The 1153433-nt window shown below is 41.1% G+C and overlaps 4 protein-coding genes and 1 non-coding gene across 5 annotated transcripts; 3 read left to right on the forward strand and 2 right to left on the reverse strand.

Annotated features, from left to right (window-relative positions):
• The first annotated feature begins 145993 nt into the window (after positions 1–145993).
• Positions 145994–194642, forward strand: LOC126475221 (inactive selenide, water dikinase-like protein). The gene is made up of 2 exons (XM_050102887.1): positions 145994–147358; positions 193197–194642. Exon 1 carries the CDS (start codon positions 146115–146117, stop codon positions 147351–147353), a length of 1239 nt encoding a protein of 412 aa, XP_049958844.1. The 5' UTR covers positions 145994–146114; the 3' UTR covers positions 147354–147358; positions 193197–194642.
• A 68383-nt stretch (positions 194643–263025) lies between these two features.
• LOC126474085 (DNA-binding protein RFX2) lies at positions 263026–268323 on the reverse strand. The gene is made up of 2 exons (XM_050101496.1): positions 268064–268323; positions 263026–267880 (listed from the first exon to the last, which is right to left on the reverse strand). The coding sequence occupies exons 1-2, from the start codon at positions 268320–268322 to the stop codon at positions 265974–265976; spliced, it is 2166 nt and encodes a 721-aa protein (XP_049957453.1). The 5' UTR covers position 268323; the 3' UTR covers positions 263026–265973.
• A 69604-nt stretch (positions 268324–337927) lies between these two features.
• LOC126473149 (huntingtin) lies at positions 337928–854443 on the forward strand. Its single transcript, XM_050100007.1, has 53 exons — positions 337928–338113; positions 363842–364025; positions 365576–365700; positions 378573–378726; positions 378827–378968; positions 397311–397492; positions 413783–413975; positions 421717–421998; positions 427270–427433; positions 428332–428557; positions 433831–434027; positions 450426–450581; positions 463952–464112; positions 479856–480135; positions 486335–486462; positions 493887–494041; positions 509010–509104; positions 512597–512810; positions 529949–530070; positions 541460–541645; positions 545003–545205; positions 557559–557694; positions 565614–565774; positions 572933–573081; positions 581435–581571; positions 587021–587254; positions 593769–593974; positions 604052–604191; positions 604299–604521; positions 608524–608614; positions 620836–621015; positions 632391–632635; positions 634808–634960; positions 661481–661631; positions 665606–665773; positions 683562–683786; positions 690782–691010; positions 691090–691231; positions 701145–701321; positions 706186–706309; positions 721220–721347; positions 732207–732341; positions 749815–749909; positions 759620–759729; positions 772032–772229; positions 792597–792799; positions 809983–810160; positions 810870–811014; positions 825645–825759; positions 842873–843035; positions 845460–845620; positions 849531–849618; positions 853500–854443. The coding sequence occupies exons 1-53, from the start codon at positions 338028–338030 to the stop codon at positions 853596–853598; spliced, it is 8724 nt and encodes a 2907-aa protein (XP_049955964.1). The 5' UTR covers positions 337928–338027; the 3' UTR covers positions 853599–854443.
• On the forward strand, positions 369585–369659 carry Trnas-uga (transfer RNA serine (anticodon UGA)). The gene has a single exon. It is a non-coding gene; the product is annotated as a tRNA-Ser (tRNA).
• A 42594-nt stretch (positions 854444–897037) lies between the features above and the next one.
• Positions 897038–976197, reverse strand: LOC126474301 (uncharacterized). The gene is made up of 5 exons (XM_050101767.1): positions 975966–976197; positions 958316–958459; positions 939607–939855; positions 907635–907770; positions 897038–897179 (listed from the first exon to the last, which is right to left on the reverse strand). The coding sequence occupies exons 1-5, from the start codon at positions 976195–976197 to the stop codon at positions 897038–897040; spliced, it is 903 nt and encodes a 300-aa protein (XP_049957724.1).
• Between the last annotated feature and the right edge of the window lie 177236 nt (positions 976198–1153433).

The raw sequence follows: 1153433 nt of genomic DNA on the forward strand, positions 1-1153433 counted from the left end.
TGCACAAATTCATCATACCTTGGAAGTTAGCAGGGTCAGTGGAGCAGTTTATTACTATGACGTTTATTCCACCTGACTACCATTATGACTAAACTGTATGCTTGAATGTGATATAACATGAGTTGCATACTTTTATTAGTGTATCAGTGCCAGTGATTAGTCACTTGAGGGTCTTGGTACCACAGAGACTGTATTAAATCGGGCGCGCAGTGGGCCAACGTCCACCTTACGTTTGTTACGTGTCATAAGCACCACAGACGACGACCTTTATATTTCTCGAAGATGTTTGGCTCTCAGAGGTAGTCCTGCTCTCGATGCTACTCACTGCAAGCAACCTTGGAAAGCAACAAATCAACCAAGTAATATTGTAATGAAAAAGGGTGTTGCAGCAAATAAGAACCTACCTTGATAAATAAAATCTAACTCAGAGGTGCAGTGTTCTCCAATAAAGCACATGTTGCAACTGCAAAGGATAGGTATTACAGTAATGTTTGGCACCTGTAGTGAATCTGAGAACACCTAAATGGGAGAGTACCAGGCTAACGAATTTCCCTTACGTGCCTTATAAATTATCTTCACAATGAATCAGGCTCTATCCTTCAGAACAATGAAATATAGGTTAGCCCCTTCTAGAACAATCTGTCTTCTCTTTACATACACAGAATTTAGATACTGGTTTCACTCAGAGTTAAACAATTAATTTTGCACTGCCACACGGAACTTCTAATGATGCAACTACAACAAACACTCGCTCACCTGAACATTATCACATTACAGAATGAATTTAGATTCGTTTAATTGCACTCAACTCTATGGGCATAGTGCGTCCAGTAGAACTTTGAGGACTTATCGGAAATTCACACCAGCGCCGAGTTATGCAAGAATCACTTGCCCATGATGATGAGACTGCATCATGATTGTCCTCAATTATGTGGGACTTAAGAACAAGTGGGACTGGTTTCTCTCGACGCCGATGTCTCGCAATATCGCCATCTAAGTTCTACAGGGGGGTTCCCCTCAGCATTCACAACCCCGTGTGCTTTTTGATACTGGAACTGTATTACTATGCTGAAATTGTTCTAGAAGGTACTAGAAATCTAGCATTTTCCGGTGCAACTGCTACTCCCATCAACATATGGCCATGTCAACCAGTGCGCTTTCCTGCTCGAGATGACTCAGAGCCTTCTACACCGATCGTTCGACATATGTCTGCATACTCTGCATTCTCAAAACGACATTTACTTTGATTAATAACGAAAATATATTAATTCACGTTGCCTTACGGGTGGCGTGAATTACTTTGGTTTGCATTTGGGTGAAGCCCATATGTTATTATTATTATTTCTCATTATTATTGAGAGGCACCCACATGCCTTGCTCATACTGTGGCATCAAGCAGTCAGGCCTGCAAGATGAGTGGTCTGCCAAGCGAGTGGATTCATTCTTATTTATCGAGTAACATGAACTCTAATACTCACACTTAAGTTACAAGTTATCCTCCTATATGATTAATATGCAACGGAAACACGCATCTGACTATCAGTAATTTACAGAACTCTGACTGGACACTACGCACTGGCAATACTACATTTTCTTTTGGTCTTTTATTTAACGGCTTTTATCGACACGTGGCCACCGCACTGAATATGAATGGCGCACACATTATAAATTCGGGACATTATTACAACATACAATTCGAAGGAAAAGTCCACCAATCTTTTTCTTTTCACTATCTTATTTATTCCGATAAATTCTCTAACCTAAACACACAAATTCTACAACCTACAACAATAACACATGAGAAATTCCGCCCGGTGGGCCTGGCTTTACAATGGTGAATCTCTATATTATGGTCTCGTAATTATTTTTAACGCTACAGGGCACTTTCTGGATAGGATGATGGATCTTTTATTATACCTCACACTTCGACTCTCACAATCATCATCACTAAACTTTCCTCCAGACCGAGCGGTACTGAAGGAACAAGCATAACCCACTAATCTTTTGAAACTACCTCGCTACTCTCCCATGCAAACCACACATACCCAAATTACATGACATACACCACACTACAACATGAAATACTACACAGAGAGTAGTCACAACATTATCACTTTCAGCTTTTCCACTTCAATTAATATTTATCCCAGTTTCAAACGACACTGCCCCACTTTGTAATTCTACTTTCCTACCATCAACTCTGGAGATATTTGCACGTCTTCCTGTGCAATGCAAGCCAAGTGGCATTGCTGGATAGACAGCCGACTCACCTTGCTTCTCTCTCAGAGTTTGAATCAAGCGTCACACGGAATCATATCACGCAAAGTAATATTAAGAACATCACACACGCGAGTCCTCAACTGATACCATGGACGAGTACTTCTCTTTATCCTTTGTCTCGTACACAGATTGAGACTCACACAGTACTCACCACGTGGAAGTACTCGTCTCTAATTTCAAGTCCTGCATACGCCATTTCTTAAATATTTCAACTTATTGTACACACGCTAGTAATTCAGCTTAACTTAAGCACACGGAAGTATTTCAACTTAATGCTACACGTGGTTTCATTGTGACTGTTGATCACTTCTGAAGATTACTACAATCCCTTTAATATTACCTGCCTGGCATTTTATTCTCCCCACAAAAGTTCCTAAAATAGAGAAATTATTATTTCAAACTACTCTTAAATATTCCACATGCATACCATGTCTCCACTCTTTCGTCATTACGGAGCACAACTAAAACAGGTCTTAACAGCACAAGATCCAGCGGCAGAGTGCTGAAACATGGCCGTTCTCTAGGTCCTCTCCCATCTCTGTCGAGGTGGGGGAAACACCTTGCTATCGTATTGGTCAACCACATTTCAGGCGCTCAAAGCTCTGGTAAATTTCATCTCTTTGGTCCCACCAAAGGTGGCCAAGGAATCGACTCAAAGATGATCATATATTCACATTCACTATCTGCGGTTAGCAGACAACCATACATTCATTCATTTCACAGATCTCCCCAAACTGGATCTAGGGATTTACTTTGTGGGAGTGCACATGTGATCAATTAAATAAATAAATTGTCATTCTTTCCCACACTGGTATCCGGATTCGCTGTATTAATTGAAATTGAGTTATTTTACAAAAAAAATGTGTTGTTCTGACAAAAATAATGAAGTATTTCGTACCTATTTTCAATGTCGGGCGGTACTGTACCCTTACACCACCGGCTACCCATGCAGAAAAAAATAGCATGGTACTATCCTTGCAATGCGAGGGTAGTTCTGAACATTTCTTTTTTTTAAGAGAACTGTAGTAGAACAAACGTAGCAAGTCATCAAAATAACCAGGAGGAGACCTTAGGCCCTGGTGACCTCAAATAGACGACCAAATGCTGTTAGTTTACCAAATTATTGACACAGTTGTTGCATTATTGTACTCTCCACAATGCAGAGTAACGTACACATACAAATTTGCAACAATCCATATGACAAATAAAACATTACATCACACAAATAAAAAATAATGTTGAGTTAAAAATTTGCTTAGTTACTGGGATCTTCGTTATTTTTATGAGTAATCCAAACTTCACTAATTCTATGACAAATAAAAAAAATACTAATTGTACTCATGAAATTTTAAGTAGCTCACCGTCCAAACACAGAACAAGTAATCTGACATTCATAAAATAATCTTTACACAGCAATGTCTAAATACAAAACAAAATCTACGAAAGAAAAAAACTGCGTACACTAGTTACATGTAGAATTCAGGCTCCATATCAAAACACGCAATAAATAGTTAGCAATAAGTGCTTGAATCCACCAGTAGCTCTCGTATCTTTCTCTAGTGCTCATTTCTCTGTTGTCACACATTTAGACGACAAGAACTTGCATTTCGACTAGCCTTTGTTACACTTTAATGTGAAATATCACCACTGTGATAATAAAATAAGTGGCTTCAGTCACCACACCAACAAGATCATTACTGTCCACGACATCAAAATGCATCAATTAATTCCGATATTTGTTGTGCAATGCAAACTCCTCTCCCCTGTGACAACCTTACTGATCAATGCTACAAGAGCCGCTACGTTAGTATTATGCCACTGGCTAATGATTAAAACATTATTGTACCAAATATTCTAATAAACATGCTACGTGAACTTGATACCCAGAACAAACAAAAAAAACACTAACTATTCTAAACACAAATGTTAATAAAATACAATTACACTTGCTGTCCCTTCAGGAATGAAACACATAAAAAAATTTACACAATTACAAGTACAAATACATTATTCCCTATCTTGCGAGTCACACGGAATCATTTCATTCTGTGATTTTCTTGGGGTCTAAAAAGTTTCTGACAGGTTCCCTAGAAACACTGTCTCGGTGTCAAAGCTCTCCCATGGTTACCCGGACGAAAGTCTTTAAGTCACTCAAATCGGCATTTTGAACACGCACTGAACAGTAAACTGTATCTCACATTAAACACAAATGTCATAGTCACACTCAGCGTACCATCCACACGAATCTGGTCGTCCAGAAATGGCCCTACAACTACTATTACCCACGGTTCTGTCCTTTCAGTTCATGGTGTAATTAAAAGTCGTAAGTTCCAACAAAAAGCACTTATTCCCGCACCAATTAAAGAAATGTCTCCTACTACAGACGCAAATGTCAATGTCCCACTCTAGTTTCTTGCGTTCATACAATAATTAGTCACCAAACGACACCTGTCCTCTTCAAGAATACCAAGCGTCCCACATGCAATTCACAAAGCACACTTAACAAGTCACTGCCAAAAGTTTATGGATCCCACCATTCAGTGGTCAAGACAAAACAAAACGATCGTCCTGTCTGCTAAAGACAAAATCTTTTTCACCACTCACAACGTGGAAACACCATTCTTTCACATTCCACCTTATGGAGACATACGAGCAGTCGTCTTGTTTCACGGCTCCACAGTCCAGTACTAGTTAATAGTTGCTGGTAACAAATGCCCGCCGGGCTCTGCCGCGCGTCGTCCATTCTGCTGTGGCGCCACTGCGCGCCCCGTTGAGCAGAAGAAACCACCCGCTGATGCCTCTGCGGGATACTTTCCCCAGTCGTAAGGGTGGCGGAACTTATGAATGGCCAGTGGTACGTGCCTGTCGCCCCAGGCCGTTGACCTGCTGTAGCGGGCGCGTGGAGTGTACCCCGTCCGGCAGTGGAGTGGGGAGTGCCGCGGCTCTGTTGCCCATCGCCATGGCTACCTCAGTTCGGCCCGCTAGCGGTATGGGCGTTACGACACCCAATCAGTCAGACCCTTCTGTGCATCTCGCAATATTACAGACAAAAGGATATATTTAAATACTCATTGGTTACATGTATGATCTATTAGATACATTGGTAATAAAAGAATCTTTGTTCTAAAAAAACATAAAACTATACACCCTAGTTTTCTACACATACATCAACATTTACCCCTTTTCTATATACAGCCCACACTTGCGCTATTGATTGTATCTGTCGTCCCTCATACAAAACATGAAAGTGTAAAAAAATAAACAAAAGGAATAATAAACAATCAATACAACTCATAATTACAATATAGAATAGTAGACTACTCTAACATTCTATCACAATAAACATTTTAGTAACTGGTGACTCTAAATCTACAACATACAATGCACCTTTGTGCTTGTGACAGACTGAAATTAGTATCTCTTTATATATTTTACCTTTTTTATTATATATAACAACATTTCTAGGACATGTAGGTACCATCCACATGTTGTCAGATCCTGACCTGCCATCGAGGTTCATCCCAGTCAAACAATAAAACAATAATGTTTTAGTTACAGATCGGTAGCATCCCCTTTACAGGAGTGTGCGCATTGATCACACTACTCTACGACTCTCACTCACCAGACATCACATTTTCCTTCTCATTCAGTCCATTAATACACTAACAGAATAGGTCTACAAGTCAGCTAACCTTAACACCACCACACTCTCGACAACATACCATACCGTTGCTCCCTTATACTCATAACACCACCACACTCACAACATACCATACCTTTGCTCCGTTATACTCAATCACATAACACATGAAGCTGTTTCGGAGATAGAATTCCAGTCTCCGAATTCGTCCTTTCACTCTGGCACCTCTCTCCATTGGCTTACCTCTGCATTCGCTTTACCGACTATTCCTCCTGCTAAATATCACTTTAGAATTGCGACGTTTCATCTAAGAACAAAAATACACAAATTATTCAACCTGCAAAATAACTGTACACATTCTTGGTACCGTTTTGATTAGTTATACTGGTACCAGGCTTCAACAACAACAACAACAAATATTATTTTTGCCAAATCGCAAATGTTATGCTAAGAATTAGATCTTACACTTATATTACATCTTACGTCAGTATTCCACAACGTTCACCATCTGGATCTCGTACTCCCTTTATGTCCTTTCACATTGTGCAGTTGTCCTCATCTCTTCATTCGTATTTCGGCTCTCCGTCCGACCACTACTCCATCATTTCCTGGTCTTCCTTCGCCATTGGCATCAATCTCTATTGCAGCATACACAGGCCTCTCTGTAACATACATCTAAGACATCTCCAGAATTATTAATTCTACTCACCCTTATTTACCACTGTTTCATCACGTCGAATCTCTTTATTAATCACACTGCTTCACGTCGCTTCTCTCCTTAAATATCACCTTTATCCACTACTATTTATCACGCCGCTTCTCTATCTACCATCTTTATCCACTCATTAATCATCACGTTGTTTCTACTTGATCCTTATTCGTATGACAAAAAATACGTACATACACCACTCTGTCGACTCCTGTTCATGACTCATTCAACCAGTCTATTCCGTCATACTTCCTGACATCCCGCCTGAAAATTCTTATGTTCGATTTGACCCTGCACAACGTTACACACCACAAATAAATACACTGACTATCTACCATAAATCGCCTACTTTAGATCTATCCTTAACTTTTCCATAATTTGATGTTAGAAATGTGATGAAGCCCACGAGATTGTTTTCCCTTGATCGTCTCAATCAGTACAGCATTTTCATGGACAATCCGCCTCACTCTGAATGGTCCACTATACAAAGTAAAGAATTTGCTAGTTAGGAATCTGTGCTTACATGAAAATTAAATGTGTGCAGAGAACATACAAGCTGGGAGAGATGGGACAGCCCAAGTGTTAGAAACTTTGGTGCTAGTGGCCTTTTTCACTAACACCGGATTCCGAACAACCATACACAGCACCTCATTATAATTGTCACTATGACAATGACATACTACCGATCAGATGGCAGCTAATCTAAAAACTTCGGTCACAATGTTGACCTTTTACATCACGTGTTAAGTACCTGCCATAGTCAAATCGCACTAATTAAACTGGACTCATTGGTATTATTACATAACATTTTTAGCAACTGGTCTTTGAGGAAACAGTCCTTTTACTTTAGTGTTCCAAATAAAAATTTTCAAATTTTTGCTCTGAGAGACCAGCCTAACAGATTCCATTACTGGTGTTCTATTCTGTGATCAGAAGTATGGTATTTGCACTCCTACATATCAGTAGAGTATGTCTGCTACATAGACAATTTTCAGTGCCAGCTGCATGTGTTTTAAAGCAAGATATTAAGGGCTGATATGTTGGATTAGTTTCTCCTATCCTTCAATCCATTATGACAAGAATGAAATGCCAGGATTCCATGCTCTCCTGTTATTCTGATAGTGTCTATCCTCGACTCTGTCTGACCTATGAGTCGTGGCTCCGTTTACGATGTTGCTCTCATTACCAAGTTCCTGTAACAAGTGCTGAAATGACGAAGAATCGTCTAAGCCTCTGCCTGCTATCACTATATCTCTGCGCAATTTCACTGGCAACTTCGTTATACAGATCCTAATGAGCTCCCCAGTTTCGTATGGCACATCCAAATACCTGTTTCGTCTCAGCATTTCCTGATAGCACGACACTGGATCTCTTATACCACCTTTGTTACAATTTGGCATCATCAATATGCTTTGCTTAACCTGGTCCTGCTTACTTTTCGACCAGAATTCATTTAAAAACTTGTCACAAAATATCTTGTAGATACTACAGTCTTTAATAACTTCCTGCATTTTCGCTCTAGCCTCGACCCTCAAATGGTTACACACAAACTTCATTTTGAGGAGCGGTCCCCACGATGAAGGTAATGAATCTTGAAATTGAGACAGCCACAGGCATGGATGTTGGTAATCATCAGGATCCGGAAAACAAGTGTACGTTTGTACCGACACGAAGTGCCTCCTACATTCTTCTTCCGCATTTATGTTTTCCGACCTTGGGCTATACCCAGTTGGGTTTGCCACCTGTTTTATCCGACACAACCGTTCTCCTAACTCTCTGAGTTCGTCTTTCGCTTTCTGCCTATTTTCGTTTTTTGAATTTTTCTCACTCTCCCTCTGCAATCTACCTGGTGGTATGTCACCTTCGCTACTGCACGCTAATTGCAACTGTGCTAGTTCTTCCCTATGTTTCCTACTTATTTCTAATTGCCCCTCTTTAAGTTGTAATAGTGATTGTATCTCCCCCTGGTTGGCATAAACCTTTCGCTGCGTACTGTCAGAGCCTGTCTCGCCTCTTATACTGAGCTTTTCTACATCTGCACTAATCGTATTCATTCTGACCACTACCTCTTTGATTCACTCATCCGGCAACACGTCCCTACGCTCAGTAGTATCACTCTCTATTGCAAATACTTGTACCTCCAAATTATTAGCTTTTTCTTTCACGGCGTCACATACTAGCTTCAACGCACCCAGATTCTTCTCCCCCTCATCTAACCGATTATTAACTGCGGGCAGACGCTCATCGATAACTGTGTGTAGCTTCGTCAGTGCGTCTTTATTTCCCTTATCCAATGCCTCCATACTTTCCTTACTACCTTTATCCATCATTTCCCATCTTTCCTTATTATCTCTATCCATCGCGTCCAATATTTCCTTAAACTCCCTATCTCTCTCCTTATTCTCCATATCCATCGCTTCCAATCTTTCCTTATAATCTTTATCCATCTTCTGTAAAAACTGCAGTATCACATTGTCATTTGCTACTTTCAACGCGCTTACCTCGTGCGCCTGTGAAACCGTAGCCTCGCTAAGGGTAGCTGCACTTTCACTGCATACCTGACCTAGTCCCGGCTCGCCCGCGTCGTCGGGAAAAGCCCGCGTTTGTGGACAAAGCCCGCCGCATAAAGGATCACCTTGCAGCGGTCCACTGAACAATTCAGCCCCTTCAGAGTGTTTGCCGTCCCCGCTCATTAACCCATGGTCAACAGCTACTTCCTGCTGCACTGCTACGTTCACCCCAGAATCGTTATTCTCCATGGTGGCTACCCTTTTCGACTGCGACCTAGTTACTATGAACATTACGCAAAAAAAATTATACCACGATCTTCCAGCCTTGGACGATATAGCAATTAATTACATAAAAAAAATAAAAGATCCTCACCAATCCAGAAAGAAATTGCAAACAGAAAAAAATTTTACTTCCTATCGCTATCACAATACATTCCATTAAAAAAAATCTTAACAGCAAACCCTAACAGCAAAATATCCTGGCAGGGTCGAAATTATGAGAGGCACCCACATGGCTTGCTCATACTGTGGCATCAAGCAGTCAGGCCTGCAAGATGAGTGGTCTGTCAAGCGAGTGGATTCATTCTTATTTATCGAGTAACATGAACTCTAGTACTCACACTTAAGTTACAAGTTATCTTCCTCTTTGATTAATACGCAACGGAAACACGCATCTGAATATCAGTAATTTACAGAACTCTGACTGGACACTACGCACTGGCAATACCACATTTTCTTTTTGTCTTTTATTTAACGGCTTTTATCGACACGTGGCCACCGCACTGAATATGAATGGCGCACACATTATAAATTCGGGACATTATTACAACATGCAATTCGAAGGAAAAGTCACCAATATTTTTTCTTTTCACTATCTTATTTATTCCAATAAATTCTCTAACCTAAACACACAAATTCTACAACCTACAACAATAACACATAAGAAATTCCGCCCAGTGAGCATGGCTTTACAAAGGTGAATCTCTATATTATGGTCTCGTAATTACTTTTAACGCTACAGTGCACTTTCTGGATAGGATGATGGATCTTTTATTATACCTCACACTTCGACTCTCACAATCATCATCACTAAACTTTCCTCCAGACCGAGTGGTACCGAAGGAACAAGCATAACCCACTAATCTTTTGAAACTACCTCGCCACTCTCCCATGCAAACCACACATACCCAAATTACATGACATACACCACACTACAACATGAAATACTACACAGCGAATAGTCACAACATTATCACTTTCAGCTTTCCCACTTCAATTAATATTTATCCCAGTTTCACACGACACTGCCCCACTTTGTAATTCTACTTTCCTACCATCAACTCTGGAGATATTTGCACGTCTTCCTGTGCAATGCAAGCCAAGTGGCGTTGCTGGATAGACGGCCGACTCACCTTGCTTCTCTCTCAGAGTTTGAATCAAGCGTCACACGGAATCATATCATGCAAATTAATATTAAGAACATCACACACGCGAGTCCTCAACTGATACCATGGACGAGTACTTCTCTTTATCCTTTGTCTCATACACAGATTGAGACTCACACAGTACTCACCATGTGGAAGTACTCGTCTCTAATTTCAAGTCCTGCACACGCCATTTCTTAAATATTTCAACTTATGGTACACACGCTATTTCTTAAATATTTCAACTTATTGTACACACGCTAGTAATTCAGCTTAACTTAAGCACACGGAAGTATTTCAACTTATTGCTACATGTGGTTTCATTGTGACCGTTGGTCACTTCCGAAGATTACTACAATCCCTTTAATATTACCTGCCTGACATTTTATTCTCCCCACAAAAGTTCCTAAAATAGAGAAATTATTATTTCAAACTACTCTTAAATATTCCACATGCATACCATGTCTCCACTCTTTCGTCATTACGGAGCACAACTAAAACAGGTCTTAACAGCACAAGATCCAGCGGCAGAGTGCTGAAACATGGCCGTTCTCTAGGTCCTCTCCCACCTCTGTCGAGGTGGGGGAAGCACCTTGCTATCGTATTGGTCAGCCACATTTCAGGCGCTCAAAGCTCTGGTAAATTTCATCTCTTTGGTCCCACCAAAGGTGGCCTAAGGATCGACTCAAAGATGATCATATAATCACATTCACTATCTGCGGTTAGCAGACGACCATACATTCATTCATTTCACAGATCTCACCAAACTGGATGTAGGGATTTACTTTGTGGGAGTGCACATGTGATCAATTAAATAAATAAATTGTCATTCTTTCCCACACTGGTATTCGGCTTCGCTGTATTAATTGAAATTGAGTTATTTTACAAAAAAAATGTGTTGTTCTGACAAAAATAATGAAGTATTTCGTACCTATTTTCAATGTCGGGCGGTACTGTACCCTTTCAACATAACAAATTTTCGTAATTTAGACAGATCTATAACAATTGCTTCAGCATGTAAAATGCCTAAGAGCCTGCATACATCGATAACAGAAACGTCATAAATAAAGCAGAAATAGAAAATTAATAGTGAGCCGTCAATAAAACGTGAATTGCACGGGTGTCCAAAATTAAAGCAGCAAACTACCATTTCCCCATTCTGTATTTAATTCACGATATAGTCATACAAACTGTCAACAGATGTCGTTACGCTCGTGTTCTGCACGGAAGATGGCGTTCTGATCAATGGATAATCACTCCAGTATGGACGTCAGAGCGCCTGTCAAGTGGGGTGCTGTTTGCAGGGTAGTCCACATCAATCACTGTGTACACTGTCACAGAGAAGACACCTACAGATTCTCTGCTGTGGAGGACTACAGGAAGAATGGAAGCAGGACAGTTGCAAACTGATGTGGCCTGGTGGATTAATGTGCATTGTTCTGTTGTTCTCGGATGAGGCGACCGAAACTGTATCCCAGAGCCCAGGACAGGGCCGACCACATGTGACATCAGAATGAGTGGACAGTTATTGGACTGTAAGGACACTATGGTACCGCCTTAGTACTGCACTGCAACTGGCATCTGGTCTCGCAGCATCCACTGGACGTGTTGCAGCGAGGCAAATGTTGAATGGAAGGTTTCTGCAGAGTGACTTTTATTGCTGGAGACCTGCTGTCTGCCTACCTCTGGCGTATCTTCACAGAAGGGAACGTCTAGAGTGGAGCCATCAAAATACCACCTGGACGGTCCAATGGTGGGACAATGTTCTTTCCACAGATGAGTCCCAATTTGGTTTGAAGAGTGAGTGTCGAAAGATTCGCAACTGGAGGGCATGTGGAACATGATTTCGAGACCCACACATTCTGGAAAGAGACTGTCCATAAAACGTGAATTATTTGTAGCAGTCCGCACAATCGCCAACATTTCACATTGAATTGTTAATAATAAATAGAAAGTGCAATCGTCAGCTGTCGAAATCATGCACCAGTCATTATTTACACAATTTGAGCCACTACCCCCATCCAGTGTATGTGTTTGCCAGGAGGTCCAGAGCCCAACTGCACAGCGCCACCATCAGAGGGTGCTGTCATCCTAGATGGCGGCCATGACGCAAGTATCTTTAGACCTGTGATGTCACAGACACACTGATAGGGTTCCCACCCTGAATCCAAGAAGGCGGTGGCGGGAAATTCAAAAAGTGCCACGCTCCCCTTCCATGCGGGAAATTCAAATTTTGTCACATTTTCGCAAGTACCATGCCCACCTGGACTTGGAAGGAAATAGTTAAAGTCTCCACCACGATCCTCAACCGACCGCCAAGTCTCCTTACCAACCCATATTGACAGGATAGCATGTATTAACGTGCACTAACGTGTACTAACGTGCACTAGTCGGCCGCTATGGCCGACTGGTTCTAGGCGCTTCAGTCTGGAACCGCGCGGCCGCTACGATCGCAGGTTCGAATCCTGCCTAGGGCATGGATGTTTGTGATGTCCTTAGGTTAGTTAGGTTTAAGTAGTTCTAAGTTCTAGGGGACTGATGACCTCAGGTATTAAGTCCCATAGTGCTCTGGGCCATTTTGAACCATTTTGAACCATTTGAACGTGCAATAACGTGTACTAATGTGCACAGCACATGCTGTCATCCAAGATGGAGGCCGTGACGTCAGTCGATGACGCAAGTGCCACACTCCTCTGGCAGGAAGTTTGAATTTTGGTGGTCAATTGGGCTACCTCTGTTAACCTCAAAAAGTGGTGTGAAAGAAAGGACACTTGGGCTACCTCCACTAACCTAAGCCACCCGACTACCATCTCCTCCTAGGGATTCGTGGGAGAAGGACTCAGTCTGCACTGGGCTGGTGGAGGGAGGAAGGAGTGTACTTTATTTATTTTCGAACAATTTATTTAGGGAAGGAGTATATTTATTACACTGATACAAAACACACGCTCACTGCTCGAGACATGTGTGTGTGACACACATACAAACGGCAGCCCCTGCGAAGTGACGCGGCCGTCAGCTGTCAAACCACACAGAGACTCCTGTTAAGGTCCCTCACGAATGAGGCAGTGGCGCCCCTTTCATACTTGACTCCTGAGAAATTCCTCGTGCAATACGTGATCACCTAGGCGTCGTTGATGACGCAACCGGACGCGCATGTAGTCACAGCCACGAGACGCCGCCGTACGCAGGTGAAAGTTGCCTCTATTTTCGAGTATACAGTCACTGTTATACTGACGTCACAGAACTCCAAGGCGTGCTCACACAGCCCCCATATGCGAGACACCTCCGGGCAGCATGTGTCTTTACCATTGATGACAGAGCAGCTACAAACCTTCGTATTACATCTAACAACGATCTCAAATCTTATATTCATGTCACGTGACTATGTAAAAAATAAGAACCGACTTGACCTTGTAGAAATTGTGTAGTGTCCCAGAAATAGTTATCGCTCGCTTTCTTTATCTCTCAGCTGGTATGTACGAAAATTCTTGCTCTAACAGAACCTGTTCATGAAAATAACGCAGAATAACGTCGAATGCAGTCTTCCTCGCGGATCTAATGTGGTACCCACTCCATCATGTGTTAGCCTTCCTGCTTTCAACATACACAAACGTTCCCTCCGCTATGTAGAGGCTCCTATGTCCCAGCCCTAAGGATGCGAATGAATCGAGCATTATGATTGGCTCTTATCGAATTTACCTGCCGAATTACTGATGCCACCGGTATCGAAGCACCATCCAACTTTTCTTTCTTTCTGGAGACAGGACTTTCAGCGGTAAAATTATTTTGCACAGACCGTTAAATTGCACTCACAGTTAAACCCCCAAAGTTGTCTACAGATCATCAAATACAAACGAGACTCACAAGAATATTGGAAGCGATGAACATATTTACCAGTCTAACTATAATCAAATGTTATAACGATTGCCGCAACAGTCTGACACTGCTCTTGACAGTTGTGCTTCTGGAACGAATCTCAGTATCTATAGTGCACATAATATAATTTGCCATGTAAAAAATTTCTTGCAGTTATCGATGTGCTGAATCTATACGTCCATCACCATCGTACACACAGTCATCCTCTCAATGCAATATATACACGTTTTACACAATGTAAGCTACAGTAACTTTACAATATAATATATACACATTTTACACAAACAGTGCAGTTATCTTTTATATCTGTACAGTACCTGAAAAAATTATGGTATGCCTACAATCACACCGGCCATATGTCACAATGCTCCTCAGTCCTAGGGAAGCACCGTCAACCTTTTCTTTCTTTCTACAGATGTGACATTCAGCAGGAATAAACTATTTTACGCTGATCACCATATTGTACGACAACTAAACCTCACAAAGTGCCATACATATTGTCAAATACGGAAAGACTGTTACTCAGTTACGCTGCTCTCCCACTGAGGACAGGAGATTGACTATTAGAGCGTGAAACCGATATCCAACCCAGCAGTATATCACCGCATACCATGTCGATGTAGTAAACATACAATTCATATACTCTGCCATACAAAATCATCCCTTTTACATCAGAGCACCCTCAGCGGACGAAGTCGCTCTCAGAAGTGTTCTACAAAGTCAGGATCGTTTCCTCTCAGCACAAACGCGTTATCGTTTCTGTTTCGAATCTGCTTCCTTGCTTTCTCGCTTTTCTACGCACATCTCCAGACTCGAGGATTACAAGAACACACATATTTTCACATGGTTCTCCATAATATTAGACCATTTTCGCGGTACTTCTCGATATCAAGAACTAGGCAGCATCCTACTGATCGCTAGCAAAACATAATTCCCAAGATATAGACTGGAAATTATTTCTCTACAAACCCCAAACTTTAGCGAGGTGCAGTGTGCTGCAAACCACTGAGTAACTAGAAACAAATAGAGGAAACTGATATTTCCACTCTCGAATACCGATGTCAGTGATGTAACAGATTCCAAATTATCCCTATAATTTACAAGCCAACTAAGGTCTTTCCCATGTCTAGAGAACAGGCAAACGTGTCTTCCACATGCTAGATGCACACACCACAATCGATCTTTCAACTAAATAAAGGTGCGAAATGTGCAGGAGTCAACCAAACAATTCACATGGGAGGGAATAATGGTCCAGCGCAAACGAACCTACATACACAATCTTCTCAAATACCCACTTGATCACGAAAGCTGCCCAACACATACTAAGTATTAATTCACTATTCAGTTGTCTAAACGATGGCAAAGTTAACTCAGATACATTCCTACACTCCAACAGGCCTCTGCATTCAGACGGCTGCTGCCGTTAACTGGAGACATGAATCATTCCCACCACAGACCATGCATGCACGTAATCATTCTAGAAAACCGGTCACATATATGTTTTATCATTATATTTACAATTAAATGTTACGATCGCGGTCTCAATTGCATGGCATTCGACAATGAGCGAAGTATCGGAAATACACCCTGCTGAAGGCTGTGGCTCTGGAAATGGAAATATCTGTACCTTCCTTCCGACTGGACATAGTCATCTCCTTTACACAAATCAGAACACAAACACATACATTATAAGCCTGGTGCTCATATGCGAACATATCATGCACCCCCCACTACTACTAAGTATAATAATACTTGAGCAATAAATGATTCTGCATGATGCAAAATAATGCTGACCAAAAATCAACAGTGGGTGGGCATGTCCCTTAAGTTTTTCTTGCGAGTGCTACCACTATGTCTAAGAAAGAGAGACGTAATTGGTCAGATGTAAAAAAAAAAGCCGATTGCAACATCTACTGTATGTTGCCATCAAAAGCGGTCTGGTTCTACAGCTGCACACAAGTATCCATGTTAAAAGCTATACCTGCTTTAAAAATTGAGGTATGACATTACATCTGAATGAGGTAGTTTTTTCCGGACAAATACTGTGACGACGATCATATGAATGTGTATTATCAGACCAACATGTAGCCCACGATGCAACCTCGTGATAAAATTAACGAATTTTGAAAGTGATTTGGTTAAGGAACGTGGTATGTAAGCAGTATTTGCGGCTCCCTCACACTGCCCCAGCTAGATAATTCTATAGTATTTGTAGCTCTTTCCGTCTCGATACCATATCAGAGGTTCTGTGATATATCCACTGAGTTATAGGCGATGACTGATTGAGAAGGAACACAAACAATAGTAGCAGATGATGTGCTGATTGAGGTTGTAAGAAAATGTACACTAGCTTCTCAGATCTCTAGCGTTACGCTGTCAGCTAGAAATGATGTCCATGATTTCGAATCAGGTCTTTCTATTGAAGCACATACCTTCATCGGATCACAGCCACAACTGTATCATATTTCCACAACTGTATCATATTCAACTTTGAATTTTGGTAGTAACGAATGGTCAGTGGGGTATCTCTACTAAGTAAAGAAAATGGCACCAAAGAAAGGACACTTTGACTAACCTCAGTCACCCAACCGCCACCTCCTCCTAAGGATTGGTGGGAAAAGGACTCGACCAGTGCTGGACATAAGTCTTTATTTAAACAAATTCATGCAGTACAGCCATCCAGTGTTTTCACCACGAGGTCTGGACTCCAACTGACTGAGTACACAGTACCACCAGCAGAGGGCGTTGTCGTCCAAGATGGCGGACATGATATCAGGTGATGACACAAGTACTGTTATCCAAGATGGCTGCAAGTTGTGCTCAAAACAAGTCTTGGTACATATTGCCAGCACCAGAGAGCGCTACTGTGACGTCAGCTGATGACGCAAGTACTGTTATGCAAGATGATGGCAATTTTTTTTCTCCACTCAGATGGTCGCAATTGTTGGTGCACATCCAGTCTTTGCTGAGCTGTCGCTGTGGTACCATAATTATGTGTTCCATCATCGAGATGAATGTGAATGACAGAGCAGCTTTCAATAGCTGTAGTCACAGTTCAGTACATGATGTATGGAAGAGTATGATAATGGAGGAGGGTAGGAGGAATAAGTACAAGAATTCTATTGATTGGCGACTCCATGGTGTGATCGCTTCTCAGTTTTGGTTATTGATAACTTGATACCAGTGTCTCTGTTTAATGTGTACAGGACCGAAGATGATCACTATGTGATCGAAAATCGATTCTGCTATCAATAAAACATCAATATTATGACCAACGCTGACCTTCCTTTTAATTTACAAGAATTCTGTTCAGCAGATAGCGACAATGCAGAGGGATGGAGCCAAGATGCTTCTTGTAACCAACACATGCTCATGCACATGTGCAAACTGCTGAGATATTCATCATGAAGCATTCACTCTGCCAAAACGCAAGAGACGTGCAGTCCATGTCAGTTCACTTCCATGTAAGCATATTCGTATATCCCATTGAAGAGCAGCTGCTCACTCCCATCCTTGTGGTCATGTTGAATGTGTTCTATCGATGAGTCATTGGTGTTTGACCGGGACGAACTTAACAGCTATGTTGATTGTAAACATACAGCCGAGGACTGCCACCATAGCCTCCTACATGTAGAATGGAAGCGAGCACTATTGCTCGAACATACGAAGAAGAAGAATACGCTCCTGCAAGAGATTCTTTAAAACTGCATTACCCAACTCATGGAAACATCTGCTACTGTTGGAACTGTCAGCCTTTTCTAAAGCCAACATATAAGCTCCCAACGCAAAAGAGACGTCTGCCACCGATCCAGCAGACCCAAGAACTGAGCTAGTTCACGAGCTCGCCGCCAGAGTGCGCTTCGATAGGTCACGTGATCATGCGATTCGCCAATAGGAACAAGACATCATGATGATGTAGGTGGTTGGTATATAAGGAGGACTCAGCAGCTGCTCGATCCCTGTTCCGGTCAATCAGTCAAGATGAAGCGTCAGTCACCCCAGCAGCAGCAGAATAGGAGGATGCAGCAGAAAAGTAAGTATCTATTTCACATTATTATTATTATTATTATTACTATTATTATTATTATTTCTGTAGCAGCAGCATATGATGCTTATGAATATTCTTCTTTGTCCAGTAGCTGCACCAATGACGTCAGCATCAGCAGGCCCCAACCTGTCGGGGTCCGCACACGTGGTGGCCTCAGACTCTTCCACGCAGGATCCTGTAGTGCAGCTTCTCAGCATCCTGGAGCAGGATAGCCAGGTACTAATTTCAGTGCCAGAGGCTGCACTTGAGGAGGCTTCACAGTACTGGGCTCCTTCGTATGTGCCATCCATTGATCATCGCATAAGAGATGTACAACCATCAGTGCAAGAGCAGCTGGCTAACCACACTGGTGTGGATGTTGTGGATGAGAAGATACCGACCCACAGTGCACCGCAACCTTTACTATTCGCCTCATGCTATGTGTTAACAGTTAGTGGCCTAAAACGTGTTCATGTAGGACTTGAAGTTTCACAAGACGGTATTCTGTGAACTGTGTTAGTGCTCGAAAATGCGCCGAAAAATATTAAAGTGCGGTTTTCAGACTACGAGTGGGATGAACTCTGTTGTGTAAAAACATACATCAAGAAGCATATGACTACCGAATACGCTCCATCCTACTCCTACCAGGACACGTACTGTGGCAGTCTAACTGTGAGTATTCTATCAATGTATGATGATGCTACACTAAGAATTAAAATTGGCGAGGGTCAGAGTATTTTCATGCAGCACTCGACTGTTGATGTTCAATCTAGACATGGTGGTAACTAGTACGATAGGGAGACTAAATAAATGGCGCCCATACGTTCAAGCTGTATACAGTGACATCATTAACTGGCTTCACACACGTAGCATTCACATTTTTATTTATTTAATCGTGTCAGAAGCATCGTACATAAAATCAGAATAATTAACACATACATATCAAGTATATAACAAATACAAAGAGAGTATAAAAGTATACAGATATATAGCCAGGGTCAAGTAGTTTTTTATTTTATGAACTCTTGCAGAACCTGGCCACATCCAGCGCTTCTGGGGTGGCATTCATCAAATCCTTCATGGTGCAGGTGCTTGGGCACAGCACACACTGCGTGAGGTGGGTGGCGGTTTGACTGAGGCCACAGTCACACAGCGCCGGTTCATTTGAGAGGCCCCATTTGCGCATATTCTCTTTGGATCGTGTGACACCAGAGTGCAGCCTACTAAGAGATTTCCATGTCGTCCCTCCTTCCATATGGCCGGGAGGCAGATCTTCGTTTGGGACTAACCATTCCCCAAGGTGCGAGTTTTCTTCTCGCCACATCGCCAGCCTCACTTGCTCCGGTGTCTGGACGATGTTTTCTGCCATGTGCAGGAAGCTTTTTCTAGAGTTTAGTCGACGGCAAGCTGGCTGGTGTTTGTACGAGGTGCATTCAAGTTCTAAGGCCTCAGATTTTTTTTCTAATTAACTACTCACCCGAAATCGATGAAACTGGCGTTACTTCTCGACGTAATCGCCCTGCAGACGTACACATTTTTCACAACGCTGACGCCATGATTCAATGGCAGCGGCGAAGGCTTCTTTAGGAGTCTGTTTTGACCACTGGAAAATCGCTGAGGCAAAAGCAGCACGGCTGGTGAATGTGCGGCCACAGAGAGTGTCTTTCATTGTTGGAAAAAGCCAAAAGTCACTAGGAGCCAGGTCAGGTGAGTAGGGAGCATGAGGAATCACTTAAAAGTTGTTATCACGAAGAAACTGTTGCATAACGTTAGCTCGATGCGCAGGTGCGTTGTCTTGGTGAAACAGCACACGCGCAGCCCTTCCTGGACGTTTTTGTTGCAGTGCAGGAAGGAATTTGTTCTTCAAAACATTTTCGTAGGATGCACCTGTTACCATAGTGCCCTTTGTAACGCAATGGGCAAGGATTAAGCCCTCGCTGTCCCAGAACATGGACACCATCATTTTTTCAGCACTGGCGGTTACCCGAAATTTTTTTGGTGGCGGTGAATCTGTGTGCTTCCATTGAGCTGACTGGCGCTTTGTTTCTGGATTGAAAAATGGCATCCACGTCTCATCCATTGTCACAACCGACGAAAGAAAATCCCATTCATGCTGTCGTTGCGCGTCAACATTGCTTGGCAACATGCCACACGGGCAGCCATGTGGTCGTCCGTCAGCATTCGTGGCACCCACCTGGATGACACTTTTCGCATTTTCAGGTCGTCATGCAGGATTGTGTGCACAGAACCCACAGAAATGCCAACTCTGGAGGCGATCTGTTCAACAGTCATTCAGCAATCCCCCAAAACAATTCTCTCCACTTTCTCGATCATGTCGTCAGACCAGCTTGTGTGAGCCTCAGGTTGTTTCGGTTCGTTGTCACACGATGTTCTGCCTTCATTAAACTGTCGCACTCACGAACGCACTTTCGACACATCCATAATTCCATCACCACATGTCTCCTTCAACTGCGATGAATTTCAATTGGTTTCACATCACGCAAATTCAGAAAACGAATGTTGCACGCTGCTCAAGTAAGGAAAACGTCGCCATTTTAAGTATTTAAAACAGTTCTCATTCTCGCTGATTGCGGTAAAATTCCATCTGCCATACGGTGCTGCCATCTCTGGGATGTATTGACAATGAACGCGGCCTCATTTTAAAACAATGCACATGTTTCTATCTCTTTCCAGTCCGGAGAAAAAAATCGGAGGCCTTAAAACTTGAATGTACCTCGTACAGCAGGTGGGCAGGTGAGGTCAACGCCTTTGTCTTTTCCTTCCTGGCCGCTACTTTCCTTCTAATATCTGGTGGGGCCACGCCTGCCAGGCAGTACAGTTTATCAGTCGGGGTTGGTCTCAGACAGCCTGTGATGATGCGACAGGATTCATTAAGTGGTATGTCCACTTGCTTGGTGCGGCTAGAATTGTACCACACTGGGCATGCGTACTCCGCTGTTGAATAGCACAAAGCAAGAGCTGTGGTTCTCACTGTTCCAGGCTGTGCCCCCCATGTAGTGCCCATTAGTTTGCGCACAATGTTGTTTCTCGCGGCTACTTTGTGTTTAGTGTTCATGCAGTGCTTTTTATAGGTAGGGTGCTCGATCCAAGGTGACACCTAAGTATTTTCGTGTTTCGCAATGTTCCAGGGGCACTCCCTCCCAGTTAAGTTGTAGTCTTCTTGCAGATTGTCTGTTCTTTAGGTGGAAGTCGCAAGTTTGGGTTTTCCCTGGGTTGGGTTTGAGATGGCTCCCCTTATAGTAGGTGGCAAGCTGTTCGAGGGCTTCTGACAGATTCTGTTCAACAGTTTCAAAGCTGTCTGCTTGAGCGGTAATGGCGCAATCATCTGCATATATGAAGCTTTCGGTGTCTTGGAGGAGGCGCTGGTCATTGGTATATATATTAAAAAGTGTTGGGCCCAGTACGCTTCCTTGGGGGAGGTCATTTTTCTGTATCCTCCACCGGCTTCTCTGTCCCTAAAAATCCACGAAGAATCTTCGATTCTGGAGTAGGTTTCCAATCAGTAAGGTTAGCCTGTAGTCCCTACTCATTGCGTGTATTTTCCCCAGGAGCAGTCGGTGGTTGACTGTGTTGTAGGCTGCTGGTAGGTCTAGGATGACAGCCCCAGTGATCTTCCTGTTCTCGAACCCATCCTCTATGTGTTGCGTTAATTTTAGGAACTGTGATGTGCAGCATTTGCCCTGTCTGAAGCCTGCTTGTTGTGGGATCAGGAGGGGCTCGATGGCGTCCGTGATTCTGTGGAGTATCATTGGGATTGTCACGTTCTTTGCCTGGTTTAAGAAAGGCAATGACTCGCGATTTTCTCCAGATTTTTGGAATTTTGCAGGATGTCATGCAGTTGTTCATCATATCGACTAGCCATTTCCTTGTTACAGGTCCAAAATGCTTTATTTGCTCAACGCATATATCATCAAGGCCAGCTGCTCTCCGCATTTTGCACTTACTGGTCGCCTTCTCCAGTTCCGAAAAGGTAAATGGCTTGAATAGTTCTTCGGTCTCCTGAGGGGGTTTCGTTCTATGCCCCTCTTATTTGTCTTTAGGTTGTCGTATCTTGGTGGTTTCCCATTTGTGAGAAGCTGGTGTGCAATTTGGTCTGCTGTGACGTTCGAGTGTAGATTTGGTTTGGTGGGGTCATTGGCTAGGCGTTTTATGAGTTTCCATGCCTTTTGGCTATCTATGCCAAAATTAGTTTCCTCCATCAGTTTGGTCCATTGCACCATTCTCTCTTCTGATATCCGGGAGGTAATAACTCTTCCTTTGGTGAGGGTTTCTTCACTGATGGGGTTTCTTTCGAAGAGCATTTGATACTCTTCCATAGGGCTATTGTTTCCTGGGTGAGTCCTGGTGTGTAAATTGTTCTGCATCCCCTTGGAATAGACGCTCAGGAGCAGGTTTTGACGGTGTCCACGAAGCTGCCATAGTTCTCTGGATCTGGGCTATATGTCTGGACTCTTTCTTCTAGTATTCTGGTGAATTTGGACCAGTCTGCCTTCCTGAAATTATATCTCCTTCTGAACTTTGCTCTTCGTGGTATAACTATTGGCAACATTTGGCACATTATTGGGCGATGTTGTGTCTTTGGGATGGGGGCGCAGATGGAATTAAAGCACTGTTGTGCTATTTCTTCGCTGACGGATAGGAGATCTGGGTATTATCCGCGGCGCCACCTACCGCTGTTGAAAGATGTGGGAAGTTTGCTGTCGTAGGTAAGTGCCAGGTGGTTTGACTCGGCCCACGCCAGAACCGCTTCACCGTTTTTGTCTTCTTGTGCATATCCCCATACGTGACTATGGCTGTTGAAATCGCCGATGATGAAAGCCGTTTTCTGTTTACTGATTTTTACTGGTGGTTCAAAGTGAAAGTCTACATTTGGGGGCTTATACAGTGAGGTCACCGTGTATTCGCCAAATTCCACCGTAATAATCTCGATATCTCTCTCCTCAGTGTGATCCCCCATCCTCACTTGGAGGTCCGGTTTGGTGATCACGGCACTCCTGTATTGCGCGTGCGGTCTTTCTGCTACTAGTTTCATCCCTGGAACCTTGGGGCGTCGGTGTTAGATGTCCCTGTGCCTTTCTCGCACGCAGAGTACGTCACATTTGGTTTTTTGACAAAACTCGCTCAGCAATTGTTCTTTGCAAGACGAAAGACCTTCTATGTTCACAGAGATGATCGTCAAAGCCGGTTCTGATAAGAACCTATCCGGTTTTTCTCGAGACATTACGTCGCTCTACTGTGATGCTTCTGGTGTGAGAGAATCTGCCGGCTTAGAGCCGTTGCCCAGGGGACGCCCGAATGTGTTATTAATGACACATCCTTCGCGGCGGCTTCTCTCGTGTCCCCCAGCATTCACATAGAAGATATAGATCATTGTTTTAGTACGTGTATAACTGCAGTGCCGAAGTCTTGTGCTATTCCTCAAATAGCTGTTGAAAAATGTTGAACTAAAATTTACTGATGGAGTACCAGACTATTGCAATGTGCTGACTTATTTTCCAAATACTGTACTGCTGCTGCACCGATTAAAAAAGAATCAAGTAATTTTTTTCGTTGTTCATGATAATTCTAGATGGTGAATAAATAAATATATTTACAATCGTAAATTTGTGTTTGTGGTTTTATTTCTCTAGACAGAATGTCACATACGTTAATGCACGTTAGTACACACATTAATGCACGTTAGTGCGCGTTAGTATACGTTTATGTACGTTAATGTATGTGACACTCCTCCCTTGTAATATGCCACATGGAGCTCATTCTGTCGTGTAGCCATTGCAGCTCCGTTGGTAAGGTGACTGCGCTATAGTGGCTACACACAGACATATATTTCTTATCATATAAAAGCCTATTGCACGCGAGTACCTAACACAGTAGGTATCACGGCAGGCTGGCTGAAGCACCCTCGCCGCAAGGACTTTGTTGTAGGTGACTGGTCTTGTGATGATGGCGTATACCAGAAGACCAATAAGAAGAATGGAGCCCTCCTTCCTGACGAGTGATAATTGTAGGTCCCTCCAACTGTAGTAAGACAAATGTCCTCATGGCTCTGTTAACACACATAGACGGAGTCCGCCTCGAGTACCTTTTCGTTTTCTCCAAAACGCTCTTTCAACTCAAGTACCAGTTACTGCGGAAAATATTAGATGGTGTAACGCACAGAGCATTCAGTGAAATCGATGACATCCCCCCACCTGAAGAGGTAAAGCCTAACACTGTCTGCACATTTGACGATGTGGCCGTTGAAAAGCAGGAGCAAATCTGTAGATATTTATGCTTTGGTCGTCACATAGGTGTTGACGTATTTTATCTAGTCAGACATATTCCAGGATCTCAAAATAGCTGGTGAGGGATAACGCCAACCTCATTGTAGACTTCAAACAAGACAATCTCAGTTTAAAACACATTTACCAGGCTCACGTAGGGACCGACATGTCATTCAATGAATTTGTAAAGATATGTGCGTATTGCTGGAATCACTCACAATAAGGGTTTCTCGTTACTGATAAAACTCGAAAACTGAATGATGGTAGGTACAGCGAGAACTTCCAGGAGTTTCTCCGTATATAAACGTACAAAATAGCTGAGTGCATCAGTAGACGCTACACCGTGGACAAATTCACACGATGGCGGACGCTCAGTATGAGAGGTTAGGTGTACATGTTCACCGATATGATATTTAAAAATCTTGAGGTAAGACTCGGTAGGGCTGTAAGGGAATTAAAGGACACTCAGAAACTTCTTGCATTTAACCAAAGCCGGCTAGAGAACAGAATTAGCGTAATTGAGGGGAAGATAGAAACCGAGGTTTTTGTTATTGAAGAAGGATGTGCAGGAAAGAAGAAGAACAAGAAATCATATATAAAACCACGTGATATACAGAGCTCAGATTAGTATGCGCCGAGATGTCGACAAAAGCATAAAGTCATTCAGGCGCACAAAGCAGTTCGAGAGTAATTACACTTGTTGAGGTTGGGATATATGGATCGGGAGCAATCACTAAAAGAAATTTTAGATCTGTTACTGAATAATGATCCAATCGCTGAATTCACTAACCAGTATGCAGTGGGTAGGATAGATAGGACATTTGGTGTCAACAGGGAGAGACCGTACAAGCTAGGCTTTCAAACTATAAGATTAACCGATAGCACAATATGCATCGAGGATAAAGAGTTTAAGAGAAGTCCTGGCGTAATGAATCTAACCTTCCTCAAAAAACTTAAAATACTCTACCAATGATCGCAAAGTGTATGGTGAAATATTGCAGTTGACTGAGGTGCATAAAAATCCTGACGGAACACTGAGAAACCCGCAAAACTCTAAAGACACAATCACTATACAACCTTTACTGAATGAGCAACCTAAAAGCATTGGTGAGGGTGTAGACTTCCAGCATAAAGGAGTGAGCAATCAACTTCAACAGTGTATATATTACGATGAGCCAGATGAACTAACAGACAGACTTAGACTGTTGATGACTTCGGCTGTTGCGGGCAATACAGTGCACTCGAGTGAGGTTACCTCAACAATTTCAGAACTTAGAGAGGGAGGAATCATCGAATAATAATAACGAGTATGGAAACAGTGATTCAGGAGCTGCACAAACTGGCACTCAGAACATTCCCGCGCAGACATATAATGATTAAAGGACTAGACGACTTATGGCAGATAGATCTTGTGGATATGGGTCTCTACTCCCGTGAGAATAAAGGTTTCAAGTATATTTTAACGGTAATGGATGCATACTCTAAATTCGCATAGGTATTACCTGTGAAAACTAAAATGGGTAGAGATGTTGCTGTTGTGTTAGTTTGCTGCAGACAGGAACGAATCAATGCCCGGACAATCTTCAAACCGATAATTGTGGTGAGTTTTACAATGAACATTTCAAGACTGTGATGGAGCGGCACAGGATATACCACTACTCTACGTTTACCAACCTGAAAGCTAGCATCGTGGAGCGTTTGAACAGAACAGTCAAAGCTCAAATGTGGATGCGGTTTAATCTTCGCGGTTCGTACAAGTGGATAGATATCTTCCGAACCAAACATAGTACAATAAAAATGAGACCGATCGATGTTCGCGATAATTCACTCATGGACACAGTATATTTCCGCATTAAAATGTTGGACCCACGCAAACAGAGGTTCAATGTAGGCGACTTAGAACGTATTTCAAAACACAAGATAGCATTCGAGAAATCATACTTACCAAACTGGTCAGCGGAGATATTCACAGTATCCAAAGTGCAGAGAACGAACCCTAGGACATATATCTTAAAGGATGGCAAGGGTGAAGAAACTGCAGGATGCTTTTACACAAAGGAATTGCAGAAGAGTTCTGAACCAGATGTATTTCTCACTCAATGTGTGATAAGACGTCACGGGAATAGAGTGCTAGTTAAATGGTTGGGATTTCCGTCATCAGAAAACAGCTGAATTGACGCCGACGAGTTAGTATATAACAGGGAGCGTAGACCTCTGTCTCCTCACTAGAGCACCATGCATGATTGGAAGCACACCATAATAAATGGTGGAGGTAGTATTGTCGACAAATTGCCGCCATCTTGGGTAAAGGTACTTGCATCATCAGCTGACGTCACAGTAGCGCTCTCTGGTAGTGGCAATATGTACTATGCCTCGTGGTGAGCTCACTGTTTGCAGCCATCTTGGATAATGGTACTTGTGTCATCACCTGACATTATGGCCACTATCTTGGACGACAGCGCCCTCTGCTGGTGATACTGTGTACTAAGTCAGTTGGACTCCGGACCTCATGGTGAACACACTGGATGGCTGTACTGCATGAAATTGTTTAAATAAAGACTTATGTCCAGCACTGGTCGAGTCCTTTTCCCACCAGTCCTTAGGAGGAGGTGGCGGTCGGGTGACTGAGGTTAGTCAAAGTGTCCTTTCTTTCGCGCCATTTTCTTAGCTTAGTTGAGATACCCCAACTGACCTTTCTTTACCACAAAAATTCAAAGTTGGCACCAGTTCATAGGAAGAAGTGGTGGTCAGGTGACTTAGGTTAGTGGGGGTAGCCCAAGTGACCTATCTTCCCGCGATTTTTCTTAGGTTAGTAGAGATAACCGCGGTGTGATGCATTATCCTGTTGGAATTTGAACTTCCCGCCATTTTTCTGGAGGATGGGGGTGCGGCACTTTCCCACCAAAAGCAGCCATCTTGGATAACCGTACTTGCATCATCGGCTGACGTGATGGCCGCCATCTTGGATGATGTCATATGTTGTTGGCAAGTCTACATGCTGCCATCTTGGATGACATCATCGCCGCCGTCTTGGATACATCTGGCAAAAATGGAGGGTGGGGCCGTACGAACTTTTCTCAACTACTGCTGTACATGTCAACAATAGAAACGGCGATATACTGCAAGAGCAGAAACGGAAGAGTGGGTCCTCTACACAACGTATGTTATTTGTCTTTCATTGGAACAAAAATTCACTATTGTATACAAATTACTTGCGGTCAGACTTTTACATAATAAATTTCCGTAATTTAGACAGACTTCATAATTACTCCTTCAACATGAAAAATGCCAAACTGCCTACGTGCATCGATAATAGAAGCGTCAAAATGGAGCAGAAATAGAAAAGTAATAATGGGCCTTCCATAAAACGTGAATTATCTATAGCAGCGCGCTCCAGCACAAACAATTCACATTGATTTATAAATAATTTTTCAGCACAGAAAGTGCTATATACAAGGTGTTACAAAAAGGTACGGCCAAACTTTCAGGAAACATTCCTCACACACAAATAAAGAAAAGATGTTATGTGGACATGTGTCCGGAAACGCTTAATTTCCATGTTAGAGCTCATTTTAGTTTCGTCAGTATGTTCTTCCACCTACGCTCAATGGAGCACGTTATCATGATTTCGTACGGGATACTCTACCTGTGCTGCTAGAACATGTGCCTTTACAAGTACGACACAATATTTGGTTCATGCACGATGGAGCTCCTGCACATTTCAGTCGAAGTGTTCGTACGCTTCTCAACAGATACGGTGACCGATGGATTGATAGAGGCGGACCAATTCCATGGCCTCCACGCTCTCCTGACCTCAACCCACTTATCTTTCATTTATGGGGGCATTTGAAAGCTCTTGTCTACACAACCCCGGTACCAAATGTAGAGACTCTTCGTGCTCGTATTGTGGACGGCTGGGATACAATACGCCATTCTCCAGGGCTGCATCAGCGCATCAGGGATTCCATGCGACGGAGGGTGGATGCATGTATCCTCGCTAACGGAGGGCATTTTGAACATTTCCTGTAACAAAGTGTTTGAAGTCACGCTGGCGCGTTCTGTTGCTGTGTGTTTCCATTCCATGATTAATGTGATTTGAAGAGAAGTAATAAAATGAGCCCTAACATGGAAAGTAAGCGTTTCCGGACACATGTCCACATAACATATTTTCTTTCTTTGTGTGTGAGGAATGTTTCCTGAAAGTTTGGTCGTACCTTTTTGTAACACCCTGTATATATGAGTTATAGAAACGGCAACATACTGTAACAGCACAAACAGAAGAAAGGGTCGTTTACACTATGTCTGTATTCGTCTCTTGTCGGAACAAAAGTTCCCTTTCGTTTAGAAATTACTTACGATAATATACTGAGGAGCCAATGAAACTGGTACACCTGCCTAATATCGCGTACGGCCCCCGCGAGCACGCAGAAGTGCCGCAACACGACGTGGCATGGACTCGACTAACGTCTGAAGTAGTGCTGGAGGGAATTGACACAATGAATCCTGCAAGGCTGTCCATAAATCCGTAAGAGTAGGAGGGGGTGGAGATCTCTTCTGAACAATACATTGCAAAGCATCCCAGATATGCTCAACAACATTTATGTCTGGGGAGTTTAGTGGACAGTAGAAGTGTTTAAACTCAAAAGAGTGTTCCTGGAGCCACTCTAGGAATTCTGGACGTGTGAGGCGTCGCATTAACCTTCTGGATTTCCGTCGGAATGCGCAATGGACATGAATGCAGGAGATCAGACAGGATGCTTATGTATGTGTCATCTGTCAGAGTAGTATCTAGACATATCAGGGGTCCCATATCACTCCAACTGCACACTCAACACATCATTACAGAGCCTCCACCAGCTTGAAGCGTCCCCTGCTGACATGCAAGGTCCACGGATTCATGAGGTTGTCTCCATACCCGCATACGTCCATCCAGTCAATACAATTTGAAACAAGAATCGTCCGACCAGGCAACATGTTTCCAGTCATCAACGGTCCAGTGTTGGTGTTGACGGGCCAAGACGAGGTGTAAAGTTTTGTGTCGTGTGGTCATCAAGGGTACACATGTGGGCCTTATAATGTAGCATATTATTATTATTTCTTTCTTTATTAAGAGCTCCGCCGAGTTTATTGTTAAAAAGTCTGTTCCTCTCAATGAGTGATAGCTGGTGGATGTACTGCGAATTCCGCTGAGTTGATATTGTTAAAAAATGTGTAATCCAATTGTACATTAAAAAGTGTTATCAAGATAGCAGAGTATATTCGTATTGTCACGGCGATTATACCTGTCTGTTCATCTTTCCGCGAGGCGCCGAGAGTCCAGTAAGCAAACAAAAAGAATTCGCGTGAACAGATGAGGGGCGATCGGGAACCAATATTGTCGTACCAGTTTACATGTACAATAGCTGTAACAAAAAAGACCTTTGTTGCATTTGTTACAGGTCCGTGAGATTGGAGCTATTAACAACTTGAAGGAGCAAATTAAAATTAAATCCTACCTACAAATGAAACGCGCCGGGAATGCGGAACTCAGCTGTTGAGGTAGGAAGCTGCTACGCTGTATTCTTAATTGGCAGCACTTAATGACGTCTCCCTTGCAGTAATAATCTCTTTTCCTTCCAATCAATATCCTTCACGGAGAGTGCATTTCTCTATTAAATACAAAAATCTGTATAAAGTCCACATTAAAGTGCAAAACAACTGTTTCGAATTCTGTAAGACTGTGTCAATAAGACTGTATCAGATAATCATTAGTTTCACTAATGAAAACGCACACAAAGGTGCTTTAATTGAAAGACACCGATACAAACAAAATTTCATTTTTAAAATTGTTTATTTTCATTATTTTATTAAACACCGTTCACAATGGAATCAAAGGAAATGGCCATTGTTGAAAATTCATTACAAAATGCAATGTGCCAAGATGGTGGAAATCCGAGCTTTGGCAACAGTTGAAAGTAACGCGCCAACTCGTGAACTGGCCGATGGCTACCACAACAACCAGGTTGGCGTCCCACTATCAACAAAAGATGACACTGGTAATATAGTCATGATGCCGCTTTTATGACGCTCGATGAGACAATTTCTCAGGTCTCACCAGGAAACATTTTCTCAAATAGTGAAACTGATGTGCGCAACAGCGAAAATTCCTTTAATTATCTGATCACGACGTCGCGAACGCAAGCATAAGAAACAGTTCACAAAAGCAATGCAAATACTAGTGAGACACCCACTTCGACACAACGGTTTGCACAGCAAAACAAGGCGTTTAACGATTTCAAGAATGGTGTTAGTCAACAGTTCAGTGAGGTGAGCAGAACTATACACACTGAATTATCTGACGAATTATCCAGTAAGTTCACAGAGCTCGGTAAACAACTAAAGCAAGAAATAATTACCAACATGCACCGCAATATAAATACGTTAACGGAAAAGGTAACATCCGTGGACTATAAACAGGAACAACTTGCAGGTGAGTTACAAAACCTTAGTGAAGCATATTATGAAATTCAGGTGGCGCAATCCCAAGTGGATGTGTCTGTTAAATATGTGACGAACGCAGTCAGCGAGCTGCAAGACATATGTAAAAACCTACCTACCGAAATAAACAAGCTGAAACTGAGAGTAGATCAGTTAAGTTTAGAGTCAGAATTTGCCAAAAAACAGAGAGATAAGTTATGTGCAGATGTAAAGGAAATAAATGAGAGAACTGAAGCCGGGGTGCTGGATAAGGGCAGCATCCTTGCTGAAAAGGTAGTGTCAGAATGCAAAATTTATGTAGATACTGTAGAAGAAGCTCTAAAAGAGAAGGAAAGTCAACTTCTAGCTAAAATAGCCTCGGGTTTAAAGGAAGTAGAGGAAAGGTTGCGAAGCAGCGTTGCTAAAACTACTGACATTGCAAAACAACATATGACAGAAAACAATCCTATGCTTTTAGAGAAGTTAGATACCTTCACTGGTTGCCCACAAAACAGGGTTAGCCTGTCGAAGGAAAATAGCGAAGGCTGCACAATGCAACAACACTTGCCGGCACCTGTCGAGTGAGCGAAGTTGCCATGCGCCACCACACAAGTCAACATAAACACGCCTGTCACTGGCAGAGCGGCGTGTTTGTCAACATTACTTGCAGATGAGGGATTACTTAGGCATCGACAATTCCCGGTATTTACTTCAGAAGGGAAAAGAACACACCCTGTGATCTTTGTCAGAGCATTTCGAAAGGTTTTACCTCATACCTGGACCGAAGCCCAGAAAATTAGATTTGTTGTTGGATACACACAAGATTGACGTTCTGCTATGGGCTGTTCCTTGAGCTCCTTGTATAGTGTGTGAAATTCCCTTCTGTACCACGTAATGTCATTTTTCGGACCTACACTCTTTTTTGTGTTCTTTTGCACTTCTATCTTCCTTTTCAAATATACAAGCTATCCCTGAAAGCTGTAAATGATGTCACTTTCGTACAAATGCAGACTGCAGCATCCTTGTGTAAAATAAGCTATCTTATTGTGTATCTGCACTTCACGCGTAAAAACAGTCGAAAATCATCTTACGCAGATCGCAGTTCCCACGAAACAACAGTTGAAGAAGCCATGTGAGTTGAGATCATGTGACCAGAATTGACTTGACCTGTCGGGTAGTGTGAATACACCTTGAGATGACGATGCTGTTGTGTGAGAGTGCCATAATGGCCAATGTGAATTGGCCTTGAGAGCTTGCAGAAAAATCTAATCCACAATTTGAAATCTACGATTACTCTTCTGCATAATTATTAGGTGTATAAAATAACCTGTGACACTAATCCAGCTTATTACATAGGACAGACTCTAAGAGAAATCAGTATTGATGTAAAGAGAATTTATTAGCATTATTTGTGCTTTGTGGATCGACTTATATAGGACGCAGGTCGAAGGAAGTCGCTGAAGTTACTAATCTCCCTAGAGAAAAGAAAAGTTTTAGGGTTGGTAATATTGAAGAACTTGAAATTTTAAAATATATCTCCGTTAATTATGGTCTCATCCTTAATAAACAGCGACAATTTCAAAATAAAGATTTCTTAAAACACTTAAATGTACTATTCGCAAATTTTGGACATAATGTCGTTCTTTGAATGAAGATCTTTACACAATTTTCTCCATCATTGTTTTCCTTCTGTTATTCTGACTATGTTTATTCTGTTAATTTTGAGCACTTTAATGCTATTTGCACAGGAACTATGGTGTGTATCAACTGCTGTTTCAATTTGCAGCATTTCCTGTATATTTCGTTTATTACTTATTTTTATACTTCTGTTATTGAGCTTGGTCTCTTGTTACAACTATTTTCATTTGTAATATAAGTTTTCTTAATTTATGCTGCTATACACTGCTCTCACCCCATAGGTGGTGTGCATGGCGCTGTTCCATGTAGTGGTGCAATCAACTGTCAAACCTTTCAGTTTGATGTCAATCCTAGCAGCTTGCTATGCTTCTGGTTTTAATGTTGCCTTTACAAGATAACTTTTACTTTCCTGACTTGAGCACTTCAGCTCTTATGGTTTCATGATCTCTCCATGTATTATGAACCTATGTAAGAAATACCTGTTCTGTTTTTATTACATCATGTATAACTCAAATTTTTTGAAATATTTGTTACTCTACTATGTTGATTTAAAAGAAATTGTAGGTAACCATAACTTAGTTTGATGAAGATACCCTTATTCGGTATCAAAACGTAGTTAATGCAAGAAAATTTGTGCTGCTGGTTGGCTGTTTTTATCCTTCATTAAAATTAATAAATCTTTCAACAAGAGTAATAAGAAGTACTGAGAAGTCCGCTGTGAAGTGATGCATCAAGAACTATTGGCCACCAGCCACTGGGTGACAAGATGTGAATCAGAGTAAAATATATGCAAGGGGAGTGCGAGACAAGGATAGCTGCATTTAGCAGGAAATGGCACAGTGCAGTAGTAATGACCATAGCAGGCAGCTCGATGTCACCACAATGGGGTAAGTCTCCTGTTACGGGCGATGTGACAAGATACCAGGTTTTACTGAAACAAGTGCACCTCGGAGCAATGTATATATCTCTGTATTTTGAGGCAGAAGCATTCTTCTCACAAGAGTCTGGCAACATCATCATCATGCCAGAGCCACACCAAACAGCGAGGTGACTAGGTATCATGGGTTAGAGGCCGTGCAGTGCATACCATCACCAGCACTGATTTCCTTACAGGAGTTGGTACCACAGTTCCGCCAGCCTGCTATCTGTGCCTGCTGCCACCAGCACTGAGTTCCCTCCTTCGAACTTAATGCACAGTACCAGATGATGTCTGACTCCTGCCTGAGAGCAGCGGATCGAATCCCATGTACAGCAGTCTCCACAAACTGACGCGGTGGCTGCATGTGGAGCTAAGGTTCTGTCCCACGTGTTGTCACTGAGAGAGCAGCTCCCTGTGGTACTGACGATGACACGATTACCTCTTATCAACCACACACTCTTAAATGACAAAAAAGCGACTTAAACACACCACTATCCTAACTTCTCACTGCCTTACATGTTTAAATACTTGCAAGGAACCCCTTGAGAGCAAAGTCATAAAAGCCTAATGATGTTTACAGCATTTGTCACCCCACACATTGTTTACCATACAACCACAATATTGGCTGCTAATGGCAATAGAGGACGGGAATGGAGGTATCCATTGTCGAACATAACATTGGGCTATGGAGTATAGTTGAATTGCTTAGCTGATGAGTAACACACAACAGTGCTGCAGTGCTAGTGGTGTTGATACAAAGCAGAGCAATGGCAACGATAAACAAAGCAAACATGGCATTATATCTACAACAACAGTTGAATAAGTTCATATTTCATCAGAAAGGAACCTAAGGAATGTCGCAGAGTGAGAAAGAAGTGGAAGATGAAATATTTGCGTTTCTGTAAGATGGGCCAGTGAACTGAGCGGTGTCGCATATGCTCGACTATGTGGACAATGTACAGGAGGAGCACAATGATGACTATTTGTGCTTAACAAGTGGAAGCTATACTGAAACAGGCGTCGAGCCATGCAGTTCATCATCCTTGTTGAACAGGGAGCCACAAATCCCGTCTGCAGTGAAACTTAGTAAAGATCAATTGTTGTCCAACGAGTGGGTGCTGAATATAGTGGCATACACTGAAGATCATCCACATAATAGTAAAAAAACAACTATGAACAGATTTAGAATGAGAAACTATGGATATTCAAATGAGAACATCGTGCACTTGTTACACAAACTGATGCTTACACATTTCAAGGATGCTCATACAATTTACAGGAGATGCACAAGGGTAACCTACTATGTCATGCACATCATATTGCGAGTGACATAGATTACAGTGATTCTAAGGGAAGCAGTGTATGGCTGCATAACTTCAAACACTACTATAGAATTGGAAGACTTAAGATAACGAACTTTCAAACAAAGTGTCGACTTGACATTGCATTCCAGGCTATGGAATCTTCCTGAAAATCTGTAGATGAGATAAATAAATTTATCCCATAGTTCAGCAAGGAATTTGTTTTCATCTCTGACCGACCTGAATTTGACCTGGTGAGTCATTACTAGCTATTATTTTTTCTATCATAATTGTTAACACTTCCAAATGAACTTTACTTAAGATTGAACTTGTGAATTCTCTGTCAATGGGTTCCTTGTGAGCTATATTCTATGCTCTGCACAATACAAAATCAAATAACGAGAACACTTAACTGTAACACTATAATATTACTTCTCACTACCACTCAACTACTCTCACCTGAGTGGCTATTCATGATAACTACTACACATCAAAACAATGATTAAATTTAGCTTCACCTACTGAATCACTGCTCACAGCGTCTAATACTAGACAAAGAGTGGTTCAAGTGGCTCTGAGCACTATGGGACTTAACATCTATGGTCAACAGTCCCCTAGAACTTAGAACCACTTAAACCTAACTAACCTAAGGACGGCACACAACACCCAGTCATCACGAGGCAGAGAAAATACCTGACCCCGCCGGGAATCGAACCCGGGACCCCGGGCGCGGGTAGCGAGAACGCTACCGCACGACCACGAGCTGCGGACACTAGACAAAGAACGCCACCCCCCCCTGTTCATGACACCCATATTGCCTGTAACGGAACCACCGACCATCTTGAATGGCAATCGATGCTAACGTTATATCTCTGTGAGGAATTTTTCAAAAGTTGACCATGATATAAGCTAATGGAAATATAACAATCAATCTGGGATCCGTTTCCGAAACACTTCAGCTGAGTATATCTAACAGTAAACAGGTGGTTAGGAACAGTCATTCTCCTAGCACAAAAGCAAGTTGTAACATTACATATTAAAATCGATCGCCAGCCTAATTAGACATCCTTGTGTCGAGCATAACGATAAAACAGAAGGAAGAGCTAAGGCTAGCCTAACCTTCCTTGACACACACACTAAACTCTTTCCTTACATCTGTTCCTAGTACAACACAGTAACCTAACCTTGCAAGATAAACGTGCTACTAACAAACAAATGGACAATGAGACAGTAAACAGTAACATATGCCTGTCAACAACACATACTTTAAGTTAACTAGGTGCAACAGTTTATAAAACTAATTACCGACACAAATAAAACTAGTAGCAATACTGGACAGGGAAAAGCTTGAAACGATTCTGAATTTCAACCAGGGGTTTTGCTAATTATCATAATCTATAACTTCATTGCTTAGTACAGGGTCTCTGCGTCTGTGCCTTAACCAAGTTGCATTAGAATAGATAACACAGTAAATAGTTCTTTCTTAAACTCGTTTTGACACAACTAAACAGAGTGCAAATCTAACTACACTGGCTCTGAAGGAGCCTTTGCATTGCTTCATTAACTAGCTAGCCTAGTACATGAGGTCTCTTAAATTTTCATCATTTAAAGAACCATGCTCATTAACAAAACTACTCCAGTATGTATAAGGAATTGTAAGTATTCTTAGTATTAATTACATAAAGCACAACAACTAAAGCTCTTTAAATACCAAATGTGCTTTCATAAGCAGTCTTTTAACCTGCTCAGAATTACAATTGGCTGGGCAAATGACAACAAAACATTAAATTCAAGTTCAACCACTATCTCATAATAAATTAGGACACTCGGAATTAAATGCACTAGGATAGGATTCCTGTCAGGTTTGTGATTTGGGATAATCATGGGTGTAAGATAGAATTTTTAACAACACCACGGTTATTATTAAAATCAACCAAATTTCAAAAATACCTGGTCCATTTACAGAGTGGCAAAAATAAACAATTTAGTGGAAGACTGGTGGTACTGGTGGCGTAATATGCAGTGGCTGTTAACCTGGCAGCGATGCAGTCATGGAAGTATGGTTGGCGGCGCTCTATTACTGATCTTTTTGGCGTAGAAATCATATTTTTATAGGGCCACAAACCATGACATGATAATGCTGTCACCAAATGCAGCATCTGAGGCCCATAGATACTGCCCTTAAGCTCTTCTAGTCTCAAAACTCTAGGAATGTGAGCCACAATGATCCACTACAGCTAGCGAGATGTTAATCACAGCACCGCTCAGCCCAGACTCATTACCAATCACAAAGGACGAGTTGTCACTTGCACGCCAACCAAAACTTTTCCACACCGCCACGCCACTTCCGTAGCTGTGGGGTTCCCCCACACCTTTCACATTGAGCCCTATGTTCCCTATCTATGGACCAAGTCATTTACAGTACATTACATAACAATTATTTCAGTAGTTATTTAAATTTACAAGCACAATTTAAACATCATTCAAAAGTTTACATAACTGAAATATGTTTACATAGTCAAAGAATTTCCAGGATAGATAAACCATTATACATAAGCAATACTAAAAACTGACAAAGAAATATCAATACAGATGCAAAATAGGTAAAAAATAGGTGTAACATACCCACATAAACCAAGAGAAAACTAAAGATTACACTGAAGCCTCCTCAAAATACTGTCAAATCCACTTGTAACTTACTGAACTTACAAATGCAACTCACACCTAAAAGCAAAACATAAAGATTGCACTCACCTTACTGCACATTGACAAAATTGTACACCCACAGCTACTGAGTCTTCTGATTCATCCACAGATGACAGTTGTATGTGTTGGTGCTCATCCTGCTCTCACCAAATGGCGTGGTGATGGACATTAAGATCTTGCTAACACCACTGTGAAGACTGCAGTTTCAGTCAGAGGGGTGAGTGGTGGTGGGGAGCGGTCAGAGGGCCCAGTTGAGACACTACTGACCATAAAAAAGTCTTTTATTCAGTCTTGGTACATGCCTTGTTATGGCTTGCAAGGCTTAATGTGCCTCACAGTTATCCCAGAGTGGCGATGACAAAAGAGTGGCAGATTCCGCCATTGTGAAAACGTACTATGTAAGTGACCCGCAATGCTGAAGGAAACCCCATGGACGTTTGGTAGACCTTGTAGCTCATGGCCATGACTTCAGCAGCACAATACTGCTGTGACAGGTCTTAGGACAGATCCTTGGCTCCACACGTAACAACTGCTTCAGCATGTGGAGACTGCTGTGCACGGGATTCGATCTGCTGCTCTCAGGCAGGAGTTGAAAGTCAACTGGCACCATGGCACAAAGTCCCATAGAGGGAACATGGTGCTGTTGGCAGCAGGCACAGACAGCAGCCTGGAACAGCTGTGGAACACTGTGGGTTATGGCATGCGCAGCCTGGTCTCAAATCCAAGGCTACTGCTGGGGACGCCGAGTCGCCTCACTGTTTGGTGTGTCCCTGGCATCATGGTGGTGCCGATGGACTCTGATGAAAAGAATGCTTCTGCCTCAAAATTCAGACATTTACATCACTCCAAGGTGTATTTGTTTCATAACACCCGGTATCTTGTCACTTCGTCCATAACAAGAGACTTGTCCTGGTGTGGTGACGACCTGCCTGCAAAGGTCATTACCACTGCGCAGTACCATTTTCTGTTGAATACACTCGCACTCCCGTTGCATAGATTTTACTCTGACCCACATCTCACCACACAGTGACTGATGAACTACAGTTCTAATGAATTTTGAATACTGCAAGGGACTACCACAGAGGAAGTGTTGAGGCTTTTAAGAGTCGCATTAGATGAGTTGTTGATGGAGAAGGCAGAGGAATCTAAGAGGTTGGAGGCACTTAATGCTGAGGTGAAGGAAATACCTTATCAAAAAGATCCAGAGTATGAGGAGAAGATGCCGAAAGAGCAGAAGTACTGGACAGTGGAAAATGGGCTTCGGATCATGAAATATATGCTGTTCATGGAGAGAATGAGAAGAAGTAAAAGATAAGAAGTAGAGAGAAAGGAGAAGGGAAGGAAGGAGAGGAAAGGGAGAGGAACAGGGTTATTTGTAGTTTACCTGTTCCTGCCGAATGGTGGTCTACTGTTAAGTTAGTTGAACCTGTCAGTCCTGAGAAGACTAAATTGGTGATTGAAAACAAGTTACTTCGAATTTACAGAAGCCACAGGATAATGACATTGATGAAGTTAGGATGTATAGAGGATAAGTACCAGCTCCGATATCCAGTGGAATTGTGGAGTCTGAGATAGCAAGAATGGGTGTGAGCTTAAATGAAGTGATTAAGTATGGGGATGGCAACATGGGTGCTTTAAGTGCAGTAGTGTCTGCCACACTGGGTGAGAATGGGAGTTCTGTTGAGCCCAGGAAACCTTGGCCAGGTGCAGAGGAATGTGAGGTAGCCAGATAGATGCAGTATTTCTTGATTTCCAAAAACACTTGGTGTCACTACCACATCTATACTTATTGTCAAAAGTATGATCTGATGGTGTATCAAGCGAAATTTGTAACTGGATTGAGAAATTTTTGGTATGGAGGATTGAGAGTCATGGTCAAATGAAGTAGCTTTGATTGCATCCCAGGGATGTGTGATGGGACCATTGCTGTTCATGTTGTACATTAATGGCCTTATGGATAATATTAATAACGAAGACTTTTTGCAGATAATGTGGTTGTCTACAACAAAGTACTGCATGAAAGAAGTTGCATTGTCTGAAAGAAGCTGCATAAATAATGGGGGGGGGGGGGGGTTGCCCCAGGGGTCAGTTCTCGGGCTACTGCTCACAGCTCTTCCTTATTTGTATAAATCATATGCCTTCTAGTATTACAGGTGGTTCTGAAATATTTCTGTTTGCTGATGACACTAGCTTGGAGGTAAAGGGTGTTGTGTGTAACATTGGTACTGTTTCTGATAGTACAGTTCAAGAACTAAGTTCATAGTCTGTAGAAAATAAATTAAGTCCAAATCACAGTAAGACTCAGTTTCTACAGTTTCTAACACAGTTCAATAAAACCAGCCGTTTTTATTACACAGAATGGGCATATGATTAGTGAGACTGAACAGTTGAAATTTCTAGGTGTTCAGGTAGATGGTAAACTATCGTGGAAAGTCCATGTTCAGGATCTTGTTCAAAGACTTAATGCTGCAATTTTTACTATTAGAACAGTGTTGGAAGTAAGTGATAGCTCCACATGAAAAATACTCTACTTTGCTTATTTTCATTCGCTTATGACATACGGTGTTATTCTCAAAGGATATTTTTGTCTCAGAAACAGTCAGTTCGGGCAATAAGTGGTGTAATTTGGCGAACCTCTTGTCAACCCCTGTTCACTAGTCTGGGTATTCTGATATTGGCCTCTCATTATATATATTCTTTACTGTCGTTTCAAGTTAACAATATTGGCTTATTCCCAAGAATTAGCAACTTTAACTCAGTTCATACTAGGCAGAAATCCAATCTGCATTGGGGTAGCACTTCCTTGACCCTTGTGCAGAAAGGTGTGCAGTGCATTGCTGCATCTCTTTTCAATAAATTACTACAAGAGTTTCACAAATCTTAGCAGTAATCCATGGGCTTCCAAATCTGAACTTAAGAGTTTCCTCAAGGGTCACTCCTTCTATTTTGTCGAGGAGTTCCTTGAAAAATTAAGTTGATTTCTGTGTTATATTGTTGACTGCATTTACATGAACTTACAACTTGACGTCTTTTTAGGATGCATAAAATATTTTATTTGATCTGTTATTACTTTTCTCTTGTAATTTCTTGTACTGACACGCTACATGACCATAGAGATTTGCTCCTCAATTTGGTCCTACAGAACTAGACGTGTAAAATAAATGAAAATAAATATTCAGTCCGATCTTTACAAGATTTCAAAATGGTGCAAAGATTGACAACGTCCTTTAAATTGTCAGAAATGTAAAATCCTGCACTTCACAAAAAAACATAATATCCTGTGACCATAATACCAGTGAGTCACATTTGGAATTGGCCTACTCATATAAATAGCAGGGTGTAATATTTTGTAGGGATATGACATGAAATGATCACATAGGCTCTGTCATGGGTGAAGCAGGTGGTAAATTTTGGTTTGTTGATAAAATATTGGAGAAATTCAATAACTCTGGAATGGAGATTGCTCACAAATCGCTGGTGAGACCCATTCTAGAAAATTGCTCAAGCGTGTGGGACCTGTACCAAATAGGACTAACAGGGTATATTAAACATTTACAGAAAAGGGCATTGTGAATGGTTGTGGGTTTTTCTGACTTCTCACAGCGATGCTTAAAAAACTGGACTGGCAGACTCTTGAAGATAGATGTAAACTATCCCAAGGAAGCCAACTTAACAAAGTTTCAAGAACCTGCTTCAATTGATGACTGCAGGAATACACTACAAGCCATTATATATCTCTCACATGGGGATTGTGAGGACAAGATTAGGTTAATTACAGCACATACAGAGGCAATTAAACAATCATTCTTCCCATGCTCCAAAGGCAAATGGAAGGGGGAGAACCCCTAAAAACCGGTACAAAGGGATGTACCCTCAGCCAAGCAATCTACAGTGGTTTGCAGAGTATAGATGTAGATGTATACCTATTGTGTTAAGTAGTACAGGGAATACACAAGAAGTTGTTGATAGGAGTATTGCAGGTGTTGTGGCAGAAACGGCAGAGACACATCTACAGAGTGTTTATAAATGAATGGTGTGATTTTAAAAGTTAAATTATCACTTTACATGGACAAACCTTACAACATGTGGAGCGGCAACTACCCCAGTTTTGATGTATTAACCACATCCTTCATTATATTGTTCACCCTAGGTCACACGGTTGCATATCTACACGGTAATAAAACTCTTCCCATACTCAGTGTATCATGTCCTTCGTGCATGCCTTATCTGATCAAAAATTTCCTCAACGGACAATGGTGTTGGTGATACATAAATTCGGGCTTTCACAAACCCCCACAGATATAAATAACGAGTTGGCCAGGAAGAAGGTTGTTGTCTGCTGTTGCAGCACATCCAGTCCATTGTTGGTGAAGAAAATGATTAACAAGTTCTCGCACATTTCTGTCAAAATGGGGTGGAGCACTGTCCAGTTACAAAATTTAATCATCATCCTTGGTATTAAGCTGGGGTAACAACCAGATTTCCAATGTGTCTCAAATTAAACAACCCATCACCATTTATTGTTTGAAGAAAAATGTGCCATACACTTACTCACACCACACAGCACAAAAAAGGTTCACCCCTGGAGAGTAATGCTGTATTCTTCAAATACGAACATTGTGTGTGTTCACGCAAGGTGAATAAAATAGAAAGTGGAGTCTTTCCACAAAACTAGCGTCTTCCATTTTTAGCTGCAGCTGTTCAGAGAAGTCACGCTTTTTTAAATTTGTCTGCTGGTGTAAGGGCCTGCAACAACTGCACTTTGTACAGTTTGAAACACACCCATATATGCAACACCTTCCATATCATAATATTTGACACGAACAATTCCCTACTTGCTTTGCTAAGTGACAGGTGATGACTTTCAAAATGCCTTGTACACTCTTTCCACATCTGCATCAGACACACGAGGTCGACCAGGACTCTTTCACTTATAAAGTCATCCAATTTCCATGTACTGTTGATACCACCTACTTGTGTTATCCTTATGTGGTGGATCCTTACTAAACTGTGTAACGTTCCCTGGCAAACTCACACATTAACAAACTAAAAGTTATTTATACCATATACGTCACTCTGAGCATTTGTATATAATGTAATTATTTAACAAAAAATATTATTGAATTTTGCGTAAAAGACATTTGTTATTATTGTAATGTTTTTTGTAGTAATATTCTCTCTGTATTTAGGATGGTAATATTTCTATATTAATAATGTAATTGCGAAATGTGTCAATATCTGTGATAACAGAGATGTGAAATTCAGCCAGTCGAAAATAATGTCGTGAAATTACAAAGAAATGTTAATAGTCAGCAATGCTATAAAAGCACAATGCACTATGTATTCTTTGGTCTTCCTCGTTTAGAGTTGAAAGCGGTAGGAAGCTGTGTCGATGTATTCGGTGAATGGGTAGACGTCATTTGTCTGTATCTAGATTTAGCCGCCATTGAAGGAGAAATTACGAACTAATGTGAGTTGAATATTTGTTGTGGTAAAAATATATTGAAATTTATAAAAAGTGTGTATTATTAATGTAAATTAGCTTGCCCATGTCATCTATAATATTTCTTTAAAGAGTTTTCAGCATTTTTTAGCGGTGTTGCTGGGCTGTGCCGCGACCGATCGATTTGCAGTGGCGGCACATTTAAAAAATTGTTCCGCTAAAGGAAAAATCAACCAAACCCGTAAATCGGGAACAGATAGATAAAAAAATTAACAGTGAATTAAGAGAATGTTCTTCTTTTACAGCGATCCAGAGACTGACTGGGATTTTAAAAAATAGTTACACATTTGTGCATTCTTAGACGGATAGTTAACATTGAAATTTAACAATTTTGGTTCTGTCAAATAACTTTAATGTATAGTGAAGTAGGTTTGATCAGTGATAATTAAATGTCGGCTTGGTAATAATTAACCATTTTCTGCTAATAGTGATAATCTTGTGTTCAAAAGCTATCGCCAGGAAAGAATTCAGTAAAAATACACTCCTGGAAATGGAAAAAAGAACACATTGACACCGGTGTGTCAGACCCACCATACTTGCTCCGGACACTGCGAGAGGGCTGTACAAGCAATGATCACACGCACGGCACAGCGGACACACCAGGAACCGCGGTGTTGGCCGTCGAATGGCGCTAGCTGCGCAGCATTTGTGCACCGCCGCCGTCAGTGTCAGCCAGTTTGCCGTGGCATACGGAGCTCCATCGCAGTCTTTAACACTGGTAGCATGCCGCGACAGCGTGGACGTGAACCGTATGTGCAGTTGACGGACTTTTAACGAGGGCGTATAGTGGGCATGCGGGAGGCCGGGTGGACGTACCGCCGAATTGCTCAACACGTGGGGCTTGAGGTCTCTACAGTACATCGATGTTGTCGCCAGTGGTCGGCGGAAGGTGCACGTGCCCGTCGACCTGGGACCGGACCGCAGCGACGCACGGATGCACGCCAAGACCGTAGGATCCTACGCAGTGCCGTAGGGGACCGCACCGCCACTTCCCAGCAAATTAGGGACACTGGTGCTCCTGGGGTATCGGCGAGAACCATTCGCAACCGTCTCCATGAAGCTGGGCTACGGTCCCGCACACCGTTAGGCCGTCTTCCGCTCACGCCCCAACATCGTGCAGCCCGCTTCCAGTGGTGTCGCGACAGGCGTGAATGGAGGGACGAATGGAGACGTGTCGTCTTCAGCGATGAGAGTCGCTTCTGCCTTGGTGCCAATGATGGTCGTATGCGTGTTTGGCGCCGTGCAGGTGAGCGCCACAATCAGGACTGCATACGACCAAGGCACACAGGGCCAACACCCGGCATCATGGTGTGGGGAGCGATCTCCTACACTGGCCGTACACCACTGGTGATCGTCGAGGGGACACTGAATAGTGCACGGTACATCCAAACCGTCATCGAACCCATCGTTCCACCATTCCTAGACCGGCAAGGGAACTTGCTGTTCCAACAGGTCAATGCACGTCCGCATGTATCCCGTGCCACCCAACGTGCTCTAGAAGGTGTAAGTCAACTACCCTGGCCAGCAAGATCTCCGGATCTGTCCCCCATTGAGCATGTTTGGGACTGGATGAAGCGTCGTCTCACGCGGTCTGCACGTCCAGCACGAACGCTGGTCCAACTGAGGCACCAGGTGGAAATGGCATGGCAAGCCGTTCCACAGGACTACATCCAGCATCTCTACGATCGTCTCCATGGGAGAATAGCAGCCTGCATTGCTGCGAAAGGTGGATATACACTGTACTAGTGCCGACATTGTGCATGCTCTGTTGCCTGTGTCTATGTGCCTGTGGCTCTGTCAGTGTGATCATGTGATGTATCTGACCCCAGGAATGTGTCAATAAAGTTTCCCCTTCCTGGGACAATGAATTCACGGTGTTCTTATTTCAATTTCCAGGAGTGTATTTAACAAAAAATCCACTGCATTTAGAAAATGTGTGCCAAGGCCGAATGATGTAAAGAATTTAATTTTCAACCAAATATTCTTAATCAGTTAATATGAGTTCACGTAATTTTTAAATGTACGTAATTCTTCTGAAAGTGAAAATTTTTATTACCACACGTAAATAAGAGAGAGGTTCTACAACAAAGTTCGCACGCAAAGAAAGTAAGGTAAAGAAAATTAACTTAAAAGCAAATTTTATTCTTTAACGAAAAATTTCATAGCGATTTCGTTAAATTGGCGCCCAACGTGCGGCCCGAATATGCAGTGGCCACTAAATACCCATGAGATAACTAGGGAATTATTATAGTCGAACTTTGTTGGAGAACATTTAATAATTTTTCCATGTATTGTATGTATTGCATAACCAATATTGTGTGGTAATACCTGTATATGATTTTTTGCATGAGAACACTATATACCCAGAGGCAAGCTGAAGAAGAGAGCTCATTATTTCGAGAAATTAATTACCTACCACAATATCAGGGGGCAGCTGCACCCAAGATAGATCACCAAAAGGTAAAGCTACAGTGTAGTTGTCCTGTGGGTAGTAAAGTAGCCTCAGTGCAGTGTTCTCGGATCATTAGTGGTGTGCTTGTTGTTAGTGCTTTGTTTTAAAATAACAGGACATTTGAGTAGTTAGTCATTGTAGTATATAATAAGTGTGTTTTAACAAATGACCATTTCTTGTGTGATTATGTCAGTGAAACCTGAGTGTTAGGATATTTAGTTCAGATTTTATTTCTTTTGTTTACTATGGTTAGATTGCGTAGTCAGATGGATATCAACATGGATAATGAACAACAGTCAGTAAGTAGTGATACCGAGTTAGAAATTGGGACACAAAGTAATGTTAGTGACGTAGTTCAGGAAGTACATTGTGAGAATCTGGGGGCAGAAGGGCAAGAAATGTTGCCACTGCTACCCAGTGATTCAGTTGATAGCGGAAATACTGTGCCACCAGCAAGCACTGGACACGGACCAGAGAGTGGTGAGGTGTCAGAAGTGCAATCATTAAGAGTTATGTTCGAGCGCATGCTCAATTTCCAGGCTGAATTTGTACGTATGCAAGCAGAGCGTGATAGAGAACGTGATGCTGAACAAGCAGAGCGTGATAGAGAACGTGATGCTGAACAAGCAAAGCGTGACCAGAGATTGGTAGCTGAATTTGCCCGTATGCAAGCAGAACGCGAAAGAGAACGTGATGCTAAACAAGCAGAGCGTGACCGACGCCTGCATGAGAGAGACTTGCAGTTAATGCAATCTTTGGAAGCTATGCAAAGTGAGATAGTTAGTTTGAAACAAAACTATGAAACCATACCCAAAACGGTGCAAGAACTAAGCGAAAGAGTAGATAGTATCCAAGTGGCTAACGCCAGTATCGTAGAGGAAATCAGTGTACTGACCAACAGGGTGGAACAATTAGAGATTGACACAAATCAAGTAATTGAGCACAAAGTGTCCGAAGAAGTGCACAAAATGGAAAGCGAATTTAAAAAGGAAATAGACGAGAAAGTGCACGCCGCGATTGAAGCCAAAGACGCGGGCTCCAATGCGGAATTGCAGGACCTTGGAAGGGCGGTGCGCACTGACATTCCGCTATGGCAGCGGAATGTCAACCGTCGTCTTGCCAAGCTAGAAATCAGCTTGCTGCACGGCGACGCGCAGGCGTGTGTCACGCCAGCCAGGTCCAACAATGATAGGCATATAAATACAGCAGTAAAAAATTGCGACTGCGAGACAGAACAGGCAACCAATGTAAGCGAAACAAATAAATGTCATTCCAAAGTAGTGATTGAAGAAAGCCTGATTAGAAACCGACAGTTTCAGACCTTTACAACGGAGAAGAAATCTGTTCACCCTGTAGTGTTTATCAAGGGATTTAGAAACATTTTGCCTAGCGTTTGGAGTCATACACAGAAAATACAGTTCGTTATGTCTTACATACAAGGAGATGCTGCATTATGGGCAACCGAAGCAGCTGACAGTTGCGATACATATGAGCAGTTTGAAAAGGCATTCTTGGCCAAATATTGGTCAACATGTATTCAGGAGAGATTACGGAAGGAGGTATATAATCCCGAGCCGTATTCTCCACGATTAGGCAATTTGCGAAAATATTTTGAGAAGTACATTAATAAGACCCGTTATTGGGACGAGCAGATTTCATCCCGGGATTTGATCAGACTTTTGAAATCACACTTGCCGATACACGTAAAGGAAAAACTTATACACGTGCCCGAAAACGATATGGAACATTTCTTGTCTGTTCTGGACTCAATTGACCTGATTCAGGAGGATGTTAAGGCAGCCTCTGAACAGGCTAGAAGTAACGGAAACGGTTACAGAAATGGTCGAAATAACACGCCTCCACCAAATAATGGAAACGGCGGAGGTAACAATAGGAGACAAGATTATGTACAAAACGGGAATAGAGGTAGAGACCGGAACGGCAATAGTCCGCCGGTGAATAATGACCGGAAAAGGAGGTATGATGACCGATATGAAACAGGCCCACCAAGCAATAGTAGATGGAAAAATGCCAGGGGGCCGTGGAACACTAATACTTATAATGATGCAAACCGAACTTGGCCACAGAACCAGAGGCCCAGTCCGGACCGGCAAAACAGTGAAAGATATGACAATAACCGACCGCCACCACAAAATGCGCCAATTACGCAACCGTGGCGGCCGACGCAACACAACTTACACATAGTGGAGGTCAGTGACACAGAGCAGCCACACCCGTCCACCAGCAATAATCCAACAAACTAGATTCAGCCGAGATACGCTCTCCATCGTCGGCTGAGGTTTGGAGTGAGAGCAGCCCGACACAGAACAAAACATCGGAAATCTGTATCCTTAGGTATAATGACGGGGTACAGATGGGACATGAATTAATAACTGAACCATCTATGTGCATAAGGGAGCACAAAGACAAAGTACAAGCGATAATAGAGATCAAAATTAACAATATTGATGTGCAAGCAATCGTAGATACAGGTGCTACTGTCAGTGTCATGAGTATGGACTTATTCAAAGTACTGGGGAAAGAAAGGCGTATGCTGACTTTTCCTGTGAATAATTGTAAAGTCACTGGAGCCATAAGTGCACAGCGACAAATAATTAAACTCCAAGTGCGGGTAGAGATGTATTTAGGGGATGAAGCCATAGTGTGCTCATTCCTGGTAGTAAAGGGTATAAAGGTAGCCTGCATTTAGGGGGTAGATTTTTTGAGAGAAAGGGAAGCAGTAATCGACCTTTCTCGGGGCAAATTAAGTTTGATGAACGCTGGTAGGAGGTTAGAATTGTCCATGCTCAGATCTGAAGAGGTACCTGTGCCTAATTGTAATACTATTAGCGGAATCAGTGGATACTACATTTAGACAATCATTCTATAGGACAAAATCTCTATTATCCAGACGTACAAAGTGACCAATTAAAAGCAAATGTCGACGCACTTGTGAACAAAGTATCACAGTCCGAAAATTTGAATTCAATGCAACAGCAGGATTTGGTACAGTTATTATCTAATTATGCAGATGTATTTTCAGAACGACCAGGAATTGTTAAGGGATATCAGTACAATATCGAGGTGAAACCTCACAAAACCTACTGTCGAGCCTCATACTCCATTCCTTGGTCCAAGAAGGAAGTAGTAGCTAAAGAGATAAGGAAACTGATTGAGTGGGGAATAATAGAACCGTCTTTGTCCCCTTATAGTAGTCCTTTGGTGGCGGTAGCAAAAGCAGACGGACAGGTACGGTTAGTATTAGATGCGAGAGACATAAACGAAATTATTGTACCTGTCAGGACTCATCCGGAAAACTTAGATGAGCAAATTCAAAAATTCCATGGAGTGCAATATTTGACATCTATTGATATGAAAAGTTCATTCTGGCAAATCCTGCTCACACCCGAGTCGAGGAAATATACTGCATTTATATTTGGGGGAAGGAGCTACCAATTTAGGGTACTACCTTTCGGCTTAAATGTAAGTGCAGGAGTTTTCATAACAGCTCTCGACACGGTTTTAGGTCCGGATTTGCTGCAAAGGGTAACAGTGTATGTAGACGATCTGGTGATTGCTACTGCCACCTGGGAGGAGCACGTAGAACTACTGAGTAGAGTCTTAGAAAGGTTTAAGCAAGCGGGAGTAACAGCGAATCTTGAGAAATCCAAATTTGGACGTAATCAGATTAAATTTCTAGGTCACATAATAACACCACAAGGCATCAAACCTGACAGCAAAAAACTTGACGCAATTCGTGGGTTTCCTAGTCCGAGAACTAAGAGACTTTTAGACGGTTTGTTCCAAACCAATTAATGAATAACGAATCTTTATTGAGCCTGTTGCGTAACAATGCGCACTGGGTGTGGACAGAAGAATGTCAACGCGCATTTGACGCTATCAAAAACGCCTTGGTGAATGCAAACATACTGCGACACTCAGACATGACAAAAGATTTTTGCATAGCGACAGATTCGTGTTCATACGGTCTGGGCTCTTGTTTATTTCAGTGGGACAGGAGCAACGACCCCACAACAATCAATGTAATGGGATTTGCCAGCCGCACACTAAACAGCTGTGAAAGAGCATATTCCGCTACCGAATTAGAGGCTCTTGCAGTGGTTTGGGCGGTAAAGAAATTCAATTATTACATCTATGGTAGAGAAGTCAAAGTATTCAGTGACCACCAGGCTCTGAGCTATTTAATGTCTTGCAAATTATACCATACCCGCTTGCTAAGATGGAGCTTAGCATTGCAGGAATATAAAATTAAGATTATGTACCTAAAAAGACAAGATAATGTTGTAGCTGACGCCTTGTCGAGGCTTCCACTAGGGCAATCCTCAATGTCAAAGATTTTGGAACAATCGGAGGAATATCGAATACTCTTAGTACAAGATAAGGTACATAGGAGGGACTTTTTACATATGTGTAAGAATATGTCTATATTGTAGGAAACTGATCCGATTTGGCGAGATATCATTAGCAAAATTAAAGAAGGAACCAATCTTAAAAGTGTTCAGAATTTCAAAATAATAGATGATATTCTGTATTATAAAACGGGTGTGTCAAATGACCATGGAGTCGTGTGTATACCGCAACAGGCTATCCCAGCTGTAGTGTGGCACACGCATTTAGCATGGGGTCACGCTGGGATAGGCAAAACAATAAGGATTTTATCCAGATTCTGTTACTTTAAGGGAATAAGCCAGCAGACTCGCACCATTATCAGGACTTGTCCTCTGTGCCAAAAAGCTAAGTTTCAAAATACGTCCACAAGGTTTGAACTGCATCCTATAGTGCCTCATCGGCCACTTCAGTTAGTATCTATAGACATAGCAGGATCCTACCCACGAGCCAGGGGTGGATTAAAGTACATTTTAGCGGTGTATGACCTTTTCTCTAAATACTTAAAAATATACTGCCTTAAATCAGCCACTGCTCGTGGAATAGTTAAATGGTTAGGGAAAGAATATTTTACACAAGTGGGTAAGCCTGAAGCGATAATATCGGATAATGCTTCCTATTTTACAGGCCATACCTGGAAAAACTATTTACATGAACAAGATATAAAGCACATACTAATCCCGTTTTCACCCACAAGCAAGTTTAGTAGAGAGAACATTTGGAGAGTTAAATAAATTTTTCAGGTTATACATTGCATGTAAGCACACAAGATGGCCAGATCTGATACCTAAGTTTTTGGAAATTCACAACGCAACCCCACATGCTTCTACGGGGTATCCACCAAACGAGATTATAATGAATAATAATAGAGTTCTGAATGAGTGGCTGGCACCTTTGCCTAAGGTCCCAGTCATTCCTGAGCCTAAGGAAGAGAAGATAAGAAAAGTAGGGTGCAACCTTACCAGGTGCGCTCAGAAAAGGAAAGAAAAATATAATCGACATGTGACGAATAATCAAAAATTTAGTGTTGGGGACTTGGTACTCTTACGCAATATCCTAAGTCCTCGGCATCCTTGAAACAGAATAGCAAGTGGCAATTGGTGTACAATGGACCTTTTAGAGTAGTAAGTGTGCCACATGAGTGTAGCTATCTCTTAGCAGATCCCCACTCAGGGAGAGTACGGGGACTGTATCCGCGTAAGGATGTAAAAATATTCTTACAGTAAAAGACTAATAGTCCTATGTGGACACCATTCTTTTGTAAATAATGAACATTAATGATGTGTGATCTGTAGAGATAATGTACTAGTGTAGAAGTGTTTAGTTATAAGAATATGATTGACTTTCTCATGTGTTTATAAATATTTGTGTCATGTACTCTTTTAATTTGTGTTATCTAAACATGCTCTAAATGTCTGCACAGATAATCTGATTAGTGCAATTATTTATAGTGTTAAGCTGTGACAGAGTTCAGTCAAGAGAAACATTTTAGTAATGATTAGTTTGTGTACTGCATAATATTTTATATGTGTGTCAAACTTGAAATATTTCTGGCACAATCTTTTCTATTATATATGTATTTATGTATATATGTGTAGCTGTCAGATTGACAGATTCGAACCCAGAATAATATCAATAATATGAGGCCCTGAGAACTTTATTATCTAACCAATGTTATCAAAGAGAATAATGCACCCAATAGTGACCCGAGGGCACCATGGGAGGCAAACTTATTGCAAATTTAAGTAGCGCAAAGTTACGCACAAAGAAGCTTCAATTGAAGCATGTGCAGATTCAATCAGTAAACAAAGAGCTAGCCTGATACAGTCCAAGTCAATTTTAGTCTACAGAGACTACACTGTAGTTACGTAGGACCTTGATAGTAAAGTGTGACATGATTTCAAAGGAGTTATTGAACAATATGCCTGAATCCGGCTGGAATGCACAAATAAAATCTACTCGAACACGAATACAGATGATTTTTGAGCAAACTAATACGAAATTTTAATATTTCTTACCATGTACGCAAATATTACACACCTTGGTAAAGAGTTACGAATGTGCTGTTACAAAAATTGCACAGCGGACATTGTAAATAAACATAAAGGAACTTAAACAAAAGTGCAGTATTGAGTGGCAGAGACAGACAGTGACTGTTAAACCTGCAGCAATACGTCACGGAGTTGTTGTGTATAAGTAATAAAAAACTGTATCATCGCCGTGTGTGCAAGTGGACAAGGAACTAGCACGACACGAACAGTGAGCCGATAACGGACGGTGGATCAAGTTAGTGTCAAACTACACTCCTGGAAATTGAAATAAGAACACCGTGAATTCATTGTCCCAGGAAGGGGAAACTTTATTGACACATTCCTGGGGTCAGATACATCACATGATCACACTGACAGAACCACAGGCACATAGACACAGGCAACAGAGCATGCACAATGTCGGCACTAGTACAGTGTATATCCACCTTTCGCAGCAATGCAGGCTGCTACTCTCCCATGGAGACGATCTTAGAGATGCTGGATGTAGTCCTGTGGAACGGCTTGCCATGCCATTTCCACCTGGCGCCTCAGTTGGACCAGCGTTCGTGCTGGACGTGCAGACCGCGTGAGACGACGCTTCATCCAGTCCCAAACATGCTCAATGGGGGACAGATCCGGAGATCTTGCTGGCCAGGGTAGTTGACTTACACCTTCTAGAGCACGTTGGGTGGCACGGGATACATGCGGACGTGCATTGTCCTGTTGGAACAGCAAGTTCCCTTGCCGGTCTAGGAATGGTAGAACGATGGGTTCGATGACGATTTGGATGTACCGTGCACTATTCAGTGTCCCCTCGACGATCACCAGTGGTGTACGGCCAGTGTAGGAGATCGCTCCCCACACCATGATGCCGGGTGTTGGCCCTGTGTGCCTCGGTCGTATGCAGTCCTGATTGTGGCGCTCACCTGCACGGCGCCAAACACGCATACGACCATCATTGGCACCAAGGCAGAAGCGACTCTCATCGCTGAAGACGCCACGTCTCCATTCGTCCCTCCATTCACGCCTGTCGCGACACCACTGGAGGCGGGCTGCACGATGTTGGGGCGTGAGCGGAAGACGGCCTAACGGTGTGCGGGACCGTAGCCCAGCTTCATGGAGACGGTTGCGAATGGTCCTCGCCGATACCCCAGGAGCAACAGTGTCCCTAATTTGCTGGGAAGTGGCGGTGAGGTCCCCTACGGCACTGCGTAGGATCCTACGGTCTTGGCGTGCATCCGCGCGTCGCTGCGGTCCGGTCCCAGGCCGATGGGCACGTGCACCTTCCGCCGACCACTGGCGACAACATCGATGTACTGTGGAGACCTCACGCCCCACGTGTTGAGCAATTCGGCGGTACGTCCACCCGGCCGCCCGCATGCCCACTATACGCCCTCACTCAAAGTCCGTCAACTGCACATACGGTTCACGTCCACGCTGTCGCGGCATGCTACCAGTGTTAAAGACTGCGATGGAGCTCCGTATGCCACGGCAAACTGGCTGACACTGACGGCGGCGGTGCACAAATGCTGCGCAGCTAGCGCCATTCGACGGCCAACACCGCGGTTTCTGGTGTGTCCGCTGTGCCGTGCGTGTGATCATTGCTTGTACAGCCCTCTCGCAGTGTCCGGAGCAAGTATGGTGGGTCTGATACACCGGTGTCAATGTGTTCTTTTTTCCATTTCCAGGAGTGTATAACTCTTTGTGTGTCAAGGGACGCTAGGAAAGCACATTGACTACAGAGATACAATTTGTCCTAAGGTGAAAACTTGCGCGTGACTAATGACAAGTCATGACATGGTGGAAAAAATATTGTGTGCCCATAAAACGTGTTACTGTGACAACGAAACATTGTGCAAACCAGACTAGTGAAGGCCTACTGAATAATAACTGCCAATAACTGTGTGCGTTTTTTTTCCCACAGCAGGAAAAATGCCCATAAGGATAGTACACTGTTTGTGAACTTGTTGCATGTTTGCTGGAGCACTGCAAGAAGACGTCACACGGGCGAGCTGATACACAACGCGCATCCGGCTACCTCAGCCATGCAGCGGCCGCAGCAGCCCGTAGCAGACCAGACAGCCACGCCCCTCCGCGCCGTAGCTGTCAACACCGGGGGCGGTGACCTACACGGAGCCGACGCGCCGCGCCGAGCGCCGCTCAACAATCACTAAGCACCGCTCACCGACTACAGCATTGTTGTCATTTTCCAGAATATTTACACAAACTGCATAACATGTCAATGACTCCATTTTTGATAAACATTGAACATTTATTATGTATACCTGTGAACTGATAAGAGAAAATGAACACTAACAAGTGTAGGAGATGGATTTGTAACACGTAGGTAGTGGGAGCATTATAAAAAGTGATGCTGTGCTAAATGATTTCAAAAAACTAAGCGATATATCCTAGGACAAGTGACCTTGCAGTATATCGTCGAACTGTATGTGACTGTGATATTATGTAACCGTTGATGACAAACTGTTAAATCAATTAAAAAAAAAGACTGTTAAAGAGACAAGATTAATCATGAACCAACTGGGATGGCTGGGCTCCGGCACAGTTTTGCCCAGGTTTCCTGTCTGCCTTCGCCCAAATGGGGGAGCCATGAACATATATAACCCTGGGACTAATTAAAAGAGCCATTCCATATAAAATACAGAATTGTAAAGAACGTTACTGGTACCATTGTGTCAAAGTGTAGAAAGTCTTTGCCAAATGCTGCCAGGGGTGCAATGTAACGTTCCCTGGCAAACTCACACATTAACAAACTAAAATTTATTTGTACCATATACGTCGTTCTGAGCATTTGTATATAATGTAATTATTTAACAAAAAATATTATTGAATTTTGCGTAAAAGACATTTGTTATTGTTGTTGTTGTTGTTGTGGTCTTCAGTCCTGAGACTGGTTTGATGCAGCTCTCCATGCTACTCTATCCTGTGCAAGCTTCTTCATCTCCCAGTACCTACTGCAACCTACATCCTTCTGAATCTGCTTAGTGTATTCATCTCTTGGTCTCCCTCTACGATTTTTACCCTCCACGCTGCCCTCCAATGCTAAATTTGTGATCCCTTGATGCCTCAAAACATGTCCTACCAACCGATCCCTTCTTCTAGTCAAGTTGTGCCACAAACTTCTCTTCTCCCCAATCCTATTCAATACCTCCTCATTAGTTACGTGATCTACCCACCTTATCTTCAGCATTCTTCTGTAGCACCACATTTCGAAAGCTTCTATTCTCTTCTTGTCCAAACTGGTTATCGTCCATGTTTCACTTCCATACATGGCTACACTCCATACAAATACTTTCAGAAACGACTTCCTGACACTTAAATCTATACTCGATGTTAACAAATTTCTCTTCTTCAGAAACGATTTCCGTGCCATTGCCAGTCTACATTTTATATCCTCTCTACTTCGACCATCATCAGTTATTTTACTCCCCAAATAGCAAAACTCCTTTACTACTTTAAGTGTCTCATTTCCTAATCTAATCCCCTCAGCATCACCCGATTTAATTTGACTACATTCCATTATCCTCGTTTTGCTTTTGTTGATGTTCATCTTATATCCTCCTTTCAAGACACTGTCCATTCCGTTCAACTGCTCTTGTTATTATTGTAATGTTTTTTGTAGTAATATTCTCTCTGTATTTAGGATGGTAATATTTCTATATTAATAATGTAATTGCGAAATGTGTCAATATCTGTGATAACAGAGATGTGAAATTCAGCCAGTCGAAAATAATGTCGTGAAATTACAAAGAAATGTTAATAGTCAGCAATACTATAAAAGCACAATGCACTATGTATTCTTTGGTCTTCCTCGTTTAGAGCTGAAAGCGGTAGGAAGCTGTGTCGATGTATTCGGTGAATGAGTAGACGTCATTTGTCTGTATCTAGATTTAGCCGCCATTGAAGGAGAAATTACGAACTAATGTGAGTTGAATATTTGTTGTGGTAAAAATACACTCCTGGAAATTGAAATAAGAACACTGTGAATTCATTGTCCCAGGAAGGGGAAACTTTATTGACACATTCCTGGGGTCAGATACATCACATGATCACACTGACAGAACCACAGGCACATAGACACAGGCAACAGAGCATGCACAATGTCGGCACTAGTACAGTGTATATCCACCTTTCGCAGCAATGCAGCCTGCTAGTCTCCCATGGAGACGATCGTAGAGATGCTGGATGTAGTCCTGTGGAACGGCTTGCCATGCCATTTCCACCTGGCGCTTCAGTTGGACCAGCGTTCGTGCTGGACGTGCAGACCGCGTGAGACGACGCTTCATCCAGTCCCAAACATGCTCAATGGGGGACAGATCCGGAGATCTTGCTGGCCAGGGTAGTTGACTTACACCTTCTAGAGCACGTTGGGTGGCACGGGATACATGCGGACGTGCATTGTCCTGTTGGAACAGCAAGTTCCCTTGCCGGTCTAGGAATGGTAGAACGATGGGTTCGATGACGGTTTGGATGTACCGTGCACTATTCAGTGTCCCCTCGACGATCACCAGTGGTGTACGGCCAGTGTAGGAGATCACTCCCCACACCATGATGCCGGGTGTTGGCCCTGTGTGCCTCGGTCGTATGCAGTCCTGATTGTGGCGCTCACCTGCACGGCGCCAAACACGCATACGACCATCATTGGCACCAAGGCAGAAGCGACTCTCATCACTGAAGACGACACGTCTCCATTCGTCCCTCCATTCACGCCTGTCGCGACACCACTGGAGGCGGGCTGCACGATGTTGGGGCGTGAGCGGAAGACGGCCTAACGGTGTACGGGACCGTAGCCCAGCTTCATGGAGACGGTTGCGAATGGTCCTCGCCAATACCCCAGGAGCAACAGTGTCCCTAATTTGCTGGGAAGTGGCAGTGCGGTCCCCTACGGCACTGCGTAGGATCCTACGGTCTTGGCGTGCATCCGTGCGTCGCTGCGGTCCGGTCCCAGGTCGACGGGCATGTGCACCTTCCGCCGACCACTGGCAACAACATTGATGTACTGTGGAGACCTCACGCCCCACGTGTTGAGCAATTCGGCGGTACGTCCACCCGGCCTCCCGCATGCCCACTATACGCCCTCGCTCAAAGTCCGTCAACTGCACATACGGTTGACGTCCACGCTGTCGCGGCATGCTACCAGTGTTAAAGACTGCGATGGAGCTCCGTATGCCACGGCAAACTGGCTGACACTGACGGCGGCGGTGCACAAATGCTGCGCAGCTAGCGCCATTCGATGGCCAACACCGCGGTTCCTGGTGTGTCCGCTGTGCCGTGCGTGTGATCATTGCTTGTACAGCCCTCTCGCAGTGTCCGGAGCAAGTATGGTGGGTCTGACACACCGGTGTCAATGTGTTCTTTTTTCCATTTCCAGGAGTGTATATTGAAATTTATAAAAAGTGTGTATTATTAATGTAAATTAGCTTGCCCATGTCATCTATAATATTTCTTTAAAGAGTTTTCAACATTTTTTAGCGGTGTTGCTGGGCTGTGCCGCGACCGATCGATTTGCAGCGTGCGGCACATTTAAAAAATTGTTCCGCTAAAGGAAAAATCAACCAAACCCGTAAATCGGGTACAGATAGATAAAAAAATTAACAGTGAATTAAGAGAATGTTCTTCTTTTACAGCGATCCAGAGACTGACTGAGATTTTAAAAAATAGTTACGCATTTGTGCATTCTTAGATGGATAGTTAACATTGAAATTTAACAATTTTGGTTCTGTCAAATAACTTTAATGTATAGCGAAGTAGGTTTGATCAGTGATAATTAAATGTCGGCTTGGTAATAATTAACCATTTTCTGCTAATAGTGATAATCTTGTGTTCAAAAGCTAACGCCGGGAAAGAATTCAGTAAAAATATTTAACAAAAAATCCACTGCATTTAGAAAATGTGTGCCAAGGCCGAATGATGAAAAGAATTTAATTTTCAACCAAATATTCTTAATCAGTTAATATGAGTTCACGTAATTTTTAAATGTACGTAATTCTTCTGAAAGTGAAAATTTTTATTACCACACGTAAATAAGAGAGAGGTTCTACAACAAAGTTCGCACGCAAAGAAAGTAAGGGAAAGAAAATTAACTTAAAAGCAAATTTTATTCTTTAACGAAAAATTTCATAGCGATTTCGTTAAAACTGTAAACGAAACTCATCCTGGACTGTAACCACAGATCTGGACACCTCAAACTGGAGCACACAGGAAGCCTCTTCATGTTGTGAAACCATCTTGGAAACAGACACTACGTCTGCACAGTCATTAAGTAGACAGGATTGAATCTATTGTAAAGTGTGCGCCAGATGTTCAGGTAGTAGCGTAAGTGTGAGTCGCAGGCTTGCAGGACATGCATCTTACGTGTGAAGAGAGCTGTTTATATAATAGCCAAATTCTTTTGTACGCGAGGAGAATGAAGTGAGTGAAGGCTGCAACATAAGTCTGAAAGTAAACATTCTGACTGAACACCACGCCAAAGTTAACCTTCAGGACAGAAAGCTGTAGCCACTGTGGAGCTGTCAGGAGATGTGTCTGTTGTGCAAGACAAACCAGCTAAACTATGTACAAATACGTTAAGGAGTAATTCTCATGTTATTGTGCTACCAGGCACCAGGAGGTTGTTTTGGATGAGCAGGAGTACCAGTAAACCTAGCATTTTGTGGAGTAGTAGTGGGCTCTACATTAGGAGGAATAAGTGGGACAGCTTGTCGAAGTGTTCTGAATTGTAGTGGTGTATGTGGTTTTGTTGTGAGGACAGGTTTTGGAGTATGTTGGGAAGCATTTGGAAAACTGATGTTACAAGGACAAAGTTTCAAAAGTTGTTCCAAGACAACGTGTTAAAAAGCCACTGGATAGACAGACGAGATGCTAAGCATAAGAGTTTTATGACGCCAGTCCATGTTTTGTTGAAAGTAACAGTTGAGGATACCTTATTAAGAAAGAAAAAGACTCAATTTAGTTTGTAAGTGTGGAATGGAGGGTTAGAGCTTGTTTGTACATAAGCATGGCATTGAGGTCAAGCACTGAAATACGTTTCGTAATATTTGAGCCAGTGAGCACAGCAAGGGAGTCTTGGGAGATTCTGTGAGATTAAGCAGTACTAGGGATGAGAGGAAGAGAGATAAGTTTAAGGATTAATGAAGCAATTGTTCAATAGTTAAGAGTAGCCAATTTAGTAGTATGTACTTGTACAGATAAAGGGTAACGATTATTTCAATAGAGAACCAACTGAAGCAAGACACAATGAATTGGGACTTCACCATGGAGGGGCAGTGCAGAGTTGCTGTTTATTTGTTTAGTTGATTTTTAATTTTAGTCTGTTATCTAGGTACAAGAATAGACGAAATGTTGCACGTGAACTAGCATGAATATAGCACATAATATTTCAACATAATTTCAAATGTGTCAGACTAATATGCATTACAGTGTTCAAGAAAAAAAGCTAAATACAATATCTGCATAAAGAAATAATGATTTTTAAAGAAGTGTACATATTCCATTTGACCAGCTGCCACACAGATATATGTTCATCCGCAATCCAGAAGCAACGTGCTACTTGTCTGCTACACTTTACTGCTTTGCTGGATCACAATTTTCGTAATTTATAATTGTGGACTGCACTATTACACAACACACTACACTACTGTACTTGGGATCAGGACCAAGCTAGATTCCTCATTTGTCTGGACAGTTAGCCCTGGGCATACTGAGGTACAACTCAGGGTTCACAGGGGCTATGCTGTTGTGCCACCCAAAGTGTAGAGACTGGGAGATGGCTGTCAGGGTCTCAGAAAATCCCTGCTAGTGCTCCCTGAGGCTCATCTCCTCAATGATTCTGGAAGGTTGTCATTGATGGATTGTTGGTGCATCTTGTTGTCACAATGTACAGCCTCTTCTTGGTTGTCTCTCAGCCATGTAAGCTTGCCGCTCATGAGCTCTTATTTTAACTGTCAGTTCTATTTAAGCCACACTTCCTCATTCCCTATAATGCTATAGAATGTTGTATTAACAAAGACTTTCGTGTCCTGGTCTTTGACACCTTGTCTAATGGCACATTCCCAGATGATGTGGTCTGGGATGCCAGTTGCTCCACATTCACAAGTGTTTGTGCTGTGTTTTCGTATTTTCTGTAAGTAGCAGGGATATGGATCATGTCCCCAACAAAAAGTTTCCTTGGTCAGAAGGAAGTATGACATTCTTGATATTTATTTAATTTTATGAAGGAAATTGTATGTTCTCCTCGCTTTTTACAACCTTTCCAGATTTCTTGCAATTCTCTTTCAATGTATGCCTTTATTTCCTTATTTGATGGGGCTCTAGTGCGCAGTATCTCTTTTATCTTATCATATTTGCACTTTCTGAGCCAATATTGTGCACCTCTTTTTCTTACAGCTAGATCAAGAGATGGCAATCGTAGTATCACCAGCAGCACAACAGTCAGTGTTATTCTATATGCACCTATCTAGGCACTCGAGTACACCCCTCTGTGCTCGCCGTAGAACCTGTGCTGTCCTTACCTTTCTGGCTCTGTGAGCCCAAACGTTCGACCTGTAACCCTCAGTAGCGATTAATACTGCGCTGTGATACGTTCTTATTGCACAAGATGCAGCTGAAAACTTCTTTGGCCAGTTTTCGCCATTTTGTTCAGGATTTTAATGCCTCTCTGGAGGAGGAATTCTACACTCCTGGAAATGGAAAAAAGAACACATTGACACCGGTGTGTCAGACCCACCATACTTGCTCCGGACACTGCGAGAGGGCTGTACAAGCAATGATCACACGCACGGCACAGCGGACACACCAGGAACCGCGGTGTTGGCCGTCGAATGGCGCTAGCTGCGCAGCATTTGTGCACCGCCGCCGTCAGTGTCAGCCAGTTTGCCGTGGCATACGGAGCTCCATCGCAGTCTTTAACACTGGTAGCATGCCGCGACAGCGTGGACGTGAACCGTATGTGCAGTTGACGGACTTTGAGCGAGGGCGTATAGTGGGCATGCGGGAGGCCGGGTGGACGTACCGCCGAATTGCTCAACACGTGGGGCGTGAGGTCTCCACAGTACATCGATGTTGTCGCCAGTGGTCGGCGGAAGGTGCACGTGCCCGTCGAACTGGGACCGGACCGCAGCGACGCACGGATGCACGCCAAGACCGTAGGATCCTACGCAGTGCCGTAGGGGACCGCACCGCCACTTCCCAGCAAATTAGGGACACTGTTGCTCCTGGGGTATCGGCGAGGACCATTCGCAACCGTCTCCATGAAGCTGGGCTACGGTCCCGCACACCGTTAGGCCGTCTTCCGCTCACGCCCCAACATCGTGCAGCCCGCCTCCAGTGGTGTCGCGACAGGCGTGAATGGAGGGACGAATGGAGACGTGTCGTCTTCAGCGATGAGAGTCGCTTCTGCCTTGGTGCCAATGATGGTCGTATGCGTGTTTGGCGCCGTGCAGGTGAGCGCCACAATCAGGACTGCATACGACCGAGGCACACAGGGCCAACACCCGGCATCATGGTGTGGGGAGCGATCTCCTACACTGGCCGTACACCACTGGTGATCGTCGAGGGGACACTGAATAGTGCACGGTACATCCAAACCGTCATCGAACCCATCGTTCTACCATTCCTAGACCGGCAAGGGAACTTGCTGTTCCAACAGGACAATGCACGTCCGCATGTATCCCGTGCCACCCAACGTGCTCTAGAAGGTGTAAGTCAACTACCCTGGCCAGCAAGATCTCCGGATCTGTCCCCCATTGAGCATGTTTGGGACTGGATGAAGCGTCGTCTCCCGCGGTCTGCACGTCCAGCACGAACGCTGGTCCAACTGAGGCGCCAGGTGGAAATGGCATGGCAAGCCGTTCCACAGGACTACATCCAGCATCTCTACGATCGTCTCCATGGGAGAATAGCAGCCTGCATTGCTGCGAAAGGTGGATATACACTGTACTAGTGCCGACATTGTGCATGCTCTGTTGCCTGTGTCTATGTGCCTGTGGTTCTGTCAGTGTGATCATGTGATGTATCTGACCCCAGGAATGTGTCAATAAAGTTTCCCCTTCCTGGGACAATGAATTCACGGTGTTCTTATTTCAATTTCCAGGAGTGTATAAGTGCATGAAAGTTTTGCTTTTCGTCTATGTAAACCAAGGTACCCATATACAAGGGTCGTTCAATAAGTAATGTTTAAAATTTTTTCCTCAGAACATATTTGTTATTAAGAGTCAGAATTTGGTGACAATATACATCAATACGTCTTGTACATGTCCTATTTTTCTTCGTACTCTCCATCACGTTCTATGACTGTACGCCAACGTTGTGAAAGAGCATGTGTTCCCTACTGCTAAAAGCTCTTGTTGTGTAGGCGTAGCCATATTTTCACTGCATGACTGACACTCTTGTCATCTTCAAAGTGTGCTCCCCGAGGCCTCTCCGTCGTCTCAAAAGGCTCCAACAATTCAGATGAAATGGCCTTTCTTTGAATCTTATGGTCCGCTGTGAGACTTCATGGCACCCATCGTGACCACCTCTTTGAATATCCGAGAGTGTCGATCATCGCAGACGCACTTCCAATGCTGACCAACATCTGAAGAGCCGATTGTCGAGTTGCGATGTGCCGATCGGCACGAATAATGGCATCCGCACGATTCGATATGTCTGGAGTAGTGGCTGTGACAGGGCGTCCCGAGCGTGGCTGATCATGGAGTTCTATTTCTGCATTTCCTGAGGCTGTAACTTTCTTTACCCATCGCCCAACTGTACTCCTATTAACTGCAGCATCGTCATACACCGCACACAAACGTTTATGAATGTTCACCACGTTTTCTTTTTCTGCTCACAAGCATTCAATAACAGCACGCTGTCTGTAATGTGAGTCGTATGTAGACGCCATTTTGACGCTGTACTACGACTCTCCCATCTGCCAGACCGGTTAGAAACTTCACCAGCGCACAGAACAAACACCAGACGTTAAGCACCAACAAGGACGCTTGCCTATGTATATTAATGACAATGTGGGGCATTACTTATTGAACGACCCTCGTAAATCCTTTCTTTTCATAGGTTGGCCATTCATTCTGATTGTGGGTTTTCTCGTTCTTGATAATGTTCCTTTTAGTAACACATGAGCTGTTTTGGGTGCTGCTATCGTTAATTTGTTTTCTATGGACCAGTTGCATTGTATTGAACTGGGCATCTAGAAACGACGGAGAGGCTTCGCCCCCTGTAGCCCTCAGTGGTTCAAAACCCCACAACAGGCTACAGCAGTCCACTCACCCCACCGCCGCCCCACACCGAACCCAGGGTTATATGCACCAGTTACTAAATCATTCAAGAACTTCTCTACTGTTTTCTTCTAATTTAGCCCTTGAGTTGGCATATTCTATAATCAGCAAATAGTCTGCATAGGCAATACAGCCTTTAGCGTTCTGTATTCTCTGAAGCTGGTTTAGTACTGACACTATCCCAACACCCCAGAACTCTGAACCACAAACAGAGCCCTACGGGCAGCCGGGCAGCCTTTCGTGATGTTTGTCACTATTTTATTTCTGTGACATTCTAACTGAACCTACTTGTCTGCGAAATAATCTCATAGGCTGTTATAGAAAATCCTAGGAAAGTCCATCAATTTCAGCCTTGTAAAGACAGCAGGCCGCATGGGCGTTTCCAGCAAGGGGCAGGGGGGGGGGGGGGGTGGGCAGCTGCCCCTACAAGATATTCGAACTCGTTCGCGCAGATCCGGGAGTAATTTTTTCGTCTTCGGCACGTTACTGTCGGCAGGGCAGTTTATAGAAATAATAAATTTAGCGATAAGCAATCCGCTCTGCTATTCGCAGGCATGTTACGTCGCCAAGGAACAGTGTATTCACTTGTAGGCAGCAAGGGATCATGACTATGTGAAGTTTCTAACGAACAACATCGTTTCTCCTACCATATTTAAATGTAAATTGCTTTTCTGCTCCTAAACTATTATTTTTTTAGTTACAGCTGACGCTAACTGTAGATTAATAGCAGTTGACGTGCAGGTTGTGACAAGTAGTAGATGGCGAGACATTTAGAGCAAGTGATTTATAAAATAATTTTTAGAACGTTCCACAAAACTAGCCATCACCGAAAAAACTACCGAGCACTTCAGTAAAAGCCCCATCAGGGCTGCCTGAAGCCCTTGCTCACTTGCATAATTTAATGAGTCCATTTTCTGGATTGTTACTAAGTGACGAAGAAAGATTATTTACCAACAAATTATCGGCGGCTAGAGTGCTAGTGGAACGCACGTTCGGATTTTATGAGCAAGTTGCATATTCTCCCAAAGAAATAAAACTCCTTTAGAACACGAAGATATTGTTATTCAGTGCATCTCCTTCTTTCGCAACATATTAAGCGATAAAGGTAGACCCAAAATCTCCCTTCAGTTGAGTTTTTACCAGGAAATAATCGAAAACAGCGGTTTGAAGCACCTAAAGGTGACGCTGAACAACAATCAAATTCATCAGCAGCACTTGTAACTATAGCAGCCCCTGTTCACTATTCTCACTCAACAGCCCAGATAGCTTGTGTGTCCAAAGACGATTCGGAAATTGTAATTAATAGTACCTACAATAAAAATGATCTGGGTCGGTTTATTGGGCTAACTACCCAGCTACCAGTGGACAAGTAGAAGGATCTCTTACTAAATCCTTGGATCCCTTCAAATAATTATAATTTTGAAAGTGATGCGAGCCATTTGCAAAGAAAATTTAATCATGCATGGTTAGATCAATATGCACCATGGCTAGTTTGTGAAAGGCGCCCTATGCCAAGCACTGTGTTTTGTTCCCTCCTGTCACTGGCGCTGTTAGAGGCGTTTTGGGATCATTTATCATTAGGTCATTCACAAAATTCAAGAATGTGCATGAAGACTCTCTGAAACATGTTAAAACCCACATTCACTTAACAGCGTCAGCTGCAGCAAAATCTTTTCCTGAAAATGTCCCTGTGGGCGTCCAATTGCAGAACGTGTACCAAAGAGTGATCGATGAAAACAGGCAAATACTGTCAGCAATTCTTTCTTGTATAGTGTTTTGCGGCACACATGATATGCCTCTTAGAGGAAAACAGACAGATGAAGTTGCTTTATTAGATTTACTGAACTTAAGAATGATTCTGGCGACGACAAGTTAAGGAATCATCTGGATAAATGTCGCCGCAATTCTGTTTACACACCCCCCAAAATACAAAATGAATTCATGAATTTGTGTGGCGATGCTATTAAGCAGAATATAATCACTGACATTAAAAGAGCTATGTTTTATGCAGTCTTGGCTGATGAAACAGCTGACATAGCTGGGAAGGAACAGCTATCAATAGGCGTGCGGTTCTACGACGAAAGAAAAGTGAAAATCCGGGAAGAATTTGTAGGTTTTATAGAACTGAAGTCACAAAATGCCTCTTCGGTCGCCGAAGCAATTGACAGTTTCTTGATCAGTAATAATCTTCCAGCAGAAGACTGTGTAGGATTTGGCTTCGATGGCTGTTCTACAGTGGCAGGTAGAGAGAGTGGTGTACAAGCCATTTTAATAAAGAAATATTATCGAGCATCATACGTTCATTGCTCAAGCCACAAACTCAACCTTGTAGTGAACGATGCAAACGCAGTGCCGGAAATTAGGAATAATGTTGCCACTGTGAAAGAAACTATAAACTTTTTTAGAGAATCGAGTACACGTCGGAAATACGCTCCCAATTTAACAAGAATGTGTGAGACGAGATGGTCTGAAAAATATAAATCCATCAGACTATTTTCTCAAAACTTCCCAGAGATTGTTAGAGCTCTAGAAAAATTATCTACTGAGGGAAATTATGCAACGAGGAAATCTGCGTATCAATTGCATTCAGTCATTACCAAACCAGTATTCATCTTATCTTTACAAACAATAGCCAAATACTCAGCAGTTTTTGAACCAGTAGCTAATGTCCTGCAGTCTAAGTCTGTAGATATGATCGCGGTGAGGGAACGCATCATAGGAATCCTTGACGTGCTCAGTATTGATCGAAAGGAAGCAGAAAAACTAGCGAATTAATTGCAAAAGCACAAGTTATAGCAGAGGAACTGCAAATAGAAATTACTGTTCCACGTTTTGCTTGCAAGCAAAAATTCAGAAACAATCCACCATCCCAAAATGACAACGAATGCTGGCGACGTTCGCTGGTAATACCACACATCGAATCATTCGTGTCATCATTAAATATACGATTTTCACCAGAAAATACACCAGCTTTTGCTCTAAATAAGCTACATCCCTTGAATATGAGCAATTCTAGTGTAATAGACTTCCTTAAAAGTGCAGAATTGTTTAAAACATTTTATGGATTGGATGATATTGCCGGAGAACTGGAACTATGGTACGATTTGTGGAGGAAAAAGAATATAACTGAAGCTAAATTAAAGGATATGGAAGTAGCTGACCTGTTTAACGAGACCAATATTTTTTCCCTAGCATGAAAAAAAGCACTAAAAATTTTGAGCACTATTCCATGCACAACAGCGACTGTGGAACGATCCTTCATCACACTTCGAAGAGTGAAGACGTCGCTCAGGAGCACTATGGGAGAAGAAAGGCTCACAGGATTGTGCCTGATGAGCGTACACCGCCATTATGTAAAAGAAAACTGCGAGATGTTAGAGAAGAAAGTAATTGAGAAATTTGTGGCAAATCCTAGAAATTTATTACTGAATTACAAAGCTGGATTTTAAACAAGTGCATTCTTATATTTAAAATGTTTATAGAAAGCAGTTTTCACTAGTTTACTATTTAATTTAATAAGAAATGCTGCATGTTTTCTCGGATTGTACAAGTGCATTCTTGTATTTAAAATGTTTATTAAAAGCAGTTTTTCACCTGTTTACTGTTTTATTTAATAAGAAGTGCTGTATGTTGTCCCGAGTCCTTGTTTCCTGAGACCAGTATGACCTGCCTCCCCCTAGTTCAGATCCTGGGTACGCCCTTGGCAGGCCGCCATAAACTTCAAACGTCACAGGCATATCAATAATTATCCCTTATTAAATGACATATTCTGTAAACCATGAGCTGCACTAGAAATGTTGATTTGCCAAAATCTGTGTTTGGATTTATAAAGCATTATCAGTGGCTACTGACACAGAGGAACAAACTGTATGTACAGGGAGACAAATATTGAACTACATGATATAAAACTATCATAACTTCTGAATGGCTTGCGTTAGAATGTTCAAACTACACGGTTGGCTGCAGGGTGTGATGGGAATTAGTATGCACTGTATGGTTTTTTTCAGCGACGAAGTCCACTTCCATTTGGATGGCTTCGTCAATAAGCAAAATTGGAGCATTTGGGGGGCTGAGAAGTCGCATTTCGCGATCGAGAAGTCTCTTCACCCTCAACAGGTGACTGTGTGGTGTGCAGTGTCCAATCACGGAATAATCGGTGCGACATTCCTTGATGGCATGGTGTCTGCCGAATGATACATGAAGGTCTCGGAAGATCAGTTCATCCCCATTAGCCAAATTGACCCAGATTTCGACAAGATGTGGTTGATGCACGACGGAGCTCGACCCCATCGAAACGGGAGAGTGTTTCATGTTCTGGAGGAGAACTTTGGGGACCGCATTCTGACTCTGTGGTACCTAGGGGCCACTGGCATGCGCCTCGATTGGCCGCCATAATCTCCAGACCTGAACACATGCGTCTCCATTTTGTGGAGCTATATTAAAGACAAGGTGTACAGCAATAATCCCAAAACCATCGCTGAAAACAGCCATTCAGGCGGTCATCGACAGCATTGATATTCCGAACACTTCAGCGAGACAGGCAGAATTTCGGTGTTCGTCTGTACCACATCATCACCAATGATGGCAGGCATGTCGAACATGCCATAACCTAAATCCGAATATCTGTAGTGACGTTTACATGTGGAATAAAGAGTGTGCACGCCGCAGTTTGTAACAAATTTACCATTTTTCATATAGTTCAATAATTTTCGCGCTGTACATCATGTACAGATGTCACTTAATATGTATCTGAAAGCTGCAGAACACCAAACGTTCCAGATTTTTACATTATCCTTATAATATACTTGTTGTTTGAGGTGTTCACAATGACCTTTGCGTGATTTATCAGATCTTCGGTGGATTTCCCTTTCCTGAAACCGTACTGTAGGGGTCTCGTGCCTCCTGGATCTCTGTGGCCTCTCAAGCGGCAGAACACAAGCTTTATCTGTACTTTAGCTAGAGCATTTAACAAACAAACCGATCTGCAAGAGTTCAGTCCTTTTGGGTCTTTGTCTTCTCCTTCTTTAGCACAATTATATTCGAAATTTTTCGTATTCTGTGCAAACGATATTCATTTAACAACACTGCTATACATGTGGTACAATCTGGTCCACTAGTTGATGGAACACTTCTGCCATAATTCTATAAGACACTGGTGCTTTCTTCTTCTTAAACTTCATTACTGCCAGCCTCGCTTCCTCCTGGGCAAATGAAATCACAACACAATTATGTATATGCTGCCCTAGTAATTTAGAGCGAAGTTGCTGATGGTGCTCTGTGTCTTCCATCGTGGTATTATCCAGCAACAGAGTTTTGAGTAGGAACTGCACTGATGGCTGCCAGTGTGTTGTCATCATGCCATCAAATCGTCTCAGGGTTGATAATACAGTGCAAATTTGTATGGAAATCCCCAAACACCTGTTCCATTTGATGCTTAATGTATGCCTCTACTCTTTTTTTGGTATAGTAGTTTTCATATTGTTGTTTGACAGTTCGGTAGAAACCCAACCTTCCTTGTCGTTCTGTTTCTCCTAAGGATCTCTGGTAGTATCTTCTCGCCTGCATTGCTCTGCATCTCGAAGGCTGTTGGCTGGGATTCAGGGAATTTTAAACTTTTTGGCTTTGTAACAAATGTCGGGCTCATCTTCTCTTGCACCATCTGCCACACTCACCCCACTTCACTGGCTTTGGCGTCAACGTCGAGTCTACTTCCTTTCAAAGGGTTGTATCTTGAATTCTGCCTCTAAATGTTCCCAGTTCGCTTAGTGTAGATCTTATATTCTCTCGTACAGGATGTTAGCTTCTGAGTCACAATCTGGATCTGTAATTGTGAAGTAAATGAGATTATGGTCACTTGTTCCACGTCCATCAGATACCTTCCAGTTTGTAATGTGGTCACTGACTTTCGAATTTGTGAGCGTGATATCTATATTTGTTGCCACATATATTTGACTTTGGGAAATACGTAGGTTGAGTGGCCTATTCATCATGTGAGTTCCAAGTTCCTGTATAGCGTCCTGACGGTAGAGTCCGTTTTCATGAGTTACTGTGCTATGTCACAATGTGGAACTCACATTTGTGTCTATTACAAAAACGTGTCTCTCTTATCGACCCAGAGTTGCTACTGTTTCTAAACTTTTTTATAAATGATTATATCTCCTGACTGTATTGAAAATATTGATCAGTTATGTAAAAGTTTTCCTAAGGCTGTCATTATTTGTATTGTCACCGCATGTTTGTCGCAGCGTTGATGTATCTTTGTCAGTGTGATGTCTTTATCTGGCCCCACAATGGTAGCTGTTGGATGATGATCTGAGATTATGATCTATGCTGTTACTGGTATGTGGACTAATGCTCCATGTCTGTAATATGGTTCCTGTGTACATAGTATGTGTAGGTCCAACGCCTCTAAACTTTGCCAAGTTCTTTCATCACTATGGCATTGCACACCACATTTATCTAGCAGATTTTAATCATTTGTCTCTCTTTCATTGCTGCTGGAGTGTCAGTTGATTGTATGCAAATGTCATGGGAACCTAGTGATCACATAGCTATGGGGCCATTCTAATCTGTGATTATGCATCAATAATTGTTTGTACATATGCTCAATATAAAGTGTCTTCTGCCTCCTCTTAAAGACGACATCAGGTAGAGTCTGCAATTCTTCTGTATTTTTAGACAAGTTATTGACTGAGTTGAATACGATCAACTTCTGCCATGACAGGAAAATTTATGGTACACACGTTTGGATGAATGTGTCTAACCAGTTGTCTTATCGCTATTGTTAACATGTGCATATCCTCCAGTTTAGATAGTCTCACTGCGTTTTTACACGTCTTGTAAGCAGGCCGCGGTTCTGGCGATAAACTTCTTCCGTTTCTCATGTCGTACCCATCACTGTTTGTATGCTGGTAGTAATTCCTGTTGATATCTGTACGTTCGCCCATGATCTGTGTATTTTCATAATTTTCCTCAATTAGATGTTGCATGCTATCACAGTCCCCTACTACAATGTACTGTGTGCTGTCACATTTTGCATTCACTGCACTTTCAACTTTTTTTGAACTTAAAAGTATGTTCTTCTTTAAGTTCAAATGGCTCTGAGCACTATGGGACTTAGCATCTGAGGTCTTCAGTCCCCTAGAACTTGGAACTACTTAAACCTAACTAACCTAAGGACATCACACACATCCATGCCCGAGGCAGGATTCGAAACTGCGACCGTAGCGGTCGCACGGTTCCGGACTGAAGCGCCTAGAGCCGCTTGGCCACACCAGCCGGCTCGTCTTGAAGTCCTCCTTGTCTAGACATAGGTTTGCCATCAATTCCTTATTTTCCTTTCTTCTTAGCCGCTTCCAGAAACTCCTCTCCTTCTCTCTATTATTCCTATTATTAGCCTTTCTGTTATCCATCTCGTTATCGCCCTTGTCTATTATTTTCAGTCACGTTTTCTATTTGTGTAGCTGTCTCTTCTCGTTCTACCCTACGCACTGGACCAGAATATTTTAGTTCTTTCTGTATCTCGCTTTCTTTTCGATGGAGTTTTCTGTATCTTATGAAGATGATAAGTAATTATGTAATTCGTTTGATCAATGGACTTAGGTGAAACCATGTTTCATATTATTCGACGGTCGACCTGATATTTTTTGCATTTGAATGTACTCTGCGGTTTCCTGTGATGCTCGTCAGCAAATTGCACAATGATTCAAAATCCATATACCGTTCTTTGAATTTCCCGTTCCAAGAAGATTCGGTATAATGCACAAGATTTACCTCACAGGCTACACAATTTCTCTCTTTTCACACAGGGAATTCACACTGGAACTTGCATGCTACTTTTACAGTCCTTTTTAGACGGCTACATTCTCCACAGCGGGAACATATAACTTTTTTTTTCTTGCAGTACTTTGCGATGTGTCCATAGTCGCGACAGTTATAGCAATTGATGACTGCAAAGTAGTCCTTCACAATGATTGATCGAAATCCAATGTACATTCTTTTCTGCGTAAGCAGTTGTGCTCTGACTTTTGGATTTATCTCTAGCACGTAATTTAGTGTCAGCTTCTTTTGTGGACGTGTTTTGAACCTGACTTTTAATTCTTCTAAGAACTGCTTCCTATTTGTGCTTCCTTCCAAGTTCTGTTCTTATAATGACTCAACTAATTAACTTTCTGGCATGTTAACAGGGACATGAGACACTATCACTTTCAGCCTTTCCTTCCGAGCCTAAAATAGCCCCCTTCTGACGAATTAATTAAACTTCACTACACTTGAGAAAATTATTAACTTAATAACAAGTTGCTGTCAATTTAAATAAATTTTAGGTTTTATAAAGGAAATTTCCACCACTCTGCAGAAACTGTATATTGGGGTGTTTAATCCACTTGCAGACAGTCCTGATAACTTCACATTAGAGGATCTGGTATTTTAAATAAAAGTGGGCGTCAGAAAATCATCATTTAGCAATCGTGTATTTACACAGACCTTCCATCACATAACAACAGCACAACCTGAACTTCTTCTCTTCTTTTGTTTAACATGCAGCACCGCTTATATACTTTGTTGACAATACAAGCTCGTTCACAAAATAGATTTATCGAATTACAATTAGAAAGTTTCATTAAATAATATTCTGTCAATACATACCTGAAGTAAACAAATGTTCGTTTATAATGGATATAGTTGCATGTATTGGTTTGTAGATTTTGAGATGAAAATAAAGTGATGAAATGAGGTTAACAATACTCAATAAAAAATTATAAATTTTTTTGTTAATGATGGAACTACTTTTTGTGCTAATATAAACTGGAGAGCTTTACAGAGTGCAAAGTAAGATTACAAGCATCATATTTTATTCAAAAACTATGTTTTGTCAGAATCTCAGAAAGGTCAATTGTATATATAGGTAATTTCTAGAAGGTGTAATTACAAAATTAATTACAGGCATTCTGGGTCTGGCACCTTTAACGATATGATTCCCTATGATCCAACATGAATTTAATTACATCTCATGTCATGAAACACATAGAACTCTTAATTTTGTTCTACGTGAACTAACCTAATTTTAGCGATTAATTTGTCAATTAGTTAGAATCTGGAATTTGTTGCCAATGTTATCATGACATCATCACTTATTGTTTTCAAAAGTTACACACTTAGTTTTCCTATAACCGTTATCAAATTGCTAATTCAAAAATAATCCATTACTGGTAATTATAAATTCTGGATAATTACGTTAACCTTGTATTAAAATGAATATAAACAGTCTAGAACCCAAGAAACCTTTCTTTTCGTGTTTCCCGGTTTTGGCCAGTTACTGACGATCTTTAGGAGCCCTCTTCTGTATCTTTCCGACATTTTGCAGATCGGTTCGGTACGCAAGCACACCGAACAGTCTTGTTTTCGAAGGAGTGCCCCACCTTTAGGATTCCGAACACGACCGCAGACTGCACCGACCGGCTGCAGGCGGCACCACTGGTTGCCATTGTTTGCAATGTAAGGCGTGCTGAACGCGGCGGCAGCGTCGTCTGCCGCCGTTTACCTGCTTTGGCGACACACCCACCGCACATCCGGTCAGGGACCAGTAGTGCCGCTGCCGCCGAACCGCATAGCGACCGGGGACTGCTTTTACTGGCAGAATATACCCACATTTGTGCCTGACAAACATTTTGGTGGAGGAATATTAAACTCTTTTGCGGCTATTTTCTTGCCCATAGCCGATTTCTGAAATTACCGTTATCAGACTCTTTTCCGTAAGCGCCGACATCAACACTAATGAATTTACAATTTGCGTCCACAATAGGCAACAGAACAATTGAAAAAATCTTTGTAACTAAAAAACAGAGATCCACTTTTCTCTGGTGCCCTTATGCGAACATGTTTTCCATCTATAGCGCCTACACAATTAGGTATATTGCATTTAAGCCGAAATTCTTCTTCAATACGTCTGAAATCTGATTCAGTAGAAGGTGGCATCAACATGGGCAGCAGCCTTATTCTTAATATCTTCAAAACATTTTTAACAACTCTTGATATGTAAGATGGTGATATACGATAGGCAAATGATAAAGACCGGCAACTTTCGCCTGTGGCCAGAATCTGAAACAAACGGAAACATACAGCTAATATAATTTCCATTTACAGGTTATGGCTGTAAGAAGAAGTGGAAATTTTTAAGGGACGGTTACCAGAGGTTCAAGAAGAAAAGCAAATTAGAAACGGGCTCTGCTGCCTCAAAAAATTCAAAAACAAAAAGTCAGAAACAGCTATCGTTCCTTGACAGTGTTGCACAACACAGATCTGGAGGAACAAATATTACATTGACATCATCACAGACAACAATACAAGAAAGCCAAGAAGACAGTGGAGATCGAACTCGTCAACTGGACCTTTCGGCATCACAGGAAGAAGATACGGCAGAAACACATACAATAGGAAATAGTGGTGAAACATCAGTGGTAACAAATGATGAACATTATGTGCCAGCACAGAAAAGCAAACGTAGTAAAGTTCGTAGTAATGATGATACAATATTACAAATGTGGAAAGAAAGGGACGACATTAGGAAAAATTTACGAAAAACGTTTATGGAACACAAAGATGATGATATTGACTTATTTTTCCGTCACATCAGCACAGTTGTAAGGAGTTTACCTCCAGTTTATACGGCAGAAGCCAAAAGAAAAATTAGTATGATCGTTTCTGATTATGAAATAATGTCTGCACAGTGCAACACACGTCAGCCAAGTGGTAGCGGCAGCTCTTCAACTTCCACAACTCTCTCACAAAGTCTTGGAACTGCAGTACAATCAAATAATGTATAACATTTTGTGGACTTACCTCAGCGTCAAATATAATTTTTCTTCTGCACTTATTGAGTTTCTTAGGCACTGTGGCATTATGTCATCTTTAATAAAACTGAGCACGAAATTAAACTGTCTTTTATGTAAACGACAGTAGCTCCTGAAGATATTTTCATCACCTAACAAATGTCTTTTTATCAGTGCTGTGTAACTGCCTTCTGCAGTTCTACGTTTATATAAAGGCATTACCAGCTTTCATCTTTTCCTGGAATGCAACAATAAAATGTCATCGTCTTCCTCTTCCAACAACAGCGCAATAACAGCGGTGGTGTTAACAGACATCTCGCCTCGCGCAGATGTTCCAGGCAACTGTATAGCTTGTCTGTCGCTGCGTTCGCAACGCACCGACTGCAGGCGGCAGCGTTGCCATCTGCCTTCTGCAGCCGCGGTCGGTCGCTGTCGCCGTGTTCGGAATCGCACCTTAAGCATTTCGATGGCATCGGTTCCAGCTAATCGAGACGCTGTTTTCAGTTCTCCTCGCACCAACCAATCAAAAGCAATCTGCCTCAGATCTGCGCATGCGAAGAAACGTTTTAGCGACAGCCCCGGACATTTGCACAAGCCCCTCCCATTTACCCCCCTCCACACCTACCCCCCCCCCCCCCCGGTCACACCAACCAAGAGCGCATCAATATGATCTTTGGTAGTCCTCGTCACTGTCGTGTTTTTGTTCGTCGTTTTTTGTTTTACCGCGGTTGTTCATACTAGCAGTGTTAGCAGTTTGTGTAATACTGTCAAAATGAAACATAGATATGCACTCTCAATAAAGTTATCATACACAAGGTACCTAACCTTGACTGTTGTGGCCAACTGCTGTCAAAACTGATATGTAACAGACATTAAAGTACAATAAGATGTGTTGGAATGACACTGACGAAATTTTTTTTTTTTTTTTTTTTTTGGCCTTTGAATGTGTACTCAATTTGGCCATCGGCAACAATTAGTGACAATGTACACATAATTGAATAAACAAATACAGAAATGCACATTTACAAGAATAAAAAGCTTAACTGTTACAGGTTTGTACATAATGTTTTAAAAATTGAATTGAAATGAACTGGAAAATAATTAAAAGTGCCTTGGCTTACAATTCACCCCAATTCTGAAATATCTTCATCAGCAAGACATATTTATAATTTACGTACACCATTGAAACCTACAGATTGTGACCACTATTCTTGATGAAGTTAACTATCACTTTATATAGACGAACGTCTGTAGTACACAAAAGAGAAGAAGCTGATTGCTGATTGCAATACTCAGCAATGTCTTCAGAAAGACCAACCATGTACATATGTTTAACAATAGGCAGCTCTAAAGCTCTCAAACACAGAAGAAGAACTCAAAGGAATCTTGTGTCTGCTATAAGCAAGCTGTCATAAGAGTTCAAAAGTAAAACTTCACCCATTACACAGACAAATATTAATGCAGAATCTCACTGTATAAATATCTGACTGCTTGCATTACGCATTTCTACATTATCCCACTCTTATATTCTTTAGTCTTAATGAGGTAATCAGAAACAAACCAAGACATCGACTTTGCCTTGTTTATGCACAACATTGACTTTAGACAATCAAGATAATGGACAGCATCCTTGGCGATACTACCAATTAATATTTCCCAACAGATTTTCTTACACTACGCAAGTTGACGGAAATTCGCGCTCACTGCAGTTAACAAATATCAGATTTTCTGATATAGTGCAGATGAAAGCTCATGAAATAAAAAAGACAGTGTGGATACCATTTTTATTTTTCTTTCTTACTGATGATTTTTCAACTCGCATATTAATGAACATATTTCTAATTCTTTTCACAATGGTACCGGAAAAACTGTATTTCGTACTAACTACTGATTTTCTCCCTTGTTATGACCCTGCATATCTGTGATACGAACAACTTTGATGTTGGAACATGCGGCAGACCATGGGCGGAGCTTAGGATATGGATTGGTGTGGAGGGGGGTGATTGGGTGGGACTTGTTCAACGCCCGGGACTGTCGCTAACGTTATGTCGCATGCGCACTGCAGCGCCACAGTCGCACGAACGCGAAGCGGCTAGCAGTTGACACAGGCACACTATTCTTCACAGTACAGAAAAGTGTGGTTAGAGTACGTAATACAGTTGAAATTTCGCTGACCAAGTGCTTCCATGAATGCATGATAACTATAGGATATTGACTGTGTTCTGAAAACTGTCATAAATGTCACATTATGCCATTTTATTCTCGTTCATATCGACATCTTGTTTTGGATTTTACGTTTCGGAATATATGTTAGGAATGGAGTGTAGTACCACATTGTACAAATACGTCTATAGAAACACCAAAAATGGCTCTGAGCACTATGAGACTTAACATCTCAGGTCATCAGTCCCCTAGAACTTAGAACTACTTAAACCTAACTAACCTAATGACATCACATACATCGATGCCCGAGGCAGGATTCGAACCTGCGACCGTAGCGGTCGCGCGGTTCCAGACTGAAGCGCCTAGAACCGCTCGGCCACCAGAGGCCGGCATAGAAACATACGAAAATTTCGTCATTTTTTTTCCGTCGTTCCATAGTTGCTTCAGAATTCATGGAGGTACATTCTGTCTATGGAACTCATTGGAGACAGTTTGTTTATTGCCATACGCGTTTCGCTTCTTTTACTTGAGAAGATGCTTCACAAATAAAACATGCTTCACAAATGAAAGAAGCGAAACGCGTATGGCAATAAAAAAACTGCCTTCAATTTTGTTGCATAGACGAAACATACCACCATTAAAGCGAAAAATGGTTTAAGAGAGTGTCGAAGAATAAGATACATAGAAGGTGGTTGTAACTAGCTCCTAGAGATCGAAATGATGAAGTAGCCTGCTTCTCTACATGTTACATCAATGATTTTGTTCTTAAAAACAAAATTTTAAAAAACGCCTTTTCGAGAGCGTGTGGCAAGTGCAGCTATTGAAGTTTTTTGTAGTTCTTAACGTGCCTCTGATGAATAAAAATGTTTCATATTTGGTGGTACAGTCTAAAAACATTACGCTGGGTATCTTTCATCTCTGTCTACTATTGTTAAGGATTCGATAGCAGATAAATACTTGTGATAAACAAGAATATAAAGACGATTGCTACTAGTTTCATAAGTAGTAATTTAAGTTGTGCTCTTTGACTCCTGTCTGGCCACACACTCGGAAATCACTAAGTATTAAAAAAAAAATGGTGAATTATTTGTGACAAGAAAAAATATAAATGTCACTGTCAGTTGTTCCACACACAGCAATTTCATCTTTCATTTCTTAAACGAATGGAAGTCATGAAATCGAAGATACTCATTATTGAGAAAGCACGCTCCTCTTACATGCAAATAACAACGAATATTTCAGAAAAATACTTAACTTTGACGATTAATGAAGTCTCAGAATGTGTTACAAACATGAAGAGGAAAAAGAATATTTTCGTACCCAGCAGTATGTGAACCTACGACCTTTGACCCTGCAGTTCATTAGCTTATGCACTTTGCTACTACAACTCGCATGCACTACGCACTTTACTCCACATATTTCCAGTCGAGAGCGACGCAAGTTGACTTTTTTGACGAATCATGTGGGCGTAAGCCGCAAATGCATGAAATTTTAGAATGTTTCTTCTATCTGGCTTCACAAAATTAATTTCCATTTCTACTTAAAAGTTTTATACACTCGATGTTAACAAATTTCTCTTCTTCAGAAACGCTATCTTTGCCATTGTCAGTCTACATTTTATATCCTCTTTACTTCGACTATCATACGTTATTTTGCTCCAAATAGCAATACTCATCTACTACTGTAAGGTCTCATTTCCTAATCTAATTCCCTCAGCATCACCTGAGTTAATTCGACTGAATTCTATTACCCTCATTTTACTCTTGTTGATGTTCATCTTAGATCCTCCTTTCAAGACATTGTCCATTCCATTCAACTGCTCTTCCAAGTCTGTCTCTGACAGAACTACAATGTCATCGACAAACCTCAAAGATTTTATTTCTTCCCCATGGATTTTAATTCCTACTCCAAATTTTGCTTTTATTTCCTGTACTGCTTGCTCAATATACAGACTGAGTAACGTCGGGGATAGGCTACACTCCCTTCCCAACCACTGCTTCATGTCCCTTGACTCTTATAACTGCCATCTGGTTTCTGTACAAATCGAAAAATAGCCTTTCGCTCCCTGTATTTTACCCCTGCCACTTTCAGAATTTGGAAGAGAGTATTCCAGTCAACATTGTGAAAAGATTTCTCTAAGTCTACAAAAGCTAGAAACGTAGGTTTGCCTTTCCATTATCTGTCTTCTAAGATAAGTCGTAGGGTCAGTATTGCCTCACATGTTCCAACATTTCTATGGAATACAAACTGATCTTCCCCAAGTTCGGCTTCTATCAGTTTTTCCACTCTTATGTAAAGAATTCGTGTTAGTATTTTGCAGCTGTGACACTTTCACCGAAAGACACTGGTAGTTCCATTGTAGTTGAAACAGTATGGGCTGGCACAAGAAGTTAGTAAATGGCGAAAATAAGCACAAAATAACTCGCGATTGGACGATGACGGTTTTGGGGTCACCACTGTGGTTATCACGTATGGTTGGTCGGTAATAACACACACTAAGTATCGAATATGCATTTATTAATCACTAAGACATAACGAACAAACATGGCAGAAGAACAAGTTATGTGCCAAAGAAGAGCTAGCAAAAGCAGTCCAAAGAAATAAGAGTCAACGACAGGGCACACTGCACCAGACACGCCACACATTTAAACGATCTTCATCAAGCCCAAAGGTCTTCCTGGAAGCACAGAGTCACTAATGTCAAAACGATCCTCCTTAAAACAAGAAAACCGTTTTATTGCTGTGCTCTGCATAGTGGCATTATCCCCATACATGGCTCAAATGTTTATGGCTGCCGATGCTGCTGTCATCCCTCTATTGAACTCAAACAGATGGATATGTCGGTAATGTTCTGATTTGTCTACATGGCACTTCATTTTCTGGTGTCCAGAGCTCCACCCATTATTTTGAAATAACAAAATGACAATATGAAAACTCAAATAGCAACAGTGAAGTACAAATACAAAATGACAATTGATAAATAAACCCATAGGTCCCGGAATACCAAAATGCAAAATAAAAGTGCGACGAGCTCATGCACCAACATAATACAAAGTTTATACGGTTTAGAATGAAATTTTCACTCTGCACCAAAGTGTACGCTTAGGGGATGTTTCCAGAATGAAATGCTGGAGAGCTTCTGTGAAGTCTGGAAGGTAGTAGACCAGGTACTGGCGGAATTAAAGCTGTGAGGACGGGTTGTGAGTTGTGCTTTGGTAGCTCAGATGGTAGAGCACTTGCCTGTGAAAGGCAAATGTCCCGAGCTTGAGTCTCGGTCCAGCACGCAGTTTTAATCTGCCAGGAAGTTTCGTTTATAAGATATCTGCATTTACGTAGATAATCCTCAAGCCACAATACGTTGCGTGGCAGAGGGCTACCTGTACAACTACCAGTCTTTTCCTTTCTTGCTCCACTGGCAGACAGAATAAGGGTAAAACAACTATCTGTATTCCTCCATATGAGCCCTAATTTCTAGTGTCTTATCTTCATGGTCTTTATGCGCAATGTATGTTGGCGTCAGTAGAATGATTCAGCAGTCAGCTTCAAAAGCCGGTTCTCTAAATTCTCTCAACAGCATTCCTCAAAAAGAACGTTGCCTTCCTTCCAGGGATTCCCATTTGAGTTCCCAATGCATCTTTGTAACACTTACTGACAACAAATCTAGCAGCCCACCTCTGAATTGCTTCCATGTCTTCCTTTAATCTCACTTATTATGGATCCCAAACGCTCAAGCAGTACTCAAGCATAGGTCACACTAACGTCCTATGTGCGGTCTCCTTTACAAATGAACCAAACTTTCCCAGAATTCTCTCAATAAACCGAAGTCGACCATTCGCCTTCCCTACCACAATCCTCACATGCCCATTCCATTCCATATTATTTTACAACTTCATGCACAGACATTTCAACAATGTGACTGTGTCAAGCAGGACACTACTAATGCTGCATCCAAACATTATAGGTTTGTTTTTCCTACTCATCTACATTAACTTACATTTTCTACATTTAGAGCTAGCTGCCATTCATCACACCAACTATAAATGTTGTTTAAGTCATCTTGTATAGTCCACTCATCTTTAACATCTTACTGTCCACCACAGCATTACCAACAAACAAGAGCAGATGGCTGCCCAGCCTGTGCAACAAATCATTTATGTATACAGAGAACAACAGCGGTCCAATCACACCTCTCTGGGGCACTCCTGACGATACTAGAGTGTCTGACGAACACTCGTCTTCGAGGACAAGGTATTGGGTTCTATAACATCAAAAGTCTTCGAGTCACTCATATATCTGTCAACCTAACATATATGTCCATACCTCCGTTAACAACCTGCAATGGGACATCGTGTCAAATTCATTCTGGAAATCTAGCAAGATGGAATCTGCCTGTTGCCGCTCACCCATAGTTAGCAGCATACCTCGTGAGAAAACGGCAAGCTAAGTTTGGCACAAGGGATGCTTCCTAAAACCATGTTGATTCGTGGACATAAACTTGTCAGTCTCAAAAAAATCTATTATATTCGAACTCAGAATATGTTCAAAGATTCTACAGCAAACCAAAGTTGGGGATATTGGTCTGTAGTAGTGGGAGTCTGTCCTTTTACACTTCTTATATAAAGGAGTCATCTGTGCTTTTTTCCAGTCGCTTGGACCTCTCTGCTGAGCGAAAAATTCGCGATAATTGCAAGCTAGGTAAGGGGTCCATGTTGTAGAGTACTCTTTGTAAAACCGAATCGGGATTTCATCTGGACCTGGTGACTTATTTGTTTTCAAATCTTTCAATTGTTTCTCGACACTAGGGATGCTTATTACTACACTCCTGGAAATTGAAATAAGAACACCGTGAATTCATTGTCCCAGGAAGGGGAAACTTTATTGACACATTCCTGGGGTCAGATACATCACATGATCACACTGACAGAACCACAGGCACATAGACACAGGCAACAGAGCATGCACAATGTCGGCACTAGTACAGTGTATATCCACCTTTCGCAGCAATGCAGGCTGCTATTCTCCCATGGAGACGATCGTAGAGATGCTGGATGTAGTCCTGTGGAACGGCTTGCCATGCCATTTCCACCTGGCGCCTCAGTTGGACCAGCGTTCGTGCTGGACGTGCAGACCGTGTGAGACGATGCTTCATCCAGTCCCAAACATGCTCAATGGGGGACAGATCCGGATATCTTGCTGGCCAGGGTAGTTGACTTACACCTTCTAGAGCACGTTGGGTGGCACGGGATACATGCGGACGTGCATTGTCCTGTTGGAACAGCAAGTTCCCTTGCCGATCTAGGAATGGTAGAACGATGGGTTCGATGACGGTTTGGATGTACCGTGCACTATTCAGTGTCCCCTCGACGATCACCAGTGGTGTATGGCCAGTGTAGGAGATCTCTCCCCACACCATGATGCCGGGTGTTGGCCCTGTGTGCCTCGGTCGTATGCAGTCCTGATTGTGGCGCTCAGCTGCACGGCGCCAAACACGCATACGACCATCATTGGCACCAAGGCAGAAGCGACTCTCATCGCTGAAGACGACACGTCTCCATTCGTCCCTCCATTCACGCCTGTCGCGACACCACTGGAGGCGGGCTGCACAATGTTGGGGCGTGAGCGGAAGACGGCCTAACGGTGTGCGGGACCGTAGCCCAGCTTCATGGAGACGGTTGCGAATGGTCCTCGCCGATACCCCAGGAGCAACAGTGTCCCTAATTTGCTGGGAAGTGGCGGTGCGGTCCCCTACGGCACTGCGTAGGATCCTACGGTCTTGGCGTGCATCCGTGCGTCGCTGCGGTCCGGTCCCAGGTCGACGGGCACGTGCACCTTCCGCCGACCACTGGCGACAACATCGATGTACTGTGGAGACCTCACGCCCCACGTGTTGAGCAATTCGGCGGTACGTCCACCCGGCCTCCCGCATGCCCACTATACGCCCTCGCTCAAAGTCCGTCAACTGCACATACGGTTCACGTCCACGCTGTCGCGGCATGCTACCAGTGTTAAAGACTGCGATGGAGCTCCGTATGCCACGGCAAACTGGCTGACACTGACGGCGGCGGTGCACAAATGCTGCGCAGCTAGCGCCATTCGACGGCCAACACCGCGGTTCCTGGTGTGTCCGCTGTGCCGTGCGTGTGATCATTGCTTGTACAGCCCTCTCGCAGTGTCCGGAGCAAGTATGGTGGGTCTGACACACCGGTGTCAATGTGTTCTTTTTTCCATTTCCAGGAGTGTATATAGCTTCCTCTTCCGTTTATAAATGAAACTGAGGCAGCAAGAGCCGGCCGGTGTGGCCAAGCGGTTCTAGGCGCTTCAGTCCGGAACCGCGCGACTGCTACGGTTGCAGGTTCGAATCCTGCTTCGGACATGGATGTGTGTGATGTCCTTAGGTTAGTTAGGTTTAAGTAGTTCTAAGTTCTAGGGGACTTATGACCTAAGATGTTGAGTCCCATAGTGCTCAGAGCCATCTTTTCACAGACATACGAAGCTCTACAACTTTTGCTTGTCGTCATTTGTGCATTCCCTTTTGAATGTGAGAGCAACAGCCTCTGCTTCCTCAGCATTTTTCGAATTTCGTTATTAAACCATGGTGGGTCTTTCCATCTTTAATTCACATACTAGGCACATAACTCTCTAGACAAATATTTATAATCTGCTTAAACCGTACCCATAATTCCTCTACATCCATCTTACTGGAACTAAGTGATGTCATTTCACTGTCTAAGTGAAATGCTAATAACTGCTTATCTTCTCTTTCTAGCGGAAACACTCTAATAGCCTTCTTGACTGATTTATAATCTTTTCGTAACCATAGTCACTATAATGACATCATGATCACTAATCTTCGTCTTTATACTGACGCTCTCGATAAGGTGTGGCCTAGCTACCGGGTCTAAGATATTTCCATTGTGTGTTTGTGCCGAACTAGCTGCTCAAGTCAGTTTTTGGAAAACATGTTCAAAAGTACTTCATACAATGGTCTGTTTGTACACCCTCCCCCCCCCCACCCCCCCAATGAATCCAAAGACATCCCAGTCTATACTTGGTAAGTTAGCTCCAAGTAGTATTGCACGACCTGGGTATTTATCTGTTACTGACCATAGACTTTCTTTGAATTACTCTAGAACTACCAGAGCGGAATAGGTGGCCGGTAAAAACATCCAACATGTAACTTTGTTTCACCTACACTTGTTTTATGCGACCCAATAACATCACTGCCGTGCTCATATTCGATCTCTATAGAGACAATATTTTCTCAACTGCAATGAACTCTCCCGTTCCTATGCCCATTACTTTGTGTTTCCTATATACGTTCCACAAGATACTAAATACCTTAGAGCTGTCCACTTTGGGTTTCAGCTAGCTCTTGGCCCAAGAATAACATGACCAGGAGAACTTCCCTGAAGGGCAGTAAATTCGGAAACTTTGTTACGAATTGTTCGACAATTTACTCATAAAATTCTGACTGTTGAAGTGTCTTTACTCTAAAAAATATTAGATGTCCCATCCTTGATGCACACCTGACATCATTTTCGTTTCTGTGGAACATTCTCTGTCTACTATAACGTAGTGGGTTCTGTTAAATGTTACTCCAGCAAATCACATACTGCGATGGCATTTCGTACAGTATTATCCTGGGTAATAGTCTATGATTTGGCGCAGGATCTCCCCGCTCACCTTGTTTGCAATATGTCATGTATGAGGAAAGACAAGGGATTCTCTATGATTATGACGTAAGAAAGAAGCGGTTTCCGTGATGTATTTAGTCTCACCCCGAACGACATTCTTCAGTTCTGGGCCTCCTATGATACAAACTGTCTGTTATATTGCTGAAGTAGGACCTGTGGGTCCATTTCAAATAAGACAAAGATGGACATTGAACATATGCTAAGAAAGGCAGCATGAATGATCATAGATTTGTTTGGCTTACCCAAAATCTGGCTCTTTGAGGCGTTGAAAGTTTCATCCTTGTCTTAGCAGCCCATGCACAAAGCTATGGACAAGCAGTCCAAAGGCGTCAGAGGAGCATCTTAGCATGTGCAAAGCGAAGATCCTGTGCCGACTTCCAAGTATTCTCTGTCCTGTTGCAGGGGCACTTAAAGGAATATTAAAAAGCGCACAGGAAAAATGCAGTCAGTCTCAAACGAGACCGCTTACAAAACACTTGCGTAACCCATCCTACAATATTGCTGAAGTAGGACCTGTGGATCCATTTCAAATAAGACAAAGATGGACATTGAACATATGCTAAGAAAGGCAGCATGAATGATCATAGATTTGTTTGGCTTACGGGAGAGAGTAATACGAAATGCTGAAAGTTCTTATTGGGTACATGCTTAGAGAAAAACAGTACACCATGAAAACCTAGTTACAAAGTTTCAAGAACCAGTCAGTAGTCCATTACTAAGAGAGGGATCTAAGAATATAGTGCAGCCCCTTATGCATCGCTCTCGTAGGGACTGAAAAAGCAACGTCAGAATAATTACAATGCAAATATAGATATTAAACAGTAATTCCTTCTGTGGCCTATAACCTAATGGAATGGAAAGAAACTCCAATATGTGATACAGTGTGCAGTGCCAACGGCCAAGTGATTCACAGTGATTTGCAGAATATGGATGGAGATGCAGAAACTATGTCTATGTGCTCCTCCACTGCAAACAGTGCAGGGATTCCCCAGTGTGTCAAAGATGTACAGGAACCACAACAAAGGGCCGATTGGCTTGAATCTCTTGACACGCCCCTTCATCGCGGACATAGAAAGATCTGTTAGGGAGATATAGTTGCAGAATGAAGAATTGTGACACTGATACCCTCTGCAAATAACGTTTGTGTGGGAAGCTGATGTGTCACATGTGGTCAAATGGTATGGCACCTCTGAGAGCAATTTCCTAAGACACTAGCGACACTACATTACACCAGTGCATTCAGCAGTTGAGGTTGAGTAGCACGGTAACTCCTGAAAGCAAACTGCTTCCCAGATCTGTGATCTGTCAGCTCACTAGCTTGGCATGTCTCTCTCTAATTCTTTCAAGATGGCCGGTATGAGACTGATCAGCCAGTATGTTCCTCTAAAGTACACTTAGTAAAAGGTTTGTAGGATAATTATTGTGAATGGGTATGCAGAGTAACTGAATGAGATAACAGCACTTTATTAACCTCAATACTCAACACCAAAATAAACATGTTCGCATAAGCCAGCTACAAGGAAGAGACTGAGACAACAGCTCTGCAGCAACAATAAAAACACACACTCACGATTCTTTTACTAATATTGTAGGTGCACAGTCAACATCTTAGAAAGTGTTGTCCCCACAGAGTCTCCCCTACCCCCCCCCCTTTCCAGTGTGGAGCACCAGTGGTAGTTAATATGGAGGTGGTGATACTCACCGACCATTCATTATATCATGACCAGCCGTGCAGATGTAGTAAGCCAAGTGTGGCAAAGTTGAACTGTTTCTGCATTGTCTGTTGGTGAAAGTGCTCTTAATCCCATTGGTGCCCATTTAGACAGGGAAGTGCCTGAAGTATTGTTGTGGTGAGAGCTGGGAGTTGGTTGGCATAGGGATGCCGTAGTTGATGATCTCTGCGGAGAAGAACGGTGCTTCAGTTCATCAGATGGCACAGTCAACTATCTTTGCAGAAGAACGGTGCTGAAATCCATCAGATAGCGTTTCTGTTGTTGGCAGGAAGACTTCTTGAGAGATAGAAGTCCCTCATCTTGCTGTGGATCATGTAGCACTCATGGCAGGTTTAAAATTTGGATCGAAATTTTGTAGGCCTTCCCATTCAGTAATAACCTGAATCTCCATTTGCTGTGCTGTAGGACCCTACGTGTGCTGGAGTGAGATGGTTGCAGACGTACACAGGTAGTGTCATAGCAAATCTTGACTTGCTCACAATCCATCAACACACTGTGGACGACGACTTTGTTTGCTCTGTGCGTTTGAGGAAGTGGTGTACAGACGTGGGAAATGTGTTGTTTTACCTTTTTCACCAATAATGGAATTCGATATTGGCCAGAAGTTGATCTGGAGACAAAAAATCTGCAGGAAATACGAGACAATGACCATACAAAATAATATTCAAGGATCACTGCAAAACTTCCTTGTCAGCTGTAAGTAAACCAACCACCAACCATGGAAATGCTTCTGCCCACTAAGCAGAATGGCATGTGTGTGCTGTCTTAGGACTGTGGTGCCAACATTCGACAAGACCGTCAGTTTGGCGATGGCATGCTGTTATACTATACACACTGCACAATCTGCATAGCTCATGAGATGTTTATATTTTCCCACCTCCGCATTGCAAATGTTTTGACTTTTGAATGAAATGCCCAGTCGATGTGCTGTTGTTTTCACGTCAATTCTATCAACAGTGAGAGTTTTTTAGTTCTCTGGGTGTTGTAAAATTCCTGGATTCGTCTCGTCACTGTGCAGCCTATGAAAAGGATTGCGGAAGACTCCCAAATAAATTCCAAAGTACAGTGCAGTTTTAACACCAATATATTTCCAGGACTCTGGTGTCCGAGCCTGGTGAACTGTACCGGTTACATCACATGTACCCAAAGTTGACATCAATTGACACAGAGTTCACAACAATCAACAAACGAGTGAGCCTACAATACATTTGCTTGCAACCGTAGCCAAAAAACGAGTGCTCCAAGGCACCTACGTGACCTCTATTTATACTTTTGTTAACAATTACCTACAATGAAAATTACAATTTTATGTAAAATCACTATTAAAAGTTATACCGAATATGAGATACACGTTGCTAAAAATTTACAATCTCAGTGCTGAACAAGGTGAAGCTATTTTCAACTTAGTTACGAGTTAATATAAAATTTTCTGACTAATTATGTTACAGGTAACAATTACATTTCTAAATTTGTTTACACAAAATCAACTAGTGCCTGAATTTTAGTGCTAACATATATCGGAGATTCAATTAACATGCTTTATTTATATGTTCTATTTAATTTGCTGTAGTAATTTTATAATGATAGGTTTACTGGTACACCCTGACCATGTGCTACATTTCTTTCGATTAGTTACAGTATTAATTTCACATTTATATTGTGTTTTTCACATAAGAACAATGTTAATCAGCAATGCATCATTTTCGAATTATATGTATACTGAAATAGTGGTTATTTTTGTATGTAATTTGGAAACAGGTCACTTTACAATCAGGCAATTAGGACTGGTGTTTATCTTTAATGCTCTCCGAGGGGTTCTGATCGGTAGCAATGACATACAGTAATATTTCAATACCCCCCGAAGAGCTTTGCCTAGCCTGATAGACGAAACTCTTCTCACAGAAATATTAGTGTGATTGATGTGATACAGTACTAGTTGGACAAAATAACACAAACTGCATATATCTTAAAAGGTATAAAATTGAATTATGAAACTTTACATACAGATAAATTTTCCCAAATAGCTACAAACATATACATCAAGTAAACAAGAATTGGAAATATGAGATTACAAAGAAATTTCCAAACTTTTACAAAATCAATATTTACATCAAATTTTCTGAATGAATTTTTTTCCGAAACTATCACTTCTAGAGCGTCCTTGTTTTTGTCACTTCTAGAGCGTCCATTAATTTTCCCTCCTTCAAACACTCAAACACAACTAAGCTAACAAATCACAAATTTGATTGGATTGATTATGTTGCATTTTTTAAAGTTTCCGTATGACATGTTCTAGAGTAGTATTATCATATAAAAGACAGAAGAATAAAATTTATCCTAACAGTTTGCAATACCATAAAATATTTTACAAATCTTATCAAAAATGAATATACAAAATTATATTTGTATATTTATATTGTGACAGTATAGAAACTGTTCATTTATATCCAATCCGGGTTGTTGTCACGAGTACCTGGATATACTACATATAGTCAATATTTCTTGGCTTTGTACATCAAATGCAATAATGTTTCAAAATGTTTACCAGACATCCAGAAAGTCAGATCAAATTAACACTGCGAAACAGCTTCAAGAATTTATTAATTGTGACAAAATAAGTATTAGGTCAATAAAATTCCTGAAAGTAGCAAGATACACTTAAGTAAGTGAAAATGTAATTGTGCTACAGTTAGCAACCTTGCAGTAAGGAGATTTTGCACAAGAAAAAAATCCAGAACCTTGTCACATTGCATCTTATATTTCATTTCATCAAAGTCTTCAGTCTGTCTTTAAAGTTGTCGTTTCCTACCCCTCAGTACCAAACTAGCATCCAGATTGTGTCTTGTGAGATGTGACTAATGTAAAATAATAGTTTTTCAATGTGATTTGTGTGCTATGTGTTGTCATAGTTGTTCAAAATAACTCTCAAGTTTAATTTCGCATCAGCATTTCCTTCAATCAAAATGTATAAGAGTTCTACTTCATGTGATTCAAATCATTCATAAGTTCCGTTGTGTGCGACTGCACAGTAACATCATCATCATAATCCTCTCAATTAAACATATCATCAAAACCATTAATAAATGAGGGTTGAATACTACCAACCATCTCAGCAGCATTGCATATCATGTAACCTAAACCTATCATCATCATCATCATCATCATCCAAATACCCCTGCGAAAATGCAAGCAAAAACAAAATCATCTTCCATCAATAAACCGTAAACATCAATTCATGTGAATCAGAAACTGGAATGAGTCTGCAACCTCAAATCCTTAATACAAATGCAAATCACAACATCTCTTACCTTATTTCAAGACAATCCTCAACAATTCATATCAATTTCAACATCTCTCTCATGTGTACATAACTGAGTGAAACATGTATATAGTATATCATGGCGATAGTCGCTTCTTAACAGCATAAATCACTTCAAACCTTTCATAAATCATAACGTCTTTCAACATCTCATGTGGTCTTATATATAGTAACACATTAATTCAGTTGTCTATCGTATAATGATATGAGAAGCAGAACATAGTAATTCCTTCCATGTGAATAATATATATAAGATAAAAACGGTGAAAAGATGTATATAGTTCTTTTTAACTGCACAAATGTACCATAAAATCTATAAGTATGTATTAATAAGCTTAGTGTATCTTCACACAATCCACCTTTCATTTCTGCATAAGCTGATATAAATACAGTATGGTCTGTTGTCTGTAAAGATGTGTAACTGTTCCTCACTAGAAAATACATATTGGTTTTTCCTGGCAAATCATAGTCCTCACATATCAGTAATAGTCACAATCGGTAGGATGTAAATGTCAAATTATCAATACATCTGATGATGCAGATTACTCAATCAAAACAAAATGTATCTTATACTACAAATTAAATCACATGAAAATACCTTACATAACAAATATTAGCAAACATAGGTACAAAAAATTAACGTATGTATTGTCGGAAGTTTGTGTGCCAGAAAGGTATCGTAGAATGTGGCATCAATGTTTTTGAGAAGAAAATGTCACATTAGCTGGGGCACCTTGCATAAGCCACACGCATAGTACTCAAAGATTGTGTACCCCCCTGAGGGATTGCAATTTTTGCACATAAGGTTTCAACTGAGTGATATTTCTTAAACCAAATAGCTTTTTTGATTTGGGATAGATAAGTCGGTAGGCGTTTGGATGTGGTTTTTCATAAACTTCAAATGGACCAATGTATTTATTTATTTATTTATTCATCTGTGGAACAATAAATATTGTATGGATGTCAGATTACAACACATGAGCACACATACATTTACAATTAAACAGGTTTCTCATATTTTGTGTAGTTTTTATAACTAGTCATACACATATTTATAATTACATAATATTTTGGTGATAATGTCATATGTTGCTAATAATCTACATCTATGTTAAATATTCTTTTACAGTATAACAACTTTTACTTACTAAAAAGTTTTTAATCTTTTGTCTGAAAGTGAGGGGCTCATTTATTTCTTTAATTTCTTGTGGTAATTTGCTATACAGTTTTATCCCATTATAAAAAATACTTTTTTGCGTCTTTGCCTTGTTCTTTCTATCTAGATGGAGGTGGTGACAAGCTCTTGTTTCATGGTCATGTATTAGGCTGTTTGTGTTGCACATGTTGAGATTTTTCTTAATGAACATTATGTTCTGAAAGATATACTCACAAGAAACAGTTAGAATTCCTAGCTTTCTAAATAATTCTAGACAGTGGGCCCTGTTGTTGCTATTTGTTATTATTCTTATGGCTCTTTTTTGTACTTTGAACACAGTTTGTATGTTACTGGCACTTGTTCCCCAAAACATGATCCCATAGCTGAGGACTGAGTGTAGATATCCGTAATATGTTATTTTAAGACAGGTATTATTGCATACCGGTGCAAGGATTCTAAGAGCATAGCATGCTGTGGATAATTTCTTTGCCAAAATGTTGACATGGTTTGTCCATTTCAGTTGGCTGTCTACATTCATTCCTAAGAATTTGGTACTTGTTACACATTCTAATTCATTATTATTAACTTTTATTCTAGTGGCATTGTGTTTTTTGTTCAATTGGAAGTTAATATAGTTAGTTTTCTTTACATTTATGGTTACTTTATTTTTTAATGACCAGTTGTGGACATCATTGAGAGCCTCGTTTGCTCTTTCTGACAGTTGTGTTGGATTTTCACCTGTTATTACTATGTTGCTGTCATCAGCAAAAAGTATTTTTTCGCCATGTCTGATACTTTGTGAGAAGTCGTTAATGTATATAAGAAACAATATTGGGCCTAATACACTTCCCTGTGGGGTGCCTATATTCACATTTTCTGGGTCAGACAGGTGTTTTATAAGGGAATTGTTTGAAACTTGTGATATCTCAACTCGTTGAACTCTGTTTTCCAAGTATGATTTGAACCACTTCTTTGTCACACCTCTTATTCCTATTTGCCCTAATTTATGAAGTAAGATTTTGTGGTAAACTGTATCAAAGGCCTTGGACAAGTCTAAAAAGATACCACTTACATTTTCACCTTTGTTCAGTGCTTCTAAAATTACTTTAGTGAACTGTGCTATAGCATATTGTGTGCCTTTTCCGGGCCTAAAACCAAATTGGTCATTGGAAAGAAGATTATATTTATTCAGGTAATTTAGCAGTCTCTTTTTGACTAGTATTTCTATTATTTTAGAAATGATAGGCAGTATAGAGATCGGCCTGTAGTTCTCTACATTTTCCACATCTCCGTTTTTAAGGATAGGTATAACTTTTGCTTGTTTTAGGTACTCCGGAAAGTATCCAGATTCGAAAGATTATGTAAATATCGAAAAATTTATTGATCTCTCTATTGATTGCCTTGGATTTCTCATAGCTTTTGGTTAAGACTAGATCACCTACATTGTACTGTGTAAACTTTCCTTTTGAATCATGTTCAAGCTTTCTCTTGGTACAGTGTGTTTCAATATTTTTCTTTACTATTTCCATTGTCTCATCCGGTGTTAACTCATTACAGACAGGGAAATTGATCAATTCATACAAGATGTTTGGTGGGTGTTTGTTAAAATGGACTTCATAAGGCGTAAAGCCAGTTGATGTATGTTGTAAGGTGTTCAAAACACATATGTAACTTGACCAATTTGTATGATCTTTAGAGCAGTAAGTTCTACAAAGCCTGCCTATTTCACGCATATAGTGCTCAGTTGGGTTGCAAGATGGAGAATACACGGAAATAAGAACGTGCTTAATGTCTTCATCTTTCATGAAATCTTTCCAAACGTTAGATGTAAATGGGCTCCCATTGTCTGAAAGTATGGCTTTTGGTTTTCCAATCTGTGTGAAGTAATTATTGCAGAAACAGTTTAAAATTTTCCTGCTTGTTACCTTCTTTAGTGGATACAATTTTACTAGTTTAGTGAACAAGTCAACAACTACAAACAAATATGTATAACCCTCTTTAGTTCTCGGCAAATCAATTCCTATAAGTTCCAATTTGCCTTTTGGCACAATACTTTGTAAATAACCTTGGTATTTCTGATTTGTGACTTTTACTCTTTGACACCGATCACATTTTTGTATAACCTGTCTTACTCTTCTAAACATATTATTAAAATAGACATTTTCCTTAAGTTTGTCAGTGCATTTCATGATTCCACAGTGTCCATAGCTCTCATGTGTGTACTTAATTAACATCAACACATTGTATAGGCCAACAAACCTTCCGGATCTCAGAGTCAGTGTTATGTCTCCTGAATAAAATACCTTTAAAGTTTTGATAATACATGCCAACCTTTTCATAACCCTTTTAACCAATAAGGCTTTTCACAAGTTTCAAATCGTCATCCTGGTTCTGGTATCTCCTCAGCTGACTGCAAATGTTAGTAATTTCCTTTTCACCCTTAATCCCTCTCATGTACATTATTTTAAACACTTTGTTATCCAATAGTTCTTCTTCCTGACCACCCCCCCACAGGTAATCTAGACAACACATCAGCAATTATATTCTGATCCCCTTTTATATACTGAATGCTATAATCAAATTGTTGTAAAAATATGGCCCACATGGTTAATCTACTATTGAAATATTTACAGTCTTGAATATAACATAGAGTTTTGTGATCTGTGAAAAATATGACTTTATGGCCTGCTAGATAGTTCCTGTATTTAGTGAAATCCCATACAATGGCAAGTAGTTCCTTCTCAGTCGCTGTGTAATTACGTTCATGTTTCTGCGGAACTTCGCTGGCAAAACTGATTGAAAGATGTTCTATTTTTCCATCAATTTCCTTCTGTTGAAACAAATGTATACCCAATCTGTAATCTGAACTATCTGTCATTAGGCAAAATGGTAGTGAAAGGTCTGGTCTGTGGAGTAATTGACTGTTATTTAATTATTGTTTGATCTCATTGAATGCTGCTTGACACTGATCTGCCCATTCCCATATGGTGTTCTTTTTTAATAGCTCTCTCAAACACGGTGCAGTTAAAGCTTGGGTGCTGACATACTTATGATAAAAATTACATAGACCATAAAATGACCTCTGCTGTTTCTTGTTCTTTGGACATGGAAACTGGACAATTGCAGAAATTTTATCACTGTCAGGTAGAATGCCTTCTCTGTTAATTATATGGCCTAAAAACTTCAAGTCTGATACTCCAAATTTGCATTTACTTAATTTAAGGGTCATACCGCCTTGTCTGAACTTATTGGCTAATTTGTACAAAGTATCAAGGTGTTCCTCCCAAGTTTTGCTGGTCATTAATGTATCATCCACGTAAATAATTAGTTTAGATAGTAGTTCACTTCCAATCACATGATCCAAAGCTCGAATAAACTCAGCTACAGACACATTCAGCCCAAATGGAACAACACAATACTGAAATCATTTACCATTATATAAAAAGGCTGTGTACTGCCTTGAATCCTGTGCTAATGTGATTTGATGAAAACCTGAGGTCAAATCCAGGCTAGAAAAACACTTTGTGTCATTGAATTTGTACAGGAGTTCCTCCATGGATTCAGGGTGATCTGTTTCTCTTTCTATAAACTTATTCAGGTGACGTGAATCCAATACCAGCCTAACACCACCATCCTTTTTTGAAATACAGACCATCGGGCTGTTATATGGACTGTGACTTCTCTCTATTATTCTCCATTTTTGCATTTTCTGGAGTTCCCTCTCCACTTCTTTCCTTTTACAGATGGGTACCCCATAAGGCTTAATGAAAAAGGGTTCGTGTGGTTTTAACTTCAAATGACATTCATAATCTTTGACCCTACGAGGTTGATCACAAAAAATGTTACAGTTTTCCCAGACAAAATTTTCTACTCCCTGCTTTTCAGACTCAGTCAAGTCATTTGCTTCTTTTACCTTTTCTGATATGGTTAGGGAGAAACTATCATCAACCAATTTCTGGTTATTGTGATCCCTATTTTCCTCTTCCTCCATGTAATTTCTACACTTTGGATAAATTATTTCCCTAATATGGTTACTACTGTTTGTACTTGAATTTAACTGGATCACTTCTTTTCCTTGAATAGTGGTCTTTGATTCAATGAATAGTAATTCTGAATTTTGCCAATCAAAACTCACCTTTGCTTTAACTATCCAGTCCATCCCTAAAATCATTTGCTCATTGAGGTCTGGAATAACTAAACAACCATGTTCAAAATTAATGTTGCCAACAGAAAATGTAATTAAAGCTTGTTTACTTATTAACTTACGAAACTTGCCAGTGGTACCTTTAATCCGTACACCTGTGATGAGAAATTCGATGTAACTTTCTGTGTCTTTTATCCTGTTCCTCAACTTGTCTGAGATACTACTAATGGGACTGCCAGTGTCAATCAAACAAAGTCCTGACCAATTGTTAATGCTTATTTCTACATACCACCCCCCCCCCCCCCATGAACCATGGACCTTGCCGTTGGTGGGGAGGCTTGCGTGCCTCAGGGATACAGATAGCAGTACCACAGGTGCAACCACAACGGAGGGGTGTCTGTTGAGAGGCCGGACAAACGTGTGGTTCCTGAAGAGGGGCAGCAGCCTTTTCAGTAGTTGCAGGGGCAACAGTCTGGATGATTGACTGATGTGGCCTTGTAACACTAACCAAAACAGCCTTGCTGTGCTGGTACTGCGAACGGCTGAAAGCAAGGGGAAACTACGGCCGTAATTTTTCCCGAGGGCATGCAGCTTTACTGTATGGTTAAATGATGATGACGTCCTCTTGGGTAAAATATTCCAGAGGTAAAATAGTCCCACATTCGGATCTCTGGCCGGGGACTATTCAAGAGGATGTTGTTATCAGGAGAAAGAAAAGAGGTGTTCTATGCATCGGAGCATGAAATGTCAGATCCCTTAAATTGGGCAGGTAGGTTAGAAAATTTAAAAAGGGAAATGGATAGGTTAAAGTTAGATATAGTGGGAATTAGTGAAGTTCGGTGGCAGGAGGAACAAGACTTCCGGTCAGGTGACTACAGCGTTATAAACACATGTTATGTTTGTATTTTCCCACTTCCACGTTGCAAATGTTTTGACTTTTGAGTGAAATGCCCAATCGATGTGCTGTTGTTTTCACGTCAATTCTACCAACAGTGAGAGTTTTTTAGTTCTCTGGGTGTTGCAAAATTCCTGGATTCGTCTCGTCGCTTTGCAGCCTATGAAAAGGATTGCGGAAGACTCCCAAATAAATTCCAAAGTACAGTGCAGTTTTAACACCAATATATTTCCAGGACTCTGGTGTCCGAGCCTGGTGAACAGTACCGGTTACATCACATGTACCCAAAGCTGACATCAATCGACACAGAGTTCACAACAATCAACAAACGAGTGAGCCTACAATACATTTGCTCGCAACCCTAGCGAAAAAACGAGTGCCCCAAGGCACCTGCGTGACCTCTATTTATACTTTTGTTAACAATTACCTACAATGATAATTACAATTTTATGTAAAATCACTATTAAAAGTTAAACCGAATATGAGATACACGTTGCTAAAAATTTACAATCTCAGTGCTGAAAAAGGTGAAGCATTTTCAACTTGGCTACGAGTTAATATAACATTTTCTGACTAATTATGTTACAGGTAACAATTAACAAATCAATAAGTGCCTGAATTTTAGTGCTAACACATATCTGGATTCAATTAACATGCTTTATTTATATGTTCTATTTAATTTGCTGTAGTAATTTTATAATGATAGGTTTACTGGTACACCCTGACCATGTGCTACATTTCTTTCGATTAGTTACAGTATTAATTTCACGTTTATATTGTGTTTTTCACATAAGAACAATGTTAATCAACAATGCATCATTTTCGAATTATATGTATACTGAAATAGTGGTTATTTTTGTATGTAATTTGGAAACAGGTCACTTTACAATCAGGCAATTAGGACTGGTGTTTATCTTTAATGCTCTCTGAGGGGTTCTAATCGGTAGCAATGACATACAGTAATATTTCACTCAGTAAACAGATTTGACCCAAGTTGACGTCCCTGATCCATGACACTCGACGTGGGGCAACCGGAAAGTGCGATTAACACCTGTAGGAATCCCAGAGCAGAGGTATCGGCTGTCATATCCACAAACCGAACTTACCCTTGCCAGCGAGTAACTGTCTGTGGCTGACAGTATAATGCAGGACCGCTCACAGCATGCAAAGTTTCACGTTTGCATGATGTGCTGCACCCTTGCGGTCTGAGTTTCGGTGCATCTCGACTTGGTTCCGTCCTTCTATTCAGTACAGCACAACACTTCATTCAACAGTGCAATGGGGCACTGTTTCTTCTGGCATTTGGTGTGGCATTTCCCAGTCGGTACGACCTCCTTCATATCCACAGAATCATGGTGTCAGTGTTGTTCATCCTGAGCTATTTATTCGTGATTTAAAACAATTTCATATGTACTGTGAATGTTAGCACAAAGAGAGGCAGTCTAGCATTCTAGCGTCCCAGACTTCATAAATGAATGGGAGTCACAGAAGGGAAGGATGAGCATTTTCAGTATAGCCTATATTATGCAGTTGGATCATTAACAGGGACTGCAAAATTGCTATTGAATAGCACATGTTGCAACAGAGGTCCTGTTAATCAGAATTCACTAACTGAATACATACGTTTATTTACTAGGAAAATTTTTAACTCCTTGTGGATCAGCTTTGCTTTGCAAGTTCCCAAGATATGTGGCAGCATCTGCCCATTAATACAGAATGACCGCGATAATATGGCTGTCGATAATCCGGCAGACCCTATAGTCTGGCACGCATCAGAAATCTTGGCGTGTTTTTACCTGGACACAGTTGACAGTAAAATGAGGTGCCTTCAAGAAACGTCGGAACCGTTCGGCGCGTCGCCTCGTCAGCAACAATTATGTTCACGCCGGGATAAGCCATTTCCTTTGTTAGCTTTGTGCATGTATCAACGATTTTTCGTTTGCTAGACCTAAGTTTACAGTACTCAACATTTTCATCGGTGCTGTGCTGTTTTATTTAATAGTTATTTTATGAAGTACCATCCATATGCAAATACTTGTTCTACTGAAAGACTACAGCGCAGTAAAAAGTACAGCTCACATTTATTGAGGCGAGGCTTCTGAAGCCCCAAACACTTGTGTGAAATTCGCATGAGCAGCCAACAACACAACGTTTCTGATGAATTTGCACACCACACAAAATAATTTTTGTCAAAAAAAGAGCTCAATCCAAGAAACAAGTCAGCATTTCTGCAATGTCCCAGGGGGCTCAGAAGAAAATTTCATGTGTATGTGTGTCATCAGCCCCGAAGCTTACATACTACTTAACCTAAATTATCCTAAGGACAATCACACACACCCATGCCCGAGGGAGGACTCGAACCTCCGCCGGGACCTGCACAGTCCATGACTTCAGCGCCCAAGACCGCTCGGCTACTCCCGCACGGCAGAAAATTTCATCAAAACCGTCACTGGCACATACTAGTCTGACATATTCCATGCCTTGACAATGTCAGATATCTGTGCTATTCCTAAAGAGAGTGATTCTAATTAATCTGCACCAAATTCTAGGTAATAGTTTCTATTAATAAGCTTGTTCTTGCTCTTTTCAATCAATGGCGCTTGTGTTACTTCGTAACTTGCTTGCAAAAATTATACATATTGAACTTTTCTAATACTTTGAACTTTAAACTGATTAAATAGAGCAGTACAGTATTCGACCCTTAATTCAACTTCGTTTTGCAGAAAATTGACAAATAGTTTTAATTTTTTCATATTGTAATGTCACTTACATCCCCTTTTTAAACCAGGATTTCAAAAATGACATTGATAATCCGGCAGTGAGGATGCCTTATACAAAGTCCTGTATAAGGACTTGTCATAGATCTCAACTACAGTTACAGAAGGATGTATTAGAAAGTCGACATGCTTATGAATAGACAATAATTTATTGCGAGAGCGCGCGCGCGCGCGCGCGCGCGCGCACACACACACACACACACACACACACACACACACACACACACACAAGGTGTCTACACAACACAAAAAGGTCGAAACTAGACTCTCTTTAGGAGACGAGGTACTGGCAAAAGTAAAGCTGTGGGGACGGGGCGTGAGTCTTGCTTGGGTAGCTCAGTTGATACAGCACTTGCCCGCGAAAGGCAAAGGTCCCAAGTTCGAGTCTCTGCCTGGCACAGTTTTAACCTGCCAGGACTCTCTTTGTTCTCCAGTCCCATAGATATCCCACTACAAAGTTGCAACTTTTTTGGTCTCGGACAACAATAGTGTTCTTGTCTCCTCAGAGACCCCTGTAGTACGGAGCACTTAAGGGAGAGGTGATCGACACGCTCTGACTGTGTTGTGGTACAGGTATGTGTGGCCAGCCATGCCACGGCTGGCAGTTGGGTAGGGCATGGCTGGACCGTTTCTCACTGTCTGTGATGAAGTGGAGGTGGCATATACTTGAGACGTAGCCAGTTGTGCCGTTGGTTGTTGTGTGCAGCCAAACCGTGACTGCAGTGAAGTAGGTGGTGTCAGTGGGTGTTGTTGCGATGTTATAGAGGCTTCAAATGAAGCGAGCAGTGTCACTGGCATCGTGGATGTTGCTGGCTGGTAGAAGGCGTGGGTAGGTGTGGTGATGGTGCCGTTCAAAGACAGGAACAATGAAAGGGCCATGCTGTTGACACAAGATAGTAGTTATCACGTGTGTGAGAGTTGCTGGGTGGATGGAGTCGTGGGTGTGCTTGGAAGGTCTCGGTGTGCATCTATAATGAGATTGCCATCGACTATTTTCATGCTGAAGTCCCCTGGCTGGGAATGACGGATGTCGATAGTGATGACTGCCGGTGCAGGGAGTGGTCTCAAAACAGTGACTACATTGTCGAGTTGTGGAGTGTGTGTATTCTCCATGTTGTTGTCACCAGGGTCCCGCAATTTCCCCACTCGCTTAAGTCTGAGGAGGGATACTGTAGTCACTTTGACGTTTATGACAATGTCAAAGTTCTGCAGCCCTCGTTTGATGACAGAATGGTCCTGCATAAAGAGGGTGTAATGGGAGGTGAATGGTATCATCATTAGAGACTGGATTATATGCATCACAAAAACCTTAAAATATGCATGAAAAATGGTTAAAATGCATAAAAAGTGCCGATATATGCAAAGTCAAATAATAAAAAAACATGGTAGTGTGCATTATATCTCGAAGTCGTACCTGTGCATATCAATTACGAGAAAGATCACTGGCGACACGAAGAGTCGGTACATTTAGAACGCTGATACCAATTTCTGAATACTTTCTAGTAGAGGTTATGAAAGTGGCCTTTCTGAGATAATTTTCTAAAAATTTGCAAAATGGGGATGTATACCGTGTTTCGAGAATTGTTCCTTCTTTGTTATTGTAACTTTCAATTAATACTATTGGACCAAATCATCTTTTACAGTTTATTTTTCGTTTCTCTACTATTGTAAACGTAAACGAAGAAGTACTGGTTCCAAATGTTTGGTAGTAAGATTTTTGTCTATTGTAAACGTAAACGAAGAAATACTGGTTCCAAATGTTCGGTAGTAAGATTTTGTCTTCGATCATTCAAAACATTTTTATAAGCAGAAAAGGACCGTTGTAGATCAACTGAGGTAACTGAGCAGTATTCGAATTTGGGTGCTATGTTGCCACTTATTGTTACTGGTAAAAGTTCGCACGCCCCTTTAATAAAACTATCAATTTGGTACAAGGGTTCAAAGCCTGGGTTATTGCTTAAAATGTTTTCAAACTTTTATTTAAGTTTTCTTGGGAATACCTCCGGCAATGAGGAGTTCACTAGAATAATTGTATTCATTAACTGAATAGGTCCAGTCAACGCAAACCTTGTGTTTCAAGCTTTTTAATACTTGCAGGTACATGGGAAAAATGAGTGCTAATCACAGCAATGTATTTTTTAATACCAGAATCATTAAAATCTTCTTGCACTGGCAAACTGCCAAAGCCTCTGCACTATCGAAGTCGTTTACTATCCCTCTAATGGCCTCGAAATGTTCACTGTAAAAAAAAAACACAACATCGATCCATGTACCCCAACGAGTTACCACTGGTTCGGGAGGTAAAGGCAAATTTGGTAGTTTTTCTTTGTAGGTCTTGATGCGAGCAGGAGCCTTTAGAAACACTCTCTTTGTGGACCAAATCAATTTATTTACATTCACAAACGTGGAACGTACTTCTTCATCAAGGCGACGTACTAAAGCACGTCACATGAATCAAATTGGTATAAAATACTCGGAGGACTTTTCCTGCTTTGATTATATAGGGAGCAGCATCTGAAATAAACACAAACATCCTCTCATCTGCAGAAGATTCTGGAAATACTTTTCTAATACCCTCATTCACAAATCTGGCGACCGTAGAATAATTTACTTTTTCAAGTTCTTTGCAGGCCGCTAAATAGGAAGAAGAAGGCTCTTCTTTTAAAACAACAACATTTAAATTTGCAATGTAATGTTAATGTATGAAATTTTCACGCAATGTTGATACATCTGGTATATTTTGATTTAAGCAGTTTTTGCGCAGGAAGCCTTTGAGGACGGGGTTTGTACGTTTGTGAAGAGGAATATTGCTTGCAGTGAGTACTTCACGCGGATCCATGTTAAACCGACGTTTTGGTTACCTTTGCAAAAATCCCTGCTACTGCAACTTGCTGCTGTTACAAGTTGTTGTCGTGGTCCTTCCTTCTGCATTCCTGCGGTATGAAGACTTGTCTGGACATACTGGTCTATTTGAAACTTTTTTTTGTGTTTTTTTTTTTGTTTTTTTTTGCACGAAACGTTTTTCTCGCAAGCACGACAGTATAAAACAATTCTGTCGTATGTAAATGTTCCAGGATGGTCAGCTATCCACGAAGCGATGTTTCTTTTTTCGGGTGGCATGCCACACAACACGTTACACACTATACGTTGTAAACACGTTCACCTGTGTACAGATAAGTAGAAAGCTTAACTGAAACGATGGACATGCGACTGAAAGCGTACAGTACGACAGCAGACGGGATTAACCATGGGCGCGGGCGCAGGACCGTTGACTCCGTCTGCCTGTTCCTAGTCCTTTTTTGTAATGATTTCGCTAGGCAATGGCCTGTCAGTTAGCGATTGCACGCAGTTCTACATCGTGGTCAATCTGAGGCAGCGAAACTAGATCGAGCTAGAGACCGCCCGTCTAAATTTTTAAAATATTGTAAACATAGAGCGAAAATATGCATCGCACTAGTTTTTAGTTAAAATATGCAATAGCTGGTGAAAAGGAGCCAAATATGAAAATGCAAATGCACATGCAACATGGAAATGCACATAATCCAGTCTCTAGTCATCATGGAGCATAAGAAATTCACGCTCTACTAGCACTTAGTGCACAAATGTTTCTGGTAGGCCTATATGGTGTGCCATTGGTAGTGGAATTAGAAACTTACACGTGTTATTTCACACGTTGTACCATTACCAGGATTTTGGTCAGCGCAATTATAGCTGCTGGTTGAACAAGGTCTGCCACAACAGCGAGGGTTTCCCCATGCAGTACTTCTACCAGAGTATGCTGCAGATCGTCCTTTAAAAAGGCTGTTGAGTGTCTCTGTCCAGTTGTCTGTGTTTCATATGAGTGCAGCCTTAAGTGTTCAGAGCTGGCATTCCACAAACCCATTAATTTGCAGATAATACATCGTCGTTCGATTCCATTGTGTGCCACAGAGGTGACAGAGGGCTTCAAAAAGGGCCAATTCAAATGGGCGTCTTGGTTGGGAGTGATTATCTCAGGACAGCTGAAGTGGGAAACTCACACATCAATGATTTCACACACAGTGGATTCCGCGATGTCTTTGAAGTTTACCACCTTTAACCAGCAACAGATGCGGTCGGTGAATGCTAATATGTATTTAAAGCCTTCCAATTTGCGAAGTGGGCCAATCAGATCAAAGCATGTCCAAGAATCAGGCATGTGCTATATCGCAGTGTTGTGCAAGGCACCCTGTCTTGCTGCACTGGTATACGAGACAGGCCTGCACCTAACTCCAGCCATCTCATTTGGTATTAGGTGACACAAATTGTTCGATCAGCAGCCATATTCACCCATTGGACACATGGTTAAGCCAGGATGTAAATTTGATCAAACATTCAACAGTGTGTGGAAGCTGCTATGAGAGGTCTTGCTCTATTTTGTGAGATGTTGTAGTAAGTGAATGTCGTGGTCTGGCATAGTATGCTGGTTGATGCATAAGCTTGACTTATTGTTGTTGGTGAATTCGAAGTTCGATGGGTCGAGCACTTAGTCATGAGTTTGGGAGGTGTAATCTATGTGGAAGTAGATGGCGTTTATGTGTGACAAGTAATCCGCAAAAATATTATCAGCTCCTCACAAATATCGAAACTTGGCAGTATATTGACAGATCAGATCCAGGTGACAGAAGCGTGGGTATTGACATCCTTGGAAAAACTGCATATTGCATCTTACTGCTTCGTACAGTGTTCGAGTTCCCAGTAAATTGCAGACCACTTCTACTTTGAGGTTTTAAGCTTCCTCAAGGAAAATGAAGAGGTTACATCCTGCAGGCTAGTTCTTGCTGAAGGATTGCGCCAATAGCCATCTTGATGTATCTGTTGTGACCATGATGGATGAATCTGAGAGGGAGTGGATGAGCGCCACTGCTTTTGCTCATTCAAATTAATTTTGCATTTATGGTGTTCATTGCAAATTTTTCTTGCCATGCATGTTTGTTCTGGTAAGAGGGATGGTAAGTGGGACTTGAATTTTGGCTGTGTGTGATAGGTGGCGATGGTAAAAATTGAGATTTCCAAGTAATCGTCATATGTTTGTGGAGGCTGCATGAATTCAGTCCGTTCTAGTGTGTGTTTAACACAGTCGACGTTTGTTGTGTATCCGATGAAGGGTACCTCTGATTTTTCGCAATCGCCATTTTTCTTTATTTACGATGACCTCAGCCTTGCGGAGGGCACTGAGAACTAGTTTGTTGTTTTGCTCATAATCTTGATTGTTGTGGGAGACGATTAGGATGTCGAGATATGCGTAGTAACAGTCTAATTTAAAGAAGACCCCATCAATGAATCTCTGCCAAGCTTGGGCAGCATTTTTTCAGACTTTAGTGATGAAAAGGAATTCGAACAGGCCAAAAAGAATAATGAGTTCTGTTTTATCAGTGTCTTCTGGCTGATACGATATTTGAGGATGTGTCATTTTGCAGTATCACACTGAAGACTGTCAAACCCGCAAATGAGTGTATGAAATCCTGTATGCTGGAGTTAGGGTAACTATCGTATATAGCTCGAGAACTAAACACACTGTAGCTACTGCGAAGTTGGAGAGAACCAATCTTTTATGGGACGAGTTTAAAGGGTTGCGTGCAGGAGCTGTCAGACGCGCGAGCAGTTCCTGACTAAAGGAGGTGATTGATCGCCATATTGGCTGCTTGCAGTAGCTAAGTGGCATGCTTTGTGCTGTGCTGGGCATAGTAAGGATGTGACACACAGTGCCATTTTGAATGGTGCTTTGGTAATTGTTCATGCACATCTTGAAGAGGATGGAATGCGGTATTGGTGAGCTGGAGAGTGAGCTGGGAAGTGCCAGACTAACGTGTGTTTGCAGTAGTGAGTTGTATTGTTAGCAGGGCATCTGTTTCGTGGCGATGTGGCAGGACGGGACTGTTGTGCAAATGGGCGGCCACTAGCGTCTTGAGAGCATGTGTAAAACATTTTTCAATATGTCATCAGGGAATCTCTGTTTGATGACGAGTGTTGAGGTGGAGTTGCTGCATTGTCGTGACCGCATTGATGACTGGACTATAGCCAAGAATTCATTGTTAATGTTGTTAGTTGAACTAGCAGTTCCTGAGAGCGCACTGGCAAAGGTGGAACAGGGCAAAAAGCCTGATGATGACGTGCTGGGTCACACAGTATACAGGAGCTACTCATTCTATGTTGGATGAAAGATGCAAATGTTAAAGAAAGTCGATTGATTGATTAATTGAGATGGGTTGTGAGACCAAACAGCAAGGTCATCAGTTCTGTGACACCAAAGTTAGTCACAGAAGAAAGAGTGTCCCCTAAAAGTGGATGGATCCAGTCAGGGGAATGAAATTATAAAATAATGAACATTAAACACACACAGTAAAAGGCATAAAAGGTGAGACAAAATATCAAAACTGGGAAAAAAAGGGGGGGGCAGTCAGGGGGTCATAGACAGAGAAGACTGGAAAAGAAGTCCCAACCACAATCAACCTGCTCCTGCTCCAAGACGAAAGTAGAACCTTATATCTAGAAACAAAAACCACTTTCACGGAGGAAACTGAGGACCAGTGCAACCATCTGTGGATTGTCTGCTAATATTAAATTTACCAAATTGGGAAGACTATACTTATCACAAAGGGCTGAAAGAAGGGGACATTCCATCAATATATGGGATATCGTCAGTCTGGCTCCACAACCACATTGTGGGGGTGGGCCATTACGTAGGAGGAAACAATGTGTGAGCCAAGCATGACCAATGTGTAAAGATCATAAAACAGTGGACTCCTTCCGAGAGGAGTGGGAGGAAGAGCGCTAAACAGCAGTAGACTCCTTGAGTTTATTACTATGAGCAGTAGTGCTCCAGATGGCATTCCATGTCATAACCCACCTTACTGACTGTCTTAGAACCATCCGTGTAAAAATGGTGGTAACTTGGGACTCTGCAAGGACGGCACATACAAGACGCCAGAAAACCATAGGAATAAACTCTGAAATAGATCGGTCATAACCTGTGGTCTAGGCACCATCCACGGGGGGGTATGGGAGGAAATACATAGGGTGTGTTCCAGTGGGTAGAGACAGAGATCCCGACAGAGGGAAGTGAGATGCATGTCAACCGGCAATCCCACACATGGCAAATGTCAGGAGGGAGACATCCCTCATTGGCAAAGAGCACAGGGTACACGAGATGGTCAGGAAATTGGCGAATGGCGATTGTGTAAGAAACCAGGAGTTGGCTTCATCGTATATGTACAGGGGGAATCCCCACTTCTGTGAGGAGACTATCAATGGGACTAGCGCAAAAGACACCAATAGCCAGACACGCCCCACACAGTGAACAGGGTCAAGCATTTTCAATCTGGAAGAAGCTGCTGAGCCATAAACCTGACTACCAAAATCCAGTCTGGACAAGACGATAGCACAGTAGAGATTGAGGAGAGTGGAACAGTCTGCACCTTAAGATGTGTGGGCCATGAGGTAGAGAGCACTAAGCTTCAGTATATATGTAGTCTTTAGATGGCTAGTGTGGGGCAGCCATGTCAGCTTGTTATCAAAAATAAGGTCCAAGGAACGGGACTGTGCTACAACATTGAGGAGCTAGTCGGCTAAATAAGATTCTGAACTGGGGTGTACTGTAGGTCGACGCAAAAATGCATAACCCGCATTTTGGAGGGAGAAAACTGGAAGCCATGGGAGGTGGCCCACGCAGAGGTCTATCGGATGGCGCTTTGGAGCTGGCACTCAGCAGATGCTACTGACAAGGGAACCTCCCCATCGCACCCCCCTCAGATTTAGTTATAAGTTGGCACAGTGGATAGGCCTTGAAAAACTGAATACAGATCAATCGAGAAAAATGGAAAAAGTTGTGTGGAACTATGAAAAAAATAAGCAAAATATACAAACTGAGTAGTCCACGTGTAAGATAGGCAACATCAAGGAGAATGTGGGCTAAGGAGCGCCGTGGTCCCGTGGTTCGGGTGAGTAGCTGTGGAATGAGAGGTCCTCTGTTCAAGTCTTCCCTCGGGTGAAAAGTTTAATTTTTTATTTTCAGACATTTATCAATGTTAAGGCACTCACACATAATCAACTTCGCTCTCCAAAATTCCAGGACATGTTCAGATTTGCTTGGACATATGCAGGATTTGACGGTCTACACACAGAAAAATTTGAAAACGTTAAAAACATATGTTTTGACACAGCACAGGGAAAACTGTGCGACTGTGGAACTGTTGCATTCATTTGTTGCAGTTTATGTGACAAACTCTTATGCTTTTATCACTTTTTTGGAAGTGATTATCACATCCACAAGAAAACCTAAATCGGGCAAGGTAGAAGAACTTTTTACCCATTCGCCAAGTGTACAAGTTAGGTGGGTCCACAACATATTCCTGTCATGTAACGCACATGCCGTCACCAGTGTCGTATAGAATATATCAGACGTGTTTTCCTGTGGCGGAATTGTTTGACCTATGATCTTGCGATTAAATGTTTTCGGTTCCGATTGGATAGGCACGTCCTTTCGTCTACTAATCGTACGGTTTTGCAGTGCGGTCGCAAAACACGGGAGCTAAACTTATTACAGTGGACAGAGACATCAATGAGCGAACGGACAGATCATAACTTTGTGAAAATAAAAATAGTAAACTTTTCACTCGAGGGAAGACTTGAACCTGGGACCCCTCGTTCCGCAGCTGCTCACGCTAACCACAGGACCATGGCGCTCCTTAGCTCATTTTATCCTTGATGTTGTCTTCTTGCTCATGGACTACTCAGTTTGTATATTTTGCTTATTTTTTTCGTAGTTCCACACAACTTCTTCCTGTTTTCAGATTGATCTGTGTTCAGTTTTTCAAGGCCTATCCACTGTGCCAACTTATAACTAAATCTGAAGGGGGTGTGATGGGGAGGTTCCTTTGTGAGTGGGAGCTGCACCAGATGCAAAAATAGTCAATGTACAATGCTGGGGTAACCAGGTGCCCAACAGGTCACAAACCCATTGATGGCAATGAGGAAGAGTGTGACAGCACAGAACACTGTTCTCCTGAATCAGAGGGGTGCTGAGTGAAGTGATAAGAACCTGGAAGAGCCAGTGAGATAAAAACTCATGGATAAAACCCGGGAGGGGGCCACGGAAGCCCCAGTCATGAAGGGTAACTAAAATGTGACGCTGCGAAGCCATGTCGTATGCCTTATGTAGGTCAAAGAAGACTGTGGCAATGAGTAAATGCCTGACAGATGGCTAATTCCAATCAGAGTAAATGTGTGGCAATGAGTAAATGCCTGACAGATGGCTAATTCCAATCAGAGTAAATGTGTGGCAATGAGTAAATGCCTGACAGATGGCTAATTCCAATCAGAGTAAATGGTCAGTTGGAGACCATCTTTTCCAAAAAGCTCATTGATACAGGGACAAAAGACCCTGAGATTGGAGTACCCAAACTAATCTGAAGCTGACCATCCTCTTAAGCAGTTTACAAAGTACAATGGTCGGGCTAATTGGGTGGTAGCTGTTGAGAGACATTGGGTTCTTCCTGGGCTTAAGGACAGGGATATCTATACTGTCTCGCTGTTGTAACAGAAAAGCACGTGTGAGCCAAATGTGGTTGGAGATCCTGAAGAGATGTTGCCTCTGAGAAACGTCCAAGTGTCGGATCATTTGGTTGTGGATGGAATCGAGGCCTGGGGCCATGTCTTGTGAAGAGCTAAGGCCCTGCAAAAATTCTCATTCACTGAAGGGTTCATTATAGGGTTCAGTGTTGTGCAGGATGAAACAGAGGGGATCTATTCAGCTCTGCATTTCTATCAGAGGTTGTAGGATAGGAAGAGGACATTGATGACGTCACAAAGTGTGTCGTGAGGTGCTCCGCGAGGACCAATGGATCAGCGCACAGAGCACCTTGGAGGTTAAGACCCTCAACAGTTGATTGTTGTAGGTGGCCCAGAACGCTATGGAGCTTGGATCAAACCTGTGATGAAAAGGCATACGTCTGCATGGAGATAACATAGTGCTCCCAACATTCCTTTTTACTCTGCCTAAGGTAACGAGCCTTAGCATGGAGATGCTTAAAAGTGAGGAAGTTGGTTTGTGAAGGGTGTTGCTTAAATCGCTGCAGCGCCCGTCGGTGGTTCTGGACAGTGACAGCGACATCCTTCGTCCACCACACTACCACCCGATGATGAAGGGGACCTGTGAATAGGGGGACCGCAGTGCCAGCAGTATGCAGAATAGTAGCAGAGAAACCTTTTATGACTACATCAATGGAATTCGAGAGGGAGGTGTCAAAGTGCATAGCAACTGTATATAAAGGCCAACTGACCCTGCAGAATGCCCACCATGGGGGTCGGTCTGCCAGGTGGCAGCAGGAGAACGACAGAATCACTGGAAAGTGACCACTGTCACAAAGGTCATCATGGGATGACCAATGTAGGGAAGCCACGAGGGCAAGGGAGGAGATGGTCAGATCGATAGCAGAGAAGGTGTCATGAGCGGCACTGAAGTGGGTTGAGGAACCATCATTGAGGAGACACATATCGAGGTCTGTGATAAGTTGGTCCATTAGGAGACCCCTACGCGTTGAAGTAACACTCCCCCACAGTGGGTGGTGGGCACTGAAGTCCCCAAGGAAGAGAAACAGAGATGAGAGTTGCTAGATTAAGGTAGACAGTGCAATGTGAGGAAGTGGCATATCTGGAGGGAGGTAGATATTGCAAATGGTGACTGCCAGAGTCGTTTGCACTCGAACCACTGTTGCTTCCAAGTTAGTACGTAGAAGGATCCAGTCATTAATGACGGAGCGAACCAAAGAGCAGACCCCACCAGATGCTATCCCGGGGCAAACATGGTTCTGACAGAATGCCTGATAACCACGAAATGTTGGAGAGTGGTCATCACAGAAATGTTTTTCTTGAAGAACAAACAGAAAGAAGAATAGGAGGAGACAAGACATTGCATTTCCGGTAGGCGATGATAGTATGCATTGTAATTCCACTGGATGCCCATGTGGTGAAAGTTTGTTAGGCATTAAGAAGCTGAGAGGAGGTCATGTCACTTGTCTGTAGTCATCGCCAACAAGGACAGAGTGACATCCATAAATAAAATGTTAGACTCAGGTTGCGAGGTGAGAGATGGCACATCCAGGGTCTCCGGAGGGCCCTTGTCTTGGAATTTATTCTTCTTGTTCTTCTCTTTCGGTGCATCTCGTGTCCAAGTGGTGGTAGGAGTCTTCTGGTCTGAGAGACGCTGGGGAGATGGGTCTTTGGAGGGAACCCGATCATGGGCAGCTGCTGAAGAAGAGGGCACTTCTTCGGCGGGATTGGCTCTTGGATGGGAGGTTGTGGGAACTGCATGGGAGGCGGTGGATGTGGCTGGGATAAGGAAGAGATAGGAGGAGGGAAATAAAGTAACAGAGGCAAAAGTTGAAGATAGTGACACTGTATGAAGTCTCTGATACTTTTGGCGAGCCTCAGCATAAGACAGACAATCTAGGGACTTGTATCCTTGGATCTTCCTTTCTCTCTTGTAAGTTGGGCAGCCTGGCGAATGAGGGGAGTGGCAGTCAGCACAACTGACACGCACACACAGGTGGTGGAACACTGGGGCTTCCCTCATGAAGTGGGTGTCCACAGTCAGCACACAGAGGGACCACCATACAGCAGGTAGACATATGCCCAAAATTCATGCACCGAAAGCACCACAGAGGTGAAGGAACATCCAGCTTCACGTCACATCTGTAGTACATAACCTTGACCTTCTCCGGGTATCTTCCACGAAAGCCAGAATGAAGGCGACAAAATGAATGCCACACACCACTCCAGATTAGGCCGGAGTTTCTCATCAGTTGGCATGATGAGGTCCTTATGAAAAATCACTCCCTGGACCATATTTAGAGACTGGTGAGGAGTAATAGACACCAGTACATTGCCAAGAGGATCACAGGCTTGAAGAGCTGTGACCTGGGCAGCAGAAGAAGCTTTGATCAAGAGGGACCCCGACTGCATCTTAGTAAGAGATTCCACTTCACCAAACGTGTCCTCAACATTTTCCACGAAAAACCACGGTTTTGTGGCAATGAATGTATCATCATCCATCCTAGTACAGATGAGGTAACGGGGAAAGTGTTTCATCCCAAGACGGCAATCCTGGCCCTCCTCCCATGGTGCAGCCAGGAAAGGGAAGGTTGCTGGGTCATACAAAGCACCATTCAATGATCCTTCACCATTCGAAGAGATGGCTGTATGAGAACAGCCAAATTTTTGCAGCTTGTTACACTTCATGCACCAGGCAACTGCCCTGATACCACCCACTCCGACCAGGGGCTCTCCCCATGGGCGCTACCCAGCCACAGCAAGGGCCTTCCGACATGGCAGCCATTGCCAGGAGTTCTGGTGCTCCAAGAAGATAAGCTACTACTCCTTGGCATACATGGGGAGGGAACAGCTTGGGTATCAGTAATGTGGTCCCTATGTTACCAAGGGGCTCAGCCATATGGGTACATAACAGCCCCACCACATGGACTAGCTATACATGCTGGTGATCTAGCAGGGTGGAAGGGGAATGCAGTGGGAAAGGGAGAGTGTAAGGAAAGTGGGAGAAGAATACACACTGTAGATGCTAGGGAAGGAGTTCTTCCCCATATGGCTCACACTAAAAACAGGAAATTTTGAAGTGGAGGTTAGATCTCAAGCGGGGACCTAAGCTCCAAGAAGGATGAAAGAACAGGCAAAAGGAACAAAATTGCAATCAATACAGGAAACCAGGTGCATAGCCAGGTCGACATAAGTCAGAACACAGAGAGGGGTAGGAGGGAACAATAGGGAGGGATCGAGGATAGGGAGGGAGGACAGGTTGAAGAAAATGCAGCCAGGGAAGGAAGAATTGGCTACAGTAGCTTGGGACCCCACGTGTGCCAACACGAACTCATGAGAGAACAGTGAGCCCCCTGGGGGTCAAAGAAAGTCCTGATTGATTTATGTTTGTAGCAAGGAAGGACCCTCAGCAGTGAAGATTTTCGAGTTTGAACACACAATGGACCAATCAATGTACTGAGATTATGAGTTGTTGGCAGCTTGGAGCTGAATCACTTATGATTTGTCAGACTTTTTGAACGTATGTGTGGGAACAGTACTAACATTGCAACCGGTGTCCATGAGGAAGTATGTGCCCAAGTTGTGATCTATTACGTACAGTCAGCATTGTGATAGTTTATCCATTGTTGAGGAAGTGTGTCTGGGTCAATTAGTGTGAAGACAGCTTATCGTTTGTGGATGGCCTGAAACAGCTAATTCGGTTCACACTTGGAATTTTGGGTGTGAGCAGGGAAGCTGACAATTGCTTGCAGTGTCGCCAAATTGTGTGTGGTACCACACAACAGGTGTAGTAGTGGCAATGGGGTTGGGAATTGCACTGTTATAAGCTGCAGCAGTGATGCCTTGCACAGCTGGATGGGTATGCCCAAGGTTACAACAGTGACATCACTGTCAATTGTTCTCAGCTTATTCAGGGTCGCTCGGAGTGTCATTGGTTGCAGCGTTCAGATGTACTGTGATGGTATGGTGTTTTGAAAGTTTTTATGGTGCTGATGTTGTAGGCCCATATGTAATCAGACTGCTAGGGCAACTTTTCTCTCTATCAGCTAAGTTTTATGCAGAATCAAGGCGAGTTGCAGCTGCTGAGGAAGTTTCACTACACAGAGATTCCAAAGAATGTTGTCCGGCATGAGATTTGTGTCTAGCAGAGTTTGCTGTCAGCACAACTATGATGGAGGTTTGTATTGCAACAATGTATTGTCTATGGTCTATCCTAACTGTTGTTCTGGGGTATATGCCAATTGTCTTAGTAAGGCTGATTTTACTGTGGCATATTTCTCATGCACAGGTGGCGCAAGGGTGATGTTGCTAATGGTGTCGCCAAGCTCAGCAAAGTGGCAGACCAATGACATGAACTCAGAATTGTTGATCAATATTCCAAACGCTGCCAATATGTATTCTGCTGATACGAACTATAGGGCTGATTGCTCAGGATAGAATGGAGGCAGTCTAGGATGGTTAGAAAGTTCGGAGGGCAGGTATGGTGTATAGTTGTGATTGTCTATGAAACACACAAAACGTAATGACTGCAGAAGTGTTCTGGAACACTTGTGGCGTGGATGTAGAGCATGTAACAGCAACTGCTAGATAAGAACACTGGTGCCATACGTTGTCCGAAACAGCAGTATGTGCAGCTGAAATTCGCCGTACGGCTGGCATGGTTGACACAATCAGCTTAGAATGTTTGGACATTGATCCTCAAGTCCTGGATGATGATGACTTGAAGTGAGGGGCACTCAACATCATGGTCATCAGTGCCCTGACGAAATGTCAGCATGCCAGTTTCATGGGTGGGGATGTTGGCTGCCCCCACATGTGTAGCAGGCTATAATGTATTAAAGTCTGCCTCCCTTCCCCACCAATTTAGGGATGAGGCCAGAGAGTTCACAAAATTTCACAACTCTTTTAACACTGGAATCAGTATCTGTGAGGATGGTGGGCAGAACTCCATGGAGACTGAGAGCTTAAGTGTTGCAGAGCACTGAGTGAGTCAGGATAGACAAGAAATCTTTTACAGTGATGTCTGTGAATCCTCTCCATTGTCATCAGAATGCCATATAATTCCACATCATAATTTGTAAATTGTTCGGGACCACCATACAGCAGGAAGACTGAATCAGAGAAAACAGCAGAATAACCGAGGACAATCTCTTGCTGGGGTCCATCTGTATAAACAATGATAAAACTGTGGTATGTACTTAAAATGGACGAAAACAAAGTTGTAAAAACATAATCTGCAATACAAGTTTTCTCGTATTGTGTCAAGCTTAAAATCATTTTGGTCCTCTGAAGATACCAAGGCAGCAGTGTGTTCCATCCCTGGCTATGTATTTCGATACCTGATAGATCCAGAGCCTTGAGACTGTAGCATGTATGCCAAACTGCTTGGTCGCATGGGACTGATTCCTGAACAGCCGTTCAAAGGTGGGTTGGACCACTACACTAAATGCCAATGACTGAGGTGATGCTGAGATTTTTAGTGCCTATCGAGCCAAAAGGATACAGCACCGAATCCAGAGTGGTGGTTCACCAGCCTCTGCATACAGACTCAAAACTAGGCTGGTCCGAAAGGCTCCAGTCAATATCCGAATGCCTTCATGGTGGACAGCACTAACATCTTCAGGTAGGAGGTACAGCTGATATGTAGATCACACTGCCATAATTTAAACATGATGGAAGAAATGCCCTATCAAAATGCTGGAGGCGGGACCTGTCAGCTCCTCATACTTCTCTGCTAAGGCATTTCAAAATATTCGATTTGAAGCCCTTTGTTTGTGGGGGAGCCAAGTTAATTTCTAGTCAAATAATAACCTCAAAAAACGCACAGTTTCTTGAAAACGTAAAATATTGTACACCACTGTGAGCACTGGTTCGTTAAAACTTTGACGAGTATGGCTAAAATTGATACATGTAGTATTCTCGGGTGAGAACCAAAAACCAGTTGTCCTGGCCCAGGTTTCCAGCCTCCTAATAGTCAGCTGTAGCTGCCTCATCATCGTTATAACATCAGATGAAGAAGAGAAGATTACAAAGTCATTCACAAACAAAGACCATTTGACAGGGTTCCTGACTATGGAGGAAATGCCATTGATAGCGACGGCAAACAATGTGACACTGAGAACACTGCCATGGGGGACCCCATTTTCTTGAACATAGCAGTCAGACAAGGCATCACCAAAGTGATATTGAAAATGCTGGTCCTTGAGAAAAGATTGGCTAAGAAGAGGCAGGTGTCCACGTAGTCCCCAGTCATAAAAATTGGTGAAGAATGTTGTATCTCCAAGTAGTCATATGCTTTTTCGACTTTAAAATAAAAACCAACAAACCTGTATCGCCATCTCCAGTAGAATTAAGTTGTTGAGGGGTGGAGCAGTACCACCTCAAACTGCACTGGGTGTGACTCAGGTGACCTCAGGATTTTAGCAGCCACGAGGCAGCAGCTGACCATGCGTTCAAGAGTCTTACCATACAACTGGTGAGGGCCACAGTACAGTAACTGTTAGGGGCACTATGTTCCTTCCCTGGTTTCCAGAATGGAATTAATGTTGCCTCCTTCCAAGTCATGGGGTTCTGTCCATCAAACCAGATCTGATTGAAAAAGAGAGGAGCTATCCTTTCACTTCAGGGCTCAGATGATGAAGTATGGTGTAATAGTCTCATCACATCCTGGAGCAGTGTCTCTGGCTCCAGACAAAGCTAATTCCAGTTCCCACCTGGAAATGGAAGGTTGTAGACTTCCTCATTATGCGAGAAGAAATCGAGCTCTCTCATCTCTGCAGTCCTATGAAGCACCTGAAAAACAGGAGCTTGTCTGGATGACGTAGTGACATTTAAGAAGTGTTGAGCTAAAACCTCAGCCATGTCTTCTGATGTGTGCACCAAGATCCCATTACTTGGCAAAGTCATAAGGGGACATGTACTGCCCTTGCCTGAAATCTATCTTATTGAGTCGGAAACTTGTGCAGTGAAAGTGGACCAATTAATGGAAATCATGAATTCCCTCCAGGAAGTCCTCTTTCATTCTCTTATCACTTGCCTCGCACGTGCTCTCATAGATCTGAAGTTATTAAGGTTTTCTGTAGTTGGACGGTGTTTGAAGTTCCGCAGAGCTGTTCGTCTGGCCCCGATTGCCAATTGACAGTTGTCATTCCACCAAGGTACAGGCTTTCATCTAAGTTGGTTGCTAGACAGAGGGATGGACTGTGGCAGCCTGATGGATCTCACAAGTGATATGGGCCACCATCTCCTGTGCACAATCATTTTATTCAAAAATAGCTTGTCTACTGTACTCCAACCAATTTCCTCTTTGTATCATCCATCTGCATGCTCTCCTGTCAGACGCCATCCTAGTTTCCACACAGATCCACACTGGGAAGTGGTCACTAGAATGTAAATCTGTAGCTACTTCCCACTGAACTGAGTCTACAATAGCTGGGGGAACAAAAACAAAGGTCAATGGCTGAAAAAGACCCTGTAGCTGTGGAAAAGTGTGTCATCTGACCTATGTTCAGAAGGCAGATATTCTCACAATATACGAGTCACTCGATCATACGAGCCCTGGAGCAAGTGGTAGCCGAGCCCCACAGCACAGTGTATGCATTGAAGTCCCACACAAGGAGGAATGGGCGTGGGAGTGCCTGGAAGAGTTCTTTCATTGTGTCTGCATCCAAAGTGTCATTAGGTGGAAAATACAAGGAATGCACTGTGATATTAAAGGGTGCCAGAACTTTCACAGCAATTGCTTGTATGGTCGTGGTAAGAGAGACAGGAGAGCAGTGGCATCTGTCATGAAAACAGCCACTCCACCTTTAGCCCTATCTCCAGTAATATCATCCTTCCTGTATAGGTGGTAACCCATAATGCAGGTGTGTGAGTGACTAAGATGTGTTTCTTGTAAGCATATGCAGAATGGTTTCTCCTGGACTAGGAGCTGTAATTCTTCCTAATGTGAGCAATATCCATTTAAATTCCACTGCAACACAGAAGTCCTTGTGGAAGCCATTGTTTAACAAAGGTTGTTCTTGTCTTTCTCCCTCAGAGATGGTGATTTACTGGGGAGTTAGCCAGTTCCCAGCTCTCCAGTTCCTCCGATTGGGAGTCCTTATCCTCAAGAGCATATAGTCCCTATCAGAGAGGGAGAGAGATTGCTGATCTAAAGGTTTAACTAACACTTTCTTCGATTTGGAACAACTTTTTGAAGGACAGTTTTCTTTCCTTATGAGAGGAGGTGGTTGCTTGGGCTGAGGGGCGGCTTAGTTGGCTTTTGATGGTGGACAGTGGTATGTGGCTTAGATGATAAGCTCATTGCTGACGGCTTCCAAGTGACTTTGTTCCAAGTGGAGCATTTTCCCCACAGGTACACTAACAAGTGCATGTGCTCACACTTGAATCTGTGGTCTGAGTTTGTGTGGGGGCATCACACTTAGCAATTGGCATCTTAAGGGCTGATGCAAAAGAAGTAGCAAAAACTGGTGGTTGCATAGCTTTGAAAGCCTTGCTAGCCTCACCATCAGGTATGCACCTGGACTTTCAACTCCTGAATTTGCCTTTCCTCATTGTAAATCTTACACTTCCTGCTCCACACTGGGTGACCCTGGTGCAGTTTACACATTTCGGAGGAACTGCACAATTGCCCGATTCATGAGCTGAGCCTTCACAATTATTACACATAGCCTCCCATTACACCCCGTAGTGGTATAGCCAAATCTCTGATGTTTTTAGCATCGCATTGGGTTAGGAACAAATGGGCAAACCTTAAGATGGATATAGCCTGCAAGGAAATGCTCGGGTAATTCCAGAATACTAAACTTTAGAATAAATGTTGCAGATTTTTCCAACTTGCCATTGACTCTCCTCATATACATCTGCACATCCGTGGCAATCATTTTTCCATTCTTCACACAACTCTCGGGGTCCACCTCCATTATATTGGAGGAGGTAAACAAACCCTTCCTAATGTTTAGGGTGTTATGCAACTCAATCTCGACTGGGTAGTCACCTGAAGCCTTACATCCCAGAAGCTTACATATTTGGTTTGAATTAGCAGTTTCAGCTACATGTGTTCCATTATGAAGTTCTTTGAGGCTTTTTAGAGACCCAGTGATACCTTCCAGTGCCTTGTGAATATAGAAAGGGGAGATCTTATCAAAGGTTTCCCCTGTTCACTTGATTACAATGAATGTGTAATGGCACACTAATGCCCTGTTATGTGATCCTGAGACATCTTTTTAGGCGGACTTACCAACCGAGATCTCTTTTGTGAGTGGGTGTAGGTACTATCTGATGGTACACCCATCCTGGCAGTAGTAGTAGTTTGGTGAGACCATACCACTGGGATCCCACAAGAAGCTAGGGACACACCCATTGACCCAGGCAGGGTCCTGCATGCCTGAGTAAGCCTTATACAAATGGATGGCAGTAGGTGCCCCAGAGGTTGCCCGCTAGACTCTTTTACCTCAACATCCATTCACTTCATCAGGATGTAGCACACCTTGAGGTTGAGGGGATTTCTTTAGAGAGGTGTCTACCTTTCTTGCAGTCCAGATGGTGAAGACAAGGCACCCATTCTCTGAATCACACAACATTCCACCACTGTGCACCTGGAAGCAGCATGTGCAGTGCTGGATGATGATGATGATGATGATGATGGTAATAGTAAGTCGGACAGTGGTGGCCATTGTTGGGGTGGTTGGCACTGCATTACACACACACACACACACACACACACACACACACACACACACACACACACACACACGTGCTCCAATTTAATCCTTGTTTCTTGATTAAAACACTTACTGCACTGACAGCACACACTGAAGCAGGATCCATGTGCTGTCCTCATGTGGAGCAGCTGTGTACAATGAAGCAGAAGGTGGCTACATTGTGAGTGCAAAGTAGAATAAAGCGAGCAAATTTTCTTCTGGCGTGGTTGTCACAGGTCACCAATATGGTACATCTTCACTACGGGTATAGAAGGAGGTACCAGTAAGTCATTCAACACGGTTATGAATAGATAACACTTGATTACATGAGAACACATGCAAGACACCTACACAGTGCAAAGTTTGAAAGCAGACTGTCTTTGATCTCCAGTCCCACTTCACTTCAGAACTGTGGCTCTGAGGTCTCTGGCATTGACAGTGCTTGTCACCAAACACTATTGTCTGTTATTTTCAATTTTGTCCTCTGCCGGAAGCAGTTGCTCTTATTTCTAGTATAATAATTATGCATATCACCTCTCGCGTCCGTCGGCCATCGTAATTTAATATATTATTATTGTTGTTATTATTTTTTGATTGTTGCTGACTTATGTGGTGGGCCTTAATAAAAATGATATTTCATTTAATTTTGATTTACGATTAAATGCTTTCCTGAAGTTCTCCTTTTTAACAATATTAATCTCAAGTTATTTGTTACGTTAATGAATGTTAGACTCGCTGAATCTTAAAACATGAGCATATAAGTTGAACAATGTAATAAACTTTTCATATTAGTTTCCTCGGCTAGTCAGTTCACTTTAAAGAAAGAAATCTTTAGTTATTAATTACAATTGCGGCCCACACACGCGCGAGAGTATTTTTCTTACCTCTGTTAACCATTGTATTGTAGCCGAAGTCCTGGCTCTGGCTCTCGGCTATGGTACTGAAAATAAGAATCTTAAAGCTACGTATTTCTGCAACTTCGTGCGGCTGTGGAGAAAAATTAATATTATGTTAATAGCGGGCGAGTATTTCGCTTCCGCTAATTTTTCATAAGTTAATATCGCCACGTAATGGCGTCGTCGGCTGCATCGGCCACTGTGATTGTTGAACTGTAAATTACTTGAATGCAGGTTAATTCAAGGAAGACTGACATGAAATCGGGATCACCTCTTACAAATTAAAAGTGCACAATGATATTAAATCAATATATTATCTGCTTAACTCATACAAATATGCTTACATTTGCCAGCACTCGCAAGATGTCCGTCTATACACAATCAAGACAAGAGAAGAAGTGAAGACGACTAAAAAATTAACAAAAGAGCGTATCTTGTCGTCTCTTTAGATCACTTTGTTATATTTCTTTGCATTCGAAACTTAGGCAGAGAAATTGTTGTTTTACAGCTACATGATAAAAATATATTATTCTATTTTTAAATGTCTCTTCTTTATAAATACTGTTTTTTAAGTCTTTTCGTAATATAGCACTGGGGACGCTATACACCACACTTGGTTACTTTGTTTCTACTATTCAGAAACACAAAGCAAGTTTATACAGATATAAGGAATATACTGTTAAATATTTATAGTCCACAAAGGTTTCATTAAAGGACTCTCTGGACCTTAGTCCATACATTACTCTAACTGCTCTCTCCTGTAATATCAATATTCTATTCAGGGGCAGGTTTGCAGCACAACCACACAGTTCAATATCATAATAAGGAATGGATAAATTGTTCCATAGTACACAATTTTTAGTGTCTGATTTGGATCAGTCTTTGCAGTTGGCTTATCCAATACTAGCTGCTGCTGATTTTTTCACATACAGAACAAATGTGGTCCATCCAACAAAGATTTTTTTTTTCCATGTGAACACCAAGAAATTTAATGTTATCTGTTTGTAATGATGTAATACCACATATATATTTCTTAATTTACACTTCATGAGAGCCAGTTGTTTTAAATGTTAGAGGCTGGTATTTACTGATGCTAGTGATTAGATCTTGGTGTCAAAAATGTGTGGTTACTTGGGTGAAAGACTGTGTCATGTCATTGAAATAAACCACGAAGAGGAAGGAACCAAGGCTTGACCCCTGCTGCACCCTCTGGATTACTCTACTTCTTGAAGACTATAAATCTGTGACATTTATTTATTTTGCATGAAAGTTCAGTTCACTGCTTGCAATTTCTTAAGTATGTGGACAGTAACTGCACATGTAAGTCCTTAGTGTTATCTTTCATCAATTCCTTAATGAGCCCCCCATGCTTGACAGAGTCAAAGACGTTGGAAAGAATTAAGAATATACCTGTTGTCCTTATTCCTTCATCTAGAAGGTTGCACATTTTATGCAAATTCAGTAACTGCAGTTGTGCAGCTATCTTTCCTAAAGCCATGCTGTGTTTCTGTTAAACTATTTGTTTTTTGTAAATTAACCAGAGAGCAGTGGAATGACAACCACTTCAAAAACTTTTCTAAAGGTAGGAATAAACGATATTTGGCAAGAAATCTGAAGCCTCTTTTGTACTCCTTTCTTATGCATTAGATTTTAACAACACTTATTTTTAGACTACTAGGACGTTTTATTTAATACTACAGTATTTAAGGTAAGTTATTGATTTGACTACTACTTTGATACTTTTTTTTTAAACATAGCATTCGATACCATCCCATGAAGCTGAGTATTTGTTTTTTAATGTAAGGATTATCTTGCTCATTTCATTTACCTTAACCTCCTGATTCAAAATCCACTGTTTGAGTGAACTAATTCAGTATCACTGAATCACATCACTCAAACAATAGATTTTGAATCTGCGGAGGTTAAAGTAAATGAAATAAGGAAGATAATCCTCACATCAAAGAACAAACACAGCTGAATGGGATGGTATATCAGGTGCTATAGTTAAAAAATGTATAAAAGAAATAGTTAAATCATTAACTTACCTCTAACTGCAGCATTAAAGAAAACACCCTGGTAATCTAAAAATAAGTCAATATCAATAATCTGTGGTTGATTTTCTGCTGCTGATATGAAATATTTATTAAAAAGGTTGCATACTGCATTTGGGTCTTTTATAATATCATCCCGTATAATGCACAAGAGTCTGTTAACCCTAACTCTGTAGGTTTTTAATACTTACTGATCAGTTTATTGGAGGCCTTGCTTAAATTGGTGGACGGTGATATTTCATTACCATGGATCTGTTTTCTAAGGTTTGAAAGTTCTGCTTTAGTTTTTTTCTGTTTGGAAATATGCAGTTTTGTTCATCTGTACACGACATGTAGGTCATGAATATTCTAAGTACATCAAAGATGGCTGGAAATCTTGGTTTTGTTATTTCTTTCACTTTTGGTGCATATGGGCCCTGCCTGCATTTCTATAATGGAGCAGCAGGAATCAAAGTGTCTCAGTAAAATAGTGTTATCTGACGCTTCCACATGGTAGATTGGGTACATCTCTCCCCAGATTTTTTAATTTTAAGGGAGCTGATGTTACTGTTATGTGGTTACTTCCCCAAGCATTTACTTAAGGTTAGTTCACTTGTACATGCAGATGACAAACTTAATGATAATCAGTAATCAGTATAAAGGACACACTCCAAGGCACAGTCAATGAAAACACCGACAAATACACAGAAAACTGTAAGCATGAACCTTCAACATGTGAGAATATTAGTCCTTGTTACGCACATATACATGTTGGCAGAAACAGCATTTTAAATCTACAGCATAACATATTTCCTGGCCTTCACTCACATAAAATTTTTATATAACTGAAACAAGCTATGAGAATAATAGCATCTAAGAAAGTTGAGTACCATAAACCACTATTCCAATCGTTAAAAATCCTGCCATCACCAAGCATTTATATACTACATTTAACAGAAAAGTGCTTATAACCCTTTCACAAAAATGAAGACACTAGTAAAAAAAATGTAATTATAAAACAAAATTACATGTCAATTGTGTCAAATGTACAGTAGTAAAAAATACAACCACCTCCATGCAGATAAAAGGACACCCAATGGCCATTCAAAATAAGATATCCACTGAAACAGTTGCTATAAAGTTACTGTTTCTATATTTCTAGAAACAAAACTGTACATATGTTATCTTTCTAGTCATAGAACTATGGTATTTAATATGGTATACTTCTTAGTAAAGCTGATGTGTTGTAACTCACCATATAGTGCAGATGCTGAGTTGCAGATAGGCACAACAAAGAGACCCTATCAATTAAAGCTTTCGGCCATTAAGACACACACACACACACACACACACACACACACACACACACAGTCTCAGGCAACTGAAACCACACTGCGAATAGTAGCACCAGTGCATGATGGGAGTGATGACTGAGTGGGGGTAAGGAGAAGGCTGGGGTGGGGAGAGGGGGGATAGTATGGTAGGGGTGGTGGACAGTGAAGTGCTGCAGGTTAGACGGAGGGCAGTGGAGAGGTGGGGGGGCGGGGGGGGGGGGGGAAGTAGTGGAAAAGGAGAGAAATAAAAAAAAAACTGGGGGTGTTAGTGGAATGGCGGCTGTGTAGTGCTGGAATGGGAACAGGGAAGTGGCTGGATGGATGGATGAGGACAGTGACTAACAGGGGTTGAGGCCAGGAGGGTTATGGGAGCGTAGGATGTATTGCAGGGAAAGTTCCCACCTGCACAGTTCAGCAAAGCTGGTTTTGGTGGGAAGGATCCATATGGCACAGGCTACAAAGCTGTCATTGAAATGAAAGATATCATGTTTGCCAGCTTGTTTAGCAACAGGGTAGTCCACTTGTTTCTTGGCCACAGTTTGTCGGTGGCCATTCGTGTGGACAGATAGCTTGTTGGTTGTCCTGCCTACATAGAATGCAGCACAGTGGTTGCAGCTTAGCTTGTAGACCACATGACTGGTTCCACAGGTAGCCCTGCCTTTGATAGGATAGGTGATGTTAGTGATCAGACTGGAGTAGGTGGTGGTGGGAGAATGTATGAGACAGGTATTATATCTCGGTATATCACAGGGATATGAGCCATTGGGTTAGGGATTGGGAGCGGGGGTTGTGTAAGGACAGACAAGTATACTGTGTAGGTTCGGTGGACAGCAGAATACAACTGCGGGAGGGGTGGGGAAGATAGTGGGCAGGACATTTCTCACTTCAAGGCACAATGAGAGGTAATCGAAAGTTTGTTGCCGGGAATTCTGACGTGTCCTGGGGTCCACACAAACACCATGGAATGGTGGGACTGTTCCAGGGCATAGGTGGACTCCTGAATTGACGTTACCGGAGGGTGGCGTGGGTAGCACTGGTCGATAGCTTGTAAGCTGCTCAATGAGTCCGTACACAGTAGTAATGACTTACCAGGGCATGAGCGGATGTACTCAAGAGCATGAGATATGGCCGCCAGCTCTGCAGTGAGAACACTGCAGCCAACTGGCCAGCAGTGCTGCTCAATATGTCCTCCATGAACATATGCGAAGCCTACGTGACCATCAGCCACTGAGCTGTCGGTGTAAACCACTTCAGAGCCCCGGAACACGTCAAGAATTGAGGGGAAGTGACAGCGAAGAACGGTTGGGTTAACGGAGCCCTTAGGGCCATGAAAAAGGTCCAGACAAAGCTGCGGCTGAGGCGTACACAATGTAGGCGTGCGTGAATGGACCACAAGTAGAGGTGGTAAAGGGAAGGACCCCAGTTCGGAGAGAAGGGAGCGCACGTGAACCGCAATTGTTGGGCCAGATCTGGGCTGCTGATGCAGGAGATGGACTGCTGCAGACGGGAAAAGTAGACGGTAATTCGGATGCTCAGGGGAACCATTAATGTGTGCTGCGTAACTGGCGAGCAGTTTTGCACATCCGATCTGCAATGGAGGGACACCAGCCTCCACCAGTACGCTGGTCACCGGAACTCGTCCTAAAAGCTCCTGTCGCTAATCGAACCCCACACTGGTGCACAGATGCACAGGGTCGAGGAAGTGCAATGCTGAAGGCACTGTCGAACCATAAATCACACTCCCATAGTCAATTCGGGTTGGGCAAGGGCTCTGTAGAGCTGCAGCAGTGTACAGTGATCTGCACCCCAATTGGTGTTGCTCAGGCAACGGAGGGCATTGAGGTGCTGCTAGCACTTCTGCTTAAGCTGATGAAGATGAGGGGGCCAAGTCAATCGAGCATCGAAAACAAGTCCTAGGAATATATATGTCTCCACTATAGTGAGTGGATCATCATTCAGGTAAAGTGTGAGTTCCGGATGAATGGTACGACGCCAACAGAAGTGCAGGACACACGACTTTGTGGCTGAAAACTGGAATCTGTGGGCTAGAGCCCATGACTGTGCCTTGTGGATGGCTCCCTGGAGGCGCCACTCAGCGACAATAGTACTGGAGCAGCAGTACGAAATGCAGAAGTCATCTGCATACAGAGAAAGTGAGACGGTGGGGCCGCTAGACCATTAATGACCACTAAAAATAGAGAGACACTCAATACAGAGCCCTGTGGGACTCCATTCTCCTGGATATGGATGGAACTATGGGAGTCACCAACTTGGACACGGGAAGTACGGAGCGACAGGAAGTTTTGGATAAAAATCGGGAGTGGTCCCCAGAGATCCCACTCATACAATGTGGCAAGGATATGATGGTGCCAAGTCGTGTCGTATGCTTTACGTAAGTCAAAAAAGACGGCAGTCAGGTGTTGGCATATGGAAAAGGCTGTTCGGATGGCAGACTCGATGGACACAAGATTATCAGTGGTAGAGCGACCCTGGTGGAAGCTGCCCTGACATGGAGCCAGCAAGCCGCATGACTCCAGGATCCAACCCAACTGCTGATATACCATACGTTCCAGCAGCTTACAAACAACATTGGTCAGGCTGAATGGCCGATAGCTATCCACATCAAGCAGGTTTTTACCGGGTTTGAACACCAGAATGATGGTGCTCTCCCGCCATTGCGATGGAAAGACACCATCGCACCAAATACATTTGAATATGATGAGAAGATGTCATTTGTAGTCAGATGAGATGGTTAATCATCTGGCTGTGGATGTGATCAGGCCCAGGAGATGTGATGGGGCAATGTGCAATGGCACTGAGGAGCTCCCACTCTGTAAATAGGGCGTTATAGGATTCACTGCAGTGTGCAGTGAATGAGAGGATATTCCCTTCCAGCTGCCGTTTGAGTGTGCGAAAGACTGGGGAGTAATTCTCCAATACAGAGGCGCGAGTATAGTGCTCAGCAAAGTGCTCGGCAATGGCATTTGCGTCGGTACACAACTCTACATTTATGGTAACACCGGGGACAGCTGTTGGGAACTGGTACCCGAGAAGACATTTGATCTTTGCCCAGACTTGGGAAGGTGATGTGTGGCACCCAATGGTGGAGACGTATCTCTTCCAACACGCTTCCTTCCATTGTTTGATAAGGTAGCGAACACAGGCACAGAGCCGTTTAAAGGCTATGAGGTGCTCCAGGGAAGGGTGCCGCTTATGCCGCTGTAGAGCTCGCCGATGCTCCTTAATTGCTTCAGTGACTTAAGGCGACCACCAAAGGACTGCCTTATGCCTCGGGCACCCTAAAGATCGAGGGATCGCATTTTCTTCCACAGAAACAATTGTGCTAGTCACCTACTCAACCATCACATCGACATTACCGTGTGGGGGAGATTCAGCGGTGACAGCAGATGTGAAATTTCCCCAGTCCGACTTGTTCAAAGCTCATCTGGGCAGGCGTTGTCGTGCCTGACGCTGGGGCAGTGACAGGAAGATGGGGAAGTGGTCACTATCATACAGGTCATCATGTGCTCTCCAGTGGATAGATGGGAGTAATTACCATGAGCCACACTGAAATGTGTGGCAGCCCCAGTAATTAAGAGGCAGAGGTCGAATTGAGACAGTAAAGTTTCGACATCTCTGCCTCGGGCAGTAAGCATGGAACCACCCCACAAGGGGTTATGGGCATTAAAATCTCCTAGAAGTAGGAAAGGTTTAGGGAGTTGATCAATCAGTGCAACTAATACATTCAGGGGTTCTGCACTATCTCGAGGAAGATATACATAGCAGACAGTTATTTCCTGCGTCATCCTTCTCTGACCGCCACAGCTTCAAGAGGGGTTTGAATGGGCATATGTTCACTACAGAGCGAGTTTAGGACATAAACGCTAACTCCACCTGACCCTCGATTATAGTCTTTACGGTTCCTGTAATATCCCTTATAGCCGCGGAGGGCAGGGGGTCAGCATTGCTGGGAACCACGTTTCCTGAAAGGCATTGCAGATAGCAGGTGTAAAGCTTAACAGTTGCCGTAGCTCAGCCAGGTGGTAGGAAAAACTGCCACAATTCCACTGCATGTTCACATCGTGAATCTGGGAAGGCATGGAACATTTAAGGAGGCAGTTTGCGCCTCAGAGTCACCTGCTGCCACCTATTTATTGCCTGAGCAGCCTATATCCATGGTGTGTGTGGGTCTGGCGAGATCTAGGTCCTCAATGGATACCAAAATCTCCACCTCATCCTCAGCCGCAGAGATTATAGGTAGCTGTGGTGTGGGTACCACCACAATTTCCTTGGTCTTAAGGGTTTTCTTTTTAGATTTCTCTCGTTGCTCCTTGGGTTTCCCTGGCTGGGAGGACTTCACTGGCTAAGTCTCCGGGACTGAGGATGAGCATGAAGCCCTATGACCAGCTGCTTTTGGGCTCTTCAGCCACTGGCGGGTGTCGTCTTTCCCACTAGAAGAAACCTGACAAGGGAGTGACCCAAGGGACCCCTTCATAGCGAGAAAAGCCGAAGAAGACTTACGTTTCTCTGGCTTAGAAGTGGGTACGGATGTCCCCAATGGTTTGGGGGAGGGGGGCATTGCTCCCGAAGTAGGTGGTGCAGGAGAAACAGGGAGGGAAATGGCCCCCACCATCAAGGGGGCAGGTGTAGTCTTCTGGCTCTGAGAGGTGACCTGGGTTGGAGGAGCTGATGGTGCCAGAACTGTTGTGGCGGCGGCATAAGATGATGTAATATGCACAGGATGCAGGCATTCAAATTTTCTCTTAGCCACAGTGTAGACCAGTCTGTCCAGGGTCTTATACTCCATGATTTTCCTTAATTTCTGGTGAATCCTGCAGTCGGGCGAGCAAGGCAAATGGTGCTCTCTGCAGTTGTCACAGATGGGAGGCGAGGCACATGGAGTATTGGGATGTGATAGGTGTCCGCAATCTCGGCATGTGATGCCGGAAGTACAGTGGGAAGACATGTGGCCGAACTTCCAGCACTTAAAACACCGCATCGGGAGAGGGATATAGGGCTTTACATCACACCGGTAGACCATCGCCCTGACCTTCTCGGGCAATGTATCACCCTCAAAGGTGAAGATGAAGGCACCGGTGGCAACCTGATTATCCTTCGGACCCCGGTGGACATGCCAGACGAAATGTACACCACGCCGCTATAAATTGGTGCGCAGCTCATCGTTGGACTGCAAAAGAAGATCCCTGTGAAATATGATACCCTGGACCATATTTAAGCTCTTATGGGGTGTGATGGTCACAGAAACATCCCCCAGTTTGTCACAATTGAGTAACTCCCGTGACTGGGCACAGGATGCTGTTTTGATCAAGACTGACCCAGGTCTCATTTTGGACAATCCCTCCACTTCCCCAAATTTGTCCTCTAAATGCTCAACAAAAATCTGAAGCTTCATCACCATGAACGATTCCCCATCAGCTCTCGAACATACAAGGTACTGGGACAAATAAGATCCGCTGTTATCCTTAGCCTGATGTTCCTCCCATGGTGTGACCAGGGAAGGGAACGATTTGGGGTTGTGCTTGTGTGTGTTGAATTGAGCTCGCTATCACTTAGAGACTGCTAGTGTTTCACCACCACAAAGAGACGATTGTTTACACTTCATTACTTGTCATGCACCCTGATGCTACCCACTCTGACCAGGGGCCCTTCCCACAGGCGCTACCCAGCCGCAGCAAAGGCCACCTGGCAGGATGGCCATTGACAGGAGTCCCAATGCCCCAGGGGGATGGGCATCTACCCCTTGGCATACATGGGGAGTTAATGGCACAGGTATCAGCAGAGTGATCTCTGTGTGGTCAGGGGGCAACAACCAACAGGGCACATGGTGGCCCCACCACAACTGACTGGCTACCGCGCTGGATATCAGGCGCATTGTCAACGCAGAAATCGACACTGAAAATGCACCCAGGAAGGTGTCCTCGCCCAAGAGATGGAGAATGAGCAGGACTGCAATGCGATGACGAGGAAGTGGGCTAAAGATCTCAATGCACGATGGACACAATGCACCTTGTAAGGTAAGGTGCCCTTCCCCAATTGGTTCGCTCTTCAGGAAAATTTTGAAGAATGGAGGTCAAACCCTACAGGGGACCATCACATAAAGGCCGAAACGTGTGAAACTCCTTTTAGTCGCCTTGTACGACAGGCAGGAATACCTTGGGCCTATTCTAAGCCCCGGACCCGCAAGGGGTGTACACCTGATTCTACTGATTTAATTCATGAGAAAAATTAAAATAAAATATATGGTAATCTTCCATGAGAAATAAAATCAAGAAAATGAGATACAAGGTTTGAATCATATTTGAATCTTTACTGGTAGAACACAGTTCCTGTTCTATTAAAGAATGTCTGGCAGTGTACTTCTAATTTTTGTATTCTTTAATAGTTTGCTGTTAAATTATTTCAGGAATATTTTATTGTAGTGCTGTACTTTCATAGTATGTAAAAAAGTTGCTATAATGTAGTGCATTTTGCAACCATACATTCCAGTAAAACTGCTTAAATCAAATACTGTATTAATAAGTCTATTTCAGCGAGGAAAATGCAGTTCACAAATGTACTTATTGAAATCTTTCACAAACCACCCACAATTACTTCACTATAATGCCGTATCACAAATCATATGTACACGCATCATGCATGCAAACACTTTTAATCTAGTTTGTAAACTTAATATTACTTCATTAATATTCCCGATTTCTTTGAGATTCACATCCGTTAATCATTAGACTTCAAGAGTGAATTTAGATTGGTTGGTTTGTGGGGGTTAAAGGGACCAGACGGCGATGGTCATCGGTCCCTTTTTCCAAAAAAACTAAAATCACCCACAGAGAATATAAAAAACAAACAACAGATAAGACGTCAGATGACACAGGACAAGAAAGACTCAGATAGAGATCAGACAAAACAAATTAAAATCACACAGAGTGTGACGGTGGTTGGCCGACTATAGAGAAAAAAAGGAAAAGCCAACCACCGAGAACAGATTAAAAACTCAGTTTAAAATCGGAGGCCAAATGCCAGAATCAACACTAAAAACATAAATACTCAGATTAAATGATAACAACCCCCTGCCCGAATAAAACGCAAAACTAAGTCCACCATGGCAGAGTCATCTATTAAAAGGGCTGGGAGTGTGTCAGGCAGCACAAACATTTGCCTGAGCATAGCTAAAAGGCGACACTCCAACAATATGTGGACCACAGACAAAACGGAGCTGCAGCGACATAGAGGTGGGTCCTCACGGCGCAATAAGTGGCCGTGGGTCATCCGTGTGTGCCCAATGCGCAGTCGGCAGAGGACGACAGACTCCTTGCGAGAGACTCGCAAGGAGGAGTGCCACACAGTCATCGTCTCGTTGACGGCACGGAGTTTGTTAGGGGTGGCCAGACCGCGCCATTCAGCGTCCCAAAGCGAGATAACTTTGCAGCATAAGACTGCCCTCAAATCAGTCTCCGGGAGGCCAATGTCCAGAGATGGTGTACTGGTGGCCTCTTTTGCCAGGCGGTCAACATTTTCATTGCCGGGTATCCCAACATGGCCTGGGGTCCACACAAAGACCACAGAGCGGCCGCAACGGGCAAGAGTATGCAGGGATTCCTGGATAGCCATCACCAGACGAGAACGAGGGAAACACTGGTCGAGAGCTCGTAAACCGCTCAGGGAATCGCTACAGATAACGAAGGACTCACATGAGCAGGAGCGGATATACTCTAGGGCTCAAAAGATGGCGACCAGCTCAGCAGTGTAATCGCTGCAGCCGGCCAGCAAGGAACGTTGTTCGGAATGGTCCCCTTGAGTTAGCGCATAACCGACATGACCAGCAACCATCGAGCTGTCAGTGTAAACAATGCCAGAGCCCTGATACATTGCGAGGATGGAAAGAAAGCGGCGGCGGAAGGCCTCCGGAGGGACTGAGTCCTTCGGGCCCTGTGCCAATTTCAGCTGAAGGCGAGGGCGAGGCACACACTACGGGGGTGTACGCAGAGGTGCCCGGAAAGGAGGTGGAAGAGGTAAGGCCCCAAGCCCGGAGAGAAGCTCTCGGACGCGGACCGCGATCGTACATCCAGCCCTGGGCCGACGTTCTGGAAGATGGACGTGCGACTGTGGGAATAGTAGCTGATAGTTAGGATGCCCGGGCAAGCTGAAAACATGGGCAGCATAAGCGGCCAGCAAATGTTGGCGCCGTAACCGCAGTGGAGGGACACCTGCCTCCACTAGTATGCTGTCCACAGGGCCGGTACGGAAAGCACCAGTGGCAAGGCGTATCCTGCTGTGGAGGATTGGGTCCAGCACCCGCAACGCGGACGGGGATGCTGAGCCATAAGCCAGGCTCCCATAATCCAGACGGAACCGGATTAACGCCTGGTAGAGCCGTAACAGGGTAGATCGGTCGGCGCCCCAGTGGGTGTGGCTCAAGCATCGCAGAGCATTTAGATGCCGCCAACACATTTGTTTAAGCTGCCGAATATGAGGCAGCCAAGTCAACTGAGCATCAAAGACCACCCCCGAAAACCTATGTGACTCCACCACTGTAAGGAGTTCGCCATCAAGATAAAGTCGTGGCTCCGGGTGGACAGTGCGTCACCGACAAATGCATAAGGCAGGTCTTGGCTGCCGAAAACTGGAACCCATGAGCTACAGCCCAAGACTGCACCTTATGGATAGCGCCCTGTAGCTGACGTTCAGCAGCTGCAATGCCAATAGAGCTGTAGTATAGGCAGAAGTCGTCAGCATACAAGGATGCTGAGACAGACGTTCCCACCACCGCAGCGAGCCCGTTAATGGCTATTAAAAACAGGCAGACACTTTAAACAGAACCCTGTGGCACACCATTCTCCTGGACTTGGGAGGAACTAAATGAGGCCGCGACTTGCACGCAGAAGGTTCGATGCGACAGAAAATTTCGGATAAAAATCGGCAGTGGACCCCGAAGACCCCATCCATGAAGCGTAGAAAGGATGTGATGACGCCATGTCATATCGTACGCCTTCTACATGTCGAAAAAGACAGCGACCAGGTGCTGACGGCGGGCAAAGGCAGTACAGACGGCTGACTCCAGGCTCACCAGATTGTCAGCGGCATTTACGGAACCAACCCTGAGACGGAGCCAGAAGGCCCCGAGGCTCCAGTACCCAATTCAACCGCCGGCTCACCATCCGTTCAAGCAACTTGCAAAGAACGTTGGTGAGGCTAATGGGACGGTAGCTGTCCACCTCCAAAGGGTTCTTTCCAGGTTTCAAAACGGGGATGATAATACTTTCCCGCCATTGTGGCGGAAACTCCCCCTTGACCCAAATACGATTGTAAAGGTCGAGGAGGCGTCACTGGCAGTCCACTGAAAGGTGTTTCAGCATCTGACAGTGGATGCTATCTGGCTCAGGGGCGGTATCAGGACAAGCGGCGAGGGCACTGTGAAATTCCCACTCACTTAAAGGAACATTGTAGGATTCAGATTGGTGGGTGCAAAAAGAAAGGCTCCGACGTTCCATCCGCTCTTTAATGAAGCGGAAGGCCAGTAGGTAATTGGAAGAAGCGGAACACAGAGCAAAATGCTCTGCCAAGCTGTTGGCAATGTCGTCGGAGTCTTTACAAACTGCTCCATTCAGTGAGAGCGCAGGGACGCTGACAGGGGTCCGATAGCCATAGAGGCGTCGGATCTTGGCCTAGACCTACGATGGAAAGACATGGAGGCCAATGGTGGACACATACCGCTCCCAGGACTCCTGCTTGCGTTGACGGATAAGGCGGCGGGCCCACGCACGCAGCCGTTTGAAGGTGATAAGGTGTTCAACGGAGGGATGTCGCTTGTGACACTGTAGCGCCCGCCGGCAATCTTTAATCGCCTCAGCGATCTCAGGCGACCACCAAGGCACAGTCCTCCTCCGAGGGGACCCAGAAGAACGGGGAATGGAAGATTCTGCGGCAGTAACGATGCTGGTGGTGACCGAGTGAACCACCGCATCCATGGCGTCATTAGAGAGAGGCTCAATTGCGGCAATGGAGGAGAACAAGTCCCAGTCAGCCTTATTCATAGCCCATCTGCTAGGGCGCCCAGGAGAGTGACGCTGTGACAGTGACAGAAAGATTGGAAAGTGGTCACTACCACACAGGTCGTCATGCACTCTCCATTGGACAGAAGGTAAGAGGCTAGGGCTGCAGATCGAAAGGTCAATGGCGGAGTACATGCCATGCGCCACGATGAAGTGAGTGATGGCACCATCATTTAAAATAGAAAGATCGAGCTGTGCCAATAAATGCTCAATGGTGGTGCCTCGACCTGTTGTCACTGACCCACCCCACAGAGGATTATGGGCGTTGAAGTCGCCTAGTAACAAGAAAGGTGGCGGCAACTGGGCTATCAGCGCAGCCAGGACATGCTGCGCGACATCACCATCTGGTGGAAGGTAAAGACTGCAGACGGTAACAGCCTGCGGCATCCACACCCGAACAGCGACAGCCTCCAAAGGTGTTTGGAGAGGGATAGACTCGCTGTGCAGAGAGTGAAGGACATAGATGCAGACGCCACCAGACACCCTTTCATAAGCTACCCGGTTCTTATAATAACCCCGATAGCCACGGAGGGCGGGGATTCGCATTGCTGGAAACCAAGTTTCCTGAAGAGCAATGCAGAAGAAAGGGTGAAGGCTGATAAGTTGGTGAAGCTCAGCTAGATGGTGGAAGAAACCGCTGCAGTTCCACTGGAGGATGGTACTGTCCATGTCTGAGAAAGGCGTGACGGAACTGGGAAGGCAGATTACGCCGCTGGGTCACCTGCTGCCTCCGATTGTGCACCTCTGCTAGTGCTATCCATGGTGTCTGAGGGACCGGCAAGATCGAGGTCCTCAGCGGACGCCAGAATCTCCACCTCATCCTCAGATGCAGTTGTGGAAGGTTGCGGTGGGATGGGTGCCACCGCGAGTTCCTTGGGCTTAGAGCTGCTCTTAGATTTCTCACGCTGCTCCTTGGGTTTCACCGGCTGGGAGGGCTTCAACGATTCAGTCTCCGGGACTGAGGAGGATCGCGAAGCCCTACGACCAGCTGATTGTGGGCACTTACGCCGCTGTCGGTCGTCAGCCTTCCCGCCGGTGGAAACCTGGGAAGGGAGGGACCCCTTGCGAGCGTGAGAAGCCAAAGAAGTTGGACACTTCTCCGGCTGAGAAGTGGGGACGGATGTCCCGGATGTGTGAGGGGGTGCTGCTCCCGAGGTAGTTGGTGTGGGAGCAACAGGGGGGATAGTGCCCCCCATGGGCAAGGGGGCATCTGGAGTTGCATGGCTCTGTGATGTGACTGGAGTATGCTGAACTGATGGGGCTAACATGGTTGTCGTTGCAGCAGCATAGGAGGAAGTCATCCGTACCGGATGTAGTCGTTCATATTTTCGCTTGGCCTCAGTATACGTCAGCCGGTCCTGGGTCTTATATTCCATGATTTTGCGTTCTTTCTGTAAGATCCTGCAGTCTGGCGAGCAAGGTGAATGGTGCTCTCCGCAGTTGACACAGATGGGAGGCGGGGCACATGGAGTATCGGGATGTGATGGGCATCCGCAATCTCGACATGTGAGGCTGGAAGTGCAACGGGAAGACATGTGGCCGAACTTCCAGCACTTAAAGCACCACATCGGTGGAGGGATATAGGGTTTGACGTCACATCGGTAGACCATCACCTTGACCTTCTCTGGTAATGTATCACTTTCGAAGGCCAAGATGAAGGCACCGGTAGCTATCTGATTGTCCCTTGGACCCCGATGAACACGCCGGACGAAATGTACACCTCGGCACTCTAAATTGGCGCGCAGCTCGTCATCAGACTGTAAAAGAAGGTCCCTATGGAAAATAACACCCTGGACCATATTTAAACTCTTATGTGGGGTGATGGTAATGTTAACATCCCCCAACTTGTCACTGGGCAGAGGATGCTGTTTTTATCACGACTGACCCAGAGCGCATTTTGGACAAGCCCTCCACCTTCCCAAACTTGTCCTCTAAATGCTCGACGAAGAACTGAGGCTTTGTGGATAGAAAAGACTCCCCATCAGCTCTCGTACAAACTAAGAATCGCGGCGAATAACTGTGACTGCCATCCTGTGACTTACGCTCCTCCCACGGTGAGGCCAGGGAGGGGAACGTTTTCAGATCATACTTCTGAGCATTAAATTGAGCCCGAGAATGCTTAGAGACTGCTGGCGGCTGGCCACCAGTGAGAGACGATGTACCACGCTTCATTGCGGGTCATCCGCCCTGATGCCACCTACTCCGGCCTAGGGCCCTCCCCACGGGCGCCACGCAGCCTCACCTGGCAGGATGGCCATTGCCGGGAGTCCCGATGCCCCAGGGAGATGGGCATCTACTCCTTGGCATACGTGGGGAGTTAACGGCGCAGGCATCAGTAGAGCGATCCCTGTGTTGTCAGGGGGTTACAACCAACAGGATACATGGTAGCTCCACCACAACGGACTGGCTACCGTGCTGGATTTTAGGTGACACGTAGTCCATGGCCGTCGTCTCCGCAAAAAGCAACACTACACAGTGCATAGTGAAAATTGCATCCATGAACACACCCTCGCCCAAGAGATGGAGAACGAGCGGGACGGCAATGCAGCGACGAGAAAGCGGGCTAGAGGTCTTAATGCACGATTTAAGGCGCCCTTCCCCAATCAGCCCGCTCTTCGGAAGAATTTTGTGATATGGAGGTCAAACCCGACAGGGGACCATCACATAAGGCCGAAACTTTTGAGACTCCCTTTAGTCGCCTCTTACGACAGGCAGGAATACCGCGGGCCTATTCTAACCCCCGAACCCGCAGGGGGAAGTGAATTTAGAGTCCAAAATATTTCATGAATGTACTAACAGAAGAAGATATTTCTGATGGCATGTGTATGATGATGTCAGTGATTGTACAATGTGCTCAGTGAAAATAGATGCAGATGGCATTTAACTATATTTTGATCGCTCTCTATAGACCACAATTAAATACTCTCGTCTTGGTTATTTTGCACTTATAAAGCTGAATGTCACTGATTGTTTCTGTGCTAGTGTGGTGGTTTCTTTGTTAGTGTGGTGGTGAGTTTGACAGTGTCATTGACATGTGAATTGTATTCTGCAGGCTCTGTCTACATCTTGCACAGTACACCTGCAGGGTGTTTCACAATTCACGTTACACACTTCTAGGAGCTGTGGAGGGGACTTGTTAGATGAAGTTTTACACTGGAGCCTATGTCCGGAAACTTCATCCGACGATGATATAGTGTGTCAAAGTTTTAAGCGTTGGCACCTGAATTTGTATGTATATATATGGTGTGATTCTATGATGATGTTCCAGTCTTTCAAGGATGATGGAGAAGAATAAATGCATGAATCTGAGGAGAGGGTCCTTGTACAGCAAACAAATGGATCGAAAGTTATAAGTGAAAACTGTTCTGATACCTCCGACAGTGGAATACATGTACTAGTACCTTTGTTGCTGAGATTGTAGAATACGCAACTTTCAAAGATGGTAGTATGACCCAAAAAAGGAAACAATATCCAGTAAATATGGGCCCTAACATGCAGACCTGAGGAGAGATGAACATTTTTACATCTTTGCTCCTGTGAAATACATCTCCTCTCCTAAACAAGTGCTCATAGCTCGTAAGGTATGTATTTTAGAGTACATATTTACTGCACATTTTTTCTTGCTTTGGTCCATGTTACCTCCTCTGAATGTTGCTTGCCCTACAATCTTAGCAGTAATAACACCAGTATATGTATTCCACCGTCAGATGTATAAAGACAGTTTTCACTTAAACTTTACACTCATTTGTTTCTGGTACAGGAACCCTTAACCTCAAATTAATATAATTATCCTTCTCCATCATCCTGGAAAGTTTGTAAAATCATCACAGAATCACGCTGTATATATACACATTCAAATACAGGAGCTGGTGCCTATAGCTTAGATGCTCTGTAGTATCATCAGATGACGTCTCGATATTGGTTCCTTGATCTATTAAGTCCCCTCTACAACCTTTAGATGTGGGTAATACGAATTGTTAAACACCCTATATGTATTATTGGCTGTTTAGCATATGTGCTTGTTGTTGAGCACAACAATTTGACACAAATTTTATGTAATTTGTGGAAGTCTTAACAAATATGCCGAAGTTACTCTTAATTTCATTATTCCTTTGGCTTTAGTAGTAAGTGTATGGTGGTGAGAATACTACATGTAAGTCTTTTTTTGGTAAATTTTCTTGACAAATTATGTATTAGTATCTTTATGATATGGATGATAAATAAAGCTAAATTACTAGTGCTCCCCTTCTTCAGAATTAGCCCCCCCCCCCCCCCCCCCCAAAACACACACACAAAGCAGAAGATTACTTGCTGTTTGTGATTTAATCACAATGTGCCTTGCCCACATGAATTTTTAATGGCTGATGGAACATTTGCTGAAGTTGTCCTTGCAGTAAGGAAGATCAGGGTTTCATATACCAGTGAAGATAAGGTCATTAGCGATGGAGCTTAAGCTCACTTGGATCAGAGTACCAGTGTTCTTTTCACAGGACCATGTCTGTATCTAAGTTGTTTAAGGTAACTATGTGAAAACTTCACTCTGAATGCCTAGATGGAAATTTGAACTGCTGTTCTCTCACATGTTGGTCCATTGTGTTAATTTGTTCACAAGCTTGCTTCATAAATTACCCTCGGACATGGCTCTGAAGACATACTGCACATCATGGCATCAGAACTTGTAAAATTCAATGTAGTGTGAGATGACAGTAGAAGCCACTGAAACAGGCCCTTTAACAAATTCCGTAAAAATAATCTTCATAATTTGTTAGCAGTTGTTCACTGTTCACATTACACTTCCTTCCATTCTTGCAGTTTCCTCTTTGAGACTACTACTTCATAAACATACTGCCTCCGCAAGTACTGAGTCATATTTAGCAGGTATTTTATAAGGAGTGAGTGTCTCATCTCTTGTGGAAACTGGTAGATTTAGTCATGGACAAGTCTCCAAGTACAACTTATTTCAATTTCTTTCAGTGTCACATTATTAATGACCAGTTACTATGGAAACACTCCAGCCATGGCACAGAAATTCTAAAAATGTAAAGGATCATGCCACTGTTAGAATAATGTGCAAATGTGGTCCCAAGGGAGACTGTCAGCTCTCTTTTATTAACATGAAAATGGTAAGAACAATTCTAGAATGATGTCCTGATCAATCTACAGCCTTCAGCAGCTTCATAGTTACTAACTGTTTATGACTGTTTACTGAAAGGGAGGGGGGGGGGGGGGGGGGGGGAGAAAGAGTTCTACCAACTGAGTGAATTCCTTGATATGAGCAACACTGGTATTAGTGTTGAAGAATACGTGCATAAAAGTAATCCTACTTTTTATAAGAATTACGGAGTGAAACAAGAAACAAAAGCAATAGCTACTTTAATGATGAAGACTATTCCACTGTTTGTAGTCAACAGTAAATGAAGCATTGAGATGAATTAAACTCTAATCAGGCTATTTGTTATAACATCATTGTGATACGACTTTCAACATTTTATTCCACAATGTTATTGTCATGACTTGCCTCACCACTATTAACCTCTTCCAAGTTTTTTGTATTCCACAATAGCTATAGTTTTATTAAATAAATTGGAAAATGTGCAAGTATTAGGCATAATGTAATTTAAAATTTTTGAATAAGATATTACTTTCCATCTGCCAGGCATAGTGTAAGAATATAATTTTGGTCTGACAGCTCAATCTGTTTTCAGCTTATAAACTGCCTTTATTTTAATACACAAAGAAGATATTTATTCATTCACACATCCTTTCCCACAACTCCCACCATCAAGGAGAGCCTTCAGGGATATTGAACGAGCAACGTTAAACATTTCCATGGAGAAGCAACCAGCAAGTTCTATAACATATACTAACAGCCAATTAAAACTACAGTGAAATCCCTATTTTACATTTTCGTGCCATCCAGACCAAAAAAACGCAAAACTGAGGAAAATGTTAACCCCCCCCCCCCCCAGAATATGAATAAAAATACACGTAACTGGAATATATATATATATGATTAAAAATTACAATCCTCTCCCATACTTTGTATAAAATCTGTCTAAGTGAAGGAAATTAAAAGTACAATACAATTTTTAGAAAATTATTTGCAGTAATGAATTTTATCAGTTCTTAAAAAATTGCAGATGTGTAACAGGAAGTAAAAACTCTTCAAAAAATTGAAATTAGCGTCTGAGTACAAGGTCATCGAGCTGTTTTCAGACACTCTATTACTACAAATTACACATTCAAAACATGCATTTTTGAGAGATCATCCTTTGTGCTCACCCAGAGAAAAGGAAAAATTTATGAACATGTTGAATTAAACCAAAAACATCACAGCAGATAAATGGTTAAACCTCAAGCATAATTGTTGACATCTGCTTACAGACATACATCATCACCATTGCTGTTATAGTTAAATGCTCGCCTCATGAGCTGCACTTTATACACTCACCACTGTTAAAGTGTTACAGTTTGTGGTGCAAAGTACATGCATGAGTAGTGCACTTAGTTGGTGCAACTGTATCATGTCTGATGTGAACATGAAAGTCTTTAAAATGTGCTATCGCAATACCCTCCTTCTATTTCCTTCTGATATCTTTGTCACGGCACATCACCTGCACGAAAAGTATATTTTCAGCACTTCACAAAATGCTTTCATCCCTACCTGCAGTCCTGTTGCTGAAAGCCCCCCCCCCCCCCCCCCCCCCCTCCTGCACACATCCAGGACGTGTTAGTGTGGTGGCTGCACTGGCTACTGAGCGACTGCAAATAAGAGTTCACTAACCGAAAATGAGTGAAGTTTCCTTGATTATGACTGAGCTTATTCTTCGAGACTCAGTGTTTGAATTTAAAAAGGTTGACAGTTTGACATTGTTGCTGAATACAGTACATCAGAAACACATGCAGAAAGATGAGACTGAGTTATAAGTGGCACAAGAAAAGATGGTGGCTGGACCCATTTGTCACGTATTGGCTCAGTCCAGAACACTTCGCATTTACAGTCATGTTTTTCCATTACCGCTGCAACCTAGCAGTACTTATTTCATAATTATGTGGTGAAGCTAAATGTTTCAAGCTGTGCTGGCAACACAGATTGCGGATTATTTCAGCATTTCCTCTCTCACATCTCCCCTCTCCACAATGGCCTAAAATATTCCCTTAATTTCACCACCACCCGTGGTGCAAACCATCTGTGTTTTGAGGTGCATATAACTCGTTCAGTCACATCAAATATCAATAGGAAGAAAACAGTGTGAAGTCAAGCGAGACGTCAAGTAAGAACTTAGAATCGAGGTAAATCTTACCGGGAAGAAATGTAAAACTGAGGAATTTTTAGCATTGATCTTATGGGTTTTGACAGGGGCTACAAATTGTGTAAAATCAGAGAATGTAAAATCAAAGTTCCACTGTAGTTCTAATCCAATGATATTATCTGCCCCTGGTAGCTGAGTTGTCAGCATGACGGAATGTCATACCTAAGGGCCTGGGTTCGATTCCCAGCTGGGTTGGAGATTTTCTCCGCTCAGGGAATGGGTGTGTGTTGTCCTTATCATCATTTCATCCCCATTGACATGCAAGTCGCCAAAGTGGTGTCAACTTGAAAGACTTGCACCAGGCGAACGGTCTACGTGACAGGAGGCCCTATCCACAGGGCATTTCCGATTATCTAATCATATTGATATTTGCAGTAATCACTTGCATTCCTTCTGTCCAGACTCTGCAGCAAAAGTCCTTAAATATGCAAGCCCCTCACTAGACTCATACCTCTTTCGACAGACCTCTTATCACCCCCTGATCCATACACCACCACCTTCTACCTGCTTGCTAAAATTAACAAAAACAATTATCCTGGCTGCCGTACAGTAGCTGGCTTTCGAAGTCCTCAGAGAATGCACCTTGGCCCTGACTGAACAGCAACTCGAAACTTTCATCCAGAGCCTCGCATCTTATATAAAAGACACCACCATCTTCTTGAACGTCTGCCAAATCCATTCCACACAGTAGTGTTTTTATTTAGAACAGGATGTAGCAGAAAGATCTGACAGTTCTCAAATAATAATACCCAATTTGTCACGCCTTTTAATATGATTACTGATACAACATTTTGTGAGTATTTCACAGAGGGAGGCAGGGGGGGGGGGGGGGGGGGAGGGGAGATCTATAAAATGAAGTCTTAGAACTTGAAACTGATGCCACATTAGTGGTGTCCATTTTTTTGCTATGCACTCTGAGTCTCCTTTCGCCCCAACATTTGGTACAGCTTGATAGAGACTTTCTAGTGAATGGCCTCTTTTGGCTTTTACTATGTCTTTAACCCTCGAATAATCAATCACAATGGTGACAAGTATAAGGTAGAGAACTATCGGCCAATATCACTCCTTCCAGCATTTACCAAAATATTAGAAAAATTGATGAAGCGCAGAATCAACAAATAGCTAAATGACACTTTATTGCTAAACAGTACTCAGCATGCGTTTCAGGCAGGTAAAAATATAGAAACAGCAGAAATGTACTTCATAGAAGGAATAATCAAAAATATAGAAAAAGACAATAGCGTAGTAGGATTAAATTTACATCTCTCCAAGGCATTTGATATTGTCAGTCATGGCATTCTTTTAGAAAAATTGGATATATTAGGTATTCAAGAGTCAGGGAAAAGAGGTTTGAGTCATAACTGTAAAACAGAACACAGATTGTAGGATATCAGCTTGCTTCAACCACAAAATAAATTTTATATCATACGAACAAAAAGAGGAAATAGAAGTAGCCCTACCACAAGACAGTATCCTAGGTCCCACATCGTTTCGTGTCTAACAAATGACATCCACACATCAGATGGTGTATCACATGGCATTCTATTCACAGATGGTACTAGTGTGATAATAAGTGCATCAAAGCAACTGCTTCAAACAACTACTGATCAAGTCATAAAGAACGTCCACACCTGGTTCAGTGCAAACAGGTTGCACTAAACACAAATTAAACAAATTACATCCAGCTCGAAAATACAAGCCAAAACATCTTCATCTGCTGTTGGGTAACAAAACCATAGACAGAGTGACATCTACAAAATTTCTAGGGATTCTTGTTTATGAAAACTTAAATTTTAGTGACCATGTACTGAAGCTTTCACAGAAACTAAATTCAGCCTGTTTTACTCTTATAATTATTGTAAAAGACTATATGAAAAACACCACACCGTCATCCACGGGCTCACTGCAAACTCTTATTCACAAAGTTTCAAATATTAAAAATATTCATTACAGACATACAAATGTGTTGTATATGTCAGCACCCACCATGTAGATTTTCAAACAAATGCCAACTTCCATAACAGCAATAACTGAAATAGCACAGAAGTCTATAATTTGCGAACTAAAAGAAGAACACTCAAAGGCATGTGAGCCACGCTGGTCCAAACCTTTACAACAGACTGCCAGTCAACATTAGAAAGTTAGACATGAAAACAAATTTAAAGCAGAATTTAAAAAAAATTCTACCCTAACAATGTTTCTCCTTAGTAAATGACTATGTATACCAACAAACATTTTCTGAAATTATTTATATTAGGGCAAAACTGAAAATTCCATATTTCACCCCTAAACCTCTTAAGTTATTAGGATATGTAACAGAAAGCTGTTGTGTGGTGTACCACAAGCATAAAGTTGTTGTACAACGTATTCTATGATTTTGCATTATTCTGTGTTATATTTTATGACCTTATAGGTTTTTGTCTGTACTTTTTTTATTTACCTATGTGTATGTTCTATTTGCTTGAAATGGTTTCCCGTAAATTACATGTACACTTGGCCAACATCCATAAAATATTTATTGTCTATGAATGGATACATACAATAAACATAAATAAATAAATAAACAGTGTCAGCTGTGTGAGCAGCTACCCCATCTGGTTGGAACAACATTAATTTAAGATTTCGAAGCTGTCTTCTTAATTCGGCTACCAAAATGTTCAAGTAATGCTCTTCAGTTACCATAACTGTCTGCATATCTAAGGCTCACATGATGCAGTTCAAAACCAAACAGTCAAAATGTGAGCAGATTAAGATTGTGCACAACAATCAAGGTATAAAAGAAATTGACTCAGTCAAATTCTTAGGTTTAAATGTAGATAAAAATCTGAGCTGGCAGGCACACACTGAACACCTGGCAAACAAACTGAGCAGCTTTGCATTTGCAGTGCAAATATTATCAACTGCAACTGACATGGACACACGAATAGTAGTATGTACGAGCTACTTCGAATCCATTTTTAGATATGGTATTGTTTTTGGGGTTAACTTGTCAAACGTGGTATGGATACTAAAAATGCAGAGAAAAATAATACGAAATATGTGCACTGCGAACCACAAAGAACCATGTCGACCATTATTTAGAAAACTAAAAATATTAACTTTGCTGTCCTTATACATAAATGAGATTATTATATTTTTGTACACCAGACATTAAGCTCCCCACCTACCACCTCAGACTGTATGCCCAGGGACCTATACATGAGAATGAAAATTTGAAGTAAATTAAAAGAGAAACAATTGATGCAGATGAATTTAGGTTCACTTAAAAGAAACCTATATGAGGTACTAACACTGAAGTGTTATTACTCAGTGGATGAATTCATGCGGGACAAACTGGAAATTTGAGTTGGATACAATGTATTACATATTCCAAGAAATATCCTTATTGTGTTATTATTTATTATAGTGCTATTATTTATTAATGTAAAAATCATTGTAACTGTTTTATAAATTATTGACATGTCTCCTGTACACAAACAAAATGGATTGCAAATATACATCATGAGATGACTTACAAGTCACCATGTCACTGTTGAAGACATGTTATTGCAAGTCTTTAGGGATTTTATTTAACAAACAGCATAAGTTAAATAGTGAACATAATCAGATAAATGGAAACGAGCTTTGTCATTCATCATGAGATCAATATCCCCAGCGAAGCATTTGTTCTTCAACTATTACATAGTCTGAGTGACCTTGGAATTCCATTGCTGAACCATGGCTATTTGTAATGATGAAAGTGTAAATTCTGATGAAGTATTCATATTACACTGTGGTCTGAGGCATGCATAGCAGAAGCATGATTTCCAAACTGGATCATATAACTAATATTCACAACCTGTCTAACTTATTGGAGTTTTCTAGTGTTTGGGTTGATAAGGGACCTGCTAATTGTCATTTTAGAGCTGAAGCTGTTTTTTCTTTCATCCTTAATAAAATTGTTTTGTGGAATAGAAACTGTCCTTTTTGATCCTCCTGAAGTCCTGGCGGAACTGATCCCCGAGTTACAATGCAAGAATTGCTAATTCAAAACAATGTTTTCACAACAAATGCGTAGTGCATACACATCCAGATCTTCAGGGTTTCTGAAATGAAATGACATAAGCAACAATGTGTTGGTGTGCAACAATGTTAGCTCCATTCACGTAAAACAGGTTGTACTGTACACTTCGGTTTAACGGTAGAATGCTAGGGAAGTGCAACCAGTCTACAAAGGAGACTGCTTGCTAATCACTTGTTCCACTGGTTCTATAGTATTGGTCAAGTGTGGGAGACCACACCAAATAGGACTAACAGCAGAAATTGAACATATACAGAGACAGGCAGCATGTTTGTTTAATCCATGGCAGAGTTTCACAGAGATACTGAAGGAACTGAACTGGAAGGCTCTTAAAGATAGCTGTAAACCATCCTGAAAAAAGGATATTAACAAAGTTTCAACAACCGGCTTTAAATGGTGGCTCTAGGAATATATTACAATTCCCAACATATTGCTCACATAGGGATCGTGAGAATCAGATCAGAATAATTACTGCATGCAAAAACACATTCAAACCATCATCCTTCCCACACTCCATACCTGAATGGAACAGGAAGAAACCCTAAAAATTGTACAGTGGAATGTACCCTCCACCATGCACCTCACAGTGGTTTGCAAAGTATAGATGCAGAGGTAAATGGAAATGATGTGATATATGTGAGTTACCTAGTCCTTCATAAAAAGAATTTTAAAAACTTTACTGTTCAGACAGCACTGTAGCTGATTATATACTGGAAGAGTTAAAAACCAGAGCAGTATGAATTTTAGACACTGCAAATCTTTTACGACTACCAATGATCTTAGCTGGGGTTGGTGTAGGAGCTGCATAAATGGAAGTAAGTTAAGAAAATGAGAATTGACAAAGAAAAGAAAAAAGTGGGTGTACAGATGGCATGGTGGCAGTAATGAGGAAATGGTTGGGCAAAGGGGATGGACCAAGGACAACGATTAGCATATAGTATATCAATGTGTTTGCTAAACACAGAATATGTTATAGAGGAATTCCATGCCTCTTACGCTATAGTTGGGGGGGGGGGGGGGGTGGCGGCGGAAAGCCTGACAGCATGGTTTCAAGCATATCTGTTACAACCTGCAACATTAAACTGAGCGACATGTTCCACAATTGGATAGTTTGCAGTCATATGCAAACTGCAAAGTTGATAGAGAATTTGACTGCATTCCCTGGAGCAAATGGGAACTTACCCTGCTACCCACATAGTCTCAATAATCCCTATCCTTCATCTGTCCCATCTCTCATCCCCTTTCTTTCTCTAGTTCCTAAGACAGTCGCCCATTCTCCCTTGTCATTTTTTCATTCCACACTTGGGCTTCACTTATATTCGTTTTCTTATCTAATTCTCTTGACGTCTTCCTTTCTCTGTACTATTTTCCCAGTATTTCTACTCTGCCCATTAACAGTTTAATACTGTACAAAATTATTACTGTTTCACCACTCTATTGAAAATTGTAAACAATGTGATGCTATACCAATAAATTGTCGACGTTAACAACCTGACAGTCACAGGAGCCGAAATTAATAGTCAAGGATAACGTCGCAATACGAAAATATTACAACAAAACAACTGACAAATTAACAGGATCTGTATGGGAATTTGAGGTTTCGGCCAGGGTACGAAAACACTTTGTGAGATGTAGGCATGTGTCCGTTGTTCAGTCTACAAGGAAATACTCTAGAAACGAAGAACACTCTTCTAGCGATACGCTTACACCTGCTATACGTACATATACACCATTAACATTATTTCACCTAATATGAGAACCATATGTCCTGATTAATGGCGTGTTTAAAATTGTTCAACGAAGTTGCCGATTCCATCTGGAAGCACATAATTTTCCAATCACGCTGAGAAAACCGGCGACTCACAAACTTTCTGAACTTTAATTGCGTCTCGTTTATTTACGTTTCATTAACTTTTAGCTAGTCACAGGCGATTCTGGATTGAAATTAGTAATTTTGTTAATTTACAACATCATCAACCCACCTGCCACTCGCATTTAATAGTAACTTCATAGGTTAAGTTTTTTAGTACGATGAACAAGCAAAATATTTTTTTCACAAAAAGATGACAGCGTCCAACTTCGTATCTTAGTCTCTATCATGTGCTGTGTGATATACGACTATCTGGTAACACTTCTGCCAAAACGAATATTAAATCGTATTTTCAACTACGCAAAGTATTACAAAGCAAACTACATTAGTATATTTTCAGGCATTACATGTCTCGTCTATTAGGAGGTAAACCAAGCAAAATTGGGCTTTATTACGATGATACTACGAACGGACAAGATGTAGTGGTACCCAAGCGTTCCCGCGCATATTTCGTATTCCTCGACAGAAATGTTACTTCCTCTCTCACCCACAATACAAATTTAAGTTGCTCTTTCTATTTCTGCTTTTCATATTGGTATCACTGTCATCGTTACAGAGCTTAAAGATCACAGTACTGCTTATGGACTTCCTTAGCCGTAGGGGCGGAACACATGCGCACAACTAAGTTCTTAGAAAAATGTGCAATATGAAAAAGGTTTCTATGCAAATCCAAAATTGATATTCTTATTTTAAGAATCTATAATAGTATTTATAAGGAACAACTTACCAATATTGCCTTCATTTAACACTTAAAATGCTATTCATTCATATGTTTATTTCTCAGTAACAGGTCTAAGTCACTTTATATTGTTTTAAAACATTATTTATCTTAAAAAAAATGTATATGAAGAATGTTTTAACTAACAATTAGGATTTTTGCTCTGAAAAATTTCTTTGCTATTTCATGTATCGAGAGCAAGGAAGTTCAGTGCAAAGAGCCACCAATGGAATGCACCCTACGTAATCCCGCCGACCAAGCGCTCGGAACAATAGAACGCCATCGTATCGCCATTTTGTAATCTGTCGAGAGGTTGGAGGCATTGAGCGTTTAGTTGTGTTGTGTAATATTTGATCATTTTTACCAACTTTTCTGCAAATTGCGGCAGTATGGCAGAACTTCAGGGGCCAGCAGTGTCGCAAGATGCGTTATCCGTAGCACAGTTGGAGTTAGGAGGTAATCCAAACGCATTTGCATTAAGGAGGCCTTTTGATCCTGTTGCACATGAGTTAGACGCTACTTTCCGTCTGACGCGTTTTGCTGATCTGAAAGGATGAGGGTGTAAAGCTCCTCAGGAGGTTCTGTGGAAACTCCTCGAGGGGCTCCAGCAAGACGATAACAATGCACAGGATGAACATGCACACTTCATGCATATGCATATTCCTCGTATTGGAATTGGTATGGATTCCTCCGTGACTCCTCTGAGGCATGGAGGGCTGTGTCTTGTGCAAACAACAGATTTCTTTTATCCATTAGTTGATGATCCCTACATGATGGGTAAGATTGCTTGTGCCAATGTGTTGAGTGATCTTTACGCCATGGGTGTTACGGAATGCGACAACATGCTGATGTTACTTGGTGTGTCAACAAAAATGACTGAAAAGGAAAGGGATGTTGTTATTCCACTGATTATGAGAGGATTTAAGGATTCGGCGTGGGAGGCAGGCACCACCGTGACAGGAGGTCAAACTGTTGTGAATCCCTGGTGTACAATTGGAGGTGTAGCGACATCTGTGTGCCAACCAAATGAATATATTGTTCCTGATAATGCAGTTGTTGGAGATGTATTGGTTTTGACTAAGCCTTTAGGCACACAAGTAGCAGTTAATGCACATCAGTGGTTAGAGCAGCCAGAGAGATGGAACCGCATTAAACTTGTTGTGTCAGAGGATGATGTTAGAAAGGCCTATCAGAGATCGATGGATTCCATGGCAAGACTTAATCGTATAGCAGCTCGTTTGATGCACAAGTACAACGCTCATGGTGCGACGGATGTTACAGGCTTTGGATTACTTGGTCACGCCCAAAATCTTGCTAGACATCAAAAGAACGAGGTGTCTTTTGTGATTCACAACTTACCAGTTATAGCAAAAATGGCAGCTGTTGCAAAAGCATGTGGCAATATGTTTCAACTTCTCCAAGGACATTCCCCTGAGACATCAGGGGGGTTGCTAATTTGCCTACCAAGAGAACAAGCAGCAGCATACTGTAAAGATATTGAGAAACAGGAAGGTTACCAAGCATGGATAATTGGCATAGTAGAGAAAGGGAACCGCTCTGCAAGAATAATTGATAAACCTCGTATCATTGAAGTTCCAGCAAAAGAAAAGGATGGAGAGTTGTGGTAATACAAGTAAGTTGTAATAATTTACTTTTCTGTATCTCATGTTACAGATGTTTAAGTTTCTGTATTGGCAGACTAAAATAGTGTTAATCATTCAGCTATCTAATGTGTGAAATGAGAATTGGAGAACTTATTTTATTTGCTGTAATGAAATCCTGCTTTATTTTCGTAATGGTGACCTACTGGATGTAATGATGTTTTACTAAAACATATATTTAAATCACATTGTAGAATTGCAGCATGTTTTTGACGTCAGCAGTAAGAGTTGTTTACTCAAAGATTTTGTAGTTGGTAAATGTTGCTTGACAGCTTGTTTACCACAAGTTCACTTTATTTTGCCTTTTCTGTGTCTAGAGAAACTCATTTAGCTTATTGCTGTTGTTGCCAGTGTTACTGGAGTGTTTAATAATTAACATCTGTTAGCATATGTCAAAATATTCAGCATTTTAAAATCAGTTTTCTTTTCTGTAAAGGAAACTTAAGATTTCATCTTCAAATTTGTTTCATTTTTACATTAAAGCTCGCTTCAAAATATGGAGAAAACGTTGACTATTTGCAAATCAGTTCAGCATCAAAGCTGCCATTTTTTTTTTGGGGGGGGGGGGGAGACTAGATTTCCTGGGCTAGGATCTGTGGTGTAGCCTGGACTGAAACTGATGATTGTACCAGATTGAATTGTCTTTTTATGATCACACTGTTTATTGCACTTTTGCTTTTAAAAACTAAAACTGCAAGGTAAATTCATAAAACCTGTATTACTTAGGTGACCAGTCTTGTATGGATATGTTGGCACATGTTATGTACTTTGTATTGTCTGTAAACTGTGAAAAGTGAGAGGAGTGGGCATGTATGTATATACTTGTTCTTATGTGGGAGATATGAAGTTAAGGATATTAGCTCAGTAACTTATCAGTAAAAATGTTCAATTTAAACTCAATCTTATATTTGTACAGGTGACTTGCTTTCAGTGTATTGAAAGTGATTCCAATAAGAGTCAGAATATTTCTCAGTCGACTCACCAGAGTTTCCCTGCAAAGCTAACAGTGCATCTAATTTAACACTCCTAACTCCTCATTCAATATTTTCACAATTCTTGTGATGTCTGTATGTTGTAGTGTAGTAATGCTTAGAGTTGAATTAGATTAAGGTGTATAATATAATGTGCAGCATGAAATGAAAAGTGATTCCTGACATTTAGTGTGGCAAAGGGGGAAGGTAGCATCATTGCAATATGTGTTGAGCAAACCAGGCGGAAGCCACTGATGCCCCAAACCGAGTACTGTTTCCAGACAAAAGTGCCAACAGTATGGTCTACCAGTGGAATTTCTGGTGACATGGGGTGGCCATAGTTATTCATCAGAACAACTATGCTATTACCCTCCTCTGAGTTACATATAAAGTCACAGGCTATTTGAACAGCACTATAGGTGGTGGTCTTAACTGAGAAGCCGAAACAATGTGACCTCCTACTTCATAGCTAATTGACCTTTGAAATGCAGTACAGCAGTGTCTCTTTGTAACATGGATTCAGCTACTTGACAGGTTTCTAATGGTACACGACACTGGATGTCGGTAGACAGGTCATGCAATTTCAGTAAATTATGGGCATGTGGTTTGTGGGTGTGGAGCTGGCGGGTGATATGTAAGGTTAGTCAGGCGTGGAGCCCCATTTTCAACATTGTGCATTCAATCTGCCATCACAAACATTGTACTGTACAGATTGCTGTCTATCTTGCATTACAGTGTTGGCATACCTCTGACCTCCATGTTCTGTGATTTATGGAAGTGCAACACTTTGTCACCTACTCCTTGTTTCACTGCCCTAGAACCTCCTTCCATAAATGCTCATGACAGTATCGTGCAAACAGCCGACATCCAGCACCATTTCCAAGATGTCCTTTTGCTGGTGTAGGGCCACAACAGTCTGCCCATAATAAGTCACTTATATCAGTGGATTTCCCCATTTGCAGCCTGTATCATTGCTAAACTTATTCCCCATTCGTTGCTACTCCAGTTGTTACTTTCATCTTACCAATTGCTTTCAATGCCACCAAACTGCATGTAATTGTATTGTGGGTTGATGCTCATAATAGTTTGGTTATCAGTATGTGTGATCACAATTTAAGGTCCAGTATGTGTAAACGACCTTCTTGAAACTAGTGGATGTGATCCAAATTCAAAGAGCTGTAACACTTTAAAATAAGTTAATCTTTCAGTATGGAAAAGGAATAGTGTGTTAAATTGTACACAAGTTGGAACATATTTTCACTACAGTTTAATTTTAAACTTGTTATGCACAGTTTAACATTTTTTTCTCATCAGTTATTGGAACTGAATCGTTGGGTGCAGCTGTGCTTTAATGACTGAGGCGAAACTGTGGGATTGAATTGGAATGTTTGAATTCTGCCCTTTCCAAACTAATTTTAAGGATTACTTGCTAAATAAGTAATTTGAAGTGTAGTTCACATGCATATAAATATTTATGTAATACCAGTAGGGTGACATCTATAGGACATTTGATAGATTTTCTGCTAATGTGTATTTTGCAACAGCTATCAGTTGTTTAAATCACATTTATCTAGTGTTACAGTTTTGATTATGCTGTGCTTGTGGATTAATGGAGCTACTGCTACTTAGTGGCAGCTCTGATTTCTTGCTGTTAAATTATTGCCTGTTCAATCATTTTTCTGTTAATATTGTTGTTCCACTCATAGCAGTGTCATAGTAGGGTGCTGGCGAGTTGAAAAAACATTGCAGACGGGATGTATTAATAAACTGGATTTTCAGATGGAATGATTCACTACAACCAGTATGTCTTAAAATATAATGGCAGCGCCGTATTTTAATCCAGGTATCCTATACAGTTTGCCGATTTCAGCACTGCAGTGGCTTTTACGTGGGTGCCGAAGTAGATGTCATCTACTTTAATAATTTGATTTTACTGCTTACATTAATATTCCAGGCAATAATGAAGACTGCTCTAAATTGTGTTTTGCTAATGACATAATTGTCTGTGGTTTCAATTGGTATAGTGTAATTATTTGTCCATGAATCACTTTAAAAACCGTATTGGACATAAATTCTGAAAATATGTAATTACATTGAAAAATAGAAATTTGCTGTAATGACATCAGATGATTTTTCTATATTTCATTCTATTTGCCACGAATGTGTGTAATGAGTGTTGTCTTGTATGCTGGTGCCCCTGCTCCTATCAGTTCATCCGTATCCAAGAAAATCTTGCTTGTGATGAAAAGCTGATCATTGGCATAGCGCAAGGTTTAGGTAGGAAGGTGACAGATTGTTTTGAAAGTCAGTGAAAGAATAGGACTGCAAAATATATGTTGTGCTGACAGTCAGATCTGTTGTGTAGCCGGAGGTCCAAGACATCAGTGACAGTAATCTTTCCATATTACATTCGCATCAACTGGACATGTGAATCCTGCCTTGTGATTGATGCAGACATTTTTAATTTCACGCAGAATAACTGTTGCCAATGTTTGCTCTCTTTTATGGATATTGAAAATTGCCTGGTAAAATTACACACATTGTGTTACTAAACGGGTAAATAACCGATGATTATTTTAGCCTGTATTATGTAAAATTGGTAAACACCAATTGCTTAAAGAATCCAACTCGCATATAAAAAAAACTTCAAATGTCTGATTACTTTACAAATGAGTCCGTCACATATTTGTCGTTAAGTGTATAAGTGAGAAAAAGTTTAGAACAGGTTTTGAATTTATGCTTAAAGTTCGTTGGAAGTTAGTTGGTTTTGTGTTCCACAGATCATTTGCACAGTAAATCGTAGTGGTGTAGAATCAGACATTTGGTATTCACATCACAAATTGTAAAGGTTGAAATTACATGTAAATTCTGTTGGAAGTTGCTAACGCACTCATTCTGCACTGTCAGTTACCCTGCCTCAAGACAAACACACAGTTTCTAACAGTAATGCTTATTATATTAATCAGTATAACATAATATTATATGTCTTAATTCAGTGAATAATGGTAAAATATTGAAAAACATTTGCCCCTGGAAGTTGTTAGCTAAGCATCCTACAACTAGGTTTGCATTCCAGGATAGTCACCAAGTAATGTAGATGTCCTATATTATCTGTGTAAAATTTCAAAAGGCGGCGGGGGATGTGTGTGTGTGTGTGTGTGTGTGTGTGTGTGTGTGTGTGCGCGCGCGCGCAGTGTAAATTTTATTGTCTTTCTGCTTGTATTCCTGTTGATGTAAAAATCATTACTGGTGATTGCCATGTCTGCTGCTATACCAACACTTCATGCTCCACCAAACATACGTTGCACATTTTTAGAAGCAGCATCACTGTTCTTGAACTTTGCTTGTCATTCATACTATTGTTGATTTGTTCTGGTTTTCTGCGCCATTATACATTGTTTAACAATAAATTATGTAGATCACATGGAGTTGGTGTTCTGCAAATTAATTCTGCCATTGAATAAAATCTTCTTGATTTTCAAGCCACATGAATGCCAATAAAATTCGATGGCTAGCTCTGACATCGTCGTCTGGAGTAAAACTACTGTCAGAACTGGCAATATTTCCTACTTATATACCTACCGTAACGACCGCTGGCACCAATCTGAGAGGGCCGAAATAACGTGTGAACAGAAAGAGAGTTGGGCAGTTAACAGCAGCTCCAGTCCGCTGTGGGGCCGAGTGATGTCAGGTGGCTCAAGGGGCCGGCGCCATGTTTGAAACTCCCGTTCCCACCTCCCTACAAGCGTTAAGCAGCCACCGTTGCTTCCTTTCGACATCCAAAATCCACCGCCCAGCTCCTGCTTAATGTGTACCCCTGGTCTCTGTTGAAATTGTTGTTGTTCATTCTAATATTGGCCACCTCTTTTATAACTGAGTCCCAGCATGTTGATGCATGGGCCACGACTCTTGTGTTCTCACACCTTATTTTGTGATCGTTTTTGATGCAGTGCTCAGCTATGGCTAACTTGTTGAGCTCCCTTTGTTTAATATGTCCCTTGTGCTTCGTACAATGCTCTGCAAGTGGGTGAATTGTCTGGTCCATGTACACAAAACATATTAAGCAAAGGGAGCTCAACCCAAGTCGGCCATAACTGAGCATTGCCTCGAAAATGATCACAAAATACAGTTTGAAGACACAAGATTCTTGGCTCAACCGTCAACCTACTGGGACTCAGTTATAAAAGAGGCAGTTGAGATTTGAATGAACAGCAACAATTTCAACTGAGACCAGGACTACACACTTAAGTGGGGGGTGGGCTTCGGATTTCGAAAGGAAGCAACAGCAGATGCTTAATGCTTGTAGGGAGGCGGGAGTGGCAGTTTCAAATGTAGTGCTGGTCCATTGCGCCACCTGACGTCACTCGGTCCGACGTTGGGTTGGAGCTGCCATGAGCGGCCCAACTCATCCTCCATGCATGCGTCATTTCAGCCCTCTCTTAATTGGTGCCAGTGGCCATAATCATAGGTATATAAGTGAGGAATAGTGCCAGTCCTGGCAGTCAGTAGTTTTACTCCTGATGACGATGGCAGAGCTAGCCATCGAAAGCTCGAGAATTTTATTGGAATTGATGCAGTTTGCAAATTGAAGATTTTATCGAGTCATGCCCCCGCGAAAGACTTGGAAGACATTCTGCCATTGGTGAAGCAAAGCTGCTATGCTGCCAACCTACACACGATAGAGGTAGTGACCTTGTTTTCACTGCTCCTGTCTTAACTTTGGGCCACAAGTGTCAAGAGAGAATTTAATTTTAAAACAGTGCACAGTAGTCCTTCAAGACAAAACTTGTATTTCTGCTGTGAAGTGTATGCAATAAAATTTGTTTTGTGAGATTTAGAGTGTACAGGGTGGAGAAAAATTGTCACGAAATTTTAACCTGGATAACTGATGCACAACACGCTCCGATTGGCTGTGGGATTGTCCTGTTGCTGGATGCTCTGGACAATGAATGACAGCGAATGCTTTGCCTGCCGGAGATCATGATGTATCCAAGGCGAGGGACATTTGTATGTGTGAACCGACACCAAAGTGCTGCCCACCAACCAATGAATGGCAACAGAGCAATCCCACAGTCAACTAGGCTGTGTGGTGTCAAGTTTATGTAGTTCAAAAATGGTGCGTTGTCGACCTACACAACATTACTATTTTTGGTTCCTACTGGCTTCAGCTACCCAGGTTTAATGTTTTGTGACACAATTTTTCCTTCACCCTGTATAATAGACTGAAATTAAGTAGATGCTTTGTTGTCGAGATGGATTTGAATAAGTTCACTAAGGAATTAAATACAGTATTATGATGTAGATCTCCTCTTATCTGAAGAGTCAAAATATTTTTTCCTTCCCAAGCAGAATTACCCTGTAGTGCATTAATAATTTTTTACTCTCCGTTTTGTAGTAGAAATGAGGATAGCATGTCTTTGCAGTCTCCTTTTTTATATATAAAATTTGTAACCCTTTTTCACTTGAATTGAGATGTGTCGAGTTTGCAATCATCATTTGATCTTCTGATTGAATCGGGTGTAAAGATAAAGTTGTTCAATGTTTTGATCTTGCTCACACATTTCTATAAGCTCATCAAATGTCAGTTCCTGAGTGTGTGAATCCAGCAGTTCTTGAATGTCGTCACCAATCACTTCCAAATTTCTGGTAATATCGACCACTTCCTAATCACATTATCAATTTAATCAGGATCTAGGTTTCAGTCATGGCAAAAAAATACAGAGATTTCTTCCAGGCACCATTTAAAGTACTTTGTGTGTGTGTGTGTGTGTGTGTGTGTGTGTGTGTGTGTGTGTGTGTGTTTTAAGTTTCATTCCAAAATTGTCCAGTAACTCTCATGGTATGTAAAACATTAAATTGCTTCTAAAAGTCTTCAACAGGTTTGTCTCATAGTTCATGGAGATATGCAAATAACTGTCCTGTGTAGTAAACCTTAAATGTTTTAATGACACCTTGGTCCATCGATTGAAGCCAGCTGGTCGTATTCAGTGGCAAAAATGCTGCTTTTCACAAGCACGTCAAATTAATTGGAGTAAAAGGAGGATGACTTGGTGCATTGTCAATTAATAGCATCACTTTAAATGAGATTTGTTTTAATTGGCAATAATGTTAATCAGGTATGGAGTGATGACCAAACAAGTCAAAAATGGAATCTGTCACGGAAGCTCAAAATTTCTGTCAATCCAGCTTTAGATGTATTTTTAAAGCATTTGGATTTTCTGATCACAAAGTGAGTGATTTTAATTTACAGTCACAAGCTGCATTTGCAACTCTCAGTTGATCTTGGGCAGCTTTAAAACCTGGAAAGATATTCTCTTCATGCACAATACGTTCTTTTAGGCACCTTCTTCTGGAACAGACCCGTTTCATCTACATTGAATATTGTTTGGCTTGAATAGCCGCCTTCTTCTATCATTACCTTGAGTTTCTCTGGAGAGAGCCACAGTCTCTTAATCAACACTGGCTACATGTATTTTAAGTTTAGAGAAGTTTCTTTTATAGGCTCAGAGTTTTGTGTGATTTTCAAAGTCTGTCTTTAGCTTCATAATTATTTCTCATTAATGATATGAGATGCCAAGACCTTTTATATGTGTACTGTAATTTTTTCTACTTGATATCTCTAGGTACATGGTCCAAGACATGCTGATTTTTTTTTATTTTTAAAATCCTCATAGAATTACTGAGTGAGATAGAACAATGGCCTCGCATTTGGGAGGATAACAGGTTCACATCCACATTAGAATTGCCTAAAACTTTCTTTGTATTCAAAATGTGTAGGAAGTTAAATCATTTCATTATTATGTTAATGTTCACATCTCAACAAAAAATATTTGTTTGGAGCTGAGACTCCACCGCATTTTTTTTTTATAGTAAGTGTCTATATCGTCATTAGGAGTGCATTACAAAAAATTGAGCTTTTTATAGATGTTCAGCTCGTCAGTTCAGTGGCTGACATTTCATTATCTAGACAAGTTACAGTCGGAACTTTCCCATCTTTAATCCTGTTGCTGCTACAGACGTGCTCTCTGCATTAAAGATTTTTTATATATTGGGTGATGCAGCTAAGTCATAACACCCCTCGTTTCTCCCCAACTGTAATAGATACAAAGATGCTATTTGGACAGTGAATTGCAGGGACAGGGCTACTTGTATACATCACATTTCATGTTTGTGCTGTTTTTTATTACAGAGATATGAGGCCAACTTTGGTTTTTTAAATGGGACCCTATGTTAAATTTCAGCGTAACATGATGGGCTTAAAAAATGGTTTCAAATATCTGTATATCATAATATTTAGGCAAATAGTAGATGAGTCCTTCCTTACACACACACACACACACACACACACACACACACACACACACACACACACACAGTAGTAATACATACTGTGATATTTTGCGCAAAAATTAACTGATGATGTCACACAAATATTATTCAGTTGTTTGACAACTGTGATACCAAAATAGGAGACAACGTACAGTATTAAAATACTACAAGATGTTAATATGGTTTAAGTAACAGAAATACAAATGTAAATGAGGAGCTTATTGGTCACAATTACTTCATACGTATTTATTTTTTATTTGAAAATATTTACTATTGATCACAATACGAAGCAAATACACACAAAGATGCAAAATACATACTGTACATGATACAAAACTTTACTGAAGCATGTGCTCAAAATGTTTCCCCTCTGCTGCAATGCACATTTGTAGTTGCCGTTCGAACGATTTGTGAATGGCTGTGAGGGTGTCACTTGAGATATCAGCACACGTTTTGATGATACGTTGCTTCATGTCGTCAGGTGTAGTTGGTATTTGAGCATACAATTTGTTTGATTGCTCCCCACAAAAAAAATCAAGAGGGGTCAAATCAGGAGACTGGGCTGGCCGCTTCACTTCAGCACACCATCCTATCCAACAATCCAGGAACTTTTCATTTAACAGCTCTGTTGCCACACGAGAAGAATGAGCAGAACAGCTCTCATGTTGGAACCACATGCACTGACGTGTAGTGGTACCTCTTCCAGCAAAATGGGCAGATCCTCTCGCTGGAACTGTGCATAGCTGTTTCTATTTAGTATACCCGGAATGACGTACGGCCGCACAATGACTTTTCTGATGATGCTGCACCACACGTTAACACTCCACGGTTGCTGATGCTGTACCTGTCGAAGCCAATGAGGGTTTTCCATTGACCAGTAATGCATATTATGCAAATTCACATTACCGTGGCTGGTGAAAGTCTCTTCATCAATAAAAAAAAAAACGCCCATTGAAAAAATCTTTAGATTATCTCGTAGGTGCTGCAGAGGAAAGTGGCAAAATTCCTGACGCCATTCTAAATCCACACTGGAGAGTGATTGATGTAATGAGAGGTGAACCGGGTGAAATCTATGCTGGTGCAATATGCGTACAACACTTCTCTGACTTACACCACATTCCGAGGCAATACTTCATGACGAAACCTTAGGGTGGTTATGCACCAATGCTAGAACGCTTTATTCATGTACCTCGCCAGTTGTAGTTTTCTGCCTTGTCCTCTGTATGGCGTTCCATGATCCCAGTTAAAATAGTTTCTTGCAAACGTGCAAGAAGCTGGTGCATAGAGTGCTCTCAATCAGGATACAGCTCTCCATATTGCTTTATTGCTCTAACAGCATTCCTTCTGCTTGTACCATACAGTAGAAGCATATCTAACTTTTATTTGTTGGTGTACATGTCTGCCCCAAGAAACTGTGACGGAAATGCACTGTCTCACCACAGCAGCACATTTATACCCTTCTCTCCAGCTAACTTGTGTGTCACCTTGTGGAATTATCGAGAAGCAGGAAAACAATGCCTTCCCTGCTAAGTTCCTCAGTGGTCAACAGGAAAGGTCACATTGGACAATGCTGCTTCGAAGGACGAATACGATACGGGAACATATCTGTGTCTCAAAAACTATTTGCCAAAATATTATGATATATACATATTTGGAAACAGTCTTTTTAAGCCCATCATGTTACGCTAAAATTTAACATAGGGTTCCATTTAAAAAACCAAATAGGGCCTCATATCTTTGTAATAAAAAATAACACAAACATGAACTGTGATGTATTCAAGTAGCCCCTGTCCCTGCAATTCACTGTCCAAATGGCATCTTTGTATCTATTACAATTCTGGAGATACAAGGAGTGTTATGACTTAGCTGCCTCACCCTGTATAATACTGCTTGCCAAATGCTGGTGCTTGTGTTGAGAGATGGCAATATGAAATACTTACCTTCATATTTTTCGAAAATTAATAGGTGAAAAAATTTGAATTTTGTTCATCTTACGGTCTTATATCTTCGCTCGATAAGACTGAATTTCTTTCCATTATATGTCATAGTTACTATGCAGGATTAAATAAAGTAAAACTTAAGATCTTGCAGAGGTAAAAATGCATTCCTTAGACTTTTCCTGTGGTTGATTTTAATTTGCACATTGCAGTGAATGAAATGTAGGTAAAAGATGGAAATTTTTTTTTGTATTGAGAGCAGAATTGAAATCTCATTTTGTTCTTGATTTAAGGGCTTTTATATTTGAAGGGTGATCGCGAACAATGCACCTATTCACTTCCTTGTGCATAACAAATCGTGTCATAACAATCGTCATATCTTATACATGATTCAGGATATCAAAATTAGATATTTTTGCGAATGATAGCACACAATGAGGCACGTACATTGTATGATAAATACTTGAAACTTTGTCACTCTGTGGCAGCACTGAGTTCGTGGTTCAGGAAGCATGCAGACATCTGTAGCACTGTAAGGAAAACCAAGCGGCACTCGTATATTTGTCCATAGCATCTGGGGGAATGATGTAGCAGGGCGTGTAACCATGCCCACAGAAGCCAAAGTGTTGAAAAGCCTCTTGGAGGCCTCAAGATTCTTTTGTGAGGCATATGTTTCGAGCAAGGGCTCCCAAGCTATTGCGGGAACTATTTCCTTTCTTTGTGCTGCAGTCAACAGTCTTGAGTATACTTACTTCACTTCCATTCTTGTTTTGGCTGCCTTTGATGTTCACCGTATTATTTCACTAGTTTCTGCTGTATTTCATCATCATCATTCATTTCCCCAATTGCTTTGTGGCTGAAACAGTTTTCGTTCTCCTCCTGGGTTTGACATCCATTCTAAAAAAATTTTTCTGTAGCGTTGACCAACTGGAGAAGAATGCATTCGCTTGAAAGCCAACATGGCAGCCACTCCATTGTGGTGGGGTTGTTATGTATCCTTTTGGTAGAACCTCCTGACAACACAGGGGTCATACTCTTGATGACTGACATGCTAATGTCATACTTGGGTCAAAGAGTTAATTTCCATTTTATTGGGGAATCAGGACTCCCAGCAACAGCTCTCATGCTGTATTATCTTTGCTGTGGCTAGGTGGTGAGCCTTTGCTGTGGCTAGGTGGTGAGCCTAGGTGGTGAGCCTTTGCTGTGGCTAGGTGGTGAGCCTTTGCTGTGGCTAGGTGGTGAGCCTTTGCTGTGGCTAGGTGGTGAGCCTTTGCTGTGGCTAGGTTGTGAGCCTATGCTGTGGCTAGGTGGTGACTGGGGAGAACCTTCGATCGGAGTAAGTGGCATCAGGACTGGTGTTTTGGGCTAAAACATATTGAATTGAACGAATGCAATTCTGCTATCTCAACAAACATATCTAAGAAAGAAAAGAAACACACAGTGCAAGGTATGTTGTGTGGGAAGGCACACACATCTGGAAACGCACGGCTCGGGCACTGGAGAGTGTCGAAGCCTGAGGCTGAACTGTAGTGACTGTGTGTTCTGATTTGTTTGGGTTTCTGAATACAGAAGATATGCAACCCTTTTGCCATCTGTATATTGCAGATGGATGACCTGAGCCTGACAACATTCCTATGCATGTGCTACATTTCTCCACGCATTTCTTGTTTGGTCTGCTGGCACAGTAATGTTGATGATAGCAGTGCAACATGTACCAGTTCACTGCAGAAATGTGTATGGCAAAGCAGATGGCAATGAGAGAGCCGTGGCAATGTCATATGCAGAGTATTTTCCAGGCAGATGTAACCATCATTCCATGTCTGTGGCCATTCATAGATGCCTCAAGAGGAGTGGGGAAGTTGCATGTAGGTGTTTTCTGCCTGAGGTTTGTCCATTGTACAGTATAGTAGTAGCACTTCATGCTTGGTACTTGCAAATACTATCCCCAGGCTACTGTTTGCCCTCTGTTAACTGCCAAAATGTTAAGTCTTCCATGCTTACTACAGCTGGAGCAGGACGAGGAGAGGACCCAGCCACCAGCACTTGGGTGGTGACACAGGCACTGCATAAGGATAAAAGTTCCGTGTGGTGTGTTGTCCATGAACACTGTATCCATCCATACCATATGCAGAAAGTCCAGGCATTATGGTAGGAGGACTACGCCTGACGGGTGGAGTTTGCACAGAGGTACAATGCGTACTCCAGCCACAGTTCCTGAGCTTGGTGTTATTTATGGATGAATGCACGTTTACCAGAGATGACATATTAAGATGATTACCTGACGTTGCCAGCTGCATTGGAAATGCTCTCAGAATCTAAATACAGTTCTTACTACACAATGTGTATTTTTGTGTGATCTGGGCAAATAAAGTTCTGTAATAAGGACAGCTGTGTTTATGGCATTTTAAACTTGGACAATATGTGTTTGGGCAGACGCAAATTCTCATGTTCAGATGATTCAAAATTACCAACACAGGATTGGTATTAATGTTGGGGAAGGCATAATTGGTGACCATATCATTGTGCCATATCTACTGCTAGACGGACTAACCTCACATTTATTAGAGATGTTTTGCCTACACTAATGGATTTAGTGCCACTAGATGTTCAGAGAGACATGAGGCTGCAATACGATGGATCTCCAGCACACTTTGATGTCAATATCTGAAATCACCTAATTGTCGCATATCCCAGTCGATGGATTGGTAGAGGCGGACCACTTTCATGGCCAGCACGCTTGTCGGATCTGACACCTCTCGCCTACTTTCTGTGGAATAGCATGAAGAGTGTTGCATATGGCACACTTGTAATGTCAGCAGAGGACTTTATTGTTTGTCTACAGAGTAATTGAAATTTTTCAGAGACAACTGCAAATATTTGCTCATGTGCGTGAGGCTAAGACCACTGATACGGGCTTTGCATTGACGTAGGAGGCATGCTGTTTGAAGCCTGTTTGTAATGGAGACAGAGCGATAGGCTGCTCATGTTGGTGTATCGACGTAATGTGGAATTCACATGCATCTCAGACTGCCACACTCTCCAGTGTCCTAGTTCTTTGTCTCTGGATATGGGTTCCTTCTTGAAAACTGGTCAGTGTGTGTTCCTGCACAGCATACTTAAGCATTGTCTGTATCGCCACAGATAAAACTCACTTCGCTGATACCATTCCCCAACACTTTGTGGGTACCGTGCATTCTGTCCCAGTCTTACTGGCCGCAAGAGGATCATTGCTGGGGCTTGTATGTTGCTCTGTAAAGATGTCAGTGAGTGGATTCCCCTCCATACCATGTTGGAAGCAGTAGCAGTTAAAGTGCAAATTGCCACAGTGATCACCATTTGTGACATTTATTTATCTCCCTTGAAGTGACCAACTGCTCTCCCCCATTTCTCTCCTACTTGGGGATTTCAGAATGCACAGTCCCTGTGGGGAAGTAATACTTAATCTGGTAGGGGTCTTCTGATTGACCAGTTTCTTTCTGATATCTATCTGTGTCTCCTCAACGACTGTACTCGTACCCACTTTAGTGCCACTCATATGACCTTTTCAGTTATCGGCCTTTGTCTGTTCTCCCAGTCTCATGACTTAGCTACATTGGTTACTCCAGATGGTATTTGTGACAGAGACCACTTTTCTGCCCCACCAGGGGGCTCGCCACTCTCTGGTGGGTTTGTGCCTGGCTACCACGGGCCCCAGCCTTTGCAGCATTTTTTCCCTTCCATGCTACATGTCTATCCTCTTGCTATTCTTTTTCCCCCTCTCTTAGGTAACATGTCTGGGATGTTATTGGGAATGTTCTGCATTGTGTGTTGCTGATGTAAGAACAGTCTCGCTTTGTTTTGTGCTCCCTTTTCCTTTCTTTGTTTCCCTTTTCCTCTCGTTCCTCCGCTTCGGCATTTGAGGTTCCTCTTTTTCTTCTTCCTCCCTGTGCGCCCCTGAATGCCGGCCCATGGTGACTGGGTAACACATAATTCCCAGCCCCGGGTTGACAGGTAGGTTTTGCATGTACCGCCTGGTACAGGCGAGGCTCAGGGAGAGGTGATTGCCTGAGCTGCAATTTCCCCAAATTGCTGATTGGTCCCTCTGTCAGGTGTTTGGGAGTTGTGACCTGAGGAGTGAAGTCACCTAAGATGGGTGTGCCCCCTTGTGAAGGGAGCCTCCAGTTGGAAGGAGCACGCTTTCGGAGACGCTGACAATCATGGGAGATTTTCTCGCAATGAGTCAATCATCTTCCCAATCAACGTCCACGAAAAGTAAACATACTGAGGATAGTGATTCAAAGACACTTCCTGCTGCACTATGGTTCCTCATGGTCTCACGTACTGAAGACAGTCCTTCCCCACGGTCAATCCATTCATTATTCAGGAACATGTTGATGCAATTGTCGGCCCTGTGAAATCCTGCTCTCATTTAAAGAGTGACACTTTGCTTTTGGATACTACTTCTGATTCTCAAGCACAACAACTGCTTGCTGCCTTACTTCTCCACGGCTACCATGTTTGTGTCGAGCCCTATAGAACTTTGAATTCTTCCTGCGGTGTAATTTACACCAGGCTGCTTGACGGTCTGAGGCCAAAATCCAATCTTACCTCTCTGATCAGGGTGTCATTGCTGTCCATCATGTAATGAAAAATGTAGATTCCTCGTTAGTGCCCACCCACACTTTTTTTCCGCAGCCAAATGTGTAACCTGTGGTAGGGATGCAAACGAGAGCGATTGTCTGCCTCCTTCTCCCCTCTGTATCAACTGCAGTGTTGACCATGCCACCTCCTCTCAGGATTGTCCCGTGTATCTTGATGAGCAGGCTGTCCAAGAGTTCCGGGTGAAGGAGATAGTGCCTTACCCAGTCACTCGCAAGTTACTGGTTAGTTGCAAACCCTGTGTTCTCCCGTCTGGCACCTATAGTTCTGTTCTTGTTACCCCTCGCTCCATGAAGGACATGGCCACACAGAGATGCAAACACAAATTCAGCTCTGAGGTTGTGAAATTGCCTAGAGTCAAGGTACCATCGCAGTCCCCCTTCCAGCTGTGCAACACACTGTCAAACTCTCGCCTCTAGGGGTGAAACCACCAGCTACACAACCAGTACGCCGGAAAGGACAGGAGTAGTACTCTCGTGTAGACTTCCTGTGTCCCTCCAGCCAAACAACACCCGAGTCCTCCTCTGCTAACCGGAAAGGCTCGAAGAAGTCCACCAAAGGCAAACTATCTCTTTCGCCAACTCAATGATCCTCTTCTACGATTTTGCCACGTGGTACCTTAGCCTGGCCGGCCTCCATATCGCCGGTGTGCACGACCAACCGATTTTCAGTGTTGGACTCCATAGACCGACCGCACATGCAGTCTGATGCTTCTGTTGACCCTATGGAGCAGGCTCCTGCTTCTGTGCCCTGTAGTAGCAGCTCTACACTGGCTGTCACTCGGCAGCTGCCGAGTTGACACCCCTACATTTTTTCCTCATCATGACGGTCCTCCAATGGAACGTTCACGGCCTTCAGTCCCACAAAGAGAATTTATGGCTGCTTTTAGCATCACAGCATCCCCTTCAAGAAATGAAATTGCACCCTCACGATTGCTTTGAGCTTTTACATTTTTTACTGATTCACTTTGACATTCCCCCTAAGGTCGGCATTCCATCTCAAGGGGGCATCATGCCCCTTGTACGGGATGACATACATAGTCAGCAAATCTCTCTTGACTACCCATCTTTAAGCTGTTGCAGTTCGCCATTTCCTTCCCCCACCTGACTTTTCTCACTGTACCATTTATATCCCTCCATCATTTGATGCCACCAGGGCAAACTTCCTTCAGTTTATCGGGCAGCTACCTCCCCCATTTTTGCTACTCAGTGACTTCAATGCACATCATCCACTTTGGGGTTCTCCCAGGACCTGTCAGAGAGGTGCCCTCTTGGCTGACCTTTTTAACCAACTTAACCTCTTCTGCCTTAATACTGGAAAACCCACTTTCCTTTCCGACTCTTCGCACACCTATTCCCATTTGGACCTATCCTTTTGCACAGCCCAGCATGCCCATCGTCTAGAGTGGTACGTTCATTCTGACACCTACTAGTGTCCATTTCCTGTGTGCTATCAGTAGCTGACTCGTACCCCATATCCGCATCCATGCCCAGATGGTATCTTACTAAGGCTGACTGGCAGCTTTACTCCTTCCTGGCGACCTTCGAAGAACAAGATTTCCCCAGTTGAGATGACCAGGTGGAATATCTCACAAACATTATCCTTACATCTGTAGAACGTTCCATTCCTTTCACTTCCCCTTTACCACGTCATGACCTAGTCACTTCATGGACTGAGGCATGCCGCAATGCCATTCGCACAGGGAGATGAGCTCTCCGTGTTTTCAACTGTCATCTTACAATGGCGTACTCCATTCATTATTAACAGATGCGTGTAAATTGTCGCTGTGTCCTTCGGGATAGCAAAAGAACTAGCTGCATTTCATTCACTAGTACTTTTAACAGTTCCATCCCTTCCTGTGTCGTGGGCCAACCACTTACTGCTCTCTGGGACCAAGATCCATTCCCCAATCAATTTCCAGTCTGACAATAGCAGACGATGTTATCAAGGACGTTACTGCTATCTCAAACACCTTGGGCCACCATTTTGTGGAAGTTTCAAGGTCTTGTGACTATCGCCCTGCCGTCCTCCATCGGAAAGAAGCGGAGGAGGCTCAGGCAAAACCCTTGTTCTCTGAATCATGAGTACTACAATGCCGCCTTTACTAGGAGGGAGCTAGATCATGCTCTCAGTCCATCCCGATCTTCTGGCCCAGTGCCAGACACCATCCATATTCAGATGTTCCAGCACCTTTCTCCTGTGGGCGAGCACTTTCTGCGTAAAACGTACAACCGCATCTGGGCAGAGGCCATATTTCCCGGCCACTGGCTTGAAGCCACTGTCATACCCGTACATAAGCCCGATAAGGTCAAAAACCTTCCTTCTAGCTACTGCCCCACCTTTCTTACCAGCTGTGTTTGCAAGGTCTTGGAATGTATGATTCATGCCCAGCTGGTTTGGTGGCTCGAGTTTTGCAGTTTACTGATGAATGCACAGTGTGGATTTCGAGCGCGGCATTCTGTAGTTGACCATCTCATTACTTTGTCCACCCACGTCATGAATGGTTTTCTACGGAAATCCCAGACTGTGGTTGTGTTTTTCGATTTGGAGAAGGCCTCCGACACCAGCTGGAGAACTGGTATCCTCTGTACTCTTTACACATGAGGCTTCTATGGCCGCCTGTCCTTCAAATTTTAAATGTAAGAGTTTTCAAGATGAGCGTGGGTTCTGTCTTGTCAGACACCTTTACCCAGGAAAACGTTGTGCCTCAGGGTTCCGTCCTGAGTGATGTCCTCTTTGCTATTGCCATTAGCCTTTCAATGACCTGTCTCCCGCCGGGCATCTCTGGCTCCCTTTTTGTTGACGATTTTGCCATCTTTTGCAGTTCTCCAAAGACCTGTCTTGCTGAGTGGTGTCTTCAGCGATGTCTTGAGCTTCTTTACTCCTTGAGCATAGACAGTGGCGTTCGCTTTTCCGTTGATAAAACCGTCTGTATGAATTTGTGGCAACGCAGTTGGTTTATACCACCATCTCTCCATCTTGGGCGTGTTGCCCTTCCGTTCATTGACACTATGAAATTCCTGGGGCTTATGCTCGATAGGAAACACTCTTGGTCCTTCCACATGTGCCTTACATGGCAGCCCACTGTACGCGGTTCCTCAGTGTCCTGTGCGTCCTCAGTTGTACTTCTTGGTTTGCCTCTGCCCCTCCCCCTGCGTGTCTGGGGGTTAGAATAGGCTCGGGGTATTGCTGCCTGTTGTAAGAGGCAACTAAAAGGAGTCTCACATGTTTCGGCTTTTGTGATGGTCCCATGTAGGTTTTGAACTCCATTTTTCAAAATTTTCCTGAACAGCAAGCCAATTGAGGAAGGGCACCTTACATGGTGCAAAAAACTTTTCATAACTGGGATTCACAGTCGTGAAATTTCTTGAAAGACATCATGTTTACGCCAGTGGCTGTTAAACTTTTTATTTCCACTATTGCAATTTCGGCCTTTACCATTATCAGGAGCAGATGTTTTGGCAAGCCATGTCTACTTTATACAAGCTGATACATTTATATGTCGTTGTCATTTGCTGTTACATACGTTCATAACGTCGCTAAGTGGTGCGAGCACACATGTCCATATATCGTAAAACAGCACAGTCTGCATATACATGTGTTCTTTCCACCATCACTAGTAACTTTTGAGTTCACCATCCCCTGGTAGTGTCCATCCAGGAGTCCATCTATTCCGTGGAACGCTCCCAACGTTCAGTGGTGTGTGTGTGTGTGTGTGTGTGTGTGTGTGTGGGTGTGTGTGTGTGGACCGCAGGACACATCGGAATCCCAGGCAATGAACTTGCCGACAGGCTGGCCAAACGGGCAATGCGGAAATTGCTTCTGGGGATGGGCATCTCCGAAGCTGACCTGCATTCTGTCTTATGCTGCAGGGTTTTCCGGCTTTGGGAGATGGAATGGCATAACAGTATGCACAACAAATTATGTGTCATTAAGGAGACTATGAATGTGTGGAAGTCTTACATGCCGGACCCTCGCAAGGAAGCAGTTGTCACCTGCTGGCTCCGCATTGGCCATACATGGCTAACGCACGCTACCTACTCCATCGCGAGGACCCACCTCTGTTTCGCTGTGGCTTCCAAATGACAGTTGTCCACCTCTTGCTGGACTGCCCACTCTTAGCCTCCCTTCTGTGGACTTTTAACTTTCCCAGCTCCCCTACCTTCGGTGTTGGGCAATGATGCCTCAGCAGCAGCTTTAGTTTTATGTTTTATCCTCGAGAGTGGGTTTTGTACTTTTATGTAGGTTTTAGTGCATGTCCTTTGTCCCTCTGTGTCCTCCACCCTAGTGCTTTTATGGTGGAAGTTATAATGTGTTGCAGAGTGGCTGGCTTTTCCTTGTAATTCACGTGGTCAGCCAGCTACTGTAATATACTTTCTTGTTTTACTCACTTCTGTTTCTAGCGTCTCTTGTTGTTTTTCTTGTCCTCTTTAGTTCCCTTTAGTGTTCGTTGCCTTTCCTTTGTTCTTGTGGTTTTTCCTTTCTTTCTGTTTTGTGTTTTATATTTCTCATTCGTTTTATTCTCACACTTGTGGTATGTTTTTATTAGGAACAAGGGACCGATGACCTCGTAGTTTGGTCCCTTCCCCCCTCTTTTAAACCAACCAACCAAGAATTCATATCATTATTTTGCAACTATAACTTATTAAACTGATAGTTCATTAATATTCACACCTGTTAGCACCTGCTTTCTTTGGCATTGGAATTAATATTGTTCTTTAATTCGGAGGGTATTATACCTGTCTTGTACATATTACACACCAGGTGGAATATTTTTTTCTCGGTTGGCTCTTCCAAGGATTTCAGTAGTTCTGGTGGAATGTCATTTACTCCAGGGTGCTATAAGAAGTTAATAAAACAGGGAAAGGAACAAGAACTAGGATCCTTTCGCTGCCTTGCTAGTATGTTAGATCCAAGATTTAGAGGGAGCAGGTTAACTGATGAACAAGCAGAAAGTGCAGAAAACTGGCTGCTCATAGAGATGCATCCAGAGTGGACTTGACTGTTACGTCTTTTAGGGTTGCTGATTCTGATTATTTTCCTGCCACTGTGTGTGATGCATTTGTAACACAATTCCATCCAAACAAATGGTGGAAGATGATGAAGCTGAAACCAGTAAAAAGAAATGGAACTTACCAACTTTGTTTATTAATTTTGTATGTTGGTTTATTAATTTTGTGAAAAGCCTCATTTCTTGCCCAGCCAGCACTGCATCCATTTAGAGTATCTTCTCCACCTACAGGCTTGCTTAGCCAAAATTAAGAAATAATTTAGGGGAGAAAAGAGCTGAGAAATCAGCGAAGATCTATAAATTTTTTGCATGCTTCCAAAAAGGAGTAATTGTACTTCATCAGTCATTACGATCCCACATTAATGCTAATAAAATATTTTCAGGCTTCTAACTGTGTGAAGTGGTTAAAATATCATGAGCTTTCAACCGAGCTCTCCTCCGACATTCTCATAGGTAAATGACTGCTGTATCGCCGTGGCCTCACTGTTTCATATCTGCGCTGGTGGGTGTGACGTCGCTGATGCCCTGTTCCTTACTGCTGAGTTGCGAACTGCCATCCTTGTTCATGGTGTTTTCTGATATTTTTATTTCTGCTGCTTCTTTTATGGTGCTATCACGAAATCCCTTCGTCCTTATAATGACAAATCTTTTGTTGTAAAGAATTCGGTGTCAACTTCTTTTTTAGCATGTTCTGCCACAGCTGATTTTTCAGTCTAGCATTGGCGTAAGCATATTGTTGCTCCACAGTGTGTGCTGTTTGACGTAGCATCAACCACACTGACATTTTATTTTGTTCATTCCAGTTCTAAATCCTAGATCATCCTTCACAGGCCTCAGGAGTTGATGCTTTTTCCTGGGGACTGAACACTGATGTGTTGTTTTCACGAGCCAGCTAATCTTTTCCTGAGACTGTGCCACAGAAAAACTAAAACACAAGTTTCTTGTTCTCTTCTTTGGTGGTTTTATTCCTACTTCTCTCACCAGAAGTAGCCCGTGATTAAGAGGTGATGAACCGATCCATGTGTGTAGGCTTGCTGTATGCTCTGCGGCTGAGTTTTCACAGTGGGTTGCAGAGAAGCAGCTATTTTGTGGACTTCGGTAGCCCATAGAGCATAGGTGGTCTTTATGCCTGAGGGAGGAGATTCTTAATAAAGGCCTCTTCCAATTATGAATGTTTCAGGCGCTCTGATGTCTGTTGTCACATCCCGTGGCAGTTTCTGGAAGGTGTCCTCCTTGAGAGTCAACTGAAATTTGGCGTTGCTGTCAGCTTTATTCAGATTGACACATGTGCTGCCCTTGTCTACTGTCAGAACCATGATGAGGTGATTGTGGATAGCGTGAAGTCCATAGCATTCAGCCGTAGTCAAGTTAGATGACGGTGGTTTAGATTTTGAAATAATTGGACACATTTCACGACGAATGTTGTGTGCACTCATGCTAGATATCTTTACCATGAGACCCCAGCCTTTACAGCATCTTTTCTGTTCCATGTTGCACGTTTGTCCTCTTGCTGGTCTTTTTTCCCTCCCTTGGGACCATGTCCGGGCTGTTTTTGAAAATGTATTCCGCATTTTCGTTTGTCAATATCAGAATACACTCTACTGTTTTTTGTTCCTTTTTTGCTTTTCTCGCTCCTCTTCTCATATCCTTCCTCCTTATTAGCGATTGAGATTCCTCTTTTTCTTCTTCCTTCCCGTGTGCTCCTGAAGGCTGACCCATGCATCTGATGCACAACAGGTGACTGGGTAACGCATAATTCCCTTCCCCAGGTCGACAGGTATTGTTCACATGAAACCCCTGGTACTGGCCAGGCCCAGGGAGGGGTGATTGCCTGAGCTCCTATCTTTCCTAATTGCTGATTGGTCCCTCCGTCAGGTGTTCGGGTGGTGTGACCTGAGGTGTGAACGGTTACCTAAGGTGGTTACACCCTCTTCTGGAAGTGGCCCCCAGTTGGAAGGAGTGCCATCAGGGATGCTGGCAAGCATGGGGGATTTTCTCACTATGAGCCAATCATCTTCACAGTCAGTGGTTATGAAATGGAATGAGGCTAACAATTCAAAAACCCTTAGAGCTGCACCAAGGTTTCTTGTGGTTTCACGTACTGAAGATGGACAGTCTTTTGCTACTGCAATTGCTGACTCTGTGAAATCCTGCTCTCATTTATGCGATGGCACTTTGCTTTTGGAGACAACTTCAGATTCTCAAGCACAAAAACTGCTTGCAGATTCGCTCCTCCATGACTATCCTGCTCGTGTCGAGGCTCATCGAATGCTGAATTCTTCCCGTGGTATTATTTACACTAGGTTGCTCGATGGCCTGACAAAGGCAGAAATCCAAATGTACCTCTCTGATGAAGGTGTCATTGCAGCCCATCAGGTTACAAGAAAAGTAGATGCGTACACACACACACACACACACACACACACACACACACACACACACACTCTTTCGATATAGTGATTCTTGCATCAAAGATGTCACTGTCAGACCGTATATTCCGAATGTGATGCACAGCTACAAGTGTCATTGTTACAACCACACTCAAGAATCTTGTCAACACCCAGCCATAGGTGTAACCTGTGGTAGGGAGGGGCAAGTGTCCATCTCCTCGTCCCCGTTGCATCAACTGCAATGGCGACCAAGCCACTTCCTCCCATGATTGTCCCATGTATTTAATGAGCAGGCTATCCAGGAGATCTCGGTGAAGGAAAAAGGGCCTTACCTGGTCGTTTGCAAGTTATTGGCTAGTTGGAAAACCTGTGTTCTACCATCTGGTACCTACAGTACTGTTCTCCACAAAGGACATGGTCATGCAGACATGCGACCTCAAATTTTGCACCATGGTTGTGAAATCGCCCAGTGGCATAGTAGCATCTCTGTCCTCTCCTCCAGCTGCGCAAAATGCCACCAAACCTCTGCGTTACGGGGTGAAGTCACCAGCTACACAACCGACAGGTCGGAAAGGACAAAGGAACACTCCAATGAAGACTTCCTACATCCTTCGTCTACCAACATGAGAGTCTTTCTATCAAGAATTCAAAGGCAAATGGTCTTCTCCTTCACCGACTCGAAGATCCTCTTCAACAATGTTGCCGTCTGATACCCTTGCCTGGCCGACCTCCGTGTCACCGGTGCCCACCAACCATTTTTCTGCCTTGGACTCGCAGGCCGACAGAGGAGGAAGCCGATGCTTCTGTAGACCTCATGGAGCAGGTTGCTGCTGCCTCTGTGCTGTATGGCAGCGAGTCTTCGAAGGCTGACACTTGGCAGCCTCCTCATGCTCTCCTCCAATGGAATGTTCACGATCTTTGATCCAACAAAGATTATTTACAGCTGCTCTTAGAATCACAGCATCCACTTGTTCTCTGCCTTGAGGAAGCAAAACTGCATCCTCACAACCACTTTGAGCTCTCACATTTATTCCCGGTCCATTTTGACCTTTCCCCTGCAGGTGGCATTGTCATAGGACAGTCGTGCTGCTCACACAGTATGACGTCCATAGTCAACCCATCTCCCCGACCACCTGCCTTCAAGCTGTTGATGTTCGCCTTTTCTTTCCTCACTTGACCGTTTCCCTTTGCACCGTTTACATCACTCTGCCATTTGTTGTCACCATGGCAGACTTCCTCCAGCTTATTTGGCAGCTGATTTACCCCTTTCTACTGCTCAGCGTCTTTAATGCACACCATCCCCTTTGGAGTTCTCCCAGAACCTGTCAGAGAGGTGCCCTCTTGGCTGATCTCAGTCAACTTAATCTCCTCTGCTTCACATAGGAGCACCCCTGTTCCCTTCGGACTCCACACACACCTATTCCCATTTGGACCTGTCTCTCTACACTGCCCAGCTTGCCCATCGTCTTGAGTGGTCCATCCTCTCTGACAGCTATTCGAGTGACCATTTCGTGTATATTATCTGTTTGCTGACTTGTGCCCCACCTACGAGCACACGCGAATGGCAGCTTACTAAAGCCAAGTGGAGGCTTTATTCCTCCCTGGCGACCTTTGACGAACATTATTTCTCCAGTTGTGAGACCAGATAGAATATCTTACAAACGTTATCCTTACCACTTCAGAACATTCCATTCCTGATACTTCCTCTTTAGCACACAGTGTCTCGGTCCCTTGGTGGACTGAGATGTACTGCGACGCAATTTGCGCCTGGAGACGTGCTCCCTGCATTTTTAACTGTCATCCTATGAAGGCAAACTGCGTTTGTTACAAACAGTTACATGCACAGTGTCTGCATGTTCTTTGGGATAGCAAAAATGCTAACTGGATTTCATTCACTAGTTCTTTCAACAATTCCAGTCCCTCTTCTGTCATGTGGGCCAACCTCTGATGGGTCTCTGGGACCAATATCCATTTCCCAATTTCCAGCCTAACAGTAGCATACAATGACATTGTGGGCCCTATTGCCATCTCCAACACTTTGGGCCACTATTTTGTGAAGATTTCTAGCTCCTCCCACTATCACCCTGCCTTCCTCCGTCGGAAACGAGCGGAGGAAGCTCGGGCGATACACTTTTCTTCTCAGAAACGTGAGTGCTACACTGCGCTTATACCATGAGGGCTTTAGATGGTCCTCTCAGTTCATCATGATACTCCGCCCCAGGGCAAGACGATGTTAACATTCTGATGTTGCAGCATCTTTCTATTGCGGGCAAGCACTCTTCTTCTTCTTCATACGCACAAGCGCACCCGGGCAGATGACACGTTTCCAGACATTGGCGTGAAGCCACTGACATACCCATACCTAAGTCCGGTAAGGACAAACGCCTTCCTTCTAGCTACCACCCCATTTCTCTCACCAGCTGTTTTTGCAAGGTCATGGAATGTATGGTTCATGCCTGGCTGATATGACGGCTTGAATCTCACAGTTGACAAACCACTGCACAGTGTGGATTTAGAGTGCGCGGCATTCTACAGTTGACCATCTCGTCACTTTGTCCACACATGTCATGAGTTGTTTTCTGCGGAAATCCTAGACTGTGGCCATATTTATTGATTTGGAGAAAGCCCACAACACCTGCTGGTGGATTCTTATCCTCTGTACTCTCTACAAGTGGGGTTTCCTTGATGATTTTGCCATCTATTGCACTTCTCCTCAACCTGTCTCATTGAGCATGGTATTCAGGAGTGGCTCAATTGTCTTTACTCACCCGGCAGCCCACTGTACGCAGTCCCTCAGTGGCCTACATGTCCTCAGTGGGGAGCAGATTGAGCCACTCTCCTCTGTTCATATGGTTACCTTGTCCGTTTGAAATTAGACTTCGTGTTTCGTTTTACATATGCACGTCCATCCCTCATACGCCGTCTCAATATTATCCACCATCGTGGCATTCTGTTTGGCCACTGACACATTTTACACTAGCCTGGTTGAGAGTCTGTGTGCAGAAGCTGCTGAACTACCACTGTCCTCCCGCCGTGACTTTCTCGTCGGCAGATGTGCATGCCATTTGTTTGCCATGCCTGGCAACCCATCCTATGCCGCCTCGCTCGATGACTCCTTTGACCTCCAGTATGGGACTCGTCCCTCTTCTCTCTTACCTGCTGGAGTTCACGTTTGGCTCTTGCTCAGGCAGCTTAACTTCACACTGCCTACAGCTTACTCAGTGGGTGTAAACCCATCACCACCTTGGCTTTGTGCAGTGGCCTGTGTTCGCCTTGGCCTTCATTTGCTTCCTAAGGACACTACTCCAGGCCTCGCTTTATCGCCTCCAGTTTCACAACCTTTGCACGGAACTATGTGATTGTACCTTTGTGTACACTGATGGCTCCCGAACTGACCTTGGTGTTAGTGTGCCTCCGTACTGGCACAGATGTTTCTCAGTATCGCCTTCCGGAATACCGCTCAGCATTTACAGCAGAGCTCTTTGCCCCGTATCAAGCCACGCTGTACATCTGACAATGCAGGCTTTTCAATTGCCTCATCTGCTCCCACTCTCTGTGCCCTTCAAAGCCCCTGTGTGTTGTACACCATCCATCCCCTAGTGAAATGGGTCCAGGAAAGATGTCACTTGTTCATGATGGAGCCACTGTGATGTTTATGTGGGTTCACGGTCACGTCGATCTGACAGGAAATGAGGCTGCTGACGCTGCTGCACAGGCTGCAGTCTTCGTACCTCAGCCCATTAGTTCTTACTTTCCCTCCGATGATCTCTGTGTCTGCAGCAGGTGGTGTCACTTTGATGTTACTACCAGTCCTCCCTTCACAGGAAAAAAGCTCTGGGTTATTAAGCTTCTCCCAGCCACTTGAATGACCTCTTCTCGGTCCTCTCGCCATGAGGAAATCATTTAACCTAAGTTACATATTAGTTGTCTTCGTGTTCTACAGTTATAATTGGATGCATTATGACTCTAGTTATTTTTGTGCCGTAAAACAAAACAGACGAACCAGGCATCTTGTCGACTGCTTCTCAATCCCACAACCTGTATCACTTGGGGTACTCAGAGGTGCTGGTGCAAAGTTAAGACTGTTCTTAAGTGCTGAAATGGCACCCGTGTCAATATGTCTCCGCGTATTGATACAGTTCGTTCAGTAGATTTTCGTTCTGCATCGTGTTGCTGTTGAGAGAACCTGATGAATTTCTCATTCTGTTTCTTTGATGACACCTGTTGTGCTATGGTGGCCACATTGATCCACTCCTAATCTAGTTCCGAGGGTACCTCTGTGAATTGCAGGTGGACAGCCAGTAGCTTGCGACTATTTGAATTAGCTCACAACCATTTTAATCCAGCTGCCTCTGAGTGAAATGTAAGCTTCGCCACAGCAGAGCAGAGTTGGCACGATGATAGATTCTTCTGGCTGCCGAAGTGTTCATGTGATGACACAACATGACAAATCTTGGAATAGTTTTCTCATCTTGGCAGCGTAGCAGGAAGGTTAGAGAGCTTAACAGGTACCCTTCTTAGCACACAGTTTCCCCAGGCATTTAATGCTGCAACATGTTTCCTCTGTAGAGGTATGTAATGTATGAATATGTGGTCTTGCAGTGATATGAATTAATAAAATTTTCCAGGACTTCCAGCTGAGTCAGGTGGTAAACTTCCCACGAGCTTTCAACCGAGTTCTCCTCAGTCATTGTCAAGTGGTAAATGACTGCCGTGTCACTGTTGCCTCACTGTTATATAGCAGAACTGCTGGCTATGACATCACTGATGCTGTCTTCCTTGCCAACTGTGGTAATGTTTATGTCCCTTGTCTGTCGTGCCCGCTTCACGCTCTCAGTTGCCGGGTCCTCCGCTGTGGTGAGCTACAAACTGCCATCCTCATTTTTATTTGTACCATTTCTTTTATGATGCCTCCCAAAATCCCTTCATCCTCCTAATGACAGATGAGGTTGAAGCATTCCTGATAGCTGGCAAGGAAGAGGGCACCAGTGATGTCACAGCCAGCAACATGGTTATATAACACGGAGGGTACAGCACTCGTTTACCACTTGACAGTTTCCGAGGAGAACTCGCTTGAAAGCTTGTGAGATATTAACCAACCGATGCGGATAGAAGCCCAAGAAGGTCTTACTAATTTATATTGCCGTGATACCATGCATCCACGTGAAATTCCCCCCCCTCCCCCCTTCACTCCCTCCCTTTAAGTTAAATGTTATATAACTATGTTTAAAATATTGCAAGGAAAGTTAAAACCCAATATCAGTTCTACTCAAAAGAATGTCACCTTCCCTCCGTGGATTCCCATTTGAGTTCTGGGAGCAACTCCGTAATACTTGTGTGTTGTTCAAATTTACTGGTAGCAAATCAAAAAGCCTGCTCCTAAATTGCTTTGGTGTCATCCTTTAATCCAGCCTGATTTGTATGTCAAACACTCAAACACTAACCAGCAATACATCACACTATAGTTCAATTCTTTTATCTTGGCGGCTCGCGCATGCCTGCCCAGACGCGGGAGATTGCTGCGTTGCCAGTTGCACGCACCAAGAGAAGCAGCGCCACAGTATAGTATAGTTCGCAAACCTACATTTAGGGGGGAGCGCGCAGTTTATTAAGTAAAGCCACCAAGGCCGCATTAACCCTTTCACTACTTCAGAGACGTGCTCCCCGCATTCCGCGCTTTGCGCGATTTTGTCATCACTGCACTGCTCACCTGTGCAGACACATGGTGTTCCGACTGTATAGTATAGTTCGCAAACCTACATTTAGGGGGGAGCGCGCAGTTTATTAAGTAAAGCCACCAAGGCCGCATTAACCCTTTCACTACTTCAGAGACGTGCTCCCCGCATTCCGCGCTTTGCGCGATTTTGTCATCACTGCACTGCTCACCTGTGCAGACACATGGTGTTCCGACTGCTTTGACACACTTATCATTTGATTTCACAAAAAGTATTTGGCCCAAAACTTTGATTTTTTACATATCTTCTTGACTGATACCTTCTCCCCATAAATGACTTAATTTTGTTTCGATGTTCAACACAGTTATTGTGCAGCATTAAATGTAGCAAACCATTCCATGAAATTTTGAAGAGTTTGCAGTAGTAAAAGTCCACAGCGCATACTTTCCATATGGTCGATTTTAGTTGCCACTAGAAATTTCAAAAAATTACATTCAAACGAATAAAATTCATGCTTCGATATTGTTTTCAAGTAAAAAAAAAATATGAGGCACCGAACAAGATTTGAACTCAGAAGCGAGGTGGCGCAGTGGTTAGCACACTGGACTCGCATTCGGGAGGACGACGGTTCAATCCCGTCTCCGGCCATCCTGATTTAGGTTTTCCGTGATTTTCCTAAATCGCTTCAGGCAAATGCCGGGATGGTTCCTTTGATAGGGCACGGCCGATTTCCTTCCCCGTCCTTCCCTCGCCCGAGCTTGCGCTCCGTCTCTAATGACCTCGTTGTCGACGGGACGTTAAACACTAATATCCTCCTCATCCTCCTTGAACTCAGAACCTTTAGCTTAGTAGCCAAACACCTTAACCATTACACTAATGCAGCTCATCGTTCAACCAGATTCGTAGAGGATTTTAATGAGTCACGCAAAATACCGACAAACACTGTTGGTATGACTATGAATTACTCACGTTTCATCGAAATACAATAGGAAATAAATAATTACCGCTGTTCTTTATTGCGAAAAAGCTGTTAGTAAGAATGAATTTCCTTGCTATCACCTGAATTAGGAGACTTATTGCTTATTAATTAGTTAATAGAATATGAAGAAACAGTTGGTATAAAGAATGCTTTTTCCAAACTTTCTTTTATAGAAAGTCTGCTATCAAGACATTGCTTTTGTTCCATTACTTTATTTATGACTGAACGTTTCTAAAACTGAAGACACTCTTCCATGCTCTGTACTGCAGTCGAGCTCTGGCAACGTCGTTCTCTGTTCATTGGCTGACTGTGTTTTGTGACATCAGATGCGCAGAACGAACCTAAACACGGCCGCCATCATAAATGATGCGCACTTTAGTGTGCTAAATACAATCTCCTTTAGAGATGAACCACTGTCCTTAAATTCTCCTCTTTAATCAAAGTTGACTATTTGTTTGACATTTTCATTCCATTTCATACTGGTTTGCAACGTCACGCCCGGATATTTAATAAATGTTGTATCTTCCTACAGTCACTCAGCGATGACACCTTCTCTTACACCACAGCATTATCAGCAGGCTGATACTTACCCTGTCTCCCAGATCATTTATGTTTATAGACAATAACAGCGGTCCTGTTACAATACAGTTCCATCACTTTTTGTGTAAAACTGCTGTGCAGCAGTCAGGACCATCGTAAAACATTAGGTCAGTGAAAAGTGCAAAGTTAGGAAATGTAGGAATAGTACTAACCACTTAGCTTGCACGACAAAGAGACAGTTAGGCTTGTCCATTTAGGTTAGAGCATTGTCGCCTCTGTCGTAAAACAGTAATGTTATTTTGAATTACTCTGTGAGGTTGAGTAATGACAGTATTCTTTCTTACTGATAAACTAATAATTTATTGCTTGGATGAAGCTTGTAATTATTTAAATTATTGTATTTAAATTAGTGAGACAGCTTGCTACGTTTCTCTTGTTTTTAAGGTCAAGTGTGTAAATTTTTAAACTTATTCAATTATTTTTTGATAACAATTTTTGCTGATGATAGCAGGTGCTTCTATCTGATTCTTGTTTTATGTTTGCTGTAAGATTAACCATATAGCGTAAGTGTTATTACCTGATGTTACTCATTTCGATGTTTATCTCTGTCTCTTTTTTTGTTACATAAAGAGAGAAGGTTCTATGGAGCTCTTCTCATTTCGAAAAATAATAAATAAATTCCACAAACCTATTCAAAGGACCTGTTCATTCTGTTTAATAAAACTTCAATTGCTCACCAAATAACAAAGCAGCTTTGAAAATTATGGATTTGAGGGTAGTATCAACCTGTTTCAGTAATTGACACTTGTTTCTTATTCATCATTTATTATTATTATTGTTGTTGTTACATATCAGATAGACCGAGGCTGCTATAGCCTTTCTTGTAAATTTGCAATCTAATGTCTTCAGTCCATTTAGGTGCAAAACTGGTGACAAATATCTTTATGTAATGATAAATTTTGGTATTATTTTTTGCAGATTTCAGTTTTATTTAAGCCATTTTCTGTTATTTTCACAAAATTTCTGTTCATATTGTGGTAGTAAGCATCAAACAGTTGAGTATTTAAAAAATCCGTTTTAACAACAGAATCAGGTTGTGGTAGAGTAGTGATGAAATACTCAGACAGCAAAGTTTGTGTGGCTAAGAAAAATTCCAGATTGAGCACAAGACTCGCAGGACTGTCAGTGTCAATCTCAAAATATTTTTTCAGTGAATGTATTATTTGCATTCCATTGACATGGAAATCCATTCTGTTGGCAGTGAGAATGAATAGTGCGTATTTTATTTATTCAATGTTCTTAGGAGTCTGACCCAGAATGCAGTTGATTTCCATTGTTGGTTGAATAATTTTAAATGTTTCTTGCAGAATGGCTGGTGCTAAGAAGTTACATTCCACTATTAATAATTTCTCTCTCTGAGCTAGTCAGTCCTATGCAAACCTTTGCATAACTGATGCAACCGAAGTCGATTTGAGCCCGCTTACTGTATTCAAACATTGATATCTTTGTGCCATTTTACACCCTACACTTTTTCTTTACCAAATTGACATCTTATTTATGAACCAGGATCATTTTATATTAAATTTTAACAGATTTCTGTTTTTGAAATATTATTTTGTAGCTATTGTCAGTCTGCATTTATATCTTCTCTAGTATAGCTGTTTGCTTCCCAAATTGCAGTCTGGTATCTATACAGGTTGTATATAACATTTCCCTCCCTGTATTACAAAAACTTCCTCTCACTCTGTAAACATAGATTCGTCTTCCTTTAACCATCTTCTAAAGTAAGTCATAGGAGGGTCATTATTGCATTGTGTGCTCCTACCTTACTTTGTAACCCAAATGGATCCATTAGTTCCGTCTGTCACAGATAATACGCAGAAAGTTAAATGTGTTGTATTGAGCCAATTGTAGGTGTTCCTGATGTCCCATAAAAAGTTAATTCAATACATTTTGTGATAAATCCCACAAAAAAATAATTCATATGCCACATTGGAAGGTTTGGTTTTGGACAACTGTGCCTTCAGTGATGTGAAATTTGCATTTGAAAGCAAGGCATGGCAGACATTCTTTTTATGGAAAGTTTTTGGTAGAATCTGGATAATGTAGAAGTAAAGTAGACCACTTCACTGAAAAGTAGAAGCATTAAGCTCTTGACAGGCACACAACAGAATAAAAACATGATAGTTTATGAAAAATCCTTTAATGAGCTAAAGCATGTATATGCTACTACTCCCCCCCCCCCCCCCCCCACACACACACACACACACACACACACACACACACACACACACACACACAGTGGTCTAAGATGAGGGTGTTGTCAGGTAGGCAGCAGGTATACAGGATAGGAATGTGACATGCAGATGTGTTGAGCAGGTTATTAGAGATAAATCAGTACTTCACGTCCTGTGCCATCTGGATCCTCCAGCTAACGCATTGGATTGCATGCGGGAGGACGGGGGTTGAGATGCTTGGCTGACCATCCTGATTTATGTTTTGCGTAATTTCTGTAAATTGATCTAGGCAAATGCCGAGATGGTCCCAGTGAAAGGGAACGGCTGATTTTCTTCCCTATTGTTGCCACAATCCATCTAATGACCTTGATGTCGATGGCATGTTAAACCCAACTTTCCCTCCTTTCTTCCAACTGACCCTTCCACCCAGCAACAACTTTAAGTATGCAGATGGAGTTATCCTTGTAATACCTCCCTTCATTCCAGTAATAGTTGTGGCCTCGACCTCTGCTAACCCTCTGCACGCGTTCTCCAGCTTGTTAAAGGATTTATCCGAAAGAGAGCAAGTTTTCATTTTTTTGTGTGTGCCTGTCGATGGCTCAATGTCTGTACTATTTGGTGAGTGATCTCCTTTACTCCTAAATGTTTTTTTTACAGTCTAGGGTGTACTGCCGGTTGATAGTGTAAATGAGCACTATATTTTGCCAATCAGACATGTCATCATCGTTAGAGTTGCTGACGAACTGAGTTCCGAAGGGTGCGCAGAGTTTATAACCACAGTCATAGTATATAAGATAGTCCCTGGTGTAAATTTTGATGGATTCTCTATAGCACTGCCCAAGTGTTTTGAAGTCTGCTAAAATCCTAGTACCTTCATATTCTAGCGCATGATTCTTTGACATACAATGCTCTGAGACTGCTGACTTGTTGAGATACATTGGTCCAGTATGTCACTGGTGTTATCAGCATCAGTTTTCAGTGGTGCATACAGTGGTATGGAATCTGATATACTGTGGCCTTTTGCAGACTGAGCTCATTTTTGACGCTCCCCAATTATGCTGGTGTTTTATTGAGCAGGCAAAAGACAATTCTTCCTTGGTGCTTTTTCAGTATGGACCTGACTTTTTCCGCTAGTGTGCTATGTTGGTATGCAGTATAATGGCTGTGGTTACCTCTTCCTGCATGACTTCTTCGATCTCCACAGGTTGTACTGTAGTGGTGGCATGAAGAATGTGCTCAGTAGGCCATTTTGCATAACTGTTTTTCTGTAGTATAGTTCTGAGATGTTCCAGTTCCTGGGCCAGACACACAGTCCTTTGTTAATGATTTCTTTTGACATCCTCATGTAACTCGTCAGTCCGGTCTCGTTCTCCACCTTCTTGGCAAGGTCAGCATTGATCTTCCTGCAGGAGTTGTCATCTAACAGGCTCTGCATCATCTTAGTACAGTCCTTGTTGGAGAGTGTAACAGTAGTAGTGCCTTTTTCTGCATTAAGATAACAATCTCAGGGCACAGGGTCCGGAATGGCTGCCCTTTCTCTGATGGTAATGTTTGACTTTGTAACCTTAGTTCTCATCAGAGCACAAGTTTCTCGATGTACTTCAATTGCTTTAGGCCGTAGTTGTACTGTAACCTGTTCAGCTTTGCTGATGATGTCTGTGACTAGTATGAACTAGGGGTGGGAGCAAAGTTAAGTCTTTTCTCCAGACCTGAAACCGCTCCACCACTCAGCTGCATGTTAGCCAGGTGAATAAGCCTTGCACAGGGCTTGTGGTTATGGTTTGTCAACAAATACTCAGGGAAAAACTGAAAAAATGACATGTATTTTTGTAATTAAGACTTGTGTAAATTTAAGTAACGAAGAAAATTAGTGAATGGACTGTTCGCAGAATTGGTTTCTGTTGTGTTGCTATTTTTAGTTCAGTGCATGAAGAAATTGTGCTTTTGATAGTAAGTCCCACACAATTTTCTTTTGTGGCCTTTACAAGGGATTAAACATCTGTAGCTTTTTTGAAGTGAAAGGACCATTATAGCACCAACATTATATTAATATGCAAAATAACTCTTGTCTGTTTCATGACTTATAGAGGGGGTCTTGATGTTCTGATATAGTGTCTAGTTCCAAATTTCTCGTGTAAGCTTTTGGGTTGTTATTGATTTCTTACTCAGTTTCATGTTCTTTGTTGTATAGAATAGAATATTTTGCTCTCGTGGGGCATTTCATTTAATTATTCACCGTAACCTTTCAGTCTATTAATAATTCATTTCTGGGATTTAGCACTAGCCTATCTGTGTGCAATAATTATTTTACATTATGCCACTCTTTGTCTTCTTAATCACTAACAGGTGTAAAATGCAATAAGATACTCATCTATGCTGGTAAGTATGTTGCTTTTATAATTCAACAGAGTGATCTGACCGGTTTGTGCTGGAATTCTTGGCATGACAGCTTACTCTCTCATTCATATAGTTTTATCAGTGTTACTGTTTATCTACAAAAATAATCAGTGTTTGGAAATATAATATGAATAAATACAAACGTCTGGGCATCAAGTGGCAGTAGGGGAAAACATGTATGAAGGAGGAAAAGGACTGGTGAGGTTTAAGAAATGGAAATAGTTGTGGGAAATTCACCCCGATCTGTGGACATAGGGTTACTTATTGGGCGGGATTAGAGGAAAAGACAGATTGTTGGTATCTGCACTGGACAAGATTTGAAAACTGGATAACTTAAATGTGGAAGAACAGGTAATAAGCAAGACAGAGATTACTGAAAAATATCCGGAGAAAGAGGCCAGGTGGGAGAGGTGGATGAGAAGTTAGAAAACATTAATAAAAAATAGAGGATAAAAGGAACAGATAATGAAAGGAAAAGCTGAGAACACAGAATTTAACATAAATTTAGGCCACATTGATTGTGGAAACCAATACAATTTCTGCATGTTAAATATATTGTGAAACAGGCACCTACACATGCTATCTGGATTCTCCCCAACATAAGTTTCTTGGAACTTAGCACGTGAGAACTGGCTTTGTGGTCTGTGCTTGGTTTTCGGCACCCGCCTAAATTTTATGGTAATTTCTGTGGTCTTGGCATTTCCATTCATTAACTATTCCTTTCCTTCACTTCCTTTTATCTTTTAGTGCTTAATGGCCTTTTCCCCTTGGCTTCACCTGCACATGCATTATACATGTACATTGAACACACTACCTTCTCCCCTCTCTGTGTCCATCTCATCCTCCTGCCTTTCATTTCCTCATCTCCACTCTTTGCCTCTCCATCTCCTCCTCCCCCCTCATTCTGCATTTCCGCCATCCCCTCTCTGACTGTATATTCCTCCCCCTCTCTCCTTCCACCTCTGCCCCCAAATTCTCCATTTCAATTCAATAAAATAGGCAGACACTACTCCCGCAATATGCCTGTGATGCAGGCTGCACATCAGGGGTTTGGAAATCATTTATTTGCCCCTGACATACAGGCTGCCATGCAAAGCAGATCCATAAAGCTTGGTCAGTACCACTGCAACATAAAACACCAGTCATGTAGGGCAGTCTAACAGGGCCCAGAGAAATGTTTGTTGTGCCTGTCATGTAGGCTGCCGTGCAAAGCAAGTTGATTTGGCAGGCCTATACTGTTCCTGCACAACATGCCTGCTGTGCAGGGCAGCCTATGTGTCAGGGACTGTAAAGAAACTTTTTGCCCATATCTCCCCTCTATTGGAACTGGGTTGTTATAACCACTACAGTGCTGCTACTTGAGAGTCCAGCTGTTTCTGTGCCAAATTTGAAATCATTCCAGGGGAGGATATCCTGAACATACGCTGCTTTGTATGTATAAGAACTTTCTGAACTAATTTTCCCTTTCCCCTCTCCTGTCTAACATGTATTATGCACTTAGTTCTCTGCTCTTATGAAACTTTTGCAGTATTTTTACAGTGAACTCCCATCTTGCTTATTACCGTATCTTCTGCATTTGTTATCTGGTTTTCAAATCTCATCTGGTGTGGGTACCAACAGTAAGTCTTTCCCTCTCCTGTCCAGTAAGTTTACCCTGACTTGAGGTTTATTTGACTTCAACAGTAATTTTCTTTCATCCCTCTACATTTTCCTTCAGCTCTACTGTGAGGAGGAATCATTGGCTACAAAATATCACACTTTTCCTCATTTTGTGTGCTTTTGTAGTATGCCTCTCATAATTATTTATAGAATTCTGTTGTAGCCAAACTTCATCTGGGCCATGTAGTAAAAGTGGTGATCAACACAGTCTCCTAGTTTTTTTATAAAATGCAGAAGTGAGTTTTTAAATTTTATATATGCAAACAGCTATTCTTGTTAACACTTTTCTCCCTCTTACCAATTTTTATCATGCAGAATCTGCATACAGTTATTTTGTTGTCCGTTTTTGCAGCAGTAGTCATAATCGAATTCTCGCAGCTTTTATTATTATAGTGCTTGTTAGTAATATGCATATCATGAGTGCAGTACAAAACAGTTCTAAGAATGGGTAGCGGACACACTGTGCCTGGATGTCTAACGTTGTTTATTAGATTAGCTCATTGGAAAAGCCGTATCTGTATAGTTCTCTCTATCTTAAGTTTTGACGCACGCTGTCTAGTTGCTTTGCTGAAAATATTCGCTACTGGTTCCTTCAGCTCTATGCTGTGTCAGCATTTGCCTTTGCTAGTGTGAACCATTAAAATCCTGCCACTTTGATGAATGTTCCTTCAGTATGGCAGGCAGAATTAGCTGGCTGTTGATCATAAATGAGTATGCATAAGTTAAATTGCAAAATGAGAGAAGAGTCAAGTGTATAACGTGTCATTAAATGAATACACAAATTAACTTGTGGGGAAAATTTAATAATGAACTGAAGACCTGCGTAAGTTTAGGATATATTATATCATTAATATATATTATATAATTTATGAGCATTGAAATGCCTAATATCAGTTTTCCTAGAAGTATATGTGGAATGAGTTGCTAGTGTGAGTTTTTGCTCATTAGAATATTTTAGTGCATATTTATATCTAAAAACCAAGATGATCTCATTTCAGGGCAGAATTTGAGGAAGTCGTATCCCTGCTGGAGGGCCACATTCAGAGTCTGATCCAGTCCCGGAAAGTATCCTGTCACAAGTGGGGCACTTTTGTGTTTCTTCTGTGGGAGGTTCTGGGTTTGAGAGAATGAGGAAGTGGCTCTGGTTATTTGGTTCTGTACCAGATCGGGAGGGTAGTTGCGGGATGCGAAAGCTGTTGTCAGGTTGTTGGTGTAATGGTTCAGGGATTCCGGACTGAGCAGATTCGTTTGCCACGAAGACCTAGGCTGTAGGGAAGGGACCGTTTGATGTGGAATGGGTGGCAGCTGTCATAATGGAGGTACTGTTGCTTGTTAGTGGGTTTGATGTGGACAGACGTGTGAAGCTGGCCATTGGAAAGGTGGAGGTCAACATCAAGGAAAGTGGCATGGGATATGGAGTAGGACCAGGTGAATCTGATGGAACCAAAGGAGTTGAGGTTGGAGAGGAAATTCTGGAGTTCTTCTTCACTGTGAGTCCAGATCATGAAGATGTCATCAATAACTCTGTACCAAACTTTGGGTTGGCAGGCTTGGGTAACCAAGAAGGCTTCCTCTAAGCGACCCATGAATAGGTTGGCATACGAGGGGGCCATCCTGGTACCCATGGCTGTTCCCTTTAATTGTTGGTATGTCTGGCCTTCAAAAGTGAAGAAGTTGTGGATCAGGATGAAGCTTGCTAAGGTAATGAGGAAAGAGGTTTCAGGTAGGGTGGCAGGTGATCAGCGTGAAAGGAAGTGCTCCATCGCAGCGAGGCCCTGGACGTGCGGGATATTTGTGTATAAGGAAGTGGCATCAATGGTTACAAGGATGGTTTCCGGGGGTAACGGATTGGGTAAGGATTCCAGGCGTTTGAGAAAGTGGTTGGTGTCTTTGATGAAGGATGGGAGACTGCATGTAATGGGTTGCAGGTGTTGATCTACGTAGGCAGAGATATGTTCTGTGGGGGCTTGGTAAGCAACTACAATGGGGTGGCCGGGATGATTGGGTTTGTGAATTTTAGGAAGAAGGTAGGGGTGCGGGGTGTCGGTGGGGTCAGGAGGTTGATGGAGTCAGGTGGAAGGTTTTGTAGGGGGCCTAAGGTTCTGAGGATTCCTTGAAGCTCCGCCTGGACATCATCAGGAACGGGATTACCTTGGCAAACTTTGTATGTGGTGTTGTCTGAAAGCTGACGCAGTCCCTCAGCCACATACTCCCGATGATCAAGTACCACGGTCGTGGAACCCTTGTCCGCCGGAAGGATGACGATGGACCGGTCAGCCTTCAGATCACGGATAGCCTGGGCTTCAGCAGTGGTGATGTTGGGAGTAGGATTAAGGTTTTTTAAGAAGGATTGAGAGGCAAGGCTGGAAGTCAGAAATTCCTGGGAGGTTTGGAGAGGGTGATTTTGAGGAAGAGGAGGTGGGTCCCGCTGTGACGGAGGACGGAACTGTTCCAGCAGGGTTAAATTTGGATAGTGTCTTGGGGAGTTGGATCATTAGGAGTAGGAGTAGGATCATTTTTCTTCGTGGCAAAGTGATACTTCCAGCAGAGAGTTCAATAATATCCAGTGAAGTTATTAGCGAATGCGAATGTGAAATAATCTGGGTTAAGTTAAGTATCAAAGGAGGGTCAGATATGATAGTCGGATGCTTCTATAGACCACCTGCATCAGCAACCGTAGTAGTTGAGCGCCTCAGAGAGAACCTGCAGAACGTCGTGAAGAAGTTTCGTGATCATACTATTGTAATAGGGGGAGACTTCAATCTACCAGGTATAGAATGGGATAGTCACACAATCAGAACTGGAGCCAGGGACAGAGACTCTTGTGACATTATCCTGACTGCCTTGTCCGAGAATTACTTCGAGCAGATAGTTAGAGAACCAACTCGTGAAGCTAACGTTTTAGACCTCATAGCAACAAATAGACCGGAACTTTTCGACTCCGTGAATGTAGAAGAGGGTATCAGTGATCATAAGTCAGTGGTTGCATCAATGACTACAAGTGTAATAAGAAATGCCAAGAAAGGAAGGAAAATATATTTGCTTAACAAGAGTGATAGGGCACAAATCGCAGAATATCTGAGTGACCACCATCAAACGTTCATTTCTGAGGAAGAGGATGTGGAACATAAATGGAAAAAATTCAGAAACATCGTCCAGTACGCCTTAGATAAGTTCGTACCGACTAAGGTCCAAAGCGAGGGGAAAGATCCACCGTGGTATAACAATCATGTACGAAAGGTACTACGGAAACAAAGAAAGCTTCATCATAGGTTTAAGAGTAGTCGAATCATAGCTGATAAGGAAAAGCTGAACGAAGCGAAAAAGAGCGTAAAGAGAGCAATGAGAGAAGCATTCAACGAATTCGAACATAAAACATTGGCAAACAATCTAAACAAGAACCCTAAAAAGTTTTGGTCATATGTAAAATCGGTAAGCGGATCTAAATCCCCTATTCAGTCACTCGTTGACCACGATGGCACCGAAACAGAGGACGACCGAAGAAAGGCAGAAATACTGAATTCAGTGTTCCGAAACTGTTTCACTGCGGAAAATCGTAACACGGTCCCTGACTTCAGCCGTCGCACGGACGCCAAAATGGAAAATATTGAAATAAACGATATCGGAATTGAAAAACAACTGCTATCACTTAGTAGCGGAAAAGCATCCGGACCAGACGAGATACCCTTAAGATTCTACAGTGATTATGCTAAAGAACTTGCCCCCTTTCTATCAGCAATTTATCGTAGATCGCTGGAAGAACGTAAAGTACCTAGCGACTGGAAGAAAGCGCAGGTCGTTCCCATTTTCAAGAAGGGTCATAAATCAGATGCGAATAATTATAGGCCTATTTCGCTTACGTCAATCTGTTGTAGAATAATGGAACATGTTTTGTGTTCTCGTATTATGACGTTCTTAGATAATACAAATCTCCTTCATCATAACCAACATGGATTCCGCAAACAGAGATCATGTGAAACTCAGCTCGCCCTATTTGCCCAAGAAATTCACAGTGCCGTAGACACTGGCGAGCAGATTGATGCCGTATTCCTGGACTTCAGGAAGGCATTTGATACGGTTCCGCACTTACGTTTAGTGAAAAAAATACGAGCCTACGGAATATCGGACCAGGTTTGTGACTGGATTCAGGATTTCCTAGAAGAAAGAACACAACATGTCATTCTTAACGGTTCAAAATCTGCAGATGTAGAGGTAATTTCGGGAGTACCGCAGGGAAGCGTGATAGGACCTTTATTGTTTACAATATACATAAATGACTTAGTTGACAACATCGGTAGCTCCGTGAGGCTATTTGCAGATGACACGGTTGTCTACAAGAAAGTAGCAACATCAGAAGACTCGTACGTACTCCAGGAGGACCTGCAGAGGATTAATGCATGGTGCGACAGCTGGCAGCTTTCCCTAAACGTAGATAAATGTAATATAATGCGCATACATAGGGGCAGAAATCCATTCCAGTACGATTATGCCATAGGTGGTAAATCATTGGAAGCGGTAACGACCGTAAAATACTTAGGAGTTACTATCCGGAGCGATCTGAAGTGGAATGATCACATAAAACAAATAGTGGGAAAAGCAGGCGCCAGGTTGAGATTCATAGGAAGAATTCTAAGAAAATGTGACTCATCGACGAAAGAAGTAGCTTACAAAGCGCTTGTTCGTCCGATTCTTGAGTATTGCTCATCAGTATGGGACCCTTACCAGGTTGGATTAATAGAAGAGATAGACATGATCCAGCGAAAAGCAGCGCGATTCGTCATAGGGACATTTAGTCAGCGCGAGAGCGTTACGGAGATGCTGAACAAACTCCAGTGGCGGACACTTCAAGAAAGGCGTTACGCAATACGGAGAGGTTTATTATCGAAATTACGAGAGAGCACATTCCGGGAAGAGATGGGCAACATATTACTACCGCCCACATATATCTCGCGTAATGATCACAACGAAAAGATCCGAGAAATTAGAGCAAATACGGAGACTTACAAGCAGTCGTTCTTTCCACGCACAATTCGTGAATGGAACAGGGAAGGGGGGATCAGATAGTGGTACAATAAGTACCCTCCGCCACACACCGTAAGGTGGCTCGCGGAGTATAGATGTAGATGTAGATGTAGATGTAGATGTAGAGAGTACGAGTGTAGGACAGTAAATCTTTGACGAGGGCTGTTTGGTTGAATCTGGGAGTGGGGCTGAAGGTGAGGCCTTTGGATAGGACAGAGGTTTCGGATTGGGAGAGAGGTTTGGAGGAAAGGTTAACTACTGAATTAGGGTGTTGTGGTTCCAGATTGTGTTGGTTGGAATTTTGAGGTTTTGGAGGGAGTGGAGCTGGAAGTGGGAGATTGAGTAGATGGGAGAGACTGGGTTTGTGTGCAATGAGAGGAGGTTGAGGTTTGCTGGAAAGGTTGTGAAGGGTGAGTGAGTTGCCTTTCCGGAGGTGGGAAACCAGGAGATTTGATAGTTTTTTTGAGGTGAAGGGTGGCATGCTGTTCTAATTTGCGGTTGGCCTGTAGGAGGATGCTCTGAACAGCCGGTGTGGATGTGGGAGAGGAAAGATTAAGGACTTTTATTAAGGATAGGAGTTGACGGGTGTGTTCATTGGCTGAGTTGATGTGTAGGTGAAGGATTAGGTGGGTGAGGGCAATGGATTGTTCAGTTTGGAACTGGTATAGGGACTGATGGAAGGAAGGGTTGCAGCCAGAGATGGGAACTTTGAGTGTGAGGCCTTTGGGGGTAATGCCAAATGTCAGACAAGCCTGAGAAAATAAAATATGCGAGCGTAATCTGGCTAGGGTGAAAGCATGTTTGCGGAGGGAATGTAAATAAAACTTAATGGGGTCGTTGTGGGGGTCTTGTGAGGGTGACATGGTATTAGAAGGCTGATGAGGCAACAGTTTGTTGCGAAAGCTTGAATTTTGTGTGTATGTTTGTGTTTGTTTGTGTGTCTATCGATGTGCCAGCGCTTTCGTGTGGTAAGTCACATCATCTTGGTTTTTAGATATATTTTTCCCATGTGGAATGTTTCCCTCTATTAATTCATATCATTAATTTGAACCCAACAATCACGCTTGTTATTGTCACTGTTGCATTTCGAAATCTTTACTGTCGTCTTATTTTCTCTTTTTGTTTTTGCCAGTAGTTTCACTTTGTATTCACCTTCTCCTTTTTACCATAATCTACTATACAATTTTATCCCGCCTATATATACTCAATAATACGTCACCCACTTCCAAACCATAACCAAAAAATTTTTTTCCGCTTTCAACACTACCGCTGCTATAAAATCCACCGTTTCTACTCCACAAACAGTTCCTTTCACCTATTAAACAACCATTTCGTCTAGTTCTGATAACTTTCGCTTTATTTCCATTTCCGTTTTTCCCACATCACTGATAATTTTTTAGCCGCTTCCCACAGGTTTTAACGTCATTATTTCTTCGCCAGACAATTGTTAGCCTCATTTTCATAATCTGCCACCACAAAACCACTCTTTTTAATACATTTACACGCCGTTTTTTCGAAATTTTCCCGAATCTCTCCATCCTTTAACGTGTTTTGGCGGCAACACAACCACCTAACCTTTGTGCACATCGTTGTCTACCAACTCAAGTTCACCACAGGATCAACATAGCCCAGCTTTATCCAACACTTTTTCGCCTTTTTCACAACAGATCTCCAGTTACTTTCTCCAGTTATTTTCATTTTCATTTCAACCTCATGTTACACTTTCCACTTTCTAATACCATGTCACCCTCACAACACCCCCACAACGACCCCATTAAGTTTTATTTACATTCCCTCCGCAAGCATGCCTTCACCCTAGCCAGATTACGCTCGCATATTTTATTTTCTCAGGCTTGTCTGGCATTTGGCATTACCCCCAAAGGCCTCACACTTAAAATTCCCATCTCTGGCTGCAACCCTTCTTTCCATCAGTCCCTATACCAGTTCCAAACTGAACAATCCATTGCCCTCACCCACCTAATCCTTCACCTACACATCAACTCAGCCAATGAACACACCCGTCAACTCCTATCCTTAATGAAAGTCCTCAATCTTTCCTCTCCCACATCCACACCGGCTGTTCAGAGCATCCTCCTACAGGCCAACCGCAAATTAGAACAGCATGCCACCCTTCACCTCAAAAAAACTATCAAATCTCCTGGTTTCCCACCTCCGGAAAGGCAACTCACTCACCCTTCACAACCTTTCCAGCAAACCTCAACCTCCTCTCATTGCACACAAACCCAGTCTCTCCCATCTACTCAACCTCCCACTTCCAGCTCCACTCCCTCCAAAACCTCAAAATTCCAACCAACACAATCTGGAACCACAACACCCTAATTCAGTAGTTAACCTTTCCTCCAAACCTCTCTCCCAATCCGAAACCTCTGTCCTATCCAAAGGCCTCACCTTCAGCCCCACTCCCAGATTCAACCAAACAGCCCTCGTCAAAGATTTACTTTCCTACACTCGTACTCTCTGCTGGAAGTATCACTTTGCCACGAAGAAAAATGATCCTAATCCTACTCCTAATGATCCAACTCCCCAAGACACTATCCAAATTTAACCCTGCTGGAACAGTTCCGTCCTCCGTCACAGCGGGACCCACCTCCTCTTCCTCAAAATCACCCTCTCCAAACCTTCCAGGAATTTCTGACTTCCAGCCTTGCCTCTCAATCCTTCTTAAAAAACCTTAATCCTACTCCCAACATCACCACTGCTGAAGCCCAGGCTATCCGTGATCTGAAGGCTGACCGGTCCATCGTCATCCTTCCGGCGGACAAGGGTTCCACGACCGTGGTACTTGATCATCGAGAGTATGTGGCTGAGGGACTGCGTCAGCTTTCAGGCAACACCACATACAAAGTTTGCCAAGGTAATCCCGTTCCTGATGATGTCCAGGCGGAGCTTCAAGGAATCCTCAGAACCTTATGCCCCCTCCAAAACCTTTCACCTGACTCCATCAACCTCCTGACCCCACTGACACCCCGCACCCCTACCTTCTACCTTCTTCCTAAAATTCACAAACCCAATCATCCCGGCCGCCCCATTGTAGCTGGTTACCAAGCCCCCACAGAACGTATCTCTGCCTACGTAGATCAACACCTGCAACCCATTACATGCAGTCTCCCATCCTTCATCAGACACCAACCACTTTCTCAAACGCCTGGAATCCTTACCCAATCCGTTACCCCCGGAAACCATCCTTGTAACCATTGATGCCACTTCCTTATACACAAATATTCCGCACGTCCAGGGCCTCACTGCGATGGAGCACTTCCTTTCACGCTGATCACCTGCCACCCTACCTGAAACCTCTTTCCTCATTACCTTAGCCAGCTTCATCCTGATCCACAACTTCTTCACTTTTGAAGGCCAGACATACCAACAATTAAAGGGAACAGCCATGGGTACCAGGATGGCCCCCTCGTATGCCAACCTATTCATGGGTTGCTTAGAGGAAGCCTTCTTGGTTACCCAAGCCTGCCTACCCAAAGTTTGGTACAGAGTTATTGATGACATCTTCATGATCTGGACTCACAGTGAAGAAGAACTCCAGAATTTCCTCTTCAACCTCAACTCCTTTGGTTCTATCAGATTCACCTGGTCCTACTCCATATCCCATGCCACTTTCCTTGATGTTGACCTCCACCTTTCCAATGGCCAGCTTCACACGTCTGTCCACATCAAACCGACCAACAAGCAACAGTACCTCCATTATGACAGCTGCCACCCATTCCACATCAAACGGTCCCTTCCCTACAGCCTAGGTCTTCGTGGCAAACGAATCTGCTCCAGTCCGGAATTCCTGAACCATTACACCAACAACCTGGCAACAGCTTTCGCATCCCGCAACTACCCTCCCGATCTGGTACAGAACCAAATAACCGGAGCTACTTCCTCATCTTCTCAAACCCAGAACCTCCCACAGAAGAAACACAAAAGTGCCCCACTTGTGACAGGATACTTTCCGGGACTGGATCAGACTCTGAATGTGGCCCTCCAGCAGGGATACGACTTCCTCAAATCCTGCCCTGAAATGAGATCCATCCTTCATGAAATCCTCCCCACTCCACCAAGAGTGTCTTTCCGCCGTCCACCTAACCTTCATAACCTCTTAGTTCATCCCTATGAAATCCCCAAACCACCTTCCCTACCCTCTGGCTCCTACCCTTGTAACCGCCCCCGATGCAAAACCTGTCCCATGCACCCTCCCACCACCACCTACTCCAGTCCTGTATCCCGGAAAGGCAGAGCCATGTGTGAAAGCACCCACATGATTTACCAACTGACCTGCCTACACTGTGACGCATTCTATGTGGGAATGACCAGCAACAAACTGTCCATTCGCATGAATGGACACAGGCAGACAGTGTTTGTTTGGTAATGAGGATCACCCTGTGGCTAAACATGCCTTGGTGCACGGCCAGCACATCTTGGCACAGTGTTACACTGTCCGGGTTATCTGGATACTTCCCACTAACACCAACCTATCCGAACTCTGGAGATGGGAACTTGCTCTACAATATATCCTCTCTTCCCGTTATCCACCAGGCCTCAATCTCTGCTAATTTCAAGTTGCCGCCACTCTACCTCACCTGTCATTCAACAACATCTTTGCGTCTGTATATGTCTGCTTGTGTCTGTATATGTGTGGATGGATATGTGTGTGTGTGCGAGTGTATACCCGTCCTTTTTTCCCCCTAAGGTAAGTCTTTCCGCTCCCGGGATTGGAATGACTCCTTACCCTCTCCCTTAAAACCCACATCCTTTTGTCTTTGCCTCTCCTTCCCTCTTTCCTGATGAGGCAACAGTTTGTTGCGAAAGCTTGAGTTTTGTATGTATGTTTGTGTTTGTTTGTGTGTCTATCGACGTGCCAGCGCTTTCGTTTGGTAAGTCACATCATCTTGGTTTTTAGATATATTTTTCCCATGTGGAATGTTTCCCTCTATTAATTCATATCATTAGTGCATATTTAGATTTGTAAATACACTGTAACTATAATTGCCCACTGTTTCTTTTCAGGTTTTCAGGAGATAGTGAAACCCTACATGATTTACACTCACAGCGACCTCAGATATCAACCTGATTACTGGAAGAAATGTTTTAAGTTCATGGGAACTTAAAAACTGACAGCACGATGTTAAGTGTCACCATGTTACTACATAAATTATCTTGTTTGAAATGTTTTTGAATAATGTAAATATTCATTTGTTTGCACACGCTGAATGAAATGAATTTAAACAAATTATTGTTTTTAGCTTTTGAACAGTGATTTCTTTATTGAACTGTTGAATTAATTTCTGGTAACCTGAAGTTTATGGGGAATGTTATATTCTTCTGTAACCTTAACTGTCAGAAATTCTACAAGTAGAGCAAGAAATTTATAGCAGTGTGTTCATATTTTACTGACTGAATACCACATTTAGAGATATGACTTTTAGGACTGTGGAAGTTGATGTAGCCAATTGTGTATATAGTAGACCATTATTCTGTCCTGGTTGAAAATAGCACTCTCCTGTTGTGCTTCATTATATAGAGTATCAATAAATGCCATGAACATTTTTTGCATTATTTTAAGAGATAATTGAAATATTGAAATAGAAAAAATATGTAACAAATGTTGAAAGTGTAGATCTGAAAGAAGCTTTGCTTTTTCTGGTGCCATCAGAGGGAGCATATACATTGTTAGAGTGGTTTATATTTGCACATATTTTTTTAAAATCCTTGTCTTGTGCATTTCATATTCTTAGCTTAAGCAGTTACATTTTAGAAATAGCTTATTTTTCACATTAGTATTATATCAATCATATTATCTCATTTGTAACTGGAGGGAGTTGAAATATGTACTATGCCTTAATATCTTCAAGGTATTGCGTTTGAAGTAAACTATGTGACAGTTTGATAGTATGGCAAGACGATTGACTGTGTGGAATTCTATCAAAGACAGAAATTTATTTTGAGAGAAGTGGAAGTTACTTAGAGTATCAGATTTTAATATTAGAGTCTTACATTTATGAAGTGATTCCTATTCTGAATTTAACCAACTTTGTTTGCAAATATATAGTTCATTTCAGCATGAATTTCTGTTAAATGTTCTGTTGGTTTAAATTGAATTGGATTTTATGTAATTATAGGGATGTAATACCTAAAATCAGAACAAATATCCTACAATACGTATAAGTTCTGCTTATATCATTATTTGTGTTGATAAAAGATTTATTTACATATTGACAACTTTGCTGTTTGATGTATTTTTTGTCCCCCTCATGCTTGGTTATGTAATGTTCTGATTCTGTTACATAGTTCGTAATAATACAATAAAGTTTGTCATATAACATTTACTACAACTACAGAAAGTTTTGTTTTAAAATGTAAGAATTTTAATGTAAGATTTTGGGCAAGCAAAGGCTAGAATTTTATGACAAAAATTATTCTGGGAGGAAAATAAAAGTAAACTGTGAAAAACAAGTTGTGTTTATTATCATATAAATTAAAGTATAATAATTATTAATATTGTTACTTGGAAGTGTCATTGTCATTATGAAAATTTATGTAGGTGGAAGTAATTTATTACGTGATTCGCTTTGGAACAAACTCAAACTGAATTTTGTGTGTAAGGTTCTCTATCATGCGCAGTGTTCCTTATCTGCCTCCTATGGCATTTTGCTAGACATTTGTGACACTTGCATTGATTAAACAAACCCATGATGTATTGTACAGTTCTTTAAACCCTTTGTAGCTCTTCTATTGGTCTGACTTGATTAGGGTCCAGGATGGTGTACAAAACAAAAGGATTGGTTGAGTGAGGGTTTTGTAAAAATCTTTCTTGTAAGCTGTGTAATCAGTGTTGCTGTTTATCTGTGTTATTTACATTTGTTTACTCATAATTAGCAGCCAATCTTTGCTCAGTGTGCTGATCATCTGCAAGTTGATCCAGATTTTGTAGTGATTCCCTAACAGTTGTAACTACTTTGTCTGCAAACATCTTCATAAGAATACAGATATCCACCAAGTTCATATGTACAATCATCAACAGCAGTGGCATGGTGAACCCACTGTGAGGAATGCCAGAAGCATCTGGAATTTTATGACATGTCTGATGATGCCTCTCAATTAAGAAAGGCATACTGAATACCGTTTGCTAGGAAGTCATCTGTCTTGCCTTGTGTGTTCTCAGTATTTTGTTTACTGGGTGATGGCTTTCAGGAAGTAAAAAAAAAATACAGCATCTACCTGAGCTCTGCTATCTGCTGCTTTGTGCAGCTCCTGAATGAACAAAGAAAGTTGGATTTCACATGATCAGCACTTGGTGTAAACCACTTAATTCCTACATACTATGTGTAATATCTCCAGAAAACTTGTAGTATGCAAGTGCAACATATGTTCCATAAATCTATAAACAATGATGTTAGGAAAAGAATAGTTTGCTACTCACCGTGAAGATACCTGTCAAGTTGCACACAGGCACAATGAAAAAGACACATATTATAGCTTCTGTCCACAACCTTCTTCAGTAAATAAAACACACACATTCACACAGACAAGCGCACATGGCCAGTGCCACTGGCAGCTCTGACCAGAATGATACTGTCAATACGAATAGCAATCTAGAGTGGGGTGGGAAGGAGAGGGGAAACGGTACAGGTGGGCAAGAGAGCTACTTGGCAAGGCGTTGCATGTGCAGCACTTGGAGGTGGGGTGTAGGGGAAAAAATGGTGAGCGGAAAAGGAAAGGAGCAGAGAAGGGGAAAAGACAGTCGGGTACATTGGCAGAGGGCAGCACACGAATAGGGTGAGGGAATGTTGTTTTAAGGATAACACAATCTCTGCTCCTGAAATTATTTTGATCTCAATCTTTGGCAATATGCTGTTCCCACACCCTCCATCCAACAGTTTTTGCCCCCTTGTCCTGTCGCCTCCTCCCTTTTCGCATTCCCTCACCCTCTTGGTGTGTCGCCCTCGGCCAGGTACCTGCCAATTCTGTCCCCTTCCCCGCTCCTCTCCTTTTCCGCTCCTGATTTTCCCCTCCACATTCCACTTCGCGATGCTGCAGCTGGCAGTTTCTAGTGCCTGCATGCCCCACCAGACAGTGCTTCCCCCTCCCCCCCCCCCCCCCCCCAATTGTACCCTGCTATCCTTCCCCCTTCTCTGCCCCACTCCAGAATGCTGTTCACAGGACAGCCACATTCCAATCGGAGCAGCTAGTGGTGGTTTTGTGTGTGTGTGTGTGTGTGTGTGTGCGTGCGTGCGTGCGTGCGTGCGTGCGTGCGCACGCACACTTCTTTGTTGAAGAAGGTTTGAGCTGAAAGCTAGCAGTATTTTCATCATGCCTTTCTGCAACTCAGTGGGTCATCTTTGCAGTAAGTAACAATCTATCTTTTTCCTAATATTTTTGATAGTCCAACTTTGAGTGTCCATAATTCTATAAAAAAGTTTATAACAGTGAGAATGTAACATACATATGCTAATCATTTGATAGAATACTGGAGACATGTCAAAATATGGTTAATACAATTTCAGTTATATAAAGCTACCATTAATAAGATCAGAGTTCTATTTATGCATTAATGCAACTTTTTTTGTGAAAAGATACCTTTACATATTCACATAAGAAGACAATTTATAAACTGCATTCTGCTCAAATGTTCAGTTCATTGTTCATGAAATATTCAGCTGAGTAGTAGCATTGCTGAAGCAAAGTATCATGTAGTTTTCGTTTCAGTGAATCTAGGTTGATATGCAAAATGTTCTTGGGTTTTGATTGGTTATAAATTTTCATTCCCAAATACTGGGGAGTTTTAGCATAGGAGTTTAAATGCCGAGCAGGGAGCATAAAATTTTCTGTATTTATTATGAAAAGGATAGTTGCTATTCGCTGTACAGAGGAGATGCTGAGTCACAGATAGTCACTACAAAAAGACCGTTGGAAAGTGAGCTGGCCTTGTTGAAAACACGCATGCGAGCATGCAACCGCAGTGTCTGGCAGCTGGAGCCAGACTTGGCCAGACTCTGTGGCCGTGAGTTGTGTTTGCAGCCCCCTCCCTGTGTGTGTGTGTGTGTGTGTGTGTGTGTGTGTGTGTGTGTGTGTGTGAGAGAGAGAGAGAGAGAGAGAGAGAGAGAGAGAGAGAGAGGGGGGGGGGGTGAGGTGTTGCTGGCTGAAAGCTCACTTTCCAACATATGCTGAGTAGGAACTGTCATTTTCATAATATTGTTACTTTCCATCACGGAATCTCCATGGTTCGTTTTTGTATTTCTTGTCTTATGAGTGTGATCAAAGCAGTTATTCTTGCATATTCTAAATTGGTACACAAAAAAAAAAGAAATCAGATCTACAGGGTGTTACAAAAAGGTGCAGCCAAACTTTCAGGAAACATTTCCTCGCACACAAAGAAAGAAAGTATGTTATGTGGACATGTCTCTGGAAATGCTTACTTTCCATGTTAGAGCTGATTTTATTACTTCTCTTCAAATCACATTAATCATGGAATGGAAACACACAGCAACAGAACGTACCAGTGTGACTTCAAACGCTTTGTTACAGGAAATGTTCAAAATGTCCTCCATCAGCGAGGATACATGCATCCACCATCCGTCGCATGGAATCCCTGATGCGCTGATGCAGCCCTGGAGAATGGCGTATTATAACACAGCCGTCCACAATACGAGCACGAAGAGTTTCTACATTTGGTACCGGGGTTGCGTAGACAAGAGCTTTCAAATCCCCCCATAAATGAAAGTCAAGAGGGTCTTTCCCAGTCGCGAGTCATAGGCTGGAATGTTCTGTGCTCCGTAAGACGGCGATCAATTGCTTCGAACGTCGTCATGTCGGGACCTTCGTTCTGGAAATCTGTCTCTATACAAACGTACCGCACCATGGCTATTGCACCGTGCTAATCCATACATCAAATGGGCATCTGCCAACTCCGCATTTGTAAACATTGCTCTGACTGCAAAACCACGTTCGTGATTAACACTAACTTGTTGATGCTACGTACTGATGTGTTTGGTGCTAGTACTGTAGAGCAATGAGTCGCATGTCAACACGAGCACCGAAGTCAACATTACCTTCCTTCAATTGGGCCAACTGGGGGTGAATTGAGGAAGTACAGTACATACTGACGAAACTAAAATGAGCTCTAACATGGAAATTAAGCGTTTCTGGACACATGTCCACATAACGTCTTTTTTTATTTGTGTGTGAGGAATGTTTCCTGAAAGTTTGGCCTTACCTTTTTGTAACACCCTGTATATAGAGGGTACTGTTAATGATTCCAGATTTTTTTACAATGGATGACATGATTTCCTTGAGTGTACAGCAGACATTTCTAATAATTCTTTTCTGTAATTTCAGAATGCGCATCAGGTCACTAGAGTTGCCCAAAAAAAAAATACCACTGTACCTTACAATTGACTGGAAGTAGCTATGGTACACAATTTTCTTTGTGTCCATGTCAGTGGCATTTGCCAATATTTGCATTGCAAAGCTACATAGTTTGTTTACTAGATATTCCACATGTTTATTCCCATTTAAATTCGGTTCATCTTAAAAGTTTCATAGAATTCACGTCTAGATTTTGATTTTTATGGTTTATCAGTTTCGTGGGGTGTTGACTGTTTTGTTCTGAACTGGATCACACGGGTTCTTGGGATGAAACCATGTTTCTAAGTGACCTATTGTACTGATGATACTGACAGGAATGTTCTCATGCTCCTCAAGTAATACAGATGTCATCTGCAGATAAAACCGATGGGGCATTTATGTTGATTGACAGATCGTTAATGTAGAATAGAAACAAAATAGGTTCTAGGATAGAAACTTGAGGGACACGTTATATTACTGTCTTAGTATTTGGGAGAATAATTTGCTGCATTTGTAGAGACATCCACTCTTTGCTTCTTATTTCACATGTATGAAGTAAGCCAGTGTAGAACACTACCTACCCCTAATTCCATACTTGTCAAGTTTATGGATAAGAAGTGAGTGATAAAAAGACGAAAGCTTTTGAGGACACAAAAGATCCTTGCAACTTTATTTATATTGTCTAGTGATGTGCTAATGTTCACCACAAACTTGTTAATTGTGTCTGTGCTTTTTCCACACTGAAAGCCACATTGGTTTTCCAAAATCTCGTATTTTTCAGTAACCTCCACTAAACCAGAGTTCATTTACACAAATGACTTCAGTATTTTAAACTTGAACAAAATTTGAAGCTCATCTAGTTTAGAACTTTCATCATCTGAGTATTCAGCATATAATCCATTTACATTTTAGTGCATGATATATGCAACCTAGTCTCAGCTCTACTTAACAGTTTTAGATTTACTATTGGTTGGAACTTGTTTAGATTCTTTAACATCCCCTTATTTCATATTGTACCACAGGTGTCAGTGAACATTCTACTATATGTTTCGGAACCCAGTCTTTTAAAATGTAAATCATCTTTCTCCAGACATTTATAATATAAGAATTTACTAGAATCTATAAATACAGCTCCTACCCCATTACAGTACTCCTTGATTCGGGAATTTATTCTCATTATGTACAGTTTGCTCACTGATCTGTATATTATGTCACTTATTACAATCGTAGAAGCTTTGTAGAAGTCTATTGCTGTTGGAATAATGTTACTTGTCTCACCGGTGATTTCTACCGCACTGCTGCTTCGAAGAGAATTTGTCCCTATGTGTAGGAATGCAGTTTTGTATTTCAGCTGGATTCATCTTGTGAAGTTTCTTCCAAGCATATATTACTGAGGTGTTTATTGATCTCTTAAGACTTGATTCCTGGATGTACATCAATTTTTGCATGTATCACTCAGCCCATTTTCGCATCTTTGCCCATTGTTAATGTTTTGCTCATTTCCTTGTTTATGGTCCACAACAACTTGTTTTTGTACAACTACAGTTCACTTCGCACTTCAGGTCTTTATTTTCTGCTGTCAATAATCATATCTCACTTTACAAAATGTCTGTATCAATTAATAACACTTTTATAATTTTATCAGTTGGTGTCACTGCAGAGGCTAAGCACATGTTTTCTTGTTCTAAACAGTAGGAACACAATCACTATAGATCGTCACTAATGGATTTCAAACATACTTTGGTACATTTTTCATGCAACCAAAAGTTGCATGTAATGTACAGAATTTCTTTAACTCTGTCATCTATTTAGTGTGCATCTAAAGTTACGTGCATTGGTGTTACAAGCTGTACTATTGGCTGGTGTGCCCTGTGCCTTTTCTTTGAGGCAGTGTACTTGTATAATTTTTTTTGCATCTTCAGTGTCAGCTGCTTTCTTAGAATGTTGAAGAAACGGAGAAATCTGCGGGTTTGTAAATGATAGTTTATTAGCGTGACTATTGCTTCATTGTTGGTGTGGAGAAGACAGGCGCTTCTCAGGCGGCTTAAGTGCTGTGTAGCATCCAATGATGGTACAGTAGCCATGCCAATAAAATAGCTTTGAAAACTGAATCTTATCAATATGATCCTCAGTTGTGGTTGCTCACTGAATCAGACTTCATGTTTCTTGGAATGTTTGTATAATTTCTGGGGGCTTACTTTTCATCTAACTAAAGCTTTTCTTCGTAGATTTAAGTCTTGCTTTTCTATAACATTTTGTTGTGACAATTTCCACAAAAAGAACTAAAATGCAGTTACTGGTTTTGGCCAGGCAGTTGTCAACAGGTGCAGCAACCAGTAATATAAGTTTTCCACTTCTTTGTCAATGAGACATTGGTGTGCATAACTTAAGGACAAAAGTAACATTCACATGATGTCACAGTCAAGTAACATAACTCGATGAAACCTGGGCAATACATAGAAGGAACTGCTACGGTGTAGTATAGAATGTAACTGGAGAAAAATGCAACGAGACGAACAGAAATGATATATTTGTTCAAAGACAATAATTATGAAGGAGTCACTGCAACTTGTGATCCTGCAAAGAAAACAAAAGTGGAAACATTATCCTAAATAGGATGTGTGATCACGGCAGTCAACAGTGCATGCTCTGCAATGTGTGCTTGTGCTGGCCACCAGGTTCTCAAGAGTTCTTGTAGGGCATTCCACTCCTCCACCAGTGTGATTGGTGGATCGTTGGTGGTACATTTGGGCATACTGAAATGTCTCCCCAGTGTATCCTACACGTGCTTGATGGGCTTTGGAATTTAAGTCTTGGGAAGTAGGGGGGGGGGGGGGGGGCAGCAGGGCAGCCCAGGCCACACCAGTCCATTCGCCAAATAGCTTGTCGTTCCAAGAGCGGCTTTGTCTGCACATTTCAAATTGGTCGTGCATTGTCATTCATAAAAATGAATTCAGGCCCAAATGCACGTCAGAAAAGAGTACGGTGTCACAATAACTTTAATCGGAGAGTGTGCCGTGTTCAGAAGATTTCTAGGTCAGTACGCCCATGCAACAGTATGCCTCCCCACACCATAACATCTGGACCACTAAAACAATCATTTTTGACAGTGTTCCTAGTTGCATTACACTTTCCCACCTCTCGCCATATGAGGGTATGTGCTGCACCCAGTAACAATGTCAAACATTCTTTTGGTGGTCCAGCTGTTATGGTGTGGGTAGGCATTATGTTGTGTGGACATACTGACTTCTAGATCTTTGAGCATAGTAAACTCTCTGGTCAGTGTTATTGTAAACCTGTTATCTCTCCCTTGTGCATCTTTTCCTAGATGCATTCAGACCTGACAGTTTTATGATGGCTGTGCATGACCAGTCCAATCTGGCCAGGGGGAGCAGCTCTTGGAACAAGAGGACATGTGGTGAATGGATTGCCCCGCTCGTTACCCTGACTTATGTATCATCAAGCACATGTGGGATGCATTTGGGGGAGGTGTTGCAGCATATCCATATACACCAATGACCATCCAGCACTTGTCAGCTGTGCTGGTGAAGAAATGGAATGCCCTAGCCGAAGAACTCCCTACCAACCATGTGGCCAGCATGAGAACACATTGCAAAACACAAATTTGCATCTATGGTGTGTTGATCACTATTAAGAATCATGTCCAGTATTTTATAATATCCAGGGAACCATCGTAAATCATTGTGGTTTCAGTGGAATTGTCTTTGAAAAAATGAATTAAATTCTCATTGTGTTTTCTTTCAGAGGCATTCTGTAGCATTTCTTTCTATTTATGGCTGAAGTTTCATCAAGCCGTGTTACTTGGCAGTGACATATCATTGCGGAAGGTATTTTTGTCCATAAGTTTTGCACACCACTGTAGTAGGGAAAGTTCTGCCAGAATGAAAATAATTTAAGAATAAAGGACACCACTCACCATAAAGCAGTAGTGTTAGCTGTTGACAAGTACACACAATAGTGTGCCCTCTACATTTCTACAGTTTGGTAAGTGGTTTTCTTTGCCGTTAAATTATTTTCATTATAGGTCTATTCTATGTAGACAATACAGCAGAAATTTAACTTCATAGCTTCCAGCACTTGCAATTACACTCTGACGACAACCTCTGGCTGGTTAAAATTAGTAACTGCATTTCGAAATGTTTGTTATTACAAGAAGATGGTCACTTATTATCCGTTAAGTCATATTTTTCCAAAACTTTAAATCCTGACTTACCCCCCAAAAATAAAGGGTTCCAGTGCATATAAGAATTCATGTGTACCTAATGTTTCGATGTTGTACTTTCGGATTCTAGGATATTGATGTTCTGTTATATACCTCCCAGATTACTCTATATGCTTTTTGTAATTAAACTGAAAGGGCAAGGTAGAAATTTCGTGACTTTGACAGAGAAAGGCCATGTTACACTCACACTGTTGGCTTCTTTGGGACATGACAATCCCATGCCGCTCTCACTATCTGCCTCCTGTTCTTCCTGTCTTTTGCCACTTCCTCGCATTTAGTGATACCCAGCATTCTGCAGTCTGAGATCGCCTTGTGTTACCATCTGCTTCTGGTCTTCCAGGGGGTCTGGAGCCTTCCATCTTCTTGTCATATATCAGATGCACTATTCTGTCCTGGTCCATTCTAACATGGCCTGCCCATTGCAAATTTCTCACTTTGGCGATGCTCGCTAACGAGGGTTGGTCAGTTAGCTTAATTAGTTCTTCATTGGATCTCCAAATCCATCTTTGTATTACTTTGCCAAGTGTTGACCCAAAGATTTTTCTGTACGCTTTATTTAGGAAGTTTTGGTCATGCTCCATACTTCAGCTCTGTATAGCCTGATGATTGCTTTGTAGAGTTTCAGCTTGGTTTTCCTCATCAAGAGTTTGGGGATAGAAGTTCTTGGAGGGAAAAGTAAACTTTATTTGCATTCCATAGTCAAGTTTAGTGTTAGACTTGTCTCTTATTGCAATCAGTTATATTTACACCTGTCCGCCCCTCGTGGTCTCGCGGTAGCGTTCTCGCTTCCCGAGCACGGGGTCCCGGGTTCGATTCCCGGCGGGGTCAGGGATTTTTCCTGCCTCGAGATGACTGGGTGTTGTTGTGTCGTCTTCATTGTCATCATTCATCCCCATTACGGTCGGAGGAAGGCAACGGCAAACCACCTCCATTAGGACCTTGCCTAGTAAGGCGGTGCGGGTCTCCCGCATCGTTCCCCTACACTCTGTAAAGAAGCATGGGAGTTCATTTAATTTCCATTTTTATATTTACACCTAGACATTTAGAATTGAGTGTGTTCTTGGAAGTGTCATTTTCTATGTGAAGGTTATCACATTGTCATGTAGTCATATTTTCCTGTCATATGATCATGTATTCTCTGTCTTCTTCATTAATTTTTAAACTCATTTTCATGCCTGTTTCATTTAATTTCTTGAACAGTTTTTCAGTTTCATCACTGTTACTTCCTATTGGAACTAGGTCATCTGCATGGACCGGGATATTTTTTTGTTTGTCAATGATGCTCGCATTTGTTGCTCATTTGGTTTTTCTTACCAATTTTCTTCTGACAAGGTTGATAATAAGTGGGGATAGAATATCACCTTGCTTTAGTCCAGTTTTGTTCTCAAAAGTCCGATAGTCAGCCACAGTATGTCACCTTGCTTGCTGCCTTCTCCATATGTATTTTGACCAAGCTGATGAGTTTCTTGAGAATTCCATATTCTGCCACGATTTCCCATACCGTTTTTCTGTGCACCAAATTGTAGGCTTTTTGGAAGTATATGAACAGGTAATAGATGCTCTTGTATTACCAATTTTTTTTCATGGATGGTCTTGATGCAGAATATGCTGTCTATTGTTGGTCTATTTTTCTGAAAACCATTTGATAGTCCCCTGCTGTGCCCTCAGTATAGGTGGTGAGTCTTTGCGATATTAAATGTGACAGTACTTTGTACGTGGCTGGTAGGAATATTAGTCTATAATTCTTGCATTTTCATTTATCTCCTTTCTTGTGTTTAGGGACAATGGTTGATCCCTCCATTCATCAAATCTCGCCAAATCTTAAGGATAAAATGAAACAATTTTTCATGAAATTTATGACTAGACCACGGATTTTTAGGTCGTAAAAAAGTGTGTTTTAGGCACCTAAAATAGGCTCCTTCAGTAGTTCATTTAGGTTATATAAAACCTAAAATAGGCTCTAATAAAAATGATGCAGAGAAAATAAAAATAAATTAAAATACACAGTGTTGACAGTATGAACATCTCATTAGTCATTAAAACAAGGAGAATGAATATTTACACAGTTACAGAGCACAGCAATCTACAACATTAATGTTGAACATAACTCCAAATATTTTTGAGTTCCTGCAAGGTAAAGATCTCCGTAAAAAAGATGACCATAGCTTCACAATAAATAACCACAATCTTTTCTAGGTTTTCTTGTGAAAAACTGTGGCGCTAGTCAGTCAGAATCAATTTATACGCTGAAAAAGAACGTTCTACATCAACAGATTTGACAGGAGCATACTTCATTTTCGGCACATGTTGAACAGGAATGCTGCAGTCAGGAGTGCTGGATTTTCCACTAAGTATGTCAGCAACTGCACACAACTCCTTCAGGCCAGTTTTCTTCTGCATTTTTGCCCGTACTTTTTCCCCTACTTCACATGGCACTTCATTAATTTTCATTTTGACTTCTTCAAGCAAAGAAATATTGTCGTAGATAGGTCGAGCCTTCTAAGTGTGAAATTATTCTTGCCATAAATGTGTAGTGGGCCCTAGTGTAAGATAAGTCCCGTTTTAAAGAAGAATCTTTGAGTAACTCCATTGCTGCAGTTACGGATGCAGCATCCTCCGGTATAGTTTCAACCACCTTCCGGACAGCTGAGAGATGCATACTACAGTATTCTGCTATCAGCCACGTGCCCCAGTGGGTTACAACAGGCTCTGGTGGCAATGGGACATCTGGAAGCTGCTCTTTGAATGCCTGTATTCTTGATGGTGCCTTAACAAAAATTTTCTTCGCCATAGATATTATTTTATTTACTTTAGGAAATTGTAGCATTATTTGCCCTGCTATGCGGTTGATCCCATGCACTACACATGTTACGTGCAGCATCAATGGGTAGAATACTTTTAATACTTGAAACGTTGCTATAATATATGCAGCAGCATCAGTGACGGCCAGAAGCACCTTATTCTCATCCACTACGGTTGGGTATAGCACCTGAAGCCCATTGTTCACAAACTGTGCTATTGGTTGGTTAGTTTTTGCAAGCTGTTTTGAGTATACCAAATGAGCCCTGGATGGAGCATCTGGATCTAGCTTGCCAATAATCAGGTTTGCAATATAACGGCCAAGACTGTCAGTAGTTTCATCCATAGAAATCCATATACAAGATTCTCCAACATCTTCTCGGATTCTGTGCAATGCAGCATTGTAAGCTGAATCCACATAATTCTTACGTAAAGTTTACTCTGCAGGAATAGTCTGATGGCAGTACTTCTCGAGAAAACCTCTGAAAATAGGGTTTTTTAGTTTCCGAAAGGGGATGTTTGCTGCCGCAAGTGCATGACACAAATCACTGCTGAACTTGTTTCTTTCAGAGGATTCACCAGATTTATTGATTAAAAGAATTTGCTTCAATTTAACCTAATCCGTGATCTATTTTTTACATGTGAATAATAAAACACTTATAAAGAGTATTTGGTATTAACAGGGATAGCGATATAAAAAAAGACCGAAGTGTTAGGCAAATATGAAGCATGAGCGCACGCTGGGCAGAAAATATTTTTTTCCCATCTGTTGTATAGTGTGGAAAAACTTGAAGCCACTGTCTTATATAATGAAATATGCACTTTTTAGGATATTAAAGCCGAAATAGGCACTAACGTCGAAATAGGCTTTTTTAGGTCCTATAGAATTAACGCTATTAAGTGTAAATAGTCATGAAATGCATAAATACAAAATTTTATGCAAATAGGAACTCAGGAACAAAATAGGTTTTTACCTAAAATCCGCGGTCTATTTATGACCACCATATTTCAGCAATTCCCCTGGTGTTTCATCATTGTCTGCCACTATGTGGTCTGTAAGTTTTTTCAAACTGTTGTTTACCTCGGGCCTGTGTAATAAGTTGTCAAAAATATTCCTTCCAAGCCTTCTGTATATCATCTGATCTAGCGATAATGTTTCCATTTATATTGCCAATAGCTGCTGTTTGCAGTTGACATCCCTTTCTGCTGTTATTGACAGTGCCATATACTTTGCGAATGTTGTTTTCGTTCTGGTCATTCTCAATACTCTCTATCGTGTACTTCAGGTAAAGCCTTTCCTCTTTGTAGGGTCTTCCTTGTGTTTCCTTTTGTTTCTCTCTGTAGGTGTGTTCTGATTCTTCGTTTTTTTTCTGTCCTGTAGCGATGCCTTCCTAGCTATGATGTGAGCTGCTACCACTGTTTTGCATATGTAATGTTGAATCACTTCTTTCATTCTACTTCTGGTAATGTATTTTCGGCTGACTCTTAAATTACTTTCTTGAAATTAATCCAGAGTACATTGATTCTTTAGTCTTGCTTTCATTCATCTCTCCTGTTTTTTGCCAAGTACTTCCAATCTGAAGCTCACTTCCACTTGTTACTGACTAGTTTCAGGATTGTCCCTCAATGGTTGGACATCATATGCACTGTGCTTTCTGTGATTTGTTTTGAGGTTGAGTTCCATGGATGCAACCACCAAGTTGAGTCATAGGCTACGTTGGAATCCCAGTACATGCAGATCGCTGATTGTACTCCATAGTCTGAGATCAATATGTGGTTGATTTGGTTTGATGTGTCTCCATTTGCAGAGTACCATGTCTCATTGCGTGGAAAGTTTATATTTCTAACATTTGTGCTTTCTGATTCAGTGATATGGATCATTCTCAGTCCATTTAATTGGTTTCATCATAGAGGCTTTCATTACCTGTCATTGGTTCCAAATTTTCTGTTTCCCTATCTTGACATTAAAGTTTCCCAGTACAATTTAGGTGTCATGTTGCAGTTGGTTGTCATACACACTCCCTCCAGGTATTCATAGAAATTGTCTTTTACATCATCTTCTTTGTTGTTTGTAGGTGCATGACTGTTGACAATCGACCTTACACCAGTATATGATATATTCTTTCATTAATTGCCTCAAACTGATAACTGTTTCAACCAGCTCCTTTGAAATGAGAGATGCTGTTACAAATTCATGCTTTTCTGTTTGTGCACCGCTGTTATACATAATGTATTGTCAGAGGTTCTGCATGTATTCTCCAGGAAATCTTGTTGCATTGCAGAATTGTTACTTGTATTTCTTTATCTTGTATTGCAATGTTTGCATGTTTCCAGGTTTATAGAGACTTCTTGCATTCCATATACCAATTCATAAGTCAGTTTTTTGTTTGCCATATCATCATAGAGCATTGTTTCTTAATCCATTCCGATGTGTAAGTTAGGGATTTGTAACTATTTCTTTTTGCTGAGAGGGTTGTTAGCCCTAAGCACAACACCCAACCTGTGAGACCAGAGACCCTTCTGTCAGGGTTACCATACCGTAGACAGTAAAAGGTAGGGAAGCAATAATTAGGGTCAGCAGAAGAGTTATTCATTCACCCAGTGGCTTTTAGATTAGGAAAGGGTGTGTCCTATCAATGAGTGCCTTCTTTTAGTAAAGTTTTGCCATAATTTTTGTTTTTTTTTTCCACAATTCAATTAAGTACCTCTTCTTTAGCTACTTGATCTGCTCATCTAAGATTCTGTAGTACCACATGTGAAAAGCTTCTTTTCTTGTGTGAATCACTTATTGTCCATGTTTCACATTTCTACAAGGCTATAGCCCAGGCAGATAAACTTAAGAAATTACTATATAACATTTAAAATTTATATGCAGTGTAGTAAATTTCTCTTTTTTAAAAATGATTTATTTCCATTGCATTTTATAGCTCTTTGTTTCAACCACCACAACTTATGTTGCTGCCAAAGTAACAAAAGTCATCTACTGCTTTTAGTGTAACATTTCTGATCTAATTTTCTCAGCATTAGCCGATTTTAATTTGACTGCATTCCATTACCCATGTTTTATTTTTGCTTATGTTTGTTTTTGAAGACAGTATCTACACTCCTGGAAATTGAAATAAGAACACCGTGAATTCATTGTCCCAGGAAGGGGAAACTTTATTGACACATTCCTGGGGTCAGATACATCACATGATCACACTGACAGAACCACAGGCACATAGACACAGGCAACAGAGCATGCACAATGTCGGCACTAGTACAGTGTATATCCACCTTTCGCAGCAATGCAGGCTGCTATTCTCCCATGGAGACGATCGTAGAGATGCTGGATGTAGTCCTGTGGAACGGCTTGCCATGCCATTTCCACCTGACGCCTCAGTTGGACCAGCGTTCGTGCTGGACGTGCAGACCGCGTGAGACGACGCTTCATCCAGTCCCAAACATGCTCAATGGGGGACAGATCCGGAGATCTTGCTGGCCAGGGTAGTTGACTTACACCTTCTAGAGCACGTTGGGTGGCACGGGATACATGCGGACGTGCATTGTCCTGTTGGAACAGCAAGTTCCCTTGCCGGTCTAGGAATGGTAGAACGATGGGTTCGATGACGGTTTGGATGTACCGTGCACTATTCAGTGTCCCCTCGACGATCACCAGTGGTGTACGGCCAGTGTAGGAGATCGCTCCCCACACCATGATGCCGGGTGTTGGCCCTGTGTGCCTCGGTCGTATGCAGTCCTGATTGTGGCGCTCACCTGCATGGCGCCAAACACGCATACGACCATCATTGGCACCAAGGCAGAAGCGACTCTCATCGCTGAAGACAACACGTCTCCATTCGTCCCTCCATTCACGCCTGTCGCGACACCACTGGAGGCGGGCTGCACGATGTTTGGGCGTGAGCGGAAGGCGGCCTAACGGTGTGCGGGACCGTAGCCCAGCTTCATGGAGACGGTTGCGAATGGTCCTCGCCGATACCCCAGGAGCAACAGTGTCCCTAATTTGCTGGGAAGTGGCGGTGCGGTCCCCTACGGCACTGCGTAGGATCCTACGGTCTTGGCGTGCATCCGTGCGTCGCTGCGGTCCGGTCCCAGGTCGACGTGCACGTGCACCTTCCGCCGACCACTGGCGACAACATCGATGTACTGTGGAGACCTCACGCCCCACGTGTTGAGCAATTCGGCGGTACGTCCACCCGGCCTCCCGCATGCCCACTATACGCCCTCGCTCAAAGTCCGTCAACTGCACATACGGTTCACGTCCACGCTGTCGCGGCATGCTACCAGTGTTAAAGACTGCGATGGAGCTCCGTATGCCACGGCAAACTGGCTGACACTGACGGCGGCGGTGCACAAATGCTGCGCAGCTAGCGCCATTCGACGGCCAACACCGCGGTTCCTGGTGTGTCCGCTGTGCTGTGCGTGTGATCATTGCTTGTACAGCCGTCTCGCAGTGTCCGGAGCAAGTATGGTGGGTCTGACACACCGGTGTCAATGTGTTCTTTTTTCCATTTCCAGGAGTGTATTTTGTTCAGTTGCTCTTCCAAGTACTTTGCATTCAATGACTGTATTACTATGTTATCAGCAATCCTCAAGTTATTTCTTTCCCTCTGCTTCCTTTACTGCTTCCTCAGTGTGCATAACAAATAATGTCAGGGATGGACCACCACCCTGTCTCACCCTTCTCAACCACTGCTTCCCTTTCACGAAATTTTTCTCTGCAATATGACATCTATACAAGCTATAAAAAAATTTCACTCCCTGTATTTTATACTACTTTTAGTATTTCAAATAGTGCGTTCCAACCCAAAAATTCCTCCAAATCCATATGTAGGCTAGTCTTTCTTTATCCTATATATTAAGAAGTTGTAGGGTCAGGACTGCCTCTTGCATACCTATATTTCTCTGAAACCCAAACTGCTGTTCCTCGAGGTACCCTTCTGCCAGTTTCTCTCTACTTCTGTTAGTAATTCGTGTCAGTATTATGCAACCATGACTTATTAGACTGACAGTCCGATTATATTACACCTGTCAGCACCTGCCTTCTTTGGAATTGGAATTATTACGTTCTTCTCGTGTATCTTGCATACCAGTGGGAATAGTTTTATCTTGGTCTACCCTGTCAAGAGTCCCGGTAATTCTCAGTGAACGCCATCCATACAATGTGCCTATTTTAACCTAGGCTTTTTAGTGCTGTGCCTAATTATTATTGCAGTATCTCCTAATCGCTTCTATTTATTTCATCTTTTTTTATTTTATTTTTTATTTTCCTTCTCTGCTTACTACTGATTTACCATCTGCACTGCTAATATCCATGCAGATGCTTTTTTTCTTCTCCAAAATTTCTCTCTCTTGTAGGCAGCATCTAGTTTTCCCTTGGTCATGTATGCTTCCATAGGCTTGCAGTTCTCCTGCTTTGCAATTTTGCATTTTCTGTCACACTCATTTTTTTTAGATGTTTCTGTTGTTTTTCACCTGTTTCAGTTGCATTTTTATATTTACTGCTTTTGTTAGTTAAAGGCAATATGTTTTGGGTTATCAAATGATTTTTACTAGGCATTGTCTTTTTGCTTATTTGATCATCTGCCACTTTCACTATTTTATCTCTGAAAGCTATCATTTTGTCTCCTTTTTTTCTTGTGTTCTAGTCTGTTGTTGTCCAACAGTCCTTTTGAAACTCTAAACAGTCTGATTCTTTCAATTTATCTAGGTCGTATCTCTTATATTTCCTACCTTCCTGCAGTGTTTTTTTTTTTTTTTTTTTTTTTTTTTTTTTTTTTTTTTTTTTTTTTTTTTCCACCAAAATTCAGGATTGCCTAAGTTTACATCTGCCCCTAGATGTGTTTTGAAGTTTACAATCTCCTTTTGAAATCTGCTGTATCATTACATAATCCATCAGAAACATTTCGATATCTCCAGCTCTCTTCCACATACGTGGCCTTCTTTAATGATTCTTAAACAAAATGTTAGCAATGCTTAAATTATGTTCTTGTAGTCCCCCTTAATAATATTATTTTCATCTCCCTTAGCGAACTGTATAAATTCTTTTATCTCATCATACATTCTTACAATACCTTCATCGTCTATTTTATCTAGTAGGCACACGAACCTGTACGTATTAGATCTATCCCAGCATTACCCTCTGTTTAATTTTGTATTTATAACCCTGTACTTATGTGGCCAGAAATCCTGTCATTTCTGCCACTGCACTCCACATATCCTACGTTTGAATTAAACTTCATCTCTCTCTCTCTCTCTCTCTCTCTCTCTCTCTCTCTCTCTCTCTCTCTCTCTCTCTATCTATCTATCTCAGAAATGAAACAGAATAGGAAGTACTGTAAATCAGTCCAAAATGCAAGAGAAAAGTTACAGTTGGAAAGAGGAGTGTATTATTCTAGCAAGAATGTGAAACAAGTGAACGAGTCTTCATTTTTGTCAATAGAGCAAAAAGGGAAGGAAATAAATGGAAACAAGAGTCATCACTTTTTATATATAAGGTATAACATGGTTGTAGGAGCGCCTATAAAGTTTTGCATACATTTTCAGCTTGATATTGGGTGATTCTGAGTAGTCTCACAGAGAGTGGTAAGGTGACCATTTCAGAATAATCATATCTGTTACATGGATACCTACAAGTTTTAATAATAAAACTGCTAACTGGCAGGGTCTGAAGGCTCTCAAGGGTATGTATCTGGTCATTAGTCAGGTACCAATTTCCCCGTTTTCAGAGCCCTACCATTTAGTAATGAGTTCGCCTACAGGCCTCAATTTTTTTTATGCATCTAATATGTATGCTAAAAAGTTCATAGTGTATAAAAAGTAGAAAACACCATTCAGATTTTTTATAAAGAATGTTGAGAAACACTTTTTCCCATACTGCTTTTTTTAAGCATAAGTTTGTACAGGGAGACAGTATAGACCTAAGCTGGTGCTCTGTAACTCATTAGTCCTAATATTAATCTTGAATAATAATGAAAAGCATTTAGTGTTGCAATTAATAGTTCTTATCTTCACTTGAAGATGACTCCATGGGAAAAAAGTCAAATTTGACAAACTTCAATGTCTTGGGTGAGGAGGGCGTGGTATGTAGACGATTGTAAATCAACTAGATTTTTTTTGCTGAAATGTTTACATACCTGAAAGCAAACATAGGTGCAAAGAATAATATCATAACTCACTTTATTCATGGGCAAAAAATAAAAGAAAAGTGCCACTTACACATGCCATCCACACTGAACACCACAGGGAATTGGTAAATAAAAACAGTGTGTATTGCTTGATAAATTGTCCCTAAAATACTTGTGGAATACCTGTAGGTCATAACTGTAAATAGATGAGAGCTGAAAATAGTTTTCAGTCATTTTTCTTAATGTATATGTTGCATTTCACTGTTAAATGCCTTGTCATTCTGAGACAACTTGGGTGCACAAATATGGTTATATATCCTTATTATGAAAAGGCTAGGCTGCTACTGACTATATAGTGGAGATGTTGAGTCCAGAGGAAGGCATTTTGGCTGAGAGCTTACTTGTTTAGCTGTCTTTCTGTTGTACCTGTTGGTGAGTAGTAAACTGTCCTTTTCATAATATTGTCAATATTCCATTCTGGATTTTCCATTGTTTGTAGATCCTTATTCTGTTACTCTAAATTAAAAAGTTAGCTTATATGAAACAAAAGAAAAGATGCAATCAATAATGAGAGACATTAAAATTATTTACATATGTACCAATATACACTGAACTAAATATTCTGCAAAGGACAGTTTCATCAACAAACTCAGATATAAAGAAGCAATTGTATCTAGAACTCTTGATTAGAGAATGAAATAGGATCACTTAAAGGTTGGTGACAAAATCTTTTCATAACATTTGTTGTCAAATTTACACAGGCATGCACTGTGATTTTCTAATTATCGGTCAGCCAGCTTACATGTAACACTGGAGAAGTGGACCCAAACTACATCTTTCTTGCTGAGTCATGAAAAGAATTGCGAGTCAGCAGGAGGTGTGCTGTTAATCTAAATATCTTTAAATTCTTGTGATACCTGGGAAATGTGTCCTATGAGCCAGTATTCGGCCTATTTGAAAATAGCATACTGCCCCACCTGTAGCTTTTTTTTAATGAATTATGTCCACAAGCTGCCAGAGCAAGAGTGGTCTCATTTGCATCTTTTGAAAGTCTCTTCATTAGAAAGGTGTTAGTAGCAGTGACTAACAATTCAAGTGCAATCATGTTCCTTTGTTCCAAGAAAACTTCATACAATTTGCTCTCCTGTGAAGAAGCAAAAACGTGTTAGTGCCCTGGCCGGCCGAAGTGGCCATGCGGTTAAAGGCGCTGCAGTCTGGAACCGCAAGACCGCTATGGTCGCAGGTTCGAATCCTGCCTCGGGCATGGATGTTTGTGATGTCCTTAGGTTAGTTAGGTTTAACTAGTTCTAAGTTCTAGGGGACTAATGACCTCAGCAGTTGAGTCCCATAGTGCTCAGAGCCATTTGAACCATTTTTTGTTAGTGCCCTGCATTTTGTGGAGTGACCATGTGAACATTGTAATGGAGCTCCTCACTCAGAAATGTAGTTCAGCTCACACTTTGTCAAATAAAACCTGCAAAAAAAAAAAAAAGACAACTGATTGCTGTGCTCTATCATTTGGAAGACTGACAATAAGTGTCATGAAAACATTGTACCTCTCACCTGTAAATGAACCTATTACATTTTTGGATCAAGGAAAACAATGTTGTATGCAAGGTGGAGGAGTTTTAAAGACGCAATTTCGTTCTTTATATTTGAGTTTGTGTATGAAACTGTTCATTGCAGAACATTTATTTTGGTGTATATGGTATATATACAAACAATTATTAATGTCTAAAATTATTGCTTGCATCTTTTCTTTTGTTTATTGTAGTTGACTTTTTAATGTACAGTAACAGAATAAGAACATATTACCATATTTGTGCACCCTAAACTCTCTCTTGTAATTTGTTACACTGAAAAGCCATTTAATGGTGAATTACAACATATATATTAAGAAAAATGATTGATAATTATTTTCAGCTCTCACCTATTTACAGGTCTGACCTAGAGGTCATCCCCAAGTAGGAACACTTTGTCAAGGAATACACATGGTTTGTATTTACCAGTTCCTTGTAGTGGTGAATGTAGATGGTAAGTGTAAGTGGCATTTTCATATTATTCTTTACATCTACATAAATACTCTGCAAGCCACCATACAGTGCATGGCAGAGGGGTACCTTGTACCACTACTTGTCATTCACTTTCCGTCCCACTTGCAAATAGTGAGAGAGAAACTACTGTCTGTATGCCTCCATATGAGCCCTAATGTCTCGTATCTTATCTTCGTGGTCCTTACGTACAATGTATGTTGGCAGCAGTAGAATTATTCGGCAGTCAGCTTCAAATGCCAGTCCTATAAATTTTCTCAATAGTGTTTCTCGAAAAGTACATCGCCTTCTCTCCAGGAATTCCCATTTGAGTTCCCGAAGCATCTCTGTATCACTTAACGTGTTGTTCAAATGTACTGGTAACAAATCTAGCAGCTCACCTCTGAATTGCTTCAGTGTCTTCCTTCAGTCCTACCTGGTACAAATACCAAACACTCAAGCAGTACTAAAGAATAGGTCGCACCAGCATTCTATATGTGGTCTCATTTACAGATGAACCACTCTTTCCTAAAATTCTCCCAATAAACTGAAGTCAACCATTTGCCTTCCATACCACAGTTCTCACATGCTCGTTTTACCTCATTTCGTTTTGCAGCATTATGCCCAAATATTTAAACGACTTGACTGTCAAGCAGGATACTTGTAATACAGTATCATATTCATCTGCATTAACTTACATTTTTCTGCATTCAGGCCTAGCTACCATTCATCACACCAACTGGAAATTTGGTCTAATTTGTCTTGTATCTTCCTACAGTCACTCAACTTTGACAACTTACCATACAACATGTCATCGCCAGCTAACAACCACAGATTGCTGCCCACCCTATCCATCAAATCATTTACATGTACAGAGAACAACAGTGGTCCTGTCACACTTCTCTGGAGCATTCCTGACGATACCCTTGTCTCTCATGAACACTCGCCGTCAAGGACAACATACTGGGTTCTATTATTTAAGAAGTCTTTGGTCCATTCACATATCTATGAACTTATTCCATACGCTCTTACCTCCATTAACAGCATGCAATAGGGTACGTGGCAAATGCTTTCTGGAAATCTAGAAATTCAGAACCTGCCCGTTGTCCTTCATCCATAATTCTCGGTATATCGTGAGAAAAAGGCAAGCTGAGTTTCACACAAGTGATGCTTTCTAAAACCATGCTGATTGGTAGACATAACCTTCTCTGTCTCAACAAAGTTTATTATATTCGAACTGAGAATATATTCAAAGATTCTACAGCAGACAGAAGTTAGGCATATCATTCTGTAATTTTGCGGGTCCGTTCTATTATATTTCTTATATACTGGAGTCACCTGCACTTTTTTACAGTCGCTTGGAACTGTCTGCTGGGTGAGAAATTCAAGCTAGGTAAGGGGCCAATGTCGTAGAGGAGTCTTTGTGAAACCAATTCCATCTGGACCTGGTTCTTATTTGCTTTCAAATATTTCAGTTGTTCCACTACACCAGGTATGCTTATTACTGTGTCTGTGGGAGTCTGTCCGATGGTCAAATGATGGTATGTTTGTACGATTCTCGCTTGTGAACGATTTCTTGAACGTGAAATTTAAAACTTCGGCTTTCGTTTTGCTATTTTCAACTGCCACACCAGACTGGTCAACAAGGGGCCGAATGGAAGCGTTAGACCCGGTTAGCGATTTTACCTATGGGCAGAATTTTCTCGGGTTCTCTGCCAGATCTTTTGTTAAGGTATGACAGTGGTAGTTGTTATATGCTTTGTGCATAGGTCTTTTCACAGACACAAGAATCTCTACTAACCTTCGCTTGTTGTCATTTGTGCGTTCCCTTTTGAACGAGAGTGCAGCAGCCTCTGCTTCCTCAGCATCCCAAAATTTCGTTACTGAACCGTGATGGTTCTTTTCCATCCTGTGTCCACTCACTATGCACATAACTCTCCAGACCAGATTTTACTATCTCCTTAAACTTTGCCCATAATTCCTCTACATCCATCTTACTGGAACTAAGTAATGCCAATTCACTGTCTAAGTGAAATATTAATAACTACTTATCTGCTCTGTCTAGCAGAAACACTATCCTAGCCTTATTGTCTGATTTATTGACTTCCATAATCATAGTTGCTATAATGACATCATGATCACTAATCCCTGTTTCTATACTGGTATTGTCGATAAGGTCCAGCCTGTTCTTAGCTACAAGGCCTAATATATTTCCATTTCATGTGGGCTCCCCAGCAAGTTGCTTGACTGTGTGCCTGTCCCCCCCTCCCCCGCAATGAATCCGTAGACATCCCAGTCAATCCTTTGGCAGGTTAAAGTCGCCTCCAAGTAGTATTGCATGTTCTGGGTATTTACACACTATTGACCGTAGACTTTCTTTGAATGACTCTAGAATTGTCATAGCAAAATTGGCTGGCCAGTAAAAACATCCAACAATTAACTTGGTTTCACCTACACTTGTTATATGCAACAAGATAACTTCACTGCCACACTTAACTTTGACCTCAATAGATACAATATTTTTGTCAACTGCAGTGAACACTCCCTTTCCTATGGCCTCCAACCTGTCTTTCCGATACACAATCCATGACTTGCTAAATATCTCAGAGCCTTCTACTTCGGGTTTCAGCCAGCTCTTAATTCCAAGAATAATTTGAGCAGGAGATCTTTCCTGGAGGGCAGTAAATTCAGGAACTTCATTACAAATACTTCGACAGTTTACTGATGAAATTGTGACTGACGGAGTGCCTTTATCTCGAATGCCATTTGACTTCCCTTGCAGCATATCGACTGGCGAGTGTTCATCAGAACACCTCAAACTACTGCGTAGCCTAAAAAAACCCTCAAGTGCACTCCACAAGTACTCTGTTACCAAAGTAGCTGCTTCCTCTGTGTGTTGTGCACCCATGACATATCAAGGGGAGTCCTACGAATCCCCACACGATAACACAGGTTTAGAAATCTGCAGCCAAGACCATCACAGAGTCGATGAAGCTTTTGGTTGAGACCCTCAACTCGGCTCCAAACCAAAGGATCCCTGATCAACTCTGGGAACGATGCTGCAAATTGCGAGCTCTGCTTGCAGCGTGTGTGTGTGAGGCCAGTGGTCTTCACCACCTCCGCAAGCCTTCTGTACGAACTGAGAATCACCTCGGAACCCTTGCGACATGCGTTGTTGGTGTCAACGTGAGCCACAACATACAGACGACTGGACACTGGATAGTCACAGGAAAGGCTGCCTCCACATCTCAGATGAGGCCCCCCAGCAGACATACCAAGTGCACATTGGCATTTTTTCCAGCCCTAAACGATTACTGCTAAGGAGCTCCTTAACGTGCTTAACACTGCAGTTCCCAATAACTAGTAAGAAACCCCCCCCCCCCCCCCTCTCTATGTGCCATCTCAGACCCTGCTGAAGGAGTAGCCACCTGTTCACTCACAGGGTTAATGGGTGGTGCCAGGCAGCCAGTATCCACATTAGCCCTCTGCCCCGAGCTACGCGAACGCGTTACCACCAGCCACTCACCCTGCTGTGAGGGCAGATCCACTGCATCGAGTGCACTAGAAGGTGCCTTGGAAGCCGAGCTTGTGGGCTAAACAAGTGATACCTGAGGTGTCCCATGTGACATGCCAGATTCTCTGCCACCGCTGCAACCCAAGGCAGCAGCCCGAAGGTGACTGACCATAGCCAAACGCACATTCAGCAATGCACGAACTGCGACCACCTCCTCCTGTGTCTGCACACAGCATGCACACATCCTAGCAAGACCAACTGAAGAAGTGAACTATAAAAACAGACAATCCTAGATATGCAATTTGTTATGCTCCTAATGTGTCATCAATGTACGCCAATGCATTAATGAGCTGCATAGCTGGCTGTTCAGTGAGCAACTATTGTGCTAAGGCTGAATGAATTTACACTTACAAAAACTCAAGATTAAACCTCTTAAACAGAGAAACTTACACAAAATACTATGTTGAAAACACAGAAAAGATAAACACTCCCAAGATTGCTACCAGATATGTAAAAATAGATTTGTAATCATTTCAGCAAAAAATTGAGTTGAGATTCAATTTACTATGTACCCCCAAGATATAGAAGTTCATCAAATGTGACGTTTTTTCCCCAGTAGTCATCTTTAAGTGAAAGTAAGAACTATAGTGCATCCACAAAGTCCCTCCATGGCAGCGAGCTTCGCAGGTCTCGCGTAGAAGGGAGGACGTAAGTTTGGCAGCACTTGCATGTTGCTGTAGAAGCTAGGGGCCAGGATTTGCTGGTAGTGGCTGCAGTAATGTTGAGAAGTGGGATTCAACATTATTTCAATTAAAATAATGAAATTAATTATATTAATTACAATTAAAAACACTGTACTCACCAATACCACAGTAGGTGCTGGAAACATTTTCGTCTTTCTTGAAGGCATTGTTCAACACATTCACATTTATTTGTGAGCACTTTTACCAATGTTTCACATGTAATCAAATGTAGATAATCAATTATTGCTGTCTTCTGTTCATCTATATTCTTTGGATTGTTTTGATACGCAGTTTTAGCCACACCACAGAGGAAATAGTCAGTGAGTGCAGGAGCCTGAGACGTTTTGTAATTACTCTGTCACCAAAGATTTCATCTAAAAGTTGTAGGGAGTGGTATGTTTTCATTGAGCTGGGTAATAAATGTACAAATTATCTGGGAACAGTAGACATCAGAAGAGATAATAGTATCCAAAAAGATCAGCCCTATAATCTGTGCTTGCATTTTGGCAATGCAGTGGCGTTTTTCTTAAGGCATGTTAATTTTCTGATCACCAAATTAGTGAATTTTGGGCATTAATGTAGCTGTATGGGTGAAACCAAGCCTCATCATTGAAAAAAGGTTAGATCTAAAACACCAACTTGACGTCGGTTAATAAATAGCTGAAACCATTCAGAATATGATATTCATTTCACATGATCCATACAATGTAATTGTTGCACAGCAGTAATTTTATACGGGTACATCCCCAGTTCTTTGGTTATGGCCTTATGTGCTGTTGTATGAAAAACTTCCTCTTGTCATAATCTGCTCACTGATTTTGTTGAACTCTGCAACGTGATGTCTGTTCTGTTGTGGGCCTACCAGTTTGTGGTGCATTATGAACTCAACCTGTTGTCTGGAATTGGTGAATTAAACAACGTACAGTGTCACGATGTTGACACCTTGAAGCAGGAAAACCAAATCTAAATTTCCACCTCACATGTTCCTCCTGCATGGAAAATGTCTTCCATTAAAAACCTCCCTCTGCAATAGTAAGCTTTCACTTACACAGGAACTAGACAATAACAAAACTAACAGCTGCAATGCTCACGCAACACTACTAACCCCACCCTACCACTGTAGGTCCACGGAACACGTGCAGGGAGGACTTGACAGTGCTGCCAACCTTGTGCATCCCACCTGGATGAGACACATGAGGCTACCACTGCAGAGAGACTTTGCAGATGCACTGTGTTAATGGTAATGCCAGATACTTTTCGTTATTATTTTTACTTAATGCTAGGACTAGAGAGTTACAGTGCACAAGCTGAGGTGTTTATTGTTTCCCTGCACAGAGTTATGCTTTAAAAAAAATGAACTTAAAGCATAGCATTGAAAAAGTGTATCATTCAACAGTTGTCATAAAAAGTCTGAATGATGTATCCTACTTTTTATATGTTATATCAAATTTTTGGCACACATACCAGATGCATAAAGAAATTGACATCTGCGGGTGAATTCAGATAGGCGCAATTAAAAGATACTTGCATAAAGCTTTCAGCCACAGGGCTTCACCAGCAAAAGAGAAATACACCATTCATACACACAAGCAAGCACATCTTGTGCGCACATGACTGCCAACTCCAGCATATTGTTCTGGAAAGCAACTATCGTGGGGTGAAAGCAGCAAACTGGAGTAGGAGGGGAAGGGGAAGGGATAGCAGTGTTTGGGTGGGGGAGAGATGAACGCTGTCTGGTGGAGTGTGCAGGGACTAGAATGCCAACAAGCAAAGGTTCAGAAGGTTTTGGGGCTGGGAGGTGGGGGAAAAAAGGAGACAAGCGGGGAAAGTTGGGTAGGAGCATTGGAAGACAGTGGCAAATAAACAAGGTGGGAGACGAGGGTGGGGAGGAGAGGACAGAACAATGGGGATCTGGAAACTGTTGGGTGGAGGTTGTGGGGACAGTATGTTACCGTAGGTTGAAGCTGGGATAATTATGGGAGCTCAGAATGTTTTGTAAGGATAACTCCCATCTGCACATTTCCGAAAAGCTGCTGATGGAGGGAAGGATCCAGATGGTTGGGATAGTGAAGCTGCCATTGATATCAAGTATGTTACGTTCAGCTGCATGTTGTGCAACAGGGTGGTCTACTTTGCTGTTGGCCACAATTTGGCACTGAACATTCATCCTTGTGTACAGCTGGTTGGTAGTCATACCAATATAAAAAGCTGTGCAATGATCGCAGCAGAGCTGGTAAATGACATGGCTGCTTTCACAGGTGGCCCGCCCCTGATGGGGTAGGAAAAAACCTGTGACAGGACTGGAATAGCAAGTGCTTGGTAGGTGGACTGAGCAGGTCTCACACCTGGGACTTCCACAGGGACATGGTCCTTGTGGCAAGGGGTTGGGATTTAGAGTGGCATAGGGATAGACTATGATGTTGTGGAGGTTGGGTGGGTGACGGGGACACCACTTTAGGAGGGGGCGGGATGTATCTCAGGTAGGATGTCCCTCATTTCAGGGCATGATGGTAGTCAACCAAAGCCCTGATGAAGGATGTGGTTCAGTTGTTCCAGTCTGGGGTGGTACTGGGTGATGGAGGGGACACTCCTTTGAGGCTGGTTCTTGGGTCTGGTGCGGGATTGGGGGTGTGATGGGAAATGGCACATGAGATCTGTTTGCTTACAAGGTCTGGGGGACGGTGCCTTTCTGTGAAGGCCTTGGTGAGACCCTCAGCACATTGAGCAAAGGAGTTCTTGTCACTGCAGGTACGCTGTCTCCAGGTGCCTAGGCTGTATGGGAGAGATTTTTTTGTGTGAAACGGATGACAGCTGTTGAAATGCAGGTACTGTTGGTGAGTTTAATGTGGACAGAGGTGTGGATGGAGCCATCAGAGAGGAGGTGGTCAACGTCCAGGAAGATGGCATGCTGGGTTGTGGGGGGACCATGTGAAGTGGATAGGAGAGAAAGTATTGGAACGAAGATAGGATGTCTTGGCCCTGAGACCAGATCGTGAAGGTATCATCAATGAACCTGAACCTGACTAGGGATTTGGCATTTTGGGAAGCTACAAAGGTCTCCTTTACATGGCCCATAAAAAGGTCGGCATGGTAGGGTGCCATCTAGGTGCCCACGGCTTTGCCGCGGATTTCTTTATGTACCTTCCCTTCACAGGAGAAATGGTTGTGGGTTAAGATAAAGTTAATAATATGTATGAGGTAGTGGGTTTGGAGTCTGAAGCATGTTGGGAAAGATTATTTTCAATAGCAGTAAGACCATGGACATGAGGGATGTTGGTGTATAGGGAGGTGGCGTCCACTGTGACAAGTAGAGACCCATTTGCCACCTTCCAGGAATTCCTTACCTCCAACTTACAAGGGAAACTCCCCATTGTACACCCCTCAGATTAGTGGTAAGAGGGCCCAGTGGACAGCCCATCAAGAAATCCTTAAAGGGATTCAACATGATACTCTTGGACGTATGCTGCACATAAGTTTCCCACGTTTTTCTGTCCCATAAAGATTTTCTATGAAGTTAGCATGCTATTCCTCATGATTATACAATAACACATAAGGGAACAAAAATAACTGAAGAGGCTGATTTAGTGATGGTGATGTCATTAACGGTCTACCCGACGGGAGGCCCTAGCCACACGGCATTTCCAATATAGAATTCTTGGGGCACATTTCACTGAAGGTAATCTTGTTATTGTCTGGAGAATGTGATGTTTCCAGTTCTAAAATCTTAGAAAAATTTATATGCTTGATTAGTTAGTTGTTACATATGACAATAATTCCTTCTGGAGTCTTGTGTTTGTGGAGTTGAATGACCCTAATTTTACTTTCTTATTGATAGAGAGTTTGTCGTGAACCACAGCATGACTTCTTTGGGTATGGCATTGACATAACATTCTAAGTCACCATAGACACATTATCCAAGCTCTTTTCAAGACATCTAGAGCCATCCTCTGCTCCTGCCTTTGAAGTATGATTTTAAAACATTAACTTCTCATCCGATGACGCTATACGGAGGGCTTCCTCTATGAGTATCTGATGACCCGCCCTTTGTCAATTTACAGCAATACCTGTTGGACACTTTTACAGTTCAGAGAGTCCAAGGTGTTGTTTGTGAACAAGAAAAGGGTTTATAAAACAATAGAAATGGTCAACCTAAATTTAAATAGTATAAGTGACAATGTAATCAAGTGTGCACCTAATCTCATTGTTACATTGAAAGAACTTAGGGGTAATAGTGGAGAGTGATTCAAAGGAGAAAATTTACTGTACAACTGTTATTATATACTTGCCCCATAGAAAATTTAGTTTACAACTGTTCTTTTATAGTTGCCCCAAACATGCAAAAACAGAATTTTAAAAAAATTAAAAACTTCATTTTTTGGCCAGTTCTTTGTAGTATTCCTTTAATGTTTTCTCTGACTGACTATTATACTTGGGTTTTCTTCTTACACACTCTGTTACATCTTCCTGCTTAGCTCTGGGTCAGTATTTATTGAGAAAGCCTTTTGCAAAAGCATTAGAAGTCTCAAACCTTTCTGAAATATCCATACTCCAGTCTGAACTTGACCCCTTTAAGTGACATGCTGCCTTTTATGTGTACTGTTTGAACTGCAGTATGCCCTTCCTGAACCTCCTTTTCAAGTAACCCCATTCTGACCTGTGTTGAAGATGTGGTCTATATTATTTTTTTCCACCTTTTCCATAGCATGTTCCTTTGGTCTTGGAAAACACGACAGCAGTGAATTTTAACTTGGTCTTTGCCTTGACTACATTCTTTTGCTTAGTATTCAATAACTTTATCCAAGTTTTGCCTTCGTCTATTTATTCTCAATTCTAATTTTTTTTGTTTGATATAGTTATCCTCAGTAGTTTCTGAAATTATTTCCCTCATTTTGTTTTTAAATCCTGCTACCTCCTCTTTAAATCCTTTTACTGTTTCTTGTACCTTATCTTCCACCTCCTCCTTTATCTTTAAATTAAACATTTCCCATTGCTTTTTGAGCCCAATGAATTACCCATTTAATCCTTCATAAATTTTTTGTGGGCCTTCATTTTATATTGCACTTTACCATTGACCTCATGAGTTTTAGATTCAACACACCTTATTTAAGATTCAACACCACTGATTTTAGATTCAACATCTTTCACTCCAGCAGTGGCCCCATAGATTGTCTATAATAATGTTTGTAACATATTATCCACATCCTTTTCATTATCAATTCGTACTGATATCTGATCCCATTTATATTTCTTTCCTAATATTTTCCGGGTTGCTTTATCTCCTACCACTTGAAAACTATGCCTCCCCTCTTCTTCTTATGGAATATAAAAAAAAATCTGCAACAATCAGTAACTGGCAATTAAAGAGGACATACCTGCTATTCAAATCAACAGATTTTGCTCCAGACATAACTCCACTCTGAATAGCTAGCAACCTGGTGGAACATAACTTCAATATTCCTGAAGCTTGGATGCAAGTATGGTGTAATAACAGTCCACCACTGCCCTGTAGGATATACAGTACAGTCAACAGGATCCAGATTAACCATGGAAGAAGCAGTGTCATATTACACAGATGGAGAAAGATAATTGCTGTGGAATGGATCAATTGCTTTTCAAGTTATATTGTTGAAGGGTGCCCTCGAAATTTGTTTCCAGGAAACCTCTCAGATTTCTTGGATTCTACTGCAGATGTGACCAGTAATGTAAATAATATGTCTTTAAATTTGTAAATTTTGTACATATTTCATATGCATTTCTAAAGTGATGTGTAGTTGCCATGTGATTTATTATTATTATTATTATTTTGAACACACAGTGTGAAACCTAACAAAATTGACTCTGTAACCTGCTAAACAGTACCTGACTTCTCCCCCCAAGCTGCAGGTTCAGGACTGTTGAATATAAAATTCCCAAGTCCTGTCACGCATGACACAATGTATAACACAACGGTAATAATCGACCCAATTTTAAATAGTGTAATAGCTGTGTAATAAAGTGGTGGCCTAATCTGATCATATTACAATGAATTAACTTAACTGGGTTAGTTAACAGTGATTCATTCCATGTGTGAGGTTCTGAGCTAAAAGAATGGAATTAAATTACTGTGCAACTCAAATGTAATGAAGCTGTATTCATGTACTCACTTGGCACCTTAAATGCTAAAAACATGATCAAGAAAACGGCCCCAATGCGCTGTTTTAAATGCCAGCATTTTGGGCATACCACCTTAGGATGTAAAGGCGAAGTGACTTGTGGCAACTGTGGTAAGGCTGCTCATGAAGGAGTTGGTTGCTCGTCTCCAGGCAAATGTATCAATTGCTCTGGAAACCACCCTGTTTGGAGTAGGGACTGCCGAATATTTTTAGAGGAACGCAAAGTCCAGGAAATAAAAACAACCAAGCGTATCCCCTATGGTGAGGCCAAAAAGATCTACAAGTCGATGCAACCTCCCCCATTTGCTACATCTTTTGCATCCATCGATCAGAAGCCTACTTCAAAAGCCAATGCCTCAACACAGGCAGAAGTAGTGAGTGTTGGCAATAACACCTGCAGATGTCAGTGCACTTGCAATGCAGCCAGCATTTCAGAGCCTGTAGCCCCCTACTCGAACGGCAGACAAAGGTACAATGGCGAACTTGGGCCAGCCCCTGTCGCCTCCAACAGCTGAGGTTGTTCCGAAGCCCTGTACGGCCATTACCACTCCCACGTCGGCTCCCCCAAAGCCCACCAAACCGCAGAAAGCTCCTGTACAGCAGCAACAGCGGGTCAAATCCCGTGGTAAACCGCCTGACCATGCAGATATTGTTTTACGTGAGGCTTCATCTGACTCTTGCCCAGAGTTGATGGAATACGACGTATGTGTGGGGCAATCATCTCGCCCCACGCCTGCCCCTCCACCTGCTGCAGTCTCCCCGCTCCGTCGGAGAGACAGGATGAAGGTGCTACCCCCATCATAGATGGCTCCCATCCTTCAGTGGAACTTGCAAGGGTTCAGGACGCATGTGGAGGAACTTCGTCTACTCTCTCAGGGTAGACCTCTGTGTCTGTGTCTCCAAGAGACTTATTTCCATCCATCATACTCCCCTGAGCTACGAGGCTATACGCTCCACAAAAAGGATGACCTGCGTGGAGAGAGAGCTAGAGGAGGCGTAGTTATTTTCGTCAGGACGGACTACCACTCCTCGCCTCTCTCGCTTACGATGACTTTACAGGCCATTGCTGTGTCCGTGCACGTCCATCATCCATTGACTGTATGTTCGCTTTACTTGTCTCCACATGATGCACTTGATGAAGCGGCTCTCACCGACCTTCTTACACAGCTCCCCCAGCCATTCATTGTTTGTGGTGATTTTAATGCCCACAATGTGCTTTGGGGCTCTGCAGTTACCTGCCCCAGGGGTCAAGCAATTGAGAGGCTTCTCCTGTCATCCTGTGCCTACTTGCTCAATGGAGGACAGAGCACTCATTTCTGCACAGCAACTGAGTCGTTCTCTGCCATTGATCTCTCGCTTTGCTCTCCAGCTCTTGCCACCAGTGCTCACTGGGAAGTGGTTGCTGAATTGCATGGCAGTGATCATTTCCCAATCTTGATTCACCTGCCAGATGGCGTGGGCCCTGAAAGGAGACCACCAAGATGGGTGCTCAGTGGAGCCAACTGGACACTTTATAGCCAGTTGGCCCAGTTTGAACACTGTGAATGTTGAGGCATGGGTGGATCATATTACCAAAATGGTCCACCATGCCGCTGCAGCATCCATTCCACAGGCCACCAGAAGAGGCAGCCTGTCCCTTGGTGGAGTGCCGAATGCCGCTCTGCAATCAGGACCAAGCGTGCAGCTCTGCGTCGGTTCCAGTGTCGGCCGACTGCTGAGAATCTTGCAGCCTTTCGGGTGGCAAGGGCAAGATGTCGCCGCATTTTTCGTGAGAGCAAGAAGAGGTCATGGCAAAAGTTCCTGAACACCATTAATCGTTCCACCAAAAGTTCCAATGTGTGGGAGATCATCAGGAGAATTTTTGGCAGAGGAGGGAGGTGCCCCATGGCTGCTGTAATGAATAACGGCACTCTCCACACAGATCCGCGAGACATTGCCCAGACTATGGCAGTGTATTTTGCCATGGTTACTGCAACAACCAGTCAGGATCCGGGTTTCCAGTGCCATAGAGCGGTTGCTTAGAGGTGTAGTCTGGACTTCCAGTCCACCTATCATGAAGTTTACAACTGCCCATTTTCTATGTGGAAGCTGGATTCTGCATTGTCTGCAGCTCGTGACACATCCCCTGGTCATGACAAGATCCATTACAGTATGCTAAGGCACCTCACAATGCGCAACAAAGAAATCCTCGCACTTTTTAATGCCATTTGGGAGTGAGGTCACTTTCCTGACTCATGTCGTGAGGCAGTTTTAATTCCTTTTTTAAAACCTGGGAAAGACCGCACGAGCCCGAGTAGCTACCGTAGTGTTGCCCTCACTAGTTGCATGGGAAAGACCTTGGAGTGGATGGTCAACCGCTGCCTTGTCTGGATGTTTGAATCCTGACAACTCCTTAGTCACTTTCAGTGTGTGTTCAGGAGGTTTCGTTCCACCTTCAATAACCTTGCCCTCCTGGAGGCGGCTATACAACAAGCTTTCCTATGCCGTCATCACCTTCTAGGTGTATTTTGCGACATCGAGAAGGCCTACAATACCACTTGGAGGCATCCCATCCTGGAGCAGCTTCAGGAATGGGGTTTTCGTGGTTGTCTTCCTCTTTTTAATTCAGTCTTTCCTCTCGCCATGATATTTTAGATACTGAATTGGTGACGTCCTGCCTGATCGCTTTGAGCAGGAGAACGGTGTCCCTCAGGGTAGCATTTTAAGTGTGACTCTCTTTGCCATCGCTATTAATAGCATTACGTCCATAGTGAAAAGTCCTGTCCAGTGTTCCTTGTTTGTGGATGATTTCTCTTTGTTTTGCTCTTCTAAAAGCCTTGCAATGACAACGCATCAGTTGCAACTTACTCTTAGACATTTGGATGACTGGGCGCAGAAGAGTGGTTTTAATTTTTCCACCGAGAAGTCCGTATGTGTTCTTTTTCACTGTTCTCATTCGATTTTAACCTTTCCTGAGTTGAGGACGAGGGACACTATTCTTACTTTTAAAGACACGGTGAAATTTCTGGGGCTCGTTTTTGACTTGAAGCTTACATGGTTACCTCGTCTTAAAGAGCTGAAACGACGGTCACTTAAGGCATTAAGTATTTTAAAATGTCTTAGCCACAGTACATGGGGAGCTGACAGGACTTGTCTGCTCCAGTTTTACAGGGCGTTTGTGCGATCTCGGCTCGATTATGGGTGCACAGTGTATGGGTCTGCGAGGCCTTCTTACTTAAAGATGTTGGATGTTGTGCATCATGAAGGACGTCGGTTGGCCACCGGGGCATTCAGAACTAGCCCCATACCAAGCCTCTGTGCGGAGGCTGGTGAATCGGCACTTCATATGCGGCGACGGCTACTTACAGTGTGCCAGGCCTATAAAACTTTGTCCACACCATACACACCTGAATACCATACCGTTGCTCATCCTCCTCTGGCACGCCTATTTCATAACTGGCAATGTGCGACGCAGCCCTATGGGATTCGCGCACAGGATTGCCTCGCTGCGATGTCTATGGCTGGTCTTCGTGTTTTACGTCGCGGTTGGAGCAGATTTCCACCTTGGCTCCTCCGGAGACCCAAACTTATTTTAGATTTGACTAATTTTAAGAAAGGTAGCACACCAGATTTTAGATTCCAATCTCTGTTTTTTAACATTTTAGATGTGCATCACGGTTTCACTGTCATTTACACTGATGGCTCCAAACAGGAGAATTTCCTTGGCTGTTCTGTGGTGTTCCCTTATCATGTTACCCGGCTTTGCCTCCCTGATGAATATACCGTTTTCGCAGCAGAGCTCCACGCGATCCTGAAGGCACTGGAGCAGATGAATCGTGTTCGGGGTGATCGATTTCTTCTCTGCTCCGGTTCTCTTAGTGCCTTACAATCACTGCAGAATCTGTACCCAACTGAAATGGTCCAGCTGATATATGACCAACTGTACTTGCTCCAACAGCGGGGTAAGGACGTATCCTTCTGCTGGGTGTCTGGTCATGTAGGAATATGGGGGAATGAACAGGCCAATCGGGCTGCCAAGGAGGCCTGCAGTGAGCAGGATGTGGTCCAGTGTCCTGTTTCCTTGTAGTCTGTCATCTCTGCACTCCACAGGAAGTGCATGGAGTTGTGGGAGGAAGAATGGCTGGCGGTGACGGCCAATAAACTGAGGTTGGTGGAGTCAACAACTCGGCCGTGGCATTCCTCCTGCCAGTTGCTCAGGTGGGAAGAAGTGGCTCTCACACGTCTTTGGATCGGGCACTGTCCTCTCACACATAGCTTTTTATTACGGTGGGAGGATCCTCCGTTTTGTGATGCTTGTGGTGTGCACATCTCTGTCCAGCACATTTTAACAGACTGCATTTTATACCGTGAAGCAAGGGCAGAAGCACGAGTTGATGGGGATCTGCCTTGTGTTTTAGCTAACGATGAGACGTGTGTGTCTAGGGTTTTAAAGTTTTGTGATGTGTCTGGACTCTGGCCTAAACTTTTAGGCTGGAGGTTTTAGTGTATTGCAGAGTGGCTGACTCCTTCCTTTTTTCCTTGCAGTCAGCCAGCCACTTCCATCTGCTACATTGTTTTAGCTCCCTCTACCACTTTCTTCCTGTGTTGTCCATATTTTACTGCTGACGCCCTGCTTCGTCCCACACTTCGGTGTGGGTAGGCACATATTTTTCAAAGCTTGTTACCTTTGTTTTATGTTCTGTTTTATCTTACTGTTCTGAGTATTTTCTTGACACCCGTCTCACTATGTTACTGAGCGGGCGCTGAACACCTTGCTGTTGTGCGCACAAAAAAACCCTCTACTACTACTACTACTACTACTACTACTAGTGCAACAGGTCACGCCAATCTCTAAGGATAGTAGAAGTGATCCACAAAACTACTATCCAATATCTTTGACATCAATTTGTTGTAGAATCATAGAACTTATTCTGTGCTCAAAGGCTGGCCAGTGTGGCCGAGCGGTTCTAGGCAATTCACTCTGGAATCGTGTGACTGCTGCGGTTGCAGGTTCAAATCTTGCCTCGGGCATGGATGTGTGTGATGTCCTTAGATTAGTTAGGTTTAAGTAGTTTTTAGTTCTAGGGGACTGATGACCTCGGATGTTAAGTCCCATACTGCTCAGAGCCATTTGAACCATTTTGTGCTCAAAGATAATGAGATATCTTGAACAGAATGATCTCCTCCATTTCAACCAGCATGGATTCTGAAAATATTGATTGTGTGAAACTTTGGATCAAGGCAGTCAAGTATATACTGTCTTTCTTATTGAAAATCATTTGACTCAATATTTCACTGTAGTTCAGTCTTACGGGGTATCAAGTTAAATTTGTGACTGGATTGAGGAGTTTTTGGTAGGAGGACACAGCATGTTATCTTGGATGAAGACTCATCACCAGATGTAGAAGTAACTTTGGGTGTACCCTAGGGAAGTATGTTGGGAGCTAGTTGTGCCCCAGGGAAGTGTGTTGAGACCCTAGCTGTTCATGTTGTATATTAATTACCGTACGGACAATATTAACAGTAACCTCAAATTTTTGCCGGAGATACAGTGATCTATAATGAATTACTGTCTGAAAGATGCTGCATACATATACATATTCAGTCAGATTTTAGTAAGATTTCAAAGTGGTGTGAAGATCAAATGTTTATAAATGTACAATTACGCATTTGAAAAACCATAGCATCATATGACTGTAATACCAATGAGCCTGGAATCGGCCAGTTCATACAAAAACCTGGATGTAGTGCTTTGTAGGGATATGAAGTGGAATGATCATATAGGCTCATTTGTGAGTAAAGCTGGTGGTAGAGTTTGATTTATTGGTAGAATACTGGGGAAATGCTATCAGTCTACAAAGGAGATTGCTTACAAATCACGTCTGTGACCCATTCTACAATATTGTTGTGTGGGATCCATACCAAGTAGGACTAACAGGGGATATTGAACATATACAGAGAAGAGCAGCATGAATGGTCACAGGTTTGCTTGACCCATGGGCAAGTGCTACAGAGATGCTCAAGAAACTGAACTTGCAGACTCTTCAAGATAGACATAAACTGTCCCAAGGAAATAAAGTAACAAAATTTCAAGAATTGGGTTTCAATGATGGTTAGTAGTATACTACAATCCCATATGTATTGCTCACATAGGGATCATGAGGACAAGATTAGAATAATTACAGCACTCGCAGAGGCATTCAAATAATCATTCTTCCAACACTCCATACATGAATGGAACAGGAAGAAACTCTCATAATTCTCTTATTTAATTTTCTTTATACTGGTTTTTCATGTTTGAGCCTAGAGGTACAGGGTGAGTATATGAGTACAGCTTTACTGCTTTTGAGTTTCACAGTAAATTTAATATCACTCTTTTGCCTCAGAATCTCACACATGGAATTAATCACTGTTATCTAACACACTTAAGTTCATTCAGTGTAATATAACGGAATTAGATAATTGCACAATCACATACACCATCTAAATTTAGACGACCATTTCCATTGTGCTATACATTTCATGCATAGAAGCGTCTTTCTGAAGGCAAACTGTTTCTTGTTAATGTCATTTTAAGTTTCCAAGATGCTCGAAAACCAATGCTCTCTTGAGAAATTTTAAGGAAAAAAAGAAAAAAAAACAGTCTTGGTTGTAGGGAAAACAATACTTTTATTGATGCATTTTGCTCTTCAGAAAATTTTAATACACTGCAAAATTTGCATTCATCACATCTCTGAGGACCGTTTTGTGTACCTTACACACCAGGGTCAGTCGAAAAAGCAGTGCTGTCAGAGAACCAACTTACAGCGAATTTTTAAGTCTAGCTGAAATGAATTATTGCTTATTGTACAGATTGTGTTAAGTGGTTTCAAAACCTGTAGGTGGGTCCTATGCCAGCACTACTTTACCAATTAACTCCGCTGTGTGTAAGGTACACACAGTGGTCCCCACAGATGTGATGAATGCAAATTTTGCAGAATATTGTAACCTGTGGAAAAATGCTTCTATCAGATCACAAAAAAAGCAAATATGTTTTTGTTCACTGAAAAATGGGGTACCAGCCACCTCATTCTACCTTCTTTGCCACCTTTAAAAATTTTCTCAAAAATTTTGGCATGTGAATATATTTGCGCTTTTTTAACATGCAGCTCACCTCAATCTCCCACAAGCTCTCCTAACTGTAGCTCACTTCAATCTCCCACAGCTCTCCTAACTGTAGCTCACCTCAATCTCCCACAAGCTCTTCTAACTGTAGCTCACTCACACCCACTAGACCATCACTGTAAGTCGCTTATACCCATCTACTTGCAGTTGCCCTTTCTCACTCACTCATTCAGCCCAGCTCACTGTCATTACTGCTGCTCTCTCTATCACAGCCACAGTCTCCTTCATTCTGTCCTGCTAATACACCTTGCTCTCACTGTCACTGTCTCCTCCTTGTTCTCTCTTACTGTTACTATCTCATTCCTTCCTTCCTTCCTACTGCTGCTCTCTCTTCTCACTGTTACTACCGCTCTCTTCCTTATTGTCATTGTTGTATACTCTGTCTCACATTATCACTGGCTCTCATCCACTTCCAGTTTCTGTTTCTCTATATTCCTCTCCCCTGGCACTGTCTCCTTCACTCTTTACATAGCACTGTTCTGTCACTGTCAACTGTGTTCCACTGCCATTGTGTCCCTCTCTTCCCCTCACATTGAGACTGTCACATTCGCTCTTTCTATAACACAACCACTGTCTGCTTTCTTCCTGTATTATTTACTTTCCTCTCTCTTGGCCACTGCCACTTCTTCTGTCCCAGCATAGAAAAGTGCAAATATTTTTGTGTGCCAAAATTTTTGGGAAAAATTTTAAAGGTGCTGAGGAAGGTAGAACGTGGCAGCTGGTACCACACTTTTCAGTCAGAATCTTCTAATTAAACAGGTATTTCCATTTTTTGAGCTTCAGTAGGAGCATCTTTCTGCTGGTACCCTTCTTTTCCCTGCAAGAGCAGGGCATGTAACTCATGTGAGAAGGACGGGCATTAGAAAGCAGTAACAAAGGAAAACAGCATTGGGATTATGAGATGGAAGAAGACTGTCAGTCAAAATCAAACAATGGAAAATTTGCCCCACACTGGATCTTACATGAGTATTTTACATGTACAAGTAGGGTGACTCTGAACATCTGTATCTCAGAAACGAATAAAGATATGAAGAAAATTTTCCAGGTTGTTTGAGACCAAGATATTAGGAATACATTCTAAAAATTACAGCCATTTGTTGCTCATAGCCATCTCAGAATGCATGGCTGGGTTTTGGTATCCAAAAAACATGTTTTTTTTAGGTGTTGTAACAGATTAAGGTATTTGAAAATGTGGAGATGGCTCTTCTAGATAAATGCCTAGAGAATATACCATTAAAATTTGAGCAATTCACTGTGGTTATTTATTATTTAGGCTTCGCCTCATACCGGATTTTACGTTTAGTGGTAGGGTAACTTTGAACCCCTGAAATTTGGAAACAGACAGAGATATCAAAAAAAAATTTCACGGTTGTCTGAGATTGGGATCTTAGGAATTTATCATAAAAATTTCGGCGATTTTCTGAGCGTAGCCATCTTGCAATCCTTGATTGGATTTTAGTCCACTAGTGATGATGACAAAAATCGAATAAAAATACCCTTTCTGTGCAGTTTTCTGAGGAACCACCCATGAACTAATGGTGCCTCCACAAGTCCCATCAAACCCACCACAGACAACATCAAATACAAAAAGAACTACCCGATTTGCTCCATTTGCCTAAGCAGGAGAGAGTGTGTAATATTCCTACCTTGACCCTGTGCTGTAGGACGGTGGGGCTAAGACAGTCCTCCTGCTGGGTATACAAACGGTCCATAGCCCGAGGGCTATGCAAAACATTTGACTCTAACTTTTTATCACCAATAGAACCTGAGGTATAAAAACTGGAAAATTCCATGTTTATGTGTGTTGTTTTGGAACATACTAGGTTCGGGTGCTGTTACAGGCATACCAATTTTCTGATGATGTCCCAGAAGGGTGCAACATGTCAATAAAAGCACTCTTTTCCATGCAACCAAAACTATTTCTCTTTCAAAATACTATCTGCAGTTCCTGTACCAGATACGCCATGGAGTGGGAAGAACTATATTTGAAAATTTGGTCGAGAGAGAGAGAGGTTAATAATTTATGCTACTCATTTCATCTCCACATTTGTAAAGTGATCTGATTACAGCATATTTCATTTTCCCAGGAAATACTCTTAGGTGCACTGATATGTTGTATAGGCCTATATGAGCTAAGACCTTGCTTATTTCATCAGAACATCCTCTCAATAGCTTGGTGGAGATACTATCAATACATGTAGAATTCTTGATCTACAAAGATTGAATGATATTTTTTAATTTTTTAAGAGTTCATCTAATGAACCACTAGAACCTATTTGTGATGTGACCATTAAAAAAATGTTTGTTGAAAGTTTCAACAATTTTCTTGCTGTCAGTTATTTTAGTTATTGAGTTATTATGATCACTTCTCAGCGTTGGTTACTGATAACTAGATACCAGTGGCTATGAGTTTAATTTGTACACCACAGCACTGAAGATGATCACTATGTGATTGAAAATCGATTTTGCATTAATAAAACATCAGTATTATGGCCAACGCTAACCTTCTTTTTCATTATTTTAGAATTTTTGATGTTTGGAACAATGATTTTGACATTGCTGTCAGGGCAAAGTTCTGCTTCTTTATTTACTGCATTTAAAATTATTTTGGTTTGTGGGAGACCCCAAAGTGTTAGTGTAAAATCCAAAGAAAGGTCCCCATATATGATACTACTAAAATCATAGTGATAAGTTGACAAAGACATTCATAATAGAGTGACAGAGTTTGAAGCACTCCTAAAAGCAGTGGAGCTCACGTTATGCTAAGTATAGAAAATTGGTGAAACCAGAAATTTATAGAAATGAGATTTTTTGTGCAAATCTAAGTGTATATTGAAAGAATAGGGAAACAATAAATAGAGATGTATCTGTTGTAGCAGACTAGGAACTTGAATCTACTCAGATATACTGGACTCGCATTTGGGAGGACAACAGTTCAATCCCGCGTCCGGCCGTCCTGATTTAGGTTTTCCGTGATTTCCCTAAAATCACTCCAGGCAAATGCCGGGATGGTTCCCTTGAAAGGGCATGGCTGACTTCCTTCACCGTCCTTCCGTAATCTGATGAGACCAATGACCTAGCTGTTTGGTCTCTTCTCCCAAACAACCCAACCCAACCCAACCCAACCCAACCCAACCCTACTCAGATATAAATTGAAGCTACATGCGAGATTGTTTCGGTGAGTCTCAGTATCCAGGGTGGGTGTAAAGTGATGAGCCAAAATATTATGACCGTCTGATAGTCTCCTCAGGTTTTCCTGGATCCTAAAATCAAAATGATTCAATATTTTGGCAGTTCATCTGTCCACCATCTTCAGGCTAATGCTGCTGCTGAGTCACACAGAAAACTGATGCCACGTCTGCAAATCATCATCCCGTATAGGCCTCTTTACCCTACGTGGTGTATACACCACCCACTGCAGCTGCTGCCCTCCAAGACTGGACTGGTGGCGCCACCCTTAGTAGAACACCAGCGGTTCTGATACATCGCACCCAAGGGCTATTTTCAAACACTGAAGCTGACCACACCAAAGAACATTGTGTTTTCATGTGGGATAGTACAGGGTTCCTTTTCTGCTATGGGGAAAACCATTGTGTCTATTCATCAAATTGCCTTCCAACCCAATTTTAAGAGCCTCTTTACAAGCACTGTTCTGCAGGCCAGAAGTACTGACAACTATCACATTCTTATGAAATTTCATCCTGTGTTTCCAATGTTCTGCTACCACCAATTTTCCTGACTGTTGTAGCCTCATGTGATGGCAATGTTCCACATACCTGCACTGAACTGTATTAATCAATTGGCTGATGTAAGCCTTCCCACAATGACACATAATTTTATATATGCCTGGATTCCTAAGTCCCAAATCGTCTTTCACAGATCCAAGTTGTACCCTAATCTTGGAAGGTGGGTGGAACACACTCTTAATGCTAAAATTCCTTAAAATTCTTCCAGTCTTAAATAATATGCCTCCATCATGAGTAATAAAGGCCACCAGAGTCCTATATCTAAATCTACACTCTGCAAACCAACACACAAACCATCCTGCTAAAAGTTTCTGTCCACCATACCAATGTAATGGCGTCCCTAGGACTTTGGTGCACAGAGCATATGTCATTTCTGATGTGGACAGTTTAACCCAAGAAATTGCACATTTGATGGCTGTGTTTAAGTAAAATGGATACTCTGAGAAGTAATTCATCAGGCTGTGACATCTGGACCATCCTCAGAGGTGCATGAAGAGAAGTATGGGTCTGTGGCCTTTATTTCTTATGCTGGTGCTGTATTGTTTAAGATTAGAAGAATTTTAAGGAGTATTAATTTTAAGAGTGTGTGACATTCACCTTCCAAGAATAAGGCACTACTCAGCTCTGTGAAAAATGATTTGGGACTTAGGAAGCCTGGCATATATAAAATTCTTTGTCATCATCGGAAGGCTTACATTGACTGGATTTGCACAGTTCAGGACAGGTGTGTGAAACATTGCAATTACATGAGGTGCCAACAGCTGGGAAAATTGGCAGTAGCAGAATATTGCTTAAATGAGGGACAAGAGATGAAATTTGATGAGGCTGTGATAGTTACTAGTACTTATGGAGAAAACAGTGTTCATAAAAAAGCAATTGAAATTAGATTGTCAGATATCTGACCAATAGAGACAATGGTTTTCCTCATAGTAGGACATGGAATCCTGTACTGTCACGGTTAAATATACAATGTTCTTCCGTTCGGCCAGGCCAGGTGTTTGAAAACTGTCATTGAGTATGATATATCATTTCCACTGATGTTCTGCTAAGGGCACGGCACCAGCACAGTCTTGGAAGGCAGCAACTATGGGGGTGGTGTGTCTGCCGTGAACGGTATGAGGGTCTTTACAGGATGAGGGTCTTTGCAGGATGATGATGTGCAGCGTTGGCATCAGTTTTTGGTGGGACTCGACAGCAGCAGTGTTCATATGAAGATGGCAGACAGATGGATCACCAGAATATTGAATCATGTTGATTTCAGGATCTGGCAGCAAACCCAAGGAGGTTATCAAGAATTATTACACCCGTAAAGTCTACCAAGTCACATCATGACCCCATGCTCAGTAGCATGTTGGTCCACCTCGGGATGCAATACAGCAGTGGTTCTCCCTGGCATGAACTCAAAGAATTCTTAGAGGGTTTCTGGAGGTAGGCAACACTAAATGTCTATGCACAGATCACACAGTTACTATAAATTACAAGCTATTGGTCTGTAGTATCAGACCCATCATCTGATAGTGTCCGAGACTTGTTACATCAGGTTCAGATCAGGCAAATTTGGTGACTGAGGCATCAGCACAAGTTCACTATGATGGTCCTTAAACCACTGCAGCTTGATTCTGGCCTCGTGACAAGGGCAGTTATCCTGCTGGAAGATGCCAACCCCATCAGGAGGCCATCACGTGCAGTGATCTGTAATAATTTTCACATTGTCCACGGTTGTCATGGTACCATTGAGTACTATTACAGGCCTTGTGGAAGTCTAGGTGTGTGTCCTCCATGCTATAATACTGTCCCCCACTGACCTGTGTCCATGGTGTAGAGCATGATTCTAACAGTAGTTCATCTAGGTAACAGTATATCCAGTCATGACCATTGACCTGGTGCAACAAGAAACACGATTCATCTGTCCGAGTGACACATTTCTGTTGATCTACAGTTCAGCCTCAATGATTGTGTGCCCACTGAAATCATAACTGACAATGTCATTTGGTCAACACGGGAACAAGCATGTGTTGTCTGCTGATGACCCCCATGTTCACAATGTGTGTTGAACAGTGTGCTCCAAGACACATGCTTCTGCACCAGGATTATAAACTGCCATAAGATCTGCCACAGATAGCTGCCTATCATGCTTTACAGAGCAGGCAAGTCTTCAACAACCATGTTCTGTGACGTGACATGGACGACCAACACACTGTCACATTCGTGGTTTCATTGTCCTTTAACCACTTTCTTTAGATGCTCCCATGGACAGCTTCACCATTTCTGAAATGCTTGTTTGCAAGCATCAGGCCTTACCAGTCTGTCCGTTGTCAGAGTCACTTAAGTCAGTGAATTTCACCATTTGAAGCTCATATTGTCACTAGAATGATTTCCCATTTGTCTCTGCTCCACTTAAATACTTTCAACACTGTGTCACATGCAAACACAACACCACCAAGCAGCAGTCAGTCATGCTGTGGACAGTGGTCACAATGTTTTGCTTCACCAGTGCACATTCCCTAATCATTGAAGGAGACCTTAAATGTACATCGATCAGTTTTGGTAATTACAATTTTGTAAGTGGTAGCCACAACAAGTCACCCTGAAAAATAATACGAATTTGCTTGTCTGAAAATAGCTTACGTTAGAACAGATAATTTGAAATCACACCCATGACAGGATCTACCACCAAAAAAATAAATCTGACCTCTTTGATTATGTCCACAGTGATCACGAAGCAGTTATAGCAACAATTATTACAAAAGTATGAAAGGTAACTAAAAGAAGAAAGAAGATTTATATTTTCAGTAAACTACACAAAGACCCAATAGTTTCATACCTCAAGGATGTAAGCTAAATATTCAGCTTTGAGCAGAAGCGTGTACATCTACATCTACATGATTACTCTGCTATTCATAATAAAGTGCGTGGCAGTGTGTTCAATGAACCACCTTCAAGCTGTCTCTCTACCATTTCACTCTCGAACGGCATGCGGGAAAAATCAGCACTTAAATTTTTCTGTGTGAGCCCTGATTTCTCTTATTTTATCATGATGATCATTTCTCCCTATGTAGGTGGGTGCCAACAGAACATTTTTGCAATCGGAGGAGAAAACTGGCGATTGAAATTTCATAAGATCCCGTCGCAACAAAAAAAGCCTTTGTTTTAATGATTGCCACTCCAATTCACGTACCATGTATGTGACACTATCACCCCTATTTCGCGATAATACAAAATGAGCTGCCCTTCTTTGTACTTTTTCGATGTCATCCATCAATCCCACCTGATGCGGATCCCACACCGCACAGCAACACTCCATAATAGGGCAGACAAGCTTGGTGTAAGCAGTCTCTTTAGTAGACCTGTTGCACCTTCTAAGTGTTCTGCCAATGAATCATAGTCTTTGGTTTGCTCTACCCACAATATTATCTATGTGATCATTCCAATTTAGGTTATTTGTAATTGTAATCCTTAAGTATTTAGTTGAATTTACAGCCTTCAGATTTGTGTGACTTATCGCATAATCGAAATTTAGCTGATTTCTTTTAGTACTCATGTGAATAACTTCACACTTTTCCTTATTCAGGGTTAATTGCCACTTTTCACACTATACATATATCTTATCTAAATCATTTTGCAAGTCATTTTGATCATCTGATAACTTTACAAAACAGTAAATGACAGCATCATCTGCAAACAATCTAAGACGGCTACTCACATTGTCTCCTATGTCGTTAATATAGATCAGGAACAATAGAGGGCCTACAACACTTCCTTGGGGAATGCCGGACCTGTGCTCAAGTTTAGAGGAATTGTTGACCAAGCACAGTATAGATAGTTAATTATAGACCAGTTCATGATGATAATGTCCCTCTGTGGTATACAGCCTATGCAAAAAAAAAAAAAAAATTCTGGAAATCATATGGGTTTTCAAATGAAATTTGTAAGCAGTCTGTAGATTTCTTGGTTGTGAGGACACTTATCAAATGTTTACTAAGGTTACTCAAGGAAGGCACTACCAAGTCAAGAAGATTTTAATATTTTGGTTGGAATATATTAAACAGAAAAGATTTTTGTGATCTCTTTTTACATTTCAGCACAGGGACCTAGCAAAGGTTGGGGCCAGGGAGGTTGTGGGAACAGAGGATCTGTTGTGTGGAGGGTTCCCACCCATCATTTCAGAAAAGCTGGTGTGTGTAGAAAGGATACACCATCAAATGACCCATCTCCAGCTGCAACCCCTCCGCCTACATCATTTCAGAGTCCATCAGTCTATAATCCTTACTACCGTAGTTCTGCAAAACAATATAGATCAGGCTGAAACCACCGCCTCTTCATCTGTAAAAATCTACTGGTAGGCAATCCCAAATTACTGCATTTCATTTCCCACATCGAAACCCTTGTCCTCTAGGAACTAGATCAGCACACACAATGCCACGTCAAAAAATTCTCAACCTGTTCACCTCCTACTCCTGCCTTGGACTACCATCACCCACAACCCCTACAAGAGCCTCCATCAAACCTCCCCCCACATTCTCTCACAGCTTACAAACACTGGCAAAGCTGCTACATTTGCCACATGCTCAGAACTCCCTATCACCACCATACAGAATCCAGACCATAAATACTGTCATAAACCTGTCCTAAAAATGCCTCAGTCCCACCAAAGTATCAGTCCTTTCCAAAGATCTTGCTTTTTGCCACACTTCCAAATTCAGTCATGATGGACTTGTTAATGACCTTCCATCCTTCTCTGGGTCTCTACAGTGGAAACACATTTTCACCACCAACACTACCAATCAGACTCAATCCAAAGCCAATACTGAACTCTGCCTGATTCAAGTCACCCTTCTAACGAATCGTGATCCATCTCCACTGCACACAGATCACCCTCTATTAACTTTCAACAATTTCCCAATCTCTAACCTTGTCTTACCACCATTCCCCAAATCCCTCAACATGGAAACCAGTATTATAGTCACAGAAAGAACTGCAATCCTACACCTAAAAACTGATCCCAATTTTATAACCTGGTAGAGAACCATAGGGCTTATTGGTGGAAGGACTCTGCCAACTGTCTGGTATGTTCACCTATGAACCCTGCCACAGTGACCCCATTCCAGAAATCCAGCAAGATCTCCAGTCTCTCCTCAAATCCTTGGGCCCATCCCACAATCTCTCCCCTGAGTCTATCTCTCTCTCCTCAACCCCACCACTCCCTGCACTTCTACCTTCTAAATGTTTCCTAAGTCCATAAACCCAGCCATCCAGGATGCTCCACTGTGGCCAGTTATTGTGCCCCTACTGAGAGAATTTCTGCTCTCATGGACCAACACCTGTAACCACTCACCTATATAAAAGATATCGACCATGTCCTCCACTGCCTCTTCACAGATCCTGTTCCTTTACTGCCCTGTACCCTGCTCGTCACTGTCAGTGCCTTGTCACTCTACACTAACATCCCTAATGTCCATGACCTTGCTGCTATTGAACACTGCCTTTCCCTATGCCAGATTAGCTCCAAACCTAAAATCTCCTTCCTGGTCACCATAACCAACTAAATCCTCAACCACAATTACTGCTCCTTTGAAGGCATCACCTGCAAACAGATCTATGGTACAGCAATGGACACCCACATGCCACCATCCTATGCCAGTCGATTTGTGGGCCATCTACAGGAATCCTTGCCAACAAACAAGAATCCCAATTCACTCAACTGGTTCAGATTCATTGATGACATCTGTGTGATCTGGACTTAGGGTGAGGACGCTCTATCCACACTACTCCGGAACCTCCACACCTCCCTCATTCATTTCATCTGATCCTTCTCAACCTAACAAGTCACCTTCCTCAATGATTACCTCTATCTCAAGGATGGCTACATCAGTACCTCCATCCACATCGGATCTACCAATCACCAACAATACCATCACATCAACAGTTGCCATCCATTCCAAACAGTCTAGCAATGTGTGGTCATCACATCTGTAGTGATGAGTAGTCCCTCTGCAAATATGCCAACGGCCTCATTGAGGTCTTCATAGACCGAAATTACCCTCCCAACCTTGTTCAAAAACAGATCTCCTGTGCCTTGTCTCTCCAGTCACCTACCACACCCCACATACCCACTGTCTGACCGTAAAGGAGCACTCCTCTCATAGCTAAGTACACACTGGACTGGTGCAATCGAATTACATTCTCTGCCAGAGTTGCAACTACATCTCATCATGCTATGAAATGAGGGAAATCCTCCTGGGTATCCTCCACTGTTCTACCACCCACTGAACCTGCCAGGAGCATTGTCCCTCCTTTCTCACCTCTACTCCCATCCTCTTGCCTCATGGCTCAAATCCCTGCAATATACCTAGATGCAAGACCTGTCCCACATACTTGAGTCCCGTTACAGGCACGTCCTATATCATCAAAGGCAGGGCCACCTGTGAAAGCACCCATGTGATCTACAAACTAAGCTGCAACTCCTGCTGTTTTTTTCATGGGCATGACAATTAACAATGTTCATCCATATGGATGGACACTGCCAAACTGTGGACTAGAGACAACTGGACCATCCAGTTGTTGAACATAATGTGCTTCACAGCCTGCATCATCTGGATACTTGCTATGAACACCAGCTTTCCTGAACTGCATAGGTGAAAAGTTTGTGCCCATACACCCCCTCCCCCCCCCCTTCCCTGGGCTCACTCTTTGCTAGCCCATATCCTCCACCAACACGTCAACACACCTTCTGTTTTGGTTAATCAACACCAACCATTACTATCCTTTATCATAAGTGGTGATGAGAGATGGTGTCTTTATGCTAACATAAAGGAAAGAAGGTTGAATGCAAACAAAACAGCATTCTGATAGACTGACAGAAAACACCATGCCAGAGTTAGGCTGGGAAGTCGTCCACACTCACCTTATTCAGCTGATCTTTCATCCTCAGATTTTCACCTTATCTCTTCTCTATCAAACAACCTTCAAGTAACTTCCTTTTTGGATGAAAATGTACTCTGAACATGACTCAGTGAGGTCTTCGCCTGAAAACCACTTGTATTCTAGTCACTAGTTACCCCAGCATTGTTGTAAGTAGTGGAGGAGTCTATATTATTAATGATTAAAGTCTCTGTTATGTGTATCTGTTGCATTTATTAACCTTCTGGAAAAATGCTACGAGATAATGCACCAACCAAATACTAAGTACCAGTAGGATACGATTAGATGAAGATAGGGCACTGAGTCAACCGTGGCCTTATTAGGGAACCTTATCAAGATGTCCGCCTCCATACCGCAGCGGTACCGTTACTGCCTTCCATGCAAGGGGGCTCGAGTTCGATTCCCGGCAGGGGACTAGGTATTGTGTGTCCTTCATCACTATTTTCATCATCATTGACACGCAAGTTGCCGAAGTGGCATCAACTAAAAAGACCTGTAATATGGCAGGGAACCTTATCAAGATGTCCGCCTCCATACCGCAGCGGTACCGTTACCGCCTTCCATGCAAGGGGGCTCGAGTTCGATTCCTGGCAGGGGACTGGGTATTGTGTGTCCTTCATCACTATTATCATCATCATTGACACGCAAGTTGCCGAAGTGGCATCAACTAAAAAGACTTGCAATATGGCAGCCAAACCCCAAAGAGGATATCCCAGCCAATAAATGCTTCATTTTCTATCAAGATGGGGAAATCACAGAAAACACAAGTCAGGATGGCTGGGCACGGTACAAACCCACTCCTCCCAAATGTGAGTGCAGGTTATTAACACTGTCTTAACCATGTTGCTCAGTATATGATGTGGAAATAAAACGACAGGTACATAGTCTACAAAGAGCTTACATCATCCACAAGAAATGTAATCAAAGAAACTTTATTATGTTAAACTCCTGAAAAATATAAGCATGCCCTAACATATTAGTCTTCTGAAAAATACAAACACATGAGCACATTATTTTACCTTCCGAAAGATGTAAACACCTGAACATGTGAACACCTGCCAACACTATATCAGTCACAACTATTCTTGGCCGGCCAAAGTGGCCGAGCGGTTCTAGGCGCTACAGTCTGGAACCGCGCGACCGCTATGGTCGCAGCTTCAAATCCTGCCTCGGGCATGGATGTGTGTGATGTCCTTAGGTTAGTTAGGTTTAAGTAGTTCTAAGTTCTAGGGGACTGATGACCTCCGCTGTTAGGTCCCATAGTGCTCAAAGCCATTTGAACAACTATTCTTGCTACTGTGACTCCCTTTTCTGGAAAGGTGTGAGCAGCTCTGCATCTACATCAGAAAACAGGAAACCGACAGTGAAAACATTCTTGTGCAAAGACACACACCACATAATAAGTGGCAAACCTGTTAAAAGATTAAAATGTGCTTAACAAAAAACAAGGGCCTAGTATTTCAGTAAGCTAACATATTCACATACAATTTAGAAATATTTCTCAATAGCAGTTGTTTTCTTCTCCAACATAGTGCATTATAAAGAATGACACCAATGTGGATCACATGCCTTTGAATAAAAGTTGTACTTGCTCACTCTACAATCAAAACTGGAATAACTCTTAAGTGCCCTTAATCTGTTCTTCATCTTTAATGACAACATTTATGCCATCTGAGAAGTGCAGCATGAATGGTTACAGGTTTGTCTGACATGCAAGAGAGTGTCACAGAGATGCTGACAGAACTGCACTGGCAGACATTTGATGATAGACATAATTTATCCCGAGAAACTCAACTTACAATGTTTCAAATAGTGACTGAAGAATTATACTACAACCCCCTACATATCACTCCCATATGGACTGTGAGGACAAGATTTGATACATTATAGCACACACAGATGCATTTCAACAGTCATTCTTCCCACACTCCATACATTGAAATGAATGGAGAAAAACCTTACAAGTAGTACAGTGAGACGTACCCTCTGCCATGCACTTCACAATGGTTTGCTGAGTATAGATGTAGATGTAGATCTGAATTCTTTTAAATTAAATGTCAGTTTTAGTGTCACATCATTGACATATCTCAAGGTGCCACTAGGTCATCTTTTTATTTATTCTTTGCCCATGGACTCTAGTTGATAATTTTTAGTTGAGAGTATTGGGTGGGTCACACAGTTTAAGAAGAAGGCATGCACATCTGTGTTGTGATTGCAGTTACCACATTACATTATATAGAGGCTTAAATACAAGATTATGCTACATGTGTACAATAAAAGAAAACTGAATTACAATTTACAGACACACAAAGTATTATTACATATTTCCTGTAACAATATAACATCTATAACAACTTGGAAATTTCATTTTAAATAATCTCTGCGAGATACACTTTTCAGTGGTTTTCAAAAATTGTAATTCCTTTTATTTCCTTAACTGAGTTAGGAAGTTTGTGAAAAAACCTTTTGCCTGTTTCATCTGGAGCACTTATTGCCAATTTGGAGAACAACCCTCCTTGAATTGCTTAAAAGCTGGCTTCTACATAACAGCAGAAGTGACACATAGCTTCATAGTTGGCCAGCAGCTCTCAGTTGTATGCACTCCAGTTGGTTTGTGCCTCCATCAGTTTCTGCGAAGAAACGATGTAAATGTTTCCAACATTTTTCAGTATATGGATGGAGAGCTGTGTTGGTAGCATGCTAGTTGGCATCTACCACTACTCTCACAGCACATTACAGACTGGTGAGACAAGAAAACTGCGTTTTGTACGTTGGCATTTACCATTCAAAAGGCATATTGCATCACTGGCATCCATAGCAGGGGGTGTTGGCATGTGATGTTTCATATCTGCCAGTGATGCTGTTGGCGGTGTCTGTATCTCTGCCGCTCCCAGCAGGTGTCAGTGGTAGAAGTTAATGATGCCCAGGAATCTTCTTAGCTGGTAAAAAGCACTGGACATCATAAGATGTATTGAAGACCTCCATCTTCTCTATGAGTGGACAAATACCAGCTGCAAAACTGCATGAGTGAGGAATGTTACTTGCTTTTAGTGCAGAACACATTTTGTTTCATTCGCTATCAAACCATGCTTTTGAATCCTGTTGAAGTTGCTTGAGGTGTTTTTCACATAATGCTGTTGTCTGGGAAACACCAAAATATCTTCTAGCTAGATGGAACAGAGATTCAATTCCCATAACACTTCATTTACAAAATGGCATTTTTTTTTTAGACTGAATAGCATGCCTAGATACACCAAAAGATATCACTGCAGTGTTACACAAGTTGCCTTTTGCCATTGATTCTGGTTATAAGCCTTTTTACAGTCAACGAAGCTAAAAATTGTAGTTATGGTCAATACTTTTGTGAAATTCCTTATATTAGATACTGGACAGCAGTCAGGGGGGTAAGTGCATTCAAAGCATAGTAACCTATGCGGAGCCTCCAGGTGCCATCTTTCTTCTTGACCAGACATAATGGTGATACCCACGGGTTGTCAGATCTGCATATGATACTGCTTGTTTAATTTTGGTTATGTGGTTGGTGGTGCTTCCGAGACTGATGGTGGATCCTTTGTTTATGATTTGGTTTTTTTTTCTTCTTCTTCTTCTTCTTCTTCTTCTTTGGTACAGTGCAGCCCGCAACATTTACTGCAGGCCTCTGACGCCATTAGTGAATGTGCATGGAGATTTGCACCTTGTGGCCTGACTCCCAAAATGCCTGAGGTACCAGCACACTGAGTGATAATGTTTTCCTAGTGTCATTTGGTTATCTGTTTTACCAGCAGAATGAGAGACTATCTTCTTTAAATGTTCTGGTGTGTGTCTATTTGTTTATGTCAAGTCTAACACTGCAAAGCACAGTTCTTGTTTCTCAGGTAGGAATTTTGGAATTTACTGTTTCAGTAGACATATTGTTTGTCATACATGCAGTCTGTCTTATCACTTATGGGAATGTCATAAAAGTTGTCTTTCCATCTGAACCCATATGAAGTCTTGATGAATAGTCACTGTTAAACTTTGTTCATTAACTGGGGTTTCTATGTCTTTGTGTGCCAGAGGTCACCAGCTTGTAGGATTCTTCCATAATACACACTGTAATGATTCACCAATACTCCCATAACTGAATAAACTGATTTTATTTCCACTATTCAAAAATATGCTTTGACAGTTCTACATAATCAACTGTCCAAAAAACTAAGAGAAAACATAAACATCAGCAAAGTAAATCAGTAGATCAAAGAACAACATGTACACTTTTAATTGTTGTCACAAGTCAGTGCCTCCTGCTTATTTGCTGAATTTCAGCAAGTAAGAGCAGATCAAGATTTATTTATTCATCTCTCTGTCCATATGGTCCATATTGGATTCGAGGGAAATCCCATGATATGATTAAATTGTACATTATGACTCAGAAACAATTTACAGAAATCAGACATACTAGTGGAAGAAATATAATCATTTGCAAATCTAAGTTACAAACTGTCAGACATGGTGTGCCACAAGGTACCGTACTATGGTCAATACTATTTATTCTCTGCATAAATGATTTCCCAGTCTATATAAATCAGAAACTTACAATGTATGCTGTTGATGCAACAATTCTCTGCACAGGCAAGACAAAGGGGGGAACCTAAAAGGAAGTGCTCCTGCATATTGAAAATGCAAACGAATATCTTTTTTTGTGAATCAGCCTAAAAAAATGTATATAGTGTTTCAAACCAAACGGAGTGAAATTTATAATGCAAATATTAAAATAAATAGAGAGAGGATTAAAGAAGCAAGCAGCACAAGAATTTTAGGAACTGCTATAGACAAGTATTTGGCATCAGGAGAGCATCTAGATGAGCTGTGTAAAAAGATGATACGCACAGATATTCCGCGATGAATTTCTCAGGACAATGTACTATGGATTTGGGTTCCCATACCTGTCCTGCTGATTTTATACATGGGAAAGAGCACAAGCTGCCTACTTAAAAAGAATATTTGTAATTCAGAAAAGAGCAGTGAGACATATAATGAAAACACCACTCAGACAGTTCTGTAGACAAATCTCTATGTGACATAATATTGTGACACAAACACACAAGACAGTGGCAGAATTTCCAGAAGCAACAGGCCTTTTCTCCCGCATACACACAGATATTGTGGTGCCTATATACAGTGTGGAGAAAAAAGTCACACTTAGCAGTCGGCATGAGATTCCTCATCCTAGTTAAAGAAAAAAGCGTGTCTAGCGAAACCACCTTGCCCCGCCAACAGGTTTAATAGGAAGTGCAGTTTAAAAAAAGACTCTGGTAACAGAGTAACTGCATGTATTCTGGCCAAGTACAGATAGCATGAAATCTGCACTTTGCCAGAGCTAATCCTTTAGCTCAGTGAGATGAGGCAATGCCGCAGGGAATGGATATACAGACTCACTGATCTTCGAGTCATGCTCACAAACTCCCCCCCCCCTCCCCTCCCCTCGGTGAAAGCACCAAAATGCATCCAATTTACACCTCCACAATGTGGTATCTTGCGATTTTCTTTCTGTTACTGTTACTTCTGTATAAACCTCAAGACATAATGTGAACTTCTTTCAGATGTAAACAACCACTTCATTTTCTCCATGCCACAACTAAAGCCAATGGGAAACAATAGTGTAAACAGACGATATTACTGTAAGATTGTCTATATCCAATGAGGTACAAACAACACAACAGATAGGCTACACTAAATTGCATGTTATGCTACGCGCAATAATTCCGTTCTGTGTGTGTGATGTCCAGGCTTATCTTTAAAGAGCCAGTACGTACAAATATGAGCACCATTCACTTTAGAGATGTTCAAAGCAACTGCTTTGCATTTGCAAAAACTTCGCCACTTGCTGGATCATAAATTGCTGGACATTACGCAACACACTTGAATCCACCATTCCCGAAGCAGCATGTACACGAGTTGTTAGGTTGTATAAATCCAGAGTGGAGAGCTATAAACTTGCTCCTTTAAGTGTCCCCACAAATAAAAAGCTAGTGGATTGAGGTCTGGGGAATGTAGAGGCCATAACATTGGACCTCCACAACCAATCCATTTCCCTGAAAATGGTTTATTAAAATATTTATGCACATTCATTCCAAAGCGTGGTTGTACTCCATCATGCTGAAACCAGAGCTGTTATCAAACACCAAGTGGAATGTTTTTTAATGAGTCAGGCAAGATACCGCAAAGAAACTTATGATACAGGGATGCATTCAACTTGTCCGACAATAAATAAGGGCCCAATAGCACTCCTCCCAGAACTCCAGCCCACATGTTTGTGCCAATGTGTGCCTGAAAGGCACATTCATGGGTGACATGTGGAAACAAATACAGCAGTAATGGCTATTGTGAAGGGTGAAAATACCTTCACAAGTGAAGCTAGATTTATCAGTCCATATCATGTTATTTATAAAATGTTCACTGTCTTCCACTTGGTGCAAAAGCCATTCACAAACTATACTCTTTAATGCGATCTTCTGGCCACTGGTGTTGAGTAAAAATGTAATGATATGGATGCAGTTCTTCATTGTGCAACACTTCAACAACTACTCTTTGAGATACCTGGAACTACACTACGTGATCAAAAGTATCCTGACACCCCCCAAAACATACGTTTTTCATATTAGATGCATTGTGCTGCCACCTACTGAGGTACTACATATCAGCGATCTCAGTAGACATTAGACACCGTGGGAGAGTAGAATGGGGCACTCCGTGGAACTCATGGACTTCAGACGTATTCAGGTGATTGGGAGTCACTTGTGTCATACGTCTGTACGTGAGATTTCCACACTCCTAAACATCCCTAGGCCCACTGTTTCCAGTGTAATAGTGAAATGGAAAAGTGAAGGGACACGTACAGCACAAAAGCGTACAGGCCAACCTCGTCTGTTGACTGACAGATACTGCTGACAGTTGAAGAGGGCCGTAATGTGTAATAGGCAGACATCTATCCAGACCATCACACAGGAATTCCAAACTGCATGATTATCCACTGCAAGTACTATGACAGTTAGGCGGGAGGTGAGAAAACTTGGATTTCATGGTCGAACGGCTGCTCATAAGCCACACATCACGCTGGTAAATGCCAAATGATGCCTCGCTTGGTGTGAAGAGGGTAACCATTGGACGATTGAACAGTGGAAAAACGTTGTGTGGACTGACGAATCACGGTACACATGTGGCAATCCGATGGCAGGGTGTGGGTATGGCGAATGCCCAGTGAACGTCATTTGCCAGCATTTGTAGCGTCAACAGTAAAATTTGAAGGCGGTGGTGTTATGGTGTGACCGTGTTTTTCATGGAGGGGGCTTGCACCCCTTGTTGTTTTGTGTGGCACTATCATAGCACAAGCCTACATTGACTTTTTAAGCACTTTCTTGCTTCCCACTGTTGAAGAGCAATTAGCACCTGATCATAATGCACAGCCTGTGGCAGACTGGTTACATGACAATAGCATCCCTGTAATGGACTGGCCTGCACAGAGTCCTGAACTGAATCCTATAGAACACCTTTGGGATGTTTTGAAACTCAGACTTCGTGGCAGGCCTCAGTGCACGACATCGATACCTCTCTTCAGTGCAGCACTCAGTGAAGAATGGTTTGCCATTCCCCAAGAAACCTTCCAGCACCTGATTGAATGTATGCCTGCGAGAGTGGAAGCTGTCATCAAGGCTAAGGGTGGGCCAAACATTTTGAATTCCGGCACTACTGATGGAGGGCACCACAAAGTTGCAAGTCATTTTCAGCCAGGTGCCCGAATACTTTTGATCATATAGTGTACCTTGCAATATCACAGGTGCTTTGCTGAGGTAGTTGGTGAGTGGTTTCAAGCATCATGTCTAGTCCTTGGATGACCTCTGTTCGTTACTTGTGGATGAAGGTTACTGGTTTCCTGAAGTCATTGCTCCAGGCGACAAAAAATATCCTTGTCAGATTGACACATTTGAGGATACGGTGCAGCATACACATGAGCAGTGGCAGCAGCTTGGTTATCAGATGCACCCAGCACCAAAATCATATCAACATATTCATCACTTGTTTACTCCATCAGAAAGCCACCCTACATGAACCTGCCAGGACCAGTTATGTTTGTGCACTGCATGGTTAGAAGACACGTGCATGCAGTTTAATGGCTCCCACTGTCATGTGATGGGCTATTGTCATGTGGGGAAATGATGTCCTGCTTATAAATTATGAAAACTAGGGAAATAAAAAAGGAACCTGGCTAAGATTCGAACTGTAGCTCCAGAGTGGATGTGGGTTAGTGTCTAAGCAGTCTACTCATGAGCTATGACAGCTGGTAGAGTTGTGTGGGGTGACACACGTTCCTTTGTACATTCTGATGTGCTGCATGATGGGATAGTGTTACCAGCTCCTTGTTTTCATACATGTGTTTTCACAATGCACCCAATCTGATTTTGCTAGATCAACTTTTGTCTTGAATCTGGATGAGGAATCACATGCCAACCTGCAAGTGTTACATTTTTTCTTCACCTCTATATTTACAGCCATTGATAGACCCACTTGTCATATTGAGGTTGGTTGGTTGGTTGTTTGGGGAAGGAGACCAGACAGTGTGGTCATCGGTCTCATCGGATTAGGGAAGGATGTCGGCCGTGCCCTTTCAGAGGAACCATCCCGGCATTTGCCTGGAGTGATTTAGGGAAATCACGGAAAACCTAAATCAGGATGGCCGGACGCGGGATTGAACCGTCGTCCTCCCGAATGCGAGTCCAGTGTCTAACCACTGCGCCACCTCGCTCGGTGTCATATTGAGGCAACACCAGTCAGAGAAAACTCATCAGGAACAACAGCAAGAACGTTTTCTAACTACGTGGATTTCTTGTTTTGGCTGTCCAGCTCATGTCACTACTGATCAAGGACACAAACGAACTGTTCAAGTTGCGTGGGTTTCAACACGACCACAAGACCAGCTACCATCCCAAAGCAATAGGAGGCTGGTAGAACATTGCCATAGGACAAAAAAAAAAAAAGGGTCACTGTACCAAGAAAATAGCTGGGCCACTGCAATACCACTGGTTTAACAGAGACTCTGCACAGTTTTCAAACCAGGCACTGGAGCATCGACAGCAGGAATGGTTTGTAGGGAGCTGCTGGGATATTTTTTGTACAAAAGCTTTCAGTTGACAAGAGCTGCCATTTTTACTGCAACAAGTCAAGATCCAAATATCTGAGTTACACCCTTTTTCAGCATCCCATCTTGGAGACCAGAAAGTTTTCATTCACAAGGATATTAAAATGTGCTCACATGTGATGCAAAGCACAGCTGCAGAGCACTCACCGGGAATGCCACAATACTTTGGATCTTTCCAAGTATTCAAATGTCATGAAAAAACCACTAATAGTATAACCAAAACAGGTCAGCTGGCACGTTTGCTGACACCAAAGTCCCTTCGTGACAAGTAAGCTGGGACTCCACAACAATGTCTTCAAGCCAACCCAGTAGCTGGCCTAGTCACTCACCCAGTGTTGCCCTTGCCTTAGCAAACAAGTCCTCAGGAATCACCAGAGGCACCAACAGTTTATGCTAGAGCAGGGCGATGGGTATGTTACAAATACCTGCACGTTCTGGGAACTCCGCCCTACAGTAAGGGGGGGAGGGAGGGGGGGTTGTGAGGGAAGTGTCAATTTGTGAAGATGATTAAAAGTGTGTACATTGTTCTTTGGATTACTAACCTAATATTGCTGATGTTTATGTTGTCTCTTAGTTTTTCGGCAGTTCCTTGATTACTGACCATTATCAAAGTGTATATTCAAATCTTGAAAATTAAATCAGTTTAGTCAGTTACTGGCATACTAGTGAATTATCACTACATTATTATGGGGGAAACCTATGAAGGCTGTCTTTGGTCTATCTGTCATCTCACTCGCAAGATTACATGTCCTGCCTACCTCCATTTAATTTAATTGTGGTCATTGTTATGTTTCCACTCCAGCCTATTCCCTGAACCATTTGTTTGTTTTCCTATCTTTCCTGTTAATGCCTGACATGTATCTCTCCATAGCTCCAGGAATAGTCCTCAGTTCTTGCATTAAAAGTGCTCATCTCACTGCTATACATCAAAAGTGTAACACACACAGACTGTTAACTCTCCATTTCAGGAAACTCAGATGGTTAGTATTGAAAACACTATTTGATTTGCCAAAAGCACTCTTCGAACATTTTTATTCTTCTATTTATTTATTAGTGTCCATCTCATCAATGTCTTTCACTACCATAATACATAGCCTCTTCAAATGGTTCCATGACTTCGTTGTTAATTTGTAATATTTTGTTTTTTAGTGTAATGGTTATACACTATTATTGTACCATTACAAATGATTTTCAAGCCTAACATTGACTTGATCATCAAATTCTCCCAGTAGCTGTTGAATTTATCTACATTTCAGGCAAACAATACAATGTCATCACCACAACAAAGGTGGTTCAGATAACATGAGTTCTTCCTTAATTATCAAAGTTTAAAGATCTGCAGACTTGCTCTGGGATTGCTGAGAATAAGTTTTTGATATGATAGCTCCATGTCTGACTCCTCTTTCATTAAAGGATTTTTCACCATGTATAGCATTCATGTATATTCAGGGTGATTATAATTAAAGTTAAACTTTCAAACCGCTGTAGAAATAACACCACTGGTCAGAATGACGTCAGATCCCAATGGAACATTATCAGAGAAGTGGGAAATGTATAGCAGAAGATAAATAAATACTTACAAAATGTAGCAATAGATGGCACTGTAAGCATCATAATTTAATAGTGGTTGACTACAAATGGATCAAACAACAATGCCTAAGGTGTACGTTTGATGTTAAACAAACTGTATAGTGTGCATTGGTGTACAAGGGTGATACTGTTAGTTATGTAAGCCCATCCCTACGGCAAGGACATATCACATCGGATGGGAAATATCAATTTTTAATTGTCCTGAGGCCAAAAACTGTATAAAAAGCATCAATCATATTGGTTTTTAATTGTCCTAAGGCCGAAAACTGCATAAAAAAACATCAATCATATCGGCTTTTAATTGCCCTGAGGCCAAAAATGGCATGAAAAGCATCAATCAAAATCAAATCGGATTATTAATTTCCGTGTGACTGGCACAAAACATGTTCAATATGCTGTCCACCATTTTCTGCAACAAATTGAATTCAAGAAACATCATGTTCCACAACTGATTGAAGTGTTTCCGGGGTCATGCTCAGAATGTGTTGTGCAATGCATGCCTTCAATGCAGCTAAGTTTGCAATCGGAACACTGAATGCATCTTTCAGATAGCCCCCCAGCCAGATGTCACACGGATTAAGATTAGGTGATTGGGATGGCCAGGCTGCAGAGAAATGGCGACTGATAATTCTAGAATTTCTGAAACTGCACTTCAGCAGCTGCTTAACAGGATTTGCAATGTGCGGAGGTGTGCCATCTTGCATAAAAATGATCCCATCCACACATCCATGCTATTGGAGAGGTGGAATGACGTGGTTGCGCAAAAGACAGTCATAGCTTTTACCAGTGATGGTACAAGTAACAGGACCAGAAGCACATGTCTCTTTAAAAAAATATGGTCCAGTGATAAATGATGCTGTAAAACCGCACCACACAGTGACCTCTTCAGGATGGAGTGGTGCTGGTTGATTTGTGTGTGGACTTTCTGTTGCCCATATTCGATAATTCTGTGTATTGACATATCCTGCCATATGAAAGTGCGCTTGATCTGTCCACAAAATCTTCCACTGCCAACCATAGCCCACTTCCATGAAAGCAAGAAATTCTAAAGCAAAGATCTCTCTTGCTGGCAGGTCAACAGGAAGCAACTCATGCACATGGGTGATTTTGAAAGGATAGCAAAGAATGATGTTTCATAGGATTTTACACACCGTGCTCACAGGTATGTCCAGCGCTCAGGCAATTCTCCATGCATTACATGTTTGCACACCACCACTTGTCTCCTCCTGCATTGCTGGGGCTGCTGAATCAATTCGCTTCCTCCGTCTACCAGATTACACACCAAAAGAACCCATCTTTTCGAATTTCCAGGACATTTTCTCCAGACCCACGGCAGTCATCAGACCAACGCCTTTTTTCAAACCCTTCAGTGCCCGGAACTTCTGTACAGCGATGTGTGCACAGTCATCATTCTTTTAATACGGCTTTACAAGCAGAGGTGTGATCCTGTATTGAGACAGTCATGGCGAACGTTGCAGATGTGAAAGGAGGAAAAGCTGTGAATCCGATGTGTTTATACCAACTTTAAGGGGTCGTGTGCATAACAGGTGTTTTCATTTGCCTATTCTGACACATATAGTTCCATCTATTGATCAATTTTCACACTATTTTTCTTCTTCTGCCATACGTTTCCCCTTCTCTGATAATATTCCATTGCAATCTGATGTCATTTCGAACAGTGGTGTTATTTCTAAAGCGTTTTGAAAGTTTAACTTCTATTACAATCACCTTGCATATTCTCCAGAATCTAAGTTGAATAATGCCTTCCCTGTTTTAGAACTGTTTGTAGAGATTTTGTTGAAACTGAGTCAAAAGCTTTCTCTGAATATATGAATCCCAGACAAAGTGAAATTCATTAATTCATATTAAAATTTTGTACACACTTGCAAATTATCCATTGTACTACATCCACCTCTGAGCTCAGTGAGTTTCTTCGTTTGATTGAAATTCAGCATTGTTTCTATATAGTGGGGAGATAAGTTTTGTGATTATCTTGTACATTGTGAGAAGGAGGTCTATATTTATGTACTTTTTTTTTCTCCTGTCATGTGAGGTAGCATAATTATAGCAGTGTTTCAGTTGTGGTGAACGGCTTTCCTCTATAGGCATTATATAAATTATTTTGAAATTTTATTTAAATTATGTTTTCTACAGCTTTTATCATTTTTATTGAAACACCACTTTCTTATCTTCAGACATATCAAGAAGGAGCTGTAGAGCAGCATCACAACTGAGGACTCACAGTGTAAACTGAGAGTGTGTTGAACAGCAGATGGAGCACAATTTCACTGAGTTTGAACCTCACAATAACTAAGACTAACAGAATCCAAACCTACCCCATCATTCCTTATAAATATTATTAAATATATCCTTACCCACAACTACTTTTCCTTTGAAGGGAAGGTATACAAACAAATCTGTGGTACAGCCATGAGCACCTGCCTGTTACCCTACTGTACCAACCTGTGTGTGAGCCATCTAGAGGAAACCTTCCAAGCCTCCCAAAACTAGTTTGGTTCAGGTTCACTGATAATATCTTCATGATCTGGACCCATGCCCAAGACCCCATATCCAAATTCCCTCACAATCTCAACACCTTCTCTCCCATCGGCTTCAGCCGGCCTTCCTCTTCCCAAAGCGCCACCTTCCTGGATGTTCCCTCACTGATGGCTCCATCTGCACGTCTGTCCTCATCAAACCCACTAACCATCAACAGTACCTGCATTTTGACAGCTTCCATCCAATCCACACAAAAAATTCCCTCCAAAAATACAGCCTAGCCACTTGTGGAAGACATACGAGGGTTATTCCAAAAGTAAGGTCCGATTGATTGCCAAATTGAAACCACAGTGAACATCAGAAATGTTTTACTTGTAACAATTAGCTACACCTTTCAGCTACTTCTCTACGTAGTCGCCGTTCTGACTTAGACTTTTGTCATAGCGTTGTACCAACTTTTCAATAGCCTCATCATAGAAGGCAGCCGCCAGTGCTTTCCGCCAATTCTCCACGCTGGCCTACACCTCGTTGTCTGTGTCAAAATGTTGTCTTCAAAGACAGCGGTTCATGTGACCAGAGATGAAACTCAGGGGGAGACAATTGCGGACTGTATTGTGGGTAATCTAACATTTCCATTTGAAAACGATGCAGGAGCATCTTCATTGCCCCTGCAGAATGCGGCTGAGAATTGTCGTGAAGACGAAACAGCACGACAGTTATGTAATGTTGGCTGCATAGCTTCAGGCGAAATTTCTCACCAGGCCCTCGTACTTGGCGGCAGACACTATTTTCTAGACATCTTTACGCACTCACTGCGAGCTCAGAAATGAGAAGAGCGACGTGATGCTAACTGGGGTTATACTAGAGACACTACCCAACACATCTGTGCAAAGCTTTATCGGATTTTCATAGTCGTTTCCATTTCGCGACCGATCGGACCTTACTTTTGGAATAACCCTCGTATATGCAATGATGAGAACACCTTTGCCCGTACACAAGGCCTCGCAGTGACGAGAACACCCTTTCCCAGTATGCTGAAGGTTTCACAGGCAATAACCCTCAAACCTAGTCCACAAATAGATTTCCCATCCCATATCCTTACACATTTCCAGTCCTCCCACACCCCCAGGAATCAGCTATAAAGGAGTGCCCCCTTCGTCACAGAGTACCATCCCAGACTGGAACAACTGAACAACATCTTTTACCAGAGATTTGATTATCTCTCTGCACATCTTACCCAAGATCCTTCCCACCCCTCCTAATGTGATGTTCCATCCCCCATGCCACTTCCACTCCCAACACCTTGCCTGCCCAATCCACCTGTCCAGCACCTCCTACACCACTCCTGTCACAGGCTTATCTTACCCTATTAGAGGCCGGGCCACCTGTGAAAACAGCCATGTCATTTATCAACTCTGCTGCAAACCCTGCACAGCCTTTTATGTTGGTATGGCTACGAACTAGCTGTCCACCAGGACGAATGGCCCCTGCCAATTTGTGGCCACGAGCAAAGTACACCACCCTGTGGCACAAGATGCAGCTGAGTACAACATGCTCAGTTTCAATCGCTGTTTCACAACCTGAGCCTTCTGGATCCTTCCCTCCACCACCAGCTTCTCTGAACTACGTAGCTGCGAGTTAGCCTAACAACACATCCACTGCTCCCGTAATCATCCTGGCCTCAGGTATCCCACCGTCCCTGCTCCCATCACCCAACAGTTTTCCCTTCTTCTGTCCTGTTACCCCCTCCCAATTAATGTTCACATGTCGCCTTCAGTGTGTGCTGCTTTCCACCAGCTGCTACAGTCATGCCAGCCCATATGCCTATCATCCCTCAATCCTACATTACCAGCCAGCAAGCCTGCCGTGTCCCTGCAAGCTTCCAGCTCCCATTATCCATCCCATCCAACACTAGCCCCCACTACAACCAGCCCACCTGGACTGAAAGCAAGCAAGTTTTATTTCTTTTGTGTGTGCCTATTGACAACTCAACACATATGCTTTTTAGTGATGCTAAAGTATTTACATTCTGCAAGCATTCTGCATTCTGGTCAGAGCAGCCAGAAATAGGAATCGTGTGTGATGTGTGCTTGCTTGTGTGAATGCGTGTTTGTTGTTTCCTTTTCTGAAGAAGGCTTTGCCGAAAGCTTAGGGTGTAGACATCTTTTCATGTGCCTTTCTGCAACTTAATGTGTCAGCTTTACGGTGAGTAGCAATCTACCCTTTTCATTATTGTTGATATTCCATTACTTGAGTTTACATTCAACAAGAACTTTCCTGCACCAATAAGAAAACAATTACAAGAGTGAACCCAAGACTGAATGAAGACTGGCTGTTTTTTTTATATTAGTATGATATAAATAAGTGGGATACACAAAGAAAATGGGATGCATTAAGAAACAAATTGGAAACAGAAGAGAGGAAGAAGATAAATTCTATTAGAAGCAGAAGGTTGTCCATATAAGGCACAAAACACAGTTCATTCCCCTGCTGAGCAATCACGTTTTTCTTTTCTCCCCTTCAGTTCAAGTTGATTTTACCTATAAGATGGGTATTTTCTAAATTAACAGCTTCTAAAATCACATGCCAACCAAAGTGAAACTGTAATGTTCTTCCAATCCATATGCGGCATACAGCAAACCAGTGTTTAACAGTACTGGTTAAAAACAGTCTTGGTTGCAATTTTATTTTTTTATTTTTCAACAGCGCGTTTCACCTTATTTAGGCATCTTCAGGTTATCTTTTCTAGATGGACGCGAGAGGCACCGAGATCTGCATAACGCGTTCCCATTCACAGGAATGAGTGAACAGGAATGCGTTATGCAGATCTCGGTGCCTTTCATTTCCTATCTAGAAAAGATAACCTGAAGATGCCTAAATAAGGCGAAATGCGTCGTTGAAAAATAAAAAACTAAAATTGCAACCAAGACTGTTTTTAACCAATACTGTAATGTTCATCACCATCACCATCACCATCACCCCCCCCCCCCCCCCCTTTCACAGATATCATTCAACTACAAATTGACGAAAACTTAATTTTTGCAGTCAGGGTGATTTGCAGCTCTGCATCAGCAACAATAAATTCTTATCCTAACTGCACAAGTCAGGTGTGTATAACTTTAATGACTAGTGGACTTGAATTACTGTATTGCTTCTGAATTCTTATTCAGTCTCCCAGAAATAAGGGAGCTCCAGCAAACAAAACATCAAGACAAATTTCATTTAGCCAATAACTGTAGGTATGTTAGATCATGTCACATTGTTCCCTTATGAAACCATGGCTAGGCAGAGGCATTGTCATTCAGTAGAAACATGAAGAACAAGAGCATAAAGAGTAGACCAGTTTACACAATGGATGCAAGATGTGAACATGATGTTCCAGGATGTGATCTAGATTTTGGAGGTACTATGATCCATGCAGTGAAAATAAATTTCATTTTGCTGAGTTAGATACTTGTAATATTATGTACATGCTGTTAGTACCAGCTCTGATCTTAATATCAGTGTATTAAAACTGCAAAAAATTTTCACCTGAATGCAAAATGTATTCTTCCCTTATCTAAAAAGATGCCACAATTAAACTTTGCACAGATATGAATTTTTGTCCATTTATCAAATTTCTTATATAACCAGTAGCTGCATTCCCTGTTCCTTAAAAAACAATCAGACTCCCATGTATAAAACAGGTTCAAGTGTCTGATTACTTTACAAATGAGTTAATGTATCAAACCAATAGGGTTGAAGATGTGAAATCCTAATAATGTTGGTTTTATTAGTTTCAGACTACCTGCCCATGAACTACTGAAAAGGTCAATATCAAAATTGCTTTTCATGCTTCACAATGTTTATGATGGCATATAGTGCCGTACAACGAAGTAATGCGAGGAAAGTGTGTTGAAAAGAGAGTTCATAGCAAAGAAGTAATAAACTAAAACATCATGTCTGATGATAAAATTTTATTGCATGAAAGCAAAAATTTAGTAATTTACTTTATCCCTTTCATTATTTTGTTGGTTGGGAGGCAGGGTGGGGGGTGAGGACGGGAGTAATTGCTGAGAAAAACTTTAAAACATTTTGAAATTATGTCAAAGTCTATTTAAGTCACATTCTCAAATAGTGGATGAATATTTGTCTAGGCAATTTGTGCACTTTGAGTTATGCTGCATCAAGACACATACACAATTTGTAACTGTAATAACTGACTTATTGTGTTAAACCTTTAAAGATTGTCGCTCTTAATGAGTAAATTATGACAGTTTAGATTTAATGAACCATTTTATGAAATAATGAAAATAAAATTTTCTTGCCCCTGGATGCTCTTACATAACTGGAACAAATGACCATTTTAGCAATTTAGTAATATTGTGTTTTCCTGTCCTTATTTACAACCAGAGCCATCAGGGATTTCTTTATTATGATAATGCACTGCTAGTGCTGTTTAGTGAAACATTAGTCCTTGCAGTTTGTTTCTAAACTAGAAAACATGTTGTGCATCAGGATTGTTTTCTTACAAGCTAATATTACACAGAATTAACATGAATACACATTTTACAGCACTCTGGTGGTACAGTCATAGCAGTGTGCCTGTGAAATGAGTTTAAAGGCAAAAGTGTAGATGAAAACCCTTTTACTTTAGAAGGACATAAAATGTATAAATTCATAAATTATTTGACCATTATGCCAGAAGCTAGATTAAGGAAAGGCAAACCTACCTTTTTAGCATTTGCAGACTTAGAGAAAGCTTTTGACAATGTTGACTGGAATACTCTCTTTCAAATTCTGAAGATGGCAGGGGTAAAATGCAGGGAGCGAAAGGCTATTTACAATTTGTACAGAAACCAGATGGCAGTTATAAGAGTCGAGGGGCATGAAAGGGAAGCAGTGGTTGGGAAAGGAGTGAGACAGGGTTGTAGCCTATCCCCAATGCTATTCAATAAGTATATTGAGCAAGCAGTAAAGGAAACAAAAGAAAAGTTCAGAGTAGGCATTAAAACCCATGGAGAAGAAATAAAAACTTTGAGGTTCGCCAATGGCATTGTAATTCTGTCAGAGACAGCAAAGGACTTGCAAGAGCAGTTGAACGGAATGGACAGTGTCTTGAAAGGATGGTATAAGATGAACATCAACAAAAGCAAAATGAGGATAATGGAATGTAGATGAATTAAATCGGGCGATGCTGTAGGAATTAGATTAGGAAATGATACACTTGAAGTAGTAAAGGAGTTTTACTATTTGGGGAGCAAAATAACTGATGATGGTCGAAGTAGAGAGGATATAAAATGTAGACTGGCAATGGCAAGGAAAGCATTTCTGAAGAAGAGAAATTTGTTAACATCGAGTATAGATTTAAGTGTCAGGAAGTCGTTTCTGAAAGTATTTGTATGGAGTGTAGCCATGTATGGAACGATGGACGATAAATAGTTTGGACAAGAAGAGAATAGAAGCTTTCGAAATGTGGTGCTACAGAAGAATGCTGAAGATTAAATGGGTAGATCACATAACTAATGAGGAGGTATTGAATAGAATTGGGGAGAAGAGAAGTCTGTGGCACAACTTGACTAGAAGAAAGGATCAGTTGGTAGGACATGTTCTGAGGCATCAAGGGATCACCAATTTAGTACTGGAGGGCAGTGTGGAGGGTAAAAATCGTGGAGGGAGACCAAGAAATGAATACACTAAGCAGATTCAGAAGGATGTGGGCTGCAGTAGGTATTGGGAGATGAAGAAGCTTGCACAGGATAGAGTAGCATGGAGAGCTGCATCAAACCAGTCTCAGTACTGAAGACCACAACAACAACATACCACTTTCAATTTAACTGTGCATCATGGTCACAATTCACTGTAGTTATGTGGCTACCTTATTTACTACATTCTTTATAGTTACCATTTTAATTTCCCTTTACATCAACTCTCAAGTTACATAAATATGTTTCCTTATAAGTGTATCAACTGAACTTTACTGTACCTTTATTTTTCTGTCACTTTAGAGAACATATGTGGATGTAAGTATAGTTGTCAGCATTTTGAAAGCTGCAATTAAAATTCATAGAGCCTTGCAAGGAATAGCCCTATTGCACATTCTGTTCCTCTCACTTCAGAATCTGCTTGCCCACTATTTTAGGTATGGACGTGTTTCCTGTGAAATCCAATCCATTCCTTCAAACACCTAATGCAATACCATATCTGAAAGTGATCTTAACTGAAGCACAAGTCACCACTTCACATACTTGGGATGCTGTTGGAAAGTATCATATGAAATTATTAATAAGTATTAACATAAACAACAGGAACATTTCTTGAATAGTATGTGATTCGAAAGTAAATTAAATGCCAATTGTGAGACATGACCTCTCTTCTGCACAGTTTCAATATTATGCGACGAAAATTAGTTGCACTTCGAATACTTCAATATCATACACACAGTGTAAAGCACTATTACCTTTGTAACAAATACTTTTTGAATTTTAGGCATTGCTTCTAATAATTTTTTACAGTAAATCTATACATATTCAAGTCAAAGTTTTGTTGCTGTTGTAGTACTGAAACCGCCTTTTAGCATTTGTTTTTACAAATCATTACTTAACTTGAAAATCAGAACTTAATTTGTTGTTACTTCAAACACTTATCCTGCAGCATGTGTATCACCTGCTGTTTAGAGCAACATATCCAAACCATTTTTAACAAAACTGTGCTGAAAAATAGTTACTGCGTATTAGGAAAAACAGGTAAAAGCATAATGGTTTTATATACAAAGACTACACAACTTATCTTTCACAAGTACGAAATTTATTCAGAATTTTTCCACTCTTTGAAAAATTACACCATAATGGAAAAAAGAAAAATGACATGTGGTCAAAACTCAGACCATCCATTCTTGACTTATAAAAAATAATGACTAGATAAACGTACATACACAGTTACAAGCACTGGGAGCACAATGAATCAATATTTCTTGCTTGACTAATGAGGTCACTGTCAAAATCTATTCACAAGAATAAATTGTGTGACACATTAAAGAGGTTAGTAGTATGATGCAGCATACTACAATCATACAACTTTGCTCTTTGATTACATAAATATCCACCATTCAATAAATTAATTATGAAAGTGCTTTATCGTTGCAGAAGACAAACAACATCAAAAATATCAATTTCTCTTTTACATCATTTTTTGTAATTTGAGTACTTCAGTTGAGGGAGCAGGTTATAAACCGGTAGCATCATATAAAGCTGGTCACCTTTGTATCTCATTCACAGCTCATTAAAAAAATCAGAACTGAACAGAATTTAATTTCTTTGGTTTGAAGACTGAAATGAGTACAGAACCCATTAAATATGGAAACCAACATTTTGTTGATCTTGCTTTATAAATTAAATGGCCTAATTAATTAGCCCTAATGAATACTAGAAATAGGCACAAGGGCTCAAAATTACAATCAGTTATTTAATAACAGATGTAATACAACATAACACACTAATTTTTTACCTTGTAGAACTCTTCAGTGAAAGTATGTCAAATCAAAAAAACAAAAATATTGTGAAGGGGGCAGGAGGAGTGGGAATATATTATAGCCTACTCATTACTACAAAAATGTCACACACAACAATATCTAGGGCCTAACTATGCATTATCAGTGTTTTAACAAGGCAGATACTTATGCAAGAGTGATGAAAAATAGTGCTGGACATACACAGGAAATAGATACAGTGTTTCAGTATAGCACATAGCACAATTCCTAAATAATTACAAAATTATAGTGCCTAATAGAATGCATGCAAAGTTACGAAAAGGGAAGTCAAAGCTGCAATGAACTAGGATCATGCACACTGTGGCAATTTGTTGTCCCCCCCCAACTTTCACACAGTCTGTTACCATCTATAAAACAGTATGTCTTCTATTACCTCAAACTTTTAACAGTTACTTCATTACCATTGCTACATGCTTTGCATTTTGATTTACAATAAAAATTTAATGCAGAGAATAAATAATTTGCACAAGACACACTTTATTTCACACACCTTATGAAGGCACGCACATGCATACTATGAGAGTTTCGTATGAACTCCATATATATTAAATAAATAACTTTTCTGAAGTAAATGCAACAACCGAACACTTCAAAAACAGAACAAAATATTTACATTGGAGAAGAAATGAAATTAAACATTTTGAATGTACAGCATTCTCTGAGCAACTACCACATTTACAATGACTAAATAATGCATCAACTTTTAACTTATTTATCTGAGTGCTTTCCCAAATAAATATAAAAAGACTTATGCATTAATGTAAATAAAAGATCACATTTCTGCTTATTCTTCAATGTAGAAACTGTGTTATGGGAATCAAAATTCATGTGCCAGAAAACTTATGGAAGTTCTGATTTGTTTTCTGTCTAACAAGAGAGAGAATATTGTATAATTTATGTCTTATATCACAGAAGTAACAATCATAAAATTGTCAATGGATTGCATTCCATAAATAAATCAGTGTTTGTGGTCAAATCCTTTATGTTTCCTGGAGAATTTAAATGGCTTTCAGTAAATCAGCACAGATTTTGTATGGAATGGTGCAATAAGTATCACATTATTCACTTGCTAACATATAGATCTGAACATGAAACTTCGTCAAAATTAAGACGTCTCCTAATTTCAAATAATATTTGTCATTATCATCAGACATGTGACTTAGAAGCTGAATACACATAATAAATGCATTGCTGAGCTTAACTTTTACAGTAAGTTAATTCTCTATGTACTACAGGTAAAGACAAAATTCTCTCTGGTAAACAAAATTACCACCGGAACACATACATACACACAAGTACACACGAAGTTCTGTGGACAGTTATCACACCAATATATAGATACACTTAACAAATAACAGTGACCAGCACAATAAACCATTGTTCATTATACTCTGCTTAAGAGAAATGCAACTTGTAACACAGAAAACTCATTACTTCACACACACACAAAAAAACAGACTTCTACCAAGAAGCTGAAGGAATTGCTTTTCTCTTAATATTTTGATTCCACATGGATTTAAACACATAACACTGATATATAGTACTGACAAAGGTTTATTCATACTACCTTTAAAGACATACACTGTTAACAGTACGATTACCTTAGTAAATTGAGGAACTAAAAATGATTCGCTACAAGGGTAAGAGAGAAAAAGTTAACCCTGGTGAACAGAAATACTCTTTATGTAATGATTTCAAGACTTGTATTTCCCTAATGAATAAGTATAGTGACACACTGACATAAAATACATGCCTGCATAAATTCCATCATAACACAGTCACATAAATCATACAGGTCATTTCAACACATTCGCATTGCACAGTAACCTGCTGTTTCCCCAGATGCAGGTAACAGCAATTCAACAGCATCCATAAACATTTTATAACTAGCAGTAGCATCTGAACAGTAAAGCATGAAGAAAGATATGAATGGCCAAATATTCTGGAAGTCTGTTTCCAAGTGAATCCTAATTTAAAAATGGGATGACCTATGAAAGAAATTAAACGTAAATAAACTGAATTTGAAAAACATGAAGTAAGAGAACACTCGAACTGAACCACCATGTACTCTACAGGTCAATAAATATATCATTGCACAACAATGGCAAGAGGAACTTGTCTTTTACAGATTTATGCACAGTATACGATTTAGTGAAGCCACCAATGAATAGTAGCTGAAGTGGCAGCATTTCATATTGCTGAATCACACTTTTCTCAGCCAGTTGTATCACTATTCCACATTTAGTGCATTGATCTGTAAATAACCACTTATATCAGATGAGCTATGAAGCTTTTCACCAAGGACAGCAATTGGTGTTTCTCCTGTCTGCAGTGCAACTTGATGTTCAATCAGAAAGAACATGTATTCATCATACAACAGACGTATAAGGTGAAATGAACCGAAGCTGGCTGCACTTCGGAGTGTCAGATCTCTTATTACCATTGAACTATAAAAGGACCATTTCAGCAGAAACTGTCTTGCTGCTTTTGTAAAGTTTGGTCTTCCTTCATAAGGTTTTAACACCTGAGTTGCAACACCCTTCAGCCAAGCTGCCCATTGTTCAAGTGAGTTTTGCTGCTGCAATGTCATTTTGAAGTCTGCTTCCAGTCTTTGTACAACACCATTATCACATTCACACACCCATGATGCTTGATCCTGAACATTGTGGAAATCTACACGATTTAAGTCTACCAGCATCTGGTTTATCTGTGACGAGTTCTGAAGTACGGCACGTGCAGCCTGTGCCAAATGATTTAAAGATGTGTAGCGACGTAAAGTTTGTGCAAATGCATTTGCTGCAGCCATTTTGATTTGAACTATGTCACTTGGACATCCAGCCATGGCAGATGTCAACCAAGTTCCTAGACTTTTTGCAAAATTGCGAATGCCTTGGGTAAGGGAGCTTGGAATTGGGCGAAGGACATCTGGTATCAGAACATATACTAAATTTTGATAAAATCTATAATCTACAACTCTGACAAATTGCTGTATAGGTTCCAATTTACACAAGATGAACAGCTTTGTTTTCGATAAGTATCTCTCTTCTTCACATTCATCCCCATTATTATCATCTTGAGTTCTCCAAAATTCCCTCCAAAGACTTTCAATAGTTGGGAATTCCAAGTTAAGAATAGCATCTAAAAAGGCTTCACAATGTTCTCTGTAAATACTGCGAAGCGTATCAACATCTTCAAGTGTACATTCCTCAGGTAAAACAACATTTGACATTTCTATTTCAGGAAAATCTGGAATTGCAGATGTACTATCACCTAAAAATTCATGGTGCTTGTGTAGTTCCTGGCAGTGACCTAAAGAAGTGTGATGCGAAGACTGTTCATACTCTGTGCTTTTCTGGCCTGACCCCGAAAGGAACTTGAAACGTTTTTGAGATCCTGTTTGTGGTCGAACAGCAACTGATGTCCCATCCTCAAACAGTTGATTTAAAATAGAGTTCGGTTTGATACGTATACCATAATAATGATACTTGGAATTTCCTCGGGTTCCTAGGCGTCTCGTTCTCAGGCCAAGAAAAATTGAGCGTATCAATTTTCCAAATGAAGCAGCATTAACAGGATCTTGTTTGCGCTCATTACAATGATAAAGATAATGATTATACAGTGTTGAACGAGGCAGACTTACTCCCTCTGCAGTTTCATAATTATCCAGAAGCCAATGTACAGTTGCTGGTGTAGCTCGTGTGTTATGCGAATGGGCATCTTGTCCATCACTTTCCATACCACTGTTACCAGATATCAAGTAAGTCACACCACCAGAATCAGAATTTATTGACTGAGTATTATTATGTTGTGGTGTAATTAAGGAATGTGCTGTATCTGATTCAATACTTTCCTGTATCAGATATGAGCTACTTTGCTGAGCTAACAACTGATTGTTTCCTGAACCCTGTCCAACACTGCCAGCTACCTGATTGTATGGAACAGCAGCTGTGCTATCATTATAATATGGTTCCGAAACTGGTGCATACATCTTTTCAGGCTCTTCAACAGTGTAAACAGGATAGGACGTCTGGCCATTTGTTGAAGAATATATGTCCTGCTCAGACGCACTCTCTACATACTGAACGTAGTCGGGCTGTACACCCGGCTGTACTGCGTCTGACGCCACTACATCCGAATCTGAAACAGTAACAGTTATATAGTGTGCTGAATCTACTACTGTTTGTGATTCATTACCGTCATCTGGATCTGTAACATTAGATTCGCTGATAACCTCCGTTATCTCTTCAGTGCTTGCAACTACATGTACTGATGACCTAGAAACTTTGCTATCTACATTTCTTACTTCTCTAGAATGTTCACCTGAACTTTCAAGGCAGTATTCAACGCCGCCACTCTTCTTCAGGGTCGAATTGGCGACACTCGCGATTGGGAGGGTGTTACTTGGCACAGCTGTAACTGGAGTACTTATTTGCGATGAAGCACTGAGAACAACTACTGTTGGTGGTGAACTATGTCTCTGTTGTGAAGCAGCACTAGCATTTCCACAAGATCTCGCCTGGTGAATGTCCAAAGCTGACAATGTAGCCGATGCCGATGTTGCCGGGTTAACAGTAGCCATGTTGAAGGTTGTCTGTGTGGTTGCCATGGAGACGACACAATCATTGAAACATTCTTAATATCTATGCATAGTCCGTATCCGACTTGCTGTCTCTCTCTCTTTTTTATTTTTAATGAATTTTTAAAAATTGGTAATGATATTTGAAGCTTGATTTCCTATACTTTTCAAAAAAACAAATGTTTTACATTGATTAAAAACCAGGGAAATATGAGTAAATGAGAACCGAAAAATTATCTCTCTAACTGAGGCCATAGAAATTTAGAGTACATTATTGGGCTGATGTATTATACATACAATAAAAGGATAATTGTAAAATCATCAGAAATATGTTTCCATCTGAAGCGAATGTGTATCTGTCATGCAAAAATGATTTCGATCGCCATCATGTGACATATTTGTGTGTTCAGGCCACAGGCCACTTTAGAGTAAGCTATGGTTCCTGCAGAGAGTCAGTGTTTTCTTTATTTCTTTCTTTAGATTTTTTCGACAGGCATTTAGGTTCGCTAGGTTTAGAGATATAAACAAACTAACTCCGACGACGAAGATGCGTGAACCTACTGGATAACATTCTATAGTGTCACGATCACTACATTCATGATACGCAAAGCACTATGAATTATATAACACACAAATACTTGCCACTATATGCGTACCGATGGAAAGCCAACCCCAGTAGAAAATGTGAAATTGGACTGGTCAAGTAGGACATTCAGTTATTTGGATCTGTAGCTGTGCATATAATTTTTTTAAACGATCTAGATTCAGGATCTGTAGCAGTGTAATTACATAACTAGGACCCATTTTTGTGATACTTTTGGACCTTTAGTATGATTTTTGTAGTATGTATGGAGCTGTAGATGTGTATATGATTTTTTTAAAACTGATCTACTGTACATTGATGATCTGTACTTAAATAGGGCCTTTGAACCTTCCTGAGATTTTCCTGTCTATCTCAAGCAGTATTGCGAACACACAAGAAAATTTTTCCAGCAGATTAACACCCAAAACTGATGAAATAAAGCAAAAACCTTCCAGGCCAGCAGTTCAGCACAGACTTAGCATTCCTCTCCATTTTCCAGATAGGGAGGGGAGAGATGACAGGAGTGGTATAGGAGAGGATCAGAGGGGAGGAGGGGGATGTGGAGTGGTAGGTGAGTGGGATGTGGGGAGAGTGGAGGGGGCAGGGAGGGGGATACCCATGACATAATTCAATGATGTGATCAAGTGCCGTCATCAGTGTGATGTTGCCACATCTACTGACACCATCTTGGATCTGCTACCTTGATTAAATTTGGCAAGAATGCAGGCTGTGGCAGGTTTGGCTTTGCTCCACTACTCATATCTTACAAGTGTCGATTACACTCGTGTGCAGAAGGCTTCAACATGGCATCTGCAACTGTCTCCGCCACATATGCGTCCACTCTATTAACTACTACCGCAAACTTCGTATCATCGATCGTGACTTTGCATTGAGTAAGCACTAATTTAAAATTGTGAACCAAAGCTCAGGTTTCTCCAGTAGGAAGATCATTGGTTTATTGGCCTTGTGAGAGGTCACAGTTTCTGCATCTGCCATGTGAACAATTCCTCTACTCATTTTCCCATCATTACACAACATGTGTCGCACTTACCACTCCTTAATCATCCTTTGTTGCTCTTCATGTAAGTGTGAAAGGTGTTTCTCCGGTTGATCTTGTATCTCTCCATAATGTGAAGTTACTGCTTCACTATGTATTGTACTTGCATTTGTTTCTTCTTTTTTGTTTTTGGGGTCATTATTTTATAGGTGTTACTTACAATCTAGCCTATAAACCAAAAATCTAACCAATGCTGAATAGTAACTATCTTTGTTACACATTTTCACAAACAAAATTTGGCTTGACAACTGATAAATAACTATGTCTGGAACATTATTATCAAAGAATAAATAAATAACTCAATGTTTGGTCAAAAAATAATCAACATTTGATTTTCTGTTCTTAACTGGCGTCTCACACACACATATATAGCAATAACATTATAAAAATAGACATGTGTGCATGTTTATTGTTCACATTTCCATCTAAACCACTGGACCGATTTCAACCAAATGTCTTATACATATACCTTACTGTCATGCAACAATCACTGTGGGGGTAAGAATCATGTACCTATCAAAAAGCTAGGAGCGGCAGTGAAAAAAGTGCATAGACTGTGATGCATGAATTCTCAAACTTTATTAATCCAGTACTTGAGAATGAGAGCACTTAGCGACTTGCAAGAACCTTACATATAATTTCAAAGTTTTACGAAATTTTTTCTCGCTTACTACTGCTACATAGTGATGAAAGGAAAAATGCTTATCATGTACTACTTTTCTGCTGTTCATGCTGTAAAAGTACCATGTGAGTCACAGCGTTATAATTTATTATTTCGTTACTACAAACTGTATTCGCAACACATTTTACCGACAGTTTGCGCATATACATTGAATCTATGTGGAAAATTATACAATCGTATGACACATCAGTCGATATGTCATAAACAATGAGATGTGTTGAACGCTGCCACATCATGCATGACACTTAAATTTATTACTTGTTTGCTACTAACTCTATCCACAATAAATTTTGCAGACAGTATTCACAGAGGCCGCTGAATGTATCTACAATACATTAACATTATAGACCATACAGGATGTGTATCTATTGAGTAAGCATAGCCAGCCTAGTGAGCATGTTCTCCACATCAAACTAAGCTAGTCATGTGATTTTGGGACGACACTGCTTGTCTACTATTTGCGGTAACAGCAAAACTAGAATATTACACATATCTGGCTTGTTTTATATATGTTTCTGCACATTTGAGTTTAGTAACAGTAATGGTGCAGGACTGTCTTTATTTGGATCTAAAGACGTGTATGTGAGAGGGGGACAAGTTACTTTTAATAGGTACCTACAAGAGGTGTATAATTGTAAATGCAATATCGATATGAAGCACTTTATATGTTGAAAAATATAGAGACATGGTACTATTAAGTCTTAGATTGTAGAGATAAATTTCTGCGAATTTATGGCCACATGTTTAAGAGACAAATGCTAGATAAATTTTCAAGTGTGTTTGAGTAAACTACCAGTCAGTGTATACATACTGCTACTATATTTATATGCAGATAAAATTTATACGTGACAGTCTGATTATTTTCCTCCAATTTACACAGGTTCTCAAACACTTGTATGTATCCAAGTATTTCTGCATGAGACAGTTCCCTATACAGTGTTATTGTACCGTAATTAATTAGAACAGATTCGACAATATGAATCAGTGCAACAGAAAACCTAAAAAATATTGTTGTCTGTCACTTGTTTTATTACTCCAAACTTCGGTAATTGATCTTGTATCTTTAATTTTTTTGTGCATAGTGTATGGTTTTTCTTTTCTGATAAGATGGAGAAAAATGTTATAGTTATTTTAGTTGTCTCTAAAAATCATAAGGGAAAATAAAGAATAGGTGGAAATAATAATGGACAAGAAGGTGGTGCAAATAGTTTACAGTTACAATTTCATAGCTTCAAATGCATTGTTTGTTCATGATGTTCTGGTGCCATTTAAAGTGTCATTGTACCATAATTAATTAGAACAGAGATTCGACAATATGAATAAGTGCAACAGAAATCTTCTTATCCCATGTCAAAAACATGTCAGTACAGTGGAATCTAAGTTGTGATACTGTGGTGAGAAAGCACGATACCATTAGATTAGATTAGATTAGATTTACTTTCATTCCAATTGATCTGTAGTGAGGAGGTCCTCCTGGATGTAGAACATGTCAGAAAAACAATAATACATGACAAATATTTACAACTCAAAGAAATAAGCCAATGTACATTCCAGAGGTCCCAAGTGGAATGATCGTCATTTTTTAAATGAACACTATATGAAAGAATCATTTTACAAACACTAATGCACTGAATTTAAAAAATAAAAAAAGATTTTATTTATAAGCTAATAAACATGTAATAGAACTACTATAATACATATTTACAATGAACACATTACTGCACTGAAATGGTGCAGAAGTTATATTCAACAATATATATATATATATATATATATATATATATATATATATATATATATAATATATATATATATATATACAAATCAGTTGGTTCTACTGAGAAATTCATCAATGGACTAGAAGGAGTTGGCCACCAATAAATCCTTTAGGCTTCTCTTAAACTGAATTTCATTGGTTGTTAAGGTTTTTATGGCTGTTGGCAAGTTGTTGAAAATGTGTGTTCCTGAATAATGCACACCTGTTTGTACAAGACTAAGTGACTTTAAATCCTTGTGAAGATTATTCTTACTTCTAGTATTGATTCCATGAATTGAGCTGTGGGTTTGAAAAAGTGATATGTTTTAATGACAAATTTCATTAAGGAATAAATAAATTGGGAAGCAGTATCCCTAGTTCGTTAAACAGGCTTCAGCAGGATATTCTTGAGTTCACACCACATATAACTCTTACTGCACGTTTTTGTGCCCTCAAAACTTTAGCTTGGCTTGATGAATCACCCCCAAAAAATAATCCCATATGACGTTATGGAATGAAAGTAAGCGTAGTATGCCAGCTTTTTCATTTTTATATCCCATATGTCTGACACAATTCGCATTGCAAATAGAGATTTGTTAAGACGTTTCAGCAGTTCTGTAGTGTGCTCCTCCCAGTTGAATTTATTATCAAGCTGTAATCCCAAGAATTTAACACTGTCCACTTCTTCTATCTGTTTGTCATCGTATGTTTGGCATATACTCGTGGGACGCCCCTTACAAGTTCCGAACTGCATGTAGTGTGTTTTTTCAAAGTTTAGTGACAAAGAATTGGCTAGGAACCAGTGATTAATGTCCACAAATATTTTAATAGCCAATGTTTCTAAGACTTTACTTGATTTGCTATTTATTGCGATGTTTGTATCATCAGCAAACAAAAAGAACTTGGCATCTGGTAATGTTACTGATGAAAGGTCATTGATGTACACAAGAAAAAGTAAATGCCCTCAGATGGAACCTTGTGGGTCCCCACATGTAATTAGTTCCCAGTTGGATGATGCTTGATAGCTTAATGCATGTCTCTTTCCTAATAACACCCTTTGTTTCCTACCAGAGATATAAGATATGAACCATTTTTCAGCATTTCCTGTTACACCATAATATTCTAATTTACTTAAAAGGATACTGTTATTTACACAGTCCAATGCCTTTGACAGATCACAAAATATACCAGTTGCCAGCAATTTTTTGTCTAGTGAATTAAGCTCATTTTCACTGTAATTGAAGATAGCTATCTCAATATCAGAACCCCTTATAAATCCGAACTTCGACATTCATAGTATTTTGTTTGAGATAATATGGTTATAAAACCAATTGTACATTACTTTTTCTAAAATTTTTTAGAATGCTGGCAAAAGCGAAACTGGACGGAAATTTGGTGCTATTTCTTTATCACCCTTCTTTAAGAGTGGCTTAACTTTAGCATATTACAACCATTAAGGAAAATTCTACTGACTAACGACTGGTTACACAGATAACTTAATATGTTACTTAACTCAGAATCACATCCTTTAATTAACATCGTTGATATTTCATCATACTCACTAGATGTTTTTGATTTTAAAGATTTTATGATGGACATTATTTCTGCTGGGGTAGTAAGGGTCAAATTCATATTATGGAAGTTTCTTTAAAATGCCTGGTCTTAGGTATTTCATAGCAGCATCTACAGAACCTGGCAACCCCATCTTTTCAGTAACAGCTATAAAATGTTTGTTAAAAAGTTCTGCAACACTATACACATCTGTCACCAATGTATCATTTACTCTTAATGCTATTTGTCCCTCTCCATGTCTGGTTCTACCGGGCTCCTCCTTCACTATATCCCATATTGTCTTTATTTTATCTGATATCACTATCTGTTCTTTGTAATATATTTGCTTTGATGTTCGTAATACAGTCTTTAATATTTTGCAGTATTTCTTGTGATGTGCCATAGTTTTAACAACAGAACTGTTTTGGACTGACAGATACAGTTTTCTTTTTTTGTACAAGATACCCCTATTCCTTGAGTAATCCATGGCTTCTCTGTAGACTTTGCTCTAACCTTGGTTAGTTATGGAGGAAAACAGTGCTCAAATAAGGTAAGCATTTTATTAGTGAAAGTGTTATATTTTTCATTCATGCCATGAGCACTGTAAACATCAGTCCAGTGAATGTCTATGAGGAGTGTCCTAAAATAATCAGTTTTTGGCTTATTGATTATCCTCTTGAGCTCAGATTTAACAGATATAGCACTGAAGGAATACCATAAATCAGCATAGTTGATAATGTAATATTTAAAAATGTGTTTACAAAAGAATGAATGCTATTATTCAAGACTAACTGAATTTTTTGCTTATTGATTACCCTCTTCAGATCAGATTTAACTCTCTGAGGAGTGTCCTAAAATAATCAATTTTTTGCTTATTGATTACCCTCTTCAGATCAGATTTAACTCTCTGAGGAGTGTCCTAAAATAATCAATTTTTTGCTTATTGATTACCCTCTTCAGATCAGATTTAACAGATTTTGTATCCTGTTCAGCATTAACATTTAACAGAAGGAACTACATATCATGGTCTGAGAGGCCAATGACTATTGGTTTTGTAATATAATTTTGTTCTTTGGACTTTTCTATAAAGATATTATCAATGGCTGTTTGTGAGCAATTGGCATGGAGGTAGAATAAGGGGAGATGGCGCTACAGACTTGCGCTGTACGTTGTTTTGAAGCCAGTGCACAGTCTAACATAACAGTCGCGACACTTCGCCTCGATTTTGTTGCCTACAGCGCCAGCAGCGCCCCAAGCGGCTGGTAGGTTGAACTGTGAGTTCGGCGCGATCGTGAAAGCAAATAGTGATTGTTTATTTTGGTTTATACAATGATTTTTACCATCGAGAGCGTTTGTAGCGCAATAAATTGCAGCAACAACAGGAAGAAGACACCACAGCTGTGTCTTTTTAGGTTTCCTAAGGATCCTGAGAGGTATGTACCACATGTTACTAAATTGTATCGTCAGGATTCACTTGCAAACTATATGTGTATAAATGCTAAATGTTTCGTTTTAGGAGCAGAAAATGGCTAGTTAATAGCAGACGAGAAGACCTTTTGAAGAAAGACCCAGTTTACTTGTATAATAATATTAGGTTTTGTCCGCTACATTTCGAAGAAAACCAGTTCATGAACGCAGTACCCACACTGTTTGACATCCCAAATAAGCCACTTCTACTGACGATGAAGAGGAAACTGCCACAAAGATTCGACAGTCAATCTAAAGCTGTAGAACAATCGTATGACACAGAAGCAGCCAGTTCAGCTCTCCATGTATCACTGCAAGATTCGTGCGAATCGTTACCACAGACGTGCTTTGACGATAAAGTGGTTAGATTAAGTGCAGCTGTTCGTGTCTTACAAAAGCGTGTGAAGTGTCAGATTGTGCAGATCGAGCGAAACTATTACGGGACAAGGAAAGTGCCTACAGACACATTGTTTGAAAATTATTCAAATATTTGGTTTTTCGTGAAATGTAATGTAATCAGCTCATTATAATGTTTTCAGCATATTTCTGCCACTATTTGGCAGTTGCTTGACCCACTTAGAATAATATAAAGATTAAGGTCGTACGTGTGGCAACAGGCGACAATGACACACACAGTAGGCCTACAGAACGATAAACGAGCTGTCGATCGCTTTTGCATGTAGAGGTACATGTCTGTGCTTCTTACATGTGAATCTGTGTGTTTATATTCTTTTGACATCAACATGGTAAGCTGCAATTCTGTCCAATGTCACAAGTGTTTCTTCACGAATGTGTTGTAGCTTGCCACTCTATTCATGGTTTTTGTCCATACTTGCGCTTATTTTAGAATCATTAATAGAAACATATATGCCTCCTGATGCTAAACAAACTCTTGGAGGCAAGAAAATAACTCGAATAATTCGGAAATTACGTAGGAAATGGATGCAAACAAACATTATGCTTACGACGCGTCTGACGTTCACCTTACCTGCCGCTTGGAGCGCTAGTGTTGCTCCATCTGTCAAACGGCAACAACTTTTACAGCAGTAAGTGTCGCGACTGTTATGTTAGACTGTGTTTACAATTGCTTCTTGTTCGTTATTTATGTCGCGTGCACGTGATATTTGTTTTACATAGTAAATGTTACTCGGTTTTAGTGAACAACACAGCATAAGGGACGCAACTTCAAACGTTTTTCTGCTCTTAAATGCGTATTTGATACAGTTATATGTAAAAATGTTACGCTTCTTGCCTCAGTACTGTAATTCCTTTTTGTTTATACACTTAGAATAACAGAGAAGAGACGTATGTGCTATGAAAACCGTGCTTTTGTAATCCATTTCTATTCACTTTCATTGTGTTTGTGTCGATAATTGATAAAGCCAGAACTCCAAAAACAATGATTGATAGTTTAGAGGCACCGATTTGTATTCGTTGCATTTTCAAGTCAAATGCAAATTTTAAATGTTCACGTTTGCAAGAAACTTACCTTATTTCCTTTGGTGTCCCATAGATGTATGCAGGGATGATATAAACAAGCCAGCTGTCATGTCAACAAAGTGAAAAATACGTTAAATTAAGAAGGAACAGAACTGAATTTAAGATTGTCAGGCCCATTGCAATTTCCACATCTGCTTTCTTTTTAAATTGTACCTACCAAATGACATTCAGTGTGGCAAAGAACAGAAATTTACAGGGTAACACGACAACACAGTGATTAATGTAATGATCTAAGCCTGGACTTCGATATGTAACCATTTAAGTACTTATATTTTAACCACTGTAACAGGTGTTCCACACATTTTACTGAAGATTTAATTAACTACATGTAGTTACATTAGTTTTACATTAAATTATTGCATTTTAAAACATTAGTCCTCATTTCCAGGATATTTCTTGCCAGGACTTTTCAGTTACTTCAGAATAGCCACAAAGTGAAAACCAAGTGTAATGCTCACTTCCAGACAGCTCTTCGCCTTGGATTGATAGGAAATCTAAAGTTAAATCACAGAAATAAAACCATACTGTAAAACTTTACAGTGCATCAGAATTTCAAGTATATATAAGAAAATAGCACTTAAATAAGTCCACTTACGAATGAAATGTATTTGTTTAAACTTTAGACTACAATCAGAACGATTAGTACACCCGTGTGCGACGCAAGCCGGCATTTTTTATCAAAACACTTCACGACTACATGGAATCAAACCACCAGAAGCGAATGTTTTGGGGTAGCTAACATGGCGGACCTTCTCTTGGGTCGGCTTCAAGTTTGTGACGTCATGACAACTCCTCTTATTTTACCTCCATGGCAATTGGCTACCCTAGTGGGGAACTTTACAGTGGGAATTAAATTGAATGATAATGTTACCAACTCAAATAAGTTCTTATTGGGAGAGTCTTTAAGGAAATCTACATTGAAATCACCAGCAACCACTACGTCTTTGTTTCTGGTTCTTAAAAGCGCCAGTATAGCTTCAAAGTGGTTTATGAACAGATTAAAGTTACCTGCAGGTGCTCGATATACACTTAATATTATGAGGGATTTTTTGTGAAATTCTACTTCTGTTGCACATGCTTCCATATGCTGTTCTAGCCAAAATTTATGAATGTCTATGTTCTTAAATTTATGACAGTTCCTGATGAAAGTGGCAACTCCTCCTTTCTCCATTTCTACTCTACAAAAGTGAAATGCTAACCTAAACCCAGTAACACTTAAAAGTTCTATACCAGTGGTCACATGATGTTCAGAGTAGCAGATTATGTCAGCCGGGTTTGAGGACTCTAATTCATCTATGCAGATAATTAATTCATTAATTTTTTTCTCATTCTTCGAATATTTTGATGCAATAAAGATAGCTGACATTTCACATTCACTGAGTTAAAATAGCTAGAGTTGAATATCTCCCGATTGTGAAACTTCTTAACTAATGGCTGTTAAGATTAGATTAGATTTACTTTCATTCCAATTGATCCGTAGTGAGGAGGTCCTCCAGGATGTGGAACATGTCAGAAAAACAACAATACATGACAAATATTTAAACTAAAACAAATAAGCTAATGTACCATTCCACAGGTCCCAAGTGGAATGATCGTCATTTTTTAATGAACACTAAGAGTCATTTTACAAATACTATTGCACTGAATTTAAAATAAAAAAGTTTTTTATTTATTTATAAGGTAAGAAACATGTAATACAACTACTGTAATACTTATTTACAATGAACACATTACTGCACTGAAATGGTGCAGAAGTTAGATTATACTTACACACACACACACACACACACACACACACACACACACACACACACACACACACAAATTTTCAGTGAACACATTACTGCACTGAAATTGTGCAGAAGATATGTTGTACTTATATACAAATCAGTTGGTTTTCCTCAGAAATTCATCAATGGAGTAGAAGGAGTTGGCCACCAATAAATCCTTTAGGCTTCTCTTAAACTGAATTTCATTGGTTGTTAAGCTTTTTATGGCTGCTGGCAAGTTATTGAAAATGTGTGTTCCTGAATAATGCACACCTTTTTGTACAAGACTAAGTGACTTTAAATCCTTGTGAAGATTATTCTTATTTCTAGTATTGATTCCATGAATTGAGCTATTGGTTTGAAAAAGTGATATATTTTTAATGACAAATTTCATTAAGGAATAAATAAATAAATAAGCTGATGTAATAAGCTAGAATTATGTTTTTTGTTTTCTTTCTCAAAACTGAAGGTTTGTCTCAGTCCTAACCTCTCTTAAAATTTGGTTTCTTTCTGTCCTCCCTATCCTAAAAAAGGGTCTTTTCTGAACCCTATAACCACTGGTATTTTATCACTCATGTCAGTGCCTTCCCCCTTTACCTTTCCTGCTATTTTCCCAGCCAGTTTACTCTTCCCTTTCCTGTTGAGGTGAACGCCATGCCTAGTATAATCGCACCTATTGAGAGAATCAACAGGAACCACATCAATGTGTGACCCTGCACCTGACATGAACAAACGTTCCAACTCCAAATTAACTCTCTTGACAGAAGAGTGCAAATGAGATCGGTCATGGCGCCCAAGAACAGATACAAACTTAACACTATTATGCTTCGATGCTGATGCAATTTTTGGCAGGTCACACTCTATACTGTACCCAGGATCTCTGTCAATACTATTACCTGGCCCACCCATTATAGCCACAGTGTCTTTGTCAGTGAAATCTTTGCAAAGTGATCCTAAATCCTCTGTCACCTGCTCCAGACCAGCACTAGGTTTAAAAAAATTGGTGACCTGTTATTCTGATCCTAGTTCATCCTGCAAAAGTTGGCCAACACGTCTTCCATGGGAACTGCCTAACAACAACACTTTCTTTCTCTTTATTGATCTTCCTACATACTTACTTTTCAATTTGCTGCTGACAGTTTGTTGTGACCTGTCTACACCTGCAACAGCTTGAGGCTCACCAGCTTCTAACTGAAGCAACAGGTCAAATCTATTTTCGAAATTCACCACGAATCTGTCAGACAAAGCTGTAGGCCTGTTCCTCCTGTTGCCTGTTGCCACTTCCCACCTCTCTTTATCCTTCTCGCTCCTTAACCTGTCAAGATCTTCCCTGGCCTTGTCTAACTCAGTCTGAAGGGCGGCAATTTTCCCCTCCTGTTCTAGTATCTTCCTATCTTCCTATTTTTACTACATATGCTACAAAACCACTGATGAATCTCATTTACTTCCCCTATTCCCACGCCACTACAGTCACCCACATGGAAAAAACTGCAGCGCCTGTCACACCAAAGCCCCGACCTAACAATTCTATGGCAAGTCAAGCCCTTTTACTCATAATAAACGCAATAGTTTATTAAGAATAAGTCCGTTAAATTACAGATAAACAAGTAAATATGGTTCCACAAATTTGGCCTATACGCAACTGTGTGCAAACAACAACAACAGTGCAAAGTTTCTGAAACAACAAATTAAACTTTACGCTACTGTCCGGAAATGTGAGTTAAATAATGAAGTGGTACGCTAGAGTTAAATTGCTAATGAAACCTTTAATGGTACGTTTAAAAGGCACACTAATACACATATTTTCCGCGTAATCAGTACTAAACTATATGTTTTTATAATCTAACATGACGTATCTTTACGAGAACACCAAAACTTGTGCTAGTCGCCTGGCTGCAGAGCAGCTCTTCACATCCTTAAGCCAACTTCAGTTTTTGGTAACAAATTCTTAAGATGTCTGTAGAACGCATACAAAAAGTTTTATGGTATTTATGATGGTGATCTGTCTTAGCTGTGAAGTAATAACGCTTACAATACGGTAAGTGATATACAGGCTAAAGTGCGATATCCCAAAAGCACGCAACTTGAACTGCAGGAGATGGTGCTGACAGAATTCTCGTTCTGCGCGTACAAAAAATCTCGCTCCATAGATGTATAGTCTGTGTATATGACACATAGATCAGGAGATATAATGCCATAAATAGTGAAATGTGTGACAAAATGCCACATCATACATGACGTCCAAATTTATTACTTCATTGCTACAACTCCGTTTGCTACACATGCTGCAGCATGTACCTGCAAAATTATACAATTGTTCGACACGTAATGCAGATGATGCCATATGGTATGGGTGTGTACACGCACCTGTATAAACTGTGTATTTGTGTGTGTGTGTTCCACATCTACTCCTAAATCACAAGACCAGTTTCAAAAAACGTGGTACACATATCCCTTATGGTCAGACAACAATCGCTGCAGGGGTAAGAACACCACCAGCTAAAGAGAAGGCCACAGGGCACTTGGTGTGATGTCACACAGAGTGGGCCAGACTTGGTGTGGCACTGGGCTGACAGAATCGAGGCTCACGTATTGCAATCTTTCTCAAACATTTCTACAGAATTTGTACGGTAAAATATTTGATTGCTACGTTATTTGTAGCTTGATATGTCAGCTGCATGATGAAGTGCCCATCATTTCGTTAATGGCCATAGTTATAGTGATACTTCGCACAGAAATAACAAAATCGGAAATGTTGCAACGAAAATAGAGGTTGCTATGAATTTACGTTTGGTGCATATTAGACCATATGTTGCTACGTATGAAATGTAGCAAACATTTCACATTTTTCTTTAAACTTTGTAGGGGATCAACATCTGCCTCCAATCTCCAGAAACATTGTACAGATGTCATACATATTGCATTTTGAAGAGAAACTCTGGAAGTTTTTTTTTACAAATATTCGATATGCGAACCATGAGTAGATTAGATTAGATTAATACTAGTTCCATGGATCATGAGTACGATATTTCATAATGATGTGGAACGAGTCAAATTTTCCAATACATGACATAATTAGATTAATTTAACAACATACTTAAGTTAATAAAACAATTTTTTTGTGTTTTTTGTTTTTCTTTATTTTTTATTTTTATTTTTTTAATTTTTTTATTATTTTTTTAATATTTCGTTTTTTTTCTTTTTTTCTTAATTTATATCTAAAAATTCCTCTATGGAGTAGAAGGAGTTGTCATTCAGAAATTATTTTAATTTCTTCTTAAATACTTGTTGGTTATCTGTCAGACTTTTGATACTATTTGGTAAGTGACCAAAGACTTTAGTGCCAGTATAATTCAGCCCTTTCTGTGTCAAAGTTAGATTTAATCTTGAATAGTGAAGATCGTCCTTTCTCCTAGTATTGTAGTTATGCACACTGCTATTACTTTTGAATTGGGTTTGGTTGTTAATAACAAATTTCATAAGAGAGTATATATACTGAGAAGCTACTGTGAATATCCCTAGATCCTTAAATAAATGTCTGCAGGATGATCTTGGGTGGACTCCAGCTATTATTCTGATTACATGCTTTTGTGCAATAAATACTTTATTCCTCAGTGATGAATTACCCCAAAATATGATGCTATATGAAAGCAATGAGTGAAAATAGGCGTAGTAAGCTAATTTACTAAGATGTTTATCACCAAAATTTGCAATGACCCTTATTGCATAAGTAGCTGAACTCAAACGTTTCAGCAGATCATCAATGTGTTTCTTCCAATTTAATCTCTCATCAATGGACATACCTAAAAATTTGGAATATTCTACCTTAGCTATATGCTTCTGATTAAGGTCTATATTTATTAATGGCGTCATACCATTCACTGTATGGAACTGTATGTACTGTGTCTTATCAAAAACAGTGAGAGTCCGTTTACAAGGAACCACTTAGTAATTTTCTGAAAGACAGTATTGACAATTTCATCAGTTAATTCTTGTTTCTCAGGTGTGATTACTACACTTGTATCATCAGCGAAGAGAACTAACTTTGCCTCTTCATGAATATAGAATGGCAAGTCATTAATATATAATAAGAACAACAAAAGACCCAAGACTGACCCTTGTGGAACCCCATTCTTGATAGTTCCCCAGTTTGAGGAATGTGCTGATCTTTGCATGTTACGAGAACTACTTATTTCAACTTTCTGCACTCTTCCAGTTAGGTACGAATTAAACCATTTGTGCACTGTCCCACTCATGCCACAATACTTGAGCTTGTCTAGCAGAATTTCATGATTTACACAATCAAAAGCCTTTGAGAGATCACAAAAAATCCCAATGGGTGGTGTTCGGTTATTCAGATCATTCAAAATTTGACTGGTGAAAGCATATATGGCATTTTCTGCTGAAAAACCTTTCTGGAAACCAAACTGACATTTTGTTAGTACTTCATTTTTACAGATATGTGAAGCTCTTCTTGAATACATTACTTTCTCAAAAATATTGGATAAAGCTGTTATAAGGGAGATTGGACGGTAATTGTTGACATCAGATCTATCCCCCTTTTTATGCAAAGGTATAACAATAGCATATTTCAGTCTATCAGGGAAAATGCCCTGTTCCAGAGAGCTATTACACAGGTAGCTGAGAATCTTACTTATCTGTTGAGAACAAGCTTTTAGTATTTTGCTGGAAATGCCATCAATTCCATGTGAGTTTTTGCTTTTAAGCAAGTTTATTATTTTCCTAATTTCAGAGGGAGAAGTGGGTGAGATTTCAATTGTATCAAATTGCATAGGTATGGCCTCTTCCATTAACAGCCTAGCATCTTCTAATGAACACCTGGATCCTACTATATCCACAACATTTAGAAAATGATTATTAAAAATATTTTCAACTTCTGACTTTTTGTTCGTAAAGTTTTCATTCAATTTGATGGTAATACTGTCTTCCTCTGCTCTTGGTCGACCTGTTTCTCTTTTAATAATATTCCAAATTGTTTTAATTTTATTATCAGAGTTGCTGATTTCAGACATGATACACATACTCCTGGATTTTTTAATAACTTTTCTTAATATAACACAGTAGTTTTTATAATTTTTGATAGTTTCTGGGTCACTACTCTTTCTTGCTGTCAGATACATTTCCCTTTTCCGGTTACAAGATATTTTTATACCCTTAGTAAGCCATGGTTTGTTACAAGGTTTCTTACGAGTATATTTAACTATTTTCTTGGGGAAGCAGTTTTCAAATGCATTTACAAAAATGTCATGAAATTAATTATATTTTAAATTGGCATCAGGTTCACGGTACACCTCATCCCAGTCTAACTGCTGTAGGCTTTCCCTGAAATTTGCAATTGTTAAATCGTTGACTGAACGTACTACTTTGGAGGACTGTTTAGTATTGCTGAATGGAGCTATGTCATATATTGTAACTAGCTGTGCACCATGATCAGAAAGACCATTCTCAACAGGCTGAGCATTTATCTGGTTAAACTTATCTTGGTCTATAAAGAAGTTATCTATCAGTGAGCTGCTATCCTTTACCACCCGAGTAGGAAAATCAATAACGGGTGTCAAATTGAAAGAACCAAGTAATACTTCAAGGTCATTTTTCCTATTACCCTCTTTCAGAGAATCTACATTGAAGTCCCCACAAATAATAATTTGCTTCCCCCTGTCTGACAGATAGCACAACAAGGAGTCCAAATTTTTCAGAAATAGATGAAAATTTCCTGATGGGGACCTATATACAGTTACAATTATAAATGTGCCTTTATTTAATTTAAGCTCACAGGCACATGCTTCTATATGTTTCTCTACACAAAACTTTTTTGTTTCTATACTTTTGGCACAATGATAACTTTTGACATATATGGCAACTCCTCCTTTCTCCATATTTTCTCTCATTACATGTGCAGAGAGCATATAACCACTTACATTTACCTTATTCATATCAGCAACAATGTGATGCTCAGTCAGGCATAGCATATCTATTTCATTCTCAGCTTCTAAATCTTCTAAACAAACCAGAAGCTCACCTACTTTATTCTTTAAACTCCCAATATTTTGATGAAATATACTTACATTATTTTTAATTATACTTTTATGAGAACCTTTCCTTATTCTAACATTTGCAGCACTCTCCTGTCTGAGTTTCTCATTGTGCTTAGGCTTAGTTCCTATACCAGTGGTCACATGGTGTTCAGAGAGGCAGATTATGTCAATTGGGTTGGGTGACTTTAATTCATCAATGCAATTAGCTAGGACTGAGATAAAACTTGGTGGAGATAAAATTTCTCGTGATTGGTGAAAATTTATAATTGATAGCTGTGATTGGTGATCCAATGTGCTAGAATTGTGCTGTTTAATTTCTTTCCTAAACTGAAGATTTGTTTCAATCCTGACCTCTCGTAGAACTTGACATCTTTCTGTCTTACCTATCCTAAAAAAGGTGCTGCTCCAACACCTGTAACCACTGGTATTTTACCATTCATGGCAGTGCCTCCCCCCCTTAAATTGCCTGCTATTACCCCAGCCAGTTTCCCCTTCCCTTTCCTGTTGAGATGTAGGCCGTGCCTGGTATAGTCCCACTTACTGAGATAATCAACAGGAACCACACCAATATGAGCCCCTGCACCCGACCCAAGCAGCCGTTCCAACTCCAAATTAACTCTCCCAACAGAAGAGTTCAAATGAGGCCAGTCATGGCGTCTCAGGACAGATACAAATTCAACATTGGTGTGTCTCGATGCCGACGCAATCTTTACCAGGTCACACTCTATACTGTACCCAGGATCTCTGTCGATGCTGTTCCCTGGCCCTCCCACAATAACCACGGTGTCTTCCCTGGTAAATCCTTTACAGAGTGAACCTAAATCCTCTGTCACCTGATCCAGACTAGCACTTGGTTTGAAAAAATTTGTGACCTGGTATTCTGGTCCTAATTCCTACTGCGGAAGTTGGCCTACACCTCTGGCATGAGAACTGCCTAACAACAAAACTTTCTTCCTTTTCGATGACTTTCCTACATTCTTTTTCAATTTCCTATCGAAAGTTTGTTGTGTCCTGCCTACACCTACCTCTGCTTGAGGCTCATCAGTTTCTAACTGAAGCAACAGGTCAAACTTATTTTGACATTCACCACAAAACTGTCAGACTTAGTTCTAGGCCTGTTCCTTCTGCTACCTGTTGCCACTTCCCACCTCTCTTTGCCCTTCTCCCTCCTTAACCTGTCCAGATCTTCCCTAGCCTGATCTAGCTCAGCCTGAAGGGCAGCAATTTTCCCCTCCTGTTCCACTATCTTCCTATCTCTGCTGCAAATCCTACATAACCACTGATGAGCCTGATCCACTTTCCCAACACCCACGCCACTGCAGTCCCCCCAGTGAAAAAAACTAGTGCATCCATCACACCAAACCCCGGAACTAACAATTCTACGGCAAGTCAGGCACTTCTCACTCATGGCAAAAATAATACTTTAGCTAGAATAAATCAATTAAATTACCGAAAATAAAAAAAAGACGTTACAAGAATTAAGCCTATTCACAAATGTATATAAGCAAGTTTCTGGTTTAAAATTCCGCTGTTTTTCTGAGATCTGTATTAAAACAACGAAGGTATACGCTATTTATTATATATTTCACTCGATGGAATGAAAAAAGGACAATTAAACGAGATACTTTAACTTTGATTCTCCAAAAACGTTACGAGAACAGGCCTATAAACAAATGTATATAGGCAAGTTTCTGATATGAAGTTACGCTGTTTTTCTGAAGTCTGTATTAAAACAATGAAGTTATACGCTATTTACGGTAGTTTACTTATTTGTTACCGCGAAACTAGTTAAATTACCTTGAAACAAGAAACAATCACGTTTACAAAATTTAAGCCTAAGCGCGACTTCGCGAAGTTACGATCTTTTCGTGTTTTCTGAAAAAATACGCAAAAAAAGTCAAACCTTTAACGGCAAGACTAAACGATACACTAATGCACGTATTTAATTTGTTGTCAGCGTTAAACTAAATTATATTCCTGTCTAAATCACTTAACTTTCTGGAAATGGTTTCTGGCGTCACTTACTCGGCGGCCATCTTGGAACTGCGTCACCACACACGTCTTAGATTAGATTAGATTTACTTTCATCCCAATTAATCCATAGTGAGGAGGTCCTCCAGGATGTAGAACATGTCAATGGTAGTCGAATTCTTGCCATACCTGTCCGAGCATGGCATCTTCAACTGTGGCATGATCGGGGAGGCCATTTCATGAAACAGCTGTTTCCTTCTGTAGCACGGCAGATCCATCGATGTGGCAGGTCCGTGTTCAGGTACCCACGAACTTCACGATGAAAATGGGATGGAGCTCCATCCTGCTGAAAGATGAACAGAGAATCCGATTGAATTTGAGGCATCAGCCATTGCTGCAACATGTCGAAGTAGGAATATCCAGTGACTGTGCTCTCAGCGTACAGTTTTCGACGTGACAAGGCACAGAAAACATTTACCTTTGGGGAATCACGCTCAAATTCAACGCATTCATATGGATGTTTTGTACCCAAGATTCGACAATTGTACCTGTTCACTTTCCCATTAGTGTGAATAGTGGCTTCGCCGCTAAAAATTAAGTGATCAACAATGTCATCCCCATCCTTATTCAATTGCTGCAACTGCGAACAAAACTCAAAATGCTTGTCTTTCTCGTCGTCATTGAGCTTCTGCACTGGCTCCATTGTGAATGGTTTCATAGACAGCTTCTGTCGCAGGACTTCCCACACTGTCTCTGGAGCCATTTCGAGTTCACGAGATGCACGATGCATCGATTTCTATGAACTCCTTATGAATGTCTCTCGTACACGCTCCACATTCACTTCACTCACACTGGGATGTTCACTTCTCTTTGCCGGCACAAGCAACCTGTCATAACGAATTTGTTGTGCCAGTGGTAAATAGCCTTCCTTGTTGATGGCTTCTTACTGTACTTGGTTCTAATCATCAGTTGAACAACAGTAACACACTTGGTTTTGTCGAACTCCAACGCACAGAAAGCTCGCTCCACACCTGAACCCACCATGTTTACGACTAGCGCTGCCTATCAGCAAATTAACAAACTGCGCTGTGGCGTTATACACGAAAAAAAAACTTTCAGGTTTTCTTTTCAAAATGACATATGCATGATATCTGTACAATGTTTGGTTCTTGTGTAATAAATAATTTGAAGTGTTCCCTGGCTTTATGTACATCCTATATAACACACATCTAATGACATAATATTTACACAAAACAGATTTTCAATGTTTGAATGTGGCACATGCGCCTATAATAGTTTAATGTTGATATTGTGCCTACCGCTGATGCACACTTCTTTAAAGTTATGGGACCGTTGCTAAGCGATTTCATCACACGAAACAGTGATACATAGGGTATACTCAGTCCATGTGCACAACACGTCGCAGAGACAACATTCATCATCATGGATTTCACAAATGTGGATTAACATTTATACAGGTACAAAATCCTAAAGTTACAACATTCTTTAACATGAAATTACAAATTCTTATAGCTGATAGTCCCTTTCGCACAGTATTGTGCTTCAAAAGTCTTTTTGTTACAGATATAACGTCTTTTCACGACGTGTCGTCGTTCACAGTTCCATGAACCGAAAACGTACGATAACATCATAAAGGTGAGCATTGTTTAGGACAGTTAAATGTCACAGTTCAGAGTTTTGATACAGATGCATGTGCGTGATCACTCATAGCACAGTTTATATTTTTTCACAGGTTACTCTGTTTACAAATTTCAAACATAAATAGTTCTTCATGTCTATATGCATAGCAATGTATCACGAACAGTTTTTTTTCAATTATGCGGTTTTGCACACCAATTTCCTCGTACTTACAAGTTCAACGACGTATAGTAAACGTCAATAAATAGTTTCATGTTATACTAGTCTCATAACGTTTCCCATATGGGCACATGTAACAATTACAGATAACATATAAAAGTGAGCATACATCATTTAGCTTTACCTAAATACAGGTAAATACATAGAAAAATGTTACACACACACACACACACACACACACACACACACACACACACACACACAGACACACACACACACACACACATATATATATATATATATATATATATATATATATATATATATATATATATATATATATATATATATATATATATATATGCAGGTACAAATACATGCAAACATATTACATATTGGCTTTACATAAAAATAGAAACATATTTCTCTTGTCTTCACACAAGTATGATTGGTCACACTGAAATATTTTTCATATAGCTTTACAAAAGTTTACAATATTAGCAGTATTTACAATCAATCAGTACAATTTCAGATTATGTTTTGCTATTGCAAATGATATCACCTGAAATAGAGGAGCATTAGCCATAACATCACACACTAGCAATAAGACCAAGTGCACAACTACGAATAAGGGAATAAAAAAAGCAATGAACTAACATCAAACACCAAAAATACTCGCGACACGAGTGTATGTGTGCAATATAAGCATGGCCTTAGCAACTCGTAAGTGTGTCTCTTCAATAGTGAGATGCGTATCTAATCAGTTTCAAGGTGAAAGTGTAAGTGTGTATAATGATTAAGTATTCATGTCAATTAGTCGTTAGTAGTCGTAGACTGAGTGTGCAGATAGTCAGTCTCGTAGGCTGAAAATATGTCTTCTTCCTCACCTGTATAAAAGTTAATATAAAATTTGCTTTAAAATTTTAAGTGGCTGCTGTAAGTATTCGGCGAAGACGAATCTCTTCTTTCTCCTTCTGCTGCTGACAAGAACAGCTGAAATAAAACGCTTCTACTACGAAGCTTCTCTGTTGAAGTACTGTGAGGTATGTGTATTTAATAGTTGTGTATAACTTAAGAATGATTCATAGATGAGTCTACTGTTGAGCTTGGTATACTCTAAGATCCTGGTGAGCATGTAGTCCAATAATTCTGTTTGTTTTAGGATGCTGCAGTAGATATGCACCAGAATGCAGAATGCTGACAATGATATAATAAGGACCGTCATAGAGCAGACGCCACTTCGCGTTGCGCCACTGAAGAGTAGACGTCTTATGGCGAGTACACAAAACCACTAACATACCAACTTTAAATGTCTGCTTCCTCTTGACAGTGCACACATAAGTTTTATTCCTAATTTTGGCTTCTGCAGACGGTGTCGCATAGACTTCGCTTATCTTTTCGTCATGTGTTGTTTGCTGGAAAAAAGTTTTGATAGTGGCGTTGTCCAATCGTTGTCTTCTTTGCCATTGGACGTGAGCTCATTTGGAGTGTATAGAGTTTCATTGAGGCTGTTGTGCAACTCTTCAAATAAAGATAAATATGTTACCCAATTGGTATGTATGGTAGAAATGCAGGTTCTCATAAATCTGTTAATGTCACGAAACACACGTTCTTAGTACTATTGTGTTTCAGAAATTTACGCCAGTTGTACCCAGTATAGTATGCAGCATTGTCGGATAAAATAGCTTTTGGTTTTCCCATGTGAGGAATGCAGTCACACGAGAAACGACGAATGATGGCAGTGGCAGTAGCAGATCTTACAGCAAACAGTTTAACATGCTTGGAGAACAAATTGTAAAATGCAAGAATATGTTTCACACCACCACTGCTTGTGGGATGTGGACCACTTATGTCAGAACTTACTATTTCTAGAGATTTACTGGGTAGAATAGAACGCAAATCAGCAATTCAACGGTTTAGATTTTTGACAAATTGCACATGTTTTGAGTATACTGTGGATCTTACCTCTCATATTGCTAAAGTAGCAGTAGGTACTAAGCTTTCCTAGGCACTTCTTGGTACCATAATAACTCCAAACAAAATGTGTGTGCCAAATTAGATTGCATTCAGAATCCTTAGGAATACAAACACACCAAGTAGTGGCTTCAGCACGACAGCAATAAAATAACACATCATTATGTATCAAATATCGTTTAGACAGAGGAGGGTCAGCTTGATTTGTGAGTAAAACTCTTACCTTATTCCAGTGATGATCAGATTTCTGCAACGTTGACATATTTCTAGATATGTCATTATAATACTGGTGATATAGCTCATCCTGCATAAGAAGTATTCTGTAATCATTCACATTCTCCAGGTCAGAGTTACACTAATTCAATCCTTGAGGCAGATGAGACAAAATGTCGGCAACGATGTTGTCTTTACCCACAATATATACAATTTCAAAGGAATTGTTTGCAAAGATAAAGCTCATCTTGATAATCTGGGATGTACAGGTTTACTAGTTAACAGAAATGTGAGAGCTTGGTGGTCAGTATAAATTTTAGTGTGCTTACCATACAAATAATAATTGAATTTCTTAAAGGCCCACATTATAGAGAGTGTTTCAAGTTCTGTGGTAGAGTAAGTGCATTCATATTCACTAAGTGTGCAGCTCGCAAAACTAATTATTTTATCATGTTCTTTTTCTCCATTCTTTACAACTTGAAAGAAACAACAGCCTAAGCCATAGGATGAGGAGTCACATCTCATACAAAAATCTAAGTTAAGATCAGGGTGATCCAAAATGTTTGTGTTAACGAAAGCATGCTGAAAGGTCTCTGTTGGATTCCTTTCATGTTAATTTCTTACATCTGTTGTCATTTATGGCATAAATTCCTCTTCTAAATTTACTGTGGTGTTTCTGACTATCTGGGAGGAGACTGAGCAGTGAAACGTGTTACTTTTACACATAAACAAGAACGATCTGTCACACTACTACACTTTAAAACACAGTTTATATGTAATTCATGTCACACAGTCTCATACGGAACCTACATCCGCTTTCTTTTATGTACTGTATATGATAAGATACTGTCATCCCCATTCCCTTCTGTGTGAAAGAATGAATGAGCAAATGTATTTCTGGTTGCATGCTTGATGGTAGCAGACAAGCCTGTCTGCTAGAGAACAGTAGGACCAACGTCGGAACAGGTAGCTACGCTTTCTAGAGGCAAAGAGGTTTCTATTCTTAGTATGGTCCTGTCCATCCCTTGTCATGTTGGTATAGGAAGCTGCCTCTCTGGTCACTTCCGTTTTGTATTTGGGAGGCACCCCTCAGGAGGTACCCACGGCAGTCTGTCTGCAGGGAGCGTCTGAAGTGGTAAGATCTCTGGCTAAGTGCATCTCTGCTAAGTCTGTAGGACAATGGATTTCTTAAGTTCAGCCTAACTGAAAATTTAAACACCTTTATTTCAGGTTTAGCTCTAAAATATCTAATGTTATCTTAAATTGCAACGCATTGTATTTCGAGTGTGAAGTTCAGAATATCTTCCAGTAGTTGCTTTGTCACTACTTTGTGAGTAAAGTGGAACCACGTGTTGATCAGTAACTCTAACTAAGATCATCAATCTTAAATGCGAATTTGCGTGAGATTATAACGTCTCGTCTTGACAATATTTTTCAATATAGCAACTTTTCTTTATGTTCAACCCACGTGGGGTGTACTTTGTGAGACCAGTACCATGTGCTTATACGATTGTTTGACCCATCAGGTTAATAGTAAGACGATAGTAACCAGTTCGAGGTTTTTCTTTTGTAAATTGCGTTTCGAGGTAATTTATTTTAATTATCAAAATTATTGTGGAGTTACACTCTTTGTGTAAACCAAGTTGACCACGTGAAGCATGTGGTGTAAGCATCAAAGTAGCCCTCAGCTATTCTTTTCAGGAAGATTTCACAGAGAGTTAGTATGAACTTAGTATACCAGTGTGTGGTAATTTCTTGACGGACAGGATTGCGCTACGAAAGTAACTTCTTTGGGTGAAAATTGAATCGGTTGGTTGTGGTTAATTTCCTCTTGCATATGTTTCAACGTTCTTCGTGTGTTATTTTATGTATGCAGTGTTGTATGCAGTCTCCCAACCTTGGCTCCATATTTGATGTGTTCTGTACGATTACAAACTCACATTTTCACAATCCTTAATAAGGCACCAGTTTAGTTATGAATCAAGTTTAATATGCTGAAATTTTAATGACCAATGTTAAAATAAATTTCCAAATATGAACTGATTTATTTCTTTTTATTTAAATTATCTTTTTATATATATATCACCGGTTGTCGTATGATGATTAAAAGATTATAATTAATGTTAGTCTGGTTGCGAATTTGGTAAGCTAGACTGGATACCTCGTGAAACAGTTGCTCAGTAATGCAAGGTTGACTTCCCAAGACAGCTCACAGCTTTTAATTCGCTTTTAACTTGAATATCAGCACCGCTTTCATAACAAATTAAAGCAACAACATTACAATGCTTAATATTATCAAAGTCTTTCTGACACTGGACAGACCATATCCATATCTGATTTAAAAGTTGGTGTGGTAAAAATCGTAGAAAGAAAGAACAAAGTCGAAGAAAAGATTTCAGTTGCTTTCTAGTCTGTGGACTAGGAAAATTCCTGATAGCATCTACTTACCTGGGCCAGGTCGTTTGTCCTGAGCATTAACAATATGTCCAAGATGATTAATTTCACTGCAAGCAAATTTCGACTTTATGAGGTTAGCTGTCACTCCACATTGTGCGAATTTATGCAGAATCTTTTGCAAAGTATCAATGGGTTTAGACCAAGTCTTACTAGCAATGTGCAGGTCATCAATGTAGTGAGTAACTGATTCAACCAATTCATCACCAAGTGCAGTATCCAATGCAGGGATAAACAAGCCTGAACTGACGTTCAGACTGAAGGGAAGGACACAAAATAAATGCAGTATACTTTCTAGCAACTGGCGTGATTGCGAGTTGCCAGAACGAATTGGTCAGATCTATTGTAGTAAAATACTTAGAATCTAAATTTTTCTGGAATTACTCCTCTAAATTATCAGGTTTTGTGCGAACTGGTAAAATAATCTCATTAATTCACGAGCATCCAAAACAAATCTGATATTCCCATTGGGTTTCTTGACAATAAGTAAAGTGCTGCAGTAAGGTGACGTGGACGATCCGATAATTTTCCACTCTAACGTTTGTTTCAACTCGTGCCACACAGCAGGTCGTTGGGATAGTGGCACATTATTTTTGTGGAAGAAAATCTGGTGAAGCTTAACTTCTATTTTATGCACATATGTGTTGATCACAGCTGGTTGTTTGCTAAATACTTGTATATACTTGGACAAAACATCATAAAGTTCATTACGTTCATCATGTATGGCAGCTGTGGTTTCTGATAACTTATTACTAACTCTAGATTTCAGGTCCTCAAACTCGGCATCGTGTGCGTGTGTCTGTGTGTCAACATCGACAGTGTCCTGTATTAAGTGAATCTTATACCTTGTACAGTATTTATTATGCTTGAAATTACTCTTCCCTTATCTGTAAGTATATATTTACTTTGGGAGAAGTCAATAGTGCTGGCCCTCTCGCACAATATATCCAAACTTAAGATACAATTAGTGACCAGATTTTGGACGACGAGGAATGGCCATTGTGTGATTCCCTCACCTACCTTGACATCTGTTTCTTAACCCTAGAAGACTTATTGCCTACAGCAGTTAAAATTTCACAGTTCTGGACAGGATACTCTGGTATGAGTTCAAACTCACACATTTTCTTGTAAAAATCATAGGACAAAACACTAACATCCGCTCCTGTGTCCAGAATAATAGCAGTGGGAATACCACCCACAACACCAGTAGCTGAGGCAAAACAATTTCATTGGATCATGAACGACATTGTGTATTCTCTTGTAACAGTTCATCAGACAAGTTTTCGTCATGATTATACCTTACGAATAATAATGGTTGCTGTATACAACTGTCAGGTACATGATCATTGTACTGTTGCAAAATGAGTGTGTCAAATAATAAATTTAAATTGTGTTTTGGTTGCTATTACCGTTATTGCACACTGGTTGTACATAATTGCCAAACAGTTTCGATTGCGCAGCGGCAGATTGTGCTGCTTGACTGATTACGTGTTTGTTGTTATTTATAAATTCCGCGACAGTGTCGTGGACAACAGCAGGCAATTTTTCTTGTAAGCACTCGTCAAAATATTTGCCTTTTTGCTCTACCCAACTTTGAAATTCTCCATTGATGTGTGAGAAATGGTTATCAGTGCGTAATCTTACTTTATCAGAAAGCGGATTGTCAACTGTCAACCTTGCTTTCGACATCAGTAATACGCACTTTACATAATCATGCACTGCCGGATAAGATTTAGTCTGAGTAACTACAGACTGACATGTTTTACTGAGATTGTTTACTTGTGCTTGGATATCTGTCAAATCTTTATTTGTGTTTTATTGTTGTAATGAAAGTTCTCAAAATTTCGTGTTGTGTTCGGACACTTGTCGAGTCAGTCTGTTATTTATCTCTTCAACACTGCTACACAAAGTGTCGTTTGACGTTTCAAGCTGAGCTGAATATGTTTTAATTTCATCTTGTTGTGTTTTCATCTCGTCATGAGCTGTTTTCAAAGTGGCGCGTATAGACGTCATCTGTTGGTCGATACGTGCGTCGATGTCCCGTTTATTTGATTCTGAATGGATTTCGTCTGATTCTTGTTGTCAGTCATCATGTGTTTTTGTTCATTCATCTGTTTCATAATAGCATCTAACATACTGTGATGTGCAATTGTTGCACCCCTGCCACATGACGTCAGACGCCAAAATGGGTTCGGAACAAGAGAACAAGATTTAAGCATATTACTGGTGGACGGTCTATTTTCTAAATTTACATTACCAGAATAGTCAATAATATATCGCTCGTTAGTATTCGAGTCAACCGTAATGTCACTTTTGTTATTTAATGGCATGTCAGAGTCGAATTGCATCTGTGCTTGCAGTCTCTGGTTCTCCAAATACTATGGAACACGTAATGTATGGCACAATAAAAATTTAAACTCGTATGTGGAATCAGAATAAATGTAAAAATTAATCTCGCTGTGCGACAACGTCTGAACAAGAAAATAATTGTCGTAAGTAATGGTGGAATTTTGGACACTAATGGCAGCACGCCATATTACGTCGCACAGAACTGAAGTCGACCACAGTGTGAACTGATAAAACTGTATTAACATAATTTTGGAAATCGCGATGAAGCTTAAAATCGCTGGTACAGAAACGGAAAATTGTTATAGATTTACCAAGCAAGCTGCGATAATTTAAAGCGCTTGGGCAAGATTGCTGAGGTAAAGATGAAGCGGTGCCTTACCTTGTATCCGCGATTGAAGCGTAATTTCAGGTGCCAACATACAAGTCGTCTTACGTCAATGTATTCCGGTCTCGTATCCAGTTTATGGTATCCAATAAACACGTAACAAAAGGAGGACAATATAGTACATATAACATTGCGTCCAGGCACGAAGTCGACAATTTAATTTTTTTTTTTTGGCTCATTCGTACCTGTATCGGGACAATACAATGAATTATAGTGATGACTATTGAATATCATTCAATCTCTCGGCGCTTGAGCATGCTTTTTTTTTGTAAAAGGTCCGTTCATGTATTTTTTAACCGTGTTTCTTCTCTCTGTGTTTAAAATCGGATTTCGTAATAAGACAACACCCGAGGACGACGGTGGATCGAGGCGGACGACTTTTTGCTTAGAAGTACGGAACTTTTTGCCATGCCAAATCACCCAACAATCTTATAGTGACTAAAGATACAAAAAAAAACATGCATAGGTTAGTAATAACAGTATATTCTAAAATAAACAAACAATATTTAAATTACGACACTTACATTGTGCAATTACGAATGCCGTTTGGTTGCAACTCGTGAATGTATTAATAAAATAAAGTAGTATTAATGGCAGTGTGCCGAAATACGTCCGAGCTGGAGAAGACCTAGAAAATAGAAGGTGCCTCTTATCCTCCTAATGATTCAAATGTTTCCAGTGGATGCATACAATATTTATACAACTGTGGACTATATCTATGGCTCAAATTATTTCTTCATTTAATTCCTTATTATTATGTTTTCTGCTAATAAAAGCTCTCCATGCAAATGTGCCTTTAAAAATATTACAATAACCATGGCCATTAATGTAGTGATGGGAACTTCACCATGAAGCTGACATATAAAGCTACGACTAACATAGAAATCACCGTTTTTTATATAAGAGATTCTATAAAAACGTTTGCAAAAGATTGCAGGACGCGCTCCTCGATACTGTCAGAGAAGCAGCACCTCGCCAAGGCTGGCCCACTCTTTGTGACGTCACATCGACGGGGCTGTGGCGCTCTCTTTAGGTGGTGGTGGGAAGAACCATCTACCTGTCATAGTTCAGGAGAAAGATGTCATAAACAATGAGATGCGTGAAAAACTGGTGCATCATTCATGATATTTAAATTTATTGCTTCTGTGCTTGTGTTTTTGCAATAAATTTTGCAGGCAGTAACCACAGGTGCCGCTAAACGCACCTACTAAAGTAAATCCTGGTACCACACATAGCTCAGAAGAGATGATGTCATAAACACATAAACACAGAAATGTGTAAAAAACGGCCACGCATGACGTTTAAATTTACCACTTTTTTTGCTACTGATTCTGTCTGCACTATATTTCACTGATAGTGTTCACATATGCCGCTGAATGTACCTATATAAATATGTCACTGTATGACACATAGTTCAAAGTATATGGCTTCATAAACACTGAGATATGTGACAAAATGCCGCATCACACATGAAGTTTTAATGCGTTTATTCTTCATTACTAAGACACTCCTACAGTCGAGTCAACTTACAGAAATCCTGACACCTGATAGCGCTTTTGACAGCTTTCAACTGCAAAGCCCAAACGGATGTGCGCAGAAACGGTAGTTGTCTATAAAGCATTACCATAGAGATGTATACAAGTCGCACTGTAGACATGTGAAACAGCTGTGCTCAGTGTAAAGAAACTGTTTGCGATCATGTTTCATTGTGCTTATGACGGCTGGATAATAATTTCAAAGGTGTTTTCACAAACATATGGAAATGAAACTTTTCGCTTTTTCACTACACAGTCTTTTTTCGTTTTTAATAGAAAATTGACAATATGAATACCCAAGCAGGGCCCACTGATAAATGGGTTACAACTCATCAGCTTTGACCAATGACATCATACTTTACTTATATTAAAGTCTTTATTTTCGAGTCATAGGTAATAAATCAGTTTTCTTCTGTGGTGAGGCGTCGCCACTGTAAATTGAAATAAATGAACGTGTTTTTAAAAGACAGGGCTACATTTTTTACAATTTTTGTCGCTTGTATTAATTTAAATCATCTGTTCGTTCCAATTCATTCGGAACCTATTTCCTTTCTTAGTGAGTTTGAGATATTCTGGATTGTTTGTCATTTTAGACTATTTTTACTTCTTACTTTTCCTTTGTAGGTATGGATTTATTTATCTTAACCACAGTACGGGATATAAATGTTACAGATGTCGCTTTTTTCGCCTTCGCTAGCACTAGTATTACTACGATATTTGTCAGTCGATACTCCTGATATCGAAGGTGAAAAGCCCGACATACGAAAAATCTGTATGCCGCTCTTTAGTTGACATATGCAGGTCAACTGAAGAATAGGATACTAGTTCTAGCAAAGACGAAAAGGGTGACATACCTCAGTTGAACTCTGAAGGAAGTATCGTGTTCGTCAGTAGATCTATATAGGACAACTGAAGTATGGGATACAAATGTTATGTATGCCGCTATACATAGGTCAACAGAAGTATGAGATACAAATTTTACTGTTGCTGGTTTTTTCGCCGTCGCTAGTACTACTATGATACTTTTCAGTCGATACTGTTATTATCGAAGGTGAAAAAAAATTGTATCCCATACTTCAGTTGACCACATTGGGGATACAAATTTTATGTATGTCGCTTTTTTCGCCTTTGCGTAGTTCAACTGAGGTTCAGGATGCCAACGTTATGTACATCGATTTTTTTGTCTTCTCTAGCATTAGTGTCCTGTTCTTCACTTGACCTATACAGGTCAACTGAAGTATGGGATACAAATTCTAGGTACGCCGGTCTTTTCGCCCTCACTAGGACTAGTATCAACTGCAGAATGGGATGCTAGTAGTAGCGGAGGCAAAAAGGGTAACAACTGTAAAATTTGTGTCCTGTACTTCAGTTGACCTAGTGATAGTTAAGGCGAAAAAGTCGACATACGTCCAATTTGCATCCTGTACTGCAGTTAATCTATACAGATCAACGGAAGTGCGGGATGTATCTCAAATACGTCAACTGAGGTAATCCATGTTAACAGTGCTTCTGTCCCTCTTTTTTTTCTTTCTTTTTTGCACAAGTACGCCATTTTTCAGTGGAACTATAAAGGTCAACCTAACATCATTTTCTAAATATGGACGTACATGATATATGCCTACCATCTGTTCTCTCTGTCCTGCATTTCTTTGTTTCTCAACATTCGTCTTTGCTGTTTAATCTATGCAATACATCATCTCTGGTAACTTCTGACATCACTGGTCAAAGCCGACAGGTTGTATCCCATTCTACAGTAATCCCATACATATATAAAATACAGGTGTATGTCCCATTTACTATCTGAAAGAAGTATTGTTTGAGTAAGTACCACCTGCCTTTCATTGTGATAAGCGTGGAGGTGAAAATGGGGCGACATAGAAATGTAACTCACGAATGCCTCATGCCAATTCAAGCTAATTTTATATGTAAGTTACTTACTATTTATATAAAAATACTGTGTATGTAATACACCCTTACCTACGATCATGGGATGAGAGGTTGTGACATTAAAGAATATTCGATAACGACCAATATTAGTATCGAATCTATAGTTTTTGGGGTCTCTAGGCTCATTGATGACAGTCTTAATGACGTTTCACCCACAAGTGTATGTGTGTGTGGGGGGGGGGGGAGCAGTGGGGGTGTAGGGACAGTGATATTTCAGTTGCACCTATCACTTGCACCCTGGAAGAAATATTACTGTGACAGTAAGACCCCCAACAACCCTACAACTGAATTTCGTTCTTTCTTGTCTTCTTAATTTTTATTTCATTATTTTGTTTGTTTTCATGATAAATTGCAGGTCTTCAGTGACGACTTGGATATTTCTTCCATTGAACATTCATCCATAAGCAAGGCCATATATCTGAAATAAAAAAGATTTAGGTCTTACAATAGTAGAACAGATATGATATCTACATTATGTATAAATAAGAACATAAACTGATAAAGCAATTTTCATTAAATAAACTTTTAGTAAGAGAAAAGCTCAGCTCTATTAAAAAAGAAAAATAAAGTTGTTTATGATGTTATCTGCTATGTGGGAAAAAATCATTTGTAAATTAAGCAAACTTTATTTACTACCTTATAAACATTGTGTTATGTGTTTGTATGTATATATTATCGCTAATAATTAAATCTTGATGTTTTTAAAAGCTATTTCACTTTTCAGTAGTATAAAATTGATCAAGACTATTTGTTATGAAACTTGCTTTGACCATTAATGAACTTTATAATTGCTAGTCCTTCATTTCTGATGCTGTGTTCTTATTTTATGTATGATGGATGGCATCATAACTTCACTTTCAGCATTTGGTTCTTGGATAAGAGAATTGACGTGGTGTAGACATTCTGTTAGTTAGTTAGGTAGCTACATGTCCCATCATTTGACTGATTCTTTTATCGAAGTGATGTGGAATGAGTCAGTTTACGGTATATGTGTACATGCTTAGCGTTAACAGTAGTTAATGCATTGTTTTTTAGTCCTTCTCATGCAACTTTACATAAAAACAATTTTTATCAGGCTACCAGATTTCAAATAGAAATTCGTCCACAGAATAAAATGAGATGTCAGAAAGATATGATTTTACTTTAAATTTAAAATCTGCTTTTTTAGCTGTGAAACATTGTATGTTATTGGGCAAATGATAAAAAATCTGTGTTACTGGGATACTGAACTATTTTCAGAGCTACTGGCAGCTTTGATAACAAGTAATGCAGCTCTTTTTTCCTCTGCTGTCGTAGGTATAGAAATCACTAAACGTCTCAAATTGTGACAAATTATTTGTGACGAATTTCACTACCGAATGTCTTGTGATGACACCATTAAAATGGATATTTCCTTGATGAGGTACCTACCTGACAACGACAGATGAACAGCACATATTACTCTACAGCTCGGATTTTACAAGTAGCTCTTTGTATATAAGACAATTATTCTGTATGACATTAATAATAATAATAATAATGTTATTGTCATTAGGCCATTACAACAATAGACAGTATCACATATATAATAAATACATTGACAATTTAAAACAAATAACTAGCTTGTCATTAACATTACAGAATTATATCACAGTTAATAAATTTCTTTATATGATGTAATGGATGGGCAACTGACCAGTCATGAAGTTTATTAAAGTCATAATTTTTTGTTGCAAGACAATTATTTCTGTGTACATACATGAAGCATCAATAATTACCTTAATGTCTGGGTAGCTCATTTGGTAGAGCACTTGCCTGTGAAAGGCAAAGGTCCTGAGTTTGAGTCTCTGTCTGGCATACAGTTTCAATCCATCAAGAAGTTTCATGTCATTGCAGAGTGAAGAGTTCATTCTGGAAAAACCCCCAGGCCATGGCTAAGCAATGTTTCCACAATATCCTCTCTTCCAGGAATGCTAGTCTTGCAAGTTTTGTAGGAGAGCCTCTGTGAAATTTGGAAGATAACAGACGAGCTATTGGTGGAAGTAAAGTTGTGAGAATGGGTTGTGAGTTGTGCTTTGTTGGCTCATTTGGTACAGCACTTCACATGAAAGGCAAAACTCCCTAGTTCAAGGCATGGTCCAGCATATAGTTTTAACTGTCAGTAAGTTTCAATTACTTTAAAAGTTTTCTTTGCAGTATTGAGACGTTGTATGCACAGCTGGAGTTTCCCCATAAAATAACACCATTGGTTATCACGTCTTGGAAGAATGAAAAAGAGTATGTACTAACACACATTTCAAGGATACAGTCCATAAGTCAGCTTAACAAATGCAATACTTGACAAATAATTAACACTTGAAAACGTACCACTAGTATGTTGTACATGTTGATCCCAAGATAATTTACCATCTAATTACAACTCACAAAAACTTAATGTAATTTACATCATTTGATAGAAGCTTGCATTTGTGTCTGAAAACCATCTGCTTCGATTTGTTTTCATTTAGCAAGAATCCATTTGCTTTAAAACAATATGATGCTTGACCAACTCAATTAGCAACAAAAGTTTTGAGGCTACTGAAAACATTATTACTAAGAAGAATAGGTGTATTGTCTGCATATAGGACTCTACTAGACTTAATAAACAATTGCATATTTTAATGAGAAAAAAATATTTATTATGTAAAAAGAATGAATGAAAATGGGGAAGAAATGGCTTTAAATATTTTTGTTATTTACTCTTTCAGTACGAACTTTATTGTAGAACCCCTTATTTACGTGTGGTAATAAAAATTCATTTAGACAGAATTAAGCACATGTAAAATTACGTGAACCTTAGCAACCCTCTCCTGCTGATAAATTCAAACTAACTGATTAATAACATTTATGACTTTGAAAATCATTTAAATTAAATTTTTTACGTATTTCGGCCTTGGCACACATTTTCTAAATGCAGTGGGTTTTTAAATATTTACTGAATTCTTTCCCGGCGTTAGCTATGGGACACAAGACTGTCTCTGTTAGCATTAAATGGTAAAATATTGCCAAGCCGACCTGAACGTTTAATCATCAATGACAAAACACACTTCACTATACGTTTAAGTTATTTGCTTTAGAAATTGAAAGAACCAACAGATTAACAACTTCAACGTTAATCATCCGCCTATGAATCCACAAATGTAGAACCAGTAATAAATTCAGTCAGCCTCAGGATCGCTGTAAAAGAAAAATATTTCATAACTCACTGCTAATTTTACCTGCTCCCGATTTACGGGTTTGGTTAGTTTTATAGCGGAACAATTTTTTAAATGTCCCGCCGCTGCAAATCGTTCGGTCGCGGCACAGCCCAGCAACACCAACGATAATCGCTAAAAATGCTGTAAATTCTGTAAAGAAGTATTATAGATGACATGGGCAAGCTAATTTACATTAGTAATACACAATTTTGATAAATTATAATGTATTTAGATCATAACAATAATTAAAATTACACACCTTTATAATTTCTCCTCTAATGGTGGCTAAAGATAGATACAGGCAAAAGAAGTCTACTCATTATTCATATAATGCTACATCACAGGTTCCTCTCTCTCTCAGCTCTCGAGGGAGATGACAAAGAATGCACATTATGTAGTGCTTTTTATAGTATTGCTGATAATGAATATCTCTTTGTAATCTTACAACATTATTTTCCTCTGTGGCTATATTTTACATTTTTTCATCGCAGATATTAAAATATTTCGTAATTACATTATGAGCATAGAAATATTACAATCATAAATACATCGAGAATATTATTACAGAAAATATTACAATAATAACCAACGTCCTTTACACAAAATTAAATAACATTTTTTTGTTAAACAATTACAGGACATACGAATTGCTTTTTTGTTGGTATGAACTGTACGTAGCGTTCTCATTAGCATACAGGTTCCTAACAGGCGTGCCACAGTTGTTGTTAAGCATTTGCAAATGTGCATGCTTGAGTTCAGCAATTCTGTGTGTCATTTCATTTTATTAATAGTGTGTGTGCTCCCAGGGAACGTTACAATATTATTAATCATTATTGTGAAGAGAAAGAACGCAGTACAGATGTCTGTGGAACATCTTGATCTCTATTGGACATCTGTTTGTCGAAAGAGACAATTTCCTTATTGTTCTGAATATACGATTTTAATACTTTAACGATGTTATCGCTAATGCCTTAGAATTCCATTTCTCTAGAAGTGATGTATGCCTTACACAGTCAAAAGCTTTGCTTAGATTACAGAAAGTGACTTGAGCAAGACCTTTATCCTCAAAACCTCAATGTAGGTATTTGACTATAGAGTCTATAGCATAAACTGTTGACAAGTTTTTCCTAAAACCACATCGTGATCCTCTTCTAAGATTTTCAAAATAAACAGATAAAAATTGGCCAATTACACATTCCAATACTATACAAAAAGGCATTGTGGAAATTGGTCTGTAACTTGAAGGTGAATTTCTATCTCCCTTTTTTATGTACTGGAACTACCTTACATATTTCAAGCTCATCAGAAAAGTGTTCCTTATATATACACTTGTTTATACAATATGCAAAAGAGTACACAACATAATGTATTACTTTCTTTACTATGTTGCAAGATGTGCACATTTAGGTACACTGTCTGATCATTACAACTACTTTACTATCATTAAGAAGAAATTAGCTGAGACCTTAGAAAAAGGTCTAAAAACATTTTTGGAAAGTAACTCTGATGAACTCATATAGGGTGTATAATAGCATTTCCTAGTTATTCAACTAACTTAATCAAAATCATTGAATTTTTTGGGACAGACATCATTTTTTTTCTTTCTTTTACCTTGAGCAACACTATATATTAGTTTCCATGCAGCTTACCTCTTATTGTGGATTTCACAATACTACTGAAATTGTGTTGGTTTTTGGCTTCCACAATGGTTCTTTTGTACTCATTCGGACATTTGACATAGTTCAGTCTGGTGGGGTCAGTGTTCAGACTACTACATGTATTGCACAACAGCATAAATAGGCTTTTAGAATTTGTCAGTCATTTAGTATACCTTGGAATTTGTCTGTAGCATTACTGAGTGAAATAAGCAAAATACATCAGGAGTTTGATTTATTTGTTTCCAAGACTAACAATTATACAAAGAGCAAAAGCAGCGGAACTCAATTGTTTGACTGAGTGAGGTGGCGCAGTGGTGAGACACTGGACTCGCATTCGGAGGACGATGGTTCAATCCTGTGTCCGGCCATCCTGATTTAGGTTTTCTGTGATTTCCCTAAATCACTCCAGGCAAATGCCGGGATGGTTCCTCTGAAAGGGCACAGCCGACTTCCTTCCCCATCCTTCCCTAATCCGATGAGACCGATGACCACGCTGTCTGGTCTCCTTCCTCACACCAACCAACCAACCTCAATTGTTTGAGAAGCTCAATCATGCACTACTCATAGTTGAGATTTTCATCAATGTGCATGTCCAAATATTTGGAGTATTCTACACTATTTACTGACTTCTGTGCATGTGATACATTAACTGTTGGTGTTACTCTATTTGTTGTACAGAACTGAATATAGTGTGTTTCTTAAAAATTTAGAGAAAGACCATTTTCAGGCAACTGCTAATAATTCTTTGAAAAACATCATTAAAAATATCTTCTGTGGCTTTCTCTCTAATAGAATTTAATGCCTGCAGAAATTACAAAGTCTGCTTGTAAAATGTTTATTGGAAGATCATTCACATATACAGTATAAGGAACAGCGGTAGATACAAAACTGAATCGTCTGGGGATCTCTTTGTAATTTTTCACCAGTCACCATAAAATTTTCTGTCCCTTCCAGCATTGTATTAATTATTCAGAACAACATTTTGCATTCTGTTTGTTCAGCATGATCCAAACGGGTATGTGTAAAGCTATTTATTCCATAAAACTTCAGTTTTTCTATGACTGTAACATTAAGTATGTTTTCCAAAGTTTAGTAACAGAGAATTGATTTGAAACCATTTATTAGAAACCATTTATTAATGTCGAGGAAAATTTCATTAGCCAGCCTTTCAAGGCAATATTTGATTTACTATTTATTTCAGTGTTTGCATCATCTGCAAGCAAGACAGACTTGGCATCTGGTAATGTTACTACTGAGAGGTCCTTGATATTGACAAGAAACAGTAAGAGCCCTAAGATGGAACCCTGGGGGACACTATATGTTATTGGTTCCCAGTTGGATGATATCTGGCAGACTAATGTTTGTCCCTTTCCTATTGACTCCTTCTGCTTTCTGTCAGAGATATAGGATCTGAACCATTTCACAGCATTTCCTGTTATACCATAGTATTCTAATTTATTTAAAAGGATATTGTGATTTGCATAGTCAGATGCAGATCACAAAATATGCCAGTAACCTGTAATTTATTGTCTAATGGATTATGTATATCCTCACTATAGCTCTAGATAGCCTTCTCAGTATCAGAAATCCAAATTCTGACTTGGATAATTTTCCATTTGTGGTCAGAAGACGATTGTATATTATCTTTTCTAAAATTTTTGAGAATGTGGGCAAAAACGAAACTGGACAGCAGTTATATGGTATTTCTTTATCTCCTTTCTTATACAAAGGCTTAACTTCAGCATATTTCAACTATTCAGGAAATATTCCACGGTTAAGAGACAGATTACACAAATAAGTTAAAATGTCACTAAACTCAGAGGCACACTGTTTAATCTGCTTTGTTGATATATTGCCACTAGAATCTTTTGATTGTAAGGATTTTATGATGGACATTACTTCTAGTGGTGTTGGTAGGGTCACACTCATATTACTGTAATTATCTGTAGTGACTGGTCTAAGATATTGCATTTGCTGAAACCAACAATCCCTCGTTCCAGTAACAGTAATGAATACTTACTGAATAGTTCAGCAAGCCTACACATGCCTGTTACTCTTAATGGTGTATACTCCTCTCCATATCTGGTTCTACTAGTTTCTTCCTTCGCTGTACCCCATATTCTCTTTATTCTGTTATCTGATGTAATTACACATTCATGATAATGCATTTGCTTCGATGTCTGTATTACTATGTTTAATATTTTGCAGCATGTTTTGTGATGATCTGTAGCATTTACATTAGAGGCGTTTCTGACTGATAGATATGGTTTTCTTTCTGTTTTACAAGATACCTTTATTCCTTGGGTAATCCATGGCGTTTTTTACTAGAGTTTGGTCTAATCTGGTTAGTTTTGGGGGAAAACAGATTTAAAATAAGTTAAGGACATTATTAATAAAAGTGTTGTATTTCTCATTCACACTATGAGCAATATACACATCACTCCAATTCATGTCTTTGAGAAGTTTCCAATTTTTGGCTTACTCTCTACTCTCTTGAACTCGGATTTCGTAGAGTTTATATCCAGATCAGCGTTAACATTTAGTGAAAGGAGCTGCATATCATGGACTGAGAGACTACTTATTATTGATTTCATAATATGATTTTGTTCATTAGATATGTGCTGCTGGAATATTTGTAGACCTATCTAGAGCATCTGACATTATAATCATGCCATTCCATCAAGTAAGTTGGAAAGTAATGGAATTAGAGGTATTCCAACTTCATTTATTAGGTCATATCTTACTGACCACAAAAAGTTGTTCTTAAACAAGATAAAAGCACTGGAAACATAAGAACAACGACGTACTCATCAGAAAAAGTTACAATGAAGTATGGTGTGCACCTAGGGTGAATACTAGGTCAAATCCTCTTTCTTTTGTACATATATGACCTGAATGAAACTGTCCATGGCAAACAGAAAACTTTATTTACTGATGACACCAGTATTTTGATTACGGGATTAAACCAAACTGATCTTCAATCATATGCAGAAACATCATTGCTGGAGCTAACATACTTGTTCGAAAGAAGTAAAGTTATAATAAACACCGATAAAACAGAAACCATGAATTTTGATATATCCCACCACAAGCAACAAAATGACCACTCATTCCAAGTAAATAACAAATTTTTAAAATTAGCTGATTGTATGAAATTCCTTGAAATATATCTGCAGAGTGATTTAAACTGGAATCACATATCAAAGTTCTTATAGTTAAACTGTCATCAATCTGTTTTATGCTATGGATACTAAGCACAAGCTGTAACAGAAAATAGTAATAGGGGCATATTACACACATATGCACCTTGTAGTCGACCCATAATCAAAACCCAAAACGAGCTATCAGAATCATATACAACATAAACAGATAGGATAACTGTCGCCCTCTTTTCCCAAAATTAAAGAGAATGAATCTTAAATGCCTGTACATATTTGAAACGATTGTCTTTAGAAGAAAATATTTAGGAGTCTCCAACATGTATCAGCATGTTCATAGTCACAGAACAAGAAATGGCAACAACATCTACATCTCCTATGCAAAGACATCAACCTATTAGAAACTATTTCTCATATAGCCCTGCAATTATGTAATCTCCCCCTAACAACATCAAATTAGTAAATGATTAAGGCTTCTGCAAAAGAAACTGAAGTTATTTATCATGGATCACAGTTACTACTTTGTAAATGAACTCCTCGCCAATTAAAATGGGGACTTATAATGCAAAAGTAGCACAAATATTATAGCAGTCACATGTGTGATAAATTGCGCGTTTTATATGTGATATTACACTGACATAGTCATTTACATTTACATCAGACTTGTCCAAAGCAGTTACTCTGATAAATTTGTGGCATCTCTGGTGCATAGCGCCCTATCTTTGACTCTTATTGTCTTTAGACTGCTTTTCTTCTAGCTTATTCTCAGCGCATAACTTGTTATTCTACCATGTTTGTTCGTTTTGTCTCAGTGATTAATAAGTACATATTCGATACTCAGTGTGTTTTATTACCGACCAACCATATGTGTTAACCACAGAGGCGACCCTGACACTGCGAGCTATTTTGTGCTTGTTTTCGTCATTTATGAACTTCATATGCCAGCCCACAATTGTTTCCGCCACAATGGATCTAGCAGTGTCTTTCAGTGCAAGTGTTATGCTCCCTATTAACTGAGCTTCCAACCATGAGTGGTCAAGTGTAGCTAATGCGAGTTTGGTTAAAAGTGAACAATTATTTATGCCCAGCCATGCCGGCGACCATCTAACCCTAACTGACTCAACATGGCCACAGCACAACAACAGCCACAACATGGACAGTGCACGCCGCCTGAGGACATCATGGACGACCTTCCAGTTAAAGATATTGTGGTTTATCCTTCATGCACGCCATTACCTTTGGGATGATTTGATGTGCTGACGAAGTTCCAGAACTGTGAATCGAACATTTCTAAGTGCAGGGTGGCACATTCTTACATGCATTGTGTCGCAGCACCGCCCCCCCTCCCGCCCCCCCCCCTCCCCCGCATGTCGTCTCGGCGGCGCCAGTCACCGATTTCATCGACTGTTGCACTGTGGTTGCACCAAGACACTCCTGCCCGCTGTTGCAATGGCACCGGCTGTTACACCCGCACCGTGTTCTTCGTCGGGCTTGCAGATTGGACACACCATGCCAACTTATGTGCCCGCTCCCTCCGCACCGTCTGCTGCATGTGGCCACTGCCCCACACGGACCCTGGAAGTTGCATCATTCACCGCTACTGCACTTTCGATATCGGAGGCGTCCAGCTCTGCTCGCACCGATTCCTGGCTGCCGGTTCTGCCTCAACATGTGTTACCTGGCAGGTTGCCTAAGCTACCTGCATTGCGAAAAGATAACCCAAAGACTTGGTTCGCCTTGATGGCCAAACAAGGCATTTCGGACGACGACGCCCATTTTGTCTGCCTGCTGAGCCACCTAAACCCTCATCAGCAACTTACTTCTCTCACCGCCTGCCTCACACAAATATTCGAGGGCGAAAGCACTGTTTATCGAGTGCCTTTCTCCTGCAGAGGCTATCCTCCACATTATTCACGATGAGCACCTCGACGACCTCACCCCTTCACAGCTTTGGTGGTACCTACATGCATAAATCAATGAGTAAGCATTACCTGACGCCGCGTTTTGGTCGTTGTGGATGGTCAAGATGCCTTCAGCTCTGCAACTTAATCTACTGTCTCACGTCGCCGACCCACTAGAGGTTTGTTTATGCATGGCGGATCAGGCTTAAGCTATCATTCGTCACCTACACCGCCTGTCACGAACGACATCTCTATCACCCTCAGTTGGCACACCTGCACCTCCAGTTCCACACCCTGCCAGCAGATTCCAGTGCTCTCGCCTCAGTGCCTCAATTGCCTCAAGTGCCACCTAGCGGCCTACAGGCGGTACTGCCAGTGGGCTGCTGACAGCCGCCGACCTCGCCTGAGCAGCAACCCGCTCGGCTACTGACCCTGACACAGTCAGCTGCAGCCCCCTCCGGCACTGCACCGCCCCACCAACCGGCCTACCCACTGTGCTGTGGCAACCTGCAACTGCTGTGCCTACCCAAACGAGATCAGGGGGCATGTTTAAATGCCACGTCCCACTACATTCCTTCAGGGCGCTTATCGCCTGACACTGCACCACTTGCCACGTGACGCCTCTATACCACAGACATGTCATCAGAAATCCGCTTTCTTGTCGACACTGGGGCCGACGTTAGCGTAATCCTGGCCAAGCATACTCCCGATGCACTATCACCTTCTGCCCTCACCTTGAACACCGCCAATAGTTCTCCCATTGCGGTCCATGGCTCCATCGAGATGTCGTTTCACCTATCACTGATTCACACCTACCCTTGGACTTTCCATGTTGCCGACGTGGATGAACCTGTGATCAAGTTGGATTTTCTACACTATTATGAACTTTCACCAGACCTGCAGGCCGCCACATTCCGCCACGAGTCTGGCTTTACAGTTCCGTGCCCATACGAGTTCAGCACGACTTCGCTCTCCACCTCCTTGGCTAAGCTTTCCACATGTGCGTCCCTGATCGAGCGCATTACTGCACGGCTCTCTGACCTGTCGGAATTGCGCTCACAAATCGACAAACTCCACACACAGAACGCTGCCTTATGCACCCGCATAGCCTCTACCTCTGCTGAGTTGTCACATGCATGTCGTACTATACGTTGCCTATCTGCAGAACCGCAATGAGGCGACCCAACACACGCCTCTACTACATCTTTTCGCCAACCTACTCTGTAACAAGCATTCTGCTGCCTGCTGTCGTTTTCGCATCGCTGCAGACGAATTTCCAAGATGCACTTGCTTGCGCCCCTCCTGATTCTTTGCACTGTGCGGCTCCTGCATCATGCATCCCATCGTCGACAACAGTTGAGGCCCCGCCTGCACACTACCGATTCATCAAGGTCAGTGAACCGACGTTGCCTACGGATCCCTTCTTGACCCCACTTGCTGACCCCCCTTCGCGAGTATCGGCCATCGGTAATGGCACTTGTCATAGGATTCGCATCACCGACAGCCCACCTGTACATTATATGGCCAGGTGCCTTCCCACATCCAAAATTCTGCACACCAAGGACATTTTTCAGGATCTCTTGGCTTCGGGCATCCTCTGCCCCTCTGATAACAACTCGTCTTCATCCATTCACCGTGTTCCTAAAAAACCTTGCATATGCTCACACCATTATCAATAATTTCCCCATTCCTCATATACAGGATTTCACGCAATTACTACATGGCTCTAATTTTTTCTCTGTTTTGGATTGTTCCAAGGCATACCATCAGATCCCTATGCATCCACCAGATATACCTAAGACGGCCATCATCACACACTTTCGCCTATTTGAATACTGTTACATCCCTTATGGATTGAAAAATGAGCGCAAACGTGTTCCACACCTGTGATGTTCCTAGACCATACTGTCTCGTGTCGAAACCATACTGACCAACCATATATGATAACCACAAAATCTGTTATTGTTATTTGTATACATCTAATAATTTGCATTTACATCAAACTTATACAAAGCAGTCACTTGTGATAAATATCTCTGTATTTTTGTTGACTTGTTCTTTATCTGTACAAGATGTCACAGGACCAAAACTAAGTAAATAAATAATAGTGGCACAAAATACAATACCTCAGTATAGTAACATCTGTAGTACAAACAGTGAGACGTTTTTTTCCACATCATTATGAGCGAGTTCCTTATGAACTTCATTTGGACGCCATTGCTAATAACAGCCTCCTTAATGATAACAAAAGTTATGGAAATATAATTTTTTCACGCACATGCGTAAACTGCCCACACAAAACATTCAACTGAATCCCGCTATTCATGTGATAACAGTTGGAAAATAACTGATATTACTACCATCACTGAAAAAAATGAAATAATCGTATGGCAGTTTTCACTGGGAGACTCCATCTGGTGCTGTTCAGCCACCAAGTGCAGGTGTTTTTATTTGATGCCACGTCAGCAACTGGCATGTCAGTGATGATGAAATGATGATGAGGACAACACAAAACTCACTCCCCAAGTGGATCAGTCTCCGACCTGGCCAGGAATCAAAAGTGGGCTCCAGCATGGCAGCCAACTGCACTGACCACTCAGCTGAAGAAGCAGACACTCTCGTCGTCATCGAAGATGTTTGGAGTGACATCGTCACTGCCGGTATTTGACAATTTGATCATTTACAACAGTGAATTCTGCTTTAATAGCTTCCTTGTGGGATGCTTTTTTCATGATGAAATGTGTGCTATTGACAGCTTTCTTCCAGTATTCAGAATTGCTTTACCCAACAGCATAGTACAAAGTGCATCTACTGCAGACGAAGTACAAGGGGAGGGGGGGGGGGGGGAATCGAAAATTTACCCACGAGAATTTTTTCTATCCTGGTATTACAACTGCAATGTTGAAGTATCACGATGATATAGTTTGAAGTTTGCACGACAGAGGATATGTTGTTTTCATGTAAAGCTCAAGGGAGAGAAGTGTGAACAATGTAACAAACATGGCATGTGCATTACTGTCATCAACTTGTGAAGAGCAGTGAAGTGTGGTTTGATATGTGTGGGCCAAAGGGCATAAGCCGAGTGAAAATCCGCAGGGCCATGCGTGGCGTGTATGGGGATACTGTGTGGATCATAGCAATGTCTCCAGATGGCGTGCATTCTTCCAAGAGGGCCGTGTCAACCTTAGTGATTCGCTACACTCTGGGCAGCCAGCAACAGCTGCAACGCTGCAGAAGGTTGGAGCCATTAATGCAACAATTTTGAACGATCAGTCTGGACAACTGCCAACCTGTCGTAGCAGTTCAAAATTTTCCATGGTGTGGTGTACGATACTGTTCATGACGTGTTTAAATTTCGTAAAGTTAGTGCTCGCTTGGCACCTAAGAACCTGACAGACAATCACAGGGTGCAGGGTTTGATGACTTGAATCACTTAACGCATTACACCACAGAATAGCGTGACTTTCTGAAAGGAACCATCACTGGCAATGAATTGGGGGCGCACCGCTACACACCTGAAACCTAGACGCCCTCTATGGAGTGGAAACATGCTGGTTCCTCAGTACGAAAAAAAATTCCAAGTTACTGAGTCTGCTAGAAAAGGGCTTGTAGCAGTGTTCTGGGACATGCATGGTGTGTTATTGGTGAATTACGCTGAACACGGGGCCCCTGTGAACACTACAGCCTACATCAAAACTTTGCGTCATCCCCTTCATGACAAATGCCACAACATTAATGCTGACAGTGTCAAACTTCTTCATGACAATGTTCGCTCCCACGTTGCTGCTCTTGTTTGTGGGAAAATATCCAAATTTGGGCGTGTTTACAGCATCCAAAAAACCATTGGACTTTCATCTGTTTGATCCCATGAAGAAATTCCCAGCCTTTGGGACAGATGGAGAAGTGAACACAGAAGTCTGCAGGTGGCTATTCTCCAACCACATGGACTTCTATGAGCAGGACATACTGAAACTGATACCACGTTAGGAGAAATGTTTTGAGAACATTGGTGACTATGTAAAAAAACAGGAAAAAATTGTAAGATCAATTGTATTTCTTTTGTTTTGCTACCTATTTAACTTTTTAGTAATAACATTACTGCTCGTCACTTTCCAGTCGTCCCTCGTATAACCTGAATTATTGCTAGCTAGGTAACATTTAATGTGGCAGTGACAAGGTGGCAGGCTATTGACTGTATATCTTTTGTTTTCACCAGTTCCTCAATTTTGAATTCGGGAACCATGGCACATGGTAAATTATTGAATCCATAAGGTCCACCTTCATCACCTACTTTGACGTTCCAACATTGAAGGTACACTGTGAAGACATTCTTATTGGCATTCCAATTTAGGAATGTACATCAAAATCATTCTGGAGTGCAACACACTGAATAACATTCAAGGAATTTTCTCCTGACATTGTACAGTATCACACAACGAAAATATTAATAACAGGTAAAATATCAACTGTTCGAGAAAAGATAGTTCAAATCTATGTCCAGCCTATTAGATTTAGGTTTCCCATTATTTCCGTAGATTGCTTAAGGCAAATACTGGGATGATTCCTTCCATAATGGCGCAGCAGATTTCCTTCCCCATCCTTTCTTAATCCGAGATTGTGCTTTGTCTTTAATGACCCCATTGTCACTGGGACGTTAAACTCTATTATTCCTCCCTTTTTTAGGTGTTGACCATGTTATTGTGAGAAATGAAAAATAAAATCTCAGCTCACATTGAACGACAACACAGGACACCTGAAGCTGCAGCACAGTGGAAACGGGAAGTTTTGCTTTGATGGGGGTAGAGATCTGGTAATAAGGATGGTTTCTGTGGCTACAGGTCTCATGGGATTGGCTGAATGTGTCTCATACCTTTCTTGTGGGCCTCATCCTATTACTTCCTTCTGGCAATCATAAAGTAAGTTGGAACAGGCTATAATGGGATTACCACTGTTAACGATATGGCTGCTCACAGTGTTGGCTGTGGCCATATGTGTTGCTTGGAATGTTCCTTATCAGTGTGAAGATAATAGAGGAGCCATATATAAGTCGCCTTGTGATAAATAGGACAAGTGAGTCAGGTAAAGCTAACATTTGTAGTGACCCAGTTACTGTGTGACTTCATGATGCTAAAAATCTTTGTCTTGGATTACCGTATTAAGCGCAATTCATATTGTATGTCAATGGAAAGGATGGAAAATGACACCACTGGCAAATGGTGGTGTGCTCATAGTGGACAGAATGCTTTACAACGTTGCTTCCGTTAGCACATTAATGATCACTGAAAGTGGGGTTATGAGGCATGATTTTTGATATGAAGGTCTGAATATAATTTCAACTTAAGAAACCAGCAGTGCTAAAGTTAATTAATGGTCAATGGACATTCATAACGAATTTTCCATGGTAAAGCGCTGAAAAGTGGAACAATGGGAAATGCATTGTCCATTTCTAATAACGACATCAAAACAATTTGGAGTATTGCAAAACGAGAAACAGATACAAATTCAGTGGACAAAGATGACTGAAAATAAATCAGATATTAATAAAAAAATTTAATAAATTCTTCCTGCCTATTACTTAGCAAACTGGCTGTAAGGTCTCTGTTGATGAAGCCATGACTCTATGTCAGTCTCCATACTCCAACATAATACCAAAAATGCACCTTAATCTTGATACTGTAGAGGAAATTTAAAAAGCCATGAAGCCACTAAAAAGTAAGAATTCTGAAGTGGTGAGTAATACATCTGACAATTTAGTAAAATATTCTTGCTTGTGGATAAGAGACATTCTCTGTCATATTTTCAGTGCTTCACTTCAACAAAGCATTATTCCAACAGACTTATGCATGCTATTGTGAAGTCCCTACACAAGAATGATAATAAAACTGAATTCACTATAGCTCTAATTAAATTACATGTTTTAATATTATTAAAAATATATGGTTTCGATGGTCTGGCCACTAGTAACGTTATTTACCTTGCACATTATATCTGTTTCTGTGTATAATTTTAAAGTTTCTATGAAAATGTAATTTTTTTGTAGTTATGAAGTCTAATGTACTGTGTTACATGATAGTGAAAGTGAATGCTCTGCAAATATGACATCAGACTTTTTTTATGTCCTTATGAACCCAACACAGTGGGACCTGTGGGACATGAAATAAAATAAAATCAACATAGAAATGTATTTGCTTAACAAAATATGTATACAAACTCATTAAACGATGTATAGGAATAAATACAATGAGCATTTTTTTCTTTTTAATGCCCAAATAAATTTAAAAATCACTGTATTTTTCTTCTTCATTGAAACAGACTTTTTCAATAGTAAAAAAGTTATTTTATGATAACTGTTCCACCAATTTAAGATCTTATTTATGCCAGCATAGGCTGTTTAATTTGTCCAAGTAGTGCAAAATGTAAGTCATTCTTCCTTTTTGGACATGTGGGCTCTGTTGTGGGTGAATATTTATTCAAAAGGTATACAAGTCGTCATGGAACACATGCAATGTGTCATAAAAACAAAGCCAACAATAAAATGAAGAGTGAAAAGACACGAAAGTACCAAACCTAATATTATAACATCTTTGAGCAGAGTGAGAATAGGTTATGGGAGCCTTTATATGTATTTTATGAAGTAACAGCTTTTTCATGAGATGAGAAAACATTTTATTTTCCAAGCACAGATCAAAAACTAACAACTCGTAACCAAGTCGACTACGGCAAAGATAAATATCTATCAGCTGCAGCTTTCACCCGCTGTTTTTGGCGCAGTGGATAAATGACGTCGCCACATCAGCCCCCCTCCTTTTGAAACCGGGTGCACCAGGTATGTGGGGAAACTTGCACTTGATTTTTCTACCAGCTCTCGTGAAAACATCTGGTGCAGGCAATGGCTGCTCCTGTTCTGCACTTGCTGCTTCGTTGTCCTCTTCTGAAACCGAGGGCTCGGCGAGACTCTCTGCTGTTTCTTTGGCCTCCACGTTTGAGGGTGATTTTGCAGACTGAGGAAGGAGTGTACCCTCTTCGGTGTAAGCAGGTTTATGCCGCTCAATTGAGACTGTCTCTTCTTTACCATCCTTATCGATTTTGAAGCTGTGGCTTCCTCTTGTGATTACCCTATATGGTCCAGAGTAAGGCGGAACAAGCAGCGGGCGCACCGTATCATCCCTAAGCCACATGTGGGACGTTGCTTGCAGGTCTTTATGTACAAACACTCTCCGGTCTCCATGTCTGACAGGGTTAGTGGGTTTGATGTTTCTCATTCTAACGCTGAGTTGTCTCGCGAATTGCGTGCATAGCTCAGGGGCGAACGGCTGTGTAGATGCTGGAACGATAAATTCTCCAGGAACCCTCAATTGCTCGCCATAAACCAATTCTGCGGAAGAGCATTGTAAGTCCTCCTTCACGGCTGTTCTCAATCCGAGTAGGACCAGCGGTAGTGCTGCAGGCCATGAAGTGGAACTACACATTAATGCAGCTTTGAGCGTGCGGTGTAGTCGTTCCACCATTCCATTACTAGATGGATGATAGCTTGTGGTGGGTAGGTGGTTGCACTCGCACAGTAGTAAAAGTTCATTGAAAAGATGGCTTTCAAACTGCCTTCCGCGATCTGTTATATTTTGCGGAACGCCAAACCTGGAGAACCATGAATGCAACCGACTCCGCAGAAATGTCTTGCATTACAACTACTTCTGGTCACCTGGTAAAACGATCAATGATTGTGAGCAAATAGCGTTGTTCTGAAGAGCATGATAGCGGGCCCACAATGTCCACATGTATATGTGAAAATCTTGCAGATGGCGTCGGGAAGTCAGCAATAGGTGCAAAGACATGTCTGCTGATTTTATTACGCTGGCATGTTAGGCATGCACGCGCCCATCCACGACAGTCTTTTTGTATTCTAGGCCACACTACTTTGGAGGAAATTAACTTGGCTGTAGCTCGTACTCCTGGATGTGATAGGTTATGTAGTGCACTATAAATCTCGCGACGATATTGTTCTGGTATGTAAGGTCGCTCCTTTCCTTTTGCTACATCACACCAAATTCCGTCTGGAACATTTGGGACAGACACACGTCTGAGCTGCAGCGCAGTTCTCTGTTACTCTATTAGACGGCGCAAGAAAGGATCTTCTCGTTGTTTAGACGCTAACTCGGTCCAACGAATTGAATTTAAACTGGCATAATTCCTAGACACGCAATCTGCCACCAGGTTGTCTTTTCCTGAAACGTGACGCACGTCAGTTGTGAACTGTGCAATGTACTCGACTTGCCTGCACTGACGTGGCGAATTGAACTCTGTGTCTCGTTGAAATATAGCTACTAAAGGCTTGTGATCGGTAAAAATTGCAAAGTGCCTCCCTTCGACAGACGTGCGAAAATGCTTTATGGCTAAGTAAATAGCAAGCAACTCACGGTCGATAGCACTCCATTTTTGCTGCTGTCGAGTCAGGTTTTTAGAGAAAAATGCGAGCGGCTGCCATCTGCCATCGACTTCTTGCTGTAGCACTGCACCCACCGCTGTTTGGCTCGCATCAACCATGAGCGCTAAAGGAGCGCTCAATCTTGGATGTCCCAGTAGTGTTACCCGAGAAAGACATTTCTTTAAGTTATGGAAAGCTGCTTCAGCATCTGGACTCCATGGAATTTTACGATTTCCTGTTGTATTTTTACCTGCAAGTAACGTTGTGAGTGGCTCTTGGGCGGCAGCTAATTTAGGTAAGTGATGTCTGTAATAGTTGAGCATGCCTAAAAACCTGCGAAGTCCTTTGTAAGTTGTGGGAAGGGGCATCTGTTGTACTGCTTCAACCCGCTCAGGCAAAGGTGACAGGCCTGCTGCTGAAACCAAATATCCCAGTAACTTAACCTCGCGTTTTCCAAACGCGCACTTTGTTTCGTTAATAATTATGCCATACTGTGTCAGACGGCGAAAAAGCTGCCGCAGATGTTCGACATGCTGATATACAGAACCAGAGAATACTAAAATGTCGTCCATATAACAAAATACGAATGGTAATTCGCGAAGCACCTCATGCATGAATCTTTGCCATGTTTGGGCAGCGTTTCTGAGGCCAAATGGCATAAAATTGTACTCAAACAAACCGAATGGTGTGATAACTGCTGTTTTTTTTTTAATGTCAGATGGAGCCATGGGAATCTGGGAAAATGCTTTGGTGCAATCAATCACACTAAATATTTTGGCATTGCTAATCGTACTGTTGAAATCAGTCACATTGGATACTGGGTAGCGGTCGGGGATTGTGCGGGCATTGAGCGCCCTGTAGTCTCCACATACTCTCCATGAACTGTCTTTTTTACGGACCATGTGAATTGGAGATGCCCATGAACTATCAGACCTACTTACAATACCTGTTTTTAGAAGTCTGTCGAACTCAGCTCGCGCCGCGAGCAGCGTCTCTGGAGGCAGACGCCGCGGGCGGAAGGCAACGAGTTACCTTGTGTCGTGCTGATGTGGTGTTGAGCATTGTGTCTGCATTTCCTGGTTGCGTGGACGGGTTCGATAAGTGCTGGAAAGTCCTGAAGCAGTTTACGAAAAAGTGATTCCTCCGACAGTGCTCTGATATTGCCTACAGTATACGAATCGTTACGACTGTTGGATGTCTTCTTGCGTGACGCACACGTGTGCGCCCCGCTTAGTTGAGGGTACGAAATCGTATCACAATATCCCGACGCGGATGATTCGGTAGAGGAGCCGGAAATCTTCGTGCGGAAAGACACGGGCACATCGCACTGTACTTGAACCGACGCGGAAGACGCAGTAGGCAATATCCCTTCTGTGGGAACTGTCACCAAACGACGGTTAACCAGGTCGGGCATAAGTCGGTAGTTCCGTAAAAAGTCCGCTCCAATTATAGGACTCGTCACATCAGCAACCACAAAAGTCCATTTTGGATGGAAGTTGGAATTCAGATGTAATGCCAACTGTTTCTCACCATAGGTAGATATTCTGGAATTGTTTGCCGCAGTCAGCACATGTTGCGTTGTTGTCGTGAGTATATCACCACTCTTTCTTGGATAAACACTGACTTCTGAACCTGTGTCAATCAGAAACTTCTCACCTGAAGAGAGGTCCAACACGAACAGTCGGTGTGATTGGTTGACTGCAGATACCGTGGCGTTTTCACCTCTTTGAATCACGCTATGACTCGGGCGCCTATGTTGTTGTTGACGAACTTTAGCGCCCTTTAACGCCCGCCTTTAAGTTTGGGTAGCTGCAGGGTTGAATACATTGACGGGCAGTGTTACCGAAGCGTCTGTGGTACCAGCACCATTGATCTGTCAAATCCTGTTGGATAGCATTTCTTCGTCTTTTCCAACTGCGACTTCGTAGCTGCTGGTGGTGTGAAGTTACTTGCACGTTGAGTTTTGCCACTTGTGCCGCCAGTTGCTGTATGGTGGGTTCGGTCGATGAGCACTGCTGTTGGGAAGTATTATTGCACGTTCCTGGTTCACTGACGTCAGATTCCATCACACTACACGTTCTTGGGTCTCTATCCTGGCTGTAGTTGAATTCGGAACACGCAGAAACTTCGGTTAAGGTGTTTGCGATGGTGTCTGCCTTTTTTGCTAAGACTTGCAATGGTAAGTCTGTTTCTGCTGCAATGACGGCACGGATGTTGGCAGGAAGTTTACGAAGCCATATTAGACGTAAAGACTCTTTAGGTAGGAGTTCCGGGCCGGCTAATGTACGTAAGGCTTTGAGTACTTGTGACGGAGTCTTGTCGCCCAAATCTTCGTATGCGAAAATTTTTTGTAGTCGCAAATCTGGTGACAACGTATAATACTGTATGAGAGCTTCATTTAGCACTAAGTAATTTTGTTGCGACAAGGTTTCTTCTACTTGCTCTATCACTTCTAAATTTAGATGTGAAACCACTATATTAAACTTGTCAATGTTGTTAGACACCCCACGCTGCCGAAATATGCATTCAGCCTGCGTAAACCAAAGCTGGGGGCACGTCAGCCAGAACGCGGAAAGCGTAACATTTCCGCGTCGCGCCTAGGTACTCCCATCTTTTGCGTTAACATCTGTCGTTCCGTTTTGTGGCGAATCAAAGGGCGTGGACCGCGATCCTTGGTCGAACAGACTGTAGTCTTCAATCTTGATTCCACTGCCCCATGCTTTTTTCTCTGAATTCATTATTCTCGTATTTTCTTTATGCTTCTGCTACGATTTTTCGGGGTCACCACTATGGGAGCCTTTATATTTTATGAAGTAACAGCTTTTTCATGAGATGAGAAAACATTTTATTTTCCAAGCACAGATCAAAAACTAACAAGAATAAACAACTCGTAACCAAGTCGACTACGCCAAAGATAAATATCTATCAGCTGCAGCTTTCACCCGCTGTTTTTGGCGCAGTGGATAAATGACGTCGCCACAAGGTAAACTTCCTTGTTCACTCTATCCGTTGCCATTCTGTGTGAATACCGCAATTTGAAATGGACTGTAGAATGTTTTAAATTCCCTTTCCATCCCTTTCTGTGCCATCCAATGTGAAACAGCCTTTATCAAAGTCTTCAATTGTGGACAGAACTAAGATCTCATTTATTTATTTTTTTCGTAGTTGACTTTATGTATATCTTAACGACTTCTAAGTTGTAGTTTTTCTATTTGAGTGGGTAATCAGCCCATCGACAATAATTATGCAGGGAACAGAAGATAATTTACAAAGAACAGTATATAGATTGAGCAAAAGCATAATTTACTAAAATTTAACTGTATCTGTGGATAAGACAATGATAACAGTTTCAGAGGAAAGAATCTAGTCGGGCCGAAAACAGTAATAAACGAGAAAACTTTAGAACAAGTGCTCCAATCCAGTTATCTAGGAAATGATATTAGTTATAACTATGACGGATATTGAGAAGAAGGTTAATAAATTCCAAGCTATCTGCGGAACAACTGAAATAAATTTCGGAAAGAAAACAAGAAAGGAAACATAAATGAAATTCTACAAAGTTGTGGCTGTACCTGTTAAAGGTTTGTGTTGTAAACAGTTATTAAATAAAACTGACATTTAAATATCTCTGTCTTACTAGACACAGATTGTTTTGCGTTCTTTCCCACAATGGAAATTTATTATCGTTGTTGAGCGTCATTCTGTAGACTTCTATTAAACCAGTGTGTTTTTCTATCTATGAAAAACTTGTGTCATTCCTAAATAATCAAACAGTTTATAGGCCCAGGTGTGCTACTGCGTAATTATTAAAAGGAATTGAAGAAATACAAGTTGTAAGTTTTGTACATAAATGAAGTATAAATTTTGAAATTCTCATATTGCGACATTTATATGTCGGTGTAACTTTTGGAGTAAAGTTCGACTATGGAGTAATAAGCATTGGTTTACTGGAAGGGCAATAAAATTGGAATACATGCCTATGCAAAGCAAATGTCTCTCTGTGGGCGTATTCCTGGAGTGCCTGGGATTGTTGAAGGTAGGTTAGTTAAACCTGTAGAAGCTATGGAAGATGCTGCTGCTCAAGTAAATGACAGTTATAAGAATGCAATAAATAATTATCTTGAGACTGACAGCACTGCTGTAATTGTATTGACTAAGCATATGACAGATGAAACATTGCTGAAATCAATGCACTTTAATACATCTTAAGAAGTATGGGCAGAATTGCATAAATTATTTGATAGTATTTCTGAAGACGAATTTTATGATCTTTGTTTACGATTTTTTGGATATGTGAAACAGTCCACTGATGATGTAGCAAATCATATATCAAAGCTGGAAATGCATGGAATAATTTGAAGCAAGAAAAGGCCAAAGATGTAGAAAATAATTCTGATTATCCGATTTGTTTTTAATCTGTAAAATTTTAGGGGCACTGCCAGGTGACTATTTTTCATTTAAATCAAGTTGCATGATTACGTCAAAAATGATAAGACCGTTGATAACTTGACAGCTCAGCTTTGCGCATGTGAGAAAGCTCTGTTGAATAAAGGTGGGGATTCTACATATCAAGGGTCTGTTATAAGCAACTAATTGAAACATTCATCTAAACAACCACAGTGGAAAAATAAAGTTGTCTGTCATTACTGTAAGAAACCAGACCAGTAATGCTGGAAGTGGGTTGCGGCTGGTCGACCACAAAAGCCTCAGAGAAGTATTATGTTGGAAGCTGCTGAAACCTCAAACACGAACATGTTTCTCTTCGCTGAATCATCTGTTGTTATGTCATCTGAGTGCAATACTGGTAACCTGATTTGTAGATAATGATGCAACTGGTCATACCAGCAATACTGACAATTTTTTCAAGACATTTGAACTATTTTCTACGTCGCATACAGTTACATCAGCAGATTGTGATACTGTTGAGGCTGTTGGTGAGGCCACAACGGAAATGGAATAATGAAGTGAATGAAAAGTGGCGCAAAATCACTTTGAGTGGTGTATGGTACATACCAAAAATTAAAAAGAATCTGTTTTCAGTTTTAGCAGCACAAGACAAAAATCCTAAAGTACATTTCATCCACAACAGAAAGGTGTTATTTTAAAATTCGTGAAATCACAAAACTAGTTGGCTATCGTCATCGTTATGGAAAACTGTTTAAATTAATGATGAGAAGTATTCCTGCTGAAGTAAATGGAATAAGTCGCGAAAATTTACTACAATTGTACCATGAAAGATTTGGGCATCAAAATAAGCGATATTTCAAGATGTTGGTCTCCAAGATCTTAAGCACAAACTTGAGATTGGACGCTGAGCTCTGGGGGGGCTGTATTTGTGGTTAAGCACATTGACTTGCACTTGGCACTTGTAAGAGAGCTTCTGAACTGGGAGAGCTAATTCACATGGATGTCTGTGGTTCTTTTGAAAAGTCCAATTCTTGGTGTCGCTACTTTGTGTTATTCAAAGATGATTAGAGTAAATTTCGAGCTTTTTACTTTGTCAAGGAAAAATCAGAAGTTCCTGATAAACTAAGACAGTTTATAAATGAAACAAATACTGCTAAGCATACAATTAAAAACCTTTTAAGCATTATAGGAGGAGAGTTCGACATTAAAATGACAAGGGAGATTTTACAGAAGGATGGCATAATCGAACATTTTACTATGCTATACACTCCACAGCAAAATGGATGCAGTGAAAGAGAAAATCATACTTCTGTTGAAATAGCCAGGGCTATGATGCATGCACATGAAAACATTCCTCAATCGTTTTGGGCTGGAAAGATAAATTCTGTAGCATGCATACTCAATCAAATGGGACCTTCCAGTATTTTAGGGACATCTACATATGAAATATGACATCGAAAGAAGCATGGCGTGAAGCACCTACGTACAATAGGGTCTAAATGTTATGTTCATGTTGCAAAACATTTAATGGATCGAAAAGCAGTAAAAGAGAATCTGACTGGCTATGAACATGACAATGGTTGTCAGGTCTTGTGTGAAGAAATTCTTCAGTTGATGAGATCACGGAATGTTACTTTTGAAGAGAGAATTATGAAAGAGGAAGTCCAATAGTTTCTGCGGACCTAGATCTACCTCACCAGGAGTCTCAAGAGTCATCAGACGAAATTAAGAGCAAAGTCAAACATAGGTTTTAAAGAAAAATGAGTTTGATAATTATGATGATTTACAGGATGATGCAGAAGATAAAATAGAACAGAATGAGTCCAATAATTATTGTTATTTATATGATGAAACTGGAGAACGATAAGAACAATGTGATGATGGAAGAATTAGGCCACACTGCGTGAATGTTTAACGCTAAAACGTCCAAAAAGACTTTAAGACTACATAATGCAGCTAATGACCTTCGAAGAACCAGAAACTTATTGTGATCCACCATCTGGATTTCTGCTTTGTGTATATCGGCAATGTGTTAATTTTTTCTGTATCAGCTGCAGAGCACGAAATTCACTTAAGGACTATCTTTGAGAGGCTTTCCGATTTTGGAGTGAAGACAAACGGTGACAAATGTGTGATCCACAAACAAGCAGTGGACTTTTTGGAACGTTGGATAACTCCCTCATAGTCTAAGGTGGACTTGTTTCAATCAGTTTCCCTACCCGAAACATATCAGCAAGTACGCTTTTTCTAAGCCATGGCTACTTTCTACAGGCACCCCCTATCACAAACTGTAGCAGCCCAGGCACCACTCACAGCTGCTTTCTGGAAACACTTCATGAGGAAAAGGATCCATCGTGTGGACACATGAAATATTGTCTGGTTTCCACAATGTCAAATCCTCCTTGCAAGTGGCAGTACTTCTTGCTCACCCTCCTCCTTCAGCGCCACTGGCTGTGGTTGTAGATGTTAGACAGGTGGGTAAAGGGGCAGTGCTGCAACAAAACTGAAAGGGTCATGGCAGCCCCTCCATTTTTCGCCGCAAGTTGTCTGACACACAAACTAAATGGGATTCCTATGACCACTAGCTGTTAGCAGTCTAGGAAATAATTAGACATTTCCGACCACAAGATCAGGGATGCCAATTCACTGTCCTTACAGACCAGAAAGTTATTTCTTTGGCGTTTAACAACCAATTTTCGTCACTTGTGAGGGGCTGACACATAGTTTCTGGCTACTTCTCAAGAATTAACATACTCTCTGCATGATTGGATCTAACCCAGTTAGTTATGGCACAAGTAACGGACCAAGATTTACGGGAGTTCCTTTCGAAGTAAACTATGGAAATGCAGCTGAAAGAAGTTCCTATGGGCTACTTCCTCATCTGCTGTGACGTTTTGCAGAGCTGACCTCGACCTTTCGTTACTTTCAATTGTAGTATAGAGGGTCCGAGTGGATCTGCATGATGTCAGGAATCGTCTGAAAGCGCTTGTGGCGCTAAGAAAACATGATTATTCAGTGAATTATTTATTGTGACAAATTTACAAAGGATGGTGCACTGTTGGCCGTAGTTGCCTCCTGCCCTGGTTACGGACAGACTCGCGGTTTCGGCCGCTGCGCTAGTCCTTGCGCCTGAGTCCTAGCGAGACGTCGTTCCTCTTGCGTCAAAGCAGATGCTTAGCCCAGCCTGGTGCAGCGTGAATGGCTGCTACCGGCTGAAGGAGTGCACTAAATCCCACTCCATGTCTCTTCTTCCCTTGATCACCCCATCCATGGTGTGGTGTAGGTGGCAGGTGTTGAACCCAATACTACCGGCCTGCTCATGGTCTTCTGTCCCACTCTCGGAGAGCTCAGCACCTGGCACTGCCCAGCTGCTGGTAGTTCATCAGCTCTCCCATCAACTCCCATCCCTCCCCTTTGTTAAAATGTCTACAAAGGTACCGTGGGGCCACTACCCCCATAAACAGATTCACATATGTTCTCACGGGCATTGATAAGTCTACTTGTGGTCCGAGGCCACGCCTATTGTGGACATTTCTGCAGAGATAGTTGCATGAGCTTTTTTGACAACATGGATTGCGAGACCTGGCTGCCCAGCTCATGTGACAACGGATCACAGCTGACAAACTGAGCCTTCTTTTTTCTATGAATTAGCTGCTTTATGTCGATTAACTCATTGTTTCACAAGCTACCATCCAGCAAACAACTGTGTGGTGGAATGCTGGCACAGAACTCTCAAGTCGGCGCTGCACAAGTCTTCCTGGCTGGCAGCATTGCCACTGGTGTTACTGATGCTGTGGAATGCTTTCAAAACCGATCTCAGCACTTCTACATCAGTAATGGTGTACAGTGAAGCCCTGAGGACTTCCATCTGATTTTTTTTTCACACAAGGTAATCAACTTGAAGACCCTTGCTCATTGGTGCTGCCGGCCGCGGTGGTCTAGCGGTTCTAGGCGCTCAGTCCGGAACCGCGCGACTGCTACGGTCGCAGGTTCGAATCCTGCCTCCGGCATGGCTGTGTGTGATGTCCTTAGGTCAGTTAGGTTTAAGTAGTTCTAAGTTCTAGGTTACTGATGACCACAGATGTTAAGTCCCATAGTGCTCAGAGCCAATCATTGGTGCTACAAATGAGGAACTGTACTGCAAATTTCCGACCTTCAACAGCTCGTTGCCATATGAACCCAGACATTTTCGTGCATAAAGACCTTGATCAATGTACCTATATCATGCTCCATATGGATGTAGTTAGAGTACCCTTGCAACTATTTTACACCAGGCCCTATCCACTTTTAGAAAGAGACGCTCACATAATGATGCTCTTAGTTAATGCCAAGCTAAACAAAGTTTTCAGTGAAAGGGTAAAACCAGCATACCTCGTTCCATCAGATCGCACTGAGCAACGTCTACCTGTCAATCGCCGATGCCTGATCCTAGATCTTCCCCCTCTGACTAAGCCCCCACGCCACCAGTTCCAACTGTCGCCCTGCCATCATTGTCAATGGAGTCAGCCACTGCAGACACTCACACATCGACATGAGCACTCACACTCACACTCACTGGTACAGCCCCCCGTTTACATGAGAGCGGGCAGGGTTGTTCGGCACAAGTATCCTTTCATTCCAGGAGCTCTGCTCTACAGGATGGGGGTGTTACGGCGTAACGTCAAGCGCCGGCACGCCAGTCCTGAACGAGAGAGCAGAGAGGGCTGTGAATAAGACGACAGCCAATTGTGCACTGACCGACCCCTCTCCAGGACGACAACACGACAGCAGCGGCCTCTATGTGAAGAGAACATAAGTGCCACGCCAAACTGGTCGCGGGACATTACTACAGCAGCTTCAAAACCAACAATTTCGCTAGTACTGAATCTTGTTTATTTCGTAGATCACCCTTCTCTTGCGACAATTCTCTCTTATTCTCAAAGTATTGTCATTGTTCATTTCGTAATAAAACTTATTAATACTATATGTTTGAATGTTGTCTGGTGATCTGAGAAGACAGGCTGTTCCACACCCACGAGAATCATCTCATTTCATGGTGTACAGCGAAGTCCTGAGGACTTCAATCTGATTTTTTTTGACACAATGTAATCAATCTGAAGACCCTTGCTCATTGGTGCTAAAAATGAGGAACTGCACGCCTCTGGGGGGAGTGTTATAGGACCATTGCTTTTCACAAAATATATAAGTGACCTAGTAGATAGTGTGGGAAGTTTCATGCGGCTTTTCACGGATGATGCTGTAGTATACAGAGAAGTTGCAGCATTAGAAAATAGCAGAGAAATGCTGGAAGATCTGCAGCGGATAGGGCACTTGGTGCAGGGAGTGGCAACTGACCCTCACCATAGACAAATATAATGTATCGCGAATACATAGAAAGAAGGATCCTTTATTGTATCATTATATGATAGCAGAACAAACACTGGTTGCAGTTACTTCTGTAAAATATCTGGGAGTATGTGTACAGAACGATTTGAAGTGGAATGATCATATAAAATTAATTGTTGGTAAGGTGGGTGCCAGGTTGAGATTCATTGGGAGAGTCCTTAGAAAATGTAGTCCATCAACAAAGGAGGTGGCTTACAAAACACTCGTTCGACCTATACTTGAGTATTGCTCATCAGTGTGGGATCCATACCAGGTCAGGGTGACAGAGGAGATAGAGAAGATCCAAAGAAGAGCGGTGCGTTTCGTCACAGGGTTATTTGGTAAGCGTGATAGTGTTACGGAGATGCTTAGCAAACTCAAGTGGCAGACTCAGCAATAGAGGCGCTCTGCATCGCGGTGTAGCTTGCTGTCCAGGCATCGAGAGGGTGCGTTTCTGGATGAGGTATCGAATATATTGCTTCCCCCTACTTACACCTCCCGAGGAGATCACGAATGTAAAATCAGAGAGATTCGAGCGAGCACGGAGGCTTCCCGGCAGTCATTCTTCCCGTGAACCATACGCGGCTGCAACAGGAAAGGGAGGTAATGACAGTGGCACGTAAAGTGCCCTCCGCCACACACCGTTGAGTGGCTTGCGGAGTATAAATGTAGATATAGTTGTAGATGTAGATTTTTTGGGTCTATGGAACGAAAACTGAATCTAATCTAACCTAATCTAAAAAGTCTTTCCAGACCCACCACATTTGACATCAAGGCAGGATTCAACAGGGGGTCCGTGTGGCGACACAAGCAACTGAGCAAGTATCAGAAAGTGTAGACTACCTTCGCATCTACATTATGAACGAGTTAACAGCATTTTTGTTCATGTGTCGTCCTTGCTTCTTAATACAAACATACGAGTATGTCTTGCTTTCGTAAGATCTCTCCATTTTTTCTCCAGCGTATTTTGTTCCTTGATTTTCGCTGTTCATTAAAGTAATAAATTTATAATATTTATGTCGTTGGTGTTCAGCTAGGGGTTATAGTTCCTGCATATTCTTAAGATTTCATTCACATAATATATTCGCCTAATTTCGATAATACAACACTTTCCTGCATTTGGAAAATTCGGTAACGTCGGGAGAAAATGCGTTTTCGCAAACTGTGTGTATATCGTTTTAATAATTTATTGGTGCAGATAAAACTAAAATCAAAACGTAGTGTAAGTCTTCCAGAACACATTGCCACAATTTATGTATTTATAAAGTGAGTAGTTTGCCTGTTGGAGCGAGTAGAGTGAAATGTAAGATTACACGTTTGTTCTGTGTTGGACATGGCAATGTAAAATAACCATACAGCTTATACAAGAGCATAGTACGTAATACAGCACATACTGTTGTTTTGGGCTAGTTATTGCACCTCCATGTGTTCCTGTTGAAGTGTCAATCCTAAAGTAATTTTGGACAGACTATACTAAAATTGCTGTATGTTTGGGCCACTATATTATTTGAGCTTTTCTTAAAATGTTTATTTCATACTATTGTGCTCTATTTCATAATGCATTTATACTTAATGATTAACGCATATCAAGCATATCCCATTTTAATTTGCTGATATGTTTTTCTCAGCATCTCTAATGTGTCACACACACTGTTTCTCCCTTTTTCATTCTGCATGACGCATTTATGTGTAATGATTATTACAAGTGTCCAGTATACGCCATGTATATTCATTTCACAAGTTCAAAATGTGTGACTTATTATGCAGCAATACAATGTGTGTAAAAAGACAATAACAGTTGCATGGAAATACTTACAGCTGTATCAATAAATCACATAGTAATAATAAGTCACATTGTCTCAACGTTGTCCTCTGCCATGATCCCACATTAATACAAAGTAACCATCGGTGATAATGTGGACACAAGAATGGGACTTTATGATCACTTGGAAATATATGACATTTACGAATTACTATAGTGCAAAAAAATACTATGTACATTCGTTCATGATAGAACTGAATAGAATCTTTGTTTGCCATTTTGTATGTTTTCTGTATAGTTGACTTTGTCAGTATGTTCAATACATAAAACAATACAGTAGTAAATATTTTACATACATATACATGTGCAAAACCAGTAGATATATATGCTAAAGTAATAATGATGATACAATAATCTTACATACAGTGATACTGTGCATTTAGCAGAATAATATCCCATGATTATTTATACAATAGTATCGTACATAATTCTGATTTAAATTAATTATGTATGTATAAAACAGTGTAAATAATCTATGATGACACAATACTGCATACACATATTGGCATAGTACGTAATATAGCACTTAAGGTAGTTATGGAGTTTTTATTGCATGTCTCTTGTGGGTCAATGTAAAAAAATTCAACAGCTGAATAGTATCATGTATGATTGAAACATACTTCTATGAGATGCTTTATGTTATTCAGGGGTAGGCCGCTCACTGTCTTTGGGAGTTTGTTTTAAGACTTCCAACTTAGGTCTTTATAGCTCTTGTGGGTTTATGTCTATCTTGAGTATCAAAGATCTGGTTTACTATTATTTTTAGTTATACGGATTGCACTTTGGAACTTAAGTTAATATTCTATATATGTATTAGTTAGATGTATATTAAGTCCAACACCAAGACAAAACTGCAACAGTTTAAAGAATCTAAGATAGACACCGCCTAGTACATATATATTGCAGTTTGGTATTGGTATTGGACTTCATATACATCTAACTGCTCTCTTCTACCACTTGAAGATGTTATATGAACCCACTGAGTCACCCCAATGTTTTTAGTACTCCATATTGCATTTTAAGTAAAATAAAGGAAAGTGTATGGACATAGCAAATTATTATTACTAGCATATCTCAACTTGTACAACACACAGAGAGTATGAGCAAATTTGCCACATAGGTAATTTGTATGTCTATCAGATACTACGTTTTTGATCTACATGTAATTTTACATTTTTATACCTCATTTAAATGTCTTCAGGGTGAAGTAAGTTTTGTCTGGTCTTTTCAATTACTACTTTTTTGTACTGTAAGACTTCTTGTAGATTGTTCTCCAACTGTAATTAGTGTTATCTGGTCAGCATACAGCACATTGTCACATGGCAAGTAATGTGGAAAGTAACTGATATACATAATGAATATTCCAGAGGCTCGAGCACTGAGTCTTTATTTTCATGGGTTCTTCATTTTGGTTATTTGTCTTTAGTAAATGTGGCCTGTTACTTAAGTATGAAAGCAATTATTGTAATTGATTATCTACAACGTTTTTGGTCGTTGTGCCATGTATGACAAAGACAAAGGCTTTGCTTAGACCTAGAAGTGTTGCACAAGTCAGTTTCTGGTTCCAATATGCTTCATATAAGTTACTGAGGAGACAAATAATTGCTTTTGTTGTTGGTGGTTGAGTTTGAAAGCCAAACTGGCTACTACTCAATAATTTATTACTTTCAAAATAATTGTAAATTTGCATATATACACTATTTTCTACGACTTTTGATATAATGAGAACTATTGACATGGGCCTATAGCCATTTGGAATTTTTCTGCGTCTTTTGTTATTGATTGGTAATGTAACAGTCAGTTTCAAATATTCAGGGAAAATACCTTCCTTCAGAATATGATTTGCTAGATAGGTTTGTGGCTTCTAATCCTTGTTCCAGTTTGCAATATTTCACACCTCAAAGTCACCCGTTTTGTATATATACTTCCAAACACTAGTTATGGAAAATGCTAGACATTTTGAGTGTCCTATGTGAATATACCTTTCAGAATATCTTGTACATTAGGAAAATTATTCCTCTGTGGGTCACAAAAACCTCAATGCATGTGCTTGGAACCAATAGAACCAGAGTGAGTCAGTATTTACATCCAAAAAAACGTTTTGAACATGGCTGTCTTTCAGCAACCACATATATGAGATTTTCACTCTGCAGCGGAGTGTGCGCTGATATGAAACTTCCTGGCAGATTAAAACTGTGTGCCCGACCGAGACTCGAACTTGGGACCTTTGCCTTTCGCGGGCAAGTGCTCTACCAACTGAGCTACCAAAGCACGACTCACGCCCGGTACTCACAGGAGACGAGGTACTGTCAGAAGTAAAGCTGTGAGTACCGGGCGTGAGTCGTGCTTTGGTAGCTCAGTTGGTAGAGCACTTCCCCGCGAAAGGCAAAGGTCCCGAGTTCGAGTCTAGGTCGGGCACACAGTTTTAATCTGCCAGGAAGCTTCAACCATATATATGTTTCAATGGAGAAATAACACAGCCAGCAGGTTGCAAATAATTGTTTAATATATTTACCTAGTGTGCGACATCTCTAAGGAGGTCTTCATCAGAATAAAAATTTAAAAGTCACTGGGCTGCCCAGTCTGTTGTTATTTCTTGCAAGGTTTACATACCAAAGACTGGAACGGTTTTAATTTTTAATTTCAAGATGTCTGCTCATAACTTTGATTTCGATAATGTTTCTGTCACACTTATTTTTCTGTGTATTATTTTATAGGGCTTTTAAATTTTCATTCTGTTGAAGACATCCTTAGAGGTGTCGACATCTACGCAAATGTATTCAACAATTATTTGCAAATGGTTGGCTGTGTAATTTCTCCACTGAAAGAAATCAGTCTAAAGCACAAAATGTATCATGGACTAAAACTATACAAGAGCCTGCAAAGGAATTTAAATACTAACTGTACCTAGCACCTTTTGGCAAAGACTTGTAAGCATTTCTTAAACAACAGTTATTATATTATTAATTAATATTTAAAATACCCCTTGATAGCCAAATAGTATCCCACTCTTTGAGAATAAGTTTGTGCTAGTGCAATATCAAAAGACAACTTAGAATTTGCCAAGTTGTTCTTTCCTGTACTGGAAACTATGATATGTTATGTAGAATCATGATTAACGAGTTATGGAACTTCATAAGGCTTATTTACTCTCGGCAGAATGGAACATGGTGGAACAGCTTGACAAAACATCCCACAATACATAACAAATTTAGGCGTTCACATTTGCTATTGATAGTATGGGACATCAATGTCAAGCATTCTTAAGAAGAAAGTTTTGTCATTGGGGGGTAGAGGATGGCATTGTCTACCACCATCTGAAGTTAAACGTGGCTTCTGTGCAATTCACAACTAAGCACCTGGCAGACGATTCATCGAACCACCTTAAAAGTATCCCTACCATTACCCACTCAAACAGCACATAGGTTCAAAAAATGGTTCAAAAGGCTCTGTGCACTATGCGACTTAACTTCTGAGGTCATCAGTCGCCTAGAACTTAGAACTAATTAAACCTAACTAACCTAAGGGCATCACACACATCCATGCCCGAGGCAGGATTCGAACCTGCGACCGGAGCGGTCGCTCGGTTCCAGACTGTAGCGCCTAGAACCGCACGTCCACTCCGGCCAGCAGCACATAGGAAAATGAACACTTAAGTCTCTCTGTGCGACCTCTAACGTTTCTTATTTTATTTAAATGATCATGTCTCCCTATGTAGATCTGTGCCAACAAATTGCTTTTGCATTTGAGGGAGAGATTTTGTGATTGACACTTCATGTGAATATCCTGCCACAATGAAAAAAGGCTTTGTTTTAATGATTGACACCCCAGTTGCATTGTCTCCCCTATTTGGCATAACACAGTGCGAGTAGCCCCTCTTTGAATTTTTTCGATGTCCTCCATCAATCCTATCTGAAGTGTATCCCACACCGTGCAGCAATACTCCAGAACAGAAGGGACAAGTGTAGTGTAGGCAGACTCTTTCATAGACCAATTGCATTTTCTAACTGTTCTGCCAATAAATTGCAGTCATTGTTTCGATTTCCCCACAACATTATCGATGAGATCATTCCAGTTTAAGTTATTTGTAATTGTATTCCCCAAGTATTAACTTGAATTCACAGCTTCTAGAGTTGTTCGATTTATCGTGTAACCGAAATTTAGCGGATCCCTTTTATAACTCATGTGGGTGACTTCACACTTTTCATTATTTAGAGTCAATTGCTACTTTTTGCACCAAACAGATATCTTATCTAATTCATTTTGCAACTGGTTTTGACCAGTTGTGTCTTAATAGCTTTTTATTATTTTCTTTTTTATTTTGAAATTTAAAATATTGTGTGATGACCTGGATCACCTTTCTATGAGTATTATATTAGAATGGAGGCCAAAAACGATGGTGATTTAGGTTTTCCAATATCTAGTCAGAGAAAAACCCTGCACTGTCCTAAATAAGAACATAAATTAATAAACCAGTTTTCATTCTAGAAAGATCTTATGTTATGCATGAGAAAATGGAGCGGTTTTGGCACTATTTGGTGCTTAGAAGGAAGAAATACAATGTATAAGAAGAAAGGTTCTGTGTATCACCTTCTAATTTTTTGATGTGTTTGTGTCTGTTGTACTCTACATCACGACCTTTGCTGTGTAGTGCACCCTTCTGTTATGGTGGCATTCCAGAGTAGCCTACATTTAGACAAGGTGAAGAGCAATGAGCACTTCGGTGGTTGTCCACAGAGGGCGCCAGTGGATGATGTTTTAAGGCTTCATAGCATTTATTACATTCAACTTACAATTATAAATAATACATCAAAGGAAGCAGCAATGCAAACAGTTTTTAATAAAATCTGACTGCGTTCCCAGCCGTATCAAGTGATTAAGATTACTTGAGCTTTTGGTCATGCACTCCTTGGCCATTGTCAAGTGATTCGATTGCCAGTGGGCTACTGGTGTGCCCCTTATATAGACTATCTGCCAGCTGTGACGTTACTGGTGCTCACAGCATCGCCATATATGGGCAGTGATCAGGATGTGTGTTATTGATGATAGCCTCAGCCAATCACGCAGATTAGGTGTATCAATCTGTGCAGCTTTGTAACTTGCAGCCCAGCAAACCAGCAGGAGTACTTGGCAGGCAACAACGGGATTTCATTGAGAATGAATCAGCTATGCAGGACTGAGTTCACACACAGTAACAGTCTGAAGAGAGCAGTGGCCATTCTGAATTTAGCTGCCTACAGTAAACAGCCCCGAGGACAAGAACTGTTGAAGCCCTTAGACCACCAATGTTAGTAACAGAATTAGTCTCGGGACTAATACTTATTTCTGGAGGTGACAGTTTTGTTAGGGAGTTCAGTTTTCAGCCTGGACAGATTCATTATTGTGTCTTACCAGAACTGGATGTTATGGTGTTCGTGTGTGTTGCTATAAATAAGTGTTCACTCACATAGTGCTAATTAATTTGAGTAACAGTTTTCCAGAACCTAATCACCACAGAGGTGCCCACCTACAAACAGCAGTGGTGAAGTTGGTTGACTCTCAGACCAAGAACAAATGAATGCCGATGTTGGAAACGTTTCGATGATACAGTTCCTATTGTTTAATCTCTTGGCAGTTTGTGATACAAACAGAAGCTGCGTCGTAAAGACGAATAAAAACAGTGATCTAGGATGTTTGCTTTTCATGTTGTGTTACAGCTACATTCTTAATTGTCATAGTAAACTCTGACTTTTAGTGTGATGGATGTGTTTCATAGCCTCATCATTAAATAATAGACTAATCACAATCATGTGTTGATATTTCTGTTGTGAGCACACTGTATCATTAGCTGCTGACATCACCTTTTTATCTACTTCGTTGACATTCAACATAAACTGTGCTTCAGCTACTGACCAATAAACCCTCAATTCCTTAAAGAATCGAACACACAAATGCATAAAAAAGATTTAAACCTATGATTGCTTTACAAATGTGTTCAGTATTTGATGTTAAGCATGTAAGCGAGAAAAAGCTTGGAAAAGGTTTGAGATAGTCACCAAGTGCTCTCATTGTCAAACCCTGAATGAATGTGGTCTGGGTAATTTGTGCTTAGTTCTCTTAGTTTTTCGCGCATTTTAATGTTTATGAGATCATATCTCCTGAACTAATTGTCATGCAATGATATAATTCTGCACATGCATTCTGTGTTTTGTGTGGATACTATCTGTAAAATGTTTTACGAATAGAATTATTAGTAAAGAAGCAATAAATTAAAAATAAGGTCTGAAGCTGAAGTTCTACTGCATGAGCAGTGGAAGTATAGTAATCGATAAACTTTTATCCTCATTTTGTGGGGTATATGAGCAAGAAAAAGTTTTGTAAAGATTTAAAATTATGTTTAACTTTGTTGCCAATTACTAAATGTTCTCATTCTCAAATACTGGAAGAATGTGATTTGAACAGTTTCGCACTATAAGTTACAAGCAGTACCAGTCTAAGGTGTGGTTTCAGCCTGTTGACTGTGATGGTAGCTGGCATACATAGTTTCTAACTGTAATACTTACTTCATTGCTAAACCTTTAACATAACGATATAAATTTGAATTATTTAAGTTCAGACAATATTTACATGAAATATTGAAAATAAAATTTTTGTTTCTTGTGGAAGCTGTTAGACAGGTTACTAGCAACTGGGAGCATGTGTCGTGATCTGTGTTAGACATTTAGTAATACAGAGTCTGCTTTGCCAGGTAATTCTGTCTTGGTGTTTAATTTATTAATTTGATATGTGAGATTCTTTGGTGTCCAAGAAACTTTATCTGAGTATTTCGAGAGGTCATAACACTTGTGCGTGTCATGGGCGCACTTGATAAACTTTACTACCTTCATGAGCTGGCTGTGTGTACCAATCGAGAAGGTGCAGTGATATCATGCTGGACTCATATCCCAGAGGAGGCGTTCAAAACCCTGTCACATTCATCCTAAGTATGACCTTATTCTTTTGTCCTGCAAGCCATACAGCCATCTATCAGTATTTTGGATTTTTACAGATTAAGTGTAGTAGTTGGTAATGGTTGATGAGATCTACTTAATTGTTTATGAAATCGAATAGCTGGTCTTCATACAGTTTGTATTTGACAAAAATGTGATTGATATGCCTTACTGTTATTTCATCACGTTCACAAACTGTACTCTCTTGAATGTCGTAATATTGTTGCTCCACTAGACGAATTAACTTTAATGCAACATAAAAACTGAACGGTGACTCACACAACTCTGTTTCATAGCGCATTCAACAACAGAACAAAAAGTACAGTATATGAAACAAAGAGAAAACATAAGTCAGACGCTACGACAAAGATAATAATTAAAAATAGTAATCACTTGTGCAAAGTATTGCGCTGCACATATCACATAACCTAGTTTCAACTATATTTTCTGTTGAATCAAACGGTCGTCGAACCTGGTAACACGGGTTGTGCATAGGCTGCTGCTGGTATATTGGAGACAGCCTCCAACATCCGTCGTGGGCTGATCTATAGCAGGCCGTGGAGTGGCTGGAGCGTTTGTTAAGTCCGTGGCGTGTGTAGATAAATCCGTACCAGTGTAGGGTGCGCGGAGAGCTGCGTTGAGCCCGTCGACAGTGATGGCGGTTGGAATACCCATCACATCGACTTTGAATATCTTATCCTCCCTTTTGATGACATGCTAAAGTCCCCTGTAGGTTGGCTGCAGTGGCTTGCATACAGTGTCATGTTGTATGAAGACATAATGGCACTCTCGAAGCTCGTCAAAAGCAAAAGGGCGATGGGTCTGCTGATCCCTTGTAACAAAGGGGCGTAATTGCCGGATTTGTGTACACAGTGGTTGTACGATATCTGACGGGTCAATGCAGTCGTCTAACACGTTTACAAAGAGCTCGCGAGCAGTCGTATCGGCTGGCCACGAACAAGTTCTGCAGTCATGGCTTCATGTCATCTTTCAGTGAGGTCCGGAGGCCCGGGAGGAAGATAGGCAACGTCTCTGTCCACCTCTGTGAATCGTGACATCGAGGCAACACTTTCTGACAGCAGTGGATGGCTTCAACTAAAACATTCGTTGCCGGGTGTAAAGCTGAAGTTCTAATCCGCTTCATACTCATTATGTATGACAGTGCTTCAAAGAGACACGACTCAAATTGTTTTCCCTGGTCTGCTGTGATTCGTAGAGGCACACCGAAACGGGCGATCCATCCTCGGAAGAACGCAGTCCGACAGCTGTAATTATGATAAAGTTTCGGAATTAAATACACAGTCCAACTGCTGTAATTATGACGAAGTTTTAGAATAAAATACACTATTGCAGTAACTATGACAATTTTATTTCGCTTAAAGTAAGTCCTGTATGGTAGATTTTCCAGGCCATATAGGATATATGTAAATATACTGCAGTAGTCTGACAAATTCTTAAACTTAATGTATTGCTTAGTTTTAGGTTTATTATTGCCACAGTTGTATTACAAGACTTGAGAAGTCAGAAGTTCGTGCAAATCTTCTATCTTCGGAACTGTATAGCTTCCTTCGTCAAATCTTTGATAGTGCAAAATTCAAAATGGCCTTGAAGTATTAGCATGTTTTGAAAACACAATGCGTCGGACGACGCGCTTAACACGCTTTCAAAAATTAAATTGAGATAACAACAATTTTTACTAAAACATTGTCGTATACAGTGCCCCATCATGGCGACACTTGAAAGATTGGTGAAGGCCTTAGAGACACTAAAGGTGTTGCACGTTAACCCACAACTGTCAGATGAATCTTCAAGGTAAAGACACGAAAAAATAAATATTTACTAAATAAATTAATTTAGACGTGCCTTTTGCGTGTATCATGTGTGTCACAAACATATCTTTACATGTACACAGAGCTTGATAGACGTCACAGATGTTTAAAATATTATGAGATACGTCTGTGTAGTCTGAAATATGAACAGTTTGTTTACATCCCGGGAAAATGGTGTGTTTGCTATATTTCACGATAGATATTATTGTTGTAGTAGTTTGAATTCATTGTTGCGCATCAGCCAATAATTAGCAAATGTTATGGCCCCAGTAATTTGCATATAATTATCAAGGGTTGATCATTGATATACTTTAACCGGAATATTAGGACGTTAACAATCACAGGAAAAAAATGTGAATGACGCTTACATTTCGCCGGTTGGTAGCGTGTATTTCTCTCGGAATGTAATTAAATTTTACGTGTGCATTATGTTAAAACTTGAATATTACTTAATAGAAAGTTACGCAATTTTTATGAATTGTGGGAGTGTTAGTTTTTGCTATGAAGAGGTCACAGCAGTAGGTATTTTTGCATATTCCTTGTTCATTAATGCTATAGTATTGCTGTTGCGTTATTTACACATAAACACAATGTAGTCTGTACAAAAATTTGTAATAACGATAGTATTTGGTATATAATATAAAACTTCCTATAAGTAGCCCTCCAAGCAACAAGGCACACAAGTGACCTCATCAAATTTACTTTCATGTTTGATGATCAGTAGCAGTTTGGCACAGTCAACATTAACTAGGTATATGTTCTCTGTGGTGTTCTTTCATTTTTAAAAAGATAATTTGGCATTTCCTATCATTGGCTGGTGTTATGAATACAGGCCGTGAAACAAGCAAATAAATTACTTTACTGATTCTTCTCCAGAATGAGATGGAAGACTTGTGAAGGAGTTTTGGACCATGCTTTTTGAAAATGGTTGCTTAGTGTTTGTAGCTGCTATATGTTTAACACCACATCACAGTATGTTACTGACTAACTGGTTTCACATAAGGAGAATGTGGTGACTGTCCATTGATTCAAATCTCCAGATTGCTCATCAAAACAGTTTGGAATTACATTGTAGTTCGAGTAGGCCAATTCTCTTGTAATATATGATCAAGAGGGGAAGAAGGAGAAGGCTTTACTACATTATGAGTTGGCCAATTCTCTTGTAATATATGATCAAGAGGGGAGGAAGGAGGAGGCTTTATTAATTAGCTAGCGGGTACACCAGAGCAAGATTTTGAAAGCAAGGATTGTTTCATCTGGCTATGGGAGAACAGATATGAGTGAATGGGATTGAGGGATTAACAGTAAGATCATTCAGAGACCAGTACTCACATTGTTTATTTCTATTGTCCACCTGCTTAGCTGGGTGGTAACCCTCTCGCCTCCTATGCAAGCGGGCCCGGGTTTGATTCCCGGCCGGGTTGGAGATTTTCTCTGCTCGAGGACTGGGTGTTGTGTTATCCTCATCATCATTTCATCCTCATCAATGGCGCGCTAGTCGCCCAATGTGGCGTCGAATGAATTATGACTTGCACTTTGTGGCTGAACTTCCCCAAATAGGGGCCTACCGGCCAATGATGCCATACGCTCGTTTCCATTTTTTCTTTCTATTCAGCTGTGAGATACCGTGAGGCCAGTTTTATGTTGTTTAGAGTAATGGAGTATTACATAAAGGTTTTGTAAACATCTTGTAACTTTGAGGACTTTCAGTTCATCTAAAAAGAACATGAATTACTTTTCCATCTGATGTACTGTTTTCACGATCAATATGACAGAAAGTGGAAATGAACAAAGACTACAGCTGATGGATAAAATGTAATTATTAAAGTTCCTGACAGTGGTAGCAAGTCACCTCACTAAAATATTAAATTTTGAGTAGTTTGGGGGATTTTGGTAAGTTTAATGCAGGAAGGTTCTATGTGCTAATTATGATAGTGCTGTCATTTAGAAAGAACAGACTCATGTGTACCATTGTACCAGGATCATACTTTGTGAATGATAGTTCCTTGGCAACATATTTCTCTTTGTGGGGCACCAGTGAGCAATGTTTCTGACTTGAAACATAGGTACTAATTTAATGCATGCTGACAAAAGAAAGTTTCTCGGGCACATTGCCTTCGATGATCATACATGGTGTGACAACAGTCTTCGGTGTACTATTTGTTGGGTTATCATGCAAATCATATGTAACTTTTGAAGATTTAACTGCTGAGTCATTCCACGTCAAGACCCACTTGACCATTTCTGAATCCAGTCAGATTTTATGGGAATGTTCTTCACTGTCTGTGAGTTTCAGCTTGATACCTCCTTTGCTTCCATTTCTACAGTCTCTTGTAAATAGATGTGATGCTGACGCTGAAAAGACGAGCCTTTCCTTGGCTCAAAGATGGTGCAGTTTGGACAAAATTTGTCATTCCTGCAGTTCCTGTGGGAGAGAGAAAAATATCTTACCACTCTTGTTGATTTGTCCCTGCTGGTGTAACCTTAAAAAGAGAAAGACACACTCTGATGGGGGTTTAGTAAAACTTAATCCCTGAGCAGGTCAGGCCAATGCGTGGTTGGCCTGTGATGAGGTTGTTGGCCCAGTCCACGGATAATCCGGTTGCGGGAGTGTCCTGCTTTCTCGTAGAACTGCCAGGCGATGGCGCGAAACCTGTCTTGGAGAGGCAGGATCCCAGTGTCCTTGTGGAGTTGGCACGTCGAGAGGCGCCTTGGAAGATGCATAGCAGTCTTCAGGGCGCGGTTCTGTATCCGCTGCAGAGTCACAGTGTGAGCATCTGCGGCTTTCCGCCAGACCACGGCCGCATACCCCAACAGTGGGCGGACCAATGTTAGGTATAGCATGATGCCGTGTTGCGGTGGCAATGACGACTGCGGGTTTAGCAGCGGATACAGGGTGCGAAGGCATCCTATTGATCTCCCTTTCACATCACGGATGTGATGCTTCCAGGTGAGCCTGCGGTCTAGGGTAACTCCTAGGTATTTCACCGTCCCGCTCTATGGGATAGGTTCTCCCAGGAGTAAATAGAGTCCCATATTCGCGCCACTTATACACTTAGCAAAAGGCCAACTTTGGCTAACTTTTATGAAAATTATTCCCCACTTAAAAGCTAGTGCTTGCACAGTATTGATTAGACTATTAAGTATATCTGGTGACAAATGTACTACTAAAAAAAGGGGGGCAGAAGATTCAGTGTGCAATTTGGAGATCCCATCTTTAACCAGCCATAAATCATAACTTTATGGACAGATTCAGCCAAGAATTGGTAATATGACATACAGCCATGTTGTCTTCTCATGCTTTTTGTACAATAACCTCTAGCCTTCTCTATCAAATTATATGCACCTGAAAATTTGATGAAAACATTTTGTGTGCCAAATTTTAGATATTTTTGGCGACCCATACCTCAACTGTGTATTCTTTAAAATTTATCGTCTTCCTACCGTATGTCTAGAAAAGGTGTTTCATAAGCTTCAGAAGCTATAGTGGTAAATTTTGGAATCATGTAAATTCATTATTGAATTTTTATTTCGCATCATAATTTAAGAAATTATTGAAAAATTGCCAAAACTTTTTTACACTATTGTTGAAGGAGTATGTATTATATTGGATCTGTCGGTTTCTCTCTGGTGTTGCGCTTGTGATTAGATTACTTTTAGAAAGTTTTATGGCTGAACTCATTCGCATTTTATGTGTTTTGTGACACAAACCAAGAAGTGCCTGATCCTTTTCTTTTATTCTCTTTTTTTGTGTGCTCAAGATGGCACTGACTGTTCTAAACTTAGCCTAAATCATGTTAATATGGTAAAATTCAGCTTAAGCCAGTGTTGTTGGACAAAGAGTTCTGAACTGGGCTTTGCAGAAGATGCCCAAATTTGTTTGTACCATAATGCCCTGCTAATGAAAATATTTAAATTTCTGTGAAATACCTGCTGTAATCTATTTGGGGGAAAAAAAAGGATTAAGGAGGAGTTGAAACTGTTGACTAATAAAGGTCTGAAGCCTGACCAGAAGCTTTCTCTCAGACGGAGATGATAATTTTTTCATAAGCATCTACAGCTGCGGGATGAGCAAGAATCGATGATGAAATGAATGCTGTTAACGCGTGCAGCACAGTGAATACTTCACCAGCCTTCAAAGCTTCAACAAATTAGCAAAAGGGATTCAATGGCTTATATAAGGCAGAAAGTTCAGATTCCATCACCAAAGCTATGCCAGCAGCTGTTTATGTCAGCATCACTGATGTTTTGGAAACACAAATGGTGAAACAATGCCAGAAATAAAAGCATATGGATATTTCAAGTAATGAACTAAAAATTGAAGTGCATCATTTAAGTTATGCCAGTAAAATTCAAATTTTGACTCTGGTTCCTTGCAGCTGGAGTATAGAACAGATAGCAAAAGAATTTAGTGTCCTTTGAGAATGTTGAAGCAGGAAAGGAAACTAAAGATGGAAGTTGGGACCAAGACTCAATGAAAAGATAGGAGTCCTCATGTTTTTCAAATAAGATGAATTTTCTCGGCCATGCGCAGGCAAAAGTGATCACATAGCAGCAAGAATGGATGGTGAAAGAGTTCATAAGCGGAAATGCCTTCTACTTTGTAACTTGGAAGCTATGACCATAGCTTATTGTGAATAGTATGGCAGTGAATTGGGATTTTAAAAATTTTCTGAACTCAGTCCAGAGAGGTGTATTATGGTTGATGCTGCTAGCACAAACTGAGTGGGCCTATGTGTAATACAGCAAAATGCCACGTTGATATCGGCTGCAACATCTATCAAGAATGACGACTAAATGGAAGTAATCAAGAAAACTATGGATTATGTGGAATCAAAAGATCACTTACTGCAGCACTGGGAATGATGTCCTGCATCTCAACAGGAAAGGGAAGGGGAAACTGGCTGGGGTAATAGCAGGAAATTTAAGGGGGGGAGGCACTGCCATGAATGGTAAAATACCAGTGGTTACAGGTGTTGGAGCAGCACCTTTTTTAGGATAGGTAAGACAGAAAGATGTCAAGTTCTACGAGAGGTCAGGATTGAAACAGATCTTCAGTTTAGGAAAGAAATTAAACAGCACAATTCTAGCACATTGGATCACCAATCACAGCTATCAATTATACATTTTCACCAATCACCAGAAATTTTATCTCCACCAAGTTGTATCTCAGTCCTAGGTAATTCCATTGATGAATTAAAGTCACCCAACCCAGTTGACATAATCTGCCTCTCTGAACACCATGTGACCACTGGTATAGGAACTAGGCCTAAGCACAATGAGAAACTCAGACAGGAGAGTACTGCAAATGTTAGAATAAGGAAAGGTTCTCATAAAAGTATAATTAAAAATAATGTAAGTATATTTCATCAAAATATTGGGAGTTTAAAGAATAAAGTAGGTGAGCTTCTGGTTTGTTTAGAAGATTTAGAAGCTGAGAATGAAATAGATATACTATGCCTGTCTGAGCATCACATTGTTACTGATATGGATAAGGTAAATGTAGGTGGTTATAAGCTCTCTGCACATGTAATGAGAGAAAATATGGAGAAAGGAGGAGTTGCCATATATGTCAAACGTTATCATTGTGCAAAAAGTATAGAAACAAAAAAGTTTTGTGGAGAGAAACATATAGAAGCATGTGCCTGTGAGCTTAAATTAAATAAAGGCACATTTATAATTGTAACTGTATATAGGTCCCCATCAGGAAATTTTCATCTATTTCTGAAAAATTTGGACTCCTTGTTGTGCTATCTGTCAGACGGGGGGAAACAAATTATTATTTGTGGGGACTTCAATGTAGATTCTCTGAAAGAGGGTAATAGGAAAAATGACCTTGAAGTATTACTCGGTTCTTTCAATTTGACACCCGTTATTGATTTTCCTACTCGGGTGGTAAAGGATAGCAGCTCACTGATAGATAACTTCTTTATAGACCAAGATAAGTTTAACCAGATAAATGCTCAGCCTGTTGAGAATGGTCTTTCTGATCATGGTGCACAGCTAGTTACAATATATGACATAGCTCCATTCAGTAATACTAAACAGTCCTCCAAAGTAGTACGTTCAGTCAACGATTTAACAATTGCAAATTTCAGGGAAAGCCTACAGCAGTTAGACTGGGATGAGGTGTACTGTGAACCTGATGCCAATTTAAAATATAATTTATTTCATGACATTTTTGTAAATGCATTTGAAAACTGCTTCCCCAAGAAAATAGTTAAATATACTCGTAAGAAACCTTGTAACAAACCATGGCTTACTAAGGGTATAAAAATATCTTGTAACCGGAAAAGGGAAATGTATCTGACAGCAAGAAAGAGTAGTGACCCAGAAACTATCAAAAATTATAAAAACTACTGTGTTATATTAAGAAAAGTTATTAAAAAATCCAGGAGTATGTGTATCATGTCTGAAATCAGCAACTCTGATAATAAAATTAAAACAATTTGGAATATTATTAAAAGAGAAACAGGTCAACCAAGAGCAGAGGAAGACAGTATTACCATCAAATTGAATGAAAACTTTACGAACAAAAAGTCATAAGTTGAAAATATTTTTAATAATCATTTTCTAAATGTTGTGGATATAGTAGGATTCAGGTGTTCATTAGAAGATGCTAGGCTGTTAATGGAAGAGGCCATACCTATGCAATTTGATACAATTGAAATCTCACCCACTTCTCCCTCTGAAATTAGGAAAATAATAAACTTGCTTAAAAGCAAAAACTCACATGGAATTGATGGCATTTCCAGCAAAATACTAAAAGCTTGTTCTCAACAGATAAGTAAGATTCTCAGCCACCTGTGTAATAGCTCTCTGGAACAGGGCATTTTCCCTGATAGACTGAAGTATGCTATTGTTATACCTTTGCATAAAAAGGGGGATAGATCTGATGTCAACAATTACCGTCCAATCTCCCTTCTAACAGCTTTATCCAAAATTTTTGAGAAAGTAATGTATTCAAGAGTAGCTTCACATATCTGTAAAAATGAAGCACTAACAAAATGTCAGTTTGGTTTCCAGAAAGGTTTTTCAACAGAAAATGCCATATACGCTTTCACCAGTCAAATTTTGAATGATCTGAATAACCGAACATCTCCCATTGGGATTTTTTGTGATCTCTCAAAAGCTTTTGATTGTGTAAATCATGAAATTCTGCTAGACAAGCTCAAGTATTGTGGCATGAGTGGGACAGTGCACAAATGGTTTAATTCGTACCTAACTGGAAGAGTGCAGAAAGTTGAAATAAGTAGTTCTCGTAACATGCAAAGATCAGCACATTCCTCAAACTGGGGAACTATCAAGAATGGGGTTCCATAAGGGTCAGTCTTGGGTCCTTTGTTGTTCTTATTATATATTAATGACTTGCCATTCTATATTCATGAAGAGGCAAAGTTAGTTCTCTTTGCTGATGATACAAGTATAGTAATCACACCTGAGAAACAAGAATTAACTGATGAAATTGTCAATACTGTCTTTCAGAAAATTACTAAGTGGTTCCTTGTAAACGGACTCTCACTGAATTTTGATAAGACACAGTACATACAGTTCCGTACAGTGAATGGTATGACGCCATTAATAAATATAGACCTTAATCAGAAGCATATAGCTAAGGTAGAATATTCCAAATTTTTAGGTATGTCCATTGATGAGAGATTAAATTGGAAGAAACACATTGATGATCTGCTGAAACGTTTGAGTTCAGCTACTTATGCAATAAGGGTCATTGCAAATTTTGGTGATAAACATCTTAGTAAATTAGCTTACTACGCCTATTTTCACTCATTGCTTTCATATGGCATCATATTTTGGGGTAATTCAACACTGAGGAATAAAGTATTTATTGCACAGAAGCGTGTAATCAGAATAATAGCTGGAGTCCACCCAAGATCATCCTGCAGACATTTATTTAAGGATCTAGGGATATTCACAGTAGCTTCTCAGTATATATACTCTCTTATGAAATTTGTTATTAACAACCAAACCCAATTCAAAAGTAATAGCAGTGTGCATAACTACAATACTAGGAGAAAGGACGATCTTCACTATTCAAGATTAAATCTAACTTTGGCACAGAAATGGCTAATTATACTGGCACTAAAGTCTTTGGTCACTTACCAAATAGTATCAAAAGTCTGACAGATAACCAACAAGTATTTAAGAAGAAATTAAAAGAATTTCTGAATGACAACTCCTTCTACTCCATAGAGGAATTTTTAGATATAAATTAAGAAAAAAAATATTAAAAAAATAAAAAAAAAAAATAAAAATAAAAAAACACAAAAAAATAAACTTGTCATATTAACTTAAGTATGTTGTTAAATTAACCTAATCATGTCATGTATTGGAAAATTTGACTCGTTCCACATCATTACGAAATATCGTATTCATGATCCATGGAACTAGTATTAATCTAATCTAATCAAAACCTGAGCTGGAAGCTGATTTGGTACATATTTTCAAAGAATATGATGAAGAATAAATGGCAGAATACAAACAATGATTTCATATTGACATGGATACACTAGAGATATGTCATACAACTGTACAAAAGTTTATGGAGGAACTGGCTCTAAAAAATTCATGGTCCAACAAGTAACTAAGATTCATATCTATGGGACCTTTCAGAAGGTGAAGAGATAATTTTGATGGATTTTGCTGAGCACTATTCATTTGTCATTCAAGATGCTGTTCAACAGTTTCACTGGGAGGCAGTGAAGCCACATTACACCCCTTTGTGGTTTGCTTTTGTTGTAAGGAACTACAGAATATCGGCATCTGTGTTATTAGTGACTGTCATTGTTAAGATATCATTGCAGCGCAAGCCTTTGTAATGAGACTGATTAAATATTTTAGGTTATCGATAGGAGACATCAAGTATATTCACTATTTTAGTGATGACTGTGCTGCCCAATAAAAGAATTTCAATAATTTTTATCAGTTTGTCAGGATGAAAAAGGCTTCAGTATCTCGGCTAAGTGGACTTTAGTTGCAACCAGCCATGGAAAATCTTGTGGAGATGGAATTGGAGGAACAGCTAAAAGACTGGCAACTCATGCAAATTTGTAGAGGCTTCTAAATGTGCGAATATTGCTGCCTCTTGATCTTTTGTAAGTTTTGCAATGACAAAATTTGAGAGATCATCCATTTTATGTTGCACAGAAAGAAATTGGACAAATTCAGTTTGATCATCAAAGAAGCTTTGCCAGAGGCCAAACAATTACTGTGACAAGAAAAATCACCACAACTCAAGTCCACTGCCGTAAACAAGATCAAAATAAGCAGAATTTCAAATGATTTTAGGTTGTATAACTACAACAGTTGATGGACAAAAATTGCTGAAGGTGAAAAGATACTTGACTCCTAGTATTGAAGATACTTTTACCATGTACGAAAACGAATATACAACATTAAACATTGGAAGTACGAAGTTTAATGAAAACAACCTGAGTGAGTGTTTCCACGCCCACCTAGTGGTGTCTGTTTATGTGTGTATTGTGCAAATTTCGAACTTTGTATGGTAACTTTGAAGAACTTACTTGAACATATGACATATGACACCATGGTTGGGTGTGTGAAGTCATTAGTGGTCTTTGATGTAAAGCAAGAGGCATGTCTGCTTCGGCAATGTGGTTACTGCCCTGGAAAGGACAAATGACTCTTCAGAAGTTACATATCCAACATGAGAGGAAAATAAACTAATTAAAGAAAACTGTTGCCATTGACATTTTCATTGGCAGACTTGGGAAATGGACAGTGGAAGCAGTGACACACCAGCATCTGAAGAGATTGCGACAACACATTGCAGCAGTGAAGGGACGTGTACAGGCTGAAGAGCTGTGTATAGTGCTTCACTGTGATTTTGCTGGGAACTAGTCTGTGATTCTTTCACAAGAAGTACAAGGATATGATTCAAGTAATGATCACATTTTGATTTTTAAAGGAGTGATGTAACCTGTTTCCAAAACAAGATCACAAGTGCTGCAGTTAAAAGTGATGATGACTCAGGGCATGACTCAGCACAGACATTGTTGGCAGTACATAAAATTCTTGAACAAGAGCAATCACAGACAGAAAAGATCATCATTATTTCTGCTGGTGCTCCTAGTCAATTCAAAAATCGTTGCCATATTTTCGAATTGACTAATTCACTTTTGTCAGTGGAGTGGATATACACTGCTAGTGATCACAGGAAGGGGCCTTGGTGATGGTGTAGGAGACCTACTGAAGCACTTTGATACAAAACATAATCTTTCCAGCCCAAGTACAACTGAAATTCAGAATGCCAATGACTTAACAAGAAGGGTGAAATCATACATATCTGCAGCCCTCATCCTGTTGTCCAAAGAGGATGCTGAAGAAGTCTGCCAGCAGAAAAGAGAAGAATGGTTCAGCCAAACGAAGCCTGTGAAAGGAATTCAGAATACCCATCTCTGGACCCAAAGTAATGGGCAAACTTATATTGCACGGATTTTAAAGAGCAGGAAACAAGAAATTCCATTTGTCCAGCCAAGACCTCAAGAAAAGCAGAATAATATTCAACCTCACAACCTGCTAAGAAGGATATTTGTGGACTGCGTATATGACTGTGACTTGTGAATTCCAGTGAATATGTGTATGTCAGTTATGAATTAAAAGAGATCGTTGCGTGCTTTATGCTACCACATGGACCAGTTGCTGGATGTAGATTTCCAGCTACAAGACAGCAACACCACCATCATTGCTCACTTCTGGTTCGCAATGGTTTAAAGACTGTGAGTGCCCCAGTTCCTATTGGTTGAACAGGGAGGCATAACTCAATATCAGAGAAAGATACTGATGCAGTTGAACACATTTTTAGTTCATTGAGTAGGTAATTTCATTTCTAAGCAGAATGCACTGAAGCTGCTTGCATTGGAACCTGTAAGTTTTTGGAACTTTCACATATTTTTGGATCAGTTAATGTGTTTGAAAAATGTGTCAAAAAAAGTTAATGAAAAGAATTTTCTGAAATAAAGAAAAAAAATCTATCAGAAGGCTACAGCATGAGAATGTTGACATTTGTTTACAAACCAGATGTATCATTGAAATCATGAAGTTGTTATCTTTCAAATAAAAAAGAACTATTCCAGAGACTAAATGATGACTAACTGAATCCCTCAGCTGCCGACCGGTGTTGTCGATATACCTCGATGTGGACAGCTGAAAATGTGTGCCCCGACCGGGACTTGAACCCAGGATCTCCTGCTTACATGGCAGACGCTCTATCCATCTGAGCCACTGAGGGCACAGATGAATAGTACGACTGCAGGGACTTATCCCTTGCACGGTTCCTGTGAGACTCACATTCTCAACTGTCCACAATTCTACAAATGTAATGTACCTTATAGACATTTCCCCATTCACTCATTACACGCGCACGCTTTGGCGATTCCCATAAGAGTTTGGGCAACCTGTGCGCATTCGCACAGATGAAGGTCAATGGCTGGGTAGCCTTTAACTATATATCTGAAGACAGTAACCGTTCTCGAAAGAACAGAATACTGTTGATGACTGTGCAGCTTTTCCCTGGAATAAATGATGACTAACAGGTTGCCCAAACTCTAACGGGAATCGCCGAAGTGTGCGCGAGTAATGAGTGAATGCGCAAATGTCTATAAGGTACATTACATATGTAGAATTGTGGACAGTTGGGAATGTGAGTCTCACAGCAAGCGTGCAAGGGATAAGTCCCTGCAGTCGCGCTATTCATCTTTGTCCTCGGTGGCTCAGATGCATAGAGCATCTGCCATGTAAGCAGGAGATCCCGGGTTTGAGTCCCGGTCGGGGCACACATTGTCAGCTGTCCACATCGAGGTATGTCAACAACACCTGTCGGCAGCTGAGGGTTTCAGTTAGTCATCATTTATTCCAGGGAAAAGCTGCACGGTCATCAACAGTATTCTGTTCTTTCGAGAACGGTTACTGTCTTCATATATTCCAGAGACTACAGTGTATTAAAATTTATCCTGAAAATCACATGTGCAAGTGGTGCTTGAGGCATCATCTTTGGCGGCTTGTCTCATGCCAAGAACTTTTTTTGAACAAAAGAAAAAATAAGAATTTTTCTATTTTGTCCTAAATTGTAACATATTTTAAATTTGAGATTTGAGACTATGAAGGTAACTACTCCCCCCCCCCCCCCCCCCCCACCCCCTCCCCCTGCCTGTATTAATAAGGATTATGTCCATTTGATACTTACAGTAAAGAAGACATCTTAAGTTGCAGGCAGGCATAATTGAAAGACACTTAAATAAAGCTTTCAGCCATAGCCTTGATCAGCAGAAGAGAAACACATACCATTCATACACAAGCAAGCACACCTCATGCACACATGACTGCCAATTCCAGCATCTTGGGCCAGAATGCAGCTATCACGTAGGGTGTAAGCAACAGTTTGGAGAGGGTGGGGAAGGGAAAGGGATAGTAATGTAGGGGTGGAGAGGGACACGAACGCTGTCTGGCAGATTGTGCAGGGAATAGAGTGCCAAGTTGTGGGACGGGGTGGGGAAAAATTGGCGGGTGCATTGACAAGGGCGGCAAACAAAGAGGATAGGAGATGAGAACAGGCAGGAGATGGTAGGACACAGGTGGCGGAAACTGTTTGGTAGAGGCTGTGGGTACAGTATGTTACCATGAGTTGAGGCCGAGACAATTACAATAGCAGACTACTTGTTATCAGGATAACTGGCATCTGCGCAGTTCAGAAAAGCTGGTGGTGGAGGGAAGGATGTAGATGGCTTGTGTAGTGAAGCAGCTATTGAAATCAAGCAAGTCATGTTCAGCTGCATGCTTTGCCACAAGGTGGGCTACTTTGTTGTTGGTCACAGTTTGGTGGTCGCCGTGCGTCCTGGTGGACAGCTGGTAGGTAGTCACACCAATATAAAAAAGCTGTGCAATGATTGCAGCAGAGATGGTAAATGACATGGTGGCTTTCACAGGTGGCCTAGCCCCTAATGGGATAGGATAAACCTGTGACAGGACTGGAATAGCAAATGCTGGGTCAGTGGATTGGGCAGGTCTTGCATCTCGATCTTCCACAGGGATATGATCCTTGTGACAAGGGATTGGGATTGGCATAGGAGCAGACTAGGATGTTCTGGAGGTTGGGTGGGTGATGGAAAACCGCTTTATGAGGGGTGGGAAGTGTCTCAGGTAGGATGTCCCTCTTTTCAGAGCATGGCAATTGGTAATCAAAGCCCAGGCAAAGGATGTGGTTTAGTTTTTCCACTCCGGGGTGATACTGGGTGAAGAAGGGGCACTCCTTTGTGGCTGATTCTTGGAGGTGGTAGGCTGTCAAAATGCAGGTACTGTTGAAGGTTGATAGGTTTAATGTGGAGAGAGGTGTGAATGGAGCCTTCAGAGAGTAGGAGGTCAACATCTAGGAAGGTGGAGGAGAACTAAATGAAGCGGATAGGAGAAAAGGTGTTGAGGTTGTGAAGGAACGAAGATAAGGTGTCTTGACTCTTAGTTCAGATCATAAAGATATCATCAATGAACCTGAACCAGATTATTGGTTTGCTTATCAACATATTCAAAAGAACTTTTTTTTCTTTTTTTTTTTTTTTTTTTTTTAACTCTGTGGATACTAGTACTTTTTCCACAAAGAAATTGCTGATTTAAGTTCACTGTCATCAAGGTTAAGAGGGCTGCTTTGTAATATTGAAAGCAAATCAAAAAAATCAAGCATATATTACATATTGTGCAAAGCAGCAGATATTATACCATTATAATAACAACAATAATAATAATACCTCATTCAACTGCAAATGATTTTTGCATTTGTACAAAAGTGGTAAATATTACTGTTTTTAGCCAGAATGCAAACTTATTGTTATAAATACATTGCGAATTTGAGATAACTTTTTAGTTTATGTTAATATTTTCTCATTATCCATTATGGTCATAGAAGTACACTGTACTTTTTAAAAAAATGCTGCAACGTAATGAGAGAAAGACTTCTTACTTAATATTCAGCAGACATAGTAAAAGGAAAGAGGGGCATCTTATTTTGTATTCATTGGGACATTTTTACTGGCATTATTTTTTATTGTATATGAAATAATAATACTCTTTAAGGGTTTGAAAACTAGTAATGATGAGAATATTTTAAGTGAAAACCTTAAAGTGGTATGTAAGGAACATCAGCAATACACACAACTGAAACAGTCAAGCAATTCAGCTATCACTAAGGGCTGTGTGTATCTTAAAATTAGGAAGTAACAGATCAGTTTAATAATGTGCTCTCCAACTTTCAGTTGCAATACAATTAAGGAGACTGTCAAGATACTGATCACAGTGCAACAATGACTGACACTGGACTTATGTTCAGGGACAGTGGGTTCTGAATCTTTGTCTGGACATGCAGTCTTAAGTTTTGTGTGGTTTCTCTAAATTGATTAAGTTGGATGCCTGGATGGTACCTTTTAAGAAGACAATTAATTTCGTTTGCCACCCTTGACCTATTCTAAACTTGTGTTCCATCTTCAATGATGTCGTTGATGGGATATGAAACTCCTTATCTTCCTTCCTTTGTTTTGCTGAGATTGAGCTGTTGTGAAACACGGTAGATGTAATAGCTTCAATTTAAAGAAATCAAGACACACCGTTCTCCATTTCTGAAGTCTTACACACTATTTGTTCGGTCATGGAATGTTGAAGGAGTGATCAAATTAAGAAACACTGTTGATGACATGAAGAATAATTAACACATGTAAAATAAGCAGTGCCTAACATTCTGATTGTAGTCTACATAAGGGTACAATCTCATCATGTGAAAATCACAGGTACAATCCCTATGTTGTTGAAACCCTACTGATTAACTGGTTGGTTGGTTGATTGTATAGGCTGTAGTGGAATAAAACTGTCGTATCACACAGATTATATTTATTAAGAGAAAAACTACATACACTACCAAAGCAATAACGGAGCAACACTATAACAACAGTTTGTGTTTTTAAATAGCGTCAAAGATAATCCAGTCATGTCACAGAAATGGATTAAATTTATGGCAAGATGTTTTGTTTTTCATTTGTCTAGTTGATTCTTGAAGTGCATGATTGCTGCTTGATTATCAAATCACACAGCTGTTGACTCTCCAATCAGTTCTTTCAGGTTATGACTCTTCAGTAATTCTCTCATTCATTCCACCTCTCTCATGCAGGACGCCACTGACATGTATTCTGCTTTCATTGTGCTCAATGCAACAGCAGTTTGTTTCATACTCTTCCAGTACATCTGAGATCCCGCCAGGAATATTACATATCCTCTAATATGTTTGCAAGCATCTATACAAGTAGCCCAATCTGCACCAACAAATGCTTCAAGTACACTATGTGATCAAAAGTATCTGGACACCCTCAAAAACATAAGTTTTTCATATTAAGTGCATTGTGCTGCACCTCGTGCCAGGTACTCCATATTAGCGAACTCAGTAGTCATTAGACATTATGAGAAAGCAGAATGGCGTGCTTCATGGGAACTCACCGACTTTGAACGTGTTCAGGTGATTGGGTGTCACTTGTGTCATACGTCTGTACACGAGATTTCCACACTCCTTATCATCCCTAGGTCCACTGTTTCTGATGTGATAGTGAAGTGGAAACGTGAAGGGACACGTACAGCACAAAAGCATACAGGCCGAAGATCTGTTGACTGACAGAGACCGCCGACAGTTGAAGAGGTTCGTGATGTGTAATAGGCAGACAGTCTATCCAGACCATCATACAGGGATTCCAAACTGCATCAGGATCCACTGCAAGTGCTATGACAATTAGGTGGGAGGTGAGAAAACTTAGGTTTCATGGTCGAGCGGCTGCTCATAAGCCACACATCACGCTGGTAAATGCCAAATGATGCCTTGTTTGGTGTAAGGAGCATAAACATTGGACGATTGAACAGTGGAAAAACATTGTGTAGAGTGAAGAATCATGGAAACCAACATGGTGACCCGATGGCAGGGTGTGGGTATGGCGAATGCCCGGTAAATGTCATCTGGCAGTGTGTGTAGCGCCGCACACCGTCAGGTGGCTTGCGGAGTATGGATGTAGATGTAGAACATTAGAATTCGGAGGCGGTGGTGTTATGGTGTGGTAGTGTTTTTCATAGAGGAGGCTTGTACCCCTTGTTTTGCATGGCACTATTGCACCACAGGCCTACAGCACTTTCTTGCTTCCCACTGTTGAAGAGCAATTCGGGGATGGCGATTACATCTTTCAACACGATCGAGCACCTGTTCATAATGGACAGCCTGTGCTTACACGACAATAACATCTGTGTAATGGACTGGCCTGCACAGAGTCCTGAACTGAATCATATAGAACACCTTTGGGATATTTTGGAATGCCAGCTTCGTGCCAGGTCTCACCGACCGACATCGTTACCTCTCCTCGGTGCAGCACTCCGTGAAGAATGGACTGCCATTCCCCAAGCCTTCCAGCACCTGACTGAACATATGCCTGTGAGAGTGGAAGCTGTCATCAAGGCTAAGGGTGGGCCAACACCATATTGAACTCCAGCATTGCGGATGGAGGGCGTCACAAACTTGTAAGTCATTTTCAGCCAGGTGTTCGGATACTTTTGATCACATAGTGTATTTGACCAATGGGATAATACATGAGTTTATAAAGTACTGTTTACTTCAGGTACCTTAGTACTCTTTTTGCTGTGTTCTAGACTTTCATATTAAATTTTGAACAATAATGTGACAACTTTGCTACTGAGAAAGCTATGTCTGGTTGAGTTCTCTGTGATATGGAAAAGAGTCTACCAATAAGCTCACAATATGTGAGATTTTTGGCTTCCTCACTACACGTTTCATCAAGAAAATTCTGTTTCATTTCCATAGGGATCTTGGCTCCCTAACATTTTGAAGTCAGAATCTATCAAGTAGTTAATTAATGTACTTCTTCTGAGAGAGACTAATTGTTCCACCTTTCCTGTTCCCAAATTTTCACCTTACATGTGTGATACCATGCCAAAGTGCTTGATTTCAAAGCAACTTTTTAAAATAGTTTTACTCTTGCCCAGTCCCTTCATTTTGTGCAAATGTTACCATATTATCCACATATACCAATGGAGTAGCTTTCCCTTCCTTTGCGCTAAGCTTGTACAGACATGGATGTATATCATTTTGAATAAATACCAGTTCACCCAGTGAGTTATTTAAATGATCATTCTAGCATGTGACACTTCGGTATAGTCCATGTATTGATTTGTTTAACTTGGAAACCAAACTTTTGTGGCTATTCTTGATGAAACCTTCTAGCTGGAGCATATGTACTTTTTCCTTTAATTTGATTTGCAGCTATGCATTCTTCACATTGTATGATGAATACGCCAATTTTTCTCAACACTTGCTGCTATCAGTAGATGAATCATTTCAAAATTCGAAAAAGAAGTGTAATTATGTTATAGTCTACACCTTCTACTTGGCTAAACCCTTTGCTACTAGATGAGCTTTAAAAATCTGCTTCTCACCAACTGTCTTCTTCTTAAATACCCATCTGTTCTTTACAGGAATTACACCAGATGGTAGCTCAACCAATTTCCAAGCATCACAATTCTTCCAGGAGTTAATTTCTTGATTCATTGCAATGATCCATTCTGCTGCCTCATCAGAATTAACTGCTTCGTGATACAATAATGGTTCATCACTCTTCCTTCCTCACATGATATTTATTTGTGCTTTTCCACCATAATCTTTGTCTTTGAAAAGAAATGTCATTGGATGACATTTGCTGAAACTCATTTTTTCATCTGTTACATCTTTTCTTGACCTGCATCTACTTCATGCAGTTTCAGCGTGTTCCATTAGTTCCTGTTACCTCCAGTTTCTTTCAAATTTTCCTCCTGATCTGAGAAAGCATAAAATTTCTCTTCTATGTTAGAATCTTCTCTATCACTTCGTAATTCATCTTCAAATTCTTGGAAATGATATTGGAGTATTTGCCATTAAAAAATTATTTGAATATACTGTCCCTGAATTCCATGACCTGTTTCATTTCAGGTGTCCAAGTCCTATATATACGGCCATGTTGAGAAAGTCCTGTAAGAATACCTTTTTCTGTCCATTTGTATCATTTAGAATGATGTCTTTGTTTGGGTATGTGATTGAATGTTTCACATCCTGTAACACGTAACTGTCACACATTAGGCCTTCTACCTATCCAGATTTCGTAAGATGTTTTTTTGTTGTTGTGGCTATTTGTAACACGATTTCTTATGTATGCCACAGTGTGCATCATCTCAGTCCAAGAACTCTGATAAATTACTTCCTAGCAACTGTGACCTTACCATATCCATTAACATTCTGTTGAGGTGTTCAGCTATTCCATTTTCGAGTGATATGTATGTCATTGTTATTTCATGCCAAATTCCTTCAGGTTCACAAAACTGTGACCATTTGCACAAACAGAATTCTAGGCCATTGTCTGTGTAAATTCTCTTCTAGTGTTTTCTCATGTGTTTTTCCATTTGAACCTTTCATGTACAAATTCTTCAAATACTTCATCTTTATTTTTTGAGAAATGCACAAATCTATATCCGGTTACATCATCCACGATACTCGTTAAATATCTATTTCCTCCAAGTTTTGAAACATCAGTAGGTCCAATGAGATCACTTTGAACAAGTCCTGAAGTGGTTGTTCGTTTCTTCAAATCTTGTGATACAGTTTTCAGAAATGGTCTTCATGTAGAGTTACCCACCAAACGGCCAACACACAGGTTTATTTCATCCTTTTCACAGTCTAATCCCAGGACTGCTTGCTTTCTTATCTTGTTGTTTATTGTACACTTACTGATGTGCATCATTCAATAATGCCAGAAGTGTAGAGATTTTGTGTTACATTTGTTATTTCCCTGTATGTTTACTAATATGTCAACTGCACATACCTTCGTATTTGTACAGGGTGATTTTTTCCATCATATACAAACTCAAGGGATTGATCAGTGAGAGCATATGGGAACAAAAAAGGTCTAATGCCCTTATGTCAGGAAATGGATGGTTTCCATGTTAGAGACAATTTATTAAGCCATACATTGTTGCAGAGACTGCAGTCTAATATGCGGTGTACCATGCAGCCACAGTTACAGTTTCTGTTGAAAATGGTTTCCATGTGCCTCAACACTTGGATTTACGTGCCGTAGCACGTTCTGTCTCACACGCTCACATCGGCCAGGCTGCATCTGAACAATGTCAAAGGCAGCATGAATACACTGCTCCATTGTCTCCACATCGGAAATGGGCTTTGCATACACGATACTTTTGAGGTGTCCCATAACCAGAAATCGCACAGGTTGAGGTCCGGTGAACAAGCAGGCCATGGAAATGGACTCCCCTCGTCTGGTCCATCGACTAGGGAAGACACGGTTGAGATGCATCTGAACATTAACAGTAAAATGCACTGGAGCACCATCATGTAGCAGCCACATAACCCTTCGAACCATCTATGGTACTTCTTTCAGCACAGGACTTAAGGTCACTAGCAAGAAATGCCAATAGTTCCAGCCTGTTAGGTGATGTGGGAGGAGTGCTAGTCGCAAAATATGTTCACCAGTTATCCTGGCCCACACATTCTGGCTGCACCGATGCTGATGATTTGTTGTCACCATACCACGGGGGTTCTGCATACCCCAGATGACTGTTATGAAAGTTGAAGATACCACTCCGCATAAAGGTGGCCTCATCCGTAAATAGGATGGGTGAAATGTATCGCGGAATCATGGTTGCCTGGTGAAGAAACCAGTGACAAAACTGCTCCCGATGTGAAAAGTCTGTCGCTAGTAAGACCTGCACACACTATAAGTGATAAAAAAGGTCTAATGCCCTTATGTCAGGAAATGGATGGTTTCCATGCTAGAGACAATTTATTCAGTCATATATTGTTGCAGAGACTGCAGTCTAATATGCGGTGTACCATGCAGCCACAGTTACAGTTTCTGTTGAAAATGGTTTCCATGTGCCTCAACACTTGGGTTTGTTATGGAGAATGTTCCAGATGATTTTGTGGCTCACCCTGTACTGGCAGGCCAACTGCTTGGTACTGGCACGGCAGTTGCTGTCCACAGTGTTAATCACATTTTCCTCCAAGTCTGGTGTTCAAAAATTTCGGGTTAGCTCTTCATGATTTCCTGCTTCCTTAAATGACCATGTCTCAGACAAATGGCAAAACATTGTTGCTGCCATTGAATGCTGTGGTTGTCGTCAGTGGGGATAGGTCGTCTGACGGAACCTTGCTGCCCATTGCCATTTGTCTTAATGTAACACCATATCGGCAAGCTCTCGATTTGAATACAGAACCATTGTGTACAATGCTGTATCATGTCCACTAAGAGGTCAGTCAGCTGTTGAAATGAATGGGGTACAACATTACCAGTTACTATGCCAGTAAAGGGTGCCAGTGCATGATCTTTGAGGAACAGCACCATTCTCTAGGAGGAAATCGTGTTACTGTAACTTTGGCTGCGTGGTACAGTACGTATTAGACTGCAGTCTCTGTGTGTATGGTTGAATGGATAAATGGTCTCTAGCATGGGAACCATACATTTCCTGACATAAGCTCATTAGACCTTTTTTGTTCCATATCCTCTCATCAATCAATCCCCAGAGTTTGTGCACGGTGGAAAAAATCACCCTGTATTATATAAATGGTCTTTGCCCTGAGTTTTTAATCATCAGTCTTCCAGATTCATCATAGACCTTGCAACCTTCTTCATTGAAAATAACTTTTCCATAATTTTTCAGTGAGCTGCCCAGACAAGATTGCAGGGCATTTGGAGCCATGTGATGAGTTGCTGTGGAATCCACTGTCCAGTAATCACTGTTCACTGTACTTGGCAGCACTCATACTAACAGCATCTAGATTCTTTTGTTCCCTTACAATTTTCACTTTCCAGGACAGTTTCTGTATATGTGACCAACTTTGTGACAGCTGTGATAAATGAAGCTATCTTTCCGCATTGTTTCTTTCTTCATTCGTTCCTGTCCTTTGTCATGTTTCATTTTTTTGGTACTTTTAATTACCAGTATTAGCTTTCAAGGACATAGTAGAATTTTTACCTTCATTACATTAATGATGCCTAGCGTCATGACACTTTTAATTGTAGCACTCTTAAAATCGGTATCTGGCAAATTACACAAATCTATAACTACTGCATCCCATTCATCTGGAAATCCACACAGAATAGTCATTACTTAACCTCTATCTTAAGTTAATCCCCAAGTGTTCACTAGATTTGCTTGTTTTGTTTCTCAGTCGTAGATAAATTTCTATTCATTCACAGTTGTTCGTTTTTAGTGAATATAACTTCCCTCTCAGTTGCAAAGTGTGAAATTTGCTATCTCGTGGGGGCATACAATTTTTGTAATTCTTCTGATACTATTTTTGGATTTGAAAAATATTATATTTATGCATTTGCTGCTTATCAGATATAGAAAGTACAGCTTTTGCTACGGCCTTAACTTGATGTGTTATATATATTTCTTTATCAGCAACTGATGCATCTTCACCAGATTCCATCACACCAGGCTCAATTAAAATCCACAAATCAGATTCTGTTAGAATCATGTTAATCTGGTAACAACAAGGAGACATAGTTTGCTCCAATTAGTGTCTGTTCTCCATCATCTCTGCACATTTCACTATTCATTTTACTGTTGTTTTCTTTTCTGTGAGATTCACAACACAGCTCAGCATCACTTAACATTTTACAGATGCAATGCATGAATATATTGCCCAATATTTGAAAATAATTCGTCTTTGCCACACAGATGAGTTTCAGATTGGCTAATTGACACTAACACAATTCTCTATATGTTTTGTTAGCACGACTTGGACCATTGTTGTAGTGGAATACAACTGTTGTATCACACACATTGCATTTATTAAGAGAAAAGCAGCAGACAACAGCAAAGCAGTTACAGAGCAGCACTATAACAACACTTTGATTGTCTTTTTAAATAATGTCAAAGATAATTCAGTCATGTCACAGAAATGGAATGAGTAAAGGAGCTCTTTTCCACCTGTATTTCCTTTAATAGTGTGTATAGTGCATTCATACTGAGGTCATCAGCACCCATACTAAACTGATTTGAGAAAAACGTGGCCAAAAATGTTTAAACTACACTTCAAAAGCTCCATTTTGATTCTTTTGCAGTCACACAGAAGCACAAAATGCACAAGACTCAGTCATTTTGTAAGATACAGTGTTAAAATAAGCAAACTATAACTAATAATGTACACTGTGTTAAAGAATAAGTTTTTGGTCAACTCCCTTGTGCTGAATCAGTGAAGGTTGGAAGGCTTCAGCTGGTAGTCATTTGTTATTGGCTGCAGCCTACATTACCTAGCTGAGATTACTCTGTAGGGTAGCCATTATTTTTTGCTGTGTTACTATGTTGTACTCCGCTGTGCTTTATACTGTGCCTCTTCCTTATGATAAGTATATGTGATTGCTACAATTACCATTTTCATTAAATATGACAGTACATACGACAGCAATAGTAATGATTGTGAGCAACATTTAAGTGATTTTTATTTCCATTCATGACTTGTTCTGCTTGCACGGAGGCGTGAAGCAAATGTTGAGGTGCCTTTACTGCGGGAGGCGAACACCAGGCTGAAAATGACTTACAAGTTTGTGGCACCCTCTATCAGCAATGCTGGAATTCAATATGGTGTTGGCCCACCCTTAGCCTTGATGACAGCTTCCACTCTCACAGACATATGTTCAGTAAGGTGCTGGAAGGCTTCTTGGGAATGGCAGTCCATTCTTCATGGAGTGCTGCACAGAGGAGAGGTAGCGATGTTGGTCGGTGAGGCCTGGCATGAAGTCGGCGTTCCAAAACACCCCAGAGGTGGTCTATAGGATTCACTTCAGGACTCTGCGCAGGCCAGTCCATTACAGGGATGTTATTGTCATGTAACCACTCCGCCACAGGCTGTGCATTATGAACAGGTTGAAAGATGCATAAAATTTTTGAAATTTTTGGAAACATAGTCAGTGATCTTAAAATTTGTTAAAATTGAAATTTAATATAGTCTTGATCGCAATCTTGTTTTATTTTTTATTATTGGAGTGAGTGACTAGTTTCTACACTAAGAAAGAGTCATCTGCTGACTCCAGAGCGGTGGATGGACAGTGCTAGACGATTTCTGTTGACCCTTGATGCTCGTGTAACTGCTAGAGCGTCAACAGAACTCTTCTAGCAGTGTCCATCCACCGCTCTGGAGTCTGAAGATGACTCTTTCATAGAGACGAAACCGGTCACTCACTCCAATAAAAAAAAAATATTTTAACAAGATTGCGATCAAGACTGTTTTAAATTTCAACTTTGAAAGATGCAATCGCTATCCCCGAATTGCTCTTCAACCGTGGGAAGCAGGAAGGTGCTGTAGGCCTGTGCTGTGATACTGCCACGCAAAACAACATGGGGTACAAGCCCCCTCTAAACATGGCCTCACCATAACACCACTGCCTCCAAATTTTACTGTTGGCAAGACACACACTGGCAGATGACGTTTACTGGGCATTCGCCATACCCACACCCTGCCATCGGATCGCCACATTGTGTACCATGAATCGTTACTCCACAGAATGTTTTTCCACTGTTCAATCATCCAATGTTCACACTCCTTATACCAAGTGAGTCATTGTTTGGCATTTACTGGCGTGATGTGTGGCTTATGAGCAGCCACTTGACCATGAAATCCAAGTTTTCTCATCTCCCACCTAAATGTAATAGCACTTGCAGTGGATCCTGATGCAGTTTTGAATTCCTGTGTGATGGTTTGTATAGATGTCTGCCTATTACACATTACGAACCTCTTCAACTGCCGGCGGTCTCTGTCAGTCAACAGATAAGGTTGGCCTGTACATTTTTGTGCTGTATGTGTCCCTTCACATTTCCACTTCACGATCACATCGAAAACAGTGGCCCTAGGGATGTTTAGGAGTGTGGAAATCTCACGTACAGACGTATGACACAAGTGACACCCAGTCACTGACCATGTTTGAAGTCCGTGAGTTCCCTGGAGTGCCCCATTCTGCTCTCTCACGATGTCTAATGACTACTGAGGTCGCTGATACGGAGTACCTGGCACTAGGTGGCAGCACAATGGACCTAATATAAAAAACGTATGTTTTTCGGGGTGTCTGGATACTTTTGATCTCATAGTGTAGATTAAGTCACCTGAAACTGTTGCTGCATGTACTTTCAAAATAAATATGGAATTGGTGTATTGTTTTCACAGAGTATTAGTATGCACAAAGGCTCACATTTTGTACAACAGTTTCAGCAGTGATGGAAGAGATGTTTAATAGTTTCACTTGCACATTTCTGAAATCGAACAATTCTAATTTTTACTGCAGAATGGTGGTAGAGGTGACTTGGATCACCATGACTGTTTTTATGGCACTATAATTATGTACATATGGCATGATATTTTAGAGGTTACGTTTGTATTGTGTTGGATTCCAACTTCAGTAGCACGTTGCAGGTTCTCAGTTGGGGATAGGTTCATTGATGAAGGTGGCCGAATAGTCTGCAAAACATGCTGTGGAGATGGCAACAGTATAAGATTGAGTGCTATTCTGTTACAGTAGGGTACTAGTATGAATTTCCACGAGACTTTGTGTTGCTACTGTTGATATGGTTAAGTGTCTGTCATCAAAATACAATTGGGAACAAGTGTTGCTTGAAATGTGTTCCTTACTGTTAAAACAAATGGCGTGCCAAGACATAGTATTGACTGCTGCTTTAACTGGAGAACCTGAGACAAAGACCGCTCCGATGGTGGTACAGACACGATGAGACAAAATTCCGCTCAAACTGTGAGCAAAAAGACACTGCCAGCGAACTGAAACTTGAACATGAAGTACTGAAAACAATTCAGACCAGTAGCTTCAATGAGGAGTGTTCACACTTCTACAACACAGGAACAGATCACCTGAGTGATGCCAAAAAGAGAACTACTGAGAGCATTGACTCATGAATGTGCATAGGCTGAGAAACTTGCTGTGTGGTAGGCCTCATGGAATGTGATGAATATGCCTGCCTACAGACTGTAACAACACAAGAAGAAAGAAGATGCTGCTCCATGGAATTAAATATTACACAAGCAACAATCCACTCACTTGAAAAAACACCTGAAAAAAACTTGAAAAACGAATTGGCTGCTGCAGTAAACAAACTGCTGCACAGCAAGATAGTTGTCCATTCTTACATATTGCGGGTCTGTTGTTGCTTGCATAAATGATGGGGCACAACCTTCTTTCTGCAGTATGACCCATCACAAGCACATCTAACAGACTGTAATGCTGTGAAGTGTATAACCTCTGTTCGTCTTATTAACTCATTTGCAAGTTTTTCCATGAAATGCAGATCTTTTGTGTTGTTCTTACATAGTCTGGCAGGCCCATAAAGAATTTCTGCTCTTTCTGTTTGGTGTGCACATGCAAATTGATCTTTGTAGCAATTTGGAACAAGTGAGATCATTATTTACAATTTGGTACTAAAGTTTCTACTTACCAAGTAGTGACGTGAAATGGTTACAAGTTTTGATGTGATGTGTGTCTCTGGAGGTGTGAATAAATAATGTGTGTTGTTCTTAAAAGCTGGAAATGTAGAACAGTGTATCCTTTTAGAAATTTCTTTGGGTGTGTAACTAACACAGTTTTATTTTTAACAGGGTGAAAGAAAAGATTGCACATTGTGTGACAATAGCTGATGCTATGTGCCAGACTGGCATAAAAGGAGCGTCAAACTTTTCCCATTTGCTCAGTGTTGCAATTGAAATCTTGCTTCAGTTATGTGATGACCAGCATTCTGATGTACGTATGATCGCAGATGAAAGCCTCAACAGGATTATTAGGGTGAGTCTTTTTGTAGAAGTTATCTTTCATTAGTTTCTGATACAACTATTTTTGTACATAGTATTCTAGAATATTGAATTGCATACAGCATACTGTGATAGTGTAGTTTCAGAATGCACACTGAGTGTGTTTCCTTACAGTGAAGCTGAATAATTCTAGAGCAAACTTTCCTGTTTTTCATTTGTTTCTTCCTTCCTTCCTTGTCCTGTAGTGATATTAACGTATAATGGCATATTTTACCACTCTTTCTATTTTGAATGTGCAACAATTCAGTTATTGTTGTAATTATTTTTGGTATTAACTCTTCATTAAATGCTGCTACAATCTTTAGCAGTTACTCAAAATTGCTCTTAGACTAATATTGGGATGCTTTCTTACTAAACCATATTCCCATTATTTCAGTTCTTATTTTAAAAATGGGAAGAATCTGTTCTCCACATCTCGTAGCTCTTTGTAAGGTATATAATCTCTTTAATGAGATCTATTTTGCCTTCTGTATTTTACTCTGTATACTTTTACGCTGTGGGCTGTATGCAGTACTGAATAAAAAGGTGTAGTTGCCAACCATTCGGAACAGTTGGCTGACAAGTATGCAAAATGAAAATTTGGCACTGGCAATCAAGAATAAAGGCGAATGGTGTGAATATAGCATTCACTAATAGTGTAAAATTGAAAAACATGTATAGCATGCTATACAGTTAGTGTCTCTTTTGTTGCAGACATTTTTATTTTCCAATTGCTTTATACACAATTTCTTCACTGTTTTCCTTTTCATGTAATACCTTTTATCTTCCTTTTGAATTGCCAGTTGCCAAAATCCAATGTTTGATGTCTCGGTTTCATTTGTTCTGCTATCAAGCTGTCTTCAATTTTTCCTGTTTTTCCAGTTTGTGAATGGGTATGCTTCATTCGTATTATAAATTGTCACTACAAATTTTGATTTTAAAATTATACATTTTAGTTACTTTAGAATGCAGCCAATAAAGCTATTACAGGAGTCCTATCCAGGCACCTTCCAGGCTGGTAAACCTTGTGTTGTATAATAGCGTCCTGGACAGAATTTGTGTACTCTGTGTGCCTGTGTCTAGTGTTATCACATGTGAAGGGGTTGGGAATGTTTTAAAAATATTTGCAAATTGTGTAACTTTAGTGGGTCATGGATACCAGCCCTGTATTCATCTAGTCGGATGTGGGAAACTGTCTAAAAACCACATCCAATATAGCCTGCACATTGGCACTTATTGTTAATCTGTTTGCGGATTTGATCTGGATCCACAGCATCTCCCTGCATTCTGGAAGCAGCATGATTATGCACATGCTTATGCGGTTGGGTGAAATATGGCGTTATGATTGCTTTGTGTAGTATACCCAACTACGTTCATTATTTAATAACCCTCTTTGTTATCACTTCAGTTGCAAGTACTCTTACAAAAGAAATGTGAACTAAGTATTCAGCTTTCTTGCTTGGTAATGTGTTTAGCAGGCTGTAAATTATATCAGTATTGTTAAGTATAGATATGAATTCCTCACTTGAATATTTGTTTTTTTAGGCTATGGCTGATAGCAATATTGTTAAGATCCAAGTTGAACTTCATAAAGAAATAAAGAAGAACAGCAATCCTCGGAGTTTGAGAGCAGCATTATGGAGGTTTGCGGAATTGTGTCATATGATCAGGTACGTTGAATGTGTTAATCAAAGAACAAAAAACTCGCTGCTACCAGACACCGTACAGGAGTTTTACATTTATTTGTTTGTTTGTTTGTTTATTTATTCATTCCTTAATTCAACTCTATACAATTTCTGTTATATAGGTATAGTCAGGACATACACAATTTCAATTATATTTATGTGCATAACACAATACAAACATATCTAACTTACTGAGAACTAAATTTAGTTACCATTAAGATGAGTACCCAGCACCAATCCAATATACCAACAAAAATAGCCAGTTTTTGAGAATACAGTATAATATAATTTGGTGACTAAAAATCTACTCATGAGGCTGCAACAAGAGGAAATACACGAAAAGATTAAGGAAATGTGAAAGCTTTTGGGGCCAGTGGCTCTTCTTTCTGGCAGAATTGTTAAAGGGGAAGGAACAGGGATGAAATAAAAGGACTGATGAGATTTAGGAAATGGAGTAATAGAAAAGTCATCCAGAACCCTGGGTCAGGGAAGACTTGCCATGCAAGATGAGACGGAAGACCCCTCACCTGGATTTCTGGGTGACTTCTCTGTAACCCTCCCCATTTTCTAAACCTCGCCAATCTTTTTCCTTCATTCCTCTTCCTTTCGCTTCAGCCCTTCTGCCAGAAGAAGGATCCACTGGCTCCAAAAGCTTGCTCATTTCCAGTACTTCCATATGCGTTTTCTTTTGCTGCCACTTGGTGAATAATGTAGGCTGGATGAGATAAGAACATGAATATCACACTTTGATGTCCACATGAATTCATTTTCTCGTCCTCACAATTTTACATTTTTCACCAATTCATTTTTGCAACATACGCCATGCACTCACTAATCTTCATTATCTTACACTCTGGAAAGTACACATGTTCTATATTTATATTTTGTGTTATAAATACACAGATGTCATAATAATTTCTTGTTTGAAGGACATCGTCTCTATTATTTAGCTTCTAAGTATGTTATATCTGAATGTTACTATCTATTCAGCCCAAACATCTATTGTAGTAGAAAAAATATTTCTACTGTAGTTGGAAAAGGTACCAGTATACACACTAGTTATTTCCAATTACACACTTGGTTGACAGGGCAGCACTGGATCAGGATTGTAGTAACATAATAAGAAACAATCAGTAACATTTATTAATAGTGATAGTACTAGTTCACAGCTTTATATAACTTCACTAACAGTTTGATATGTGCAACTTGATTTCCTATATCTGTTACGATGAAATCTAAATAACTTTGTTGTCTCTTGGCACTTGTCTGACTCACGGTATTTGGCCGTCTCTTGGCACTTGGCAGTTTCCTAGCACTTGCTGTGTGGACTGTTGTCTTCTTAACGAAAATTGCGGAACTTTACTCCTCGAGTAATTGCAGGAAATGCTGAAACTGTAGGACCTTGGTGCATGTTCGCAGTTGGATCTGCATCAGCATCAATACTAGGTGGAAGCAAAATAATCCATGGTTGAAAGCACTGTCTCTGGTGACTGGCAACACTAGTCACGGATGAATAAGGCACGCTGATGGACGTGGCGCAGAAGCCGAGTGTAGTCTCAATTAGCAATCGCCATCTGGATGCTGCAATCCAACAAGCTTTCCTTCGTAAGCTACACCTTATTGGTGTTTTCTTTGATTTGGAAAAGGCCTACAATACTACATGGAGGCATAATATTTTGTCGCAGCTCCATTACTGGAGATTCCTTGGACGTCTACCGACCTTCATACGCTCCTTTCTCTCGGACACATATTTTAGATACAAGGTTGGGAATGTTCTGTCTGATGGTTTTAAGCAGGAGAGTAGTGTCCCTAAAGGGAGTGTATTAAGTGTCGGGGTTTCGCCATTGCAATCAACAGTATTGGGTCCACAGTGCACCGTCCGGTACTATGTTCCTTGTTTGTGGATGACTTCTCCATCTTCTGTGCATCCTCCAGCCTTGTCACACCTACACGGCAATTGCAGTTAGTGACTGTTCACCTGCTTGCGGATTGGCTGCTTCCATAGAACCCGCTTGCTGATTGGCTTCTGTCTACTGTGGCCATGAAACTCCAGTGCTGATTGTCTGTTGTATCACTACACTGTAAACCACTCTTGATTTCACTTTTCAAAGTTCACGAGTCCTTGTTTATTGTGGTTATGTACAATACTCGTCACCTGGGGCACTGCATGTAGTGGTTCGCCTACTTTGTTTTTTTGTCGATTGTTTGTTGTCCCCAATGTCGACGTGCTGGCTGAAAACATAGGGGTTGGATGTGCAACCACTGTCTACTGTAAATGATGTAGCCGAGAGATGCACAGTTGCCTTCCACAGTCTTTTACCATCATTTTTCATAACCCCCCCATAATAGTTATTTGGTCAGTGCAGTATTGGTATAACTTCCCATAAGCCTCATTAATAGTTAGCAGGCGAACATCCACATATTACTACAATAGTTTCCTGTTGAACATCAACGAGTAGTAAAAACATAACCACACAATTCACAGTTCTTTCGGAATAATCAGGTATGTATGGAACAGACACAGTCAGTCCATGTCCGAGTTTCAGCTGAGGAACCTGTGTTGGTTAGAACAACAACAATGCTTCAACTTAACTGTGGAGTAAGTGTTAAACAATTAGGCCATGTGTAAAGCAGTGACAGTGTCTGTTCCATACGTACCTTTCTATTCTTCAAGAACTGTGAACTTTGTGGTTAGGTTTTTACTGCTCGTAGATGTTCAGTAGTAAACTATTGTAGCAGTATGTGGATGTTCACCTGCAAACTATTAATGAGACTTATGGGAAGTTATAACAATAGTGCACTGGCCAAATAACTGTGTATTATCGAGGGGTTGTGAAAAGTGGTAGTAAAAGACTGTGAAATGCTACTGTGCATCTGTCGGCTACATCATTTACAGTAGGCAGTAGTTGCACATCCAACTCCTATGTTTCAGCCAGTACGTCGATACCGAGGACAGCAAACGATCAATGAAGAAACAAAGTAGGTGAACCGCTACAAGTTGACGATTATGCGGTTGGAGGAATGGTCTTGCACTGTAGGTTTTAAATTCTCTATGGAGAAAACAGTTTGTGTTGATTTTAATCGTTCCTGCTGTCTGTTTAATTTACCCATTTTAAAACTGGGGACACCATTCTCACTTTTAAGGAAGAGATGAAATATCTGGGTCTTAGTTTTGATGGGAAGCTGACATGGTTGCCAAAATTGAAAGATCTGAAACTGAAATGTCGCAAAGCCTTAAATATCCTTAAATTTGCCAATCATAGGTCTTGGGGAGCTGATAGGGCACGTCTGCTCTAACTTTATAAAGCCTTTGTGCGACCCCAGCTTGAATATGGATGCCAGATTTATGGGTCAGCAAGGCCTTCATACCTTAAAACGCTGGATGCAGTTCACCCGGAGGGTATTAGGCTGTCAGCAGGAGCCGATTGCACGAGCCCTGTTGTTAGTTTGTGTGCGGAGGCTGGTGAGCCTACTCTGTCTATTCGACATCTTCTTCTTGTGGTATGCCAAGCATATCAGGCATTCAGAATGAGATTTTCACTCTGCAGCGGATTGTGCACTGATATGAAACTTCCTGGCAGATTAAAACTGTGTGCCAGACCGAGACTCGAACCTGGGACCATTGCCTTTCTCGGTTGGGCACACAGTTTTAATCTGCCAGGAAGTTTCATATCAGCACACACTCCACTGCAGAGTGAAAATCTAATTCTGGCAACATCCTCCAGGCTGTGACTAAGCCATATCTCCGCAATATCCTTTCTTTCAGGAGTGCTAGTTCTGCAAGGTTCGCAGGAGAGCTTCTGTAAAGTTTGGAAGGTACGAGATGAGGTACTGGCAGAAGCAAAGCTGTGAGGACGGGACGTGAGTCGTGCTTGGGTAGCTCAATTGGTAGAGCACTTGCCCGTGAAAGGCAAAGGTCCCGAGTTCGAGTCTCGGTCCGGCATACAGTTTTAATCTGCCAGGAAGTTTCATATCAGGCATTCTCCGTTTCTACATCGCTTACACCCAGCTATGTTGTTCAGCCACCACTGGAACGGCTGTTCGATCATCGCCCACAAGCAACATGGCCTTTGGGATATGTGCAAGGGGAGCTTTGAGTTGTTATAGGTGAGGGGCATGGTCCAAAGCCACGGGTGGAGTAGGGCACCCTCCTGGCTACTACCAAGGCTTAGATTACTTTTTGAACTGACTGCTTGCAAGAAGTATTGTACCCCAGACTATGTTTTTAAAATTATATTTAATGAGATTTCACGGAGCCACCCTGATTTTATTACTGTCTATACAGATGGTTCTAAGTAGGGAGATTTTTTTTGAATTTTCTGTCATGGTCCCTGACATTGTCCTCAGGATATGGCTCAAAGAGCAGTTTTTAGTTTATTACATGGAACTATTTGTTATCCTCAGGGCAATGGAGCTGGATGAGACAGCGTCTTTGCAAAAAATTTATCATCTGCTCCGATTCTCAAAGTACCTGTCTTGCTATTCAACAGATGTATGCAGCAGATAAGATGGTGCATCAGGTGGAAGACACTCTCCTCCTCTTGCAAAGACAAAACAAGGAAATAATTTTTTGCTGGGTTCCAGGATACACAAAGATTCAGGGATACGAACTCTCTGATGCAGCTGCTGAGGAGGCTTGCTCCCTTCCTCCTCCTGCTCGCTGTCCAGTCCCTCTGCGGCCTGTCACTTCATTTGTGACCAGGAAGGCCATATGTTTGTAGGAGTCTCAGTGGCTGGAAGTGAGGAATAATAAATTACATTCCATAAAGACATCATTGCGACTGTGAATTACCTACTCCCTGCCTACGACGGTGTGCAGAAGTAATCCTTACTCAGCTCAGAGTGGGACATTGCCCATTGTCATATGGTTTCCTTTTACATCGGGAGGGGCCCCCAGTGTGTCAGAGATGTGGGACACAGCTGTCAGTATGACATACTTTAACTGAGTTTGTTTTATATGACGACTTGAGGATTGAACTGGGTCTCCCACAGGATCTTCCCTCTAAACTGATAACAAGGCGAGTGTTGTTCCTGTCTTAAGATTTTGTGTGGTGTCCGGAGTTCTTCCCAAAATAATGGGTGTGCAATCTTAAAGTGTCACACAATGGCTGGGTCATGTATTATTGTCGTCATCCAGCCATGGTTATCTGTCCCTTTTTTAACAGCCTCTGAACAGGTATTTATCTTAGATTTTATTTAGTTATTCTGCTGTGTCTCGTTGGGATTTTATTGCGGGCTTTTCTGAAGCTCACCTTCTTGCGGTTGCTTTACAATTCTTGTGGTGAGATGGAACATAGTTTTCTAGTTTATTGATCCTTTTCCGTAGATTTTCACACTCTTCTTCAGTATATCATTAGTGCAAGGGTGCTGATGACCTTGCTGTTTAGTAACCTCTGCCATAAATCATCATCATCACTGGATGCAGCTGCTTGGAACTGAGAAGGTGACAGGCGAGTGGTTGTGCCTGTGTGATTGTGGCCTCTCGTGGTATTGCTGTGTACCTCTTACCTTTAACACAGTGATATTCTTTTAGGCTATATGTAGATGAAAAGATAAATAACATCTTAATTTATTTCTGAAAACAGGTATCTTTTCAATGCACCTAATTCTGAATGATAAGTTATTGTATAAAATATGTCCACCAGCGAAGGGATCTTTGTCGGTCAGTTTGAACTGCTTCCTATGTGGATAGTAATTATCCATGTTTCTGGAATTGTAATCATATATGTCTGTATTTAACTGCACTGTTATATTTGCTTTCAATGGCATAACTGTTGCAAATATATATAGGGAAGGGACGGTCATGATATTAAGTTCTGTGAATTTATTTCTGCAGGATTGCCTTGGGGTCACAGTTACAAGGCATCCAACAGCCTTCTCCTATAAAGCTTCAGTAACCCATGTGTATTCGTATGTGCTGTGTTTTCCCATACTATAATGAAGTATAAGTGCAGGTATGCTGGACAATAGAAAATTGTTCACAGTGTATCTGTGTTCACAATCCTAGACATCTTTCTCGTTAAGAATGTGGTAGAGCTTAGTTTTGTGCATACTTTGCTGAATGGGCATCACATGTCCAGTGTTTACCAATAATGGCACCCAAGAATTTGTAAGTCCTTACTTCCGTAAGAGCTGAATTGTCTAGTTCAACGCAGATATTGTTAGTTTTTGCAGTTTTATTTGTTTGTAATTGTATATATGTTGTCTTATTTGCATTGTTGTTTTCACCAAAAAATTTATAAGCCTCTCTCAGAGTTGTGGACACACTTGATTCCATTTGTTTGACTGTGTCATATTTTACTATGAGTGGAGTGTCATCTGCAAACATTACTACATTGTCACGGGATTGCAGAGCTAATCCCTGAGGTATAACGAACTTTACTAGCTGAAATTTAGAGTACACATTTGCAGTAGTGCACATTTTAGGCTTCACTTCTACACACTGCTCTCTGTTTTCCACGAACTATTTTATGGTGTTAGCTGCCTTGCCCCTAATGTCTTAACAATTTAGTTGTAACACAATCAAATAACTTTGAAATGTTGTAACTACTGGGAAATGGTGTTGCTAGTATTGTGGTTATGTTCTTGATATAGGTACCGAGATTTGAGTGTGTTTGTGATTTTTTTTTTTTTTATTTTTTTGGGACACTTTTGTAAAGATCAATTAGGCTGTTTCCTTTTCTTGCACTTGTGATTTGAGGTCAAGTTTACTAACATTGTTTTTCATAGCAACTAAAACTTGAAGTATGTTGATAATATAACTGATTGTTATTTGTGGTTTATCACATGGAACTATAGTGTTACCACATTGGCTTTCAGTGGCACCTCAGTTAAAGCACAAACAACTAGGAGCCTGCTGCTAATATGGGCAGATTGTATATTTTTTCCCTCCCCCCATTTACAGCTAGTGGCAGTTAGATCAGCAATATCTGATAATGACAGCACATGCTCTTCACACAGTTGCAAGTGAACTGTCACTTTGTTATGATGCGTTGGTAGACAGTCCATGTATACCATTGAGACCTCTCTTCAATTGAATAAATTAGTTACTTAGGCATGAAGTGTCAACTAACAAGTAATTCTAATCAGACAGTAATCATACTATGACTATATGCATTGCTTTTTAGGCGTAAAGATTTAAAGAGGTAGCATTGGTACATGAAATGTGTCGAAAGATGATATGTCATGAAGGTTACTCATGCACCTGAATATGGAAAAAAAAGAGGGCAACCCTTTGTTTGACCTTCCTTTGCTGTACAAATTCCACCCAGAATGAAAAGTTTCATTGTCATGTGTACATGCCTGGAACTCTTTTGCATGTTTAGTATGATGTGGATATTATGATGGGAACTACTATTGGAACCTCACCACAAGTGCAGTATTAATTTGATATGATGAGGTATGATTTCCTGCAGCTGTGTGTTACTTCTAGTAATATATATTTTATCTGTTATATTTAACTGAGAAGGCTGAAAATTATTTAGACAAAATATCTGTATGGTGCAAAAAGTGGCAGTTGGCTCTAAGCAATAAAGAGTATCATTCACATCAGCACTGAAAGGAATCCATTAAATTTTAGTTACAGATAAATCACAAAGAGCTGAAGGCCATAAATTCAGGTAAATACACGGGGATTACAAGTGTGAACAATTTAAATTGGAACAGTCACATAGAAAAAGTGGGGAAGATGAACTAAAAACTACATTTCATTAGCAGTACACTTAGAAGATTCAAAAGATCTACCACTGTGTATGCTGTGCTTGTCTATCCTCTTCTGGAGTATTGCTGCATGGTGTGGAATCCTTACCAGGTAGAATTAAACAGTGGTATTGTTATCAGGTAGAATTAACAGAGGACATAAAAAAAAACATTCGAAGAAGGGCAGATTGTTTTATATTATCACAAAATAGGGGAGTAGTGTGACAGATGTGATACGCAAGTTAGTGAGCAATCATTAAAACAAATGAATCTTATGGTGCCGTAGCGCTTTTCACAAAATTTCAGTCACCAGCTTTTCTGCTTTGAACGCGAAAATATTTTGTTGACACCCACCTACAGAGAGAGAAATGATTATCTTAATAAAATAAGAGAAAGCAGAGCTCGCACAGAAAGATTTAAATATTCAGTTTTTCCAAGCACTGTTCGAGAGTTGAATGGTAGACAGAGAAACTGAAGTTGTTTCATCTGCCAAACACTTAAGTGGGAATTGCAGAGTAGTTGTATGGACTTAGATATGAGTATAAATGGGTCTGTGAAATTATGCAGGTTATTTGTTCATGAGACCCAGAAAATATTAGATACAGGCTCCCAGGTAGATGCTATTTTTCTTGACTTCCGGAAGGCGTTCGATACAGTTCCGCACTGTCGCCTGATAAACAAAGTAAGAGCCTACGGAATATCAGACCAGCTGTGTGGCTGGATTGAAGAGTTTTTAGCAAACAGAACACAGCATGTTGTTATCAATGGAGAGACGTCTACAGACGTTAAAGTAACCTCTGGCGTGCCACAGGGGAGTGTTATGGGACCATTGCTTTTCACAATATATATAAATGACTTAGTAGATAGTGTCGGAAGTTCCATGCGGCTTTTCGCGGATGATGCTGTAGTATACAGAGAAGTTGCTGCATTAGAAAATTGTAGCGAAATACAGGAAGATCTGCAGCGGATAGGCACTTGGTGCAGGGAGTGGCAACTGACCCTTAACATAGACAAATGTAATGTATTGCGAATACATAGAAAGAAGGATCCTTTATTGTATGATTATATGATAGCGGAACAAACACTGGTAGCAGTTACTTCTGTAAAATATCTGGGAGTATGCGTACGGAACGATTTGAAGTGGAATGATCATATAAAATTAATTGTTGGTAAGGCGGGTACCAGGTTGAGATTCATTGGGAGAGTGCTTAGAAAATGTAGTCCATCAACAAAGGAGGTGGCTTACAAAACACTCGTTCGACCTATACTTGAGTATTGCTCATCAGTGTGGGATCCGTACCAGGTCGGGTTGACGGAGGACATAGAAAAGATCCAAAGAAGAGCGGCGCGTTTCGTCACCGGGTTATTTGGTAACCGTGATAGCGTTACGGAGATGTTTAATAAACTCAAGTGGCAGACTCTGCAAGAGAGGCGCTCTGCATCGCGGTGTAGCTTGCTGTCCAGGTTTCGAGAGGGTGCGTTTCTGGATGAGGTATCGAATATATTGCTTCCCCCTACTTATACCTCCCGAGGAGATCACGAATGTAAAATTAGAGAGATTAGAGCGCGCACGGAGGCTTTCAGACAGTCGTTCTTCCCGCGAACCATACGCGACTGGAACAGGAAAGGGAGGTAATGACAGTGGCACGTAAAGTGCCCTCCGCCACACACCGTTGGGTGGCTTGCGGAGTATCAATGTAGATGTAGATGTAGTGCGTCGAGTAGCTCAAAGATTCCCCACATGCATCTCACATGCTGTTCTCTATTACATGAGTAGTGCAGTGGGCACGAAGCAGTAAGCAATATTGTACTGTTCCTCACCCGCATAGTATGAGTTCAGAAATCCACACTTTGGCGAACTTTTTTTCTGATGGTACTCTCTGCGCTCTACTGGTCTGTGGATGTTGAATGGAAATGCGAGCAACACTGGGTGTACATCACAACGTGTGATATTACCACTAATGTTCTCAGTGTGGATGGGTGGTCTATGGAGTCAACGTTGCTCTGTGATTCTTTACTGACAATATTATTGTTGACAGGGAAGTGAGATGATTATAGCAAAGTGCAGAATAAATGGGGCTGTATTTCCACTTGATGATGCACTGTGATTCAGATTCTGTAAATGTGTATGAATGGTGATAATACACACAAACAAATGAGAGATAACAGTGATACTTGTAAATATCTGGAGTCTGACACTTCATGTAAATACCTAGGGGTAACAATATGAAGTTATAAGAAAGGAAACAGATTCATGAAAGCTATACAGTGAAGTCAAGTGGGAAACACATATTTTTCTTCCTGTGATATCTGAAGAGAAATTTATGTTGTGTTACCATATTTACCCAAGTATAAGATGACCCTGATTATAAGACGACCCCCCTTTTTTCAAGAGTGTTCTTAAGAAAAAATTATTTTTAGCATATTCTGACTCATCAAAATTATGAACTGTTTTATTGACATAAATTATCTGACTAAAAAGTTAATATTATACCTATTCTAAATTTATGCCATTTATTGATTTTCTACATTTTGATAATACGGAGGGAAATAAAATAAATGAAAAGAAATAGTTTACATTAATTTTTGGACTGTTTTCTTTTCTACATTTTTCGCTTACTCACCTTGTTGCCTATGGTATCACTATCCTGATAGCAGAGCTGTGAACTTCATATCTTCATTGTGATAAATGTGACTGTTTCTTTCAAGTGTGTTGCAATTTCTGAGGTTGTGGTTACTGTTGTGAGACCTGAGAACACAGCTGATTTTATCTGAATACATATTGGATTTCGCTTCTATACTGATGTGAGAATGTTACAATGTCTCTTGCTTTCACACATATCATCTGCCACCACTCTCTCATTGGCTATGTAGGACCAGCAGCTGACACACCCCTTTTCGTTCCCGTCCTGTTCTGGTGAGCGTAGACAACATTGCAGCATGAAAAGCAGAAGCATACCACTGTCCCCAATCTAGACACTTATCATCTCCTGCAAAAATGAATAATATTGTTGGGTATTTGTCCAATTTTAGAGTCATTTCAATTCCAATCACAAATGGATTCAGGCAGACTGCCCTCCCGTAGTGCTGAGCTTGAGCAACTGTGAAACATGGACTGCAATATCTTCTAGTGTGCAAGTCATATGCAACAACAGCAATTAACACACAAATAAAAGATTGCAATCAAGATTCAGTCCAGTTCTCAAACTTCATTTGTCTTGCCATCTACATATGTCTGTTGGCGCTATCTCCACAACGGGTCTTGGCGCTGTAATTAATTCTCATAGCAAACTTCCTGGCAGATTAAAACTGTGTGCCCGACCGAGACTCGAACTCGGGACCTTTGCCTTTCGCGGGCAAGCGCTCTACCAAGCTGTGGCTGTGGCTAAGCCATGTCTCCGCTATATCCTTTCTTTCAGGAGTGCTAGTTCTGCAAGGTTCGCAGGAGAGCTTCTGTAAAGTTTGGAAGGTAGGAGACGAGATACTGGCAGAAGTAAAGCTGTGAGTACCGGGCGTGAGTCGTGCTTCGGTAGCTCAGGTGGTAGAGCGCTTGCCCGCGAAAGGCAAAGGTCCCGAGTTCGAGTCTCGGTCGGGCACACAGTTTTAATCTGCCAGGAAGTTTCATATCAGCTCACACTCCGCTGCAGAGTGAAAATCTCATTCTGGAAATTCTCATAGCAACAATTACAGTTCAATGTGATTTGTTTTGTTTTGTTAGACATTTAATATTGAATTAATTTTCTTTTTTGTTTCATCTTAATGCTGATTATAAGCTGGTTATATTTTTATATGGTATTCTAATAAGTGAACAGTGACTGAATTTCTCATTTGCAATCAAATAAAACATTGATCAGAGTTCAGGATCAAGTACTCTTTTTCTGAAGGACCATATTTCTTCTTTTGAATGCCCTTAAAAAGCAGCATTTTGTAATGTTTGTACACAGTATCCATACACCAGAAGAACTTTTTTTGCAAATATGTTAAAATACAACTAGAATTTGTAAGCTGATAGAATATAATGCTATTTCTTGCTGTATTTCACTCAATTGTCAGATTTTAATCAGAAAAATAGATTGTTGTAGCAGCTGGTTCATAGTTTCTCATGTATTCATTGCACTAGCGCCGTGCCAGTCATATGTCAAGTGATTGTTCAAGCAATGTCAATATTGTATTGATCATATAGGCATATCAGAAAATCGTGAGTCTGCCTGAAAGTGAGTATCATTTGTCCAGCCCCAACCTTCCAGATTCTTCAAAATAAATATGCACCTGACCTCAACAGCCAGAGTTTTATCTGAAATGTAAATTGACCCCCATAAATTGTATTAATCAATGTAAAAATGTTAAAATCAGCAGCAGTAGCTTAATCTGTGAATATAAGATGACTGTATTTTTTGAATGGCGAATTTGGGAAAAAATCTCGTCTTATAATTTGGTAAATACGGTATGTGTGAAGAATACTTCCCATGATTATTTTCCCATAGGGTGTAATTTTGTTGAAGGATAATATTAATGCCATAACCTTTTTCTTTTGGTGAACTTCTTTGCTTATGTATTCGGTTGTATGTAGAAAACCTGTGGTTTAGCAAGTGTATTAGGTATTGTATGTTTCTTCCTGCTTTATAAGCACAAAGTGAACTTTTCCAGTGTAGTGTACCATGAACTGTTTTGATCATTGTGTGTGTTGACGTTTGCTTTGAGGGCCACACAATTTGTAGTCAGGAACATTTTGGTAGACTGTTGGACCTAATTCTGTTATGATGATCTGCAGCACCTCAAAATGAAGCTTATACTACTGCAGGATGTATTTTTCTATGGAATACTGTATGATTTTTGTAGCAGATAAATAATTGGCTAAAGCGAGCAAGGATCCATATTAGTTGTACATTCACCTGTTTGTGCATACTTCCACAGTCGTTGTTTAATTGTATATCACTGAATGTGAGTTCTGATCATGACCCTCTTAGCTATTTTTCTAGTTCAGTTTGGTGATGGAGTATTGCAGTTAAATTGGTCCATGTTTGTTTATATTTTGTGTAATAAGTGCATGATGATTAATTGCCTTATTGTTTGGAAAAATATTGGTAACAGTATTTATACTTCTAATCTCAGGTCAGTTATGGAACAGGATTCATAATGTTCATATTCTTTTCGAATAGGCCACAGAAGGGAAAACCCTATGTGCTGAATCTGGTGCCATGCATCATTGCTGTTGCTCAACGAACTGAAGAATCTGTGCTGGAAACACTTGCCTTAGCAATGCCAAAGATATTCAAGCCTCTGGGGAATTTCACCACAGATAATGATATTAAGGTAAGATTTAACCACTGATATTGTTTAATTCTGTTCAGCAAACTGCTTTGTAATTAATATTTCATTGTTTTACCTTCTCATTCAATTTTTGTTCAAACAGAACCTTCTGAAGGCATTTCTACACAACTTGTCATCCAACTCTGCAGTCGTCCGCCGAACAGCAGCTGCCAGCATACTAGCACTGTGTGTATATTGCAGAAAGCCACATGTCTTCCTCTCATATACTTTGAATATTTTGATGGGTAAGTGTTTATTTGTGTTAGCCTAATAGCGACAGTATAAACAGAACTCAGTTGATTTATGTCACTGTAATAAAAAGTTGAAATTTGTGTACTAGAGGTTTCCTTTGAATTATGATATTCTTAAGGAGTCATAATTATATCTTCAACTGCAGCCTGTTCCCTGGTCTATTTGTTTGTTTTTGTATCTCTTAGTAATTTCCAGTATGCGTATCTTCAGTGTATGATGAATGACAGTCAATTCTTTAATGATTTTCACGTTAAAAATCCTTTTCTCACTGCCGCAAGTCAAAGCTGGTAATAAATTCAGATATCATTTATTTACTTATTTGTTGGTTCTTTGAATCTTTTTCAAGACATGAACATGGTGATGTACAAAAGGTAATTTACGATATTGGTCAGATGTAGTTTAATGTGATGGTTGATGACATGAGACGACGTAATAGTAACTTACAAAAAATGAAGCTAATATGATTTTACATTAGAAGTACAAGTGCTTGCATTAATATTTATTACAGTGTCATTGTTGCTAATTTGTAATACAATTAGCATGGAAATTTTGTGAGATAATGTTTTATTAAATGAGAATCAGTTAGTGCACAAATATGACTATACACATATGAATGCTTGACAACCACAGAGTAACAGTAACAAAAAAGAATAAAAAGAAAGCCGTCAATTTATGTATCTCGACATGTCCTCTTAAATTGACATTGACAAACAAAACCATATGAAGTTCAACTGTACAGTCATTCCTTCACTTATTTCACAAGACCATAGTTTCTTACACATGTTTCATGTCTTGCATAAGTTAGGGGTTTTCTAAAATCATCAGCTAACATTTCTTTCAGAAGGCAGATGTTCAATATTAATAATACCTGATTGAAAATGCCTTCTTGTAAAGTGATATTTTATACCTATATGCTTGGATCCAGACTTTGTCACTAGAATCTTAGCCGACTGAATTTCTCCTTTATTACCTTGTATACTGAATTGTGAATTGTGTTTTATTCATCTCATGACATACATTTGCAATCCATTTGGTATGCGTACAGGAGACATGTCAAAAATTTGTAAAACAGTTACAATGATTTTACATTAATAAATAATAGCACTTTAATAAATAATAACACTATAAGGATATTTCTTGGAATGTGTAACACATTGTATCCAGCTCAAATTTTGTTCATCCCCCGTGAATTCATCCACTGAGTAATAACACTTCAGTGTCAGTACCTGAAATCATAAACAAGACATTTTAGAAATCAAACTTAAGGAAAAATCAGTTGTAAGTCCAGCTCAAATATCTGAATGCTTCAATGAGAACTTCATAAATGTAGCAAAATCTGATTTAGACATAGCAAATTATGAGCAGAAAGTAAACGGTTTTGGGTTAAAAGGCAATACCAGAGTTTGTCTCAAAATATTCAACACAGTCTCAGCAAAATTTGTTGAAAATGTCATACTCTCCTTAAAAGACAAAAACTCTGCTGGCTGGGATGGATACCCACCAAAATAATTAAAAATGTTTACAACATAATAGTTCATCCTGTCTATCTCATAATAAACAAATCCTTTGAAGAAGGTTACTTCCCTGAACTCTTGAAATACACGGAAGTAAAACCATTGTGTAAAAAAGGGTCAAAAGATGATATGGGAAATTTTCGCCTCATCTCTATACTCCCTGTCATATCAAAAATATTTGGAAAAATTGCTGCTTACAGATACAAAGCTTCATCACACAGAATGATATCATTACACATAACCAATTTGGCTTCCAACAAGGCAAAAACACAGTAGATGCGATAAATGAGTTTATTGAAAAAATTACTTTATCACTAGATAGGGAAGCTAAGGTCACAGGAATATTCTGTGATCTTACAAAAGCATTTGACTCTGTAAACCATGCACTGATGCTTTTCAAACTCAACAGGTATGGAATAAGGGGTGTTGTATTGAAATGGTTTGAAGCATATGTCTTGGAGAGAAAACAAAGGGTAGTAATCACATCAAATGGAGGAGATCACTTCTCCGAGTGGAAAACTGTGACACAGGGTGTTCCTCAAGGCTCAGTCCTTGGACTCATTTTTTTCCCGTTCTATGCAAATCTCTTGCCTCTCAATGTAAATACTCATTTAACTTTGTTTGCAGATGATACTTCTGCCCTAATTGAAAATGAAAATTCTGACAGTATACCACAGAGTATCATGAACACGTTAAGTAACCTGGAAACATGGTTCAGTCAAAATGGCTTAAGGGGAAACACTTCAAAAACCCACCTGATGAATTTTAAAACCAAACATTCAAAAACTGAAGAAATCTGTGTCACTCACAACAATCAAAAAATGGAAGAACTTGACTCAGTCAAGTTCCTGGGAATAAACTTGGAGAGAACTTTGAGTTGGAATTCTCATATAGAATATCCAGCAAATAAATTAAACAGACTTGCATTTGCAATGGAAATTTTAGACTGCACCACTGAGGTGGCCACCAGGAAAATAGCATATTATAGCTACTTTGAATCGGCTATTCGATATGGAATAATTTTTTTGGGGGAACTCGGGAAATGTTACACAAATTTTAAAGTTGCAAAAAAGAATCATTCGTAACATTTGCTCTGCACAGGCGAGGGCATCATGTCGACCATTATTTAAAGACCTAAAAATATTAACTGTCCCCTCTTTATACATTTTGAGGTGGTTCTTTTCCTACGCAGCAGAGCTGATCTATTGAAAAAAAAAAATAATTTTGAACACTCATATGACCCAAGACATAAAGACAACTTTATGCTCACCTCTCATCGCTTAAAAATGTGTGCTCAGACTCCTCAGTATATAGCTATGAAAATCCACAACACAATAAAAGGGTGTGGCATAATGAATATGAAGATAAATATTTTAAAAAGCAAGTTACATGATTTTCTAATTGAATGATGCTACTACTCTGTGGAAGATTTCATGAAGGACAAAGTGATACTTTTAGCTGGATCCCTAAAATGGAATAAAAATTTATGATAGTTATAGTAGATGTAAATTCTGTAAGTTTGACTAATTGCAAGTAAGTAAATGCTCCACAAAGTATTATTGTAAGTGTGACAAAATATTAAATAATCAAATTGTAACCTTGACATGTCTCCTGTACATCAGACATATGTTCTGAAATTGTGTGCGTTTGAGATGAATAAAACACATTTCATATAGCTTTCTTTTAAGTGAACCTAAATTCATCTGCATCAACTTGTTCCGTTTTAATTTATTACAAATTTTCATTCCCATATATTGAGGTCCCTGGGCATACAGTCTGAGGCGGTGGGTGGGGAGCATGAAATTTTCTTTGTGTTTAGTATCATGTGAATGGACAACATGGTTTCTCTCAAATAATTCATGTCTGGCGTACAAAAAGTAATAATCTCATATATGTATAAGGATGGCAGAGTTAATATTTTAAGTTTTCTGAATAGTGGTTGACATGGTTCTTTGTGATTTGCAGTGCACATATTTTGTATGATTTTTTTCTGTATTTTTAGTACCCACACTATGTTTGTCAAGTTACCCCAAAAAACAATACCATACCTAATAATGGATTCAAAGTAGCTTGTATATGCTGCGTTTCGTGTGTCCATGTCAGTTGAAGTCGATAATACACTACTGGCCATCAAAATTGCTACACCACGAAGATGACGTGCAACAGACGCGAAATTTAACAGACAGGAAGAAGATGCTGTGATATGCAAATGATTAGCTTTTCAGAGCATTCACACGAGGTTGGCGCCAGTGGTGACACCTACAACGTGCTGACATGAGGAAAGTATCCACCCAATTTCTCATACACAAACAGCAGTTGACCGGCGTTGCCTGGTGAAACATTGTTGTGATGCCTCGTGTAAGGAGGAGAAATGCGTACGATCATGTTTCCGACTTTGATAAAGGTCGGATTGTAGCCTATCGCCATTGTGGTTTATCGTATCAAGACATTGCTGCTCGCCTTGTATCACTAGCAGTCGAGATGACAGGCATCTTATCCGTATGGCTGTAACGGATCGTGCAGCCATGTCTCGATCCCTGAGTCAACAGATGGGGACGTTTGCAAGACAACAACCATCTGCACGAACAGGTCGACGACGTTTGCAGCAGCATGGACTATCAGCTCGGAGACCGTAGCTGTGGTTACCCTTGATGCTGCATCACAGACAGGAGTGCCTGCGATGGTGTACTCAATGACGAACCTGGGTGCGCGAATGGCAAAACGTCATTTTTTCAGATGAATCCAGATTCTGTTTACAGCATCATGATGGTCGCATCCGTGTTCAGCGACATCGCTGTGAACGCACATTGGAGGCATGTATTTGTCACCACCATACTGACGTATCACCTGGCGTGATGGTATGGGGTGCCATTGGTTACACATCTCGGTCACCTCTTGTTCGCATTGACGGCACTTTGAGCAGTGGACATTACATTTCAGATGTGTTACGACCCATGGCTCTACCCTTCTTTCGATCCCTGAGAAACCCTACATTTCGGCAGGATAATGCACGACTGCATGTTGCAGGTCCTGTACGGGCCTTTCTGGATACAGAAAATGTTCGACTGCTGGCCTGGCCAGCACATTCTCCAGATCTCTCACCAATTGAAAACATCTGGTCAATGGTGTCCGAGCAACTGGCTCGTCACAATACACCAGTCACTACTCTTGATGAACTGTAGTATCGTGTTGAAGCTGCGTGGGCAGCTGTACCTGTACACGCCATCCATGCTCTGTTTGACTTAATGTGCAGGTGTATCAAGGCTGCTATTACGGCCAGAGACGGTTGTTCTGGGTACTGATTTCTCAGGATCTATGCACCCAAATTGTGTGAAAATGTAATCATGTCAGTTCTAGTATAATATATTTGTCCAATGAATACCCGTTTATCATCTGCATTTCTTCTTGGTGTAGCAATTGTAATGGCCAGTAGTGTATTTGCATTGCAAATGCAAAGCTGCTCAGTTTGTTAGCTAGGTATCCAATGCATGCCTGCCAGCTCAAATTTTTATCTACACTTAAACCTAAGAATTTCACTGAGTCAACTTCTTCTATACCTTGGTTGTTGTGTACAATCTTAATCTGCTCACATTTTGACTGTTTGATTTTGAACTGCATCACATGAGTCTTAGATATGTTTAGATTCAACCCATTTAGCTGAAACCAAGTTTCTAGGGTACTGAGGGTACTGATCACAGATTTGGGAATTTTTTCCAAATCCTGATCTTCAACTAAGAGAGAAGTATCAGCATACTTTAAGTGATGTGGCAATGTTATGTAGATCTACCTCAGACATAAGCTGTGTTAGTGAACACACTTCTCCCAATTAGAGATCAGTTTGTTAATACAGTGACTATAGTGTTTGACTTTGGTTATGGAGCCACAACCTCTCTCTCCTTACACTGCTTCATCACTATCAAAGTGAAGTCCTGGAACATTTTCTTTAAGTTTTTGAAACAGATGAAAATTGGATGGGGCCAAGTGGAACTGTATGGAGAATGATCAATGACAGTGAACACAAGGCATAGGATTGCTGCAGAGTTCACAGCACTCGTGTGTGGTCTGGCATTCTCTTGCTAAAAAAGAGCGTGCTTCATGTGTGGATGAACTCTTCGAATTTGAAACTCTATTACAGCATGCTGTTTCTCATGCACTGTAATAGTTACGTTACTCATTACCACGTTATACACTACATGTTGGAGCCCTCTTGTGACAGAAGGCTACAAATTTGTAAACATGAAGAATAAAGATGTAGAATGTTAATGACATTCGTTTTATTTAATAAGCTTTAAGAGCTTTCACATAAAAAATTTGGATGCGTTACTTTTCAGCATGCCGTTCTATATATCAGGAAAAGTAAAGCTGGTATTGCTTCATATTGTAATAGTAGTTTTTAAAACCGTGAAAACTGTGTCAGATACAGAACTTTTGTTTGTACATCTGGGTCTGTGTGCTGCAAGCTGCTGAATAGTGTGGCAGAAAAGTTGTGTACCAGAAGCACTGTCCTCCTTGTTTCATTTACAGATGCTTATTGAATGCTGCAGAAGGACTTGCATTTATGTAAACCTGCAGCTGGGGCCAATTTTCAATTCAGCCATTGTAGAAGAGTCTGTGCTCCACAGTACTTTATTCAGTGTTGTGATGGAATGATAGTCTGAGGTGTTTTTGGTACGCATATCCAGATTGCAGTTGGTTACTATAGAGATTCCTCTGTCACTCTAGTTATAGAGCAATTTTCAAACAGAGCAGTGTTACATCAAAGGCTCATTACTTATTCCCTGCAAAGCAGGTACTTCATCTTTCCTAGTCAACTGCCGGCCGGAGTGGCCGAGCAGTTCTAGGCGCTACAGTCTGGAACTGCGCGACCGCTACAGCCGCAGGTTCGAATCCTGCTTCGGGCATGGATGTGTGTGATGTTCTTAGGTTAGTTAGGTTTAAATAGTTCTAAGTTCTAGGGGACTGATAACCTCAGCAGTTAAGTACCATAGTGCTCAGAGCCATTTGAACTGTCCTAGCTAACTCATTCATTGACATCATCTGTTGACTGTATCTGGAATTTCACTGGCAACATTTAGCTTGTGATTTTATAGACTGTATGATTTGATGTCATGGCATGCACAGAATCCTACAGCAGTGTGTGGAGGCTTCACCAAATACTGATTTTTCACCTGGAAAAATGTTGGATTGTTCTGTATATTTAATTTTTGTATTCTTATAAGCTGTGTGTGAAGTGAATTTATTCATTTCTGATTGTTTCTCCGTGGTTTATCATTTTTCAAAAGAGTTAGGGTAAGAATTGTTCGAGAATTTACATTGGTTACGTATGAGTTCAATACATCAGAGTCGGAGACAGGGAGGAGTACACAGCATTGTGACGTTATGAGCAGTGAGTTCATTATGCAGTTTTATTCAGAAACAGAATGTTGGGATGAGCTGTAGATAGCTGGCAAGTTGCTGTGTGGGGGGCCGGGTCAGGTAAGTGATGGGGTGCTAGCCAGTGTGTCCAAGTTAGGACAGCAAGCCGTGTGTGGTGTTGGGAAAGCCTCCTGACTAGCCACAGTGTCTTACCGATGTAGAAAATGTGGTAGCAGCAGGGAGGATGTGCCATTGTGAGCACAAGAAAGTAAAGCAATGTGGCCAGAAACTGACCCTGTTGAAACTTGCAAGTAGAATATTCACTGCAAACACAAAAATGATTTCCAGTCATGGTATGAAAAATCTGAAAACAGTGTCGAACTCAGATTAGTGAGACCAGCTCACTAACATTTTTACCGTTTGTGTAAAGCCTTTATTATTGAAGTTATTAACAGTTATATTAAAAATTCTTCTGGAATACCTGGAATTCTCAGGAAATTACATTTAACTTGGAACAATCAGGGATATCTCAGGGAATTGTGCAATTTTAACCTACCATTGAAATTGAATTTTATTGAGTTTTAAAATCACAAATTTTGAAATACTTAATATCTCAAAGTGTGTTAATTATATATAAATTATCAGTTTTTAAAAGCTGTGGTTAAGCTAGTGCTTATGGCTGGTATATAGCTCAGTTGAGAGGAAAGAAAAGTCATTATTGTGGTATGCTGCCCATCCCCCCATCCCCCCTGCCCCCTGCCCCCCGCCCCTTCCCCCCTCCCCCTCCCCCCGCCCCCCTCAGCCACTCACCATTAATTTATCAGGAACTTCTTGACACCATCTTTCTCTTCATACCTGGAGTTCTCAGAGAATTTTTTTCCAAGTTTGAGTAGCCTCACAGAAATTGTTTATAAAATCAATAAAAAGTGACGCAAACACATAATATACTAGTAGATATGAGATACAGACTTGGGTAGTGATTAATGTCAGCTATAGCATTAACATCTGTGTGAGCGATTTTTCCATTATTCCATCATCTTTTCGAATTATTACATCATCAATATGTGTTTTATTAACAGTTTTTGGTAACATAATGTTTGTAAGATTGTGATTTGAACAACATAGGACTGCAGTGTCAAGCTAAATAGTCATTTATTTGATCATGTTGCAGTAGTTCTGTTTGTGGTGTAAAATATTTAATTAAAGGTAGTTATTTAGCTGTGTATAAAATTGCACAATCCAATATCAGACAGCAAATCAACTAAAAGTGTATGTCATATATATTTAAACAATGGAATTCAAGGCTGGAATATCAACAATATTACGAATAAGGTAGATTACTACTCACTGTGAAAACGGCACTTTGAGTTCCAGACAAACACAGTGCAAAGACTGTTACACATTGAGCTTTTGGCCAAAGCCTTCTTCAGAAAGGGAAAGGAAAGCACATACATTCACACAAGCAAGCACACCTTATGCACACATGACCATTATCTCAGTCCTCTCCCACTAGAATGCAACAGTATTGTGTCAAGGAGAAGCAGGAATCTGGAGTGGAGTGGTGAAGGGGAAAGGGTAGCAGGGTAGTGAGGGTGTGAGAGGAGTCAGCAGGTGGCAGCACAAGGCTGCCAAGTACAGTGTCAGGAAGCTGTGGGGGAGGGGAGTGGGAGGCATGGGCAGCAGGAAAGGAGAGGAGCAGAGAGGAGGAAAAAGACCAGTGGGTGCTTCGGCAGAGAGCAGTGCACAATGAGGGTGATGGGATGTGAGTTGGGAGGAGGTGATAGGACAGAGGGGGTGGAAGCTGCTGGGTGGAGGGTATGGGGGCAGTAGTTTACTGTAGGTTGAGTGCTGGATAATTTCAGAAACAGAGAATGTGTTGTAAGGAAACCTCCCATCTTCACAATTCAGAAAAGCTGGTGTTGGAGGGGCAGAGTCAGGTTTCCCAGGTTGTGAAGCAGCCATTGAAATCAGGCATATTATGTTGAGTTGCATGGTGTGCCACTGGATGATACCCTTTGCTGTTGGCCTCAGTTCGGCAGTGGCCATTCATCCTGATAGAGTGGTAGTGCAATGAGTGCAGCAGAGCTGGTATACGACATGGCTGCTTTCACAGATGGCACAGCATCTGATGAGGTAGGATAAGCCTGTAACGGGACTAGAATAGGAAATGCTGGGTGGGTGGACTGGACAGGTCCTCCACCTGCATTTTCCACAGGGCTATGATCCCCATGGCAAGGGGTTGGGATTGGAAGTGGCATAGAGATGGACTAGGATATTACGGAAGTTGGGTGGGGGACAGAACACAACTTTAGGATGGATGGGAAGGATCTTGGGGTTTGGGTTGTATGTCCGTCTTTTCAGGGCATGATGACAGATAATCAAAGTCTTGAAGTAAAATGTGCTTCAGCTACTCCAGTCCAGGGTGTTACTTGGTGATAACGGGGGTACTCCTTTGTAGCTGATTCGTGAGGGTGGTGGGAGAATTAAAGAGTGTGTGGTGATATGGCACAGGAAATCTGTTTGTGTACTAGCTCTGAGAGATAGTACTGTCTGTGAAGGCCTTTGTTAGACCTACAGGGCAAGGAAGGTCTAGTCACTGCAGATACACTGTCCTCGTGTGGCCAGACTGTATGAGAGGGATTTTTTGGTGTGAAGCAGTGACAGCTGTTGAAATGCAGGTACTGTTGGTGTTTAGTAGGTTTAATGTGGGCAGAGGTGTGGATGCAGTGATCAGAGATGAGGTGGTCAGTGTCCAGAATGGTGGCATGCTGAGCTGAGAAGAGTCAGGTGAAGGGGTTGGGATAGATGGTGTTGAGGTTGTGAAGGAATGAGGATAGTGTGCCTTGGCCCTGACTCCAGATCATAAAGATATCATCAATGAACGTGAACCAGAGCGGCAGTTTGGGAGACCAGGTAAAATTTCCTCTAGATGGTCCATAAACAGGTTGGCATAGGAGGCTGCCACGTGGGTACCCATGACTGCCACATTTTTGTGTGTGTGTGTACCTTCCCGTCAAAGGAGAAGTAGTTGTATGTTAAGATAACATTAGAGAGATATATGAAGAATGAGGTAATGGATTTGGAGTCTGAAGGGGCATGGGCATGAGGAATGTCATTGTGTAGAGAAGTGGCATCAACAGTGTCGAGTAGGGATTTTTTGTTTGTGTGTGTGTGTGTGTGTGTGTGTGTGTGTGTGTGTCCGTGTGCGCGCAAGTGTGCACATATGTGGTGTTTTTTCCCTTAAGAAGACCTTGGCCAAAAGCACAAAGTGTGACACTCTTTTCACTGTGCCTGTCTGCAACACAGCCTTTCTGAAAGCTTTCGATCACGGCAACCAGGTAGATGCAGTATTTCTTGATTTCCAAAAAGCATTTGACTCAGTACCACACCGATGTTTGTTGTCAAAAGTATGATCATATGGGGTATCAAGTGAAATTTGTGACTGGATTGAGGACTTTTTGGTGGTGAGGACACAGCACATTATCATGGATGGAGAGTCATCAGATGTAGAAGTAACTTCAGGTGTGTCCCAGGGTAGTGTGTTGGGACCCTCGCTGTTCATATTGTATATTAATGACTTTGCAGGGAATATTAAAGTAAAATCAGGCTTTTTGCAGATGATGCCATTATCTGTAATGAAGTACTATCTAAAAGAAGCTGCATAAATATTCAGTCAGATCTTGATTGGCAACTCGCTCTAAATGTTCAGAAATGTAAAATTTTGTACTTCAAAAACAAAAATGCATAATATCTTATGACTATAACATCAGTGAGTCGTTGTTGGAATTGTCTCCAGCTCATACAAATACATGGATGTAACACTTTTAGGGATATGAAATGCAATGATTACATAGGTTCAGTTGTGGGTGAAGCAGGTGGTATACTTCAGTTTATTGATAGAATACTAGGGAAGTGCAGTCAGTCTACAAAGGAGATTGCTTACAAATCACTTGTGTGACCCATCCTGGAATATTGCTCAAGTCTATGGGACCCGTACCAGATAGGACAAACATGGGGTATTAAACCTATACAGATAAGGGCAGCACGAATGGTCACAGGTTTGTTTAATGCATGGAAGAGTATCACAATGATACTGAAGGAACTGAACTGGAAGACTCTTGAAGATAGATATAAACCATCCTGAGAAAGTCTATTAACAAAGTTTGAAGAACCGACCTTGAATGATTACTCTAGAAATGTACTACAACCCCCTACCTATTGCTCACACAGGGATCGTGAGGATAGCATTAGAATAATTACTCCACACACAGAGGCATTCAAACAATCATTCTCGTTGTGCTCCACATGTGAATGGAACAGGAAGAAACCCTAATGACTGGTACAGTGGGATGCATCCTAAATGCTTTTCCTCTAGTATTCTGACTGCATTTATTAATATATTTGTTTAATTCCCTGATTTGTCTATGCTACATTAATGTGCCTCATCATAGATTCATGCTTCTATAGGGGCTTAAAGCAACAGTGCATGACCGAACCGCTCTTGTACAGGTGAGCAATGTGCAAATTGGTGACTAGGTAGCAACAAATTGATCACAACTGGTGATTCATCTCCCTTGATTAAAGTGTAGAAGGCCTCCAGATCCAGGTGTGGCTCATGGTTCCCATAATGGGGAGGGCAGCGACATTTACCAATCAGAACTAACCTTGGTCTTCGCCTGTGCTAGAGATCACTCTGTGTAGTATATTTATTCCCCAGCGTCACATTTCCTAACAGTTTACCACAACAAATTGTACTAAAAAGACATAGCGCAGTGGTTAGACACTGGACTCGCATTCGGAAGGACGACGGTTCAATCCCGCGTCCGGCCATCCTGATTTAGGTTTTCCGTGATTTCCCTAAATCACTCCAGGCAAATGCCGGGATGGTTCCTCTGAAAGGGCACGGCCGACTTCCTTCCCCATCCTTCCCTATTCCGATGAGACCGATGACCACGCTGTCTGGTCTCCTTCCCCAAACCAACCAACCAACCTAAAAAGACATGTTTCAGAGAGATCTTTAATACGTTGTATGTTAGTTTCGCTATATGCCTAATGTTTTTGGTGTTTTCATTTCTCAACTTCAAATTTTACTCTTTTGTGTGCTCTATCTGTGGTGTTTGAGTTTGTGTGACGAAACAGTGAAGTTTCCGTGTTGTCTCAAATCCTGTGCTGTGATTGGCTGACATGAGCAACTGCCATGGTAATTTACACACCACGTTTGTCATATTTGTACTTGTGTATTACAAAAATGTGTGTTTTACGCGATATAGTGCACACAACCACTCAGTTGCATTGTATGTTGTTCTGTCAAGGTTGTGTGTATACTCTTGCATGGATTTACGCTTTTTGTTCTTGATTCATGTTTACGTTGGATATTGTGCACCAAGTTCCTTCAATTTCATCGTAACTATGTGTTCCAAAATTTTACCTGATAAATTGCAAACTGAACTTGTATTGTGTTGTTTTCAAACTCGTGGTTTGCTGCTGTTATTCACAGGAACATAAAATTCACTAAGCACATGCATAACACACTCACAAACAGAAACCTCTTAGTAATGTATGTTACCGGTAGTCAGCAAAGTAACCGAACATATTTCACTCATGTTATTTATTTCGCGCACTTTTTCCTCTAATTACTCATGGAACTCTCGCTATGTGATGATATCGTACTCTAGTGCACTCAGGCAAGACATTTAAAACTTGTTCTGACGGTGGATAGAATAGCCAATGGCAGAAACAGAAAGCCTTCTAAAACACTATCAGAACAATAATACTAAATGTCAATTAATGATGCAATTAACCATATTAGAGATATCCAGAGACAGGAATTTGATAGTGAAGTCACAGCAATTCTCATCATTCCCATTTGAAGTAAGCAGTGGAGGTCGAAAATTGTGTGCAGAATGGGACACCCTTAGGCTGAACACTAGAGCCTTTGGGACACCATTAAGAGCTGTACTCCGAGGAAGCCGTGCCCCCAAACCTCTGCTACATTTTAAAAGTATGGCAAGTGAGATTTTGTGTGTGTCAGTGTACTAGTATGCTATATTTTGTTATGATTTTCCATATTTATCTTTCTGGTAATGTCTGACGATGATCAGGTGTGACTGAAGACAGTTCCATACTGAGAGGTTCTTGTGATTCTATCAATAAGAGAGAAAAAGAGTGTAAGTCAATTGTGGTCCCTACAGACAGAATGTCAATTTTTACAAACAACATGTTATTGGGAACATAATAATGATGCTAAGATTTACATAATTTTGTTTAACAGAAGCCAGTAGTAAGGATTTCGAAATAAAACTAATTTTGAAGGTATGTGAAGATATAATAAAAATGGAAATGGGAACATATTTTGTTAAAATGTAAGATTAGCTTAAATACACAAAGAAGATGACATACTGTAATTAGTCTTGGGAACGATTCCTTTAAGCATCAACTGTCATGAATTGTATAAGCAGAAAATTTTATGTATTTTTATAGTGTAACTGTGGTCGTAGATAAGAATTATAAAATGTGGAAATAAGTTGTATGACTGCTGCTTTAGACTAGCCAGGTTTACGTTAGAACAACTTCTTTCAATTTTTACCACCGTACCCTTGATTTTCTCACACACAGTTCTCCTGGTACGTGTCATGTAACATTTGCTTCAGGATCTTGCAGTTCCCTCATAACACATTCTTTGTTTTTAATTTTCTTCCATACAGTGTTTTCTGGTACGGGTGTGGTACCTGTCGTCTCTGACTTAGTCATTCCTGATTTCAGCTTTCATCCTGAAGTCTCTTATCACTATGAGTCACTTAACATTTAATGTATGTATATTGCTTAATATCTTTGTTCCTTTGTATCATTCTGTGTAGTTTCCTTTCAGCGCTAATTTATTGGATGGTTAATTTGCTTCACATGTAGCTGTTTCATATGTATCTTTTTTTCAAATTGACACGGATATGTGATTGGTATCTCAAAGGGTACAAGTAAATGCGTATACAATGCTTGAACATTGCTAGCAATTGTATGAATGTTTGTTTGTAGAAACAAACATTGTGTTTCTGGAGTGACATGACAATAGACTGCAACATTTTATTTTGTTCAAGGTACATTAAGTGTGTGTGTGTTTTTCAGTACCAATGAGTAGTGACATCACCAATCAAAATTTTTAAAAAAGTGGAGCAATACTTGTGCTATTAGAACTAAATGATCATATGTTTCTTGTCATCAAGCCTTGATTATCACTCAAATAAGGCACAGAACATATTTTCTTGCTGGTCACTTGCTGTAATGACTTATTATTTAGATTATAAAATAATTGGATCAATAAAAGATCTATTTATCATGTGGCAGCAGGAGAAAACACACATAAAAGTCAACAAAATGTGCAAGCTTTGCAAGCCAGTGGCTGCTTCTTCTGGCAGAAGGTTTGAAGGGGAAAGAAGAGGTTTAGGAAATTGGGAGGGTTATGGAAAAGTAACAGCATGCAAGAGTTAATAAGAGCAGAAACCTAAAGGCATTATACGTGGTAGACATGTGAAGTGGGGGGGTTATACAGGCCAGAATATAACAGGTATAGAAAATGAATAAGGAGTGAAGAAAGAAATAGTTACAGAAACGAAAGGTTGAAACTGAAGGAATTAATGTAAATTAAGATCGGGTGGGGGGCGAGGACCAAGTACGTGTTGTTATGCCAGTTCTCAACGTGTAGTTCAGAGAGACTGGTGTTTCAGAGCAGAGGAAGGAGGAGGATGAAAATCCATATAGCATGTGTGGTAAAACAAGCACCAAGGCCATGACCGTCATGTTGTTTTGTGTGGCAGTATAAACACTGTGTCTATGCCTATTCATCCTAACTGGTGGTAGTCATACCAATGCTGAAGGCTAAATGGTGTTTACATAACAGCTGGTACACAAATTGTGTCGTTCGATAGGTGGTTCTCCGATTGATAGTAAGAGTGTGTGTGTGTGTGTGTGTGTGTGTGTGTGTGTGTGTGTGTGTGTGTGTGTGTAATTTTTTTTTTTTTTTTTGGGTGCGGGGGGGGGGGGGGCGGTCGGTTAGAGGGCTGATATAGGTGGTGGTGTGAGGGTGCATAGGGCATGTCTTATATCAGGAATGTCACAAGGTAGGAGTCAAATGGTAGGGAAATGGTTGGAGAAGGAGCATAGGGTCTGACCAGAATATTGCAGATACAGGGGAAGGGGGGGAGGGGGGGGGGGCGGCAAAAAGCTATCCTAGGAGTGATGGGCAAAGTGTCAGACAGAATGGACGTAATTTTGGGGCATGATTTTAGGAAGTGAGAGTGTTGTCGAAGTAGCTGATTAATACATTTGAGACTAGGTTAATATTGAGTAACAAGAGGTGTACAGTTAAGTTGTTTTTTGAAGGGATCGGTAATATCGGGATTAGGTGTGATGGGCTGAGAAATCTGCTTTTGACCTAGGTTGGTGCAGTAATTAAATCCAATGAAGGCTGAGATGGGAATTGTGGTGTATTCTCTTGAAGTGTCTGCATTTGAACAAGTACTTTTGCCCGAATGCCAAGGCTGTATGTCACCATGAGTCCATGGCAAAGGTGTTAACCAAGGAAAGGAAAGGATGGCAACTGTCAAAATGTAGATACTGTTGTTTGCTAGTTGGTTTAACATGAACAGAAGTGTGTAGGTGATGTTCAGTGAGGATGAGTCAGTGTCAAATAAAGTGGCATGGGATTTGGAATAGGACCATGTGAAATTTGATTGGGAGAATGTATTTAGAGATTCCAGGAGTTTCAACAGGTCAGCGTCACCATGAGTCCATATGGCAAAGGTGTCATCAATACATGTAAACCAAACCAGGGGCTGAAGGCTTATGTATGACAGGACAGTGCCCTCTTTGTGACTTGATCTGTTTGAATGTCTGTCCCTTAAAGGTAAAGTAATGGTTTGTAAGTGTAGAGTTGATTCAGGTGAGCAGGAGGGATGTCGTAGGCTGGAATCTGGTGGGTGCTGGTTGAGGTAATGCTGAGTAGCAGACAGATGATGTACATGGGAACTGTTGGCATCAGTGGTGACAAACCAGGGATGTGTTGGAAGTGGGATGTGCACAGGTTTCAGACAATTTATGAAATGGTTGGTGTTTTTAATATGGGGGGAGAGGGTGGGAGTCTTTGTAGTATAGATTGCAGGTTTTGATCAACTAAGGCAGATACACATGCCTGTCCCACTCCCTGCACTTATCCTGTTCACCTTAGTCAACTTTATACTTGCCTTTTTGAGGGGAAGACATCAGAACCACGATGGCTCCTTCCTATGCCAACTTTCTTGTGGGTAGCTTGTAGGGGGCTTTCCAGGGATCCGTTAGCCTTCAGCCCCTGGTTTGGTTTAGATGTATTGATGACATCTCTGCCATATGGACTCATGGAGACACTGACCTGTTAAAATTTTTCGTATCTCTAAATACATTCTTCCAATTAAATTTCCTGTGGTCCTACTCTGAATCCGATGCCACTTTCTTTGACGTTGATTTCGTCTTCGCTGAAGGTCAGCTACCCACATTAAACCCACTAGCAAGCAACAGTACCTACATTTTACCATTTGCCATCCCCTCCATGTCAAATGTTGCCTCCCATATAGCCTTGGCATTCGACACAAACATATTTGTTCAGATGCAGACTCTTTACAGCAATACACCACCATTCTCACCTCAGCCTTCACTGAGCGTAATAACCTCACCAGATTAGTTCAAAAGCAGATTTCCCATCCCATCCCATCCCATCCAGTCCTGGTTCTGGTGATCCCTCCAAAAACAGTTTCGTAGCACACTTCGCGCAACTCAGTATTATCTTGGTCTTGAATGTATTAATCAGCTACTTCGACAAGACTATGACTTCCTAAAAATCATGCCCTGAAATTAATCCAATCTGACTGACATTTTGCTCTTCACACCTAGAATAACTTTTTTGCCCTCAGCTTCTCCCAATTTCTGCAATATACAGGTCAGAGCCTATGCATCTCTTTCCCTACCCTGTGACTCCTAACCTATGACTGTCCCTGCTGTAAGACTTGCCCTATACACTGTCTTACAACCACCTATATCACAGACCTGTAACTGACAAAAATACACTATCAAATGGAGTGCCACCTGTGAAATGGCACGGTTTTGTACCAGCTGTTTTATGTAAACACTGTTTGGGCTTCTGCATTGGCAATATGACTGCCACCAAGTTATCAGTTAGGATGAATGGCATGACAGTCGTGACGTCGGTGGCTATTTTACTACATGTGCTATCTGGATTCTCACCCCCCAACCCGCATCCCTCACTGCCCCTGTTCCCCGACACCAGTTTCTCAGAGCTACATAGTGGGAAATGGTGTTACAACACGTCCTTGGTCCTTGTGGCCCACCTGGTTGTAATTTACGTTAATTTCTTCGGTCTTAACCTTTCCTTTCGTGAACTTTTTTCAGTAATCTCTGTGTTACTTATAATGCTATCTGACGCTTTTAAGGCGTATAGGTTTTCAAATCCCATCCGATGGAGTCCCCAACAGTCAGTCTTTGCTTCTCATCCCATCTTGTAAGTCTCCCCTGACCTGGGGTTCTGGGCATCTTTTCCATAACTCTCCCCATTTCGTTAACATAACCAGTCCTTTTCCTTATCACTCTTGCTTCCCCTTCAATGCTTCTGCCAGGAGTAGTAGCCACTGGTTCCGAAAACTTGCACATTTCTTTAACTTCTATATGTTTTTTTCCCTTGCCAGTGAGTAGATGTTTTATCTGTCTAATTACTGGTATATTATTATATTTTTAAGATTTGATTTTTTAAATTTTGTTATTTAGATTGTGTGACAGCAATGCTGGCCAATACTTATTTTCAGGAGGCAAAATATTTCATGCTACCGATAGGCATATATAGAAAAAATAATGATATCACTATCCTGACTTTTGCAAGTATTAATACAGTTTTGCTGCACGGGATTAGCCGAGTGGTCTAAGGCGCTGCAGTCATGAACTGTGCAGCTGATTTCGGCGGAGGTTCGAGTCCTCTCTCGGGCAGGTGTGTGTGTGTGTGTGTGTGTGTGTGTGTGTGTGTGTGTGTGTGTGTGTGTGGGTTTGGGTTTGTCCTTAGGATAATTTAGGTTAAGTAGCGTGTAAGCTTAGGGTTAGGGACTGATGACCTTAGCAGTTAAGTCCCATAAGATTTCACATACATTTGAACACAATACAGTTTTCTTTTTGGATACTGTTATTTATACTATAGGTAGAGAGAGTGGCAGGAGTGAAAAGTAATGTGTGATTGAGGATATACTGTAAAATGTGTTTATTGTAATCTCTCCTCATTTACATTGAAATAGAGGCAACAGCACAATGTAATTTACTCATTTTATTGTCCATTATTTATGCTAAAGTATTTTACTAGCTCAATGGAAAACAGTTTTATTGTTTGTACAATTTATGTTTAGTAGTTACTTTCACTAAGAATGGTAATTTTACTTTTTCAAGATTGTTTGGTGCCTGTGCGTGAGATGCAACCAGTGCCCACTATACTTGGTGTTTTGGGTTGCCTTCGATCTATTCTTCCACATATGGTTTTGAAGGAGGCAGCTGAGGACGAAATGAGAGGCAGTTTCGGTGTCAGATGTCGTACACACGAGACACCGATTTCAATTGATAGAATGATACAGGTTTGTTGACATCTTGTCCTCTTACCATTTCCAAGCAGCCAGATCACTTCATAATAAGAGTATGTTAGTTACACACACACACACACACACACACACACACACACACACACACACATGCAACTGCATGATCAGAAATTCTTCTATAGAGTAAAAGGAGTTGCAAACAGGTATGATTTCAGTGTTTGAAGTTAATTTTATTAGCTGTTAAATTCATACGTCATGGGGGGTAGGCAGTAAAATATCTTTATGGCTGGACACCTTATTCCTTTTTGTACCATACTAAGGGTGAGTGATGGCCAGTGTAAATTGCTACTTCTGATAGTATTACATTTATGAATGTTATTGTTGCTTCCAAACTATGATTGATTGTTGACAACAAACTTAATAAAGAGAGTAAATGTATTGTGAGGCTGTTGCCAGTATATTTAGCTGCTCAAAGAGCTTCTGATAGGGGATTCTAGAGTGAACACCATATATAATCGTTATTACTCACTTCTGTAAAACTAACACATTTTCTGTCAGTCACATTTTAGCCTGGAATATGATGCTACAAGAAATTAGCAAATGAAAACAGGAAAAGTAAGTTAACTTTTGATATGCAAAATTTGCAGTTCAGGTTCTTGTCAGTGTAAACACCTAAGGATTTGGAATATTCTGTTTCCCTTATTGATTTACCCTCATGCGTTATTTCTAATGGTGAGGTCAGAATTTGTGCAATCATATGTATTGTATCATTTTACCTAATTTAGTTACAGTCCAGTTGCAAAGAACCATTGTTAATTTCTGTTTACATTTTCAAGTACTGAAGTCACTTCATTAACTTTGACTGCAATTCTTGCATCATCAGCAAATAGAACCATTTCTGCTTCTTGGATAACTCGTGTGAGATTATTGGTATATGGCAAGAACAAGAGCTTACCTAATACTGACCACTGTGGTATGCCTGTATTGGTGAGTCCCATTCTGAAGATGGGGTTTTTGTGATTATGGGTCGTTTTAATCCTGCAAGGCAGGAGATATTTTGTACGTTCACTTTTAGGAGTGCTAGAGAGGATTGAGAGTTGCTGTGGGGAATGTGATTTGTATTGGAAGGAGGGTAGTCATGGTTTAGATCAGGTAGCATAAGGTAATGCTTGGCCTCTTTCATGCAGTCATTCATTCATTTAATGCAAGGATTCGTCGTTTGCAGCTTCAAGGGAATCAAGTATGTGAGTAAATATTTGTGACAAGTTAAAACTGTGTGTCAGACTGGAACTCTTAACATAAATGTAATGCCTTTTGCAGACACTGCACTGCAACTTTCTATGTCTGTGACTGCCCTGTGTACTGATTCAGAGCTTCATCTTGTCAGTTGTTCCCCTTGTGAATCAAATTTAGAAAAGGTAGAAGTATTCTTGTGAAATGGGTGATGACAACACTTTATACAACTGGTCATGTCAAAAAGAGGAGAGCAACGCTAGTACATGGCAAATTTAGTTCATTTGGTAGCTCCATGTTCCATGGATGATGTTTAATGATGTGAGATGAGTCATTTTACATCCACATTATACATTCATATGGCTACACCCTTATCATCTACAATCTTTTGGAGTTATCAGTCTGAAACTCTTTCAGTCTGTTTTCTAATTTATCATTGGGTAAGTGATCAAACATTTTGGTGGCGGCAGTGTGCAACGCTTTTTGTGCTAAAGGGAACCTGTAATGAATGGGATTTTTCCTTATAGTATTGTAACTAAGCACATAATTGTCCCTTTTCATCTACATCTATTTCTACATACATATTCCACAAGCCACTGTATGGTGCATAGCAGAGGTACCTTGAACTACTGCTAGTCATTTCCTTTCATGTGCCATTCACAAATAGAGTGAGAGAAAAATGATTCTTTATGCCTCCATATGAGCCCTAATTATCTCTTATTCTGTCTTGTGGTCCATACACGAAATGTACATTTGCAGCTGTAGAATCATTCTGCAGTCAGCTTCAAATTCTGGTTCCATAAATTTTCTCACCAGTGTTCCTTGAAAAGAACATCACTTTCCCTCCAGGAGTCCCATTTGTGTTCCCATAGCGTCTCTATAATACTTGTGTGTTTATCGAACCTACTGGTAATAAATGTAGCAGCTTGCATCTGAATTGCTTTACCAAGCAGGGTAGCACAGTGGCTGGCATATTGGATTTCCATTTGGGAGGACGATGGTTCAGACCTTGCACCCAGCCATAATGATTTAGGTTTTCCATGATTTCCTCAATTCACTTAAGATAAATGCCTTCGAAAGGGCACGGTTGCTTTCGTTCTCCATCCTTCCCTAATCTGAGCTTTGGCTCTGCCTCTAATGATTTTGTTGTCAGTGAGATGTTAAACACTAATCTCCCCCTCCTCCTTGCCTGAATTGCTTCAGTGTTCATTTAATCCGACCTGGTGGGATCCCAAACACTAGATCAATACCCAGGAATGCAGTCTCCTTTACAAATGACCTACACGTTCCTAAAATTCTCGCAATAAACCAGAGTCGAACATTTGTCTGTCCTACTACAGTCCTTACACTTGTTCTATTTCATACTTTGCAGTGTTACACCTAGATATTTGAAAGATGTGACTGAGTCAAGCAGGACAATACTAATGCTGTGACTTTACAGATCTGTTTTTCCTACTCCTCTGCATTAACTTGCATTTTTCTACATTTAGAGCTAGATGCCATTCATCACACCAACTAGAAATTTTGTCTGAGTCATCTTGTATCCTCTTACTCACACTCAACGATGACACCTGCCCGTACACCACAGAATCAATAGATAACTGCTGCAGATTGCTGCTCACCCTGTCAGTCAGATCATTTTTGTATATAGAGAACAACAGCGGTCCTGTCACACTTCTCTGGGGCACTCCTGACGATACCTTTGTCTCTGATGGGCACTCTCCATCAAGGACAACATACTGGGTTCCATTATGTAAGAAGTCTTTGGGTCACTTGCATATCTGGAAACCTACTCTGTATGCTTGTATTTTTGTTAAGCCTTCAGTGGGGTACTGTGTCAAACACTTTTTTGGAAATCTAGGAATTTTTAAATCTGCTTGTTGCCTCTCATCCATCATTCCCAGGATATGTGTGAGAAAAGAGCAAGCTGAGTTTTGCTCTTGTAATGCTTTTTAAATTTGTGCTGTTTTGTGGACTAAAGCTTTTCCATCTCAAGGAAATGTATTATACTTACTCTGAGAACATGTTCAAGAATTCTGCAGCAAACCAATGTTAAGGGCAGTGGTCTATAATTTTGTGGGTCTGTTAGTTTACCCTTCTTACACACATCAAAAAAAGTTTGGTGTCACCTCGGTTCCAAGAGTACCAGAACCTGTACCGAAAATTGGAATAGATATCAACATAATTTCTGCCGTTTTTATTGTTCATGAAAACCACACATTGCATGTTGTACCACCATACAGCGAGAACTTCAGAGTTGGTGGTCCAGATTGCTGTACACACTGGTACCTCTAATACCCAGTAGCATGTCCTCTTGCATTGATGCATGCCTGCATTCGTCATGGCATACTGTCCACAACTTCATCAAGGCACTGTTGGTCCAGATTGTCCCACTCCTCAATGGCGATTCGGTGTAGATCCCTCAGAGTGGTTGGTGGGTCATGTCGTCCATAAACAGCCCTTTTCAGTCTATCCCAGGCATGGTCGATAGGGTTCATGTCTGGAGAGCATGCTGGCCACTCTATTCGAACTATGTTGTTATCCTGAAGGAAGTCATTCACAAGATGTGCATGATGGGGGCACCTTCCATGACCACCAGCAACGTATGTCAGCCCCACATAATGCCACCCCAAAACAGCAGGGAACCTCCACTTTGCTGCACTTGCTGGACTGTGTGTGTAAGGTGTGCAGCCCGACCGGGTTACCTCCAAACACGTCTCCGACGATTGTCTGGTTGAAGGCATATGCTACACTTATCGGTGAAGAGAACGTAATGCCAGTCCTGAGCGGTCCATTTGGCATGTTGTTGGACCTATCTGTACCATGCTGCATGGTGTTGTGGTTGCAAAGACGGACCTCGCTATGGGCGTCGGGAGTGAAGTTGCACATCATGCAGCCTATTGCACACAGTTTGAGTCATAACGTGACGGCCTTTCTCTGCACGAAAAGCATTACTCAACTTGGTGGTGTTGCTGTCAGGGTTCCTCTGAACCATAATCCGTAGATAGCGATCATCTACTGCACTAGCAGCCCTTGGGCAGCCTGAGCGAGGCATGTCTGTATCTCCTCCATGTCCAAACAACATTGCTTTTTGTTCACTCCAAGATGCCTGAGCACTTCGCTTGTTGAGAGCCCTTCTTGGCGCAAAGTAACAATGCGGATGCAATCGAACTGCGGTGTTGACCATCTAGGCATTGTTGAACTACAGACAACACGAGGCGTGTGCCTCCTTCCTAGTGGAATGACTGGAACTGATCGGCTGTCGGACCCCCTCTGTCTAATAGGCGCTGCTCATGCATGGTTGTTTATATCTTCTGTGGATGGCTTTAGTGACATCTCTGAACAGTCAGAGGGACTGTGTCTGTGATACAATATCCACAGTCAACATCTACCTTCAGGAGTTCTGGGGACCGGGGTGATGCAGAACTTTTTTTGATGTGTGTATATACAGGAGTCACCTGTGCCTTTTTTAATCAGTTGGGACTTTGAATTGGGGAAGGCATTAAAAGTAAGGGGTCAGTGTTGTAGAGTACTATAATTATTTAAGTTTTCCCAGCATACTGAATATTATGAGGTTTGGGGTTTGCAGCCGGATAATTTTGACTTCTTGCCACGATATTTTGGCTACTGACCCTCCACTGAGACCTTTTTGGGGAAGTGCACACATCATGTTCGCAACTCTGCTGACTTGTATCAGTAGACTGAAGTCACTTCAACTCAGTGAAACTGACTTGCTAGTGAGCTTTGATGTCATCTCACTTTCCTTATGGACTCATCCTTACTCATCAGCAGTAAGTTGAAGGCCGTTATGACAGCACTTTTTCATCATGTCCTTTCCTGAACCTACTTTTCATTTAACAATGAATATTTTGAGCAGGCTGGTGATGTTGCCCCCTCTGGTAGCAAACTTTTTTGTGGAAGACTTTGAGCAAAAGGCACTTGATTTCTCAGAACTTAAACCGAAAGTCTTCTGCTGATATGTAGCTGAAATTTTCGTTGTGTGGCCCCATGGTGAAGAAACGCTGTCACGTTTGTTGCAACATCTTAAGTCAATCTACAAGAAGATCCAATTTCCGATGGAAATAGAGAAGGATGGTTGCTTACCATTTTTGGACATCTTGGTTAGTAGGAAAGTGGACAGGTCGTTAGAGCATTCTGTCTACCGTGCACCCACACATGTGGACCTCTAACTTCAAGCATCCTTTACAAACTACCAGCATCCTTAGAATGTGGGTGCACTGGGCTCATGTTGTTTTTGATGGAGACAACCTTACATGGGAACTAGAACATCTACAGTCGGTGTTCAAAGATAATGGTTACTCTCCACATCAGATAGGTACAGTGCCAAGGGGGAAGTAACGTGACCACCCACAACATCAAGGAGATAAGGAGCTTTTTAAGTCCATGATGTTCCTTCCATAAATCTTCAACCTTTCGTCTAAAGTAGGCAGGATCCTAAGGAAACATCAGGTTAAAGTAATCTTCCAGCCACTGGCAAAGATTAATGCGCTTCTCGGTTTGGTAAAGAACGATCTGGGTCTGTGGAAGACTGCAATGTACAAAATTCCATGCCAGTGTGGCAAAGCTTACATAGGTCAAACAATACGCAGAGTACATGAAAGGTTCATGCAATGTGTCCTGCCCACTGCCATTTTAGAGTCCTAACCCATTATATAATATTTTTTACTCCTGTTATTGCTCATGTCTCCACGTTTCTGGCGATCTTTCTTAGTGAGACCTAAAAATGACCTTTCCATAGCTCTCTGAGCAGTTCTAAGTTTCCTTTTGAAAAATTCGTTTCAAGTCCAAGTTTCACACCCATACGTTAAAACCGGTAGGACACACTGATCAAGAACTGTCTTCTTTAAGTAGACTGGCATGTTAGATTTGAAAACTGTTGCATTTCTTCTGTAAGCCCTCCAACCCAGTTCAATTCGATGAAAAATTTCAGGTTTCAAATTCCCTTTTGTGTCGATTAATTGTCCCAGATAAATGTATTCTGCACGATCGAAGGATGGAAGGTGGATAAAATCAGTTTTAAAGTGGAGTCCTAGAGAAAAATGAAGACCACCAGGGAGACCATCAGATCGCTGGGATAAGGAGCTCAGGAAAGTTGCGGGTTTCAACTGGCAGAAGACAGCAATGGACAGAGATGCATGGAGACACCTCTTAAAAATATATTTAATAACATAAAGAGGCTACATCTTGTATAGATTGAATTAGCCGAACAATAAATAAATTAACATGAAAGGTGAATTGAACGTGAGAACCACACTCACCTTTCGCAGCCCATTAAGTCAGCCATAGCTGAGCATTGTATTACCAATGGACATTCTATGGATTACTCCGCCACAAAAATCTTGGCCCCACTGAGATGCTTGTGGAATTCAGTAATTAAAGAATCTGTGGAAATACATCTAGCACAATATCTTATAAATCATGACAACGGTTTTCAACTGTACAAGGCTTGTGACCCAGTGATCTCTTTAATTTTTTCTGAGAGAGAACATTTTATTGTTAAAGACACATCAGGAAACATCAGACATTTGTTTTCAGTGCTGTGAGTGTGCGTTCCAACAGAGGGCGGAAATTTAGTTTCACCTTTACGCATGTGCCTGTGCGCCACAGATGGGACAGTGTTTGCAGAGGGTGCGGATTTAGAAATGGTGTACTCCTGTGACTGCTGCCAGTGTGCATGCACCTTTGTGCCAATTTTTGCTGTAAAACCAACACTGTGAACTAGCAATCTCCAGTGGTGGACACTCACTTGAAGATGGCTGAATGGTTGCCTGCTGAAGTATTGTGGAAAGAAGTCGACATAATCTGGCTACAATCCCAAAACCTTATAGAATGAGCCTAGATCATAGATTTTAAAACTGAATTGGGATTCCATCCAGACCTGGTGACTTATTTGTTTTCAGTTCTTTCATTTGCTTCTTTGCGCAAGGGATGTCTATTACTATGTCCTCCATACAGGAGTCTGTGCAATTATCAGATGCTTGTACGCTCCTCCTGTGTGAATGATTTCTTAAACACAAATTAAAAATTTGAGCTTTCTTTTTGATATCTTCTAATGCCCCACCAAACTTGTCAGTGAGTGACTGGATAGAAGCCTTCGACCCAGTCAGTGATTGTATGTAGGGCCAGAATTTTCTCAGGTTCCTGGCAAAGAATTTTGCTAAGGTTTGATAGTGGTAGTTACTTTATGCTGCATGAGACACTACTAACTTTTGCCTATCATCATTTGCGGGTTCTCTTTTGAACTGAGAGTGCAACAGTCTTTCTTACCGCAGCATTTTCTGAATTTTGTTATTAAACCACAGTGGGTCTTTTCCATCCGTAATCCATTTACTAGGCCCATGTTTCTCCAGAGTGTGATTTATAGTCCATTGACACTGTGCCCATAATTTCTGTACGTCCATCATACTGGAATTAAGTGACATCCATTTGAACTAAAGTGGATTATTTATAACAAACTTCATGTGGAAAAATCAAACACTGGAAAATCCCAGATGGAATAATGACAGTAATATGAAAAGGATAGCTTGCCACTTGCCAAACAGCGGAGTTGTTGAGTCACAGATAGTTACAACAAAAAAACTGTTAAACAAAAGACAATATACACGCGCACGTGCACCCACCCACACACACCCACACACACACACACACACACACACACACACACACACACACACACACACAATCCACTTTCTCTGGCTGCTGAGGCCTAATTTGGAAGAAAGGCTTTTGGCTGAAAGCTTACTTTTTTTACAATATTTTTTTGTACCTATCTGTGACACAACATCTTTCCATGTATAAACTTATCATTCATTTAGTACCTCCACATGTGTAGAACTGAATGTGTTGTCATTTTGAAAGTGGGAGAGAGAGAGAGAGAGAGAGAGAGAGAGAGAGAGAGAGAGAGAGAGGATTCACACCATACCTCTCAATAATACGTCTAAGAACGTTTTTTGCTATTTCTTCTTTCATGATGACAAAAATAGGGAGGAGGAAGGGAGGGAGAAACAGCCATGCAGGAGGAGATTGTTGAAGATCATAGAACTAATTTGTGGATGACACCACAATTCTGTGAAAATATTTACAGCAATTGGAAAACATTGTGACAAAACAGTTAGTAGCTGGGCACAGAATAATCAGCTTGTAATAAACAGTTAAAAAAAAAAATCTCATTAAGATTTCACAAATTCTAAACAAGAATATGTGCATCCCATTTATCTGCAGCAAACCAAATTCTTAGCTTTATGATTGCAAAGCAATTTAAAGAGAAATAAGTATATAATATATCTGATGCAAAATTAGCAAGACCAGCTCAGTAAAAACAGGAAATTGTGCCTGTCGTGTCTACTTTCATTCTCACCTTAAACATGGGATCACATTTTGGGAAATTCAAAAGCAGATATCAGTACATTCAAGTCACAAAAAAGGACTTTCATAATTATATCTGAGTGCAAACCTGGAAAGTGTTGTAAACCACTCTTTGAGATACCTGATATTGCACTTGTGCCATGTGCATAATTGTGGAAACTCTTATGTTCTTCATAATAAATATAGTGTGTAAGGACATTATGTTGGAAAAAGTGATATTCAGGAGCATGAGTACTATACCAAATAAAACAGAAACTTTTATTTGATGTGAATAATGCTTCCCTGTGCCAGGAAAGTACTTCCACATGGAAGTTTTTCTTTCCTAACAAATTTCCCAAAAACTTAAAAGCAGATACTAAGGTCAAAACCTTTATAAAATCTTTAAAATGATATTTCTTTGTTATACATTTAGATTTTAGTTGTTCTGTAAGCTCCAGTATTACTTATTTATGTGCAGCATAAAGATTACAGATCTGTCATGCTGGTATGTCACTTAAGTCCAGCGCCTTTTTATTCCACAGATTCCTCAGAGTTTTTTTGAAGTTCATCTTTGGTGATAGTGGCTTCATTATTATTTTTGTTCGTTGTTTTCTCAGTTCTTTCACCTTTATGTGTGATTTTTTATTACTGTACAACTCTTTTAAATATTTTTCCCAGTGCTCGCACATTAATTTTCCTATTTTTGAGAGTCACAGACATTAGAATTGCATAAATGATAGCACTTTGACTGTTCTTTCATTTCTTTCTGGAGATGAGGGAAATAAAAGAACAATCAAATGGGGAAGGTATTATCATTGAGACAGTTCATATATTCACTATCAGTATTACATTCCAAACATTGGGAAGTCCAGGATGGAATAACAACAATTTGAAAAGGATAGCTTGCTGCTCACAACTTAGTGGAGGCGTTGAGTCGTAGACAGAAACAATGAAAAGACTACTAAACTTCTAAGCTTTCGGATCGCTAAGATGTTGCAGAAGTTGCACTGAAGAGCCCTTACACATCCTCCATACAGACCTGATCTTTCCGCATGTGATTTCCATATTTTGGTGCCCTGAAGGAGGACATTTCATGGCCTTCAATTTGCTTTGGACATAGAGGTGCACAATGGGCTACACTCGAGGTTCTATAGACATCCACAAACATTTTTCCGTGAAGGCACAGACCATCATGTCTAGCAGTGGGACAAATGTATTGAAATTTATGATAATACTTTTGAAGTAGTATGCAGTTTACTTACTTTTTTCTATCTGTGTAATTTTCATTTGACTGTCTCTTTGTATAACAGTGTACTCACCTGATCAGATGCCCTGTTGTTCCAGCCACCACACTTCCCTAATTCCCACTATATCTAATTTCAGCTTATCCATTCTCTTTCTAAATTCTGTTTTAGGGAGATGAACTTAAAGGGAATGTTATAGAAAGGGAAATGGATGTAAGTGAAGAGGAGATGGGAGATACGATACTGTGAGGAGAATTTGACAGAGCTCAAAACAAGGCGTCTGGGGTTGACGATATTCCACAGAATTACCGATAGCATTGGGAGAGCCGACCATGACAAAACTCTTCCATCTGGTGTGCAAGATGTGTGAGACAGGTGAAACACCCTCAGACTTGAAGAAGAATGTAATAATTCCAATTCCAAAAAAGTAGTTGCTGACAGATGTGAAAATTACTGAACTATCAGTTTAATAAACCATGGTTGCAAGATACTAACATGAATTCTTTACAGAAGAATGGAAAAATTGGTGGAAGCTGACCCTGGGGAAGATCAGTTTGGATTCCGGAGAAATGTAGGAACGTGCAAGGCAATACTCAACCTACAGACTTATCTTAGAAGATAGGTCAAGGAAAGACAAACCTTCATTTGTAGACTTAGAGAAAGCTTTTGACAATGTTGACTGGAACACTCTCTTTGAAATTCTGAAGGAAACAGGGGTAAACTTTAGAGAGCGAATGGCTATTTATGGAAACCAGACGGCAGTTACAAGAGTCGAAGGGTATGAAAGGGAAGCAGTGGTTGAGAAGGGTGTGAGACAGGATTGTAGCCTATTCCTGATATTATTCAGCCTGTATGTTGAACAAGCAGTAAACAGGGTGTATATGACCTGGGACAACTGGGAGAACCAGAAAAACCCGGGAATTTTTTCATCTGGGAGAAAACCGGGAAAAACCCGGGAATTTTTTAGAATTCCGGGAAATTTTCATTGTTTTAGTTTTCAGTTAAATTTTTGTGATTTTGACTGGTAAGAACTGTTACTCTAACGAAGGATATTACTGTATCCCACTACTGCAGAATAATACTGCAGCATTGAAACATGAACAAGAGAAAAAAACAAAAATAAAACTTAAATTGCAAAGGAAATGAGCCATATAAAATAACACAGTGCTCGTACAAGCGTCTGCCAATAGCAAAATGTGTCAAAGGCTTTTGGAAGACTATGCAGTGCTTCATAACAACAAATTGCCTTTGATGAGCGTGATGTCACAACTGTTTACATTAGACTCATTTAATCAGTTGCGAGTGGGCTCATGCACACGCGCAGTTGAATAGCGTATGAGCAGTACCTCCTCCCGCTTGTGGGTACAGAAATGTGACTGTTAGTTGTGTATGCAGCAGTAGCAGCAACCAGCCACATGGTACCCGGAAAAATTTTACTGGCGCGCCCAAGCTGGCAGATTCACACGTGTGCAGCAGGCCCGGATCTAGTGGGGAGTGGGGGCAAACCCTGGTATCTGAACCGGGTGGCAATTTTGGGGGGAGGGGGCAAATTCATATTCTTGAGGAAAAAACCTTGTTTCACAAAGCACCTAGCATCTAGCACATGTCAGTCTATTGATTATTCATATGATTTTGAAACGCACCCCTGCTGATTTTTGAACACGTTCTAAGTTGATTTCTGAATGAATTATAAGTTGGTTTTTGAATTCGAGCATAGTGTATGTGGTGTCTCTGCCAGGGGAATCCTCGTCACATCTAGAAATAAACTTTCCTGCAGACAAAACGGGGTGGGGCTATACGAGCTGAGTGGAATAAAGCTGAACCGGTGAATGCCAACTGCTGCTTGTTTATGTGGTTGATTCGGTTTGCGAATGTTCAGCATTGTTATAATCATTAGCAAAATCCATAGATTCAAACTACCAGAGTGGAATTAAATGACTAATAGGTAAGGAGGAATACGTATTATCTTCTCGGTATATCCAAGAAAGTGAAATTTTGACAGAAATTTTTCTGGCCAGATCGCTACACTAGAAAAGCTCAGTTGTAGTCCCCAGCTAGCAGCTGCTTAAGTTCCATTCTGGTAGTAGCGCGGAAAACGCATTGTACGAACACGTAATAGTGCCAACTGGAGAATAATCACGGGATAACTAAACCGGTTATTGTGGCAGGATTAGTGAAGTTAACCGGAGAATGAGTTTTGACAGTGGTAGGAAAAGTTACACAATTAGTGATGACTAGACTGTTTGTTAGAACAAGGAAGGAGAAGAAACGGGGACATCACACAAGTTATGGAAGAATATGAGGATTCTAAATTTATACAAAAATTTCGTTCTACTACTTTTCGGTCTCGTGTGTGAGAAACTGGAGCATATGAATGAAATGTGAAACTATTTCCTAACGTAAAGCTTTTTGCTTGTAGTAGGCCAAATAGGTATTTCGTATTGGTACTTTGTGAATTATAATCTGATGTATTATAAAAATGATCGTTATTGCCAAAACAGTCTCGCATATATGGTGTGTGTTACAATTGCTGCAACATTAGCGAGGCCTATTTTGTTTTCTCCAGCACACAGTGACAAAATGACGTAATCAGATCGAGAAATCACACCAGTCTTGGGTACTATTTGTATTAACAGCTTTTTCAGTATTAGACAACGACATTTCTATTTCTCATGTAGCAAAACATTTGATGAACTTTGCAGAGAGGAAAGCCCGCCATGTAAAGCTGTATCAAGATTAGAGAGAGAAATCGCTAGGACCTAAGGCTTGAAGAAATGTGTACTGTCTTGCCTGTCTCTTGTCTTTACTGGTTTAGGTGTCCTATGTTTAATTTTATGTCACACAGAAGAGCAAGATTAGCTAATAGACAATAGAGAGTCAAGTTTTTCTGAAGAGTTCTTGTCCTCCTGGTTACACATAATCCTATCCAGTATTAATTGCGAGTTTTTTTTTTTTTTTTTAAAAAGGATGCGTGGCACTGCACTGCGCACTTAAGACCAAATAACGTGTCTTACATTTCTTCGAAGATATATGTTTCATGTATCAGACTCTTCAGAAAGATGTGCGCTACAAAATGAGCTTATTTTTGAAAAGTCGTTTTTTAATTTTTGATGTTCTGATATGCAGAGCAGTCTGAGTTATTGGGGAGGGGGGGGGGGGGGGAGAGGAGGAGGAGGAGGAGGGTGTAGTCTCCATGTGACCCATTTTTACATTTAGTGATTTTTCTGTTTCCCCTTTGTTTACTGCTCTCACGTCAAATGAAAACCAGACGGACTTCTGTGGCTGGGAGCTATCAAGTGAATTACAATACTTTCACATAATTACGGAAGGTTAATTATGTTACTAGTTTTAGATTTTATTTTATTTCCAACTTTCTAATAGTCAAGCATTAATCGCTTTGCAGAACAATGAAGAAGTTATTTTTGGCGGTTTGATAAATAAATTTGGCTTTTATTAAGCTTTCCTTCTGAGGCAGTCAATTTATTCCACACTATTGGCTAGTTTCAACTGTTCGCTGCATTTCAGGGACGTGTTTTCATCTTCTAGCACATATGGCATTATGCCATTATAAAGAGCCAAACATGATATGATACAATACTGGTACTCCAAGAAAATGCACGTCCCGGAAATCACACTGAACTGCTTCATATCTGGTCGAGGCCTACGTCATTGGGAATCTGGACATATGAATGTGCACTTTAAGGCGATCTATGAATTATAGTATGATTCACGAAATTCCGATGCTCTTGGAGTATCCTCTGATGTCTTGTTTCTTTTATGACGTAATGTAAGATCTCTTAATGTTTTACGTGTACAAACATACAGGCTTCCTACGTCACCATAGCTGTGCAAGTGCGGTGACGCCTCTTGGTGTGCTCTCTGGCAACTGCTAAAATGAATCTATTTCTAATAGATCACAGGAAAATGTTGCCAATTGTTGTTCGGAAAGTGTTATTTTGAAAGTAAATTTCCTTTTACGCAAGATGAACTATGTGCGAGAATGTACAATGAATTTCTTAAATCACAGTGTTTGGTCTCTTTTAAAAGTCAACTCTTTGATGACGAGCCATTTAGAAGACTTTCGAGCCCAGAAGATTAGAGATTTATGTCAGTATTAAAAATTTTGCTGGCGTATTTGTGTGATGTATCTTAAAGTGTAACATGCACTAAACAGATAAACATTATATGTGAAAGCTTAGCTTCTCTTGTAGCTTATTAATCTTAGAGACAAATATTATATGCGAAAGCTTTGCTTTTCTTGTAGCAACACTATGTATATTAATTTAAACCATTAACTTTTCCTGTTGGTGGAATTAAAATTTATACTATCGTAATACGAAAATATGCAGTGTATATGTTGCTGCATGTCAAAGATCTTTCCAAAACGTGTTTTTTTCCCCCTGAATATCGTTTTCTAAAGTGCCGGGAAATTCTACGCTGCTGTATAAAACGATATCCTATAAGAGGATAAGTTTTACAGTTCCGAGGGAAAGTATACTGTCACTTAACATGGCAAAAGTGTATTTTCACCCGGGAGGAAATGTATTTTTAACCGGGAGTTCCAGGAAAAATCTAGGCTTTTTTTTTTCCTTGTCCGCGTATACACCCTGAGTAAAGGATACCACAGAAAAATTTGGAGTAGGAATTAAAGTTCGGGGAGAAGAAATAAAAATCTTGATTTGCCGATGACGTTGTAGTTCTGCCAGAGACAGCGAAAGACTTGGAAGAGCACTTGAACAGAATGGTCAGTGTCTTGAAAGAAAAATGTAAGATGAACATCAACAAAAACAAAATAAGGATAACGGGATGTAGTCAAATTAAATCAGGGAATGTTGAGGGAATTAGATAAGAAACAAGACACTTAATGTAGTACTTGAGTTTTGCTATTTGGGTAGCAAAATAACTGTTGATGGCCGAAGTAAAAGAGGGTATAAAATGTAGGATGGCAATGGCTAGAAAATTATTTCTGAAGATGAACAGCGAATGTATATTTAAGTCTTACAAAGTCATTTTATGAAGGTGTTTGTATAGAGTGTTGCCATGTATGGAAGTGAAACATGGACGATAAACAATTTAGACAAAAATAGAATAGATGCTTTCTAAATGTGGTACTGCAGAAGAATGTTGAAGATTAGATGAGTTGGTCATGTAACTAATGAGGAGGTACTGAACAGAATTGGGGCAACAAGAAATTTGTGGCTCAGCTTGACCAAAAGAAGGGATCAGTTGATAGGACACATTCTGAGACATCAAGGGATCACCAGTTTGGTATCAGAGGGAAGTGTGGGGTGTAAAAATTGTAGAGGGAGACCAAGAGATGAATACACTAAGCAGATTCAGATGTGTATAGGTTGCAATAGTTACTTGGAGATGAAGAGGCTTGCACAGGATGAAATAGCATGGAGAGCTGTATCAAACCAGTCTTTGGACTGAAGACCACGGTGCAACACGCATCACATCACCTGTTTATGGGATCTAACATTCTACACTCTGACCAGTAAAATGCCAGTTTTGTTTCTCCTGATGGTATCATCCTGAGTAGTCCCTGCTGGGAGATCCTAATGGGGCAATATTTTTCCTCAGGAATATTTTACAAAAGAGGATAACATCATTAAGCCATATAATAGAGTTGTATACTCTCGAAAAAAAAAAAAAAATGACTATCTCAGTCCCGACATAGCAATTTTTGGCTTGCTGCTGCCTCTATTGAGGAACCACAGCTTTGTCTGTATTTCAGGGCTATGCAAGCCACCCTACTTTGGCAGGGTCCATGGATCATAGGGAATAGGTTTGTTTAATTCGACAAATGCAGATAGATGACCCTTTATGTATCATCCAAACGAAGTGCTGTCTAAATTTTATCAAGGGTAATGACTTGTGGCGGCTTGATTAATGTAGGCATCTAGGACTTAAAATGTGGACAGTAAGCAGGAGTGTGATAAGCACTGTCAAAATAACACCACCGGACAAAAATTAGGCTTCTTCAAATCAGTAATGTGCAACTCGTCACTATACTTTATGGATCCTGACTGTATTGTTTATGTAAATTACTACTGAGATGTATATTACTGTTACAAGTTTGAAAGTTTGTTCACCATAATCTTTTAGCTGTGTAGTCTGCACAAAAGACTTAGAGTTTATTTTTTATTTGTTTTAAGTGATTTTTTAAAATCCATTTTATTTGTAGTTGGTTATGTTAACATATTTTATCTGAATGCCAACTAAAAACATGTAACCATTTCCTAAGCACAGGAAGAGCAATGTGATTCTCTTGAAGACTCATATATGTTTTTAAACTTCCAATAAAACATTATGTGAAGAGAATATAATAAATTATTTTAATTGACTCACCTCAAAAGATATTTTATGAATTGTTTTTTGTGCAGAATGATATGAATGTATTGTGGTACAACTGCAAAGTAATTGTACTCAGTAATCTTTATTGTACTTGAAATGTAATTTATTTATGGTATTTTGCCTTCAGGTGTATGAACTTTGCCTGCATTACACAAACCACACAGACCATAATGTCATTAATGGTGCTCTTGAAACACTTCATCAGTTGCTGCAGGATCCACCACATGATTTGCTTGCCATTTTGCTTTCCTCTGAAGGCATACGACGGAGCCACATACAGCCGAGTGAGTCTCTCGAGAAGCTGTCTCGCCGTTCCTTGAGTAAGTTTCTGCTGAACTTTGGAAGTGTGTTGAATGGTGGTTCCATTTCTGAAATTTGTTCGAAGTTGTTTATCCTTCAGCTGAACTTTTTACAGCATGCAAACTAAACTTCAACCAACTCCTGTCCTTACATCTCCTCTTCATTATAATATTTTCTCTCAGTCATTATTACTGTAGTTCCTAATTTCCACAGCCTTGCCTTTTGATTGTATTTGGCTTCCTTTTTTTTACAGCCATTTCCTCATCTCGTATTTGGTACTACACTTTGTCACTATATATAATTACTATGAATTGTCAGTGGTCTGTGTTAACCATTTACACTCTTTTTCACAGATCATTGTTTATTGCTTTTGCATTCCAGTGTGTGATTTCAATGCATGGTTTTGTGATTTGGTATCCCTCCATCCTTCATTCAGTGTCTCTGCTGTCTTTTGTACCTTCACTTGCTCTTGATTAACTGTTCATTTGTCGTGCTCTGTAGATCCCATGCAGTGGGAGCACCTTCAAAGATGTGGAATGAGTCAAGGTATACAATAACAAAAGACAAGCATCTTGTAGAAGTTTAACAGGTCCACTAGATTGAACAGTGAACAATCAGTGTTGCTTCATAATATTTGCAGTTACTCCACATAAATGTAACATACTGAATAGGAAGAAATTCAGATGCTTTGAAAATGTATTCTACCACAGCCACTTCATGGTGCATCTTGCAGATATTTGTTACCACAGTGGAAAACCTGTTCCTCTCTTTCACAGTATCATGAAGTGACACATTATGCCCATACATTGTCAATATTTAATTGTTAAGTTTCTTCACTGATTTCTCTAGCAAATGCACCACGTTACTAACAACAGTCACCTTGCTTCTTTTCACTGTTGCAGTGCTTTCAAGCCACACAACTCAGATTGAATTACATGAAAAACACAGAAACAAACTGCACTTCAGTTGAACACATACATATGTCAAATATTCACAGTATTTCTAGTCAAATGTGTTAAGTTAAAGAACTCCCCTTGTTTGTGGGAAACTGTGAAAAATTATGCAGTGGATGTATGAATGTGTTGGAGAAGACTTGTGCATATTTCCTGCTACAGCAACCAAATTTTAATTTTCGCATTGTGCTTGTGACAGTTAAATTGAATGCCAAGATCTTTTTTTCCTTTTTAAGAAAAAGGAAAAAAAAATACATTTCTTTCCATCACCAGGATATAATGGGCTATTGGTCTATCTCCGGTAACCATGTCTTCAAAGGGCATTAAATAAAAAGCAAAAAATTTTGAGAAAACTAGCTATACTTTTTGCCATTCATTTAGAAACAGTGTATTAGGTGTCATATGTTACTTTTGTATTGTGGTTCAATTCCAGTTTGCCTCATTGTCTTTTTTATCAAGTACCTGTACTTCCTTCAAATAAAGGATTTGGGACTACATAAATTGCCTGAATATGTACCTTATTTCATCCATAAATTTCTTCTCAGTGTATTCCGAGATATTTGGCATCCTTCCAGAAGTGTTACTTTTTTCTTGGCTTTTATTGTGTGTTGTCATCATACTAACTAATGCTGTTCACATTTCCTATCACATCACAATCTCCTTTTATCTGAGCTGGGAGTTTTCTGATTTTTAATTGTAATAAAGATTTAAATGTTAGTATTAAGCTCAGTGTTGTGTACGCTTATGGTTTATGTTCATACAGAATGCAGCTGACACAATGTAGCCATGCTGTGTGTGTGTGTGTGTGTGTGTGTGTGTGTGTGTGTGTGGTGTCAGTGTTACTTATTAGGAGGAAATGGTTAAAAAAAAGTTATTATTGTATTTGGCTAGGTTTTAAGCAGTCTCCTACAGAACTACAGGTAATTGATAAAGATTGTACCAAACTAAATTGTATGAGACTTGTCCCATCTTAAAAGTTGAGTGCTATGAAATGAGTTACAGAGGTGTGGTCAAGAGTTCCAACATCACTTCAACTTTTATGGCACTTCTTCTTTGTACTATGGCATTTGTAATTAAATGTGCACTCCTGTCAATAAAATATTTGTTAAACTGACGGTAATTGGAGAACCACTGTTTCTGTTCTACGTTTACGACATATAAAGATGTTTCTTTTGCTGCAGAATACAAGTCACATACTTTGCTTCATGTGTTTGTTTATGTGCAATCTTATTCCCATAGAAGTGGGTTTTCTTATTGTTAGGAGTAAGTGTGGCAATTGTCATATGTGCACCTTGTTGTTTTTGGTTATGTGGTATCTTCCATAATTTCCTTGACTTGCCAAACATTTAACTTCATCATTTTTAATGAACTTGAGTGATGACCACTGTGCTGCTATTCACAACTAGTTCAAAAAATTATTAATGACCAGTGGTCTATCTTCTATAATTTGCAAGTTTGTTTTGTGCACAGTTGAGAAACTTTATTCGCATGTGTATATAAGTTTAATTTTTGCCATATCTGTTAAAGAAATATCACTGTTTGTAATAGTCTTGAATCTGTATCATGTCTGTCAGCCTGCTGTTGTTTCTTACTACTTTTTATGTTTCCCCTATCCCTCAATTCATAGAAACTTTCCCTTCCCTTCAGCAGGTATACATTTTCACAATTCGTAAACTAAGGAAAAGGCAACCAGTCACGTACAATATGTCGATGCATTACAGAAAACTGCATTCACACTGCCTTTCGAGCACTAGCTTTTTTTTTAGCATATGCTTTCACACACACAACCACACACTCCCAAATGCACCCTCCCGTGGCCACGAATCAATCCACTATAGGTGAGTGGTTGCCTTTCTCTTATTTTATGTATTGCTCCACCTCAGAAATTTCCCCATGTTTAGCACAAAAGTTGATGGCATAACGTTGGTCTAAATTCCACTATTGCATTTTCATAACACGCAACAGAAACACAATTTCACTGATGATGCTCTCAAAAATCGTGTGATGACTGTATGGAGTTGAAAAGAACGAAATGAGGGGGGTAGATGTGCACATTGGTTCGTACAGTTAGAACGAAATACCCCCATGAACCATGGACCTTGCCGTTGGTGGGGAGGCTTGCGTGCCTCAGCGATACAGGTGGCCGTACCGTAGGTGCAACCACAACGGAGGGGTATTGTTGAGAGGCCAGACAAACATGTGGTTCCTGAAGAGGAGCAGCAGCCTTTTCAGTAGTTGCAGGGGCAACAGTCTGGATGATTGACTGATCTGGCCTTGCAACTCTAACCAAAACAGACTTGCTGTGCTGGTACTGCGAACGGCTGAAACCAAGGGGAAACTACAGCCGTAATTTTTCCCGAGGGCATGCAGCTTTACTGTATGGTTAAATGATGATGGCGTCCTCTTGGGTAAAACATTCTGGAGGTAAAATAGTCCCCCATTCGGATCTCCAGGCGGGGACTACTCAGGAGGACGTCGTTATCAAGAGAAAGAAAACTGGTGTTCTACGGATCGGAGCGTGGAATGTCAGATCCCTTAATCAGGCAGGTAGGTTAGAAAATCTAAAAAGGGAAATGGATAGGTTGAAGTTAGATATAGTGGGAATTAGTGAAGTTCGGTGGCAGGAGGAACAAGACTTTTGGTCAGGTGAATACAGGGTTATAAATACAAAATCAAATAGGGGTAATGCAGGAGTAGGTTTAATAATGAATAAAAAAATGGGAGTGCGGGTAAGCTACTACCAGCAGCATAGTGAACGCATTATTGTGGCCAAGATAGACACGAAACCCATGCCTACTACGGTAGTACAAGTTTATATGCCAACTAGCTCTGCAGACGATGAAGAAATTGATGAAATGTGTGATGAGATAAAAGAAATTATTCAGGTAGTGAAGGGAGATGAAAATTTAATAGTCATGGGTGACTGGAATTCGAGAGTAGGAAAAGGGAGAGAAGGAAACATAGGTGAATATGGATTGGGGGAGAGAAATGAAAAAGGAAGCCGTCTGGTAGAATTTTGCACAGAGCATAACTTAATCATAGCTAACACTTGGTTCAAGAATCATAAAAGAAGGTTGTATACATGGAAGATGCCTGGAGATACTGACAGGTTTCAGATGGATTATATAATGGTAAGACAGAGATTTAGGAACCAGGTTTTAAATAGTAAGACATTTCGAGGGGCAGATGTGGACTCTGACCACAATCTATTGGTTATGAACTGTGAATTAAAACTGAAGAAACTGCAAAAAGGTGGGAAATTTAAGAGATGGGACCTGGATAAACTGAAAGAACCAGAGGTTGTAGAGAGCTTCAGGGAGAGCATTAGGGAAGGATTGACAAGAACAGGGGAAAGAAATACAGTAGAAGAAGAATGGGTAGCTCTGAAGGATGAAGTAGTGAAGGCAGCAGAAGATCAAGTAGGTAAAAAGACGAGGGCTAATAGAAATCCTTGGGTAACAGAAGAAATATTGAATTTAATTGTTGAAAGGAGAAAATATAAAAAAGCAGTAAATGAAGCAGGCAAAAAGGAATACAAATGTCTCAAAAATGAGATCGACAAGAAGTGCAAAATGGCTAAGCAGGGATGGCTAGAGGACAAATGTAAGGATGTAGAGACTTATCTTAATAGGGGTAAGGTAGATACTGCCTACAGGAAAATTAGAGAGACCTTTGGAGAAAAGAGAGCCACTTGTATGAATATCAAGAGCTCAGATGGAAACCCAGTTCTAAGCAAAGAAGGGAAAGCAGAAAGGTGGAAGGAGTATATAGAGGGTCTATACAGGGGCGATGTTCTTGAGGACAATATTATGGAAATGGAAGAGGATGTAGATGAAGATGAAATGGGAGATACGATACTGCGTGAAGAGTTTGACAGAGCAGTGAAAGACCTGAGTCGAAACAAGGCCCCGGGAGTAGACAACATTCCATTGGAACTACTGACAGCCTTGGGAGACCCAGTCCTGACGAAACTCTACCATCTGGTGAGCAAGATGTATGAGACAGGTGAAATACCCTCAGACTTCAAGAAGAATATAATAATTCCAATCCCAAAGAAAGCAGGTGTTGACAGATGTGAAAATTACCGAACTATCGGTTTAATAAGTCACAGCTGCAAAATACTAACGTGAATTCTTTACAGACGAATGGAAAAACTGGTAGAAGCCGACCTCGGCGAAGATCAGTTTGGATTCCGCAGAAATGTTGGAACATGTGAGGCAATACTGACACTACGACTTATCTTAGAAAATAGATTAAGGGAAGGCAAACCTACATTTCTAGCATTTGTAGACTTAAGAGAAAGCTTTTGACAATGTTGACTGGAATACTCTCTTTCAAATTCTAAAGGTGGCAGGGGTAAAATACAGGGAGTGAAAGACAATTTACCATTTGTACAGAAACCAGAAGGCAGTTATAAGAGTCGAGGGGCATGAAAAGGAAGCAGCGGTTGGGAATGGAGTGAGACAGGGTTGTAGCTTGTCCCCGATGTTATTCAATCTGTATATTGAGCAAGCTGTAAAGGAAACAAGAGAAACATTCGGAGTAGGTATTAAAGTCCATGGAGAAGAAATAAAAACGTTGAGGTTCGCCGATAACATTGTAATTCTGTCAGAGACAGCAAAGGACTTGGAAGAGCAGTTGAACGGAATGGACAGTGTCTTGAAAGGAGGATATAAGATGAACATCAACAAAAGCAACACGAGGATAATGGAATGTAGTCAAATTAAGTCAGGTGATGCTGAGGGAATTAGATTAGGAAATGAGACACTTAAAGTAGTAAAGGAATTTTGCTATTTGGGGAGCAAAATAACTGATGATGGTCGAAGTAGAGAGGATATAAAATGTAGACTGGCAATGGCAAGGAAAGCGTTTCTGAAGAAGAGAAATTTGTTAACATCGAGTATAGATTTAAGTGTCAGGAAGTCGTTTCTGAAAGTATTTGTATGGAGTGTAGCCATGTATGGAAGTGAAACATGGACGATAAATATTTTGGACAAGAAGAGAATAGAAGCTTTCGAAATGTGGTGCTACAGAAGAATGCTGAAGATTAGATGGGTAGATCTCATAAGTAATGAGGAGGTATTGAATAGAATTGGGGAGAAGAGGAGTTTGTGGCACAACTTGACAAGAAGAAGGGACCGGTTGGTAGGACATGTTCTGAGGCATCAAGGGATCACAAATTTAGTGTTGGAGGGCAGTGTGAAGGGTAAAAATCGTAGAGGGAGACCAAGAGATGAATACACTAAGCAGATTCAAAAGGATGTACATTGCAGTAAGTACTGGGAGATGAAGAAGCTTGCACAGGATAGAGTAGCATGGAGAGCTGCATCATACCAACCTTGGGACTGAAGACAACAACAACAACAACAACAACAACAACAGGTCACTTGTCATCCTTATTGTTAAATGTCGGTCTGATCTCACAGCAGCACACACACACACATTTGACATTCTCAACAATTTTTGAAGTTGAAGATCTCTCTGTGTGAGGTATGTCTTCAATGTACTATCTGATTCGAGTCATTGAAGAAAATTTTCTTCTTGATGAGCAATGTTTCCCATAGGTCTCTTTCAACTTTTCAAAGGTCACACTCAAAAATTCCCCATGTTTAACACAAAAGTCGATGGCGTAACGTTGGTCTAAATTCCACTGTCGCATTTTCATAACACACAACAGAAACACAATTTCACTGATGATGCTCTCAAATATCATGTGATGACTGTATGGAGTTGAAAAGAACCGAATGACTGGAGCAGATGTGCACATTGGTTCATACAGTTAGAACGAAATAACGTTGCCAGATTGTTTGCAGTGTTGTCAGTCTCGTCATTTTTCACACATAGCTTGTAGTGTTCAGCTGTTTTGTGATGCATGTACATTTGTGCTTATCATTAACATATCGTATATGTACGTTATGTGTGAGCTTCTGTCTAGTCTTAAGTAAGTCACAATGAATGCTTCTAATTAAATATTGATAAAGAAATTTATTTACAAATATTTTTATAATGTCTTTTTTCTGTTTTCCTCTTTTGCTTAGTTGCTTTAAATTCTTGGAGGTATGTACCATCTATGCAACCAATTGAAAGCAGTTTGTTTGTTGCCATACGTGTTTCACTTAATTTATTTGGGAAGCATCATCAGTGGCTTGTAATAAATGTTTCCTTTTTTTACATAACAATAAAAATATTATGTGGTAGATATAATATACTGCTATATTACATTCTGTCATGTCCTTTTTTCTTTTTTTTTTAAAAAAAGATTAAAATCAACTTTTTGTTGCTCAAAGTTCGTAATGAGAACTTATCGTATTGTGTTCCTTACGATTTCTAACAGCGCTACAAATTGTAAGTAACACCAAACGATAAGTTCACATTACGAACTTTGTGCTGCAAAAAATTGATTTTAACCTAACATCACTAGAGATCGTAAGTAACACTGAACGATAAGTTCTCTTTATGAACTTTATGCTACAAAAACTTGATAGTACCCTAAAAAAACAAGAGAAAGCCACGGCAGAATGTAGTATAGCAGCATATTATATCTACCACATCAAATGTTTATTGTATGTAAAGGAAGGAAACATGTATCACAGGCCGCTGATGATGCTTCCCAAATAAACGAAGCGAAATGCATATGGCAGCAGACAAACTGCCATCAATTGGTTATATAGACGGTACATACCTCCAAGAATTTTTATAATGTGTTAACATTTATGTCTTTTAAAATAACAATGAAATGTGATGCTAAAATGGTAGCTTTATGATCTCTGTTGGAATTGCTAACAGCCACAAAAAATTTCCTTTTAAGGCCAAATGAGTGTTGCACCATCAATTACTCACGGGGATATGTCACTCTTGGATAATGAGACAGATGTCCCTGACCTGAAGCTTCCATCCATTGAGAAATGGATTGGGGAAGCTAGAGCAGCTATGGAAGCAGCAGGGAAGTTATCACCACAGCACATTTCTCATGGAAATGAAACATTTGAAACGTCAAATGCCCAAGAAGAAGAAACTGAAGACAACAGCTTCATCCAGACAGAAGAAACTACACGTGGCTATTCAAACATGAAGATTGGTAAAATAAATGGTGAGAGCTTTATCTGGTAGGCTGATGTAAATTAGAAAAATGTTCACAACTGTACAGCCATATTTCATGATTTAATTTTCAGAATAATTTACTTAGTAGTTTAGTCTACCTTGAACACAGTACTGTTGGATTAGTGTTTTCTGAGATCCTTCAGACTATCACAATAATAATTGTTTTTAATTAAAATAGTATAATTCTCTTTGTACTGATTACTTCAACAATGAAATAATTTTTGATTTCTAGTAGCCATTTTTACAACTTCAGAAGGGGAGAAGTCATATGGGGCCAATATGAATATTCTCATTGCTATTCAGCTTTCTCTAACTATCCAATATTAATAATTTTATTAAATTTTATTTTACTGTTGATGGAGATGCTGTTAACTATTTTATTGTCGGTCAGCACCTATGTTAGACCTGATAACATAATACAAAATCAAACTGACTACAGTAATACAGGAACAGTTTTACTTACGTCAAAACATCCTGGCACCAACATACAGCTAGACCACAGTCCTCCATTGGTAAAAAGTGAGGTAGAAAAACTGAACAAAAACCCCAGAGTACTGCTAATAATAAGTGGATTATTTTGTCTTCCATTTTGTTGGAACTGTCCAATGTTATATTGGGTTTACCATCAGACAAGTAAAACACAATTCAACTGTTAGTCTTAGGGACTAGATGTAGGGCAGCTTGTTATATCATTCTTTGGAAACATCATACCAAGTTGGAGCTACACCATACGTTACATAAGAAATTTACATCAGTGCAGGACGTTTGTATATTTTTGTTACATGTACTTGGTTAAATTAGCCTTGTCAATTGATCTTCAATATTTTACAATGATGTCAATAGATCTTCATGAAAATGACGTGTATGAACTTTTTTTATGTTTCTTTTGTATTAATTATTTCGTGGATCACTTAACCACTATACTATGAGCAACTATGCTACACTTCATCTTTTGACAAATTTTGGTTTGGTATGGAACTATATTTTAAGAAGATGATCTTCACAAAAATGTGGAATATTTCATTTCTAATGTGATGTAACATTTCTCTGTAAGACAGTTTTATGAACCTGTTAATGATCTTATGCATAAGATTTGGTGGATTGCCTAACCATTGATATATGAACAAACTCATTTTAAATTGGCATTTCTTGATTTATTTTAAAGGTGATATGCAAATATACTTGCTGAATTTATTTATTAAAAAAGGTTTTTAAACTACTGTATTGGAATTAAAGTGGGTTAGTTATTTTTGTAATACAAAGAGTGTTATGCATACTACACAGTGCAAACTGAGGCTACTGTATTTGTTGTAAACAACCACTTAAGTTTCCTTTTGCACATACACCAGTAAAGTCATATAGTGACATCTAGTGCTGCGAGATTGGTGGATGGTAACTTACTCAAGTAAAGTCATATAGTGACATCAAGTGCTGCGAGTTTGTTGGATGGTAACTTACTCAAATGGTATGTTGACTAGGATGGATCGTCACTATTGGATAACTTGGTGCTTTACTTATTTTTTATGTTAATCTGATTATGTAATTTCCTCATACTTTAACACTGAAGATGGCTATTTATAGTTGAAATTTGTATATGCAAGAATAATGAAAAATGAGTGGGATCGCGACTGATTGCTGTGTTCCTATCCTTCATTAAACTCTGCGACATGTTTTGTGTTGTGATATTTGCTGCTTTATTGTGAGTTCTGTTTGTTGATTTTTAGTTTTCTGTAATCCTCATCAATTTGTAACTTCCACTATCAGCATTAAAAGTAGTTCTATACGTTCTGGAACTACATGCCGTTACTTATATGGATAATTTATGAGGCCCCAAAGAAAAGACTTGTGTCTGAAAAACGTCGAGGAAGGAAGGCAAAGCTGAATGAAAAGTTTTGTGATTTGGATTCAGTCATCAAGAAGAACTTATCCACTGCATATCGCAACTCAACTCCTTTTCCAAACTAAAACATCATGCTCTTCTCCACATATCTGTCTGTCTTCCTTAATGTTGGCTTCCATGTCTTTGAGCTTGCATCCAGGCTCCACTCGGAATGAAACCACTCAACAATATCTTCCTGTCTACAGCAGACACCCATTCAGTATGAATACTCAGACCAAGAATTACAAGAAGATTTGATGTGCTTGGTAAAGGCCTGGAGACACAGAAAGATATCAGCGTAGGTACAGACAAGGAATTGACACCCCTGAAAAGTGAAATAATGGAAGTTGGACAGACAGATATAGTATGTATGTATGTATGTATGTAAGGAGGATTTTCTTTCATTTCCCAAAATGCTTGCGCTTTGCTTTCCATTTCTCATTTTCTCATCTGCCTCTTATCTCTGTTATCTTCTCACTCATATGTTTGTGATCTAGTGTTGGCACTGTGCTTACTAATGCATTATCTTTGAGCCCCTGCTATCTTTTGATTGATTCCACATTATAAACAGAGGCCACAGTTTCAATATTCGGAAATACTCGGAACACACAAATACCTAACTACATTATATTTTCTACTTCATCTTTGCTTCCATACCCCTTCATAATAAGTGATTTTTTCTTAATCTAGGGTTTTTAGTTATCTGCCACTGCCCCCAATACTCCAGTTTTACAACCTCTCCCAACCTATTCCTCTTTACCCTCTTAAGAAGGAACCTGTTAGTCAGAAATTTAACAGAATTACAGAACTTTAATCATAATCTTTAGATATGTAGTTTGGTAAAAAAATACACTGCTAAAAAAAAGTTAAAAAAATACACTGCTCAAAAAAGTTTGGAATACTATTGTAAAATTTGGTCTATGATACTAGAGGTCTCATTGCTGTAGGTACTTTACACATTATCCATTTAGAGCCCATATTCTAGACAGTATTTAGTACTGGCATGCTTTGTGTCTGTTTCACCATTACGTAAAGATAACACTACCACAGCAGCCACATCAGAGGCAGTTCAGTATCAACAGCAGCTTCATTCAGTTTGTGTTCAGCACTGCAGTAACATGTCATGTAAAGGCACACAACACTTTGATAGAATCAGGATAGTGGCTTTACTTTCAGCAGATCATACCCATCAAGATATTGCCACTCGGTTACATGTCACTCAAAGTGGTGTGTCTGAGATACGGAGAAAGTGTAGAGAGATGGGAAACATGAACAATAGACCTTGCAGTGGTCATCCTCACATGACAACACCAGTGCAGGATTGTTTCCTCCAACTGTCGGCTTGCAGAGACCAAGTATCAACTGCCATAAATGTTTTCTCCCAGGTAACAGGGATCCATATATCAGTGCATAGAAGATTGCATCAGGGTGGCCATCATTCCAGAAGACCAATGAGAAATTTTTCACAGAACCAATGGAACCGATGCAATCGAAGAACCTGAGCTCTTGTACATTAACATTGGACCATTGCAGAGTGGAGTAATGTCATGTTTTCTGACTTGACCAGGATTGGTTTGTGACCGGACAGTAGATGTGTTAGGGTTTGAAGAAGCACTAGATGGCACCAGGAATGCCAATACATTCTTGAAGTCCATCTGTTTGGAGGTGGAAGTGTAACAAATTGGGCAGCAGTAATGACAGGACAGCAGACCCCACCAATTCTCTTCTATGGCAATTTGGCTGGGCCCCAATACCGTTAAGAGGTCTGACTAATGATTGTAAGGCCCTACAAACGTGAAGTCATTGACAGCTTCATCCTAGTTGATGATGCTGCAAGATTACACAGTACTACAGCAGTATCTCAGTATCTTCAAAGATGCAACATCAACTGACTGCATCAGCCCCTGAGCATGCAAGGGACTTGTTGAAAGTGATCATTGCATAGTGTCTGAATCCACCTAACAGTATTCAGGACGTCACTGAAGCTGCCATTGAGAAGTGGGACCTCGTACTCCAAGATAAACTTGAGGGTCTCATCCAGAGCAGGCCTTGCTGAGTGAAAGATCTAATCCATGTGCGAGGAGGACATACTCACTAGTAAGGACTGAATCATCATCATGAGATAAAGATTTGCACTATTTTTGTTTTCAAGATGTACACTTAGGAGAGAGACTGCTTTGTTTTGTAATGAGCTTTTGTAAGTAACAAAAATCGTTCTTGTTTTCAGAAGGAATTATGTTTATTTTGTTAATACTGCATTGTACAAATCTCAATGGGTGTACTGTAAGAAGTCATTGTAGTAAACTCTACGACATTCCAAACTTCCATTGAGGTGTGTACATTGCGTGTTAGCGTTTCGAATAACTTGCAGCTTGGTTGAAGTTTGTAATAGTTACTTTATTTTTTAACAAACTCACAGATTTTGCAATTTAGTCTGAAGGTGAAATGTATGAAATTTACTGAAACAGTCTACTACTTCAAGATGATCTTGTTACGTGGCTGCTAATCTGAAAAGGTTTTATCAATAATGGGTTACAAGAGCACCTTAAATATTGAGTTAAAGCTGTCGGCAGTAAGTGATTGCTGTAGTTCAGATAAAAAATGTTCCTCCATGGAAAAATTTGATCTTTGGAGGTATTAATTTAATGTGTACTCTAATTAACTTTTTGTGGCTTATAATCAATTAAGTGATGCAGATTTCATTGTAATAAAGTGGACCATAAGTCCTTTGTCCCTCCATTGTCTCCTGCATTGCATTATTGATGTATGATTGGTTTGTTTGTATAAAATATAGTTTTTATTATTTTTAAACAAATTAATCTCTGCCAGCAGCTAATAAGGAAATACACCAGTTTTCATTATACATGAGTTTGAAAACTATTCACTATTGATGTTGCAGTGATACAGAGAATGAACTGTTATTGAGCCAGGTGCTTAATGTGATAGAACATGTGCTAGCTGATGGCTGAAACATGCACTTAAACAAAAAGAAAACTAAGTGTTCACGTGGGGTATATATTCTGGATGGCTAGAAGCTTGCATAAAAGACTTTTAAAGAGGTGGATGACTATAGAAATCTTGTAAGTTAAATAGATGCAGAAGGGTAAAAGACATTCTAGAAAGGGTTGCAAAAGGCAGAAGGCTATTTTATGAAAAATAAAGAGCTTCTAACATAAATAGTATAAACATTGAGACAAGGGGGAAAAAATGAAAAACTACACTTCGTATTTGTTCATTGATGTATGGTGCATTTAATCCCTTCTCATTTATGTCTTATGTTTTTATAAGTAATGTGGTAGCCAGAATGTGGGTAACAACAAAGTCAGTGCATTTAAATTTTGGACAACACCATATAATGACTTTTTAATGTTTATTTTCTAGATGACATTGACACATGTAGTGAGGCGTCATTTCCTGCAGCTCCTAATCGACCACCTGTGGTGCAGCTGCAGTCATCAGTACAAAGTGAAGAGTCACAGGAAGAATCAATGCTGTATAGTGGGTCTCCATCACCAACTGCCAATCAGATAGATGTTCCGTTTCAGGTACTTTCACTACTTCTCCTACAGTGTTTCAGCGTATTCTATGTCTGTAGGTTGTTCATTATCACAAATTGATTATTTTATTTAGATGCATCATTTTGGCATGACAGTATCTGTGATTAATGTTGTGCATAATTTAAAACATCTCAGTTAGGGCACTTATAAATAGTTAGCACAGGAAATGAAATTCACTGAAAGTGTCATAGCTTTAACATCTAAAAATGAGATCAGTCTAAACAGATTTTCTCTTTTCATTTTGGTCACTGGCTGACTCTGTGGTCTTCCAGAGAGGTGACTCTATGAAAGTATGTTCCGTAGATTGCATGGCTGCTCCATAATCAAATCCTAAGGACTCAAAGTTGTGTATATGTTTCACAGTGATGATTGAACTATGACGGGATCTTGTCCAGACATTCTCCTTCAAGTGTTTTAGGGTTCTGCTATTTCCATATTTCTTCTTGATTTGATGAAAGTGAGTGATTAACCAGTCACATACATACAAAGCATTAATTAACTGCATTTTTATTGTTTTATTGAGACCAACAAGGACAACATGAAATCTTGTAGCCATTTGACAATGAGTTTTGCTAACTTTTGTGTCATTAGTATTACTACTGTGATGTAAGTCAGAGTGTGTTAGACAAAGAGTACATGAGGCTTTGTAAAAACAGCAATGGATTATGCATTGCAATTTTTCATGTGGGAAATCTTCAAACGTTTTGAAATTACGTAATAGGAATTGAGGCTCTTGTACTATATGCTGCTTTGGGCTCTGAAGGCACTGAAAAATTGAAACCACTCTGCCTCAAGAGCAGAAAGTGAAAATATGAATTTTGTTATTAGTTTTAGAATTTGTTGGCAGAGGTCAGGGAAATTAAATAAAAACTGTTACATTTTGCAGGACTGTGATGTAGGGAGCTTCACTGACAGTGACATTCCACTTATTTACTGTGCTCGTCACCTCGCAGCTTCCTTCCTGTTGACGGGTGTGACAGGGCATACAATGCCGGACAAGAGTGTAAGGGTCAGTGTTAAAGCATTAGCACTCAGCTGTATCTCCAGCATTGTGCGCTTGGCACCAGATATTATCCTGCTACCTGTTGACAAAGTGAAGCAACTTTCAGAAGGTATGTGTAATACATTCAAGAAAACTGTTTGTATGTTTACAGGCTGGAGTTGTGGTTAGTTCAGGTTTGAAAAGTATGTAAATATCTTTTAAATATAGTGCTCAATTTCAATTTGAAAATTCCAGAACTTTTTAAAAATTGGTGTAAATGTTGTTTCCATGTATTTCACAAGAAGACAGTGTGTGATGAGTATTTATCTGCGGGAAACAAAATTCCAAGTAGCTGTGATAGAAACACTCAGAAGTAGAAATTGCACTTCATATGATTGCTGCAATGCATTCTTGGGGTAGCAAGGAGGATGGGATGTGTAAAATTGAAAGGAGGGGACAGGTTACTTGGCCCTGAAATTGAGAGTGACCTAAACTGTTGCGAGGATGAAGGGAGAAAAAGATGAAGAATAAGATGTCTAAAACAGTATGTAACCTCCCTCCACCATCTCAGTTATTAAAGTTATGGCAGATTCTGTCACTTTACTCAAGTTATTAATGTCGCAGGTACAACAGGAGTTGTAGAAACCATACTGTTGAGAATCAATGAACAATTTGTCATAGTTTATTGTACACTTCAGTTATCACATTTAAGAAATACTCTTAAAAAACTGATTCATAAGTTAAGTGCATCATGTGTGTCCTTCTATAAATGATTTACTCACAGGTGAAATTACTTTTGGTACTTTGACGGCTTCTTTGCAGAGGCTATTGAAGGGACAGAGTAAAAAGTGTTAGGAATAATGCCGTTAGGAACAAGGAAGCAAGAAGAAAAGGATATGAAGACAGAAAAAATTATGATAAAATTCTACCATTCCAAAATGTGTGTGTGTGTGTGTGTGTGTGTGTGTGTGTGTGTGTGTAGGTTTAGAGAGGTTAAATCCAGTAGGTGGATGCAAGGGATCCTCAAAGTGTACCCCATCAGGCAAAAAAATTTTTGAGACTCGATTAAAAGAAATAGGGCTAAGATTACAGTACTAATGCTTCACTTGTTTGTCATAGTATCCCTCACTTGAGTAAAATGCACAGAATGTTCATAAAACTGTGTGAAAGTGACGGAAAAGTCGTTCTATGGGATGTAGTTCGACTCACGTCACATTATCTTGGATGTTGATTATGCTGTCAAAGCATTTAATCCTTCATGTGAAATTCTGCACTTTGCTGTTTTGTGGTAGGTTTGTGTTGATAACACTGGGTCTTGTCACCTGTGATGGTTTTTTGTAGTAAAGAATTGTCTGCATGTTGTATTTCAATCAAGTTGCTGCAGGTCTCCCGAGTCATTGGTTTGGTTTGGGAGTCAGGGTGTGTGCGATAGACACTGCACACACTTTTCTCTTCTGCCAACCATTCTGGAGAATGTCTTTAAACTTGATGAAGAGACGTTGCCCCATTGTGATTTGTGACACAACAATGTTGGCACACTTTGGCTGCACAGCCTAACACTACCTGCACACAACTGACTGGTCGATTGCGCAACTGTTGTTTACAATTCAGGCTGCCGCCATAGCCATTGCGCTAACATCTCTTATATGCCAGGAATAAATGTTTTTGGACAGCCAGTGTATTTTCTACTTTTTAGTGGTTCTTTAATAGTGTTTCTGCCAAATTTTTGTTTTGTGAGAGATCACATTTAATCGGTTCTGTCAGGCATACTTGGAATTTTACCTCTTAAATGTTAGCAGTGGTCACTATTCCATCCCTTTGTAGTTCACAGTTTTCTCAATTGAGTTTTTCTTTTGATTCATTTTTCATGTCCCTCTGTAGGATTTACATGGAATTATTGAATAATTTTTGAAACAGTAATCATGAAGAAATGAATTATTTTTCTCTAACAAAATAAGTATGAAGACCAATATTAGTTACATATTTTAATATTGGGTTTCATGAAAGCAAGTTACTTTATTTAGAAACTTTATTACCCTCAGTTGCTGATAACTTTAATCAGAATGCAAGACTGTGTGTTGTGTCTTGGATCAGTATGCTATTCAGGGTAGAATCTGGTAAATAATAAATTTCTTGGCAGTAGATCTTTTGTATCTGTTACGACTTTGACCAGTGCCACATATTTCTCTAACAAGGTGTAAAGAGGAGGAGGTTGACTATGGCTAAGCAAGGCACGAAAATGAAAATACCGAACAAGGAAGTATAGACTCTACAAGCAATATGTTTTGTGAGTGCAGAGTATTGTGGTAATATGTGGCACCTTGAGAGGTATTTAAAGTGACAAGACTCATCCAGGCACCTGAAGAGACCTGTCTATGAGGCTATGCATCTGAGGGTACAAAAGTGCGGGCATGATGTATCAACAGTCAGAATCCTAAAATACTGTCTAACAATCACGCGGTAGCCTGTGCACAGAAAAGGATCTGTTTTGCAGGAAAAATTGTTTGTGCTAAAACACTAGACACCCACCTTTAAGAAATACATTTGAGGCATTTTTGTTCCAATGATGATGAGTTAGAATTGTAGGCTGTTCTCGCTCAATGCCGTCTAATTAATTTTGTGCAGCAAGATTTTAATCTTCCTAGCATCCTGTGTCTTTCGTTGAGGTTAGGGTAGCCATTGATGGGAAACAAGAGGTCAAGGTATTGCTTGCTGGGGCCACTTACAGTGTTAACTCTGTGATAGAAATGAAATAGTGTTATTGGAGGGGGAGGAATCGTATGTGTGCCATAGGCATATATTTGTGGAGGAACGGGTGAAAGAGACCATACTGAGAGTGATGGAGACTGGTGAGGGATGCCAAATGCAGATCATGGTTCATGCCAACACCTGTCACCTGGTATCTGAGATTTTTCTTGTTTCGTTTTGGAGAGTGGTGAAAGTGGAGGAGACAGCTTAATTCAAATCCATATAAGAACTACCCACAATTCTGTTTTCCATTTATTCATGGGATTTCAGGATTGCTGCTGGGTAATGTTAACTACATGCCTCAATATTTAGGTCTACAGAGATGTATGATCTGGCTTCTCGGTACCACTACACCTCACAAACTAAAAATATTCTTCGAATGCTGATGCATCTGCAGATCTTGAGTCTGATAGGGGCAATGTTGTAGAGAAGTTACCTCACCTACAGTTAAAGAAAACTGATGTTTCTCTCATCAGATTTTCAAAACTTTAATGAAGAGTAGAGGAGTTGAAAATTACTTTGAAAAATTTCTAACCTTATCTACTAACTTTGATTTTGAACTTCAACAATGCCTGGTGCTTTTGGAAAATGAAATTATACCATTCACTTTATGCATAAGTTTTCTTTTTCATGTCTACATTTTTTAAGATCTATTGCTACAGGGAAATGATTCACGTATATTTTATACTGTCTCAGAACTATCATTTGTTTCTGTCTGTTCTTCAGTGAATATTATTGCATCAGATATTTTTAACAGGTTCATGTATTGCCTTTCTTTCCTGTGCCATGTTGTTTTTCAAAGCATAATTGGATCTAATAACAGCTGAAAGTAATTTTTGTCTTCTTGATATCTCTAAAGTAGGTTTTTACATTTAAATACACTGAAGAGCCAAAGAAACTGCCTAATATTGTGTAGACCCCCTGCGAGCGCGCAGATTCCCGCAACGTGACATGGCATGGAGTCTACTGATATCTGAAGTAGTGCTGGAGGGAACTAACACTGTGAATCCTGCAGCGCTGTCCATAAAAATGTAAGAGTACGAGCGAATGGAGACCTCTTCTGAACAGCGCATTGCAGTGAATCCCTGATATGCTCAATAATGTTCATGTGTGGGGAATTTGGTGGTCTGTGGAAGTGTTTAATCTCAGAAGAGTGTTCCTGGAGCCACTCAGTAGCAATTCTGGATGTGTGGGGTGTCGCACTGTCTTGCTGGAATTGCTCCTGCTGGAATTGCCCAAGTCCGTCGGAATGCGCAATGGACATGAATGGATGCAGCCAATCAGACAAGATGTGTACTGTGTGTCACCTGTCAGAGTCATATGTTGACATATCAGGGGTTCCATATCACTCCAACGGCACACACCTCACACCGTTACAGAGCCTCCACCAGCTTCAACAGTCCCCTGCTGACATGCAGGTCCATGGATTCATGAGGCTGTCTCCATACCCATACACGTCCGTCCGCTCGTGAAATGAGACTAGTCCGACCATGCAACATGTTTCCAGTCATCAACAGTCCAACGTTGGTGTTGATGGGCCCAGGTGAGGCGTAAAGCTTTGTGTTGTGCTGTCGTCAAGGGTACACAAGTGGGCATTCGGCTCCGAAAGTCCACATCAATGATATTTTATTGAATGATTCGGACGCTGACACTTGTTGGTGGCCCAGCATTGAAATCTGCAGCAATTTGTGGAAGGATTGCACTTCTGTCATGTTGAACAATTCTCTTCTATCATCATTGGTCTCGTTCTTGCAGGATTTTTTCCCAGCCGCAGCGATGTCAAATATTTGATGTTTTACCAGATTCCTGATATTCTCGGTACACTCGTGTAATGATCATAAGGGAAAATCCCCACTTCATCGCTACCTCGGAGATGCTGTGTCCCATCACATGTGCGCTGACTATAACACCACATTCCAACTCACTTAAATCTCGATAACCTGCCATTTTAGCAGGAGTAGCTGATCTAACAACTGCGCCAGACACTTGTGGTATTATATAGATGTTGCTGTATTTTAATATGCATACCTGTACCAGTTTCTTTGGTGCTTCAGTGTAATTTTGGAACACTTCTGGGAAAACTCTTCATATACTTTAGTTTCCTTGTACAATTAGTGTTGTACATTCAAAAGATAACCCAAGCATCTACAAAACTGAGCAAGATACATTTTCTGTTCACTAGGTGTGGCATTGCCCAGCTTCTGACTTATCCCAGTCTTATATTTGTCTACAGTCAGTTTTTGATATATTTCTCATGTAACCCCTTCACACACCCACATCATCGCTAAGCATGCTAGGATGTCTTATCCAACAAATACTTCATTACTTTTTTTCAAATAGTAAGTCATTTATGTACCAAAATTTTTGGACCCGTCCCCTTCCTTGCTTGTGTACAAATTAACTATATATTGACCCCACGTGAATGTAATTGCTCTCTATTAAAGTTTTTGGTATCGGTCAACAAGCCTTATGAAAGATATGCTCTTGGATGAGTTTAATTGAATTCTTCTGGCTAACCATTCAAAAGTGCTAAAGAGAAACTCTATCACAGGTTTAGTCAGAGTGCACTGTTTTCCCCTTTGCAGATGACTGTATTCTGTCAAAATACTTTTTAGTTTTGTGAACTGTGATAGTATCTTTTTCCCTGTCTTTCAGGAGCACAGCCTTTGACTGATGTCTTGCTTTTTTCTGACCATGTTGATCCTCAATTAAGAGGTGTTACAAATCTAATTGTGGGAAATTTTATGAGATCAATTTTGACAAAACATACGAAAAGTTTTGGAGATGTAATGAAAGACAGCAAAGCGCCAAAGAACATCATTCTCCCGTATTTAATAACATTGCTGATAAAGGTAAGTTGCATTGTATTCTCTGCATCCTTTAAACAAGCCTAACATGTAAAAATTTAGGAATTTTATATGTTTGTGTTTCAATATCTGTATGTAGTTCAACAATGCTTATTAATGAACGCGTGCTGCTGGAATTTAAAAAAGGGTACTTTTTAGATTATTAAAAAGAAAGTTTATAGTTTTTCTTTTACTATATGAGGGGCGTTTGAAAAGTCCGTGCAAAGTCTGAGAAATGACACCACTGGCTCATATCGAGGCCATGTTTAGTTAGTAGCATTTTTGGAAAGAACACGCACCAAGATTCAGCCATATTGGTCTACTTCTTTGTGTTTGGCATTCATGTGAATCAAGGAAGTCGAGTGATTGTCAAAAAATGGATGAAAAAGAATTTCGTGTTGTGATTAAATATTACTTTATGAAAGGCAAAACGCCTCATGAGACTAAAGAGATGCTTGATAAACATTATGGTGACTCTGCACCTTCGATTAGGACAGTTTATAAGTGGTTTCAAAATTTTCGGAGTGGGGCCATATGGGCACAAGTGATGCTGAATGTTTTGGACTCCTGTGAAGATTACGACTCCAGAAATCATTGATATAATCCATGATATGGTGATGGATGACAGAAGAGTTAAGGTGTGTGAGATTGCTAGTGCTGTGGGCATCTCGAATGAATGGGTACATAATAGTTTGCATAAACATTTCGACATGAGAAAGCTATCCGCAAGATGGGTTCTGCGGTTGCTCACACTTGACCAAAAATGGAATCGTATGAAGTGAAGTGTTGCAAGGATGGTTTGCAGCTGTTCAGGAAGAATCCGCAGGACTTTAAGCATCGTTTTGTCACTGTGGATGAAACATGGATACATTACTATACTCCTGAGACCAAAGAATGATCTAAACAATGGGTTGCAAAGAGAGAATCTGCACCAAAAAAAGGTGAAGACCATTCCTTCAGCCGGAAAGGCCATGGTGACTGTCATTTGGGATTCGTTGGTGGTAATCCTCATTGAATATCTGGAAAAGGGTAAAACTATTACAGGTGCATATTATTCATCGTTACTGGACCGTTTCAAAACCGAGCTCCAAGAAAATGACAGCGATTGGACCACAAAAAAGTCCTTTTCCATCACGACAATGCACCAGCACACATCTCAGCAGTAGTGGTCGCAAAATTAATGGAAATAGGATTCCAACTCGTTTCACAGCCCCCCTATTCTCCAGACTTGGCTCCCTTGGACTACTATTTGTTCCCCAATTTGAAGAAATGGCTGCCAGGACAAAGATTTTATTCAAACGAGGAGGTGATTGCAGCAACTAATAGCTATTTTGCAGACTTGGACAATTCCTATTATTTGGAAGGAATCAACAAATTAGAACAGCGTTGGACAAAGTGTATAAGTCTAAAAGGAGACTGTCAAAAAATTAAAAAGGTTTACCCCAAACACGTAAGTAGTTTTTAGTTTTGCACGGACTTTGCAAATGCCCCTCTTAAAATTTTTTAGAATTTTTGATCTCCTTAATGGTGCTTCCCAGTTGTGATGTTAGCATTCATTAGTATACCAAAAATCGTTTATATTCCTGTTGACTTTAAAAAACACTGCAGATGAATTTATTGGAACACATTTGCAATGTACATCACCAAGAACCAAAAGCATTGAATTGTAATGGACAACTAAATCGATATCAGCCTGGAGGATAGTTTTGTAATATCCAGCTGAATATTTCCATTTCATGTTGTTTTGTATTCTTTAACATCTCCAGAAATGTAAAATGTAACTTTTTACAAATTTTCACACAGGGTGGTACTAAAATCTTCAATAAAGCTGACTCATGTTTACAGCTAAGACAGCAATAAAAAAGCTGGAACAAAATGAGAACATCTGAGCTGTGGTGGCCTCTGCTGCTGGCTTATTTCTGTCGTACAGTAACTGAAGTGTTTTGCACGCATTGTTAGTCCTTAAATGTGATTAATCTTACAATTAAAAATTATACTTTTACTTAAGTTCAAGTATTGAGGAAAACGTTAGATGACAAATGTAAATTCTGTTTACATGCTTTAAATCATAGTTGAATACAATTTTCTGTATTAAATTTTATCCGTTATATAGTGTTAACATTTAGTTTAAAAAGAGTAATTTTATTTTTTATTACAAAATAAATTTTGAGCTAACATTTATACTGACTCTTGACTTAACATTGAACATTATTCATCTATCACTTCTGGGGTAATCAACTTAGAAAAGTGATTTCAGGAACTGATGACATGCTGATTTTCCTGGAGTGTTCTACAAAAGTAAATTAACGTAAAGTAATCAACTGAAAACAAGCCTAATTGACCATAAAGTAATTATAAACTCATCTTCAAGTGGAATTAAGACTGAACATGTTAGCAGTTATCTACAGAATACGTGTTCTATCTGCGCCCACTGTATCAAGATGACCATCTGTTCTGGCACGGATAATTTCATAATATCACTTCCTCATCTGCCACATTACACTGTCTATGGCTGAGTAGTTAAATTGCCACCTTGTGATTTGCTTGTTTCATATTGGGGGAAGTCCTACTTTGCTGTCTGAGAGTCAAGGAGGAGTTGGTACAAGCTGTAGCTTAAACCTCAAAGTGAAGATGGAAAAGAAGAAGGAATCTGTATTCTTATATTTAGTTGTGATAGATGGAGAGATTAGAATAGATACCAGTGACTGTGTACATAGGGTAAATTTGGAGTCAGGTGGTTTGAGGTCTAGAGTGGTTAAAATATATTTGTGTTAGTCAGCTGGCATCGGTGAGGAAATAAGGAAGGGGATGCAGCTTTGGAACTAGGTGTAGAGTTTACCATCATTTACAGCAGATGTAGTCAACCTGTTCCCTAGCACCAACTAGTGGGCATTCCAGCTTCCTGGTGGATGGTAGGCAGTAGGGGTTTTTAAAACATTTCAGTAGGTTTTCATAAAAAATTTACACAAAGTGTATGGTATGTAATTATTATTATATGCTTTAGCTTGCTGTAACTCTACCTTATAACCTTTGCAAAGTAAAGTGGTAGCTGAAATTCCTACTAGTGGGCACTAAGGACCAGGTTGAATACCACTGTTCTAGGTTATGGGTTATTTCTCAAAGTTACATCCCTACTTTGCAAAACACCATTACTGTATAACTGGTGGGCAGTCCTTACGGAGGTACAAAAATGGGTGGGAAGTAAACAAGGTTGACCACTCATGTTCTAGAACATAGCTATTTCATACAACATGCATTTGTGGTCAGTCTCTTGTCCTCATACACTATGCTGCAGACTTGAAACAAATCAGCATAAAACTCTAACACGACTTTGTGCAACACAGCACATTAGGATAACTGACGTTATGTGTTGGCATTGTTGTATCTGACGTATATACTACACTGCCCAGAGTCAAGGCGTTATTTATCAACAGTATGGAGGGGTATACATTTAGCAGCCCATGCTTCCAACCGTATGACGAATTGTGAACGAGTGCTGCTGTTAACGGTAGTGTAATAGTTTGTAGTTCCGGCAATCACCACACAAGCATTGTATTGCGTTGTTTTGTTTTGTCAGATGACAGTTGCCAGATAGTCAGTGTTTTGTTCTTAGTTGCACCTAGTTACTCGAATAAACATGGCTGGCGCAAGGCTTACATTCGATGAAAGGAAGTCAGTTTTGAAGTGGTATTTGAAGTACGAAAACATTAATGAGGTTCAATGGCAATGGCGAAATGAGTATCAAACAGAGCCACAAACACGTTTAACGATTCGCCGCATTCGAGAGAAATTTGAAGCCGAAGGCTTTGTTAAAGATGTACACAAACAATGATCTGGACGACCTGTTACGGTAACAAGTCCAGCTAACTCCCGTCGTGTGTTACAACAATTCACTCGCTCACCACAGAAGTCTGTGAGACAGTGTGCCCGTGAAAATGGAGTGAGTCGCTCAAGTGTTCGACGAACTTTGAAGACAGCAAAGTGGAAGTGCTACATCCCACGATTGCTACACGCAATGAACGAGGATGACCCAGATCGTAGAATGGAGTACTGCGAGTGGTTTACTAACATGGTGCACAACGATGAAGAGTTTGCAGAGATGATTGTGTGTTCTGATGAGGCACAGTTCAAACTCAATGGTACAGTAAATCGCCACAATTGCATCTGCTGGGCCGCCGAAAATCCGAACGTCCATGTAGACAAAACCGTGAATTTGCCAGGAGTAAATGTGTGGTGTGGGTTGTCTTACTGGGGCTTGATTGGGCCATTCTTCTTTGACGGCAGGGGTACTGGTGAGGTGTACCTTCAGAAGCTTCAGACATCCATTTTACCTGCCATCCGAGACTTGTTTGGAGATGGAAGAGTTTACTGTCAACAAGATGGTGCCCCAGCCCACTACGAAAATCATGTTAGGGCGTATCTCGACGGAAATCTACCAGGAAGATGGTTAGGCTGTAGAGGTGCTGTGGAGTATCCACCACATTCCCCAGACCTAACTCCTCTGGACTTTTACCTGTGGGGAACACTAAAGGACGTCGTTTATTGACAAAAGCCATGCACATTGGATGAACTTCGAGAATCCATCATACATGTTGCAGTCAGTAGTTCGTGCTGCAGTTCGGCGGCATCGTTTGTGTGTGGATGTTAATGGTGACCATTTCGAACACCTACAGTGATATCTTTAAGTTGGACTTTAAGCTACACTTTCACCAAAAATGAGACAACTCCGTCAATTAGTTTGCAAATCATGGACTTTTAAACAGTGGTTACATTTTTTTGGACCCCTCAGTATATTTTTTTGATGAGAATAGAACCTGGACCCACTGTGTGGCAGTGAGCAACACTGTCCACTCGGCTTCAGAGTTGGAATAGTGACCTCCAGTCTGTAAAAAAAAAATACCTTATAACAGTTGGCATGTACTTATCCTAAGGGGGGAAATATCCTAAATACTTCTGATAGATACAGAAAGTAGGAAAAACTATCCTAACTTTTAAAAGGCTAGTTATTACTTTAGACAGTAGATGGATCTCTCTCATGTTGGGATCTGAGTCTTCTGACAAGCTGTTCTTTCTCCTTGTCATTTTTTGTAGTTTCTCAACCGTTTTTAATCTTTTGATACATACATTACAGTAACTCTGCTACTCTGTTCAGGGGCCAGTGTTTTCTCAAGTGACTTTCTTGTCTAAATTGACTATACGTGTACAAATGAGTTTTGTGTCAGAATTGACTCTCCCTCAAGATATTTCCCGAGTCAGTTGATGATGTCAGTGATGGATTGATTATGGTGACTGTAGAGTTCTAAAAGCTCGAGTATAATGAAGACTGCGTGTGCTGAAGAACAGAGAGATGGTGACGTTATTGCTAACATTGAAAGTTGACCAATTCCACTCTGCTCACTCATGTTAGAGTAATGAATTTTGTGCTTTTGGGTCTTATTAATATTTATTTAATTATTTGTTTTATTTCCATGGTTCACTGTGAAGATTGTATGCGGATTTGATATTTTTTCTGTTAGTGTTCCACCTCAAGAGATCCAATATCAGAAAGAAGGAAATGGTTTAAGTTTTATGTTACATGGGCAAAGAAAAAGCCTACACAGTGCATAAAAAAGAGTTTATTTGTTATTTTTAATAGAAGCTGTTTCAGCAATGAAAATGTCAGAAAACTAGTTTTGGATGTTATTTGACACTTGGAAAGAAAATGAGCTGAAAAGAATAAAGTAAAAAAAAAAAAAAGTGCTTTGTACTATCTTGTAAATATTATTTGATGTGTTTGTATGTGTACTTTTTCTCAAACAAACAAATGTTGATGGTTTGAAATGTTTGAATGACAATCTCTTATTCTTCCTGTGTTCAAATGTATGGAATATTTGCCATACAGCCTTTCTCAGGGACGTCCACTATGATTTTCACTTAGGTCATTATGCACTCTATTGTCATTCTGAATGACAACAGTTTGCTGCACTGGCTGTCATTGTTTGGATTAAAATATCTGTTTTTTTTTTTTTTTTTTTTTATCACCGGTACTGCACAGGCTGTGTAATCGTTTAAAGTGGTTGTCTAGTGTGACCCATAAAGTGCACATACTTGAGTTACTATTAAAGTGTTTGTCAAGTCATACAGTGGTAGAAATTGACAGGTTGGCCAGACTTTACAATCACAAACATGACACGAAGTATTTCCTAAACTGTGTTTTGTCAAGTTTTCTCAGCATGGTTGAGTAATAGAGCACTTCCAACTGTTCTGCAAGTTTTGGTTTCCATTTTCTGCACAATATCTTGACGTCTGACCTAGCCATCTTCTTCACATGCTGTGAGTGTTGCTGTTATGTGTACTCTCTGCCTGGACTCCAGCTGGACTGTAAACTGTTGTTGGTCTCACACTGCTATTGACAGCAAGTGTGATTTCTGACAACCGCTATGCCCTTAGATGCTCTTTTGTTTCTCAGGGATCGCACTGATGTTCTGTAAAGCAGAACTTTGTTGAGTGTTTTCCAACTCTGGTGCATATTATGGCCAGTGAGATTTTAACAAATTGAATGCCACACCCCAAGCGTTATTTCATTTTAAATCTCTGTTAGTGTTTTTTTTTTCTTTCGAATAACCCATTTGGAGGGTACGATGAATCAACTTTGGCTACTCTTCATTGTATTAGATTTCTTCAGTTTCCAAATTTCCTTCATCCTTTTAGAGTGATGTTCCCTTTCTTCTTGAGTCCACTTTCGTCTAGTTATTTTCTTTCTCTCCTGAAATTCTGCCTTCTGAACTGCCTTTCTGAAATGTGTTCTGTTTTCTATTGTGTCTATTGTAACTCCAGCATTTTCAATGTCCTTTTCAGTCTCTATGAACCATGCTGGCTTGGATTTGTAACTATTGAGTAATGTGAATATCCACTTAGTTAGTCTGTTGTTATCCATTCTGAATATATGTCCAAAAAACTGTAGTCTCCTCTTCCTCATTACATCAGTTAGTTTCTCTGTTTTCAGATATAGCTCTCTGTTTGGTCTTAACCTGTATTCAGCATTATCGTTTCTTTTGGCTCCCAGTATTTTCCTTAAAATTCTTCTTTCGACCTTCTCTAGTTTCTCAAGAACTCCATTTCTTGTTAGTTTAAGTGTTTCTGCCGCATAGAGAGCTTCAGGTCTGGCCACTGTTTGGTAGTGTCTTAATTTCGTGTTCCAGGACAAGGATTTTTTTATTATAAATGTTTTTGGTCATATGAAACACTCTTTCCATTTTGTGCACTCTAGTTTCTATAGCTATCTTTTCTTTGGCATTGTATGTAATCCACTCTCCTAGGTATTTAAAGGAATCTGTTTTGTGTATTGTGTTGTTGTCAACTGCAATATTTTAAGGAGCATCACAGATGTTTGTCATAAACTTTGTTTTTTTCGTAGGATATTTGTAGTCCTACGTTGGCTGCTTGTTTTTGTAGTTCTCTTATTTGTTCTTGGGCATTGTCTAGTGAATCTGTAATCAATGCCATGTCATCTGCGAAGGCTAAACAGTCGACAGTGATCTTGTTTGGATTTCTCCCTGGTTGAATCCCTTTAGTATTGATGGCCTTCCTCCATTCTCGAACTACCTTCTCCAAGACACAATTGAAAAGCAGAGGTGACAGACCATCTCCCTGTCGAACACCTGACTTTATTTCAAACGATTTTGAGAGCTCTTCCCTAAATTTTACTTTCGATTTTGTATTAGAAATTGGAGATTGGTTACTCCCTGGGGTAAAATCTCTTACAAGGTGCGTATCCATTGTTGATTGTTTGTTGGGTTAGGGGAACAAGTCCCCTAAGGATTCTACTCGAGGTTATTAGCTCCGAGGAATGATTTTCAGCCGCACCACTGGTGGACAGACGCTGACCACTCAGCCGCTTGTTTCAAGACAGACGCCAAGTGGATTAGTGTTAGTGTTTATTAGGTTTTCAGATATCTTTACTTCGATAGACTCCTTAATTATGCTGTCTCAGATACTCTGCATTTGCACTGCAATACTGGTGTCATTATATTTCATTTCATAATTATATTTGAGGCAGTGCACAGAAACAGCTGATTTTCTTGGTTGTGGTAGCTGGGTGTGTCACGAAGTTCCTTGCAAATCCCCTCGACTGTTTTGCTAATCTACCTTATGCTGGCCCAGTATTAGGAAAAATTGGTAGACTTCTATGGAAACATTGCATCCAGTCTGTTTCACACCCTTCAGCTAAGTTAAAAGCGATCTTTGTAACATTAAAGACAATCTAGATATCTGAAATCTAGGTGCGTATCGCATTCCTTGTAAATGTGGCATGCCTTATATGGGACAGACTATCTGAACAGTTGAGGAGAGGTGTAAGGAACCTGAGTGACTTGCCCAACTAAAATAACCATGCAAATCAGGTGTTACTGAGCACTGTCTCGAATATAATCATGAAAAGAAATATAATTACCAGTATTGTGATGTGAACTCTAAGCTTCTGGGACAACATAATTGAAGAGCATATTGAAATAGTGATGTCAGAAAACCTAATAATCAAGGATAGACATTTCAATTTAAATAACATTGGGGTCTGGTACTCGGTTTATAAAAATATCGCCAGCCACCACATCCAACAGATTTGGAAAACCATCAGAGAATTTTTGTTTCACATGATTCAGTGTGAGCCTTGAGAAACAAAAGAGTGTCAGAGAGTTTAGTGAGGGTTGGAAATTGAACTCTGCTATAAATAGCGGCGTGAGGTCAACAGTAGTTCACAATCTGGTTGGTGTCCAGGCAGTGAGTACGCACAGCAGCAAAACTCGCAGCACCTATAGAAGACGGATGGGTCGGTTGTCCAAATACTGAGCAGGAAATGGAAACAGCGACTCAGTAGAACACATGGAAGCCCACTATTAATTATTTCCTAAACATTTGTGACATAACACACAACTCGGAAGTGTAAGAGCATACTGGAATGTGAACACACACACTTCACAGCCAGCTCATTCCTAGTTCCCTAATTCTATTACTGTATTGTGACTTCTTTCTGTGGACAATGATCACTGATAAGTTCACTTTTACAGTTCAGTATTGAAGTGATATTATATGGAAATTTTGTCTGTTGAGAACACATCAACATTTGATATGGATTTTTCTTCCTGTTCTGTGACATTCCATTGATACCTAACATGAACTGTCCTTAGCACTGAAAATCTTTGCACCAAACTGCACACATACGTTGGAAATTACACAATTTTCTGTAAAGACACACAACTGTTGCGAGCTAACATCCCAAAGATGTTCGGGCTCACGTGCAGTTCCTCTTTGTAAAAATGTCTTGGCTCAAACTCATCTAGGGGTTGAACTACACGTATCGCATTGTTGTTGTTGTGGTCTTCAGTCCAGAGACTGTTTGATGCGGCTCTCCTTGCTACTCTATCCTGTGCAAGCTTCTTCATCTCCCAGAACCTTCTGCAACATAGATCCTTCTGAATCTGCTTAGTGTACTCATCTCTTGGCCTCCCACTATGATTTTTGCCCTCCACGCTGCCCTCCAATACTGAATTGGTGATACCTTGATGCCTCAGACCAAGTCCTACCAACCAATCCCTTCTTCTAGTCAAGTTGTGGCACAAATTTCTCTTCTCCCCAGTTCTATTCAATTCTTGTCTTAACTATTTATTGTCCATGTTTCAATTCCATACATGGCTACACTCCATATAAATACTTTCAGAAACGACTTCCTGACACTTAAATCTATACTTGATGTTAACAAATTTCTTTTCTTCAGAAATGCTTTCCTTACCATTGCCATTCTACATTTTATATCCTCTCTACTTTGACCATCATCAGTTATTTTGCTCCCCAAATGGCAAAATTCATTTACTACTTTAAGTGTGTCATTTCCTAATCTAATTCCCTCAGCATCACCTGATTTAATTCGACTACATTCCATTATCCTTGTTGTACTTTTGTTGATGTTCATCTTATATCCTCCTTTCAAGACACTGTCCATTCCGTTCAACTGCTCTTCCAGGTTGTTTGCTGTCTCTGACATAATTACAATATCATTGGCGAACCTCAAAGTTTTTATTTCTTTTCCATGGATTTTAATTCCAACTCTGAATTTTTCTTTTGTTTCCTTTACTGCTTGCTCAATATACAGATTGAATAACATTGGGGATAGGCTACAACCCTGTCTCACTCCCTTCCCAACCACTGCTTCCTTTTCATGCCCCTCGACTCTTAAAACTGCCATCTGGTTTCTGTATAAATTGTAAATAGCCTTTTGCACTGTGTATTGTACCCCTACCACCTTCAGAATTTGAAAAAAAGTATTCCAGTCAACATTGTCAAAAGCTTTCTGTAAGTCTACAAATACTAGAAACGTAGATTTGCCTTTCCTTAACCTTTCTTCTAAGATAACTTACGGGGTCAGTATTGCCTCATGTGTTCCAACATTTCTTCGGAATCCAAACTGATCTTCCCCGAGATCGGCTTCTACCAGTTTTTCCATTCGTCTGTAAAGAATTCATGTTAGTATTTTGCAGCTGTGACTTAATAAACTGATAGTTTGGTAATTTTCACTTCTGTCAACACCTGCTTTTTTTGGAATTAGAATTCTTATATTCTTTTTTAAGTCTGAGGTATTTTGCGTCTTCTATATCTTGTTCACCAGATGGTAGAGTTTTATTAGGGCTGGATCTCTCAAGGCTATCAGCAGTTCTAATGGAATGTTGTCTACTCCCGGGGTCTTGTTTCGACTTACATCTTTCAGTGTTCTGTAAAACTCCTTCACGCAGTATCATATATCCCATTTCATCTTCATCTACGTGCTCTTCCATTTCCATATTATTGTCCTCAAGTACCGTGTTATCAAAAAGTCAGTATAAGTTTGAAAACTGAATAAATCACGGAATTATATGGATAGAGAGATACAAATTGACACTCATGCTTGGAATGACATGGGGTTTTATTAGAACCAGAAAAATACAAAAGATCAAAAAATGTCCGACAGATGGCACTTCATCTGATCAGAATAGGAATAATTAGCATAACAAAGTAGGACAAAGAAAAGATGATGTTCTTTACAGGAAATGCTCAATATGTCCACCATCATTCCTCAACAATAGCTGCAGTGGAGGAATAATGTTGTGAACAGCACTGTACAGCATTTCCGGAGTTATGGTGAGGCATTGGCGTCGGATGTTGTCTTGCAGCATCCCTAGAGATGTCTGTTGATCACGATACACTTGCGACTTCAGGTAACCCCAAATCCAATAATCGCACGGACTGAGGGCTGAGGATCTGGCAGGCCAAGCATGATGAAAGTGGCGGCTGAGCACATGATCATCACCAAACGACGCGCGTGAGCGATCCGTTGGACATTTTGTGAACTTTTTTTTTTGTTCTAATAAAACCCCATGTCATTCCAAGCATGTGTGTCAATTTTTACCTTTCTATCTACATTATTCCGTGGTTTATTAAGTTTTCAAATTTATACTGACATTTTGATCACCTGGTACATCACCCTTGTATAGACCCTGTACGTACTCCTTCCACCTTTCTGCTTTCCCTTCTTTGCTTAGAACTGGGTTTCCATCTGAGCTCTTGATATTCGTACAAGTGGTTCTCTTTTCTCCAAAGGTCTCTTTAATTTTCCTGTAGGCAGTATCTATCTTACCCCTGGTGAGATAAGCCTCTACATCCTTACATTTGTCCTCTAGCCACACCTGCTTAGCCATTTTGCACTTCCTGTCGATCTCATTTTTGAGACGTTTGTATTCCTTTTTGCCTGCTTCATTTACTGCATTTTTATATTTTCTCCTTTCAACAATTAAATTCAATATTTCTTCTGTCACCCAAGAATTTCTACTAGCCCTCATCTTTTTACCTACTTGATCCTCTGATGCCTTCACTACTTCATTTTTCAAATCTACCCATTCTTCTTCTACTGTATTTCTTTCCCCCATTCTTGTCAATTGTTCCTTTATGCTCTCCCTGAAACTTTGTACAACCTCTAGTTTAGTCAGTTTATCCATGTCCCATCTCCTTAAGTTCCCACCTTTTTGCAGTTTCTTCAGTTTTAATCTGAGTCCACATCTGCCCCTGGAAATTCTTACAATTTAAAACCTGGTTCCTAAATCTCTGTCTTACCATTATATAATCTATCTGAAACCCGTCAGTATCTCCAGGCTTCTTCCATGTATACAACCTTCATTCATGATTCTTGAACCAAGTGTTAGCTATGATTAGGCGGCTTCCTCTTTCATTTCTTACCCCCAATCCATATTCACCTACTACGTTTCCTTCTCTTCCTTTTCCTACTGTCGAGTTCCAGTCACCCATGACTATTAAATTTTCATCTCCCTTCCCTATCTGAATAATTTCTTTTATCTCATCATACATTTCTTCAATTTCTTCATCATCTGCAGAGCTAGTTGACATATAGACTTGTACTACTGTCGTAGGCGTGGGCTTTGTGTCTATCTTGGCCACAATAATGTGTTCACTATGTTGTTTGTAGTAGCTTACCCGAACTCCTATTTTTTTTATTCATTATTAAACCTACTCCTGCATTACCCTTATTTGATTATTTATTTATAACCCTGTATTCACCTGACCAAAAGTCGTGTTCCTCCTGCCACCGAACTTCGCTAATTCCCACTATATCTAACTTTAACCTATCCATTTCCCTTTTTAAATTTTCTAACCTACCTGCCCGATTAAGGGATCTGATATTCCATGCTCCGATCCGTAGAACGCCAGTTTTCTTTCTCCTGATGACGACGTCCTCTTGAGTAGTCCCCGCCCGGAGATCCGAATGGGGGACTATTTTACCTCCAGAATATTTTACCCAAGAGGACGCCATCATCATTTATCCATACAGTAAAGCTGCATGCCCTCGGGAAAAATTACGGCTGTAGTTTCCCCTTGCTTTCAGCCGTTCGCAGTACCAGCACAGCAAGTCTGTTTTGGTCTGTGTTGCAAGGCCAGATCAGTCAATCATCCAGACTGTTGCCCCTGCAACTACTGAAAAGGCTGCTGCCCCTCTTCAGGAACCATACGTTTGTCTGGCCTCTAAACAGATACCCCTCCGTTGTGGTTGCACCTACGGTACGGCTATCTGTATCGCTGAGGCATGCAAGCCTCCCCACCAACAGCAAGGTCTATGGTTCATGGGGGGGAGGGGGTAAATAATTATGTATTCTTAATTTTTGCTACAGTCATGCATGACAGATATTGACACATCACAAGCTCGGCATCCATCCCAACCATTGCCTTGATCATTCTCCAGTACCATTTTATTGTGGGAAAAATGATCATGTTGGCATCCAGCACACAACCTAACAAAAAATGACCCGTGTGTATATTCAATAGACTCCAGTATTCTGTGGTAATAGACCAGCGCACTTACACTGTTGCATGAAATGACAGTTTATAGAAATTTTGACTATAGTATTTTGGTCTTTTATATCAAGAGCCCTAGATAAATCTGAAAACAGTTGTGAGGTTTTACATATAATGGATGTGATGACTGTTAGGATCAAAGCAAAAATTTCTTGGCCTGGCAGTGAAAAGCAAACAATAGTTAACACACAAAAAATGCACTTACATTTCCACATTGCCTGCTTAATGGTCAGGGTGATTAGTCCAGTGTTGTCCCCTTGATCAGATTTCAGTTTGGGAAAGTCTGCAAAATACCCATCACAGCTACCGTATCATCATCAAAGGCTCAGATGATGGTAGCGTTTTCAGAGTCCCCGGCTAGGAACCAAGTTGTGGCCCTCCACATGTGCACAGGTGACAGTTGCTGCTGCTACCAGGCATTGGTGTGGCCGGTAGCCAAATCAAAGTTGCTAGCTATGTAGGTCCTTCATTATGTTGCAGCTTGGCTTGTGTCATGGTACTAAATAAGCTCCGTCTAGTCAAGCCCACAACGCGTGTGTGGTGTACTTCCTTTCAGCCCCGTCGACGGGACGAGGTTCTCCTCACTCGGCTTCGAATAGGCCACAGCCCTATGACGCATGGCTTCCTGCTCCGGCGAGAAGACCCTCCATTGTGTGGTGCTTGCGGCGTCCAGGTCACTGTGAGCCACATTTTACTGGATTGTGTTTTATTTTCTGACCAGCGGGCCTCGGCTGATTTGCCAGCGGACCTGCCAACTCTTTTAGGCAACACTCGGACGAATGTGGTTAAAGTTTTAAAGTTCTGTGCTTTGTCAAATGTTTTTACAAAGATTTTAGGGAGCGGATTTTAATTTGCTCACTGTGTGACAAGCTCGCCCATCTTTTCTGTAAGTGGCCAGCCAATGACACATTCCTGTGTCATTCTTGTTGCTATGTTTTCCCTTCCCTTCGGTTATACTTTCTTATGTAGTAATTTCCCTCTTTTCCTGTTTTCTTTGAATGTGTTTTTCAGTTTTAATAGGTCTCTCCACATTCGTTCCTTTTAATGTGTATCAGGGCGCTGATGACCTCGATGTTGAGCGCCCATAAACCCCAACACACACACACACACACACACACACACACACACACACACACGCTTGTGTCATAAATTTTTGTTTTCCTCTATATCTAATGGCAGCAAGTAAGGGACTCCAGACTTTACTTAGTTGAAATCCCCAGACCCTATCAACAAGGTTATCTGCCATGCAAAATTGTATGAGCTCCTTTATCACACATTCCTTAATGGACAAAACTGAGACAATATTGTTGTTACCTTGATCATGTTGAGCATTACAGCTGACAATGCTGTTAATGAAAATCACCTCAACTGTATTTTTACATATCTTTGTAGCCTAATAAATGTCTAATAATACAGCTGAGGTGGTTTTCATTAATCATTAACATTATAGTTGTTATCTTATCTTGTACATTGTGTGGATTTATGTGCTGAGAAAATGCCCTGTATTTCTTGTGTGATGACAATGTTCATCACGCTGATCTTGTACCATGCAATATTTTTAAACATTACACGGCATTCCACATTGATTGGAATCTCTCTACCTGGTGGGTAGTATACCATATTGTTTTTATGCCCTATTCTACAGTATTTGTTGATTGTTTACACAAAATGTTTATATGCTTTTTTTGTGTGCCCTTATCTCTCTTATCTTAGTCTCATAATCCCTATGTGAGACGTATGATGGTGGCAGGATAATGGTTGCACATGTTTGTGCGTAACTAGATTAAAAAATCAGTGTCACTTGACTAAGGCAATTGGAATCCTTTACAACCATCAAATTTCTAAGGACGTGTTTCCAAAGCAGGTGGGACACTCATACAAATCTAACCTATGGGAAGGCAGATGCCAGAATCAGATTTATTGGAAGAACCGTAAGTAAATGTAAATCATACCTGAAATAAGCTGCTAACAAATCCCTGATTCAATCAGTTTTTCAGTTTTTGTTTGATAGGCTGGAACTCTTACCAAGTTAGAGTAACACGCGAGAGGGTGGGGCGGGTAGAGGGGGGCGGGGGAATGAATAAAAAGAACGGTTATGTACTTGGTCATAGCTTTGTGTAGACAGTATGAGAGTGTCACAGAAATACTCAACAAACTACAGTGGAAGATGCTACGAGAAAAGTGCACACTAAAGAGCTTTTTTCACAAAATCCAGAGTGCCCACTTTCCATACCTAATAAAGAAACACTTTACTTCCTCCAGCATAGATCTCATGTAATCGCCACAAGGGTAAAATTAATTCTGATAAAGAGAGATGTCCACCGTCTTTTTTTCCCCATATCGTCCTTGTATCGAACGGGTCGGGGATAAAATGATTTCGATATGCTATATACTCCCCACAACACACCAGACAGCTGCTTGCAGTGTGCAGATGTATATTTGCAAGTGAGCAAGTGAGGGACTATTTATTATTGAGTTTTACGAAAAGTCTACCTCTGTCATAATGTCTATGAGATACCTGTAGTAATGAGTGCATCACGTTTGTTGGAGGTGGAAGTCGGACATGGATTATCATTCAGATTCAAAACTCTTGTATATGTATAAAACATAATATAATTGTGACTCTAACATAGGATAATTTCATCAGTTTTAAAATAACTGTGTTCTCTTTTGTTTTACAACTTGTCAGCTGAACCCTCCCCACAAGATATCCTAGCCAACAATGCCACACAACATTTACATTTTAAAAATGTCAGTTGGTTGTAATATTTGCCAGTAATTATAAATAATATTATTTAAAATAAAAGAAAGCTAGAAAAGAGAAATTGATTTGGGGGGTATTAAAAGGTAAAGTCTGCTGCACTCAACACGATTAGCAGGCTTCCGACCTGATTGCAAGCAACTACACTACTTTGCCTGTCTCGAAGGGCGTTAGCGAGAAAAAATTGTTTATAGCAGTCTTAGTTCTTTCTATATTTTCATCAGCTCTGTAGATTTAAAGATGTAGGTTGAAATGATATGTATGCGTTTCAGGGGCTACAGGATGAATCTTCAATTTGTTGTCGTCACACTTTGACTGCCATTGGCCATTGTCTGAACCCTCTTCTGGAAAGTGTTAACAGTGTCGATTCTATTCCAATACTGAATGCACTTCCTATAGTTGTGAGGAATCCCTACTGGCTAGTGAAGGTAAGTGATTGTTCTTATTTATGAATAGGTAATGTGTTTCTGATACATCACAGTAACTGATAAGAGCTGCACATTGGCTGCAGAACAGTGTGCTCTTAAAATGGGATGTTATTAACGCAAACTGTAGGTGTTCCACTTTTTCCTCTTGTTAGATTTTTGTTGGATGGGTTGAAATGCTTACCAAGTTAGAGTAATAGGTGAGAGGGGGAGGGAGGGAGGGAGGGAGGGAGGGAGGGAGAGAGAGAGTAAAAAGAACAGTTGTGCACTTGATCATAGCTTTGTTTAGACAGTATGAAAGTGTTACAGAAATACTCAACAAACAACTTTAGTGAGGAGGAATCATGACTAGCCACAAGTTCTCCCGTATGTTGGCAAATATGATCAAAGCTAGGCAAAATTCTAAAAACTTATTATGTTAAAGTAATTTTCTGGCCACCTCAGCTTGATAATGGATGATCTGTGTTTGCAGAAACCTGAAATCTGTGGAATACCATGTCAATGGGGCAAAGCCTACATTGGCTAGATCAAAAATACAGCACATCAAAAGTGTGTGGAATGTTTGTGTCTTAATTGTCATGCAACCTAGTGGTTAGCTGCAGCTGGAATGCATATCCTTACATGATGTTTTGTAAATTATAGTGGTATGAAAATAGTGCCTCTGATTAGATCCTCCTGAGATTCAGTTATTAAGTAATTTGTGGAAATACATTTATTGCAAGAATTTATTAATTAAAAGGATAGCTTTCAACTGAATATGGTAAGGGACCTGGTCATTTTTTTAAAATTTATACAAAAAGACTTAAGTGGCATGTCCAGAGACAACTAGCCTTATCAGTTTGACTACTGAGCTTTAATTACGTGGGTACGCAATTTGCAGAGGGCGTGTCTGCTATAATGCCAATAAGAATGCACCAGTGTGCCCCAGATGCAGCAAAATTCATCAGAGAGCACTAAATTTGTCAGTGGTAGTCATACAATCAAGACCAAACCCAGATGTGCAGTTGTGTAGCCTTTTGTGTAAACATAGGATGTAATCTCATAATTAAATTCACCAGAACATGGCTGCATCATTGTCAGCTGAAACATTAAGGCAAGCAGTCAAAATCATTCAGCGTCAGTTCCAAAATCTCATGAAAAACTTTGAGATATGGTATTGTTATCAGATTTTTTTATATATGCCGCTATAAATCTGCTATGTAACTTTACTATGTTGCAACTAATTGTGACCATCATAACCTGGCAGTCTTTAAAGCTTAAAACAATATATACTACATGTATGTTGTTACAAAAGATGTTACATATGTAGGACCCACTTGCTTCTAGAGCATTAACTATACTTGAAAAATATTTTGCAATAATGTGTATATGGTACATGCCATTTTAAGCTTTAAAATCTGAAAACATAAATAGTCGAAACTGGCTGCAGCATAGTAAAGTTTTACAGAGCTTTTTGGTGGCGTACATGTACAAATGTCTTCTATTAAAGCTGTGGAGCACAAGCTTAAGATCATCTAGATTTTTGGTAACTGTAGTTTTAAAGTGTAGCATATGATCCAACAGCACAAATGATGACATCCCGAGTGTAACCCTGCGAATAAAATTAAAAAATCAAACACTTTTTTTTTTGGTGTTTCTCATCAAATTGATGTTTTCAGATATAGAAATTGCTTTTGCCATCAAGTGTACACTTATTCCTTATGTTTTATCCATTCCATCCCTTCATCATTTCCCAGCCCTGCTGGTATAAATAAATCTACTGTTTCCCTCACTTGTACTTAGGTATCTCATTTCTCTTTTGTTTCTTCTTCTTATGTATTATTATGTAGTTTCTTGTTATTTCTAATCTTGCCTCTAGTTGATCCTGTTACATGTTCCTCAAAATTTTGTTTTTGGATTGTTACGGAGTGAGGTGGTCTATATTACCTTTGTTCCAGGTTCTATCATATTTCTGTTGATAGCCCAAAGAACATTTTGCCAGATCTGATTCTTTGCACATATTTTTGTGGCAATCAGAGTGATATAGTTATAATAATGCAAGTTCAAGCTTTAGAAGGCTAGGCCATTTGTGGAAAGTGCCATGCTAGGTTTAGACTCTTCCTATCCGGTTCAGTATATGTATACATGTGCATCTAAATGTATATCTACTCCTACATGTACATGAAGGTACATACCCTGCAAGCCACCATATGGTGCATCACTATTAGTTATTTCCTTTCCTGTTCCACTCGCAAAAAGAGAAAGCGAAAAACAACTGTCGAAAAGCCTCCGTGTGAGCCCTAATTTCTCGCATCTTATGCTTGTGGTCTGTGCATAAAATGTGTGTTGGCAGTGGAAGTATCATTCTGCAATCGGCCTCAAATCCCAGTTCTCTTAAATTTTCACGATAGTGTCTCACAAAAAGCGCATCATCTTTGCTTCAGGGATTTCTGTTTGAGTTCACGAAGCATGTACATAACGCTTAAATGCTGATCGAATCTACCAGTAGCAAATCTAGTAGCACACCTCCGAATTGTATCAATATCTTCCTTTTATTTGATGCGGTGTGGATTCCAAACACTCAAACAGTGCTGAAGAATGGGTCACACTAGTGTTCTGTGCACCGTCTCCTGTATAGAAGAGCTACGCATCCCTAGTATTCTCCCAGTAAAATAAAATTGAGCATTTGCCTTTCCTGCTACTAACCTGACGTGCTCATTCCACTTCATGTCACTTTGCAGTGTTATGCCCAGATATTTAATTGATGTGGCTGTCTCCGTCACAACCCAGCTAATGCTGTGTTCGAACATTGCAGGAATGCTTTTCTACATTGTATACTCCTACAGTCACTCAAACATGACATCTTCCTGTACACCATAGCTTTATCAGCAAACAGTTGTATATTGCTGCTCACCCTGCCTGTTAGATCATTTATGTATATAGAGAAGAGATTGATCCTATCACACTTCTCTGGGGCACTCCTTATGATTCCCCTGTCTCTGACAAAGGACTACTTACTGGGTTCTATTACTTAAGAAGTCTTTGAGCCATTCCCATCAACCTAAACCGTATACTCAGATCTTCAACAGACTGCAGTAGGGCATTGTATCAGATTGTTTCCAGAAATGTAGAAAAATGCAGACTCTGCCTGTTGGCCTCCATCCGTGTTTTGTAGGAATTCATGTGAGAAACGGGCAAGCTGAGTTTTGCATGAGTGATGTCTCCTAAGTCAGTGCTGATTTATGGACAGAAGCTTTTTGGTCTCAAGAAAATTTATTATGTAAACTCAGAAAGTGTTCAAGAATTCAGCAGCAAAGCAATGTTAAGGCTGTTGGTCTGTGATTAATGTACAGGTGACTCAGCTGCCACTGCTGCTGCTGTTTTGTGCAGCCCGCAATGTTGTAGCTGTCCTTCACAAACTGTGCACAAGTTCGTCATATTCTCTTGCTCGCTATGTGTAAACTATTAGTCGTACAGAAAAAAAACGAACAAAATTTTTTTGTAGGAAACTGAACGTAAATAAATTTTGTACTGGGATATCTTTTCACTAGAAGCAGTAGTTTTTGAGTTGTTCAAGAAAAACCTAATAAAAAAGTGACCTTCAAAAGCACTGCAATTCCCACACTCATCCCCCACTGGTCAGGATTTTTAGTTTGTTGTCCATGGCACTCCCTTCCTACCACTGTAAAAATATTTGTGACTCTACTAATTGTTTCCCACATTCAACCTTTTTTTGTCTTCATTGACCGGCCTTATTATGTCATCAACTTATTTGAGCACTTAGAAATTGTGACATTGATGTTTATGTAAATTTTAACTAGCAATTTTGTGAATTTTAACACCATAAAAAACAATTACAGTGTTGTATTCATCATGTCTTCTACCTATGAAACAACTGTGCTTGTAAGAGTTAAGTTTGGATTGAGCTGTCAATATAATCAGTTTTACCATAATATTTACAAACATCATTTATCATTCGTTATCCTCATGGACATGTTTAAAATAATAACGTTAATGAAGTAGTCAACTATGCTGATAGTGTAATAGCCTGATCAATAGAAAGCAAAAAAGTTCAGATATCAGTACTAATTCTTGTAGGCAGAAATTTTTGTGCGGTGGGTGGAGGTAGTGTCACGAACACTAGAAATCCTGACTGGTGAGGGATGAGCGTGGGGTGGAGGTGTGCTTAAAGGTTTGTTTGTTTTTTCTTGCTTAACTCGAAAACTGTGGCCTCCAGTGACATTGTATCCCAGTACAAAATTTAACTATATTAAATTTCCTACAAAAAGGTCTGACCATTTTTTCTGTAGGACTAATAGTTTGTGTGTAGTGAGTGGAGAGGGAGAGAATATGAAAATCCTGTGCGTGGTATACAAATGCCAGCTATAACATTGCAGGCTGCTTAAAAAGACAGAATAACAATGATAGGGGTAGCTGAATTGCCCTTTATAGTGGGACCTTATGTTGTCAGCTGTGATAGTTTGTGAAGAAAATCATCTTTTTGGCATACTAAATGTTCATTACCTGCACACTAATGATTTCGAGTTTTTGATATTCAGCATTTTTTTAGCTTTTGTGGTGCACATAAAAACTTTAGGTACTTTCCTGTTTCATTGACTAAGAGTACCTGGAGTCCAGAATGAAATTTTCCCTTTGCAGCAGAGTGTGACTGTGATGTGAAACTTCCTGGCAGATTAAAACCGTCTGCCAGACCGAGGCTTGAGCTCAGGACCTTTGCCTTTTGCGGGCAAGTGCTATACTAACTGAGCTACCCAAGCACGACTTATGATCCGCCCCCGCAGCTTTACTTCCAGCAGTACCTCATCTCCTATCTTCCAAACTTTATAGGAGCCCTGCAAGTTTCGTAGGATAACTTCTGTAAAGGTTTGGAAGGTAGGAGATGTAGTATTGGTAGAAGTAAAGCAGTGAGAACTGGTCGTAAGCTCTGCCTGGATAGCTCAGTTGGTAGAGCACTTGCCCACTAAAGGCAAAGGTTCCGAGCTCAAGCCTCGGTCCAGCAGACAGTTTTAACATGCCAGAAGTTTCGTATCAGTGCACACTCAGCTGCAAAGGGAAAATTTCATTCTGGACTCCAGGTACTCTTAGTCAAGGAAACAGGAAATTATGTAAAGTTTTTATGTGCACCACAAATGTTAAATTGCTGAATATAAATAGCTGAAAATCAGTAGTACTTAACCATTGGAAATTCAGAAGACCCAGGGGAAAGATTTCAGGATGGATGCAGGTGTTTGAGATGAGACAGGATTTCTGGAATGGTGGTCACTGTAGCATAGCTTGTATGGGTATGTATGTGGCAGTTCATAACCAAAGAGTTGGAGATTTTATTAGCAAGTAGGATTATGATGATGGGATCAGTTTGTAGGTGGTGTATGCCAATTAATCCTGTGGATGTGTGATCAGTTTAGAAAATTGAGGGCTTAAGAAATGATGGTGAGGCACAGTACAATGTTAGGAAATTCTAGAAATTTAATCAGATGACTTGGGGCCAATGGAGGTAGACCACAGGTACGCGGAACAGTAAATTGAGTGAGGCAGGGATGACAGTGGCCGTGTGTGTGTGTTTTTGTGTGTGTGTGTGTGTGTGTGTGTGTGTGTGTGTGTGTGTTTTATTTTGTTTATGTCTGATGTAGTCCAATACCTAAATAATATCTAACAGTCTCTTGTCAATGTGCCCGTCTGCCATTCAACACCTCCTCTATGTGGTGAGCAGTTCCTACCATTTTATGAAATATGAACATAGTCTTTTGTGACCAGTTTCAGTTTCAGTATAATTTTTCTTGGTGTGCGACAGCATCATGATGTTATTCAACTACTGATGTTTGGGGGTTATTGCAGGTAACTTCATCAGGATGCATGTAACAGTAGCTAAAGTGTCGGTCATGTGTGGGAACACACCCAGAAGAATCGTATTGAAATACTTTATCATGTTTAAGATTCAGATATCAGTGTTTTGTAACAGAATTTTTACTATTTTATTTATTTATTTATTAAAACCGCTCAAATTAGGACCCTTATATTGGACTGGGGTTTTGCACATAAAGCAATTTTTTAACTCATAGTTGCCTAAGAAATATCAATTTTAATATGAGAGTATTGAATTGATTTGAGTGGTTATAAAGGCAACATGAGTAAAAAATACTGACTAGGAACTAATAAAGTTAATACTCCTTCCCCTGCTGCTGCCAGTGCCAGTGAAGAAGAAGAAGAAGAAGAAGAAGAAGATGATGATATGATAATAATAATAATAATAATAATAATAATAATTGTGATAGTGGCAGATGTAAAAGAAATTTATGGGTGTACAAAATAGATGTTTACTTATATAGTGAGTTCTGGGGAAACGAAATTTAAGGCAACTGCACCAGTGAAGAGTACTGGGAAATGTGGAAGATGTGATCAGAAAGAAGGATGTTCAGGGGCAATGAGTGCATACAGGGACAATGGTGCTCACTATTATTGGTTCAGTAGATATGTCCCTAACTGCTTTCTGAGGCTGGAGATGTTATTCAGTTTTCTAATATAGTGCAGGAGATTATTGCAGAGTCAGGTTCCTACTACTGAGGAGGACTTTCAGAAAGTGGCTGAACAAGGGGTGGGACAGAAAGGATTTTTCTCTAATGGGAATGTGTGTCTGCCATGTTGTTCAAACAAGAACATTAAGGTCAAGGAGAGATATGAGGGATGAGGGACAGTGTATGTCAATAAGGCAGTAGGCAGAGGGTATGAAAATCTCTATGCTTGTCTGCACACAGCCAGGATAACGTGTGTGTACAACGGTGAAATGTGATCGTACAGTCGAACATCACATATATATCGAACACAAACATTCGTAACTAGTCCCAGGTGCCATGAGTTTTCCTGGGAAAGACTGTGTAGGATAATCAATAATAGCTGTAATCAATAATTGGAAGTATAAGTATTTGTACAAGATTCTTTTGGAGGTCAAGAGGGAAGAGCATTTTATATTTTTGTAGGGTGTGGAGAAATTCTGATGCTTTCGTGCACGTTATAGTTAGGTGCTGAGTCCAAGTTGGATTTTCATCTATTAATACTCTAAAACTCGTTGCTGAAGGAGCTAAGCTGGTGTTTGCCCCATTTAGCATTAAAGATGGTCAGGATTCCTGATGTTTTGGGTTAATGAGTGTAGAATGGCCAACTGGTACCACTTTGCTTGTGGATGGGTTGAGCTTAAACCCTATATTCAGTGATCATTTTTGTAGTGCACACAGTTCAGTATTGAGATTCGCAGTAGCTCTCATAGGGTTTATTAGTTTTGCAACTGGAGGTCATCAGTGTATGTGTTGTATCTACTGTAGGAACAAACTGATGATTCATAATTGGTGTGTAGTGGAAAACATATAAGACATAATGCTGAACCCTGGGGAATACCTGATACTGCTGTCCTCCATTGTGACTTTATGGTATAGGACATGATGCCTTACTGTTAAGATGTCAGGTATGAGTGAAACCATTGCACTGCACCTGGCGAGAAATTTAGGCTGCCAAATTTGGCAAATTAAATGTGGAAGTAAGTGGTCTCAAAGGCTTTGCTGAAGTCTAAGAAGTACATGATAGTCGCCTATTGTGCAATCATGGCAAGCTTCAGGCCATCTATTTCCTTTATTAAGGCAGATGTGCTGTGATGCTTATGGAAATCTGTTTGGTGTTTGTCTAGTAGGTTTTTGTAGTTAGGTCGTTTGTTAACTGGTCATGGACTGTACACTCTAAGGCCTTGGACAGTGTAGGAAGAATGCAAATGAGTCAGTAATCAGAGGGTGCTGTGTTAACATCCTTTTGAGGTAGTGGCTTATTAGCCACTGTTTCCATGCATCAGGGAAATCACTTGTGGTTAACAAGTGGTTGAAGATATCTTTTATAGTGCGTCAGCGATAAACTTTGTCATTTGACTGAGATGTCTTTGTGTCTAGCAGATGTTAATCTGATACACATGACAGTTTCTTGAGTAGTATTTCAAGTGACATGCTTTAGGTAGAATTTTTCATGGCTGCAGCCATTTACCCTTATCATGTAGACAAAGTGTGTCCGTTTCGTTTGCAGTTCAGTTATGATGTAGGTAATGTGAAGTACAGTTTTAATTTTGTCCATACCAAAACCATGCAGGTTTTTTCATAAGACAGCTGGTGTATTTCTATTGTGGTTATTGTATGGGCATGTCAGGCTTAGCGTTTCTCACAGCTTGGCAGTCAGCCAAGGTTCAGGTTTCCTGCTTACTTTTCTGGTCTTTAGGGGAGCATATTTCTCATGTAGTTGAATAAGTTTGTTAGTAAATCCATGGAGTTTTTTTGTTTGTTTCCAAAAAGGGAATAGATGATGTCCTGCAAACACTTTCTTGCATCTCAGTTGCAACTTCAGAATAATTAATGTGTTTGAAGTCTTGGTTTGTAGTCAGTTGTGGTTTCTTTCTGGGGCATCATGAATATTATGTCATGGGCAGCCATGCCAGGTACAGATATTTGAGGAGTAAAAACTACTCTGTTTGGGGATTTCTTTGCAAATGTGTCTAGGAGAATGTTACTACTGTTTGTGTGATGGTAGGAGCAGGCTGAAGTAGTGACACATTTGAAGAAGAAAGCATCAGCTTTAAATTTGACAATGGAAGGACTACTGCATAGAAAATTTATGTTAGTGTAACCAGCTATAATTACTTGATTGTGTGTCGACTTGAGACTTGAAAGAACAGGTTCGAAGCAAGCAAACCTGCCTACTTCAGGAGGTGTGCAGAGGACACAAATCAGACACTTTCTGTTAAGGGATTTGATCTCTATGAAAATATATTCCAGTTGTTTGTCTTCACTATTGTTGGATGTGTGTAGCACAGTAGGTGATAAACTAGAACGTATATATGACCCAACTTACCCGTTTAGTCTGTTACGTCTGTCAATTCTTAGAAACATTTAGACAGGTTGGTTTACTGAACGAGTGGGAAGACTCAGTTTGAGCCAGGTTTCCAACAGAAGTATTACACGGTTGTTTACATCTACATCTTGAAATATATGACAGATGAACTGGCAGAGATTTGACATTTAGATGGCTACGTGGAGCTTAGTGCATTCAGGTGCAAACATACAAGGGGGCTGCTGCTGTTGGACACTTGTGACCCTGGGTCATTGCTTGTGAGGGAACAGAGCATAAGGAAGTACTCTAAGGTGGGGAGCGCAGGTGTCAGGAAGTGAAAGCTGCAGGTGCCTTCAGGGAGGAGGGAGGTTTTATGACCAAGGCCAGCAGAGTTTGCAGCATTTGCTGAACAGGCAAGTGGTGACAGGAAAAGCAGCTTGCTAGATGGAGACAGAATAATCTGTGCATGTCATTATTGAAAGCAAGATAAACAAATTATAAACAGAGTGTACTATTAATGCCCTAGTGATGAGTAACAACGATATGATGATAAGCTGCTAAATAAAAATGGAAATAAGATTAAGTTGTTGTTTGTTGTTGTGGTCTTCAGTCCTGAGACTGGTTTGATGCAGCTCTCCATGCTACTCTATCCTGTGCAAGCTTTTTCATCTCCCAGTACTTACTGCACCCTACATCCTTCTGAATCTGCTTAGTGTATTCATCTCTTGGTCTCCCCCTACGATTTTTACCCTCCACGCTGCCCTCCAATACTAAATTGGTGATCCCTTGATGCCTCAGAACATGTCCTACCAACCGATCCCTTCTTCTGGTCAAGTTGTGCCATAAACTTCTCTTCTCCCCAATCCTATTCAATACCTCCTCATTAGTTATGTGATCTACCCATCTAATCTTCAGCATTCTTCTGTAGCACCACATTTCGAAAGCTTCTATTCTCTTCTTGTCCAAACTATTTATCGTCCATGTTTCACTTCCATACATGGCTACACTCCATACGAATACTTTCAGAAATGACTTCCTGACACTTAAATCAATACTGGATGTTAACAAATTTCTCTTCTTCAGAAACGCTTTCCTCGCCATTGCCAGCCTACATTTTATATCCTCTCTACTTCGACCATCATCAGTAATTTTGCTCCCCAAATAGCAAAACTCCTTTACTACTTTAAGTGCCTCATTTCCTTATCTAATTCCCTCAGCATCACCCGACTTAATTAGACTACATTCCATTATCCTTGTTTTGCTTTTGTTGATGTTCATCTTATATCCTCCTTTCAAGACACTGTCCATTCCATTCAACTGCTCTTCCAAGTCCTTTGCTGTCTCTGACAGAATTACAATGTCATCGGCGAACCTCAAAGTTTTTATTTCTTCTCCATGAATTTTAATACCCACTCTGAATTTTTCTTTTGTTTCCTTTACTGCTTGCTCAATATACAGATTGAACAACATCGGGGACAGGCTACAACCCTGTCTTACTCCCTTCCCAACCACTGCTTCCCTTTCATGTCCCTCGACTCTTATAACTGCCATCTGGTTTCTGTACAAATTGTAAATAGCCTTTCGCTCCCTGTATTTTACGCCAGCCACCTTTAGAATTTGAAAGAGAGTATTCCAGTCAACATTGTCAAAAGCTTTCTCTAAGTCTACAAATGCTAGAAACGTAGGTTTGCCTTTCCTTAATCTTTCTTCTAAGATAAGTCGTAAGGTCAGTATTGCCTCACGTGTTCCAGTGTTTCTACGGAATCCAAACTGATCTTCCCCCGAGGTTGGCTTCTACTAGTTTTTCCATTCGTCTGTAAAGAATTCGTGTTAGTATTTTGCAGCTGTGACTTATTAAGCTGATAGTTCGGTAATTTTCACATCTGTCAACACCTGCTTTCTTTGGGATTGGAATTATTATATTCTTCTTGAAGTCTGAGGGTATTTCGCCTGTTTCATACATCTTGCTCACCAGATGGTAGAGTTTTGTCAGGACTGGCTCTCCCACGGCCGTCAGTAGTTCCAATGGAATATTGTCTACTCCGGGGGCCTTGTTTCGACTCAGGTCTTTCAGTGCTCTGTCGAACTCTTCACGCAGTATCGTATCTCCCATTTCATCTTCATCTACATCCTCTTCCATTTCCATAATATTGTCCTCAAGTACATCGCCCTTGTATAGACCCTCTATATACTCCTTCCACCTTTCTGCTTTCCCTTGTTTGCTTAGAACTGGGTTTCCATCTGAGCTCTTGATATTCATACAAGTCGTTCTCTTATCTCCAAAGGTCTCTTTAATTTTCCTGTAGGCGGTATCTATCTTACCCCTAGTGAGATAGGCCTCTACATCCTTACATTTGTCCTCTAGCCATCCCTGCTTAGCCATTTTGCACTTCCTGTCGATCTCATTTTTGAGACGTTTGTATTCCTTTTTGCCTGTTTCACTTACTGCATTTTTATATTTTCTCCTTTCATCAATTAAATTCAATATTTCTTCTGTTACCCAAGGATTTCTACTAGCCCTCGTCTTTTTACCTACTTGATCCTCTGCTGCCTTCACTACTTCATCCCTCAAAGCTACCCATTCTTCTTCTACTTTATTTATTTCCCCCATTCCTGTCAATTGCTCCCTTATGCTCTCCCTGAATCTCTGTACAACCTCTGGTTCTTTTAGTTTATCCAGGTCCCATCTCCTTAAATTCCCACCTTTTTGCAGTTTCTTCAGTTTTAATCTACAGGTCATAACCAATAGATTGTGGTCAGAGTCCACATCTGCCCCTGGAAATGTCTTACAATTTAAAACCTGGTTCCTAAATCTCTGTCTTACCATTATATAATCTATCTGATACCTTTTAGTATCTTCAGGGTTCTTCCATGTATACAATCTTCTTTCATGATTCTTAAACCAAGTGTTAGTTATGATTATGTTGTGCTCTGTGCAAAATTCTACCAGGCGGCTTCCTCTTTCATTTCTGTCCCCCAATCCATATTCACCTACTATGTTTCCTTCTCTCCCTTTTCCTACACTCGAATTCCAGTCACCCATGACTATTAAATTTTCGTCTCCCTTCACAATCTGAATAATTTCTTTTATTTCATCATACATTTCTTCAATTTCTTCGTCATCTGCAGAGCTAGTTGGCATATAAACTTGTACTACTGTAGTAGGTGTGGGCTTCGTATCTATCTTGGCCACAATAATGTGTTCACTATGCTGTTTGTAGTAGCTTACCCGCATTCCTATTTTCCTATTCATTATTAAACCTACTCCTGCATTACCCCTATTTGATTTTGTGTTTATAACCCTGTAGTCACCTGACCAGAAGTCTTCTTCCTCCTGCCACCGAACTTCACTAATTCCCACTATATCTAACTTCAACCTATCCATTTCCCTTTTTAAATTTTCTAACCTACCTGCCCGATTAAGGGATCTGACATTCCACGCTCCGATCCGTAGAACGCCAGTTTTCTTTCTCCTGATAACGACATCCTCTTGAGTAGTCCCCGCCCGGAGATCCGAATGGGGGACTATTTTACCTCCGGAATATTTTACCCAAGAGGACGCCATCATCATGTAATCATACAGTAAAGCTGCATGCCCTCGGGAAAAATTACGGCTGTAGTTTCCCCTTGCTTTCAGCCGTTCGCAGTACCAGCACAGCAAGGCCGTTTTGGTTATTGTTACAAGGCCAGATCAGTCAATCATCCAGACTGTTGCCCTTGCAACTACTGAAAAGGCTGCTGCCCCTCTTCAGGAACCACACGTTTGTCTGGCCTCTCAACAGATACCCCTCCGTTGTGGTTGCACCTACGGTACGGCTATCTGTATCGCTGAGGCACGCAAGCCTCCCCACCAACGGCAAGGTCCATGGTTCATGGGGGGGATTAAGTACGTACAATAATTCACAGACAATAAGAAACAGTGAAAAGCAGGAATTAGTATGAAGTAAAACAAAACAATTCACACATTAGTTAACTTATGGTGAACTACAATCTACAGTAATGCTATAATCACACAAATCAGTGGCAGCAAGAGCTGGTATGTTATTAGCTCCTAATGCACTGGCTTTTGAGTTCATTTGTATTGCAATCTCGTCTTTTTCCATTTTCAGTCTTCACTATTATCCTGTTATCATTTGCCCATGCATTTTGTTGTCCAAATCTCGAAATTGTGTAGTTCAAAATGTGTAGTCTTTTGGAGGTGGGGTCCTCTTGTATTGTCAGACCTGACTTTTTGAGTTTCTTCTTCACTCTGAAGACTTAGATCTTTTCTTGTACAACACGAACATCATTGTTATGGATCTAGGTTTTGTAGATCCTGGCAGCTTATGTCCTATTCTAAAACTTCTGTCGTTGTCATTCAGTGTCACCTGCAGACCTAGTGAATAATTTTTAAAAAAAATGACTGTTCCATTGATTTTTTTAACCATTGTACAGGTACTTGAAGACTGAGTTTCTTTGCATCCCAGAACTAATAATTATCATTATCTCCAGTGACTGATACATGCTCTTTGTTACAGGTTAAACTAATTGAGGTGGTTAGTGAATTACCATTTAATACAATCCATTATCTTACACAGACTATGGAGTTCCAGGAAAATGTTTTGTATCACATAGTGCTTATTCTTCTCGGCGATGAGGATGCTCGCGTGAGGCGAGCTTCATCTGATGGCATAGTGAGGTAAGCATTTGTGATAAACTACTTACACCTTCATAATACATGCTACTTCCATCAAGTTTATTTTTGTCCAGGTGTGTGTGACAGTTTAGTAAAATATTCTCTGAATATTTGTGCCAACTTCTGTCTCTCTGTTTGTGTTGTGATACATGTGCAACCAAAAGTTGTTTATATCTGGGACTGTGTGTTTAGAAGTAGACAGTGTAGGGACAGTGTAGGTAGTTGACACATGTATTTTTGAGAATGATTCCTTTTATCAGCTTTGCATTCAGATAACCAATTTTATTCTAAAAGCTGGACATAATAATGAATAAACACAGTGAATCAGGAAGTATCAAATTTGTTTCTTTATTTCCAGTCTGATCACAAAAATTGTCGTCGGACTATTTATTTTGGTTTGTAGTATCCATTTTCATAGTTCCAGAGCTCTTGCTCCTATGTTGTAAACTAGGCTAACCAGAGGTCCTGTACTTTACGAAATTGTCACTTATTTCACTTAAGTGTCCCATTGTCCTGAGGAAATGCACATGGGATGTGTATTGTCCCATTTTTCATTAACCATCCCATATATTTTGGAACAACATCTTTTTAAGTAACATGTAGCATAATCAAATGGAGAAAAAGTATTTGTACCCAAAGAATAAAGGAAATGCAGTCTCTGATTAGACCAACATGAACCAGACATGAGTTTTGAAGTTTTTTGCTTGGTACTGTGTAATGCTTTCACATGGAGAGCACTTTCTCACTGACTTCTGGAATATAAAAGGTGAAATAACTGATATAATAACAAATCTTATTAAGGATGTTCTTAATAAATTTCATGTGAGGGATAAGATGTTGCATTGTGAGTTTTCTGAAGTGAAATACAAACAGCTGCTTGGTAGTGTGACAAGCAAATGACTTTCTTTGGAATCGTCTGTTAACTGTATTGTTTATATTTACAATGGGTTAAAAATCTTACTTTTTGTCCCAAGAAAAGTAATCTATAACTTAAAATCATTATTAAAGAGCCTGCATCACTGTTTTGGCTTTATTTTACTCAGAGCCAATTTAAAATACTTTTATCACCAATAAAAACTCTTGAGGCTGCAGATATATCAGCAAATGAAGTAATTGATAAGGAAAGTGAAATAGAGGACAGAGGAAAACTTTCAAACTGTGAAAATGTGATCTTTGACAAATACATTTCAGAAGATAAATTGCTGAAAGATTCAGCTTTCTTGGTTATTCAAATTGAGACACTAAATGATTACTTTGATAAATGGGATTACCCATTTCATGTACTGAAACCATTTAACTGGATTAAGCTCAGAGATCCTCTTCTTAGGAAGTTGTTTTAGCAAAGTCTTAAAACCTTAGTAGAGCTTGATGAAAATATTATGAAAGAAATGTGTGAAGATGAACTTTTTGATGGACTGCACCATGCTAAAAATGTTGTGAAGTGTAAAACCATGAATTAAGAACTGTTATGTCTGTTGGTCAACAACAGTGTATTATTTTCAACTTTCGTGCATCTCAAGATATTTGCTGCAAAAATTTGTGGCTCATTACTGTGTTTGTGCAAGTTCTATCTGGCCCTAATACTGCTGCAGAAAGTGTGTTCTCTATGGACTGATAAAAAGAGTAGGTTCAGTGTGAAAATTGTTAAGGAGATAATTATAACTAAGACTCATTTTCAGGATACTTCCTGTGTTCATTTTTATAAACTTCTATTTGAAAATAACAAGCTTCTGAATGACATAAATTATTCAGCAAAATACAAATGAAAATGAGAAACGGGTAGCCTATATAAAAAATAATAAGTAGTTGTAATAATCATTGTTTACCGTAGTTAAGACCTCATTTATTATAGTGATATATTGCACATGCATGTGACAACAATAAAATAACAAAATATTTACTCTGTTTGTAAGGGAAGGTAAAGTGCGATACATATAAACCTGAACTACTTTAATGGGTCATAACATTTGAACCAATAATGGGACACATTTGCAATTTTGGGAGATGATAATACACAAGTGCAAGACGACATACATACATACGTACATATATACATACAAAGTCCTTACAGCAAATGTTGCAAGAGCCCTCCACCTGCATTGATTCACAACTGTACTCGTTTCACCATATTCTGCAATGTTCTGTTAGATGTATTGTCACCAGAGTTGCTTATTTAATTTTTAATGGAATCACAGAGTTCTGCAGTTACCCATGGTTTATTCTTGTACACTCGTCTTTTAAGATAATCCCAGAATTAAAAATCTGGGGGAGGGGACTGGGGTTAGGCCAGGTGATCCTGGGAAGCAACGATTTTTTTTAAGAATATTCACTCAACAAAGAAACTGGTTACTAGTTGCACGGAAGTGCGAGCTGTGTGACATGTTGCTTTAGCTTGTTGGAAGATGCTCATATAAATTGTAGTGGCTGTGATCATATCGAAGAAAATGGGGACAACAATATTGGAAGCTTACACCGTGTACCACACTCCAGCCTTTTGTGGATCTAGGGATGGTTTACACCAGCCCAGTTTTGTATGTTGATGTGACCTGACAGATGTATCCATGCCTCATCTGTAAACCAAGTTGATGGAGAGAATGTCTGGACTTTGAATAAGAAACCCCTGAAACCATCGACAGTAAGGCATTCTTTTCTCGTGATCTGTTTCTTACAGTGCTTGCATTATGTTCACTCTGTATGGCCGCAGGGCCGATTTCTTTGCAGCTCTCTGACATCTGGCATACGAAATGCCTGCCTCCCGGCTCACTCGACACAACTCGTTCTCAAAGAGTCTTCGAACATTATCAGTAACCTCTGAACTCAATGATCGTCTGTGTTTACTACTGCCACTGTATAGTACATCACTTGTCGCCAATAAAATTGTTGCTTTTGTTGGAACATTGCGAACAATGAGTTCTCTCCGGAATGCCCATTGTTTTGTAACCAATGAGTCTGTCATCCAGTATTTTTGCACAACAAAAACCTGCTCTCGAAGTGTGTACTGTCTGTTTTTGGTGGCTAAAGACTGTGAACAACTCACTAATTTGCTCGTTATTCTCATGCGACCCAAACTACACATTCACAGACTTCACAAACTGCGACTGATGAGGCTACTAACAAACTGACACGAACAGAGTAAGTGTGGCATTATACCAGGCAAAGGACCTTGTGTGCAGAAGTGACAATCAACTTTCCAACAGTGAGTGGTACTTCTGATTCTCCTAGAGCTACTGAGATCATTAAAACAACTTTTCTGCTTCTATGAGCGTACAAAGGGAAATTACGGCTCATTGAAGTAATTCAGGTTTATATAGATTGCCCTGTTTTGACCCTATTTTGTGCAAATTCTGACAAAAAGTTATGATAAACTGTGTAGTAATGGCACAAACCATGTATTTTTACAAAGATCTACTGTTTAGGTGCAGTATTAATGAAAGTTTCCACAAAATGTTGATTCTCTTCAACTTCTGATATGTGTCCAACATTTTGATTTTGGAAACCTTGTCATACTACAGAACTGAAGATGATCACTAAAGACCAAACTTGATCGTCTGATGACAATTTTTGTGATCCTAGACTGAAATTAAAGAAACAAATTGTAATTTTACTGTCATTATTAGTAAAGTATTTGGCTTGTTGGCTCGGTCACTCATTTTAAGTGCCAGACTACAATATAAAAACTAGGATCTGATTCCATCGGCCCTAGAACTTTTTCTGTCTCTTTATCACTTTTTGGACAAATCCTCATTCAAATCTTATAGAGTACTCATGTACACACCGTCATCTGTGTGGCTACATTATCCTGGCTGGCTACGTTGTGCAAGCTCTGCACTTTGACACTTAAAGGGTGGGAAGGTCTGGGATGGGTAGCAGACGTGGGAGGCAGAGACACCGGGTGCCCAGGATAGGGGGTGAGGTATGTGGAGAGAGCTGTAGGCAGGGCAGGAAGAGCTGTGAACAGCGCACAGAGAAGTGGATTAGGAGGAGGGGAGAGAGTAGAGGATAGGCAGACTGTGGAAGGAAGGGTGTGAGTGCAGGACAAGTGAAGTAAGGCTCGAAAGACAGTGTGGGGCAGGAGCTTATGGAGACTGGGTCCAGGAGGATTATGGGATAAAAGGACATGTTGCAAGAACAATTTCCACTGTGAGCCCTACTCTCACTTTTGACTGATAAAATTAGTGTTAAAAGTTGTGGTTGAAATAGCAAAGGGTTGTTTCTGTGACATAACACAAACTTTGGCTTGAACATATGTGTAAAGGGTGGTTACGCGTAGCTCCGTGTATCACCCTGTGGCCAACTTGGCTATAGAAGTATTAGATTTTTTGTTCTGTTTTTCCCAGCAGTTGAAGAGAGTTCCAGAATACAGCAACATTTGTAAGTGAAATAGGAAGTTAAGTAACTGATGATGACAAATAGATTGGAGTGAAATTGAATGAAGTTTATATTAATAAATAAATTTGAATTTACTTCCAAATGATGGCCTGTCAATAAAATGAATGAAGGGAAGTGAAGTGAAATGATCATATGGTGTTATTGGCCAGGAGGCCCCGTCTGGTATTGTTCAACTGCCTGCTGGAACTCTTTCTATTTGATGTGTCACTGAGGATGAAATGTAATCCCTGGATGAAAAAAAAATCTCCAACCCAGCTGGGAATCGACCCGGGACCCCATTATTTAGAGGCAGCAACATTTACCACTAGACCGTGAGCTGCAGACTTAATATAAAAAAAAGCTGAAAACAGTTTTTAATTCATCTCCAAGGTTCATATATATAGTATGTGTGAAGCTAACTCACATACCAAGCACTCATCACACTTGGGCCCTCAATTTCAAAGTCTGAAAGTGCCCTGATTTGATGAGAATCAGAAATTAAAAGTTCTCTAAATGATTCTATAGTCATTGAAAACTGGCAGTGAAACTATTTAATAATATCTATGTAGTTTCTCTTTAGCATTACTAATCCATGTGATGTGAAATTAATTTAAACAGTCTTTACTTGACTGCAGCACTGTGTAACACACCGCAAAAGTAATAATTCAACTACCTTCAGTGCCAAACACCCATCGAAAGTTAAAGTTCTCGCAGTCTGTGAACAACTATAAGCTTCAAATGATTAATTAAGATAGAATTCAACACATAGCATAAAATTTAAAGTATTTTACTTTCAGTGCAGCTCATATGCCGCACAAAATCCTTCTGCAGCACTGCCTGTTGCCAGACTCAGCACTGAGATTGTGGCTATGACTGAGGCACAAAAGACATTCCCCCGGCACAGCGCTGCCCTGTTCATTGCAGTGCAAATTACTCTTGTTGACCTCTATTCAAATTTTACAAATAAAACATTAAAACTATCCCTATATGAAAGTAGTTCCGTTGTTATTGACAAAATTAATTTTTGCAACCTTTTTACAACATTGGTTTACACAAAGAAAATATATTTGTAAATTAACATAAAATTTAAGTGGTCATTTATTCCAAATTTTCTTTCGATGGTCCTTCATCCATTGTCCTCAGAGAGTAAAATGCCTATATCATACTTTACAGCAAAATACTTTGTTAATGACTGATTTAAATAAATTTAATATTGTTTTTAAAAGCAATGAATACTGTAAAATCTCCAAGTCAGATTGTCAGACAACAGATGTGCCTACTCTGTGCTGACTTCATAATACATGGTACTGTGGAGAATGGTGCTTTCTGGCTCAATTTGACTGCAGAGTTGTTTGTTGCTTCTAACATTAAAACTATTTAGTGTCTGAAAGCATGTTATAATATAAACAAGTGTGTTTCATTTGGCTCCTCATTTGAGGTCATAGCATCTCAGGTTCTCATACAATTAATTTGTTAAGGAAATTAGCATAAATAGGAGTTATTAATGATGCTGCAATTTGCATTATTTTTTGTTTGTAAAATCATTATAAGTAGTGAGTGTCATGTCTCATTGACACATTCACTATTGCAGTTTGGAATTAATACACCATTAGTGGGTCGTGTGATGCTAAATGTCCAAGACTTTTACCTAGAGATATTTTATTTCAGTGAGCATTCTTGCCTTGTTACCCCTTCAGTTCTGAGTGTGCAGATCTGACATATCTGACAGGGAAATCCACAGTGTCTCTTGTGCCTCATCTTTTAGCTGGTAGCCTTGAGCCATGCTTAAGGTCTGTCCCTTGAGGTGGACTATCACCACCCTTTCTGACAGGTGCATGTGTTTAAAAAGTTCTCTACAAAGGTAGAGGAGACCCAATGGACACACACAAGTACAGAGCCATAGCTCTGGAAAACACTCAGTTCAAGATGTTTTAAAAGATAATTACACAAAAAATCAAAGCCTGTGTGGACAGTCACCTCCCAGAACGACAAATGGGCTTCAGATCTGGAAGATCAACACTTACGGCAGTCATGCTTCTTCTAAACAACATCGACGAAGCACTACAAAAGAAACAAATGTTCTACACAGTGTTCATAGACCTACTGGAAAGAGATCTCATAATCCGAAAACTGGAAAACACAATGGGAGAAGATCTCATATGGGCAAGAATAATCAAGTCAATCCTCGAATACAACTTAATCACAATATCAGACAACCTCTCTTTTTTGAACCTCATTCTGCAATTGAACGGAGCCTTGCAGGATGACCCAATGAGCCCTTTGCTGTACATTCTTGTCACTAAAGAAGTACTGCGAATTGGAGAAAATGAAGAAGATGTATACATATATGCATGCGCTGACGACATAGCTGTAGGATCAACAGATATACAGAAGCTGCAGAAAATCATTGAAAAAATAGACAAATGGTGCAGTGAACACAAACTACACATAAACATACCAAAGACAGAAATGGTGATTTTCAGAAAAGGAAGCAAAACACCTAAGAATGCGGAAATCAACATCAGAGGACAAAAAATAAAAATCTCATCAGACTTTAAGTACCTAGGGGTGACATTGCAACCAACAGCCAAATGCTTCACAAAACATACAACAGAACGTGCAGCCCAAGCAATAATAGCAATACAGGACATCAAAAACATCCGCCTACTCAGTCTAGAAATGGCCACGAAATTATTCAATGCAAAAATCTTGCCAATTCTGGCCTACAGGATGGAGATTATATGGACCACCTGACAGAAAAAAATCTAGAAACACTAGAAAAGGTAAAATCAACTTATCTAAAAAGAACACTAGGTCTCTCAAAGACAACAAGATCTAGACTAGTGTACCTGCTAGTGAGAGAGACATTCCTAATTGAAGACATCAAACTTCAATATATGATGCCACACACCAGAGCTTCCAGAAATCAACTGAAGATCATGGAGTATAAACAAGAAAAAGCATGGCTGGAGTTCTGTGGCACAGAAGCAATGACGAACCGCTCATGGACAGCAGCAAACTTCGAACTGTGACATGTCATAACTAGATTTTCTATTCACGGCTTTCGTCATCTAATTTGCAACAACAAAACTTATCATGACTCAACCATAACCTGTGTTTGTGGACTGTGTAACGAAGCCTGTGAACGATATCACATAGAACTGTGGAGTAAACGAGTGAAATCTATAAATGAATATGCAAAAAATGTAAAATGTAAATGTAAGTGTAAACGTTGAGCAAAGTAACTGTATATGGCTATTTGGCTGCAATTTTATTAAATAAAAAGAAGCACTCCTGTGTGAGTCCTCAGTGTCTGTTATGTTTCACCGTCGATGTAGGTAGTTCATAGTTCGGAGAATCTGATAGGGTGGCGGTTGGAGGATCCAGATGGCATAAGTTGTGTTGCAGCCATTGAAATCGAGCCCGTTGTGCTCAGCATGTTCTGCCACTACATGGTCAACTCTGCTCTTGCCAATATTTTGGCAGCAACCTGTCATTTGGATGGGCAGGTAGCTGGTGGTCATTATCATAAAAAATACTGTAAAATACTGTGTGGAAATTACAGCAGATGTGGTATATAACTGCTTTCACAAGTTGTCCTGCCTTTGGTAGATTTGGATAGCCTGTGATGGGATCTGAAAAGGATGAGCTAGTTTTATATATCTAACAGTTCTTGCAACTGGTCTTCTTCTTCCTCCGGGATGTGGCCCAGATGAGAAGGAGTTAGGAGTAAGTGTGATGTAAGGATGGACTGGGATTTTGCGTGGATTGCTTTGATGACAAAATAACACTTTGATTGGGGTGCTTATGGGTAGTGGTTGAATTTTGGGAAAACAGTGTGGTCTTCCTTTTTTTTTCAGGTCAGTGCTGTATTCAGTGTAGACTGCAACACTTTGGTGTGTCCACTGTATGTTTTGCATAGAGACCATGAGAATGAGATGTGTGGGGAGTACAAACCATAATTTTTCCTTTGTTGTGTACGCAAATTGTGTAAGATATGGGGTGGATAATTTTGGGATGAAGTAACCTTCCCCAAGCACTGTGCATTGTTTTGTAGAGTACGTATGCTTGCAGATGCTGACATATAGCTATTAGGTATTGGTGCTCCTCATCGTCCATTTTGATCTTGTGAGTCATGTAAGCAGTCCTACATGTCATGCACATCCTTTACAGCCTCTTCAAATCTTGTTGTGAGAAAAAATTTCATTACCAGTGTTTGGCTGCAAGGGGAGGTGACTGAGCTTCCATAGACCTCTCCCAGCCAACAATACTATGTAACTTTACTTAGTACCAAATAAGCCATTCTAAATTATGGCATGAAAGTAAAGTGATGAGCGTTTCTAATCACAGTTTGGTCAGTTATGAAGTTATTTCATATGAGCGTCACCATATACGAACTCTCCGGCAAACTGGTTTTACAATCTGTGTTCAGTATACTGTTGCTGAGTATGTTATGCAATTTAACTTTAGGGACATTCTACCATTTTTGTTCACACAAAGGAGGCTTTTAGTAACTGCTGCAGTGGTTACCCACTAGGCTGCAGAGGGGAGGATCAGATGTTCATTTTTTTTTTGGGACAGTCTTGGAATTGTGTAGGTTGTTTGATCTCCCACTTTTGCCCGTCCCTTATTTCTGCCTCTTGAGTCAGTTATGGACCACCCCCCAGGGGGTCCACAACTCTTTTGTGGACACGTGCGTAGCGAGCACGGGACCCCGAGCTAATGTGGCCCTCCTTCCTTTTCCGGGCTGCATACCTTCCCTTCCCTTTCCGCATCCCTCCCCGTCCCCCATCTTCGCCCCCCCCCCCCCCTCACCTCTGTCTCTTTCCTTCCTTTCTCCCCCTCTGGGGGTATGGTTTGTGCCTACGTCCGGAGACGGACGCTCGAAACTGTTCCAAATTCCTTGCTCTTACACTTGCCAGTCCTCGTCCTTCCTCTGTCCTTCTCTTTTCCTTCCCTCTTCTCCTTGCCCTTTTCTCCGCTACGGCGTTTGAGACTCCCTCTTCTTTCCTTTCCCTTTCTCTTCTTTCCTCCCTGTGCGTGTCTGAAGGCCGACCCACGCACTTCCATGCGTAGCCGGTGACGGGGTAACGCGTAATTCCCCGCCCCGGGTAGACAGGTAGGACACGTACGTACCCCCTGGTAACGGCCAGGCCCAGGGAGGGGTGATTACCCGAGCTGATACCTTCCGAAAGTGCCGATTGGTCCCTCCATCCGTTTGTCGGGAGGTGTGACCTGAGGTGTGAACAATCACCTAAGGCGGGTGTGCCCTCGGCGAGGGCCCCCACAAGGGAGGAGCGCGCCATCGGAGACGCCGGTAATCATGGGGGATTCTTCCGCAATGGTTTCCTCACCTTCCACTATGTCTGCTCACAAACGTAAGTTCACTGAGTCTCAGCCACAGACTGTTCTTCCATCGTTGCCACAGTTCCTTGTTGTTTCTCGGTCTGACGAAGGTCACGACTTTTCCACGGTCAACCCTTTCATTATACAGAAAGGTGTCGACGCAATTGCGGGTCCTGTAAAGTCTTGTTCCAGATTACGGAACGGCACCCTGTTGTTAGAAACACACAGTGCCCTCCAGGCTCAAAAATTGCTGCGTACTTCTCTGCTCCACACCTTCCCTGTCCGGGTGGAACCGCACCGTACCTTAAATTCCTCGCGTGGAGTCGTTTATACGCGCTCCCTCGATGGATTGTCTGACGAAGAAATTCAGCATTACCTGTCTGACCAGGGCGTCACAGCTGTTCATCGGGTTATGAAAAGGGTTGATTCGAACATCATTCCAACCCGCACTGTCTTCTTGACATTTGACAAAGTTCAACTCCCATCAAAAATCAAAGCAGGCTATGAGATAATTTCCGTTCGCCCTTATGTCCCAAACCCTACGCGTTGCTATAGATGTCAGCGGTTCAATCATACCAGCCAGTCCTGTTCCAATCCGGCCAAATGTGTTACTTGTGGCAAGGATGCCCATGAGGGTGCTTGTCCACCTCCATCCCCTCGCTGCATCAACTGTATGGGTGACCACGCTGCCTCCTCTCGAGATTGCCCCGTTTTTAAGGATGAAAAGCTCATCCAGGAAATAAGAGTGAAGGAAAAGGTGTCGACCTTTGCTGCTCGAAAGTTACTCGCCAGTCGACAGCCCACCGTGCCTCAGAAAGGTAAATACAGCGCTGTCCTTGCTTCTCCTCGACCAACAACGGAGGCGGCCACGCAGACTTGCGACTTCACCTTTAGTACCACGGTCGTCAGATCGGCCAGCGCAAAGATCGCCCGTTCAACCTCACCCCTTTCGCCTGCCCACTCTATGGCTCACCCTTCATCGGGTTCTGTTAAATCTCGAGCCCAAAAGTCAGACGCCAAGTCTTCGAAAAAAGAGCATTCTCGTGAAGAGTTTTTACGTACCGCAACTTCACAACCATCGGTTCCTCCTTCATCTAAACATCATACTTCTAAGAAGGCTACGAAGAAACACAGTTCCTCTCCTTCTCCGCCAAGGCGTGTCCCATCTACAGCACCACCTGGCGGAAATCGCCCTCGGCCATCTTCTGTGTCGCCGAGGCGCCCTGCTGGTGGCCGGTCAACTGGCCGATCGTTGGTGGCAGGAGCTGCTCCTGACCAACCTATGGATCAGGATCTTCTGCCTTCGACTGAATGCCATTCCATGCTGTCGGTCGCAAGCTCTGAGCAGTCGTTGAGTTGACAGCACCCTTGGTCACGTTCCTCCATTTTCTGTTCACCCTATGTCCATTATCCACTGGAATATCCGCGGCATTCGCGCCAATCGGGAGGAATTGTCGATCCTCTTACGATCCTACTCGCCGGTCATCTTCTGTCTTCAGGAAACAAAGCTGCGTCCCCATGACCGCTTTGTTCTCCCTCATTTTCAGTCCGTCCGATATGACCTCCCCTCTGTTGAAGGCACTCCCGCCCATGGAGGACTCATGATTCTGCTCCATGATACTCTCCATTATCACCCGATCCCCTTAAACACTTCCTTCCAAGCTGTCGCCGTCCGTCTTTCCCTTTCTGGATACACGTTCTCTCTTTGTACGGTATACATTCCATCGTCTACACCAATGGCACGAGCTGATCTCCTTCATCTTCTTGATCAGCTTCCACCCCCCTATTTGCTGGTTGGGGACTTCAATGCCCACCACCCGCTTTGGGGATCTCCACATCCTTGTCCACGTGGCTCACTATTGCTAGACGTCTTCCACCAAGCGGATCTAGTCTGCCTCAACACTGGGGTCCCCACATTTTTGTCTGCCTCCACGGCAAATTTATCTCATTTGGACCTTGCGGTCGGTACTGTTCCGCTAGCTCGGCGCTTCGAATGGTTCGCCCTTGATGATACACACTCGAGTGACCACTTTCCATGTGTTCTTCGACTGCAGCCTCAACTGCCATATATGCGCTCGCGTCGCTGGAAGTTTGCCCAAGCCGATTGGACACTTTTTTCGTCTCTAGCGACATTCGATGACCGTCGCTTTCCCAGCGTCGACGATGAGGTCACACATTTTACCGACGTTATTCTCACAGCTGCGGAACGTTCAATACCACGCACCTCCGAATTGCCCCGGCGCCCTCCAGTTCCTTGGTGGAACGAGGCATGCCGTGACGCAATACGTGAGCGGCGACGTGCTCTTCGCATTTTCCGTCACCATCCAACTTTGGCCAACTGTATCCGATATAAGCAGCTCCGTGCGCGATGCCGTCGCGTCATCCGCGATAGCAAGAAGGCAAGCTGGAAATACTTTATTAGCTCATTTAACACCTTCACTCCCTCCTCGGAAGTTTGGAGTCGGCTTCGACGGTTCTCAGGCGCGCCTAGTTTCTCCCCGGTCTCTGGGCTCACTGTCGCGCATGATACCTTAGTGGATCCCGTCGCAATTTCTAACTCATTGGGTCAGCACTTTGCTGAGATTTCGAGCTCTTCAAATTACCCGCCAGCGTTTCTCCCGAAGAAACGTGCAGCGGAAGTACGACATCTTGCTTTCTCCTCTCACAATCGCGAAAGCTACAATACTGTTTTCTCCATGCGCGAACTCCAACATGCACTCTCTTCTTCTCGCTCCTCCGCCCCAGGACCGGATGGTATCCATGTCCAAATGTTGCTGCATTTATCAACCCATAGCCTGCGTTACCTCCTTCGCCTTTATAATCGAATTTGGACCGACAGTACCTTTCCCAGGCGATGGCGGGAAGCTATTGTCGTTCCCGTTCCGAAACCTGGAAAGGACAAACATCTCCCCTCTAGCTATCGCCCCATTTCTCTCACGAGTAGTGTCTGTAAGGTTTTGGAGCGTATGGTGAATTACCGTTTAGCTTGGTGGCTGGAGTCCCGCAGTCTTTTAACACCAGCCCAATGCGGATTCCGAAAGCATCGTTCTGCCGTTGACCATCTTGTTGCTCTCTCCACTTATATCATGAACAATTTTCTCCGGAAACGCCAAACGGTAGCAATATTTTTTGATCTGGAGAGAGCATACGATACCTGTTGGAGGACAGGCATTCTCCGCACACTGTTCTCTTGGGGCTTTCGAGGCCGGCTGCCCCTTTTTCTTCGCGAATTTATGGCAGAGCGCACATTTAGGGTGCGGGTGAACACTACTCTCTCCCGTACTTTCTCCCAAGAAAACGGGGTACCCCAGGGCTCTGTGCTGAGTGTTGTACTGTTTGCCATCGCCATTAATCCAATTATGGATTGTCTCCTTCCTGATGTCTCGGGCTCCCTCTTTGTGGACGATTTTGCGATCTACTACAGCTCCCAACGGACCAGCCTTCTTGAAAGACGTCTTCAAGGATGTCTCGATCGCCTCCACTCGTGGAGCATCGAAACCGGCTTCCGTTTCTCACCCAGTAAGACCGTTTGTGTAAATTTTTGGCGACGTAAGGAGTTTCTTCCGCCCTCCTTACATCTAGGTCCTGTCAACCTTCCGTTTTCCGACGTCGCTAAATTCTTGGGTCTTATGTTTGACAGAAAACTGTGCTGGTCCTCCCACGTTTCCTATCTTTCGGCTCGCTGTCTGCGTTCGCTTAACGCCCTCCGTGTCCTGAATGGTACCTCTTGGGGAGCGGACCGAGTGGTCCTTCTCCGCCTCTATCGCGCCTTAGTGCGCTCGAAATTGGATTATGGAAGCATAGTCTACTCCTCTGCTCGGCCGTCTATTCTTCGGCGTCTCGACTCTATCCACCACCGTGGATTACGTTTAGTATCTGGAGCTTTTTACACCAGCCCTGTGGAAAGCCTTTATGCTGAGACTGCTGAACCTCCGCTGTCCAATCGGCGGGCAGTCCTTCTGAGTCGTTATGCTAACCATCTGTCTTCCATGCCTGCTAATCCAGCCCATAACCTTTTTTTCGACGCCTCCTTTGATGTCGGGTATGCAGGCCGCTCCTCCTCCCTACTACCCCCGGGAGTCCGCTTCCGTCAACTGCTCCATTCTCTTTCCTTCCGCTTTCCTAAAACTTTCTTGACAACTTGGGGTACAGCACCGCCTTGGCTCCGTCCCCGGATCAACTTGCTCAGAGACCTATGTCAATTTCCCAAGGATGGTACCCCTACACTTGTTTACCGTCGGGCATTTGCTGCTCTATGTGCACAAATGACGGAAGCCACATTTATTTACACCGATGGCTCGAAAACATCGTTAGGTGTAGGGAGTGCCTATATTGTTGGCGACACCCCAAATAACTTTAGGCTTCCCGACCAGTGTTCGGTTTATACTGCGGAGCTTTACGCTGTTCTCCAGGCTGTCCACTACATCCGCCGCCATCAGCGGATACAGTACGTAATCTGCTCAGATTCTCTCAGCTCTCTCCTAAGTCTCCAAGCTCTTTACCCTGTGCACCCTCTGATCCACCGGATTCAGGACTGTCTGCGCTTGCTCCACCTGGGGGGCGTCTCAGTGGCGTTCCTCTGGCTCCCGGGACACGCTGGTATCTGTGGAAATGAGGCGGCCGATATAGCGGCCAAGGCTGCAGTGTCTCTTCCTCGGCCAGCTATTCAGTCTCTTCCGTTTACCGATCTACGGAGCGTTTTATGTCGCCAAGCTGCTCATTTATGGCATGCGCATTGGTCAACACTTCCCCACAATAAATTGCGGGAAGTGAAAGCCCTTCCTTGCGCTTGGACCTCTTCCTCCCGAACGCGTCGTCGGGAGGAGGTAATTTTAGCTCGACTCCGGATAGGGCACTGTCTTTTTAGTCATCGACATCTTTTAAGCGGTGATCCTCCCCCACTCTGTCCCCACTGCTCTCAGCTGTGGACGGTCAGACACCTTTTAATTGAATGCCCCTACTTTAATCCGTTACGCTCCCGTCTACAGCTATCGCCTGATCTATCGTCGATTTTAGCAGATGACACGCGCTCAGCTGACCGCGTTCTACAGTTTATTAGTGACAGTGAAATGACGTCAGTCATTTGAAGCTTTTTTTTGGGGGACAACCAACCCCTTTCTACAGTGGATTTTTAAGCATTCCTTCTGCCTTTAGTTACTCAAATTTTATGATTTTGTTCCCATTGCTGCCGATTTTAAATTTCGTTTTTTTCCTGTTTTCTATGTCACGGGCTGGGCGCTAATGACCATAGAAGTTTTGCGCCCTAAAACCACAAACAAAAAAAAAAAAAAAAAAAAAAGTTATGGACCAGTACATGTTTTAGTTGGATATGAAAGTGAAGGGGTTGGAGTAATGGGACTCGATGTTAACATCTGATGTGAGCAAGCAGTTTGTTCTATCTTACAGATGTTGCTACCAGTGGAGACTTTACTTTGGAATGTTCATAGTAATTAGTATCTAATGTGACATGATCTCATGTTTGTTATCATGTTACAAAAAGGCACTTGTAGGTCTTATGAATAAATTGTGAAGAGGTGTGGGACTTTGAGTATCAGTGTCTTGAAACAATAGTTGTTGCTGACTTACATAAATTTTAAATTAATTTCCAGTTTTGTTATAAAAACTAAAGTAATTTTTGCATCAAATATTGAGATATTCACACTTTCGGAAGACAACTGATGTTGAGTGGGACTGTTCTGTGTCAGTTATTTATTTCAGCTGCTATGCCTGTCTGTTGCTGTGGATATTATATGTATCATTTTTTGGCTATTAATGCATGTTATGTCGAAACAACACAAATAATCTAAGACAACAATGCCTACTACCCCATTAATATCAATTTCATTCTTTAGAACAGTGTTGTTGAAACAGTTTTATATTCTAAGATATTAATTTTTGGTAGAGACACTTTTAAGCCTGGCTGTTTTTGCTTTTTCCTGTAAAAAAATTGAAACATTGTTAATCTACATGTGAGAAATAATGAAAGAAAGTGGAACTGGGAATCAGATGCCACTCAAATGTATTTGTTTCAGCATAATTGACAAGCTGTACTTCCCAGTGGATTACCCTCATCAAGATACAGTGACAGCAAAAGGAGCCTATTACAGCAATTGCTATATGAGCCAGTTGCTTGTTACAATGCCAGAAATGTCAAACCACTCACTGCCATACCGGTCTGTCATTAACAGCATTCCAGCACCTTTCAACCTCTACCCTTGCACAGCTGCATCTGACAGAGTGGTCGAATCATCACTTTCGCGGATGATAAGCCTGCTTTGCAAGAGCTTAATCCTTTCTTCAAAATTCCTATCGGTAAGCATTATATATTTTAACAAATTTTTGGCACTAGCTTATTTTTATCTACATGACAGAACCCTCTGAGTAGTGTATGCATTGTATAAGAAAAAGCGCATGATTTTGGAAGAGCCAGCCAAAGACAAATGAGAAAAAAACAATTTACTACACAGCAGACAATGGGTAGATATACACTGAGATGTATTCCTCAATTCTGTAACAAATAGTTGAAGACTGTAGAATGCAGGTGTATTCAAGGAGCAGACAGAAACATTTCCAGACTTCTTAGTTGAGACATTGAAGACAACAATAAAAGAGAACTAGAGAATGAACTCAGCCTTTCATTATTGTTTTTATTCTCATAATATTCAGGGAAAACACAAGTAGTTCTATTTTTCCTTCTGTGACATCTTCCTTTTTTACGTAGATATTTTTTCTACCATTATTAAATCACAATTTTATTTTCAAGATTATTTATTTTGCAAATAAGAGATATTAAGAATGGCAGTACTCAATTTGAAAAATCAAAGCTTTATTGTGGAAAATCCAAGGTGGAAAAGACTTTACTGTATTTTACTCAAAATTAGTACCAACTTGCATTTGCAGTTAACTTAAAGAACACTGGATTTGAAAAAGCAGTGTAATCTTTTTAAAAATGCTAATCAGTAAATTATGAAGCTTGAGTGTGAAAATCCAGTATGAAATGTGTTACCTACTAGTTCTGCATACACTTTATCCACCTAGAGCTAGTGGTTTTCTTTTATAAACTTTTCTGTTGAATTGAACAGGCACTTAAATTAAACCAGCGTTTGAGGCTTGATGTGTTACATTGTCAGATTGAGTAGCCAATTTGGAGGCCCATGAAGTGAGAGGTGCTGGTTGGAAAACTTTTCAGCAAAGTGACTGCTGTGACTGAAACACAGCAAGGGGAAATGGCTGCACTTGCTGTAAACCCACTCCTGACACAAATACATTTTTCTTTTCTGCTATCTGTTGCATATATAATACATACACTATATATATATGATGTAATTGGATAGATAAAAAAACCTACTAACCAAGCGGCAGTGGGAGAACACATGTATAAAAGGTATTATGGTTCGCAAGCTTTCAGAGCCATTAGGTCGTTCTTCTGGCAGAAGGGTTGAAGGGGAAGGAAGAGGGCTGAAGGAAAAAGACTTGTGAGGTTTAGGAAATGGAGAGAGTCACAGTAAAGTCACCCAGAACCCTGGGTCAGTAGTGACTTACTGGACGGGATAAGAAGGAAAGATTGATTGTTGGATACTGCACTGGAGGAGATTTGAAAACCTGGGAGTTTAAAGATGGAAGACTGGGTAATATGCAAGATAGAGACTACTACTAAAACATTGTGCACAAGTTAATAAGAGCGAAAAGCTAAGTGCATTATATGAAATAGAGATAGCATAGGACTGATGAAAAATAGACAGGTCAGAAAATGAAAGATGTAGAAAACTACAATGGAGTGAGGAAAGGAATAGTTACTGTGAAGAAATGCTGAGACCAAAGAAATTAACATAAATTAAGGCCAGGTGGGTGGCAAGAGCCAAGGACATGTTGTAGCGTGAGTTCCCATCTGTGGAGTTCTGAGGATCTGGTGCCTGGGGGAAGAAAGCAGATGGCATGTGTAGTGAAACAGGCATGGAGGTTACTACTGTCATGTTGTGGAGCATCCTAACAGATAACTTGGCCGATGTAAAAAGGCTGAACATTGTTTGCAGAACAGCTAGTATATGACGTATCGTTTCACATGTGGCTCTTGCTTTGGTTGTATATGTTTTGGCAGTTACAGGGCTGGTACAGGTGGTGGTGGTGGGAAGGTGCACAGAGAAAGTCTTACAGTAGGGATGGTCGCAGGGGTAGGAGCCATAGGGTGGGGAGATGGGTGCAGAAGGAGCATAGTGTTTGAATAGGGTATTGCAGAGATTGTGATGGTGACATAAAGCTATTCTAGGTGTGGTGGGCAAAATATAAGGGACCTAATTTATGGGCATGTTTTTAAAAAGTCATAGCCTTGTTGAAGTAGCCGCTTAGTACATTCGAGACCAGGATAATACTGAGTGATAAGAGGTGTACTCCTAAGTTGTTTTCTGGAGGGATCAGCGGTACCAGGACTGGATGTGATGGCCCGGAAATCTGCTTTTTAACTAGGCTGGTGGGGTAATTACGTCCAGTGAAGACTGCTGTGAGAATGGCGGTGTATTGCTGTATGGTAGGGAACGTTTGACATGGAGAGGACGTCAACTGTTAAAATGTAGGTAGTGGGTTTAACATGTGTAGCTGACCTTCAGTGAGGATGAGATCAACATCAAAGAAAGTCACTTGGGATTGAGAATAGGCATGTGTGAAATTTAATTGGGAGAATGTATTTAGAGATTCCAAGAATTTTAACGGGTCAGCTTCACCACAATGAGTCCATATGACAAAGATGTCATCAATGTATCTAAACCAAACCAGCTGCTCAAGGCCTATGGATACAAGGAAAGCCCGCTCTAAGCAACCCATGTAAAGGTTGGCATAGGAAGAAGCCATTCTGGTTCTCAGGGCTGTAGGCTTTATCTGTTTGTATGTTTGCCCCTCAAAGGTGAAGTAGTTATTGGTAACTCTTTTTGTTCCACTGCCTCTTCCAAAATGTACCACACATGTGTGACAATATTGTGCTGTTTGTGCAAGTAATAATGCTCAGTAACTTGTGCACAAAAAGTTTAAAATCTTATGATTTAAACCTTTATTTTTGTCTACAGTGTATGATTTCACCTGAACCCACCCAAGTTCTGCTACATTGAAATGGCATTGATATGATGGAAGGCACAACACTCTATGACCATTTTCTCTGTAATTTTGTCAGTGTTGTAAACAAAATAATGTGATTTATTCTGTTTCACAATTTTCAGCAGTTCTGCCTTTTCCATTTAGGCTCTTTCCTAGCAGATCTACTGTGTCACTCTTCCTGTTGCTGCGTACATGGGCTTTGTTGATTGACTGGAGTGATATGTTGCTCAGTGGATATTATAATGGAGTTTTATTCGAAATTTGGAAGCAAAGACCATATGAACCACTCTTTAAATTTTGTTGCCATCAGTTCCTTGAAGTAGTCCCCAAATTTGTTCAATATAAAGAACAGCAAAGAATTTGGAACAAAGCTGTTGATTGTTCCAGTATGTAATAGAATGAGCCAACTACCTTTTCCAAGTGGAACTTTTATTGTTCCTCACGCAATGCCATCAGTCCATGCAGTCTGTCTGGAGTGACCAGTATTTACCCACATTTTATACAACCAGACAATTTCGTAAAGTTTGCGCTTAGACACAGGGTGCGGCAATCAAACCTGCATTTTTTAAATGAGTGTAAAATAAACACAGAAGCAGATATCAAAATTTTATTCATACAATCTTATTCTACTTTTAAAAGCATTTAAGAAACATCAACACATTTTTTTCATTGTTTGAAAATAGCATCAGCAAGATGGCATCCTTCTCGATCATGGCATTCTCACAGGCGATTGATGAAGCTGTCTATCACATGATGGAGCATACCCTGAGGAATTCTATCGATTTCCAGCTGGATTCTTGCTTTGAGATCACCAACGCTATGAGGTCTTTCTTTGTACATTTTGCTCTTAAGGTAACCACATAAGAAAAAAAATCACAAGCTTGGCGGGGGGAGCGGGTGGGGAGGGGGGGGGGGGGGGGGGAGCAATCGCTTCAATCTTGGAAATCATCTGGTTAGGAAAAACTTCATTGAGAACATTAATGCTCACGTGTGCTCTGTGACTTGTTGCTCCATCTTGTTGAAATAATGTTTCATCATTCATGACATATTGACAAAGCTGAGGTATGAAGAATGTCCTTAACATTATTGAATAGCACTCAGCAGTAACGGTAACGAATTGCCCTCTTTTGTTTTCAAAAAAATGAGGGCCTATGATTCACAATGAGGACTTTGCACACCAAACTGTTACCTTGGTTGAGTGCAGGGGTTTTTCAAGGAGTTGGTGAGGGTCCTGATCACTACAATGTCTAAAGTTCTGTTTGTTCACATGTCCATTGAGGTGAAAATGTGCCTCGTCACTCATCCAGAGGTTATGAAGAGGCTCCTTGTTTTCTTCAATCATTTGTAAAAGACTTTCACAGAAATGCTGTTGGACCGTGAAGTTGTTGTTATTCAAAGCGTTAACCATTTGGATTTTGTATGGGTGGTGATGTAAGTCTAATCTCAAAATCCTTTGGACAGTCCTGTCAGAAATTCGAAGTGCAACACTCTGTCTATGCGCTGATCTCCAGGGGCTTTTTCCCACAGCAATTCTTACACATTCCACATTCTTGGGAGTATGCACTGTCTTTGTTCTGCCACCTCTTTCCCTTGTTGTTTCTCTGACATTTTCAAAGTTTTGGACCCAAGTTTTTATTGAGGTGACCGAAGGCACCGGCCTATTACGATTAATTTGAAAATGCACCAGGAAATGATGCTCAGCGGCTACATAGCTACCACTTTGGTAGAACGCTCTCACTGCAAACGATCGTTGGTGCTTAGTCCACTGCTCCATGGCTACTGAAATGCTTTGTGTTGGGGAATGCAGTGGTGTCCTCGGGTACTCACCCCCCCCACCACCACCACCACCACTTCCACGCACTAATAATAAATGAAGGCTTGACTGACGCACCCTGTACTTCACTCAGAAAACAGCATCTCCAGACAATGATAACATCCTGTGTGAGCAGAACTCTTCTTCCAGTAAAGGTTTTCCTTTGAAATTTGATCTTCTTTTGCACCACTAAAAGGCTGGGTTTTCCTCTGAACAACAACTTACTGTTTTGAAGTGAGAGAATATACTTCTATGGGGTGGGATATTCTTTCCACACATGATAGACATATCCGTGTCATCCTCTTGAAAATTATCCAGTTTTTGTTAACTAGCATGCACTCCAGTTTTTTCTGGAGATGAAAGATATAGTTGGTTCCTGCAGATATCCAACACACATCTTCCTTCTTATTTTTTTCGCAGAAGTCATTCTGATTTTCAGAGCTGCAGCTACCCATTCGATGAGTTTGAACAAAGGTATAAGATGCTCCGCAGAATAACATTCAACATTATGTACAATCTCATGACATTTGCTCTTTTAAGCTATTGCCCCTAGCTACTTACAGAGAAACCATACTTTCACATATGTTTGAAATTAACAGTATGATACTTTACACTGCACTGTTAACACAAATTCAACTGCTAACTCACAATTCATTATAAACACATTACAGCCATTGGAACTATTGCACCATGTGTGACCTGCAGTTTAAGGATGGCACTGCGGCAGCAATATTATGGCAGCATTTACAGATTTCAGAACTTGGTTCATCATTAGGGGTTCCCCTCCACTCAGTGTGCTCCGTATGTGTGAAGTGTCCCAGATGATGTGGCCAGATGACTGTACGTGCACAAAGAACAACTGAGAAATTATTTCATGGCAGTGATTCAATTCATTGTAAGAGCATATCATTCTGTGTTTTCCGCACAAAATACAGATCTATTACATGGCCTCACCACAATCCACACAACTGCCTCATGCTCTGCGCATGATTTTGTTTTTTGTGGAAAGTTCTGTGTTTTCAATTCACAGTATGTGGTAAGTATCCTCAGATTTGTTTAATGGAAATTTGCCATGTCATTTAAGAGGATCCTGAATAGAACCCTTGCTTGCTTGTTAACTCATCATAATCCACTCATCGGATTACCTCAACTTAATGGTCCATTAGTTTCAGTTAACCAATTTTTCAATTTGCGAAGTTTTGTATGTGCGTTGTGCAGCTCTGATTTCAGAATATGCTCGATGGTATTTATCAACAAATCCAACTGTTGGGAATGAGGCCAAATTAATTCCTTGGATTTACTCTGTCACACACAACATTGGTATTGGGTACTGATGTGAGACCACCTGCTTCAGTGGCACATAGGATATTTGATGTTTGTCATTCTTATTTATTGTATGTTAAATTTATACCTTAATATTGTATGGTATATACTGGTAGTAACCACTACTTGATAAAACCTTTGAAAGAGTTATTAATTTTGATATTTTTTGGTAATGTAACTAATCCACTAGCACAAATGTGCCACTAGTGTCAAATGTTACATTCAAGTTTTCTTCTTTCTCTCCTACATATGAGAGTATAGGTTACTCTGTTTGCCTTTCTTTTTGTTCAGTATGGATGCTGTGAAGCTTTGAGCCAGCTGTCAGCTCGTTTCCCAACAACGGCTTACCCTCGTGCTTGGAACTGTTGTTTTCTGGGCAAGACAAATTCCAAAAGAGGAAACCTTAAAAGAAGTCAAAGGTAAAAATGTTTCTTTTTATTTTATCCATGTTAAACTGCTGCTGTATTTGATTTGCATATTTTAAGTTAAAAATTACAAAGGCGTAGTTTCTCGAAGGGGGGGGGGGGGGAGTTGTCAGTGCTGGAACAGAGATTTCATAGTGGGTTCAGTTAAAAACAGCAACATTTCTTAATGTTAGATATTCGATAGCTAAGACCTTGGTGATTAATTGGTGCTATGACTTTTAACTCATGATGTCCACTTGCTGTCCCATGGGGTTCAAGATAGATTAAAAAGACGTTGAATTTATTATTACTACATTTGAGTTGCATGTAGGCACAGCAAAAAGACTGTCACAAATAAGCTTTCAGCTAACAAGGCCTGTGTCGGAAATAGAAGACACACACACACACACACACACACACACACACACACACACACACACACAGAGCATATGGGTCTTCCATAGAGATATGACACCTGTGGCAAGGGGTTGTGAGTGGCAGTGGATGGACAAGGATGTTGTGGAAGTTGGATGGACAACTTTAGGTGGGGTGGCAAGGATCTTGGGGAGGATGTCCCTCTTTTGAAGACTTGATGATAGGTAATTAAAGCTCTGGTGAAGTGCGTGTTTCAGTTGCTCAATTCTAAGGTGATATTGGGCAATGAGGGGTGGGGGGGGGGCACTCCTTTGTAGCTGATTCTTGGGGTGGTAGAATGATTAGGGCTGTATGAGGATATTACACAGGAGATCTGCTTGCGGACTAGGTTTGGAAGCAATGCCTGCCCGTGAAGGCTCTTCTGAGAGTTTCAGCATACTGACTGAGGGAATTCTCATCACTGCTGATATGTCATCCACACAGCCTGACCATGTGGTTCGTGGAAATGTGGGTACTGTTGGTGGTTTGTGGTCTTAATTTGGATGAGATGTGGATAGAGCCATCATAGAGGTGGAGGTCAACATTCATGAAGGTGGTGTGTTAGGTTGAGGACCAAGTGAAGGTTGTGGAGGAATGAGGATAGGTTGTCTTGGTCCTGTGTCCAAGTCATAAAATTATTATCATCCTCAGTGAACTTGAGCCAGACAAGAGGATTGGGGTTTTGGGAGATTAGGAAAGTTTCCTCTAGATGACCTGTAAAAAGTTGGCATAGGAGGGTGCTGTGTGGGTGCCCATGCCTGTGCCGAGGATTTGTCTATATACGTTCCCTTCAAAGGAGTAGTAGTTGTGTGTCGGGATATAGTTGGCAAGGTATCTGAGGAATGAGGTAGTGGGCTTGGGTTTGGTGTCTGAAGGATGTTGCTAGTGTTTGGTAGTGGTAAGGCCTTTGGCAAGAGGGATGTTGGTGTATAGGGAGGAGGCATCAACAGTGATGACTAGGGATCCAGATGGTAAAGGGGTGTGCAATTAGTAGAGAGTGTGTGAAGGAAGTGGTTAGTGTCTGTGATGCTAGAGGCTACGAAATTGCTTGGACAAAAGGGGAATTTCCTTTGTTAGGAGAACAATAACCAGCTTCAAAAGGTGCCCAGGACAGCCCTCCTACCTCTTTCTCCCCCTACCTGACGCAACTTCCACACCACCCTAGTCTACCTGCCAAAATGTAATCTCAGCAATGTGTGTCGAGCAGGCAAAATGTCACATTAATTATGGCATTGAAGCCAAATTTAGCAGTTGTGTTGTCATCTGATGCTGAGATAGTACATTTGACAGTCTGATTTCACCCATACTTGCCCTTACATGGATTTTTATTATCTGTAGCTTGCTGGAGATACCTTCACAAGCTGCTTTAGTCCCTGGCATTGTCATAAATATCCTCGGATCCATTTCAGTGCTTGAATAAGCATCCCTTGGAGGGAGGATACCTACAAAATAATCAGATAGGAAGCTGGCCCTTCATGGACTCTTTTGCCTGTAAATTGAAAGCAACTGTTTCGTAAATTAGCTTCACTGTATGACTATGTCTATTACATTTGGTAAATTAAATACCCCTTGTTTCTTGCTTACTCCACCTCCAATCCTCAGCTGGCAGAAATGGGCAAAACTTGGAAGCCTTTGATCAACCAACCTAATTGCTTCAGCACCCAGTCCCTGATCTTTGAGATCCTAAAATATCTTAGCGAAGTAGCGGCATAACTCTGTTGTTAAATTTGAGGGAGTTTTGTCAACCAGATGCACTGTTGTCTTATAAATCATGTAGGTGTAGTTGTCTGTTCCATAGTAGCTGTTTCTTTATGGTGCTACTTGGGCAGAATGACACTGTAGAATAGCCACTGCAACAACAGCATGCATTTACAGTCACATGCTGAGGAAAAGGCTTCTTCTTGTAGGTAGAAGATAGGAACGTGAGGGATAGGAGAACTCGTATACTTATTCCGTTTAACTCTTAAACCATCTTTCTTGGCTTTTTTCCAGTCTGTTTTTGTGCCCCCTCGGTGCCTGCGCTCTGTCTTGCCACCCCTTTCTGTGCGGTCCTGCCTTATGTGAAGTGGTGAAGAATTGGGAAACACAACCTTGTCACTCTCTTATTCATCTTCTTGCTGTTGCCGAGCTAGGTGACACAGTGGTTAAAACACTTGCCATGTATTTGGGAATAAAGGGCTTCAAATAACAGTATTGATTAAGTTTCTCCTATCTTCTAGATCACTTGGGATGAAGAGCAGTATATTTTCTGTAAAAAAAGAAATGCCATGGCTGGTTTCAGTCCCCATCATTGTCCATTGTGAATATAATCTCCATCTATAATATCTTTGACATTTACATCATCTCCTTGTAATTGCCAATATTTGTTGTCTTGTTTTGGTCCACAATTCTGTCTCTCATGTCTTTGTGGTATTATTTTTTTCTTAATTTTTTCCAAACTGTCCACCACCATTCACACCAAAAGGTATTATACAGTACACTTTGCGTAGTGCAATATTTACCATATTCTGTACCAGTGTCCCTGAAGTTGTATGTACCATTTTACCTATAATAATTTCATCTGTTGTGGGAGCTGCAACAGCTAGGTGAACATATTGCTTACATAATCGTTTTTAGTGTCAGGCACTGACTATTATTGGTACTATATTTTTAGGTGAATGGCAACTCATTCGTTTATACTGAGAGAAGCTACGTTGTCGATAAGACAGTGGATCTTCTTTTTCTTCTTCTTCTTCTTCGTTATGACCTTTCAGGATCTTGGGTGGTTTGTTTTGCACATCTTTCTTCTCAATACCTCTTCATTCTCTTGCTTCTTCTGTTTCTTTTTTCTTCTGTTAAGACAACTTTGATTTTGGTGTCTGGCCACCTGTGACCATCCACCAACCCTTTATACTTCTCCCTGTCCTGTACTACTGCCTGCAGATTTCTTTCTTTTATTCCTACAGTCTTCCAGTCATCTCTGACTTCCTTCACCCAGTTGCTTCCTGTATGACATCTTGCATTCCATATCTTCTTAGTCAACCTCTCCTCGTTCATTCCCATGATATGTCCAACAGATTGTAACCTCCTCTTCTGCGTATTGCTCGATATGGCTTCAGTATTTTCATACAATTCCTGTCGTGTTCTGTATATCCATATATCCCCATGTTTTTTGGTGCCCCATACGTCTCTCAAAATTTTCTGCTCCTTCATCTCCAACTGTATACAAGCTCTCTTGCCGAGTGTGAGTGTTTCTGATGCATACAGAGCAGCATTTTTTACAGTTGCTGAGTAATGTTGCAATTTGGCATTCCGTGACAGATTTTTCTTGCCATATCTTGTTTTCACCGCATTCCGAAGCTTCTGCAAAAACTGTGCCCTGTCTACTGCGCTACTGTTGCTCTGTATGCCATCAGTTATCTTCTCCCCCAAATAACGAAAACTGTTGACTTTCTCAACTACTTGGCCATCTATCTTCCAGTCAGACTCGGTGTTCAATGTCTTGTTGTTCTTATATGCAGTCTTCAGTCTGATCTTTTCAGCTGTTTCGGCTAGATTTTCTAGTGCTGTCTTTGCTTCTTCTTCTGTCTCATTTAAGAGTGCCATGCCATCTGCTAATGCCAGGCAGTCCACTGTTGCATTATGTTTGACCTTGTACCCTATTTGCACACATTTGATCTTCATGTTACTGTTTAGTTGTCTCCACTGTCTCACTACATCGTGCAAAATCAGGTTAAATAATATTGGTGACAACCCGTCCCTTTGCCGGACTCCTGTTTTTATTTCAAAGCTGTCTGACAGCATACTGCGATGCCTGATCCTGGCAGTAGTGTCGCTTATCATTTCCTTTATTATTGCAGGTGTTGTAGCATCCAGTCCTCCATTTTCTAACACATCAAGCAGAGTACTTCTGTCAACTGAATCATAGGCCTTTTGGAAGTCCACAAATGTCACTATTGTCTTTTTTCCTTTCCTGTGTCTGTGTTCTATTATCCTTTTTACTCCAAATATCTGTTCTGTACAGTTCCTCCCTTCTTTTAGAGCCAGACTAGTACTCTCCTATTGTTGGCTCCAGTTGTTCTTCAACTCCGTTCAGCAAGATTCTCGACAAAACCTTGTACCCCATGTTTAAGAGAGAGATGCTCCTGTAGTTATCCAGTACTTTCTTGTCCCCTTTCTTGTGTAGTGGTATTATAATGGCTTCTTTCCAGTCTATGGATATTTTCTTATTTCTACAGATATCCATTATTACGTTATACACACTTCTTTCTATTTCAGGCACACACCACTTGATCTCTTCAGCACAGATACCATCACTGTCTGATGCCTTGTTGTTTTTGAGGTTTTTAATTGTCTCTGCTACTTCCGCCCTGGTGGGTGCATTGTCTAGACTATTCTGACTTTTGTTGCTTGAGCGTAAGAGTGTCCACTTTACTGTTGGTGCTTCAGCATTCAGCAGATCCCTAAAATACCTAGCCATTTCCTCGCACCTCTTTTTTGCCAATTTTTATTGTGCCATCTTGTCCTCTTATGAAGAGTTCTTTGGCCTCGAAGCCTTTAATTCTGCTCTTCATTTCTCTTAAAAAGACTCGTGATTTGTGTTTCTTGCAGGCTGTGTTTGCTTCTTCAAGTTTCGCATTCCATCTACTTCTCTTGGCATTTCTTGATCATTTTGCTATCAATTTTTCTTGCATTCTGGAAGTTCGACATGCCTTCTTACTTTTTCGGGATTGCTATTTCATCCATTCTTTCCACCTGTCTCAACTGCATTCTCACATTCATCCATCCACCACTCATGCTTCCTTTTCTTGTCGTTAGTAGCCAGTCGCACTGCCTGTTCTTCCATCATATCTCTCACCCTCTTCCAATCACTCTGAACTACCATTCTCTTTGCATACTCTTCTCTGTGTTTTTTCAGAAGATCTAGGTCGATTCTGTGAGTGTTTTGGTCCTATGTTTCCTTGCTCTGTTGGGTATCCACATGCATTTTATTTCAACAAGGTAGTGATCTGATTCAATCCTGCTATTTTTCCTCACTTTTGTGTTCATAATCTCTATGTGATTCTTGTCACGGATTGCTACATGGTCTCACTGTTTTTCCCCAACCCTGCTTTCAGGGCTGACCCATGTTCTTTTCTTGCCTGCCTTAACTTTGTAATGGGTGTTCATTATTCTCATCCTGTGTCTCCTACACAGGTCCACTAATCTCTCACCATTCTTGTTTGTTCTCTTGTGGGTTGGAGAATCTCCCACAGGACCTCTAAAGTTCCTTTCCATGCCCATGTGTGCATTAAAATCTTCTAGAAAAATAGTTTGTCCACATTTGTCACTACCTTATCCAAAGTGGAACAAAAATGTTCAGTTCCTTCTTTGTCTTTTTTATCCTCATCATTTGTTGGTGCATGTGCATTTGCTATTGTATAGGTTTTGTTTCCTATTTTTATTGTCAGGTATGACAGCCTCTCGTTTATGCCCTTCCACGCAGTGATATTATCCAGGTATCTACAATCTACTACAAAGGGTGTGCCAAAAATAAAAGGTTGCTTTGGCCCCCCAACACAGGGTTTCCCTTTGAGAATTACATATCCCTCTGATTCCATCGTGCTTTCGTCCCTGAATCTTGTTTCTTGTAGTACAAGTATGCCAATCCCAAGTTCTCTCATAGTGTCAAGAACTTACTTTAGCTTGCCCACCTTCATCATTGTCTGTATGTTTTGGTGGTGGATATATATTTGGCAGGAATGAGGTTCATATCCCAGTCTAGCTATCTCAACTTAAGGTATCTGTAATTTCCCTTAAATTGCCTTGGACAAATAGCAAAGTGATTCCTTAAACTGACCATGGATGCTTCCACCTCAGTTACTATCCAGCTAAGCTAGTACTGTGTAATGATCTCATGTCAGTGGGATGTTTACTCATTGGTCATGTTTTGTTGATTGTACACTGGCTGAATAAAAATTATTGGCAACACGATTATAAATCATACCAGACTTTATTGACAGACCTTCACCGTATTACGTCCCCTCAGTATAATCGCCTCGCATCTCCATCAACTTCCTCCACAGAGATGGAAAGCATTGTATGCCATCAGCACATCCATCTCTGTTGATGTCTCCCAAGGACTGCCCTATAATGTGGATGATGTTTTCATTTGTCTTGTACTGCATGCTATGAAGAGGTTCCTTCATTTTGGCAGACAGATTGTAATCGCGCAGACTCTTGTAGAGTGAATATGGTGGACATTCCAGTATCTTCCCCCCATACTGAGGAGATCCTGCACGAGGTTCATTGTCATGAAGGGTGATGAGGTGCAGTGCCAGAAGGAAACATTGTTATGCACTATGACCAAGTGCCATTTCAGTCTTGATCTATGCACGTGGTTCGTGTTTCCTAAATATACTGATAGAGTGCTTGTACTGGCCTTCCTCACTTTCAAATTGGACACACTGCAACTGACTCAAATACAGCCGTCACTGTTCCCTGTACAACTTCAATTGACCTTCTGCTATCAGATACAGAATGTGGTCATGCCACATTGTGCACATCCTTCATGTTACAGCAGTGTTTCATCTACTTTTTATCAAACCTATGTAGAAGAAGTACATTCAGTGGATGTGGACTGAGTAAAGTTATATAAAAGACAAAAAAATCATAGAAACTTAATCTGTACTCTGTATAGTCAATAAACTATTAAAATACTGCTTAATACTATCTATGCATGCATCAGATAAATATAAGATAGTAAATTAGAAGGAAAGGGGCTATTTTGGAAAAAATTACTGCTTGTCTTCTGTTGTTATCTTAATGTTTGCCAGATTGTATTGGTATTTCTCAAACAAAGCAATGGAGAGGCAGGTGGGGTTTCTCAGTTTCCTGCTTTGTTCCTTTTGTTTTGTTCATGCTTTGCAATTATTTCAGGGGGGGAACTTAAATGAAATGTGTCTGTCCACTTTGTGTTCAGTTACTTTTGATTTATTAAATGAGCAAGCACTCTTAAAAGTCAAGATGATGATTTGTCTTCAATAACGAGTTGTTATATTTTTCAGTCAGTCGGATGGCACAGTTGTAGCAGGTCCGTTAACGCTAAGTTCAGCAGGTGGCCTTTTGGCCACAAGTCTGTCACTTTTAACAGCTTCGGCGCTATCTCTGGACATCAGTTGTCAGACATGGCTGGTTCAACTTGCTGGAAATCTATTTTCTGGTGAGACCTTTTTTGTGTTTATTTTTATCTAGTGAAGTAAGAAAAGACATCATCAAAATGGAGTGGGTCCTCAGCTATGTCTTAGTAGCATTTGTAATGGTGACATTCTGGTCATGGATTACAGCCACAGTTAATATTGACTTTCACTATGTTGACTGTTGATGGTATAGCAGCAGAAATATTATTATTGCAATTTGACACAGTTAGTCTTAATTCAGATCAATTGACGACTTCCGAAAAACATGAAATACCAGCAGTATTCTCTACCTGAAATCACTTTATAGCGTGTTTCAGTAAACAATGTCAATATTTTCAGCACTTGTCTATGACAGTCATACTAATAAACACACAGACTGAATTAAGTGTGTGGTTACATTTTGTACAACAGGGCATATGTTTGTTGGACCCCTTCTCCAGATGGTGGGACAGCCATTTTGGTGCTGTAATTGTGTTACTGTCTGATCTAGTTTCATGTATGTTAAGTCACTGAAGCACTCTTCAGAGCCTCTTCCCAATCCAACAGAAAAAAAGTACAGTTCCATAAAAGAAGTTAGTGCATAAATTGGTAGGTATAAATGTGAATAATGTCATGCACATCACAGAATTAGCCACATTGTTCACTATAGCTTAGCACAGATGACACTTGGATATATTTATCTATGCCTGATATAGCTGCATCCTGTATATCATGTTAACAGTAACCTTTTTTTTATGTATTTTTTCTTACATTTTCATGGAGTTCGCTGAAAGTTACTTTTTTTTTACATTCACTGGGGGTACACCCAAAGATACTTTTATGTTTGAAATCCAGTTACCCTCTTCTTGGTTATCACTTGTTTGATTGGCGCTGTTTTAAATGACCCACTTGCAGTGATTTCTTTCTAATTGTATACCATTTGTGTAGTACTGTCAGCATAATTAACTCAGTACATAATATTATAATATTAATTGATACACAACCCTTTGCATTACCTGTTTTCATATTCAGAAGGTTTTATTCAATGGTGACATTATTTCTACCACCTAACAGTACTGACAAGATGAAGATCTCGGACACAGCCAACCAATTCGGCTCATATTCGGCAGGTCACCTGTGTACAACCTAAAACGAAAGACCCTAAATTTTAACTCAACGTCTTCCCTTTGTTGAGAAAACCTCCCCTAAATTTCATGATGCAAGATCACCTCCAAATTGAAAGTGTTGATAGATAATTGAAAATTGAGCATTTTTCATCATTATATATGGGGACTACAAATGCATATTATCGTAGAAATCAAGGGGACAAACTTTTGTGATTGCTTTTTATGTACGTATAAGGTAAATACCAATCAACGAAAGCACTGCGTATGTAGTGACTGAGGCATCTGGCTAGGGCCCAGAGAACCTGTGTTTGATTCCCACTTGGGTTCTGCAATTTTTTCCGTATTGAATGTATTAGAAACTGGAGGTTTAATGAGGCAAGGAAAACAATAAGGAGTACTAACAAGGTAGGCAAATAAATTTCTCAAATGGCTTTGATTAGTAAAAAAATTAAATTTTTAACCCTTGTGGTTCCCTTACAATAGCTCTTTCAATCATCATCATCATCATCATCATCATCTAATGAATACAGTCTTCGCATAACTGCATTATTCCTTCTGAAGATTCGATAGTAAACAGGTTTAGTTGACATTTAAAATCTTTGTTATTTGGGAATTACATTTAATGAGTGTCGTGCATGCAATAACATCAGCTAAAAATCGGTGCTGACAGTTGATTGTGAATTATGCTATGAATCGTTATTGCATCCACTTGGTTGAGTGATTCTATCTGGGTTTTCAGAAACATACTACAATTTTGAACCCTTGAAGTAAAATTCTGTCCAGCACCTGGCTGTATGCAAGTGTCATGCAGTTGGCTCTGTGTGGTCCCTCATGATTTATATTTATTTTATTTATTTATTGTTCCGTGGGACCAAATTAAGGAGAAGTATCCATGGTCATGGAACGAGTCAATACATGAAATTATAACACGGTAGTAGAAACAGATAAAATGAAATATAAAGAACATATTCAGGTGACAAGTCATAAGTTTAAATAAAGAAAATCAACAATGTCACACTGGAATTTGCTTAATTTTTTAGCTCTTTCAGGAGCTCCTCGACAGAATAGAAGGAGTGAGCCATGAGGCAACCCTTCAGTTTGGACTTAAAAGAGTTTGGGCTACTGCTACGATTTTTGAGTTCTTGTGGTAGCTTATTGAAAATGGATGCAGCAGAATACTGCACTCCTTTCTGCACAAGAGTCAAGGAAGTGCATTCCACATGCAGATTTGATTTCTGCCTAGTATTAACTGAGTGAAAGCTGCTAACTCTCGGGAATAGACTAATATTGCTAACAACAAATGACATTAAAGAAAATATATACTGTGAGGGCAATGTCAGAATTCCCAGACTATTGAATAGGGGTCGACAAGAGGTTCTCGAACTTACACCACATATAACTCGAACAGCCCGTTTTTGAGCCAAAAATACCCTGCACTCTTACTCAGAAATGTTTTCATAAAAAGTCACCTGAAAAATTTATTTACCTGTGTTGTTGTTATTCCTTACCTTATTAGCCCTCCTTATCCTACCAGTTTTGATATGGGGGAAAAATAATAAAAAAAACTGCAGAATGTGTTTGGGAATCGAACACAGGTTTTCCACTCCCCCAGCTGAATCCCTTGGTCAGTGTGCTTTCGTTGACTGGTGTTTATCTTAGGGGTACGTAAGCAACAGTCTTAACAGTTTCTTTCCTTGATTCACAGATCCCATACCCCATATATGGTGATGAAAAATGCTCGATTTTCAGTTCCTCATTGACCCAGTCAATTATTTGAGTTGTTGCGCATCATAAAATTTAGGGGTAGTTTTCTCAGAAATGGGGAGATGTTGAACCAAAATGTCTTAGAGTCTTTCATTTTGGGTTGTGCACAGGCAACCTGCCAAATATATGCCAAATCTGTTTACATTTTTAGCCTTCAGATAGATGTATTATTAGGTTTTTGTAGATACCTACACTTATCCTGACTGCATGCTTCCCACCCTCTTTGAAGGGTATGTGATAAAAAATTAACACCAAAACACATTGATCCTACATGTGGTTTACAGTGTGGGCAACTTGAGACCAGGAGAAAACTGACATTTTGATCATGTGCTTGCTCTGTTTCAGGCATGTGTAGGTTTAGGATTGTATGGAAACGTGCATCATATTGCTAAAAGATCTCATTCTCATAAGGGAAACAATTCATGTAAGGCTGAATCTTATCTGTATGGATGGATTTGCAGTCAGATTGGTGAAAAGTGCTTTCCATGTGCATTAATGGCCCTTTAGGATGTCACAACTCCATTCGTCAAACTATAACTCTCTCAGTAATGCTTTTTGTTCTACCAGAAAGGTTACAGAGCATTTGTCCTGCAGCATTTCTTTTTGAAGATTAAAAATGTTCATCTGCCAGGGGAAGCAGGATTTGTGACCCGTCAGGAAAGATAACCTACCACCAACAGCAGTTTGCGTGTAATTACTCTTACTTAATTTCAGTTTTATAAACTGTTTTTTAGGTGTCTAGCTGTTCTTATGATGTAATTATTGTGCTCAATATGGTAATCAGAATTGTGTTTGGCAGGAGAAAATAGAGTTGTCATCCTGGCTAGATATGTGAAAATACATATTCTAACAGTCATGCTGAGGAAAATATCATAGGGGTCATATTAACGGGGAGAGATCCCAAGCAGTGGGGATCGACTTTTTGAAACCGTCCGTATGGTGATGTAGCTCAAGATCCCAGGATCACACCCTGCAACCATTCACCGTAGCAGGCCCTCATTAGCGAGTAATCGATGAAAAAAAGATTGGAATTTTATGTGGTGTTCTGTAGCATTATAAGACAGAGAATTTTAAAGATTCGTTATGTGTCGTAGTGGATAGGGTAAAGTCTTCGCCATACTGAACGTCATGGGTTCGGGTATTGTCATGTGGCTTAAAGTTTTTTATTTTTAAATTTTATTGAAATGACATTTATCATTATTTTTATTCAATTAATTGGTTTAAATGTAATTTTTTATTTCTATTTCTTTGTCACATTTAATCGCTATATGATTTTTTTGTATTTGTTCTCGCTTTTCTTCATATTCTTTTTCCACTCAGAATGTTTGTGAATGTGAACTTAATAATATTTATCTATTAGAATGTTTAAAGATTTGAAAGTACTGGTGTATTGGTTAGAAAATAAAAGATGAAATAATCTATTTATGACTTACTATAGTGTCAAAAATATATTTTTCATTACAAGATGTACCCCCCCCCCTTTTTTTTTCTTTCTTTCTTTTTTTTCCAAACATTTAAAGCACAGCTTAAATTACTATTGCGACTATGGGGAAAATAATGCAGATGAGGAATTAAAGGAAAATTGGGCTTATAAGTGAAATTAAATTCAAGCAAAATTAGGAGTAGAAACGAGTGCAGTTACATGGATGAAAAAAATCAAAATTAATACATAAAATTAATTAAAATCACATCAACAAAAATTTCAACCTGGAAAAGAATGATAGGAAGAAAAATGAGAGCAAATGAAGAAGTTGAAATGATGATTAAAAGAATGTGACAAAGGAATAGAAATACAACTTACGTTTAGAGAAAGTTAATTGAATAAAAATAGTGATCAAAGTAACTACAATTAAAAAGAAAATGCTCCTTAAAAAAAAACTGGTCTTTAGTTCCTTCTATATATTCCAACCACCTTTCCACATTTCTTGCTTTTTTTTACAACTGGCTTAGTATCTGACCTCCTAATACTCATACAGATGCTTCTGCTTCTCTCCAAAGATCTCATTAATATTCCTATAGGTGTTATCTGTCTCTTCCACAGCTATGCATGCTTGTACAGGTTTGCATTTCTCCTATAACCATTCCTGTTTTGGCAGTATCCACTTTTTGTCAGTTCCATTTTTAGACATGTAGTCCCTTTCATCTGCTTTACCTGGTGAATTTTTATATTTTCTCCTTTCTTCAGTTAAATTCAATATCTCTTATGGTTTCAAAGGATATCTGCTGGGGCTTATCTTTTTGCCTGTTTGGTCATTTGCTGCTTTTATTACTTTGTCCTTCAGAGCTACTTATTTGCCTTATATTGTAGTCCTTTCACCTGTTCCAGTTGTTTCCTAATGCTCTCTGTGAAACTACCAACAACTTGTTGGTCCCCTAACTTTCCTTAGTGTCATCTCCTTAATTTCTTACCCTGCGAAATTTTTTGTTTTAATCTGCTGTTCATAACCTTTAATTATGGTCAGAGCTCACAAAAGCCACTGGAAATGTTTTCATTTTAAAATATGGTTTCAAAATCTCCTTTGTACAATTAACATGATATATCTGAATCCTGTTTTACCTGTTCCACGTATGATTCTTAAACCAAGTGTTTGTGATGATTAAATTCTACTCTGTGCGAGATTCTACCATGTGGCTTCCCCTTTCACTCCTTCTTTGAGTCCATGGTCTTCTATTATTTTTCCTTCTCTTCATTTTGCTACTGTTAAATTTCAGCCCCCCCCCCCCCCCCCCAAACAGTTAAATTTTTGTCTTCCTGAACTACCTGAATAATTTATTTTATTTCATCATACATTCAATGCCTTCAACATCTGTGGAGCTAGTAGGCATGTAAACATAAGCTATCCTGACTGTTGTTGGTTTTGTATCTAACTTGGCTACAGTGAAGCATTTACACTGCTGTTCATAGTAGCTCTTGTACATATCTCTTTTGTTATTCTTCATTAGACCTATCGCTTCATTACCTATATTTAATTTTTTTTGCTAACCCTGTATACTGACCTGACCAGAAGTCCTGTTCTTCCTGCCACTACACTTCACCAATTCCAGCTATTTCTAACTTAACCCTGTGCCTTTCTTCTTGTAAGTTACCTATCCAGTCAAGGGATATAATGTTCCGTGCTGGGACTCGGAGAATGGCAGTTTTGTTCTTTCCTAATAAATTATGAAGCACAATAATTGGCAAAATGTGCAACACTGCTTACAGATATATATAAAAGTGGCACGATACCTAGCTTTTGGAACTAACAGGAGAGGAGACGGTCAGGATAATTTGTCACTTTTATTTGTGTCTGTAGTACACATTTTGCCTCCTGAAACTAAGTACTAGCCTTTCGTTATGTCTCATAATTTATTAGTTTCCTCGATTGAATATTTCTTTGATACTGTTTTGTTTTTTCTGATGACAATGTCCTCCTGAGTAGTACCCGCCCGGAGATTGTGCAGAGTTCAGGCTGAAAGGACACTGACTTTCCTAGCATCTCATGGGATGACAAAAGTATGTCGCAACACTCTGTCACGTACACCTAATCCATGGGTGGGTTGTCAGGGTGTACAAACACACACCCAACAAAGAGGTCTTGACAAGTAAGTCCTCCAGAGAATGTTTTAGTTACGGCAAAGTTAAATGTCTGCAACAGGGCAGACCTGTGCCAGAATCAGTATTTATAACCATATGGAAGGGATAGATAGCTACTCATAAGATAGAGGAGCTGTTGAGTTGCAGACGGGCAGACAGGCATCAGTCTCAAGGGGTGCAACTTGAGCAAAGGAAGAATGTAGGTCTAGAAACTATCGGTATAACAGTTGTAAATTGGCGTAGCAGTGCTGGGGAAGTACCAGAACTCCAAGTGCTAATAGAAAACACTGATGCTCAAATCTTTATAGGCACTGAAAGCTGGTCAAAGCTGGAGATAAGGTCATTCAAACATTTTGCAAAGCACCTAATGGTGTTCAGAAAGGATGGGCTAAATACAATTGGCGGTAGCGTGTTGTTGCTGTTAGAAGTAATTTATCGTGTAACAAAATGGAATTAGATAGTTTGTGTGAGTTATTATGGGTAGAGCTCATTCTTGGCAACTGGAATAGAATGACAATTGGATCCTTTCACCAACCTCCTAAGTCAGATGATACAATTGCTGAAAGGTTCAAAGAAAACTTGACTCTAATTTCAATCACATACCTGACTCATACAATTATAATTGATGGTGACTTCAATTTACCATCAATATGTTGGCAGAAATGCATGTTTAAATCTAGGCATGCATAAAACGTCATCTGAAATTGTGCTAAACGCATTCTCTGAAAATTATTTCTAGCAGTTAGTTCATGAGCCCACTAGACTAATAAACAGTTGTGAAAACACACTTGACCTCTTAGCAACAAATAATCCTGAGCTAAGAATGAGCATCAAAATGGATATGGGGATTAGCAAGCACAAGGTTGTTGTAGCGAGACTGAATCCTGTAACCCCCACATCTACCAAAACTAGAAGAAAAAGATATCTATTCAAAACAACAAATAAAAATTTGCTTGAAACCTTCCTGAAAGACAGTTTCCACTCCTTCCAAATTAATAATGTAAGTGTAAACCAGGTGTGACCTAAATTCAGAGACAGCAGTTGAGAGATTTATACCAAATAAATTAACAAATGATGGAGCTGATACCCCACGGTACACAAAACAGGTCAGAAGGCTGTTGCAAAAATAAAGAACAATGCTTGCCAAATTTAAGCAAATGCTAAATCACCAAGATTGACAATATTTTACAGAATCTCAAAATGTAGTGCAGTTTTCAATGCGGTATATGCTTATTGTAGTTTCAACAACATAACTTTGTCTCAAAACCTGGCAGAAAACCCAAAGAGATTCTGATCGTAGATAAAGTATAACCCACCCCCCCGCCCCCACCCCCCTCCTGAACCATGGACCTTGCCATTGGTGGGGAGGCTTGCATGTCTCATCGATACAGATATTTGTACCATAGGTGCAACCACAATGGAGGGGTGTCTGTTGAGAGGCCAGACAAATGTGTGGCTCCTGAAGAGGGGCAGCAGCCTTTCCAGTACTTGCAGGGACAACAGTCTGGATGATTGATTGAACTGGCCTTGTAACATCAACCAAAACAGTATTGCTGTGCTGGTATTATGAACGGCTGAAAGCAAGGGGAATCTACGGCCATAATTTTTCCCGAGGGTATGCAGCTGTACTGTATGGTTAAATGATGATGGCATCCTCTTGGGTAAAATAATCAGGAGGTAAAATAGTCCCCCATTTGGATATCTGGGCAAGGACTACTCAGGAGGACTTTGCCATCAGGAGAAACAAAACTGGCATTCTATGGATCAGAGCGTGGAATGTCAGATCCATTAATTGGACAGATAGGTCAGAAAATTTAAAAAGGGAAATGGATGGGTTACTGTTAGATATAGTGGGAATTAGTGAAGTTTGGTGGCAAGAGGAACGGGACTTCTGGTCAACCGAATACAGTGTTATAAATAAAAAAATCAAACAGGGGTAATAATAATACAGGAGTAGGTTTAATAATGAATAAAAAAAATAGGAATACGGATAAGCTAAGCTACTATGAACAGCATAGTGAATGCATTATTGTAACCAAGATAGACACAAGGCCCATGCCTACCACAGTAGTACAAGTTTATATGCCAACTAGCTCCACAGATGATGAAGAGATTGAAGAAATGTTTGATGAGATAAAAAAAAAAATTATTCAGATAGTTAAGAGAGATGAAAATTTAATAGTCATGGGGGACTGGAATTCGATAGTAGTAAAAGGAAGAGAAGGAAAAGTAGTAGGTGAGTATGGACTGGGACTAAGGAATGATAGAGGAAGCTGCCTGGTAGAATTTTGCATGGAGCATAACTTAATCATTGCAGACACTCGGTTTAAGAATCATGAAAGAAGGCTGTATACATGGGAGAGACCTGGAGACGACGAAATGTTTTTGATTGATTATATAATGGTAAAACAGAGATTTGGGAACCAGGTTTTAGATTGTAAGACGTTCCCAGGGGCAGATGTGGACTCTGACCACAGTTTATTGGTAATGAACTGTAGATCAAAACTGAAAAAAAGGGGGGGGGGGGGGGAATTTAAGGAGATGGGGCCTGGATAAGCTGAAAGAACCACAGGTTGTAGAGAGTTTCAAAGGGAGCATTAGGGAACGACTGACAAGAACAGGGGAAAGGAATACAGTAGAAGGAGAATGGGTAACTTTGAGAGATGAAATAGTGAAGGCAACAGAGGAACAAATAGGTAAAAAGATGAGTACTAGCAGAAATACTTGGGTAACACAAGAGATACTGAATTTAATTGAGGAAAGGAGAAAATATAAAAATGCAGTAAATGAAGCAGGCAAAAGGGAATACAAACGTCTCAAAAATGAGATCAACAGGAAGTGCAAAATGGCTAAGCAGGAATGTCTAGAGGACAAAAGTAATGGTGTAGAAGCATATATCACCTGGGGAAGAGATAGATGTCACCTACAGGAAAATTAAACAGACCTTTGGAGAAAAGAGAACCACCTATATGAATATCAAGAACTCAGATGGAAAACCAGTCTTAAGCTATGAAGGGAAAGCAGAAAGGTAGGAGTATGTAGAGGGTCTATACAAGGGCAATGTACTTGAGGGTAATATTACAGAAGTGGAAGAGGACATAAATGAAGAAGAGGTGGGAGATACGATACTGTGTGAAGAATTTGATGGAGCACTGAAAGACCTAAGTTGAAACAGGGCCCCAGGATAAGATAACATTCTGTTAGAACTACTTATAACGTTGAGAGAGCCATCTGGTGAGCAAAATGTATGAGAAGGCAAAAGACCCTCAGAATTCAAGAAGATATAATAGTTCAAATTCCAAAGAAAGCATGTGCTGACAGGTGTGAGAATTACAGAACTATCAGTTTAATAAGTCACAGTTCCAATATACTGACACGAATTCGTTACAGACATATGGAAAAGCCTGTACAAGCTGAACTCAGGAAGATCAGTTTGGATTGTGAGAAATGTTGGAACACGTAAGGCAATACTGACCCTATGACTTATCTAGAAAGACAAACCTATGTTTATATCATTTGTAGAATTAGAGAAAGCTTTTGACAGTGTTGACTGGAATACTCTCTTTCAAATTCTGAAGGTGGCAGGGGTAAAATATAGGGAGTGAAAGACTATTTACAATTTGTACAGAAACCAGATGGCAGCTATAAGAGTCGAGGGGCATGAAAGGGAAGCAGTGACTGAGAATGGAATGAGACAGGGTTGTAGCCTATCCCCGTGTTATTCGATATGTATATTGAGCAAGAAGTGAATAAAACAAAAGAAAAATTTGGAGTAGGAATTAAAATCCAGGGAGAAGAAATAAAAACCTTGAGGTTTGCCGATGACATTGTAATTCTGTCAGAGACAGCAAAGGACCTGGAAGACCAGTTGAACAGAATGGACAGTGTCTTGAAAGGAGGATATAAGATGAAAATCAACAAAAGCAAAACGAGGATAATGGAATGTAGTCAAATTAAACCAGGTGATGTGGGAATCAGATTAGGAAATGAGACACTTAAATAGTAGATGCTATTTGGGCAGCAAAGCCAAAGTAGAGAGGATATAAAATGTAGACTGGCAATGGCAAGAAAAGCATTTCTGAAGAAGAAGTCTCTTCTGAAATTATTTCTTTGGAGTGTAGCCATGTATGGAAGTGGAACATGGATAATTAACTGTTTAGACAAGAAGAGATTAGAAGCTTTTGAAATTTGGTGCTACAGAAGAATGCTGAAGATTAGATGGGTAGATCATGTAATTAATGAGGTGGTACTGAATAGAATAGGGGACAAGAGAAATTTGTGGCACAACCGGACCAAAAGAAGAGATCAGTTGGCAGGACACATTCTGAGACATCTAGGGATTACCAATTTAGTACTGGAGGGAAGTGTGTGGGGTAAAAATCCTAAAGGGAGACCAATAGATGAATACACTAAGGAGATTCAGAATAATGTGGGTTGCGATAGTTACTCGGAGATGAAGAGGCTTGCACAAGATAGAGTAGCAGGGAGAATTGCATCAAACCGGTCTTTGGACTGAAGACACCACCTAAAGTATGCTAGCAGCAAGACACAATCAGTGCCTTCTCTGCACTGTAGCAATGGAACTATTATAGTTGACGATGCAGCTAAAGCAGAGTTAGTTACCCAGCCTTCCAAAATTTCTTCACCAAAGAAGACAAAGTAAATATTTCAGAATTCGAATCAAGCTTCAAGAACAGCTGACAACATGAGTAACTTAGAAGTACATATCCTTGGAGTAGCGAAGCAGCTTAAATCACTTGATAAAAGCAGATTGTATACCAGTTAGGTCCTTTCAGAGTATGCTGATGCAATAGCTCCGTACTTAACAATTATATAAAACTGCTCACTCGATGAAAGATAACTATTCAAATACTGGAAATTTGAACAGGTCATGCCATTATTCAAGAAAGGCAATAGGAGTAACCACTAAATTACAGGCCCATATCATTGACGTCGATATGCTACAGGATTTTTGAACATAGATTGTGTTTGAACATCATGAATCACCTGAAAAAGAACGGTCTGTGGACACATAGTCAACACAGATTTTAAAAAACTTCATTTATGTGAAATGCAACTAGCTGTTTACTCACATGAAGTTTTGATTGCTGTCATCGTGGAATTTCAAATAAATTTGTATTTCTAAATTTCCAGAAGGTTTTTGACACCGTAGCACACAAGCATCTTGTAATGGAAATTGTATGCCTATGGAATATTGTCTCAGCTAAGTGACTGGATTCATGATTTCCTGTAAGAGAGACCACAGTTCATAGTAATTGAAAAAAAGTCATTGAGTAGAACAGAAATGATTTCTGGCATTCCCCAAGGCAGTGTTACAGGGCCTTTGCTGTTCCTTACTTTTATAAACGATGTAGGAGACAGTCTGTGCAGCCTTCGGGTGTTTGCAGATGGTGCTGTTGTTATCCTCTAGTAAAGTCATCAGAAGATTAATACCAACTGCATAAATATTTAGATAAGTTATTTGTGCAGTGCAAAAATTGACAATTGACCCTAAGTAATGAAAAGTGTGAGGCCATCCACATGAGTGCTAAAACAAATTTGTTTAACATCAGCTACACAATAAATCAATCAAATCTAAAGGCCATAAATTCAGCCAAATACCTAGGAATGAGAGTTACAGAAAACTTGAAACTGGAAAGAACACACAGCAAATGTTATGGGGAGTGCAAACCAAGGAGTGCGTCTTATTGGCAGAACACCTGGAAGATACAACAGATCTGCTAAAGAGACTGCCTACACGACACTTGTCTGTCTTCTTTTAGAGTACCGCTATGTGGTGTAGGATCTTTTTCAGATAGATAGGATTAATGGAATACACTGAGAAGGGCAGCACATTTTGTATTACTGAGAAATAGGAGGGATAGTGTCATGGACATGACAGAGGTTTTGGGGTGAAAATCAATAAAACAAAGGTATTTTTTGTTGCAGTGAGATCTTCTCAAGAAACTTCAATCACCAACTTTCTTGTCTAAATGCAAAAATATTTTGTTGATGCCAATGTACATAGGAAGAAATGATCATTATAATAAAATTGCTTCCCACAGTAGCCCCCCCCCCTCCCCCACATATACAGGAGAATGTACCCCTGTAGGGCTCTGTACTGAGTGTCCCTCTCTTTCTGGTAGCCATCAGTGGTCTAGCAGCAGCTGTTGGGTTCTCAGTTTCACCCTCCTTGTGTGCTGACCACATCTGGCTCTATTATTCTTCTTCTAGTGTTGGTGTCGCTGAACATTGACTGCAAGGCACAATACGAAATGCACAGGCATGGGCCCTCACTCATGGCTTTTGATTTTCCACTGCCAAGACTTGTGTCATGCACTTTTATTGGTGTAGTACCATTCACCCACAACCAGTATTTTACCTCAGTGACCAACTGCTCAATGTGGTGGAGACTTATCGCTTTTTAAGACTGGTCATCGATTCTTGGTTGACATGGATTCCCCCTGTCTGCCAGATTGAGTGAAAAGTGCTGGCTGCACATTAATACACTTTGTTGCCCAAATAACACCAGCTGGTGTGCAGACCGCACTACCCTGCTGCAACTTTACAAAGCCCTGATACAGTCCCGTCTCGATTATGAGAGTCTGGCGCATGGTTTGGCATCGCCCTCACCGTTGCAGGTATGGTTCTGATATACCACTGTGGGATTTGTCTGGTGACAGGAGCCTTTCAAACTAGCCCTGTGAACAGCTTACTCGTGGAGGCTGGCGTCCCTCCATTGTGGATCATGCACCAACAACAGCTTGTCCAGTATGCTATCCACATTCGCAGCTTCCCTAAGGATTTGAACTACTGTCCTCTCTTTCCAAACATGCTAATCCATCTGCTGCAACAGTGCCCCAGATCAGGGATTATGATCATGTTCTACATCTGGTCTATCCTCTCTGAACTACAGTTGTTTCTGTTCCACTTCTCCTCTAGACCCACCCCCACCATACACCTCCATGGTGCATCCCTTGGCCACAGCTTCGCCTTGACCTGTCACAAGGTCACAAAGACTCCGTTCATATTGAGGCCCTCCGCTGCCAATTTTTGTCCATCTTTGGCACATCCCAGGGTTCAGAAGTCACCTACACTCATGGCTCGATGGTTGCTGGACGTGTAAGCTTTGCTTATACTTATGTGAGACATAGCGAACTGTGTTCCTTGCTGGATGGCTGTAGTGTTTTCACTGCAGAATTGGTAGCAATCTCTCATGGTCTTGAGCATATCCGTTCCCGCACTGGTGGGTCCTACCTCATATGCAGTGACTCCTTCAGCAGTTTGCAAGCTCTCGACCAACGCTATCCTTGCCATTCCTTGGTAATTACTATCGATGATTCCCTGTATGACCTTGAACAGTGTGGATGCTTAGTGACCCTCGTCTGGATCCAGTGTGGGTGCTCAGTGACTCTCGTCTGAACCCTGACCATGTCGGGATCCCGGGGAATGAACTCACTGATAGCCAGGCCAAACAGGCCACCAGTAAGCCGACTCTTGGAGATCAGTATTCCCGAAACAGTCCTGTGATGGGTTTTACACCTTCAAGTATTGTGTGTCTGGAACGTGGACTGGCTCATTCTGACTTCACCAAACTAACTGCTGGTGATAAAGTAGACTACAAATCTGTTTAAATCCTCCATGCAGGCCTTTCACAAGGGCTGTACCGTCCTTTGCCGGTTCCACATCAGCCACACTTGGCTGACTCATGGTCATCTCCTCCATAAGGAGGACCCACCCCACTGTCATTGTGATGGCCGTTTGACAGTGGCCTACATTTTGCTGGACTGTCTCAACCTAGCCACCCTGTGGCAGACTCTTGATCTCCCTGACTTGCTACCCCTGGTGTTAGGAGATGATACCCCAGTGGCTGAGTTAGTTTTGTGTTTTGTTTGTGAAGCGGGCTTTTATCACTCTCTTTAAGGGACGACTGCTTAAGGTTATTGGCCCATTGAGTGGTTGGTTGTCCCACCCAGTTCTCACCCTACCTACTCTTTTACTCTTCATCACACCCTCTTGTGTGGTCTGTTAGACTCGTTTGTCTTTTGTCTATCTGTGCTTCTCTTGTCCTGTCTGTGCTGCTAGTCTTTCAACGACAGTTTCAGAGTAGGGTACCTCTGGTAAGTGGCGGAGGCTGGGGGTTGTATGTCCCCTCATTCCACTCTGCTTTCAGGGGCTTCTGGCTGCTCCCTAGATGGGGCACCTTGCTTGCCTTTCCTCCTCTGTCTCCTGTTCTTCTTTTGTCCTTTACCTCAGCTTCACTGACATTGGTAGACCTTGGGATTTTCTTCCCCTGGGTTTTGCGTGCTAGGCTATCTCGATCCACAGTCATATAGATCTGTCTGTTCGAGGACTGAAGAGACTGATGACTCAGTAATTTTGTCCCATTAAGCATCCAACTAACCAACCAAACAACTTTAATTTTACTTAATGAGAGATACTTAATGAACATTGTGAACATATATATGTAACATTATCATTGCATAAGTCGCGCATATTATCGTAGTTCTTATTTACTTTTGTTTGTGGTTTCTTATTTCACCGCAGGTTTGTCAGTTTACTGCCTACGACCAGCTGAAATAGTAACTCCAGCTGAAACTGAACAGCATAAAACTTTATGGGCTGTTCTTCGAGACAGACAGGTAATAAACTCACCAAAGCAACTTTTCCCCTTTTGGGCATGACCAAGTGTAGCTTTGTGATTTAGTGGATGTAAACAACTCGCTATCTGAATATTAGAATACAAGTTTGCAATAAAAAAAAGCAATATAGTAATTTCTTATAATTTATTTCCAGTTTTTGAGAAGTGTGTGTGTGTGTGTGTGTGTGTGTGTGTGTGTGTGAGGAGAGAGAGAGAGAGAGAGAGAGAGAGAGAGAGAGAGAGAGAGAGAGAGAGTGGGGAGGGGGGGGGGGGGGGGGGGGGGGGGGGAAGGGGGTGATCTGCTCTGGTTTAAAGTTACTAACAATGGAGAAACCAGGATAGGATACTGATAATATTATCAAAAGTGTATATTGCTACACACCATATAGAGGACGCATTGTGTCGCAGACAGGTACAATGAAAAGACTGTTACACGTCTGAGCTTTTGCCCAAAAAGCCTTCTTCTAAAGAATCATTCTTTCTCTTTCTCTTCTTTTTACCTGTTGCCTTCTTCAGAAGAAGATCTTTTGGCCAAAAGCTCAAATATTTAGCTGGCCTTTTCTTGTGCCTGTCTGTGATTCAACTTCTCCTCTATATGGTGTGTAGCAATTTACACTTTTAGAAATATAAGACTCTTGTCTATATGTATCACCGTATAATGTCTGTAACAGCCAGTGTCGCATAACATTCTCACAGAGCACTGTTTACTAATGAAAGCCAAATAAGTAAGTCTACTGGGTATGTTTTATATGTTTGTCACTGTGTCACTGTTGCTTCCTTATTATTCTTGACTGTGCTTAAGGGAAGTACTCGATAATGGGATAATGCAGCCCCAAAATATGTCCTAATAATGAATTGCACATTTTGGACAACTGGTGCACAATAATCTCCGTACTGGTATCACTAAACAGTTGTACTCTGGATTCACTATGCATAAAAATGTCATTGAATCGTATTTTGTAAGGCAAATCATGACAGATGTTTGTTAGTGGTTTGTGCAGCTAATTGTAATATCAGTTTGTATCTGCTGGTAAGCTCTGTAGACCTGCATATAATTTAATTTAATTTTTGTTTGTTTTTGAGTTATGTTCAGGCAGTTGTCATATACATGACAAGTATATATCAGTGTAGATAATAGATGGGTAAAGGTAACAATTCGCTGTATAGATGAGTCGTCAATAGGCACGTGAACAAGACTGAGACTGTTGTCAGCTTTTGGATGAATCTTTCTTCAGAGCTAAGTCCACACACACACACACACACACACACACACACACACACACACAAAACCATGCATGGCTGCATTGTTGAGGCTGGGTACATTGTGTTGACACTGCCATTATTTATTTATTTATTTTCCACTGCCATATGTGCATCAATATAATGAAGTAATGGTGAGTGACATGAAATGATGGGCTGAAGATGCCAATTTTGACAAGTGTTAAGTAAAATGTTGTGAAATGCATTTGAAAAGTATATATGTGCGTTCAAAATAACTGTGATTTGACATTGTTGCATTTTAAAGTTTAGCAGTGGTTACTATCTAGTTACTTAACACAAATTTTCATTAAAATTAAGCCATCATGAGCAATTAAATTAAAGAGCATTAAAGATATCTTTGTCAGCTTGAGATCTTAATATTCTTGGTAAAAGTGGCAATCCCTCTGACGAGCAGTAACTGGAGCAAGTATGTTCAGCAATTGTATTTCATTGGTCATAGGATGTTCGGACATTGATTTGTAGGCTGCATTTCATCTAAGCAATTCAGAAGGTTGTTGACTTTATCTATAATACTCTAATAAAGGGTGTACCATGTATCTAATGACTGCTTGTGCAGCGCAGTAGGTGCCGGGCAGCGAGCACTCTGTTGCCTGGTGATCAGATGCCGCATCGCCTGTCTACTGCTGCGGTACGACACGACTACATTTAAAATATAAGCAAACAAATTTTGTGCTCACCCAGGTCACACACGGAGATGCCGGAACTGCCTACCATTATTTTACAAGTATTTCTGACATCTGCTCAAGAAATTATTAATTGCACGATGTAATTCTCTCAGATATATTTAATTAATTGATTCATGGATATTATCCCTGAGTTCCTTTATCGTGCAAGGATTTGTTGTGTACGATTTGTTCTTCAGTGTACCCCACAAATAAATCAGGACTTCTAGCAGGCCAGGTATTCTTACTAATCACTCTGCCATCCAACACATCATGAATTGCGTGCAAAGAAACATTGGCCTTATGAGCCCTTGCCGAATCCTGTTGAAAAAATGTGAAGCTTAATTCTCTTTCACTCAGTTAATTAAAAAATGGTTGCAAAACGTTTTGCACATATTTTTCACTTGTAACTGTGTCATTAAAAAAAATTGGGCCTATTATTCGGTCACTACTAACTGTGCACCATACCCCTTTTTTCTGATCATGAAGGGGTTCCTCATGAAGCACAACGGGTCTATCTGTGCTCCAATGTCAGCAGTTTTGGGAATTAACATACCTGTGTATATGGGACCAAGTCTCATCTGAAAACAGAATGAGGTAAGGATCCATTTCACTGTCATCCACTTGTTTTAAAACCCATTCGCAGAACTTAACCTTGTGTGCAGGATTACCAGGTCGAAGTTCTTGTACTACTGATACTTTATAGGGCCTTAGCCGAAGCAGCTTAGCACCACTTTTTTTACAGATTTGCATGATATTTGTGTTTGCTGTGAGAGACGTCTGAGAGACTTTCTAGAGGAATTTTCCAGGTGGTATGCAGTGTCATTGAGATGAGTTGCTGTAAGCAGTGTATGTCGTCTTTGACACTTCTTGTCTTGAACACTTCTCATTTCACAAAATTTATTCACTAATTTGTGAACTGCATCATACCTTGGAACTGAAACACCTAGAAACTTCTGTTCAAAAAATCTCTGAACAGTACGAGTGGACTCTGTACACACATATGAATTGTAAATAAACACTTTTTATGCACTTGAATAATTCGCTCTTGCCATTGTTGCATTCGCAGACTTCACTGTTACACTCGTGATACTTGTCTCACTGCCCAAATGACACCAGCTGACAAGGAATGTTTGCTGTATGGCCTTCAGGCTAAAAACACACAAATAAAAGGGGGCCACGGTGCAGTCCCATGGGATTCATTCGACCGACGGGTGCGGCTTCCATGGCTGGCCTGCAATACCCTGGGCAGGCGGTCATCAGATAAATTGAACACCCTCTATTTTGGTGTGATGTGTTTGCTTCAACTTGTTTACTTTCTTTGCAGATTTCAGAGTAAGATTTTTTTTCAGTTGTGTTAATGTATTTTAATATATTAACTTGCACTCTGTGTTTACATTAAAAATATGCTGCTACAACACCAGTAACTTCAGTGATGCTCCCATCTGTCTCATTTTGTGCAAATGTAGCCTTCTGGGCAACATGTTATATTTACTATCTGCTATTTAATCATAGATGTGCCGATGTGTAAATGGCTTTCATCTTTTCAGTTGGCAGTGATGAGTGAACAGTTGTTGATACATGTAACACGAGTGCTAAATGTGTTTGTACATGTCCTGGAAGAGACAGTCCCTAGCGCTCCAGCTCCGAGACCAGCATTACCTTCTTTGCCAACTGCACCGTCTCTTTCTCCAATCAAGCGAAGAGGCAGAGATACTGAGGTCTTACGTACTCGTGGGCTGTCACCTTCCAAAGGTTCCCATGGTGAGCATTGTTGAAAGCATACAGAAATCAAGCCTGTATAATTAAGAATGTGTTCGTAAAATTTTGTTTGGATAGGAGCCTATTCTACAAAAGCCGTGTGTGTGTGTGTGTGTGTGTGTGTGTGTGTGTGAGAGAGAGAGAGAGAGAGAGAGAGAGAGAGAGAGAGAGAGAGAGATTATTTTAGACTTTTTAGTATTTTTGTGTCCACTTCTGAGTCAGACCATCTGTAGGTTAGTGGTGACCTGTCTTCATTTATTTATTTATTTATTTATTTATTTGTTTAATCTTTTGTTGTTAACCTTTTCATTGTTGCCGGCCGCGGTGGTCTAGCGGTTCTAGGTGCGCAGTCTGGAACCGCGCGACTGCTACGGTCGCAGGTTCGAATCCTGCCTCGGGCATGGATGTGTGTGATGTCCTTAGGTTAGTTAGGTTTAAGTAGTTCTAAGTTCTAGGGGACTGATGACCGCAGATGTTAAGTCCCATAGTGCTCAGAGCCATTTGAACCATTTTTCATTGCTAGACCCTGTGTTGAGGACAGATTTATAATCCCTTCATCTTATTGCTTGTGCTCAGTGCCTCAGATTTATGTTGCTACCTGGGTCTGAGTTACTCAGCAGTCTGCCTTGGTCATTCTGAATATTTCTTGAGCTGTGGCGGTGACAACTCATACAGTCACCCTGAATTTTGTTACTGCCATGACAAAATAAGAACAACAGATGAAAAAATAAGTTAAAGTTTTTGATTGAAGCTTCTCTTCAGATAAATAATTGTGGTAACCAAAACACAGAGATGTGAAAAATGCTTGCATACACATTTCCAGCAGTTCTGGACATTGTTTTACTAGCCTGTTACTTTGGCAACAAACCTCTTTTGATACACCTGAGTGATTGAGTATTTTTCTAGTGATTGAGTATTTTTCTTAGATACCTTGTAGTGCATTATGGGCAGACAAAACCCAATTTCTGTCTAACAGCTCCATACCTTGAGCTGTAGCATTGCCCTGCAAGCTGACTGTTGCTCTGTTTCATCTGTCTGTTCTACTGTCAAACAGTGAAAAATCTGTGTACAGTGATGGTCATCTGCATGGCACCATCCTGTGTCAACCTATCCTAGGGATCCTTTGTAACCAATCAGAATCTCAAATACTTCACCTTGTTCAGATTCATTGATGGCATTTTCATAATCTGGATCAAGGCTGAGGACATCCTAGACACATTCCTCCAGAACCTCAATATCTTCTTCCCTCCTCAGTCCCACAAGCTACCTTCTTCATTGTTGACCACCAGCCCGTGGATGGCTGCATGAGTGCCTCCATCGCATCGGACCTACCGGCCATCAATAGTACCTGCTCTTTGACAGTTGTCCCCATCTCACAACAAGATGACCCTTCTGTACAGCATAGTTCCTGGGCTTTCGCATTGGCAGTGACGAGCAGTCCCTGTTCAAATATCCCATGGCTCTTTCTGAGGCCTTCCCAGACAAAAATTACCTGTTTCACAGATATATCATACCTCATCTCTCCAGTTACCTACGATCAACCCCCCCCCCCCCCCCTCCCCATACACAGACTGACTGGCCCTAAAAGGGAAACACCTCCCTGTATGTGAGTGGGCACTCAGGACTGGAACAACTAAATCATGTCCTTGGTCAGGGTTTCGACTACCTTTTGCTGCACCCTGAAATGAGAAATATCTTACTCACTCTCCCTACTAACCTACTGAAGTTGTGGGTTGACTAAATTATCTGCGACCACTGGGCAGTATTCTGTGTGGATGTGATGCCAACAAGCTGTCTGTCCTCATGAATGGACACCACCAAACTGTGAACAAGAGATAGCTGAATCACTCAGTTACTGAGCAACAAGATGTACTTGATTTTAATGATTGCTTCACAGCCTGCACATCTGGATTTTTCCCACAGTCACCAGCTACTCTGAATTTTACACGTGGAAACTCGCCTTACAACATATTCTTCGATCCTGTACTCAAACTTTGGTTGTCCCTGTCCTCAATCTCCTCGTTTCTCACATTGTTGTCTACTCTCGTTCCCTACTCCCAGTCCGACCTCACACAAACCAACTATCCCCCCAGCACACTTACATTGTCCTCCCCCTCTCTCTGCTGGTCTCCCTGCCCCCCCCCCCCCCCCCCCCCCCCTCCCAGCACAAGACGCCTCCCAATGCCCAATGCTGCACCTAGCATTCCACCATCCTGCTCCTGCCACGTCCCTGTTCACATGTAGCAGTACAGCATCTTCCCTCACCTCCTATCCTGCTGCCCGTCGTTCTTCCTGCGCTCACCTCTTCTGTACACTCATTACCCAACCCAGCCGAAATTGCCATCTACAGCAGTTGGGCCTCAGTGCGTGGAGATGGCAGAGGACACGTGCATGTTTCCACATCTGACAAGGTTAGTAGTATTGAACTGTCTTATTTTATGCCGTCTACGCATTGGTCATACCAACCTCTCCCATTGCTTCCTCCTATGTAAAGAATCACCCCCACAATGTGGTTTTGGAGCCACACTGACAGTATCCCACAAATTGGTGGAATGTCCCCTTCTTTTGGCCGTTAGTGCTAAGTATAGTCTTCCCGATTCCTTACATTTAATATTAGCAGACGATTCACGGATGATTGAACTGGTCCTCAGTTTCCTGTGTGAAAGTGGTTTTTATTTCCAGGTATAAGGTTTTACTTTACTCTTGGAGCAGGGGCAGGGTGGTTGTGGTTGGGGCCTCTCTGCTTGTCTTATCGGTCTGGGACCCCATGACCACTCTCCCATGGAAAGACTGCCCTTTTTTCCCAGTTTTTAGATTTGGTCTTACCTTTTATGACTTTTACTGTGTGTGTTTTAACTTCATTATTTTATAATTTGACTCCTCTGACTGGATTTGCCCACTTTTAGCGGAACCTCTTTCTTCTGTGACTAACTTAGGAATTATGGAAGTGATGACTTCACCATTTGGTCCCATAAACACTCTCAGTCAGTCAATCAGTCTAATTTTGAAAGAAAGATGTACCTATCTGCCTCTCAACACCTCGTCTATGTGGTGAGTTTAGGTTTGCTTCCTTTTAACATGACATGCTTAGGGTAATGGCACGGTGTAGCAAATGGGTGATTGTAGTTTACTTCTAAAATCACTTGTCACTATGTGCCAGAATTTACGTATTGCAAGCTTTTACTCACATTATGTTTACAATTTTTCCTATAAAGTAGTTTTGGAACCAGAGTGTTATCCCTCTCTTTGACACCTCATAATGGATGTCAGTGTAGCCACAACATAGCAGAGTGAATGCGGTGTGCTCAAGATCAGTCACTCTCAGTTAAATATACTTGATTTTTTGTTGTTGCTGCTGACGCATGTGATGTAGATGTAGCACCAAATTGCTGCATTTTTTGAACACTTGTCTCATGTACAAATTACAAGCTCTAGGTTCCACTCCTTAGCGTAGCCACTTGGCTCTCACAATCTTTCTCAGTTAATATAGGTTGTTAGATTAAAGTATTCATAGATTCAGCTTAACTGAAAGCAGTTCAGTGATCTTTTGGAATCTGAGAACAACTGCACCGTGATCCAGACACACCTGCTGCACCTGGGAAGATGGTGAAGTAACGATGGAGCTATGAGTTGCCGACAAGACACAATATACGAGCTGATATACATACATATTCTAAATGATGATGCCTTGTTGATGCAGCCACAGTCTTCTGTCAATGGCTGGTGTTTTCAGTTCCATGTAACTGTCACAGCCTTCCCTCTTTTCAGTGTATTCAAAATCTGAATACCTTCCTCAGGCAACACGTGAAATAATGACGAAGGTAGGGGGGCATCCTTGTCTGACACATACAATTTTCTATTTTTCATATATTTATTTTTTGCAATGGTGGTATTCTTAAGCAAAAGGTTGCAGAGTTGAACACTGTAATATTTGTTACGTGTATCTTTGATTTGCAATGTAAGCTGGTAATGAATGCTATTTGGCTTACATGGCATTATATTTACACGTCTTTACTATCTCTGGACAGTTCACGTTGTGGTTTCATGTTGGGCACCATCTAGAGATGGAAATGTATGTTTGTGACAACTCAAATTTCTTTCTGCTGGAGTATATTGTAAATGCCTTTGCTATTGTTTAAAATTTCTAAAGCTAGTGCCATATTACATTAACAAATGCTGATTATGTCTGATTTATAATTAAATGAAGCTCAAAAGAGACAACCAACTTCATCCAGCAAACAAATCATAATGTAATCCACTGATCTACCTGAAAACAAAGGCATAAGGTCTGAAAAGCATTGTGTGGGAGAAAATAAAAAGTGACTGACACAGATAATTATTTTAATTCATCTTTTATTATCATAAACAGTTGCAGTTTCCAAACCAAAGTCCAAATGGCTGATATGAGGTTAAGGTGAGGAAGGTTGAATAAGAAGGGCAGGTCGCTCAGACCCCTGATGGAAGTAAAACACCTGTTGTGTGGACAGGCAGAGGCAAAGGTGAAGGGGGAAGTCGGAAGTCAGCTGCACCAGCTTAAGTTCAGAGGTAACAGAACAGAGTGACATGTAAAGACAGGTGAAAGTGGGAGAGAAATGAGAAGTGAAGTGAATAATCAATTAATATTTTGACGGAAAGTGGGAAAAGATTGGGTGATGAGTGAGAGGGAAAGGGAGATGAGAGTAGCTAATGCTATTCTACTGTGAGGAAAAAAACAGGGTAGTGTTAACACTGGCTAAGTCCAGGAGGTTGGTAGAATTTAAGGATATGTTAGAGAGCAAGTTCTCATTGCCAGAAGATACTTTTGTGGTAAGGAAGATACGCCATTGAATGCAGGTCCATAAGATTTAAACTGTACTAACCCCACATCTCAGTACCTTGCAATGCAGATATTGGAAAAGCAGTTTCAAAAGGAATGTTAGGGCCATGGAAAAGAAGTTTTCAGAGAAAAGTAGCTGTTAACCTGTTCAGTACGAGGAGTGCTCTGGCACATTCCTCCAATCCCCAGCAGAGACTGGGTGTTTGTAGTGTCCGCATCATTTCATCGTCATTCGTGAAAGTAGCAAGTCTGGACTGTGTAAAGATTGGGAATTTGTATGGGTGCTGATAACCTTGCAGTTGAGTGCCCCACAAATCAAATATCATCATCATCATCATCATCCAATCCATAGCGTGTGATGTAGGGCATACCGGCATGCTTCCCCTACCCCTTCTCAATGACTGAGAACGTGCCTGCACACTCGCTGTCCGTAATGGGAATTTTCACCTGCGTTGTGGGCTTGTGTAATAAGACTTTATGTTTGACTCTTCATCAAAAATACATAGCCTAATTGAAATGTACAAATTTATGAATTAAAAGTTACTGTCGAGGCAGTTTTAGAACTTGAAATTAGGATTTTGATTAATTAGAAAGTTCACATTTCAAAAATTATAATCTGAGTCATAATCAAATCTAAATAAATATATATGTATATCCTACATTTTTTAAAACTCTCACATAAAATATTAAAGTGTCACATATTTATGAGAATACTGAAAACATGTTGTTATGCATAATGCTAATATATCTGTGGAGACAGGGCAATCATTGGAAGTTTCCTGTCTTTACATGTTATCTAGACAAAATTGGCACCTATTTCTAGTTTTTCTGTTTGTCTCTTCAGCCTTCCCAAATTCTGTTTGGAAATGATCAGAGTGTCCTTTGAGCCCAATTCTTTTTGAAGCCTAACTTATTGTTGGTGTCTGGGAAATAGGTATTGTATTCTGAATTACAAAAGTCTTAAAAGACTTTTTTGCCTATTTTTTATTATTTATTGCATATATATTATGTAGGTCTGTATGGAGAAAATTTATTCTGACTTTTTTCATCCATTTAAGACTATTTCTTTGGATCGGGTAATACACCACCACTTGATCGAAATGGTCGACACTACCCATTCGTTCATGTACTTCAGAACTATCTCAGGTTTCTGAAATATAATGCCTTGATGCATCATGGTATCAACCGTTTTCTCAAAAAACTCCAAGCTGATCATCATTACTTCTCTTTTGTCTTTCCATTTGAGTACGCAAATTCACTCTTCATTATAAATATCTACAGTTTTTCGGGAGGGTTCCTGTAACATATGTGTTCCTCTGAAGATGTTCTTGTATGAGTTTGGCACTATTATAGAAATTATTCATAAATAATGAATGTCCATCCCCCAGGCTTCAATCCATTAATTTATGGACAACTGAACAGCATGTCCTCTTCCACTAACCTCTTGAACAGAGTCACCTGTATATGTAATAAATCCCAGAACTAACCCAGATGACTATTTCAACATATAAAATTTAATTCCATAAGGGTGAGTGTTGTTTTTTACGTATTGTTGGAACATGAATCTAGCTCTCCACAGAACCATGGTTTCATCTTGTATTAAGAATTTGGTAGGTAACATAAGTCCTGTGAGAAATGTCTGACAAGGGTTGAATTTGTGCAGCCTGTCAGCAGGTATAGGTTTACTGGGTTCTGGATTTTTTTTCAAAATGCAAAGCTTGCAAGATCCCAAAAAATCTATCCCTGCCCATACTGTGCCAAAAGCATGGTAATTCATCATCATCATCTTGGGCAGTTTCCAGCCTCTAGCCGAGTCTGTATGGAACATAGGCCTCTCCATCATCTTCTGTCTCACCACCATCTCTCCGTCTTAACCTTGGTCCAGTCTTCTCTTTTCTTCTCGATGCATTCCTCTACTCCTTTCAGCCATCTGTCTCTCGGTCTTCCTTATGGTGTCTTTCTTCCAGTTTCATCTCGTGTATCCTCCTGGGTATCCTCTTCTCCTCCATTCTCCTAATGTGTCCATGCCATCCCAGCCTTGATGTCTCTATCTCCTCCTGTAATGGTTCCACCTTCATTAACACTCTGATCTTCTCATTTCTTAACCTGTCTATCTTTGTCACTCCAATACTGTTTCTCAAGAATGTCATCTCACTAGCTTGTACTTTGCTTTTCTCTCTTCCTTTCATAACCCAGGTTTCTGATGCAAATGTCAGGTTCGGGACATAGTATGACTAATATATAACCTTTTTACTGATTTGGAGTACATCTTTGCTCCATATCAGGCTTCTGACACTCTTCCGAAATGCTTCTGCTTTTCTCTCCTGCTCGTTTATTTCTCTGTTGTTTTTTCCATCTTCCTGTATCAGACTTCCTACGTACTTGAAACTCTCCACTCTCCTCAATCGTTCCCCACCAATTGTTATTCCAGTTGTTCCTCTCTCCTTCTTTCTTGTTGTGATGATCATCTCACTCTTACTTATACTAAATTTCATCCCATATTCTTGTACTGTTCGTTCCCATACGTCCAACCGCTCTTGTACTTCCTCCTTATTCCCCCAAATCATCATATCATCTGCAAACACCATAGCTTTCATCTTCCTTTCACCAATTACCAGTGCTACTGTACTCATTATATCACCCAACACTAAAATGAAGAGTAATGTTGAAAGTGCACTTCTCTGCCTCAAGTCATTCTTCTGTTAGATCCAAGCTGGTCTCTCTCATCCCACTTTCACACAGGTCACACTTCCATGTTACACTTCCCTTATCCTCTAAATTATCTGTTTTGCTACTCCTCTGTTCTCCAGGGCTTTCCACACGTAGCTTCTACGTACACTATCATACGCTTTTTCAATGTCCAGGAAGGTCATTAGTAGATCTATTCCATATTCATAGTGATGTTCCTGCAATCGTCTTACTGCAAAATTATATCCACTGCAGACCTGCCTGTTCTGAAGCCATGTTGCTCTTCTCTCATTCTTCCTTCTAATTTGTCTGAGTTCGTGCTTCTAGAATTTTCTCAAAAATCTTTGCACAGTGACTCATCAATGTTATCCACTGATAGTTCTTGCACTCTTTTCTATTTCTCTTCTTAAAGATCAGGACAGTTATTCCCTTCTTCCATTCTCCTGGGATCATCTTCTGTCTCCACACAATTTTCATTACTTGATATAGCCATTGTAACCCCCACCCCCTCTCCTGCTGGTTTCACCATCTCTACACTTAGCTTATCCAGACCTGGTGATTTCCCTCCCTTCATCTTGCCCAATGCCTCTTTCACTTCCCCCCATGTAAGGTGTTTTTCTATTTGCTGTTCCTCCTCATTTTTCTCCTCGGCTTGTTCCTCCTCATCCAGGTCTCCATTCGGGTTCAGGAGTTCTTCAAAATACTCCTTCCACATATTCTTGAGTTCCTCCTTATTCTCTACATATTGTCCACTTTTGTTCACCATTCGAGCATAATCTGTTGTAACGTTCTTCTTCCTCTTGCTTTTAATCACCCCATATAACACCCTTTTTGAACCTTCACTATCCTTCTCCATCATTCTGTTCCATCTACTTTCTTCTTTCCTCTGCCACCACTCTTTTTGCTTCTTTCTGTCTTGCCTGATACTCTTCTCTTATCTCTACTGTTCTCTTCTCGAAATGTACCCTAAAGGCTCTATTCTTCTTCTGTACTATTTCCTTTGTTTCCTCATTCCACCAGAGTGTTTCTTCCCATCTCTCTTTGTTGCGTGTCCTCCCGCATATTGCTTCCGCCGCACTTACTAATGTTCCCTTGACTCTACCCCATTCGTCTTCTACCGTTTTTGGTTCATCCTTTGGGATGTTTTTCTTTACTACTTGTAGGTACTGTAGCCTGCTTTCTTCCTCCTTCAACTTCCATACCCTTGTACATCTTTCGTGGTTTTCTGTCCCTTTATTATCCTTAGTCTTTCTCAGCTTCATTACCAGAAATCAGTGGTCGCTATCCAAGACCTCTGATGCTATTACCTTAATGTCAGTGATGTTCCTATTCATCTCACTATAGTACAGGAAGTAGTCAACTATCGACTTTCTTGTCTTGACTATACCAGATAATCTTGTGGCTCTCTCTTTTCCTGAACCTAGAGTTCCCAACCAGCAAGCCATTCTTTTGACAGAACTCCAGTAGTCTTCCACCTTCCTCATTTCGGCAGCCCAAGCCATCTGGTCCAAGCACACTTTCGCAGCCTTGTCTTTCCCTTCCAACATGTATGTTTAAATCCCCCATTACTATCATATTCTTCCTTCCCATCTGCTCCTGCATTTCCTCTTCAAACTCTTGCTTCACCTCAGAAGTGCAACCCTCCTGCGGTGCATACACTTGTATTACCTCTGTGGTAGTCCCCTTGAGTGATATTTTGGTCTTCATCATCCTGTCACTTATTCTCTTCACTTTCTCTTTTAATCCATCACTTGCTACTGTTCTGACTCCATTTCTTCTTCCCTCCTCATTTCCACTCCAGTACAGTTGATAGCCTTTCCTCAGTTCTCTCCTTCCTTCTCCTTTTCATCTTGTTTCAGCTAACCCCAATAGGTTCTTCAGCTAACCCCAATAGGTTCTTTCCATCATACCATACCATCTCCTCCACCTTTCCAATCAGTGTTTGTATATTTAATGTTCCAAATCTTAGTCCTTGTTTATAGCCAATGGTAAACAAAAAAGTGCAAAATTAGTGTTCCATTAATCACTTAGTCTGTTCAGTGGAGTGGTTCCCATGTAGTAAAGTAAACCAAGAAGCATCCTGAATTTTTCTACCTCCTGGGGATTCCATTTTTTTACCAGTGTATTAGAATGTGTGGCCATTCTGCCTAAATATCGGGCATAAACATTTGCTTGTGTCACAATATGGTCAAGGAGTTCATTGGTTAATAAGAGGTTTAGGAAGTCTAATGGGGTATTTAGATGAGTCATGTCAACAGTTTGTCCAGGATTTACACTCCTGGAAACGGAAAAAAGAACACATTGACACCGGTGTGTCAGACCCACCATACTTGCTCCGGACACTGCGAGAGGGCTGTACAAGCAATGATCACACGCACGGTGTAGCGGACACACCAGGAACCGCGGTGTTGGCCGTCGAATGGCGCTAGCTGCGCAGCATTTGTGCACCGCCGCCGTCAGTGTCAGCCAGTTTGCCGTGGCATACGGAGCTCCATCGCAGTCTTTAACACTGGTAGCATGCCGCGACAGCGTGGACGTGAACCGTATGTGCAGTTGACGGACTTTGAGCGAGGGCGTATAGTGGGCATGCGGGAGGTCGGGTGGACGTACCGCCGAATTGCTCAACACGTGGGGCGTGAGGTCTCCACAGTACATCGATGTTGTCGCCAGTGGTCGGCGGAAGGTGCACGTGCCCGTTGACCTGGGACCGGACCGCAGCGACGCACGGATGCACGCGAAGACCGTAGGATCCTACGCAGTGCCGTAGGGGACCGCACCGCCACTTCCCAGCAAATTAGGGACACTGTTGCTCCTGGGGTATCGACGAGGACCATTCGCAACCGTCTCCATGAAGCTGGGCTACGGTCCCGCACACCGTTAGGCCGTCTTCCGCTCACGCCCCAACATTGTGCAGCCCGCCTCCAGTGGTGTCGCGACAGGCGTGAATGGAGGGACGAATGGAGACGTGTCGTCTTCAGCGATGAGAGTCGCTTCTGCCTTGGTGCCAATGATGGTCGTATGCGTGTTTGGCGCCGTGCAGGTGAGCGCCACAATCAGGACTGCATACGACCGAGGCACACAGGGCCAACACCCGGCATCATGGTGTGGGGAGCGATCTCCTACACTGGCCGTACACCACTGGTGATCGTCGAGGGGCTACTGAATAGTGCACGGTACATCCAAACCGTCATCGAACCCATCGTTCTACCATTCCTAGACCGGCAAGGGAACTTGCTGTTGCAACAGGACAATGCACGTCCGACGTATCCCGTGCCACCCAACGTGCTCTAGAAGGTGTAAGTCAACTATCCTGGCCAGCAAGATCTCCGGATCTGTCCCCCATTGAGCATGTTTGGGACTGGATGAAGCGTCGTCTCACGCGGTCTGCACGTCCAGCACGAACGCTGGTCCATCTGAGGCGCCAGCTGGAAATGGCATGGCAAGCCGTTCCACAGGACTACATCCAGCATCTCTACGATCGTCTCCATGGGAGAATAGCAGCCTGAATTGCTGCGAAAGGTGGATATACACTGTACTAGTGCCGACATTGTGCATGCTCTGTTGCCTGTGTCTATGTGCCTGTGGTTCTGTCAGTGTGATCATGTGATGTATCTGACCCCAGGAATGTGTCAATAAAGTTTCCCCTTCCTGGGACAATGAATTCACGGTGTTCTTATTTCAATTTCCAGGAGTGTATTTCAAAAGGTATGTCAGTGGTGCAGTGGCTTGCCTGGTCCCTTTTCTAGGGACGTCTATTTGGAGCAGCTGAAGGCACACCTATCTGAAGTGTCAAGTGAGGTGCTTGGGACTCATCATCTTCATTGGAATCCTCAACTCCTTCAAGAAGTAGAACAAAAATTTTCTCCACCAGGAACTACTCATCATTATTTTCACTGATGATGTTTCCCGGGATGTCCTCTTCATCATCTCTCGGGATCCTCAGAAGTTTTATTAGTGAAGAGTGCGGTCCTCACTTGCTTGGAACTAAACAAAAGTAAATGAACATACATGAAAGACAAACCAGAAATCCAGATTTGTGTATTTGAGATAAATCATTTTACCACTGTCTGCAATGTGAGATATGAAGTAAGGAAGTGTAAACAAATGTTTGTTTTTCAGCCATATTTACAAAAGAAATCAATATTATTCAAATAAAATGTGTACAGTAAAAGACACTAACAAGAATGGAGCACAAATAAGATAAGAACATTTAGTAAGTGATTTTGTGACAACTGCATTATTATCTGTTTGTCCATCAGAGTCTTTGGTTGACTCTGATCATAAATTGTCAGTCAGAGTTGCTGCAAGAAGCGTCCTAGTGTGCAGTGTGGGTGCTAATGTTGAAGGCATGGGATCTGAGGAAGGTGGTGAAATGGGTTCAGACGTGCCAGACCATCTTTTTCTTCCTGTAGTGCAAACCATTCTGATTGGAAAATGAGTTAATTTTGTAGAATGGAAAAATATTTATGGAAAATATTATTGTCAAGTGTTAAACCAATCAGAATAACATACATGTTTAGACAAGGAGTTACTAAAGAAAAGTTATTTGTTCCATTAACCTACTATAACATGTGATTGTATCTTGATTAGATTGCAAAAATATATTTATTTATTTAAGGGTTCAATGTAACAATTGAATCAAAATGTGTAAAAAGTGTGCTCTACTTACCTTGAGTTTGCAGAATTGCTGCAGGCGACTGCAATGGATGTTAGAAAAACAAAGACATGCTCATGGTTCTCTAAGCCTTTCAGAATCACTGACAAATCACCTGGATTTTAGTAAGGAGTGAGATAGATGTAAAAGTGATGCACCAGTGCGGGTTGGCAGGCTCTCAGTCATTGCATAGGGGTATGGAGAAATGCGCCGGTACGTCCTCAGTCACTGGCTACGGGTAGGAGGAGAGTGCCGGCATGCACCTCGTGTCGAGAGGGTTAATGATAATATGAGAACAGAAAAAAATATGTCGTCAAATAGTATGTGATATTTGAAAAAACAAATTATGTTGTGAAGTAAGTGTTCATATGAGTGATCTACTTGTGCATTACACTAAAAATGACTGTAAGACAAAAGGACCAGATTTGTTAAATCTGAGATCTGATTTCCTTCCAGTAGTAGAGAATGATAACTGTGGAGTACAAATAAGAATTTGAGAATGCAGAACATTGCACTATCAATGCGAAGGAGCAGGTAATATCTATGTGCAAAAAGTTCGTTATTTGCCATTGAGGCTCATGAAGTGGTAACTCAAGGTGGTCCAAATATCACTGGTTTAATACAAATGAACAAGTTTCACTGAGTTAAGTATTGGTTCTACATTAAAATGCAATAGTAGTGCATCATTTGATCATTTGCATATATTTAAACATTTAGCTACATGTTCTGTGGACTTTGGTCTCCCACTATGATTTGGAACATATCAGTTAGTGTACATGTGGAATACAGCTTCTCAGTGAAAAATATAATAACATGCTCACTATTTACAAGACTATCTTTTAATCGTAAGGTGCCTTTATTTTTATCAAACAGTTTAAAATCCAGGATGAAATGATGACAATATTATTTATTTATTTATTTTTACCACTTACTTTTTATTTACAAGGATCAAGAGGCTTGTATACGAGGTGTGTGTGTGTGTGTGGCCGGCCGAAGTGGCTGTGCGGTTAAAGGCGCTGCAGTCTGGAACCGCAAGACCGCTACGGTCGCAGGTTCGAATCCTGCCTCGGGCATGGATGTTTGTGATGTCCTTAGGTTAGTTAGGTTTAACTAGTTCTAAGTTCTAGGGGACTAATGACCACAGCAGTTGAGTCCCATAGTGCTCAGAGCCATTTGAACCATTTTTTTTGTGTGTGTGTGTGTGTGTGTGTTTCCCACCTCTCCTCTTGAATCACTGGACCAATTTCAGCCAAACTTGTTACACATATACTGTAATGTTAGGTGACAGTTTCTGTGAGTGTGAGAACCCCTACCTATCAAAAGGGTGTGTGTGGTGGAGGGATGAATCAGAAATGCAGCCCGCGACACGTGAATTCACAACCTTCATCCATCCATTATTTGTGCATTTAGCAACTTATAACAAGCTTTACACACAATTTCAAACCTGCACACATTTTTTCTCACTGACAATGCCTTAAAAATGACGATAGTAAAATGTTTATTGCTTAGTTTTTTCCGCTGTTAATGCAGTAAAAGTGCTGCATGAGGCATGACGTTTAATTTATTGCTTCTTTACTACTAACTGTATTCATAGGGACCAGAAAAATTCACATTTTGCGGTAAATGCGAAGCAGATGCAAATTATGCCTCAAAATGCAAAAATGGGAAATTACTTAATAGATGCAGTTTCATAGCGAATTGTGTCCAGATGTGCTATTTTATCAGAGATAGTTTGAAATAGCTTTATTTTCTGCATATAAATATCGAAAATGTAACTAATTTTCAGTTACTGATATTTACGAGGACTGTTCAATAAAGAATGATCATAATTTTTTTTGACAACATACCGATACTGATCCTCATAATTTTGATGGTTGTACTCAAAGTAGTCTCCCATGAGTGGGACACACTTGTTCCAGCGTTTCTGCCAGTCTTCAAATACATGTTGGAAACCATTTTTTGAGAGGTCCTTCAAAATCGCCTCTGCAGCCTTCACCACTGCTTCTGATGATTGATAATGCCTCCCACGAAGGTGTTTCTTTACATTAGGGAATACAAAACAGTCACATGGGGCTGGCTAAATCTGGGCTATTGGGAGGGTGAGGGATGGACTTCACGTTGATTTTTGCAAGATATTTAGCAACAACATTGGCAATATGCAGCCGCGCATTATTGTGGTGCAGCGTCCAGCCTGCTACACGGAAATGTGGTCTTTTGCCCCCGATATGGTCTTGCAATGTTTTCAGCACATTCTTCTAGTATTGTCCAGTTACTAATGTGTGTGTAGGTACAACATGTTGATAAACCATTCCATGAATATCAGAGAACGAGATGACCATAACTTTCCCTGCAGAAGCAACTACTTTTGCTTTTTTGGGGGTTGGTGGTGAAGGAGATTTCCACACTGAGCTTTGCTGTTTGCTCTCAAGATCAATATGATGTAGCTAAGTTTCAGCAGCAGTGATTACATTTGAAAGAAACTCCGGATCTTCATCTAACATTAACTTAACTGCATGCAGACTTGCTTGTGAATGTCATTTTGTTCGGGAATTAACAGTCATGAAACCCATCGAGCACAAACACGTGTCATGTGTAATTTTTCTGTCACCAATGTGTGGGTGGCACCCAATGAAATGTTCAGTATTTCAGAAAATGATCCTAAGGTAATTCATCGATCCTCTCTCACAGTGACAGCAGCAGTGTTGATGTTTTCAGAACAGACTCTCCATAGGCCTCCTGTAACATCGTATAGGCCTCAGCTGAAGATTTGCTGAGACGAAAGCAGAATTTCAAAGCCGCATTTTGTTCCTGAAGTGCTACCTCCATTGCAGCGGTAGGCAATGCTGAACATGTGTGACCTTGCGTGCCTCTCACGGGCGAGAACCAGGGATCCCAACAATGAAACTACTACAGCGTGTTTGTTGCACATTAAGCTAACAGAATATCATAAGATTTAAGTTTTAGCATGAGAAATTATGATCATTCTTTATTGAACAGCCCTTGTAGATCATCTGGCGAAGACCAATTTGAAAAGATAATGTGTGTAAGAACCTGTTTGCAAAATAAAAAGTATATGAATACAGTGACGTGTATCATGCACTCAGTGATCTGGTGCCATGCCAATCGTGGGCAGTTGAGGTTGATCTAGTTAAGATACATGACGCATAATGCAACGTAGTATTCAGCCTTGAGACCTAGCATTTTATAATAAAGAAACACATGCATTTGTTAGCTAAAGCAGTGCGGAAACTTTTAACGTGGTAAATTAGGTGGTGGATGTATTGAACTGTGGTTGATCAAAGACCACTTGACGCTCGGCCTGAACTACATCATTAACAATGAACCTCAAGAAGCAATTGCGTGATAGCCGCCCCTGAATAGGTAGTATTGTGCGTTGTTCATTGTTTTCTTATTTTGAAATAAGTGAAGTGACTACTCCTGGACCGTCACGGATTTCGATTATGACCCTTGCAACACCAGAAGAGATGTGCAATCTCTGACAGTATGTCAGTTCTGCTGTAGGCAGGTGCGTTGAGAGAGGGAGACGGGGCTTGTTTGCCCGCACCTCTCCTATCCCCTCTGATGGTCAAAATTCTCATGTGTTAATACTCACGACTATCTGCCACGATATCCTATAGTGCCCACTCTCGGCGCTATAGTGATTGGAAAACAAAATCTGTTACATTTTTGTACTGCACTGAAATTTTTTCCCTATCATTAAAATACAGTTCTGCATGTTCGGTTCCACCTCTACACTAAGTGCCTTCTCAGTTTTATCTGTAGTGTTGTCAAGTGTCGGTTGCACAGCTATAAATGTCCATGAATGGGCGAAATTAATAGTCTACAGAATTTTTAATCTTTGGATGGGAAAAGACAAACAATGTCCAGAAACATCTTAAATCGGAGATTCGTTCAGTTCACCTGCAGGAAAATGCTGCTGCTTTGCAACAGAACAATCATTTTTGAAAGTATAAATACCGCCAAACAAAGAAAACAAAGGCTATTTTGGAAGAAAAAAGTGTTGAAGGTTTTGGAAAAGCGAACATTCCATGCAAAAATTTCCCAATTAGCATTTTTTTTAAACTGTCAGTTTCAAAGAACTAAGGCTTTGTCTGTCTTCACTCAGGTAGCATGATAACCCTATAAATTTGTGCGTCTAATTTACAGCAAAAAAGATGTTAGTTTCAACAAAAATAGAAGCGAATTTTACAAAAAATAGATGCAAGTTTCACCAAAAGTAGATGCTACATTTTTCCAGATCCTATGTATTTGTGACACATTTTACAGACAGTATGCACTTATACCACTGAATGTAAAAGTGCAAAATGATATCACAGTAGGGCACATAGTTCAGGAGATGTGATATCACAATCAATGAGATGCATGAAAAATTGTCGCATCATGTATGACATTTAAATTTATTACTTCTTTGCTACTAATGCTAATCACAATAGATTTCACAGACAGTATCCACACATGCCAGTCAGTGTACCTACGGTATTATATCACTGTGCAACACACAGTTCAGGAGATAAAACATCATAAACAATGAAATGTGTGAAAAACTACAGCATTGTGCATGTTGGTTAAATTTTTTACTTTGTTGCTATTAACTCCATTCACAACACATTTTGCAGTCAGCATCCACATATGCCGCTGAATGTACCTACAAAATTGTATCATTGTATGCCATGTAATTTAGATGATGTGATGTCATAAACATTAAGCACAACGCCAGACACTATGTGGTATTGATGGGGACGCACAGCTGTAAATAAATACCTGGGCAGCGCTGGGTTTCTCCTCTGGTGTGTGTGTGTGTGTGTGTGTGTGTGTGTGTGTGTGTGTGCGCGCTGCAGTTTGTCCTTGTGGGTAAAGTATTATTTAACTGTGAAACTGGTTTCGTTTTCAGTCAGATTCATTTTACTGTTCTATATTTTTTTGTTATAGTTAGATTTTTTTCAGTTCACTTGCTTGTTGCAGAGAAAGAGGATAAAGTTGATGAAAAGAAGACAAACCGTGGAACACCCATTGGATTATTTGCCAGCAGTGCTCATTATATGAAATTGTATGATGCTGTTAAAAGTGCATATACAAATTACAAGGTTTGTACCAAATTGCATCAGAATTTAATACTTTTACTGATATGCTATAATGGCACAACAAGACTTGAATGCAGTGTAACGGAGTGGACAAGAGTAAACTTAGTAATCCACTAAAGATATCAGATATGGTAATAGTGCAGTAGTTATTCCACAGGCATCCATAAAAGAATCAGATAGGTAATGTTTATCTCCATAAAGTAATTGCCCCCACTTTCATTTTTAAGAAAATATTGAACATAAAATGCTAGTATATCAGTATGCTCACAGTGGAAATAAATACTTGAACGGATTGGAGTACAATTTTGTGATTGATGAGAAGTATAGTATTTCGTTCCATAAAACTTTTTGAGGCAAGAGTTGTTGAATGCAGTCTAGCAGATCATTTATAGCATGTGTATGAAAATGTCACGCTGTACATTTAAAAACTTGCTTTCATTGAGGTTGGTAGCTTTATAGTGATTTTCTGTCAGTTTTTTTGGAATTGTAGTAGTTTTTTTTTTTGAGGCTATATGGAGCGCAGGCAGTTCCTTAAGTGACAATAGACATTTGCAGAATGTCTTTCTTAGGCTCTTTGTTGGATTTGGGACTTTCATTGTTAACTTAAATGGTTTATTCAGTGGATCTATTGTCTGTCTGTCTGACTATGAGTAAGTAAATACTATGAAACAGACATAGCAGCTGTCTCTGCAGAAAGAGTTGGGAGTCAGAGAGACACTGATTACATCACTATTACCTGCTAGTATTGTGTCATAAAACCTCTCCAGCATATTAGGCGCATAAATAGTTCCACAGCAAGCAGCTAATCGTAGATCATTTCAGACTGAGCAGAATAAAACTGTCAATTTATACAGACTGTGACCTCTGAGAATGTCAAGCAACAGTGCAACAAACAGGCAAATGAATAAAAAACCATTAAGGACACATTAGAGATAGCTATAAGGTTAAACAGAAGAGAAAGATACAAAGTGAGTGAGTTTGTTGAAGTTGACAGTTTTTGACTAGGGAGATCACTTTCTTTCTTCTTTTTTTTTTTTGTAAAAGGTACAGTCTTTCAATATTCTGTTGTAGGAATTATAGCTTGTTATGTGGACTCCCTATTTCTGATCAGTAGCAGTCGGGAGACTTCAGGCTATAGCAGTTTCCAGATGTTTGTTGAGAAATGTGCAGTGTGCCCTTATCTGATGTTGGCTGCTTTGTCATCTGCTTTGTCACTGTGCTGTATTTGTCGTGTCTCTGTTTTGTTGCACTGTTTTCAATGTGATCTTTTCAAAAATGAGAGGTGATGTGGTTGCTGGCACATCCCACTCCAGAAAAGCAAGCGATTTATAAGGAGTGCGTGCTGGAAAAGATGTCATATTTGGTGAGGTGCCGTGATGCTGAGAAAACTCAAAAAAGAACCATTACATTCAATTACGTAGTCTTCTCTCAGAACTGTGATGCACACTGGCAAGAGTCTGTGTAGCATTGCTAGAATTAGAGAATGTAACATCAGTCAATTAGATGTATCCTCAGAAAATCCTGGCAAGAAGAGATTAGTTTCAGCTGTAATTCTATTAGTAAGTAATTCTAAACAGCTATGCATTTGGTCCAAATACTTCTATATTTGTGCTATACCAATGACAGTGCACTTTGTGTAAAAAGATAGATACATATAGTAATAATAATATATTTAAAACCATTTCTGAAAAGATTCATTGTTGAACGCAATTTCAATTCCCTATTTTAAAAAAATAAAAATAAAAAATAAGCATCTTTTCCTTCTCTTCAGCTTAGGAGAAGAAGTGAGGAAATCAAAGGGAGCTGACGTCCATTGGTTTCATATGGAGAAAGGTTGAAAACAAGATAACTCTATTATTGGAATGTGGTGACATTGTGCATCCATTACAAAATATACACGTTTCAATTCCACAGAGAGAAATACAGTGACGTGCTGTAGAAGAATGCTTTGTAAAAAGGCGTGCCATTGCACTTTGGCACACTTAAGACCACATAATACACTCCTGGAAATGGAAAAAAGAACACATTGACACCGGTGTGTCAGACCCACCATACTTGCTCCGGACACTGCGAGAGGGCTGTACAAGCAATGATCACACGCACGGCACAGCGGACACACCAGGAACCGCGGTGTTGGCCGTCGAATGGCGCTAGCTGCGCAGCATTTGTGCACCGCCGCCGTCAGTGTCAGCCAGTTTGCCGTGGCATACGGAGCTCCATCGCAGTCTTTAACACTGGTAGCATGCCGCGACAGCGTGGACGTGAACTGTATGTGCAGTTGACGGACTTTGAGCGAGGGCGTATAGTGGGCATGCGGGAGGCCGGGTGGACGTACCGCCGAATTGCTCAACACGTGGGGCGTGAGATCTCCACAGTACATCGATGTTGTCGCCAGTGGTCGGCGGAAGGTGCACGTGCCCGTCGACCTGGGACCGGACCGCAGCGACGCACGGATGCACGCCAAGACCGTAGGATCCTACGCAGTGCCGTAGGGGACCGCACCGCCACTTCCCAGCAAATTAGGGACACTGTTGCTCCTGGGGTATCGGCGAGAACCATTCGCAACCGTCTCCATGAAGCTAGGCTACGGTCCCGCACACCGTTAGGCCGTCTTCCGCTCACGCCCCAACATCGTGCAGCCCGCCTCCAGTGGTGTCGCGACAGGCGTGAATGGAGGGACGAATGGAGACGTGTCGTCTTCAGCGATGAGAGTCGCTTCTGCCTTGGTGCCAATGATGGTCGTATGCGTGTTTGGCGCCGTGCAGGTGAGCGCCACAATCAGGACTGCATACGACCGAGGCACACAGGGCCAACACCCGGCATCATGGTGTGGGGAGCGATCCCCTACACTGGCCGTACGCCACTGGTGATCGTCGAGGGGACACTGAATAGTGCACGGTACATCCAAACCGTCATCGAACCCATCGTTCTACCATTCCTAGACCGGCAAGGGAACTTGCTGTTGCAACAGGACAATGCACGTCCGCATGTATCCCGTGCCACCCAACGTGCTCTAGAAGGTGTAAGTCTACTACCCTGGCCAGCAAGATCTCCGGATCTGTCCCCCATTGAGCATGTTTGGGACTGGATGAAGCGTCGTCTTACGCGGTCTGCACGTCCAGCACGAACGCTGGTCCATCTGAGGCGCCAGGTGGAAATGGCATGGCAAGCCGTTCCACAGGACTACATCCAGCATCTCTACGATCGTCTCCATGGGAGAATAGCAGCCTGAATTGCTGCGAAAGGTGGATATACACTGTACTAGTGCCGACATTGTGCATGCTCTGTTGCCTGTGTCTATGTGCCTGTGGTTCTGTCAGTGTGATCATGTGATGTATCTGACCCCAGGAATGTGTCAATAAAGTTTCCCCTTCCTGGGACAATGAATTCACGGTGTTCTTATTTCAATTTCCAGGAGTGTATGTTTTACATTTCCTCGAACACATATGTTTTATGTTTCAGACTTTTCAGAAAGATGTGCACTACAAGATGAACATATTTCTGAAAATTCGATTTTTTTTTAGTATTCACCCAGTTTGCAAATATCGTAGATCTGGAGCTGATGCACAGAGCTGTACGAGTTATAGTGGGTAGTCTCCACGTGACCCATGTTTACATTTTGTGATTTTGCTGTTTCCCCTTCGTTTACTCTCACATCAAATGAAAACAAAATGGATATCTGTGGCTGGAAGCTATCAAGTGATTTAAAATACATTCACATAGTTATGGAAGGCTAAAATATGTCATTAGTTTCAGATTTTATTTTATTTCCACTTTTCTGACAGTCAAGCATTAATCGCCTTGCGGGAACAGTGAAGTTATTTTTGTCTGTTTGCTAAAGAAATTTGATGTTTATTAACCCTTTCTACAGAGGCAGTCAATGTATTTGAAAGGGAATGTTTAATTCCGTAGTGCTGGCTAGTTTCAACTGTTTGCTGCATTTGAAGTGCACATTTTCATCTTCTAGCACATATGGCATTATGCCATAATAAAGAACCAAACATGATATAATACACTAATGGTGCTCCAAGAAAATTTACATCCCATAAACCACATTGAAAAGCTTAATATCAGGTCGAGGTCTACTTCATTGGGAATCTGGACATACGAATGTGCACTTTAAGTATGCACTTTAAATGTGCAAATTTTAGTATGGCTCACAAAATTCCGATGCTCTTGGAGTATACGATGGTGTCTTGTTTCTTTTATGACATAATGTATGATCTTTCAGTGTTTTACATGTACGTACATACGGGCTTCCTACGTCATGATAGCTGCGCAAGCGCGGTGCCGCCTGTTATCTACACTCTCTGGCAACTGCTGAAACGAACCTATTTCTAAACAGGTCACGGGAAAATATTGCGAATGGTGGTTTGAAAAGTGTTACTTTCCAAGTAAATATCCTTTTATGTAAGTTGAACTATGTGCAAGAATGTACCATGAATTTATTAGATCACAGTGCGTTTGACTCTCATTTAAAAATCAGCTCGTTGATGACGAGCCATTTAGAAGAATGTCGAACCCTGAAGATCAGACATTTATGTCATTATCAAAAATTTTAATGGAACATTGTGTGATACATCTTAAGTGTAAAATGCGCAAAAAAGATCGACATTATATGTGAAAACTTAGCTTCTCTTGCAGTTTATTAACCTTAGAGACCAATATTAATGTGAAAGCTTTTCTTTTATTGTAATAACACTATGTACCGGGTGTCAGTATAAATTTGAAAACTTAATAAATCACGGAATAATGTAGATAGAGAGGTAAAAATTGACACACATGCTTGGAATGACATGGGGTTTTATTAGAACAAAAAAAAAAAAAAAATTTCACAGAATGTCCGACAGATCTCTTGCAAGCGTCGTTTGGTGATGATCGTGTGCTCAGCCACCACTTTCGTCATGCTGGGCCTCCCAGGTCCCCAGCCCTCAGTCTGTGCGATTATTGGCTTTGGGGTTACCTGAAGTCATAAGTGTATCGTGATCGACCGACATCTCTAGCGATGCTGAAAGACAACATCTGACGCCAATGCCTCACCATAACTCTGGACGTGCTTTACAGTGCTGTTCACAACATTATTCCTCGACTACAGCTATTGTTGAGGAATGATGGTGGAGATATTGAGCATTTCCTGTAAAGAACATCATCTTTGCTTTGTCTTGCTTTGTTATGCTGATTATTGCTATTCTGATCAGATGAAGCGCCATCTGTTGGACATTTTTTGAACGTTTGTATTTTTTTGGTTCTAATAAAACCCCATGTCATTCCAAGCATGAGTGTCAATTTGTACCTCTCTATCTACATTATTCCGTGATTTTTTTCAGTTTTCAAATTTATACTGACTTTTTGATCACCTGGTATATTAATTTAAACTATTAACTTTCCCTGTTTGTGTGTTCGTGCTGCTTAACAGTGATGTTGCTGTTGGCTGACTATATCACATGTCCTATGCTCTGAATATCCACTGTCGTCGGCTGGTGAGATCACGTGACATGAGCTATTACTGGCTTACATAAGCGCATCGCAATCATGATTTCAATGATTCGGAAAGTAACATGCTGCATTGGGTGGTAATTCCAATGTTGTTGTTGTTGTGGTCTTCAGTCCTGAGACTGGTTTGATGCAGCTCTCCATGCTACTCTATCCTGTGCAAGCTTCTTCATCTCCCAGTACTTCCTGCAACCTACATCCTTCTGAATCTGCTTAGTGTATTCATCTCTTGGTCTCCCTCTATGATTTTTACCCTCCACGCTGCCCTCCAGTGCTAAATTTGTGATCCCTTGATGCCTCAGAACATGTCCTACCAACCGGTCCCTTCTTCTTGTCAAGTTGTGCCACAAACTCCTCTTCTCCCCAATTCTGTTCAATACCGCCTCATTAGTTATGTGATCTACCCATCTAATCTTCAGCATTCTTCTGTTGCACCACATTTCGAAAGCTTCTATTCTTTTCTCGTGCAAACTATTTATCGTCCATGTTTCACTTCCATACATGGCTACACTCCATACAGATACTTTCTGAAATGACTTCCTGACATTTAAATCTATTCTTGATGTTAGCAAATTTCTCTTCTTCAGAAACGCTTTCCTTGCCATTGCCAATCTACATTTTATATCCTCTCTACTTCGACCATCATCAGTTAGTTTGCTCCCCAAATGCAAAACTCCTTTACTACTTTAAGTGTCTCATTTCCTAATCTAATTCCCTCAGCATCACCCGACTTAATTCAACTACATTCCATTATCCTCATTTTGCTTTTGTTGATGTTCATCTTATATCCTCCTTTCAAGACACTGTCCATTCCGTTCAACTGCTCTTCGAAGTCCTTTGCTGTCTCTGACAGAATTACAATGTAATCAGCGAACTTCAAAGTTTTTATTTCTTTTCCATGGATTTTAATACCTACTCCAAATTTTTCTTTTGTTTCCTTTACTGCTTGCTCAATATACAGATTGAATAACATCGGGGAGAGGCTACAACCCTGTCTCACTCCCTTCCCAACCGCTGCTTCCCTTTCATGCCCCTCGACGCTTATAACTGCCATCTGGTATCTGTGCAAAGTAGATGAGGGGAAAGGACTTGTAGATGCATTGATGTGATAGACATATGTAGCATTGGAGTGGAAGCAGGAAAGGGGATAGTTAGGTGGTAGACGTGGACTAGTGAAGGTGTAAGCCAGGGAGGTTACGGGAAGAAAAGATATGTTGTAGAGAGAGTTCCCACCAACACTTCAGAAAAGCTAGTATTGCTAGGAAGACTCCATATGACACGGGCTGTAAATCACACATTAAAGTGAAGCGCATCACATTGGGCTGCATGTTCAGCAAATGGGTAGTCCAGCCATATCTTGGCTACAGTTTATCAGTGGCCATCATGTTGACAGAGAGCAGTTTGGTTGTGATGCACATTTAGACAGTGGCACACACACATAACATGGTTGCTTTCACAGATAGCCCTGCCTCTGATGGGATAGGAGATGTCTGTGACAGGTTTGACTCGGTGGTAGTGGGAGGATGTATGGGACAAGTCTTGCATGTAGGACTATTGCACAGTTATGAGCCATGAAGAAAAGGGTTGGGAGCAGGGGTGGAGTAGGAACGCACAAGGATATTGCGTAGATTTGGTGGGCAGTGGAGTACTACTGTGGGACTGGGGAAGAGGATAGTGGGGAGGATATTCCTCATGTCAGGGTATGAAACAGGTAGTCGAAAACTTGGTAGAGAATGTGATTCATTTGCTTCAGTCCGGGATGGTGCCAAAATACGATAGGAATGCCCTTTTGTGGCTGGATAATTGGTATGTGGAAGGTGGTAAGTGACTGGAGAGAAAAGTCACAGGATAGCTGTTTCTGTACAAGGTTAATTTCGGTACGCAAAGGCCTCAATGAGAGACTCTTGGGATATTTGGAAAGTTTGTCACTACAAGTGTGATGAATCTGGATGACCAGGCTGAGTGGAAGGGACTTCTTGGTATGGAATGGGTGGCAGCTATCGTAGGTGAAGTATTGTTGGTGGTTCTGATGTTGCCATCCTTGAGGTGGAGATCAACATTGAGGAAGGAGACGTGTTGGGTTGAGGAGGACCAGATGAAGTGAATCAGGGAGAAGGTATTGAGGTTTTGGAGTAATTTGGATAGGGCATCCTCACACTCAGTCCAGGCTCTGAAGATGTTATCAGTGAACCTAATCCAGATGAGGGGTTTGGAATAGTTTGTGGTTTAGCAGGCTCCCCCCTATGTGGTCTGTGGGAAGGTTGGCATGGGATCGTGCCTATTGCTGTGCCATGGAATTGTTTGTAGGTGATGCCTTCAAAGGAGAAGCAATTGTGGATAAGTATATAGTTGTTCACCTTTATTCGGAAGGAGGTAGTACATTTGGAGTCATTTTGGCATTGAGAAATGTAGAGTTCAGTAGCAGCAAGGCCATGGACATTGGGGATGTTAGTGCAAAGGGAGTTGGCATCATTAGTCATGAGCAGGGCACCGAATGGTAAAGAGACAGGAACTGCAGAGAGTTGGTGGAGGAAATGACTGGAGTCTTTTATGTAGGAGCATAGGTTATGGGTAATAGGCTGAAGGTATTGGTTGAGGAGAGCAGAATTTCCCTCTGTGAGGCACTGTAATCAGCCACAAGGGGGCATCCTTAGTGGTTATGTTTGTGGGCTTAAGGATACAAGTAAACCCAACCACCCAGGAAGCCCTTATGTGGCTGGTTAGTGTGCCCCCCACAAACAGAATCTCTGCTTTTATGGACCAACACCTTCAGCCTATTATCCATAACCTTCACTGCTGTATAAAAGACGCCAATCATTTCCTCCAGTGACCCACTCAGTTGCTGTTCCTTTACCAATCAATATCAGCTTGTTACTATTGATACCACCTCCTTTTACACAAAAATCTTCAGTGCCTGTGGCCTTGCTGCTATTGAACACTATCCTTTCCAATGTGCGACTGACTCCAAACCTACTGCCTTCTGCCTTGCCATCATAACTAACAATATTCTCACCCACAATTACTTCTTCTTTGAGGCATCACCTATAAACAAATCTGTGGTACAGCAATGGTCACCTATGGGCTCTGTCCTATGCCAACCTTTTCATGGTCCAGCTAGATGAATCATTCCTAACCAACTTGGTGAGGATGCCCTACCCACATTTCTCCAGAACTTCAACACCTTCTCCTCTATTCATTCCACCTGGTCCTCCACTACCCAACCAGCAACCTTCCTTAATGTTGAGCTCCAACTCAGGTATGGCTGTATCAATACCTGTGTCCGCATCACATCTACCATCCACCATCAATACCCCCACTTCGACTGCTACCACCCATTCTGTACCATGAATTTCCTTCCATACAGCTTGACCATTCATGGTCATTTCACATCTGTAGTGCCGAGCAGTCCCTCTCCAAATTTGCCAAGGATATCATGGAGACCTTCACAGACTGAAATTACCCTCTCAACTCTGTCCAGAAACAGATAACCCATGCCTTCTCTCTCCAGTCACCTACCAACTTCCACATACCTACTGTCTAGCCACAAAGTTGCACTCCTCTTGTGACTCAATATTTCCCAGGACTGCAGCAGCTGATTCACACTCTCCTCCAAAGTTTCAAGTATCCAAGTATCTGTCATGCCCTGAAATGAGAATGACCTCCCCTCTGCCATACCCTGTTCTCCACAGTGATATCTGCCACCTATCCAACCTATGCAATATTGTTTTCCATCCCTACTCCAGCCCTGCTGCCAACCATTTGCCTCATGGCTCATACCCCTGCAATAGGACTAGCTGCAAGACCTGACTACTGTCTGCTCCAGTTGTGCCACAGGCATCTCCTGCCTTGTTGGAGGGAGGGCTACCTGTGAAAGCAGCCATGTCATCTACCAACTAAGCTTTAACCAATGTACCAGTTTCTACATGGGCATCATAAAACAAGTTGTCTGTCCACATGAATGGCCACCGACAAACTTTAGTTAAGAGACAGCTGGACCACACAGTTACTGAACATGCTGCCCAGTGTCATGTGCTTCACTTTAACGACTGTTTCACAGCTCGTGCCGTCTAGATTTGTACTAGCAGTATCAGCTTTTATGTGTTGTGTCAGTGGGAACTCTCCCTGCGACACATCCTCTGTTCCTTTAACTCCCCTGGACTAACCCTTCACTGGTCCCTGTTTCCCACCTACATAACCCTTTCTTTGCTCCCACTCTATTACTACAACACGTGTCTGTCCTGCCAACCCACCTACATGTCCTTTCCCCTCCTCTACTAAGCCCCCGCCCCCCTCCCCCCAGGTCCACTACAGCACAGTGCCCTGAGACAGTGGCCATACGTCTGTGAATTGTGATTTTGTGAATATGTATGTGTTTTTCACTGCAGAAGAAGGACTTTGTCTTAAAGCTTCAATATATTAACAGTCTTTTTCATTGCGTCTGTCTGCTACTCAACACCACCTCTAATATGGTGAGTAGTAATTTGTCCTTTCCATTTTGTTGCAAATGTTACCTGCAGATGGGTTCATTCATTCTGTGTAGAGATTTCTTGTCGAGTTTGATCTTGATAGAAGTTGAAGATGCGAAGTCAGTGATGTATATATTGCACGGACAGTATATGACTTATAAATATGAATGGTCTTCAATGGAAATACTTGAAACAAAGATGTTTTCTATTATGTTGAGAAGTTTTCATGAAATTTAAATCACCAACTTTCTCCTTCGAATGTGAAATTTGTTTGATGACTTGCACCTACTTATTGTGACGGAGTTTTGGGATGGCTTGAAGTGGGTGAGAGATTCTGCACCAGAGACATGTATGGGGGCAGCAGAAGACCCTTTATAGTTTATTATTTACAACCATTCAGTCTCCTTGGCTGAGGCTGTTGATCTCTGGCACCTCGATGAGCAAATGAGCCTCTTGGTGCAACTGTACTTGCACCACCATCTGTGTCAATGGCACTGCATAACAAGTGTCTCCTAATACTGTGTCAGCCCCCGTGGTCATATTGTGTAACTGAGCATGTAACAAACTCAGCCATGGAATCTTCCATTGTCCTGGAGAAGATGGCCTAGTGACGGTAAGGCAACATTGTGCTCTGAACTCCACACCAGAGGATATATGGCTATGGCTGGCTGCATCAGACCGCAGCGATGCAGAGGGGAGGTGGCGTCCTTGGGTTGAGGTTATCGAAAAAGTTCAGAGAAGGGCATTTGTGTATTATTGCAGCATCAGGGGAGAGAGTGGCCAGTATATGATAGATGAAGTTTAGGTTGAAGTTATTAACAACAAAGACTTTTTCATTGTGGCAAGATATTTTCATGAAATTTCAATCCTAAACTTTCTCCCCTGAATGCTAGATATTTTGTAGACTCCCATATGCATAGGGAGAAATACCATTGTGGTAAAATATGGGAAACCAGAGCTTGTTTTGAAAGATTTAGGTGTTCATTTTTTCCATGTGGTATTCCAGAGTAGAACAGTCCAGAAATAGTCCGAAAGTGCTTTGATGACTGCAGTACCAGGCACTTATATGTGAATTGGAGTGTAATGATGTAGACAAAATGTGGCGATGAAACTGAAAGAATTTTATCCAAGAATATCACTAAAATAAACCAAGTTTCAAATTTATCACCTGTTGTTAATAACATTAATAGTTTAGTAATCAGATTATAAAAACAGAGTGGTTAAACATGTATGTAACTGATACCTGTTTGTTGTGCACATATATTCGTTACAGCATTTCAAATGAACTATTTGGGAACATTATGTTTACTTTTGTGCACTGCTGGCAGCATTTCAAATTTGGACGGAATATGTGCATTGTATGACTGCGAATGTTATTTTGTGTGTGGTAATTTGTACCACTGTAATAATGGCTTATTTTTATTCTCTTTCAGATCACTTTGGACTCTGGGGCAAGTCAGAAGTTTGTCTGCTTACTTAATGCAACACTAGAAACTCTTTCACAACTTCTGGAGATAGCAACTTTGCATGAAGGAGGAAGGCTAGCAGAAGAAATTCTTTCATACCTACGTCTAACAGTGATTATAGCTCCCACTGCAACTGTTAAATGTGTTCAACAGGTATTAGTTTTTTCATGTAAAATATTAATTATTTTTTGGTGAAAATGATCACCAAAATGAAACTACTATTAAATACTGTAGAAATTGAAACCAATGGCAGTGCTGGATTAAAGAAACATAAAGCTGGTGAAGATGAGGATTAGATACTAACTTCCAGAAAAAGAAGTTTGTGAAAAATTGATTTTTGCTATTTATTTAGTTTAAGCATCAACAGTAGAACCAAGTTACCAAGGCTACTTCTGCCATTGTTACACTGTTAAATGAAGTGTTTAGTTGGTTCTGTTCTTGATAGATAACACTTAAAAGACATTAATTACACTATTTTCACATCATTCATACCTACATAAATATCAACTATTTATCATTAAGAATCACAGTGTGGCAAAGTTTGAAACATGGGGTGACACACAAACCTACATTACACTCACTACACTTATGTGAGCTGTCTTTCATCCCATGTTTCCCTGTGATGTTCTTCTGCTTCTCACTAAACACTACACATCATCTACATGCTTTCTTCTTCATTTCTACCAGTTTCATACAGTTTGGAAAATGTTTCTGTACAACCGAGCGATCCATGAAAAACCTCAGTTGCCTCTTCTCTCTGCAAGACTAATGCAGCTCAGATCTCCTTTATAAACTTAGGAGTGCTCATTTTTATCACAATCACACAATAGTGCAAAATTCAAGCATTGGATGCTGCTGTAATTATACGGTGGAAGCCAGGCAATCTTCACCAAGTCACTGTTTTGTGATCAGGTGGTCCATATGAGAGATCCTAATGAAAAAGTTTTGTGTTAGCTTTATGTTTGTTGTAATCCAGTACTGTCACTGGCTTCATTTTGTTGTTACCTTCTCTTGTGGCAACAGGCAGCACTGAGGAGTGTGCCTGGTACTTACTATCCACTCATCATTCGTGTCTTTCCACCACAATGCTAGAAGATAATTTTTACGACAAAAAAATTGTTCACCATTCTCGAGTTTTACCCACTATTAGAGCCTTGGGCAATCCTTTTCTCTTTTGAATTACAGTTCCCACAAGATCAGTGTTAGCTTTAGCCGATTCTTCAGCTAGCTGAGCAACCATGTGGAATTGGTCAACTTATACTTTGTGGTTCTTATCTTGGAGTGTGCTGAGCAGTTGCTTCACTACTGTAGAACCAGTGTTGTCCAGGTTATCATCCCTTCCATGGTAAACCTCAAGGTTGGATATGTAGCCAATTTTGGATGCTGCAAGAATGTATAGCTTCATGCCATATTTACTCGGCTAATTAGCCATATAAACTTTGAAACCTATACACCCCCTAAGGACACATATCTTCATCAGTGATCCATGAACAATGGCAGTTCATGCAGCTCGAGACATGGATGGGGATTGCATTGTTGCCAGTTGCAAGCAACAGTTGTGGTAAGTGCACACACACACATGCTCTGTGCTTGAAGAAAACATGCAAACTGCAAATTATGTTACTCACTTGCTTGTGCAGAATTTATCACTTACTACCACCCTCAGCCATGACGACTTGCAACAAGCGGAATAAACATTCACTATTAACCCACTAGAATTATGTTTAACTCCCGCATTGGCAACAACATTCACCGCAGACCGCAAGAACACTACTGAACGCTTGTGGCCCATCAGAGAATGCGTAAAGTAGATATGCAGAACAAGCCTGAACACGACTGCCATCACTTGTGACTCCAACTATAGTGCTTCATCTGGTTGATAACTTTCTTTGAACTTATTTACGAAGGCATCCAAAAGAGGCCTAACTTGATGAAAGGCACTGAAGTCTACTCCATCTTCCTTTTTTTGCTTTGTGTTGTCATTTATATGAAATGTTGACAAAATATTAAAAAAACCATTCCTTGGCATAACATTTGGGCAGAAACTCCAGTTAGCCACTGGATTACTACATCAGTGACTGGCCATACTTGGCATCTCACTGATCAACGTGTGGAGGATAATAGCCAGAAATATCTTTCAGAATTTGCCCCTAATTTGTTTTGTGCTCTGAGTATGGTCAGCTTCTGTCTAGCACATAGGTTTCTTTGTTCCTTCATATTTGAAATAACACTGTCATTTACAAAATGAGGGAAAAAATCTAAATATTCACAAGCCTGATCAAGTACTTGTGTGGCACACCATGAGAGGCTGTAAATACCAAAGTGTTTGGAGTTTTATCCACTTCACTCCCATCATCTTTCAAATTGTTACTCAGTCTTGGTCTGTTTGGTGTTGAGTGGCTGGGTCCACAGACGATGGTGAACCTTAATTTGACATTGAATATGATTATGAAATTATACAGAATGTTGCAGAACCAATCGCTTAAAATTTTACGTTCTGTATTGATTTAGGAAGAAATTAGACGTACTAGGACTCTGGTTATTGTCTAGTATTCCATGATCACTGTCAGTATTGAAACCCAAAAAACATTCATCATCCATAGTCTCAGCAAGTACTTCTTCAATAATTTTCTTGAACTTTTGCATCATTATGACATGCCATTTTGATTATAAAGAAGATAACAAGCTAAAACCAATAATAGTGGCATCAAAAACAGTAACAGACAAATAACAGACCACCATAGAACATCTAACAAACAAACAACAAACATAAGCAACTTGTTTCAAAAAAATATATACTGGCATATTGCTTTACCTTGCTATGTCCTATGATCCAGTGCTAAAGTGATGAACTAAAAACATTAGAGAACCTATGGGTTTTAGCGGGAACAGTAAAATTATGTTTGAAACGCAAAAGGAGCGTGGAATGCTACGCAATGTAATATTATGGTGGCACATTTTCTTCTTTTTCATGCACGACGTAATATTACGCCAACTGCATGGTGTTAACAAAGAATCAAGCTGCTTACTGAAATGAGTGTCCATTGTCTGAGAATGTGAAATGATGGAAGATGTTTTACGTCTTGGCTTTACGTCACAATTTATGCATCCTGTGATATCAGAACAGGGTTCAGGTGGTTATAAGAAACTGTCATTATTAATTATTAGTATGACAATCATTGACAACACTGATTTGATGCCCATCTGACCTAACACATACCTCTTCCCTGTCAATACCTTATAACCAGTTGTGACTAAATTTCATAAATATTGCAGCTGTTTCATGAGCCTGTAACAATGAGATTTATGTTTCCTATTTATTTTTAGTTTTTTCCTCAACTGCTGTTAACTGTGACCATTTTTGTGAACTGTTAAATCTTGGAACATTTTGTGTGTTTTATTATTTGCTGTTGTGCAGCTAACATTTCAGGTTTTGTAGATACTACTTTGAAAAGCTTCTGCAGAAATGCTCTGAGTAATGAGTACTTTTTGCTTTGTACATGTAAACAGCTACTGAAATGCCTGTTTGGTACAAATCTAAGCGCACAATGGGAGGATGCAGATGAGAAGAAATTTTCTTCAGCACCTGTTGGCTCTCAGGTTCCTGTCTCATCTGATGGATTTTACAGTACATGTTTTCAAGCAGCGTACCGTTGCCTTACAGATAATATTGCATCCCCTTGCACAAAGACAGACAAGGACGAAGTGTCTACGTAAGTTTTATGTAAATTTCTTATTCTTTTATTTTATTACATTTTACAGCCCTTGTCTATACTGTCCTCATAGGCCATAAAAGGGAAAAAAGAATATATACTGTTTAATATATGCAGTTTTGTTGAATCGCCGTCTTGTTGTTGTTGTTGTTGTGGTCTTCAGTCCTGAGACTGATTTGATGCAGCTCTCCATGCTACCCTATCCTGTGCAAGCTTTTTCATCTCCCAGTACCTACTGCAACCTACATCCTTCTGAATCTGCTTAGTCTATTTATTCATCTCTTGGTCTCCCTCTACGATTTTTACCCTCCACGCTGCCCTCCAATACTAAATTGGTGATCCCTTGATGCCTCAGAACATGTCCTACCAACCTATCCCTTCTTCTGGTCAAGTTGTGCCACAAACTTCTCTCCTCCCCAATCCTATTCAGTACTTCCTCATTAGTTTTGTGATCTTCTCTTTATTGTGTGTGCTATTAACTAATTTTGACTGTTGGTCATTGCCAAGCACATATCAAAAGCCTTTAGTTTATTGAAAGCTACTATTGTATGTCAAAATGTTTGTTAATTCTTATTGTTAGTTTTAAGGTAGAAAAGGGTAAAGTCACTCTGAAACGTGCCCACAGTGGATAACTTCAATAACACATGACTTCATGCTTTGGCAGGAGCTCCCGCCAAGTGAACTGCTCACTACTTTGGTTGATGAGTTTGGAGGGAAATAAGTAAGAAAAAAAACTTTAAAATTTTGTGAATTATCTGGACTCAAGCCAAATTTTTTTTGAATTGAGCTGTGTATTGATTTTATGCAACATTTTTAAGAGCTGACAGGGCAGTACAAAGTTTTATTGTATGTGAGAGAGGGGAGAGGGTTATTCAAGTGCTAGTCATTGTACCAAGCTTCATTCCTCTGTAGGTCTGCCTGCATTTACCTACAATTTTAGTCATTACTACTTTCCTATGTACATCATGATCATCATCATCACCTGCGAATAATTTTGTCTAGCCATCTATGTCATCCATTTGATCATTTGGTTGTATGTCGTGAACTGATAATTGTAGTTTATCATTCCATTGTGAAGCTGCCTTTGCATCTGAGGTTTTTTGCCCCTTTAAATGTAGAATGTTGATTCCTGTATCCAGGAAGTCCTGAATCCAGTCACAAAGCTGGTTGGATGTTCCATAACCTCATGTTTTGTTTACTAGTTCACATTATAGACTTTATTCAATGTTTTCTGGCCGGCCGCGGTGGTCTCGCGGTTCTAGGCGCTCAGTTTGGAACCGCGCGACTGCTACGGTCGCAGGTTCGAATCCTGCCTCGGGCATGGATGTGTGTGATGTCCTTAGGTTAGTTAGGTTTAAGTAGTTCTAAGTTCTAGGGGACTGATGACCAGAGATGTTAAGTCCCATGGTGCTCAGAGCCATTTGAGCCATTTTTTAAAATGCTTTCTGAAAGTGTGAAGTATGACATCAATCTGGCGTCCATTATCTACTGTTTTGTGGATCTCGTGAATAAACTGTGAGTTTTACTATACTACTGTTTGTGGAGTTCATGTTGATTCCTACAGAGGGGACTTTTGTTCACTAAATACGCCATAATACTTTAACATGAAACATGTCCCATAGTTTTACAGCAGATTGCTAGTAGTAGTAGTAGTAGTTGTAGTAGTAGTAGTAGCTTTATTCATCCATAGATCTCTTTTTACAAGGATATAGGACATGTCAAAGTATTGTTGCAATAGATTCCTGTAGTTAAGTACATATGTCTCACAATCTTTTTTGAAAGGATGAGTGATCTGTAACTTTTTCAAACCACGTGGAAAACACATCATTTCTCCAGTGCCCTTTGACAGGTTGCAGCTACAAGGGAAGTAAGTTCGTTTGCATTATCTATGTAGAAGTATCCAGGTGTGTCATCACGCCAGTTGCCTTTCCTTTGTTGAGCAATTTTATTTGATTTGTCTTCTGTGGGTACTTATCTCCATATCTTTCATTTGGGCTTTTATGTGATTGATGAAAGGAGGAACTGTATTAACATCTTTCGGAGCAAAACAATTTTACGATATTGAATCCATATTTCCACCTTCTCTATGTCATTCTCTATTTGGATACCGTTGTGGTCACTGAACCTTCTATTTACAAATTTTATGGTTGTCATGTAACAACAAAATTTTATGGGATTTTGTTTTAGATCAGTAGGCAAAATTTTTCTTTCAAATTCATTGAATGCATCTCATGTGGTCTTCTTACATTCCTTTTGGCCTTATTCAGTTTTTATTTATCAAAAAACTTTCAATTAATTTAAAACAATCATGAAGTTCACTCAGCTTTTGTGGAGTCTTTCTGACATGACTGTAGAATCCATGGCTGGTTATTTCTGTCCCTGGCAACTTACTTCTGCACATACATGTCTAAAGCATATTGTCTAATAACCTCATTGCTGGTGAAATTTAGACCCTGATCTTCCTTCGTATTATTTCTATACAATTGTGGTTCATACTGTAAAGGTCCATATGCAGTTCCACTTTGTCACAATTTGTTGTAATCATTTTGTACTTGGATTTTCTACTGTTTGTGTGATCTTTTTGGTTATCCTTTTGCCATATTTTCCTTCTTTGTTGCTTTCACAAGACATGTGCTGTAGTAATTTGCTACTACTCTGATGACTTTGATATTGAATGTTTGATGATTTGTCAGTTTTCAATATTAAACCGTGTGGAATGTCATCCAGAAATGTACTTTGTACGTAACCACTGCATATATCCTAAATTATTGCATTTATGTGTAGGAACTGATATTGTAGTTTGTGAAGTTACAGGAATAAATCCTCTGATCATGATAAAATTGTTGAATTTCAGAAAGAGGAAAATGAAATTTCATTATGTATGCATAACTGAATAGTGGTCAAAACAGTAAGGGTATAAGATGACTTAGACATTTGGTAAATTCACTCTGACACAGATACTTTTTAATTATTTATTTTCTTCTTGGACAAGCTGAGTAAGGACGACATGCCAATTTCAGTTCATTAATTGTTGTTGTTTACTTTTCTTCTAGTACTCTTTTTGTCTGTTCACTGTGCTATTTTGGACCAATTGTTTTCGCTCTCCTCCTTTGAATCCTTCCTCATTCAATACTTATCCCTAAACATTTTTCTGTCATTTGTTTCTTCAGATTTTATATTATTTCTTTTTCTAAATCCTTTTTTTGTTTGTGGATCCAATTTTCTGTTGACTTTTTATCACACTAATATTTGAAGATTATGGTTAATAATAGTCGAGGGACATGAAAGGGAAGCAGTGGTTGGGAAGGGAGTGAGACAGGGTTGTAGCCTATCCCTGATGTTATTCAAACTGTATATTGAGCAAGCAGTAAAGGAAACAAAAGAAACATTCGGAGTAGGAATTAAAATCCATGAAGAAGAAATAAAAACTTTGAGGTTCGCCAATGACATTGTAATTCTGTCAGAGACAGCAAAGGACCTTGAAGAGCAGCTGAATGGAATGGACAGTGTCTTGAAAGGAGGATTTAAGATGAACATCAACAAAAGCAAAGCGAGGATAATGGAATGTAGTTGAATTAAATCGGGTGATGCTGCGGGAGTTAGATTAGGGAATGACACACTTAAAGTAGTAAATGAGCAAAATAACTGATGATGGTCAAAATAGAGTGAATATAAAATGAAGACTGGCAATGGCAAGGAAAGTGTTTCTGAAGAAGAGAAATTTGTTAACATTGAGTATAGATTTAAGTGTCAGGAAGTCGTTTTTGAAAGTATTTGTATGGAGTGTCGCCTTGTATGGAAGTGAAACATGGACGATAAATAGTTTGGACGAGAAAAGAATAGAAGCTTTTGAAATGTGGTGCAACAGAAGAATGCTGAAGATTAGATGGGTAGATCACATAACTAATGAGGAGGTATTGAATAGAATTGGGGAGAAGAGGAGTTTGTGGCACAACTTGACTAGAAGAAGGGATCAGTTGGTAGGGCATATTCTGAGACATCAAGGGATCACCAATTTAGTATTGGAGGGAAGTGTGGAGGGTAAAAATCGTAGAGGGAGACCAAGAGATGAATACACTAAGCAGATTCAGAAGGATGTAGGCTGCAGTAGGTACTGGGAGATGAAGAAGCTTGCACAGGATAGAGTAGCATGGAGAGCTGCATCAAACCATTCTCTGGACTGAAGACCGCAACAACAACATGGTTAATTACTGTCTTGCATTCAAAATCAATGTCCAAAAAATTACTGTCTTCTTTTTCTCGGACTTGTCCAAATGAACAGACACCACGTATACAGGGTAGGGCAAATAAAAGTGGCCCAGGGAACAGAGTTCCAGGGTACAAAGAAACAGTGCAGAGGAAAGTAAATACAGTACTAATGTGACTACAGCAAATGCTGAAATTGACCAACATTCATCTATTGGCATTTTTGGGACCTGGTCAACAAGTTCATGAAGGCGGATCGGAGATGGATTGCTGGAATTGCTGCAGTCTTATCTGACTTGAAGTTCTGCTACAGTTCTTGAAAACTATGAGGGTTGTCGCAATACCCTTTAGACTTAAAGGCTCCCCAGGTTAAATAATTGCACACTGACAGGTCAGGTTACTTGGGTGGCCAGCTAGGGCCGTGATCAGACTGGGCAACAACTCTGTCAGGCTTGTAGATTGTGTAAATATGCTCCAAGGTTCGGTCAGCTGTATGGGCAGTAGCTCCATCCTGTTGGAAGTAACTGTAGGTCTTTTCCTCCTCCGTTAATGCTGCCACAAATAGATTCAAAGTGTTGGAAATGTAATGTGCAAAAGTCAGGGTTTGATGAAAGAAGACGAGACCAATGATGTGGCATGTTGACACTGCACACCAGACCCCAAACTTCTGATCATCCAATAGTGTTTCATAGAAGTTATGTGTATTCTCCACTGCCCAGAACCTGTGATTCTGTGAGCTAACATACCCACTCAGGTAAAATGAGACTTCATCAGACATAAATGAGAGATCCATGTCGAAGCCATTCATTGTTATCTTAATGAATAGTCACTCACAAAACAGGAGGTGCTGAGGAACATATGATGGTTTTAATGCATGAACAGTAGACACTTGGTAGGGATGCACGTACTGGTCCAGGTAGAGTATTTGTTCGCATGATCAATGTGATATTCTGATCTTTCGCACCAAGTTGATTTGGTAGAACTCTGAAGCATTTTTTGGTGAACTGCAGCTACATTTTCTGGTGTGCAGGCATGTTTTGGAATGTTTTTAGACTTGTTCAGAACAGAGCCTGTCTGGCACCATATTCAGACTAAGCTTTGCATGGCACTTTGACACCATTAAATTTCTCAGCTAACAACTGACTTTGTTACCATGTAACTATCCACCATTAATACCTGCTGCTCCACTCTTTGCACTGCTCCACTCACACCGATCACCGATAAAGCCCACGCTATGCTCTGAACCAGTGTAGATCGCGTGGCGGGCATACATGTAGTGTGAGCACCACAGGGTGTGGTTATATGCATATACTCACATCCAGTTGTATCCACTTGTCCAAGCCACTTTTATCTGCCCATTTATTATGATGATGATGGCCATTGATCCCTTCTGTGCAGATGCACATCAAGGTCAAACCCCTATGGGAATTTGCAAGACACAGTGAGTAATGAGGCTAATAAGCATGGGCACTGCATTGGTAGTGTGTGGTATAAGTTGAGAATTTGGGTCTGACACGAGGTGTGCTAAGGCAGTCCATGCAGTTATGGTGACTACTGTGACCGCATGGCGCAGTGGTAACTGCATCTGCCTAGTAAGCAGGAAACATGGGTTTGAACCCCAGTCCAGCACAAATTTTCAACTTCCCCCATTGATTCAAATCAATGCCTTTTGGCAGCTAATGTCTTCATTTCTTTTGTGTCTTGATTCATCATTACTTTGTAATTTCCAACTTCCCGCAATTTTTCATGAGCCTAATATTTTCCTAATAATTTTCTTAAATATTTTCCTAGTACTGTATTTCTTATTTATGTGTACTATAATGCCTTATTTTTGCATTTCAGACAGGCAATTTTTTTATTGTAAAGGACTCTAGTTATAATTTATGCCCTTCCCATTTTATGAGGTGTTACCCAAAATATCCAAGAATTTCATTGCAAAAATCAGAAAACTGTACCTACATCCTAATGTCCTTCAAAGTAGTCACCTTGGGAATATACTTAAATCCTAATGACCTTCAAAGTAGTCGCCTTGGGAATGTATGCTACAATTCCAGCATTGTTCTCATTTTTGGAAGCATTCCTGGAAGTCCGCAGGGTTAAGGGTGTTCAGTACACGGTACAATTCCATTCGGACATCTTCAGTTGAGTCAAAATGTCACCCTTTCGGCATGATTTTCATCTTTGACAACACGTAGAAGTCACACGGGGCTAGATTTGGCTAATAGGGAGGCTGGTGGACCGTTGCCATTTTGTTTTTGGCCAGGAATTCTTTCACAACGAGTAAGGTGTGCATGGATGTGTTGTCATGGTGCACCTACCAGTCTTTCTTTTTCCATAACTCGGACCATTTGCACCAAAAATTTTCCCTCAGTCACCTCAAAACCACACAGTAAAACTGCCTGTGGACAGTGTGACCAAACTTTTTGAACTCTAGTTGGCCTTGGGGTGGTTGGCGTTAGCCATTGTGATGACTGCTGCTTTGTGTCACGGTTATAACCGTAGACTCAAGATTCATCTCTTGTTATGACTCTGGATAAGAATTTTGGACACTCACCATCTCTTTGTTGCAGCTCAGTGTACTTCTGGAACCCGAGGTTTCATTGGTAAGTGCTGAGAAGGCGAGGGACAAACTTCGCTTCAGTTCATTGGCTGGAATTCATTGACATGTACTGTATGACAGTCCAAGTCTGTCACAAACATAATGAATTGTCTGCTTTCAGTCATTGTCGATCTCATCTCACACTTTTGTGATCAGTTCCGGTGCTGCACATGTTGACAGACTAGAATGTTTATTGTCTTCCACAGATTCTTGGACTTCCTTGAAGTACTTGAATCACTCAAATGTTCTTGCTTGAATCAGTGCATTCCCACAAAATGCTTCTGGCAGCAAGCGGTGGCTTTCAGCTGCAGTTTTCTTTAACTTGAAACGGAATTTGATGCAGGTCCATTGCTCCTTCACATTACCCATTTCATAATTCACAGAAGCACTGAAACACATCCTGACACGCACCGCTACAGCCCACAACTGCGTGCACCATAGATGATGCATCTTTGTGCCACAGTAGCTAAGATGTGCCTCTTATGACATTTAGCTGTGGAATGCTGTGCTGCTACTGATTTGACTCATGCAATGAAATTCTTGGATATTTTGGGTGGTACCTCATATGTATTCCTTCTTCTATAGCATCTTTTTTTCTGGACTATTTTCTTCAATTATCTCACCAAGATATTTAAATTTTTTAACCTCCTCTGTTTGGCCAGTGTCTGTGTTTAGAAATATTGGTGCATCTTTAATGTATGTTATTTTTTTCCTGCAGAAAATCTTAAATCGGACCTTTTGGCTATTTCTTCTAGAAGATTAATCTGTGTCACTACAGAATGTCACATTTTGAGAAAGAATAGCAAAAACATTCACCCAAATGTAAGGCAGTTTATTCCAGTATTTTTGTTTCCTTTTCCCAACCTTACTGGTGAAGTCTTATATCCATTCCAATTTCTCATCTTGTGCGTTTTTTTTCTAGAACACAATTTACACGGACTGGGGATAGGCCATCACCTTGCCATACACCAGTGTTTATTTCTAAGGGCTGAGCTATTTTCCCATAAATTTCTATTTAGATACTTTGTAAATGTTTCATGAATCAGATTTGCTAATTTTGACTTTACATTTAGTAAGTTGCAGAATGCTAAATAAAAATTTATAAACAAATGAAACTGAAAAAAATCAATAAAACATTAAAAATGATTGTGAGAGATCATATGAAATAACAATGCAGCAGAGAGAGAAGTTCAGAACTGATGCAAGGAACTTCTATACAGTATAGGAGGTCTGTGTCACAGTAAAACCTTTCAGCTTAATATTTGAAGAGTTGAGGTATATGACCAACTTTTCTCAGTTTTGCTGGAATCTTATTGAAAATAAAACTTGATGAGTAGTACACACCGATCTGTATATTTAAGGAAATGTTATCCAGGTGAAAATCATCTTCCATCCTGTGTTCATTGAATGAAAGCTACAGTTTTTTTCTGAATGAGTCAGTATTTCCAACAACAAATCCCATGATTTAGTGTCCGTACAGGGATTGCAGAGTTAGAATTGTGAGATACCTGAGCAACAACCTACACAAAATTTGCAAACTGACACTGCAGATCTGCCTGTTCACCCTTTTCTGGTCTAAGAACATGCTCAGAGAGTGCAGAGCTATCCCAGAATATAATATAGGAGGTAACAGACTGAAAGTAAACAAGCATTTGTGTTCCATTGTTAGAGACAGTGGAGGTTATTCTTATAATAAAGATGGTAGCATTCTGTTTCTAAACAACATATTTCCTATTAGGATGACATACCTGTATGTTCAGAAATTATGCAGAACATAGGATTACACAGGTGTAGGGTCTCTGCAGTTCTTGTCTGTATGAATCAAGATATGGATATGATGTGAGCCTCTCGAACTGCTTAGCAATAAGGAAGGTAACTAGAACTACTGTTTCATGATAATGTGTGCCCTGACTGCAAGTGCCAGTGACTATTTCGAATTTACGTGCACTGATCCCATGGGGTTACTGATGATTTCCTGAAGGACTTGTTGACATTCATCAGGAATAGCAATCTCCAACACTGGAACAGTCCTGTAAGGTGCCAATATAGCTGAAATGTATCTTCCAAGTGAATTCAACAAATGTTCAATATAAAGTAATTGGATAAATAAAAAAATCTTCTCTTTCCTTCTCATACCACTTAGTAAGTGTCCCCTGATCTGGGATTCTGGGTGACTTTTCCGAACTCTCCCCATTTCTTAAATTTCACCAGTCCTTTCCTGTCATCCCTCTTCCTTCCCCTTTAACCCTTCTTTCAGAAGAAGGAATCACTGACTCTGAAAACTTGCAAATTTAGGTACTATTATATGTGTGTTCTCCTGCCATCATATGGTGAGTAGATTTTTTTTATCCATCCAGTTACATAATACTTTCGAAAATTGATTATCTTTGCTGACACATGTTTAGTAAGATTAAAGTCCATGGAGGGACTTGGTTGAACCACTTGATCGATACTGTCAACTTTTAATGCATTGTCTACCAGCTGAACTGTTTGCAGAGGGACATGAAAGTATAAAAGGCCAATGAAATCACCATGTGACAGAGCAGAAGAAATCAAAAATTGATTTGGGTGGAAGGATGTCTTTGAAATCATTAATTCGGTTTTCTGTTCTTTTAATGCGCAATACAACATACTGAGTGAGGTGATGTTGCAGGAGGACAGTGTACTTGCATTTGCGAGGATGGTGGCTCAAGTCCCATTCTGGATTTAAGTTTTATATTGTGTCTCTAAATTGCCCTAGACAGATGCTTGGTTGATTACTTTAAAATCTGTACAGTTAATTGCAGCTCACACAAGAGTAAAACATGTCTCCACTTGTGCCATGCCTTTATGCTGTGTCTTTGCATGCCATACTGTTTTGTTGTTCCATTTCTAATGAACTTGATGGTGATGAGATGTTGAATTCTAATCTTCTGTCCTTCCTCTGTCAAGTTGTTAATTGGTTGCACATCATGATTGGTGACGGTGGTTGTATGTATAGAGCACTCAAAAGATAAGTCATCAGCACCCATACTCAACTAATGGGAGATGAATGTCATTTTGATTTGTGAAAAATATGCACCAAACAGTGAAATATAAAATGTTATTATCAACCACCCTGGGACTCTCACTCTCACTCACACTTACACTTTCACAGAGAACATCAAAAGATATAAGCCTCAAGGCAGTTTGTGATTAATATACATGGACTGTAACTACACAAATCGAAAACAGTGTAACAGGGAATTGTGCTCGGTTGATCAATTAGAAAATAAAAGATGAAGCAACCATCCACATGTTAATATCATATACCGAAGATACTATTGAGAACACCAGACATTACACAAAAACTTGATACACAGACCACATTTGAATCATTGTTTCCTGAAGTAGAGAGGAAGTTAGGTGATAAGTTGGGTGCAGCCCTCATGGCTTGGTATATTTGTACCCGATAAGTACTATATACGGGTGGATCCTCCTGTCGGAGGAAGAATCCATGCATCAGAGAACAGTGCTTACTCCACAGGCACTGCACTGGCTGGAAGGAGGAATGCCACAGCCACTCTATTGATTTTGCCAGGTGCAGCTTTCTCTCAACTCTAACCATTCCTCCTCCCACTGACACATGATCCTCTGCCTCAACAGTGAGGTAAGTGCACTACAGAGGCAGCACATTTGGAAATTGTAGGCACTCTTAGCTGCATCATCTTCTGCTTCGTTATCCTGAAAGCCCATGTGCCCTGGTACCCTGCAGAATGACACATCCTTGCTTTGCTTCTGTAAGTGGGAAAGGGTGTCACAGATCAGCTGAGGGTACTTTTGTGCTCGGTACGTGTGATGGGTAGGCTGAAGGGCACGTAGCGAGTCAGTGTGGATGAGGAATTTGGTATCAGGAAGACACCGCATCTGTTCCACTGCCCTCAAGATCACATATAATTCAGCATCGTACACTGTTAATGTATCAAGTAACCGAATCTTCATAACACATTCTGGAAACACCACAGCTGATGCATTTACCTGGGCAGACCCATCTGTGTAGACAACCACACAGCCACAGTGCTAGGATAAAATTGTGTAAAACATTGATTTAAAAACACAGCACGGAGTAAAATTCCTTTTTTATGCTGATAAATGTAAAATAATTTTGGATCCTTTTATCAACCGTGTGGCAAATGACTCCAGCCTTGATGAAGCTCAGAAATATGGTCCACATTAAGAGCTACTAAGTCCTGCCACACACGAATCCCAAATGGCTTCATTCCGTTCCCACCTATTTCTAAATAATCATTCCATTGGGCAGCAAGCAACAGTATGGAATGCTGGAGATAATGAGGTGGACAGTAGGTGGCATACACGGTGCACCATATGGATCTGCCACTGGATTACGAGTGGTGGTTCACCAGCCTCAGCGTAGAGACTGGGAATCAGACTTGTCCTGTATGTTCCTATCACCAGCTGAATCCCCTCATGGCAAACTTAGCTGTAAACCGTGCAACTATAATTGAGGCAGGATTGCACAAACACCTTGTAAAACTGGAGCAGACCTGTTCCATCTACTACCCATGATGTATGGCTGAGGCTTAGGTACTTAAAACCCAGTTTCACTAGAGAGCAGAGTGCAGGCAGTGTGGCTTAATGCTGTGTGTCTTGTTCTGTCTCCATTCGCTAGGCTTCTGTATAGTATTTACATTTTCCCTGCTTGCTCTGATGTGTTGTGGAAAAGAGTTAATGATTATCCTTGGCTGAGGCATCTCCTGAGTTACATTCCTCTGCTTTTCTTTGAAAAGATCTTTACAAAGAAGTTAGGATATGATCCCTCAAGTTTTCTTGGCATGCATGATTACTAGTGTGTTTCTGGGTGCTCTGCAAAGTTGTTGTTTCCATTTTATGAACAATATTTCGAACACCGACCCAGCCATCTTTTTAAAGTGCTGCGAGTGCACATAACAGCAAAACTCTCAGCACTGGGGAAGATGACTGGATTGGCCATTGAAATATTGTGCATAAAATCAAAACAGTACCTTCGCAGAATACCCAGGAGCTCACTAATAATTGTTAGGAAAGTTCAAGGGCATTTGTCCACCTCACATGGTGACCGAGCATCTTCTATCTCGATCTCAGTGAATCACATTGCTCATTCATTGTACCAACTTTCTTGCGTATCAGACAGTGACCACTCCTAGAGCTTCACCATTTGAAGAAAGCATGACTATTAAATTAATTGTCTAGCTGCTTGTCTGGGCTATGTTTTCTTCTGGTAATAAACAGAAGTGGCCTTATTTCATAGTGACACAATCATTAAATTACATTTATAATGCATCACACTATCTTCTCTGTGATCTCATGAATTGTTTTTCCCGATGCACATTCCTGTGTTTTTGTGTAGTGGTCTTTGTAATTTGTGAGCAATAACCTGTCCACAAGTAAGTTTTCATTTGAATTTCCTGTGTTGTACTACAGAGATACATGTATAAAAATAATTCCTTTATGATAACCTGTCAGTATCTTAGCAGACATAGTGTGTGTTTTGTTGATAAATATGTGACAGTGATAAACCTTTGAAATTTAGGTGGATGAATTATATGAGGAGGAGAAATGACCGGAAAGCTCCATTCCTACAGAAAAATTTCACGAGGGGTTCTGACAAGGATTCACTGGCTGCTTACATCCGCTTGTTTGAGCCAATGGTAATCAAGGCACTGAAGGTAAGAATTACCATAATAGTCAAAAAAATTTTATTATTCATCTTGTCTTATACTATTGTTAATGAAATATCAAAAGTGAACCTATGACTGCCAGCTCTGGCAGCTCGGATCAGTGGCATTCAGGTCAGAGCTGCTGTCTGTGGCTGAAAGCTTATGTGTTAGTGCCTTTTAATTGTGCCTGTCTGCAACTTAACATGTCATCTATACGGTAAGAAGCAACCTATCTTTTCCTACAGTGGTGATATCCCTATTTGGAGTTTTCATTGTTTGCTAATAAGATGTCTTCCTCTCCTCGTCCTATCCCACCTCCAGACACATCTTTGCTGGTTTTTGGGGCTAATTTTGAATCAGAATTCATCACTGAAGACAGTCCTACTCCAGTCCATGAGATTCCAGGCTGAAGACGTGTCTGGAGATGCCTCAGATGGCACTAGTGTATCACCTGACTGTCGCCTGCAATACAACCTGACAAGTGATTGTCTGGGGTACCAGTTCATTGCAGGATCCCTTTGGTTGTTCCATCACATTCAGATAATTCCTTTGTGATGTGTCTTTTTTGTTTTATAGTATGTGTTTCATATAGTTACATATTATACAGGGTGGAGAAAAATTGTGTCACAAAATTTTTAACGTGGATAGCTGATGCCAGTAGGAACCAAAATTACTAATGTTGTGTTGGTCAACAGCGCACCATTTTTAAGCTAGAGAGACTTGGTGCCACACACTCTGATTGGTCATGGGGTTGCCCTGTTGCCATTTGTCGGTTGATGGGCAGTGCTATGGTTGTCAGTTCACACATACAAATGTCTCTTGCCCCGTCAATGCCCCAACATGATAAGCACATGTGTCGAATAGGTCTTGCTGTTTGTCTCCACCTCACGTCAGAGGCATTCACATGTAAGCTTCACTTTGGAGCACACACACACACACATGTAACCTGCGATTTAGTCATACAGTAAGCAAGGCAGCACCGTATTCATTTGAAGAACAATGAGATATGGTTTTTGTTGTTGGACTAGGCAACGGTAATGCACATGAAGCTCAAAGGTTGTATGAGGAACGGTACCCAGCAAGACGCCATCCACACCCAAAAACCTTTACAGCAATTCACCTGTGACTTGTTGAAACAGGCTCATTAGTAGGATATCATGGTGATGCTGCAAGACCTTGAACACTACGAGATGCTGCTTTTGAGGAGACTGTTCTCGAGCACTTCAAGGAAGCATCTACGACAAGTACTCGAGCAGTTGAGCACGATATGGCGGTCACTCACGCTTAGTCTGGGAGGTTTTGAGGGGTGGCAGCCAGCATCCATTTAGCTTCCGCCTTGTCCAAAACCTAAATCCTGTGGTGGACTATGAACACAGGCTAGGATTTTGCCAGTGGTTTTTGTGACATGTTGCACAAGATCCCGACTTCCCCGCCATTGTGTTCTTTACCAATGAGTGCACATTCCATGGGGATGACCTTTACAACACTCGAAATGTTTATTACTGGGCAAGGGGAAATCCTCATCTAACGTACGTCCACAGACATCAGGAACGATTTTCGCTCAACATTTGGGCAGGGATTGTGGGTGACCATCTGATTGGGCTGGTCCATCTATCTCCTCAACTTATCTTCACTTTTTGCAAGAAACTCTACCCGGCCTGCTGGAAGATGTTCCGCTGGGCATAAGACTACGCATATGATTGCAGCATGATGGGGCGCCCACACACAACAGTCGTGCTGTGCACAGATATTTAAGTGAACTCGTCGATGGCTGGGTAAATGTCAGAGGTGCTCGTAGGACATGGCCCCCGCAATCACCAGACCTCACGCCACCAGACTTATTTCTGTGGGGATTCTCCAAGCTTCTAGTTCACCCACCCAGACACGGACCACCTAGAAACGAAGAGGATTTAATGAATTGCATTCAACATGCCGCCAATCACATCAAGGCAATGTCAGGAATCTTTGAAAGGGTTCGGCAAAACACCATTCGGTGTTACCAAGCTTGTGTCGCGTCAGAGGGTCGCCAGTTCAAGCAACTGCTTTAAGTAAACAATAACCTAGCTATAATAAAAGGCCCTTTTCAGGGCCAACACAATTTGTGAAAGACTTATTGTATGCAAACTAACAGCTGTTGATGAGTTTGTCCCCTGTACGCCATATCATGAAACTACAATGGATGTTTCGGAACCCAGGCGGATTCGCCTCCAGCCTCCCCAGAGTGGAAGGCTGGCGCGCTACCACTGAGCATGCGAGCTGCCTTGGATACATCATTATCTCCAACAGGCAAATCGTTCATGGTCATGCATTGTCCAGAGCATCCAGAAACAGAGCAATCCCGTGGCCAATCGGAGTGCATGGCGCCAAGCTTGTGTAGCTTAAAAATTTTGTGTTATCGACCTACACAACATTAGTAATTTTGGTTCCTACTGGCATCAGCTATCCAGGGTTAAAATTTCATGACACAATTTTCCTCCACCCTGTATATATTAAAATATACAGCCTGTGTGCTTTGAAATATTCATTAGAGTATCATGTACAATTTTGAAGTAAATCACTCAATAACTTTTCAAAACCTTTGGTAACAACTTTTTCCCTTTATATATATATTTATATATTATAAATATTAAAAAATCTATAGTCTGTGTCTGTCTCAGTGTTTATTAGAGTATCATAGTATCATGTAGAAAATTTTAAAGAAATCAGTCAAGTACTTTTCCATATTTTTGGTAAAAATGTTAAACAATGTCTTGTTTTTATATAGTAATGTAGATTACAATGTTTTTGCAGTCCATTTTGTGTAATTATGACAATAAATTGCAGTAATACTCTTGAGAACATGGCTTCCATCTTCTAGAAATTTCTGTCCATTGCCCAATACAATGAGGAGATCAGCACAATTGAGAAAAACTATGATGTGTTTTCACAATCTTCTAAACTGCAAATGAAACAGAAACAAATTCACTTCATTGTATTACAATAAACCTAATGTGACTATGTTGCAGTATAAAATTGTGAATGTTGACCCCCCCCTCCCCCCCAATGAACTGTGGACCTTGCTGAGGTGGGGCGGCTTGGGTGTCTCAGCGATGTAGATCGTTTTTGTACTCTAGGTGTTCACACAACAGGTGGTTGTCTGTGGAGATGCCAGACTAACACATTGTTCCTAAAGGAGGTCACCAGTCTGCATGATTGAGTGTTCTGGCCTTTTAACATTAGCCAACATATCCTTCCTGTGCTGTTATTGTGAATAGTTAACTGTAAGCTGTTATTTTTTTCCTTCGAGTGCATGCAACACTACTCTGTGGCTTAATGATGGGGGCATCTCTTGGGTAAAATATTATGATAATAAAATAGTCTCTCATTCAGATTTCAGGGTGGGGACTAAAGAAGTAGACGTCATAACAAGGAAAAATAAAACAGGGATTGCATGGGGTGGACTGTGGAATATTAGATCCCTTAATAAAGCAGGAAGGTTAAATAATTTAAAAAGGGAAATGGGTAGGTTGAAGTTAAGTATAGTGGGAATTAGGGAAGTGCAGTGGCAGGAAGAACGGGACTTCTTGTCAGGTGAGTTCTGGGCTATAACTACAAAATCATCAGGGGTAATGCAGGAGTAGGCGTAATAATGAAAAAGAAAATAAAAATGCAGAAAAGCTTGTATGAACAGTATAGTGATTGCATTATCATAGCCAAGGTAGGTATGAAACCAATACCCACAACAATAGTACAAAAAAGGTTCAAATGGCTCTGAGCACTATGGGACTTAACATCTGAGGTCATCAGTCCCCTAGAGCTTAGAACTACTTAAACCTAACTAACCTAAGGACATCACACACATCCATGCCCGTGGCAGGATTCGAACCTGTGACCGTAGTGGTCGCACAGTTCCAGACTGAAACGCCTAGAACCGCTCAGCCACACCGGCCGGCACAATAGTACAATTTTATATGACAGCTATCTCCCCAGATGGTGAAGAGATTGAAAGAATGTGTGATGAAATAAAGGAAAGTAATCATATAGTTAAGAGAAAGAAAATTTAATTGTGATATGTGACTAGAAATTAGTAGGAGAACACGGTCTGGGGGAAAGGGATGAAATAGAAAACACCTAGCATAATTTTGCACAGTGCATAGTTTAATCATAGCTAAGATTTGGTTTAATAGTCATGTAAGAAGATTTTGTATACATGAAAGAGATTGGAGGCACTAGAAAGTATCAGGTTGATAACATAATGGTAACACAGAAATTTCAAGACCAGGTTTTGAACTGTAAGTCATTTCCACATGCTGATGTGTATTCTGACAATAATTTATTGATTATGAACTGCAGGTTGAAACAAAAGAAATTTCAAAGGGATAGGGAACTGAAAGTTCCAGTGATTGTTGAAAGTTTCAGAGGGAACATTAGGCAACATTTGACTGAAACAATAGGAGATGAATGGGTACCTTTGAAAGGTCAAAAGAAGGAAGTAGATGATAACATCTGGGTATAAAGGTAGGTGTAAGGGAAGACTTATGTCTGAAAAATGTGATAGGAAAATGGTGCAAAATGGCTGAATAGGAAGGCTGGAGGACAAATGCAAGGCTGTAGAAAAATCCATGACTATGAGTAAGTTAAAGAGACCTCTGGAGAAAAGAGAAGTGGATTTATGAATATCAAGAGTTCAGAAGCCAAGCCAGTACTAAGCAAATAAATGGATGCTGGAAGGTGGAATGAGTATCGGAGGGTTCATATAAAAGAAAAAAATGTGAGGACAATGTTATGGAAGAGAAGAGGGAGTAGCTAAAGTCAGGCTGGGAGATATGATACTGCAATGAGAATTTGACTGAGTACTGAAAAACCTAAGTTGAAGCAAGGCCCCTGGAGTGGATGACATTCCCCCAGAATTACTTATAACCTTAGGAGACCCAGCCATGACAAAACTATTCCACCTAATGTGCAAGATATATGAGACAAGTGAAATACGCTCAGACTTCAAGAAGACTGTAATAATTACAATTCTAAAGAAAGCAGGTGCTGACAGGCGTGAATACTACCAAACCATCAGTTTAATTAGCCATAGTTCCAAATTATTGGCATGAATTATTTACAGAAGAATGGGGGGAAAAACTGGTAAAAGCTGTTCTAGGGATTGATCAGTTTGGCTTCTGGGTAAATGTGGGGACACACAAGGCAATACTGACTTTCAGAAGACAGGTTGAAGACAGGGAAAACTACATTTGTAGATTTAGATTAAGCTTTTCACAATGTGGACTGGACTACACTCTTAGAAATTTTGAAGGCAGCATGGATAAAATAATAGGAACTGAAAGATTGCTTACAACTTGTACAGAAACCAGACTGCAGTCCTGAGTAAAAGGACATGAAAGGAAAGTAGTAATTGAGAAGGAAATGAAACAGGGTTGTAACCTATCCCCAGTATTGTTCAAAATGTGCATTGAACAAGACATAAAGGAAACCAAGGAAACATGTGGAAAGGTGAGTAAAGTTCAGGAAAATAAGAACTTCGAGGTTTGCTACTGATGTCCTAACTCTGTCAGAGACAGCAAAAGATTTGGAAGAGTGGTGTTTTAAAAAGTAATTATAAGATGGACACCAACAAAAGTAAAGAAAAGGGTAATAGAATGTAGTTGAGTTAAATTAGACCATGTTGATGGAATTAGATTAGGAAATGACACATTGATAGTAGTAGACAAGTTTTGGTATTTCGGCAGGAAAATAACTGATGATGTTTAAAGTAGAAAGTATATAAAATGTAGACTGGCAGTAACAAGGAGAGTGTTTCTGAATAAGAGGAATTTGTTAACACTGAATATAAATTTGAGTGTTAGGAAGTCTTATCTGAAGTTATTTGTCTGAAGTGTGGCGCTGTATGGAAGGGAAATGTGGATGATAAGCAGTTCAGGCAGTAAGAGAACAGAAGCCTTTGAAATATAATATGGTGCTGCAGAGGAATGCTGAAGATTAGGTGGATAGATTGCGTAACTAATGAGGAACTACTGAATAGAATAGAGGAGAAAAGAACTTGATTAAAAGAAGGGATCGGTTGATAGGACACCTTCTGAGACACCGAGGAATCATAAGTTTAGTTTGTAGGGAAGTGTGGGGGTTAAAAATGACAGAGGGAGACCAAGATATGAATACAGCTGTGAATTCAAATGGATGTAGGTTGCAGTATTTATTCAGAGATGAAGAGGCTTGCGCAGGATAGACTAGCATTGAGAGTTACACCAGGCCTGTCTTTGGCGTGAGTATGACAGCTACTGCGACAAAATTGTAATGGGTATTCTAGCCTACTTTAAACTTGCCTAGTGTTCAAACTGCAATTAAGTACTAGTGAAGATATTCAGTAAGCTGTTGTCTAACACCATACTAATTTAAAAGAAAATTAGAAAAAAAAAAAAAAACATAACATTAGCCTGTTTCTACAAATTATCTGAGTAGCTAGATTGGGTGACTGAAAAGTTCTGTTAGCTACATGGCAACTACATGGCAGTGTTGACTGTGAAGCTGCATAACAAGGTGTAATGTATTTTAAATAGGGCTCACTATCTGCAGATGTAGGTGACTATTTTCTTTGAAAAGTAAAATTGTAATCAAGTAAATTTTTTGTTACCACTGGCAGCTAAACTGCAGCTCAGTATAACCGAGATTAATATAGCTTTTTATAGGTGATGATTTACAGTTGTTAAATAATGTGGAAAAAATGTATTTGTGCCAACAGCTGTACAATTTTTTGTTTATTCTCTATTGGTTTCAATTGTTGTAATCATCTTTAAGGAGAAAACAGTTAAAATATTATAAGTATGTGAGTCAGAAAAATGTAGAACATGTATAATTGTAATAATAGTCTGTCTTTAACACAGTCCACACAACTTGGCACAATTGTGGTGGTGCACATTTGTTGATAACTCCACATTTAATGATTGCCATACCATAATTGCGAAAAATTCAAATATTATGTGATTGTCAAAGAGATCAAGTTTAAATTGATACAGAGTGTGGTCGCTTAAATGCTCTTTTGTCTCGTCAAAGGTTACAGCAATAGAAATGCAAAAATAACATGGCATCTGTTCTCTGAACAAAAACGTAAATATATAACTTTTTGTAATGTGGTATGTTGACTTGTAGTACAGAAATTAAAAAGAATATATTTATCTATACTTCTGTCACAATGTTTAGTACAGATAAATAACTTTTTAATTTTTCTAATGCTAAAGTCAAAATATCACATTGTAAAAGGTCACATATGTATGTTGTTCATAGGAAGGGTACCATGTTATTTCTGTTGCTGTAATCTTCAGATAGACCAAAGAACATTTGTAACCGTTTAGGCATTCATGCTGTGTTTCAACGTGATCTCTTTGGGGATCGCATAACATTTGTACCTTTGACAGTTACAATGTATCAATTATTAAATGTGTAGTTATCACCAAATGTGTACTAGTGTAATTGTGTGAAGGCACAGCGTGGTTGTATGAATTGTGTTAAGACAGGTTATTATGACAATTATGTATGTTACACATTTGTATGGCTCACATATTACTGAAATGTATGGTTGATCCATTGATGTACGATGTGTAAGGATTGTGGTTTAAAAATGATCTTTTTAATTCCTCCATTTTCTATGATGCTTGTGTATAGTCTACAGACATTTTTTGTCCACAGACATTTTTTGTCTACAGACATTTTTTTGTACCTTACAGTTTTCTCCTTGAAGATGAGTGTAACAATCAAAACCAGTAGAGAATAATTACAAAATTGTACTGCTGATGGGACATATATGCTTCTCCCAAATTAACTGATTAAATTTAGCTGATATAAGCATGGACGGCACTAAGTTGTTATTGTGTTGAACAGTATTTAACTTTATATATGCTTTGTACAAATTGCTGAAAATAAGTTTGTTCTCTTTCATTTTTCAGCAATACACTGTGACAAGTGATGTGCAGCTTCAGTGTCGTGTTCTTCTTTTGCTAAGCCAGTTGGTTCAATTACGGGTCAATTATTGCTTACTTGATTCAGATCAAATTTTCATTGAATTTGTTCTGAAGCAATTCGAGTTCATTGAAGAAGGTCAGATACCGTAAGTAGCATCATCAGTTTCAGTTCCTGTTTCTGTAGTTTTAGTTTATTGTGTTAGCAGTTCATTGCCTTTTGTTATTGTGGTGTAAACTGAAAATAATAGAAGAAATATTCCAATTTCTATTGTTTCAAGTCATTGTCATAATTGTTACATAGTTACCACACTTGACAGGAGTAGTTATAATTATACAAAATAACAATATGAATTAAGAGAGAATGCTAGTCACCACTTAGAGGATGTGATAACAGGGTGTATACAACCCGGGACAACTGGGAAATCTGGCAACAACCCGGGAATTTTTTCATCCGGGAGAAAACTGGGAAAAACCCGGGAATTTTTCGGAATTCCAGGAATTTCTCATTGTTTTAGCTTTCAGTTAATTTTTTGTAATTTTACTGGTAAGAATTGATTCTCTAGCAAAGAATATTACTGTATCCTGCTACTGGAGAATGATACTGCAGAATAAAATATAAACCAGAGAGAAAAAAGTAAAACTTTAGTTGCAAAGGAAATGCACAATTTACAACAACAAAACTCCGAGCACGCACAAGCATCTGCAAATAGCAAAAATATGTCAAAGGCCGTAGGGAGAAGACTATGTAATTCTTTGTAACAATAAACTGCTTGCTATGAACATTACGTCACAACTGTTCACATTAGGTTTGTTTGACCACTTGCCAGCGGGCTGATGCACATGCGCAGTTGGCTCGCATATGAGCAGTACCTATTCCCGCTTTCCGCTTCTTGAAGTGTGGCTGTTAGCTGTATCAGCAGTAGCAGCAAGCAGCCAGATGCAAATGAGAAAACTTTTTCTCACTCACTCCCTAGCTGCCAGATTCGCGCATGCACAGAGTTGTAGTGGGGAGGGCGTTAGTCTCCACGTGACCCGTGTTTGCATTAAGTGATTTCGCTGCTTCTCTTCGTTTACAGCTCCCATGTCAAATGAAAACAAAACAGATTTCTGTTTCCGGGAGCTATCAAGTGAATTAAAATACATTCACATAAGTACGGAGCGCAAATATGTATTATTAGTTTCAGTTTTCTGATTTTATTGTATTTCCAAGTTATTAGCAGTCAAGCATTAATTGTCTTGCAGAACAATGAAGTTATTTTTGCAAGTTTTCTAAAGAAATTTGCCTTTATTAATCTTTCTGCTGAGGCAATAATTTTATTTGAAACAAAGTGTTTCATTCCACAGTATTGGCTAGTTCCAACTGTTCACTGAATTTCAGGTGCATGTTATCATCTTCTGCCATGTATGGCATTATGCTACAATAAAGAACCAAAAATGGGATCGTAGAGTACTGGTACTCCAAGAAAATTTACATCCCAAAAACCACACTGAAAAGCTTAATATCAGATGGGACCTATTTCATTGTGGATCTCGAAAAAAACAATGTGCACTTCAAGCCGAATTATACATTTTAGTATGGTTTACGAAATTCCAATGCTCTTGGGAGTATCCTCTGATGCCCTGTTTCTTTTCTGGTGTAATGTAAGCTCTCTTAATGCTTTATACATATGAACCTGCGGGCTTCCTGCACCACTGCAACTACGTATGGACAGTAATGCCTATTTTCTGGCGCTCTCTGGCAATTGGTAAATCGAACCTATTTATAACAGTCTCTGGATAGTATTGTGGTATTGTGAAAGGTGGTTCAAAAAGCGTTACTTTCAAAGTAAATTTCTTTTTACACAAGATGAATTATGTTATGTGTGAGAAAGTGGGATTAATTTCTAAATCACAGAGCGTTTAAAACTGAACCCTTTGAGGACCAGCCACTTAAAAGAATTTTGAGCCCAGACATGTATGTCATAATTTTAAATTTTCTGGCACATTTGTATGATGTATCTTAAAGTATAACACACGCAAAAAAAGATCAATATTACATGTGAAAGCTTAGCTTCTGTTGTAGCTTGTTAATCTTAAAACCAATATTATATGTGAAAGCTTAGCTTTTCTTGTAGCTATATTATGTATATTAATGTAAACTGTTAACTTTTCCTCTTTGTGTGTTTGCACTATGTAACCAGTGATCTTGTTATTGGCTGACAATAACACGTTTCCTATGCTCTGTATATCTGCTGTCATCAGCTGGCGTTTTCATGTGGCATAAGATATAATTGGCTTACAAAAGGACATCGCAAGCTCGGTTTCAACGCTCCGGAAACTAATGAGCTATGTTTGGTGCAGTTCGAATTTATACTTTCCTAATACGAAAATATGCAGCGTATATGTTGCTGTAAATCAAAGGTCTTTCCAAAACTTCTCTCCCTTTTTTTCATTAAAAGTCTTTCCAAAAACTTTTCTCCCCCGTCTTTACTTTTTTTTTTTTCTTCTGGGAAGTTCTATGCGAGCGTATAAAACGTTAACCATTCAAAGGATAGATAATTTTTACAGTTCCGAGGGAAAATCTATGGAAAACCTACCGTCACTTAGCTCGGAAAAAGTGTATTTTCGCCTGGGCAAAAGCATATTTTTTAAACGGGTTATCCGGGAATAGTCCAGGAATTTTTTTTCCTTCTCCCCGTATACACCCTGGATAAGTACCACTGTCATTGGTACATACTTGTCTGTTAAGAAAAGATGATAACAAATAAATCCATATAAAAATAATTGAAAGGTTAAAAACAACCACTCACCATATAGCTGAAGTGTTGAGCAGTTAACAGTAACACCCACAAGAATGAAAATGTAGCTGAGCTGATTGTTTTTTCTTTTTCTTTCTTTTCTTTTCTTTTCTTTTCTTTTCTTCTCTCTCTCTCTCTCTCTCTCTCTCTCTCTCTCTCTCTCTCTCTCTCTCTCTCGCATTTTTTTTTTTTTTTTTTAAAGGAAGAAAAGAAAAGAAGCCACCCAAGTCGAGTAGCACAGTGGGGTAGAGGGGGGCAATGAGCAGGGTAGCACAGTGGTTAGCACACTGGACTTGCATTCAACAGCCCATGCCCTGCCATCCTGATTTAGGTTTTTGTGATTTCCCTACATTGCTTGAGGCAAGTGCTGGATGGTTCCTTCAAAAGGGCATGGCCACTTTCCTATTCCATCTTTCCCCTAATCCAAGCTTGTGATCTGTCTCAATGGGATGTTAAAAATTAATCTTCTACTCCTGCTCCCCCCTTCCCTTTTTCTTAATAGTAATGGAAAGGTTAAAAAAAGAAAAGAAAATGCCTTTCCTTTCTTCTTCTTCTTCTTCTTCTTCTTCTTCTTCTTCTTCCTCAAACATATGTGCACATGCAGGTTGTTCACAACAGAGCCTCTTCCAGGCTTCTCTTTTCACCCACAGTGTATCATTCAGCATTTCCTTCCATTGCAGACCCTTCAGTTCACATCATCCTTCACAAGGTCTCTCCAGGTTGTCAAGATCTTCCAATTAGTCTCCTTCCATATTCTGTCCACTTTAGCACTCTTCTTGGAAGTTCTTCTTGTTCCATTCTTTTGATGTGGCCAAACTATTTAAGCCTATAGCTCTCTATAGTTTCTTGAGGGGATTGATCTGAAGGGTGTTTCATATTGTTTCTTTCCCTGTCCTGTCCCTTTTTGTCTTACTCAGCATCCCTCATAGGAAGTGCATCTCTGTCAGTAATATTCTGCTCATATCTTTCTATGTCCAAGATCAATGTTCTGATCTGTAGGTCATTGTATATTATGATCTTTGTTTTGGCAGGAATTTTCCAGTTTCTAATCATATCCAGTTCAAAATAATAAAATTCTGAACAATTTTTCTTAGTTATAACTTGCTTCGTAGATATTTGAAAGCATCTAACTCTTTAATAATTTTTCCATTACAACTTACATCCATAATTTTTTCATTTTCCCTGGTGATTTTCACTACCTAATTTTTCGTTAAAGTTATTTCCTTGCCTGTTTCTTCAGTTACTCTCTGCCAAGTATTTAGTAGTTCTTCATTTTCCCCCAAATTGTCACATTATGTACATATTCCATGATTATCAAATGTAACAAAGTTACATTTTCTCAGTCAGATACATTGTGTTACAGTTGCAGTCAGACTGGAGTGACAGGTTGTGTCGGATGGGGTAAGTCAAGGGGGGTGAGGAGGGTAAGGGAGAGATGGAGGCAGAGAGAGGTAAGAGTGGCTGATTGCGGGGAAGAAGATATACCGAGGAACTGGAACAGGAATGTTACGTCACAGAGCAGTCATCTCTGGCGCATGCAGGGGAAGCTGTGTGGTGCACAGTCAAGTATATGAATGTGTTTGGGGGATGGTGAGGGGAGGGGCTAGAGAAGAGCAGTGGAAGAGGTACACCGAGGAGGGAAAAGTGTGATTGTGAGTGTTGATTAATCTAGTGAAGTAGGGGGCTTTAGGCCAGAGGAGTACTTGGCTGTGAGGCAGGGGATAGATAACAGGGGCTGCAGCAGGAGGACTTTGGGATAAAAGCATGCGTTGTAAGATTCAAAGAATCTGATATTGGAGTGTTGGTATCCAACTGGTCCAGGTTGTAAAGCAGCCATTAAAGTGAAAAAAATTAAGCTCAGCAGTCTGTTCCACCACTGGGTGATCACTTGGACGTTGGCCATACTTTGGCAGAGGCATTCATTCCTGTGAACAGCTGGTTGGTAGTCGTGCCCACGTAAAATGCTGTGCAAAAGTTACTCTGTAATTGGTATACAGCACGACTGCTTTAACAGATGATACTGCCTCTTATGACATAGGAGATACCTGTAATGGGAATGAAGCAGGATAACCTCAGTGAGAAGTACTGAATAGAACAGATATTGCACCTGGATCTTTCACACGAATATGCCCTATGTTACTAAGGTTTGGGAGAAGGCATGACATAAGGGTGGATCAGGATGATTTGTAGATTGGATAGGTGATGGAATACAATGTAGATGGATAGATGGTGGAATACCATGTTGTGAGAGATGGTAATGATGTTTCTCATTTCTGAACAAAATGCTACATTATTGTATAATATGTGCCAACATAACAAAAACAAAATTTCCTTGAATTTCAATGCTAGCTCTGTGCCATTACAAGGGATATTCATCTTGATCTGCATTGATTATTGGTTGCAAACCAGTTGTTTTACTTACAAATATAGTTTTGCCAAAAAAGAGCTAGTGAAATGAACTATATATCCATAGCACTGAACTATTGTAAAGTCATTTGAATCATGTGTCCAAAATAAAACAGACATTTGTACACTTCTTTTCATTTTAAACACAGTCACATTTTGAGTATAATAACTTTAATTACCAGTTACAGCCATCTTCAGATTGTAAAATGTAGCAGACTTATAAGAAAAATCTCAGTTACAAACTTAAAATCCATAATTTTTTGTACCTATTGTGTTTCTAATTTATTTATAGTTAAAGTCATAATATGCATATTTTATACCAGTACTTCATACTACTCCTGACTAAGGTATGAGCATATGGGATTGGTTCCCAAGTATGTGAGTGGCTCGAAGACTTCTTAAGTAATAGAACCCAGTACGTTGTCCTCGATGGTGAGTGTTCATCGGAGGTGAGGGTATCATCTGGAGTGCCCCAGGGAAATGTGGTAGGTCCGCTGTTGTTTTCTATCTACATAAATGATCTTTTGGATAGGGTGGATAGCTATGTGCGGCTGTTTCCTGATGATGCTGTGGTGTACGGGAAGGTGTCATTGTTGAGTGACTGTAGGAGGATACAAGATGACTTGGACAGAATTTGTGATTGGTGTAAAGAATGGCAGCTAACTCTAAATATAGATAAATGTAAATTAATGCAGATGAATAGGAAAAAGAATCCTGTAATGTTTTAATACTCCATTAGTAGTGTAGCACTTGACACAGTCACGTCGATTAAATATTTGGGCATAACATTGCAGAGCGATATGAAGTGAGACAAGCATGTAATGGCAGTTGTGGGGAAGGCGGATAGTCGTCTTCGGTTCATTGGTAGAATTTTGGGAAGATGTGGTTCATCTGTGAAGGAGACCACTTATAAAACACTAATACGACCTATTCTTGAGTACTGCTCGAGTGTTTGGGATCCCTATCAGGTCGGATTGAGGGAGGACATAGAAGCAATTCAGAGGCGGGCTGCTAGATTTGTTACTGGTCGGTTTGATCATCACGCAAGTGTTACGGAAATGCTTCAGGAACTCGGGTGGGAGTCTCTAGAGGAAAGGAGGCGTTCCTTTCGTGAATAGCGACTGAGGAAATTTAGAGAACCAGCATTTGAGGCTGACTGCAGTAAAATTTTACTGCCGCCAACTTACACTTCGCGGAAAGACCACAAAGATAAGATAAGAGAGATTAGGGCTCGTACAGAGGCATATAGGCAGTCATTTTTCCCTCGTTCCGTTTGGGAGTGGAACACGGAGAGAAGATGCTAGTTGTGGTACGAGGTACCCTCCGCCACGCACCTTATGGTGGATTGCAGAGTATGTATGTAGATGTAGATAGGTTTCATTTGGTAAAGAAAGTGTTTTCATACTAAATCTAAGAACATAACCAGGGAACCAAAGAACACAAAAATATATAGATGAAACCAGTAATGATTTTTATCTTATTACAAATATGATTGTGTCCAAAATAAAGACAAGTCTATAACATGCCAATCACCTTTTTGGTAAGGCAGAACGCAATTTTTTTCAAAAACCAGATGTAATCATTGGTACACAGCAAATGTGATGGTAAAATGTAAATACAAACTCCATTCACAGGCCCTGTCGGGCGCATCAGTACCAACCGACTGATGTATCGTTCTCTGCTGTGTGGCTGCATGGGGCCAGCACACCATTGTCAGTTTCCATGTCCTGAAATGTGATGATAGTAGTGGGAAAATTAACAAAAAGATTTTGAGGGATGCAATACCTTGAGAACTTGGAACACTGCTTACTTCTTAAGAAATGATGGAGTGAATTGCTAGGTTCTGTGAAACCTCATTTCTGGCACCTCTCGGTTGCCATCACACCTATTACCTTATTCCCTATTCGCTGCACCTTCTAAAGTCCTCCCCTTAAAGAAGAGAGCCAAGTTTTCTTGCTCCACATTTATTGAATTTTTCCAAAACAAAGTTTGCCACACGAGGATTCATATTTTCTTGTTAAACTTTTCCTCACTGATGTCTACTGTAGTTTTTGTGTTTTCAAGTGTATAATTACAAGTATAAGTAACATACAACTGTTATTCTCTTTTTGTGTCCTGCAGGTTGGCAGAAGATCTCATTCCGAGAATATTTTATTTTCTGGTGCATCTTTCGTATGAAAAGCATCATTCAAAAAGTATAATAAGTGTTCCCAAAGTTATACAGTTGTGTGATGGGTTGATGGCGAGCGGTCAGCCACCTGCTACCCACTGTAAGTTGATGATGATTTTTTTCTCGCTTTTAAGGCCTTTATTTTTTAGAACACAGAAAAATCAGTTGAATTAGATTTACATATTCCACATTGGTGAGGACCAGTTCACTTAGGTTCTGTGTAAGGGGCATTCATGTAGTCCCCCCCCCCCCCCCCCCCCCTCCCCTAAAATGACACCGTTTGTTTATTAAAACAGATTTCTGGTTTCAGCTTTGCAGCCATCATCAGATCTCATGATTACAGTACTGACATTAGATTTCTAGTTGAAATATACTTATGTATGGCAGTATGTATAGAACGTATATGTCAGTACATCCTTATGCACTGACTATATATCTGCTTGTTCCTGCTGTAATTAATAGATCTGATGATAAAAAAATGTGCAAATTATACAATAATTTCCACCCTCATTTCGTAGTGGAAGATCTTGCCGAGAACCCACAAAAGTTCTGATTCAAACAATGGAAAATCCAGGATGGAATGTAACAATATTACGAAAAGGAAAGTTACTCCTCACCATATAGCGGAGATGCTGAGTCGCAGATAGACACAACAAAAAGACTTTCACAATTAAAGCTTTAGGCCATTGGCCTTCGTCAACAGCACACACACACACACACACACACACACACACACACACACACACACACACACACACAAAAATCATGAAGTGGGCCAAAGGTTTCTATCCAGTCGCTCATCAACCAGTCTGGTGTGACAGAAGAAGGCAATATAAGGAAAGCTGAAGTTCTAAATTTGAGTTTTAAAAAAAAAAATCATTCATACCAGTGGGTCATACAGTCATACCACCATTTGACAATCACACAGACTCCCATGTGGAGAACATAGAAATAGGTATTTCTGGCACTGAGAAGCAACTAGGAGGGTTAGAAAACAAATAAGTCGCCAGGTCCAGATGGAATACCAGTTCAGTTTTTATAGAGTGTACTCTTTGGCACCGACCCTTTGTGTAGCTGGCATTTATTGTGAATCTGTCAACTGGCACAAAGTGTGAAGTGACTGGAAAATAGCGCAGGTCATGTATATACGATTGATAGAAGAAAGGAGCCACAAAATTTCAGACCAATATTTGCAACAATGGGTTTTTTCAGGACTCTTGACCGTATTCTAATTTTGAATACAATAAATTTCCTTGAGACAGGAAAGCTTCTGTCCACAAACTGACATGGATTAGAAAGCATTGCATTTGCGAAACTCAGCTTGTCCTTTTCTCATACAGTATCCACTAACTGTGGATGAAGAACACATATTCCTAGATTTCTAGAAAGCGTTTGACACATTGCCCCTCTGTAGACCAGTAACCAAGGTCCACACATATGGAAGAGGTTCCCAGATATGAGAGTGGCTCAAAGATTTCTTTAATAATAGAACACAGTCCACTGTCCTGGATGGTGAGCGTTCATCAGAGATGAGTATTGTCAAGAATGCCACAGGAAAGTTTGATGGAACCACTCCTGTTCTCCATACACATAAACAATATGACAGATAGAGTGAGCAGGAATCTGCACCTGTTTGCTGATGATGCTGAAGTGTGCAGAAAGTGTCATTGTCGTGAGACTGTAGGAAGCCACAGGATGACTGAAACAAAATTTCTGTTGGATGTGATGAATGGCTGCATACTACAACAAGAAAGGGGGGGGGGGTTGTAAGTTAAGACAGATGAGTAGATAAAATAAACCTTTAATGTTAAAATTGAGTATTAGTGGTGTGCTGCTTGCCACAGTCAGGTCAATTAATATCTAGCCATAACACTGTGAAAGGAATATGAGATGGAACAATTATGTAAGGTTGGTAGAAGCGAAGGTGAACAATCAACTTCAGTTTTGTGGGAGAATTCTGGGAAAGTGAAGCTCTTGTATAATGGAGACCACATGTAGAATACTACTGTGACCCATTCTAGAGTGCCATTGAAGTGTTTGGGATCCCTTCCAGGTTGGATTAATATAAGACATTGAAACAATTCATGTTACTTAGAAATTTAATTATCATTTGCGGCTGACTGCAGAACGATTCTACTGCTGCCAATGTACATTTAACATAAGGACTTAAAAACAAGATGGGTGAAATTAAGGCTTGTTTGGAAGTATATAGGCAGATGTTTTTCGCATACTCCATTTGAGAGTGGAACTGTAAAGCTAGTAGTGGTACAAGGCATCCTCCTCCAAGCACTTTATATGTGTAGATGACTACGAAGCTGATCCAGTAATTTATTCTAATATAATATAATATAATATAATCAAGACTTTTCTTTTTTTAAAAAAAAATTATTATTAATCTAAATCTGTTTTCTTATAAATATGTGTTATGTATTCATGCTTTATGACAGCTCACTGAAATGAAATTAATGGGTACATGTTGAAATCAAAGAATATGCAATAAAATGAAATGATATAAGTGAAAACCAGTCAGAAACACTGAACCTGCAATGCAAGAAATATGTCATGACCATTGAAAGTTTGTGCCAGACCAAGATTTGAACCCAGATTTCACACTTTTTGCAACCAATTAGGCCAGCTGTTGGACTATCTAATCACACTTCTTGGCTTGATTTAAATTTTCATTGTCATTTACTACGTACATACAAACTGTATTTGAAATGAATGTAATAGACAGATTCATTCAGAAATTACAAAGCCTAACATCTAACCTTCTCACAACAGGAACTCATGTTTCAGATAGCCTCACTCAAGAGCAGAAGTAAATAATGCATTAAAATAGTTAGCACCTTATTATGGACTCACAAGGTCCGAAATTTATCATGTGATTCAGTAAAGCATGAAAAAAATGTGACTGAAGCCATTATTATTCATACTTTCTTGGTACTGAATACTGTCATGCCCATAATTGGAAAATATGAATAAAAGTAGATTGACTGTAATAGACGTGAATAATTCTTTTAAGTTTTAAAGTTAAAATTCTAAAGCATTTGGATATTGTAATAAAGAGAGAGTTGGACTTCATGTACGATATTATGAGAAGAAAAGTTGCTACTCACCATATAGCGGAGATGCTGAGTTGCAGCTATGCACAACAAAAAGATTTTCACACTTAAAGCTTTTGGCCAATGGCCTTTGTTAACAATAGACACACACACTACACACACACACTACACACACACACACACTCAGACACACACACTAACACAAACACAACTCACACACATGACTGCAGTCTCATCCAATTGAAACCACACTGCGAGCAGCAGCACCAGTGCATGATGGGAGTGGTGACTGGGTGGGAGAAAGGGGGGAGCTGAGGCAGGGAGGGGGAGGGATAGAATGGTCGGGATGGTGGACAGTGAAGTGCTGCAGGTTGGGCGGCGGGCAGGGGAGGGTAGTAGTGGAAAAGGAAAGAAATAGAGAGAAATAAATAAAAAAAATGAAATAAAAAAATAAAAAAAAGACTGGGGTGGTGGTGGAATGATGGTGTGTAGTGCTGGAATTGGAGCAGGGAAGTGGCTGGATGGATGAGGACAGCAACTAACGAAGGTTGAGGCGAAGAGGGTTACGGGAATATAGGATGTATTGCAGGGAAAGTTCCCATCTGCGCAGCTCAGAAAAGCTGTTGTTGGTGCGAAGGATCCATATGGCACAGGCTGTGAAGCAGTCATTGAAATGAAGGATATCATGTTTCGCAGCATGTTCAACAGCAGGGTGTTCCACTTGTTTCTTGGCCCCAGTTTGTCAGTGGCCATTCATGCGGACAGACAGCTTGTTGGTTGTCATGCCTACATAGAATGCAGCACAGTGGTTGCATCTTAGCTTGTAGACCATTTCACAGGTAGACCTGCCTTTGATGGGATAGGTGATGTTAGTGTCCGGACTGGAGTAGATGGTGGTGGGAGGATGTATGGGACAGGTCTTGTATCTAGGTCTATTACAGGGGTATGAGCCATGAGGTAAGGGATTTGGAGTAGGGGTTGTGTAAGGATGGACGAGTATATTGTGCAGGTTCGGTGGACGGCGGAATACCACTGTGGGAGGGATGGGAAGGATAGTGGGTAGGACATTTCTTATTTCAGGGCACTTTAGTGATGCATGTTTGAATGTGGGATAAGTAGCATAGCTGAGGAATAAATGAGACACACCACTGTGTATGACTTTCAAGAGAAACATCAGTGCCCCCACAATAGATAAATATGAAAAAGAGTGTTATGTAAGTGTTAACTTTCAGTTTGGAAATTAATGTGGTGCTCCCCACAGTTCAGTAATATGAGAGGTTGACGCATGTAAAAGGACTGTATCCTCTTTTTGGCAAGTCACATAAGCTGATTTTAATGGCATATCTATGTTTGTAGCCATGAGAAATAACGACAACATGCATGGCTTTCCATTGTGTGATTTTGGAACAAAGAAGGATAGATGACAAGAGGAGATACCAGAAGGAATAGATTAATAGTAAATAAACTGAATCACAATATGTGCATACAGTAAATGTACCAGCATCAGTGTTCCATAGAGATGAGTATATAGTATAGTTTTTATGTTTCTGTTAGTGTTGATCATTACAACAGCAGGGAGAGGGTAAAACTCGGTGGTAGCACATGGCATGGTGTATACGATCTGGGAGATCTGGGAAAGACCCGGGAATTTTTTCATCAGGGAGAAAACTGGGAATAATATCCTACATAGAATCCTACTCACATTCCTCACAGTAGTGGTCTACACCCAGCCAACGTACAGAATGTCATTGTGCATCACTATTCAAATCCTGCTCCCAGTTCTCCACCTCATTTTGTCATTCCCTTGTGATAGGCCCAGCTGCAAGACCTGCCCCATACTCACCCACCAATTCCTACCACAATCCAGTCACAGATGTTTCCCATCCAATGACAGGCAGGGCCACATGTCAAAGCAATCATGATTTATATCAGCTATACTGCAGCTACTGTACAGCATTCTATGTGGGCATGACAAACAACGAACTGTCTGCTCACATGATTGATCACCACCAAACTGTGCCAAACCGCAAACTTGGCCATCCAGGTGCATAAAATGCTGCACACTGCAACAGAAATCACTTCAACTGCTTTTTCATTACTTGAGCTATTTGGGTACACCCTTCTAGCACAGGATTTTCTAAACTACGTGGGCGGGAATTGTCGCTCTAGCACTTCCTATGCTCTTGTAATCACCCTGGCCTAAACCTCCGCTGACTTTTCCCCCCCTTCCCAGTGCGCTCTCTCTCTCTCTCTCTCTCTCTCCCCCCCTCCCTCCCTCCCTCCCTCCCTCCACCCCCTCTTCCCCTCCTCCCCCCCTCCTCCCCCCTCCTCCCCCTACCTTCCCCCTCCTCTCCCTTTTTGTACATCTCATTTTGCTGTATGCTCAGTACTCTTTTCATCTTGTTGTGCGGCCGCAGAGTCATCTGGCCCTAAACCTGCCTTTGTCCCAATAGCCCACTCCTCGCTTTCTACCCAACCCCTCCCCACCTCCATCAGCTTGGACAACTGCTTTCAGTAACTGAGTATCAATAATCAGTCTTGCTGTGACCACAGGAGTGTGCTTTTGAGTGTCTGTGAGTTTGTGTGAATGAATGTGTGTACTTTTGCTAGAAAAAGAAACTAATGTGGATGTTGTTTTCTGTTAGGTGTTTCTGTGTTCCACACATCAACCCACTTTAGATGAGTGGTTGCCATTCAATTGTTTTGCGTGTTGCTCCATCCAGGAATTTCCATTATTGTTATATAATCAACAGTTCCAAATTCTCTCACTGACTGAGAAGTTTATAATTAAACTTAGGCCATTTACAATGCAATTAATACATATTACTTTAAGATTAAAATTTTTATTCTTAACTGAATATCGCAAGAAGTGAACTGTGATTGTGCAACTAGAACAAAGGGCTAACTTATAATATTTTATGCATGCAAAAGTATACGAAAAACAAGCACAATTTGTGTGATGAATGCTGGTTTTACAACTGTGTTGTTGCAGCTGTATCAGGCCAAGTAATTGGTGAAAAAATGTGATTTGATTGCAAATGAACAAGGCGTAAATTATTCATATTTCCCGTATAGGTGTGAATTTAATGTGACAAGGAAGAAACAGACTGCCTTAAGAGGAAATTTATATATCCAACATCTCCCTGTTGGCTCTGAATGTTTGAGGGCAACAACAGTACATGAACAAGCACTACAGGGGATCAAAATAAAAATGTTGCACTGGGCCAAAGGTGTGTCCAAGCTCAACCATGTGAGAAACAAACATGTGAGGGAATCCACAGGACTTAAACAGTCACCAATAATTTGAGAGAAACATGCCTTGAGTTAGGCCATTCCAGCTCAAGTACCCACACAGAGAGCTGGGTGGACGAGAGTGGACGAATGGCTGATGTGAGGGCAGTCCCACAGCCTGGCCACAGTGTACATTATCATATTCCGCTGGCTGAGCAAGTGTGGTACGGGTGGGCCGAGCTGCATCTGATGGGTAACCTACACTATGTGCACCTGTCCAGAAGCGTGACGAGGGCTCACATGAACACGCGTTACCCTCAGGCCAGCGTAAGAATATCCTACCTTAGGTGGTATGGACAATCAGCAGAACTAATGACGACAACTCTCTTGCAAAAACTGTACTCCTTTACACCCCAGAAGGAAGCTGACTCTGTCGCTGTCCCAAGAAGCAATATTTGGCAAAGCCATAACTTGTAATTGCTGGCCATATCTGGGTGCCAGATCATGCAACCTGCAGGCCTTCTCCAGTCTGGAGTCAATGTTTTGTTCTTTGCATCAAATCCTGGCTGAAAGTCTGATGACTTCCCCACTATGACAAGTATTTTTGAGCACCTAATGAAAACAATCTCGCAAAAAGTCCTCACAGGAGGTAGCACTTTCCTGAGGAGTGGGGGAATGACCAACGAGAATGCTTGCATGGCTGAAAGGTCTGATGTTAAAACAATTTCAGTTGTTGCTCAGAGTTCATGGACTTGGGAGTGGTCAGCAGACTTCCTGAGTTTTGGGCCAAGTTGTGGGCTCTGGAGCAGAGGAGATGTTTGGAGAATTATACTTTAGGATTCCTAAAGCTGTTTTTCAACATGTAAATCTGTGAATATTCACCATTATGTTAGCATGTGTGTTTAATTAGCCATCTCCTGGTTTTGCAGACAAGCATTACAGTGAAATGAGTGTGCACTAGCTCAGCAGGGAGAGGCCTCATATCAGAGTGTGGAGCCACTAGCTGACTAGAGGCAGTGTTTAATAATAGAGGTGGGCATGGCAGTGTCTGATAAAAAACTGGAAGCCAGCTGGAAATGGTGTGCCTGCCTCCACAGGTGGGTGATGAGCATGGCTGACTGTCATGCGGAGGACCTGGATTTGATTCCCGGTGCTGCCAGGGATGTTTCCTTGGTAGGAGGGTTGGAATGTTGTCCACTCACCTTTGTGATGCCAGCTGAGGAGCTGCTCGAATGAGTAGTAGTGGCCCCGAGGTCTGCAAAACTGACAACAACTGGGAGAGGCGTGCGCTTGACCCTGACTCCCTCTGTACTGCATCCAAAAGGCACCACTGGTTGAGGATGACACAGGGGTTAGCTGGTTCCAACAGGCCTGAGTGAGGCAATATCAGCAGAAGTAGAGTAATAAGAGGTGGTTTATTGATTGTTAGCAGTGTATGTCTTCCAACCCAGTGTTCAGATTCCAAAATATTTGTGAGTGCTTGTTAGTGGCCACAAGACATTAATCATGGGTCTTGTAAGTTTAGCAAATTAGTATATTGATCTTAGTCTGCTGAGAAACAGTTTTGAGTTAATCGATCTGTATCTCATGTAACATGTCTCAAGCCCGAAAAACGCATGGATTCAATGTCAGCTGCAAGTGAGACCTCACACGGTACCACAGACTATCCCAGGATAAGTCAAAGCAACATTTTAAGGTTAAAGGGGACATGTAAGTGACATGCCTCTAACCTCAAGGTGCACCCAACAGAAAATTATGTTGGACATCTACCAAACAAGCAGACCTTGTGTCTATGCGGGACACAATTGAGGGAAAAAAGCCTATAAAGCTAAAACTATTCCACTGAATCAAAAACTACAAATTACTGTGTGAAATATTCTTCAGTCTCCAACATATTTCCCATCGTCAGTTAATCCACAGCTGTGATGCTGAGTGTGGTACATTAAATGTGTCTGCAACTTGACTTTTGAAACACCTAACTCTTTACAGTTCTGTCCTTGATATAGTGTCTTTTAATGGCAATGGTTGGCTGTCAAGTGTAACTTCAGTATGTCTACAACAAAATAAATTTTACAGTTAGGCTGACTGATTTCATAACCAATGTAGCTCACTGATGCTTCATTGTTGTTCATTGCATTAAGTGTTCTGGAATTTTGACAGGTATACCAGCATTAACACCTGTGGTAGAAGATATTTTCCTTCTGCGTGGCAGTAGTGGTGGTGCAGATCTGCGGGAATTAGATACACAGCGTGAAGTTCTGGTTTCAATGTTGCTTCGTTTGGTAGAATACCACCAGGTAATTTTATTTCTTTCCTTCTGAGATACATTATTTTCATTATAAGTCCATGTAAAAGTTGTAATGTTGCAAATGTATGTACAACTTGTTATATTGCAAACTAATTGTATCGTAAAATTCACTGATCAGTTCCTACTGGAATTGTTTCTGTAAATTTTACAGTTCAAGAGAAAGGTTTTCATAATTAATAAAGTCATTGTTAAATAATCTTTGCATTTTACTATTGTTTATTCAGTTATGAGCACATTGGTGTATAACTATTCAAAACCAAACATTCTGAAATAGTTTTCATATAGCCATATAAATTTTGCTGATATTGGGTTCTTATGCAGGCTTCTAGTCAGAAATACCACAAAGAACAATTGAACAACTTGAAATTCACAGTGGCAGATACTATTCACAGTCCAAAATGCTGTGTACCAAGTACATGCAGAGGATTATAGCTACCACTAATAATGATCACACTGATTTGTTTCATGGTTCTACATTTAGTCTCAGTTGGAGGGTATTTGTACCAGTATTTCAAAGATTAGTTAAATAGGCTTATTTCATGCTGTTTCTACAAACAGAATTGTAGTTTGTTGTAGCATTCATAGTCTTCGTCATTTTTAAATTTTATTTGGACTGATAACTAGTTTCAGCTTTACAACAATCATTAGTTCTTATATGAAGGCAATGGAAAGGGCGAAGTGGAAGGGTCAGTGTGTAATTTAACCAATGTTTTTCAACAAATGTAATATGAGAATAGCAATGGAGAGAACCAGGACAGTGTTCTTCTCTGGTGAAAACCCAATAAAATCAAAAACTGTAACTGACAACAAAATCATTGAGGGAGTTACATATTTGGGCTTCCACAACATGTATCACAATATGCTGGATCCCATCACCACACTTACCCGATTTGCATATTTCGTGCGAACAGCACAATCAGCACTTGGTCGCAAAGAATAGTAACGTCCATTAGTTACATTACAAAAGCTAATTACAGTATCTTTTTAGGAGTTAGTTGTTTCCATGTTTTATGGATCATAATTACAAACTATTGCTATTATATGGAGCAGCCCAGTTTTACAATTATAGTACATCTTCTCAGTGGAAAATATGGCAACATGTTGACCAGTTCCGTGATTTTTTAAGGGTTTATCTTTTTTTCATTCATGCAGTCATTTTTCCTTAATTATGTTTAATGTCTCTTTCACCTCCTCTTAAAACAAACACGTGCATGCGTGTGCACCCACCCACCTGCCCACCCACACACACACACACACACACACACACACACACACACACACACACACACGCCTACCACATCTTCATAAATTCTTCTGTGGAGAGTGAAAACTGGACTCTATCACCTGCCCAAATGAAACAAACACGGTCAACCAAAATAAAGTTCTCGCAATATTTAGTGAGTTCTTTATTGCTGGACTGTAAAAGTAGTGAAATATGGAAGAAGGGCTGGCCATTCAGAGCATCATGCAAATAATAATGAATTACTGGAACAACTGCTTACAGCACTCCAACACACATTTAAATTTAGGATAAGAAGAATGGCCAATAGAAACCATTAGACTGACGAAAACAGAGGTGCACCTAGAGAAGATGGAAGGCCCAATAAGGAGCCAAAACAACTCAACTGCCTGTTCACACATTCCTTTTAGTGGCCAGCAAGCAAACATGTTGTTGTGCTGACTGTCTAAACTGGGTTCAATTCCATTTCACTTCTGTGCATTGTGTAGAGTTGAAGACAAGTCATTAATATGTAAAAGAGCATCAGAATATAAACGAGTGTTGTTGATAGAAACTGAAACACACGTTCTTTCAGATGGAATGGGAAGGGGAGACAGCCTGCGCATGCACTCACTGGAGATTCTATGCCGCACCGGTGGAGTGATTTCAAGAGAAAAGAATGCAGAACATGGCCACTAGGTGCAAAGCCTATGCAAATTTTTAAACTGAACAGTTTCAACAGCAGTTGTGTCTGTTGATGTCAGAAGTAAATACTTTCACAACTGGAGCAGTACTAAATGAAGTATGCACTGTTTCAAAAGAGTGTAAACTATTAACAGCAGTGCAGGGGATTAAAAAGAAAATGAAAACTCTATCATCTCAGTACTGTTCAGAAACTTTCGCAATAGGATCCTCTTCTCTCACCTGCTCATCCACTTTTTGTTCCCAAATGACCGTTCTCTTCTTTTTGTGTTGTTCATTTGAGCAAAATATATGTACCTTGAGGGAGTAAGCTCTATGAATGTACTATACTGGTGCAGATAGGGGAAACATTATTGGTTTTTGGAAGACAATGAATGTGTGCATATAGCCTCAGTAGCACATAGAAAAAGATAGTATGTAAGCAACATGGTAGTGTGTTTAGAACTAAGGAGTCTCTCCTGACCATGGTACTTTCAAATTATTCATTAAATAGACAATTTATACTTAGAATAATTAGTGTGTATTAAAATTTGTGACAATTAAAGGAAGATTAATCAGCTGAGCTGCAAATTAAATAACTTTAACTAGGAAGAAGAGAGGTGATACTGGCAGTTAGGCTTCTTAAGGGAAAACAGGTACAGAAAAATAAACCAACTTACATTGCCTTTGTAGACCTAGAAACAGCATTTAATAATTTTACATGGCAATAGATATTCAGAATGCTGAAGAAAGCAGTTGTGAAATACAAAGACATCTTCTACAAAAATGAAACGACTATCATTAGGAATTTTCATTAGGAACACGAAGCAAGAATCAGAAAAGGACTCGAAACAAAGATGTGCTCTCTCTTCTCTTATATTCAGTGCTTACATCCAGGAAGCTATAGACCAGGTTCATGAAACTATTGTGATTGGGGCCAGAGTTAGCAGGAGATAGACGTTCTGTGTTAACACTGATGGTATTGCTGTGGTCATGGAAATGAAAGAAGACATAGAGGAGGTCCTCAGCACAATGGAAATCATTTTCTGTAATGAGTATGGTACGTGAATAAGCAAGCGGAAAACTAAAGCAATGATTTTCAGTACTGAGGAAGAGTATCAAATTTTAAGAACAAGAATTTGGAGAGAGGAGCTAGAAGTGATAGAGGAATTTACTTATTTGGGAAGAAGCATGCCATGGGATGGTAGAAGCTGGAAAGAAATTGTGGGTAGAATACTGCAGGCCAAAATTACATTTAATTTGAGAAAGAAATTACTCAACAGCAAGAACACCAGCCTAGAAACAAGGAAACAGACCATGGAAGCATTTGTTTGTAGACTGGCTATATATGGATGTGAATCTTGGAGAATAGAAAACAAAGAGTTTGGGCACTTTAAATATGTCTTTAAATATGTCTGCTTGTGTCTGTATGTGTGGATGGATATGTGCGTGTGTGCGAGTGTATACCTGTCCTTTTTTCCTCCTTTTTTCCCCTAAGGTAAGTCTTTCCGCTCCCGGGATTGGAATGACTCCTTACCCTCTCCCTTAAAACCCACTTCCTTTCGTCTTCCCCTCTCCTTCCCTCTTTCCTGATGAGGCAACAGTTTGTTGCGAAAGCTTGAATTTTGTGTGTATGTTTGTGTTTGTTTGTGTGTCTATCGACCTGCCAGCGCTTTTGTTCGGTAAGTCACCTCATCTTTGTTTTTATATATAATTTTTCCCACGTGGAATGTTTCCTTCCATTATATTGACTATTTATTATGTTGCAATGAGTGAAAGGCAAACAGTGATTGGCTGCCATGTGTGTGAATGGATTCCATATAAGATACTGTGTGGCTTGAACTAAAATAAAAATTAATTATTAAAGTAACATTGATTTTTCAAATTTTTTGCAGAATCATAGTCCTGGTAGTTAGATGGAAGCATTAGTATGTTTTGTATAAATGATTAGCATTTGAACCATTTCGACTTGCAGGCTCAAGGCCAACATTGATATTGTGCCGCAACACCGCGTACTAGTGAATTTGGCCTGCAGCTCTTGTTGTCACTATAAACCAAAGATAGTGGATCAGTGTGACTTGAGTAGATGTGCAGGATACCTCACAGACGTATGTACGAACTGTACCATCAAATCAGTGTGTTTGAAAGAGGGCACTTTATTGGTGTGAGAGAATATGATGCATCCATCCAGGAAATTGCAGCTCATATGGGATGAAGTGTTTCGGCAGTGCAGCAAGTGTGTGCAGAATGGTTCACAGAAGGCCGTAGAACCCGACGAGATGGGTCAGGTCTCACCATCCAGACTACCCCCCTGAGAAGATCAACACCTCATCTGAAATGGCATTGCAAGACAGATCTACATCTTCCTCAGCTGTGGGGTAACAATGGAACAGTGTAAAACGTCGTACACTATCAGGGGTGACAGTCTATTGCCGTTAATTACGGCATGGGCTACATGCACATCATCCACTTTTCCACCTACCTTTGACAGATGTGCAGAAATATGTTAGATGGCAGTGGTGTATGTAACAATGTCATTTGGGACAGGGATGGCATCAGATAGTGGTTTTGGACAAATTCATGTTCTGTTTGCTTGAAAATGGTGGCCACATTTTGGTTCGCCACAGTCAGAGGGGCGGCATCACAGTGGCCTTATGGTATGAGGTGCTCTTGGGTACAACCACAAATCACAGTTGGTTCGTATCCAGGGCATTGTGACCAGTGTGAGCTGTATGAATGACATACTGCGATCTGTAGCCATACCCTTTCTGCACACCACTCCAGGTGCCATTTTCCAGCAAGAAAATGCACAACCACTTGTTGCGTCATGAGCACATGCCTTTCTTGTGTCACAGGATATTAGCCTTTTGTCCCGGCCCACCACATCACCAGACTTGTCACCAATTGAAAATATACGGGATAGGGTGAAACGATGAGTGCAGTGCTGTGACCCAATGCCAACCACCAAAGATGAACTTTGGAACAAAGTGAATGCAGCGTGAATTTCTGTATCGCAGAATGCCATTTGCTCCATATATGTGTCAATGCCATCGCACATAGAACATCAGTGCCCATGGCAGACCCTGTGCCTACTAGGCAACAGGACGCATGCTGAAGTGATGTTATTGAAATGCTAATGTCCTTGACCTGTGAGTATAAACATCTCTAGTTGTTCAAGGTGTTTTTCCCCCTCCTGATCACGAGTGCACAGTAATTTGCTCTCCTTGTCTAATACTGATGTGTACCTTGTGGCATTTATAAACATAGAGGACTATGTTCCCATTTTCTCTTGCACTTTCTTTAGTATTTGCTGTAAGCTGTGTGTATGTAGGCACTAAAAGCACAAGTACTGGCTCTGATATGATGTTCATAGAAAGAAGCAACAAATTTCCCACTATTTGCCTGTTTTGAGCTCCCAGCTAAGTTATAAACTCGATGTACATTTTTGACGACAGATTTAATCATTTGCACTTTGCTCATTTGCCAGTTGAACACAATAAGGAATTACACAGGTGTTGGTCACATGTGTGCACTACAGGTGCTGGAGCTGCTGGCTTTGGTGCTAAGCGAGCGTGAGAGTGAGGAGCGCTGGCGGCGCTGGTCGCGCCAGGTGGTGGATGCGGTACTGCCGCTCCTCGCCAGTGGCCGCATCCGGCTCGAGTCCCGTGAGGCACAGCAGGCGCTCAACCGCGTCCTGGGAGCTGCCGCACCCAGTGTGCTGCGCCCCGCCGACCCCCTCCTGCGCTCGCTTTTTGCACCGTTCCCGAACCCGGTACTATTCAATCACTCGTTTATTCATTTTTGCACCGTTTCAATTCAGTATACAGTGGCAGTTCATTGTTCATTGTTCATTGTTCTGTTTGCTCCAATCATTTTTATGTTTCTGCCTGCAATATATTATTATTTATAATGTGTCTTGCATATTATAACAACAACATTAACATATTGGGGTTGGCGGTCATGCTAGATACACCCACAAAGTCCCAACCATGAATCCCAAAAATGTATGTCACACATTCTTTATTTAGAACTTACTTATTTTTAAATGTTTGATGTCCTAATTGTGCTAATCATCACTAGGGGTGATAATGGAAGTTCTTTATTTGATGCATTTTTTTGGTGCGCATGCCAGTGTCTGATGAACTGTGCCAGAGTTAAGTAAATTGTGCTAATAGCAAGAATATTGTTGGTGGTTTTTATTTGCAGACTTTGTTGCATTACTCCTGTTTTCATAACTGTGTTGAAACATATAAGTAATGAAATTAAGGTAATATGGCTTTTAGACATCACTTATCAAACATTGGAATTGAAGAGCTCCTTAACAAATTGGAACTGGACGAACGACAAATTGTCAGAAGACTGCTTATTCATTTAAGCTTTATGATGAAAACATTGCTGCAGATACAAAAGAAGGAACTGAGTGTTAATGGGGGACTGGTGACCTCAGTGCTCAGAGCCATTTTTGATTGTTAATGTAGCACAGAAGTTCAAATAGTCAGATTTGTCTTTCAGTTCAACAGCCTGCCCTTCATAATGGGTTATGTGATTTTGATGCACAACATGAATTACCTGTATTTGAGGAAACCAATGGAATTCAGGATGCTATCAACGAATTAACTGGGCTGTTTCATGAAGTTTTTCCAATCAAAACACCTTAAAAATAAAATTAGAAACATGAATATAATAGAAGGAAACATTCCACGTGGGAAAAATTATATATAAAAAAACAAAGATGAGGTGACTTACCGAACGAAAGCGCTGGCAGGTCGATAGACACACAAACAAACACAAACATACACACAAAATTCAAGCTTTCGCAACAAACTGTTGCCTCATCAGGAAAGAGGGAAGGAGAGGGGAAGACGAAAGGAAGTGGGTTTTAAGGGAGAGGGTAAGGAGTCTTTCCGCTCCCGGGATTGGAATGACTCCTTACCCTCTCCCTTAAAACCCACTTCCTTTCGTCTTCCCCTCTCCTTCCCTCTTTCCTGATGAGGCAACAGTTTGTTGCGAAAGCTTGAATTTTGTGTGTATGTTTGTGTTTGTTTGTTTGTGTGTCTATCGACCTGCCAGAGCTTTCGTTCGGTAAGTCACCTCATCTTTGTTTTTTTATATAAAATTAGAGACATGTATATACTCGAGTGATACCGCTCCTGAACTTTGCTACCAGAACAAAATCAAACCAAATTTGTTGTACTAGAAGTTGAGTAAACTGCAATACATGAAGCATGTAAGTTATTTACAATTATTTTCCATATGTTTGCTGTGAGTAGACTTAATCTGAGAGATTATTGGTCTGAACATCCTGTGCTTGCATCAGCATCTGCTTGTCAGCTGATGTCGAGAGAGTTTTTACGATATTCATGATGCTGTATGTGAACAACACTGCCTTGTACACTCCTCAGTAAGAACCAGGTCATGACCTGTTGTATAAAATAAGACCTTTTCAGGATTTTTTTGCAGAAGTGTGCAGTGTGTTTTTGTGTTCCGTGAAATCTATCTGTAAATAAAATAATCTGTCCTTTTTGAGGAAGAATGGTATTTTGTGTGGCTATGAAAAACAAACCATAAATATAGTAGATTAAACTGAACATTGTTAGTATTACTTGAACAGGTTAATGTGCAGTACTGAAATGTATACTGGCAAGAAAATCAGTTCTGTCAAATCTTATATGTTGAGGCTGTGTATCTCTTACTTGAGAAGTGGACATTCCCTTAAGAAGTGTGTTGAAGAAATACATTGGAATTTGGAACAGTGATGAATAACAGAACAGACCTAGTAAGCAAATGAAAGGAGAAAACCCAATTCATCACATAAGAAACGTTCTTTGTTTGAAGTGGAAAGACAAGTGTGATGTATAAAAACACACAACTAGAGGATGCAAGATCTCATGGGTTCAAAGGAAAAGTACTTAAAAAAACAAAGAGTCAGAAGATAACTTTAGATCATTTTACAGAGGCCTCTGTATTCTCAAATTGCTATAAAAATTTTCATACCAGTATAACACTTCTGATATGAAAATTGAAGACAAAGAGAAACACTGTACAGTAAAACATATTATTCAGTAATTAACTTTCCAGCATGGGTTCGCAAAGGCTGTAGGACTCTAATTGATAATGTTTTCTTTGATGAACCTCAAAGTAAGAAAATAACTGTATATTCAGTAACAAATGCTCTCTCTGTTCATGATGCACAGTTAGTTAGAATAAATAATGTAGCACATTACAGTATGGCTACTCCTCAGTGGAAATCAGTTAGAATAATTAATGATTCCAGTACCAATGTTTTTAAGAATAGTTTACAGGAGACGACATGGGACGTAATTTATAATGACTCAAATGCCGACATAAAATTTAATCTGCTCCATGATAAATTTATGTCATCATTTGAAAATAGCATTCCACATAAGCTAATCAGAAAGGACAGTAAACAGCCATGTAAAAAACCACGGATGACTAGAGAGATGAAAGTATCTTGTAAAAGGAAAAGGGACATGTATCTTTTGGCAAGAACGAGTAGGGATCCTGCAGTAGTAGCACACTACAAAAACTACTCGAAATTGCTAAGAAAGATTATTAAAAAAATCAAAGAACATGCACACAATGTCAGATATCAGTACTTCCAACAACAGACCTAGACTATATGGAATGTGGTGAAACAAGACACAGAACAGCCAGCTACAGAACAAGACATGATCACTATTGAACTGAATGGAAGGGTTATAAATGTTGAGTCACAGGTAGCAAATACAATTAATAATCGTTTCTTAAATGTTGTAGAAAGCATAGGGACAAACAGTTTAAGAGCCAAATCACAGCTGTGTTGTAAATGCAACTTTCATAAAATCCATTCATATGAATGTATCACCAACTTCTCTTTCTGAAATTAAGGAAATTATACATTTGTCAAAAATAAAAGCTCACCTGATTTTGACGTTGTTTCCAATAGAGTATAAAAATTTGTTCCTATGTAATAAGCCCGGTCCTATCTGAAATTTGTAATGCATCACTAACTCAGGGCATTTTTGCAGAGAGACAGAAATATGCCATTGTTAAACCCCTCTGTAAGAAAGATGGTAAGAGAGCTGTCAATAACTGCAGACCTGTTTCACTGCTGACATCATTGTCCAAAATATTTGATATGATGATGTATTCTAGAATAGTATCTTATCCTAATCACAATACTCTCCTCAGAAAATCACAGTTTGGATTTCAGAATGGTTGCTCTTCTGAGAATGCCATTTACATGTGCACTTACCAGGTTTTACAAGCATTAAATAATAAAATAATAAAATAATGCAGGTTGATATTTTCTGTGACCTCTATAAGGACTTTCATTGTATGAATCACAATATTCTCCTAGATAAATTGACATGAATCACAATATTCTCCCAGATAAATTGACATTTTGTGGGGTTTATGGTATAGCCAAACAATGGATAATGTCATATGTAGCTAAAAGTATGCAGAAAGCCGTACTTAGTAATTCAAACAATATAGTCCAGGGACATAATTCTGACTGGGGAGAAATCATGTATGGGGTTCCTCAATATTCAGTCTTAGGTCCACGTTGTTCCTCACACATGTAAATGATCTTCTGTCTAGTATACAACAAGCAGAATTAGTTCTTTTTGCAGATAACACTAGTAGTGCAATCAAGCCAAGCATATGTACAGGAACAGAAGAAATGGCAAAGTTCTTAAAAGTATCGTTGACTGATTTTTCTGCGAATGTTCTTGCCCTCAATTTTAAAAAGACGCAACATACTCAGTTCTGTGCCTCTAGAGGTATTACACCAATGACACGTGTGACATGTGGCGAGGAAACAATAAATAGGGTATGAAGTTCAAAATTCTTAGGGGTCCATATTGATGAGAATTTAAATAGGGAAAAACATGTTTTGAAGCCCTAAAACAACTTAATTCAAGCGCATTTGCATGTAGAATCATTGCGAAACTTGGGGAGAGACAAATCAATAAGTTGATGTATTTTGCATATTTACATTCGATAATGTCAGACGAAATGATGTTCTGAGGTAATTCATCTTTAAGAGAGAAAGTCTTCATTGCATAAAAACATTCTGTAAGAATAATATGTGGTGCTCACCCACAATCATCTTGTAGACATCTGTGTAAGGAGTTGTGCATTCTGATAACTGCTTCACAGTATATTTAATCCCTCATGAAGTTTGTTGTAAATAATCCACTACAGTTCAAAAGGAACAATAGGGATGAAGTTTGTTGAAAATGATTCTTTACAGTTCAAAAGGAACAATAGGCTACATAATTACAATACCAAAAGGAAAAATGATGTTCATTACTCCACATTAATGTTGTTTTTAGTGCAAAAAGGGATACACAGCGCTGCAACAAAAAATTTTTGATAATTTACCCAGTAATATTTTATCTGATAGACAGAAAGTAGAATTTGATAACAAACTGAGAAAATTTCTATCATGCAAAATGATTCGTGGAACTTGTAACTAACTAGTGAAGTGTTTAGTAGAATATGACAAATGATTTAAATTCAGTAGTCAACACCGTGCATTTATGTAGAAAATAAAAACTAATGGAAAACTATTAACATTTGTCTATTCCTGAAGAAGGAACAAGGAACTTCACTTGACACAGTTCTTGGAAGTATGAAGTGCTTTGGTAAATTTAAAAAGTCAAGTAATTCAAATGGTCAAAGTATACTGGTATTGTCCAGATTTCCAACCCTTCAGGCTCCATGTTTTAACTTCCGTACTCTGGGAATTTTGTGTGTGTGTGTGTGCGCGTGTGTGTGTGTGTGTGTGCGTGTGTGTGTGTGCGTGCGTGTGTGTGTGTGTGTGTGCGTGTGTGTGCGTGTGTGTGTGTGAGAGAGAGAGAGAGAGAGAGAGAGAGAGAGAGAGAGAGAGAGAGAGAGAGAGAGAGTAATCTACTAATGATGACTAAGAATCAAAGTCATAAAGACTCGGATAGGTCGCTCTCGTCCTGGGGACAGAGTGACCTTCCCTGCCTTTTCAACCTTTCTCAGCCTATTTTCTGAGGAAGTAACTATTAGTTCTGAAAGACAGGCAATGTGAAACTTTTACTTTTATATGCATTTATCAGCAGTTCTTACATTTAGGATTATGAAGGTAAGTACTGACCAAAACTTCCGTCTGATAATTTATTATTTTCCTTGACTGAATAGTCCTTTGATACAACATAATATACTTTCTGTTTGACAGCATACTGTCACTGAATTGTTTATTAAAGGACAAAAATTTGCTCTGAAATTCATGTCAGATTCATCATGTATGTGGAGGTTTTTGCATGGGCACCAGCTGTGTTGGGGGATGGATGAAATACGTGAAATATAGGAAGACTACCATCCAAGATGAACCTCATAATGATCACCCTTATTCCATCTCCGTGGTACATGACAAGGGAAGAGTTAATGACATTTTTAGAGAAGCTATATGTATCAGTTTCAGTGAAATTGCAACAAAACTCGAATATGACATAGTGCAGGAAATGATTCAAAACTTGGCTCATTGGAAAGTTTGTGCATGTTGGATTCCAAGCTTATTAAACAAAATAATGAAAGCTGCTTCTGTCACTAAGAGCAGGGCACCACTTGGATTTGCAATTGACAAAAAAACCAAAGACAGTGCTATATGCGAGAAAAACTATGGGCATTGCCATCTGAGATGCAGAGGATGGCATTCTGGTTGTTTATTTGGAACGTGGATAGACCAGATATCCTGTCCACTACATCGAGACATTTTTGAAGCTCCAACCTGCACTACATGATAAACGCTATCGGAAGAAGATCATTTTGCTGTCTGATGACAGGCTGCTTGTGTCTCTCTAGAGAAAATTAGGATGTTTGGGAGAGAAAGTCTTCCAGATCCCACCTTCAGTCTTAACTTGGCACCCTCTGGCTACTATTCTTCCATTTTCTGAAAGAACTGTGGTGAGGTTAACACAACAAAATGCTGGAAGACATCCAAAAGTGATGCATTGGTGTTTTCAGGCAGTGAGAATAAACTTCTGCTGCAAATGATTTTTAAAGACTTAAAGAACTGTGGGGAAAACATGTGCAAGAAAAGGGAGATTGTACTAGAAAGAGACAGAAACATTTCTAACTGAAAATGATGTACATGGTTTGTGTAAAAAATGAAAATTATTATTCATGACAATGGATTTTGCATGACTTTCAGTTGGACACTTACACTTCAAAAACAACATTACCCAATTTCTTGTTCAGTATAAATTTTATGTTTAATTGTAATTTATAGAGTCAGTGTGTCTGTCTGCCAGAACGGCTCCCTGGTAGCAGTGCAGCGGTGGCTGGGTGGGGTGTTGGCACTGGTGTTGCTGCTGCTGTCCCACGGTAAGGAAGATGCTGTCCTGGCCCGGCTGGAGGAACTGCAGCTGGCACCCCCTCCGTCATCGCCTTGTGATCCCTTGAATGCTGCTGCTACAACTGCATCTTGTGGGATGGGTCCAGACCAGGCTGTTGCCAGGTATTTAAGACTGTTTCTTACAAGTAGAAATACCATAGTTTACAACAAAAATATGGAAATGATAGGTGGCTACTCAGCACACAGATGAGGTGTTGAATCACTGACAGGCTGAATGAAAAAGAACTCTTCAAATATTTCATCTTTAGCATAAAGGCATTTATCACAAGTAGAAAACACACACATTCGCATAAGCATTACGCACACATGGCCAGTCTTTCCTCCAGATGCTAAGGCCCATCTGCAAACTGCATCTGAGGTGTGCAGCAATCCGGATAGTGGGGATCTGGAATAGTCATGGGGAGGTGAGGGATCATAGCAGGGTAAGGAGGGAGTATGATGCTAGTGCTGCCTGCGGAAGTGTGCGTGGACGTGGTGGGGAGATGTAGTGGGTTGCTAGGTGCAGCGTCGGGAGACAGTGTGGGTGGGAGGGGGGATACAGGAGAAGGTAGAAGTAGAGAAGGGGAAATTACTGTGCAATTGCTCTGATGGGAGAGAAGGTGTGAGTTACTGGACTAGGAGCAGGGAAGGGGATATGCAGGTGGAAAATGGGGGCTAATGATGGTTGAGTCCACGGGAATCACAGGAATGAAGGATACATTCCCGGCAGAGTTCCCACCTGCACAGTTTAGAATAACTAGTGCTGGTGGGAAGAATCCAGATGGCACAGGCTGTGACTTCGTCATTAGAAAGAACTACATTGTTTTGGGCACATGTTCAGCAACTGGGTGGTCCAGCACAAACTGCTTGTCAGCAGTCATGTGGATGTTGATTGCAGCCCAGTGGTTGTGGCAAAGATTGAAGATCACCTGGCTGCTTTCACAGGTGGTCCTGCCTCTGGTGGGGTAGGGGATACCTGTGACTGGACTGGAGTAGTGGTAATGGGAGGACGTATGGGATGGGAGGACGTATGGGATATGTCTTGTGTCTAAGCCTATTACAGGGTTATGGGGCATGTGGCAACGTGTTAGGGGCAGAGGTGGAATAGGGGATGAAAACAATATTGCATAGGTTGAGTGGGAAGCAGAATACCACTGTGGGAGGGATAATTGGGTGGGGAGGGGGGTGTGTGGGGGGGGGGGGGGGGGGGGGACAGAAGGTAGGACATTGTTCATTTCAGTGCGCAAAGAAAGGTAGTTGACCTCTGGTGGAGCATGTGATTCAGTTGCTCCAGTCCTGGTTGGTACTACGTCATGAGAAGAGTGCTGCTTTGTGGCAGAACAATGGTTATGTCATAGGTGGTAGGTGATTGGGGAGCCAAGGCATGGAAGATCTGTTTCTGGACAAGATTGAGAGGGTAATTTCAGTCTGTGAAAGCCTCAGCGAGATCCCTGGTATATTTTGAGAGGAACCGCTCATCGCTACAGATGTGATGACAATGGGTGCCTAGGCCATGTGGGACTTCTTGGTATGAAATGGGTGACATTGGTGAAAGTGGAAGTACTGCCAGTGGTTAGTGGCCATAATATAGACAGATGTATGCTCAGAGGCTTCAGATACGTTATGTCCAGGAAGGTGGCTTCTTAGGTAGAGGAGAACCAACTGAAGTGAATGGGGGAGAGGGTGTTGAGGTTCAGGAGGAAAATGGTGCCCTAACGCTTAGTCTAGATCATGACCATGTCATCAGTCAATCTGAACCAAATGAGAGGTTTGGGTTCTGGGTGGTTACGTAGGATTCCTCCAGATGGCCCTTGAACAGGTTAGCATAGGATGGTGACTTGCATATACCTGTTGCTGTACCACAGGTTTATTTGTAGGTGGTGCATTCAGTTGAAAAGTAATTGTGGTGGGGATATAGTTCATGATGATGACCAGGAAGGAGGTTGTAGGTTTGCAGTCAGTTGGGTGTTGATAAAGATAGTGTTCAGTAGTGGCAAGGCTGTTTGCATTGGGGATGTTGCATAGATGGAAGTGGCAAAACCTCAGTCCCACAGAAGTATCAGTCCTTTCCGGAGGCATAACCTTTTTCCCCTTTCTCAGATTCCATCACTGTGGGTTCATTGATATTAGATTACATTAGATGTACTTTTTGTTCCAGTGGATCCATAATGAGGAGATCCTCCAAGATTTAGAACATGACAGAAAAATGAGAATACTCATTAAATATTTACAAGGAAAAACAAATATGTTTATATATTTTCCATATGTCCCAAGTGAATGTGCATGGAAAAAATCCAAGCACATTTTTATTTCAAAGTAATAAATATCATATCATAAAACAAGTAAACGTTCGATACACTTACGTGCATATGATAATTTTTGGGCTTTTGCAGCCATGCATAACTAAATAGAAAATCATTTTACAGTGCTTATTCATAGTGATCACATTACTGCACTGAGTTTGCACAGAAGTCAGCTTGTACTAATTACACATTGTCATCTGGAAAAATTGGGTTCTCTGCCAGTAATCCGCACTTTACTTGCAAGTGTGACTCGCAGTGTGCTTCGTGAAGCTGAATCCAGTGTGGAACAGGTCAGTATTTATGGCTGTGTGGGTCTAGGCACACTGTCATTGCTCTGTGCCCCACCAGGTGCTCTGTCTGACATATGTGCTGGCCATTAGCAGCAGCTGTAGTATTTTCTAGCCACAGCTGTTCTGGTCGTTGTGCACATACATTTTTGCTGTTGACAGTTAATAATATTGTTGTCTGATGTTCTGTTCTACTTCCAAGTTGTACTGTGCGTTCAATTTCTGATTGCTGTCACTTAAGCTTTCCTGTGGACTATGCTGTTCCATTACCATAGCTTTCCACATTAGGTGCTCTGCCTGAGATACATGCCTGATAGGGGCAGCTGTCTGATTATTTTCTGGCCACTGGTGTTCAAAATGCCATTCATTCTTGAAATGACAGACTTTAGGTATTTGATCTGCTGTCTAAAGTACCGCTGTCTGTGCAGCCTGTGTTGGTAGTGCTGGGTTATTTGCTCTATCACCATTTCCAAAGTTATGTCCCTCGGAGTTTGTTGTTGCCTCCATTGTGTCTTTAGGAGGTAGAGTGTCAGATGGTAGGTGGAGCAAAGCATACATCCTGTGTCACAGTTGATAAGATTCTGTGTGATCTTTACTTGTATGGATTCTTCAATAACACTTTCCAAGTACTTATATGTGTGTGTGTGTGTGTGTGTGTGTGTGTGTGTGTGTGTGTCAGAATCTTGGCATCATCATAATTCATCGAATGATTTAGTTCCAAACGGTGTTCTGCTGTAGCTGACTTGGAAGCCTGTTTGAGTCTGTTGTGCCATTGGTGCTCCTTACACTACGGGTTCTGGTGGTTTAGCCGATATATTACATACCACATTCTCATGGATGTGGTAATTGCCAGTGCCTGTAGACCCATATCATCGTTCACGTTCCCTGATAGAACCTTAATTTTGTTTTGTGTTCAGAAAATGTTCTTGACATTATATTTGAGAAAAATTCTGCTGATTTCGTCAGATATTGGTCCGGCATACGGCAAAAAAGTGGCCTCCTTTGCTTCTTCTTGCACTTCTAATGACCCCTCTGACAGAGAACAGGGCTCAGTGCCCTATGAATATCTCTGGAAGAATATCTGTTTTTGTAGAACACAGACTGTAGGTGCTCTTTCTCCATTGTGAAGTTGTCTAGATTTGAAAGTTTCTTGCCTAGTGAACCAGAGTTTTGAGGATACTTTACTTTTCTTTTGTGCTGGATGGTGGCCACTACTGACTTGCAGGTACAGATCAGTGTCAGTTGGTTTTCAGTGAATACTGTGACCAAAACTGCCACCTGCCTTTCTCTGGATAAGAACATCTAAGAGTGGGAGTTGTACCATTTCCAATGGGAATTTCGGGTTAGGGTGGAGTGACTTCAGATGTTCCAGGAAAACAAGGGGCATTTCCCTGCCATGTTGCCAAATAATGAAGATGTCATTCTTGAAGATTGCGAGTTATGTTATCAGACTATCGTAAAGTATGATGTGGATTACCAACAGAAACCTTGTTTTTCTGAGGTGACAATGCCAAGCTGGGAAAGCCTGAAGGCCTACAATATTCACGTTACATGATATTATTAGTAAGATATACACATCAAGGGTTTATTAAAATCAACGGTGTAGGAGGATTTGGCCATTAATAAACCCTTTGCGCTCCCGTTAAACTGAATTTTATTATTAGTAAAACTTTTTTATGGCTGCTGGCAAGTTACTGAAAATGAGTGTTCCTGAATAATGGACAACTTTCTGGTATGGAAGTAAGTGATTATAAGTCTTTGTGAAGATTATTCCTATTTGTGTTGTTGATTGCATGAACTGAGTTGTTAGTTTGAAAAAGAGATGTATTTTAATGACAAATTTTATTATTGATGATGTACTCTCATATGACAGTATGGAATGAAAGTAAACATAGTAATCCAGCTTACTTATTTTTATATCATGTATGTCTGGCAACATTTGCATTGCAGATAGAAGTCCTTCTCATGATCGCTAGAGTGGAAACACTTTTTCACCACTAACCCCATCAGTCAAACTCAATCCACAACCATACTGAACCTTACATGATTTAACTTATTCCTCCAACTGTAAGCCATACCCACTGCCCCCAAATCTCCAAGTTAATTTCCAGAATATTCTAACCTTGAACCTTGCCTCACCATGATTCCCGCAGTCCCTCCACATGGGAACCAACCTCACACCCACAGAAAGAACCAAAATCCACCACCTAAAATCTGACCCCGTTCTTATGATCCTGCTTACCAAAAAAGGCTCCATCATTGTGATTTTGAACCGCAGGGACTACCTCGTGGAAGGGATCTGCCAGCTGTCATATTTTTCACTGTACAAGCCCTGCCACATAGACTTCATTCCAGATGTCAGCTAGAATCTCCATTTCCTCCTCAAATCCTTAGCTCCGTCCCAAGCCTCACCCATAAATCTCTCTGTCTCCTCACCCCGCCACTTCCCGCACTCATACCTTCTACATGCTTTATAAAGTAAACAAACCCTACCACCTACGATGCCTGATGTAGCCATTTACTCTTCACCCACAGACAGAATATCTGCTGTTGTGGACCAACACTTTCAGCCTATTGCCTGTAACTTACCCTCCTGCATAAAAGACGACAACCATTTCCTGCACCAAATCTCCACATTTCCTGTTCCTTTACCACTTGGCACCCCCCTAGTCACTGATGATGCCACCTTACTGTACACAAACAACACCAATATCCATGGTGTTCCTGCTGTTGAATACTATCTTTCTCAGTGCCTGACAGACTCCAAACGTACAACTCCCTTCACTGTTACCATGCCTAACTATATCCTCACTCACAGTTACTTTTGATTTGAAGGTATCACATACACACAAATCTGTGATACAGCAACGGGTGTTTGCAAGTCGCCATCTTATGCTAACCTGTTCAACGGCCATCTGGAGGAATCCTACCTAACCACCCAGAACCCCAAACCTCTCACCTGGTTCAGATCGATTGACAATGTGTTCATGACGTAGACTAAGCATGAGGGTACCATTTTCCTCCAGAACCTCAACACCCTCTCCGCCACTCACCTTAGTTAGTTCTCCTCTACCTAACGAGCCACCTTCCTGGACATCACCTCTGTCTCTCTGATGCCTCCATTTATAACTCTGTCCATCTTAAGGCCACTAACCATCAGCAGTACCTCCACTTTCACCCATTTCACATCAAGAAGACACATACGGTCTAGCCACGTGTGGTCATCGCATCTGTAATGACGAGCAGTCCGTCTCGAAATATACCAGGGATCTCACTGAGGCCTTCGCAGACAGCAGTTCCCCTCTCAACCTTGTCCGGAAACAGATCTTCAATGCCTTGCCTCCCCAGTCACCTACCGCCAGCTGGTCACGGCGGAGGTTCGAGCCCTCCCTCGGGCATTCGGACGTGGGTGTGTGTGTTTGTCCTTAGGATGATTTAGGTTAAGTAGTGTGTAAGCTTAGGTACTGATGACCTTAGCAGTTAAGTCTCATAAGATTTCACACACATTTGAACACACCTACCGCCTATAACATAACAACTGTCCAGCCACAGAGCAACACTCCTCTCATCGCTCAATACCATACAGGACTGGAGCAATTGGATCACTTGCTCCATCAGGGGTCGACTACCTCTCATTGTGCACTGAAATGAGCAGTGTCCTACCTTCTGTCACACCCAGTCATCCCACAGTGGTATTCTGCTTCGAACTCAACCTGTGCAATATTGTTTTGCATCCCTACTCCAAACCTGCTCCTAACCCGTTGCCACATGGCTCATAACCCTGTAATAGGCCTAAGACACAAGACCTGTCCCATACATCCTCCCATTACCACCTACCCCAGCCCAGTCACAGGTATCCCTCACCCCACAGGTATCCCTCACCCCACCTGTGAAAGCAGCGAAGTGATCTTCAAAATTAGCTGCAGCTATTGGGCCGTATTCAACATGGACATGACTACTGCAAGCATTTTGTCCGAATGAATAAGCAGTGATGAACGGTGGCCAAGAGACAGCTGGACCACCCAGCTGCTGAACATGTGCCCAATTCAATGTGGTTCTCTTTAATGAATAATTCACAGGCCTGTGCCATCCAGATTCTTCCTACTAACACCAGTTTTTCTAAACTGTGCAGGTGGGAACTCTGCCCAGAATGTATCCTTCATTCCTGTGATTTCCCTGGCCTCAACCATCATTAGTCCCTGTCCTCCTCCTCCTCCTCCTCCCCTTCCTTGTTCCTACTTGAGTAATAAACACACCTTTTCTCTCATCATAGCAGTTGCATAGTAATTTCCCCTTCTCTCTTCTCTACTTCTACCTGCTCCTGTCTCCCCCCCCCCCCCCCCTTTTCCCTGCCACCGCCCACACCCACTACATGTCCCCACCCCATCCCCGCACACTTCTGCAGGCAGCATTAGCATCATTCTCCCTCCTTACCTTGCTATGACCCCTCACCTTCCCATTACTATTCCATATCCCCACTACCCGGATTGCTGCACACCTCAGACGCAGTTTGCAGCGGGGCCTTAGCACCTGGAGGCAATATTGACCATGTATGTGTAATGCTTGTGTGAATGTGTGTGTTTTCTACTGGTAATGAAGGGCAATGCCTGGCAGAAAACATTTCTAGCATTCTTTTTCATTCTGCCTTTCTGCAGTTCTATTTTTTCAATATTATTGGGTATGCTGTCCTGCACTTTCCACTGTTTATTACCACAATTTATGCAATATGCCAGAGCTTTCTTTCGCAACTTTTCAACTTCATATTTACTGAGCACTTTTCAGATCTTGTGACATCATTATTTTGCACTCTTTGTGTGAAATTTGTGATTTGAAGTTTCATTTCTACAGAAATTCTTGATTCTTCTCTTTTCATTGGTTGTCACTGTTGTTCTTTTGAACCCATATTAGTTGTTCTTGTCGCGGTCCTCAGCTTGAAAAATGACTTGCTGCAGCTCTGCCCATTAGTCTACTTTGTGTAGGTTTCTTCCTATCTGCACTATTACTGCAATATACCTCCACCTGAACCTGCTTACTAGAGGGTCAGTACTTAGTCTCCCATGATAATTTTTATTCCCCACATATCATTTCCTGATGGAGCTGCCTATTCCTTGATCTCTCAGAATATGTCTTTTTTATCAACTGACCCCTTCTTTCAGTCAGGTTGTGTCATAATGTTCTGTACTTCCCAATTCAGTTCAGTTCCTCTTCATTAATTATCTGATATACCCAGATATAATCTTTAATGTTCTTCTGTAACACTACATTTAGAAACCTTTTATTCTCTTTTTTTTCTGCACTGTTTGTTGCCCACATTTCAATTCCACATAAGGCTAAACTCCAAACAAATACCTCTGACAAAGGCTTCCTAACGTTTAAGTTTGTAGTTCTCATTTTCAGGAAAGCTCTTCGAGCTGTTGCAGCCTACATTTTATTTTTTCTTCACGTCTGCCATATTCACTTATTTTACTGCCCATGTAACAAAACTGATCTACTCTTTTGAGTATCTCATTTCAAAATCTAGTTCTCCCAGCAGAACCTGACTTCATTTGACTACAGTCTATTACCTGTGTTTTATGTTTGTTGAGGTTCATCTTATAACTTATTTTCAAGACATGATCCATTCTGTTCAGTAATTTTGAAGTTCTTAACTGTCTTTGTCAGATAACAGTGCCATTGGTGCACATTAAAGATTTTATTTGTGTTCTCTGAACTTTAATTGTTATGGATTTAATGTGCCAGGAAGTTTCAAATCAGCACACTCTCTGCTTTAAAGGGGAAGTTCATTTTGGAAATGTAGGAAGCATTTCACTTGGCCATGGCTGATGCATTTCATCGCAGTATCCTTTCTTTCTGAAGTGGTAGCCCCGCAAGATATTTGGGAGAACTTTGAAGTTTGGAAGGTAGGAGAATAGGTGAAACTTCCTGGCAGATTAAAACTGTGTGCCGGACCGAGGCTCAAACTCGGGACCTTGCCTTTCGCGGACAAGTGCTCTACCAACTGAGCTACCCAAGCACGTGCTTGCCAGGAGGTTTCATATCAGCCCACACTCCACTGCAGAGTGAAAATCTCATTCAGGAGAATAGGTACTGGCCGAAGTGAATCTGTGAGGCAGATTATGAGTCATGCTTGGATAGCTCAGTAGAACAGTTTGTCTTGAAAGGCAGAGGCCCCAGGTCCTAATCCCAGTCTGGTACTTAGTTTTATTATACAGGAAGTTTTAGTTTACTCAGTTTATTTACTTTCTATCTTCTAAGTTATTTGTTGGTTATCGAAAAATTAGCCAACATTTCCAGAGTGCACAAAGTTGTGAATCTCATCAGGCTTCAGAGAGCCTCTTGCTCTGCGCCCTCTACCAGTTTATCATCTGATCTCATATGTGCATCTCAGAATCATTGTCAGGCTAGTATTTAGAGCCTAAATGTTCTGTCTGACTGTGAGGCACCCCAGTTGATATATTCTCCCACCCTTTACTGAGTATATCTTACTCTGTGGTGATTTAGGAAGAGCTGGTTGTTGCAGTCTGTCAAAAGCTGATGTTGAAACCAGAAGCCTTTCTCTTACCTTGTTTCTTCCAGTGAATCCATATTCTTCTGTAATTTGTCTCTGTATAACATTTCATCTTTCCAGGACTGTGACATATTTTATCAGTAATTGAATTTCCTCATGTTTTGTATTTTGTCATGCAGTGATGGATACTACGGACATGAATTCAACTCTGATAAGAATTGGTTGCATTGTTAATAGGCACCCACCCAGATCTCCACCTTGACTTACCATAAATCTTCATTCTCTGACCATTTCAGTTCTCTCATTCTTACCATGTCTGCCAACATCCTGTCTGTCTCCCTTTCTCTCCAGATTTTCCAGTTCCCACTTAACATTCAAATTTCAAACATACCCCATTCCGGTTCATAGTATCAAGCTGAGCAGCTTTGACTTGGGAGGTCCCAATGGGGTCATTAGTATATTGCTATCAGTATTTGGAAAGCAAATTACCATCATGAGCTTATTTTTGTTTTGCATTTTAAGGGAAATAAAGTATGATTATTATTTACAATATATTGTGAACACACCTTGAATGTTGTTTAGGGAGATTTACCTTGTTAGCCACCAGATGTTGTCATGTAATGCTTATTTGTTAACATTTTGTTTAGCGGCTAGTTATAGTTGATTTGCTTTGTTTATCTTAGCATGCAAATGGAATTCATGAATGCTTCTTGAAGAGACATGCTTTCTGTTTTCTGTTACCTCTCGATAATTTACCTTAATGACAATGCTGGAACCCTGAATTGCAAGTTTCATGGTTCTACATCAGTTGCTTCATATTGCTGTAAGCCCAGTCACTGTAAATGCTGTTGCAGAGTATGATCTCATTATGTATGTGAGTGCAGTTCAAGTACATATAACAGATAGTAAGGGACATTATTGTCTAACTGTCTGACCTGACTAAATTTTTTGATGATTGATAAAATGTTGTTGAATAATCAGCTAAGTGTTGATTTGTCTTGCGTGCCCTCTTCTTCACCAAAGAATGTAACTCAACTGCCTCCTAAGACGATTTTTTTAGTGAAATCCTGTGCTTGTATTATTTCTCAATCTTTTTGTGTAGGTTCGTACTCAGAGTTATTAGTGTGGTTGGCAAACGGATTCATAAAGAAGCCTTCAGTCCAGCAGCTGACCCTGCCTGGGATTACCTACAGGAGCAGTTTGCTCACTTCCTATTGTACTGTATATACATGTTTGAATCAGGTAGGTTTTGATTTGAAAGATAAAATGAAAATAGTTCCTATTAATTACAGTGTCATGTGAGATGTTCACTTGGTCCATGTACTGTGTGAAAAATGTTTGTTTTCTAGGTAGCTACTGTAAGGTTGCCACAGCAGCCATGGAGATGGTGCAAGTGAGTCCAACTGACAGCCTGGTCGGGAACATGAATAAGATATTTTTGGAACTCGCTGCTCGCTGTCCGCTATTAACGTTCTTGTGGTGCTACCTTTTAATTCTTCTTGGTTACTGTGATCGCAGTTTCTGGGCCAGCATTCTTCGTACAAAGCCAGTTCCTTTACTGATGGATGAAGGGTTAGTCTCTTCTCTTATTTAATCAGTATTTGCGATTAAAATGAATAACTGTAAGTTCCTGCAGATATTTCTTAAAGACGTTAGGAAGACAATGTAGTATGTAACTGTAGTTTATATAACCTTATATATGTGTATTAATGGTGGTGGCTCAATAGGTGCACCCTCAAGGAAGGAAAGTTTTAGAATGTAACCTCTTGTATTGCAACCTGGGAGACATAAAATTTTATTTGAGAAATTCAAGTCATGGCAGCCACAAGCAATTACTATGACCGTGTGTATAGAGGCATGGTGTGGATTTTTAAGCACACTGGTGTGTCTGGCTTCTGGTTTTCAAAACATGCACAAGTCTTCCACAATGAGATGACAAGGACAGTGACATTATAAACTGCTAACCTGTATTTAAAAACTCTCGTGATGCTGTGTGTCTGCCCCGCAGCATGCAACAGATCAGTTTAACGTCAGTCTGTTGTGAGTCACTGTCTGCTGTCGACGAATAAAGAGCAAAGCATGAAAGCGAAATAGTGACAAGAGTCCCAGGTTTGTCTGGTATTAGTTTGATTGTGACAAAAAGTGTTGGATGAACTGCTGCGATCTCCTACTATGTACACATTGTTGTTATGATTATTGGGGGAGCTGGAGTGCCTGGTGTTGCTGCTTGTGCTGCATCTGCTGATACTGTATAATTTCACAGTAATTGAGTGTGACATACTATTAAAATATGCTCACATCACATTTGTGCTAGCAATTACCAAAATCTGGATCTGAACATGATTTATTAAGCAAGAGACAAATCTTGATTCATGAACAAGAACCCACATGCAAGTAGTGAGGCTGGTGTGTAGCTCATTCTCTGTAACTGAAAAATGTGTTATTTGGCGTTACCATTATAGTTTACAGTACTGCTAGCTTGACAAAGCAGGAAATAACACTGTCAGAGAATGTGTGGGTAGAAGACCAGATCTGTTATATAGTTTTTGTAAAAAGTATTATATCCACAAGTTAGAAAAAAGTAACTGCATGCATGCTGTAAGGCCTTGTCCATTGTTGTGCACCATTAATTGCCTCTGTTGAAAATCAGCCTCACTTGCTAACAATATTCCACCTATAGTGGCATCCTCTGCTTGTGATGAAACATATTCGATTTCATTGGGCAGCCCAAAATCTTGGAGGTCAGGTAGAACACCAGAGAACAAGCAACCATTTCTCTTACTGTTGTGTTCTGCAGTGTGCTGTGCAGCAACACAGCGATTGTGGGCTTCTGTAATCATTTATTCTGACTGATATGTTGATGTCATTTGTGTAAGTATAAAATGCTGGACAAAACTTATTCATCCATTGACAATGCTATGAAAAAGATAGTTGCTAATCACCATGTAGTGGAGATGCTGACCCGCAGCTGCTTTTGCTCAAACAGGTCTTCATCAGAATTAGACAGCGCATGCCCGTTCACACACACACACACACACACACACACACACACACATGCACACACACACAGCGCGCACGCGTGCACACACATGACAGCAGTCTCTAGCTGCCAAGGCCAGACCATTGGTCAATTGGTAGATCATATGAGTACTCAAACACCCCCCCTCCCCCCCCCCCCCCCTATTTGTGATAAGTGTTTTCTTCAATGCAAAATGTTGCAGTGGTGATACCACATAAGCAATTGTTGAAATGGAGCTACTGCTGATTGTTGGTGAGCACAATGTGCACAAAAGTCTGAAGTTGAATGTCAACATGAAAGAAAGCAGTTTAAGAATTGAAAAAAATACAGAGTATGTTTCACAACAGAAGATAAATATTTTCTTTTTTTTAACGTAACAAGATTGAAATCACCATGTGTCCAGTTAAAAGGGTCAGATTTGTGTATGAATTTCAGTCTGATAGGGAATGCCAATTGTGAGATTCTGATAAAACCATCTGAACTCACTTAAGAAGAGCTGTTCTGTTTCTTATGGTAATACTCTCAATCTGTTTGTAACTGATTGCAGAACTGGGGTGGGAACACGTCCTATTGCACTCAAGAGATAACCAAGTATTCCCACTTGGAGCATGGTTTGTGGTCTTTTCAGGATGAAATATGAACATCAAGATTTGAATTGTGTGGTCTCATGAGAAGAATGGAAGGATAGAGGATACCAGAGATGATGATGGACATGATGTTTTGAGAAAAAAGATAAAAGGAAAACTAAGGTACAGATGGCTGAACTGATTACAAGAAAGTGAAAAGATAGGAGGGAAGAACTGGAACGTCATGGAGGATGACAAAATGGAGAGGTGGTGCAGAGACTTGTGTCCTCACCTGACACAGCCAAAAGTTAGAAAATGTTCAAGATGGTGGTGAGATCGACCCATTGATAACTTTTGTTTTTGGAAAGTTCTCATGATACTGTTCTGTAAACCTGTACAATTCAGTTGAAAGAATGTATGAGGAACTGTGAAAGCAACCAGTAAAACTTCTGCTTACACCTGTAGAACCAAAACCACACAGCAGAGCACATTGAAAATGGTTTAAAAATTCTACATACAATACCTAAAGTCCCACCATGAACATTTTGGAAGAACTAGAAATTTACACTCATACAGATAAATATCCCAATGATATTCTCAATAAATAAACTAATTTGAAACATAAAAATTCTGTAGAAGACTTAAATGAAATTTTAGAAAAAGAAAATGAATAAAAACCCCATGATATGCAAAACCATAGACAGCCTTTAACTACAGTTAGAAACAAAATTCTATTATTATTACACACAACCACCATGTATGACCTTAAGAGATACATTTCACTCTGTAAACACGAAGCATGATGGGAGCGAGAACTGTCATTTTATTGGCCAAAAATAGTATATTTCATACTGATGAAATTATGTGATTCATGCAATTTTTCAAGAAACAAATGTGTTCCAAGATGCACTATGAACATCACTCCACCTAGATGTAAGTAAAATTGTAAAACAACTCTATATGAACCATATTGAATTTTATGAATTGTTGTGAACCATGATTTATTTGTCTTGTAACATACATATGCTAGTTGTTTGATTAGAGTACAGGAGATATGTCAAAATATGGTTAATAAAATTTCTCTGATATAAAGCTATTGTTAATAAGATGGAGTTATATTTAAACATTAATGCAACTTTTTTGTGAAAAGATACCTGTATATATTCTCATAACAAGACGATTTATAAACTACATCCTGCTCAAATATTCAGTTCTTCATCCCTGAAAGCGTCAACTGAGTAGCAGCATCGCTTAGCAGAGTATCATGTAGCTTTCTTTTCAGTGAATCTTGGCTTTTTATTTGTTGTAAATTTTCATATCAATATACTGGGGAGTCTGAACAGCATATAAGTTTAAACAGTGAGCATGGAGCATAGATTTTCTTTATTTCTTGTGTTATAAATGTGATAAAAGCAGTTCTCCTTGCATAATTATAAACTGGTGAGCAAAAAGTGATAATATCATAGATATATATATGGAGGGTGCTGTTCATAATTTCAGATTTTTAAACAATTGGCGACACGATTTCCTTGGACACACAGCTCACGTATCTAATAATACTTTTCAGTAATTTCAGTATTAAGTTAATTCTAATATGAACAGGTACACTTCACAATGGCGTACTAGCCGAAACAAGCTTGTATGAAGAAATACAACCAGCGCAAGCTAAATAAAATATTTTGCTGCTAATTTAGAAGCAATTTTATATAGAAAATTACTCTACTTAGCCTTGTGAATATCAACATCATAGCTGCAGTTGTGTACAGAATCGCTTCCATCTTACAAGCACTTTCATATGTTTTCTTTACACGTTTTCCAAAAAGGAATTTTAATATTGAAACACTGAATACATTTTCTTTATAATGTTTAGAATATTGCAGTGCTTAGTACTACAGTAAGAGCCTGAAACCTTCTTTTTTTGTTTATGCATGGACTTGTTGAGTACAAATGGTGAAATAATTGTGTTTGTGCATGTGTGTCTCCTCTCAGGCCAGTTGAAACTGAAAGCTGTGGCCCATCCTCTTGTGTTAACTTGGAAGTAGTGAGGAAGGGTGGTACTATCCTGTACTGTGACTTTGTGGTAAGTTTTTTTTTTACACATTATTAAGTTATTTACTACTGAGGACAATATGGATTTTAGATGTGTGTGTTACATCTTCCATTATTGTTATTAATTTTCATTACAAGAACATATTTGTGAATACAAGAAACGTATTCACAGTTGTGAATATTGACAGCAATCAGCTGTGTGGTGGAATGATGACAATGAAAATTTGTACCGGACTAGGACTTGTACCTGGATTTCCCGCTTATGGTGAGCGGTCGGTTTAGCACTATGCTTTCCGAGCAGGACTCACTGCTAGACCCAAACTTCCTTATGTTATCAACCATGTGCTTACAACTTGCACTTGTACATCCATTATGTATATTCCTGTACAGGGGAGACATTTATCCACAGACACTGAACATGCAACTTTCTATTAAAAAAATAACATCTGGCAAGCAACTTTCAATCAAAATGTCTCACTTGTACAAGAATATACATAATGGATGAACATATGAAGGTTGTATACATGTGATTGATGACATGTGAAAGTTTGGGTGTGGCCTGGTTGTGCTCGGATAGCAAAATGATTAGGTGACTGCTTGCGATAAGCGGGAAATCGCAGTTTGAATTCCAGCCCAGCACAAATTTTCCATGTTGTCATTTCATTATACAGCTGATGGTTGTCCATATTTGCAACTGTGAATACATTTCACATATTTCATAACAGCTGTAGTCGCTGTATTGTCTGATTCTTCATACATCCACACGTGTCTGAAGGAACACCGCATCATACTTCTGAACAATACAGGCACTGCAGTACATATTTATGAATGCATGCATTTTGTTGTAATCCGCATAATACTTTTCAACATATGATTCAGTGTTGAATGCCAGTCTTTGAAATTTTTAATCATTTAATTTACATGAAAGCTGGTCTGTACTTGCTGTGGTATTTTGTTACCACACATGTTTTCATTAAACACATATAATGTTAAACAATAATGGAAAATTCCTGGATGTAGCAGTACATAAAATAAAGGAGAGGCAACTACTCACCTATAGCAGATAAATGCATGGAGAACAGAAAGATTTAATAGAAAACAGCATTCACACTAATTTCAAGCACTAATTTTTTTTCCAGCAAAAGTATATACATTCACTCACACGCCCACACCGACGCACTAATGCGCAGTCGTATAGCCATGGTGGAGTGTACTTTTAGCTATGAGTGTCATTGTGTGTGTGTGTGTGTGTGTGTGTGTGTGTGTGTGTGTGTGTGTGTGTGTGTGTCTGTACCCTTGATAAGAAAAATAGCTAGTGCTCAAAAGCTAGTGTGGTTGCAGTTTTCTGTTATGTGTTTCTGTGTGCCAAGTGTTGATCTGCTATTGGTGGGTGGTTACCTTTCTCTTATTTTACTTATAATGTTAACATTATAGAAGGATGCGCTAATGATGCGTCCAAATCTTTTATGTGCAAACTCTGAAAGCTTTTTAAATAAAGCAAATGATGTTAGCTTTCTACATATTTATTATTCATGTCTACTTATTTATTTGGAAGTAACTGAAAATCCAGGCTGCATAATGACAGTATTATAGAAAGGATAGATTGCTACTCACTACGCAAAGAAGAGGTTGAGTTTCAGATTGGGGGGGGGGGGGGGTGTGACTTTCAGCCACCAGGCCTCCTCCTAACTAACAAATGATGAGACAATGGGATTACGGGAATGTAACTCATATTGCATGGAGAGTTCCCACCTGCACAGTCCAGAAAAGTTGATATTGGTAGGAAGAATCTAGATGGTGCAGGCTGTGAAGCAGTCATTGAAGTGACACATGTTGTTTTGGGTAGCATTTTCAGCAGCTAGGTGATCCAGGTGTCTTTGGCCACAGTGTGTTGGTGACCCTTCACATGGACGAACATCTTGTTGGTTGTGATTGCCACGTAGAAAGCAGCACAGTGGTTGCAGCGTAATTTGTAGATCACATGACTGTTTTCACAGGTGGCCCTGGAATAGGAGATGCCTGTCACTGGACTGGATTAGGTGGTGGTGGGGAGATATATGGGACAGGTCTTTCTATAGGTCTATTGCAGGGATATGAGTCATGAGACAAGGGTTTGGGAGCAGGTCTGGAATAGGGACAGACATAGATATTGTGTAAGTTCGGTAGGGCACAGAATACCACTATGGGAGGGGTATTAAGGATAGTGCATCGGATATTCTTCATCTCAGGGCACAACGAGAGGCAGTCGAAACGCTGGCAGAGAATTTGATTAATTTGCTCTAGTTCTAGGTTGGACTGTGTCATTCGGGAAGTGCTTCTTTTTGGGGCAACAGTTGGTATGCGGGAGGTGGTAGGTGATTGGAGAGACAAAGCAAGGGAGATCTGTTAGTCAGATAATTTTGGTATGTGAAGGCCTCAGTGAGACCCTCATTATTTTCAGAGAGGGGCTGCTGGTCACTACAGATGTAATGGCTGCGGGTGGTTAAGCTGAAGGGACTTCTTGGTACGGAATGGGTGGTAGATGTCGAAGTGGAGGTATTGCTGTTGACTGGTAGGTCTGGTATCGATGGAGGTCTGATGTAGCTGTCCTTGAAGTGGAAGTCAACATCAAGGAAGGTAGCTTGTTGGGTCAAGGAGTACCAAGTGAAGTGGATGGGGGGAGGAGGTGTTGAGGTTTAGGAGGAATGTGGATGGTGTGTCTTCATCCCCAGTCCAGATCATGAATATGTCATCAATGAATCTGAACCATGTGAGAGGTTTGGGATTCTGGATGGTTACAAAGGATTCCTCCAGATGGCCCTTGAAAGGGTTGATGTGGGATAGAGCAATGCGGGTGCCCATTGCTATACCATAGATTTGTTTGTAGGTAATGCCTTCAAAAGAGAAGGAATTGTGGGTGCAGATATAGTTGGTGATGGTGACCAGGAATGATGATGTAGGTTTGGGGTCAGTTGGGCTTTGGGGAAATTAGTGTTCAATAGCAACATGGCCATGGACATTAGGTACGATGGTGTAGAGGGAGGTGGCATCACTAGTGACGAGTAGTGCAACATGTGGCAAAGAGCAGGAACTGTGGAAAGTCTGTGGAGAAAATGGTTTGTGACTTTTATATAGGAGGGTATGTTACAGGTAATAGGCGGAAGGTGTTGGTTCATGAGAGCAGCATTTCTCTTAGTGGAGGCTCAATAACTGGCCACAACAGAGTGTTACGAATGGCTGGGTTTATGGATTTTAGGAAGCATAAAAGTTAGAAGTGTGGGGTGTGGCTGGGTTGAGGGGGCAGGGGAGGGAGGGAGGGAGAGAGAGAGAGAGAGAGAGAGAGAGAGAGAGAGAGAGAGAGAGAGAGAGAGGAGGGGGGGTTGGGGGGGGGGGGCTAGGGATTTGAGAAGAAATTGGAGATCCTGTTGGATTTCTGGAATGGGCTCACTGTGGCAGGCTTTGCAGGTGTATGTATCAGGCAGCTGGCTGAGTCGTCCTGCCAATAATTCCTGCGGTTCATGACCATAGCGGTGAAATCTTTGTTGGCAATTACAGGGTTGCTGTAGGTTGTGGAAATCAGGGAATTTCAAACACATCAGGGAAATTTGGAAAAAGACGCTGGAAAAATCTCACTTTTGTCTCAGTAGATGAAATAGTTTTTTACTGAGGTGTCGTGCATCATCACGCACGGGTACAGCTGAGTATGTGCGCTGCTTCCCTACTCCCTCATTCATTGCTGCCACCACTTCTTGCCACTAGCCTAGCAGCTGCCAGTGAGAGGCAAGGAAGCATGAAGAGTGATTTGTTTGGATCTGATTCTCAGAGACTATAAATGCAGCTGCCGGAGATGGATGTCCTGTGTGTGAGTTATGTCAAAGTGGTTGTGTGAATGTGTGTATGCATGCTCCCGTTTTCTAACAAAAAGCTATGGCTGAAAATTTAGTTGTGTGTGGGATTGTCTTTTTCTAAATGCCTGTCTGTGGCTCAGTAATCATCTTTACAGTGAGTTGCTACCTATCCTCATTATGATTGATTCTCAGAGTATTTGAACAAATTATCTGTTGCATGGATTGATCACTGTGATCGCAGTTCATCAACATGCTGTCTGTGGCTCTTGATTAGCTGGAGTGGATTTCCACAATGGGCCAAAACCGGAGGCCGTTTCTGTGGGTATCTGTAATGGATTGGGCCTGCCGATCTGAAGCCATTCGGTTCCCACTAATGTGCGTGCCCTGCCCATCGGATCTTGTCTCACAAATCTGCTGCAGACCGGATCTGTTTGTGTGTGGTGTAATGCAGTGGATTTTCATGGTTTGTCCATGGACGCTGGACTGTGGTGCTCCTCAGCTGGTTAGAGACCATGGCAGTATCCTTCTCCATTCCTACTCCACCCCTGCTCCCAACCCCTTGCTTCTCGACTTATATCCCTGCTATAGATCTAAATGCAAGACCTGTCCCATACATCCTCTCGCTACCATGTACTCCTGTCCAGTCACAGGCATCTCTTATCCGATAGAAGACTGGGCCATCCTTGAAACCAGTCATGAGATCTACAAACTAAGCTGCAATCAGTGTGCTGTTTTCGACGTGGATATCACAACCAACAAAATTTCCATCCACATGAATGGCCACAGACAAGCTGTGGCTAAGAGACAGCCAGATCACCCAGTCGCTGAACGTGCTCCCAAAAGCAATGTGTGTCACTTCAGTGACTGCTTCATAGCCTGCACCATCTGGATTCTTTCTACCAACATCAGCATTTGTGAATTGCGCAAGTGGGAACTCCTCTTCCATGCTATGTTGCCATAAGCGCTGCTCACAACCTTTGTTAGTTCCTGTCTCTCACTTACTTATCCCTTTCCCTGCTCCTAATCCAGTACTGCACAATTTTCCATTCCACCAAATGCACTCACTAGTCTTTTTTCCTCTCCTCTGCTTCTCTCCTTTTCTGCCCCCCCCCCCCCCCCCCTCCCCGCCACTGCTTCCCATTCAAACATCCTGACTGCGTGTAGCCGGCCTACCTTATCCCAGCACGCCCCTGCATGTTCCCGCAAGCAGTACTTTACCCATCCGGCAGCCTAACCAACTACATGTACATCTACATCTGAATAGATACTCTGCAAGCCACCGTACGGTGCATGGCAGAGGGTACCCTGTACAACTGTATCATTTCCCCATTTCCCCTCCTGTTCCACTCGCAAATAGAAGAACAAGAGAAAAACAACTTCCTCTACACATCCATATGAGCACTAAATTCACATACTTTATCTTCATGCTCCTTATGCGCAGTGTATGTTGGTGGCAGTAGAATCGTTCTGCAGTTAGCTTCAAATGCCAATTTTCTAAATTTTCTCAATGTTTCTCGAAAAGAACGTCGTATTCCCTTGAGGGATTTGAGTTCCCGAAGCAACTCCGTAACACTTACATGTTGTCGAACCTACATGTTGTTCCTCCTCCCTGACACAGCCTCTTCCTTACCCCACCATCCATGGACTGCTTTCCCGTCAGGAGCAATTGCTTTCTGCAGTCTGGCCTCAGCGGCCAGAGACTGTGGTTATGTGTGTGTGTGAGTTGTACTTGTGTGAATGTGTTTGTATTTTCAACTTTAGAATGAGGTCATGTGCCCAAGAACTCAAATATATAACAGTGTGTTTATTTCTCAACATTGTTGCCCTGGTGATGAACACACTTCTCCCAGTGAGAGACAGTTATGTTGACACTGTCACTGTAAAATATTTGATGTTGTTTAAGGAGATGAAAATTGATTGGGGCCAAGCCAGGACTATGTGCGGGATGATTGATGACAGTGACCCCAAGGCATTGGATTGTTGCAGATGTTTCAGCGCTGGAGTGTGATCTGGCATTGTCATGCTGGAGTGTGATCTGGCATTGTCATGCTGAAGGGGAGGGTGCTCCATTTGTGGATGATCTCTTTGAAATTGACATTCAATCACAGCACACTTTTTCTCACACTCCGACATTATTACATTACACACTGTCATGTTATACACTACAATAACAGAGCTCTCTGGGGCACTAGGCTGCAAATATTTAGACAAGAATAAAGACGTAGAATGTTAATAATATTTGTTTTATTTAAATAGCTATAAGAGTTTTCACATAAGTAATTTGAAGGAATTACTTTTCAGTACACTCTTGTACCTATCCAGGACTGGATGAGGTACGAGGTGCTTCCCCAATTTTCAGAACTGGTGCTGCCTTATTTTGGAAACCTTACCTTTGGACTAATGGCCACCATCACCCTCGAAGTAGTTCCCATCTACACGTACACACCGGTCCCAGTGCTTCTGCCACTGGTAAAATGTTTTCTGGAAGTCATGTTCTTTGAGGGTGTTTATCACCGCCAGTGATGCTTATTGAATCCTTTCTAGAGTGTTGAACTGACAGCCTTTCAACTTGAGTTTCAGTTTTGGGAATAGTGCAAAGTCGCAAGGTACCAGATCTGGCGAGTACAGTGGGTGGGGTACAACCGCCGTGTTGTTTTTTGCCATAAAGTTCCTGGTGAGCTAGGACATGTGACATGTCGTGTTGTTGTGATGCAGCAGCCAGTTCCCTTGACGCCAAAGTTCAGGCCATCATCACTGCACATTTTCATGGAGCCGTCGCAAAACGTCACAGTAGTATGCAGAATTCACTGTTTGGTTGGGTGGGACGAATTCCTTGTGCACAATTCCCTTAATATCAAAGAAAATGATGATCATGCTCTTCACTTTGCTCTTCACCTGTCTTGCTTTTTTGGGTCTTGGAGATCCCGGGCTCTTCCCCTGGGACGATTGTTGCTTTGTCTATGGGGCTTGCTTTTTTGGGCCTTGGAGAGCCCGAGTTCTTCCACTGGGACGATTGTTGCTTTGTCTCTGGGGCTTGCTTATTTGGGCCTTGGAGAGCCCGAGTTCTTCCACTGGGATGATTGTTGCTTTGTCTCTGGGTCATAACTGTAAATCCAGCTCTCATCGCCGGTGATAACCTGTGACAAGAAGGTTGGATCATCAGATGCGGTCTGACGAAGGTCTGTGCATGCTTCAACATGCTGTGCCTTCTGATCAGCAGTCAAGATCCTTGGCACAAATTTTGCGGTGACATGATGCATGCCTAATTCATCAGTCAACATTTGTTGATGTGTCCCATAACCAATACCCTCTTCATCTGCAAGGTCTTGAATGGTTCGACGTCAATCCGCATGAACCAGTTGTTGAAGTTTGGCAACAATGTCTGGCATTGTGCGGCTAACGGGCCTTCCAGTCTGAGCATCATCTTCGACGTCTGTATGGCCGGCCCTGAACCGAACATGCCACTGAAACACAAGCATATGGCTCATGCTCTGTCTGCCAAACACTTGTTTAATCATTGCAGGTGTCTCCATAGCACTTTTCCCAAGATTCGTACAGAATTTGATACACGTGCGCTATTCTGTTCACAGATCCATTGCTAAATTGCCACACACCAAACACAGAGTATTACAGAAATCACTGTGGACACGCAACACGTCCTCCCAGCTGAATGCCACTCCGTACACTGACTCATCAGATATGCAGCTCTCACCACCTAGCAGTGCAAAGATCTACTACTACTACTACTACTACTACTAGTTTCCAGATGGCAGCACCAGTCCTGAAAATTTTGGATTCCACCTCGTAAGGCTACTACGGGAAGTGGGCATCTGGGAAGAAGATCAGTACGGTACGTTTCAGAAACTGGACAGTGTGCCAAGTTTATTCAGAAAACCTGCCACTAGAGGATACAAAGTGTGATGCCACAGGGCATGTCTCCGAGACCGGGATGGGAAGAACTGTCTGAATGGCTTATGGGCTGGCTTCTGAGAAAGGCTTAATAAAAAGGGGCAAGGGTACAAAGTTTGGTAATTTAATTTTCTTTACAAATAATATTTCAATAACGTTTGAAATCTGAATTAGCTGATTTTAGTTAATAACAATAGAAATATATTGCTAATTGATGATGTGTGCCGATGCTGTGATGCGGAGATCACACGAGGCGCAGCGACGGGTCTACTGAGTGGCAGATATAGCATGAGGGCTGTCGACGTGCGTCAGCCAAGTAGTGACTAGGCTGCTGTTTTGGAGATGCCTGAGTGCAGTAATGGAGTACTGCAGTCAGGCACAACAGTGTTGGGGCTGCTGAAGGCTGTTGTCAGGTGCGACAGTCAAGCCTCGCAAGTTGTGAAAGACTGTAACACTATATTAGCGGGGCACATCAGCAGAGGCATATGGGTGTATATTTCAATACAAAACAGGGTCGAACTAAAAGTTCTGAGTAATACTTTGTCTGAAAGTTAATTTTTATTTTTAGACAGACCATGTAAATCTAATTCTATACACTTTTCTCTCACTTTCCAAAATAATCTCAGTTTCTTTGCATATGTTTTTCCATTGTTCTGTAGGTCTGAAAATTCTCCTATAATAGAAGTGTATTCCAACTGCCTGAAGAAACTCAAGCATCATTCTCTGAATGTGCACTAGCCTTCTAATAGTGTTTACCTCTTAGCTGTTCTTTCACAGAATTCATAAGATTACAGCTGGAGGCTGCCAATTCAAGACTGTAGAAAGGGTGCAGGATTTTCTCCACAGGGGCCTGAGCTGTATGAGGCTGTACATTATCATGCTGCAGGATGGTGATCATCCCAAGATGTTAATTGTGCCATCTCTTGCAGAGCTTCAGAAGTGTCTGGATGTGGCAGATAGTCTGTGCAGGTTTAAAGAAATAAACCAGAGTGCAGCCCTCTATGTTCCGGAATATGATAGAAACATCTTTCATTGCTTGCCACAGTAAGCATCAAAAATCATATCCTTCATTTCAGAAATTGCTGGAGAAGGCTTTGGGTAATGGTTCTTCTCTGAACCTTATGATCTTCAGTCATAAATGCAAGCACAGACTTGTCAATATCCAAGCTTCAGTCATTTCCTACACTGCACTATGTCCTACTGCAACTTAGTTGTGATTTCATTCACAGTAACATATCCCTTTCCTCTAATGAATTCAATGTATTTTTATTTGCACTCTATGGAGGCAGTGATAGGGTGACTGCTACAAGGCTCGTCTCAAATGCTTGTGTTTCCTCTTACAAGTGTTTCACCCATCTCCCAATACTGCTGGGACCGTCTACACATATGCATAAATGTGCCAAAGTCTGATACAAATTTAAACAACAGGTTTTTCCTTTTTAATAAATGGATCTTGGCCATTTTGTAAATACAGCCTGTAGTCCTGAGTTAGAAGCTGTTCACATCACTACATGTTAACTTGAAAGATTGTAGATTATGATAATGCAGTTGTTTAGAATTGCACTTGTAACAAGAGCTGTTCATGATTTTCTTTCAACCAATGTTTGGTACTGGCTACTCACTTAGGAAGACAGCTGGTGTGGGGCTGTGCCCATTTAAAAGGTGTTGTTACCACAGATTGGTACCATGTGACTTGATTCCTTTCATATGTGACCCAGCGTGAGATAGGGCAACATATACATGTGATGGGACTGGAGTAATATTTCCTGCATGAGTGCATAGAACAGGTTGTGCAACTGGATCTTCCATAGAAGTGTAACTCCGTGACAAGGGGTTGGTGGTAGCTGTGGAATAAAGCTGGACTGGGATAGAGTATTTCACAGATTGGGTGAACACCGGAATACCAATTTGGGAGGAGTAAAAAGTGCACCATTTCAGAGCATGAATAAATGCCTTCCAGCCCTTCTCCATGCCTTTCACTTCACTTCACTTCACTTCACTTCTGAAATCTCCACCCGGGTTTTGCTCTCTGGTGTCTCCCTTATTGTGTGTTCCATCTACCTCCGACTTCACCTCATTCCTCCCCTCCATGATATGACACATGAAAATTTCAGTGAAGACTTGATCAGACACCATTAGTTGTCTCATCAGCCTGTTGAATGATGTCCATAAGTCAATTTCTTGTTACCTTTTCAGGATCAAAATATGTTATAACTAGAGGGAACATCTGTCTGTTTTTGTATTAGGAGACAGAGAAAAAAATTACCTGAGTTATAAGACATATAAACTCTACCATCAAGTGAGCAAGATGTATGAGACAGGCAAAATACCGTCAGACTTCAAGAAGAGTATAATAATTCCAATCCCAGAGAAAGCAAGTGTTGACAGGTGTGAAAATTACCAAACTATCAGTTTAATAAGTCAGGGCTACAAAATACTAACATGAATTCTTTACAGAAGAATGGAAAAACTGGTAGAAGCTGACCTCAGGGAAGATCAGTTTGGATTCTGTAGAAATGTTGGAACACGTGAAGATAGGTTAAGGAAAGACAAAGCCACGTTTCTAGCATTTGTAGACTTAGAGAAAGCTTTTGACAATGTTGACTGGAATACTCTCTTTCAAATTCTGAAGGTGGCCAGGGGTCAAATACAGGGAACGAAAGGCTATTTACAATTTGTACAGAAACAATGTGTAGTTTTGCCCCCTATTATTGTGAGGATGTATAAAGGCCTGATTTTTGGTCATGAGACAATCAGTCTATGGCAGAGTTTCAGATGAGGAACCTGTGTTGCTTAGAATGACAACAATGCATCAACTTAACAGTGAAATAAGTGTTACACCAATAGACCATGTGTTAAAGCAATGACAGTGACTGTGAACTATGTGGCTATGTTGTTACTGCTCACAGATGTTCAACAGTAAACTATTGTAGCAGTATGTGGAGGTTCTTCTGCAAACTATTAATGAGGCTTATGGAAGGTTTAAACAATAATGCTCTGGCCATACACAAATAACTGTGTTTTTTTTTTTTTTTTTTTTTTTGTTTTTTTTAAATATAGGGGTGGGGGTTGTGGACAGTGAAATTAAAGTACTGTGAGACATAATTGTGCAGCTGTTGGCTACATTATTTACCGTAGTCAGTGTCCAAATTACAAACCCCATTATTTCAGCCAGTTTAGCAACGTCGTACATTGACACCAAGGACAACAACCGAAGAAATAAAAAGCAGGTGGAACTGCTACATACTGTCACCCACACCTACCCTGCTATCCCTCTCCCTCCACACCTCAGCCTCCTCCTTACCCCCAACACCCAGGCTGCTTCTCCAACCATGTGCAGTTACATGCAGTCTGGCTTCTGTGACCAGAGACTGGTCATCTGTGTTCACATTGAGCTTGCAAGAATGTGTGTATGTTTTCTACTTTAGAAGAAGACCTTTTGGCCAAAAGCTCACATGTTTAGCAGTCTTTTTAGTGGCCTATCTGCAACTCAACAATACCTCTTAGTGGTGAGTAGCTATCTGTCATTTTCTTAATGCTGATATTATATTTGACAGTATGAGAAACTATTGCTAGCTCTCATGAAACTTATTTATGAACTTTTATACAAGAATGATGGCTGCAGTCGCTGAAGTCAGGAGTACACCACACACAATAAGCTTGTGTGAGTCATTTGAGAAGTAAACAATGTAATAAGTATGTTTAAACATGAATGTCCTTATAATTCGTTTCCGCAAGTCCTTCTTAGTTCTGCACTTTATTTATACTGTAGCTGTTGTATGGTATCAGATGAGCACATACATTGCTTGCCAGTACTGACCAAGAAATAAGTAAACATACACCTTTCACAACCCCTCTAGACCCATAGGCTGTGACATCCTTTCTCAACTCCTCAACTTGCCTTGAGCCAAAGCATTCTTTTTCTGTAGAAATGCTACAGAGGAAAAAATTATCTGTTGACAATAGTATCAATTATTCTAGGAAAATATTCCGATATTTGTCAGTCAGGGATTTTAAACTATTGATTGTACTTTGCGGGAAAAGTATTTGTAACTGTGATTGCTAACGAAATATACAGGAGAAAGAGGCCATCAGCAGTGGAGGTGGGAGGATTAAAGAAAAATTGCTGTAATGTGAGAAACCAAGGAGTTAACAGTATTTGTATCAGACCTTACCATATCCGGTTGAACTCGTGAAAACCATATGCATAGTCCTCTTCATCCTTAAGCAGTCTTTTCTTTGCTTGTCTTCTTTGGTTAACCTGATGTTCAAACTGAGTAACAGTAATGTTAGCTGAACCATTTCAGTAAGTTGTGCCATGTTTTCACTTAATACAAAGGTAATCTAGGATGTCAGGCAGGCAGATAAGTTTCCATTCTAAATTAATGTTCTTATGTTGAACTTGTCTCATTTGGTTTGAAATGTGTTGAGACTATCAGTGAATGGTGTCATTGTATTGTGTGAAGAGTTTTATAGCTACATAGCAGCATTATCTGTGTTGCCATACTTTGCACAGTGTGAGAACTTGAGTGATGCCGAGCAGTTGACCTGGTTGCTGGTGAACCATATGGAGCATGTTATCCAGCTGTCGACGGAGCCACCAGTGCAGGAGTTGATAGCAGCCGTCCACCGCCACAGCACGGCCAGCGGGCTGCTTGTACATGCCGTTGGATCCCGTTGTCAAGATATGCGACAGGTTTGTGCACATCCATTCAGTGACGTAAATGTTTTTCTGCCTAATGTGCACTTTCCATGAACACTACCAGGTGTCAATTGGCCAGTATAAGAGGAAGTTAGTTTCGAAAAGAAGAGGATAGAAGCTTCTGAAATATGGTGCTATGGAAGAATGTTGAAGATTACAAGGGTAGATCACATAACTAATAAGGAGGTACTGAATACAATTGGGGAGAAGAGGAAATTGAGGCACAACCTGACTAAAAGAAGGGACAGGTTGGTAGGAAACGTTCCAAGGCACCAAGGGATTACCAATTTAGTATTGGAGGGATTTGTGGAAGGTAAAAATCGTAGAGGTAGACCAAGAGATGAATCCACTAAGCAGGTTCAGAAGGATGTAGGTTGCAGTAGATACTTGTAGATGAAGAAGCTTGCACAGGATAGAGTAGCGTGGAGAGCTGCATCAAACCAGTCTCTGGACTGAAGATCACAACAACAACATGAGGAAGCAACATCTGTGACCCACGAAAAGTTGGAGATTTTTTTTACTGTGGCAGTGCTGTCACATGTAAGTCTGTGTAGTGAACCAGAGTTTATTAAGCTTTGGCTGCAGTACTGTTCTACTCACATTCTCTACTTAATTGCGACACCTAGGAAGATACGTGTGACAAATGAAAATTATGCCACAGCGTAACTATGTATGAACTCAGCAATGCTTTCAAATTTCAGCCCCCTGCTCTATTTGATGTGTTCCTCAACAATTATTGTTGATATTCATGTTTTATTTTAATTTGGAGCAAAAATGTGTTGATAATCATTCTTGTTATTCCATTGCTAGCTACTATAGGGCTGTGATTGTGTGAGTGCCCCATGTTTTCATTTTATTTATGATTTATAGTTCAGCTTTTTTAAAATTATAATTGCATCTAATCTTTTAGTATTGAACTTCAACATTTGGGTACAAACATAATACTACATCACCTCTTAGCGATGTAGCCCCATTGGGCAACTGGAATCAATAAGACTTTGGATGCAAATAATCTCTTGACTTTCAGAATTATTGACTTCATTCTTTCACACATGGCTCAACTTCCACACATCATAATTCATAGTACACTAATCCCTGTGTATGTGTTTTAATTATTAGTTACAATTATGGTGGGGAATTAAGTAATGTACAAATAAATGATTTCTTATTTTTGTGCAATATATGCAATGGATTTAATGAAATACTCTTAGTTTAACACACTCACAAAATTTGCAGAAAAAATAACTCAGAGCAACTATTACATTCTGCTCTCTTAACAACTGTGAAAAAATTGAAAGTCAATCTTGCACATCTTCACGCATTCATTGCAAATCTTGGTACAGTAATTACACTTCACACTTTTACTACTACTACCACTATTATTATTTATTTATTTTTTAATTTGTTTTTATTTTTATTTATTTATTTATTTTTTTTTTTTTGGCAGAGTGCAATTTGAAAGTATCAGTACCTGTGGGTTAAAGGAACTGAACTAAGAAACTCCCTCCATTACTACTAATGAAATACTTTTTTTATTGAATTTATATCCGTAGTGATATTAGTTTTATGGGCACTGAGCCATAGCCTAAGACATATTTCTTAATGCCAGCTTCATGCAGCTGAACAAATTTTCGTACTGTGTCTTTATAGCTTCTGATTATTCTCTCTTAGTAGGGGATAAAAATTTTAGACAAAACATTTGTTAGACAGCAGTCTAATATCTATAAAACAAATGTCACCAAGAAACTCTACCTGTTTGGCTTTTTCTATAACAAACACATACTTCAAGAAAAGGCAACCACTCACCTGTAACTGACTGATTTGTGGTGCATAGACACACTCAATAGAATATAGTATTTACACTAACTTTCGAGTCCTTGCTCTTTCTTAAACAAAAGCACACACGTTGACATTTACACACACTGCCACACAGACACCCAAACGCTTACACCTACTGCTGCAGTGTATTGACATACAGTGGTCATTAGATCCATTGCGGGGTCAGATCGTAGTCTAAGCTAAGTATAAAAATGTTGTTCAGCAATGAACACTGCTACTAGTCAACTCTCCCTGGATGGCAACCGACATGTTTGGCTTGGGTGCTTTTGCATTTTTTTGCTTCCAAATTCAAGACCAAGTGAATCTTGTTTCAACTGTGATGTCATTCACAGAACTTGATACATCATGCTCTAAATATAAACAATTCTTTAATTCTACTTTAGGTCCCAAGCCCATATCCTTAAAGCATTCAGCAGTGCCTAAGTTTAGTAGAGCACATCGAGTGCCTTTTGCCCTGTGCGATCAAGTTAAAGTGAAATTAGATAGATTGCAAAGTATGGGCATAATAACCAGTGGGCAATACTCATGGTCATAGGTAAGAAGCTAAATGGATCACTGAGATTATGTGATAATTTTAAGTCTATCATTAATGATCAACCAAATATCGATCTGTATCCAACTCCTTCTGCTGGAGGAATTTTTGGCCAAATTGGCTGGGGGCTGTTACTTTTCAAAGATAGATCTCACTGACACCTACTTTCAGTCACCTGTAAATGATCAGACAAAACAGTTTCTAGTAATTAATATGCCCTTCATGGGGCAGCCTGCAGATGTTCTTTGAGTGGCTCCAGTCCAATGGTCTGCATTGTCATCTCAACAAATGTTTTTTTTGAGCCAAGGGTCAAGTACTTAGGACATATATTAAGTAAAAGAGGGCTCAAGCCTGTACAGGATCATGTGGAAGCAATCTCGTAAAAGCCTCAAAGAGCCACAGTCTTTCCTGGGCAAAATGTATTATGTGAAATTTATTCCACATGTGGCCTAGATTTGCCATGTGCTGAATCTATTGTGTAAAAAAGGTGTTAAATTTGTGTGGTCATAGTTGTGCCAGACAGCTTTCTTGCAATGTAAAAAGTGGTGTAGATTATACCTTTGTTTAGCAATATTGCATCTGGGCAAGTGCTTAATGTTTGCTTGCCACTGATGTCTCGGATTGTGGGACTGGTGCAGTACTGTGGCACAGATATGCTGATGGCACAGAGATGCCATTGCCATTTGCATCTAAAACATGAAATGCGGCATAGAGAACTTATTTCCAAATAGAGAAAGAGGCATTAGCCATCATCTGTGGTGTCAAGGAGATTCGTGTGCATCTTTCACCTGATCGCCAATCACAAGCCTCTTGTTTTGCAATTCTATCCCCATCAAAACTTCCGGATAATGCGCAATGTTAAGCATTGTTGTGTAATAACTGTACCTATGAGATCCATTACTGGCTCACCACACAGCACTGAAATGCTGAAATACTTTCCCAGTTGCCGTGTGGACCAGATGCAGAGTTTGACAAGACTGAAGTGCCACGTTTTGCCATAGACACAAATCAGAGGTACACCCTTGATGAGATCACAATTAAAGTGCAGGAAGTAGCAGCAGAAACAGGCTGTGATCCACTACTGTTCGGGATGATGTCTGCTGTACAGTGGGTTTGGCCAGAGTACTCGTCTACGAACCCCAACCTGGCACGACACATGTATTTTTCATTATGGGACTGTCTTACCATCACTGATGGTGTCATATTGAAAGCCATGTAGTAGTTCGTCCCACATTCCTTTCCCACACACTAAAGCTCCTTCTCACTGCACATTGGGGAATGTGATGAATGAAGGAAATAGTGGGGCATCATGTGTACTGGCTTGGTGTTGGTGCTGCCATAGAATATTCCGCCCAGTACTGCCAGGCCTGCACCCAGCTTCAGTCGGCCCCAGCACAGCATTTCAACCCTTGGCAACGCCCTGACCACCCTTGACAAAGAGTGCATGATTATTTTGCATGACATTCTGGAGAGCAATGTGGTTGCTAGTTGTCAGTGCCCTCTCCAGTATTCCACACATTGCATGGGTAGCTGCCACCACCACAACAGCCACCGTCCCAGCCCTCCCATACCTATTTGCAGTATTGCGGTAGAGGGGGCACCTTCCACTATGGTTACCAACAATGGCCCTCAGTTCACAGCATATGGATTTCATGATTTTTATAAATCCTATGGCATTCTGCAGCTGATCACTGCCTTTTTCCATCCCGCATCAAATTCAGAAGTTGAGCAGGTGGTGAGGACCTTCAAAATGCAGATGCACAACATAACAACAACAGCTGAATGTGGTGAAGCATGCACCAGCTTTCTCACTACCTACTGGTCCACATAAAAAAGGACGTAACTTGGTCTAAATTATCCTCTTTGACCTGCTACACCCAGCTCTGTGGACCCCCACCAATGCAACAGGCATATTACCACGTGGACTTTCAGCCAGGACCCTGAGCGGGCCCAAGGTATCATTGTTGGCAATTGGGGGCAGCAAGTGTTTGACATTTTGGCTGGTCAGGAGCGCCTAGTCAGGCATCGAAATCACCTCTGGCGCAATGAGACGTACTGCTCGTGCTTCCCCTCAGCTGCCAACTCCATCCCCATCAACACCGGTGATGCCTCATCTCACAACTGGGCAAGTGAGCCCAATCCGATATCCCCATCTCCACCTTGACCAGCATCAACTCCCCTGCAGGCAGAATCAAGCTGTGCCCCAGAACCCATATATCAGCAGGGACCTCTCACAGACAGCACCCCCCTCTGGTCTACCCAGTCACACTGAAGAAATACCGCTGGAGCGTTTGGTGGGGATCTCTCTCTCTCTCTCTCTCTCTCTCTCTCTCTCTCTCTCTCTCTCTCTCTCTCTCTCTCTCTCTCTCTCTTCTCTCTCTCTCTCTCTCTTCCCCTTCTCCCCTCCCCCCTCTCTCCTCCCCCTCTCCCCTCCCCCCTCTCCCCCTCCCCCCTCTCCCCCTCCCCCCTCCCCCCTCCCCCTCCCCTTTCCTTGATGAAGTCAGTATAGGCTGGGCCATTTCTGTCTCTACGTCCCAATTAAAAGCGAGAGGGCAGTGATTAAAATTCTCCACTTAGTTCAAATATCAGTGGGGGGGACAGCTCAGATATAGTCAGGCTTCCTACTAAGGCCATGGCTTGTTCTTGCGAGGGGGACCACTGCAGACACTTTGTGTGGGCACGTAGACTGACACAAGAGTGCAGGTAAATTCTGCAGCCTGACACTTGCCAGACAGTCTCACTGGTTTCTTGAAACCTTTGATATGCACCATCAATTAGTTGATGATTGCCTTTGCCTGTATTACGCATTGATTCACATTGCTTCCTGGACTATTTGTGCACACTTACGACGACTTTGTTATGCTCTGGATTTTCCTTTTGGTTAGCTGTTCACTTTGTGAATTTTAGCATCATCAACCTCGGGAACCACCTGTCTGTGTTAATGGCAGCACAAGTGATCATAAACTGTGTTCTATATACACAGAGCAGGATAGAAAATTGTCCTTTCTGCCATTCAGGGCATTGAACAGCCAGCATTTCTTGAATCCTAGGATGAAAGAGTTTGATGATACCGTTTGTCATGAAGGGAGAATCCATTCACACATAACGCTTTTTAATTATGCCTAGCTGGAGTGAATATTTTATCCCCTTCAGAAAGCCAATGGTAATAGTGTTTTTGGAGATGTATTTAAATGCACCTGCTGTTTTGAAGTCATATCTCAAGGTATAATGATGGGATTTGTCTTCAATGCTACAACTTCATTCTTTACTTCAAGTGACTGTTAAAAAGCATCCAGTGCCAGTATATATTTCTTCTGAGCAGCACACTAGGTCTGAGATTCCAAAAAATCATTAATTCTGTTGTCATCCAGCCTTTTTCTAGGCAGTAAATTACTAACACCATCGGCAAATTTTCCTCTGGTAAAGTTTTATGCTTCAGAATAACATGATATGCTACAGAATAATGTGATATTTGGGGAAGGGGGGAAATCTTTCATCCCTTTGCAGTAACCAATAAAATCATGGTAATTTCTTCTTTTTAATTTGCAGTTCTAAAGAGAGATTTTTCATCCCATTATAGTACACTGTTATAGAGCTCATCCCCAAAAGTTGGGCATCTTATCATTGTTGCTGATGTATGGAGAGTCAGAGTGTTGCTGTTCTGTTTAGTATGTGCGTTTGGAAGTCTATGGATTTATCATTTAAAATCTTCTGGCAGTCTCTGTGCAAATGCAATACGTTGCTGAATAGAGGGGCCACATCTACTTGTAAACCTGCATAGTCAATTGATAACATGCACAGAATTTTGATGCCGTATGTTTGAGGTCTCCACAATTTCTGAGACCTTTTCCTGGTTTGTTTGTCGAGAGATAGGTATACTGTCATTCCTTTTATGTTATACAAAAGAAAGAACTCCAGCTTTGAGTTCAGGATATTTCCCAGTTTGCGGTCCCTCTGTAGGATTTTCTTGATAAAATGACAGTTTAAATGATATTCTCCATTGGCACTCATTGTCCAAACCCTACTTTTTGTCAGCTTCTCCATTAGATGTACCCTCTGCATAACAGACACTGTGAATTTGAAATTTGCATCATAACTGCACTAAATTCTGAAGTTTGTTGATGATTTTCTTTCGAAATAACCTTTAATTGGTGAATACTAAATTCTGCTCTTTATGTAGAGAAATCTGTGTTCATCTTCTCGCATAAAATAACAGAACAGTAAGCTTGATAATAGTCACAATCTAAATGACATTTGCCAGCAATCAAAGTTGGTTACATTGTTACCTCATATTCAGTGATTAACACATTGTTACTCCATTTCTCTCTAAGGAATGAACACTGCAGATGATGCTTCAATGATGCAAAAATATACTTGGCACATAAGATTTGCTAATCCTAATATTTTTTGGCCAAAAGAGCAGCTTTTATTTATCCAATTGCCAGAAACACTGAAATAAGAAGACAGAACAAATAAGAGGACAGAAACATGATACAAACTATACTGTCTCCCTAAGTAAAGAGACTTTATGATGTATATTTTGCATTTCTTGCTTTTATGTTTTCATTTTCTTCAAAGGCAAAGATAAAATGTGAAATGGTAGCCCAGTGTAGAGCCTGTGCCTACTGTCATGTATTTTTGAAAAAAAAAAAAAAAAAAAAAAAAAAAAAATATATATATATATATAATAATAATAATAATAAAAAACAGAAGATGCTTTTCCTGTTTCTCAGTAAGAGGAAGGTTTCGCTCTCAATTAATGACATTAGGAAGGTAGATGCACATTATTTTAAAGTGTATTCAGCAGTAGCCATTTTGGTTGTGAGAATATGTAAAAAGTTTGTATTTTTTATGTGCATCGAAGGAAGAATATAATATTATTTTACCAGTGAAAAGTTGTATGCATCACTATTACCAAGTAGTACTGCAATATATAGAAAACCAAGAAGCCCACCTGTGTACTTCAGAGTTATCATGAAAATCCGGCCGGCCGAAGTGGCCGTGCGGTTAAAGGCACTGCAGTCTGGAACCGCAAGACCGCTACGGTCGCAGGTTCGAATCCTGCCTCGGGCATGGATGTTTGTGATGTCCTTAGCTTAGTTAGGTTTAACTAGTTCTAAGTTCTAGGGGACTAATGACCTCAGCAGTTGAGTCCCATAGTGCTCAGAGCCAGAGCCATGAAAATCCGATTACAACATTATAAAGGAATCAGTCAAGATATTGTAGGTAGATATGGCGATCGGACGTAGTATTATTAATTGGTAAGCATAAATCTAGAAGAGAAAGACTATTTCATTTATGTGGACCTTATATGATAAGATTTTGGCATAGCTCAGCTTATTGTGCTTGTCCGACACACCAGAAAATTTCATAAGAGACAGTAATCAAAATTCCAATTTCAGATCACCTCTTTATTATTTTCTTATCTGCCATTAATTAATTTCATCATTTCCATATATCTAAATTTTATTATTTATTATATTATGAAGTGGCGATTGTGACAGGACTCAAAATTAGATATATGGAAATAATGAAATTAATTAATGGCAGATAAGAAAATAATAAAGAGGTGATCTGAAATTGGAATTTTGATTACTGTCTCTTATAAAATTTTCTGCCGTGTCGGACAAGCACAATAAGCTGAGCTAATCTTGTAAATGGGTAAAAAATCTTATCATATTAGTTCCACATAAAAGAAATAGTCTTTCTCTTGTTGTAGATTTATGCTTACCAATTAAAAATACTACATCCGATCGCCGCATCTACCGACAAAATCTTGACTGTGTCCTTTACGTTGTTGAAATTGAATTTTCGTGATAACTCTGAAGTACACAGGTGGGCTTCTTGGTTTTCCATATATTGCAGCACTACTTGGAATAATGACTCGTACAACTTTTCAGTGGTAAAATAATACTATAATTTTCCCTCGATGCGCATAAAAAATACAGACTTTTTACATATTCTCACAAACACTGCTGATTGCACTCTAAAATAATGTGAATCTGCCTTTCGTCATTAACAGAGAATGAGTTCTTCCTCTTACTGAGGAACAGGAAAAACATCTTCTGTTTTTTTTTTTAAATTTGAAAATTGAAAATATATGGCGATAGGCACAGGATCTACACTGGGCTACCACTGCACAATTTATCTTTGCCTTTGAAGAAAATGAAAACATAAAAGCAAGAAATGCAAAAGGTACATCATAAAACCACTCCAGTCTTCTGACAGAAACATAGCATGCATACAAATGTGACACTCCCCTTTGCCCTGCGCGCACACGCGCATGCCCAATCACTCACACACACACACACACACACACACACACACACACACACACACACAGACATTATTCCCCAAAACTAAGTAGATAGACACAACAAACCTATGAGTACATGAACTTTTCCCCAAATCCATTTCTCTCCTCGCACATCAACATTCTACATGCTTCCCAAAACTCATAAATTTAACAATCCTGGATGCCCCATTATAGCTATTTACTGTGCTCCCAATGAAAGAATCTCTGATCTTGTCAAACAAGGTCTCCAATAGATTTTACATAACCTCGCCTCTCCTATTAAAAATATGAACCACTTTCTCAACTCTTAATGAATCCAACCACGTGGATCCCGATTCACCACTGTTGATGCCACTTCCCTAAACACCAACATCCAACATGCCACTGACCTTGCTACTATCAAATGTTACCTTTCCCAATGTCTTTCTAACTCTAAACCCACCATCTTCTTTTTTTTTTAATACGTTTATCTGATTACATCCTCACACAAAACTACTTGTCCTTTGAGGGGAAGATATATAAACAAATTTTTGGTGTGGCCATGGGCATCCATGTGGCATTGTCCTACCGCAATGTGTTTGTTGGCCGTCTAGAGGAAAGTTTCCTAGACTCTCAGAACCCCAAACCCTTTCTCTGGTTCAGGTTAATTTATGATATGTCTGTCATCTGCACCAAGGGCCAAGACACCCTGTCCTCATTCCCCTACTGCTTCAACACTTTCTCTCCCATTTGCTTCATCTGGTTCTCCTCAGCCCAACATGCCACCTTTCTGGAAGTTGACCTCTACTTTCTGATGACTGTATCTATACTTCTGTTAATATCATACTCACTAACCATCAACAGTACTATCATTTTGAAAGCTGTCTTCTTTTGAACACCAAAGTGTTGCTGCCATATAGTCCGGTCACGCATGGATGGTATGTCTGCAGTGATGAGAACCTCATGCCAGAAAACTGAAGGTCTCGCTAAGGCTTTTACAGGCAGGCACTATCCTCCAAACCTAGTCTGTAAACAGATTTCCTGCACCGTATCCTCAGTATCTCTAGTCCTCCCACCATCTTCAAGAATGAACAGCAAAGGAATACCCAGCTCATCATCTAATATCTGCCCAGACTGAAGTAACTTAACCATGTCCTTTGCGAGGCTTTGAATATCAGTCATTGTGCACAGAAAAGAGGGTCAACTTACCCACAATTATTTTCCTCTCTCGTAAAGTGATATTCTGCCGCTGTCATCCAATTTACATCTCTTTATCACACCCACTCCCAAACCTATTAGTATACAGGTCATATCCCTGTGGAAGGGACTGGTGCAAGACCTGCCGGATAGTTGGCCATTATGGGTATTGGTGACATGAAACATATGCTGCCTTTGTCAGTGCTTGTGTTATTTTGGGCCATATTGAGTTCAGATACAGGAAATTTACTACTTCACTTTACCAAATGACCAAATCATTAACATTTTTGAATAAAATTCTTTGGGTTATTAGGCCATGTCATTGTGTAACAGTAAAAAGGCAAAAGTGATGGTCAGATTGTTTTTGCAGTAATTGTTTTCAGTGTGATAAAACTGCTGTGTGTTGGTGGTCTTTCATATATACCATCCTGTTTCAGTTATCATTTAATAGTCTATGTCACTACTGCGTAATGTCACTTGACAGTCCAAAGTCAAGATCTCTGTAGCAAGGTTGTATGAGGGGGTGCCCAAAAAAACCGGAATAATATTGCTGTGGGCGGAGCTTGTATAGTGTGCATCTCTGCCTCTATGCGTGTATAGTGCAACTCATTGCCAGTTCAGTGCCGCCTGTGTTGTTGACCTGGCTTGTTCTGTTCATATGGAGTAATTGTTTTTGGTAGCTCTGTTTTGTTCTTGTTCCATTTTTTTATGATGCCAGACTTAAGTGAGCAACGTGTAGCTGTGGAATTTTGTTTTCCACCCAGTAAAAATGCTGCTGAAACTGTTTTAATGTTGAAAATAGTTTACCAAGATGATGCTATGGGAAAAGTTCAAGTGTGCGAGTGCTTTGCATGATTTAAAAATGACGACATGTCCATTAATGATAAACCTGTCCAGTACATCCATCAGCTGCCTGAATCATTCAGGCTTTGTTCCCCCAGATCAGACCATCAATCAAACCTTTAATGTAGAAGTTTTAAGAAGACTGCACAACAATGTTTTTCAAAAGCAACCCTATTTGTGGCAGACAGGAGACCGGTTCTTTCACTGCAACTATGCAATTACACACACAGCCATCTCTGTTGTACAGTTTTTGGCTATAAATGGCATGGTTCCGCTGCCCCATGCACCATACTCACCTTACTTGGTTCTGTGCGACTTTTCTTATTTCCGTGCATGAAAGTGGGCATGAAAGGACACTGATTTGACAACATTGAAGAAGTCAAGAAATAAATGAGGGAGGAGCTGTCAGCCATTTCTAAAGATGATTACAAAAAATATTTCAAACAGTGGAAGCACCATTGGGACAAATGTATTAGTTGGAACGGAGTGTATTTTAAAGGGGATAATACTGTTCTGTAAACAATTTGAAAATATATATATCTTTTGAAAAATAATTCTGGTTTTTCTGGGTACCTCCTTGTAATTCAGTTTCCTAGTGGTTTGACCTCGGCTGTACGTAACAATTGTTACTGCTGAAGTTGTAGCAGTTCCTTTGTTTGCTTCACTGTTTTTCGTTATTCTCAGCCAAGCCAAGTGTCGCGGCTCTTGCACTGCCTGGAGGGAGTGCACCCTTCACAGAGTGGTCCGCTACTGCAGCTGCTGGCGACGAAGCTGCTGTCCCTGCCACAGCTCGCACTGGCGAGGCAGGCTGCGTCACTGGCTGCCCGCCGTGCCGAAGTGCTGCTGGCTCTGGGCCGGGAGCAGGCACAAGCACAGCTGGCGGCGGAGGAGCTGCAGGCGCTGCTGGCGGAGCTGCAGCACCATCGCAGGTGGGCTTTACTTTGCACGGATCATTGTTTTACGATTACGTGTCAGGACTAGCTCACATTTGTAAGCAGTCTTCCTCTTACCCTGACTGCATTTTCCTGGGTTGAAGTTTGCCATCTGCTTTACCGATGACAAAGTCTGTGTAATCATTCCTTTCCATTCTGTTATTACACCCAGATATTTGTGTTTTCCGGTTGTGAATCGTTGACATTGTAATTACAGTATACTACTTTTCTGCTTTGATAGAAGTGTACAGTTTTACATTTGTGGATGTTTAAAACAAGTTACCTCTCTTTGCACTTTGTTAAAATTTGATCAAGATATGATGGAATATTTGTGAAGCTTTTTCCTGTACTTCCTGATAGATAAGGACATCATCTAGAAAGACCCTGAGGTTACAATGCATATGGTCTGCTAGGTCATTCACTTACAGCATGAACAACAACGGCCCACACACTTCTCATGGACAAGCTTGCAGTTACTTCTACTTCTGTTGATGACTCTCCATCGAAGATAACTAACATGACATGTCCTACTTTCCAGGAATTCCACGAAATCCTTAAACCTGTTACAAGTTGTAAAACAGTAGTACCGTTTGACGTACCACATTACATCTGAACTAAGAATACACTGCCAAGAAGGGGGAGGGATTAAAACATCTTAAAAAATGATTCTATTTTGATCCAGTGAAGTGGGATGGTAGATCTACTGATAATGGCTTAAGTGCCACCTGCCAACAGCTGGCATGGTGGCCTAACTATTAGAGTGCTATCTATGTCTGCGATTTAAAATGGAATGCCCATGGTCCTAAGGCTCAATGTGGCGCAGATGTTAAGAGCAACCAGGCACCGTGTCATGCGCTTGTGATACCTACAATCCATTTATCAAATTTATCTGCTGCACTGTACCTATAAAGATGAGGGCTCTGGTAGATGGCGCAACAGGTGCCGTGCTATGTGCACAAGTCATGTGCCCACCGCAGGTGTCTCCAGGGACTGGCCTGCGCAGGTGCCAGTGGCAGAAAATACTAAGTGTAGTGCATCAGCGACCTGGTGCTGCGGTACTTGTCCAAGTATTATGTATAGGGTTATAGCAGTGCTGAATTCAATTAAAATAAGAGGAAGAAATGGGAAACATATTGATTGAGGATTGCTACACTAAATGTGAAGATGCTGGATAAGAAAGGAAAGTTAAAAAAGATGAAGAGAGAAATGGAGAGACATAATATCAGTCTTTTAAGGTAAGTGAGGTTCAGTAGGAAGGAGAAGATGAATTTGGATTGGTGAAATACAAGGTATTTTACAAAGAATCAGAAAGGAAGGAAAATGGAGTTGGAGTTATATGCAGGAAGCATTAGACAAAATACAGTAATGGTTATTCCAGTTAGTGACAGAGTATTAGAGGTGAAACTGAAGAGTAACTCTGTGGCTACATCAATCATTCAAGTTTATGTGCCAATATCAGCCGCAAGTAAAGAGGAAGTGGACAAAATATATGAGTTGAGTGAGGAAGTCTACAAAGAAAACTGGGAAGGGCAAGGAAGAAATTAAATGATGGGTGGCTTGAATAGTACAGCGGAAAGTGAAGAAGAAACAATGCAGCTGGAGACCATGGCCTGTGAAAGACCAGCGAGAGGGGAGAAAAACTGATAGCCTTCTGTGAACAACTTGATTTCTGGATTGTTGTAATGGGAGAAACAAGAATGACATTAAGCAGTGTAATGATTGTTACTGCAGTATAAAGATTATTTTGCTAGGATAGGGCTCTTCTTGATGAAATTTACAGAACTGGTTGAATTAATGAATTTTGTACCTCTTAGTGTTGTTTTTTCTTTGTCTTTACTGGCAGACACTGTAAAACTAAAAAACATTCAGTTTCAGATTTCTTAATTTACGTGCAGCAATGCTTCCAGTTCTCCTTTTATCATCAATGATTTAAGGCTTCTCTATCTATGCTCACTAGTTATTAGTGTTGTGTATTCAATACTATTATTATTATTATTATTATTATTATTATTATATTACTAATACTACATTTAGTAGTGAGTATGAGATAACATATGCTTTGATTCTGCTCACTGTTTCTGCAGTGCATCTCAATATAAGTGTTAATAAATTGTTTTTAATTTTGTATATCTGGAGCCAAAATTTCATAAAAATATTCTTTGTTAACAGGCATAGTGGTCTCATAAGTGTGTTAAACAAGTTGGCTTCTGAGTGCTACAATTTACAGTCATCTGAATTTGATTCTGGAACAGACATTGTCCCATCAAGTATTCGTAGCATTGTTGTTGACAAGAACTGGTTTCTGGCTCAAGTTAAAAACAGGTATGCCTCATATAGTTCATTAGTTAGATATTTTGTGTCCACATCAAAAAAATTTTGTGAGTTTGTCAGTTGCATAATGGCTGCACATATTTATAAAAAATATAATTGTATGTCTCTGTGTCACTTACAGGTTTGTGGCTAAATAGTTGTTTGTATTTAATAATCGATCTATGATACAGAAGGTACTGTTGAAAACAGTGTGGCAAATTGTCTGAAAAACATGGGAAATAGGGATTTCTCAGATAAGTTAAATTTTTGGGACAAGTCGAGGAAATCTCAAAGGATTCTGAAATACTCAGAGAATTGTGACAGAGCCTATTAAGAGTTGAACTGTTCATTGACGGAAATGTACTGAGTCATTTTGTGCCAAATCACTCTGAGATTCTGCTTTTGAAACAATTGGTTGTGGAGTCAGGTAAAGAAGAGTGAAAATGAGCATTGAAATGTTGCACTAATTATTTCCTTGATCGCAGCTAACTCCAGCGCACTCCCCGACTCTGGGGGGATCTCTGTTGTTTTCCATATGTTCCTGGGCTCAAGGTCCATTATAGGTAATGGAGTGTGATGAAATGTAACGTGTGCATGAGAATTTGTTACAAAACTGTGAATTGCCATTCACTCAGAAGTGAAGGTGGGTTTTTTTCTATTCCATAAAAAGTTTAAACGTGGATCCATATTTGAAAATTCATATATTGTAGATCAACTATGGTTATTCAGGCTTCAGTACTTTTTGTTTACCAAGTTCAGTCCAAACATTTTCACAGTTTCATGGTTCTAGTTAATAATGACCACAGTGTGAAGAATATCTGGTTTAAAACATGATATGTCATTGCTATCACAGTCAATCGATATTAAATTCCAGTGGCAGTGGTTCAAAGTGTGTTCCTGCAATTACTTCTCATGTACTTGAGGTTATCACATTATGACATGATATAGTGTGGAGTGGTTTTAGACAGTGGTAACTAAGTAATATACAGGGGAAGTAAGAATGCTGGTTGTACATTGAGTGCTGAAGTTTTTATATAATAGATTTCATGTCCTGCCCATTAATCTCAATTTTGTGAACATGTAAGATATTTTTTGCTGTCCTACTCTCCTTAATGATTTCTGTTCAAGATATCAGGTTAAACTGTGAACAATTTGTGTTGACTGTGTATCATATTTTGGTGGTGTCCTGTAATGTTGCTTGGTACTGCTTGGTTCACACTGTTATTACACTAACAAAAATTACTATGCAAGGTGCTACCCTTAATATCCAAGAACATCATTGTTAAAGTCAGAAAACTACACTTACATCCTAATGTCCACTGTCACCTCGGCATATATGCAATAATCCCAGCATTGTTCTCAGCATTCCTGGAAGAACACAAGAGGAAGGGTATTCAGAACCAGTTACGATTCCAGTTGGATGTTTTCAGTTGAGTCAAAACATTGCCTGTTCAAAGTGATTTTCGTCCTCTGTAACCGGTAGAAGTCTCACAGGGCTAGGTCTGGTGGGTAGCGAGGGTAGTGGACTGTGGCCAGGAATTTCTTCATAATGAGCAAGGTGTGTGCAGATGCATTGTCATGGTGCACCAAACAGTCTTTCTTTTTCCACAGCTCTGGCCGTTTGCACCAAATATTTTCCATCAGCCACCTCAAAACTTCACAGTGAAACTGCATGTTGACACTGTGACCAGGTGGAAGAAAATCCTTATGCACTATTCCCCAAATGTTGAAAAAAAGATCAGTATTAACTTCAAGTTGTTGCAAATTCATGTAGCTTTTTTAGGAAGAAGATGACATTTTCCATTGTGATGATTGCTGCTTCGTTTTAGGATCATAACTACAGACCCAAGATTTATCATCTGTTATGACTCTGGATAAGAATTTTAGAACTCTCAAACTCTTTGTTGCAGATTAGTGCATGTCTGAATCTTGAGGTTTTTTTGGTCAATGCTGAGAAGGTGTGGGACAGACTTTGCTGCAGTTCATCTCATGTTGAGTTCATCAGCTAGAAGTCATTGACATGTACCGTACAATAGCCGAAGTTTTTTACAAACTTCATGAATTTTCTGCATTCAGTCCTCATGAATCACATCATGCACTTTCAGAATCATTTCTGGTGGTGTGCTAATTGATGGTTGACCAGAATATTTGTCATCTTACACAGATTCATGACCTTCCTCAAAGCACTTGAACCATACAGGCATTCTTGCTTGACTCAGTGCACTCTCACTCCACTTCAAGGAACCATCCAGGCATTTATCGTGATCATTGTAGAAGAAACCATGAAAAGCCTACATCTGGGTATTAGGATGATGGATGTGAACACTGGTTCTACCGAATGCAGGGCCATTGCCTCAACCATTGTACCACCTCGCTCAGTGACAGGGATGGACTAACATTTACGTATGTTCTCTGCAAGCCACATTATGGTATGGGGTGAAGTGTGCTTCTGATACTACCACTGTTTCACACCTTTCCTGCTCTAGTTTTGAATGGTGTATGTGCAGAACAACTAACTGTAGCAAGCCTCCCTAGGAGCAGTAATTTTGTGAGTTTCTCATCTTGGTGCATTTGCTACAAGTATCTGGGACGACTACACTATCTGATCAAAAGTATCCAGACACCTGTTAGTGGACATTAATATGGGGTGTGTCCATCATTCACCTTTATGATGGCTTGAACACTGCTGAGCCCTTTCAGTGAGTAGTCTGAATGTCTGTGGAGGAATGGCAGCCCATTCTTCCTCAATAGCTGAAACATGAGAACGTAGTGCTGTGGGATGCCAAGGTCCGGAGTGAAGGTGACGTTCTAACACATCCCACAGTTTTTCCATCGTGTTCAGGTTGGAACTCTTGGAGGGCCGGTCTATATTAGGGATGATATTGCCCAAAACCATTGCCTCACATCTGCTGCTTTATGACAGCACTCTGATACAAACAATTATCGTCTCCGAACTGTTTCTCAACTGTACACAGCACACATAGTGTTTTCTTAAATGCAATAAGGGGACTACACCCTAACCATGAAAACACCACCATATCATAACACCACCTCCTCTGTACTTCACAGTTGACACTAAACATGACAGCAGGTAGTGTTCTCCAAACAGCTGCCCATCCCAAATCCTTACATCAGATTGCCACAGGGTGTAGCACAATTCATCACTCCAAATCACTTGTTTCCAGCCATCCAGTGGCCAGTGGTGTCACTCTTTACACCACCTCAAACATTACTTAGTACTGACTACAGAACTATATGGCTTATGAGGAACTGCTCAACCACTGTGCACCTTTGTTTTTAACTCCCTATGAACAGTCAGTAAGGTATCTGGACTGCTGGTAGCACTGTGGAACTAACAGGTGATTCATTTTGCTGTTCAATTTGATTTTTTTTATATACTACATATTACATATTCCTGACATATTGCCCGTGTAACAATGATCAATACAGTACTGAAATAGTTTACAATATCTGCTCAAAAAATTCCGGAACTTTGTCCACAAAATGTTTCTGTGTTTACCTTTTACTCACGGTGCATGGTATCCTTCAGAATACTCTATCTCGTCTGTTGTTGCAAATCTTTATCCTTACAACAAGTTTTTCAACTTTGGAAATAAAAAGAAAAGTCTGCAGGGGCCAGGTTTGGAGGGTAAGGGGCAGCACAGTGATTTCGTTTCTTGTGCAATAGCTATGCACCAACAGGGATGAATGTGCAGGTGCATTATCATGATGCAAGAGCCACAAATTGTCTCGCCACATTTCAGGCCTTTTCCATCTCACATTTTCTTGAAGGCACTGCAACACATTCCTGTGGCACAAAATCATCATGAACTAATCCTTTTCGGTCAAAGAAAACAATCAGCATGGCTTTGACATTTGACCTGATGTGATGAGCTTTTTTTGGTCGTGGAGAATCTTTCTTGGCCCATTGTGAGGATTAACCTTAGCCTCAACATCAAAACCATAGACTCGTGTCTCATCATCAGCTATGATTCTCTTAAGGAACATCTCATTCTCATTTGCATGATCCGAAAGCTCTTCACAGATTGCGATGTGAAGGTCTTTTTGGTCTTGACTCATGAGCAGTGGCACGAACTTCGGGGGCAACACAGTTCACTCCAAGATGCTGTGTCAGGATTTCGTGACATGATCCACCTGAAATGCTACATTCTTCTTCAATATTTCGGACAGTAAGTCTTTGATCGGCATGCACAATATTGTCGACGTTCCTGATACGAGCGTGGTTGGTAGACGTTGAAGGGCGTCCTGAATGAGGGTCATCTTTATCTTCCATTCTGCCATTTTTAAACTGTGTGAACTGTTCGTAACACCAAGTACGGCTTAAGCACTCATCACCGTAGGCTTCCTGCATTGTTTGGTGCCTCTCTGTAAATGTTTTCTTGAGTTTCATGAAAAATTTAATGCACATTTATTGCTCCTCTAACTCTGCCATCTCAAAATTTTCAGACTAACATTCTACTCGATAGTGCACTGAACACTAACTAACAGACATACAACAATGAAACTTTCAGCAGTTACGCATTAAATGCAGGCGTATGGAGTAATACATTCGTTTCAGAATTATTTGAATAGACTTCGTGTGTTTGTGTCTACAGTTGTAATTTATTTATTTTGGCTTCTGGTTTCAGCGCACAGTAGCATCCTCGGGCCACTTGACACACATTCACCACACTTGCTCCTTAAGCAGGTGTGTCAAATACAGTTCTTTTGTAGCCATACTCCATAATGCTTGACATTTGTGTCCACCAGTATGTGAGGTCTGTTTGGACCTGGTTTAACTGTGCTTGTAGCTTCACATTTCGACCTCACAATCACATCACCCCCAGTCGACCTGTGCAGTCTTGCTACTGAGGTGGCCTCCCACGGCTAGTCCACTTATGAAGCCACTGAGATCTCTTGACTTACACATTATGCTGTTGCTGCTTCTTTGCTGACAACTCAGTACTCTCTGCCTCCTTTTATACTAGCTAGTGGTCAGTTCCTCATTAAAGGGGGGGGGGGGAGATGAAAGAGTGTCCTGACACTTTGGACCAGATAGTTTATGTAGCCCAATTCTTCTGTCTCAAAATTTTAACAGTAAGCTTTTCTTTGATGTACAACACCTATCTTGTAACATGTATCACTGGAGGTTTTTGCTTATTATTGGATCTTCTGTATCTCCTCTATTAATTCTACATGGTAAAGGTCCAAGATGGATGAGCGGTACTGAAGAATCTTCCTTATAAGTGTTTTGTTGGCCACTTATTTTGAGGATGAATACATTTTCTTTGGATTCTTCCACTGAATCTCAGCCTAGCATTTGATTTTCTTACAACTTATTGTTTTGTGTTCATTCCATTTTAGGTCTAAGCACTTTCTGCCAAACTCTTAAATGTTAATTGCAGAGTAATCATATTGAAGTGTATGTAAGTCATTCTAGTGAGTTAATCCTAGGTATTTTGTGGTTGTTACAGTTCTTAGTGATGTACTACAGATAGTGTAATCAGATAGTGATGGACCTCTCTGAGTGTTTATGTACAGTACATTACATTTTTTTTGCATTCAGGAACTACCAGTCTCTGCACCAAGTGTTGGCCCACTGCCGGCCTTTTTACATTACAGTACAGTTTTCTGGCATTACAACTTTCCTCTATGCACGAACAACAACGCTAGCCACTAGATCATTTATAAATACTGTAAACAGTAATGACAATAAGGGTACTACCAAACTGTCGTTTACATCTGCCGATTATATACTTTGTCCTTCAGACACAGTAATAAATAATAAATAAAGACCATTAAACATGCCATGTCGAATTCTTTTTCCCTGAAAGTCCTGAATCCAGTGGCAGATCTGATCTATATTAGGGATGGGCTATATGAATTGTCTGCTGAAATTCAAAGAACATGGCATCAGTCTGATCTCTGTTGCCTTTGGCACTTGTGATCTCACGGGGGAATCTTTGGTAAGGAGGGGATTAGCATCTTGACTGTAGGAAGAAAGGCGGCAGACAAGTGGCCAGAGATGCTGGGTGGCCAAGGCAGGAACTCTTTCCACGGGAATCCAGTAGCCAGCCTCAGTGCGGGGACCCTTAAGGAACAGTAGTGTTGCATTTATGAAGCTTTGGAAAAAGATAAAAGTTTGGTTCCTCAGTGGGAAAAGGGAGGTATTAAGATGACAAGAATTTGGGATGGATGGTTTTGTATCTGTGTAAGCACAAAAATGCCCTGAAACTGTATTGTTGGGGTGAATGTCACTACTCTAGTTGATGGTTGTTTCTGGACCTGGAAGCCAGGGAGGTGGACCCTAGAAGAGGAAAAACTCGACAGCCTGTTCACTTTACTGCTTAGAGAATGGCATGGAGAAAAGCACAAAATGCAACAAGCACAAATGATCAAAAACAGTTATCACGTAGAACTGATAAATGAGAAATCCAGACTTGTGTTAGTCAACCTCAGCATAAGAACTGACTGGTGCAGCCTATCGCCACTGGCAGGTAGACACCTGGATCAGCAGTTCTGCTCGTACAATGCTCCACACACGTGCATTCGTGATAGCTTTCCGCACTACTCTGCTGTGAGGCCCAATATAGCTCATCTGCATCCACACGAATGTCTGCTGGTGGGGGTATGAAATCCCTCCCCCATGAAAAGACCACATAGGTGCTGCAAATGACCTAGTTTCTGCCGTGATCTCTGTCACAAAACCAGAAAGGGTGCGAGAGTCCCTGCCAGTAGGTCTCCCACTGAAGTAGGCCACTATGACTTGGCTGACTCCACCAGAATAGCAGAAGATTGTGCAGGCAGGGAGAATGGCAGGTCTGTTTGCACTGGCTGGGGCGAGGGCTCGTACAGGGTGAATGGAGAAAGGGGGTTGCAGTTTCCAGTTCTACGGGCTTAGCATCGGGGGTCGCAGGAGCAGTCTTCATTGGTGCCCCATTCTGCAGGTGAAACTAGGACACTGGATGGTGCACTGGATGTGACAGTGCACTTACACACTGTCACAGTTGGGGGCCTCCTACTGGGAAAACGCTGTGACTGACCCCTCCACCCGACTGGTGCAGAGACTGTGGCGTCGTTTATAGAATGGGTGGCGGACTCGACTGATTTGAATGACAAGTCAGCTGCTTCTGATTGACATCCACCACAGACAAATGCCAATTTCCGTGGTCCACCAAAACACCTGGCAGCCATCCCTGCTGCCAACCGAAACACCGGTCTCAAATGGCCACCGTGAGAGGAAAGTACAGTAGGCCTCAACACTCCAGGGCATGCAACATGGAATGTAATAAATGCGAGAAGCCCCTACTCCTGCACATGTGCAAACGTACTGCTGGACTGTATCTGCCGACTGTTGTCACCCGATACATAACTAGAAAGCTAAACAGTGTATTGTGACAAGATGAGACAGACACAGTCTTCTGTGTCTCAGTCTTTAATGTTTGTGGGAATCACTCTTCCCCTGAATTAGAAACTGGATGAAACAGGGCAGTAGTCAGTTGCTCGTTATTGTTGCGAATGCAAAGATCCTCAAACTCTCCGATACAAATTGCCGACAATTTTCAGATATGAGAGTCAAGGGCAAGCCCTCAATAGTAAAAACAACTGACAGTGTGCAAGTAGTTGCTGTCAGTGTCTTGGAAGACAGTTTAACTACAAATGGGAAACTGCACAATGCATCCACCATAACAACCACACGATTCCCAGAAAAGGACCTACAAGGTTGGTGTACACCTTGTCCAAAGGTTGCTCCGGGACTGCTTGAGCAGAAAAATGATGTGGCAGTGCAGCCTGGTTCTGTTCACAGGCCACACAAGTCCACACAAGATGTTCATTTTCACTCTTGATTGCCAGTTTCTAGAAATGTCCCCGTGGCAGAACTGTCATTCAGGACGTATCTCGTACCCCAGTGCAATGCTTGCTGGAGCTGGAATATACGAGGACGCAGCAATGGAAGGATGATGACTTGAGAGCTTCACTCATGCATGGCAAGGAAATGGACCCTTGGACATGGTTGAGCTGATCATGCAATAGGGAAAACGTACACCATACTGAATCCACTTCTAAAGGAGCACGCCCGGGCCATCCCATCTGGACTGCTTGGATGACTTTCCAGAAAAACAGGTCGGTGGCCTTTATCTCCTGTGCTATCAAAGAAAAATTCAGCAACATCTGCTGCAAGGTATCGACCGATGCGAGAAAGAGAGCCAACTGTTGTTCAAACTCTGGGTCGTGTCCCGGCAGCGACCACAATGGTGCATTTGCTATAGTGTGTTAGGCAGTGGACTGGCAATGAATGTCACAGCAATAATTATTGGGAAAGAGTGCCCATCTCTGCAATCAGTGGACAGTCCAGACCTATCTGGTAGCTTAGAACAAGGACTGAGAAATCAGTGGCTTGTGGTCAGTGATGAGTAGGACTTTTCTCCATTTTCCACCTGCAAATGGTTATTTTGCAGTGCTGAAACTGATTTCAATGTGCAAACGATGGGATGCTTGATGGCACCTTGGTTACAATGCGACAGGAATGTACCAGTGCTATAGTGGGAGGCATTTGTGGGCAAGGTTAATGGCTTACACGATGTAAAAGAAGTCCATACGGACAGAGCACAAACGCTGCTTGAGGGATAAAAAAGCCCTCTGAAAGCCCACAGACCACACATAATTGATGCCTTTTTGGTGAAGCCAGTTATGAGGGTGACAGCTATATGTGGGGGGATTAACTTAGCATTACAAGAAGTCTTTGCCAAAAAGGCAAAGAGTCCAGTCAGGTCCTTGGGTGCTGGCAGGTTGGCGATGGATGGCTTCGACATGCTCATCCATAGGTGAGGCTGTCTTTGCTAAGCACATGTCCCAAAACATGTGGCACTGGGGAAAAAACTACATTTTTCCAACTTGCAAATAATGCAGTTCTCCAGGATGTGTTGGAAAACCACCTGCAGAGGCCCAGATTCTGTTGGCTCTCTGTTATATGCATGGAACGTCTGATCATTTTCACTGTTTGGTGAGTGGCGTACTGCATCTGGAAATAACTCTCTGTAGTGTCAATAAAAATCCATCCATTGTTGCATTGTGGAGTATAGTTCAATTCTTTTATCTTGGCAGCTCGCACATGCCCGCCCAGACGTGGGAGATTGCTGCGTTGCCAGTTGCACACGACGCACACACCAAGAGAAGCAGCACCATAGTGTAGTATAGTTCACAGACTTACGTTTGGAGGGGGGGGGGGGGGTGCGCAGTTCATGAAGTAAAGCCACCATGGCCGCATTAACCCTTTAACCCTTTGGCTTTAAAGTAAAGCCAAACGTGCCCGCGGTATGAATAAAACTTTTATTACAGTCGCGAAAGATGAAATATTTCTCAATATTACATATGACATCTATCTAATACTTAAATGGGATATTGTTATACACCCCCCCGCCCCCCATGAACCATGGACCTTGCTGTTGGTGGGGAGGCTTGCGTGCCTCAGCGATACAGATAGCCGTACCGTAGGTGCAACCACAATGGAGGGGTTTCTGTTGAGAGGCTGGACAAATGTGTGGTTCCTGAAGAGGGGCAGCAGCCTTTTCAGTTGTTGCAGGGGCAACAGTCTGGATGATTGGCTGATCTGGCCTTGTAACACAACCAGAACGGCCTTGCTGTGCTGGTACTGCGAACGGCTGAAAGCAAGGGGAAACTACGGCCGTAATTTTTCCCGAGGGCATGCGGCTTTACTGTATGGTTAAATGATGATGGTGTCCTCTTGGGTAAAACATTCCAGAGGTAAAATAGTCCCCCATTCGGATCTCCGGGTGGGGACTACTCAAGAGGATGTCGTTATTAGGAGGCAAAAAAAAACAGGCGTTCTACGGATCGGAGCATGGAATATCAGATCCCTTAATTGGGCAGGTAGGTTAGAAAATTTAAAAAGGGAAATGGATAGGTTGAAGTTAGATATAGTGGGAATTAGTGAAGTTCGGTGGCAGGTGACTACAGGGCTATAAACACAAAATCAAATAGGGGTAATGCAGGAGTAGGTTTAATAATCAATAGGAAAATAAGAATGTGGGTAAGCTACTACAAACAGCATAGTGAACGCATTATTGTGGCCAAGGTAGATATGAAGCCCACGCCTACCACAGTAGTTACAAGTTTATAGGTCTTGGAGGAGCAGTTGAACAGAATGGATAGTGTCTTGAAAGGAGGATATAAGATGGGTAGATAACATAAATAATGAGGAAGTATTGATTAGGATTGGGGAGAAGAGAAGTTTGTGGCACAACTTGACTAGAAGAAGGGATCGGTTGGTAGGACATGTTCTGAGGCATCAAGGGATCACCAGTTTAGTATTGGAGGGCAGCGTGGAGGGTAAAAATCGTAGAGGGAGACAAAGAGATGAATACACTAAGCAGATTCAGAAGTATGTAGGTTGCAGTAGGTACCGGGAGATGACGAAGCTTACACGGGATAGAGTAGCATGGAGAGCTACATCAAACCAGTCTCAGGACTGAAGACCACAACAACAACAACATTGTTATACAGTAAATTTTATATGAAATTTAGGTATCTTGTCCGAATTTCATTCTCAACATTGTGGAAACTAAAATCGACCATATGAAAAGTATACGCTATGGACTTTTACCTCTACAAACTCTTCAGAATTTCGTGCAATGGTTTACTACATTTAATGCTGCACAGTAACTGCTTTGAACATCGAAACAAAATTAAATCATTTATGGGGGGTAGGTATCAGTCAAGAAGATGTGTAAAAATCAAATTTTTGGTCCAAATAGTTTTTGTTAAATCAATTTTTTGGTCCAAGTAGTTTTTGTTAAATCAAATGATAAGTGTATCAAAGCAGTCGGAACACCATGTGTCTGCACAGGCGAGCAGTGCAGTGATGACAAAATCGCGCACAGCGCGGAATGCGGGGAGCACGTCTCTGTACCAGCGAAAGGGTTAATGAAGAGACAAAGCACTAGAAATTTCAAAAAATTACATTCAAATGAATAAAATTCACGAAGTAAGACACTTCAATATTGTTTTTAAACAAAGATAATATTAAGCACTGCACAAGGTTTGAACTGATAACCTTTTGCTTAGCAGCCCAACACCCTAACCTTTACGCTAACGCAGCTCGTCAGTCAATAAAACTCCTTGAGGACTCTAAAATATCACGCAAAATACTGATCAACACTGTTGGTATGACTATGAATTACTCACGCTTTGTCAAAGTACAATAGGAAATAAACAATTACCGCTGTTCTTTATTGCGAAAAAGCGGTTCGTGAGATTGATACAAACACCTTTGCTTGCTCTCACATGAATTAGGAGGCTTATTGCTTGTTTGATTTAATTAATTAATAGAATATAAAGCAATTGGTATAAGGAATGCTTTTTCCAAACTTTCCATAAAAGAAAGTCTGCTATCAAGACATTGCTTTTGTTCTATTACTTTATTTATGACTGAACGTTTCTAAAACGGAAGACACTTGCCCGTGCTCTGCACTGCAGTCAAGCTCTGGCAACATTGTTCTCTGTTCATTGGCTGACTGTGTTTAGTGACGTCAGATGCGCAGAACGAACCTTAACTCGGCTGCCGTCATAAATGACGTGCACTATAGCTCTCTGTGAATGGCTGTAGTCACAGCTTAGGTGAACAGTACAATGTTGCATTTAGTTGTGGTACTGCCTACTTTGATGTACAACAGCCCTGCAAAATCAATGCTGTTGACTTTTAAATGGTCTGTGTGGTGTTACCCTGTCAGCTGGCAGCGGAGCTTCTATTTCTTGAACAGTCACACCAGTGGAGGAAGCGATAAATAAGCTTCTTTACAGCACGATGGGTGTGTAGCACCCAGGAGAAAGAACGAAGCTAACCTCAAGACAATGCAAATAGTATGTACGACTAGAAGCCTCATGAAGTAGTGCTTTTTGACCAGGATAAGTGGATGTCATTCTTTAATAGCTAATTTGATATAATGCAGACAACAATCTGGATTCAAAAGGTTCTCATCCAAAAAAGAGTAGTCTCTGTGTTGTGACTCGCCAATCATTCAAAGCGCTGCCGCGCAATTACGCGCGTCTTCTACGTGCGGCGCTGTCTGCCAGCCATGCAGCAGCTGCGCCACCTAAGCGGCCAGCCGAGCAGCGGCCGCTAGACTGGGACTCAGTGCTCATTCGAATGCTAACGAGTATACATGTCTTACTTGTCAACTTACTCTGTGACTTATATGTGTTGTGTCGTTCCGATATATATGTGTTAAACTTGAAGTTCTAACAATAGGCGACGAGGATGGGATTTTTCCTTTTCACCGTTGACTCACAGGGTTCCATGGCTACTGTCGAGCAACTATTGCAAAATCTCCTTGAACAGCAAACGCTTCTAACAGCGGCGATTCGCGATTTTGTTGCGGCGTCAAATGCGGGGCGTTTCTCGTCGTTGGTTGTACCTCCTTTTCCTCCTTACGACGAGATGGCGGAATACTGGTCTGATTATGAAAAATGTCTTCGACAGCACTTCTTGGCATTTCATGTCACGGACGAACAACCATGTATGTCTCTTTCCTTTCCTGGATTTCACCTCAAATGTATCGGTTGTTGTCGCAATTGGCTCCTTTGAAAGATCCTGCGTCTTTGTCCTTTGCTGAAATGTGCTCACTTCTGTCTGTCTAGTTTCAATAGCAAACGCATGTGGTAGCCTCTCGTGTTGTCAAAAAGAACCACATCAATCCTATCGCGCTTGGGCTGCTGAACTTCACGGCGTCAGTCCAAAGTGTCAATTTGTTACTGACGTTCACAAAGAATCCTATGCCGATTCCATGGTACGGGATGCTATTATCCGGTCGGCGCCTGACAAAGAAGTTCGGCAATGTGCCCTTCAGTTGGTGAATCCGACTGTAGATGTAGTTCTTTCCATTGCGCAGTCTTTTGAAATTTCTCGCGCCGCTGGGTCACAAGTAGAAGCGTGGTGTGATGTCGGGGAAATACAACCTCTGTGCGCTGTTGACGATGCGTGCGGCGCGTCCCCGCCGGCCGATGTGGCCGCAGTGCGCTCCCACGCGCAGCCTCGGCCTAGCCGTAAACAACCCGCTAAAAAAACTGCAGCAAAACCCCCGGCAACTTCCTTCATGTCCGCGGTGTTTTACGAAACATTCACGCGAGGATTGTCCCCAACTTTGGGCTGTGTGTCGCAATTGCAAATAGAAAGGTCATGTGTCTTCCATTTGCAAATCCGACCGCATACATGATGTTCATGAACATGACACTGATTCTGATTCTGTGTTGTCTGTCAATTGCACTTCTTCCCTTTCAGTGAAGTTATTGCTCACTGTCCAAATCCTTGGTCAAGATGTTCGCATGCAAGCTGATACCGGTTCTGCTGCCACTATAATTAATTCTCAGACGTATCTTCAGTTGGGTTCTCCACTCCTTTCGCCTGTCACTCGGCAATTACGGACGTACAATAAACCGAAGATTTCTCTCTTGGGACAGTTTAATTCTGAGGTATCTTACAAATTCATCGTTCGCACTGTTCCCATATTTGTGGTCGACCAGAGCAACGCAGAAAATCTTTTTTGTTTCGATGCCTTTCGCGTTTTTGGGTTCTCCATAGATGACTCTGTCAATATTGTCTCTGATGCTGTTCCTTATGCTCAATTGGATTCCTTGTCGACGACATTTTCATCCATTTTTTCTCCTGGGTTAGGCCGTGCAAACGACTTTGAAGCTCATATCACACTCAAACCCACTGCTCGGCCTAAGTTTTTTCGGGCTCGGCCCATTCCTGTGGCCCTTCGTGATCGGGTAAAACGGGAGTTGGATCGTCTCACTACTTCAGGGGTCTTGCTTCCTGTCACTTCCAGTGAGTGGTCCTCTCCTGTCGTTGTCGTTGCTAAGCCAAATGGTGATATTCGTCTCTGTGGCGATTTCAAAGCCACTGTAAATGCTCAATGCCTCATCGACGCTTACCCTATGCCCCGTCCTGAAGAACTGTTCACCAAACTTGCTGGAGGCCAGTATTTTTCTAAAATTGACCTGTCAGAAGCTTATCATCAACTTCCTCTCGACGCTGCTTCCCGGCAGTTTCTGCTCCTTAACACGCCTTTCGGCCTCTATCAATACCAACGCTTGCCATTCGGGGTTGCTAGCGCCCCTGCTCTCTTTCAGCGATTCTTGGAACAATTATTGCTCCCTGTCCCTGGGTGTATCAATTACATGGACGACATTGTTGTCACTGGCTCCACCACTGAAGAACATCTTCAAAATCTCCGCACACTTTTTCATGTCTTACAGACTGCTGGTCTTAAGTGTAATCTTCAGAAATCACAATTTTTTTCAGGCATCTATCACGTACTTGGGATTTCAACTCTCTCGGGATGGTATTCGTCCTCTTCAACAAACTGTCGCTGCGATCGATGCCCTTCCTCGCCCTACATCTGTTAAGAAACTGCAGGCCTTCTTGGGGAAAATAGCATACTATCACAAGTTTTTACTGTCTGCGGCTTCGGTGGCTTAGCCGTTGCATCGCCTGTTGCATAAAAACGTGCCTTTTCACTGGTCCGCGTCATGTGAAGTGGCTTTCCAGAAATTGAAGACTATGCTGAAACAGGCCCCGTGCTTGGCTACTTATCGACCTGGCCAACATCTTGTTCTTGCCACAGACGCCTCTCAATATGGGGTCAGTGCAGTCCTTGCGCACCGTTTTTCTGATGGTTCGGAACAATCCATTGCTTATGCCTCCAAAACACTCACGGATGCCCAACAAAAGTATTCTCAAATTGAGAAAGAAGCTTTGGCCATTATTTGTGCTCTTCATAAGTTTGGTGTTTTTCTCTATGGCTCAAAATTTCATCTTGTTACAGATCACAAACCACTTGTTTCCTTGTTTCATCCATCAACGTCACTTCCCAACAAGGCTGCACACCGCCTCCAGGGTTGGGCTCTTTACTTGTCTCGTTTCAATTATGAGATTCATTTCCGGCCAACGGCTCAACGTGCCAATGCTGATGCTCTGTATCGCCTTCCCATGGGTCCTGATCAGGCATTCGATAGGGACGAACGTCTGTGTTTCCACCTGGATGTTGCCGAGCAGCGGGTTGTGGACGGGTTCCCCATCACTGGGGACAGGCTGGCAGCTGCTACGGGTTCTGACCCTACCCTCTCCCGGGTTTTACGCTGTATTCAGAAGGGTTGGCCAGATCGCCCATCCGCTAAGACTTCTGATCCGTTGCGGAACTACTACACTTTGTGCTACCGCCTCACGGCTAGGGATGGTGTTATCCTCCTCTCCACTGACAATGCTTCGCCGCGTGTTGTGGTACCTGCGTATTTGCGTGCTTCGGTCTTGCGTCTCCTTCACCAAGAGCACTGGGGTGTGTCTCACACAAAATCTCTGGCACGCCGTCATGTGTATTGGCCTGGCATCGACTCTGAAATAGCACACATGGTCGCTGACTGCGGCCCTTGTGCGTCACAGGCCACTGCCCCGAAGTCATCTTTGTCACCGTGGCCTTCACCTGAGCAGACCTGGGAGCGCATTCATGCTGACTTTGCGGGACCCTTTTTAGGTACTTATTGGCTCCACGTAATTCACGCCTACTCTAACTTTCCTTTCATTGTCCGTTGCACGTCACCTACCACCGCGGCAACCACCAGTGCTCTCTCCCGCGTTTTTTCTTTGGAAGGCCTCCCCTCTACTCTTGTTACTGATAATGCTCCGCAATTTGCCTCTTCTGAATTTGCGGATTTTTGTGCTCGTCACGGCGTTACGCATATCACGGGCCCGCCATTCCATCCACAACCCAACGGTGAGGCTGAACGACTGGTCCGCACATTTAAGCCTCAGATGCGGTAACTTCTGACTTCTTCTGCTGCTGATGACGCGCTTCTCCAGTTTCTGGTGTCTTACCGTTTCACCCCCATGGGGGACCACAGCCCGGCTGAGCTCTTACATGGCCGACAGCCCTGCACGCTACTTCATCTTCTGCGGCCTTCCACCTCCCGGCCGCGGGTGCCTTCACTTGGCTGATTCACCGCCGACGACCTCGTCTGGGTATGGGGATATGGGAGGCGGCCAAAATGGAGCCCGGGCCGCATCTTAAGACACCGTGGCAGACGCCTGTATGAAATCCAGACGGACACGGGTGTTGCAGTTCGTCATTCGGACCAGCTTCGGCCTCGTGTGCCAGCAACGCCTGTTCCGAATGCCGCCACACCACATTTGGCTCTACTTGACTCTCGGGATCTTGGCATCTCTCAATACTCACAACGCAGCCCTCTCACCGTCATCGCGATGCCAGCACCAGAACGGACGCCACCAGGAGATGTGCCCATGCAGGAACCGGAGGACCATCCTCTGTCAGAGCAAATCTACTCGCCTCCTCCTCCAACGGACACCGACACATCGCCCATGTCTCCTGTCATATCAACTGGACTTGCCGCAATGGGCCGATTGGTGCATGGGGCCCCAGCTGATTCGACCCCTACGTGTCCTGTCATCTCGACCCATTATCATCGGGGACACTTCCGTCCATACGGGAAGCCTCCTCCTCGAGACTTTACGGCTAGTCAAACAACGCCTATGGACGTTCGCCATCTCCAGGACACCTCCATCAAGACCAGTGCAACAATTTCAAATGGGGGAAAAGTGTTGTGACTCGCTGATCATTCAAAGTGCCGCCACGCAATTACTCGCGTCTTCTACGTGCGGCGCTGTCTGCCAGCCATGCAGCAGCTGCGCCACCTAAGCGGCCAGCCGAGCAGCGGCCGCTAGACTGGGACTCAGTGCTCATTCGAATGCTAACGAGTACACATGTCTTACTTGTCAACTTACTCTGTGACTTATATGTGTTGTGTCGTTCCGAAATATGTGTGTTAAACTTGAAGTTCTAGCACTCTGTATTTTCTGTCCTTTGGGTACGGTAGTGGCAAGTTTCTCTTGAGTGCCTTGATTTCATTAAGAAAACGTTGCTCTTGTACAGTCTTGGGCCAGTGATGTCAAGTTGCTTCCATTTCTTTTGGCGTGAATTCACTGTGCAAATTTGTCCTGTCAATAAATTTCCTTTTCAGTTGGAGAATGTGGGCAGTGACTCACAGCAGATTCCTGTAGGAACTAAATCTTTCGCTCTATCTGTCAAAGAAACAATGAAAATATTCAGTTATTGATACCCCCACAACGACCCCATTAAGTTTTATTTACATTCCCTCCGCAAACATACCCTCACAACACCCCCACAACGACCCCATTAAGTTTTATTTACATTCCCTCCGTAAACATTGCATTTCGAAATTTGAATCCAACAATTACGTTTGTTATTGTCACTGTTGCATTTCGAAATCTTTTCTGTCGTCTTATTTTCCTCTTTCTGTTTTTGCCAGTAGTTTCACTTTGTATTCACCTTCTCCTTTTCACCGTAATCTGCTATACTATTTTATCCCGCCTATATATATACTCAATAATACGTAACCCACTTCCAAACCATAACCAAAAATTTTTTTGCCGCTTTCAGCACTACCGCCGCTATAATATCCACCGTTTCTAGTTCACAAACAGCTCCTTTCACCTTTTAAACAACCATTTTGGCCAGTTCTAATAACTTTCGCTTTATTTCCATTTCCGTTTTTCCCACATCACTTAAATTTTTAGCCGCTTCCCACAGGTTTTAACGTCATTATTTCTTCGTCAGACAATTGTTAGCCTCATTTTCATAATCTGCCACCACAATACCACTCCTTTTAATATACTACACGCAGTTTTTTCGAAATTTTCCCGAATTTCTCCGTCCTTTAACGTGCTTTGGCGGCAACACAACCACCTAACCTTTATGCACATCGTTGTCTACCAACCCAAGTCCAACATAGCCCAGCTGTAACCAACACCTTTTCGCCTTTTTTCATTCCAGATCTCCAGTTACTTTCCGGTTCACCTTTATCTCTCCCCATATATTTTTATTTTCATTTTCATTTCACCTCATGTTACACTTTCCACCTTCTAATACCATGTCACCCTCACAACACCCCCACAACGACCCCATTAAGTTTTATTTACATTCCCTCCGCAAACATGCCACCCTAAGGTAAGTCTTTCCGCTCCCGGGATTGGAATGACTCCTTACCCTCTCCCTTAAAACCCACTTCCTTTCGTCTTCCCCTCTCCTTCCCTCTTTCCTGATGAGGCAACAGTTTGTTGCGAAAGCTTGAATTTTATGTGTATGTTTGTGTTTGTTTGTGTGTCTATCGACCTGCCAGCGCTTTCGTTCGGTGAGTCACCTCATCTTTGATTTTATATATAATATTATAAATGGACAGATAAAAAAAATCTACTTACCAAGTGGTGGCAGAATAACACACCAACAAAAAGATTTAACTTTTACAAGCTTTCGGAGCCAGTGGTGGAAGAGATGAGGGGTAGGAAGAGGGGTGAAGGGAAAGGATTGGAAAGGTTTTGGGAAAAAGGTACAGCTTAGAAAGCTCACCCAGAATCCCAGGTCAGGGGAGACTTACCAGGTAGGATGAGAAGGAAAGACTGAATCAGCTCCTCATGGGTGCTACACATGAGTTGCACATGAGAGACTATTTACAGTGCACTTGAAATCCAAGACTGTAACATACTCTCGCCTGCAGTATAACAGAATACATGGGTGCAAATGCTTCCCTCTTCAGTGTTTTTGATCTGTTGTTGTGGTCTTCAGTCCTGAGACTGGTTTGATGCAGCTCTCCATGTTACTCTATCCTGTGCAAGCTTCTTCATCTCCCAGTACCTACCGCAACATACATCACTCTGAATCTGCGTAGTGTATTCGCCTCTTGGTCTCCCTCGGTGATTTTTACCCTCCACGCTGCCCTCCAATACTAAATTGGTGATCCGTTGATGCCTCAGAACATGTCCTACCAACCGATCCCTTCTTCTAGTCAAGTTGTGCCACAAACTTCTCTTCTCCCCAATCATATTCAATACTTCCTCATTATTTATGTTATCTACCCATCTAATCTTCAGCATCCTTCTGTAGCACCACATTTCGAAAGCTTCTATTGTCTTCTTGTCTAAACTATTTATCGTCCACGTTTCACTTCGATACATGGCTACACTCCATACAAATACTTTCAGAAACGACTTCCTGACCCTTAAATCTATACTCAATGTTAACAAATTTCTCTTCTTCAGAAAGGCTTTCCTTGCCATTGCCAGTCTACATTTTATATCCTCTCTGCTTCGACCATCATCAGATATTTTGCTCCCCAAATAGCAAAACTCCTCTACTAATTTAAGTACCTCATTTCCTAATCTAATTCCCTCAGCATCACCCGACTTAATTTGACTACATTCCATTATCCTTGTTTTGCTTTTGTTGATGTTCATCTTATGTCCACCATTCAAGACACTATCCATTCTGTTCAACTGCTCTTCCAGGTCCTTTGCTGTCACTGACAGAATTACAATGTCAAGTTTTTATTTGTTCTCCATGGATTTTAATACCTACTCCGAATTTTTCTTTTGTTTACTTTTCTGCTTGCTCAGTATACAGATTGAATAACATTGGGGAGAGGCTACAACCCTGTCTCACTCCCTTCCCAACCACTGCTTCCCTTTCATGTCCCTCGACTCTTATAACTGCCATCTGCTTTCTGTACAAATTGTAAATAGCGTTTCGCTCCCTGTATTTTACCCCTGCCACCTTCAGAATTTGAAAGAGATTATTCCAGTCAACATTGCAAAAGCTTTCTCTAAGTCTACAAATGCTAGAAACGTAGGTTTGCCTTTCCTTAATCTTTCTTCTAAGATAAGTCGTAAGGTCAGTTTTGCCTCATGTGTTCCGCTATTTCTGCGGAATCCAAACTGATCTTCTCCGAGGTCGGCTTCTACTAGTTTTTCCATTCGTCTGTAAAGAATTTGTGTTAGTACTTTGCAGTTGTGACTTATTTAACTGATAGTTCAGTAATTTTCACATCTGTCAACACTTGCTTTCTTCAGGATTTTCACATCTGTCAACACCTGCTTTCTTCAGGATTGGAATTATTATATTCTTCTTGAAGTCTGAGGGTATTTTACCTGTCTCATTCATCTTGCTCACCAGATGGTAGAGTTTTGTCAGGACTGGCTCTCCCAAGGCTGTCAGTAGTTCTAATGGAATGTTGTCTCCCGGGGCCTTGTTTCGACACAGGTCTTTCAGTGCTCTGTCAAACTCTTCATGCAGTATCATATCTCCCATTTCATTTTCATCTACATCCTCTTCCATTTCCATAATATTGTCCTCAAGTACATCGCCCTTGTATAGACTGTCTATATACTCCTTCCACATTTCTGCTTTCCCTTCTTTGCTTAGAACTGGGTTTCCATCTGAGCTTTTGATATTCATACAAGTGGTTCTCTTTTCTCCAAAGGTCTCTTTAATTTTCTTGTAGGCAGTATCTATCTTACCCCTAGTGAGATAAGCCTCTACATCCTTACGTTTGTCCCCTAGCCATCCCTGCTTAGCCATTTTGCACTTCCTGTCGATCTTATTTTTGAGACTTTTTTATTCCTTTTTGCCTGCTTCATTTACTGCATTTTTATATTTTCTCCTTTCATCAATTAAATTCAATTTCTTCTGTTACCCAATGATTTCTACTAGCCCTTTTTCTTTTTACCTACTTGATCCTCTGCTGCCTTCACTATTTCATCTCTCAGAGCTACCCATTCTTCTTCTACTGTATTTCTTTCCCCTGTTTTTGTCAATCGTTCCCTAATGCTCTCCCTGAATCTCTCTACAACCTCTGGTTCTTTCAGTTTATCCAGGTCCCATCTCCTCAGTTTCCCACCTTTTTGCAGTTTCTTCAGTTTCAATCTACAGTTCATAACCAATAGATTGTGGTCAGAGTCCACATCTGCCCCTGGAAATGTCTTACAATTTAAAACCTGCTTCCTAAAGCTCTATCTTACTGTTATATAATCTATCTGATACCTTTTAGTATCTCTAGGCTTCTCCCATGTATACAACCTTCTTTTATGATTCTTGAACCAAGTGTTAGCTATGCAAATGCTTCCCTCTTCAGTTTTTTTTTATCTATCTTGGTATATAAATGTACAATAGGCTTGGTTTGGCTGAAATGAAAGTATAATATTGAGTTGCAAGATCCAAGGCTGAAGTTCATCCCATCCAGTCAAGTATCTTGAATAAAGTTTTCTCCATTATGGATACTGGGGTTACCAAGCCCAGGACTTATAAAAACTAGTCTTTCTTCTAAAAAGCTGTTTTTGGTGGGCACTGTCTGTCATATTTTATCAATGATATCATGCTGATCCTCACAGAATGTATCATGTGCTGTATTCCACCTGTAGTGGCAACTTCTGACACTGATTGTACCAACAGTAGCAAATGTAGCGGGAAGAGATAGAAGGCACCATATTAAGACTACTCCGAGTGTTCCAAGTGATTTATTGTTTCCAACTACAGTGCCACGTTACCCTCGGTCTGCGTCACCAGGTCTCGCAATGCTGAGAACACCACTTTAGCAACCCATTAAGAACTCTGCTAATGTGTCGGCCTTGTATGGCTGTGTTGATATGACGATGTCAGGGCTACGCCGGAAGCCTACTCAGCAGCCCTTGTCCTGCGCTACCTCAGTGCCGTCCAATGACAACTGCAAGGTGGCCCGCGCCGTGTGTCACCGCCGCCATGACTTGGGTCGCGGCGACAACAAGTGCCCGCGATCCAGCAGCAATCTGCGGCCCTCGCCCTGGATGTCTTTGGTGCGTGTTGGGAGCCAAGATGACTTCCTGCAGTAGTGAGCCGTGGAGTGGCCCGCTTCTGGCTGGCTACGGACCCCGCGTCATCCTCAGAGGGTCGAACCAGCGATCCGATGTGGACTGTAATGCTGGTGCCCCATCTGCTGCTGTGTGTAGCCGGTGGTGTGCCACGCCCCACTGTCCAGGAGAGCTGCCACACTTGAATGACCTGCGTTGGCCTCAGAGGGTCGAACCAGCCTCCCTCCGTGGACTGTAATGCTGGCGCCCCATCTGCTGGTGCGTGTAGCCGGAGGTGTGACATTCTCCAACGTCCAGGAGAGCTGTCACACTTGAATGCTTTGTTAGTGAACCGGCACCTATTTATATGCAGCTGTGCCCCTCTGTTTTGCTAAATACTCCGCTTCATGTCACGTACTCGTAACACTTAGGTTGGCCTGTGGGCCCCTTCTGCCAGTGACCTGCACCATGCAAACTGCTGCATGTACTTTTTCCGGTGGTTCTACACCCCTGTGGCCTTTATTGTACTTCACAAATGCTGGTGAGTGTAATTCACTGTAAACAGGCCCGCACCTGGCTGTAACCTGCGCGCTCAGAAATATTGCACCAAAACCGCCTTTTCCTATCCCAAACGGTAGTGCCGCTACACACCAAACACATGTAGAGTTCTCATGGTCTCTTATCCTTCTGGTTTCCTTATTCCATCCAATTTCTGAGAGTCCATTGCCCATTTAGACGTATGCAACTGTATATGACTCGTGAGTGAGGTCAGTTCTTACTAAAAGTTTACCACTCCCTTTTTGTTCACAGTGTCTGCTGCAAAGTCGTTCATGTGAGTGCTAGAGCCTAATAATGGAGATGCAGTGGGAAACTGCAAGTGGTGCATGACTAGCAGTTTCCACAATATTGCTAAAGGGAACCATGAAGTAGTTCTTCTTCACATGCTGATTGCTTCATTTGAACCATCATGATAATTTCTGTACCGGAAAAATATTGTCAGATGTCTGTTTTCTGTCTGGAAAACAAACTGTATAGAGGCATGGATGATATCTGTTCTTTTTGTGCAAAGATTTGTCAAATTGCCATGCCACTTGGTGCTTCCATGTCTCTTTCTCATCTCTATTTGGTGAGGCAAGTAAAAAGTGTTGGCTGAATTTTGGAGCAGAGCCAATCCGACAAGCACATTTTGGATGTAATTCTACATCTGTGTATCATATGTGTCATAAAAGATGTCATTCTTCTACATACACCTTATCCTCAATAGAATAGGAAGCATGAAATTCCTCGAGAAGTAGAGCTAAGACTCTAGCATTAGCCTCTGCATCCTCCACCAGTGCCTGCAAAGCGTGAATGCACTTATTATATTCAATAAATATCAAGTTAAGACATTCTGGCAGTCAGGTGTTATAAGTGCGACATCTTCCAGGTAATCAAAATGCACTTAGATAATTCTGTTTCTATCCCTATAGAAGGCATAAGAAATTTCCTTGTTTTGTTTGTAAGCAGCTGCAGTTGTAGCAGTACCTTCTTGGGTTCCGTCTCCAGATACCCTCAATGAAATACATGTTTGTGGACTACTGGCAATTTTGAATTTGCACAATAGAGCATTCAAACTGTTCCTAGAAATGAAATGAGCTCAGTGCTTCATGTCACTAGAAAATGGCTCTAGCTTGATTGGTGGCAGTCAGACACTGTAACTGCATCACTTTGTAGAAAATGCAGAAGGTATCATGTCAGCCATGGCATCTGAAAGTCTTCCCTCAATATTGTATTTTGTCTTCAGGGATGCCCGCTTCACAGAGTGTGTATAGTCTTCACATGCTGAACTGTTGCCTTCATATTCCATATCATTGAGGAAGTCTTGGATAGCATCGTCCAAGGTTCAAGTAGCCGTAGTTTCGTGCAATCGACTGCTAATGTATTCTATTTCCTGTTTGGGTCTGAAATTGTCAAACAAATTTATTTTCTTAATGAAGCTTGTAGAATTAGAACATTGCATTCCTCGTGTATGTTTCAGCTTAGAGAGATGCTTGGTTGTTTCTATGTCTTTGCTCCTGTTCAGCTGTAATTGTACATTAACACTGTAATTGTCACTAACAGGTGGCAACACTTGACAGGTCATCATGTTAAACTTCTGTGCTAAAGTTGAGCTATGCACTTGTTACGTTATTTAGCAATTATTCCTTTACCCTCTATACAAATATTATTCCTATAGTTATTTGTGTGAAAAGCTGATATGTTACAAATATAAATGATTGAGTGTGTGTGCTGTATGTTATGCAGGAAGAAATTCTGCCTTTTAGTCATACTGAATCAATGTATAAGTCCTGTTAAATTATTGTTGTTGTCTCAGAGATTCCAAGAGGTCCCATCACTATTGGTTTTCCCTGGGTTTTGGCACTGGAAAATGGTTGGGAACAATTACAAAGTGATTTAGCATCAGTGAACATAGACTTTATTTCACAGAACATACCAAGCATGGAAGTTATATAACGCTGTTAGTTTCCAATGCAGAGTTACAGATAAAAATCAGAGATGCAATTTAGCTATCCCCAACATAGTCATTGCCTTTCATGGTCATTGTAGAAGAGTCGCTGGCAGTGGGAAGGTGGGAAGGATGTTCAGAAGTCATGAAATCCGTGTAGTTTCTAACATTTACAGTAGACTTGCTTTTATGTTAATGACAGATTTACAGCATGGATGGAAATAAAATCTATGAAACCTGAATGTATTAAGTAGTTTGACATGGGATGTGTTCATATCCTTCATATGTCTGCCCATCACATTTGTTATCTAACTGTCAAGTACAGGACCTTAACAAATGTGAGGAAATATGTTGCTGTCATAGTTTTTATCTGGTTTTTTATTTATTTGTTTACTCCATGACTTGCACACCATTCATACGTGCTTGGTGTTCGGATTAGTGGCTGTATTAATGCCTGTGTGCATACCTGCATTTGAGATTTCTACCTGAAGATGAGAAGCAACTCAAAATTGCAATCACAGTGAACAAAAAATTAAATAATTTTTACAGCTTAAAGGAGAAAACACAATGTTTATCAAATGTATTATTTTATTAATAAACCAGCAGTACAATTATTTTAACTGTAACATATATAAGGTCGTTTAGCTCAGAGAATGCTGTTGCAGTCTATTCAAGAAACATCGGCATGATACAAAACATCTGTTGGTGATGTATTCCTATCATAACTTCACCTGTAAACTACACAATCTGGATTGATGAACAAAGATTTCCTTTTTACTGTAGCACTAAGTTATACAAAGGACTAGAATGTTAAATTTACCACAGGTCTATGTTATTTGAGCTTTTTGTGAAAGAATATTGCATCAGAACATCTATTTAAATACCGTGTAGTCATAGTGGAACTAGAAACTTGAACTTTGGTGATTACAAAAGTGTTCAAGGTACTAATAGTCAATGTTCATGAATTAGAAGAGTCTTAATAAAATTCTCTAACAATGATGAAGTGAATTTCTGTCTGGACATTTTAACATTCATTTTATATCACAAAATAACACTGAAGGTGGAAGTCCCAACAAGACTAGTCCTTAATATTGTTATTGTTGTTGTTGTTGATGAATAGTACTTTCATGCAGAAATGACAACATACAACATTATTGAAAAAATACGTACCCAATTTCATTACTTTTTATTTCATAAAATATAAATTGATTATGAGAAATCTGTATACAGATGGAAATGTGATACTTTAAAGTTTACAAACAAAGGTTACAAATGTTCAGTATGTCTCTCTCCTGCTGCATGGCAAACATCAAAGTGGGTATCATCCCCCATGTTAAGAATCATGTCTTATTTTATTGAGTTCATGTCATCTGTGATATTGTCTTGCAGGAGGTTGAGCATAGTTTTTAGTAGAGATGGGATGCAAACTACCTGTTTTACAAAGCTTCACGAGAAAGTCATGTGGGAGATCAGGAGATATCGATGACCATCACTTGAGTGATTTCTTCTTTTCCCTGTGATTCCAGCTTCATTGAGGAAGGGATTGTTTCAGTGATGCTTAGGCGTTAAAGTACCAGTGAGCTGGATGTCCATTCTGTTGAAAAATGAAGTCTTGTGGATCTTCAGTAAGTTGAGGAAAAAGCCGTTGTTCCAACATGCCCATGTATGTTATTCTACTAACAGTACTCTCTCTCCAAAAAATAAAATAAAAAATAAAGAAAGAAAGACTGATAAACTTTGTTTTGCAGTAAGGCACAACACAGATTTTGATTTAATGAGTCCCTCTCATGTTGCGGTGTTACACAGGGTTTGCGAGAAACATTTAATCCTCACCCTTTCTCACAATGTCACCACAAAATTCAGTATGCTTTTTTGTGCCATTTTTAATGAGAGCTTGCACAGGTTGAGCAAACTGCATTTCAAAATTCAACATACAATTGGTTGAGGTATTCAGAGACACCCAGTTTGTCAAAAATTTCTTTAATCAATGGCTTATGCTTTTCTTAGTTGGTGGTTCAGTGCCAAATCAGAGACAAAAACCCTCTATACTGCAAATGACGATTCAATTCTTTTGAACTTGAGAACATGGAAAACCTTATGCTGCACAGTAAGCCATCTTAACTCACAACTGCCATCCTTTTTATGTGAGCACTGCAGTGGTGGTGTACGCAACCATTGGCTCTTTGGTGGTTGTAATCGAAACTTTAGTTTCTGTTCTTTCCACTTGTGTGTAGGTCATTGGTATGCAATTTCTGTTTCATGAAATGAAAATTAAATGATCCATCTGTTTGAATAACCCTTTATACGAAGCAGAGCACTTGAGATGCTGTGTTGATTTCAGATGCTCTCAGGGCTGTTTGTCTGGACGTGACTCAGCCCGCCTTCTTAGCAAGCTCCAGTATGAGGACGTACTGCTGGTGCTGAGCTGCAAAGAAGTCAGTCCAAAAATTTTGCAGCACTGCATACGGTTGGGTACACAGCTGACTCTCCAGGTAATTATAAGGTCCTTTTTGCAATAAATTACAAATTTATCAGTGCTGAAAAATGGCATTATGCTGTTGTGGAGTCACCACAATGCTCTTTATATTCAAATTGCCTGAATAATGCAGCATAGATTGCAATTTTATTTTTTGAATGAATGGTTTCAGTCAGTATAGGTTGTCTTCAGATCTAAAAGTTGGTCATAGATGGCCAGTACAGGTTGAAACTGGTCATCAGAAGTAAATACAACTGTAATCTAAACTTCATTATTCAGAAAACGTATCACACTATGTACCATAATTTGTATTTATCTAAGTAAATAGGTTGGACATTAGGATTATATATGGGGGGGGGGGGGGGGGGGGCTGAAGAGTACAACAGCGCTTTATGGGGCATGGTTCTATTGGAAGGGGTGCCAACCTCTGACCTGTGACTTGACTTAACTAGCCAGTTACCGGGGGCCAGCATTTTAATGTGGACTCTGAACTACAGTTGCTAATGATCGCCAGAGGTGAAAGAAATGAAAGTGACAGAAAAAAATCCTAGGATCAGATGGGGACTGAACTCCAGGCATTTGAATTTACAATTTGACTCTTTTTCCTTTCAACCACAGAACCTTGCTGGGATGGAGTAATGTATGGAATTATTTGGGAAAATTAAGTAATGAAGGCTTTTCTGACTATGCAAAACTTCAGCTCATCATGATAGTTCTGTAAGTAATGTGAATTTGCTGCTGCTGATATACTTCAAGCAGACTACAATAAATATAATTGTGTGTGTGGGGAGGGAGCAGGCAATGGGAGGGGGGGGGGGGGGGGGGCGGCATCACACATGCGCAGGCATACTGGAATTAAAAAAAGAGTGATAGCCCATAAGCTGGCAAAAGAGTCTGTGCTGTCATGTTTGTGTCTTTGCACTGTTCTTCAATCAGCTACAAATAAGTAGTTACCTTTCCTGATTATGATGATGATGATGATGATGCTTGGTTTGTGGGGCGCTCAACTGTGCGGTCATCACCACCCGTACAAACTCCCAATTTCTTTTACACAGTCCAATTTTTTTACAAAGTACAGTCTAACCACTATCATGAATGATGATGATGATGATAAAATGATGAGGACAGCACAAACACCCAGTCCCCAGGCTGATAAAATCCCCAACCTGGCCGGGAATTGAACATGGAAACCCGTGATCTAGAGGCAGCAATGCTAGCCACTAGACCACGAGCTGTGGACTTTTCCTGATTATTGTTTCCATTACAGTAATAATATGAATATTACAAATCAACAAAAATAAAATGCAAAGTTGAGACCTAACTGCTGAAAATTCAGCTAAAATATTTTAAATTTACACTGCCTACAAAACAATGCAAGCAAGCAAAAGGGGAGGAGGAAGCAAAATGAAATCTCTGTTGAGACGGTATGTGATGTTATTCTGGTGATTATAAAATTGAGTCAAATTGATAAATAATTTCACATTATGAGCCCACTGATCAGTATGATGTTGCACCCCCTCTGGCCAGGATGCTTGCACTGATTTGGTTGGGAAGGGTGTCATTAAGCCATTGTATCACCTCTTGAGTCAAGCTGCTTTTGCAACTGGTGCCTGGTACCACACATACTGACACTGGGACAAAGTAGACATCTGAGATGCTCCCACATGTGTTCTGTTGGGGACAGATCTTGGAATCTTGCTGGCTACCGGAGTACCTCAGCATCACATAGACATTGCCACCTGTTGCCGAGAATTGCCCTATTGAAAGATGGCACCACAGTACTGTCACATGAGAGGAAACACATGGGGATGCAGGATGTCTGTGATGTATTGTTGTGCCCTCAGAGTTGTGTCAATCACTAGGAGACATGACCTAAAGTCATACGTGATGGTCCCTCAAACCATAACACCAGGAATAACATGACTGTGCCTCTCCAAAACATTGAAAGACTGGTGCCTCTCCCCATGTTGCTACCATACTCACCAATGGTGGTCATGGGTAGTGCAGAATCACAGTTCATCACTGAACACAATGCCATTGTCACATCTGAGTGTCCTACAAACCTTGATATTGCATGATTCGATCAGCCAACCAAATGGAGCTCCACAGTGAGGTCACTTTCAAACTATTTTAGGTGCTGATAGTGCTGCTTCAGATGAGTATGTGGCATCTACATGCTCTTCACAATGATCACTCAAAATCTGTCTTGTTTCTGCCCCTTGTATACTCTACCGGGCCTGGTAACAAAACTAAACATAAACAACGCTAACATGCTCTGGTGGTCATTCTACCTTGTGCAGAGAATTCTAGCTATAATCATTTACATACCTACCAGTTATGTGTCCAAAGTTGTGCTGACTTCTGAGCTGGTCTTTGGATGTGTTGCGTTTTTTTGTCATGCAATGTATATGCATTTTAAAGCAGTATAATGTTTTGCTAATAGATTCTGAAATATGTAATTTTTCCTACTTGATATTATGCTTTATAAGGTAATGTAATGAATAATCAATGGAAAACTGCAGTAAATTATATTTATTAGCGTATGAAACTATAGCTTCAATCAAAATTTGATAGAAAAAGTTTCTATTTGCCAAATGGTAGTATATGCATATTCACATAGAATATATTGCATTCACAATGATATATTGTTTTAGTTTTTGAAAGAGGGAAAGGGGATGGAAGAAATGAGGCTGAATATGTAATATAATTGTAGGTAGTGCTCATGGAGAAAAGAGACATGAAAAACGCAAAATAAATGGAAAAATTGAGGAAGAGGTAAGGCAGTAATCAATGTCGAGAGTGATTCAGAAGTTGAGATATAGTAGTTGGCAGGAACCAAGCACATGCTGTGTTTTGTGAGTGAGCCCCTGCAAAATTCTAAGGTATCATTAGAATAGCAAATAGGGTGAAACAGGCACCATGGTCATATCTGTCGTGTTGCAGAGGAACACTAATTTAGGTCCCATATTTGCAGTGGTGATTGTTTCATCACATGTACAGCCAGGAATACTATCTTTAAAACTGGTTCTTCTTATGGACTGCCACATGTCTCTGCTTTCCCTTCATGCACCTGGCCCCGTCATACCCTAATCATTACTTTTCATTTTCCCTTCTGTGCCTATTGCAACTTTCCACTTAATTTTTCCTAATTTGTCTTCTATTTAAAACTATTCACATCTCTACTTTCCTTGGTTCATGTACTGTTTGCTTCTTCTTTCATTATTCTTTGTTGCCACCCATTTTTGTTTCACCTTGAATTCTATTCTCATCTAACCTTCCTCTTTATGTGACATGTCAGCTGTTGTCTGAATCATTGTTTATTTTTCTGGTTATCAGATCTCATTTCATTGTAAAGTTTCATGTTTCCTTTCCCATTGTTTTTTGATTGGCCTCAGCTCCTTGGTAACTTTTGTTATTTAATTCCTGTTTAGTATCATGCTCTCCAGTTATTTAATTCCTGTTTAGTATCATGCTCTCCAGTTGTTTCCTCTCTCTTTCAGGACATGTAGCAACATTTTGTTCTGAAAGGTAATACTAAATACGCATGCTAGTACCTATTCTAGTATTATAAATACGAAATGTTTTTCTAGCTGTATTTTTTTATATTGCCAATTTGTAATTTTTATTTTTGTGAAGTAAATGAAACTATTCACAGTTTCTGCTCCTTGTCAAATATGACCTTGGAGTTTCATTTGCTATGATGTTATTCAGGGGGTGGGAGTGTACCCTTGTGACATCTCTCATTATGGTATATTCTGTCTTGAGGCTCTGTTTGTACTACTTGTTTATGTGATGTTCATTAAATGAACCTCATCTAGGTTTGTTTAACATTTTTGTTAATTTTGCATTTTACTTGTGAAGATAAAAACAGGATGTTTAATATACGGATGACATCATGCAAACATTAGAAAGAATGTATACAATGTAGGAAATTGCACTGATTTCTGTCTCAGCAGTTGGCATGCATGTATGGGGTTTATTTTATTACAGGCTTACCAAGATGCTGGAGTTCCCCAGGCAAGTTACAGTGATCCAGCAACATGCATAGAACTTCAGGAGAAAATGCAGGAGTTGGAAAGCCCCTTGTATGCTGCCTCTCGAGCTGTGTTGTTGCAGCATGTTGCCCATATCAAGAGCCTTCTGCCTCGCCCGCACCAGGTAATCGTGTCTCCACAAAAGGAAAAACATATCATTTAGACGTAACAAAAACTTAGCGTAAAAAAGAATTATTCTCCTGTCATCAGTTCACTTCAGAATTTCTGTTTGTTTGATCACAGAGTCAAGTCTATGAGAGTCAATACTGAAGACTGAACCCACCCACATTCTTTTTAATAATATTATTACTCATGTATAAATAATGGAAGAGGTGAGATAGGGGAAACTTGAGATGAATCTGTAGCAGTGACGTGCTATATTTAGTGGAATAAGCAGACCATCAATTAGTACAGACATGTCAAGGATTGTTATGTTATTTGTGAAATTGTTTAGATATTCCCATATACAAAATGAAAGATGTTAAGTAGGCTGTAAACTGACACTTTCTGCATCATTACAAAATACGCCATGTAAATGGTGAGCAGAGTGTGTAACTGAAAAACTACCTAAGAAGTCAATTCATTCATAATTTGTAAAGTATATTTTATCAGGTTTTATGCATGCAGACATGTTATGGTTTATATCTACCTTTACTTTCAACTTAATTTATAAAATGAGATCTTCTTTCTCCCTTTTACCGATAGTACTCAGTTGTGTCCTACACGACCTGTGTTCTTGTATTAATTAAGACACCCCACATAACAACACAAATTGACTTTTTTCTTAACTTTGTGCCAGTGAGTCTCTTGGCTGTTGCATCTAATGTCTTACAATTCCTGTATGCAGGAATGTTGAAAACCTCAGACTCAACAGCATTACCTGGTAATCGATTGTTACATACATTAAGACAGAACACAAATTTAGAAACATTTAAATAAGTAGATTATGTAGTTGTGAATTGATACTGACCAATTGTTCACTTGTGACAGTAACTGTATATGGGTCCTCACTTGGAAATTTTGAACTGTTTGTAAGGAATATGGTTTCCCTACTATGCTATCAGCCAGACAGCAGAAAGAAATTAATAGTCTGTGGTGATTTCAGTTTAAATTTTCTAAAGGATTCTAATAGGAAAAAGATTTGGAAATCTTATTTGGATCCAACAATTTTATCTCAATAATTAATTTTTCAACAGGATGTATAAAGACAGTAGGACCCTAATTGGTAGTGTTTCTCTTGACGAAGCCCGAAACAAGAAAATAACTATATACCCAGCAACAAATGCTCTCTCTGAGCTTGATGCACAGTTGATTAGTATAAATGAGATAGTGCCTTACAGTATAGATACTCACCAGTGGGAATCAGTTGGAATAATTAATGATTCGAGGACAAACAATTTTAAGAAGAGTTTACAAGAGATGGCCTGGGATGAAATTTATAATGAGCCAAACATTGACGTAAAATTTTTAATTTGTTCCTTAATAAATTAATATAATTATTCAAAAATAGCTTTCCACCTACACTACTCAGTAAGGACACTAAACAACTGTGTAAAAAACCATGGATCATCAGGGAGATTAAATTATCTTGTGAAATGAAAAGATATTTTTATCTGTTGGCAAGGAAAAGAAAGATCCTGCAGTAGTTGTGCAATACAAAAATTACTCAAAAAATCTACAAAGAAAAGTTTTTAAAAAATGGAGGAACAAGAATATTATGACAGAAATCAGTAATTCTGACAAGAGATGTAAGGCTGTATGTAATGTAGTAAAATGAGAAACAGGAAACATCACTATTAATTTGGATGGAGCAGCTATAAATGATTAGTCACAAGTAGCAGGTGTGTTTAATAACACTAGTCAATTAATTTGAACTATTTTTCTGCATATGGTTAGGAAATGAGTGGATTTCTGTAATTTTGGGGTGCAGAATTCATAGACAGCAGAATCAAAAACAGTACGGGTGAACAGTGACAGAATTGAAACAAACAAGAAGTACATATTCAGAACGCAATACCACTTAGTATGTATATAGTAATTGGCTAGATATAAAATCTAATCACCAAGCGGCAGCAGGAGAACACACATAAAAAAAGCGTTTACATATGCCTTCAGAACCAGTGGTTTGTTCTTCTGGCAGAAGGATTAAAGGGTAAGGAAGAGGGGTGAAGGAAAAGGATTGGAGAGGTTTAGGAAAAGGGGTAGAATTCAGCAGTAAAGTCACCCAGAAGCCCAGGTAAGGGGAGACTTACCGTGTGGGATGAGAAGGAAAGATTGATTGTTGGGTACTGCACTGGACAAGATCTTCATCAACCAGTTCTTTAATTACTTCTTCTGCTTCCTCTGTTGGTGTGTATGCTGTTATTACTTTTATACTCCTTAATTTCCATTTTATTCTTAGCTACTATGTGGGGTCCTACCCACTCATCTCTTACAGGGTGCCTAAAGGATGCTGCTTCCTCAGATAGCTATACAACAATTCCAGCAAATCACATTAATGGTTTTTGTTACAATAAAGTAGATTGACAATCCTTAACTTTGTATTAAAATAACATGTCTCAAGTGATGGGTGACATGCAAACAATTAGTGTCCATCGCTATATACAATGTCCATGTAAGCAATTGATATAAGGCACAAGTCTCAGTATAGGATTATTGCTCTTCTAGTGTGCGTCTTCTCTGTTAGTGACGGTCTACCACTCCTCTGCAGCCGAGGTTGGCAAGAGCGGCACTTGTATTCTCTTCCTAAGGAGGCCGCTCCTGTTTTGGTGCTGTCCTAGTCAGTGGACTATTGGCTGACGCTGTCTTACAGCCTTCTCTGCTCTTGCATTCTTCATCTTTGTGCCAGCACTTTTTGTCACGCCAGAACATACTAAGTCTTTCATTAACAGTTCAAATTTTAAAAGACTTTTCCAAAGCTCTTTAGTCATTATAAATCCTCTTCCACATTGGCCTGTTCTTCTTTCTGGTCCAGCAGAGAACACTGATGATGCACACCTGCCTTACCTTGTACTTGCCATCTCACTTCTTGTAGTTCCGCAGTACTGTACTTAAACTTCAATATTATTAGAAGGAAAGTAGCTACTCACCACATAGTGGAGATGCTGAGTCACAGATAGGCATAACAAAAAGATTTTCACTATTAAAGCTTTCGGCCAATGGCCTTTGTCAACAATACACGCGCACACACACACACACACACACACACACACACACACACACACACACACACACACACACTCATGCAAATGCAGCTCACACACACGACTGCAATCTCGGCAACTGAAACCACACTACGAGCAGCAGCACTGGTGCATGATGAGAGTGGTGACTGGGTGGTGGAAAGGAGGAGGCTGGGGCAGGGAGGGCAAGGGATAGTATGGTGGGGATGGTGGACAGTGAAGTGCTGCAGGTTGGGCAGTGGGCAGGGGGGGGGGGGGGGAAAGTAGTGGAAAAGGAGAGAAATAGAGAGTAAGAAATACATAAAAAAATAAATAAGTAAATAAAATGAAAATAATAATAATAAAAATTAAAAAAGACTGGGTGTGGTGGTGGAATGATGGCTGTGAAGTGCTGGAATGGGAGCAGGGAAGGGGCTGGATGGGTGAGGACAGCAACTAATGAAGGTTGTGGCCAGCAAGGTTACGGGAAAGTAGGATATATTACAGGGAGAGTTCCTACCTGTGCAGTTCAGAAAAGCTGTTGTTGGTGAGAAGGATCCATATCAGCAACAGGGTGTTCCACTTGTTTCTTGGCCACAGTTTGTCGGTGGCCATTCATGCAGACAGACAGCTTGTTGGTTGTCATGCCTACATAGAATGCAGCACTGTGGTTGCAGCTTAGCTTGTAGACCACATGACCACTGGTTTCAAAGGTAGCCCTGCCTTTGATGTTATAGGTGATGTTAGTGACTGGACTGGAGTAGGTGGTGGTGGGAGGATGTATGGGACAGGTTTTGCATCTAGGCCTATTACAGGGATATGAGCCATGAGGTAAGGGATTGGGTATGAGCCATGAGGTGAGGGGTTGGGAGCAGGGGTTGTGTAAGGATGGATGAGTATAGGTTCAGTGGACTGCAGAATGCCACAGTGGGAGGGGTGGGAAGGATAGTGGGCAGGGCATTTCTCATTTCAGGGCATGACCAGATGTAATCGAAACCTGGTAGAGAGAGTAATTCAGTTGCTCCAGTCCTGGGTGGTACTGAGTGACCAGGGGGATGCTCCTCTGTGGCTGGTTGGTGGGGCTTTGGGTGGTGGTGGAAGACTGGAAACACAAGGCATGGGAGATTTGTTTTTGTACAAAGTTGGGAGGATAATTACAGTCAGTGAAGGATTCAGTGAAAGACTCTGTATATTTTGAGAGGGACTGCTCATCACTGCAGATGCTATGACCACAGGTGGCTAAGCTGTACGGAAGGGACTTCTTGGACTGGAATGGGTGGCAGCTGTCGAAGTGGAGATATTGTTGGTAGTTAGTAGATTTGATATGGATGGAGGTACTGATGTAGCCATATTCAAGGTGGAGGTCTATGTCTATGAAGGTGGCTTGTTGGGTTGAGTAGGACCAGGTGAAGCAAATGGGGGAGAAATTGTTGAGGTTCTGGAGGAATGTGGGCAGGATGTTCTCACCCTCGATCCAGATTTGAAGGGTCATCAATGAATCTGAACTAGGTGAGGGGTTTAGGATTCTGGGTGTTTAGGAAGCATTCCTCTAGATTGCCCATGAATAGGTCGGCATAGGATAGTGCCATGCAGGTGCCCATAGTCGTACCCATCTTTTTTTATTTTTCTTCCTCTTATTTTTTTTATTTATTTATTCATTTTTCTTTATTTATTTCTGTCTCTTTCTCTCCTTTTCCCATACTCCCACCTCCCCCTGCCCACCACCCAACCTGCAGCACTTCACTGTCCGCCATCCCCATCATACTATCCTTCCCCTTCCCCTCCCCAGCCTCCTCCTTTCCCCCACCCAGTCGCCACTCCCATCATCCACTGGTGTTGCTTCTCACAGTGTGGTTTCAGTTGCCTGAGAGTGCAGTCATGTGTGTGAGCCGCATTTCTGTAAGTGTGTGTGTGCGTATGTGTGTGTATTGTTGACAGAGGTCATTGGCCAAAAGCTTTAAGTGTGAAAATATTTTCGTTGTGCTTATCTGCGTCTCAGCATGTCCGCTATACAGTGAGTAGCAACTTTACTTCACGTGATATTGTTACATTCCATCTTGGATTTTCCATTGTTTGATTGTACTTAAATTTCATGATCTCTTCAGCTGTCATTTTTCCAGGTTTCAACATTGTTCGTATATTCCATGTTACTATTTTTCTTTGCCAGAGTCATGCTTTGATGTTGCATGCAGTCTCTTGTTGTGGTTCCCAAATATGACATTCTTACAGTGTGGGGTTATCAGCTCCCTCACCCAACAGTACCCTGGAGGACGTGGATTTTTTTTGTGGCTCCTCTGCTGAGGTCTGTAGAGCTGGGGAAGCCCTGCCAGTAGCTAAACTGCTGCTGACATAGGCCTTCTCCTCTTTCACGCTCATAGACACTCCTGCCTGACACTGGAGATATCTTTGATAAGGTGGTGTCCCTTAAAAATTCAGAAATCATATGTGATAGAACATTTTTAAATACAAATTCTGATTCTACATATCATAATACATGATAATTGAACTATCACATCCCAGATACAAAAGGGCTGTTGAGTAGTGTCACATTTGTTAAATGTAATAAAAAAAATGTAGGGACAAACAGGTAAAGAGGAAAAACTAAGAGAGTGTATTGAACAAGAAACTTACATAAATTTCAGTCATATGGACATCTCACCTACTTCTTCTGAAATTAGAGATAATATTCTCTCAAGAATAAAAACTCATCCAGGTTTGATGTGGTTTCCAGCAGAGTACTAAGGACTTGTTCCTTGTTCCCATATAATAAGCTCTCTCATTTTCTGAAATGTGCGTCCTAACTCAAGGAATTTTCCCAGAGAGATTGAAATATGCCATTGTTAAACTCCTCTGTAAGAAAAGGTGATTGGAGAGATTTCAATAGCTACTGACCTGTTTCACTTCTGACATCATTTTTCAAAATTTGTGAGAATGCCATGTATTCTAGAATAGTACTCCACCTGAGCAGCAATGGTATTCTCAGTAAATCACAATTGGGATTTGAGAAGAGTTGCTCGAATTGGAATGCCATTAACACATTCCCTCACCATATTTTATAAGCGCTAAATAACAAAATAGCACCTGCTGGTATTGTCTGTGACTTCCTGAGGTATATGACTATGCAAATCACATTATTGTTGTGAATAAACTGATGTTTTATGGAATTAATGGTACAGCAAACCAATGGATAGTGTCATATCTAACTAAAATACACTCCTGGAAATGGAAAAAAGAACACATTGACACCGGTGTGTCAGACCCACCATACTTGCTCCGGACACTGCGAGAGGGCTGTACAAGCAATGATCACACGCACGGTTTAGCGGACACACCAGGAACCGCGGTGTTGGCCGTCGAATGGCGCTAGCTGCGCAGCATTTGTGCACCGCCGCCGTCAGTGTCAGCCAGTTTGCCATGGCATACGGAGCTCCATCGCAGTCTTTAACACTGGTAGCATGCCGTGACAGTGTGGACGTGAACCGTATGTGCAGTTGACGGACTTTGAGCGAAGGCGTATAGTGGGCATGCGGGAGGCCGGGTGGACGTACCGCCGAATTGCTCAACACGTGGAGCGTGAGGTCTCCACAGTACATCGATGTTGTCGCCAGTGGTCGGCGGAAGGTGCACATGCCTGTCGACCTGGGACCGGACTGCAGCGACGCACGGATGCACGCCAAGACCGTAGGATCCTACGCAGTGCCGTAGGGGACCGCACCGCCACTTCCCAGCAAATTAGGGACACTGTTGCTCCTGGGGTATCGGCGAGGACCATTCGCAACCGTCTCCATGAAGCTGGGCTACGGTCCCGCACACCGTTAGGCCGTCTTCCGCTCACGCCCCAACATCGTGCAGCCCGCCTCCAGTGGTGTCGCGACAGGCGTGAATGGAGGGACGAATGGAGACGTGTCGTCTTCAGCGATGAGAGTCGCTTCTGCCTTGGTGCCAATGATGGTCGTATGCGTGTTTGGCGCCGTGCAGGTGAGCGCCACAATCAGGACTGCATACGACCGAGGCACACAGGGCCAACACCCGGCATCATGGTGTGGGGAGCGATCTCCTACACTGGCCGTACACCACTGGTGATCGTCGAGGGGACACTGAATAGTGCACGGTACATCCAAACCGTCATCGAACCCATCGTTCTACCATTCCTAGACCGGCAAGGGAACTTGCTGTTCCAACAGGACAATGCACATCCGCATGTATCCCGTGCCACCCACCGTGCTCTAGAAGGTGTAAGTCAACTACCCTGGCCAGCAAGATCTCCGGATCTGTCCCCCATTGAGCATGCTTGGGACTGGATGAAGCGTCGTCTCACGCGGTCTGCACGTCCAGCACGAACGCTGGTCCAACTGAGGCGCCAGGTGGAAATGGCATGGCAAGCCGTTCCACAGGACTACATCCAGCATCTCTACGATCGTCTCCATGGGAGAATAGCAGCCTGCATTGCTGCGAAAGGTGGATATACACTGTACTAGTGCCGACATTGTGCATGCTCTGTTGCCTGTGTCTATGTGCCTGTGGTTCTGTCAGTGTGATCATGTGATGTATCTGACCCCAGGAATGTGTCAATAAAGTTTCCCCTTCCTGGGACAATGAATTCACGGTGTTCTTATTTCAATTTCCAGGAGTGTAATACTTATATATCTAAAAACAAAGATGATGTGACTTACCAAAGGAAAGCGCTGGCACGTCGATAGACACACATCCAAACACAAACATACACACAAAATTCAAGCTTTCGCAACAAACTGTTGCCTCATCAGGAAAGAGGGAAGGAGAGGGAAAGACGAAAGGATGTGGGTTTTAAGGGAGAGGGTAAGGAGTCATTCCAATCCCGGGAGTGGAAAGACTTACCTTAGGGGGAAAAAAGGACACGTATACACTCGCACACACACACACATATCCATCCGTACATACACAGACACAAGCAGACATTTGTAAAGGCAAAGAGTTTGGGCAGAGATGTCAGTCGAGGCGGAAGTACAGAGGCAAAGATGTTGTTGAAAACAGGTGAGGTATGAGTGGCGGCAACTTGAAATTAGCGGAGGTTGAGGCCTGGCGGATAACGGGAAGAGAGGATATACTGAAGGGCAAGTTCCCATCTCTGGAGTTCTGACAGGTTGGTGTTAGTGGGAAGTATCCAGATAACCTGGACGGTGAAACACTGTGCCAAGATGTGCCGGCCGTGCACCAAGGCATGTTTAGTCACAGGGTGATCCTCATTACCAACAAACACAGTCTGCCTGTGTCCATTCATACGAATGGACAGTTTGTTGCTGGTCATTCCCACATAGAAAGCTTCACAGTGTAGGCAGGTCAGTTGGTAAATCACGTGGGTGCTTTCACACGTGGCTCTGCCTTTGATCGTGTACACCTTCCCGGTTACAGGACTGGAGTAGGTGGTGGTGGGAGGGTGCATGGGACAGGTTTTACACCAGGGGCGGTTACAAGGATAGGAGCCAGAGGGTAGGGAAGGTGGTTTGGGGATTTCATAGGGATGAACCAAGAGGTTACGAAGGTTAGGTGGACGGCGGAAAGACACTCTTGGTGGAGTGGAGAGGATTTCATGAGGGATGGATCTCATTTCAGGGTAGGATTTGAGGAAGTCGTATCCGTGCTGGAGAGCCACATTCAGAGTCTGATCCAGTCCTGGAAAGTATCCTGTCACAAGTGGGGCACTTTTGGGGTTCTTCTGTGGGAGGTTCTGGGTTTGAGGGGATGAGGAAGTGGCTCTGGTTATTTGCTTCTGTACCAGGTCAGGAGGGTAGTTGCGGGATGCGAAAGCTGTTTTCAGGTTGTTGGTGTAATGGTTCAGGGAGTCCGGACAGGTGCAGATTCGTTTGCCACGAAGACCTAGGCTGTAGGGAAGGGACCATTTGATGTGGAATCTGTGGAAGCTGTCATAATGGAGGTACTGTTGCTTGTTGGTGGGTTTGATGTGGACGAACGTGTGAAGCTGGCCATTGGACAGATGGAGATCAACATCAAGGAAAGTGGCATGGGATTTGGAGTAGGACCAGGTGAATCTGATGGAACCAAAGGAGTTGAGGTTGGAGAGGAAATTCTGGAGTTCTTCTTCACTGTGAGTCCAAATCATGAAGATGTCATCAATAAATCTGTACCAAACTTTGGGTTGGCAGGCCTGGGTAACCAAGAAGGCTTCCTCTAAGCGACCCATGAATAGGTTGGCGTATGAGGGGGCCATCCTGGTACCCATGGCTGTTCCCTTTAATTGTTGGTATGTCTGGCCTTCGAAAGTGAAGAAGTTGTGGGTCAGGATGAAGCTGGCCAAGGTAATGAGGAAAGAGGTTTTAGGTAGGGTGGCAGGTGATTGGCGTGAAAGGAAGTGCTCCATCGCAGCGAGGCCCTGGACGTGCGGAGTATTTGTGTATATGGAAGTGGCATCAGTGGTTACAAGGATGGTTTCCGGGGGTAACAGATTGGGTAAGGATTCCAGGCGTTCGAGAAAGTGGTTGGTGTCTTTGATGAAGGATGGGAGACTGCATGTAATGGGTTGAAGGTGTTGATCTACGTAGGCAGAGATACGTTCTGTGGGGGCTTGGTTACCAGCTACAATGGGGCGGCCGGGATGATTGGGTTTGTGAATTTTAGGAAGAAGGTAGAAGGTAGGGGTGCGGGGTGTCAGTGGGGTCAGGAGGTTGATGGAGTCAAGTGAAAGGTTTTGTAGGGGGCCTAAGGTTCTGAGGATTCCTTGAAGCTCCGCCTGGACATCAGGAATGGGATTACCTTGGCAAACTTTGTATGTAGTGTTGTCTGAAAGCTGACGCAGTCCCTCAGCCCCATACTCCCGTTGATCAAGTACCACGGTCGTGGGAACCTTGTCCGCCGGAAGAATGACGATAGATTGGTCAGTCTTCAGATCACGGATAGCCTGGGCTTCAGCAATGGTGATGTTGGGAGTAGGATTAAGGTTTTTTAAGAAGGACTGAGAGGCAAGGCTGAAAGTCAGAAATTCCTGGAAGGTTTGGAGAGGGTGATTTTGAGGAAGAGGGGGTGGGTCCCGCTGTGACGGAGGACAGAACTATTCCAGGCAGGGTTCAATGTGGATAGTGTCTTGGGGAGTTGGATCATTAGGAGTAGGATTAGGATCATTTTTCTTTGTGGCAAAGTGATATTTCCAGCAGAGAGTACGAGTGTAGGACAGTAAATCTTTGACGAGGGCTGTTTGGTTGAATCTGGGAGTGGGGCTGAAGGTGAGGCCTTTGGATAGGACAGAGGTTTCGGATTGGGAGAGAGGTTTGGAGGAAAGGTTAACTACTGAATTAGGGTGTTGTGGTTCCAGATTGTGTTGATTGGAATTTTGAGGTTTTGGGGGGAGTGGAGCTGGAAGTGGGAGATTGAGTAGATGGGAGAGACTGGGTCTGTGTGCAATGAGAGGAGGTTGAGGTTTGCTGGAAAGATTGTGAAGGGTGAGTGAGTTGCCTTTCCGGAGGTGGGAAACCATGAAATTGGATAGGTTTTTGAGGTGGAGGGTGGCATGCTGTTCTAATTTGCGGTTGGCCTGTAGGAGGATGCTCTGAACAGCCAGTGTGGATGTGGGAGAGGAAAGATTGAGGATAGGAGTTGACAGGTGTGTTCATTGGCTGAGTTGATGTGTAGGTGAAGGATTAGGTGGGTGAGGGCAATGGATTGTTCAGTTGGAACTGGTATAGGGACTGATGAAAAGAAGGGTTACATCCAGAGATGGGAACTTTAAGTGTGAGGCCTTTGGGGGTAATGCCAAATGTCAGACAAGCCTGAGAAAATAAAATATGGGAGCGTAATCTGGCTAAGGCGAAGGCATGTTAGCGGAGGGAATATAAATAAAACTTAACGGGGTCGTTGTGGGGGTGTTGTGAGGGTGACATGGTATTTGAAGGTGGAAAGTGTAACTTGAGGCTGAAATGAAAATGAAAAAAAATATATGGGGAGAGATAAAGGTGAACTAGAAAGCAACTGGAGCTCTGGTGTGAAAAAAGGCGAAAAAGTGTTGGTTAAAGCTGGGCTATGTTGATCCTGTGGTGAACTTGGGTTGGTAGACAACGATGTGCACAAAGGTTAGGTGGTTGTGATGCCACCAAAACACGTTAAAGGGTGGAAAAATTTGGGAAAATTTCGAAGAAAACTCCGTGTAAATGTATTAAAAGGAGTGGTTTTGTGGTGTCAGATTATGAAAGTAAGGCTAACAATTGTCTGACGAAGAAATAGTGACGTTAAAACCTGTGGGAAGCGGCTAAAAATGATCAACGATGTGGTAAAAACCATTACACCATTACACCAACAACCTGAAAACAGCTTTCACATCCCACAACTACCCTCCCGACCTGGTACAGAAGCAAATAACCAGAGCCACTTCCTCATCCCCTCAAACCCAGAACCTCCCACAGAAGAACCCCAAAAGTGCCCCACTTGTGACAGGATACTTTCCGGGACTGGATCAGACTCTGAATGTGGCTCTCCAGCAGGGATACGACTTCCTCAAATCCTGCCCTGAAATGAGATCCATCCTTCATGAAATCCTCCCCACTCCACCAAGAGTGTCTTTCCGCCGTGCACCTAACCTTCGTAACCTCTTGGTTCATCCCTATGAAGTCCCCAAACCACCTTCCCTACCCTCTGGCTCCTATCCTTGTAACCGCCCCTGGTGTAAAACCTGTCCCATGCACCCTCCCACCACCACCTACTCCAGTCCTGTAGCCGGGAAGGTGTACACGATCAAAGGCAGAGCCACGTGTGAAAGCACTCACGTGATTCACCAACTGACCTGCCTACACTGTGAAGCTTTCTATGTGGGAATGACCAGCAACAAACTGTCCATTCGTATGAATGGACACAGGCAGACTGTGTTTGTTGGTAATGAGGATCACCCTGTGACTAAACATGCCTTGGTGCACGGCCGGCACATCTTGGCACAGTGTTTCACCGTCCAGGTTATCTGGATACTTCCCACTAACACCAACCTGTCAGAACTCCAGAGATGGGAACTTGCCCTTCAGTATATCCTCTCTTCCCGTTATCCGCCAGGCCTCAACCTCCGCCAATTTCAAGTTGCCGCCATTCATACCTCACCTGTCTTTCAACAACATCTTTGCCTCTGTACTTCCGCCTCGACTGACATCTCTGCCCAAACTCTTTGCCTTTACAAATGTCTGCTTGTGTCTGTGTATGTACGGATGGATATGTGTGTGTGTGTGTGCGAGTGTATACGTGTCCTTTTTTCCCCCTAAGGTAAGTCTTTCCGCTCCCGGGATTGGAGTGACTCCTTACCCTCTCCCTTAAAACCCACATCCTTTCGTCTTTCCCTCTTCTTCCCTCTTTCCTGATGAAGCAACCGTTGGTTACGAAAGCTTGAATTTTGTGTGTATGTTTGTGTTTGTTTGTGTGTCTATCAACCTGCCAGCGCTTTCGTTTGGTAAGTCACATCATCATTGTTTTTAGATATATTTTTCCCACGTGGAATGTTTCCCTCTATTATATTCATAAAATAATACTTATTACAATTAAAATATAACTGGATAAATAAAAACAATATCTGCTCACCAAGTGTCAGCAACCTCGCTCCCCCCCCCCCCCCCCCCCCCTCCACTCCCCCGGTGTGTGTGTGTGTGTGTGTGTGTGTGTGTGTGTGTGTGTGTGTATGTGTGTGTCCTGCTGCCACATGATGGCTAGATTTTTTTATCTATCCTATTAAAAGCAATGGAGATTCTCCTGACTGGGAAGAAATCACTTATGGAGTTCCACAAGGCTCAATCTTAGATCCACATGTGTTTCTCATATACGAGAAAGATGCATCTTACAGTCAAAAAATGTAATTTGTTCTTTTTCGGGATGACACTGGTATTGTAATCAATACAAATATACAATGTACATACAGCAACAGATGAAATGATGACTAATGTTCTTAAAAGTATTATTGAGGGGTTTTCCACAAATGGTCTTCCTCTCAGTTTCAAAAAGACACAACATATTCAGTTCTGCACATCTAGAGGTACTAGAACACTGGCGATGTAGCTATTATCAGCAGTGCATCCATGAATATAATTAGTGCTTACCAAACAGTGGAAAGTCCAGTTTGGAATATCAACAATATTATGAAAAGGATAGATTGCTACTCATCAAGAAGATGAATCATTGAGTTTGCAGACCGGTGCAATGAAAAGACTGTTACACACTTCTTCAGAAAAGAAAAGAGAATATATACATCTTCACACAAACCAGCACACCTCACACATACTGTGTATGCGTGTGTAATAGTCTTTTCATTGTGCCTGTCTACAACTCAATTTGTCATTTTTATTGTGACTAGCAGTCTATTCTTTTTATAATAGTGCACACTAGAAAACCAAGGCAGCCTCCTGCCTATCCTCTCTGCACAACATAAAAAGGAATAAAAATGAGGTGACGTCTCACTGAAACAATATTCTACCAGTCCATCAAAATGACAATGTGATGTCTCAGCAGTGTAGGTGAATAAATTAAAGGATCACCTGCAAGCTGAGTCTGAAGCCAAGGTTGACCAACAGAACCAGCTCAACAGCTCCAAAGTTGATGTTTATGGAATACAGTAGAATTTAAACTGAAGGTTAGTGTCACAGTAAATATGACTCCCCCCCTCTTCTTGAGGCTAAGCGTCAGGCCACTGTCATCTGTCATAAAAACCCATGCATTCTACAAGCAGAGAGCTAAGCAAAACGAAGGCAGCTGTTCAACGCAGTGTCTGCAACTTTTCGCTGTCATACAGGAGTGTTTCAATTCTGGCGACATTGGTGGTGTGTACTTGGCCATCAAATGGGCCATTGGACCCATTCCAAATAAGAGCATACCACTCAAGGAAATAGATGGAAAAGTCATCACAGATCAAAATTGTCAATTGCACCATTGGATAGAATACATTATTCCAGCCTGTACCCACATCTCATCAATATTAGTTCAAACGCAATGGATGAAATTCCTCATATGACACCTTACCATGACTTGGATGTCACGGCTACTATGGGGGAACTTCAGAGAGCAATTGCACTGCTTAAATGTGGGAAGGGCCCTGGCAGAGACAACGTCTTCACAAAAATTGTAAAACTTAAGCCAGTTTTCCACTACTTTTCAACCTCTTACTGAGTTGTTGGGCTGAGGGTACTGTGTCTCAAGACATGCGTAATTCAAATATTGTTACTTTATACAAAGGTAAAGGTGATCACGGCGATTGCAACTGCCGCCATGAAATCTCACTTCTGAGTATACCTGGAAAAAAATTTGCCCATGTGGTCCTGGGCAGACTTCAGAAGCTTGTCAAGAGCATATACCCTGAGGAACAATGTGAGTTTCGCCCCCTACAATCTACAGTTGATATGGTCACCACACTCCAGCACATTCAGGAAAAATGCTGCGAGCAGAAAACCCCTTGTTCATTGGCTTTATTGACCTAAACAAGGCTTTCAACACAGCAGAGAAGGACTGTATGGAGTACTTTTGAAGATAGGGTGTCCTCCAAAGCTCTTAAAGATGATCATGGCTTTTCATGAAGATATGGAAGGTGCTATGGTCTTCAACAGAATCACATCTGACCCGTTTGCTGTGAAAAGAGGGCTTTATCAAGGCTGCAAACTGGCTCCCACTCTGTTCGATATTTTTTTCTCAGCATCCCTCAAAGTTGCTTTTGGTGTAACTAACCTGGGCATTCATCTGCATACCAGAGCTGATGGAAAGCTCTGCCACATTTCTCTACTCAGATCCAAGTGCTTCTGAAAAGACTTGCTTGTAAATAGCTTTTTATTTGCCGATGATGCTGTATTTATAGCGCATACTCAAGAATATCTGCAAGAGCTTGTGGATAAATTCTCTACCTCATGCAAGCTCTTCTCCATGTCTATAAACGTAAAGAAGATGGGTGTCATGGCACAAGGATACACAGATCCAGCTGTCATCAAACTGGATGGCTTCTTGTTGAAGACAGTCGATAAATTCTGCTACCTTGGTTCAATAATGACAGAAGATCTCTCACTGGATGACACGAGAAATGCACAAATAGGAAAGGCTGCCATCTCTTTCAGGAAGTTCCGCACATAAGCATGGGATAATAAATATCTTACATTGTCAACAAAAATATTTGTACATAGATCAAGTGTGCTGATCACTCTCCTGTATGGAGCTGAGACTTGCATGTCGTATGCCAAACAGGAACAAAAGCTCAATGCCGTTCACCTGCAGTGCTTACGGAGCATCTTGGGAATATCATAGAAGGATCATGTGACAAATGATATGGTTCTGACAACTGCAAAACAACAGAGTTTTGCTGCCACGCTCAAGCAACGTCACATGCGGTGGTTAGGACATCTGCATCGTCTGCCCTTGCACACATTACTCAGTGAAATAGCAGGAGCAAAGAGACCTCATGGAAGACCTTCACTACACTTTAGAGATTGCATCAATCGTGATATGCGAACATTTAATATTGACAGTGACTAGTGGGAGCAACTCGCTGACTGTTGCAGCAAAAGGGGGCAACCAACTGCAGATGGAAGCAAGATGCATGGCCAAGTATGGCTTAACAACTTAGCTGCAAAATGATTGTGCAGACATTAGTTAACTCTCCTGCTGGAGTGACTCATATTTGCCTCATTTGTGGGCACCAAGTCGGCTCTCGCATTGGACTTCTGAGCCACCAGTGAAAATGTCTCTAGGATGGCACTTGAATCTTTCGACAGGAAGCACAAGGCCATTATATATATGTATTATGTGCAAACACTAAACTTTGTCAAAAGGAAGCATTTCACATTGGCCTCTTAACTGTTCAACAAGCTACCCATATGTATAAAATCTATTGAAAACAACATCCAGTTTATTAAAGCAGTGAAGTCCTACTTGCTGTGCCACTATTTTTGCTTTATAAAACAATACCTAGAAAAGTAATCTTGCTGGCTGTGTTGAAGTGCAAAACAAGAACTATTCAGTGAAGCTAACTTAGCCAATCTGTTGCAGTGTGTCATAATACCATAATTTGCCCATAATATATATTAACAAATTTTGTCCAACATCTGTAACACACTTCATCTACATCTACATAGATACTCCACAATCCACCATACGGCTCTCGGTGGAGAGTAACCCGTACCACTATTAGTCATTTCCTTTCCTGTCCCCCTCACAAATAGAGTGAGGGAAAAATGACTGTCCATATGCTTCTGTATGAGCCCTAATTTCTCATATCTTATCTTAGTGGTGCTTACACACAGTGTATGTTGGTGACAGTAGAATTGTTCTGCAGTCAGCTTCAAATGTCAGTTCTCTAAATCTTGTCACTAGTGTTTGTATCAGACCACGTGGGTAAATAAATAAATGTTCTAAAATCATCATGAGCTGACAGGGTTATATTTAAAAGAAATACATTTGATAAGTTTACTTCCCATCTGTACTGTCCAGGGTAGCTATCTTTTCATCATTGCAGTCGGCACATGTATTCCATAGGTATGAGATGGTCTCCCTGCTGCTGGTTTATCTTATCCCTCTTATTCCAGGTATCAGTTACGATACACTATTGCATCTCTCTCTCTCTCTCTCTCTCTCTCTCTCCCTCTCCCTCTCCCTCTCCCTCTCCTCTCCTCTCCTCTCCTCTCCTCTCCTCTCCCTTCTCTCCATGACACACACACACACACACACACACACACACACACACACACACACACACATGTATCATGGATTCCTATACTTGTGTTTTCCCATGTTTGCAGATTATTACTTTTGAAGTTACTAGAAGAGTGACAACACTAGAAGACATTACTGTTCTGCAGAAGTCGCCTTGTGTTTTCCAGAGAAATAACACTAAACTACATTATTATAAATGTACGTTCTAAAGTAGGGTTAGATTTTACTGAATAGCATCCAATTTTTTGTCTTTCAAATCAAATGTTGATGGAAGTTCTGTTTTTAACTCAAAGGAAGAACTGCTCTCTGAGTTGTGTCAGCACTCATTGTCCTGTTGATGTCATCAGAATCATGTAATGGCAGTCTCTCAGTGAGAAAGCTCAGCATGTTTCTCTGAAAAGATCACAATCTATTTCCTGCCCCATTCTTGTAATATCTGAGTTTGTGCTTCATCTAACGACTTCATCGTTGATGAGACATTAAACCTTAATCTTATTTTTCTTACCTCTTATATAGTATAAGACTAGTGTTAAGATTAACTGGTTAAAAAGGTTTTTTATTCCTTGCATGAACAGTAGAGTTGATTTATGGAAATTAGTTTCAGAATTGAAAACATTTTAGTAGGCACCTATAATGTGATTCAGTGCCTGTGCTGTAATGTAAGTTGTTTATAAAGTGGCCATTGAGAAACATCAGTGGTTTTCACATAAAAGATGAATTATTTGTTTCTAGAATTCTCTTTTCAACTTTTGACAACTTTGAAAACATTCAGAAACTGCAGAAGTCATGTGTGTAAAGAAACTAATTTTGTATTAGATCATATTACATCATCAATAACTAATCAGATTAATAAATTAGTAATAACTAAAATACTAAATTATATTGTTAGAAATGTAAATTTAGATGAAAATAGTTTCTTCCAACTTGATGCAGAAAATTTTGATTATCTTATGTCTGTTTGTATTGCCAGAGAGCCATATGTTATGGTGTCCTGTTCTCTAAATGAGTGAGCTGTATTTGTCTTTGCAGCTAGTAACTACCAGTTATGACACACAAAAATGTCATTTAATGTTGATAGTTCTGACATAGAGGTGTATTCTTTTATTTCAGGTATTTAACCCTGAAGGCAGAAGTCCTTTGCCCAGGGAAGTGAAGTACACATCTCGTCTTTCAGATCTTCTGTCTGATTCTAAATTCTGGGACCTGATATTTGAATTGGCTCCTGGAGTTACCTGCTACCTGCAGTCTCTGCCGAAGCTTGCTCTGGGTTCATGGCCATCTGTGCCTCAGCAGGACTGTGAGCCACTTGCAAAATTTGGTGTTATTTGTCTCGAGGTGTGTTACTCACATGACCTTGTAGATTACATTAGACATTTTGTTATACAGTTTTAATTTAAATAATTGTTAAAAAGCTAACTGCAAACATTTAAGTGTTTATATACTAAAGTGCATAAAATAATTTCTAGGAAATTTTCAGGCAATCTAGTCATGTAAATAATTTGAATTTCTTTAAAAAAACTGATATTCTGAGGAGACACTTACATAACAATAATCTGAGAAAAACTGCAAGTCATTGTGTATTGTGTGACACATATAATATGTGAAAAGCTCACAACCTCTTTGGATTAGGCATTCACTTATTTGCAAAGAAAAAACTGTGCTGGGGCTGTATCTGTAACTCTTAAACATGAAAACTTACGGAGCTCCAGGGAAAGAAAGAGAGGGTTGGAGCATGTGATGGGAGGAGACAGATCATCCAGTTTAAGGAGACCCCATAAAGTCCCCCAGAGACGTGGCCCCCATTGTTGAGAGTATTAAAATTCTAGTGATCAGCTGCTGAAAGATTTACAGAACTGTGTCAGGGTTTGAAACAATCCTAAAAAGCAATGGAACTCACATTATAATGGGTACAAAAACATGGCTTAAACCTAAAGTAGTAGATAGTAGTTATATTTTTATTGTAAATCTACTAAACCTAAGAGTATACCAAAAGGAGTGGGTAATGGGACATGGCAGTGGTGTATTCATTGCAGTGGTCAAGAAAAACAGAGTGACAATCATATATCAATTGTGACAAATAAACGAACACAAATGTCAGAAGCACCAACAAACACTACAACAGCAACTATTCAGAAACACATGCATTAAGCAGCCAAAAATTGAATAACTGCTGAGAGAGCAGGGCAGAAATACAATCTGGCATGTTAACGTGCAGGCACTCGCGTGCGCGCGCCCTCACACACACACACACACACACACACACACACACACACACACACACAAAGCAGCAACTGTGCAGTTCTGTACTACTCACAAAATTAAAAAAGGTAGAATGAGTAAATAAACCTTTAGCAGCTGAGGAAATGCATGCCAGTGTTCTTAGACACCTCCATAGCACCTAAGGAAAGGTGCAGTGCTGCATCTTAACACATCTAGCCCACAAAAGCTTAAGCAAAAGTCACAGAACCAGACATTTTGTAGATACTTGACAAGTTAGGACAAAGAAAAAACTATCTACCAAAGGTGCGCATCAATGGTGAAAGAGAAAGTAATGAATAAAACTATCAGGGTGGGGTTGGAAAGGTGGGGCAACCACTTATTACTAATCTACATTTACACATATACTTCACAAGCCATTCTACAGTTGAGGGAGGGGAGAGATAATACCAATATTATTCACTCTCACCTGTTTCCAAGGACTTCATTACAACAATATCATCTTTCATCTAAAGATTTCTATTAAAGACCTCTGAACATTACTGTTATGCTTTCATGCAAGCTGTATTGGCCTGGTATCAGCCTTGTGCACCTAAATGCTTTTATTTTTTTTTTTTTGTGTACCTTATAAGGAAGGAATCTCAAATGCCTGAGCGGTACTCCAGAATTGGATGCACTAGCTCAAGTTTGTCCCATTCCATATTGCTTCTTTGTGTTATTCTTTAATTATGAAACAAAGTAAAAGAATAAAAGGTGATATCTTTTAAGCTCTAAAACATTTCTATTTTGTCTTTCACCATTTTATTGATTTTGCACACACCTGTGCTTTTTTATTTCGTGTTGTGTTGCCTGAAATGAATGTTTTGGAGTGTTATTTTTGCCTCCAGTAAATTACCAGCTGCTGTAAAATTTTAATATTGGCTGTTAGTTCTATTGCTTCAGTTAATTCTAACACTGTATCAACAATGAACTCATCAATTTATTTTTGCATGTTTATTTCTTTCATTTTAATTGCCTTCATTTGTCAAAGAAGAACCCAGATACCAAAATTTTAGATATGACATGTTCTGATGATACACAAGAGGGTGTGTGTGGTTTTTTTTTTTTTTTTACAGATGGTACATGAAGCTTTTTGAAAATTATTTACTCAAAAATAATAATAAATTTGAATTAAAAGATTTGTTTACAGAATAGTTCATACAGACTTGTGAAACTGTTGTTTGACCCACACATCATACTGGATTGAATGCCAGTTATGTCATCAAAGTGTTAGATTCTTCATGTGAATTTCTGCAGTTTATCATTTTGGTAGGCACATATTGATGACGTTAAGTCTTCTGTGATGATTTTTTCTACAAAAGAATTGTCTATATTTTTCATGTCGATCAACTCATGGCGGGCGTTTACATGTTGTTGCTTTTGTTCAGAGCTCGAGATATATGGGACAAACTTCGGACACATTTTTCTTCTCTTCAGAATGCTGTGCAGCATGTCTCGAACACATTATTTATAGATGCTGCTCGATCGCAATTTGTGACACAACATTGATACACTATGGCTGCACATCCACTACTTAACACTGCCTGCTTACAGCTCACACCTGACCGGTTGAATTCATATCTGTTGTTTTCAGTTATCAGTTCAAGCTACCAGCACAGCTACTATGCTGGTGTTGTTTGTACGTCTGGAATGAAATCGGTTACAGAACTTTTTGGACAGACTGTGTAAGATGTTATATGAGACTGAAATATGACTTTTTTATTATGCAATAGGGAAAGTAAAACATTAGGGGAGTAAAAAGAAAAAAAAAGGATATGAAATTAAATAAATTTAGTTTATATGTGATAACACTATTTCTCTTGATATGTTATGAAATTTGCTTTAGAGAATGTGCCAACTGAAAAAACAGTATAATAAGAAATATGATTCTTTAAAAACGAGTGAATACTAGTGACAACCTGGTTTCTGTCAAAATAGAAAATTCATGATTAAAACTAACAAATAAAATATAGGGGGCTTCTTGCAGGTAAAAAAAAAAATTTGAAATAATACTTTCTTCAGAAGAAAATATTTACAGCTGTCAACCACTCAGTTGTGCTTAAGAGAGTATTTGTTCTGAGCATTGAAGTTAGAGAAGCAGTATATCGAGGATAAATATTTTGGTTGATACGTAGAAGGAGAATACTGAGTAAAACATTCTCACCAAGCAGTGGCAGGAGAACATACGTACATATATGCATGCATACAGGTTTAACTTATGCAAGCTTTTGGAGCCAGTGACTCCTCCTTTTGGCAGAAGAGTTGAAGGGAAAGGGAGAGATGTGAAGGGAAAGAACTGCAGATGTTTAAGAAAATGGGTACGTTTCAGAAAAGTCACCCAGAACCCCAGGCCAGGGGAGACTTACTGGATGGGTTCTGGGGACTTTTCTGAACTGTGCCCATTTTTTTAAACCTCTCCAGTCCTTTTCCTTCACCCCTCTTCCTTCCCCTTCAACTCTTCTGTCAAAAGAAGGAGCCACTGGCTCCAAAAGCTTACGTAAGTTAAACCTGTGTGTGTGTGTGTGTGTGTGTGTGTGTGTGTGTGTGTGTGTGTGTGTGTGTAAGAGTTGTCCTGCCGCTGCTTGCTGAGTAGATATTTTTTATGTATCCAGTTACATTATATTGTCAAAAATTCATTATTTTCGTTGTTGTAGAATTCATTCTGAAATATAAGTTAGTCAGTAATTTTAAATCACTGTATTTACATAAGGAATAGTGTGTGTGAAGAGCTTTCTAGAGGGATCAATATGTAGTACTACATTTGTTAATCCCAGAATCAGTCTTTCACTCTGCAGCAGGAAGTGCACTGTCCTGAAATTTTCTGACATTTTGAAACTGTGTGGTGGGCCTGGACTTTAACTTGCAGCACTGCCTTTCACAGGAAGTGCTGTTACCAGCTGAGCAATCCAAGCATGATTCATGATCTGTCCTCACAGCTTTGCTTCCAGCAGTACCCCACCTCCCAAATGTACCAACGTTGATCCCTGACCCACTACCCAGTTTTAATCTGCCAGAGACTTTAAATTAATTTGATAACTGCATAAATTGTAGATGGTCATAACTGCACCAGATCACAGTGTGTGCACTGTTAGACTCAGATTATTTAGTGTATTCAGTGTAATGAGTAGGAAATGGAGAATAAATTGATACTGTGGAAGTAGTTCATATTGATAAGAAAACTGATGAGCTTTCTTAGGCCAGCCAAAAGTAAAATGGGATGATTTAGTAGATGAGAGAGGTAGGAAAAATTGGCAAAAAGAATTGACTCTTGAATCTTTAAGTTTCCTAATTTGTCACATATTTATGTTGCTATTTTTACATCTTTTTGATAGTGAATAAATACCATATTTACCCTCATACAAAGAGCTTTTTTTTGTGAAATTCACCATTTGATGGGGAGGGGGCAGGGTCTTCTTACATTCAAAGATTAATTTATTGCTGCTGAGGTCAACATTTTTATTTTGCGTAATGGATTAACATAGGGGTCGTCTTACAATTAAAAATGAAGATTTTTGCAGTTGAGGTCATAAGCACATTTCTTTTGAAGAATTCAGAAGGGTTTGAGGGAGAACAGTTACGCCAGGTTGGCAGGGAACTAGGATGAGTGTAGAGAGGGGAATGATGATAGGGCAGCAAATTTCATTGTGGTGTGGGCCTTGGAATGTATACAGTGTACCTTGACTTTTTGTGAATGTCTGCCGGGTTCAAACTGCAGTTTGCCTGAATCCACTTGTAGTCAGAACTGAACTGACTACAAAATTGGACAAATATTCAACAATAATATACATTTCTGCTGGAGATGATAAAAATTTAGGTATGGACCAGTGGCATACCTGTGTGTTCAATGCAGCAGTGTTCTCAATGGTCATGTGAAATAGGATGGGAACAGAAGAGGGTTTGTCAGCTGCTGGTCTCATGCATCCATTGAGAAAGTTGCTGGCAGACATGTTTGAAAGAAAGGGATGAAGGAATATTATCACATTCTCATGTCAATAGAGACGTGAAATCCACTATTTATTTGGGAAAAACAACTGTGTTAGCACGTCCTGTTCACAGTTCCCACTGTAACCACAACTTTGGAAATCGCAACATATCCAGAAAAAACAGTACAGTACAGTGTGTTTGAAAAAGAACTCCCTAGTTTTAATGTGTCCTAGAATCTGTACAAAGTGACATACACTATTCTAGTTTGTGGTGTTTGACTATCTACTCTCCAGGTTTGGCTCCCCTGCAGTTGGCAGGTCTGCTTGACCACGAGACAGCACCAGTGCCCCCCCCCCCCCCCCCCCCCCACCACCACCACCACCACCACCACACACACACACACACACACACACACACACACACACACACACAAAGTTCAGTTCAGTCCAGGCCTGCGTGCAGTGCAGTGCAACTCAGCAACAATGTGTACTCCGCAACAGAAAGCACAGTGTGTTATTTGGCTTGTGAAAACTGAGTCAGTTATAACTGTGCAATGTAATTTTAGGTGTCAGTATGGTGGTGAATCACCTACAGCAAAAACTATCCATCATTGGCTAAAGTTTTTCAAGGAAACTGATAGTGTTTTAAAAGCAAAATCACCAGGTGGACTGAGAACTTCTGATGATGATGTTGAACAGATCTGTGATTTGTGTCGTCGGAGCCTGAAAAAGTCATTGGCCAGATGTAGTCTACAATTAGGAGTGCCTAAAGGTACTGTGTATGATGATGTGTGTAAAAGACAAGCCGTGCACCTACAAATTGCAGCTGTTACATGAAATAAAACCTACTGATAAAACAAAAGATATGAGTTTGCTGTTGACTTTCTACACTGAATTGATGATGATGATGTCAATTTTTTAAAAACAATTCTCTTTTCTGATGAGGCTACATTTCATGTCAGTGGAACAGTTAATCGTCATAACTGCAAAATTTGGGGGGCAAAGCATCCACGTGAAGTTATTCAGAATCAACGTAATCTCTGAAAGTTAATGTCTGGTGTGGTTTGATGGAAGATTGTGTGATTAATCCTTTCATTTTTGTAGAAAAAACAATAAACAGGGACGTTAACAGTGACATGTTGACAGAGTATGTCTTTCCCCAAATCGACGATATTGAGGTGGAAAAGGGGCTTGTGTTTTTCCAACAAGATGGCGCCCCATCTCATTACAGTAACCATGTGCTTGCAGCTCTTGTCACTTGCTTTCCAGGAAGGTGGATAGGATAGGCAGCGCTGGCCCAATACCTTGGCCACCACAAAGCCCACACTTAACCTCACTGCACTTTTTCTTTTGGGCCCACATAAAAAATGCTGTGTGGAGTGAAATGATCAGAGACATCAATCATTTACAGGAAAGAATCATCACAGCGGTTGGGACAGTTACACTTGAAGGTGAATACATAGCGAGAAGAGGAATACCATCTTGACGAGTGCAGGGCAACAAATGGATTCCACGTTGACATCTACTAACATTAAACAAAACTTGAAGGAATTCTCTTTCATGATATGTACTCATTGATGTAATTATTCATTAATTTCCCCATTAAATTTATACTTAAAACTAGGGAGCTCTTTTTCAAACACCCTGTATTTGTGACAGCAAAGATTACAACTTTTATTGTGGCTCAAACATGTAAATACACTGCCTCTTTTCTCGCCTCTCATTTGATTAGGTAAAACTGTCATCTCAGGTAATCATGACAATGACTAAAAATAGTGATACCACAGGCAGAGATACTAAGCTAAAAAGGAAGTAAAGATATACATTAATGCAAACCATTTCTTTTTATTTATTTTATGTCTCATTGTATTGTCAAAATGCAAGCAGTTCACAAATGCCATAAGCCTAGAACAACTGTAATGTTAACTTTTTTAGTCGTATAAGTCATATCAGTAAAACAGTTTGTAATTTTCATTATTCAAAACATGTTAAGAATAATTTTTTCCCTAGGAGCCCCTTAAAAATAAATAAATAAATAAATAAACAAACAAATAAATAAATAAATAAATAAAAAGTGGGTGGGGGGGGGGGGGGGAGATCTCATTCTCAGGTAAATATGGTATACTATGTGTCAGTGTAATTGTTTTACAGGCTATTAATTGGCTGATTACTACAAAGGCTGGAAGAAGTTTCATCTTGCCCCAACACCTAGAGGCCTCTTTAAACTGTGCTGCTTCTGTAATACAAGATACCAATCTTTCAGCAGTGTTGGGCCAGACTCAACATGGCAGTTGGGTTGCCTCTGCTGTCAGTGCTTTGGTCCATTGCACTTTACATGTGCTTGAAGGATGTCAATTACCTCAGCTCCCTAGAAGCCAAGGTAAGTGAAAAGCAATAAATTTATGTGAGGGTAATTGTCAAAAGAATGAATCAGTTTTACGTGTGTTCTTCTGTTTCAGCACTTGGTCCTGCTCTGGGAGATCCAGACATGCTTAGTATTGGCCATGCTTGTTGTCAGATGGCTACAATGGTATTCTGGCTTGAGCACTGCCATCTTGATGCCATTAAAATTGTCCCTGAATTTCTTCTCAAACCTATAATGTAAGAACATTATAAACACTGTAATTACATAATCAAAACAAGCAGGTTTCATCAAATGTTGTCAAACTATAATTAATTTGTCACAGTTGTTCCTTTTGCTTTATACCTCTTTAATAGATTTCATTAGGCATCTTTACTGCCAACACAGTTTGTAAATTAAGAAAGTGATTGACCTGTTTAAAACTGAATTCATTCTTTCTTCTCCTGTCTGTCTGATACTTCCTTTGGTTTGGAGGTGTGCAGAGTAGTACATTAGAATAAATACTTTCTTACTCTTACGTTTATTTTTACACAAAAAGTTATGGTTTTGAACATATGGTTTCTACAATGTAAAGTACTTCATAAAGTAACAATATTGCTTACAAACTTTTGTTAAAACTCAGTTCCTTTCTTATATTTGCAGACAGGGAAGTTTCTTTGTTCTAGGGGTACGATTATGGCACGCAATCTTATGAAAAACTCTTCAGTTTTTCTGATGTTAATAAAATCCACCCCAATCGTTTTGAAGTTGCATGTCAAGAACTAAACCAGGGTTCCCACGGGTTCTGGAAATCAGGGAATTTCAAATGACTGGGAAACTTGAAAGGGGGAGGGGGGGAAGGTACCACTGGAAAAATCTTGTTTTTGTCTCAGTAGATGAAATGGTTAGTTTACTGAGGTGTGCAGCTGACTGGGTGCAGCTGAGTACATGCGCCGTTTCCCTACTCCGTCATTACTACTGCTTCTTCACTTCCTACCACTCCCCTCAGCTTGTTGTCAGTGCTGCCACCACTTCTTGCCGCTAGCCTAGCAGCTGCTGACGAGAGGCAGGGAGGTGTGAGGGATGGTTTGTTTGGATCTGGTTCTCAGAGACTGTATACACAGTGGCCAGAGGAAGTGGTCATGAGCGCATGAGTTGACTCTTGGTGATTGTGTGAATGTGTGTGTGCTCTCATTTTCTGACAAAAGCTATGGCTGAAAATGTAGTTGTGAGAGTGTGATTGTCTTTTCTACATTCCTGTCTGTGGCTCAGCAATCAGGAGAGAAATATAACAAAATTAAAACACTGGGTGTGGCGGTGAAATGATGACAGTGTAAGTGCTGGAAGGGGAACAGGGAGGGGGCTGGATGGGTGAGGACAGTGACTAATGGAGGTTGAGGGTAGGAGGGTTGCGGGAACATAGGATGTGGGAAGTTTCCACCAGTGCAATTCAGAAAATCTGGTGTTGGTGGGAAGGATCCATATGGCACAGGCTGTGAAGCAGTCAAGGAGATGAGGGATATCATGTTCAGCAACAGGGTGGTTCACTTGTTTCTTGGACAGAGTTTGTCGGTGGCCATTCATGCAGACAGACAGCTTGTGGACTGTCATGCCTACATAGAATGCAACACAGTGGTTGCAGCTTAGCTTGTAAATCACATAACTGTTTTCATAGGTAGCCCTACCTTTGATGGGATAGGTGATGTTAGTGACCGGACTGGAGTAGGTGGTGGTAGGAGGATGTATGGGACAATTCTTGCATCTAGGTCTATTACAGGGGTATGAGCCATGAGGTAAGGGAATGGTAGCAGGAGTTGTGTAGGGATGGACAAATTTATTGTGTAGGTTTGGTGGACGGTGGAATACCACAGTAGGAGGGGTGGGAAGGATAGTGAGCGGGGCATTTCTCGTTTCAGGGCACGACGAGAGGTAATCAAAACCCTGGCGGAGAATGTAATTCAGTTGCTCCTGTCCCAGATGGTACTGAGTTACGAGGGGAATGCTCCTCTGCGGCCGGACTGTGGGACTTTGGGAAGTGGTGGGAGACTGGAAAGATAAGGCACAAGAGATTTGTTTTTGTACAAGGTTGGGGGGATAATTACAGTCAATGAAGGCTTCAGTGAGACCCTCGGTATATTTAGAGAACGACTGCTCGTCACTGCAGATACGACGACCATGGGTGGCTAGGCTGTACGGAAGGAACTTCTTGGTATGGTATGGGTGGCAGCTGTCGAAGTGGAGGTATTGCTGGTGGTTAGTAGGTTTGATATGGACTGATGTACTGATGTAACCATCTCTGCGGTGGAGGTCAACATCTAGGAAGGTGTCTTGTTGGGTTGAGTAGGACCAGGTGAAGCAAATGGGGGAGAAGTTGTTGAGGTTCTGGAGGAATGTGAACAAGGTGTCCTCACCTTCAATCCAGATAGCAAAGATGTCATCAATGAATCTTAACCAGGTGAGGGATTTAGGTTTCTGGGTTTTTAGGAAGGATTCCTCTAGGTGGCCCGTGAATAGGTTAGCATAGGATGGTGCCATGCGGGTGCCCATGACCGTACCACGGATTTGTTTGTAGGTAATGCCTTCAAAGGAGAAGTAATTGTGGGTGAGGATGTAGTTGGTCATGGAGACTAGGAGGGAGGTTGTTGGTTTGGAATCCATAGGGCATCTGGAAAGGTAGTGTTTGATAGCAGTAGGGGTATGGGCATCAGGAATGTTAGTGTACAGGGAGGTGGCATCAGTAGTGACGAGAAGGCACCGTGTGGTAAAGGGAAAGAAACTGTGGAGATCGGTGGAGGAAATGGTTGGTATCTTTTATATAGGAGGATAGGTTCTGGGAAATAGGTTGAAGGTGTTGGTCTACAAGCGCAGCGATTCTCTCAGTGGGGGCACAGTAACCGGCCACAATGGGGTGTCCTGAGTGGTTGGGTTTATGGACTTTAGGAAGCATGTAGGAGGTGGGAGTGCGGGGAGTGGTAGGGGTATGTAGAGAGATGGACTCTGGGGAGAGGTTCTGGGATGGGCCTAAGGATTTGAGTAGTGACTGGAGATCCTGCTGGATTGCTGGAATGGAATCACGGTGGCATGGTTTGTAGCTGGAAGTATCTGACAGCTGACAGAGTCCTTCTGCCACATAATCCTTGTGGTTCAAAACAACAGTGGTGGAGCCTTTGTCTGTGGGTAGGATTATAAGATCGGGATCAGTTTTTAGATGGTGGACTGCGGTTCTGTCTGTGGATGTAAGGTTAATATGCATGTTGATGTTGAGGGATTTGGGGAATGATGGTGAGGCAAGGTTCGAGGATAAGAAATTCTGGAAAGTTAACAGGGGGTGGTTTGGAAGCAGTGGGGGTGGATCACGGTTGGACGGAGGAGTGAACTGAGTTAGGCAGGGTTCAATATTGGTCTGTGGTTGAGTCTGAGTGGTCGGGTTGGTGGTGAAAAAATGTTTCCAGTGTAGGGACCGGGAGAAGGAGAGAAGGTCTTCAACTAATCCTGCATGGTTGAAATTGGAAGTGGGCCAAAAGGTGAGGCCTTTGGAAAGGACTGATATTTCTGTGGGACTAAGGCTTCTGGAGGAGAGGTTCATGACTGTGTTGCAGGTCTGTTTAGGTTTTGGGTTCTGTGTGATGGTGGGAGGGAGTTTAGGAGGGTGGGGTAAGTGTAGTAGGTCTGCAAGACAGGCTTTGTCAGCTATGAGGGGGCATGGGGGAGGTTTGAAGGTTGTTGTAGAAGTGGTGGACAGTGGTACTCCGAGGCGGGAGTAGGAAGTGAGCAGGATGGAGAGCTTTTTGAGGTGGTGTTGTGCATGTTGCTCTAGTTCCTGCAGGGCAAGAGTTTCAATGTGTGTTATAGGTTTCAGGAATTTGGGATTACATAGCAGGAGAATTTTGTAGATGGAGAGAACGTACTGCAAGGAGGATTGGGCTTGGTTGATATGGTTTTGCAGGACTATGTTGGTGAGGGCTAAGGATTGGCGGAATCTGAACAGGTGGAGGTCATTGTGGTAGGAGGGGTGGCCACCAGAGATGGGTAATTTGATGGTATGCCCATTTGGGGGGATTTCATGAGCCAAAGAACAACACAGGAACAGTATGTGGGACGGATCTGGCTAGGGTAAGGGAACTTTTCTGTATTGATGCAGATGGAAGGAGCAAGGATCCAAGGTGGTGCAAAAATGTGAAAAAATATCTAAGAAAGTAGAATTATGTCAGAATAATTACGCACAAATACACCCAAATACATGTGAAAAGTACGAAAAGGGCGTAATGGATGCACAGGGGGAAAAAAGTGATGCAGTCTGAGGAAGACGACGATAGTGGAAGGCGAAAACTCACTAAAATTGGCGAGAAGTCGCAAAGGTCAAAGTAGAGAATAACTAATCATTAATAAATGTATGTATATTTCTGTGGGTAGCAGGTTTGAGGCGGATAAGCGTAAAGAAGGGGGACAGCAGATGTGACTGGATGAGGTTGATTTAGTGGGTGCGAACAAGGATAGAATGGAGAAAGTGTGGGGTGGTGGTGAGGGGTTCATACTTAGAGATGTAAGATCATGTGGCACTAGAAAAGTGCGGGAGATAACAAGCAAAAATATGGGAACTAACACAGGGAGCGTGATCAGTTTGAAGGTGTAGGCTTAATTATATTGGCGGCAGTAATGTTGGACATAAGATGCTGCACCAACAATCAGTGTGGTCTTGAGTCCGTTTGTTGCACACGGCCGAGTCAGTTGATACAGTGTGGCTCATAAGTAGAGCGTGCAGAGCGGTTCGTAAGGCAACAAGAGAAACACAGGAAAGAAAAAAAAGAAGGATGGACATTGAGTACAGCGATGCAAAAGAAAGTAGTTACAAAGGAAAACAGCACAGGGTTAGGATCAAAGAAAAGCCGTCAGGCAAAAATCAAACAATGGAAAATCCAGGATTTAAGTTTTTAATGTGCCTGTCGCGACTCCGCATCGCTGCTATATGGTGAGTAGCAACTTTCCTTCTCTGGTATTGTTACATTCCCTCCTGGATTTTCCATTGTTTGATTTTAATTTCAAGTTTTACATATGCATAAAGGAGGATAGTGCACAATTACTAAAGTGGTTAATAACACGAGGCAAATTTTCGATCATTCTACACTGCTTGACAAAAAGAGTGAAGCATGTGGAAGACATGGCCAAATGTCAGTGTAATTTCCAACATGTACACACCACCAATGGGTATGTAAATTATTAAAGTTATAATCCTCTGCAGCGTATAAAATGAACAACACAGTGCCTTAGTGTTGGTTGCGCTTTGTGTTGTTACCAGGACTGGTTGGGTATATAATGGGTTTGATGTTGGATGATCATTATAAAGGACATGGTGATGATGCCTACTCTTCAAGGACAGCATTATCATCATCTGGGAGAGACCAGAAGGGGCTTCATTGTTGTTCTCCATTTGGCCATCTGGTTGAATCCTGCAGCATCCAAATATGTGAGGTATTCGAATGTGACTGTTGGCTGATACTGGACTGCACAGGTATGTGAGGGCAGGCGTACTATCAGCAAGGTTTCGCTCAACTACATATGAGAAACACAGGGGAGGATTGCTGTATTTTGCACCAAGCGTATCGTAACCCCTTCGCATGTGCGCCTACCATCTGACCGTTTGAGTACAAGTAATAGACTCCCTGCAACATTCTACTTTACCCTGAGCCATTGTTTGGAGGCTAGCAGCAGCTGGACTAGGGAGTTACTGAACCATACGTGGGCCGCCATTAACACACAGAGTGGTTCTATGAGCAGGAAGATGGACTGCTGATGAATGGCATCATATTGTTTTCATCAGTGGCTCGCGGTTTTGCAGTACTTCGAATGAACATCACTGGTGAGTGTGGTGGCTACCTGAGGGGGGGTCCCATACAATGATGTTACTCTTGGTGTCATGGTGCAAGGACCCATCGGATTTGAATTCAGGTCACAGCTGTTAGTGTTTTAAGGGAACTTTGGAGGCACAGTGGTACAGCACAGATGTCCCACATCCTCATATGTTCATCAGCTGTGACAGTATTGTGGTGCCATTTTCCAACAGGACAGTGTTCGTCCACAGAATACATATGTCTCTATGAACTGTCTGTATGGTTTTAAGGTACTCCCATGGCCAGCAAGATTCCCAAATTTGTCTTCAACAGAACATGTGAGGCCACCACAGAAGTCATCTCCACACCAGTGTCTGTATCCAGAATATCGAGGACCAGTCACAACAGTTACTTGTTGGCTCTTGCCACAGAAGAAGATACGATAGCTTTATGACATCCTTCCCAACCAAATCAGGACCATTGTCTGCAGGCCACAGAAGGTGCAGTGTCATACTAGCAAGAGGGCTCATACTGACAAGTGCATTGTAAATTTGACTTGATTTTCTAATCACCAAAATAACAATAACAATATTACGAAAAGGATAGTTGCTACTCACCATACAGCGAAGATGCTGAGTCACAGATAGGCACAACAAAAAGACTGACAGAAAGTGAGCTTTCGGCCAACAAGTCTTCATCAGAAAAACACACACACACACACACACACACACACACATGTGCGCGATCATGGTCTCCAGTTTTGTGTGTGTGTGTGTGTGTGTGTGTGTGTGTGTGTGTGTGTGTGTGTGAGTGAGAGAGAGAGAGAGAGAGAGAGAGAGAGAGAGAGAGAGAGAGGGGGGGGGGGGGGAGGGGGGGTTGTGTTTGTGTGTGCACGCGCGTGGTTGTGTGCGTGTTGTCAATTTCCAACAATGGCCTTGTTGGTTGAATGCTCACTTTCTGACAGTTTGTTGTGCCTTTCCTTTTCGTAATATTTTTGTAATCCATCCTGGATTTTCCATTGATGAAAATAACAACAACAACATTTTGTTTCATCCTCCCCTTCTGGGTGCTTCATTCTTTTTTTGTCAGGTAGTGTATATTGGCAAGTGCATAGTATTTATTTAAATTCTTTGCAAGAAATTCATGACAGTAAATTCCCCTCCTTGTGTTTAAAAAATTTAACAGCATTTCATATAACATGTAAACTGTGTAGAGAGTATTTTAGGACCTCAGCATCAAACTTCGAGAAATGATAGGTCACACAAAGAGGATAATTATTTGTTAACGAATTTATAGTTTTAAATGTGTCCTTAAGGTTATAATAATGATTAACTAAAGTTGCACAAAAATTACTGTTTATTATTATTATTATTATTATTATTATTATTAGGCATGTTCTGGCAATAATTTATATGAATGGTTCACGCAAGCTATCTTTCACCTCAATACAAACTGCATACCTTTGCATCAGTGCCTGTCCAGCTGTGGAGAGCTTGTCATGGTCCTGTTAGATTTGTTGGAATGCATCAGTGATTTGAACTATCAGCTCAGTTCTAGTGGCTGTTTGAGTAACATAAACTGTACTCTTTACATGCCCTCAAAGAAAATAATCAAGTCAGGTGAATGTTTCAGCCACTCAGCAGCTCTTCCTCGACTTATCAAATGTTTCCCAAAATCAACAGTTAGCTGTGCTCACGCATCAACTCTGAAATGTGCTGGGACTCCATTATGTTATTACCAGAAGGCTCTAGGTGCAGCAAGAGGTAGATTGTCCAGCAATACTGGAAGTGTGGTCTGCAGGAACTGTAAGTAAGGACTCCAGGTAACATAGGTGGCAGTATTACAGGATCTAAAAGATGATTATCCCCAATTCTTACCTTTACGTTTATGGAGAACCTTTATTGGTGTGATCTAACACCAACCACATTTGAGTTCTCGTCATCCCAGATGTGGCTGTTCTTGCTGTTAAAATAACATAAAGGAGGCGTCATCTGTAAATAAAACATGTGTGGAAGGCAACATCATCTGGTGTACAAACCACTGCACAGACTATGTAGGATGTGGTTAATCAGCTGGTTGTAAAACCTACACAATTTGAAGATGGTACATCTGTAGGTTGTACTCCCATAGAATGGGCTGTAGCACATATACCACTTGAAGATTGATTGCTAAATTTATAGATCGCTTCACCCTCAAGTTCTGGTATTTTCACATCACATCTACTGGCACCAACATGCTTAGAATGTGAATCCCCTTTTTCTCATGTGTGTCCATGAATTTCTGCAAAGGTACTGTATTGTGGATATCTTCTGTTAGGGAACCGATTTTCATAGATACAAAGAACTGGTCTTTCATTTCCCCTCATCTCACTGTAACACACAATCAAGTCAGTGAGCTCATCAAATCCATACTTGCTGTTACTAACAGCAAGAAAACCTGGATTCAGGACTAGTAAGACGCGCTACACTGAAGGTAAAGTATTACAAGAATGCAAGCTGAATGCAGCACTGGTAAGATGCAGTCTGGTCAAAGTATTACAACACAAACTGATTGCTGGAACTGGTATGACTTCCCAGAATAACAATCTCACTAGGAGCTGCGCAGCGGGTTGCTTAGATAGTGGTGCCCATCATGACCGTGCGCATAACTCATAAAGAGTGGACAAAATATATGAAATGTGATCAGAAACTAATGGAAATTTTTGCTTGTCATAAAGAATCTGTATTTATTCATGAACATCAACTTTGTCCCCCTTAAATATAATACATTTGTACCAACACTTTTTCCGGCCTTGGAAGCGGTTGTGGAATTCACTTTTCATTATGGTTTGAATTCCTTCAGTGATTCTGTTTTTATCTCATCAGTGGTGGCAAAATGATGGCCTTTTGTGGTTCTCTCCAGTCTCAAGAATAGAAAGAAGATACAGAGGCTGAGACAACAAATGGTCCCCCCCCCACAAAAATCATGAACAAGCATTGAAGTGTGAACAGAAGCATTATCATGATGCAATTTCCAAGAGTAGTTTTTCCACAGTTCTTGTCATTTTCTTTGGGCTGCTTCACGGAAATGGTGCCTAACTTCCAGGCAGTGTTTGTTATTGACCGTGTAATATAAGGCAGGAATACATGATGCAGTGTCCCATTGTAATCAAAGAATACAGTGAGAAGGACCATCACATATGACTGAACTCGTCAAATTTTTTTTTCGGTCTTGGACCTTCAGGTAGTTTCCACTGGGGTCATTATACCTTGGTTTATACATCACACCCGTAAATCCATGTTTCATCACCCCTTACAATCTTCTTTAGAAGCTACGGTTTGTTGTTGACTTCATTCAGCAATTTCCGACTGAAGTCATTAATTCAACAATATAGGAAAAAACTATGCTGCTACGTACTTCATCCTCAAAACATTAAAAAGAAAAAAAAAAGAAAAGAAAAAATGCTTGGCATGAGCCAAAGAATATGCCGACATCACTACCAACCTCTTTGATGGAGATTCGGGCATTTTCCAGAACCATTTTCTTTACTTCTTCCATCTTGCCATCAGTAATTGAAGTGGTAGGGCACAAGGGCAGTTATCATCTTCAACATCTTCTCAACCCTCTTTGAAACATTTATACCACTCATAAATTCTCTCTTACTGATAGTAGATTCACCAAAACCCATAGTCAACATTTCAAATGTGGTGCTGCACTTTATTCCATTTTTCAAGCAAAATTTAATGAATATTGTTTGATCCATCTTTTCCTGAAATAAAAATTAATGAAGCACTCCAAACCACACACAAATTTTTTGACTGTCAGCAATGAACGAAGTATTCAAAACAGTTGAAAATACAAGCATACATCAGGAACATGTGTACCAGCAAGATAAAACATATTTTGAAAATTGAGTGTATAAAGCCTGTGAAATAAAAAAATCCCTATACTTTTTGATCACACCTCATATATATTCCGTAATGAAAGCAAATTGTCGTCTTTGTGTGATCTAGCATCCCTCAATGTTAAACACCTTGTAGATCATAGTAACAGCTTATAATAACTTCAATATTAAAAAGCTTTCATGAGGCATGCCCACATCATAAAAAGAGGAACATTTTAGACTACGTAAGGTGAGATATAGATATGAGGTAGTTGAATTTTACATCTTTTGAAAGGTAAGTTTTTCTTTTAGAAGAAGTTGCTTTTTATACCTTCTACTTGTATATAGATCAGCTATTCATATTCGCACTTGCCCCATTTCTTCTCCACTGATGATATTGGATTTTATCTAACAGCCCAATTTGTTTTTCAAATGTATTGTGTTATTTTTATTTTGCAAAAAAGCACTTTGTTTTCTGTTTAGGAAACTGATAGTGTGTTTATCGCGCATGCCCCTAATCAACTCGTACGTTATCACACCACCGGATGTCTGGCGACATGGATGGCAAGTGGAACTGAATGGACCAGCAAAGACTCATGTCCCACCAATCCCTGTGGAGTACCTTCAGGATATTGATTTGTTGCAGCAGCTAATTTTCCGGTTTGTACTGATCTCTTACTGAAATTTGTGAATATTGACTCATTAATTATTTTAGGTACTTTGCAAGTGTTTGCGCTTATCGGTTAATGTTCTACTCAATAGCACACACATATATTTACCTCTACACCTGCAGCTACAGTTATAGGTACTCCAGACCACAGTGAAGTGCATGGCGGAGGGTACTTAACAAAGTACCACATGTTAGGGTTTCTTTCCATTCGAGTAGCATATGGAGTGAAGGAAGAAAGGCTGTGTAAATCCCTCTGTGCATCCTGCAGTTAGTCTCACTATTTCTTCAAGGTCCCAACAGGGGTGGTGGTGGTGGTGGTGGTGTGTGTGTGTGTGTGTTTGTGTGTGTGTGTGTGTGTGTGTGTGTGCGCACACTGAAGAATATCTCTGAGATTCTTCACATAATACTGCTCCTTGAAACTCTGTAAATTGGTGTTTGTGAGATAGTTGGTGGCTGTCTTCAAATTCAAGCAAATTTAGATTTTTCTATATTTCCATGATTCTCTCCTGCGACTGAATTAAAACTGCAAATGTTAACAGTTCATGTTCTCTTCTTTGTATATGTCCTGTATCTCCAGTTACTGCTGTTTGGTATATGTCCCACAGATTTGAGCAATAATCTTAGATGGGACACAAATGATTTGCAAGCAGTTGAATCCATTCCATTTCTTATATCTACAAATTGTCTCGCCAGATTATTTACATGAGTTGACAGGTTCCACTTGTGACTCATTTATGTTATAGTCAGAGGATACTACCTTTCGTAATTTTATTAAGTGTTGTACAGTTTTACATTTATGAATATTTAAAACAAGTTCCCAGTAGACCCTACAGTTTTCAAACATATGCCATAAGTCTGGGAAGTCACAGGCTAGTTTGTCACAGGTTCTTCAAAGTCTCTGATTCAAGCCTTCCACTCAGCTCAGACTGGGAAGTCCCAATCAGTTCTGGGACCAGTGCTGCAGATTATGAGCTCCATTGAAAGCCTGTAAATGAGGCTGGTCTTATGAACCTTCTCTGCCAGATGCTGGAATGATTCAGGTTTGACACCATACTCAAAACACACCATCATGTGTTCCAACATGTGCCATAACCTGAAGTTGGGTGCACCTTTTTCCCTTGACATTTGTCAGAATGGCCTCTTCAGAATGCTGAATGTGGCCTCCAGAAATACACCAAGAGTGCGCAAGACAATCCTTCCTGTCCCTAGCTGCCATTTCCGTAAAGGGCTCCATGGTTTGCTGTATGTCCAAACCACTGACAGTTAACAGATTCCTTCCCTTTCCCACTTACTTCCTGTGACATGGGTCAGAGCAGGCTTCTCAACTGGTGCAGTGTGCCTCACTCGCTCAGGTTCAGTTCATGTGGAGGACAGCCCTTCAGGCTCGTTGGCTAGGTGGATGGATGAAGTGCCTCGAGTTTTCCCATTTCTGTCCTTCCTCAGTACAGGGCCCCTAGATCTACCACTGACATGCCACTTGCAATAAAGTGGGTGAGCGGTATTAAATTCTGTACTTTCTTCAGAGGAGACATTATTCATTATAGAGGATTGTACTTGCAAGTTCTGTTTGAGATCTGAAACTACAACAATACAATACTCAAGAAAGCTGTATGTGTAAATAATGAAATAAAAACTAAGGATTTAAGTTACAAATTCCTTGGTGCTAACTTTGAGTTCTGAACTTTTGTCAAGGCTATGCTCATTAACGGATTCAGGTAACAATGCAAAAAGGAGTGCAGTTGTACAACAGGTGTTGACCCCCAACACTACTGCTAAAGTGTGAAAGTAAATGGAACTCAGTGCGATAGTTATAATGTGTATAAAACACAATATTACAAAGCAGCAATTCATTTTGTAAGAGTTAAGTTTACATCATAATCATAAAATTCCAGACACTGCCTTTTGTAAAAACAGTTCAGTGAGTGAAAAACTGGAAATATTGCACTAATCATACAAATACTTTCACTGCAATGAGAAGGAAACAAGTTTCTGAAAATACATTTGTGCAAAAGTTTATTCAAATAAACTACTGTAGCTTATTGTTCATTACGAAGTATTTTACATGTAACTATCGTTAAGTGCCAAAAATATGAAATTAGGGGCTATGTAGATTTGAAGAAGGATACTGATGCTATAATTTTCTAAGAAGCACAAATTTAGTTTACTATTAATGATACAGGGTGTTTATAAATTAGTTATACAAAATTAACCGTTGATTGTGAAAAAGATAAATAACTTACAGGAATGTTTGATACAGCACTAAATGCAGTGCATCTTCTAAATTTTTATTTAAACAAATGTTCAGTGTGGGTCTCATCTGTAATCATTTACCTGCCAAATCCTATGAAACAAGTCTTGATGTATGGTGGCAACTATTTGTGTTATCCATTGTCACAGCCCATTGACGTTTCCCGGATGCAGAGGAACGAACACTCAGTCTTTAATGTAACCCCATACATAGAATTCAACTGAAGACAAATCAAATGATTGTGGTGGCCAGATGTTCTTTTGCCATGTCCAGTCCAAGTCAGCAAATTCTTACAGAGAAATACAACAACTTCCCAAAGATAATATGGAGGTGCACCATATTGCTGTAATATAAATTCTGTGTCCATATCCTGTTGTAATTGTGCCAGTTAATAGATGACTTGGCAAAAAGGTAAGGACTATAAATCTTGTTACAGCTTACAACGTAAAAAACAATTACTGTAGATAAGGTCCCTACATGTTTGAACCAAGTTATGTAGTTTCTGCGCACCCCATATCTGAACATTATGCCAATTCAATTTACTGTAGATATAGATGGTGACTTCATCACTGAACTCAATTTTATTAAGAAAATCATCTTCAGTCTGCACTTTGTTAAACATTCCTACACAAAACTCAACTCACTTTTCCTTTTCTCATTCTCTTAAAGCTTGCAGTAGTTACAATTTGTAGGGTCAGAATGACAGTTGTTTCCTTAATACCTTCCACATTGAAAAGCTAGGTGTATTCAATTCTAAGTTGACATGTCTCATTACCCAGACTACAAATTTAAGACTGTGGAGCTCTTTCAGTTGGTGCATCAGAGACTACAGGCCAACATCAACCCGGCATCCTATGTGATACACAGCCAATTTATAGCAGTTTGCCTTTGAGGTGGTGGCTTGCAGTATGTAGTTTTGTATTGTCTCTGGATTGTAACAGTGGACTTGGGTTCATTAACCATAAAAAATCTTGTGCACACTGTGCACTGTTATACTACTGCATGATGAAAGTTATTTGCCTTTTGCACAATTAAAGGTTACTTTTGTATAACTAATTTTTAAACACCCTATATATTAGGTATTTTGTGTGGCACCCACAAATGTTTGAAGATGCACAGTATATCACGATCCATGCAAGCTTTGATACAATCAGTGAAAAATTATGGGAAGGTGATTCATAAAGTAAAATATTAAAATTTAGGCTTTTGGATTGGATCTATGTGGCACACACAATCCCACATAAAGAAAAATACAGTGGGATGTCCAGTTTGGAATAACAACAGCAATGATAGGTGCTACTCTCCTCATCGAGGAGTCATTAAGTCTCAGATGGGCACAATGACAAAGAAAAAGAAAAAGCCAGGCAGTCGTTATTTTATGATGCCTTCAGCTGACATTTTCTTTTTCATGGTGCCTGTCTGTGACTCATCCTCTCCTTTCTGTGGTGACTAGCAATTTATCCTTTTCTTATTGTTGTTATTCTGTAAATGAAAATACAAAAGTTTGAATATATATGTAAATAAACATGCAAAACACATTTTGCTAATTGGGGTCAAACTGCAGGAAATGATGCCTGAGAGGAAAGGAACAAAAAAGCTCATGTTGACATAATAGCTGGAAGTGCATTCCTAGGGAGGTACACATACTTGCAGCTGGAGATAAAAGATCTTTGGCAGTGCAAGCTGCAGTGATTGAGAATACACATCAACACACTAACAAGTGGGAACTGATACATAAAAGACCAGTTTAGAAGACATATTGTGCAGTTCAGTACCACAACTCTCGGTTATTAATGGCAAGTGATCCACCAGGTTCCAATTAACAGGGTAATTATAATGTCAAAACTAGTAATAATTACTTCATGATTAATATAAAGTGTCACTATAGAATTCAATCAGTTGGTAAGCGAGCTGCAGCTACTGCAAACTTGGCAAAACTTGTTTAGCTAAGCATACATGGAAGACTATATCAGTCACATGTAGTGCTATGAGTGGTTTAAGCATTTCCAAGAAGGCATAATGTTGTTGGTGACAGTCCCAATCCTGTACAACCTAGCAAGTAAACAGATGATGACTATGCCAAAAGAGTTCCTGCTGTGATTTGCAGAAATCATCATATAACTGTTCGAGAAGTTTCTGAAGAATCCTAGTGTGAGGGATTCTGTGTGCCGAAAGGGGATGAATTGTGGGGAAATCAGACTTGGATTTTGCATCATCAGAATGCACCAGCACATACACCATTCCTTTTCTGCAGCTATCTAATAACAAATTACATTTCCTTTGTGCCCCACCCATGATATTCTCCAAACCTAGCCCCAGCAGACTTTTTTCTGTTCCTCAAACTTAAAACTTTGTTGAAAGAATGTTTTCTGCAAACCATAGAGGAGATTCAGGACGATGGGTACTCCCCTGCCCCCTCCAACCTCCCTCCCTTTTTTTCCCCCAACACATTTTGTGTGCAGGCACTCGTGTGATTTCGTGTATACTTGTTCACACTAACTTGGTCTGCTTGCATGTTCAATCAGTGATATTCAATGAATGACAATCCCAGTTCTTCAAAGCATGCGTTTTAATCTTAGTTGTTTCTATACTTTTTTTCACTCTAGTGTTACGCTTCTGGGTTGGATCAATCGCCAGCAGTTTGAAGAAACGTGGGTCGCTCTCTTAAGTGTTTTAAGCATGAGCCCGTCTGAAAATACTGGACCTGAAGAGTCAGCAGTCATGATCCAGGTGAGCCAACATGAATATTATTGTGTAATAATCTAATCCTAGTGTTTGATATGTGGTCCAACCTAATTTTCTGTGATTTTTCAGCAGGTACTTGAAATTTTGTTTGCAATGTATAGATTAAGCCTACCCAAACAAATACTGCTCATCTGCTCATCACACATTTCATGTATTGCTCAGTGTCAATGGAAAACCAGAGTTTATTTCTCATTACAGACAAAATGCTTTTTAATGTGGCAATTTGTAATATGCTCATTGAGTAGTGTGATCCCAAAACACACTTGTGGATATTCAGTTAAATTATAATGGCATGTCCTCTACCACTCTTGTTATATCTGCAGACATTTGTTTTTTCTTCTTACCTTATCCAACTTGCCCCATTTTGTGTGCCAGCAAGCATCCCACTGTGTCAGCTGCCACTAAGCAACAGTACTATTCAGTCAGTTCTGGAATATCACTTATTCTTTGTGTTTCATTGAACCATAAATTGCACTATTTTGTTGAAGTGATACGTAAAATTTCACTGTAAAAAACACTTTACCTGTAATGAGAAACAAATGAATTTTTCCTTTGCACTAGGCACTGTCTGAAAGATCTGATGAGGAGAATTTGTTTGAGCTGTCTTTGTCAACAGATTACAATAGTAAATTTGGAAACAGTATCTGCCAAACACCAGAGAAAATGCACTGATGATGTTAGGAGAAGCACTCATTATACTGGTAAACGTGTAGTAATCCTTAATTGAAATTGGAATTTATTATACCAAAAAATATGATATACAAAAGAAACAATGGAAGCACTGATCAGTGGATAAGCTCAGAACAAAAATGTAACCTATGTGATTATGAGTTTGCATTATTCTTTAGAGCACACATATACACACTATTGTTGTGACATTCCGGCATAATGTAGTTCTTCTTCTTCATCTTTTTCTAACTCTGCTTCATTTGTTATAGGCCTAGGATACTATTGTGGGAGAATGGGAGTAAGAAATTTGGTTACATAACAAAATACCCAGTGGAAGTTACAGTTTAGTTACAGTGATTAGACAATGTAGCTGTGTGTTCTCTGTGAAAGACTACAACTTCATAAGTTGAGCAGTTATATGCAAGGTTTTTTAAATATGTATGTACACTGTTCAAAGCCTACAGTATTCAGTGAGTGTGTGTCTCTGCTCATTCCAGTGTCCATCTCTTCAGGATTGATAGGTAACAAAAGGTAATGGGAAAGACCCATAGGTTCATTTTAATACCACAGAGCTTTCAATGCTTTACTGGGCATGGCCCTATTGGAAGTAGTAAGCTTTTGCTATCCACTGACTTTTCAGCTGACTTACCCGGACTGTTATAGGAAACCTACATTTCATTGTGGACTCTGAACTGTGATATTCATTCAGCTGTTTGTCTTTTTTTCCCAAGGTTGCTTTAGTTTTCCTACAGACTCCATTTCTCTTTCCTATAGCTTGCCATTCCTCTATAGTTTGGCAGTTCTGGTCTAGTCATTCCTACTTTGAAATTTTACACTGATTGTCAGTCTAATTGTTGTAACATCACATAATCTCCTACTTGGTTCTGGAATTTATTTCGGGTGGAAACTTCTTAGTCTCATGAGATGAACGCATTTCTCGACTGCGAACAACATGAAAGTGTTTTATGTAAACTGGCATTGTATGATAAATTGCATATGGTAATAGATGATTTCAATCAAAGTGCAAGCTGTACATGAAATAAGACAACATATTGGCTACCAATTTTGTGAAACATTGTCTGTGGAAAACAGCAGTCTATAAAACTATAGTAAAATTATTTCAATGAAAGTAGTCTTGATGACATATAACAATTTTAGAGAGGAAAGTTGCTACTCACCATAAAGCGGAGATGCTGAGTCACGATAGGCACAACAAAAAGATTCACACAATTATAGCTTTTGGCCATTAAGGCCTTTGTCAGTAATAGACACACACACACACACACACACACACACACACACACACACACACACACACACACACAAAAACACAAACACACGTCTGCAGTCTCAGACAACTAAAACCACACTGCGAGCAGCAGCACCAGTGCATGAAGTGAGTGGCAACTGTGTGGGGGTAAGGAGTATGCTGGGACAGAGAGGGGGAGGGATAGTATGGTGGGGGTGGTGGACAGTGAAGTGCTGCAGTTTAGACGGAGGGCAGGAGAGATGGTGGGGAGGGGGTCGGGGGTGGGGGATGTAAGTAGTGGAAAGGAGAGAAATATAAAGAAATTAAAAGACCGGGTGTGGCGGTGAAATGACGGCTGTGACAGGGAGGGGGCTGGATGGGTGAGGACAGTGACTAATGAAGGTTGAGGCCAGGAAGGTCAGGGAATGTAGGATGTATTGCAGGGAAAGTTCCCACCAGCACAACTAAGAAAAATTGGTGTTAGTGGGAAGGATCCATATGGAACAGGCTGTGAATCAGTCATGGAGATGAGGGATACCATACTTCGGGGTACCCCTACCACCCCCCGCACTCCTACCTTCTACATGCTTCCTGAAGTCTATAAACCCAACCACCCAGGACGCCCCATTGTGGCCGGTTACTGTGCCCCCACTGAGAGAATCTCTGCTCTCGTAGACCAACACCTTCAACCTATTACCCGGAACCTAACCTCCTATATAAAAGATACCAACCATTTCCTCGACCGACTCTCCACAGTTCCGTTCCCTTTACCACACAGTGCCATGCTCGTCACTATTGATGCCACCTCCCTGTACACTAACATTTCTAATGCCCATGGCCTTACTGCTATTGAACACTACCTTTCCAGATGCCCTATGGATTCCAAACCAACAACCTCCTTCCTAGTCGCCATGACCAACTATTTTCTCACCCACAATTACCTTTCCTTTGAAGGCATTACCTACAAACAAATCCAGGGTATGGCTATGGGCACCTGAATTGCACCATCCTATGCCAACCTATTCATGGTCCATCTACAGGGATCCTTCCTAAACACCCAGAATCCTAAACCCCTAACCTGGTTCAGATTCATTGAAGACATCTTTGCTATCTGGATTGAATGTGAGGACACCCTATCCACATACCTCCAGAACCTCAACAACTTCTCCCCCATTTGCTTCACCTGGTCCTACTCCACCCAACAAGCCACCTTCCTAGACGTTGACCTCCACCGCAGAGATGGCTGCATCAGTACCTCCGTCCATATCAAACCTATTGACCGCCAGCAATACCTCCACTTCGACAGCTGCCACCAATTTCATACCAAGAAGTCCCTTCTGTACAGCCTGGCTACCCGTGGTCATCACATCTGCAGTGACGAGCAGTCCCTCTCGAATCATACCGAGGCTCTCACTGAAGCCTTCACTGACCATAATTATCCTCCCAACCTTGTAGAAAAACAAATCTCCCGTGCCGTATCTTTCCAGTCTCCCACCACCTCCCAAGGTGCCACATTTCGGCCGTGGAGGAGCATTCCCCTCATAACTCAGTACCATCTGGGAATGGAGCAACTGAATTACATTCTCCGCCAGGGTTTCCCTTACCTCTGGTCGTGCCCTGAAACGAGAAATGCCCCGCCCACTATCCATCCCACCCCTCCTCCTGTGGAATTCCACCGTCCACCGAACCTACAAAATATATTCGTCCATCACTACAACCCCTGCTCCAAACCCCTTACCTCATGGCTCATACCTCTATAACAGACCTAGATGCAAGACCTGTCCCATACATCTTCCTACCACCACCTACTCCAGTCCGATCACTAACATCACCTATCCAATCAAAGGCAGGGCTACCTGTGAAACCAGTCATGTGATTTACAAGCTAAGCTGCAACCATTGTGCTGCATTCTATGTAGGCATGACAAGCAACAAGCTGTCTGTCTGCATGAATGGCCACCGACGAACTCTGGCCAAGAAACAAGTGAACCACCCTGTTGCTGAACACTCTGCCGAACATGATATCCATCATCCCCATGACTGATTCACAGCCTGTGCCATATGGATCCTCCCCACCAACACCAGATTTTCTGAATTGCGCTGGTGTGAACTTTCCACATCCAACATTCCCGTAACCCTCCTGCCGTCAAACTTCATTAGTCACTGTCCTCACCCATCCAGCCTCTTCCCTGTTCCCATTCCAGCACTACACAGCTTTCATTTCACCGCCACACCCAGTCTTTTAATTTTATTATATTTCTCTCCCTTCCGCTACTTACACCCCCCCCCCCCCCCACACACACACACCCTCCCCACCCTCTCTCCTGCCCTCCGTCTAAACTGCAGCACTTCATTGTCTGCCACCCCCATCATACTATCCCTCCCCCTCCCCGCCCCAGCCTCTTCCTTACCCCCACCCAGTTGCCACTCCCATCATGCACTGGTGCTGCTGCACGCTGTGTGGTTTCAGTTGTCTGAGACTGCAGACGCGTGTGTGTGTGTGTGTGTGTGTGTGTGTGTGTGTGTGTGTGTGTGTTTACTGCTGACAAAGGCCTTAATGGCCGAAAGCTATAATTGTGTGAATCTTTTTGTAGTGCCTATCGTGACTCAGCATCTCCGCTATATGGTGAGTAGCAACTTTCCTCTCTAATATTGTTACTTTCCATCCTGGATTTTCCATAGTTCTTGTTAATTTCATGTATGGTTTCAGTCTCGTACAAGGTCATCATCACTCCATTTTACTCTGTGAAAAAGAGTAATACACATTCTTAAAGGTCAAAGGACTTGAATAAAATCAGAAGAATAAATTAATATTATAGTGTGGCTGGTATATCCTAGGTGACAGCAGGAGACAATGGCATGAAACTGCCACCAATGAGGTCTGAAGAATGCTGCTGAATAAAGCTCAGTCACTGGTAGTTTAATAGTGAAAACTCTGATCTCCACCTTTGGCATAATATCGCTAGTAACCATTGGTAATGACATGTGATTGTATTCTATGGAATCCGTTTATAAAATGGGTAATTACCAAAAACTTGGTCAAAGAGTGAACAGCTAAGGAAGTATTTAAGTTTTACGTAAAAGACATGCATTATAGAAAGTTAAAAAGAGAGAAGACCTCATTATCCCCTGAAATTGGTTCATTTAAACGTATGCTGCCCTCTATGGTGCATACGAAAGGTGGTTGGTATGACGCCAACTGGTAACAATAGAAACGAAACGTGTTCCTGAGCTATTTGTGTATGCTTATATGTACAATTAGCTGTCTGTTGATTGCCAAGGTTAAATATATCTCATGTTATCATTTAAAAGGTCAAGACACTGTTTGCCAGTAAAATGAAATATAAAACGTACATTTTACAGAAGTGAGGCAAGATTTTGCAAATGCTACATACATTTATGCATCAAGAATGCAAAATAATTTCAAATCATAAGTGAATCCTAGTCAAGAGAGAGTAACAAAGTAGGTAACAGAAATATCATAGTGCTTTTAAAAGCTGTGTGTAATCGTTGGGTACTATATTTTCATCACATACGAAGTAACAGCGGGCAAGTAATGTAAAAATTTGTAGTAAGGGATATGTGAAATGCATAATACATGCAAGAAATACAAAAGTTGTAATGCAGATGTTGTCATTGATGTAAAACATCTGTAAAATATTAAGATATTTTAATCAAAAAATAGTACCAGAAGCGCAAAATGGATCACAGTGCTTAGTCCATATTTAGATAGTATTCTGAAACTGCACTTATGGATAGTGTAGAATAATATTTATTCATACACCACCCACAAAAGTATGGTGTCACATATTTTGTTAATTTGTTGCTTCCTATAGTGTGAATAAAAACCAGAAGTGAGTAACTGTTTCGTCACTTGAGCAAGTGTGATCTATAAAGGTAAGTGTCAAAGGTACAAGCTACTTAAATGAGATTAAGCAGCAACTTAGAAAGCGTATGTCATGGGCAGGACCAACTTTATACAATGTGAGTAATAAAAAGAGGAATAAATTTAAACCATAATTCTGAATGATTATTTAACTTAAAAGAATAATTTGTCCCAGTGTAAAAACAAGGAGACAATATGTGTCAAGTTAATGGAAAAGGTAATACAATATATAAAATACAAGGCAACTAAATTCTTCATTAAAACATGTAATACATAAAAGGACTAGTGATAAGACCATCTCATTTATATAGTAAAAAAAGACTAATTGACAATCCACGAACAGAAAGAGCTTGACATTTTAGAGTAATTCAGTGAAAATATCAAAGAAAAATTCCTCAATAAAATCTACATGCTCATTAAAGAGGAACAACAGTACTTTTTTTGATGAATGTAGCTTTTATGTTCCAGAACAGCTAGTAGTAAATCGATTTTTTATCATCACATTATTCAGAACAAGCATTCTGAGGGAACCATGGTTAATAACCTAAAAGTACTTCACACACCATGTATAGATATTTTACTTAAGAATTTGTTTTGTTTGTTGTGGTCTTCAGTCCTGAGACTGGTTTGATGCAGCTCTCCATGCTACTCTATCCTGTGCAAGCTTTTTCATCTCCCAGTACCTACTGCAACCTACATCCTTCTGAATCTGCTGAGTGTATTCATCTCTTGGTCTCCCTCTACGATTTTTACCCTCCACGCTGCCCTCCAATACTAAATTGGTGATCCCTTGATGCCTCAGAACATGTCCTACCAACCGATCCCTTCTTCTAGTCAAGTTGTGCCACAAACTTCTCTTCTCCCCAATCCTATTCAATACTTCCTCATTAGTTATGTGATCTACCCATCTAATCTTCAGCATTCTTCTGTCGCACCACATTTCAAAGACTTCTATTCTCTTCTTGTCCAAACTATTTATCGTCCATGTTTCACTTCCATAGATGGCTACACTCCATACGAATACTTTCAGAAATGACTTCCTGACACTTAAATCAATACAGGATGTTAACAAATTTCTCTTCTTCAGAAACGCTTTCCTTGCCATTGCCAGCCTACATTTTATATCCTCTCTACTTCGACCATCATCAGTTATTTTGCTCCCCAAATAGCAAAACTCCTTTACTACTTTAAGTGCCTCATTTCCTAATCTAATTCCCTCAGCATCACCCGACTTAATTAGACTACATTCCATTATCCTTGTTTTGCTTTTGTTGATGTTCATCTTATATCCTCCTTTCAAGACACTGTCCATTCCATTCAACTGCTCTTCCAAGTCCTTTGCTGTCTCTGACAGAATTACAATGTCATCAGCGAACCTCAAAGTTTTTATTTCTTCTCCATGTATTTTAATACCTACTCCGAATTTTTCTTTTGTTTCCTTTACTGCTTGCTCAATATACAGATTGAACAACATCGGGGAGAGGCTACAACCCTCCCCGATGTTGTTCAATCGAGGGCTTGAAATCTACATTGTGCCCTGAAATGAGGGAAATCCTAACAAGATTGGCAACCCATCCTCCACCCCACCTGCTTCCCTGCCCCACTCTAGGATTGCAGTTTTCATTCAGTGCAAGAGTTGCCATCAGACCAGAGGTAGTGGTCTCATGTGCATGAGGTGTGCCTGCTTGTGTGAATGTGTATGAGTTTTCCTTGCTTTTCTGAAGAAGGCTTTAGCCAAAAGCTCAGTGTGTGACAGTCTTTTCGTTGTGCCTTTCTGCAACTCGGCATGTCATCTTCATTGAAATATTTTATATCAGCTGCTGCTTTGTGAATGTGTTCAAACCCACCACTACTCTTAGGTGAAATGGGAGGTTCTCCTCTTCTTCATTTTGGGGAAGTCAACATAACTTATACCATAAGACTGAGCACAAAGATTGTCCCTTGTTCTGTTATGAGAGCCTCTGGAAGCCATTATGGTAGTGCTAAATGGGTGACAAATCCTTTCACAATTGTCACTGTGATCATGTCTTCAGTCAGTATCATAATCAGATAGCAAGAGAAATGGTCAGTGATAGATGAAACATATGTTATTTTGAGTCACTGTGGGAAGTGATCCCATGATATCAAGCAAAAGGTCCTGCAGCTCAGATGGGATTTAAAGAGAGATATTTGCTCTTTGTACTTGAACTCCCTTAGCGCAATGAAGACAGTTTTGAACTTATTGTTCTACATTTTTCTTTTGTTGTGGCTACCAATAATGGCCTGCAGTGAGTGCTTGCCTGTCATTTTCCCCATTATGACACACCTATGTACTAACATGACATTGATGCATCATGAGAAGTTTTTGGAACTGCTATTCATTCTCCAGGACCGTTTCTGATACAAAACATAATCTATTGTAATAATGTCCAGCAAGGTAGCCCATAATTACACTCAGCATTGGATTCTCTTGCCCTTTTTAACTGGAGCAAGTGTGATCTATAAAGGTAAGTGTCAAAGGTACAAGCTACTTAAATGAGATTAAGCAGCAACTTAGAAAGCGTATGTCATGGGCAGGACCAACTTTATACAATGTGAGTAATAAAAAGAGGAATAAATTTAAACCATAATTCTGAATGATTATTTAACTTAAAAGAATAATTTGTCCCAGTGTAAAAACAAGGAGACAATATGTGTCAAGTTAATGGAAAAGGTAATACAATATATAAAATACAAGGCAACTAAATTCTTCATTAAAACATGTAATACATAAAAGGACTAGTGATAAGACCATCTCATTTATATAGTAAAAAAAGACTAATTGACAATCCACGAACAGAAAGAGCTTGACATTTTAGAGTAATTCAGTGAAAATATCAAAGAAAAATTCCTCAATAAAATCTACATGCTCATTAAAGAGGAACAACAGTACTTTTTTTGACGAATGTAGCTTTTATGTTCCAGAACAGCTAGTAGTAAATCGATTTTTTATCATCACATTATTCAGAACAAGCATTCTGAGGGAACCATGGTTAATAACCTAAAAGTACTTCACACACCATGTATAGATATTTTACTTAAGAATTTGTTTTGTTTGTTGTGGTCTTCAGTCCTGAGACTGGTTTGATGCAGCTCTCCATGCTACTCTATCCTGTGCAAGCTTTTTCATCTCCCAGTACCTACTGCAACCTACATCCTTCTGAATCTGCTGAGTGTATTCATCTCTTGGTCTCCCTCTACGATTTTTACCCTCCACGCTGCCCTCCAATACTAAATTGGTGATCCCTTGATGCCTCAGAACATGTCCTACCAACCGATCCCTTCTTCTAGTCAAGTTGTGCCACAAACTTCTCTTCTCCCCAATCCTATTCAATACTTCCTCATTAGTTATGTGATCTACCCATCTAATCTTCAGCATTCTTCTGTCGCACCACATTTCAAAGGCTTCTATTCTCTTCTTGTCCAAACTATTTATCGTCCATGTTTCACTTCCATAGATGGCTACACTCCATACGAATACTTTCAGAAATGACTTCCTGACACTTAAATCAATACAGGATGTTAACAAATTTCTCTTCTTCAGAAACGCTTTCCTTGCCATTGCCAGCCTACATTTTATATCCTCTCTACTTCGACCATCATCAGTTATTTTGCTCCCCAAATAGCAAAACTCCTTTACTACTTTAAGTGCCTCATTTCCTAATCTAATTCCCTCAGCATCACCCGACTTAATTAGACTACATTCCATTATCCTTGTTTTGCTTTTGTTGATGTTCATCTTATATCCTCCTTTCAAGACACTGTCCATTCCATTCAACTGCTCTTCCAAGTCCTTTGCTGTCTCTGACAGAATTACAATGTCATCAGCGAACCTCAAAGTTTTTATTTCTTCTCCATGTATTTTAATACCTACTCCGAATTTTTCTTTTGTTTCCTTTACTGCTTGCTCAATATACAGATTGAACAACATCGGGGAGAGGCTACAACCCTCCCCGATGTTGTTCAATCGAGGGCTTGAAATCTACATTGTGCCCTGAAATGAGGGAAATCCTAACAAGATTGGCAACCCATCCTCCACCCCACCTGCTTCCCTGCCCCACTCTAGGATTGCAGTTTTCATTCAGTGCAAGAGTTGCCATCAGACCAGAGGTAGTGGTCTCATGTGCATGAGGTGTGCCTGCTTGTGTGAATGTGTATGAGTTTTCCTTGCTTTTCTGAAGAAGGCTTTAGCCAAAAGCTCAATGTGTGACAGTCTTTTCGTTGTGCCTTTCTGCAACTCGGCATGTCATCTTCATTGAAATATTTTATATCAGCTGCTGCTTTGTGAATGTGTTCAAACCCACCACTACTCTTAGGTGAAATGGGAGGTTCTCCTCTTCTTCATTTTGGGGAAGTCAACATAACTTATACCATAAGACTGAGCACAAAGATTGTCCCTTGTTCTGTTATGAGAGCCTCTGGAAGCCATTATGGTAGTGCTAAATGGGTGACAAATCCTTTCACAATTGTCACTGTGATCATGTCTTCAGTCAGTATCATGATCAGATAGCAAGAGAAATGGTCAGTGATAGATGAAACATATGTTATTTTGAGTCACTGTGGGAAGTGATCCCATGATATCAAGCAAAAGGTCCTGCAGCTCAGATGGGATTTAAAGAGAGATATTTGCTCTTTGTACTTGAACTCCCTTAGCGCAATGAAGACAGTTTTGAACTTATTGTTCTACATTTTTCTTTTGTTGTGGCTACCAATAATGGCCTGCAGTGAGTGCTTGCCTGTCATTTTCCCCATTATGACACACCTATGTACTAACATGACATTGATGCATCATGAGAAGTTTTTGGAACTGCTATTCATTCTCCAGGACTGTTTCTGATACAAAACATAATCTATTGTAATAATGTCCAGCAAGGTAGCCCATAATTACACTCAGCATTGGATTCTCTTGCCCTTTTTAACTCCTCAAAAAATTTCATCTTCTTCTAGCAGGATCTTAATTTTCCTATTTAAGGTGTCTGCCAAATGATTACAATTCTTTAATTTTGCTTGGCTCTGCAAAATCACTCACTGCATACATTAATGGGGAGGGGGGGGGGGGGGGCTGGTCTTATACTATCTACCAAAATTATGTGGCCCAGTAGAGCACGTGATTACGCACATCTGCACTTTTTTAATTTCGAATTTGGCTTAGCATTATTAACATGAGCTAGTACATTTCTTAGTCACTCTGCGTGTTCTCTTATCATACTTAAAAAGACAATTTTGTCATCCAGTTCTACTAGGCACATGGTTGGGTTTAAATCTTGTAAAAGATGATGAGCAAACTGTTGAAATGTAGGTAGAATTTATTTACTGCTCTTGCAGGCTGTTAGTTTTCTTGATATTCTGTTGTCTCCTCAATATTTACTGCATTCACTTGGGCTTGTTGGTACCACAAGGAATTTTAATGTCTCTGCTTCCAAAATGAGATTTTAACTCTGCAGCGGAGTTTGCCCTGATATGAAACGTTCATGGCAGATTAGAACTGTGTGACGGACCGAGACTCGAACTTGGGACCTTTGTCTTTTGCGGGCAAGTACTCTACCATCTGAGCTACCCAAGCACGACTCACAACCTACCTTCACAGCTTCAATTCCGCCAGTACCTCGTCTCCTACCTTCCGCCAGGAAGTTTCATATCAGCGCACACTCCACTGCAGAGTGAAAACCTCATTCCAGAAACATCCCCCAAGCTGTGGCTAAGCCATCTCTCCGCAATATCCTTTCTTCCAGGAGTGCTAGTTCTGCAAGGTTCGCAGAAGAACTTCGGTGAAGTTTGGAAGGTAGGGGATGAGATACTGGCAGAATTGAAGCTGTGAGGACATGTCGTGAGTCTGGGTAGCTCAGTTGGTAGAGCACTTGCCTGCAAAAGGCAAGGTCCCAAGTTCAAGTCTCAGTCCGGCGCACAGTTTTAATCTGCCAGGAAAGTTTTGTATCTCTGCTTCCGAAATTATCTATGCTCGCTGATAAAAATGTACTCTCTCGAGCCACATTCACTTGAGCTAAACCGAACTTCACATGTGACTGTTTACCATCTAAAACTTAATTTCTTGTTAATGGATCCATGAGGAAAATTTGTCCTCTCAAAAACTCTTTCTTTGTCACTATTGAAAAGACTTTGAATGTACAGCCTGATATTTTCTTGATTTTTTTTTAACTTCAGTGATATGTTATGTGGTTTATGGGGTTGTCAGAACATGGCCATTCATTCTGGACTCCCTTGCATCCTCTTTAGTTGTGACACTGCCAAAATGGTTGATTTTCCACTATTTGGACTTCTTGTGTTTGGAAGTTAATTATTCCTTAAAAATGGTGCAGGAAACCATTTCCTAAAGCGACATCAAAATTGTGGTCATGCTTCCAAACCAATTCCAATGTGAGCTGATGCTTTCTTCTGTCTATTTCCAATTCCACATTTTGCGAACTGCTGGGGTTAAATTACCTTTTTTCCCAATCCACTAAGTCTGCATCGTGACTGTTGTAATTCTCAGCAGTGAGTAGATTTAACAAACAAAACAATCACTTCTATCCCTATGTCAATGATAAAGATAGACTATGTGCTATTTATTTTCCTTTGCAAAGTTACGTTTCCCACCTGAGTGAGTCCTACCCTTCTTATTGGATTTGCTTTGTGGAAGGGGAGCAAGGGGCTCTGGCAGAATGGCTCTCAATCACATTTCTCATATTAACATTCCATCAAGAACCTCAGTAACCTATTTGGTTAGCCAAGTGTTGCTATAGAGACAGACAATTTGCTCTCTCGTGTTCTAACTTTCTGCAGTAGGCACATGCTGGTCCCAGATGCTCAGGAGCCTTGAGACCTGTGCATTTGTAATGAGTGCAGTGCATGCCAACAGTGAATGCACATCTATTGGTGGATGACTGAACGAATTTCTGGGCCACCTTGCACAGAAATGCTAGACGTACAGCCTCCCTTAGTGCACTTGATGTAGCACATTTCACCTCAGCACTTACCTGTGCGTCTATCCAGCAAACAAGCGTATCTACACAGTGAGCTTCTGCTTTGCCGAGTAGTACCTCCTTCCTAAGGTGGGAACCAGTAAATCCATTGCAACATTAATTACAGGTCTAGATGGAATTGCATGTGGGAACCTCAGAAATGAGGAAGTGATGCTAGCTGCAGGCACAGTGCTACTTTGTGGCATCACATTTATTAATGCCTCTTTAAAGAGCCTTTTCAGAGTTTTATTCTCCGTCTGTAATTCCTCCAAGCTAGCTTGCAATTCTGGACCCATCTTAAACTGTCCCTATGGCCTGGTTGTGGCCGTTCCTTTAAAGTACAAGCATAAAAAAAACCAAAAGTGTTCGGGAGCAGCTCCTGGTGATATCTCCGCATGTCGGCGGAAGTGGCAGAGCGGTTCTAGGCGCTTCAGTCTGGAACCGTGCGACCGCTAGGGTTGCAGGTTCGAATCCTGCTTCGGGCATGGATGTGTGTGCTGTCCTTAGGTTAGTTAGGTTTAAGTAGTTCTGAGTTCTAGGGGACTGATGACCTCCGATGTTAAGTCCCATAGTGCTCAGAGCCATTTGGACCATTATAACATCTCTGGCAGCACTGGCTCTAGCAGCATCTTCTTCCTAAAAGCAAAGCTTGTGACTTGCATTTGTTGATCAACAAAAGGCATGGTAGCGGGTTCAGCTCCTGGCATTGAGATGGCCCTTGTACCTGTGATGCAACCTCACCTGAAAGTGGCAGGGCGGAAGGTGAGGTTGGCTAGCTCCACACATCTGCAGCAGCGGTGGCTGTGGATAAACAGGGGCAGGCAGCCAGGACTGAATACGCAAAGCACTTGTCTGTTGCATTACAGCTCGCAACTAGATGGCCCTGCGCAATGCTGTCATGCATCCCCTCTGGGGTTTGTAATTTGTGTACTGAACCTCAAAGCTGATAACAGTTTGATTTGGCACCCTGATTCTGGCACCATTTTGTACAACCCCCATGGGGGTGTAGTCAGGATTGAGAAACAGTGAGGACTTGTAATAAACATAGCTTACTGAACTTGAGAAAAAGAAACTATGTTGGTTTATGTGCTGATGGGGATTACATGATGAGGTTTTCAGGGGGGTGAGATAAGATAACTCCAATAGCCACATAGCATTCCCAAAGGGGAAGGGAAATGCAAAGATAAAGCAACTAAGCCATTTAGCATCTGCTGCAGATGGCAGCTTGGAACAGATGGGAGAAAAGTTTGTCGGACATGACTCCGAGACCCCTCAGTCTCAGAAGTCAGGTGAACCTGCAGTGTGATTTGTTTGCCAGGGCAGCTTTGCTAACAATGATTTGGCCTATTAAGGCATGAACAGGTCGATTATTGTATCAGTAGAAAGATGATGGATGGAAAGTTGACCTCTTTGTAAAATTTAAGTAATAAAATTTCTCTCATTTGGACCCCTTGGGTACCTTGTACACATGGCAGGTAACAATGAATAAACCTCATTAATTAAAACTTCTGGCCTAAGAGGCCATGGTCGAACAGTAGAAATTCTTCCTCCTGACATTTCGTTGCCAACTGCAGGCAATATCTTCTGAGGTGAGTTGTTAACTGAATGTGAATGAATAAACCTGTTAGGTTATATCTGCAAACTTTTGATTTTGAACATAGATTTTTCATTGGAAGTACAAACTGATGTTTCTGAATTTGTGCTGGTGAATATGTTGTTATTCATATGAAAGATTGAAAAATCAAATGGTTCAAGGTTGCAGTTGTGTCCTGGGCAAATTTTTGTCTCAGCATTTTCATAAATTATGTTAGCCAGTAGTGTGCAATTTTTCAGTACCCTCTAATAAGTGAGCAAGTTTCATACTTGTAGAATATGTGGACACTGAAGGTATTTTTCGCCTGTCTTGAACTCGTACATTATTTTTCTATTTAGTTTGGAATGTATTCAGTGCCCCTCCCCCTCTAAGAATGATATTCAGTTTTAACTTGGACCCCAAAGTCTGCTCCAAAAAAGTCAGATAAACACTCAGTGTACACTATACACATCTGGAAAAAAGTCATGTTTTAAATGAAAATGAACTTTTGTGCTGTGTGCTTCATTAAAACTTTGTTTCAGGCCAGCAGTCTTGCTGTGCAAGCCATCACGTCTCTTCTTGTGCAAACATTAATGTTGCCCATGCCTGGTAATCCATGTTGTAGCACCCTTGTTCATCAACCTCGAGAACGTGCTTTGAAGGATTTGAGGTACGACATTCCTGTAAATACATTTTTAGATGCTTATGTGTTTGTAACTGTTTATTTTATGAGTATATACTCTGCTGAAACAAAAAAGAAAGGTGTACAGAGCCGTAAAGTAAATAAAACACAGGTCTATTTTCAGTTAACAAAATTAGTGAAGATCTAACAAAAAATGAAACTCATTTTTAAATTCTGAACCCTACATGTTTTTTGACTGGATGCATAAAAATGAGAGTGTCATTCAAATATGAATTATAAAATTTAGGTATTCTAATGTACCTTAGCTAACCTCCTGAATGTCTTCTTCTCACCTAACTGGTGAATCATACAATGTTATGAATGTCATTTCATTAGGTACATCCACACTTCGGCAATCATACATCTTGCTCATAATTTCTGTAACCTAAAATTAAAATGAATATTGTATATTTGGTAACATTCTTAAGAATTTAATATGATGGCATTGACTCTATTCTTCGACATTTCAGTGATGAAACATATTACCCTCTTCAGCTCTCCTGATGAGAGTGTCCGTCTGAGTACCTTTTTGTGACATGCTGCCTCTTCTGGTTAAGGCTGTGATTCAGTGATAGATGAGGTTGTATATGCTGGTTAGATGGAGGAAGAAGTAGACAGCTCATGCATGAGCCCCACTTGTCAAGCCTAGTGCTGTCATGCACAGAACTCACTCATTGACCGAGGAAGAATCACCAGGACCATGTCTCTTGTCTTCTATTGATGAAGTCCACTCATATATCTTCCCCTTAGATGACATATGATTTCAATCAAGCTCAGTGCTGGGTCTCCCCCTCTGTTTTATTGGAAAATGATACTCTTGAATAGAAACTGATCATGTACTTGAATTTCCACCAGCCATTCCACAATGCTGTCCAATAAGATATAGGCTTGTTGAAGTATACTGGCAATTCAGTAACTCACATCAAGTTATGTTCAGGGAAGGTAATCCTTAACAGCTGATTTTATGGGCTGTTTTGTGTCCATGTGACACCCGTGCTCTGTGCATGTCACACTTATGATGCAGATTATCTGATGGACACTTCTATTTCTACACTGGTGCAATATGAGGTTGACTCTTAGTTGTCAGGCCCCTAGATCATCTATTGTAGAACTCAGTGAGGTTCTGATCTTGAGCAGTAGCCAGAATCTACACTTCACATTGTAATTCCGTCATATTCTCCCAGCCACTATGTCCTATTAATAGTGAATGCAATGAACACCAGTGTAACATGGTTTTCTTCCTCTTCAGCAACCTGTATAATGGTTTGCTTTGTCTTTCTTAGGCAGCTTTAGCAACTGCCAGATCCAGTATGCCATGAAGCCAAAGTCTGTATATGAGAGAAAAAAAATTGAAACATATTACAGAAGAACAAACTGAAGCATTTATCCCAAGTGCCACCCAACAACAGAGCCTTGCCAAGTTGTGTAAAGAACAATCTACGTAAGACATTGGAGAGCTGGAGTCAACAGCTGCTGTGCCAGTGTAAAAGTTGTACAGACAATCTGGACCACAGAATGAGATGAATGATGCATAAGCACTCCATGGGCCCAAATCAGCACATAGAACTATCTTTAATAGAGCACTGTGCCTCCCAGCACATAAAAGAAATTACTGCAGTGCAAGGGTAATTCAGCAAATCAACATCTTTAGAGACTGTGTTGTAAAAAGATTCGTAGAAATTTCTGTTCATGATGAGCTTCTGAATAAATACAGCAGTTTTTAATTTATATCCAGCCTTCAGCTTGCGTAAAGCAAACCCTTAACCAAGAGCCTGCAGCACACCGATGAAATACCTTTGTTGCCCTTCCCCTGTGCTAAGTGAGTTACAGGCATGATGAATACAGTACCAGCTCATTTCTCAGTAGTCAGATTACCCTCCACCTCACCCTGACATTCCAGGGCAAGAATTGTGAATGGGAAAACAATGAGACAAATATTCTCTACAGTGGGACAGAAGTGCTAGACTTTTGTTTTCCAGTGTCCAGTTTACAGAATTTGGCAGGGCTTTGGTGTAGGATAGTAATCGGACTAAACACTTGACGTTGTTCTCCTGTAATGTGGGCACTCACTGGCAGAGGGGTGAATACCATTACAGTATCATTCTACTCCTCATTTACAGACTTCGAGATGGTCTCCTTTGGCTTCATAACACACAGGCTCTACAAGGATATGCTGATAAGTAAAGCCTCCAAACTTTTTATGCGAAAGTTCTTAAAGCTTTTTAAATAAAACAAACCTCATTAACATTGTACATATGTAATGTTCATGGCTGTGTATGTCCTATCTGGCATGGGTCGCACGCAATATAGTCACCCTGGCGATGAACACATTTCTACCAGTTAGAGATCATTTTGTTGATACCATTGTTGTATAATGTTTGACTTTGTTGACAGAGCCACAACCCCGCCTCTGCTTGCACTGCTTCATCACTATCAAAGCCAAGTCCTCTAAGATGTTCTTTAAGTTTAGGAAACAGATGAAAATCCAATGGGGCCCAGTTGGGACTGCATGGAGGATGATAAATGATATTGAACCCAAGGTGTTGAACTGTTGCAGATGTCACAGTGTTCATGCATGGTCTGACATTATCATGTTGTAGGGGATGGTGCCCCACATGTGGACGAACTCTTTGAATTCAAAACTTGATTATTGCTTCCTGTTTCTCATGCACTGGCATAGTTACATTACACACTGTCTCATGTTATACTCTACAGTTCTGAGCCCTCCAGCAGCAGAGTACTGCAGCCATATAAACATGAATGATAAAGATGTGGAATGTTAATAACATTTGTTTTATATAAAAAGCTCTAAGACTTTTCATAAATTTGGAGGCATTACTTTTCAGCACGGCCTCATAGCAGTCGTTATAAATGTTCTAAGAATTCCAGAGGAAACAGTTGCAAAGATTGCAACAGCAGAAGGAAACCCTAATATGGGGAGATTGATTGTTTGCACCAGCAACATGTCTACATTTACACTTTGCAAATCACTTTGAGGTGCATGCCAGAGGATACGTCCAATTGTACCAGTTATTAGGATTTCTTCCTGTTCCATTCACATATGGAATAATTGTTTGAATGCCTCTGTGCATGCAGTAATTATTCTAATCTTATCCTCATGATCCTTGTGTGAGCGATATTTAGGGGGCTTAGGTATATCCATAGAGTTATCACTTAAAACCGATTCGTGAAACTTTGTTAATAGACTGTCGTGTGATAGTGTAAGTCTATCTTCAAGAGTCTACCATTTCAGTTCCTTTAGTATCACTGTGACACTCTCCCCTGGATTAAATAAACCTGTGGCCATTCGTGCTACCCTTCTCTGTACACATTCAATATCCTCTGTTAGTCCTATCTGGCATGGGTCCCACACAGTTGAGCAATATTCTAGACTGGGTTGCACAATTGATTTGTAAGCAATCTCTTTTGTAGACTGATTGCACTTCCCCAGTATTGTACCAATAAACTGAAGTCTACAACCTGCTTTACCCACGACTGAACCTATGTGATCTCTCCATTTCATATCCCTACAAAGTGTTACACTCAGGTATGTGTATGAGTTGGCAGATTGCAACAGTGCCTCATTGATATTATAGTTCTAGTGTTCTATGTTTTTTTCGTTTTGTGAAGTGCACAATTTTACATTTTTGAACATTTAGAGCAAGTTACCAATCTCTGCACCATGTTGAAATTTTATCAGTATCTGACAATATTTATGCACCTTAGCTCAGTTATTACTTCTTTATACGAGGGCAGTTCAATAAGTAATGCAACACATTTTTTTTTTCTGAAACAGGGGTTGTTTTATTCAGCATTGAAATACACCAGGTTATTCCCCAATCTTTTAGCTACACAACACTATTTTTCAACGTAATCTCCATTCAATGCTACGGCCTTACGCCACCTTGAAATGAGGGCCTGTATGCCTGCACGGTACCATTCCACTGGTCGATGTTGGAGCCAACGTCGTACTGCATCAATAACTTCTTCATCATCCGCGTAGTGCCTCCCACGGATTGCGTCCTTCATTGGGCCAAACATATGGAAATCCGACGGTGCGAGATCGGGGCTGTAGGGTGCATGAGGAAGAACAGTCCACTGAAGTTTTGTGAGCTCCTCTCGGGTGCGAAGACTTGTGTGAGGTCTTGCGTTGTCATGAAGAAGGAGAAGTTCGTTCAGATTTTTGTGCCTACGAACACGCTGAAGTCGTTTCTTCAATTTTTGAAGAGTAGCACAATACACTTCAGAGTTGATCGTTTGACCATGGGGAATGATATCGAACAGAATAACCCCTTCAGCATCCCAGAAGACTGTAACCGTGACTTTACCGGCTGAGGGTATGGCTTTAAACTTTTTCTTGGTAGGGGAGTGGGTGTGGCGCCACTCCATTGATTGCCGTTTTGTTTCAGGTTCGAAGTGATGAACCCATGTTTCATCGCCTGTAACAATCTTTGACAAGAAATTGTCACCCTCAGCCACATGACGAGCAAGCAATTCCGCACAGATGGTTCTCCTTTGCTCTTTATGGTGTTCGGTTAGACAACGAGGGACCCAGCGGGAACAAACCTTTGAATATCCCAACTGGTGAACAATTGTGTCAGCACTACCAACAGAGAGGTCAAGTTGAGCACTGAGTTGTTTGATGGTGATCCGTCGATCATCTCGAACGAGTGTGTTCGCACGCTCCGCCATTGCAGGAGTCACAGCTGTGCACGGCCGGCCCGCACACGGGAGATCAGACAGTCTTGCTTGACCTTGCGGCGATGATGACACACGCTTTGCCCAACGACTCACCATCCTTTTGTCCACTGCCAGATCACCGTAGACATTCTGCAAGCGCCTATGAATATCTGAGATGCCCTGGTTTTCCGCCAAAAGAAACTCGATCACTGCCCGTTGTTTGCAACGCACATCCGTTACAGACGCCATTTTAACAGCTCCGTACAGCGCTGCCACCTGTCGGAAGTCAATGAAACTATACGAGACGAAGCGGGAATGTTTGAAAATATTCCACAAGAAATTTCCAGTTTTTTCAACCAAAATTGGCCGAGAAAAAAAATGTGTTGCATTACTTATTGAACTGCCCTCGTAGATAACTGCATCATCTGCAGAAAGCCTGATTTTTCTATTGCTATTGTCTGCAAGGTCATTAATATACAACATGAACAGCAAGGGTCCCAGCACACTTCCCTCAGGCACACCTGAAGTTACTTCTACATCTGATGATGACTCTCCATCCAAGATAACATGCTGTGTCCTCCCTACCAAAAACTCCTCAAGCCAGTCACAAATTTCACGTAATACCCCATACGATCTTACTTTTGACAATAAGCGTAGGTGGTGTACTGAGCCAAATTCTTTTTGGAAATCGAGAAACACTGCATCTATCTGCTTGCCTTGGTCCAAAGCTTTCAGTATGTCATGCAAGAAAATTGTGAGTTGGGTTTCGTATGATAGATGTTTTCGAAAACCATGCTGGTTGGCTTTGGCGAGGTCATTCTGTTGAAGATACCTCATTATGTTTGAGCTCAGAGTATGTTCTAAGATTCTACAACAAATTGATGTCAAGGATATTGGACGGTAATTTGTTGGATCACTTCTACTACTGTTCTTGTAGATGGGTGTGACCTGTGTCTTTTTCCAAGAACTGGGCATTGGTTTTTTGTCTGAGGGATCTGCAGATTCAGTATAGAATCTGACGGGGATTCCTTCGGGCCCTGAAGCTTTGTTCAATTTTAACGATTTTAGCCGTTTCTCAACACCGCTGACACTAGTACATATTTCATTCATCTTTCCAGTGGTGTGAGGATTACATTGGGCATTTGAAAATGGAGTTAAGGATTTCAGCTTTTGCTTTGCTACACTCAATTTCAATTCCTGTCTCATTCGCTATGGACTGGACACTAACTTTGGTGTCACCAGTTTGTTCATATAACCAGAATTTCTTTGGATTTTATGAAAGATTTAACAAATATTCTGTTGCAATAGTCATTGAAGGCATCATGCATTACTCTCTTGACAGCCAAACATGTTTCATTCAGCATCTCTCTACTTACAGCCCTATATGCTTTGTTTTACACCTGTTATGTAGCAATCTATTTCTTTAGAGGTTTCTTTACAGTGACTGTATACCATGGAGGTTCCCTCCCATTATGAACTGTTCTACTGTGTTCATATCTACCCAGAGTGTGGTCAACTATTTTTTTGAACTTGAGCCAGTTTTTCTCTACATGCCCCTGACCTGTGCTTAAAGTTTCAAGTTCCTCAGTGAGATAAGACATTGATGATTTTTATATCTGGTTTACTGATTATTTTAGTTGTCCTTTGTACTTTGGTAATCTTGCTGCCACAACCACATGGTGGTTACTGATACCAGTTTCGATGTGGTCATCCTCAAAGAGATCAGGTATATTTGTCGCCATCAGATTCAATGTATTTCCACATCATGAGTGGGATTATTAACTATCTGTTCTAAGTAGTTTTCAGAGAAGGCATTTAGTAAAGTTTCACAGGATGTCTTATCACACCCACCACTAAGAAAACTGTAACTTTCTCAATTAATTGTTGGATGATAAAAGTCTCCACTGATGATTACAGTATGATTGGGGAACTTACATACAAGTGAACTGAAGTTTTTGGAGAGAGTCTGATGGGCGATAGAAGGATCCAGTTATCATTGATGTCCACACCTGATACTGAGTGTTGCCCAAACACTCTCACATGCAGCTTCAATTTCTGTCTCAGTGAATCTGAGTTTTTTCTCTACTGCGACAAATACACCATCTCCATTTCCCATTCCCCTATTGTTTCGATATACACTTAAATTTTCCCCAAAAATCTCACTGCTATCAATTTCATGTTTCAACTAGTTTTCTGTACCTGTATTATGTGAGCTTCACTGCTTTTCAGGAGCACTTCTAACTCTGGCATTATGTTATAATTTCTTCAGCAGTTTAACGTTAGGACTTTAATACTCTCTCCTGTGGGAGGCATTTCTTCTGATCTTTCACTGATACTAATGGATTTCCTACAGCAATCATTATCTGGAGTGGATGGAGAGTCACCTAATCTGAAAAACCTTTGTGTGCACCCCAGACACAGAGTCAGCTTCCTCAGTACCAGCCTCTGATGTGCAGTGCACACCTGACCTATGTTAGGGGGCCCTACAGTCATCAACCCTATGGTGCAAGTCCAGGAAGTCACAGCCTAGCTCATCACAGAACTTTTGAAGTATCTGGTTCAGTCTTTCCACTTGAGTCATAACCAAAGGACCACGATCAGTTCTGAGGACAATCCTGCAAATTGTGAGCTTCGTTGAAACTCCACGCACAAGGCTGGTCTTCTCAAACTTTTCTGTCTGTCACTGGAGTGACCCAAGAGTGACTTCAGAGCCCAGGTGACAGGCACCATTTGTTCCAACACGTGCCACAATCTGCAGTTGGTTGCACCCTGTTCGCTCAATGGCTGCTGAAATAGCCTCTTTATCATGTTGAATGAGGCCCTCAGGCATACACACTGAGTACCTGGTGGCCTTTCCTGTCCTCTGCTGCCGTTTCGCTAAGGGGTACCATCATTCACCATACATTTGAACTGCCAAAGATTAGTAGACCCCTACCCTTTTGCAATTGCCTCCTCCTGACACCAGACAAAACAGGTTTCCCCAAAACAGATGAGGTGAGTTCCATTGGTTAGTTTGAGTTTCATTGAAAGACAGCACCTCAAACTTGTTGGTTAGGGGGATCGGTACAACACACTGAGTCCTCCTTGGTCCCCATCCACCCTGTATGGATGCTTAAGTGTCCCATTGACATGCCACTTGCAATCAAATGGATAGGCAACGACAGATCCGTACTTTCTGCGGAGGAGACAGGATTCACAGGAGAGGATAGTATTTGAGGTATCTCTGGTACAGGTATCCACAGTAATTCAGAGGGTACTATGGAAATAAATTCCAAGCGTACATTGTGGCCACCACTTAATAATTACCCACTAAGTTCTGCACAGTGTGATCTAGTGCTGCAACACACTATGCTAGTGTGGAAGAATTTGTGTGTGTTGGTCTCGTCCTTAGGAGATGGGTGCACAGAGTACAAATGTGGCACATGATTATTAAACAGCCCTACATCATCCTTAATTATGTTTTGTAAGTCAGTTGAAATTCAGTTACATAATTAGACTTTAATTGAATACAGCTATTGCCAGTTGCACAGAGCATGGGACCTGCCCATGAACTTGATTGAAATCATGTCACCTAAGTAGAAGATACTGATCCAATTCATCAACAGAATACATGAAACATGCTCTTTGGGATGCACCTTCCCTGCATCAGGTGAGTTCCGTACATGACAGCACTGTTTTCAGGTACTTGGACTCGTGCTTTAACAGTTTACATCTTCCTTCATCTCAACAGTGGGACCGATCCCAACTGCCGCTGGGTCAAGATTGTAAACAGGAGAATAGAGGGTGAGGGTTAGAAACAGGCATTCAGAGGCAGATAGTTTGTTATTATGACTGTTGGCATATGATATTTACTGAAATATTGCTGAACTGGTCAGTACTATACTACTGATTTCTGGAGAATTGTTCATAATACACTAAACTGGAGTACGAAACTTAAGGATGAAAGTAACTGCCAACTGCCATGTCACATAGCTCAGTGAAACTTGGACTACACGTAGAAAAAACTGCTTCAGTATAATACAGAAGGTAACTGTAAGATGAGACAGAGAGAAATGCACTTCTATTCAAATGCAGTAATTACCCTAAGTTACTGCAATGTATGGTGGTCACCTGGACATTACAAAAGATGAGACATTGTTGTCAGTAGAGTGTGTAATTGCCACGGCAATGCACACTCTGCAATGTGCTCCCTTGCTGGCCACAGAGTTGATAAGGAGTTCTTGTGGTAGGGTGTTTTATTCCTCCACCATAGAGGCTGACAACTACTAAATGGTCATTGATGCATGCAGAGTTGCTGCATTGTGTCGGAGGTCAGTACTCCCATGCAGTACTTTGCCTCCCCATATCATGGCACATGTAACACAGAAACAGTCATGTTCAACAGTGTTCCTAGGTGCATTACTTGTTCCCATCTCTTGCAGTATGACAGTACGTCCAGCATTGTCGGACAGGATTGTTTTACTGGTCCAGGTGTCATGGCGTGGAGAGGCATAACATTGCATAGGCGTACTGATCTCCAAATCTCTGAACACAGTACACTCAGTGCTCAACATCATTTTGACGCTGTGCTGCTTCCCCATATGTGTCTCTTTAGGGGTGCATTCAGCCCTGACTTCATTTCTATGTATGACCATGTGTGGCCTTATCAAACAGTGCAGGTGGAAGAGTTCTTGAAATGAGAGGATATTTGGCAAATGGACTGGGCTACCCGTTCCCCTGACTCAAATCCCATCAAGCACATGTGGATGCATCGGGGAGAGATATTGCATCACTTCCATTTCTACCAACAACCACCCAGCAGTTGTCAACTGCACTGGTGGAGGGTTGGAACAACCTACCACAAGAACTCCAACCAGCATGTTGCAGAGCAGGCATTGCTATCAGTGATAATCAGACACCCAATTGAGAACAATGTGTCTACTTTTGTGATGTCCAGGGGACCATTATAAATCATGGTGACTTCATTGTAATTATTGTCTTTGAATAAAAGTGTCATTACTGTTTGTCTCATTGGATATTTTTTATAGTTACCTTCTGCACTATGCTATAGCAGTTCTTTCTGTGTATGATCCAAGTTTAATCAAGCTATGATAGTGACACATCATGCAAAAGTTACTTTCCTTAAGTTTTGCACACCAGCAGCTGGTAACATGTCTTTATTATCTAACGCGACAACTGATCTTGAACTTCTTCATGGCACTATATGAACCAAGGAGAAGTTTTTTTATAAGAAAACTTTTCGTACTATGTTTCAGTAATGCTTGTAACAGAGAAGTACTTCCTAGTTCTTTTAGTCTGTAAATTTTATGTATTTTATGAGGATGAGCTTATGGCTGAAGTGATTAAAGATTTATTGGCAGCCTGCAGGTACCACAATTAATTATATTTAAGGATAAACAGTTTCCAAAAATGGGTTTGGACATTTTAGGAAACATGCAAAATTCAATATTGAAAATGCAATACTTGACCCGAAACTAGAATATTTTTAAATTTTTGTTGAAATACTCTTATGATCTGTCTTTAATTACACTTTTTTCTGTTATTTTTTTCCAAACTGTGCATTCAACTCAGGTATGCAGTATGTCCAACGGAGTATAATCATTGCACCCTTCACTAATTGTATCACTAGCATATGTTTGTTTAACTTGAGCTTATTATATGTGTGCAATATAAATGAGGTCACTAATCTAATCAGCTGTGTGGTCATCAGCTGTGTCGTTATGGGAGTGATATGATGTAATTATGTTTTAAAGATGACATATATTACAGTTCAAAACCACTAACAGTAATGACTTTTTAGACATACGAGAGGGATGGGTTCTTAGCTACCGTGATTTATTCCCCATTGTATATAATAGAGGGTTCTCGGGAAAATATTGTGCTTCTGAATAAGCCACTCTTTGGTCCCCAAAGAAAAGTTTGAGCTGAGCAAAAGTTCTTGAATATCCTAGACTATCACTGCTTACTATTGTAATACTACAAGTAATTACTTTTTCGCAACAAATGGAATCTCTGAAAGATGTAAAGTTAATAAAACTCCATGTTTTGTTTCATTGAACTAACTGTCAGTAATTTTGTAGCAAGCCTGTGTATCCCCCAACCTTGAGTCGAATGTTAGTCTTTGCTATGACTAATTGTTTATAGTGTGGTATTGATTTTTCTTGCAGCTTTTATCAGAAGTTAAAAGCCATCCATGAATTGCTTTGCTGGAGACTTCAGGATCATCATTTGATTGGTCCGTGTTTGAAGCTTGATCATGTTTTCAACCGGGGCAATATGGAGAGGTTGAACAATCGGCACAGGTGAATAATGTTTCTTTCTAAATTTCAAGAGGGGGAAGAGGGTGAAGAGACAAACATTGTAAGTAAGGAAGCTTCAAGTATTTTATTATCTTGAAAACTGGTAGTGTATTGTGTTGTATGAGTAACATATTTTACATTGATTTCGAAACACACTTATCAGACTTCGGTAATGGGCAGATTTTGTGAAGCATTGCTTCTTCCTTGTTCTTCCATTCAGTACATACATTTCAAGTACTCATGTACACCCTGAGCCAAAACATTAAGACCAATGCCACTCCGACTTGGGTGCTGTCTGGTGTGCGGTAGCAAAAAGTATGTAAGAGATGGGCAGACATGGACGGGGGATCAACCTTGTGAAGATATGGGCTGCAAATGGTGAAATCGACTGAGATGAGTGAAATCGACTGAGATGAGTGACTTTGACACTGGGCCAGTGAATGAGTTACTTGAAAATGGCATGCTACTGTCGTGAGTATCTATGAAAAGAGGTAGAAGGATAGTGAAATTACCACTAGATGCCAAATGGTTGGACATCTATGAGTCTTCACAGAACATAGAGTTTGGAGACTTGTCTGTTCTGTAAAGTAGGATAAGGGTGATCTGTGACATCTCTGCTGAAAGAGCACAATGCAGCTGCATGCACAAGTGTTTCGGAGCAAATCGTTCATCATACACTGTTGAACATGGAGCTCTGCAGCAGACTACCCCTATGTGTTCACACGTTGACCCAATGACATCACTAATTATGATTGCGATGTGCACAGCACCATTGGGATTCGACTTTTGATCAATGGAAATGTGTCGGCTCTTTGGGTGAATCACATTTTTGCTACACTAGATCACTGGTCATCTCCACAAATGCCATCATCAAGGTGAATGGTAGCTTGAAACATGCAGCATGTCATGGACATAGGCTGGTGAGTGCAGTATTATGTTGTGGGAGACATTATCGGGCGCTTGAATGGGACCTGTGGTGGTAATCGAAAACATGCTGATAGATGCAAAATACCTGCATTCCTTCTTGCTTGATGCCTTCTCTGATGGCGATGTCATCTTTCAGCAGTATAATTGCTTGTGTCTTGGAGCCAGAACCATGCTACAATGGTCTGAGGAAGATTATATGAACTGACCTTGATGTCTTGGTGACCAAATTAGGCTGATGTAAATCCTGTGGAACCCACCTTTGTTGCTATCAGGTGCCATCACCACGTACACAAATCAGCAGCCCATTATTTATGCTGAATACATGACCTGTGCACAGACATCTAATGTCAACACCTCCACAAACCTACTAACAAACCGTCAGGTCCCTGATACACAGAGTCATAGATGTATCTCGTTCCAAAGGTGGACAAACAAGCTATTAAGCAAATGGTCATTATGTGTTGGCTCATCAGTGTATTAATTTATTTCCTATCTGATCAGAATAAACATACAAATTAATTGACTGTTAATTCACTTTATTTACCGTCCATAATAAGGGCACAATGTCAGTATGTAACAGCCCAGTGTAAAAAGTGATAACCTCTACATCTACACTTCACAAGCCACTTGAACGTATGTGGGGGAGGGTACTTCTGGTATCACTGACTGATTTCCCCTTCCCTGTTTCAATCATGAATTCCATGTGGAAGAATGATTGTCAGTAAACCTCTCTGTTAGCTGTAATATCTCCAATTTTCTCATTGTTAGACTCTTCATGGAACGTACATTTTGAGAATTTCTGTAGTAAACCTCTCTGTGATGAACAATGCCTCTCTTGCAGTATCTTCCACTGGAGTTTATTGAAAATCTCTGTGATGACGTTATGCTGACTAAAAGACCTCGTGATGGAACAGACTACTCTTCATAGGTTCTTCTCTATTTCTATCTATCAGTCCTACCTGGTAATGGCTCCGGATTGATGAACAGTGCTCAAGAATTGATGTAGCAAGTGCTTTGTAAGCCACTTCCTTCGTGGATGAGTTACATGTCCTTAAGATTCTTCCTTTGACTCTCAGTGTGGCATCTGTTTTTCTGCTATTTGCTTTAAGTGACTGTTCCACTTGTGGTCACTCTGGATAGTTACTTTGAGATATTTTATGGTAGATACTGTTTCCAGCAATTAGTCAGGGGGGTGGGAAGAAAGACACACGTAACACCAAAAAGGAGTTGTGCAACAAGAGCAAAAGTTAGTAGGCATGTTTCTACATCTGAAAGATGATGTCCATTCAAATTTTGCACCAGTCACATAAGAGCATTACTAGTAGTGCCATTATGAGGATGCAAATCAGATTTTCTTTAAATACATGCTGTACAGGTCACAAGCATTAGTTAGAGTTAAGATTGGACATGGTGAGTTGATGTTACTCAAGAATACCTTTAAGATGGCAAAGATGCCATTGTCAACACCTCACTGAGTGTGAAAAAGATCATGTAATAGGGCAAAGAGAAATTTGGTTACTTCAAGGGTAGCCCAACCCAGATCCTCTATAGCGTGCATGCCATTAACCCCAAACCACCACCATTTGTTACTTCATTCATGTCTATTGAGAGCTAATTTGAGGGCAGGGTGGGTGTCTGTTGTGTTTTGTGATGCAGGTTGGTTCTGCCCCAGTGCCAGTGATAGCTGTGTGTTGGTTAGGGTCATTCATGAGCAGCATTGCAGGCGGTGTTTTCCTACAGGAGAACACATACTCGCATACCATTGTTGTAACCCAGAATGCTCTGCAGAGTGTCGACATGTTCCTTTGCTTTCTTGATCACCAGATCTGTCTCCAATCAAGCACATAAGGGACATTGTTGGATGACAACTCCAGTGTCATCCACAGATAGCATTAATTGTCCCTGTATTGACGTGCAACAGGCTTGGAACTCCATCCCATAAGCTGACATCCTGCACCTGGAAAACACAATGCATGCACATTTGCATGCTTGCATTCAACATTCTGGTGGATACACAGGTTATTAACGTACCAGCATTTCACATTTGCAGTGGCTTATCTTGTGCTTGTATAAACCCTTGTTTAGCAATGTTAATCATGTAAATATGTTACCCAGGTAAATGTATTCCCAAAATTACATTGTAGTTGTTGTGGCCTTCAGTCCAGAGACTCGTTTGATGCAGCTCTCCGTGCTACTCTATCATGAGCAAGCTTCTTCATCTCGAAGTACTTACTGCAACCTAAATCCTTCTGAATCTGCTTAGTGTATTTATCGCTTGGTCTCCCTCTATGATTTTTACCCTTCACACTGGCCTCCAGTACTAAATTGGTGATTCCTTGATGCCTCAGAACATGCCCTACCAACCGATCCCTTCTTCTAGTCAGGTTGTGCCACAAATTCCTCTTCTCCCCAATTCTACTCACTACCTCCTCATTAGTTACGTGATTTATCCATCTCTTCTCCAGCATTCTTTTGTAGCACCACATTTCGAAAGCTTCTATTCTCTTCTTGTCCAAACTATTTATCGTCCATGTTTCACTTCCATACGTGGCTACACTCCATACAATTACTTTCAGAAAAGACTTCCGACACTTAAATCTATACTCAATGTTAACAAATTTCTCTTCTTCAGTAACACGTTAATGCCGTTGCTAGTTTATATCTTATATCCTCTCTGCTTCGACCATCATCAGTTATTTTGCTCCCCAAATAGCAAAACTCGTCTACTACTTTAAGTGTCTCATTTCCTAATCGAATTTCCTCAATGTCACCTGATTTAATTTGACTAAATTCCATTATCTTCATTTTGTTTTTGTTGATGTTCATCTTATATCCTCCTTTCGAGAACTGTCCATTCTCTCCCAACTGCTCTTCCAGGTTCTTTGCTGTCTCTGACAGAATTACAATGTTGTCAGCAAACCTCAAAGTTTCTATTTCTTCTCCATGGATTTTAATTCCTACTCCAAATTTTCCTTTTGTTTCCTCTACTGCTTGCTCAGTATACAGATTGAATAATGGGGATAGGCTACAACCCTGTCTCACTCCCTTCCCATCCACTACTTCCCTTTCATGTCCCTCAACTGTAATAATTGCCACTTGGTTGCTGTACAAATTGTAAATAGCCTTTCACTCCCTATATTTGACCCCTGCCACCTTCAGAATTTGAAAGAGAGAGTTCCAGTCACCATTGTCAAAAGCTTTCTCTAAGTCTACAAATGCTAAAAAAGTAGGTTTGCCTTTCCTTAATCTATTTTCTAAGATAAGTTGTAGGGTCAGTATTGCCTCACTTGTTCCAACATTTCTATGGAATCCAAACTGATCTTCCCGGAGGTCAACTTCTATCAGTTTTTCCGTTTGTCTGTAAAGAATTTGTGTTAGTATTTTGCAGCTGTGACTTATTAAACTGACAGTCCGGTAATTTTCACACCTGTCAACACCTGCTGTCGTTGGGATTGGAATTATTATATTCTTCTCGAATTCTGAGGGTATTTTGCCTGTCTCATACATCTTGCTCAGCAGATGGTAGAATTTTGTCAGGGCTGATGCTCCCAAGGCTGTCAATAGTTCTAATGGAATGTTGTCTACTCCTGGGGCCTTGTTTCCACTTAATCTGTCAGTGTTCTGTCAAACTCTTCATGCAGTATCATATCTTCCATTTCATCTTCATCTATGTCCCCATCTATTTCCATAATATTGTCCTCAAGTACATCACCCTTGTATGGATCCTTTATATACTCCTTCCATCTTTCTGCTTTCCATTCTTTGTTTAGAACTAGCTTTCCATTTGAGCTTTTGATATTCATACAAGTGATTCTCTTTTCTCCAAAGGTCTCTTTAATTTTTCTGTAGGCAACCCCTAGTGATGCATGTCTTTATATCCTTACATTTGTCCTCTAGCCATCCCTGCTAAGCCATTTTGCACTTCCTGTTGATCTCGTTTATGAGACTTTCATATTCCTTTTTGCCTGCTCCATTTGCTGCATTTTCGTATTTTCTCCTTTCATCACTTAAATTCAATTTCTCTTCCGTTACCCAAGGATTTCTACTAGCCCTCATCCTTTTACCTACTTGATCCTCTGCTGCCTGCATTATTTCATCTGTCAAAGCTGCCCATTCTTCTTCTACTGTATTTCTTTCCCCCTTTCCTGTCAATTGTTCCCTTATGCTCTCCCTGAAACTCTGTACAACCTCTGGTTCTTTCAGTTTATCCAGGTCCCATCTCCTGAAATTCCCCCATTTTTCAGTTTTAATCTACAGTTCATAACCAGTAGATTTTGCTCAGAATCCACATCTGCCCTTTGAAATGTCTTACAATTTAAAACCTGGTTTCTGAATCTCTGTCTTACCATTATATAACCTATCTGAAACCTTCCAGTGTCTCCTAGCCTCTTCCACATATACAACCTTCTTTCATGATTCTTGAACCAAGTGTTATCCTCTGCACAAAATTCTACCAGGCAGCTTCCTCTTTCATTCCTTATCCCCTTTCCATATTCACCTACTACTTTTCCTTCTATTCCTTTTCCTTCTATCAAATTCCAGATCCCCATGACTATTAAATTTTCGTCTTCTTTCACTATCTGTTTCATTTCTTTTATCTCATCATACATTTCTTCAATCTCTTCATCGTCAGTGGAGCTAGTTGGCAAATAAACTTGTACTACTGTGGTAGTAGGCATGGGCATTGTGTCTATCTTGGCTACAATAATGCATTCACTATGCTGTTTGTAGTAGCTTACCCGTGCTCCTACTTTTTTTATTCATTTTTTATTCATTATTAAACCTACTCCTGCATTGCCCCTATTTGATTACTGTACATTAATTATTTTTTGGTGTTGCTGTTTTCTTTTTACATCACTGTGTGTGCGATGCTTTACATTTATTTATGTTCAGGACAACTGCCATAGCCTGCATAATTCATCAATCGTAGCAGGTCATTCTGCATATCTGTACTGTATTCTGGCATTGATTCCTTTTTATAGATAACTACATCATCTGCAAACTGCCTTATAGAGCGCCTTATGCTCTATCCTAGATCATTTATATACGTTGTGGACAGTAAAGGCCCATCACACTTCCTTGTGATACTCCTGAAATTACCCGTACATTGGTAAATTTTATTTCGTTAAGAGCGATGTGCTAAGTTCCATCTACAAGGAAATCTTGGATCCAGTTGCAAATCTGTTCTGACACATAATAAGCTTTTATCTTTTACACTGAACAGCAGTTTGGGACAGTGTCAAATGCCTTCCTGAAGTATAGTAACATGGTATCAATGTGAGTGCTGATGACTACAGTACTAAGGGTCTCATAGAGGAACAATGCGAGCTGAGTTTTGCAAGATCTCTGTTTGCAGAATTCATGTTGATTTTTAGAGAGGAGATTTTCTCTAAAATCTTCATAATACGTGAGCATAAAACAAGTTTCATGACGGTACAGCATGTCAGCTATATGGACTTTGAATTATGTGTATCTGACCTGTGCCTGTCTTGAAAACCGGAATGACTTATACTTTTTTTCAAGGTGCTAGGAACCCTTTGTTGCTTAAACAACATATGATAAACTGCTGCTAGAAGAGGAGCAAATTCTTTCCCATAATCTTTGTAGAATCTTACAGATATCTCATATGGTCCATATGCCTTCACTGAGTGAGGTGATGCAGTGGTTAACACACTGGACTGGTGGGTCAAATGAACATCAGGCCATCCTGATTTAGGTTTTCCACAATTTCTGTACATCACCTCAGGCAAATGCTGGGATGGTTCCTTTGAAAGGACATGACTAATTTCCTCCCCCATCCTTCCCTGTCCTCACTGTTTGGTCCCCTCCCCCAAATTAACCAACCAACCAACCATATGCTTTTTGACTACAGTAGTAGTGCTTTTCTATTCTGTGATCACTTATCTTATCTGCCAGTTTGGTATTCATACAATGATTGGAGAGAGGGGGAGGGAGGTCACTAGTACAGCCATCTGCGGTGAAACAATTTTAAAAGACCTAAATCAGGGTTTCAGCCTTCTCTCTGTCATCTTCTGTTTCAGTGTCGTTTGGTTGCTGAGTGACTGAATAGATGATTTCCAACTGCTTATTGATTTTATGCAAGACCAAAACTCTAGCAGTCGGAATCTGACACGACCAGGAGATGCAGGCTGGCTGGCCAAGGGTGTCAACAGCGAGTCACCTAAAATGACAGAAGGACAACAGCTATAGACAATAGTGAAGATAACAACATCTATGGGCAGATACAGCAGAATGGAAAGACGGAAGAGTGAACAAAATTGAGAGCCTAGGCGTAGCAAGATCAGAAACCAAACAACGATGGGTACGAAGTGCAATACAAGAGCACAGTTGGACCACGACTGACTGCTGGCGTTACGGGCCCCTGTGAGTGCCAATAGACTGATGTGGCAAGTGTGGCCCACACACAGCATGGTCCCAGATTATAGGGGCGCTGCATAGTGGCTGTTGTCTACATCCATGCCTTCTGGCGAGCTGTCCAAATTGTTGGACTGGGGTACCAGAGAAATCTCTTTGGGTTTCTAGTCACATTGTCTGGCAAAATTTTACTTCCAAAGTTGTTGAGAACTTCTCTCATTAGTCTTCTTACATTCATTTTCACTTCATTCAGCTTTTGTTTGTCAGCTAAGTTTTGACTTCTCTTAAATCTGTGTTAAAGTTCTCTTTGTTTACAGAGCAGTTTTCTATGACAGCTGTTACACCATTGTGGGTTTGCTCTGAACATACTTGTCTGATGCATGTTGAATGAGGTTTTTGCATTTTTTCCACTTCTGTTCTGCAGCTTTGTTCTCAGCACTGAATATTTGGTGTTGACTACTCAGACACTTAGCAATTTGCATCCTATCACTCTTATGAAGCAAAAATATTTTCCTATGTTTCTCAAAAGAATAACACCAGTAAACATTGATGCTATCACATCCTTATGATCACTGATACCCTCCTCTAACTGTTAGAGCGTGCAGATGAGAGATTGTGTGCACATACTGAAGTTGTCGAACTTCTAGCTTTATCTGCCGACTTCTGTGGCACACCTTATGAGTGCATGCACGAATCCCAGGCTTGGATCCATGTGGGTGACTGCATCCCTCCCCCTTCGGGGAAGCGGAGCATTGTTGATCCTTATGGGGAGTTGTGGACAGCTGCAATGTGGAGACACCGTCCACATCCACCGATGCCCCGGAGACGAGGAGCGAGCAGCCCCTGGTTGCCAGAGACCTGGAGATACAGGAAAAAGTGACAGGTGTGAGGAGAGCCCCCACAGCTCCCTGTCAGAGCGCAAGATGACACAACCGGTGATGAGCAAGCCACGGTGTTGTCTGGCAGTGGCATGGAAGATAGAGACGGCATTGCCTCAGGCTGCTCCTGTGACAGTGAACAAGGAGGGGTATCCACCCCAGCTAGAGCGCCACTAGAGTTGCTACTGCAGGCTGCAAAGGCATAGGCTCTTTGGGAGGAGGAGGTTCTGCAGGTAGAAGAGGAGGTTGGAACCCTAACAGCAGGCAGGCAGCATCCAGATACTGGGGTACTGACGAAGGTACGGAGCTGATATCAATGATGACAATCGACCAACCAGTCCTCTGTCGGGATGTTCTAGACTCGATATCTTTTCTGACACACGATGACTACCATTATCCAGAGGGGATGCCAGCCAAAATCACATGCCCAGACACATCGCTGGAGTAAAATCTGGTACACCAGAATGTGATGGCAGGCAAGATCCAGGACAGAGGAGATAGAGCAGCATCCTCAGCTGGCACCTGTGCCTATCTCTTCTGTGCCACGGGAACCAATAGGAGTCTTCCAGAAGGCCATCAGATAGAAATTTAATACGTATTCCACAGGGAAGTGTCACAGATTTTTCCTCATCAGGGTTCTTTAAGGTGCAACCCATGCACTCAGCCTCCTCATTAAGATTGTAAGCAGAGTGGACATGGCAAATGCATGACCACACACACAAGTCATGAAATGTCTGAGACAGGAACTTGGGTTCATTGTCAGAAACAAGGGTAACTGGAAGACCTTCCACAGAAAAATTTTTGGAGAGACCTTGAGTAGTGACCTCAGTAGCAGGCAAGGGGCACCACATCACCTATGGAAAATGCAAAAGTGCATAAATGACAATCAACCAGGACAAATTCAGAAACAGACCTGGAAAATCAATATGGATGTGTTCCCAGGGCTGGCTTGCTAGATGATATAAAGAGAACGATGACCTGGGAGCCACCTGTTGACTAGCACACTGGGGACATGCAGCAACCAAGTTTTCCAAGCTCTCTGTCAATGCCAGGCCAGTACATACATCTGTGAGCCAAGGCTTTGGTGTAGGAAGCACCTCAGTGCCCCCCATGTAACATCTGTAAAACCTCCTGCTGCAAACTCTTGGGAACGACCAACTGGGGAGCTGGATCATCTGTGGAGACGAGGACACCATACAAGATTGAGGGACAATGGTGCAAGACAAAGTAGTATGAAGTGAATTGGACAAGCATCCCAGAAGACAAGAAGACCAACTCTGTTGGACGAGATAGACTAAGTGCCTAGGGATGGGGTTGGCTGCTGTTGCCATGCGACTTGGGTACTAGTGATTGGAAAACTATGTACTGCTTGGTAGGAGGAGACATCCAAATGCACACACATGAGCTCCTCCCAATTGAACTGGAGGTCTGGGCCAACTGGCAGCCAGTATAAGGCATCCATGTTGGTGAAAACGAATGTCGTAATTGTATTTGGAGAGGAACAAGGCCCACTGCTGCAACTTGTGGGCTGCCTTATTGGGAACCCGGGCAGATGGACTAAATGATGAAATTAAGGGCGTGTGATCTGTAATGAGTTTGAATTTGGTGCCATACAAGAAAATGTGATGTGTGGTGACAACATGCACAATGACCAGGACCTCCTTGTCGATCTGAAAGTACAAGACCTGTACTGGATTGAGAGTTTTGGATGCAAATGTCAGTGGCTGCTCCAAGCCCTCTGAGGTCTCATGGACCTCCCCCTTACAGTGCTGCGAGGTGTCCATAGCCAAAGCCAGTGGTTTGTCGGGCTCAAAGTTAACTAGACATGGAGGTGACCAGAAGTGTTCCTTCAGTATGATGAAGGCCTGATCGCAGTTTGGAGACCAGACAAAAGCAGCACCATTACCTAGAAGGAGATGCAATGGGTGCATGGTGGTGGATGCCCTGAGAATGAACCGGTGGAAATATGCAATTTTATCTAAACTGTTCACACAACGATGAGGGACACAGGAGGTCTGTAAAGGCCCTGACAAGACTCTACAGGGGTCAGACACTATGCCTTGAGAAGACATGGCCCAGTTACTCAACAGATGGTTGGAAAAAGTTTGGACTTCTGCAGATTGCAATGCAGATGCACAGCCCATGGTTTTTGAAAGTGAGCCAGGAGGTTGTGCAGGTGGTTGCTCATAGTGCGTTCTGTAACAATGATGTCATCCAGGTAGTTGAAGCAGTGTGGAATGTTGGACATGACCTGTTTCAAATAGGACTGAAAAATTGTGGGTGCAGTGCCATCCCAGACATCAACAGTTGGTATTGATAAGAGCCAAATGGTGTGTTAAAGACCGTGATAGCATTGGACTCATCATCCAAGGTTAATTTGGTGATATGGTTCAGATAGAGAAGAATTGTCCCTTCTATGCATGTGAACAGTTTGTCAGGACATGGCAGTGGGTATGTGGCGACCACGGACTGTGAACTCGCCACAAGGATGCAATTTACAAGAGAGTTTCTTAACTATGATAAGGAGTGTGGCACATCCACTAGATGAAATGGGAACCACAACCCCAAGGGAGGCAAGCTTGTCCAGCTCCGTCTTCATTTGGGAGTGGAGGGCCAGGGGAATCTGCCTAGCACAAAAAACTCTAGACTGAGCTAACTGATTCAAGGTTAAATGCTTTCCGTAAAGATATCCTGAAATTCTGAGTACAAAGATTCCAAAGACTAATAGGGGATCTCAGCAGATACCACAATTTAATCCATATTGACTGTTAACAGACAGTAACTGTTTCAAAAATATGAAAAGGTGTTTCAGAGACTGCGTCACAAAATTTACCTGATTCAGCCATCCTGGCTCAGGTATTCCACAGTTTTTTAAATCAGCACCATTTTGCATTCAGATAAAAGTAGTGCTTCTGACTCAAAGAGGACTTCTAATTTTGCAATTTCATTATAATGCCTTTAGAATGTCATCTTTAGAAAAACATTTTTTACACCACTTTTTCATCACTTTCATGTCACCCATTTAATTTTAGAGTTCTGATTTTAATTGCATTGTTTTCACTTTTTATGTTTATATTTTAATCCAAATATTTAAAGTTGTCTGTTTTCTTTGACGTTGCTAGACATGGTTTTGAAAATTCTTGGTGAGGTACTTTCATGGGTCATGTGTTAAGTCCTTCCAAAAAATATTTGCAGATTTGGCTTTTCCGTTGTCTCTGTGAGAAGTTCTAATCTTTTCTTTGTATTCTGTATTACTACAAGATCATTTGCAAAGGCCAAACACTTTTCTTACTTCTTTCTCTTGTGTTATACTTTTTGAGGTGCTTGTTGATAGGTTCAAGTTGCTTCATTTCAAAGCATCTCATGCATATCCTAATAATTTTATCTGCTTGCTTCCTATCAAACTGATAGATTTTCAAATGTCTACCTGTTTTCTTATGTACCTGTTGTACCAAGCTTTCATTTTTTTGTCTAAGTGCTTCTTATCTGTTATTCCACCATCTGTGCTTTCGTAGCTTGTTGCCTAGAGCTGTTTCAAATGGAATATGTTTGATTATTTCCACACAGTCGTTGACATCATTACTCATTTCCTTGAGCCTCTCTTGAAAATTACATTCCCTTTTCTTCAAGTTTCATTATTAATTCTCTTAGTCATACGGGCTTGAGTTATAAATATGTTTTGGAATAAATCTCGTGTGGATCTCAGTTGGAGTGATCTGGCTTAATTTCCATTTCTCTCTATACTGTAATGTTCTTGATTTCTTGGTAAGTATAACTGTGAAACTCTTACAAGTTGGGATTCAGTGACAGCTATGTTTTTTGCTTTCTAGGTGGTTTATTGAAGAGTGTTGTCGTGATGTTAAGATCAAATACGCTGAAGCGCCAAAGAAACTAGTATAGGCATACATATTCAAATACGGAGGTATGTAAACAGGCAGAATATGGCACTGTGTTTGGCAACGCCTATGTAAGACAACAAGTGTCAGGTGCAGTTATCAGATCAGTTACTGCTGCTAAAATGGCAGGTTATCAAGATTTAAGTGAGTTTGAATGTGGTGTTATAGTCGGCACAAGAGCAATGGGACACAGCATCTCCGAGGCAGCGTTGAAGTGGGGATTTTCCCTTACGACCATTTCATGAGTGTACCGTGAATATCAGGAATCTGGTAAACCATCAAATCTCCCACATTGCTGTCGCTGGAAAAAGAAGCTGTAAGGACCCAGACCAACAATGACTGAAGGGAATTGTTCAACATGACAGACGTGCAACTCTTTGGCAAATTGCTGAAGATTTCAATGCTGGGTCATCAACAAGTGTCAGCATGTGAAGCATTCAATGAAACATCATCGATATGGGGTATCGAAGCCAAAGGCTGACTCTTGTACCTTTTACTACTGCATGACACAAAGCTTTACACCTCACCTGCGGCTGTCAACACCAACATTGGACTGTTGGTGACTGGAAACATGTTATCTGGTCGGACGAGTCTCATTCTAAATTGTGTCAATTTGATGGACGTGTACTGGTATGGAGACAACCTCATGAATCCATGTACCCTGCATGTCAGTAGGGGAACCGTTCACCCTGGTAGAGCCTCTGTAATGGTGTGGGGTGTGTGCAGTTGGAGTGATATGGGACCCCTGCTACGTCTAGATACAACCGTGGCAGGTGACATGTAAGTAAGCATCCTGTCTGATCACCTGCATGCATTCATGTTCATTGTGCATTCCAATGGACTGGGGCAATACCAGAAGGACAGTGCAACACTCCAAACGTCCAGAATCGCTACAGAGTGGCTCCAGGAGCATTGAGTTTAAACACTTCCACCAGCCACCAAACTCTCCAGACATGACCATTATTTGAACATATCTGGGATGTGTAGCACCGTGCTGTACAGACGAGATCTCCACCACCTCATACTCTTGTGGATTTGTGGGTAGCCCTGTAGGACATTAGTAGAGTCCATGCCACATCGTGTTGTGGCACTTCTGTGTACTTGCAGGGGCCCTACACGACATTAGGCAGGTATACCAGTTTCTTTGGCTGTTCAGTGTAACTTGAATATGTCTGCTAATCTTGAGTTCTCTTGTGAGCTAGATAGCTTCCAAAAACTTCTATCAGTGATTGCTCCCTACCAGGATTGGCACTGAAGTCTTCCAACATGATTATTATGTGGGTTTTGTGATCGTTTGATATAATGTTTTCTAGATTTTCTTTTTTATTTCAGTTCTTCTTGTTGGCTTCATTGCACTTCAAAATTTATTAATGTTTATTCTTGCATTTAAATGTTAAAACAGATAGTCTTTCACTAAAGGATTCAAATCAACAATATTCGGGATTTTACTATTGTGAACTGCGAAGGCCATTCCTAAAATCCTGATATTTGAGTTGCAAAGTGTAACTGCCAGGTCACCTGTAAAAAGTTAACAGTTCACACCGTCCATTATTAGGTCATCAGCATGTATTGTTTCTTGGATGGATGCTAGCAGGATGTTGTTACTGTTCAAAAGGTTTATCATTTGTTTGAGTTTCCCAACTTTGCAATGGGAGTTAGTATTTATCCGTGTACATTTTTATTGCCTCTAAAACTTCAGATTGGAAAGGTTTACCAACTGTTCCTTGCATTATGGTGCAGACACTCCAGAATCTAAATCTCTGTCTACACTCAGTTCAGGAGTGGTGGATCACCCACCTGGAGTAATATTTTGTTTCCCCTTACACTTCATAGTTATCCTATTTTTGTTGTGAGGGTAGACACTTTTCTACCAGAGGTAAAACTAAGATTTTTAGTCTTAGAATGTTCTTTTCTAGCTGTCCCTAACATTGGGTACAAATGTTGTCTAAACATATCTGATATGGGAACAGACGCATTTGGATTTTAATTTCCAACTTTTATGTGAATGCTAAGAGCAGGGTTGCAGACGCAGTTCTGCTGTACCACTCGAATTCATTTCTGGCTTCACTGCCATTGAGGTCTTCATCATTACCTTGATAAATTGCCTTCATGACATACTATCTCGTGGGCCAGGCAAACCAAGGCTTTTCTATAATGTGTTATTCTCCACCAGGATTTGGGCTGGCTATGGTAGCCTTTGTATGTATATTATTATTATTATTATTATTATTATTATTATTAATTCTTTCCTTTCTCAGACATTATGTCTGGTTAAAAATGGAAAGTGACGCGGACCTTGATCAAGTGTGACTTCCTTTTAACTGTACGGTGTATGTTACATTGCATTTAGGAACTTTCGGGTAATTGAACTTGTATCAATACTTACAGATTTCTGTAGTTGTATATATAAGTTTGGATGTAGCTGTATTGCGTTGATGTACTGCTGGATATTGCGTGGTATGACTCCTGTAGTTGATAGTATAATTGGTATAATGTCAACTTTATCCTGATGCCACATGTCCTTCACTTCCTCAGCCAGTTGGATGTATTTTTCAATTTTTTTCTCCTGTTTTCTTCTGCATATTTGTTGTATTGGATATGGATATTTCGATTAGTTGTGTTAATTTCTTCTTTTTATTGATGAGTATGATGTCAGGTTTGTTATGTGGTGTTGTTTTATCTGTTATAATGGTTCTGTTCCAGTATAATTATATTATTATTATTATTATATGTATAATTATATAATATATATAATATAATTATATTATTATTATTATTATTATTATTATTATTACTACTATTATTCACACTTGTGCCCTACTTAACCTTTCTTTGTTCCTAATTTCTTTCATTCTCCCAGAATGAGTTCTTTTCTTACTCACAGGCCAAATTGTCCAGATCTCCTCAGTTTTTTTGTCTAGCCAATTGCCCAGTCATGAATTTTATGCTTACCAGTTTGTTCTGTCTAGCATTTGTTGTTGTGTTATCTCTACATCTTTCAGATCATCTTGTACTGCTGCAATTCATTTCATTGTCAATATTTTAACTTTACTTCGAGTTTTGTAGTGCTCCACAACTCATCTGGTAAATTCTTTTAATATTCCCATAAAATTTTATCTTGTATATTATTAATATTTATATCCAAATAAGTATTGTCTTAGAATGCTGCCACCCATTTTATACTACGAAGTCCCTTCCGTACAGCCTAGCCACCCGTGGTCATCACATCTGCAGTGACGAGCAGTCCCTCTCGGATTATACCGAGCATCTCACTGAAGCCTTCGCTGACCGTAATTATCCTCCTAACCTTGTACAAAAACAAATCTACCGTGCCTTATCTTTCCAGTCTCCCACCACCTCCCAAAGTCCCACAGTCTGGCCACAGAGGAGCATTCCCCTTGTAACTCAGTACCACCCAGCGCTGGAGCAACTAATCACATTCTCCGTCATGGTTTCGATTACCTTTCACTGTGACCTGAAATGAGAAATGTCTTGCCCACTATCCTTCCCACTCCTCCTACAGTGGTATTCCGCGATCCACTGAACCTACACAATATACTCGTCCATCCCTACACAACCGCTGCTCCCAATCCCTTACCTCATGGCTCATACCCCTGTAATAGACACAGATGCAAGGCCTGTCCCATACATCCTCCTACCAACACCTACCGTATTTACTCGAATCTAAGCCGCACTTTTTTTCCGGTTGTTGTAATCCAAAAAACCGCCTCCGGCTTAGAATCGAGCGCAAAGTAAGCGGAAGTTCTGAAAAAATGTTGGTAGGTGCCGCAATGAAGCACGGCAATTGACTACATTTTTAAATCTAAGATGACTCTAATTTCTGTGCATAATGTAATGTACTAAAGAGGTGTCTGCAAAGATTTTCAAACGGAAAAATTTTTCTCTAAATTCTCGTTCAGAACATCTTCTATCATACGCAGTCTATTATTTGGTTCTTGTTGATCATTATCAAAGAAAGCAGCAGTGTAAGTAGCAACGAACAGCAGTCTCTTGCCATTGTTTCGCTAATGAGACGATTCCTCTCTTTGTTTTTTTTTAATTGTAAGCTGCGGTAGCGTACGGCGACAGACCGTAAACCCTCATTTTCAGAAAGCGACAAACAATGCATGACACAGTACAGTAATGCATCTTCAGCTTTGAGTGACGGAAACACCTATAACAAAGAGAACTGCACTTGTCAGATCAAAGAAATATAAGCAATCAATTCAAACCAGACGAAGCACGTGAAAAAGGAAGGGTACCCGTATAAATACGGACGGAGTGCCTGACGCATAACAACGGCTACCTGGTAAAGCTTAACTGCTAAGCTTACGACTCGAACCAAACTACTACAGCTGTATCGTCATTCATTCAACCTAAATTGTGTCTCATATTACAATGGACCAACTTTGTTTCGATTTGGAAGTGCGGCCTAAAACTTTTCTCCCCCCTTGAATTTCGAGTCTCAAATTTCAGGTGCGGCTTAGATTCGGGAAATTTTTTTTCCTCGATTTCGAGTCTCATTTTTCAGGTGCGGCTTAGATTCGAGTGCGGCTTAAATTCGAGTAAATACGGTACTCCAGTCCAATCACTAACATCACCTACCCCATCAAAGCTAGGGCTACCCATGAAAGTCTTTTTTGACTGGCTTTTTGTTGTGCCTGTCTGCCCTTCAGCATCTCTGCTGTGTGGAAGGTGGTGATCTGTTCTTTTCATTGTATTATCATTGTTTCATCCTGGGGTTTCCATTGTTTGTTGTACTTGACACACATTTTACACATTAGCCCTTTCAGACCTGTATTTTTTTTTTTTTTTTGGAGGAAGAAAAACTTTTTTTTGTGGCAATATTTTTAGGTGATGTTTTAATGATTTTAGCTGCAAGATTTATACAAAAATAATATTTACATTTGGCTTCATATTATGGACTTAAACAACGAATTATGAAATATTCTTTATTGTAATAAGTAGTAAATTGATAATTCAGTCATTACCATGCAAAATAACAATAAGAATGTTCAATTATACAGTGGAATATAGCAAACCAACCAGACCTGTGTATTCTTGTGGTCATTAGTTGCAGCACACTGCTACATTGACTTGCTGATGTTTTCATAGTGATGCCCAACAGTTGGCAGCACTTACGCATGATTAGAAGGTTAAATATTCACAAATTTGTATCTGAGATTTCCATTGGGAAAAAATACTTCTGTTGCAGCTAAGACACAGTATTAGTTAATGGACACAATTGTAGCCACAGGGTCTCAAGGGACTAGTTAATGGAATCTGAGAAATAATTCATCATTGCTTCCATGAAGTGAATGTAGTTCATTCAATTTCAAGTAAGAGAATAATTCTACCATGTGTTTACATCCTAATTATAATGTGATTCATGTTTCATAGGTATGGCTATAGTCAAGTTTCCATAGAATATCTTTGGACTGCAACAAGGATATTAGAAGAAAATGCTACTTCTGTGGAACAAAATAAAGGAACAGGTATGGATATTAAGGCATAACTAGTGGACTAATCTAAGAGTAAAGAAATGGAATTGGTGTATTTTATTAGTAAATGGCTCTTATTACAGCAGATAATAAGTTTTCTGCGTGTCCACATTTAGTCCATATGCTGTATGATGTATTTGGTAAAATGTGTTTGAAAACTAAGCATTTCTCCCTTCTCTTGTCTCATTGATGTATGGTGTGCAGGTAATATATTTGCATTATAGGTTCTATAACATATCTAATAAAGGTTATTGTAGACAAAAAATGCCATAATAGTTATGTGGCTATACTGATTTTGACTCTATATTCATTACACTAGTCCATTTGATTATTCTTGGTCTGTGGCTTGTGAGGAAACAAGGTTCAAAATGGTTCAAATGGCTCTGAGCACTATGGGACTCAACTGCTGAGGTCATTAGTCCCCGATAACTTAGAACTAGTTAAACCTAACTAACCTAAGGACATCACAAACATCCACGCCCGAGGCAGGATTCGAACCTGCGACCGTAGCGGTCTTGCGGTTCCAGACTGCAGCGCCTTTAACCGCACGGCCACTTCGGCCGGCGAGGAAACAAGGATAATGGGAAAAAGAAAAAGTGTACCCACTCAAGTTTCTTGTTGAATTTGGAAACACTTTTGTGGCACAACAAATATATTAAAAAAAGTGTTGCTAAATGAGTGAAAATGTGTAAGAGTCAGAAGGGAAGACGTGAATACCAGTGTTGTCCTGATTGTGATGTCACATTTATTACTACCTAGTCTTACAGAATTTACCACAGTAATGCAAGTGTCAGCCTTTAGAAGAACATGCTCTCCAATTAAAAAACCAGCATGCCATGTAGGAGTTATGCAAATTTGACATAAATTGATATTCATACAGGTATCAATGGAAAATGGAAAATTGCAAACTTAGGCAGCCAGTGGATGAATGTGTGATGCTGCAGCACACTTTCAATGTGGAACTCTCAGGAATAGTAACCAGGGGACATGTCATTTCATGTACTCACTTGCACAACAATTCTTGCAGAGAGCCGTTGAACAATATACGCAGGTGTCAGCATTTGAGAGAAGACATGTACTTGGGCTCAAAGAAGCTGATTGGAGTAATTGACGAATTGCTCTAAATTTGAATAGGAGTGAGCCACTATTTGATGAAGTGGCAGGAATGGGTGAACCGTGGCCAAACACAGCATCAAGAAGGAAGCGTTCGACCTAGAGAGAGATGGCAGAAAGTAAGGACCGAGCATTCACCTGAGAGACATTCAGAGCCTCAGATTCATCATTATCATCAATCCAATGTGCAGCTGCTGCTTCAGTGACCACAGAGACCATTAATATAGGCCAGTCACATAAAAGGGACAGAGCTTACGGCACCCCTTGCGCCAATTACCTTTGGCCTGTGTAAACCAATGAGCCCATATGCAGTGATACTGAGCACAATTGGCCTGGAATCTCATTGACTGGAGCAGAATTGTCTTCAGTGATGAGTCCCACTTCAAATTGAGCCCTGATGACCAGCGAAGATGTGTCCACAGATGTCCCAGTCAGTGATGGGATACTAATTTGACTGTCGCCTGTCGTACAGCCAACAGCTAGGAGTGATAGTTTTGGGTGCCATTTCATTTCATAGCAGAACCCCTTTGGTTGTCATCTGTGGCACACTTACAACGCAGAAATATGTGGAGGACCTTCTACAACCCATTTTTTGCCCTTCATGGTAAGCCATCCTGACCTTACATTTCAGAAAGATAATGGCTGCCCGTGCAGGGCGAGAGTTCCTACTGCTTGTCTTTGTGCTTACCAAACTCTGACTTGGTCAGCAATGTTGTCGGATTTCTCCCCAGTTGAGGATGTTTTGAGCATTATGGGCAGGGTCCTCCAATCAGCTTGACATTTTGACAATCAGAGGTGGCAATTGGACAGAATTTGGTACATTATTCCTCACGAGGACATCCAATAACTCTGTCAATCAGTGCCAAGCTGAATAGCTGTGCGCATAAGGGCCAGAAGTGGAACACTGCGTTATTGACTTACTCCGTTTGTAAAGCTATTTTTCTTGAGTAAATCAACCGATTTTTCTGAAATTTTGGTTATTTGTTTGTATGTGTACATCACATCTTTCGATTTCTGTCTTTCAGATACTTCCTCTGTCTTGCATATTTATTTCTCTCCCTCTTTGCATGTTTCAAATTATCTCATGTGATACACATATTTTGATCATGCACTCGGATACACAGCTAAATCAGTAACCACTTACAGTGAGATCTCTTTATTCACTAAAACCAGAAGATGCTTTTAGTAGTCTGACTGTGTATCGTACTACTGTTAAAAACCACTTCAGGAAGGTAATATGAAGTCTATATTTGGTCATTATGTAGGCTTGGATTAAAATAAACAGTGCAGTTATCACTGCAAAATATTGTTTGTAATGGAACAGGCGAAAGCAGTTTGTTTTAATGTCTGAATGTATATTGAAAAGTGTGAAGTGATTAAAAATAAATGATTTATGGTCTCCAGTGTTTAATAATATACACAGATAAAGTAGGTTACAGATGTTAAAGCACCAATTACAAGTGTACTGATATGATAAATGTACTGTAATCGTATATAAAGAAACAGACTCTGTTTATGTGCTAGGGAATGGGTGGGTGGATTGGGGGGGGGGGGGGGGAGGTTTATTGTGTGAAGATACTTTTCCCACTCTCAGCAACTCACTCTGAATGCACAGTGAAACTGTCACCTTTGTTTAGGTGAACTTACAATTTTCTACTTGCTGGAAGCACTTTTCAGAAAGTCAGTAAATACATACAACCAGTTCAGCAGGTCACAATATGGCCTTGTTTTCACTAAGGTACAATGATCATTTAGCATATTTTAATGGTATTTCAGTTTTATCTGTTTTACAAGATTGTAAAATGTTGTATGTAGTATCCTTTATCTTACTACACTTCTGTTTATCCGTAGAGCAGTTTTAGTTTAATATTCTTGAATATCTAATTGTGAACACTTCTGAATAGCATAAATATATTACAAATGTTCTGATAGACTGTAAATACTTTGGGAGAGTGCTCCCAGAATAGCAGAAGTGTTGGGCTGTTGACAGACACATGAAAGAGTAAGAAAGCTTGCTAGCTTTCAGAATAATTCCTTTCTCGAGCTAGAGTACACACACACACACACACACACACACACACACACACACACACACACACACACACACACCTGTCCCACTACCTAGCGCTGACTGGATGTACAATGCTGGAATTGCAGTTTGGCGGCTGGACTAGGGTGGAATGGCAGTTGTTTTGAATTGAGTGATTGGAGAGAGACAAAGAAGGGTGGCAGGAAGAGGGTTTAGGGTGGATAGGTAACATCTCAGAGGGAGGCAGCTGGTCTGCTGGCTAGGAATGTGGAAGAGAGGGGGCCCAGGTGCATGGGTTAGGCATGTGATGTACGGGTGCCAGAGCCGATGAGGAGCAACTCGTAATGAAGGTGAACTGGAGACATGAAGTGGGATGGGGTGGTAGGACACAGATAGGTGAAAGTGTTGGGTGGAGGACTTGGGCAGTATGTTAACAGACACTAATGCTAGGAGGGTTGCGGGAGTGAAGGATTTGTTGCAAGGATAACTGTAATCTGACAAGTTCAGAAAATCTGGTGGTGGAGGGAAGGATCATGATGGCATGGATTGTGAAGCAGCCGTTGAAATCAAGCATGTTATGCTCAGCTGCCTGTTGTGCCAACTTTGTGACTACCTGACAGAAGATTCACATCAACTGAATCCTCCACCTACATGCTCTGCTGTAGTGATCCCATCTTAGATGTGCAACATAGCTCCAGCACCTACTGAAATCCTTAGCCCCACCCCAGAACTTCTCTCTTGAGTCCTTCTCCTTCCTCATCCCAGTGGCACCATGGACATCCACCTTCCACATTCTCCCAAAAAATCCAAAAACCCAGCAATCATGAACACCACATTGTAGCTGGTTATTGTGCTTCTAGTGAAAGAATTTCCATTCTTTTTGGTCAACACCTCCAACCAATTGCCAAAACCTAGCCTCTCATATCAAAGATACCAACCACTTTTATTCCTCACACACGATACAAACTATATTCTGACATACCTCTACTTCTCCTTTGAGGGGAACGTATTTAAACAACTCTGCGGAACAGCTATGGACATCCACATATCACCTTTCTATTCCAACCTTTGTTTGGGCCATATGGAGGAAAGATCCCTAGCCTCAAAAACCCCAAATTCCTTGTCTGGTTCAGGTTAATTGATGATATCTTCACAATCTGGTCTCACCTACCCTTATTCCTCCACAACCTCAACACCTTCCCTCCCGTTTACTTCAGTTGATCCTCCTTAACCCGAAGTGTCACCTTCCTGGACGTTGAACTCCACCTCTCTGATGGTGCCATCCACACCTCTGACCATATTAAACCCACTAACCAACAACAGTACCTACAGCTGTCATCCCTTCCACACCAAAAAATTGCTCCCATACGGCTTGTCTACCTATGGACAGCACATCTACCATGACGGGAAGTCCCTTACGGGAAGTCCCTTGCGCAGTACGCTGAAGTTCTCACAAATACCTTCAAAGACAGGCGCTACACAGCACACTTAGTGTGCAAACAGATTTCCCATGCCATTTCCTCATATGTCCCTAATCCATGCAACTTCCTAAAGAATTGGCTATAAAGGAATGCCTCCTTCATCACCCTGTACTGGAACAACTGAACCACAACCTTCTTCAAGGCTTTGGTTATCTATCATCATGCCCTGAAATGAGAGACAGCCTGCACAAGTCACTGTCAGTTAGACTGTCATTGAGAGTGCACTGGGAATTCCTGCTGCTAATAAGCCAAGTACACTGTTCGTTTGTTACATATTTTTATGATCTTCAAAGAGGAGTGACTTCAGTAAGGGTAGGAGCTGTGATTGCTGTGTAGAGATGCCAGCTGAGTTGGTGACCCTTCGCTCACAGTTCCAAGCAGTGTTGGCTTCTGTCAAACAGCTTGAGGCTGGTGTCAAAGGGCATCACTTTGGGGGGTCGGACACGGGGATGCAAGGGACTTCGAGCACGTCACACATGTCCCCCGATCGGTTCTCTGCTGTGGCTACCCTGGGTACTGCCTGAACTAAGGTTGACCCCTCACCTGTAGTTGAGTGGGAAACCATTCCAAAGTCTGGCAGGTAGCAAAAGACAATTGAGGGGCCGATCATAGGGCCTCCTCAGTTCAATTGACGAACAGGTTTTGGGCTTTATCTGTGGCTGACGAAGTCTCTAAGCTGGATGCAGTCGTCCACCCTGTTCCAGAGGAAGCTTCTCGGCCCACAAGGTCTGGGCATTCACAGAGGGTGGGTTTGTTGGTAGCTGGGAGCTCCATCGCTAGGCACGTGATGGGCCCCCTCAGGAACATGGCTGCCAAGGAGGGGAAGGAAGCCAGTGTGCACTCCATGGGAAGGATCGGAATCAGAGGCTCAGGTGGTTCTGTGACTGTGTAGATTGCAGATTCCTTAATTTGCGTCATCGGTGGGATTCCAGGTTCTGCTGAATAGGTCAGTAGTCCACTACACACACAGGAAGTGGCTACATGGGTAACGGGAGCTGTATGGAAGGGACTGGGCAGTTTTTTAGATTAGGGGGTCTCAGGAAACCTCAGATAGGGTGTCCATCTAAAAGGGGGCAGGTAAAACACAGTAAGGTAGTTGTAGCAAAAATCAGTACTGTAGTTGTAAATTGTCGTATCTGTGTTGGGAAAGAACCAGAGCTCCAAGCCCTAATAGAAAGCACAGAAGCTTAAATAGTTATACGTACAGAAAGCTGGCTAAAGCCGGAAATAAGTTCAGACAAAATTTTTTCAAACATTCTAACAGTGTTCAGAAAGGATAGATTAAATACAGTTGGTGGTGGAGTATTTATTGCTGTCAGAAGTAGTTTACCTTGTAGTGAAATTGAAGTAGATAGTTCCTGCGAAACAGTATGGGTAGAGGTTATACTTGACAATCAGACTAAACTATTAATTGGATTGTTTTACCGACCCTCCAACTCAGAAGATATTGTTGGTGAACAGTTCAAAAAAACTTGAGTGTAATTTCAAATAGGTACCCCACTCATACAATTATAGTTGGTGGTGACTTCAATCTACCTTTTATATGCTGGAAAAATTATACGTATAAAGCCAGCAGCAGGCATAAAACATCATCCGAAATTGTATTGAATGCTTTCTCAGAAAATTATTTTAAACAATTAGTTCATGAGCCCACTTGAAGTGTAAATGGTTGCGGAAGCGTTCTTGACCTCTTAGCATCAAATAATCCTGGACAAATAATGAGTACCATGACGGATACAGGGATTAGCGACCACAAGGCAGTTGCAGCTAGGCTGAATACACCTGCAACCATCAAAAAGAAACACAAAGTACATCTATTTAAAAAAGCTGATAAAAATGCTCTTAATGCCTTTAAGAGACAGTCGCCACCCTTTCCGACCTGATCATGTAAGCATAGAAAAGATGTGGAATGATTTCAAAGAGATAGTATTGCTGGCAGTTGGGAGATATATATCACATAAATTAATAAGTGATGATACTGGTTGCCCATGGTACACAAAACGGGTCGGATTGCTGTTGCAGAAGCAGCGGAAAAAGCATGCCAAATTTAAAAGAACGCAAAATCCCCAAGATTGGCAAAGTTTTGCAGAAGTTCAATATATAGTGCGTGCTTCAATGCGAGATGCTTTTAATAATTTCCACAATGAAACTCTGTCTCGGAATCTGGCAGAAAACCCAGAGAGATTCTGGTGATACATAAAGCATACCAGTGGTAAGACGCAGTCAGTACTTTCACTGTGCGATAACAACGGTGAAGTCACTAAAGCAGAGTTATTAAACACACTTTTCAGAAACTCTTTCACCAAAGAAGACAAAATAAATATTCCTGAATTCCAATCAGGAATCCAGAGCAGTAGATAGCCTCGGTGTAGGAAAGCAGCTTAAATCACTTAATGAAGGCAAGGCCTCAGGTCCAGATTGTATAACAATCAGATTCTTTTCAGAGTATGCTGATACAATAGCTCCATATTTAGCAATTATATACAATTGCTCGCTCATAGAAAGATCCGTACCTAAAGACTGGAAAATTGCTCAAGTCACACCAATGCCCAAAAAGGGAAATAGGAGTAATCTGCTGAATTATAGGCCCATATCACTAATATCGGTTTGCAGTAGGGTTTTGGAACACATACTGTGTTCAAACATTATGAATTACCTCAAAGAAAACTATTTATTGACACATAGTCAGCAGGGATTCAGAAAATATCATTCTTGTGAAACACAACTAGCTCTTTATACTCATGAGTAATGAGTGCTATCGACAGGGGATCTCAAATTGATTCCATATTTTTAGATTTCCAGAATGCTTTCAACTCTGTTTCTCACAAGTGTCTTCTAACCAAACTGTATGCCTATGGAATATCACCTCAGTCGTGTGACTCGATTCACAATTTCCTGTCAGAAGGGTCTCAGTTCGTAGTAATAGATGGAAAGTCGTCAAGTAAAACAGACATAATATCCGGTGTTCCCCAAGGAAGCGTTATAGATCCTCTATTGTTCCTGATCTATGGTATATTAACGACATAGGAGACAATCTTAGTAGCCGTCTTAGATTGTTTGCAGATGATGCTGTCATTTACCGTCTTGTAAAATCATCAGCTGACCAAAACAAATTGTAAAATGATTTAGATAAAGTATCTGTATGGAGCAAAATGTGGCAATTGACCCTGAATAAAGAAAAGTGTGCAGTTATTCACATGAGTACTAAAAGAAATTCGCTAAATTTGAATTACGAGATAAGTTGCACAAATCTGAAGGCCGTAAATTCAATTAAATACTTAGGGATTACAATTACATATAACCTAAATTGGAACAACCACATAGATAGTGTTGTGAGTAGAGCAAACCAAAGACTGGGATTCATTGGCAGAACACTTAAAAGGTGCAAAAGGTCTACTAAAGAGTCTGCTTACACCACACTTGTCCACCCTATGCTGGAGTATTGCAGTGTAGGATCCACATAAGGTGGGACTGACGGATGACATTGAAAAAGTTCAAAGAAAGGCAGCTCATTTTGTATTATCACGAAATAGGGGAGACAGTGCCACAGACATGATACGTGAATTGGAGTATCAGTCATTAAAGCAAAGACATTTTTCGTTGTGACGGGATCTTGTCATGAAATATCAGTCACCAGTTTTCTCCTCCGGTTGCGAAGACATTCAGTTAGCACCCGCCTACATAGGGAGAAATGATCATCAAGATAAAATAAGGGCAATCAGGGCTCGCTCAGAAAAATTTTAGTGCTAGTTTTTCCCACCTGCCGTCGAGAATGGAACAGTAGAGAGACAGCTTGAAGGTGATTCATTGAACCCTCTGCCAGGCACATTATTGTGAATAGCAGAGTAATTGTGTAGTTGTAGATGTAGAAGTAGAAGTAGAAGTAGTAGTTCCTTCCTTCTCCTTATAAAGAGATATTTTGCCATCCACCCAACCTACACAACAACTTAGTCCATCCCTATGCCAGTCCCACTCCCAACCCATCAGGTCCTACTCATGGCATGTCACAGGCTTGTCCCAACCCATCTGAAGTAGTGACTTGTAGCAGCAGGAATGTTGTTTGCCAGCCCTGCTGCAATCACTGCACAACAGTTTTGTCCATGAGAATGACTCGCCATGGCCAAACTGTGGCCAAGAGCAATGTTGACTAGCAAGTGGTACAACATGTAGCTGAGGACAACACACTTGATTTCAATGGGTGCTTCATCACAACCTGCGCCATCTGGGTTGTTCCATCCACCAACAGCTTTTCTGAACTATGTAGATGGGAGTTATCCTCCTATAATCCTCCTGGCATCAGTCTCCATTAACCCACTGTCCCCACACCCTCACCCAGTGGTTTCACCTTTGCCTGTTATTACCTCGCAGTTCATGCCTGCATGTGACGTTCATCATGTGCAGCTCCCCACTAGCTCTGGCACCCATACATCACATGCCTAGGCTGCACACCTGCCACCCCCCTCCGTCCTACATTCCTAGCCAGCAAACTGATGGCCTCCCTCCAAGCTGCTAGCTACCCACCACAACCCACCCCTCTTCCTGCCTTCCACCTCTCTCTACCTCTACCCACCCCACCTGATACAACCACCATCCCACCCTGGTCCAATCACTGAAATCCAATCCGAACATTGTATGTCCAGCTGGCATTATGTAAGGGGACAGGTGTGTGTGTGTGTGTGTGTGTGTGTGTGTGTGTGTGTGTGTGTGTGTGTGTGTGAGCGCGTGTGTGTGTGCGTGCATGCCTGTCGACAACTCAACACTTCTGCTATTTGGTGAATGATCTCTTTCACTCTCAATAGGATACATTATGCTTAGCAAAAATTTCAACCATTCTTTATGTAATAAAAACCAGCAATTTATCACCCAAACTGTTTTTACTTACTTCTGCACAAATAAGCTACACAGTATGCTACTTTTTTCAGTTGTAGCCGGCTTTCTCCGTTATCTTGACAATGCCTTTGGATAGCCTCTGATGATCTGTGTCATATTGTACATCTCAATCAGAAGCTATATTTATTGTGATTGTAATTATGAATGCGTAATATGAAAAAGTGCCAAGTGGTCTCTAATTTTGATTGCAGTATCTACAAAATGTCTTGAACGAGAGCAGTGCTTAGCAGCAAGTGGCCTTGATCTTACATCTTGCCTACATTTTCTTCTTGACCTGTATACACAGTGGACAGCTCCGCAAGTATGTAATCTGCATGAAATATTTTAATCGCCTCTTTCTGAGAATAAATTTATTATTTGACAATGACTAATTTGTTTGATACATTGTTCTTTCACTTATGTTCACTCAGTGAAAAGTTTTTGAAGGTACTGATTTCAGTAATAATGTATCATCAATGTTCAATCATTCAGTAGAATTAACAGTTGGTTTTTGAAAATTGCAGAACAAAAAGAAGTTACACAGTACAGCACCTTGCATAATCTGACAACACCTTTGAATAGCTTCTGACAGTTCTCTGTCACATAGTTCATTACATAATTGCTGCAGTTATAATTATGAGTGTTTAGTTAACTGATTTGTTGTTTTAAATAATTTTGACTATTACATGTATATAAATGGAGCAGTATTTTTTCAGAGATAGAAAAGACAGATTGCAGAAAATGTTGCTTCTTGAGGTATGTCCCAGTCAGTGGTTAACACCCTTATCTTTCTCTGACCTGTGAATCATTTCACACAATCAGGCCAGTGCAGTGAGACGTGCAGTTTGCATGGACTCTGAATTGTGTGATTTAGTTGAAAGGATAGGGGGGGGGGGGGGGGGGGGGGGGGAAGGAAACTAGGAGACTAGGAGAAAGGTATCAAAAGAAGGCTGGTGAATCAAAGCCAATTATTACTGTGGACTCATAGAGAAAAAAGGAGATTCACAATGCAATTTTGAAGACCTTATGAAATTGAAAAACTTAGCTTTGAAATAGTGATGTAAATGAGGGTTGGGATGTGAAAAACATAAATAAATAGGTCATTTGCATGTGTTACATGTACACAAGTACCTAAAAAATCTTGCAAGTTAGAGAATGAAATAAATTATGCATTTTCTAAGAATAATGTTCATTATGGACAGAAAAAATAACATCCATGTAACATGTAGTTAAAGATGTCAGACTGGGTCCATTTCATAAATAAAACTAATAGTGTTCTAATTGTTTACACAAGTATCATTAAACAGTTTTTGATGTTGCTGAGCAACAGTCATACAATATTTTATAAAGGAACACACTACCAGTACATTTTAAGGACATGTGCTCATCTTTTATTTACCAATTTAAGCCTATTTTTGCTAAATATGACGTGCTTGCACAGTTACTTACTGACCTGTTATAAGACGGTGGTTTTATATCAGGCTTTTTGTGGGGACCAATATTTTTTTAATTTATAGCCAACTTTGATCTTGACATGTCAAGTGTCTTATAATATGCACCATGTGCTCAGAAGTATCTGGACACCCCCAAAACATACATTTTTCATGTTAGGTGCATTGTGCCACCACCTACTGTCTGGTACTCCATATCAGCGACCTCACTGTCATTAGACTTCATGAGAGAGCAGAATGTGGTGCTCCGTGGAACTCACAGGCTTCAAACGTGGTCAAGTGATTGCGTGTCACGTGTTTCATACGTCTATATGTGAGATTTCCACACTCCTAAACATCCCTAGCTCCACTGTTTCCGATGTGATAGTGAAGTGGAATTGTGAAGGGACACATACAGCACAAAAGCGTACAGGTCGACCTCGTCTGTTGACTGATAGATCGCAGACAGTTGAACAGGGTCTTACTGTGTAATAGGCAGACATCTATCCAGACCACCACACAGAAATTCCAAACTGCATTAGGATCCACTGCAAGTACTTTGGCAGTTAGGCAAGAGGTGAGGAAACTTGGATTTCATTGTCGAGCGGCTGCTCATAAGCCACACAGCATGCCAGTAAATGCCAAATGATGCCCCACTTGATGTAAGGAGTGTAAACATTGGACGATTGAACAGTGGAAAAACGTTATGTGGTGTGACGAATCATGGTACACAATGTGGCGATCTGATGGCAAGGTGTGGGTATGGCGAATGCCCGGTGAATGTCATCTGCCAGCATGTGTAGTGCCAACAGTAAAATTCGGAGCAGGTGGTATTATGGTGTGGTCATGGAGGGGGCTTGTACGCCCTTGTTGTTTTGCATGGCACTATCACAGCACATGCCTACACTGATGTTTTAAGCACCTTCTTGCTTCCTATTGTTGAAGAGCAATTCAGGGATGGCGATTGTATCTTCCAACATGATTGAGCACCTGTTCATGATGCATGGCCTATGGTGGAGGGATTACACGACAATAACATCCTTGTAATGGACTGGCTTGCACAGGGTCCTGACCTGAATCCTGTAGAACACCTTTGGAATGTTTTGGAATGCTGACTTCGTGCCAGGCTTCACTGACCCACATTGATACCTCTCCTCAGTGCAGCACTCCGTGAAGAATGGGCTGCCATTCCCCAAGAAACCTTTCAGTACGTGATTGAACATTTGCCTGCGAGAGTGGAAGCTGTCACCAAGGCTAAGGGTGGCCCAACACCATGTTGAATTCCAGCATTACCAGTAGAGGGTGCCACAAATTGTAAGTCATTTTCAACCAGTTGTCCTGATACTTTTGATCACATAGTGTAAGTTAAAGACATATAATCATGTGCTTGAAAATGGCATAAAAGGCTGAAGCCTGGGTGGAACTTAAATAAACAATGAAACAGTCAAATGGCTATGTGTTTCTTTAAAGCAAATATTATTGTTTGCGTATAAATTTTGGTCCCGTTCAGATGCTATTGTATGTATAATTTTTATCTGCCTTTATATTGCAGCTGTTATTATCAAAAAGTAAGAACTTCAAACTACCTCCCAACAATGAAGTGAAAGATGTCCTTGTTATGTACATGAGCAGGTCTAATTGATTTACTTGTGATATAGAAAATGCGGGATCAAATAACAACAATTTGAAAACGGTAGTTTGCTTCTCTTTTACCACATGGAGGAAGCATTGAGTGGCAGACGGGCACAATTAAAACACTGTTAGATTCCAACACTGCTCTCAATCCTTTGCCCCCACAGCTCATATCCCTGCAATAGACCCAGATGCAAACACCTGTTCCTTACATTCTCCCACTGCCACTTACTCCAGTCCTGTCACAGGCACCTCCTAACCTATCAAACGCAGGACCACCTGTGAAAGCAGCCATGTGATTTACCAATTTAGCTGCAACCACTGTGCCCCATTCTGCGTGGGTATGACCACAAACAAACTGACTGTCAGCTTGAATGGCCACTGTCAAACTGGCGAAGGGGCAACTGGACCACCCAGTTGCTGAGAATGCTACCTATCTTGATGTGCTTGACATCAGTGACTGCTTCAAAGCCCATGTATCTGAATTGTTCCCAGCAATACCAGCTTCTCTGAATAGTGCAGGTGTAACGTATTCTTCGTTCATGTACTCATAATGTTGACGTATGATGTGAAACGAATCAGTTTTACTGTTATAGGGCACTCTTTCAGTGACAAAATATGGAAGGCTGAAGATATTAACTGTTTGCATGATTTCTTAAGGATTTGTTTCTCACGTACAATGATTTATAATGAACTACATTCTATCTCTTCCCCACCACACACACACACACACACACACACACACACACACACACCATACTACTAAACTGTTAAAAATTCTCATGTGGAGTATCAAATCAAATGAAATCATTATTATGACATAACACGACTCATACAATCAAAGATTGTGACCTAGGTGACTTGTCAATTCTAACACTACTTGGAGAACAATACATTTAATCTAAGGTTATGGTACACATGTTGTTGCTTCTTCAGTTATTATTGTACATGGTTATCATTAATAAATTAGCCTCAGGGTATAATACATATGGTTTTACTATAAACACACTATTTTACATGGTTATCATTCAAGAAATCTTCTAAACTATAGTAGCATTTGCTTTCCAAATATTTTTCCAAGTTTCCTTCACTATTTTTTTAGATTTGAGTCACAGTTCCCATTCCAAATTTTATTTATTAATTTCATGCCTATGTAATATGGAGTTTTTTTGTGTAGTTTTAGTCTGCGGTTATGTAACATGTAACTGTCTGTGTCTAGTCTCGTAAAGATGAAAGAAACAGCTACCCTCAGGATGGTGTGGGTTTCTCTTTGTGAAAATTAGGCTCTCATGTATACAACTGGAATGAACATTGGATTTAGCTTACCACACAAAGGTTTGAAGTGTTATTACTTTTTAGTTCCCACCATGGATTGGATGACCGTTGTCTGTAGTCGAAAGCTTTGAATAGATCAGTTTTCTCAGACCCACAGAAATTATACTACACTTAATGACTGGAACAAAATATGCTTAGTTACAGTGTTTTTAAAGCAAGATCAGTTATGATGCCAGTGACATGAATGAAATTGTTCAGTCAACTCAGTATGCTATCCACATGATTACTCCACAATATACATTTATTCACTACTATGCTAAGGAATTTGGCACAGTTTGCAATGTCCAATTTTTGGTCCATACGTAGTATTCCACTTATATGTTGGACAGATTGTTTTGTGGCGAAATTAACTAGTTTTGTTTTTGCAAAGTTTAATTTCAAATTTATTATTTTTGACCCATGCCTGTACTTCCCTTAGGCTGTATTCACCCTAGCACTGATAAGAGTCATCAGACGCCATCGTCACATGTTGCCCAGTAGTATCAAACATCAGCCAACAGCTTGGTGACAGTGCAGTCAATCTCCTTGATAAGTTTTTGGTGTGATCAAGGAGGTTAGAGTTCAACATCCTTGGACAGGATAGATACCACAACACCTTTGCATTACAGCTTTGGCTATTAGAAAGACAATGAATGAGCTATATCTGTCTTGAAAAGAACATGGAAAGCACTGTACACTCTTTCCTCAGTTACTGGAATAACTAGACAAGTTTTACAAATGTATGAGATGCAAGGAGGAATGTTCTATTACATACTCTCAATGATTCACAGTTGCATTGAAAAGCAAGATTACAAACTCTCTGCACAACTGCAGATAAATTCTTCAAAACAGATGTATTTTTATTAACCTTCAGTGACTGTCATTCAGCATATGTTTGAAAGACAAACATAAATTTTAAAATCAGGTACTCTGAACATTTAAAGCCCTGAAAAGTGGAAACACATACACCACATTTGCAAACCACATTATGTAACAGAATCACCACCCTACAGGCATAAAAACACCAGTAATCAGTAATAATAATTTGTAAACAGCTAATGCCCACCTGCCATACCCAAAAAAAGATCTACTAGAGTAACTTTAAACATAAGATATGTCCCTTGTCTCCCTTGAACAAATTTTTTTTTTTGAGGTTATAATTTATACTTATATTTCATGATAAAGATTTTGTCCTCTTGTGTTCCAATAAAGCTGCAACTTCAGTCCATAGATTCCAAGCTATATCGCAGTTTTATATTTTCCATGCTCAGGATGCCAAAAAGTCCTTGTTTCTTCGACTAAATTTATCAGTTTTTCACATAACATTGGCCAACTTGAACTGAAGAAAACAACCCGTTTTGAATTTCACCAGTTGTTTTCTGGATGGGATTGGCCGCATTGTGACTGTTAGTGTGATGGCTTACTGATCTGAAACACTCAGCCATCTTTGGCAGATGTCAGTCAGTGGCAGAATCCACTGATGTCACTACCTCTGTGACCACAGCCTAAGTGTGTGCTCTGTATGGTGGATTTAGTCTTTGTCGGTCTTGCAGTAGGCTATTGCTGTTGAGTCATCTGCATAGAGGATGGGATCCGATTGAACCTTACATGGCATGTAGTTCACATAATTCAAAAAATACTAGTGGCCCCAATATTGAACCTTGTGGAATGCCCAAGTGTGTGCGTGTGTGTATGTGTGTGCACTTCCAGCCAGAGAGGAATTTCTTGTGACTGTTATTAGTAAGCACTCTGTTTTCTTTTCACTTAGTATGATGTCATCCAACTAATAAATCTTCCTTACAACTCATAATTGTTGTTCTTCAGTGAAGCTGGTCATGATTTACAGTATCAAATGCTTTGATAAGCTCACAAAAGATACCTGATACACATACTTATTATTAAGACATCATCTAACTTTTGTTACCAATTCATTTCTTGCATTGGTTGTTCTGCAGCCTTTCCTGGAACCATACTGGTTGCATAAAACAATAGTACGGGATGAATTAAAGTTTTCTGTTTGATCACAATTTTCTCTTTCAAATATATTTGAGAAAACTGGGTAACAATGAGACTGATATATTTTTCCCATTTCATTTTCTTTGCCTTTTTTATCAGTCAGCCAAACTTCAGCATATTTTATTTAATCTGGAAAACATCCCTCATCAAAAGACTAGTTATTTGTGAGAAATAGTGGTTGTGCAATACTGTGACAGACTATTTTTATTATTCTAGAAGATACCTCATCTTATTCTAGAAGCTACCTCATCCCAAACAATGAGTTTACATTTTATAGGGCAATTGTGATTTTCATAACAACAGAGTCTGAAACATGGGAAAACTTAAATCCTGAGCTTCTTGCTGTTGTTCTAGAATTTGTACTTGTTGGTGAGCAGTCATGGATTTTATCATTATTTATGAAGCAGTCATTGAGGGATTCACATTTGGCTCTGAGATCTGTAACAGGTCTACCATTTACCATTAGTTTAGAGGAGCATTTTGCATTTGAAATGAAGCTCTTGTTTGCAGTATGGTTTAGTGGTTTAACTTTATATAGATATTGTTGAAAGTGCTTACATATTGAAGAAATTCAAGTTTCAATTAACTTTTGCCTCCATATACAGTTCTTCCTGTTAATGCTAGACACTCTTACCCATTATCTATTTTTATGAGACTCAGCCTGTACTGTTACAAATACAAGAGCCACGTCACTGCCAGAGCTCTCTTCCAAGAGCACTGATGTAGCACGTGTGTACAGGCAACAGTCCAATGAATGTCATGTGAACAACTCATTGTGCTAACGCTGACCTCTCTTGGTGATTCCAAGAACTTTTCAAACCACCGTCGTAAATACCTCCACATTTTTGTGACTGACGCTCCTACATCTTTTTGTTGTGCGGGCTGAATTAAATTTATTGTGTGATACACATAGTAATGCATAATCTTATACTTTTAAATTTAGAGTAAATTTTTCTTTTAGACTGTAATTATAACTACTTACAATGTTATCAATACATGTTGAAGTAGTTGATGCAAATCTTGTACATTGGTAAAAATTTATTTAATTTATGGCTATGTATACCTTAAATGCAATGCAAAACTGTCACGAGTTCTTACATCTATGTCAAAGTCATCACATGTAAGTAGAAGGGTTGTCAAGCAGATACAATTTCAGAGTGTGCTTAAAGTTAATTTCTTTATCCATTAGAGTCCTTACATCACTAGATAGGTGGTCAGAGATGGTTTTGGTTGGATACCTGACGACTCCCCTCTGTGCCATACTATGGCTGAATGATAGCTAGTGGAAATCACTTCTTCTTCCAATATTATATTTACAAATGTTACTGTGATTGACTGTTAACAACAAATTTCATACAGAAGTAAATTTATTGTGAGGGAGTCGTCTGTATACGTAACTTTTTTAATAAGCTGTCTACAAGATGTTCTAGAGTGAACACACTATATTATCCATATTACACACCTCTGTGCTACAAATACGATATTCCTCAGTGACAAATTATTCCAGAATGTAATGTAATGAGACATTAGCAAGTGGAAATTTGAAAAGTAAGTCAACTTTTTGACATCTCCAAAATTAATTTTATCTGTAAGCAAAACTAGCAGAGGTTAGATATTTAAGAAAATGTGTAAAATGTAACTTCCAGTTGAGGTTCTTCATGGTACGTAACACCTTAGAATTTAGAGTATTCTGTTTAACTTGTTGATTTTTCTTGTTGCATAATTTCTAATGTACTGAATTGCATGTATTGCATTTTATATTAATTCAGAGACAGTCTATTTGTAGAGATTTAGCTATTAATCTTTACATGTTGTTGTAATGTTTCCTTACCTAACTTATAATATGGCTACCAAATAGTAGGGCAAGGTGTGGTAGGCACTGTACCGAGAACAATGCTCACATGTGGTCAAGAAACAAGTATAATTACCGACTACCCAACTGTGAAGAAACACATGAAATAGTCTCAAAATTATAAGTTCTGGACAAAGTCACTCACCGGCATGTTGTCAGTGGAAAAAGGTGCGACACAGTAGAAAATGCGGATGCTGAGCAAGGTGGGAGTCTCGCCTCGGAGTTTCACCAGCACAACGATATTCCGACATGAGGCACAGAATTAATAGTCCTTGGCAGAAAATGTTGGATGAAACACCATTTACAAACCCAGCTGCATAGCAGGGTTGCAGCCAGCGTGACATAGGTGTCTCTTGAAACCTCACGGTACTTGTTGCCACAATGTATATCTGTAGCAGCATGGGTGCTGAGCAGGAACTGATGTTGAAACCGTAAGGAGAAGATGCGGACTGGTTGAGGCTAGATCGGAGTAAGCATTACTATGGACCAAACTGTTTTTCTCTACCGATAGCCAGTGACCGTACAATTGAGGTATCTGGTCACCTGGCAGGTTCGACAGCTTGAGTTGGAGGTAACACATGAAGGGAGAAACTCACTGCCGTAGCAGATGGCTGTTGCGAGCTAGGGGTGAACACACCTGCTAAGACAGCTTGTGATGAAAGGTCACCACGCAGTTCCCCCTCTCTGCAAAGAGCAGAGTTTGGGTAGAGAGTGAGGTGGTGACAGTGGAGGATTGTATTGGTAGGGGCGTTACTCTGACCCACAGTGAGAATTTGGGTGGTGGCATCGATGCTGAGGTTGCTGGTCACACAATGGGAGCTGGCACTGGTCTTCAGGGCGCCAAATGTCAAATGTGCAGGATTGCCGGCAGTCAGTAGTGCTGGTCCACTGTGTGACAGCCAGCAGCAGTGCAGTACTGGCAGCCGACACAACCGATGAGTACACTGCCAGTGCATGGAGTGAGGGGGAGCAGGGCTGGGTCGCTCTGAGCCTGTGTCCAGTGCTGTGTGTGCAGGGGCGGGCAGGTACTGGACATTGTTGACAGCATGCAGCTGTGGAGGCTAGGGTGCAGCGTCATTGTGGTTGGGTGCAAGGAGAGGTCAAGAGCATGGTGGCTATGTTTGACAGCTGAAAGCACATGCATAGGACTCTGTGTGTGTGTGTGTGTGTGTGTGTGTGTGTGTGTGTGTGTGTGTGTGTGTGTGTGTGTGGGCGCGCGTGCGCGCGTGTGTGAATCACTGGTGGTTCTGGTGTGAGGAAGGTGGCAGCAGCTCTGGGGCACGGTGTTGGGAGCACTTGAAATAACGCTGTTGTCGAATTGGTGGGGAATGCAATATGGCGGCGGTGGCATAGCTGGCTGTTGACAGCATCAGAGGGGAATTCACTGCATCGGGCATACGCGGCACTGGGGCATGGGCACGGGCATCGGCATGGGCATCCTCCACATTGTGGGGGAGTGGGCTGGCGCCTGTGTTGTCAACGCCCAGTGAGTCGGGGGCGGTGCTAACATAGCATGGTGGGTTTGCCACGGTTCCTTCAGTTGTAGTGTGGTAGGCAAGCATCAAGGGAGCTTCAGTGGCTGGGATCCATGGATCGCTGTCGGCGGTGGTTGCACCAGTCACGGTACTGGTGGCAGTGTACATCTGCAGGGTGTTGATGAGGTTGGTGGTCAAGATGGGTGGTGTGGTATTGGCCAGTGTACAGGCAGGCTTGAACCTGCTGATCAAAACGCTGGTAGGGGTGCTGTGGAGATGTCTTGTAGTCCCACTACAGAAACTGGTGGGGGCAAGGTAGTGCAGGCAAAGCGGAGGCTGTTCAGCATAATGTGTTTACTTGATGCCAGGTTTCCATGAATGAATTCCCTGTGTTTGTTGTGGTGCTGGAATGGGATGGGTCACAGGTGAGCCATTTGCTACTACAAGGGGGCAACGAACTTGGAGATGATTTCATCTTCGGGCAGGTGGGCAGGCCGCAGGAAGTCACCTGGGATGGTGATTGGCTAGCTGCGAACAAAGTCGGCAGCAGACACATCAAGGTCAGCCTCGTATGTGACCAGTGGTAGGGCAATGGTCCATCTATTGTGGCAGGGGAGAGCAGCCTTCAGAGTGCAGTGGAGCAGTTCCACTGTGCTGTTGGCGGCTGGATGGTAGCTCGATGTCAGTTGGGGGTCAGTGCCACAGAGGTCTGTTAGCACACGAAAAAGTGTTGATGTAAACTGGTGTCAGTGGTCCACAGTGATATGGCGTGGAGAGCCAAAAAGTGCAATCCATGTGGAGAGAAATCCAGTGGCTACCGTGGTGGTGGTGGTGGTGACGTTGCACATTAGTGTTGCCTTAGGCCAGTGGGTGAACTTGTCCACTGTGGTAAGGAGGTAGTGGCAGCCATCAGAAGGAGACAGAGGGCTGATGAGGTGCCAGTGAATGTGGGTGAAGATTTGTGTGACGTCTGGAAAGGCAGCGATGGGGGTGTGCACGTGGCAGCCAACCTTGGCATGCTGACTGGCAAGGCAGGTGCGGACCCAGATCTTGCAGTCCCTGTGTATACCTGGAAATGAAATATGCTGCCTCACTAGATTGGCAGATCTGCGCACATGGGGTGCGTCATGTTATGCAACCAGTTGAATGCAGCCTTGTGGAAGGCAGCAGGTAGGAATGGGCATGGTGGGCTGGTGAATTGATACTGTTGTCTGAGCTGGGAGGTGGCGTACATTGAAGTCGGAGTCTGGTAATGTTGTCCAGGTGGAAGCAGGCGAGTTCTGTGTCATGCTCCTGGGCAGTGCTAACTCCCAAGCCTCCAGATATCAGACACTCAGATCAGTACGAAATGTTGTACGTAAATAGAGTATCAACTGAAACTCCGATTTAGTTTGTGCTATGTGCTGTCATCCAGCAGAACAGACATAAACATTAAAAGTAGCACCAGAGCTATTTAGCATAGGAAAAGAATTACAGTGAATAACTAATATGGAAAGCTTCTGCGGGGAAGTTGATAGAGCATTAGGCTGTCGTACCAAGGGTCCTGGGTTCGTACCCCAATGAAGACAGTTTTCTTTCTTTATTGTGCATGAAAGTATTATATGGGACTCTTAATACTTCTGCACATGTAATGCAATTGTTTCTTTATGCTACTGTTCCGGTTGTATATGTTTATTCTGCGAAACTACAAATGCTCTAGCCATTTCATCACGAGTAGTGTCTGTTCTGTCATACATGTCGGAGAGAACACGACACTTATTTATACAAATGTACTCCATAGGTTTGCTACTTCCAATTATCGAAGTAAAAGCAGAATGCCAAAAGAACATTGTTACAAGCTTCAAGAAGTCCTTTAACATGTCAGAAAATGTTCTCCCAAATAACAGTTTCATGTGTAAACACTTAGAACTGAGCTTTTGTACTGTTTGGTAACAGAGAACCAACTTTTGCTGATCCAGGTACTTCATCTTGGAACTCTTCCTTTAGGTCCGTATTTGCGCAGAAAAGCAACAATAGGGGAATTGTGAATCTGCCTCGATGGAAAACACTTTCTCCAGTAAGTAAATAACAAAAAGTGTTTTGCACCAAGACAGATTAACAATTCCCATATTGTTGTTTTTACTGATCATGGCATAGTGGCCAAGTGCTAAACATAAAGTGAAGAAGCACCTCAGTAGTAAGTAATTCCTGTGGGGAAACTAATCAGCAAAATGCATTTGCTGTGTGCAGAACATTGTAAAAAAGGTCATCTCACCAGACAATTGCAAGTGCATCCAGTCCACATCTCCACCACCCCATACTGATGCCATCCATTGAGGCAAATAATGTTGTCATTGCACATGATGATTTTTGTTATGAAGACTCAACTTTTGCTGCGAACCTCATGAGAAGTGTGTGCAAAATTCCAGTATGTGCCGCTTTCTGCTCTGTATTCAGTGATCTAGGTATTCAAACAGCTGACACTTCACAATATCACAGCCTCTTTGAATTATCATGTAAATACCTCAATAACTAATCGGAAGGTTCATAGATATTTGAGGTCTTATTAACTATCAGTTGCCCACAGAAATATGTTTGTCAAACTTAGATAGCAAATGATGATGATTTTTTTTGTCATAAACTCACTTGGTCATGAGAAACTCTGCTGAAACCTCTCCTGAATCTGGGAAGGTGAAAACAACAAAAGGTTTTCCAAATATCTCTCCTCATTTGACATAAGAGCCTCCACCTTCTTGTACATTCAACAAGTACTCTGCTGATCATGCTTATTTGTATTGACTCCATCCATGTATTAATACTTCATAGTGTTTGTATTTTGTCACAGTGTCATATATAGATTGAAATTTCATGAACTTTTGTGTTTTGTTGTTGCAATCACTTCTTTTTATATTTTTCATGGTAACAGTCTGGAACTGCATTAAGGCTGATCGGAGAAGCTGTAAGGTCATCGTTGTGCCTCTCAGATCTGTTCACTGAACGAGCTCAGTTCCAATGGCTGTTAGCAACGTTTCTTGAACTGGCACGTACACATCCTCTTGAGGATGATCTACTTCACCAGGCAGTTGTCATCGGTGTCTGCAAGGCTGCAGCTGTTATTGGAACAGTAAGTACATGTTTCTATTAGGTGTAATTTCAGTTAGAGGTGGATAAAGGCAGAAATTACAAATTTTTATTTCATTTCTTAATCAGTGTAAATACACAAAAAGCGGGTAAGGATACTCTCAGTGAAGAACGTCAGATCTGAAAAACACATTGAACAATGCGAGCCTTTTAAAGAACTTCACATTATTGAAAAAAGAAAAGTTAAAAGAGGTAAGTGATTGATTGTGCTAAGAGATAATAAGAAGACAGGTTCATCAAGACTATCATACAAAAATTTTCAGACGGGAAAACTCAAGGACAGCCAAGAATGAGAGTTTTAGATAGTGTGGTAAAGGGCTCAATTAAAAGAAAAAAGAAAGGTAAAAAGGTGATTGATTGTAGAGAACACTGTAAAAACAGACAGTTTTGGTAAAATATTGTCAAATCAGCTGAAAAATACTTATCTTGTAATTGATTTGTAATAATAATAAAATTGTTGTTTTAATTGTGGTTATGTACCGGTTCATCTTTAACAGTAATTTAACCTTTTGAACTTCACACATCATTTTAGACTCCCTGAAGAGATCTTAGTGAATGAAGTGGCTTTCTTTACAATGTTTTTAGTACTGGACTATGTAAGTCTTTGTAGTCAGCTGTATTTATGCAATTTGGCTTAATTCTGTTACCAAGTAAGGCTTTCTTATTGCTGCAGTGATGTCCTCTTCAATGTTTAAATGCATTACAAAACACATCGAGTACATTCTTACATTCTGTTGCTGATAGTTTTGTTTTAGTGAACTTAGGAGCAACTTTGTAATAGGCGCAGATGTTATACAGACACAATGGCCAAGGAATTCATTGCTTGTATCAGTTTTGTTACTCTGCCATGGATAAAATAGATGCTCTGCAACAGAACAAGTTGTACTCCGTGGCTGTCAACTGTAATGGGCGACCGTTTAAACAACAGTGACATTTTGGTTCCACCGTTTGAATATACGAGCCTTACAGAGATATCCTGTTTACCAGTGGTGTCAACAACAGAGAGCCACTGTTTCAACAGAGAGCCACTGTTTCTGCCTTTCCTCCCACACCACCAAGTCTTGCCATTTGTGACTGGCAGAAACTACAGGCAGTAGCACATCCTGATAGCTTTGGCAGAGCTCAACAGGCTTACACTCTGAAGTGTAAATGCCGCACAAGTTCAAACATTAGATAGTTTTCTTAACACATTGACGGTGTCAGCCATTCTGGGTGGATCGAAACTCTAGACAGAATTTAAAATGTTGTTCAGGGTGATTCTCGAGTATATTGGTATGAGACACCTGTGGTCTCCAGTGAAACAGAGTAATTACGTTTTGTTTGACTTCTTACCCAAATTTATCTCTGTGTTATACTGAAAACTTCTCGTATGTCCTGTGCATGTTGGTTGGAGACAAACTTCATCATTTCAACATCTACGTAATTACTCTGCTCTTCATAATTAAGTGCCCGGCAGAGGGTATATCAAACGACCATTAAGCTACTTCTCTACCGTTCTGCTCTCGAACAGTGTGCGGGAAAAACGAATGCTTAAGTCTGTCCATGTGAACTCAGATTTTTCTTATTTTATTATGATGATTATTTCTCCCTATGTAGATGGGTGCCAACAAAATATTTTCACACTCTTGTTAAAAGAAAAAGGGTCTTGCCGCAGCAAAAAATGCCTTTGTTTTAATGACTGCCATCCCAATTTGTGTATCATATCTATGGCACTCTCTCTTCTATTTCATGAGTGGATCACACACTGCACAGTAATACTTCAGAATAGGACAGACAGGCAAGGTGTAAGCAGTCTCTTTAAGAGACCCATTACATTTTCTAAGTGTTCTGCCGATGAATTTCAGTCTTTGGTTTGCTTTCCCCATAACATTATCTGTGTGATTGTTCCAACTTAAGTTACTCATGATTGTAAGCCACAAGTACTAGCTGAGTTCACTCATAATTGTAATCCCCAAGTACTTAGCTGAGTTCACAGCCTTTAGATTTGTGTGATTTATCATGTAACTGACATTTAGCTGAGCAGATGACTTCACAATTTTCATGATTTGGAGTCAGTTGTCACTTTTTGCACCATACAGATATCATGTCTAAATTGTTTTGCAATTCAATATAATGGAAGGAAACATTCCACGTGGGAAAAATTATATATAAAAACAAAGATGAGGTGACTTACCGAACAAAAGCGCTGGCAGGTCGATAGACACACAAACAAACACAAACATACACACAAAATTCAAGCTTTCGCAACAAACTGTTGCCTCATCAGGAAAGAGGGAAGGAAAGGGGAAGACGAAAGGAAGTGGGTTTTAAGGGAGAGGGTAAGGAGTCATTCCAATCCCGAGAGCGGAAAGACTTACCTTAGGGGGAAAAAAGGACAGGTATACACTCGCACACACGCACATATCCATCCACACATACAGACACAAGCAGACATATTTAAAGACAAAGAGTTTGGGCAGAGATGTCAGTCGAGGCAGAAGTGTAGAGGCAAAGAAGTTGTTGAAAGACAGGTGAGGTATGAGTGGCGGCAACTTGAAATTAGCGGAGATTGAGGCCTGGCGGATGACGAGAAGAGAGGATATACTGAAGGGCAAGTTCCCATCTCCGGAGTTCGGATAGGTTGGTGTTGGTGGGAAGTATCCAGATAACCCGGACGGTGTAACACTGTGCCAAGAAGTGCTGGCTGTGCACCAAGGCATGTTTAGCCACAGGGTGATCCTCATTACCAACAAACACTGTCTGCCTGTGTCCATTCATGCGAATGGACAATTTGTTGCTGGTCATTCCCACATAGAATGCATCACAGTGTAGGCAGGTCAGTTGGTAAATCACGTGGGTGCTTTCACACGTGGCTCTGCCTCTGATCGTGTACACCTTCCGGGTTACAGGACTGGAGTAGGTGGTGGTGGGAGGGTGCATGGGACAGGTTTTGCATCGGGGGTGGTTACAAGGATAGGAGCCAGAGGGTAGGGAAGGTGGTTTGGGGATTTCATAGGGATGAACTAACAGGTTACGAAGGTTAGGTGGACGGCGGAAAGACACTGTTGGCGGAGTGGGGAGGATTTCATGAAGGATGGATCTCATTTCAGGGCAGGATTTGAGGAAGTCGTATCCCTGCTGGAGAGCCACATTCAGAGTCTGGTCCAGTCCCGGAAAGTATCCTGTCACAAGTGGGGCACTTTTGTGGTTCTTCTGTGGGGGATTCTGGGTTTGAGGGGACAAGGAAGTGGCTCTGGTTATTTGCTTCTGTACCAGGTCGGGAGGGTAGTTGCGGGATGCGAAAGCTGTTTTCAGGTTGTTGGTGTAATGATTCAGGGATTCCGGACTGGAGCAGATTCGTTTGCCACGAAGACCTAAGCTGTAGGGAAGGGACCGTTTGATGTGGAATGGGTGGCAGCTGTCATAATGGAGGTACTGTTTCTTGTTGGTGGGTTTGATGTGGACGGACGTGTGAAGTTGGCCATTGGACAGGTGGAGGTCAACGTCAAGGAAAGTGGCATGGGATTTGGAGTAGGACCAGGTGAAACTGATGGAACCAAAGGAGTTGAGGTTGGAGAGGAAATTCTGGAGTTCTTCTTCACTGTGAGTCCAGATCATGAAGATGTCATCAATAAATCTGTACCAAACTTTGGGTTGGCAGACTTGGGTAACCAAGAAGGCTTCCTCTAAGCGACCCATGAATAGGTTGGCGTATGAGGGGGCCAGCCTGGTGCCCATGGCTGTTCCCTTTAATTGTTGGTATGTCTGGCCCTCAAAAGTGAAGAAGTTGTGGGTTAGGATGAAGCCGGCTAAGGTGATGAGGAAAGAGGTTTTAGGTAGGGTGGCAGGTGATCGGCGTGAAAGGAAATGCTCCATCGCAGCGAGGCCCTGGACGTGCGGAATATTTGTGTATAAGGACGTGGCATCAATGGTTACAAGGATGGTTTCCGGGGGTAACAGATTGGGTAAGGATTCCAGGCATTCAAGGAAGTGGTTGGTGTCCTTGATGAAGGATGGGAGACTGCATGTAATGGGTTGAAGGTGTTGATCTACGTAGGCAGAGATATGTTCTGTGGGGGCTTGGTAACCAGCTACAATGGGGCGGCCGGGATGATTGGGTTTGTGGATTTTAGGAAGAAGGTAGAAGGTAGGGGTGCGGGGTGTCGGTAGGGTCAGGAGGTTGATGGAGTCAGGTGAAAGGTTTTGCAGGGGGCCTAAGGTTCTGAGGATTCCTTGAAGCTCCGCCTGGACATCGGGAATGGGGTTACCTTGGCAAACTTTGTATGTGGTGTTGTCTGAAAGCTGACACAGTCCCTCAGCCACATACTCCCGACGATCAAGTACCACGGTCGTGGAACCCTTGTCCGCCGGAAGAATGACGATGGATCGGTCAGCCTTCAGATCACGGATAGCCTGGGCTTCAGCAGTGGTGATGTTGGGTGTAGGATTAAGGTTTTTTTTAAGAAGGATTGAGATGCAAGGCTGGAAGTCAGAAATTCCTGGAAGGTTTGGAGAGGGTGATTTTGAGGAAGAGGAGGTGGGTCCCGCTGTGACGGAGGACGAAACTGTTCCAGGCAGGGTTCAATTTGGATGGTGTCTTGAGGAGTCGGATCATTAGGAGTAGGATTAGGATCATTTTTCTTCGTGGCAAAGTGATACTTCCAGCAGAGAGTACGAGTGTAGGACAGTAAATCTTTGACGAGGGCTGTTTGGTTGAATCTGGGAGTGGGGCTGAAGGTGAGGCCTTTGGATAGGACAGAGGTTTCGGATTGGGAGAGAGGTTTGGAGGAAAGGTTAACTACTGAATTAGGGTGTTGTGGTTCCAGATTGTGTTGATCGGAATTTTGAGGTTTTGGAGGGAGTGGATAGGAGTTGACGGGTGTGTTCATTGGCTGAGTTGATGTGTAGGTGAAGGATTATTTATCCTTAATAAAAGTCCTTAATCTTTCCTCTCCCACATCCACACCGGCTGTTCAGAGCATCCTCCTACAGGCCAACCACAAGTTAGAACAGCATGCCACCCTCCACCTCAATAAACTATCCAATCTCCTGGTTTCCCACCTCCGGAAAGGCAACTCACTCACCCTTCACAACCTTTCCAGCAAACCTCAACCTCCTCTCATTGCACACAAACCCAGTCTCTCCCATCTACTCAATCTCCCACTTCCAGCTCCACTCCCTCCAAAACCTCAAAATTCCGATCAACACAATCTGGAACCACAACACCCTAATTCAGTAGTTAACCTTTCCTCCAAACCTCTCTCCCAATCCGAAACCTCTGTCCTATCCAAAGGCCTCACCTTCAGCCCCACTCCCAGATTCAACCAAACAGCCCTCGTCAAAGATTTACTGTCCTACACTCGTACTCTCTGCTGGAAGTATCACTTTGCCACGAAGAAAAATGATCCTAATCCTACTCCTAATGATCCGACTCCTCAAGACACCATCCAAATTTAACCCTGCCTGGAACAGTTCCGTCCTCCGTCACAGCGGGACCCACCTCCTCTTCCTCAAAATCACCCTCTCCAAACCTTCCAGGAATTTCTGACTTCCAGCCTTGCATCTCAATCCTTCTTAAAAAACCTTAATCCTACACCCAACATCACCACTGCTGAAGCCCAGGCTATCCGTGATCTGAAGGCTGACCGATCCATCGTCATTCTTCCGGCGGACAAGGGTTCCACGACCGTGGTACTTGATCGTCGGGAGTATGTGGCTGAGGGACTGTGTCAGCTTTCAGACAACACCACATACAAAGTTTGCCAAGGTAACCCCATTCCCGATGTCCAGGCGGAGCTTCAAGGAATCCTCAGAACCTTAGGCCCCCTGCAAAACCTTTCACCTGACTCCATCAACTTCCTGACCCTACCGACACCCCGCACCCCTACCTTCTACCTTCTTCCTAAAATCCACAAACCCAATCATCCCGGCCGCCCCATTGTAGCTGGTTACCAAGCCCCCACAGAACGTATCTCTGCCTACGTAGATCAACACCTTCAACCCATTACATGCAGTCTCCCATCCTTCATCAAGGACACCAACCACTTCCTTGAATGCCTGGAATCCTTACCCAATCTGTTACCCCCGGAAACCATCCTTGTAACCATTGATGCCACGTCCTTATACACAAATATTCCGCACGTCCAGGGCCTCGCTGCGATGGAGCATTTCCTTTCACGCCGATCACCTGCCACCCTACCTAAAACCTCTTTCCTCATCACCTTAGCCAGCCAGCTTTATCCTGACCCACAACTTCTTCACTTTTGAAGGCCAGACATACCAACAATTAAAGGGAACAGCCATGGGCACCAGGATGGCCCCCTCGTACGCCAACCTATTCATGGGTCGCTTAGAGGAAGCCTTCTTGGTTACCCAAGTCTGCCAACCCAAAGTTTGGTACAGATTTATTGATGACATCTTCATGATCTGGACTCACAATGAAGAAGAACTCCAGAATTTCCTCTCCAACCTCAACTCCTTTGGTTCCATCAGTTTCACCTGGTCCTACTCCAAATCCCATGCCACTTTCCTTGACGTTGACCTCCACCTGTCCAATGGCCAACTTCACACGTCCGTCCACATCAAACCCACCAACAAGAAACAGTACCTCCATTATGACAGCTGCCACCCATTCCACATCAAACGGTCCCTTCCCTACAGCCTAGGTCTTCGTGGCAAACGAATCTGCTCCAGTCCGGAATCCCTGAATCATTACACCAACAACCTGAAAACAGCTTTCGCATCCTGCAACTACCCTCCCGACCTGGTACAGAAGCAAATAACCAGAGCCACTTCCTTGTCCCCTCAAACCCAGAATCCCCCACAGAAGAACCACAAAAGTGCCCCACTTGTGACAGGATACTTTCCGGGACTGGACCAGACTCTGAATGTGGCTCTCCAGCAGGGATACGACTTCCTCAAATCCTGCCCTGAAATGAGATCCATCCTTCATGAAATCCTCCCCACTCCGCCAACAGTGTCTTTCCGCCGTCCACCTAACCTTCGTAACCTGTTAGTTCATCCCTATGAAATCCCCAAACCACCTTCCCTACCCTCTGGCTCCTATCCTTGTAACCGCCCCCGATGCAAAACCTGTCCCATGCACCCTCCCACCACCACCTACTCCAGTCCTGTAACCCGGAAGGTGTACACGATCAGAGGCAGAGCCACGTGTGAAAGCACCCACGTGATTTACCAACTGACCTGCCTACACTGTGATGCATTCTATGTGGGAATGACCAGCAACAAACTGTCCATTCGCATGAATGGACACAGGCAGACAGTGTTTGTTGGTAATGAGGATCACCCTGTGGCTAAACATGCCTTGGTGCACAGCCAGCACATCTTGGCACAGTGTTACACCGTCCAGGTTATCTGAATACTTCCCACCTACACCAACCTATCCGAACTCCGGAGATGGGAACTAGCCCTTCAGTATATCCTCTCTTCTCGTCATCCGCCAGGCCTCAATCTCCGCTAATTTCAAGTTGCCGCCACTCATACCTCACCTGTCTTTCAACAACTTCTTTGCCTCTACACTTCTGCCTCGACTGACATCTCTGCCCAAACTCTTTGTCTTTAAATATGTCTGCTTGTGTCTGTATGTGTGGATGGATATGTGCGTGTGTGTGAGTGTATACCTGTCCTTTTTTCCCCCTAAGGTAAGTCTTTCCGCTCCCGGGATTGGAATGACTCCTTACCCTCTCCCTTAAAACCCACTTCCTTTCGTCTTCCCCTTTCCTTCCCTCTTTCCTGATGAGGCAACAGTTTGTTGCGAAAGCTTGAATTTTGTGTGTATGTTTGTGTTTGTTTGTGTGTCTATCGACCTGCCAGCGCTTTTGTTCGGTAAGTCACCTCATCTTTGTTTTTATATATAATTGTTTTGCAATTCATTTTGATAATGTGATGACTTTATGTGATGGTAAATGACAGCACCATCTGCAAACAATCTAAGAGGGCTGCAGTGTTATTTGTACATTAACAGTTGTACCAAGTAGTATGGATAGGTTTACTGATCAAGAGTTGGCCTATGTGTTCGTCATGTATGGGTTCATTGAATGCAATGGAAGAGTGACACAATGATGCTATGCGGAGGAGAGCAGAGTGACAGCTGTGTGGCAGTGCTTTTGCACCTTTGGTTTGTCACCTATGAGAAACCAGATGCTTTCCTAAACTAATAGCATATTTCAACTTTTCCACAGTTGTGAAGGATTTTTCACAAAAACAAGGGTAACAGGGGTAATAAAGCAATATATCACAACTGTATCAAAACACTATAATAAGCTCCCAGAGATTGTGTGTTCCTTATACCAAAATATTCAGAAAATATTCCCGAGCAAACTCCCATTACTTGTCACTGGAGTGAGAGTTTGCACAGTGACACCACCTTCTGCCATTCAGGACATATGTGATGCTGCAGCTTTTGCAAGTGACAACGATTTTCAGTTTGTTTTCTCTCAGTAAATAGGTAATGGAAGAAAATTTTTTTCCTTTAAAAAATGCATACATTTAATGATATCACACGTATTCATTCCCTGTGACAGTTCTCAAAGCACTCCAACTACATGAATGGTTAATGAGGACAATCTGGACAAAATTTGTAAACCCTTCTTGTTATCTTCCTGTCGACATCTCTTCCTCCAGTTTGCTTTATTGATACGTAGTATTATGGTGCACATTCTTCAGGGTCTTTTCTTTCTTTTTAATTTTCTTCGTTGAAACAGTGGATGTGGTGGTTATTTATTCACTCAGTGTAGTTACAGTCTTTTTCTTTATTACAAACCAAGACAATTTCTGGTTTCTCAGTATGTTTCTTCCTGATTTATTGAAAGTTCATTATTTACAAGGTGTTTTTTTGAAAGTAAATACTGTGTTAAAATAAAATAAGAAACATAAATAGTATTACAAATTTATTGTTATATGAAAGCCTGGAAATTAATTTACTTCAGAACATAATTTCCACTTATGACAAGGAAATTTCTGTATAGTATGAACAGCTTCTGAAATCCACGCTCATAGAAATCTACCACCTGATTTTGTAGCCAGTCCTGTATTGATCTTTTGATTTTGTTATCTTCCTTGTAGTGTGACCAGCAAGATACTTCTTGAAGTCCAAGAACACTAGATCAGGGCTGTATGGAGGGGTGATCAAATTGTTCCCCACTATATGACACAATGAGATTTTGGTGCAGTAAGCCAGATATGGATGGGCACTGACATGCAACGTGCTGAGCATCTCACACTCAGTGTTTTGGATTGCATGGCATAGTTTCTTAAAGAACTCACAAGGTGATTGCATGACATAGTCTCTTAAAGAACTCACAAGGTAAAAAATTGACTGGAAAAACATTCTGCCTGCCTCAAAACAGAGTGAACATAATTGTTTGGGCTGAAGTTGTTTGCTGAATTTTCAATTTCTTGTGCTATTTTGAAAGCCTCCATTCCAAAGACTGTTGTTTTGATTTTGGTGGTGTAATGAATCAACTCCATGTTTCACCAGTGACGATCTGGCCTAAAAACTTATTCCCTTTGACACAGTATCTCTGGAGGAAAGTTGCAGCACTGACTAAATGATTACTGATTTGTAAACCGGTCAGCATTTTTGGAACCCAGCAGGCACACACTGTAAGGCAATGGTCATAGTGGAGCTTTGTGGCACGGCCAGAGCAGCATGGAGAGCAGAGCAGTGCTGGCGAAACAGTGTGTGTGATTATACTAGTACTGAAGTGGACCGGTATGTAGTAGAGTGGCACAGAGCTGCACTGAGCGAATCAAACATGTTTGTTTCATAGAGAGGCAACCAGAGCATTCGAATGACCCCAGCTGCATTCGGACAATGCCAAAATTATTTTGCTGTTGCTGTGGATAGCAGAGCCAGTACTGTTGGTGAGTGTGTTTCATTTGTTGTACTGTTGAGAAAATGGTCTCAGCGGAAGTTTTGATAGCAGCCATTTTTACTCAGCATCATTTATGATAGCAGTGAAACAACTATCATCATGTCTGATTCATTTTGGACAAGTTATGTGATGAGGTGGCAGCAGAATTACAGATGATAAGTCAAAATACATTTTGTTAATCTCTTGTTTATTTCATTGTCTTAAAACAAGAGGCAATAATAAAGCTGAAGTAGCATAACTGAGAAACACATGAAAATTGTGTTTTATTGTGTGAGAGAAATTTTCAATAACGTCTCGTTTTGACAACTTCATTTGAAGGTCTGTTAAAGTTTCTTCTTGTCTGATAAGTGCTTTGTATAAAATGCTCTATATCTATTGTATTTGCTCATTGACACCCATGGATCCTTGTAGATCAGTGACAATGTTGTGGAGAACATGCACATTTCACAGTATTGTCAGCAAATTGAGGTGAAGTTTCTATTGGCTTCCAAAATGTGCTCCTATTAGTGCTCATTATTCCAAAAGCAGATTCTGTTGATCGTCATGGTCTGAAAAAGTGTTCGATGAAATATTCATTCCGTGAATCTAAAACCCATCAACTAAAAGATTTGATAAAATGCCTCAACTATGGGTATGCCTCATCTCCAATGAATACAAAAAGCAACATAACTGATGTCTTTGGTAGTGGTCAGTCTGGCTGTATATTAAGCTCCCCTTCTTGCCTCAAGCGAAATACACTAGAAGAATAAAATCTACCACTTTCCCACTTCCCCCATCATCGATTATAATGAATTTCCGTGAGGATCTGCAACTGCTTGGAGTACGACTGATTGAAAATTTTTGTAACTATAAAACATTGAATCAGAATTTTCTGAACATTTTAGACAAGTTTGTCTTGTGTCAACACCACCGAATGCAACTGGAAAGTTCTGTGTGTTATATAAATCATTCACAATACTTAGAAAAATGCGCTTGCCTGTGGAGTGGCCGGAGGGTAAATATTAGAGCTATGTCTTCTGGTTTCTAAGAATCTGTAACAAATCTAGTTTCATCAGCTATTGACGACACTTAAATATGACATTATTTCATTTGAAAAAATGTGTAGTTGGTTGAATATCAGTTAGATATGGGAGTTTTACCTATTAATGATATGGCAAAATATCATTTGGCAGAACCTTGTTTCAGTATCTTAAACCATTTATGAGATACTAGAAATGTTACAAATAGTTCATTCTGGGTTTTTTGTTAGCACGCGAGTTCGGTATGAAGCACTTTACACACAATCCATTTTCTTGAGACTGATGGCAGATAGTGATATCCTTATAAGTTTGAAGAATAACTCAGTATGTTAGCTATATTTCATATGCAGAAACATGTGGTCTAACATGCACTAAATGCAAATTCATGGTGACTTCTATTTTTCAATGCAAACTTTTCAAAATTCTTGCAGTAGGTTACTTAATTTTGAAGTATCACAATAACCATGGCCATTAATGAAAATATAAGCAGTTCAACATCAAGCTGACAAGTAAAGCTATGAGATGGACAAGGATAAAAATTTTTTACTGAGTAGTTTCTTTAAAATCGTACGAGAAAGATTGCGGATCAGACAGTTTGTGTGTTTTCAGCCAATACAGTGAAGCGGGCCTGCTGACTGCCGCACTGCTTCCTGCCCCCATTATACATTATACCTGGGTGTGAAGCAGCGTTGCGTCAGCAGCCCGAGGTGCATTTCCACTCTACTCTGTTGTACTGCTCCACTGTAATTCATGACTAAGTGTTCTGTAACATTTTCATACAGAACACTTCTTGAAATGCAAGAAAAATCATGTGAGAATGATGAAATCATGTAGCGTTTTCTTATTTGGATTTTTTTTGTGTACTTGGTGCAACAGTTTATCAGTAATGCCATATGGTAACCATCTCCAAATGCTCTACACCATTTTCTAACCATTTCAGTGCTGATGATGTTTCTCCATACATTTACTAATCATCCAATGAAATTCACCAGCTTTAATGACTTGAATGTAAGGAATGAATAACAATGCATTTTCAATCAACTGAGTCATAAATTTTTGTGCAATCTAAAGCTACAGCAATGACATTTGTGGGTAGCCAACAGTTGAAATAGTTTATGAGCGTGTACAGTATGCCAACTGCAAAGCTCCAATGGCCATGTTTCAAAATGGTAATTACTTTAAAAATATGCCTTGTATCGTGTATGTCACTTTGTAAGTATGAGGAGAATGTTTGGCTGAAAGAAGCTTCACACCTAAAGTCATTTTTTAATGCCAGTACCATTTTTGTCAAGGAGTTATATCATTACATATGTCTGTCTGATATTTATTTTTGCCTTTGAAATAATATCCTTTATGGCAAACCTCATAGTTTCTACATTTGGGAAAATCACTTCCCGCAGCTCCGTAAAGTCTTCTGTTATTTTGTAATTTTCCTTCACTTTCTGTCTTCTTCAAGAATAATACCTGAATAAATGTCGCCAAGAAGGTTGTATACATGGAAGAAGCCTTGAGATACTGACAGGTTTCAAATAGATTATATAATGGTCAGACAGAGATTTAGGAACCAAGTTTTAAATTGTAAGACATTTCCAGGGGCCAATGTGGACTCTGACAACAATATATTGGTTATGAACTGTAGATTAAAACTAAAGAAACTGCAAAAAAGTGGGAATATGAGAAGATGGGACCTGGATAAACTGACAGAACCAGAGGTTGTACAGAGTTTCAGGGAGAGCATAAGGGAACAATTGACAAGAATGGGGGAAAGAAATACAGTAGGAGAAGAATGGGTAGCTTTGAGAGGTGAAATAGTGAAGGCAGCAGAGGATCAAGTAGGTAAAAAGACGAGGGCTAATAGGAATCCTCGGGTAACAGAAGAGATACTGAATTTAATTGATGAAAGGAGAAAATAAAAAAATGCAGTAAATGAAGCAAGCAAAAAGGAATACAAACGTCTCACAAATGAGATCGACAGGAGTGCAAAATAGCTAAGCAGGGATGGCCAGAGGACAAATGTAAGGATGTAGAGGCGTATATTACTAGGGGTAAGGTAGATACTGCCTACAGGAAAATTAGAGAGATCTTGGGAGAAAGGGAGAACCACTTGCATGAATATCAAAAGCTCAGATGGAAACCAAGTTCTAAGCAAAGAAGGGAAAGCAGAAAGGTGGAATGAATATATAGAGGGTCTATACAAGGGTGATGTTCGTGAGGACAATATTATGGAAATGGAAGAAGATGTAGATAAAGATAAAATGGGAGATATGATACTGCGTGAAGAGTTTGACAGAGCACTGAAAGATCTAAGTCAAAACAAGACCCCGGGAGTAGACAGCATTCCATTAAAACTACTGATAGCCTTTGGAGACCCAACCCTGACAAAACTCTACCATCTGGTGAGCAAGATGTATGAGTTAGGCGAAATGCCCTCAGACTTCAAAAAGAATATAATAATTCCAATGCCAAAGAAAGCAGGGGTTGACGGATGTGAAAATTACCGACTATCAGTGTAATAAGCCACGGCTGCAAAATACTAACACGAATTCTGTACAGATGAATGGAAAAACTGGTAGAAGCCGACCATGGGGAAGATCAGTTTGGATTCCGTAGAAATGTTGGAAGACGTGAGGCTATACTGACCCTACGACTTTATCTTAGAAAATAGATTAAGTAAAGGCAAACCTACGTTTCTAGCATTTGTAGACTTAGAGAAAGCTTTTGACTATGTTGACTGGGATACTCTCTTTCAAATTCTGAAGGTGGCAGGGATAAAGTACAGGGAGTGAAAGGCTATTTGCAATTTTTACAGAAACCAGGTGGCAGTTATAAGGGTTGAGGGGCATGAAAGGGAAGTAGTGGTTGTGAAGGGAGTGAGACAGGGTTTTAGCCTATCCCCAATGTTATTCAATCTGTATATTGAGCAAGCAGTAAAGGTAACAAAAGAAAAATTTGGAGTAGGAATTAAAATCCATTAAAACTTTGAGGTTCGCCGATGACATTGTAATTCTGTCAGAGACAGCAAAGGACCTGGAAGACCTGCTGAACGGAATGGACAGTGTCTTGAAAGGAGGATATTAGATGAACATCAACAAAAACAAAACGAGGATAATGGAATGTAGTCGAATTAAGTCGGGTGATGCTGAGGGAATTAGATTAGGAAATGAGACACTTAAAGTAGTAAGGAGTTTTGCTATTTGGGGAGCAAAATAACTGATGATGATTGAAGTAGAGAGGATATAAGATATTGACTGCCAATGGCAAGAAAGCATTTCTGAAGAAGAGAACGAGTATAGATTTAGGTGTCAGGAAGTCGTTTCTGAAAGTACTTGTATGGAGCGGAGCCACATATGGAAGTGAAACATGGACAATAACTAGTTTGGACAAGAAGAGAATAGAAGCTTTCGAAATGTGGTGCTACAGAAGAATGCTGAAGATTAGATGGGTAGATCATTTAACTAATGAAGAGGTATTGAATAGAATTGGAGAGAAGAGGAGCTTGTGGCACAACTTGACTAGAATAAGGGATCAGTTGGTAGGACATATTCTGAGGCATCAAGGGATCACCAATTTAGTATTGGAGAGCAGTGCAGAGGGTAAAAATTGTGGAGGGAGACCAAAAGATGAATACACTAAACAGATTCAGAAGGATGTATGTTGCAGTAGGTACTGGGAGATGAAGAAGCTGGCACAGGATATAGCAGCATGGAGAGCTGCATCAAACCAGTCTCTGGACTGAAGACCACAACAACAACAACAACAAAAATGTCGCCAATAGTTGACTGTGTCATCACACACTTCTAAGCTAGTATCATCCGCAGGCTCTTCAAAACTTGGATCATCCAGATCATCAGCCCAATTATTTTGTTCCAAATTTTTCACACATTATCTCCCACAAAATTTTTGCATTTGGCTTTCACTGTACACACACAAACGTGTATCTGTCATGTCACTGCAACAATCAGTGCACAACAATTGCAACTAACTTCACTGACTGCTAGAATTTATCATATATGTTTGACTAACGTGGCCTGCAGCAGAAACAATATATATAAAATAATATTTATAAATAAAGAACATAATGTGAAACTAACGTAAAAGCTTTTGTTTTGAGCTGTGTTAAGGATTTTGTGCAAAAATTTGCATTGCTCCCTAGTGGAATATTCCTTGTAAAACAGTATAGCGGGCAATGTGTTAATTACTGAATTATTGTACCTGATTTTGTTGGTTTAGGACACAGCTGTGAGAGACTTGAGAATTCATTGCAGCTGCTTGTAACTGTATGTAACTTAATGTCAATAGTAGACTGCATGCAATTACATTAAAAAAACGGTGATTCTTTTAATTGATACCAATAAAAATTATGAGTTGATGTGTATTACAGAAATTCAGTATCAATGATAAAACTAGTTGTTTAGCTAAATAAAAAATTACTGATATAATGTCACATGCGAAGTCAAATACAAAATCACTGCAACCATTTTAAAATAAAACAGATGTCAAGGAGATAGCATATCTGTTGAATACCAGCCTTAAGAAATTAGCGGGAGAGTAGAAGAGAGGATTGATTGAAGGAGAGGATTGATCGAACTAGAAATGAAAAAGTGATTACATTAGCAGAATTTTTAAGAAAAGGACAAAAATAACATTAGCTGATGGTATGGTGATACTGGAAGATCACGTGTGGAAACACCCAGAGGACATATAGAAACAGTTTATGAGAGAGCTGAAAAGAAAAAGAATTAGGATATCATATGGAAAAGCAGAAAGAAACCAGACCCTACATAAACCATCGATGTCGGGCAAGGAACAACAGAGCACAGTAATTTAAGTACCTAGTAGAATTGATAAAATCAAAAAAGTATCAGAAATAACACTAGAGAAAATGGTAAGAAGAATGGTGACAGTCTTCCAGCTATAGCAGAATATCTGTAACAAGAACTGATCTGTCATTGCCAGACTCAGCCACTGTTAAGACTGATAATGCTATATGGTCTGTATCTACATCTATATAGTTTGTATCTGACGAGATCCATACTACTGTCCAAGGAGTTTCCTGTTGGAAAGTGTGGAGAAAAGGACGAGAAATTCTGAAGAGTGTCATACAGGAATGCCCAAAAAAGTTGGGCAAGATCACAAACTATGATAAAATCTTTTTTTTAAAAAAAATGGTACTAGGTTTCTACAGACAAATGAAAAGACTTATAGTGCAGAGGAGAATATTTAAATTCACGGTAGTCAGAAAGACACAAATTACTATGAGTTCAATGATATGTGAAAAGCGTTGCTGCCCCCAGTGCAAACTGCAGTGGACAATCTCATGATGAAGACAGTGGTTGTCACTGAATATCAATTTTTTAATGGCAGCTAGATGAGCCACAGCACAGCAAATTACTTGCCAGTTCAATATTGGACAGCATCGGATGGTGAGTAGCCGTACCATCCCGAATTACAACCTCAATATAGAGTAAAAAAGTCATTGCCCAGTGGAGTATTAGAAGTGTGTATGAAGATTGCCTGGACTGCTGAGATACCACACATACTGGTAAATGCTGATGGGAGTGTCCAATTACATCAAAAACCGAAAAACCAAATTGGTCTGTGCATCACTAATGCAAGTGTAAAGAAGCCCCTGGTTCATATGCCATTGTTAATCTAGCAAATGGTACAATAACCTGTTGTCCCTCATGTACATATGTTTGTTCACTTGCAGAATTTGGCTGCCTTTGATAAGATAGTATATCAGTCCTCCCCCCATGAACCATGGACCTTGCCGTTGGTGGGGAGGCTTGCGTGCCTCGGCGATACAGATAGCCGTACCGTAGGTGCAACCACAACGGAGGGGTATCTGTTGAGAGGCCAGACAAACGTGTGGTTCCTGAAGAGGGGCAGCAGCCTTTTCAGTAGTTGCAAGGGCAACAGTCTGGATGATTGACTGATCTGGCCTTGTAACAATAACCAAAACGGCCTTGCTGTGCTGGTACTGCGAACGGCTGAAAGCAAGGGGAAACTACAGCCGTAATTTTTCCCGAGGGCATGCAGCTTTACTGTATGATTACATGATGATGGCGTCCTCTTGGGTAAAATATTCCGGAGGTAAAATAGTCCCCCATTCGGATCTCTGGGCGGGGACTACTCAAGAGGATGTCGTTATCAGGAGAAAGAAAACTGGCGTTCTACGGATCGGAGCGTGGAATGTCAGATCCCTTAATCGGGCAGGTAGGTTAGAAAATTTGAAAAGGGAAATGGATAGATTGAAGTTAGATATAGTGGGAATTAGTGAAGTTCGGTGGCAGGAGGAACAAGACTTCTGGTCAGGTGACTACAGGGTTATAAACACAAAATCAAATAGGGGTAATGCAGGAGTAGGTTTAATAATGAATAGGAAAATAGGAATGCGGGTAAGCTACTACAAACAGCATAGTGAACGCATTATTGTGGCCAAGATAGACACGAAGCCCACACCTACTACAGTAGTACAAGTTTATATGCCAACTAGCTCTGCAGATGACGAAGAAATTGAAGAAATGTATGATGAAATAAAAGAAATTATTCAGATTGTGAAGGGAGACGAAAATTTAATAGCCATGGGTGACTGGAATTCGAGTGTAGGAAAAGGGAGAGAAGGAAACATAGTAGGTGAATATGGATTGGGGGACAGAAATGAAAGAGGAAGCCGCCTTGTAGAATTTTGCACAGAGCACAACATAATCATAACTAACACTTGGTTTAAGAATCATGAAAGAAGGTTGTATACATGGAAGAACCCTGGAGATACTAAAAGGTATCAGATAGATTATATAATGGTAAGACAGAGATTTAGGAACCAGGTTTTAAATTGTAAGACATTTCCAGGGGCAGATGTGGACTCTGACCACAATCTATTGGTTATGACCTGTAGATTAAAACTGAAGAAACTGCAAAAAGGTGGGAATTTAAGGAGATGGGACCTGGATAAACTAAAAGAACCAGAGGTTGTACAGAGATTCAGGGAGAGCATAAGGGAGCAATTGACAGGAATGGGGGAAATAAATACTTTAGAAGAAGAATGGGTAGCTTTGAGGGATGAAGTAGTGAAGGCAGCAGAGGATCAAGTAGGTAAAAAGATGAGGGCTAGTAGAAATCCTTGGGTAACAGAAGAAATATTGAATTTAATTGATGAAAGGAGAAAATATAAAAATGCAGTAAGTGAAACAGGCAAAAAGGAATACAAACGTCTCAAAAATGAGATCGACAGCAAGTGCAAAATGGCTAAGCAGGGATGGCTAGAGGACAAATGTAAGGATGTAGAGGCCTATCTCACTAGGGGTAAGATAGATACTGCCTACAGGAAAATTAAAGAGACCTTTGGAGATAAGAGAACGACTTGTATGAATATCAAGAGCTCAGATGGAAACCCAGTTCTAAGCAAAGAAGGGAAAGCAGAAAGGTGTAAGGAGTATATAGAGGGTCTATACAAGGGCGATGTACTTGAGGACAATATTATGGAAATGGAAGAGGATGTAGATGAAGATGAAATGGGAGATACGATACTGCGTGAAGAGTTTGACAGAGCACTGAAAGACCTGAGTCGAAACAAGGCCCCCGGAGTAGGCAGTATTCCATTGGAACTAATGACGGCCGTGGGAGAGCCAGTCCTGACAAAACTCTACCATCTGGTGAGCAAGATGTATGAGTTAGGCGAAATGCCCTCAGACTTCAAGAAGAATATAATAATTCCAATCCCAAAGAAAGCAGGTGTTGACAGATGTGAAAATTGCCGAACTATCAGCTTAATAAGTCACAGCTGCAAAATACTAACACGAATTCTTTACAGACAAATGGAAAAACTAGTAGAAGCCAACCTCGGGGAAGATCAGTTTGGATTCCAGTAGAAACACTGGAACACGTGAGGCAATACTGACCTTACGACTTATCTTAGAAGAAAGATTAAGGAAAGGCAAACCTACGTTTCTAGCATTTGTAGACTTAGAGAAAGCTTTTGGCAATGTTGACTGGAATACTCTCTTTCAAATTCTAAAGGTGGCAGGTGTAAAATACAGGGAGCGAAAGGCTATTTACAATTTGTACAGAAACCAGATGGCAGTTATAAGAGTCGAGGGACATGAAAGGGAAGCAGTGGTTGGGAAGGGAGTAAGACAGGGTTGTAGCCTCTCCCCGATGTTGTTCAATCTGTATATTGAGCAGGCAGTAAAGGAAACAAAAGAAAAATTTGGAGTAGGTATTAAAATCCATGGAAAAGAAATAAAAACTTTGAAGTTCGCTGATTACATTGTAATTCTGTCAGAGACAGCAAAGGACTTGGAAGAGCAGTTGAACGGAATGGACAGTGTCTTGAAAGGAGGATATAAGATGAACATCAACAAAAGCAAAACAAGGATAATGGAATGTAGTCTAATTAAATCGGGTGATGCTGAGGGAATTAGATTAGGAAATGAGGCACTTAAAGTAGTAAAGGAGTTTTGCTATTTGGGGAGCAAAATAACTGATGATGGTCGAAGTAGAGAGGATATAAAATGTAGGCTGGCAATGGCAAGGAAGGCGTTTCTGAAGAAGAGAAATTTGTTAACATCCAGTATTGATTTAAGTGTCAGGAAGTCATTTCTGAAAGTATTCGTATGGAGTGTAGCCATGTATGGAAGTGAAACATGGACGATAAATAGTTTGGACAAGAAGAGAATAGAAGCTTTCGAAATGTGGTGCTACAGAAGAATGCTGAAGATTAGATGGATAGATCACATAACTAATGAGGAAGTATTGAATAGGATTGGGGAGAAGAGAAGTTTGTGGCACAACTTGACCAGAAGAAGGGATCGGTTGGTAGGACATGTTCTGAGGCATCAAGGGATCACCAATTTAGTATTGGAGGGCAGTGTGGAGGGTAAAAATCGTAGAGGGAGACCAAGAGATGAATACACTAAGCAGATTCAGAAGGATGTAGGTTGCAGTAGGTACTGGGAGATGAAAAAGCTTGCACAGGCTAGAGTAGCATGGAGAGCTGCATCAAACCAGTCTCAGGACTGAAGACCACAACAACAACAACAACAGTATATCAGTTAAGCATTCCATGGACATGTGCTCAGTTGTTCATCCTCATCCCCCTTCTCTTAACTCCTCCAACCCCTCTTTGTGCATACCAGTTGATCTCAGTCCTATTCAACACATGTAGGATGGCATCAAACAAGATGTGTGTGATTTGCACCTACCAGCGTCTGTGACTTTCAGGTGATGTTTCTGTTGTCATGGACCAGATGATTCCCCAGATCAAAAGTTATAAGGTGACTGTGTCGTTCATTGAAACTAGTAGTTATAGTACTTGACTTAGTAAGGATATTTGTGGGGCTATTTATTTAGTACATTGCTGTGATCTTCGTCCTTACATAGGAGTATTCAGTTACTTATAGTACTCTTCATTCCAACTTAAAATGTAATTTTTGTGTTTATGCTCTTCTTTCCAAGGATGCTGAAGTCTGTGAGCGAGTGAAGAAGTTAGTTGAAACTGCACTGAAAAGTGCATTTCTACCATCCCGCATCGCAGCTCTTCACGGAGTGCTATATCTTCTCCAGGCAAACTATTTGAAGGGAGGAACAGCAGAAGATGCTGTACATGTACTTCCACTGGCAATAGAATACATACAAAAACACATATGCAGCAACGACAGGTAAGGGGAAAAATGAAATAAATGAGTGATTGTTTCTATGAACACCATTGAAATGTTTACATTGCACCTGAAATATTAACATTACTAGTACTAGCAGTGGAAAACCCAGAGTGTGATATTCGCGGTCGTAATAGTAGCAGGCAACTGTTTGCCTGAAACATGAAGCAGTGTCATTTCATAATTTGTTTCCTGTTGTTGGTTGCTGTTGGCAAGGTCTTCCCGTTAGAGAACTCTATTCATCAACTGTACAGGACATCACCTTGTGCAAATTTATAGCAATAATAAGAAAGGGTACATAGATAAAGAGATTAATGGAAATCAGTTATTTTCAATTACTACCCAAATTTTAGTTTTTAGAGTTTCTCTCCTTTTGCGTCCATATTAAGCTGAACTTACCTCCTCATAGTTAGTAGAGCTCTACTCTCTCCATGTTAGGTGCTTCTTCTTCTGACGCCCGCAAAACTTATTCTTCTTGACCGTGTAGGTAATGTAAATTTCATTTATCTGACTTCTTCTATATATTTGCAGTAATGGCTTACATCTAAGGCTGACATTCCACCCATTGTGATTCTTGAGTTTCTCCCGGCGTATTTGATAATCAAAATATCCACGGGTGTGCTGCCGGTCTATAGTGTCCAACGGGCACAATATTTCGGCGATCAAACATGTCGCCATCATCAGGTGAACTGACGGACTGAGCTCCTGTGAACGTGCCGGCACGGAGATCCGTACGCTATGGCTGCTCAGAGGGAACTGGGTTCGGTTCGCAGCGGCGGCCAATTTAAATACCCTCCGCCCGCGGCGCGCTCCCTCCGCCGTTCGCGCACCACGCCACGGTCGCGCGGTGGAACAGATTGCGACGACGTGATGGCTCTGTCCACCGTGGTCGTCACAACTATACGTTTGCTCGATTTACTCTTGATTAACCCAATCGCTGGTTCCCAAGCCTTGCTAAGATTATAGCCACAGTCACGGTTTATGAGGTCGTCATTGGTGCGAATTTCGATGGCCTCTCTAACAACGCTGTCCCAGTATCTCGACGTCTGTACCAGAATCCTCGTGCGGTCATACTCCATGGCGTGATTTGCCGACAAGCAATGTTCAGCGACCGCCGACTTGCTCGGATATATCAGTCGAGTGTGCCTCTGGTGTTCACGCCATCGATCCTCGACGGTACGCATCGTCTGACCAATATACGACTTGCCACATTGAGACGGAATCTGGTACACGCCGGCCTTCCTCAAACCGAGGTCATCTTTGGCGCTCCCCACCAGTGCACGAGTTTTATTTGGAGGACAAAACACAGTTCCGACCCGGTGTTCCTTCAGAATTCCATACACAGGCGCACTCTCGGGGAAAATCGCCCACATTCTGAAGAAACACCGGGTCGGAACTGTATTCCTTTTATTCATTTACCCTGCAAAGAAAGTTACTTTGACATCTCCTACGGTTGTTGTTGTTGTGGTGGTCTTCAGTCCTGAGACTGGTTTGATGCAGCTCTCCATGCTACTCTATCCTGTGCAAGCTTCTTCATCTCCCAGTACCTACTGCAACCTACAGCCTTCTGTATCTGTTTAGTGTATTCATCTCTTGGTCTCTCTCTACAATTTTTACTCGCCACACTGCCCTCCAATACTAAATTGGTGATCCCTTGATGCCTCAGAACATGTCCTACCAACCGATCTCTTCTTCTAGTCAAGTTGTGCCACAAGCTCCTCTTCTCCCCAATTCTGTTCAATACCTCCTCATTAGTTATGTGATCTACCCATCTAATCTTCAGCATTCTTCTGTAACACCACATTTCGAAAGCTTCTATTCTCTTCTTGTCTAAACTATTTATAGTCCACGTTTCACTTCCATACATGGCTGCACTCCATACAAATACTTTCAGAAACAACTTCCTGACATTTAAATCTATACTTGATGTTAACAAACTTTTCTTCGTCAGAAAGGCTTTCCTTGCCATTGCAAGTCTACATTTTATATCCTCTCTACTTCGACCATCATCAGTTATTTTGCTCCCCAAACTCCTTTACTACTTTAAGTGTCTCATTTCCTAATCTAATTCCCTCAGCATCACCCGACTTAATTTGACTACATTCCATTATCCTCATTTTGCTTTTGTTGATGTTCATCTTATATCCTCCTTTCAAGACACTATCCATTCCGTTCAACTGCTCTTCCAAGTCCTTTGCTGTCTCTGACAGAATTACAATGTCATCGGCGAACCTCAAAGTTTTTATTTCTTCTCCATGGATTTTAATACCTACTCCGAATTTTTCTTTTGTTTCCTTTACTGCTTGCTCAATATAAAAATTGAATAACATCGGGGAGAGGCTACAACCCTTTGTCACTCCCTTCCCAACCACTGCTTCCCTTTCACACCTCTCGACTCTTATAACTGCCATCTGATTTCTGTACAAATTGTAAATAGCCTTTCGCTCCCTGTATTTTACCCCTGCCACCTTCAGAATTTGAAAGAGAGTATTCCAGTCAACATAGTCAAAAGCTTTCTCTAAGTCTACAAATGCTAGAAATGTAGGTTTGCCTTTCCTTAATCTTTCTTCTAAGATACGGTATCTTATCCTTTTGTTAGCTAACACATCCCCCCCCCCCCCCCCCCCCCCCCTGTATGTTTCGTTGTAATGATTTCTTTTAATTCTAGTTACAATGTATATATTTAAGTATTGATGCAACTTCGCATGTTGATATAAATGTAATATTATATTCCTTCGTTCCCTGATTGTAAATATAGTTGTTACATGTTATTATTTATTTTGAAATTGGGCTTAATACTTGTGCAGCTTTGCGTTTCTATTTGGTTGTGTCACGAGTTAGCCTGTTGCGCTTGCGCGAGGTCAATGTTTCTTCCCTAGTACTGACATAAACATGCATTGCTAAGCGCGCACAGCTGTGTTGTACACTGCTCCAGTTTGCATTTCGATTTGTGCGAAGCTGTGTTTTTTCACTTCCTCCCAAACAAATGTTTGTCTTTGCTTACAAAACAAGAAAATTACTTGAGTTTATACACATTTCATTTAAAAATACACATAATAAAATTTCTTACTTATAAAATTATGACATTACTTATAAATATATTTTATGACAAGAAAACTGCTGTGACATTGTGTCACTACTCGTGAAAATCTTTTAAGTCTTTGTGAGGGTGGAGACCTTTGTCTCTCCCTGTTCTTTCATATGCCAACCTATAATTTCCAGGTTAAGGTATTTTTGCAATAATATAGGGCCCTGAGTATAGTAATAGCGATTTTTTGTTCAACTTACTGATCTTTGTCGCTTTGGAATGTATTCTCAAGAGGACTCGTTGCCCTTCGAAAAAATATGTAACTCGTTTTAACTTTTTGTTGTGTATTCTCTTTCTGTATTCTGCTCTATTCTCTAGTGTAATAACTGCTTGTTTGATTTTATCCTGTAAAGTTGACTCTTTAGTAGGTAATTTTGGTACGGGTGATTCCCATTCATAAGTTCATTAGGAGTGAAACCGGTGGAAGAGTGGGGGAGACTGTTTACTATTTGCGTAAATGGAGTCACGTATTCAATCCATTCGTGAATGTTTATTATGAGCGTAAGTCCTTATAAATCTATTGAATTCTTTAAACACCCTCTCCACGGGACTTGCTTCTGGGTGGAAAAAACTTACCAAGATGTGTTTAATGTCCTGTGTGCTCATGAATTGTTTCCATTTTCTTCCTACGAAATATGCTGCATTGTCTGTTAATATGACTTCGGGTTTCCCTACTCTTCATAAATAATCCTCTTCAATTCTCCTTATGATGCTACTGGCTGTAGTGGTTTTGATAGCATAAAGTTTGATGTATTTTGTGAAAATATCATAAAGAGCTATTATGTATTTGACACCACATTTTGCTCTAGGATATGGCCCTGCAGTATCCAGAGAAACCATTTCCAGTGGAGCTTTGGTTAGTATGCGGTGTAGTTCTGTAAACCTTGACATATTCGATGGTTTTGTTCTTTGGCAAATAGCACACATTTTCAATATTTTTGAAACACATCGTTGTAAATTAGGAAAGTAACAAAGTTTGGAAATCTTGTCTGTACATTTTGTTACTCCGTGGTGTCCCCATACTTCATGTGTATGTTTGATAAATGTGTCGATATATTCCTCTGGAAGGCATACACACCAATGGTTAGAACTTTCGTGCTTCCGGTGGAACAGAACACTTTTGCATAACTGATACCATTCACTTACCTTGTGGTTTGCATTCCGGTTAAGATTTTGTATTACCCTTTTCCATCTGTTGTCTTGTTGTTGTATTATTCCCATTTGTTTACAAATTTATTGTAGTCTGATTTTTGTGTAGTACTTTGCATCAATAATGTACAGATTTCTGAATCGTGTTCAGACAGTTCACTGAACTCGTCTAGTTCTTGCGGTAATCTGGATAATGCATCTGCAATAACATTCTGACTGCCCTTTATGTATATTATTTCAAAATTGAATTCCTGCAGGTACAAACACCACCTCGCTAGTCTTTGGTGTAATAGTTTACATGTTAAGAGAAGAGAGAATGATTGGTGATCACAATAGACTTCAGTATTTTTAGCCTAAAAAATACTCAAATTTCTTAAATGCCCAAATTACTGCTAAACTTTCTAGTTCTGATACAGAATATGGTCTTTCCGTCTCTGATAAAGTTCTGCTGGCAGAGCTGATGACTTTGGGTACGGTTTTTCCTTCTTCTTCTTGTATCTGGAACAAACATGCCCCCGGCCCTTGAGACAAGGCGTCCGTGCTTAAACAAAAGTCTTTGGACATGTCAGGATGACTCTAAATGTTTGCTGATATTAATGCATTTTTAATTTTGGTAAAGTCCTCCTGGCATCTCTCTTCTCATAACCAAGGCTTATTCTTTCTCAACAGGTTAAGTAGGGCATCGCTATTCATAAGCTGCTGTGGTATAAATTTTCGGAAAAAGGAAGTTAGTCCTGGATATGCATTCAATTGTTTTCTGTTCCTTGGGGGTGGGCAATTATGTATGGCATCTAGTTTCTTTGGGTCTGGTAATATACCCTGTTCTGATATGATATGTCCTAAAAATTTCACTTGTTCTTTGTCAAAGTTAGATTTCTTTAGATTTGCTGTTACTACGTACTTTGTGAATCTCTGAAATACTGTCCTGCCAAAGTTGATGTGGCTACTAACATATTGTCAACATAAATGGTAACTTTACTGAGCAATTCAGGTCCTAAGACCTTGTCTAAGGCTGATATAAATACGCCTGCGCTAATGTTTAAGCCAAAGGGTAGAACTTGAAATTCATAACTCCTGTCATTGCAGATAAATGCTGTGTATTTTGTACTCTCCTCGTGTAACTTTATTTGCCAGTAAGATTTTTTAAGGTCAGGGGTGTTTGGTGTTGTGAAATTTTAGCAATTTTTCATCTAAATTATCTGGTTTTGTTCTTACTGGTACTAGACTTTTGTTTCTGCCTCTAGCATCTAAAACTAGTCATACTGATCCATCAGGTTTGCTAATTGGTGGTATTGGGCTGCAATATGGAGAAAATGATGGCTGTATGATTCTCCATTTTCACATTCTATTGATTTCCTCCTTAACTCTTTGCCCACGGTATAGGGTAAGACATAACACAAAATGTTTTGTGAGGATAGACATTAAGTTTATGTTCATAATCTTTGATTACTCCTGGATTCTTATTAAAAATACTTGCATATTTAAAAAGTAAGTCAGAAAGCTCTTGTCGTTGTGTAGCATCTAGAATATTTGATTCATTCAATTTGTGTTCTACTAATTCCTGGTTAACTTCAGTGTCGGTCTCGTGTTCGTTATCACATTTGTTCACAAAATACATGGTGGGATATAAATACTGGTACAGTGACATGGGGTTCTGGGTTTAATTTGTCATTCCTCTTCGGTGTGGTAATCAGACTGATAGAAATTCTTTGGTCCTTCACAAGGAAATGACACATACCATTACCTATGTTTATTTGAGTTTTGTAGGTTCTAAATGTGTCCATACATATCAAGTAGTTGACTATAAGTTTGTCTACTATTAAAAAATTACACTGCACAGAGAATAGTTCAATGTTCATGGTGATAAGAGCTTGATGTTTTACTAATTTGGTTTTGACGCCTGTAGCGGTTTGTACTTTGCAGTTTTGCACTGGCAGAACAGGAAATTTATTCCATCTTTTTAATTCAGTGAAAAATGCTTCAAACATTAAATTAGTCGTGGACCCTGTATCAAGTATTAACCGTATGTGTCTATACCAAAAATGTTCACTCAGATTACTGCTTGCACTTGTTCTTCTTGTGTATTTCTTGCCGATTTTAGTTCGTGTTGGTATAGATCGTCTTTTATGTCTCCTTGTTCATCGAATCGCACGAAACATGTTTGCAAATCTGGTTTGCCCCCATCCCTTATAAGGTTTATAGTATGGGGCTCAACTACGACCGATTTTGAGAGGAGGGATTGAAATTAGATTAGCTTGTGGATGGTAATTGTTCCTGTTATACGGAAAGTTTTGTTTAAATCTCTTGTTGCTATCATTTCCAGTCCCGTATCCATTACCTCGGTTAATGTATCCTTGCGGTTGCACGTACCCGCTTTGCTGTGTATTCGAGTCTGGCTTTCTGTATTGACCATTCAAGTTACATTGTTGTGGTGTTTGACTTTCTGACACCCTATTTGTTATTACTTTCTCTTCGTTTATAAGGTCAATTGAATGTGAAATTGATAGAAAATATTCTGTGTCGTGCTCAGGTGCAGTAATTAATTTTTCACGAATATGTGATGCCAAATGACTTTTAAAAATTTTTAAAATATGAGAAATAGAATTGTCCAATAATGTGTTTTTTGAGATACTTCTCAAAATATCTTCGCAAGCTACCATATTTGCTATTAAACGGGGCAGGGTTAAAAACCTCTCACCTAAATCTCTCCTGTACAGCTTCTGACCAGTATTTGTTAAGAGATAAGACCGTTCAAATTGTAAATATGTGGTACAATGCTCAGCTACCTTGGTCACCCACAAAAGTACATCGCCTTGCATATACCCAACAACAAACCTGATCTTTTGTGCTTCCGTCCAATTTCTAGGAAACAATGTCGAAAAGCACTAATAAACACAACAGGATTCATCTTCTTACCTTCACTCATGAATGTTGGATATTGACGGTGTCTTAAAAGACCTTCATCAGCAAATGTAGTGGACAAGCTGTTTACATTTTGTACTGTGTTTACATAGCTGTCATAATTATTTACACTTCTCGTAGGTACTGGTTCTGGTGTTATGCCATGTAGACTTACACTCTGCGTTCTGTCATTACTGCTGGCATTGTTTGTAGGGTTTGCAGTGATCTGCGTGCATGCATTACTTTGGTTTGCTGTGGCTGGTACTTTGTTTATGTGTACAACTGGTGTCTGTGTATCAGTTTCACCTAAGTAGTTGCGTATCCTGTGCTCTGTAGCTTGCAAATTGGTGTTCAATTTGTTGATGATGTCATTTTCCTTTTGTTGAATAATCCTTTCAACTACATCATTGATTAATTTACATTCCGTCACTACCTTTTCCGCTGCGGTACTGGTTTTGTCTAAAGTACCTGCTTCAGCTTCTGAAATTACGTCAGATAAATTTTCATTAATTTTGTCTCTTTCCTTTTTGGCACAGACTGATTTGATTTCAAGTGATGCTACTTTTTTTAAAAGTGAGTTCATCAATAGCTATTGGTATATTTTTGTAATCCTTTTGCAGTTTGTTTACTACGGTAGAGTTGTTCTTTACTGTGGAGTTAATTGTGTTTGTGTAGCTTCCAGGTTTGTGTGTGTGTCTTTCATCGCTTTTATTTGCTTTTCTACTGTATCATTCTGCTCATTAAGAGTGTCTTAATTCCTGTTTTACACCTGTAATGTCATTGTTTACTTTGGAAAGTACATCTTATTTTAGCTGTTTTCCCATGTCTTTAAATTTTACGTTCATCTCCTCACGAAATTTTTTTGTCAAATCACTGATCTGCTGTGTGACTGTATCCTGAAAATCTCTTAAAACTTGTTTTTGCTCTTGTTTTATGTCTTGTGTGACTATGGTAAGGTTTTGTGACAAACTGTCAAATTTTGTATATATGTACGTTCGCAAATTGCTGTTTATATTTTTTATGTCTCCACACAAACTGGTGTGATTGGTGTTCATACTATCCAGTTTCTGAAGTATCGCGGCAAGTGCACCATTTTGGCTGCTATTTAATGTACTTTGGTTGTTGACAACTGTACTCTGCAAATCGACATTTGAATTTCGTGTGATGTGTGATGGTAAAGTGTCACCAAAAATCATGTTATCTGCACTTTCTATGTTTTCCTGTGCGAACAGAATGTTGTTCGCGGAGATACATGATGTAGTTTTATCTATCATCATCAACGTATCATCAATGTTAGAGCTCTGTGAAAGCTCACTATCACTTGTTATTTCGGTCATGTTCATCTCTGAACTATTTAATACGACTCATTGTGGAAGACATGGCGCTGGTACTTCAGATGTTCTGTCCTGCAGTTGTACACCATCTTGGCTCATTGCGTTTTCACCATTGTCAACAGTAATGGAAACTGCTTTTTGTGCCATTTTGTTTGAATATTACAATTAAAATTTTTGGAAAACAGAAAATTGAATTATATTATTTTTGTGAATTTAAACTTACGATTTAGGTGTCGTCAAGCGTTATTTACTTACTTTTATGATGCACGAAATGTTATGAGACAAAAACTTCAAACTTTTCTTTCGCTAATCATTACATAAAGTTTCTGAAAAATTCATTACAGTACATTTAGGAAAGGAATGTCTAATTACTACACAGGAGACACTGCCAAGCATAGCTAAGCAAGCGGTTGCGTAGTGGTCCTACCTTTGCTGCAATGAAACAAACAGTGTATTTCAAAAAATTTCTGTAAATTCCAGTTTCACTTTTGATTCCCTTTTGAGTTGGTTACTTTATCCATAAGAATTTTTGGTTCTGGTTATTTTGCTCCCAGTCGTGATGTTGCACATGAAAATTTAAAAATAATTAGTACATGCAAAAAATTTTCATACAATTTTGTAAATGTTAAATAATTTACACAACTGGTTTCATGGCTTTTTCAATGTCATGTCACCAGTTGTGCAAATTTATATATGTATACATATAAATAGCAATAATAAGAAAGGATACATAAATAAAGATATTAATAGAAATCAATTATTTTCAATTAATGCCCAAATTTTAGTTTTTAGAGTTTCTCTCCTTTGCGTCCATATTAAGCTGAACTTACTTCCTTGTAGTAGAGATCTACACACTCCATGGTATGTGCTTCTTCTTCTGACACCGCAGAACTTATTCTTCTTGACCGTGTAGATAATGTAAATTTTATTTATCAGACTACTTCTGTATATATGCAGGCTGCATTAGTGACATGACATTTACGTATTACGCAGAAGAAAGGTAAACTTTCATGGTTTTGCACAAATAATCATTATTATTCAGACAGCACAAATAGCTACCACACACATCTTACAAAAAATACATCTTCTTCACTCAAGAACCAAAGACAGAGTCCTCTATTAACAAAAAAAAAAAACTGAATGGAATTTTTTATCATTTGTTATCTGCCTTCCGGCGAAGCAAAATATATCTTTATTGGTGCTTACTGTGGCCGCGATAATAGTTATTATCATTGGTGTTAAATTATTGTCCTAGGTTGTTGGGTCTTTTCCTTATGTACCTATACAACCTCTCTGAAGATTCAAATACAAAGGTGGAAGGATGTCACTGGATATTATTCCCTTCTTAATGTATAAGAATTAGAGATGGTCAACAGATCTGGAACTGATGAGTGTGTAATAGTTTCTGACTAGTGGTTTGCCTCTGGTACCACCATAGGAACCAACAAGGAACTTGGACACCTAGGGGAGTAAACTAAGGAGACCATAGGTGAACAAGAGTCAAGTCAGGCAGCAGATAAGGAGTTAGTAATCAGGGCAGGGTGAACTGGTATTTATGGTCCTTTTGATGGAGGTTATTGGAATGCTCATTTCACAAAAAAGGAACAAAATGGGCTTTCACACTGTGTTTTATGGTATGCTTTATGTGACACATAAACCAGCATTTTATCTGAGAATACTTTTGCACATGTATTCACAAAATATTTTGGCTTTGAGCTTTGTGGCCAAGTGCTTAACTTCAAATCCAGTGCTCTGGTGTTTACTCTCCATTTGGCCAAGGACACCCCTGTCCCAGCCCCCCTGTGTCATGTGGTCCTTGTTTCGTCTTTGTCAATGATTTATTACTGCTTACTTTGCAAATTGCACTGTGTGAGAGAGTCCACACCAAAATGTAGATATTGCGAGAACTACTTGGATAAGTCATTCCAGATGTCAGAAGAAGGCAGTGGCATACCACAACCAACTGGACCATGCTTAGCACAGCACTGTAATGTTCAAACCAACCGTCAGGATAAAGACAGCTTTTTTTTCTTGTGTCAAAACAAATATCAGATGTATAACAGTTGTTTTAAAAAGCAGAGAAACAAATTTTTTTGCAAGCCCAAACAAGTCTTGCGTAACTCCAGCACCCTGGACCATATATGTATACTCGCACTTTGTCTACTGCTATTTTGGACGGGCATTTTACGAGACCTTTCACTGACTAAATAAACATCCATTTTAGTTGCAGCTCTGGCTGTCTCTTTTTGCATCACAATTCGAAACAAATCTGCTTTTTACATTACTCAAAGTCTGTTGAGTGAAGTGTGTTATATTCCATGCCATTTTCACATATCCGCATCAAAACTCCAAACTAAAAGTGAACATGTGTTTCTGTTATTTCTTTCCCTACTTTCAGAGAATAGGTTTGATTGATTTCTTGATAGCATTGCAGAAGACTGCATATGATACTATGGATGCCATAAGCACAGTTTAATATGTATTCAAGCTGCTCTGCAGAGAAAGCTATATTCACTTCTTTAAGTGATATGCTTATAGAAAGAAACTGTAAAAATTACTTAGTTGACATAATTTGTGTTCTCTTGTATTCTTTTGAAGGTATAGATCATAATTGTCTGGTATTCACTGGAATCTGGGATATAACCAAATGTTTAGCAGTGAACAGCCTCCACAGAAAATTTAACCAATTCTGTTACTCTTAGGACTACAGCTAGAGTGCGCGCTGAATACCGTGGCCAGAAGGTGCACAGTCGGCAGGGTACCCATGGGTAGTGGTGGGGGTTACTGCCCGTGTTGTAGCGGAAATGCGGAGTGCTGGAGGAGAAGTGGCATTCGAAACTGAAGCCTACACTCACATTTTTGTAGATATTAAGTGGGTCCTCTCCACACCCACACTTGCATGGTGACCATTTAAAAAGGTCTGTCATCTCTGCTTTGGTTAGGGTTAGCATCTAAAAAGAATTCCACAAAAAATTCAGAGGTTTATTTTTGCAATTTGTAACTTTCAGTGAAGCATCATGAGTGATGAATTTTGAGTAAAACCTACACATTTCTCTGGCTGCCATCTTAAAATTTGCTTCTTTTGCCAAAACACTGTGGAGTTTACTCAGTTTCATCTCACTAACATTTTGTGCAGACACAATTGTAAGAGAATTATGAAACAGTGGTATTCTAAGTTTATTAGGTGAGGAACTGAGGAAAAGTAAAGTCAGCATCTTATGAAAAAGCACATCCTTGGCACAAAAGAACATGTAATATCTTCACTTATGTTGTTCCAAAATCCGCAGCATTTCTCGTTACACCAACTATCATTGGCCCTTAAAAAATACATTTTTTCATTGAAAAAATCTGTAGCTAGTGGAATAAGTTGGTAGATAATGAAGTTTTCCATAATAGTGGCGTGGCAAAATACTCTATTCTTTGTATGCTATCATTTGCCAAAATCTCATTTTAATATCTGAAACCATTTCGAAATATGAGGAATGTGGTGGATATTTCACTCTGGGTTTATCCCTGTTGCAGCATAATCACAAATGAGTGTGCTATGTCAGTTCAGTTTTCTCGAGATTGGTGACAGACACCTCTATCCAAATCTGAAGAAAAATTCAATATGTTAGCAAAATTTTATATGCAGCAAAATATTTTGTAAACAGTGTAGGAAAAGACAGTGTGCTACTTACCGTAAAGAAGACACATGAAGTTTGCAGACAGGCACAATTAAGACACTTAAATAAAGCTTTCAGCCACAGCCTTCATCAGTAAAAAAGACACACACACACACACACACACACACACACACACACACACACACACACACACACACACACACCTGCCAACTCCAGCATCTCAGGCCGGAATGCATTGTCATTGGCATGGGCATTGGCATTCCAGCCCAAGATGCTAGAGTTGGCGGTCATGTGTGCATGAGGTGTGATTGCTTGTGTGTGTGAAAGGTGGGTCTCTCTCTTTTGCTGATGAAGGCTGTGGCCGAAAGCTTTATATAAGTGTCTTGTAATTGTGCCTGCTGCAACTTGACATGTCTTCTTTATGGTAAGTAGCAATCTGTCTTTTCCTGCATTGTCGATATTCCTTCCTGGAGTTTCCATTGTTCGAACATATTATGTAATATGCACTTCACACAAAATCATAGCTGCCTATATTTTTCACAGCAAACTTTTCCAGATCTTGCACATTGTCTTACTTCCAAGTAAATATCACAGTAACTATGACAATTAAAAAATTGATGGGTCCATCATCATGAATCTGACATATAAAGCTATAAATAAAGCAAAAATGAAGTTTTTTCCAAATAGTTTCTGCAAAATTGTTTGACAAATATTGCAAGGCATGTACCTCAGTTCTGTTATCGACAATTGGCCGAAAACTGCCAAATATTTGTCTGCCTCCCATTCTGAACAAACAAATGTACTACAAAATGTCAACAGAGCATGCAGGGGGACCAGAACAAACATGTTGCCAGCCAACCATATCCTAGACATGTTCAGTGGGTGTCATGTTAGGCAAAAGAACAGGCCAGAGAATCAGTGGAACTTGTTATTCTTCAAAGAAAGCTTGCACATTCTTCACGACATATAACAGTGTATTGTTCTGCTGAAAGCTGAAGTCACTTTTTGTAGCCAGTGGGACCCCAAATCGTCACACTTAGCACTTGTCCTCTGTGCAGGTCTACAGTGCAGTCTGTCCGAATGTGTTCACCATGGTTCTGTTTAAATTGTAGGTGGCCACCTCTGTAGACAAATTGAAGATGAACTTGTCTAAAAACACTACATTTAGCCACTCAGCATGCCTGCGACAGTATCCACATGTCAATCACAGCTAGAGGTGTTGGTGGTTTCTGGTCAGTGAAAACCGACGAAATGGTATGCTTGCCACCTGTCCAGGCCTCTGTAGACAGTGGTGAACTGTCAACACAGCCATGCCCACACCTGTTGTATTGCTCCACCATCGAGCCAGCTCTGTAATCGTAGCTATTTGGTCGATTATGGCGATGTGGACAAGATGTTGGTCATACTATGCTCTGGTCACATTGTGTAACTCAGTACCCATTATCACTGTGCACAACCCTCTTATATATGCTGATTCCAGACACATATATGTGTCATAGCAACATGTAGTTTATGAGCAACAGTGTCATGGGACAACAAACCTGTTTCCTGGGAGACAGTCATTCTGCGACATTCGAACTCGTTCACATGCTGATATAGTTTCCTTTCTTGCATGGTTCCACTTCCTAAGACAGTTATGTACCAATTGAGCATTGCATGACACCCAAGCTAACTGGTAACTCAACAGAGGGTGCTGCTAGGCATAAGTGCGCATCATCTTTCTACAATCTGAATCGCCTTTTATGGTTCCAGTGTTTTACACTTCTTCCAATTTTGGACTCACTCAGACCATTCCTTCTGGGGATTGCTGTTTTCACAGACAGTAGTGTATTTCATTAAGAAATCCTCAGTCCAGTCACAAGTTTCATTTTACGCCACATATGATTGTACTTTCACTAGTAAGTGTTTGTGTGGTACTGAGGCAATAGCATCATGAAATGTTTTATCCATCTGATTGCCATGACCCATGGCCTTCATGAAGTTGTGTGAGAAAAATGGAAGTTGGGTTTCGTATTAACAATGTTTATGAAATCTGAACTGCTTGGCATGGGGGAGAGTTCTTTCTCTTCAAGAAATCTTATTACATTTGAACTCGGAATATGTTATACAATTCTACAACCAGTGTGTGTCAAAGACACTGCTTGGTAGTTTTGTGGTTCACTACTACTCACTGTGCTTTGTTCCAATTGCCAGACACAATTTTGCTTGAGGAATCTAAATGCCGTCTTTAAGAAATTGTTCATGTGGGAAAATAATACAAAACCATCATTTGACCATTGGACACAGTCCGGTGTGGACAACCTAGTATTAAGTATCCCTGCCATAGAGATAAAACTGAAAAAGTTCAAAACAAATCAGTCACTAGGTCTGGATGGAACCCCAGTTTAGTTTTACAAAGAGTATGCTATGGCGTTGCTCCTTGCTTAGAGTCCATATATCATGAACCTCTCGCCTAGCCCAGTCCCAAGCACCTGGAGAAATGCAGAAGTGACTCCTGTATACTCTGAAGAGCCAAAGAAACTGCTACATCTGCCAGATTTCGTTAGGGCCCCCGTGAGCAAACAGAAGTGCCACAACACGACGTAGCATGGACTCGACTAATGTCTGATATAGTGCTGGAGGGAATTGATGCCATGCATCCTGCAAGGCTGTCCATAAATCTTTAAGACTACAAGGGAGTGGAGATCACTTCTGAACAGCACGTTGCAAGGCATCCCAGGTATGATCAGTAATGTTCAGGTCTGGAGAGTTTGGTGGCCAGTGGAAGTATTTAAGCTCAGTGTTCCTGGAGCCACTCTGTAGCAATTATGGACGTGTGGACTGTCACATTGTCCTTCTGTAATTGCTCAAGTCTGGAATGCACAAAGGACATGAATAGACGCAGGTGATCAGGCGGGATGCTTGCTTATGTGTCACCTGTCAGAGTCCTCTCTAGAAGTAGGGGGCGGGTCCCACATCACGCCAACTGCACACGCCCCACACCGTTATGGAGCCTCTACTAGCTTGAACAGTCCCCTGCTGACATGCAGGGTTCATGGATTAATGAGGTTGTCTCCATACCCGTACACATCCATACACTCAATACAATTTGAAATGAGACTCGTCTGACCAGGCAACATATTTCCAGTCACCAACAGCCCAAAGTCAGTGTTGACAGGCCCAGGCAAGGGATAAAGCTTTGTGTCCTGCAGTCGGCTCTGAAAGCCCATATTGATGATGTTTCATTGAATGGTTCGCTGATACTTGTTTTGATGGCCCAGCATTGAAATCTGCTGCAATTTGCCAAAGGGTTGCACTTCTGCCACATTGAATGGCTCTCTTCAGCCATCGTTGGTTGCATTCTTGCGGGATCTTTTTCCAGCCGCAGTCATGTCAGACATTTGATGTTTTACCGGATTCCTGATATTCAGATTATGAGAAATGTTTGCCTTAAAGAGGATATTACTGCAAAATTTGTAGAAATAACAAACATAGTTTACAACAGATGTTATAGTATGAACTACATGTTTTGCGGTAGTTGTTAATATTCAATCCACAACACACACACACACACACACACACACACACACACACATCAATTAAAGAAAATTGTGAAACAACTGGAACAGCATATTTAGTTGAAATTCTAGATTATAGTGTTCTACTTACAAAGTCCATTTATCTGACTGTGTGATCTCACTCATACACACAAGAAAAATGGGAAGGCATTATATATATGCAAATAAATGTATGAAATGCACGGGTTGTGCAGTTTGCTGATTAGTGATAAAGGTGGAAAAGGTAAACACTGTAGCATCAGTCTATTCCATTCAAAACAGAGAAAAATCATGGAGCACTAACAAAGCCCTTCTTCCACTTGTGGGAGTTAGTTCATTACCGTAGTGATGTGGATGCCTTCTTCGTCAGAAATTCACACCCTTTGTCCCCACAGCCTACAAGTATTAAACAGTGTGCAGCCTTTTCTCCTCTTTCTTATCCCACTTTGCCACTTCATCCCATTCTCTCTGTTCTCCCCCTCACTCCCTCCCTGAGAACTCTTCTCCCCATGCTGCCTATCAACCCGCCCACATAACTGATCTATTCCCTCCTCTTGATATCTGTCCCCTTTAACCCATCTAATCTACTTTTGTATCAATTACCTGTGTCTCCTCTTCAAGTGGAACAATGTTCAAATCTATATCCAGCTATCCTATACGGATGTTTCTCTGTTGCATCAGTGAAATGCCTGAACAATTCCTTCAGCATTATAGTGGCAGATTCCTGTGTCTTTCTCATTTAGTTCAGCTCACATTCATTACCTGATGAGTTCCAAATGAATGGAACATTAAATTACAACTTACAGTACTAACAGAGATTTTTCATAGGTTGTCTGTGAGTGTAGCTTCTAGGTTATGGTGTTTTTTATGACTTAGAATATTCTGTCTTCATACAGAATATTTTCTTTTTTCTTTTTCAGCTTAAGCCTTTAAGTTTTAATTTTTAAACAGAAGAATAAAATATTGTGTCTGAAAGCAGGGTGTTACTAGTAAAAGAACACCTCACGTTAATTATAACTTTTCTTCCTTTTCTTTTCCATAAACATCTTAGCCTTCTTTCTATAATGTAAAGGGTCTTCATGCCATTATTTGGTCCTGATCACAGTAAATAATTATCAGTTTCAGTCAGCAATAGCTACATCCTAATCTTCATAGTCAAATATTCTTACTTAAAATAATAAAAAAAAAAAGACTCGTTTAAAGAGCTGCTTCAGCTGGAAAAAATACTCTAATTGCAGTAAATATAGTAGGAAAACGTGAGCCATCTAGGAAAACAATTACAAGCATATATTTTTCTATCCATAATCCTTGTTATTGTGTTCTGTATTTCAGTTGTTACACTTGTTTTACCTTGCTGTAGATCCCATGTAAATGTGATGATTATCTTTCAGTATAAAGTTGGCAATCAGTTTTGGTGATAATCATGTTCCTTGTGGATTTAAAACATACATCATTGTTTAATGACAGAAATAGTGTAAATATTCTCAACACTTTTAATGCTTTTCTAATTTGCCAGCAGAAAAATATGGTATTTCTGGTTTTTGTTTGCAAGCATGAGCAGTCAGAGTAAAGAACACCAGCTTGTAATGTGGGCCCTTGTGTTTTACCTGCTGGAGACAGTGGAGGAAACGATGGCCGAGACGGAAGTAGCACCAGCAGTTCTGCAGTTGGTACTCACTCTTGCTGCAACAAACAACGTACCTTCGTTGCTGCATGTTGCCTTGTTACAGGTTTGTATATGATATGTGATGACAGATATATATGGTTTTCCTGATATGCAGCATCCTTAACAACAGATCTTATAGAGAGGATAATTTTTCTTTTAAGCTCAGTATCTTCTTGTTTATTGTGATGAATTTACACTGTTTGTGGTATTACCGTGCAGCATAGGAGAAGTTGTTAGAGATGCACAATCAGTTTGCTCTTAATCTGTTTGTAATCATGGTCATGTATCACATGAGAGACTAACCACTGCCCAATCCAGTATGTTACAGGTGGATTGACCATTTTTCTCCCTCTTCAAGTAAAGTTAGCGGCATTTTTAGCTGTGAGATTGTACAGTATATGCATTGAGTGGTTGTGCCCATCGGGCCTCCAATGACTCGGTGATGTGTAGCTGTGCTCGGATGAAGAGACACTGATGAAAGATTGTTGTTCATAATATGTTGATTAAACAATGCTTAGTTGGTGTGATTTAATTATATGTCTTTTTGCTTTTTAGTCCTTCAGTGATGATGTGAATGTAAAAGTAATGCCTAATTTTTCATACTGAATGAGCTGAAACTTTAATAGATTCAGAAAGGTAGAACAAAGCTGCTAAGTGTACTAAAATGGTATATTTCAAGACTGACCATAATATCAATTTGGCCAATAAAATATTGCTGCATATTTTTAATGCTTATGTATTTTTTCTTTTAATAAAAATGTATTTGTTGACAGGGCCTTGAGAGGTTGGTGGTATCCAGAGCAGTGACAGGGAAAATAAGTGAACAAGTAACAAAATTAGCTGTGGAGAGGCTGCATCACTCCAATCCCAGAATTTCTCTGCCAGCTTTGCAGCTTCTACTGTCCTGCATGTATACATGTAAGAGAAATTAAAAATTATTCCTTTGTAACACACTTATCAGCTACAAAAATACTGTTAAAATAAAACTATCATCATATAACAATGGAAACTCCAGGTAAGAATATCAACTGTGTAGAAAAAGCAGATAGCTACTACTCCTTGAAAGGGACGATATATATAAAAAAATCTGTGACACAGATATGGACACCCGTGTGGCACCCTTGTGTGCCAACCTTTGTATGGATCATCTAAAGGAGACCTTCCTAGCCTACCAAAACGTGAAACCCCTGGTTTGGTTCAGGTTCATGATCTGGACTCGTGACCAATACAACCTAGCTCCATTCCTTCACAATCTCAACCCCTTCTCTCTCAGCTGCTTCGCATGGTCCTCCTCAACCCAGTGTGTCATCTTCCTAAATGTTGACCTCCCGCTCTCTGATGGCTCCATCCACACCACTGTCCACATTAAATCCACCAACTACTGACAGTACCTGCATTTCGACAGCTGTCATCCCTCTCACATCAAAAATCTCCCCCCATACAGCCAGGCCATCTAAAGATGATGTGACAAAAACTCCCTTGTGTAGTATACTCTGGGTCTTGCGAAGGCCTTCACAGACAGGCACTATCTCCCAGACCTCGTCCACAAACAGATCTCCCGTGTCATTTCTCCTCACACCCCTAATCCTCCCACCAAACCCAAGAATCAGCCACAAAGTAGTGTCCTCTTTGTCACCCAGTACCACCCTAGACTGGAACAACTGAACCACACAGAAAAAAATAATAAAGCAAATAATTAAATATAATAAGAATAGACTCCTCCTTATGTTAGAACTTCAAGTTTAACACATATATTTCGGAACGACACAACAACACATATAAGTCACAGAGTAAGTTGACAAGTAAGACATGTGTACACGTTAGCATTCGAATGAGCACTGAGTCCCAGTCTAGCGGCTGCTGCGCGGCTGGCCGCTTAGGTGGCGCAGCTGCTGCATGGCTGGCAGCTTAGGTGGCGCAGCTGCTGCATGGCTGGCAGACAGCGCCGCGTGTAGAGGACGCGCGTAATTGCGCGGCGGCACTTTGAATGATCGGCGAGTCACAACACTTTTCCCCCCTTTGAAATTGTTGCACTGGTCTTGATGGAGGTGTCCTGGAGATGGCTGACGTCCATAGGCGTTGTTTGACTCACAGTAAAGTCTCGAGGAGGAGGCTTCCCGTACGGATGGAAGTGTCCCCGATGATAACGGGTCGAGATGACAGGAGACATAGGGGTCGAATCTGCTGGGGCCCCATGCACCAATCTGCCCGTTGCGGCAAGTCCAGTTGATATGAAAGGAGACATGGGCGATGTGTCGGCGAACGTTGGAGGAGGAGGCGAGTAGATTTGCTCTGACAGAGGATGGTCCTCCAGTTCCTGCATGGGCACGTCTCCTGGTGCCATCCGTTCTGGTGCTGGCGATGACGGTGAGAGGGCTGCGTTGTCAGTATTGAGAGATGCCAAGATCCCGAGCGTCAGGTAGAGCCAAAGGTGGTGTGGCGGCTTTCGGAACAGGCGTTGCTGGCACCCGAGGCCGAAGCTGGTTCAAATGACGCACTGCAACACCTGTGTCCGTCTGGATTTCATACAGGCGTCTGCCACGGTGTCGTAAGATGCAGCCCGGACTCCATTTTGGCCGCCTGTCATATCCCCGTACCCAGACGAGGTTGTCGGCGGTGAACCGGCCAAGTGAAGGCACCCGCAGCCATGAGGTGGGAGGCCGCAGAAGATGAAGCAGCGTGCGGGGCTGTCGGCCATGTAAGAGCTCAGCCGGGCTGTGGTCGCCCATGGGGGTGAAACGGTAAGACGCCAGAAACTGGAGAAGCGCACCATCAGCAGCAGAAGAAGTCAGAAGTTTCCGCATCTGAGCCTTAAATGTGCGGACCAGTCGTTCAGCCTCACCGTTGGATTGTGGATGGAACGGCGGGGCCGTGACATGCGTAACGCCGTGACGAGCACAAAAATCCGCAAATTCGGAAGAGGCAAATTGCGGGCCATTATCAGTAACAAGAGTAGAGGGGAGGCCTTCCAAAGAAAAAATGTGGGCAAGAGCACTGGTGGGTGCCGCGGTGGTAGGTGACGTGCAACGGACAATGAAAGGAAAGTTAGAGTAGGCGTCAATTACGAGGAGCCAGTACGTACTTAAAAAGGGTCCCGCAAAGTCAGCATGAATGCACTCCCAGGGCTTCTCAGGCGAAGGCCACGGTGACAAAGATGACTTCGGGGCAGCAGCCTGTGACGCACGAGGGCTGCAGGCAGCGACCATGTGTGCGATTTCAGAGTCGATGCTGGGCCAGTACACATGATGGCCCGCCAGAGATTTTGTGCGAGACACACCCCAGTGCCCTTGGTGAAGGAGGCGCAAGACCGAAGCACGCAAAGATGCAGGTACCACAACACGCGGCGAAGCATTGTCAGTGGAGAGGAGGATAACACCATCCCTAGCCGTGAGGCGGTAGCGCAAAGTGTAGTAGTTCCGCAATGGATCAGAAGTCTTAGCGGACGGGCAATCTGGCTAACCCTTCTGAATACAGCATAAAACCCGAGACAGGGTAGGGTCAGAACCCGTAGCAGCCGCCAGCCTGTCCCCAGTGATGGGGAACCCGTCCACAACCCGCTGCTCGGCAACATCCAGGTGGAAACACAAAAGTTCGTCCCTATCGAATGCCTGATCAGGACCCATGGGAAGGCGAGACAGAGCATCAGCATTCGCATGTTGAGCCGTTGGCCGGAAATGAATCTCATAATTGAAACGGGACAAGTAAAGAGCCCAACGCTGGAGGCGGTGTGCAGCCTTGTCGAGAAGTGACGTTGATGGATGAAACAAGGAAACAAGTGGTTTGTGATCCGTAACAAGATGAAATTTTGAGCCATAGAGAAAAACACCGAACTTATGAAGAGCATAAATGATGGCCAAAGCTTCTTTCTCAATTTGAGAATACTTTTGTTGGGCATCCGTAAGCGTTTTGGAGGCATAAGCAATGGGTTGTTCCGAACCGTCAGAAAAACGGTGCGCAAGGACTGCACCGACCCCGTATTGAGAGGCGTCTGTGGCAAGAACAAGGTGTTGGCAAGGTCGATAAGTAGCCAGGCACGGGGCCTGTTTCAGCATAGTCTTCAACTTCTGGAAAGCCGCTTCACGTTTTTATGCAACAGGCGATGCAACGGCTGAACCACCGAAGCCGCAGACAGTAAAAACTTTTGATAGTATGCTATTTTCCCCAAGAAGGCCTGCAGTTCCTTAACAGATGTAGGGTGAGGAAGGGCATCGATCGCAGCGACAGTTTGCTGAAGCGGACGAATACCATCCCGAGAGAGTTGAAACCCCAAGTACGTGGTAGATGCCTGAAAAAATTGTGATTTCTGAAGATTACTCTTAAGACCGGCAGTCTGTAAGACATGAAAAAGTGTGCGGAGATTTTGAAGATGTTCTTCAGTGGTGGAGCCAGTGACAACAATGTCGTCCATGTAATTGATACAGCCAGGGACAGGGAGCAATAATTGTTCCAAGAATCATTGAAAGAGAGCAGGGGCGCTGGCAACCCCGAATGGCAAGCGTTGGTATTGATAGAGGTCGAGAGGCATGTTAAGGACCAGAAACTGCTGGGAATCATCGTCGAGAGGAAGTTGATGATAAGCTTCTGACAGGTCAAGTTTAGAAAAATACTGGCCTCCAGCAAGTTTAGTGAACAGTTCTTCAGGTCGAGGCATAGGGTAAGTGTCGATGAGGCATTGAGCATTTACAGTGGCTTTGAAATCGCCACAGAGACCAATATCACCATTTGGCTTAGCAACTACAACGACAGGAGAGGACCACTCACTGGAAGTGACAGGAAGCAAGACCCTTGAAGCAGTGAGACGATCCAACTCCCATTTTACCCGATCATGAAGGGCCACAGGAATGGGCCGAGCCCGAAAAAACTTAGGCCGAGCAGTGGGTTTGAGTGTGATATGAGCTTCAAAGTCGTTTGCACGGCCTAACCCAGGAGAAAAAAGGGATGAAAATGTCGTCAACAAGGAATCCAGTTGAGCATAAGGAATAGCATCAGAGACAATATTGATAGAGTCATCTATGGAGAACCCAAAAACGCGAAAGGCATCGAAACAAAAAAGATTTTCTGCGTTGCTCTGGTCGACCACAAATATGGGAACAGTGCGAACGACGAATTTGTAAGATACCTCAGCATTAAACTGTCCCAAGAGAGAAATCTTCTGTTTATTGTAAGTCCGTAATTGCCGAGTGACAGGTGACAGGAGTGGAGAACCCAACTGAAGATACGTCTGAGAATTAATTATAGTGGCAGCAGAACTGGTATCAGCTTGCATGCGAACATCTTGACCAAGGATTTGGACAGTGAGCAATAACTTCCCTGAAAGGGAAGAAGTGCAATTGACAGACAACACAGAATCAGAATCAGTGTCATGTTAAGGAACATCATGTATGTGGTCGGATTTGCAAACGGAAGACACATGACATTTCTTTGTGCAATTGTGACACACAGCCCAACGTTGGGGACAATCCTCGCGTGAATGTTTCGTAAAACACCGCGTACGTGAAGGAAGTTGCCAGGGGTTTTGCTGCAATTTCTTAGCGGGTTGTTTACGGCTAGGCCGAGGCTGTGCGTGCGAGCGCACTGCCGCCACGTCGGCCGGCGGGGACGCGCCGCACGCGTCGTCAACAGCGCACAGAGGTTGTATTTCCCCGACATTACCCCACGCCTCTATTTGCGCCCCAGCGGCGCGAGAAATTTCAAAAGACTGCGCAATGGAGAGAACTTCATCTAGAGTCGTTTTCGCCAACTGAAGGGCACGTTGCCAAATTTCTTTGTCGGGTGCCAACCGGATAATAGCATCCCGTACCATGGAATCGGCATAGGATTCTTTGTGAACGTCAGTAACAAATTGACACTTTGGACTGACGCCGTGAAGTTCAGCAGCCCAAGCGCGATAGGATTGATTTGGTTGTTTTTGACAACGATAAAAGGCAACACGAGAGGCTACCACATGCGTTTGCTTTTGAAAATAGACAGACAGAAGTGAGCACATTTCAGCAAAGGACAAAGACGCAGGATCCTTCAAAGGAGCCAATTGCGACAACAACCGACACATTTGAGGTGAAATCCAGGAAAGGAACGGAGACTTACATGGTTGTTCGTCCGTCACATGAAATGCCAAGAAGTGCTGTCGAAAACATTTTTCATAATCAGACCAGTCTTCCGCCGTCTCGTCGTAAGGAGGAAAAGGAGGTATAGCCAACGACAAGAAACGCCCCGCAATTGACGCTGCGACGAAATCGCGAATCGCTGCTGTTAGAAGCGTTTGCTGTTCAAGGAGATTTTGCAATAGTTGCTCGACAGTAGCCATGGAACCCTGTGAGTCAACGGTGAAAAGGAAAAATCCACTACCTCGTCGCCAATTGTTAGAACTTCAAGTTTAACACATATATTTCGGAACAACACAACAACACATATAAGTCACAGAGTAAGTTGACAAGTAAGACATGTGTACACGTTAGCATTTGAATGAGCACTGAGTCCCAGTCTAGCGGCCGCTGCTCGGCTGGCCGCTTAGGTGGCGCAGCTGCTGCGTGGCTGGCAGACAGCGCCGCACGTAGAGGACGCGCGTAATTGCGTGGCAGCACTTTGAATGATCGGCAAGTCACAACACCTTACAAATTAACTTAATATAATCTAAAAATGACCTTCATTGAACATATTACATAGGATAGAGTTAAACTACCTCCCTTAGTATCAAAAACTCATGTGCATCATACACCTTAACGTAAAAAGGTAAGCTAAGCAAGCTAATGGGTTCATACCCCATTTATACAGATATCAATCCTCTCCTTTTTCAAGACCAACAACTCTCAAAACTTCTCTTCCTATCAACATTAATGATAGGAACAATCTTGTCCATTTCATCAAATTCCTGGTTTGGAGTTTGAATTGGACTAGAGATTAACTTACTTTCAGGTAAAATTTTTCAATTATCTACATCTAATAACCAGAACCCATCATTTTCTAGATCTTGTTCTGGGGTTATGTAGGTGTCAAATTCTATATCTAACCAAATTCCCTCTTGATTTTGCTGAAGGAGAATCTGAATTAGTTTCAGGATTTAATATTGAGTATGGTGTAGACTGTTTTATTTTGATTTTTTGGGCGGAATATACTAGAATTGTTTTTATAAGTTTATTATTAGTTTTAAGACCCCTTACCACATGGATCTCATCCCTATGGAAGACCCAACCACAAGACCTGCCCAATCCACCCACGCAGCACTTCCTTTTCCAGTACTTTCACAATTGTATCCTACCCTATCAGAGTGGGCCACCTATGATTGCAGCCATGCCATTTACTACCTCTGATGCAATCACTGAACAGCTTTTTATATTGATATGACCACCAGGATAGACGGCCACCACCAAACTACAAAGTAAACCATCCTGTGAACATGCAGCTCAACATAACATACCTGATTTCAATGGCTGCATCACTACCAGAGACATCTGGATCCTTCCCTCCATCGCCAGTTTTTCTGAACTACGCAGATTGAAGTTATCCTTACAGCTTGTTCTCCATTCCTATAATTACCCTGATTTAGGTTTTCTGTGAATTCCCTAGATCGCTCCAGGCAAATGCCGGGATGGTTCCTTTAAAATGGCACAGCCTATTTCCTGCCCTACCCATGACACAATCTGAGGCTGTGCTCCATCTCTAATGACCTCGATGTTAATGGGACATTCAACCCAGTCTTCCTTTTTGTAATTATTCCGGCCTCAACTTACACTATCATAATATCCGCACACCCTACACCCAACAGTTTCCACCCCCCTCTGTCCTATCATCTCCTTACCATTCTCATCTCCCACCCTGTTTATTTGCCATCCTGTGCCAATGTAACCACCCATTCGATCCATTTTTCCTCACCTCCCTGGCACCGCAACCTTCTGATGCTGCACCTGTTGGTCTCTCCACACTTCACTAGACGTCGTCCATTTCTCTCCCCACCCGTACATTACTGTCCCTTTCCCTTCTCTGCTCCCTTCAGATTGCTGCTTGCATCCTACGTGATAATTGCATACTGGCCTGATACGCTGGAGTTGGTGGACATGTGTGCATGATATGTGCTTGCTTGTGTGTCTGAAAGGTTTGTATATACTAACATTAATATCCTTGCAAATTGTCTGTTTTCTTCTGTCTTGGGCTCTTCAGCTGGTGTTTGTGTGATGATTTTTTCTTACATTTCACCAAGCCAAGTGACCAGCATTGTCAAATATTCATCCTTCATTACTGGTAGAGGATGAAACATTGATAATTTGAGTCACTTGTGATGGTAAAACATCAGCAACATCATCGAACAAATATTGTCGCAAGAAACTGAGACAGAAGCCGACAGGCAATTTGTCGACAAGTAGCCATGAAAACCGTAATGGTTTTGTATTAATATGTTTACTCACTGCATATGTAAGAAATAAAATAGTAGCCGGCCGAAGTGGCCGTGCGGTTAAAGGCGCTGCAGTCTGGAACCGCAAGACCGCTACGGTCGCAGGTTCGAATCCTGCCTCGGGCATGGATGTTTGTGATGTCCTTAGGTTAGTTAGGTTTAACTAGTTCTAAGTTCTGGGGGACTGATGACCTCAGCAGTTGAGTCCCATAGTGCTCAGAGCCAATAAAATAGTACATGAAATTGTTATTTGTCATTACTTATTGACTTAAGAAGGAAAATACGTCTTAGGCGGACAGTTGTTTGAACAGTCAGTAACTTCAGCAAGTACTTGTCATGCACTAACATTATGTTACCCAGACATGCATAACATGATTATGATTCAAAGTTGGTGTGTGTCTGCGTAGAATCATCTGCCAGAGATTAGGAATGTACTGCAAAACTTTGTTCGTTGTTATCACATTGTAGACTGCAGTATTATTTGGATATTGCTGCAATTTATGGTTTACAGAAAGTCAGGGCTCTAATATGTCTCTTCTACAGGAATGAGTCTAATTAAATGAAATGTAACAGGCATCAAAAACTTATTGGCTTGGGCAGGATGCATTGTATAATGGTAAAATGGTTTGCTTGATCTGTGCTCTAGGTTTTTAAGAGTGCTATGCTTTAGGGTGGCTCTTAACCCGGATAATACAGTCCATGAAGTTACCATTTTTGTAAGGCATTTTGATAAGAAAATCATGCATTCTTTTAAAAATTCTTTTTCTTTGGAAAAAATCACTCTTTGTGCCCCGGAAACTAACTTACAAAAATATTTTGATACAACCTGAAGTACATACTACTTCTGTTTCTAGTTGTATGTAAATTATTTATTGTAGTCATTCATGAGTTTTACACATCCTTCAGGTCAATCATTCACGGAATTCAGTTAAATAACTAGGTGCATTGATGCAGCCTTCATCTTTGTGCCACTACTATGAAGTATCTACCTTGAGGAACTTCTCCATTGTGTAAAATTTGGCAAGGAGAGGAACTTCTAATAAACTAGAAATTGTTCAGTCCCATTATGGATAATTACTGGGATTTGATTGATTCTTATTTGAACACTTCCAACATTTTTGTCTGATTATTCTGCTTCATGGTACCTTCACCATTTCCATTTTTGAATGAGAAGAGAAATTAGGATCAAACATGACAATACACAAAACAGATGCACAAATTTTTCAGTTTGAATAAATACATTTAAGAGACATGATGATCGAGAACCTGATATTTATACTGTTTTGAAAGAGTACTGTGTTTTGGCTTCAAAAAGCCATGGAGCAATAAATACCTCATCTTCTTGGAGAATAAGGGTCACTACAAGAGGTCTTTTTCTAAAAAGTTGTCAATTAAAAAAAAAAACCTTGCACACGCGCGCGCGCGCGCGCACACACACACACACACACACACACACACACACACACACACACACACCTACCTCTAAAGTGCTTGTAGTTAACACTGTTGTTTTATAAACTAATCCATTAACACACTGAAAACCCTATTCAGTGAAAGTTTCATAGACAACTTTGCCCATATTTTACCATAGTAAGTTAAAAGACCTAATGATATGTAAAATTAACAGTTTTTATGTGGAGTAGATTCATTTTCCTTTTACTTTCAAATATGTTTGTGTGTAAAATTTATGTTGTAAGTACATAAATACCAAGTTACATATAACTAGGTGCACTGACAAAATCTTCATGTATGAACCTTCAACTGTTGTCCAGCTAATTTTTCTAGAGGCCTTCATTGTTGACAAAAGCTTCTAATTTTGTTATGCTATTTCACAAATTTAGTGTGGGCATTCTTGTTTGTTCCAAGTAAATCTTTAGTTCCCCTACGGATCATGTGAAACATTGATGCACATTTGTTTCACATATGGCAGTTTGCTTCTAGTTATTTCATGTGACTGATACCTGAATGAATAAATTATCTCCAGTTAATTAACTGAAGCTATTATACTTACACCCCTTGTAATTGTAAGTGAAAGAGTACTGGGGTAATCCAGATTTGGCAATCAAAAGTAATAGATTGGCTCTCTCTCTCTCTCTCTCTCTCTCTCTCTCTCTCTCTCTCTACCTATCTACCTGACTTGGAGGTACTGACACATCACATCACCTGACCATTTCTAGCTATGAAATGTGTGCACACTCAGTTAATCCTCGAACAGGAGTGCTGATTTTCATAACACAAACGTGTGCATGGTGTACTTCGTACATCTGTAAAGGATTGCTGTTTTTGTGTTACCAAGGTAAAAATGTATGAGCAAAATTACAGTTTAATCTTGTTTTAATTAAACAATGGTACGGTATGGTAAACTTACGTGAGCAAAATTACTGTGTAAGCAAGCAGACTTTCGTTATATCACTATGTTGCTGTGTTAAGTGTTATTCCACAGTAACGACGCACTTGAAGTATTAAATGGACCAGTTCCATCAGATCCCAGCTGAAAGCATATTCAATTACTAATTGTCTCATAGTCAACTGACTCACTGTGGGATTGTGCCACTAGCTCGGAATCAGGGCCCCTTACCTGTATGGATCGTAAATTTTTTTTCAACTAGCTTATTGTTTATTTCATATTACCACTGCTCATAGCACAATTATCACTGTGTTAGCTGAAGCCACAATTGTAAAGCAACAGTGGAATGGTACAAGAAAATGTTATTTGTGGGTGGTGCACTTTGTACACACTTGAAGGTTAAAGTGAGTGAGCTAAGCAACATGTCCACATTAGGTAATGAAGATATTTATCATACAGAAATAATATTTTACAAAGTTCGTCGTTTTCTTGTTCTCTGATTTTTCTGATTATAATGGCACAGGGCCATTCCTTCCTCTTATGTTACAGAGCTGATATTACACACAGCTCATTTGTTCATGGAAACAAACCAAACTTGGGGGTAGCCCAAAAAAATTATTGAAAATTTTAAAGTGTTGTGTATAAGAGCTGCTCTATATTATTATTATTATTATTATTATTATTATTATTATTGTAGCTGACCATTGCTACTACTTACTTTGAGACAACATACACTGATCAGCCGAAACATTATGACCATTACCCACTGCAACATTGGATGCCACCTAGTAGCGTTGCAAGCACATGACGTGGTAAAAAATGTATGTAAGTGGAGCAGACACAGCTGGGGTATCACCCTAGTGAAGATATGGGCTGCAAATGGGGAAATCCATCGAGATAAGTGACTCTGACAAAGGGCAGATTATTATTAGGCAGAGCCTGTGAATAAGTATTTAAAAAATGGTGAATGTTCCCATGCTATTGTCATCAGCATTTACTGAAAGAGGTAGAAAGGTTGTGAAACTACCACTAGGCACTGAGTGGTTGGACGGTCCACGAATCTTCACAGTATGTGGGGTTCGAAGGAGTGCCTGCTCTGTGAAGTAGGTTAGATGGTGATCTTTGGCACCTCTGTCAAAAGAACACAGTGCTGGCGCACACATGTGTTTCGGAGCACACCATTCATCATACATTATTGAACATGGAGCTCCGCAGCAGACCATCCCTACATGTTCACATGTTGACCCCAATGACATCGTCAGTTATGATTGCAATGGATGCTAGACCACTGGGATTCGACCATCGATCCATGGAAACTTGTTGGCTCTTTGGATAAACCATATTTTTGCTACACTAGGTCAATGGTTGCCTCCTGCCACAGATGGAGGCTGCTGGGAGCAGGATTATGCTATGTGAGACATTCTCCTATGCTTGCATGGTACCTGTGGTTATAATCAAAGAGACACGGACAGCTGCGAATCACCTGCATCCCTTCATGTTTGATGCCATCTCCGACAGTGATGTCATCTTTCAGCAATATAACTGTCCATGTCTCGGAGCCAGAACCATGCTACGGTGGTTTGCAGGCTGATCATTATAGTGTACTCACGTTGATGTCTTGGCCACCAAACTTGTCTGATGTAAATCTATGAAACCCATCTGGGTTGCTTTCAGGCACCATCACTGTGTAAGCAGCAGCCCGATATTTACATGAGTTACATGACCTGTTTGTAGACGTCTATAGTGCATTTAAAATTAGTTGCGACTTTCGACATTTGACTGACCGGAGTGGGACACGATGCCATTCCCCAGGTAACACCAATGGTGAGACGGCTTTCTGTACCACGCCGCCAATGGTTCTGCTGGAAACATGCCCCTGTTGCCACACCATGAATAAACGGTACCACTTGATGTCACACATTAGATGCAACAATGTTTGTCAGTTTTCGTTATAAAGTCATATTTTCTGGCATTAAAGTGTTCTGTAGTCATCAGGTACTGTGAAGAACTGTTTTGTGTTGGCATTGATTTAATAACAACCGTGCAGTACATCTGAATACATGATTTGCAGTAGAAGTGTTCTCCAAGAACTCATTTGCCAGCTGGGAAGAAAACATTCTGCCGCAAAACATTCCTCAGAATTTGACGTTAGTAATGGACGAAACACCACATCACTCTGTTGTGATGCATAAAGCTCTAACAGTGGAGTGGAGGAAAGCAGATATTTTGCTCTGGCTACAAAGAAATGTTCCATGAGATAAAATTGAACCTAGCATGTATAAGTTGGAGTTAATGGAACTTTTACTGCTGTACAAGCCAAAACTTCACGCTACCATTTCGATGAACAGGCTAATGGTAAAGGTCATAATTTAATCAGGCTTCTTCCGTGTCATGCTCATTTAAATCCGACAGAGAATATATGGGCCTAGATGAAAAGTAATGTGACAAAAAACAGCAAGAATTTTATGCTCACTGAGGTTGGAATACTGACAAAAGAAGCTACTCAAAATTTAATGCAACAGGGCTCGTTTTGAGTTGTCAGCTGTACCAAGAAGATAGTTGAGAAGACACTGATTCATGAAGGACCATGAAGAGTTTTCAGGAATACATAGCTTCTATTGTTGCTATGTTAAAATCTGCTTCTTTTGTCAAAAAAACATTAGAGTTTAGCAAAATACATGTCATTAATATTCTAATGCATTTGAAATTGTGACAGAATCCTGAAATAATGTATTGTTAAACTAACAACTGAAAGCAAGTCAGATCAGTAGTTTATGAAACGCCTCATTCTCAGTATAAAAATAAAGGTGTAACTTCTTCACTTACATTGTTACAAAACCAACAGCAGTTATAGTTTCACCAGCTATCGATGGCTCTCAATAGTTACATTATTTCATTGAAAAAATCTGTAGTCGCTTGAATGTCGCAGTAGATATGGAGTTTTAAATATTAATCATATGGCAAAACACACTTGTCTTTGCGTGCTCTCATTTGCCATTCCATATTCTTGAGAACAGACAGTGATATTGCTCCAAGTTTAAAGAATGATTCAATGTATTATCTTCATTTAATACACAGCAACAGGTAACCTAACATGCACCAAACACAAATTCATAGCAACACGTATTTTTCACTGCAAACTAAGAATTTCTAGCAGTAGTTACCTACTAACAAAATATCACAATAACTATGGTCTTTAATGATATGATAGGCATTTCATCATGCAGTGGACTAATTAAACTTTAAGATGTGCAAGAATGAGAGTTTATACCTATTGGTTTCTTTAAACAGCAATTGAGAAAGATTGCAACACACAGTCAAGTGAGCCTACCATTATACTGTGGTCACCTGCTGACATGCCTAGCTTATGCTGGCAACTATGCTTCCCACCACTTGCTCCATACTGAACTGTCAAAAGTCTCAGCTTATTTTAAACACACTATAATGCCACAGACCTACCAACAAACTGTTGGATCGCTGATATGCAGAATCAGTGAAGTATTTCGTTCCAAAGATGGACAAACAAGCTATTAAGCATGTGATCATAATTATTTTGGCTCATCAGTGTACTTTGTGAAGGTTGCACCACACAGATAGTATTTTGTAAAAAAGATGATAGTTTCAAGATGAAGAGCTGCTAATAAATATGTCTTTATTCACAGCTGGTTTCAGTTTTCAGTTCATCATCATCAGGTATCATAAAGTCATCTGTAACAGGTTACATGGCAATATCAAAACTGGCATCACATAGCATAAAATTCATCCTATGTCACTACTTTCATGTAGTAAAATTTTATCACTTAACAGTAGTCACGTAGGATGAATTTTATGCTTTGTGATACTGCAGTTTTAACATTGCCATGTAAGCTGTTATAAGTGACGCAATTTCCAGCAGCTGAAGTTACACTACAAGCAGCAGCTGTGCATGATAGGAGAGGCAACTGTGTGTGTGTGTGTGTGTGTGTGTGTGTGTGTGTGTGTGTGTGTGTCATCTATTTTTGACGAAGGCCTTTTTGGCATAAAGCTTATTTTGTGACAGTCTTTAGTGTTTTTGTTGTGTCTATCTGTGACTCAGCATCTCTGCTAAATGATCAGTAATAATTATCTCTTTCATAATAGTTTCATTCCATCCTGGACTTTCCATTGTTTGATTTTAACATACCTGAACATAATGAAATGAAGATTGGATCTGGTTGTGAGTATAGAAATATATATTGCTGATGCAACTATGACTTTTTTAGGTACATAAAACAGCAAGTGTTGACTTCCGTGTTACTTTGTGCTTCAATACTTGAAATATAAACGCAATGTATTCTGGTCTCTGATGCTCCGGTAGTGTCTTACATATTTTGTAATACAACAGCAGTAAACAAGATCAGCAACCATTGCCATTTGACTGATGCCCACTATGCTGAGACACCTATAAATACATCACATGCAATTTTTAATTAATATTAATATCATCAGTATAAAGAGCAACAACAGTATGTAATAATAAAACCATGTGGACTAGAACTGATTGTGCTGGTGCAGTCAAGCAGTATGAATGCCAAAGCCGTGTTTCAAAACAAATTTGTTACTTATTGTTCACTGTGAGGTGAAGGCACTCGGTATTGAGCAGTTTATACTGCTCTTATGATTGAGAAATTCATTTTTATGTGCTCCATGATCTGACATTAGCTTTTTGATTGTCACTTTACTGTGGGAGGATTAAATTTTCTTAATTTAATCAAATGTGTAGATATAACAGTTTAAATACATTTTATAATTGTTATGTAATTTTTTATATCTTTTCTGCTTTACAAAAAAATCTAGATAAGTATGATCGCCAGGAACTGGGAAAGGATACAACCTCAAGCCAAACTAATAAGGACAGTGATCCAGAATTGTTAATTCAAGCAATGGAGAAAACATCAGCCCTCTTTGACAGGTGAGAGTCAAACAACAAACATTTAATGTCTTTTTGTATTTGTTAATCTCCACCAAAAATAACAACTAGAATGAGCAGCAATTTACCTACAGGTCAGAAATATGTTGTCCATAGACCACACACACACTCTCTCTCTCTCTCTCTCTCTCTCTCTCTCTCTCTCTCTCTCTCTCTCACACACACACACACACACACACACACACACACACACACACACTTAACTTCACAATTGAATAGGTAAATAAATAGATACGGCATATTTAGTTATCCATATTTTCATTTTTGTTCATTGTTTTTATATCGGAATTTTCATTATCATGATGTGGATATATGAGAGAGTTGGAATATACCTCAGACGTCAAGACCAAAGAAGGCAGTTGTTGACAGCAGTTAGTATCATTCAACCATCAGTTCACTAAGTCATGGCTGAAAGATAATAACATGAGTTATTTAATAAAGAATGGAGTGTCTCATAGGAGTCAAAGTGATGTGAAAGGCAACCAGAGCATCAAAATAAAAACTAAAAATTATTAGTAATTGATTTTCAAAATGTTTCTTCCCCTTTCCAAATTTTCAAAATACTACAAAAACTGTGTAATATCCATTAAAATCCACCCTTATTCACCTTTTTTTACCCTCAAATTGCTGCAGCTTCGTTTTTCAACATTTTCAGTATTAAAATCAACATGAATAGTTGTTTAGTGAATAATATATCAATGGATAATAAATCTACTCACCGAATGGCAGCAGGAGAAAACACATATAAAGGAATTCAAATCTGGAACCTTTCAAAACCAGTGATTCCTTCTTCTGACAGATTGTATTAAAGTTTGGGAAGTCACCCAAAACCCCAATTCAGGGGAGACTTACTGTACAGGAAGAGAAGTAAGGACTGACCAATGTAATGAGATTTGAAAACCTGGGAGCTTAAAGATGCAAGATAGGGTAATAGACAAGACAGAAATTATTGAGAAAACATCGGGTATGAATTAATAAGAATGGAAAGCTAAGTGCACATTGTATGTGGTAGAGTTTGGGGTGGGGGGGGGGGGGGGGGGTGGGGGGGGGGGGTGGTAAGCTGATCAAAAACTAAAAGGGAGTGAAGAAAGGAATAGTTACTGAGAACGAGAATAAATGTTGACACGAAAGAAACTACGTCACAAGAACCAAGGAAGCAGATGGGGAAGACAAAGTTACATAAACTCTGTAGGGTTGTTCTCATTGGAATGTTGAGACATCTGCTAGAAAAAGGATCCAATGCTTCTGAAAGCTTGTAAATGTGTTTTCCCTTGTCGCTGCTTAATGGTATACCTTTTACCTATCCAGTCCAGTTTAGTGAATAAGATATTTCTTCTATTTCTGAATTTTGATAAACACCTGCTGTGACGTAGGGATTCCTGCTGTTGGACTCCATCTGGCGCATGTTGTCCAAGGAGCACCTCAGACAAATAACAAAAATACAAAAAAGATATTTGAACATCTATAGGATATCATCTACATATAAATGACCTCTAGTTATTATTAAAATTACAATAAAATTAGTTGTGCATACACTTGCTTATCTATACATTCCCCTAAAACTTGTGAGAAAATTACTGAATTTAATTCATCTTAATTCAGACCCCCTCAGGGGAAAAATAAGTTTTGGTCCAGAAAAATATAGGAACACACAAGGCAATACTGACCCTACAACTTATTGTAGAAACAGATAGAAAAACAAACATACAATTGTAGCATTTGTAGAATGAATGGGAAAAAAGTGTCAGTGTTGACTGGAACATATTATTTGAAATTCTGAAGTTATCATAGATAAAATACTGGGAGTGAAACATTATCTAAAACTTGTACACACATCAGACTGTCTTTATAAGATTCAAAGAACTCAAAAGGGAGCCAGTAATTGAGAAGGGAGTCAGACAAGGTTATAGTCTAACCCCCATGATATTCAATTTTCAATTGAGCAAAGGGAACCGAGAAAAAAATATGGAATGGGAATTAAAGGTCAGAGAGAAGAAATCAAGTCTTTCAGTTTTGATGATGACATTGTAATTCTGTCAAAGATGACAAATCACTTGGAACAAGAGTTGAATGAAATGGAACTCTGATTGGTGTGTAGAGATGCCAGCTGAGTTGGTGATCCTTCGCTCACAGCTCTATGCTGTGTTGGCTTCCGTCACGCAGCTTGAGGCTGCTGCAAAGGGGCGTCACTCTGGGGGGTCGGACATGGGGATGCGAGGGACATCGAGCACGTCCCACGTGTCCCCCGATTGGTCCACTGCTGTGGCAGCCCCAGGTACTGCCTGCACTGAGGTTGACCCCTCACGCGTGGTTGAGTGGAAGATCATCCCAAAGTCTGACATTCAGCGAAAAACTTTCTGAGGGGCCTATCGTATGGCCTCCCTGGTTCGTTTGACGAACACGTTTCAGGCATTATCTGTGGCTGACCATGTCTCTGAGCTGGATGCAGTCATCCACCCTATTCTACATCTACATCCATACTCCGCAAGCCACCTGACGGTGTGTAGCGGAGGGCACCTTGAGTACCTCTATCGTTTATTCCTTCTATCCCAGCCTCGTATTGTTCGTGGAAAGAAGGATTGTCGGTATGCCTCTGTGTGGGCTCTAATCTCTCTGATTTTATCCTCATGGTCTCTTTGCGAGATATATGTAGGAGGGAGCAATATACTGCTTGACTCCTTGGTGAAGGTATGTTCTCGAAACTTCAACAAAAGCCCGTGCCGAGCTGCTGAGCATATCTCCTGCAGAGTTTTCCACTGGAGTTTATCTATCATCTCCGTAACGCTTTCGCGATTACTAAATGATGCTGTAACGAAGTGCGCTGCTCTCTGTTGGATCTTCTCTATCTCTTCTATCAACCCTATCTGGTACGGATCCCACACTGGTGAGCAGTATTCAAGCAGTGGGCGAACAAGTGTACTGTAACTTACTTCCTTTGTTTTCGGATTGCTTTGCCTTAGGATTCTTCCAATGAATCTCAGTCTGGCATCTGCTTTACTGACGATCAACTTTATATGATCATTCTCTTTTAAATCGCTCCTAATGCCTACTCCCAGATAATTTATGGTATTAACTGCTTCCAGTTGCTGACCTGCTATATTGTAACTAAATGATAAGGGATCTTTCTTTCTATGCATTCGCAGCACATTACACTTGTCTACATTGAGATTCAGTTACCATTCCCTGCACCATGCGTCAATTCGCTGCAGATCCTCCTGCATTTCGGTACAATTTTCTATTGTTACAACCTCTCAATATACCACAGCATCATCCGCAAAAAGCCTCAGTGAACTTCCGATGTTATCCACAAGGTCATTTATGTATATTGTGAATAGCAACAGTCCTACGACACTCCCCTGTGGCAGACCTGAAATCACTCTTACTTATTCCAGAGGAGGCTTCTTGGCCTGCAAGATTTTGGCATTCACAGAGGGTGAATTTGCTAGTAGTTGGGAGCACCAACGTTAGGCGCATATTGGAGCCCTTAGGAACATGGGTGCCAAGGAGGGGAAGGGAGCCATTGTGCACTCTATGAACATATGTACATACCGGGGGGAGTCATTTCGAATGTGGAAAGGGTGCTTCTGATTGTCATGAAGAGTACATGGTGCAGCCAACTGCAGGATTTGGCTCATGTCAGCACCAATGACGTGTGTTGCTTTGGATCAAAGGAGGTTCTCTCTGGTTTCGGGCGGCTAGTGGAAATGGTAAAGACTGCCAGTCTTGCTTGCGAGATTAAGGCAGAGCATAATCGATAGAACTGACTGTGGTCCTTTGGTGCAGAGCCAAGTGGAGGGTCTGAATCAGAGGCTCAGGCAGTTCTGTGACCATGTAGGCTGCAGATTCCTTGACTTGCCCCACCAGGTGGTGGGTTTCCGGGTTCCGATTAATAGGTCAGGAGTCCACTACACACAGGAAGTGGCTACACAGGTAGTGGGGGCTGTGTGCAAGGGACTAGTCAGTTTCTTTAGGTTAGAGGGTGTCAGGGAACCACAGAAAGGGCATCCATCTATAAGGGGACAGGTACAACACAGTAAGCTAGTTGTAGAAGCGATTGGTATTATAAATCGTCGTAGCTGTGTTGGGAAAGAACCAGAGCTCCAAGCCCTAATAGAAAGCACTTAAACTTAAATAGTTACAAGTACAGAAAGCTGGCTAAAGTGGAAAATAAGTTCAGCCGAAATTTTTCAATCTATCTAACAGTATTCAGAATGGATAGATTAAATACAGTAGGAGTATTTATTGCTGTCAGAAGTAGTTTGCTTTGTAGTGAAATTGAAGTAATTATTTCCTGCGAAATAGTATGAGTAGAAGTTATACTGGATAATCGGACTAAACTATTAATTGGATCGTTTTACTGCCCCCGACTCAGAAGATATAGTTGCTGAACAGTTCAAAGAAAACTTGAGTCTTATTTCAAATAGGTTACTCCACTCATTCAGTTATAGTTGATGGTGACTTCAATCTACCCTCGATATGCTGGAAAAATTATACGTTTAAAGCTGGCGGCAGGCATAAAACGTCATCCGAAATAGTACTGAATGCTTTCTCAGAATATTATTTTGAACAATTAGTTTATGAGCCCACTCGAAGCGTAAATGGTTGCGAAAGCATACTTGACCTCTTAGCAACAAATAATCCAGGACTAATAGTGGGTATCATGATGAATGCAGGGATTAGCAACCATAAGGCAGTTGCTACTGTAACACCTACAACCATCAAAAAGAAATGCAATGTTTATCTATTTAAAAAAATCTGATAAAAATGCTCTTAACACCATTTTAAGAGAGAGTCTTCACTCCTTACAGTTTGATCATGTAAGCGTAGAAAAGTTGTGGGATGATTTCAAAGAGATACTATCGACAGCAATTGAGAGATATATACCACATAAATTAATAAGTGATGATACTGATCCCCCATGGAACACAAATTGGGTCAGATTGCTGTTGCAGAAGCAGCGAAAAAAGATGCCAAATTTAAAATAACGCAAAATCACCAACACTGGCAAAGTTTTACAGAAGTCGTCCATATTCCACTTCTGTACACTCCACACAAATACTTTCAGAAAGGCTTTCCTGACACTTAAATCTGTACCCCACGATAACAAATTTCTCTTCTTCAGAAACGCTTTTCTTGCCATTGCCAGTCTACATTTTATATCCTCTCTACTTTGACCATCATCAGTTATTTTGCTTCCCAAATAGCAAAACTCATCTACTGCATTGTCTCATTTCCTAATCTAATTCCCTCAGCATCTTCTGATTTAATTTGTCTACATTCCATTATCCTTGTTTTGCTTTTGTCAATTTTCGTCTTATATTCCACTCTCAAGACACTGTCCATTCCGTTCAGCTGCTCTTCCATGTCCTTTGCTCACTCTGACAGAACTACAATGTCATCGGCAAACCTCAAAGTTTTTATTTCTTCTCCCTGGATTTTAATTACTACTCCAAATTTTTCTTTTGTTTCCTTTACTGCTTGCCCAACATACAGATTGAATAATATCGGGAATAGGCTACAACCTTGTCTCTCTTCCTTTTGAGCCACTGCTTCCCTTTCATGCCCCTCAACTTTTATAACCACTGTCTGGTTTCTGTACAAATTATAAATAGCCGTTCTCTCCCTGCGTTTTACCCCTGCCACCTTTAGAATTTGAAAGACATATTCAGCAAAATGTGTCATTATTATGTCTCTTAACTTCAATAGTTGCTACTGCTGGATATATGTAAAATGGATTGGTTTTGAATGATACATGATTAATAATAATAATAATAATAATAATAATACTTATTTGTTATGTTAATGCACCTATGAAGATTACTACTTGCATTTAAAGAAAGAGAACAATGGAATAAATTAAGACTTCAAGTTTGTTTCCAGTAGGAGCATCAAGCTCCACAACCATATTAATGAGATTCAAGATTAAAGATTGGTGGAAGGGCACCATCAGTCATAAAATTTTAACCTGTTTATTGCATATTGATTTCAGCTACTGTGTACTATCTTCAATGCAATTATAGCCAAGTCATGATGACTCATTGTAAATATAATAGCACATAGCACCACTTGACAAAACAGATTACAACCATCAATAAAGTTTAATTGATGTTTGTTATCTGTAATACTAAGTGGTACCATGTGCTATTATATATACAATGAGTCATCATGACTTGGATATAGCTCCATGGAAGATAGGCACACAGCAACTGAAATCGCCCTTCAATAAACAAATTAAAAATTTTTGACCAGTGCTGCCTTCCCTCTTACCTTGAAAAAAAGTAAGACTCTTGTAAACTGTATGTGTATTCAGCTGACACTGTATTTAATTGTTTAGAATCTTTTCTTCACAGAGGCTTAAGTTTGCAGTAGATGACTGGAGACACCTGTGATTTATTTAATTACATTGGTGTTCCATTTTTACTCTAGAAATTTCAATGATTGTATTATGTTCTCTTTTGAGAATGTTGAATCTGAATCTCCTCTTCACATATTTAAATAGCATTTTTGTTTATTAATGTAGTTTCGTCATGATTATGTATTTCCCAGATAGACTTCTAATACATTCAACCTGTTTCCGCATTGCATGCCAAAGCACTTGCTCTAGGATATACACGTTTGTAATGGTTCTGTCACAGACCACCAATGTACTCATCTTGTTTTGAGTGAAAGCCCATGCATTGATTAGATGGCTTACATTAGACACCCTGCACATACCTTATTAATAGTAAGTTACATATAGTTAAATTTTTTACCTTGCTCAAAATGTTTCCACACTTCCGCCATTTTAACTGAATTGGCACTTTTTCATGATTTTTCTTTCTAGGAGATGGATAATTAGAAGCAAAATAATGTTATCTTTCAGACTGTCTCTACAAAATTGGTGGTTTAATGACAGTATTATGTTATGGATACATTACTACTCGCCATATAGTGATGATAATGAGTCGCAGACACACACAACAAAAGAACTGATAACAAGTAAACTTTTGGCCAAAAGGCCTTCTTCAGTATTAGACAACACCTGGCTGCTGAGGCCAGACTGTGAGCAGCAGGTCATGACGGGAGAAGCAGCCAGATAGTGGGGATAATCATCCCCTGTTAACTTTCCAGAATTTCTTAAACTCAGAATATTGCCTCACCATCATTCCCAAAATCCCTCAGCACGCAAACTACCCTTACATCTGCAGAAAGAACCACAGTCCACAATCTAAAAACTGATTCCAACCTTATAATCCTACCTGCAGGCAAAAGCTCCACAACTGTTGTTTTGAACCAGAAGGATTACCTGGCAGAAGGACTCTCCCAGCTTTCAGATACTTCCACCTACAAACCTTGCCACAGTGACCCCATTCCAGAAATCCAACAGGATCTCCATTTGCTCCTCAAATCCTTAAGCTCTTCCCAGAGTCCATCTCTCTGCCCATGCCTAACACTCCCCGCACACCTACCTTCTACAGGCTTCCTAAAGTCCATAAACGCAACCACTCAGGACGCCCCAATGTGGTTAGTTACGGTGCCCCAGTGAGAGAACCTCTGCTTTCATAGATCAACACCTTCAACCTATTACTCAGAGCCTACCCTCCTATATAAAAAATACCAACCATTTCCTCAACCGGATCTCCACAGTTCCTGTCCCTTTATCACACGGTACGCTGCTTGTCACTATTTATGCCACCTCCCTTTACACTAATGTCCCCAATGCCCATGGTCTTAACACTATTGAACACTACCTTTCCCAATGCCCAATGGATTCCAAACCAACAACGTCCTTCCTAGTCGCCATGACCAACTGTATCCTAACCCACAATTACTTCTCCTTTGGAGGCATTACGTACAAACAAATCTGGGGTATGGCTATGGGTACATGGCACCATCCTATGCGAACACATTCATGGGACATCTGGAGTAATCCTTCCTAAACACTCAGGATCCTAAACCCCTCACCTGGTTCAGATTCATTGATGACCTTTCAAATCTGGATCAAGGGTGAGAGCATCCTGTCCACATTCCTCCAGAACCTCAACTTCTCCCCCATTTGCTTCACTGGTCCTACTCAACCCAGCAAACTACCTTCCTAGATGTTGACCTCCACCTCAGAGATGGCTACGTCAGTACCCCAATCCATATCAAACCTACTAACGACCAGCAATACCTCCACTTCGACAGCTGCCACCCATTCCATATCAAGAAGTCCCTTTCATACAGCCTACGCACCCATGACTGTCATATCTGCAGTAATCAGCAGTCCCTCTCGAAATATACTGAGGGTCTCAATGAAGCCTTCACAGACCGTAATTACCCTCCCAACAAAAGCAAATCTCCTGTGCCTTATCTTTCCAGTTTGCCACCGCTTCCCAAAATCCCAGTGTGCGGCCCCAGAGGAGCATTCCCCTCATAACTCAGTACCACCCAGGGCTGGAGCAACTGAATAACATTCTCCGCCAGGGTTTCAACTACCTCTTGTTGTGCCCTGAAATGAGAAATGTCCTGCCCACTATCCTTCCCACCGCTCCCACACTGGTATTCTGCCATCCACCGAAAGTACCCAATATACTCGTCCATCCCTCTGCAACCCCTGCTCCCAACCCCTTACCTCATGGCTCATACTCCTGTAATAGACTTAGATGCAAGGCTTGTCCCATACATCCTCCCACCACCTGCTCCAGTCCGGTCACAAACATCAGCTATCCCATCAAACCCGTGATGTGATCTACAAGCTAAGCTGAAACACAGTGCTGCATTCTACGTGTGCATGACAACCAACAAGCTGTGTGTCCACATGAATGGCCACCGACAAACTGTGGCTAAGAAACAAGTGGAGCACCCTATTGCTGAGCACGCTGCCAAACATGATATCCTTCATTTCAATGACTGCTTCACAGCCTGCGCCATATGGATCCTTCCCATCAACACAAGCTTTTCTGACTTGCACAGATGGGCGGAACTTTCCCTTCAATATATCCAACGTTCCTGTAACCCTCCTGGCGTCTACCTTGCCCTTACCCATCCAGCCCCTTCCCTGTTCCCATTCCAGCACTTCACAGCTGTCATTCCACCATTGCACAGAGTCATTTTACTTCTCTCCTTTTCCACTACTGCCCCCCACCTCTTGCCTGCTCTCTGTTAAACCTGCAGCATTTCACTGTTCACCACCCCTACCCTACCATCTGTATCCCTCACCCTCCCTGCCCCAGCCTCCTCCTTACCCCCACCCAGTCACCACTCTCATTATGCACTGGTGCTGCTGCTCGTAGTGTGGCCTCAGTTGCCTGAGACTGCGACTGCATTCATGTGTGGGTGAGTTGCATTTGCACGTGTGTGTGTGTGTGTGTGTGTGTGTGTGTGTGTGTTTTTTGTCCATTTTTGACAAAGGCCTTATTGGCCAAAAGCTTTATTTGTGACAGTCTTTTTGTTGTGTCTATCTGCAACTCAGCATCTCCGCTATATGGTGAGTGGCAACTTTCCTTTTCATAAGACTGATACTGCTTGAGTAGTTTTGATGATGGCTAGTGATGGCCATAACCACTGTTTCTTGAGATGATGTCATTACATATATTCTAGCACTGCGATTGTCAGTTGTACAGTTTTCCAAACAAAAATTCTAGAATTGCAATTGTGAATTACGTAGTTCATCATAAATTCACTCTAGTTCTTATTCACCAGTGTGATTAGGAAGTATACATATCAGCATGTATTTGTAAGAATCCCTAGGTCCCTGAAAGGGCTTTTGAGAAATGTTCAGTTATCAACTTTACTCAAATTTGTTTAGCCTAGCTGCACTGCTACTGAAGATTATACCGTAAGACGGTGTTCAGTGATGGTATGCAAAGTATGGTAGTAATCCCATCTGCAATTCAACAAAATGAGAGATATTTCTTAGAACAACTTTCCAATGTATGATCACTAAAGTACAAGTTGCAGCTCAAAAAGGAAAAACATTCCACTATTTGTATAGGTAAGGAAACTATGGAGCATGTGACATCATTATGGCATGAGCATTGACAGTCACTGGACATTTACCACTTCACAAATGTTTTTTGTCATCCTTTCCCTGCATTGCAGTCTTCATCTATACACAGCGCTATTAATCCTCTATTTTAGTAATGTCATTTACCCACCTTCCATTTGGCCATCATCTCAATCTTTTCTTATCTTTTCAAATCCAGCAAAGGCCTCCTTGTTGCACCTGTCATCCATACCCAGCTAAACATATGCAACCCATGTAATGAATGTCATTTTTGCTTCTGGTATTGTAATTATGTACATCATTGTTCCTTTTAAGCTGTAGTGGATTATTTACATTATTTTCCTGTCTCTTCCAGTAGCTCCAGTAAGCATTCTTACATCAGTTACTGAGCAACCATCACTCATATTATTAATGATTTTTATGCCTACTTTAAAGTTATCCTGTAAAGCTCTTACTTACTTTTATTGTTGAAGCTTAACTGCATTTACTGAAAACTATACAGTATCTGATCTTCTGGCCATATGAATTGACAGAATCTTTTGGGTTTTCAGCTGTGTCAAGTGATGAAATTCCTGTGAGCTTTCAGATATGTTCAATTGCTAACTGACTGCAGTGTCGTTAATGGTCTTATACTTGTTTGGTCAAGATACTGACTGTAACATCAAATGTGCATAGTCCATCACCAATCAAAGCAGTATTTAGGTTCCACATCGCCTGTGTCCACTTTAACCTCATGATGGCCGAATCCTTGCTATATGGAGCTGCAAACCACATTTTCTATTGAGTAGTTTTCAATATTTTAATTTCATGTGTTTCTTTTATTTCACTCTCCCAGAAACCATAGATCCATGTAATGTCAGGAGACACATCTGACACAACCTCTGATCCCAGTTGAGCTGCAGTGCTAAACAGTGTAGTCAGTGAGGAAAGTGTAGCTTTGCATCTGTATGTATGTTCTGTATTACTTAGCTCGAACAAAGGACATAGTCTGAAAGCTTAGCCGTGTTTTTGGTCTTTTTTATATGCCTATTGACTGCTGAGTGACTCATTTATACAGTGAAATGAGACAGTGGAAACTCCAGGTAGGTATATCAACAATGTAGGAAAAGATAGCCTGCTACTTACCATAAAGATGACACATTAAGTTGCAAACAGGCACATTTAAAAGACACTTACGCAAAGCTTTTGGCCCAGCCGTTTTCAGAAAAAGAGAAACACACACCATTCGTTCACACAAACAAGCACACCTCACACACACACATGATCGTCAACTCAGCCAGTTCGGGCCAGAACACAGTTATCATGTGGGATGGAAGCAGCATGTTTGCAATGAGTGGTTGTTTTTACTCCTCCAATTGATTGACTGATGATATTTTTTCCAGCTTTTCATCAAGTTTTACTTATCTACTGATATCATCTTGTGGTGGGATTTACTATCATTCATCAGTTTCTGTATCTCTTTTAGAGGTTTTCTACCTATTTATCACTTGTGAACATGTTGATGTGTACACTTTAATGATTTCTGTGGAATATCTTTTGTCTATTTGTTAAAACAACTTTTGCTGTTTTGTCTTAGATCCCCTCTATACATATAATATTGTTTTTAATTTTCTATTTTAAGGTAAGGCTATATCTGAATTTCTTCCCTGCCCTCTACTTGATTTTAATTGGGTATCTACTCTCTGTTTTTCATATTTATTTATTTGTTATGTATTTGATAGCCTTAATATAGATAGCCTTAATATATTCTGTTTGAAGTTATTTAAGTAATGTTTCAACTCGGAACTTTCTTTTTATTACACAGCAGTGCAGTTTCTAGTTTCAAAATAAAATATAGTATAAGAAGTTGGACTTCCAAAGTCCATATTACTTATAAGAAGCTGGACTTCAAAAGTCCATGTTACTTTTTGTTTATCTGTGTTTAACGTGTAAGGTGCTAATACTGCAAAAGCAGCTGGGCATACCACGTTGTCTGAATTTTCCAAGCAATTGATTTCAATATATTTTCACCCAAGTTGGAATAAAAACATCCTGGAAATAGGGATGGCATAAACCTCACATGTCAGTCATCCTGCTAAGGCCAGAGGTGCTTGACGAGACATACAGACAGTGATAAACCTGAATTAACACCTACAATCTCAGGAAAATGTACTTACCAAATGTTAAGAAACTGTTTTCAGCGATATTCTGCTGTCTGTATAAAATATTCTCATGATCACAATTTTCTTATTCAGTTTATTATTTGTACAGAATTCACCTTTATCTCTCCCCATACATTTTTATTTTCACTTTATCCTCATGTTACACTTTCCACCTTCTAATACCATGTCACCCTCACAACATCCCCACAACGACCCCATTAAGTTTTATTTACATTCCCTCAGCAAGCATGCCTTCCCCCTAGCTAGATTACGCTCCCATATTTTATTTACTCAGGCTTGTCTGACATTTGGCATTACCCCCAAAGGCCTCACACTTAAAGTTCCCATCTCTGGCTGTAACCCTTCTTTCCATCAGTCCCTATACCAGTTCCGAACCGAACAATCCATAGCCCTCACCCACCTAATCCTTCACCTACACATAAACTCAGCCAGTGAGCACCCCCATCAACTCGTCTCCCTAATCAAAGTCCTCAATCTTTCCTCTCTCACATCCACACCAGCTGTTCAGAGCATCCTCCTACAGGCCAACCACAAGTTAGAACAGCATGCCACACTCCACCTCAAAAAACTGTCCAATCTCCTGGTTTCCCACCTCCAGAAAGGCAACTCACTCACCCTCCACAACCTTTCCAACAAACCTCAACCTCCTCTCATTGCACTCAGACCCAGTCTCTCCCATCTACTCAATCTCCCACTTCCAGCTCCACACTCCCCAAAACCTCAAAATTCTAGTCAACACAATCTGGAACCACAACACCCCAATTCAGTAGTTAACCTTTCCTCCAAACCTCTCTCCCAATCCGAAACCTCTGTCCTATTCAAAGGCCTCACCTTCAGCCCCACTCCCAGATTCAACCAAACAGCCCTCGTCAAAGATTTACTGTCCTACACTCGTAGTCTCTGCTGGAAATAACACTTTGTCACGAAGAAAAATATTCCTAATCCTACGCCTAATGATTCAACTCCCCAAGGCACTATCCAAATTTAACCCTGCCTGGAACAGTACTGTCCTCCACCACAGCGGGACCCACCTCCTCTTCCTCAAAATCACCCTCTCCAAACCTTCCAGGAATTTCTCACTTCCAGCCTTGCCTCTCCATCTTTCTTGAAAAACCTTAATCCTACTCCCAACATCACCACAGCTGGCGCCCGGCTATCTGTGATCTGAAGGCTAACCGATCCATTGTCATTCTTCTAGCTGACAAGGGTTCCACAAACGTGGTACTTGATCGTTGGGAGTATGTGGCTGAGGGACTGCGTCAGCTTTCAGACAACACTACATACAAAGTTTGCCAAGGTAATCCCATTCCTGATGTCCAGGCGGAGCTTCAAGGAATCCTCAGAATCTTAGGGCCCCTGCAAAACCTTTCACCTGACTCCATCAACCTCCTGACCCCATCGACACCCCGCACCCCTACCTTCTACCTACTTCCTAAAATTCACAAACCCAAACATCCCGGCCGCCCCATTGTAGTTGGTTACTATGCCCCCACAGAACGTATCTCTGCCTACGTAGATCAACACCTTCAACCCATTATGTGCAGTCTCCCATCATTCATCAAAGACACCAACCACCTTCTCAAACGCCTGGAATCCTTACCCAGTCTGTTACCCCCGGAAACCATCCTTGTAACCATTGATGCCACTTCCTTATACACAAATATTCCACACGTCCAGGGCCTCGCTGCGATGGAGCACTTCCTTTCACGCTGATCACCTGCCACCCTACCTAAAACCTCTTTCCTCATTACCTTAGCCAGCTTCATCCTAACTCACAACTTCTTCACTTTTGAAGGCCAGACATACCAAAAATTAAAGGGAACAGCCATGGGTACCAGGATGGCCCCCTCGTACACCAACCTATTTATAGGTCGCTTAGAGGAAGCCGCCTTGGTTCCCAGGCCTGCCAACCCAAAGTTTGGTACAGATTTATTGATGACATCTTCATGATCTGGACTCACAGTGAAGAAGAACTCCAGAATTTCCTCTCCAACCTCAAGTCCTTTGGTTCCATCAGATTCACCTGGTCCTACTCCAAATCCCATGCCATTTTCCTCGACGTTGACCTCCATCTGCCCAGTGGCCAGCTTCACACATCCGTCCACATCAAACCCACCAACAAGCAACAGTACCTCCATTATGACAGCTGCCACCCATTCCATATCAAACGGTCCCTTCCCTACAGCTTAGGTCTTCGTGGCAAACGAATCTGCTCCAGTCCTGAATCCCTGAACCACTACACCAATAACCTGAATACAGCCTTCGCATCCCGCAACTACCCTCCCGACCTGGTACAGAAGCAAATAATCAGAGCCATTTCCTCATTCCCTCAAACCCAGAACCTCCCACAGAAGAACCCCAAAAGTGCCCCACTTGTGACAGGATACTTTCCGGGACTGGATCAGACTCTGAATGTAGCTCTCCAGCAGGGATATGACTTCCTCAAATCCTGCCCTGAAATGAGATCCATCCTTCATGAAATCCTCCCCACTCCACCAAGAGTGTCTTTCCACCGTCCACCTAACCTTCGTAACCTCTTGGTTCATCCCTATGAAATCCCCAAACCACCTTCCCTACCCTCTGGCTCCTACCCTTGTAACCACCCCCGGTGTAAAACTTGTCCCATGCACCCTCCCACTACCACCTACTCCACTCCTGTAACCCGGAAGGTGTACACGATCAAAGGCAGAGCCACGTGTGAAAGCACCCACATGATTTACCAACTGACCTGCCTACACTGTGAAGCCTTCTATATGGGAATGACCAGCAACAAACTGTCCATTCGCATGAACGGGCAGAGGCAGACAGTGTTTGTTGGTAATGAGGATCACCCTGTGGCTAAACATGCCTTGGTGCACGGCCAGCACATCGTGGCACAGTGTTAGACCGTCCAGGTTATCTGGATATTTCCCACTGACGCCAACCTGTCAGAACTCCGGAGATGGGAACTTGCCCTTCAGTATATCCTCTCTTCCCGTTACCCACCAGGCCTCAACCTCTGCTAATTTCAATTTGTCGCCCCTCGTACGTCACTTGTCGTTCAACAATATCTTTGCCTCTGTACTTCCGCCTCGACTGACATCTCTGCCCAACCTCTTTGCCTTTACATAGGTCTGCCTGTGTCTGTATATGTGTGGATGGATATGTGTGTGTGTGCGAGTGTATACCTGTCCTTTTTTCCCCCTGAGGTAAGTCTTTCCGCTCCCGGGATTGAAATGACTCCTTACCCTCTCCCTTGAAACCCACATCCTTTCATCTTTCCCTCTCCTTCCCTGTTTCCAGATGAAGCAACCTTGGATTGTGATAGCTTGAAATTTGTGTGTGTGTGTTTGTGTGTTTTTTATTGTGTCTATCTACCAACACTTTCTCGTTTGGTAAGTCAAAGCATCTTTGTTTTTTAATGTATTGAATCACATAAACAATTATTCTTGTGATTATAAGATACAGTGAAAATTACTCTCAGCCACACCATTTAAAATGACTCGTGGATTATAGAAGAAAGTATAAAGGATTACCCACCATTACCCACCTCTGATCAAATAGATGTTTGTCAGTGGCTCGTGGGGGAGTGGGGGGGGGGGGGGGGGGGAGAATGCTTAGCACTGGTTTTGTATCCACAGAAGTGACTGTCCCCAGATCCTCACAACAAATGCCCCCCCCCCCCATCCTGGAGTCTTTTAACCTTCTCAGATGTATCCGTTTTTCCTGCCTAAGGAAGGAACCAGTTTTTCCAAAAGCTAGATACGCCGTGTACTTCTATATACATTATTCAATATTTTGTTTCCCTGCATGTAAGTACTGGACACCAAATCTGCCTCATAATTTTATGTTAACAATAATATAAATGTAACTGAAGCTCTCGAGCGTTGCATTGGATAGTGTCAATAATATGTCCTCGTATTTCAACCAATCTCCCACATGTTATCATTACGTAGTGCAGGTGACTGTTGATGGATCGCCACAGCAATTAGAATATTACATAGGCAGTGAATAAGGGTCCTGAGCACTGTTTTCAAATTGCTGTGAGTTGGATATTCAAGATTAAATGATTCTTAAAAGCAGTGGTGCTTTGCCATTATTCCAACTTATTTTCTATGACCTGACATCACGAAGTTGTTGGAAAACTAGTATGACTGAAGTATGATTGGTAATTAGAATAATAATGTGGGTGAATGACAAGATTTTTAGTAACTTAACCATATATTTTTCACTGCACTTTTTACAGTATAGAGAACCAATTATCGGGCATTACAGACCACATCTAGTTATTGGCTTACATGCACTAAATTATAGAGTAAACTGGACTACTCCCTGTCATTTATGAGGGTGTGCTACATCCTATATATGCTTGACATTATTCCATGATGTTACAGCAGACACCCTGATGACAGTGCAAACTGTATAAAAGTAATTAAAGTAGGTCACAGCGTGGGCTGTCAAATCGCAAGGCACAAAGCAGAGGAGTTTCGTGTCTCTCGTTGTGTCATTGTGGTTTGGGCACACCATTTATTGTGAGTTAGATGATTGAAACAGTACTGGTGATTTATTTTCCAAGATTATGTTTTTGGAATTTGGTCTATATATCTGCATTATGTATTCACTGTAGACCCTGAAATGAGCAGAGATTCTGTTGTCTTCAAGCCTTTCTCTGTGTTTTTGAAGTGGAAGATCAGGATCAGTAACACAGAGAGGATGTTAAACAACGGTACTATTGTAGAGTTCTCACTAATGTTGTTCATATTCTGTTATGGATCTACAGAATATTTCATACTCTCTTCATGAGACACGTAAAAGTTGCGGGGGAAAAATATATTTTATGGTACCATTCAGTGAATTTGATGTGAGCACCAATAGCAAGCTATACCAAGAAATATTATGTTGCTTGTTGAAATATTATGTTGCTTGTTGAACATATTGTGAAACTTAATCTTTGCTTACTATTACAGAATTTGATTTGTTATTTCAGGATTAAAAAGGGTTATCCATTTGAAGTTGAGCTTCTCTGTGGTGTTCTTCCAAATTTACTTACAGACTTCTTCCCACCATCAGAAATACTGACAAAAGTTGTTGGTGAATTTCTGTCACCTCAGCAACCTCATCCACAGCTTCTTGCTGCAGTTGTCTTCCAGGTAAGCAGTTAATATCGCAACAGAAACAATTTTTTTTTCCTGCACTACCTTGAAATGTAAACAATCCTTTATTTGAGAAATATTGTATACTTCTATGCATGTGTAATAAGATTGTGAAATAATATGGAAAGGATAGATTGCTATTCAAACAAAGGATAATCCTGGATGGAATGTAACAGTATTAGAGAAGGAAAGTTGCTACTCACCATATAGTGGAGATGCTGAGTTGTGATAGGCACAACAAAAAGATTCACACAATTATTGCTTTCGGCCATTAAGGCCTTTGTCAGCAATAGACACACACACACAGACACACACACACACACACACACACACACACACACACACAAACGCAACTTGCACACACGTCTGCAGTCTCAGATAACTGAAACCACACTGTGAGCAGCAGTACCAGTGCATGATGGGAGTGGCGACTGGGTGGTGGTAAAGAAGAGGCTGGGGCGGGGAGGGGGAAGGATAGTATGGTGGGGGTGTTGGACAGTGAAGTGCTGCAGTCTAGACGGAGGGCAGGAGAGAAGATGGGGAGGGGGGGGGGGGGGGAGTAGCGGGAAGGAGAGAAATTAAAAGACTGGGTGTGGAGGTGAAATGACGGCTGTGTAGTGCTGGAATGGGAACAGGTAGGGGCTGGATGGGTGAGGACAGTGACTAACAAAGGTTGAGACCAGGAGGTTTACGGGAACGTAGGATGTATTGCAGAGAAAGTTTCCACCTGCGCAATTCAGAAAAGCTGGTTTTGGTGGGAAGGATCCATATGGCACAGGCTGTGAGGCAGTCATTGAGATGAGGGACATCATGTTTAGCAGTGTGTTCAGCAACAGAGTGGTCCACTTGTTTTTTGGCCACAAACTGTGGCTGACAAAGGCCTTAATGGCCGAAAGCTATAATTGTGTGAATCTTTTTGTTGTGCCTATCGTGACTCAGCATCTCTTCTATATAGATTGCTATTCGCCATATAGGGATGTTGAACACAGACAGGCACAACAAAAAGACTGCAAAACATGTTAGTTTGTGGCCAAAAGGCCTTTTTCTAAAGTAGGCAACACACCCACCCACACACACACAATCACTGTGTCTTGCAACTGAGGCCAGACAGAGGCAGTGGGCATGTGTGTGTGTGTTGTCTGTGTGTGTGTGTGTGTGTGTGTGTGTGTGTGTGTGTGTGTGTGCGTGGGTGCATGTGTGAGTGTGTGCGTGGGTGCGTGTGTGTGCACCCGCGCATGTGTGTGTGTGTGTGTGTGTGTGTGTGTGTGTGTGTGTGTTTGTGTTTTGTCTACTTCATAGGAAAGTCATTTGGCCGAAAATACTTGTTTAACAGTCTTTTTTGTTGTGACTGTCTGCAACTCAACATCTCCTCTATATAATCAGTAGCAATCTATCATTTTTTTATATTGTCATTATTACATCCTGGATTTTCCATTGTTTGAGGTAAGATTGTGCAAGGCATTAAATTATGTTTTCAGATTAGTTAAATTCACATGACCATTGAAAGATACAGTAAAGGGAAATTTACAGAGGAGGAGTTACAATGACACACACACAGCCAGAGGATCAAATTTCAGTAATGTATCTTTCGTCACTTTGCTGTGGCATTTATGCCAACATTTCAGGTGCCTAATACAGTACCAAGTGACAGATTTCCTGTGACATCTTACAGGTGTCTAGCGTGTATATGCAATATTTCCCTTTCTTTATGTTTAGCAAGAGCTAAGAGCAGATTTAGTTCTGTCACGTAATGTGCGTCATGGTCTATGTGTCATTGTTATTTGCCCAGAGTATTCACAACAAGCAGACAGTTTGTCAACTTCTTGCACTGTTGGTTATATTCGAAACACCACTGTTCAACCAAGAATTTGGGCCATCTCTAGCATGGGGTGATCTGGAAATATGCAATTTCTCACAGGCTGTGTAAACAAAAATCAGATATTTGTTTCAGAGTTTTCATTGAGAAATGGCTGTACATAGCTGTGTTTAGAAACTTCTGTACTATGCCTAACTCTGTTGCAATTAAATCCTCCAAAATTTCATGTGGAAATCTACTGTAGTAACACTTCAGATTGCATGACACCAGATACGGCACAGGATTTTATGACTGGTTGCTACTTGATACTGAGTATTTCTCAATGTGTGCTCTTGCAGCAATTTGGGTGACTGGTATGTCAAACATGTGTATCATTAAGCTGGAAAACTGGGGGAGGTGAAGGGAGAATGTGCAGTCACCTAATAGTGAATTGTGGAATCAATCAGGTTTTCTTCCCCTGCATATAAGTGAGACATAACTTCCAAAAAATTGTTAATGGATTTATTTTAGTTTGGATATAATACTTATAAATAGGAATTAAATTTTAATTGTTGTGTAGTTCCATTAGAAAGTGAATTATTAATGGAAGATCTTAATTTTTACAGGTGTTTGAAAGTGCATGTCAGCAGTCACAACTGCCATTACTGCAAGAGTGGGTCGTGCTCAGTTTGTCTAATTTTACTCAGTGTTCACTAGTAGGTATGGCAACATGGTGCCTCACATGTTTCTTCATCAGTGCTTCAACAAATCCGTGGCTCCGAGCTCTGTATCCTTTTTATACTTACTCTCAGTGAAATTTGTTTTTAGTCCTACATCATTTCCATGAATAATTCAGCATCATCACCATTATAATTTTATTGTTGTGTGCGTGAGTTTTTGTAATTAGATGAGTATTGGACAACAATTGGAGAGAGGAATACAACAAAAATCGTTCATATTCTGGAAAATATAAAACTGTTCAAAGAGAGAAAAACGTGTATCGTAAAACCCGGTTTTTATATTCCCACATTTTTATGTTAATTTTTCTCAGACCCAACGGAAGTCCTATTGTTTCAGTACAATGCTTTCATGTCAGTAACAAGTCCATGTTACAACATTTTCTACATTTCTAATTTTTTTAACATTATCATGACCGTTAACATTGATTTTTAACAGATTTCTGAAAAAAATGCATTGTTTTACTACTCTAACTCACTCCTGGAACAAAGCAGAAAATGCAGACTATATGCAAAGTTATTCATCATTTAACATAGCGTTAGCTCAGTAAGCAAGATTTTCGCTGTCAATGTGTTGGATCATGACCACCTATATTATAGGTTCACAGTGTTTGGAAGTGTGAGAAAGTATGGGAGTCACTGTCTTCATGTTAGTCACAATCTGATGATAGTGACTAAAGTGCGCGTCATTTATGACGGCGGCCGAGTTTAGGTTCGTTCTGCGCATGTGATGTCACAATACACAGTCAGCCAATGAACAGAGAACGACGTTGCCAGAGCTCGACTGCAGTGCAGAGCACGGACAAGTGTCTTCAGTTTTAGAAACGTTCAGTCATAAATAAAGTAATAGAACAAAAGCAATGTCTTGATAGCAGACTTTCTTATATAGAAACTTTGGAAAAAGCATTCTTTATACCAATTGCTTCATATTCTATTAATTAATTAAACCAAAAAATTAATAAGCCTCCTAATTCAGGCGATAGCAAGGAAAGGTGTTTGTATCATTCTCACTAACTGCTTTTTCGCAATTAAGAACAGCGGTAATTGTTTATTTCCTATTGTACTTCGACGAAACGTGAGTAATTCATTATCATACCAACAGTGTTTGTCGGTATTTTGCGTGATATTTTACAGTCCTCCAGGAGACGTATAGAATGATGAGCTGCATTAGCGTAATGGTTAAAGTGTATGGCTGCTACGCGAAAGGTTCTGAGTTCGAACCTTGATCGGTGCTTAAAATTTTCTTTATTTAAAAACAATATCGAAGTGTGTTACTTCATGAATTTTATTAGTTTCAATGTAATTTTTTGAAATTTCTAGTGGCAACTAAAATTGACCATATGGAAAGTATACGCTATGGACTTTTACCTCTGCAAACTCTTCAAAATTTCGTGCAATGGTTTACTACATGTAATGCTGCACAATAACTGCGTTGAACATCGAAACAAAATTAAGTCATTTATTGGGGAAAGGTATCAGTCAAGAAGATATGTAAAAATCAAATTTTTTGGCCAAATAGTTTTTGTGAAATCGAATGATAAAGTGTGTCAAAGCAGTCGAAACACCATATGTCTGCACAAGCGAGCAGTGCAATGATGACAAAATCGCGCACATCGAGGAATGCGGGGAGCACGTCTCTGTAGCAGTGAAAGGGTTAATGCGGCCGTGGTGGCTTTACTTCATAAACTGCGCGCTCCCCCCTAAACGTAAGTTTTCGAACTATACTATGGCGCTGCTTCTCTTGGCGCATACAACTGGCAACGCAGCAATCTCCCGCGTCTGGGCGGGCATGCGTGAACTGCCAAGATAAAAGAATTGAACTATAGTAGCAGCCTTTTTTCTGCTCATTCTGTTGCATTACAAGAGCTTTAATTTAATTTCAGAGTTATTTCTGCAAATAAGTACCACTTTGGAAGATAGATGTCTCTATAATGGGTTTTCATGAATCACTGTTTCCTCCACATGAAATATGGTAATTTGTATTATGCGTTCAGTCTTAATTTGGTATGACGTGATGTTGGATGAAGCATTCCTCCTCAAGATGCTCCATAACACGATGATAATTTCTTCCCTCTTTTTCATCAGTGACGTCCCTGAACCGAGGGACCTCCTTGTTACCAACAAAAAATCTCATATTAAAACACGAATCTCTTTTAAATGTGGTTTCATAAAAGACTTTTGCTTCCATGTTTTATTTACACCATCAGACACAATGAGAATGAAGAGGGAAACCCCCATACACGTTTGTGTGTCAGCACTTGGCGACAGCCTTTGAGGTTGTCGCTTTGTATACTGTGGAGAAATAAGTAGAGCTAGTTGCTGTTAAGGAAAAAAAAAAAAAAAAAAAAAAAAAAAAAAAAAAAAAAAAAAAAAAAAAAATTATTTTAATTTTTTTAAATAACCAAAATGTACATTGTTTTAATTTCATACTTTGAACAACATAATGGGGAATGCCAGTAATATTAATTTAGCGGAGATGCTGAGTCGCAGATAAGCACAACAAAAAGATTTTCACACTTAAAGCTTTTGTCCAATGGCCTTTGTCAACAATAGACACACATAAGAACACACACTCACGCAAACACAACTCACACACATGACTGCAGTCTCGGACAATTGAAACCACACAGTGACAACATGAAATGGGAGATATGATATTGCATGAAGAATTTGACAGAGGACGGAAAGACCTAAGTCGAAACAAGGCCCCAGGAGTAGACAACAATCATTGGATCTATTGGTAGCCATGGTAGAGCCAGCTGTGACAAAACTCTACCATCTCATGAGCAAGGTGCATGAGACGGGCTAAATACCCTCAGACTTCAAGAAGAATATAGTAATTACAATCCCAAAGAAAACAGGTGTTGACAAGTGTGAAAATTACTGAACTATCAGTTTAATAAGTCACGGCTGCAAAATACTAACACAGATTCTGTACAGACAAATGGATAATGTGGTAGAAGCTGACCTCAGGGAAGATCAGTTTGGATTCTGTACAAATGTAGGAACACGTGAGGCAATACTGACCCAACAAATTGTCTTAGGAGATAGATTAAGGAAAGGCAAACCTACATTGCTAGCATTTGTAGATTTAGAGAAAGCTTTTGACAGTGTTGACTGGAATACAGTCTTTCAAATTCTGAAGGTGGCAGGGGTCAAATACAGGGAGCAAAATGCTTTTTACAACTTGTACAGAAACCAGATGGCAATTACAAGAGTCGAGGGGCGTGAAAGGGAACCAGTGGTTGAGTAAGGAGTGAGACAGAGTTGTAGGCTATCCCCGTTGTTATTCAATCTGTGTATTGAGCAGGCAGTAAAGGAAACAAAAGAAAAATTTGGAGTAGAATTAAAATCCATGGAGAAGAAATAAAAACTTTGAGGTTTGTCGACGACATTGTAATTCTGCAGAGACAGCAAAGGACTGGGAAGAGCAGGTGAATGGAATGGACATTGTCTTGAAAGGAGGATATCAGATGAACATCAACAAAAACAAACCAAAGATAATGGAATGTAGTCGAATTAAATCAGGTGATGCTGAGGGAATTAGATTAGGAAATGACACACTTAAAGTAGTAGATGAGTTTTGCTGTTTGGGGAGCAAATTAACTGATGGTGGTTGAAATAGAAAGAATATAAAATGTAGACTGGGAATGACAAGGAAACGTTTCTGAAGAAGAGAAATTTGTTAACATCGAGTATAGATTTAATTGTCAGGAAGTCGTTTAGTAAGCAGATTTAGAAGGATGTAGGTTGCAGTTGGTACTTCAAGATGAAGAAGCTTGCACAGGATAGAGTAGCATGGAGAGCTACATCAAACCAGCCCCTGCACTGAAGTCCACAACAACAACAACAACAACAACAACAACAAATAACTAATTTAAATTCTTTAGAACATAGTATGTGGCCTGTTTCATTTCTTTTTATATTTTTAAACAATTCATTTCCTTAGCTATGTCTCAGGTTTCCACATGTTCAGTCACGCATTGGAAAATGTGAATACGAAGACAGGAAGTTACTGTGTGTAGCAGCCGTAGATTTTTATCGGCAGGTAAATGTTCTACTATTATCTCTCTCCCTCCCACCTTCCCCCCCCCCCCCCCCCCCCTCTCTCTCTCTCTCTCATTCATGTGTTAAGTTTTTGGTTGTGTTTATGTGTCTGTTGATGACTCAGTCCCTCTACTACTTGGTAAGTTGTTACTTCTACTCCAAAATTATTTACATTCTACCATAACTTCCTATACCAAATTGATATTAGTCATTTGCAAAAGTTGTTTTAATGCTTTATTATATTCATTTGACTGGCAATCTATCATCCATTACCCCCTCTGTAAGTGGATTTGGCCAGCAAAACTTTAGTGCTCATTTCAGTTATTCCCCAAGCTTAAAACATTTTTAAGGGAAAAAGGTTTTCACCAGTTTTTAAGCTGCCAGAAAGTTTCAAATCAGTGGACACTTCACAGCAGGTAAGGGTTCATTCTTTAAAGAATCTCGTAAGCTATGACCAAGCCATTTCTCTGCATTATCCTTTCTTCCAATAGTGCTAGCCCAGCAAGGTGTGTAGGAGAGCTTCTGTAAAGTTTGGGAAAGTAGGAGAGAGGTACCAGAAGAAGTGAAGTTGTGAGAGTGGTTCGTGAGTAGCGTTTCAACAGCTCTGATAATAGCATTGCTTGAAAGGCAAAATTCCTGGTTTGAGACCAGCTCCAGTACACAGTTTTAACCTGCCAGGATGTTTCAGCTGATAACAAGTATATACAGCTGTATTAATGATGAAAATATGAAGTAAAAGTTTAACTTCAGTCAGAAATTGTGATTTTATTCAAAATTCCGGCTGTGTTAAGTTTGTACATTAATTTTTCACCAATGTTTTTGTGCACCAGTTTTCACAGATCTTGTTAAATGTGCACACTCTAACAATCACTAAATGGTTTTTTTAATATAGAAAAGCTACTTTCTGATAAAGTAGTGGTTGCACAGAATTGAGGCAGTTATGATTTAAATCACATAATAATATCTTCACCATTAATGCAATTTTGTTTTACAACTGTTAACATTATGCCCTGATGAACAGATCAAATATGCCGACGTGTAACACTATACAAAGAACTTGCATACTAAGGGTGACAGCTTTCAATAGATGCCGAGGTAACCCACATGCCATATTTGGTTATAATTATGAGATTTTAGCTATTTTTAAATGAGGGGCAAGGGCAACAGGGATATAACTGTGGTGGACATATTCTCTTTGTTTGTTTGACATTTCTGGCAATTTTATTTTGGTAAAATATTTTGATTGTTCCTAAATAAAGTTTTGTGAAGGTGTTGTGGATGCCATTCATTGTTTGCACCACATTTCTGGACAAGATATACTAGAGTTAGTAAGTGTCTCTTCCGGTTGTTTTATTATTAAAAACTTTTTATGGAGAATTATCATTACATTGTTTTGTAGCTAATCTATGTACATGTAATAACGACCAACAGGAACTACAATATTATTAAAAAAAACTTAATGTTAGCACCTGAAATGAACAATCAGGGCTCTAAATACATTTGTGCATTTTGTATAAAATTATGATGTGTGAAGCAAAGTGCTTATCTTATACAAATAATAGATTTAACATCATTAGAGAAGGAAAGTTGCTACTCACCGTATAGTGGAGATGCTGAGTCGCAATAGGCACAGCAAAAAGATTCACACAATTATAGCTTTCGGCCATTAAGGCCTTTGTCAGCAATAGACACACATACACACACGCCCACACACACACTCACACAAATGCAACTTGCACACACATCTGCAGTCTCAGACAACTGAAACCATACTGCAAGCAGAAGCACCAGTGCATGATGGGAGTGGCAACTGGGTGGGGGTAAGGAGGAGGCTGGGGCGGGGAGGAGAGGGGGAGGGGTAGTATGGTGGGGATGGCGGACAGTGAAGTGCTGCAGTTTAGGCGGAGGGCAGGAGAGAAGGGTGAGTAGCAACTTTCCTTCTCTAATATTGTTTCATTCCATCCTGGATTTTCCATTGATAGATTTAACATCAGCTTTTTGATGAAGTTTACTTGCAGTAAGTGGGGACACATCTTACTGTCCTCAGAGCAACTGATACAGCTCTGTGATTTTCCACTGCAGTGTGTGCCTGCACAGTCTGTACTAGATCTGTATGTATCAGAAAAGTGGATCTCATCTTGAATGGAACGTGCCATATAGCAACTGGCTGTGTGAGGGCTACATCCCTATATAGACAGCTGGTTTCCCTGCAGCACATATTTGATGAGCCACAACAGAGTACACAGAAAAATTCAAACAGACTTTTGATGAAAAACATGCAATGTACCGTGCAGAAAGCAAATTTCCAGGAAGATAAAAACCCAGAAAAAGCTTCATGAACATTTTGGACGTAGAACCTCTCGAGTGGTACCCACCCCAAGAAACTGAGGCAACAGGTACCTAACTGCAGTGGAAAACTGGAAGACCCTCAGCAGCTTACATTTTGGTGTTGCTCCAATTATAAAAAACTATCTCAGTGGGAGCTGTAATATGATAGTGACAGTTTCTGCAGTTGTGGTGAGGTGCTAGTTATGACACACACATTAGATTGTCCTATTAATTCTATAAAATGCACCCCTGAAGATCTATGGCTGGGAAACAGTGCAGCTATTGACACTGACCAATACTGGGCTGAAAATTTTACTAGAAATGACAACGATCAGAGACTGTGGCTGAAAACTTGACTGAACATGAAAAGGTAAAATATGAGAATTGGTTTTATATATGATCTACATGCATTGTAACGGTACATTACAGTTAAATATCATCTCCATTGTGGTCAAGTAAGAGCTGGTTTGTATTTGTAACCTTTTATGAACCCTACAGCAGACTTTATTATGTCAACTACTGTATACTCTTTTATTACATTGAATCTGTACTCCGTTAGTCACCTTCAAGCATGTGGTGGAAGTTACTTGTATTACTATTATTGTTGCCCGCTTTCCTGAAGAGCAACTCCACATGTGATCTAATTTCACTTATTTTTCTCACCGTAGCCATTTAGTGTGATGTATATGAAAGGAAGTAATATGTTGCATGATTGTTCTTGGATGGAATGTTCTTGAAAATTTAATAGTAATTCTCTCTTTATGCACAATATGTCATTTGTAATGTTTATTGCTGGAACTTGATCGTCAGCTCTGTGATGCATTTGCCCGGACTAAACAAACCAGTGAGGGAATATGCTGCTCCTCTTTGGGTCTTTTATATGTGCTCTATTAATGCTACATGGTAAAGATCCTAGACTGATGGTCAGTGTTCAACAATTGCATGAACGGGTGTTTCGTAAGCCATTTCTTTTGTGGGTGAATTAACTCCCTTAGGATTTCTGCAATAAATATCAGCCTTATATATGCTTTTCCTACAAGAAATTTTATGTGGTTGCCTCACTTTAGATTGCTCTGAATCACTTACATGTTATGGAAGTAATTGTCATGGCTGTAATCGGGATTGCGAACATAATTTAATTTTTTGTAACTTCAGTAGTTAGAGGTAGTAGTCGATAAGTGATTTGCCTACAAAAGGTGTGAGTATGAATCACAGTTCTGGTATTGTGCACAGCTATAATCTAACAGTAAGCTTCAGTGATAAGTTTCATTGTGTGGCCATAATCGCATTTGAAGATGCTACACAACACAGGTGATAGTCTAGCTAATAGAATTGATTAGTGCTACCTCTCATGTTAGGCAAGCATTGTCAACCGTGTGTTGTTTTTCCATGACATTTGTCACCTCAGTGTGCATCTCGGAGCTTCGGCTCTGATGCACGATGCTTTCTCCTGTGTACAGTGCTTATAATTTTCTGCAAGCATGTATCATTTAAGAATGAAAGTTAAACATTATTCCAGTTATTGAATGTTGTTCATGTCTGTGTATGTTTCAGCTTAAGGACGATAAACAGAAGGAGACATTTGTTTCGACATTCCAGGCTGCAGCGCCACAGTCCCAGGCACCATTTTCGGATATTATAGCATGTTTATAATCGGAATCCTGCTTAACAGTAGAGATGTATTTCATTTTATTGTGTTTCTTAAGAAAAACATGTGAGGTGCATTGCAGCTGCTTACTCCCTATGTAATGCATTTAGTCAAATTCAAATGCAGTCAGTTGCATTACATTGGTATGTGCAATACTTGTCAATAATTTTTACTGTTACAAAAGTCATATGTGTACTAATGATCTCTGTTAGAATGGCTGTGTGTGTTTGTTCAGGTGGGCTTAAATATTTAGAGAAGGGTAATCTTTAGTACCTGTTACTTTTTTATTTTGTTTTTAATAATAATCAAACTCTGAGGGGAAAGAAACAGATACCAACCTGCAGTTTAATACTATTGAAGTTTGCCAGAGTCTCTTCAAAATGTATTGAGATAGCCTTCTCTAACTTTTATTTCTTTTGGACGTGTTTGTAAAGAATTGTTAAATACAAATCAGGTGAACTCATTTAGAGACCACTTTATATTACTGAGAATTATGTGTATGTGTTACTTGAATAACAGAGTATGTGTATGTCTGTAAATAATGAGATTTATGTATTCAGGTCGTGAAATAATTTATGGTACAAATGCTGAATTCCATACTTGTTATAAATTATACCAAACTGATTTGTTGATATTAAAAAAAGATTTTTAAATAAATGTTGGTAGTAAGTCAACCTTGTACAGTTCACAATTATTTATTTATTGGAAACAATGTTCCTTGGTTGATATTTGTGGTAAATCATAAAAATATTTTATTTAAGGTACTGGTACTGCTGCATGCCGTGTCAATGTAGTCTTATCCCACTATACAGTTACTGATGTACATAAAATAAATTATGTATTAATGTTAGATCTTCTATCTTCAATTAATTAGAAGCCAACTGTTCACTTAAAATTCACCAAGCATACTTAAAATAAAGTAAATACAGTAAAAAGAATTATGTAAGTCTGTTTTACAACACATCAGTGCTTCTATTTACTTCATATTCAAAACTATGTGGCTTAATTTTTATGCAGGGAAACGAGTAATGTTGGCTCTTAATTGATGAAGTAGTTGGTACAGTCAAATCTTGGAGATTTGAATATCAAAGAACCTCAGAAATTTGGTATATAATGTAACTGTATAGAAATTTAAAGTACTTACCAGGTGGCAGCCAGAGAACATACACATATAAAGGTTAAAGAAATTTACAAGCTTTTGGAGCCAATGACCTTCTTCCGGTAGAAGGATTGAAGGAGAAGGAAGAGAAATGAAGAAAAATGACAGGCAAAGTTTAGGAAATGGGGCGCATTCGGAAAAGTCACCCGGAACCCCGGGTAAGGGAAGATTTACCGGCCAGGATGAGGAGGAAAGATTGATTTTTGGAATCCTGTTGAGATAACATTCTTATGTACTTTTTAAATCACAATTATGGCTTCCAAAACTGTTATGTTGGGTTTCTGACCACCTGCAGTGCCATCTAACACCACTGTCAAAATTTCTTTGTGGTACACAGTTTTAAGATTCTGAATTATTCCCTGTTCAAGTGGATATAATTTCAAAGTTGGTGGGCTATTATGAACTGCGCATTTATGCAGAAAAACCAGGATGTTTTGCCTCGTGTTTTTTTTTTTTTTTTTTTTTTTTTTTTTTTTTTTTTTTTTTTTTTTTTTTTTTTTTTTTTCCAGGCTCAACAGCCATTCATTGAAGTTTTCTGTTATAAACCACACCATTTTGTTGTAGCAGTAGGACACAGGAAATTATATGATAACATTTAGACACCTAACATTAGCGGGTTTTGTTATCAAAGTAGGTTTCAGTTTCTGAGACCTGCCCATGTTCATAGCTAGCAACATCATTACTCTTTCTGTGCTCTGTTTTCTGCCAGACATTTTTTTATCTTTAAAGATCGGTGTGGGGTCAGTAAGACACTTGGGGGGCAAGGAGGGGGGAATCTAGCTCCTGCACTACTGAACATATGCATATATCATAATTTGCTAGCAGGCTATGTAGTTCCTTCTTTCATGTGGAAAAACTGTGTTATCAGTGCTCATGCTGTCTCTAAAGATCTTCTAAATAATTTTTAAAGTTTGTGAGCCACGTGCCATTAGCAGCAAACACTTCAGTGCCAAGACTAGCAGTGAGTGACTTGACCTTTTCTTTAATTATGTAATCTCCAGCAGGTCCATTTTGTTCTCTACTTTGATTGAGTCATTTCAATAAGCATTCTTCAAGATATGAAATGAACTCACCTTGCCTGATTCTTTTCCTCCAACTACACGATATATTTTCGGCAATCTAATCTTTCTACTTCTGGACTGTCAACAATGAGGATGGTGGAAAGTCAAAAACTGGTGCTTGTTTGAAGTTATTTTTCCAGCTGATTTGTAATGTTCTGTAGTACATTGTGCATTGTTGACTAGAAAATAGAGTTATCACAAAGAGTTGAATGGTGAAATAAGTGTGGTGTAGAGATGGAGTTTTGTACAACCACATGAGGTGTGACAAGCTAGTCTGAGAAATGTGTATGTTCAGCTTGCAAGCACTGTTATCCTTAAATTCTGAATAACTGCATCTTGAATACATGTTCAGATGAACCATATAGATTGCATTAATTTGGAGGGTTGTGGAGCTGTTCTGCTGTTGTCTGGGTGTTTGGTCAGGCATTTATCTCTGTTTACACACCATCCAAGCCAATAATTTGGCTTAAATTGGTATGTACACAAAAGCATGTTCTACCTAATATGTTCCAAAATGCCACGCATAAGAACAGGATTTGTCCAGGGCTCATACTTCAGGTTCGATTGGTGATAAAGAAATGTAGGGTCAAGGCTTTTGGATAACCTTGGGCTGGAGACCGTTTGTATACTGAACAGAAGGATCGTCCTGTTGTCACTATCCCATAGTAAAGGGTTAAAGTGTGAGTATTACATACCTCCTTCTGCTTAGGGAAATGGAACAAATCGGCAGGTTCTTTTCTCATTTGATGTGAACTATGGTGGATCATAAGGGGCTTATGGAGGCACCACGAGCCCATAAACTATTTTCTTTACCATTTTTTTGTACAAAAACTGAGCTGGCGATTTCATAATGGCTGTGCTCAGCAGACGGCTGAAATTTTAACGATATATATAGCTCTATTTTGAACAACTTTGTAAATTTTCTTGTTATCTTTATGTGTTTCAAGAGATACAAGATGTTCGAAGTTATCCTACTTCTACCCATAAAATACACACATAAAATCCGGTATGAGGCAAAATCTAACTGCACAAAATTGCTCAAGTTTAACAGTATAGTCTCTAGGCATTTATCTAGATGCACCATTGTCCATTTTTCAGAAATCTTCATCTGTTATCAAGAATTGATCGATTGATTGCAAGACAGCTATGCACAACAAATGGGGTTAATTTTTACAATATATTCCTAAGATTCTGGTCTCAAACAGTTTTGAAAATTTTCTTGATATATTTATCCATTTTTGAGAAACAGAGGTTCAAAGTTGCCCTGCGTGCACACGTAAAAGATGCATACAAAATCCAGTGTGAGGTGAAAACACAGCCTATAAAGTAATTTAGCATGAAGAAATATGCTGTAAAGTGCATTTTCAACTTTTCGTGGCGTAATAGTCTTAAATTTTGGGCACGCAGCCATGCAAATAAAATTTCTTTCACTGATATTTCGGCCGCATATTGTCCGGACATCCTTATATGCACTACCATGGCGGTACTGTGCATGCGGGTCACAGATGCTGGTTGGCGGCAAAGAGATACACTTACAGTTTAATTACTGCAGAGAAGTTGTCACTGCTGCCGAACATACATCGATAAGCGAATCTCGTGTCTCTGTGCCTTCACCACAGGCAGTGAGTATTTAAGCGTATCTCTTTGCCGCCATCCAGTGTCTGTGATCCGCACGAATAGTAATGCCACGGTAGTGCACAAAAGGCCACACTTTGCACCTTGTCGTCAGTCTTGTGAACTCACTCTGAGGATGTCCAGACAATATGCAGCCGAAATACCAGTGGAAGAAATTTTATTTGCATGGCTGCATGCCCAAAATTTAATGGACTATGCTGTAAAGTGTCTATGTTACCATCAGAAGGATTCTGGAAAACTCAAGTTGTAGTACTGAAGCATATGCTAAGTGTTTGTGCATGTAGAATCCGGTCTGAGGTGTAAAATTAGTTTTGCATTATTTCAGTTTCACATAAGTAAATCATCAAAACTTTACTGACCCATAAAGTTCGTATCATGCCCAGCTGTGGGAGGGAAAAGCAAGGAACTATCAGAAAAATGCTCCTGCCAGAGAAAAAAGAGACAAATATGCTCCTGTTTAAAAGACTGGTACTGAGATCTGCCTCATTCTACATTTCCCAGCACCTTAAAAAATTTCTCTAGAAATTATGGCCTGCAAACATATTTGCGCTCTTTTATGCTGAGAGAGAAGGAGACAGTGGCAGTGGGAAAGAGACAGAAAAGTAATAAATGCTGGAAGATAGTAGATAGTGGCTGTGTTATAGAAAGAGCCAAGGACACAATGGCAGTGTGAGAGAAATAGATGGACACAACAGCAGTGGAACATAGTTGACAGTAACAAAAAGTGCTAGGAAAATAGTGTAGTAGGTAGTACCAGTTGGAGAGAAATAAAGTGAAGGAGAAAGTGAAAGTGGGCAAGAGCCAGTGATAATGAGAGACAGAGACTATGACACTGAGGAAGATAGTGAGAAGACAGCAGGAGTGGGAAGGAATGAATAAGATAGCAGCACAAAAAGAGAGCAAGAGGAAGGCAGTGATAGTGAGAGGAGACAGTAGTAGTAGTAGTAGTAGTAGTAGGACAGAATGGAGGAGACTGGCTGTGAGAATGGAGACAATGACAGTTAAAAGAGACACAACGAAATAATGACAATGAGTTGGGCTGAATGAGTGAGTGAGAATGTGCAAGTGGGAATGGATGGGTATGAGTGACTTACAGCGATGGACTAGTGGGTATGAGTGATTTGAGGTTATGGGAGCTAGCATTAGTGGGAGGTTAGTTGCATGATAAAAAGAGTGTGAATATGTTTGTGTGCCAAAATGTTTGTGGAAATTTTTAAAGGTGCTGAGGAAGTTATAATGAGGCAGCTGGTACCTCACTTTCCAGGCTGTCTTTAAAACAGGAGCTTATTCACATATTTCACGCTCCGATAGGAGCATTTTTCTGCTGGTAATGAATTTCGTTTTGCACAAAGTGGCATTTCTCTAAACTCAGAGTTAGCTGTACTGCTCGTAATCAACTAAACGTGTCTTATACACTGAAGCACCAAAGAAACAGGTGTAGGCATGTGGATTCAAATACAGAGATATACAGGCAGAATATGGCTCTGTGGCCAGCAATGCCTATATAAGACAACAAGTGTCTGGTGCAGTTGTCAGATTGGTTACTGCTGCTACAGTGGCAGGTTTTCAAGATTTAAGTGAGTCTGAACATGGCATTATTGTCAGTGCACAGACGATGGGACACAGCATCTCCGAGGTAGCGATGAAGTGGTAATTTTCCGTACAACCATTTCACAAGGGTACCATTAATATCTGGTAAAACATCAAATCTCTGACATGGCTATAGCTGGAAAAAGATCCTGCAAGACCGGGTCCAACGACAACTGAAGGGAATCGTTCAACATGACAGAAGTACAGCCCTTCCACAGATTGGTGCAGATTTGTATGCTGGGCCATCAACAAGTGTCAGCGTGTGAACCACTCAATGAAACACAATTGATATGGGCTTTAGGAGCCAAAGGCCCACCCATATACCCTTGATGACTGCACAACAGAGCTTTACGCCTTACCTTGGCCTGTCAACACTGACATTGGACTGTTGATGACTGGAAACATGCTGCCTGGTTGGTTGAGTCTTATATTAAATTGTATCAAGCGGATGGATGTGTATGGGTATGGAGACAACCTCGTGAATCCATGGACTCTGCATCATGTCAGCAGGGGACTGTTCAAGCTGGTGGAGGTTCTGTAATGGTGTGGGGTGTGTGCAGTTGGAGTGATATGGGACCCTTGGTATATCTAGATATGACTCTGACAGGTGACATGTACGTAATCATCCTGTCAGATCACCTGCATCCATTCATGTCCATTGTGCTTTCCAACGGACTTGGACAATTCCAGCATGACACTACAACACCCCACACATCCATAATTGCTACAGAATGGCTCCAGGAACACACTTCTGAGTTGAAATACTTCCGCTGGCCAGCAAAGCCCCCATTATTGAGCACATCTGTGATGTGTTGCAACGTGCTGTTCAGAAGAGATCTCCACCCCCTCATACTCTTACGGATTTATGGACAGCCCTGCAGGATTCATGGTGTCAGTTCCCTCCAGCACTACTTCAGACATTAATTGAGGCCATGCCATGTTGTGTTGCGACACTTCTGCATGTTTGCTGGGGACCTATATGATTTAAGGCAAGTGTACCAGTTTCTTTGGCCCTTCAGTGTAATTGCACTATGTGCTCCTGGACGTGTTTGTAAAACACTGTAACACCATGCAAATACACCATTGACTGCATTGTTTTCAGGCTTTGTAGCATCCCATGTTAACAGATGTTGGGATTGCACCAGCGTATTCTTCAATCAGAAAGGCAGTCGGCAGTATTGCTAATGAACAGATGGAATTGTAATTGTGGTCTTGGGTTGATCCTCTGGTGCTATTTCCAACTAGTGATACCCACTTCGCAAATCTACGTTGTAAAATATTGACATTGCCCCAGGTTGTCCAAAGTTCCTGCAACATTTGACACTGAATTCACGTATGTGACTGTCACAAGAAAAATGATAAGCCTTACTCCCATCTGCGCTTTTGATGTGTACAATTACCACAGGTGCCTCTCAAGGGTGAGTACTTACATCTATAATCTTGTCACTGAGTTCCTGATTTAGAGATTCTTCCATCACTAATTGAAGTCCATGTGGAACTTATACAGAAGCAGTTAATTTCTAGTGGGAATCCTGCCCTGAATTATCAAGTTGCTGGCAATGGTCCAGGAGGGTTAAACATTTCTGAATATTCTTGTAACAATTTTTCCATTTCCTATGACTTCCTTCTTAGTGCAACTCCTCCTCCCATAATGCATTAAATTGGGAGAATGCCCCGGCTTCGAATACTCTATATTAAACTCCCTATCCAGACTGTTGTCCTAAAGTACCTCTAGGTTGGCTATCACTACACTTCATAATACGAGGTGCGGCTAGAAAAAAACTGGAATGATGCTGGAAAAAACATTTATTTACAATTATTTACAATTTCATGTTATCTCCTTCAATGTACTCTCCTCCTCGGTCTCTATACCACTCCATACGAATTTTCCACTGTTCATAGCAATGCTGCAGATCATTTTCGGTAAGTCCATACATTACTTCCGTCGCTTTTTCTTTTACTGCTTCAACAGTCTCAAATCTAGTTCCTTTCAAAGCTGACTTGACTTTAGGGAAAAGAAAAAAGTCACAGGGGGCCAAATCAGGTGAGTAGGGTGGATGATCTAAGATGGGAATGTTGCGTTTTGCCAAAAACGTCTTCACTGACAACGCACTGTGAGCTGGGGCATTGTCTTGGTGAAGGATCCATGACTTTTTTCTCCACAAATCGTTCAGTTTTCTCCGTACTCGCTCACGTAGGGTAGCCAGGACGCTAATGTAGTAATGCTGATTCACTGTTTGTCCCTATGGTACCCAATCAATGTGCACAATCCCTTCGATGTCAAAAAAAACAATCATCATTGCCTTGAATTTCGAGTTTGACATTTGTGCTTTTTTTTGTCGTGGAGAACCAGGAGTTTTCCAATGCATCGATTGGCGTTTAGTTTCGGGATCGTAAGTAAAAAACCACGATTCATCGCAAGTAATAACATTTTGTAAGAAGGTGGGATCACTTTCAATGTTTTCCAGGATGTCAGAACAAATCATTCTTCGGCGTTCCTTCTGTTGCATCAGTTTTTGCTGAGAATGGTCTGCCAGTGCGAGTGTCATCACTGGTGTCTTCGCGGCCATCTTTAAATCGTTTAAACCACTCAAACACTTGTGTTCGCGATAAACAATCATCGCCGTACACTTGTTGTAACATTACAAACGTTTCACTTGCAGATTTTCCTAGTTTGAAACAAAATTTGATGTTAACACGCTGTTCTTTCTGTACACTCAACATTTTCCGACGCACAGACAAAACGTCAACTACTTAAAACAGACGCCACGGGCAGACTGAGTGCAGGAGGCAGATGAAACTCGAGCAGTAGGCGGAGCGAGAGTCACGTGACAGGCCACGCGACTTTCGGCCTTATTGCATTCGTTTTATTGTTTCACCAGTACTAGACCGGTTTTTTTCTAGCCACACCTCCTACCTCTGCCTTTACAGAATGGAAATTGTCCTGGGGACGGGCCATATACGATTCTCGGGATGATGTACTGTTCAGCTGTACTATGTGCACCATGTATACGATCCGGGAAAGCCTGGGAATGTTTTCATCCGGGAGGAAACCGTGAAAGACCCTAGAATTTTTTAGAATTCCGGGAATTTTTCATTGTTTTAGTTTACAGTTAAATTTTTGTAACTTTGACTGGTAAGAACCAATACTCTAACAAAGGATATTATTGTATCTCGCTATTGCAGCAATAAAACATGAACGAGAGAAAAAAAAAAACGAAAACAAAACTTAAGTTACAAAGGAAATGCGCCATATACAACACTAAAACAGTGCTCATACAAGCGTCTGCAAACAGCAAAATGTGTCAAAGGCTTTAGGAAGACTATGCAATGCTTCATAACAACGAATTGCCTTCGATGAGCGTGACATCACAGCTGTTTACATTGGATTCGTCTGAGCAGTTGTGACTTGTGAGTGAGCTCATGCGCATGCTCAGTTGAGTCGCTATGAGTTGTACCTTCTCCCTTTTCTGGCTCAGAAGTGTGGCAGTTTAGGCTAGTTTACACGACGACATTGGGTTGCGCCATTCGTTGTGCGGAATGAGTTGCACGCAAATGGTTTCATATTTGACTGTAGACACAGCGAAACCAGTATATACTTAAGTTTCGTCGTTTTGTGGGTTCCTGAGTTGTGTCCGAAATTAAAGTTTGGCAGCTGCATGCCGCACGAGTTGTGACGGAGTTCAAGCTTGTTGCGTGGAATCGCTGCATAAAAAAAAAAAAAAAAAAAAAAAATAACGTGTTTGGATCTTCGACCATAGATACCGAAGGTTTGGATTCATGAATGGATGAAGAAATGACGTCAGCTCGGTTGCTCAGCATCCTTGCTGAAATAATTCATAACAGAAGATCCAAGAAATTCTTTTAATTATCTTAGATTGTCACTAGAACAGTTAACGTTTCTTCTAAATAGAGTTAATTATGCGATAAGGAATAAAGATTGTAATGCATGAAGCACTGTCGCCAGAACTGAAATTACATATCACATTGCATGCATTACAATTCGAGAACACTCGGCATGCTATAAGATGCGGTTTTAGTTGGTGATGACACTTTTCACTAAGGCCAATAAGTATTAACAGTAATAATTACTAACATTAACAGCAGTAATTATTCGAAGCAGCCGCATTAAGAAGATAATGGTTTGCAAACTACTCTCTTGAAGATAGATCTGTACAGTGGCAGTATTTCAGAATTCATACATATGTGAATGGGGAGCATTGCAACGACTTTTTAAATAGATGAATATTGAATAAAGAATGTAGCTTCTTGATTTGCGTAGCCTTCCCTCCTCTCAACTCGAACGATGGGATTTCAGACTTGTAGACGAGAGCATTTCTACAGCTAGAATTACATTTGCTTGTATTTTTGTAATTCAGTTGTATATGTGCTCCTAATTCAATAAATTTTGCCCTGCAGCTCAGATATTGTCAAACTATCTATGTTCTGATTGTACATGACCGTTTCAGGATCAGCAGTATGTTGTTTATTTTTGTAATCAGCATCACTGAAATCCCACAAACACCTATGCAAAGCATAGATATCCAAAAAGCGAACATTATTTTCCGTTCCCCACTTCATATTTCAGATTGTCTACACTCTACGAACATACATAACCTCAAAACTCATGCAATTAGTATCACCAAAGTTGAACACGCCGAAACTGTTTAGTTTCATCGACGAGTTGCGCAAACGCGCGGCGCGCATGCGCAGTGGCCGGTAGCGCAGTTGCCTGCAACCTAGAACCTAGTGTCGTCGTGTAAACTAGGCTTTTATAGTTGTATTCTTTTATCGTGGCGGCTCGCGCATGCCCGCCCAGACGCGGGAGATCGCTGCGTTGCCAGTTGCACATGACGCACGCGCCAATAGAAGCAGCGCCATAGTATAGCATAGTTCGCAAGCTTACGTTTAGGGGGGAGCGCGCAGTTCATGAATTAAAGCCACCACGGCCGCATTAACCCTTTCGCTGCTTCAAAGACGTGCTCCCTGCATTCCGCGCTGTGCGCGATTTTGTCACTGCACTGCTCGCCTTTGCAGACACATTGTGTTCCGACTGCTTTGACACTCTTATCATTCGATTACACAAAAACTATTTGGCCCAAAAATTAGATTTTTACACATCTTCTTGACTGATACCTTCCCCCCATAAATGACTTAATTTTGTTTCGATGTTCAACGCAGTTATTATGCCCCATTAAATATAGTAAACCATTGCACGAAATTTTGAAGAGTTTGCAGAGGTAAAAGTCCATAGAGTATACTTTCCGTATGGTCGATTTTAGCTGCCACAATGTTGAGAATGAAATGTGGACAAGATACCTAAATTTCATATAAAATTTACTGTATAACAATATCTCATTTAAGTACCACATAGGTGTCGTATGGAATATTGAGAAATATTCCGTCTTTCACGACTGTAAAAAAAGTTTTATTTACACTGAGCACGTTTGGCTTTATTTTAAAGCACTTCAATCAATCAGAAGGAAGTAGACAAAATACATTAATCAAAACTGTGGACTTACAAAATCATTAGGACTTGAATATACCTTCTATCAGTGAAGTGCTCTGAGCTATGTCAAATATAATTTTTGTGTGTGGCACACACAAACATCATTTATTTGCTAAAACACTGATCAGCCAACACAAACGTTGGATATTGTGTTACCGCAGCACAAAACTACGAAAGGTGACTTGGCAATGGAGGAGACAAAATACTGTCCACTGAAGATGCTTCAAAAGAGAGAAACGCGTCTGGTCTAAATAAGTCGCTTATTACAGTTGCAGAAGTATTTCAGTACCATTGGTAAAACTGCGACTGTGGAACAAAAACAAGAAAGGGAACATGAGTGCCATTGTGTATGTGCCATACCTTTCATTGACTGAAGTGCTTTAAAACAAAGCCAAACGCGTCCGGTGTAAATAAAACTTTTATTACAGTCGCGAAAGACGGAATATTTCTCAATATTACCTACGACTCCTATGTGGTACTTAAATTAAATGAGATATTGTTATACAGTAAATTTTATATGAAATTTAGGTATCTTGTCCACATTTCATTCTCAACATTGTGGCAACTAAAATCAATCATACGGAAAGTATACTCTACGGACTTCTATCTCTGCAAACTCTTCAAAATTTCGTGCAATGGTTTACTAAATTTAATGCTGCATAATAACTGCGTTGAACATCGAAACAAAATTAAGTCATTTATGGGTGGAAGGTACCAGTCAAGAAGACGTGTAAAAATCCAATTTTTGGGCCAAATAGTTTTTGTGAAATCTAATGATAAGTGTGTCAAAGCAGTGGGAACACCATGCGACTGCACAGGCGAGCAGTGCAGTGATGACAAAATCGCGCACAGCGCGGAATGCGGGGAGCACGTGTCTGCTGCAGCGAAAGGGTTAATGAAGAGACAAAGCACTAGAAATTTCAAAAAATTTGCATTCAAACGAATATAATTCGTGAAGTAAGGCACTTCGATATTGTTTTTAAATAATGAAAATATTAAGCACCGCACAAGGTTTGAACTCACAACCTTTCAGATAGAAGCCCAACTCCTTAACCGTTACGCATTCCGACTCGCCCAACTGCACTACGCCATGAGGACTCTAACATTTCACGCAAAATACTGACAAACACTGTTGGTATGACTACGAATTACTCACGCTTCGTCGAAGTACAATAGGAAATAAACAATTGCCGCTGTTCTTTATCGCGAAAAAGCGGTTCATGAGATTGATACAAACACCTTTCCTTGCTATCGCCTGAATTAAGTGTCTTATTGCTTGTTTGGTTTAATTAATTAATAGAATATGAAGCAATTGGTATAAAGAGTGCTTTTTCCAAACTTTCTATAAAAGAAAGTCTGCTATTAGGACATTGCTTTTGTTCTATTACTTTATTTATGACTGAACGTTTCTAAAACTGAAGACACTCGTCCATGCTCTGCACTGCAGTCGAGATCTGGCAACGTCGTTCTCTGTTCGTTGGCTGACTGTGTTTTGTGACGTCAGATGCGCAAGAACGAACCTAAACTCGGCCGCCAACATAAATGACGCGCACTTTAGTTGTATAGGCAATAGCAGCAAGCAGTCAGTTGATACCCGTAAAAATTTTACTGGCGCGCCTAAGCTGCCAGATTCACATATGCGCAACAAGCCCGAATCTAGGGGGCGGGGGCAAATCGTGGTATCTGCCCTGGGCGGCAATTTCAAGGGGGGGGGGGGGGGGCAAATTCATATTCTTGAGGGAAAAAACCCTTGTTTCATTAAGCGCATAGCATCCAGCGCCATGATGATCTATCAATTATTCATATGATTTTGAACATTTTTGAACGCGTTCTAAGCTGATTTCTGAATGAATCAAAGTTGATTTTTGAATGCGTGCGTGGTCTACGTGATATCTGTGACAGGGAAATCCCCGTCACATCTAGAAATAAATTTTCCTGCAGACATAAAGAGACGGGGCTATACGAGCTGAGTGGAATACATCAGAACGGGTGAACGCCAATCGCTGTTTATGTGGTTGACTGGGTTTGCAAATGATCAGCGTTGTTGTAATGACTAGCGAAATCCATAGATTCAGACTACCAGAGTAGAAATAAACGACTAACAGGAATAACAGGAAAAAAAGATTGCGTATTGTCTTCTCGGTGTATCCAGGAAAAAGAAATTTTGACAGCAAATTTTTGGTCAGATGGCTACACTAGTAAGGGCCAGTTGTACAGTCCCCGGCTAGCAGCCGTTAAGTTCTGTTCTGGGAGTAGCGAAGAGAACGCGTTGTACGGACACGTAATAACGCCTAATCGGAGAATAAACGCGGGATTAGTAAACTGGTGATTGTGGCAGGGTTAGTGAAGCTATCCGGAGAATAAGTTTTGACACTGGCAGGTATAGTTACAGAATTAGTGATGACAAGATTGTTAGTACGAGGAAGGAGAAAAAACGGGGACGTCACACAAAGTATGGAAGAATAGGACGATTCCACGTTTATAAAAAAATTTCGTACCACTACTTTTTGATCTCATGCTTTGGAAGCTGGAGTTTATGAATGAAATGTGAAACTATTTCCTAACATAGAACTTTTTGCTTTTAGTGCGTCAATCACATTCTGTCGTGTTATAAAAATGACCATTTGTGCCAAAACAGTCTCGCTTATTTGGTGTGTGGTACAACTGCTGCATTATTAGGCAGGCATATTTCGTTTTATTTAGCAGACAGTGACAAAATAAACGCAATCAGATCGAGAAATCACACCAGTGTTGGGTACTTTTGTATTAAAAGCTTTTTCAGTATCAGACGACGACATTTCGTTTCTCCATGTACCAAAACGTTTGACGAACTTTCATGAGGTAATAGATTCTTTTCCAGAAAGGGAAGCATGCCATGTAAACCTGTGGCATGATTAGAGAGAAAAAAAATGCTAGGACTTAAGGATTGAAGAAATGTGTACTGACTTGCTTGTCTCTTGTCTTTACTGGTTTTATATATCCTACATTTAATTTTGTCTTACACAAAACAGCATGTTATTAGCTAATAGGCAATAAAGAGTGGAGATTTTCCGAAGAGTTCTTGTTCTCCCGGTTACAAATAATCCTATCTAGTATTAGTAGCCAGTAAAAAAAAAAAAGAAAAAAGAAAAAAAGAAAAAGAAAAGAGAGACAGTATGTCAAACCAGCTGTCTGGGAGCAGGAGAGGTACTGTCCACTGTCCTGAATATAGTATGTGGCACCCATTACAAAATATCACGTGTTTAAATTCCACAGAGTGAAATGCAGTGACGTGAGATAGAAGAATGCTGTGTGAAGAAGCGTGGCACTGCACTTTGGCACACTTAATACCATATAACGTGTCTTAAATTTCCTCAAAGACATACGTTTTATGTCTCAGACTCTTCAGAAAGATGTGAGCTGCGAAGTGAACAAATTTTTGAAACGTCGATTTTTTTAAATTTTTGCCCCCGGTCCGGAAATATCGTAGATGCGGGGCTGATTGATGCACAGAGCAATGTGACTTGTAGTGGGGAGGTAGGTAGTCTCCACATGACCCGTGTTTACGTTTAGTGATTGTGTTGTTTCCTCTTCGTTTATTGCTCTCACGTCAAATGAAAACAAAACAGATTTCTGTCGCCGGGAGCTATCAAGTGAATTAAAATACATTCACATAATTACGGAAGGCTAAAATATGTTATTAGCTTCAGACTTTATTTTATTTCCACCTTTCTGACAGTCAAAATTAATCGCCTTGCTGAACAATGAAGTTGTATTTGTCGGTTTGCCGAAGAAATTTGGCTTTTATTAATCTTTTCCGCTGAGACAGTCAGTTTATTTGAAACTAAGTGTTTAATTCCACACTATTGGCAAGTTTTAAATGTTCGCTGAATTTCAAGTGCATGTTTTTATCTTCTAGCAGGTATGGCATTATGCCATAATAAAGAACCAAACATGAGATAATACAGTACTTATACGCCAAGGAAATTTACACCCGAATCTGGACATACGAATGTGTACTTCAAGCCGAATTATGCATTTTAGTATGGTTCACGAAATTCCGATGCTCTTGGAATATCCTCTAATGTCTTGTTTCTTTTATGACGTCATTTAAGATCTTTCAATATTTTACACGTACGAACAGATGGGCTTCCTGCGTCAACGTAGCTGTGTAAGCGCAGTGACGCCCGTTCTGTGACGCTCTCTGGCTACTGCTGAAATGAAACTATTTCTAACACAGGGGCGGGCAGGAATTCTGCACGTGTGCGGTGCACATGCACGTGTGAAGTTAACAGGTGTTCTGCGCGCACACAGGGGCAAGCTGGCCACCCGCTTCTCTCCCCTCCCCCCCATACCGTCTCACCGCTTCTTCCTTTGTAATGCGTCTTGTTTCCTGGCCTGCTTTATTGAATGAAGGAATAAGGTTAGTAGGAGTGCTTGAAAGTAATCGTGGTTTGAAAGAGTACCTATTACCTACGATACCTTTTATTTAATTATCACAGGTGGAGTTTACAATACGTAAATGTCTGCAACAAAATTTCTACATACAGACAAACGCAAAAAGTTACGTAAATTTTCATTACTGATGTTTGCTCTTAACCGAGACTTTCATAACAGAAAAAAATCTCTCACAAACGTATGTCGAGCCATACATTCACATTATCTTCAGGGCTTCACGATGGAGACGAGGAAACTCTTGCTGTGGAAAGTCGTGATAAAAATCTATTACACGTCTTGCCAAAAGGAACTTGTCTCTCAGACGAGAATTACGCTGTAGATCTATTAATTCCATTTGCAAACTGGGATGAATATCATCTGCAGAAACAGCAGATTGTCTCGAGAACTATTCAAAACCTTGGGATAAGTAAGATACGAGGGGCGTTCAGAAAGTAAGCTCTGATCGGTCGCGAAATGGAAACGACTATGAAAATCCGATAAAGCTTTGCACAGATGTGTTGGGTAGTGTCTCTAGTATAACCCCAGTTAGCATCACGTCGCTCTTCTCATTTCTGAGCTCGCAGTGAGTGCGTAAAGATGTCTAGAAAATAGTGTCTCCCGCCAAGTACGAGGGCCTGGTGAGAAATTTCGCCTGAAGCTATGCAGCTAACATTACATAACTGTCGTGCTGTTTCTTCTTCAAGACAATTCTCAGCCGCATTCTGCAGGGGCAATGAAGATGCTCCTGCATCGTTTTCAAATGGAAATGTGAGATTACCCACAACACAGTCTGCAATTGTCTCCCCCTGAGTTTCATCTCTGGTCACATGAACCGCTGTCTTTGAAGACAACATTTTGACACAGACAACGAGGTGTAGGCCAGCGTGGAGAATTGGCGGAAAGCACTGGCGGCTGCCTTCTATGATGAGGCTATTGAAAAGTTGGTACAACGCTATGACAAAAGTCTAAGTCAGAACGGCGACTACGTAGAGAAGTAGCTGAAAGGTGTAGCTAATTGTTACAAGTAAAACATTTCTGATGTTCACTGTGGTTTCAATTTGGCAATCAATCGGAGCTTACTTTCTGAACAGGCCTCGTATATCCCCAAATCGCTTGAGAAATTCCTCTTTTATTGCACCAAGAACGGCAACATACTGAAATGTATTATAATGGCATTCAATATTAAACTTCCGCTGACCAGCCAGAATACTGTCACATATTATACATTTCCAATTTTCACGTTTTTGCACAGAGAAAAAAATGATTCGCCCATTCCTTTTTAAAAGATAGCCAATCTCCAATTCTCCGTCTCCTTGATTCACTCTGCATTTTCCGGTTATTGAAATACAACGTTCACTACGTAGTGGTCGCTTCGCTTCAACGTCCGCATCTTGGCCTGGTACTACACTGCCGCAATCTGCTGGCTGTCGCCACTGCCCCGGTCGACGATTGCACGCGAGCAGCACACGCGCAGCGCTGTGTGCTCATGAGCCGCGTGCAACGTTTGCCCGCCCCTGTTCTAAAAGGTCACGGGAAAATATGCGAATGGTTGTTTGAAAAGAGTTACTTCCAAAGTCTGTTTCCTTTTACGCAAGATGAACTATGTGTGAGAATGTGTGACGAATTCCTTAAATCACAGAGTGTTTGGCTCTCATTTCAAAATCAGATCTTTAGAAGAATTTCGAGCCCAGAAGAACAGCCACTTACGTCGCCGTTAATAATTTTACTGGCACATTTGTGTGACGTATCTTAAAGTGTAATACGCACAAAAAATATCAACATTGTGTGTGAAAGCTTAGCTTCTCCTGCAGCTTATTAATCTTCGAGACCATTTATGTGAAAGCTTTTCTTTTCTTGTAGCAACACTATGTAAATTAATTTAAACCATTACCTTTTCCTGTGTGTGTGTGTGTGTGTGTGTGTGTGTGTGGGTTGGCGCTACTTAACAGTGATGGTGCTATTGGCTTACTGCGTCACGTGTCCTGCGCTCTGAATATCTGCCGTCACCGACTGGCGAGATCACGTGACATGAGCAATGACTGGCTTACAAAAGCGCATCGCAATTTCTATTTCAGTGCTTCGTAAAGTAACATGCGGTGTTTGGTGGAATTCGAATTGATACTTTCGTAATGCGAAAATATGCAGTGCATATGTTTCTGCACATCAAACATCTTTCCAAAACGTGTTTTTTCCCCTAAGTTTCGTTTTCTAAAGTGCCAGGAAATTCTACGCAAACTATAACCACTCAGAGGATTGATAGTTTTACAGTTCCGAGGAAAAGTTAACTGCCACTTAACTAGGAAAAAGTGTATTTTCACCCGGAAAAAACCGTATTTTTAACCGGGAAATCTGGGAACATTTCGGGAATTTTTTTCCTTGTCCACATATACACCCTGTATGTGCCAACTTTAGCATGATGTTTAATTAGAAAATTCAGTCCAAGTATGACATTATAGGTGCTTCCAACTTGAAGCAGCACCTCTGACTAACACTGTAAATCTTTGTCTCCCAATCAGAAGTTCAGTAATACCGAATCGAGGAAGTGCACATAACTGACTATTCCTCTAAGTCTGCAATGAGATGCATCCAAATTTCTTACTCCAATTACATCTTGACTTGCTACAAATACCTGGGGCCTGTGTCCAACAGGAACTTATTTCATGTTTCCTATTACAGAGCCGGTCATAGAATAACCTGCCACTGATTCTACACATGGGCTTACTGTGCTTACTTTTACAGAGAACATCGGACACTGGTCACAACATTTTCGTTTAATGGCGGAGCGTGAAGTACACCTCAGGTCCACCTGTCTTCCCCGTGCATGGGCCTCCATGAGATTTCCTGTCTGACTGGCCAATTTGTCTAGAGTTAGAACACCAGAGTTCCTTGGGATCACACCAAACATGACCAGGCTAACCACACCAATAACATGTTACCTCAGGCTAAACACCACTTTTCTCTCTTTAAGTCTAGTCTCTGCCTCTTTTTCTGATAAAGCCATTGCAAGTGCCGCAGCTTCTTTCAGTGCTTTCAAAATCTCTGCTTGTCCTACGGGAAACATTAGCAGGAAAGCCCTGCAAGAATGCCTCAAACACAGTTTGTTCTGTTTCATGTAGAAAATCCGTATTATCGCTGTCATGGTCGATTACTTCATAGGTATTGATATTCATTTTCCTGATACCGTCCACAAAATTTTCTCTAGACTTCTCTTGTCTTGTGCTATTTCACTGTTCCCAATAGTAACTATATGTACTAATGCTCCAGTGGTGAACCAATAATTCTCCCAGCAAATCCTGGAAGAGGAGAGCACCCGGCAACTTTCCTTCACACGGACCACAAGCCCGTGCATCCCCCATTAGTCTTAATAAGCCATGTGTGACAATTGATCACAGTTCCATCCTCTTAACTTTGTAGCTGTATGTATTGCACGACAAATGCCAAAAGTCTTTCCATGACTTTCCAGAAAAAGAGTTACTAATGTGTCAGTGCTAGAATGTAGGATGAGTAGCGAAGCATTAGAAAAAGAGTGTTCCCTTCTCTCTTCCCACAACCTTTCTAACTCCTTGTGGAACTTGATATTGTCTGTTCACATTTGAGCAACTGGATTGCCTGCTGGGTAGTCTCCGTCTCACCCCCAATACCTGTCACCATTTAGCTTACATTCCACCAGCATTGGAAAAAAGGGAATATAAAAAGAGGGACACAGTAAAAGTCGAAAAAATGACCTTAAAAGTCCATGTAACATTCACAGTTGCCACCAGCTTGCATCCTCCTGATGGATACTACCATAGAACAGTTGCTGCTGGCACTGTCTTTGCTTTACCCAATCATTAGTGTTGCAGTACCTCCACACATATGCTGCACGATTCTGACACTGGATGTGGAGAAGCCTGTACATGGTCATTCCACTTAAGCCAGCAAGTGTAGAGGTTGGATTCACTTTGACCGCTACTGCAGTGGTGTGAAGCCATTTTTCTGTTGTCAGGATGGTGTGGGTGCTCCCTACCTGGATGTACCAGGTTTTTGGAGAACAGGGACCAGACATCAAGACTCTAACAGTTTAGCAGTAATCTATATTAACCACAGGATTTATAATACATTGCCAGAGACAGATAAGCATCCATTGCTGGAAACAGGTTAGCATCCATAGACATCGATCTGTAGCTCGTGTGAAGCAAAGCAGCACTGTGCCTTAGTGCTCGGTCAGGGTGACAGAGCAAGGCTTGCAATGCTACGGCCGATGCTGCATGTGCTGACTTTACGGAGACAGCTGGACGCTCTCACCAGTATGCTTTGCAGTTGGCAACTAGCATGGATGGCTCTGAATCCTGAATCCCAACATACGAGCGGCAGTTACTGACGAACAATGACTGTCCGGAGGGTGCCGGAACAGTCTGAGGATACTGCTGCGTTGCAGCCACTCTGTTACAGTGACCATCAGCTGGACTGATGCTGCTGTAGGCAGCACGGCTGCCATCTGATTACAGTGGCCACTGGCTCACTGCCCTGGTGACTGTAGTGTAGTATATCACTTTAGTGAAGTGACGTGTTGCGCAGGCATCTATCAAACAGACAAATATGATCACCACCAATAGTTAAGTAATGAATTAGTGTAGCCTGCTGTTTGGAAGTGTATTTTATTTATGCACATGTATTCTGGAGTGTATGGACGCAGCATAACTACAAGCTGGGACAGTGATAGAGTCTTATTATGTTTGCGGTGCGTGCAGGTTTGGTGCTTTATTCTGTGTCATCGTGTCGTGCCTTGGAGATATGTTATTTTGATGTTCTGAATAATGAGCAAACTTTGTTAAGCGTGGTCACTGTAAATGACAGTACAATATATGACTTAGTGATTAAAATTCTTCTGAGTATTATGCCGCATCATTGCTAAAACACTAAAAATGATAAAATGAAACTGACATTTCAGCCAAAGTGCAACGGCCTTCCTCAGGGCGCAACTGGTTTTGCATGGGGATAGCTGCTTCTGTTTAGACTATCGATGTAAAACTTTTAATTGGCCCTCTAATATGATTGGCTAGTCATAACGTAAAGGAAGACGGAAGGAAAGAGGCTATTCGTGGATGTCCATGTCGTCAACGATTGGTAGTTGTCCGCCAATCAGCGTTCGGCTTCTGGTCGGCAAGTTTTCCTCGTGGTGTGCGCGGAAGTGGACTGACAGTTGCTCTACAGCTGTTTGTGCAGATACGTCTGTGTCCTGTGTAGCTTCTGCCCCACGACTGCTCGTGGCCCGTTGGACTGGTACGGCCAGCAGCCAGGACACTGGGAGTTTGTAGCCATCTTCTCTGTTGATGTTGTCAGGCTGCTTAATAATTTTGATCACCTCCCGTATTTTGCATTCTCGCATCCACGATTCTTTCGCCAGTGCTCGGGCTACCTGTAACCTGATAGATTGTCCATTGTCACGGTGGTGTTCCGCTATTGCCGATTTATTATGTTGTAACCGTACAAAGCGTTCATGTTCTGCTACTCGTAAGCTGACAGGTCTCCCCGTTTCTCCTTTGTAGGCAGCTCCGCACTCACACCATAGTTCGTAAACACCTGCAGTGTTAAGGTTGTTGATTACGTCCTTGGTGGAACCTATTATTTCGTGGATCCTGTGACTGTTTCGAAAAATTGGTTTGAAACCTCATCGGCAGAGGACGTTGCCTAGCCGTTCACGGATGCCTTTTGCATATGGCAAGTGTACCAGTGGAAGCTCCTCTTCTCTGCCTTCTTCTCGTGTTCTGCTCCCTTTGGGTTTAGCTACCTTTCTTATGATGTTGTCATCATGGCCGTTGCCACGAAACGTGTGTTGTATCTCCTTTAATTCTTCTTTGATATTATTTTCATCACTTATCCGGTAGGCTCGGGCAGTTAACGTATGCAGAACAGAATACTTTTGAGATGGGTGGTGGTGGCTCTCCGCGTGCAGGTACCGATTAGTGTTTTTCCGGTACACTCTGTGTCCCAGTTTACCTTCAACAGCTCTGTATATTTCCACATCCAGAAATGGCAAGGTACCATAGTTTTCAGTCTCATGTGTGAACTTTATATTTTTGTGCAGGCTATTTAAGTGCTGGAGGAAGTTTTCCAATTCTGCTTCACCGTGAGGCCAGGTAACGAATGTGTCATCCACATATCATAGCCAACAACTGAGACATAACGGAGCAGAAGCTAGGGCTGTTTGCTCAAAAGCTTCCATGAAGATATCTGCAGCTACAGGGGAGAGCAGGGAACCCATTGCCACTCCATCTAAATGTTTGTAATATTTTCCCCGCCAGGCGAAGTATGTAGATGACAGGTATAAGCACACCAGATCGCAGATATCTGGTGGGATCTGATCCTGTAGAATGCGCATACCATATTTACTCGAATCTAAGCCGCACTCGAATCTAAGCCGCACCTGAAAAATGAGACTCGAAATCAAGGAAAAAAAAAAAAAAAATTCCCAAACCTGAGCCGCACCTCCAAATCGAAACAAAGTTGGTCCATTGTAATATGAGACACAATTTAGGTCGAATGTATGACGATACAGCTACAGTAGTTTGGTTCGAGTCATAAGCTTAGCAGTTAAGCTTTACCAGGTAGCCATTGCTGTGCGTCAGGCAGTCCGTCCGTATTTATAGGGGTACCCTTCCTTTTTCACGTGCTTCGTCAGGTTTGAATCGATTGCTTATTTTTCTTTGATCTGATAAGTGCCGTTCTCTTTGTTATAGGTGTTTACGTCACTATAAGCTGAAACTGTATTACTGTACTGTGTCGTGCATTGTTTGTCGCATTCTGATAACGAGTGTTTACGGCCTGTCGCCGCTCACGGCATGGCTTGCTTTTGTGCGCGCTACCGCCACTTACAATAAAAAAAATGAGAGGAATTGTCTCATTAGTGAAACAATGGCAAGAGACTGCTATTTGTTGTTACTTACACTGCAGCTTTCTTTGACAATGACGAACAAGAACCAAATAATAGACTGCGTATGATAGAAGATGTTCTGAATGAGAGTTTAGCTAAAATTTTTCTCCGCTTAAAAATCTTTGCAGATACCTCTTTTGTACATTACATTCCACACAGAAATTAGAGACATCTTAGATTTAAAAATATAGACAATTGCCGTGCTTCACTTCTGACTGTATCACTATTAGGCATAAGAGTAATACGAATATAAGCATGACATGATATGTATATTCTTCCGCGTTTGCTGTTGTCTCACATTAGTTTCGTAGTTCATTAGGCAGACAGGATTTAAATGAGATAGCAGCAAACACGAAAGAATACATGGCAAAATGTTTATATTCGTATTATTCTTATGGTGAAGAGAATACTGCGTGTGATTCACAATTCATAAAAATTCCTATTAGCAACCGTCTCTTGTCACAGGTAGGAAAAAATTCAGAACGAAGAGTAGGCCAAATTGACAAACATCCCAAACAGTCCTGCCAGTCGAATTTTCGTAGTACATTGAAATGCTGCTACATTCGACGATGAACAGTATGGAATTTGTATTTACTTCGTTGGATAATGTATGAAAATACAGTGGGCGAAACTCGGGGTGGAGAAAAAAGCTAGTCTTCCACCTTTTTTTTTAAATTTATTTGCTGGTGCAGAGGTTTTGGCGCCAGTATTTATCTTTGTGCCTGCAAAGCATGCCTGTGTAGCACTACAAACGGCTACATATATTCGCGGCTGAAGTTAGTCCTGGCGGCACCTACCAACATTTTTCAGAACTTCCGCTTACTTTGGACTCTATTCTAATCCGCAGGCGGTTTTTTGGATTACAAAAACCGGAAAAAAAGTGCGGCTTAGATTCGAGTAAATACGGTAGTCTCCTCAATAAGTACGTTAGTGGAGAGAGACTTGATGTCAAAACTGACCATAATGTCTGATGGCTTTATTCGCTGTTCTCTAATCAGTTATATGAAGTGGGAAGAGTCTTTCATGTAGGAATCTGTTTGTCCCACAAGATGGCGTAACTTTGGTGCCAGATGTTTCACAACATAATACGTTTGTGAATCTGTTATGTTCACTATGGGCCTCAGCAGAGCTACAGTGTGAGTGCGGAGCTGCCTACGTAGGAGAAACAGGAAGACCTGTCAGTTTATGAGTAGCAGAACATGAACGCTATGTACGATTACAACAACATAATAAATCAGCGACAGCAGAACACCAGTATGACTGTGGACAACCTATCAGGTTCCAGGAAGCCCGTGTACTGGCGAAAGAATCATGGATGTGAGAACGCAAAATATGGGAGGTGATCTTCGACCATAGATACTAAGGTCGAAGGAGATGATCGAAATTATTAAGCATTGTGACAACATCAACAGAAAAGATGGCTACAAACTCCCAGTGTCCTGGCTGCTGGCCGTACCAGTCCAATGGGCCACGAGCGGTCATGGGGCAGAAGCTACACAGGACACAGACGTATCTGCACAAACAGCTGTAGAGCAACTGTCAGTCCACTTCTGCGCACACCAGAAGGAAAACTTGCCAACCAGAAACCGAATGCTAATTGGCGGACAGCTACCAATTGTTGACGACATGGACATCCACGAATAGCCTCTTTCCTTCCATCTTCCCTTACATCATGACTAGCCAATCATATTAGAGGGCGAATTAAAAGTTTTACATCGATAGTCTGTAATAAATAGAAGATAGAAGCCCTTATCCCCATGCAAAACCAGTCATGCCCTGAGAAAGGCTGTTGCAATTCGGCCGAAACATCGGTTTTAGTTTATTATTGTTGTTAGCTTTTTAGCAATGACGCGGCATAATACCCAGAAGAATTTTAATTACTATGACACCAGCCATGGAAGTCTACATTATTATAATATATGACTTGTTTCTGAGAAGCAGTGTATTTATTTTGAAAATTTGGATATTGGATTGTACTCTTAACTTCCAGTAGTAACTTCAGCACTTCGAGAAATGCAGTCCAATCGAGAGAGATATTGGTGAGTGTGAAGAAATAACACGGCGAGTAAATGAATAATAGGAAATTGTAGCTCCTGGGTAAATTTTATATTAACAATCAATATTGTGATAACCAACCAAAGGAACATTGCATGATTGAATGGACGCATAGTGATAGTAGCTCGGTGACTGTTTGATCACGTAGTGAAGTCGACACAATGCTGACACAACATCCTGCATGTTGAGTTGATGCAAAGCTGTTGTAATACAGACTACAAATAGTACTCCAGTGATGAGTGTTAGATAAGAAGTAACTTCAAATTATTTGTGGGCAGTCTGTCATCTATCAAGTATACCAAAAGACATATGATTTCTTAGATTTATTGAGGTCAATTCATTAGATTTGTTGAGGTCATTTCATGGAGCTGGACAACTATTTCAGTTTGTTAAAAAAAATTGATTAGTGATGGTTCATATCACAGAGAGTTGACTGTATATAATTACTGTTTCCTTACATGCATTTGAGCATTCTCATGCTTGCATCCATAATGAATGTCATAATATAGTTTTGCATATTGACACAAGTAGCTCAGTAGTAGTACAAAGGTAAGAGACAAATGTTAAGAAAGAAGGTTAGAGCTTAAGATCTTGTTAATAGTGAGATCATTAGAAATTAGTTAAGGTGAGAAATTAATGCATAAATATACAGTTATGTCACATGGTTGTGTTTGGATCCCAACATACTGGCCTATATGCTTGGCTGCAGACATCCACTTTATGTTGTCTCTGATTAAGAATGAATATTACAGTATGCATCTTCCTGAATCATTATATGTCTGCTTGTGTCTGTATGTGTGGATGGATATGTGCGTGTGTGCGAGTGTATACCTGTCCTTTTTTCCCCCTAAGGTAAGTCTTTCCGCTCCCGGGATTGGAATGACTCCTTACCCTCTCCTTTAAAACCCACTTCCTTTCGTCTTCCCCTCTCCTTCCCTCTTTCCTGATGAGGCAACAGTTTGTTGCGAAAGCTTAAATTTTGTGTGTATGTTTGTGTTTGTTTGTGTGTCTATCGACCTGCCAGCGCTTTTGTTCGGTAAGTCACCTCATCTTTGTTTTTATATATAATTGAATCATTATATGGTTTGATTGGTTAATGAATTGCACTTTTGTGTGCCACAGTTACAGTCTCTCACTGTTATGGGAAACATGGCAACTGGCTTTCAAATGAAAAACATTTTTTTGGTGAAAAGCAACAGACCTGCACATGATAGGCTTTTTCATTACTATTAAAAAAAAAAAAAAAAAAAAAAAAAAAAAAAAATTTGGTTGATTCTGGAATATTCATCTGGGACTTCTACTGTAGGTTTTAAGGTAGTTTCCTTCATTATCTATTTTTTTCACTTTATTTTACACTTGTTTCATTGATTTGCTCTGGATGGCATGAAATGGCAGTGCCCCACCAAATACCAGTTAGTTCACATCAGACTTAATCTCATTGGCATATCAGATTTCACTTAACTTACATGTAGTGCATTCTATGCAGAAGCCAATGTTGGGATATAAAGAAGTCCCCTGTCTTTTTTTTTAAAAAAAGACTATAATTCATGCATTAAAGAACTAGCAGTAGCTTACTTCTTAAAGATAAAACCTGCACTCATAATTGATGTTCCTAACAAAACTGCTATTGTGAATCCTACATGCTGCATGAGGTTGAGAAGAAGAAGAAGAAGAAGAAGAAGACCTTATAAACAACTTCTTTATTTACTCTACAAAATGTTATATCACAAATAGAGGAGCTTATAATAATAGAAGTGATATCACAGTATAATTTACTTTGTCTTCTGCCACTATTTTCCTTCTACCTGCTAGATTAGGCCTCCCTTTTCATTTTTGTCTACTCTTGTCCTCACCACTGTTGGGTCTCTGTCACCCTAGGATCTGAGTGACCTGACCTTCCCTTTTAATCTTCCCCATAACACCATTTTCCCCTTCCCAGCTTTTATTTGTGGCTATCAATAGTACCACACATTTCACATCATGAAGGTAAGTATCTGCCAGCAATTCTGTTTCATAATTTATTAATTTTCTAGACCGATGTTTTCCTTTGATACTATAGATATGTTGAAATCATTAAGTTTATAGCATTAAACATAAAAGATTTCTGTTATCAATAAGTAGCAGTTTATTTCAAGAATTATATGGTTAACAACGTAACAGCTAAATGTCCTGAGCTCGTGCTTGTACACAAGTTGTGTGAGTTTTTAAATCTAAAGCTACAGCAAAGATAAAGATGCATTTTCCTCAGATTCTGTAGAACCATGTCAGTTGAAGGTGCTTATTCATGGATTTAGTTTCTACACAATTGCTGGAATTCTGATAAAAAAAAACTTGGAAAGTAAAATACATGGAAACAACTAATATGCAATAATGGATACAAGCAAGTAACACATTACAGGAAAAGGCTGTAAACTATTTGAGGACTCATGCACAGGCTAAAAGAAATTCTGACATGGTGCCCCACGGCTGACTGTTAACAAATATCCAAGCATATGGAATAGGTTACCGGATAAGTGAATAACTTGAAGACTTCTTAAGAAATAGAACCCAGTACATTTCCCTGGATTGCGAATGTTTATCAGAATGGCAATATCATGAGGAGTGCCCCAGGAAAGTATGGTAGGAAATGAGTGATATGATGAATAGGATGAGCATGAATCTGCAATTGTTAGCTGGTGACTTAGTATAGGGGAAAGTATCATCACTGATTGGCTGTAGCAGGAAGGATGACTGACACAGAATTTATATATTTGGTACGATGAATGAGAGCTTGCTCTAAATATAGAAAAATTGTAAGTTAATGCAAATGAATAGTAATAATAATCCTTTAATGTTTGAATATGTACAATGTTATGTGCACATGCCAAAACTGCGTCACAGAATCATTCCAACATCAAATGAAAAAGATTATTATGGACAAAGACCAGCTAATAAAAGTGCTTCGAAATGACATGGTCATTTTATACAAGAAGTACAACACCCTAAGTGAAAAATACTCAATTAGAAAAGAAACTGCCTCCACTAGATCACCTCCATTTCACTGATTGGAATGTAAACAATGATGATACTTGTTGTTGACCTACAAACAGTGTCTCACTAAATGCTGTACATAATACATGTGCAAAATCAGTAAATGTGACAAATAAATTCACTGCTCTAGAAGTTCAAGAACAGTGCTACAAAATTAGGAGTGATGAAAGTATTGTTTCCCCTACATTCCAGTATGTGAACAGGCTGAAGAAAACGCAGCAAACAAACATCATCACTTCAGATTTGCTTCTGAAAACTGTCTCAGTTTGGCAAACAAAAAACGGTGAAGGTGCAAATAAACAAAAACTGGTCTGTATCACAAACAAGAAAGAAAAAAAAAGTCGACATTTTTGCAGACAGTCACAACAAGGGAATTTCTCAAGAATTGTAATTCAACAGTAAACCATCAACAGTTGCAGGTACAGTTAGGTCCTGGTTTCAAAGACGTGACAAAAAACATAGTAAAGTATAACTATGACAAGCAGGATAGTGTTGCTGTTTGTACTGGAGCAAAAGACACATACAGAAATGATGCTATGAAAACATATCATCAGCTCTTGAGTCTTTTGCTGGTACTAACAAATGCAAATATTATATTTGTAAACTTTACCCACAGGAATGATTTACATGAATGGTCATGTGTAAATAAGGAATTCACAGAATTAAAGCAAAACTTAAAAGTTGTTGTAGGCTATTCAGTAATGTGAAATGACTCAAGCACACTTGATAGAGAATGTTTTACTAATCATGGGCTTCACTTAAACACTGATGGGAAAGCCAAGTTAGGAAACTGACTAAAGAAAGCAATTACATGCAATTCCAATATGACATTCAATGAACTGGGGTGGTATGAATCTCCAATAGCACGCTATTGTCACCAGCACAAATAACAGTAGCACCACGACCAGCTATCTAAATTACAGCAACAGCAACAGAGAAACATGCTACAGAACCAACACCAGTAGCAGTAATTACAACATCAACAACAAACCAACCAAATCAAAATCATCGGGACTCACAGCAACAGTACACAGCAGCAGTTGTTGCACTGGAAGCAGACAACCAGCCTTGCAAAGCCAGGAGTTTTTCTGGGCCCAAACAGTGAACAGCACAACAAAATTGGGAAACAGTTAAATGTTTGCAAGCAGAGGACTTTAAATGGACTGAGAGAAAGAGAGAGAGAGAGAGAGAGAGAGAGAGAATGAACTGAATATGAAGACATTGGACAGTCAGTTTGTTCAAATCATTTAAGTATTATGAGTTTATGTATTCAGTGTCTTAAAAATAAATAAGTACCCTGAACTTTAGACAGTAGCTAATAGTGACGATATTGATTGTTTATGTGTTGTGGAACACTGGTGTAGGGACAGTAAATTAAACAGGATAAATTAAAGCAATTTAAACTTGCCAGTCAATACTGTAGGCAGAATGCCAAAGGTGGTGGTGTATGCATTTATCTAAATTCCAAACTTAAATTCAAATTAAGAACAGAGTCCAAATCATTAAACACTGTAAAGGTTTTTGAAGCAGTAACTGTTCAGTTGTTTAGTTTAAAGAAGAAAATAATTGTTGCAGCAGTTTACACGTCACCATCTGGGGACACTCAAGTCTTCATTAAAAAATTGGAGTATTGCTCAACACTATTTCTAATGAGAACTCTACCACAATTCTTTGTGGTGACTTTAATATTAATCTCTTGGTGCAAAGTTTAGTAAAAAACAAGTTTCTTGACATATTGAAAAGCTTCAACATGTATCAGATCCCACTAGAACAACATTCCAGTGAAAGTTTAATAGATAACATCTTTTTTAGAGAGTTCATAAATGAAGTGACCGTAACAAATGCAAATATAGGATTATCAGATCGTAACTCACTAACCCTTTATCTCACTGCAACTCCTAAGAAGGAAAATATAGTACAAAATGAGTACAAATGATTTTTCTCTACGAAAATAGTAACCAGATCAAAAGTGTCGTAAAAATTATGTCTAGTTAGAACACTTGGCACAAGCAAATGCAAAAGATTTTTGCAGTACATTTGCTTCCACTTTTATGACAAACTTTGAAATGTGTTTCCCAAAAGTGCTTGTAAGCTACAGATCATTTGGATCCAAAGTGTCAAATTCCTGGATTACACCAGGAATTAAAAAGCCAAGTGAAATTATGAAAATACTAAGTTTAAACCTTAAAATATGTCATAATGTGCAGTTTTTTGAGTATGTGAAGACCTAAAAAAAGACTTACTGCAAAGTAACAGCAAAAGCAAAATTGTTATTCAATGATAGAGTAATAAGGGAGGCTAGTAACAAGACCAAAATGATGTAGGAAATTATAAAAGAAGAAGCTGGGCCACAAACTAAAGAACAGGATATGAATCTTAAAAAATAAGGCAAATATCTCTATAGGAATAAGTCATGGCAGACTATGTAAAAAATTATTTTGCAAATATTCCCCATACTTTAATTAGCAACTTTAAGCAACAACCAACAGTGACAGCTACAGTGGTATATATCAATATGATGGCAATCACAACAGATGTACATGAAGTACTGAAAGGTATTAAAAACATGAAATCCAAAATGTCATCTGGGGTGAACGAAATATCTGTATTAATAGTTAAGAAACCTGCATCATGTATTGTGAAACCTCTAGTACACACAGCAAATTTGTCTTTTAGTGAAGGAATATTTCCTGATAAGCTTTAAATCTCTATGTTAAGTTAAAAATGGTGATAGGCACAAAACAGAAAATTACAAACCTATATTACTCATTGTGGCTTTTTTAAAAATACTTTAGGCATTAATGAAAATCAGGGTCACAAAATATCTTGAAAAAACATAAAGTAATAAATAACAGTCAACATAGTTTTTGAGCAGGGTACTATAGTAAGAAATTTGGGATTAAAGAAACATGTTGTTGGAATTAATTTAGATTTGTTCAAAGCTTTCGATACTGTGAACCATGAAATACTACTAGGGGAACTTGAAACAATAGGCATTAGGGTACTGTCAAAAGGTGGTTTGAGTTCTATCTGCAAAACAGGTCACAAGTAGTTGAGCTGAGATCGTGTCACAATTTTCATAATTTTAAACTCATATCAGAACCACCACAAACTGAAATAGGTATTCCACAGGACAGAATCCTGAGTCCATTGTTGTTTCCAATTTATATCAATGATAGTGCAGGTTCCAGACAGCTCAGCCAAACTACAGTTGCTTGTAGATCACAAAAGTGCTATAATTAGCAATATAAAAGGATCATTGTGTAATACAGCAGTGTTGTTTCCATTATTCTCTGGAATGTTGTCGTAATGTTGGTCATGTCGGCCTGCGAGTTATTGGTCGTGTTAGTGGGTGCTTGTTCCTGTGTTGGCGTCTGGTGAGGGCTGGCCTGAGTGTCGGCTGTTCGTGTGGCAGTTGTGGGCACCTGTGTATACCACAGAGAATACACAGGCGCCCACAACTGCAACACAAACAGCCGCCAGACGCCAACACAGGAACAAGCGGCCGCTAACACGACCAATAACTCGCAGGCTGACATGACCAACATTATGACAACATTCCAGAGAATAATGGAAACATTATTCCCCGGACACACGACCATCGAAATAGTCACGAAGACTATGGGGTGTGTCTCACAGCTCTTCATGCAGTTCATGTCGAGCACGCTCAACTGGACTAGCTTCCAAGCCACTATCACACCACTTTTTACACTACTACATGGATAATACACCACACCAGCCCCGAAACACAGACTTAAACACAATCTCACAGATCCTGTTTTGGAATGCCAACGGGATCGCAAGCAAAAAAGCCAAAATGGCCGCGTTCATGGAGCGAAAGGGTATCCGAATTGCTCTTGTGAACGAAACACTGCTTATGCCTTGCAAACAACTAAACATCCCAGGGTATTGTGTCTATCGTACCGACCGAGCGGATGGCAGGAGGGGAGGCGGCACGGCAATCATCATACACAGAGACATAGAACACACGAACATCGAGCTCCCAGCACTTGAAAGACTAGAGGCTATGGCCGTCAGGGTCAAGTTCAACGGAGCCGACACCACACTGGTATCGATATACAATCCTCCTAAAAATGTAGTAACACGCGATATCAGCACAGTACTCAACATAGCACCGCGGGTAATAGCCGCTGGAGACCTCAGCGCATAACACCCTGATTGGAACTCACGAATACAAACCTCCAACGGCAAGAAACTGTACGAACACGCACTAGGCCGAAACTACATTATACTTGGGCCGGACGTTCCCATGTTCGTGCCTACACAGGCTCGACATAGGCCAGACGAGTCAGACATAGCCCTCATAAAGGGCATCACATGCACACTCAACCTTACGGTTGAAAACGATCTGGACTCAGACCACATGCCTGTAATACTGCACATGGAAGAAACACTACAGGACATCGAACCACGCAGGATGCTTAGCTACAAGCGTGCGAATTGGACACTGTTCAAGGAAACGCTTGATAGTCACATTCCTGACACCCAAGAAATTAACAACACACAGCAAATCAATGAGACTGTGGAGGCTCTCACAACTGCCGTCCAAGACGCAATGACTGACGTCATTCCATTTACAACACCAAGACAACACTCGACGGCCCTGCCCAGAAAATCCTGGGCCTTATCTCAATGAGGAACCGCCTCAAGAGATACTGGCAGCGTACCGGGCGCCCGTTCTATAAACTGCACGTCAACAGACTCCAGGGCATAATACGGAATAAAATACAAACATTAAGAAACGAGCAATGGGGACAGAAACTCGCTGGGCTGGATACCACATGTCCTGGCGTGTGGCAGCTGGCCAGACACTTCACCAGGGAGAAACATTACATTCCCACGTTACAAGGACCAGATGGCCCAGCCTACTCCGTGACAGAAAAGGCAGAGCTTATGGCCACAACACTTGCAGCGTCCTTCATGCCGAATCTGGTTCCTTCAGATCCAGCATTCACACTTGAAATGGATCAGGAGGTTACACGACTTGTAGCCCAGCCCTCACGCAACGAAATAAGACGTACTAGCACAAATGAAATCACATGGGCTATCAAGCACACCAACGCTAGAAAAGCCCCTGGGCCTGATGGCATTCAAAACCGTGTCCTCCAGGAGTTCACAGATAAAGCCGTAGAATACCTCACACACTTAACGAATGCCATCCTGACACACCAACACTTCCCTGACTTTTGGAAGGCGGCCAAGGTCCTGATGTTCAGGAAGCCAGGGAAAGACCACTCCCTCCCACAAAATTACCGACCCATCAGTCTGCTGTGTTCGCTCAGCAAGATTGTTGAGAAGGTAATACTAAAACGTATCACTAGGCATTGCATCGCCAACGACACCCTAAGACTGGAGCAATTCGGCTTTAGGAATCACCACTCGACAACACAACAACTCCTCCGCGTAGTCGAACATATAACACACAGCTACGACATGAACAAAGCCACAGGGGCCGTGTTCCTAGACATCGAAAAGGCTTTCGATCGTCTCTGGCACAATGGACTCATACGCAAACTTAGCGAAGCTGGTTTCCCGGACGGACTCGTATGTCTCATACACTCATATCTCATGAACAGATGTTTCAACACTAACGTGCAGGATAAACAATCAACACAACACGGTATCGAAGATGGAGTACCCCAAGGGAGCATCCTAGGGCCCATCTTGTTTAACATGTACATTAATGACTTCCCAGCGACACAAAACACTACGTTAGCTGTCTATGCGGATGACACAGCCATCCTCATGCAAGACTGGAAACCGTCGAACATCAATTCATGAATACAGACAGCACTCAGAACAGCTGAGCCTTGGTTGGAGCGATGGCGTATTAAAGTAAATGTCGACAAGTGCGAAGTAGTTCTGTTCACACACAGACCGAAACTACTGCGCAAACACCAACACTGTAGACCAATAACACTACATACATGCCCAATACGTTTCCGAGAGAAAGTCAGGTACCTTGGTGTCTGGCTGGACCGGAAACTTACATGGGGGAACCACATCGAATACGTTGCCAACCGAGCGCACGCGGGGCTCAAACAGCTCTACCCAATGCTCAACAAGGAAAGCACACTGAATTGGAGGGTATCGAGGTCCATATACATGACACTGATTAGACCTCTGATGACGTACGCAGCTCCCGTCTGGGGATATGCAGCTCCTACATGACTGCGCCGCCTGCAGATCATACAGAACAAGGTGCTACGAATCATTAGCAATGCTCCATGCTACACACGCACTGTGGATCTTCACCATGAATACCGCCTTGATACCCTCAAGGAAGTATTCAAAAAACATGACACATGACTATACAGGAACTCGAGGCACTCGAACAATCCTTTCATCCTCACTCTGGGAAACTACGATCACAACCACAGATGGAAGCACAAGCGGCCAAAGACACTGCTAGCTAGGGCATAGCCACCTGTGGTAAACTAACATACGCAAACAGCAACAAACGTCAGTAAGCCCCTGCATATCAGCAACACTGACTGGCAACTACCAGCTGCTATTAGAGCCGACCAACAGGCCACAGCAGGGACACCGGCGAGCTCGCCCACAGATGCACAAACAATCTGCCAACATTCCCTCACACTGTGCCTCCGGTATATGACCTATCGGACACAAGATCGATAACAAACCTAACTGTTGCAGGTTGCTGATGCTGAACGAGGACTCTGTACCAGCACCCAGTGCTAACCGCCGAGCAGCTCAAACGCACAACGTCGAGGTATCGACATGCATGATACCCACTACTAACAAAGCCTATCCTTGCACAACCTATCACAGGCAGCAAGACAACCGCTACTGCTCTTACCACCCGACCTAACTTTCGCAGAGGTTTCTTTCCCTTGGCTCTTGCCTTGGCACTTTTTTTCTTCTGCCCTTCAAACTGCTACCCTTCATCAGATTTCGACCAATCTATCTCCAGATGAGTGCGTATTAATGGTTAATCCTAACCAGACGTACGCAAACATCGCAGTACCCACATCCTGCGACACCTCACTTTAGTGAATACTAACCCTTATGCAGAGATGGCAGTAGACCTTTTCTGTTGGCCATCATGTCGGTGTGGGCATGGAGGGGCTCCACCTCTATTTAAAAAAAAAAATACAGCAGTGTTGTGACTCGCCGATCTTTCAAAGTGCTGCCGCGCAGTTACGCGCATCCTCTACATGCGGTGCTGTCTGCCAGCCATGCAACAGCAGCACCACCTAAGCGGCCAGCCAACCAGCGGCCGCTAGACTTGGACTCAGTTATGATTTGACTGTTACCATGTACACATGTCTTACTCTGTTTACTTGCGTCTTCCTTGAAATATATTTGTTCAACTTGAAGTTATTACAATTGGCGACGAGGTAGTGAGTTTTCTTTTCCATTGTTGGCCCACATGTTTCCATGGCTACTTTAGAGCAACTATTGCAAGTTCACATAGAACAGCAAATGCTTCTCACAAATGCAATTCGTGATTTCGTCGCGGCATCAAATGTGAGGCGTCTTTCGTCATTGTCTCTACCTACTTTTCCTGCTGCTTATGAAAAAAGTCTTTGACAGCACTTCTTGGCATTTCATGTCACGGACGAACAAACATGTAAGTCTCTGTTCCTTTCACGGATTTCACCTCAAATTTATCGGTTCTTGTTGCAATTGGCTCCTTTGAAAGATCCTGCGTCTTTGTCCTTTGCTGAAATGGACTCACTTCTGTCCGTTTATTTTCAAAAGCAAACGCATGTGGTAGACTCTCGTGTTGTCCTTTATTGTTATCAAAATCAACCAAATCAATCCAATCGCACTTGGGCTGCTGAACTTCACAGCCTCAGTAGAAAGTGTCAATTTGTTACTGAAGTTCACAAATAATCCTACGCCGATTCCATGGTATGGGATGCTATTACCCGATTGGCACCCGACAAAGAAGTTAGGCAACGTGCCATTCAGTTGGCAAATCCAACTCTAGATGAAGTCCTATCCATCGCTCAGTCTTTTGAAATTTCTCGCGCCGCTGGAGCACAAATAGAGGCATGGGGTGACGTTGGGGATGTACAACCTTTATGCGCTGTTGACGAAGCATGTGGCGTGTCCCCACCAACCGACGTAGCCGCAGTACGTCCCCAAGCGCAGCCTCAGCCTAACCGTAAACAAACCTCTAAGAAACTGCAGCAAAACCCACGGCAACTTCCTTCATGTCCGCGGTGTTTTATGATACATTCATGAGAAGATTGTCCACAACGTTGGGCCGTGTGTCACAAATGCAAAAAAAAAGGGTCATGTGTCATCCGTTCGCAAATACGACTGCATACATGATGTTCATGAACATGATGCTGACTCTGATTCTGTGTTCTCTGTCAAGTTTACTTCTTCCCTTTCAGGGAAGTTATCCCTCACTGTCCAAATACTTGGTTGAGATGTTCGCATGCAGGTGGATACTGGTTCTGCTGCTGCTATCATCAATTCTCAGACGTATCTTCAGTTGGGTTCTCCAATCCTGTCACCTGTCACTAGGCAATTACGGACTTACAATAAACAGAAGATTTCTCTCTTGGGACAATTTGATGCTGAGGTATCTTACAAATCTGTCATTCACACTGTTCCCATATTTGTGGTCAACCATAGTAACGTGGATAATCTTTTTGGTTTCGATGCCTTTCACGTTTTTGGGTTCTCCATAGATGACTCTGTCAATATCGTCTCTGCTGCTATTTCTTATGCTCAATTGGATTCCTTGTCGACGACTTTTTCATCCCTTTTTTCTCCTGGGTTAGGCCGTGCGAACGACTTTCAAGCTCATATCATGCTCAAACCCACTGCTCGGCCTAAGTTTTTTCGGGTTCGGCCCATTCCTGTGGCCCTTTGTGATCAGGTCAAACGGGAGCTGGTTCGTCTCACTGCTTCAGGGGTCTTGCTTCCTGTCACTTCCAGTGAGTGTACCTCTCCTGTTGTTGTCGTTGCTAAGCCAAATGGTGATATTGGTCTCTGTGGCGATTTCAAAGCCACTGTAAATGCTCAATGCCTTATTGACACTTACCCTATGCCTCAACCTGAAGAATTGTTCACTAAACTTGCTGGAGGCCAGTATTTTTCTAAACTTGACCTGTCAGAAGCTTATCATCAACTTCCTCTCGACGATGCTTCCCAGCAGTTTCTGGTCCTTAACATGCCTTTCGACCTCTATCAATACCAACGATTGCCATTTGGGGTTGCCAGTGCCGCTGCTCTCTTTCAATGATTCTTGGAACAATTATTGCTCACTGTCCCTGGGTGTATAAATTACCAGGACGACATTGTTGTCACTGGCTCCACCACTGCCGAACATCTTCAAAATCTCCGCACCCTTTTTCATGTCTTACAGACTGCCGGTCTTAAGTGTAATCTTCAGAAATCAAAATTTTTTCAGGCATCTATCACGTACTTGGGGTTTCAACTCTCTCGGGATGGTATTCGTCCGCTTCAGCAAACTGTCGCTGCAATCGATGCCCTTCCTCGCCCTACATCTGTTAAGGAACTGCAGGCCTTCTTGGGGAAAATAGCATACTATCACAAGTTTTTACTGTCTGCTGCTTCGGTGGCTCAGTCGTTGCATCGCCTGTTGCATAAAAACGTGCCTTTGCACTGGTCCGCGTCATGTGATGCTGCTTTCCAGAAATTGAAGACTTTGCTGAAACAGGCTCCGTGCCTGGCTACTTATTGACCTGGACAACATCTTGTTCTTGCCACGGATGCCTCTCAATACAGGGTCGGTGCAGTCCTTGTGGACCGTTTTTCTGATGGTTCCGAACAACCCATTGCTTATGCCTCCAAAACGCTCATGGATGCCCAACAGAAGTATTCTCAAATTGAAAAAGAAGCTTTGGCCATTATTTATGCTCTTCATAAGTTTGGTGTTTTTCTCTGTGGATCCAAATTTCAACTTGTTACTGATCACAAACCACTTGTTTCCTTGTTACATCCATCAACATCACTTCCCGACAAGGCTGCACACCGCCTCCAGCGTTGGGCTCTTTACTTGTCTCGTTTCAATTATGAGATTCATTTCCGGCTGACAGTGCAACATGCGAATGCTGATGCACTGTCTCACCTTCCCTTGGGTCCTGATATGGCATTTGATAGGGACAAACTTTTGTGTTTCCACCTGGATGTTGCCAAGCAGTGGGTTGTGGACGGGTTCCCCATCACCGGGGACCGGCTGGCAGCTGCTACGGGTTCTGACCCTACCCTCTCTCGGGTTTTATGCTGTATTCAGAAGGGTTGGCCAGATCGTCTGTCCACTAAGACTTCTGATCCATTGCGGAACTACTACGCTTACACTACCGCCTCATGGCTAGGGATGGTGTTATCCTCCTTTCCACCGAAAATGCTTCGCCGCGTGTTGTGGTACCTGCATCTTTGCATGCTTCGGTCTTGCGCCTCCTTCACCAAGGCCCCTGGGGTGTTTCTCGCACAAAATCTCTGACGTGCCGTCATGTGTAAGGGCCTGGCATCGATTCTGAAATCGCACACACGGTCGCTGCCTGCGGCCCTTGTGCGTCACAGGCTGCCGCCCCGAAGTCATCATTGTCACCGTGGCCTTCACCTGAGTAGCCCTGGGAGTGTATTCATGCTGACTTTGTGGGACTTTTTTTAGGTACTTATTAGCTTCTCATTATTGACGCCTACTCTAACTTTCCTTTCATTGTCAGTTGCATGTCGCCTACCACCACGGCAACCACCAATGCTCTAGCTCGCATTTTCTCTTTGGAAGGCCTTCCCTCTACTCTTGTTACTGATAATGGTCCGCAATTTGCCTCTTCCAATTTTGCAGATTTTTGTGCCCGTCACGTCGTCCTGCATGTCGCGGCCCCTCCGTTCCATCCACAGTCAAACGGTGAGGCTGAACAACTGGTCCGCACATTTAAGGCTCAGATGAGGAAACTCCTGACTTCTTCTGCTGATGATACACTCCTCCAATTTCTGGCTTCTTATCGTTTCACCCCCATGGGCAACCACAGCCCGGCTGAGCTCTTACATGGCCGACAGCCCTGCATGCTACTTCATCTTCTGCGGCCTTCCACCTCACGGCCGCGGGTGCCTTCGCTTGGCCGGTTCACCGCCGATGACCTTGTATGGGTACGGGGATATGGCAGGCGGCCAAAATGGAGTCCTGGCCGCATCTTACGACACCGTGGCCAATGCCTGTATGAAATCCAGATGGACACGGGTGTTGCAGTGCGTCATTCGAATCAGCTTTGGCCTCGTGTGCCGGCAACGCCTGTCCCGGATGCCGCTACACCACCTTCGGCTCTACCTGATGCTCGAGATACTGCAATCTCTCATTACTCACAACACAGTCCTCTCACCATCATATCGGTGCCAGCCCAAGAATTGACACCACCAGGAGATGTGCCCATGCAGAAACCAGATGACCATCATCTGTCAGAGCAAACCTACTCGCCTCCTTCTCCTACAGACGCGAACACATCGCCCATGTCTCCTGTTATAACAACCGGACTTGCCGCAACGGGCAGATTGGTGCACGGGGCCCCAGCAGATTCGACCCCCACGTCTCCTGTCTTCTCGACCCGTTATCATCGGGGACACTTCCATCTGTACGGGAAGCCTCCTCCTCAAGACTTTATGGCCAGTCAAACAACACCTATGGACGTTATCAATCTACTGGCCACCTCCATCAAGACCTGTGCAAAAAATTCAAAGGGGGGAAAAGTGTTGTGACTCGCCGATATCTCAAAGTGCCGCCGCGCAGTTACGTGCATCCTCTACATGTGGTGCTGTCTGCCAGCCATGCACCAGTAGTGCCACATAAGTGGCCAGCAAGCCAGCGGCCGCTAGACTTGGACTCAGTTATGATTTGACTGTTAAAGTGTACACACGTCTTACTCTGTTTGCTTGATCTGTGACTTTCATGTATTGCTTCTTCCTTGAAATATATTTGTTCAACTTGAAGTTATTACAAGCAGAAAAAGTGCTCTCATACTTAAAGTTGTGGTTTTACTCAAATAAGCTGACTTTAAAAAAAAAAAAAAAAAAAAAAAAAAAAAAAAAAAAAAAAAAAAAAAAAAAAAAAAAAAACCAACTTTGGATGGTGTGGATGTAAGTGTCAGGAGGAAAATATAGGCATGATGCTGGAAAACAAACAAACATAAAAGGTGTATGCTATGAAGTTTCTGGGAATGCAGACTGATCAACATTTAAACTGGAACGAAAATATTGTCTATCTAACTCAGTTCAGTGTGTTTTGCTTTAATGCTTTAAGAATAATATCCTATGTGTGTAACTCAGAATGCACAAGAACTGTGTGCTTTGGTTATTTCCAGTCATTTGCAAGCTATGGCATAAGTTTTTGGGGCAAAACCAAGTTACGATTAGAAGAAATTTTTATTATTAAAAAAAAGAGCTATCCATATCACGACTCACAGCACTCAACAGATGTACTGTAGACACTTTTTTAAACATCAAAAGATACTAACAGCATCATCCATATATATTTTAAAATGCCTGGAAACTATCAGTAAAAATAACTGTTATCTTCAAACCAACTCTAGCTATCATAATGACAATACAAGGTATTGTAAACACTTCCACATTCCCTATGTAGCAAAAACTAGAAGTCAGAATCATGTGACCCACTTAGAAATAAAGCATTTAAATGCACTTCCATCACAAATTAAAGAGTTGGAAAACAAAAGTAAATTCAGCATGAATTAAAAAGAATATCTGTCTCAGACAATAAGGTGACACTTGCTTTTAATAATTTAAATGATTTTAAACTTATTTTCAAATTATGTAATAGCTATAAAGATTCTGTTTAATGTCCCCAGTGCATCATGTGTATAAGGCACAGTTTTATTTGTCATGAGCATGTGTTTTTTGTGTACTAAGTGTTTGTTCTCTATTGATGTATTATGGGTAAGTAATTTGCTTTGCTTGTTTATTATGTTATGCAGTTATCATGTTTTACATGTAAACTTTCTAATGACAAATTCTATATTACATGCGTGATATTTTGGATGATGAATAAAATAAAATAAATAAATACAGTATTGGTTGTGTGCTGCTCAATGCAGTCATGTTGATTAAACATTTAGATACAACATTGCAAAGAAATATTAAATGGAATGACGACCTAAGGTCAGTAGCAGGGAAAGCGAATGGGTGATTTTGGCTTATTGGAAGAATTTTACGAAACTGTAGCTCATGTATAAAGGAAATCACGTACAGAACACTACTGTGACCCATTCTTGAGTGCTGGTCATGTGTTTGGGATCCCTATCAGCTCCAATTAAAGGAAGACATTGAAGTAATTCAGATGCATACTGTTAGATTTGTTACTGGTAGATTTGATCAACCTCCAAGTATTCCAGAAATGCTTCATTAACTGAAATTGAAATACACTGAGGGTGAAAGACATTCTATTCATGAAACATTATTGAGAAAATGTAGAGAACCGGTATTTGCAGCTGACTGTTGAACAATTCTACTGCTGACAAGAAACATTTTGTGTAAATACTGCAAAGACAAGATAAATTACTGCTCACTTGGAGGTTATAGACAGTTGTCTTTCTCTCACCCCATTTGTGAGTAGAACAGGAAAGGAAATGATTAGTAGTGGTAGAAGGTACCCTCTGCCATGGACCAAATGGTGGTTTGCAGGGTATGTGTGTAGATGCAGATGTGTGTGACAAGGAGACCATTCAGTTTAGATATGAAAGTTTGGGGTTTCTTTCATTAAATTATCAGTTCTGCTGGAAGGCTACTGAAAATGGAACTTGCAGAATAGTGCACATCTCTCTGTTCAGTATGTAGCTGGTCAAGGTGCAATGACTGCAACCGGGTGGCATACACTAGTGGCACAGAGCTGGGTGGTTTTTGATTCATGCCTCAGACTGTTAGGTGCCAGCGGTTGCTCGACAGGTGTCAGGCAGTGGTCGACGGTTCATGGCCTGGTGGCAGTGGCGGCTACGTCATAAGTACAGCATAATATAGCACAGCACAGTCCAGCCGCACCAATGATGACTGCATCAGTAAAATTTTGTTGACCTCACGATGGTGACTGATGTGTGGCAGGACCAATAACGAAGCCCTGCAATTCCGGAGACCCACTCTGCTGTGCCCGACACAGACTGTTTGTCAAAACACAGCCAGCTGTAGGGAACAGTGACTGGCTGCTCCTGAGGGTTTTAATACAGCCATCTGGCACTGACCAAGTGGAAGACATAGCGCTGTTATGTTCCTCTGTGTTGATGGACCGTCTGGTTAGCACATAATCTTTCCAAAAGGTGGTCAGTGTCTCAGGCCCAACTGTAACCTCGTGAAAGGGGATGGAGCAGAAGCAGCCGACTTTTGTTGAATAGCTGTGTCAGCAAGTCACTTACAGTGGCTATCTGTTCTCCAGATACAACTCTCGGCCTTGGTTGTGGCCTGTGCTGTTACAAGTGGCTAAAGAAGTGTTGCGTACTAGCAAATCATTTTCTCTGTCTAGTGTTCACCGAGTGAATTTTGCAGTTCCTTTTAAATGAGTCAATATTATTAGATAAAATACCCATGATGGACTATACAAACAGGAATGGCACAGTTAGATTATAAAAAAGGTCAAACAGTGGCCTACATGAAGTTAATGACCTGACAGCACAGATAGTTCTGACTGGCCTATGAATGTTCTTCATTAATGCACAGATTTGTCCCAAAATTTCATAATTTAGAAATGTGCGTCTTGGTGATACATTGAAGAGAAGGTTAAAGAGCAAAATTTGTGTCTAAAAATGTTCTTGAAAAACTACGCAGAGTTTGCAGCAAAGACAGTCATGAAAAAGGCATCCTGGGTGACATTTTCATCCTCACTAGTTGTGTTTTGTTCCAGCCCTTTCCTCTCTTTTGCTAATTATCATATTTTGATTGTGGTCTTTTGTTTTATAATGCACAGAATACAACACATTATTGAGACATAATCGATCCCAGTGGTTAACACACAGAGTACCACACATATAGTGATGAATGTATCGCAGCATCAGGCATTAGGCTCTGATATGGCCACAGCATGCCATGTGTTAAAACATCTTGATTTCTTGAACTTGAGATTTAGTGTCAAATTCTTCAAACCACATGATTTTAAATTTTGTGAATTCAGCTTCAATTTTTTCTGGATTTCATAATTTTAAACATTGTAAAAATTTGTATGTATACATAAAAATATTTTCTGAGTAGTATCTACTTTCTTTTTACAGTTTTCTGCTGTAATTACTGAAATTTTATTGCTTCTTTATTAAGACTTATACTGATGAAAATTACATATATGCCACAGTCATCAGCTCAAATAAAATAATCTGTGAGAAATTGAAACTAGAGAGATTCATTTTTTATTTGTATGTACAGAGAGAGTGTTACATTATCATTGTTTGTGCTGTGCAGTGCTCTGCTGAAGGTCCCTGCTGCTATTGGGATTTTTAAATATTACAGTAACCACCAAATAAAGCAAGAGATATTTGAAAAGGAATATTCTGTCAAGTAAGAAGAGAGATTCTTTTGAATGACGGACAAAAAATAAAAACAAATAAATAAATAATTTGTTTTATTGAAGAAGACACTATGTGTTGGTCAGCTATAAATTTATCTTTGAAGACTGTTGTTCTGAAGTTTAAATGTATTTACAAGTAAAACATTTTAAAAATACATGTACATAATGTTCTTAAACATAAATATCTTTAAATACAAACATTTCACAATCCCCCTCCAAGCCTTCTTTACTATTTATTGTGTTCTTTAATATGAAGAAATTGGTAACAGTCCTCATGCTGTACTTAGCTTCGCACCACTGCTTACTAGTTAATAAATTGTCATTGCAAATTCTGATCTGGCAGTAACTAATACTGAAATATTTGCAACTGCAAGAAACCTCACTTTTAACTTATGAAATAGAAGATAACTTCTACTGAAATTTGCAGCTGAAAATATTTTAGCTTCCAGACTTGCAAAGTAAAAATACCATCCATTCTCATTCACAACATGAAAAGTTATTTCTCGTTTCCACCCGGAAAAGATCTATGTGCTACTCTGCACAGCACATATTAATACAGAAATATAGCACCATCTGTGTTTTGATCATCTGGATTAATTGTTGGAGGTGGAGGCTCAATGCGTAGCAAGTACTCTCGGAAGCCCAACACAGCTATGCTAGAAATGCTTATGAACATGGCCACAAGCACCAGCCTGAAATTTGAATTAAAGGAATTTAATATGCTTAGATAAATTAACAGATTCATTTAGAATAACAAAAATATGAAAAGAATCAATTTTTGAAAATATAATGTAACTGGATAGATAAAAAAGTCTACTCACTAAGCAGCAGCAGGAGAGCACACATATAAAGATATTTAAAGTTGCAAGCTTTCAGAGCCATTGGTTCCTTCTTTTGGCTGAAGGGATGAAGAGGAAGGAAAATGGGTGAAGGAAGAGGACTAGTGAGGTTTAGAAAGTGGGAAGAGTTCAGAAAAGTCATCCAGAGTCAGGGAAGACTTACCAGACAGGAAGAAATTAATGTAAATTAAAGCCAGGTGGGTAGTGAGAAGCAAGGACATGTCATAATGCCAGTTCCCACCTGTAGAGCTCTGAGAAACGTTTGTCTGGGGGAAGAATCCAGATGACATGTGGTGAAACTGAGGTCATGACTGTCATGTTGCAAAGAATGCTCCACAATAGGATGTTGCATATTATGTCTATCAGCCTCTGCCTATCTCATTCATCCTAGCTGATAATTTGGTGGTAGTCACACCGATGTAAAAGGCCAAATGGTGTTTTCATAACAGCTGGTGTATGACACGTGCTGTTTCATAGGTGTCTCTCCCTTTGATAGTATGTGTTTTGGCAGTTAGAGGGGTGGTACAGATGGTGGTAGGAGGGCGCACAGGGCAAGTCTACCAGTGGGGATGGTCGGAGGGGTTGGAGCCGTAGGGTAGGGAAATGTGTCCAGAAGGAGCATAGGGCCTGACAAGGGCATCGCAGAGATTGGGTGGACAATGAAAAGCTATTTTCGGTGTTGTGGGTAAAATGTTGGACATAATGGACTTCCTAAAATGATGCCCTGAACTGTTCCCAATCTCCGCAATATTCTGGTACAGATGGACTCTCCACATTCAGTAGATATTGTAACATAAAGACAGTCTGGTGCACCTTAAGTGCACTAAAATGGTCCATTACCTTACTAAATACTGTTTATGTCTATTACTGACACTCAAAGGTTTTTGAATACTGAAGTCCTAAAAATATCTTCACTCTAGCTCCGGCTCATTTCAAAACTGCCCAATGATGCCAAGTTTTCATTTTTGCTCCTGATCACTTGAGCCTACTCAATGCACCAAGTTTCATGGAATTTTCTCCTAAAAGTTTGTATCCTTCATCAACCTTCAACACCAGGTTTTGTTCAATATTTGGCACCAGGCACAACTCAGCTTAGAACAGTAATGTTATGAAGTAGTATGCACAATCGGTGGTTCTCTTTACACTAAAAAGTGTCTCCAAAATCTACTACCTTGTGGAGGAAATCTGGTCCTAATGTACCAAAGTTTCCAGTCATGTGATGGTCACCAGGTGTACATGTATTACAGAAATTGGAGCTGCTTTTGGCTGTGATTGCTCTTAGCAAATTCTACTTGCTTTGAATCTTCCTGGCAGATTAAAACTGTATGCCGGACTGAGACTTGAATTCAGGACCTTTGCCTTACACAGGCAAGTGCTCTACCAACTGAGCTACCAAAGCACAACTCACATCCCATCCTCACAGCTTCACTTCTGCCAGTACCTTGTCTCCTACCTTCCAAACCTCACAGAAGCTCTCCTGCAAAACTTGCAGAACTAGCACTTTTGGAAGAAAGGATAGTTCGTTCTACCTCACTATCACTGGACAGCTTAAGTGGTTACTCAGTTAAGGTTAGTGAAAGTCCCCTTGGCAATAAGAATGTCCTATCTCTAGTTGCAGTGCTGAAGACTGACATCTAGGATGAGTGAGCTTCAATCCTCTCTCCCTCCTCCTCTCTCTATCTCTCTCTCTCTCTCTCTCTCTCGCTCGCTCTCTCTCTCTCTCTCTTTCTCTCTCTCTCTCTCTCTCTCTCAGATGCAGATTTTCCTTCATTGCCCTAAAGATCTTCCCTGTAATAGGCTATGCACAGTTGATTTTCTTTTCAGTCTTATCCATATTTGCTTGTGTTCCATTAAATATTTAATAACCATTACATCTAATATTGTTGTATTGTACCAATTATATAATCACACAGTGTGGGCATGAAATGTTTTTGTATGTCAGAATACAAAATCTTTTGGTGTGTGTGTGTGTGTGTGTGTGTGTGTGTGTGTGTGTGTGTGTGTGTGTGTGAGAGAGAGAGAGAGAGAGAGAGAGAGAGAGAGAGAGAGAGAGAGAGATGGTGGGCATATCAAACATGTCATAATGTAAATCCAAATATCTGTAGTGGCATTTACATGTTAGATAAACTGTGTGCATGCTATGATTTGTAAATAATTCACTTTTTTTTCATGTAGCTCACTAATTGTCGCCCTGTACCAACAACTCAACACACTGATGAACAAGTAGGGAAATACTATAAAAAGATTGAAGACATTATGGGTAAAGGAAAAAGAAATGCCTGCATCATCATAATGGGGGATTGTAGTACAGTGGCAGGAGGGGAAAAAGAAGATGGAATCTTTGGAAGATTTGGATTTAGAAATAAGAATGAGAGGAGTGAAAGGTTGGTTAATTTCTGCAGAGAAAATTGTCTTATGACTGGAAACACATTGTTTGAACATCAGAGAAGATGAAAATATACATGGATCTCTAGGTTGAATGACAACAGATACCAAAATGATTACATCATAATTCGCAAAAAGTACAAAAACTGCGTAAAGAATGGCATAGCATTTGACTTAGAAAGACTAAAGGAGGAAGATAATGATGCCGAGTTGGAAAACACATTTATGTCAAAATGGGATAGAGGGCCCAATGAAGAGAGTGTGGATGAAAAATGGAAGAGGATGAGACAAAACCTTAAGGAATCTGCAGAATAAGTTATAGGGGTGAGGAAGTTTGAAAGAATGAGGGAAGAATGGGTAACAAAGACAATGCTGGATAATACGGAAGAAAGAAGGAAATGGAAGAAGTAGGACTGAGGAAGGGAAAATACTGTACAGAGTGCTGAATAATGAATAAAGGAGAAAAACAGAACAGGCAAGGAAGACATAGATGAAAGAGAGATGTAACGAAATAGAGAAATGAAGAGAAAGAAAATACAAAATGATGTATAGATTAGGTTCCGGCCTAGTCTTTGAAGCAAAGAAAAACAGGACAAGTATGGGAACAGAAAAAAGTAATGGTACAGTGGTTAATAAACCAAAGGAAGTGTTGTGAAGGTGGCAAGAATGTGTAGAGTGCTTACATCAGGCTGATCGAAACCCAAACAATATTGTATTAGAAGAGGAGATGAGAGTTATAGAAGACGACAAATGTCGCTGAGTCATGGAAGGAGAAGCAGAAATGGCTTTAAGAGAGATGAAGAATCACAAAGCAAGTGGAATTGATGGATTACCAGACAAGTTCTTTAAGAGCCCTAGGAGTAGTGGTGCAAAATGACTCACTTATCTATGTAATGCGACATATGAAAAAGGTGAATAGTCGTTGACTTTCTGTTGGCAATAATGATACCAACTGAGAAGAAAAGCAATGCCAAGAAATTAGAGGATTTTAGAACCATAAGTTTTATTTCTCATGTAGCAAAAGTTCTACTTTGGGTGATAAATACCATATTTACTCGAATCTAAGCCGCACTCGAATCTAAGCCGCACCTGAAAAATGAGACTCGAAATCAAGGAAAAAAAATTTCCTGAATCTAAACCGCACCTGAAATTTGAGACTCAAAATTCAAGGGGAGAGAAAAGTTTTAGGCGGCAACCCCAAATCAAAACAAAGTTGGTCCATTGTAATATGAGACACAATTTCGGTCGAATGAATGACGATACAGCTACAGTAGTTTGGTTCGAGATGTAAGCTTAGCAGGTAGTCATTGCTGTGTTTCAGGCACTCCATCCGTATTTATATGGGTGCCCTTCCTTTTTCACGTGCTTCGTCTGGTTTGAATTGATTGCTTATTTTTCTTTGATCTGATACGTGCCGTTCTCTTTGTTATAAGTGTTTACGTCACTCTAAGCCAAAAATGCATTACTGTACTGTGTAATGCATTGTTTGTCACATTCTGATGATGAGTGTTTACAGCCTGTTGCCGCTCGTGGCATGGCTTGCTTTTTGTGCGTGCTACCACCGCTTACAAAAAAAAGAGAGAGAGACAGAGAGGAATCGTCTCATTAGCGAAACAATGGCAAGAGACTGCTATTTGTTGTTACTTACACTGCTGCTTTCTTTGATAATGATCAACAAGAACCAAATAATAGACTGCGTATGATAGAAGATGTTCTGAACGAGAGTTAAGCGAAAATTTTTCTCCGGCTGAAAATCTTTGCAGACGCCTCTTTAGTACATTACATTCTGCACAGAAATTAGAGTCATCTTAGATTTAAAAATCTAGTCAATTGCTGTGCTTCATTTCTGACTGTATCACTATTACGCATAAGAATAATACGAATATAAACATGACATGATATGTATATTCTTCCGTGTTTGCTGTTGTCTCACTCTAGTTTCTTAGTTTATTAGGCAGACAGAATTTAAATGAGATAGCAGCAAAAATGAAAGAATACGTGACAAAATGTTTATATTCGTATTATTCTTATGGTGAAGAGAATACTGCATATGATTCACAATTCATAAAAGTTCCTATTAGCAACCATCTCTTCTCACAGGTAGGAAAAAATTCAGAACGCAGAGTTTGCCATATTGACAAACATCCCTAACAGTCTTGCCAGTCGGATTTTCATAGTACATGAAACGCTGCAACATTCGAAGATGAACAATATGGAATTTGTATTTACTTCGACGGATAGTGTATGAAAATGCAGTGATCGAAGCTTGGGGCAGAGGAAAAAAAGCTCTTCTTCCACCTTTTTTTAAAATTTATTTACTGACGCAGAGGTTTTGGCACCAGTATTTATCTTTGTGCCTGCAAAGCATGCCTGTCTAGCGCTACATATATTCGATGGCAGAAGTTAGTTGTGGTGGCACCTACCAACATTTTTCAGAACTTCCGCGTATTTTGCACTCGATTCTAAGCCGCAGGTGGTTTTTTGGATTACAAAAACTGGAAAAAAAGTGTGGCTTAGATTCGAGTAAATATGGTAGAATACCTCACAGAAGACTAGAAAAAAAAGTATTGCAGAGGAACAGTATGGACTTAGAAGAGGGAAAGGCACAAGAGATGCAAATGGACTTCTGAGAATTCTAGATGTGAGGTACACTGAAAGAGAAAGAGAAGGTTATACTGTTGTCATAGACTTGGAGAAAGCCTTTAATAATGTACAGTGGAATAAATTAATGGATATTCTAAGAAAGAAAGCTGTTGACTGGTGGGATAGAATGCTGATTAGTAATCTATATCTGTTGTTGTTGTTGTTGTGGTCTTCAGTCCTGAGACTGGATTGATGCAGCTCTCCATGCTGCTCTATCCTGTGCAAGCTTCTTCATCTCACAGTACCTACTGCAACCTACATCCTTCTGAAACTGCTTAGTGTATTCATCTCTTGGTCTCCCTCTATGATTTTTATCCTCCACGCTGCCCTCCAATACTAAACTGGTGATCCCTTGATGCCTCAACACATGTCCTACCAATCGATCCCTTCTTCTAGTCAAGTTGTGCCACAAACTTCTCTTCTCCCCAATCCTATTCAGTACTTCCTCATTAGTTATGTGATCTACCCATCTAATCTTCAGCATTCTTCTGTAGCACCACATTTCAAAAGCTTCTACTCTCTTCTTGTCCAAACTATTTATCGTCCATGTTTCACTTCCATACATGGCTAGACTCCATACAAGTACTTTCAGAAATGACTTCCTGACACTTAAATCTATACTCGATGTCAACAAATTTCTCTTCTTCAGAAACGCTTTCCTTGCCATTGCCAGTCTACATTTTATATCCTCTCTACTTCGACCATTATCAGTTATTTTGCTCCCCAAATAGCAAAATTCCTTTACTACTTTAAGTGTCTCATTTCCTAATCTAATTCCCTCAGCATCACCCGACTTAATGCGACTACATTCCATTATCCTCGTTTTGCTTTTGTTGATGTTCATCTTATATCCTCCTTTCAAGACACTATCCATTCCATTCAACTGCTCTTCCAAGTCCTTTGCTGTCTTTGATAGAATTACAATATCATCGGCGAACCTCAAAGTTTTTATTTCTTCTCCATGGATTTTAATACCTACTCCGAATTTTTCTTTTGTTTCCTTCACTGCTTGCTCAATATACAGATTGAATAACATCGGGGAGAGACTACAACCCTGTCTCACTCCCTTCCCAACCGACTCTTATAACTGCCATCTGGTTTCTGTACAAATTGTAAATAGCCTTTCGCTCCCTGTATTTTACCCCTGCCACCTTCAGAATTTGAAAGAGCGTATTCCAGTCAACATTGTCAAAAGCTTTCTCTAAGTCTACAAATGCTCGAAACGTAGGTTTGCCTTTCCTTAATCTATTTTCTAAGATAAGTCGTAGGTTCAGTATTGCCTCACGTGTTCCAACATTTCTACGGAATCCAAACTGATCTTCCTCGAGGTCGGCTTCTACTAGTTTTTCCATTCGTCTGTAAAGAATCCGTGTTAGTATTTTGCAGCTGCGACTTATTAAACTGATAGGTCAGTAATTTTCATGTCTGTCAACACCTGCTTTCTTTGGGATTGTAATTATTATATTCTTCTTGAAGTCTGAGAGTATTTCGCCTGTTCCATTCATCTTGCTCACCAGATGGTAGAGTTTTGTCAGGACTGGCTTTCCCAAGGCCATCAGTAGTTCTAATGGACTGTTGTCTACTCCCAGGGCCTTGTTTCGACTCAGGTCTTTCAGTGCTCTGTCAAACTCTTCATGCAGTATTATATTTCCCATTTCATCTTCATCAATATCCTCTTCCATTTCCATAATATTGTCCTCAAGTACATCGCCCTTGTATAGACCCTCTATATACTCCTTCCACCTTTCTGCTTTCCCTTCTTTGCTTAGAACTGGGTTTCCATCTGAGCTTTTGATATTCATACAAGTGGTTCTCTTTTCTCTGAAGGTCTCTTTAATTTTCCTGTTGGTTGTATCTATCTTACCCCCAGTGAGATAAGCCTCTACACCCTTACATTTGTCCTCTAGCCATGCCTGCTTAGCCATTTTGCACTTCTGTCAATCTCATTTTTGAGACGTTTGTATTCCTTTTTGCCTGCTTCATTTACTGCATTTTTATATTTTCTCCTTTCATCAATTAAATTCAGTATTTCTTCTGTCACCCAAGGATTTCTACTAGCCCTCATCTTTTTACCTACTTGATCCTCTGCTGCCTTCAGTACTTCATTCCTCATAGCTACCTATTCTTCTTCTACTGTATTTCTTTCCCCCATTCCTGTCAATTGTTCCCTTATGCTCTCCCTGAAACTCTGTACAACCTCTGGTGTAGTCAGTTTATCCAGGTCCCATCTCCTTAAATTCCCATCTTTTTGCAGTTTCTTCAGTTTTAATCTACAGTTCATAACCAATAGATTGTGGTCAGAATCCACATCTGCCCCTGGTAATGTCTTAAAATTTATAACCTGATTCCTAAATCTCTGTCTTACCATTATATAATCTATTTGATACCTTTTAGTATCTCCAGGGTTCTTCCATGTATACAACCTTCTTTCATGATTCTTGAGCCAAGTGTTAGCTATGATTAAGTTGTGCTCTGTGCAAAATTCTACCAGGCGGCTTCCTCTTTCATTTCTTACCCCCAATCCATATTCACCCACTATGTTTCCTTCTCTCCCTTTTCCTACTGCCGAATTCCAGTCACCCATGACTATTAAATTTTCATCTCCCTTCACAATCTGAATAATTTCTTTTATTTCATCATACATTTCTTCAATTTCTTCGTCATCTGCAGAGCTAGTTGGCATATAAACTTGTACTACTGTAGTAGACATGGCCTTCGTATCTATCTTGGCCACAATAATGCATTCACTATGCTGTTTGTAGTAGCTTACCCGCATTCCTATTTTCCTATTCATTATTACACCTACTCATGCATTACCCCTATTTGATTATATCTACAGCAGAAAATATGAAGACAGATTGTGAACAAGATGATGGAGGAAAGCACAACTGGAAGGGGAGTGAGGCAAGGCTGCTGTGTCTTCCCAATACTGTTTAACATATATTTAGAGCATATTATTCAGAAATGTTTGAAATGCAAAAGAGGAGTGCAGGTTGGTGGTAGGAGGACAGAATGTATTTGACTTGCATATTATATGGTGTTATTGGCAGAGAGTGAAGAAACTATGACTGGAATGTTAAAAGAATTAAATAAGACTTGTGAGGAATTTGGAATGAGAATTAATAAGAAAAAGACAAAACATATGGTATATGGTGATAAGTGCAAGAAAAGTGAGAACAGCTATAAAGTTAGAATAGGAAGATAATAGAACAATTTATTGCTTTCAAAATCTGGGAAGCATAATTATGGATGGGACCGATGACCTTGCTGTTCGGTCCCCTTCTCCAAATCAACCAACCAATTACGGATAACATGAGATGTAATTAGAAGGTGACAAAACAGATAGTAATTGCCAAGAAGGCACTTAATAAGAAGAGGAGGCTTCTCTGTGAGTCCATGGACAGAGACCTGAGGAAGAGACTGGCTAAGTGCTTTATATGGAACATGGTATTAAATAGAGCTGAGAGATGTACACTGGGGAAAGAGGAAGAAAGAAGAATATAAACATTTGAGATGTGGGTTTGGAAGAGGATGAAAGAATAGATGAAGTAAGAAATAAGGAGGAGCTGAGAAGAGTGGGGGAAGAGAGAGAAATTTTAAAAGTAATCAGGGCACTGGATGAGAAGAGATTGATTACTAATGGACGCTATGGAGGGAATAGTGAATCGCAAAAGAAGAAGAGGATGCAAAAGATACCAGGTGGTGGCTTGTATGAGGATAGGAAACAATTATCAGAAAATGAAGAGGGTAGCAAATGACAGGAGTGCATGGGGAGCTATATGCTACATGCCATAGGGCAGAATACTGATGATGATGATGTCACATCCACTCTTAATTGTGTTCCAAACTTTTACTCACTCACATCACTTGTTGGCCAGGGATCTGTTAATTTATGTACTGCCTGAATTATGGTTGGTGCTTATTGCTGATGACATCCAGCTTTGGTCTCAGTAATGATAGGCACACTAACAGTCTTGGTAGCTATTGTGTCACTGACAACCTTACTCGGTCTGGTTATCGAGCATAGTATATGTAGCTATTTGGACTAACCCAAACTGATGATGAGTTTGCTCACTTCATTTTGTGTCCACTTTGCTGCCGCAGCATTGGAACAGTGAATTTCAGAAGAACTTTCCATTCAGTGTGGAGGCACCAGTCATCCAGTTCCTTTGGGCAGCAAGAAGAATGTCACCAATAGCAAATGGAGCAGCATAAGCAACCAGAAATTTTCTTATTGCTGTTGTTTGACTCGGTGGGCCACAGTAAGCTGCCATTCACTTCACTGCCCATTATGTCTCCATTATTTGATGAGGAAATTAAAGAGTGTGACATCTGCCAACTTCACGTACAAAGACATTTCCAGAAATATGAAGTCAAAGATTAAAATGTGCAATTTGCATCCCTCTTGTCTTCAGGTTTTAATCTAAATGTGGTCTTTCATAAGCTGAAGGCTCTTATGAGTGGTTTCATTTTGGTGCACTTTCTTAGTTGATAAAATGTAAATCAAATAATTCTCTGTATTTGCCTGTTTCCTATAAGCCTTACTTCAGTTAATCAGAGATATTGGCAGAATTACAAACCATTCTGCAAGTTGAGTGTTCCACATACATCTGAACCTCAATTTTCAGTGCTGTGCAACATAGGTTTTCAGCACATTGTCAGTCATGACGGAATGGTAGCACATATCAACACAACACTTGTTCTTTCATTCACATAATTTCTGTTTTCTAGGTTCCTCTAAGAATGTGTCTCAGTCCTCAGTCTTCCATGTGCAGCAAAAACATACAATCATTAAGAAATATTGCTTCTGTCAGTTTTTTCAGGGATTGAATCTTCACTTAATATGTTCATCATGCAGCATTTTTTGCCATTCTGATATGTAATATGTAACAATACATATTTAGCTTTTGGATTTAGAATTTTTTTCTTCTGGGTGTTAAAATAAAATTTAAAAAGAATAACAGAATATTAAAAATAAATAAAAGCAACAAAATCTAACCAAGAATTAGAATTTTAAAATCAGCTCTTCATAATTTTTAATGGCTGGCTGCTTTCACTGTCTTTTCTGATTCCATGTCCACTAAAAGCATATGTTTGTTTTAACTGATTTTTTTTCTTTCCTTCCATATTTCCCAGTGATAAATTTATTAGTAATAACTACATGTTTTAACAATGTTGCATTATGCTGCAAGGAATTGTTCAGGTGCTAAGGAGGTGGTGCTGGGGCTTACTAAAGTAAATTACAATACTAGTAGTTACTATGGATGATTTCATACTGACCAATAGGAGTATCCAAGTGCTGCATGCCCATCTGATAAATATTGGCCAGCAATGACCTGTGCAAATGCTACATTGTCTGCCAGTGTAACTGCGTACTGAACACCCCAGAGAATCAGGATGAGAAGATCAGCAACAGCTGTAAATAGAAGGTAACAGTCAGGTGAGCTGTAGACAGCATGTGTCTAGAATTCTAAATCTAATCTCTGTGGTTGAGGTCCATGCACTATTTTATAAATAGATTTCTTTTTTTTTAATGACAGATAATTCTTTCCAATTTTTATAATAACTACCATTATCACTTAAAATGAACAGAGATGCTGAGTCACAGATAGGCACTGTCAGAAAGTGACCTTTCGGCCAACAAGGCTTTTGTTGAAAATAAGCAACACACACACTCACACAAACACAACTCACACACATGACCACAGTCTCTAGTAGCTGAAGCCAGACTGTGAGCAGCAGCACATGATGGAAGAGACAGCTAGGTGGTGGGCATATGGAGAAGGCTGGGGCAGGGAGGGGGAGGGGAAGAGATAGCAGGGTAGAGATGGAGGACAGTAAAATGCTAATTGTAGGAGCATACCAGGATGAGGTGGAGAGAGGATAGGGCAGCTAGGTGCAGTCAGGAGGTTAGATGGAGTACAGAAGGGGGAGGGGGGAGGGGAGGATTGTGGGAAAGGAGAGAAGTAAAAAGAATGAGGGTGTGTTGGTGGAATAGAGGGTAGTGAAGAATTTGAACAGGGAAGAGGCTAGATGGGTAAAGACAATGACTAACAATGGCTGAGGCCATGAGGATTACGAGAACGTAGGATATATTGCATGGAGAGTTACCACTTGTGCAATGCTGAAAAGCTGGTGTTGGTGAAAAGGATCCACATGGGATAGGCTGTGAAGCAGTCATTGAAATGAAGAATGTCATGTTGGATGGTGTGCTCAGCAGTGGGGTGGTGCATCTCTTTCTTGGCCCCAGTTTGTTGGTGGCTATTCATGCAGATAGACAGCTTGTTGGTTGTCATGTCCATGTAGACTGCAGCACAGTGGTTGCAACTTAGCTTTTAGATCACATGACTAGTTCCACAGGTAGCCCTGCCTTTGATGAAATAGGTGATGCATGTGACCGAACTGGAGTAAGTGGTGGTGGAAGGTTGTATGGGACAGGTCTTGCAACTAAGTCTGTTACATGGATTAGAGTCATGAGGCAAGAGGTGGAGAGCAGAGGCTGTGTAGGGATGGACATAGATATTGTGTAGGTTTGGTAGGCAGCAGAATGCCACTGTGGGAGGGATGGGAAGGATAGTGGGTGAGATATTCCTCATTTCAGGGCACAATGAGAGGTAGTCAAAACTCTGGCGAAGAATGTGATTCAGTTGCTCCAGTCCTGGGTGGTACTAAGTCACAAGGGGACTGCTCCTCTGACGCAGGATGGTAGGACTTTGGAAGGTGTTGTGTGACTGGAAAGATAAGACATGGAAGATCTGTTTCTGTACAATGTTTGGAGGGTATTTATGATCTGTGAAGGCCTCAATGAGACCCTCAGTATATTTCAAGAGAGACTGCTTTGTCTCTACAGATGCGACAATGGTGGTTGGCCAGGCTGTATGGAAGGGACTTCTTGGTATGGAATGAGTAGCAGTTGTCAAAGTGGACGTATTTATGGTTTCTGGTAGGTTTGATAGGGACAGAGGTACTGATCTAGCCATCTTTGACGTGGAGGTCAACATCTAGGAGGGTGGCTTGTTGGGTTATGTGTGACCAGGTGAAGTGAATGGGGGAGAAGGTGTTGTGATTCTGGAGGAATGTGGATAGGCTGGCCTCATCCTTGAGACAGATCATGAAGATGTCATCAGCGAATCTGAACCAGGTGAGGTGTTTGAGATTCTGAGTGCTTAAGAAGGATTCCTCTAGATGGCTCCTGAATAGGTTGGCATAGGATGGCACCTTGCGGGTCCCATAGCTGTACCTCGGATTTCTTTGCAGGTAGTGCCTTCAAAGGAGAAGAAATTGTGGGTGAGGATATAGTTGGTCATAGTGACTAGGAAGGAGGTTGTTGGTTTGTAATTCATTGGGTTTTGGGAATGCCTATGGCCTTATCACTATTGAACACTGCCTTGTTGGCCAACAGCTCACTTTCTGACAGTCTGCGTTGTGCCTATCTGTGACTCAGTACCTCTACTATATGGTGAGTGGCAACTACCCTTTTCATAATATTGTTACATTCCATCCTGGATTTTTCCTTTGTCTAAAATGAACAGAAATGGATAGTAAATGCATACTAAGTAGAAAGAGAATTTTGAAAGTACAACTTGTACAAATGTTCTACATTATGTATAAGAATGCATTTTCCAACAGTATGCTTCACAATTAGGTCAGTATGATCCTGTCCTGTACTTCTGAGAGAAACAGATATAATTCTACATTTACTCAGAACACACTAAATATCAAACACTAAAAACATAATGTGTGATAACCTATATTATTCTTTCCTCTGGAGTAAAAATACAGCAGAATATTGAACAAATATGATCTAACTATACAATACCAATGATAATTTAAAAAGTACGTCATTGTACAACACCCATCCCTCCAGTCCTCCTACCCCACTCACCCATTTCCACATGTCACTTGGACTGATTGTACAACTCCATTTTTAAAATGAACTGTACAGTTGAGCAAGATAAAAAGTGTGTTATGAGCAGCACAGTGGTGGTGTACTGTGAATATGCTGCTACTTGCTGTCATGTGTAAAGCAATGATTTCTTCAAGTTCCAAACTGAGGTCTGCTGGCTGCCTGGCTAAGGATGGCAGTTTGTGTGAAACATTCATTCATTCTGTTGTGTACAAAAAAAAAAAAAAAAACCACTGTGAGAGGCCACCACCACATGGGCATAACAACTCGCCTGGTGCCTCTTAGGTCTGTGGGGCAGCATCTTATGGCACTCCCAAAAGTGGACCTTTTCCCACTTCCGTGCCACTCCTCCAGCACATTGTATACATCTGTTGGGAACATGGACAGGCACTTTATGGAGTGCTGTCAACTGTGGTCTACATTGCTTCGGTCTCACACTGGCGGACCTGGAAATCTTTCCACAGACTGGCACAAGAACACAACATGCTGTGGGTACTCACAGAATTGTAAGTCAGCCATTATTCAGCTGATTACAGTTTTCTAAAGACTACCTTCCAATTTGGCAGTCGCTATTTATGAATTATTTGGTCTATCAAATGTGTCTGCATGTTACTATCAGTTATTGTGACAACACTGTAGACTGCTAAGAGACAGCAAAACTTATGTAGATTTCATTGTATTAGGTTTAGGACATCAAGTGCCATGCATCAAATTGTACTGAAGCTACATGTCATTTTGTGACATACTCTTAATAAATGTTACTTGTTATTCCATGTTATGTTGCTACATTTCTGTTATCGTGTGCCCGGCATGTGCAAGTGTTTAATTATCAAGCATGTAATTGACCACCTTTAAGGAACTATAGCAGGTAAATATTCTTCTGCTATTGTGGATCTACAGGCTGAATTAATAGTAGCATGCAGTTACTACATTCAGAACAATTTCATCGTATGAGGCACAGAATGTCTATCCAAAAGACAGATTAGCTACCACAGGAGGGGGAGTGATCATTATTGTTGACAAAAATGTTGTATCTACTGAGGTTGAAATTGAGTTTGAATTTACTGGACATGAGTAGCAGGCCTAGGTGAATTCAATTATCAGATATTTTTACCAACCGCTTGATTCCACTGTAACAGTTTTAGAATTATTCAAAAAAAAGTCTATGCTTAATAGTGCAGAAATACCCAGATCATACAGTATTAGTTGGATGTGACTTTAATCTGTTGAGTATAGACAGAAACATCTGTGGATTCAATGCAAGTGGTACAGACAGACAGTCTTCTGAAGTACTTTTGGTAACATTTTTCCTAAAACTGCCTTGAACAACTGGTAAGACAAACCAAATGCAACATAAGTATTTTAGATCTTGTAACTACAAATGGGCCTGACCCTATCAACAGTGTTAGTATAGAGACGGGGATTACTGTTCATGGTATCACCATAGCGACAATGGTTACTGAAGTCAAAGCAGTTGTTAGCATCCCACTTAGACAATGAATGTACATCATTTAGTTTCAATGTGACAGAGATAGAGGAATTATGAGCAGAATTTAAACTGATTGTAAATCACACTCTGCAGATGTATGTGCCACATAAGTGGATTAAGGATGGAAAAGACCTTCCATGGTTTAATAATCAAATTCATAAAATGCTGAGAAAACAGATATTGATGCTGAGGAAACAGATATTGTTACACTCACGGTTCAAGAAAGAAAGAAAGAGCAAAGGTTGACAGTCAAAAGTTAATAGAAAGTCATGTCTCTGGAAGAAGATCAATGTGTGAAGCATATAACTTCCACTGTAGTACCTTAGCAAAAGCTCGTGCTGAGATCCCAAGAAAATTTTGTTTATACATAAAATCACTAAGTGGGTGAAGGCTTCTCTCTTTCTATCTACTCACTCATCGACCAGGTAGAAGATGGCATAAGGAAAGCTGAAGTTTTAAATTTCACATTTATGAAATCATTCATCAAGAGGATCATACAAATATACCATTGTTTGACTGTCACACAGACTCCATGTGGGAAACATAGAAATAGGCATCCCTGGCATAGAGAAGCAACTGAAAGAGTTGGAAACAAGTCACCAGGTCCAGATGGAAACCCAATTTGGTTTTACAGAGAGTATTCTGTGGCTTTGGCCCCTTCCTTAGCTTAGCATTTATTGCGAATCTCTCTTCCCACGGAAAATACCAAGTGACTTGAAAAAAGTGCACATGACTGCCGTATATAAGCAAGGTGAAAGAATGGACCCTCTTAATTACAGACCAATGTCCTTAACACTGGTCTGCTGCAGAATTCTTGAACACATTCTGAGTTCAAATATAATAAATTTACTTAAGACAGAAAAGCTTCTGTTCACAAATCAGCACAGATTTAGAAAGCATCGCTTGTGCGAAACTCAGCTAGCCCTTTTTCACATGGTGTCCTGCTAACCATGGATGGAGGGCAGCAGACAGAGTCCATATTCCTAGATTTCCAGAAAGTGATTGACATGGTGCCCCACTGCAGGCTGTTGACGAATGTCCGAGCAGATGGATTAAGTTATCAGATGTGTGAGTGGCTCAAAGAATTTTTAAGTAATAGAACCCAGTTTTTTTATCCTCAATGGTGAGTGTTCATCAGTGAACAGGGAATCATCAGAGTCTGCCAGGGAAATGCAATAGGTAACAACACTATTATTTTCTGTATACATAAATGATCTGGTGGACAGGGTGGGCAGCAATCTGCAACTGTTTCATGATGATGCTGTGGGGTACAGGAAGGCGTTGTTCTTGAGTGACAGTATTAGGATATGAGGTGACTTAGACAGAGTTTCTAGGTGGTGTGATGAATGGCAGCTGGCTCTAAATGTAAGAAAATGTAAGTTAATGTGGCTGATTAGGAAAAACAATCCAATATGTTTGAGTACAGCATTAGTAATGTGCTGATTGACACAGTCACATTGTTTAAATATCTAGGCATAATGTTGCAAAGTGATACAAAATGGAATGAGTGTGTCAGATTGGTAGTAGGAAAGGTGAATGCTCAACTTCATTTTATTTAGGTAATTTGGAGAAGTGCAACATACCTATAAAGGAGATGGCATATAGAACATTAGTGGGGCCTTTTTTTTGTATACTGCTTGAGTGTCTGGTATCCCCTCCGGGTCAGATTAAAGGAAGATATCAAAGCAATTCAGAGATGTGCTGCTAGATTTGTTACTGGTATTACAGGAATGCTTCACTGTCTCACATGAGAATCCCTGGAGGAAAGACAATGTTCTTTTCAAGAGGCACTATTGTGGAATTTAGAGAACTAGATTTTGAGGACAACTGTAGATTATTCTGCTAGTACCCATGTACAATTTGAGTAAGGACCACAAAGATAAGACGAGAGAAATTAGGGCTTATATGAAGGTGTATAGCAGTCATTTTTCCCTTGTGAATGAAATAGGAAAGGAAGTGGCTAGTAGTGGTACAAGGTACTGTCTGCCATGTACCACATGGTGGCTTCCACAGTATGTATATAGATTAGATGCAGATAATGTTTTGTAGATCTCATCAGGAGGAGAGCCTTCAGGCATGTAGAATGAATCAGGTTGTATAGTAACAAAGTGAAGCACCTGTTAGAAACTACATTAATTATTAGTTATCCTTAAACTGCTATAAATATATTCTTCTACACCCATACTCAGAGAATTACTGTGAAGACTGTGGCAGATAGTACATTTATTGTACAAGATACTGTATTAAAGTTTCTTCTTATCCCACTCATGGACAGTGTGTGGGAAGGACAACTGCTTGTACAACTCCGTGCCAGCTGTTGTACATTTAATTCTGTTTGCACAATCCCTATTATAGAGATAGATATAGAGCTGATGAATATGTGTAGCTCATGTCATGAAATGCGGTTCTTGAATTTTTATAAGCAGGTTGTTGCAACATGCATGACATCTTCCTTTGAGTCTATGCTAGCTTTTTTTCCCAACATTTCTGTCACACTCTCTCTGTCAGGCCATTATCATTTCCAGCAACTTTCTTCATATATTTTTAATGCCCCCTGTTCATCTGACCTGATATGGATTCAATACATTTCAGCAATATAGAAATATGGGCTGTAGAAGTGTTTTGTATGTCATGTCTACTGTTGGTAGTTTCTCAGTATCCTACACATGATTAGATTAGATTTCATATTACATATATTTTTCCTCTCATAGATGCATTGTGAGGATGTACAACATGTCAGAAAACAAGAATACATAGTAAATATTTACAGAGGAAAAGAATGACATGCTAGTGCACCTTCCACAGGTCCAAATGAAATGGATGTGGAATAAAGAAAAAATTTCAAACCTATTTTCATTTTAAAGATTATAGCAAATTGTCTCAAAACATATAAATGTTCAATACACTGAGGAAGCTATGAAATTATTAGTCTACTGTAGCCACACATTGTTACATAGAAAAATTAGAAAAATCATTTTAAAACACTAATTTACATTGATCATGTTACAGCACTGAAGTTGTACAGAAGTCAGATTTTGTGTAATACTGACATTATTTCATATTATCAGTTATACACTGAATTACAAAAAAAATGAAGCACTCAGAAGGAGAGGAGGAAGCAAAATGAAACTTAATGGTTTGAGAGGGTTTTAAATGTTGTTTCAGTAATTGCAATATCGAGCCAAATTTGTAAAGACACTAGCAACGCGAGCCCACTTGGTATGACATTGTGCCTCCTCTGATCTGATTGCATCCACTGATTCAGTTTGGAAGAGTCTCATGAAGCCGTTGTATCCTCTACTGAGGCAAGCTAGCCCACAGCTGTTGTAGCTGCTCCTCAGTATCCCGTATACTGGCACTGCGATAAAGCCAATCTCTGAGCTGTTTACATATATGTTCAGTTGGTGACAGATGTGAGATTTTAATGGCCACATAAGTACATCAGCATCATGCAGACAGTAAAAATAGACATGTGCCATTTGTGTACAAGCATTTTCCTGTCGAAGAATGGCAGCATGATATTGTTGCATTAGAGGTACACTATGTGGTCAAAAGTATCCAGACACCCCCAAAAACATAGGTTTTTCATATTATGTGCATTGTGCTGCCACCTACTGCCAGGTACTCCATATCAGCTACTTCAGTAGTCATTAGATATCGTGAGAGAGCACAATGGGGCGCTCTGCCAAACTCACGGACTTCTAATGTGATCAGGTGATTTGGTGTCACTTGTGTCACACATCTGTATGCGAGATTTCCACACTCCTAAACATCCCTAGGTGTACTGTTTCTGATGTGATAGTGAAGTGGAAACATGAAGGGACACGTCCAGCACAAAAGTGTACACGCCGACCTCGTCCGTTGACTGAGACTGTCGATGGTTCAAGAGGGTCATAATGTGTAATAGACAGACATCTATCCAGACCATCACACAGCAATTCCAAACTGCATCAGGATACACTGCAAGTACTATGACAGTTAGGCGGGAGGTGAGAAAACTTGGATTTCATGGTTGAGCGGCTGCTGGTAAGCCACACATCATGCCGGTAAATGCCAAATGACGCCTTGCTTGGTGTAAGGACCATAAATATTGGATGACTGAACAGTGGAAAAACGTTGTGTGGAGTGACTAATCACGGTACACAATGTGGTGATCTGATGGCAGGGTGTGGGTATGGCGAATGCCTGGTGAATGTCGTCTGTCAGTGTGTGTAGTGCCAACAGTAAAGTTCGGAGGCGGTGGTGTTATGGTGTGATCATGTTTTTCGTGGAGGGGGCTTGCACCCCTTGTTGTTTTGCATGGTACTATCACAACACAGGCCTACATTGCTGTTTTAAGCACCTTCTTGCTTCCCACTGTTGAAGAGCAATGCGGGGATGGAGATTGCATCTTTTAACACGATCAAGCAGCTGTTCATAATGCACGTCCCGTGGCGCAGTGGTTACATGACAATAACATCCCTATAATGGACTGGCATGCACAGAGTGCTGATCTGAATCCTATTGAACATCTTTGCGATGTTTTGGAACGTTGACTTCGTACCGGGCCTCACTGACAGACATCGATACCTCTCCTCAGTGCAGCACTCCATGGAGAATGGACTGCCATTCCCCAAGAAACCCAGCACCTGAGTGAACGTATGCCTGCGAGAGTGTAAGCTGTCATCAAGGCTAAGGGTGGGCCAACACCATATTGAATTCCAGCATTAACGATGGAGGGCACCATGAACTTTTAAGTCATCTTCAGCCAGGTGTCCAGATACTTTTGACCACGTAGTGTACATATGGGGATGCAGGATGTCCATGATGTACTGTTCTGCTGTCAGAATTCAATTAACTACTACCAACCATAACCCGAAGTCATTCCTGATGGTTCCTCACACAAATGTCCCATTGACAATGAAGTCATTAGAGACTGGGTACTAGATCGGATCAGAAAATGATTGAGGAGGAAATCAGCTCTGTCCTTTGGAAGGAACCATCCTAGAATTTGCCTTAAGCAATTTAAGGACATCATAGAAAACCTAAATCAGGATGACTGAATGTGGGTGTGAACTGTCGTCATCCTGAATGTGGGTCCAGTGTGCTAATCACTGCACTACTCTGCTTGGTCCAAAACAGCAGAAACACAGGACCTCTCCCAACATTGCTGCTGTACTCACCAACAACATTCATCCCGGTGGTGTAGTGCATTACCGCATTCATCACTGAACACATTATGGCACTATTCATCAGAATTCCGCACTTTCTAGTCACGTCACCACTCTAAATGCAGCTGTTTGTGTTCTGGTGTTAACAGACAGCTACATGGGGGACTGTAATTCGCTAGTCGGTCTGCTGCAAAATTACACAGAATCCTGCAGTTAGTCTATTACGTGACCCTGGACGGCAGGTGCAGATGTAAAGAGACTATGATGTGCTCGGTGCATAATACAGCAATCTTCCATTGTGGTGGTCAGACATGGTCAACCGGAACCTTCATGACAAGAATGCCAACCCTTGTTTGTAGGTACAAACAAAACATTTAGGCTACAGAAAAAGATTGTTAGAATAATGGACCATGCTAAGTACAGAGACTCCTGTAGACCAATATTTAAAAATCTCAATATACTGCCTTTTCCTTGCTTATATATGTATGAAATATTAAATTTCACAAAAGGAACTATTTTAAAAGATGGAAATATCTTCAAGTGTAACTGTGATTATCACCCTCATGATACTAGGCAGAAGCATTACTTGCATGTCAATACAGTAATACAAACATTTGTAAGAGGGGAGTGTATCATACTGGTATAATGCTGTACAATCACATGCCATCCTATTTGGAACAGATGAAAAATTTACAAAAGTTTAAAGTGAAACTGAAAGAGTACTTGCTTGACCACTGCTTCTATTCTGTTTCTGAGTTTTAAGAGTACCACAAAAGTGTAGTGTAACTGCTCAAATAGTCTTAATATGTCTATCATTTTATTTAATTATATTAAATTTGTCATCTATATTCAACATGTATTGAATAATTTTTAATTATTTACCCTTTCAAAATAACAATGTGTATGATGTTGTATATACTGTTCCAACCTGACTTGTCCTACATCGTTTGTGTAAAATATGTACCTAAACATGATTTACAGGACCAATAAAGAAATACAAATACAAATGTGTTCCCATGCACTTAATAGTCAGGCTACTGTCACATAAGAATGCATTAAACATCTGGATATTGCATGATTTGAACAGATGACGTGATGGAGGCCTCTTTCAAACTCTGTCAGGAGCTGATAAATCAGTACTCTTCATCTCCAAGTCCCAGCGTGATAACAACACTAATGCTTTCTTGTGACCATTCTGTCTGTTGCAGAGAATTCCAACTATGATCACTTATATACCTGCTCATTTGTTATTCGATATACCAATGTAACTTTCAGCATTTTTCTATAGTACTAAATTTCAAAATCTTTTATTCTCATCTCGTCTTAACTGCTTATCACCCACATTTCACTCCCATACAAGACTTCACTGATGACAAATACCTTCAGAAAAGGCTGTCTAACACTTAAATTTATATCAGATGTTAACAAATTCCTCTTTTTCATAAATGCTTTTCTTGCTACTGTCATGCACATTTTGTAGCCCCCCATTTTGGCCATCATCAGCTATTTTGCTGTCCAAATATCAAAACTCATCTGCTACGTTAATGTCTCATTTTCTAAACTAATTAGCTCATTATCAAGTGATTTATTTCAACTACATTCCATTCTCCTTGTTTTACTGTCATTCATATTCATCTTGTTGTGGTCTTCAGTCCTGAGACTGGTTTGCTGCAGCTCTCCATGCTACTCTATCCTGTGCAAGCTTCTCCATCTCCCAGTACCTACTGCAGTCTACATCCTTCTGAATCTGCTTAATGTATTCATCTCTTGGTCTCCCTCTACAATTTTTACCCTCCATGCTGCCCTCCAATACTAAATTGGTGATCCCTTGATGTCTCAGGACATGTCCGATCCCTTCTTCTAGTCAAGTTGAGCCACAAATTTCTCTTCTCCCCAATTCTATTCAATACCTCCTCATTAGTTATGTGATCTACCCATCTAATCTTCAGCATTCTTCTGTAGCACCACATTTCGAAAGCTTCTATTCTCTTCTTGTCTAAACTATTTATCGTCCACGTTTCACTTCCATACATGGCTACACTCCATACAAATACTTTCAGAAATGACTTCCTGACATTTAAATCCATATTCGTCTTATAATCTCTTATAAAGATACTATCCATTCCTCCAACTGCTCTTTCAAGTCGTTTGCCATCTGTGGCAGAACTACAATGTAATCAGCAAACCTCAAAGGTTTTACTTCTTTTCTGTGAACTTTAATTGCCTTTCCAAGTTTCTCCTTGATTTTATTTATAGCATAATCAATGTAGAAAGGATTAACACTGGGGACAGCCTATAACCCTGTCTCACTCCCTCCTCAACAACAGCTTCCCTTTCATGTTCTTCAGCTCTAACTCCACTTCAGTTGTAAATAACCTTTTGTTCTCTCAGTCATCATTGTCAAAAGCTCTCTCTAAACCTACCAATGCTATAAATGTAGGTTTGCCTGTCTTCAACCTATCTTCTAGGATAAGCCATCAGGGTTAGTATTGCCTCGTGTGTTCCTAAATTTCTCCAGAACCCAAACTAATCTTCCCCAAGATCAGCTTCTATCAGTTTTTCCATTCTCCTTCAAATAATTAATGTCAATATGGTTTAGTAGTGTTCATGTCAATATGGTTTGGTAGTATTCACATCTGTCTGAAACTTCTTCCTTTGGAACTGGAATTATGACATTCTTTCTGAATTCTGGTGGTATTTCACTTATCTCATGTATCCTGAGCACCAAGGAAAATAAATAATTTTATGATAGCTGGCTCTCCCACATATCTAAGTAATTCTGAGAGAATGTCATCTATTCCAGAAGCCTTGTTTCCATTTGGTCTTTCAGTGATCTGTCATATTATTCTTGGAGTATCATGTTACCCATCTCATCTTGATCTGCTTCCTCTTCTCTTTCTATAATGTTGTACTGAAGTTTGTTTCCCTTATATGGAACCTCTACATATTCCTTGCACTTTCAGCTTTCCCTGTGAATCTCACAGATGAACAGGACAAGCAGAATTTTGCAAGATATTTTTTTGTAGAATCTATGCTGGTTTATGTAGGAGCTTTTTGTTCCCCAAAAACTCATACTCTACAAGCATAAAACATGTCCTACAACAGACTGACATCAATTATATATGCCTGTAATAATGTGCACCGCTCTTGAAAACAAAATGATTTATGCTTTTTCCCAGTTGCTAGTAACAATTCATTGCTCCAGTGAGCTATGGCAAACTACTGTTAGAAGGGGAGTAGGTTCTTCCTCGTAATCTCTAGAATCTCTCATGTATCTCATTCAGCCCAATGCTTTTCCACTACTGAGTAGTTTTAGTTGAGTTTCCATTGAATGATCACATATCTCAATATTTGCCATTTCAACATTCATGTGTTAACTGAAAGGAGGAACCTCATTACAAACTTCCTCAGTGAAACAGTTTCAGAAGATCAAATTTAGTATTTTCATCATCTCCCCATTTTCATATTTGATGCCAGAACAGTCACTGAGAGGCTGAACAAATGATTTCAGTCCCCTTACTGTTTCAGGTAAGGATTTGTAGTAAGAGCAGTTGGCTGAATTTTACTTTCAACATTGCTGTATGCTTCTTGCATTGCTCATCTTATGCTCTTTTTGGCGTTTTTCAGCTTTTGTTTGTGAATCACGTTTTGACTATGCTCCGATCTGCAACTAAACTCTCTCTCCTTTGGAGCAACTTTCTAATATAGCTATTTAACAGTGATAGGTTTTTCCACCCTCAAAATGCTGCTCAATGCTTACTGGTCTATGGCAAATTGTAAATGTTTGAATGCTGTATATTTCTGTTCTACATGTTCACCCTCAGAGCACTATATACTCAAAAATTAGATGTACAAACACAGGAGCCAGAGACCTGTAAGTGAACAGTGTTGCTCAACACTTTCCATCTCAAATAGCCTTTCTCCCAACCTATTTCTCCAAGATGAGCAATGATCAAGGGCTCATGAAACACACACTGCATTTTTGTGCCCAGATGCATGTACACTCATGTTCAGAAAAAACAGAACTCCTTGAATGACTAGAGAGAGTATGCTCGTATTCACAGGACATATACATTAGTATGTTCTGCAGAAATTATTAGCATTTGAACCATGTTGGCCCACAGGTTTGAGGTCAACATCGTAACAAGGCACAAAACCACCTACCAATAAAATGTGCCTGCGGCTCTTGTTGTCTCTATAAATTGATGTGTGACTTGAGTGGACGTGCAGTATGCCTCGCAGATGCATGCCTGAACCACAACATCAGATCAGTGAGTTTGAAAGAGGGTGCATTATTGACATGAGAGAATGTGATGGATATATCCAGGAAATTGCTGCTTGTGTGGGATGAAGTGTTTTGGCAGTGCAACAGGTGTGTGCAGAATGGTTCATGGAAGACTGTAGAACACACAAGATGGGTCAGCTTGCACAACCCAGATCATCCTCCAAGAAGACTGACACCTCATCTGAATGGCATTGCAGGACAGATCTGCATACTCATCAGCTCTGGAACAACAGTGGAACAGTATAACACATTGTACACTAGAAGGGATGAAAGACCGTCACCATTTATTACAGCCTGGATTATGTGCACATCATACATTTCTCTGCCTTCCTTTAACAAATCTGCAGAAACATGCTACACAGCAATGGTGTATGGAGTGACATCACTGGGAACAGGAATGGCATCAGATAATGTTTTTGGATGAATCCAAAAAGTCTGAAAATGATGGCCGCATTTTTGTTCGCCACTTACATGGCGAGTGGTGTCACAGTGACTGCATTCACACAAGACATACAGCACTAACTCAAGGCTTTATGGTGTGGAGCGCTTTTGGGTGCAACAAAAATCACAGTTGGTGCATGTCCATGGCACTATGACCAGTGTGGCCTACATGAATGACATCCTGCAACCCAAAGCCATACCCTTTCTGCACAACACTCCAGATGCTATGTTTCAGCAAGGCAATGCATAATCACATGTTTTTGGATGAACGCATGCCTTCATGGCATCACAGGATGTCAGTCTTGTGCCTTGGCCTGTCAGATCATCAGACTTGTCACCAATCGAAAATAGGTGTAATTTGGAGAAACAATGGGTGCAACACTGTGATCCAATACCAACCGTCACAGATGAACTATGGAATGAAGTGAATGCATCATGGGTGGCTATATCGCAGGACACCATTAAAGCCTAATATGCATTGATGCCATCAAACATGGAACAAGGTATCAGGGCCCATGGTGGACCCTGTGCCCATTAGGCAACAGGGCACTTGCTGAACTGAGATGACTGAAATGCTAATCATTTCTGCAGAATATACTAATGTACATGTTCTGTGAATATAAACGTCATATCTCAAGTTGTTCAAGGTGTTCTGTCTTTTCTGATCATGAGTGTATTTGTTTAAGCAAATAGGTATGGCAACTAAGCCTTGCAGTACATTTATTCACCGATAACATTTATTATCAACAATCTATTATAGTTGTTAAGAGTAAAAGAGATATTCACAATGACAATACTAAAAGGGAAAATTATCTGCACATCTTTCTGCTGAATCTAACTTAGGAACAGAAGGTAGTGAAATATGCAGTCACAAAAATCTTTAATAATCTTCCTGTGGAAATAAACTGTCTGACAGGCAGCAGAAATGTTTTTACATGTACATCATGATTGATTCTCATTAACAGCTCCTCCTAAACTACCACAAAATTCTTAAAGTGAAATGCATAGTCAACTGCAAACCTATAAATAGCCAACCCATAGTCACATAATATATTTTTTAAATTGGCTGTGTAATCCTTTTTTCAGTTGACATATTCCACATTATTGTGAATATGATTTATGGAATGCGAAACAACTGACCAATGTCTTATTTGTTCATAAGTCATAAGCCTTAGAGAAAGGTTTTACGATGTTGACTTGAATACTGTCTTTGAAATTCTGAAGGTAGCAGGGGTAAAATACAGAGAGCAATAGGCTATTTACAGCTTGTGCAGAACCCAGGTGGCACTTTATAGGAGTTGAGAGGCATGAAAGGGAAACAGTGGTTGAAAAGGGAGTGAGAAAGTTTTGTAGCCTATCACCAATGTTATTCAGTCTGTACTGTGAGTAAGCAGTATAAGAAAACACAGAAAAATTTGTAGTAGAAGTTAAAGCCCAGGGGGAAGAAATAAAAACCTTGAGGTTGGCCAATGACACTGTAATTCTCTCAGAGGAAGCAAAGGACTTGGAAGAGTACTTGAACGGAATGGACAGTGTCTTGAAAAGAGGATACAAGATGAACATCAACAAAAGCAAAACAAGGATAATGCAATGTAGTCAAATTAAATCAGGTGATGCTGAAGGAATTAGAATAGGAGATGAGATGCTTCAAGTAGTAGGTGAATTTTGCTATTTGGAGAGCAAAATAACTGATGATGGCTGAAATAGGGAGAATATAAAATGTAGACTGGCAATAGCCAGGAAAGTATTTCTGCAAAAGAGAAGATTGTTAAGATCAAGTATAAATTTAAGCATCAGTAACTCTTTTCTGAAAGTATTTGTAAGAAGTGTAGCTGTGCAGGGAAGTGAAACATGGATGATAAACAGTTTAGACAAGAAGAGGACAGAAGCTTTTCAAATATGGTGCTACAGAAGAATATTGAAGATTAGATGGGTCGATCACATAACTACTGAGGAGATACTGAATAGAATTGGGGAGACAAGGATTTTATAGCACAACCTGACTAGAAGAAGGGGTCCTTTGATAGAACACATTCTGAGACATCTAGGAATCACCAGTTTATTGCTGGAGGGAAGTGTGGAGGGTAAAAGTTGTTCAGGGATACCAAGAGATGAAGACAGTAAGTAGATTCTGAAGGATGTAGGTTGCAGTAGTTATTTGGAGATGAAGAGGATTACACAGAATAGAGTAACATAGAGAGCTGCATCAATCCAGTCTTCTAACTAAAGACCACAACAAAAATAAGATGTAATAGTGTCCTGCTGTAGTAGGTACTGAAACATAGCAAGGTAGAATATGTGTGACTAATATAATACCCACTCTAACATTAGTGATCCCTCCTCCATGCACATATAAAATCTCCAGATCATTTCTAAAGTGTATTTTTTTGAATATTATTATTCAGTGTATAATTTGCACACAGCTGATGTTAATAATATAATAAGTTCAAGTAAAAACATTTTATTTACAGAAATAGTCAAACTTACAGGTGACAAAAACCAAATGAACTTCAAAACTTAGTCCTGCCAATAACTGTTGATGATAGACATACTTCATTTGAAAGCTTTCATTTTCTTCTTTCTACCAAATATCTCATCTTTTCTTAAAAAGTAATTTCAAAGCTATCTCTATACACAATTATTATTATCTCCATAATTTGAGAATGTTCCAGTTTTAAAATCTAACCTTCTTGTAGCACTAATTTTTCTGTTTCCAAAAATGTGAATTTTAATAGAATAACATGATAGAGTATGAAATGTTTCAATTAGAAAATATAAGTTTCCAGCTAATTCTTGGTGGGCTTTACAGGACCTTGTGTTTTTTTCCATTGGAAGAATATATAGCTCACAGTTATACAAAATAAATAAGTTCCCTAATGTGTGTCTGCATTCCTTACTTTTCCTGTGTTTTATGTTGTTGTTGAGAATGTAGTAAACTGGTTTGATCAATGTGTGAGTGTTATGGAAATGCTTTGTGAACTCAAATGGGAATACTCGAAGGCAAGACATTCTTTTCACAAAACACTAATGAAAAAATTTAGAGAACTTGCATCTGCAGTTGACTGCAGCATGATTCTACTGCTGCCGATGTAAATTTTGCTTAACGATTGTGAAGAGAAGACAATAAAAACTAAAGCTAGCACAGAGGCATACAGTCATTTTTCCTTCACTCCATTTGTGAGTGGTACACAAAAGGGAATGATTAATAGAGGTATGAGGTTCCATCCACCACTATACAGTTGCTTGTAGAATATGCATGTAGATTTAGAACTTTCTGTTTTATCATTTTGTGATAACTGTCCTAAGTAAATCTAGAAAAGCCATTGTGGAAAATGTCCATGTACAGCTCTCATTAAGTAATGTTCATAGGTAGTCATACACAGTGTCTGTATTGTTTTAAGTCTGAGTTGAGCATTCATTAAGAAAAAGTCTGTGAAACTTATCAGCCTGTACATCCTTGTATCCAGAAAGTAACAGACATTTTAGTGTAAAAAATTATCAATATGGAAGAACCAAATTTTATTATACACATATTAAAGGTACCCTTTGAAGCTATTTTTCTACATAATTGCCTTTCCAATTGAGGCACATATCATGCTGTGGCACAAGTTTTTCAATGCTGTGTCTGAAGAAATCTGCTGCATGCATTTTGTGTTTGGAATTCCCCAGATTCTGGCCACCTTATTTCACTCAGTTCCAATATATCTAGTTGATAGTTCTCCATCTCTTTTTTAACCTGTCTTAGCCTCCCTACCTCTCTCAATGTCCTTACATTCCAAAAACCAATACGGGTTTTCCTTTTCAGGCCAAAGGTCATATCCTTAAGATCCGTCTGGCTGTTTCTCCTTTTAGTTTTTTGGTGGTGCGGGTTATCAGCCCACATTGCCCGAGTGTCCTGGTGGGGCTGCCACCTCATGGCCTTAATATTAGATTAGATTAGATTAGATTTACTTTCATTCCAATTGATCCGTAGTGAGGAGGTCCTCCAGGATGTGGAACATGTCAGAAAAACAACAATACATGACAAATATTTAAACTAAAGCAAATAAGCTAATGTACCATTCCACAGGTCCCAAGTGGAATGATCGTCATTTTTTAATGAACACTAAGAGTCATTTTACAAATACTATTGCACTGAATTTAAAATAAAAAAGTTTTATATTTATTTATAAGGTAAGAAACATGTAATACAACTACTGTAATACTTATTTACAATGAACACATTACTGCACTGAAATGGTGCAGAAGTTAGATTATACTTACACACACACACACACACACACACACACACACACAAATTTTCAGTGAACACATTACTGCACTGAAATTGTGCAGAAGTTATGTTGTACTTATATACAAATCAGTTGGTTTTCCTCAGAAATTCATCAATGGAGTAGAAGGAGTTGGCCACCAATAAATCCTTTAGGCTTCTCTTAAACTGAATTTCATTGGTTGTTAAGCTTTTTATGGCTGCTGGCAAGTTATTGAAAATGTGTGTTCCTGAATAATGCACACCTTTTTGTACAAGACTAAGTGACTTTAAATCCTTGTGAAGATTATTCTTAGTTCTAGTATTGATTCCATGAATTGAGCTGTTGGTTTGAAAAAGTGATATATTTTTAATGACAAATTTCATTAAGGAATAAATATATTGGGAAGCTGTAGTTAGTATCCCTAGTTCCCTAAACAGGCTTCTGCAGGATGTTCTTGAGTTCACACCACATATAATTCTTACTGCACGTTTTTGTGCCCGGAAAACTTTAGCTTGGCTTGATGAATTACCCCAGAAAATAATCCCATATGACATTATGGAATGAAAGTAAGCATAGTATGCCAGCTTTTTCATTTTTATATCCCCTATGTCTGACAAAATTCGCATTGCAAACAGAGATTTGTTAAGACGCTTCAGCAGTTCTGTGGTGTGCTCCTCCCAGTTGAATTTATTATCAAGCTGTAATCCCAAGAATTTAACACTGTCCACTTCTTCTATCTTCTTGTCATCATATGTTAGACATATACTCTTGGGACACCCCTTACAAGTTCTGAACTGCATGTAGTGTGTTTTTTCAAAGTTTAGTGACAAAGAATTGGCTAGGAACCAGTGATTAATGTCTACAAATATTTTATTGGCTGATCTTTCTAAGACTACACTTGATTTGCTATTTATTGCAATGTTTGTATCATCAGCAAACAAAACAAACTTGGCATCTGGTAATGTTACTGATGAAAGGTCATTGATATACACAAGAAAAAGTAAGGGCCCCAAAATGGAACCTTGTGGGACCCCACATGTAATTAGTTCCCAGTTGGATGATGCCTGATAGCTTGATACATGTCTCTTTCCTAATAACACCCTTTGTTTCCTGCCAGAGATATAAGATTTGAACCATTTTGCAGCATTTCCTGTTACACTATAATATTCTAGTTTACTTAAAAGGATATTGTGATTTACACAGTCAAATGCCTTTGACAGATCACAAAATATACCAGTTGCCTGCAATTTTTTGTCTAATGAATTAAGTACATTTTCACTGTAAGTGTAGATAGCCTTCTCAATATCAGAACCTTTTAGAAATCCAAACTGTGACTTTGACAGTATGTTATTTGAGATAAGATGGTTATAAAGACGACTGTACATTACTTTTTCAAAAATTTTTGAGAATGCTGGCAACAGTGAAATTGGACGGAAATTTGATGCTATTTCTTTATCTCCCTTCTTAAACAGTGGCTTAACTTCAGCATATTTCAGCCATTCGGGAAATATTCCACTGATAAACGACTGGTTACACAGATAGCTTAATATGTTACTTAGCTCAGAATCACATTCTTTAATTAACTTTGTTGATATTTCATCATACCCGCTAGATGTTTTTGATTTTAAAGATTTTATGATGGACATTATTTCTGTTGGGGTAGTGAGGGTCAAATTCATATTATGGAAGTTACTTGAAATGTCTGGTCTAAGGTAATCCATAGCAGCATCTACCGAACCTGACAACCCCATCTTTTCAGTAACAGTTATAAAATGTTTGTTAAAAAGTTCTGCAACACTATACACATCTGTCACCAATGCATCATTTACTCTTAATGCTATTTGTTCCTCTTCATGTCTGGTTCTACCGGTCTCCTCCTTCACTATATCCCATATTGTCTTTATTTTGTTATCTGATATGACTATCTTTTCCTTGTAATATATTTGCTTTGACATCCGTATTACAGTCTTTAATATTTTGCAGTATTTCTTATAATGTGCTATAGCATCAACATTGGAAATGTTTCGGATTGACAGATACAGTTTTCTTTTTGTTTTACAAGATACCCCTATTCCTCGAGTAATCCATGGCTTCTTTGTAGACTTTGCTCTAACCTTGGTAAGTTTTGGGGGAAAGCAGTGTTCAAATAAGGTAAGCACTTTATTAGCAAAAATGTTATATTTTTCATTCATGCCATGAGCACTGTAAACATCAGTCCAGTGAATGTCTCTGAGGAGTGTCCTAAAATAATCAATTTTTGGCTTACTGATTACCCTCTTGAGCTCAGATTTAACAGATTTTATATCCTGTTCAGTATTAACATTTAACAGAAGGAACTGCATGTCATGGTCTGAGAGGCCATTGACTATTGGTTTTGTAATATAATTTTGTTCATTTGACTTTTCTATAAAGATATTATCAATGGCTGTTTGTGAGCAAGTGGTTATCCTAGTGGGGAACTTTACTGTGGGAATTAAGTTGAATGATAGTGTTACTAACTCAAATAGGTTCTTATTGGGAGAGTCTTTAAGGAAATCTACATTGAAATCACCAGCAACCACTATTTCTAGGTGACTTGAACGCAAAAGTTGGTTCAGAAAAGGAAGGGATTGAACATATCATGGGTGTGCATGGTGTGAGGGTCAGGAATGTAAATGGTGAACTGTTGATAGATACGTGCACTGAACATAACCTAGGCTTTGGAGGCACATTGTTTCCACACTGTAACTGCCATAAGATAATGTGGGTTTCCCCAGACCACGTCACTGAAAATCAAATAGTCATAAGCCGCAAGTTCCGACACTCTCCGTTAGATGTCAGAAACAGAAGAGGAACATACATTGGAAGTGACCGCCACTTAGTTTTGGCAGAAATACAGACTGAAGATAGTGGAAAATAGAACCAAGCTCAGTCACAGGTACAAGAAAATAGATGTGGCAAGGTTAAAAGACCAACAGATCAAAGAAACATTTGCCCTTGAACTACAAAACAGATTCCAGGTCCTCTCTGAAGAAAACTTTATGGAAGAGAGAACTGAAATATGTTGGCAAAAAATCAAAGAGAGTTACTTAGATGTGGGAGAAAAATCTTAGGATTTAAGGGACATGAAAGGAAGGAATGGATCTCTGATGCTACATGGAATGAAATCAGCCACAGGAAAGAACTAAAACTTAAGTTAAATCTTTGTAAGACAAGAGTGCAGAAGAGCAAAGTAAGGAAATGGGTAGATGAGCAAGCAAAATTAGCAGAAGAGGCAGCAAGACAAGGAAATATGAAAGATCCTTACAAAATGACTAAATGGTTGTCAATGAAGAACTTCAGACGTGAAGGACCAGTTAAAAACAAGGATGGGGTGACGCTTACAACTCAACAGGCACAGCTACAGAGTTGGGAGGAGCACTTCAAGGAACTGTTAAATTGTGAAGACAACCAGGAGGAACAGGTGAGAGATGTTCCAGAAGAAGTCGAAGAAGATCAAGATATAAATTTGCAGTGCCCCACAATGGACAAAATTAAGATTGCGGTGAAAACACTAAAGAATACAAAGGCTCCAGGCCTAGACAACATAGCACTGGAGCTCTTAAAAGCCGATATTGAAAGTACTGTTAAAATGCTCCATCCCTTGCTGAAGCATATTTGGCTTTAAGAGAAATCTCCAAAGGAGTGGAAAAATGATTTGGTGGTAAAGCTTCCAAAACAGGGAAATTTGTCAGACTGTAACAACTGGTGTGGTGTTACATTGTTGTCAGTGCCCAGTAAGGTCCTCACCAGAATTATTTTAAACAGAATTAAAGAGTCTCTTGAAAAGCGACTGCGTAAAGAACAGGCCAGTTTTAGGGCACGACGCATTTGTGTTGATCTTATTAAAAAAACTCTTAGGATCATTTTAGAGCAAAGCAAAGAATTCCAAACAACCATGTACCTTGCATTCATTGATTTTCAAAAGGCCTCCGATTCCGTGAAACCCAAAGTGCTCTGGCAGGTGTTGTGGAAGTATGGCATACCACAGAAGATCTTAAACATCATAAAAGATCTATATGATGGCTACAAATGTTGCATTCTCCACAAGGGAAATATGACAGAGCCCATAAATGTAACAACCGGAGTCCAGCAGGATTGCATTTCATCACCAACACTTTTTCTACTTGTTCTAGACTCAGTTATAGAATAGGCACAGCAGGCAGAAGATGAGGAATCCAGTGGGGGATCCATGAATGTCTGGAGGATTTGGATTTTGCAGATGACATAGTTTTATTAGCTCAAAGGCTGACTGATATGCAAGCTAAATTAAACTTGCTGAAAGAAGAAGCAGAGACTGCTGGCCTCAAGATAAATACAGGCAAAACAAAGGAAATGAGAGTAAATTCAGAGAACAAGGAGGTGCCACTGTTAATAGGGGAGCAGCGAGTGGAGACTGTCAACTCATTCCTGTATCTGGGGAGTATAGGGATGGAAGATGGTGGAGCTGGAGATGATATGAAAAGCTGCATTAAAAAGGCAAATGCTGCCTTCATACAATTGTATCCAATATGGAAAAATAGAAATATCATGTACAAAACAAAAATCCATATTTTTAATACAAATGTGAAGGCTGTCCTTCTGTACACCAGTGAAAGCTGGGAAATGGATAAAAAGATAGCATCCCAATTACGAAGCTTCATAAATAGATGTTTTCAAGGCATCATGAATATCTGATGGCCGGAAAAAATATGTAATGAGGAGCTCTGCTGAATAACAAACCAGATACCTATAGAAGACCAGATATAAGAGAGAAAGTGGGGTTGGTTGGGGGACACCTTGAGAAAACCAGATGGAGCCATCAAGAAAGAAGCATTGGAATGGAATCCCCAGGGAACAAGGAAGAGAGGAAGACCTATGGGCACATGGAAGAGGGCAGTGGAAGGGGAAGCAAAAAGAGTTGGCAAGACCTGGGTAGAATTGAGGCAAATGGCCAAAGACAGAGATGGATGACAAGTTCTCCTGAATGCCCTATGCCCCCATAGGGGCCAAAGGAATTAAGTCAAGTCAAAGTGCTGCAGTCAATTGCTATTCCTGGTGGTCATCTGTGAGGATTTTGGGAACCCACCTAGCACAAAATTTGTGGTAACCATGCTCCTCTGCCACAATTTCATACACCAAGCTCTGTGAAATAAATTTGGGAAAAATGCTGCAAAAGTTCCTTAATCATGAAATGATTTTCACAAATTTCATCACTGATTTTCATCACCAGTTCATCAGTCACAAGGCTAGGCTTACCACTGCAGTCCTCATTGTGAACAATGGTAGGGACATTTTTAAAATCAGTGCACCATTTTCTCACTCAGCTTTCACTCATTATTCCTTTTCTGAATGCATCACAAAGGTTGCAATAAATTTCAATTGGTTTGCAGTTTTTTTGCCAACAAAAACTTAATCATAGAAAACACCTCGAAAGTGGTGGGATTTTCTATTGCAGCACACATTTTATCACATCATTGGAAGCAAAGTAGCAGAGAAATAGACCACATGCTACCACTGATGGATGCATACTGAATGTAGGAACATTAAGCACTCTGGGCTTTCTATTGATGCTGACAAATTACATGGATAAAAATGACAAACATTTACAGTCAAATACACCTTAAACACACACAATCACATGAAAAAGCTCACAGCATTTGAAAACAACAAAAGTCACAACATTTCCCAAAATTCACTGAATCTGAAGATAGAGCACTCCTCATCCCAGAGCCATTGGCAATTGATGATCATCACAGAGACCCCCCCCCCCTTACCCACACCTCCCCCCCCCCCCCCCTACCAGGAGTGTGGAGTACTGGGGAGAGGAGATGAATGGACGTTGTCAGATACGGTGGTGTTGTAGGCCACTCAACAGGTATTGGTTGATCGTGCAGTGTAGCTTGACCACCCATGCCATGGCTGGTCAGAATGGAAGGATTGGGAAGACCATTTCTTGTGGAATCTGGGAGATCCATGCAAGATGCACTGGAGAAGGTATAGTTTACCATCCAGTAAGGAGGACTAACCGTTGACTTGCACATGTGAATTGGACAGGCACAACAGGTGATGGTGTTGGAGGAGCGACGAAGAGGGGGATGCATACCTTGAGCATTCTGTTGGTGCCGAGTGACACTGGTTTTCCAGCTGCATCCAACTCATCTGGAACAGGGCCTGTGCACTGTTTACATGTGATGTGGGTGTGGCCTTGTGTGAAGTGTCTCTTGATTAGAGGATGAAGAATGATCCATCTTGGAGCTGTAAGGAAAGCTCGGCGCATGGGCACCAAGAAGTGTTGATAGAAAAGCAAATCTCATCCATTGTAGACGTAGGAGGCACTGTAGAAAAAGGAGGTGAAAGATATTGTAGTTTGGGAGAAACACTAGAACAGACTGGGGGAACAGCAGGTGACAGCACTTGCAATGATGTAATGTCACACACAGTGTGTGGTTGAACCTGAGGCAGTGGATCATCACATGTAGTCTGAGTGAGACAAGGGAGGAGGACTGTGACACACAACAACTGAGCGATTGATGGACATAGGCTCAACGCACACAAGATATGGTTGGTGCACAGGCAGAGAGGTGGTATGTGCAGGTTCAGGGCCATCGCAAGGTGGTGGAGAACTCGACTCAAGAGGTTGTGGGATGGATTTCTCGATCACCCAAGCTGGTTTAGCCCATTGAAGTGAAACCGTCTGACACCAGCCATTGGTGAGGATGTCCATAGTATGAGCCATGTGTGCCAATAAAAGATGCGGGTGAGGGCAAGGTGGCTATGCCATCCTGTAACACAATAAACTTGCATGAGTCTAGGGCCGAATGCAAGGAAACTGGGGGACAGATATTCAGTTATGGAGGAGGCATATGGCTAACAGCTATGTGTGACTGGACATGCTCAACAAGAGGAGAGAGGTCAGATAGGCCAACAGTTGCAACACTGTCGATGATCTCAGCTGGGAGGACTAATGTTGCACCATACAGGACTTCTGCTAGTGACAGCTGGAGGTCTGCAGATTCCTAACATGACCCAGGAAAATGTGTCAAATCACTCACCACCGTGGCACATGAGGATCACTTTCAGAATCCTGTGCCAATGCTCAATGAGCCCATTGCTCTGAGGGTGGTACGCTGTGGTGCAAAATTTTGCCCACAGCACAGAGTGTGCAGAGTTTTTTAAATAACAGTGATTTGAACTATCTACCCTGAACAGTGTTGATGGATGTTGGTCACTCGAATCTAGCTATCAAGGAAAATACAAATGCTCATGCTACAGAATCCACCATAATGTCCACAAGAAGGATTGCCTCCACCCACCATGTAACATGGTTTATGATGAACAAGATATTTCTGAAACCATCAACTTGGATAATGGGCTGATGAGGTCTAGAGGTCTAGGTGCACATGTCATACACGGCCTCTAGGGATGTCAAATTTGCCTGGGGTGGGGGGCTGCTACATATGTCTGTCAACTTTTCTGCACTGACACAGCATCCAGGCAGGACCCCACATATGGCTGTCCTTGTTCATGCCTGTCTGCACAAAGCATTTCATGATGAGCGGTGTAATAGCCTTAACACCAGTGTGTGGAAGATTATGCAAAACAGCAAAAACTTGGTGATGTAAAGCAGGAAAATAAGCTGACTGATGACCATGGACGTACCACACCCAGTAGAATGCAAGAAACTATCTGTAGGGAAGTGGAAGAGGCCTAACACAGATTCTGAAGTTTGATACCATGTCCTGTAAGTGCACCAGTTCATCAGAATTGATGGGAGCTGAGATAGCATTGACACATGATAGATAAACAGGCATAAAATTTTCTGAGCCATGGATATACTAGATGTCTGTCGTGTACTGACAGATTAGATCAGTCTACCAAATAGTCTGCCATAATAGAGATACAAGCATCTGGCAAGGGGTGGGCAAGAGTGATGGCACGTTCTACAGCTGTTTTGAGATTCTTAAAATCTTTCATCGTATCGTCAGACCACTGTACCCAGTGATTACTGGAAGGTTTTTTTACCAGTTAATGTGTCAGTAAGAGGAGCTTGAATAGATACTGCCATCAGCAGGTTGTGCATGTAAAAATTGGTGCTCCCCAAAAGCCATGCAATTTGTGTAAAGTCAGTGGGTGTGGTGATCGCAGATGCAGTTGACCCGGTCTGATTCTGAAGTTTGATACCATGTCCTGTAAGTGCACCAGTTCATCAGAATTGATGGGAGCTGAGATAGCATTGACACATGATAGATAAACAGGCATAAAATTTTCTGAGCCATGGATATACTAGATGTCTGTCGTGTACTGACAGATTAGATCAGTCTACCAAAACCTGCATGGGGTAGGGTCAATTGTAGGATTGCAAATAGTGTCTACAAGGGGGGATGATCTGTGAAAATTGTTATGTTCCTTCCTTCAATGTATGTGTGGAAATATTTGACAACCTTGTGCATCACAAGAAGTTCCCTGTTGAAAGCCGACCACTTAAGTTGATCCATAGGTAGTTTATTGGAAAAAAAACGGAGTGGCTGAGTTGTGTTACCAATGTGCTGTTGGAGAACTGCACCTACTGCAAGATTACTTGTGTCTGCCATAATAGAGATACAAGCATCTGGCAAGGGGTGGGCAAGAGTGATGGCACGTTCTACAGCTGTTTTGAGATTCTTAAAATCTTTCATCGTATCGTCAGACCACTGTACCCAGTGATTACTGGAAGGTTTTTTTACCAGTTAATGTGTCAGTAAGAGGAGCTTGAATAGATACTGCCATCAGCAGGTTGTGCATGTAAAAATTGGTGCTCCCCAAAAGCCATGCAATTTGTGTAAAGTCAGTGGGTGTGGTGATCGCAGATGCAGTTGACCCGGTCTGGGGGAGGACGTATATCCTCACAGGAGAGCATCAAAGTTGTGATTTATCATGATAAATCCTGACTCCATTAGATGCCAGCGACTCCTCTGCCTTGGCCAGGTGCGGCTCACGTTCTTCGTCAGAGGAGCAGAAAATGAGAATGTTGGCTAGGCATGTGTATGTGTAGCAGTAAGAGCAGTTCAAGGGAAGTGAGTCTATGAAATGTGGCCAAGTTTGAGACACATTTTTGAGGCCATAAGGCTTGTAAAATAATTTGTAAAGGCCAAAGGGGATGATTGAGGCTGTTTTTGGTATGTCACTCTGTTCCATATTTATTTGTAAATATGCTTTGCAGCAGCCCAAAACATTGAAAATGCATACTCCACTAAGTAGCTAGGTGAAGTCATGCATGTGCAGGATAGGATAATTGTCCATTATGGTTCATGCATTGAGATGACAATAGTTACCAGAGAAGAGCAATGTGCCACCCTTCTTGGTTACCAAGTGTATGGGCGAAGACCAGTTACTGTCTGACGGGTGAACAAGAAGTTCATCAACTACAGTTTTAGCAAGGCATAGTTAGTGTGAAGGGAGGTGGCATGCACTGGGGGGGGGGGGGGGGGCAATCTGTCATGATAATTTTGTGTGTCATCCTGTTTGTAATATCATTCATCTGGACCAATGAATATGAGAAGGGGACATCTCAAGTAAGAATTAGTAGCACATAGGAGTCACAACCTGAGATTCTATTGGCTCAGGCGAAGGCAGGCACATTAGAGTTGTAAGAGGCACACTGCTGGTGTCAAGATACGGAGGTATAGACAGTCGGTGTATGAGGTGTCGCGTATCAGCAAGGGCCTGCTTAGCCATCAAGATGGTGCAGTCCAGTTCTGCATTGTGAGTGTGAAGGTCATCGACCACAGAGTGCTCAGATTGGAACCAAGTGATGGAAATGGTGAGGCAGTTCATCAGAAATGAGTACTCAATGAGAGCTGTGTTAGTATTGTTGGAGGGCTGATGGAGAGCTGAGGGAGCGATTGAACATGCATTATATGTACCCGAAGCGTGGTACACTGAAGTAGACAACAGGAGTTCAGGCAACAGGCTGAAGTGAAGCAGGAAATCAGTTCCAAGTACTGGGTCTTTGATGTCAGCCATGTGGAAAGGCCACATGAATGGTTTGCCAGGGATGTGTTTCATAGGTAACTTGACCATGATATTGACACAAAGTGTCAATTTATTTGCTGCTTGAAGGGAAAGCGTGGTTGGTATCACAATTGCTACAGTGAATAAGAGCATGACAACAGTAACATCAGCTCCAATGTCAACAAGGAAATGACAACACGAGCATAAATCTGAGGTGTACAGACAGCCTCGTGGAGCAAAGGATCGAATAGAGTGCATGTCTGTAGGTGACCTTTGTTGTCCTCATGAGCTGTGGCACCTACTGTGGCCCAAATGAAGCATTTGGGAATGTGCAGGGAGGTTGGAAATCACGGGTGGCATCCCTGATAGTTGTGTGTAATCAGCATAGTGGATATGCTGGGTGGGGGGCTGCGTGTGGTTCAGCTGGGACTGCTATGCCTCCTACAGTGATGGGAGAGGGTAGCGAATGGATGGCCCTTGCTAGTTCAACTGTAGTCAGGGAAGTTCCGCAAGAAGTGGCTGGTGGTTCCCAGTGCTGGCCACAAGATCACTGCAGTTCATTGCACTGCCCGAGGCAGATCTGTGCCCAGCCTTTACCAGCCAATGGAAAAATTATAGGCACTGCCAATACCATCCTCAGTAGTAGACACTGTACTGCGCATGGTAAGTAAGTGGTGGTGTCGAATAATGGCATACGCCTGGTATGCCAACAGTACTTTATCTTCCTGTGATGATGAGGTATGAGGAAACAAATGTAACTGTAGTTCTTGTGACAGTTTAACTAATCACAATGCACAGAGTGCAAAGTCTGGCGTGAACTAAGCCATAACCTTAGCACATAGGTGATGCCATAGCTGGGAAGGGGTTCTGTCACTTAAACTCTCATTGTAAATGGTACTTTGGATTGCATAGTTTGGCATACATGAAAAATGCTTGATGAGGAGTGCACAAGCAGAAGCATATTTGTTATGCTCAGGTGGGTTTAACAAGTCACTAATGGGTGGTCATGCAGATGGTTCACCAATCAAACAAAATAGGTGCCACCATCTATAATACCATTTTTGTTCAACAAGTTGTCCACCAAGGTACATCACATCACAGCATTGTCCATTTGTATCATTGGCAGCTTCAGAAGATGACCTGGAAGCAGAGCTTGTGGTGGAATGTGTAGGGAGCAGACCATGTGAGGTTTCAGAGAAGTTGCATCCACTGGCATCGACTGTGCAATGGTGTTGGGTGCAATTTTCTGATGTAGGTGTGACCCATGTGTTGGTGTGGTATGATGCCCAACAGTCACAGGTCATGTGGAGAAGGGGGCTGTATGACCACGTGATGAACACAGCACGGCCGGAGTAGTAGAATTGTGATGCGAAACAGGTGAAATGAAAGCAGCAGTGTTGAGGTGGGCCGCCGGTGATCTGTCATCTGTGGTCTGTGTAGGAGGAAGCAGTACATGACCACAAGAGAAACCCATCGTGGCAGCTGTGGAAGTATTGCCAACCAACGCGGATGTGTTTCCGAAGTAAGGTGTGTAATCGTGCCGAGTGTCGAGTGGTGGGGTGGAACATAGCTTATATGTCACCTGAGGTCTGCAGAGTGCGGTAGGTCAGGTAGACACAGGTGTATCCCAGCCTGGTTGACTCAAGTGTCCCATTGGCCAGTACGGAAGGGGGCACATTAAATGGCAGAGCGTGGTTGATGAGAAAGCCAGCATCAAAGGTACACGATGCGTGTAATGGTTGACCACACTTGGGAGAGGGGAGCCGTGCATGTGGGCCAAAAACTGTACAGCTGAGTGGTCCACAGTGGAGTGAGGTAGAAACTCTGGACAGAGGAAACCAGAATATTGAGTAGAAGAAATTTCCTGGTGAACAGAGAATCCAGTAGCAGGCATCAGTGCAGGTGTGTGCTGCACGCAATGTGGTATGACAAAGGAGGTCAGAGTTGTCTGTTGCGGTGGAGTAGACACTGGAGAATGAGCATTCTCATTGTATTGACAGCATGCATTGAAAAAGATTGTGCTTCACAATCAAAAGTTGGTTCCACTATAGTGATGTCCTGAACTGTTGGGAAGGTTGTAGTTTGACACTTTGCTTGAGCTAGTGTGAAACTGGTAATGAGTAATGCACAAACTGAAGCATATTCATGCAACTCGCAGTCATAAGTGTAGCTTTTCTATCAATTCTGACGAATTCCTTGGATAGAAATAAACAGCATTTACAGTCAAACACACTTTGCTCATGCACGAAAAAACCATAGCATTAAAAAACAACCAAAGTAAAACGTTTCCCAAAGCTCACTGAATCACAAGGTAGAACATGCCTTTTCCCACAGTCATTGGCGACCAATAATCGCCACAGCACCAAGATGGTGGATGTAGCCCCATCTACTGCTGTGAAAGACCAAAATGTCTGTTACTTTCCTGATAGCCCTTGTATAAAATACACAGTTAGCCGTTATCAAATAATAGATCTCAATCTGGGTAGATCTTTGAATAAATAAATTGTGTATAGATCCTGTATTACAGCCAGTTGTTTAATTTAGACTTCTCAGAGTTTATGTAGTTGATAGACCTGTTTGTTACAAGTACGAAGTTCATTGTATTGAAATATGTTAATATATGTTAACAATGTTAAATGATATTTTCCAACATCTGCAACACTCTGTGTACCATCAGATCACATGGAATGAATAAATAAATAAATAAACTGATCAACAGTTTGGTCAGTGACAGTAAAGACGCATAAATATGAAATCCTTCTTTGATGGTATTGATAAATGTTATTTAAAATTTACTCATAGCAATCACCAACTGCACATTGTAAGAAGAAGAAGATGACTGAGACATCCATCCAACTGGTCAGTAAATAAACAGTACAAAGATCTAAAGAAGATCAGTAATTGTTGAAACTAGTCTGTACTGAAAAGATGAAAGTGACTCTGCTATAAACATGTCGAAACATTGTGTTTATCATATAACTCTACTTTGGCAGTGTGCGTTTCCAGTATTATAGCATTCAGTGTGAGTCATGAGAAGAGACTGTAAAGGTTTTAGAGGTACGAAGTTGTTTTGTTTGTTACTGGTTTCTTCATTTGTTATTGGTTCCCTTCTGAAATAAAAATTGTGTAAATAACAATTGTGCATATGTTTCAGTCACATCCAAATCAGTAATGTAATAAACTTTAGTCAATCTGTGGGAAAAAATAATCTAAAAAAATATTTCATTTTAAAAAATTATTTTCTGTAAATTCAAATTATTGTAACAATATACAAAAAACTTAAAAAGTTGTCGACTGTTTTCTGTCAGTTCATTTATATGCCAGTGTTTTACTGTCTTTCTATGTTAGTTACATCTTTGAAGAACATCATGTTGAAATTATTTGCAATTGTATCAATGCAAGTTTAAGTACAGAATTGTATGAGACCAGATTTAAAAGTTAATTAACAAATATGACTATAATTAATAAACTGAGGTATTTAATAAAATTATCAGAATTATATTTCTGCTTGCAGCATGTAACAATTGAAATGAATCCAGGATAAAAGAGAAGGCCTGCACTGAAGTTTCGTCAAGATCAAAACACAGAAAATAAGTGAAAATATGTTGTACTTTCTATTTTTGAATATCTTTTAAAATATTGCAATATATACTCTATTTTCATGTAATAAAGAACTCAAAATCAACGTTGAACATATTTAGTTGTCAAGAACAGTAGACAAAGCATTTCGAGACGCACCTGCACCAGCGTTCCAGTAGAAGAGCCCCAAGACGGCGAGGGCGGGCAGCGTGGGGTTGGCCGTCGTGTTGATGAGTCCCAGCACTGCAGACGCAGCAGACAGCAGTAGTGAGATACTCAAGAAGAGCTGCGTGCTCACCCACAGGCCCATGTTGATGAAAGGGAAGTCACTAGTAGATGAAGAAGATGTGGTTGTATTTGTAGAGTCATCTTCTTCTAGCCGTGGTGCATCCTCTTCTGTAGCTCTGACTGGAGACAAAACCAATGAGTGTGTGCAAATAATATCAAAATCTGCGCATTCCACATCTTACAGAAACAGATTCAGATATCTGCAACTGCTTATCCACTAATTTGGAAGCAGCTGATGGTAAACAGCAAACAGAAAGTATAACGTATTTCTCCTTTCTTGATACACTTTTCCCTCTCCAGCAAAAATGGGCTGTTCCAGTAACAACCCATGTCAAGTTAGGGATTTTTTCAGGCAAATAGTGGGTGGGCTGTTAGTGGGGCAGAAGGAGCCACAATTGGGGATGTTATTTGTCTTACAGTATGGGGAATCTTCTGAATACCTTCATCAGAAATGGAACAGTAGTATGAGAAGGAAAGTTGCTACTCACCACATAGTGGAGATGCTGAGTCGCAGATAGACACAATAAAAAGACTGTCATGAAAATTTCATTCTCTATTTCGTTGTGCCTCTGCTTGCATTTTCACAAGTGTGTTCATGCGCATGCCCACAGAGGTTAGACAGAGGGCATGGGAGAGGTAGAGAGGGGGGGCAGAAAAGGCGAGAACTAAAAAGACTGAATGTGATGACAGATTGAGGACTGTGTAGTGCTGGAATGGGAACAGGGTAGGGACTGGACAATGACTAATGAAGGTTGAGGCCAGGAGGGTTATGAGAATGTAGGATGTATTGCAGGGAAAGTTCCCACCCACATTATTCAGAAAAGCTGGTGTTGGTGGGAAGGATCCAGATGGCACAGGCTGTGAAGGAGTGACTGAAATGAAGACATCATGTTCGGCATTGTGTTCAGCAACCAGGTGGCCCACTTGTTCCTTGGCCTCTGTTTGTCGGTAGCCATTCATGCGGACAGACAGCTTGTTGGTGTCATGTCTACACAGAATGCAGCACAGTGGTTGCAGCTTAGCTTGTAGATCACACAATTGGTTTCACAGGTAGCCCTGCCTTTGATGAGATAGGTGATGTTTGTGACTGGACTGGAGATGGTGGAGGTGATAGGATGTATGGGACAGGTCTTGCATCTAGGTCTATTACAGGGGTATGAACCATGAGGGGTTGTGTATGGATGGATGAGTATATTATGTAGGTTCGGTGGATGGCAGAATACCACTCTGGGAAGGGTGGGAAGTATAGTGGGCAGGACATTTCTCATTTCAAGGCACAATGAAAAATAGTAGAAACCCTGGCAAAGAATGTAATTCAGTTGCTCCAGTCTTGGGCAGCACTGAAATATGAGGGGAATGCTCCTCTGTGGCTGGATGGTGGCACTTTGGAAGGTGAAGGGAGACTGGAAAGATAAGGCACTGGAGATTTGTTTTTGTACAAGGTTGGGAGGATATTTATGGTCTGTGAAGGCTTCCGTGAGACCCTCAGTATATTTTGAGAGGGACCGCTTGTCACTGCAGATGAGATGACCACAGGTGGCTAGGCTGTATGGAAGGGATTTCTTGGTATGAAATGGGTGGAAGCTGCCAGAGTGGAGGTATTGCTGGTGGTTAGTTGGTTTGATATGGATGGAGGTATTGATGTAACCATCTTATTTATTTATTTTATTTACACATCAAGTTCTGTAGGACCAAATTGAGGAGCAAATCTCCAAGGTCATGGAACGTGTCAGTACATGAAATTACAACATAAAAGCAATAACAGCTAAAACTAAAATGTTTATAAATCCAAAAAAAGTCAGTCCATAATTTTAACTAAACACAGTCAAAAATACAACAAGAATCAGCTTAATTTTTCAAGGAACTCCTTGACAGAATAGAAGGAGTGACTCATGAGGAAACTCTTCAGTTTTGATTTGAATGCACGTGGATTACTGCTGAGATTTTTGAATTCGAGTGGTAGCTTATTGAAAATGGATGCAGCAGTATACTGCACAACTTTCTGCACAAGAGTTAAGGAAGTCCAATCCAAATGCAGGCTTGATTTATGCCGAGTATTAACTGAGTGAAAACTGCTTATTTTTGAGAATAAGCTAATGTTGTTAACAAGAAATGACAGTAAGGAATATATAGGGTGAGTCAGGAGGAAATGTAGGTGCTTTGAGGGGTGATAGTATTAGTGATTCTGAACAAAAACGTCATATGGACATACGCCCTATTCCAAATAGTTTCTGAGATACAACACATTTATTATCACTTTTGTACATTTTTCTTGAATAACTTGAAAACCTCACCCTCCAGTGAAAACATGTCACAACAAAAAATTAAGTTATATTAAATTTCCTACAAAAAAGGTCCTATTCATTTTTTTCTCTAGAACTAATGGTTTGTGTGAAGAGAGTGCAAAAATATTGAAAAACTCACTTGACGTGCATGCACTGTAGCTAATGTGGATTTTGTAGGCCAATTTAAGATAGCATATTGAGGTAGCAAGTTCACACGAGCAGTTTGATATGGGACACTTGTGGTCTATCAAGTCAGGAAACTACCTCAAATTGGCCTACAAAAATTACGGAAGCTACAGTGCATGCATGTTGAGTGAGTTTTTCAACATTCTCATACTCTCTTCACAAGAACCATTAGTTCTAGTAAAAAAAATGAATAGGATCTTTTTTGTAGGAAATTTAATATAGTTTAATTTTGTACTCTGACACATTTTCACTGGAGGGTGCAGTTTTTGAGTTGTTCAAGAAAAACATACAAAAGTGAAATTAAATGTGTTCTATCTTGGAAACAATTCAGAATAGGGCATATGTCCATATGAAGTTCCTTTTTGTTCAGAATCACTAATACTATCACCCCTCAAAGCATGTACCTTTCCTCCTGAGTCACCCTGTATAAATTGAAAGGCCAATGTCAAAATATCCAGACTTGTGAACAGGGTTCGACTTACACCACAGGGGTGAACTTACACCACTTATTACCCGAACTGATCATTTCTGAGCCAAAAATATCCTTTTAGAATGTGAAGAGTTAACCCAAAATATAATACGATACGACATAAGTGAATGAAAATAAGCAAAGTAGACTCATTTTCATGCTGAATGATCACTCACTTCAGATACCTTTCGAATAGTAAAAATGGCAGCATTAAGTCTTTGAACAAGATCCTGAATGTGGTCTCTCCATGACAGTTTACTATCTATCTGAACACCTAGAAATTAGAAATTTGAACTGTTCAGTTTCACTAATCATTTGCCCATTCTTTGAAATTAAAATGTCTGGTTTTGTTGAATTGTGTGTTTGATACTGTAAAAATTGAGTCTTACTGTGATTTGGCATTAGTTTGTTTTCTACAAGCCATGAACTTAGGTCATGAACTCCACTATTTGAAACTGAGCCAATGTTGCACACAACATCCTTTGAGATAGGGGTCAACATCTAGGAAGGTGGCTTGTTGGGTTGGGTTGAGTAGGACCAGATGAAGCAAATGGGGGAGAAATTGTAGAGGTTCTGGAGGAATGTCGACAAGGTGTCTTCACCCTCGATCCAGATTGCAAAGATGTCATCAATGAATCTGAACCAGGTGAGGGTTTTAGGATCCTGGGTATTTAGAAAGGATTCCTCTAGAAGGCCCATGAATAGGTTGGCATCAGATGGTGCCATGAAGGTGCCCCGTTTGTTTGTAGGTAATACCTTCAAAGGAGAAGTAATTGTGGGTGAGGATATAGTTGGTCATGGTGACTAGGAAGGAGATTGTTGGTTTGGCATTGTGAAAGGTAGTGTTCGATAGCAGTAAGGCCATGGGCATTAGGGATGTTAGTGTAAAGGGAGGTGGCATCAATAGTGATGAGCAGAGCACTGTGTGGCAAAGAGGCAGTAACTGTGAAGAGCCAGTGGAGGAAATGGTTGGTATCTTTTATATTAGAAGGTGGGTTCCTGGTAAAGGTTGAAGGTGTTGGTCTATGAGAGCAGAGAGTCTCTCAGTGAGGGCACAGTAACAAGCCACAATGGGATGTCCTGGGTGGTTGGGTTTATGGGCTTAGGAAGCATGTAGAATTTAGGAGTGTGGGGAGTGGTAGGGGTGAGCAGAGAGATGGACTCTGTGAAAAGGTTCTGGGACGGGCCTAAGTATTTGAGGAGTGACTGGAATTCTGGAATGGTATCACTATGGCAAGGCTTGTAGGTGGAAGTATCTGACAGCTGGTGGAGTCCTTTTGCCAGGTAATCCTTGCGATTCAAAACAACAGTGGTAGAGCCTTTGTCTGCAGGTAGGATTTAAGATTGAGATCAGTTTTGAAATGGTGGACTGTGGTTCTTTTTGCAGATGTAAGGTTAGTTTGCATGTTGAGGGATTTGGGGAATGAAGATGAGGCAAAGTATGAGGTTAAAAAATTCTCGAAAGTTAACAGGTGGTGATTTGGGGTCAGTGGAGGTGGATCACAGTTGGATGGAGGAGTGAACTGAGTTAAGCAGGGTTCAACATTGGTCTTTGGTTGTGTCTGGTTGGTAGGGTTGGTGGTGAAAAAGTATTTGCACTGTAGCGACTGGGAGAATGAAAGGAGGTCTTTAACAAGTCCTGCATGATTGAATCTGGGAGTGGGGCAATAGGTGAGGCCTTTGGAAAGGATTGATATTTCTGTGGGGCTACGATTTCTGGAGGAAAGGTTCATGATTGTGTTGTGGGTCTGTTTAGGTTCTGGATTTTGTGTGGTGGCGGGAGGGAGTTTTGGAGGGTGGGGCGAGTTAAAAAAATGGTTCAAATGGCTCTGGGCAATATTGGACTTAACATCTGTGGTCATCAGTCCCCTAGAACTTAGAACTACTTAAACCTAACTAACCTAAGGACATCACACACATCCGTGCCTGAGGCAGGATTCGAACCTGCGACCGTAGCAGTCGCGCGGTTCCGGACTGAGCGCCTTAACCGCGAGACCACCGCGGCCGGCATGGGTTAAGTGTAGTAGGTCTACAAGACAGGGTTTGTCAGCTATGAGGGGACATGGGAGAGGTTTGGAGGATGTTGTAAAGGTGGTGGACAGAGGTACACCGAGGAGGCAAGGATATGAGCAGGGTGGAGAGCTTCTTGAGGTGGTGTTGTGCATGTTGCCCTAGTTCCTTGAGGGCAAGAGTTTCAGTGTGTGTTATGGGTTCCAAGAATTTTTGATTGCATAGCAGGAGAATTTTGTGGATGGAGAGAATCTACTGCAATGAGGCTTGGGCTTGGTTCATCAGAAATGGGAGATTTGAACAGTTTATTATTTAATTCTGATACAATTCATCACATACAAAAATCTGTGAAAGTTTAGTGTATATGAAAGCATATTTGTTTAAATGTTGTTGTTGCAGTCTTTGGTCTAGAGACTACGTGATACACATCTCCAAGCTAGGCTGTCCTGTACAAGTGTCTTCTTCTCTGCATAACAATTGCTACTTACAAACCATTTGTATACACTTATGTATTCAAAACTTGCTCTTTCTCTAGAATTTTTACCTCTACACTTCCTTTCATTACCAAACTGACTATTCCTTGATGACTTAGGATGTGTCCTATAAACTGATCCTGATGTTCATCAAGTTGTGGATGAACTTCTTTTATCCACAACTCAATTCAGTACATTCTCAATAGTTATTTGAACTACCTACTTTCACTGTTCACAAGCCCCAAAATTACACAATTATATGGCCAGTTCACTATTGATAAATTTGATAAGCCTCATTAATAGGTTGCAGGCAAACATCAGCACACTGCTACAATAGTTTGCTGTTGAACGTCTATGAGCAGTAAAAACCTAACCACAAAGTTCACAGTTCTTGCAGAATAATAAGGTACATGTGACACTATTTCTCAAATAAATTGAACAGACTATTGTCATTACTTGATCTAACACATGGCCTATTTGTGTTACACTTATTCCACTGTTAAGCTGATGCATTGTTGTTAATTTAAGCAATACATCATTCCCGTCTGAAAATCGGCTGAGGACTGACTGTCTCAGACCAAAAATCCATCCTTCATATATCCTCACAATAATACTTACTGAAACTATACACTGTTCGATGTTTAAGTTACAGAAATTACAAATAAAACATGACTCATTCAGTGAACTGAATATGTCAAAAAATTCCTCCTTTTTTAGTAGTTCCTTCTACCACAAAGGTTAGGCTAAATTATTTGTTTAAGTAAAAAAATTAACAGATATAGTTGTACAAACAAAACTTTTGGCAAACTTTTTACATATTTTGGAATTAATTAAGGGCTGACTTTGCTAATATGTTTTCAACTAGAGCCAAATAAATACTTTTAGAATACTATTAGATCTTCTTCCAAATGTTTATAATCAGTACAGAATTTATATGTGTTTATAAGTCAACAACAGAATCTAAGTCATGAAACAATTACTGATTTTACCCTATGATGATCTGTAGCAAAAGATATTAGCTAGAAATGGTCAAAATAAATTAGGGAATTAAATATACACACAAAACTAAACACAAAATTAGACCTGGTGCTATATTCCTTAAGACCGAGGGCCAACCTTTCTCTTTTATGGAATGCAGATTATACTCATGCATGTTAATGGTAATTAGGCAAAAGTGAAAATAGAATGAATTTAAGGAGTCAAATGGCAAAACAAAAGAGGAAGTAAAGAGATCCCAGCTTGCTTCATCACAATGTGTTAACAAATCCTCTTTTTCATAAATGATTTCCTCACTATTGGCAGTCTGCAGTTTGTATCCTCTCTACTTTGCCCATCCTCAGCTATTTTTCAGCCCAAATAAAACTCATCTACTACTTTTAGTGTCTCATATCCTAATTTACTTCCTGAAGTATCACCTGATTTACTTTGACCACATTCCATCACTCTTTTTTTCTTTTATTGGCTTTCATTTTATAATCTCTTTTCCAGACACTGTCCACTCCATTCCACTGCTCTTCCAAAGCCTTAGCTGTCTCTGACAGAATTTCTCCCTGGAGTTTAACCCCCTTTCCAATTTCTCCATGATTTCCTTCACAGCTTGCTCAATGTACAGACTGAGTAACATTGAGGATAGGCTAGAAACCTGTCTCACTCTCTTCTCAGCTATAGCTTGCCTTTCATGCCCCCTGACCCTTATAACTGTGGTCTAGCTTCCTTACAAGTTTAACATAGCTTTTTTCTCCCTGCATTTTATCCCTGCTATTTTCAGAATTTCAAAGAGTGTAGTTCAACCAACATTGTCAAAAGCTTCCTCCAAATCTACAAATTCTATAAATGTAGGAATGCCTTAAATGTGAATGTAGTTTCTTCCTGCATATATTGCTGATGGAATCTTCTTGGGCTCCCATCCAGGTAGCTATATTGAAATTCTGCAATGTTTCAATGGGTGTCACTCTCATTATCTTCTGGCAAAGTGTTGAGATTGTGTGGACATCTCATATATATACCTTGTAACAGAACGTAAGATCGTGTATGTCAGTAATTTTCGTGTATGTCAGTAATTTCTTTACGTGTAATGTTTTATGTAAATATAGCCTTTGACTGCGAGTTTAACGACTAAGAGACAGTTATCTTTGGACATGCGGAAAGGAGGTCGATCTTTGGGAGGGGTGGTAAAAGGGCTTTGGAGAGGAAGCGTGGGCTAGAGGAGGTGGGAATACAGATGTGGTGTAAAACAATGTCTTATTGCATATTATTGTAGAAGTGTTAAATGTGAATAAATGAATTAAATAGTAATTTGCAAAACTAATGTAACGTTTGCTCTCTAAAATTCAAAATACCACATCGCCCTACAAACCAGTTAGTCTCATCCAAACACAAAGAAAACCGCGGGAACATCGCAGTGGAATCACCTCTAGACTTCACGAAGACAACAACGCAGCCATCGATATGAGTTAAGTACCAAACTGTTCGTACTTGTTAACGACCTCGGACTATAAATTTGAATCTCCTGTAGTACATGAAGTCACCATGTGGACAAAGGAGTAGGACAACTTATATACAGTGGAAATCATAGGAAGAGGTCTGTTAAACTTGGGGGCTCATCCGGGATATTACAGTTAAATGCGATGGGACTAATTGCGCTTCGTTTGCGGAACATTACAAACTTTATAATTCGTAAAACGTGAATAACATTGTACACGTTTCCTGGACCAGAAAAAGTAGTGTGTTTTAAACTTTTCGTCAAGACTGTATCCAAACACGTGGTGCCATCATGACGCTATCAGAAGAAATTAAAAAGGAAGTTGGAGAAATGTTAGACTCGAACGTGTGTGGTGTAAGTGACGATCCAGATGACTCACAAACCGAAAGAAAACCGGATCAACAGGACTGGGTAAGTTTACTCTTTGCCAGAATGGGACAAATGCAGACAGAATTAACAAGGGCAATGAACTCAAATAGTGAATTCCTAGAATCGAAAATAAATGCATCTAGTGAAGCGCTGGAAGCAAAAATGAAAAGCAACGGTGATGTACTGAAAGAAGAGATCTCAAATTTAAAACTTCAATTAGGAGAAAGTTTGAAGGGCGTGAACTCCAAAATTGAAGCTATAGAGAATAAGTTTGTGACCCTAGAAAATAAGTTAGCCACAGTTAGCTCAAGTCAAGGGAAAGAGATTGAAAGGTTAACTGCAGCTCAAAGAACTGTGGAGGAGAGGGTAGACAAATTAAGTCTAGATACAGAATCAAAAGTTAACTCCTTAGATGCTGAATTAAATAAGATACAAGAGTCTGTAACATGTAATTTAAGTGTAATAGACAAGAGATTCACTGAAATGCAAGATAATTTTGTGTCTAGAAATTTATGTATGAATGGTGGAAGTGTGTGGAGTAATTCACCTTTAAAAAGTTTTCCTTGTGATAATTTACACCCTGTAGATTTTTTGCAACACTGCTCTGACAACCTTGTTACTGGCATGTCTGATAATCTAAAGATTAAATTTGTTAAAAAATTTCTTGAGGGAGAAGCTTTGTCTTGGGCAAACCAACATTTTGATGAGTGGAAAACGTTTGATGATTTTAAGAAGAGTTTCTTAAATAAGTTTTGGTCTGAGACTGAACAGGGTAGAATAAAAAGTGAATTTTTAAATGGGCCTATCTTCAGGGGCAGAAACCACTCAATGAAAGACTTTTGCAGGGATCAACTTAGGAAATTGGTGCATCTAGATAAACCCTTTGACGAAATGACGCAAATTGATGCCCTTAAAAGGAGGTTACCTGAAAGAATACAGTGGGAATTAGTGCATGGACCTGACGACTGTTTAGACCAGTTTCTAAAATATATAGACAAATTAGACAGGGCAATGGAGAGAAATGTGCAACAGTTTAGTAACGGAAACCATTACAGTGGGAGGTGGAATTCTGATTACCGTGGAGAGAACCCTAGAAGGGACGATAGAGATTTTCGGAATGAACACCAATATGATAGAACAAGAGAGTACAATGCTAATTGGAGAGGGAGTAACTGGGAAAGCAATGGTGTAACTACGAACAACAGATGGGAAGGTAACAACAGAAAGAATACAAATTGGAGGAGTGACAATAGAGGTAGACATCCGGAAAACTCCGGACCGCCTCAATGAAGGTCCACAGCTTTGGGGCGAACCGATTTAAACATAATAGGACCACTAACTTTCACACAAAACCCAATACTGTAAATAACTGTACCATTAACAAACAGGTTAAAAACCAGGAATACCAAGTGAATTATATAAATTTTGATAAAAAATTTTGGGATGCTATGTGGCACAGTAGACCACCACAAAATAAACATAGGAGAGACCAAAGTTCTGACTCAATTCTGGATGAGGAGATGTTAAATGATTTTTACAGGTGGGCAAAAAGGGGAGAGCAAGCTAATAATGAAGAGAGTAACAAATGTTTTAGTTCAGAATTGGGGGGGTTGTTCACACAAGAAGGTAATAGTGAATCAGCTGATGATAAACCTAAGCAACAGGAAAAAGAATCAACCATAGAAAGTGAAAAACAGAGAGAAATAGATGAAACTGGCAGTAAAGTATACCATAGTAGTGATGATGTTAGTATTTTTGATGTGAAAAGTATGGTAAGCAAACCAGTAAGTGAGTACAATGTTTTTATTGAAATAAATAATGAAGTTTTGGAACTTGATGATAGTTGTGGTGATGAAGTACAGGAATATGATAAGAATAATGAAGTGACAGCTGAAAATCAATTGCTACATGCCTTTCCTGATGAGCTCATGGTTAATCAAAGTGGTGATAACAAAAGTGAAAATATTGTGAAAGAATTAGATTTGCGTGATATTATTGAAAGTAAAGGAAGCCAATTTTTAGAAATCCTGTGGAACCAGTATAATGAGAATTGTAGTAGCAAAGTGTTTTGGTATCGGCTAAGTATAATTAGTAGAGTTTTATGCCCACGCTGGTGGGAGAGTAAAAGAAAGAGTCTGAGTGAAAGGTACGTAAACAGTAAGGAGGTATTTTGTGTGCAGCCAAAGTGTAAACTTGACACTAGTAACTTAGAATCTGAAAATCAGGTAAACCTGATGAAGACTGAAAGGGAGGAAGGAGATGGAAATTATAAAGAAATTGAAAAAGATTTATTATATGAAGTCCCCGAGGGGAAGGCAGATGAAAAGGAATTAGGCTGTCCATACATTAAAATAAGAGTAAATCAGTGGGAAGGGCACTGTCTTATTGATACAGGAAGCCCCATATGCGCAATTTCAGAAAAATTTAGAGATAAAATTAGAGATGGTAAGAACTTTGTAGAAATGCCAGTTATAGGGGTAAAAATCAGAGGTGCCACTGGTAGGCAAAGTAAGGTAGTTAAGAGTCAAGTATTGTTAATGTTTCAAATTGAAAATGTGGAGTTTGAGCAGGGTTGCCTTGTGGTCCCAAGGTTAGAAGAAAATATCATTTTTGGCATGGATTGGGTCTTAAAAGTGGGTGTAAGCTTCTCTTGGGAAGATAAGACTGTTATAATTACTGAACCTGAGAAAAATAGTATTCTGAAAACAGAAATGTACATCCTTAACTGTAGTAATTCTTGCAACCATATCAAAGCTGTTGTAAGCAAGGTAGATAGTCAAGCCATAAGTGATAACACATCCTTTGATCTTATAAATGAACAAAATTTCGAAGAATTAGTCGAAGTAAAATTGAAGGAAGCTGTAAATCTAAGTGAAAGTCAGAAAAATCAGTTAAGAGAAGTGTTATGGGAATTTCAGGATACATTCAGTGAGAGACCAGGGAAGGTAAAAGACTATCAGTGCAGACTTCAACTCAGAGATCATCATCCTTTCTTCCTAAAACCATATAGCATTCCATTCTCCAGGAAAAAGGATGTAGAAAGGGAAATCCAAAAAATGGAAACTTGGGGGATTATAGAAAGGAGTAGAAGTGCTTACAACAACCCATTAGTAGTTGTATCTAAGAGAAATGGTGGGGTTAGACTTGTACTTGACTCTAGGCACCTTAATAAGTTTTTGATTAGAGAAAATGACCATCCTGACAATATGGATGAACTCCTGCACAAATTTGATAATGTAAAATTTATGAGTAGCCTAGACTTGACATCTGGTTTTCACCAGATACCACTTGAACTTGATTCTAGGAAGTATACTGCCTTTTTGTATGGTGGCAAAAGTTACCAATATTGTGTTGTCCCTTTTGGATTGAATGTATCGGTGGCTGAATTTATCAGAGCACTGGATTTTGTATTAGGTGATGAATTGTCTTCAAAATTAATAGTATATGTAGATGACATTCTTGTAACTGGAAAAACCTGGGAAGATCATCTAAACCTTCTGAGACAAGTCTGTTCAAAATTGAGGGAAGGGAGAATGACCGTAAAATTGGAAAAATGTTGTTTTGGAGTTAATGAACTGAAATTTTTGGGGCATAATATTTCAGAAAAGGGAATCTTACCTGATAAGGATAAACTTGAGGCCATTGTAAACTTCCCTACTCCCAAGAACAAAAAACAACTCAAGTCCTTTTTTGGTCTCACTGGATTCTATAGAAAATTTCTTAGTACCCAAGCTTTAAATGCAAACTGCTTATGTAACTTACTAAAAAAGAATACTGTTTGGGATTGGACACAAGAATGTCAGGATGCGTTCATGGAAATAAAACAACAACTGTCCCAAAGTCAAATGTTGTATAGACCTGTTATGTCGTTACCATTCTGTATAATGACAGATAGTAGTGAGACAGGTTTAGGGGCACACTTGTTTCAAAACATAGAAGTAGAAGGAAAATTAGAACACCATTCTATTGCTTTTGCTAGCCGGGTTTTACAAAAGTATGAAAAATCATATACAGTCACAGAGAAGGAACTACTTGCCATCCACTGGGCATTTAATAAGTTTAAAAGTTATCTGTTAGGGCACAAGGTAATTGTTTTCTCTGACCATAAAGCTCTATCGTACATTCAGGAGTGCAGACTCTATCATGACCGTATAACAAGGTGGGTTTTATTCCTTCAACAGTTTGACTACGAGATCAAATTTATTCAGGGTAAACATAATGTCATTGCAGATGCCCTTTCCAGACTACCAGTAGGTGCAGATGTTGAAAATACTTATGGAAAAGAGGAGAAAGAGTTCAAACTTATGTACTTAAAGGGTGTAAAAGATGAAGCTGAAATACTGAAAATCTGTAATGATATTCGTAGAAACCAAAACCATGATGAAAATTGGAAGTTGGTTAAAAGTTATATAGGGAAAAAGGGAGGAGAAAAGGTAGATCAGTATTATAAAGTACAAAAAGGGATTTTGTTTAGGAGACCTAGACCTGACTTAGACAATTGGAAACTATGTTGGCCTGAGCAATGTATTGACACGTTAATCAGTTACATACACGAAAGCTTCGGACACTGCGGGGCAACAAAATGTATACAGAAGATACAGGAAAATGTATACTTCTATAATATCAGTAGGAGAGTGAAGAAAAAACTTGAAACCTGTGATCGTTGTCAGAGAGTAAAAGTGAGCAACCAAACATCTAAAGGATTGATGCAAAACATTTTACCAAATAAAAACCTTGAATTAACAGCTATTGATCTATATGGACCACTACCAAGGTCAAGGGGAGGGTATAGTTACATCTTCGTTATAGTTGACGTTTTCTCTAAATTTATAAAATTGTATACATTAAAGAGAGCAACCAGTAAACAAATTATCATCAAGCTGACGAATCATTATTTCACAAATGTTGGTATTCCCCAGGCCATCATGTCTGATAATGGGTCACAGTTTACATCTAAATTATGGAAAAATTTTATTGAAGATACAGGAATAAAACATATCTTGATTTCGGTTTGTCACCCATCAAGTAACCCAGCAGAAAGGTACATGAGGGAAATTGGAAGGCTCTGCAGAACATACTGTAGTAAAAATCATGTTAATTGGATTGAAAATGTTACTGACTTTGAGGACATAATGAACAGCCTACAGCATTCATCCACTGGTTTCTCACCTTACGAAGTAATGTTTAATAGACGACCTGCAAATTTGATTTCTGAGAATGTTGATTTCCCACCTTGTCAAACTATGACACCCCAGGAAAGAGAGACAGCTGTTAGGAACACTATGAAAAGACAAGGAGAGGTAAGAAAGCGGAGACATGATGCAAGAAGTAAAGGAGTACAGTTCAGGGCAGGAGATCTGGTTTTAGTAAAAACACAGGAAAAATCTAGATTGATGAGTTCTGAAATAAAGAAATTTTTTGACATCTATATAGGCCCCTTTGAAATCAAGGAAAACCCACACCCTAATGCCTATAGGCTAATCTACCCAAAATCCAAGAAGTTATTTGGACTGCGCAATGTTACAGAGTTAAAACTCTACAAACATGACCCATAAAATAGTCTTTAATAAGTAAAATGCTGCTCGGAAAGAACTAGTTGACTGGCCCAACTACATCACTTTATTGTTTTATCATTCAAGGAAAACTTCATGTCAAAGTGTGGGACTAGGTCAGCTAAAAGTATGAAGTAGATTTTGTGTTAATGTGAATTATGTCTGTACTAATTTCTCTTTGTTCTCTAGTATACCCATTCATTAAATTTGGTATGAGATCAGTGTGTCTGGCTACGAACCATTCTACAGTGTCATAGTAATGTCTCTTAACCGAAACCAAAGTTAATGATGTGGACACTTTTAAAGTAATAAGATATGAATAGTGATTGTGTGTAAGAAGACAAAACCTTGTCATTTGTAAGCTATGTCAGATGGAACGTTATTTAATGGATAAAGCAAACTGGAGGTACTTGTCAGATTATGAGAGTGTACTTTGAAAGACCAGGTATGTTATAGTGTGTTAAAAATATAGTGGGTAGTCATGAAATTTAATCATGCAAATCAAGAATGTATTGAGGTTTAGAGCATTATGGAAACAGATGTTGGTGTATTACTTTTGAAACACTTGTGATGGATTGAAGGTTATGTGACACTAATTTTGAAGTTTATGTTGTGGGAGAATATTTTGTAATAGTTTAGATAATTTAATGTTAAAGTGAATGAAGAGCTGTTAGGAATTTATCCCATACCCTGTTACACAATTTGGAATAATTTCTATTCATGGCAATATGCTATTTGAGCACAGGAGAGTAAATAAAAATGAAACGCTGCTTAATAATGATGTAAAGTTAAGGTATAAATACTAACAATCTTACACAATTTAAGTGTAGAGTTTGTCATAATTTGACCTATAAAGCTGAAATAGATGTACAATGTGAGGATACTGCAATTATAGTCGCAATCATATGGAACGTCTCAGCTATCTCATTATAAAGGAAACATTAAATCGTAAATATGTAAACCAATCTGACTCTGTAAATACAGTGCTGATCGCACATAATTGAATTTGCACTGGATTCACCATGTGATTCCATTCATCATGTATACATGAATTTTCCCTAAGAGACAACCATTTAACATTGTGTATAAGTATTACAATATTTTGAATTATGTCTATTTTATGTATGTGGTTAAAAGAACCTGTGTATTTTAGAATAATGATTTCTTTAGATTTAATGGTTGTTTTGGGCACAATCCATGCCATAAGGTATTTTGTTGAAGCACTTATATTAAAAGATTGTGAGAGATGCCTGCATTCCACAGTTCACTTAATATATTCTAAAGAAACCACTGACAATCAGAAGAATGAGGTTAACTAAGATGCATTAAGTCAGTATTGAAGTAAACTTGAGTTTATGCATATACTATATAATTATGTACCCATCTTAACACGGCTGTTCAGCTACCATGATCAATTAAATATAAGGTGCCATATTTTATTGTTAGTTATAAGCTCATTACACTTTTTGCTCAATACAGCCAATGTAACTTTCAAATTGTATATCATGGAAAGTGTATATATATATATACATATATAACTAAGATCACTTGGGAACCAATTTTATTACTAACTTTCGGAACTGGAAATTTTATTATGATGTGTGTATTAGACATATTTTATTCCATAGTGACACACAATCCCATGCATGCCATGCACGGACTTGTGTGGGGGGGGTATTGTAACAGAACGTAAGATCGTGTATGTCAGTAATTTTCGTGTATGTCAGTAATTTCTTTACGTGTAATGTTTTATGTAAATATAGCCTTTGACTGCGAGTTTAACGACTAAGAGACAGTTATCTTTGGACATGCGGAAAGGAGGTCGATCTTTGGGAGGGGTGGTAAAAGGGCTTTGGAGAGGAAGCGTGGGCTAGAGGAGGTGGGAATACAGATGTGGTGTAAAACAATGTCTTATTGCATATTATTGTAGAAGTGTTAAATGTGAATAAATGAATTAAATAGTGATTTGCAAAACTAATGTAACGTTTGCTCTCTAAAATTCAAAATACCACATCGCCCTACAAACCAGTTAGTCTCATCCAAACACAAAGAAAACCGCGGGAACATCGCAGTGGAATCACCTCTAGACTTCACGAAGACAACAACGCAGCCATCGATATGAGTTAAGTACCAAACTGTTCGTACTTGTTAACGACCTCGGACTATAAATTTGAATCTCCTGTAGTACATGAAGTCACCATGTGGACAAAGGAGTAGGACAACTTATATACAGTGGAAATCATAGGAAGAGGTCTGTTAAAACCTGAACAGCAGCCATCTCTCCCCCACCTTTCCCCAGGCTCGAGATTCAATGACCTGTGGTGGGTGCACGGACTGCCATTTGACTCTCAGTACATTCAGTCTTGCCCAGACTTGCAAAGTGTCAACTATCGGGTGCATTCTCAGCATATTGATGCTAGTGCAATGTTCCACGATGTGCTTAGTTGGTAGCTCACATTCCTATCAATGACACTGTAGTAGAGTCTACCAAAAGCCACTAGCTTGGCACAACATTTTTCCTCTTAAATTCAAATGTATATCCCTCATTCTGCCACTGTTGATTTATCTTTATGCCCCCAACTTTCACTTCTAATGTGTTATATGCAGTGTTTTTGAGATGCAGTTCTGTGTTTGCCTGATGTAATGGTGACCACACTCACAAGGAATGCTATATATACCAAGTATTTGTAGTTCTAGTTTGTCCTTCGCTAAAAGAAGCAGATATTTTGTCTTTCATGTTGGTCAAAAGATGGCCTCAGTGGTGTTTTCTCTGAGGATTGCTGCAACTGTGACTGAGAGAGGCTCAGTACAGGAGATGGCAGTCCAAAGAGATCATAGTCAAAGATAGGGCACTCTATGCCAGAGGTGCCACAAGTATGTTCTGATAGCCTGTTCCATGCATGATGGCATCAACATGTATAATGCATGAATGGCGTCCTGTGGTATAGCCATCCATGCTGCATTCACTTCCTTCCAATGGTCATGTGTGGTGGTTGGCACTGGGTCACAGTGTTGCACCATATTCCACACATTTTCAATTGGCGACAAGTCTTGTGATGTGGTGGGCCAGGGCCAAATGCTGACATACTGTGATACCAAGAAGGCATGTTTTCATGCAGCAACATGTGGCCGTATACTGCCTTGCAGAAAAATGGCATCAGGGGTGTTGTACACAAAGGGCATGGCTGTAGGTTGCAGGACATCATTCACGTGGCCACACTGTCACAATACTTTGGACACCCACCAACTATGATTTGTGGCTGTACCCAATAGCATCCAACACTATAAAGCCTTGAGTTTGCACTGTATATTGTGTGCAAATGCAGTCTCTGTGATGCTGCTCTCCTGTCTGTAGCAAACCAAAATGCAGCCATCATTTTCAAACAAACAGAACCCGAATTTGTCCAAAAAACTGTCTGATGCCATTCCTGTTCTCAGTGAGTCATTCTATACACAATTGTCTTCTAGCATATTTCTGCACATTCGTCAAAGGTAGGTGCCATGATAAACAGTTACTTATTGTCATCCCTGATAATGTACGATGTGTTACACTTTTACTGTGTTGCACCAGAACCAAGAAGGACACAGATCTGTCCTGCAATGCCATTCAGATGAGGTGTAAATCTTATCACGGGATGGTCTGGGTGGTGCGACCTGACACATCTCATCGTGTTCTACGGCAGCCAGTGAACCACTCTGCACACACCTGTTGCACTGGCAAAACACTTCTTGCCACATGAACAACAATTTTCTGGATGGATGTATCAATTTCTCTCTTGCCAATAATGCGCCCTCCTCAAACTCAATGATTTGATGGTATAGTTCGTGCATACATCTACAAGACATCTTGCAATTCTGCTCAAGTCACACTAATCCATTACCTACAGTTTATGGTGACAACAAGAGCCACATGCACATTTTACTGGTAGGTGGTGTTTTGCTGAAATATTGTTGCTGGTGTGGTTCAAATGCTAATCATTTCTACAGAACATGTTAATTAACATGTTTTGTGAATATGAAAATCCTATCTCTAGTGGTCCAAGATGCTCTGTTTTTTCTGAGCATGTGTGCAATTTGTAAACTGTTATAAACTAACAAAGTTTGGTTATATCCTGGAGTGAGTCTCTATAAGGCCAATACTCAGGCCATTTTCAGTCAGTCTACTTTTAGCTGAGAGTGCTTTCATTGTGCTCTTAGTCTTTGTGTCCTCTAGCTTTAGTTTAGCTAGTTTGTATTTTAGACCAACCTTGAGAACTGTCTGTGTTGCTTCTCCATGTGTTTAAATCAAGCTGAGGAAACATTTTTATAATTATGAGCAACAGATATCAGAATGTGTGATTTGGAGCATTTAAATAATTTTTGTGATTGTGGTAAGAGTTCTGTGCTTTCTTCTGCTTAACTGTGTGTGAAACAAAGTGTGATCACTTCATCTGTACTGTGTGAAATTTTACTTTTGAAGAAATAAGTATTATTATGCTCCTCATATGTATGTCTTTCCTACTTACTTGTGTGTAAACATTATGGAGACTGTAAGAGTCTTGGTCATCACCAGTAAGATCTTAGAAACATGATTAAAGATTGCTAAACCTCCAATTTTGAACATTTTAAGGATAAGACTTACAATAACACTTTCAGGTAGCAATCCAGTGAAACTGTGCAGCCAGTGAGGCTTATTCCTTTACAGGTAAGGCTAGTTTAAGTGACAGCAGCAAGCCCCATGAGGAGCTGGCTACAAGAGGCAGTGTGGTACTCACTGGTGCGGCTCCTTTCAGTGATGGTGGGGCACCAACTGGAGATGAGGGACCGGTTGGCCAGCAGCCACAGTATCTCCTCCTGGCGCTCCTCTTCCGTCTCCTTGCAGCTCCAGGCACACGCATTCTGCTCCACCACGCACGTGACTGCGGAACAACAGCAGAGGGCACCAGTGTCTAGCTCAGCATGCACAGCAATACGGCAAAGAGTCCTGTGAATTCATCACCACTAGGCAGCTACTGAGTCAAAGAGGGAAGTGGCCATTATGTTGATACAGGGAGTGATCGCCACCTGACACGGTGAATGAGAATGGTACATCACCAGGAATCGTGCCTCACCACAGAATGCGGGGGTCTGAGGCTTGCCCACTCTGCAAAGCAGGATAGGCAATGATCTGTCGGAGATCTGGTGACAGAGTACAATACTGTTGGAGGTACAAATGTTTTTTATGTTGCTCAGTGAAAGATCTGTACCCAAAGACTGGAAAGTTGCACAGGTCACACCAATATTCGAGAAAGGTTGCAGGAGTAATCCACTAAATTACAGGCCCATATCATTAACATTGATATGCAGCATGATTTTGGAACATACACTCCTGGAAATTGAAATAAGAACACCGTGAATTCATTGTCCCAGGAAGGGGAAACTTTATTGACACATTCCTGGGGTCAGATACATCACATGATCACACTGACAGAACCACAGGCACATAGACACAGGCAACAGAGCATGCACAATGTCGGCACTAGTACAGTGTATATCCACCTTTCGCAGCAATGCAGGCTGCTATTCTCCCATGGAGACGATCGTAGAGATGCTGGATGTAGTCCTGTGGAACGGCTTGCCATGCCATTTCCACCTGGCGCCTCAGTTGGACCAGCGTTCGTGCTGGACGTGCAGACCGCGTGAGACGACGCTTCATCCAGTCCCAAACATGCTCAATGGGGGACAGATCCGGAGATCTTGCTGGCCAGGGTAGGTGACTTACACCTTCTAGAGCACGTTGGGTGGCACGGGATACATGCGGACGTGCATTGTCCTGTTGGAACAGCAAGTTCCCTTGCCGGTCTAGGACTGGTAGAACGATAGGTTTGATGACGGTTTGGATGTACCGTGCACTATTCAGTGTCCCCTCGACGATCACCAGTGGTGTACGGCCAGTGTAGGAGATCGCTCCCCACACCATGATACCGGGTGTTGGCCCTGTGTGCCTCGGTCGTATGCAGTCCTGATTGTGGCGCTCACCTGCACGGCGCCAAACACGCATACGACCATCATTGGCACCAAGGCAGAAGCGACTCTCATCGCTGAAGACGACACGTCTCCATTCGTCCCTCCATTCATGCCTGTCGCGACACCACTGGAGGCGGGCTGCACGATGTTGGGGCGTGAGCGGAAGACGGCCTAACGGTGTGCGGGACCGTAGCCCAGCGGTTGCGAATGGTCCTCGCCGATACCCCAGGAGCAACAGTGTCCCTAATTTGCTGGGAAGTGGTGGTGCGGTCCCCTACGGCACTGCGTAGGATCCTACGGTCTTGGCGTGCATCCGTGCGTCGCTGCGGTCCGGTCCCAGGTCGACGGGCACGTGCACCTTCCGCCGACCACTGGCGACAACATCGATGTACTGTGGAGACCTCACGCCCCACGTGTTGAGCAATTCGGCGGTACGTCCACCCGGCCTCCCGCATGCCCACTATACGCCCTCGCTCAAAGTCCGTCAACTGCACATACGGTTCACGTTCACGCTGTCGCGGCATGCTACCAGTGTTAAAGACTGCGATGGAGCTCCGTATGCCACGGCAAACTGGCTGACACTGACGGCGGCGGTGCACAAATGCTGCGCAGCTAGCGCCATTTGACGGCCAACACCGCGGTTCCTGGTGTGTCCGCTGTGCCGTGCGTGTGATCATTGCTTGTACAGCCCTCTCGCAGTGTCCGGAGCAAGTATGGTGGGTCTGACACACCGGTGTCAATGTGTTCTTTTTTCCATTTCCAGGAGTGTATATTGTGTTCAAACATTATGAATTACCTCAAAGAAAATGGTCTATTGACAGACAGTCAACATGGCTCTAGAAAACATCGTTCTTCTGAAACACAACTAGCTCTTTACTTGCATGACATGCTGAGTGCTAAAGACAAGGGATTCCAAATTGATTTCATATTTCTGGATTTGTGGAAGGTTTCTACACTGTACCACATAAGTGGCTTGTAGTGAAATTGCGTGCTTATGGAATATCGTCTCAGTTATGTGACTGGATTCATGATTTCCTGTCAGAGAGGTTACAGTTAATAGTAATTGACGGAAAGTTATTGAGTAAAACAGAAGTAATTTCTGGTGTTCCCCAAGGTAGTCTTAAAGGCTCTTTGCTGTTCCTTATCTATATAATGATTTGGCAGAAAATCTGAGCAGCCATCTTAGGTTGCTTGCAGATCATACTGTCATTTATCGACTAGTAAAGTCATCAGAAGATCAAAACAAATTGCAAAATGATTTAGAAAAGATATCTGTATGGTGTTAACTTTGGCAATTGACCCTAAACAATGAAAAGTGTGAGGTCATCCAGATGAGTGCTAAAAGGAATCTGTTAAACTTCATTCAGATGATAAATCAGTCAAATCTAAAGGTCGTAAATTCATCTAAATAGCTAGGAATTACAATTAAGTGAAACTTAAATTGGAAGGAAAATGTGGGGAAGGCTAACCAAAGAATGTGTTTTGTTGGGCACTGGGAAAATGTAACAGATATACTAAGGAGACTGTCTACATTACACTTGTCCATCCTCTTTTAGAATACTGCTCCGCAGTGTGGGATCCTTACCATTGACGGAATACATTGAAAAAGTTCAAGGAAGGGCAGCACATTTTATATTATGGCGAAATAGGGGAGAGAGTGTGTCACTGAAATGATACAGGGTTTGGGGTGGACATCATTAAAACAATGGTGTTTTTTGCTGTGGCAGAATCTTTTCACGAAATTCCAATCACCACCTTTCTCCTCCGAATGCAAAAACATTTTGTTGGCGCCAACCTACAAAAGGGAAACAATCACCATTATAAAATAAGGGAAATCAAAGCTCGTACAGAAAGTATGGGCATTGGATCTTTCTGCAGGCTATATGAGATTGTAATAATAGAGAATTGTGAAGGTGGTTTGATGAACCCTCTGCCAGGCACTTAAATGTGATTTGTAGAGTATCCATGTAAACGCAAATGTAGATGTAGATCCTGTGGTGTGGTCAATCACAATTGCACTGTGCATGAAGTCATCGAGATTGGATTGTGGATCAGTGGAAATATGTCATCTGATCAGAAGAAACACATTTCTTATTACACCAGGTAGTTGGTCGTGTTCAGACGTGTTGTCACCCAAGCAAACAGCTGCTCAGAATACACACTGTGGCATAGACGCACGCCGATGTTATGGATGGTATTCACCTGGGCTTCCATGGAACCTGTGATAGAAAAAAAATTGAAGGCACCAGGCAGTTGAGAACCACCTGCATCCCTTGTTGCTTGATGTCTTGCCTGGTGGTGATGGCATCTCCCAACAAGATGACTATCCATGTCACAAGGCCAGAATCATTCTACAGTGGTTTGAGCACCATTATAGTGAACTTAGTAACCAAACCCACCTGTTCTGACACTGATGCAATACACATCTCGGACACTGCTGGGTGCCAGCTCCACACCCACAAATTACATAGGAAGAAGGACCCTTTATTGTATGATTATGTGATAATGGAACAAACATTGGTAGCAGTTACTTCTGTAAAATATCTGGGAGTGTACGTACAAAACAATTTGAAGTGGAATGATCATATAAAATTAATTGTTGGTAAGGTGGGTGCCAGGTTGAGATTCATTGGGAGAATCCTTAGAAAATGTAGTCCATCAACAAAGGAGGTGGCCTATAAAACACTCGTTCAACCTACACTTGAGTATTGCTCATCAGTGTGGGATCCGTTCCAGGTCAGGTTGACAGAGGAGGTGGAGAAGAACCAAAGAAGAGCAGCACGTTTCGTCACAGGGTTATTTGGTAAGTGTGATAGTGTTACGGAGATGTTTAGCAAACTCAAGTGGCAGACTCTGCAAGAGAGGCGCTCTGTATCACGGTGTAGCTTGCTATCTAGGTTTTGAGAGGGTGCGTTTCTGGATGAGGTATCGAATATATTGCTTCCTCCAACTTATACCTCCCAAGGAGATCACGAATGTAAAATTAGAGAGAGTCGAGCACACACAGAGGCTTTCCGGCAGTCATTCTTCCCGCGAACCATACGCGACTGGAACAAGAAAGGGAAGTAATGACAGTGGCATGTATAGTGCCCTCCGCCACACACCGTTGGGTGGCTTGCGGAGTATAAATGTAGATGTAGATGTAGATTACCTGCCCATAATCTACTGGGACTGCATCACTTGCATGTGGGCATCTGGTGCCATGTACCTCCATCTATCAAGGACTTGTCAAATCTATGCCACACACAAACATTGCTGTACTCCTGGTGTTCACAATCTTTGGCTCAACAGTGTGAAACTGTGTCTGATTTTGAGAGTTTAAAGATTGCATTCGACATATATGTATTATGAAACCACATTTTATGTATCAAAAATTGTCACAAGAGTTTTTCCATTCTGATTCACTATGATCTGCTATGTATTATAGTGAACTTGTGCCACATTATTGACAAATCTCCTCACTAACAAAGATCATCTAACATTTGTTGATTTAGTTGATATTTTCCTGCATCAGACACCACAGGTTACTAAGTGAAATAATTGGATGATCAGAATACCAGTACTCTGAAATTAGGATGCCATTCAATTGAGGTTAGTGACTGTTGAGCCCACTTAGTCCTGTTTTTGTGATCTTGTTTTAGTTCCTTTTACTAACATAAATTTTGCCAATGTGTGCCCTCACAGTATGTTTTTTTTTCTACCATGTTACAATGCATTTTTGTAAAGTTTTCATAAATTCTTTAATATTTAACCCATCAATATATGCTCCTTTACTCGTTCTTACTTGCAGAATGTCACATTGTCGAATTTCCAGCTTCCGTCACCAATGAAAATGTAGGTCTAGTTTTTCCAACTGTTGTGTCATGACATTTTACTGTGTGACATGTCATGAAACTTGGTTCTGTCCATAAATCTACCCTTCACATGATTTTAATGTGGGTCATTTCAGTTTCTAACATGAACTGTAATAATTTATAATAAATATAGAGACAATATGTGCAAGCCAACACCTTCAATGGCAGGGAGTTAACATTTTTTAATAGCAATGAGAAATACCTGCAGAAATTCCAGACACTCAAAGGCACACATCATCCATGTTCAGCAGTTGGCGGCCTGCTACCAAGACAAACGATCACACTGGAATTTCTTTCTCATGTGCAAGTGGACAATGAGTGACCAAGGAACATTCTGTGGACAGACAAAACTCATTTCCATCTCCAAGAACATCACAATATGCAGGATGACAGAATATGGGCAACAGAAAATCCGCACGCACATCAAGCGGTACCACTTCATTCTGCAAAAGTGACTGTATGGTGCGAGTTGATGGCATAGTTTATGACAGAGACACATTTTTTCGAGGAGACAGGTCGTGCGAGTTCTGTTACCTGCACCGTCACCGGTAAACAGTATGAGAGTCATCTGCGCCCCAGCGTCGTTCCGATGTTTCGAGAGTGCCGATGTCTGGACACACACGATGGTGCTCCTCTGCACTTGGCACAGCTAGTGGAAGGGGCTGCTGCACAGGCATTTCGGATATGCTAGAATTATCAGACATCATTTCCCTACAGCCTGGCCATGAAGATCAACTGTCCTCAAGCTGTACGACTTGTGGCTGTGGGGTTATCTGAAAGACGTTGTGTTCAGTACTCCAATTACACAAGTAGCTGCATCAAAGGCACGCATTGCACAGTGCATTCTGAATGTGACCTCCGAGACACTCTGATCTGTCATGGAACATACTGTTTCTCGATTTCAACCTGTGGCAGTAAACGCTTGACAGCATATTATCCACGTCATTCGCCAGTCTCACGACAACTGGAAGCTGTTATCATTTTGATTTTTACACAGTTTTTGGTCTCAGGACAATTGAAAATCAGTTTTTTCCATTCAATGTAGTACAGCCTTGCCATGGCAGATGGGCTTACATAAAGTACTGCAATTAATCTTTCATTTGTAGCCAGTCCCATTTACCTTAAGACACTTACAGAGCCATCTATTGATGTAATTTCGTTAATTTTTTGTTGTTGTTGTTGCATGACGTTTCCCACTGTGTCAGTTATAAAATGCTTAAATTGTGCACAACGGTTCTCTTTCTACAGCATTTTGAAATTGAAACTTTAATTATGGAGACCACAAAACTTATGGGCGAGCTGGATACAGTAAAATATGTGAGTCGTTCAATACGTAATGCCTCACATTTTTTTCTTAGAAAGTATTTATTTTTAAGAGTCAGAATATGGTAACAATTATACATCAACACGTCTTGTTCATGTCCTGTTTTTCTATTAGGTCTCCATCACGTTCTGTGGCCGTACGCCAACGTTGTGGAAGAGCATTTACTCCCTGCTGGTAAAAGATCTTGTCCTGTAGATGCAGCCATGTTTTCACTGCACAACTGACACTCTCGTCATCTTTAAAGTGTGTTCCCTGTAGAGAATCATTAAGCGGCCCAAAGAGATGGAAGTCCGAGGGTGCAAGGCCTGGACTGTATGGCGGATGATGAAATGATGTCCAGTCCAATTTGGCGATGTGTTCCCTATCCTCAAACTTATGTGTAGGCGTGCGTTATCGTGTTGGAGCAAGATTTCTGGTGGATTCTTGTCTGATGGAACACGTTGGAAATGGTTCTTGAGTTTATTCAGAGTCTTCACGTCTGCCCCCGACTTGATGGTTGACCCTCTTGGCATCACACCCACGAGAATGACGCCATCTAAATCCCAGAAGACTGTCACCATGAGTTTTCCAGCACAGGGGGTTGTCTTGAATTTCTTCTTGTGTGGCGAATGAGGATGATGCCACTCCTTTTTGTTTCCAGCGAAAAGTGGTGCACTCAGCTTCCTCTACCGTGAAGAACTGTGACAGAAAATTTGGAGATTTGTGGTAACTTCCTATGGGACCAAACTGCTGAGGTCATCAGTCCCTAGGTTTACACGCTATTCAATCTACTAAGGACAACACATACATCCATGCCCGAGGGAGGACTTGAACCTCCGACGAGGGGAGAAACGAGATCCATGGCAAGGCACCCTAGACCATGCGGCTACCCTGCACGGCTCTGTGGCAGAAAGGCCACTCCGTCGGTCTGAAAACGCTCCAACAATTCAAATGAAATGGCCTTTCTTTGAATCTTGTGGTCTGCTGTGAGCATTCGTGGAACCCATTGTGAGCACCTCTTAGAATATCCAAGAGCTTAGATCATTGCAGACTCATTTCAAGTGCTGACCGACAACTGTAGAGCCAATTGTCGAATTGTGATGCACCGGTCGGCACAAATAATGGCATACGCACGATTCAGCATGTCTAGAGCAGTGGCTGTGACAGGACGTCCTGAGCATGGCTTATCATAGACTTCTGTTCCCGCATTTCCTCAGGCTGTAAATTTCTTTACCCATCGCCCAACTGTGTTCCCATTAACTGCAGGATCACCATACTCTGCACACAAACGTTTATGGATGTTCACCACGATTTCTTTTTCTGCACACAATAATTCAGTAACAGCAACCTGCTTGTAACGTGAGTCGTATGTAGACGCCATTTTGACGTCGTACTACGGCTCTGCCATCTGCCAGAACGGTTCGAAACTTCACCAGCGTACAGAACGAACATCAAATGTGAAGCACCAACAACAACGTTTGTCTACGTATGTCAATGGCTTTTTTTTAAAAAAAAAAATGTGGGGCATTACTTATTGAACGACCCTTGTAAGACATTAACAACTTGGTGGAAATGAATGAAAGTGCAGCAATATGTTGCCAGATGCCCCCAGTCGTGCACTGCAAGTCGGACGTCACACGGCGTGAGACTAGCAAGACTACCGGGGCAATGGGGTCCGGCCCCACAACGCGAGACAGTTGAAGGAACAGGAAAAGACAGTTGAAGGAACAGGAAAAGAAGACAGTGTGTGTGAATCAGTGAGCTGTTACAGTGCACTCTGGTGGTAGTGTTCTTTATTACAACACGGTCCGGAGGCAACATCTGGGTAACTTCCAATGTGGAAGAATCATCGGGAAACTGAGATGAGGATGAAATGTGACCATTCTAGCCCAGGAGTGTCATATTGATCACAACATTGTTTCAAGTGCACGGAGAATGTTCTGAACCACTTGCATCACACCCCGATGGAGAGTAGGTAGTCGACTACAGCAGCAGGTGACCGCAACATTGTGCAAAAGGGGTGCAATTGGAACCACATTTAACAGGGCTGAAATGCACTCAACCACACGCTTCACAGTGGCATGGCGAGTGCATAGGGAAGGGCTCTTCACCCGATGACCAGTACATTACGTTCTGCTGACACCAACATGTAGGCAGCACCGTTTGCAATGGTGTTTAGAGCGTAGAGACTAGACAACAGACGGCTGGGGTTGCTTGCTCTCCTCAGTTAAGAGCAGATTCAGTCTGAGTAGTGACTCTGGACACACGCTCATACAGTGAGAGGTGGAAACACTCAACACACGCAGGGATATTACCGGGCATGATCGTTTGGTGGTCCAGGTGATACCTTGTGAGGAGGCAAACTGCTCCACGGGCGTACAAGGTACACTCACCAGTCATCTTCCTTGTGACACTGTACTCCTTCCTCATGCGCGTCTTTGAGGGGCCCATTCAGCACTAAATTCATTTTTACGGATGGCAGTGTGTGACGATACTGATCCCTGCAGGTGGAGGAGCTCTCAGAACAAGAGGACATTCGGCGCATGGACTGGCCTGCCATTTCCCTGACTTAAATCAACTCTAGCACATGTGGATGCGTTGGGAAGATGTGTTACACTGATGACCATCCAGCAGTAGTCAGTGCACCACAAGAACTCCTTTATACTGTGACCGGCATGGGAGCTTGATGCAGAGCGTCAATCGCCGTCCTTGGTGGTCACACACCATATTAAGAACCATGTACCGACTTTTGTAATGTCCAGGGCCCATCACAAATCACAGTGACTCCAGTGTAATTATTGTCATCTATGTTCGTCTCTCTGCATATTTCTTTCAGTTAACTTATACAGTATACTAAACAAAAAAACTACAAAGAACGAGACTCGTCTAGCTTAAGGGGGAAACCAGATGGCGTTATGGTGTGCCCGCTAGATGGCGCTGCCATAGGTCAAACGGATATCAAGTGCGTTTTTAACCCCAATTTTTTATTACATATTCGTGTAGTACGTAAAGAAATATGAATGTTTTAGCTGGACCACTTTTTTCGCTTTGTGAAAGATGGCGCTGTAATAGTCGCAAACAGATGGCTCACAATTTTAGACGAACAGTTGGTAACAGGTAGGTTTTTTTAAATTAAAATACAAAACGTAGGTACGTTTGAACATTTTATTTCGGTTGTCCCAATGTGACACGTGTACCTTTGTGAAATTATCATTTTTGAGAACGCATGCTGTTACAGCGTGATTGCCTGTAAATACCACATTAATGCAATAAATGCTCAAAATGATGTTCGTCAACCTCAATGCATTCGGCAATACGTGTAACGACATTCCTCCCAACAGCGAGTAGTTCGCCTTCCGTAATGTTCGCACATGCATTGACAATGTGCTGACGCATGTTATCAGGTGTTGTCGGTGGACCACAATAGCAAATATCTTTCAACTTTCCCCACAGAAAGAAATCCGGGGACGTCAGATCCGGTGAATGTGCGGGCCATGGTATAGTGCTTCAAAGACCAATCCACCTGTCATGAAATAAGCTATTCAATACCGCTTCAACTGCACGCGAGCTATGTGCCGGACGTCCATCATGTTGGAAGTACATCGCCATTCTGTCATGCAGTGAAACATCTTGCAGTAACATCGGTAGAACATTACGTAGGAAATCAGCATACATTGCACCATTTAGATTGCCATCGATAAAATGGGGCCAATTATCCTTCCTCCCATAATGCCGCACCATACATCAAATCGCCAAGATCGCTGATGTTCCACTTTCGCACCCATCGTGGATTTTCCGTTGCCCAATAGTGCATATTAGGCCAGTTTGCGTTACCGCTGTTGGTGAATGACGCTTCGTCGCTAAATAGAACGCGTGCAAAAAGTCTGTCATCGTCCCGTAATTTCTCTTGTGCCCAGTGGCAGAACTGTACACGACGTTCAAAGTCGTCGCCATGCAATTCCTGATGCATACAAATATGGTACGGGTGCAATCGATGTTGATGTTGCATTCTCAACACCGACGTGATTGAGATTCCCGATTCTCGCGCAATTTGTCTGCTACTGAAGTGCGGATTAGCCGCCACAGCAGCTAGAACACCTACTTGGGCATCATCATTTGTTGCAGGTCGTGGTTGACGTTTCACATGTGGCTGGACACTTCCTGTTTCCTTAAATAATGTAACTATCCAGCGAACGGTCCGGAAACTTGGATCATATCGTCCAGGATACCGAGCAGCACACATAGCACACGCCCGTTGGGCATTTTGATCACAATAGCCATACATCAACACGATATCGACCTTTTCCGCAATTGGTAAACGGTCCATTTTAACACGAGTAATGTATCACAAAGCAAATACCGTCCGCCCTGATGGAATGTTACGTGATACCATGTACTTATACGTTTCTGACTATTACAGCGCCATCTATCGCAAAGCGAAAAAAGTGGTCCAACTAAAACATTCACATTTCTTTACGTACTACACGAATATGTAATGAAAAATGGGGGTTCCTATTTAAAAGAACGCAGTTGATATCCGTTTGACCTATGGCAACGCCATCTAGCGGGCCAACCATAGCGCCATCTGGTTTCCCCCTTCAAGCTAGACGTGTTTCGTACTTTGTAGTTTTTTCGTTTGATGCTTATTTCGTGAGATATTTGGCCTGGTCACTATCAATGGACCACCCTATCAAAAAAAGTTTTGCATTGCCAGAACTCCTGTAGGTAGATGTTGACTGTGGATATTGTATCACAGACACAGTCCCTTTGACTGTTCAGAGATGTCACTAAGCCCGCCAAAAGATGTAAACAACCGTGCATGAGCACCGCCTATTAGACGGAGGGGGTCCGACAGCCGATCAGTTCCAGTCATTCCACCAGGACGGTTGTACTCTGCTCGTGTTGTCTGTAGTTTAACCATGCCTAGATGGTCAATACCGCGGTTCGATCGCATCCACATTGTTACTTTGTGCCAGGAAGGGCTCTCAACAAGGGAAGTGTGCAGCCGTCTCGGAGTGACCAAAGCGATGTTGTTCAGACATGGAGGAGATACAGAGAGACAGCAACTGTCGGTGACATGCCTCGCTCAGGCTGCCCGAGGGCTACTACTGTAGTGGATGATATCTACTTACAGGTTATGACTCGGAGGTACCCTGACAGCGACATCACCATGATGAATAATGCTTTTCGTGCAGCCGCAGGACGTCGTGTTACGACTCAAACTGTTCGCAATGGGCTGCATGATGCGCAACTTCACTTCCGACGTCCATGACGAGGTCCATCTTTGCAACCATGACACCATGCAGCGCGGTATTGATGGGCCCAACAACATGCTGAATGGTCCCCTCAGGCACCGATGACTGTCGCATATGCCTTCAACCAGACAATCGTCGGAGACGTGTTTGGAAGCAACGCGGTCAGGCTGAACGTCTTAGACACACTGTCCAGCGAGCGCAGCAAGGTGGAGGTTCCTTGCCGTTTTGGGTTGGTATTATGTGGGGCCAGCGTACGCCGCTGGTGGTCATGGAAGGCGCTGTAATGGCTGTTCGATACTTGAATGCCATCCTCCGACCGACAGTGCAATCATATCGGTGGCAGCATATTGGCGAGGCGTTCGTCTTCATGGACGACAATTTGCGCCCCTATCGTGTACATCTTGTGAATGACTTCCTTCTGGATAACGACATTGCTCGACTAGAGTGGCTAGCATGTTCTTCAGACATGAACCCTGTCAAACATGCATGGGATAGATTGAAAAGGGCTGTTTATGGACGACGTGACCCACCAAATAACCTGAGGGATCTACGCTGAATCGCCATTGAGGAGTGGAACAATCTGGATCAACAGTGCTTTGATGAACTTGTGGATAGTATACCATGACGAATACAGGCATGCATCAATGCAAGAGGACATGTTATTGTGTATTAGGGGTGCCGGAGTGTACTGCAGTCTGGACCACCACCTCTGAAGTTCTCGTTGTATGGTGATATAACATGCAATGTGTAGGAAATGATGTTTATGTTGATCTCTATTGCAATTTTCTGTACAGGTTCCAGAACTCTCGGAACCGAGGTGATGCAAAACTTTTTGGATGTGTGTATATGCAAACTGCCAGAAGAAATAGCAACACCAAAAAATATTTAATGTAGAGCAATGGAATTTCGGGAATACATTTGTCTAGCTAAAATATTTACGTCATTCACACTGCAAGATCGCAGGCTAACGTATGCGCGAAGTAACTCATTGCAAATGTGAAATGCTGGTACATTAATAACTACTGTACCCTCCAGGAGGTTGAATGAAAGCATGCAAACGTGCATGCATTGTGTTATACACGTGCCAGATGTCAGTTTGTAGGATGGACTTCCGTGCCTGTTGCACTTGGTCTGTCAATACAGGGACGGTTAATGCTGTTTGTGGATGGAGCTGCAGCTGTCGTCCGATGATTTCCGATATGCGCTCCATCAGAGATGGATCTGGTGATCGAGTAGGCCAAGGCAACATGTTGACATTCTGTAGAGCACGACAACAGCGGTATCTTAGTGAGACTTATCCTGCTGGAAAACACCCCCTGGGAGTCTGTTCGTGAATGGCAACACGAAAGGTCGAATCACCACACTGACGTACAAATTTGCAGTCAGCATTTGTGGGACGACCGCAAGAGTGCTCCTGGTCTCTTACAAAATCGCACCCCTTATCATAAACCCAGGTGTAGGCCCAGTGTGTTGGAGGCAGGTCCTCAACTGACCTCCTCCTAACCGAGGCACAGTCATCATTGTCACTGGGACAGAACCAGCTTTCATTAGAAAACACAACGGCTCTCCACTCTGGCCTCCAATGGGCTCTCGCTTGACACCACAGAAGTGGCAAATGGCGACGGTTTGGCGTCAGCAGAATGCACGCTACAGGACGTTTGGGTCTGGGCTGTCCTTGAAATAACCGGTTTTCTAACAGTATCGTATGCTGATGACATGACAACACTAAATAGTGAACCAAATATGGAACAGCTTGAGAGAAGAGCATACGTATCTGAAAATATCACAGCTCAATGGCTGTTGGAAAATGAACTGGTTATAAATCTAAAAAAGATTATGTATGCAGTGTTTAAAAACAAGGAGAAGGCCGTAGACATGGATTTAAAGGTTGATGGAACAAGGTTGGAAGAAGTAGAATCTGCTAGATTCTTAGGTATTCGTGTGGATAATCAATTGAAATGAAAAAAAAACATATTAGTAATGTCTGTAAGAAACTGAGCTCTGTCATATTCTTAATGATGCAGCTATCACAGTATTCAGACAAGAACTTTCTGTGTACAGTGTATCATGGACTTTTCGAACCTTACTTACAGTGTGGAGTGACTGTGTGGGGAAACTCAAACAAACAAGAGACAAAACAAGTGTTCACATTACAAAAAAAAAAAAAAAAAGCAATTAGGACTATTTTAAGAAGAAAGGCCTCTGAAACGTGCAGAAACTGTTTCAAGAAGTTAGGTCTCTTAACTTTTTCATCATTGTATATATACTAAACAATAATGTACATCACAAAAGGTAGTGAAGACTGGATTACAAATGCTAGTGTACACACCCACAATACAAGAAGGAAGAATGAAGTACGGAGCATACTTCACCGACTGACAATGCTAGAAAAAGGACCCCGGTACTCTGGTATCAGACTTCTAAGAAGTCTGCCTAAAACCCTGCAAGATAGTGTACTTGACAATGACTTTCCAAAGAAACTTAAAGACTATCTAATTGAAAAACAATTTTACAGTATTGCAGAATACTTATGCCATTAAATTTGTATATATCGTTATTCATTATCAATTATGTAAAAATGTAAACTAAAGGGGTAGAAAAGTAAGTGATAATGAATGTTACTACTTTGACATGTCCTATATTACACGTACATTTACTGTATTCAATGTAATCTTACAGGACCAAATAAAATTCAATTCAATACAGTTCGTTGTGTCTCCGTGAGCTCGTGGTCTTGCGGTAGCGTTCCCAGGTTAGATTCCCGACGGGGTTAGGGATTTTTTCCCACCTCGAGATGACTGGGTGTTATAGTGTCGTCTTCATCATCATCATTCATCCCCATTACGGTTGGAGGAAGGCAATGGCAAACCACCTCCACTAGGACCTTGCCTAATACAGCGGTGCGGGTCTCCCACATCGTCCCCTACGCTCCTCGGAGTATGGGACCTCATCATCATCATCATCATCATCATCATCATCGTGTCTCTGTGGTGCCAAGTGCTCCTAAATTGCTGCTGTAGTTGCAACACGATGGTCTTCCCTCTCGGTAGTGCCACGCGGCTGGCTGGGGTCGGTTTTCTTGCGACCATACATTCTCGTGGCCACCGCTGCCAGAAGTCATGTACAGTAGCTACATTCCTGCAAAATCTTCTTTGTAGTATCACAGAAGGAACATCCAGCTTCTCGTAGCCATACTACACGGCTTTGTTCAAACTCAGTGAGGTGTTAACAGTGGCGTCTTTCTAGCCTTAAAGGCATTGTTGACTAACATTAACTCACCAGGTCCTGTCTCAAAGATAACTAACGCTCCCGACTGTTACAGCATGTATTTGAAGCAAATCTGATCCATACTGGTGCTACTAGCGTCATTCTTATGCGACTGGAGTGAAGTCTAAGTAATCATGATCTTCCAGATACAGAAACTCGCCCACCAACTTCCATTTGTGACGCAGAACTCTTTCTTGTTGTTGGAATGTTCATAATGAATGTATAAACTGAACAATATTCATTGGTAAGTGATCAGTCACTGTACTGTCACTGCACTTACCAAAGGTTTCGTGCATAGTGGCCACGCCGTAATTTCCCAGTTACACTTGCGAATCTGTGTGGTTGCTCACCTTCTTGCGATGGTACAGTACACTTGTGCCAACGACCTTGCCGCAGTGGTAACACCGGTTCCCGTCAGATCACCAACCTTAAGCACTGTCGGGCTGGGCTAGAACTCGGACGGGTGACCAACCGGTCTGCCGAGCGCTGTCAGCAAGTGGGGTGCACTCAGCCATTGTGAGGCAAACTGAGGAGCTACTTGATTGAGAAGTAGCAGCTCCACACTCTCGTAAACTGACATACTGACAGGAGAGCGGTGTGCTGACCACATGCCCCCCCCCCCCCCCCCGTATTCGCATCCAGCGATGCCTGTGGGCTGAGGATGACACGGTGGCTGGTCGGTACCTTTGGGCGTTCCATCGCCTGTTTGGACCGAGTTTAGTTTAGTTTAATAGTACACTTGTAACTGGCAACAAACTCAACTGACGATTTTTCAGTTAAATGGGTGGTGCGGTGAAGGCCAGTGAATAGAGTCTGTGAGATGGTAAGATTGGAGATGACGTCATGGGACCCGCTGACAAGTTCAAACCGAGTATACAGAGATCACTTCTTATCTGTAGTAGCTAATTATGATGAACTTTCCTCACACCTCCGGTGGGCGAAATTGGTTGGCTAGTCGATTTGGGAAAGGGACCAAATGGTGAGGTCGTCGGTTCCAGTGGATTAGGGAAGGATGGGAAGGCAAGTGAGCCGTGCCCTTTCAAAGGAACCATCCCGGCATTTGCTTGAAGCAATTAAGGGAAATCACTAAGAACCTAGATCGGGATGTCGGGACACGTGTTCGAGCCCTCATCCTCCTGAATGGAGTCCAGTGTGTGTGTGAAACCTGTGGTGCTACACTGTGCAGTACAGAGACAGCGACTAGAAGGCTCGAAGTGCGTAGGTAGGCAGGTGATAGTCGGCTGAAGTGGCTGCCCCTTAACTACACTACTGGCCATTAAAATTGCTACACCAAGAAGAAATGCAGATGATAAACGGGTATTCATTGGACAAATATATTATACTAGAACTGACATGTGATTACATTTTCACGCAATTGCGGTGCATAGATCCTGAGAAATCAGTACCCAGAACAACCACCTCTGGCCGTAATAACGGCCTTCATACGTCTGGGCATTGAGTCAAACAGAGATTGGACGGCGTGTACAGGTACAGCTGCTCATGCAGCTTCAACACGATACCACAGTTCATCAAGAGTGGTGACTGGCGTATTGTGACGAGCCAGTTGCTCGGCCAGCATTGACCAGAAGTTTTCAATTGGTGAGAGATCTGGAGAATGTGCTGGCCAGGGCAACAGTCGAACATTTTCTGTATCCACAAAGGCCCGTACAGGACCTGCAACATGCGGCCGTGCATTATCCTGCTGTAATGCAGGGTTTCGCAGGTATCAAATGAAGGGTAGAGCCACGGGTCGTAACACATCTGAAATGTAACGTCCACTGTTCATACAGTGCCGTCAATGCGAAGAAGAGGTGGCCGAGACGTGTAACCAATAGCACCCCATACCATCACGCCAGGTGCTACGCCAGTATGGCGATGACAAATACACGCTTCCAATGTGCGTTCACCGCGATGTCGCCAAACACGGATGCAACCATCATGATGCTATAAACAGAACTTGGATTCATCCCAAAAAATGACGTTTTGCCATTCGTGCACCCAGGTTCGTCGTCGAGTACACCATTGCAGACGCTCCTGTCTGTGATGCAGCGTCAAGGGTAACCGCAGCCATTGTCTCCGAGCTGATAGTCCATGCTGCTGCAAACGTCGTTGAACTGTTCGTGCAGATGGTTGTTGTCTTGCTAACGTCCCCATCTGTTGACTCAGGGATCGAGACGTGGCTGCACGATCAGTTACAACTGTGCGGATGCCTGTCATCTCGACTGCTAGTGATACGAGGCCGTTGGGATCCAGCACGGCGTTCCGTATTACCCTCCTGAACCCACCGATTCCATATTCTGCTAACAGTCATTGGATCTCGACCAATGCGAGCAGCAATGTCGCGATACGATAGACCGCAATCGCGATAGGCTACAATCCGACCTTTATCAAAGTCGGAAACGTGATGGTACGCATTTCTCCTCCTTACACGAGGCATCACAACAACGTTTCACCAGGCAACGCCGGTCAACTGCTGTTTGTGAATGAGAAATCGGTTGGAAACTTTCCCCATGTCTGCACGTTGTAGGTGTCGCTACCGGCGCCAACCCTGTGTGAATGGTCTGATAAGCTAATCATTTGCATATCACAGCATCTTCTTCCTGTCGGTTAAATTTCGCGTCTGTAGCGCGTCGTCTTCGTGGTGTAGCAATTTTAATGGCCAGTAGTGTAGCTGTGGGGATGCAACCGCGCAGCGCTCACAGGGGCGCGGCGTTATTTGGCGCGAGCCGCGTGTACTCACTGTATATGGTGGACTGGGCGGTGGTGCCGCCGAGGTCGCCCTGGGCGCGCCTGCGGAAGGAGCCGGTGTAGAGGCCGTAGTTGATGTCTCCCTGCAGCCCGAACTGTGAGTCCGGCGGCAGCAGCTCCGCCGTGAGCCAGGCGCCTGTGGAGAAGGCGGCCACCACCAGCGCCGTGGCGGCGCACGCCAGCCAGAACGTCGCGAACACGTACAGCCGCTTCGTCGTCGCCATGCCTGCTGCTGCTCCCGTGTGGCGCTGCTAGCGGGCCGGGCGCTCTGCGCGGGAAACACGACACTGCAGTGTTGTTGTTGTTGTGGTCTTCAGCCCAGAGACTGGTTTGATGCAGCTCTCCGTGCTACTCTATCCTGTGCAAGTTTTTTCATCTCCCAGTGCCTACTGCAACCTATATCCTTCTGAATCTGCTTAGTCTACTCATCTCTTGGTCTCCCTCTACGATTTTTACCCTCCACATTGCCCTCCAATACTAAATTGATCATCCCTTGACGCCTCAGAACATGTCCTGCCAACCGATCCCTTCTTCTAGTCAACTTGTGCCACAAACTTCTCTTCTCCCCAATTCTATTCAATACCTCCTCATTAGTTATGTGATCTACCCATCTAATCTTCAGCGTCCTTCTGTAGCACCACATTTCGAAAGCTTCTATTCTCTTTTTGTCTAAACTATTTATCGTCCATGTTTCACTTCCATACATGGCTACACTCCATACAAATACTTTCAGAAACGACTTCCTGACACTTAAATCTATACTCCATGTTAACAAATTTCTGTTCTTCAGAAAGGCCTTCCTTGGGACTGCCAGTCTACATTTTATATCCTCTCTACTTCGACCATCATCAGTTATTTTGCTGCCCAAATAGCAAAACTCCTTTACTACTTTAAGTGTCTCATTTCCTAATCTAATTCTTTCGGCACCACCCGACTTAATTCGACTACATTCCATTATCCTCGTTTTGCTTTTGTTGATGTTCATCTTATACCCTCCTTTCAAGACACTGTCCATTCCGTTCAACTGCTCTTCTAAGTCTTTTGTTGTCTCTGACAGAATTACAATGTCATCAGCGAACCTCAAAGTTTCTATTTCTTCTCCATGGATTTTAATACCTACTCCGAATTTTTCTTTTGTCTCCTTTACTGCTTGCTCCATATACAGATTGAATAACATCGGGGATAGGCTACAACCCTGTCTCACCCCCTTCCCAACCACTGCTTCTCTTTCATGCCCCTCGACTCTGATATCTGGTATCTGTACAAATTGTCAATAGCCTTTCGCTCCCTGTATTTTACCCCTGCCACCTGGAGAATTTGGAAGAGAGTATTCCAGTCAACACTGTCAAAAGCTTTCTCTAAATCTACAAATGCTAGAAAGGTAGGTTTGCCTTTCCATAATCTATTTTCTAAAATAAGTCGTAAGGTCAGTATTGCCTCACGTGTTCCAACATTTCTACGGAATGCAAACTGATCTTCCCCGAGGTCGGCTTCTACCAGTTTTTCCATTAGTCTGTAAAGAATTCGTGTTAGTATTTTGAAGCCGTGGCTTATTAAACTGATAGTTCGGTAATTTTCACATCTGTCAACACCTGATTTCTTTGGGATTGGAATTATTATATTCTTTTTGAAGACTGAGAGTGTTTCGCCTGTCTCATACATCTTGCTCACTAGATGGTAGAGTTTTGTCAGGGCTGGCTCTCACACAGCTGCAGTAGTTCTAATGGAATGTTGTCTATTCCCGGGGCCTTGTTTCGACTTGGGTCTTTCAGTGTTCTGTCAAACTCGTCACGCAGTACCATATCACCCATTTCATCCTCAGCTACGTCCTCTTCCATTTCCATAATATTGTCCTCAAGAACATCGCCCCTGTATAGTCACTCTACATACTCATTCAACCTTTCTGCTTTCCCTTCTTTGCCTAGAACTGGGTTTCCATCTGAGCTCTTGATATTCATGCGAGTGGTTCTCTTTTCTCCAAAGGTCTCTTTAATTTTCCTGTAGGCATCATCTATCTTAGCCCTAGAGATATACACCTCTACACTGGAGTATCTCACACAAGAAGCTCCCCAACTCTGTAACGAGAGAGCTACACAATTTTACTTTAAACTACATTTACCAGTTGCTTCACTTCCTGTCAACAAGAGAATAGTATGCTGTCACTGACTCATTTGGTGACGCACACAGTTCTATCTCGCGTACTAAAATTTAGTGTGTTTTTTGTTCTTGACCTACCGAACTGGCCACTAAAATTGCGACACCGAGAAGGCAGCATGAAACTAATGTCAGATTAGGATGAAATGCATATGCAACTCATTAACAAGATTAACTCTATCTGCATCGCACATACAATCTAGGAAAAAGAAAAGATGCACCACAAAGGATTTATCTGAATGAAAAGGAAACTGGTAGACGACATTTTCATGTACAGGCAAACAAATGACTAAAATTTTAGAAAAAATTGGACAATTTTTTCGAGAAAAACAGCTTCACAAATTGAGCACCTCAGTAACTTTTTGGTGCACCTCTGACCCCCTTGAGAGCAGTTATTTGGCTTGGCATTGTCTGATAGAACGGCCTTGCTGCAGTGGTAACACCGGTTCCCATCACATCACCGACCTTAAGCGCTGTCGGGCTGGGCTAGAACTAGGATGGGTGACCATCCGATCTGGCGAGCAATGTTGGCAAGTGGGGTGCACTCAGCCCTTGTGAGGCAAACTGAAGAACTGCTTGATTGAGAAGTAGCGGCTCCAGTCTTGCAAGCTGACACACGACCAGGAGAGCGCTGTGCCGACCACATGCCCCTCCATATCAGTATCCAGTGATGCCTGTGGGCTGAGGATGACACGGCGGCTGGTCAGTACCTTAATGGCCTGTTCAGGCGGAGTTTAATTTCAGTGACCGATAGAGTTGTTGGATGTTTGAAGGACATCATGCTAAATTCTGTCCAACTGGTGCATTAGACCATCAAAATCCCAAGATGGTTGGAAGGCCCTTCCCATGATGCTCCAAACGTTCTCAATTAGGGAGAGTTCCAGCGACCTTCTTGGCCAAGATAGGGTTTGGCAGGCACGAAGAACAGAAGGAGAATTTTTCAGTGTGTGCAGATGGGCATTGTCATGCTGAAGTGTAAGCCCATGATGGCTTGCCATGAAGGTCGACTAAACTGGGCATAGAATGTTGCTGACGTACTGCTGTGCTGTAGGGGCGCCACGGATGACAACCAAACTTGTTATGAAAAGAAATGGAACTTCCGACCATCATTCCTGTCTGTCGGAACGTATGGCAGGCGCCAGTTGGATTGATACTCCATCGCTGTCTGGGGCATCTCCAGACGTGCCTCTGGTGGTCATCAGGACCCAGTTCGAAGCCGCACTCATCACAGAAGACAATTCCACTGCAGTCAAAGAGATTGTAGGCCACATATGTGTCTGGAGACGCCAAAGACAGCAGTGAGATAGCAGCCTCAGTCTCACCTATCATACAGGCCGACAACCAGGAGTAATAGTTGGGGATGTCATTTCTTTTCGTAGGGAGACCGCTTTCGTTGTCATCTGCGGTACCCTTACAGCACAGTAGAACATCAATGATATTCTATGCCCCGTTTTGTTGCCTTTCAAGGCAAGCCATCTTGGGCTTACATTATAGCACATGGCGAGAGAATATCTGCTGGTTGTCTTTGTGTTTGCCACACTCTACCTTGGCCAGGATCACCTCTCGTTCGCAGAGCCGGTAATATGGACAACAGTCGTTCCTTTTCTGACGAGCTGAAGCTGGTGGCTGTGCTTTGTCTTCAAGATTCGTGTGATTTTATTTTTCAAAAAGATAACACAAGACAGCATGTCGCCAGTGTTTGCTTACCCACCTCAGAAGAGAGGATGTTCAACTGTTGCCCTGTGCAGCACGTTGTTCAGATGTCTCACAAGTTGAAAATATCTGGTAAGAGACCACTCCCCAGCCACTGTAATAGATGAACTTTGGCAGAGAACTGAAGCAGCAAGGAATGATGGACCCGTGTCTATCATCAAAACTTAGTTCGACTCGGAACCCAGCTACAGCACAGGTGGAAGCCATGTGTACTGAATTTCGCAAACTATGTACCTCAAAACCAGCCAGATATTCAATCACATATACTTTCTGCTGTACCGTATATACCTAATACAGGGTGACAGTTATTGAACTGTATGAAATAAAATCGTCATAAGTTCCGAACGGTTTGCGTTAGGACATTCAAACTGCATGGTTGGCCGCCGGAGAATTATGGGAATTAGTATGCTCATGCATGGCATGGTTTAGCGACAAAACCCACTTTCATTTGGTCGGGTTCGTCAATAAGCGAAATTGGTGCACTTGGGGGATTGAGAATCCGCATTTCGCGATCGAGAAGTCTCTTCACCCTCAACGGACGACTGTGTGCCAGAACAGTCGGTGTGATATTCCTTGATGACAGTGACTACTGAGCGGTATGTGAATGTTTTGGAAGATGATTTTATACCCATTATCCAAAGTGACTCTGATTTTGTCAACACGGGGTTCAGACAAGAGGGAGCTCGACCCCATCAAAGCAGGAGAGGGTTTGATGTCCTGGAGGAGTACTCTGGGAACCGCATTCTGGCTCTGGTGTATCCAGAGGCCACTGGCATGGGCATCAAATGGTTCAAATGGCTCTGAGCACTATGGGACTTAACATCTATGGTCATCAGTCCCCTAGAACTTAGAACTACTTAAACCTAACTAACCTAAGGACATCACACACATCCATGCCCAAGGCCGGATTCGAACCTGCGACCGTAGCAGTCGCGCGGTTCCGGACTGAAGAGCCTAGAACCGCTCGGCCACCGCGGCCGGCGCATGGGCATCTACTGTCCGCCATATTATCCGTATCTGAACATGGGCGACTCCTTTTTGTGGGGCTATATTTAAGACTAGGTGTACAGCAATAACCCCAAAACCATTGCCGAGCTGGAAACAGCCATTCAGGAGGTCATCGACAGCATCGATGTTCCGACACTTCAGCGGATCACGCAGAATTTCGCTATTCGTTCGGGCAACATCATCGCCAATGATGGCAGGCATATCGAATATGTCATAACTTAAATCCGATTACCTGTAGTGACGTTTACATGATGAATAAAGTATTGTTCACTAACTGTCACCATGTAAGTAAAACCTACAAGAAAAAGAAGCCCAATGTTAACTACGTTTCCTGGCGAACACTGTAGATAAATAACAGACTGATTGTAGATTGTACCGTAATTTACCATTAAGTGATGCAACAATAGATCGAAACCAGCTACAAAATGATTTAGCTAAGATAACTGAATCGTGCCAGAAGTGGAGTGCAAAAACATCCCTTGTTACTCTATGATCTAGCAGGTGCTCCTTTTCAGTAACTTTCAAGTAAGTTAAATAAAATACCAGCGGAAAAATGCGAAAATGTTCCTGTTTATTTAAAAGACTCTCACTGAAAAGTGGGATACCAGCTGCCACTTTCTGCCTTCCACCGGTCTTTAAAATTTTCCCAAAAATTTTGGTATGTAAACATATTCGCTCTCTTTTTAACATGCAAGTCACCTCTCCCTCCCACAAGCTCCCCAACTGTAATTCGCCCACACGACTGGTCCATCAGTGTAAGCCGCTCATTGCCATCCACTGCCAGCTGCCCTTTCTCACTCACTTCATTGCCATCATCTCTTCGCGTCTCTCACTCATTGTTCCCTGTGTCACAGCCACTGTCTCTTTCGTTCTGTCCTACTAATATAGTCTCCTCTCGCTGTCAGTGTCTCCATGTTGTTCTCTCTTACTGCTGCTATCTCATTCCTTCCTTTCTTCCTTCCTACTGTCTCTTCTCACTGTCATTATCTCTCTCTTCCTCGTTCTCATTATCACTGGCTCTCACTCACTTCCACTTTCTATTTATTCCCCCTCCCCCGCCACTGGCACTTCCTCCTCCACTCTCTTCTTAGCACTGTTCTGAAACTGTCAACTATGTTCTTCCACTGCTACTGTGTCTCTTTCTTTCTCTCACACTGCAACTGTCTTTCACACTGCAATTGTCTCTCACATTCCAATTTATGGGGAGGCGGGGGGGGGGGGGGGGGGGCAGGTGGGAAGTAATGTTATTATTTCTATTTGTATTGCCGTTCTCAACACAGGCTCTCTAACTACAATGTTGGCAACCAGAAGGTGATTAGCAAAACGTGACGCTTGCAATTAAAGTTCACTGTGCCCAGTCTGATGGAGAATAAAGTTATTGATTATTGAAGTTCATTACTCTGAGGATTTAGGATGATGTCTGGGATTCACAGAAAATGCAGTTTACTATAACAATTTCCACTATATTCTGAAAACGATAAAGTGTAAAATTCCAGACAAATGACTACCCATATCAGCTATTTTACTATCAGAGCTGTTCAGAATCTATTGCGCGGATCCTATTATCCTTAGATAACGAAACTGTTCAGTAACCGTTATCGATGTAAATGTTCAAATTGAATGCTCGCCAAAATTTGATGTTGATACTCATCAAACGCCATGCTAGTAATGGTATAAAGTCTGTCCTGCGGCGACATTTGAAAATACGACATACGAAAACTGAAACTAAATCATTGGAGTCGTTCCGTAATTAACACTTTACCCCAATGCGAACTCACTGTTAAGTGCATGTCGAGTTACGTAATACGGCATCCAAGGCTGTTCCTGGCAACTGCACAAACGCGACGCGGCTTCCGACACGGAGTGCGCGCTGATACGAATCTAGAAGAGAATTGTGGCGCTACTGTAGCTCGCACGCTCTTATTTATATAGCCGCGGTGCAGACCGCCGAAGGAACAGCCGACATTTCCCTTACCCACTAGCCGCTGGGCTAGTAAAACACCACCTCAATTTATTAAATAATTAATTGCTTCATTCGCTGAAGGCCAATGAAGTTCTCGATTTAATTGTGATATCAGCACACAGGTAAGTATCTATAAGAAAATTCTAATGCGGCTAGGTTAAATACTTTTGGCGAGAGAAATAATTTAGTTGTACTGCACGCAATAGATGAGCTCTGAACTTGCCCTTTGGAGAGACGCTACAGCCATAGTTTTATAGCTACCTCTTTGAAACTTCTCACATCTTTGTTATTATAGCGTATCTCCATTCTACCTAAATCTAAACATCCTAGCTTTATCCAATCTTCCTTCCGAACTTTTAGGACACAAAAACAGAAAAATCATGAATTTCAACCAAAATATTACTTTGTGAGCTCCTGCATGCTGTTTCCATTAAATTACAATGAAAAAGGAGTCAGAATATAAATTTTGAAGTTTCTAGCTCCTTCCTGTTGCGCCGATGATTTTTATTTAAAACGTCTTAATTCCGAAAACTGTTTAAGTTACCAAACTGAAACTTAACACATTATTATTATAGCATCACTCCTGACATCCTATTAACTTTTCAGATTATTTATTTTATTTTTAAGGTATTGCGCAACATTCATGACGTCGTAGCTAGTTACAGCAGACTAGGCTGGCACACAATGGAAAGCATATGAATTTTATATGGCGTGAGTAGGCTGCTTCCCTACAAATTGTCTCCTTCGCTCTTTCTATAACACAGCTACTATCTTCCAGTATTTGTTACTTTTCCGTCTCTTTGCCACTCCCGTCATCTTCTTCTCTCTCAGCATAAAAAAGTGCGAAATTTTCGTGTGCCAAAATTTTTGGCAACATTTCTAAAGGTGCTGAGGAGGGTAGAATGAGTCAGCTGCTACCCGACTATTCAATCAGAGTCTTTTAAATAAACAGGAACATATTCGGATTTTTTTATGTTACAATAGGAGCAATTTTCCGCTAGTTCCTATCTTTTCCCTGCTGCAGCAGGGAATGTAACTCATGTAAAATAAAATGTATTGTTCATTAAAAATGAGATAATTTACTTATGTGAAATTTAAGAAATGCGAAACTAATTTTACACATCAAATCGGATTTTATGTGCAAAAATTTTTTTCCGTATGCTGTAGTACTACAACGTGGAGTTCACAGATGATAACGGATACACTTTACAGTATATTTCTCCCTCCTACGTCACTTTATAAACTACGTTTTCGCCTCATACCGGTGTTGATGTGGGTGGCGGGAGGGGGGGGGGGGGGTACTTTGAACTTCTGTATCTTGAAATGGGATACAGGTACCGAGAAAATTGTCAAAGTTTTTTGATATCGGAATCTTAGGAATATATCGTAAAAATCTCAGCCATTTGCTGTGCATAGCCGTCTAGCAATCCTCGGCTGTGTTTTGGTCCGCTGGTGACTATGACAATGTAATAATTTTTTTGGGGGGGGGGGGAGGGGGGGAGTTTCGTAGGAATCGCCACGAAGTAATGGTGCCTGTATAGCTCCCATCAAATCCACCGTAGACAACATCAAATCCAAAAAATCAACCGCGCTTTATCCTCCGCTGCTGACAATACACTGACCATTGTGTTGTGCGACAGATCAATTGTTTATTTTTCTCAATAACTATTTTATTCGCGATCGCACATTGTCAGTTTGGCATGCCGTAGGTGAGTAACCAGTATCTGGCATGTGCTTATCATTCCGCCTGATGGAATACTCGTCATTGTTTTAATACTGCTCAGATCAAGAGAAGGAATAAAATCCTTTGGTAAGTTTCCAGTCCATTCGCTCAGTGTTAGAAATACGATAAGTTACGGGGATTCCACCAAAATTCCAACAGAATTGGCAATCTGTTTTTGTGTGAGTTGTTAATCTTTTCCAATTCGAAGAAGCATCGCCGTTTGTGAGTAACGGCCACATTTCTCTTGGTGACTGGTTTAACTGGACTTCCTTTGTCACAGGGTAATTTGCCAAACTCATCTCACAGCATCTGTTGTTGTGGTCTTCAGTCCTGAGACTGGTTTGATTCAGCTCTCCATGCTACTCTATCATGTCCAAGCTTCTTCATCTCCCAGTACCTACTGCAACCTACACCCTTCTGAATCTGCTTGGTGTATTCATCTCTTGGTCTCCCTATACGATTTTTACCCTCCACGCTGCCCTCCAATACTAAATTGGTGATCCCTTGATGCCTCAGAACATGTCCTACCAACCAATCCATTCTTCTAGTCAAGTTGTGCCACAAACTTCTCTTCTCCCCAATCCTATTCAACATCTCCTCATTAGTTATGTGATCTACCCATCTAATCTTCAGCATTCTTCTGTAGCACCACATTTAGAAAGCTTCTATTCCCTTCTTGTCTAAACTATTTATCGTCCATGTTTCACTTCCATACATGGCTACACTCCATACAAATACTTTCAGAAACGACTTCCTGACACTTAAATCTATACACGATATTAACAAATTTCTGTTCTTCAGAAACGTTTTGCTTCCCATTGTCAGTCTACATTTTATATCCTCTCTACTTCGACCATCATCAGTTATTTTGCTCCCCAAATAGCAAAACTCATTTACTACTTTAAGCGTCTCATTTCATAATCTAATTCCATTATCCTGGTTTTGCTTTTGTTGATGTTCATCTTATATCCTCCTTTCAAGACACTATCCATTCCGTCCAACTGCTCTTCCAAGTCCTTTACTGTCTCTGACAGAATTACTATGTCATCGGCGAACCTCAAAATTTTTATTTCTTCTCCATGGATTTTAATACCTACTCCGATTTTTTCTTTTGTTTCCTTCACTGCTTGCTCAATATACAGATCGAATAACATCGGGGAGAGGCTACAACCCTGTCTCACTCCCTTCCCAACCACTGCTTCCCTTTCATGCCCCTCAGCTCTTGTAACTGCCATTTGGTTTCTATACAAATTGTAAATAGCCTTTCGCTCCCTATATTTTATCCCTGCCACCTTCAGAATTTGAAAGAGAGTATTCCAGTCAACATTGTCAAAAGCTTTCTCTGAGTCTACAAATACTAGAAACGTAGGTTTGCCTTTCCTTAATCTAGCTTCTACGACAAGTCGTAGGGTCAGTATTGCCTCACAGCAGCTATTGCGACAGAATTCCGAAACGGAGTGGCTCATTAAACAAGTAATTGGCAATCACAGAGCTCAATAGCTTGCGAAAGACCTCACAGTGGCGGTTTTGCAATAACATAAAAGAAGAAATTTCATGTTTGTTTTCATACTAGGAAGATCTTGTTTCGCTAGCTGTCGATAACTATTCAAAAATTACAGTCACTGGAGTGAAATAAATAAAAAGGGAAGTATACGTATTGATATATCGCCATAGATAAGGAAGTTCCGTGTGTTTAAGAACTGGCAAAACACTCTCCTCCTTGTGTGCTATCATTTGCCAAACTTCCGTTTCGATGTCTAGAGCGGTTTAGGAGATATGAGATCAGAGTCTGATAGAGACCTCCTCCCAAGTATAAACAAAAATTCAACATGTTAGCTAAATTTCATACGCAGCAACATATGGTGTAATACGCACCAAACGCAAAATCATAGAGACCCCTAATTTTCGTTGCAAACTTTTTGAGTTTTGCGTAGTGTCTTACTAAAATGTGTACATCACAATATGAATGGTCATTAGCGAGATGATGGGCACTTCGCCACGAAGCTGACATACAACTGTACAAGTGAGGTAAAAATCAAATATTTTCAGTGAATAGTTCCTGTAAAATCGTTTGAGAAAGGTAACAGTTTGCGCGCGCTTCGGTTCTGTCAGCGCAGAGCGTCGTCAGTCGACGCGTGCGAAGTATGGTCGGTGTACGCGTCGCAATATGCGCTGCACCCGCGCGACCCGTGCAGCACGTGCGTGTCGCGCTGTAGTGTCGTGTCAAGTCACACCTGCTATTCGCGTCTCAATTTGCGCCTAGCCTATTTGTATGTGCACTGTTCGGATTTTGCGTACAGAACAATTAAAACATAAAAGTTTAGCTGGGAGTGTTCTACAAGCGCGCTACTTCTATACTTTAAACCTGTACCAATCGGTTCAAAATTTGTAGGAAGGTAGATAAAGGCATAAAGTCAAATCGACCAGAAGTATGGTTTAAAAAGTTTATTAAATAAACGATTCCCGGTTCAGGATTTATTACTAGTCCACCTTCAGAGGTTCTTACTGATTTTCTTGCTTTCCTGTTAGTGCCTTATTTTGTAGTCGTTATTGATTTTGTGCACTCAGCTAAGCAAAACGTTTTTCGTTTAAATTCAGTAAAGTTACGTGAAATAATTTTTTTCTTCTTTTTGACCTTCATAGAAACGTATACGAAATGATTTTAAGGTTATTCAACGATGCGTCGAAAACTTATGTGCAGTCTCTTTCTGTGCGACGAGTCAGTTGTGTGTTTGTGTTTCTACACTTGAAAGATAACAGGTTTTGAAACGTGCAGTATGTGGGTGCTGTTCAATTCTCTGAAAACTGATTCCACACACACTATTCTACGCTCAGCATTTAAAAACGTGGCCCAGATTCACATAATTAGACTAACAAAGACAATATTTTCAAAGATCTAGCCATATTAAATATGTTTACAGAGACTGCATAGTGTATACAGTGAGATGATTGAAGTCGTTGGTTAGCGATATGCAGATACAGACATGGCGGTGGAAGCGCGTACACACGGTATGAAAGGGACAGTACATTGGCGGATTGTCATCTGTACTCAGATGAATCATGTGAAAAGCTTTCCGTGGTGATTATGGCCACACGACACGGATTAACCGACTAATGAACGCGGAATGGTAGTTGGAGCAAGACGCATGGGACATTCCAGTTCAGAAATCGTTAGGGAATGCAGTATTCCGAGATCCACATTGTCAAGAGTGTGCCGAGAATAACAAATTTCAGCCATTAGCTCTCACCGTGGACCGAGAGCAGCGGCGTTTGCGTAGAGTTGTCAGTGCTCACAGACAAGCAACACTAAGTGAAATAACCGTAGAAATCAACGTGGGAAGTACGAGAAAGGTATCCGTTAGGGCAGTACAGCGAAATTTAGCGTTAATGGGGTACGGCAGCAGACGATCGATACGAGTGCCTTTGCTAATGAAACGACGTCGCCTACAGCGCCTCTCTTAGTCTTGTGATCATATCGGTTGGACGCTAGACGACTGGAAATACGTGGCCTGGTCAGATGAGTCCCGATTTCAGTTGGTAACAGCTGATGGCAGATCGCCAACAAGGGACTGAGGAAGTTGGTGGTGGCTCCATAATGGTGTGAACTGAGTTTACACGGGATGGATTGGATCCTCTTTTTAGATTAGATTAGATTTACTTTCATTCCAATTGATCCGTAGTGAGGAGATCCTCCAGGATGTAGAACATGTCAAAAATACAACAATACATGACAAATATTTACAACTAAAACAAGTAAGCTAATGTACCATTCCACAGGTCCCAAGTGGAATGATTGTCATTTTTTAATGAATACTATATGAAAGAGTCATTTTACAAATGCTAATGCACTGAATTTAAAATAAAAAGTTTACTTATTTATTTATAAGGTAATAAACATATAATACAACTACTATAATACTTATTTACAATGAACACATTACTGCACTGAAATGGTGCAAAAGTTAGATTGTACTTACACACACACACACACACACACACACACACACACACACACACACATTTATTTACAATGAACACATTACTGCCCTGAAATTGTGCAGAAGTTATATTGTACTTATATACATATACACACAAGTCAGTTGGTTTTACTGAGAAATTCATCAATGGAGTAGAAGGAGTTGGCCACCAATAAATCCTTTAGGCTTCTCTTAAACTGAATTTCATTGGTTGTTAAGCTTTTTATGGCTGCTGGCAAGTTATTGAAAATGTGTATTCCTGAATAATGCACACCTTTTTGTACAAGACTAAGTGACTTTAAATCCTTGTGAAGATTATTCTTATGTCTAGTATTGATTCCATGAAATGAGCTGATGGTTTGAAAAAGTGATATATTTTTAATGACACATTTCATTAAGGAATAAATATATTGGGAAGCAGTAGTTAGTATCCCTAGTTCCCTAAACAGGCTTCTGCGGGATGTTCTTGAGTTCACACCACATATAACTCTTACTGCACGTTTTTGTGCCCGGAAAACTTCAGCTTGGCTTGATGAATTACCCCAAAAAATAATCCCATATTACATTACGGAATGAAAGTAAGCATAGTATGCCAGCTTTTTCATTTTTATATCCCCTATGTCTGACACAATTCGCACTGCAAATAGAGATTTGTTAAGATGCTTCAGCAGTTCTGTGGTGTGCTCCTCCCAGATGAATTTATTATCTAGCTGTAATCCCAAGAATTTAACACTGTCCACTTCTTCTACCTTCTTGTCATCGTATGTTAGGCATATACTCGTGGGACACCCCTTACAAGTTCTGAACTGCATGTAGCGTGTTGTTTCAAAGTCTAGTGGCAAGGAATTGGCTAGGAACCAGTGATCAATGTCCACAAGTATTTTATTAGCTGGTCGAACAGAACAGATCATTGACTGATTTGATCGTGTTCGGCTACTTGGAGACCATTTGCAGCCATTCATGGACTTCATGTTGCCAGTCCTAACCTAAGGACATCACACACATCCACGCCCGAGGCAGGATTCGAACCTGCGATCGTAGCGGTCGCGCGGTTCCAGACTGAAGCGCCTAGAAGGTGGGCTTACTGGTAGTTGGGAGCTCCAACGTCAGGCGCGTAATGGGGCCCCTTAGGGAAATGGCAGCAAGAGAGGGGAAGAAAACCAATGTGCACTCCGTGTGCATACCGGGGGGAGTCATTCCAGATGTGGAAAGGGTCCTTCCGGATGCCATGAAGGGTACAGGGTGCACCCATCTGCAGGTGGTCGCTCATGTCGGCACCAATTATGTGTGTCGCTATGGATCGGAGGAAATCCTCTCTGGCTTCCGGCGGCTATCTGATTTGGTGAAGACTGCCAGTCTCGCTAGCGGGATGAAAGCAGAGCTCACCATCTGCAGCATCGTCGACAGGACTGACTGCGGACCTTTGGTATAGAGCCGAGTGGAGGGTCTGAATCAGAGGCTGAGACGGTTCTGCGACCGTGTGGGCTGCAGATTCCTCGACTTGCGCCATAGGGTGGTGGGGTTTCGGGTTCCGCTGGATAGGTCAGGAGTCCACTACACGCAACAAGCGGCTACACGGGTAGCAGGGGTTGTGTGGCGTGGGCTGGGCGGTTTTTTAGGTTAGATGGCCTTCGGCAAGTACAGAAAGGGCAACAGCCTCAACGGGTGCGGGGCAAAGTCAGGACATGCGGGGACCAAGCAGCAATCGGTATTGTAATTGTCAACTGTCGAAGCTGCGCTGGTAAAGTATCGGAACTTCAAGCGCTGATAGAAAGCACCGAAGCTGAAATCGTTATAGGTACAGAAAGCTGGTTGAAGCCAGAGATAAATTCCGCCGAAATTTTTACGAAGGTACAGACGGTGTTTAGAAAGGATAGATTGCATGCAACCGGTGGTGGAGTGTTCGTCGCTGTTAGTAGTAGTTTATCCTGTAGTGAAGTAGAAGTGGATAGTTCCTGTGAATTATTATGGGTGGAGGTTACACTCAACAACCGAACTAGATTAATAATTGGCTCCTTTTACCGACCTCCCGACTCAGCAGCATTAGTGGCAGAACAACTGAGAGAAAATTTGGAATACATTTCACATAAATTTTCTCAGCATGTTATAGTCTTAGGTGGAGATTTCAATTTACCAGATATAGACTGGGACACTCAGATGTTTAGGACGGGTGGTAGGGACAGAGCGTCGAGTGACATTATACTGAGTGCACTATCCGAAAATTACCTCTAGCAATTAAACAGAGAACCGACTCGTGGAGATAACATCTTGGACCTACTGATAACAAACAGACCCGAACTTTTCGACTCTGTATGTACAGAACAGGGAATCAGTGATCATAAGGCCGTTGCAGCATCCCTGAATATGGAAGTTAATAGGAATATAAAAAAAGGGAGGAAGGTTTATCTGTTTAGCAAGAGTAATAGAAGGCAGATTTCAGACTACCTAACAGATCAAAACGAAAATTTCTGTTCCGACACTGACAATGTTGAGTGTTTATGGAAAACGTTCAAGGCAATCGTAAAATGCGTTTTAGACAGGTACGTGCCGAGTAAAACTGTGAGGGACGGGAAAAACCCACCGTGGTACAACAACAAAGTTAGGAAACTACTGCGAAAGCAAAGAGAGCTCCACTCCAAGTTTAAACGCAGCCAAAACCTCTGAGACAAACAGAAGCTAAGCGATGTCAAAGTTAGCGTAAGGAGGGCTATGCGTGAAGCGTTCATTGAATTCGAAAGTGAAATTCTATGTACCGACTTGACAGAAAATCCTAGGAAGTTCTGGTCTTACGTTAAATCAGTAAGTGGCTCGAAACAGCATATCCAGACACTACGGGATGATGATGGCATTGAAACAGAGGATGACACGCGTAAAGCTGAAATACTAAACACCTTTTTCCAAAGCTGTTTCACAGAGGAAGATCGCACTGCAGTTCCTTCTCTAAATCCTCGCACAAACGAAAAAATGGCTGACATCGAAATAAGTGTCCAAGGAATAGAAAAGCAACTGGAATCACTCAATAGAGGAAAGTCCACTGGACCTGACGGGATACCAATTCGGTTCTACACAGAGTACGTGAAAGAACTTGCCCCCCTTCTAACAGCCGTGTACCGCAAGTCTCTAGAGGAACGGAGGGTTCCAAATGATTGGAAAAGAGCACAGATAGTCCCAGTCTTCAAGAAGGGTCGTCGAGCAGATGCGCAAAACTATAGACCTATATCTCTTACGTCGATCTCTTGTAGAATTTTAGAACATGTTTTTTGCTCGCGTATCATGTCATTTCTGGAAACCCAGAATCTACTATGCAGGAATCAACATGGATTCCGGAAACAGCGATCGTGTGAGACCCAACTCGCCTTATTTGCTCATGAGACCCAGAAAATATTAGATACAGGCTCCCAGGTAGATGCTATTTTTCTTGACTTCCGGAAGGCGTTCGATACAGTTCCGCACTGTCGCCTGATAAACAAAGTAAGAGCCTATGGAATATCAGACCAGCTGTGTGGCTGGATTGAAGAGTTTTTAGCAAACAGAACACAGCATGTTGTTATCAATGGAGAGACGTCTACAGACGTTAAAGTAACCTCTGGCGTGCCACAGGGGAGTGTTATGGGACAATTGCTTTTCACAATATATATAAATGACTTAGTAGATAGTGTCGGAAGTTCCATGCGGCTTTTCGCGGATGATGCTGTAGTATACAGAGAAGTTGCAGCATTAGAAAATTGTAGCGAAATGCAGGAAGATCTGCAGCGGATAGGCACTTGGTGCAGGGAGTGGCAACTGACCATTAACATAGACAAATGTAATGTATTGCGAATACATAGAAAGAAGGATCCTTTATTGTATGATTATATGATAGCGGAACAAACACTGGTAGCAGTTACTTCTGTAAAATATCTGGGAGTATGCGTGCGGAACGATTTGAAGTGGAATGATCATATAAAATGAATTGTTGGTAAGGCGGGTACCAGGTTGAGATTCATTGGGAGAGTGCTTAGCAAATGTAGTCCATCAACAAAGGAGGTGGCTTACAAAACACTCGTTCGACCTATACTTGAGTATTGCTCATCAGTGTGGGATCCGTACCAGATCGGTCTGACGGAGGAGATAGAGAAGATCCAAAGAAGAGCGGCGCGTTTCGTCACAGGGTTATTTGGTAACCGTGATAGCGTTACGGAGATGTTTAATAAACTCAAGTGGCAGACTCTGCAAGAGAGGCGCTCTGCATCGCGGTGTAGCTTGCTCGCCAGGTTTCGAGAGGGTGCGTTTCTGGATGAGGTATCGAATATATTGCTTCCCCCTACTTATACCTCCCGAGGAGATCACGAATGTAAAATTAGAGAGATTAGAGCGCGCACGGAGGCTTTCAGACAGTCGTTCTTCCCGCGAACCATACGCGACTGGAACAGGAAAGGGAGGTAATGACAGTGGCACGTAAAGTGCCCTCCGCCACACACCGTTGGGTGGCTTGCGGAGTATCAATGTAGATGTAGATGTAGATGTAGAACCGCTCGGCCACCGCAGCCGGCTTATGGTGGGTGGGTTTTGGCCCAGGGGCGTCTGTTAGCGGAGGTGACACGAGGCAAGCGCGTCTCCTACCGTCCGCCCCCAGCTTAGTTTGTCATCTGCCTGTCAGGGTGGGTGCTCGTATGGCATTCATGACCGTCTTCCACGTTCACATTCTTTTCCGTTCAGTAATTTCAAAGAATTATACTGTTTTCAAAGTGTGTCACAACTTTATGGCACCGTCCTTCCCCGGGGTGGGGAGTGTCCTGGACTTAAAACTACTCAGAATTTCCCACTCTGTCTTGTGTCCCTCCACCTGGGCGTCAGAGTGATGCTTCAGCGCGCTAGACTACACTACTGGCCATTAAAATTGCTACACCACGAAGATGACGTGCTACAGACGCGAAATTTAACCGACAGGAAGAAGATGCTGTGATACGCAAATGATTAGCCTTTCAGAGCATTCGCACAACGTTGGCGCCGGTGGCGACACCTACAACGCGCTGACATGAGGAAAGTTTCCAACCGATTTCTCATACACAAACAGCAGTTGACCGGCGTTGCCTGGTGAAACGTTGTTGTGATGCCTCGTGTAAGGAGGAGAAATGCGTACCATCACGTTTCCGACTTTGATAAAGGTCGGATTGTAGCCTATTGCGATTGCGGTTTATCGTATCGCGACACTGCTGCTCGCGTTGGTCGAGACACAATGACTGTTAGCAGAATATAGAATCGGTGGGTTCAGGAGGGTAATACGGAATGCCGTGCTGAATCCCAACGGCCACGTATGACTAGGAGTCGAGATGACAGGCATCTTATCCGTATGGCTGTAACGGATCGTGCAGCCACGTCTCCATCCTCGAGTCAACAGATGGGGACGTTTGCAAGACAACAACCATCTGCACGAACAGTTCGATGACGTTTGCAGCAGCATGGACTATCAGCTCGGAGACCGTGGCTGCATCACAGACAGGAGCGCCTGCGATGGTGTACTGAACGACGAACCTGGGTGCACGAATGGCAAAACGTAATTTTTTCGGATGAATCCAGGTTCTGTTTAAAGCATTATGATGGTCGCATCCATGTTTGGGGACATCGTGGTGAACGTATATTGGAAGCGTGTATTCGTCATCATACTGGCGTATCACCCGGTGCGATGGTATGGGGTGCCATTGGTTACACGTCTCGGTCACCTCTTGTTCACATTGACGGCACTTTGAACAGTGGACGTTACATTTCAGACGTGTTACGACCCGTGGCTCTACCTTTCATTCGATCCTTGCGAAACCCTACGTTTCAGCAGGATAATGCACGACTGCATGTAGCAGGTCCTGTACGGGCCTTTCTGGATACAGAAAATGTTCGACTGCTGCCCTGGCCAGCACGTTTTCCAGATGTCTCACCAACTGAAAACGTCTGGTCAATGGTGGCCGAGCAACTGACTCGTCGCAATACGCCAGTCACTACTCTTGATGAACTATGGTATCGTGTTGAAGCTGCATGGGCAGCTGTACCTGTACACGCCATCCAAGCTCTGTTTGACTCAATGTCCAGGCGTATCAAGGCCCTTATTACGGCCAGAGGTGGTTGTTCTGGGTACTGATTTCTCAGGATCTGTTCACCCAAATTGCGTGAAGATGTTATCAAATGTCAGTTCTAGTATAATATATTTGTCCAATGAATACCCGTTTATCATCTGCATTTCTTCTTGGTGTAGCAATTTTAATGGCCAGTAGTGTACATAGCCTTTTCTGTCATTCTAGCAGAAACCGGGGAGAGGGCGTTATCGTGGAGTGGCATCACTTCACTAAGTGTTTCTGGTCGTAGTTCTTGGATTGCGTCTGCAAGATTCTCAGTTGTTGACAGTAAATGACAGCATTGATGGTTACACCTCGGGGAAGCAATTTGTAGTACACCACACCGTCACTTTTCCACCGGTCGTATAACATTATCTTTTTTGGATCCACGCATGTTTTTGTACAGTGAGCTGTTGGGGCTCAACCATCCCTTTCTTTCCCTTAAGTTAGCATAAAGACACCATTTTTCATCACCAGTAACAATAAAGGAGTGAAATGGTCTGTGCTGTTCACGAAGCAATTGTTGATGAGCAAGCACACACACACTTATGGTCACCTGCTGATTTTTGTCATTTTGGCTTAGTCTGTGCGCTACCCATATATCCGATTATTGACACCTCCCTACTGCAAGCAAATGTCGCACGATGGTGGAATGGTCGCCAGTTCTAGAGTGCAATGACGTGGATCGTTGTGTATTAATGCATTTTCACGACCTTCATCTTCTAAACGTGAAGAGTCACCAGTGTCAAAACAGTCCTCCTTAAAACGATAAAACAATTTTCTTGCCGTGCTCTGTACAAAATGGTTCAAATGGCTGTGGGCACTATGAGACTTAACGTCGGAGGTCATCAGTCCCCTACAACTTAGAACTATTTAAACCTAACTAACCTAAGGACATCACACACACCTATGCCCGAGGCAGGATTCGAACTTGCGACCGTAGCGGTCGCGCGGTTCCAGACTGAAGCAACTAGAACCGCTCGGCCACATCAGCCGGCAGCTCGTTGTGTACTTCAGAGCGGTGCCAGAGACATTGTAAGGCAACAGTGACTTGTTTAGTACTCGTAAATAATTAGATAATTTTTTTGCGTTTATGGCGAAATTGTTAGTCACATACCAGAGGAGGTACTTATCCGGCACCGCATGGTTTTTGAGTTTCGCAAGGGCGTAACGCAACAGTTGCAACCAAAAACATTTGCGTTGTTCATCGAAGTGCGTTAGACGTTCGTGAATGTCAAAAGTTGTTTTATACGTTCATATCCGGTAATTTTTACCCTGCTGACTATCATCGATTAGAAAGACGAACAACATTAGACAACGACATGTTGTGAGCGGAAGTGGAAGCAAATCCGTGTCAGACAATCGAGGAAGTTTCAGACACTCTTAAGCAACCTAGGTCGACCGTCCAAGAACATCTGCAGCAAATTCTTAAAGGCAAACAAAGCTAAGCGATCTACCACATGGAACTTACTGGTCCGGTAGCACAATACCGAAACGTTTTTTTATCGCTTTATCACTGGAGATGAAAAATGAGTCCTCTGTGATAATCCAAAACGCAAAAGGCTGTGGCTGTCTCCGAATGGATGCCATGAAGTACAGCACCGCCAAAACAGCGCTTTTCTGCACTGAAGAGCCAAAGAAACTGACACACCTGTCTAATATCGTGTTGGCCTCTGCGAGCACGCAGAAGACCCGCAACACGACGTGGGATGGACTCGACTAATGTCTGAAGTAGTCATCGAGGGAATTCACACAATGAATGCTACGGGGCTGTCCATAAATCCGTAAGAGTACGAAAGCGTCGAAATCTCTTCTGAACAGCACGTTGCAAGACATCCCAGACATGCTGAATAATATTCAAGATTGGGGAGTTTGGTGGCCATCGGAAGCGTTTAAACTCAGAACAGTGTTCCTGGAACCACTCTGCAGCAATTCTGGACGTGTGGGGTGTCGCATTGTCCCGTTGGAACTGCCCAAGTCCGTCGGAGTGGACAATGGACATGAATGGGTGCAGGTGATCAGAGAGGATGTTTACGTACGTGTCACCTGTCAGAGTCGTATCTAGATGTATCAGCGAGCCGGCCGGGGTGGCCGAGCGGTTCTAGCCCCTACAGTCTGGAACAGCGCGACCGCTACGTCGCAGGTTCGAATCCTGCCTCGGGCATGGATGTGTGTGATGTCCTTAGGTTAGTTAGGTTTAAGTAGTTCTAAGTTCTAGGGGACTGTTGACCTCAGAAGTTAAGTCCCATAGTGCTCAGAGCCATTTTTGTATCAGGGACCCCATATCACTCCAACAGCACACGCCCCGCCCCATTATAGAGCCTCCCATGCTGACATGCAGGGTCCATAGATTCATGAAGTTGCCTCCATACCCGTGCACGTCTAGCCGCTCGATACAATTTTAAACGAGGACTCGTCCGATCAGGCAAGAGGTTTCCAGTTATCAACAGTCCATTGTCGGTGTTGACGGGCCCAGGAGAGGCGTAAGGCTTTGTGTCGTGCTGTCATCAAGGGTGCACGAGTAGGCCTTCGTTCAATGGTTCACACGCTGATACTTGTTGATGGCCCGGCATTGAAATCTGCAGCAACTTGCAGAAGGGTTGCACTTCTGTCACGTTGAGCTATTCTGTTCAGTTGTCGTCGGTCCCGTTCTTGCAGGTTCTTTCTCCGGCCGCACCGATATCGGAGATTTGATGTTTTACCGAATTCCTGATATTCACGGTAGACTCGTGAAATGGTCATATGGAAAAATCCCCACCTCATCGCTACCTCGGAGATGCTGTGTCCCATCGCTCGTGCGCCAAATATAACACCACGCTCAAACTTACTTAAATCATGATAACCTGCCATTGTAGCCGCACTAACCGATCCAACAACTGCGCCAGACACTTGTTGTCTTACATAGGCGTTGCCGACCGTAGTGCCGTAATCTGCCTGTTTACATACCTGAGCCGTAGTAAAAATTTGCTGTTTTGAAGAGCGCGCCGCAGCGCGTAGTGTTAAGCAGTCGCCCTCCATTTCTGGCGGTGGCGCCGCTGTGGCAATCGCAGCTTGGTGTCTCACTCTGGTGGAAAAGGGGAAAGGTTGCCTGTTCACGTGCATGTAAGCGGCGCTAAGAGCTCGGCAGTCAGTGAGCGTGAGTCGGTCAGTGGGAGGCAGTCGGTCAGCCAAGTTAGAGTGGGTCTGTCAGTCTGAGTCGGTGCAGTCGGCGGCGAGTCTGGTTAGCTGGTCAGCCGGATCAGTGTGGGGCAGTCAGTGTCTGTCTGTTGTCCGGAGTGCTAGTATGTGTTAGACCGCCAGCCTGCTCGAGTTTTTCAGGGCAATGGTCATTGGCGGTTGTTTCGATCGGTTGGTCGGTCGCGCACTGAGACACAAGGTGACTTGTCCGTCTTGAGCGTCGGCGCATGTGAGGTCGCCACGTCAGTCCAGTGGACCACGTCGTATAGCGAGGAGTAGTGGCTTCGCGGCCGATGCGAGAGCAACAGGAGTCAACCCACGACATCGGTCTGGCCGGCGCGAGCTACGACGCCGTGAGACGGGAGATCAGCGCGCCTTCCTGAGTCCGTTGAAGCGGCTGGCAGCGGACGGTTCGGGAGAGCGTTTTGGGGATGCTCCGCCAGGCCTTCGCCACACATCGCCGTTTATTAGAAGTTAAGTGATTGTTCATATGTTGTTTCATTTACTCGTTAAGTTCCACTTGTTTTCTTGGTCAGTCGTCCCCAGCTTGCTCGCTTGTCTTTCGTCCGCCTTTGTTAGGCGGTTAGTGTGTGTCTGTCTGTCTGTCTGTCTGCCATACGTTAATAGCTGCCTCTGTCATGTTTGTCGGATACAGTGTTAACGAAATTATTGCTTAAAGGCCGAATTTCCTCGAAGAAAAACAGACCGATAATGAAGGAGCTTGTGAAACCACGTCACACAGTCACGTAAGCGGAGTGCAGTGGATGTTCCAGCACATGTGGCAGAGTAGAACCCCATATCCGACAGCTCTGTGCATTCACGGCACCGTGCAGAGTGAAATGTGCCACGTTCGTCCAAAGAATGTTCCCCAGCCACATGTCATCCATTTCCAGGCGTGCCAAGAAACGAAGGCCAAAGTCACGGTGATGTAGCCTATCTCGGAGCTTCTAAAACAAAGAGAATTTCACCGGAGTTTTAAACATAAGCCACAGCCTTGTTGACAAACGTGAAGTAGATGACGCGGAAACTAATGTAAGAGAAACCATGCGTGAAGCGTTCAACGAGCTTGAAAGCTTTCTGCCGATAAAGGAGGGACCATTTACTGGTACCAGAACTGCCGTCCTTAAGGAACATGGTGTAGATGTACTTCTGCTTAGTAAAGGTGACAAGAAAGATTTTAGATTACCAGAGCAGTCAACTTGAAACATTCGTCTCTGAAATGGTTGAGTATAAATGGACATTATTGCTGGGTAACGTGCAGTAACCTTTAGACAAGGGAGCGCCGAGCAAAGTTGTGGGGGATGGGAAAGACCGTTATGGACCATCGAACGTTTTCAAAAATAGCTTCTAAAACAAAGAGAATTTCACCGGAGATTTAAACGTAAGCCACAGCCTTGTTGACAAACGTGAAGTAGATGACGCGGAAACGAATGTAAGAGAAACCACGCGTGAAGCGTTCAACGAGCTTGAAAGCTTTCTGCCGATAAAGGAAAATGTTCAGACTTTGCGTTAGTTCAGAAAGGGCATCAAAGCCATCTGTGCAGACAGTGACTATAATATCATGGGAAAGGAAGATGACAGAGAAGCGGCTGAAAAACTAAATTGTGTTTTCCGAAATCGTTTCATTGAAGATCTTATTACGGTTTCTGCAATAAATCGTCGCTCAAATACCAAAATTACAGGTATAAACCTAAGTGACTGCAGGACAGAAAATCAACCAAGTCGCTCAGCAGAAGCAGGGTGAGTGGACGTGTTGGATACCTATGTGATTCTGTGTACGCTATGCGGATGAACTTGCTCCTTTATTAGTACCATTCTATGGTAGGTAGTTGTAGGAACTAAGTGATAGCATAAATGCTATCCCGTTTCTGCATTCCCGTTTTTCTGCAGGGTCATCGAGCACATGCACACAACTATTAGTCTATATCGTTGACGTCAATCAGTTGTAGAATTTTTAACAATTTTTTTCACATATTACGACTTTCCAGGACACCGGAATTCTCCTCTGTGGGATCGATATGGGTTCTGCAACAAAAGGATCCTCGATCTGTTCGACAGACATACAGAAGGCTGCAGACGCCGGTCGCTAGGTTGATACGTACTGCGTTGGTAAAACAGTTCCCCATCCGGATCTCCGGGCTGGCAGTATTTACGAGGGAGGATCTTGTGATCAAGAAAAAAGTCTGGCGTTCTTCGGGTCGGAGGGTGGAATGCTAGATATATTAATGGGGCATGATGGTTAGAGAATCTGATAATTCAATCCGGAAGCAATCTCCCGAACTCTGGCTAATCCATTTCTACAAGCAGTGCTAGTAGGGAAAGATATACGTGAGAATTTCTGTGAAGTTCGTAACGCAGGAGAAGAGCTATTGGTGAAAATAATGTTGTGAAGGCGGATAGTGGGTCGTGTTTCGGTAGCTCAGGTGGCAGAGCACTTGCCAGCGAAATGAAAAGCTACCAGGTTCGAGTTCCGCTCCGACACACAGTTTTCATCCACCAGCAGCTTTGAAACTAGCGCACACTCCTCTGCAGAGTGAAAATCCAGTCTGGATACGCCGGCCGTGGTGGTCTAGCGGTTCTAGGCGCTCAGTCCGGAACCGCGCGACTGCTACGGTCGCAGGTTCGAATCCTGCCTCGGGCATGGATGTGTGTGATGTTCTTAGGTTAGTTAGGTTTAAGTAGTTCTAAGTTCTAGGGGACTGATGACCACAGCAGTTAAGTCTCATAGTGCTCAGAGCCAGTCTGGATATTTTGTGTTTATTACACACAGTTTCATTCTCTACTCCCAAGAGCTGCACAATTGGAAATTTTTGCGAGCGGATTTCTAGTTCCCACGTTAGTCTGATAATCATGGGAAATTGCCCGAAAACCCTAGTCCAACAAGGGGAATCGGAGCTATTTTAATTTTTTTCAGGTCAATTTTTACTATTGTCACAATCAAAAATTCAAACTGTGTGTGTGTGTGTTTAGAGTTTAGAACACGAGATGGATAACTCGTTTCCGTATCAGTCTCACTTCCTCCCCACTACTGGCCAGCTACAACCGACTGTATAAAATTTATAGACAGTCATTTACTCAAATTTACAGTATCAGTATACGAAGGCTGTTACAACAGTTTTTCTGTCTTTCCACGCTCGTCATTTTAAGACAGTACAGTCGGTTCTACATTTGCCGATTGTCTTTCCTAACCGAAAATAGTAAATCTATAGAAATAGTCAAATACAGTATTACGATGTAGTGGAGACACCACAATGATCTGTGTAATCTAACTCTCTAAACAGCACAGTCTAAGTCACGACATTTTTACATTTTCGTTGACTGCTTTCAGCCTGTAAAAGGACATCTTCAGATCTAGAAACTCGTCGCGGCGACTATTGTCCGTCGTCAAGTTCACAGCTGACTGTTGCACGACGTGTTTTTATGTCTGAAATGGACAACACTGCCAGAAACCAGTAACCGAAAATATAGTTTTTTTTTTGTCATCAGTCTAATCACTGGTTTGATGCGGCCCGCCACGAATTCCTTTCCTGTGCTAACCTCTTCATCTCAGAGTAGCACTTGCAACCTACGTCCTCAATTATTTGCTTGACGTATTCCAATCTCTGTCTTCCTCTACAGTTTTTGCCCTCTACAGCTCCCTCTAGTACCATGGAAGTCATTCTCTCATGTCTTACCAGATGTCCTATCATCCTGTCCCTTCTCCTTATCAGTGTTTTCCACATATTCCTTTCCTCTCCGATTCTGCGTAGAACCTCCTCGTTCCTTACCTTATCAGTCCACCTAATTTTCAACATTCGTCTATAGCTCCACATCTCAAATGCTTCGATTCTCTTCTGTTCCGGTTTTCCCACAATCCATGTTTCACTACCATACAATTCTGTACTCCAGACGTACATCCTCAGAAATTTCTTCCTCAAATTAAGGCCGGTATTTGATATTAGTAGACTTCTCTTGGTCAGAAATGCCTTTTTTGCCATAGCGAGTCTGCTTTTGATGTCCTCCTTGCTCCGTCCGTCATTGGTTATTTTACTGCCTAGGTAGCAGAATTCCTTAACTTCATTGACTTCGTGACCATCAATCCTGATAAGTTTCTTGCTGTTCTCATTTCTACTACTTCTCATTACCTTCGTCTTTCTCCGATTTACTCTCAAACCGTACTGTGTACTCATTAGACTGTTCATTCCGTTCAGCAGATCATTTAATTCTTCTTCACTTTCACTCAGGATAGCAATGTCATCAGCGAATCGTATCATTGATATCCTTTCACCTTGTATTTTAATTCCATTCCTGAACCTTTCTTTTATTTCCATCATTGCTTCCTCGATGTAAAGATTGAAGAGTAGGGGCGAAAGGCTACAGCCTTGTCTTACACCCTTCTTAATACGAGCACTTCGTTCTTGATCGTCCACTCTTATTATTCCCTCTTGGTTGTTGTACATATTGTATATGACCCGTCTCTCCCTATAGCTTACCCCTACTTTTTTCAGAATCTCGAACAGCTTGCACCATTTTATATTGTCGAACGCTTTTTCCAGGTCGACAAATCCTATGAAAGTGTCTTGATTTTTCTTTAGCCTTGCTTCCATTATTAGCCGTAACGTCAGAATTGCCTCTCTCGTCCCTTTACTTTTCCTAAAGCCAAACTGATCGTCACATAGCGCATTCTCAATTTTCTTTTTCATTGTTCTGTATATTATTCTTGTAAGCAGCTTCGATGCATGAGGTGTTAAGCTGATTGTGCGATAATTCTCGCACTTGTCAGCTCTTGCCGTCTTCGGAATTGTGTGGATGATGCTTTTCCGAAAGTCAGATGGTATATCGCCAGACTCATATATTCTACACACCAACGTGAATAGTCGTTTTGTTGCCACTTCCCCCAATGATTTTAGAAATTCTGATGGAATGTTATCTATCCCTTCTGCCTTATTTGACCGTAAGTCCTCCAAAGCTCTTTTAAATTCCGATTCTAATACTGGATCCCCTATCTCTTCTAAATCGACTTCTGTTCCTTCTTCTATCACATCAGACAAATCTTCACCATCATAGAGGCTTTCAATGTATTCTTTCCACCTATCTGCTCTCTCCTCTGCATTTAACAGTGGAATTCCCGTTGCACTCTTAATGTTACCACCGTTGTTTTTAATGTCACCAAAGGTTGTTTTGACTTTCCTGTATGCTGAGTCTGTCCTTCCGACAATCATATCTTTTTCGATGTCTTCACATTTTTCCTGCAGCCATTTCGTCTTAGCTTCCCTGCACTTCCTATTAATTTCATTCCTCAGCGACTTGTATTTCTGTATTCCTGATTTTCCCGGAACATGTTTGTAGTTCCTCCTTTCATCAATCAACTGAAGTATTTTTTCTGTTACCCATGGTTTCTTCGCAGCTACCTTCTTTGTACGTATGTTTTCCTTCCCAACTTGTGTGATGGCCCTTTTTAGAGATGTCCATTCCTCTTCAACTGTACTGCCTACTGCGCTATTCCTTATTGCTGTATCTATAGCGTTAGAGAACCTCAAACGTAACTCGTCATTCCTTAGTACTTCCGTATCCCACTTCTTTGCATATTGATTCTTCCTAAGTAATGTCTTGAGCTTCAGACTACTCTTCATCACTACTATATTGTGATCTGAGTCTATGTATGCTCCTGGGTACGCCTTACAATCCAGTATCTGATTTCGGAATCTCTGTCTGACCATGATGTAATCTAATTGAAATCTTCCCGTATCTCCCGGCCTTTTCCAAGTATACCTCCTCCTCTTGTGATTCTTGAACAGGGTATTCGCTATTACTAGCTGAAACTTGTTACAGAACTCAATTAGTCTTTCTCCTCTTTCATTCATTGTCCAAAGCCCATATTCTCCTGTAACCATTTCTTCTACTCCTTCCCCCAAAACTGCATTCCAGTCGCCCATGACTATTAGATTTTCGTCCCCCTTTACATACTGCATTACCCTTTCAATATCCTCATACACTTTCTCTATCTGTTCATCTTCAGCTTGCGACGTCGGCATGTATACCTGAACTATCGTTGTCGGTGTTGGTCTGCTGTCGATTCTGATTAGAACAACCCGGTCACTGAACTGTTCACAGTAACACACCCTCTGCCCTACCTTCCTATTCATAACGAATCCTACACGTGTTATACCATTTTCTGCTGCTGTTGATATTACCCGATACTCATCTGACCAGAAATCCTTGTCTTCCTTCCACTTCACTTCACTGACCCCTACTATATCTAGATTAAGCCTTTGCATTTCCCTTTTCAGATTTTCTAGTTTCCCTACCACGTTCAAGCTTCTGACATTCCACGCCCCGACTCGTAGAACGTTATCCTTTCGTTGATTATTCAATCTTTTTCTCATGGTAACCTCCCCCTTGGCAGTCCCCTCCCGGAGATCCGAATGGGGGACTATTCCGGAATCTTTTGCCAATGGAGAGATCATCATGACACTTCTTCAATTACAGGGCACATGTCCTGTGGATACACGTTACGTGTCTTTAATGCAGTGGTTTCCATTGCCTTCTGCATCCTCATGTCGTTGATCATTGCTGATTCTTCCGCCTTTTGGGGCAATTTCCCACCCCTAGGACAAGAGAATGCCCTGAACCTCTATCCGCTCCTCCGCCCTCTTTGACAAGGCCGTTGGCAGAATGAGGCTGACTTCTTATGCCGGAAGTCTTCGGCCGCCAATGCTGATTATTTATCAAAATTTAGGTAGTGGCGGGGTTCGAACGCGGGACCGAAGACGTTTTGATTATGAATCAAAGACGCTACCCCTAGACCACGGGTACAGAGTTCATATATAGTACACAACAAAATCGTGATCTGTAAGGGGTGGTCAAAAGGTTTCCGTCTGATACCGTTGCTGCAGCGTATAGACAACGTAGCCTGACTCCGATGCGGCGGCTTTCAAAAGTGGTGGTCAACATTCAGGGATATGAGAGGAACGATCAATCGAAACAAAAAAGTCAACTAAATAAGGGCTCTAAAACTCATACCGTAAAAGCTATGAGCAGTTCTTTGACTTCGATACTGTGAAACAAATCTCTTTTACTGCAAGCTCTTTCCATATTTGGGAAGTGGTAGTATGGACCAAGACAAGAAAAATATGTCCAGTAAACATGTGCTCTAAAACGCATACTTTAAGAGCTATGAGCAATTGTTCATCATCCCTACTTTGAAACACAACTCTTCTAATGAACAAGTGCTCATAACTTTTAAGGTACACGTTTTAGTGCGCATGTTGACCGGACTTTTTTTCCTTGTCTTGGGCCATACGACCACTTCCCAAAATATGGAAAGCAAAGAGCTTGCAGTAGAAATGTTTCACAGTATTGAAGATCAAGAACTGCTCATAGCTTTTAAAGTATGCGTTTTACAGCCCATGTTTACTTGACTTTTTGTTTCGAATGATCATTCATGTCACATCCTCGAATGTTGACCACCACTTCTGAAACACTCTGTATCAGCACAGACATCGAGGCAGGAGGTTAGTAAGGCATTCGTGTCCTTCCGACGTTAACTACAGAGACGTTATTACCAAAGGTGTCCAAACAGGATTACCATGATGTTCTTTTCTTGGCTGCCGAAGGACGAGCACCAGTAGTCATCCACTGGAGAATGAAGACTGTGTATGGAGCAGCATGTCTGTCTCCACCGTTGTGAAATGGTGTGCCAAGGAATGTTGCTGCTTCATGATAACGCACGTCGCAATATCGCAAATGTCGTGACGCAGAAGTTACGGTAACTACAGTGGGAGACACTAGAGACCCCGCTCTATAGTCCTGATGTCTCCCCATGCGATTATCACGCCATCGGTCCCTTAAAAAAGTCTTTGAAGGGTCGACGATTCCCGTCGGACGGGGATGTGCAGCGGGCAGGTAAGAACTTCTTCGAGCAGCAAGACACGGCGTTTTACCAAATGGGTATCTTCAAACGGGTGCCTCGATGGGGCTAAACGCTCACCGGGATTTTCTTCGACTGGTATACCGATACTGGGACTTCACGGCATTCGAACGGAAACTTTTTAATCGTTCCTCATAGACTGTGTTATTCAGGCAACGATAAAAATACGTAAAATTAAGAAAAGAATTCTAAATATGACTGTATTGGTTAATACGGCATGTCGTTTTGACATGGCATTTTATGCGCTTTTTAATCGCGCTATTACACTTTATGCAGGGTGACAATTATTGAACTATACGAAAAAAACGTAAATTAGTTACAAACTACGGCGTGCACACACTTTATTCAACATGTAAACGTGACTACAGATATTCGTATGTAGGTTATGACATGTTCGATATGCCTACCATCATTGGCGATGATGTGGCACGGACGAATACCGAAATTCTGCATGATCCGCTGAGGTGTTGGGACGTAGATGCTATCGATGACCTCCTGAATGGCTGTTTTCAGCTCAGCAATGGTTTCTGGGTTATTACTGTACACCTAGTCTTCAATATAGCCCCACAGAAAGGAGTCGCCCATGGTCAGATACGAAGAATATGGTGGCCAATCGAGGCCCATCGCAGTGGCCTCTGAATACCCCAGAGCCAGAATACGGCTCCCAAAGTACTCCTCCAGGACATCAAACACTCTCCTGCTTCGATTGGGTCGAGCTCCCTCTTCCCTGAACCCCGTCTTGACAAAATCAGTGTCACTTTGGATAATGGGTGTGAAACCATGCTCCAAAACATTCACGTAGCATTCGGTAGTCACTGTGTCAAGGAATATCACACCGATTATTCTGGCACATCACACAGTCGCCCATTAAGGGTGAAGAGACTTCTCGATTGCGAAATGCGGATTCTCAGTCACCCAAATGCGCTAATTTTGCTTGTTGACGAACCCGTCCAACCCATATTCACATACTAATTCCCATCATACCCCGTGACCAACAATCCAGTTTGAACGTCCTAACGCAAATCGTTCGCAAGTTATGAAAATTTTATTTCATATAGTTCCATAATTGTCACCCTGTATGAACATTCACGAAAAGCAATGTCACTGGTTTCTCTGATATTCATTTGAATGCGGGCTGGACGGCGGTGTGTTTTAGGCCCTTATGGTTCTCCGTGCCTCAGTTATTTAAAAAAAAAAACATTTCTTAACATAACACGTTTTTAAATTGGACTACCAAGCATAAAATACTTTCTGCTAGCCCCATGCGATTTCGTAAACGTATAAAGATACTCCCACAGATCTGTGATTCTGGATTTTTTAATAACTGTAAAAATACTCGTAAGATTTAAATCGAAAAACGTGGGACACTTACAACAGATAAGAGCTAGGAAGTAAACTGCTCATGCATCAGTAATGTATTGCATGTGCTTTAGTTTTTCGTTATAAATTTTTGAAGCATATTCATAGCTATTAAAAATTAAAAATTTTAGGGAGCATCCCTATGGGATTAGAAATCTGTGTACGGGATATGAAAAAATTGATACTTTCTATTCCGATTAAAAAGGAGCTATATCGCAAATTTATTTTTGTTTAAATAGTTACTTTCTGCTTTTTAATCTAGTGTGTGTGAAATTTTTCAACCGCTTTCAAACATTTTTAAGGGCTTGTAACACAGACATGTCGTAACTTTCAGGTACATTTCAGTTTCGCTGAGTCAACCAATATATTGCTTCCTCCAACGTGCGACGGTTGACCAGAAAGTAATGCTCCGCCAGCCGAAAACAATGTTACAAATGTGAAACGTTATGTACTATTTGAAGATCCTGTGTGAGGACACTTCCAACAGATAGCGTAGTTGCAGGACAGTTTCAAAATGGCGTCTCTAGGTTATGTACAGTCTTAGATATAAAAACCGACCGCCGGCCAGCCGACACAGAGACTATGTCCGAGTCGTTCACTTAAAATGGCCAATAGAACCGACCGCCCCTAACAACGCTAAGTCCAGCTATCTGCACAATCTGGCAACACTGTAAGATGCGGAGGTGTCGGGAGGAAGTGTTGTCTACTTCAGAGATGTTGTGTTGTGTGAGCCCGTGGTCTAGATTCTGTAATAAAAAACTGAGCTACGGCTCAACACTGAACTTGAACGGGTGTCATGGGACATCCGCACTGAGAAAATGCAACGAACAAAATGAGAACAATAAAAAAAAGTGGTAATCATTGTGCGTTCTAAACTCGGAATTGCGTGTTCGCGTCCAATCGTATCTCTATCTGTTTATTTATTTATTTATTTTTACCACATTTCGCCCCTTGTCTAAAGTTAAGAGTCTGATTGAAGATAATTCGCTTCACATTATACCCACCAGTAATAACAAATACTCCCAGAAACAATTCCGCAGGACAGCTCGTGGCTGCGTCGCGATCAGAACAGCTTCCACTCGAGCGTTTCCTCGCGCTGCACCGGCTACCGGCCACCGGCCACCGGCCAGACGCCACCCGCCGCATGAAATCGGGCGCCGCCCAGGTGAACACGGCGCGACGCTGTCAGTGTATGTATCAACTCTCATGCTCGAATTTGAAGTTCTAGTTATAATCTTGCAGTTCAGCATTGGAGTTCGCATACTTGAAAATCATAAACTACGGTTAAGCGTTGTAAAAGTGGGTCGCAAGTGGAAAAAGGTGTAACATCTGCAACACGATATTTAATTTTGGTATAATAGAGGGGTGAATGCAGTGGAGGCAGCTCAAAAGATTTGAACCGTGTGTGAAGCGAGTGCTTTTGGGGAAAATACGCCAGAAAAAGATATTCTTGTTTCAACAAAGATCGTTCTGGCATGAATTATTTTCCACATTAAGGAAGTCTCGACTACTGATATAAATGATGGATTACCATTTAACCATTTTGCGACATTTGCATTCAACAGCCAAGGTTCAGAAGCCTGGTGTAGGAGTACTGCATGCTCCAATTCTAAACAAATAAATTAAATGGGGTACTATTATTGCACTTTTGCTTGAACGTCATAAAGTCGCTCATCGAGCATTCCTCTGCAATACTGTTACTGGTGACGAGTTATGATGCCTTTATCGTTAACTTCCTAGGAAGAAATGCAAGGCCACCAAGGTGAATGAATTTAGCAGGATAGTTCTGTGCCATCAAGGAAGTAACTCGTCAGTCACAGAGTTGCCAAACATATTCTGCGTTGTTGCCAAGTTTGTTATACTACCAGGAAGGATACCAGCTGATGTGTTCTGTGAGTGACCTCGGAAGTGACTATAGCTTTGTCTCAAAGTTGTGAGTGGCAAGGGCCGGAATATCCTCATTATATGTCAATGAGTCTTATTCGCAGGTTTAGGGGCTAAAGTGTAATTACTTGTAATACATCGACGCACTGAGTGGAAACGAAACGTCATAAATTAATAACTGCGACAATTATTTGCGTTTTACTGTCTTAATCGGACTGAAATCTTGAAAGCGTATTCACCAGACGCGATTCACAGTTTTGGACCTTCTCCAGTGGTTGAGTTGGGAATGTATATTCGCTATACAATATTGTTATTAAGATCACTGTCATTGGCACATCCGCCAGAAGACAGACATGACGTGGCTTCTTGTTGTCAGCTTTTCTGACGGATATTCTGCCGTTCTTGAAACGTGAAGACTTAGGTTGGATTCGAATATTCCATGTGGCGAAACTCTGATGTTTCTATTCTTCCAGTAGTCATAACTAGTGGAATCTGACGAACTCCATCTGAAATCCGATAATCGTGAAAAACTACTTGAGGGCTGCACTATTCATAATCTGAACGATCAAATCGGCTCTTGGATTTACTTTTTTCTTGTAGACTTTTCCTTTCTACCACCCCCATTGGCAAAAGTACAGAGGGATAAGGTCTGGGGACCTTGGTGGCCTTCCATTTCTTCTTAGGAAGTTAACGATAACGGCATCGTAACTCGTCACCAGTAACAGTATTGCAGAGGAATGCTCAAAACCGAACTGTACGTTTGATGGCAAGTTGGTGAAATAAAATCATCAATTAGCCTTACATACGCAGCCTTTTCAATAACTTTAGCAAACACTAGTGGCATATAAATAGATCTAAACTTGTCTACTTTATCCATTTCTCCCTTTTTATAAAGCAGCATTACTACTGAGTGCTTTAATCGTTCAGGAAAATGACGATTCTTAAAGGAAAAATTACAAATATGGCGAAGTACAGGACTAACATGTCCAGCACAATACTTAAATATTCTGCTAGGTACTCCATCATATTCATGAGTCCTGAGTCTTCAGTGATTTATTTATTGACTCACTCTCCCTGTTGTCAGTATCACAGAGAAGTATTTCAGTCGTCAGTCTCCGAAAGGCATTTTCCAAGAGAGTTATATGATTCCCTGTAGAAACTGTTTTTATTTAATTCACCAGCAGTGCTCAGAAAGTGAATGTTAAATATCGTACATATATCAGTAAGAGAAACATTTTTCTACGAACTGACTTTGTATCGTCAACCTTGTGCTGCTGACCAGACGCTTCCTCCACTCTATTCGCATGACCTGTTAGTTCTAGAGAGAAAAAAATGATTTTTAATCTGCCCGGAAATTTCATTGTCCCACTCTGTTCTCACAAACTATTAGTCCCAGAGAAAAAAATGAATAGGATCCTTTATGCAAGAAATTTAATGTAGTTCAACTTTTTACTTGAATACGTTTTCGTTAGATGCCGCGTTTTTCACGTAATTCAAGAAAAACATATGAAAGTGATTTTAAACCCACCCCTCACTCATCTTCCACCGGTCGGAATTTCTAGTATGTTGTTCGTGGCACTCCCTACTGCCACTGTACAAAAGTGTGAGACTACACGCATTGTTTCGCAAATTCCACCTTCTTCTTCTCTGCTATTACCCCAGCTTAGTCGCGCATTTTAAAATTGTAAAATCGACGTTGCGTAAATTTAACTTCACAGTTTAGTGAAATTTAGCAGCATAAAATTAACAAGTCAATCGTTTTGTTTGTCCGGTCTCCTTACTACGAAATTATTGTGCTTGTGAGGGTAGAGTTTACAGTGAATGTAAATTAGTTGCTTCATAACGTTTACAAAAATCTTGTTCCTTTCATTAACCTCATGGGAAAGTTTAATTTAATGATAACAAAATAGCGTTCTAAACGCATGGCGTAACAGCCCATTCAGTGAAGATCAAAAAGGGTCGAATATGTGAAATAATTCGTATAGTCGCACATTTGTGTACAGTGGGAAGAAGGAATACCATGAACTACATACCAGAAATCCTGACTACTGGGGGATGAGTGTGAGGGTGTATTTGAAGGTCCCTTTTAAAGGTTTCTCTTGGATAACTCTAGACATGCGACCTCTAGCGAAGACACGGCAGGTAAATGGCAGATTTCGGAACTAATTCACGTCTACATTATTCCTTAATATGCATAATATCTGTTGTGTTACTGCCCACTGCGAGCCATTACACTTCTAAAACTGAAATGGTATCAAGACTCTACTCGGCAACTATAGGCAGGAGTTTCTCTGTTACAGTTAACTTACCAACACTACAACCAGCTTTTATACTGTGTGTCACCCAGTACCATTCGATGGGCAGTTGTGAATTGAAGAAGTGAGTTGTCAGGTGTGTGTGCAGTATGAAGTCAAGGGCGATATTTCAGTGCAGAGGTTTAGGGAAAGTAATTTCGCTTCCATGTCATTTGAAGCCAAGCTCCGTATCAAGGACCTAGGGAGATAGACGCCGGAAATTAAGTTAGTCGAGAAAGTTAAAACAAAAGTAAAGAAACTGTAAGAATTTCCAGACAGGACATTCATGGGAATGTAGATTGCACTTGTGGTTGTGATATCACTGAAAATTGTACTGTTCTCCATGCTTGTTATCGGTAAAATGTTTGAGCAGAGCGGAAAAAAAGGCTCTCCGTAAATTACCCAATTGCATCTTGTTTGAATTTTCATAGTCAAACGAAGAGTTGGAAGTGAACAAATGGACCAGCGTGAGATTTAGTTTTGAAAAAGAATGTAATTGCTTGAAACTAATCAGGATGATTAGGAAAAAATAATGATCTGAGGGGAAAAAATTGTCCGAATTTTCATAGCCAAACAGAAAGTGAGAAACCGATTGGTTTTCCAAAAAACCGTTTGGTTCCAAGTAATCAGAGTAGTTAAGAAAAACTTATTAATTTGAGGGGAGATTAATATATTCCAGAAGCAGCTGCTGCTAGCTATGAAAATGAAATGTCAAAAATTTCATCTCTTCAAAGCCTAGTAACAGTGGTATGGTATTAAAATGTCAAAAAGGCTTTCTTCGGAACAATTACTAAATTTGGGATATTTCGAGAACAGAAGACACTAGGAATGCAAATGAGATCTCAAAAAGTTCAGCTCTTCAACGCTTTACCGAGCGAGGTGGCGCGATGGTTAGCGCACTGGTCTCGCATTCGGGAGAACGACGGATAAAACACGCGTCCAGCCATCCAGATTTAGGGTTACGGTGATTTTCCTAAATCGCTCCAAGCAAACGCCGGGGTGGTTCCATTGAAAGGGCACGGCCAACTTATTTTCCCATCCTTGACTCAATCCGCGCTCGTGCTCTGTCTCAGATGATCTCGATGTCGATGGGATGTTAAAGCCAATGTTCCTTCCTTCCTTCTTCAACGCTTAACTGGTTTGTGCATCAAAAGTTGCATTGGAGTGACGTTTGGCTGTCAAAATGGCTTCCATCAAATCAAGTACTAAACCGAGGACATTTCGCTAACAGAAGAAGCTAGGGGAGCAAATTCATATCATAGTTTCTGGTATGACGAGACGAAACTACGGTCGTCCGGGCGTAACTGGGGGCTATTAGATTGCTCTGGGAGATGGTTCATTGGACCTACAACAGATGAAATATTTGTTCACTTTAATCCACGAACGATAAAAAAGATTTACTTAGCTTGATACAGTCCTTTGTCGTAGGAGTACCTGAATATTTACAGCTGTCACTGACTATTAAAGCACTTGATGCATACAATTAAACGCTTCTCTTGGAGTATGGTGTTGAACAGTTACAACAGCGCTTTTCCGTCTGAGATTTGAGTAACTCTTTACTCCTACTTGATGATGTTGTCTGCCTCATCTGAGATCACGACCTAGTGCAGAGCGCTTCCACGCTCGGCTCTATACTGGTCTCCGTGTGAGCACACTGCTGTGGTGAAAGAAACAGAGGCTGTGTCTTTTTCAGCCTCTCCCATGTCGATTGCAATGAGCCCTCTGTAATGTCTCTCGTATCGACATGTGTTGCGAACTTTTGTGTGGCGCCGCGACTTCTGGACGATACCACACTTTCTGAACAAAACTTGAAAATAAAAAAAACTGAAGAGAGACAGTCAACTGTTTTTTGAAACGATTTGTCTGAAAGTAAGAAAAAAATATATAAAAATATTTGACGCATTCCTCGAATGATGCTCAAAATTATTTACAGCAAATGAGATGCCAACTAGGAATTTAAATGTTTAATTCAGAATTGTAAAGAGTGCTAGAGGATTTTTGTCTGGTGGCTTATGCAGACTGTACAGTCTCCTGTTTTGTGGCCTCCACGTATTTCTGACATCTACGTCCAAAGGTGTAAATAAGTTTCAACAATTTTTCAGTCTCAAAAATTTTTCGGTAGTGCATCCCTCGAATATCAGAAAAGGGAATGCACATTCCCAGTCGGCACCTCATTTACTGTGCATAATTCCGGCATCGTTCAAAGGTACGCCAAATGTTTCTCTAATCTGTTTCATTTCTTCCTTCTAGACAAATAATTTCTCAAAACATTTGACCAATATTTTTCCAATTTTTTTATTTACAAAAGAAAATGATAGACGCAAAATAACTTGACGACCTCAGACATTTACTGTAGGGTGTAAGGAACCATGAGCGCCCCAAATTCCATATGACTGCCAGCCTAGAGCGGATTCTTTTAGGGAATCACAGTATACCTCGACAAGAAGGTAGCGCTTATAATCAGTCAGTTGAAAGCCACAGTGATCAGATTCGCAATGGTGGCTTCCAATAAATTTTGATGTGTTTTAGAGTTTGCACTTCGCGGACATGACGGGCAGAGTTATTTATCAAATCCAGAAACTTTCCGCAGTGTTTAAATTTCACTGTTTAAACGTGTTGTGCTTGGCGGTCACCTTTCGAAGGGCTACTGTTTACAAAGACACATCTAAATGATTTATGAGGCCACGCTGAAAACTAATATCTCTGAAGTTTCTAGTCTGTTCTCAGTATCAGTTGCGGTGTTACACGTCACACATATTAGTCGGTCGAGTTTCCTGCTTCGATGACGCAAGTTCCTATCCTCTTCCGAACTGCAGCTTTAACTTGGCAGTGTGTAATGTAACTGTGTGTGAGAAACAGCGTGCTGTAATCGAGTTTTTGACCGCAAAAAACGTGACTCCACTTCAAATGGATAGAAGAATGAAAGCTGTGTATGGTGACGATTGCAACGACATCAGTAATGTGCGACGTTGGGTTGTTGGTGCTCGTGATGAGGGAAACGGTGGTGCTAAGCTAAACGTGTGTGACAGAGTTGATAGTAGAGGACAGCATGCGGCAATCGATGAGTCATCAGAATCAGGTTGATGGACTCATCAGAGAAAATCGTCGGATAACGCAGAGGTAGCTCTCAGGTAAGCGTGCATATCACAAGGGCGTGTACTGGAAATCATTGCAGAACTTTGGTACAGAAAACTGTGTGCTCGGCGGGTGCCTCTAATGCTCACTCCCGATAGGCGTTTGAGGGACAGAGTGATGGGTTCCTTAACAACAGTGTGACAGGTAACGGAAGCGGGATTCACCATCTTGACTCTGAAAACAAGAGTTTCCCCACAAAGGCTCACCGACGCCAAAAAATTTCAAGACTATTCCGTCACCAGGCAAAGTCGTGCCTACAGTCTTCTAGGATGTTCAACGTGTGGTGCATTTGGAATTAATGCCTAAAGGCACCATCAAAAACTCCCCAAGTACTGCGAGACCCACAGAAAATTCCAGAAAGCTGAAAGCACGATTTCGAACAGTTTCTCCACACATAGAGCATCCTCTCCTTCAGCATGAAAATGTCAAACCACACACGAAAGCTGCGGCGTCTGCAACAATCTGACACCCTGGGTGCCCTGTCATCGATAGTCTTCCATATAGTCCCGACTTGGCCCAATCCGATTTTCATCTGTTTCCGAAACTAAAAGAACACATTCGAGGACTTCACTTTGATAGTGATGAAGCGGTGCAAGCAGGGGCGAGGCTGTGGCTCCGTGGACAAAGTCAAACGTTCTACTGTGGAGGTGTCAACTAACTGGTCTCTCGTTGGGAGAAATGTGTTCGACACTAGGGTGACTACGTTGAGAAATAAATCTGTTGACCTGAAGAATAAAGACGTAGAAATGTTATTAAAGTTCGTTGTGTTTAAAAAGCTTTACATAAAAATTCGGAGGCGTTATTTTTAAGCACGTCCTCGTACTATCCTGTATGCTGCAAGTTTATTGTGGCTGATGTGATACCCTTTGGCCAGTACTAGCCATTAGAAGTCGTGAATCGATCAGCTGATCGGTTCGACGACCTTCCAATTGTTATTGGTTCAAAGTTAATATACGAGGGTTGTCCAGAAAGTAAGTTCCGATCGGTCGCGAAATGGAAACCACAGTGAAAATCAGAAACGTTTTATTTGCAACAGTTAAGTACACCTTCCACCTAGTTCTCTACACAGTCGGCGCTCCAACTTCGAGTGTTGTCGTAGTGTGGTATCAACTTTCCAATATCCTGATCATAGAAAGCAGCCGCCTATGCCTTCGGCCAGTTATCTGCACTGGTCTGCAGCTCGTTGTCTGTGGAAAAATTTCGTCTTCATAGCCAGTGGTTCTTGTGAGCAGAGATGAGAGGGGGACACAATAACGGACTGTATTGTGGGTGATCAAACGCTTCCCATCGGAAACGCTGCAGGAGCGTCTTCACTGCCCCTGCAGTGTGAGGCCGAGATTTGGCATGAAGAAGGAACTGCTCGACAGTTGTGTTATGTGGGCTGCATGACACTGCGAAATCTCTAGACAGGCCCTCAGGCTTGGCGGGAGACGCTATTCCCTACGCATCTTTACAAGCTCACTATTCACTCAAAACTGAAAAGAGCGACTCGACACCATCGGCGGCCATACTAGAGACACTGCCCAATACATCTGTGCAAAGCTTTACCGGATTTGCCCAGTGGTTTCCATTTCGCGACCGTTCGGAACTTACTTTCTGGACAAAACTCATATATCGGGAGGCGGCGCGTTTCGCCTGCGCAAGCGAAATACACTCCTGGAAATTGAAATAAGAACACCGTGAATTCATTGTCCCAGGAAGGGGAAACTTTATTGACACATTCCTGGGGTCAGATACATCACATGATCACACTGACAGAATCACAGGCACATAGACACAGGCAACAGAGCATGCACAATGTCGGCACTAGTACAGTGTATATCCACCTTTCGCAGCAATGCAGGCTGCTATTCTCCCATGGAGACGATCGTAGAGATGCTGGATGTAGTCCTGTGGAACGGCTTGCCATGCCATTTCCACCTGGCGCCTCAGTTGGACCAGCGTTCGTGCTGGACGTGCAGACCGCGTGAGACGACGCTTCATCCAGTCCCAAACATGCTCAATGGGGGACAGATCCGGAGATCTTGCTGGCCAGGGTAGTTGACTTACACCTTCTAGAGCACGTTGGGTGGCACGGGATACATGCGGACGTGCATTGTCCTGTTGGAACAGCAAGTTCCCTTGCCGGTCTAGGAATGGTAGAACGATGGGTTCGATGACGGTTTGGGTGTACCGTTCACTATTCAGTGTCCCCTCGACGATCACCAGTGCTGTACGGCCAGTGTAGGAGATCGCTCCCCACACCAAGATGCCGGGTGTTGGCCCTGTGTGCCTCGGTCGTATGCAGTCCTGATTGTGGCGCTCACCTGCACGGCGCCAAACACGCATACGACCATCATTGGCAGCAAGGCAGAAGCGACTCTCATCGCTGAAGACGACACGTCTCCATTCGTCCCTCCATTCACGCCTGTCGCGACACCACTGGAGGCGGGCTGCACGATGTTGGGGCGTGAGCGGAAGACGGCCTAACGGTGTGCGGGACCGTAGCCCAGCTTCATGGAGACGGTTGCGAATGGTCCTCGCCGATACCCCAGGAGCAACAGCGTCCCTAATTTGCTGGGAAGTGGCGGTGCGGTCCCCTACGGCACTGCGTAGGATCCTACGGTCTTGGCGTGCATACGTGCTTCGCTGCGGTCCGGTCCCAGGTCGACGGGCACGTGCACCTTCCGCCGACCACTGGCGACAACATCGATGTACTGTGGAGACCTCACGCCCCACGTGTTGAGCAATTCGGCGGCACGTCCACCCGGCCTCCCGCATGCCCACTATACGCCCTCGCTCAAAGTCCGTCAACTGCACATACGGTTCACGTCCACGCTGTCGCGGCATGCTACCAGTGTTAAAGACTGCGATGGAGCTCCGTATGCCACGGCAAACTGGCTGACACTGACGGCGGCGGTGCACAAATGCTGCGCAGCTAGCGCCATTCGACGGCCAACACCGCGGTTCCTGGTGTGTCCACTGTGCCGTACGTGTGATCATTGCTTGTACAGCCCTCTCGCAGTGTCCGGAGCAACTATGGTGGGTCTGAAACACCGGTGTCAATGTGTTCTTTTTTCCATTTCCAGGAGTGTATTTATTCCTTGACTTAGCGTTGCCCCATGGCGAGCGGAGAAATGTAAGAAAATCGGTATGTGACCGGACTTTGTTGCGAGACAGGATAACGAGAGGGCGTGTATGAAGGGTGTGCAAAGAAACATCCATTGTTAGTCGCCATATTGTATAATTTGTGTTTTTTGAGATTCACAACGATATGTAACGTTAATGTGAGGTTTAAATAACAGCCATAATACAGTCTGGTGCATTTCAAAGGTAATTTCGTGTATTTATTTTTGATCAAAAGATTCTGTAATGAACCGTAATGTACGACAAGCTTGTGTAGGACTTCCAACATTTGATGGTCCATGTTTGCTGTAGAACCTGCCTCAATAACACGAACAAAAGTATAGAGAAAGTTTTCTCCGCTAAAACGAACTCATTTCACTCGCAGACAATAATCGAATTACCAAATGCGAATGGCAGTATCCCATTTCGAGAAAATCCTATAGTTTTCTTTCTCTTACATTTCAAGAATTTTTCAGGCGACCGTCGGAGTCGGCAGCTGCTTCTACACCACGGGAGCAACTTGTTTACGTGTACGAAATTAAGTACGCTGTGGGAGTAGTCGACGCCGGTCTGGAAATTGATATTGTTCTTCACAGACATATAAACAGAGACACTACGCACACTAGTTAAATAACGACGAGTTTAATATTACGAGCTTATAAACATTAAATCCTTCTTCTGATCCATAATATTATACCGAGCAAGAAAGGAAATAGCAGCCGCTGAGATACACTGCTGGCCATTAAAATTGCAGCACCACGAAGATGACGTGCTACAGACGCGAAATTTAACATACAGGAAGAAGATGCTGTGATATGCAAATGACTAGCTTTTCAGAGCATTCACACAAGGTTGGCGCCGATGGCGACAACTACAATGTGCTGACATGAGGAAAGTTTCCAACCGATGTCTCATACACAAACAGCAGTTGACCGGCGTTGCCTGGTGAAACGTTGTTGTGATGCCTCGTGTAAGGAGGAGAAATGCATACCATCACGTTTCCGACTTTGATAAAGATCGGATTGTAGCCTATCACGATTGCGGTTTATCGTATCGCGACATTGCTGCTCGCGTTGGTCGAGATCCAATGACTGTTGTCAGAATATGGAATCGGTGGGTTCAGGAGGGTAATACGGAACGCCGTGCTGGATCCTAACGGCCTCGTGTCACTAGCAGTCAGGATGACAGGCATCTTATCCGCATGGCTGTAACGGATCGTGCAGTGAGTCAGCAGATGGGGACGTTTGCAAGACAACAACCATCTGCACGAACAGTTCGACGACGTTTGCAGCAGCGTGGACTATCAGCTCGGAGACCACGGCTGCGGTTACCCTTGCGTCACAGACAGGAGCGCATTCTATGGTGTACTGAACGACGAACCTGGGTGCACGAATGGCAAAACGTCATTTTTTTGGATGAATCCAGGTTCTGTTTACAGCATCATGATGGTCGCGTCCGTGTTTGGGGACATCGCGGTGAACACACATTGGAAGCGTGTATTCGTCATCGCCATACTGGCGTATCACCCGGCGTGATGGTATGGGGGGCCATTGGTTACACGTCTCGGTCACCTCTTGTTCGCATTGACGCCACTTTGAACAGTGGACGTTACATTTCAGATGTGTTACGATCCGTGGCTCTACCCTGCGAAACCCTACATTTCAGCAGGGTGATGCACGACCGCATGTTGCAGGTCCTGTACGGGCCCTTCTGGATACAGAAAATGTGCGACTGCTGCCCTGGCCACCACATTCTCCAGATCTCTCACCAACTGAAAACGTCTGGTAAACGGTGGCCGAGCAACTGGCTCGTCACAATACGTCAGTCACTACTCTTGATGAACTATGGTATCGTGTTGAAGCTGCATGGGCAGCTGTACCTGTACGCGCCATCCAAGCTCTGTTTGACTCAATGTCCAGGCGTATCAAGGCCCTTATTACGGCCAGAGGTGGTTGTTCTTGGTACTGATTTCTCAGGATCTGTTCACCCAAATTGCGTGAAAATGTAACCACATGTCAGTTCTAGTGCAATATATTTGTCCAATGACTACTCGTTTATCATCTGCATTTCTTCTTGGTGTAGCAATTTTAATGGCCGGCAGTGTATTTCCACAGTATGCAGTGGTTCTCAGACGTGTTTTATCTGCTTTCCTCATAAACATGGTGCAAACACATTGCCAGAATCGTTTAAAAAAATTGTGTGTTACAGATAACTCATATAAAGTTACATATAATTTTGGAAAGATGTTGGTGGGATAATCTCTTGGTATGTACTGGGAATGGTTTGGATCATGATGACTTTGAAGTGGATCTAGAGCATCTGCAGTGATGCATGCACCCAGGGAAGTTAGCTAATGCTGTTATTACTTCAGGTATGGAGGTACTTCGTGGACAGTCGGAAAGACCAAGTCTGCTACAAGGAAGGTAATAAAGCGAGGCAAGGTATATGGTGGGAGGAATGTATTGATTTAAACCTGGCCGAGTGCAAGGATTGGAGATTAGGGGTAAGACGACGGGATGGCTCGCATCTGGTTTACAGGGAATGTATGGGGTGAGCGTAAGTGTTCGATGCGCTCAGGGAGGAAAGAGAGCCTGATAAGCTGGTAATCGGCTGCACGCGAGGGACATATTGACATTTTGAGAAGGCGGACATTGAGATAGCACTGCTATCTTGCGATAGTGCCGCATGCAGAGATGTCGCTACACAGGGAGAGATTAGCATCGACCATGTTGTGCTCTGGCGTCAGCTGGTGGCTGTGTGATTCACTCTTCACAAGACGCCTCAGAGGGCGAGGGGGGATGGGGGAATGAGGAAATCACTCGTCAGTCTGACGGTGGCGAAATATTCCTCTGTACAGTTCCAAGTGACGCCTGATTGCGACATCTTCTTACCAGTATTTCTTTGGTGGAAGATGACATCTCTCACCTCACTCACAATTCTCTCCCCCTCCTGCCTCACGGCACCTCCCCCACCCCCACCCCTTCCTCCTGGGGGGAGGAGCAAGAGGTAAAATGAAACTTCATGGCTTGAGAGGATATTTAACGTTATTGCAGTGATTACAAAATTGAGTTAAATTTACAAAGAACTTGGCAGTACCAGTTCATTAATCAATATGACGTTGCATACCTTCTCATCTGGATGCATGTGTTGAATCGACAGGGAAATGTGTCAATAAAGCCTTTGTATCTCCTCCTGAAACAAGTTGGGCCGCGACTGAACTGACAGGTCTTAAATGTCCTGGATACTGGCTCTGGAAAAGAGGTGACTTGTGAGCTAGTCTCAAGTATGTTCCATTGGGAACAGAATTAGGGATCTTCCTGGCGTCACAGAGGCAGTTGTGACGTGTGAAAGAGCATTACCCTGCTAAAAAAAAAGGCACAACAATACTGTTGTATGGGAGCTATAGCCTTCACAAGATACGGGGACCGATCCGCAGTGACCAATTTTCGTCCAGAGCGACGGGTGAGTTCATTCGTTTTTTCGAAAGTGGAGGCCGACACTGCCCGCTTTCGGCCAGTCAGCGACGCGCTGCGACGGCAGGATCGAGGCGCACACCCTGCAGTCTTTTTCAAACGATTTTACAGAAACTATTAGGTAAAAAAAATAATTTTTGATTTATTTATAGCTTTATACGTCATTTCACTAATGGTCATAATTATCGTGATATTTAAGTGGAGGTAAGACACTGCGACAGTTTCAAAAAGGTTTGTAATGAAAAATAGAGGTCGCTAAGATTTTGCGTTTGTTAAATATTCCACAATATGTTGCAGAGTTTGAAATTTAGCTAACATGTTGAATTTTTATATAGACTCGGGTGGAGGTCTCTGTCACCAATCTCGAGAAAATTGGTCTGATGTAACACACTCATTTGCGATCGCGCCGTGCCAGAGGTAAAGCCCGAGTGAAATATCTACAACATTCTTCATATTTCATAAATAGCTTGAGGTATCGAAATTAGATTTTAGCAAATGATAGCGCACAAGGAGGACAATATTCTACCATGTCGTTCTTATGTAAAACTTTATTATTTGTCGTGTTATTCCACTAACTACGGACTTTTCTTATGAAAAAATGCAACTTTTAAGGGCCATCGATAGCTGATGAAACGAGAAATGCTGTGGGTTTCGGAGCAACATAAGTGAAGGCATTACAAGTTTATTTTGTATCGAGAATGTGCGTTTTCATAAGCTACTGGTCTTACTTTTCTTCAGTTCCTCACTTAATAAACCACTTTTTCAGAATTCTTTTGCGACTGCGTCTGCACAACATGTTAGCTAGGTGAGACTGTGTAAACTCTAAACTCCCCTGTGTTTTGGCGAAAGAAGCAACTTTTAACACGGCGACCAGAGAAATTTACTCAAAATTCGCCACTCATGACGCTTCTCTGAAAGTTACTAATGGTTAAGAAGCCAGGCGAAAATAAATCGTTGCATTTTCAGCGAAATCCTTTTTAGATACTAACCGAAGCAGAGCTGACATCTGTTTGACTGACTTAAAACTTTCGGGCTGATAGACCGTGGTCAACGTAGAAAACTCTCCCCTAATGTTTCGCCTCCGACTGCGGGAGACACCCTCCGAGGGAAAGCGGTGAACTGCAGTTCGCTAAAAAAATACTACTAAAAACCAACTAGAGTTGGTCCAGGCAAAATGGGTTCATAATCTTGACACAGAATGCCAATGAAACACACGACCCAACCTTTAAGTTTTGAAATTTCAGTTAGGAAGGAACTTATCAAAGAGAACAATTATAGACTTGAATATGAAAAGTCGTTTAATCTACTAACTTCCACGGACAGTAAATTAACGCAGAAGATTAATCAATAGAATGATTATCAAAAACTCGAATGCGACGAGGGTGAAGTGGACCAACAACAGAAATCCACAAAAATAAAAATAAACTTTTTACCTCATCAAACAATACCTTGTTCTTCATTTGAAAAGCTTATGTCCGTATGCTACCCAGCCATTGTTCTGAGTCATCATTCCTCCTTGTAATAAATCTGCAACTCAAATAGTTCCAAAAATGCGTCCGTGCATTACACAGTACTACTAATCCACAGTGGTGCCGTCGCGGACACAGATACTGTCTCTCATACCACAATTCTACAAATATATCATTTTCCTTTACAAATATTAACATGTCCAATAAGAGCATCAAAAATAGCCATCTTACATCGTGTTCATTAATCTGTGCGCTCGTGGAGTATGCTGAAAAAATAATAGCTCCGCTTTCTGCCACTATGTGAAAATATGGCGCTGTGAGCAGTGAAAATTTGGTGTCAGTGCGGTGAAAGGGGAGAAGTGATCAAACACTTTATAGTGGTGGTTCTGGAACATTTATTAGGGTATGGTTACAAGTTACAACGTCTCTTATTGGAGATTCAGCAACATGCTGCATCTGTAACATGGGTCATGGTCGACAGTTGCTCGCAGCTTCTCCGGTGTAATCACAGTGATACGTCGTCCCATGCTATCCTTCAGATCAAGAAAAATCTATATAAGTCCTCGATAGACACGATCTGTCAGACATCCCCACAACCAGAATGCACATGGATTTAGGTCAGGGGATATGGAAGGCCACACATTCTGAAATTTCCTGGAGATGTTGCGGCAGTTACCAAAGGGTTCTTGAAGCAAATCTTTCACCTGGCAAGCGACTTGTGGTATTGCCACATCTTGCACGTAAATAGTGGCGTGGACAGAGCTGCTTTCTTATGAAGCTGGAATCGTGTTGCGGAAGAAGTCGTTATAACACGCAGATGTGACTGTACATATAACAGGCTCACGAGGTGTCATATCCTCGAGAAAAGACCAAAAATGAAGGATCTTGTGAACCACACCAAGTAGCCACAAAAGCTGAGTGATTTTCAATGTCAACAAACTTTACCAACACCCGTCCGCTTTAAGATATTTTATTTTATTCTGAAAGCAACGAGTTTCGGCAATTCATTTTACCGTCTTCAGGCCCCATACGAACTTATCATATAGAGCCATAAAAGTTCGTTGATTTGAAAAAAGCGTATGGGGCGTGAAGATGGCAAAATGAATTGCCGAAACTGGTTGATTTCAGAATAAAATATCTTAAAGTGCACGGCTGTTGGTAAAGTTTGTTGACATTGAAATGTACGTACCAGCCGATGTCCCCTGGTCGTAATGGACCAACTGAGAAAGCTGAGTGCAGTCGATGCTTCTGCACAATTTGTGTCGGAAGTAGGACACCATGTGTGACAGTTCGGTGCGTTCACGCACCCGTGGAGAGTAAAATGTGCCTCGTCCATGAAAAGAATATTTCCCAGCCACATGCCGTCCATTACCATAAGCGCCAAAGAACGAAGGGCAAAGTCACGGCCTTCTAGTCTATCTCGGGGTGCACATTCTGTATCTTGTAAGGATACCAGTGTAAAGTGCACTGCAAAATCTTTTGAACTGTTTTCCACGGGAGAGAGAATGCCCGTGACACAGCTCGAGCACTGGCTGTAGAATTTGAGGGGTGTGCTGCACGGTCGGCTATAGCAATAGCAACTTCAGTAACTGCCATGGGAATGGGCCGTCTACCTTTGCCTGTTGCACCACCTGAATCACAGGTTGCTTCAAATTTCTTTAAGATATTCATTGGCCCATTTATTGACACGGGGCATCTTCGCAGATTTTTCTTTCGGCAATACTCCCGTAATGCATCATGGCTATTGCTGCCGTTGTGACGAAACAACTTTACAAGCAGTGCACGGTCTTTCTTCTCAATTATTATTGCGTTTCGTATGTAAAACTTCAACCTGCTCAACCGTTTACACCAATAGTGACTTGACAAAAGAAATCAACATGCATCGCCAAGCGAAAAACAGAATCGCCATATTTTCACCTGGTGGCAGAAGGTGAAACTATTACTTCTTCAGCATTCTCCATGAGCACACTGATTAATGAACATACCTACGATGTTTCAGTATCCTCCAATGTATAGAGCTCTTACTGCATTACTCAGAACACAATCAGTAAAGTAATAACCACGTAGTACGTGGACCTCTGAAACTCATTCATACAGTCATCACTCATCAATCATGGGTCTTCATTTTGTATGATAGTCTCGTAAGTTACAGTGAATCCAAGTTGAAACTGTTTCATTATGTGCTGCCTACAGTTCATGTGATGACTTTAACTCCGAGACACCAGTCGTCTTCACCCGAATACTTCTGCCGCCAGGGCTTACGCCAGTCGAAATCCTGGGAGAACCTGTCCCATGGAGTGGGACGGCGAAATACCTAGGGGTTACCCTAGACCACAGGCTCACCTGGAAGCGTCACATCCGTGATGTGAAAGGGAGAGCAATAGGACGCCTTCGCGCCCTGTATCCGCTGCTAAACCCGCAGTCGTCATTGCCACCGCAACACGGCATCACGCTTTACCTAACATTGGTTCGCCCACTGTTAGAGTATGCGGCCGTGGTCTGGGGGAAAGCCGCAGATGCTCACATTGTGACTCTGCAGCGGATACAGAACCGCGCCCTGAAAACTGCTATGCATCTTCCGAGGCTCTTCTCGACGCGCCAACTCAATGAGGACACCAGGATCCTGCCTCTCCGAGACAGGTTTCGCGCCATCGCCAGGAAGTTCTACGAGAAGATGGGACGCTCCCGCAACCGGCTCATCCGTGGACTGGGCCAACCACCTCATCAACCACGCGTTGGCCTGACCTGCTGAGGGATTAAGTTTTACTAATCCCTCAACAGAGTGTGTCTTTCTCTTTTTCAGGTTACACCAGCTAGGACCAATCAACAAGAGTGGTAATGTATCTTTCTCTCTTTTACAGGAACCGCAGGAATGACAAATCCTGTCTAAACTGCACCACCTCGAGCCAAGGATAGGCTCGTCTTTTCAGCGTCAGCGTCACACCAGCCAGCCAGCCCGTAGAACTCCACTTCCGTGGTACGCCTCAGCGGCTGCCTTGCTGCATCTGATGTGAAGACTCGTGTGCCTTTGGCCAGCAACCCACTGAAGTCACGAGCTGCGACATGATCGGGAATGGAAGAGTGACCCGCAAATGTACAATAAATTTCTTTTGTCTATGGTCACAAACCTGTATAACCTCAGACTACCGGTTTCGGTCAGCAATGACCATCTTCAAATCTGTTTCATAGAAACATGTCCTAACTTTTGACAATGCCACTATGGTGCCAGTAAATTAGGACACGTTTTTTTGTAAAACAGAACTGAAGATTGTCATTGCCGACAGAAACAGGTAGTCTGAGGACCTACAAGTTTGTGACCATAGACTTGAAATAAAAGAAATTTATTCCACTGGAGGGTCAATGGAGGGTGGCGGCCCGTGAGCTGCCGACCTCACACCTTCCGGGAGAGGCGCATTCGTGCCACTTCCTGGCTGTACACGAGTGCAGGGCGTGCTTATGCGTGGCTACCGTCATCCGGTGAGGAACTGCTGGCCGCTGAGGAGGGCGCGAACTACAATGTGCACGAGAGCCCATTGGTGGAAAAGCCCGCCTCTTTTCATCATAAGAATAAACCTGATGTAAACATTACGCCACGTATTCTTCCACGTTTGCTTGAATCTCATTGGATTTCGTTTCACGTGGAGCGGAAGCCAAGTTGTGACCAGAACAGTCAAGAGCGATCACAACGATACGTTGTATGCAATGTTACACGCACGTAGATTGCGGGATAATGTGCGAGACAACAGCTTTAGCGGTGCATTAAACTTGGACAGCACTGGCGAACCAGCGGTCCAACTACCCTGCAATGGTGTGAGCAGACATAAAAAGAGACGAGCAGAGAAACAATATAGCTTCCAATGTAGTTTAATTTGTAAAGAGGATGAAATAATATTCTCCAGATCTCCAGCACCAGAGCGCTCTTCTTAGGCGACCAGACGGAAAGCATAAAATGCTCTCGTTCGCACCTGACATAGTATTCTAATTACAAACAAGAGTGACGAAAATTTCTAGCTTGAACTCAGGGTAATTTTTCCGAGTGAGCTATGTGTGATGCAAAAGCATATTGCAGGGATTTCACCGCACTCTTGATTACTGAAACCACTGAAGGTATTAATTAGTCAGTCGTCTGGTAATCTCTTAGCACCTTCCTTAGCCGAATCAGAGAAGTACATTCCAGTACTGGAACTGTCATCTGCTACGTTGATAACGAGTCCATCAACAATAGAATCCACGAAGCCACTCAATCGCCGCATTTTTTCTCTTATGACGTGTCATTCTACATCCCAGCCTACGTTCGGCAGTAACGTGAGAAAAAGCTGCGTGCGTTAGTTCCAGTATGTCTGGCATCTTAACAGTTATCTCGGGACAAATCCCTTAACTTGGCTCCAGGTCAGTTTTGTTCGATTCATATGGTAATGGTGCAGTGGCAAAGGTAAAAATGCAGCACTTGAATGCTGTACTCGACGCTGTGAAACTGATTGTTTTTTTTATGTTTCTACGAAACTTAGCGTTCTGGTTCCTGTGAGACTACATCTGTGGCATAAAACAATGGACATACTCCAAATAAAGAGTATTTGTTTTTTCATTTTTGTCCTAGCAGCCTCAGCAGTTTTCATAATGCGTACTAACATCGTGACAATCAGAGCACAACAGCGCAGACGCTGTGACTATACACGATTTTTTAAACAAAAATTATATAACTAAAGCGTAATTAAGAAAAACGTTGATGACTGTCAATACATTTGAATACCTTATAGTTTTATTTAACGTAAGTGAATAATGTTGTTGTCTTCAGTCCTGAGACTGGTTTGATGCAGCTCTCCATGCTACTCTATCCTGTGCAAGTTTCATCATCTCCCAGTACCTACTGCAACCTACATCCTTCTGAATCTGCTTAGTGTATTCATCTCTTGGTCTCCTTCTGCGATTTTTACCCTCCACGCTGCCCTCTAATACTAAATTGGTGATCCCTTGATACCTCAGAACATGTTCTACCAACCGATCCCTTCTGCTAGTCAAGTTTTGCCACAAATTTCTCTTCTCCCTAATTCTGTTCAATACCTCCTCATTAGTTATGTGATTTACCCATCTAATTTCAGCATTCTTCTGTAGCACCACATTTCGAAAGCTTCTATTCTCTTCTTGCCCAAACTACAAACTACTTACAGTCCACGTTTCACTTCCATACATGGCCACACTCCATACAAATACTTTCAGAAACGACTTCCTGACATTTAAATCTATACTCGATGTTAACAAATTGCTCTTCTTCAGAAACGCTTTCCTTGCCATTGCCAATCTACATTTTATATCCCCTCTATCGAGTATCATCAGTTATTTTGCTCCCCAAATAGCAAAACTCATATACTACTTTAAGCATCACATTTCCTAATCTAATACCCTCAGCATCACCCGATTTAATTCGACTACATTCCATTATCCTCGTTTTGCGTTTGCTGATGTTCAATTATATCCTCCTTTCAAGACACTATCCATTCTGTTCAGCTGCTCTTCCAGATCCTTCGCTGTCTCTGACAGAATTACAATGTCATCGGCGAACCTCAAAGTTTTTATTTCTTCTCCATGGATTTTAATTCCTACTCCGAATTTTTCTTTTGTTTCCTTGCTCAATATACAGATTGAATAACATCGGGGATAGGCTACAATCCTGTCTCACTCCCTTCCCAACCACTGCTTCCCTTTCATGTCCCTCGACTCTTATAACTGCCATCTGCTTTCTGTACAAATTGTAAATAGCCTTTGCTCCCTGTATTTTACCCCTACCACCTTCAGAATTTGAAAGAGAGTATTCCAGTCAACATTGTCAAAAGCTTTCTCTAAGTCTACAAATGCTAGAAACGTAGGTTTGCCTTTCCTTAATCTATTTTCTAAGGTAAGTCGTAGGGTCAGTATTGCCTCACATGTTCCAACATTTCTACGGAATCCAAACTGATGTTCCCCGAGGTCGGCTTCTACCAGTTTTTCCATTCTCTGTAAAGAATTCGCGTTAGTATTTTGCAGCCATGGCTTATTAAACTGATAGTTCGCTAATTTCACGTCTGTCAACACATGCTTTCTTTGGGATTGGAATTATTATATTCTTCGTGACGTCTGAGGGTATTTGGCCTGTCTCATACATCTTGCTCACCAGATGGTGGAGTTTTGTCGGGACTGGCTCTCCCAAGGCCGTCAGTACTTCTAATGGAATGTTGTCTACTCCCGGGGCCTTGTTTCGACTCAAGTCTTTGAGTGCTCTGTCAAACTCTTCGCGCAGTATCGTATCTCCCATTTCATCTTCATCTACATCCTCTTTCATTTCCATAATATTGTCCTCAAGTACATCGCCTTGTATAGACCCTCTATATGCTCATTCCACCTTCCTGCTTTCTCTTCTTTGCTTAGAGCTGGGTTGCCATCTGAGCTTTTGATATTCATACAAGTGGTTCTCTTTTCCCCAAACGTCTCTTTAATTTTCCTTTAGGCAGTATCTGTGCTACCCCTAGGAAGATATGCTCTACATCCTTACATTTGTCCTCTAGCCATCCCTGCTTAGATATTTTGCACTTCCCGTCGATCTCATATTTGAGACGTTTGTATTCCTTACTGCTTTTTTACTGCCTTTTTTATATTTTTCCTTTCATCAATTAAATTCAATATCTATTCTGTTACCCAAGGATTTCTGCTAGCCCTCGCCTTTTTACCTACTTGATCCCCTGCTGCCTCCACTATTTCATCCCTCAAAGCTACCCATTCTTCTTCTACTGTATTTCTTTCCCCCATTCCTTTCAATCGTTCCCTAATGTTCTCCCTGTAACTCTCTACAACATCTGGTTCTGTCAGTTTATCCAGACCCATCTCCTTAAATTCCCACCTTTTTGCAGTTTCTTCAGTTTTAATCTATAGTTCATAACCAACAGATTGTGGTCAGTCAACATGTGCCCTTGGAAATGTCTTACAATTTAAAACCTGGCTTCTAAATCTCTGTCTTAACATTATATAATCCATCTGAAACCTTTTAGTATCTCCAGGGTTCTTCCATGCATACAACCTTCTTTTATGATTCTTGAACCAACTGAATAATAATATATCTAATACGTAAGTAGAATCTACTTCCAAGAGTGCAACAACACCAGTGTACGCGTGTTGCGGCTTCTGACCAATCATCGAGTGTGTTTGTTTACATCAGGTTTATTTCTATGATGATCGGAGTATATTGACCCGGCTGGGTGGGCAGCGCCTGCAGTACTCCTGTTCGGCATCCCGCTCGACGCCGCCTTCACTGATTCCGCGGTTCCCGACGTCGCCACGCAAAGCAGATGGGCGAGCCGGCCACGCGCGCTGCTGGGTGACGTCGCAGAGAAGCTGTCTGCATTGTACAGATCTTCACAATAAATGTACGAGAATGAATAATGCCCTTATCGTAGCACAAAAAAGGTGTATATACATCTGAACAGAGTTAGGCGGCGTCCTACACGAGCCAACTGTTGCGAACGCGACGCGACGCGTCGATCGCCCGAAAACAACAAACAGTGGTCAGCGGATGAATTGTGCGGGTCAGCTGTGAAGTCCGATTCCACTCATCGGCTTTGGGCAATGACATCATACCTCAGGGAGAGCGCTACATAGAGGCAGTCTTTGAAAGCAACTCATCATATTCGTAAACAAACGAATGTAGCATACTATATAATTATAGTCACATTTCACGACCTTAATCACTTAGCCATAAATTATGACGAAAAGAAATGAAGGTAACGAAAACAAATAAGAACAGACAAAGAGAAGTGTGCATGTCTGAAATAAATGACTATCGTAACTTCTACGGGTAACGAAAGCACATAGAACCATTAAATACATTACAGTTTAGCGCATGATAAAATCACATGCATAAAAGAAGGCTGTATACATGGAAGAAGCGTGGAGATACTGACAGGTTTCAGATAGATTATGTAATGGTAAGACAGAGATTTAGGAACCAGGTTATAAATTGTAAGACATTTCCAGGGGCAGATGTGGACTCTGACCACAAGCTATTGGTTATGAACTGTAGATTAAAACTGAAGAAATTGCAAAAAGGTGGGAATTTAAGGAGATGGGACCTGGATAAACTGGCTAAACCAGGGGTTGTACAAAGTTTCAGGGAGAGCATAAGGGAACAATTGACAGGAATGGGGGAAAGAAACACAGTAAAGAAGAATGGGTAGCTTTGAGGAAGGAAATAGTGAAGGCAGCAGAGGATCAAGTAGGTAAAAAGACGAGGGATAGTAGAAATCCTTGGGTAACAGAAGAGATACTGAATTTAATTGATGAAAGGAGAAAATGCAAAAATGCAGCAAGTGGATCAGGCAAAAAGGAATACAAACGTCTCAAAAATGAGATCGACAGGAAATGCAAAATGTCTAAGTAGGGATGGCTAGAGGGCAAATGTAAGGATGTAGAGGCTTATCTCATGAGGGGTAAGATAGATACTGCCTAGAGGAAAATTAAAGAGACCTTTGGAGAAAAGAGAACCACTTGCATGAATATCAAGAGCTTAGATGGAAACCCAGTTCTAAGCAAAGAAGGGAAAGCAGAAAGGTGGAAGGAGTATATAGAGGGTCTATACAGGGGCGATGTTCTTGAGGACAATATTATGGAAATGGAAGAGGATGTAGATAAAGATGAAATGGGAGATACGATACTGCGTGAAGAGTTTGACAGAGCACTGAAAGACCTGAGTCGAAACAAGGCCCCAGGAGTAGACAACATTCCATTAGAACTACTGACAGCCTTGGGAGAGCCAGCCCTGACAAAACTCTACCATCTGATGAGCAAGATGTATGAGACAGGCGAAATTCCCTCAGACTTCAAGAAGAATAAGATAATTCCAATCCCAAAGAAAGCAGCTGTTGACAGATGTGAAAATTACCGAACTATCAGTTTAATAAGTCACAGCTGCAAAATACTAACACGAATTCTTTACAGACGAATGGAAGAACTGGTAGAGGCCGACCTCGGGGATGATCAGTTTGGATTCCGTAGAAATACTGGAACGCGTGAGGCAATATTGATGCTACGACTCATCTTAGAAGCTAGATTAACGAAAGGCAAACCTACGTTTCTAGCATTTGTAGACTTAAAGAAAGCATTTGACAATGTTGACTGGAATACTCTCTTTCAAATTCTGAAGGTGGCAGGGGTAAAATACAGGGAGCAGAAGGCTATTTACAATTTCTACAGAAACCAGATGGCAGTTATAAGAGTCGAGGAACGTGAAAGGGAAGCAGTGGTTGGGAAGGGAGTGAGACAGGGTTGTAGCCTTTCCCCGATGTTATTCAATCTTTATATTGAGCAAGCAGTGAAGGAAACAAAAGAAAAATTCGGAGTAGGAATTAAAATCCATGGAGAAGTAATAAAAACTTTGAGGTTTGCCGATGACATTGTAATTCTGTCAGAGACAGCAAAGGACTTGGAAGAGCAGTTGAACGGAATGGATAGTGTCTTGATGTTCATCAAACCAGTCTCAGGACTGAAGACCACAACAACAACAACAGAATCACAATGTTGTGAAATAGCGTTAATTTTTAATAACAATTATGAGGTCTAACGAGACTAGTACACAAGTATCGAAAATTCGCAAAAAAGTATGATCTAACAAATATTGGGCTCGGCAACTAGATTTAAGGTATATAGGTCCATTCAAATTACCGATCCCAACCATCCCATGGTACATGATTTAGCTCGTTTTTCCAGCAGGTGTGTGCACTGAAGTGTAATGGGATTTATGTACTTGTAATTACTCTCTGAAAATCTGCAGAAAAATGACTAATACTGGAATCGGTAACTAGAATTGACCTATCGGTTGATTCTAGTTACTCATTTCAATTATTCCACTGCTCGTTATTCAGACTATTTTAACAACTTTGCGCATTACAATGTTACAGGTTTTCTACATTTGGTTACAGTCTTCACTACTACATTGGTGTTAAATCGAGCGACCTGGGTGGCCACAGACGTGTAGCACCACGACCAATCGATTTCTGGGGAAAATGTTCATTTAAAAGTGTAGTAACGGCGTTGGTGAAATGTGGAGGCGCGCCGTCATGTGAAAATACATTTGCAATCGCGTAGCAGGTGGAACACCTTTGAGCAAGCGGGGCACTTCTTGAAGGAATTGTAAGTACGTCTCGCCAGTTAGCCGTCCTGGGAAAATGAATGGTCCAATAAAGCGTGTGTTGATTATACCACACCACACATTTATGCCAAATCGCTGCTGGAAATTGGGTTGCACTGTTGCATGTGGGTTTGCTTCAGACCATACGTGCTCGTTATGTAAATTGTTTATACTATCTCGAGCAAACTGTGCCTCGTCAGTAAATAAAATGTACTTGTGTAACTGCCGATTAGTGTTTAACCAGTTGCACAAGTCCAAGCGAAGGGCAGGATCTCCCTGACGTAAATGATGCATTTTTCGTTTATGGTAAGGATGCGAGTTATTGTACTTCAGTGTACGTCATATCTCAGATTGTGAAATGCCTAATCGTTGAGAGATACGTCGTGTACTGGTACCCGGGCTACGTTGAACAGCGTCCATAATATCCTCCTCATCGTCTTCATGTATCGAGCGCTCGTACTGTTTATGAAGGCTAGGTAGAGAACCTGTCTTCCGTAGCATTCGAAATACTCCACTAATGGTTCGTGTATTCGGAATCCTTCGAGTTGGATAACGTACGCGATTTTCGTTAATTGCAGCCGTAGCATTACCTAACATTACCGTCACATTTGCAATAAATAAACACCATATCGGCGTATTGGTTCAAATGGCTCTGAGGACTATGGGACTTAACTGCTGAGGTCATCAGCCCCCTAGAACTTAGAACTACTTAGACCTAACTAACCTAAGGACATCACACACATTCATGCCCGAGGCAGGATTCGAACCTGCGACCGTAGCGGTCGCGCGGTGCCAGTCTGTAGCGCCTAGAACCGCTCGGCCCCAACGCCCGGCAGCGGCGTATTCCTATGTCTTAAATTTGAAAGGCATCCCTATTTCAACGGTTACTATGCGGTTTCACTTAAATTCACTGTTATTATGTTCTTTCACTGAGCAATACAGAAAACTAACTCGTTTCAAGGTTAGGAAACGACAGAAACAACTCACTAACGGTTGTCAACCATGACATAAACGATTCTGCATTCTTAATGGAAATTAAACAAATTTACTTGCATAATAACTTTGCTTGTCTGGATGTTCTGGAAAACTACTGCAGATACACGTCTGGGACCTGTTTTATTAGATTCACCAGACCAATAACAACATAAATGGAAATCGTGCTTTACTTTAATCTCGTACAGTTTTTAGATAGCTTCATGTTAGCAAAGTTGCCAAATTTCTGGCAAAATATTTTATTAGTCATAACTCCGTAACTAAACATTTGCGGACCTATGGTTATATGAACTTTTTTCTTTTGTTTCACTTGCAGAATAACATATTAAAATATTTGCATGTCTTCGCGAATCACCCTGTAGAAAGTCAATTCTAGTTACCGATTCCAATTTTTGTTATTTATTGTAATTCGTTTTATTTTCCCGTTTTTCTGTTGCTTTTTAGTTTCTCCCCGCAGGTCATCAAATGGCGCGCGATGCGAAGAAGCGTACGCGATCAGTTGGTCTGACATCTTCGCATGAATTGGGCGTGGTTTGCAGTTCGTGTTTCGACTTAAAATTTATGAAATTTTGGTTGGTTTGTGGGGATTGAAGGGACCAGAGTACAAAGGCTATGAAATTTTGATCTGTACTGTTGAAGAACGTTGTGTACTGTGGGACAAGAGAAATAAAAATTATGAGTTTACATCGTACCTTGAATAAGAGAAAGTTGCCGCAATAATTGGTATACAAATAAATAAATACAATACCTGTATTAAGCAGCGTATTTTACATTCCCTGCGTAAGATTTTCTTTAAAATTCAGTTTAAAATTTTCCCTCATTTTCTCGGCTACTTTTCGTATACCGAGTATTTCGGTACACATCCGGAAAAAAATGCAACCTCAGCCTCACCTACTGATTCCAGGTAAACTTAAATAAATTTATAGCTCTCATCATATATACTACATTTTCTACACTGGTTACGATAGGTTTACGCAAAATTTTAAAATTTAGATATCATAGAACTAAAAAAAAATTATATCGCCATCCTTGCGCAAGGCAACCGATAGTTTTATCTATCTTCATCATCACCTGCAGTTCTTGTCCTTTCTGAAAAAGGCTTCTTTAAATTTTCCTTTAGAGTAAAAGCTGCAATCCCTAGGAAAATATATGGACTTTCGATAGTGGATCCTAGCACAATTTCTTATTACTCCCATTTCCACCGCATGTCGCAAGGGTGCATCATCAAAACACCAGCGTATTCTCTTTGCCGTAGAAGCCTAACTTAAGCATAAAAAACCTAATATTTGCATCACTGACAGTTAATAATCCAGACAAAAAGAAGTATATGTAGCAATGCTACATGGAACCAGATTTACTGTGTTTTTTAGTGTGAATGAGTTTACCATCGACACTTACAAAACAGTTTGACAATTGCCTTCTGTTTATTGTACTATTTTGTCAAAGTCATCTTATGTTAGTTCGAGCATGTGCTTTATTAACAAAATTGTCCATCTAGCAGAACAAACTTCTACAAAAATACCAATCTTTGAAATTCCGAAAGAAGTGAGTTGACAGAACTGCATTAGTCGAATTCAATTGCAGAACAGGTTTTATAGCATCCACGACATAATCAAAGGTTGTAGGGAACATCAAGCGCACTGCTTGAATAGCACAGGTTGACATTTCAATTCTTCATACAAATCTCGAAATTCTGCATGTATAAGTATTTGTAGATATGTAAAAACTAAATTATTACACTCCTTTGACATAGATAATATTTCTTCTGTATTTGATATGTAAGATATGAGTTTTCCCTTAAAATGTCTTTCGTATATACATAATGAATTTAATTCTTTATTTGTGTGGCCATATTGTCCGTAATTGGTTTACAGTTCTTGAAAAATGACTTTTTTTCGCCAGACGCGTTTCGCTTTATTGAGATAAAGCGTCTTCGGTGGTCTGTAAATTCAGTTATTTACATTTAGAATTACTTTAAGATAAAAAAGTTCGTTAACAATATTCTGGTTTTTACTTACGGTGATTTCCTCTTGATTTCTCGCCTACAATGGGAAATGCCATCAGCTAGCACATCGTTGATGTTTTTCATCTTTAGACACTGATAGTTGTGGTCTAATTTTCAATTTCTCTGCAGCACTATGCATTTTTTATGTTTTACACAGCACACTTTTTCGCACACCACTGTTTTCTGTTTCTTTTTATACTTCTAAATATGTATGGCTTCTCCCTCCCACAGGCAAAAAAAAAAAAAAAAACCTCCATCACCATTCCTTGCCTACTCTTACACAGTATATAAATAGGCGGCAACATAATTAAATAGGTTTACACACATACAATAAACTAAAAAAAAGAGTATAGATCAAAGACAAACTAGCGGCAAGGTTATGCTGCCAACATTACAAAACACAAAGAACAGTTTGCAACGCGCTCGGCGCCAGCGAGATCAAACATAATACATCGTCTTCTACTTTCTCCATACTGTAGTGAGTCATGGTTTTCGTTTCAACTTTAAAAACCATTTCGATACGTTAGCTACATTTAGTATACAGTAGTGTAGCATCTTGAACAAACCAAAACCTAAAGTAGCCAGTGCCCACATTTTTCACGGTAAACCCTTTAAATTTTGTGCGATACGTTACTTAGAAAATATCACAGTAAGCATGGCCGATATCGAAAAAACAGCCTGTTCATATCAAGCTATGATGCGAAACTATAAGATATGCAAAAATTGATGTGCTAATTAGTTTCCTCGGAATCGAATGAGAAGTTCAGGGTGACACAGAATAGCGGGAATGTTTGAAATGAGCAGTGGCAGCAATGAGTAGGTGGCTGCACTGTGTGTTTGTGACAGCGAGTAAATAGCCCACGATTTCAGTAATCATGGATCACTGGAACGGACAGCAGCCTGCGTGAGCTATAAAGGTGTTTTATAAAAACAATGATAATTTGGTAGCGGTGCAGAGGGAGTATCGACGTTTTTATAATTTAGGACGTTATGATGCTGTTCCGTCGAAACACGCGATATAATGTTGGATTAATAACTTTGAAGAGACTGGATCTCCCCTCAAGAAGTAACCAACAGGAAGACCAAGAAGTGTGCGTTCTCCAGCGAACATTGATGTTGTACACATAGCATAAGCGGTAATAGGTCCATAAATTCCTTAATTTCACTTCCTGACATCTTACTCTACGTTAAATTATTTTTCACAACTCCAATAGTGTCGTCTATCGGGATGTTAGTGTATAAATTCGCAATATCAAGGGATGCAAACTTCATATCAGCTGTTGTGGGGATGGCTCTGATCTGCTCAATTAGTTGCTTACTATGTTTCACATAAAATTGTTTTCGGAATCGGAAGTGTTTTTTTAATAGGTTTAAGCATTTTGCGCTATTTTACTGAAATGACCCCCTATATTGTTCACAACAATATTTTGCTGAAAGGACACCCCTATATTGGTGGGGGGGAGGCTGTGGGTTTGCAATATTAATAACATTTGACATCGTCCTACCATTTAACATTGACATTTACTCTGTACATCCCGGGTTCCTTTTCGCTGTTTCTTCATAAATAATGGAGTTTTTCTGCTTATCGAGCATATGTAATAGAGCATGATTTTACCCATTATACTTGCAATGAAAAATAATGGCTATTCACCCATTTAGCCAGGTAAAAAATGCACACCATACTTGATAGTTCTATTCCCTTTTAGCAGCATCTACCTTTATGGAAATCTTGTGTGCTCATCAATAACTATGCTTTTTCCCTGTAGATGGCCTTAGTGGTTCGAACTAATTTGCTGAAGGAGTAGATTATCAAATTATGTCGTTACTGTTTTTCGATTTCCTAATGGTTGACATGTCGTTATCAGTATTACTTTACTCGATATATGGCGGCCTTCATCTTTTTCGGCCAAACTTACGTAGCTAATCGTTGTCCAACAAATATTTTAGGCCGTGAGAATGTAAGTTTGCTGCATTGAGCAGATGATCTGTGATCACACGATTGTTCATATTTGTTCACATTAGGACAACAGAATACAGTATGTTGTGTTGTTCTCTTCCTGACGATTATTTGGGTTACCTTACATCAAGTGACGTCTATTTATTCTACAATTTTAACTTTTGGTTTTGTAAATGGTTTTATATCTCCTTATATGTATTAAATTTTAAATAAAGCATGTATTTTATGAAATCTGATGCAATTGTCAATTTTCGCGCCTAAATTGAGCCATTCTTGAATATAAGGGCGCATGGAACATCTGTTCGTGAGACTATCCTTTGCATAGTATATCTAAAGTCGTTATCCACATACGTGGTTCTTTAAATGCGGAACAATTTGTTGATCCCATTATTTAAGTAAGATGATTATTTATCTCGTACTGTAATTTTTACCTGAACTCCGTCAACTTTGGATTTGTGCGTTCAGTAACACAGTGTAATCTATTGGAAGTAACATAAATGTACCTTTTGATGAACTTGTAGTTCATATGTAGAAAGGCAGATGGCCATTGATACCACTATTCGGTTTCGTCATTACGACAAATAAGTTTTATTTCCTAAATTTGTGTGAATGGATTCGTATTTTTAGCGAGTTTATCTCTTCTTACAATTATGACGATCGTAGTTTTGACGTATGTATTTAATTTGTTATTATTATCTGACAAACAATATTCAGACATTTTCACTTGTTGTAATTATTTAAATTGGTGTTATCAGCTACCATCACTATATAATTTTTAGTAATGTGATATATTCCTTATTGCATGTATTTTACATAATACTCTTCTATTTTACATAGAGGGCGCTTATTGCAATGTGGCGCCACCTCATGCTGTCTTGTTGTAGTGTTGATCTATGATGTGTCACTCACGATAGAAATCTGCCAAGGACAGTACTTCTACTTATGGCATGTACTGGTTAGAAAAATTATATGTTATGACATTGCATTTTAATTTCAGACGTCTATATATGTCGTAACTTATGTAACTATGTTTTATTGTCAATTTTTTTCGTTTGTTAAAGCAGTTGTTGTTTATGCCTTGTCTCTTGTATTTGTTTCAGCACCGATGATGACTGATATCAGTTGAAATCGATATGCAACAATATAAATAAATTATGTTTGTGCGACTGATTGCTACATTCTTTATAATTTTATATTCCGCAGTCGATGCACAGAAAGGAATCCTTATGGAGCCAAACCTAGTTCCTTGTTTTAAATCCCTAACTCTTACCAGGACATGTTCGGCTCTTGTTGTGCTTTGTTTCCCAACTTTTACTCTACCATAATTTTGACGTTAGACCACCATAGCATATCAACTGATGTAGATTTTTTTGAGTCGGGTGGCAATTGATACGGTATAGTTTTTGTAATTGTCTTTCGAACCATCTTGCTAATATAGTGGCAACGGATAAAGCTTTCACAAAAAACAGGGTGACGATTAATTACATGTATATACCTACCTTCATACAAAATTATTACCGATTCAGGCAAGTATGAAACACAGAAGTGACGCACATAAAAACTGTCAAAAAACATGAAATCCGAATGAAGCTAGATTTTTGAAATTTTATCGCTATTCTGCATCGCTATTCTCACGTAGGAACCGAGCACGAAGACATCATCCAAGTGTCCGGACCGTTCGCCGGATAGTTACGTTATTTAAGGAAACAGGAAGTGTTCAGCCATATGTGAAACGTCAACCACGACTTGAAACAAATGATGATGTCCAAGTAGGTGTTTTAGCTGCTGTCGCGGCTAATCCGCACATGAGTAGCAGACAAATTGCGCGAGAATCGGGAATCTCAAAAACTTCGGTGTTGAGAATGCTAAATCAACATCGATTGCACCCGTACCATATTTCTATGCACCAGGAATTGCATGGCGACGACTTTGAACGTCGTGTACAGTTCTGCCACTGGGCACAAGAGAAATCACGGGACGATGACAGATTTTTTGCACGCGTTCTATTTAGCGACGAAGCGTCATTCACCAACAGCGGTAACGTAAGCCGGCATAATATGCACTATTGGGCAACGGAAAATCCACGATGGCTGCGACAAGTGGAACATCAGCGACCTTGGCGGGTTAATGTATGGTGCGGCATTATGGGAGGAAGGATAATTGGCATCCATTTTATCGATGGCAATCTAAATGGTGCAATGTATGCTGATTTCCTACGTAATGTTCTACCGATGTTACTACAAGATGTTTCACTGCATGACAGAATGGTGATGTACTTCCAACATGATGGATGTCCGGCACGTAGCTCGCGTGCGGTTGAAGCGGTATTGAATAGCATATTTCGTGACAGGTGGATTGGTCGTTGAAGCACCACAATATGGCCCGCACGTTCACTGGATCTGAGGTTCCCGGATTTCTTTCTGTGGGGTAAGTTGATGGATATTTGTTATCGTGATCCACCGACAACGTCTGACAACATGCGTCAGCGCATTGTCAATGGATGTGCGAACATTACGGAAGGCGAACTATTCGCTTTTGAGAGGAATGTCGTTACACGTATTTCCAAATGAATTGAGGTTGACGAACATCATTTTGAGCATTTATTGCACTAATGTGGTATTTACAGGTAATCACGCTGTAACAGCATGCGTTCTCAGAAATGATAAGTTCACAAAGGTACATGTATTACATTGGAACAACCGAAATAAAATGTTCAAACGTACCTACGTTCTGTATTTTAATTTAAAAAACCTACCTGTTACCAACTGTTCGTCTAAAATTGTGAGCCATCTGTTTGTGACTATTACAGCGCCATCTATCACAAAGCGAAAAAAGTGGTCCAAGTGAAACATTCATATTTCTTTACGTACTACACGAATATGTAATAAAAAATGGGGGTTCCTATTTAAAAAAACGCAGTTGATATCCGTTTGACCTATGGCAGCGTCATCTAGAGGGCCAACCATAGCGCCATTTGGTTTCTCCCTTCAAGCTAGACAAGTTTCGTTCTTTGTAGTTTTTTCGTTTGACGCTTATTTCTTGAGATATTTGGCCCGGTCACAATCAATGGACCACCCTGTATATGAGTCGTCAGTAGACAAGATGACTCTTGTACATACTATAATTTATGTATGTATCACGATGCTAGCCGATTTTGTGTTTAGCATTTGACGATGCCACTATGCGTTCAATACTGTAGGACATGTTTTTTTTTATGAAACAGATCTGAATACGACCATTGATGGCCGAACCCGTTAGTCTGAGAACCTAGAAGTCTATGACCGTAGATGTGACATAAAAGAAATTTATTCTGCATTTCCGGGTCACTGTTCCATTCGCGACCATGTCGTAGCTGGTGAAAGAAGTAATGTAGACCTGAGAAGAAGTAGTTGACGTTTCATTCACTGCAATCCGAGAAGAAGTTTACGAGCGTTTACGGCGCACGTCCTGGATGGAAGGATCTTAATTGTGGTTCCTCTCTTTTGAGCCCAACCCGACGGATACCTATAGTTGATCGGGGAAAACCACCGTTCAGGTCGTGTTGTCTGCGGGGCCGGGAGGTGCTTGCGCCTGATGTACTCTACTAGGAGCCTTTTAGGCTCAACACAAACCGTTTGCGTCGTTACCTTAGTACTTTTACCACAAGTACCCTTTCATTAGCAACTCAGAGCCAAGCACAAAATCAGTTACCTCTCTTGTATATCGTAAATAGTTTAGCAGGCTGGACATGGAGGTCTTAGTCTTAGTTTCTAGCTTTAACGTACCCTAATCTCTTCTAGTTAAGTTAGTTTTTAGGATGGTAGATGTTAAAGGCATGGTGAGCGACGGCCAGCGTCTTGAGGGTCATTCCAAGTGCGGTTCTAGGCGCGCAGTCCGGAACCGCGCGACTGCTACGGTCGCAGGTTCGAATCCTGCCTCGGGCATGGATGTGTGTGATGTACTTAGGTTAGTTAGGTTTAACTAGTTCTAAGTTCTAGGGGACTAATGACCTCAGCAGTTGAGTCCCATAGTGCTCAGAGCCATTTGAGCCATTCCAAGACCCGGGCCGCCGCCCACAACCAGGTCACGGGCAATATTATACCTATCCCTCCTCTATTCAGTTCTCTTCCTTCTTTCCTTCCTTCTTTCTAAATATTTAATTTCGTTTTGTTTATTAATATCTTACGTTGTTTTGTATTAGTTATAAGTTTTTCTAATGCTGCACACAAAAAAAGATAGCAAATGGATCTAAACAGAGCCCGCCTCCACGTGGCGGGACACGGGCAACGGTGTGAGTGGGGAAGGGAGCCGGCGTGGTGCTACTTTGTCACTCCGGACCCCGGACCCAGTCACAGCGGCTAAGTGGCAACATACGACCCACCATAAGAAATTAGACGGTGGGTCATAAAATATAAGCAGCTAGTGAAAAAAAAAAAGAAGTGTCCTTTGAACGACTGTCTTCTTGCGTAGTTCCTGTTTTCATTCTAAAATAAGACTTCCCGTCGGAAACAAAATGTTGCACCGCTTCGATGCCGGTATTGAGAGGGGCAGAGAGAAAATGTAGCTTCCCATTATTTCCAGTTTGTAATATGCCCCTCTGTCCGGATATGAGAAAACTTAGGAGACGTGCAGGTAGCAATTGATGAAATAGTTAGAACAGAATTTGTGTACAGGGTAAACAAGCAAAAAAGAAGTAGCAAAAAATGGTTCAAATGGCTCTGAGCCCTATGGGACCTAACATCTGAGGTCATCAGTCCCCTAGAACTTAGAACTACTTAAACCTAACTAACCTAAAGACATCAGACACATCCAGGCCGGAGGCAGGATTCTAACCTACGATCGTAGCGGTCGCGCGGTTACAAACTGAAGCGGCTAGAACCGCTCGGCCACTCCGGGCGGCACGAAGTAGCAGAAAAGCAGAAAGGAGATTAGAAACTTGCTTAGACCAGAACTAGGAATGACACAGTAGCGGAATGAGGGGAAGAATTCCTCTACCTAGGAATGAAGGTTACGCGGGATTACAAAAGTAAGGAGGACATCAGGAGCCTCACACAATTCATTAGCATGTGGTCGAATACATTGAAGTGGGAATAAGTCCGATCTGTCTTTTGTAAATAGGTCCACGAACACGTATTGTCGGGGGGACGAACTGCGGTGGTATGCAGTGCAAGTTACCGAGTTTCAGTGCTGGTGTAACTCGTTGCATTTCGTTCATAACGCGAAGACTGGCATCTCTCCATCTTACTGGCGTGTTGACAGCCAATAGTACGACTGGCTTCAATAAGTAATCTACACATTTTTTCCTCGGCCAATTTCTGTTGAAAAAACGCGGAATTTGTTGTGAGGCACCGTGGAATATTTCCGTTTCAGCCACTATAGTTTCATGAATTTCCGATAGGTGTTGTCGCTATACGTAGCATTCAAAAATAGCGGCTGTAACGGAGGTGTGTTCTAAGCAGAGAGCTGCCACTGAGTTTCTTTTGGCGGAAAACCAGAACATCACAGATATTCTTAGGCGCTTGTAGAATGTCTACGGAGACCTGCCAATGAACAAAAGTACGGTGAACCGTTGGGCGCGCAACAAGGTCACGCAAACGTGTCCGATTTCTCTCATTTCTAGATGATAGAGGAAACAAAACGGCAGTCCATGAAGGGGTTATTCTGCATGATGTTATCCCTCATGGTGCAACGATCAATTTGAAGCGTTTTGTGCTACCCTTAGGAAATTGAAGAAACGACTTCAGCGTGTTCGTCGCCATAAATACTTCACCACCACGACGCAAGACCTCACCTAATTCAGCGTACCTGCGGGGAGCCCACAAAACTTCATTGGACTGTAGTTCCTCAACCACCCCACAGCTCAGATCTCGCACCTTCCGACTTCCATTTGTTAGGACCAATGAAGGACGCAAAGTGTTTTAGAAATAATAAGTCAGAAAAAATTGTGAAGAAGAAGAAACTTTTTTTGTTAGGTACTTCACATGGTAAAAATGTTGGCCAAATGTTGCAGGATGAACTAGGGTCAGGTTATCAGAAGTTTTTTAAAACCTAGTACAAGTTTGGGTCAGGCGATAGAGGATGTAGGTTCACTTTGCAAAGATTTCACAAAGGAAGACACCGTGGTAACAGTGGGTGGGGCGGGGAACAGTATAGACAGGGACCCTGATTATTCAACTGAGGGTGACCTGGTACAGAGAGCTTCAGCAACGAGACATACTGGTGTTGGGTTTGTATCTATTCTGAGACGCCACGACCGGCCTCATTCAAACTCTTCTGCTATCAGAGTTAATTTAGGGTTGGAATGGCTGCTTGGATCAGGTATTGTGTCTCATATCGGTGTGGTTCCTGTTGACTCTATCAGCAGATGGGACTATACTAGACATGGCCTTCACCTCAACAGGAAAGGGAAGAAAAACTGTCTGGGATAATAGCGAATAATGTAAGGGGGGGGGGCTATATCACAAGTGGTAAAGTACCGGTGGTTCTAAGTGACAGAACAGCAATTTCTTAGGGTAGGGAGGGCAGAATCTAAAGACCTTCAGAGACAGGCTGAAAATGAAATTTACAATGATAAAACAGGCAGCCAGAAAGCAAATTTTAATGTACACAGTTCATGCAAACAGTTCCTGATTGAAACTGGAGACATTCGAAACTTAACAGAAAATTAGGTTAATACAGTTGTAATTCATCCAGTGCACAAAATCAGTTATCTATTTTGCGTCAGAATATCGGAGGACTAAGGGGTGAACTTAATGAGTTGCTTACTTGTGTTGAAGAATTTACAGTTGAGCAAACCAACTGATATAATTTGCCTCTCTGAACATCATGTGACCGGTAATATAGATATGTTAAATGTTACAGGATTCAGGTTAGCTTCTTACTTCTGTACAGAAAATATGGAGAAAGGAGGAGTTACCACATTTGTCAGAAACTGTTTTAATTTCAAGAACATGATATTAATGAATTTTGCATCACTTAGAAGCTTGTGCAACAGAAGTAGTATTCCATAATAAGTCCTGTTGTAATAGTAAGTATATTCAGAGCATTTACAGCAAACTTTAACATCTTCATAAAAAATCTGGAATTTATGTTGTGCCATCTCACAGTAAGAAACAAGAAACTAGTGGTTGCTGGTGATTTTAATGTGGTTTTATTGAAAAGCACCATCAGTGAACAATTATTGAAATCAGTAGCACTGTCATTCTATTTAATTCCTACTGTGAAGTTTTCAACTAGAGTATGCAAGTGTTCTGAGACTGCTCTTGATAATATCTTTACAGATAACTCTAGAAATAAAAGTCATATCACATAACCAATAGTAAATATGATTATTGACATGCAGTATCTTGTGTTAAATGTTGAAACTTGTCAGGATAAAGATCTATTAAAACTGAGTGCCGTAGGGGAATAAATCAGTAAAAAATTGAAAATTTTAGGAGATTGCGCAAAGACATGAACTCTACAGATGTTTACAGTACTTCTGATTCACATGGAAAATACAAAGGATTCATTAATAAAGTTACTTCATGTTTTGAAAACTGTTTCCCGCTAAAGGTAACTCAAATCAAACGGAAGTATAAAAATAAACTATGTATTGCAAAAGAAATAACGATATCATCTGGGGAAAAAAGGAGACTGTATCTACTATCTAAGAATAGCTCTGACGTTCGCATTGTAATGTATTACAAAGAATACTGCAAAGTATTGAAGCAGGTAATCCAGAAATCTAAGCAGCTATCATGAGAAAAAAATAATTACATCGGCAAGAAAATAAAAACTAGATGGGATATAGTGAAGACAGAGACAGGTGAGGCAGAAAAGGAAGAGGAACAAATCGCTGTAAAAATAAATGAGACATTGGTAACAAGTGCATGTTGTGTTGCAAACCTCTTAAACAAGTACTTTGTGTCTGTTACTGACAACTTGAGGTTATCAGTTTCACTAAACGGTGCAGTAGACTTTCTGAGACCAGTCTTTTCATATAACTTCAGTAAAATGGAAATGACACTAATGCCTCTCAAAGAAGTAACATCCATTATAAAACCTTTAAAAGCAAAGTATTCTAGTGCGTATGATAACATATCAATGAAGTTAATCAAAGAATGCTCGTGCGAGTTGAGTTCTATCTTAAGCTATTTGTGTATTCAGTCTCTTATCAGCGGGACATTTCCAGACTGGTTAAAATATGCTGCAGGTAAGCCTCTTTACAAGAGGGGTGATATAGAATACCATCAAACTATCGACCAATTTCAGTTTTGCCCCCTTTTTTAAAAAAAATATTTGAAAAGGTTGTGTTCAAGGGTCTCCTTACGCATCTAACTGCAAATAATATATTCTCCAAATCACAGTTTGGGTTCCTTAAGGGTTCCGATATAGTGGCTATTTACAATTACAGTGAGAATGTACTTAATTCATTAGATAATAAATTAGAGGCTACTGGCATTTTCTATGACCTGTCAAACGCCTTTGACTGTGTGAATAACGGCATTCTCTTAAGTAAATTAGAATATTACGGTGTCACCCACAATGCTGTGAAATTGTTCGAGCCTTACCTAACTAACAGCAAACAAGGGGTGTTGTTGCGAAATACCTGTACAGTAAGCAGTCTATCTTCACCTGATTGGGAATTAATTACATGTGGCGTTTCGTAAGGTTCCGTCTTGTGACTGTTGATTTTTCTTGTGTATATTAATGACTTCTCGTCTCTTTTATTGCCAGATGCTAAGTTTGTTTTGTTTGCAGATGATACAAACATTGCAGTTAGTAGTAAGTAAAGTACAGATTTAGAAACAGCTGCTATTCAAATTTTCACTGACATTAGTAAATGGTTTAAAGCTAATTCGCTGTCATTAAACTATGAAAATACCCACTATATGCAGTTCAGAACCTGTAAGATTTATTTCCAGATATGTATAATATATGAAGACATACAGCTCGAAGAGTTTGACAGTGTTAAATTTCTGGGATTACAACAGAATAATAAATTCAGTTGGGAAGGGCACACCACAGAAATGCTTAAGAGCCTAAGCAAATCTGTATTTGCAGTGAGAATGATGTCAGATGTAGGAGATATAAATACAAAAAACCTTGCATTCTTTGCTTACTTTCATTCTATTATGTAATATGGGATCATATTCTGGGATAACTCGTCAAACCGAGTGAAACCTTTTTACGTGCAAAAGCGTGTAACCAGACTCATTTGTGGTGTAAATTCAAGAACATCATGTAAAAACCTGTTCAAGGAACCTTGTGTTCTAACCACTGCTTCTCAGTATATCTATGCTTCAATGAAATTTGTTGCAAATAATGTGTCTCTATTTCCAACCAATAGCTCAATACTTAGTATCAATACTAGGAATAAGAACAATCTACATAAAGACCTAAAATCACTTACCTTGGTCCAAAAAGGGGTCCAATATTCAAGAACACACATTTTGAATAAATTGTCAGCAACCATTAAATACTTGCTTTCGGATAAAGCACAGTTTAAGCAGAGCTTGAAAGACTTCGATAGGTAACTCCTTCTACTCTCTAGATGACTATGTTAACAAAGACTGTTAGGCTAACTTAAGTAAAACTTTCTGTTAAATTTCAGCTTTGACAGCACTTGGCCACAACAGTCAAGATTATATATTTTGTGTATGATGAATTTGTTAAGTGTGGGTAATAGTGTTTCATTCTGACAGTGTATTAATTCTGTAAATATTAGCTGTTCCAATTTACTGTAATGTAATCGCCTATTTTGACAGTCTCCTGACTAATTAGCAGGGTAGTAAGTATTACATTCAAATGTTTTATGTTTTTTATGTTATGCTTTCTGACTTGTTCTACACCCACGAGACTGGTCTCATTTTTGAACCTATGGAACGAAAACTGAATCTAATCTAATCTAATGTAATTCCGCGGGAAGCGGTACGTGGATGGTGAGGAAGTATTGATGCAGCAAGACGTTGGATCCGACGTGGAGCAGTAGAGTGAAAAATGAGGTTTTGTAGACAAAAGTGTGGGATTAATATGATTCATTGGTATCCTGAATAAAACCAATCGGCTATCAGAAAAACAAAAATTTGTTGAAATATTTATTCAACGCCCTTCGTAGAGTTAACGAGTCAGATACGAAAAGGATGTCGTTCGTTTCTAGGCCACTGGCGTGATGTACAAGATATGAAAAATTGAACAAGCGTTCAGTAATTTCAGACACGCACCCGCAGTGGGTAGACAGCACAACACGGCAGGACACACAAGCTATGTGCCTACGTAGAAATGTTGTAGATATCAGATATATTTCTTGGTAAAATTTACATTTAATTAAACGCAGGTTAAGAAAGCAAATTATAATTCTAAACTGGTGTGAAATATACAGGGTGACAATTACTGAACTACATGGAAATTTTATTTCATTTATTTATTTCACTTCTGAACGGTTTGCGTTAGGACGTTCAAACTGCACATTCGGCTGCAGGGCATGACGGGAATTAGTATGCGGCTGTGAACTTGACGACCGACAACAGTCGCTGCGACGAGATTCTACATCTGAAGATGATCTATACTGCTTCAGATCAGTCATCGAAAATATAGCAAAACATTCGTGACCTAGACGGTGCTATTTAGAGAGTTAGGATACACAAATTATTGTGGTGTCTACTCTACATCGCAATACTGTATTTTACTATTTTTATATTACCATTTTTGTTATTGAAAGACAATCGGTAGATGTAGAGCCGACTGTAATGTCTGAAAATGACGGGCGCGGAGAGACAGAAAAACTGTTGTAGCAGCCTTCGTGTACTGGTATTGTAAATTTGAATAAATGACCGTTTTAGAAATTTTATACAGGTCGATTGTAGCAGGCCAGTAGTGGGGAGGGAGCGAGACTGTTTACAGAAACGAGTTATCCATCTCGTGTTGTAAACTCTAGACTCACCCCTCCCCCCCCTCCCACACATACACATACACATACACACACACACACACACACACACACACACACACACACACACACACACAGTAAGTGATTGAAATTAATCCAAAGATATAATTGAAAGGAAATCAGCCCTCGGTCACTATTTTTAACAAATTAACCTGGTTTCGACACTGCTAGGAGTGTCTTCCTCAGAATTTAAATCAAAGAATGGTCTATATTCTATAACATGGTCACAGAATTATGACTAAAAACGTATGATAGAATATAAGTACGGAATCGTCGTGAAAGACTGGCAGTCCTTATATGTCATTCATAAAATAATAATTATGCCAAAAGGACATTAGTCATAAAGAAATTTAAGATAAAGAAAATGTGATGGTGAGCCACTAATGTCTGCTCGTTACTTGCGTGGTGCAGTGCCAGTAGGCCTATAGGGTACTGTAAATCGTACAATGTCGGATCAAGCCGCGAAGAGCAACAGTCTGTGCAATACATGTTTCGCGTTACTGTGTTTAGTTACGTATGCCACTCCGAACTAATGGTATTTGAAAAGAATTGACTAACATGGAACGTTCTCGCTTGTGTTACTACAACAGTGGTTGCGTATTAAAATAAGAGATGTAGATCGGTACACAGACACAGAAGGCAATAGTCCAGCGAGGTAGGCACGAGAACTTCAGTAAAATTTGGAAGATTGGAAGATAGGAGTCGAGTTAATGGCGGAAGTAAAGCTGTGAGGAGGGATCCAGGGTCATTCTTCGATAGCTCGGTTAGTAGCGCACTTGCCCGCGGAAGACGAAGTCCAAGGTTCGAGCCCCGATCTAACAGGATATCAAATGCTTTTCGGAAGTCAAGAAACGCGGCTTCAACTTGGGCGCTCTGGACCTTTGTGGACAAAGAGAGCGAGATAAAATTCTCAGAATCTCTGTTTTAGGGAATCCATGTCGCTTCCTATAGATATTTTCATTTTCCAGAAAGTTTCTCATACGTAGCGTAAAGTGGGTTCCAGAAAGCAACAGTAGAGTGACGTCAAAGATGTAGTTTTATAATTATGTTACTCTGTCCGACTACCGTTCTTGAAAATTACGCAAAATGACCTAGGAGAAGAGTCAGAGCCGACTGTAGGTTTAGCTTTAGACGCATCAAGTCAGTCGATATCGCGATAACAATCATCACTTAGCCTGTCTCCCGATATCTTGCATTCTTCCGAAGAGCACGTAACGTCAAACGAGTTATCTCTGACTGGAACGACCGGATACTCGTGTACAGATATCGGTTTGTGTGGCAGGTACAATTCAGTATTCATACAAACAACTTGGAGCATACTAAGCATCTTCATAGGTTCCTCAGTTTAAGCAGTATGCGACATGTCGTTCTTAAAATTAGGTTCCGTTGATCAACGCTTGATAAACAACGGTTCGGATGCCATAGATTCTTGTTTTGGCTAAAAATAAACGCCGTTTGGATTTAGTTGTCAGATACGCTTTAGCAGTGACCGGATTTTGTAAAAATGAAAAAAAAAATCACAATTATAATGGCCAGCATGTTTGAGGCTCGTGTAGTGGTTAGCTTATTGTAAATTTAAGACATGCTCCCAGCGAAAGTGCACCATCAAATCTGTCAGCGTCAGGGAGATAAGGCAACGGTTTGTAGATGGATGGGAACAAACAGTTGCACGCTCCTCTGTACGAATATCTGGAGCGAAGCCTGTGATTAACTTAAGTAACTACCGAGTTGCTCGAAAAAGTTAATGTGGCGATAAGATGGACCAGAAATAGCGTACCTTGCTCACTGATTACTGTCACTAAGTACAAGAAACTGGCACGAAATATCACTACAAGGGGACAATTCGTACGACTTGACTGTATTGAAAGAAATCTGATGCAATGAAAAATGTCCAAATAATGGATGCAGTTTCGGAAACATTGCTTATGTTATTGTCATTCTGTTGGTCTCTTTCATCTTCCTTATTCACTTTCGTTACGGTGTAAAGTCAAGCGAAGGCGCACCAGTCGGGAACGAAAGAGAAGATAAGACGTTGAGAAGAAGTCAGCCAATCGCACACTGACGGGACCTCCCTCCAGGACGACAACGCGCCAGCGGCGGCCCCTATGTGAAGAGGACATAAACGCCGCGACCGACTGCCGACGGCCCAGTTCTGTCGCAGCTTCAAGATTACCCAGTTCAGTAGTGGCATCAAGACTACTGACTTGGATAGAAGCGTCAATGCTAGATCACTTCGCTTGTACTCTCTATGAAGCACAGACTTTGTTGACACTGAAGAAGACTGATTATTTTGTATGCCGCCCTTTGCTTGCGACACATCTGTGCAATCGACAAAGTGAAGTGTTATAATTTTCTTCTTGTACTAAAACTCATCAATACGATTTGTTTGAATGTTTGTCTAGCGAACCCAGTATGCAGGCTTCGTAGACACAACAACTTTGGTCAAATCTTTGAGCGGAGCGAAAACAAAGACTGTCTAGACGTTACACAACAGATTTTTGTCTCATTTCTCATAGTCCGACTAAGGGTAGGAAGGCCCGCCCGGTTAGCCGAGCGATCTAACGCACGGCTTTCCGGAGTGGGAAGGAGCGCCTGGTCCCCGGCACGAATCCGCCCGGCAGACTTGGGTCGAGGTCTGGTGAGCCGGCCAGGCAGTGGATGGTTTTTAGGCGGTTATCTGCCCCGTATTCCGCCTCAGCTACACTACGTCGGCCATTGCTGCGCAAACAAGTTCTCCACGAATGCATACACCACCATTACTCTAACACGCAAACATAGGGGCTACACTCGTCTGGTGCCGGCCGTTGTGGCCGAGCGTTTCTAGGCGCTTCAGTCCGGAACCGCGCGACCGCAACGGTCGCAGGTTCGAATCCTGCCTCGGGCATGGATGTGTGTGATGTCCTTAGGTTAGTTAGGTTTAAGTAGTTCTAAGTTCTTGGGGACTGATGACTTCAGATGTTAAGACCCATAGTGCTCAGAGCCATTTGAACCATTTGAACTCGTCTGGTGTGAGACGTTCCCTGGGGGGGGGGGGGCGGGCACCGGGGGCCGACCGCACAATAACCCTGGGTTCGGTGTGGGGTGGCGGAGGGGTGAAGTGGACTGCGGTAGTCGTCGTGGTTCAAAAAAATGGTTCAAATGGCTCTGAGCACTATGGGACTCAACATCTTAGGTCATAAGTCCCCTAGAACTTAGAACTACTTAAACCTAACTAACCTAAGGACCCCATGCCCGAGGCAGGATTCGAACCTGCGGCCGTAGCAGTCCCGCGGTTCCGGACTGCAGCGCCAGAACCGCTAGACCACCGCGGCCGGCAGTCATCGTGGGGTTGTGGACCACTGCGGCTGCGGTGGGGACGGAGCCTCTTCGTCGTTTGTAGGTTCCTGGTTAACATACATACAATACAAGGGTAGGAAATGGTCAAATTGACCCACGTGAGGTCTAGATATTTAATTGCTTGAAAGTAACGAGTAATTAACAAAACAGCTAGTGAGTTGACAGAAGACTTGAATATTTCACGAAAAACGGCTACTGCCTGTGTAAATGAAGTGTCAGAAAGTTCATCTCTTTAACGTCTAACTATTTTTAGCGCGAAAGTTACATGAGATTGATATTTAGGGATCAAAATTGCTTCCTTAGAATCAAGCAATAAACTAACGATATTTTGAAAACAGAAGAAGCTAGGAACGCAGATAATGCATGAAAAAGTTTGTCTCTTCAAGGCCTAGCTACTCTACGCGGAAAAAGTTTTATTCTTGTCATATTTTATTTTTAAAATGTTTTTTTTCGAACCAGCTACTAAATTTAGGACATATCGGGAGCAGTGGACACCAGGAAGAGAAGCGAGATACGAAAAAGTTTATCTTTTCATTCTTTCCTTACTGAAAAAAGCGATCTAGTATTTTATGACGTGATTTGTCTAAAAGCAAGAAGTAAAATAGATTAGACAAACATTTGACACTGTTTTAAATTATGCTCAAAATCACATACAGAAAATGACGGGCCGATCAATGTTTAACTTAACATCTTAGAATTTTAAACAGCAGTGGAGGATATTTGTCTAGTGGGCTATACAGGGTGTTCGGAAATTCCCGTTTCAAAGTTCTAGGAATTGTATACGGGAGAGGGTATATAATATTTTGATTTGGAACCCAAGTCCGGAAACATACCGTCTCCGTGTTACAACCATTTGAAAACAAGTTGGTTGCGCGACCACTTTTACGAGTAACTGATTACGCATGACCTAGAACATTACTTGTTTTACAGTTCCACTCATCAACAGCCGAAGGAATTACTCGTATACTCGTTGACGTGTTCTCTTTAACGCGATGCAGAACGGCCTCTTCCAACACGCGTGTGCGTCGTCTCTTTTGTAGCACCACAGTCACGCCCGGTGATGCTGAAGGCACACTTCTCGGAGCCGTTCCGTAATTGTGGCGGAAAGATATTGCGATTGAGTCGGACGTTGTGGAGAACGATCTTGGCAAAGGCGACGAACATCTCTTCCATTACGGTGATCTTCGCCATTCAGAAGGATCATGTCGATGTATTCTGCAAACGTACACTCAACCACGTTGCCCTAACACTCACAGACTCGTGAATGAACCAGGTCAGAGTGATAGGACAGACGTCAAATGAAATCAGTCGATCCGATGTAAACACTCTCCCTATCCACCCCCAGGCCCCTACCATGACTACCCATTGCATACCTACCTAGCAAACATGTTTTTAACCGGCCGTAGCACGGAAACGGAGCGTTTCGGACATGTGTTTCTCTTCAAAATGTACTGACTTCTAGTCCTACAAGTTTGTAACGGGAATTTCCTAACATCCTGTGTAGACAGTACATTTTTCTGCCATGTGGTCTTGACATATTTTTACTATATATGCCTCTAGTCCACTTTAAACGTTGAACTTTAAATTTTCTATCAACACTTCACCTGCTGTTCGTAATTTCAACCGTCACTCAAAGGCGTGATACATGTTTCTCTAAACTATTTTATTTCTTATTTTTGCACGGTTCACTTCACAAAGCATTTGATCTTTTTTCAAACCTGTTTTGTTTAGTTGAATACGTCGGCTCTGAACTTAATCCCTGATAACAATCGTAATAACTTTCACGACCTTAGACCACGAATTTCGCGAGTTCACTTGTAATCTTTTCCCGATTGGGAACCGCTGTCCATCATCTCAATGGGATTTAAGTAACAAGAATTCTACTGTGTTTCGCCCAGAAGGAAACGAAAGATGCAAAAACAAAAATTCGAGAGATCACGTTGAATATGTACGAGTAGTTTAGTACACAACGAGCGAGTACCCTCTGACGATACAGTTGTCTGTCAGTGAATATCACCGTTGGACCATAGCAAGCGAATACAGGAAAACTTGTACAAAATTTTCGCTTTGTCTAATCAGCGGCAGTTCTCTTTAACTGTAGATAAATGCAAGATAACCTCCACAACAAGCAAAAAGAAAGCGATAGCATGCCATTACGATATTAGCAATGAGTATCAGTAGCACATAACTCACGAATACAGTAACTTATAAACTCCTCATTCGAATCTTTGTACTGCTCATCTGTACCTATTAGGTACTATTAATGAAATAAACAGAGAATGTCCAAAGAAAAGATGTGCCTGTCATAGCTGCCGGTTTAGTAGAGCGCTAATCAAACTCTGGTGGAGGCATTGCCCACCACGGGGATGCTTACCACCAAAATTACGAGAGAACAAGTTCCAAGTAGAGACAAGCTACGTAATACGAGGGTAAGTCAATTATTATCGGCAAAGTAGTTAAAAATTTTTATTGTAATGAAATAGGAAACTTACAAGAACATTATTTTTCGACATAGTCTCCTTGCGTTTCAACGCATTTGGTCCATCGTTGTACAAGCTTCCTGATGCCCTCATAAAAGAAGGTTCTCGGTTGAGCTGCGAGCCAGGAATGCACCGCTTCTTTCACTGCTTCGTCCGAGGCAAATCGACGGCCCTTTAATGACTGTTGAAGTGGACCAAACAAGTGATAGAAGGGGCAAGATCGGTACTATATGGAGGACGATCCAGTACTTCAAATTTGAGTTTCTGGAGCGTTTCAGCAGTATACGGACGGGTAATTTTGTGCAACAACACAACACCTTTTGACAGCAATCGTCGGCGTTTACTTCGAATTGCAGTCTTTAGCCTGGCAGTAAGCATCTCACTATAGCGTACACTGTTTATTGTTGAGATCCTTTCCCCATAATGTTACAGTACTGGACGTTGCGCGTCCCAGAAAACCGTAAGCATCAGTTTTCCTGCGGACGGCTGGGTCTTGAACTTTTTCTTGCACGGCGAATTTGGATGTTTCCATTCCATACTCTGCCGTTTACTCTCCGGCTCGTAGTGATGGATCCATGTTTCGTCACCAGTAATGATCCTGTCTAAGAAGTTGTCCCCTTCGTTACCATAGCGATCGAAATGTTTTTTGCAGATGTCCAAGCGCGTTTGTTTATGCAACTGTGTGAGTTGTTTTGGGACCCATCTCGCACAAACTTTATGAAACCCAAGTCTGTTGTGAATGATTTCGTAGGCAGAACCGTGACTAATTTGCAGACGATGTGCCACTTTGTCAATAGTTAATTGTCTGTCTAAGAGAATCATTTCACGTCAACGCTCAATGGTTCCTTCATTTGTGGAGGTAAGCAGTCGTCCGGGTCCTTCATCGTGCGTAACACTTGTGCGACCATTTCGGAATTTCTCAATCCATTCGTAGACACTCCGTTGTAGCAAACCACTGTTCCCGTACTGTACCGAAAGTCTTCGATGAATTTCGGCCCCTGTTACGCCTTCCGATCACAAAACACGGATCACCGAACGTTGCTCTTCTTTGGTGCAAATAGACAGTGGAGCAGCCATGATTAACAGCACGGCAGCGATAACGAAACTCATATAGCAGCTTGAAAATTGCAAAAGCATAACAACAAATAAACAAAGCATGCGTCATCAACGTAAAACGACATTACTATAAAAATATAACAAATTTGCGGATAATAATTGACTTAGCCTCGTACTTCCTCTCACATACATCTCGCGAAATGACCATCACGGGAAGAATCAGACAACTGCAGCCAATACAGCGGCTGACAGACAGTCGATATTCCCACGCACCATTCCTAGACAGCGCGGCAAATGGGGAAGAAACAATGATGTTGCGAAGTGTACCCTCCGCAACACACTGTAAGCTGGCTTAAGGAGTACATGTAGATCCTGTATTGTCTGCTCCTCCAGATGTGCTCTTCGAAAATAGAGATTGTAAGGGTTCGATGTGGATAAGTGAGGTGTACGCGAAGTTTGCGACGAATTTAAGTAACAAAGGTACGGTGTAGGAAGGCGGGACGCACCTGTAAGAGTTGCTGCAGAGGTGTACAGGTGTACAGCTGTCGTGAGCGGCCGCTGGCGACTCGTCAGATGGACTGATAAAACCGCGGGCCGGCGTGACCGCGATATCTCACGCCAGATAAGCTCGCATTTTACGTCATGACACGCAGGTCGTGCGGGACTGTGACAACCGCTGCGGATTACAAAATTTGAAAATAACCCGCGGGCAGGACTGCAGTTCCGCAGCGCTTATCTGGGAGGAAGCAGCTACGGCGTGTCGACTTAACCATCCTATCTGTTGGACATATTAATAGCTGTCGACCTATTCCAGTATTAATTTCCTTGTCAAATTTTTCGGAATAGGTAATGTACACTACTGGCCATTAAAATTGATACACCAAGAAGAAATGCGGATGATAAACGGGTATTCATTGGACAAATATATTATACAAGAACTGACATGTGATTACATATTCACGCAATTTAGGTGAACAGATCCTGAGAAATCAGTACCCAGAATAACCACCTCTGGCCGTAATAACGGCCTTGATACGCCTGGGCATTGAGTCAAACAGAGCTTGGATGGCGTGTACAGGTACAGCTGCCCATGCAGCTTCAACACGATACCACAGTTCATCAAGAGTAGTGGCTGGCGTATTGTGACGATCCAGTTGCTCGGACACCATTGACCAGACGTTTTCAATTGGTGAGAGATCTGGAGAATGTGCTGGCAAGGGCAGCAGTCGAACATCTTCTGTATCCAGAAAGACCCGTACAGGACCTGCAACATGCGGTCGTGCATTATCCTGCTGAAATGTAGGGTTTCGCAGGGATCGAATGCAGGGTGGAACCTCAGGTCGTAACACATCTGAAATATAACATCCACTGTTCAAAGTGTGGCCAATGCGAACAAGAGGTGACCGAGACGAGTAACCAATGGCACCCCATACCATCACGCCAGGTGATACGCCAGTACGGCGATGACGAATACACGCTTCCAATGTGCGTTCACCGCGATGTCGCCAAACACGAATGCGACCGTCATGATGCTGTAAACAGAACCTGGATTCATGCCAAAAAATGACGATTTGCCATTCGTGCAGCCAGGTCAGCCGTTGAGTACACCATCGCAGGCGCTCCTGTCTGTGATGCAGCGTCAAGGGTAACCGCAGCTATGGTCTCCGAGCTGATAGTCCATGCTGCTACAGACGCCGTCGAACTGTTCGTGCAGATGGTTGTTGTCTTGCAATAAGATGCCTGTCATCTCGACTGCTAGTGATGCGAGGCCGTTCGGATCCAGTACGGCGTTCCGTATTACCCTCCTGAACCCACCGATTCCATATTCTGCTAAGTTATTGGATCTCGACCAACGCGAGCAGCAATTTCGCGATACGATAAACCGCAATCGCGATAGGCTACAATCCGACCTTTATCAAAGTCGGAAACGTGATGGTACACATTTCTCCTCCTTACACGAGGCCGGTCAAAAGCTGTTTGTGTATGAGAAATCGACTGGAAACTTTCCTCATGTCAGCGGGTTGTAGGTGTCGCCACCGGCGCCAACCTTGTGTGAATGCTCTGAAAAGCTAATCATTTGCATATCACAGCATCTTCTATCTGTCTGTTAAATTTCGCGTCTGTAGCACCTCATCTTCGTGATGTAGCAATTTTAATGGCCAGTAGTGTATTTAAGAACGCTTTAACACAGTTGCAAATATCGAATTCTGAATCACTCACAATTGCAAATCCAGAATAGTGGCTCCACTGGACGTGCCAGCAACTATTTCACCGTCCTTGTATCAAAATGCGTGGATGAAAAGAATTTCACCTGCCAGGATTTTTTGCACTCTATCTAAGGCATTGGACAGTGCACATCGCAACATTCTTTTGGACAAACTTAAAGCGTAGGGGCCAGAAGGCAGAGCCGTCCGCAGTGGCCGAGCGTTTCTAGGCGCTTCAGTCTGGAACCGCGCGACCGCTAGGGTCGCAGGTTCTAATCCTGCCTCGGGCATGAATGTGTGTGATGTCCTTAGGTTAGTTAGGTTTAAGTAGTTCTAAGTCTATGGGACTGATGACCTCAGATGTTAAGTCCTATAGTGCTTAGAACCATTTTTCGAAGCCACAAGGCAGATTGTATAACTGATAAGATGCGAGATTCACATTCGATACCTCATCCTGTTGTCATGGTGGAACTTCTCCTGAGAGGGAAACAATTAATACTGGTGTATTATTGGAACCACTTTTGTTCTTGTTTCAAGCAAATTGCCACCCTCTTACACCAAAAAACCACAAATAGCGACACATGCTGATTGTGAACGAATCATAATCTATCCTAAGAGGGATGTAATAACGTAAGAAGTAATAAATGAAGTCTAAATGATGGAACGATTTTAACCACCATAGGCTGTCAATTTTATTCCTTTAATGCACCATGCATATAAATCAGATGGCTTTAGGCCACTTTCAAACTTTGATATTGGCGATGTGAGTGTAACATTTAAAAAACTTGTTTCATTCGGTAATGGCCGAAGACCGAAATCGGCCAGCAATGTAATTTATATGCATGGTGCACTAAACGAATAAAACTAACAGCCTAAAGTTGTTGACGTGGTTCTATTATTTAGATACGTACATGAGGAAAGTAATAAATGAAGTCTTCACAAAAGATACAATGATCACCAAATAACATTTTTTTCAGTTGCAAGAGCAATGTACACTGTTTTTTAAATCCAGATCTAGTGTTAGAATTTTTGCTATGGCGTGGCAAAACTGACGCACTCTCACAACAAGACTTCCAGACGCAGACAGCAAAGAAATCTGCCACTTCACAAAGAAGCAAAGAAATGAACAACATAAGAATGAAGAAAAGTAAAGATGCATACCTAAAAATATTTCGTCTCCTAATTCTTGCTATACTTTGCCTCATGAACACCATTTTGTAAGAGCATCATTGAGGTACTCTATTTGCCTTCACAGTTCTTGCTCATCTGAGAAGCGTCCCGGTGCTAACGTTTTCCATGTCCGTCACCAACGGCGCAAAGGTTATCCAAGAATAAGTTAACGTGATGTTTCAAGAAATTCCGTTTAAACGACATTTTACATCGCGTAAGTGGTAGATCTCAGTAGTTCTAGTGATATATGACGATACTTCTCTATCCTATAATTTACCAAAGTGTTCTTGCAAACGCTCGTGAAAGACTGCCATGTCATTCTTTCAACATCACTTAAGAAATCAAGGAACTGGGTAATGAGTACCATTTAGTATTAGCGGTTTACCGTTTACGATTTACTGTTAACTGTTAACAATTAAACCTTTATCAATGATACTTACATATACGTTGTCATAGCTGAGCAATGGGCTAAGTTGGTAGAAAATGAACTTTATCTTTTAACTCATCAAAATTCTCATGTACACACTGGAGGGTATGTTAGTAATTAATTCTTGAATTTCTATATTCAAAGCGTACACAGGTTAGAGTGAGCAAAATCTCGACTCATCATTTAATCTCGCCTAAAGCGCGTTGGTACATTACCAGTCGGGAACTGCGGCGGCGTTGTCTCCGTGATAGATCTGAAACGCTAATTCCCTACTTTGGCCTTGACTTAAATTTCCTGGGTTCCATAGAACGTTAAATTTCCCCTTGTCGAAATTAATGGCAATTGCACACTCGCTATGGGATGGAGCGACGTGCACAAATCTCAGCCCACAAAAATTCCTGCAGGACAATGAACTACCGCTTTATGTTTGTCGCCACGGTACGGGAAGTTCGCGTACCGTCCTCACTTCGCAAACGTGAAGTTTGGGTCTCAATGTCTTCGCTAATTTTACCACAAGCGTGTGCATGGCGCGCTGCGAGACGAGAGCTCTCTGTGTGTTAATTTAATTCTCAAAATGCTTTTATATGACGTTACTTCCCCACCGCGATTCTACCATGTCACACAGTACGGCTTCAGCCAACTGCTTCCTCGGTATAGGTGAATTGTTATTTCTCTTGTCTGGGTTGCTGCTAGCCTTGTTAATGTAGTATCGCCATTTACCCACAGTCTCGGCTGTGTTTATTCTAAAAGGTATTATATTGTACTCGCCTTATTTCTTTCTGCGCTGCAGCTGGACGTTCTTTTGTTAATGTTAATTGAGGTTTCCCAATGGAGCTACGTGCGCTGGTCTCCAAGCTGCGTTCACTCTATCTCATTTACGCATGCCCCTGTCGTTATAAGGGTAGATATTGTTTTGCTATTCGGTACATGAAATTTCCATAATTACTTCCTGTTGATGATGATGTTGTTGTTGTTGTGGTCTTCAGTCCTGAGACTGGTTTGATATAGTTCTCCATGCTACTATATCCTGTGCAAGCTTCTTCATCTCCCAGTACGTACTGCAGCCTACATCCTTCTGAATCTGCCTAGTGTACTCATCTCTTGGTCTCCCTCTACGATTTTTACCCTGCGCGCTGCCCTCCAATACTAAATTGGTGATCTCTTGATGCCTCAGAATATGTCCTACAAACCGGTCCCTTCTTCTAGTCAAGTTGTGCCTCAAACTCCTCTTCTTCCCAATTCTATTCAATACCTCCTCATTAGTTAAATGATCTACCCATCTAATCTTCAGCATTCTTCTGTAGCACCACATTTCGATAGCTTCTATTCTCTTCTTGTCCAAACTAGTTATCGTCCCTGTTTCACTTCTATACGTGGCTCCACTCCATACAAGTACTTTCAGAAACGACTTCCTGACACTTAAATCAATACTCGATGTTAACAAATTTCTCTTCTTGAGAAACGCTTTCCTTGCCATTGCCAGTCTACATTTTATATCCTCTCTACTTCAACCATCATCAGTTATTTTGCTCTCAAATAGCAAAACTCCTTTACTACTGTAAGTGTCTCATTTCCTAATCTAATTCCCTCAGCATCCCCCGACTTAATTCGACTACATTCCATTATCCTCGTTTAGCTTTTGTAGATGTTCATCTTATACCCTCATTTCAAGACACTGTCCATTCCGTTCAACTGTCCTTTGATGTCTCTGACAGAATTACAATGTCATCGGCGAACCTCAAAGTTTTTATTTCCTCTCCATGGATTTTAATACCTACTCCGAACTTTTCTTTTGTATCCTTCACTGCTTGCTCAATATACAGATTGAATAACATCGGGGATAGGCTACAACCCTGTCTCACACCCTTCCCAACCACTGCTTCTCTTTCATGCCCCTCGACTCTTATAACTGCCATCTGGTTTCTGTACAAATTGTAAATAGCCTTTCGCTCCCTGTATTTTACCCCTGCCACCTTCAGAATTTGAAAGAGAGTATTCCAGTCAACATTGTCAAAAGCTTTCTCTAAGTCTACAAATGCTAGAAACGTAGGTTTGCCTTTTCTTAATCTAGCTTCTAAAATAAGTCGTAGGGTCAGTATTGCCTCACGTGTTCCAATATTTCTACGGAATCCAAACTGATCTTCCCCGAGATCAGCTTCTACCAGTTTTTCCATTCGTCTGTCAAGAATTCACGTTAGTATTTTGCAGCTGTGACTTATTAAACTGATAGTTCGGTAATTTTCACATCTGTCAACAACTGCTTTCTTTGGGATTGGAATAATTATATTCTTCTTGAAGTCTGAGGGTATTCCGCCTTTCTCATACCTTTTGCTCACCAGATGGTAGAGTTTTGTCAGGACTGGCTCTCCCAAGGCTGTCAGTAGTTCTAATGGAATGTTGTCTACTCCCAGGGCCTTGTTTCGACTTAGGTCTTTCAGTGCTCTGTCAAACTCTTCACGCAGTATCATATCCCCCATTAGATCTTCATCTACATCCTCTTCCATTTCTACAACATTGCCCTTAAGTTCATCGCCCTTGTATAGACCCTCTATATACTCCTTCCACCTTTCTACGTTCCCTTCTTTGCTTAGAACTGGGTTTCCATCTGAGCTCTTGATATTCATACAAGTGGCTCTCTTTTCTCCAAAGGTCTCTTTTAATTTTCCTGTAGGCAGTATCTATCTTACCCCTAGTGAGATAAGCCTCTACATCCTTACATTTGTCCTCTGCCATGCCTGCTTAGCCATTTTGCACTTCCTGTCGATCTCATTTTTGAGACGTTTGTATTCCTTTTTGCCTGCTTCATTTACTGCATTTTTATATTTTCTCCTTTCATCAATTAAATTCAATATTTCTTCTGTCACTCAAGGATTTCTACTAGCCCTCGTATTTTTACCTACTTGATCCTCTGCTGCCTTCACTACTTCATCTCTCAAATCTACCCATTCTTCTTCTACTGTATTTCTTTCCCCCGTTCTTGTCAATTGTTCCTTTATGCTCTCCCTGAAACTCTGTACAACCTCTGGTTTAGTCAGTTTATTCAGGTCCCATCTCCTTAAATTCCCGCCTTTTTTCAGTTTCTTCAGTTTTAATCTACAGTTCATAACCAATAGATTGTGGTCAGAGTCCACATCTGCCCCTGGAAAAGTCGTACAATTTAAAACCTGGTTCCTCAATCTCTGTTTTACCATTATCTAATCTATCTGAAACCTGTCAATATCTCCAGGCTTCTTCCATGTATACAACCTTCTTTTATGATTCTTGAACCAAGTGTTATGATTAAGTTGTGCTCTGTGCAAAATTCCACCAGACAGCTTCCTCTTTCATTTCTTACCCCTAATCCATACTCACCTACTACGTTTCCTTTTCTTCCTTTTCCTACTATCGAATTCCAGTCACCCATGGCTATTAAATTTTCGTCTCCCTTCACTATCTGAATAATTTCTTTTATCTCATCATACATTTCTTCAATTTCTTCGTCATCTGCAGAGCTAGTTGGCATATAGACTAGTAGTACTGTCGTAGGCATTGGTTTCATGTCCATCTTGGCCACAACAATGCGTTCGCTGTGCTGTTTGTAGTAGCTTACCCGCATTCCTATTTTCCTATTCATTAGTAAACCTACTCATGCATTACCCCTATTTGATTTTGTATTTATAACCCGGTATTCACCTGACCAAAAGTCTTGTTCCTCCTGCCACCGAACTTCACTAATTCCCACTATATCTAACTTTAACCTATCCATTTCCCTTTGTAAATTTTCTAACCTACCTGTCCGATTAAGGGATCTGACATTCCACGCTCCGATCCGTAGAATGCCAATTTTCTTTCTCCTGATAACCACGTCCTCTTGAGTAGTCCCCGCCCGGAGATCCGAATGAGGGACTATTTTACCTCCGGAATATTTTACCCAAGAGGACGCCATCATCATTTATCCATACAGTTGATAATATATAGTTATTTCCTGGGGATTTTATTCTGTATCTTACGTATGAAGCTTATGTAAGGTCCAAGAAATGCGGACACCTTACAAGATACACAAATATCATAAATTGTACTATATGCTGGTCGTGGCGACTGAAATTTATCACTGAACATATACACTCTAAGAAAAAAAAAGAAGTATCACAAAGGAATTTTCCAAATTGGACAGAAACAGGTAGATGTGATGTATATGTACAGACAAACAAATGATTACTATTTCAGAAAAATTGGATGATTTATTGAAAGAAAAGAGCTTCACAAATTTAGCAAGTCACTAACGTGCTGGTCGATGTCTGATCCTTATGCAAACAGTTATTCGGCTTGGAACTGATTGATACAATTGTTGGATGTGCTCCTGAGGGATATCGTGCTAAATTCTGACCAGTTGGTGCGTTGGATCGTCAGAATCACGAGCTGCATGGGGGGGGGGGGGGGGCTCCGCCTGTAATGCTCCAAACGTTCTCAATCTGGGAGAGATCTGGCGACTTTGCTGGCGAAGGTAGGGCTTGGCAAGCACGGAGACAACCAGTAGAAACTCTCGCCGTGTGCGGGCGGGTATTTTTTTGCTGAAATGTGGGCCCAGGATGGCTTGCCATCAAAGGCAACAAAACGGAGGGCAGGATATAGCAGACGTTCTGCTGTGCTGTTTGGGTGCCGCGGATGACAACCAAAGGGATCCTGCTATGAAGTGGAATGGTGCCCCAGACCATCACTCCTGGCTGTCGGGTTATGGTGGGCGACCGTCAGGTTGGTATCCCACCTGTGTCTGGGGCGTCTCCAGACACGCCTTTGCTGGTCATCAAGGCTTAATTCGAGACACGACTCATCTCTGAACACAATGCTACTCCAGTCAATGAGATTCCAGGCCGAATGTGCTCGACTCTACTCCCAACGGCCTTTTTGACGTGCGGAGGTCAATGGTAGTCGGCTTAGAGCTGAGCCCACTTTCTGTGAGCCGTCCTTATGGTCACTGAAGCCCAATTGCACGTCGGACTGATGATAATGGTGAATTCGAGTCTCTGAGTGCCTCTCATACGATTGCTCGATACTCACGTTCTGTCGTCTCTTTAAGTCGACCGCTTCCTTCTTGACTTTATGTTCGACTATGGTTACCCATTCCTCCCAACATCGTCGAATAGTGGCATCGCTCCTATTCAAATGTCGAGGGACTGACCGATTAGTCCAACCAGCTTCTTTGAGCCCAACTATACGTGCTCTCTCAAGTGCTGATATCTGCGTATACTGTTCACGTGCCTGTGTGCGAGGCATAACCATTGTCCAGCTGAGTACAGGGAACTCGCAAAGACTTCATGTCCTGGTATCGACATGTCCGCTGCTTGCTATCCTTTCTAGTTACGCTGTGAAATTGCACTCCAGCATCGCATATTCATCCATTGGTCGCCAAAGTTTACAGTTTTGAATTTTCCGTCTGTACCTGTGTGAATACAAATTTGTAACCAATTTTCACGGCTAAAAGCAAGGGGAAACTACAACCGTTATTTTTCCCGAGGGAATGCAGCTTTACTGTATGATTAAAGGATGATGGCGTCCTCTTGGGTAAAATATTCCAGAGGTAAAATAGTCCCCCATTCGGATCTCCGGGAGGGGACTACTCGAGAGGTCGTAGTTATCAGGAGAAAGAAAACTGGTGTTCTACGGATCGGAGCGTGGAATGTCAGATTCCTTAATCGGGCAGGTAGGTTAGAAAATTTAAAAAGGGAAATAGATAGGTTAAAGTTAGATATAGTGGTAATTAGTGAAGTTCGGTGGCAGGAGGAACAAGACTTTCGGTCAGGTGAATACAGAATATTAAATACAAAATCAAATAGGGGTAATGCAGGAGTAGGTTTAATAATGAATAAAAAAAATAGGAGTACGAGTAAGCTACTACAAACAGCATAGTGAACGCATTATTGTGGCCAAGATAGACACGAAGCCCACGCCTACTACAGTAGTACAAGTTTATATGCCAACTAGCTCTGCAGATGATGAAGAAATTGAAGAAAGATATGATGAGATAAAAGAAATTATTCAGGTAGTGAAGGGAGACGAAAATTTAATAGTCATGGGTGACTGGAATTCAAGAGTAGAAAAAGGGAGAGAAGGAAACGTAGTAAGAGAATATGGATTGGGGCTAAGAAATGAAAGAGGAAGCCACCTGGTAGAATTTTGCACAGAGCACAACTTAATCACAGCTAACACTTGGTTTAAGAATCATGAAAGGAGGTTGTATACATGGAAGAACCCTGGAGATACTAAGAGGTATCAGATAGATTATATAATGGTAAGACAGAGATTGAGGAACCAGGTTTTAAATTGTAAGACATTTCCAGGGGCAGATGTGGACTCTGACCACAATCTATTGCTTATGAACTGTAGATTAAAACTGAAGAAACTGAAAAAAGGTGGGCATTTAAGGAGATGGGACCTGAATAAACTGACTAAACCAGAGGTTGCACAGAGTTTCAGGGAGAGCATAAGTGAACAATTGACAGGAATGGGGAAAGAAATACAGTAGAAGAAGAATGGGTAGCTTTGATGGATGGAATAGCGAAGGCAGCAGAGGATCAAATTGGTTAAAAGACGAGGGCTAGTAGAAACCCTTGGATAACAGAAGAAATATTGAATTTAATTGATGAAAGGAGAAAATATAAAAATGCAGTAAATGAAGCAGGCAAAAAGGAATACAAACGTCTCAAAAATGATATAGACAGCAAGTGCAAAATGGCTAAGCAGGGATGGCTAGAGGAAAATGTAAGGATGTAAAGGCTTATCTCACTAGGGGTAATATAGATACTGCCTACAGGAAAATTAAAGAGACCTTTGGAGAAAGGAGAACCACTTGTATGAATATCAAGGGCTTTGATGGAAACCCAGTTCTAAGCAAAGAAAGGAAAGCAGAAAGATGGAAGGAGTATATAGAGGGTCTATACAAGGGCGATGTACTTGAGGACAATATTATGGAAATGGAAGAGAATGTAAATGAGGATGAAATGGGAGATACGATACTGCGTGAAGAGCTTGACAGAGCACTGAAAGACCTGAGTCGAGACAAGGCCCCCGGAGTAGACAACATTCCATTAGAACTACTGACGGCCTTGGGAGAGCCAGTCCTGACAAAACTCTACCATCTGGTGAGCAAGATGTATGAGACAGGCGAAATATCCTCAGACTTCAAGAAGAATATAATAATTCCAATCCAAAAGAAAGCAGGTATCGACAGAGGAGAAAATTACCGAACTATCAGTTAAATATGTCACAGCTGCAAAATACTGACGCAAATTCTTTACAGATGAATGGAAAAACTGATAGAAGCCGACCTCGGGGAAGATCAGTTTGGATTCCGTAGAAATGTTGGAACACGTGAGGCAATACTGACCGTACGACTTATCTTAGAAGAAAGATTAAGGAAAGGCAAACCTACGATTCTAGCATTTGTAGAGTTAGAGCAAGCTTTTGACAATGTTGATTGGAATACTCTCTTTCAAGTTCTGAAGGTGGCAGGGGTAAAATACAGGGAGCGAATGCTATTTACAATTTGTTCAGAAAGCAGATGGCAGTTATAAGAGTCGAGGGGTATGAAAGGGAAGCAGTGGTTGGGAAGGGAGTGAGATAGGGTTGTAGCCTATCCCCAATGTTATTCAATCTGTATATTGAGCAAGTAATAAATGAAACAAAAGAAAAGTTCGGAGTAGGTATTAAAATCCATGGAGAAGAAATAAAAACGTTGAGGTTCGCCGAAGACATTGTAATTCTGTCAGAGACAGGAAAGGACTTGGAAGAGCAGTTGAACGGAATGGACACTGTCTTGAAAGGAGGATATAAGATGAGCATCAACAAAAGCAAAACGAGGATAATGGAATGTAGTCGTATTAAATCGGGTGATGTGGAGGGAATTAGATTAGGGAATGAGACACTTAAAGTAGTAAAGGAGTTTTGCTATTTGGGGAGCAAAATAACTGATGATGGTCGAAGTAGAGAGGATATAAAATGTAAACTGGCAATGGCAAGGAAAGCGTTTCTGAAGAAGAAAAATTTGTTAACATCGAGTATAGATTTAAATGTCAGGAAGTCGTTTCTGAAAGTATTTGTATGGAGTGTAGCCATGTATGGAAGTGAAACGTGGACGATAAATAGTTTAGACAAGAAGTGTATAGAAGCTATCGAAATGTGGTACTATAGAAAAATGCTGAAGATTAGATGGGTCACCAATTTAGTATTGGTGGGCAGCGTGTAGCGTAAAAATCGTAGAGGGAGACCAAGAGATGAATACACTAAGCAGATTCAGAAGGATGTAGGTTGCAGTAAGTACTGGGAGATGAAGAAGCTTGCACAGGAGAGAGTAGCATGGAGAGCTGCATCAAACCAGTCTCAGGACTGAAGACCACAACAACAACAACAACCAATTTTCATAAAGCCTTCATGGTGGCTCGTTTTTTTTTTTTTGGCTTAGAGCGTACATTTTTAAGCAATAAATAGCTTTTGCCATGTATCTTGAAATTTTCCTTCAACAAGATAGATCACAGTTAACTCTGAATATTCAACATAACTCTCTCTGGACCGCTGATTTCGCGAACTATCCGGTAAAAAATGGAAGTATCAAGACTTAGCGAATTGATCAATATATTGCTAAACCGTTCCTTGCAGACTTCTAGTTTACAATACACTAACATCGATGCAGTCCCTTTTTTTATTCTGTGTAGTCAGTTCTGTGTTCCTACAGCTCGTTGTTTCCTCAAATACGCTTCTGAGTTTGACTTCATGTACATAATGTCTCCTAGGTAGGTACAGGGGAGCCTTTTCCAAAAGCGTTTCCTCTGAGAAGACACACGCCATTCGTAGTGTCTATATTTAATGCTTTTTATTAAAAACTAATGCTTTAATAAAGGACTAAAAATTCCATCCAGTGAGAATTTTGTAGTCAACTGTTCCATGTTCTTTTCCATCGTAAGTCCATCACCCGAAATATGAGTAAAATTACGAGTATGGAATGAAAGTACGATATAAGTTTTTGAGTGAGAATAACATTATTTTCTTTGGTAATAGTGGTCGACAAGAACACCTTAAACTGTAAGTTAGATCACTAGTAGTGCCCATGTGTGTTTTGCAATATAGTATCCGTATCCAATTACGCTGAGCTAAGAGACTTAAAGGCTTTTTATGTCAGCAAGACAAGATTTTCCGGTACAAGCAAAATGGTCAATCAGCAACCTTCGGTATTGCAGATGACTGCTCGCATGCCTTGTGACACTTGACAAGATCATGGAACAATTTAGATGTTGAAAATAATTAATTTGAGGCTCTGTTGTGCAATACACCATCTATGGTAAAAAGATATAGTAAATGGTTCAAATGGCTCTGAGCACTATGGGACTTAACATCTGAGGTCATCAGTCCCTAGAATTTAGAACTACTTAAACCTAACTAACCTAAGGACATCACACACATCCATGCCCAAGGCAGGATTCGAACCTGCGACCGGAGCAGTCGCGGGGTTCCGCACTGAAGCTCCTAGAACCGCCCGGCCACAGGGGCCGGCGTAAAAATATCGAACTTTGAAGGTACACAAGTGCTGTTTTACGTAATTTTTGAACCAACGCTTTTCAATATGTCACCAAAAATCAGAGCTTTTGGCTACTTTTGAAACCCTGTAAAGTACTTCGAAATACTGCAATATACTCCATGCATATAAACAAGTACCCTTAAAGTATTTTGAAATACTGTAAGTCACACCCCTTACGTAATTTGTTTGGTTTAATTTAGTGTGTTCAGATACTTTTGACTATTCTGATAAGTACGACTACTTTGAATTACTGCAAGCTACACCCCTGTACGTAATTTTTTGTTTGAATATGGTGCAAAAATTAAAAATTCAGCGTGTTCTGATACTGTGGAACACCCTATAAAGCATTTTGAAGTACTGCAAATTCCAATTTTTACGTAATATTGCGCATAAATACTTTCGAAAAAACGCTAAAATCCGGAGCGTTTGGATACTTTTGAGGGCATTCAAAAATACTGCAAGTTACACCTTCACATAACATTCTGGATTAATCAGAGCGTGCAGATACTTTTTAGCGCGGTCAAAAATACTGCAAGTTTCATCTTAACGTCATTTTTTTGTGTAAATACTCTTGAATGTGTCACAAAAAAAATCAGAGCGTTCGGATTATTTTGAGAACAGCCAACGTGGTTGCAGTTCGATTGGCTGTTTCATTTTAATGGTCTGTACAGTACTAGGCTGAGACTGGAGGAGAGAAAAGAGGCGGTGGGAGTAGGTTGTGTTACAAAGCACAAGTGGTCCTGTTTCCCCATCATAGAATTCTTCGACCTTTTTTTTTGTTTTTAATTTCCCACTACTGGTCGATTTAATTTCTAAATTTCCTATCATCTGTCATAAGTAATTTTTAAATTTCCCACCGCCTGTCAGCCGGCCGCGGTGGTCTCGCGGTTCTAGGCGCTCAGTCCGGAACCGCGCGACTGCTACGGTCGCAGGTTCGAATCCTGCCTCGGGCATGGATGTATGTGATGTGCTTAGGTTAGTTAGGTTTAAGTAGTTCTAAGTTCTAGGGGACGGATGACCTAAGATGTTAAGACCCATAGTGCTCAGAGCCATTTTGAAGCCCACCGCCTGTCACCTATAATTTTTAAATTTCCCGTCATCCGCCCTCATGATGATGTCACGTACTTAAGATCGTGCACGAAGTCACTGATGATGTCATTGCCCCTGATTTGTATACAGCCTCTTGCTCCAGCATGTAGGCAACCCGATGAGCTCGTCAGTACATATAAGCCAGGGTAGTAGCGCTACTACATTCTGCTGAGTCGCCCGTTGGTTCCTTTCAAAATAAGGCAACAGCAAAGGACGTGTGATATGGTCACTTCTTGTCCTGCGCGCCGACCTTACACCTAACACGAAGCTGATTCCATTTCTTTAAAAGAGGACTGAGATCATGTTTTTGCAATGTTAGGGACCCTCACACGCTTATTATTTATTACGTAATACAGAGTATTGTGCAATCATGTTGACCATCTGAGAGCTGTGTTGACGGTTTGCACAATACATGGAAGGAGAATGCAGATCTTTAAAAATATTGACGCTCCCTCAGTATGTTGCATAATATATTATACCGTGTGAGGGTGACATTGTCAATACACGGCGGTTCCTGCCGAGACTTCGTGATTTGCGAACATGCAGACAACTAATACAGCGATGCCATACGAATATTGTAACATTTGGAAAGGCAGATGAAGGAAGTCATCTGTTGAAGTGCATTCGGGTGGTGGTGGTGGTTCTTTAGGGAAGGAGATCAGACAGCGTGGTCATCAGTCTCATCGGATTAGGGAAGGATAGTGAAGGATGTCGGCCGTGCCCTTTCAGAGGAACCATCCCGGCATTTGCCTGGAGTGATTTAGGGAAATCACGGAAAACCTAAATCGGGATGGGCGGACGCGGGATTGAACCGTCGTCCTCCCGAATGCGAGTCCAGTGTCTAACCACTGCGCCACCTCGCTCGGTAGTGCATTCGGGGAAGAGTTTGATTACATAATTAATACTTATTCAGTAATTGGCTGCAGGAACATTCGTCAGAAGTTTTTAAGTGCAGGGGATTAACACTGCAACTGCGCGTCTGTTCGTTTCAGTAGCTTGAATAATTCGTTGTACTAATACATAACAGAACTACCTAAAGATCCTTTACTAAGGTGACAAGTCATGGGATAACGATATGCACATATACAGATAGCGCTAGGATTGCGTAACAAGGTATAAAAGGACAGTGCATTGGTGGAGCTGTCATTTGAACTCAGGTGATTCATGTGGAAAGGTTTCCGAGGTGCTTATTGCAGCACGACCGGAATTAACACATTTTGAACGCGGATTGATAGTTGTAACCAGACACATGGGACATTCCACTTCGGAAATCGTTGAGCAATTCAGTATTCTCAGGTCCACAGTGTCAGATGTGTGCCGAGTGTACCAAATGTCAGGCATCACGTCTCACCACGGACAACGCAGTGGCCGACGGCCTTCACGTAACGACCGAGAGCAGTGGCGATTGGGTAGAGTTGTCAGTGCTAACAGACAAGCAACACTGCGTGAAATAACAGCAGAAATTAATGTGGAACGTCCGGCAAACGTATCTATCCGTCAGGACAGTCCTGTGAAATTGGCGTTAACGGCTATGGCTGCAGAAGACCGACGCGAGTGCCTTTGTTAACGGCACTACATCGCCTGCAGCGCCTTTCCTGGGCTCGTGGCCATTTCGGTTGGACCCTAGACGACTGGAAAACCGTGGACTGGCCACATGATTCCCGATTTCAGTTGGTAAGAGCTGACAGCGGGGTTCGAGAGTGACGCAGACCCCACGATGCCATGAACACAAGTTGTCAACAAGGCACTCTGCAATAGTGTGGGCTGTGTTTGCACTACTGAATGATCTGGACCATCTGGTCAAATTGAACCTATCATTGCCTGGAAATTGTTATATTTGGCTAACTGCATACCATCTGCAGTCATTCATGAACTTCATATACTATACCTAAACAACGAAGGAATTTTTGTGGACGACAATGCGCCATTTCACCCTGCTATAGTTGTTCGTGATTGGTTTGAAGAACCTTCTGGACAATTCGTGCGAATGATTTGGTTACCCAGTTTGCCCTACATGAAACCCATCTAATCAAGAGGATTCCGGACATATCCCACATTCGTATCTCCAGGAGAGAGCTGCCTAGGGGGTTAACATGAGAGAAAGATTGAATAACCAACGAAAGGGTAACGTTCTACAAGTCGGGACGAGGAATGCAAGGAATTTGAATGTGGTTGGGAGGTTAGAAAAGCTGAAAAGGGAAATACAAAGGCTCAGTCTAGATATAGTGGGGGTCATTAAGGTGCAATATAAACAAGAAAAGTATTTCTGGTCAGATTAGTATAGGGTAATATCAACAGTAACCGAAAATGGTATAATGGGAATAGCATTCTTTATGAACAGGAAGCTAGAGCAGAGTGTAAGCTACTGCGAACAGTTCAGTGATGGGGTTCTTCACATCAGAATCGGCAGCAAACCTACACCAACAACAATAGTTCAGGTATACCGACGTCGCAAGCAGTAGATGAAGAATCTGCTTAATGTATTCATCTCTTGGTCTCCCTCCACGATTTTTACCCTCCACGCTGCCCTCCAGTACTAAATTGGTGACCCCCTTGATGCCTCTGAACTGTCCTACCCTTCTTCTAGTCACGTTGTGCCACAAACTCCTCTTCTCCCCAATTCTATTCAATACCTCCTCATTAGGTATGTGATCTATCCATCTACCCGTGTGGGCTGCAGATTCCTCGACTTGCACCATAGGGTGGTGGGGGTTTCGGGTTCCACTGGATAGGTCAGGATTCCACTACACGCAGCAAGCGGCTACACGGGTAGCAGGGGTTGTGTGGCGTGGACTGGGCGGTTTTTTAGGATAGATGGCCTCGGGCAAGTACAGAAAGGGCAACAACTTCAAAGGGTGCTGGGCAAAGTCAGGACATGCGGCTACCAAGCAGCAATCGGTATTGTAATTGTAAACTGTCGAAGCTGCATTGGTAAAGTACCGGAACTTCAAGCGCTGATAGAAAGCACCGAAGCTGAAATCGTTATAGGTACAGAAAGCTGGCTGAAGCCAGATATAAATTCTGCCGAAATTTTTACAAAGGCACAGACGGTGTTTAGAAAGGATAGATTGCATGCAACCGGTGGTGGCGTGTTTGTCGCTGTTAGTAGTAGTTTATCCTGTAGTGAACTAGAAGTGGATAGTTCCTGTGAATTATTATGCGTGGAGGTTACACTCAACAACCGAGCTAGGTTAATAATTGGCTCCTTTTACCAACCTCCCGACTCAGCAGCATTAGTGGCAGAACAACTGAGAGAAAATTTGGAATACATTTCACATAAATTTTCTCAGCATGTTATAGTCTCAGGTGGAGATTTCAATTTACCAGATATAGACTGGAACACTCAGATGTTTAGGACGGGTGGTAGGGACAGAGCATCGAGTGACATTATACTGAGAGCACTATCCGAAAATTACCTCGAGCAATTAAACAGAGAACCGACTCGTGGAGATAACATCTTGGACCTACCGATAACAAACAGCCCCGAACTTTTCGACTCTGTAAGTGCAGAACAGGGAATCAGTGATCATAAGGCAGTTGCAGCATCCCTGAATATGGAAGTTAATAGGAATATATAAAAAAAGGGAGGAAGGTTTATCTGTTTACCAAGAGTAATAGAAGGCAGATTTCAGACTACCTAACAGATCAAAACGAAAATTTCTGTTCCGACACTGACAACGTTGAGTGTTTATGGAAAAAGTTCAAGGCAATCGTAAAATGCGTTTTAGTCAGGTACGTGCCGAGTAAGATTGTGAGGGACGAGAAAAAACCCACCGTGGTTCAACAACAAAGTTAGGAAACTACTGCGAAAGCAAAGAGAGCTTCACTCCAAGTGTAAACGCAGCCAAAACCTCTCAGACAAAGACAAGCTAAACGATGTCACAGTTAGCGTAAGGAGGGCTATGCGTGAAGCGTTCAGTGAATTCGAAAGTAAAATTCTATCCTAGGAAGTTCTGGTCTTACGTTAAATCAGTAAGTGGCTCGAAACAGCATATCCAGACACTCCGGGATGATGATGGCATTGAAACAGAGGATCACACGCGTAAAGCTGAAATACTAAACACCTTTTTCCAAAGCTGATTCACAGAGGAAGACCGTACTGCAGTTCCTTCTCTAAATCCTCGCACAAACGAAAAAATGGCTGACATCGAAATAAGTATCCAAGGAATAGAAAACCAACTGGAATCACTCAACAGAGGAAAGTCCACTGGACCTGACGGGATACCAATTCCATTCTACACAGAGTACGCGAAAGAACTTGCCCCCCTTCTAACAGCCGTGTACCGCAAGTCTCTAGAGGAACGGAAGGTTCCAAATGATTGGAAAAGAGCACAGGTAGCCCCAGTCTTCAAGAAGGGTCGTCGAGCAGATGCGCAAAACTATATCTCTTACGTCGATCTGTTGTAGAATTTTAGAACATGTTTTTTGCTCGAGTATCATGTCGTTTTTGGAAACCCAGAATCTACTCTGTAGGAATCAACATGGATTCCGGAAACAGCGATCGTGTGAGACTCAACTCGCCTTATTTGTTCATGAGACCCAGAAAATATTAGATACAGGCTCCCAGGTAGATGCTATTTTCCTTGACTTCCGGAAGGCGTTCGATACAGTTCCGCACTGTCGCCTGATAAACAAAGTAAGAGCCTACGGAATATCAGACCAGCTGTGTGGCTGGGTTGAAGAGTTTTTAGCAAACAGAACACAGCATGTTGTTATCAATGGAGAGACGTCTACAGACGTTAAAGTAACCTCTGGCGTGCCACAGGGGAGTGTTATGGGACCATTGCTTTTCACAATATATATAAATGACCTAGTAGATAGTGTCGGAAGTTCCATGCCGCTTTTCGCGGATGGTGCTGTAGTATACAGAGAAGTTGCAACATCAGAAAATTGTAGCGAAATGCAGGAAGATCTGCAGCGGATAGGCACTTGGTGCAGGGAGTGGCAACTGACCCTTAACGTAGACAAATGTAATGTATTGCGAATACATAGAAAGAAGGATCCTTTATTGTATGATTATATGATAGCGGAACAAACACTGGTAGCAGTTACTTCTGTAAAATATCTGGGAGTATGCGTGCGGACGATTTGAATTGGAATAATCATATAAAATTAATTGTTGGTAAGGCGGGTACCAGGTTGAGATTCATTGGGAGAGTTCTTAGAAAATGTAGTCCATCAACAAAGGAGGTGGCTTACAAAACACTCGTTCGACCTATACTTGAGTATTGCTCATCAGTGTGGGATCCGTACCAGATCGGGTTGACGGAGGAGATAGAGAAGATCCAAAGAAGAGCGGCGCGTTTCGTCACAGGGTTATTTGGTAACCGTGGTAGCGTTACGGAGATGTTTAGCAAACTCAAGTGGCAGACTCTGCAAGAGAGGCGCTCTGCATCGTGGTGTAGCTTGCTCACCAGGTTTCGAGATGGTGCGTTTCTGGAAGAGGTATTGAATATATTGCTTCCCCCTACTTATACCTCCCGAGGAGATCACGAATGTAAAATTAGAGAGATTCGAGCGCGCACGGAGGCTTTCAGACAGTCGTTCTTCCCGCGAACCATACGCGACTGGAACAGAAAAGAGAGGTAATGACAGTGGCAAGTAAAGTGCCCTCCGCCACACACCGTTGGGTGGCTTGCGGAGTATAAATGTAGATGTAGATGTAATCTTCAGCATTCTTCTGTAGCACCACATTTCGAAAGCTTCTGTATGATGAATGGGTAATTCAGTATGTAAAGGAAAATGAAATCTAATAATCAAGGAGTACTGGAATGCGATAGTAGGGGAATGAATAGGAGAAATGGTTACAGGAGAATATGGGCTTGTTAGCAGGCATGAAAGAGGAGGAAGACTAATTGAGTTCTGCAATAAATTTCAGATGGTAATAGCGAAAACTTTATTCGGGAATCACAGGAGAAACAGGCACACTAAGAAAAGGCCGAGAGATACAGGAAGATTTCAGCTAGATTTTATCATGGTCAGGCAGAATTCCGAAATCAGATATTGGAATGTAAGGCAGATATAGACTTAGAATTTAGCGATTATAATGAGTAGGCTGAAGTTTAAGGAAGGGGTCAGGAAGAATTATTACGCAAAGAAATGGGATACGGAAACACTAAGGAATGAAGAGATACGTTTCAGGTTCTCTGACGCTATAGATACTGCTATAAGGAATAGCTCGGTAGGCAGTTCAGTTGATGAGGAAAGTACATCCCTAAGAAGGGCAATCACAGAAGTTGGAAAGAGAAATATAGATAGTAGGAAGTTAATGCGAAGAAATCATGGATAACATAAGACAGACGAAAGAAGTAAGTAGAAAAACCAAAAGGGAAATTCAGGAATATAGAAACAGAAATCAGTTAGCAATGAAATAAACAGGAAATTCTGAGAATATAAGGGGAAATGGTGCATGAAAAATGTGAAGAAATAGAAAAACAAATAATTGCTGGAAGGACTGACTCAGCACATAAAAAAGTCTAAACAACCTTAAAAAACAAATTAAAAGCAAGATAGCATTAAGACTGCAACGGGAATTCCACTGCTAAATGCAGAGGAGAGAGCGGATAGGTGGAAAGAGTACACTGAAGGCCTCTATGATAGGGTGCACTTGTATAATGACTTGATAGAAGAAGAAACAGGAGTCGATATGGACTAGACTGGGGATGCAGTATCAGAATCAGAATTTAAAAGGGCTTTGGAAGACTTAAGATCAAATATGGCAGAAAGGATAGATAACATTCCATCAGCATTTCTAAAATCATTTGGGGAAGTGGCAACAGGACGACTATTCATGTTGGTGTGCAGAATTAATGAGACTGTCATGCACACAGTTCCGAAGGTAGCAAGAGCCGATAAGTGCGGGAATTATCCCACTGTGTAAAATAGTGCAAAATTTTCTACATTCTGAGAATAATAGGGATAAACTATAGGTAAAGACAGGTGATATACAAATATACACGAATCAAGAAGGAAGAATAAGTGTGGAAGACCAAGTATGAAGTGCTCGGATTAAAATAGGTATAAGACAGGGGTGTAGTCTTTCGCCCCTACTGTCCAATCTATACATCGAAGAAGCAACGACGGAAAAAAAGGATCGAGAGTGAGATTAAAATTCAAGGTGAAAGGACATTACTATCCTCTGTGAAAGTCAAGAAGAATTACAGTATCTGTTGAATGGAATGAACAGTCTAATGAGAAGAGAATATGTGTTGAGGGGAAATAGAAGCAAGACAAAAGTAATGAGAAGTAGCAGAAATGAAAAGAGCCAGAAACTTAACACCAGAATTGGTGATCACGAAGTAGATGAAATAAAGGAATTCGATACCTAGGCAGCAAGCAGGACATAAAGAGCAGACTAGCAAAGGCAGAAAGGGCTTTCCTGGCCAAGAGAAGTCGGCTAGTACCAAATATAGGCCTTAATTTGAGGAAGAAATTCCTGAGAATGTTCGTCTGGAGCATAGCATTGTACGGTAGTGAAACGTGAACTATGGGAAAACAGAAGAGCGTCGAAGCATTTGAGATGTGGTGTTACAGAAAAATGTTGGACTGCTAATGTAAGCAATGAGGAGGTTCTCCGCAGAACCGGAGAGGAAAGGAGTATATGGAATACACTGACAAGAAGAAAGGACAGGATAATAGGACATACGTTAAGACGCCAGGGACTGACTGCCATGGTACTAGAGCGAGCTATAGAGGGTAAAAACTGTAGACGAAGGCAGAGATTGGAATATATCCAGCAAATAATTGAGGAAGCAGGTTGCAAGTTTTTTCTAAGATAAAAAATTGGCAGTGGAGAAGAATCGTGGCTCATCGAACCAGTCAGAAAACTGATGAGTTCTTGCACGAACTCCTGCACAGCCAACACTTTCGCTGTTATGGATGACTGTAGAGGCAGCATGGTTTAGTATTTCTGCAGGGGACTTCCAACGACTTGTTCAGTCCACGCCACGTCGACTTTCTGCAATACACCGGACAAAAGGAGGTCCGACGCGACATTAAGAGGTATCCCATGACTTTTGTCACCTCAGTGTAATTTAGCTTCCTCTTTTCAGATTTATAGATCGCTTCGAGCATTGTGGTAAGTAAAATCCGACGAGCATATGAACAGAATCTTTTGGTGCACGTAAGGTGTAACGAATTTCACCAACTTGTTGAAAGGTTCATCGTTCATCCTTAAAAAACTGTGTAAGTTGTCTGTATCTGCTGCATAGTATAGTCGTGTACCCAAAGCCACCTCGGCCGTCGCCGCTTCCTCTTGCTTTCCTTTTTCCAACATGTAATGACTGCAGTCGGAATACATGAGAGTTCTTTCTACATCATCGAGTGCCAACATGGCCGCTACTAAGACAGAGTTGTAACTGACGCGCCACGGGTTTAAATATTGCGCAATACTATTGTCCCGTTCTTGGCCTCGTACTTTAGAACAATATATTGACACCGTATTATTGCAAAATAAACTTTGAGCGTGATAAGGCCCTGTTTAGAGTTAACTCTCCACACATACAACAATTTTAATTTGCGTTATTTATACAGGAACGAGACATGTTTTCTAAATTACGAGGGTAACCCCAAAAGTAAGATCTCCTATTTTTTTATAAGTACGTAGACCTGTTTATTTATGCAGTGGCTTACATCAGTTTACAACTTGAACATTTAGCTATTTTTCGACATAATCAACATGTCTGTCGATGCATTTTTGTAGACGCCGTGGCAGTTTTTGTATGCCCATGTCATACCAGCTCGCCGCTATGCTGTTCAGAAAGTTATGAACTGGCGTGATTGTTGTTTGGTCTCAGGTGTACAGTGGTATGAGCAGGTTTCGTCATCCGTGACAATTGAGCCCAGAAAGTTGTCCTGTTCGGCTGCAAGGCGGTGAAGAAATGCGCGGGAAGAATCAATTCGTTACCGCATGTGGTCCTCAGTCAGCATGCGTGGCACCCATCTTGCGCACGCCTTCCGGTAGTTCAATGTTTTCCTTAAAGTTCTGTGAGCGGTGCTTCGGGAAACCTCAGGAGCCAACGTGCAGAGATCATCCAGGGTGATCCGCCGTTCTTCACGCATGCTTTGCTCAACCTTCAACACTGTCTCCTCAGAAACTGACGGATTCCGATCCTATGTTCGTCGTGAATTTCGGTCCGACCAGCTGCAAACTCTCTACACCACTTACGAACATTTTTGACATCCGTGCACGACTCACCATACACTTCCGTCAATTGGCGGTAGATTTCAACCGGCGCAGTGACCTTTGCGTTCAAAAACCGAATAAGTGTGCGCAATTCGCACTTCGCGGGAACATCCAACGGGAGCTCCGTTCTCAACGGCTGCCAAGCCAAGACTGAGCGCCTCAGCGCGTAGTGCGCATGTTTACACACAGCGCGTGAAGCACTCTTCATAACAGTGTAACCAACTGCCGCACAAACAGAGTTCTGTACTTTTAAAAAGTAGGAGACCTTACTTTTGGGATTACCCTCCTAAGACGGAACTTAAATCATAAATCTTCATGAACTTAGAACGATAAGAATTGTCAAAACTGTAAATGCTGAGACCCAGTGATAACAAACACAATGTGATTCTGTGTGTTCAGACATGCTTCGATGGCACTGCTGTCAAACCAGCTTCATTCCCAGGTGATACATTTTCCAACTATGAGTTCGTATGCGTAAATTCCGTGCGATCATTTTTCAACAGTCGCATCTACAGAATATTTAAGTCAAGCCACAAAAGAATAATAGATATGAAGCGTTTTCAAGGATTTTTCTAGATAGAAGGTAGGATGTCTGAGCTCGATAGTCAAAAATTTATTTCATTTCCGAATACAGCACCCATGATTTTGCAATAAAAATGTGCCTTACGGACGTTACTGATTGCTTCTCACTAAAAGGACTAGCACTTAGGAAAATTTCAGTTCATTCAGGTTAGGATATATAATTAGCAGCAGTATTAGAGAACAGGGAAAAGAAAACAAGTAATTCCAGTGTGCGTGCTGATCATAACTTGAATTGGAAATAAAGTACTATAGATCGTATCAAGTGCTTGAGTTCATCAACATACATCCTACGCGTAATCTACTGATGAATGTATGAGGAATTTGGTTTCCTTTACAGACAGCGATTTGTTGATTTCATACGAAATATTTTCTGCGGCAATACCAAATTTAGACACAAAGTACTCGTATTCATTGGACATAAACGTGCTGTGGGGATAAATCTGGTGCCCATCTTCAGACTTCATGTGTCCACCTAGGCGCGCTAACAAGAGCCTCACTTGGCATTTACGCTCTTACGAAGTCTGTAGTGACGAACAGGCCAAAATTTGAAAATAATAACAACACAGGTGTGTGTGTGTGAGTGAGTGTGTGTGTGTGTGTGTGTGTGTGTGTGTGTGTGTGTGTGTGTGTGTTAAGGGCGCTCAGCGTCGAGGTCATCAGCGCCGTGACACACATTAAAAGAAACAAATGTGGGCAAATTTAGTAAAATGGAAACATACACGCAAAGAAAGCGTGAACAGATAAAAATGCTTTATAAGAAAATAAAACGTAAGGAAAACGAAAAAGGAGATAAAACCCCAGGAACAAAAATAGCTCTCCTATCCACAATATAGCCTTAGTCTTGCACAAAATGGTGCAAAGTATGTACCCATAAAATTTTTTGACCATTTCTTATTGTAAATTAATTGCACTGCAAACAATGAAAGTTTTGAATACAAATTACGATAGTTTTTGCTTGACAACTCAATCCACACTGTAGATGAATTCCTGAACAGATAATATCTGTATGTGGTGGGGTTACTATTGTTAAATTTTGATGCAGACTAAGATTAAAGTAAAATTTCAGTTCTGTAAATCACCAGCTTGTGGCTATATACACTGTGGAAATAATACCAACCCCTCAATGACAAGGTCATTTTACTGACAAGGGAGGTGACAGGTAGTTCATCATTGTAAGAGTGTATAACAAGTTCCGAATGAAACACACTTCACAGTGAAGGGTGCCAAATGAGACGCATTGATAAACAGTGTGGTCCTCTTTGGCTGCGGCGTAAGAGTGAGTTCTCGCGTGCAAACGATCATAAAGATGCCGAATGGCACCCTGCGATAGACTATCACAAGTATCTTAGACCGTTTGTTGCAATTCGGCGCCGCGCGGAGTGGCCGCGTGGTTTGAGGCGCCATGTCACGGACTGAGTCCTCTCTCGGGCATGGATGTGTGTGTTGTTCTTAACATATGTTAGTTTAAGTAGTGTGTAAGTCTAGGGACTGATGACCTCAGCAGTTTGGTCCCTTAGGAATTCACACACATTTGAACATTTTTTGGAATTGGAATCGTTCTCGAAGGCCCTAGAGAACGGGAAGTTGCCACTTCACCATCTCCCATATGTGCTCAGTTGGCGAGAGGTATAATGATCTCGTTGATCGTAGCACTTGTTGTACACCATAAAGAGCATCTTGCATTGCAACAGCCGTATTTGGACGTCCACTGTCCAGCTGAGATATCGCATCACCTCCCCCTGGAAGAAATGTTAGTAGTAAGGGAATAGGCTGAACAATGTAGCGAATACTGTCTACTTTTCCCAACAGAAACGCCAAGCTTGACCACGAACTGTAACAGATACCCCTCAGTACGGACATATTATAAATTGATACCACTGCTTACAGTCTGTGAGGGTGTTGCATTTTTTCATTAATTTATTAATGGAAAAAATACACGTCATTTGTAAATGTACTGAGAAAACTATTTCGTAAATCTCCTGAATGTGGGCGCCATCATCAACAGCGTTGAGACAGAAGCATCAGAAGTATTCAAACAATTGCACGGAAAAGATAGAGTGACAATACCGACAGCGGAGAATGAACTGCCGAGCACGGAGGACGTAAGAGAAGCCGTAAAAATTCTGAAGAGAGGAAAGGCACCAGGAATTGAAGATATACCTGCACAGATGCTGGTAGAGGCGAGAGATGTCCTAAAAAGAGAGAGTCTACCATCTAATCAGTTTACATTGGAGGACACAAGGGATCCCAGTAGAATGGAGGCAATCTATTACCTACCCTGTACTAAAGAAGGGAGATCAAATTTGAAGCAGCAACTGTAGAGGAATTACCTTACTACGCACAACTTATAAGATCCTGAGCATGTTGTTGCTGAAGCGCCTAACACTGTACGTTGAGGAGGTACTTGGATTCCAACAATCAGGGTTTAGAAAGGAAAAATGGCAAAATTGAATGGAAAGATGTCAGTGAAATTCAAGGTGAATATTAGAGTGCATCAGAGAGACTGCCACTCCTCCCTTCTGTTTAATCTGGTTCTGGATAGAGCACTAACAAACGTAACAAGCCCGGAGACAGGAATGCAGCTGGGTAGAGAAATCAACATTCTGGGCTTATGCGGAGGATGTAGTTTTAACAGCACAGAATGAGCGAGATCTGATTTCAGATGGCGAGAGAATTAATTGAGAAAGCGATGTGGGCAGGCCTGAAGATGAATATGGATAAGACCAAATACCTTGTTGTGAGCCGAGCGAACGATCTTTGAAAGGCTAAAAGAGTTCAAATATCTTCGGGCAATACTCAGTGAAAGGAATGAGATACACCAGGAAATAACGTCAAGAATCCAGGCAGGAAACAGGTCAAGGTTTGCATTTGGAAAGCTGCTGGAGTCCCTGCTTCTATCGGGATCAACAAGCATCTACAGGACAGTAACACAACATGTCGTTCTATACGAAGCAGAGACGTGGACTATGACAGAGAAGATAGAAAGAAAAATCCTGACATTTGAGAATGCTCTTCTGGGACAGATTTTTGGGCCTGTGAAAGAAGAAGACGAGAGGAGAAAAAGGAAAAACCGCGAACTGCAGGAGTTGTACAATTCGCTGGACACAGAGGCCATGATTAGGGAGAGGAGACCAAAGAGGGACGGCCACGTAATGCGACGAGAAGGGAAGACTACCAGGCAGGTAGGGGAAGAAGAATGCGGAGGCAGCGAACGGAGGGAAAGACCAAGGCTGAGATGGACTGATGGCATCACACAGGAAATGTGTAAGATAGGACTACCTGGAGGAGACTACATGGACCGAGGAGGATGGACGATGCTGACTGCCGAGGCCAAAAACAGACTGCGGTTTGTGGAGTAAGTAAGTAAGTACTCTTCCTGACCTGGTAGTCCTCATCTACAACTGAGCGATCATCACTTAGGAAACTTGTGTTTAGTTTCTGGTACAGCAAGGCACTTTTTCGTGCTGGGAAGAGTGGAACAGGATGATTTTACTCCTGATGTCAATGAGAAGTAGCGACTCCAAGCTTTGGAAAGCTGACACCTTCTAGGGGAGCGGCATGCTGACTTGATGCCCCCCCTCCCCTCCCCCCATTCCTCACACATCACGTAAACGAGTCCATGTGGCAGAGAACGACGCGGTGGCATGTCACCGTCGCGTGATCCTCTGGACCTTATTTACTGACCGGTTCTGCGTCGCGGTGGGTGGTCGCAAATATGACTCCACAGATAATATAAACAACTGACTAATTAACATCAAATGGAGCACCATCAACACCTGACATTTTTTTTACTTGTTATTGTTGTGGTCTTCAGTCCGAAGACTGGTTTGATGCAGTTCTCCACGCAGTTCCATCCTGTGCAAGCCTCTTCATTTCCGGATACATCTGAACCTGCTTACTGTATTCGTCTCTTCGTCACTTTTAAATATTTTTGTCGATCCCTTCTTTTAATCGAGCCGTGCCACAAATTTATTTTGCCCCCCAGTTCCATTCAGTACCTCCGCATTACTTACATGATCAACCAATCTAATCTCCAGCATCCTTCCGTAGCACTACATTCCAAAAGCTCCTGTTTTCTCAATGTATGATCCGTTTATCGTCCATATTTCACTTCCGCATGAGGCTGCATTCTGTCTTCTCCACCGCGGCCATCGTACGTTATTTCACTGCCGAAATAGCAAAAAAAAGTCAACCACTTTTAGTTTTTAACTTCCTAATCTAATTCCCTCGGCATCGCCTAACTGAATACTATTGCACTCCAATACCCTTTTGTGCTTTCGTTGATCTTCATTTTACAATTCCTCTTCAAGACACTATCGACTCCGTTCAGCTGTTCTTCCAAACCATCTGTCATCGTTGTCGGAATTACAATATCATCGACTAAGGTGAAAGCTTTTGATGTCATTTTATCTATGCTGAGTCTTGTGAACACCGCAGCCGTTATTAATAATTGCTGAATAACACAACCAGCTTTGATTCCTCTTCCAAATTTCTGCATGGTTTCCTTTACTGCTTGATTAGTTCACATATTCAATAACATTGGGGATAGGCTACAGCCCTGTCTCACTACCTTATCAACTATTGCTTCCCTTTCATGTCCTTCGACTCTTTAGCTACTGTGTGGTTTCTGTAAAAGTTGGGCATAACTCTTCGATGCCAGTATTCTATCCATGCAAGTCGTAGGTGAGTATTGCCTTGCACGTTCCTGCATTTCTCAGAAACCCAACTTCATCTTCCCTGAAGTCGGCTTCTAGCAATTGTTCCCCTCTTTTGCAAATAATTCGTATTACTATATTGCAACTCTGACTTATTGACTTGATGGTTCAGTAGCATTCACATCTATCATCACCTGCTTGTTTTAGAATTGGAATTGTTACATCGTCCTTGAAGTTTCAAGTCACTTCAGCTGTCTCATATTTATTGCGTACCAGGTGAAATCGTTGTTTAACGTTGGCTCGCCCATGTATCTTAATAATTCTGAGGCAATGTCGTCTACTGCAGCAGCCTCGTTAGATTTTTAAGTGCTCTGTTAAATTACTCTCGCAGCATCATATCTCCCATTTCATCTTCATCAACTTCATCTCATCTTTCTATTGCATAGCCTTCAAGTTTGTTTCCCTTGTATAGATCCTCTCTATATTTCTCCCACCTTTCAGGATCCTCTTCTTTGCTTAGTACTGGCTTGTCATCTGAGCTCTTGGATATTCATACAGCTACTTCTCTTTTCTCGAGAGGCCTGTTCAATTTCGTAGTAGGCTGGATCTATCTTTTCCTCAGTTATGCATGCTTCTACGACCTTGTATTTCTCGTCTGACCATTTTGCAGTTCCTGTCAATCTTATTTTTCATACGTCTGTATTCTCGCTTGCTTGCTTCATTTGCTGCATTTTTATATTTTCCTCTTTCGTCAGTTACGTTCATTACCTCGTATATAATCCAAGAATTTCTTCTAACCCACGTATTTCTGAATAATTGATTCTCTGCGACCTTCAATAGTTCGTCTCTGTAGGTTTACCATTTACCTCCTCCTGTATTCCTTTCCCCTGATGCAGTCGATCGTTGCTTAATGCTCCCTTTGAAACTTTTACTCATTGCCTCCAGTCAGTGTTTGCGTACTATATTTTCTTCTCTTTCTTTTAATAAGATCGACTTCCAGTCCCCCTTAACGTTATGAATAATTTCTTTTATCTCATTGCAAGTTTTTTCAACCTCTCCATCATTTGCCGGGCTAGTCGGCATAGAACCTTGTACTATTCTGATGGATGTTGTTTTAATGTCTATCTTCACTGTGATAAAGCATTCGCTATGTTGTTCATAGAAGCTCATCCGCATTCGTATTTTCTTATTCATTTTTAGAGCTTCTCCTGCATTACCCCTATTTGATTTTGTATTTATACCCCTGTACTAGTATGAACACAAGTGTTACCAGTGCACTTCACTAATTCCTACAACATCAAACTTCTACCTATCCATTTCCCTTTCTAAATCTTTCTAACCAAACTACCACTGTCTGTGTGTCCCTGGCCCGGTAGCTCAGCATGTTCGGTCAGATGGTTAGCTGCCCTCTGTAACAAAAAACTGTGTTAATGAATCAACGACGAACTTGAACAAGCCTCATGGGACATCCGCCCCGCACAAACACAGCGACCAATAACGACAAAAATGAGATCAATAAAAAGGAGAGGTAGCGTCTATGAATATCAATCAAAACGTCCTCGGTCCCGGGTTCTAAACCCTCCGCTGCTTTAATTTCGATTAATAATGAGCACTGGCGGCGGAAGACATTCAGCATAAGAAGTCACCCCCATTCAGTCCATGGCGTTGTCAAACAAGGCTGAGGAGCAGACAGAGGTTCGGGGCACTCTCTTGTCCTTGGGGTGGGAAACTGGCCCTAAAGACGGAATTTCAATGACATGAAGATGCAGAAGGCAATGGAAACAACTGCATTAAAGACACATAACGTGTATCCTCAGGACATGTGACCTGTAACTGAAAAAGTGTCATGATGATCTCTCCATTGGCAAAAGATTCCGGAGTAGTCCCCCAATCGGATTTCCGGGAGGGGACTGCCAAGGGGGAGATGACCACGAGAAAAAGCTTGAATAACCACCGAAAGGACAGCGTTCTACGAGTCGCGGAGTGGAATGTAACGGGTTTGAAGGTGGCAGAGAAGCTAGAAAATCTGAAAAGGGAAATGCAAAGGCTCGATCTAGATATAGTATGGGTCAGTGAAGTGAAATGGAAAGAAGACAAGGATTTCTGGTCAGATGAGTATAGGACGATATCGACGTCAGCAGAAAATGGTATTACGAGAGTAGGATTGGTTATGAATAGGAAGGTAGGACAGAGAACGTGTTACTGTGAACAGGGTTGTTCTTATTAGAATTGACAGCAAACCAACACCGACAACGATAGTTCAGGTGCACTATATGATCTTCTGGGCAGCTCCCAGTTTAAAATCTTCCTGGGCCGCCTGCACTATGTGATCAAAAGTATACGAATACCTGGCTGGAGGTATCGATGTCGGTCGGTGAGGCCCAGCACGAAGTCGGCGTTGCAAAACATCCCAAAGGTGTTCTATAGGATTCACGTCAGGACAGTGCAGGCCAACTCATTACAGGGATGTTATTGTCGTGTAATCAGTCTGCCACAGGCCGAGCATTCTGAACAGACGCTCGATCGTGTTGAAAGATGTAATCGTCATCCCCGAACTTCTCTTCAACAGTGGGAAGCAAGAAGGTGCTTAAAGCATCAATGTAGGCCTGTGCTGTGATAGTGCCACGCCAAACAACAACGGTTGCAAGCCCTATCCATGAAAAACACGACCACACTATAACACCACCGCCTCCAAATTTTACTGTTGGCACTACACACGCTGGCAGATGACGTTCACCAGGCATGCGCAACACCCACACTCTGCCATCGGATCGCCACACTGTGTGCCGTCATTCGTCACTCCACACAATGTTTTTCCACTGTTCAATCGTCCAATGTTTACGGTCCTCACACCAAGCGAGGCGCCGTTTGGCATTTACCGGTGTGATGTGTGGCTTATCAGTAGCCGCTCGACCATGAAATCCAAGTTTTCACACCTCCCACCTAATTTTCATAGTTCTTGCAGTGGTCCTGATGCAGTTTGGAATTCCTCTGTGATGGTGTGGATAGATAGATGTCTGCCTATTACACATTACGACCGTCTTCAACTGTCGGCGGTCTCTGTCAGTCAACAGACGAGGTCAGCCTGTACGCTTTTGTGCTGCACGTGTCCCATCACGTTTCCACTTCACCATCACATCGGAAACAGTGGACCTAGGGATGTTTAGGAGTGCGGAAATGTCGCGTACAGACGTGTGACCCAAGTGAAACCCAATCACCTGACTACATTCGAAGTCCGTGAGTTCCGCGGAGCGCCCAATTCTGCTCTCTCACGATGTCTAATGACTACTGAGGTCGCTGATATGGAGTACCTGGCAGTAGGTTGCACCACAATGCACCTAATACGAAAAACTTTTATGTTTGGGGTGTCTGGATACTTTTGATCACATAATGTGTATATGCTGAAGATACAAGCTGGAGATGAAGAATTAGAGGAAGTATATTACGATATTGAAAGGGTAATACAGTACGTAAACGGAGAAGAAATGTCATGGGGGACTGGAATACAGTTGTAGAGGAAGGACTAGAAGAAAAGGTTACAGGAGAATATGGGCTTGGGACAAGGAATGAGAGAGGAGAAAGACTAGTTGAGTTCTGTAATAAATTTCAGCTAGTAATAGCGAATATTCTGTTCAAGAATCATAAGAGGAGGTATACTTGGAAAAGATCGGATGACACGGGAAGATTTCAGTTAGATTACATGATGGTCAGACAGAGATTCCCAAATCAGATACTGGATTTTAAGGCTTATCCATGAGCAGATACAGACTCAGATTACAATGTCGTAGTGATGAAGGGTAGGCTAAAGTTTAAGAGAGAAATCGGGAAGAATGAATATGCAAGGAATTGGGATACCGAAATACTAAGGAATAACGAGATACGCTTGAAGGTTTGTAAGGCTATAGATACAGCAATAAGGAACAGCTCAGCAGGTGGTACAGTTGAAGAGGAATGGACATCTCTAAAAAGGGCCATCACAGAAGTTGGAAAGAAAAACATAGGTACAAGGAAGGTAACTGCGAAGAAGCCATGGGTAACAGAAGAAGTACTTCAGCTGATTGATGAAAGAAGGAAGTACAAAAATGTTCTGGGATATTCAGGGATACAGAAATACAAGTGGCTGAGGAATAAAATAAATAGGAAGAGCAGGGAAGGTAACACAAAAAGGCTGCATGAAAAATGCGAAGAAATAGAAAAAGAAATGATAGTCGGTGAAATTAAAAAAAAAGCAACGGTGGTAACATTATGAGTGCAAAGGGAATTCTGCTGTTAAATGCAGAGGAGAGAGCGGTTAGGTGGAAAGATTACATTGAAGGCCTCTGTGAGGAGGAAGATTTGTCTGGTGTGATAGAAGAAGAAACAGGAGTCGATTTAGAAGAGATAGGGGATCTAGTATTAGAATCAGAATTTAAGAGAGCTTTGGAGGACTTATAATCAAATAAGGCAGAAGGGATGGACAACATTCCATCAGACTTTCTAAAATCATTAGGAGAAGTGGCGCAAAAGGACTATTAACATCGATGAATAAAATGTATGTGTCCGGCGACGTATCATCTGACTTTCGGAAATATATCATCCACACAATTTCGAAGACTGCAGGAGCTGACAAGTGAGAGAATTATCGCACAATCTGCTTAACACTCATGGATCCAAGTTGCTGAGAAGAATAACATCCAGAAGAATATAAAAGAAAATTGAGGAAATAGATGATGATCAGAGTGGCTTTAGAAAAGGTAAAGGCACCAGAGAGGCACTTCTGACTTTGTGGTTGATCCTGGAAGCAAACTAAAGAAAAATCAAGACACGTTCATAGGATTTGTAGACCTGGAAAAAGCGTTCGACAACGTGAAATGGTGCAAGATGTTAGAAATTTTCAAAATAGTGCTAAGCTATTTTATTTGTAAGAAGAAATTTTTGAGAATGTATTTCTGGAGCACAGCATTGTATGGTAGCGAAACATGGACAGTGAGAAAACGGTACCAGAAGAGAATCGAAGCATGTGAGACGTGGCGTTACACCCAGCAAGTAATTGAGGACGTAGGTTCCAAGGAGAAAATATAAAAATGCAGTAAGTGAAACAGGCAAAAAGGAATACAAACGTCTCAAAAATGAGATCGACAGGAAGTGCAAAATGGCTAAGCAGGGATGGCTAGAGGACAAATGTAAGGATGTAGAGGCCTGTCTCACTAGGGGTAAGATAGATACCGCCTACAGGAAAATTAAAGAGTCCTTTGGAGATAAGAGAACGACTTGTATGAATATCAAGAGCTCAGATGGAAACCCAGTTCTAAGCAAAGAAGGGAAAGCAGAAAGGTGGAAGGAGTATATAGAGGGTCTATACAAGGGCGATGTACTTGAGGACAATATTATGGAAATGGAAGAGGATGTAGATGAAGATGAAATGGGAGATATGATACTGCGTGAAGAGTTTGACAGAGCACTGAAAGACCTGAGTCGAAACAAGGCCCCCGGAGTAGACAATATTCCATTGGAACTACTGACGGCCGTGGGAGAGCCAGTCCTGACAAAACTCTACCATCTGGTGAGCAAGATGTATGAAACAGGCGAAATACCCTCAGACTTCAAGAAGAATATAATAATTCCAATCCCAAAGAAAGCAGGTGTTGACAGATGTGAAAATTACCGAACTGTCAGCTTAATAAGTCACAGCTGCAAAATACTAACACGAATTCTTTACAGACGAATGGAAAAACTAGTAGAAGCCAACCTCGGGGAAGATCAGTTTGGATTCCGTAGAAACACTGGAACACGTGAGGCAATACTGACCTTACGACTTATCTTAGAAGAAAGATTAAGGAAAGGCAAACCTACGTTTCTAGCATTTGTAGACTTAGAGAAAGCTTTTGACAATGTTGACTGGAATACTCTCTTTCAAATTCTAAAGGTGGCAGGGGTAAAACACAGGGAGCGAAAGACTATTTACAATTTGTACAGAAACCAGATGGCAGTTATAAGAGTCGAGGGACATGAAAGGGAAGCAGTGGTTGGGAAGGGAGTAAGACAGGGTTGTAGCCTCTCCCCGATGTTGTTCAATCTGTATATTGAGCAAGCAGTAAAGGAAACAAAAGAAAAATTCGGAGTAGGTATTAAAGTCCATGGAGAAGAAATAAAAACTTTGAGGTTCGCCGATGACATTGTAATTCTGTCAGAGACAGCAAAGGACTTGGAAGAGCAGTTGAACGGAATGGATGGTGTCTTGAAGGGAGGATATAAGATGAACATCAACAAAAGCAAAACGAAGATAATGGAATGTAGTCGAATTAAGTCGGGTGATGTTGAGGGTATTAGATTAGGAAATGAGACACTTAAAGTAGTAAAGGAGTTTTGCTATTTGGGGAGCAAAATAACTGATGATGGTAGAAGTAGAGAGGATATAAAATGTAGGCTGGCAATGGCAAGGAAAGCGTTTCTGAAGAAGAGAAATTTGTTAACATCCAGTATAGATTTAAGTGTCAGGAAGTCATTTCTGAAAGTATTCGTATGGAGTGTAGCCATGTATGGAAGTGAAACATGGACGATAAATAGTTTGGACAAGAAGAGAATAGAAGCTTTCGAAATGTGGTGCTACAGAAGAATGCTGAAGATTAGATGGGTAGATCACATAACTAATGGGGAAGTATTGAATAGGATTGGGGAGAAGAGAAGTTTGTGGCACAACTTGACCAGAAGAAGGGATCGGTTGGTAGGACATGTTCTGAGGGATCAAGGGATCACCAATTTAGTATTGGAGGGCAGCGTGGAGGGTAAAAATCGTAGAGGGAGACCAAGAGATGAATACACTAAGCAGATTCAGAAGGATGTAGGTTGCAGTAGGTACTGGGAGATGAAAAAGCTTGCACAGGATAGAGTAGCATGGAGAGCTGCATCAAACCAGTCTCAGGACTGAAGACCACAACAACAACAACAGGTTCCAAGTGTCACTCTGAGATGAAGAGGTTGGCACAGGAAAGGAAATCGTGGCACACCTCATCAAACTGGTCAGAAGACTGATGACTCAAAAAAATAAATAAATAAATATAAGTTTAATATTTTAAATATTTTAAACATAGCTTCACAACAGCAACGGTTTCACGTAATAAAATTATAAAAAGCCGACCAGTTGCAATGGATAAAGAAATTCTTTATCTAGGTTTCGACAAATATAAATTTGTCTTCTTCAGAAGGTAACCTAAGGGCAATGAATATCATAGCTTACATTTAAAAAAAGTATGAAACTTATAAACCAAGAATAAATTTTAAGACAAATTAGAGAACTCTTGCATTACAGAAATATGATAATGACGACTGGTAATTACAAATTTTACATTAGTAAGGACTAATGTACCATCGCCGTTTTTACAATTGTCGGCATAGATCCATGTGTCAAAGATATAATATAGCCCTAGAATTAGGGTTTGTCACGTAAATATAAATTAGTACATGGATCTTGCAGAGCTTACAACAGACTGAGCGTAATCGGCGTGCGTAGTTACTCTGAAAACAGGGCGGGTGGCGCTCGTGCCGAGAACCATGTGCCAATTGGCGTACCAAAGGCAACGTGTAAATTATCAGTATTAATAACGTCCTCAGGTAAAGTAACACTAAAAAAAGGAAGGAAATTAACACTCCCGTTATAACATCATGGGAGCATTGGTACAAATAATGTAGTTATACATCAAAAAAGGCAGGTGGCGCTTACGCCGAGAAACTTACGCCCAGTGGCATATACAGCCAAAATATGTAAAAAATTACATTACTAAATTAATGAAGTCCACAAACGGTATAAATGTCAGAAATTTAAAATTGACAATAATGGCCCTTGTCAAGGAAGAATTACGAACACTGGTACACGATACTGTTAATACACATTCACAGGAAAAACAAAATTTTTAGAGCCAGGCAAAATCCCATAAGGGCCGATGTAATAGCAAACATACATCGTGACAAAACCACCATTACATAACGGGTAGTGAGCTTAAAGCACTGAAGCTTCCTGAGGAAATAAACCACTAAGGTTACCAGCATTAATATTATACCGTCAACAGTACAGTTTTAAAGCCGTTTATTAAATAAAAGTCTAACTACCCGATTGATGGATGTAACATTCCCCGCTCTGACCCGTTTTTCCTGATGACGTCGTCCTTCTGAGCAGTTCTCGCCCAGAGATCTGAATGGTGGACTGTGTTAGCTCCCAAGAATTTGTAGTTGTTGTGGTCTGCAGTCCTGAGAGTGGTTTGATGCAGCTCTCCATGCTACTCTATCCTCTGCGAGCTTCTTCATCTCCCAGTACTTACTGCAACCTACATCCTCCTGAATCTGCTTAGTGTATTCATCTCTTGGTCTCCCTCTACGATTTTTACCCCCCCCCCCCCCCCACGCTGCCCTCCAATGCTAAATTTGTGACCCCTTGATGCCTCAGAACATGTCCTACCAATCGGTCCCTTCTTCTTGTCCAGTTGTGCCACAAATTCCTCTCCTCCCCAATTCTATTGAATACCTCCTCATTAGTTGTGTGATCTACCCATCTAATCTTCAGCATTCTTCTGTAGTACCACATTTCGAAAGCTTCTATTCTCTTCTTGTCCAAACTATTTATCGTCCACGTTTCACTTCCATACATGGCTACACTCCATACAAATACTTTCAGAAACGACTTCCTGACATTTAAATCTATACTCGATGTTAACAAATTTCTCTTCTTCAGAAATGCTTTCCTTGCCATTGCCAGTCTTACTTTTATATACTTTGAGTATCATCAGTTATTTTGCTGCCCAAACAGCAAAACTCCTTTACTACTTTAAGTGTCTAATTTCCTACTCTATCTCCCTCAGCATCACCCGACTTAATTCGACTACATTCCATTATCCTCGTTTTGCTTTTGTTGATGTTCATCTTATATCCTCCTTTCAAGATACTGTCCATTCCGTTCTCCTTTTTAAATTTTCTAACCTACCTGCCCGATTAAGGGATCTGACATTTCACGCTCCGATCCGTGGAACGCCAGTTTTCTTTCTCCTGATAACGACGTTCTCTTGAGTAGTCCCCGCCCGGAGGTCCGAATGGGGGACTATTTTACCTCCGGAATATTTTACCCAAGAGGACGCCATCATCATTTAACCATACAGTAAAGCTGCGTGCCTTCGGGAAAAATTACGGCTGTAGTTTCGCCTTGCTTTCAGCCGTTCGCAGTACCAGCACAGCAAGGCCGCTTTGGTTAGTGTTACAAGGCCAGATCAGTCAATCATCCAGACTGTTGCCCCTGCAACTACTGAAAAGGCTGCTGCCCCTCTTCGGGAACCACACGTTTGTCTGGCCTCTCAACAGATACCCCTCCGTTGTGGTTGCACCTACGGTACGGCCGTCTGTATCGCTGAGGCACGCAAGTGTCCCACCAACGGCAAGGTCCATGGTTCATGGGTCTATTCATTTAACCACACAGTAGAGCTACATATCGTTAGCAAGTCCGTTTCGAGAACATTTTTCCAGACAAGCGACTTATCATTCCACCCCGTCCCGGCTCTGCTCCTTCTTCCCTTGTACATTCTCACCCGTGTCGTTTTTCGCTACTGACTGCAATGTGCACGGTATACTAATCTTGTATTTGGGCACCAGGGACGCCGGAATTGGCCCCTACAGACTGTGATACGTCCTGTATAGAAATCTTACAGTCGTGGTCCCTCTGCCACCCCTCTGTCAGCAGCTCGTTGTCTAGTGGCTATCGTTGCTGCCTCTGGGTCACGAGGTCCCGGGTTCGATTCCCGGCCGGCTCGGGGATTTTCTCCGCTCGGGGACTGGGTGTTTGTGTTGTCCTCTTCATCATTCTGGTAGTGTCGAGAAATTGAAAGCTTGGAACTTGTACGGGCGCTGATGCCAACATCATCTTCATCACGTATGTCGCCCCTCTCAGGCTTGTGTTGACTGTGCCTTAAGCCGGCATGTCCCTTAGGAAAAATAACCACTGTAGTTTACCCCTACATTCAGACGCTCAAAATACTGTGGGCAAATGATATAAAGATCAGATCACTGTGTCATCTACACTATTGCCCCTGCAACTACCGAAAAGCAGGCTGCCCCTCTGCCTATCTGTATCGCTGAGGCACGCAAGTCATACAACTTCGACGAGGTCGTTGCTTCATGGGCGGCTTTTTTCCTTGTCAAAAGAGGTTAATCATACCTTAGTGTCCAGAAAGTAAGTGTAATCAAGAAATCAGTACGTATTTCCTCAACAGAATGCCGGGAGGGAACAGGTAAACATAAAGACTGATGACAAGACTTCTGGGATACGATAGAGTGAAAACCTAGAATTATAAGGATAGCTGAGAATCCGAAAACACACGAACTGAACAATTTGGTGTAGTGACTGAATCTCTGTAATTTCCTTAGGTAGCAACGGAACTGAAATAACTGTTGGGTCATCTAAGATTGGGTTTTCTGTGGTTTCCCTAAATCGCTTACATGGACGCGGCCTGTTTGCTACCCCTTCCCCCCATCCCCATTGGACTGGCAAGGATCCAGGCAGGCTAAAGGACACGTCTTGCAGTAGGTAGGTTACTCAGCTGTAACATTCTTTCAAGAACAAGTGTGGCCTACGCCTATTCAGAGGCGGCTACATATGGGGGGGGGGGGGGCGCCGGCGTTGCCACACGCGCCACCGCCAGTCAGTTCGCACACTATTCGTTTCTTTCGTCAGTCGACTCGACAATCGAGTTATCGAGTAGTTGTACTTTCCTATGTAGCACGGGCGTCCGCGTCATCGTCTTTTATACGTTTTCGTCTGGCACAAGTCCATTCTCATGATCTCGATACGTTAATCTGTCTGGCATTTGTTCGAGAAAAGTCGCGAATATTCTACTATTTTCTTGTACAGAGAACCTTCGATATGTAGCGTTACAAATACGGACTAATCGCCGAATGGGAAGTTACACTCCTGGAAATTGAAATAAGAACACCGTGAATTCATTGTCCCAGGACGGGGAAACTTTATTGACACATTCCTGGGGTCAGATACATCACATGATCACACTGACAGAACCACAGGCACATAGACACAGGCCACAGAGCATGCACAATGTCGGCACTAGTACAGTGTATATCCACCTTTCGCAGCAATGCAGGCTGCTATTCTCCCATGGAGACGATCGTAGAGATGCTGGATGTAGTCCTGTGGAACGGCTTGCCATGCCATTTCCACCTGGCGCCTCAGTTGGACCAGCATTCGTGCTGGACGTGCAGACCGCGTGAGACGACGCTTCATCCAGTCCCAAACATGCTCAATGGGGGACAGATCCGGAGATCTTGCTGGCCAGGGTAGTTGACTTACACCAGATAGAGCACGTTGGGTGGCACGGGATACATGCGGACGTGCATTGTCCTGTTGGAACAGCAAGTTCCCTTGCCGGTCTAGGAATGGTAGAACGATGGGTTCGATGACGGTTTGGATGTACCGTGAACTATTCAGTGTCCCCTCGACGATCACCAGTGGTGTACGGCCAGTGTAGGAGATCGCTCCCCACACCATGATGCCGGGTGTTGGCCCTGTGTGCCTCGGTCGTATGCAGTCCTGATTGTGGCGCTCACCTGCACGGCGCCAAACACGCAAACGACCATCATTGGCACCAAGGCAGAAGCGACTCTCATCGCTGAAGACGACACGTCTCCATTCGTCCCTCCATTCACGCCTGTCGCGACACCACTGCAGGCGGGCTGCACGATGTTGGGGCGTGAGCGGAAGACGGCCTAACGGTGTGCGAGACCGTAGCCCAGCTTCATGGAGACGGTTGCGAATGGTCCTCGCCGATACCCCAGGAGCAACAATGTCCCTAATTTGCTGGGAACTGGCGGTACGGTCCCCTACGGCACTGCGTAGGATCCTACGGTCTTGGCGTGCATCCGTGCGTCGCTGCGGTCCGGTCCCAGGTCGACGGGCACGTGCACCTTCCGCCGACCACTGGCGACAACATCGATGTACTGTGGAGACCTCACGCCCCACGTGTTGAGCAATTCGGCGGTACGTCCACCCGGCCTCCCGCATGCCCACTATACGCCCTCGCTCAAAGTCCGTCAACTGCACATACGGTTCACGTCCACGCTGTCGCGGCATGCTACCAGTGTTAAAGACTGCGATGGAGCTCCGTATGCACGGCAAACTGGCTGACACTGACGGCGGCGGTGCACAAATGCTGCGCAGGTAGCGCCATTCGACGGCCAACACCGCGGTTCCTGGTGTGTCCGCTGTGCCGTGCGTCTGATCATTGCTTGTACAGCCCTCTCGCAGTGTCCGGAGCAAGTATGGTGGGTCTGACACACCGGTGTCAATGTGTTCTTTTTTCCATTTCCAGGAGTGTAGTTTACATTCAGAAGCATAAACGCCCTTAATGATCGTGATTCCTTTATGCAAGCGTTTTCTGTTTGCGCTAGATGTGACTATCCTCCACTCATGCTCATAAATTAAGGATAATGCTGATACATGGTGAAACAACGCTTTGGTGGGCGGTTTGCGAGTTTAAATCACCTCGGGGTATAACCATGCGGTGCATTTGACCTGCGGTCGTCGCACGGTAGCGCTGGCAGCAGTCCACATACGCAGAGGTGTATTGGTGCATGTTAGAGTGCGGTGCAGCGAGTAATTGTGCAGACGTTTTCAGACGTGCTAATGGTGACTCTGTGCTGAAAATGGCTCGAAGAACACATATTGATGACGTTATGAAGGGTAGAATACTAGGACGACTGGAGGCTGGTCAAACACAGCAGGTCGTAGCACGGGCCCTCCGTGTGCCACAAAATGTGATCTCAAGATTATGGCAACGATTCCAGCAGACAGGAAACTTGTCCAGGCGCTACAGTACGGGACGTCGACAGTGTACAACACTACAAGATGACCGATATCTCACCATCAATGCCCGCAGACGGCCACGGAGTACTGCAGGTAGTCTTGCTCGGGACCTTACCGCAGCCACTGGAGCCGTTGTCTCCAGACACACAGTCTACAGACAACTGAACAGACATGGTTTATTCGCCCGGAGACCTGTAAGGTGCATTCCACTGTCCCCTGGTCGCAGGAGAGCCCGTAAAGCGCGGTATCAAGAACACAGTACATGGTCATTGGAACAGTGGTCCCAGGTTATGTTGACGGACGAGTCCAGGTACAGTCTGAACAGTGATTCTCGCCGGGTTTTCATCTGGCGTGAACCAGTAACCAGATACCAACCCCTTAATGTCCTTGAAAGGGACCTGTATGGAGGTCGTGGTTTGATGGTGTGGGGTGGGATCATGATTGGCGCACCCCTGCATGTCTTTGACAAAGGAACTGTAACAGGTCAGGTGTATCGGGACGTCATTTTGCACCAGTATGTTCGTCTTTTCAGGGGTGCAGTGGGTCCCACCTTTCTCCTGATGGATGATAACGCACGACCCCACCGAGCTGTCATCGTGAGTAGTACCTTGAAACAGAAGATATCAGGCGAGTGGAATGGCCTGCCTGTTCTCCAGACCTAAACACCATCAAGCATGTCTGGGATGCTCTCGGTCGACGTATCGCTGCACGTCTTCAAACCCCTAGGACACTTCAGGAGCTCCGACAGGCTGGTGCAAGAATGGGAGGTTATACCCCCGCAGCTGCTCGACCATCTGATCCAGAGTATGCCAACCCGTTGTACGGCCTGTGTACGTGTGCATGGTGATCATATGCCATATTGATGTCGGGGTACATGCGCAGGAAACAGTGGCGATTTGTAGCACATGTGTTTCAGGACGGTTTTCTCAACTTATCACCAATACCGTGGAATTATAGATCTGTGCCGTGTGTGTTCCCTATGTGCCTATGCTATTAGCGTCAGTTTTGTGTAGTGCCACGCTGTGTGGCACCGCATTCTGCAGTTATCCTTAATTTATGAGCATGTTTGTACTTTGCACACGCTGTACAAAATATTTGCTTGTCTACCTGCATCTATTTCTACAGTAGAAAGAAGATTTTCAATATTGCGGCGTACAAAGACATGGCTGAGGTCGACAATGAAGGAGGATCGACTTAATGGCTTAGCTCTGTTGAACACTCACCCTGACATTGGTTGTCCTATAGACGATGTAATTAACTAATTTGGCAGGAAGACTAGGCGCATAGAATTCACCATTTAAGGAAGAGAACCAGAATTGTAACTTTTTTATATCATAAGATGGCATTGTCTTGTATAAGTGTATAATCAAATAAAACTTTCTTAAACTTTGCATGTGACTTGATTATTTTTTATTACGGTAAAGGTAAAGGTAGCTCAAGATTCCTTTAGCACCCCCTCCTTGAGGTTTTTCTGTATCCGCCACTGCGCCTACTTCCATACTCTCCAAACTCTTGAGAAACGCATGACGAAGGTTACTTTCCATTGTTCCATTGTTTAGGCTTTCTTCTCGCTCCAGTCGCGAAGTAAGCGATACTTACAATTTTCTTCTGGAAAAACTATTGATACAATTAACTTAAATCTTTTTGCTCATTGTTTATTGATTCTTATACATTTTACGATTTTTTAAAGAAAATCAGTCGTCATTGAGACACCCAATGGAGGAATTAAAGTTGCTGTGTCCAAAATGGGGAGTGTCCATCACAGAAGTCCTCTAGTCTGCAAATCTTACCTGACATCAAAAAACTAAGTTTTCTTAATCTATAGGATACTGCGCACGGAATAATATCACAGTTTTTTGAAATCCGAAAAAAAGATAAAATGGCTGATCTTTGAAACGAAAATGTACTTCTGTCGTCTGTTTTTTGTCACATCACCTACTTTGACTTCATGCGGTACGGTGGTGTACAGCGACGGTGTATCATTATAAGAAAGGATAGGAATACAGCAATCAGTCGCACTCATTGTTTTTTTATCGTTCTTGGGTATCCAGATTTCAGCTATGTACACCAATAAAGTCGAGTGGTGACAAGAACGGCTGGGTGTTTGCTGGACTGTAACTTACTCGAGAAACCTGTATATGCAAGAATCATAAAAAAGCAGTGGCATTATGACTGATTGCTATGTTCCTTTTTGTTACGTTCTTTCAGACGTGTCCGAGGAGTAACTGAAGCAAACTTCAGAAATGTATATATTATTACTGTGCCCGCAATCCATTCCGTCAGCTTCAGATACACTGAAATATTTTTTTTCTTGAAAACATCAAAACGGGTGCTCATTTCAAATGGAGGTTATAAGAAGCAGAACAGAGATAACAACACAACATGCAGATCAACATCCACGAAATCTTCCACTGATGATTCATTTTGCAAAGAATAAAGGCGAAATGCGTATGGCACAAAAACTGTGTTTCATTCAGTTGTAATCTGAAGGTTCCAAAATAAAAATTATGGTTCAAATGACTCTGAGCACTATGGGACTTAACATCTGTGGTCATCAGTCCCCTAGAACTTCGAACTACTTAAACCTAACTAACCTAAGGACATCACACACATCCATGCCCGAGGCAGGATTCGAACCTGCGACCGTAGCGGTCACGCGGTTCCAGACCGAAGCGCCTAGAACCGCACGGCCACACCGGCCGGCAATAAAAATTATGAAAATACCGTAGTGTTACTTTCGTTTATGGACCCTTTCGTACGAAACACACTCCCCTAACAATGCCTACGCTATTCGAGTCTCCTTTTAACACTTACGTTCATTTCACAGCCGCACTGGACTAACCATTGCTACGTCGCGTTTCCACATTAATTAAGCAGGTTATCACTGATAGCGGAAGACTTTCCATTCCATTAATCTGTTTCTCTACGACAATTACTGATTCTCGCTTACGACACTGTATCCGCCATAAATCTCTTAATTAATCCAAGTGCCTTTCCATGATTTAGCTGAATTTGTGTAATATTTTTCTTCTACCAACCAACGGAGCTCTTTCAGCTATTAATTCCAGTGCCTACCAAATTCTTCCTTTACTAATCTAGACGCGACTGCGTGAGGCCGATCCGAGCGCGAGTCTTACACCGACTTCTCTTCATCCATCAACAAGACGGCGCGTGACCACTAGCGCTGTAGCATTGTCGTCACAGAACAGAAAGACAATACTCTTTCACACAAAACGCGCGCTCGGCTTCGAAGGTTCTAGAAGCCAGTGATAAGTAAGGAATACAATATCGATACCTTCCAACCCAAGGATAATAGCACTCGGTACAAAATTACGTTCGAAGATAATGGTACGATAGTTTCGGTAAGCAGATACTGATACCACACAAATAAACTCAAATGGTTCAAATGGCTCTGAGCACTATGGGACTTAACTTCTGAGGTCATCAGTCCCCTAGACTTAGAACTACTTAAACCTAACTAACCTAAGGACATCAACACATCCATGCCTGAGGCAGGATTCGAACCTGGCACCCGTAGCAGCAGCGCGGTTCCGGACTGAAGCGCCTAGAGCCGCTCGGCCACATCGGCCGGCAAATAAACTCTGTCCACACGGTTCACAGTCTGGAACATCCTTTCACCTGTAGCGAAAGAAATGTCATTTTTCCACAGCCAGAACTATTAAGTCTGTGCGATACGACTAACTGCGGGCACACATTTCCCTGAAATACTCGAAAGTCACAGCAATTACTGACTGGTCCATGGGAAATAATACTTTTTAATTTGATTGTTACTTTGTTAAGCGTATATTTACATCAACATAACTTGTAGATAACTGTTCTACACACACTGTCATTACTGAAGACACAGACAGAAGTTTATTTCTTAAAAGGTACACCAAATGGCTACCCTCATTGTGGACGCATTCCTGAAGACGTTGGAGTAAGCTCCTCATTACGTTCTCAACTATTTGTTGAGAAATGACTTCTGTCTCTTCGCGGACTGCGGCTTTCAACTCATCTGAACATTAAATAATAATTAAATGATCATGTATGATTGCAGGTTCGAATCCTGCCTCGGGCATGGATGTGTGTGATGTCCTTAGGTTAGTTAGGTTTAAGTAGTTCTAAGTTCTAGGGGACTGATGACCTCGGATGTTAAGTTCCATAGTGCTCAGAGCCATTTGAATCATTTGAACTTAATTATTCTACACAGTACTACCACGTATCACCATAATTATTTCTATTATTACTTATAATAATGAGCTGTTATTACCATAAATAAAACTACACCTACTACCAAACCTACGTCTACCGTTAGTCTAACATCAGTTCTTGTCTGGTACATTCCGAAGTGCTACATAGTTCCTCGTTCTAAAGGCATGGCGTTCCAGTTCCTTGAGCACTGTGGTGGATATTGTGGTTGCATCTGCCTCTTCCACAGTTTATTGGTTCCCTGCTTGTGGGAGACGATTCCCCTTCCGAGAGAGCATCGTTGTTGCCGGTAAGGAGCGCAGCCACACGCCGCCCCAGCCACTACGGTTCTGGTTCCTTGGCTGGCGAGAAACGGCCCTTGGCTTCCTTTCTCTCTGGTATTGGAACAATGGCCGTGCATGGAGCGTTGCCACGTCTTCTGCTGCCTCTGTTAATCTCAGCTGGCTTCATTGGGCTACTTCCCGATCTCCTGTCGCAACCTCTCGTAGTGCGGTAGACGTGAGTTGATTGATAAGATAATGCGCTACCCAATCCTTTCTGAAATAACATCGGCAGTGTTGTCCAAGTTCTGCCACACTGTCTCGCAACGTAGTAGTTCCTTGACATCGAGCCTTCCGTGCTGATTCAGTTGGTTGATTGGTTGATTTGGGGGAGGGGACCCAACAGCGAGGTCATCGGTCCCATCGGATTACAGAAGGATGGGGAAGGAAATCAGCCGTGCCCTTTCAAGAACCATCCCAGCATTTGCCTGAAGCGATTTAGGTAAATAACGGAAAACGTAAATTAGGATGACTGGGCGCGGGTTTGAACCGTCGTCCTCTCGAATGTGAGTCCAGTTTGCTAACCACTGCGCCACATCGTTCGGTGGTGATTCAGTTGCTACGACATCGGCATACAGTGGATATCCCTCTTCACCACAGACACTTTCGGGGCGTCTGTCTTCCACCAATTCGATGGCAGTAGGCTGGTGGGGTCCATGACCAGTCAAGAAGTGTGTCAGGTCTCTTGAGGAATTCAGGTGCTTTATAACCAGTTTCTGTTTTATACATGGTAGGAAACCACAGGTTCACCTCGCTGTTTGGGCATCGTCCTACCGTTTCTACCATAGATGGAGGCTCTGATAGTGAATTTGCTGCTTGCTGGTGACCCGTATTCATATTAAATTCAGCACTTCATGAAACTGGTTGTAATGCACCAAATCGACTTCAGCCCGTATAAAGCGTATTACTTGTTTGCTCCGCCTCAACTTATTATCGATTTTTATGGGCTTGAAAAATGAAGAGATTAACTTGTTCGTATAGTTTTCTCAAATTTTTATGTTAAGTTGTTGTAGATATGTGACACTTGATGGTCGAGGAAACCTGTGTCCTCACAAATCAGCGAGCTTGCAACGCCCAGCCGATTGCTAAATCGCGGCACGTGGCAAAGATAACAACTACGATGCAGTTGGCCATTACGAACGTTTGCCGGCTACTGAAAGGAAGAAACACTTATTGTTAAAGGGAGAATTAGCGTGATATGTTTGTTCGCAGAGATTGGTTTTTGGGTTGTCCTTTGAAAATTTCAGTAATTGTATTCGAGTAGGATCCAAGTATCGTTCGAGTAGTGAGCCTCGAGAGAGATTATCTCTAGAGTGTGATGAGATCGGCTCACACGCACGACACATGAACTAGTCTGCAATGAAGATAGAACTCAAATGTGTTCAGTGCAGTTCTAAGTCGTTTAGAAAGGTATTTTGAGAAGATTGTGGGCTTATGTAGGAAATGATTACTTAGATGATTTTTGGTAGTGTGTAGACTAACCAGGTATAGGAAAAGCTTCGATTCATTGAAGTATGAGATTAGTTTCTCCTAGTTTGATTAATCATGCATTGTGCTGTTTAATGGCTACACGCGATGGTAGGCGAACCGTATTTTAATATTTTTGTGAGATTTTCCGTTGGACGGTGTTTGTGAAAAGACGTGTTCACGCGAAGTCGTTGTTTTGTAGTTGAGGATTAAAGCACACACTAAGGGATAGCAGCGTTGCATTGTATTATTGTGGTTGTATAGGTGGACGCAAGCACTATGGAGTAGTGACTTAGCGATATTTGGGTTAGGATTTATTGCCTAACTTCGGCGTAAGGAAAATTCAGGAAATCTCCTTGGAGCTAAATGTGTAGTCTATATTAAAGAGAACGGTCGTACTGCGCAATAGTTATTTATTGAGAAACAATCGGAAGTTTATTGAGAATGTGATCGCTTTTCCCTTTGGCCCTAAACGACAAATCAAGAATCATTTAAAAGAGAATAAGCTAATTCTTTCTGAAAGAGACCATCGAGTGCTGTGTTTTGAGTTTCAAATCTTAGTGGTTCGCGGAAGTCAACGCCTGAAATGGTTGAGTTTTGTGTGATTATTTGAAGTTCTGATAGCCGAAAAGTGGCGGTGACACTTAGGTTTTTTGTTGTGTTTCTTTTTTTATTACGTTTTCGCTTAGTGGGGTTTTGCATAGATAACCAGCACTCGAAAAATAAAACGCTGACTTGTACCTGCAGTGGATTTAACTGCAGGAAATAAAGAAAACATTTTTAAACTGAAAAAGTCAGTACCCAACTTGTCTTTTAGCCCCAAACTATTTCAAAAATAAATAAGAAATCAAGGGCTTATTCGAAAGCAGACTAATATCTGGATATATCTTTGCGGCATAAAGTAAAGAAAAGGCCAATAAAGCAAAAGACTGGAATATTGGTAAAAGCAAAGTTCAAAGAAATTAAAGAAAAGGAGAAAAGGAATAGCATTTTTGAGTGAGCGACTTGTAGCGAAAAGAAAGATAATTAATGTTTAGACAGGGAAAGCAAGTTCGCGTGTTATGGAAAAGTGATTAATTATAAGTAAAAAGTTAGTCCATTTAATTCTGAAAGACTGAACTTAAAGAAATAGTTTATGATAGTAAAATTTCAATAGTGTCAAGGATATTGTTGTAGCGAGGCGCTACTTATAGAGGTTATTGTTGATTGACAACGAGACATAAACAGATATAAAATTATATTTTTGCCCTTCGATCGTTTTCTCCAATATAGGTTGCTGTTATTGGCAAAGTAAATACATCATTCGTACTCCCCGTAGACTCTCGCATTTAGTACTTTTCATTTGATTGATACTCGCTTTGATGTTAATTTATCTTTCGAACTTAGCGAACCCTGATAGTCAGATGCGTTGGTTAATTAATATCCAGATAGCTATCACTGACTCCATTATACCAAGAAAAGTGCAATTGTGGCTGTGGGAACAAGAGACCGAACAGTGAAGTTCATCGTTTGTTCTTTGGACGAGTAGCTGATTTTTATGGTTTGATGGTTTTTTTTGTTTTTTTTTTTTTTTTAGTTGTACTTCCGACGTTATCCAAGTGAAATAAATGGCTCTAAGTATATGTGGGCTTGACTTTTGACGTACATAATTGGTCACCCCGACGTGATGATCTGAACACGCAACCTTCTGATCTGGAGTCAACACGTTCCGAATGCCCCCTACATATTACGAGGATAATCCCAAAAGTAAGGTCTCCTATTTTTTTATAAGTACAGAACTCTGTTTGCATGGCAGTTGGTTACACTGTTATGAAGAGTGCTTCACGCGCTGTGTGTAAACATCCGCACGCCGCGCTGAGGCGCTGTCTTGGTTTGGCAGCCGTTGAGAATCGAGCTCCCGTTGGATGTTACCGCCAAATGCGAATTGCGCGCAGTTATTCGGTTTTTGAACGCAAAGGGCATTGCGCCGATTGAAATCCATCGCCAATTAACGGAAGTGTATGGTGAGTCGTGCACAGATGTCAAAAATGTTCGTAAGTGATGTAGAGAGTTTGCAGCTGGTCGGACCGAAATTCACGCTGAACAAAGGATCGGGAAACCGTCAATTTCTGAGGAGACAGTGTTCAAGGTTGAGCAAAGCATGTGTGAAGATCGGCGGATCACCCTGGATGATCTCTGCACGTTGGTTCCTGAGGTCTCCCGAAGCACCGCTCACAGAATTTTAAGGTTCAAATGGTTCAAATTGCTCTGAGCACTATGGGACTTAACATCTGTGGTCATCAGTCCCCTAGAACTTAGAACTACTTGAACCTAACATATGGACATCACACACATCCATGCCCGAGGCAGGATTCGAATCTGCGACCGTAGCGGTTACGCGGTTCCAGACTGAAGCGCCTAGAACCGCACGGCTACACCGGCCGGCGAATTTGAAGGGAAACATTGAACTACCGGAAGGTGTGCGCAAGATGGGTGACACGCATGCTGACTGAGGACCACATGCGGCAACGAGTTGATGCTTCCCGCGCATTTCTTCATCGCCTTGCAGCCGAACGGGACAACTTTCTGGACTCAATTGTCACGGGTGACGAAACCTGGGCATACCACTTTACACCTGAGACCAAGCAACAATCACGCCAGTGGCAGCATCCTTCTTCGCTAAAGCCGCGGAAATTCAAACAAACACAGTCTGCCGGTAAAGTCATGACAACCGTTTTTTGGTATTGGAAAGGGTTATTGTTGGTCGACTTTATGCCCACTGGGACCACAATTAACACTGATAGGTAGTGTGAGACTCTGAAACAACTCAAACGGGCAATTCAGAACCGGAGAAGAGGAATGTTGAGCAAGAGCGTACAGATTCTCCATGACAACGCTCGCCCATACATAGCTCGGCAAACCGTTGCTCTCCTGCAACAGTTTCAGTGGAATATAATCACCCACCCACCCTATAGTCCTTACTTAGCACCCAGTGACTATCACCTGTTCCCTAAGTCAAAAGAACATTCGGCCGGAAAGCGATTCAGCTTCGTCGACGAGGTGAAAGAAGAGGTTCATAACTTTCTGAACAGCATGGCGGCAGGCTGCTATGACATGGGCATACAAAAACTACCACAGCGTGTACAAAAATGCATCGACAGAAATGGTGATTATGTCGAAAAATAGCTGAATGTTCAAGCTGTAATCTGCTGTAAACTATTGTAAAAATAAACAGGTTTATGAACTTATAAAAAAATATGAGACCTTACTTTTGGGATTACCCTCGTACAACGGACCAGGGTCGACAATTCTAGTCTAGTCTGTTCAATGAACTGGGTAGACTGTGTGGATTCCAGCGTCACCGCACAACCAGTTATCAACCGGCAAGCAGTGGGGTAGTGGAAAGGTGGCACAGAACACTGAAGGCAGCCGTCATGTGTCACCGACAGAGATGGACAGAGGCGCTACCAATAGTACTTGTCCTAGGGACTGCATATAAGGCGGATATAGGCGCACTTGTGGCGGAGATGGTTTACGGAGAACCATTGATAATTCCTGCAGACTATCTCACAACAGCACCACTACAACCACAAATGGAGCTACCACTGATGGTACACCGCATTCGTCACCATGTGGCAAGGGTGAGAGGGCCACTGGCATCCCAGCGTAGTGTACACCTAGTCTTCGTGCACAGAACGTTGGTAGACTGATCGCAAGTTATGTTGCCCTCATATGCTGCACGGGCTCCCCAACAATCTCCTTATACTGGGCTGAAGGTGGCAGGGGTAAAATACAGGGAGCGAAATGCTATTTACAATTTGTACAGAAATCAGATGGCAGTTGTAAGAGTCGAGGGGTATGAAAGGGAAGCAATGGTTGGGAAGGGAGTGAGACAGGGTTGTAGCCTCTCCTCATTGCTATTCAATTCTTATATTGAGCAATCAGTAAAGGAAACGAAAGAAAAGTTCGGAGTAGGTATTAAAAACCATGGAGAAGAAATAAAAACTTTGAGGTTCGCCGATGACATTCTAATTCTGTCAGAGACAGCAAAGGACTTGGAAAAGCAGTTGAACGGAATGGACAGTGTCTTGAAAGGAGGGTATAAGATGAACATCGACAAAAGCAAAAACGAGGATAATGGAATGTAGTCGAATTAAGTCGGGTGATGCTGCGGGAATTCGATTAGGAAATGAGACACTTAAAGTAGTAAAGGAGTTTTGCTATTTGGGAAGAAAAATAACTGATGATGGTCGAAGTAGAGAGGATACAAAATGTAGACTGGCAATGGCAAGGAAAGCGTTTCTGAAGAAGAGAAATTTGTTAACATCGAGTATAGATTTAAGTGTCAGGAAGTCGTTTCTGAAAGTATTTGTATGGAGTGTAGCCATGTATGAAAGTGAAACATGGACGATAAATAGTTTGGACGAGAAAAGAATAGAAGCTTTCGAAATGTGGTGCTACAGAAGAATGCTGAAGATTAGATGGGTAGATCACATAACTAATGAGGAGGTATTGAATAGAATTGGGGAGAAGAGGAGTTTGTGGCACAACTTGACTAGAAGAAGGGATCGGTTGGTAGGACAGGTTCTGAGGCATCAAGGGATCACCAATTTAGTACTGGAGGGCAGCGTGGAGGGTAAAAATCGTAGAGGGAGACCAAGAGATGAATACACTAAGCAGATTCGGAAGGATGTAGGCTGCAGTAGGTACTGGGAGATTAAGAGGCTTGCACAGGATAGAGTAGCATGGAGAGCTGCATCAAACCAGTCTCAGGACTGAAGATCACAACAACAACAACCAAGTACTGCGACGCAATGTCCACACTAGAGACATCACGCAAAATGGAAAAACTGCCAGGCTGTCCATTGAAAGAGTGAAACCAGCATGGACCTTATCATCGCCGAAGCACGAAAGCCCTCCTCCAGATCAGAATGATCGAGTCAGGCGAGCTTACATCCACTCGAGCTGAAGAGAGAACGCCAAGATGCCAGAGGTATTGAACAACCAGACACACCTGTGCTCGCACCGACACGTCAACCGGTCGTCCGTACAAGAGCTGTACGACAAGTCAAATTCAAATAGCCGTACATAGCAATGTCGTAGCGAGTGATTGCGCAATTTATTCAGTGAGAAGCTGAATACAAAATCTTACGTGACGTCGTTGTATTTGTACATGCGATTATTTTAAGTCACACAGATTACGTCGTTGAGTCTCGGCAAGATCTTGTCAGGACAACTAATTGTAATATTACGAGAGTGAGCTACATTGGCCGACGTTGCTTTTCACCTACGTGTAAGAGATTGTTCATACAGTGTACCTCCTACAGTTGAAACATAGTACAAAAATGCCGTTATTGGTACCTAAAGGGTGGCGCAGTTCATGAACTTTCTTCAGCCAGTTCGTCGCCGATTTTTTACGTACTTGGAGATCGAGTGGACATATTCCAAGTACTATTGCTTGTAATGCCTCACCTGACACAGATCCTAAATCTCCCGTAAATCACCGGCCGTTGTGGCCGTGCGGTTCTAGGTGCTTCAGTCTGGAACCGCACGACCGCTATGGTCGCAGGTTCGAATTCTGCCTCGGGCATGGATGTGTGTGATGTCCTTAGGTTAGTTAGATTTAAGTAGTTCTTCGTTGTAGGGTACTGATGACCTCAGAAGGTAAGTCCCATAGTGCTCAGAGCCATTTGAACCATCCCGTCAATCGAGGAAGTATTCCATGCTGTACTTTGTTAACTATCCGTGCTGGTGTTATGAGCAAAAGTTTGTGCGTCCAAGTACTCTCACAGTATCCCATGATCACAGTTAATATAGCGTTATGATACGTTCTTATTGTTCGCATTGGTGGCTTATAATCGTAGAGGGCGAGAGTGATAATTTCGCCCATCATGTTCCTGGCTCTCTCACTCATCCACACGCACACTGCGACAACTTGTGGAGCACCACGAACTGTCTTGTACTGCTGCCGGGAAACTCAAGAAGACAGTTAGAACAAAAGACTATGCAGCTCCTCCTGGTGTAACAGAAATAAAATAACAATTACAACTAATAAAACGGTGTACTTACTATTAAAAGGCGAACTTAAAAGAAACCCCAGCATCAAGCTAAATAACACATTCTTGCCATGTAGAAGAGTGACAAGATATCAAGGGATTCACATTGAGGAGAAAATGAAATTCACTAAACATATCAGCCTTCCAGCCGAAAAAGCAATGAAAATAATGCATAAATTAGCAAGACTAAACACTGAAAAATACAGGCTACCCGTAAAGACAACATGCACAGTCGTGGACAAAACGGGGGAGACCCCTAGCCTTTTCGTTATGCTGATCCGCACAGCTTTAAAGTCTGCTACACAGCATAACAGGCAAGGCGACGAAGTGCTACTTACATACTATGCACAGGCGTAAAACTGAAAAACCATCCGAAATTTGTCAGACTGTTTTCAATCATGTGTAAGACTATATCAATGCTGATTAATGTCTTAACCACAACACCTAAATATAAGATATAAATGAAAGAAGAAACGCTAATTGGTATGAACAGTACTAATAAAAATGAATTTCAGCTTATCGAGATAGCATAACTGTTTTAGTAAGACAAAGTATCCCAGACCGTTACGAATTAACAAAATATTATGCGCATTCGGCCGCGAAATGGTCTGTGTCAACGTTCAGACCAGATTACCGTTGCTGACCTACCATGAAAGTGAGCAAATTTAGCAGTGCGTGAAGATTCATAACGAAAGTCAGTTAAAAATCATTCAGTGCCACACTTAAGTCAATTCAATTATTGACAGAAGCGGAAAAAGTAGGTAGTAAGAAGTATGAAATTCTACAAGAGTTTCATATCGACATCCACGGGGCACCGGTACAGAATAAAGGTAGCAATAAAACGTATTGGGGGTGCGAGAATTTCTTAAAATTCCTTTACTGATAGCCTATCTGCCTCCATCGAGATTAGAACCGAAACCAAACCAGACCTCCCTTGCAGTAGCAAACACCTTTCACTACGCTAGCAGACAACCCAGGCAAACAGCCCTCTATTATTACCCCCGACATGAATAAACCGGCAATTTCGCAATGAAAATGGCAAAATTATCTGGAGTTTCTGTTGCACAGAGCTTTCTGGACTCAAAAACATGAATTGTCTACCTTTATGTCACCGCTTATGTGACAATCATTCGGGATGTTTATCGAAATAACAAAAAGCTGTTATTAGCGAGTAAATTTAGTAGGATAATTCTGCACCACCCCAGGAAATAAACGGCGACGTAGCTGCCAAACTTATTCTACAGTGTTTCGAATTCTCCATTAGACGTGCCACTGTCAGAAAACGTTCATTAGCCGAAGTGTTCCTTACGATAGATAGCAATGGGAATGCTCGCACATCTAAAACGCGGTGGCATTAGTAGTGGGATCTGAATTACCACGTGTACAGGCAAATGGATTTTATTTGCATTCCTGTGAACGTGATTTGGATCGAAAGCGTAGCTACTTTTAATATGCTGATGTATCGACTGCAACTGGAACATTTCGAATAAAGAGTAAGGGAAATTATTATGCGGCCCTCATCTTCAGTAACTGTGGTAGCTATTTTCGTTGTTAGGATTTCGTCACGTAAATCGGCAAAAATGGAACCCTGCTAGTCTCACTTTCTTGACCGTCTATCTGTCTACCCAACCCTTAAAACCCGTTTACCTCGAGTACGGGTGGACATAATAAGCGGAAATGTATCGCACTTACTGCGGTATACGGTCCCTTGGTTGTGTAAAAGAGTGCAATCTAAAGATAAAATCTAAATGCAATCTAAAGATACGGCCATTCATGTAAAGAAAATTTACGCGAAAGGTCAAAAAATGACTCTAAGAACTATGTCACCAAACTGCTTAGTCATCAGTCCCCTAGACCTAGAACTACTTCAACCTACCGAACCTAACACGCATCCATGCCCGGGGAAGGAGTAATCCATCGAACTACAGACCTATATCATTGACGTCGGTTTGCAGTAGGGTTTTGGAGCATATACTGTATTCAAACATTATGAATCACCTCGAAGGGAACGATCTATTGATACGTAATCAGCATGGTTTCAGAAAACATCGTTCTTGTGCAACGCAGCTAGCTCTTTATTCGCACGAAATAATGGCCGCTATCGAAAGGGGGTCTCAAGTTGATTCCGTATTTCTAGATTTCCGGAAAGCTTTTGACATCGTTCCTCACAAGCGACTTCTAATCAAGCTGCGGGCCTATGGGGTATGGTCTCAGTTGTGCGACTGGATTCGTGATTTCCTGTCAGGAAGGTCGCAGTTCGTAGTAATAGACGGCAAATCATCGAGTAAAACTGAAGTGATATCAGGTGTTCCCCAGGGAAGAGTCCTGGGACCTCTGATGTTCCTGATCTATATAAATGACCCGAGTGAGAATCTGAGCAGTTCTCTTAGGTTGTTCGCAGATGATGCTGTAATTTACCGTCTAGTAAGGTCATCCAAAGACCAGTATCAGTTGCAAAGCTATTTAGAAAAGATTGCTATATGGTGTGGCAGGTGGCAGTTGATGCTAAATAACGAAAAGTGTGAGGTGATCCACATGAGTTCCAAAAGAAATCCGTTGGAATCCGATTACTCGATAAATTGTACAATTCTCAGGGCTGTCAATTCAACTAAGTACCTGGGTGTTAAAATTACGAACAACTTCAGTTGGAAAGACCACATAGATAATATTGTGGGGAAGGCGAGCCAAAGGTTGCGTTTCATTGGCAGGACACTTAGAAGATGCAACAAGTCCACTAAAGAGACAGCTTACACTACACTCGTACGTCCTCTGTTAGAATATTGCTGCGCGGTGTGGGATCCTTACCAGGTGGGATTGACGGAGGACATCGAAAGGGTGCAAAAAAGGGCAGCTCGTTTTGTATTACCACGTAATAGGGGAGAGAGTGTGGCAGATATGATACGCGAGTTGGGATGGAAGTCATTAAAGCAAAGACGTTTTTCGTCGCCGCGAGATCTATTTACGAAATTTCAGTCACCAACTTTCTCTTCCGAATGCGAAAATATTTTGTTGAGCCCAACCTACATAGGTAGGAATGATCATCAAAATAAAATAAGAGGAATCAGAGCTCCAACAGAAAGGTTTAGGTGTTCGTTTTTCGCGCGCGCTGTTCGGGAGTGGAATGGTAGGGAGATAGTATGATTGTGGTTCGATAAACGCTCTGCCAAGCACTTAAATGTGAATTGCAGAGTAATCATGTAGATGTAGATGTAGACGGCGCAAGCAGCCCCGCGATCCGCGATGACGCCGTTGAGCGCACGGCTAACCCGCGCCGGCAAGCTGTTAATATCGTCTGGTGTTACCAAAAAGTTATTCACTTCTGGTGAATGATTTTCTGCGCAGTTCATTTAAGAAAGAGTAATTAAAATATATTATATAGGTATTTCGTTTCTCACGAAGAGGTGGCAGACGATGCTGTGGCGTCTTCGAAGCGCGAGTTTCTCCAGTTCTAGCTATCTCAGCAGAACAGCTGAGCGAACTTGCATGGTATGTTGGTAGCACTTCGTCGCCTTGCCTGTTATGCTGTGTAGCAGACTTTAAAGCAGTGCGGATCAGCATAACGAAAAGGCGAGGGGTCTCGCCCGTTTTGTCCACGACCGTACGTACCGTACCGCAGTATTTGAATCCATAGTACTGTTTGCAGAGAGTGTCTGGGCTTGCGACACATAAAATCATTGTGTGACGTGACCAAAAAAGTGTCCTGCTCAGGATGTCGGGTGTCTTCTGTTCGACATCGGCGGAGTCACTATGCGTGGTGATGGGAGCGTGCCCCATTGGCATCATCATCCGTCAAACGACAGCAGCGTCCTGGTTGATGAAAGGCAGGCATAACAAGATGTTTCAAATTATAGCAGAGGAGATCACAGAAAGGCGCCAACTAAACCGCTGGCGAAATAATGCCTGGCAGAGAGAATCGGATTGGGCAGAAAAAAGTTATTGCCTCTGAACCTTTTTCCCAAACATCAAGGAACGAATGAGGCTAAAAGACATAGATCCCGCAGGTGGCATGATTCATTTCCTCACGGGCCATGGTCCATACCCAAGATACTTCCATCGGTTTGGTCTGAGCCGAACATCCATATGCACTTGTGGAGAATTAAGAACTCTGAACATGTCACTTTATACTGAGACAGCCAGACGATTGGTGCACTGAATGACAGAGCCGATAACGTGTCACATACTTTTCACGGATTATACAGACAAGAACAATCACATACACAAATATGGACAAACACACAAACACAGGAATGGGTACTTTGAATGATACAGACACAAACACAGACACAAAATCAGATGTTCAAACAGAAAGAAAGAGTGAGATTAATATACAGGCATAGATGTAAGATGAAACCAAATAAGAAACAGAAATGAATCAACTGTCATAAAATATTTTAACGTATGTAGAAACGTCTTGAGTAATAAATAGGTGCAATTTAAGTGATATAATAGTTAATTTAACCTTAGGTAAAGTAACATCTGTAATGAAAATGATGCAGTTGATTATAAGGTTTTACCTTGTAGACAACACAAACACCATGCACAAAAGAAGTACAAATAAGGTACTAATTACGCCCTGTGCAAAGCACATATGGTCTGTAACAAATGTAATATAAGAGTAATATAAATACACGTCTTTAGACATAAATTTGTCAAAGAATATCAAAAACATATTTTGTACGCTACTTCGAATGTGAGAGGCATTTCCGCGTGATATGCTACGGAAGGGATCAGGGCGTTTCTGTTAAACTGCAAGAAAAGGGACTACAGTTAATTTATACGGGGCAGGCTTACGTTGAAACTTATCCTCCTCAGACCCAATGCCAAGTAAACATTTTGAAAATGACAGTAATTTTTTGTGTATTTGGTTGCATAGGCACCAGATTTTTGTTTGCAAATTTAGAAAATTTTCATTTTTTGAAAATTGATGGTACACATTTGTGTACCTCGGGTTTCAATCATAGATATATTTCTTAAATTTTCTTATGGGAACCTACTGTATTTCAAGGTAAAATTAATTACAGTATGTTGTATTTGTACAACTGCATATTTTATTTACAATAACAAATTTTACAATACATGTTTCACAACTTTTCATTACTTCCAGATGGTTTTGTATGATATGTCAAGAAATAATTGTTTTTCATCACACACAAGTACATTTGTCATTTGGTGCATTTAACTCTTGTCCTTGATTTGCAACCTTCGAGTCTGCATTTTGATGCAAACTTGTCATCACAAAATACAGGAAAATGCCCTACTTGAACGATACCTTCCTTCGCAAACTGGTTGACTTACAACTTTCTGTATTTTGGTATTGGTGTAAACTGTTCCTCATCTGTGGAACTTTCTTCATCAATGGCACTATGTGTTGCCAGTGGCTGCTTACTGATATTACACTGTTCCTGAAATTTTATAAGTGCCGTGGCTAGATGTAGTCGAAAAGCAATCAAAGGAATCTGATCCTTTTTATTCAAATCTGCAATCACACAAGCTTTTCTGTGCATCAACCAACAGTTCACAACCACCGCATCAACAAAGTGGTTAAATACTCTTACTGGCCATTTTTTTGGTCGAATGAAACTTCTGTAATAAGCCAGCAACCTGTCACACAAATCTATACCTCCCATCATTTGATTGTATGCTTGTACGACAGCTGGGCAGGGGACATCAATCCTCTGGCCATCTTTTTTTGACCATCTTTTACAAGTGCCCACAGGATTCCTACCAGTGCAAGAGGAAAGTAATGTCACACATTTATTGTCTTTTCATTTGACAACACAGAGTTTGCCATCTTCCCTTACAATGTCATTCCATTCACCTCTTTTTAGGCACTTATCATCGCTCAGTTTTGAAGCAGCTGAACCAATTCTATTTCTCACAACTGTTCTTGTCAGAAAAATGTTCTTCTCCAACAACATTTCTGCACATCTAACACTTGTAAAGAATCTATCTGTGTAATCTACATGAGAGCCATCCTGAGGGACAGTTACTGACAATAGTTTGACAACAGCTCCTCCCAAACCCAGGGTCTTCAGATCATCTTCTGGTACAGTACCCTTCCCAACATAAATACAGAAATCCAGGAGCAGTCGGTCATTAGAAGCAAGAACAAAATTTTTTAATCTCAGTGGATTAGGCTTAGAAGGAACATACTGAGTAAAACCACACCTCCCAGAAAAAGGAATCATTTGTTCATCAATACTCAAATGTGAATTTCTGGGCAATGTTAAGTATTGTTTCCTCACTGCATCAACCAGTGGCTGAATTTTCCACAACTTATTATTAGGATCCCGAGCACTTAGGTTATCAACATAATGCAGATTACTTCTAAGTTTGTAATATCTATCCCTGGAGATAGCCTCAGTAATGAGAGGAAAGCGGAGAAGCCTGGACCAATACATTTTTGCTTGTGGTATATTAAAAGTCGACATGATAATTTCAATCCCAACACAACGCAAAATTTCTGATGCATTTGTTTTCAAACTAAGTGAACTAGTCTGAACAGATTTCAGGTTTGTCTGATACGCCACAAACTGCCAAAATTCAGCTGGAAAGTATTTCATGAAAGATTCTAGTACTCCTTTAGGTCCAGTGGAATCCCTTTCCTGTTTGTTCTTCAAAGATGGGTCGATCTCAGGCATGCTGAAATGGAAATGAACAAATTATAGGTTGGCACCAAACCAACATTTAAAAAAAATTGGTGTGACACTTTACATATTTTTGTTGCAAATAAAGGAACAAACAAACAAAAATACTGTTCTTCAAAATGAATAGCGATGCTAACCAAGTAGCTCTCCACCTCAAACCCCATGAGGATTTTTAACACCACCATTCGTTACATCTTCAATGTTTTGAGACTGAATTTCGTCATTAGCATCAAATTCAGAGTCAGAAATCGTAGGCTGTTGATTCATTTCAGCAAATAAGTCATCCTCAGAGTCAGAATTTGAACAGTTTGCATCACTTTCATTCAGCATCATCACTTTCATTCATCTCTTCATCAGTTAGCACATGAGCTGAAAAAAAAAATACGTTATGAAGTAGAGATCTATCCTAAAAGTACACACCAAGAACTAAGATACACAGACGTGTACCATGAAAACACCGTCATTTGCTACACAGGAAAATTGAAATAACACACATTTGCTGCATTTCAGATAATCCTCCAGTCTTTCAACTCTTCACGTATCACTCACTACAACGAAGATAAACACATATAGCTCTATGTATTATTTACTTACTGTCATTGCGACGCTGTCGGGCCGCCATCTTCTTTCACACAAACTTCTGCTACAAGAGCGCTCCAAGCGGCGTCATTTGAAAGCACAAAGGTGCACTACATTGACCTCGAAGTCTCAGAACACAAAATATGCAACAGACAGCCACACAAGCTTACGAACGAAGGTGCACATATGTGCACTTATAGACTGAAGAGGTTATACCAAGGTTATTTAAAAGGGAAGTTGGGCTCGAAGGTAAATCGGTTGTGATTAGCTGGCGCAGTGACGTCACTGTAGGAGCAAAGCGAGGCAGCGGCTAGCGCAGCAAGCGACTCTTACTAAGGACAAGCAACTACTTATAACACCAATCAGTTCTCAGGAAATTATTTAAAACAGTTGATTTACCTGTTTAGATGTTTGCAGTAGAAGAAGAGCGCCACTGTCTTGATTTCCGCTTCTGTGCTGCTGCTGCTTCCTGCATTTTATGCTTCGTAATGAGGAACCGCATACGAATGAAAAGTCGTGTTCTGACATACAGTTTTATAACGTATGACGAAAAATCCGGATATTTAGTTTGGACAGCAGTGCATATTGTTTTCACTATATTTTTTTTCTTGGAAATACTATCCAATCCATTAAATTCATTAAAAATTAGTTCAAACTGAGACACCTTATGTAGCCACTCATCTGTTGGAACTGTAAGCCCACCGCGAGATAGAAATTCAATCCAACCATAATTTTCATTTGTTGGAGGACTTAAAATATCAGCAGATGGCGTTCCCAGTGTCTTGTCACAGTTCTTTGCACGATATGCAATGTAGCCAGCCAGGTAACGGAATCCTTCTGCAGAGCAGTCACATCCCTCTTTGACAGCAGATTCTCCTGGTGCAGGTTGAACAGGAAAGACAATATCTCGTAGCTCTCTTTCACCATCTACCGTTTGCAGTGCTTCGCTCATGTCAGGCAAAATTCCTGTGAACAGATGTGACGTCAAAAATCCGTCACACTCATCTGCCTCTACTGATGTGTCACTTGACAGAGGAATGTCATGAGCATTGTGTCCCAGCAGTAACAGCCGTAATCGATATTTTACTTCTGTTGGAGAAGGGTTCAAATGGAAATGACCAATTCCTTTGATCTGTGAGAAAAAATTTTCGTGCATCCTGGTTCAATCTTGCAGTTAAAATATATGTTATTTGTAGTGGCTGAAGATCTGAAAACAGTCCAAATAATGACCGAACAGTTGTCATAATGCCTTTCTGGAATGGGAGCAAGTTATTCGCATTACCTACGCGCATTTTCTCGGCACACGTATACAGTTCTCTCAATATTCTTTCTTGAACATCCTTATGTATCCCATAACCACATGATAACACCTTCTTATTGTACCTCCGAGCATTCAGAACGTCAAATGCGTCGTTTGCTAACTGAAAAAAATTTGCTGCTTCCTCTTCTTCAGGCATTAAGTACTTTATGGCTTTAGCTGTGGTACTCGAAAAAAGTTGCATTGTCAAATAAACCCTTTGACGCTCTCTCCCCTTGACACTGAGATGAAGCTGTGACAGTTTAGGACACAACTTCATTTCACTCCTACCTAATGCGAGCAGTCTTTCTACAATAGATTTATTAACAATTTTCCCACTTGGAAGCTTTAGTCCGTCATCCAGAAAGTGGTTCCTCATTAATTTAAACAAATGCGCAACATCTGAAATCACCCAGATTCGTTTATTTTCATACTGCGGATTGGGAAAGCAGGAATTTGTTGTTGTCACATTAAAATGTTTCCACACAGATCGATTTTTGTTCCAAGGTCGCTCAATACCGCAACAACATCGTAACCAACATCTTGTACAGAGCAGATAATACTATTTAACCGATCAGCTGTTATTTGTGTGTCAAAATCATAGTAAATGGGTTGCTTCCACCCAGAAAACAAACCACGTACCATAACAAATAGCACGTTACTGTGTGGCCCTACAACACGATCACAAATAATATTGCTGTCTACATTCATTTCGTCGAATGATAGCACACACACACGTTCAGTTTTTGTCAATACAGATGAGTGGGCTTTCATTAGTTGCAAAACGTCTGTCAGCACACCTGGAAAGCATCTGAAAGAGCGTGACGTTCATCTCTTAAGTGTTGACAGTCCTGGAAGTGGGAAACCGACCTGATTTCTTAAAAACAAATAACACTTTCTAGACACAGCACGAAGTTGTAACCTCCCCACAAAAATATTAAGTAAATGTACCATGAACCTAGTTTAACCTCCCAACGGAAATAATAATTAAATGAATTATTAAATATTGTTACTTCTGAATAAAATTAGGTTCCCATTTATAATCTCTGTGCAGAAATGCATTCACATTTGATGTACCCACAAAAATTCTTTTTCATTTAATGTTAAGTTCGAAACAGAAAAATTCCAAAAACCCCGAAATAAAAATATTCAGTAACCTGGTAAATTTTATGACGACAGCAGCGCTGCGCCACGGCCCTGTACTCTGAATAAAAAAGCAAAATTCTTACCTCAATAAAAACTGCGAATATATCTGCTCTTACCTAAAAAAATTTCGGCACAGCTCCGTGCAATGCTGGCCTATGCTTTGTGACTCGTGAAAGGAATTAATTATTCATTGGATAAAATCTTTAAAACGAAATGAATGCTTTTTTTTAAAAAAAATTACTTTATATTATAAAAATTATTAGTGGGGCATTTTTTTAAAAGAAATTGAATGACAGTTAACATACATTACTAGATATGCGCAAGGCTGCTTCTTTACCTTCTACAATAATACTCATCCTCCAGAGTCCCGACCAGGGCAGACTGCAGACAAGCGCAAACACGCGCCGACTACTGCCGACTCACGCAGACTACTCAAGACTACTGCCGACCAGCGACAAGCAACAACTAACTACATACTGCTCTCTGGTCAGAGACTCTCCTAAGTCTTGCCTGTTGCAGGCAGCGCATACAGCGCATACCTCTTACATAACCCTCCACTGGGGGGGCAAAAATTTGGCAGCGATGGTGAGTCAATTGGACCTGCCATGAGCAACAAATTTTTCTTAATTAACTAAGTTTACAATCACAGAATATATACATATATATAAGTGCAGAACATGAAATAAAATATAGTGCACATGCACTGAGTACAGAACATATCAAGCAATGACAAAATGTGTACGCAATGAGTACAAATCATAGTAACAAATGACATGAAGTGCACACGCACTGCAGTTCAGAACATATCAGGAAATCACAAAATGTATAGGCAATGAGTACAAATCATATTAACAAATGACATAAAGTGCACACGCACTGTAGCTCAGAACATATCAGCAAATCACAAAATGTATATGCAATGAATACAAATCATATTAACAAATGACATAAAGTGCACACGCACTGTAGTACAGAACATATCAGGAAATCACAAAATGTATAGGCAATGAGTAGAAATCATATTAACAAATGACATAAAGTGCACATGCACTGTAGTTTTTTTACTATTTTACAAGAACTAGGATAGGGAAGGGAAGGATTGCATCATGGTTGTAGCACATTAGGTTGCACACAGCTGCACTGAAAGTCCATATCTTTCTACAGAAGCACAACACCAAGTGAGACAATCTGAAGTTCTTTTCCCTGAAGTGTTAATCAGTGTAGCCAAGACTGAAATGTCGCATTAATATTCCATGTTATCACTTTGGTAGTACATTAGGTACACCAAACAGTGGGACCATAACAACATCTCCATCGCTCAAGGTGGTGGACAGCATGTCGTGTCAACACCACGTTTTTGGAAGGTACACCAACGTAGAATCAGTGCAAAAACCAAATATAGTGCTCCATGAGCATGAGGATAGACAGGACAAACGGATATTGCAGTAATTTCTGCTAATTAGGTCAGAAGGTGCAGGACATTAAGTCTTATGCCAGTCATCATTGATAATTACACCAGTCTAACAACTAATTTGAGTAATTCGTGGCACTCATCGCCCAGTTATTGATCATTTCTGTACCATGTATGAAGTATTACAGAATAATGTTCATAAGTCAACTGTTTACAGAGAACATTGGCACTCATTGACCAGTTACAAATCATCAGAAATCATCATTCAAAACAGGAGCTAATGAGTGTAGCATCAAGCTACTGGTATTCATATATATAGCATGTAAGTGACATAATATAAATTTAAAATATAAGAAACAGTGGCATTCATTAGCCAGCAAGTATTGAATATTACAAAACATATTTCAGCATTCAAGTGACATATGACATATTTAAAAATAATTATTGGCACTCATTGCCCAGTTACAAATCATCAGAAGTCATCAATCAAAACAGGAGTTAAAGAGTCTAGAGCATGCATGCATTATTACTAAACATTATTCACTATTACTCAGAACTCATCATTCAAGTGACATATGACATATTTAAAAAATGTAACACTCTGTAACTATTACTCAAGTCTGTGGTTGGAAAACATCATTCAGTATTACTCATAACTCTTTTAAATTGGTAGCATTATTTGGGACTGGTAATACATTTTTTTAAATTTTTTTTTGCTAGCAATGCATTGCGTTGGGATCGATAATTAATTGCTGGGGCAAAAGAATATTTGCTTTTGACTTATCGCTGCAAATGAAGATGGGCAACGTCATTCGTCATGTGTCAGCTGTAACAAGGTTATGAAACAAATAGAGTATATGTGATCACATTCATGAATGACACAGGTTTAATGACCAACTGCTTATAGCACATTAATTTCATGAATAATTTCTCCTGCAAAAAATACAAAATGGATTATTAAGCTGAAAGAAGAAACGCATATTATGCTGAAAAGTAGTGAACTTCGAATTAACAGGTATTGAAATGTGTATTAAATATATATGTTCTCTAGCTGTCCTTTCCAAAACCTTCAGTCATCATACCATGCGACATAAGACATACTGTCAAAACGAACTGCAACAAATACTTAAATAACTACATAGCATAAATACATGAACTTCAACTTTATCCTCATCTGCAAAGAAAAACTTCATTATCATTACTATCATCACCTGCAAAGAAAAACTTCATTATCCATATCACCATAATTCCATTATTATCATCACCTGTAAAGAAAAACTTCATTATCCATATTAGCATATTCTGCATCACTATTCATCATTATTCATTATCATCTGCAAAAAAGTCACTTCCTTATTCATTATACAACTATTCATAGTATAGAGTTCCTTATTTCTAGCATATTTCATCACTAAAACTAAGATGTGTAGTTCTGTCTGACAGCCTGCGTCAATCGCCTCGTATTCTGAAAGAAGAAATTAGTTAAGACTGCTATCATACGATGTATATAGTATATTCTTGTTAATGCTTGTTAATTCTGATCCATTTACTCTTCGTGACGAGGTATTGCATCTTCTTTCGTTCATTCCGAAGGTGAAATTCCCATAATTTATTTATTTTACACGTTATTTCTTTCTGAAAATGATGAACAATGATAAATGTCTTGCATTTAAATCATATACCCATTGAATAAAAGCTGGTTTATAGTGATATAATTGAGCATACAGCATAGCATGACAGAAAACGTAATATGTCAAAAACATAGACAGTGTGTAGGTGCAAAAATGTACACAGAGTATCACAATGTAGCAGCAAAAAAATGTAAAAAGTCACGATGATGAGATATCATAAGGCAAATGTCAAAATCAACTGGTGTTTGTTACATCTTAAATATTTCATTGTGCATACAAACAAAACAGTAAAACAATCATACATACATGAAGAATGGAAAATGTGCATGGTCTGATATGTAACGACAAGAAAAGCGACCTGCTAACGTTACCTTGCTGGGCACTTGCCAAGAAAAAATATGACAATCATCAGTAAGTAGTCACATAAATATAATTGCATAAGTGGTCATAAAATGTGTAAGTTCATCTGGAAAAATATGCACGGTCTGATGTGTAACGACAAGTAAAGCCTCTGTTGGATAGATAGTGTGTACGTACTAATATGTTCTGTCCAATGTAAAAGTCACGGCGTGTACAAACCTGTTTTTGCTGTCTTCTCCGGCGCTCTGCGGCACGCTTGATGTTGTTCAGCGCAATGTCAATTATTTCATGGTGTCGTAGTCGACGAGATGTAGGAAAGGTTACTAATTCTTTAATTTTGTTAGGTGGTTCAACATTTTTCAGTATAACAGACGGAGATAGCATAGTAGATTCATTTGGTATGGAATTAATTACATCTTGGAATGACAGTATATAAGTGTCCCAATCAATATGTTTTTTATGGCAGTATATTCTACATAGTTTACCAATTTCTTTCATTAATCGTTCACAAGGGTTCGAAGAAGCATGGTACCTGGATATATAGATCGGAGAAATGTCTCTAGCTCGTAACATACGTGTCCATATAGCAGATCGAAACTGTGGTCCATTGTCGGAAATTACTTTCAATACATGCCCTACATGAAATAGAAAATGTTTTACAAATGCTTTCGAAACAGTTTTAGCAGTAGCTTTACGTAACGGAGTGAAGGTAACAAATTTCGAAGTGAGTTCAATAGCGACAAAGATGTAGCAAAAACCTCTATTAGTTCTGGGAATCGGACCAAAAATGTCTACAGCGCCCATGTGTCTCAATTTAACAGGTACAATGGGATGTAATGGAGGAATATGTGAAGTCGTATCTGATTTAGCTTTCTGGCAGATTTTACATGACGCTAAAACTCGTCGAATACATTTCTCCATGTTGGTAAAATAACAGTTCTGTCTCAGTATAAGAAAACATTTTCTGGCTCCGTAATGTGCGTAACTTAAATGAGTATACCAGATTAATTTGTTAACAAGTTCGTCAGAAATGCATAATAACCAATTGTTGCTGTCAGGGGGAGAGCGGCGAAACAGATTGTTATTGCGTACAGTGTAATGGTTTCTAATGGTAACATTATTCCTATCTTGCCAAAGGTGTTTAATTTCTTTCCACACGTTGTCTTTACTCTGCTCTTGCGCTATGTCTTGTAATGACGACGAAATGAAATTCTCAAATGCAACTTGTTGAATGTACATGACGCTGAAATTTGCTTTGCAGAAGTTGGTTGCGACGTCTTGCTGATTGTTGCTGAGAGAACGGGATAGTGCGTCTGCTACAATATTTTGTGTACCGGGAATGTGAACAATTGTAAAATTAAATTCCTGCAAATAAAGTTTCCATCTGCTTAATCTGTCGTGTGTAAATTTAGCGGAAAGTAAAAACTGTATAGCTCTATGATCTGTGAAAGCGGTAGTGTGTCTTCCATAAAGAAAATGCCGAAATCTCGTAAATGCCCATACAACACACAATGTTTCAAGTTCTGTAACAGAATAATTGCGTTCAGCAGGTGACAGAATGCGACTCGCAAAGGCGATGTTTTTAATTACTGTAGTGCCATCTTCTTCAATTTCCTGAAAAATGTGTACGCCTAAAGCGGTGTTAGAACTGTCGGTGGCAATGGAAAAATTTCTAGTAAGATCTGGATGTGATAAAAGTGGTGCATTCAACAAGGCATGTTTCTAATAACATTTTCGTGAACAAGATTCTGTGTATCTGAAGTATTGCTTACGTCGCTGGAAGATGCAACCTGTACTGTAGCTAGTCAAATTCTATCTGACGTGCTATTATCTTCAGGAGGATGCTGTGGCATTTCAACTATTTGTACTGTTCTGTTATTTCTTCCTGACGTATTACGTTCGGGATGATATCTACTGTCTGGTTCATTCATGATAATATGTTGTTGCGGATGATTTTGCTGCTGGTAAGACCGACTGTTATTAAACGTATGCTGAAAATTGTGCTCATTACTTTTACGTCTGTCATGATAGTCATTTCTATATGGTGCGTTGCGATAGGAATTGAAATAGTGTGTTTTCTGTACGTAGTTATTACCTTGTTGCTGTGCGTTACTATTTGTTGGAGCTGATGCTATACGTGGAGGCGGCGAAACATTAAAGCTTGGTTGACCTTGTACATTACATAGTTGGTTAGGTATGCTGGTTTTGTTGCTATTGCGGTGAAAAACCTCTATTGTTACCAAAAATGCGTTCGCTGTTGCTGATAATTTTACACATACTGATGATTAACTTTTTGTCTGTTATTAAAGTTCTCGTGTTTGTCACTTCTGGAGCGTCTAATGAAAACTGTCACTTTCGGTATAACTTGTCGTATCAGGTTTTCTTTACGTGTTCTTAATCCTAGATAGATCGATAGTTAAAGAGCTATTCTGATAGATATAAAGGATAGTAGAAGAGAAGGCAGCAGTGCAGAAAACTAAAGATGAAATAGCACTACTACGGCTCGGGGCCCTGTGTACGCTACGGCACATATTCATCGAAGCGTAATGAATCCCCTGAGGTCAATTACGCGCTGCAAATAAATTTTAGTTTTTGCGTTACAGGCAATGCCGGTGAAAATTCAAAAGCAAATTGCTGTATCCATGCTAATTCTAGTTTCTGCATTACAGACCAAGCTGATGAAAATACAAAAGCAAATTGTCGTATCCAGTCCAAAGCGTGTACCTGTGCTCTGTCATTTTTAAATACCTTAGATTTTCTCACGGATAAAAATTGCTCGTAATCAACGTTATCGTCTCTGAATGTGTGAACAGGTTCAGGATTGCATAAGAATCTGTTTGTCTGTGTCACTTCGGATTCTAAGTCGCGTGGTCTCTGTAAATTACCTAAGTTACACTGACTGTGTGAGTGTGCCAAATGTTTGGAATCTGGCGTATGCTGTGACGTGTTAGTGACTGAAACATTTTTCATTTCTGTCACTTTAATACTTTCGTCAATTTGGCTGATCTGTTGTTCAAATTTCTTATCGACTTCCGTATCCAGAGCGCGTGAAAGTTCTGGTGACTTTAAATTAAACTCGTCGCATATCTGTGTTGCGTTTTCTGAACATTGTTCAGTGACTGCATTAATTTCATCTCTAAGTGATTCTGTTATGTCTGCATGTCTATTATTTAATTCTTGTGCAACATATCTAATTTCTTCACTACTGTTCGTAGTACAAGTCTTAGTATCCTCATGTAATTGTTCTTTAGTATCATGACGTTGCACGGTATCGGCTGTAATCTGTTAACTAAGTTGTTTGTTCTGTTCGTTAAGGTTGTCATGTTTTTCATTCGACAATTTGGAATTGTTTGATTTTTCATACCACTGTTTGAGCATTTCACTAAGTTGTTTGAAATGGTTGTCTGTTATTTCATTCAACTGTTTGGAATTGTTGTCAAGTTTTTCATTAAGTGGTTTATTCGATTCATTAAGGTTATCTTGTTTTTATTTACCAATAATGCCACAACTCGATCCGTGCCAAAATTACCTACTCTATTCTCTGTGCTGTTTGATGGCGTACCTGCAATTGTCACGTTTTGTGTATCCATTTGGATATTCTGTGAATCTTGAAAATGCTTGCTAATCGGATGTGCACTGTTGCTCACTACACCGTAATTAAATAAATCTGACATATTCTGATTACACTGTTCATTTTCGTTAGAAAAATTTATCTGTTCGTTACGTAAATTTTGCAAACCGGGTGCGTCAAACTGGGCAGCGTTCATTGTAACAGAATGTGCCGCGTCATCAATTGTCGTTAAATTAACAGAGGACACAATTGAATTTGTTTGTTCCTCATTAGCATTAGAATCATTACTAGTGGTCGGTACGCACTGATTGTCTGTATTTGAAGGATTGTCGTCGTATTTTTCATTGAGTTGTTTGCACGATTCATTAAGTTGTTTAATATGGTTGTCGTGTTTTTCATTAATTTGTTTGAAATTGTTGTTTAGTTTTTCATTCCACTGTCCGAGATTTTCATTACGTTGTTTGTACGATTCATGAATTCGTTTGAGTTTTTCATCAAGTTGTTTGTACTCATTGCCTATTTTTTTATTGAGTTGTTGTAATAATGCCATAACTTTATCCCAGCCAAAATCATCGGCTCTATTCTCTGTACTGTGCAATGGTGTATCTGCATTTGTCACGTTTTCTGTAACCGTTTGGTTATTCTGTGTTTCACAAAAAGGTTTGCCCATCGGATGTGCACTATTGGTCGCTAAATCGGAATCAAATAAATTTGACGTACTTTGAGTACATTGTTCATTTTCGTTAGAAACAATTTTCTGTTCATTACGTAAATTTTGCAAACCGGGTGTGTCAAGCCGGGCAGCGTTCATTGTAACAGAACGTGCCGCGTCATCAATTGTCGTTAAATTGACAGACGACGCAACTGAATTTGTTTGCTCATCACTAGGATCAAAATCAATATTAGTGGTCGGTACGCACTGATTGTCTGTAAATGGAGGACTGTCGCTATTACACTGAGTGTTGCAAGTATTATCGGTCAAATTATTAGAGTCGGCTATTTCATTGATTGCACATCGCGATGTACTGTTAACAGTTTTTCGCGGCATTTTCCACAAATCAAAATTAAGCACAAATGAAACAGGGACAATGCAACAAACACAATTACAACAAAGAGCAACAAATTGCCGATGATCTGTGAAAGAAAGAGTGACAAATTAGTAAATGCGTTGCGCCAGATTCAAACTACATTTAAGTAGGCGAAGAGTTCTCGGGCTTCCAGCCGGGTGGCGGTGTCTTCAAACAGCGACGTTTCGACGAGTGACATACTCATCATCTTCTGGCGAAGTGCCGAGACTTTGCGGATGCCGGTCCCTTTATACCTGCGGTGTGCCCCCCACCACCTGGCCGCGGGAGGCTGGGTCCAGAGGAGCCGGCGGGCGAGGTGGAGGGGGAAGCGGGTGCGCCGTTCGTGTCTCCGTCAGAGCATTCTGATTGCGTCTCGTGAGCTGGACGGTTCTTGTTGCGTTCCTGGCGTATTGCGGCTAATGCTGGATTCCAGGCCGCGCTCAGTTGATAGCCTTCGTCCCTGTTCACAAGGTTCTCGTGGACCCGTATTTCTACTGATTCTTTAATGACGCTATCCCAATAGCTCCCGGCTCGGCATAGCACCCTGGTGTTTTCGAAGTCAAAGGTGTGGTTTTCTTTGATGCTATGTTCAGCTATAGCAGATTTCTCTATCTGTCCAAGTCGAACATGCCTGATGTGTTCCTCGCACCTTTTTGAGATGCAGCGCTGCGTTTGACCAATGTACTGCACACCACATTCGCAGGCAATGTTGTATATACCCGGTGTGTTTAGTTTGAGTGGGTCTTTAGCTGAGCCCAGCAGCTCTTTCGTCTTCGGCGGTGGTCGGAAGACGGTATTTATGTAAGATTTTCTTAATAGCCTCCCGATTTTGGCTGATGTGGGCCCCAAATATGGAAGAAAGGCGAGTCTCTTGTTAACTTCCTCTTCCTCTTCCTGAACTTTGTCAGCCTGTCTCCTCTTGAAGGCCCTGCCAATCTGTGTTTCACTGTACCCGTTTTTCCGAAATACCTCTCTTAGGTGGTGTAATCATCAGGCATGTTCGACTTGGACAGATAGAGAAATCTGCTATAGCTGAACATAGCATCAAAGAAAACCACACCTTTGACTTCGAAAACACCAGGGTGCTATGCCGAGCCGGGAGCTATTGGGATAGCGTCATTAAAGAATCAGTAGAAATACGGGTCCACGAGAACCTTGTGAACAGGGACGAAGGCTATCAACTGAGCGCGGCCTGGAATCCAGCATTAGCCGCAATACGCCAGGAACGCAACAAGAACCGTCCAGCTCACGAGACGCAATCAGAATGCTCTGACGGAGACACGAACGGCGCACCCGCTTCCCCCTCCACCTCGCCCGCCGGCTCCTCTGGACCCAGCCTCTCGCGGCCAGGTGGTGGGGGGCACACCGCAGGTATAAAGGGACCGGCATCCGCAAAGTCTCGGCACTTCGCCAGAAGATGATGAGTATGTCACTCGTCGAAACGTCGCTGTTTGAAGACACCGCCACCCGGCTGGAAGCCCGAGAACTCTTCGCCAGCTGTATACGCCGGGAAAGCATACACTCACATTTACATTTAAGTAAATAAGAGCAGATATATGACTACTTATCAGAAGATTCACAAAGAAATACGATCCTGGCCGGATGTCGCCAAGTGTAACCTCCCTACAAAAATATTAAGTAAATGTACCATGAACCTAGTTTAACCTCCCCACGGAAATAATAATTAAATGAATTTTTAAATATTGTTACTTCTGAATAAAATTAGGTTCCCATTTATAATCTCTGTGCAGAAATGCATTCACATTTGATGTACCCACAAAAATTCTTTTCTCATTTAATGTTAAGTTCGAAACAGAAAAATTCCAAAAACCCCGAAATAAAAATATTCAGTAACCTGGTAAATTTTATGACGACAGCAGCGCTGCGCCACGGCCCTGTACTCTGAATAAAAAAAGCAAAATTCTTACCTCAATAAAAACTGCGAATATATCTGCTCTTACCTAAAAAAATTTCGGCACAGCTCCGTGCAATGCTGGCCTATGCTTTGTGACTCGTGAAAGGAATTAATTATTCATTGGATAAAATCTTTAAAACGAAATGAATGCTTTTTTTAAAAAAATTACTTTATATTATAAAAATTATTAGTGGGGCATTTTTTTAAAAGAAATTGAATGACAGTTAACATACATTACTAGATATGCGCAAGGCTGCTTCTTTACGTTCTACAATAATACTCATCCTCCAGAGTCCCGACCAGGGCAGACTGCAGACAAGCGCAGACACGCGCTGACTACTGCCGACTCACGCAGACTACTCAAGACTACTGCCGACTAGCGACAAGCAACAACTAACTACAGGGTCCGGCATAAAAAACTCCCCGATTACAAAGTAACGTGTAGCGGACAGTAGAAGGAGCAGAGTGGTGGGGGGCGCGTCGTTAAGTAGGTGCCTACGTGCCGTTTTCAGTGTACGCCATGGCGTGGTCTGGTGAACATCGTGCCTTCGTAGTGGAAGATTTTATTCAAAATGGCGAATCGCCTATTAATACTCAACGTGCTTTTCGCGTTCGCTTTGCGCTCGGACGACGGGACCCTGTTCCCGATAAGAAAACAATTTATTCTTGGGTTGCTAACTTTCGTGAGACAGGTTCCGCATTAAAAAGGAAACCACCTGGACGACCACGGACTGCAACAGGCGCCGGAAATGTTGATGCAGTTAGAGCTTCAGTTCAACAATCTCCTCGACGATCCGCTAAAAAGCATGCGGCAGCATTACGGTTATCTGATCGAAGTGTGAGAAGAATCTTGCATCGAGATCTTAAAATGCATCCTTACAAAATTGTAACTACACAGGAACTGAGTGAACGAGTCTGTGGTGTCCGTGTAAGTTTGTGCCAAGACCTTCTTTGGAACATTCGTCCCAACGATATTGTGATTTTTTCTGATGAAGCACACTTTCACCTTGCCGGAACAGTGAACAGCCAAAATTGCAGGTACTGGTGTGAACACAATCCCCAAGAACTTCATCAACGACCACTTCATAGCCCTAAAGTAACAGTATGGTGTGCTGTTTACAATTCCGGAGTGATCGGTCCTTACTTTTTCGAAGAAAATGACAGGAATTTAACCGTCAACAGTGAGCGCTATTGTGCCATGCTCCGCGACTTTCTCCAACCGCAACTAAGGGAGCTTTTTGGTGAAATAGAGAACGTGTGGTTCCAGCAAGATGGTGCTACTGCCCACACAGCGCGGCAGTCACTGGCATTGGTGAAGGAAATGTTTCCTGGACATGTGATATCGTTGCGTGGAGACATTGGCTGGCCCCCACGATCGCCGGACTTAACGCCCTGTGATTTCTTTCTTTGGGGCTATTTAAAAGCAAAAGTTTATGAACAACGTCCACAATCTTTACGAGCCCTGAAAGAAGCAATTACACAAGAGGTTGAAGCTATTCCACCTGAAATGACTCAAAGAGTAATGAATAACTTCATGGAAAGACTCAAACAGTGTGTCGACAGTGCAGGAAGCCAATTAAGGGATGTTTTATTTAAAAAGTAAGACCATAAGAGTATTTTCTAAAATGGCATAATATGTACTTTTATTTAGTATAAATAAAATTGTTCTACCTTATTTGGTTTTGTTTTTATTAGCTTTCCTTATAGGGGAGGTTTTTCTGCCGGACCTTTTACATACAGCTCTCTGGTCAGAGACTCTCCTAAGTCTTTTCTGGGAGTTTCAAAGTACATACACTGAGTCTACTAATAAAATAAAAACACAATGCAAAGTATGGCTGAAATGAAATGTCGGGTGACGAGGGCCTCCCGTCGGGTAGACCGTTCGCCTGGTGCAAGTCTTTCGATTTGACGCCACTTCGGCGACTTGCGCGTCGATGGGGATGAAATGATGATGATTAGGACAACACAACACCCAGTCCCTGAGCGGAGAAAATCTCCGACCCAGCCGGGAGTCGAACCCGAGCCCTTTGGATTGACAGTCTGTCGCGCTGACCACTCAGCTACCGGGGGCGGACAAAGTATGGCTAACATTATTTTGGAGAAACTACAAAAAATTATACAAAAATTAAACTGTCTGCTGGTTTCCCAGGCCGGTGACTGAAATGTAAAGATTTTAGTACAGTACACTAAAAGCTAATTAGAAATGTTTATCATTATCGTTATAGCCTAAAGGGCATTCCAACTCCCCTCAAATCAAGATGACAGGATCAAGATACCACTGTGCTGCGTCTGCAAACGATTATATGCTTCAAACGTGATCCCATTAGCCCAAGAACAGACCTGTAACGTGATTTTCGAAACTGGCATTGCTTAAAACACATCATTACCGAACGACTTCTTCTAATGTGTGCATGTAAACGGAAGAGAGGAATTTTGCTGACAAGCAGGAACAGCAAGAGGTTTTTTAAAAAAAATAATTAGATATATCACTTTCTTACCGCTGAAATTCATTTATCTTTTACGGTTTACGTCGTCTTGAAATAAACAACACAGCACATTCTGTGTGGATACGAGACTGTCGCCATTACTACACAATTCGCGTAGCGAGCAACAAAGCTGAGCTGTGGACTTCACCATGGCAGATAAATTCCGTTACGTCACACAGTAAAGTCATCGAATCATTTATTTGTCTCACGTAAATGCTCCTTCACGCAACAAGCCTTCATGTTTTTTACTGCTTCAACTCTGAATTAAAGGAGTTCCAATTCGCTCCCGCCCCGCTTTACCCGATGCAACCCTGGTTTGTTGGATGTTTCTCTCGTTCGTTTCGTAAGTGAAAATCCCCTTCAGTTTTTCCCATTGGAGAACTCCTTCTTGCCATTCCAAGCTTGCTAACAGCTGGCTGGAAAGAATCGAATTCATTAAAATACCAATTAGTAAGACAAGTCAGCAGTTTCCATTTGGACAGCCAACGAAAAACGCAAATAACAGGAATGACTATGAAGCAACAGCACATACATGATTGGAGCCCTTTTGCAGTATATTAAAAAAAACAATTTCACTGCGAGTGTAAATGATGTGTTAAACATCGTCAAACAATTTTTTGAGATTTTGAATAACATTGTTAAGTTCGTAACGTGTTATATGAAAGTATGTCTCACTGAATTTAGCGACTGTGGGTCACTTATTCGGCCATGAGCCAAATTTTACAGTTTTTGCCCCGTATCTCAACGATAATACGCTAACGCATTTACGGAACGTTATATGTCTGAAAAGCTGCTACGTGGCACTAATTTAAGGGCGATAAAGAAACAGCTAGTCTGCATATCTTTGACTACATCAAACAAACAAACACGAACAAGCGAGCCATATCAACAAAAGTTATTTTAGTAGAGAACCTCTCTGTTCATTTCCTGAGATGTTCGTTCAGTTAAAAACGCCGAACGCTTAGCTGTGAAGTAAAATCTTTGAAAATGTTTGTGATTCAAGGTGTGACTTAAGAAAGGAGCAGAAATTGCGCTATGTGTTTGGTAGATTCCTGTTGCTGTGGCCTTCTGTCCCTGCACATGGGGACTTTATTGATCGGCTGGGCTTATCTGGTAAGCACGCAACAATGAAGTATTTTTAGAATATTACCAAGTGTTTTTCGCACGCATACGCGATAATAAACAGTGTCAGTATTTAACTTTGTGAAAGTGATTGAGTACAAGCACATAATAATTTAAGACTGTGAAGTGGCATTTGTAAACTCTTAATGTCTTTTCGATGTATCATCAAGACCCCCAGTTTCAAAAATAAGTCGTGTTCGTTCATGCAAAATTTACTGGTACAATTTCTCGAGATATTATGTTCACATTATATCGATAATCTATAAGTATATGTGATGTAACGGTAATGGCAGAGGGAACATTTCTTTGACGCACGTATTATCTTTTGGATTTATTTCTGAGTAATGGATCAGAATAATGTCTTGATGAACTAAAACGTACTGTCTTTTTTGACTGGCTCATAATTAGTATTGAAGTACTTATCGATTTATCCACCTCGTTATGATAAAGGTTATAAGGCACTCTGTCTAGCCAACTATTCTTAATGTTTTATCATTACATTTCTTATCACACACATAGTATGGATTCAAACATTCAGAGCTTACTATAGAAGAAATAGGAAAGACAGTAATAACCGCAGCCGACGAAGGTGTACAGTTTATATTTTATTTAGGAAGAGTAGAATAATAGATATACTTTACAGGCAGATGCATGTAGACTAAGTTGGCAACCATCGGTGTGAGGGAAAAGGGAGAGAAAGAGGAATGTGGGTTGGAACGCAAAATAAGCAAGAATTCGACGAAACTGATTGAAAAACTGAGAAACAAGCGAAACTGGAATAAGCCGCGTGTGTCTGCTTCGCCACATGTCAGATATAAATGGCTATATATGTTAGTTTTTTAGAGAAAAATTATGAAGATGGCAGAAGGAAGTGCTTTAGATATTTCTCAAATGAAATGATCGTATGGCATTTATCAACCGGGATATCCCCTTAGCGGTTCGGCCGCCCTACTGCAAGTCTTTTTAGTTGACGACACTTCGGTGATTTCTCAAATGAAACGAGTTGAAACGTACTGAAATGTGTTGAGGACAGATTATCTACTATCAGAGGCGGACAGCTGCAGTGAAGAAGGAGTTTGCGAATATTTTCCCCTTACAGTCTGATACAGCTACAATATTAGACGAGTGAAGCCTTATGTTGCGATTACGATAAGATGCAAGTACTTGATCTGCGATATGAGGTATTGAAGGCGTGTGCACACTGAGAAGCAGGTAATGTAGCTAGTACGCAGTGGGCTATGGAAAACAGGAGGGTCCTCATCAAAAATTCGGTTCTAGAAATTTCGTAGGTGGTTTTTCCGGAGATAATCGCAATTTTTTTTTCGAGTATCTTAATTCAGATATTAAAACGCATATGTGACGCCACAACACACACACACACACACACACACACACACACACACGGCAGTTTTGCCTTCAGTTTATTTCGTACACAGATAACAATCGCGTGGTATCCTACACTTAACTGAATCTAATTCTACAACTGACCATATGTTTACGTTTTTCGTCGTCATTCCGTTTATCTGTATATCGCCAGTGGTTTCCTGTTTTTCATTTGCTGGGCCTATAACTTTTTCAGATGTCATAGTGAGATGGCATTCTGTCCAACGGAGAAAAATCATATAGAATTCTGGTCATATACAACAACATATACACTCCTCATGCCACAATACACTACGTGGTGAGGGGTACTTCGTCCCAGTGCCAGCAAATTTGAGTGCTGTTTCATTCGGGTATTGAGTGAGGAAAGAATCACAGTCTACAAGGTACCTTAATATCTGTTATCTCGCTCTTGTAGTCACTATGCAAGACATACTGTGGTGGCAGTTGAATGACGGCACAGTCTTCCTCGGATACTGGTAGCATAATTTTACCCACTAGGGTTTCGAGAAAGCTATCTCGCCTTTCTTATAAATATACCCATTTAAGTTCGTTGATAGTTTCTGTGACACTTTGTTAGAGACTGCACCAACATGTAGCGATTATATCAGCTCGTCTCTGAATTCGTTGTGTCTGCTCTCATGCCTACTTGATAGGGAACCCAAACACTGGAACAGTATGCTAGAATTTGGCACAGTAGCGTCGTTCATGCCATTTCTTTTTATAGCTGTAATGCGCATTCTCAGAACCCTTCAAACAAATCTAAGTAGTTCATTCGCCTCCTATACTACTGATGTTACTTTCATATCAGCTCTTCATGTTACTTCATGTTATTTCTTCATATTAATATCTAGCCAAACTATGCCCGTAGGATAAAAGGTAATGACGATCTGTATTTTTTTGGAGGAAGCTTTCCAAATAGATAGCCTCAGTCACATCATCCTGGCACACAAAAATTCCAGATAAGAGCAAGGCAAGAAGGCTTGTACAAGAAACTTAGGAAACAAGACGTCCTGTTCTCCAGGATCTGTTTTGTTGCTTGGAAAGAATGACAGAGTTTCCACAGTTTTACCTTCCTATTTGCCTCAGGCAAACTTTGTTTTGTAGAATAACACATGATCTGAAGCTATTCACATATCAGCCCATGCAAAACTGAGTGCACAGGACTTCCACTGGTTGTCATTGGCAGCGTAACACCATGTTTCAACAAATGTCTGTGTTATTGTAACTTATTAATATTGCATTCAACCAGTATTGTAATTTACGTTTACTATGTCAGTTACTGTTAAAGAAGCCAAGCTGACTGTATAGCTTTACTGACTGAAGCCAGTAAATAAAGACATGTTTCAAACAGTAGAAAATCCGAGATGGAATGTAACAATATAATGAAAAGGATAGTTGGTACTCACCATATAGTGGAGATGATGAGTCGCAGAAAGGCACTACAAAAAGACTGTCAGCATTTGACCAACAAGACCTTTGGCTCCAGCTGTGTGTGTGTGTGTGTGTGTGTGTGTGTGTGTGTGTTGTCCAATTTTGACAGACTGCGAGCAGCAGAGCCTCGTGGGGTGGGCGAGGGGGTGGGGGTAAGGAGGCTGGGACCGGGAGGGGGAGGTATAGGGGGGGAGGGGTGGGGGATGGCAGCGAGGTGCAGTCGGGAGGTTAGATGGAGGGTGCAGGAGAGAAAGGAGGTAGCTACCCCTGACTGCAGCTAGCTGTCCTACTCTCTACAATGTCCCTGCATGCTCCCTGCAGCGCTTTACCAACCCCCACCCCTACCCTACTATCACTCTTGTCTCCTTACCCCCATCAGGTTCCCTCTCCCATAATGCTCTGCTGCTTGCAGTCTGGCTCCAGCAGCCAGAGACTGTGGTCATGTGCATGTGTGTGTGTGTGTGTGTGTGTGTGTGTGTGGTGCACAAACCTGTGTGCCATATAAGATGTAAGCTACGCCTACTGAGTTTGCAAACGGTCGCAGGTTCGAATCCTGCCTTGGGCAGGGATGTGTGTAATGTACTTAAGTTAGTTAGGTTTAAGTAGTTCTAAGTTCTAGGGGACTGATGACCTCAGAAGTTCCCATAGTGCTCAGAGCCATTTGAACCATTTTGCAAACGATCACATTAGCAGCTGCTGTCGGTCTGACTGATAATTTGATAAATACACCTTCAAATTCAATAGTTTGTTACTAGATGGAGTGGCATATAAAAGAATCAGTCAAAACAGAACAAGATTGGCCACACACTGTCAAAGGAAATCTCATAAAATAGAGAATGGGTAGAAAATGTAGCGTATGTGTGTGAAACCTTATGGGATTTAACTGCTAAGGTCATCAGTCCCTAAGCTTACACACTACTTAACCTAAATTATCCTAAGGACAAACACACACACCTATGCCAGAGGGAGGACTCGGACCTCCGCCGGGACCAGCCGCACGGTCTATGACTGCAGCGCCTTAGACCACTCGGCTAATCCCACGCGGCGTAACGTAGTGGATGTCACTTACTACAGTACTGACAATGTCAAGTAAAGAATATCTCTAACATGGAAATTATGTATTAATCCTGTGATTATCTCTTCAGCAGTATTACAAAAAAAAATTCTTTTCGTTCTTCACGTTCATGTGAAGTAGTGAAGACTTGGGAAGTTCTTGTAATTATGTTTTCCCTCTCCTCTCTATTCTCTTTACTGAACAACTAGAATAGCTAGCACTTCCTATAGCTCTCTCAAGCACAGTTTTCAATGAGAGTTTTGCTATTTGGTTTTCCTCTTCCGACAAAAAGCTTTATCTGCACCTGTGTTACGCATAGACTGTGGTGCTACAACAATACAATTGCTGGAAAAGTGCAGGTCGGCTGACGACCATCAACTGTGGCGCCCCCTCTGCCCTCCCCCTCCCCCCTCCCCCCCAAATCTTCGGTGGAATCACCCACCGCTCACAGCGAGAATGCGTTTCTGCGCCGGTGCAACATTATTTTGGGTGAGCCATACTGCGGCAGGGCCATACTTCAGTGGTGAGACGATGTTACATATTGTTGTCCACAGAAATACTTTGGAAGGACCGGCAACATAGATGGAATCTTCTTCCCAAATTAATGAGCCGCCGCGCCTAAGCAGATCTAACCCAGTTGATGCTTCCCTATGCGCTGTCTCTGCATGAGGCCTTGCGGTATGATGCACAATTAGTCCCATGGATCATTTTGCACAATAGATTGCAATGGTGTGGAACGAGACATTTTACATTCACATCACAAATTAATTTGTACATGTGGTTACATTCTGAGCATTTCTAAGTGTTTTTTTTTCAGATACGAGTCACTAATTCATACGCACCCCATTTTGACACATTACAGTAATATAAATTCTTTTTTTTTTTTTTAATACAGATTTGGGTTAGTAATTCTTACCAATCACCTTTATCACATTACAGTAATAGAGATTCTTCTACGGAACAGAAGAAGTGTCAAAGAGAAACTTTCTGAATTTGTTTCAAAATTTTACTTCGCCATCTGTCATACATTTTATATTATGCGGTACACTGGCATGTCCACAATCTGTTGCGTAAAATGCCTGTGTAACACTTGTAAATAGCAGCCTTATGGACAAAAGTGGTCGTGGTGATAGATAAACGTACACATCTGGAGCTGTGAATTGTACAAAGTATTAGTAATAGTTGTGAATATTCTGTGTCCAGTATGTATGAAATACCGGATTAAACAAAATAAAAAATCAGATTAAGTTTCTGTGTCTACAAACATGATTTTTGAAGTGTCTCTGCTCGACTATTCTTGTTGTGAGGCTAAAAAAAGTCGTAATCGTGTCACTGTATGCTTCTCCATTTGCGGAGCTCCATTAGGGATATTCTATAATCTTTTGCATGAGATGCTTACAGTCTCAAAACCTTCCTCAATATGACGGTCTTATATCTCAATAACAACTGTTTCTTCAAAAGGCCAAGTAGTAACGCCAGTTCCCATCAGATCACTAAACTTAAGCACTACCGTATTGGGCTAGCTCTTGGATGGGTGACCGTCTGGTCTGCCGAGCACTGTTGGCAAGCGAAATGCACTCAGCTCTTGTGAAACCAATTGAGGAGCTACTTGACTGGGAAGTAGCGGTTCCAGTCACGAAAATTGACGACGACCGGGAGAATGGTTTTCTGACAACATACCCCCGCCATATCTGCTTCCACTGACGTTTATATTCTGAGGATGACACGGCGGTCAGTAGGTACCATTGGGCCTTCACGGCCTTTTCGATTGCGTATTTCTTCAAAAGAGATGTGGATTATGTAATAAAATTCGCTAATCTGAAGTGTACGTGCAACTATGTTTAAATTATGATATTTATTGTATTTATTTAAAAAAAATGTATCACGATGTTCTTCTTAACAGTTTAAAGTATTTTATCACTTATAACGTTCTGATTATCAGTTTGTAAGAAGCATGTAACACCTGTCACTCAAGGCAGATGCTGATGTTGGAGCTCTTAGAAAGTTACAGCAAATTTGCTACAAACACGAAGATCAACAACTGCCAAACAGCTTAAAAAAGTTTCGCTAATTCGTAAAAATCTAGCAGATGTATCGTGTGACTCACGCGCTGCTTTGTAATTAACCTACAGAACTGTTATATATCCTTATCTTCAAAGAAGAAGATATGAAGATGAATTATGAGATATCAAATGTAATGCCTTATATATTGTTTTATTAAACGTGAAATTGCACATACTCTTACATGCAGATGTCCGATTGTGTTTTTGGTGTATTAGTTTGCCATAAACGTGCTGCTATTCCTCTTGTGAGGTGTTTACATGCTTTGTTTTGCAGTCCTCATCCATCATCATTTGTTTGACGGAGTTGACGAACCCATGGGTGCATCAGCTGTACTGCATCGATTATAACGTAGGTGAGTCCAATTTCTGCGTTTCGCTTTTAGATAGAGTTCTCTACTATGTGCTTTTAAACTGTGCATTTAGTGACATTTTGCTACTGGATCTTCTTTCCAAAGCAAATTTTTAGATACCTGTAGCCTGCAGGCACCCAACTTCTTTAGGCCTGTGCCTCAGCACCGAATTACGATGTTGTTGCTTAGTTTATAACATTTAAGACAATAGGTCATAATATGCACAGAAGTTGTATAAAGAAAACAAAACAGAATAATAAACCATTTTCTTATTGTGGTCTTCAGTCCAGAGACTGGTTTGATGCAGCTCTCCATGCTACTCTACCCTGTGCAAACTTCTTCATCTCCCAGTACCTACTGCAGCCTACATCCTTCTGAATCTGCTTAGTGTATTCATCTCTTGGTCTCCCTCTACGATTTTTACCCTCCACGCTGCCCTCCAATACTAAATTGGTGATCCCTTGATGCCTCAGAACATGTCCTATCAACCGATCCCTTCTTCTGGTCAAGTTGTGCCACAAACTTCTCTTCTCCCCAATCCTATTCAATACTTCCTCATTAGTTATGTGACCTACCCATCTAATCTTCAGCATTCTTCTGTAGCACCACATTTCGAAAGCTTCTATTCTCTTCTTGTCCAAACTAGTTATCGTCCATGTTTCACTTCCATACATGGCTACACTCCATACATAAACTTTCAGAAACGACTTCCTGACACTTAAATCTATACTCGATGTTAACAAATTTCTCTTCTTCAGAAACGCTTTCCTTGCCATTCTTAGCCTACATTTTATATCCTCTCTACTCCAGCAAGGTCCCGACAGTCACAGAGGGCGGGCCTATTAGTTATAGGGAGCTCCAACGTTAGGCGGGTTATGGAGCCCCTCAGGAAAATAGCGGGTTGGTCGGGGAAGAATGCCAGTGTGCACTCGGTGTGCTTGCCGGGGGGTCTCGTCCGTAATGTGGAGGAGGCCCTTCCGGCAGCTATTGAACGCACTGGGTGTGACCGGCTGCAGATAGTAGCACATGTCGGAACGAATGACGCCTGCCGCTTGGGTTCTGAGGCCATCCTTGGTTCCTTCCGGCGGCTGGCTGATTTGGTGAAGACAACCAGCATCGCACGCGGAGTGCAAGCTGAGCTTAATATCTGCAACATAGTGCCCAGAGTCGATCGCGGTCCTCTGGTTTGGAGCCGTGTGGAGGGTCTAAACCAGAGGCTCAGACGACTCTGCGACTATAATGGTTGCAAATTCATCGACCTCCGTTATTGGGTGGAGAACTGTAGGGCCCCCCTAGACAGGTCAGGCGTGCACTACACACCGGAAGCAGCTACTAGGGTAGCAGAGTACGTGTGGCGTGCACACGGGGGTTTTTTAGGTTAGAGGGACCCCCCCTTGGGCGAAACGATAAAATACCTGACGGCTTACCAGAGAGGACATTATCATCGTTGATAAAGAACGTCCGTCCTCAGAGACCAAAAACAGGAAAAGTTAACGTAATATTGGTAAACTGCAGGAGTATCCAGGGCAAGGTTCCTGAATTAGTATCTCTTATTGAAGGAAATAGTGCGCATATAGTATTAGGAACGGAAAGTTGGTTAAAACCGGAAGTGAACACTAACGAAATCCTAGACACAGAATGGAATATATACCGCAAGGATAGGATAAACGCCGATGGTGGAGGAGTATTTATAGCAGTAAAGAATTCAATAATATCCAGTGAAGTTATTAGCGAATGCGAATGTGAAATAATCTGGGTTAAGTTAAGTATCAAAGGTGGGTCAGATATGATAGTCGGATGCTTCTATAGACCACCTGCATCAGCAACCGTAGTAGTTGAGCGCCTCAGAGAGAACCTGCAGAACGTCGTGAAGAAGTTTCGTGATCATACTATTGTAATAGGGGGAGACTTCAATCTACCAGGTATAGAATGGGATAGTCACACAATCAGAACTGGAGCCAGGGACAGAGACTCTTGTGACATTATCCTGACTGCCTTGTCCGAGAATTACTTCGAGCAGATAGTTAGAGAACCAACTCGTGAAGCTAACGTTTTAGACCTCATAGCAACAAATAGACCGGAACTTTTCGACTCCGTGAATGTAGAAGAGGGTATCAGTGATCATAAGTCAGTGGTTGCATCAATGACTACAAGTGTAATAAGAAATGCCAAGAAAGGAAGGAAAATATATTTGCTTAACAAGAGTGATAGGGCACAAATCGCAGAATATCTGAGTGACCACCATCAAACGTTCATTTCTGAGGAAGAGGATGTGGAACAAAAATGGAAAAAATTCAGAAACATCGTCCAGTACGCCTTAGATAAGTTCGTACCGACTAAGGTCCAAAGCGAGGGGAAAGATCCACCGTGGTATAACAATCATGTACGAAAGGTACTACGGAAACAAAGAAAGCTTCATCATAGGTTTAAGAGTAGTCGAATCATAGCTGATAAGGAAAAGCTGAACGAAGCGAAAAAGAGCGTAAAGAGAGCAATGAGAGAAGCATTCAACGAATTCGAACATAAAACATTGGCAAACAATCTAAACAAGAACCCTAAGAAGTTTTGGTCATATGTAAAATCGGTAAGCGGATCTAAATCCCCTATTCAGTCACTCGTTGACCACGATGGCACCGAAACAGAGGACGACCGAAGAAAGGCAGAAATACTGAATTCAGTGTTCCGAAACTGTTTCACTGCGGAAAATCGTAACACGGTCCCTGACTTCAGCCGTCGCACGGACGCCAAAATGGAAAATATTGAAATAAACGATATCGGAATTGAAAAACAACTGCTATCACTTAGTAGCGGAAAAGCATCCGGACCAGACGAGATACCCTTAAGATTCTACAGTGATTATGCTAAAGAACTTGCCCCCTTTCTATCAGCAATTTATCGTAGATCGCTGGAAGAACGTAAAGTACCTAGCGACTGGAAGAAAGCGCAGGTCGTTCCCATTTTCAAGAAGGGTCATAAATCAGATGCGAATAATTATAGGCCTATTTCGCTTACGTCAATCTGTTGTAGAATAATGGAACATGTTTTGTGTTCTCGTATTATGACGTTCTTAGATAATACAAATCTCCTTCATCATAACCAACATGGATTCCGCAAACACAGATCATGTGAAACTCAGCTCGCCCTATTTGCCCAAGAAATTCACAGTGCCGTAGACACTGGCGAGCAGATTGATGCCGTATTCCTGGACTTCAGGAAGGCATTTGATACGGTTCCGCACTTACGTTTAGTGAAAAAAATACGAGCTTACGGAATATCGGACCAGGTTTGTGATTGGATTCAGGATTTCCTAGAAGAAAGAACACAACATGTCATTCTTAACGGTTCAAAATCTGCAGATGTAGAGGTAATTTCGGGAGTACCGCAGGGAAGCGTGATAGGACCTTTATTGTTTACAATATACATAAATGACTTAGTTGACAACATCGGTAGCTCCGTGAGGCTATTTGCAGATGACACGGTTGTCTACAAGAAAGTAGCAACATCAGAAGACTCGGACGTACTCCAGGAGGACCTGCAGAGGATTAATGCATGGTGCGACAGCTGGCAGCTTTCCCTAAACGTAGATAAATGTAATATAATGCGCATACATAGGGGCAGAAATCCATTCCAGTACGATTATGCCATAGGTGGTGAATCATTGGAAGCGGTAACGACCGTAAAATACTTAGGAGTTACTATCCGGAGCGATCTGAAGTGGAATGATCACATAAAACAAATAGTGGGAAAAGCAGGCGCCAGGTTGAGATTCATAGGAAGAATTCTAAGAAAATGTGACTCATCGACGAAAGAAGTAGCTTACAAAACGCTTGTTCGTCCGATTCTTGAGTATTGCTCATCAGTATGGGACCCTTACCAGGTTGGATTAATAGAAGAGATAGACATGATCCAGCGAAAAGCAGCGCGATTCGTCATGGGGACATTTAGTCAGCGCGAGAGCGTTACGGAGATGCTGAACAAGCTCCAGTGGCGGACACTTCAAGAAAGGCGTTACGCAATACGGAGAGGTTTATTATCGAAATTACGAGAGAGCACATTCCGGGAAGAGATGGGCAACATATTACTACCGCCCACATATATCTCGCGTAATGATCACAACGAAAAGATCCGAGAAATTAGAGCAAATACGGAGACTTACAAGCAGTCGTTCTTCCCACGCACAATTCGTGAATGGAACAGGGAAGGGGGGATCAGATAGTGGTACAATAAGTACCCTCCGCCACACACCGTAAGGTGGCTCGCGGAGTATAGATGTAGATGTAGATCATGAGTTATTTTGCTCCCCAAATAGCAAAACTCCTTTACTACTTTAAGTGTCTCATTTCCTAATCTACCTCCCTCAGCATTACCCGACTTAATTAGACTACATTCCATTATCCTCGTTTTGCTTTTGTTGATGTTCATCTTATATCCTCCTTTCAAGTCACTGTCCATTCCGTTCAACTGCTCTTCTAAGTCCTTTGCTGTCTCTGACAGAATTACAATGTCATCGGCGAACCTTAAAGTTTTTATTTGTTCCCCATGGTTTTTAATTCCTACTCCAAACTTTTCTTTTGTTTCCTTTACTGCTTCCTTAATATACTGATTGAACAACATCGGAGATAGGTTACAGCCCTGTCGCACTCCCTTCCCAACCACCGCATCCCTTTCATGCCCACAAATCTTTATAAGTCTTGTTCCTCCTGCCACCGAACTTCACTGTTTCGCACTATATCCAAGTTTAACCTTTCCATTTGCCTTTTTAAATTTTCTAACTTACTGCTCGATTAAGAGGTGTGACATTCCACGCTCTGATACGTAGAACGCCAGTTTTCTTTCTCCTGGTAACGACGTCCTCCTGAGTAGTCCTCTCCCAAAGATCTAAATGGGGGCCTATTTTACCTCCGCAATATTTTACCCAAGAGGGTACCATACAGTAAAGCTGCATGCCCTCGGGAAAAATTACGGCTGTACTTTCTCCTTGCTTTCAGCCATTCACAGTACCAGCATGGCAAGGCCGTTTTGGTTAATGTTACTAGGCCAAATCAGTCAATCGTCGATAAACCACAGAAATATGAAATACCAGAATAAAAATAACACTGAAAAAATAATGACAAACACAATGTTTAACAATTTATTTTTTTTACAATTTTTGATAAAGAAAAGTGAAGGCATCACACGTTAACCACCAGTAAGAACCATCCTAGCATTGCCTGAAACTATTTGAAAAAAAAAGAGAGAGAAAGTAGAAAACTAAGACCAAGATGGTTGAACATGGAAAACAAGCTAACATCCTTTTTATACTGTCGGTGTTCTTACTTCCCTAAGCATATCTCTTATTTAAAACTAATTAAAAAATCAAGCCAGGCAAATGTTCCCATACCTGATATTGTCTACTATATTACCTCCCCATGCCGCAGTTAGGTGCACATAAAATATTATTGCGCGGAATATGAGTTGAAAATCTATTAACTGTGAAAAACTTTCTTCAAATTCTGTAAAAATTTATGAGTATGTTTGCGGAGTGCTGACTTAATTTATTTATTTTTTGGTCACTGTGACTTTTAAATTTTATGGAACTGATGGTTTTATGCACAGCTAGTTTGAGCCATACTTAACAAACAGAATGCAAAAAGTTGTGCTACATAGTTCAGAAAATGTTGAAGAGTAGAAAATTTTAATGACTGGGGTGGAATCACAATGGGAGATCAACAGGGTTCGATTTTGCAAGCACTCCTTTTCCTTATACTGTAAACGAGCGTTCAAAAATTCGGTTACCAAACTAACAGAATAATGACAGAGGCAGAAACTAACGTATTTTGCAGAGCAGCCACGTGTTGGAAGCGTATGATGTTGTAGTAATGTGTATGCAGGAGATTATTGTGTGTGACTGAGAACAAGATGGTGTTAAATGCTTTTTGTTGCTTTATCGTCATGATCACCACTGCATTCGAATAAATATTCAAAATGAGCATCGTTCACTTCAGTGCAGAGCTGGTTTCGATGTAGCAGGGAGTCTGTATTCGCTGGAAAATGTGTTGTGTGTTATGTATTTGCGTGGCTGCTGCAAGAATTCTTCAACCAATTACGCCTCAAAAGTCAACGGGAGTAGACTACACCTCATAGCCTCATAGAAATAAGTGTAATGGCGTGAGGTCCGGGAATCGTGCAGTCCCAACGTACAGGTGCTTCTCCGCCGATCCACCGTTTGCCAAAAGTGATATTTATTACTGCTCATACTATTTCTGCAATGTGCGCTGGGGCCCCATCATGCTGAAACCACATCTTCCTACTGCCTTGTGCCACACAGTAAACAAAATGTGTGTCCCACAGTCCTCCTCATATTAACAATTATTCCAGATATATGAATGGAAATACTTTTTTTTTACTACTACAACTAAATTCCACAGTCCCAGTAGCGTACGGTGAACAGTAATTCTGATGGAGTGTGTGTACTTAGAAACCAATCAGTCTTGGACAGCTAGTGGCAGGTGAAACTTAAAACTATTCTGTTCACATGACGCAAGCAAGTTACAACACAGAAACTAATTACAGTACGAGTATGAAACTTGGTAGCATTAATGTCAAGGACATACGGAAGAGAAATAATGCAGAATCAATTCAGTTCAAAATGGCTCTGAGCACTATGGGACTTAACTTCTAAGGTCATCCGTCCCCTAGAACTTAGAATTACTTAAACATAATTAACCTAAGGACATCACAAACATCCATGCCCGAGACAGGATTCGAACCTGCAACCGTAGCAATCAATTCAGTTGAAACACTTTTATTGTGCTGCTACGGTACATCGTATCATTACATACCGGTACATTACTGCTACAAACGGGCACAATATGGTGCCCCTCAATGCCCAGAAGTGTCTGAAAGCGCTGGATTGCATTTTACACAGCAGAACAAAGCATGTCCGTAGGCATGCTGGCTACCTCTCTTGATAATGCTGCGCTTCAGATCAGCACATGTGTGAATGTTCCCCTGGTACACCCTGTGCTTCAGATAGCTACACAACCAGAAATCACAGGGAGTGAGATCAGGTGATCGTGCTGGCCAAGCATTTGGAAACGATCGGCAGATAATTCGATCGTTTCCAAATGTCTTTCGGAGAAGCAGGTGAACTTCATGAGCAATGTGCAGTGGGGCCTCATCTTGCATGAAAACTGTTTAGTTCAATGGATCTCTCTCCTGTAGGGCTGTTATGACGTGGTGGCGAAGCATATCGCAGTAATGCTGGCCAGTCAGACTGCACGTCTTTGGTCCTTGGGTGTCAACCTGTTCAAAAAAGAATGGGCCACGGATGAATGTAGACATGAAGCCACACCATATGGTGACAAGTTCACCATTCAGAGAAACTTCATGCACAGTGACTGGAGGTCAAGATCCCCACACTTGGCAATTCTGTGTGTTAACCTCATCCGTCAGAGAAAAATGAGCTTTGCCTGTCCGCAGGATGGTGCAGAGTCAGCCCTCATCACCTCCAATCCTTGCGAAAAAGTGGAGAGTGAAGTCAACACGTCGTTGTGCATTCTGCGGTGCAAACTCCTGCACCTGGATCTTGTACAGGTACTATTTGAGAATGGTTGGAAGCACTTTCCGTACAGTGGACCACGGGATGTTCTACTGTCGTTACACGGCACGCGCACTGCCTGACGATCGGGAATTGCGTGCAGCGTTGTCTGCCATAGCAACAGCGATTTCATTAACCACCTGTGGTGTAACCGGTCCTCGGTCCCCTCTCAGAGAAACGCCCCAGATTCAGACTTCTTCATCATGCTCCGCGCAGCAGGTGGAGACAGAGCCTTCCGTAATCCTTTCAGCCGGCGATATTCTCGAAGTGTAGCTACAGCATTATTTTTATTTTGATAATAGAGCTTCACCAATAATGGCATCCTCCTTTTGCCTAAGCACATGATTTTGCTCCATGCCGAAATCAGCCAAGTGCTCAACAAGAAAGTGAGCGTCATACGCGCTTAAATTGTGGAAGAAAATGGGTATGTACCTATAACTAGTACTTCAGATTGTATATATTGTGAGCTGTGCCATGGAACTTCCCCGTAAGATGACAGTGGAACATATGAGGAGTTTCTGCTTTTCTCTCTAACGGCAGTCCACAAATTTGGAAATTTGTGGTAAGGTCTGATGGGGCCAAACTGCTGACCTCATCGGTCCCTAAACTTGCGCACTACTTAATCTAACTTAAACTAACTTATGCTAAGGACAACACACACACCCATGCCTGGGGGAGTACTCGAACCTCCGACGGGAGGAGCCGTGCGGCAGCCCACAAATATGACAGTCAGACACGTTACCGTATAAATTTTCATTCTCCTTCGATTTGGTCGTGGGAACATTATCACTGTAATGCGTATTAACCTCCCATGAAAGTACGTTTTTCTAACTCAGTGATCAGGCAAACCGCAGGATTATCCCTGACATACGATTTTTAGTGGTTAAGGCTTGAATCATAGGATGACACAATTTGGTACATTGCTACATGTGGTACGTGTTTTGCTGTAAAGGTGGTATGTGTGGCTGTAGGGTCACCTCTACAGCGGGCCACAGGAGAGTGGCGTACACCGCAAATGTGCATCACTCCTGATAGTGAGCATTTTCAAGCTTTATGGTTGGTTGGTTTTGGGGAAGGAGACCAGACAGCGTGGTCATCGGTCTCATCGGATTAGGGAAGGATGGGGAAGGAAGTCGGCCGTGCCCTTTCAGAGGAACCATCCCGGCATTTGCCTGGAGTGATTTAGGGAAATCACGGAAAACCTAAATCAGGATGGCCGGACGCGGGATTGAACCGTCGTCCTCCCGAATGCGAGTCCAGTGTCTTACCACTGCGCCACCTCGCTCGGTTCCAAGCTTTATGAATTTGTTTCCTCAGTAGGCATGATAACAAATATTGGGTCCTTGGAACCGCAATTTACTAGATGCTTTGCTAATGACTTGTTTGAGGAGGAGGCACTGAGGCACCTTAAGCTAATATGCTCTTTGCCCTTATGTTTACTAATCTAGGAGGCGAGAAGACGGGACATGTCTTTGATCCAAGCATAATGATAATTGCCTTTCTCCTCTTTTTTCGTCGGAGAATAAAAGCATGTTTACTTGCATCTTACGCTCATTGACAAATTTTGGGAAAGGGCGGTGGCCGACGACTATATGCTATTCTGCTCATATGACTGCATTTCTTCAGTCCATAAACATTAATCGATATTCCAGGATTTGGAGCCTCAGATTTAGGTATGCCCAGGACTTTCATAGGAAATTAGATACCATCAAATTTATAGCACTTACAAATGTCAAGGTATCTACCATATAGGGATGTGAGCTCTGGATTCTGTTTAATATTTCTTTTAAAACCAGGGTTCACCAAGCAAAACAAGCCTGATTCTTTTCATTTTACACATTAATGCATGCTCTCTTATTGGCTATATCTTTAGGCAGCTCGATATAGCTGGACCCTCCATTTAGTGGATCATAGGCATGTATATGGATGTCCAGGTTTAGTATTTGGCTGATTGCTTTAGCTGACAGTCTAACTTCCATCTCGGAAAACTGGGCCAGTGTAACACTAAAGGTGGACCCATGAAACCACTTGGTGATTGATATGCTCCATTTTATCAAGCCATTATCCCCCCAAAGTTTAATAAGACTTGTGTCTTCAAACTATGAGGCTTCTTTGAGGGGGAGGGGGGGGGGAGTGTGAAAATTCGATGCACAACACCGCACCGCATTTAATGGCAGGATACCACCGATCACTGACTACCTTGAGGAGCTACATTTTTATGACAGGAAAGCATGCTCTTAGAAATCCAGTAGGGTCACGGTATTCTCGATCCTTGTGAACGAGATTCGCTTCTCAAAGACGCCTGCAATCACCATTGCAATATGGTGTCACTGATCTGATGTCCTTCACAAAAGGATGGGAGAGGGAACTGTCGCTTTTCACATGATCAGTAATGGTGTCACTGATCTGATGTCCTTCGCTAAAGGATGGGAGAAGGAACTGTAGCTAGTCAGAGGATCATCTCTATTACTGTCCGCCTCCATAGCTGAGTGGTCAGCATGGCAGAATGCCATGCGAGGAGCCTGGGTTCTTTTCATGGCTGGGTCAGAGATTTTCTCCGCTCAGGGACTGGGTGTTATGTTGTCTTCATCATCATTTCATCCTCATCGACACGCAAGTCGCTGAAGTGGCGTCAACTACAAAGATTTGCACCAGGCGACTGGCCTACCCAATGGGAGGCCCTAGCCACACGATTTTCATTTCATCTCTATTACTAATAATACTACTGCTAACGGATAATGCAGTCAGTGAGGTATTGTGAGGTATTGTGGGGCATGATCCGTATCTTGCCAGATCGACGAGGACGAGAAGGTGGAGGAGGAGGCTGGCTGGTGCTGCTGCCCTGATCTACTTGCTGGAGGGAGAGTGGCCTATGAACTCCAGAATGGTGCTGGGGGACGGCAGTGGGGGCGGTGGCAGAGTCCATGGCTTCTTGCACAGCGACTAGTGGCATCCCTTGCCACCAAGGCATATCTCACCAGGCCTCGCTTTGGCAAAGCAGGCTCCACCAACCAGGTACCTGCACCACGTCGTATTGCGTGGGTGGTGGTGCTGGAGAGATAGAATAACGAAAATTCAGTACTATGTTCTTGAAATCGTCAGCTGCTGCTGCTGCAAGAAAAGTTAGAATACTGCTTATTATTATTGTTTTCCAACAGAGTGAGCACATGTATATAAATTACTTATTTCGCTCTGGTCCCATGACATTTCCCTCAGGTCATTCAACACAACTTCACACTGATGAAGGTCTCTCTCTGTCTCCTCCACCCACTGTAGTGTTTCGTCCTCACCTGAATTGGAGAAGAGCCATCTGCCCATCTCACTTATATCACCTAAAACCATATATTATTTTTTTAAACAATAAAAGCATATACACACAAGAAAAAGTACGAGAAATTTTTTTTAGAATATCCACTTACAGGAGATCTGCGATGACTCCTGCTTATTCTCGGCACATACGCCTCCCTGTTCGTCTCCATCTTCCAGGAAATGGTCTACAACAAAGAATACGCGCCATATTACATACATGATGAAGTTTTTGTCAATCAGAAACATATTATGTATACACAGTAGTGCGAAGAACGAAAATGTACATACTACTTACAGTGTTCATGCTTCTGCTATTGCTGGCTTTCAGCGGCCAGCTCACCAATTATATGTTGGTCATATACTGAAACAATAAGACGACGTGTATTCAATACTATGAAATTCTTGGTAAAAAAGTTACAGTTATTGATATTGGTTTTCGAAATCAGCAAGGACTGACTGACCACTGAATAACACCAGCATATTATGTATACAAAGAAAAACGTATATACTACTTATGATGCTTATGTGTGCTCCCTGCCGCCGTTGGATAAGCAGCTGCAGCAGCAAGTCGTATACTCCTAGCTCACTCATTTGTTACATAGTTTAATTCTTAATTTCTTTGCGTGTTTTTGGTACTTGCATTGTCTAATTCATAAATTTCTGGCGTATTATAGTATTTGAGAGTTGTAGCATCGCGTTTTAGTACCTGAATAGTGTAAATTCGCGTAGTCGTTTGTCTTCTGTTTTAGTTTTGAACGGCCAGTGTCGGTTGGTCACAGTCAGTGTGCTCCCTGCCGCCGTTGGATAAGCAGCTGCAGCAGCAAGTCATATACTCCTAGCTCAGTCATTTGTTACATAGTTTAATTCTTAAGTTCTTCGCGTGTTTCTGGTACTTGCATTGTCTAATTCATAAATTTCGGGCGTATTATAGTATTTGAGAGTTGTAGCATCGCGTTTTAGTACTTGAATAGTGTAAAATCGCGTAGTCTCCTTCCGCCGCCGAGCAGTGTGTCAGCAGTGCGCAAGTAGCAGCATTACTGCATTTACTAGGCAATCTTGTATTTTAATAACCGTTTAAATTTTGTGTCGATTTGTTTGCGCTCTCTGTAGATCAGTTCAGACGTTCTTTGCACAACAGTTTTTAGCATGGATAGGGACTGCAACTGCTGTGTTCGGATGCAGGCTGAGTTGGCATCCCTTCGCTCCCAGCTTCAGGCAGTGTTGACTTCGGTCACACAGCTTGAGGCTGTTGCCAATGGGCATCACTGTGGGGTTCCGGATGGGGGTTTGTCGGGGACGGCCAGCTCGTCCCACGCATCCCCCGATCGGACTACGACTGTGGTTGCCCGGGATACTGCCCGCATTGAGGCTGATCCCTCACCTGTGGTAGAGTGGGAGGTCGTCTCAAGGTGTGGCAGGGGGCGAAAGACATTCCGGAGGGCTGAATGGAAGGCCTCTCCAGTTTGTCTGACGAACCGGTTTCAGGCTCTGTCTCAGGCTGATACTGATCTTTGGCCTGACATGGCTGCTTGTCCTGTTCCAGAGGTTGCCCCTCAGTCTGCAAGATCCGGGCAGTCGCAGAGGGTGGGCTTACTGGTAGTTGGGAGCTCCAACGTCAGGTGCGTAATGGGGCCCCTTAGGGATATGGCAGCAAGAGAGGGGAAGAAAACCAATGTGCACTCCGTGTGCATATCGGGGGGAGCCATTCCAGATGTGGAAAGGGTCCTTCCGGATGCCATGAAGGGTACAGGGTGCACCCATCTGCAGGTGGTCGCTCATGTCGGCACCAATGATGTGTGTCGCTATGGATCCGAGGAAATCCTCTCTGGCTTCCGGCGGCTATCTGATTTGGTGGAGACTGCCAGTCTCGCTAGCGGGATGAAAGCAGAGCTCACCATCTGCAGCATCGTCGACAGGACTGACTGATGACCTTTGGTACAGAGCCGAGTGAAGGGTCTGTATCAGAGGCTGAGACGGTTCTGCGACAGTGTGGGCTGCAGATTCCTCGACTTGCGCCATAGGGTGGTGGGGTTTCGGGTTCCGCTGGATAGGTCAGGAGTCCACTACACGCAACAAGCGGCTACACGGGTAGCAGGGGTTGTGTGGCGTGGGCTGGGCAGTTTTTTAGGTTAGATGGCCTTGGGCAAGTACAGAAAGGGCAACAGCCTCAACGGGTGCAGGGCAAAGTCAGGACATGCGGGGACCAAGCGGCAATCGGTATTGTAATTGTAAACTGTCGAAGCTGCGTTGGTAAAGTACCGGAACTTCAAGCGCTGATAGAAAGCACCGAAGCCGAAATCGTTATAGGTACAGAAAGCTGGTTGAAGCCAGAGATAAATTCTGCCGAAATTTTTACAAAGGTACAGACGGTGTTTAGAAAGGATAGATTGCATGCAACCGGTGGTGGCGTGTTTGTCGCTGTTAGTAGTAGTTTATCCTGTAGTGAAATACAAGTGGATAGTTCCTGTGAATTATTATGGGTGGAGGTTACACTCAACAACCGAGCTAGGTTAATAATTGGCTCCTTTTACCGACCTCCCGACTCAGCAGCATTAGTGGCAGAACAACTGAGAGAAAATTTGGAATACATTTCGCATAAATTTTCTCAGCATGTTATAGTCTTAGGTGGAGATTTCAATTTACCAGATATAGACTGGGACACTCAGATGTTTAAGACGGGTGGTAGGGACAGAGCATCGAGTGACATTATACTGAGTGCACTATCCGAAAATTACCTCGAGCAATTAAACAGAGAACCGACTCGTGGAGATAACATCTTGGACCTACTGATAACAAACAGACCCGTACTTTTCGACTCAGTGTGTACAGAACAGGGAATCAGTGATCATAAGGCCGTTGCAGCATCCCTGAATATGGAAGTTAGTAGGAATATAAAAAGGGGAGGAAGGTTTATCTGTTTAGAAAGAGTAATAGAAGGCAGATTTCAGACTACCTAAGAGATCAAAGCGAAAATTTCTGTTCCGACACTGACAGTGTTGAGTGTTTACAGAAAAAGTTCAAGGCAATCGTAAAATGCGTTTTAGACAGGTACGTGCCGAGTAAAACTGTGAGGGACGGGAAAAACTCACCGTGGTACAACAACAAAGTTAGGAAACTACTGCGAAAGCAAAGAATGCTTCAATCTAAGTTCAAACGCAGCCAAAACCTCTCAGACAAACAGAAGCTAAACGATGTCAAAGTTAGCGTAAGAAGGGCTATGCGTGAAGCGTTCAGTGAATTCGAAAGTAAAATTCTATGTACCGACCTGACAGAAAATCCTTGGAACTTCTGGTCTTACGTTAAATCAGTAAGTGGCTCGAAACAGCATATCCAGACACTCCGGGATGATGATGGCATTGAAACAGAGGATGACACGCGTAAAGCTGAAATACTAAACACCTTTTTCCAAAGCTGTTTCACAGAGGAAGACCGCACTGCAGTTCCTTCTCTAAATCCTCGCACAAACGAAAAAATGGCTGATATCGAAATAAGTGTCCAAGGAATAGAAAAGCAACTGGAATCACTCAACAGAGGAAAGTCCACTGGACCTGACGGGATACCAATTCGATTCTACACAGAGTACGCGAAAGAACTTGCCCCCCTTCTAACAGCCGTGTACCGCAAGTCTCTAGAGGAACGAAAGGTTCCAAATGAGTGGAAAAGAGCACAGGTAGTCCCAGTCTTCAAGAAGGGTCGTCGAGCAGATGCGCAAGACTATAGACCTATATCTCTGACGTCGATCTGTTGTAGAATTTTAGAACATGTTTTTTGCTCGAGTATCATGTCGTTTTTGGAAACCGAGAATCTACTATGTAGGAATCAACATGGATTCCGGAAACAGCGATCGTGTGAGACCCAACTCGCTTTATTTGTTCATGAGACCCAGAAAATATTAGATACAGACTCCCAGGTAGATGCTATTTTTCTTGACTTCCGGAAGGCGTTCGATACAGTTCCGCACTGTCGCCTGATAAACAAAGTAAGAGCCTACGGAATATCAGACCAGCTGTGTGGCTGGAT

The sequence above is a fragment of the Schistocerca serialis genome, chromosome 4 (genome assembly GCF_023864345.2).
Source record: "Schistocerca serialis cubense isolate TAMUIC-IGC-003099 chromosome 4, iqSchSeri2.2, whole genome shotgun sequence".
NCBI lineage: Eukaryota > Metazoa > Arthropoda > Insecta > Orthoptera > Acrididae > Schistocerca > Schistocerca serialis.

What these genes read in the sequence shown, in the direction of transcription:
- LOC126474301 (XM_050101767.1), bottom strand. Translation starts at nt 976,197, where the DNA reads ATGGCGACGACGAAGCGGCTGTACGTGTTCGCGACGTTCTGGCTGGCG. An exon ending in CGCCCAGTCCACCATATACA is followed by an intron (nt 958,460 to 975,965) that starts GTGAGTACACGC and finishes GTTGTTCCGCAG; the next exon opens with TCACGTGCGTGGTGGAGCAG. An exon ending in GCACTTGGATACTCCTATTG is followed by an intron (nt 897,180 to 907,634) that starts GTCAGTATGAAA and finishes TTCAAATTTCAG; the next exon opens with GCTGGTGCTTGTGGCCATGT.
- LOC126474085 (XM_050101496.1), bottom strand. Translation starts at nt 268,322, where the DNA reads ATGGCTACTGTTAACCCGGCAACATCGGCATCGGCTACATTGTCAGCT. An exon ending in ATACTGCCTTGAAAGTTCAG is followed by an intron (nt 267,881 to 268,063) that starts GTGAACATTCTA and finishes TTACTGTTTCAG; the next exon opens with ATTCGGATGTAGTGGCGTCA.
- LOC126473149 (XM_050100007.1), top strand. Translation starts at nt 338,028, where the DNA reads ATGGCGACACTTGAAAGATTGGTGAAGGCCTTAGAGACACTAAAGGTG. An exon ending in CTGTTCTTCGAGACAGACAG is followed by an intron (nt 509,105 to 512,596) that starts GTAATAAACTCA and finishes TCATCTTTTCAG; the next exon opens with TTGGCAGTGATGAGTGAACA. An exon ending in TTTCTTCTCAAACCTATAAT is followed by an intron (nt 691,232 to 701,144) that starts GTAAGAACATTA and finishes TTTTCTGTTTAG; the next exon opens with GAAACTGATAGTGTGTTTAT.